The sequence below is a fragment of the Lissotriton vulgaris genome, chromosome 1_1 (genome assembly GCF_964263255.1).
Source record: "Lissotriton vulgaris chromosome 1_1, aLisVul1.2, whole genome shotgun sequence".
In the NCBI taxonomy this organism is placed as follows: Eukaryota; Metazoa; Chordata; class Amphibia; order Caudata; family Salamandridae; genus Lissotriton; species Lissotriton vulgaris.
In genome coordinates, this window is record NC_141685.1 from 1,414,854,555 (window position 1) to 1,416,007,987 (window position 1,153,433).

Sequence of the window (1,153,433 nt, forward strand, 5' to 3'; positions counted from 1 at the left end):
TTGTAGGGTCCTCCCTAGCCTAGATACTCGTCAATGACTACTCCACACACAGAGCTTAGTATAACACATCTTTATTCTTCTGAATGTAACTGCAACTCAACATTCTAAACCTGCATTCACTGCACTATGCTCTAATACTTAGGTCACAATTTTACAGAATCCATCAGGAGCCACAGGGGTTATGTTATTACAAACTCACATGATGCTACAAATATGAGTTAGATCACATTGGAAAGCAGAGCTGGTGAAGCTTTTTGTTGGAGAGTGTCTGTTGTGTAAATCTTATTGCCTTTGACAGGTCTCTGGTGTAGTAGTAGTTCAGGTTTTCTGCCAAAGGGCTTAAGATTGCCTATATTTCTGCCACTGCCTTGCTGGTGTGTGTTGAATGCATTTGTATTCTGGTCAAGTATATGAGGACTCGGTTTCTTGAAACACATATTGACAATGAGGCAAGGATGAAAGCTTGTGAGAGTTGGTCTCACCATCTATGTGCTGACAATTTGCACAGTGTAAATGTGATTGGCTATCATACTTTGGCTTTAGAGCAGAGAGTGATAAAAATGAAGTTGTGTTTTAGCAAACAAAAAGGTGGGACTCGAACAGCAAAGAAGCTGTTCATAAAGTTTTCGTTCTGAGGTAATACTTTGGAAGCAAAGAACTACTTAAGTTTGTTTTATCAATCACAATGCTTTATTGTAGCAGGATTACATTGGTTTTAATGAGAAATTAGTAAACATAAATTCTATTTTTTGGGCCTTCTAATATGGCTGCCATTTGTAGAGGCATTTCCATGTGAACTGTGGTGTTACTTGTTTACAAATGCTTTTAATATTACAATTTCATGTTGAAAACAGAGATATGGCTGGGGCGGCAGTCTAGTTTTTAGATGATCAATATGGTCACTGCTTTTGGGTAGGTCAGTTACTTGATATGTGTCTGATGAGAATTAGATTACTGTAGTCGAATGTGTGCTGTATCGATTGTTGGAAGCATGATCGTTGTAATGTATCCATGTACTTGAGAGCCAGCATTGAAGTAGAAAGGTGGTCATATGAGTACAAAACTTCAGTTCCCCACATAGGTCACAGTAGGGGAATACAGGATAAAACAGAGGTGAAAGATTTACCCATAATGGTCTAGGCACCCCTACCTTTGATGGCATACCAATTCCTTTGCTAGACAAGAACAGAGTTCATGGGAGATCAGAGAGCAGAGCAAGGAGCCTGATTACCAGCTGCAGGGATGACCCTTAGACACAATCCGACAGATATGTGGCCCGAGATGCACCCACTGGATGATGTAGGTTTGTGGGATCAGTCCTGAGTGCTTGATCACATTAGATCACAATCTCAGTTACAGGCGAGTAGTAGTCATTATGGGCAGCAAACCATACCAATATCCCAAACAACATTTTTGGCCAGTTAAAACTTTGTAGTGGGTTGTTGCATAATTTGTTGATGAGGAGATATGTAATGATGTGAGGAGAGAATCCATTTAGTCCAGAATGTGTGATGAGAGTCATTTACCCTGGAGGAGGTAGATGGAGGGAAGCTCCTCACTTGGCCACCTTGTTTAGCACCCTGAATGTAATGCATATATGTGCTTACCAAATAAAATATAACGTAACATAAATCCTTTAGATTTAGCTGACATCACATTATTTCAGGCTTCTTGGTTACAAGGTGGATACATGTGGGTATGTTGCCACCAAAGGTCATCTGTAACAACAAAGATTCTCTATGTATTTTGTGAGTGCCCATAGGAAGACACATGTTATCTTTCCTGATTTTCATTTGAGGAACCTAAGTTCATCAAGGATTGGATGATGCCGGGCTGTGATTGTCAAGTATGGACAACATGCTGTAGTACAGCAGGCTCACAGTAAATTACTGATGGATTTTTATGTCCTAAATGGTCCGTTGTGTAGATTGGTATGTGTGCTTAATAATATACTGAGTGCGAGTAGTAATAACATGCATGGAAATGGGACTTCATGAACCTTCTCCATACTGCGTGTGCATTTTTGTTTTATGGGCTTTCCATGCAGATGAAATCTATTTGCCTCTATTGAGCTTGGGGATCTCTACAAAACTTTGTAAAGTTATGGGGTTTACATTTCATTTCCAGGTTTCTGGGAGTGGTGGTGGATCTACTGCAGCCAAGAGAGTGGTATTCTCCAGGACTACTAGGGATCAATGTGGAATTTCATTCACCTGCAAGCTTGATACTTTAAGATTCATTTTCCAATTGCTACGGCTAGATCTTCAGACGGTGGGTTAGGACACATGTCCCTTGGTAAACTAACATTGACTTATTGATTGCATTATGCATAAACACAAAATGAAATGTGCCTTGGTAGGTATGATAAAGGACAAGGGCCAAACCAGCTAGAGTCTTTCCTGTGTCTTAAGATCTTTATGAGCCTAATAGTTGGTACTAGTCCACAACAACCATATACACCCTTTGAATAGGTTGTTACAGTACTTTGGTAAAGTACTTTGCTCTTCGAAATATCATGTATGTTTGGTCTTCTTTGTTTTTCCTGTCATTACCCTTGCAATGAATGGTTGAGATCAGTTTGATTTACCACCTAAAGACAGTGTTAGTTCAGATCACTTTCATCTTTTGGATACAACTTTCATTACCTCCTTTTCTTTTCCCTCATCCCAATTCTTACCCGTGAAGCACCTGACCTTCCCTAATACTTCCTTGTTAATATTTTGTGCTCTGCCACTTTCCTGACTAGAGCTAGTTAGGGTTTTACTGGGGCAACCTATTATTGGGTTGCCGGGGTCTCTTTCTCTTCACCTTTGTTTATTTAAGGTATGCGATCGAGTGGTATACTAATTTTCTCTTAGCCGTGTGATGATCGCTCCATCTTAGGTTTACACCATTACAGAGGGAGGGGTTTTGGAGTGCTTCGTGTATTCCACACTCGTATAGACCACTTGCGGCTGCTGGGGTGCAGCTCTTTATGCTGCTTTGCCAGAGAGGGAAGATTGCTGCTCACGCCGACTTCAGTTTGGAGAAGCAACCTGGTATCTGCAATGAATGGTTTAGACAATTCCAGAGACCATCCCATCGTAAGGAGACAGTGATTCCTGCAATCCAGAATGTCTTAAAGAGAGAATGGAAGGACCCTGGCAGGGTTTCATTCCCCACATTTATGGGCATGTTATACTTCCTGCTAGTGGGGAGACCAAACTTCCACAGTCTTTGATCATTGATTCTTTACTGCCAAAACTTGTGGAGAAACCTACCCTTGTAATAGATGATTTTGGGTTGTCTTACCCAGTAGACAAGAAGATTGAAGGGGCCCTCAAGAGTTTGTATTCTGGAATAAGTCTTGCTTTAAGGACTGAGACTTAAGAAGCATATACATCCCAATCCCTAGTGAAGCATTTTAAATCCCTGGCTTCTTGCACCCAGGAGTGTGAGCATTTTTATCTAATGTTAAACAAGATGGAAGTCCAGGCTAGGTTCATGTCTGACATCATGTTTGAGACTCTGAAAGCCTCATCCATGGCTTTGGCAAGTTCAGTTGCAGCAAAAATATACCTTCATTTGAGAAACTGGAAGGCAGAATCGTTCCAAACAAGTTGCCTCTTGAAGATACGCTTCTCTTTGGTGAAACACACAGTCAGCTATCTCACCATCCACAGGGGATGTGGGAAGGACACAAGAAGAAGTCTAGTTATGCAGAAAAAGAAGATCAGATCCTTTGTAAAATAAATCTAGTTTTCAGCCAAAGGTTCGTAGTTATGTTCTTATCGACAGCAAGGGAGTAGCCAGAAAAATAAACACAAGCCCCCACTTTGAACAATGTATAGAGCCAAATGTCTGAGCAAAGTGAGCGATCCCAACCCTTCTTTTGTGCCATATAAATTATAACCCTGTGGAAAATTTACAGAAAATTCTCTGAATATTTACAAAACTACACATCTACCAACTCATTTATCTTTTCCTATAATGTTTCTTTCTTTCAATCATCTTTCTTTTTTTTTTGTCTTTCATTCTTTATTTCCAGCTTTCTTTCGTTCTGTCCATTCTTCTGTACTCCATCTGTCTATTTTTCTAGCTTTCTATTCTTCTTATTCCTTTATTCTTATAATGCCCCTGTCCTTCCTTCACAACTTCTTTCCATCTTTCCTTTTTGCATCCTTTCATTTGTTAATTCTTTCTTTCTCTTATTCCCTTCCACTGCCCTTCCTTTCAACTCACGTTTCTTTTTTCTGTTATTTCATTATATTTTCTGCCTTCCTTCTTTCTCTCCTTCCATTTTTCTTTTTTGTTCTGTTTCGTTACTTAATTTCAGTTTTTCACGCTTCATTCTTTTTCTTCATTTTTCCTTTACAATTTGACAGGAACATACTTATGTCATATTTATTGATTTAATTGTACACTAAGGTGCATAATGCAGCAAGTCATCTTGCACAAAAACAAGACATGGAATATATATATTCTTAGATCGTGTGGTCTATATAATATAATGTTTGATCGTGTGACATAATGCCTTAGAAATTATTCCTATTAATTTGGCAAAACACAGAATATTGTAATTATCTGAATTAATGACACTTAATGGATGGCATGAAGCAACAGGGCACCAAGTTCATATCATTCCCTAACTGCACTGTTTAGGAAGCGCAAAAGCACATGAGCAGGAAAGCAATATCTCTGTATCAACAACTGAGGTATTCTCGAAGTATTGCGCATGTGTGGTTGCAACTTTCGGGATGTAACTAAATTCAAGGACGCATACACGGGAACTATTCTCCCATGCATGCGTATAGTATTATGGACTAAGACACTACCCCCAGCATGGGGCACGCACGTGCACTACCGCGAGCTTCAGGCACTAACTTAACCACCTCGTGGGGCTTGTTAGGAAGGCGGCCATTTTGATTTAGGAGATACTATTTAAGACACACTCCCTGGTCCGGCCGGTCCCTCTCGAGCCAGCTTGCTTCTTGCCACAAGGTACCGATGGACAGGAAAGGAGCCAGTTTGTTGTTTTAAGTTTAAAATTTTATATGTTGCCTTAAACAACCTTTGAAATACCACTTGCAATATCCATGTAAACTACCTTGTACATTCTCAGTTGCTCAATGCACTTTATAAGGAAGTTACTAAACGTTAGAAAAAGAATAGCTCTCCATCGTTCTTTTAACCCACTGGTTTTGTCTACACCAATATTCGAAAATAAGTCTGGTCTGTTTGGAACTGTTTATCAGAATAATACCTTTTGAGAACAGTAAATAATCACAAAAACCAAGTTTGATTAACATTTACATGAACCTATGGTAGACCTGAGTTAACCATATGCCTACAAGTGATGTTGTTCTTGAAGTGGGGCTATTATGGCGGTGTGTTGTTGTTTTTGAGTAACTATGGAGCATAAATAGCAATGTCACCCTAAAAATAGTGCTAGGTGTGACTTTTAATTTTATTTTCCACAGAGCGGGGCCTTCTTCCCTGAGCTGCCTGCCAGGTTGAGGTGAGGCACAGTATCCTACTAGTGAGGGTAAGTGAAGCAATATCTAATATAGAAACCTATGGCTATTGACAATACTAATGATAAGAATTATGTGGGTAGCTGAGCACTCTAATTGACTTGTGTGTTCGTTCTCTTTCCTCTCTCTCATTTTCAGATATTCCAAGTTGTTCCTGGTACAACGTCACAGGAATACTGGTTTTGTATCTTTTCTTTCTTAACACTGAATACATTAGCAGCAGCAATATGCAATATTCTATCATTTCTTTGTCCTGAAGAAAGCCACCAATACAGAATCGGATCATATGGCTGAAACACGTTGACCCTTTCTCATTAGTAGTTGTAAATCCATACTACTTATTGCACTACTTTTTTAATCCTGCCAGGGAGAGCACGTGAATAAAGTACATTTTGTGCATCAATCTAGGCAGTTTTAATATACACTATATCTTCCACCACATCACTCCTTTTGCACTGCACCCTCACTACACCATAAACTTTACATATGCGATTTTAGCATCCTGTCCTCATGGTTATACATCTATGAAAACATCTCTGAGCTCCTTCTTCACAGTGAAGAAGTTGTAGCTCCCAGTAGGACTAGGTTTTCCTACTGGTAAGGAGGAACCCATATGATGAAGCATGTCACCCTCGGGTGAGTGAGGGTTCTAGTCCTTAAGGGATAAATCCCCCCCACCTTTCTTTCTTTAGGTTACACTGCAAGTATAGCTTAGTGAGAAATTTTTGGACATAAATCACACTTCTGTGCATACTATAGGCCTTTATAGTGCATGTCTTAGACCCGAGGTGATAGTGTTTGGCTAACATAATCATATCAGCAATGATTAGGGCACAGCACCAGGCAGCCTAGATTTCTACTTGATCAAAAGGAATATTTGGTAGCTCTTTTTTGACTTGAGTCTAACACTTGCAATGGTGCAGGAATGACCTATCAGAACAACTGTGTATTAGATGGCAGAGCATTCTTCAATATAAGGATTTGGAGTAAGACAACATGTTTCCTGTGTTGGAAAGTTAGGATCTGGTACAGTTTTCCAAAAAAGTAACACTCAATTAGAAAATGGAAATAGGCAATACGTTATCACTTTCATCTCAAAGAAAGGTGTGGGAGTCACACTTTCGTAGAGTAAGCTTTAATTTAAAAGTAAAAGTAACACTTTACACAAAATATATATTTGCAGTATTTAAATGGCAGTCTTCGGAAGAATCATTTGGATTTAAGATTCAGAAAACAGAGATATGACTGCTTAAAGATCGTAGGAGGAAGAAATTCAATTTTATCAAAATCGGGCTTGTGGTTACGATGCCTTCAGAACAATGTTATAGTAGATATTGCATGCCATTCTAATACAGTGGTCACACAGTATAGAAATACAGATTTCACGAGCACACCCTCCATCGAACACATTGTAAAACTACTTTATCCCTCCACACCATGTTTGACGCATACCGCCTGAATACTACAAGTTACGATCCAGATTCTGGGTGTCAGGAAATGCTGTGCAGCACCCAAATATGCTGTGCTGGGGTGTGTGACAGGGAGGGAGCGGGAGAGCACCATATTTACATAAAAATAGCTCTCTCTTCCCTCTCCCCAGTGCCGCCGCTGATTTCAGATGACGAGTGCCAAACACAGACCATAGTGCCATAGCACTAGGGAGTGTGTGTGAGTCTAGCATAGGTTTTGTACATGAAGAATAACCTTCCTGTACAAAATACTATGCCTAGGCAAGTGGAAATTATTTTCCTACTTTGTAGTGTGCTGTACAGTGCAGCACACATGCAAACTAAGAAAAGCACGGAGAAATTAAAACATTTCTGTTTAACTCCTGTTTTTTAGAGACATTAATTTTTGGCACAAACCTCTTTCTACTGATGTTTGAGAAAAGGGTTTAGCATCAATAAGCATGGGTGGTAACATGGGTAGGCCAATGTACCCCCATTTAATGTCCCCTTGACGCAAAGTAATGCAAACTAGTGTTTTGCTCTGCTTTTCAATGCTTTGCCACACAAACCTACACAAATATCAATTTGTGTTGGTTTGTGAATTCTAAGAAAGGTTTAGCCTCACTTTATAGTTACATACCAAAGTAACGCAAACAAGATGCTAAACCTTTGATGATCTGGGCCTCCATATCTCGATAAAAACAGTTGCAACTAGGCTTTCAAATGTGGCTTCCTGACAACCAACAACATATGTAGCATAAGTATTAGCACATATAATCTATGTTCAGGACTGTGGGCTTTTTCAAACCTGTGTGTATAGCAGGTGTGTAGAATACATTACCAAAGAACTGACTCAATCAACTTAAAAATAAGCTCAGCTTAAAGACAGACTGTAAATTAGGGAACATTTTTATTTTTTGGCATTGATTGTTAACACTTTCCAAATGGATATGGTCATATGGATACCACCACAATGAAATTTGAGTGTGCCCAGGTGATTAACAAGCCTGTGACTGTTAACAATCAGAAGTTCATATGAGTGCCTACATATTGTAATATAAAGTTAGCATTATTTTTTAACATTGCTTTGAAAAAAATGGCTATATAAATTGCACTTCTTTGAAAAGTTTGTGAATGCTATATTCTTCTAGACCCTGGACGGTGGTGGTTTGGCACACGTTTTCCATGTACAAGAAGTAGTGTTACGGTAATCATAGGTCACAGGAGGCGTGCCAAGTGGACACTCGTTGAGAGTCCCCGAAACCAAGTTGAAGCCCTCTTCGGCGCAGCATAAGCCTCCATTTCTGATTACACGAGCACTGTGATCATACCTACAGTGCAAAACAAAATTAAATTAAACATGAAACAGTGTCAACAAAAGATTATATACACAGGTTCTAGTTTTGTGGAGTGAGAGGAAGAGGAGTTTGACAGATAATACATACTTAGAAAACAAATTCACAATATTTACCCTTTGGCCAAGCTAACCTTATGATGTACACAACAACGGTTTGGAAACAAAACCATACACTGAGCTTCATGAGCTTCCAAGAATTATAAAGATATTTTGAAAGTCAAGCATTGCTGAGTTCACATTTAAAGATAGAAAGAAACAGTTCTAGTGAAACTGGTTTCATCAGAAACCTAACATATCATGCCGTGCTCATGACCTCACCACCAATATGGCAGATGTTGTTACATAATATATAAGCAATGTTACAAATCTAATTACTAATTACACTAGCATTAACTCTTTCATTGAGAGAACAATGAATATAGTGTTATTTATTTTTTGAGTATATCTGATTATGTATTGATGGTGTCCCTTCAAAAGATTTCCTAATCGGCTTACTTTTGTGAGGTCAGAAGCATTGATTTTGGTGTGTGAGGCATGGGTTTGATGGCTGTTGTGCGAGGTTGGATTGTGGAGCAGACGTGAACTTTCAGTGATTTTTCAGTTTCAATTGGTAACAATAAGTATACATTAGACATTGGGAATTGCAGTGTGTTTGAAAAAAATATATGTTATGGGGTTATATTCAAAGGTAGACCACAACTTAACTTCTTGAATTTATGGCGATTTGTAATCATATACCACATCCAACAGTTCGGCTCTGGGTCTGACCTAAAGCCAAGCCCTGTACTTAAGCCACAGAAGATGGACAACATTAACTTCACATGATCTTTGGTTGGGGTTGGCTGCAGGGCCAGGTTTACAGCCAGCTAACCCGAACTGTGCTTGGATTTCGGCCATCCACAGCAGAAGCAGAAGCATAGTTTAGCTGCAGACCCTAGAATCCAGACACATGCTGCAGCCAACCCACCACGGGCTGCCTACACCCCAGCAAAAGAAGAAGGTGATCACCCTTTTATTGCTTTTACAAATTTCTTTTATTAGTATTTTTAAGAGGGTGTTGTCCCTGACGAATGTCTTGTGAACTCTTGCAGACTCGTGGAGCTATCCTGTGGTGTGTTAGAGCTTACTATTGGGTTTACAAACCCCACATGAGGTACAAACAAGTTCTAATACCCCTTGACTGGGGTTTACAGACCATGTAGGCAGGGTTTGCAGACCTTGGAGCCATGCTGTGGCCTGTAAACCTTGTATCAAAATGCACTTTAAAAAAATGTTGATCTAAGGGATAATTCATTTGAACCTGAGCCAGGAGGTCAGGGGGTGGTCCCAAGAAAGCTGTGTTGAGGATTGAGGGGTTGCAGTCCTGAACAGAAAGAACTTTGCCAGCAATCATTGTCCCATATCATCACAACAGAGCTCTGCGCTCTGGAAACAAACGCCTGGCTACTATCCCGAGAATTCGCAAGACCAGAAGTGAAGGCCACCGATTCTCTTATGTTGCCTCCAGAAGGTGGAACACTCTTCCTGACTGTATTCAGTTGAAATAAGACTATTTGGCTTTTCGTAAGCAGCTGAAAACATTTTCATATCCATCCAGTTAAAGTGGGTCCTAGCAAACTAGGGGGCATATTACCAAGCAATAGCGATAATTATCGCTATTGCTTGGTTAGAGACAAAAATTTACTGCTAAGCTGCGTCGACTTTTACCGCAAATAAACCTTGGGATTACCAAGGTTTATCGCAAATGCGATAAAAATCGTCCGCAATGCATGAATATCGCTGAAAAGTCAGCGATATTCATGCATTATCGAGCTAATGCTCTTAGCCATGTTATCCACCTCCCATTGGATAACATGGCTAAGAACTGCTCAGGGCAGGTGTTAGCTTTTGGAGATATTCGCGCTTAGCGCGAATATCTCCAAAAGTTGGTAATAGGAGATATCGTTGTTAGCGACTGTTTCCAGTCGCTAACATCTTGGCACGCCCACTTTGCAGGACATTAGTAATAAATATCACTGACATGCAAAGTTGGGCCCAAGATGGTCGCTATCTCCTACTAGCTGTCGGTAACTGGTGTTAGCGACAGCTAGGTAATAGGGAGATCATTTTATCTCCGCTTTATTGGCTTTTAAAGCCACAAAAGCGGAGATAAACCCCCTTGATAATATGCCCCTAGGTTCTTAGCACTGGGAGGCCTCATGGTAGCCATGCACTTTACAAGTACCTTTTTCATTTCATTTCGTTTCATTTCACATGATGAAAAGTGGGAGAAGGTGCTAAGCTTTGTCCAGGTAGATCACAACCTAATTGGGCAAGAATACCTGTTTGATCTCGGTTAGCACTTTTTACTATATTGAAAAGAAATTCAGAGAACATCCCAGTAACGGTATCCAGCATTTTGGAGACCTGTCAGCTCAGCTTCCAATCTTGTCCCTTTGGAGGATTTTGACTTTCAAAATAGTGACTCAGTCTGGAGGTAAAACCTCAGACCAGGGCAGGGCAGCAAATCTATATGATGGGCAAAGCACTCTTAGCGTTCACAAAATCCAGCTCTGTCCTGCTTGGAGCTTTTAGAGCCAAAACCAAAAGCTTCACCTAGAGCATGACACCAATATATCCAACTTTGAGGGACCCTCACCCGCCACAGCCTTGGATCTTGCCCTGTTGGAAGGTTTTAACTTCCACTTCAGAGACTGATGACTCGATTTATAGGTTTGAAAATACAATGGTGACAGAGTACCCTCTCTGCCAAATTGAAGGTCTGCCCATCTCATTTAGAGTCTGGTGAAATTTCAGTATGTCAACAACAGAAACTAATCTGTCTCCACCACCAATTTATACCTTCAATGGTACAACAGATTTAGGGCCGTCAGAGGTTTGGCATTTTGTCTACTTACCCTATTTAGAGTATGTGGACAAATGGCCAGTTTTCACTGTCCATCACTACCAGGTAAAACTTAGCTGTAAGTGACTTTGGCAAACGGGTACCTGCCCGCTAAAGTCTAAATCAAGCCCTAAGTACGAAGATAACATTGTTGACCAGGATGACCCACTTGGTGTATACTACCTGCTCTATCACAGTTAGACTGGAATTGCACCAAGGTCCTGATCAACTGTGAACAATTGTTTTTCAATACTGCTCTACTTTTTCTAAGTGATTTTATCTTTCAAACTTAAAAAATCTAAATTTGTTGGTTCCCTTTATCCAACTTTGATGATCTTGGTGTCTTTTTACTAATTAATTTTTCTCTATGTTTCTAAATTGGTTTTAGAATTGTATAATGTTTTTTCTTCACCATGAAATTCTTGGTACTGATTGAAATTTTCCCAGACTTCTCTTGGGGTTGTCTGCCACTTGTGCCAACACTAACAGACGTTGAGTAGAGATTCACTTAGTGCTTTTTTTTACCCAAACACATTGTGCTGATTACATTGGCTTTGGGCTTCTCCCAAATGAATACAAAAATATGTGAAAGGGATTCAGAGCACCTGTACAACTGGATAGCACCCTTATGGGTCCAGTTAGAGGCAATGCCAATATGGTGGCAGCAACGTTACCTAGGAGAGGTCTGCATGTTCTATGGGAAATGGTGGGACTAATTACACTCCAGCACCTGGAGCTGGGATAGACCAGCTTTTTAGTGCTGGTTGCCACTAGCAGATTTAACTGTTTTGAAGGAGCAAGGCGAAAGAGGCAGATTGAATCAGACAAAAAACTGCACTGAAAAAAATCTGGTTGATTATGTGAGGCATCCTGGGTTATTGTAGTAAAATTGCATAGGATTAAAAAAACTGTTCAAGGGTACCATAAAGTTGCTTCTTTAGTGCTCCTTCACTTTACTTATTGGATTGGTAATTTCAGCAACTTTACAATACTACACACATGTTTATGTCCTGGGTGTGCAATATTAACTGTGTTGGTTCATGATGTCTCTAAAACTTCTATTTGCTTAAATAAATTACAATCAATAGATAACCATGTTATTTTGACACAAAGGGATCTACAGTTGGGAATCGATTATAAGCATAAACTACTGAAGCTATGAATGGAAACAGTGCATTTACCTGGAGTAAATAGTTGTACTTTATGAAGCCAACAAATTTACAATGTAACATCACAATGTTCATGACATTCAATGACATTCTTCACAGTGGGAATCAGAAACTGGAAAACATTTTTATCTCTCACTTATGGAAAATCAGGGCTACAGAGATGAACATGTTTATATTACCATGCCATATATCGGCAGTCCCCGACACACTTCGCCATGGCAAGCATTGCAGAGCAGTTCCTCAGTGACACTCGCACATGGATTATAGCTGGTATGCATCCTTCTTGACCTTATGAAAAATTAAATTATTTAAATTAAAATATTATGTTTGTTAAAATGTTGGCCAGAATATAATAGGATATCTGCACATACACAAAAAATGACCATCGACAATTAAAAAATGTCTATTAACACAGAAGAAATAAATTCAAAACACTTTTCAATATAAACCGTATAATTGGATAATTTTTGTATTAAAGAAGCAGCCCATGCCTCTTGCATGAATTACAATTTATATCCCTTACATTATATTTGAAAAATAATAGTTTGAAGAATTGATGTGTATCTATCTAGTGACAAAACTACACACTTATTAATATACACATTATCAAAACTCATAAATCTTTGTCTGACATACAGGATTTGCATATTGATTCTGTACATGGGATTTTATTGAATGCTGATTTACAGGCCCATGCCACCAGCTTTTGTTAAATAATCCAGATACAGTTGACCTGATATCTGTGTATAAATACTACATAGAAATAAAAATCACTTACAGGTATAGCAACATTTATCTGCGCCGTATTGTCTATATGCCTGAGTGAAAGATAAAAATATTGTTAGCAAGTAATTTGCATTTATCTGAGCTAATAATTCTCATGAGATAATATTAATTTTCTATATTTTTTTTTTTGATATCCCCAGGCAGCCAGCTTGATTCGTAAAACTGCTTTCTCTAAGAAGCAGGACAATGTAATAATATAGGAAGTTAGCAATGTTGTCCATGTATCAGGAAGACACCTCTCATGACGAATGAATGCCACATTCTCTACTGGAGAAGAAAGGAGGATGGAGAATTGATGGAAATCAGCTGAGGAATAAAGAAGCTATGCTTTGTTTTGCTTCCTGTATTTGGTCTTAGTTAAAAGCTGAAGGAGCTGCTATACTGCATCTTCTTGATGAAAGTCACTCATTTCTCAGTGACCTACCAGTGTAACCTCTCTCCACTTGTTCTCTCCCACCTCCATTAAAAAAGTGTCTATTGTATCTAGAGGCCTGTGTAGAGCGATTGTTAGTTTACTATGAAACTATGTTTGTTTCAAGTTCGAGGGGTGAAAAAATATTGGTTATGTAGGAGACTGATTGTACATTTGTACAGATAGGTAACTTTGGGATAGATGTATAATTGTTCAGGTCACAAAGAGTTGGCGCAATTTGTGTGCAGTCCTTCTTGTAAACAGAAACTTAAGTTCTAATCTGATCTAATAGGATGTTTCACAAAAGAAGATTTCAGAGTGAGTCACAATGAGACCTAACTAATTAATATTCACAAGTAGATCACAAATTCTTACTAATTCTGAGTGGTCAGAATCAAAAGGCTTGTGGTCTGCAAGGGTCAGCAGACCACCATGTTTTGAAATAATTTAGCATAAAGTAAAGCTTTTTTGTAAAATAAGCTCTATTTCCTCAAAGGAAATGGGGCTGTTGCACTTTTTTAAACAAGTTTTTGAAACAATGTTTCGGGGGAGTAGGCAAAGGTCCATTGGAGCACTGATTAATCCCCTGAAACTTTTACCCCAAAACATAAAGAGAACCCCTCACATTTTGAGAATAGGTACAACCCCTACTGGGGAGTCTGCAACTTTTCAGTGGTCTGCGACCAGAATTCTAGGTGCAAACCATTGGGATATAAAAAACACCTTCCAACTTATGAATTGGTAACCATGAAGAAAGGCATTTTGGAAGTCAATAAAACTTTACTTACACCTAAAATCGTTTTTGTGCATAAGAAATTAATATTTCTAGTTGCTCACCCTCGATTTCGTGAATTGGAGTGTTTATAACTGCCAAATAAAAATTACATCAAGAGCTCAATCTAGTACCCGAGGAGCAACTAGGGCAGTGGCTCATGAGAATGCCCTCTTCTGCATACTATTCTGGACCAATCTAGAAGTATGATGAAATAAGCCTGAGCTCGGTTCAGTACATTAAACCTGGGGCTAGAGCATTGAACTCACCTGTTTCTCGGATATCCTTGGCTCCTTGATTGAACAAATTATTGCCCAAGTTAAAAAAATTTATTGCAAAAGGCTACACATAACCATTCTGAAAGTAAGCAGATGAAGGTCTTTGACAAACATGAGCATAAATTCACATGAGATCCGGATCAAACAGCCACTGAGCCACTGCCCCGCTGCCCGTCCTTGGAAGGAATGTGAATGTTTTTTTTAATGTTCCCACTTTTGAAGGTAACTAGAACAACTCATTGAAAATCTGGAGTGGGAGGGACTGAGGCTACCTTACTTTAGATGCACTCTATTGACTATCCCTGTACCAATTTCAACATAGTTTGGACTGATGATACAACCCCTAGGCATTGTATTAATCGTGTTGCAACATATCACTTCCTTTTTTTGGGGCTACTGACATGCTCGAGTACAATTTGTAGACACCCACAAATGCCAGAAAGGTGAAACAGCCTAGGTGAGTTGTTCTAGGGCGCTGCTTGTAGCTGGCTTGTGTTACAACATTTTGAACAATTTCAGAATTATAGTGCCCAAGTTAGTGCCCAGGCAAATAATTGCTGTATGAAATCATCACTAAATTCCAACTAAAAATAAAACCTGAAAGAGAACTCAAATAGACTCTTGAAAATACACCAACTTCAACATATATAAAACTTATCAGAATGTACATCTTTCGGCAATGCATACCTCAGGGCACGTATTCTCATTGGGACATTTCTTCACGGTTGGCTGGAGACCAGATGTTGTGCAAACTAAGGTAAGACATGGTTTGAAAGGATCTTGGATGACTGCGCCGACCTAGAAACAGACAAACAACTGTGAGAAGGTGCACCTAATTTTGGGTTATTCAAAGGCATTTTGAAACAGAAACTTCATGTCACCCAGTCACATTGTTTTTCCAAAATGTTCGGTAACAATGTTGGTATGTATAAAGTGCATGATTTTGTGATGGTAATGGCATTCCTAACTGTCGGTTCTCTGTGCATTTTCTGAAAGCTTGACCATTGTCACATTACCAAGGTATATCTGAAATATTGTGTAAGTGATGATAAATATGTACTGCATTTTTAAAATGTGCCCATGTGATTCATTTAGACGTGTATTTACCAATAGTATACTCTGTTTGTGTTTTTCTTCTCCCATATAACTGAGCTGGTAAATATATCAAGCTGTAAACTTTTTCCGCTGTTTAGCAAAAGGCTCTCTAGCAGGGTGCACTGATAGTGGTAACAAGTCTGAACCCCCACTTTAAAACAGATCCAGTCAACACAACAATCAAAAGATAAGGCAAAATGTAGGGGCCCAAAAGGTACTTTGCTGGTTGGATACTGACCAATGTTTCTGCACACCCTATATAGCAGTGCTGAGAGTAAGGTGAAAGGAGTCATCCATACAATGTGAGGCTATGCTGAAGTGGTTGCTGGATTGAGAGGTGTAGGTCTTGGGAATGCTTATGGAGTGCAGTTCTGAAGCACATAATAAAGTATTGTTTTACTTTGGGGTTGATCGTATAGTAAAAATGTCACACAATGTATTAGCATAGAACATTTCTTGAAAGCCTCAATATAAGAACTCAGTATCACAAGGGACAAAACAGACACACAAGATTCTGCAGGACGGAGGCAGTTGCCCCCAATCTTTTGTGAAGTTGATGAGAACTTGGATTTTATGAAATCAAGGCATCGCATTATTATCACTAGGGGCACATTGTTACCAGATTTGCATTATGTCTAGACTGCTTTTGTAGCAAAACACACAAGATGATGGACGGAATGTTGCACTATGGCAAAACATTCACCCCTGTCACAGATCTGGGTTTAATCCATTGTTATTTTGCTCATCAAGCCACCCCAGTTCAGACATGGCCATATGCAAATCAGTCTGACCCTGTGCCTCATGGGAACAGTCCAGCCCGAACTGCCAAGCCATGTCTTCCCTGGACCGGAAACAAGCATCCTGGGACCGGTTTCTAGAAGGGACGTTCTATTGCAGACAATTCTAGAATTTTCCTCATTATAATTCATTTGGCCTCCAAATTGAACTCACCCGTGGCTGCCATAACTCTGGATACTGAAAAGGCATTCGATAGAGCAAACTGGGAGTTCATTTTTGGGGCATTGAAATGGCACGGCTTCAGTCCTCATATTGTTCTGTACATTCAGCTGTTATATTCTGCACCCTCCACCTCTATCTGGGTCAAGAGTTATCAATCCAATAATTTTTCCCTCCACAGGGGAACTAGACAAGGTTGCCCTTTATCTCCACTTTTATTTATGTTAGTCTTAGAACCCTTCTTGGAAAAAAATTTGCAGTTCTCCACAGTTTACTGGTGTTCAATTTAAGAACATCGAAAATAAATTTACAGCATATGCAGATAATATCTTATTATATGCATCTAACCCTAACGCGTCTGTACGGGTATTTTTCTCACTATTTAATTAATACTCTTTAGTTTCAGTATATAAACTTAATATTGATAAATCAGAGCTCTTGCCCCTAAATATATATTTCCTCCCAGATATGTTTAAAGATACAGAGTTTACATAGACTTCAAAAGTTTTAAGTGTTTAAGTATTCTATATGCAAATAACATTAAAGAAACCATTAAAATTAACCTTATTGAAATCATCACAAAAATCACAGCATTAATGGATAGTTGGTCCCCATTATTTCTGTCTTGGTGGGGTAGATTAGCAACAATTAAAATGATGTTGCTAATGATAGTTAATTTTTACTTGTCCATGCTACCTGTCACCCTCTCACTCTCCTTCTTTAAAATTATCAACCGTTCCTTGGTCAGATTTCTGTGGAACAAGCTCAAGCCTAGAATCTCACGAAAACCGTCTTCATCAATCCAAAGATTCTCGAGGGGTCAATTTTCCTAACCATAGACTTTATCTCTCTGCCTTTACACTGACACAATTTTGGACTTCCCTTTCAGCCAACCCACACACAACATTAACTGCTTGGGGTCAATATAATCAGGCCCAATGTACATTATTTCTCATCTCTCAATCTCCCAGGTCCATTTTCTCTATATGATTTGCCTATTCTGTAGCTGTTGCTAAACCTTTAATTGCCTCTATTTAGTGCAATAAGTTCCTAAAACTAAATAACAGAGTTCTCTCATGGAAAGAATGGATTAACAAAGGTATTATAACTATTGGTCATATACTTACTGATGGCTCTCTTATGTACTTTGCTGAGAAAAAAAATATGACATCTACTCTTATCATGCCACTCATTATCTACATCTTAGGACGTTTCTTCTTTTCTTCTTCTCTTCCCTCAGGACTCCTGCTTGGTCCCACTCAGTCTGCCTCCCTCTCTCACTTTAGATCTCTCCTCTCATGTTAAAGCATCTGGTATTTACAGTCTCATCCCACGGATTTGAGAATAAAATCCAAGGTAAAGCTCTTGTGGGAAAGGGATCTTCGTCAGGATTTCTCTTTCCAGACCTGGGCTAAGATTCATACATCCTCTCGCTCAGCAAGTACAACACAAACGTTATATTATTTTTTGCAATAGCTTTTCCTATTCCCTGAGGACTTTCAAAAGTTCAAGCTGATTGATGATGCAAAATGTTGGTCCTGTTCTTAAAATCAAAGTGACTTATTACATATGTTTTTTTCTTTGTTGTTTGATTAAACAGTTTGGATGCTCATTTGGGAGAAGCTGAACGAAATTTTGTCCACAATTCTTTCTTTTGTATTTTGCACATTTTTTTAGGGCGTTCTTCCCTCTCAGGGGAGAGTGGAAAAGTTTATTGATTTGATAATAGTTATTGCCCTACAGATTATTACCACAAATTGGAAAGATACCACTAAAATCACTTTTACAGGCTGCTGCAATCTCTTATAGACTGGATCATGCACATGCTACCTCTATTCTTTAATGATTAAAAAAGATTTATTATGGTCACAAACTTAGGACATTCTTATCCAGGCAAGTTGTTTAATAGGTCAATATTGTTCTTATTGCAACACTGCTTATTATATGCTTTTCCTCTTTTTCTTTTTTCCTTCCGTCTTTCTTTTCTTCCTCCTCTTCCTCTCTTTTTCCGCTTATTAAAATTCTTAAAATGCATATGGTTTTGTAAAACTGGTTATATTTTTCAATTCGGGTTCTAGTTTTTGAAACCGATAAAGTGTTCATATTTCTTTCTTTCTTTACTCACTGTGCTTAAATTGAATTGTTTGAAAACTATATGTATATTCTGTATTTGTGTTTCCATATAATCTCAGTAAAGCATTCTAAACATAAAAAAATACCTTCTAGACACATATGCAGCCCCCTGTTCTGTAGGAGAGCTGTGCTCATAAAGCACCCCAAACACCTCGTGTCATAAGAGTGAGTAAAGGCACCAATCAGCAGCACGGCTACCTCCCAATCATTAACTTATGAGAAATAAGTGCCCATAACTATAGATATTAGGGCTGAGATGTCCCAGACAGTGCAGGGGGAGGCAGTAAGGTCTAGTCATGCACTGCAACTGAGAAACACACTAGCTGAACTGAGAGACATCACCTGTGCTGGTTTAAGCACAGTGGCACCCTTCTGTAACAAAAGAAAGACTTATCGTTGCTTGGAAAGCTTACAAGTCACTGTAGTGAGAAAGAAACCTGGGGGGTGGGGGGGGTGTTCTATAATTATAGCAACTAGATGGAGGAGGAGCCACTGAAAGGCAAAAGGAATATTTGTAAAATCATTATAGTTTTCAGGCTGAAATAAGAAAATCATTTCTGTTGGACGAGGCACGGCTTGCACTCTAATTACTGCGAAGGAGAAGAATCATGAAGAGGCAGTACATTATTCAACTGCTTAATTACTTTCAACATTTGAACATTTGATAATTTAAATTGAATATACTCTACCGGATGTTCTGTATCATTATATCGACATGTCACTGGTTCTAGAAAAGAACAGATTATTGCAAGTTAATCTCAAGCAGTTACCATACTGTACTTCCAGCTACCTATAAAGACCTTTCAGAGCTATGTTAGTTAGCATAAATGACATCACAATGCACATGTGTATTACCCCATGACTTTTTGCAGGCTTTACGGTTCACGAGATTCAGGGGCGGTAGAATGAGGTCAGAAATAAAAGGCCTGGATCTACTTTAAGATGATTTTTCGACAAAACTGCTGGAAGTTGCTAAGTAATAGTTCCTTATCAGGGGGTTCAGTGCGCAACCCTGCCTCCTGTGAGATACCACATACTGCCCCTTGCCTTTGCCCACTACTTCTAATGATTTAACTGAGCAGTTTTGATGTAAACACAACTTACTTTGTTTTCATGAACACTGTCAGAGCGAAATGCAGCCCTCTCAAGCCTTGCCTCCAGGCTCCTGATGACAGGAGTAAGATGGGATTGAGCAGCCATCCAGCTACAGATTGTTTTTTAAAGAGACACCACTGTAGATGAATGTCTGGATTGTGCATGTAATGGGTGTAGTTCAACTATTATCTCCTTGCACATGCACACTTTATTTTAATTAGCAGACATACGTTACTGTCTCAGGCAACACAGTATATCTGATAAAATAGGTCTTTCAGGGTGCACATGGGTGAATCTCTGAGGCCTATGAGGAGCCACACAGAGCAGCAGTAGTAGGATCCTCAGCACACACCATCACAAGTGCAATGAAAACAGGCCCTGTCCGAAATGAATGGAAATTCCCTCAGTTTGATTTGTAATCTCATCAAGTATCAGCAAGCCTTTCTTTTGCGATGTAACTCCTTGTGCTGTTTGTGGTAATGTCAGAGCAAAGAAAATCTTTACTTGATTGAATAGCCACTGCACTGATGGAATTTCCATTCATTTTGGACAGCATTGCATTTGTGATGGTGTTGTGATTAATCATGAGTTTCATTAAGAGATATAATCAATATGATGAAATCACGCATATGAATGAATGGGACACATTCTAATGAAGAGGGAGACATGATAATAATAAGTGACCTTAGAGAAAAGGAATTGACCTAGTAGACATACTACTAACGGCAGCCCTAAAAATAATCGTGAAAAACTGGAAAAATACAGCCAAAGCGAACTTTAAAACTTGGATGAACTGGGTCACATTCCTCAGGGGAGCGGACAATATCACCAGCAAATTCTCAAAGGAGCACAAGGCTAAGGATGGAATGTGGGAACTCCTCGACAAACACCTGGAAGCCCCGGTCACAGATTAGTCACCCACCAACCTTAAGTCAACTGCGCCGTATTACTATGTACTGTATATATAACTTCTGATATGCACATTTTATATTTTAATAAAAACACTTGAAATAATAAAAAAAAATACTTTTTGTTAATCCATGGTCCTGGAGAAGTGGGGTCAACCCCGAAATGTGTGTTGACTCCTAACATCGAATTTCAAGATTGTTTTGACATTCAGCTTCCCATGTTTGTACTCTATCCTCCCTGAAAATCACCCTTATGAAGGCCTTTTAGACCACATGTCAGGTTCCATGGTTTTAAAAATGGGGAATGCAGGAAGTCAATGTTACGATGTCCGTACAATGACAAGGCCAAAACTGTTATTTTCTCTGTGGAAAGCCTAGCGGTCCTAAGTAGAAAACAAGATTACAGATTAAAATAATAACGCTGTACATAACTAATGGGGCCAGTTAGAACAATATTTAAACCACAACTACAATATATTTATTAAATACCCAATTTAATGGTGTAGTCACATGTTTATTAAAAATCAAGGAAACATTTAATTTAGAATGTTACATTTGCCCTGTTTAGAGCTCCTGGAGAATAATTTTGATTAACTTTCCGGCAACCTCAGCCTGAATGAGGCTTGAACTAGGTGTGAAATTTTTGCCAGGAGCTATACTATAGGTTGACCTAAATGGGTGGGAGTGTGGACACCCTTTTGGCCCTACAATGTCAAATCCTGTCTGACAGGCCTGTCTGAAGCACATGCAAACAGGACAAGAGAACAACTAGTGTGTATCTCCTGTTACTGGACTTTTGCCTCCTGATTTCGTGTGGGTTCAGGGCTTCCTTCTAACTGGATTTTAGTGTCAGATGTTTGAAAATACTAGCGATTATGACACACCCACACACTCTCCAGTACTCAGAGTCAATGTTTAGTGTGGCCGAAGACTTTCGCCAACTTAGAAGTGCCCTGGTACATAGCATTTTGGGCCTGTTTGCAGTTAGGAAAACAGGAACTACTGAAAAAGAGGGTAGGGTTGACTCTGGGAGCATTTATCCCTTTGGGTAAGGAGCACCAAGGAATCACTGCCACCCATTAGCTGCTGTCAGAAATATATGTGGAACTCCAAGGAACCTCCTAAAAACACTTTCTGGAAATGTGAAGACCAGAAAAGGACTGGGCATGCTGTCTGTGACCCTGAAGGACTGAACTTGCCTTTACCTAGGACAAAAAAGTATACTCCAAGGATGAGTTGGCTTGAAAGCCTGTATGGCAACAGGAATAGAACAAGCTTCAAGAAGCCTTTTTCCTTAAGTGCCTTGCTGACCAGCTGGCAACTGGACTTGGACTGGACTTTGCTGTTGGCCTCGGCTTGATACCCTGAGACTCTCTTAGTGCCTTCCTCAGAGGTCCAGGGGGCCTTAGAAGTGTACTCCTGTGGTTGTTAGAGACTTAGAAGAAAGTTCAATATTTTTCTTCAGAAAAAAGGCAGTCTCTTTCTGCATTGGAACTTAGGAACTTTTTCAAACATTTTGACTTTCACTGAGAGGAATCCACTTGTTGTATCCGAACAGGACTCCATGATGGTCAGCCTCAAATTGCGCCTAAGTTCTGGTTTACCACTCCATTTGACTAACATGGGTGCTTTGTGTATTAGCTCTAGTTCTACTTAAAACTTCTTATCACTGGTTCGTATTATTTGACTTTTGTCATTCTAGTATCATTGTGTTCATCATATTTTACTTTGTTTTTCTACTTTGGGATAGGATTTTCACTTCTTGGCATTTTGCCTTTATAAGTGTTTAGGTACTGCACAAATACTTCAAACATTGCCCTACGTTAAGCTCTTTTTGCTCTGTGCCATAGATACCAGAGGGTCAAGCTCAAGTTAATTTAGTGACTTTGGGCCATATGTATCAAGCCGTTTTTGATTCGCAAAGGCCGAAATTCGTAGAATTTCGGCCTTTGCGATTCGCAAACAGCCTTTTTGCATTTTTTCCAATGTATCAAAAAATCGCAATTTAAGGAATCGCAATAATTTGCGATTCCTTATTTTGCCATAGCATTTAAGGAATCGCAAATTTTGCGATTCCTTAAATGATATGTATGATACATTTTTGAAGTGCGAATTTGTGTTAAGGAATCGCAATTTACCACCAACTTGTAGTTGGTGGTAATTTGCGATTTCTTATAATAATGCCCTATTTGGCATTTGTGAGGGTGGTATGTGACACACATACATGCCCATAGGGCATGTATGTGTGCCACATGCACACACATGTAGATTTCAAGGGTGCAGCAGGGAGTCTTTGAGACACCCCTGCACCCTTGTAATAATTCTCAAATTGCGATTAGCAAATTGCGAATTCTCAATTTGAGAATTATTGCACCATCATTCCTATGGGCTCCTGGCCCATAGGAATGCATTGGAAATCATTCTTTATTTGCGATTTCGCAAATTGCGAATTCGCAAATAAAGAATGATAAGGAATCGCTAAAAAATAGCGATTCGCAAAAAATCGCTATTTAGAAATCGCAAAACGATATCTTGATACATCCGGCCCACCCACCAACTGCCACTTGCCCAATCCTTCTGTGACCTGTGCAGGCCCATAGCTGACAGAAGCTTTCTGTCTATGCTGCTGATGAGGAGGGAGAGGGAGGCAGACCAGAGTGAGGGGAGGTGATTGCAGGTTGTTTTTGCTTTAAATGATTTGATGGCAGGTAGTTCCAAATGGGGTGCACGGATGAGATTTATTTTTTAATGTATTTGGGATAAGGGGTAGTGTCAGCAGGGGTACAAAAGGAGGTGGTGTAGGGCAACCGAAGACTAGGGGCCTTATTTATGAAAAGTGACGCATCGCTGCGTGAAGACAGAGATGCGCCACTTTTCACTGCGCACTCCTTGCGACACCAATGATGCGTCATATTTAATGTATGACGCATCATGTCGCAAGGAGTTACAGATACGTCAGTATTTCTGACGTATCTGCAAGCGCAAAAGTGACGCATTGCTGGAGTGTGTCACAAAAGTGACGCAACTCCAGCAATGCGTCCTTTCACATGGGGAAAGCCCCATGTGAAAGGGCTTGCGTCAGTCTTACGCCTGCTATGAGGCAGGCGCAAGATTTTGACGCAACAGTGTCCTAAAAGTGACGCAGTGAAATCTCATAGATTTCACTGCGTCACTATTACGAGGCTTTTTGCGGGGGAACGCCCCCTCTGCATACATTATACCTGACGCAGGTATAATGTGGCGCAGGGGTTTAAAAAGTGACGCATCTACCTAGATGCGTCACTTTTTAAATATGGCGCAACAAGGTGCATGTTTTACGCCGCCGATGCGTCACAAAAAGTGACGCATCAGCAGCGCAAAACTGACGCAAGGCCTCATAAATGAGGCCCTAGGTATGTTTCACATTTATGGGAAAGGCCCATTGATGAAGAAGGAAGAAGGATGTTAGGTATTCGCGTTTTAAAGCAAACTATTAAAGGAAGGTGAGAGGGCATGTTAGATGAAGGTAGACAGAGGACGATGTGCATTTTTAATAGGTTAAAATGGGGAAGTGGAGCGTGACGAAGAAAGCCATGTTGTGTATCATTCCCCAAATAACTCCTGTCCCTTGCATAGCTGATCATGTCAACGTTCAAGAAGAGGGATGCATGTGGGAAGACCACATACAACATCCAACTGTAGATTGAGTAGGTGTCAACACAGTGGTGTTTTCCACTCCAGGGTTTCAAGTCACGTCTTGCACTTATCACTTGCTTATTCCGCACTCTGACATTAGGAACCACCCCTGGCCCGAGTCTTAAGAACAGGAGACTTTTCCCTCACCACTTATGCCCACGATTTTGTGGGAGTGCATTTAAAAAAATGTGTATACACGCAAAAACACGTAGCATGAAAGTTACACTATGGATTAAATAAATGTATACATACCACAAGCTCCACAACAGGTTATCTTGGGCGGTACGAATTTTTCATCTGCATTACATTGACTGGCCTCTAATCCACAATTCATCGGTTTACATTCCGTTAAACGGGTCTTGGCATTACATTCACAGTCTAAGCAGCCCGTCACGTTCCAGGTAGAGCCGGGCTGTGGGCATTAAAAATACTTTGTAGAGTACTGAATTCCAATCAGCGGAAAATAAAACGAATGCTAATTATTTACGTAACAACGTCACTTACAGGTCTCTCCCCGCCACCGATGTCACAGCAGCCTGTTCAGAAACAAAACATACTTGAACTACACATTCGTGCATGTTGGGTGAGCATTAGATTATTTGAAAGCATGCCTAAAAGTTTTACACAGAACATACTAAACAAGCAAAGAGCTAGAAACACTTTCTTCAACAACGTTCATCTCTCATCTCACCGAGGTTGATGCAAAGCATGCGCATTTAACACTTAAACCCTTATCACGAATCCAGGGCTACAATTTGAACCTCGTGCAATCACGTTTACACAGGGATCGAAATTACCAGTTGCATTATAATTATTATCACACCTGACGAAATGTATGGGTGGAAAAGGCCGGAGAAAAAGGCAAACATACGGAATTTGGTGTGTTCAAAATCGATTCTGTAAATTCTGCCTTGATTTTTTTCTGAAAACTAGGAATAGAAGGCATTTACGACACATGGTAAATACCTGGCCCTGGGGTAATGGTATTTTGCACGTGTGGTAAATACCTCGACCTATTCCGAAAAACTTGCAATGAGGGCCTTACCTGTGTAGTTGGCCATCTATTGCCTACTGTGAATGAGACATACTCTCTGGTCTACAGTACGTATTTGTAGCAGACCTAAGTACCATTAGTAGCGCTGGTGGCGCCGATGGAACAATCATTTTTGGCACCCCCACTTCGCATTTGTATCTGGTTATATTTCAAAGTAAGTATGGGCGTTTGAAAATAAATTAATGCCTTGTGCACTTTCTCCAACAAGCTGTGATTCATGCACCACAAAATTCTTTCTCCAAGAAGCTGTGATTCATGCACCACAAAATTCTTTCTCCAACAATCCGTGATACATGCACCACAAAATACAGAGTAGTTGTGTACCTTCAGGCTTTCCCGTCGTTTCAGTTTCTGTGAAAAGAAAACGCAATATTATGTTAAGTCAAAATGTGTGTTCAAATTACACGTCCATCCGCAAAAAAGTACTTCGCTTTAATTTTTCATCGCATTTCCTTCTGCGCCATATTTTGCGCCTCTGTAAATAAAAGCAGTTTTTTCCCTTTCGCTGAGAAGAACCGTAGATGCATTTCGGTGGTGCTAAATGTCATAAAGCAAATGCTTTCTTCCTGTAGATGATACGGCTTGCGTCCTGTTGTCACGCTCCTTTGCTCTTTGCTCCTTTTCAGAATTTGAAGAGACAACTCAAGCTTCGTCACTTTCAGGACCCGTTCCTCGTACCTCTCTCTACGTGAAATTTATTTCAGTTAGTGTTTAGTCACGAGAGCTATTGACCACCTTTGAATGATACCGCCAGGATCGATATACCTACTCCTATATATGCTCTTCAAGAAACTGTTGATAGAAATTGACACCTAAGACCGAATCAATTACTTTCATAATTATTACAGACACCACACATGTATACATAGAGGAATTAAGGTAATACAGTTAGAGGAATTAAGGTAAAATTAATAATCAAAGAAAGTGACTGTTTCAAGTACTACACACTCCGTTTTAAATATTTTCAGACAATGTACATTTACTCTGTGGCTGAAAATATGTAAGTATCACATTTGTGGAGATTTTATGTGATTTAAAAAGTCAAAATTAAGAAACTGGAGAATGAAAAAACAAAACCTAGAAGGAGATCAATTTAAAAAAGCTTCTGATAAGTGTTCTAATTGAGCAATGCATTGCAGAAGCCCTACATTACACATTTTAATTGCTTGGATCTTAATATTCATAATATAATGCAATAGTATGGAAAACAAACTCTTGAGGGGGGAAATATATTTCAAAACAATACATAGCAGAGATAGTTTACATATTCATGTGTCTACGGATTAACGCAATACACATATCAGAAAGTACAGCTGATGGCATTTTAAAGTTCAATCAAACACAAACGTGATGGAAGGAAGGCTTTAATTAATCTCAGCCACTGGTTATCACTCGGGCCCCATCATCATTTCGCACAACATGCCACCTCGTTTGTTGCCTAGCCATATGCTTATCAGTCATGATGCTCCTCCAACAGGAACAGCCAAGCATCAACAGCCAGGCCAGGTCCTGTTTGAATCAGGACACAAGCAACCCAAGACTGGTTTTGCCCTGATTGGGGCCCTTCGATCATGTGTAACTTGGCTCCAGTGGCACAGTGAGCACAGGACCCACATATATGCATATGATTGGGTCTAAACTGAGGTAGAATGGTGTGCAAAAACCCAAAGGACTGGCTTTGACCAGTGTCTGAGATGAAGTCAAGCATTCCATCCATCACCTTTTTGTACGACTCCCTATGTGTGACCGGGATGCCCAGAAATGGTTCCCCTTTTCATGTACGACTGGAGAACAGCTCCAAGCTGAAGAGGCTCACTGAGGCCAAAACTAGACTTGAGTTTGAGTTGAGTTTGAGTTTAAATCATTTCTAAAGCACGCGTACACCTGGCAGTTTCATGGCTCAGAGAACAGGAAGGTCAGAGGGGCCTAGGGAGGAATTATCGAGGGAAAGCTTGAAGAAAGAGAAAGGTTTTTAGTGCCTTTCGGAAGTGAGAGTATTGGGTGGAGGATCTGAGGTGGGCCGGAAGAGAGTTCCAGAAGGTGGGGGCGAGTGTGGAGAATTTTGAGCCTCCCCACTTTTTACGCCGAAAGCGGGGAACTGTCAGCAGATGTTGGGAGGATGAGCGCAGTTCCCTAGCGGGGGCATAGGCTTTGATCTCCGAGGAGATAAAGGCAGGGGCGGAGCCTAGCCGAGCCTGAAAAGTGATACAGCCCATCTTGAACAGGGAACGTTCACGGATGGGGAGCCAGTGCAAGGATTTCAGGAGTGGGGTGACGTGATGGAATTTGGCCAAGTTGTAGACTAGACGGGCGGCCTGGTTCTGAACCAGCGGTAGTCGTCGTACGTTGTATGTGGGCATGCTGCAGTATAGAGCATTGCCGTAGTCTAATCGAGAGATGACCATAGCTAGAACAATAAGTTTTAGGGCAGAGAAAGAGAATAAGCGGGAGACCTTACGGATAGTGCGACACCTGACATTTTGACAAGCCGACAGCTCGAACGGAAGGAAAGAAGACTTTGGCTAATTCTGCTTGCTAAAATGTTTTTTTATTTAGAAAAGTCCTGTAATGTAAATGGGAAGAAGCTATATTCTAGTACTGAATTCCCTTCTCCAAAAACAAGGACAATTTTAAAACTGCAATATTAATAATGTAATGTAATAATGAAAGCTAATATAAACATTATATAAAGGTTTAAAAATTTCAATAGATGATTGCAATATTTCGTGAAATGAATTTGCTAAATACTTCAAAAGGTCAATAATTTTTTAAACCGTGGTGCATAGCAACATTTTCTAAATAATTAAATCTCAGAAATGAAACAAAGCAGATGAAGACATTAGTATTATCAGTAATTGAAAAAGACTAATGATTATGAAGTATGTTTCTTGATACATAGATACATAATCATATGTTATTTGTTTCCCCACTTTTGGTGCTGCTTAATAAGATTGAAAGGTATACTTTCAATCAAAGTAAGTCTGCTATCAGATTCAATAGATATATGAGGATGTAAAGTAGTTATATTAAACAATGGATTATAGTCTATCTATAAATGAGAAGATTCAACATTCTTAGTTAAAAAGAATTTAAAGTGTGCCAAAAAATGCCTGCGAATTTAATTTTAGCTAGAAATTGACTGAACCAACAACAAACCAATCTGACAATCTTGTCACAAATTTCAACCTTTTTAATTTCGAACTCTGCTACTACGATCAATTTTCTATTTTGTAGTAATGAGAGTATAACTAAGAGGTTAATATATTTATAATGAAATAATTTAAGTACAGGAACACAATATGTTGTGGAAGAGTGTTGCTACCCTTCTTTTTAGGTTAAGTTTTCCTGAGCTGGAAATGCCAAAAATTAAATTTAAGGGTACCATGTCAGCTTACTCGTATAATGGAAATTGCAAAATTGAACTTGTGGTAGCAGCACTTAAAAATACGGCAATTGGTAGGACGTTGTATAATCTGTCTATTATTTTAGAGTATGGTGCTAAATTCCCACCTTTAACAGTCTTCATACATCACTTAAACACATACTTGCAGTACTAGTGACGTTTGTATGGACTTTGATGGTTCCAGGAGATGGCCTAGTTGCATAGCTTAGAAGGAATCAGGTGAAAATGAGACTTCGCTAAGAAAATCCAATTTAACATTGTTTAATATCTCAAATAATTTGAACAAGCATTCACAATGCGATGGTCGCGCCTTTGCAAAAGTTAAAACTATCGGCATTGTAAATGACAACAATTTTATTTATGTGTTGGTTTTGAAAACAGATGAATACATGGCATCGTCATTTACAATGCCAATAGCTTAATCTCTTGCAAATGTGAGACCTATTGCATTCGCATATTTACGCAAGTTTGAGCTATTGACATTGCAAATAACAACCGGGTATCTGATGATTAATCCTCTCCATTGCTTAAAGCCTATGACCTCTGTATATGTCTACCCTGGACGGACGGTGTCACACCACCTCACAGCGTGAACCTGTTGTAGCCTTCAAGGTGTGAATACCTGTGATCTTGGATCACCGCTACGACATGTATTTCTTTACAATGATGATCAAAGGTCCTATGGCTGGTCGAGTGTGCACAGTGTTTGTGGGTAAAAAAAAAAAGAGTGGTGTTATTTCTCAGTTTATAAATATGGCGGGCCCAGGCCACAAACAGACCTAAGGCGAGATGGCCATCAGCAGGTAAGATCATAATGGAGTTTGGAAATGCGCACAGCTTCCCCACTGACACATGAACTGTGTGCATACAAAGTGTGCTTTCTAGTATTCATATCACCCCAGTAACTTCAGGTTTTAAATGAAATTCTGAATCGCGATGCTCTAAGCTGTGAGAAAAACAATCCTTGGTTTTAGTATTTGTGTTCTTTTTATATAGCACGTGCTAAAGCAGTTTTGAAGGGATGTAAATGAACAGTTGTTTACAAACACCAATTCAATGAATTCAAATAAGGATTCTGAGACATAATCAGATTTCGTAAGTGGTCTACCGTCAAGCATGTTGGTAGAAAAATTAAACCCATATATTGGTACTCAGGCATCCGGCTTGGGGACTGCCGAACGTGTCAGCCATGAGGCATCCTGCAGCTGGGGTGAGCATCGCATCTCTTTGCGGCTGGGTTACAGTAACACACAGACTCGTCTGTTTGCCCAGTGTGCTCCGGGCTGGTAGCTGTGTGTTTGCTGATAACAGGCTGTGTAGGGCCTCTCGTCCCCAAAAATACACACAAGGCTGTACTGCACCCAGATTAGAAGGGCATGGCATGCCCTGGATCCACAGAGAACCGTGCGAGCCTGGCCACGGTGCGCGTGGGCACGATGCTCAGGTGCCCCCTCGCCGGCTGCAGAGACCGAGCCACAAGAGAAACTGCAAATTGGGGTCAATGCTGCCACCACGAACCAAAGGGATCTGCAAGATGGACTCGCAGGAGCCGTGCACTGCATCCCAGAATGGGCAGAGGACCGCACTGCCACCGCAGGACTGAGGCCAAGGCTCAGCATAACCACGAGAGGGATGCAATGGTACCTCAAACACGTAATGAAACCACAGAGGGAAGTACTACCACCGCGAAACCACAAGAGGGGCCACCCCGAATCGCTGGCCTCATCTTGAACCGTCCGAGGGGTTCACATCCACTCCAAGCAAGAGCGGCCTCCGCTCACCACCTGGGATGAACAGAGCCCCCACTGAACTCTGCCGAACAGAGCCTAAATGAAAGAGTCCAGCACCATCGGATCTGCAAGTAACTTATCCATGTTTAACACTAGAAGATTGCAGCGGGCTCGCTGCGGGTGCACTTACGTCTGTCCGCGCATGGCCGGGCTCCTCGCCGGCTGGGGCTCCAGGTTGGGCTGCTCCTCGGCCAAGGTGTCACCATCAGCTGCTCCTGGCCGACTCTGCAGCCGTGCGATGTGCATGTATAAGTCGGGATAATTGGTGTCTCCAAGTTGCAGGGAGGTGCAGGCTCCGGGGATTTCAGGTGATTTACAATCTGCGGCAGCGATCCAGGGAGAGCAGCCGGCTCAGCACTCACAGGGGGGTGGGGGCGGGGGCCGCACTCAGACTGCATACCAAGCAGCCCGGAGGCTGCACATTGAGGCCGAGCGCTGCTGCTGGAAGGATGGGCCACCAGGAGCGCAGACTGCTCTCAACTAAGGAGCCCAGGGAGGGGACGAGAGCGCACATCGGTATTGCCCGCCCAATTACCCCCTTTCTCCATCTATCAATGCACAGTGGGGTTATGCTGCTGTGAGGAAAAGCACCAAAAGGGACAATACCCCCTCTCCACAACAGCACCTGATAAAATGATGGGACGATCAGAAGCACATACCAGGACCATGCCATCATGCTAGGGGTGCAGAGACATACGGTCCTGGCGGGACCTCACACCTGAACGCCCTCTAACAAGCTCCAGAGCCCCAGTTAAAGGGATGGGACTTCGTCCTTTCTTAGCACTGTTCATTCATTCTATGCTTAAACTAGCACACCACACCTACAGACTGCGAGTAGCAAGCACCCCGTCAGGAGCGTGCAGTATACGAAAAGGAATGAAAAAGCGCCCGACAAGTGCTTGACTTCCTGCTGGCATAAAAGGTTCCTCATCTTCTTTATGGGGACATCTGGACCCATAAAGAAGATAAGAAAACTTTTACGCCAGCAGTAAGTCAAGTAAGCCAGTCTGAAAAGGACGGGCCTTAAAAAGAAAGAAGAACATCACTAGGACCTCTTCTCCAATGGCTGACCACCGTTTAGCATGAACGGTCACGCCAGGCAATGGAAAAGAGGGGTGGGCATAACCTTGCTAGTGAAAAGTACCCTGTATCATTAAATCTCGCCAGCTCGACCGCGTATGTGCGCAGTCTTTAGCAGGCCGAGACCTAAAAAGGACTTTTACATAAACATAAATATATATTTCATTTTGCAAAGTTTCTGGATAGTCGTTCAATTTTGTTTAGTACAGTCAATCTCTGCTCCGAAGGAGGGCCAAATTAACTATTGGGGAAATAAGAATATAATTAAGGATTAATGATTTTAATAAATTAAAACCAGGACATATTACTTGCAAAACCAATTTGCTAAGCTACCTTGTTGATTAAAGTTTGTGTTGTTGACAAATGTGAATATTCATAGCAATGCTTCAGCATTGTAATGTGTAAATTCACCTCAACCTTCAAAGAGCATGTTCCTTACCTTCGGTAACATTATTTATTATGGTGTTTACTATATACACACATTTCTTATGAGAGGATACTTCCTGGTGCTAGACTGGATTCAGACTATTTCTTGCATTATTATATCATATCAACTGCACCACATGATGCTGTGCGGCATTATAATTGGAATTTTGTGAACCTACCAGAATAGACCTTAGATGTAATAAATGGAAACATAGGAGTCAGTAATATTAGTTCTGGACTCATATTCCATCCCCAGAGCAAGGCTGAGAATGGAGATGGCAAGGCAAATGACTGTATAGGAACAACAAATAAGAAAATGGCACTCTCAAAGGGGAAGTAGGGAAAGTTAAAGGCAATCAGTTGGAGTTATCATAGCTATTGGAAAAATATTACTAAAGTTAAATAACTTACTAGGCTAATTGACAATGAATACTATAGACTCTTGATAAACTGGTACCTAAGCAGTTCACTCTATTGTAAAACCAGGATATCAGGCTAATTCAAGTGCAGCTGTTTAAATAAAGAAACAAACATTTTCACAAAATACCATTAATAAAAATCGTTAGGGTGGAATTTTTCTGTACTTCAAATTACACAAATGTACAGTGTTCTAATAATGTTTTCCTTTCTCCAATAACAAATTCATTCAAAAATAGTTTTAATGAGATTCCAAGTCATTCATCATTAGAACCTACCATATGACATTTATGGCTGAATTATTTATAATATGTGTTTCCATTTGTGTACGCCACACAACAATGAAATAAATAAGGCGCTATTAGTTAAACTGCATATGATTCAATGGACCTAGTAAGAGTGTATTCGGTGGATGTTGTTATTGATTACGCATTGTGATGGGAACATATCAAAGAACAAACAACTTTCAAAGTTAAATCCTTTAAGCAAAAGCAAGGAGACAAAGCAAACTCAAGGGCGATGTTAAACATTAGATAAAACTCTCATGAGCCACAAGTTAAATGTGATATATTCTAGAAAATAATTTCACTTCCTTAAACTAAGGCTAAGTTAGCTTTTGGGAGAATAATTATACAATTAAGAAGTAAAGAATGTTGATTAATTATTCACATAAATAAATGAATACAATCTTTGACAAAGTCAGGGTTATGCTTTGTTAATTGTCCACATTTTTGGAAAGCCAGTATTTCAAAATTTGATGTGGCACAAATCCCTAACTAATCTATACTATTCAATGACTAAAATAACATATGTATGTTAGTTGACATGCATGGCTTTAGAAATGTACGGTAATTGCTTCTCCAGGTCTTTTTATATCAAAAGCAACACAACCACATACTTGCAGTAATAGTAGGGCCTATACAGACTTTTGTGGTTCTAGTATGAATTGTAGAAGCTAGATAAGGTTAATGTGAGACTAAGGCTAAGCTAAAATATGAAAATGTTCACAATGTGCTCGTTCGTATAAGGGAAAGAAGATTTTGGTTAATCAGTTTGTTAGGTTTCAATTTAATTACAAAGTTATTATGGTATAAATGGAACACATCTCCAGTTATGAGGTAATGTTCTCACTACAGAATTCCATTCCTTAACCCCTTCCATGCTCATGACGAGCTCAGCTCGTCATGAGGCACACTGGAGCTGTGCTCATGACAAGGTGAGCTCGTCATGAAATGCTGCTTTTCAAGGTTTTTCAGCACAGGACGGGAAAAGCCACAGCATGAAAGGTGTTAAAAACAAGGATAATTTCACAGATGTAATATGACTGTAAATTTATCTAAACAATTTTTTATGGTTTATTATTTAAATAAAAGAATACATTTGTGGGTGAAATGAAGATGCTAAATACTATAGAGGGACAATCATTTTGAAAAATACAGTGCAAATTCACAGTCCTATCAAAATGTTGTAAATAATAAAATTGAATAAAATACATGTACTCTATGGAGCTTATAGCAATTCAAAATGTGAAGAGTGTGACAAAATATGCTTGCTGGATTTCCTTGTTACTATAAATCTCAAATACTACCAATGTATTGAGCTTACATCCATTTTACAATATTCTACCATTTGAATTCCATTATCAGGCAAAAGGGCCAATTTTATGTTTATGGTCATAGTAATGTAATTAGGCGGATAATTTATACTTTCTGAAAAGGCACACCATTTTTGCATGAGATTGCTATCCTTCATCTTAGGTTAGACTGTCATTAGTCAGAAATGCTAGAAAATAAATTCTAATGTGCAACATTCTAACCAATTAATTAACTTGAAAAACTTAAATTATATTCGGTATTTGCTCTAGTAAACATTAAAAATATGAAGAACTGAAGGATGTTACGTATATAATGGCTGGCTATTTTAGAGTATGTTGTTTTTTTAACCACCTCTTGCAGCTACTATACATCGATGTAACATACACTTTTAGTATATTTACACAAGTATGTGCTTCTGCGGGTCCAGCAGGTGGTTTAGTGTTAGGACAAAAGGATTGAAATTTTAATATAACATTGTTAATTACCTTCAATAAATGAAAGAAGTATTAGGCACACTGAAAGAGCTTTTTTAAATTGTTTAACGTCTATGGGCAATCTGTTCACTCTGGGCAGTATAGCCAATCTCTTCTCCACAATAAGGAAAATTTCACATTTGGGGAAATGAGTACACAATTAGGAATACATTATTTTCCAAAGTTAACCATGTAAATACCAGATATATTTTTCATCAAAATAAGGTTGCTAAACTTCATTGGTTCAATTGTCTTCTTGTGATGACTGGGAAAATTCATAGCAATTGCCCAATAGTTTCACGGGAAAGCTCACTTAACCATTGAAGAACATGTTAATACGTTTTGGAAATATGTTTTGAAATGGTGAAGACTCTATTCAGATATGTCTTATGTGAACATACTTCATGTTACTAGACTGGATTCAGATTTATTTTTCAAGCAATGTCATGTCAATATCACCCCAAAGTGATGTGTGGCATTATACTTAGATTCGTGTGACCCCCACCAGAATGGACTCCAGATGGTCATAAAATTAACCAGGGGATTAGTGATGTTAGTTCTGTCCTGATATTCCATACCCCCATACAAGCTTACAATGTAGATGGCAAAAAACAGTGGAACTTCTCAAAAAGAATTAAGAAAATGCTATCCCCAAGTTGGAAAAAGTGAGGGTGATAAGCAATCTTTTGGAGTCATTGTAGCTATGGGAAAGAATGTTACTAAAGTTAAGTAAGTTGGTAGTCTAATTGAAATCATTTCCTACAGAATATTTGTATGAACTGATAAGAAAGAAACTTTCAGGGATGGTGATCTACCATAATATTAAATGCAGCAATCGTACTCGGAATAATTGAAAAATTGCTTTAAAAGATTGTATGGTTTTGTCTTCCGGTTCTAAAAACGAAACAACTTTACAATGATATATTAAGTAATTTTCCCTTTCCAATAACAAATCCATTTAACATTAGTGCTAATGTGATTCCAAATGTTTCATCAATTTGAACTTGCAGTATGACATTCACAGCTATTTTAGGTACAATATTTGTTCACTTTAATTTATGCAATAAACAAAGAAACACATAAACCTGCATTGGATGGACTGCAAATGAGTCAATGGATCTAGCTTAAGGTTTAGTTGGTAAGTAAAATATTTTGTTATGATGGGAATATGGCAAAGAAAAAGAATTCTAAATCAAATCCTTTAAACAAAGGACAGCAGATTAAATAAAAATAAGTTAGGCACATTTGATTTAAGATTAATCTCTCCTCTCTCCAAAATTAAATGTGATGTCACAATATTCTAACCAATCATTTCCTATCCCTCAAAGTAAGGCCAGTTTTCCAATTGCAATAAAGATTACACAAAGCAAGAAGTAAAGACGTTCATAGCCTAATCATAAAACAAAGGAATGCAATATGATCTGTTAATTGTCAAAATGGTTTTGGAGTCAATTATTATAAATTAGTAGCTGCAACTAGCTCTTACTTTAACTAATCAGTAACTTCAACAACTAAAATAGCACATTGCTTTGTAGCTGACATTCATGGCTATTGAATTAGATTGTAATTTCTCCTCCAGTTCTTGTTATGCCACAAGCAATAGAAACACATACTTGCAGTACCAGTAGGGCCTGTATAGGCTTCGGTGGATCCGGTAGGGAGCATAATTTCTAAATAAGAAAATCAGTTAGAGTGAGAAAAGAGTTAAGCATAGAAAATAGAACTATTCATAATTTAGTTATTAATATAAATAATTCTGTTTGCTAAAATGTGTTTGTTAGAAACTTCCTGTGGAGTAAATTGAAAGAAGTTTATTTAAGTACTGAATTTCCTTCTCCAAAAACAAAGACAATTTTAAAACTGCAATAATAATAATGTAAACTAATATAAACATTATTTGAAGGTTTAAAAATGTTAATAAAAGATTACATCATTTAGTGAAAAGAAGTTGCTAAATACTTCAAAAGGTCAATCATTTTTTAAACCATGGTGCAATTAAAAGTCATTGCAACCTTTTCTAAATGATCAAATCTCAGAAATAAGACAAAGCACATGAAGACATTGGTGTTAAAAGTAATTCAAAATGACTAATGATTTTGAAGCTTGTTTTGTGATACATAGATACATATTCATATGTTATTTGTTTCCCCACGTTTGGTGCTGCTTAATTAAAATTGAAAGGCATACTTTAATCACAGTAAGTCTGCTATCAGATTCAATAGATATATGAGAATATAAAGTTGTTATATTAAAGGATGGATTATAGCTTATAAATAATTGAGAAGATTCAACTTTCATTGTTAAAAACAATTTAAAGTGTGCCACAACATGCCTGTTTAATGTAATTTTAACTGGAAACTGACTGTACCAACAAGAAACCAAGCTAACAATCATATCACAAATGTCAACCTTTTTAATTACCAACTCTGTTTGTTGTAATGAGAGTATGACTAAGAGGTTAATATATTTATAATTAAATGTTTAAGTACAGGAACACACTATTTTGTGCAAGAGTGTTGCCACCCTTCTTTATAGGTGAAGTTTTCCTGAGCCGGAAATGCTGAAAATTAAATTTAAGGGCACCATGTACTAACAAGTAAACTGAATTGAAAAATGGAAAATGCAAAGTTTAACCTGTGCTAGCAACACTTAAAAATACAGGAATTGGAAGGACGTTATATAATCTGTCTATTTTAAAGTATGTTGCTTATTTCCCATCTGTAACAGTCTTCATATATCTATGAAGCACATATTTGCAGTACTAGTGACGTTTGTATGGACTTTGATGGTTCCAGGTGGTGGTTTATTTGCACAGCTTAGTAGGGATGAGGTGAAAATAAGACCACACTAAGAAAATACAATGAATCATTGTGTAATATCTTACATAATTTAAAAAAGGACTTTTACATAATTAGAAAGATATATTTCATTGTGCAAAGTTTCTGGATAGTCGTTCAATTGTGTTTAGTACAGCCAATCTCTGCCATGAAGCAGGGCTAAATTTACATTTGGGGAAATGAGAATATAATTAAGTATTAATGATGTTTGTAAATTAAAACCAGGACATATTATTTGTAAACCAAGTTGCTAAGCTCCCTAGTTGATTGAAGTGTCTTTCGGCGACAAATATGAAAAATCACAGCCATGCTTCAGCATTACAATGTGTAAATTCACCTCAACCTTCAAAGAACATGTTACTTATCTTGGTAACATTCTTTATTATGGTGTTTACTATATACACACATTTCGTATGAGAAAATACTTCCTGATGCTTGACTTGCTTCAGGGTTATGCTCTGTTAAATGTCCAAATGTATTTGGAAGTCAGTATTACAAAATTAGATATGGCACACATATCTAACTAATCCATTCTATTCAATTACTAAAATAACATGTGTGTGTTAGTTGATATGCAGGGCTATAGAATGTATGGTAATTGCTCCTCCAGGCCTTGTTATGCCAAAAGCAACACAAACACAAATATTTGCAGTACTAGCTGGGCCTATATAGACTTCTGTGGTTCCATAGGAATTGTGGAAGCCAGATAAGAAAATAGGTTAATGTGAGAATAAGGCTAAGCTAAAATATCAAAATGTTCATAATGTACTCATTTGTATAAGGGAAACAAGATGTTGGTAAATCGGTTTTCTAGGTTTCTTTTTATTTACAAAGTTATTATGGTATAAATGGAAAAAATCTCCAGTTATGAGGCAATGTGTTTACTACTGAATTCCATTTCTTAAAAAAAGAATAATATCATACTTGCTATAATACTGTACATTTATATATTTGTTATGGTTTATTATTTAATTTAAAAAAAATTACATTTGTGGCTGAAATGAAGATGCTAAATAGTATAGGAGGACAATCATTTTGGAAACTAGAGTGCGAATGGAAAGGGGCGACCATTCGGTCCCCCCGAACGTATGGTGGAGTACCACGATCCCCCCGGGAAGCCATCTTGGGCGGGGAGGCGCGACTCGGCTGGTATGCCCGAAGCGGCGTAGCCGGGGCGCGCCTTTTCCCGCCCTGGAGTGGGCTGGCCTAGACACTGACGCGGCCGGCCACGCCCTTGGGGCAGGCAGGGGCGGGTTTACGCCCGCCCTGAAGACGGATAAAAGGAGCTACAAGCCAGGGAAGCATCCTCTTGTTCCTGTGCTCTGAAGCTGCACCTCCTCGCTGCACGTGAGCTCGAGACGGAACGAAGAGCCAATTTTGAGCGTAGTAATCTTTCTTTTTGTCTTACAGATACTCTGTCGGAGAATGCCCAAGAAAGTCGGAAAGCGAGTCAGTACCGATCAGATGCTCCGCATGCTCATGAAAGAAGTAACCGATCTGAAGAAACAGATGGCAGCTAAGGACGGGGAAGGGGGACCGAAACGACCTTTATTGGGAGCAGCCCCCGGAGGGAAAGGCAAGAGGCCCAGAAGGGGGGCAGCTGGGGGGGAAACCCCGGTCCCCGATATCCCACTTAAAGAGCCAACTCCAGTGCCGAAGGAGGGGAATCCGATCCCCGTGGTGGTCACTCCCGTATCCGGGGAGGATATGCCTCCCGAGTTGGCAGCACAATTGGCAGCGTGGTTGGGGAAAGATAGCGAGGGCGCCACGGCTGACGATGCCCGGGTGTTAATGAGACAACTGCGTGAAACTAGGGAGGCGGCGAAGGCACCACCGTCAGTTACCCCGCTGTCTCCGGCGGCAGAAAGAGCAACAGGCCCAGGTCCGGCGGCAGATGCAGCTTCTGGTTCGGGTAAGCGGCCATTGCCGATTGCGAGGGAGGGGTCTGCACCTTCACGAAGGGAGAAGGTGGGTCAGCATGTTCCTCTGGCAATTAAGGAAAAGATGTGGGCGGATGAGTATGTAAACATTTTTTCTTTGCTTACCGACCATTATGAGATGGAGCATGTTAAGAGCCAGAAGGAGCTCATGCATCCGAGTGTTTGGCGCGCAAAAATGGCCGCCTTTAAGGTCGATGAAAATATTGGCACTTGGGGCAGGGCATGGGGGATCTTTACCTCCATCATGGGCGAACGTAGGCCCGAGTTGCTGACCGAATTGCCTATTTATCAGTCACGGATCATGGAGTATTACGTATCATATGGGGGCAATCAGTGGTTCTGCTACGATAATATTTTTAGAAAGGCGAAGGAGCACGACAAAAACTTGACTTGGGATTGTTACGACTCCGTTTCATGGTCAAAAATGGAGAGTACAGGAATGTTAAAAGTACCATTGGTAGGTAGTAGCGGGGGTGAATCCTCCCGCCAATACGCTGGGACACCCTTTCGGTCGGGTACAGGTAACGACTATCACTCAAAGCCGAATGGCAGTGCAGGTAAGAGGGGGATTTGTTGGAATTTCAACAGGGGTAAATGTACGAGGCCCCAGGGGTCATGCAAGTTTAGACACGAATGTGGAGGGTGTGGGCAGCCATCCCATCCTGAGTCCATGTGCAGAGCCAGAACGGGTGATAACGGTGGTAGGGGAAGCGCCAAACAGGTCTGAAATAGTCCGAGGGGCGCCTTTACCTACTCCGATTGATACCATGGCAATGATTCCTTGGCTCAACGAATACCCGGATAATGCTTCCGCTGGGGTGTTGCGGAACGGGTTTTCATATGGTTTCCGCATCCCGGTGGGGGATTTTCAGGGTGTAGCAAAGTGTAAAAACCAACTGTCGGTCTTACAACATACGACCGTGGTACAGGAAAAGATTGGGAAGGAGGTTACTCGAGGTCGAGTCGCCGGTCCATTTGATGTGCCACCAATGCCTAACTTTGTTTGTTCCCCTTTAGGGGTGGTCCCCAAGAAGGACCCGGGTGAGTTTCGGCTGATACATAATTTGTCAGCCCCACGTGGTCTTTCCGTGAATGATGCGATAGACCCGAAAGTGTGTTCGGTGCGGTACGCATCTTTCGATGAGGCCGTCGCCATGTTGAATCGCCTAGGGCCCGGTGCGCTGATGGCAAAGTCAGATATTGAGTCAGCGTTCCGGTTGCTCCCGGTACATCCAGACGATCAGCGTCTCCTTGGTTTCATGTTTCAGGGTCACTATTACGTGGATAGATGTATGCCAATGGGATGCTCTGTATCCTGTGCCTATTTTGAAAAGTTCAGTTGTTTTCTGCAATGGGTCTTCACAAAGAGGACGGGTTTTCAACATGTTATGCATTATCTCGATGACTTTTTGTTTCTGGGGGCAGCCGGGGATCCAGAATGTGGACAGGCTTTGAACGAATTTTGTGTCTTAATGAATCATTTTGGTGTGCCATTGGCACCGGGTAAGACTGTGGGTCCCTTGACTTACCTCGAGTTTCTGGGGATCGAGCTCGACTCAGAGGAAGGCTGTTTTCGATTACCAAGAGAAAAAGTGTTAAAATTCAGGGCATCCCTTGAAATGTGTATTAGTGAGTCTAAGGTTAAACTGCATCAATTACAACAATTGGTGGGCCAGTTGAATTTTGCCCTGAGAGTAATGCCGATGGCCCGCCCCTTTTCCCGCTCGGTCGCGCAAGCCATGGTCGGCCTAAAGGAGGGTCACCATCGCACGAGGCTATCGGCAGAGGTTCGCCAGGACATGCGCATTTGGCTGGCATTTCTGGCGGATTTCAATGGTCGAATTGTTTGGAACAAACCGGCGGTGTCCTCCGAGGAGCTGGGGCTGTGGACAGATTCGGCTGGGAGCGTTGGTTTTGGTGCCATATTCGGCACACAATGGTCGGCTCAAAAATGGCCGTCGTGGTGGCATGAGTGTGGACTGACAAGTAACATTGCTTTTCTTGAACTTTTCCCCATTCTGGTGGCCCTGCACACTTGGCCCGAGGGATTCAGAGATCACTCTGTGGTGTTCTGGTCTGATAACATGACCGTGGTTGAGTGTATCAATAGCCAGGCAGCACGATGCAAATGGATTCTGAGATTGCTCAAAGAAATCGTGTTATTGTGTATGCAATTGAATGTGCTATTTAAGGCAAGACATGTGCCGGGGGTAATGAACAAAGCGGCAGATGCGCTTTCTCGTTTTCATATGCAGGCCTTCTGGGGTTTTCTGCCCACAGCGGACCCGGTGGCGGCACCCTTTCCCGAAGCTCTCTGGTCTCTCGGTGCCCCGAACTACAAAACCTCGTGGGAGAGAGTTTAGCACCCAGGACGAGGAAGGCATATGAAGGGGCGTTCCGTTCCTATTGGGCCTTTTTGGGGGTTGCTAGAGGGGAGTTTTGGGGCCAGGAGGAGTTGGTAGTGAAATTTTTGCTGTCTTTACATCAGGCAGGCAAATCAGTGGCTACGGCCCAGAGGCACCGGGCAGCCATTTCCTTTATGGCAAGGGCTCATGGGATCCAGGACCCGACTGCGTCTTTCGTTGTACAAAAAGCGCTACGTGGGTGGCAACGCCTTGAGGGTCGCAGAGTAGATGAAAGGCACCCGATAGGTCTGGATAGGTTGGCCCTGTTATTATCTGTACTTCCTGCAACGTGCTCATCCCAGTATGAAACAGTGTTATTCCGAGCCGCTTTTGCGCTAGCATTCCATGGGGCTATGCGGGTGAGCGAACTAGTGGCGAAGAACAAGCAGGATGCCATGGGGGGACTGTGCCGAGAGCACGTTCAGGTCAGGGGGGAGACAATGACTGTCTCGTTTGTCAAGTCCAAGACCGATCAGGGTGCGGTTGGGGACGGCATAATCATACAAAGGATTCCCGGGTCTTCCATGTGCCCTGTAGTGTGCGTGGAGGAATATTTGGCGCAAAGGGTGGCATCATGGGGGGGGACCTTGTTGAGACACGCTGACGCCACCCCACTGACGAGGTTTCAGTTCCAGCGGGTGCTTGCGATGTCGATTTCGGCCGCGGGCTTGAACCCCGGCGAGTTTGGGACCCATTCCTTTCGGATAGGGGCTGCTACAGAGGCTACAGCCAGGGGTCTGAATGTAGAACAAGTAAAACGTGTGGGGCGTTGGTCCTCGAACTTTTATAAGAGGTATGTGCGGTTGCATATGTTGTGAAGCTGTAATGATGTACTCACGCTTCTTGTTTTGTTTGGTTTTCAGTTGCGCAAGCCTGCGAGGCGGGGCGGACTGTGCAGTCGACTCGACACCGGGGGGCCAGCGGTCAGCATCACCGGCTGTGAAAAAGGAGGTGTGGGTCGTGGGCCACTCATACGTGAGGCGTGCCGCGGACGTATTCAAAGCAGGTGACATGATTCACGTGGCTGGGGAATACGGGTACAGGGTGTCCTTCTACGGAAAGGGCGGGCTCTGTATTGACCAGTTTCAATCATTTTTCGAGGATTTGTTAGGGCGGACAAGGTCACCGCCGTCTGTAGATATAGTACATCTTGGGGGCAACGATTTGGTGACCACTGGTAGACGACTTCTTCGTGAGGCGATGCTATCCACTGTAAGTTGGTTAGCGAGAAGAGTTCCAGGGTGCACAATTGCATGGTCCCATATGATCCCACGGAAAGTGTGGCGGGGGGGTATTTCGGTTTCTGCTCTGAATCATTCAGTAAGAAAAATTAATAATAAAGTGAGTACGGTAGATTGTTCCGTTCAAGTACACTGCATTCTGTTCCGCATGGTTGTATTACAGGGGACAGTATGTATTTGGGGGATGGTGTTCATTTGTCCCGGATGGGGAACGAGTTACTCATAGGAGACCTGATAGCTTGGCTAAAGACTTTATGACATGACCTTTAGGCAGGAGTGTGGTGGGGGGGTCCGGATAGCCGGTCAACTATCCGGCCTGTGGCGGTAAGGTCATGATCGGTGAGCAGTAATTGGAAGATCCCTATGGGTGGGCGTCACCCATTACGGATGGGAGCGCTCGGGGGAGGTGGCCATTGGCCCCTCAACGGGGAGGCGGTCCCTTCTAAGGATGGGCCGCCGAAAGGAAAGGAAAGGCGGTCAAGGCCCCTTCCTGGGTAGGAGGGGCTACAGCCCCCTCCTGGGGAATTTCCCGGGGCCAGGACATCTGCGACGGCAGATGTGGTAAGTTGTGTGGGGTTTGGGAGGGGGTTTACGCTACCTTCTAGACACCTCACACGAGTCCTCGGACGACCTTTAAATGGCGTCGAGTTTATTGGGGCCCCCGTCAAGTCAAGGGAAATTGGTAGATGCACTTGAGGTACACCTCTGTGCGGTCGCCCCTCACAAGTGAGGGGGATATTTCTGGTTTAGGGATCTGACACCGGTTACGACCTTGCCGTTGGCCCTTAAACGTTAGGATGTACAATTTCAAGTTAAATGTCTTGTAGGATGTTAGTTCGGCTAGGTGAACCTTTGTATTAGAGAATATGTTAAGGTTAGCCAAACATCGCAATGTGGAAATGAAATTGTACATAATATGAAACTGTTATTTTAATGTTTTAATTTTGTTTCATATTTTAATAAATACGGCCGGGAGGGTCACTCCCTCCCGTCTTCCAAAAGTTCAGAACCGTTTCCGGTTTCCCATCCTTGGGGATTGTGTTGAGAGGGGGTGGCGAGTATCTCAGCCATATTCACAGTCATAACAAAATGTTTGAAATTATCAAATTGAAATAAAATACATGTGCTCTTTGGAGATTATAGCAATTCATACCGTGAAAAGTGTGCCAAAATATGCTTGCTGGATTTCCTTTTGACTAGGAATCTTATATACTAACAATGTATCGGGCTTATAGCCATTTTACAATATTCTACCATTTCAATTCCAGTATCAGACAAAACAGCCAATTTTATGTTTAAGATCATGGTAATGTAACTAAGAGGATTATATATTTCAGAATGTAATACTTTCAGAAAACTCACACAATGTATGCACAAGATTGCTATCCTTCATCTCAGGTTGGACTGTCATTAGTCCAAAATGCAAGAAAGTAAATGTTATGGTGCAGCATTGTAATCAACCACCTCACTTGAAAAACTGAAATTATATTTGGTATTTGTTGTAGCGACCATTCAAAATATGATAAATTGAAGGATTCTACGTATATATTGGCTGGCTTTTTCAGAGTTTTTTTTACCACCTCTTGCTGCTACTGTACATTGATGAAACTGTCAGGTTGCGACTTGGTCGCCCCTCTCAGACGAGTTTCCTCCAGACGGGCGAACAACTCCAACCGTTGGTTCAATGAGGAATTGAAGGCCCTAAAACTTACAGTCCGCCACGCCGAACGAGCCTGGAGGCGACACTACTGTCCCAACTAGAATATTTACACAAGTATATGACTCTGTGGTTTAGCAGGGGCTATAGTGTTATGGCAGAAGAATTGAAATCAAAATCCAATCTGACATTGTACATTGCCTTCAATAAATGAAAGAAGAATTTGTCAAACTCCAAGAGCTATTTTACATTGTTTAAAGTCTATGAACAGTCTGTTCACTCTGTACAGTATAGCCAATCTCTTCTCCACAATAAGGAAAATGTCACATTTGGGGAATGAGAATACAATTATATGTTATTCACCAAAATAAGGTTGCCAAACTCCTTCATTGGTTCAATTGTCTTCTGGTGAAAATTGGGAAAATGGATAGCAATTGCTCAACAGTTTAACGGGAAACCTCACTTTAACCATTGAAGAACATGTTAATACTTGTTGGTAATATTCTTTGCAATGGTGAAGATTGTATTAAGATATTTCTTATGTGATCATACTTCATGTTACTAGAATGGATTCAGATTTTTGTTTTCAAGCACTGTCATGTCACCACCACCCCAAAGTGATACTTAGATTTCTGTGACCCCCCACCAGAATAGACTTCAGATGCTCATAAAATGAACCAGGGGAATAGTGATGTTAGTCCTTTCCTGATATTCCAACTCCCATACGAGGTTACAACGTAGATGGCAAAAAATAGTAGAGCTTCAAAAAAGAATTAAGAAAATGCTATCACCAGGTTGGAAGGAGAGAAAGTGATAAGCAATCCTTTGGAGTTGTAATAGCTATGTGAAAATATGTTACTAAAGATAAGCAAGTTGATGGCCATCAACCATAATATTAATCCAGGATACAAGGACACTTCGAATATTGCAATTGTAATCGAAATAATTGAAAAATTGATTGAAAGGATTGTAATGATTTATCTTCCGGTATTAAAAATGAAACAACTTTACAATGATCTATTAAGTTATTTCCCTTTTTCAATGACACATCCATGTATTAATATTGCTAATGTGATTCCAAATGGTTCATCAATTAGAACTTGCAGTATGACATTCACAGCTATTTTAGGTATAATATTTGTTCCTTTTAATTTATGCAAGACACAAAGAAACACATAACCCTGCATTAGATGGACTGCAAAGGATGCAATGGGTCTAACTTAAGGTTTAGTTGTTATGTGAAATTATTTGTTATAATGAGAATATGGCAAATAATTTTTTTTATAAATTAGATCCTTTAAACAAAGGACAGCAGATTAAGTCGAAATAAGTTGCTCACATATAATTTTGATTAGTCTCTTCTGTCCCCAAAATTAAATGTGATGTCACAATATTCTAACCAATTATTCCCTATCCCTCAAAGTAAGACCAGTTTTCCAATTGGGATACAGATTATGCAAATCAAGAATTAAAAGTAGCCTAATAATAAAAACAAAGGAAAGCAATCAGGTCTATGTTCTGCTACTTGTCAAAATGGTTTTGGAGTCAATTATTAAAAATGTTTAGCAGCACCCAACTCTAACTTTAACTAATCAGTAATTTCAACAACTAGAATAGCACATTTCATTGTAGCTGACATTTATGGCTATTGAAATAGATTTAATTTCTTCTCCAGTTATTGTTATATCATAAGCAATAGAAACACATACTTGCAGTACTAGTTGGGCCTGTATAGGCTGCAGTGGTTCCAGTAAAAGGTTTACTTGCTAAATGAGAAAATCAGTTAGAGTGAGAAGAGAGTTAACCATAGAAATAGAACTATTCTTGCAGCTACTGTAAATTGATGAAACACGCTTTTAGTATATTTACACAAGTATATGCTTCTGTGGTTTAGCAGGGGCTTTAGTGTTAAAAAAGAAGCATTACAATGAAAATCCAATCTGACATTGTACATTGCCTTCAGTAAATGAAAGAAGATTTGGCAAACTCAAAGAGCTATTTTACAGTGTTTAAAGTCTATGGACAGTCTGTTCACTCTGGGCAGTATAGCCAATCTCTTCTCCACAATAAGGACAATTTCACTTTGAGGAAATGAGAATACAATTAGTAATACATTATTTTCCTAAATCAATCATGTAAATACCAGATATGTTATTCACAAAAATAAGGTTGCTAAACTCGTTCATTGGTTCAATTGTCTTCTGGTGAAAACTGGGAAAATGGATAGCAATTACTCAACAGTTTAACGTGAAAGCTCACTTTAACCATTGAAGAACATGTTAATACGTGTTGGAAATATTCTTTGCAATGGTGAATACTGTATTAAGATATTTCTTATGTGATCATACTTCATGTTACTAGAATGGATTCATATTTTTGTTTTCAAGCACTGTCATGTCACCACCACCCCAAAGTGATGAGCGGCATAATACTTAGATTTCTGTGACCTCCCCACCAGAATAGACTTCCAATGCACGTAAAATTAACCAGGGAATTAGTGATGTTAGTCCTTTCCTGATATTCCAACCCCCATACAAACTTGCAATGTAGGTGGCAAAAAACAGTAGAGCTTCAAAAACAGAATTAAGAGAATGCTATCCCCAGGTTGGAAGGAGCGAAAGTGATAAGCAATCCTTTGGAGTTGTTATAGCTATGTGAAAGTATGTTACTAAAGTTAAGCAAGTTGATAGTTTCATTTAAATCAATTCCCATAGAATCTTTGTATGAACGGATTAAGAAAGAAACTTTCAAGGATGGTGATTTACAATAATATTAACCCAGGATTCAAATATAGCAATTGTAATCGTAATAATTGAAAAATTGATTGACAGGATTGTATGGTTTTATCTTCCGGTACTAAAAATTAAACAACTTTACAATGATCTATTAAGTTATTTCCCTTTTCCAATGACACATCTATTTATTATTATTGCTAATGTGATTCCAATTGGTTCATCAATTAGAACTTGCAGTATGACATTCACAGCTATATTAGGTATAATATTTGTTCCCTTTAATTTACGCAATAAACAAAGAAACACATAACCCTGCATTATTCGGACTGCGAAGGATACAATGGGTCTAACTTTAAGTTTAGTTTGTATGTCAAATTATGTGTTATGATGAGAATACGGCAAAGAAAAAAAACTTATAAATTAGATCCTTTAAACAAAGGACAGCAGATTAAGTCAAAATAGGTTGCTCACATTTAATTTTGATTAATCTCTCCTGTCCCTAAAATTAAGTGTGATGTCACAATATTCTAACCAATCATTCCCTATCCCTCAAAGTAAGGCCAGTTTTCTAATTGGGGTACAGATTATGCAAATCAAGAAGTAAAAGTACCCTAATCATAAAAATAAAGAAATGCAATCAGGTCTATGCTCTGCTAATTGACAAAATGGTTTTGGAGTCAATTCTTAACATTTTTTTAGCAGTACCCAACACTAACTTTAACTAATCAGTCATTTCAACAACTAGAATAGCACATTTCATTGTAGCTGACATTTATGGCTATTGAAATAGATTGTAATTTCTTCTCCAGTTCTTGTTTTATCATAAGCAATAGAAACACATACTTGCAGTACCAGTTGGGCCTGTATAGGCTTCCGTGGTTCCAGTAAAAGGTTTACTTGCTAAATGAGAAAATCAGTTAGAGTGAGAAGAGAGTTAATCATAGAAATAGAACTATTCATAATTTAGTCATTAATATAAAGGAAAGAAGGCTTTGGCAAATTGTGGTTACCAATATGTATTTTAGTTAGAAACTTCCTATGTTGTAAATGGAAGAAAGCTATATTCTAAGTACTGAATTCCCGTCTCAAAAAACAAGGACAATTTCAAAATTGCAATATTAATAATATAAATTAATATAAACATTATTTTAAGGTTTAAAAATTTCAATGGATTACATTATTTGGTGAAAGGAAGTTGCTAAATACTACAAAAGGTCAATCATTTTTTTTAATCATGGTGCAATTAAGTCATTGCAACGTTTCCTGAATAATCAAATCACAGAAATAAAACAAAGCACATGAAGACATTGGTCTTAATATTAATCAAAATGACTAATGATTTTGAAGTGTGTTTCTTGATACATAGATACATAATGATATGTCAATTGTTTCCCCACATTTGGTGCTGCTTAATAAGATAGAAAGGCATACTCTTAATCACAGTAAGTCTGTTTTCAGATCCAATAGATACTCGAGGATGTACATTTGTTATATTAAAGGATGGGTTATAGTCTATCTATAATTGAGCAGATTCAACTTTCATAGTTAAAAAGAATTTAAAGTGTGCGAAAACATGTCTTCTGAATTTAATTTTAGCTAGTAATTAACTAGACCAACAACAAACCAAGCTGACAATCACGTCACGAATTTCAACCTTTTTAATTACCAACTCTGTTACTACGATCAATGTCCTGTTTGTAGTAATGAGAGTATACCTAAGAGGTTAATATATTTATAATGAAATAATTTACGTACAAGAACACAATCTTATTTTGTGCAGGAGTGTTGCAGCCCTTCTTTTTAGGTAAAGTTTTCCTCAGCTGGAAATTTAGAAAATTAAATTTAACGGGCACAATGTACTAACCAGTCAACCTACTTGAATAACGAAAATTGCAAAATTTAAATTGTGCTAGCAACACTTAAAAATACGCCATTTGGTAGGACGTTATATAATCTATCTATCTTTGAGTATGCTGCTTATTTTTCATCTGGAACAGTCTTCATATATCTATGAAGCTCATATTTGAAGTACTAGTGATGTTTGTATGGACATTAATGGTTCCAGGAGGGGGTATAGTTGCATAGCTTAGAAGGAATGAGGTAAAACTAAGACTATGATATGAAAATCCATTTTAACATTGTGTAATATCAGAAATACTTGAAAAAGGACCTTTACTTAATGATGAAGATGTATTTCATTTTGCAAAGTTTTCGGAAAGTCGTTAAATTGTGCTTAGTACAGTAAATCTCTACTTTAAAATTGGGCCAAATTTACATTTGGGGAAATTAGATTATAATTAAGGATCAATTTTTCTCATAATCTAAAACCAGGACATATTATTTGCAAATCCAAGTTGCTAAGCATCCTATTTGATAGAAGTGTCTCTTGGTGACAAATGTGAAAATTCATAGCATTGCTTCAGCATTGTAATGTGTAAATTCACCTCAACCTTCACAGAACATATTCCTTACCTTTGGTAATATTTGTTATTATGGTGTTTACTATATACTCACATTTCTTATGAGAGCATACTTCCTGGTGCTACACTGGATTCAGACTATTTTTTGCATTATCATGTCATATCAACTACACCACATGGTACTGTGAGGTATTATACTTAGATGTTTGTGAACCTACTAGCTAGACCTTAGATGCATATAAATGGAATCATAGGAGTAAGTAATATTAGTTCTGGACTCATATTCCTTCCCCACAGAAAGACTGAGAATGGAGATGGCAAGGCAAAGGACTGAATAGGACCAATATGTAAGAAATCAGCACTCTTAAAGGGAAAGAAGGGAAAGGTAAAGGCAATCTGTTGGAGTTGTCATGGCTATTGATAAAATATTGCTAAAGTTAAATAATTTGCTATCCTAATTAAAAATGATTCCTACAGACTCTTTCGATAAACTACTACCTAAGTAGTTCTCAAGGAGGATGATTCACTCTATTGTAAATAAAGGATATCAGGCTAATTCAAGTGCAGCTGTTTAAATAAAAAAATACACTTTTCAGAAAATATCATTAATAAAAATACTTTATGGTAGAATGTTCCTGTACTTCAAATTACACATATTTATAGTGTTCTAATAAGGTTTTCCTTTCTCCAATAACAAATCCATTCAAAATTTGTTCTAATGAGATTCCAATTTATTCATCACTTAGAGCTTGCTATATGACATTAATGGATGGATTATTTACTATATTTGTTTATGCCATAATAATTATTTATAATACTTGTTTGCTTTTGTTTATGCCAAAAGAACTATGAAACAAATAAGCCAATAATAGTTGAACTGCATATGATTCATTGAATCTAGTACGAGTGTATTCTGTAGATGTGGTTAGTGATTATTCATTGTGATGAGAATATATCAAAGAACAAACAACTTTCAAAGTTCAATCCTTTAAACAAACGAAAGGAGGCTAACGTGAACTCAAGGGTCTAGGGTAAACTCTACATACAACTCTCATGAGCCACAAGTAAAATGTAATAGATTGTAGAAAATAATGTCACTTCTCTTAAACTAACGCTGAGTTAGCTTTTGGGATCATAATTATACAATTAAGAAGTAAAGATTGTTGGATAATTATTTGCATAAATAACAATCTTTGACAAAGTCAGGGTTATGCTCTGTTAATTGTCCAAATGTTTGTAGAAGTCAGTATTTAAAAATTAGTTATGACATACATCTCTAACTAAGCTACACTATTCAATCACTAAAATAACATGTGTATGTTATTTGACATGCATGGCTATGGAAACGTATGGTAATTGCTTCTCTATGTCTTATCTTGCCAAAAGCAACAGAAACACATACTTGCAGTACTAGTTGGGCCTATATAGACTTTTGTGGTTCCAGTAGGAATCATAGAAGCTAGATAAGAAAATAGGCTAATGTCAGAATAAGGTTAAGCTAAAATATGAAAATGTTCATAATGTGTTTATATAAAGGAAAGAAGTTTTGATAAGTTTCTTTTTAATTACAAAGTTATTTTGGTATAAATGGAACAAATCTCCAGTTATGAGGCAATGTTCCTACTACAAAATTCCATTCCTTGAAAAAAGGATAATTTCTTAGTTGCTATAATACTGCAAACGTATATATTTGTTATGGTTTAATATTTAATTTAAAAAAAATACATTTGTCGGTGAAATGAAGATGCCTAATACTGTAGGAGGACAATCATTTTGGAAACAACAGAGCAAATTCAGTCATAACAAAATGTTCGAAATCATAAATATGAAATAAAATACATGTGCTCTTTGGAGCTAATAGCAATGCAAAATGTGTAAAGTGTGCCAAAATATGCTTGCTGGATTTACTTTTGACTAGGAATCTCATAAACTAACAATGTATCAGGCTTATAGCCATTTTTCAATATTCTACCATTTCCATTCCATTATCAGACACCAGAGCCAATTTTATGATTATGGTAATGTAACTAAGAGGATAATATATTTCAGAACGTAATACTTTCAGAAAAGTCACACAATTTATGCACAAGATTGCAAGATTGCTATCTTTTATCTCAGGTTGGGCTGTCATTAGTCCAAAATGCTAGAAATTAAATGTTTATTTTTGTTTTTTATTTTTTTTGTCCTCATATTTGCCCTTGGTGACCATATAGTAACGAAAAAATAGAGGAGATGACAGAAACACTGACCCAGATTTACTGGGGGGGGGGGGGGGGGGATTTTAATGATTCCTACCGGAGTACCCCGCAGTGCAAGGCATCTACCACTTAATCATCACATGGTACCATCTAGGCTAGCGTACTGCTGTATACTACCCGTTTCGTAGCCAAAGTCGCCCATGTAGGGTATGTATAGCAAAAGGGGGCCAAATAAGAAGACCCTTCCAAGCAGCGTAATCATAGGACATGGGGAAAAAATAAAAATAAAAAACCCATGATATTCTGATCCATGATTACCAATTCAATAGTAGCCAAAATCTTCTCTTATTTTGGTTCCCAGCTCTAATCATATCCAATTTTGACATCTGTAGCATAGATGCACGCCAGTCGGTAAAAAGTGGAGGTGCCTTATCTTTCCAACGTTTACATATTTCTCTTCTAGCCAGCACACAACCATAGAAGGCCAATTTTTTACCTATGCCACAAAGCTCTGGTAGAATACCAAAAAAGACTAACAGAGGGCAAGGGCTGACTTGCGATCCTACCGCCAAAGAGATGGAGACGCAGATTTCATTCCAATATGATGTTAAGAATGAACACTCAAAAAACATATGAACGTCTGATGCGGCTACCAAACCGCATCTGGGACAAGCAACCAGAGCGGTATTGGGGAACTTTGATAAACATAATGGGGAATAGTACGCCCTGTGCAATGTGAACAAATGGTTGCGGCGGAGCCATGAAGGTTTCACCGTGTCCCCCAGAAATTAAATTTTATGGTGCAGCATTCTACTCAACCAACTCACTTGAAAAACTGAAATTATGTTTGGGATTTGTTGTAGCGAACATTTAAAATATGATAAATTGAAGGATTCTACATATATATTGGCTGGCTCATTCAGAGTATGTTTTTTTTACCACCTCTTGCAGCTACTGTAAATTGATGAAACACGCTTTTAGTATATTTACACTAGTACATGCTTCTGTGGTTTAGCAGGGGCTTTAGTGTTAAGGCAGAAGCATTGAAAGAAAAATCCAATCTGACATTGTACATTGCCTTCGATAAATAAAAGAAGAATTTGGCAAACTCAAAGAGCTATTTTACATTGTTTAAAGTCTGTGGACAGTCTGTTCAATCTGGGCAGTATAGCCAATCTCTTCTCCACAATAAGGAACATTTCACATTTGGGGAAATGAGACGACAATTAGTAATACATTATTTTCCTAAATCAATCATGTAAATACCAGATATGTTATTCACCAAAAAATGGTTGCTGAACTCCTTCATTGGTTCAATTGTCTTCTGGTGAAAACTGGGAAAATGGACAGCAATTTCTCAATAGTTTAACTGGAAAGCTCACTTTAACCATTGAAGAACATGTTAATACTTATTGGAAATATTATTTGCAATGCTGAAGACTGTATTAAGATATTTCTTATGTGATCATACTTCATGTTACTAGAATGGATTCAGATTTTTGTTTTCAAGCTCTGTCATGTCACCACCACCCCAAAGTGATGAGCGGCATTATATTTAGATTTCTGTGACCTCCCACCAGAATAGATTCAGATGCACGTAAAATTAACCAGGGGATTAGTGATGTTAGCCCTTTCCTGATATTCCAACCCCCATACAAGCTTACAGTGTAGATGGCAGAAAACAGTAGAGCTTCAAAAAAAGAATAAAGAAAATGCTATCTCCAGGTTGGAAGGAGAGAAAGTGATAAACAATCCTTTTGAGTTTTTATAGCTATGTGAAAGTATGTTACTAAAGTTAAGCAAGTTCATAGTCTAATTTAAATCAATTCCCATAGAATCTTGTATGAACTGATTGAGAAAGAAACTTTCAAGGATTGTGATCAACCATAATATTAATCCAGGATACCAGGACACTACAAATATAGGAATTGTAATCAGAATAATTGAACAATTGATTGAAAGGATTGTATGGTTTTATCTTCTGGTACTAAAAATGAAACAACTTTACAATGATCTATTAAGTTATTTCCCTTTTCCAATGACACATCCCTTTAATATTATTGCTAATGTGATTCCAATTGGTTCATCAATTAGAACTTGCAGTATGACATTTACAGCTATTTTAGGTACAATATTTGTTCCTTTTAATTCATGTAATCAACAAAGAAACACATAACACTGCAAAAGTTGGACTTCGAAGGATGCAATGGGTCTAACTTTAGGTTGTGTTGGTATGTGAAATTATTTGTTATGATGAGAATATGGCAATGAAAAAAAATTATAAATTAGATCCTTTAAACAAAGGACAGCAGATTGAGTCAAAATAAGTTGCTCACATTTAATTTGGATTAATCTCTCCTGTCCCCAAAATTAAATATGATGTCACAATATTCTAACCAATCATTCCCTATCCCTCAAAGTAAGGCCAGTTTTCCAATTGGGATACAGAATATGCATATCAAGAAATAAAAGTAGCCTAATCATAAAAACAAAGGACTGCAATCAGGTGTATGCTCTGCTACTTGTAAAAATGGTTTTGGAGTCAATTATTAAAAATGTGTAGCAGCACCGAACTCTAACTTTAACTAATGAGTAATTTCAACAACTAGAATAGCACATTTCATTGTAGCTGACATTTATGGCTATTGAAATAGATTGTAATTTCTTCTGTAGTTCTTTTTATATCATAAGCAATAGAAACACATACTTGCAGTACCAGTTGGGCCTGTATAGGCCTCCGTGGTTCCAGTAAAAGGTTTACTTGCTAAATGAAAAAATCAGTTAGAGTGAGAAGAGAGTTAAGCATAGAAAATAGAACTATTCATAATTTAGTCATTAATATAAAGGAAAGAAGGCTTTGGCAAATTGTGGTTATTAAAATGTATTTTAGTTTTAGTTAGAAATTCCTGTGGTGTAAATGGTACAAAGCTATATTCTAAGTAATGGATTCCCTTTACGAAAAACAAGGACCATTTCAAATTTGCAATATTAATAATGTAAACTGATATAAACATTATTTGAAGGTTTAAAAATTTCAATGGATTCCATTATTTAGTGAATAGAAGTTGCTAAATACTACAAAAGGTCAAGAATTGTTTAAATCATGGTGCAATTAAAAGTCATTGCAACGTTTCCTAAAAATTCAAATCACAGGAATAAAACATAGCACATGAAGACATTGGTCTTAATAGTAATCAAACTGACTAATGATTTTGAAGTGTGTTTCTTGATACATAGATACATAATCATATGTTATTTGTTTCCCCACTTTTGGTGCTGCTTAATAAGATGGAAAGGCATACTTTCAATCACAGTAAGTCTGCTATCGGATCCAATAAATACTCGAGGATGTATATTTGTTTTTTTAAAGGATGGGTTATAGTCTATCTATAATTGAAAAGATTCAACTTTCAGTTTTAAAAAGAATTTAAAGTGTGCCAAAACATGTCTGCTGAATTTAATGTTAACTAGTAATTAACTAGACCAACAACAAGCCAAGCTGAAAATCATGTCACAAATGTCAACCTTTTTAATTACAAACTCTGTCACTACGATCAATGTCCTGTTTGTAGTAATGAGAGTATAACTAAGAGGTTAATATATTTATAATGAAATAATGTACGTACACAAACACATTCATTTTTTGTGCAGGAATGTTGGAGCCCTTCTTTTCAGGTAAAGTTTTCCTCAGCGAGACATTCTGAAACTTAAATTTAATGGGCAACATGTACTAACCAGTCAACCCACTTGAATAACGGAAATTCCCAAAATTAAATTGTGCTAGTAACACTTCAAAATACGGCTATTGGTAGGACGTTATATATCTCTGTCAATCTTAGAGTATGTTGCTTATTTTTGATCTTTAACAGTCTTAATATATCTATGAAGCACATATTTGCAGTACTAGTGATGTTGGTAAGGACTTTGATGGTTCCAGGAGGGGGTATAGTAGCATAGCTTAAAAGGAATGAGGTAAAACTAAGACTATGATATGAAAATCCATTTTAACATTATGTAATGTCGCAGGACATAATATTTGCAAAACCAAGTTGCTAAGCTTCCTACTTGATTGACATGTCTCTTGTTGACAAATGTGAAAATTCATAGCAATGCTTCAGCATTGTAATGTGTAAATTCACCTCAACCTTAAAATAACATATTCCTTACCTTTGGTAACATTTGTTATTATGGTGTTTACTATATACACACATTTCCATACGTCCTGGTGCTACACTGGATTCAGACTATTTCCTGCATTATCTTATCATATCAACTGCACCACATGGTACTGTGCGGTATTATACTTTGACTTTTGTGAACCTACCAGATAGACCTTAGATTCATATACATGGAATCATAGGAGTAAGTAATATTAGTTCTGGACTCATATTCCATCCCCACAGAAAGACTGAGAATGGAGATGGCAAGGCAAAGGACTGAATAAGACGAATATTTAAGAAATCAGCACTCTTAAAGGGAAAGAAGGGAAGGTAAAGGCAATCTGTTGGAGTTGTCATAGCTATTGGAAAAATATTGCTAAAGTTAAATAATTTGCTATCCTAATTAAAAATGATTCCTATAGACTCTTTCGCTAAACTCCTACTTAAGTAGTTCTCAAGGAGGATGACTCACTCTAGTGTAAATCCAGGATATCAGCTAATTCAAGTGCAGCTGTTTAGATTAAAAAATGTACTTTTCAGAAAATAGCATTATTAAAAATACTTTATGGTAGAATGTTCCTGTAGTTCAAATTACACACATTAACAGTGTTCATATATTTGTTTATGCCATAATAATTATTTATAATATTTGTTTGCTTTTGTTTGTTTATGCCAAAAGAACTATGAAAAAAATAAGCCAATAATAGTTCAACTGCATATGATTCAGTGGATCTAGTAAGAGTGTATTCTGTAGATGTGGTTATTGAATATTCATTATGATGTGAATATATAGAAAAACAAACAACTTTCAAAGTTCAATCCTTTAAACAAAAGAAAGGAGACTAACGTGAACACAAGGGTGTAGGGTACACTCTAGATAAAACTCTCATGAGCCACAAGTTAAATGTAATAGATTCTAGAAAATAATTTCCCTTCTCTTAAACTAATGCTAAGTTAGCTTTTGGGATAATAATTATACAATTAAGAAGTAAAGATTGTTGGATAAATATTCGCACAAATAACAATCTTTGACAAAGTCGGGGTTATGCTCTGTTAATTGTCCAAATGTTTTTAGAAGTCAGTATTTCAAAATTAGTTATGACAGATATCTCTAACTAAGCTACGCTATTCAATGACTAAAATAATATGTGTATGTTATTTGACATGCATAGCTATCGAAACGTATGGTAATTGCTTCTCTAGGTCTTGTCTTGCCAAAAGCAACACAAACACATACTTGCAGTACTAGTTGGGCCTATATAGACTTTTGTGGTTCCAGTAGGAATTATAGAACCTAGATAAGAAAATAGGCTAATGTCAGAATAAGGTTAAGCTAAAATATGGAAATATTGTTCATAATGTGTTTGTTTATTTAAAGGAAAGAAGTTTTGCTGAGTTTCTCTTTAATTACAAAGTTATTTTGGTATAAATGGGAAAAAATCTCCAGTTATGAGGCAATGTTAATAATGCTGAATTCCATTCCTTAAAAAAAGGATCATTTCTTAGTTGCTATAACATTGCAAATTTATATATTTGTTATGGTTTATTATTTGATTAAAAAAATTACATTTGTGTGTGAAATGAAGATGCTTAATACTGTAGGAGGACAATCATTTTGGAAACTAGAATGCGAATTCAGTCATAACAAAATATTGGAAATCATCAATTTGAAATAAATTACATGTGCTCTTTGGAGCTAATAGCAATTCAAAATGTGTAAAGTGTGCCAAAATATGCTTGCTGGATTTCCTTTTGACTAGGAATCTCATAAACTAACAATTTATCGGGCTTATAGCCATTTTACAATATTCTACCATTACAATTCCATTATCAGACACAACTGCCAATTTTATGTTTATGGTTATGGTAATGTAACTAAGAGGATAATGTATTGCAGAACATAATACTTTCAGAAAAGTAATCACAATTTATGCACAAGATTGCTATCTTTTATCTCAGGTTGGACTGTCATTAGTCCAAAATGCTAGAAATGTAATTTTATGGTGCAGCATTCTACTCAAACAACTCACTTGAAAAACTGAAATTATATTTGGTATTTGTTGTAGCGAACATTTAAAATATGATAAATTGAAGGATTCTACATATATATTGGCTAGCTTATTCAGAGTATGTTTTTTTTACCACCTCTTGCAGCTACTGTAAATTGACGAAACACGCTTTTAGTATATTTACGCAAGTATATGCTTCTGTGGTTTAGCAGGGGCTTTAGTGTTAAGGCAGAAGCATTGAAAGGAAAATCCAGTCTGACATTGTACATTGCCTTCGATAAATGAAAGAAGAATTTGGCAAACTCAAGATCTATTTTACATTGTTTAAAGTCTATGGGCAGTCTGTTCAATCTGGGCAGTATAGCCAATCTCTTCTCCACAATAAGGAACATTTCACATTTGAGGTAATGAGACTACAATTAGTAATACATTATTTTCCTAAATCAATCATGTAAATACCAGATATGTTGTTCACCAAAATAAGGTTGTTAAACTCCTTCATTGGTTCAATTGTCTTCTGGTGAAAACTGGGAAAATGGATAGCAATTGCTCAACAGTTTAACTGGAAAGCTCACTTTAACCAGTGAAGAACATGTTTATACTTGTTGGAAATATAATTTGCAATAGTGAAGACTGTATTAAGATATTTCTTATGTGATCATACTTCATGTTACTAGAATGGATTCAGATTTTTGTGTTCAAGCACTGTCATGTCACCACCACCCCAAAGTGATGAGCGGCATTATACTTAGATTTCTGTGACCCCCACACCAGTATAGACTTCAGAAGCACTTAAAATTAACCAGGGGATTAGTGATGTTAGTCCTTTCCTGATATTCCAACCCCCATACAAGCTTACAATATAGATGGCAGAAAACAGAGGAGCTTCAAAAATAGAATTAAGAAAATGCTATCTCCAAGTTGGAAGGAGCGAAGGTGATAAACAATCCTTTGGAGTTGTTATAGCTATGTGAAAGTATGTTTCTAAAGTTAAGCAAGTTGATAGTCTAATTTAAATCAATTCCCAAAAAATCTTTGTTTGAAATGATTAAGAAAGAAACTTTCAAGGATGGTGATCTACCATAATAATAATCCTTTGGAGTTGTTATAGCTATGTGAAAGTATGTTTCTAAAGTTAAGCAAGTTGATAGTCTAATTTAAATCAATTTCCATAGAATCGTTGTTTGAAATGATTAAGAAAGAAACTTTCAAGGATGGTGATCTACCATAATAATAATCCAGGATACCAGGACACTTCAAATATAGCAATTGTAATTGGAATAATTGGAAAATTGATTGAAAGGATTGTATGGTTTTATTTTCTGGTACTTAAAATGAAACAACTTAACAATGATCTATTAAGTTATTTCCCTTTTCCAATGACACATCCATTTATTATTATTGCTAATGTGATTCCAATTGGTACATCAAGTAGAACTTGCAGTATGGAAAGGGGCGACCACTCAGTCCCCCCGAACGTATGGCTGGGTGCCCCGATCCCCCGGGAAACCATTTTGGGTGGGGGGCGTTGCTCGGCTGGTATGCCCGAAGCGGCGTAGCCGGGGCGCGCCTTTTCCCGCCCAAGAGGGGTTGTCCTAGACACCTACACCGAAGACCACGCCCAGTAGGCGTACCGGAGGAGGGTACAAGCACCCGCAGAAGGATAAATAGAGCGGGAATCCGGAGAAGGTCCTCTTGTTCCAGTGCTCTGAAGGCTGCACCCACTCGTTGCTCGTGAGCCCTCGACGGAACAAGCAGCAATTTTGACCCACCCACCAGCCCCTTATGGCAATGTTTGATTTAAATAAAGTTTTGCTGAAGAAAGGCCTTTTTTCCTTTGTAGAAAGTAAAGGAATGTTTAAGTTAAGGATGTGACTTCTGCCTGTAGGATAATGTTTTTTCTTTGTGGGAGTGAGCAGTCGATGACACATCAAGGCAATGTCAGAATTTTTCCTTCCTTAGTAGGTAACAACTGTCGTATTTATTTTTGGTCGGGCGGTAAGGTCATGATCGGTGAGCAGTAATTTCAAGGTCCCTAGAGGGGGGCGCCACCCAGAATGGATGGGAGCGCCCGGGGGGAGGCGGCCATTGGCCCCTCCCACGGGGAGGCGGCACCCACTAAGGATGGGTCGCCTAGGGGGAGACGGCCATAGGCCCCTCCCAGGGGGGGAGGTGGCTAGATGCCCCTCCTACTAATTTCCCGGGGGCCGGATATCCGCGATGGCGGATAGAGAGTGTGGGGATGGGGGGGAGTCCACGCTGTCCTTCCTACAGATACCTCACACGGGAACTCGGACAACCTTTAAGATGGCGTCGAGTGGAAAGGGGGCCCCCACCACGACAAGGGAAGTTACAGTTGGAAACGAGGGTAGAGTCCTCTGCGCATGCGCCACTCACACCGTGAGGGCGAGAGTTTTGGTAGTAGGGATCTGACACCGGTTAAGACCTTACCGTTGGCCCTTAATGCTAGAATGTACAATTTTAATTTAGAATGTATGCATTTGCAGGATGTTAGACTCGGCTAGGAAACCTTTGTATTAGAGATCTGGTAAGGTTAGCCAAAGAACATGTCTTCATCGAAATGTAATAAATGTAAAATTGTACATGATTATGAAACTTTTATTTAATGTTTTAAATTTTGTTTCATATTTTAATAAATACGGCCGGGGGGGTGACTCCCTCCCGCCTTCCAAAAGTTCAACATGTGTCAGACTTCTCCCATCCTTGGGGATTGTGTTGGGAGGGGGTGGCGGGCATCCCGGCCATATGACATTTACAGCTATTTTAGGTATAATATTTGTTCCCTTTAATTTACGCAATCAACAAAGAAACACATAACTATGCATTAGTTGGACTGCGAAGGATGCAATGGGTCTAACTTAAGGTTTAGTTGGTATGTGAAATTATTTGTTATGATGAGAATATGGCAAAGAAAAAAATTTATCAATTAGATCCTTTAAACAAAGGACAGCAGATTAAGTCAAAATAAGTTGCTCACATTTAATTGTGATTAATCTCCCCTTTCCCCAAAATTAAATGTGATGTCACAATATTCTAACCAATCATTCCCTATCCCTCAAAGTAAGGCCAATTTCCGATTGGGATACAGATTATGCAAATCAAGAAGTAAAAGTAGCCTAATCATAAAAACAAAGAAATGCAATCAGGTCTATGCTCTGCTAATTGTCAAAATGGTTTTCGAGTCAATTATTAAACATTTGTCCAGTTCTTGTTATATCATAAGCAATAGAAACACATACTTGCAGTACCAGTTGGGCCTGTATAGGCCTCCGTGGTTCCAGTAAAAGGTTTACTTGCTAAATGAGAAAATCAGTTAGAGTGAGAAGACAGTTAAGCATAGAAAATAGAACTATTCATAATGTAGTCATTAATGTAAAGAAAAGAAGGCTTTGGCAAATTGAGGTTAATAATATGTATTTTAGTTAGAAACTTCCTGTGGTGTAAATGGTACAAAGCTATATTCTAAGTAATGGATTCCCTTTACGAAAAACAAGGACAATTTCAAATTTGCAATATTAATAATGTAAACTGATATAAACATTATTTGAAGGTTTAAACATTTCAATGGATTCCATTATTTAGTGAATAGAAGTTGCTAAATACTACAAAAGGTCAAGAATTGTTTAAATCTTGGTGCAATTAAAAGTCATTGCAACGTTTCCTAAATAAACAAATCACAGAAATAAAACAAAGCACATGAAGATATTGGTCTTAATAGTAATCAAAATGACTAATGATTTTGAAGTGTGTTTCTTGATATATAGATACATGATCATAAGTTATTTGTTTCCCCACTTTTGGTGCTGCTTAATAAGATGGAAAGGCAAACTTTCAATCACAGTAAGTCTGCTATCGGATCCAATAGATACTCGAGGATGTACATTTGTTTTATTAAAGGATGGGTTGTAGTCAATCTTTAATTGAGAAGATTCAACTTTCAGTTTTAAAAAGAATTTAAAACGTGCCAAAACATGTCTGCTGAATTTAATGTTAGCTAGTAATTAACTAGACCAACAACAAACCAAGCTGACAATCATGTCACAAATGTCAACCATTTTAATAACCAACTCTGCTACTACGATCAATGTCCTGTTTGTAATAATGAGAGTATAACTAAGAGGTTCATATATTGATCATGAAATAATTTATGTACACAAACACAATCTTTTTTTGTGCAGGAATATTGGAGCCCTTCTATTCATGTAAAGTTGACTCAGCTTGAAATTCTGAAAATTAAATTTAATGGGCACCATGTACAAACCAGTCAACCCACTTGAATAACCGAAATTGCAAAAATTAAATTGTGCTAGCAACACTTCAAAATACGGCAATTGGTAGGACGTTATATATCTCTGTCTATCTTAGAGTATTTTGCTTATTTTTTATCTTTAACAGTCTTCATATGTCTATGAAGCACATATTTGCAGTACTAGTGATGTTGGTATGGATTTGATGGTTCCAGAAGGGGGTATAGTTGCATAGCTTAAAAGGAATGAGGTAAAACTAAGACTATGATATGAAAATCCATTTTAACATTGTGTAATATTGTAAATACTTGAAAAAGGACCTTTACTTAATCATGAAGATGTATTTCATTTTGCAAAGTTTTCGGATAGTCGTTAAATTGTGCTTAGTACAGTAAATCTCTACTTCAAAACTGGGCCAAATTTACATTTGGGGAAATGAGATTATAATTAAGGATTAATGTTTTTCACAAACTAAAACGAGGACATAATATTTGGAAAACCAAGTTGCTAAGCTTCCTATTTGATTGACGTGTCTCTTGGTGGCAAATGTGAAAATTCATAGCAATGCTTCAGCGTTGTAATGTGTAAATTCACCTCAACCTTCAAATACCATATTCCTTACCCTTGGTAACATTTGTTATTATGGTGTTTACTATATACACTCATTTCTTATGAGAGCATAATTTCTTGGTGCTACACTGGATTCAGACTATTTCCTGCATTATCTTATCATATCAACTGCACCACATGGTATTGTGCGGTATTATACTTAGACGTTTGTGAACCTACCAGATAGACCTTAGATTCATATAAATGGAATTATAGGAGTAAGTAATATTAGTTCTGGACTCATATTCCATCCCCACAGAAAGACTGAGAATGGAGATGGCAAGGCAAAGGACTGAATAGGACCAATATTTAAGAAATCAGCACTCTTAAAGGAAAAGAAGGGAAAGGTAAAGGCAATCTGTTGGAGTTGTCATAGCTATTGGAAAAATATTGCTAAAGTTAAATAATTTGCTATCCTAATTAAAATGATTCCTATAGACTCTTTCGATAAACTCCTACTTAAGTAGTTCTCAAGGAGGATGACTCACTACAGTGTAAATCGAGGATATCAGGCTAATTCAAGTGCAGCTGTTTAGATTTAAAAATGTACTTTTCAGAAAATATCATTAATAAAAATACTTTATGGTTGAATGTTCCTGTACTTCAAATTACACACATTAACAGTGTTCATATAAGGTTTTCCTTCCACCAATAACAAATCCATTCAAAATGTGCTCTAATGAGATTCCAAATCATTCATCACTTAGAGCTTGCTATATGACATTTATGGCTCAATTATTTACTATATTTGTTTATGCCATAATAATGATTTATAATATTTGTTTGCTTTTGTTTATGCCAAAATAACTATGAAAAAAATAAGCCAATAATAGTTGAACTGCATATGATTCAGTTGATCTAGTAAGAGTGTATTCTGTAGATGTGGTTATTGAATATTCATTATGATGGGAGTATATAGAAAAAACAAACAACTTTCAAAGTTCAATCCTTTAAACTAAAGAAAGGAGACTAACGTGAACACAAGGGTCTACGGTAAACTCTAGATAAAACTCTCATGAGCCACGAGTTAAATATAATAGATTCTAGAAAATAATTTCACTTCTCTTAAACTAATGCTAAGTTAGCTTTTGGGATAATAATTATACAATTAAGAAGTAAAGATTGTTGGATAATTATTTGCATAAATAACAATCTTTGACAAAGTCAGGGTTATGCTCTGTTAATTGTCCAAATGTTTGTAGAAGTCAGTATTTCAAAATTAGTTATGACATACATCTCTAACTAAGCTACACTATTCAATCACTAAAATAACATGTGTATGTTATTTGACATGCATGGCTATTGAAACGTATGGTAATTGCTTCTCTAGGTCTTGTCTTGCCAAAAGCAACACAAACAAATACTTGCAGTACTAGTTGGGCCTATATAGACTTTTTTGGTTCCAGTAGGAATTATAAAAGCTAGATAAGAAAATAGGCTAATGTCAGAATAAGGTTAAGCTAAAATATGAAAATAATGTTCATAATGTGTTTGTTTATTTAAAGGAAAGAAGTTTTGCTAAGTTTCTTTTTAATTACAAAGTTATTTTGGTATAAATGGAAAATATCTCCAGTTATGAGGCAATGTTCTTACTACTGCATTCCATTCTTTAAAAAAAGGATAATTTCTTAGTTGCTATCATACTGCAAATGTATATATTTGTTATGGTTTAATATTTAATTTAAAAAAAATTACATTTGTGGGTGAAATGAAGATGCTTAATACTGTAGGAGGACAATCATTTTGGAAACAAGAATGCAAATTCAGTCATAACAAAATGTTCGAAATCATCAATTTGAAATAATTTACATGTGCTCTTTGGAGCTAATAGCAATTCAAAATGTGTAAAGTGTGCCAAAATATGCTTGCTGGATTTCCTTTTGACTAGGAATCTCATAAACTAACAATTTATCGGGCTTATAGCCATTTTACAATATTCTACCATTTCAATTCCATTATCAGACACAACTGCCAATTTTATGTTTATGGTTATGGTAATGTAACTAAGAGGATAATATATTTCAGAACATATTACTTTCAGAAAAGTCATCACAATGTATGCACAAGATTGCTATCTTTTATCTAAGGTTGGACTGTCATTAGTCCAAAATGCTAGAAATGTAATTTTATGGTGCAGCATTCTACTCAAACAACTCACTTGAAAAACTGAAATTATATTTGGTATTTGTTGTAGTGAATATTTAAAATATGATAAATTGAAGGATTCTACATATATAATGGCTAGCTTATTCAGAGTATGTTTTTTTACCACCTCTTGCAGCTACTGTAAATTGATGAAACACGCTTTTAATATATTTACGGAAGTATATGCTTCTGTGGTTTAGCAGGGGCTTTAGTGTTAAGGCAGAAGCATTGAAGGGAAAATCCAATCTGACATTGTACATTGCCTCCATAAATGAAAGAAGAATTTGACAAACTCAAAGAGCTATTTTACATTGTTTAAAGTCTATGGACAGTCTGTTCAATCTGGGCAGTATAGCCAATCTCTTCTCCACAATAAGGAACATTTCACATTTGGGGAAATGAGACTACAATTAGTAATACATTATTTTCCTAAATCAATCATGTAAATACCAGATATGTTATTCACCAAAATAAGGTTGCTAAACTCCTTCATTGGTTCAATTGTCTTCTTGTAAAAAATGGGAAAATGGATAGCAATTGCTCAACAGTTTAACTGGAAAGCTCACTTTAACCATTGAAGAACATGTTAATACTTGTTGGAAATAAAATTTGCAATGGTGAAGACTGTATTAAGATATTTCTTATGTGATCATACTTCATGTTACTAGAATGGATTCAGTTTTTTGTGTTCAAGCATAGTCATGTCACCACCACCCCAAAGTGATGAGCGGCATTATACTTAGATTTCGGTGACCCCCACACCAGTATAGACTTCAGATGCACGTAAAATTAACCAGGGGATTTGTGATGTTAGTCCTTTCCTGATATTCCAACCCCCATACAAGCTTACAATATAGATGGCAGAAAACAGTATAGCTTCAAAAAAAGAATTAAGAAAATGCTATCTCCAAGTTGGAAGGGGCGAAGGTGATAAACAATCCTTTGGAGTTGTTATAGCTATGTGAAAGTATGTTTCTAAAGTTAAGCAAGTTGATAGTCTAATTTAAATCAATTCCCATACAATCTTTGTTTGAAATGATTAAGAAAGAAACTTTCAAGGATGGTGATCTACCTAATAATAATCCAGGATACCAGGACACTTCAAATATAGCAATTGTAATTGGAATAATTGATCTATTAAGTTATTTCCCTTTTCCAATGACACATCCATGTATTATTATTGCTAATGTGATTCCAATTGATACATCAATTAGAACTTGCAGTATGACATTTACAGCTATTTTAGGTATAATATTTGTTCCCTTTAATTTACGCAATCAACAAAGAAACACATAACTATGCATTAGTTGGACTGCGAAGGATGCAATGGGTCTAACTTAAGGTTTAGTTGGTATGTGAAATTATTTGTTATGATGAGAATATGGCAAAGAACAAAATATATGAATTAGATCCTTTAAACAAAGGACAGCAGATTAAGTCAAAATAAGTTGCTCACATTTAATTGTGATTAATCTCCCCTTTCCCCAAAATTAAATGTGATGTCACAATATTCTAACCAATCATTCCCTATCCCTCAAAGTAAGGCCAATTTCCAATTGGGATACAGATTATGCAAATCAAGAAGTAAAAGTAGCCTAATCATAAAAACAAAGAAATGCAATCAGGTCTATGCTCTGCTAATTGTCAAAATGGTTTTGGAGTCAATTATTAAACATTTGTCCAGTTCTTGTTATATCATAAGCAATAGAAACACATACTTGCAGTACCAGTTGGGCCTGTATAGGCCTCCGTGGTTCCAGTAAAAGGTTTACTTGCTAAATGAGAAAGTCAGTTAGAGTGAGAAGAGAGTTAATCATAGAAATAGAACTATTCATAATTTAGTCATTAATATAAAGGAAAGAAGGCTTTGGCAAATTGTGGTTACCAATGTGTATTTTAGTTAGAAACTTCCTGTGGTGTAAATAGTGCAAAGCTATATTCTAAGTAATAGATTCCCTTTACGAAAAACAAGGACAATTTCAAATCTGCAATATTAATAATGTAAACTGATATAAACATTATTTGAAGGTTTAAACATTTCAATGGATTCCATTATTTAGTGAATAGAAGTTGCTAAATACTATAAAAGGTCAAGAATTGTTTAAATCATGGTGCAATTAAAAGTCATTGCAACGTTTCCTAAATATTCAAATCACAGAAATAAAACAAAGCACATGAAGACATTGGTCTTAATAGTAATCAAAATGACTAATGATTTTGAAGTGTGTTTCTTGATATATAGATACATAGTCATAAGTTATTTGTTTCCCCACTTTTGGTGCTGCCTAATAAGATGGAAAGGCAAACTTTAAATGACGGTAAGTCTGCTAGCGGATCCTATAGATACTCGAGGATGTACATTTGTTTTATTAAAGGATGGGTTATAGTCTATCTATAATTGAGAAGATTCAACTTCCAGTTTTAAAAAGAATTTAAAGTGTGCCAAAACATTTCTGGTGAATTTAATGTTAGCTAGTAATTAACTAGACCTACAACAAACCAAGCTGACAATCATGTCACAAATGTCAACCTTTTTAATTACCAACTCTGCTACTATGATCAATGTCCTGTTTGTATTAATGAGAGTATAACTAAGAGGTTAATATATTTATAATGAAATAATTTATGTACACAAACACAATCTTTTTTTGTGCAGGAATATTGGAGCCCTTCTTTTCAGGTAATGTTTCCTCAGCTGGAAATTCTGAAAATTAAATTTAATGGGCACCATGTACAAACGAGTCAACCCACTTGAATAACCGAAATTGCAAAAATTAAATTGTGCTAGCAACACTTCAAAATACGGCAATTGGTAGGACGTTATATATCTCTGTCTATCTTAGAGTATGTTGCTTATTTTTTTATCTTTAACAGTCTTCATATATCTATGAGGCACATATTTGCAGTACTAGTGATGTTGGCATGGACTTTGATGGTTCTAGGAAGGGGTATAGTTGCATAGCTTAAAAGGAACGAGGTAAAACTAAGACTACGATATGAAAATCCATTTTAACATTGTGTAATATCGTAAATACTTGAAAAAGGACCTTTACTTAATCATGAAGATGTATTTCATTTTGCAAAGTTTTCGGATAGTCGTTAAATTGTGCTTAGTTCAGTAAATCTCTACTTCAAAACTGGGCCAAATTTACATTTCGGGAAATGAGATTATAATTAACGATCAATGTTTTTCACAAATTAAAACGAGGACATAATATTTGAAAAACCAAGTTGCTAAGCTTCCTATTTGATTGACGTGTCTCTTGGTGGCAAACGTGAAAATTCATAGCAATGCTTCAGCATTGTAATGTGTAAATTCACCTCAACGTTCAAATAACATATTCCTTACCTTTGGTAACATTTGTTATTATGGTGTTTACTATATACACACATTTCTTATGAGAGCATAATTTCCTGGTGCTACACTGGATTCAGACTATTTCCTGCATTATCTTATCATATCAACTGCACCACATGGTACTGTGCGGTATTATACTTAGACTTTTGTGAACCTACCAGATAGACCTTAGATTCATATAAATGGAATCATAGGTGTAAGTAATATTAGTTCTGGACTCATATCCCATCCCCACAGAAATACTGAGAATGGAGATGGCAAGGCAAAGGACTGAATAGGACCAATATTTAAGAAATAGCAACTCTTAAAGGGAAAGAAGGGAAAGGTAAAGGCAATTTGTTGGAGTTGTCATAGCTATTGGAAAAAAATTGCTAAAGTTAAATAATTTGCTATCCTACTTAAAAATGATTCCTATAGTCTCATTTGATGAACTCCTACTTAAGTAGTTCTAAAGGAGGATGACTCACTCTAGTGTAAATCCAGGATATCAGGCTAATTCAAGTGCAGCTGTTTAGATTAAAAAATTTACTTTTCAGAAAATAGCATTAATAAAAATACTTTATGGTAGAATGTTCCTGTACTTCAAATTACACACATTAACAGTGTTCATATAAGGTTTTCCTTCCACCAATAACAAATATATTCAAAATGTGCTCTAATGAGATTCCAAATCATTCATCACTTAGAGCTTGCTACATGACATTTATGGCTCAATTATTTACTATATTTGTTTATGCCACAATAATTATTTATAATATTTGTTTGCTTTTGTTTATGCCAAAAGAACTATGAAAAAAACAAGCCAATAATAGCTGAACTGCATATGTAGATGTGGTTATTGAATATTCGTTATGATGGGAATATATAGAAAGACAAACAACTTTCAAAGTTCAATCCTTTAAACTAAAGAAAGGAGACTAACGTGAACACAATGGTCTAGGGTAAACTCTAGATAAAACTCTCATGAGCCACAAGTTAAATGTAATAGATTCTAGAAAATAATTTCACTTCTCTTAAACTAATGCTAAGTTAGCTTTTGGGATAATAATTATACAATTAAGAAGTAAAGATTGTTGGATAATCATTCGCATAAATAACAATCTCTAACAAAGTCAGGGTTATGCTCTGTTAATTGTCCAAATGTTTTTAGAAGTCAGTATTTCAAAATTAGTTATGACATAAATCTTTAACTAAGCTACGCTATTCAATGACTAAAATAACATGTGTATGTTATTTGAACTGCATGGCTATCAAAACATATGGTAATTGCTTCTCTAGGTCTTGTCTTGCCAAAAGCAACACAAATACATACTTGCATTACTAGTTGGGCCTATATAGACTTTTTTGGTTCCAGTAGGAATTATAAAAGCTAGATAAGAAAATAGGCGAATGTCAGAATAAGGTTAAGCTAAAATATGAAAATAATGTTCATAATGTGTTTGTTTATTTAAAGGAAAGAAGTTTTGCTAAGTTTCTTTTTAATTACAAAGTTATTTTGGTATAAATGGAAAAAATCTCCAGTTATGAGGCTATGTTCTTACTACTGAATTCCATTCCTTAATAAAAGGATAATTTCTTAGTTGCTATAATACTGCAAATGTATATATTTGTTATGGTTTATTATTTAATTTTAAAAAAATTACATTTTTGGGTGAAATGAAGATGCTTAATACTGTAGGAGGACAATCATTTTGGAAACTAGAATGCGAATTCAGTCATAACAAAATGTTCGAAATGATCAATTTGAAATAAAATACATGTGCTCTTTGGAGCTAATAGCAATTCAAAATGTGTAAAGTGTGCCAAAATATGCTTGCTGGATTTCCTTTTGACGAGGAATCTCATAAACTAACAATTTATCGGGCTTATAGCCATTTTACAATATTCTACCATTTCAATTAAATTATCAGACACAACTGCCAATTTTATGTTTATGGTTATGGTAATGTAACTAAGAGGATAATATATTTCAGAACATAATACTTTCAGAAAAGTCATCACAATTTATGCACAAGATTGCTATCTTTTATCTCAGGTTGGACTGTCATTAGTCCAAAATGCTAGAAATTTAATTTTACAATGCAGCATTTTACTCGAAAAACTCACTTGAAAATCTGAAATTATATTTGCTATTTGTTGTAGCGAACATTTGAAATATGATAAATTGAAGGATTCTACGTATATATTGGCTAGCTTATTCAGAATATGGTTTTTTTACCACCTCTTGCAGCTACTGTAAATGGATGAAACACGCTTTTGGTATATTTACACAAGTATATGCTTCTGTGGTTTAGCAGGGGCTTTAGTGTTAAGGCAGAAGCATTGAAAGGAAGATCCAATCTGACATTGTACATTGCCTTCGATAAATTAAAGAAGAATTTGGCAAATTCAAAGAGCTATTTTACATTGTTTAAAGTCTATGGACAGTCTGTTCAATCTGGGCAGTATAGCCAATCTCTTCTCCACAATATGGAACATTTCACATTTGGGGAAATGAGACTACAATTAAAAAAAAACATTATTTTCCTAAATCAATCATGTAAATACCAGATATGTTATTCACCAAAATAAGGTTGCTATACTCCTTCATTGGTTCAATTGTCTTCTGGTGAAAACTTGGAAAATGGATAGCAATTGCTCAACAGTTTAACTGGAAAGCTCTCTTTAACCATTGAAGAACATGTTAATACTTGTTGGAAATATATTTGCAATGGTGAAGACTGTATTAAGATATTTCCTATGTGATCATACTTCATGTTACTAGAATGGATTCAGATTTTTGTGTTCAAGCACTGTCATGTTACCACCACCCCAAAGTGATGAGCGGCATTATACTTAGATTTCTGTGACCCCCCCACCCACCAGTATAGACTTCAGATGCACGTAAAATTTACCAGGGGATTAGTGATGTTAGTCCTTTCCTGATATTCCAACCCCCATACAAGCTTACAATGTAGATGGCAGAAAACAGTAGAGCTTCAAAAAAAGAATTAAGAAAATGCTATCTCCAAGTTGGAAGGAGCGAAGGTGATAAACAATCCTTTGGAGTTGTTATAGCTATGTGAAAGTATGTTTCTAAAGTTAAGCAAGTTGATAGTCTAATTTAAATCAATTCCTATAGAATCTTTGTTTGAAATGATTAAGAAAGAAACTTTCAAGGATGGTGATCTACCATAATAATAATCCAGGATACCAGGACACTTCAAATATAGCAATTGTAATTGGAATAATTGAAAAATTGATTGAAAGGATTGTATGGTTTTATTATCTGGCACTAAAAATGAAACAACTTTACAATGATCTATGAAGTTATTTCCCTTTACCAATGACACATCCATTTATTATTATTGCTAATGTGATTCCAATTGGTACATCAATTAGAACTTGCAGTAAGTCATTTACAGCTATTTTAGGTATAATATGTGTTCCCTTTAATTTACGCAATCAACAAAGAAACACATAACTATGCATTAGTTGGACTGCGAAGGATGCAATGGGTCTAACTTAAGGTTTAGTTGGTATGTGAAATTATTTGTTATGATAAGAATATGGCAAAGAAAAAAATATATAAATTAGATCCTTTAAACAAAGGACAGCAGATTAAGTCAAAATAAGTTGCTAACATTTAATTGTGATTAATCTCCCCTTTCCCCAAAATTAAATGTGATGTCACAATATTCTAACCAATCATTCCCTATCCCTCAAAGTAAGGCCAATTTCCAATTGGGATACAGATTATGCAAATCAAGAAGTAAAAGTAGCCTAATCATAAAAACAAAGAAATGCAATCAGGTCTATGCTCTGCTAATTGTCAAAATGGTTGTGGAGTCAATTATTAAACATTTGCAGCAGCACCCAACTGTATCTTTAACTAATCAGAATTTTCAACAACTAGAATAGCACATTTCATTGTAGCTGACATTCATGGCTATTGAAATAGATTGTAATTTCTTCTCCAGTTCTTGTTATATCATAAGCAATAGAAACACATACTTGCAGTACCAGTTGGGCCTGTATAGGCCTCCGTGGTTCCAGTAAAAGGTTTACTTGCTAAATGAGAAAATCAGTTAGAGTGAGAAGACAGTAAAGCATAGAAAATAGAACTATTCATAATGTAGCCATTAATGTAAAGGAAAGAAAGCTTTGGCAAATTGAGGTTACTAATATGTATTTTAGTTAGAAACTTTTTGTGGTGTAAATGGTACAAAGCTATATTCTAAGTAATGGATTCCCTTTACGAAAAACAAGGACAATTTCAAATTTGCAATATTAATAATGTAAACTGATAAAAACATTATTTGAAGGCTTAAAAATGTCAATGGATTCCATTATTTAGTGAATAGAAGTTGCTAAATACTACAAAAGGTCAGGAATTGTTTAAATCATGGTGCAATTAAAAGTCATTGCAACGTTTCCTAAATATTCAAATCACAGGAATAAAACAAAGCACATGAAGACATTGGTCTTAAGAGTAATCAAAATGACTAATGATTTTGAAGTGTGTTTCTTGATACATAGATACATAATCATATGTTATTTGTTTCCCCACTTTTGGTGCTGCTTAATAAGATGGAAAGGCATACTTTCAATCACAGTAAGTCTGCTATCGGATCCAATAGATACTCGAGGATGTACATTTGTTTTATTAAAGGATGGGTTATAGTCTATCTGTAATTGAGAAGATTCAACTTTCAGTTTTAAAAAGAATTTAAAGTCTGCCAAAACATGTCTGCTGAATTTAATGTTAGCTAGTAATTAACTAGACCAACAACAAGCCAAGCTCACAATCATGTCACAAATGTCAACCTTTTTAATTACCAACTCTGGTACTACGATCAATGTCCTGTTTGTAGTAAAGAGAGTATAACTAAGAGGTTAATATATTTATAATGAAATAATTTACGTACACAAACAGAATCTATTTTTGTGCAGGAATGTTGGAGCCCTTCTTTTCAGGTAAAGTTTTCCTCAGCTGGAAATTATGAAAATTAAATTTAATGGGCACCATGTACTAACCCGTCAACCCACTTGAATAACGCAAATTGCAAAAATTAAGTTGTGCTAGCAACACTTCAAAATACGGCAATTGGTAGGACGTTATATATCTCTGTCTATCTTAGAGTATGTTGCTTATTTTTTATCTTTAACAGTCTTCATATGTCTATGAAGCACATATTTGCAGTACTAGTGATGTTGGTATGGACTTTGATGATTCCAGGAGGGGGTATCGTTGCATAGCTTAAAAGGAATGAGGTAAAACTAAGACTATGATATGAAAATCCATTTTAACATTGTGTAATATCGTAAATACTTGAAAAAGGACGTTTACTTAATCATGAAGATGTATTTCATTTTGCAAAGTTTTCGGATAGTCGTTAAATTGTGCTTAGTACAGTACATCTCTACTTCAAAACTGGGCAAAATTTATATTTGGGGAAATGAGATTATAATTAAGGATCAATGTTTTTCATAAACTAAAACCAGGACATATTATTTGCAAAACCAAGTTGCTAAGCTTCCTATTTGATTGACGTGTCTCTTGGTGATAAATGTGAAAATTCATAGCAATGCTTCAGCATTGTAATGTGTAAATTCACCTCGACCTTCAATTAACATATTCCTTACCTTTGGTAACATTTGTTATTATGGTGTTTACTATATACACACATTTCTTATGAGAGCATAATTCCTGGTGCTACAATAGATTCGGACTATTTCCAGCATTATCTTATCATATCAACTGCACCACATGGTACTGTGCTGTATTATCCTAAGACTTTTGTGAACCTACCAGTTAGACCTTAGATTCATATAAATGGAATCATAGGAGTAAGTAATATTAGTTCTGGACTCATATTCCATCCCCACAGAAAGACTGAGAATGAAGATGGCAAGGCAAAGGACTGAATAAGACGAATATTTAAGAAATAAGCACTCTTAAAGGGAAAGAAGGGAAAGGTAGAGGCAATCTGTTGGAGTTGTCATAGCTATTGGAAAAATATTGCTAAAGTTAAATAATTTGCTATCCTAATTAAAAATGATTCCTATAGACTCTTTCGAAAACTCCTACTTAAGTAGTTCTCAAGGAGGATAACTCACTCTAGTGTAAATCCAGGATATCAGGCTAATTCAAGTGCAGCTGTTTAGATTAAAAAATGTACCTTTCAGAAAATAGCATTAATAAAAATACTTTATTTTAGAATGTTCCTGTACTTCAAATTACACACATTAACAGTGTTCATATACGGTTTTCCTTTCTCCAATAACAAATCCATTAAAAATGTGCTCTAATGAGATTCCAAATCATTCATCACTTAGGGCTTGCTATATGACATATATGGTTCAAATATTTACTATATTTGTTTATGCCATAATAATTATGTATAATATTTGTTTGCTTTTGTTTATGCCAAAAGAACTATGAAAAAAATAAGCCAATAATAGTTGAACTGCATATGATTCAGTGGATCTAGTAAGAGTGTATTCTGTAGATGTGGTTATTGAATATTCATTATGATGGGAATATATAGAAAAACAAACAACTTTCAAAGTTCAATCCTTTAAACAAAAGAAAGGAGACTAACGTGAACACACGGGTCTAGGGTAAACTCTAGATAAAACTCTCATGAGCCACAAGTTAAATGTAATAGATTCTAGAAAATAATTTCACTTCTCTTCAACTAATGCGAAGTTAGCTCTTGGGATAATAATTATACAATTAAGAAGTATAGATTGTTGGATAATTACTCGCATAAATAACAATCTTTGACAAAGTCAGGGTTATGCTCTGTTAATTGTCCAAATGTTTTTAGAAGTCAGTATTTCAAAATTAGTTATGACATGAATCTCTAACTAAGCTACGCTATTCAATGACTAAAATAACATGTGTATGTTATTTGACATGCATGGCTATCGAAACGTATGGTAATTGCTTCTCTAGGTCTTGTCTTGCAAAAAGCAACACAAACACATACCTGCAGTATTAGTTGGGCCTATATAGACTTTTGTGGTTCCAGTAGGAATTATAGAAGCTAGATAAGAAAATAGGCTAATGTCAGAATAAGGTTAAGCTAAAACATGAAAATATTGTTCATAATGTGTTTGTTTATTTAAAGGAAAGAAGTTTTTCTAAGTTTCTTTTTAATTACAAAGTTATTTTGGTATAAATGGAAAAAATCTCCAGTTATGAGGCAATGTTCTTAATGCTGAATTCCATTCCTTAAAAAAAGGATAATTTCTTACTTGCTATAACACTGCAAATGTGTATGTTTGTTATGGTTTATTATTTAATTTAAAAAAATTACATTTGTGGGTGAAATGAAGATGCTTAATACTGTGGGAGGACAATCATTTTGGAAACTAGAGTGCGAATTCAGTCATAACAAAATGTTTGAAATCATCAATTTGAAATAAAATACATGTGCTCTTTGGAGCTAATAGCAATTCAAAATGTGTAAAGTGTGCCAAAATATGCTTGCTGATTTCCTTTTGACTAGGAATCTCATAAACTAACAATTTATCGGGCTTATAGCCATTTTACAATATTCTACCATTTCAATTCCATTATCAGACACAACTGCCAATTTTATGTGAATGGTAATGTAACTAAGAGGATAATATATTTCAGAACGTAATACTTTCAGAAAAGTCATCACAATTTATGCACAAGATTGCTATCTTTTATCTCAGGTTGGACTGTCATTAGTCCAAAATGCTAGAAATGTAATTTTATGGTGCAGCATTCTACTCAAACAACTCACTTGAAAAACTGAAATTATATTTGGTATTTGTTGTAGCGAACGTTTAAAATATGATAAATTGAAGGATTCTACGTATATATTGGCTAGCTTATTCAGAGTATGGTTTTTTACCACCTCTTGCAGCTACTGTAAATTGGTGAAACACGCTTTTAGTATATTTACACAAGTGTATGCTTCTATGATTTAGCAGGGGCTTTAGTGTTAAGGCAGAAGCATTGAAAGGAAAATCCAATCTGACATTGTATATTGCCTTCGATAAATGAAAGAAGAATTTGGCAAACCTAAAGAGCTATTTTACATTGTTTAAAGTCTATAGACAGTCTGTTCAATCTGGGCAGTATACCCAATCTCTTCTCCACAATAAGGACCATTTCACATTTGGGGAAATGAGACTACAATTAGTAATACATTATTTTCCTAAATCAATCATGTAAATACCAGATATGTTATTCACCAAAATAGGGTTGCTAAACTCCTTCATTGGTTCAATTGTCTTCTAGTGAAAACTGGGAAAATGGATAGCAATTGCTCAACAGTTTACCTGGAAAGCTCACTTTAACCATTGAAGAACATGTTAATACTTGTTGGAAATATTATTTGCAATGGTGAAGACTGGATTAGGATATTTCTTATGGGATCATACTTCATGTTACTAGAATGGATTCATGTCACCACCCCCCCACAGTGATGAGCGGCATTATACTTAGATTTCTGTGACCCTCCCACCAGTATAGACTTCAGATGCACGTAAAATTAACCAGGGGATTAGTAATGTTAGTTCTTTCCTGATATTCCAACCCCCATACAAGCTTACAATGTAGATGGCAGAAAACAGTAGAGCTTCAAAAAAAGAATTAAGAAAATGCTATCTCCAAGTTGGAAGGAGCGAAGGTGATAAACAATCCTTTGGAGTTGTTATAGCTATGTGAAAGTATGTTACTAAAGTTAAGCAAGTTCATAGTCTAATTTAAATCAATTCCCATAGAATCTTTGTATGAACCGATTGAGAAAGAAACTTTCAAGGATGTGATCTACCATAATATTAATCCAGGATACCAGGAAACTTCAAATATAGCAATTGTCATCGGAATAATTGAAAAATTGATTGAAAAGATTGTATGGTTTTATCTTCTGGTACTTAAAATGAAACAACTTAACAATGATCTATTAAGTTATTTCCCTTTTCCAATGGCACATCCCATTAATAATTTTGCTAATGTGATTCCAATTGGTTCATCAATTAGAACTTGCAGTATGACATTTACAGCTATTTTAGGTATAATATTTGTTCCTTTTAATTCACGCAATCAACAAAGAAACACATAACACTGCATTAGTTGGACTTCGAAGGATGCAATGGGTCTAACCTAAGATTTAGTTGGTATGTGAAATTATTTGTTATGATGAGAATTTGGCAATGAAACAAAATTATAAATTAGATCCTTTAAACAAAGGCAGCAGATTGAGTCAAAATAAGTTGCTTACATTTAATTTTGATTAATCTCTCCTGTCCCAAAATTAAATGTGATGTCACAATATTCTAACCAATCATTCCCTATCCCTAAAAGTAAGGCCAGTTTTCCAATTGGGATACAGATTATACATATCAAAAAGTAAAAGTAGTCTAATCATAAAAACAAAGGAATGCAATCAGGTCTATGCTCTGCTAATTGTCAAAATGGTTTTGGAGTCAACTATTAAACATTTGTAGCATCACCCATTTCTAACTTTAACTAATCAGTAATTGCAACAACTAGAATAGCACTTTTAATTGTAGCTGACATTTATGGCTATTGAAATAGATTGTAATTTCTTCTCCAGTTCTTTTTATATCATAAGCAATAGAAACACATACTTGCAGTACCAGTTGGGCCTGTATAGGCTTCGGTGGTTCCAGTAAAAGGTTTACTTGCTAAATAAAAAAATCAGTTAGAGTGAGAAGAGAGTAAAGCATAGAAAATAGAACTATTCATAATTTAGTCATTAATATAAAGGAAAGAAGGCTTTGGCAAATTGTGGTTATTAAAATGTATTTTACTTAGAAACGTCCTGTGGTGTAAATTGAACAAACCTATATTCTAAGTACTGAATTCCCTTCTCAACAAACAAGGACAATTTCAAAACTGCAATATTAATAATGTAAACTGATATAAACATTATTTCAAGGTTTAAAGATTTTAACGGATTACAATATTTAGTAAAAGGAAGTTGCTAAATACTACAAAAGGTCAATCATTTTTTTAATAATGGTGCAATTAAAAGTCTCTGCAAAGTTTCCTAAATAATCAAATCACAGAAATAAAACAAAGAACATGAAGACATTGGTCTTAATTGTAATCAAAATGACTAATGATTTTGAAGTGTGTTTCTTGATACATAGATACATCATCATATGTTATTTGTATCCACACTTTTGGTGCTGCTTAATAAGATGGAAAGGCATACCCTCAATAACAGTAAGTCTGCTATCAGATCCAGTAGACACTTGAGGATGTACATTTGTTATATTAAAGGATGGGTTATAGTCTATCTATAATTGAGAAGATTCAACTTTCATAGTTAAAAAGAATTTAAAGTGTGCCAAAACATGTCTGCTGAATTTATTTTTAGCTAGTATTTAACTAGACCAACAACAACAAAGCTGACAATCATGTCACAAATTTCAACCTATTTAATTACCAACTCTAATACTACAATCAAGGTCCTGCTTGAAGTAATGAGAGTATAACTAAGAGGTTAATATATTTATAATAAAATAATTTACGAACAAGAACACAATCTTTTTTTTTGCAGGAGTGTTGTAGCCCTTCTTTTCAGGTAAAGTTTTCCTCAGCTGGTAATTCTGAAAATTAAATTTAATGGGCCCCATGTACTAACCATTCAACCCACTTGAATAAGGGAAATTGCTAAATTTAAATTGTGCTAGCAACACTTAAAAATACGGTAAATGGTAGGACGTTATATCATCTGTCTATCTTAGAGTATGTTGCTTATTTTTCATCTTTAACAGTCTTCATATATCTATGAAACACATATTTGCAGTACTAGTGATGCTTGTAATGACTTTAGTGGTTCCAGGAGGGGGTATAATTGCATAGCTTAGAAGGAATTAGGTAAAACTAAGACTATGAGGGTCTGAAAGGTCAAAGAAGCGGCCACAACAAAATGTCGCACAACACTATCACGACTAGTGGTGAGGGACCATCAGTTGTAAAGAAGTCCTATCAGCCCACCCATGTGGCGGAGCATCATCATCTAGGACTTAAATCAGCAGGTTTATCTATGGCCAAGCCTTAGTGATAGTGCTTGGTACCAATAGATCCAAAGCTGAAAAGAGATGTGTCCTCATCAGAAGTGGAACTGATAGGGTGCAGTGCTCAAAGAGATAGATGTGTAATAAAATGGCGGTCAGGGTAGAAAAATGTCTTTATTAATATCTCCCTGGACGTCAAGTAAAAAAAGTGATGACAGTGTAAAAAAATCACTGTACAGTAAGTGTAGGGAATCAGGCCAACATGTTTCTGCCGTAAAGGTAATAATCTACCGGCATTCTTCAGGGCCAGGCTGGAATGACAGCTACTGCAACATCTACTATTATGTGAGTCAAATCATAATAAGGAAAACTATTCTTGAAATTGTATGGTTAGGTAAGTAGAAACTCAGTGGCTAAACATACCACCCTACCGTATCCTTGTGGATGACCATATCAACAGCAATCTTTTCCTGCAAACAGCATTAACATTGTGTAATATCGTAAATATTTGAAAAAGGACCTTGACTTAATCATGAAGATGTATTTTATTTTGCAAAGTTTTTGGATAGTCGTTAAATTGTGTTTGTACAGTAAATCTCTACTTCAAAACTTGGCCAAATTTACATTTGGGGAAATTAGATTATAATTAAGGATCAATGTTTTTCATAAACTAAAACCAGGATATAATATTTGCAAAACCAAGTTGCTAAGCTTCCTATTTGATTGAAGTGCCTCTTGGTGACAAATGTGAAAATTCATAGCAATGCTTCAGGACACTTCAAATATAGCAATTGTAATTGGAATATTTGAAAAATTGATTGAAAGGATGGTATGGTTTTATTTTCCGGTACTAAACATGAAACAATTTTACAATGATCTGTCAGTTATTTCCCTTTTCCAATGACACATCCATTTATTATTATTGCTAATGTGATTCCAATCGGTACATCAATTAGAACTTGCAGTATGACATTTACGGCTATTTTAAATATAATATTTGTTCTCTTTAATTTACGCAATCAACAAAGAAACACATAACCCTGCATTAGTTGGTCTGCGAAGGATGCAATGGGTCTAACTTAAGGTTTAGTTGGTATGTGAAATTATTTGTTATGATGAGAATATGGCAAAGAAAAAAAAATATATAAATTAGATAATTTAAACAAAGGACAGCAGATTAAGTCAAAATAAATTGCTCACATTTAATTGTGATTAATCTCCCCTGTCCCCAAAATTAAATGTGATGTCACAATATTCTAACCAATTATTCCATATCCCTCAAAGTAAGGCCAATTTCCAATTGGGATACAGATTATGCAAATCAAGAAGTAAAAGTAGCCTAATCTTAAAAACAAAGAAATGCAATCAGGTCTATGCTCTGCTAATTGTCAAAAAATGGTTTTGGAGTCAATTATTAAACATTTGTAGCAGCACCCAACTGTAACTTTAACTAATCAGAAATTTCAACAACTAGAATAGCACATTTCATTGTAGCTGACATTTATGGCTATTGAAATAGATTGTAATTTCTTCTCCAGTTTTTGTTATATCATAAGCAATAGAAACACATACTTGCTGTACCAGTTGGGCCTGTATAGGCCTCCGTGGTTCCAGTAAAAGGTTTACTTGCTAAATGAGAAAATCAGTTAGAGTGAGAAGACAGTAAAGCATAGAACATAGAACGTTTCATAATTTAGTCATTAATGTAAAGGAAAGAAGGCTTTGGCAAATTGAGGTTACTAATATATATTTTAGTTAGAATCTTTCTGTGGTGTAAATGGTACAAAGCTATATTCTAAGTAATGGATTCCCTTCTAGAAAAACAAGGACAATTTCAAAACTGCAATATTAATAATGTAAAATGATATAAACATTATTTGAAGGTTTAAAAATTTCAATGGATTTTATTATTTAGTGAATAGAAGTTGCTAAATACTACAAAAGGTCAAGAATTGTTTAAATCATGGTGCAGTTACACGTCATTGCAACGTTTCCTAAACAATCAAATCACAGGAATAAAACAAAGCACATGAAGACATTGGTCTTAATAGTAATCAAAATGACTAATGATTTTGAAGTGTGTTTTTTGATCCATAGATATATAATCATATGTTATTTGTTTCCTAACTGTTGGTGCTTCTTAATAAGATGGAAAGGCATACTCTCAATCACAGTAAGTCTGCTATTGTATCCAATAGATACTTGAGGATGTACATTTGTTATATTAAAGGATTGGTTATAGTCTATCTATATTTGAGACGATTCAACTTTCATAGTTAAAAAGAAATTAAAGTGTGCCAAAACATGTCTGCTGAATTTAATTTTAGCTAGTAATTAACTAGACCAACAACAAACTAAGCTGACAATCATGTTACAAATGTCAACCTTTTTAATTACCAAGTCTGTTACTATGATCAATGTCCTGTTTGTAGTAATGAGAGTATAACTAAGAGGTTAATATATTTATAATGAAATAATTTACGTACACAAACACAATATTTTTTTTTGGTGCAGGAATGTTGCAGCCCTTATTTCCAGGTAAAGTTTTCCTCAGCTGGAAATTCTGAAAAATAAATTTAATGGGCACCATGTACTAACCAGTCAACCCACTTGAATAACGGAAATTTCAAGAATTAAATTGTACTAGCAACACTTCAAAATACGGCAATTGGTAGGACGTTATATATCTCTGTCTATCTTAGAGTATGTTGCTTATTTTTTTATCTTTAACAGACTTTATATATTTAGGATGTACATATTTGCAGAACTAGCGATGTTCGTATGGACTTTGATGGTTCCAGGAGGGGGTATAGTTGCATAGCTTAGAAGGAATGAGGTAAAACTAAGACTATGGAAAGGGGCGACCATTCGGTCCCCCCGAACGTATGGTGGAGTGCCACGATCCCCCCGGGAAGCCATCTTGGGCGGGAGGCGAGCCTCGGCTGGTATGCCCGAAGCGGCGTAGCCGGGGTGCGCCTTTTTCCCGCCCTGGAGTGGGCTGGCCTAGACACTGACGCGGCCGGCCACGCCCTTTGGGGCAGGCAGGGGCGGGTGTACGCCCGCCCTGAAGACGGATAAAAGGAGCAACAAGCCAAGAAAGCATCCTCTTGTTCCTGTGCTCTGAAGCTGCACCTCCTCGCTGCACGTGAGCTCGAGACGGAACGAAGAGCCAATTTTGAGCGTCGTAATCTTTCTTGTTTGTTTTGCAGATACTCTGGCGGAGAATGCCTAAGAAGGCGGGAAAGAGAATGACTACCGACCAGATGCTGCGTGTTCTCATGAAAGAGGTGACCGACCTAAAGAAGCGAATGGCGGATAAAGACGAGGAAGGGGGGCCGAAACGTCCTCTGGCAGGAACAGCTCCAGGTGGAAAAGGCAAGAGGCCCAGAAGGGGAGCAGCGGGGGGAGACGTCCCAGTTCCCTGTAACCCACGTGAGGCACCCATTCCTGTGCCGGAGGAAGGGAATCCGATTCCCGTGGTGGTCACCCCCGTGTCCGGAGAGGATATGCCGCCCGAGCTGGCAGCACAAGTAGCAGCGTGGTTGGGTAAAGGTAGCAAGGGCGCCACGGCTGCCGACGCGCAGGTGTTGATGAAGCAGCTGCGGGAAACAAGGGAAGCGACGAAGGCGCCATTGCCGGCTGCGGCAGTCGCAGATACAGCTTCCAGTTCAGGTAAGCGGCCTTTGCCGGTTGCGAGGGATGAGTCGGCACCCTCTCGAAGGGAAAAGTTGGGTCAACATGTCCCTCTAGCTATCAAAGAGAAGATATGGGCAGGGGAGTATATAAACATCTTCTCGTTGCTTACCGATCATTATGAGATGGAGCATGTTAAGAGCCAGAAGGAGCTCATGCATCCGAGTGTTTGGCGCGCAAAGATGGCCGCCTTCAGGGTTAATGAAAACATTGGCAATTGGGGCAAAGCGTGGGGGGTTTTTACATCCATCTTGGGTGAACGGAGGCCCGAATTGCTGCCCGAATTGCCGATTTATCAGTCACGGATCATGGGGTATTCTGTATCACACGAGGGCAATCATTGGTTCTGTTACGATAATATTTTCAGAAAAGCGAAAGAGCATGATAAAAACTTAACTTGGGATTGTTATGATTCTGTGTCCTGGTCCAAAATGGAGGACTCTGGTGTGTTGAAAGTGCCATTAGTAGGGAGTAATGTTGGTGAATCCTCCCGCCAATATGCGGGGACGCCCTTTCGATCAGGTACGAGTAACGACAATCACTCAAGGTCAATCGGCAACACAGGTAAAAGGGGGGTATGTTGGAACTTTAACAGGGGAAAATGTACTAGGCCCCAGGGGTCATGCAAATTTAGGCACGAGTGTAGTGGGTGTGGGCAATCATCCCATCCTGAGTCCATGTGCAGAGCCAAAACTGGTGATAACGGGGGTAGAGGAGGCGCCAAACAGGTCTGACATAGTCCGAGGGGCGCCTTTACCTACTCCAATTGATACCATGGCAATGATTCCCTGGCTCAGCGAATACCCGGATCACGCTTCCGCTCTGGTGTTGCGGAACGGGTTTTCATATGGTTTCCGCATCCCAGTGGGGGATTTTCAGGGTATAGCAAAATGTAAAAACCAGATATCGGTCCTGCAGCATACGACCGTGGTACAAGAAAAGATCGGGAAAGAGGTGGCTCGAGGTCGAGTCGCCGGTCCATTTAATGTGCTACCAGTGGCTAACTTTGTTTGTTCCCCTTTAGGGGTGGTCCCCAGGAAGGACCCGGGTGAGTTTCGGCTGATACATAATTTATCAGCCCCACGTGGTCTTTCCGTAAACGATGCGATAGACCCAGAAGTGTGTTCGGTGCGGTACGCATCCTTCGATGGGGCCGTAGCCATATTGAATCGCCTGGGGCCCGGTGCGCTGATGGCAAAATCTGATATCGAGTCAGCGTTCCGGTTGCTCCCGGTACATCCAGACGATCAGCGTCTCCTTGGTTTCATGTTTCAGGGTCACTATTACATGGATAGGTGTATGCCGATGGGGTGCTCTATATCTTGTGCTTATTTCGAAAAGTTCAGTTGCTTCCTGCAATGGGTCTTCACAAAGAAGACGGGGTTTCAACATGTTATGCATTATCTCGATGACTTTTTGTTTCTGGGGGCAGCCGGCGACCCGGAATGTGGGCAGGCTTTGACTGCATTTTGTGTCTTGATGAATCAGTTTGGCGTGCCACTGGCACCAGGTAAGACTGTGGGTCCCTCGACTTGCCTCGAGTTTCTGGGGATCGAGCTCGATTCCGAAGAAGGTTGTTTTCGTTTACCAGGTGACAAACTGTTAAGATTCAGGGCATCCCTGCAGATGTGTATAAGTAAGTCTAAGGTTAAGCTACATCAATTACAGCAATTGGTGGGACAGTTGAATTTTGCCCTAAGAGTTATACCGATGGCCCGCCCCTTTTCTCGCTCGATAGCCCAAGCCATGGTCGGCCTGAAGGAGGGTCATCGTCACACAAGGCTCTCGGCAGAGGTTCGCCAGGACATGCGCATTTGGTTGGCATTTCTGGCGGATTTCAATGGTCGAATTGTCTGGAACAAACCGGCCGTGTCCTCTGAGGAGCTGGGGCTGTGGACAGATTCGGCAGGGAGCATTGGTTTTGGTGCCATATTCGGCACTCAGTGGTCGGCACAAAAATGGCCGTCATGGTGGCATGATAGTGGACTGACAAGTAACATTGCTTTCCTAGAACTTTTTCCCATTCTGGTGGCCCTGAGAACTTGGCCCGAGGGATTCAGAGATCACTCTGTGGTATTCTGGTCTGATAACATGACCGTTGTTGAGTGTATCAATAGCCAGGCAGCACGATGCAAATGGATTCTGAGAGTGCTCAAGGAAATCGTATTACTGTGTATGCAATTGAATGTGCTATTTAGGGCAAGACATGTCCCGGGGGTGATGAACCAGGCGGCTGATGCGCTTTCTCGTTTTCGTATGCAGGCCTTCTGGGGTTTTCTGCCCACAGCGAACCCGGCGGCGGCACCCTTTCCCGAAGCTCTCTGGTCTCTCGGTGCCCCGAACTTCGTAACCTCGTGGGAGAGAGTTTAGCACCCAGGACGAAAAAGGCATATGAAGGGGCGTTCCGATCCTATTGGGCCTTTTTGGGGGCGGCTAGGGGAGAGCTTTGGGGCCAGGAAGAGTCTGTAGTAAACTTTCTACTGTCTTTACATCAGGCAGGCAAATCAGTGGCTACAGGCCAGAGGCATCGGGCCGCCATTTCCTTTGTGGCTAGGGCTCATGGGATCCAGGACCCGACAGCGTCTTTCGTTGTGCAAAAAGCGCTACGTGGGTGGCAACGCCTTGAGGGTCGCAAAGTAGATGAAAGGCGCCCGATAGGTTTGGATAGGTTGGCCCTGTTACTATCCAGACTCCCTGCAACATGTTCATCCCAGTATGAAACGGTGTTATTCCGAGCCGCTTTTACGCTGGCATTCCATGGGGCTATGCGGGTGAGCGAACTAGTGGCGAGGAACAAGCAGGATGTGATGGGGGGACTGTGCCGAGAGCACGTTCAGATCAGAGGGGAGACAATGACTGTCTCGTTTGTCAGGTCCAAGACCGATCAGGGTGCGATGGGTGATTGCATAATCTTACAAAGGATTCCCGGGTCCTCCATGTGCCCGGTGAGTTGTGTAGAGGAATATTTAGCACAAAGGGTGGCATCATGGGGGGGGACTTTGTTGAGACACGCTGACGCCACCCCACTGACGAGGTTTCAGTTTCAGCGGGTGCTTGCGATGTCGATTACTGCTGCGGGCTTGAACCCGGGCGAGTTTGGGACCCATTCCTTTCGGATAGGGGCTGCTACAGAGGCTACAGCCAGGGGTCTGAATGTTGAACAAGTTAAACGTGTGGGGCGTTGGTCCTCCAATTGTTATAAAAGGTATGTGCGGTTGCACATGTTGTGAAGCTATAATGATGTACTCATGCTTCCTGTTTTTGTTTGGTTTCAGTTGCGCGAGCCTACGAGGCGGGGCGAACTATGCAGTCGACCCAACACCGGGCCAGCGGTCAGACTTCACCGGCTGTGAAAAAGGAGGTGTGGGTCGTGGGCCACTCATACGTGAGGCGTGCCGCGGACGTATTCAAAGCAGGTGACATGATTCACGTGGCTGGGGAATACGGGTACAGGGTGTCCTTCTACGGAAAGGGCGGACTCTGTATTGACCAGTTTCAATCATTTTTTGAGGGTTTGCTAGGGCGGACGAGGTCACCGCCGTCTATAGTCATAGTACATCTTGGGGGCAATGATTTGGTCACCACTGGTAGACGACTTCTTCTTGAGGCAATGCTTTCCACTGTAAGTTGGTTGGCAAGGAGAGTTCCAGGGTGCACGATTGCATGGTCCCATTTGATCCCACGAAAGGCATGGCGGGGGGCTATTTCTGTTTCTGCTCTGAATCATTCAGTAAGGAAAATTAATAACAAAGTGAGTAGATTGTTCCGTTCCAATACACTGCATTCTATTTCGCATGGTTGTATTACTGGTGACAGTATGTATCTGGGGGATGGGGTTCATTTGTCCCGGGTGGGGAACGAGTTACTCATAGGGGACTGTATAGCTTGGCTACAGACTTTAAGACATGACCTTTAGGTAGGAGTGTTGTGGGGGGGTCCGGATAGCCGGTCAACTATCCGGCCTGTGGCGGTAAGGTCATGATCGGTGAGCACTAATTGGTAGATCCCTATGAGTGGGCGTCACCCATTACGGATGGGAGCGCGCGAGGGAGGTGGCCATTGGCCCCTCAACGGGGAGGCGGTTCCTTCTAAGGATGGGCCGCCGAAAGGAAAGGAAAGGCGGTCAAGGCCCCTTCCTGGGTAGGAGGGGTTACAGCCCCCTCCTGGAGAATTTCCCGGGGCCATGTCATCTGCGACGGCAGATGTGGTAAGTTGTGTGGGGTTTGGGAGGGGGGTCTACGCTACCTTCTAGAAACCTCACACGAGTCCTCGAACGACCTTTAAGTGGCGTCGAGTTTAATGGGGCCCCCGTCAAGTCAAGGGAAATTGGTAGTTGCACTTGAGGTCCGCCTCTGTGCGGTCGCCCCTCACAAGTGAGGGGGTCATTTCTGGTTTAGGGATCTTGACACCGGTTACGACCTTGCCGTTGGCCCTTAAACGTTAGGATGTAAAATTTCAAATTGCAAGTTAATATTTTGTAGGATGTTAGTTCGGCTAGGAGAACCTTTGTATTAGAGCATATGTTAAGGTTAGCCAAACATCGCAAATGTGGTAATGAAATTGTACATAATATGAAACTGTTATTTTAATGTTTTAATTTTGTTTCATATTTTAATAAATACGGCCGGGAGGGTCACTCCCTCCCGTCTTCCAAAAGTTCAGAACTGTTTCCGGTTTCCCATCCTTGGGGATTGTGTTGCGAGGGGGTGGCGGGTATCTCGGCCATATGGAAAGGGGCGACCATTCGGTCCCCCCGAACGTATGGTGGAGTGCCACGATCCCCCCGGGAAGCCATCTTGGGCGGGAGGCGAGCCTCGGCTGGTATGCCCGAAGCGGCGTAGCCGGGGCGCGCCTTTTTCCCGCCCTGGAGTGGGCTGGCCTAGACACTGACGCGGCCGGCCATGCCCTTTGGGGCAGGCAGGGGCGGGTGTACGCCCGCCCTGAAGACGGATAAAAGGAGCAACAAGCCAAGAAAGCATCCTCTTGTTCCTGTGCTCTGAAGGTGCACCTCCTCGCTGCACGTGAGCTCGAGACGGAACGAAGAGCCAATTTTGACCCACCCACCAGCCCCTGAGGACAGCTACTTGTTGTGAATAAAGTTTTTGATGTGGTAACTCTATCTTCTTTCAGGTTGTGATGACTGTCGTGATATTTTGAATCTGCAATAAAGATGGTCAAGTGTTGGATGTTTTCAAATAAAGTATTTGCACCAGTGTGGATCAATAATCATGCTTATAATATATAATTCTTTGGTAATTTAGTAATTTAGATAGTTTGTCGTATTTATTGTTGGGCGGTAAGGTCATGATCGGTGAGCACTAATTGGTAGATCCCTATGAGTGGGCGTCACCCATTACGGATGGGAGCGCGCGAGGGAGGTGGCCATTGGCCCCTCAACGGGGAGGCGGTTCCTTCTAAGGATGGGCCGCCGAAAGGAAAGGAAAGGCGGTCAAGGCCCCTTCCTGGGTAGGAGGGGTTACAGCCCCCTCCTGGAGAATTTCCCGGGGCCATGTCATCTGCGACGGCAGATGTGGTAAGTTGTGTGGGGTTTGGGAGGGGGGTCTACGCTACCTTCTAGAAACCTCACACGAGTCCTCGAACGACCTTTAAGTGGCGTTGAGTTTAATGGGGCCCCCGTCAAGTCAAGGGAAATTGGTAGTTGCACTTGAGGTCCGCCTCTGTGCGGTCGCCACTCACAAGTGAGGGGGTCATTTCTGGTTTAGGGATCTTGACACCGGTTACGACCTTGCCGTTGGCCCTTAAACGTTAGGATGTACAATTTCAAATTGCAAGTTAATATTTTGTAGGATGTTAGTTCGGCTAGGAGAACCTTTGTATTAGAGCATATGTTAAGGTTAGCCAAACATCGCAAATGTGGTAATGAAATTGTACATAATATGAAACTGTTATTTTAATGTTTTAATTTTGTTTCATATTTTAATAAATACGGCCGGGAGGGTCACTCCCTCCCGTCTTCCAAAAGTTCAGAACTGTTTCCGGTTTCCCATCCTTGGGGATTGTGTTGCGAGGGGGTGGCGGGTATCTCGGCCATATGGTATGAAAATCCATTTTAACATTGTGTTATATCGTAAATATTTGAAAAAGGACCTTTACTTAATCATGAAGATGTATTTCATTTTGCAAAGTTTTTGGATAGTCGTTAAATTGTGTTTAGTACAGTAAATCCCTACTTCAAAACTTGGCCAAATTTACATTTGGGGAAATTAGATTATAATTAAGGACCAATGTTTTTCATAAACTAAAACCAGGACATAATATTTGCAAAACCAAGTTGCTGAGCTTCCTATTTGATTGAAGTGTCTCTTGGTGACAAATGTGAAAATTCATAGCAATGCTTCAGACTTTTCAAATATAGCAATTGTTATTGCAATAATTGAAAAATTGATTGAAAGGATTGTATGGTTTTATTTTCTGGTACTGAAAATGAAACAACTTTACAATGATCTATTAAGTTATATCCCTTTTCCAATGACACATCCATTTACTATTATTGCTAATGTGATTCCAATTGCTACATCAATTAGAACTTGCAGTATGACATTTACAGCTATTTTAGGTATAATATTTGTTCCCTTTAATTTACGTAATCAACAAAGAAACACATAACCCTGCATTAGTTGGACTGGGAAGGATGCAATGGGTCTAACTTAAGGTTTAGTTGGTATGTGAAATTATTTGTTGTGATGAGAATATGGCAAAGAAAAAAAATATATAAATTAGATCCTTTAAACAAAGGACAGCAGATTAAGTCAAAATAAGTTGCTCACATTTAATTGTGATTAATAACCCCTGTCCCCAAAATTAAATGTGATGTCACAATATTCTAACCAATCATTCCCTATCCCTCAAAGTAAGGCCGATTTCCAATTGGGATACAGATTATGCAAATCAAGAAGTAAAAGTAGCCTAATCATAAAAACAAAGAAATGCAATCAGGTCTATGTTCTGCTAATTGTCAAAATGGTTTTGGAGTCAATTATTAAACATTTGTAGCAGCACCCAACTGCAACTTTAACTAATCAGAAATGTCAACAACTAGAATAGCACATTTCATTGTAGCTGACATTCATGGCTATTGAAATAGATTGTAATTTCTTCTCCAGTTCTTGTTATATCATAAGCAATAGAAACACATACTTGCAGTACCAGTTGGGCCTGTATAGGCCTCCGTGGTTCCAGTAAAAGGTTTACTTGCTAAATGAGAAAATCAGTTAGAGTGAGAAGACAGTTAAGCATAGAATATAGAACTTATCATAATTTAGTCATTAATGTAAAGGAAAGAATGCTTTGGCAAATTGAGGTTACTAATTTGTATTTTAGTTAGAAACTTCCTGTGGTGTAAATGGTACAAAGCTATATTCTAAGTAATGGATTAACTTCTCAAAAAACAAGGACTATTTCAAAACCACAATATTAATAATGTAAACTGATATAAACATTATTTGAAGGTTTAAAAACTGTCAATGGATTCCATTATTTAGTGAATAGAAGTTGCTAAATACTACAAATGGTCAAGAATTGTTTAAATCATGGTGCAATTAAAACTCATTGCAATGTTTCCTAAATAATCAAATCACAGGAATAAAACAAAGCACATGAAGACATTGGTCTTAATAGTAATCAAAATGACTAATGATTTTGAAGTGTGTTTCTTGATACATAGATATATAATCATATGTTATTTGTTTCCCCACTTTTGGTGCTACTTAATAAGATGGAAAGGCATACTCTCAATCACAGTAAGTCTGCTATCAAGTTTGCGCGTAACCATAGTCAGATATCCACCTTCCTACAGTACATCAATTAGAACTTGCAGTATGACATTTACATCTATTTTATGTATAATATTTGCGCAATCAACAAAGAAACACATAACCCAGCATTAGTTGGACTGGGAAGGATGCAATGGGTCTAACTTAAGGTTTCGTTGGTATGTGAAATTATTTGTTGTGATGAGAATATGGCAAAGACAAAAATATATAAATTAGATCCTTTAAACAAAGGACAGCAGATTAAGTCAAAATAAGTTGCTCACATTTGATTGTGATTAATCTCCCCTGTCCCCAAAATTAAATGTGATGTCACAATATTCTAACCAATCATTCTCTATCCCTCAAAGTAAGGCCAATTTCCTATTGGGATACAGAATATGCAAATCAAGAAGTAAAAGTAGCCTAATCATAAAAACAAAGAAATACAATCAGGTCTATGCCCAGCTAATTGTAAAAATGGTTTTGGAGTCAATTATTAAACATTTGTAGCAGCACCCAACTGTAACTTTAACTAATCAGAAATTTCAACAACTAGAATAGCACATTTCATTGTAGCTGACATTTATGGCTATTGAAATAGATTGTAATTTCTTCTCCAGTTTTTGTGATATCATAAGCAATAGAAACACATACTTGCAGTACCAGTTGGGCCTGTATAGGCCTCCGTGGTTCCAGTAAAAGGTTTACTTGCTAAATGAGAAAATCAGTTAGAGTGAGAAGACAGTTAAGCATAGAACATAGAACTTTTCATAATTTAGTCATTAATGTAAAGGAAAGAAGGCTTTGGCAAATTAAGGTTACTAATATGTATTTTAGTTAGAAACTTCCTGTGGTGTAAATGGTACAAAGCTATATTCTAAGTAATGGATTCCCTTCTCAAAAAACAAGGAGAATCTAAAAACTGCAATATTAATAATGTAAGCTGATATAAACATTATTTGAAGGTTTAAAAATTTCAATGGATTCCATTATTTAGTGAATAGAAATTGCTAAATACTACAAAAAGTCAAGAATTGTTTAAATCATGGTGCAATTAAAAGTCATTGAAACGTTTCCTAAATAATCACATCACAGGAATAAAACAAAGCACATGAAGACATTGGTCTTAAGGGTAATCAAAATGACTAATGATTTTGAAGTGTGTTTCTTGATACATAGATATATAATCATATGTAATTTGTTTCCCCACTTTTGGTGCTGCTTAATAAGATGGAAAAGCATACTCTCAATCACAGTAAGTCTGCTATCGGATCCAATAGATACTCGAGGATGTACATTTGTTATATTAAAGGATGGGTTATAGTCTATCTGTAATTGAGAAGATTCAACTTTCATAGTTAAAAAGAATTTAAAGTGTGCCAAAACATGTCTGCTGAATTTAATTTTAGCTAGTAATTAACTAGACGAACAACAAGCCAAGCTGACAATCATGTCACAAATGTCAACCTTTTTAATTACCAACTCGGCTCCTATGATCAATGTCCTGTTTGTAGTAATGAGAGTATAACTAAGAGGTTAATATATTTATAATGAAATAATTTACGTACACAAACACAATCTTTTTTTGTGCAGGAATGTTGCAGCCCTTCTTTTCAGGTAAAGTTTTCCTCAGCTGGAAATTCTGAAAATTAAATTTAATGGGCACCATGTACTAACCAGTCAACCCACTTGAATAACGGAAATTGCAAGAAATAAATTGTGCTAGCAACACTTCAAAATATGGCAATTGGTAGGACGTTATATATCTCTGTCTATCTTAGAGTATGTTGCCTATTTTTTATCTTTAACAGTCTTCATATATTTATGAAGCACATATTTGCAGTACTAGTGATGTTCGTATGGACTTTGATGGTTCCAGGAGGGGGTATAGTTGCATAGCTTAGAATGAATGAGGTAAAACTAAGACTATGGTATGAAAATCCATTTTAACATTGTGTAATATCGTAAATATTTGAAAAAGGACTTTTACTTAATCATGAAGATGTATTTCATTTTGCAAAGTTTTTGGATAGTCGTTAAATTGAGTTTAGTACAGTAAATCTCTACTTCAAAACGTAGCCAAATTTACATTTGGGGAAATGAAATTACAATTAAGGATCAATGTTTTTCATAAACTAAAACCAGGACATAATATTTGCAAACCCAAGTTGCTAAGCTTCCTATTTGATTGAAGTGTCTCTATGTGACAAATGTGAAAATGCATAGCAATGCTTCAGGACACTTCAAATATAGCAATTGTAGATGGAATAATTGAAAAATTGATTGAAAGGATTGTGTGGTTTTATTTTCTGGTACTAAAAATGAAACAACTTTACAATGATCTTTTAAGTTATTTCCCTTTTCCAATGACACATCCATTTATTATTATTGCTAATGTGATTCCAATTGGTACATCAATTAGAACTTGCAGTGTGACATTTACAGCTATTTTAGGTATAATATTTGTTCCCTTTAATTTACGCTATCAACAAAGAAACACATAACTCTGCACTAGCTGGACTGTGAAGGATGCAATGGGTCTAACTTAAGGTTTAGTTGGTATGTGAAACTATTTGTTATGATGAGAATATGGCAAAGAAAAAACATATAAATTAGATCCTTTACACAAAGGACAGCAGATTAAGTCAAAATAAGTTGCTCACATTTAATTGTGATTAATATCCCCTGTCCCCAAAATCAAATGTGATGTCACAATATTCTAACCAATCATTCCCTATCCCTCAAAGTAAGGCCAATTTCCAATTGGGATACAGAATATGCAAATCAAGAAGTAAAAGTAGCCAAATCATAAAAACAAAGAAATGCAATCAGGTCTATGCTCTGCTAATTGTCAAAATGGTTTTGGAGTTAATTATTAAACATTTGTAGCAGCACCCAACTGAAACTTTAACTAATCAGGAAGTTCCACAATTGGAATAGCAGATTTCATTGTAGCTGTCATTTATGGCTATTGAAATAGATTGTAATTTCTTCTCCAGTTCTTGTTATATCATAAGCAATAGAAACACATACTTGCAGTACCAGTTGGGCCTGTATAGGCCTCCGTGGTTCCAGTAAAAGGTTTACTTGCTAAATGAGAAAATCAGTTAGAGTGAGAAGACAGTTAAGCATAGAAAATAGAACTATTCATAATTTAGTCATTAATGTAAAGGAAAGAAGGCTTAGGCAAATTAAGGTTACTAATATGTATTTGAGTTAGAAACTTCCTGTGGTGTAAATGGTACAAAGCTATATTCTAAGTAATGGATTCCCTTCTCGAAAAACAAGGACAATTCCAAAACTGCAATATTAATAATGTAAACTGATATAAACATTATTTGAAGGTTTAAAAATTTCAATAGATTCCATTATTTAGTGAATAGAAGTTGCCAAATACTACAAAAGGTCAAGAATTGTTTATATCATGGTGCAATAAAAAGTAATTGCAACGCTTCCTAAATAATCAAATCACAGGAATAAAACAAAGCACATGAAGACATTGGTCTTATGGGTAATCAAAATGACTAATGATTTTGAAGTGTGTTTCTTGATACATAGATATATAATCATATGTAATTTGTTTCCCCACTTTTGGTGCTGCTTAATAAGATGGAAAAGCATACTCTCAATCACAGTAAGTCTGCTATCGGATCCAATAGATACTCGAGGATGTACATTTGTTATATTAAAGGATGGGTTATAGTCTATCTGTAATTGAGAAGATTCAACTTTCATAGTTAAAAAGAATTTAAAGTGTGCCAAAACATGTCTGCTGAATTTAATTTTAGCTAGTAATTAACTAGACGAACAACAAGCCAAGCTGACAATCATGTCACAAATGTCAACCTTTTTTATTACCAACTCGGCTCCTATGATCAATGTCCTGTTTGTAGTAATGAGAGTATAACTAAGAGGTTAATATATTTATAATGAAATAATTTACGTACACAAACACAATCTTTTTTTGTGCAGGAATGTTGCAGCCCTTCTTTTCAGGTAAAGTTTTCCTCAGCTGGAAATTCTGAAAATTAAATTTAATGGGCACCATGTACTAACCAGTCAACCCACTTGAATAACGGAAATTGCAAGAATTAAATTGTGCTAGCAACACTTCAAAATATGGCAATTGGTAGGACGTTATATATCTCTGTCTATCTTAGAGTATGTTGCCTATTTTTTATCTTTAACAGTCTTCATATATTTATGAATCACATATTTGCAGTACTAGTGATGTTCGTATGGACTTTGATGGTTCCAGGAGGGGGTATAGTTGCATAGCTTAGAATGAATGAGGTAAAACTAAGACTATGGTATGAAAAACCATTTTAACATTGTGTAATATCGTAAATATTTGAAAAAGGACTTTTACTTAATCATGAAGATGTATTTCATTTTGCAAAGTTTTTGGATAGTCGTTAAATTGAGTTTAGTACAGTAAATCTCTACTTCAAAACTTAGCCAAATTTACATTTGGGGAAATGAAATTACAATTAAGGATCAATGTTTTTCATAAACTAAAACCAGGACATAATATTTGCAAACCCAAGTTGCTAAGCTTCCTATTTGATTGAAGTGTCTCTATGTGACAAATGTGAAAATGCATAGCAATGCTTCAGGACACTTCAAATATAGCAATTGTAGATGGAATAATTGAAAAATTGATTGAAAGGATTGTATGGTTTTATTTTCTGGTACTAAAAATTAAACAACTTTACAATGATCTTTTAAGTTATTTCCCTTTTCCAATGACACATTCATTTATTAATATTGCTAATGTGATTCCAATTGGTACATCAATTAGAACTTGCAGTGTGACATTTACAGCTATTTTAGGTATAATATTTGTTCCCTTTAATTTACGCTATCAACAAAGAAACACATAACCCTGCACTAGCTGGACTGTGAAGGATGCAATGGGTCTAACTTAAGGTTTAGTTGGTATGTGAAACTATTTGTTATGATGAGAATATGGAAAAGAAAAAACATATAAATTAGATCCTTTACACAAAGAACAGCAGATTAAGTCAAAATAAGTTGCTCACATTTAATTGTGATTAATATCCCCTGTCCCCAAAATCAAATGTGATGTCACAATACTCTAACCAATCATTCCCTATCCCTCAAAGTAAGGCCAATTTCCAATTGGGATACAGAATATGCAAATCAAGAAGTAAAAGTAGCCAAATCATAAAAACAAAGAAATGCAATCAGGTCTATGCTCTTCTAATTGTCAAAATGGTTTTGGAGTTAATTATTAAACATTTGTAGCAGCACCCAACTGAAACTTTAACTAATCAGGAAGTTCCACAATTGGAATAGCAGATTTCATTGTAGCTGTCATTTATGGCTATTGAAATAGATTGTAATTTCTTCTCCAGTTCTTGTTATATCATAAGCAATAGAAACACATACTTGCAGTACCAGTTGGGCCTGTATAGGCCTCCGTGGTTCCAGTAAAAGGTTTACTTGCTAAATGAGAAAATCAGTTAGAGTGAGAAGACAGTTAAGCATAGAAAATAGAACTATTCATAATTTAGTCATTAATCTAACGGAAAGAAGGCTTAGGCAAATTGAGGTTACTAATATGTATTTGAGTTAGAAACTTCCTGTGGTGTAAATGGTACAAAGCTATATTCTAAGTAATGGATTCCCTTCTCGAAAAACAAGGACAATTTCAAAACTGCAATGTTAATAATGTAAACTGATATAAACATTATTTGAAGGTTTAAAAATTGCAATGGATTCCATTATTTAGTGAATAGAAGTTGCCAAATACTACAAAAGGTCAAGAATTGTTTATATCATGGTGCAATTAAAAGTCATTGCAACGTTTCCTAAATAATCAAATCACAGGAATAAAACAAAGCACATGAAGACATTGGTCTTAAGGGTAATCAAAATGACTAATGATTTTGAAGTGTGTTTCTTGATACATAGATATATAATCATATGTAATTTGTTTCCCCACTTTTGGTGCTGCTTAATAAGATGGAAAAGCATACTCTCAATCACAGTAAGTCTGCTATCGGATCCAATAGATACTCGAGGATGTACATTTGTTATATTAAAGGATGGGTTATAGTCTATCTGTAATTGAGAAGATTCAACTTTCATAGTTAAAAAGAATTTAAAGTGTGCCAAAACATGTCTGCTGAATTTAATTTTAGCTAGTAATTAACTAGACGAACAACAAGCCAAGCTGACAATCATGTCACAAAAGTCAACCTTTTTAATTACCAACTCGGCTCCTATGATCAATGTCCTGTTTGTAGTAATGAGAGTATAACTTAGAGGTTAATATATTTATAATGAAATAATTTCCGTACACAAACACAATCTTTTTTTGTGCAGGAATGTTGCAGCCCTTCTTTTCAGGTAAAGTTTTCCTCAGCTGGAAATTCTGAAAATTAAATTTAATGGGCACCATGTACTAACCAGTCAACCCACTTGAATAACGGAAATTGCAAGAATTAAATTGTGCTAGCAACACTTCAAAATATGGCAATTGGTAGGACGTTATATATCTCTGTCTATCTTAGAGTATGTTGCCTATTTTTTATCTTTAACAGTCTTCATATATTTATGAATCACATATTTGCAGTACTAGTGATGTTCGTATGGACTTTGATGGTTCCAGGAGGGGGTATAGTTGCATAGCTTAGAATGAATGAGGTAAAACTAAGACTATGGTATGAAAAACCATTTTAACATTGTGTAATATCGTAAATATTTGAAAAAGGACTTTTACTTAATCATGAAGATGTATTTCATTTTGCAAAGTTTTTGGATAGTCGTTAAATTGAGTTTAGTACAGTAAATCTCTACTTCAAAACTTAGCCAAATTTACATTTGGGGAAATGAAATTACAATTAAGGATCAATGTTTTTCATAAACTAAAACCAGGACATAATATTTGCAAACCCAAGTTGCTAAGCTTCCTATTTGATTGAAGTGTCTCTATGTGACAAATGTGAAAATGCATAGCAATGCTTCAGGACACTTCAAATATAGCAATTGTAGATGGAATAATTGAAAAATTGATTGAAAGGATTGTATGGTTTTATTTTCTGGTACTAAAAATTAAACAACTTTACAATGATCTTTTAAGTTATTTCCCTTTTCCAATGACACATTCATTTATTAATATTGCTAATGTGATTCCAATTGGTACATCAATTAGAACTTGCAGTGTGACATTTACAGCTATTTTAGGTATAATATTTGTTCCCTTTAATTTACGCTATCAACAAAGAAACACATAACCCTGCACTAGCTGGACTGTGAAGGATGCAATGGGTCTAACTTAAGGTTTAGTTGGTATGTGAAACTATTTGTTATGATGAGAATATGGAAAAGAAAAAACATATAAATTAGATCCTTTACACAAAGAACAGCAGATTAAGTCAAAATAAGTTGCTCACATTTAATTGTGATTAATATCCCCTGTCCCCAAAATCAAATGTGATGTCACAATACTCTAACCAATCATTCCCTATCCCTCAAAGTAAGGCCAATTTCCAATTGGGATACAGAATATGCAAATCAAGAAGTAAAAGTAGCCAAATCATAAAAACAAAGAAATGCAATCAGGTCTATGCTCTTCTAATTGTCAAAATGGTTTTGGAGTTAATTATTAAACATTTGTAGCAGCACCCAACTGAAACTTTAACTAATCAGGAAGTTCCACAATTGGAATAGCAGATTTCATTGTAGCTGTCATTTATGGCTATTGAAATAGATTGTAATTTCTTCTCCAGTTCTTGTTATATCATAAGCAATAGAAACACATACTTGCAGTACCAGTTGGGCCTGTATAGGCCTCCGTGGTTCCAGTAAAAGGTTTACTTGCTAAATGAGAAAATCAGTTAGAGTGAGAAGACAGTTAAGCATAGAAAATAGAACTATTCATAATTTAGTCATTAATCTAACGGAAAGAAGGCTTAGGCAAATTGAGGTTACTAATATGTATTTGAGTTAGAAACTTCCTGTGGTGTAAATGGTACAAAGCTATATTCTAAGTAATGGATTCCCTTCTCGAAAAACAAGGACAATTTCAAAACTGCAATGTTAATAATGTAAACTGATATAAACATTATTTGAAGGTTTAAAAATTGCAATGGATTCCATTATTTAGTGAATAGAAGTTGCCAAATACTACAAAAGGTCAAGAATTGTTTATATCATGGTGCAATTAAAAGTCATTGCAACGTTTCCTAAATAATCAAATCACAGGAATAAAACAAAGCACATGAAGACATTGGTCTTAAGGGTAATCAAAATGACTAATGATTTTGAAGTGTGTTTCTTGATACATAGATATATAATCATATGTAATTTGTTTCCCCACTTTTGGTGCTGCTTAATAAGATGGAAAAGCATACTCTCAATCACAGTAAGTCTGCTATCGGATCCAATAGATACTCGAGGATGTACATTTGTTATATTAAAGGATGGGTTATAGTCTATCTGTAATTGAGAAGATTCAACTTTCATAGTTAAAAAGAATTTAAAGTGTGCCAAAACATGTCTGCTGAATTTAATTTTAGCTAGTAATTAACTAGACGAACAACAAGCCAAGCTGACAATCATGTCACAAAAGTCAACCTTTTTAATTACCAACTCGGCTCCTATGATCAATGTCCTGTTTGTAGTAATGAGAGTATAACTTAGAGGTTAATATATTTATAATGAAATAATTTCCGTACACAAACACAATCTTTTTTTGTGCAGGAATGTTGCAGCCCTTCTTTTCAGGTAAAGTTTTCCTCAGCTGGAAATTCTGAAAATTAAATTTAATGGGCACCATGTACTAACCAGTCAACCCACTTGAATAACGGAAATTGCAAGAATTAAATTGTACTAGCAACACTACAAAATATGGCAATTGGTAGGACGTTATATATCTCTGTCTATCTTAGAGTATGTTGCCTATTTTTTATCTTTAACAGTCTTCATATATTTATGAAGCACATATTTGCAGTACTAGTGATGTTCGTATGGACTTTGATGGTTCCAGGAGGGGGTATAGTTGCATAGCTTAGAATGAATGAGGTAAAACTAAGACTATGGTATGAAAATCCATTTTAACATTGTGTAATATCGTAAATATTTGAAAAAGGACTTTTACTTAATCATGAAGATGTATTTCATTTTGCAAAGTTTTTGGATAGTCGTTAAATTGAGTTTAGTACAGTAAATCTCTACTTCAAAACTTAGCCAAATTTACATTTGGGGAAATGAAATTACAATTAAGGATCAATGTATTTCATAAACTAAAACCAGGACATAATATTTGCAAACCCAAGTTGCTAAGCTTCCTATTTGATTGAAGTGTCTCTATGTGACAAATGTGAAAATGCATAGCAATGCTTCAGGACACTTCAAATATAGCAATTGTAGATGGAATAATTGAAAAATTGATTGAAAGGATTGTGTGGTTTTATTTTCTGGTACTAAAAATGAAACAACTTTACAATGATCTTTTAAGTTATTTCCCTTTTCCAATGACACATCCATTTATTATTATTGCTAATGTGATTCCAATTGGTACATCAATTAGAACTTGCAGTGTGACATTTACAGCTATTTTAGGTATAATATTTGTTCCCTTTAATTTACACTATCAACAAAGAAACACATAACTCTGCACTAGCTGGACTGTGAAGGATGCAATGGGTCTAACTTAAGGTTTAGTTGGTATGTGAAACTATTTGTTATGATGAGAATATGGCAAAGAAAAAACATATAAATTAGATCCTTTACACAAAGGACAGCAGATTAAGTCAAAATAAGTTGCTCACATTTAATTGTGATTAATATCCCCTGTCCCCAAAATCAAATGTGATGTCACAATATTCTAACCAATCATTCCCTATCCCTCAAAGTAAGGCCAATTTCCAATTGGGATACAGAATATGCAAATCAAGAAGTAAAAGTAGCCAAATCATAAAAACAAAGAAATGCAATCAGGTCTATGCTCTGCTAATTGTCAAAATGGTTTTGGAGTTAATTATTAAACATTTGTAGCAGCACCCAACTGAAACTTTAACTAATCAGGAAGTTCCACAATTGGAATAGCAGATTTCATTGTAGCTGTCATTTATGGCTATTGAAATAGATTGTAATTTCTTCTCCAGTTCTTGTTATATCATAAGCAATAGAAACACATACTTGCAGTACCAGTTGGGCCTGTATAGGCCTCCGTGGTTCCAGTAAAAGGTTTACTTGCTAAATGAGAAAATCAGTTAGAGTGAGAAGACAGTTAAGCATAAAAAATAGAACTATTCATAATTTAGTCATTAATGTAAAGGAAAGAAGGCTTAGGCAAATTAAGGTTACTAATATGTATTTGAGTTAGAAACTTCCTGTGGTGTAAATGGTACAAAGCTATATTCTAAGTAATGGATTCCCTTCTCGAAAAACAAGGACAATTCCAAAACTGCAATATTAATAATGTAAACTGATATAAACATTATTTGAAGGTTTAAAAATTTCAATAGATTCCATTATTTAGTGAATAGAAGTTGCCAAATACTACAAAAGGTCAAGAATTGTTTATATCATGGTGCAATAAAAAGTAATTGCAACGCTTCCTAAATAATCAAATCACAGGAATAAAACAAAGCACATGAAGACATTGGTCTTATGGGTAATCAAAATGACTAATGATTTTGAAGTGTGTTTCTTGATACATAGATATATAATCATATGTAATTTGTTTCCCCACTTTTGGTGCTGCTTAATAAGATGGAAAAGCATACTCTCAATCACAGTAAGTCTGCTATCGGATCCAATAGATACTCGAGGATGTACATTTGTTATATTAAAGGATGGGTTATAGTCTATCTGTAATTGAGAAGATTCAACTTTCATAGTTAAAAAGAATTTAAAGTGTGCCAAAACATGTCTGCTGAATTTAATTTTAGCTAGTAATTAACTAGACGAACAACAAGCCAAGCTGACAATCATGTCACAAATGTCAACCTTTTTTATTACCAACTCGGCTCCTATGATCAATGTCCTGTTTGTAGTAATGAGAGTATAACTAAGAGGTTAATATATTTATAATGAAATAATTTACGTACACAAACACAATCTTTTTTTGTGCAGGAATGTTGCAGCCCTTCTTTTCAGGTAAAGTTTTCCTCAGCTGGAAATTCTGAAAATTAAATTTAATGGGCACCATGTACTAACCAGTCAACCCACTTGAATAACGGAAATTGCAAGAATTAAATTGTGCTAGCAACACTTCAAAATATGGCAATTGGTAGGACGTTATATATCTCTGTCTATCTTAGAGTATGTTGCCTATTTTTTATCTTTAACAGTCTTCATATATTTATGAATCACATATTTGCAGTACTAGTGATGTTCGTATGGACTTTGATGGTTCCAGGAGGGGGTATAGTTGCATAGCTTAGAATGAATGAGGTAAAACTAAGACTATGGTATGAAAAACCATTTTAACATTGTGTAATATCGTAAATATTTGAAAAAGGACTTTTACTTAATCATGAAGATGTATTTCATTTTGCAAAGTTTTTGGATAGTCGTTAAATTGAGTTTAGTACAGTAAATCTCTACTTCAAAACTTAGCCAAATTTACATTTGGGGAAATGAAATTACAATTAAGGATCAATGTTTTTCATAAACTAAAACCAGGACATAATATTTGCAAACCCAAGTTGCTAAGCTTCCTATTTGATTGAAGTGTCTCTATGTGACAAATGTGAAAATGCATAGCAATGCTTCAGGACACTTCAAATATAGCAATTGTAGATGGAATAATTGAAAAATTGATTGAAAGGATTGTATGGTTTTATTTTCTGGTACTAAAAATTAAACAACTTTACAATGATCTTTTAAGTTATTTCCCTTTTCCAATGACACATTCATTTATTAATATTGCTAATGTGATTCCAATTGGTACATCAATTAGAACTTGCAGTGTGACATTTACAGCTATTTTAGGTATAATATTTGTTCCCTTTAATTTACGCTATCAACAAAGAAACACATAACCCTGCACTAGCTGGACTGTGAAGGATGCAATGGGTCTAACTTAAGGTTTAGTTGGTATGTGAAACTATTTGTTATGATGAGAATATGGAAAAGAAAAAACATATAAATTAGATCCTTTACACAAAGAACAGCAGATTAAGTCAAAATAAGTTGCTCACATTTAATTGTGATTAATATCCCCTGTCCCCAAAATCAAATGTGATGTCACAATACTCTAACCAATCATTCCCTATCCCTCAAAGTAAGGCCAATTTCCAATTGGGATACAGAATATGCAAATCAAGAAGTAAAAGTAGCCAAATCATAAAAACAAAGAAATGCAATCAGGTCTATGCTCTTCTAATTGTCAAAATGGTTTTGGAGTTAATTATTAAACATTTGTAGCAGCACCCAACTGAAACTTTAACTAATCAGGAAGTTCCACAATTGGAATAGCAGATTTCATTGTAGCTGTCATTTATGGCTATTGAAATAGATTGTAATTTCTTCTCCAGTTCTTGTTATATCATAAGCAATAGAAACACATACTTGCAGTACCAGTTGGGCCTGTATAGGCCTCCGTGGTTCCAGTAAAAGGTTTACTTGCTAAATGAGAAAATCAGTTAGAGTGAGAAGACAGTTAAGCATAGAAAATAGAACTATTCATAATTTAGTCATTAATCTAACGGAAAGAAGGCTTAGGCAAATTGAGGTTACTAATATGTATTTGAGTTAGAAACTTCCTGTGGTGTAAATGGTACAAAGCTATATTCTAAGTAATGGATTCCCTTCTCGAAAAACAAGGACAATTTCAAAACTGCAATGTTAATAATGTAAACTGATATAAACATTATTTGAAGGTTTAAAAATTGCAATGGATTCCATTATTTAGTGAATAGAAGTTGCCAAATACTACAAAAGGTCAAGAATTGTTTATATCATGGTGCAATTAAAAGTCATTGCAACGTTTCCTAAATAATCAAATCACAGGAATAAAACAAAGCACATGAAGACATTGGTCTTAAGGGTAATCAAAATGACTAATGATTTTGAAGTGTGTTTCTTGATACATAGATATATAATCATATGTAATTTGTTTCCCCACTTTTGGTGCTGCTTAATAAGATGGAAAAGCATACTCTCAATCACAGTAAGTCTGCTATCGGATCCAATAGATACTCGAGGATGTACATTTGTTATATTAAAGGATGGGTTATAGTCTATCTGTAATTGAGAATATTCAACTTTCATAGTTAAAAAGAATTTAAAGTGTGCCAAAACATGTCTGCTGAATTTAATTTTAGCTAGTAATTAACTAGACGAACAACAAGCCAAGCTGACAATCATGTCACAAAAGTCAACCTTTTTAATTACCAACTCGGCTCCTATGATCAATGTCCTGTTTGTAGTAATGAGAGTATAACTAAGAGGTTAATATATTTATAATGAAATAATTTCCGTACACAAACACAATCTTTTTTTGTGCAGGAATGTTGCAGCCCTTCTTTTCAGGTAAAGTTTTCCTCAGCTGGAAATTCTGAAAATTAAATTTAATGGGCACCATGTACTAACCAGTCAACCCACTTGAATAACGGAAATTGCAAGAATTAAATTGTACTAGCAACACTACAAAATATGGCAATTGGTAGGACGTTATATATCTCTGTCTATCTTAGAGTATGTTGCCTATTTTTTATCTTTAACAGTCTTCATATATTTATGAAGCACATATTTGCAGTACTAGTGATGTTCGTATGGACTTTGATGGTTCCAGGAGGGGGTATAGTTGCATAGCTTAGAATGAATGAGGTAAAACTAAGACTATGGTATGAAAATCCATTTTAACATTGTGTAATATCGTAAATATTTGAAAAAGGACTTTTACTTAATCATGAAGATGTATTTCATTTTGCAAAGTTTTTGGATAGTCGTTAAATTGAGTTTAGTACAGTAAATCTCTACTTCAAAACTTAGCCAAATTTACATTTGGGGAAATGAAATTACAATTAAGGATCAATGTATTTCATAAACTAAAACCAGGACATAATATTTGCAAACCCAAGTTGCTAAGCGTCCTATTTGATTGAAGTGTCTCTATGTGACAAATGTGAAAATGCATAGCAATGCTTCAGGACACTTCAAATATAGCAATTGTAGATGGAATAATTGAAAAATTGATTGAAAGGATTGTATGGTTTTATTTTCTGGTACTAAAAATGAAACAACTTTACAATGATCTTTTAGGTTATTTCCCTTTTCCAATGACACATCCATTTATTATTATTGCTAATGTGATTCCAATTGGTACATCAATTAGAACTTGCAGTGTGACATTTACAGCTATTTTAGGTATAATATTTGTTCCCTTTAATTTACGCTATCAACAAAGAAACACATAACCCTGCACTAGCTGGACTTGTGAAGGATGCAATGGGTCTAACTTAAGGTTTAGTTGGTATGTGAAGCTATTTGTTATGATGAGAATATGGCAAAGAAAAAACATATAAATTAGATCCTTCACACAAAGGACAGCAGATTAAGTCAAAATAAGTTGCTCACATTTAATTGTGATTAATATCCCCTGTCCCCAAAATCAAATGTGATGTCACAATATTCTAACCAATTATTCCCTATCCCTCAAAGTAAGGCCAATTTCCAATTGGGATACAGAATATGCAAATCAAGAAGTAAAAGTAGCCAAATCATAAAAACAAAGAAATGCAATCAGGTCTATGCTCTGCTAATTGTCAAAATGGTTTTGGAGTTAATTATTAAACATTTGTAGCAGAACCCAACTGAAACTTTAACTAATCAGGAAGTTCCGCAATTGGAATAGCAGATTTCATTGTAGCTGTCATTTATGGCTATTGAAATAGATTGTAATTTCTTCTCCAGTTCTTGTTATATCATAAGCAATAGAAACACATACTTGCAGTACCAGTTGGGCCTGTATAGGCCTCCGTGGTTCCAGTAAAAGGTTTACTTGCTAAATGAGAAAATCAGTTAGAGTGAGAAGACAGTTAAGCATAGAAAATAGAACTATTCATAATTTAGTCATTAATCTAAAGGAAAGAAGGCTTAGGCAAATTGAGGTTACTAATATGTATTTGAGTTAGAAACTTCCTGTGGTGTAAATGGTACAAAGCTATTAAAGTCATTGCAACGTTTCCTAAATAATCAAATCACAGGAATAAAACAAAGCACATAAAGACATTGGTCCTAATAGTAATCAAAATGACTAATGATTTTGAAGTGTGTTTCTTGATACATAGATATATAATCATATGTTATTTGTTTCCCCACTTTTGGTGCTGCTTAATAGGATGGAAAGGCATACTCTCAATCACAGTAAGTCTGCTATCGGATCCAATAGATACTCGAGGATGTACATTTGTTATATTAAAGGATGGGTTATAGTCTATCTATAATTGCGAAGATTCAACTTTCATAGTTAAAACGAATTGAAAGTGTGACAAAACATGTCTACTGAATTTTTAATTTTAGCTAGTAATTAACTAGACCAACTACAAACCAAGCTGACAATCATGTCACAAATGTCAACCTTTTTAATTACCAACTCTGTTACTACAATCAATGACCTGTTTGTAGTAATAAGAGGTTAATATATTTATAAGGAAATAATTTACGTACACAAACACAATCTTTTTTTGTGCAGGAATGTTGCAGCCCTTCTTTTCAGGTAAAGTTTTCCTCAGCTGGAAATTCTGAAAATTAAACTTAATGGGCACATGTACTAACCAGTCAACCCACTTGAATAACAGAAATTGCAAAAATTAAATTGTGCTAGCAACACTTCAAAAAACGGCAATTGGTAGGACGTTATATATCTCTACCTATCTTAGAGTATGTTGTTTATTTTTTATCTTTAAATGTCTTCATATATCTATGAAGCACATATTTGCAGTACTAGTGATGTTCGTATGGACTTTGATGGTTTCAGGAGGGGGTATAGTGGAAAGGGGCGACCATTCGGTCCCCCCGAACGTATGGTGGAGTACCACGATCCCCCCGGGAAGCCATCTTGGGCGGGAGGCGAGCCTCGGCTGGTATGCCCGAAGCGGCGTAGCCGGGGCGCGCCTTTTTCCCGCCCTGGAGTGGGCTGGCCTAGACACTGACGCGGCCGGCCACGCCCTTTGGGGCAGGCAGGGGCGGGTGTACGCCCGCCCTGAAGACGGATAAAAGGAGCAACAAGCCAAGAAAGCATCCTCTTGTTCCTGTGCTCTGAAGCTGCACCTCCTCGCTGCACGTGAGCTCGAGACGGAACGAAGAGCCAATTTTGAGCGTTGTAATCTTTCTTGTTTGTTTTGCAGATATTCTGTCGGAGAATGCCTAAGAAGGCGGGAAAGAGAATGACTACCGACCAGATGCTGCGTGTGCTCATGAAGGAGGTTACCGACCTAAAGAGGCGAATGGCGGATGAAGACGAGGAAGGGGGGCCGAAACGTCCTCTGGCAGGAACAGCTCCAGGTGGAAAAGGCAAGAGGCCCAGAAGGGGAGCAGCGGGGGGAGACGTCCCAGTTCCCTGTAACCCACGTGAGGCACCCATTCCTGTGCCGGAGGAGGGGAATCCGATTCCCGTGGTGGTCACCCCCGTGTCCGGAGAGGATATGCCGCCCGAGCTGGCGGCACAATTAGCAGCGTGGTTGGGTAAAGGTAGCAAGGGCGCCACGGCTGACGACGCGCAGGTGTTGTTGAAGCAGCTGCGGTAAACAAGGGAAGCGACGAAGGCGTCATTGCCGGCTGCGGCAGTCGCAGATACAGCTTCCAGTTCAGGTAAGCGGCCTTTGCCGGTTGCGAGGGATGAGTCGGCACCCTCTCGAAGGGAAAAGTTGGGTCAACATGTCCCTCTAGCTATCAAAGAGAAGATATGGGCAGGGGAGTATATAAACATCTTCTCGTTGCTTACCGATCATTATGAGATGGAGCATGTTAAGAGCCAGAAGGAGCTCATGCATCCGAGTGTTTGGCGCGCAAAGATGGCCGCCTTCAAGGTAAATGAAAACATTGGCAATTGGGGCAAAGCATGGGGGGTTTTTACATCCATCTTGGGTGAACGGAGGCCCGAATTGCTGCCCGAATTGCCGATTTATCAGTCACGGATCATGGGGTATTCTGTATCACACGAGGGCAATCATTGGTTTTGTTACGATAATATTTTCAGAAAAGCGAAAGAGCATGATAGAAACTTAACTTGGGATTGTTATGATTCTGTGTCCTGGTCCAAAATGGAGGACTCAGGTATGTTGAAAGTGCCATTAGTAGGGAGTAATGTTGGTGAATCCTCCCGCCAATATGCGGGGACGCCCTTTCGATCAGGTACAAGTTACGACAATCACTCAAGGCCAATCGGCAACACAGGTAAAAGGGGGGTATGTTGGAACTTTAACAGGGGAAAATGTACTAGGCCCCAGGGGTCATGCAAATTTAGGCACGAGTGTAGTGGGTGTGGGCAATCATCCCATCCTGAGTCCATGTGCAGAGCCAAAACTGGTGATAACGGGGGTAGAGGAGGCGCCAAACAGGTCTGACATAGTCCGAGGGGCGCCTTTACCTACTCCAATTGATACCATGGCAATGATTCCCTGGCTCAGCGAATACCCGGATCACGCTTCCGCTCGGGTGTTGCGGAACGGGTTTTCATATGGTTTCCGCATCCCAGTAGGGGATTTTCAGGGTTTAGCAAAATGTAAAAACCAGATATCGGTCCTGCAGCATACGACCGTGGTACAAGAAAAGATCGGGAAAGAGGTGGCTCGAGGTCGAGTCGCCGGTCCATTTAAGGTGCCACCAGTGGCTAACTTTGTTTGTTCCCCTTTAGGGGTAGTCCCCAAGAAGGACCCGGGTGAGTTTCGGCTGATACATAATTTATCAGCCCCACGTGGTCTTTCCGTAAACGATGCGATAGACCGAGAAGTGTGTTCGGTGCGGTACGCATCCTTCGATGAGGCCGTAGCCATATTGTATCGCCTGGGGCCCGGTGCGCTGATGGCAAAATCTGATATCGAGTCAGCGTTCCGGTTGCTCCCGGTACATCCAGACGATCAGCGTCTCCTTGGTTTCATGTTTCAGGGTCACTATTACATGGATAGGTGTATGCCGATGGGGTGCTCTATATCTTGTGCCTATTTCGAAAAGTTCAGTTGCTTCCTGCAATGGGTCTTCACAAAGAAGACGGGGTTTCAACATGTTATGCACTATCTCGATGACTTTTTGTTTCTGGGGGCAGCCGGCGATCCGGAATGTGGGCAGGCTTTGACTGCATTTTGTGTCTTGATGAATCAGTTTGGCGTGCCACTGGCACCAGGTAAGACTGTGGGTCCCTCGACTCGCCTCGAGTTTCTGGGGATCGAGCTCGATTCCGAGGAAGGTTGTTTTCGTTTACCAGGTGACAAAGTGTTAAGATTCACGGCATCCCTGCAGATGTGTACAAGTGAGTCTAAGGTTAAGCTACATCAATTACAGCAATTGGTGGGACAGTTGAATTTTGCCCTAAGAGTTATACCGATGGCCCGCCCCTTTTCTCGCTCGATCGCCCAAGCCATGGTCGGCCTGAAGGAGGGTCATCATCACACAAGGCTCTCGGCAGAGGTTCGCCAGGACATGCGCATTTGGTTGGCATTTCTGGCGGATTTCAATGGTCGAATTGTCTGGAACAAACCGGCCGTGTCCTCTGAGGAGCTGGGGCTGTGGACAGATTCGGCAGGGAGCATTGGTTTTGGTGCCATATTCGGCACTCAGTGGTCGGCACAAAAATGGCCGTCATGGTGGCATGATAGTGGACTGACAAGTAACATTGCTGTCCTAGAACTTTTTCCCATTCTGGTGGCCCTGAGAACTTGGCCCGAGGGATTCAGAGATCACTCTGTGGTATTCTGGTCTGATAACATGACCGTTGTTGAGTGTATCAATAGCCAAGCAGCACGATGCAAATGGATTCTGAGATTGCTCAAGGAAATCGTATTACTGTGTATGCAATTGAATGTGCTATTTAGGGCAAGACATGTCCCGGGGGTGATGAACCAAGCGGCTGATGCGCTTTCTCGTTTTCGTATACAGGCCTTCTGGGGTTTTCTGCCCACAGCGGACCCGGTGGCGGCACCCTTTCCCGAAGCTCTCTGGTCTCTCGGTGCCCCGAACTTCGTAACCTCGTGGGAGAGAGTTTAGCACCCAGGACGAAAAAGGCATATGAAGGGGCGTTCCGATCCTATTGGGCCTTTTTGGGGGCGGCTAGGGGAGAGCTTTGGGGCCAGGAAGAGTCTGTAGTAAATTTTCTGCTGTCTTTACATCAGGCAGGCAAATCAGTGGCTACGGCCCAGAGGCATCGGGCCGCCATTTCCTTTGTGGCTAGGGCTCATGGGATCCAGGACCCGACAGCGTCTTTCATTGTGCAGAAAGCGCTACGTGGGTGGCAACGCCTTGAGGGTCGCAAAGTAGATGAAAGGCGCCCGATAGGTTTGGATAGGTTGGCCCTGTTACTATCCAGACTCCCTGCAACATGTTCATCCCAGTATGAGACAGTGTTATTCCGAGCCGCTTTTACGCTGGCATTCCATGGGGCTATGCGGGTGAGCGAACTAGTGGCGAGGAACAAGCAGGATGTGATGGGGGGACTGTGCCGAGAGCACGTTCAGATCAGAGGGGAGACAATGACTGTCTCGTTTGTCAGGTCCAAGACCGATCAGGGTGCGATGGGTGATTGCATAATCTTACAAAGGATTCCCGGGTCCTCCATGTGCCCGGTGAGTTGTGTAGAGGAATATTTAGCACAAAGGGTGGCATCATGGGGGGGGACCTTGTTGAGACACGCTGACGCCACCCCACTGACGAGGTTTCAGTTTCAGCGGGTGCTTGCGATGTCGATTACTGCTGCGGGCTTGAACCCGGGCGAGTTTGAGACCCATTCCTTTCGGATAGGGGCTGCTACAGAGGCTACAGCCAGGGGTCTGAATGTTGAACAAGTTAAACGTGTGGGGCGTTGGTCCTCCAATTGTTATAAAAGGTATGTGCGGTTGCACATGTTGTGAAGCTATAATAATGTACTCACGCTTCTTGTTTTTGTTTGGTTTCAGTTGCGCGAGCCTACGAGGTGGGGCGAACTATGCAGTCGACCCAACACCGGGCCAGCGGTCAGACTTCACCGGCTGTGAAAAAGGAGGTGTGGGTCGTGGGCCACTCATACGTGAGGCGTGCCGCGGACGTATTCAAAGCAGGTGACATGATTCACGTGGCTGGGGAATACGGGTACAGGGTGTCCTTCTACGGAAAGGGCGGACTCTGTATTGACCAGTTTCGATCATTTTTTGAGGGTTTGCTAGGGCGGACGAGGTCACCGCCGTCTATAGTCATAGTACATCTTGGGGGCAATGATTTGGTCACCACTGGTAGACGACTTCTTCTTGAGGCAATGCTTTCCACTGTAAGTTGGTTGGCAAGGAGAGTTCCAGGGTGCACGATTGCATGGTCCCATTTGATCCCACGAAAAGTATGGCGGGGGGCTATTTCTGTTTCTGCTCTGAATCATTCAGTAAGGAAAATTAATAACAAAGTGAGTAGATTGTTCCGTTCCAATACACTGCATTCTATTTCGCATGGTTGTATTACTGGTGACAGTATGTATCTGGGGGATGGTGTTCATTTATCCCGGGTGGGGAACGAGTTACTCATAGGGGACTGTATAGCTTGGCTACAAACTTTAAGACATGACCTTTAGGTAGGAGTGTTGTGGGGGGTCCGGATAGCCGGTCAACTATCCGGCCTGTGGCGGTAAGGTCATGATCGGTGAGCACTAATTGGTAGATCCCTAAGAGTGGGCGTCACCCATTACGGATGGGAGCGCTCGAGGGAGGTGGCCATTGGCCCCTCAACGGGGAGGCGGTCCCTTCTAAGGATGGGCCGCCGAAAGGAAAGGAAAGGCGGTCAAGGCCCTTTCCTGGGTAGGAGGGGTTACAGCCCCCTCCTGGAGAATTTCCCGGGGCCATGTCATCTGCGACGGCAGATGTGGTAAGTTGTGTGGGGTTTGGGAGGGGGGTCTACGCTACCTTCTAGATACCTCACACGAGTCCTCGAACGACCTTTAAGTGGCGTCGAGTTTAATGGGGCCCCCGTCAAGTCAAGGGAAATTGGTAGTTGCACTTGAGGTACGCCTCTGTGCGGTCGCCCCTCACAAGTGAGGGGGTCATTTCTGGTTTAGGGATCTTGACACCGGTTACGACCTTGCCGTTGGCCCTTAAACGTTAGGATGTACAATTTCAAATTGCAAGTTAATATTTTGTAGGATGTTAGTTCGGCTAGGAGAACCTTTGTATTAGAGAATATGTTAAGGTTAGCCAAACATCGCAAATGTGGTAATGAAATTGTACATAATATGAAACTGTTATTTTAATGTTTTAATTTTGTTTCATATTTTAATAAATACGGCCGGGAGGGTCACTCCCTCCCGTCTTCCAAAAGTTCAGAACTGTTTCCGGTTTCCCATCCTTGGGGATTGTGTTGCGAGGGGGTGGCGGGTATCTCAGCCATATGGAAAGGGGCGACCATTCGGTCCCCCCGAACGTATGGTGGAGTACCACGATCCCCCCGGGAAGCCATCTTGGGCGGGAGGCGAGCCTCGGCTGGTATGCCCGAAGCGGCGTAGCCGGGGCGCGCCTTTTTCCCGCCCTGGAGTGGGCTGGCCTAGACACTGACACGGCCGGCCACGCCCTTTGGGGCAGGCAGGGGCGGGTGTACGCCCGCCCTGAAGACGGATAAAAGGAGCAACAAGCCAAGAAAGCATCCTCTTGTTCCTGTGCTCTGAAGCTGCACCTCCTCGCTGCACGTGAGCTCGAGACGGAACGAAGAGCCAATTTTGACCCACCCACCAGCCCCTGAGGACAGCTACTTGTTGTGAATAAAGTTTTTGATGTGGTAACTCTATTTTCTTTCAGGTTGTGATGACTGTCGTGATATTTTGAATCTGCAATAAAGATGGTCATGTGTTGGATGTTTTCAAATAAAGTATTTGCACTAGTGTTGATCAATAATCATGCTTATAATGTATAATTCTTTAGTAATTTAGTAATTTAGATAGTTTGTCGTATTTATTGTCGGGCGGTAAGGTCATGATCGGTGAGCACTAATTGGTAGATCCCTATGAGTGGGCGTCACCCATTACGGATGGGAGCGCTCGAGGGAGGTGGCCATTGGCCCCTCAACGGGGAGGCGGTCCCTTCTAAGGATGGGCCGCTGAAAGGAAAGGAAAGGCGGTCAAGGCCCCTTCCTGGGTAGGAGGGGTTACAGCCCCCTCCTGGAGAATTTCCCGGGGCCATGTCATCTGCGACGGCAGATGTGGTAAGTTGTGTGGGGTTTGGGAGGGGGGTCTACGCTACCTTCTAGATACCTCACACGAGTCCTCGAACGACCTTTAAGTGGCGTCGAGTTTAATGGGGCCCCCGTCAAGTCAAGGGAAATTGGTAGTTGCACTTGAGGTACGCCTCTGTGCGGTCGCCCCTCACAAGTGAGGGGGTCATTTCTGGTTTAGGGATCTTGACACCGGTTACGACCTTGCCGTTGGCCCTTAAACGTTAGGATGTACAATTTCAAATTGCAAGTTAATATTTTGTAGGATGTTAGTTCGGCTAGGAGAACCTTTGTATTAGAGAATATGTTAAGGTTAGCCAAACATCGCAAATGTGGTAATGAAATTGTACATAATATGAAACTGTTATTTTAATGTTTTAATTTTGTTTCATATTTTAATAAATACGGCCGGGAGGGTCACTCCCTCCCGTCTTCCAAAAGTTCAGAACTGTTTCCGGTTTCCCATCCTTGGGGATTGTGTTGCGAGGGGGTGGCGGGTATCTCAGCCATATTACATAGCTTAGAAGGAATGAGGTAAAACTAAGACTATGCTATGAAAATCTATTTTAACATTGTGTAATATCGTAAATATTTGAAAAAGGACTTTTACTTAATCATGAAGATGTATTTCATTTTGCAAAGTTTTTGGATAGTCGTTAAATTGTGTTTAGTACAGTAAATCTCTACTTCAAAACTTGGCCAAATTTACATTTGGGGAAATGAGATTACAATTAAGGATCAATGTTTTTCATAAACTAAAACCAGGACATAATATTTGCAGAACCAAGTTGCTAAGCTTCCTATTTGATTGAAGTGTCTCTTGGTGACAAATGTAAAAATGCATAGCAATGCTTCAGGACACTTCAAATATAGCAATTGTAAATTGATTGAAAGGATTGTATGGTTTTATTTTCTGGTACTAAAAATGAAACAACTTTACAATGATCTATTAAGTTATTTCCCTTTTCCAATGGCACATCCATTTATTATTATTGCTAATGTGATTCCAATTGGTACATCAATTAGAACTTGCAGTATGACATTTACAGCTATTTTAGGTATAATATTTGTTCCCTTTAATTTACGCAATCAACAAAGAAACACATAACCCTGCATTAGCTGGATTGTGAAGGATGCAATGGGTCTAACTTAAGGTTTAGTTGGTATGTGAAACTATTTGTTATGATGAGAATATGGCAAAGAAAGAATTATATAAATTAGATCCTTTACACAAAGGACAGCAGATTAAGTCAAAATAAGTTGTTCACATTTAATTGTGATTAATATCCCCTGTCCCCAAAATCAAATGTGATGTCACAATATTCTAACCAATCCTTCCCTATCCCTCAAAGTAAAGCCAATTTCCAATTGGGATACAGATTATGCAAATCAAGACGTAATAGTAGCCTAATCATAAAAACAAAGAAATGCATTCAGGTCTATGCTCTGCTAATTGTCAAAATGGTTTTGGAGTTAATTATTAAACATTTGTAGTAGCACCCAACTGTAACTTTAACTAATCAGAAAATTCCACAATTAGAATAGCAGATTTCATTGTAGCTGACATTTATGGCTATTGAAATAGATTGTAATTTCTTCTCCAGTTCTTGTTATATCATAAGCAATAGAAACACATACTTGCAGTACCAGTTGGGCCTGTATAGGCCTCCGTGGTTCCAGTAAAAGGTTTACTTGCTAAATGAGAAAATCAGTTAGAGTGAGAAGACAGTTAAGCATAGAAAATAGAACTATTCATAATTTAGTCATTAATCTAAAGGAAAGAAGGCTTTGGCAATTGGGGTTACTAATATGTATTTTAGTTAGAAACTTCCTGTGGTGTAAATGGTACAAAGCTATATTCCAAGTAATGGATTCCCTTCTCGAAATTAAGGACAATTTCAAAACTGCAATATTAATAATGTAAACTGATATAAACATTATTTGAATGTTTAAACATTTCAATGGATTCCATTATTTAGTGAATAGAAGTTGCTAAATACTACAAAAGGTCAAGAATTGTTTAAATCATGGTGCAATTAAAAGTCATTGCAACGTTTCCTAAATAATCAAATCACAGGAATAAAACAAAGCACATGAAGACATTGGTCCTAATAGTAATCAAAATGACTAATGATTTTGAAGTGTGTTTCTTGATACATAGATATATAATCATCTGTTATTTTATCCCCACTTTTGGTGCTGCTTAATAGGATGGAAAGGCATACTCTCAATCACAGTTAGTCTGCTCTCGGATCCAATAGATACTCGAGGATGTACATTTGTTATATTAAAGGATGGGTTATAGTCTATCTATAACTGAGAAGATTCAACTTTCATAGTTAAAAAGAATTTAAAGTGTGCCAAACCATGTCTGCTGAATTTTTAATTGTAACTAGTAATTAACTAGACCAACAACAAACCAAGCTGACAATCATGTCACAAATGTCAACCTTTTTAATTACCAACTCTGTTACTACGATCAATGACCTGTTTGTAGTAATGAGAGTATAACTAATAGGTTAATATATTTATAAGGAAATAATTTACGTACACAAACACAATCTTTTTTTGTGCAGGAATGTTGCAGCCCTTCTTTTCAGGTAAAGTTTTCCTCAGCTGGAAATTCTGAAAATTAAATTTAATGGGCACCATGTACTAACCAGTCAACCCACTTGAATTACGGAAATTGCAAAAATTAAATTGTGCTAGCAACACTTGAAAAAACGGCAATTGGTAGGGCGTTATATATCTCTGCCTATCTTAGAATATGTTGCTTATTTTTTATCTTTAAATGTCTTTATATATCTATGAAGCACATATTTGCAGTACTAGTGATGTTCGTATGGACTTTGATGGTTTCAGGAGGGGTATAGTTACATAGCTTAGAAGGAATGAGGTAAAACTCAGACTATGCTATGAAAATCCATTTTAACATTGTGTAATAACGTAAATATTTGAAAAAGGACTTTTACTTAATCATGAAGATGTATTTCATTTTGCAAAGTTTTTGGATAGTCGTTAAATTGTGTTTAGTACAGTAAATCTCTACTTCAAAATTTGGCCAAATTTACATTTGGGGAAATGAGATTGCAATTAAGGATCAATGTTTTTCATAAACTAAAACCAGGACATAATATTTGCAAAACCAAGTTGCTAAGCTTCCTATTTGATTGAAGTGTCTCTTGGTGACAAATGTGAAAATGCATAGCAATGCTTCAGGACACTTCAAATATAGCAATTGTAATTGGAATAATTGAAAAATTGATTGAAATGGTTGTATGATTTTATTTTCTGGTACTAAAAATGAAACAACTTTACAATGATCTATTATTTCCCTTTTCCAATGACACATCCATTTATTATTATTGCTAATGTGATTCCAATTGGTACATCAATTAGAACTTGCAGTATGACATTTACAGCTATTTTATGTATAATATTTGTTCCCTTTAATTTACGCAATCAACAAAGAAACACATAACCCTGCACTAGCTGGACTGTGAAGGATGCAATGGGTCTAACTTAAGATTTAGTTGGTATGTGAAATTATTTGTTATGATGAGAATATGGCAAAGAAAAAACATATAAATTAGATCCTTTACACAAAGGACAGCAGATTAAGTCAAAATAAGTTGCTCACATTTAATTGTGATTAATATCCCCTGTCCCCAAAATCAAATGTGATGTCACAACATTCTAACCAATCATTCCCTATCCCTCAAAGTAAGGCCAATTTCCAATTGGGATACAGATTATGCAAATCAAGAAGTAAAAGTAGCCTAATCATAAAAACAAAGAAATGCAATCAGGTCTATGCTCTGCTAATTGTAAAAATGGTTTTGGAGTTAAATATTAAACAATAGTAGCAGCACCCAATTGTAACTGTAACTAATCAGGAAGTTCCACAATTAGAATAGCAGATTTCATTGTAGCTGTCATTTATGGCTATTGAAATAGATTGTAATTTCTTCTCCAGTTCTTGTTATATCATAAGCAATAGAAACACATACTTGCAGTACCAGTTGGACCTGTATAGGCCTCCGTGGTTCCAGTAAAAGGTTTACTTGCTAAATGAGAAAATCAGTTAGAGTGAGAAGACAGTTAAGCATAGAAAATAGAACTATTCATAATTTAGTCATTAATCTAAAGGAAGGAAGGCTTTGGCAAATTGAGGTTACTAATATGTATTTCAGTTAGAAATTTCCTGTGGTGTAAATGGTACACAGCTATATTCTAAGTAATGGATTCCCTTCTCGAAAACCAAGGACAATTTCAAAACTGCAATATTAATAATGTAAACTGATATAAACATTATTTGAAGGTTTAAAAATGTCAATGGATTCCATTATTTAGTGAATAGAAGTTGCTAAATACTACAAAAAGGTCGAGAATTGTTTAAATCATGGTGCAATTAAAAGTCATTGCAACGTTTCCTAAATAATCAAATCACAGGAATAAAACAAAGCACATGATGACATTGGTCCTAATAGTAATCAAAATGACTAATGATTTTGAAGTGTGTTTCTTGATATATAGATATATAATCATATGGTATTTGTTTCCCCACTTTTGGTGCTGCTTAATAGGATGGAAAGGCATACTCTCAATCACAGTAAGTCTGCTATCGGATCCAATAGATACTCGAGGATGTACATTTGTTATATTAAAGGATGGGTTATAGTCTATCTATAATTGAGAAGATTCAACTTTCATAGTTAAAAAGAATTTAAAGTGTGCCAAAACATGTCTGCTGAGTTTTTAATTTTAGCTAGTAATTAACTAGACCAACAACAAACCAAGCTGACAATCATGTCATAAATGTCAACCTTTTTAATTACCAACTCTGTTACTATGATCAATGACCTGTTTGTAGTAATGAGAGTATAACTAAGAGGTTAATATATTTATAAGGAAATAATTTACGTACACAAACATAATCTTTTTTTGTGCAGGAATGTTGCAGCCCTTCTTTTCAGGTAAAGTTTTCCTCAGCTGGAAATTCTGAAAATTAAATTTAATGGGCACCATGTACTAACCAGTCAACCCACTTGAATAACAGAAATTGCAAAAATTAAATTGTGCTAGCAACACTTCAAAAAACGGCAATTGGTAGGACGTTATATAGCTCTACCTATCTTAGAGTATGTTGCTTATTTTTAATCTTTAAATGTCTTTATATATCTATGAAGCACATATTTGCAGTACTAGTGATGTTCGTATGGTCTTTGATGGTTTCAGGAGGGGGTATAGTTACATAGCTTAGAAGGAATGAGGTAAAACTAAGACTATGCTATGAAAATCCATTTTAACATTCTGTAATATCGTAAATATTTGAAAAAGGACTTTTACTTAATCATGAAGATGTATTTCATTTTGCAAAGTTTTTGGATAGTCGTTAAAATGGAAAGGGGCGACCACTCGGTCCCCCCGAACGTATGATGGAGTACCCCGATCCCCCCGGGAAGCCATTTTGGGCGGGAGGCGAGTCTCGGCTGGTATGCCCGAAGCGGCGTAGCCGGGGCGCGCCTTTTCCCGCCGAAGAGGGGGTTGTCCTAGACACCAACACCGCTAGCCACGCCCTGGAGGCGGATTGGAGGTGGGTCCACGCCCGCCCGAAGAAGGATAAAAGGAGCGACAAGCCAAGGAAGCATCCTCTTGTTCCTGTGCTCTGAAGCTGCACCTCCCCGTTGCACGTGAGCTCGAGACGGAACGAAGAGCCATTTTTGAGAATTAATCGTGTGTTTCTTCTTTCAGTGAGTTCGGAGCTTCCTGCCTAGGACCTTTGAGGAGTATACGCGGACGATGCCTAGCAAGAAGGTCGGAAAGAGGATCGGGACCGATCAGATGCTTCGTATGCTGATGAAAGACATGGCGGATATGAAAAAGCAGATGGCGGTAATGAATGGTGTGGGGGGGCCTAAGAGAGTCATCGGTCCAGCATTGCCGGGAGTGGTCCCTAGCGGGAGAGGTAGAAGGGCCAAGAAGGGAGCGTCGGGGGGGGAGGCCCCGGTTCCCGAAGCACCCCCGGCGCACCCGGTCACCCCGATGGAGGCCCCGACTCCGGTCCCAGATGTGGGCCAACCGATCCCTGTGGTAGTCACTCCAGTGAACGGGGAGGATATGCCTCCTGAGCTGGCTGCCCAGTTGGCGGCATGGTTAGGCAAAGAGAACGAGGGGGCCACGGCTGAGGAAGCCAGGGCAATAATGAAGCAGTTGCGGCAATCGAAAGATGCTGCGAAGGCACCGTCTCCTTTTGTTTCCCCGCAGGCTCCCGTGGAACAACCAGTATCGGGCGTTGGTTCGGCAGGAACTACGGTCACAGTGGCCGGTTCAGGTAAGCAGCCGTTGCCGATTGCGGGGGAGGGATCGGTACCTTCAAGGAGGGAAAAAGTTGTTCAGCATATCCCGATTGAGGTAAAAGAAAGGATATGGGCTGATAAATACGTGAACATGTTTTCCTTGTTGACCGATCACTATGAGATTGAACATGTTAAAAATCAAAAGGAGTTTCTGCATCCTAGTGTATGGCGCGCCAAGATGGCCGGTTTCAGAGTTGATGAATCGATCGACAATTGGGGCAGAGCGTTTGGAATGTTCATTGCAATTATGGGGGAACGTAGGCCCGAATTATTGGTGGGATTAGCCGTGTACCAGACACGTATCATGGAATTTTATGGAACATATGGTGGCAATCAATGGTTTTATTACGATAGCATATTTCGTAAGTCCAAGGAGCACGACTCATCCCTGACGTGGGATTGTTTCGACTCCATTTCCTGGCAGAGAATGGAGAAGTCAGGCACGGCGAAGTCGCCATCTTTAGGGGGGAATATGGTCGAGTTTTCCCGCCATTCATCTGGGGCGCCCTTTCGGGCAGGATCAAGCAATGATCAGCACACAAGGAATAATGGCAACTCAGGTAAAAAAGGGGTCTGCTGGAGCTTTAACAGAGGCAAATGTACTAGGCCGCAGGGATCTTGCAGGTTTAGGCATGAATGTGCTGGGTGCGGGCAGTCCTCGCACCCCGAGACCATGTGCAGAGCCAAAAATGGTGATCCGGGAAGTAGAGGGGGCGGCAAACAGGTCTGAAATAGTCCGAGGGGTGCCTCTCCCTATCCCGATTGATATCATGGCAATGATTCCTTGGCTGAACGAATATCCGGATCATATCTCCGCTGGGGTGTTACGAGATGGTTTTTCATATGGTTTCCGCATCCCGGCGGGGGATTTTCAGGGTAAAGCGCAATGTAGGAACCAACTGTCGGTACTGCAGAATACGGCGGTGGTACAAGCAAAGATTGGGAAGGAGGTGACCCGAGGTCGGGTTGCCGGCCCATATGACATGCCGCCTGTTGCTAATTTTGTTTGTTCGCCTCTGGGAGTGGTCCCCAAAAAGGACCCAGGGGAATTCAGGTTGATACATAATTTGTCAGCTCCAAGGGGTCTTTTGGTGAACGATGCAATTGACCCGGGAGTTTGTTCGGTGCGGTACGCATCTTTTGATGAGGCTGTCGCCATGTTGAATCGCCTGGGGCCCGGAGCGCTGATGGCCAAATCGGACATTGAGTCGGCGTTCCGGTTGCTCCCGGTACACCCCGATGATCAGCGTCTCCTTGGTTTCATGTTTCAAGGACGCTACTACATGGATAAATGTATGCCAATGGGTTGCTCCATCTCTTGTGCCTATTTTGAAAAATTCAGTAGTTTTTTGCAATGGGCGTTCACAAGAACAACAGGGTTTACACATGTTATGCATTATCTTGATGATTTTCTATTTCTGGGGGCAGCTGGGGACATAGAATGTGCACAGGCTTTGAATGAATTTTGTGATCTCATGACTCGCTTTGGCGTGCCATTGGCACCAGGTAAGACAGTGGGCCCGACTACTTCGCTCGAGTTTCTTGGAATAGAGCTCGACTCCGAAGAGGGGTGCTTCCGTTTGCCTAAGGAAAAGGTAGCGAAGTTTAAGGCATCGCTTGAAACATGTATTGGTGAGACAAAGGTAAATTTGCATCAGTTGCAGCAGTCTGTGGGTCAGCTGAATTTTGCCCTTAGAGTAATACCGATGGCTCGCCCCTTTTCCCGCTCTATTGCTCAAGCCATGGTCGGCCTTAAGGAAGGGCACCACCGCACAAGGCTCTCGGCAGAGGTCCGCCAGGACCTGCGCATATGGTTGGCATTCCTGGCGGATTTCAACGGTCGTGTCGTGTGGACCAAACCAGCGGTCTCCTCCGTGGAGCTGGGGTTGTGGACTGACTCGGCAGGGAGTGTGGGTTTTGGCGCCATCTTGGGTAATCATTGGTCAGCACGAACCTGGCCGACATGGTGGCACGAGAGTGGGCTGACTGGTAACATTGGGTTTCTCGAACTGTTCCCTATTCTGGTGGCTTTGAAAACATGGCCTGAGGAGTTTCGTGATCGCTCTGTGGTGTTCTGGTCTGACAATATGACCGTGGTTGAGTGTATCAATAGTCAGGCAGCACGCTGCAAATGTATCTTGAGACTGTTGAAGGAAATTGTCCTGCTGTGTATGAGACTAAACGTCCACTTTAGAGCAAGACATGTGCCAGGGGTGTTAAATCAGGCAGCTGATGCGCTTTCTCGTTCCCGTATGCAGGCCTTCTGGGGTTTTCTGCCCTCAGCGGACCCGGTGGCGGCACCATTTCCCGAAGCTCTCTGGTCTCTCGGTGCCCCGGACTACAAGACCTCGTGGGAGAGAGTCTAGCACCCAGGACAAGGAAGGCTTATGAAGGGGCGTTCCGTTCTTATTTGTCCTTTTTGGGTTCAGCTAGGGGGGAGCTTTGGGGCCAAGAAGAGTATGTCCTGAACTTTTTGTTATCATTACATCAGGCAGGCAAATCAGTGGCTATGGCCAATAGGCACCGGGCCGCCATTTCTTTCATGGCACGGGCCCATGGCATACAGGATCCCACGGCGTCTTTCTTGGTGCAGAAGGCGCTGCGTGGGTGGCAACGCCGTGAGGGTTGCAGAGTGGATGAAAGACACCCGATAGGTCTTGAGAGGTTGGCCCTGTTACTGTCCGTACTCCCTGCGACATGTTCATCTCAATCAGAGACAGTGCTCTTCCGGGCGGCTTTTGCATTAGCATTCCATGGGGCTATGCGGGTAAGCGAGCTGGTAGCGAGGAACAAGCAGGATACGGGGGGAGGTCTGTGCCGTGAGCGCATTCAAATTAAGGGGAGACAATGGTAGTCTCATTTGCCAGGTCCAAGACCGATCAGAAAGCGATCGGGGACAGTGTAGTGGTTCAGCGGATTCCGGGATCTCCCATGTGCCCGGTAGCATGCGTTGAGGAGTATTTGGCGCAGAGGGCGGCATCATGGGGGGGGAAGCTTGCTGAGGCACGCCGACGCCACCCCACTGACTAGGTTTCAGTTCCAGCGGGTGCTAACGATGGCAATCGCAGCGGCGGGCTTGAACCCGTGCGAGTTTGGGACCCATTCCTTCCGGATAGGGGCTGCTACAGAGGCTACAGCCAGGGGTCTGAGTGTGGAAAAAGTGAAACAGTTGGGGCGTTGGTCCTCGAATTGTTATAAAAGGTATGTGCGGTTGCACATGTTGTGAAGCCTATGTCTTGCACTCACGCTTCTTGTTTTTGTTTGGTTTACAGTGTCGCGAGCTTACGAGGCGGGGCGGACTGTGCAGTCGACCCGACACCTGGGAACCAGCGGTCAAAGATCACCGGCTGAGGAAAGAGTGGTGTGGGTCGTGGGCCACTCATACGTGAGGCGTGCCGCAGACGTATTCAAAGCAGGTGACATGATTCACATGGCTGGGGAATACGGGTACAGGGTGACCTTCTACGGAAGGGGCGGGCTCTGTATTGACCAGTTTCAAAGTTTTATGGAGGGTTTGTTAGGGCGGACAAGGTCACCGCCATCTGTAATCATAGTGCATCTTGGGGGCAATGATTTGGTGACCACTGGTAGACGAGTACTTCTCGAGTTGATACTATCCACAGTGAGTTGGTTGGCGAGAAGGGTTCCAGGGTGCACGATTGCATGGTCCCATATGATTCCACGAAAGGTGTGGCGGGGGGCTATTTCTGTGGCTGCTGTAAATCATTCAGTAAAGAAGGTGAATAACAAACTTGGTAGATTGTTCCGTACAAGTACATTGCACTCTATTCCGCATGGGTGTATCAGGGGGGACCATATGTATCTAGAGGATGGAGTTCATTTGTCCCGGGTGGGGAATTCATTACTCATAGGAGACTTCGTAGCTTGGTTAAAGAGTTTGCAGCCATGACCTTTAAGTAGGAGTTTTTGTGGGGGGTCCGGATAGCCGGTCAACTATCCGGCCTGTGGCGGTAAGGTCATGATCGGTGAGCAGGAATAAGAAGATCCCTAGAGGTGGGGCGTCACCCATTACGGATGGGAGCGCCCGGGGGGAGGCGGCCATTGGCCCCTCAAACGGGGAGGCGGTCCCCTCTAAGGATGGGGACGCCGAAAGGGAAGGCGGCCATAGGCCCCTCCCTGGGGAGGAGGGGCTAGGGCCCCTCCTGGGAATTTCCCGGGGCCAGGTCATCTGCGACGGCAGATGTGGTAAGTTGTGTGGGGTGGGAGGGGGCTCTACGCTACCTTCTAGACACCTCACACGAGTCCTCGGACGACCACTAAAGATGGCGTCGAGTTAACCGGGGGCCCCCGCTAAGACAAGGGAAATTGGAAGTTGGCACAGAGGTACAGTCCTCTGTGCGACCACCCTCACAAGTGAGGGGGGAGTTCTGGTATTGGGGATCTGACACCGGTTACGACCTTGCCGTTGGCCCGTAATGTTAGGATGTACAATTTCAAAGTTTGAGTAATGCATTTGCAGGATGTTTAGTATCGGCTAGGAGAACCTTTGTATTAGAGATGTGTTAAGGTCAGCCAAGAACATCGTAATGTGTAAATGAAATTGTACATGATATGAAACTGTTATTTTAACGTTTTAATTTTGTTTCATATTTTAATAAATACGGCCGGGAGGGTAACTCCCTCCCGCCTTCCACAAGTTCAGAACCGTTTCCGTCTTCCCATCCTTGGGGGATTGTGTTGAGAGGGGGTGGCGGGTATCTCAGCCATATGGAAAGGGGCGACCACTCGGTCCCCCCGAACGTATGATGGAGTACCCCGATCCCCCTGGGAAGCCATTTTGGGCGGGAGGTGAGTCTCGGCTGGTATGCCCGAAGCGGCGTAGCCGGGGCGCGCCTTTTCCCGCCCAAGAGGGGGTTGTCCTAGACACCAACACCGCTAGCCACGCCCTGGAGGCGGATTGGAGGTGGGCCCACGCCCGCCCGAAGAAGGATAAAAGGAGCGACAAGCCAAGGAAGGATCCTCTTGTTCCTGTGCTCTGAAGCTGCACCTCCCCGTTGCACGTGAGCTCGAGACGGAACGAAGAGCCATTTTTGACCCACCCACCAGCCCCTGATGACAGCGATTTGTTGGAATAAAGTCGAGTGTCGTGATATTGTTTTCTTACAGGTTGTTTTGAATAAAGTTGGTAATTTGGTGTGTAATAAAGTTGATAATTTTTCATTTTCAGCATGTTTTATTCAGCAGAGTAGTTGCGCCGGATACTCGGTAGAGATTATACTTTGATTTGCTTAAGTATATATTGTTTTCTCCACTTTAGTCTTAGATTGTCGTATTTATTTTGGTCGGGCGGTAAGGTCATGATCGGTGAGCAGGAATTAGAAGATCCCTAGAGGTGGGGCGTCACCCATTACGGATGGGAGCGCCCGGGGGGAGGCGGCCATTGGCCCCTCAAACGGGGAGGCGGTCCCCTCTAAGGATGGGGACGCCGAAAGGGAAGGCGGCCATAGGCCCCTCCCTGGGGAGGAGGGGCTAGGGCCCCTCCTGGGAATTTCCCGGGGCCAGGACATCTGCGACGGCAGATGTGGTAAGTTGTGTGGGGTGGGAGGGGGGTCTACGCTACCTTCTAGACACCTCACACGAGTCCTCGGACGACCACTAAAGATGGCGTCGAGTTAACAGGGGGCCCCCGCTAAGACAAGGGAAATTGGAAGTTGGCACAGAGGTACAGTACTCTGTGCGACCGCCCCTCACAAGTGAGCGGGGAGTTCTGGTATTGGGGATCTGACACCGGTTACGACCTTGCCGTTGACCCGTAATGTTAGGATGTACAATTTCAAAGTTTGAGTAATGCATTTGCAGGATGTTTAGTATCGGCTAGGAGAACCTTTGTATTAGAGATGTGTTAAGGTCAGCCAAGAACATCGTAATGTGTAAATGAAATTGTACATGATATGAAACTGTTATTTTAACGTTTTAATTTTGTTTCATATTTTAATAAATACGGCCAGGAGGGTAACTCCCTCCCGCCTTCCACAAGTTCAGAACCGTTTCCGTCTTCCCATCCTTGGGGGATTGTGTTGAGAGGGGGTGGCGGGTATCTCAGCCATATGTGTTTAGTACAGTAAATCTCTACTTCAAAATTTGGCCAAATTTACCTTTGGGGAAATGAGATTACAATTAAGGATCAATGTTTTTCATAAACTAAAATCAGGACATAATATTTGCAAAACCAAGTTGCTAAGCTTCCTATTCGATTGAAGTGTCTCTTGGTGACAAATGTGAAAATGCATAGCAATGCTTCAGGATACTTCAAATATAGCAATTGTAATTGGAATAATTGAAAAATTGATTGAAATGATTGTATGGTTTTATTTTCTGGTACTAAAAATGAAACAACTTTACAATGATCTATTATTTCCCTTTTCCAATGACACATCCATTTATTATTATTGCTAATGTGATTCCAATTGGTACATCAATTAGAACTTGCAGTATGACATTTATAGCTATTTTATGTATAATATTTGTTCCCTTTAATTTACGCAAACAACAAAGAAACACATATCCCTGCACTAGCTGGATTGTGAAGGATGCAATGGGTCTAACTTAAGATTTAGTTGGTATGTGAAATTATTTGTTATGATGAGAATATGGCAAAGAAAAAACATATAAATTAGATCCTTTACACAAAGGACAGCAGATTAAGTCAAAATAAGTTGCTCACATTTAATTGTGATTAATATCCCCTGTCCCCAAAATCAAATGTGATGTCACAATATTCTAACCAATCATTCCCTATCCCTCAAAGTAAGGCCAATTTCCAATTGGGATACAGATTATGCAAATCAAGAAGTAAAAGTAGCCTAATCATAAAAACAAAGAAATGCAATCAGGTCAATAAACTGCTAATTGTCAAAATGGTTTTGGAGTTAATTATTAAACATTTGTAGCAGCACCCAACTGTAACTTTAACTAATCAGAAAGTTCCACAATTAGAATAGCAGATTTCATTGCAGCTGACATTTATGGCTATTGAAATAGATTGTAATTTATTCTCCAGTTCTTGTTATATCATAAGCAATAGAAACACATACTTGCAGTACCAGTTGGGCCTGTATAAGCCTCCGTGGTTCCAGTAAAAGGTTTACTTGCTAAATGAGAAAATCAGTTAGAGTGAGAAGACAGTTAAGCATAGAAAATAGAACTATTCATAATTTAGTCATTAATCTAAAGGAAAGAAGGCTTTAGCAAATTGAGGTTACTAATATGTATTTTAGTTATAAACTTCCTGTGGTGTAAATGGTACAAAGCTATATTCTAAGTAATGGATCCCCTTCTCGAAAAACAAGGACAATTTCAAAACTGCAATATTAATAATGTAAACTGATATAAACATTATTTGAAGGTATAAAAATGTCTATGGATTCCATTATTTAGTGAATAGAAGTTGCAAAATACTACAAAAGGTCGAGAATTGTTTAAACCATGGTGCAATTAAAAGTCATTGCAACGTTTCCTAAATAATCAAATCACAGGAATAAAACAAAGCACATGAAGACATTGGTCCTAATAGTAATCAAAATGACTAATGATTTTGAAGTGTGTTTCTTGATACATAGATATATAATCATCTGTTATTTGTTTCCCCACTTTTGGTGCTGCTTAATAGGATGGAAAGGCATACTCTCAATCACAGTTAGTCTGCTCTTGGATCCAATAGATACTCGAGGATGTACATTTGTTATATTAAAGGATGGGTTATAGTCTATCTATTTTTGAGAAGATTCAACTTTCATAGTTAAAAAGAATTTTAAGTGTGCCAAAACATGTCTGCTGAATTTTTAATTTTAGCTAGTAATTGACTAGACCAACAACAAACCAAGCTGACAATCATGTCACAAATTTCAACCTTTTTAATTACCAACTCTGTTACTGCGACCAATGACCTGTTTGTAGTAATGAGAGTATAACTAAGAGGTTAATATATTTATAAGGAAATAATTTACGTACACAAACACAATCTTTTTTTGTGCAGGAATGTTGCAGCCCTTCTTTTCAGGTAAAGTTTTCCTCAGCTGGAAATTCTGAAAATTAAATTTAATGGGCACCATGTACTAACCAGTCAACCCACTTGAATTACGGAAATTGCAAAAATTAAATTGTGCTAGCAACACTTCAAAAAACGGCAATTGGTAGGACGTTATATATCTCTGCCTATCTTAGAGTATGTTGTTTATTTTTTATCTTTAAATGTCTTTATATATCTATGAAGCACATATTTGCAGTACTAGTAATGTTCGTATGGACTTTGATGGTTTCAGGATGGGGTATAGTTACGTAGCTTAGAAGGAATGAGGTAAAACTAAGAATATGCTATGAAAATCAATTTTAACATTGTGTAATATCGTAAATATTTGAAAAAGGACTTTTACTTAATCATGAAGATGTATTTCGTTTTGCTAAGTTTTTGGATAGTCGTTAAATTGTGTTTAGTACAGTAAATCTCTACTTCAAAACTTGGCCAAATTTACATTTGGGGAAATGAGATTACCATTAAGGATCAATGTTTTTCATAAACTAAAACCAGGACATAATATTTGCAAAACCAAGTTGCTAAGCTTCCTATTTGATTGAAGTGTCTCTTGGTGACAATTGTGAAAATGCATAGCAATGCTTCAGGATATTTCAAATAAAACAATTGTAATTGTAATAATTGAAAAATTGATTGAAATGATTGTATGGTTTTATTTTCTGGTACTAAAAATGAAACAACTTTACAATGATCTATTATTTCCCTTTTCCAATGACACATCCATTTATTATTATTGCTAATGTGATTCCAATTGGTACATCAATTAGAACTTGCAGTATGACATTTACAGCTATTTTATGTATAATATTTGTTCCCTTTAATTTACGCAAACAACAAAGAAACACATATCCCTGCTCTAGCTGGATTGTGAAGGATGCAATGGGTCTAACTTAAGATTTAGTTGGTATGTGAAATTATTTGTTATGATGAGAATATGGCAAAGAAAAAACATATAAATTAGATCCTTTACACAAAGGACAGCAGATTAAGTCAAAATAAGTTGCTCACATTTAATTGTGATTAATATCCCCTGTCCCCAAAATCAAATGTGATGTCACAATATTCTAACCAATCATTCCCTATCCCTCAAAGTAAGGCCAATTTCCAATTGGGATACAGATTATGCAAATCAAGAAGTAAAAGTAGCCTAATCATAAAAACAAAGAAATGCAATCAGGTCTATAAACTGCTAATTGTCAAAATGGTTTTGGAGTTAATTATTAAACATTTGTAGCAGCACCCAACTGTAACTTTAACTAATCAGAAAGTTCCACAATTAGAATAGCAGATTTCATTGCAGCTGACATTTATGGCTATTGAAATAGATTGTAATTTATTCTCCAGTTCTTGTTATATCATAAGCAATTGAAACACATACTTGCAGTACCAGTTGGGCCTGTATAGGCCTCCGTGGTTCCAGTAAAAGGTTTACTTGCTAAATGAGAAAATCAGTTAGAGTGAGAAGACAGTTAAGCATAGAAAATAGAACTATTCATAATTTAGTCATTAATCTAAAGGAAAGAAGGCTTTGACAAATTGAGGTTACTAATATGTATTTTAGTTATAAACTTCCTGTGGTGTAAATGGTATAAAGCTATATTCTAAGTAATGGATTCCCTTCTCGAAAAACCAGGACAATTTCAAAACTGCAATATTAATAATGTAAACTGATATAAACATTATTTGAAGGTTTAAAAATGTCAATGGATTCCATTATTTAGTGAATAGAAGTTGCAAAATACTACAAAAGGTCGAGAATTGTTTAATTCATGGTGCAATTAAAAGTCATTGCAACGTTTCCTAAATAATCAAATAACAGGAATAAAACAAAGCACATGAAGACATTGGTCCTAATAGTAATCAAAATGACTAATGATTTTGAAGTGTGTTTCTTGATACATAGATATATAATCATCTGTTATTTGTTTCCCCACTTTTGGTGCCGCTTAATAGGATGGAAAGGCATACTCTCAATCACAGTTAGTCTGCTCTTGGATCCAATAGATACTTGAGGATGTACATTTGTTATATTATAGGATGGGTTATAGTCTATCTATTTTTGAGAAGATTCAACTTTCATAGTTAAAAAGAATTTAAAGTGTGCCAAAACATGTCTGCTGAATTTTTAATTTTAGCTAGTAATTAACTAGACCAACAACAAACCAAGCTGACAATCATGTCACAAATTTCAACCTTTTTAATTACCAACTCTGTTACTGCGACCAATGACCTGTTTGTAGTAATGAGAGTATAACTAAGAGGTTAATATATTTATAAGGAAATAATTTACGTAGACAAACACAATCTTTTTTTGTGCAGGAATGTTGCAGCCCTTCTTTTCAGGTAAAGTTTTACTCAGCTGGAAATTCTGAAAATTAAATTTAATGGGCACCATGTACTAACCAGTCAACCCACTTGAATAACGGAAATTGCAAAAATTAAATTGTGCTAGCAACACTTCAAAAAACGGCAATTGGTAGGACGTTATATATCTCTGCCTATCTTAGAGTATGTTGTTTATTTTTTATCTTTATATATCTATGAAGCACATATTTGCAGTACTAGTGATGTTCGTATGGACTTTGATGGTTTCAGGAGGGGGTATAGTTACGTAGCTTAGAAGGAATGAGGTAAAACTAAGAATATGCTATGAAAATCAATTTTAACATTGTGTAATATCGTAAATATTTGAAAAAGGACTTTTACTTAATCATGAAGATGTATTTCGTTTTGCTAGGTTTTTGGATAGTCGTTAAATTGTGTTTAGTACAGTAAATCTCTACTTCATAACTTGGCCAAATTTACATTTGGGGAAATGAGATTACAATTAAGGATCAATGTTTTTCATAAACTAAAACCAGGACATAATATTTGCAAAACCAAGTTGCTAAGCTTCCTATTTGATTGAAGTGTCTCTTGGTGACAATTGTGAAAATGCATAGCAATGCTTCAGGACACTTCAAATATAGCAATTGTAATTGGAATAATTGAAAAATTGATTGAAAGGATTGTATGGTTTTATTTTCTGGTACTAAAAATGAAACAACTTTACAATGATCTATTAAGCTATTTCCCTTTTCCAATGACACATCCATTTATTATTATTGCTAATGTGATTCCAATTGGTACATCAATTAGAACTTGCAGTATGACATTTACAGATATTTTAGGTATAATATTTGTTCCCTTTAATTTACGCAATCAACAAAGAAACACATAACCCTGCATTAGCTGGACTGTGAAGGATGCAATGGGTCTAACTTAAGGTTTAGTTGGTATGTGAAATTATTTGTTATGATGAGAATATGGCAAAGAAAAAATATATAAATTAGATCCTTCACACAAAGGACAGCAGATTAAGTCAAAATAAGTTGCTCACATTTAATTGTGATTAATATCCCCTGTCCCCCAAATCAAATGTGATGTCACAATATTCTAACCAATCATTCCCTATCCCTCAAAGTAAGGCCAATTTCCAATTGGGATACAGATTATGCAAATCAAGAAGTAAAAGTAGCCTAATCATAAAAACAAAGAGATGCAATCAAGTCTATGCTCTGCTAATTGTCAAAATGGTTTTGGAGTTAATTAGTAAACATTTGTAGCAGCACCCAACTGTAACTTTAAGTAATCAGAAAGTTCCACAATTAGAATAGCAGATTTCATTGTAGTTGACATTAATGGCTATTGAAATAGATTGTATTTTATTCTCCAGTTCTTGTTATATCATAAGCAATAGAAACACATACTTGCAGTACCAGTTGGGCCTGTATAGGCCTCCGTGGTTCCAGTAAAAGGTTTACTTGCTAAATGAGAAAATCAGTTAGAGTGAGAAGACAGTTAAGCATAGAAAATAGAACTATTCATAATTTAGTCATTAATCTAAAGGAAAGAAGGCTTTAGCAAATTGAGGATACTAATATGTATTTTAGTTATAAACTTCCTGTGGTGTAAATGGTACAAAGCTATATTCTAAGTAATGGATCCCCTTCTCGAAAAACAAGGACAATTTCAAAACTGCAATATTAATAATGTAAACTGATATCAACATTATTTGAAGGTTTAAAAATGTCAATGGATTCCATTATTTAGTGAATAGAAGTTGCAAAATACTACAAAAGGTCGAGAATTGTTTAAACCATGGTGCAATTAAAAGTCATTGCAACGTTTCCTAAATAATCAAATCACAGGAATAAAACAAAGCACATGAAGACATTGGTCCTAATAGTAATCAAAATGACTAATGATTTTGAAGTGTGTTTCTTGATACATAGATATATAATCATCTGTTATTTGTTTCCCCACTTTTGGTGCTGCTTAATAGGATGGAAAGGCATACTCTCAATCACAGTTAGTCTGCTCTTGGAACCAATAGATACTCGAGGATGTACATTTGTTATATTAAAGGATGGGTTATAGTCTATCTATTTTTGAGAAGATTCAACTTTCATAGTTAAAAAGAATTTTAAGTGTGCCAAAACATGTCTGCTGAATTTTTAATTTTAGCTAGTAATTGACTAGACCAACAACAAACCAAGCTGACAATCATGTCACAAATTTCAACCTTTTTAATTACCAACTCTGTTACTGCGACCAATGACCTGTTTGTAGTAATGAGAGTATAACTAAGAGGTTAATATATTTATAAGGAAATAATTTACGTACACAAACACAATCTTTTTTTGTGCAGGAATGTTGCAGCCCTTCTTTTCAGGTAAAGTTTTCCTCAGCTGGAAATTCTGAAAATTAAATTTAATGGGCACCATGTACTAACCAGTCAACCCACTTGAATTACGGAAATTGCAAAAATTAAATTGTGCTAGCAACACTTCAAAAAACGGCAATTGGTAGGACGTTATATATCTCTGCCTATCTTAGAGTATGTTGTTTATTTTTTATCTTTAAATGTCTTTATATATCTATGAAGCACATATTTGCAGTACTAGTGATGTTCGTATGGACTTTGATGGTTTCAGGATGGGGTATAGTTACGTAGCTTAGAAGGAATGAGGTAAAACTAAGAATATGCTATGAAAATCAATTTTAACATTATGTAATATCGTAAATATTTGAAAAAGGACTTTTACTTAATCATGAAGATGTATTTCGTTTTGCTAAGTTTTTGGATAGTCGTTAAATTGTGTTTAGTACAGTAAATCTCTACTTCAAAACTTGGCCAAATTTACATTTGGGGAAATGAGATAACAATTAAGGATCAATGTTTTTCATAAACTAAAACCAGGACATAATATTTGCAAAACCAAGTTGCTAAGCTTCCTATTTGATTGAAGTTGCTCTTGGTGACAATTGTGAAAATGCATAGCAATGCTTCAGGATACTTCAAATATAGCAATTGTAATTGTAATAATTGAAAAATTGATTGAAATGATTGTATGGTTTTATTTTCTGGTACTAAAAATGAAACAACTTTACAATGATCTATTATTTCCCTTTTCCAATGACACATCCATTTATTATTATTGCTAATGTGATTCCAATTGGTACATCAATTAGAACTTGCAGTATGACATTTACAGCTATTTTATGTATAATATTTGTTCCCTTTAATTTACGCAAACAACAAAGAAACACATATCCCTGCTCTAGCTGGATTGTGAAGGATGCAATGGGTCTAACTTAAGATTTAGTTGGTATGTGAAATTATTTGTTATGATGAGAATATGGCAAAGAAAAAACATATAAATTAGATCCTTTACACAAAGGACAGCAGATTAAGTCAAAATAAGTTGCTCACATTTAATTGTGATTAATATCCCCTGTCCCCAAAATCAAATGTGATGTCACAATATTCTAACCAATCATTCCCTATCCCTCAAAGTAAGGTCAATTTCCAATTGGGATACAGATTATGCAAATCAAGAAGTAAAAGTAGCCTAATCATAAAAACAAAGAAATGCAATCAGGTCTATAAACTGCTAATTGTCAAAATGGTTTTGGAGTTAATTATTAAACATTTGTAGCAGCACCCAACTGTAACTTTAACTAATCAGAAAGTTCCACAATTAGAATAGCAGATTTCATTGCAGCTGACATTTATGGCTATTGAAATAGATTGTAATTTATTCTCCAGTTCTTGTTATATCATAAGCAATAGAAACACATACTTGCAGTACCAGTTGGGCCTGTATAGGCCTCCGTGGTTCCAGTAAAAGGTTTACTTGCTAAATGAGAAAATCAGTTAGAGTGAGAAGACAGTTAAGCATAGAAAATAGAACTATTCATAATTTAGTCATTAATCTAAAGGAAAGAAGGCTTTGACAAATTGAGGTTACTAATATGTATTTTAGTTATAAACTTCCTGTGGTGTAAATGGTACAAAGCTATATTCTAAGTAATGGATTCCCTTCTCAAAAAACCAGGACAATTTCAAAACTGCAATATTAATAATGTAAACTGATATAAACATTATTTGAAGGTTTAAAAATGTCAATGGATTCCATTATTTAGTGAATAGAAGTTGCAAAATACTACAAAAGGTCGAGAATTGTTTAAACCATGGTGCAATTAAAAGTCATTGCAACGTTTCCTAAATAATCAAATCACAGGAATAAAACAAAGCACATGAAGACATTGGTCCTAATAGTAATCAAAATGACTAATGATTTTGAAGTGTATTTCTTGAAACATAGATATATAATCATCTGTTATTTGTTTCCCCACTTTTGGTGCTGCTTAATAGGATGGAAAGGCATACTCTCAATCACAGTTAGTCTGCTCTTGGATCCAATAGATACTCGAGGATGTACATTTGTTATATTAAAGGATGGGTTATAGTCTATCTATTTTTGAGAAGATTCAACTTTCATAGTTAAAAAGAATTTTAAGTGTGCCAAAACATGTCTGCTGAATTTTTAATTTTAGCTAGTAATTGACTAGACCAACAACAAACCAAGCTGACAATCATGTCACAAATTTCAACCTTTTTAATTACCAACTCTGTTACTGCGACCAATGACCTGTTTGTAGTAATGAGAGTATAACTAAGAGGTTAATATATTTATAAGGAAATAATTTACGTACACAAACACAATCTTTTTTTGTGCAGGAATGTTGCAGCCCTTCTTTTCAGGTAAAGTTTTCCTCAGCTGGAAATTCTGAAAATTAAATTTAATGGGCACCATGTACTAACCAGTCAACCCACTTGAATAACGGAAATTGCAAAAATTAAATTGTGCTAGCAACACTTCAAAAAACGGCAATTGGTAGGACGTTATATATCTCTGCCTATCTTAGAGTATGTTGTTTATTTTTTATCTTTAAATGTCTTTATATATCTATGAAGCACATATTTGCAGTACTAGTGATGTTCGTATGGACTTTGATGGTTTCAGGAGGGGGTATAGTTACGTAGCTTAGAAGGAATGAGGTAAAACTAAGAATATGCTATGAAAATCAATTTTAACATTGTGTAATATCGTAAATATTTGAAAAAGGACTTTTACTTAATCATGAAGATGTATTTCGTTTTGCTAGGTTTTTGGATAGTCGTTAAATTGTGTTTAGTACAGTAAATCTCTACTTCATAACTTGGCCAAATTTACATTTGGGGAAATGAGATTACAATTAAGGATCAATGTTTTTCATAAACTAAAACCAGGACATAATATTTGCAAAACCAAGTTGCTAAGCTTCCTATTTGATTGAAGTGTCTCTTGGTGACAATTGTGAAAATGCATAGCAATGCTTCAGGACACTTCAAATATAGCAATTGTAATTGGAATAATTGAAAAATTGATTGAAAGGATTGTATGGTTTTATTTTCTGGTACTAAAAATGAAACAACTTTACAATGATCTATTAAGCTATTTCCCTTTTCCAACGACACATCCATTTATTATTATTGCTAATGTGATTCCAATTGGTACATCAATTAGAACTTGCAGTATGACATTTACAGCTATTTTAGGTATAATATTTGTTCCCTTTAATTTACGCAATCAACAAAGAAACACATAACCCTGCATTAGCTGGACTGTGAAGGATGCAATGGGTCTAACTTAAGGTTTATTTGGTATGTGAAATTATTTGTTATGATGAGAATATGGCCAAGAAAAAAAATATAAATTAGATCCTTCACACAAAGGACAGCAGATTAAGTCAAAATAAGTTGCTCACATTTAATTGTGTTTAATATCCCCTGTCCCCAAAATCAAATGTGATGTCACAATATTCTAACCAATCATTCCCTATCCCTCAAAGTAAGTCCAATTTCCAATTGGGATACAGATTATGCAAATCAAGAAGTAAAAGTAGCCTAATCATAAAAATAAAGAGATGCAATCAAGTCTATGCTCTGCTAATTGTCAAAATGGTTTTGGAGTTAATTATTAAACATTTGTAGCAGCACCCAACTGTAACTTTAAGTAATCAGAAAGTTCCACAATTAGAATAGCAGATTTCATTGTAGTTGACATTAATGGCTATTGAAATAGATTGTATTTTATTCTCCAGTTCTTGTTATATCATAAGCAATAGAAACACATACTTGCAGTACCAGTTGGGCCTGTATAGGCCTCCGTGGTTCCAGTAAAAGGTTTACTTGCTAAATGTGAAAATCAGTTAGAGTGAGAAGACAGTTAAGCATAGAAAATAGAACTATTCATAATTTAGTCATTATTCTAAAGGAAAGAAGGCTTTAGCAAATTGAGGTTACTAATATGTATTTTAGTTATAAACTTCCAGTGGTGTAAATGGTACAAAGCTATATTCTAAGTAATGGATTCCCTTCTCGAAAAACAAGGACAATTTCAAAACTGCAATATTAATAATGTAAACTGATATAAACATTATTTGAAGGTTTAAAAATGTCAATGGATTCCATTATTTAGTGAATAGAAGTTGCTAAATACTACAAAAGGTCGAGAATTGTTTAAATCATGGTGCAATTAAAAGTCATTGCAACGTTTCCGAAATAATCAAATCACAGGAATAAAACAAAGCACATGAAGACATTGGTCCTAATAGTAATTAAAATGACTAATGATTTTGAAGTGTGTTCCTTGATACATAGATATATAATCATATGGTATTTGTTTCCCCACTTTTGGTGCTGCTTAATAGGATGGAAAGGCATACTCTCAATCACAGTAAGTCTGCTCTTGGATCCAATAGATACTCGAGGATGTACATTTGTTATATTAAAGGATGGGTTATAGTCTATCTATTTTTGAGAAGATTCAACTTTTATAGTTAAAAAGAATTTAAAGTGTGCCAAAACATGTCTGCTAAATTTTTAATTTTAGCTAGTAATTAACTAGACCAACAACAAACCAAGCTGACAATCATGTCACAAATTTCAACCTTTTTAATTACCAACTCTGTTACTGCGACCAATGACCTGTTTGTAGTAATGAGAGTATAACTAAGAGGTTAATATATTTATAAGGAAATAATTTACGTACACAAACACAATCTGTTTTTTGTGCAGGAATGTTGCAGCCCTTCTTTTCAGGTAAAGTTTTCCCCAGCTGGAAATTCTGAAAATTAAATTTAATGGGCACCATGTACTAACCCACTTGAATAAGGGAAATTGCAAAAATTAAATTGTGCTAGCAACACTTCAAAAAACGGCAATTGGTAGGACGTTATATATCTCTGCCTATCTTAGAGTATGTTGTTCATTTTTTATCTTTAAATGTCTTTATATATCTATGAAGCACATATTTGCAGTACTAGTGATGTTCGTATGGACTTTGATGGTTTCAGGAGGGGGTATAGTTGCGTAGCTTCGAAGGAATGAGGTAAAACTAAGATTATGCTATGAAAATCAATTTTAACATTGTGTAATATCGTAAATATTTGAAAAAGGACTTTTACTTAATCATGAAGATGTATTTCGTTTTGCTAAGTTTTTGGATAGTCGTTAAATTGTGTTTAGTACAGTAAATCTCTACTTCAAAACTTGGCCAAATTTACATTTGGGGAAATGAGATTACAATTAAGGATCAATGTTTTTCATAAACTAAAACCAGGACATAATATTTGCAAAACCAAGTTGCTAAGCTTCCTATTTGATTGAAGTGTCTCTTGGTGACAAATGTGAAAATGCATAGCAATGCTTCAGGACACTTCAAATATAGCAATTGTAATTGGAATAATTGAAAAATTGATTGAAAGGATTGTATGGTTTTATTTTCTGGTACTAAAAATGAAACAACTTTACAATGATCTATTAAGTTATTTCCCTTTTCCAATGACACATCCATTTATTATTATTGCTAATGTGATTCCAATTGGTACATCAATTGGAACTTGCAGTATGACATTTACAGCTATTTTAGGTATAATATTTGTTCCCTTTAACCCCTTCGATGCTGATGACGGAGCGGTTCCGTCATCAGCATCGGTTGGGCTGTGCTGATGACGGAACCGCTCCGTCATCAGTACAGCCCTGGGGGGGAGCGCTGGCGCCCCCCCCCCCTGTGCAGTGATCTTTCTTTTTTTTGCAGGGGTGGCAGCGGAAGACTTTCCGCTGCCACCCCCTGGCCCCCCACGCTTCCTGGTGACGTCAGCGCACACAGCGCGCGCCAACGTCATCAGGAAGCGCTGGACGCGCTGGAAGCCATTTGTTTCCAGCGCGTCCAGGATACAGGTGCGTGTTTGGTGCTCCGGTGGGGCGGGGGGACGGTTTTCGGTGCCTTGAGGCATCGGGGGGGAGGAAACTGTGTTTCCTCTCCCCTGATGTCCCAATGCAGGGAATTCCTGTTGCATGATCGCGCACAGCGTCGCGATCGTGCACCAGGAATGCCCCACTAGACACCAGGGATTGTACATTTGGGCAAGTTTTGTGTGCAGGAAGCGACCCCTTGGGCAAGGGTCGCTTCCTTTTGGGGGCCAAATAATTTACAAACTTTTCTGCCCCCCCCTGGGGCAGATCGGCCGTTTTTTTGGCCGATCTACACCCAGGGTGGGCAGAAAAGCCCACTAGAGCCAGGGATTACTTTGTTTTTTGAAATCGGAAGTGACCCCTTGGGCAAGGGTCGCTTTCTTTTGGGGGCAAATAATTTTTCAGACTTTTCTGCCCCCCCTTTTTTCGGCCGATCTGCACCCAGGGGGAGCAGAAAAGCCCACTAGTCACCAGGGATTTGTTTTTATTTGAAAAGGAAGCGACCCCTTGGGGAAGGGTCGCTTCCTAGTGGCCCTAATATTTTTTTAGACTTTTCTGCCCCACCTGGGGGCAGATTGGCAGTTTTCTGGGCCGCATCTGGACCCAGGGGGGGGGCAGAAAAGCCCACTAGACACTAGGGATTGGGTTATATTTATAAAGAAAGCGACCCCTTGGGCAAGGGTTGCTTCCTTAGGGGGATAACATATTATTTCAGACTTTTCTGCCCCTCCCTGGGGCAGATTGGCCGTTTTTTGGCCGATCTGCACCCGGGGGGGGGGGGGGGCAGAAAAGCCCAGTAGTCACCAGGGATTTGTTTGCATTTGAAAAGGAAGCAACCCCTTGGGGAAGGGTCGCTTCCAGGGGGCATTATAAATATTGTAGACTGTTCTGCCCCCCCTCGACTGTTTTTTTTTTTACCGTTTCTGGACCCAGGGGGGGATAGAAAAGCCCACTAGACTTCAGGGTTTTTTTTTTATAGGGAGCGACCCCTTGGCCAAGGGTTGCTTCCTTGTGCCCATTTCAAAAGTATGTTCTGCCGTGTCTTTATTTGGGCTCTCTGCCCTCCGTAGGGTTGCTTCCAGGGGGCCCACGTTTATAATGATTTATAATCTTCCCCCCTTGGGGATAGACCCCCCATTTGTGACATAGCCTGTTGTAATGTGTGTTGTTTTTCTTTCTTCTAATGTGTATTGGTTTTTTTTCTCTTTAGAGTGTTGCAGTGTGCGGTTCCGTTACTGGTGGTTCTGTTGTTCTGCTGTTTCTGTAGTTGTATGTGTTTGGTAAGAGACCTCTTTTTTGTTCAATTGTACTGTAATTGTATTTTTTTGCAAAGTGTGTAGTAAAATATGAGTATGTTTGGTTTCTGTTTGTTGTGATTGTAAAACATGTTTTGCATTTGTTTTTGATGTGTCCTTCTGTAGATGTAAGTTTTTTTTCTTCTTCTTTCTAGTGGGATATCATTGCCTCTTTGCTGTGTCTTTGCAGAGTAGGTGCTGGTGAGTGTAGTTGTGTCTTGTAAGTGAATTGTATATATTTTCTAAATTAGTTTTTTTTTAAAAAGGCTTATATTTTTTATCTTACTTTGCGCAGTGTTGGGGTTGTTGAGTTGTTTGTGCAGACTCCTTTATTTGTAAGGATAATGGCTAGCGGCCGGATTACTGCTCAGCAAGTTGTTGGATTGCTTTTTGATTCTTCCTCTGACCATGGTCCAGAGTCTGACTCTGATTCTGATCCAGAGGTGGGAGGTGAAGATTCAGGTAGTGAGTTTTCTCTACACATGGCTTCATCTGATGATGAAGACACTCTGAGTGCTGATGAAGCTACTTTTGGTGTGGATGATGTGCCTGTGGTTGCGGAGGACATTGCTGCGCCTGTGGTTGCAGAGGACATTGTTGTGCCTGTGGTTGCGGAGGACATTCCTGTGCCAATAGTGCGGCAAGAGATATCTGGGCTGCAGCCTGGGGCTGCTAGACTTCCAGTTGGTGCAGTGAGATGAGAGGCAGCTGGGCGGCAGCCTGCGGCTGCAAGACTTGACGTTGAAAGTTCTGACCTCTGGGTTGCACCAGGCATGGTGCAGCCGGCATTGCCTGAATTTACTGGTGTTCCAGGGTGTAGGGTGAACACTGAAAACTTTTTGCCTATTGATTTTTTCAAGTTGTTTATGGATGATGTGTTTTTGGCAGAGATTGTAGAGCAGACTAATTTGTATACTGAACATTTTTTGAGGGTGAACAGTGCCAGCCTTAAGCCCCACGCTAGAGCTACCCGGTGGACTCCCACAAATTTGGAGGAGATAAAAAAGTTTTTGGGTTTAACTTTTTTGATGGGCTTGCTTAGGAAACCATCAATGGCTTCATATTGGTCTACTAGTCCCTTGATGGCAACAGCTATATTTCTGGCAGTCATGAGTAGTGATAGGTATTTGCTTCTGCTTCGGATGATGCATTTTGTTGACAATAGTCTTGCTTTGCCACGAGATCACCCTGATTGTGACTGTCTTTTCAAGATTCGGCCTGTCATTGATCATTTCGTTGATCGATTTTCTGAGATCTTTTATCCTGGGAAAGAAATTGCAGTGGACGAGTCTTTGCTGTTGTTCAAAGGCCGCTTGGTATTTCGGCAATACATTCCTAGTAAGAGGGCACACTATGGAATCAAACTGTATATGCTGTGTGACAGTGAGACTGGATATGTCTCTAATTTCAGGGTGTACACTAGTAAGGAATCCAGGATTAACCCCCCTGGTTGTCCGTCGACTTTTGGAGTGACTGAGAAAATTGTGTGGGAACTTGGTCGTGGATTTTTTAACAAAGGCCATCATTTGTATGTCGATAACTTCTACACTGGTGTGCGGTTGTTCAGGGAATTGGGCAAAGTGGACACTGTTGCTTGTGGCACAATCCGCTCAAACTGTAAAGGTTTCCCAAAAGAACTTGTTTGTCAGAAGCTTGCTCGGGGACAGTGAAGTGCATTGCGTTGTGAGGAGCTTCTAGCTGTGAAGTTTACAGACAGGAGAGACGTCTACATGTTGACTACAATACATGATGAAAGCACTGAACCGGTGACTGTTTGGGGTCAGGTTGCAGAAGTGCGCAAACCTGTATGCATAATGCACTACAATAAGTACATGGGTGGTGTTGACAGAGTAGATCAGAGGTTGGAACCCTATGCTGCTCTTCGTAAGGCTTACATTTGGTACAAGAAATTGGCTATCCATCTTTTCCACTTGGCAACCTTTAATGCTTTTGTTGTGTTCCAGAAATCTTGTCCCCAGTCAAAGATGACTTTTGAAAAGTTTCAGGAGTCTGTAATAGGCAGCCTTGTTTTAGTGGAACAGGCAAGTGTTCCTAGAGTTGGAGTGGTGGAGGATATTGCCAGATTGAAAGATCGCCACTTTCCTGATAAATTCCTCCTACAATCTCAAAAGACTTTCCCAGTCGGAGATGTAGAGTCTGTTGGCGAAGAGGTTTTCGGAAGGAGGTTCGTATGTACTGCCCTGACTGCCCTTCAAACCCCAAGCTGTGTGTACCTGCTTGTTTTAGATTGTACCACACGCAAAAGAATTTTTGGGAGTATCAATGAGTGGTAAAGTGAACTGGTTGGTCTTATTGTTCAGTTTCAAAGTTTGCATTTGTGTAGTCTTTTTAGTTTAGTTGTTGAGTTAGTAGATTTGTATCAATTTGCAATTTGTTTTTGTTTTTCTTTTATTTTCAAAAAAACCTAAAGTATGATGTTGGTTTGCATGTAGCGTCCATTGTCTGACGGTGTGCATGGTTTGGCGCTTGGCTGCCGGTGTCTGTGGACTGGTGCTTGTCTGGCGGTGTCTGTGGACTGGTACTTGGCTGGCGGTGTGCGTGGTCTGGTGTTTTGTTGCCCATGTGCGTGCTCTTGCGCTTGCCTGGCGTTGTGTTTGGATTTGTCCTTGGCTGGTGGTGTGCGTGGAGTGGCGCTTGGCTGGTGGTGTGTGTGGAGTGGCGCTTGGCTTGTGGTGTGCGTAGAGTGATACTTGGCTGTCTGTGCACGAAGTGGTGCTTGGCTGGCGGTGTGTGTGGAGTTGCGCTTGGCTGGTGGTGTGTGTGGAGTGGCGCTTGGCTGGTGGTGTGTGTGGAGTGGCGCTTGGCTGGTGGTGTGCGTGGAGTGCTACTTGGCTGTCTGTGCACGGAGTGGTGCTTGCCTGGCAGTGTTTGTGGAGTGGAGCTTGGCTTGCGGTGTGCGTGGAGTGGTGCTTGGCTGGTGGTGTGTGTGGAGTGGTACTTGGCTGTCGGTGTGCGCTGAGTGGTGTTTGGCTGGCGGTGTGCATGGTCCGGTGCTTGGATGGTGGTGCGCGTGGAGTGGCGCTTGGCTGGCGGTGTGTGTGGAGTGGCACTTGGCTGTCTGTGCACGGAGTGGTGCTTGGCTGGCGTTGTGTGTGGAGTGCCGCTTGGCTTGCAGTGTGCGTGGAGTGTTGCTTGGCTGGTGGTGTGTGTGGAGTGGTACTTGGCTGTCGGCGTGCGCTGAGTGGTGTTTGGCTAGTGGCTTGCATGGTCTGGTGCTTGGATGGTGGTGTCGGTGGACTGGCGCTCGGCTGGCGGTGTGTGAGTAGTTACTTTCTGTTGGTCACTACACACACTGCTAGGTGAGTGACACTCCACGCAGGCCATCATTTTGTGTTGTTGCAATGTCAGAAATGTGGGCGTGTGAAAGTGATGGGCCCTTGAAAGGCGCTGTCTGCTGGTGTGAGTGTTGAAATGTGATGGGTCCACGGCTGGCGGTGTGAATGTTTTGTATGTGTCACATGTACGAAAGGTGTATGAATGGCCTGTAAAGAGGTTGGTGCCTTGACGTGGCTTTACAGCTCATGAGCTGTGAGTCAGTGGTTCAGTTTATCAAACTTTCAATTATACGCAGTGTATTTCATTTTTGTGAAATTACTTGCGAATACAATTGTATGTACTGAATCATCACTCACCCTCGTGCCAAATCGAACCAGAATGTGTGTGTGCTTGCGGATTAGATGGCTGTGCAGTAATGTTTGTCTTTTATCTCTTTCTGAAGTAGGGTGTACCTTGTCCCTTATTGTGATTGTTGTAATATGTTGCTGTTCTTTCCGGATGGTGTCAATGGTCTGGTTTGTATCAGGTATGAAAGGTGCGTGAATGGCCTGTAAAACGGTTGGTGCCTTGTCGTGGCTTTACAGCTCACGAGTTGCGTGTCACTGGTTCGGTTTTTATGCATTTATTTATTGACAGAGCATTTCATTTTTTGAAATATCTTGTTAATAACATTTTATGTACTGAACCATCACTCGCCCTCGTGCCAAATCCAACCTGTATGTGTGTCTTTGAGGAATAGTTAGCCGTGCCTTGAATGTTTGACTTTTGAGTAACTCTGTTACGGTGTACATTATAGTTATAAATAACTTACTAAATTTAGTTATTATTGTTAAACCATGGAAGTATATGGTCATGTCTTTCTGGTGAATTCTATTGTTGATATTTATCCAGAATCTCCTGCAAACTTGAAATTGTCTGTCACAATTTCCTTGAATCACACGCTCTCAAATTGAAAACTTAATTCTCCACCGTACGATTTGGACCGTTTCCTGTTGCAGCCACTATGCCTACCACGCAAGTGAGGTACCATTTTTATCGGCAGACCTGGGGGAACGCTGGGTGGGAGGAAATTTGTGTGAGCCCAGTGACGCCACGCTTTCCCACACAAAAAAGTGTGAAAAAACTGATTTTTTCAGCAAAAATTGATGTTTGCAAGGGATTCTGGGTAAAGAAACGTTGGAGGATCCACGCAAGCCATACCTCCTTGGAAGCCCCTGGGTGCCTACTTTTCAAAAATGTGTGGGTTTGGTAGGTTTCCCTAGATGGCCGTCTAGCACGGGGCCAAAAACCCAGGTAACCCCTCTTGCAAAAGCTGGTGGTATTGACATTCGCAGCCACTATGCCTACCCACGCAAGTGAGGTACCATTTTTTTGGGGAGACCTGGGGGAACGTTGGGTGGGTGGAAATTTGTTGATCCACGCAGATTCCAGAGTTTTCCACCACAGAAATGTCAGGAAAATGTGTTTTTTTCTAAATCTTAGCTTTGCAAGGGATTCTGGGTAACAAAACCTGGGGGTAGGCAGATGAGTCACCCCATCCTGAAATCCCCTGGGTGTCTAGTTTTCAAAACTGTATAGGTTTGCTAGGTTTCCCTAGGTGCTGGCAGAGCTAGGGCGCAAAAACAAAAGGTAGTCTTTTTGTCCAAAAATTGCAAGATTTCACTGGTAAATTGAGGTGCGACCATGTTGCGTTTTGCGCTGTTTCATGTTGCAGCCACTATGCCTACCCACGCAAGTGAGGTACCATTTTTTTGGGGAGACCTGGGGGAACGCTGGGTGGGTGGAAATGTGTTGATCCACGCAGATTCCAGAACTTTCCACCACAGAAATATCATGAAAATGTGTTTTTTTTGTCAAAATCTTAGCTTTGCAAGGGATTCTGGGTAACAAAACCTGGGGGTAGGCAGACGAGTCACCCATCCTTAATTTCCCTGGTGTACAGTTTTCAAAAATTTATAGGTTTGCTAGGTTTCCCTAGGTGCTGGCAGAGCTAGGGCGCAAAGACAAAAGGTAGTCTTTTTGTCCAAAAATTGCAAGATTTCACTGGGAAATTGAGGTGCGACCATGTTGCGTTTTGCGCTGTTTCATGTCGCAGCCACTATGCCTACCCACGCAAGTGAGGTACAATTTTTTTGGGGGGACCTGGGGAAACGCTGGGTGGGTGGAAATTGGGTGATCCACGCAGATTCAGAACTTTCCACCACAGAAATGTCATGAAAATGTGTTTTTCTTTGTCAAAATCTTAGCTTTGCAAGGGATTCTGGGTAACAAAACCTGGGGGTAGGCAGAGGAGTCACCCCATCCTGAATTTCCCTGGGTGTCTAGTTTTCAAAAATGTATAGGTTTGCTAGGTTTCCCTAGGTGCTGGCAGAGCTAGGGCGCAAAAACAAAAGGTAGTCTTTTTGTCCAAAAGTGCAAGATTTCACTGGGAAATTGAGGTGCGACCATGTTGCTTTTTGCGCTGTTTCATGTCGCAGCCACTATGCCTACCCACGCAAGTGAGGTACCATTTTTTTTGGGAGACCTGGGGGAACGCTGGGTGGGTGGAAATTTGTTGATCCACGCAGATTCCACAACTTTCCACCACAGAAATGTGAGGAAAATGTGTTTTTTTGTCAAAATCTTAGCTTTGCAAGGAATTCTGGGTAACAAAACCTGGAGGTAGGCAGACGAGTCACCCCATCCCGAATTTCCCTGGGTGTCTAGTTTTCATAAATGTATAGGTTTGCTAGGTTTCCTTAGGTGCTGGCAGAGCTAGGGCGCAAAAACAAAAGGTAGTCTTTTTGTCCAAAAAGTGCAAGATTTCACTGGGAAAATGAGGTGCGACCATGTTGCGTTTTGCGCTGTTTCATGTTGCAGCCACTATGCCTACCCACGCAAGGGAGGTACCATTTTTTTGGGGAGACCAGGGGGAACGCTGGGTGGGTGGAAATTTGTTGATCCACGCAGATTCCAGAACTTTCCACCACAGAAATGTCAGGAAAATGTGTTTTTTCGTCAAAATCTTAGCTTTGCAAGGGATTCTGGGTAACAAAACCTGGGGGTAGGCAGACGAGTCACCCCATCATAAATTCCCCTGGGTGTCTAGGTTTCAAAAATGTATAGGTTTGCTAGGTTTCCCTAGGTGCTGGCAGAGCTAGGGCGCAAAAACAAAAGGTAGTCTTTTTGTCCAAAAAGTGCAAGATTTCACTGGGAAATTGAGGTGCGACCATGTTGCGTTTTGCGCTGTTTCATGTCGCAGCCACTATGCCTACCCACGCAAGTGAGGTACCATTTTTTTCGGGAGACCTGGGGGAACGCTGGGTGCATGGAAATTTGTTGATCCGCGCAGATTCCAGAACTTTCCACCACAAAAATGTGAGGAAAATGTGTTTTTTTTGTCAAAATCTTAGCTTTGCAAGGGAGTCTGGGTAGTAAAACCTGGAGGTAGGCAGACGAGTCACCCCATCCCGAATTTCTCTGGGTGTCTAGTTTTCAAAAATGTATAGGTTTGCTAGGTTTCCCTAGGTGCTGGCATAGCTAGGGCGCAAAAACAAAAGGTAGTCTTTTTGTCCAAAAAGTGCAAGATTTCACTGGGAAATTGAGGTGCGACCATGTTGCGTTTTGCGCTGTTTCATGTCGCAGCCACTATGCCTACCCATGCAAGTGAGGTACCATTTTTTTTGAAAGACCTGGGGGAACGCTGGGTGGGTGGAAATTTGTTGATCCACGCAGATTCCAGAACTTTCCACCACAGAAATATCAGGAAAATGTGTTTTTTTTGGTCAAAATCTTAGTTTTGCAAGGAATTCTGGGTAACAAAACCTGGTGGTAGGCAGTCGAGCCACCCCATCCTGAATTTCCCTGGGTGTCTACTTTTCAATAATATAGAGGTTTGCTAGGTTTCCCTAGGTGCTGGCAGAGCTAGGACTCAAAAACAAAAGGTAGTCTCTTTGTCCAAAGAGCGCAAGATTTCACTGGGAAATTGAGGTGCGACCACGTTGCGTTTTGCGCTGTTTTGTGTCGCAGCCACTATGCCTACCCACGCAAGTGAGGTACCATTTTTTTTGGGAGACCTGGGGGAACACTGGGTGTGTGGAAATTTGTTGATCCACGCAGATTCCAGAACTTTCCTTCACAGAAATGTGAGGAAAATGTGTTTTTTTTGTCAATTTCGTAGCTTTGCAAGGGATTCTGGGTAACAAAACCTGGTGGTAGGCAGTTGAGTCACCCCATCCTGAATTGCCCTGGGTGTCTACTTTTCAAAAATTCATAGGTTTGCTAGGTTTCCCTAGGTGCCGGCAGAGCTAGGGTGCAAAAACTACAGGTAGGCACTTTGCCAAAAAAGGGTCAATTTGTAACTGCAAAATTTAGGTGTGACCACGTTGCATTTTGCGCCGTTTCCTGTCACAGGCACAAGGCCGACCCACACAAGTGAGGTACCATTTTTATCGGGAGACTTGGGGTAATTCAGATTTGTAAATCAACTGTTATTACCAAATGAGCTTTCATGCATTTCTCCCTTTCAATGAAAGACATTGTGTAAAAAAAAATATTTTTGAAAAATGACCAATAATTCTCATGCTAGTATGAGTATTCCCAAGTTTGAAAATGTGCAATTATATACTGTTTCTGAACTCTATAATTTGGACCCAATTCAGAAATACATAGGTGTCTTTCATACAGATTTGTCCATGTATACATTTTCCAAGACAAAGTGCTCTATACCCAGTAAATGAAAAAATACCATTGCAAGTTGGTGCTCAGTTTTTGGATCTGGGTTCGTTGGGTTCTTGGTGAAACTACAAGTCCTATATATCACCACAACCAGGAAGGTCTAACCAATGTGACGGTATATTGCTTTCTGAGAGTTGTCAAAATTAGAAAATGTTATAGGTGAAAACGTTGAGACAAAAAGCTGTTTTTTTCAACAAAATTTCAATTATTCCAATATTTCAGTGTTAGTTTCTATAAAGAAACCTTCATGGATTTAGACAAATGACCCCTTTCTGAATTTAGAATTTTGTCTACGTTTTGAAAATGTACAGCTTTCCAGGATCCATTATTGCTTTCAAACTCATTTCCACCATTAACTGGAAGGAGGTGAAAAGCTCCAAAAATAGCAAAAATAGGCTATGTCCCAGAAAAATGCCAAAACTGTGTGAAAAATGTCGGTTCTCTGACAAAAGACTGTCATTCTCTAAAAGCTGAGAAAATGGAGAATTTAGCCCCATAAACCCTTTTATGATAACTTTTTCAGGGAGAAACCCAGAGGCTTTCATTTGCAGCCCGTTTTTCCCATTTTTCTGAAAAAAACAAACATTTCACTATATTTTGGTTAATTTCTGGGACCCCTCCAAGGGAATCCACAAACCCTGGGCGCCTTTAGAATCCACATGATGTTGGAAGAAAAGGACGCAAATTTGGCATGGATACCTTATGTGGTCAAAAAGTTACAAGGGCTTAAGCGCGCACTACCCCAAATCGCCAAAAAAGGGCTTAGCACAGGAGGGGAAAAGGCCTAGCAGCGAAGGGGTTAATTTACGCAATCAACAACGAAACACATAACCCTGCATTAGCTGGACTGTGAAGGATGCAATGGGTCTAACTTAAGGTTTAGTTGGTATGTGAAATTATTTGTTATGATGAGAATATGGCAAAGAAAAAAAATATAAATTAGATCCTTTACACAAAGGACAGCAGATTAAGTCAAAATAAGTTGCTCACATTTAATTGTGAATAATATCCCCTGTCCCCAAAATCAAATGTGATGTCACAATATTCTAACCAATCATTCCCTATCCCTCAAAGTAAGGCAAGTTTCCAATTGGGATACAGATTATGCAAATCAAGAAGTAAAAGTAGCCTAATCATAAAAACAGAGAAATGCAATCAAGTCTATGCTCTGCTAATTGTCAAAATGGTTTTGGATTTAATTATTAAACATTTGTAGCAGCACCCAACTGTAACTTTAACTAATCAGAAAGTTCCACAATTAGAATAGCAGATTTCATTGTAGCTGACATTTATGGCTATTGAAATAGATTGTAATTTATTTTCCAGTTCTTGTTATATCATAAGCAATAGAAACACATACTTGCAGTACCAGTTGGGCCTGTATAGGCCTCCGTGGTTCCAGTAAAAGGTTTACTTGCTAAATTTGAAAATCAGTTAGAGTGAGAAGACAGTTAAGCATAGAAAATAGAACTATTCATAATTTAGTCATTATTCTAAAGGAAAGAAGGCTTTAGCAAATTGAGGTTACTAATATGTATTTTAGTTATAAACTTCCTGTGGTGTAAATGGTACAAAGCTATATTCTAAGTAATGGATTCCCTTCTCGAAAAACAAGGACAATTTCAAAACTGCAATATTAATGATGTAAACTGATATAAACATTATTTGAAGGTTTAAAAATGTCAATGGATTCCATTATTTAGTGAATAGAAGTTGCTAAATACTACAAAAGGTCAAGAATTGTTTAAATCATGGTGCAATTAAAAGTCATTGCAACGTTTCCTAAATAATCAAATCACAGGAATAAAACAAAGCACATGAAGACATTAGTCCTAATAGTAATCAAAATGACTAATATTTTTGAAGTGTGTTTCTTGATACATAGATATATAATCATATGGTATTTGTTTCCCCACTTTTGGTGCTGCTTAATAGGATGGAAAGGCATACTCTCAATCACAGTAAGTCTGCTCTTGGATCCAATAGCTACTCGAGGATGTACATTTGTTATATTAAAGGATGGGTTATAGTCTATCTATAATTGAGAAGATTCAACTTTCATAGTTGAAAAAAATTTAAAGTGTGCCAAAACATGTCTGCTGAATTTTTAATTTTAGCTAGTAATTAACTAGACCAACAACAAACCAAGCTGACAATCATGTCACAAATGTCAACCTTTTTAATTACCAACTCTGTTACTGTGACCAATGACCTGTTTGTAGTAATGAGAGTATAACTAAGAGGTTAATATATTTATAAGGAAATAATTTACGTACACAAACACAATCTTTTTTTGTGCAGGAATGTTGCAGCCCTTTTTTTCAGGTAAAGTTTTCCTCAGCTGGAAATTCTGAAAATTAAATTTAATGGGCACCATGTACTAACCAGTCAACCCACTTGAATAACGGAAATTGCAAAAATTAAATTGTGCTAACAACACTTCAAAAAACGGCAATTGGTAGGACGTTATATATCTCTGCCTATCTTAGAGTATGTTGCTTATTTTTTACCTTTAAATGTCTTTATATATCAATGAAGCACATGTTTGCAGTACTAATGATGCTCGTATGGACTTTGATGGTTTCAGGAGGGCGTATAGTTACGTAGCTTAGAAGGAATGAGGTAAAACTAAGACTATGCTATGAAAATCCATTTTAACATTGTGTAATATCGTGAATATTTGAAAAAGGACTTTTACTTAATCAGGAAGATGTATTTCACTTTGCTAAGTTTTTGGATAGTCGTTAAATTGTGTTTAGTACAGTAAATCTCTACTTCAAAACTTGGCCAAATTTCCATTGGGGGAAATGAGATTACAATTAAGGATCAATGTTTTTCATAAACTAAAACCAGGACATAATATTTGCAAAACCAAGTTGCTAAGCTTCCTATTTGATTAAAGTGTCTCTTGGTGACAAATGTGAAAATGCATAGCAATGCTTCAGGACACTTCAAATATAGCAATTGTAATTGCAATTTTTGAAAAATTGATTGAAAGGATTGTATGGTTTTATTTTCTGGTACTAAAAATGAAACAACTTTACAATGATCTATTAAGTTATTTCCCTTTTCCAATGACACATCCATTTATTATTATTGCTAATGTGATTCCAATTAGTACATCAATTAGAACTTTCATTATGACATTTACAGCTATTTTAGGTATAATATTTGTTCCCTTTAATTTACGCAATCAACAAAGAAACACATAACCCTGCATTAGCTGGACTGTGAAGGATGCAATGGGTCTAACTTAAGGTTTAGTTGGTATGTGAAATTATTTGTTATGATGAGAATATGGCAAAGAAAAAAAATATAAATTAGATCCTTTACAAAAAGGACAGCAGATTAAGTCAAAATAAGTTGCTCACATTTAATTGTGATTAATATCCCCTGTCCCCAAAATCAAATGTGATGTCACAATATTCTAACCAATCATTCCCTATCCCTTAAAGTAAGACCAATTTCCAATTGGGATACAGATTATGCAAATCAAGAAGTAAAAGTAGCCTAATCATAAAAACAAAGAAATGCAATCAGGTCTATGCTCTGCTAATTGTCAAAATGGTTTTGGAGTTAATTATTAAACATTTGTAGCAGCACCCAACTGTAACTTTAACTAATCAGAAAGTTCCACAATTAGAATAGCAGATTTAATTGTAGCTGACATTCATGGCTATTGAAATAGATAGTAATTTGTTCTCCAGTTCTTGTTATATCATAAGCAATAGAAACACATACTTGCAGTACCAGTTGGGCCTGTATAGGCCTCCGTTGTTCCAGTAAAAGGTTTACTTGCTAAATGAGAAAATCAGTAAGAGTGAGAAGACAGTTAAGCATAGAAAATAGAACTATTCATAATTTAGTCATTAATCTAAAGGAAAGAAGGCTTTAGCAAATTGAGGTTACTAATATGTATTTTATTTATAAACTTCCTGTGGTGTAAATGGTACAAAGCTATATTCTAAGTAATGGATTCCCTTCTCGAAAAACAAGGACAATTTCAAAACTGCAATAATAATAATGTAAACTGATATAAACATTATTTGAAGGTTTAAAAATGTCGATGGATTCCATTATTTAGTGAATAGAAGTTGCTAAATACTAAAAAAGGTCAAGAATTGTTTAAATCATGGTGCAATTAATGGAAAGGGGCGACCACTCGGTCCCCCCGAACGTATGGTAGAGTACCCCGATCCCCCCGGGAAGCCATTTGGGCGGGAGGCGCGTCTCGGCTGGTATGCCCGAAGCGGCGTAGCCGGGGCGCGCCTTTTCCCGCCCAAGAGGGGGTTGTCCCAGACACCGAAGCCGCTAGCCACGCCCCGGAGGCGGATTGGAGGTGGGTCCACGCCCGCCCGAAGAAGGATAAAAGGAGCGACAAGCCAAGAAAGCATCCTCTTGTTCCTGTGCTCTGAAGCTGCACCTCCCCGTTGCCCGTGAGCTCGAGACGGAACGAAGAGCCAATTTTGAAGGATTTAATTTTGTCTTTGTTCTTTCAGAAAATCAGCGTTGGATGATGCCGGGCAAGAAGGTCGGAAAACGGGTCGGTACTGATCAGATGGTCCGCATGCTGGTGAAAGACATGGCCGAGATGAAGAAGCAGATGGCGGCAATGAATGGTGTGGGGGGACCCAAGCGAGTCGTCGGACCAGCATTGCCGGGAGTAGTCCCTAACGGGAGAGGTAGAAGGGCCAAGAAGGGAGCGGCTGGGGGGGAGGCCCCAGTTCCCGAGGCGCCGCCTGCGCACCCAGATACACCGGCTGAGGCCCCGATCCCGGTCCCGAAAGAGGGGCAACCAATTCCGGTTGTAGTCACCCCCGTGAACGGGGAGGATATGCCTCCCGAACTGGCTGCACATTTGGCAGCATGGTTGGGGAAAGATAGCGAGGGGGCCACGGCTGATGATGCCAGAGCAGTGATGAAACAGTTGCGGCAATCGAGAGATGCTGCGAAGGCACCATGTCCTCTTGTTCCCCCGCAGGCTCCCGTGGAACAACCAGTAGCGGGCGTGAGTTCGGCAGCGACTACGGTCACAGCTACCGGTTCAGGTAAGCAGCTATTGCCAATGGCAGGGGAGGGGTCGGTACCCTCAAGAAGGGAAAAAGTGGCTCAGCATATCCCGATCGAAGTCAAAGAAAGGATATGGGCTGATAAATATATAAACATGTTTTCTTTACTAACTGATCATTATGAGATTGAGCATGTAAAAATTCAAAAGGAGTTTCTGCACCCTAGTGTTTGGCGCGCAAAAATGGCCGCTTTCAGAGTTGACGAAACGATAGGTAATTGGGGCAGAGCGTTTGGGATGTTCACTGCAATTATGGGGGAACGAAGGCCCGAACTGTTGGCTGAACTACCCGTGTATCAGACACGTATCATGGAGTTTTCTCAGACATATGAGGGTAATCAATGGTTTTTGTACGATAGCATATTCCGTAAGTCCAAGGAGTTCGACGCATCTCTGACGTGGGATTGTTTCGCTCCATTTCCTGGCAAAAAATGGAGAAATCAGGCATGGCAAAGACGCCATTGTTGGGCGGGAACGGGGGCGAGTTTTCCCGCCACTCGTCTGGGGCCCCCTTTCGGGCGGGATCAGGCAATGATCAGCACTCAAAGACTAATGGCAACTCAGGTAAAAAAGGGGCATGCTGGAGCTTTAACAGAGGCAAGTGTACAAGGCCCCAGGGGTCATGCAAGTTTAGGCATGAATGTACAGGGTGCGGGCAATCCTCGCATCCTGAGACCATGTGCAGAGCCAAAACGGGTGACACGGGAAGTAGAGCGGGTGCCAAACAGGTCTGAAATAGTCAGAGGGGCGCCTTTACCTACCCCGGTTGATACCATGGCAATGATTCCTTGGCTTAATGAATACCCGGATCATAGCTCCGCTGGGGTGTTGCGAGATGGTTTTTCGTATGGTTTCCGCATCCCGGCGGGGAATTTTCAGGGTAAAACACAATGTAGGAACCAACTGTCTGTTCTGCAGAATACAACTGTGGTACAAGCAAAGATTGGGAAAGAGGTGACCCGGGGTCGGGTTGCCGGACCATATGACAGACCGCCAGTTCCTGATTTTGTTTGTTCACCCCTGGGAGTAGTCCCCAAAAAAGACCCGGGTGAATTTAGGTTGATACATAACTTGTCAGCTCCGAGGGGTCTTTCGGTGAACGATGCGATTGACCCGGGAGTGTGTTCGGTGCGGTATGCATCTTTTGATGAGGCCGTCGCCATGTTGAATTGCCTGGGGCCCGGGGCGCTGATGGCCAAATCGGACATCGAGTCAGCGTTCCGGTTGCTTCCGGTACACCCAGACGATCAGCGTCTCCTTGGTTTCATGTTTCAGGGACGCTATTACTTGGATAAATGTATGCCAATGGGTTGCTCCATATCTTGTGCGTATTTTGAGAAATTCAGTAGTTTTCTTCAATGGGCGTTCACAAGAATAACGGGGTTTACGCATGTTATGCATTATCTTGACGATTTTCTGTTCCTGGGGGCAGCCGGGGACTCGGAATGTGCACAGGCTTTGAATGCTTTTTGTGATCTCATGAGACATTTTGGTGTGCCATTGGCGCCAGGTAAGACTGTGGGACCGTTTACTTCGCTCGAGTTTCTTGGAATAGAGCTCGATTCCGAAGAGGGTTGCTTCCGGTTGCCCAAAGAAAAGGTAACGAAATTCAGGGCCTCGCTGGAAACATGTATTAGCGAGACAAAGGTAAATTTGCATCAATTACAACAGACTGTGGGTCAGCTGAATTTTGCCCTTAGAGTGATACCAATGGCTCTTTTTCCCGCTCGATTGCACAGGCCATGGTCGGCCTTAAAGAAGGGCACCACCGCACAAGGCTCTCGGCAGAGGTTCGCCAGGACATGCGCATATGGTTGGCATTCCTGGCGGATTTCAATGGTCGTGTGGTCTGGAACAAACCGGCGGTGTCCTCCGAGGAGCTGGGGTTATGGACAGACTCGGCAGGGAGTATGGGCTTTGGCGCCATATTTGGTAATCACTGGTCAGCCCAAACATGGCCATCGTGGTGGCGAGAGAGTGGGCTTACAGGTAACATTGGGTTTCTCGAATTGTTCTCTATTCTGGTGGCCTTGACAACATGGCCTGAGGGGTTTCGGGATCACTCTGTGGTATTTTGGTCTGATAACATGACCGTGGTTGAGTGTATCAATAGTCAGGCAGCACGATGCAAATGGATTTTGAGATTGCTTAAGGAAATTGTCTTGCTATGTATGCAACTGAACGTCCTTTTTAGGGCAAGACATGTGCCGGGGGTGCTGAACCAAGCAGCTGATGCACTTTCTCGTTCCCGTATGCAGGCCTTCTGGGATTTTCTGCCCACAGCGGACCCGGTGGCGGCACCATTTCCCGAAGCTCTCTGGTCTCTCGGTGCCCCGAACTACAAAACCTCGTGGGAGAGAGTTTAGCACCCAGGACAAGGAAGGCATACGAAGGGGCGTTCCGTTCCTATTGGTCCTTTTTGGGTTCTGCTAGGGGGGAGCTTTGGGGCCAAGAAGAGTATGTCCTGAAATTTTTGTTGTCGTTACATCAGGCAGGCAAATCAGTAGCTACGGCTCAGAGGCACCGGGCCGCCATTTCTTTTATGGCTCGGGCTCATGGTATCCAGGACCCCACAGCGTCTTTTGTGGTACAGAAGGCGCTGCGTGGGTGGCAACGCCTTGAGGGTCGCAGAGTGGACGAAAGGCACCCGATAGGTCTGGAAAGGTTGGCCCTGTTACTGTCCGTACTCCCTGCAACATGTTCATCTCAATCAGAGACAGTGCTATTCCGGGCAGCTTTTGCATTGGCATTTCATGGGGCTATGCGGGTTAGCGAACTGGTAGCAAAGAACAAGCAGGATACGGGGGGAGGTCTGTGCCGAGAGCACATACAAATTAAGGGGGAGACGATGATGGTCTCGTTTGCCAGGTCCAAGACCGATCAGGGTGCGATCGGGGACAGTGTGGTAGTCCAGCGGATTCCCGGATCTCCCATGTGCCCGGTTGCATGCGTTGAGGAGTATTTGGCGCTCAGGGCGGCATCATGGGGGGGAACCTTGCTGAGGCACGCAGACGCCACCCCACTGACTAGGTTTCAGTTCCAGCGTGTGCTTGCAATGGCAATTACAGCCGCGGGCTTGAACCCGTGCGAGTTTGGGACCCATTCCTTCAGGATAGGGGCTGCTACAGAGGCTACAGCCAGGGGTCTGAGTGTGGAAAAAGTAAAACAGTTGGGGCGTTGGTCCTCGAATTGTTACAAAAGGTATGTGCGGTTGCACATGTTGTGAAGCTGATATCATGCACTCACGCTTCTTGTCTTTGTTTGGTTTACAGTTTCGCAAGCTTACGAGGCGGGGCGGACTGTGCAGTCGACCGACACCTTGGAACCAGCGGTCAAAGACCACCGGCTGAGGAGAGAGTGGTGTGGGTCGTGGGCCACTCATACGTGAGGCGTGCCGCGGACGTATTCAAAGCAGGTGACATGTTTCACATGGCTGGGGAATACGGGTACAGGGTGACCTTCTACGGAAGGGGCGGGCTCTGTATTGACCAGTTTCAAACTTTTATGGAGGGCTTGTTAGGGCGGACAAGGTCACCGCCATCTATAGTCATAGTGCATCTTGGGGGCAATGATTTGGTGACCACTGGTCGACGGGTACTTCTCGAGTTGATGCTATCCACTGTAAGTTGGTTGGCGAGAAGGGTTCCGGGGTGCACGATTGCTTGGTCCCATATGATTCCTCGAAAGGTGTGGCGAGGGGCTAATTCTGTGTCTGCTATAAATCATTCGGTAAAGAAAGTGAATAACAAGCTTGGTAGACTGTTTCGTACAAGTACATTGCATTCGATTCCGCATGGATGTATCAGGGGGGACCATATGTATCTAGAGGATGGGGTCCATTTGTCCCGGGTGGGGAATTCTTTACTCATAGGAGACCTTGTAGCCTGGTTAAAGAGTTTACAGCCATGACCTTTAAGGAGGAAATTTTGTGGGGGGTCCGGATAGCCGGTCAACTATCCGGCCTGTGGCGGTAAGGTCATGATCGGTGAGCAGTAATTGGAAGATCCCTAGAGGTGGGGGCGTCACCCATTACGGATGGGAGCGCCCGGGGGGAGGCGGCCATTGGCCCCTCAACGGGGAGGCGGTCCCCTCTAAGGATGGGGACGCCGAAAGGGAAGGTGGCCATAGGCCCCTCCCTGGGGAGGAGGGGCTGCAGGGCCTCTCCTGGGAATTTCCCGGGGCCAGGACATCTGCGACGGCAGATGTGGTAAGTTGTGTGGGGTGGGAGGGGGGTCTACGCTACCTTCTAGACACCTCACACGAGTCCTCGGACGACCACTAAGATGGCGTCGAGTTAACATGGGGCCCCCGTCAAGACAAGGTAAATTGGAAATAGGCACAAAGGTGTAGTCATCTGTGCGACTGCCCCTCACAAGTGAGGGGGGAGTTCTGGTTTAGGGATCTGACACCGGTTACGACCTTGCCGTTGGCCCGTAATGTTAGGATGTACAATTTCAATTGTAGAAATGCATTTGCAGGATGTTTAGTATCGGCTAGGAGAACCTTTGTATTAGAGATGTGTTAAGGTTAGCCAAGAACATCGTAATGTGGAAATGAAATTGTACATGATATGAAACTGTTATTTTAATGTTTTAATTTTGTTTCATATTTTAATAAATACGGCCGGGAGGGTAACTCCCTCCCGCCTTCCAAAAGTTCAGAACCGTTTCCGTATTCCCATTCTTGGGGATTGTGTTGAGAGGGGGTGGCGGGTATCTCAGCCATATGGAAAGGGGCGACCACTCGGTCCCCCCGAACGTATGGTAGAGTACCCCGATCCCCCCGGGAAGCCATTTTGGGCGGGAGACGCGTCTCGGCTGGTATGCCCGAAGCGGCGTAGCCGGGGCGCGCCTTTTCCCGCCCAAGAGGGGGTTGTCCCAGACACCGAAGCCGCTAGCCACGCCCCGGAGGCGGATTGGAGGTGGGTCCACGCCCGCCGGAAGAAGGATAAAAGGAGCGACAAGCCAAGAAAGCATCCTCTTGTTCCTGTGCTCTGAAGCTGCACCTCCCTGTTGCCCGTGAGCTCGAGACGGAACGAAGAGCCAATTTTGACCCACCCACCAGCCCCTGATGACAGCGAGTTGTTTGAATAAAGTCGTGTGACGTGGTATTGTTTTTCTTACAGGTTGTTCTGAATAAAGTTGGTGATTTGATATGCAATAAAGTTGATAATCTTCATTTGCAACATGTTTATTCAAAAGTAGTTGCACCAGAGTTGAACAGTGATGTTCTGTAGAGTTATACTTGGAATGCTTAAGTATAATGTTTTTCTCCTCTTTAGCCTTAGATTGTCGTATTTATTTTGGTCGGGCGGTAAGGTCATGATCGGTGAGCAGTAATTGGAAGATCCCTAGAGGTGGGGGCGTCACCCATTACGGATGGGAGCGCCCGGGGGAGGCGGCCATTGGCCCCTCAACGGGGAGGCGGTCCCCTCTAAGGATGGGGACGCCGAAAGGGAAGGTGGCCATAGGCCCCTCCCTGGGGAGGAGGGGCTGCAGGGCCTCTCCTGGGAATTTCCCGGGGCCAGGACATCTGCGACGGCAGATGTGGTAAGTTGTGTGGGGTGGGAGGGGGGTCTACGCTACCTTCTAGACACCTCACACGAGTCCTCGGACGACCACTAAGATGGCGTCGAGTTAACATGGGGCCCCCGTCAAGAAAAGGGAAATTGGAAATAGGCACAAAGGTGTAGTCCTCTGTGCGACCGCCCCTCACAAGTGAGGGGGGAGTTCTGGTTTAGGGATCTGACACCGGTTACGACCTTGCCGTTGGCCCGTAATGTTAGGATGTACAATTTCAATTGTAGAAATGCATTTGCAGGATGTTTAGTATCGGCTAGGAGAACCTTTGTATTAGAGATGTGTTAAGGTTAGCCAAGAACATCGTAATGTGGAAATGAAATTGTACATGATATGAAACTGTTATTTTAATGTTTTAATTTTGTTTCATATTTTAATAAATACGGCCGGGAGGGTAACTCCCTCCCGCCTTCCAAAAGTTAAGAACCGTTTCCGTATTCCCATTCTTGGGGATTGTGTTGAGAGGGGGTGGCGGGTATCTCAGCCATAAAGTCATTGCAGCGTTTCCTAAATAATCAAATCACAGGAATAAAACAAAGCACATGAAGACATTGGTCCTAATAGTAATCAAAATGACTAATGATTTTGAAGTGTGTTTCTTGATACATAGATATATAATCATATGTTATTTGTTTCTCCACTTTTGGTGCTGCTTAATAGGATGGAAAGGCATACTCTCAATCACAGTAAGTCTGCTCTCGGATCCAATAGATACTCGAGGATGTACATTTGTTATATTAAAGGATGGGTTATAGTCTATCTATAATTGAGAAGATTCAACTTTCATAGTTAAAAAGAATTTAAAGTGTGCCAAAACATGTCTGCTGAATTTTTAATTTTAGCTAGTAATTAACTAGACGTACAAGAAACCAAGCTGACAATCATGTCACAAATGTCAACCTTTTTCATTACCAACTCTGTTACTATGACCAATGATCTGTTTGTAGTAATGAGAGTATAACTAAGAGGTTAATATATTTATAAGGAAATAATTTACATACACAAACGCAATCTTTTTTTGTGCAGGAATGTTGCAGCCCTTCTTTTCAGGTAAAGTTTTCCTTAGCTGGAAATTCTGAAAATTAAATTTAATGGGCACCATGTACTAACCAGTCAACCCACTTGAATAACGGAAACTGCAAAAATTAAATTGTGCTAGCAACACTTCAAAAAACGGCAATCGGTAGGACGTTATATATCTCTGCCTATCTTAGAGTATGTTGCTTATTTTTTATCTTTAAATGTCTTTATATATCTATGAAGCACATATTTGCAGTACTAGTGATGTTCGTATGGACTTTGATGGTTTCAGGAGGGGGTATAGTTACGTAGGTTAGAAGGAATGAGGTAAAACTAAGACTATGCTATGAAAATCTATTTTAACATTGTGTAATATCGTAAATATTTGAAAAAGGACTTTTACTTAATCATGAAGATGTATTTCATTTTGCAAAGTTTTAGGATAGTCGTTAAATTGTGTTTAGTACAGTAAATCTCTACTTCAAAACATGGCCAAATTCACATTTGGGGAAATGAGATTACAATTAAGGATCAATGTTTTTCATAAACTAAAACCAGGACATAATATTTGCAAAACCAAGTTGCTAAGCTTCCTATTTGATTGAAGTGTCTCTTGGTGACAAATGTGAAAATGCATAGCAATGCTTCAGGACACTTCAAATATAGCAATTGTAATTGGAATAATTGAAAAATTGATTGAAAGGATTGTATGGTTTTATTTTCTGGTACTAAAAATGAAACAACTTTACAATGATCTATTAAGTTATTTCCCTTTTCCAATGACACATCCATTTAATATTATTGCTAATGTGATTCCAATTGGTACATCAATTAGAACTTGCAGTATGACATTTACAGATATTTTAGGTATTATATTTGTTCCCTTTAATTTACGCAATCAACAAAGAAACACATAACCCTGCATTAGCTGGACTGTGAAGGATGCAATGGGTCTAACTTAAGGTTTAGTTGGTATGTGAAATTATTTGTTATGATGAGAATATGGCAAAGAAAAAAAATATAAATTAGATCCTTTACACAAAGGACAGCAGATTAAGTCAAAATAAGTTGCTCACATTTAATTGTGATTAATATCCCCTGTCCCCAAAATCAAATGTGATGTCACAATATTCTAACCAATCATTCCCTATCCCTCAAAGTAAGGCCAATTTCCAATTGGGATACAGATTATGCAAATCAAGAAGTAAAAGTAGCCTAATCATAAAAACAAAGAAATGCAATCAGGTCTATGCTCTGCTAATTGTCAAAATGGTTTTGGAGTTAATTATTAAACATTTGTAGCAGCACCCAAATGTAGCTTTAACTAATCGGAAAGTTCCACATATAGAATAGCAGATTTCATTGTAGCTGACATTTATGGCTATTGAAATAGATTGTAATTTATTCTCCAGTTCTTGTTATATCATAAGCAATAGAAACACATACTTGCAGTACCAGTTGGGCCTGTATAGGCCTCCGTGGTTCCAGTAAAAGGTTTACTTGCTAAATGAGAAAATCAGTTAGAGTGAGAAGACAGTTAAGCATAGAAAAAAGAACTATTCATAATTTAGTCATTAATCTAAAGGAAAGAAGGCTTTGGCAAATTGAGGTTACTAATATGTATTTTAGTTATAAACTTCCTGTGGTGTAAATGGTACAAAGCTATATTCTAAGTAATGGATTCCCTTCTCGAAAAACAAGGAGAATTTCAAAACTGAAATATTAATAATGTAAACTGATATAAACATTATTTGAAGGTTTAAAAATTTCAATGGATTCCATTATTTAGTGAATAGAAGTTGCTAAATACTACAAAAGGTCAAGAATTGTTTAAATCATGGTGCAATTAAAAGTCATTGCAACGTTTTCTAAATAATCAAATCACGGGAATAAAACAAAGCACATGAAGACATTGGTCCTAATAGTAATCAAAATGACTAATGATTTTGAAGTCTGTTTCTTGATACATAGATATATAATCATATGTTATTTGTTTCTCCACTTTTGGTGCTGCTTAATAGGATGGAAAGGCATACTCTCAATCACAGTAAGTCTGCTCTCGGATCCAATAGATACTCGAGGATGTACATTTGTTATATTAAAGGATGGGTTATAGTCTATCTATAATTGAGAAGATTTAACTTTCATAGTTAAAAAGAATTTAAAGTGTGCCAAAACATGTCTGCTGAATTTTTAATTTTAGCTAGTAATTAACTAGATGTACAAGAAACCAAGCTGACAATCATGTCACAAATGTCAACCTTTTTAATTACCAACTCTGTTACTACGACCAATGACCTGTTTGTTGTAATGAGAGTATAACTAAGAGGTTATTATATTTATAAGGAAATATTTACGTACACAAACACAATCTTTTTTTGTGCAGGAATGTTGCAGCCCTTCTTTTCAGGTAAAGTTTTGCTTAGCTGGAAATTCTGAAAATTAAATTTAATGGGCACCATGTACTAACCAGTCAACCCACTTGAATAACGGAAATTGCAAAAATTAAATTGTGGTAGCAACACTTCAAAAAACGGCAATTGGTAGGACCTTATATATCTCTGCCTATCTTAGAGTATGTTGCTTATTTTTTATCTTTAAATGTCTTTATATATCTATGAAGCACATATTTGCAGTACTAATGATGTTCGTATGGACTTTGATGGTTTCAGGAGGGGGTATAGTTACGTAGCTTAGAAGGAATGAGGTAAAACTAAGACTATGCTATGAAAATCCATTTTAACATTGTGTAATATTGTAAATATTTGAAAAAGGACTTTTACTTAATCATGAAGATGTATTTCATTTTGCAAAGTTTTTGGATAGTCGTTAAATTGTGTTTAGTACAGTAAATCTCTACTTCAAAACTTGGCCAAATTTACATTTGGGGAAATGAGACTACAATTAAGGATCAATGTTTTTCATAAACTAAAACCAGGACATAATATTTGCAAAACCAAGTTGCTAAGCTTCCTATTTGATTGAAGTGTCTCTTGGTGACAAATGTGAAAATGCATAGCAATGCTTCAGGACACTTCAAATATAGCAATTGTAATTGGAATAATTGAAAAATTGATTGAAAGGATTGTATGGTTTTATTTTCTGGTACTAAAAATGAAACAACTTTACAATGATCTATTAAGTTATTTCCCCTTTCCAATGACACATCCATTTAATATTATTGCTAATGTGATTCCAATTGGTACATCAATTAGAACTTGCAGTATGACATTTACAGCTATTTTAGGTATTATATTTGTTCCCTTTAACCCCTTCGCTGCGGCGGCTATTTTGCCGCAGTGCTAAAGGGGCGGGGCGGCCGCGCGGCGGCCGCATGCTGGTGATGGAGCTGCTCCGTCACCAGCCGCGGTTAAGCTATGCTGGTGACGGAGCGGTTCCGTCATGACCCGCCCCGCTCATTAGAACGCCCGCGAAGGCGAGAAATCAGCGCCGCGCAGGCACGGCGGCTGGGCCGTGACGGAACCGCTCCGTCATCAGCACAGCTCAACTGTAGCTGATGACGGAGCGGTTCCGTCATCAGCAGGGGAGGGGTTAATTTACGCAATCAACAAAGAAACACATAACCCTGCATTAGCTGGACTGTGAAGGATGCAATGGGTCTAACTTAAGGTTTAGTTGGTATGTGAAATTATTTGTTATGATGAGAATATGGCAAAGAAAAAAAATATAAATTAGATCCTTTACACAAAGGACAGCAGATTAATTCAAAATAAGTTGCTCACATTTAATTGTGATTAATATCCCCTGTCCCCAAAATCAAATGTGATGTCACAATATTCTAACCAATCATTCCCTATCCCTCAAAGTAAGGCCAATTTCCAATTGGGATACAGACTATGCAAATCAAGAAGTAAAAGTAGCCTAAACATAAAAACAAAGAAATGCAATCAGGTCTATGCTCTGCTAATTGTCAAAATGGTTTTGGAGTTAATTATTAAACATTTGTAGCAGCACCCAACTGTAACTTTAACTAATCAGAAAGTTCCACAATTATAATAGCAGATTTCATTGTAGCTGACATTTATGGCTATTGAAATAGATTGTAATTTATTCTCCAGTTCTTGTTATATCATAAGCAATAGAAACACATACTTGCAGTACCAGTTGGGCCTGTATAGGCCTCCGTGGTTCCAGTAAAAGGTTTACTTGCTAAATGAGAAAATCAGTTAGAGTGAGAAGACAGTTAAGCATAGAAAATAGAACTATTCATAATTTAGTCATTAATCTAAAGGAAAGAAGGCTTTGGCAAATTGAGGTTACTAATATGTATTTTAGTTATAAACTTCCTGTGGTGCAAATGGTACAAAGCTATATTCTAAGTAATGGATTCCCTTCTCGAAAAACAAGGAGAATTTCAAAACTGCAATATTAATAATGTAAACTGATATAAACATTATTTGAAGGTTTAAACATTTCAATGGATTCCATTATTTAGTGAATAGAAGTTTCTAAATACTACAAAAGGTCAAGAATTGTTTAAATCATGGTGCAATTAAAAGTCATTGCAACGTTTCCTAAATAATCAAATCAAAGGAATAAAACAAAGCACATGAAGAAATTGGTCCTAATAGTAATCAAAATGACTAATGATTTTAAAGTGTGTTTCTTGATACATAGATATATAATCATATGTTATTTGTTTCCCTACTTTTGGTGCTGCTTAATAGGATGGAAAGGCATACTCTCAATCACAGTAAGTCTGCTCTCGGATCCAATAGATACTCGAGGATGTACATTTGTTATATTAAAGGATGGGTTATAGTCTATCTATAATTGAGAAGATTCAACTTTCATAGTTAAAAAGAATTTAAAGTGTGCCAAAACATGTCTGCTGATTTTTTAATTTTAGCTAGTAATTAACTAGACCAACAACAAACCAAGCTGACAATCATGTCACAAATGTCAACCTTTTTAATTACCAAGTCTATTACTATGATCAATGACCTGTTTGTAGTAATGAGAGTATAACTAAGAGGTTAATATATTTATAAGGAAATAATTTACGTACACAAACACAATCTTTTTTTGTGCAGGAATGTTGCAGCCCTTCTTTTTAGGTAAAGTTTTCCTTAGCTGGAAATTCTGAAAATTAAATTTAATGGGCACCATGTACTAACCAGTCAACCCACTTGAATAACGGAAATTGCTAAAATTAAATTGTGCTAGCAACACTTCAAAAAACGGCAATTGGTAGGACGTTATATATCTCTGCCTATCTTAGAGTATGTTGCTTATTTTTTATCTTTAAATGTCTTCATATATCTATGAAGCACATATTTGCAGTACTAGTGATGTTCGTATGGACTTTGATGGTTTCAGGAGGGGGTATATTTACATAGCTTAGAAGGAATGAGGTAAAACTAAGACTATGCTATGAAACTCCATTTTAACATTGTGTACTATCGTAAATATTTGAAAAAGGACCTTTACTTAATCATGAGGATGTATTACATTTTGCAAAGTTTTTGGATAGTCGTTAAATTGTGTTTAGTAAATTAAATCTATACTCCAAAACTGGGCCGAATTTACAATTGGGGAAATGAGATTATAATTAAGGATCAATGTTTTTCATGAACTAAAACCAGGACATATTATTTGCAAAACCAAGTTGCTAATCTTCCTATTTGATTGAAGTGTCTCTTTGTGACACATTTGAAAATTCATAGCAATGCTTCAGCATTGCAATGTGTAAATTCACCTCAACCCTCACAGAACATATTCCTTACCTTTGGTAACATTTGTTATTACGGTGTTTACTATATACACACATTTCTTATGAGAGCATACTTCCTAGTGCTACACTGGATTCAGACTATTTCTTGCATTATCTTATCATATCAACTGCACCACATGGTAATGTGCGGTGTTTTACTTAGACTTTTGTGAACCTACAAGATAGACCTTAGATTCATGTAAATGGAATCATAGGAGTAAGTAATATTAGTTCTGGACTCATATTCCATCCCCACAGAAAGACTGAGAATGGAGATGGCAAGGCAAAGGACTGAATAGGACCAATATTTAAGAAATCAGCACTCTTAAAGGGAAAGAAGGGAAAGGTAAAGGCAATCTGTCGGAGTTGTCATAGCTATTGGAAAAATATTGCTAAAGTTAAATAATTTCCTATCCTTAATTAAAAATAATTCCTATAGACTCTTTTAATAAACTGCTACCTAAGTAGTTCTCAAGGAGGATGATTCACTCTAGTGTAAATCCAGGATATCAGGCTAATTCAAGTGCAGCTGTTTAAATTAAAAAAATTAGCTTTTCAGAAAATAGCATGAATACAAATACTTTATGGTAGAATGTTCCTGTACTTCAAATTACACTTATTTACAGTGTTCTAATAAGGTTTTCCTTTCTCCAATAACAAATCCATTCAAAATTTGCTCTAATAAGATTCCAAATCATTCACCACTTAAAGATTGCTATATGACATTTATGGCTGAATTATTTACTATATTTGTTTATGCCATAATAATTATTTATAATATTTGTTGCTTTTGTTTATGCCAAAAGAACTATCAAAAAATAAGCCAATAATAGTTGAACTGCATATGATTCAGTGGATCTATTACGAGTGTCTTCTGTAGATGTGGTTATTGATTATTCATTATGATGGGAATATATATAAAAAAAAACTTTCAAAGTTCAATCCTTTAAACAAAAGAAAGAAGACTAACGTGAACACAAGGGTCTAGGGTAAACTCTAAATAAAACTCTCATGAGCCACAAGTTAAATGTAATAGATTCTAGAAAATAATTTCACTTCTCTTAAACTAATGCTAAGTTAGCTTTTGGGATAATATTTATATAATTAAGAAGTCAAGATTGTTGAGTAATTATTCGCATAAATAACTTGACAAAGTCAGGGTTATGCTCTGTTAATTGTCCAAATGTTTTTAGAAGTAAGTATTTCAAAATTAGTTATGACATAAATCTATAAATAAGCTACACTATTAATGACTAAAATAACATGTGTATGTTATTTGACATGCATGGCTAAAGTAACGTATGGTAATTGCTTCTCTAGTTCTTGTCTTGCCAAAAGCAACACAAACACATACTTGCAGTACTAGTTGGGCCTATATAGACTTTTGTGGTTCCAGTAGGAATTATAGAAGCTAGATAAGAAAATAGGCTAATGTCAGAATAAGGTTAAGCTAAAATATAAAAATAATGTTCATAATGTGTTTGTTTATTTAAAGGAAAGAAGTTTTGCTAAGTTTCTTTTTAATTACAAAGTTATTTTGGTATAAATGGAAAAAATCTCCAGTTATGAGAAAATGCTCTTACTACTGAATTCCATTCCATAAAAAAAGGTTAATTTCTTAGTTGCTATAAAAGTGCACATTTATATTTTTGTTATGGTTTATTAATTAATAAAAAAAATTACATTTGTGGGTGAAACGAAGATGCTAAATACTATAGGAGGACAATCATTTTGGAAAGTAGAGTGCAAATTCACAGTCATAACAAAATGTTCAAAATAATCAAGTTGAAATAAAATACATGTGCTCTTTGGAGCTAATAGCAATTCAAAATGTGTAAAGTGTGCCAAAATATGCTTGCTGGATTTCCTGTTGACCAGGAATCTCATATACTAAAAATGTATCGGGCTTATAGCCATTTTACAATATTCTACCATTTCAATTCCATTATCAGACAAAACAGCCAATTTTATGTTTATAGTCATGGTAATGTAACTAAGAGGATAATATATTTCAGAATGTAATACTTTCAGAAAAGTCACCCAATTTATGCACAAGATTGCTATCCTTCATCTCAGGTTGGACTGTCATTAGTCCAAAAATGCTAGAAATTTAATTTTATGGTGCAGCATTCTAATCAACCAACTCACTTGAAAAACTGAAATTATATTTGGTATTTGTTGTAGCGACCATTCAAAATATGATAAATTGAAGGATTCTACGTGTATATTGGCTGGCTTTTTCGGAGTATGTTTTTTTTGCCACCTCTTGCAGCTACTGTAAATTGATGAAACACGCTTTTAGTATGTTTGCACAAGCATATGCTTCCGTGGTTTAGCAGGGGCTTTAGTGTTAAAGCAGAAGCATTGAAATGAAAATCCAATCTGGCATTGTACATTGCCTTCAATATATGAAAGAAGAATTTGGAAAACTCGAAGAGCTATTTTACATTGTTTAAAGTCTGTGGACAGTCTGTTCACTCTGGGCAGTATAGGCAATCTCTTCTCCACAAAAAGGAACATTTCACATTTGGGGAAATGAGAATACATTTAGTAATACATTATTTTCCTAAATCATGTAAATACCAGATATGTTATTCACCAAAATAATGTTGCTAAACTCCTTCATTGGTTCAATTGTCATCTGGTTAAAATTGGGAAAATGGACTGCAATTGCTCAACATTTTAAAGGGAAAAGTTGTTTTAACCATTGAAGAACATGTTAATACTTGTTGGAAATATGCTTTGCAATGGTGAAGACTGTATTAAGATATTTCTTATGTGATCATACTTCATGTTACTAGAATGGACTCATATTTTTGTTTTCAAGCACTGTCATGTCACCACCACCCCAAAGTGATGAGCAGCATTATACTTAGATTTCTGTGACCCCCCACCAGAATAGACTTCAGATGTACGTAAAATTAACCAGGGGATTAGTGATGTTAGTCCCTTCCTGATATTTCAACCCCCATACAAGCTTACAATGTAGATGGCAAAAAAAAGTAGAGTATCAAAAAAAGAATTAAGAAAATGCTATCCCCAGGTTGGAAGGAGCAAAAGTGATAAGCAATCGTTTGGAGTTGTTATAGCTATGTGAAAGTATGTTACTAAAGTTAAGCAAGTTCATAGTCTAATTTAAATCAATTTCCATAGAATCTTTGTATGAACTTATTATGAAAGAAACTTTCAAGCATGGTGATCTACCATAATATTAATCCAGGATACCAGGACACTTCGAATATTGCAATTGTAATTGGAATAATTGAAAAAATTGATTGAAAGGATTGTATGGGTTTATCTTCTGGTACTAAACATGAAACAACTTTACAATGATCTATTAAGTTATTTTCTTTTTCCAATGACACATCCATCTATTATTATTGCTAATGTGATTCCAATTGGTTTATCAATTCGAACTTGCAGTTTGACATTTACAGCTATTTTAGGTATAATATTTGTTCCCTTTAATTTACGCAATAAACAAAGAAACACATAACACTGCATTAGTTGGACTGCGAAGGATGCAATGGTTCTAACTTAAGGTTTAGTTTGTATGTGAAAATATTTGTTATGATGAGAATATGGCAAAGAAAGAAAATTATAAATTAGATCCTTTAAAAAAAGGACAGCAGATTAAGTCGAAATAAGTTGCTCACATTTAATTTTGATTAATCTCTCCTGTCCCCAAAATTAAATGTGATGTCACAATATTCTAACCAATCATTCCCTATCCCTCAAAGTAAGGACAGTTTGTGAATTGGGATACAGATTATGCAAATCAAGAAGTAAAAGCAGCCTAATCATAAAAACAAAGGAATGCAATCAGGTCTACGCTCTGCTAATTGTTAAAATGCTTTTGGAGTCAATTATAAAAAATGTGTAGCAGCACCCAACTCTAACATTAACTAATCAGTAATTTCAACAACTAGAATAGCACATTTCATTGTAGCTGACATTTGTGGCTAATAAAATAGATTGTAATTTCTTCTCCAGTTCTTCTTATATCATAAGCAATAGAAACACATACTTGCAGTACCAGTTGGGCCTGTATAGGCTTCCGTGGTTCCAGTAAAAGGTTTACTTGCTAAATAAGAAAATCAGTTAGAGTGAGAAGAGAGTTAAGTACAGAAAATAGAAGTATTCATAATTTAGTCATTATTATAAAGGAAAGGCTTTGGCAAATTGTGGTTACTAAAATGTATTTTATTTAGAAACATCCTGTGGTGTAAATGGAACAAAGCTATATTCTAAGTACTGAATTCCCTTCTCAACAAACAAGGACAATTTAAAAACGGCAATATTAATAATGTAAACTAATATAAACATTATTTTAAGGTTTAAAAATGTCAATGGATTACATTATTCAGTGAAAGCAAGTTGCTAAATACTACAAAAGGTCAATCATTTTTTAAATCATGGTGCAATTGAAAGTCATTGCAACATTTCCTAAATAGTCAAATCACAGAAATAAAACATAGTACATGAAGACATTGGTCTTAATAGTATTCAAAATGACTAATGATTTTGAAGTGTGTTTCTTGATACATAGATATATAATCCTTTGTTATTTGTATCCCCACTTTTGGTGCTGCCTAATAAGATGGAAAGGCATACTCTCAATCACAGTAAGTCTGCTATCAGAACCAATAGATTATTGAGGATGTAAATGTGTTACATTAAAGGATGGGTGATAGTCTATCTATAATTTAGAAGATTCAACTTTCATATTTAAAAAGAAATTAAATTATGCCAAAACATGTCTGCTGAATTTAATTTTAGCTTGTAATTGAGTAGACCAACAACAACCAAGCTGACAATCATGTCACAAATTTCTACCTTTTTAATTACCAACTCTGTTACTACGATCAATGTCCTGCTTCTAGTAATGAGAGTATAACTAAAAGGTTAATATATTTATAATGAAATAATTTACGTACAAGAACACAATCTTTTTTTGTGCAGGAGTGTCGTATCCCTTCATTTCAAGTAAAGTTTTCCTCAGCTAGAAATTCTGAAAATTAAATTTAATGGGCACCATGCACTAACCAGTCAACCCACTTGAATAACGGAAATTGCTAAATTTAAATTGTGCTAGCGCTTGTAACACTTAAAAATATGGCAATTGGTAGGATGTTATATAATCTGTCCATCTTAGAGTATGTTGCTTATTTTTCATCTTTAACAGTCTTCATATATTTATGAAGCACATATTTGCAGTACTAGTGATGTTTGTATGGACTTTGATGGTTCCAGGAGGGGATATAATTGCATAGCTTAGAAAGAATGAGGTAAAACTAAAACTAAGCTACGAAAATCCAATTTAACATTGTGTTATATCTTAAATAATTTGAAAAATACCTTTTACTTAATCAAAAAGATATATTTCATTTTGCAAAGTTTCTAAATAGTCATCAAATTGTGTTTAGTACAGTTAATTTCTACTCCAAAACTGGGCCAAATTTACATTTGGGGAAATGAGAATATAATTAAGGATCAATGTTTTTCATAAACTTAAATCAGGACATATTATTTGCAAAACCAAGTTGCTAAGCTTCCTGTTTGATTGAAGTGTCTCTTGGTGACAAATGTGAACATTCAGAGCATTGCTTCAGCATTGTAATGTGTAAATTCACCTCAACCTTCCCAGAACATATTCCTTACCTTTGGTAATATTTGGTATTATGGTGTTTGCTATATACACATTTCTTATGAGCGCATACTTCCTGGTGCTACACTGGATTCAGACTATTTCTTGCATTATCATATCATATCAACTGCACCACATGATACTGTGCGGTATTATACTTAGACTTTAGTGAACCTATCAGATAGCCCTTAGATGCATATAAATGGAATCATAGGAGTAAGTAATATTAGTTCTGGACTCATATTCTATCCCCACAGAAAGACTGAGAATGAAGATGGTAAGGCAAAGGACTGAAAAGTGCCAATTTTTAAGAAATCAGCACTCTTAAGGGGAAAGAAGGGAAAGGTAAAGGCAATCCTTTGGAGTTGTCATAGCTATTAGAAACATATTGCTAAAGTTATATAATGTGGTATCCTAATTAAAAACGATTCCTATAGACTCTTTCGATAAAATGCTACCTAAGTATTTCTCAAGGAGGATGATTCACTCTATTGTAAATCCAGGATATCAGGCTAACTCAATTGCAGCTGTTTAAATAAAAAAGAAAAAACTTTTCAGAAAATAGCATTAATAAAAATACTTTATGGTAGAATGTTCCTGTACTTCAAATTACACACATTTACAGTGTTCTAATAAGGTTTTCCTTTCTCTAATAACAAATCCATTCAAAATTTGCTCTAATGAGATTCCAAATCATTAATCATATAGAGCTTGCTATATATATGACATTTATGGCTGAATTATTTACTATATTTGTTTATGCCATGACAATTATTTATACTATTTGTTTGCGTTTGTTTATGCCCAAAAAACTATGAAACAATTAAGACAATAATAGATGAACTGCATATGATTCAGTGGATCCAGTAAGAGTGTATACCGTAGATGTGGTTATTGATTATTCATTGTGAAGTGAATATATCAAAGAACAAACAACTTTCAAAGTTCAATCCTTCAAACAAAAGAAAGGAGACTAATGTGAACTCAAGGGTCTAGGGTAAACTCTGGATAAAACTCTCATGAGCCACAAGTTAAATGTAATAGATTCTAGAAAATAATGTCACTTCTCTGAAACTAACGCTAAGCTAGCTTTTGGGATAATATGTATACAATTAAGAAGTAAAGACTGTTGATTAACTATTCACATAAATAACAATCTTTGACAAAGTCAGGGTTATGCTCTATTAATTGTCCAAATGTTTTTAGAAGTCAGTATTTCAAAATTTGTTATGACATCAATCTCCAACTAAGCTACACTATTTAATGACTAAAATAACATGTGTATGTTATTTGACATGAATGAATATACAAACGTATGGTAATTGGTTCTCTATGTCTTGTCTTGCCAAAAACAACACAAACACATACTTGCAGTAATAGTTGGGCCTATATAGACTTTTGTGGTTCCAGTAGGAATTATAGAAGCTAGATAAGAAAATAGGCTAATGTCAGAATAAGGTTAAGCTAAAATATGAAAATGTTCAAAATGTGTTTGTTTATATAAAGGAAAGAAGTTTTGCAAAGTTTCTTTTTCATTACAAAGTTATTTTGGTATAAATGGAACAAATTTCCAGTTATGAGGCAATGTTCTTACTACTGAATTCCATTCCTTACAAAAAGGATACTTTCTTAGTTGCTATAATACTGCACATTTATATAATTGTTATGGTTTATTACTTAAATTTAAAAAATTACATTTGTGACTGAAATGAAGATGCTTAATACTGTAGGAGGATAATTATTTTGGAAACTAAAGTGCGAATTCACAGTCATGACAAAATGTTCGAAATAATCAATTTGAAATAAAATACATGTGCTCTTTGGAGCTAATAGCAATTCAAAATGTGGAAAGTGTGCCAAAATATGCTTGCTGGATTTCTTTTTGACTAGGAATCTCATATACTAACAAAGTATCGGGCTAATAGATTTTACAATATTCTACCATTTCAATTCGATTATCAGACAAAACAGTCAATTTTATGTTTATGGTCATAGTAATGTAACTAAGATGATAATATATTTCAGAATGTAATACTTTCAGAAAAGTCACACAATCTATGCACAAGATTGCTATCCTTCATCTCAGGTTGGACTGGCATTAGTCCGAAATGCTAGAAATTTAATTTTATGGTGCAGCGTTCTAATCAATCAACTCACTTGAAAAACTGAAATTGTATTTGGTGTTTGTTGTAGCGACCATTCAAAATATGACAAATTGAATGATTCTACGTATACATTGGCTGGCTTTTTCAGAGTATGTTTTTTTTACCACCTCTTGCAGCTACTGTAAATTGATGAAACATGTGTTTAGTATATTTACTCAAGTATATGCTTCTGTGGTTTAGCAGGGGCTTTAGTGTTAAGACAGAGGCATTGAAATGAACATCCAATCTGACATTGTACATTGCCTTCAATAAATGAATGAAGAATTTTGCAAACTCAAAGAGCTATTTTACATTGTTTAAAGTCTATGGACAGTCTGTTCACTCTGGGCAGTATATCCAATCTCTTCTCCACAATAAGGAAAATTTCACATTTGGGGAAATGAGAATTCAATTAGTAATACATTATTTTCCTAAATCAATCATGTAAATTCCAGATATGTTATTTACCAAAATAAGGTTGCTAAACTCCCTCATTGGTTCAATTGTCTTCTGTTGAACACTGGGAAAATGGATAGCAATTGCGCAACAGTTTAACGGAAACGCTCACTTTTACCATTGAAGAACATGTTAATTCTTGTTGGAAATATTCTTTGCAATGGGGAAGACTGTATTAAGATATTTCTTATGTGATCATACTTCATGTCTCTAGAATGGATTCAGATTTTTTTTTTCAAGCACTGTCACGTCACCACCACCCCAAAGTGTTGAGCGGCATTATACTTAGATTTCTGTGACTCCCCACAAGAATAGACTTCAGAAGCACGTAAAATTAACCAGGGGATTAGTGATGTCCCAACCCCAATGCAAGCTTACAATGTAGATGGCAAAAAACAGTAGAGCTTCAAAAAAAGAATTAAGAAAATGCTATCCCCAGGTTGGAAGGAGCGAAAGTGATAAGCAATCCTTTGGAGTTGTTATAGCTTTGTGAAAGTATGTTACTAAAGTTAAGCAAGTTGATAGTCTAATTTAAATCAATTCCCATAGAATCTTCGTATGGACTGATTAAGAATTTTTTTTTCAAGGATGGTGATCTACCATAATATTAATCCAGGATACCAGGACACTTCAAATATAGCAATTGTAATCGGAATAATTGAAAAATTGATTGAAAAGATTGTATGGTTTTATTTTCTGGTACTAAAAATGAAACAACTTTACAATGATCTATTAAGTTTTTTCCCTTTTCCAATGACACATCCATTTAATATTATTGCTAATCTGATTCCAATTGGTTCATCAATTAGAACTTGCAGTATGACATTTACAGCTATTTTAGGTATAATATTTGTGCCCTTTAATTTACGCAATCAACAAAGAAACACATAACCCTGCAGTAGTTCGACTGCGAAGGATGCAATGGGTCTAACTTAAGGTTTAGTTGGTATGTGAAATTATTTGTTATGATGAGAATGTGGCAAAGAAAAAATATATAAATTAGATCCTTTAAACAAAGGACAGCAGATTAAGTCAAAATAAGTTGCTCACATTTAATTTTGATTAATCTCTCCTGTCCCCAAAATTAAATGTGATGTCAGAATATTCTAACCAATCATTCCCTATCCCTCAAAGTAAGGCTAATTTCAAATTGGGATACAGATTATGCAAATCAAGAAGTAAAAGTATCCTAATCATAAAAACAAAGGAATGCAATCAGGTCTATGGCCAACTAATTGTCAAAATGGTTTTGGAGTCAGTTATTAAAAATTTGTAGCAGCACCCAACTCTAACTTTAACTAATCAGTAATTTTAACAACTAGAATAGCACATTTTATTGCAGCTGACTTTCATGGATATTGAAATAGATTGTAATTTCTTCTCCAGTTCTTGTTATATCATAAGCAATAGAAACACGTACTTGCAGTACCAGTTGGGCCTGTGTAGGCCTCCGTGGTTCCAGTAAAAGGTTTACTTGCTAAATGAGAAAATCAGTTAGAGTGAGAAGACAGTTAAGCATAGGAAATAGAACTATTCATAATTTAGTCATTAATATAAAGGAAAGAATGCTTTGGCAAATTGTGGTTACTAATATGTATTTTTGTTAGAAACTTCCTGTTGTGTAAATGGTACAAAGCCATATTCTAAGTACTGGATTCCCTTCTCGAAAAACAAGGAGAATTTCAAAACTGCAATATTAATAATGTAAACTGATATAAACATTATTTTAAGGTTTAAAAATTTCAATGGATTACATTATTTAGTGAAAGGAAGTTGCTAAATACTACAAAAGGTCAGGAATGTTTTAAATCATGGTGCAATTCAAAGTCATTCCACCATTTCCTAAATAATCAAATCACAGGAATAAAACAAAGCACATGAAGACATTGGTCTTAATAGTAATCAAAATGACTAATGATTTTGAAGTGTGTTTCTTGATACATAGATACATAATCATATGTTATTTGTTTCCCCACCTTTGGTACTGCTTAATCAGATGGAAAGGCATACTCTCAATCACAGTAAGTCTGCTATCAGATTCAATGGATACTCGCGGGTGTACTTAAAGGATGAGTTATAGTCTATCTATAATTTAGAAGATTCAACTTTCATAGTTAAAAAGAATTTAAAGTGTGCCAAAACATGTCTGCTGAATTTAATTTTAGCTAGTATTTAACTAGACCAACAACAACCAAGCTGACAATTATGTCACAAATTTCAACCTTTTTAATTACCATCTCTGTTACTATGATCAATGTCCTGCTTGTAGTAATGAGAGCATAACTAAGAGGTTAATATATTTATAATGAAATATTTTACGTACGAGAACACAATCTTTGTTTGTGCAGGAATGTTGCAGCCCTTCTTTTCAGGTAAAGGTTTCCTCAGCTGGAAATTCTGAAAATTAAATTTAATGGGCACCATGTACTAACCAGTCAACCCACTTGAATAACAGAAATTGCTAAATTTAGATTTTGCTAGCGCTAGGAACACTAAAAAATACGGCAATTGGTAGGACGTTATATAATCTGTCCATCTTAGAGTATGTTGCTTATTTTTCATCTTTAACAGTCTTCATATATTTATGAAGCACATATTTGCAGTACTAGTGATGTTTGTATGGACTTTGATGGTTCCAGGAGGGGGTATAGTTGCATAGCTTAGAAGGAATGAGGTAAAACTAAGACTATGCTATGAATATCCAATTTAACACTGTTTAATATCTTAAATCATTTGAAAAAGGACCTTTACTCAATCATAAAGATGTGTTTCATTTTGTAAAGTTTCGGAATAGTCGTTAAATTGTGTTTAGTACATTAAATCTCTACTCCAAAACTGGTCCAAATTTACATTTGGGAAAATTAGAATATAAATAAGGATCAATCTTTTTCATAAACTAAAACCAGGACATATTATTTGCAAAACCAAGTTGCTAAGCTTCCTATTTGATTGAAGTGTCAGTTTGTGACAAATGTGAAAATTCATAGCTATGCTTCAGCATTGTAATGTGTAAATTCACCCAACCTTCACAGAACATATCCCTTACCTTTGGTAACATTTGTTATTATGGTGTTTACAATATACACACACATTTCTAATGAGAACATACTTCCTGGTGCTACACTGGATTCAGACTATTTCTTGCATTATCATATCATATCAACTGCACCACATGGTACTGTGCGGTAATATGCTTAGACTTTTGTGAACCTACCAGATAGGCGTTAGATGCATATAAATGGAATCATAGGAGTAAGTAATATTAGTTCTAGACTCATATTCCATCCCCAAAGAAAGACTGAGAAAGGAGTTGGCAAGGCAAAGGACTGAATAGGACCAATATTTAAGAAATCAGCACTCTTAAGGGGAAAGAAGGGAAAGATAAAGGCAATCTGCTGGAGTTGTCATAGTTATTGGAAAAATATTGCTAAAGTTAAATAATTTGCTATCCTAATTAAAAATGATTCCTATAGACTCTTGCGATAAACTACTCCCCAAGTAGTTCTCAAGGAGGATTATTCATTCTATTGTAAATCCAGGATATCAGGCTAATTCAAGTGCAGCTGTTTAAATTAAATAGAAAATAGCATTAATAAAATACGTTATGGTAGAATGGTTCTGTACTTCAAATTACGCACGTTTACAGTGTTCTAATAATGTTTTCCTTTCTCCAATAGGAAATCGATTCAAAATTTGCTCTAATGAGATTCCAAATCATTCAGCACATAGAGCTTGCTGTATGGCATTTATGGCTGAATTATTTACTATATTTGTTTATACCATTAAAATGATGTATAATATTTGTTTGCTTTTGTTTATGCCATAAATACTATGAAACAAATAAGCCAATAGTAGTTGAACTGCATATAATTCAGTGGATCTAGTAAGAGTGTATTCTGTAGATGTGGTTATTGATTATTCTTTCTGATCAGAATATATTAAAGAACAAACAACTTTCAAAATACAATCCTTTAAACAAAAGAAAGGAGACCAGCATCAACTCAATGGTCTAGGGTAAACTGTAGATAAAATTCACAAGAGCCACAAGTTAAATGTAATAGATTCTAGAAAATAATTTCACTTCTCTTAAACTAACTCTAAGTTAGCTTTTGGGATAATAATTATAAAATTAACCCCTTCAGCGCGGCGTGAATTTTCGCGCTGTGCTGAAGGTTCTAATGAGCCTATCGGCTCATGACGGAACCGTTCCGTCATGAGCATCGAATGGAAAGGGGCGACCACTCGGTCCCCCCGAACGTATGGCAGAGTGCCTCGATCCCCCCGGGAAGCCATTTTTGGGCGGGAGGCGCGTCTCGGCTGGTATGCCCGAAGCGGCGTAGCCGGGGCGCGCTTTTTTCCCGCCCTTGAGTGGGCTGGCCTAGACACGGACGCCGCCGGCCACGCCCTCGGGGCAGGCAGGGGCGGGTTTACGCCCGCCCTGAAGATGGATAAAAAGAGACGCAAGACCAGAAGACATCCTCTTGTTCCTGTGCTCTGAAGCTGCACCTCCCCGCTGCACGTGAGCTCGAGACGGAACGAAGAGCCAATTTTGAGCGTTTTAATCGTTCTTGTTTGTTTTTCAGTTACTTTGTTGGAGAATGCCGAAGAAGGTTGGAAAGCGCATGAATACCGACCAGATGCTGCGTGTTCTCATGAAGGAGATGTCCGAGCTAAAGAAGCGGGTGGACAAGAATGAGGAAAGGGGTCCAAAACGTCCTTTGGCGGGAGCAGCCCCGGAAGGGAAAAACAAGAGGCCCAGGAGGGGGGCAGCGGGAGAGGAGATCCCCGGTCCCAGTGCTCCGCTCGAGGCTCCAACTCCCGTGCCAGAGGAGGGGAATCCGATCACCCCCGTGTCCGAGGATGATATGCCGCCCGAGTTGGCAGCACAATTGGCAGCGTGGTTGGGAAAAGGTAACGAGGGCGCCACGGCTGTCGAAGCGCAGGAGCTGATTAAGCAATTGCGTGAGAAACGGGAAGCAGCCAAGGTGCCCGTGCCGGCTGCAGTGGGGGACAAGACACCAGGGACGGTTGCGACCACAGAGGCAGCGTCAGGTGCAGGTAAGCGGCCATTGCCGATCGCGAGGGATGAGTCAACACCCTCTCGGAGAGAAAAGTTGGGGCAACATGTTCCTTTGGCAATTAAGGAAAAGATTTGGGCGGGGGAGTATGTGAACATTTTTTCGTTACTTGTTGATCATTATGAGGTGGAGCATGTAAAGAGTCAGAAGGACCTCATGCATCCGAGTGTTTGGCGCGCAAAAATGGCCGCCTTTAAAGTGAATGAGAATATCGCCAATTGGGGCAATGCCTGGGGAATCTTTACATCAATCCTGGGGGAATGTAGGCCTGAGTTGCTTTCCGAGTTCCCAATCTACCAATCACGAATCATGGGGTACTCGACATCGCACCAGGGTAATCATTGGTTTTGTTACGATAATATGTTCAGAAAGGAAAAGGAGCATAATAAAAGTTTAACCTGGGATTGTTATGATGCCTTGACCTGGGATAAAATGAAGGAGTCAGGGATGTTAAAAATGCCGTTGGTGGGAAATAATGTGGGTGAATCCTCCCGACAATATGCGGGGACGCCCTTTCGATCAGGTTCGGGGGCCGACGATCACTCGAAACCTACCGGCAATACCGGAAGAAAGGGTTTCTGTTTTAATTACAACAGAGGAAAATGTACGAGACCGCAGGGATCGTGTAAATTCAAACATGAATGTAGTGGTTGTGGGTCGTCCCATCCTGAGACCTCGTGCAGAGCCAGAACGGGTGATAACGGGGGGAGAGGAGGTGCCAAACAGGTCTAATATAGTCCGAGGGGCGCCTTTACCCACTCCCATTGATACCCTGGCAATGATCCCTTGGCTCAGTGATTACCCGGATCGTACTTCTGCTGGGGTGCTGCGAAACGGTTTTTCGTATGGTTTCCGCATCCCGGTAGGGGACTTTCAGGGTGTGGATAAGTGTAAAAACCAACTTTCCGTCTTGCAGCATACAACCGTAGTACAGGATAAGATCCGAAAAGAGGTGACTCGAGGTCGGGTCGCTGGCCCGTTTAGTGTACCCCCAGTCCAGAATTTTGTTTGTTCTCCCTTAGGGGTAGTCCCCAAGAAAGACCCTGGAGAGTTCCGACTAATTCATAATTTATCAGCTCCACGAGGTCTTTCCGTAAATGAGGCAATCGATCCAGAAGTGTGTTCGGTGCGGTACGCATCCTTCGATGAGGCCGTAGCCATTTTGAATCGCCTGGGGCCCGGGGCGCTGATGGCGAAGTCAGATATCGAGTCAGCGTTCCGATTGCTCCCGGTACACCCAGACGACCAGCGTCTCCTAGGTTTCATGTTTCAGGGTTGTTATTACATGGATAGGTGTATGCCAATGGGGTGTTCTATATCCTGTGCTTATTTCGAGAAATTCAGTAGTTTTCTACAATGGGTCTTCACAAAGAAAACGGGTTTCCAAGATGTAATGCACTACCTTGATGATTTCTTATTTCTTGGGGCAGCCGGGGGTCTTGAATGTGGCCGGGCCTTGGCCGAATTTTGTGTGTTGATGAAACAGTTAGGTGTGCCATTGGCGCCGGGTAAAACAGTGGGTCCTACGACTTGCCTCGAGTTTCTGGGGATCGAGTTGGACTCCATTGAGGGGTGTTTCCGTTTGCCAGCCGAGAAAGTGTTGAAGTTCAGGGCTGCGCTGCAACTGTGTATAAATGCTTCAAAAGTTACGCTGCAGCAATTACAGCAGGTGGTGGGACAGTTGAATTTTGCCCTGAGGGTAATACCAATGGCCCGCCCCTTTTCCCGTTCAATTGCCCAAGCGATGGTCGGCCTTAAAGAAGGCCATCATCGCACGAGACTATCGGCCGAGATCCGCCAGGACATGCGTATTTGGTTAGCATTCTTGGCGGATTTCAATGGTAGAATCGTCTGGAATAAACCAGCCGTGTCTTCTGAGGAGCTGGGGCTATGGACAGATTCTGCGGGAAGCATAGGTTTTGGCGCCATCTTTGGCACAAAATGGTCGGCACAAAGATGGCCGACTTGGTGGCATGAGAGGGGTCTGACGAGTAATATTGCTTTCCTCGAACTGTTTCCCATCTTGGTGGCCTTGAGGACATGGCCCGATGGGTTCAAAAATCACTCGGTCATATTTTGGTCGGACAATATGACCGTGGTCGAGTGCATCAATAGTCAGGCAGCACGTTGTAAACTGATCTTAAGACTGCTTAAAGAAATTGTTTTACTATGTATGCAATTGAACGTGCTATTCAGAGCAAAACACGTGCCAGGGGTGATGAATCAGGCAGCTGACGCACTGTCTCGTTTTCAAATGCAGGCTTTTTCGGGTTTCCTTCCCTCAGCGGACCCGGAGCCGGCACCCTTTACCGAAGCTCTCTGGTCTCTCGGTGCCCCGAACTTCGTCACCTCGTGGGAGAGAGTCTAGCACCAAGGACGAGGAAGGCATATGAAGGGGTGTTTCGTGCCTATTTAGCCTTTTTGGGGAGTGATAGAGAGCGACTTTGGGGTCATGAGGAATGGGTGGTGAATTCCTGATGTCCTTACGTAGGGCTGGGAAATCGGTGGCTACGGCCCAGAGGCATCGTGCTGCCATTTCCTTTGTTGCCAGAGCACACGCTATCCAGGACCCAACAGCGTCTTTCGTTGTACAGAAAGCGCTGCGTGGGTGGCAACGCCTTGAGGGTCGCAGAGTAGATGAAAGGCGCCCGATAGGTTTGGATAGATTGTCCCAGTTGTTGGCTACACTTCCTGCCACATGTTCATCTCAGTTTGAGGCAGTGCTGTTCCGAGCCGCGTTTACGCTAGCATTTCACGGAGCAATGCGGGTAAGCGAACTAGTTGCAAGGAACAAACTGGATGTGGCGGGGGGTTTGTGCCGGGAACACGTTCAGATCAGGGGAGAAACAATGACTGTCTCCTTTGTAAAGTCTAAGACTGACCAAGATGGGATGGGTGACTGCGTCGTCGTACGCAGGATTCCTGGGTCCTCCATATGTCCGGTAAAGTGTTTAGAGGATTACCTAGCACGAAGGGTGGCATCATGGGGGGGGACTTTGTTAAGACACGCGGACGCCACCCCACTGACGAAATTTCAGTTTCAGCGGGTGCTTGCGATGTCAGTTGCCGCTGCGGGCTTGAACCCGGGCGAATTTGGGACCCATTCCTTTCGGATAGGGGCTGCTACGGAAGCTACAGCCAGGGGTCTTAATGTTGAGCAAGTGAAACGAATGGGGCGTTGGTCCTCCAATTGTTATAAAAGATATGTGCGGTTGCACATGTTGTGAAGCTGTAATTATGTACTCTGTACTCACGCTTCTTGTTTTTGTTTGGTTTCAGTTACGCAAGCCTACGAGGCGGGGCGGACTATGCAGTCGACCCTACACCGGGCCAGCGGTCAGACATCACCGGCTGTGAAAAAGGAGGTGTGGGTCATGGGCCACTCATACGTGAGGCGTGCCGCAGACGTATTCAAAGCAGGTGACATGATTCACGTAGCTGGGGAATACGGGTACAGGATGTCCTTCTACGGAAGGGGCGGTCTCTGTATTGACCAGTTTCAAACATTTTTTGAGGGTTTGTTAGGGCGGACAAGGTCACCGCCGTCTATAGTTATAGTGCATGTTGGGGGCAATGATTTGGTCACCATCGGTAGACGACTACTCCTGGAGGCAATGCTTTCCACTGTAAGTTGGTTGGCGAGGAGAGTTCCGGGGTGCACGATTGCATGGTCCCATTTGATTCCACGAAAGGTGTGGCGGGGGGCTATCTCTATACCTGCTTTGAATCACTCGGTTAGAAAGCTTAACAATAAAGTGAGTAGGTTGTTCCGTTCCAGGACATTGCATTCTATTTCTCATAGCTGTATTAATGATGACAGGATGTATTCGGGGGATGGTGTGCATTTGTCTTGGGTGGGGAATGAGTTGTTCTTAGGGGACCTCTTAGCATGGTTGAAATCTTTGAAACATGACCTTTAGGTAGGAGTTTTGTGGGGGGTCCGGATAGCCGGTCAACTATCCGGCCTGTGGCGGTAAGGTCATGATCGGTGAGCACTAATTGGAAGATCCCTATGAGTGGGCGTCACCCAACACGGATGGGAGCGCTCGGGGGAGGTGGCCTTTGGCCCCTCAACGGGGAGGCGGTCCCTTCTAAGGATGGGTCGCCGGAAGAAGAGGAAAGGCGGTCAAGGCCCCTTCCTGTGTAGAAGGGGTTACAGCCCCCTCCTGGGGAATTTCCTGGGGCCAGTGACATCTGCGACGGCAGATGCGGTAAGTTGTGTGGGGTTGGGGGGAGGTCTACGATACCTTCTAGATACCTCACACGAGTCTTCGAACGACCTTTAACTGGCGTCGAGTTGATAAGTGCCCCCGTCAAGACAAGGGAAATTGTAGTAGTTGCACGTGAGTACGCCTCAGTGCTGTCGCCCCTCCCAAGTGGGGGGGGTATGTCTGGTTAGGGATCTTGACACCGGTTACGACCTTGCCGTTGGCCCTTAAACGTTAGGATGTACAATTTCAATATTTCAAGTAAATGTTTTGTAGGATGTTAGATCGGCTAGGAGAACCTCTGTATTAGAGAATCTGTTAAGGTTAGCCAAACATCGCAGTGTGGTATGAAATTGTACATTAATGTTTAAATGTTTTAATTTTTTGTTTTAATAAATACGGCCGGGAGGGTCACTCCCTCCCACTTCCAAAAACTTCAAGAACTGTTTCCGGTTTCCCTCATTTGGGGATTGTGTTGAGAGGGGGTGGCGGGTATCTCAGCCATATGGAAAGGGGCGACCACTCGGTCCCCCCGAACGTATGGCAGAGTGCCTCGATCCCCCCGGGAAGCCATTTTTGGGCGGGAGGCGCGTCTCGGCTGGTATGCCCGAAGCGGCGTAGCCGGGGCGCGCTTTTTTCCCGCCCTTGAGTGGGCTGGCCTAGACACGGACGCCGCCGGCCACGCCCTCGGGGCAGGCAGGGGCGGGTTTACGCCCGCCCTGAAGATGGATAAAAAGAGACGCAAGACCAGAAGACATCCTCTTGTTCCTGTGCTCTGAAGCTGCACCTCCCCGCTGCACGTGAGCTCGAGACGGAACGAAGAGCCAATTTTGACCCACCCACCAGCCCCTGAGGACAGCTAGTTGTTTTGATAAAGTTGATCGTTATTCTATTTCGTTTTCAGGTTGTTTTTGGTGTTATGTTGATATTTAATGTGTAAGAAAGATTGGTATAATGTTATAAGTTGATGATTAAAGAATGTCGGATTTAAGGTCCATTTAGACACAGGTTTTTTCGGTCATAGTGGCCAATGTAGTTTCGTTTAGTTAGCACTTGTCGTATTTATTTCGGTCAGGCGGTAGGCGGTAAGGTCATGATCGGTGAGCACTAATTGGAAGATCCCTATGAGTGGGCGTCACCCAACACGGATGGGAGCGCTCGGGGGAGGTGGCCTTTGGCCCCTCAACGGGGAGGCGGTCCCTTCTAAGGATGGGTCGCCGGAAGAAGAGGAAAGGCGGTCAAGGCCCCTTCCTGTGTAGGAGGGGTTACAGCCCCCTCCTGGGGAATTTCCCAGGGCCAGTGACATCTGCGACGGCAGATGCGGTAAATTGTGTGGGGTTGGGGGAGGTCTACGATACCTTCTAGATACCTCACACGAGTCTTCGAACGACCTTTAACTGGCGTCGAGTTGATAAGTGCCCCCGTCAAGACAAGGGAAATTGTAGTAGTTGCACGTGAGTACGCCTCAGTGCTGTCGCCGCTCCCAAGTGGGGGGGGTATGTCTGGTTAGGGATCTTGACACCGGTTACGACCTTGCCGTTGGCCCTTAAACGTTAGGATGTACAATTTCAATATTTCAAGTAAATGTTTTGTAGGATGTTAGATCGGCTAGGAGAACCTCTGTATTAGAGAATCTGTTAAGGTTAGCCAAACATCGCAGTGTGGTATGAAATTGTACATTAATGTTTAAATGTTTTAATTTTTTGTTTTAATAAATACGGCCGGGAGGGTCACTCCCTCCCACTTCCAAAAACTTCAAGAACTGTTTCCGGTTTCCCTCATTTGGGGATTGTGTTGAGAGGGGGTGGCGGGTATCTCAGCCATAGGGGTTAAGAAGTAAAGACTGTTGAATAATTATTCACATAAATAAATGAATACAATCTTTGACAAAGTCAGGGTTATGCTCTGTTAATTGTTCAAATGTTTTTAGAAGTCAGTATTTCAAAATTAGTTATGACATAAATCTCTAACTAGGCTACACTATTCAATGATTAAAATAACATGTGTATGTTATTTGACATGCATGGCTATAGAAACGTATTGTAATTGCTTCTCTATGTCTAATCTTGCCAAAAGCAACACAAACACATACTTGCAGTACTAGTTGGGCCTATATAGACTTTTGTGGTTCCAGTAGAAATCATAGAAGCTAGATAAGAAAATAGGGTAATGTCAGAATAAGGTTAAGCTAAAATATGAAAATGTTCATAATGTGTTTATATAAAGGAAAGAAGTTTGAATAAGTTTCTTTTTAATTACAAAGTTATTTTGGTATAAATGGAACAAATCTCCAGTTATGAGGCAATGTCCTTACTACAGAATTCCATTCCTTAAAAAAAGGATAATTTCTTAGTTGCTATAATACTGCAAATGTATATATTTGTTATGGTTTATTATTTAATTTAAAAAAAATACATTTGTGGGTGAAATGAAGATGCTTAATACTGTAGGAGGACAATTATTTTGGAAACTAGAATGCAAATTCAGTCATAACAAAATGTTCTAAATCATCAATTTGAAATAAAATACATGTGCTCTTTGGAGCTAATAGCAGTTCAAAATGTGTAAAGTGTGCCAAAATATGCTTGCTGGATTTCCTTTTGACTAGGAATCTCATAAACTAACAATTTATTGGGCTTAAAGCCATTTTACAATATTCTACCATTTCAATTCCATTATCAGACACAAATGCCAATTTTATGTTTATGGTTATGGTAATGTAACTAAGAGGATAATATATTTCAGAACATAATACTTTCAGAAAAGTCATCACAATTTATGCACAAGATTGCTATCTTTTATCTAAGGTTGGACTGTCATTAGTCCAAATTGCTAGAAATGTAATTCTATGGTGCAGCATTCTACTCAAACAACTCACTTGAAAAACTGAAATTATATTTGGCATTTGTTGTAGCGAACATTTAAAATATGATAAATTGAAGGATTCTACATATATATTGGCTAGCTTATTCAGAGTATGTTTTATTTACCACCTCTTGCAGCTACTGTAAATTAATGAAACACGCTTTTAGTATATTTACGCAAGTATATGCTTCTGTGGTTTAGCAGGGGCTTTAGTGTTAAGGCAGAAGCATTGAAAGGAAAATCCAATCTGACATTGTACATTGCCTTTGATAAATAAAAGAAGAATTTGGCAAACTCAAAGAGCTATTTTACATTGTTTAAAGTCTATGGACAGTCTGTTCAATCTGGGCACTATAGCCAATCTCTTCTCCACAATAAGGAACATTTCACATTTGGGGAAATGAGACTACAATTAGTAATACATTATTTTCCTAAATCAATCATGTAAATACCAGATATGTTATTCACCAAAATAAGGTTGCTAAACTCCTTCATTGGTTCAATTGTCTTCTGGTGAAAACTGGGAAAATGGATAGCAATTGCTCAACAGTTTAACTGGAAAGCTCACTTTAACCATTGAAGAACATGTTAATACTTGTTGGAAATATTATATGCAATGGTGATAACTGTATTAAGATATGTCTTATGTGATCATACTTCATGTTACTAGAATGGATTCAGATTTTTGTGTTCAAGCACTGTCATGTTACCACCACCCCAAAGTGATGAGCGGCATTATACTTAGATTTCTGTGCCCCCCCCCCCCCCACCAGTATAGACTTCAGATGCACGTAAAACTTACCAGGGGATTAGTGATGTTAGTCCTTTCCTGATATTCCAACCCCCATACAAGCTTACAATGTAGATGGCAGAAAAGAGTAGAGCATCAAAAAAAAGAATTAAGAAAATGCTGTCCCTAGGTTGGAAGGAGCGAAAGTGATAAGCAATCCTTTGGAGTTGTTATAGCTATGTGAAAGTATGTTACTAAAGTTAAGCAAGGTCATTGTCTAATTTAAATCAATTCCCATAGAATCTTTGTATGAACTGATTGAGAAAGAAACTTTCAAGGATGGTGATCTACCATATTATTACTCCAGGATACCAGGACACTTCAAATATAGCAATTGTAATTGGAATAATTGAAAAATTGATTGAAAGGATTGTATGGTTTTATTTTCTGGTACTAAAAAGGAAACAACTTTACAATGATCTATTAAATTATTTCCTTTTTCCAATGACACATCCATTTATTATTATTGCTAATGTGATTCCAATTGGTTCATCAATTAGAACTTGCAGTATGACATTTACAGCTATTTTGGGTATAATATTTGTTCCCTTTAATTTATGCAATCAAAAAAGAAACATATAACCCTGCAGTAGTTGGACTGCGAAGGATGCAATGGGTTTAACTTAAGGTTTAGTTGGTATGTGAAATTATTTGTTATGATGAGAATATGGCGAAGAAAAAAATATATAAATTAGATCCTTTAAACAAAGGACAGCAGATTAAGTCAAAATAAGTTGCTCACATTTAATTTTGATTAATCTCTCCTGTCCCCAAAATTAAATGTGATGTCAGAATATTCTAACCAATCATTCCCTATCCCTCAAAGTAAGGCCAATTTCCAATTGGGATACAGATTATGCAAATAAAGAAGTAAAAGTAGCCTAATCATAAAAACAAGGAATGCAATCAGGTCTACGCTCTGCTAATTGTCAAAATGTTTTTGGAGTCAATTATTAAAGTTTTGTAGCAGCACCCAACTCTAACTTTGACTAATCAGTAATTTCAACCACTATAATAGCACATTTCATCGTAGCTGACATTCATGATTGTAATTTCTTCTCCAGTTCTTGTTTTATCATAAGCAATAGAAACACATACTTGCAGTACCAGTTGGGCCTGTATAGGCTTCCGTGGTTCCAGTAAAAGGTTGACTTGCTAAATGAGAAAATCAGTTAGAGTGAGAGGAGAGTTAAGCACAGAAAATAGCACTATTCATAATTTAGTCATTACTATAAAGGAAGGAAGGCTTTGGCAAATTGTGGTTACTAAAATGTATTTTAGTTAGAAACTTCCTTTGGTTTAAATGGAACAAAGCTATATTCTAAGGACTGAATTCCCTTCTTGGAAAACAAGGACAGTTTCAAAACGGCAATATTAATAATCTAAACTAATATAAACATTATTTTAAGGTTTAAAAATACTACAAAGGGTCAAGAATGTTTGAAATCATGGTGCAATTAAAAGTCATTGCACCGTTTCCTAAATAATCAAATCACAGGAATAAAACAAAGCACATGGAGACATTGGTCTTAATAGTAATCAAAATGACTAATGATTTTGAAGTGTGTTTCTTGATACAAAGAAACATAATTATATGTTATTTTTTCCCCACTTCTGGTGCTGCTTAATAAGATGGAAAGTCATACTCTCAATCACAGTAAGTCTGCTATCAGATCCAAAAGATATCGTGGATGTACATTTGTTATATTAAAGGATGGGTTATAGTCTATCTATAATTGAGAAGATTCAACTTTCATAGTTAAAAAGAATTTAAAGTGTGCCAAAACATGTCTGCTGAATTTAATTTTAGCTAGTATTTAACTAGACCAACAACAACCAAGCTGACAATTATGTCACAAATTTCAACCTTTTTAATTACCAACTCTGTTACTATAATCAATGTCCTGCTTTTAGCAATGAGAGTATAACTAAGAGGTTAATATATTTATAATGAAATAATTTACGTACAAGAACACAATCTTTTTTGTGCAGGAATGTTGCAGCCCTTCTTTTCAGGTAAAGTTTTCCTCAGCTGGAAATTCTGAAAATTAAATTTAATGGGCACCATGTACTTACCAGTCAACCCACTTGAGTAACGGAAATTGCAAAATTTAAATTGTGCTAGCAACACTTAAAAATACGGCAATTGGTAGGACGTTATATATCTCTGTCTATCTTAGAGTATGTTGCTTATTTTTCATCTTTAACAGTCTTCATATATCTATGAAGCACATATTTGCAGTACTAGTGATGTTTGTATGGACTTTGATGGTTCCAGGAGGGGGTATAGTTGCATAGCTTAGAAGGAATGAGGTAAAACTAAAACTATGCTATGAAATCCAATTTAACATTGTGTAATATCTTAAATAATTTGAAAAAGGACCTTTACTCAATCATAAAGATGTGTTTCATTTTGCAAAGTTTCTGGATAGTCGTTAAATTGTGTTTAGTACGGTAAATCTCTACTCCAAAACTGGTCCAAATTTACATTTGGGGAAATGAGAATATAATTAAGGATCAATGTTTTTCATAAACTAAAACCAGGACATATTATTTGCAAAACCAAGTTGCTAAGCTTCCTAATTGATTGAAGTGTCTCTTAGTGACAAATGTGAAAATTCATAGCAATGCTTCAGCATTGTAATGTGTAAATTCACCCCAACCTTCACAGAACATATTCCTTACCTTTGGTATCATTTGTCATTATGGTGTTTACTATATACACACATATTTCTGAGAGCATACTTCCTGGTGCCACACTGGATTCATACTATTTCTTGCATTATCATATCATATCAACTGCACCACATGGTACTGTGCGGTAATATACTTAGACTTTTGTGAACCTACTAGATAGACCTTAGATGCATATAAATGGAATCATAAGAGTGAGTAATATTAGTTCTGGACTCATATTTCATCCCCACAGAAAGACTGAGAAAGGAGATGGCAAGGTAAAGGACTGAATAGGACCAATATTTAAGAAATCAGCACTCTTAAGGGGAAAGAAGGGAAAGATAAAGGCAATTTGTTGGAGTTGTCATAGGTATTGGAAAAATATTGCTAAAGTTAAATAATTTGCTATCCTAATTAAAAATGATTCCTATAGACTCTTTCGATAAACTACTACCCAAGTAGTTCTCAAGGAGGATGATTCATTCTATTGTAAATCCAGGATATCAGGCTAATTCAAGTGCAGCTGTTTAAATTAAATAGAAAATAGCATTAATAAAATACTTTATGGTAGAATGTTCCTGTACCTCAAATTACACACATTTACAAAGTTCTAATAAGGTTTTCCTTTCTCCAATAACAAATCCTTTCAAAATTTGCTATAATGAGATTCCAAATCATTCATCACTTAGAGCTTGCTGTATAGCATTTAAGGCTGAATAATTTACTATATTTGTTTATGCCATAAAAATGATTGATATTATTTGGTTTTTTTTGTTTATGCCATAAAAACTATGAAACAAATAAGCCAATAGTAGTTGAACTGCATATGATTCAGCGGATCTAGTAAGAGTGTATTCTGTAAATGTGGTTATTGATTATTCATTGTGATCAGAATATATCAAAGAACAAACAACTTTCAAAGTTCAATCCTTTAAACAAAATAAAGGAGACTAACATCAACTCAAGAGCCTAGGGTAAACTGTAGATAATATTCACATAAGCCACAAGTTAAATGTAATAGATTCTAGAAAATAATTTCACTTCTCTTAAACTAACTCTAAGTTAGCTTTTGGGATAATAATTATAAAATTAAGAAGTAACGACTGTTGGATAATTATTCACATAAATAAATGAATACAATCTTTGACAAAGTCAGGGTTATGCTCTGTTAATTGTCCAAATGTTTTTAGAAGTCAGTATTTCAAAATTAGTTATGACATAAATCTCTAAGTAAGCGACACTACTCAATGATTAAAATAACATATGTATGATATTTGACATGCATGGCTATAGAAGCGTATGGCGTATGGTATAATTGCTTCTCTAGGTCTTGTCTTGCCAAAAGCAACACAAACATATACTTGCAGTACTAGTTTGGCCTTTACAGACTTTTGTGGTTTCAGTAGGAATTATAGAAGCTAGATAAGAAAATAGGCTAATGTCAGAATAAGGTTACACTAAAATATGAAAATAATGTTCATAATGTGTTTGTTTATTTAAAGGAAAGAAGTTTTGCAAAGTTTCTTTTTAATTACAAAGTTATTTTGGTATAAATGGAAAAAATCTCCAGTTATGAGGTAATGTTCTTACTACTGAATTCCATTCCTTAAAAAAAGGATAATTTCTTAGTTGCTATAATACTGCAAATTATTATATTTGTTAAAGTTTATTATTTAATTAAAAAATACATTTGTGGGTGAAATGAAGATGCTAAATACTATAGGAGGACAATCATTTTGGAATCTAGAGTGCGAATTCACAGTCATAACAAAATGTTCGAAATATTCAAGCTGAAATAAAATACATGTGCTCTTTGGAACTAATAGCAATTCAAAATGTGTAAAGTGTGCCAAAATATGCTTGCTGGGTTTCCTTTTGACTAGGAATCCCATATACTAACAATTTATCGGGCTTATAGCCATTTTACAATATTTTACCATTTCAATTCCTTTATCAGACAAATCAGCCAATTTTATGTTTATGGTCATGGTAATGTAACTAAGAGGAAAATATATTTCTGAATGTAATACTTTCAGAAAAGTCACACAATTTATGCACAAAATTGCTATCCTTCATCTTAGGTTGGACTGTCATTAGTCCGAAATGCTAGAAATTTAATTTTATGGTGCAGCATTCTAATCAACCAACTCACTTGAAAAACTGAAAATATATTTGGTATTTGTTGTAGCGAACATTCAAAATATGATAAATTGAAGGATTCTACGTGTACATTGGCTGGCTTTTTCAGAGTATGTTTTTTTACCACCTCTTGCAGCTACTGTAAATTGATGAAACACGCTTTTAGTATATATACGCAAGTATATGCTTCTGTGGTTCAGCAGGGGCTTTAGTGTAAAGGCAGAAGCATTGAAAGGAAAATCCAATCTGACATTGTACATTGCCTTTGATAAATAAAAGAAGAATTTGGCAAACTCAAAGAGCTATTTTACATTGTTTAAAGGCTATGGGCAGTCTGTTCACTCTGGGCAGTATGGCCAATCTCTTCTCCACAATAAGGAAAATTTCAAATTTGGGGAAATGAGAATACAATTAGTAATACATTATTTTCCTAAATCAATCATGTAAATAGCAGATATGTTATTCACCAAAATAAAGTTGCTAAACTCCTTAATTGGTTCAATTGTCTTCTGATGAAAACTGGAAAATTTGGATAGCAATTGCTCAACAGTTTAACGGGAAAGCTCACTTTAACCATTGAAGAGCATGGTAATACTTGTTGGAAATATTCTTTCCAATGGTGAAGACTGTATTAAGATATTTCTTATGTGATCATACTTCATGTTACTAGAATGGATTCAGATTTTTGTTTTCAAGCACTGTCATGTCACCAACACCCCAAAGTAATGAGCGGCATTATACTTAGATTTCTGTGACCCCGTCCAGAATAGACTTCAGATGCGCGTAAAATTAACCAGGGGATTAGTGACGTTAGTCCTTTCCTGATATTTCAACCCCCATACAAGCTTACAATGTAGATGGCAGAAAACAGTAGAGCTTCAAAAAAAGAATTAAGAAAACGCTATCCCTAGGTTGGAAGAAGCGAAAGTGATAAGCAATCCTTTGGAGTTGTTATAGCTATGTTAAAGTATGTTACTAAAGTTAAGCAAGGTCATCGTCTAATTTAAATCAATTCCCATAGAATCTTTGTATGAACTGATTGAGAAAGAAACTTTCAAGGAAGGTGATCTACCATATTATTAATCCAGGATACCAGGACACTTCAAATATAGCAATTGTAATTGGAATAATTGAAAAATTGGTTGAAAGGATTGTATGGTTTTATCTTCTGGTACTAAAAATGAAACAACTTTACAATGATCTATTAAGTTATTTCCTTTTTCCAATGACACCTCCATTTATTATTATTGCTAATGTGATTCCAATTGGTTCATCAATTAGAACTTGCAGTATGACATTTACAGCTATTGTAGGTATAATATTTGTTCCCTTTAATTTACACAATAAACAAAGAAACACATAACACTGGATTAGTTGGACTGCAAAGGATGCAATGGGTCTAACTTAAGGTTTAGTTGGTATATGAAAATATCTGTTATGATGAGAATATGGCAAAGAAAAAAAATGATAAATTAGATCCTTTAAACAAAGGCCAGCAGATTAAGTCAAAATAAGTTGCTCACATTTAATTTTGATTAATCTCTCCTGTCCCCAAATGTAAATGTGATGTCAGAATATTCTAACGAATCATTCCCTATCCCTCAAAGTAAGGCCAATTCCCAATTGGGATACAGATTATGCAAATAAAGAAGTGAAAGCAGCCTAATCATAAAAACAAAGGAATGCAATCAGGTCTACGCTCTGCTAATTGTCAAAATGTTTTTGAAGTCAATTTAAAAAAAATTGTAGCAGCACCCAACTTTAACTTCAACTAATCAGTAATTTCAACAACTATAACAGCACATTTCATTGTAGTTGACATTCATGGCTAATGAAATAGATTGTAATTTCTTCTCCAGTTCTTGTTATATCATAAGCAATAGAAACACATACTTGCAGTACCAGTTGGGCCTGTATAGGCTTCCGTGGTTCCAGTAAAAGGTTGACTTGCTAAATGAGAAAATCAGTTAGAGTGAGAAGAGAGTTAAGTACAGAAAATAGAAGTATTCATAATTTAGTCATTATTATAAAGGAAAGAAGGCTTTGGCAAATTGTGGTTACTAAAATGTATTTTAGTTAGAAACTTCCTGTGGTTTAAATGGAACAAAGCTATATTCTAAGTACTGAATTCCCTTCTTGAAAAACATGAACAGTTTCAAAACGGCAATATTAATAATCTAAACTAATATAAACATTATTTTAAGGTTTACAAATTTCAATAGATTACATTATTTAGTGAAAGGAAGTTGCTAAATACTACAAAAGGTCAATCATGTTTTAAATCATAGGGCAATTAAAAGTCATTGCAATGTTTCCTAAATAATCAAATCACAGAAATAAAACAAAGTACATGAAGACATTGGTCTTAATTGTAATCAAAGTGGCTAATGATATTGAAGTATGTTTCTTGATACATAGATACACAATCATATGTTATTTGTTTCCCCACTTTTGGTGCTGCTTAATAAGATTGAAAGGCATACTCTCAACCACACCTAGTCTGCTATGAGATCCAATAGATACTTGAGGATATAAATTTGTTACTTTAAAGGATGGGTTATAGTCTATCTATAAATGAGAAGATTCAACTTTCATAGTAAAAAAGAATTTAAATTGTGCCAAAACATGTCTGCTGAATTTAATTTTAGCTAGTAATTAACTAGACCAACAACAAACCAAGCTGATTTTAACCTTTCCTTTACTACGATCAATGTCCTGTTTGTAGTAATGAGAGTATAACTAAGAGGTTAATATATTTATATTATAAATAATTTACGTACAAGAACACAATCTTTTTTTGTTCAGGAGTGTTGCAGCCCTTCTTTTCAGGTAAAGTTTTCCTCAGCTGGAAATTCTGAAAATTAAATTTACTGGGCACCATGTACTAACCAGTCAACCCACTTGAGTAACGGAAATTGCTAAATTTAAATTGTGCTAGCAACACTTAAAAATACAGCAATTCGTAGGACGTTATATAATCTGTCTATCTTAGAGTATGTTGCTTATTCTTCATCATTAACAGTCTTCATATATCTATGAAGCACATATTTGAAGTACTAGTGATGTTTGTATGGACTTTGATGGTTCCAGGAGGGGGTATAGTTGCATAGCTCAGAAAGAATGAGGTAAGACTAAGACTTTGCGATGAAAATCCTATTTAACATTGTGTAATATCTTAAATAATTTAAAAAAGGACTTTTACCTAATCATAAAGATATATTTAATTTTTCAAAGTTTCTGGATAGTCGTTAAATTGAGTTTAGTACAGTAAATCTCTACCCCAAAACTGGGCCAAATTTACATTTGGGGCAATCAGAATATAATTAAGGATCAATGTTTTTTCATAAACTAAGGCCAGGACATATTATTTGCAAAATATTGCAGAATATGCAGATATTTCTTATGTGATCATACTTCATGTTACTAGAATAGATTCAGATTTTTGTTTTCAAGCACTGTCATGTCACCACCACCCCAAAGTGATGAGCAGCATTATACTTAGATTTCTGTGACCCCCCACCAGAATGAAAAGGGGGGGCCCTTGGCCCCCCTTCCAGCATGGCGATGCGGCGATGCCCTCTTCCCATGCCTGCCGGTGGTGTGGGGGCGTGATCTCCCGGCGCCCAATGGTACACGGGAGGTGTGCGCCACACCACCGGTCGGCCGGCACCCGACCCCTGGTCCGGAGGCGTGGTTCAGTCTTCCGGGTCAGAGGGGCGGTCATCGAGGGGTGAGGGGAGGGGGCGGCCCGCCCTCTCCCCGCGTCCCTGGGAATAAAGGAGGTGGGAGCGCTCAGTTGGCCCTTCTTGTCGCCTGACGCTCCCCCACACTGGTCGTGCCCCGCGCTCGGGCCTCCTAATTTTCTATTTTCTTTCTCAGATCAAGGATTGCTGACTGGAGTGTGTGGTAGCGCAACGTTGGAAGCAGACAGACGGGGAGTTGACCATAAAAGATCGAGGACGGTGGATCTGTAGAGTGCAGGTCAGGCAAGTCATCGACAGTAAGAGCAAGCGGGGGGCTTGCATTTCATCGCTTCGTGTGGCCGCCGGGTGGGTCTAGGTTAGAGTTTGGCCGCCCCTAACATTCGGAGTAGCCCGTGTTGTGGTCGCTGTCGCGTGGTGCTCATAGCCCCCTGCACATACTCCGTCTCGTGAAGGTACAGGGCGTACTGGTTCCGAATCTGATCTGTGAATGACTTGAGCAATAGTAAGAATGCCAGGAGCTAAAGCTAAGGGGTCAAAGATGGAGTTGATGTTTCAGGCCATGATGCGTAAGATGAATGCCATGGACAAAAGATTGAGTTCAGTTGATGGCCTAGAGGCCCGTATGATGAAAAGAATGGATGATATCAAAGGCCCGCGCGGTAGGCCCAAGCGGCAGATTGACGCGCCTTTACCGGAGGGGGATTCCGATTCCTCGTTGAAGAAGGGTAAGGCTAAACAGCCAAGGTGCAATGCTTCTGCTCCTACACCGGTGGTGGTGCCCGCTACCCTGGAGCCGGTGTTCCCAGCCCCCTTGGCACCCACTCCCGCATTGCCAGCAGGGGACAATCCTGTCGGGCCGGTGCCATCTGCCCCAGATGGCACACTCCCATCGCCCTCAGTGCCGTCACCCTTGGCTCCGTCTGTACCGGTGGTGCCGGCAGCAATTCCGGATTGTGACACTCAGATTGCTCCTGAGTTAACGGCCCAGATAGCGGCGATACTTCCTTGGCTACAGAAAGGGGGTATGATGCCCTCAACGTTAGATCATGCCGCGGAGGCGGGAAAAAGTGGTGGAGAAGATTAGGGCGGGAACAGTTACAAGTGCAGTTCCGGCCTCTGTTTCTCCCTCCCTTGCAGGTTTGGATGCCGCTCGACCAAACGGAAGCGATGCAGGACCAGCCCCGGCGCCCCGTAACGGTAAGGAGGTAGCCCTTCCTCTCTTAGGAGACGGGACGATTCCGTCTCGTAGTGAGGATTTAGGGTAACATGTTTCTCGAGCGGTGAAAGAGATGATTTGGGCGGGAAAGTACATATATATTTTCTCTTTGCTGTTAGACAATAGGGAAATGGAAAATGCAAAAATGCTAAAAGAATGGATGCACCCTAGCGAATGGAGAGTACAGTGTGTGAAGTTTAGGGTGGAGGAAACACTGAGCAATTGGATCTGGGCCTTCTCCATTCTTACAGCTATCACTGTTGAACGCCCTCCAAATGCGGCAATGGCGTGCTATCAGAGCAGGATTGTGGGTTGGAGCGAGCAATATGCCGGGGACGCATGGAAAGAATATGACCTGAATTTCAGAAAGTCAAAGGAGTTTGACTTGTCATTGTCATGGGACAAGGTGGACTCATTGTCATGGCATAAGCAGTTTGAAGGGGGCGTGGCCCCCACCCAGCCCGGGACCGTAGCCAACGTGTTCCCCGCACAGACCCAGCAGCCCTTTCGGGCGGCACCAGGGAATGAGTTCACAGGGAAAGGTAGGGGGGGCGGCGGGGAAAGAAGAGGTGTGTGTTGGGATTTCAACAAAGGCTCCTGTACTAGACCCGCTGGCACTTGTAGATTCAGACATGCATGTGCAATCTGTGGTCACACCTCTCACCCCGAGACGACATGCAGAAAAAATGGTAACCAGAATCAGAGAGGGGGAAAGAAACCTGAATAGTGCAGAGAGTCCGGTTAGCCCCTCCCCGATTAACGTCATGGCAATGATTCCATGGCTGAACAGATACCCAGACCACGGCGCAGCTGCGTTATTGCAGGAAGGTTTCTCCCAAGGTTTCCGGATCCCGGCCGGGGGACACATTGGCATTGCGCACTGTAGGAACCAGTTATCTGTACAACAGAATCCTGCGGTAGTTCTGACTAAGATCCGAAAAGAACTGTCCCTGGGCAGGATAGCGGGGCCATTCCAGGAAGTCCCAGTGCCTAATTTTGTCTGTTCACCATTAGGTGTAGACCCCAAGAAAGAGATGGGCGAGTTTAGATTGATCCACAACTTGTCGGCACCAAGAGGGGTGTCCATGAATGATGCGATAGACGAATCAATTTGCAGTGTGAAATATGCCTCCTTTGATCAAGCAGTTGAGTTATTGTGGGGATTGGGGCGGGGCACTCTCATGGCCAAATCTAATATTGAATCCGCCTTTCGTTTGTTGCTGGTGTATCCTTTGGATCACCACCTACTTGGTTTCGCTTTTGAAGGAAAGTTCTATATGGACAAATGTATGCCGATGGGTTGCTCCATCTCTTGTGCGTACTTCGAGACTTTCAGTTCCTTTCTTGAATGGGTCATGAGACAGGCCACGGGTCACAAGCAGGTTATGCATTATTTGGACGACTTTCTGTTCTTGGGCGCGGCAGGGACTTCGGAGTGTGCCTGGGCATTGAAGGAATTTTGCGTGCTCATGCAGGCTTTCGGGGTACCGCTAGCGCCTGGGAAGACGGTTGGCCCGACCACTTGTTTGGAGTTCTTGGGTATCGAGATTGATTCTCTGGAGGGGTGCTTCAGATTACCCGCAAGCAAAGTATCGAAGTTCAGGGCGGCATTGCGCCAGTGCCTTCAGAAGGCGCAGGTTACATTGCAGCAGCTACAGAAGACGGTGGGCTAATTGAACTTTGCATTGCGAGTTATCCCAATGGCATGCCCCTTCTCTCGGTCGATCGTCCAAGCCATGAAAGGTTTGAGAGAGAAACATCACCGCACTAGACTGTCAGCAGAGGATCGCGAGGATATGCAGATATGGGTAGCGTCATCGGCAAAATTTGGTTTATGGACCAACGCTGCTGGTAGCGTGGGCTTTGACGCCATCCTGGGCACAAAGTGGGTCGCCTAGAAATGGCCCAAGGAATGGGGATCGTGGGGATTAACCACCAACATCGGTTTCCTGGAATTGTTCCCGATATGGGTGGCATTGATGGTCTGGCCGGCGCACCTTAGCAATCGGTCAGTGGTGTTCTGGTAAGACAACATGAGCATGGTAGAATGCAATAACCAGCAAGCGGCGCGGTGCCCATTCATACTGCGCTTAGTAAAGGAGATTGTGCTACAATCTTTGAAATGGAACGTGACCTTCAGGGCCAAACATGTGCCAGGTGTTCTCAATAATACAGCTGATGCCCTTTCTCGCTTCAAAATGCAGGTGTTCAGGGAACAGCTCCCTGCAGCGGACCCATCGCCAGCACCTTTCCCGGTTGCTCTCTGGCGGATTGGTGCCCCAGACTACCGTACCTCGTGGCATCTAGCCTAGCCCCAAGGACCAGAACAGCGTACGAAGGGGCGTTCTTGTCTTACTGTACTTTCCTTGGGCAGGGTTGGGAGAATTGCTGGGCACGTGAGGACAGTTTTGTTGCATACCTAGAGCTGATGCACAGGGAAGGGCGCTCGGTGGCAACCGCAAACAGACACAGGGCTGCTGTTTTATTCTTTTCTCAGGCCAGGGGCGTGAGGGACCCTACAAACACGTTTGTAGTGCGCAAAGCGTTGAGAGGCTGGTGCCGCATTCAGGGATACTCGACAGATTCAAGAAAGCCCATTGGGCTGGTAAGGCTTACAGCCCTGTTGTTAGCTCTTCCTGATGTCTGTAGTTCCCCTTGGGAGGTGCTGCTTTTCAAGACGGCATTCACGCTAGCGTTTTATGGGGCCCTGAGATTAGGCGAGCTAGTAGCCACGTCCGAAGTGGACAAAGAGGGTAGCCTACAAGTGGCCTGTGTGGGGATCCATGCCGACACCATGTGTTTAACCATTCAAAGATCGAAGACCGACCAGGAGGGTGAGGGGGAAACGATAGTGCTTCGCCGTGCTCGGACCAACCCTTGTTGACCAGTCTCACATGTGGAGGCTTTTAGGAGGCAGCGGGACGGGACGCCCGGAGGGGAACTACTGTGTCACATGGATGGTACTCCTTTAACTAGGTACCAGTTTAGGAAGGTCCTGGACTTAACTATTGCAAAGGCAGGCTTGGATCCCGCGGAATTCGGCTCCCATTCTTTTAGAATCGGGGCAGCAACTGAAGCAGTGGTAAGGGGACTCCCAGCCGAAAAGGTTAAAAGGATTGGGAGGTGGTCCATGTTGTGACATAGCTGGATGACTCACGCTTGTATCTCTTGGTTTTGCAGTTTCTCGAACCTGTCACGCGGGAGAGGAACTTGCCGAATGTCGGCAGAAGACAGCACCATCCCAACAAAAGCAACAGGAAGATCGTCATACATTGGTGACTTGGATTGTGGGCCACTCTTATGTTAGGCGTGCAAAAAATGTATTTCTTGCAGGTGACAGTATTAGAAGGGCGAAAGAGGAGGGGTTCTCCATCTCATTCTTCGGGAGGGGAGGCCTGGGTATTCGGCAGTTCAGGGATTACTTTCTGGAGTTATTGTCGCAGCAACCCGCCCCCGTCAGTGGTGATACTTCACCTGGGGGAGAACGACTTGACCAAACTGGGGTGACGCATCCTGATAGATGAGATCATATCCACTGCGGGGTGGGTTGCTAGGACTTGTGCGGGTTGCACTGTAGTCTGGTCACAACTTATTCCTCATTGGCAGTGGCGAGGGGGGGACTCGGTCAAGGCGTTGGATCACTCGGTAAAGAGGATAAACACACAGTTGGACAAATTGTTTCGAGCCCCCCCGGTTGCAGACGATGCCTCATCGGTGTATTTGGGGGGAGCATTTCTACCTGCAGGACGGGGTACACTTGACTGAGGCTGGGAACGTCCTGTGGTCGAATAACATTTTAGCATGGCTAGAGGGATATGCGAAGAGGACATGACCTTTCTGAGGAGTTGGAAGGGGGGAGGCCAGATCATCGGGTAACAATGCTGGCCTGTGGCGGTAAGGTCATGACCGGTGAGCAGCTATTTTTAAGGTCTTAGGGGGCGGCATCATCCTTAGGAGGTGTCCGCCCAGGGGGAGGAGGGGTCACTGGCCCCTCCTAGACCTTCAGGGTCAGCTGGTAACGCAAGTTAAGGCCCTCCTTCACTTGTTAAATGAAGTTCACACGGTGGACCTAGTAATTAACGGGCTCGGCTGCATAGGTGGACCGAGTAAATAACAGGCTCGGCTGCATGGGTGGACCGAGTAATTAACGGGCTCGGCTGCAAGGGTGGACCAAGTAATTAACGGGCTCGGCTGCAGAGGTGGACCGGGTAATTAACGGGCCCGGCTGCGCATGCGCACCTGCGTGCACCTGCGTAAGGGCGCAGCTTGTAAGACCTGACACCGGTTAGCGACCTTGCCATATCGCCATCAATGTTAGTATGCAAAATTTTCAGATGAGGATGATAGATTCGGTTAGGAAACAAGCTGTATTAGAATCTTGTTAAGGCTAGCCGATCACAATTGTCGATATAAATGTATCTAAATGTTTCTGAATAATTTTGCATAAAAATTGCATATTTTGTTTAACAATTTTATTATTTTGTATCTTAATAAATACAGCCAGCGGTTTTGCGACCCCCCGCCTTCCAAAGACAAATCATTTTCCGTTTCGTTTTGTTCCGGGTTATTGTGGGCATACAGGGAGGGGGGCAGTAGCCGTCGCTAACCATGTGAAAAGGGGCGGGCGTCAAGGGGTGAGGGGAGGGGGCGGCCCGCCCTCTCCCCGCGTCCCTGGGAATAAAGGAGGTGGGAGCGTTCAGTTGGCCCTTCTTGTGGCCTGACGCTCCCCCACACTGGTCGTGCCCCGCGCTCAGGGCCTCCTAATTTTCCCCACCCACCATCCCTGGATCAAAGCTGTGTAGTGCATTATGTATACCTGTTTCAACCTAATTTTCTCCTAGGATGTTGAATTGAAGCATCATTGTCAGGAGATTGTTTGTATAGACGCCATTGTGTATACATATCATGTATTAAGTATTTTGAGATATGTAAAATGTAATTGTTTAATGTTTTCTGTTGTTTAGGCCCTTTTTCCCATAGTAGCTGATGATTGTATGTCATACATGTGTTGTAGATAGTGTAGCTGTCCTTTAGTCCTTTTTTCCACAGATCGTCGTATTTATTAGGGTATTGGTCATGCGGTAAGGTCATGACCGGTGAGCAGCTATTTTTAAGGTCTTAGGGGGCGGCATCATCCTTTGGAGGTGTCCGCCCAGGGGGAGGAGGGGTCACTGGCCCCTCCGAGAACTTCAGGGGCAGCTGGTAACGTAAGTTAGGGCCCTCCTTCACTAGTTAAATGAAGTTCACGGGGTGGACCGAGTAATTGCCGGACTCAGCTGCATAGGTGGACCGAGTAATTAACGGCTCGGCTGCAGGGGAGGACCGGTTAATTAACTGGCCCGGCTGCGCATGCGCACCTGCGTGCACCTGCGTAAGGGCGCAGCTTGTAAGACCTGACACCGGTTTGCGACCTTGCATTATCGCCATCAATGTTAGTATGCAAAATTTTCCGATGAGGATGTTAGATTCGGTTAGGAAACAAGCTGTATTAGAATGTTGTTAAGGCTAGCCGATCACAATTTTCAATAGAAATGTATCTAAATGTTTCTGAATAATTTTGCATCAAAATTGTATATTTTGTTTAACAATTTTATTATTTTGTATCTTAATAAATACGGCCGGGGGTTTTGCGACCCCCCCCGCCTTCCAAAGACAAATCATTTTCCGTTTCGTTGTGTTCTGGGTTATTGTGGGCATACAGAGAGGGGGGTGGTAGCCGTCGCTGACCATGTAGACTTCAGATACACGTAAAATTAACCAGGGGATTAGTGATGTTAGTCCTTTCCTGATATTCCAACCCCCATACAAGCTTACAATGTAGATGGCAGAAGACAGTAGAGCACCAACAAAAGAATTAAGAAAATGCTATCCCCAGGTTGGAAGGAGCGAAAGTGATAAGCAATCCTTTGGAGTTTTTATAGCTATGTGAAAGTATGTTACTAAAGTTAAGCAAGGTCATAGTCTAATTTAAATCAATTCCCATAGAATCTTTGTGAACTGATTGAGAAAAAAACTTTCAAGGATGGTGATCTACCATAATATTAATCCAGGATACCAGGACACTTCAAGTATAGCAATTGTAATTGGAATGATTGAAAAATTGATTGAAAGAATTGTGTGGCTTTATCTTCTGGTAATAAAAATGAAACAACTTTACAATGATCTATTAAGATATTTCCTTTTTCCAATGACACATCCATTTATTATTATTGCTAATATGATTCCAATTGGTTCATCATTTAGAACTTGCAGTATGACATTTACAGCTATTTTAGGTATAATATGTGTTCCCTTTAATTTACGCAATAAACAAAGAAATATATAACTCTGCATTAGTTGGACTGCAAAGGATGCAATGGGTCTAACCTAAGGTTTAGTTGGTATGTGAAATTATTTGTTATGATGAGAATATGGCAAAGAATAAAAATTATACATTAGGTCTTTTAAACAAAGGACAGCAGATTAAGTCGACATAAGTTGCTCACATTTAATTTTGATTAATCTCTCGTGTTCCCAAAATTAAATGTGATGTCACAATATTCTAACCAATCATTCCCTATTCCTCAAAGTAAGGCCAGTTTTCCAATTGGGATACAGATTATGCGAATCAAGAATAAAACATAGCCTAATCATAAAAACAAAGGAATGCAATCAGGTCTATGCTCTGCTACTTGTCAAAATGGTTTTGGAGTCAATTATTAAAAATGTGTAGCAGCACTCAACTCTAACTTTAACTAATCAGTAATTTCAACACCTAGAATAGCACATTTCATTGTAGCTGACATTTATGGAAAATAAAACAATATATAAATAAGATCCTATAAACAAAGGACAGCAGATTAAGTCGAAATAGGTTGCTCACATTTAATTTTGATAAATCTCTCCTGTCCCCAAAATTAAATGTGATGTCACAATATTCTCACCAATCATTCCCTATCCCTAAAAGTAAGGCCAGTTTTCCAATTGGGATACAGATTATGCAGATCAAGAAGTATAACAGCCTAATCATTAAAACAAAGGAATGCAATTAGGTCTATGCTCTGCAAATTGTCAAAATGGTTTTGGAGTCAATTATTAAAAATTTGTAGCAGCACCCAACTCTAACTTTAATTAATCAGTAATTTCAACAACTAGAATAGCACATTTCATTGTAGCTTACATTTATGGCTAATGAAATAGATTGTAATTTCTTCTCCAGTTCTTGTTATATCATAAGCAATAGAAACACATACTTGCAGTACCAGTTGGGCCTGTATAGGCTTCTGTGGTTCCAGTAAAAGGTTTACTTGCTAAATGAGAAAATCAGTTAGAGTGAGAAGAGAGTTAAGCATAGAAAATAGAACTATTCATAATTTAGTCATTAGTATAAAGGAAAGAAGGCTTTGGCAAATTGTGGTTACTAAAATGTATTTTACTTAGAAACTTCCTGTGGTGTAAATGGAACAAAGCTATATTCTAAGTACTGAATTCCCTTCTCGAAAAACAAGGACAATTTCAGAAATGCAATATTAATAATGTAAACTAATATAAACATTATTTTAAGGTTTAACAATTTAAATTGATTACATTATTTAGTGAAAAGAAGTTGCAAAATACTACAAAAGGTCAATCATTTTTTAAATCATGGTGAAATTAAAAGTCATTGCAATGTTTCCGAAATAATCAAATCACAGAAATAAAACAAAGCACATGAAGATAGTGGTCTTAATAGTAATCAAAGTGACTAATGATATTAAAGCATGGTTCTTGATACATAGATACACAATCATATGTTATTTGTTTCCCCACTTTTGGTGCTGCTCAATAAAATGGAAAGGCATACTCTCAACTGCAGTAAGTCTGCTATCAGATCCAATAGATACCTGAGGATGTACATTTGTTATATTAAAGGATGGGTTTTAGTCTATCTATAAATGAGAACATTCAACTTTCATAGTTAAATATAATTTAAAGTGTGCCAAAACATATCTGCTGACTTTAGTTTTAGCTAGTAATTAACTAGACCAACAACAAACCAAGCTGACAATCATGTCACAAATTTTAACCTTTTTAATTACCAACTCTGTTACTACTCTCAATGTCCTGTAATGAGAGTATAACTAAGAGGTTAATATATTTATATTATAAATAATTTACGTACAAGAACACAATCTTTTGTTGCAGTCCTTCTTTTCAGGTAAAGTTTTCCTCAGCTGGAAACTCTGAAAATTAAATTTACTGGGCACCATGTACTAACCAGTCAACCCACTTGAATAACGGAAATTGCAAAATTTAAATTGTGCTAGAAACACTTAAAAATACAGCAATTGGTAGGACGTTATATAATCTGTCAATCTTAGAATATGTTGCTTATTTTTCATCTTTAACAGTCTTCATATATCTAAGAAGCACATATTTGCAGTACTAGTGATGTTTGTATGGACTTTGATGGTTCCAGGAGGGGGTATAGTTGCATTGCTTAGAAAGAATGAGGTAAGACTAAGACTATGCTATAAAAATCCCATTTAAAATTGTGTAATATCTTAAATAATTTGAAAAAGGACTTTTACCTAATCATAAAGATATATTTCATTTTGCAAAGTTTCTGGATAATCCTTAAATTGTATTTAGTACAGTAAATCTCTACTCCAAAACTGGGCCAAATTTACATTTGGGGTAATGAGAATATAATTAAGGATGAATGTTTTTTCATAAACTAAAACCAGGACATATTATTTGCAAAAAGTTGCTAAGCTTCCGATTTGATTGAAGAGTCTCTTAGTGACAAATGGGAAAATTCATAGCAATGCTTCAGCATTGTAATGTGTAAATTCACCCCAACCTTCACAGAACATATTCCTTACCTTTGGTAACATTTGTTATTATGGTGTTTACTATATACACACATTTCTTATAAGAGCATACTTCCTGGTGCTTAGCTGGATTAAGACTATTTCTTGCATTATCATATCATATCATATCAACTGCACCACATGGTACTGTGCGGTATTATACTTAGACTTTTGTGAACCTACCAGATAGACCTTAGATGCATATAAATGGAATCATAGAAGTAAGTAATATTAGTTCTGGACTCATATCCCATCCCCACAGAAAGACTGAGAATGGAAATGGCAAGGCAAAGGACTGAAGAGGACCAATATTTAAGAAATCAGCACTCATAAATTGAAAGAAGGGAAAGATAAAGGCAATCTGTTGGGGTTTCCGTAGCTATTGGAAAAATATTGCTAAAGTTAAATAATTTGCTATCCTAATTAAAAATTATTCCTATAGACTCTTTCGATAAACTGCTACCTAAGTACTTCCCAAGGAGGATGATTCATTCTGTTGTAAATCCAGGATATCAGGCTAATTCAAGTGCAGCTGTTTAAATTAAATAGGAAATAGCATTAATAGAAATACTTTATGGTAGAATGTTCCTGTACTTCAAATTACTCGCATTTACAGTGCTCTAATAATGTTTTCCTTTCTCCAATAACAAATCCATTCAAAATTTGCTCTAATGAGATTCCAAATCATTCATCACTTGGAGCTTGCTGTATAACATTTATGGCTGAATTATTTACTATATATGTTTATGCCATAAAAATGATTTATAATATTTGTTTGCTTTTGTTTGTGCCAAAAAAACTATGAAACAAATAAGCCAATAGTAGTTGAACTGCATCTGATTCAGTGGATCTAGTAAGAGTGTATTCTGTAGATGTGGTTATTGATTATTGATTATGATCAGAATATATCAAAGAAAAAACAACTTGCAGAGTTCAATCCTTTAAACAAAAGAAAAGAGACTAACGTGAACTCAAGGGTCTAGGGTAAACTCTAGATAAAACTCACATGAGCCACAAGTTAAATGTAATAGATTCTAGAAAATATTTTCACTTCTCTTAAACTAATGCTAAGTTAGCTTTTGGGCTAATAATTATACAATTACGAAGTAAAGACTGTTGATTAATATTCACATAAATAAATGAATACAATCTTTGACAAAGTCAGGGTTATGCTCTGTTAATTGTCCAAATGTTTTTAGAAGTCAGTATTTAAAAATTAGTTATGACATAAATCTGTAACTAAGCTGCACTATTCAATGATTAAAATAACATGTGTATGTTATTTGACATGCATGGCTATAGAAACGTATGGTAATTGCTTCTCTAGGTCTTGTCTTGCCAAAAGCAACACAAACACATACTTGCAGTACTAGTTTGGCCTTTATAGACTTTTGTGGTTCCAGTAGGAATTATAGAAGCTAGATAGGAAAATAGGCTAATGTCAGTATAAGGTTAAGCTGAAATATGAAAATAATGTTCATAATGTGTTTGTTTATTTAAAGGAAATAAGTTTTGCTAAGTTTCTTTTTATTTACAAAATTATTTTGGTATAAATGGAAAAAATCGCCCGTTTTGAGGTAATGTTCTTACTACTGAATTCCATTCCTTAAAAAAATGATATTTTCTTAGTTGCTGTAATACTGCAAATGTCTATGTTTGTTATGCTTTATTATTTAATTTAAAAAATTACAATTGTGGGTAAAATAAAATGCTAAATACTATAGGAGGACAATCATTTTGGAGAGTAGAGTGCAAATTCATAGTCATAACAAAATGTTTGAAATAATGAAGTTGAAATAAAATACATGTGCTCTTTGGAGCTAATAGCAATTCAAAATGTGTAAAGTGTGCCAAAATATGCTTGCTGGATTTCCTTTTGACTAGGAATCTCATATACTAACAATGTATCGGGCTTATAGCCATTTTACAATATTCTACCATTTCAATTCCTCTATCAGACAAAACAGCCAATTTTGTGTTTATGGTCATGGTAATGTAACTAAGAGGATAATATATTTCAGAATGTAATACTTTCAGAAAAGTCACACAATTTATGCACAATATTGCTATCCTTCATCTCAGGCTGGACTGTCATTAGTCCGAAATGTTAGAAATTAAATTTTATGGTGCAGCATTCTAATCAACCAACTCACTTGAAAAACTGAAATTATATTTGGTATTTGTTGTAGCGAACATTCCAAATATGATAAATTGAAGTGCTCTACGTGTATATTGGCTGTCTTTTTCAGAGTATGTTTTTTTACCACCTCTTGCAGCTACTGTAAATTGATGAAACACGCTTTTAGTATATATACACAAGCATATGCTTCTCTGGTTTAGCAGGGGCTGTAGTGTAAAGGCAGAAGCATTGAAATGAAAATCCAATCTGACATTGTACATTGCCTTCAATAAATGAAAGAAGAATTTGGCAAACTCAAAGAGCTATATATACGCCGACGACACCCAGCTGATCCTCTCCCTGACCAACGACCCTGCCGCCGCCAGAGCCAACCTGCACGAAGGGATGAAAGAGGTAGCCGAGTGGATGACGACCAGCCGCCTGAAACTGAACTCAGACAAGACGGAGGTCCTCATCCTGGGCTCCTCACCCTCCGCCTGGGACGACTCCTGGTGGCCTCCCGCCCTGGGCACCGCACCCAAACCGACAGACCATGCACGAAACCTGGGCTTCATCCTGGACTCCTCCCTCTCCATGACCAGGCAAGTCAACAGCGTCTCCTCGGCGTGCTTCAACATCCTACGCATGCTACGGAAGATCTTCTGGTGGATCCCCACAGAGACCAGGAAGACCGTCACCCAGGCCCTCGTCACCAGCCGACTGGACTACGGCAACACCCTCTACGCCGGGACCACCGCCAAGCTCCAGAAGAGACTCCAGCGGATCCAAAACGCCTCAGCCAGACTCATCCTCGACATCCCACGATCCAGCCACATCTCCGGACATCTGAGAGACCTTCACTGGCTCCCCATCAACAAGAGAATCACCTTCCGCCTCCTCACCCACGCACACAAAGCCCTACACGACCAAGGCCCGAGCTACCTCAACAGCCGAGTCAACTTCTACGCTCCCAAACGCCACCTCCGATCAGCCAACCACGCCCTCGCCGCCGTCCCCCGCATCCGAAGAGTGACTACAGGAGGAAGGTCCTTCTCCTACCTGGCCGCCAAGACCTGGAACTCCCTCCCGTCCGACCTGCGCCTGACCCAAGACCACCTCTCCTTCAGGAAGAAGCTGAAGACCTGGCTGTTCGAGCAGTAGCGGCACCCTCCCCCCCCCAGCGCCTTGAGACCCTACGGGTATGTAGCGCGCTTTATAAGTGTCACTGATTGATTGATTGATTGATTGATTTTACATTGTTTAAAGTCTATGGACGGTCTGTTCACTCTGGGCAGTATTGCCAATCTCTTCTCCACAATAAGGAAATTGTCACATTTCGGGATATGAGAATACAATTAGTGATACATTATTTTCCTAAATCACTCATGTAAATACCAGATATCTTATTCACCAAAATAAGGTTGCTAAACTCCTTCATTGGTTCAATTGTCTTCTGGTGAAAACTGGGAAAATGGATAGCAATTGCTCAACAGTTTAAAGGGAAAGCTCACTTTAACAATTGAAGAACATGTTAAAAATTGTTGGAAATATTCTTTGAAATTGTGAAGTGTGCTGTCAGGTGTTCCTTATGTGAACATACTTCATGTTACTAGACTGGATTTAGATTTTTTTCAAGCACTGTCATGTCACCATCACCCCAAAGTGATGTGCAGCATTATACTTAGATTCATGTGACCCTCACCAGATTAGATGCACATACAATTAACCAATGGATTAGTGATGTTACTTCTGTCCCGATATTCCATACCCCCATACAAGCTTACAAGGAAGATGGCAAAAAAACAACAGAGCTTCCAAAAAAGAATTAAGAAAATGTTATCCCCAAGTTGAGAAGGTGATATTGATTCTTTGCATGAACTGATGAGTAAAACCTTTTAAATGATTGTGATATATCTTAATAATAATTCAGGATAGCAGGATACTTCAAAAGCAGCAATTCTAATAGTAACAATTGTAAAATTGCTTTAACATTTTTATAGTTTCATCTTCCTGTGCCAAAAATGAAACAACTTTACAATGATCTATTAAGTTACTTCCATTTTCCAATAATAAATCCAATTAACATTACCACTAATAATATTCCAAATGGTTGATCAGTCAGAACTTGCAGCATGACATTCACAGCTATTTCAGGTGTAATGTTTTTTCTTTAGTTATGCTGTTAAAAAACACATAACCATGTAGTAGATGGACTGCATAAGATTCAATGGGTCTAGCAGAAGGTTTAGTTGGTATATGTAATTATTCATTATATCAGAATATGACAGAGAACCAAAATATCAAAATTAAATTCTTTTAACAAAGTACAGTAGAATAAGTCAAAATAAGGTGGCCACATTTAATGTTAGAATACATTCTCTAGTTCCTAAAATTGAATTTGATGTCACAATATTCTAACCAATCATTTCCTTCCCCTCAAAGCAAGGCATGTTTTTCAATTGGGAAAGGGATTATGCAATGAAGAAGTACAAATCTTCATAGACAAATCATATAATCATAGTTATGAAATCTTTGTCGAAGGTCTGGTCAGTGCTCCTAACTGTCAAAATGGTTTTGGAGTCAGTTATTCACAAGTAGTAGCAGCACACAGCTCTACCTTTAACTAATCAATAATCTTGAACAACTAAAATAACACATTTGTTTGTCAGCTGACATTTTTGGCTATTGAAATAGATTGCAATTACTTCACCAGTTCTTGTTACGTCATAAGCAATAGGAACACATACTTGCAGTACTAGTTGGGCCTGTATAGGCTTATGTGGTTCCAGTAAGAGGTTTACTTGCTAAATAAGAAAGTCAGTTAAAGTGAGAAGAGGGTTAAGGAGAGAAATGTAAACATATTCTTAATTTACTCATGTATTTAAAGGAATGAAGACTTTCGCAAATTCTAGCTGCTAAAATTAATTTTAGTTAGAAATTTCTTGTGGTGTACATGGAACCACTTCCCAGTTATAAAGAAGAGTTCTAACTACTGAATTCCTATCTCCAAAAACAAGGACAATTTCAAAATTTGTATGTTGAAAATCTAACTTAATATTAACATTTTAAATGGTTTAATAATTTAAATAACAAAATACATTCTTTGGCGAAATGAAGTTGCTAAACACTTCAAAAGGTCAATAATTAATTTAACTACGCTGCAATTCAAAGTTATTACAAAATGTTCTAAAAACTCAAAGTTCAAAATAAAACGAAGAACATAAACAAGTTGCTGCTAATACCATTCAAAATGACTGACACTCCTTTCTAGAGACATAGGTATGTTATCATATGTTGTGCGTTTCCCTGCATTTAGCGTCACCATCTATTATTAAAACACACACTTTTAATCACAGTAAGGTTTCTAACGAATTCAGTTAATATGTTTGGATGTAGGGATGCTATACTAAAGGATAGGTATGTTATCATATGTTGTGCGTTTCCCTGCTTTTAGCGTCACCATCTATTATTAAAAACACACACTTTTAATCACAGTAAGGTTTCTAACGAATTCAGTTAATATGTTTGGATGTAGGGATGCTATACTAAAGGATGGATTTTTAATCAATCTATAAATGAGCCAAATTTATTTTCATAGTTTAAAATAATTTAAAGAATGACAAAACAGGTTGACTGAATTTCATTTTAGCTAGAAATTGCCTAGGCCAAAAAAACACCAAGCTGACAGTCATGTAACACATGCCAACCTTTTTAATTTCCAAATCTGTTAGAAAGTTACATTTTGTGATTGTGGTAATACAAATGTAACTAAGAGGTTAATATACTTTTATGATTAAATAATTTTACTACAAGAACACAATATTTTGCACAAGAGGGTTGCTACCCCTCTTTTTAGGTTCAGTTTTCCAGTGCCAGACATGCCTGTAATTCTATTTAATGGCACAATGTTCTAAATAATCAATGAGCTTGAACAACACGACATTTCTGCACTTGTGCTAGCAGCACTTTTAAATAAGGCAGGCTGTGAGATGTTAAATAATCTGTCGATTTTAGAGTATGTTGCTCATTTCCCCCTTCAATCATCATCATAAATCTATGAGCCACAGATTTTCAGGATTAGTGATGCCCATATAGACTTCAATGTTTCCAGTGAGTAGTTTAGTTTCTAGGTCAGATGTAATTAAATTTAAATATGACTATGCTGAGAAATTCCAATTTAACATTGTATAATACCTTAAATAATGAAGAAAATACTTTGGCGTAATCATCATGTTTTATTTCATTTTAAAAAGGCTTTGGATAGCCACTGAATAGTGTTTGGTATAGCCAATCTCTGGTCCAAAGCAAGGTCAATTTCACATTGTGAAAATGAGAATATGGAAAGGGGCGACCACTCGGTCCCCCCGAACGTATGGCGGAGTGCCTCGATCCCCCCGGGAAGCCATTTTTGGGCGGGAGGCGCGTCTCGGCTGGTATGCCCGAAGCGGCGTAGCCGGGGCGCGCTTTTTCCCGCCCTAGAGTGGGCTGGCCTAGACACTGACGCAGCCAGCCACGCCCTCAGGGCAGGCAGGGGCGGGTTTTCGCCCGCCCTGAAGACGGATAAAAAGGGACGCAAGACTGGAAGACGTCCTCTTGTTCTTGTGCTCTGAAGCTGCACCTCCTCGCTACACGTGAGCTCGGGACAGAACGAAGAGCCAATTTTGAGCGTTTTGATCTTTTCTTTTGTCTTCTAGATACTTTGTCGGAGAGATGCCCAAGAAAGGCGCGAAGAGAATGACGACTGATCAGATGGTTCGGGTCCTCGTCAAGGAGATGTCCGAGATAAAGAAGCGACTGGCGGAGCGAGACGGGGAGGAGGGATCGGGGCGTCCACCGGCTGGAGGGAAACCCAAGAGGCCAAGAAGGGGTCCGGCCGGGGGAGACGTCCCGGTTCCCTCTGCCCCGCTCGAGGCGCCGACCCCGGTGCCGATGGAGGGGAATCCGATCCCCGTCGTCGTCACCCCGACATCTAACGAGGATATGCCCCCCGAGCTGGCGGCACAGCTAGCAGCGTGGTTGGGCGATAGTAGTGAGGGCGCCACGGCTGCCGAGGCACAGGCGCTGATGAAACAGTTGCGTGAAAAAAGAGACGCAGCCAAGGTGCCCGCACCGGCGGCAGTGATAGACAAGCCACAAGTGACGGAAGCAGCGTCCGGTGCAGGTAAGCGGCCATTGCCGATCGCAAGGGATGAGTCAGCACCCTCTCGTAGAGAGAAATTGGGTCAACATGTTCCTTTGGCAATAAAGGAAAAGATCTGGGCGGGGGATTACGTGAACATTTTCTCCTTGCTTGTCGATCATTATGAAGTGGAGCATGTTAAGAGTCAGAAGGACCTAATGCATCCGAGTGTTTGGCGCGCAAAAATGGCCGCCTTTAAGGTAAATGAGAATATTGGCAACTGGGGCAATGCTTGGGGTATTTTTACATCGATTTTGGGAGAACGTAGGCCTGAGTTGCTACCTGAGTTTCCAATTTATCAGTCACGAATTATGGGTTACTCGACATCGTATCAAGGTAACCACTGGTTCTGTTATGACAACCTTTTCAGGAAAGAGAAGGAGCATAACAAAAGTTTAACTTGGGACTGTTATGATTCTTTGACATGGGATAAAATGAAAGAGTCAGGGATGTTGAAAATGCCATTGGTGGGGAGCAATGTTGGTGAATATTCCCGCCAAAATGCGGGGACGCCCTTTCGGTCAGGTACGAGTACCGACGATTACTCGAGACCTGCCGGCAATACAGGGAAAAGGGGTTTCTGCTTCAATTTCAACAAAGGTAAATGTACTAGGCCTCCGGGATCCTGTAAGTTCAAACACGAATGTAGTAATTGTGGGTCGTCCCATCCTGAGTCCTCGTGCAGAGCCAGAACGGGTGAGAATGGGGGTAGAGGAGGCGCCAAACAGGTCTAATATAGTCCGAGGGGCGCCCCTACCAACCCCGATTGATACCTTGGCGATGATTCCCTGGCTCAGTGAATACCCAGATCGTACTTCTGCTGGGGTGCTGCGGAACGGTTTTTCATATGGTTTCCGCATCCCGGTAGGGGACTTTCAGGGCGTCGGGACGTGCAGAAATCAACTTTCCGTCTTGCAGCATACAACTGTAGTGCAGGATAAGATCCGGAAAGAGGTTAACCGGGGTCGGGTCGCCGGCCCGTTTAGTGTACCCCCGGTACCGTATTTTGTATGTTCTCCGTTAGGGGTGGTCCCGAAGAAGGACCCAGGTGAGTTTCGTTTAATTCATAATCTGTCAGCTCCACATGGTCTTTCGGTGAACGATGCAATTGATCCAGAGGTATGTTCGGTGCGGTACGCATCATTTGATGAAGCAGTGGCCATTTTGAATCGCCTGGGGCCCGGGACGTTGATGGCGAAATCAGATATCGAGTCAGCGTTCCGGTTGCTCCCGGTACACCCAGACGACCAGCGTCTTCTGGGATTCATGTTTCAGGGATCATATTACTTGGATAGGTGTATGCCGATGGGATGCTCTATATCCTGTGCATATTTCGAGAAATTCAGTACTTTTCTGCAATGGGTATTCACCAAGAAGACGGGTTTCCGAAATGTAATGCATTACCTTGATGACTTTCTGTTCCTTGGGCCCGCCGGAAATCACGAGTGCGCCCAGGCCTTGGCTGAATTTTGTGTGTTAATGGGTCAATTTGGCGTGCCATTGGCACCGGGTAAAACTGTGGGTCCCACGACTTGCCTCGAGTTTTTGGGGATCGAGTTGGACTCTAGTGAGGGTTGTTTTCGTTTACCAGCTACCAAAGTGTCGAAATTCAGGGCAGCCCTGCAAGTATGTATAAATGCATCTAAGGTTACGCTGAATCAGTTGCAACAATTGGTGGGGAAGTTGAATTTTGCCCTAAGGGTGATCCCAATGGCTCGCCCCTTTTCCCGTTCAATTGCCCAAGCGATGGTTGGCCTAAAGGAGGGTCATCATCGCACGAGACTGTCGGCTGAGGTCCGCCAGGACATGCGTATTTGGTTAGCATTTTTGGCGGACTTCAATGGTCGAGTCGTCTGGAACAAGCCAGCCGTGTCCTCTGAAGAGCTTGGTCTATGGACGGATTCAGCGGGGAGCATGGGCTTTGGCGCCATCTTCGGCACGAAATGGTCGGCACAAAGGTGGCCCCCATGGTGGCATGAAGAGGGGCTGACGAGTAATATTGCTTTCCTTGAACTGTTTCCCATTCTGGTGGCCCTCAGAACCTGGCCCGAAGGGTTCAAAGATCATTCTGTCGTGTTTTGGTCTGACAATATGACCGTTGTAGAATGCATCAATAGTCAGGCAGCCCGTTGTAAACTGATTTTAAGGCTGCTCAAAGAAATTGTCTTACTGTGTATGCAACTGAACGTGATATTCAGAGCAAAACATGTCCCAGGGGTGATGAATCAGGCGGCTGATGCACTGTCTCGTTTTCAAATGCAGGCTTTCTCGGGTTTCCTTCCCTCAGCGGACCCAGAGCCGGCACCCTTCCCCGAAGCTCTATGGTCTCTCGGTGCCCCGAACTTCGTCACCTCGTGGGAGAGAGTCTAGCGCCAAGGACGAGGAAGGCATATGAAGGGGCGTTTCGGGCCTATTTAGCCTTTTTGGGGACTGAGAGAGAGGGGCTTTGGGGTCAGGAGGAATGGGTAGTACATTTTCTGATGTCTTTGCGTAGGGCTGGGAAGTCGGTGGCTACGGCCCAAAGGCATCGTGCTGCCATTTCCTTTGTTGCCAGGGCCCATAATATCCAGGACCCGACAGCGTCTTTTGTGGTACAAAGGGCGCTGCGTGGGTGGCAACGCCTGGAGGGTCGCAGAGTAGATGAGAGGCGACCGATAGGTCTGGATAGGTTGTCCCAGTTGCTGGCCACACTCCCCACCACATGCTCGTCTCAGTTCGAGGCATGTTTGTTCCGAGCTGCATTTACGCTGGCATTTCACGGGGCGATGAGGATAAGTGAGCTGGTTGCAAGAAACAAACAGGATGTGGTGGGGGGTTTGTGCCGGGAACACGTTCAGATCAGGGGTGAAGCGATGATTGTCTCCTTTGTCAGGTCCAAGACCGATCAAGATGGGATGGGGGACTGCACGATCATTCGCAGGATCCCCGGGTCCTCCATGTGTCCGGTACAGTGTTTAGAAGATTACCTAGCACGAAGGTTGGCATCATGGGGGGGGACATTGTTGAGACACGCGGACGCCACCCCACTGACGAAGTTTCAGTTTCAGCGGGTGCTTGCGATGTCTATTACCGCAGCGGGCTTAGACCCGGGCGAATTCGGGACCCATTCCTTTCGGATAGGGGCTGCCACTGAAGCTACAGCCAGGGGTCTTAATGTTGAACAAGTAAAACGAGTGGGGCGTTGGTCCTCCAATTGTTATAAGAGATATGTGCGGTTGCACATGTTGTGAAGCTGTAATAATGCACTCACGCTTCTTGTCTTTTGTTTGGTTTTCAGTTGCGCAAGCCTACGAGGCAGGGCGGACTATGCAGTCGACCCAACACCAGGCCAGCGGTCAGACATCACCGGCTGTGAGAAAGGAGGTGTGGGTCGTGGGCCACTCATACGTGAGGCGTGCCGCAGACGTATTCGAAGCAGGTGACATGATTCACGTACCTGGGGAATACGGGTACAGAGTGTCCTTCTACGGAAGAGGCGGTCTCTGTATTGACCAGTTTCAAGCATTCTTTGAGGGTTTGTTAGGGCGGACGAGGTCACCGCCGTCTATAGTCATAGTACATTTAGGGGGCAATGATTTGGTCACCACCGGTAGACGACTTCTCCTAGAGGCAATGCTTTCCACTGTAAGTTGGTTGGCGAGGAAAGTTCCGGGGTGCATAATTGCGTGGTCTCATATGATCCCACGAAAAGTGTGGCGGGGGGCTATCTCGATTCCTGCTTTGAACCATTCTGTTAGAAAACTTAATAACAAAGTGAGTAGGTTGTTCCGTTCCAAGACATTGCATTTTATCTCGCATAGTTGTATTAATGATGACAGTATGTATTTGGGGGATGGTGTGCATTTGTCGCGGGTGGGGAATGAGTTACTCATAGGAGACTTCTTAGCTTGGTTAAAGACGTTAAAACATGACCTTTAGGTAGGAGTTTTGTGGGGGGTCCGGATAGCCGGTCAACTATCCGGACCTGTGGCGGTAAGGTCATGATCGGTGAGCACTAATTAGAAGATCCCTATGAGTGGGCGTCACCTAACACGGATGGGAGCGCTCGGGTGAGGTGGCCATTGGCCCCTCAATGGGGAGGCGGTCCCTTCTAAGGATGGGTCGCCGGAAGTAAAGGAAAGGCGGTCAAGGCCCCTTCCTGTGTAGGAGGGGTTACAGCCCCCTCCTGGGGAATTTCCCGGGGCCAGTGACATCTGCGACGGCAGATGCGGTAAGTTGTGTGGGGTTGGGGGGAGGTCTACGATACCTTCTAGATACCTCACACAAGTATTCGGACGACCTTTAACTGGCGTCGAGTTCTTAAGTGCCCCCGTCAAGTCAAGGGAAATTGGTAGTAGTTGCACTTGAGGTAAGCCTCCGTGCTGTCGCCCCTCCCAAGTGGGAGGGGTAAGTCTGGTTAGGGATCTTGACACCGGTTATGACCTTGCCGTTGGCCCTTAAACGTTAGGATGTACAATTTCAATATTTCTAGAGAATGTTTTGTAGGATGCTAGTTCGGCTAGGAGAACCTCTGTATTAGAGAATATGTTAAAGTTAGCCAAACAGCGCAATGTGGTAATGAAATTGTACATAACATGAAACGTTTAATGTTTTAATTTTGTTTTAATAAATACGGCCGGGAGGGTCACTCCCTCCCACTTCCAAAAACTTCAAGAACTGTTTCCGGTTTCCCTCCTTTTGGGGATTGTGTTGAGAGGGGGTGGCGGGTATCTCAGCCATATGGAAAGGGGCGACCACTCGGTCCCCCCGAACGTATGGCGGAGTGCCTCGATCCCCCCGGGAAGCCATTTTTGGGCGGGAGGCGCGTCTCGGCTGGTATGCCCGAAGCGGCGTAGCCGGGGCGCGCTTTTTCCCGCCCTAGAGTGGGCTGGCCTAGACACTGACGCAGCCAGCCACGCCCTCAGGGCAGGCAGGGGCGGGTTTTCGCCCGCCCTGAAGACGGATAAAAAGGGACGCAAGACTGGAAGACGTCCTCTTGTTCTTGTGCTCTGAAGCTGCACCTCCTCGCTACACGTGAGCTCGGGACAGAACGAAGAGCCAATTTTGACCCACCCACCAGCCCCTGAGGACAGCCAGTTGTTTGTAATAAAGTTGATCGATAATTATGTTTCTGTTTCGTTTACAGGTTGTGATAGTATCATGTTGATGTTGATTATAATAAAGACTGGTGTATGTTGTGTAGGTTTTGCGATTAAAATGATTCGATATAGTGTTGAATTTTAAGCATGCTCTTTCGGTCGTAGTGACCAATGTTTTCGTAGGTTTTATTAGCATTGTCGTATTTATTTTTTGGTAGGCGGTAAGGTCATGATCGGTGAGCACTAATTAGAAGATCCCTATGAGTGGGCGTCACCCAACACGGATGGGAGCGCTCGGGTGAGGTGGCCATTGGCCCCTCAATGGGGAGGCGGTCCCTTCTAAGGATGGGTCGCCGGAAGTAAAGGAAAGGCGGTCAAGGCCCCTTCCTGTGTAGGAGGGGTTACAGCCCCCTCCTGGGGAATTTCCCGGGGCCAGTGACATCTGCGACGGCAGATGCGGTAAGTTGTGTGGGGTTGGGGGGAGGTCTACGATACCTTCTAGATACCTCACACAAGTATTCGGACGACCTTTAACTGGCGTCGAGTTCTTAAGTGCCCCCGTCAAGTCAAGGGAAATTGGTAGTAGTTGCACTTGAGGTAAGCCTCCGTGCTGTCGCCCCTCCCAAGTGGGAGGGGTAAGTCTGGTTAGGGATCTTGACACCGGTTATGACCTTGCCGTTGGCCCTTAAACGTTAGGATGTACAATTTCAATATTTCTAGAGAATGTTTTGTAGGATGCTAGTTCGGCTAGGAGAACCTCTGTATTAGAGAATATGTTAAAGTTAGCCAAACAGCGCAATGTGGTAATGAAATTGTACATAACATGAAACGTTTAATGTTTTAATTTTGTTTTAATAAATACGGCCGGGAGGGTCACTCCCTCCCACTTCCAAAAACTTCAAGAACTGTTTCCGGTTTCCCTCCTTTTGGGGATTGTGTTGAGAGGGGGTGGCGGGTATCTCAGCCATATAATTAAGGGCATGTTATTTGCCAAAACAAGGTTGCTTATCTCCTTAGTTGTTTGAAGTGTATTTTGGTGACAAATGTGAACATTGATAGCAATGTCTCAGCATTGTCGTGTGTACATTCACTTCAACCTTCAAAAAGAATGTTTATAAGTATTAGTAATATTCTTAATTATGGTATTTGACTTTATCTATATAGCCTTACGAGAATATACTTCCTGGCGCTAGACTACATTCAGACTTTTTCCTGAGGCATCACATCTCCTGCACCAAATGGTGCTGTGTTGTATTATATGTGGACATTTGTGAAGCCACCTGAGTAGACCTTAGATCACATTAAAGGAACCATAGGAGTCAGTGACATTAGTTTTGGCTTCATATTCCATAATCCCAAAAAGGCTGAAAATGGAGATAGAAAGGCACACCCCTATATAAGAAACATAATTAACAAAATTCCACGCTCAAATGGGAAGAAGGAAAAGTTATAAGCAATTTGTTTGCATCGTTATAGCTGTCAGAAAAAATATTATTAATGTAAAGCAACTTGCTAAGCTAATTGTTAATGATTTCCATAGACTCTTTCAATAAACTGCTACCCAAGCCATTCTCAAGGAGAACGATCCACTCTATTGTTAAACCAGGATACCAGAATACAGCAAGACAAGCCATTTAAATGGAGGAAAGAAATTATTTGCAAAATGAATTACTAATAACATTTATGGTAGAATTTTCATATATAAAATTGAAACAAATTCACAATGTTCTAATGAATTATTTCCGTTGTCCAATAAGAAATGCTTTTAAGAATACATTTAATCACATTCCAAATCAGTCATCACTTAAAACGTACTATATGACCAGCATGGCTATTTAAGGTATCGTAATTGTTAGCTTTGTTTATGCCATAAGTAAATGAAACAAAATGTCCAGTATTGGTTGGACTGCATAGAATTCAGTAGGTATAGTAGGAGGTTTATTTTGTGGCTGTATTATTGATTTCAAGCAAATTAGAGTGAAGAACAAAATATTTAAAAAGTTGAACGGGGGGAGGCAGACTCTCTGGGTTCTTCCGGCGAGGAACGAGATGATCTTGGATTCCGATGTTGCTGAGGCGCTGCACTAGGGTGCGGTGGCAGACAGTGTTGAACGCTGCTGAGAGGTCCAGGAGGATGAGGGCCGTTGTTTCCCCGTTGTCGAGCAGGGATCTGATGTTGTCAGTGGTTGCGATGAGGGCGGTCTCGGTGCTGTGGTTGGCTCGGAAGCCGGACTGTGAGCTGTCGAGGGATCCGTTCACCTCAAGGAAGGCGGCCAGCTGTCTGTTGACGATCTTCTCGATGACTTTGGCAGGAAAAGGGAGAAGCGAGATGGGGCGGAAGTTCTTGAGGTCGGTGGGGTCAGCTGTTGGTTTCTTCAGGAGGGCGCTGAGCTCAGCTTGCTTCCAGCTCTCTGAGAAGGTGGCGGTGTTGAAGGAGGTGTTGATGATGTCCCGGAGTTCTGAGTTGAGGTGCGATGATGGAGTCGGCCTTGTTGAAGACGTGGTGGGGGCAGGGGTCGGTAGGGGATACGGAGTGGATGGCGTTCATCGTGCGGGTGGTGTCTTCGGTGCTGACCGGGCTCCAGGCGCAGAGGGTGGTGAAGGGGGGGTTGGTTTGGTGGTTGGGTGCGTGGTATGTGCGCCGAAGCTGTTGTGTATTTCGGCGATCTTGCAGTGGAAGAACGAGGCGAGAGAGTCGCAGAGGTCTTGCGAGGGAGTGATGTCATTGTTTCCGGTGCTGGGGTTGGAGAGCTCTTTGATGATGCTGAAGAGTTCCTTGCTGTTGTGGGCGTTGTTGTCCAGTCGTTCTTTGAATGCTGTCTTCTTGGTGGGGCGGATCATCTGGTGGTGTTTTCGGGCGGCGTGCTTGAGGGCAGTCATGTTGTCTGTGGCCTGGTCGCTGCGCCAGGCTTTCTCGAGGGTGCAGCAGTTCTTCTAGGAGTTCTTAAGTTCGTTGGTGAACCAAGAGGCTTTCTTGCTGCCGGGTCTGCTGGGAGGGGTCTTCAGTGGTGCGAGGTCGTCTGCGCAGTTGGTGAGCCACTGTGTGAGGTTGCTGGCTGCTTCGTGGGGGTCTGTTGTACTGGTGGGAGGGTTCTGGCTAAGGGAGGCGGTGAGCTGATCGGCGGTGATCTTGCTCCAGCTCCTGCGAGGAACCTGTTGTGGGTGGTGGTCGGTCGTGGTTTTTCTGAAGCTGAAGTGGACGCAGCTGTGATCAGTCCAATGGAGTCCGGTGGAGTGGCTGAAGGAGATGTACTTGCTGGAGGAGAAGACTGGGTCAAGCGTGTGGCCGGCGTAGAGGTTGGGGTTGTTCACCAGTTGCTTGAGTCCGAGGTTGGCGAGGTTGTCCAGCAGGGTGGAGGTGTTGCTGTCCTTGTTGTTCTCCAGGTGGAAGTTGAGGTAGTCTGAGGAGCTGAGGGCATGCAGGCTTATGAAGTCTGCAATGTCTTCGCTGAATTGTGTGCATGGTCCTGGTTGTCTGTAGATGAGGGTGCCTCTGAGTGTGGTCTGGGGGCCGGTGTGTATCTGGAAGTGGAGGAGTTCAGCGGCGGTGAAGGTGTCGTCGGAGTTGGTCGTGATGCGAATGCTGTTCTTGTGTGCGATGGCGATGCCTCCTCCAGTCTGGTTGATGCGGTCCCTCCGGGTGATCTTGTGTCCGTCTGGAATGGCGATGGCGATGTCGGGCGCTGAGGAGGTGTTCATCCAGGTTTCGTGAAGAAGGCGACGCCTGGTGATGTTGTGTTGAGCAGGTTCCAGAGTTCGACGGCGTGCCTGTAGATGGAGCGGGTGTTGATCAGGATGCATTTGAGGTGATTGCTGCTGGTGCTCGACTTGGTGGGTGTGGTGCAGGTCTGGAGGCAGGAGAACTTGCAGGCTTGGCAGGTGAATGGTCCGTGGGTGCGTTTCGGGGTGGCTTGGTAGCAGGCGGGCTTCCGGTCGGGTTTGAGTGCGTAGAGGGTGGCGGCGTCATAGGTCCGTCGTGTGGGCTGGCATCTGCAGGGGCCAGGGGTTCTGGCGCTGGGCGCGGTCCAGGCACGGACGGGCGCAGACTGGCTTGCCTTTGGCGTGCCTTGGGCACTCAATCGGCGTGCCCACTGCGTGTGCTCGCTGCGTGTACGCGTTGACTCCGCCATAAATGGCGAAGTGGGAGGGAGGAGCAGCTGGGAGGCGGGAGTGGGGCGGCGAATGGGGGTAGAGAATGAAAAAGGGGCGGGACCGCAGGGGAGTAGACACAGAAGGGGGTTCCCCAAGGGTATCTTTAGGATGTAGGCAGGTAGTAGGGGGAAAACCAATGCAAATAGAAAAGACGAAAACCCTGCCTTGGGATATACAGGCCCTAACAAAGGGGTCCAACAAATATATGTAAAGGGGTGATTAGCCTAGGGGTTGACACAACACATAACAATCACATGGTCAAATCAAGAACAAACAAAACAATTCATATTTGAGAATATATATGTTTTTTTATTTTTAGAATAACAATTGATATAAATATAGAATTTTTAGGTATCACATGTATAAATAAATCATTAATAAAATAGACATAGATAAGCAAGCAACATAGTAAGGAAGATTCTATCCTGCCCAGTAACGGCCACACTACACACACTCTAACTCACTCACTTCAATCTCTACCCACTCTTTCCTATTTGATCTCATTTACCATTCATGCTACATTCATTCATCTAATCCTGGCGAATACAACACAAGGGTGGTTTCACGTGTTGTATAGATCGGGGTGTTTCAGTCCAGGGAGGTGGTTTTGACTACAGGTCCTGATGAAAAAAGGACAATAGCCATTTTCCTGGGGACATAAGCCGACGCGCGTTTCGGTGAAAGGCCAATGGGGCCACACCTTCATCAGGGCAAAGGGCAGTATACTGGGAGGGGGCACAGGAGAGAGAACACAATCTGAAAGATAGAGAACGAAAACAAATTTCATTTCACTTATACCTAAATATACAAGTTTTTCAGAGAGTACAATTTAATATGCAGTAAAACATGCGGTAAAACATCTTAAACATATAAGGTCACTTAGATTCAAGAAACTTGATTTCAATCAACTGATAGACTTTGGAGCAAAGCTCCTACATTTGGCCGGTGGTTGCTGTGCAATGTCAAACCCTCTAGAAACACTCCCTAGGAGAGATTCCCTATCACGTGGAATCTATAAAGGCATCTTGATAGCCTTAACCAAATGGACCATAGAGCACAATTTATCACAACACTCAATCTTCATTTTCAGACAAATATTAAAAACCTTTTGTTTGGGTATCAACCACATTCACATAGTTCATGGTACATACCAGAACTGTTTTCTATTGTACACACATGATCCTATAAATGAGGACAAAGGCCTGGTCCTCGAGGGGCAGATAGACAAACTAGTCCTGGTTCAGTCAGTGATGATCTTAATTAGAGGCTAAACCAAAATTTACTGTCTCTTTTTTCTCTTAATGTTTTTACCTGTATGTGTGTCTTATTCAGCCATTCAAGAGATGTCAGAACAAAGTTGGAGATAGTTTATAGTGAGCAAAACTTCAGGTCGGTTCAAGTCCTGTAAGGGAGATAAAGTAATGTAATCCTAGTATAGACAGCTACGAAATTTCTATTAAGGCCATAAGTTCAATCGCTGACCCATATCCCTATAAAGCTGGGATGCTACAGTTGTTAGAAAAACCTTTTAAACCTCCCTCTTGTTGTTTTTAAAGAAATAAAGACAGGACTCCTACATATGATCTAATAAGGGGGAGTTAGTCTTTAACAAGCTAGGGATAGTATAGCGCTTTCATGTTTCAGGATACCTACTGTTATCACCAGCACTTCGGCGTAATGTTTTTCTCTTTCAGGGCTCACAACTCACAGGCAGGCTTAGAACAAGGCTGTGCATCCGTCTAGCCTATAAATTAAACAGTGGCATGGATCACTATAATGCTTATGTTAAAAAAAGACCAGATTCTTTACAGTGTGAGATAAGAGACACAGTCGATGTTTTATGGGGTTTCAAGATCACTTTTAGGTGCAGCTGAAGGTCTAGATACATACCAGCGCCGCTGGATCGTATAAGCTGCACTGTCTTTTTATATATGTCCTGTTGTCCACAAAGGTATGTAGGTTAAGTTGGATGTATGGCTCGCCTATGGAGAAAACGTGGCATTTAGTAAATACTGAGCCACTCAGGTTTAGACACATTTACACGTTTGTCCCAGATTTTACCTTCCGTGTAAAAAAGTGCTGTTCCTCGACCGGGGTTCAGATGAGCAAGTCTTTTGGTATAAAGAGGATTTTCCTCGTGGTATCCAGGTCTACGTGCCGTCCTCCATCGGCGGTAGGTGAACCATGGGGGGGGCTGGCTAATCTAGAGCCAAGGGGTAAAAAAGAGACAGGGTAGTCTCATCAATTATTTTAAGCCCATGCCGAATTCCTATTTAAGAGCCATCAGTTTCGCGGGCTTACCTTTGTTCCGAAAGGCTGTCTCAGTGGAGCAGGGGTTCCGCCGTCCAAGTGTTCCGGCCAAATGATTCTCCCTCATAACTTCCAGTTTTCCGTTTAAATAGCGCCATATTCGCGCCTTTGTTTGAGTGATACCAGCTGTGTGTACTATCGATGAGATAGACGACGGGCTATCTGCTTCCCTTTTACTTTTAGCCGCCATCTTGTGTATACCTGAGGAGGGCAAGGTTTGCAGTTCTCTAAGTCTAATGAGAAGAACCGAAGCGGCCATCTTGATAAAACCCGTAATTTATCGTGTTTTTGCAAAGGGTTATTTATTAATAACCTTAAGTTGATTTATCGATCTACAGAAATTTTGGGATCGCATTTGTGGTATCATATAAATGAGGCACTGGCCATGCACTATTTTTATTTTTAGAGATTGTAATTCTCCATTGAGTGGTATCGAACTGATGCCCTATAGCCCAGTATTTTATTGACCATATTGGTTGTATCAATGCTCACATATCCTTTATCTCTGTCCTATATTTGTGATCCTGGGAACAATTCTAGTTAACCCGCCTCCCTTTTAACTAGAATTGTTCCCAATATGGTCAATAAAAAGTCTCCCTGTTTCAACAAAAATATCCTGTTTAAAATACCACTTTAATACTGGGCTATAGGGCATCAGTTCGATGCCACTCAATGGAGAATTACAATCTCTAAAAATAAAAATAGTGCATGGCCAGTGCCTCATTTATATGATACCACAAATGCGATCCCAAAATTTCTGTAGATCGATAAATCAACTTAAGGTTATTAATAAATAACCCTTTGCAAAAACACGATAAATTACGGGTTTTATCAAGATGGCCGCTTCGGTTCTTCTCATTATACTTAGAGAACTGCAAACCTTGCCCTCCACAGGTATACACAAGATGGCGGCTAAAAGTAAAAGGGAAGCAGATAGCCCGTCGTCTATCTCATCGATAGTACACACAGCTGGTATCACTCAAACAAAGGCGCGAATATGGCACTATTTAAACGGAAAACTGGAAGTTATGAGGGAGAATCATTTGGCCGGAACACTTGGACGGCGGAACCCCTGCTCCACTGAGACAGCCTTTCGGAACAAAGGTAAGCCCGCGAAACTGATGGCTCTTAAATAGGAATTCGGCGTGGGCTTAAAATAATTGATGAGACTACCCTGTCTCTTTTTTACCCCTTGGCTCTAGATTAGCCAGCCCCCCCCATGGTTCACCTACCGCCGATGGAGGACGGCACGTAGACCTGGATACCACGAGGAAAATCCTCTTTATACCAAAAGACTTGCTCATCTGAACCCCGGTCGAGGAACAACACTTTTTTACACGGAAGGTAAAATCTGGGACAAACGTGTAAATGTGTCCAAACCTGAGTGGCTCAGTATTTACTAAATGCCACGTTTTCTCCATAGGCGAGCCATACATCCAACTTAACCTACATACCTTTGTGGACAACAGGACATATATAAAAAGACAGTGCAGCTTATACGATCCAGCGGCGCTGGTATGTATCTAGACCTTCAGCTGCACCTAAAAGTGATCTTGAAACCCCATAAAACATCGACTGTGTCTCTTATCTCACACTGTAAAGAATCTGGTCTTTTTTTAACATAAGCATTATAGTGATCCATGCCACTGTTTAATTTATAGGCTAGACGGATGCACAGCCTTGTTCTAAGCCTGCCTGTGAGTTGTGAGCCCTGAAAGAGAAAAACATTACGCCGAAGTGCTGGTGATAACAGTAGGTATCCTGAAACATGAAAGCGCTATACTATCCCTAGCTTGTTAAAGACTAACTCCCCCTTATTAGATCATATGTAGGAGTCCTGTCTTTATTTCTTTAAAAACAACAAGAGGGAGGTTTAAAAGGTTTTTCTAACAACTGTAGCATCCCAGCTTTATAGGGATATGGGTCAGCGATTGAACTTATGGCCTTAATAGAAATTTCGTAGCTGTCTATACTAGGATTACATTACTTTATCTCCCTTACAGGACTTGAACCGACCTGAAGTTTTGCTCACTATAAACTATCTCCAACTTTGTTCTGACATCTCTTGAATGGCTGAATAAGACACACATACAGGTAAAAACATTAAGAGAAAAAAGAGACAGTAAATTTTGGTTTAGCCTCTAATTAAGATCGTCACTGACTGAACCAGGACTAGTTTGTCTATCTGCCCCTCGAGGACCAGGCCTTTGTCCTCATTTATAGGATCATGTGTGTACAATAGAAAACAGTTCTGGTATGTACCATGAACTATGTGAATGTGGTTGATACCCAAACAAAAGGTTTTTAATATTTGTCTGAAAATGAAGATTGAGTGTTGTGATAAATTGTGCTCTATGGTCCATTTGGTTAAGGCTATCAAGATGCCTTTATAGATTCCACGTGATAGGGAATCTCTCCTAGGGAGTGTTTCTAGAGGGTTTGACATTGCACAGCAACCACCGGCCAAATGTAGGAGCTTTGCTCCAAAGTCTATCAGTTGATTGAAATCAAGTTTCTTGAATCTAAGTGACCTTATATGTTTAAGATGTTTTACCGCATGTTTTACTGCATATTAAATTGTACTCTCTGAAAAACTTGTATATTTAGGTATAAGTGAAATGAAATTTGTTTTCGTTCTCTATCTTTCAGATTGTGTTCTCTCTCCTGTGCCCCCTCCCAGTATACTGCCCTTTGCCCTGACGAAGGTGTGGCCCCATTGGCCTTTCACCGAAACGCGCGTCGGCTTATGTCCCCAGGAAAATGGCTATTGTCCTTTTTTCATCAGGACCTGTAGTCAAAACCACCTCCCTGGACTGAAACACCCCGATCTATACAACACGTGAAACCACCCTTGTGTTGTATTCGCCAGGATTAGATGAATGAATGTAGCATGAATGGTAAATGAGATCAAATAGGAAAGAGTGGGTAGAGATTGAAGTGAGTGAGTTAGAGTGTGTGTAGTGTGGCCGTTACTGGGCAGGATAGAATCTTCCTTACTATGTTGCTTGCTTATCTATGTCTACTTTATTAATGATTTATTTATACATGTGATACCTAAAAATTCTATATTTATATCAATTGTTATTCTAAAAATAAAAAAAACATATATATTCTCAAATATGAATTGTTTTGTTTGTTCTTGATTTGACCATGTGATTGTTATGTGTTGTGTCAACCCCTAGGCTAATCACCCCTTTACATATATTTGTTGGACCCCTTTGTTAGGGCCTGTATATCCCAAGGCAGGGTTTTCGTCTTTTCTATTTGCGCGGGACCGCAGGGGAGCAGCGGCGGGGGGAGAGGAGAGCGGGAAAAGCAAGCGAGGGGGCAGGTACAGAGGACAGAAAAACGGGCAGTGCAAAGCACAGGTACAAGGCAAGAAACAAAATACAGCAACAATATACAAATTACAAAAAAAATACAATATATAGCAGGGGCAGCGAAAACACAGGCGGAGACCGGTAAAGGAAAACCTAAAGCACAGCTGCAGGGCAGTGGGGAACTCGAGGCAGCAGCGGGGAGCCTGGCACACTCATGGGGAGTCACGTAGTGTGTGGAGTGACCGGCCCTGAAGCAGGGTCAAGGGTCACCGCTCACCACCGCGTTGACTCCGCCATAAATGGCCAAGTGGGAGGGAGGAGCAGCTGGGAGGCGGGAGCGGGGCGGCAAATGGGGGTAGAGAACGAAAAAGGGGCGGGCCGCAGGGGAGCAGCGGCAGGGAGCGGGGGAGAGGAGAGCGGGAAAAGTGAGCGAGGGGGCAGGTACAGAGGACAGAAAAACGGGCAGTGCAAAGCACCGGTACAAGGCAAGAAACAAAATACAGCAACAATATACAAATTACAAAAAAAAGTACAATATTTAGCAGGGGCAGCGAAAACACGGGCGGAGACCGGCGAAGGAAAACCCAAAGCACAGCTGCAGGGCAGCGGTGAACTCGAGGCAGCAGCGGGGAGCCTGGCACACTCATGGGGAGTCACGTAGTGTGTGGAGTGACCGGCCCTGAAGCAGGGTCAAGGGTCACCGCTCACCACCGCGTTGACTCCGCCATAAATGGCCAAGTGGGAGGGAGGAGCAGCTGGGAGGCGGGAGCGGGGCGGCGAATGGGGGTAGAGAACAAAAAAGGGGCGGGCCGCAGGGGAGCAGCGGCAGGGAGCGGGGAGAGGAGAGCGGGAAAAGCGAGCGAGGGGGCAGGTACAAAGGACAGAAAAACGGGCAGTGCAAAGCACAGGGACAAGGCAAGAAACAAAATACAGCAACAATATACAAATTACAATACAAATACAATAATTAGCAGGGCCAGCGAAAACACGGGCGGAGACCGCCGAATGAAAACCTAAAGCACAGCTGCAGGGCAGCGGTGAACTCGAGGCAGAGGCGGGAAGCCTGGCACACTCACGGGGAGTCACGGAGTGTGTGGAGCGATTGGCCCTGAAGCAGGGTCAAGGGTCACCGTTCACCACCGTGTTGACTCCGCCATAAATGGCCAAGTGGGATGGAGGAGCAGCTGGGAGGCGGGAGTGGGGCGGCGAATGGGGGTAGAGAACGAAAAAGGGGCGGGCCGCAGGGGAGCAGCTGCAGGGAGCGGGGGGAGAGGAGAGCGGGAAAAGTGAGCGAAAGGGCAGGTACAGAGGACAGAAAAATGGGCAGTGCAAAGCACAGGGACAAGGTAAGAAACAAAATACAGCAACAATATACAAATTACAATACAAATACAATTATTAGCAGGGCCAGCGAAAACACGGGCGGAGACCGCCGAATGAAAACCTAAAGCACAGCTGCAGGGCAGCAGTGAACTCGAGGCAGCAGCGGGGAGCCTGGCACACTCACGGGGAGTCACAGAGTGTGTGGAGTGACCGGCCCTGAAGCAGGGTCAGATGGCTGTATAGAGCGAAAAAGGGGCGGGCCACAGGGGAGCAGCAGCAGGGAGCGGGGGAGAGGAGAGCGGGAAAAGCGAGCGATGGGGCAGGTACAGAGGGCAGAAAAACGGGCAGTGCAAGCACAGGGACAAGGCAAGAAACAAAATACAGCAACAATATACAAATTACAATACAAATACAATAATTAGCAGGGCCAGCGAAAACACGGGCGGAGACCGCCGAATGAAAACCTAAAGCACAGCTGCAGGGCAGCGGTGAACTCGAGGCATCAGCGGGGAGCCTGGCACACTCACGGGGAGTCACGGAGTGTGTGGAGCGACCGGCCCTGAAGCACGGTCAAGGGTCACCGCTCACCACCGCGTTGACTCCGCCATAAATGGCCAAGTGGGAGGGAGGAGCAGCTGGGAGGCGGGAGCGGGCAGCGCATGGGGGTAGAGAACAAAAAAGGGGAGGGCCGCAGGGGAGCAGCAGCAGGGAGCGGGGGGGAGAGGAGAGCGGGTAAAGCGAGCGAGAGGGCAGGTACAGAGGACAGAAAAATGGGCAGTGCAAAGCACAGGGACAAGGCAAGAAACAAAATACAGCAACAATATACAAATTACAATACAAATACAATAATTAGCAGGGCCAGCGAAAACACGGGCGGAGACCGCCGAATGAAAACCTAAAGCACAGCTGCAGGGCAGCAGTGAACTCGAGGCAGCAGGGGGGAGCCTGGCACACTCACGGGGAGTCACGGAGTGTGTGGAGTGACCGGCCCTGAACAGGGTCAAGGGTCACCGCTCTCCACCTCGTTGACTCTGCCATAAATGGCCAAGTGGGAGGGAGGAGCAGCTGGGAGGCGGGAGTGGGGCGGCGAATGGGGGTAGAGAATGAAAAAGGGGCGGGCCGCAGGGGAGCAGCGGCGGGGGGAGAGGAGAGCGGGAAAAGCGAGCGAGGGGGCAGGTACAGAGGACAGAAAAATGGGCAGTGCAAAGCACAGGTACAAGGCAAGAAACAAAATACAGCAACAATATACAAATTACAAAAAAAATACAATATTTAGCAGGGGCAGCGAAAACACGGGCGGAGACCGGCAAAGGAAAACCTAAAGCACAGCTGTAGGGCAGCGGTGAACTCGAGGCAGCTACGGGGAGCCTGGCACACTCACGGGGAGTCACGCAGTGTGTGGAGCGACTGGCCCTGAAGCAGGGTCAATGGTTTATTAATTGAAACAAAATACACTCTAGGCTAAATGAAGTATAAACGCTAATGAAAAAGATACTTTTTTTAATAATGGTGCAAATGCCTATATAAAACAAAGTAAATGTACACATTGGAACTGACAGATATTCAAAATGTATAAAGTAATAAAACATATATTTGTTAATTTTACTTTTAGTTAGAAATCTCACATGCCAATGAAGCAAGTCGTATTACAGTGTTCTACCTTTATGATTCCCTCATCTGGCAAAAATAACAATTTAAAGTGTGTGGTAATAAGAAAGTAACTAAGAGGATAATATGGTTAATTATGAAAGAATTTAAGAAAAAGAGCCCAATGTTTTGCACAGGAGGGTTTCTATCCGATATTTTAGGTTTGATTGCCCTAGTCAGAAATATTAGAAATTAAGGGCCTGATTACGAGGACGGTGGGACCACTACTGACTACCCGTCGGTGGTGGTCCCACCACCATTGTGATTATGTTTACTGCCTGCCACATTAGGATGGTGGGTGGATGTCTGGTAGTTGGAGAGACCAACCGCCACAGATCCGATGAAGCCCGTCGGTCCATCGGAGAGACTTGTATCCTTACAACCATGCGGTGCCTGAGCTGCCATAGGGATTACAAGGTCCCTTTCCACCCGCCATGAAAAGGCAGGCAGAAAGGGACATTTAGGGGCTGGAAGTGGGCCCTCTTCTAACCCTGTCCTCAGACGTGGGCCCTAAGGGGCACCAATTTTATCCCCTACATATCTCTATACTATGTGACAGGCACCTTGTGGTGCCTGCACATAGTGCAGGGACATGTACTAGTGTATCTTATGTACTGCGGTGTGTACTGCAGCCCGCAGCATACATCACAATACAAAAGATATACTTTGCTACCCCTTTGAAGGCGGTCGCATCAGGATTCAGGGTGCAGGACCACCAATAGGTGGTCGGGGGGTCCCGTTTCCAAAGGGCTGGCAGTCGGATGTAAGTATGACCACTGTCTTAATCAGGCCTCAAATGTTATGGCCCTATGCTCTAACCAGTCAACTCACTTGAGCAATGGAAACTTTCAAAACACAGTGAATTGAAGACCATTATTTATACAGTGGCTGGTAATTTCAGAGTGTGTTTTTTATCCTCCACATCTCACCGCCATCATAAATCTGTGAAGGACATAAATGCAGTACTAGGTATCCCCTACATACTTCTCTGGTTATAGTGGGAGGTTTAGTTGCTCCGTCAGAAGGAATGAAATGAGAATGTGACTAAATAACACAATCTAATTTAACATTGTTTGATAACTCAAAAAGTGAAAGAAAACATTGGCAAAATCATAAAGCTATATTTCATTTTGAAAAGTCTACAAATAGTCTCTTAACTGTGATCAATATATCCAAGCTCCTCTCCAAAGCAAGGCCAATTTCACATTTGGAAAAATGAGAATTAAATAATGAATACATGTTTTTAATAAATGAATCATGTAAGTAACAGAAAATGTTAATGGCTAAAAATAGGTTGCTAAACTCCCTAATTGGATGTAGTGTGTTTTGGTGACAACTGTGAAAATGCAGAGCAATGATGAAACATCGTAACTTCTAAATTCCCTACAGTAATCGAAGAACAAGTTCCAAAGCCTTGTAACTCTATTCCTTAAAGAGGTGACTGCATCCACAGATTTCTTGTGTAAACATCCTTCCTGGTGCCGAACTGGATTCAGATTTCTTTCAAGCAACACCTACATTACATGGTGTTGTTTACCACTCTGCTTGGATTTTTGTGAGCCCACCAGAATGGACCTCAGATGCACTTAAATGGAACCACAAGAGTCTGCGACTTTAGTTCAGGCACTATTTTCCATACACTAATAAAGGCTAAGAATACAGATGGCAAAACACAGGATCATATAAGACAAATAATTAACAAATGCCATCCTCAAGTGGGTAGGAGTCAAGGTGATAAGCAATCTGTTGGAGCAATAATAGCTGTAAATAATGTTACTAAAGAAAAGCTACTTGCAGGTCTAATTGGAATTGAATTCCACAGATTATTTATGTAAACATCCACCCAACCAATTCTCTAATAGGATGGTTCACCCTATTAATATTAATAGAATACTTCAAGTGCAGCATTTAAATAAAGAAAATTACTTATTTGCAAAGTAGCATTCATAAAAATGTGCTATGGTAAAATGTTCCTGTACTTACAATGAAATACATTTACAATGTTTTAATAAGGTAGTTCCCTTTTCCAATAAAAATGCATTTAACACAATTTCTAATGAAATCCCAAATCATTCATCCCTTAGAACTTGCTGTATGAATTCATGGCTGAATTATTTATGATATTTGTTTGCTTTTATCTATGCTAAGACAATACAAAAAATAAACAAATATTAGTTGGACTGAAGTTCTATTAAGAAGTTTATTTGGTAGATATATTTATTGATTGTAATGTGAATATGGCAAAGAACAAATCACTTTCAAAGTTTAATCCTTTCAATAAAGTATAGCGGACTACTTCAAACTCAGGTGGCTACGTTCAATTTTAAATAAGACTCTAGGGTACCAAATGTAATTGTGATGTCAATATATTCTAGCCCATCACTTCCTTTCCTTGTAACGAAGGCTAGGTTTGATTTTAGGATAATGATTATACAATCAAGAAATAATAGCTTAATCACATAAATACATCAATACACTATTTGACAAAGTCAGGCCTATGCTCTCTTAATTGTCACAATGTGTTTTGGAGTCAATCTTTCAAAATTAGTCGTGGCACAAAGCTCTAACTAATCAGTCAGTCAGTTAGAATAACTTTATTTCGCCAACACAATGAAGGCATAAAAAGTATACTACAGTAATAAGAAACATTTGCAGTGTTTCACAACATTACAGTATGGTTAAAATATATAAAAATGGTAATATAAAAATAAGAATTCATAATTATTTAAACAGTACAATAACCAGTTAGTTGTTCGGTATATAATTTCAGCAAACTGTAAGTCTCTTTTTTACTGCAGATAGCAAAAAGGATGCCAGAGAACAACAACCAAAAGGGAGGCAGAGAAATTGAGGAACAGGCAAGTGATACGGCAGGGGTAGAGAGTGCTATCAGAGTGGAGGTGTCAAAAGCCCATTCATCTGGAAATCTGGGTTCTGTCATCGTTAGTCATGCAGGCCAAATCCAGCGACGCGGAAAAAACCCCGAAAACCCCGAAAGGAAAAGAAAAAGGCCCTAAGATCTTGCGGAATATGAAAGGTGGGGAGGCGTGGGGGGATTGGTAATATGGCACAGATCAACAAAGCCCTTGGTCGATTAAAAGGTGCACCCAGTTCTTCTAAAATCACACCAGGAAACAGTCCTCTGCGTAAATGGGTCTCATCAAAGGGAGAAGTGCGATCCATTATTTCTAGGCTGTCTTCCGCAGGATCACAAGGGGGTGGTGTTGTCCCTACCCCATCGAAGGGAGGCTCTGATTCATATGTTGGCTCAGTCAGTGCAGCTACTACTGTACAGCAATGCTACTGTAATCTTTCTCCTATCGATATCAGCCCTAAAATTGCAGAATTGCCAAGATCTTTAGCAATAGACGCTGACTACTGCCACGGCCAAAAGGAAGCTCGTAGGATGCCCTCTCAATCAAAGGAGGCTCTAAGTACTGGATTTAACAGCTCACCAACAGTGCTCAGATCCTCTTCCCCCCCCATATCTCATAGCTCTAATACAGTAGAAATAAGACTTAATGAGGAGCCGAACCATTTGAGTAGGGAGGGTAGGGGGTGGGTGAGCCCTCACTCTCTACTATCATGCATGCTCTCGCTGCTCATAGAGCGGAAGCACAGGCATATTTCCAACAGGCAAGGGTTGCCTCTAGTGAAATCAAAAGAGTGTTGTCGGAGGTTACCCGCAAGTTTCAGCATTTGACGGTGGAGGTTTCTGAGCTGCAGGAGCGAGTGGCAGGCGCTGAGCAGATCAACTCCCACACTGTCAAGGTGGTCACTGCACAAGCGTATCGATATCAGCCCTAAAAATGTGGAATTGCCAAGACCTTTAGCAATAGACGCTGCATACTACCACAGCCAAAAGGAAGCTGGTGGGATGCCCTCTCAATCAAAGGAGGCTCTAAGTTCTGGATTTAACAGCTCAACAACAGTGCTCGGATCCTCTTCCTCCCCCCCATATCTCATAGCTCTAATACAGTGGAAATAAGACCTAATGAGGAGCCGAACCATTTGAGTAGGGGGGCAAAGGGTGGTGAGCCCTCACTCTCTACTATCATGCATGCTCTCGCTGCTCATAGAGCGGAAGCACAGGCATATTTCCAACAGGCAAGGGTGGACTCTAGTGAAATCAAAAGAGTGTTTTCGGAGGTTACCAGCAAGGTTCAGCATTTCACGGTGGAGGTTTCTGAGCTGCAGGAGCGAGTGGCAGGCGCTGAGCAGATCAACTCCCACACTGTCAAGGTGGTCACTGCACAAGAGTCACAACTTGTGTCAATGCAACTTAAAATTGATGACCTGAAAAACCGTCAGCGGCGCCATAATCTAAGGATTATGGGGATACCAGAGGGTAAGGAAGGCGCAGACCCTCGGGCTTTTGTTGTGGACCTTTTACAGAAGGCTTTTCCAGACTTGGAGGATTGAGACATGGATACGCAGGTTCAAAGAGCACATCGGCTCCCACTTTTTTTGACACCTAATATGCAAGCTAAAAAAACCTTTGGAAACTGCCTGGCTACCTCTGAGAAGCTCTTGCCCGCGGGGAATAAATTAGCGCTTTCACGCTACAACTTTCAGCACCCGCTTCGCGGGTGCCGCTGCGCCTGTCATCGTGGACATTGCCGTATCAGAGCTGGAGGCACCGGGGGGATCGTGGTGCTAGCTAAAACTGCCAGTAAGACCCCTCTCAGGGCGGAGAGTATTGCAGCAGGGACTCAAAGTCCCAGGAGCCTCGGCGTGATCAACTACACCTGGTCCTGCAATCACTGGAAGCCCCGCCTACTGACACTCGCACGGATTTAATTCTCCTGCTTTCTCTCTGGCAGCGGAAAACCTTTGAAACTGCCTGGCTACCTCTGAGAAGCTCTTGCCCACGGGGAATAAACTAGCCCTTTCATGCTACAACTTGCAGCATCCGCTTCGCGGGTGCCGCTGCGCCTGTCATCGTGGACATTGCCGTATCAGAGCTGGAGGCACAGGGGGGATCGTGGTGCTAGCTAAAACTGCCAGTAAGACCCCTCTCAGGGCGGAGAGTATTGCAGCAGGGACTCAAAGTCCCAGGAGCCTCGGTGTGATCAACTACACCTGGTCCTGCAATCACTGGAAGCCCCGCCTACTGACACTTGCACGGATGTAAGTCTTCTGCTTTCCCTCAGGCAGCGGAAAACCTTTGGAAACTGCCTGGCTACCTCTGAGAAGCTCTTGCCCACGGGGAATAAACTAGCGCTTTCACCCTACAACTTGCAGCACCCGCTTCGCGGGTGCCGCTGCGCCTGTCATCGTGGACATTGCCGTATCAGAGCTGGAGGCACCGGGGGGATCGTGGTGCTAGCTAAAACTGCCAGTAAGTCCCCTCTCAGGGAGGAGAGTATTGCAGCAGGGACTCAAAGATCCAGGAGCCTCGGCGTGAACAACTACACATGGTCCTGCAATCACTGGAATCCCCGCCTACTGACACTCGTACGCTCTACATATTGGACTCAGGTTTCCCGCTGGGTGGGAGCGCGCGGGACTGCACCGGGAGAAGCCCGGGACAAGGGCGGGCTGTCTAAGGCCGTCCAAGGCCAGACGAGGCTGGGCTGGGCCCCCCATCTTTAGCTGTATTTTACTAACTATCATTAATGCCCATCAAGGACTGATAACTGTCTAGGTATTGTGTATTGCCTTGCATAAATTAGATACCGTGAGTTATGGCGGACCAACCGCCTAAGGGGGGTAAGGCGTCGGCTAAACCCAGTATAGGAAGTCTTATGGGGACACTTGATAATTATATTACACGGGTTTCGGTAGCAGCGGATCAGCAACTTCATGCTGTCGAGAAAAGATTGTCCACAGAGTTATTCTCTAAGCATTCTTCCTTGGGTCCTATTCAGCTTTGCACCACTCCTGAGAATCGCATTAGTCAACGGCTTAGTGATCTAGGCCTTCCCGACACAAGTATTGAATTAGACTCCCTGGCCATTATAATAGAGGGTAATACTTCTAGTAATTCTGCAGTTATACATATAGAGAACCCCTATCTGTCAGATAACTGTACAAACACCTCATCACCCACTCCTACACCGGTTTGTGTTATGAATGCTCCATCACCAACACATAGCAGGACAGTAGGGAAAAGGAAAAGGAGTAGTGGTGGGCCTATATGTAAGAGACCCAAGACTCTCAACACAAAATAAAACAAGAGCAAAACCTATAGGTAAGGGGAATCACACAAAGACTATAAAACCACCACAACTAGCACCAATGGCAAAACATACTCCTGCGGATCATGGGGATGGGGCTTTTTTGGGTCAGATAGAGCATTTGATTAGATCTTTTATACTCCCCGTTATGGAAAGACTGAGAGTAGTCACAGTTAGTCTAGATAAACTAGAAGCAGAAGTTAAGGAGAATTCTAGATTATTACTCTCACTGACAGGTGAAGTTGGGAAGGGGCCTGGAAAAGAAATAAACACCCCCACATGCCTAATTAGTAGTGGTGCACAAGGACCCGCTATACCTAAACCTTTGGGGGATAATATGATAAATTCGGTCCCAAAGGCAACTAGTGAAATGAATAATTTAGCCATTACTGAAACAAACAACTTAGCTAGTAGCGGCCCTCTCCCTGTGAGTAAAGGGAATAATATGGGGTTCTTGTGTCCAAACCAGGGGTCTAGCACTGTGACATCTAGCCACCCTCCAGTGCAGCAGAATCTTGTAAAAACGGGTTTGGGCACAGGCATCCAGATCAGACTAGACCTACCTCCCCAAAGTGCTCCCTTGGTGGTGATCATGGCTAATGTCCCCCCTCTTCGCGCTGGCCAACAAGAGGACTATCAGCAACTAAAGTCTAAGGTAACACACTGGCTTGCAAAGAATTTGATAGATGGGGTGTGGGCAGGCCGGAACATATTAATGGCCCGAAGAGTGGCATGGGTGGGCCGCTCAGCTAAGAACAGAGAGGGTGACTGCATAGTCATAAACTTTGATAACCCAATCTCGGTTAGGAGGATCCTATGGGCATCAGAGCAAATCTCACTTGTAGGGGGGAAGGACATTGAAATTCTACCGCTTGGGGGCTGGGGTGTAAGCCAATGTAGAAACACCTATAATGTTCAACCAGGGCCCAATTTTTTCCATGACAACAGATTTAATGTTCTGTCGGGGCTCAATGACTGTGATTGACTTGGGTTGGAGCAGCTTGCCCGTAACATCGACCATGATCCTACCACCCAACATGATAATATTTGCAGGGGGAGGCTAAGACAGTTGTGGAGCTTGGCTCTGTTGGCAGCATAGGTCTAACTCCAGTCACAGATGTGCCAGTTCCCCTGTTAGCTCTAGACAGGGAAGCCTCTATCATAGGTGGGGAAGGAGCAGGGAGTTTAATGTCATGGAACATTGCGGGTTTGCGCCATAAACAGGAGTCGCAGGACTGGGTTAACTTTGTCACTGGTTTTGATATATGTTTATTCCAGGAGACATGGTTGTGTGAATCTTTGTTCCTCCAGGGCTATTTGAATTATTCTATACCTGCTATTAAGGGCCACAAGGGTAGACCAATGGGAGGCCTGACGATCTGGATCCGGCAAAGTCTGGGTTTTAACATAAGAGTTATAGAGACTGGGAGCAAGGATATTCAACTTCTAAACATGGATCTGATTCCGCTAGGGTGCATTGACTTATATAATGTATATGCCAGGGGTTGCAAGGGAGGAAAGTCAGAAGTTCTAGCTTCTTTGGCGGTTCTCCTAGAGTCACATTCCCTGGCTAACAACACCATAATTGCAGGCAACTTCAACCGCACTTTTGAACCGCTAGATATAGGTGAAGATCGTATGGGGTCTGAAGAGGATAGGCATTGGGGTGTTCCTCCTCTTGATTTAGACCCAGTAAAACACTGGTCTGATGATGTCATTTCTCTAAATGCCATTTGTCTAGAAAGGGGCCTCCATGCGTTGAATGGTAGAACCAAGAGCGATAGGGAGGGGGTTTGTACTTTCGACAATGGTAGAAGCAAGAGTAGGATAGACTACGTTATGTGCAGTTTGGAAATGTGGAAGCAGGGTAATGACATGGAGGTCACGCTTAGGCTGGAAAGTGACCACAACCCATTGTGCATCTGCCACAGATGGTGGACCTTGCCCAATGCGAATGCTCGTATAGAGTGGAGTGGTCTCCCCTTACCGGCTCTTACCAATGATACACACCGGCTAAAATGGTCATGTGTACTGGCTAACCAGGATTCTATGGCTAGCATAAATATGGAGGTGGATAGAGCAATAGAGGCCTTGGAGCGGGTTGCTAATATTAACCAGGGGCTGCAGGAAGTGACAACGATCCATGACAATATTTTTGCAACTATCAAGTCACATTTCCAGAGGGTAGTTAGGAATTCCAGTAGGGCTCAAGTTAGAACTGCAAAGTGGTACAGTGCAAAGTGCAGGGAGGCAAGGCTCACTTTGGGCATTGCTATCAAGGCCAGGGAGCTGGCGTCAATTTGTGTTGCCAGAAGGAAATATAAAGATTGCATAGCATCAGCAAAAAAGGAGTGGGAAGAGATGCATTGGAAAGAGCTACTGGAAGCATGTGGCTCTAAGGACTCCAGGCTATTTTGGAGTATTGTTAAATGGGGAAGGGGTGGCGAGCCTGATTCCCTAGATAACAATGTCCCGGAAGGGGACAGGGTTAAATATTTCAAATCTCAGTATGCGGAATCTAACTCAGGCAGGGAGATGGACGGGTTTAAGGCTGTCTACCCCAAAGAAGAATTTTTTAACTTGAAGGAGGTGCTGTTGGCGCTAAGTGTAGTGTCCCCGGGCAGAGCTCCTGGCATGGACGGGGTCCCGGCAGACATTTTTACTAATGATAGAGATAGATGGGGCAGATACATCCTTCTCCTTGCTAATGCAGTTGCTCAAGGTGCACCGGTACCGCTCAGTTGGAGGGGTGCAATTATTATTCCCATATTTAAGAAGGGAGATAGGGGATCGCCTTGTAACTATAGGCCTATTAGTCTGATAGCAACCACCCAAAAGGTCGTGGGAAGGATGGTGGTAAATAGGCTTATGGAATGGGTTGATGAGCATAATGCTCTATCACCCTTCCAAGCAGGGTTCCGGAGGGCTACCAGCACAATTGACCAGGTGTTTCGATTCACTCTGGTACGGTGGAAGACTGTGGTACTGGGCGGTGGCAGCCTGTACGCTGCTTTTGTAGATCTGCGGGCTGCCTTCAACCTGGTGCCTAGGTCCAAGCTGTGGTTTGAACTTAGGAGCCTGGGTGTGCCCGATGACTTGTTGAACTTGGCCATGCAGTTGCATGAGGCGAATTTTGCCAGAATTCAGTGGGGCAAGCAGGGTGAGACTACTGATGATTTTCCAGTGGAACGGGGTGTTAGACAAGGGTGTGCGATGGCCCCTTTGCTCTTTTCATTGTTCATTAATGGGGTAGTAGCAGGAATACTATCCGCTAATGTGGACGCACCCTCGTTGGCGGGCATCATGATTCCGATCTTGATGTTCGCCGACGACACACTGATTTTGTCAAAAACTCCCAGTGGTCTGCAAAGTGCCCTCTGCATTTTTGACAACTTCTGTAAAAATAATGGCTTGGAAGTCAATGTAGCAAAGAAGAAGCTTATGTTTTTTAACCCCCATCGTAGTGTATTTAAACCAAAGACCCTCAGACACAGTTAGAGCCTTTACCTATCTTGGCATATATATAACTGAAGATCTAAGATGGGCTCAGCACATTGATCTGGCTGTTCTCAGGCATAGGCAAGTAACTGGAGTCCTTGGGCTTGAGCAAAGAAAATCCCAGTCAAAACCTATTGCACCAGCTTTACAGGTGTACGAAGCAAAAGCGCTGGGGTCCGCACTGTATGGTGCAGAATTGTGGGGATTTGGTAATCTTAACTCAATGCAGATGTCTGAGAATAAGTTCTTTAGGACATTAGCAGGCCTCCCCAAAAGTACACCTGTACTCCCCTTAGATTTGATTTGGGAAGGAAGGTAGTAAGTGATTTAGCCAGGTTGCGCCCGATTTTATACTGGAGGCGGCTTTGGACTACGCCAGAACTAAAACACTATGTAGAGGGCTTTGTAGCAGTGATCAATGCTGATGTCTTTTATAAGATTCAATGGCTGAGTAAACTTAGAACACTGCTATGCGTGCTTGGGCTGAAGCCGTTATGGAATTTTTACTCCGTTTTATTCTTCAATCCATTCTATCCATTTCCATATAAGTTACTCTCTTCAAAAACCACAGGAGTCATCATTTCCTCATGCCACGTTTTAATGCGAGATACCCATTAAAACGTGGCATGAGGAAATGATGACTCCTGTGGTTTTTGAAGAGCGTAACTTATATGGAAATGGATAGATTGGATTGAAGAATAAAACGGAGTAAAAATATGAAGATGAAGAAGAAGACAAACATTGGAGAAAAGATAAACTGGTTACGAATTTGATTAATTACATTCATTATAATAGGCTGTGCAGCTATGGGGACATAATGTTGTTCTTTTTGTGTTTTGACTTAATTGCGACGCAATCGGGCGGAGCGCTGAAAGTTAGCACGTCGACATTGATTAACATAGATTTCTTGAACAAATGATGCAACAAGAGAATGAAAGGTTTGAAAAAGTAGGTGTGCATTTCTCCAACTACATTTACATTTCATGAATTTCCGCCCTAACGGAGAGGTTGCACCCAGGAAAACATGGAAAGTGATAAGAAGAGAAAGAGCAGAGTGATTAAGATCATTTACGCAGTAGTCACGTTCCACTGCCAGAATTGAGCATATTTATAACGAACAATGTGATTATTGTTTTTCTACAAGAAGCACATGGCAAGTGCGGTGAATTTTCCTCTGAAAACGCAGAATAAGAAATGAGTTCTTAATACATTGTACTGAGCATGATTATACATCTTTGAATTACTGATGTTTACTTTGATGTGCACAATGAGGGCGGGTTGCCGAGGGACGAGTAGTGATGGATTATGGGGTATGGAGTCTTTGGTGTAGAGGCAGCATGAGGAAAAGTGATCGTGTAGCTTTAATTCATGTAATTGACCACGTGGCCTTGAGAGTGATTAGAAAAAGCTGATGAGCGCAGGGGCACGCAAGGTGGACGGGTAAACCAGCTAGTCAAGCTGCTGTCGGTTAGAAGAGGGGATGCAACTTGGTAACGGTCCACAGCATGGAATAGCAAGCAAGGAAATGGTGTTGGGACAGCGTCAGCAGCAGTTGGAATTTAGTTTTAAATAACAGAAGCCACGGTAAGCATGCTCATATTAGTAGCATCGCTGGGCTGCAGCATTGATTGGGGGGAGAAAGGAAGACTCTGGCACTGTATAAGTGAACAGTTTAGGTGGGAGGAAAGATTGGGAAGTGCTTAGAAGTGAACATTTGGTTAATGTGCATGTTAATGATGGCATCAGCAGCGCGTGATACATGAAACGCTTGTAAACAATGCTTACTAATATGCATGAAGCAAGTTGTAAATAATGCTTATTGGTGAACTGATGTAGTTCAATTCTTTTTATACTGTAGAAACCTCCGAAGAAGGGATTATTCCCGAAATGCATTGGGTATCTCGCATTAAAACGTGGCATGAGGAAATGATGACTCCTGTGGTTTTTGAAGAGCGTAACTTATATGGAAATGGATAGAATGGATTGAATAAAACGAAGTAAAAATATGAAGATCAAGAAGAAGACAAACATTGGAGAAAAGATAAACTGATTACGAATTTGATTCATTAAATTCATTATAATAGGCTGTGCAGCTATGGGGACAGAATGTTGTTCTTTTTGTGTTTTGTCTTCCATTTGCTGTCATCCAGGACAGCAGTAAGGGGGGTGATTCCTTTTCCAAAAAATGGGGTGGGGGGGGTCCTGGGAGTGGTGTTGGAGGGGTTCTGTTCAGGGGGGTTAAAAAGTCACATTTTGCATAGAATAGCACAGGTACATTTTGTAAATAAAAATGAGTTTGTGTCATGTAGGAAAATGTATAATTGGGTTTTGCTAGATTATTATTTGGTCAAAATGATTCTTAATAATGGCTAGTCAAGATTATGAGTTGGAATGTTTGTGGGCTCAATACATCCGGCAAAAGGCGATTGGTGGCGGAACAACTTAAAGCATTTAAGCCTCAAATAGTGGGATTGGCTGAAACCCATCTCGCATACAAGGATAGAAAGTTATATAAACAATTAGGTTATGATTGGGTCATTTGTACTTCACAGACAGTATCTCTAAGGGGTGTTGCGCTATTAAAAGATAAATACTTGGAGGGGGTGTGGCTTGGCGGGCGAAGATGGCGGTCGCAGCCTTGTAGAGCTCCCGCCGGCCCGGACACAATCTGCTCATTTATCCTGGCCCCCGAGCCCGCAGTTGGTACCACGTGAGTGGCATCGGTTCCAGGGAGTGTCCTGCCTTCTCCGGTGTCTTGATCCCGCGATTCCATCTCTTCCGGGAACCGGAGGCGCCGGCGGCGACGAGCGGCCTAGTGACTGGCTGTGGACCTGGGACCTCGATTTTCAGGGCGCCGGGTGGCGGTCGCAGGCACGCTGCTGGAGGTAGCATCGGCGACGCGGATTCGGCCCGGCCTTGCAGCTTCAGTTGCCCACGGATCGCAGAGGTGCCCTGTTCTCCAGTGCTGTGCCTTGGGAGGACATTTACAGGCGACACGGCGTGGTAGAGGCCTGCCCCGCCCTTGTGAAGCCGGGGCCTCGAGTTTCGTGACACGGGGACTACCCTGGCCTGGAAGCAACCCTTGTCACTCCTTCCTCTGAGGACACCGGTGCCGGCGTCCCAGCCCGGGGCCTGAAGCTTCCTGCACCCATTGCTGTGGGTTTGCTCCCGAGGGTCTACTGAGAATCGTCGCGGGAGGTGTCCGCCCTGCCCAAGGAGAGGAACCGCTGAGCCTGAGAGCGGCCATGACCAGGGGTGGTGGAGGAGGCCCGCCTAAGCAAGGCCCTATTGATAAATTTACGGGGCCCAGTGGTGGCTCCGGGGCACCCAGCAGCAGCGGCGGGTCAGGGCCGGACAATGCAACGATCCTGGCTGCCATCATCCAATCCCGGGACATGCTCGTTGCCAAGATCGGGGCAGTGGGAGCGGACGTTACACTGCTGCGCCAGGACCTCCGCAATGCGGTGGAGCGGATCACTGAGACCGAATCCCGAATCTCGGTGACTGAAACGGACATTGGCGCGCTGAAAAAAAGAATGGCGGTGGTGGAGTGTATCCAAAAGACTCTCGCTGCCCGAGTGGAGGATGCCGAAGGGCGCGCACGGAGGAACAACCTACGCTTTATTGGTTTTCCGGAGCGGTGTGAGAAGGATGGCATGGAGCAGTTTTTGACCCGATGGCTGGAGGGCTGGCTCCCCGAAGGGGCACTGTCCGCATGCTTCGTGATAGAGCGAGCGCACAGGGCCTTGACTCAGCGGCCGCCGGAGGGTGAGCGTCCTCGGCCTGTTATTGCACGACTTTTGAATTACCACGACCGCGATGCCATACTGCGAGAGGCGAGAAACAAGGGTTCGCTCACCTATGAAAACCACAACATTATGATCTTCCCGGATTATACGAAAATGGTGCAGCAGCAGAGACAGTCCTTTGTGGCCGCCAAAGCCAAGTTGCGGGGCCTGAAGCTCCAGTACTCTCTTCTGTACCCGGCCCGCCTGCGGGTGGTGTACCAGTCCCGGACGCATTTCTTTGATACGCCCGAGGAGGTCTTTCGTTGGACTGACGAAATAGTGAGACTCAGGCCGCATACCCAGCCGGGGCTGGACCCGGGCGGGTCCCGGGGATCATCGCCGGAGCGGACAAACCGCCCAAACCGAAAAGGACGACATCGGAGGTCCAGATCACGTAAACGATCAGCCTCCGCTAGTGCGGCGCAGACCAGCGGCACGATAGACTCTGAACACTCCGATGCTGGCAGTTGAACTCTGGTGGGGCCTGGACCCTGGTTCTGTCCGGTAATGTGTTGCCCTACTTTGTGATGGATCGGCTGGTGAGACTGTTGCATTGGGGCTTCGTTCATACTGTATACGCCTGAGACATTTTGAAGCTACTGGTGAGAATGCTGTGGGGCTCGGGAGGCGACTTCTATGGGCCTTAGACCCTCACGAGTTGTGGGTGTTGTCGGGGGGGGGGTGAGTGTGTGATGACTGGGGAGTTGGGATCCATTGGTATGGCAGGCCCTGGGTCCTCCGTTTTGGACCCGGGTCTCTCCATGCCGCGACAGATACTTCAATGTTCTATGAGGTATAGGGGTGGGGGGAGCGGGGTCGGGGGGGAGTTGATCTGTTGTTGTTGTTTGGGGGGGTTCGGGCCTGGGGTGGAGTGGTGGGAGTTGGGGCTGGGGGGGTGGGACCACACGTGTATATTGATGTTGGATCGAGTGGATGGTGGGGTGCGCCGGAGTGGCGCGGAGGGCCTGCTGGGGGGAACTGCTTAGATGATGGCTGATCGAACAACTGTGCCTCCTAATAAGGCCATTCGTGTTGTAACGTGGAATGTGAGGGGGATGCTCGATAAAATCAAACGTGGTGCTATATTGCGCTGGGGGAAGAGGGAGGCGGTGGATGTGCTGTTGCTCCAGGAGACTCATATGCTGGGCTCCAAGGTCCTTAGCCTCCAGAGGTTCGGCTTCCAGCAAGTGTACCATGCAGGCTTCGCGAGGGGCTCACGGGGGGTGGCTATATTGGTTCATCGCAGGGTGGCGTACGTGCATGAAAAGCAGTGGATTGACCCTCAGGGCCGTTATGTCTTTATTAAGGGACTGATGGGTGCCGAACCGGTGGTCTTTGGTAGCGTCTATGCCCCCCCTCCCATGCAGTGGACCCTGTCTGAGAGACTGTTTACGTTATGGGATGAAATCCCGGATGTGTTGACTGTGGTTGGGGGCGATTGGAATGAGGTCATGGATGTGGGCTCGGACCGCCAGAGACGGGTGCCTGTTGCTGTAGATCCCCCCCCTGCTGCCGCGCATACTAGACTGCGTGCAACGGCGGATAGCTTGGGCTGGGTTGATGTGTGGCGCCATTTTCATCCTGCTGCGCGTGAATTCACGTATGTGTCGGCGGTGCATGGTTCCTTCTCGAGACTTGACTATATTTTTATGCCTGGTGCCTGCTTGAGCCGTGTGAGGGACGCTGCGATCCTACCCAGGGGTCTGTCTGACCACTCCCCAGTTGTGGCTACTATAGAACTCCCCTCGAAGCGACATCCGTTTCGTTGGCGGATGTCTTCGTGGCATCTACAGCAGCATGAGTCTGTGCATCACTTGCGTGAAGCGGTTGATAATTATTGGCGGGATAACCTTGTGGGAGACGTGGATGCAATGGTGGTATGGGAGGCGCTGAAGCCCACGATACGGGGAGTTGACATCGCTTGGTGTGCAGCTGCACGGCGGAAGCATCGAGAGGCCATTACGGCCGCCGCCGCTCGTGTGGAGGAGTTGGAACAGTGTGGCCGGGATGGGGGTGGCGAAGACGCGGTACGGCAGCTCTTGCAGGCGCAGCAATCCTACGCCTCGGTCCTACATGACGAGGCCAGGCAGGCGTGGCTCGCCACGCGTAGCAGGATTTATCAATGGGGCGACAAGTCCTGTACGCTGCTTCACAGGTTGTGTCAGGCGACCTTTCAGCCTCTCACATTGCCGGGTCTCACGGCGGAGGATGGCTCGGTAGTGACGGACCCGGCCGTTCTTGCAGCTAGCTTTGCCCATTATTATGAGATGCAGTACGCCTCCCGGGACTCCCTGGAGACGGAGGACATATCCGCTTATCTCGATGACCTGCTGCCGCAGGCCCTCTCCGATGAAATTAGAACTGCGCTAGACGTCCCGCTCACGGCTGAGGAGCTCGGGGAGGCACTGGGACAGCTGAATACAGGGAAGGCGCCGGGCCCGAGCGGCTACCCGTGCGAATTCTACAAAAAGTTCCACCTCCAGCTGGGACCTCAGTACAGGCGCGCGCTTGAGGCGGCACGGGCCCAGGGGGAACTGCCGCCCGATTGGCGCCACGCTGAGATCGTGGTTTTCCTGAAACCGGGCAGGGCGCCGGACAGGCACGACTCGTACCGGCCCATTTCTCTTTTAAATATCGAGGCCAAAATCCTGGCAAAGGCCTTGGCGAACCGACTGCTGCCCTTTATTACAGACCTAGTCCATCCTGACCAGGCCGGATTCATGTCCCGTAGAGCTACTCGCCACAATATCCGGCAGGCGCAGGCGGCGGTTGACACCATGGGTGCTCGGGACGAGCAGGCGGCGCTCGTACTGGTGGATATGCACAGGGCCTTCGACTCTGTGAGTTGGGCATACCTGTTTACACTCCTGGCCCGCCTTAACCTTGGCCCGGTGTTCCTGTCGTATCTGCGATTGCTGTACACCAACGTCACGGCCTCGGTCCGAGTGGCCGGGGCCACGTCCGGGCGCTTTCGAATTGGTCGGGGCACCCGGCAGGGCTGCCCATTGTCCCCATACCTGTTCGCCCTTGCGATGGAGCCCCTGGCGTCCCGGGTGCGGGCTGATGCCCAAATACGCGGATTTGTCTGGAATGGCGAACTGGTAGATAGGATCGCACTCTATGCGGATGATATCCTTTTCTTTCTCACCGACCTACAACGCTCGGGTCCCCGGGTTCTGGAGGTCATGCGCGTCTTTGGCGAGATATCCGGCCTTCGACTCAACCTCCATAAATCGACCCTATGGGTGCTGGGCGGTGGGGTCGTGACTGACCCCTGGGCTGCGGGACTGCGGGTGGCGACGGATGGACTGAAGTACCTTGGCATATTTCTTTCGGAGTCGCGCGTCGTGGCTTGGGATCGTGGCGTCCTGCCGGTGTGGGAACGGGTCCAGGCCGATGTCAAGACTTGGTCCAGAATGCCCCTTACTATCTTTGGAAGATCGGCCATCTTCAAAATGGTGGCGCTTCCGCGCCTGCTGTATCAACTTCAGAATTTCCCGTACCCTATCGGCCCACAGTGGTTTCGCCAGGTCAACTCGGTGCTGGGTCGTTTCCTATGGGCTGGTGGTGCGGCTAGGGTGGCGTTGAAAACGTGCTTCCTGTCTACTTATTGTGGTGGCCTGGCCACCTCTGACCTCCTCTCCTACTACCAGGCTTCCCAACTGCTTATTCTTAATGAATGGTGGTACAGCGATAGGGGGGACCCGGCGTATGCCTTAGAACGGTCGCTTATGGGTGACAATACGCTCCACACCATTCTGTATTCAGCCCGCTTGCGTCGTGTACTACCGTCGGTTACCAGAGTGGTCTTCGCTGTGTAAGTTGACGGCCGAGATGCCGCTCTGGCACAATGGTCTGCTCCCGGAGCTGGCGGCCCTGGCCGGTTTTGAAGGCTGGGAAGCAATCGGTATCACGCTGCTGGGCCAGGTCATGTCCGGCACTACCCTTAAATCGTTCGAGGAACTCCGCACAGAGTTCCAAATGCCTCAGTCCCAGTTTTTCCGCTATTTGCAGCTGCGCCATGCCCTCACCCTGAGCATTACCAACCTAGACTCCCTACCGGAGTTCAGCCCGGTCGAGGCAAAGGTTTTTATGGGGGATCTGGGGGACAGAAAAGTTTCCCGGATATACCAGACGCTGGTCATTCATTGCTCCTCTACCCTACACTCTCTTCGGGCGGCGTGGGAAGTGGACGTCGGCCCTCTCGATGAAGACGATTGGAGGGAGGCGCTAGAATCCCCACGTGGAACCGCCATTGCTGTACGGCTCCGACTCATCCAATTTAAATACTTGCACCCGTGAACGACTGTGGAGAGCTGGGTTGATTGCATCCTCGGAATGTTTGCGCTGTGGGACGGTGCCTGGGTCCCTGATACACACTGTGTGGTCGTGTGGTCGGCTGTCTGGTTTCTGGAGAGGTGTGTGGAGTTGTCTGTCCGAGGTCCTGGGCTGGGACCTTCCCCGCACCCATCGGCTGGGATTATTGCACGTCATGGAGGGCATCGGTGGGAACATATATAAGCTTCATCTGCTGCTTTTGGGGCTTGTTGTTGCCAAGCGGGACCTGGCCCGGGCGTGGAAGGCGGTGAGGGCCCCCCCCCTATCTGCGTGGAAAGCTGGACTGGACTACTTCATGGGCCTGGAAAGGCCGATTTTTGAGGCGAGGGGCTGCCCGCGCAAACACTACAAAATTTGGAAGCGATGGGCCGACTACCGGGGTCTGTCGCTGGATCCCCCAGCGGAGCGAGAAGAGAACATATGATGGCATGGACATTGTTGGCCCGAGTCTGCGACGCTCCTGTCGCGCTGCACCTACACCTTTTTATTCTATTGATATGTGTACACGTGTGGATGGGGGGTGGGGGGGGAGTTTGGGTGTTGGGGGGGCCGGGGTTGGGGGGTAGGGTGGGTTGGGGGGTTCTTCATACTGAGCCTATTCTTAAGGCCTACTTGGACATTTGCTACTTATGTGATTTATTGTACCGGTATTGTTGTGGTGATCTCCGGCCTTGGGGGTGCCACGTTTTTATTGCTCACTTGCTCAATAAAATTGGTTGTGAAAACAAAAAAGATAAATACTTGAAAATGACCGTACTTAGAACTCTTGCAGATAACCGGGGGAGATGGGCAATTGCGCAGTTCTTGATTTTGGAAAAAAAGAATTACAGTCTGTATGTTATACGGTCCTAATGTTGATTGCTCTGAGGTTATTTCTTATTTGAATTCTAAACTTTTAGAGTGGGAGGGTGACCTTGTTGTAATGGGCGACTTTAATTTAATTATGGATAGAAAAATCGACACTACTAATTCACGTGCAAGGGCCAGAATGGTCCAGGTAAAGGCCAGTATGCTTGATTTAATGCATATTCATCTATTAGACGATGCCTGGCGAACTTTATATCCTTCAATACCGGGGTTTACATTGTATTCACATCCCCATAAACAATATTCCAGGATTGATATGATCTTTTTGAATTATGGGTTGTTGATCAATGCAACAATGATTGTATGTCCAAAGATAACCTCCGACCACAATCCTATTATGATTAATATAGCTCTTGCAGGATCTAGATCACAACAAGTGAAGGAGTTTTCGTTTCAAAGACATTTGTTAAGTAACCCGGACTATGTTTCCTTAAATGCATAAGGTTTTAGAGGAATTAATTTTGATTAACCTACATACTTTGTGTATTGCCATGGTATGGGACTGTTTCAAAGCTGGTGTGAGAGGGGCAACATTTCAGTATATAGTCAAACAGAATAGACAAAATAATACTCAACTTGCTAACGAACATAAGCTGTATATTCGATTAGAGCAACAACATGCCTCTGCATTAGCGGCTAAAGACAGTGATGAGCAAGAGATGTATGCCCTGATTATTGAGATCAAAGCCAAACTTCAGAGAAGACTGAAAGATAAAGTGGCTAATAACTTCCTCAAATACAGAATAAAGCAGTATGAATATGGAGAAAGGGTAGGAAGAGTATTGGCGTTCCAACTTGCAGATCAGCAAATTCCTGTATCAAATACATTAAGGGAGTGGATTCTAAAATTTATACAAAATCAGAAGATATAGCCAAGGAATTTAGGAAATTTTATGGAATTTTATACCAGGAAATAAGACTATATAATCAACAAGCTGTAGGGCGTTATTTACAAGAGAGTGCTCTTCCTACTTTGGATATATCTCATTCGCAAGGCCTAGAGACCTTGGCTAATCTTGAGGAACTAAATTTGGCTCAAGGGGCTCTTCTTAGTGATAAGGCGGTCGGAGAGGACACCATACCATTAGAGTTTTATAAAATCTTTAAGTAAGTGTTGTCACCGGTTCTACTTGTGTTGTTCAACGACATACTGGAGGGAGGAGATGCTCCCCCCTCTTGGAATAAAACAAACATAGTGGTCTTTCCCAAAAAGGGTAAACCGGTGGGGGAGCTAGGGTCCTACAGACCTATTTCACTTATTAATGCTGATGATAAAATATTCTCGAAATTGCTCGCTCCTCGTCTAGCTCCAAGTATGTTTTTGTTGGTCTCAGAAGAGCAACATGGTTTAGTCCCAGGTAGGGATACGGTGGCGCACATAAATACAGCCGAACAACAAACAAAAGGGTCAGGTAGTGAATGGAGGTAATAAAGGGCTATACGACACTGTCTGAACTGCATTTTACGCATAATGGGGATATTAAATTGCTTCCTTTCATCACAATAAACTTTACAGAAAAACAAAAAGTGTATGTCATTCTGAGTAGATTGCTGATCACATGGACAAAATGGGAGGTCAGAAGCAACATAGACATTACGGGGAAAGCCCAGCATTAAAGGCATATAATTCAGACGAAATCTCACCAGAATGTACCTATGCTGTAGATTAGTGACAAAGGTTAAATATATGGTATTGGTATTTGTATCCTTTTGCATTATGCTAGGAGAAGTCAGGTATGTCTTTACTGTCGGCAGATTAATATTTTTAGCCTCCCTTTTTGTTTGCTGATTAGAAAGCAAATGCATTTTTAGGTCATTTTTTTAAATTGAACAACAAGTAGTAGGGTCCAAAAAAAGGCAATGTCGCCCAAACGCTTTCAATGTGGATTCAACATAGGTTAACCCAAGTGATGCCACCCACCCCATCTAATTTCAGAACATTCTTTATGATATCTCTTGTTAAGGCAAGGGTCTCTTTATGCCAAACTGAATGCCACATAAGAATCGGCGCCATTGCAATGGTGTCAGTAATGTAAGGTACTCTTAGTTCCATGTGGCACTTATAGTTGGCACATGAGTTTGGTAAAGATAAAACCCTTTTTAAGAAATTATCTTCAATTATCTGCAGTTTTGCACAATCCCTTGTTCCCTTAAGAGCTGCCCCATAGGTGGCAGCAGATACGGTATTTGCTTGATACACTGTTTTTATCATATCTATAGGTTTTAGGCCAGTTTCTTTAATGAATTTTGTTAGTGCACAATGTTTTTCTCCATCTCGGACCCTCTGTTAGCAATCATCTTCTGCCAATTAGTTTTGGTATCAAACGTAACCCCTAAATAATTAAAAGAGTCAACAGCTCCCAGTTTGCCCCCTTCAGTAATGATTTGTGAATAACTACGCTGTTTAGTACCTGCCACTAAAATAAACTATTTACAATAATTAACCTTCATATCTAGGTTATTCATAAATTGGGTATACTACAGAACTAGGCGGCGCAGTGGGTTGCCCGTACGAGCTAAAAGCACTGCATCGTCTGTATACAACAAAATTGGCACCTGTGCTGAGTTTATATAAGGGACATCCGGGGTGGAACCTGTTAGAGCAGATTGGACGCCATTGGTATAAAGAGCAAATAAGAAGAGGTCAAGGACGCACCCCTGCCTTACACCTCTTGCAATTTTGAAAGATCTAGTACACTCGTCGTCCCGTCCATAGCGAACACATGCTCTAACTAAGCAATACTAAAATAACACATGTGTATGTTATATGACATGCATGTGTACTGAAATGAATGATAATTGCTTCACCAGTTCTTGTTATGTCGAAAGCAATAGAAGCACATACTTGCAGTACCAGATGGGCCTGTAAAGACTTCAGTGATTCCAGTAGGAAGTGTAGAACCTAAATAAGAAAATGGAATAATGAGAAAATAAGGCTAAGCTAAACAAATGAAAATTTACTTAATGTTCTCATTGTATAAGGGAAAGAAGATGTTAGTTAAATCAGGTTGCTAGGTTTCATTTAACTTACATATTTCTTACGCTATAAATGAAAAATATCTTCAGTTATGAGGCAATGTTCTAACTACTGAATTCCAAGCTCCAAAAACTAGGACTTTTATGGGGTTTAATACTTTAAATAAAAGAATACATTCCGTGGTAAAAGGAAGTTGCTATGTACTGCAAGAGGTCAATCATTTTAGAAATGATGGGTGCAAATTCGCTTGTTTTAAATATTCAAATTTCATAAATAAAACAAAATACATGTGTTGTTTTTGCACTAATAGCAATTTAGAATGTGTAAATGTGCTTGCTACATTTCCTTTTCTTGCAAACAAACAAAACAATGCTGACTGTCATGTCACTAAATTCTACCATTTCAATTCCTTTATCAGGAAAAAAGACCAATTTTATGTTTATGGTCATGACAATGAGACTGAAAAGATAATAGATTTAAAAAAGGAATACAATTTTTGCACAACAAGATTGCAATCTTTCATTTCAGGATGGACTGTCATGAGTCAAATGTATGGCATAACATACTAATCTTGCTTGAAAAATTGAAATTAAAATGTTTACATTTGTTCTAGCAACACTTTAAAATAAGGTACATGGTTGGGCAATGCACATGTAATGGATAGGTATGTTAGAGTATGTTGTTCATTTCCCACCTCTCACATCTACCATTCATCTATGAAAAACTCACTAGTAGTAATATTTACGAACTTTTTTATTCTGTGGTGGTATATGGGTTAATTGTTAGTGCAGAGGATTGAAATAAAAATATAACTAAACTAAGCAAATCCAATTTAACATTGTACAAAACTTTAAGTAAATAAAAGAAGACAACATTGGCAAAATCATTACACTATAAAATTTGACATTTGGGGAAAATGGGATACAATTAAGAATACATTATGTTCCTAAACAAATCATTCTAATAACAGATATGTTAGTCACTAAAATAAAGTTGCTAAACTCCTTCTTTGGTTCAAATTTCTTCTGGTGACAAGTGTGAACATTTATAGCAATTGCACACCACTGTAATAGGAAAATTTACTCCAACCATTGAAGAACATGTTACTAACCATTGGTAATGATCTTTGAAATGCTAATGGCTGTATGCACACATTTCTTTGGTGAACATACTTCATGGTGCTAGACTAGATTAAGATCTTTTTTCCAGTAGTGCCATGTCACCATCACCACAAAGTGCTGTGCAGCATTATTCTTAAATTATTGTACCCCACCAGAAAAAAAGCTCAGAGGCACATAAAATTGACCAACGGACCAGCGACATTAGTTCTGGCCTATCATTCCATACCTCCATAAAGGCTTACAATGCAGATGGCAAAGGACAGGAGTGTTTATGAAAAACAAGAGAAGACTCTCCCCAAGCATGAAGAAACAAAGGTGATATAGAATCTGTTGAAGTTGTTTTAGCAATGGGAAGAGTGTTACTAAAGTTAAGCAAATTGTGAGTGTAATTGATATTGATTCCCACGGAATCCTTGTATGACCATGTAACACACAAATTCTCAAGAACGATGATCTACTTTAATATTATTCCAGGATACTTTAAATGCAGCATTTTAACGAAGAAAAATGGAAAAATTGCATTAAAAAGATGTCATGGTTCAATCATTCTGTGCTAAAAATTAAACAACTTTACAATGGTATGTTACGTTATTTCCCTTCTCCAATAACAAATCTATTTAGCATTAGTACTAATAATACATTTAAAGATATTTTATACAGTAAAAAAAAGAAACACATCTAGTAGGAGGTTTAGTTGCATATGTAATTATTGATTATAATAAGAATAAGGAAAAGAACAAAACAAAGTTCAATTCTTCAAATAAAAGAAAGCACATTTAGGTAAATAATGTGGCTACGTTTAATTTTAGATTAAACTCTCCAGTCCAAACATTTTATGTGATGTAACAATATTCTAATCCTTCATTTCCTTTCCCTCAAAGTATGGCAGGTGTTCCAATACGGCTAGAAATTATGCAGTTAAGAAGTAAAAATGTGTATACCCTAATCAATTAACCAATGCAATATTTGTCAACTTCTGGTCTAAATTCTGCTAATTTTGATGTAAGGTTTAGAGTCAATTATGTAAAATCAGTACCAGCAGTGCACCAAGTTTTGTCTAACTAATCCATTATCTTCAATAACTAAAATAATCCATTTGTTTGTTATGTGACATTCCTGTGTACTGAAATTAATGGTAATTGCTTCACCTGCTCTTGTAATGTCATGAGCAATAGAAACACATACGTGAAGAACTAGTTGGGGTGTATAGATTTCAGTGGTTCCATTAAGAACTTTAGCTGATAGATAAGAAAATCAGTAAACATGAAAATTGGGTGAAACTAAGATTTTTTTTTTATAACTTGCTCTTTATGTCAAGGAAAAAGATTCATTTTAGTAGAACGTTTCCTTTGGTGTTCGTGGAACATAATAATTTAAATAAAAGAACACATTCTTTGGCAAAATAAAGTTGCTAAACACTGAAAGAGTTTAATACTATTGGAGACCATGGTGCAATTCCAACCAGTACGAAATGTTTTAAATAATCAAATTTCATAAACTAATAAACTAAATAAAACAAGGAAGGCATGGCTTGGCAGTTCGGGCTGGACTGTTCCCATGAGGCACAGACTGATTTGCATATGGCCATGTTTGAACTGGGGTGGTGTGGAGTGCAAAAAAACGATGGATTTAGGCCCAGATCTCTGTACTGGGGTGAATGTATGACATTGTTCTGCATTCTGTTCATCAACTGTGGTTTTTGCATTTGTCACCCCGAGTGGGATGGGTAAGCTCAGACGTGAGTCCCATGCTCTCCACACCACTGGATTTAAGCAAGCCGGGCTGAAGACGGCTGGAATGCCAGAAACCGGTCCTCGGAATCTTGTTTCCGGTCCAGAGAAGGCATGGCTTGGCAGTTCGGGCTGGACTGTTTCCATGAGGCACAGGGTCAGACTGATTTGCATATGGCCATGTCTGAACTGGGGTGGTGTGGAGTGCAAAAAAAATGATGGATTTAGGCCCAGATCTCTGTACTGGGTGAATGTATGACATTGTTCTGCATTCTGTCCATCAACTGTGGTTTTTGCATTTGTCACCCCGATTGGGATGGGTATGCTCAGACGTGAGTCCCATGCTCTCCACACCACTGGATGCAAGCAAGCCGGGCTGAAGACGGCTGGAATGCCAGAAACCGGTCCTCGGAAGCTTCTTTCCGGTCCAGGGAAGGCATGGCTTGGCAGTGCGGCTGGACTGTTCCCATGAGGCACAGGGTCAGACTGATTTGCATATGGCCATGTCTGAACTGGGTTGGTGTGGAGTGCAAATAAACAATGGATTTAGGCCCAGATCTCTGTACTGGGGTGAATGTATGACATTGTTCTGCATTCTGTCCATCAACTGTGGTTTTTGCACAAATCTATTAGGGCAAAGATGAACCAAGCTGACAGCCACAAATTTCAAACTTTTTAATTACCAAATGTGTTAGAAAGAACAATTTTTGGTGCTTGTATTAATGATTAATATGTATTATGATTACATTATTTCAGTACATAAAACCAATATTTTGTGCAAGAAGGTTGCTACGCTTCGATTTAGGTTCAATTTTTCTGAGCCAGAAATGCTATAAATTCAAGTTAATGGCACAATGTTCTACCCCATCAACTCACTTGGACAACGGAAATTACATTTTTGCACTTGCTAGCAACACTTAAAAATAACGCAAGTTGTAGGATGTTATATAATCTGTCCATCTTGCCTATTTCTCACCTTTAACAGTCATCAAAAATCTATGAAGAACAGACTTGCAGTATTATGACGCCTGTATAGACTTCCATGGTTCCAGTAGGTTGTTTAGTTGCTAGGTCAGACATAATGAAGAGAAATTGTGACTACGCTAAGAAAATCCAATTTAACATTTTAAAGTTCCTTAAATATATTTAAAAAAAGGCCTTGGCATAATCATAAAGATATGTTTCATTTTGTAGAATCTTTAGATAGTCATTAAACTGTCTTTAGTGTAGCCAATCCCTGCTCCAAAGCAAGGTTAATTTCACCTTTCAGGAAATCAGAATATAATTAAGGATGAATGATTTTCATAAATGAATCAAATTTTTTCCCCAAACTAGGTTGCTAAGCTACCAAGTTTGTTATAGTCGCTTTTGGTGACATGTGAAAATTGACAGCAAACAAAACAAGATGATGGAGGGATGGCTGAAACTTTTCAACCACTCTACCCCAGTCACAGATCTGGGTGTATTCCACTGTTCTTTTTCTTACTATGCCACCCAAGTTTGAACCTAGCCTGGCTGATGAGCGGTGATGTCCCGAAACAGGTCACAGGATGCTTGTGTTCTGATCCAGAGAGGACCTGGCCTGGCAGTTCACGCTGGACTGTTATCATGGGGAACATGTCAAGGCTGATTTGCTTATGGCTGGGTCCAAACTGGAATGGCGTGGTGAGCAACATAATTAGGGATTAAACACTGATATGTGAATGGGGGTGAATGTGTGGTGACTATGTTCAACATTCCGTCCATCATTGTTTTCTGTTGCATTTTCACCTTAAGTGGGAAGGGTATGCTTAGACATGGGTCTTGTTTTCAGGTGCAGGGAGGAGATGGCCTGGCAGATCAGGCTGGACTGTTCCAATGGCAAACAGGGTCAAGGCTGATTTGCATATGTCTGTGTCCAAACTGGAATGGTGTGGCGAGCAAAATAATGATGATTAAACCCAGATCTGTGGCTGTAGGTGAATGTTTGACAAACTTCAACATTCCGTCCATCATCATTTTGTTTTGTATTTTCACTCTAAGTGTAAAAGGGTATGCCCAGACCTGGGTCCTGTGCTCGATACACCACTGGCTTCAAGCTAGCCTGGCTGATGAGGGGTCATGCCCTGAAACTGTCCCCAGGATGCTTGTTTTCTGGTCCAGGGAGGACCTGGCTGGGCATTTCGGGCTGGACTGTTAATTTGGTGTACTGGGTCAAGACTCATTTCATATGGCTGGGTCCAAACTGGAATGACATAGTGACAAAATAATGATGGATTAAACCCAGATCTGTAGCTGGGGATGACGGTTTGGCAATGTTCAACATTCTGTCCATAATTTTTTGTGCTGCATATGAAAATTCATAGCAATGCCTCAGCATTATAACATGTAAATTCACTTTAACCTTCAAAGAACATGCTCCTAAGCATTGATAGCAATCTTCATTATTGTGTTGACTGTATCAACACATTTCTTGTGAGATTCAGAGTTTTTCCCAAGCATCATATCACCTGCACCACATGATGCTGTATGACATTATACATTGACTTTTGTGAACCCACGTGAATAGACATTAGAAACACATAAAAGGAACCATAGGAGTCAGTGACATAGTTTTGGGCTCATATTCCGCATGCGAGAAAGGCTGAGATTGGAGATAGCAAGGCAAAGGGCTGCATAAGAAATATAATTAGCAAAATGCTACTTTCAAATGGGAAGAAGGGCAAGTTATACACAATCTGTTGAGTCATTATAGCGTCAAAAAACTATCACTAAAGTTAAGCAACTTGCTATGCTATTGCTGATGATTCCCTTAGACCCTTTCGATCAACTGCTATCCAAACCACTTCACAAGGACGATGATCCACTATTTTGTTAAACCAGGATACATGATATTTCAAGTCCAGCCATTTAAATAAAGGAACACATTGTTGGCATTAAAAAAATATTTATGGTGGAATTTTTCTATATAAACATTGAAACAAATTCACAATGATTTGATACATTATTTCCCTTTTCAAATAAGAAATCCATTTGACATTATGTCTAATCAGATTCCAAACCAGTCATGGCTATTTATCGTATATTAGTTGTTTGCTTAGTTTATGCCATAACCAAAGGAAACCTGTATGGGGGTTCTGGAGGTATAGTAGGAAGTTTATTTGGTAGCTGTACCGATTGATTTGAAAGAGAATACAGCAAAGAACAAAGGAGAAAGGATTCTAAGGAAAAATCAAAGGGCTACATAGTATGTTAGATTACACTCTCCTATGCCAATAATTAAATATCATATCACAATATTCTAATCAGTCATTTCTTTTCGTACAATGGTCAGTTTTACACTCGGTATAATGAATAACATTAAGAAGTATTTTTCCAGCTTACTGTATCAATAAAGAAATGCAATATTTGGCAAAGTGAAGTCTATGCTCTGCTAATTGTCAAAATGATATTTGGAGTCAATGTTTCAATGTTATTTATAGCACAAAGCTCTAACTAATCAAAAAAATTCAACATCTAAAATAACACAGGTTTGTTTTCTGACATGCATGCACATTGAAATAAATTGCAGTTGCTTGTTCATTTTTTTATGCAATAGAAAAACATACTTGTAATAATAACTGGGCCTGTATAGATTTCAGTGGTACCAGTAGCAACTTAAGTTGCTGGATAACAAAAATGGGATATGGAGAGCATGAGATTGAGCTTAGAACATATAAATCAACTTCTATAAAGAAAGTTAAAAATACGTTTTTACATCTAGTTCCTACACTTCATTTGAGTTATTTTGCAGAAGTATAAATGGAACCAACCTCAAGTTCTAAGAGAATGTTCTAACTATTAATTTCCCTTCTTCATAAACGATGGCAATTTCATCATTGCCATTATATACATATTTTCTGTGATTTAATAATTGGATTTAAAACACTCTTTAGCTAAATGAAGTTGCTTAGCTAATTCAAGAGGTCAATACTTTTTTAACACTGCTAAAAATGTCTATATAAAACAAAGTAAATATACAGATTGGAACTGTCAGCTATTCAATATGTATAAAGTGTGCCACAATATACTTGTTGATTTTGCTTTTAGTTAGAAATCTCATATACCACCAATGAACCAAGCTGACAGTCATGTCACAGTGTTTATCATTTCAAATCTCCACTCTGGCGAAAATACCAATTTACTAAAAAAACTCTAGATATTAGGTTAGATTGCCCTGAGCCAGATATGGTTGAAAATCCACTGGCACCATATTCTAATCAGTCAACTCACTTCGGCAATGGAAAGTTACAAACTAATGGGAATTGACGGATGTTATTTATACAGTGGCTTAATGTTTTAGAGTATGTTTTTCATTTAACACCTCTCACAGCCATCACAAATCTGCGAAGGACATACATGTAGTACTACATACGCCCCTATTGACTTCTGTGGGTAGAGTAGGAAGTTTAATTGCTTGCTCAGAAGGATTGAAATAAAAATGCGATGAAATTAAGAAAATCTAATGTTACATTATATAAAAAGTCAAACAAAAGAAGGAAATATTTGGCAAAAGCATAAGGTTTCATTTTGTAAAGTCTATGGATAATCTTTTCACTGCGATCAGTACAGCCAATCTCTTCTCCAAAGCAAGACCAATTTCTTATTTAGGGAAATGAGATTTAAATTTTGAATATATAATTTACATAAATCATGTAAATAACAGTATCATTTTTCTGGCTGAGACTAGGTTGCTAAACTCCTTAATTGCATTGTCTCTTGGTGACAACTGATGCATAGCAGTGGCACAACATTCTAACTGGCAAATTCATTACAGCAATTCCAAACCATTTGTAATCTTCTTTCTTAAAGAGGTGACTGCATCCACAGATTTCTTGTATAAACATTCTTTCAGGTGCCAAACTGGACACTGACCTGTTTCCAGCAATTTCATATCATCTACATCACATGGTGTTCTGTGCGATTATACTTTTTATTTATTGTGACCGCATCCAAATGGGCCTCAGATGCACTTAAAAGGAACCACAGGAGTCTGTGATCTTAGTTCTGGTATTATATTCTATACACGCATAAAGGCTAAGAATGCAGCTGTCAATGCACTGGATCATATAAGAAAAATAATTAACAAAATGCCATCCTCAAGTGGTAGGAGTCAAGGTGATAAGCAATCAGTTGAAACTATTATAACTATGGTAAAGAATGGTACTACAGTTTTTCCTTTCTCCAATAAAAAAATCCCTTTAAAATAATTTCTAATGAGTTTCCAAATCATTCATCTCTTAAAACCTGGTATATGAATTTACAGCTGAACTCAAGAGGATATTTATGCCATAAAACAATAAAAAAATAAACCAATACGAGTTGGACTGCACAGGATTCTGTTGTTCTATTAAGAGTTTTTTTTGGATAGATATGGTTTTTGATTGTAATGAGAATATGGCAAATAACAAAAGAACTTTCAAAGTTCAATCCTTTAAATATAGTAATGAGGACTTATTCAAACTCAAGTGGATACATTTAATTTTAGATATAACTCTTGTGTGACACACAGTAAATGTGTGGTCAATATTCTCTAGCCCTTCGTTTACTTTCCTGCCAACGAAGGATAGTTTTGATTTTGAGATAATGTTTATATAATTATGAAATGAAATATCAATGGTAATTCCTTCACCAGTTCTTGCTATACCAAAAGCATAGAAGCACACACTTCCACTGTTAGTTCGGCAGGTATGGACTTCAGTGGTTCCAGTAGGAAGGGTAAAGGCTAGATAATAAAAGGGCTTAAGGTGAGAAGAAGGCTAGGCTAAATAAATTAAAATGTTCATAACGTACTCATTTGTGTAAGGGAAAGAAGATGTTGGTTAAATCAGGCTGCTAGGTTTCATTATAGATAAGTATTTATAATGAAATAAATGGATGAAATCTCCAGTTATGAGGCAACCAACATCTTCTTTCACTTATACAGATGAGTATGCTATGAACATTTTAATTTGTTTACCAACTAACTTGCTAAAAGTGTTTCCATTTGTTTTAGCACTACTTTAAAATAGGGTAAATTGCGTGATGGTACACATATAATAGCCAGCTATTTTAGAGCATGTTGTATATGTCCCTCTTCTCATAGCCACCATAAAACTGTGACACACACAATTGTAGTAATATTTACACATGTATATATGTCTGTGGTGATATGTGAGTACGCTTTTAGGGCAAAAGGATTGAAATGAAAATAGGACTATATTAAGAAAATCCAATGTAACATTGTACACATATCTGGACCATTAATTTCCTTTCCTTCTAAGTAAAGCCAGTTTTCCAATTGGGATACAGATTATGCAATTAAGAAGTAAACATTTTCATATCCTAATCATATAAACACAATCATGTAGTTTCTGGCATTTCATGTCTAAATTCTCTTCATTTTCATAACAGTTTTAGAGTCAACTATTCAAAATTAAGCAAAACAAAGCTTTAGGTCGAATTAATCAATAATCTTCCTTAACTAAAATAACACATGTGTTTGTTACCTTACATGCACAGGTATAGAAATAGATTTTAATTGATTCTCCTTTCATGTTTGTTTAGACGCAATAGAAACACATACTTGCAGTACTAGTTGGGCCTGTATTGACTTCGGTTGTTCCTGTATGAAGTTTAGTTGCTAGATAAGAAAATCAGTTAAAGTAAGAATTGGGTTCAACTAAGAAAATATAGATGTTCATATTTTGCTCTCTATAGCAAGGAAAAAAACATTGATAACTTCTGGTTCGTAAAATTCATTTTAGTTAGAAATTTCCTATGGTGTACATAAAACAACTTTCCAATTATGAAGGAATGTTCTAACTACTTAATGTTTTTCTCCAAAGCAAATACAATTTCAAAATTGCTATACTAAAAATATAAATATAAAAAAAAGCTTTTTATGGTTTAATATTTTAAATAAAAGAAGACATTCTTGAATGCCAAACACTTAAAAATGTCAATCATTTTGGAAACCTCATTGAAAATTCGAAGTCATTAAAACATGTTCCAAATATTCACATTTCATAAACTAAACAAAACACATGAACAGAATGGTGCTAATAGCAATTCAAAATGACTAAGGACTTTGAAGCTCACCAGGAGTCATTCCATGCAGTAGAGGTGGAGCCAATGATGAGAACCTCCGTCTTTTTTTAGTTGAGGTTCAGGCAGCTGTCCTTCATTCAGGTGGCAAAGGCTTTCATTCCTTCTTGGAAGTTGTGTCTGGTGATTTTGGTTTCGTTAGTGAGGGAGAGGATCAGCTGGGTGTCATTGGAGTATGAGATGACATTAAGCACATGGTTCCTGATGATTATAGTGAAGGGGCCATGCATACGTTGAAGAGGTTGGGGCTGAGGGCAGAGCACTGCGGCACTCCACAGTTGGTCTCAGTCAGTTTTGAGAGGTAGAGAGGGAGTCTGATCACTGAGGATCACTGCGTTATCGAGTCTGGTGGCTAGGGTGCAGTGGGAGACATTGTTGATTGCAGCTGAGTGGTCCAGGAGGATGATGGCGGCCATTTCGCCCTGGTCAAGGAGGGAGCGGATGTCATCGGTGGCAGTGAGTAGGGGTTCTCGGTTCAGGGATTGCTTTCGAATCTGGATTGGAAGATGTCCAGGACATTGTTAGCTTCAATTAAGTTTGCTAGCTAGGTGTTGATGGCTTTTTTTTTTACCTTGGCTGCGAAGGGAAGCAGGGAGATAGGCCTGAAATACTTGAGGGGACGTGGCCAATCATTTTGCTGTTGCCTGAACAGACTGTTTGTCAGACCTCGGACTCTACTCCTCGCGGAACCCGCTTCGCGGGTCCCGCATCGCCTGCAGATTGTCCCTTGCCATCTGGAAGCTGTTGTGGGTGCGGGCTCAGACTGCAGGGCTGCGAGCAACGGGACCGGGACTCGGTTTCCCAGGAGTCCCGGTAAAACCGCGCCCGATACACCTGGGCTGCTCTCCCTGATTGCCCCGCCCAACTGAACTGCAATAAATCACCCGGTTTGCAGCTACAACGTGGGACGTGGCCAATCATTTTGCTGTTGCCTGAACAGACTGTTTGTCAGACCTCGGACTGTACTCCTCGCGGAATCCGCTTCGCGGGTCCCGCATCGCCTGCAGATTGTCCCTTGCCATCTGATAGCTGTTGTGGGTGCGGGCCCGGACTGCAGGGCTGCGAGCAACGAGACTGGGACTCGGTTTCCCAGGAGTCCCGGTAAACCCGCGCCCGATACACCTGGGCTGCTCTCCCTGATCGCCGCCCAACTGAACTGCAATAAATCACCCGGTTTGCAGCTACAACGTGGGACGTGGCCAATCATTTTGCTTTTGCCTGAACAGACTGTTTGTCAGACCTCGGACTCTACTCCTCGCGGAACCCGCTTCACGGGTCCCGCATCGCCTGCAGATTGTCCCTTGCCATCTGGAAGCTGTTGTGGGTGCGGGCTCGGACTGCAGGGCTGCGAGCAACGGGACCGGGACTCGGTTTCCCAGGAGTCCCGGTAAACCCGCGCCTGATACACCTGGGCTGCTCTCCCTGATAACCCGTCCAACTGAACTGCAATAAATCACCCGGTTTGCAGCTACAACGTGGGGCGTGGCCAATCATTTTGCTTTTGCCTGAACAGACTGTTTGTCAGACCTCGGACTCTACTCCTCGCGGAACCCGCTTCGCGGGTCCCGCATCACCTGCAGATTGTCCCTTGCCGTCTGGAAGCTGTTGTGGGTGCAGGCTCAGACTGCAGGGCTGCGAGCAACGGGACCGGGACTCGGTTTCCCAGGAGTCCCGGTAAACCCACACCCAATACACCTGGGCTGCTCTCCCTGATCGCCCCACCCCCCTTTTCCCACAAGGGGCAGTCCTACATAAACAATCTCCGCTTCCCGCTGCGCGGGAGCGCGTGGGAGCGCCCGGGGCGAAGCCCGGGCAAAGGGCGGGCCCTCTGTGGCCCTAAGAGGCCCGAAGAGACTGGACTGGGCATAACCCCCTGGCCGATAGTTATTCCTATGTGCGTGTTAAGTAAGACCACACTGTTTCATTATCTATAGCTGGTAGTCTGTTATAAATGTCATTGCTACCGTTAGGCACAGACCTAGCCATGCCAGATAAGCTAGGGGGGTTTGCTTAACAGAACTTTGGACAACTATTTTACAAAGACTGCTGCTGACATCCCTAAAGAAACTGCTTTAGCAGAGCGACGCGCTGAACGCCGCCGTTCTGTAGAAAGTATGAAGAAAAGGTTAGTGACTCCATCACCTTTATCTGTTGCTTCCATCGATGAAGGGAGCCAGAATGGCAACGATAGTGCACTTTTACTGGATAGCCAGCCTCTGGTACCCAGAGATTGCCCGCTGACACCCAGTACTTGCCCTAAGTCATCTACGAATGGTCCCTCTCCTACTAACCACACTAGTACCCCTAGCATAACGGAGGCACTGATTACCCCTGCACCTATGCCATGCAAAATAACACGAAACAGGGTTAAAAAAATCATGCCACCGCCTAGAATATATGGCCCACCGCCTAACAAAAAACAGCGGAAAAGGGGGGAATCACACCAACAAAAGCTGAGCCATTCCGACTTCGGCAAAAAGGCAAAGATTTTTATTGGGAGTGATAAGGCCCCAATAGTTGCACCTGAGGTAACCAATACAACGCCTTTACCCTCACCTACCATGCACATAGATAGGGAGATTAGTATAGATATCAGCCCAGTTGACAATGTGCCTCAAGTAGCGCAAAGCCTTGTTACATTGGATAGCATAGAAAGCTTAATCAGAAGCTACTCCATAGCAATCATAGAGAGACTGAACAAAGTGGAAGACAGACTAGGGAAAATTGAGCAGGAATTGGGAAGAAAGGGAGTCGCTATTAATACAGCTGCAAGTAATGCTACACAAATTATCACACTGCCAACCCAACCTACTACATCTGCCCTGATCCCTGTTCCAAACATGAACCCAACCACTTCAAAGCCCCCCGACAATAAAAATAACAAACAACATAATCCACCTCCTAATTTGCCAAAAGGCAAACCTGACCAGATCCCGGCTATTTTAGCCAGTAAACCATCTAAGGGCCTGGTTAATACATCATTGGGGAGACTAATAAGGGAAGCGGAAAGTACAAGGCATACTTGGGGGAGACCAAATCGGGCTCCACTTCCAGAACTTCCACCGGAAGCAGTACCTTTCGTTGTAGTCCTTACAGGGGTGCCTGTGTTGGAAGCGAATAAGCGGGAGGGTTTTGCACAACTGAAGAATAAGATCATGCATTGGCTGAGCTTATACAGGCCAATGCAAGCAACATCAGCGGCGAAATCGTACACGTTCGCCGCCTTCAGTGGTTGGGGGGCAGACCCAAGGATATTGAGGGTGATGTGGTGGTAGTGAACTTTAGGGACCCAAATGCTGCCCATTTTATATTAAACTGGCCCCCAGGTAGCACCAACAACTGCATAATTTCCCGACCACTGACGTACTTGTACCCAAGATCAGTGGTGTTCCCATCTCAGCATCAAACACGACAGCATATGCAAACACAAACTCATCCGAATACCCATCTTCCGATCATACAGAGCGTTAGGAATCCTCAATATGCACCCTATCCTATGTTGGTACCTGATCCCTAAGGGTGGAATTTTGTACCAGCTAGGTCCAGCAATACCACCAATAGGAGAATGGACCACTTAAAACCATTTACACCATTGGAGACCACAAATAGATTTGACATATTTAATGGCCTAGATGATTGTGATTGATGTTTTGTGAGACCGGGGGATGAGGGAAGCGGAATCCACACCCTCAGTATGGAGGGCATTGACAATGGAGCTGAAGTGATGGGGAATTCCGGGGTTAACCTCTCAACCACTGCAATAGCATAAGTAGTTTTTTTGGATGAACGGAAGCGGTAGCCCTAAAATTGACTGACAATATCCAGAGGCCCACTGGGCGCAATGAGCACCCAGGTCCCTTAACATCTTGTGGGGAAGGTTGTTCACAATATAACCCGGCCTTAATGGTACCTTCCAACGAGCTTTGGATTATTGTCATGATCAAGCCGCAGGATCTATCCCAGGGTGCCCAATCACAGTAAATCCACCAATGGCCAACACGGTAGTGAGGGATGAAAATATTCAGGGGGAGAGCAGTAAATGTCCTAACGCATTAGGAGTAGCTGAAGATATGCCGATAAGAATGTTAACAATTGAGGAAACATCATTGGTGGCCCAACCCGAGACCCTAGCCAAAATGAGGGAGCCACTAAAACTAGTCTCCTGGAACATAGCCGGAGTCTCAAAAAAAAAATCTAAGGGATCCTGAATGGGCAAGATTCATTGATACTTATGATTTTTGCCTGTTACAAGAAACTTGGGCAGTGGTTATACCACATAGATTAGGGTTTAAGTCTTTTGGAATAGGTGCTATCCCATCCAGAAGTGGAAGGCCCTCGGATGGACTATTAATCTGGGTAAAAGTAAATCTGAGGGTACAGATTGAGGTGGTGGATGCAAACTCTCTTGATATACTAGCGCTAAAAATTACCATACGTGAAGGGAAAAATTTCCTCCTAATAAATGTCTATAATAGACCAACACCCTCATTTAGAGAATCACCCACACTAACCAAACTAGACTGTTTTTTAAGCAGATTAGATGGTAAAGATAATTATGTTATCTTGGCTGGTGATCTAAATTGTAATTACGAACCAGTCTTGGGGCTCAGCGACATTTTTGAAGAGGAGGACCAAGTTAACAAAATCCCAGCATTGGAGAATGTCAAACCGGTTAAATGTTCGGTCTTGGCAGTCCAAATAACAAAATTATGCACGGAGTATTGTCTCAGGGCTTGTAATGGTCGGCTTCCGTCTGATAGTTTGAAAAGACCAACCTTTAGCAGACATAATTACAAAAGCAATTTAGATTTTGTGATTGTTTCTATACCCATCTGGCCGAGTATTTTAGACCTCGAGGTAAAGGACAGGCTAGAAAGTGACCACTTCCCCTGAGTCTTTCGATAGAAGCTTCTTTGTTTCAGGGAGTAGTGTCTTCACCACCAACAGATGCAAACAATGGTGACAACGTCGAGATACATATCAGTAATAACAGACGAGTACTCAAATGGCCATTTATATTGGACCATGGTGAGATTCTGGCAGAAATATATACACTTTTTGCAGGGACCTTTGGCTCATACATAGGATCTATGGTAGATGAGGAAAATCCAATTTATTTTATGTCACTACACAATTTTTTTTTTACAGATTTAAAAATATTAGTTACCAAAATGCCCAAGAAGAACCAACAAAAGACACAGAATCTGTCCCATAGTAAACCATGGTATGACAGAATCTGTAGGGAATCTAAAAGGGCGCTTTTATCAGCAATTAAATCTAAGACACTATCTGATATAAAAATAGCAAGGAATAACTATAGGTCAGTACAAAAGGCTTCTAAAATAGCCTGGGAGGAAGAAAAATGGGCTGATATGCTGCTAGCTGTTAAAAAAAATGATAGCGTAGGCTTTTGGAGGTTAGTAGCCAACGGGAACCATGCAGGAAGAGTGGTTAAGGACGTCTATTTGGACGAGCTAACATGGGTTAACCACTTTACTAACCTCTATAAAAAGTATAATGATTCCCAGTTCGATGTGGATGTCCCATGCTATGAACACTCTACTGATTGCCTGGACTTTACGCTAGGCGAAACCGAGTTGGCAATTAACCTAGTAAAGACTGGCAAAGCTCCAGGCCTAGGGGATTTATATAAACATGATTTAAAAGTATGGGCACCATATATAAACTATTTGTATAATAAGTTATCCCTTACCTTAGATTTCCCCGAAAGCTAGAGGGGAGCTGAAATTGTTTTATTCTTCAAAAAAGGTGATCGGATGGATCCCTCTAATTACCGGCCAATCAGCCTGATGGACATTCTCCAGTAAATCTACTCCCGACACATTTTAACTCGGGTCAGTGACTGGATGGAGGAGAATGCAATCTTAACTAAATTCCATGCTGGTTTCCGATGTAAAGTAAGCACAATAGACCAGATATTCAGATTCTGCTGCCTTTATTGGAAATACGTACACATTAAAAAGGGACATCTATACGATGCTTTTGTTGATCTGAGGGCAGCGTTCGATCTAGTGCCACACAATCTTTTATGGAAAACATTGAGCGTAGTAGGGTTGCCAAATAGTCTATTGGTTCAGATAAAAGAGCTGCACGAAGGGAATTTTGTGAATCTGAGGGCACAGATTGAGGTGGTGGATGCAAACTCTCTTGATATACTAGCGCTAAAAATTACCACACGTGAAGGGAAAAATTTCCTCCTAATAAATGTCTATAATAGACCAACACCCTCATTTAGAGAATCACCCACACTAACCAAACTAGACTGTTTTTTAAGCAGATTAGATGGTAAAGAGGATTATGTTATCTTGGCTGGTGATCTAAATTGTAATTACGAACCAGTCTTGGGGCTAAGCGACATTTTTGAAGAGGAGGACCAAGCTAACAAAATCCCAGCATTGGAAAATGTCAAACCGGTTAAATGTTCGGTCTTGGCAGTCCAAATAACAAAATTATGCACAGAGTATTGTCTCAGGGCTTGTAATGGACGGCTTCCGTCTGATAGTTTGAAAAGACCAACCTTTAGCAGAAATAATTACAAAAGCAATTTAGATTTTGTGATTGTTTCTATACCCATCTGGCCGAGTATTTTAGACCTCGAGGTAAAGGACAGGCTAGAAAGTGACCACTTCCCCCTGAGTCTTTCGATAGAAGCTTCTTTGTTTCAGGGAGTAGTGTCTTCACCACCAACAGATGCAAACAATGGTGACAACGTCGAGATACATATCAGTAATAACAGACGAGTACTCAAATGGCCATTTATATTGGACCATGGTGAGATTCTGGCAGAAATATATACACTTTTTGCAGGGACCTTTGGCTCATACATAGGATCTATGGTAGATGAGGAAAATCCAATTTATTTTATGTCACTACGCAATTTTTTTTTTACAGATTTAAAAATATTAGTTACCAAAATGCCCAAGAAGAACCAACAAAAGACACAGAATCTGTCCCATAGTAAACCATGGTATGACAGAATCTGTAGGGAATCTAAAAGGGGGCTTTTATCAGCAATTAAATCTAAGACACTATCTGATATAAAAACAGCAAGGAATAACTAAAGGTCAGTACAAAAGGCTTCTAAAATAGCCTGGGAGGAAGAAAAATTGGCTGATATGCTGCTAGCTGTTAAAACAAATGATAGCGTAGGCTTTTGGAGGTTAGTAGCCAACGGGAACCATGCAGGAAGAGTGGTTAAGGACGTCTATTTGGACGAGCTAACATGGGTTAACCACTTTACTAACCTCTATAAAAAGTATGATGATGCCCAGTTCGATGTGGATGTCCCATGCTATGAACACCCTACTGATTGCCTGGACTTTACGCTAGGCGAAACCGAGTTGACAATTAACCTAGTAAAGACTGGCAAAGCTCCAGGCCTAGGGGATTTATATGAACATGATTTAAAAGTATGGGCACCATATATAAATTATTTGTGTAATAAGTTATCCCTTACCTTAGATTTCCCCGAAAGCTAGAGGGAAGCTGAAATTGTTTTATTCTTCAAAAAAGGGGATCGGATGGATCCCTCTAATTACCGGCCAATCAGCCTGATGGACATCCTCCAGAAAATCTACTCACGACACATTTTAACTCGGGTCAGTGACTGGATGGAGGAGAATGCAATCTTAACTAAATTCCAAGCTGGTTTCCGAAGTAAAGTAAGCACAATAGACCAGATATTCAGATTCTGCTGCCTTTATTGGAAATATGTACACATTAAAAAGGGACATCTATACGATGCTTTTGTTGATCTGAGGGCAGCGTTCGATCTAGTGCCACGCAATCTTTTATGGAAAACATTGAGCGTAGTAGGGTTGCCAAATAGTCTATTGGTTCAGATAAAAGAGCTGCACAAACGGAATTTTGTGAAAATTCGATGGGGCCCAAGTGGGGGAACTGACCCAAAAAATTCCCATTGAGCGTGGCGTTCACCAAGGCTGTGTATTGGCCCCTACACTTTTTTCCCTTTTCGTGAATGATATCCCTTCACATCTAGAGGGATGTATAAATGATTCACCAAAACTGAATGGAGAAAGGGTAACATCTTTATTATTTGCCGATGACACTATTTTGATTTCCCAAACTAAGAAAGGTCTCCAGGCACTACTGAATTCTTTTAGTGAATATTGTAGTAAGAAAGGACTGGAAATAAATGGGAAAAAGACTAAATGTATGGCCTACAATCCACCAAAAACCAATAAAGGCTGTTTAACACTGAATGGTGTTAAACTAGAATCAGTCCCACAATTCTCATACTTAGGGGTTACTTTAGACTCTAACTTTTCCTGGAGAGCCCAAATGGAAAAAAGTAAGCTGGCATTCACTCAGAATGCAAAGCCAATTCTTAGGAAACAAAGTTTGAGTACTAGTAAAGCTGTGTCTCCGGTAGTTGAGCTTTTCAAATTCAAGGTTCAACCAGCAGTGTTATATGGTGCAGAAATCTGGGGACCAGGGTCAAAGGATACTTTTAGTGTCCTGGACAATAATTTCATGAGAAGCCTGGTAAGGGTCCCAAGAGGCACTCCTCTAGTGCCCCTTAAACTAGATCTAAACATTAAAAGAACTGACCATTACACTATAATTCGCCCACTGATGCTATGGGTTAGACTGTGGCGGGTGCCTGAATTACATGACTATAGAGATAGGCTAAAAGAAATCATGGGGCTAGATAATTCAAAAACTATCCCATGGTTAAAGCACGTTAAAATTTGGTTCACCAAAATAGGTTTAAAAAACTTCTGGGAGAACCCAGAACATCTACCGTCTAACCCAAAATTAAATTTAAAAAGGGCCTTTTGGAGCTTTATGGTTAACATGACAACAAATGTTTCAACTGCTGGAACCTTAGTAACAAACTTCCTCAGTTTTAAGGATGAGCCACTACTTGAGACTTGTATGGATGAGATAGAGCCCCCACTTGCCAAAACCCTATTTTTAAAATTAAGATATGGGAATCTTCTGATAAAAGCAACTTTGGCACGTTGGGCAAGGAGGCCTAATGCTCCATCCTTAGTGGCAGACGAAATTTGTTCTATGTGTGATTGTCACCAGATTGAAAATGAGTTTCATATCTTCTTTTTCTGTCCCGCCTATGCATTGGCCAGAAAAAGATGGATTAAACCACTATGCCTACTGTTAGCCGAGAGATCATGTAAACAGGCCCTAAGAATACTTAAAACTAACACAAACTAAACAATAATATTTAGTGTTAGTTGATCCTTACATTCAATCTTTTTCCTAAGGAAAAAAAGGGGCAACAGTTGTAAATGAAGATTACCCTTAAGAACAGAATTAGAACGTGTCCTAGTAATTACAGGGGGATTTTTTAGTATCCTATTGACGGTTGTGCTTAGTTTTGTTTGCATTAAGAAATGTATTTTATTTGAAGTTTTTTAATGTTCTAAGTCAAAATGTCTATTTTAACATAATGAATTGTGTTGTGACTCTTTTATGGCATCCATGCCGAAATAAAGAATTTGAACTGAACTTGAGGTCAGTTGAGTCCATGGAGGATTTCTGCAGGAGGGTGTTGACTTCGGCGTGTTTCTAATCGTCCAGGAAGGTGGCAGTCTCAAAGGAGCAGTTGATCATCTGATTTAGTCCGGGTACGATGGCAGAGGCCGCTCTGTGGAAGATGTGGTGTGGGCAGGGGTCTAAGAGGGCTCCGGAGTGGATGTTTTTCATGGTCTTCAAGGTATTTTCTGTCATGAGTGGGATCCCTTTGAGCAGGGTTTGTAGGGTGGCGTCACACAAGGGGGGAGCTGGAGCGGTGAGGTGGTCTTGGTTGTAAAATTTGTCATGGATCATCTTGATCTTGTGGTGGAAGAAGGAGCTTAGTCTGTTGCAGTGGTCTTGGGAGGGTGGGACATCTGTTATTTCACAGCTGGGTTTGGTGAATTCTTTGATATATGGGGAAGAGTTCTTTGGTGTTGTGTGCATTGGTGAGGACTTTGTTTTGGAGGGATTTCTTCTTTGTAGATTTGATGAGTTGGTGGTGAGTGGTGGTGGCTGCTTTCTAGGCGGCATGTGTTTATGGGGTTTTGTTGTTCTTCCATGTCTTTTCAAGTCATCTGCAGGGGCTTCTAGATTCTTGATGTACAGGGTTGAACCAGCTTGCTTTCTTGATGTGTCTTCCAGTGGCCTTCTTGAGTGGGGTGAGTGTGTCAGCGCTGTTCATGATCAAGCGGTGGAGGGTACGTGCTACATTGTTAGTCATGGTGGGGTGTAAAGGAGGGCAAAGATAAGCTGGTCTTCAGTGAATTTTTTCCAGCTGCTGCCGTGGAGGCGCTGGGCGTGCTTGTGTATGGTGGATTTCTTTTTAAGTGGATGCCGTGCTGATCTGTCCAGAGGAGTTCCATGGTGTGCCTGTAGGAGACAATGTTTACTCCAATGAAGATGGGGTTGAGCTTGTATCCCGATGTGTGCTTGGGGGCAGTGACTAGTTGTTTAAGTCCTATGTTGATGAGGTTCTTTCGGAGGGAGGCAGTGTTTGAGTCATCATGTTTATCTAGGCGGAAGTTTAGGTCTCAGAGCAGGAAGTAGTCTGTGGACGCGAGGGCTTGGGATGGGATGAGGTTGCTGATAGCATCGGTAAAGGGAGGGCAGTGCCTGGTGGCCTGAAGATGAGGGTTCTGCAGACAGTTCTTTTGGGGTTGATCTTGATCTGGAAGTGGAGGTGCTCCATGAGGGTCATTGTGTCATCCTGGAGGGTTGTAATGCAGAGGGTGCTTTTGTGAACAACAGTGATGCCTACATGTGGACAGATAGCTTAGTCCTGGTGCAAGATCTTGTATTCATTGGAAATGGCGATGTCAGGTGCAGAGTTGGCATTGGTGTAGGTTTCCATGAGGAAGATGATATTGGGTGAGTAGGTGTTGAGGATGTCCCAGATTTCTATGGTGCTTGTGCAGGGAAAGTACATTGAGGAGAATGCAGTTTAGTGGCTTGTGAGTGGTGATGCCCGGTAGCTTGGGAGATTCTGTTGGGGTAAGGAGGTGGGTAAAGGTGTAAGCAGCAGAACAGATAGGTGAGAGAGCCCTGGGTTTTGTTCGGCATCGAGAGCTGGCAGTTGTTGTTGCATCTAGGGTTGAGATCATGGAGGGTGCTGGAGGTGTAGAGGTGGCGGGTCAGAGGACCAGGGTTCCTGGCCCTGTTTGTGGTTGGATGCAGACAGGCACAAACTGTTTGCCTTTGGTGCATCTTTGTCATACCAGTGGCGTGGCCACCATTAAGTAAGGATCCGGGGAGGGCAGGTCAGCTGGGAGGCGGGAAGGACTTACTGGAGAACGGAGGGGTTCACAGGGACAGCTGTGGTGTGGTAAAAGTAAGTGTGAGAAAGACTGTGTCGATGTGGACCGGAAGTGGCTGAAAAGCGGGCCAAATCCTCCTACTTATACGGGAATGAACAGGGGTCTAGTCTTGACCGAAGTAAGCAGGGAGGAGCTTCTGACATCAGTGGAAGGTGGAATCCAAGGAGGACGAAAACAGAAGGAAGTGGGTGAGAATAACGAGGAAGAAGACGAGCAAGGTGGGAAGATGTGAAACCAGAGGAGCATTTTAAAACCCGGTGGTGCAGGAGGCAGAAGACAACCTGGGTCCCTACACCACGGCCCTGGACATGGGTCATGGCTTAAGGTGAGTACCACTCAGGGGATCATTTTGGTGGGGGTGGTGGGGAGGCACTGGTAGCTAGAGCACGCAGGTATGGTTCCGCCCAAGCACCGCAATAATCCTTCACTGTTCCCCTCCCCCACTACATGATAACTGGTACCTGTAGCACTGAAAGAACAAGGGAAAACCAAAAGCTTGGTTTTAACCCTGATCTGTATTTCTTTTCCTTTAATGCAACTTCGCCAAAGAGAGCGAGAGGCCCTAAATCCGGGAAAACAAAAAGACCTTGCGGAGCTGAAGAAGACTCCAGAGGAGCAAAAATGGAGAGACCATCTCCAACCGTTTTTGTTTGTCTGCCTGATTCAGAGAACTAAGCGCTGACACTGGTGTGTAGTCTACAATTCACCACAGAGAAGACCTAGTTTCAGAACGCAATAAAAACATGTGTATCTCAATATAGCGTCCTAAGGTCCCTCTTGCACCACTGAGCAAAAATGAAGGAGCGAGTGAGGAGAGTGAGAAGTGAAACTGTGAAAAGTGACAGAAGGACAAAACAAAGGAAATAGAAAAAGACGGCACAAAAAGGAAACAGACAAAGAGAGGGAGAAGCTGAAGAGTAGAAGAGCATAGTGCTCTTGCACTGGACTACCAGGGCTGAGGAGCAGGCAGGAGCCTGTGGGTTGAGAGGGCCTCGAACACTTGCAAACAGAGATCTCAGGGGCAGCACTTAGTGGTGGAGCCACGAGGGGGGAAAGAAGTCACACTGACCAGGTAAGGGGTCTTGCTCTCCTTGCCACACAGCGGCTGACATTAAGTAGGGATCGGGGAGGGCAAGTCAGCAATAAATGATTGCTTTTATTTATGCTATCAAACTATAAAAAAAATGTACTAATATTAGTTGAACTGTATAGGATTCAAAAGTTCTAATAAGAGACATTTGGTAGAAGCAGTTATTGTTTGAAGTGTGAATATGGCAAAGAACAAAACACTTTCAAAGATCAATCCTTAAAATAAAGTAAAGTAGACTAATCAAAACTCAGGTGGATACATTTATTTTTAGATACAACTCTTGCATGGCTCAAAGGAAATGTGATGTCAATATTCTTCTGTCTATAATTTCATTTCCCTTAAACTAAGACGAGGTTTGATTTTGGGATCATGATTAACTATTAAGACGCAATCAAATAAATAAATGACCTTTGAAAAAGTCAGATCTATGCTCTGTTAATTGTCAAAATGATTTTTAAAATTAGCTATGGCACCAAGCTCTAACTAAGCAATAATCTTCAATGACTAAAATAACATGTGTATGTTATCTGACATGCATGGGTATTGAAATAAATTGTGATTGCTTCTTTGCAAAAGCAAAAGGAGCACATAATTGCCGTACTAGTTGGGCCTGTATAGACTTCAGGGTGTACAGTAGGGAGTGTAGAAGCTAGATGAGAAAATGGGTTATTGTAAGAATAAGGCTAAGCTAAACAAATGAAAATGTTCACAATGCACTCATCTGTATAATGCAAAGGAGATGCTGGTTAAATCGGGTTGCTAGGCTTCATCTTAATTACACTTTTGTTATGATTTAATTGGAACAAATCTCCAGTTATGAAGCAATGTTCTAACTACTGAATTCTATTCCCCACAAAACTAGGACACTTTCACAATTGCTGTAAGACTGTAACTTTATATAAAACTTTTTTTATGGTTCAATCCTTTAACTAAAAGAGTGCATTCTCTGGTAAAAGGAAGTTTCTAAAAACTTCTTCAAGAGGTCAATCAATTTGTAAAGTATTGTTGCAAATTCACAGTAATTACTAAATGTTCTACAAAATCAGATTTCCTAAAATAAACAAAATACATGAGCTGTTTGAGGGTAATACCAATAAAAAATGTGTAAAGTGTATCAAAATATGCTTACTAGATTTATTTTTCACTATAAATTTAGCAGACTAGCAATGAATCAAGCTGACAGCCATGTCTCAATATTCTCCCATTTAAAATCTATTATCAGGCAAAAAGACAAATTTGATGTTCATGATCGTGATAATGTAAGTAAGAGGATAATATGTTTCAGAATATAATGACTTAAAAAAGGATCACATTTTATGAAGGACAATATTGCTATCCTTCATTTGAGAAAAAACTGACATGAGTCAGAAATGCTGGAAATTCACATTTATGGCACAAAGTTCTAACCAATCAACTTGCTTGAAAACTGTAAATTAATGTTTTCCCATTTGTTCTAGCAGTACTTAAAAAAAGAGGCAAATTGTAGGTTTTTACGCATATTATGGCTTGCTAGTTTACAACATGTTGTTTTTTCCCTCCTTTTACATCCGTCATAAATCTGTGAAACACACAGTTGTAGTAACATTTACACATGAATATACTTCTGTGGTGGTGTGTGTTTAAGCTGTTAGGGCAGAATGATTGACATTAAAATATGGTACATTGACAAAATCCAATATAACATTGTGAAATAACCTACGTAAAGGAAAGAAGACTTTGGCAAAATCATGAGCTAGATTAAATTGTGTATGTCTGTGAACCTTCTTTTTGCCATGTGCAGAAGAGCCAATCACTTTCACATTTGGGTAAATGAGAATATAATTAATATTACATAATTTTACTATATTTAGTATGTTACTAGACAGATATGTTGTTTACTAAAATCAGGCTGCTAAACTCCTCCAATGGTCAAAGTGTCTTGTGGTGACAGCTATGAAAAATTATTGCAATTGTACAACACTGTAATGGGGAAATTGACTTCAACCATTGAAGAACACGCTACTAAACATTGGTAATGTTCATATTTCTTATGTGAACACACTTTATGGTGCTAGACTGGATTCAGTTTTTTTCCAGTAGTGGCATGTCACCATCAGCAAAAAGTGCTGTGCGGCATTATACTTAGACTTTTGTGACACCACCAGAATAGACCTCAGAGGCACATTAAATGAACCATAGGATTAGTGCCATTAGTTCTGGCCAGGTATTCCATAAAGGCTTGCAATGCAGATGGCAAAGAACAGGAACGTTTATGAAAAATAACTAAGAAAATGCTGCCCCCATGCAGGAAACAACAAAGGTGATATGGAATCTATTGAAGTCGTTAGAAATATGGAAAAGATTGTTACTAAAGTTAAGCTAATTTCAAATCTAATAGATATTGATTCCCACAGAATTCTTGTATGATCTGATAACCTCACAAATTCTTATGGATGATGATCTGCCTTAATATCCAGTATACCAGGATACTTTAAATGTAGTATTTTACATTTAAAAAATTGCAAAATGGCATTAAACTATGTTATGGTTTCGTTTTCATGTACTAAAAATTAAACAATGCTACCATGGTATATTAAGTTATTTTTTCTTCTCCAATAACAAATCCATTTAACATTAGTGTCAATGAGAATTCGCAATTTAAAGCTACTTAAATTTGAATATGTCCATGACTTTATGCATGCCATAAAAAAGAAACAAATAATCCAGTATTAGTTAGATGGCACAGGATTCAGTGAGTCTAGTTAGTGAATGTAATTATTGATTATAATGAGAATATGGCAAAGAACAAAATAATCAAAGTTTAATTCTTTAAATAAAGGAAAGCAGATTAAGGCATAATAACATGGCAACGTTTAATTTTAGATTCAATTCTCCTGTCGCAAAAATGTAATGTGATGTTACGATATTCTAACCATCCAGTTCCTTCCCTCAGGCCAGTTTTCCAATTGAGAAGTAACAATGGTCATACCCTCATCATACAAACAAAGCGACGCAATATTTGACAAAGAGAGGTCTATTGTCTGCTAATCATCATATTAGTCTTAGAGTCAATTATTTAAAATTAGTATCAGGAGAAATCTTTTAGTCTAACTACTCAATAATCTTGAATAACTAAGATGAAATATTTATTCGGTATTTGACATGCATGGGTATTGAAATAGATTGTTATTTATTCTTCACTTCTTGTTGTATGACAAGCAATAGAAAAATAGAAAAACATACTTGCAGTACTAGTTTGGCCTGTATAGACTTCGGTGGTTCCAGTAAGAAGTTTAGTTGCTAGATAAGAAAACCAGCTAATCCAATCCTTAACGGCCAGATGCTGGCCGTTAAGGATTGGATGCAGGCCAATTGCTTGAGACTGAACTCCGAGAAAACGAAGGTAGTCATTTTCGGGAAGATTGCCCCACAATGGTCACCGGTGTGGTGGCCTCCTTCTTTAGGAATTTTACCCAACCCTTCTGCTAAGGTTAGAAATCTGGGTATAGTTTTTGATGACAAACTCAATTTTGTAGCTCATGCTAATCAAACAGTGGCGAATGCTCATCACAAACTCAGATTAATTAGGAAAATCATTCCCTTTCTTTCAGATAGTGCGGGAAAAACAGTGATGAGTACATTAGTGCTCTCCTCGCTTGATTATTGCAATGGTCTCTTCATCAACGCACAATCCCGAGTAATTTCTAAATTACAAATGATCCAAAATGCAGCAGCAAGACTACTCTCCAAAACTCCAAAATTTAATTCAGTCAGCCATATAATAAAAAAAAGCTATCATTGGCTATCAATCAAAAATCGCATTAAATTCAAATCACTCTGCTTAGTGTTTAAAGCCATTCACAACCAGGGCCCTAGATTTCTGCAAACACAGCTCTCCACTTACTGTCCATCTAGACCATTGAGATCGATGTCACTGCACCAACTAGTGGTACCACGCACCAGGACGATCACATGGGGAGATAGGCGTTTCATGGTCTCCGCAGCCAGACTCTGGAACTCGCTCCCACTGACAATCCGAGCAGCTCAATCGCTCCTCCAATTCCGGAAACTGGTGAAGACTTGGCTGTTTCACCATTAATGGGTTCTATGTCTAGATACTGCCCCCTCAGAAATCCTGCTTTGTATTCATAGCGCCAAGACGCCTACGGGCAAACGTATGCGCTTTACAAATTGTATTAATAAATAAATAAATAAATAAATGTGAGAATTGGTAAAGCTAGGATTTTGTTTTTAATAATTTGCTGTTTGAATGAAAGAAAAAATATGTTGCCAAATTTTGGCTGCTAAAATTGATTTTAGTTCCACATTCCCTGTTATGTACAAGGAACAATTTTTCAATTAGGAGGGAATGCCCCATCTACTTAAATCTCTTCTCCAAAAACAAGGATAATTTCAGAATTGCAATAAGACAAATGTACCTTAAAAAAATGTGTTTTATGGTTTAATAATGTAAATAAAAGAATACTATCTTTGTCAAAATGAATTTGCTAAACACTTAAAAAGGTCAAAAATTTTGGAAATCACTATACAATTCAAAGACATTACAAATTGTTCTGTATAATAACATTTCTGAGAGATTGGCCTGGTGTATACTGACAATAATTAAAGTGGGTGCCTTGCACCAGTCCAAACAACCCTTATGGTGATTTAAGAGGTCTAAGATAACCTTAGAAAGCTATTCAAGTGGTAGCTGTGGAGAGCAGACTTCAGGCTTAGACTTGAAGGAATGTTAAGCAACTTGTTTTACTAGAATGCAATCTTATAATGTTGGTTAAATGTAAGGAGAACCACAGAGTAATTCTAAAAATATGTATATATTAATATAAAACTCTTGAGTATGATACAGTATCTCCTACATGGAGATAATCACAAAGCACATAATACTTAAGCACAGAAATGACAGTAAATAGCACTAATACACAGTGGGCCCCTGGGGGGACCAAACCATAAACTAAAATAGTAAGAACCACGACCTGAGTCAAGACAGTGTTGAGAGGACATAGAATCACTGGGACCCCAAGGAACCACCCAAGTTGAGTAAGTAGAGACCCCAAGGTGGACAGTTGCAGTGTGGGGACACCAGAGCGTGCTCCGCACAATTCTATGGGAAAGTCACAGTTGAAGTTTTAGGGTTTAAGGACCCTTCCCAGAGGACTTCGAATAAAATCTGTGGAAGACAGAAGGATGGAGAGCCAGCCAACCATTGGTTACCGAGGGACCCAAGTTACTTATCCCAGAGTAGCCGGTGCATAGGTCTGAAGTAGCGTTGGAAACCACTGTCAAACTCAATGGAAGACTTCAAAGAAGATCTGCTGCCGGAAGGAAGAGAAGTATCTGTTGAAAAACAAAGGTGGATTCATGTCGAAGAGTACCTGAAAGCAAAGGGGACAGAGTCTGGGTCACTTCGGAGTCATCAGGGTCTTGGTAGACGAATGCCCACCAATGTCGGGTGCTTCAGGTTGGTTCATAGAGTTCTTGACTCTGCAGCTATGGGGACCAGGAGATGCTGAGGACAACCTGGAGCCAGATACAAGCTGTCCCACGAAGGATGTCAAGTGCTCAGGGTTCGGTGACCGACAGGAGCACCAACAAGCCTTGGCAATGGCTACCTACACAGAAGGTCAAGGTTGAGTACGGTTCGGACCAGCAAGGTCCAGGAGACTTATCAAACACAGGGGAGTCAGGGCAAGCCAGGAGCAACCAGGGGAGCTCAGGAAAAGCAGAATTGACCCTCAATTGGATCCACAGGCCAGAGGCACACGAGTCGTGAGAGGACCACAGCAATTTCACCAATCATCAGCTCACGGAGTACTCAGTGCTTAGTGGTCACATATCTTGGTAAGAAATGGTGCTAGAGGTTGGGGCTACTCAGAGCCCAATGCGCTTGTTTGGGAAAGGCCAACAAGCGTATGCACTTGCAAATGTAAGCAGTGCACATGGGTTCGGGTATTGCTGCCCCCACCAGGGATTCTGACCTCAAGCTTGGTGAGAGGGCAACTCGGACCTCAAGGGACGTAAAAACCCAGCTCCTATGTTACTAAAGCCTTCGCAGTACATAGTAGCTCAGGATCAGCAGACCTCACAGCAGTGCTCTTGTACCTGCTAATACAGGGGAGTGACTTCTTCACTCCAAAGGAGACATCTTTGGTTGTCCTTGATGCTCCACAGGTTCTGCACGGAGTACAGGTACAGACAATGCTTCAGACTGAGTGGGAGACGAAGTCGGGCAAAAAAGAAGTCCAGCGTGGTCTAGAGTGTCCAAATGGTCAAAGCTCAGTGGTTTTTGATTCAGTATCTTGTCCACATCAAATCTAGCGTCCTACATCCAGGTAATCCCTTTTGTACCCACAGTAGAGGGTTGGACAGATTCAGGGGACTCTCCCAGGAGAGGGTCTGGACAGTGGGGAGGTTACTTCCATGTCCTTTGTCCAGTTTTATGCCAGAGCGGGATCCAAAAGGTCCCAGGCCTGCTTTGAACTGGACTATGCACAGGGACACCAAATGTGCCCCTCATGCAGACTTTCGATCACTGGCAAGCTCACCCACCCAGCCCTAATACACTAAATCCTGTCTGGAAAGTAGTCACATTTCCCAGTCACAGTATGCCTATTGTTCTACCTTCCCCTTTTCAAGCTTGGCACAGCAGCAGGAGGGCAGAAATTTGTCTCTGGTGGAAAACAACCATTTTGTGCTGCCTTGGACTAGAAGGCTGGTACCGGGAACACCAGGAACCCAACAAAGCTCGCTTCTGAGGGGTAGAATCATACCTCCCATGCTGGTTACCAGTGTGGGGTTATGATGCCAACATGTTTGATACCAACATATGATAGGGTTTGTTGCAGCCGTTTTAGAGTAGGTCACTGCGCGGTCACATGATGTCACTCTATATATCGTAAACGGCTGTCTCACTAACAAGCCGAAAGAATGGACTCTGTAGGATGGAGGAGTGTCCTGCTCATGCAATATCGCCCTCTCACTTAGAACCAAGCACCCTGCCCTCAGGATTGTAAAGGACTGCTAGAGGGGTGACTTAAAGATTTTAAGTAAAGTGACCCTTAGATATAGTAAACCTATATCTTATGTAAGCGGTGCATGCACCAACCTACAGAGGTTGCAATGGAAGGCCTGTAGTTCCATTTTGCATGGCCTCTCATGGGTGGCATAATACATGCTTCATCCCATGGGAAGCCTCTGTGGGACCTGGGTACCATTTACTAGGGACTGAAAAGGGTACCCCAGTATCCAATCTGGAGTGTATCTAAGAACATAACAGTTTGGGGAAAAAGCAGATAGACTGGGGTCCTGATTAGCAGGATCCCGGTCAGACTAGTCAAAACAGTATTACATTTAGCAAAAAGTGGGGGTAAGCATAAGAAGCAGATACTGCTTTCCTATAACTTTTAATAAACGAAACAAAGCACATTAACACAGTGGTGTAAATGCCAATCCAAAATGAATAAGGACTTTGAAGCTAATTTCTGATACATAGTTGTGTTATCATATGTTGTTTTTTCCCCCGCTTTTAGTGGTACAATATATGATTGAAACACACTTTTAATGACAGTAAGGCATCTAATACATTCAATGGATATATTAGGATGCAAAGATCCTATATTAAAGGATGTATTGTCATCAAGCTATAAATGTGAAGATTATATTTTCATTGTTTTAAAGAATTTAAAGTGTGCCAAAATATGCTTGCGGAATTTCATTTGAGCTAGAAATCTACTGAGCCAACAACAAACAAAGCTAACTGTTCTTTTTAACAAATTTCATATTTAATAAGTTTGAAATTTTGACATGCCAATTATGTGTTTGTGGTAATGAAGTTAAAATGAACCAATATTAGTTGTACTGCAGAGGATTCAATACTTCTAACGAACAATTTACTTACCTTCGGTAATGTATTATCTGGGAGAGACTCTATCTAGCTGTAGATTCCTTACCTTTGTATTCCCAGGAGTTAGGCTTGATCCGGAAACTTTTGCTGGGCAATACCCCTTGCACACTGTCAGTTGGCTTCATTCGGCTCCGTATGATGTCATCGGTGTCCGTAGCATCAGGTATCACATTGCGGTCAACTATATAGGCGCTTTCCAGGAGCATGAACGTCATTACTTTTGATTTTCAACACCAGAAGTGCAGAACCACAAAGTAACGGACGCAGTCATGATCAAACATAGGGCCTTGAAAGGGGACTAACCCTAGAACTACAATATCAGTCTGCAAAGCGGGAGGCATGGGTGGGGCTATAAGGAATCTGGAGCTAGATAGAGTCTCTACCAGATGATGCATTACCAAAGATAAGTAACTTATTCATCTGATAGAGACTTCTAACCGCAGATTCCTTACCTTTGAATTAGATACCCAAGCCATACCATACTGGTGGTGGGCTGCAGACCAATGTCTTAAACCAGAATTTCCTGCAGGACGGGGCATGCAAAATGGCTGTCTCTGCGGACCTGATCATTCAAGCAATAGTACTTTGCAAACATGCACAACGATGCCCACATATCTCGGACTGGGACACTCTGAGCCAAGGTCATAGTCACAGCCTTTCCCTTGGTGGAATGGTCCCTTAATCCCTCAGGGGACTGCTTCTTTGTCAAGGCATAGCAGATCTTAATTCAGAGAATTGCCTAGTGAGAAATGGTACTTTTCTGCATTCTCCTTTCCTACTTTGCTTCCACATAGCCCACAAAGAGTTGGTTGTCCACTCGGAACTCTTTTGTGCAGTCAAGGCAGAATGACAACGCTCTTTTTGGGTCCAGCCGGTGGAGATGCTCCTCTTCCTTAGAGGGATGCGGAGGAGCAAAGGAGGTGGGCTATGTGTTGGATTGACCGAGATGGACTGGAATCAACACCAAATTTTGGCAATGAGGTAGCCCGGGTGCGAAGCACAACTTTGTCTGGATAGGACATTTAATAAGGAGGCAAGCAAGATAACGCTTGCAACGAACTCACCCCATTATTATTCAGGATTTTATAGAGCATGCAGCTACCCCCAACGGGGTGTCCCGGCGCTAAGACAGGCGGAAGGAGAAGGCACTAGCAGGAGCCTAGAGGCTAGTTTAGAGCACGTTGGGATCTGTCTAAAGCGGCAAAAACGAGGACTCATCAGAAGGAAATGGTGGTTAGATCTAAAGTTACAACTGTGCTGAGAGTGCTTGAGGCGAGCCTGAAGGTAGCCAAAGCCACGTCCTTGAAAAGACCAAAAGGTCAGGACGAGAGCCGTACAAACTGAGTATGTTTGCATATTGGAAGCCAGTGAAGCTTCCTGAGGTGAGGGGTGATCGAGTGACAATATGGAATTTTACATATCAATCTGGCTGACGCGTTTTGAATAATTTGCAGTCATCTGATCGAATAGGCTGGAGCTCCAAGAAAGAGACTATTTGAGTAGTCAAGATGAGAAGTAATTAAGGCATAGATGATGGTCTTACGGGACTCCAGGGGAAGAAAGTGAAGGAATTTATGGAGCACATGCAGCTTGCCTAAGTATGAAGAAGATACCTGACTGATTTGGGATTTGCAGGACAGATCGTTGTTAAACCGGAAACCAAGGTTCCTTGCGGAGTCCACTGGCTTAGGAGGGGTGTTCAGAAGGCCACCAGAGCGTCGCGGGAGGTGGGCTTTATTGATAAAAAAAACGAGTTGAGTTTCAAAGTGTTTAGAGACATCCAAGAAGAGATGTTACACAGGCATTGTCGAAAATTGGCAAATGTGATCTTCGAAGGAAAACACCAATTGGGTGTCGTCGGCGTAAGAGATCAGTCTAAACCTACAAGATTCAACCAAGGCCGCAAGGGGGGAAAGATAAACATTGAAGAAGTGAGGGCTTAAAGCCGAACCCTGGGGTACCCCATTGTATAAGGGTTTCTCTTTGGAAACAAAAGGAAGGACGGAACTTGTTGCATCCGGCCGCTAGGTAGGACCAGATCCAAGACTAGGAAATACCCTGGATCACTAGCTTGTGAAGTCTCTCAAGAAGGATGGAATGAGAGACCGTGTTGACTGCCGTGGACAGGTCAAGGAGCACCAACATGGCTGCTTTACCAGAATCAACGCCTTCCTGTATGGTCTCAGAAACTTCTTAGGAGGGCGGTCTCAGTACTATAGCAGGATTTAAACCCGGACTGGGAGTCGTGAAAAATATGGTGAGATTCTTGATAGTTGGAGAGCTGTTCCTGTACTAATTTTTCCAAGACTTTGGCTGGTGCTGGTAGAAGTGAAATGGGTCAAAAAGTTGTTAATGACCATAGGGTCAGCTTCTGTTTTTTTCAGAATGGGCACTAAAAGGGCCTGTTTCCAAGTTGAGGGGAAGATACCAGTGCACAGGGAGGAGTTCCAAATCTGGTTTAATGGAAGATTTATAAGGGGAGCTAGGATGCTAAAGAACTGAGAAGAGATCCTTAGGAGAGCCAAATTTGCAAGCTACAAGTTTCTGGAGTGAGGGCGCAATAGGGATGGGGTGGAAAGTGGTCAGAGTATCACTGTTAGCCGAACTGGCAACAGGGATCCGTGGAGGGGAGGGGAAGTGGCGCAAACATTAAGAATATATCCAGAATTTCTTTCATGAAAAAAATCTGTTAGTCCATTACATAGATCCTGGGTAGGAAGAATTTTAAAGAGAGTTTTTGGTGAGATGTAAGCCATATCAATTTTATTGTGGACCGTTTAAGTTTGTGAACAATTTTTAAAGGTGGCTTTATAGGCTGTCTTGGCCGTAGGATCATAAGATGATTTCCAGCTGTGCTCCAGTTTCTTACAGCTACTTTTGTCTGCACAGATCTCAGACAAAAACCACAGGGCTGATTTCTTTTGTCTTAAGGAGTTGGAGAGTTTAAGGGGGGGCCACAGTGTCCAAGGCTGAAGAGAGCCAGTTGTTAAATTTTATAGAATTAAGACCTGGGTCACCTGTCAGCTGGAGGGGATGGCAGAAAGAGCAGGGGTCATAGTATTGCTGGTAACATTGAACCATTTGCTTCTGTACTCTCGGTTCAGGGGAGGACTGGGGGTACAGGGCAGTTGAGTCATGTTGAAAGGAATTAAGAAATGGTCGGACCAAGTGAGTGGTAAGGGGGAATCAATAGCCAGATTGGGGTTGTTGGTGAAGAGTAGATCTAGCGTGTGACCGGCCTGATGCGTGGGACCTGGAACCAGCTGAGACAGATTAAGGCCCTCAAAATTCTCTAAAAGCTGATGGACTTTGAAGCAATGTAGGTCATCTGCATGCATGTTAAAATCTCAGAGAATTGTAAAATGAGCGTGCTTAAGTGACAGGTCAGCAGCAATATTGCAAAGTTCAGATAGGTGATGAGAAGAGGCATTGGGGGGTCTGAAAATCAAGATACCGGCCATAGCAATGTTAGGGGCCATAGTAATGCTGAGGTACATGGCTTCCACGGATCCGATATTTGGAAGTTTCTTGTATGAGATTGCATTGCAATTGCCATTAAGAAGGCTGTTTTGATGGTCAACAACCAGAGGGGACAATTATTTAAGGGCTCATATGGAGCACATATCAGGTAGGTGAAGACCAGATTAAGGTCCCACTGTGGCATAACAAAGGGCATGGGTGGAAACAAGTGAACCAGCCCTTTCAGAAATCTATGTACAATAGGAGATTTAAAGAGAGAGGGCAAGTCTGGCAGCCACAAACAGGCAGACAGAGAAGAGCGATAATCCTTGAGAGTAACCAAAGCAGAGCCCTGTTGGGCAATAATTAAAATGAATAGAAGGACAGTAGAACGAGATGCAGATAGAAGTCAATAGACCTTTCTGTACAGTATAATACAAATTTCTGCCAACGGCAGGCATATATCGTCTTAGTGAAGGGCCGCCTGGCTACTAGAATAATATTACAAACTTCGGGAGGAAGATCAAAAGCTATCAACTGCCACCGCTCAATCTCCATGCATGGAGGAGCAGATTGACAGGTTTAGGTGGAGGATTCTCCCGAAGGGGCATGCTGATCAGAGGATCAATGCTAATTTTCTGAAGCTCTGGATACCAGACTTCCTCCGCCTAGTCCGGAGCCATGGAAATGACTGCACACAGTTGCTCTTGATCTTCTTCAGAACCATTAGTATGAGTGGAATGGGTGGAAAGGAGTACAGCTGGCCTGAACCCCAGAACGAAAGCTGCACTGAAACTCCAACGCACAGCATTGCAGACATTGTGCGTTCTCTTCGGAGTCAAACAAATCTAGCCAACTTTCTCCCCACTGTTGAAAGAGACCTTGTGCCACCTCTGACTGGAGATGCCACTCATGATCCGCTAGGCATCGATGGCTGAGTTCATCTGCCCTGGAGTTCCAAGAACCTGCCAGGTGTTGAACCATCTACGACCCCAGCCTGCCCTGCTTATTGTAGTACCACATGATGGTGGTGATGTCCGTGAACACCTGCACTAGCTTCCCCTTGACAGAGGTGAGAAATGCCTTCAATGCCTATTGAATCACTCAGAGTTCCAACAAATGTATGTGGAGCTCCAATTCCACTGGAGACCAGTGTAAGCATGGGCGGAAAATCCGTTTCGCTCGCGGATTTCGCGGATTTTCGGTAAATTCGCAATCCGCTCAAGTTCAAGCTGACTTTTGTAACTCTTTTAGAATGGCGCCAGTAAGCTGCCAGAGCCATTCTAAAATTGTTACAAAAGTCAGCTTCAACAGAAAGCTCTAATAGATAAAGTAAAGCAGGTGCTGCTCAAATTCAGTTACACAATCATTAATAACCCTCAAACTTGGGGTGATTAATGATTGTGTAACTTAATTTGACCTTCAACTGGAGCACCTGCTTTACTTTATCTATTAGTGCTTCCTGTTGAAGCTATTTCTAGCTATTTTAGAATGGCGCTGGCAGCTTGCCGGCGTCATTCTAAGTGGGGCTGAGGGCAGAAGGGCACAAAAGTGGGACAGAGGGCAGAAGGGGACAAAAAATGAGTGGGCAGAAGGGCACAGAAACAAGTGGTACAGAGGGCAGATGGGCATAAAAAACAAGAGGGTGGCAGTGATTAAGCAGGCAAAAAAAAAAACCCTGCGAAATTGCAAAGCACCTCGCGAACACGCAATGCGCCTCGCGAACACCCGCGAACACGCAAAAATACAAAAATCTGCAAATTCGCACAAATTCGCGAATTTTGCGGATTGCCAATTCGCTAATTCACGAATTACCAATTCACAAAATTCGCCCATGCTTAGACCAGTGTCCCCTGATCTCCAACTCGTACCAGATGGCCACCCCATCCCAGAAGTAATGCATCTGTCACTACTGTGAGCTCTGGTTGAGAGAGGGAGAGGGGTCTGCCATTGACCCACCATGGTTCTTCAACCACCACTGCAGTTCTCTTGTAGTTCTTTCAAAGATCTGGACCATGTCTGGAGATTTCCTTGATGCTGTGTGCACTGGAACTTCAAGTCCCACTGCAGAGCCCGCATATGCCACCTGGCATGCTTTACTAAAAGGATGCAGGAGGCCATGTGGCCCAACTGCCTCAGAGCCAGTCTCACCAAAATCCAGGATAAAGGCTGAAACATTGGAATCATAACCTGAATATCCTGGACTCGCTGCTCGAGGAGGTTCAGGCCCAAAACTGCACTGTGTCCTGAACAGCTCTGATTGGAGGGAGAGTCTCTGAAGAAGTCAGGTTTGACTTCTGCATGTTTATAGAGAACCTCAGTGAATGCAGATCTGCAGTAGTAGTGGAAGACTAACAATACTGATCTGTGCACATGAATTGCGACCACCATCGTCACCTTGTTGAATACCCGTTGAATACCCGTGATGAACTGGTAATGCCGAAGGGGAGCCGGCCTGTGGCCCAGCAGGATGGGGATGTGAAAATATGCATCCTGCAGGTCAAACGCTACCATCCAGTCTTCCTTGTCCAGGGCAGACAAGACCTGAGCTAGAGTGAGCATCTTGAACTTCTCCTTCTTGAGGAAGAGTTTGACTGTCCAAAAATCTAAAATGGGCCGGAACCCTTTGTTCTTCTTCAAAATCAGAAAGCAGCAGAAATAACAACCACTGCCTACTTCTGAAACTGGGACACTTTCTATAGCTCCCTTGGCCAAAAGAGCTGTAACTTCCTCTTGGATAAACTTCAGATGATCATCCGTCAGCCGTACCTGATTTATCAGGATGGGAGGTGGAAAAGAAAGGAAATCCAGTGAATACCCCTCATTTGCAAGACCCACTCCAGGCTACACTGAATGGTGAATTTTTCTGCATCACTCCCATCCTTGACTGGTTGGGATATCACAGCCTGGGCCACCTCTGGGATTTGTGGCTGCACTTGTGCAGCCATCTTTAAAAGGTACTGGGAAAAACAGCCCAATAAGCTTGCAGTACTCACAGACCGCATTGCCAGGCTGAAGGAAGAAATACATTTCTTCCCAAATGCATCCAACCTCTTGGTTTCCCTATCCAGATGGGCGGTAGGGAATGCACCCTGGGAAGTAGTTGTCTATACCACTAAACTTTCAGGGGTGGGGTGTTGGCTGAGGAACTTCGTATCACCCGGTGCTGGGCAATGGCGGCGTGCAATCATCTTATTCACAGGAGCCCCTGTGCTAGGCTTGGACCACATGCCCAGAAGGACATCTGTAAGTGCCTCATTAAAGCGTTCGGAAGTGGAATCCCCCGGTTGAAGCACTTCAGTCAGGAGATTAGTCTTGACCTGCACTGAGGTTAGATCTAGTCCAAGGATTTCAGGGGCCCATTTTACCACCATGGCACAGGATGCCCCCTCCCTGTAGCCACTGTATGCGAAGAGAGCTTGCCAGTTTCTGGAGAATATCCAGTCCACTGGCTTCCATAGGTTCCCCATACCAGTCCAACTGCTGAGCAGAGTCTTCTTGGTCTATAGACCCTTCCCATTCCTCTCCTGAGCCTAGCATATCCTCACTTTCTCAGATGACAACATTGAACCCCTGTGTTCATTCGATGTCGGTATTGACGTTGAGCGATGTTGTTCTAACTCCGTGCTGTTCAGGATGAGGATGGGACTGGTACCACTGGTGGGCACTGGAAGCAACGTATGCACTGACTACAGGTCTGATGTCAGAAGAGGTTGTGTTGGAATGAACGGCATTGAGCTGGATCCGGGATTGACTCCACAAGGTTTCACCTGTGATGTGGCTGGAACTAATGGTGTCAAACCCAATGGGGCCTCTTCCAACCCAGCAGGGGCCAAAGACTCACCAGCGGGGTCATAACAGATGCTATCAACGCCGACGATGCTACATAAAAATGAATGGAACCATCTGACAGCAAGCGCAAGGAGTATTGCTCAGAAAAGTTTCCAGATCTAGGTGATGCTTGGGATTTCAAGGGTAAGGAATTTGTAGCTAGAAGTTTCTATAAGATAAGAGATGTATTTGGTAAATGTAGTTAATAAGTGTAATGAGAATATGGCAAAGAACAAAAAATATTCAGAAGTTCAATCCTAAATAAAGAAAAGGGGACTAATTAAAACTCAGGTGGATATATTTAATTTTAGATAAAACCCTTGAGTGCCTCAAGATAAATGTGATCTCAATATTCTCTTTCCCATAATTTCCTTTCCCTCAAACTAAGGCTAGATTTTATTTTGAGATAATAATTATACAATTAAGAAGTCAATAAAGTTAATTGCCTAATCACATAAATACACAAATACAACTTTTGACAAAGTAGTATTCTGTTAACTGTCAAAATGTTTCAAAATTAGTTATCTCACAAAGCTCTAACTAATCTATGATCTGCAATGACTAAAATGACATGTGACTGTTATATGGCATGCATGGGTATTGAAACAATTTGTAATTGTTTCTCCAGGTCTTGTTATGACAAAAGCAATAGAAGCACATACTTGCAGTACTAGTTGGGCCCGTATAGACTTCAGTTGTTCCAGTAGGAAATGCAGATGTTAGATAAGAAAATGGGTTAATGTGAGTATAAGGCTAGACTAAATAAATTAAAATGTTCATAATGCAGTCTTTGTATAAGGGAAAGAAGACGTTGGTTACATCAGGTTGCTAAGTTTTATTTTGGGTACACATTTGTTATAATATAAATAAAACAAACCTCCAGTTATGAGGCAATGTTTTAACTACTGAATTCCACTCCCCAAAAACAAGCACAGTTTCATAATTGCTGTAAAACTGTAACTTTAATTAATTTTTTTATGGTTGAATCATTTTACTAAATTAATACATTCTCTGGTGAAATTAAGTTGCTAAATGCTTCTTTAAGAGGTCAATCAATTTGGAAACTACAGTTCCAAATTCATAGTCATCCCAAAATGTTCTAAAAAATCAAATATCAGTATTGAAACAAAATACATGAGATGTTTGGAGCTAATATTAAGTCAAAATATGTCAAAATATGCTTGCTAGATTTCCTTTTCACTTTAAATCTCGTAGAAAAACAATGAATCAAGCTGACAGTCATGTCCCAATATTCTGTCATTTCAATTCCATTATCATGCAAAAACTGAGAGGATAATATATTTCAGAATATAATGTTTTAAGAAACAGAACACAATTATTGCAAGACAAGATTCCTATCCGTCATTTGAGGTAGGACTCTCATGAGTCAAATGCTGTAAATGTAAATGTATGGCACAATGTTTTAACCAATCAACTTTCTTCAGAAATGGAAATTATTGTTTTTCCATTTGATCTAGCAATACCTTGTTTGAATATCTTTACTCGGTAAAATATGTTCACCATAAAAGAATACATATACACAATAAATATACAATTCCCCGCTAAAAACAGTGATAAAATATAGCAGCATAATTGATATAAACCTGAGATGAAGCATACTCAACAGTCACTAGATTAAGTAAGTAAAGGAGCCTTCAGTTACATGCAGTCAATCAATTGGTAACCTAGAGTACAACTTCAGTAGCCGTGAGCGCGTCAGCCATGCACTACTCAAAAATGTTGCCACCCCGCAAATCATGACAGCGGATGATGAGTCGGTAGAGAGTACACGTAAGGCCAAACTATGACATCTCAACCCCAACTCCCTGCATATAGGTTTCAGCCAGAAAATAGGTGGGCCACAGACTCCTTAGGTGCTGAGCAGCCAGGGCACGAGCGCAAGGGGGCACCAGAATTGGACCACCTCGTGGTAAATTCATGCACCGGGAGGGTCCCGTACCTTAGTTTTAAATATAGCGCTCTGTCTAAGGGTTTGGTTATCAGATCAAGAAAGGGTTCCAGCTTTCTCACCCATTTAAATTCTAAAAACCGATCTGTGAGTGAACCCCCAACCGTTCCACGTAATGCCTCGCCCTGTACCCAATCCCAGTATAGCTTCTTGATCACTAGCCTTTGTGACTCCCATGCATCTCTCAGTCCTAGTTTGAAAACCAGGTCTCTCACATTGTTCAGCCATCCAATCTTATTGCCAGTGTCCAGCAGTAATAGGTCATCCAACCCTTCAGCGTATTTAACAAGCTCCTCAGTCCTTCTTAAGCGGACCCACTAGGTCCTTAAGGGCTCGTCTACCCAAGTCTAGTCGCACGGGGATCAGCGGAGTAGAGGCGGGAAGAGCCACCACCTCCCTCAAGAACTTATTTTCTGCTATGGAAAGTTCCAAGACATTTTTGAACCCCCAGAGCTCAGAGCCATATAATGCCGCCGGGAGTATCTGGCCCTCATAAATGGCCATGGCCGGGGAGACAGGTTTACTGGTTGACTCACGAAGCTCCCTCAGGGTCACCCCAGATACTCTTTTGTGACCGAGTAACATTTTGGCCAGATGGTCCTTCCAGGTCATTCGACTGTTTATCTGCACCCCTAGATAGTCGAATGAGTCGACCATCTCCAGGGGGGCCCCATTGAGCGAAAAATTATTTTTAAATCTTTTGGAAGGTGAAAAGGCCATCAGCTTGGTTTTCGAGGTGTTGATGGTTAAGCCTCTGTTTGTGCAAAAGGAGCCGAATCGATTCAAGAGTTTTTGCAGACCCACTGGGGATTTGGAGATCAATAAGGTGTCGTCGGCGAAGAGTAGGGTGGGGATTCTTTCCCCCGCCAGGGATGGGGCATCCGACTCTTCCCCTCTCAGGTGGTCCACCACTCCATTCACAAACAAGGAGAAAAGAGTCGGGGCCATAACACAGCCCTGGCGTACTCCACTCCTCACAGGGACCCTGTCAGTTAACTGTCCCTGGGTACCCCATCTGATCCTCGCATAGTTCCCCTCGTGGAGCTTTACAATTAAACTCAAGAGTCTACCGGGGAAGCCCATCCCTCCTAGGATCTCCCACAATTTAACCCGAGGGACCAGGTCAAAAGCTGTTTTAAGATCTATGAAGGCCATATATAAACTGCCCTTTTTGATGGTAACTGTCCTCCAATAGATAACAAAAAAGCGAAAGACCTGGTCCATCGTGCCTACCTTTCTTTGGAATCCAGCTTGGAAGTGGGAAAGGATGCTAGCCTCCTCCATCCAATCGCCAACCCTTGAGATAATGACCCTGCCAACCACTTTCTGGATTACATCTATCAGACTGATAGGTCTGTAATTGGCAGGGTCATCTCTAGCCCCTTTCTTAAACACTGTTACCACCTCAGCCCCCTTCCAAGAGTCAGGCACAGGGTGTCCCCTTACAATCAGATTCATTAATGTGGCAATTAGATTGGCCCAGGCCAAAGGTTCCGCAATCAAGAGATCCCCTGGGATCCCATCCGGACCGGCCGCCTCCTTGGGGGTTAGATGTCTGATAGCCACTGCAACTTCAGAGGCCGTAAATGGGAGCTCATCCTCCCCTGTAGGATCCCCAACACCGCAGCTGACTACCCCGGGGCTGTTTATGTCCTCATTTCCGCCATATAAGGCTGAAAAATGATTAAACCATTGCTGGCTAGTTATGTGAGCTGCTAATGGTTGCCATCTCCCTTGTCTAGTTCTATTGATTAAATCCCAAAATAGATTTGGGTTCCTCCTGCTCACGGCATTTGTTAAGTCTTGCCAATGCTGTTCCTCCCATTCGCGTTTAGCCAGCGCTAAAACTTTCAAATAATCCTTCCTAGCCGCTCTAACTAGTAAAGGATCCCTTGAAAGTAGGGCTTCTGTCAGATTTTTCCTTTTACCCTTGCACTGGTCCGAATACCAAGGTTTACTTGAGGTGGGGGGTATGATGTTCTTCCTATGGCTTTTCCCTTTGGAGATAAAGAAGTGACTTACTTGCTCAATTGTGGCTTTATAGACTGTATCAAGGGAAGTGGGAGGGTTCATGATAATCCTGTTTTCACGATCCCAAACCTCCAGATCCGCGTACAGGCTCACCACAAGGGATTTAATGGTCCCTAGTTCGTCCTCCTTCAAGTTTACCTTATCCCATTTCAATCTACGATTATTATTATATGGGATAATCTCTTTAGTTGTCTTTGTGGGGGCACTCACCCTCCTATCTTTAGTATTACCCCACTTAAACTTACTACACAAAGGATTATGGTCGCTATCCTGACTTGGTAACACCTCCATATCAATTAGGTCAGTCCACAAACTAACATCCATTAGGATGTAGTCAATTCGGGACGGCCCTATGAGCCTATTAAAGGTCATTGCACCTGCCCGGTCGGACGTAGTCCTACCGTTAAGAGCTCTTAGCTTATGAACCTGAGTTAGTGCATTGATTTGGATTGCCCTAGCAGACCATTTTCTAATAGGGGGCAAAGACAGGGTTGGGATGGACCATTTCGAATCTTCTTCTTCAATGCCCAAGGGGTCGTCTCCAAGGAGGGGTTCAAACGTACAATTGAAATCCCCCCCCACAATGATTTTCGCTGCAGGAGGGCAGTTAGCTAAGGCTGAATCTAGAGATGATATGGTTGATGAGGTGGTATCCCCTGGTGTCCCTCGGGCATACACATTGAATAGTTCAAGCCTACATCCCTCCATGTGACCCCTAGAGGAGAGATGAAGTATATCACTACACTCCGAGTCGAGGTGGGTCACATCCCAGTCTAAGTCAATTTTTATCCAGACCGTGAGGCCTCCCGCCGGTCTGCCCTTCCCTCTGCTTACTGCTGGAGAGAAATAGGTGGTATAACCCGGTTTGTTTATGGGTAGTAGGCTCCAGGTTTCCTGAAACAGACAAAGATCGAACTTCTCGATGAATGTATGCCATTCCACTATATCCTGCTTCCTTTTTAACCCCGCTACATTCCAGGATAGCAGGTTTATTACCCGCCGACCCTTGGGTACTTTGGTATGGACCCCCTTACTCCTCCCATCATTACCCTCCTTGGTCGTGCAGCTACCCACCGCCCGAATAGGAGAATTGGGGTGTACAGTGCAGCCAACCGTGCTGACCGTACTCGCAGCTACCAATGGAGCCCCCATAATGCTAGAGATAGCGGCATTTTGAACTACAGGGGATCCCTCCTGCCATATATCTTTAAGGCCACCTGATCCCGGAGCCTCCACACCCGACTGGCCACATCGCTCCCCCTTAGACTGTGAACATCAATCGCAGTCTTCCAACCCGGAGAGCTGCGAAAACCTATTGTAAGTATCCAGAGGAGTAAAGGGTCTTAGATGTTCCATCCTAATGTCGTGGTTCATTGTGTGTCTCTGGGGCACTGTAATCCAGGCAAGGTGGTCAGCAGCGTGGGCAGGGTACTGCCCATGCTGAGTATAAGTGTTACTATGTGGTAAAGGAGGGATTGGTCTGTAACAGTGGAACTTGTTTTGGTATTTAGGAGGAAAGGCCTCTGGCCTGGGATAGAAATAAGTTAGGGCCCGAGGGATGATACGAGTGTCCCCACTTCCAGTTGGCCAGTTTAAGATGTAGTCTACTGCCCGAGGGTCTCTGAAGTTAACCACCACTATGTCCCCTTCAGTATCTTTGCGTCTGCTACCCAGCCAGTTGATCCGCCTGACATACACTATATCCCCATCTATATTATGTGCTATGGGCCTATATGTCCTCAACCAGTGAATGATTTTATTTTTTAATTCAGGATATCCCTCCTTCTTGTTTCCTGCTAACGGTGGAACCCCGGTCAAAACTACCACAAAGGGCACTGCTTCTGGGGGAATTTCCACTTGCGGCCCCTTTTTTCTTGGGTCTCTAACATATCTACCTTCCCCATTTTCGTCCCGTTTATTACTTGTGGGGGCTTTCAACACTGGTCTTTTGGGGTCACCACCCGTTTCCGTTACTGGAGTATTTATGTGATTAGGAGGGGGTGGATTTTGAGGGCCAGGGTCAGCCCTACCTTGGGCTGTGACTTCTGTTTAGTCGTCTGGGGAGGGGCGATTGGGGTATTAACAACATTAGCAATACCTTAAAATTAGATCAATTGCAGGATGTTATGCATTTAATGGTCAGGAAGTATGTTGTTTATTTTGCTCCTCTCATAGCCTTCATAAATCTGTGAAACAGACATTTGTGGTTACATTTACACTTGCATATACTTCTCTGGTGGCATATGGGTACATTGTTAGGGCAGAAAGATTGAAATCAAATTTAACAATGTACAGTACTTTAACTAAAGGAAAAAAGACTGACAAAATCATATCGCTATAATGCAGTTTGTATGTTATATGGACATTCATTTCACTATGTCCACTATAGCCAATCACTTTTGCACATTAAAGAACTTTTCACACCTATTTTCTTATGCAAATACCAGTTATGTTTTTCACCAAAATCAGGTTGCTAAACTCCTCCAATGATTGGAAGTGTCTTCTAGTGATAACTATGAAAATGCATGACAATTGTACTACACTTTAACAGGAATATAGACCATTGAAAAACATGATACTAACCCTAAGCGTGATTAGAACATTGGAATGTTGGGAGCCCCATTGAAGACAATGGAGTGCTCCGCGCATATAATGGCTGGTATAAGCTTGGAGCTCCAACATTCCAATGTTTCTTTGTTCACAGCTCTGGCTGTGAACAAAGGCTTCAGGGAACCTGAGGGGATTCCAATCCCCTTACGCTCCCAAAAGGCTTTTTTTTTAATTAGAACATTCTGTCCTCTAGTGACAGAATGTTCTAATAGCCTTATAGCCCTTCGTAGATGGGCTATACCGCTATTAAAGTCCCTCAAAATTTGTTAAAGGCCCTCGCCTTCGGCTCGGGGCCTTTAACGCTAGAGAGGGCCTTTAATAGCCGGTATAGCCCTCTACGGCGGGCTATAAGGCTATATACTTAGAGTTGACCTCAGAGGCACATAAATTGTACCATAATATGTACCATAATATCAGTGACATTTTTGGTATCCAAAACCCACATAAAGGCTTGCAAAGCAGATGTAAAGAACAGGAGCATTTATGAAAAATAATTAAGAAAATGCTGTCCCCTAGCAGGAAGGAACAAGGATGATAAGGAATCTGTTGAATTCAATATAACTGTGGGAAAGAATATTATTGCAGTTAAGCAAATTGCTAATCTAATTGATATTGATTCCCACAGAATCCTTCTATGAACTGATAACCTCAAATATGATGATCTACCTTAATATAATATTGTTAGTAGGAAAAATGAGATTCCACATTTTTTATCAATTACAACTTTCTGTAGGACATTCAAAGCTATTTTAGTAGGAATATATTTTTGTCTTTATGCATGCCATAAAATAATCTAGTATTTGTTGGATTGTACCGGAGTCAGTGAGTTTAGTAGGAGGTTTAGTGGTGTGCAATTATTGATTATAATGAGAATATGGCAGAGAACAAAAAATAAAGCAAAGAAGATTTAGGCAAAATAAGGTGGACAAATTTAATTTTAGTTGAGACTCTCCTGTCCCAAAAAATGTGATGATCCCATATTCTAACTATTCATTTCGTTTCCTCAAAGTAAGGCCACTTTTCCAATTGGGATAGAGGATCATGCGATTAAGAAGTAACAATGTTCATAGCCTCAGCATACAAACAAGGGAGTGGAATCTTTGGCAAAGTCAGGTCTATAGTCTTCTAACTGTCATAATAGTTTTACAGATTATTATTTAAGATTATTATCAGCACAGAGCTGTCAGTCTAACTGATCAATAATCTTGAATAACTAAAATAACACATTTATTTGTTTTCTGATGTGCATGGGTATAGATTGTAATTGATTATGCACTTTTTAATATTATAAGCAGTAGAAAAACATACTTGCAGTACTAGTTTGACCTGTGTAGACTTCAGCGGTTCCAGTAAGAAGTTTAGTTGCTAGATAAGAAGATCAGATAATGTGAGAATTGGGTCAAGCTGAGTTTTTTATCCTCATAATTTGCTCTTTACATGAAGGAAAAAGATGTTGCAACATTTTGGTTGCTAAAATTGATTTTAGTTAGAAATTTCCTGTTGTGTACATGGAACAACTTTCCATTTATGAGGGAATGTTCTAACTACTTAATTCTCTTCTCTAAAAACAAGGACAAATTCAGAATTGCTATATTAACATGTAACTTTTATGGTTTAATCATGTGTACAAAAAATACAATATGTGCCAAATGAAGTTGCTAAAAACTTGAAACAGTCAATCATTTTGGAAACCAGAGTGCAATTCAAATACATTACAAAATGTTGTAAATAATAAAATGTACTAAAGAAAGCACAGGAACACAATCGTGCTGATCGCAATTCCAAATGACTAAGAACTTTGAAGGTTGTTTCTTGATACATAGCTTTGTTATCATATGTTGTTTGTAGTAGTACCATATATGTTTGAAACACGCATTTAATGACAGTAAAGCATTTAATGGATTTAAAGAATTTAAAGTGTACCAAAATATGAAAGCAAAATTTCATTTGAGCTAGAAATCTACTGGGCCAACAATGAACCAAGCTGACAGTCATGTCACAAATTTCAAACTTTTTAATTATGAAATTTTGAGCAAGAACAAGTTTGAGTTTGGGGTAATGAGGTAGTAACTAAGAAGTTAATACAGGTAATGATTAAATAATTTAAGTATAGAAACATAATAATTTGCGCAAGAGTGTTGGTAACCTACTTTTTAGGTTTCGTTTTTATGAGTTAGAAATGCTAAAAATTTAGTTTAATGGCACAATGTAATTACCAATCAACTCAGTAGAATAACTGAAATGAAATTTGTTAACTTGGTAGTGACACTTGAGGATAAGTCATGTTGTAGGACATTTTATAATCTGTAAATTTTGGAGTATGTTGCTTATTTCTCACCATTAGCAGTTATCATACATCTATGAAGAACATACTTGCAGTATTGGTGATGCCTGTATAGACTACAATGGGTAACAGCAGGTGGTTTAGTTGCTAAGTCAGACTTAATGAAGTGAAAGTATGACAACACTAAGAAAGTCCAATTTAACAATGTATAATCCCTCAAATGATTAAAAAAGTTATTGACATAATCATAAAGCTATGTTTCATTTTTTTTTAAATCTTTGGATTGTCTTTCAACTATCTTTAGTATAACCAATCTCTGCACCAAAGCAAGGCCAATTTCACAGTTTGAGAAATGAGAATATAATTAGGGATTCATGATTTTCATGAATTGATCATGTAAAGGACTGGACATATTGTTTGACAAAATTAGGTTGCCGAGCTCCTAAGTTCATTGAAGTGTCTGTGGGTGAAATGTGTGCAAAAGCATTTGAATGCCTCAGTATTGTAACATGTAAATTCACTAGAACCTTCAAAGAACATGTTGCTAAATGTTGGTAACATTGTTTACTATGGTGTTAACTCTATCCACATAATTCTTAGAAGATCAAACGTATGTCACTACACTGAATTCAGAGTTTTTCCTGCAGAATCACATCACCTGCACCACATGGTGCTGTGTGACATTATACTTGGGGCTTTTGTGAACCCACCAGACTCGACCTTGAATGCACATAAAAGAGACTATAGGAGCCAGTGACATTAGTTCTGGTCTCATATTACATACCCTCAGAAAGGCTGAGAATGGAGATAGAAGGCAAGGGACTATACGAGAAAAATAATTAACAAAAAGCCACTCTCATATGGGAAGAAGGGTTAGTAATAAGCAATTTTTTGGAGTCATTATAGCTGTCAGAAAAAATAGTACTACAATTAAGCAACCTTCTAAGCTAATTGATAATTATTGCATTAGACTCTTAAGATAAACAGCTGGCCAGCCAATTTCAATGAGGATGATACAGCCTATTGTTAAACCAGGATACCAGGATATTTCAAGTGCAGCCATTTAAATAAAGGAAAGGAATTGTTGGCAATACTGCATTACAAAAACAATCATGATAGAATGTTCCTACATGAACATTGAAAGAAATTTAAAATGTTTTATTAAAGTATTCCAATTTTCCAATATCAGATTTCAAATCAGTCATCACTTAAAACTTGCTATTGACATTCAGGGCTGTTTAATCTATATTAACTGTTTGCTTTGTTTATGCCATAAACAAATGATGATTCAGGGGCACAATAGGAGGATTAATTGGTAGATGTACCTATTGTCTTTAAGGTGAATATAGCAAAGAACAACACTTTTTTTTAAAGTTGAATCCTTCAAATAAGGTAAATACTACTATGGAAGAACCAGTGAGCTAAATATTATTTTAGATGACACTCGTCTGTGTCAAAAATTAAATGTCATATCACAATATTCTACCTGGTCATTTCTTTTCCCACAAATGGCAGCTTTCCACTTTGTATAATGAATACAATTAAGAAGTAAGGAATTTTCACAGCTTGCTGGTATCAATAGTCAACTCTATGCTCTCCTAAATGTCAAAAAGATTTTTAGAGTCAAAGTTTCTATCTTAGTTATGGCAAAAAGCTCTAACCTATCAGTAATCTTCAACAACTAAAATAACACATTTGCTTTCTGACAGTGAATTTGATTGTAGTTGTTATGCCATAAACATATAGAAAAGCATACTTGCTGTATGAGTTGGGCCTGTATAGACTTCAGTGGTTCCAGTAGCAACTTTAGTTGCTAGATAAAAACAAATGGGATATAGAGAGAATGAGGCTAAGCCAGGTTATTGACATCCACATATTTATAAAAAGCTAAGAATATGTTTTTTACATCTTCTTCTGAAATTCCAATTTAGTTACTTTCCAGTGGTGTAAATGTGACAAATCTAAAGTTATGAGGGAATTTTCTGATACCTAATTTACCTTTTCAAAAATGAAGGCAATTTCACCATTGCTAATATAATATTATATCTTAATATAAATATTCTGTATGGTGTAATAATTGAAATAACATACACTCTTGTCGCAATTAAGTTGCTAAGCTAATCGCAAGGTCAATCGTTTTTTTTAACAATGGTGCAAATGCTTATGTAAAACAAAGTACATTTATATTTTGGAACTGACAGCTATTCCAAATGTATAAAGTGTGTCAAAATGTACTTGCTGAATTTGCTTTTAGTTAGAAATATGTTATTCCACAAATTAACCAATTTGACAGTCAAGTCACACTGTTCTACCATTTAAATTCCCTTTACTGAAACAAAAACCCATTTAAAGTATGTGTGAATGAGAAAGTAACTAAGAGAATAATGTGATTAATTGTGAAATAATTTCAGAAAAAGAACTCAATCTTTTTCACAAGAGGCTTGCTATTCTACATTTTAGATAAGATAAACTTGACCCAGAGATACTGGAAATTAAGTTGTATGGCCCTATGTTCTAATCAGTCAACTCACTTGAGTAATAGTAAGTTTCAAAATAAAGTGAATTGAAGGACGTTATTTATACAGTGGTTGGATATTTTAGATTATAGTTTTTATTTACCACTGCTCACAGCCATCACAAATCTGTGAGACACAAACATGTAGTACTAATATACCTCTATAAACCTTGGTGGTTCCATTAGGAGGCATAGTTGTTTGGACAGAAGTACTGAAATTATAATCTAATGAAACTAGGAAAATCTAATATGACATTGTATTGTAACTCAAAAAAATAAAAATAAAAACTTTGGCAAAAGCATAATGCATGTTTAATTTTGTAAAGTTTATGGATAAGCTTTTCACTGTGGTAGAGTAGCAAATTTCATCTCCAAAGCAAGAGCCATTTCACATTCGTAGAAATGAGAATTTAAACAGGAATACATTATTTTCATGAATTAATCATGTAAATAACAGAATATGTTAATGGACGAAAATGGGTTGCAAAATTACTTAATTGGTTGTAGTGTCTTTTGGTGACAACTAGCAATGGCACAACACAGTAACTGATAGATTTCCTAATGCAAGTTAAGAACTTGTTCCAAACTATCTGTAATCTTATTTCTTAAAGCGGTTACTGCATCCTCCTATGTCATGTGTAAACATACTTTTTGGTGCCAAACTGTATTAATATTGAATTCCAGCAATTATATGTCACCTACATCACATGGTGCTCCATGTCAATACACTTGGATTTTTGTCACCACACCAGAATGTGCCTTGAATGTAACATAAAAGGAACCACAGTAATCCTTTATCTCAGTTCTGGAATTATGTTACATACACCCTTATAGGCTCAGAATGCAGATAGAAAACCACATGATCATATTAGTAAAATCATTAACAACATTCCATGCTGAAGTGGGTAGGAGTCAAGGTAATATAAGTATGGGAAATAATGTTACTAAAGTGAAGCATTTTACTAGACTAAATGAAATTGATTGCCATAGATTCTTCATATGAAAAGCATTTCTCAAGAAGGATGATTCACCGTATAAATAAACCAAGATATCAGGATACTTCAAGTGCAGCCATTTAAATAAAAAAATATAACTTATTTGCAAAGTAACATTCATAAAAATGATTTATGCTAGTGTTTCACTATAATTACAAATAAACACATTTACAATACTTCAAGAAGGTTCTTCAATTCTCCAACAAAAAAATCTTTTTTAAATAAGTTCTAATGAGATTCTTAATCATTTATCACTTAGAACCTGCTATATGAATGCATGGTTGAATTATATATAATAATGTGTTGCTTTCCTTTCTGCAATAAAACAATTAAAAATATGAACCAATATTAGTTGGACTGCATGAAATTGAATAGGTCAAATTACAGATTTATTTGGTAGATGTAGGTATTAATTGCTATGAGAATATGGCAAAGAACAAAACAAAGTGCAATCCTTTAAATAAAGGAAAGGGGTCTAATTGAAGCTCAGGTGGATGTATTTAAGTTTAGATAAAACTCCTGTGTACCACATTGTAAATTGTGATATCAATATTCTCTAGCCCATCTTTTTCTTTCCCTCAAAATAAGGCTATATTTGATTTTGGGATAATGACTATATAATTAAAAATTAAAGAATGCTCACAGCCTAGGCACATAAACAAATTAATACAATCTTTGACAAAGCTAGGTATATGCTCTGTTAATTGTCAAACTGTTTTCAGAGAAAATATTTCTAAATTAGGTAAGGCTCAAAGCTCTAACTAATCAATAATCCTCAACAACTAAAGTAACATGTATGTGATATGACATGCATGAGTATTGAAATAAATTGTAATTGCTTCTCCAGTTCTTGTTAAGCCAAAAGCAACAGAGCCACATACTTGCAGTACTAGTTGGGCCTGCATATACTTCAGTGATTCCAGTAGGAAATGCAGAAGCTAGATAAGAAAATGGGTTAATGTGAGAATAAGGCTAGGCTAAACAAATGATATTGTTCATAATGCAGTCTTTATATAAGGGAAAGAAGACGTTGGTTACATGTTTTATTTTAGTTACACATTTGTTATGATATAAATGAGACACACATCCAGTTATGAGGCAATGTTCTAACTACTGATTCCATTTCCCCAAGACAAGCCCACTTTCATAATTGCTGTAAAACAGTAAATTTATATATTTTTTTATGGTTTAATACTTTTACTAAAAGAATACATTTTCTGGTAAAATTACGTTGCTAAATACTTCTTCAAGAGGTCAATCAATTTGGAAACTCCAGTTGCAACACTATAGTCATTCATAAATGTTCTAAAATATCAAAATTCATAAAAGAAACAAAATACATGAGATGTTTGGAGCTAATAGTTATTCAAAAGATGTCAAAATATGCTTATTGCATTTCCTTTTCACTATAAATCTTGTAGACAAAAAATGAATCAAGCTAACTGTCAACTCCCAATATTTTCTTATTTGATTCCCAATATCATGCAAAAAGACCAATTTATGTTCACGGTAATGATAATGTAAGTAAGAGTATAATATATTTCATATGTAATGATTTATGAAAAAGAACACAAATTTTGCAAGAAAAGATTGCTATCCTTCATTTGAGGGAGGACTCTAATGAACAGACATGCTGTAAATTCAAATGTATGACACAATGTTCTAACCAATAAACTTGCTTTAAAAATGGAAATTATTGTTTTTACATTTTATCTAGCAATGCTTTAAAATTAGTTAAATTGTAGGATGTTATGCATATAAAGGCTAGCTAGTTTAGACTATGTCATTTATTTTGCTCCTCTCAAAGCCTGTATAAATCTGTGAAACACACACTTGTACTAAAATGTGCACATGCATATACTTCTGTGGTGGTATGTGGGTAAGCTGTTAGGGCAGAAAGATTGAAATTAAACTATGAATAAATTAAGAAAATCCAATCTAACATTGAGTTTGACAAAATCATATTGCTATATTACAGTTTGTATGTTCTATGAACATTCTTTTCATTATGGCCAGTATAGTCAATCACTCCTCCACATTAAACACATTTCACAATTGGGGAAATTAGAATACAATTAAGAATACATTATTTTCGTATATGTATTATGTAAATACTAGGGGCCAGATGTAAAACATTTTTTAGCATGAGCAAACAGGTTAGCGACCCGTTTGTGCATGCTAAAATTGTCATGGCCATTTACCAACACAATTTAGCAAGTCACAAATGAATTGTGATGTGCAAAAAAGTGTTTGGAGACCCTCTATTTGGTAGGGGAGTTCCATTCCAAACAGCGAGTCTCAAACCCATGTATTAAACACTCACAATAACTACGTACTTCAAGTAGGTTGTAATGAATTCACAAATGGGAAGGGTTCCCAAGTGGACCCCTTCCCCTTTGCAAATGCAAAATTATTTGTTAAGGGCAGGCAGTTGTTTTAGGGACCACTGACTGCCCTCAAAAAATGAAACAAATGCTTAATTTTTTTTTTTTAATGCAAAAAGTATCTTTATTTAAAAGCAGTCCCAGATATGGTGGTCTGCTAAGCACAGCAGGCCACAATCCCTGGGAAGGCTTGTCATTCCCAAAAGGCTCACACATTGCGAGAGGCTCATCAATATTAATTAGCGTCGCATTTTCCGTCCCCATTGGGAATCGTACACATTGTTAAACATACTGTTGTGCAATTGCTTTTGTGCTTCGCAATTTTGACTTACGGATCAAAATCAATTGGTCGTACATCTGGCCCAGATATGTTATTTACCAAAATCAGTTTCTTAAACTCCTCCAATGGATGAAGTGTCTTCTAGTTACAACTATGAAAATGCATGACAAATGAACGACTCTTTTTCAGGAACATTGACAATTAAAGAACATGTTATTAGCTGTTGGTAATTTTATTTGAAATGGTGGTGACAATATTCCCATAATACTTACGTGAACATATTTCAGGGTGCAAAACTGGATTCACATTTGTTTCCTTTACTGGCATGTCCCCATAAGCACAAAGTGCTGTGCATCATTATTCCTAGAGTTTTCTGACCCCACCAGAATTGACATCAGAGGCACATAAAATATACCATAATATCAGTGACAATAGTTCCATACCCTCATAAGGCTTGCAAAGCAGATGTAAAGAACAGGAGCATTTATGAAAAATAATTTAGAAAATGCTGTCCCCAAGCAGGAGAGAACTAAGGTGCTAAGAAATCTGTTCAATTTGTTAGAGCCCAGGGGGAAAGAATATTACTACAGTTAAGCAAATTGTGAATCTAATTGATATTAATTCCCACAGAATCCTTCTATGAACTGATAACCTCAAAATTCTCAAGGCTGATAATCTACCTTAATATTAATCAAGGACATCAGGACACTTTAAATGCACCATTTTAAATAAGACACATTCAAAAATGGCATTAAAATATTTTATTATTTAATTTTCATTTATTCAAAATTAAATAATTTTAAAATGGTATAGTGAGTTATTTTCCTTCTTCAATAAAAAAATCCTTGTAATATTAGTGCAAATGAAATTTCAAATCATCTATCACTTACAACTTTCTGTATGACATTTAAAGCTATTTCAGTTGGAATATCTCTTTGCTTTTATCCATGCCATAAAATAAGAAACACATAATCCAGTAGTTGTTGGATTGTACAGGATTCGGTGAGTTTAGTAGAAGGTTTAGTGCTGTATGTAAATATTGATTATAATGAGAATATGGCAAAGTACCAAAAAATCAAAGTTCAAATCTTTAAATTAAGAAAAGTAGATGTATGGATCATAAGGTTGCCACATCTAATTTTAGGTTGAACTCTTCTGTCCCAAAAATTAAATGTGATGCTACCATAGTCTAACTATTCATTTCCTTTCCTCAAAGTAAGGCCAGTTTTCCAATTGGGATAGAGATAATGCCATTAAGTAGTAACAATGTTCAAAGCCTCATCATACAAACAAAGCAATGAAATGGTTGGCAAAGTCAGGTCTATAGTCTGCTAATTGGCAAAATAATTTTACAGTTAATTATTTAAACTTAGTGAGGCACAAAGCTTTCAGTCTAACTAATCAATAATCTTGAATAACTGAAATAAACCATATATTTGTTATCTGGCATGAATGGGTATAGATTGTAATCTATTATCCACTTCTTGCTATAATAAAAGCAGTAGAAAAACAAAAACATACTTGCAGTACTAGTTGGGCCTGTATAGACTTCGGTGGTTCCAGTATGATGTTTAGTTACTAGATAAGAAAATCAGCTAAAGTGAGAATTGATTAAAGCTAAGATCCTTTTTTCTTATAATCTGCTTTTTATTTGAAGGAAAAAAGATGTTGCAAAATTGTGGTTGCTAAAATAGATTTTTGTCAGAAATGTCTTGTGTACATGCAATAACTTTCCATTTAAGAGGGAATGTTCTAACTACTAAATTCTCTTCTACTGGGCCAACAATGCACCAAACTGACAGTCATGTCACAAATTTTAAACTGTTTAATTATGAAATTAGTTTTTTTGTAAGAACAATTTTGTGTTTGTGGTAAATAAATTTAATGATTAAATAATTTAAGTACAGCAACACAATATTTTGTTCAAGAGTGTTGGTAACCTACTTTTTAGGTTCAGTTTTCCTGAGACAGTAATGCTATAAATTCAGTTTAAGGGCACATTGTTCTTACCAATCAACTCAGTAGAATAACTGAAATAAAATGTGTTAACATGCTAGCAACACTTGAAGATAAGTCAAGTTGTAGGACGTTTTATAATCTGTCTATTTTGGAGTATGTTGCTTATTTCTCACCATTAGCAGTTATCGTACATCTATGAAGTACACACTTGCAGTATTGATGACACCTGTATAGACTCCGATTGATCCATCAGGTGGTTTAGTTGCTAAGTCAGAAATAATTAGGTAAAAGTATGACAACACTAAGAAAATCCAATTTAAAATTGTATTATCCCTCAAATAATTAAAAAAGATATTGGCATAATCATAAATTTATGTTTCATTTTTTTAAATGTTTGGATTGTCATTCAACCGTCTTTAGTATAACTGATCTCTGCTCCAAAGCAAGGCTAATTTCACAGTTTGAGAAGTGAGAATATAACCAAGGATACATGTTTTTCATGTATTTATCATGTAAATGACTGTTTGACAAACCTAGGTTGCTGAGCTCCTAAGTTAATTGTCTTTGGGTGAAATATGTGAAAATGCATTGTAATGCCTCAGTATTGTAACACATAAATTCACTAGAAACTTCCAGGAACATGTTGCTAAAAGTTGGTAACACTATTTATTATGGCGTTAACTCTATCCACACATTTCTTAGGACAACAACCGTAATGCAATACACTGAATTCAGAGTTTTTCCAGCAGCATCACAAAACCTGCACCACATGGTGCTGTGTGACATTATACTTGGGCTTTTGTGAACCCACCAGAATAGACCATAGGTGCACATAAAATGAACTATAGGAGCCAGTGTAATTAGTTCTGGCCTCCTTTCACATACCCTGAGAATGGAGATAGAAGGCACAGGACATTACAGGAAATATAATTAACATAAACCACTCACATATGGGAAGAAGGGAAAGTAATAAGCAATTTATTGGATTAATTATATAGCTGTCAGAAAAAATAGTACTACAGTTAAGCAACCTGCTAAACTAATTGATTACAATTGCATTAGACTCTTTTGATAAAGTGCTGCCCAACCACTTTCAAGGAGGATGATCCACCCTATTGTTAAACCAGGATACCAGGATATTTCAAGTGCAGCCATTTAAATAAAGGAAAGGAATTGTTGGCAATACTGCATTACAAATTATGGTAGAATGTTTCTACATGAACATTGAAACACATTCACAATGTTTTAATAGGCTATTCTCATTTTCCAATAGGAAATCAATTTAGAATTATGTCTAACCAGATATCAAATCAGTCATCACTTAAAACTTGCTATATGACATTCAAGGCTGTTTAATGTGAAATAACTGTTTGCTTTGTTTATGCCACAAACAAATGAAACAAGTACATCCAGTATAAGGTGGATACCATATGATTCAGGGGCACAATAGGAGTAGTATTTGGTAGCTGGTCCTATTTTCTTTAATGAGAATATGGCAAAGAACAACACTTTTTTTTAAAGTTGAAACCTTCAAATAAGGGAAATCCTAGAGAGGAAACATCAATCAGTGAGCTAACAATTATGTTAGAAGACACTCTCCCGTGTCAAAAATTAAATGTCATATCGGAATATTCTACCTGGTCATTTCTTTTCCCACAAATTACAGTTTTCTAATTGGTATTATGAATACAATTAAGAAGTAAAGAATTGTCATAGCTTACTGTTATCAATAAAGGAATTCAATATTTGGCTGAGTCAACTCTATGCTCACCTAATTGTCAAAAAGATATTTGGAGTCACAGTTTCAATCTTAGTTATGGCAAAACTCTCTAACTAAACGATAATATTCAACAGCTAAAATAACACATTTGTTCTCTGACAGTGAATGTTATTGTAGTTGCTTCTCCATTTTTTTATGCAATGTACATATAGAAAAACATACTTGCAGTACCAGTTGGGCCTGTATAGACTTCAGTGGTTCCAGTAGCAACTTTAGTTGCTAGATAAAAACAAATGGGATATAGAGAGAATGAGGCTAAGCCAGATTATTGAAATCCAGATATTTATAGAAAGCTAAGAATATGTTTTTTTTACATCTGGTTCTGAAATTTCAATGTAGGTACTTTCCAGTGGTGTAAATGGGACAAATCTCAAGTTATGAGGGAATTTTCTGACACCAAATTTACCTTCTTCAAAAACGAGGGCAATTTCACCATTGCTAATATAATAGTATATCTTAATATAAACATTCTGTGTGGTTTACTAATTGAAATAAAATACACTCTGTGGCAAAGTTAAGTTGCTAAGCTAATCACAAGTTCAATATTTCTGTTAACAATTGTGCAAATACCTATGTAAAACAAAGTCAATTTACACATTGGAACTGACAGCTATTCCAAATGTATAAAGTGTGTCAAAATGTTCTTGCTGAATTTGCTTATAGTTAGAAATCTGTTATTCCAAAAATTAATCAAGTGGACGGTCATGCCACACTATTCTACCATTTCAATTCCCTTTTCTGAAACAGACGCCAATTTAAAGTTTGTGTGAATGAGAAAGTAACTAAGAGAATAATATGTTTATTACATCTGGTTCTGATATTTCAATTTAGTTCCTTTCCAGTGGTGTGAATGATACAAATCTAAAAGTTCTGAGGGAATTTTCTGACACCTAATTTACCTTCCTCAAAAACTAGGGCAATTTTACCATTTCTATTATAATATTATATCCTAATATAAACATTCTGTGTGGTTTAATAATTGAAATAAAATACACACTTTGGCAAAATTAAGTTGCTAAGCTAATTACGAGGTCAATAGATTTTTTAACAATGCTGCAAATGCCTACGTAAAACAAAGTCAACTTACATATTGGAACTGACAGCTATTCCAAATGTATAAAGTTTGTCAAAATGTAGTTGCTGAATTTGCTTTTAGTTTGAAATCTGTTATGTCAAAAATTAAACAAGTTAACAGGCATGTCATATTGTTCTACCATTTCAATTCAATTTTCTGAAACAAACACCGATTTAAAGTTTGTGTGAATGAGAAAGTAACTGAGAGAATAATGTGTTTAACTGTGAAATAATTTCAGAAAAAGAACACAATCTTTTTCACAAGAGGCTTACTATTCTACATTTTAGGTAAGATAAACTTGATCCCGAGATTCTGGAAATTAAGTTGTATGGCCCTATGTTCTAAACAGTCAACTCACTTGAGTGACAGTAAGTTTCAAAATAAGGGGAATTGAAGGACGTTATTTGTACAGTGGTTGGATATTTTAGATTATAGTTGTATTTACCACTTCTCACCGCCATCACAAATCTGTGAGAGACATACACGTAGTACTACTAATACCTCTATAAACTTCTGTGGTTCCATCAGGGGGTGTAGTTATTTGGACAGAAGGACTGAAATTATAATCTAATGAAACTAAGAAAATCTAATATAATATAATCTAATATAACATTGTATTGTAACTCAAAAACTTTGGCAAAAGCGTAAGACATGTTTAATGTTGTAATGTCTATGGCTAAGCTTTTGACTGTGGGAGCATAGCCAATCTCATCTCCAAAGCAAGAACCATTTCTCATTTGGAGAAATGAGAATTTAATTAGGAATACGTTATTTTCATGAATTAATCATGGTGCTGCGTGTCGTTATACTTGGATTTTTGTGACTACACCAGAATGGGCCTCAATTGTAACATAAAAGGAACCACAGAAATCCTTTATCTTAGTTCTGGCATTACATTACATACAAACAATAAAGGCTCAGAATGCATAAATCTCGTAGACAATGAATCAAGCTGAAAGTCATGTCCCAATATTCTCTTCTTTGATTTCCATTATCATGCAAAAAGACCAATTTTATTTTTATTGTTTATGGTCATGATAATGCAAGTAAAAGGATAATATATTTCAAATGTAATAATTTAAGAAAAGGAACGCCATTTTTGCAAGAAAGGATTGCTATCCTTCATTTGAGGGAGGACTCTAATGAACAGAAATGCTGGAAATTCAAATTAATTGCACAATGTTCTAACCAATAAACATGCTTTAAAAATTGAAATAATTGTTTTTACATTTGAACTAGCAATACTTTCAAATTAGATACATTGTAGAATGTTATGCATATAATGGCTAGCTAGTGTAGACTATGTTGTTTATTTTGCTCCTCTCAAAGCCTGTATAAATCTGTGAAACACACACTTGTACTAACATTTACACATGCATATACTTCTGTGGTGGTATGTGGGTAAGCCTTTTGGCAGAAACATTGAAATGAAAATATCAATAAATAAAAAAAACGATTTAACATTGTACAATACTTAAACTAAAGTAAAGAAGACTTTGACAAAATCATTACACTATATTACAGTTTGTATGGTCTATGAACATTCTTTTCATTATGTCCAGTATAGTCAATCAATTCTCCACATTAAGGGAATTTCACAATTGGGGAAGTTAAAATACAACGAAGAATACATTATGTTCCTATATTTATTATGTAAATACCAGGGGCCAGATGTACGAACAAATTCAGCATGAGCAAACTGGTTAGCGACCCATTTGTGCATGCTAAAATTGTCATGGCCATGTACCAACACAATTTTGGGAGTCACAAATGAATTGCGATTCGCAAAAAAGCATATGGAGACTCGCTATTTGGTAGGGGAGTTCCCTTCCAAACAGCGAGTCTCAAACCTATGTACTAACGTTTTGCGACCGCAATTGCAGTCTCAAAACACTTGCAATTACTACATACTTCAAGTACGTTGTAATGCATTTGCAAATGGGAAGGTGTCCCAACTGGACCCCTTCCCCTTTGCATATGCATGTAAAATTATTTGTTAAGGGCAGGCAGTGGTCTTAGTGACCATTGCCTGTCCTTAAGAAATGAGAAAAATGTTTCGCGGGGACGCGCTGTTAGTCTAGACACCAAGCCATGGGGAATGGCCATCGCCTGCCACACGCCCGCAGCCCCGTGCCTACATCTCCCAGGGGGCTGCGCGAGGCGCATGATCACTGCATCATCAGAGGGCGCCGGAGGCCTTCATAGCCGGCCCGGCCCTCACGCTGCGCGGGATGCGCTGTTACTCTGGACACAAAGCTGTGAGGGGAGCGGCCAGCTCTTACCTGCTTCTTGCCAGCAGCCTATTGCTCCCTTCTTTTTCTGCCGTGAGGGGAACGGCCATCGCCTGCCACACGCCCGCAGCCCCCGTGCCTACATCTCCCAGGGCAAAAACGACAGTTGAGGAACAGAATGCAAAACAATGTCATACATTCACCCCAGTACAGGGATCTTAGCCTAAAACTATCGTTTTTTTTTTTTGCACTCCACACCACCCCAGTTCAGACATGGCCATATGCCAATCAGCCTTGACCCTGTGCCTCATGGGAACAGTCCAGCCCGAATTGCCAAGCCAAGACTTTCCTGGACCGGAATCAAGCATCCTAGGACCTGATTCTGGCCAGGATAGCTTGACTCCAGTGGTGTGGAGAGCATGGGACTCACATCTGAGCATACCCATCCCACTTGGGGTTACAAATGCAAAAACAACAGTTGATGTACAGAATGCAGAACAATGTCATACATTCACCCCAGTACAGAGATCTGGGCCTAAATTCATTGGGTTTTTTTTTGCACTCCACACCATCCCAGTTCAGACATGGTCATATGCAAATCAGCCTTGACCCTGTGCCTCATGGGAACAGTCCAGACCGAACTGGCAAGCCATGTCTTTCCTGAACCAAAATCAAGCATCCTAGGACCAGTTTGTGGCTATCAGCCGTCTTCAGCCAGGATAGCTTGACTCCAGTGGTGTGGAGAGCATGGGACTCACGTCTGAGCATACCCATCTCACTCGGGGTTACAAATGCAAAAACAACAGTTGATGGACAGAATGCAGTACAATGTCATACATTCACCCCAGTACAGAGATCTGGGCCTAAATCCATCGTTTTGTGTTGTTGTTTTTTTTTTGCACTCCACACCATCCCAGTTCAGACATTGCCATATGCAAATCATCCTTGACCCTGTGCATCATGGGAACAGTCCAGCCCGAACTGCCAAGCCATGTCTTTCCTGGACCGGAATCAAGCATCTTAGGACCGGTTTCTGGCTGTCAGCCGTCTTCATCCAGGATAGCTTGACTCCAGTGGTGTGGAGAGCATGGGACTCACGTCTGAGCATACCCATCCCACTCGGGGTTACAAATGCAAAAACAGCAATTGATGGACAGAATGCAGAACAATGTCATACATTCACCCCAGTACAGAGATCTGGGCCTAAATCCGTAATTTTTCTTTTTTTGCACTCCACACCACCCCAGTTCAGACATGGCCATATGCAAATCAGCCTTGACCCTGTGCCTCATGGCAACAGTCCAGCCAGAACTGCCAAGCCATGTCTTTCCTGGACCGGAATCAAGCATCCTAAGACCGGTTTCTGGCTGTCAGCCGTCTTCAGCCAGGATAGTTTCACTACAATGGTGTGGAGAGCATGGGACTCACATCCAAGCATACCCATCCCACTCGGGGTTACAAATGCAAAAACAACAGTTGATGGACAGAATGCAGAACAATGTCATACATTCACCCCAGTACAGAGATCTGGGCCTAAATTCATCGTTTTTTTGTTTTAGCACTCCACACCATCCCAGTTCAGATATGGCCATATGCAAATCAGCCTTGACCCTGTGCCTCATGGGAACAGTCCAGCCCAAACTGCCAAGCCATGTCTTTCCTGAACCGGAATCAAGCATCCTAGGACCGGTTTCTGGCTATCAGCCGTCTTCAGCCAGGATAGCTTTACTTAAGTGGTGTGGAGAGCATGGGATGCATGTCTGAGCATACCCATCCCACTCGGGGTTACAAATGCAAAAACAACAGTTGATGGACAGAATGCAGAACAATGTCATACATTCACCCCAGTACAGAGATCTGGGCTTCAATCCATTGTTTTTTTGGTTTTTTTTGTACTCCACACCACCCCAGTTCAGACATGGCCATATGCAAATCAGCCTTGACCCTGAGCCTCATGGGAACAGTCCAGCCCGAACTGCCAAGCCATGTCTTTCCTGAACCGGAATCAAGCATCCTAGGACCGGTTTCTGGCTATCAGCCGTCTTCAGCCAGGATAGCTTTACTTAAGTGGTGTGGAGAGCATGGGACTAACGTCTGAGCATACCCATCCCACTCGGGGTTACAAATGCAAAAACAACAGTTGATGGACAGAATGCAGAACAATGTCATAAATTCACCCCAGTACAGAGATCTGGGCCAAAATCCGTCATTTTTTGTTGTTGTTTTTTTTTGCAGTCCACACCACCCCAGTTCAGACATTGCCATATGCAAATCAGCTTTGACCCTGTGCCTCATGGGAACAGTTCAGCCCGAACTGCCAAGCCATGTCTTTCCTGGAACGCAATCAAGCATGCTAGGACCGGTTTCTGGCTATCAGCCATCTTCAGCCAGGATAGCTTGACTCCAGTGGTGTGGAGAACATGGGACTCACATCTGAGCATACCCATCCCACTCGGGGTTACAAATGCAAAAAGAACAGTTGATGGACAGAATCCATACCAATGTCATACATTCACCCCAGTGCAGAGATCTGGGCCTAAATCCATCGTTTTTTTTTTTGCACTCCACACCACCCCAGTTCAGACATTGCCTTATGCAAATCAGCCTTGACCCTGCCCCTCATGGGAACAATCCAGCCCAAACTGCCAAGCCATGTCTTTTCTGGACCGGAACCAAGCATCCTAGGAACGGTTTCTGGCTGTCAGCCGTCTTCAGCCAGGATAGCTTGACTCCAGTGGTGTGGAGAGCATGGGACTCAGGTCTGAGCATACCCATCCCACTCGGGGTTACAAATGCAAAAACAACAGTTGATGGACAGAATGCAGAACAATGTCATACATTCACCCCAGTACAGAGATCTGGGCCTAAATCCATCGTTTTTTTTTTGCACTCCACACCACCCCAGTTTAGACATGGCCATATGCAAATCAGCCTTGGCCCTGTGCCTCATGGGAACAGTCCAGCCCGAACTGCCAAGCCATGTCTTTCCTGGACCCGAATCAAACATCCTAGGACAGTTTTCTGGCTATCAGTCGTCTTCAGCCAGGATAGATTGACTCCAGTGGTGGGGAGAGCATGGGACTCACGTCTGAGCATACCCATCCCACTCGGGGATACAAATGCAAAAACAACAGTTGATGGAAAAAATGCAGAACAATGTCATACATTCACCCCAGTACAGAGATCTGGGCCTAAATCCATCTTTTTGTTTTTTGCACTACACACCACCCCAGTTCAGACATGGCTATATGCAAATCAGCCTTGACCCTGTGACTCATGGGAACATTCCAGCCCGAACCGCCAAGCCATGTCTTTCCTGGACCGGAATCAAGCATCATAGGACCGGTTTCTGGCGATCAGCTGTCTTCAACCAGGATAGCTTGACTCCAGTGGTGAGGAGAGCATGGGACTCACGTCTGAGCATACCCATCCCATCTGGGGTTACAAATACAAAAACAACAGTTGATGGACAGAATGCAGAACAATGTCATAAATTCACCCCAGTACAGAGATCTGGGCCAAAATCCGTCATTTTTTGTTGTTGTTTTTTTTTGCAGTCCACACCACCCCAGTTCAGACATTGCCATATGCAAATCAGCTTTGACCTTGTGCCTCATGAAAACAGTTCAGCCCGAACTGCCAAGCCATGTCTTTCCTGGAACGGAATCAAGCATGCTAGGACCGGTTTCTGGCTATCAGCCATCTTCAGCCAGGATAGCTTGACTCCAGTGGTGTGGAGAGCATGGGACTCACATCTGAGCATACCCATCCCACTCGGGGTTACAAATGCAAAAAGAAAAGTTGATGGACAGAATGCATAACAATGTCATACATTCACCCCAGTGCAGAGATCTGGGCCTAAATCCATCGGTTTTTTTTGCACTCCACACCACCCCAGTTCAGACATGGCCTTATGCAAATCAGCCTTGACCCTGCGCCTCATGGGAACAATCCAGCCCAAACTGCCAAGCCATGTCTTTTCTGGACCGGAACCAAGCATCCTAGGAACGGTTTCTGGCTGTCAGTCGTCTTCAGCCAGGAAAGCTTGACTCCAGTGGTGTGGAGAGCATGGGACTCAGGTCTGAGCATACCCATCCCACTCGGGGTTACAAATGCAAAAACAACAGTTGATGGACAGAATGCAGAACAATGTCATACATTCACCCCAGTACAGAGATCTGGGCCTAAATCCATCGGTTTTTTTTTTGCACTCCACACCACCCCAGTTTAGACATGGCCATATGCAAATCAGCCTTGGCCCTGTGCCTCATGGGAACAGTCCAGCCCGAACTGCCAAGCCATGTCTTTCCTGGACCCGAATCAAACATCCTAGGACAGTTTTCTGGCTATCAGTCATCTTCAGCCAGGATAGCTTGACTCCAGTGGTGGGGAGAGCATGGGACTCACGTCTGAGCATACCCATCCCACTCGGGGATACAAATGCAAAAACAACAGTTGATGGAAAAAATGCAGAACAATGTCATACATTCACCCCAGTACAGAGATCTGGGCCTAAATCCATCTTTTTGTTGTTTGCACTACACACCACCCCAGTTCAGACATGGCTATATGCAAATCAGCCTTGACCCTGTGACTCATGGGAACATTCCAGCCCGAACCGCCAAGCCATGTCTTTCCTGGACCGGAATCAAGCATCATAGGACCGGTTTCTGGCGATCAGCTGTCTTCAGCCAGGATAGCTTGACTCCAGTGGTGAGGAGAGCATGGGACTCACGTCTGAGCATACCCATCCCACTTGGGGTTACAAATACAAAAACAACAGTTGATGGACAGAATGCAGAACAATGTCATAAATTCACCCCAGTACAGAGATCTGGGCCAAAATCCGTCATTTTTTGTTGTTGTTTTTTTTTGCAGTCCACACCACCCCAGTTCAGACATTGCCATATGCAAATCAGCTTTGACCCTGTGCCTCATGAAAACAGTTCAGCCCGAACTGCCAAGCCATGTCTTTCCTGGAACGGAATCAAGCATGCTAGGACCGGTTTCTGGCTATCAGCCATCTTCAGCCAGAATAGCTTGACTCCAGTGGTGTGGAGAGCATGGGACTCACATCTGAGCATACCCATCCTACTCGGGGTTACAAATGCAAAAAGAACAGTTGATGGACAGAATGCATAACAATGTCATACATTCACCCCAGTGCAGAGATCTGGGCCTAAATCCATCGTTTTTTTTTTTGCACTCCACACCACCCCAGTTCAGACATGGCCTTATGCAAATCAGCCTTGACCCTGCGCCTCATGGGAACAATCCAGCCCAAACTGCCAAGCCATGTCTTTTCTGGACCGGAACCAAGCATCCTAGGAACGGTTTCTGGCTGTCAGCCGTCTTCAGCCAGGATAGCTTGACTCCAGTGGTGTGGAGAGCATGGGACTCAGGTCTGAGCATACCCATCCCACTCGGGGTTACAAATGCAAAAACAACAGTTGATGGACAGAATGCAGAACAATGTCATACATTCACCCCAGTACAGAGATCTGGGCCTAAATCCATCGTTTTTTTTTTTTGCACTCCACACCACCCCAGTTTAGACATGGCCATATGCAAATCAGCCTTGGCCCTGTGCCTCATGGGAACAGTCCAGCCCGAACTGCCAAGCCATGTCTTTCCTGGACCCGAACCAAACATCCTAGGACAGTTTTCTGGCTATCAGTCGTCTTCAGCCAGGATAGCTTGACTCCAGTGGTGGGGAGAGCATGGGACTCACGTCTGAGCATACCCATCCCACTCGGGGATACAAATGCAAAAACAACAGTTGATGGAAAAAATGCAGAACAATGTCATACATTCACCCCAGTACAGAGATCTGGGCCTAAATCCATCTTTTTGTTTTTTGCACTACACACCACCCCAGTTCAGACATGGCTATATGCAAATCAGCCTTGACCCTGTGACTCATGGGAACATTCCAGCCCGAACCGCCAAGCCATGTCTTTCCTGGACCGGAATCAAGCATCATAGGACCGGTTTCTGGCGATCAGCTGTCTTCAGCCAGGATAGCTTGACTCCAGTGGTGAGGAGAGCATGGGACTCACGTCTGAGCATACCCATCCCACTTGGGGTTACAAATACAAAAACAACAGTCGATGGACAGAATGCAGAACAATGTCATACTTTCACCCCAGTACTGAGGCCTACATCCATCTCCCAGGGGGCTGCGCGAGGCGCACGATCACTGCATCATCAGAGGGCGCCGGAGGCCTTCATTGCCTGCCCAGCCCTCACACAGCGCGGGACGCGCGCGGGAGTGCCCGCGCGAAGCCTAGGCCAAGGGCGTGCCCGTCACCACCCATCACCACCAGGAAGAGCCAGGGCAGGGCCTCCCCTCTGACATCATACTTCGTGGAGCATGAAATAACTTATTACATCCCTTGACAAGGTACTGTTTTATGCCCCTGACATTGTTCGTGATAGCTGGTGAATCATTGGTGGACTATAGTCCTTGAGTGTCTTATCTGAAACTTATTTAATTAGATTTTGATTACCATTTTAAGAAGAAGGGCGCGCTAAATGGGGAAGCGCAAGTCAATGCAGGGGGGAGGTTCTGAGCTTGGGGCCTCTTCCAAAGTGCGTAAGAGGAAGAAGGCCAGGAATGTGGTAAGGCATGCAGCCACTAATTGTGTCCTTGATCGAATTGACAGCCTGGTTGAGGAATGTGCGAGTATCTTGGGCAACGATCCTGGAGTTAATGCATCAGGGTGCATTTCCTAACAGAACGTGGGTGGTGTGGGGGTTGAGAATGGGGGCGTTGTTTCGCCTTTCATCCCTGCCATGTTTCTCACAAAACAAAAAGGTTTAACTGAATCCGGCTCTGCCCCTAGAGGGTCCTCAACTGTAGAACCAGAGAGTACTCTCGTTGTTGCTAACAATAGTTCTGGCTTGACGGATGGTAGCTATCCACTTCTGTGTGACAAATCTATTCCTTGTGTCAACATGTTTTCTGTCCTAGCAAACGTTCACAGTGGAGGGCCTGTGACACCGCAATTAGTTGATACTGGTTCAGATCCTATTTTTGCCTATAGCCCTTTCCCAAATCATGTGCCGCTATCTTCACCGGAACTTCATACTATGGCTATTAACCTTCCAAATAATGTCTACGAGCTGGTGAATTTAGTATCTCTTTTGAGGGATGAGATTGCATCCATGAAAACATTGATACTGAATTTAGTCCACGGGGGTAGGGCTTCAACCAAGTAAGGGGTTAAGCGCCATATCAAATACTAGCACAACATACGCTAAGGCTTTCCCCTTGAAGACTACCGGTGGTAGGCCAAACCCATTGAGTGAGGGCAGATTAGTCGAATATACAAGTAAAACCAAACTTCCGTACAGTGGGCAGACCAGGGCAAGTAGTTCGGCACCGTCCAGGAACCCCCAAAATGAATTCCTGAAAACAGGCTGGCCCATTGGATGAACAGGCCAGGGAGAGAGTATTTGACACCTAATTTCAGGTCAGGGGCCACTAATAGGACACAGGACAGAGGCACAATCTCTAGCAGAAGTAAGGGCTTGGAACGCAGTAGGCCACCCAGTACTAATAAAATCTTTATGACTAATGTCCCCAAGTTAACAACGGGGGGAAAGTTTGAGAGTGCAGACTCATTGACTAACAAAGCCATTCATTGGCTACGCCATGTTAGAGGGTGATGTTCTATTATTAGGGATGACATCACTAAGGCACTTAGGCTTAACTCTGTAACTGAGCAGTATGACTGTATCGAACTGACCCTAAAGACGGAATTGTTGGCCGAGAATTTATTTGCTTTAGTTTAAATCCAGCCCACCAGTGCACTCCCGTATACAGCTTAGGAAGTTTTCCCCATTATCTCAGAATCACTTGTCTTGTGATCAGAGGTTAGGGGGCATTACTGGGTCTTCTGCGCTGGAAAATAATGATTGACTTTTATGTGTATCCTCCCTCGCTTTGCCCATTAACAGTATTGTGAACTCTACTGGGGAAATTCTGGACATTGAAACTCACATCCCTGACAGCCCTAGTGTTGAGGACCTGATTTTTAGTGCTGAGGAGGATGGCCACCCTATTAGTTCATTTACTGATTGTCTAAACTCTGAGGAGGGCCAAATGTACCCTGATAACATAATTTCATCCACCCCTTCTCCTCGGGGGTCATTTCCTAGTTTAAGGCCGGCAAATCCCCCTATTAGCTTTGAGCCAATTAGTTGGCTTCAGGCAAATGCTAGGTACTGTACTCCTTTCCTAAATGACTGTGCCCATAGGGGTGGTACATTAATTTCATGGAACATAGCAGGTCTGAGCACTAAGATATCATCGCCTGATTGGTTACTATTCATTAGTCAATTTGATGTTTGTCTCTTTCAGGAGACCTGGTTTTCTGAACCACAGTTTTGCTCCGGTTATCTACATTTTTTTGAGCCGGTAACCAAGGGGGACAAGAGCCGTCCAATGGGTGGCCTAACTATTTGGGTGCGCCAACAACTCCCTTTGATTGTTTAAAGAACTGACTTCAGGGAGTAAAGATATTCAGTTTCTAAGACTTGACTTAAGTCATATGGGTTATTTGGCCCTTTATAATGTCTATTCAAGGGGAGTTTGAGGGGGAAAGTCTCAGGTTATAGCGGCCTTGGACTCCCTTATCTAGCAACACTCGGCTGCCAACAATGTGATTGTTGTGGCCAACTTAGATACAACATTCGAGCCACTGGCTGTTCCCGAATGGAATCTTATGGATGAGGATAGCCAGTGGGGGGTGCTCATGTTACAACTGAAACCCGTCAAGATGTGGACAGAGGTTATCATTCAGATCAACTCTGTCTGCTACGAGAGGGGACTTAGGGCACTTAATGGTAGGACTCCGAAGAACAGGACTGGGGCTGTAACATTTAGCAACAGGCGTAGTAAAAGTTGAATAGACTATGTCCTTTGTAGCCTGAGGCTCTGGCATACAATAGTCAACATGATGATTGTTGCTCGTATAGAAAGCGATCATAACCCTTTGTTTGTTATCCATAAGCGGTGGATGGAAGATGCCCCCCGCCCTGAATTGTGCCCCCCAAATATTGTTTCTTCTAATGATATTAGGCGACTTAACTGGGCACGTATAGCACCTAAGGAGGAGGTACTGAATCAAATAACTAAGGAGGTTGACATTGTCCTGGAGACGTTAGAGCAAGTTAATGTCTCAGATACTGATTGGAATAGGGTAACCCCATACCATGATGCTCTGTTTGAATGTATTAGTGCCTATTTCCTGGCCCTTGCCAAAACCAAGACTAACGCGACTCCCAAACCGCTACAGTGGTATAATGAGGATTGTAGGAGAGCAAGAAAATTCTTGAGTGAGGCTATTAGGGCTGGAAATTTAGCAGCTGTCCGCCATGGAAGACAGGTGTATAATAAAGCTATCTCCAAGGCCAAGAACTTATGGGACGAGCTCCATTGGCAGGAGCTAAAAGAAGCCAGTGGTAAAAAGAATTCCAGATTATTCAGATTAAGTGGGGTATCAGCCTGAAAATGTTGTTTCCAGGGAAGGGTGGGTGAACTACTTTAAACCGCAGTACGCCCGTAACCCTCTAGAAAGTCAAATGGAAGTCCCTAGATTTATTTATTTTATAGATGATGTTTTTAGTTCTGCTGATGTATTAGCTGCTCTTAACACAGTGGTAGGTGGGAGAGGTCCAGGTCCGGATGGCGTCCCTGCTGATGTTTTTCTCTACGATAAGCCACGATGGGGCAGATATATCCAGTTGGTGGCAAATGCAATAGCAAAAGAAGTCCTGGTCCCGGACTCTTGGAAACGGGCGGTAATCATTCCTGTGTACAAGAAAGGCGATAGAACACAGCCAGGAAATTATAGGCCTATTAGCCTAATTGACACAATTCAAAAAATAATTGGGAGGATGACCCTGAATAAAATCTTGTGTTGTCCCCGTTTCAAGCTGGCTTCTGTAAGTACATTAGTACAATTGATCAAGTCTTCCAGTTTATTCTTATCTATTGGAAGACTGTGTGTCTAGGCAAGGGCAGCCTTTATGCTGCCTTTGTAGACCAACGTGCAGCCTTTGATCTTGTCCCCCGTGTACAGTTATGGGCAACACTTAAGAAACTGGGTCTCTCTGAAGCTATTTTGACCGTGGTTATGAGGCTACACGAGGCAAAGTATGCCAAAATCCAATGGGGGGGGGGGGGGGGGAACAAGGCAGGGTCGCCGCCCAATTCCCGGTAGAACGTGGGGTGCGGCAGGGCTGTGCCATGGCCCCAACTTTATTTTCCTTGTACATCAATGGTATTGTTGATTACTTGCTACCACTTAACACAGATGCCCCTACCTTAGCCGGTGTAAAAATTCAGATTTTAATGTTTGCGGATGACACGCTAATTGTCTCTAAAACCCCAAGTGGCCTTCAGCGCGCCTTAGTTATTTTTGAAGAGTTTTGCATAGCGCAAGTCCTTGAAGTTAACGTGACTAAGACTAAATTGATGACTTTCAACCCGCATCCTAGTTTTAAGGGGAAATTTTATATGAATGGGAAACCCCTTGAAATGGTTAATGACTATACTTATTTGGGTGTCCATTTAGGAAAGAATCTCAAATGGGATCACCATATAGATCTAGCCGTCCTCAAGCATCACCAGATTGCAGGAGCATTAAGCTTGGAGCACAAAAAGTTGTTAACTAAACCAATTAAGCCTGTCCTCCAAGATTATAAATGTAAAGCTGTTAGCTCCGCGCTATATGGCTCAGAATTATGGGGGTTTGAGAAGACGGCTCCTCTGAAACTCTCTGAAAATACATTTTTTCGTAGCATCACTAGTCTTCCCCAGAGCACACCCTTACTCCCCCGGAGATACGACCTGGGCAGGAAGGCTATTGTAGATATCGTCAAGCTACACCCTATTTTGTACTGGCGTAGGTTATGGACGACGCCTGAGCTCTCTGTTTATGCTGATAGGTTTATGGACATTATAAAATCTCATTCCTACCATAAGATCCGGTGGCTAAGTCACCTTAAGGATAGCCTGGTTGCTCTGGGCATGTAAACACTGTGGGAAAGTCCAGATGAAGCCACATTTCCATCTAAGAATCTTATACAGGAGAACTACTGGGAGCAGGCCACATATCGTGACTGGAGTGCCACTGACTCATCATCCATGGCGGGGGTCTTTCTAGGTGACAAATGCAAAAACCACAGCTGATGAACAGAATGCAGAACAATGTCATACATTCACCCCAGTACAGACATCTGGGCATAAATCCATCATTTGTTTTGCACTCCACACCACCCCAGTTCAGACATGGGGGTCTTTCTAGAGGCAAAACTTATACTACATACTATCACCAAGCCTGGGGATAGGAAGCTGTATTTCCAACTTAGAGCGGGCTCACTGCCGCTGAAGTCACAGACCTCTAGGTGGTCTGCTGAGAGTGTTAACCTTTGCCCGGCTTGTGGCAGACAAAGGGAAACGATTGCTCACCTTCTCTTTGCCTGTCCTGCATATGCAACCCCGAGGCATGTTTGGCTCACTCCAATGTGAAAAATATTGGGTACCAACAGAAGCTCCAAAGCAGAAAGGCTGAAATGCACTAGCACTTTGCCAGTTATCTCAATAGCGGTAGCTAAATACCTAGGATTGGTGTAGGCCGTTAGGCAGAAATCATAAAGGGGATAGTTGATTGCTTATCTTGCACATGTTTAGTCTATTGCTAAATCTTGGTCCCATATCAATTGATTTTACTTTGATTTTAATAATTTTACCCTTCGGCTAAATATTTTTACCTTTAATGACATTTTAAACTATTCAATTTTTCTTAAATTATGTATACTGGAATCAAATTATGCTGATCATGTATTGTGTAACTCTGGATTTTTTGTTTACATTATGAATGTTTTGCTCTGCTTCTATGACTTTTTCTCGAATAAAGCGATTTAAAATGAAAGTTTCATTTGTTTCGTTTAAATGCATCCCATTTTCCTTTAATGAAAATGGGCTACATTTAAAAATAAAAATGGCTTTATTTAAAATCAGTCCCAGACATGGTGGTCTGCTGAGCACAGCAGGCCACCATCCTGTTTTGCGACAACAACTGCGGTCTCAAAACACTGGCAAGTACTACGTACTTCAAGTAGGTTGTAATACATTCGCAAGTGGACCCCTTCCCCTTTGCAAATACATGCCAACGTATATGTTAAGGGCAGGCAGTGGTCTTAGGGACCATTGCCTACCCTCAAAAAATGAAAAAAATCATTGTTTTCTTTAAATGCATCTCGTTTTCCCTTAAGGAAAACGGGCTACATTTGAAAAATATAAATGACTTTATTTAAAAGCAGTCCAGACATTGTGGTCTGCTGAGTACAGCAGGCCACCATCCCTGGGAAAGTCTGTCATTCCCATTGTGCTTGCAAATTGCGAGAGGCTCATCAATATAAATGAGCCTTGCAATTTGCGACGCCATTGAGAATCGCAAACAGTGTTAAACACACTGTTGTACAATTGATTTTGCGCCTCTCAATTTGCGACTCAAGGCGCAAAATCAAATGGTCGTACATCTGGCCCCATATATGTTATTCAGCAAAATCAGGTTGCTAAACTCCTCTAATGATTGAAGTGTCTTCTGGTGATAACTATGAAAATTCATGACAATTGAACAACACATTTTCAGGAAAATTGACCATTGAAGAACATGTTATTAACTGTTGGCAATTTTATTTGAAATGGTGATGACTGCATTCCCATATTTCTTATGTGAAGATACTTCAGGGGGGAAGACTGGATTCAGATTTCCTTTATTGGCATGTCCTCATCAGCACAAAATGCTGTGCAGCATTATTTCTGACCCCACCAGAATTGAATTCAGAGGCACATAAAATATACAATAATATCAGTATCAATAGTTCTGGCCTGGCATTCCATACCCACGTAAAGGCTTGCAAAGCAGATGTAAAGTACAGGAACATTTATGAAAAATAATTAAGATAATGCTGTCCCCAAGCAGGAGAGAACAAAGGTGATACGTAATCTGTTGAATTTGTTAAAGCTATGGGAAATCATATTTCTACAGTTAAGCAAATTGTGAATCTAATTGATATTGATTCCCAAAGAATCCTTCTAGGAACTAATAACCTCAAAATTCTCAAGACTGTGTTTCTACCTTAATATTAATCCAGGACATCAGGACACTTTAAATGCATCATTTTAAATATGACAAATAAAAAAATGGTATTAAAATATGTTAATATTTCATTTTCATTTACTCAAAATTAAAAAATTGGTATGCTAAATTATTTCCCTTCTTCAATATAAAAATCCTTGTAATATTAGTGCTAATGAGATTGTAAAGCTTTTATCACTTAAAACTTTCTGTACGACATTCAAAGCTATTTCAGATGGAATATTTCTTTGCTTTTATCCATGCCATAAATTAAGAACACATGATCCAGTAGTTATTGGATTGCACAGGATTCAGTGAGTTTAGTAGGAGGTTTAGTAGTGTATGTCATTATTGATTATAATGAGAATATGATTTCTTTCCACCTGCATCTGCTTCCACGAGAACCTCTGGTGGGACGAGGGTCTCAAGGGTAAACTCTGCCACTGACACAACATTTTCACACTCTGGGATGGACTTCAACCCCCAGAGTGCACCGCAGGTCTTCACAGCTGTCGCGAGAGAGGGAGAGGCGGGAACAATGCGCTCATAGTGCAGCCTCTCCCACTGCAACACGGGACGCTCACGGGACGTAGCCCGGACCAAGTGCGGGCCCGTCTGAACCTGTCGAAAACCGAAGGAGAATGGCCTGGGCCACCCCACTAACATTTGTCTAAGCGTAAGCCATATAAAACTCTTGTTGCAGCTATCCTTCGGGCTTGTTTGCATTATTCTTACTGTATTGTCACATCTTTGGGCTAATGAGCGAAGGAAAGCATAAGGGGGAGGAGGGCCTGAAGTAATAGGAACTTGAGATGCGTTTCTGACACGGGCTGAGTCTGTATTAATGCATGAGATCCAGATGACTGAAACGAGACTCTCATTAGACCCCCAGAGACTCCCCAGCGGATCAGTACAATTTATTTATGGGTTTGTATAGCGCTAGAATCGACTCCCGAAAGAGTATCTCTGTGCTCAATTAACAGAAGAGGAGTAGATGGTCCTGAGGTCCTAGAGAGATACTAAGTCTGAAACAGAAAGGTTTTTAACAGTTTCCTAAATGTGAAATGATCCGTGCACAACCTGAGAGTGGCAGGGAGTTTATTCAAAAGGCAGGGGCCAAGGTAGGAAAGAGCCTTTCCTCCCAGTCTTGCCCTTCTGATGGAGGGAGCTTGAAGAATGGATTAAAGGCTGGAGCGAAGAGCACGAGCTGGAACATAAGAAACAAACTTTCCCGCCAGATACATAGGGCCCAGATTTTGCAGACCCTTATGAATGACACAATAAGTTTTGAATTTAATCCGTTGGCAGATGGGCAGCCAATTGAGCTTTTCCAAAAGGGGACGCGATGACGATCTAGGTGGTGCATTCAAGACTAACCTCGCAGCAGTTTTCTGGACCACCTGAAGTCTGCTAAGTAAGCTATCATTCACTGAGATCAGTAGCCCATTACAATCTGTTCCCATCGCTATCCGCTGAACAAAATGTTGTACTTAATAGCCCCCCCCCCACTGGTGGCTAACTCCATAGTAATTCCTCCTTCAAAAGTTCACTCAACCCACAAAGCAGATTTGGTAGGTCCACGGGTATCTCGACAGTCACTGGAGGGTGGTGAAGGTCCACGGGTACCTCAACAGTCACTGGGTGGTGGTGAAAGCTAGTATGTCTTTGCATCTACCACCCAAAGCAACTCCCTATACAATTGTACTAGCTAATGTACCACGGCTTCCTCCTTGAGCCCACGAAGATTGGTCCTCACTGAAGTATAAGGCTTTGCATTTGTTGAACGCTAGATCGAGGTTTGGGAATGCACTATTCAATGAATGTAAAATGATTTGCAGAATTCCCTAGGCTGGTAGTTCCCCAAAGGCGCTTATGGGAGATTGCGTGGTTATAAGCTTTAGGTCCCACACCTGGTTCAGACAATTCTGGACAGGGTAGGGACGGGAAATTTAACTAAGAAAGACATCAATGTACTCTCCCTGGGTTTCTTTTACCAGGCCCCGTGACGAACATGCAAGAGGTAGAGGAGCATTAATGAACCCGAATGTTGAGCAGTATTTCCTACCTGCAATAGGTTTGAAGCTTTCTCCACTTTGGAGGAAATAAATTAACTTGGCTACAACTTAAGTACCATTATTCCAGTTACACACTGATCCAATTGTAGGGCGTTTGCCTAACTGTGTAAATGGCACCCAAGTAAACAAAGCTCCAACTTTTGCAATGATAACTAACAACAGGAGTGACAGAATCATAAGTGATAACGTGGGAGGTGAGGTGCAATACCATGAACTCTCTCAACAAAGTATCATGCTAGCTAAAGGGGACCCAGGTTGTACTGGGTATATTGTGTGTAAAACAAACAAGCCATATCCTATGCCCGACTTAAAAGTAGTTTCCTGGAATATAGCAGGCTTATGTTAAAAAATACCTTCAGGGGACTGGTCCACCTTTATTGAAGGCCACAAAATGGTGGCCTTCCAGGAAACTTGGGCTCTGGACCACGCCTATCGACAGGGTTTTTTAAACTTTTCAAAAAAGGCACAAGGAGGGCAGAGGGGGGCCTTACAATTTGGGTGACGCAGTCTGATCGGTACAGGATGGAAGAATTGTACATTGACAGTAGGGACATACTTATAATTAAAATACAGATGGCAGAAGTCCCTGATTTACTGTTCATTAACGTCTATGTGAGGGGTATGCCAGGTGGGAAAGCCGCTCCCACCGTAACCCCCTTAGTTAAGTTTTTAAATGACCAGAGAGGTGTAAGCAATATGATAATTGCTGGCAACTTCAAATGTTCTTTGAACCCCTTGATGACAATGATGTTAATCTTAGCTGCGAGGAGGACGGCCAGTGGAACATACTGCAATAGGATCTTCCTCCGATTAAAAAATGGACAGGGGCAGCTTTACATCTGAAAGTGTTTTGTTTAGAACAGGGGGTTAGGGCAGTTAACAGGAGGTCCACTTCTGACAGACAGGGCTTGCAAACCTTCAACAATGGCTTGCGAAGCAGTCGCATTGATTCTATTTTCCTTAATAAAGATTTTTGGCCCGCCCTAGTAGATATGGTAGTTTTGGAGTGGTCAGAGAGTGACCATAACCACCTAGTTCTTTCCATGCAGATTGAAGGCAATCCCATTGCTGCCAGTCAGGTGTCTGGTAATGCCTATGTTGAAGTAGCTTTAACCAATGACAAAAGGAGAGTCAAGTGGAATAAAGTTATTAAAAAAGATGAGCACTTACAGCAGATGAGCGAGTTAGTGGCCAGCATGTCAACTCAAGAGGAGGTGAATGTAATGGTACCACAGGTCCACAGTGATTTGTTTAATAGGCGTAAAGGCTTTTTTACTACTGCATATAAAACCCCCACGAGTAATTCCCGCCATAAGGCAGCTGCTTGGTATGGTCAATCCTGTAGACAAGCATATAGAACTTTAGCTAGTCCAAGAACCGGGGAGACATAGGAGAGTCCAGGGCACGGTATAAAGTGGCACAACAGCAAGCAAAAAGAGAATGGGATGAGCAATACTGGGCAGAGCTGCTCAAGGCCAGTACGGAGAGGAGTATGACCATGTTCTGGCATCTTGTGAAATGGAGCCGGGGTGAATCGAGCCATATGCTGGTGAACCACGTAGCCCTTGAGCAGTGGGTATCGCACTACAAGGCCAAATTTGCAATTTTAAACCCTGCACAGGAAAAATGTGATTTGCTTGTTCCAGAAACAACTCTGTTCTTTTACTAAGAAAGAGGTGGAAACAGTCTTAAAAACAATTCCAAGGGGCAATGCACCTGGGTTGGACTGTATTCCAGCAGACCTGTTCCTTCATAACACTACCAATTGGGTAACATATATACAGCTCCTGATGAACGCTATTGCTAGTGGGGCATCTAAGCTCGATTCTTGGTCAGTAGCAGAAATCCTCCCGATATTTAAGAAAGATGACCGTTCCAACCCAGGTAACTATAGGCCGATAAGCCAAATTTACTGTATACAGAAAGTTTCAGCAAGGATTGTACTTAGCCGAATCCAGGCCTGGAAGGATGAACATGATATTTTGTCACCTCTGCAGGACGGTTTTCGTTCCTGTACCAGCACTATTGACCAGGTTTTTAGATCTATTTTAGTATATTGGCGCGTGGCATTTTTAGGCGGGGTCACTATCTAGGCTTTTGTCGACCTTAAGTCGGCTTTTGATCCTGATCCCCGCAATAAAATGTGGAGATCCTTCCAGGAACTAAGTATGCCACATGAAATATTGGCATTTTGGTTACTCTACACAAAGCAAATTATGTGCAGGTATGTTGGGATACGCAGGGGAATGTCACACAAAGGTTCACGATATCTAAGGGGGTTCGCCAGGGGTGCGTACTAGCACCTACCCTCTTGTCCTTGTATATTAGTAGGGTAGTTCCGTATTTGCAGAGCTTCCCTACGGACGCTCCCACCTTAGCAGGATTGGAGATCCCCCTGCTTATGTTTGCAGATGACACCCTGATACTATCCAAGATGCAGAAGGGTTTATAATCTGCACTGGGGAGATTTGAGGAGTTCTGCCACGACCATGATCTTCAGGTGAATGTTAAGAAAACATAATTTGTGGTCTTACACAAACATAAGGTTATTAATGGCAGAGTTGAAATGAAGGAAGGTATTCTGGAACAGACAAAGAACTTTACATATCTGGGGGTAACTATTGGCAGTAACCTTAGTTGGAAGGCTCAGATTAATCTATTAACACTTAGACATGCCCTACTGTCAGACACCCTGTTAAAGGAGCAGCGTCTTTCTTACACCAATTCCATTGCTCCAGTTTTAAAAATGTATGATTCCAAAATTAGTGCTTCGATATTGTACGGCGTCAAACTGTGGGGCTTCGACAATTTAGCCACCTTGCTAATTGGACAAAATACATTTTTAAGGGCAGTAACTGGTCTTCCTCAGTCAACTCCCTCATTACCCTTATTCGCAGTTCTTGGCTGCCATTCTATCACAGACACGGCACAATACAGGTCTGTGGCGTACTGGATAAGGATCTGGGTTACCCGAGTTATCCCAGTACGCACAAGCTCTGCTGAAAGTCAGGGAGGCTGACTGCTTGCATAAAATTCCATGGCTGGGACGAGTAAAAGTCACTCTGAGTGAGATGGGGATGAGGAGGCTATGGGTAAATCCTGTGGAGAATCCCTTTCCTCCGAAGAGTGAATATAAGGCAACATACTGGAATATGGTTTAGAGGCAGATCAGGAGCTTATAAAGATTTTAAAAGCCCTACATTGGAACACGACGGCTAACGTAAGATATAACTTGGAGCAATCCCAGTTTTACTCTACGCGGATGACGCAGTTTTGTTGGCACATACTCCACGGGGATTACAGACACTAATAGATGACTTTGTGGCTATTAGGAATAACCTAGATTTATCCACCAACCTAACAAAGTCATACATCATGGAAGCAGGGCAAAAACCAAGGATAAATTTCAATTAAAGAATAGGAGAACACAAACTGGAGAAGGTGCAATCCTTCTCTTATTTGGGCATTTTATTGGATGAGCGTTTACATTTTAAAGCTTTACTTGAGGAGCGTTGTAATAGGTTGTTGTCAAGCACAGGGGCAATAATGAATTTTGGCCGTAGATTAGGCTGGTGGTCCCCGGAGCAAATGATAATCTTATATAACTCTATCTGCTACTCTAAGGTAGCATATGGAGCGGAGCTCTGGGGATTCACCAACTTAGATAAATTGCAGGTCGAGGAGAACAAGTACATGAAAAGGCTTGTCAGGGTCCCAAAGGGTGCTCCTGCCTATATTGCCCAAGAAGAGTTGGGGAGGGGGGGCTTTATTGAGGATAGGATCCAAGTTAGACCCCTGTTAGCAAGGCTCAAGATTTGGGACAACCCAGAGGCTGAACTGACCAGACTAATTATCATTAACTGTCTAGGCAGGGATAAGGGAATGGACATCCCCTGGCTGAAGACGCTCAAGGTTGTCTTCGAAAAAATTGGCTGCAAGAACCTCTTCCCAAACCCGGCCAGAGGTGCAGACCGGGATAAGGCTACTGTGAAGAAGAGGTTCATTACTTATAAGATAGCCTATAGAGAGGAGAAGGAATGGGGCAAACAGTCAGTTAGAGCCTACAGCTTAGTGAGGTCTAACGAAGTAATGGAACCATACCTCACCCTTACATATAACGTTCAGGATAGATTTTTAATAACACGTTTTAGGCTCAACATTTTACATTATTTATTAGCTGAACCAGCAGGTTTTATCAACTATAGAGAGCCAAAGGGTCCCTGCGGCTGCGATACCCTTCATTGTGTATTACTCTGCCCTTTTTATTTATTGCCCAGGTGCCTGTATTTAATAAACTGGCTGAAAAAATGAAATTCAGACATGCCAAGGTTGCCCTTCTACATTTACAAATGGCGCAAGACCCCTTTACCCTGCTTGCCATTACAAGTTTCTTAAGGTTAGGATTGAAATTAAGAGAGACAAGAGGATATGTGGAAAGGAGTGCGGGATAGACAGGGGACCACTGAATTTTAATGAACTGTAATGAATACTGCTTTGCCCCTTTTTAAACTATTCTTTCTGTACAGAGCCTCCACACCACTGGAGTCAAGCTAGCCGGGCTGATGAGAGGTGTTACCTCGAAACCGGTCCGGTCCTCGGATGCTTGATTCCGGTCTGGGAAAGATATGGCTGTTGTAGTTCGGACTGGACTGTTCCCATGGGGCACAGGGTCAGAGCTGATTTGCATAAAGCCATTATCTGACCCAGGGTGGTGTGGAGTGCAAAAAACGATGGATTTAGGCCCAGATCCTTGTACTGGGGTGAATGTAAGACATTGATCTACATTCTGTCCATCAAATTGTTTTTTGTAATTTTCTCCCTGAGTGTACTGGGGTAGCTCAGACGTGGGTCCCAGAGCCTCCACACCACTGGAGTCAAGCTAGCCGGGCTGATGAGAGGTGTTACCTCGAAACCGGTCCGGTCCTCGGATGCTTGATTCCGGTCTGGGAAAGATATGGCTGTTGTAGTTCGGACTGGACTGTTCCCATGGGGCACAGGGTCAGAGCTGATTTGCATAAAGCCATTATCTGACCCAGGGTGGTGTGGAGTGCAAAAAACGATGGATTTAGGCCCAGATCCTTGTACTGGGGTGAATGTAAGACATTGATCTACATTCTGTCCATCAAATTGTTTTTTGTAATTTTCTCCCTGAGTGTACTGGGGTAGCTCAGACGTGGGTCCCAGAGCCTCCACACCACTGGAGTCAAGCTAGCCGGGCTGATGAGAGGTGTTACCTCGAAACCGGTCCGGTCCTCGGATGCTTGATTCCGGTCTGGGAAAGATATGGCTGTTGTAGTTCGGACTGGACTGTTCCCATGGGGCACAGGGTCAGAGCTGATTTGCATAAAGCCATTATCTGACCCAGGGTGGTGTGGAGTGCAAAAAACGATGGATTTAGGCCCAGATCCTTGTACTGGGGTGAATGTAAGACATTGATCTACATTCTGTCCATCAAATTGTTTTTTGTAATTTTAGTTGCTAAGGCAGACATATTGAAGTGAAAGTATGACAACACTAAGGAAATCCAATTTAACATGATAATTAAAAAAGATATTGGCATAATGATAAAGCAATGGTTACATTTTTAAAATCTTTGGATTGTCTTTCAACTGTCTTTAGTATATCCAATCTCTGCTCCAAAGCAAGGCCAATTTCACAGTTTGAGAAATGAAAAGGAAAATATAATCAAGGATTCATGATTTTATCATATAAATGACTGCAATGCCTCAGAATCGTATCGCGTAAATTCACTAGAACCTTCCAAGGACAGGTTGCTAAAGGATGGTAACATTATTTATTATGGCATTAACTCTATCCACACATTTCTCTAGAGAACATACGTATGGCACTACACTGAATTCAGGGTTTTTCATGCAGAATACATCACCTTCACCACATGATGCTGTGTGTCATTATACTTGGGCTTTTGTGAACCCACCAGAATAGTCCTTGAATACACATAAAAGGAACTATAGGAACCAGTGACATTAGTTCTGGCCTCATATTACATAACCTCAGAAAGGCTGAGAATGGAGATTGAATGCACAAGACTATACAAGAAATATAATTAACAAAAAGCCACTCTCATATGGGAAGAAGGGAAAGTAACAAGCTATTTGTTGGAGCCATTATGGCTGTCAGAAAAAATAGTACTACAGTTAAGCAACCTGCTAAGCTAATTGATAACGGTTGCATTAGACTCTTTCGATAATCTGCTGCCCAACCAATTTCAAGGAGGATGATCCACTCTATTGTTCAACCAGGATACCAGGATATTTCGAGTGCAGCCATTTAAATAAAGGAAAGGAAATATTGGCAATACTGCGTTACAAAAACAATTATGGTAGAATGTTCCTACAGGAACATTGAAACAAATTTACAATGTTTTAATAAGCTATTCCCATTTTCCAATAGGAAATCAAGGTAGCGTTATGTCTAACCAGATTTCAAATCAGTCATCACTTAAAACTTGCTATATGAAATTCAGGGCTGTTTAATGTATAATAACTGTTTGCTTCATTTATGCCATAAACAAATGAAACAAGTACATCCAGTATAAGTTGGATAGCAAATAAATTCAGGTGCACAATAAGATGATTATTTGGTAGCTGTACCTATTATCTTTAAGGAGAATATAGCAAAGAATAACACAAGTTGAATCCTTCAAATAAGGGAATACTGCTATGGAAAAATCAGGGAGCTAAATATTACGTTAGATGACATTTTCCTGTGTTTAAAATTAAATGTCATATCACAATATTATACCTGGACATTTCTTTTCCCACCAATGACAGCTTTCCACTTTGTATAATGAATACAATTAAGAAGTAAAGAATTGTCATAGCATACTGGTATCAATTAAGGAATTGTATATTTGGTGAAGTCAACTCTATGCTCTCCTAATTGTCAAAAAGGTATTTGGAGTTACAGTTTCAATCTTAGTTATGGCACAAAGCTCTAAATAATCAATAATCTTCAACAGTTAAAATGATACATTTGTTGTCTGACAATGAATTTTTTGTATTTGCTTCTCCATTTTTTTGTATGCCATAAACATATAAAAAACATACTTGCAGTACCAGTTGGGCCTGAATAGACTTCAGTGGTTCCAGTAGCAACTTTAGTTGCTAGATAAAAACAAATGGTATATAGAGAGAATAAGGCTAAGCCAGGTTATTGAAATCCACATATATATAGAAAGCTAAGAATAAGTTTTTACATCTGGTTCTGAAATTTCTATTTAGTTACTTTCCAGTGGTGTAAATGGGACAAATCTCAAGTTATGAGGGCATTTTCTGACACCTACTTTACCTTCTTCAAAAAGGAGGGCAATTTCCCCATTGCTATTATAATATTATATCTTAATATAAACCTTCTGTATGGTTTAATAATTTAAATAAAATACACTCTTTGGCGAAAAATCAGCTGCTAAGCTAATCACGGGATCAATAGTTTTTTTATCAACGGTGCAAATGCCTATGTAAAACAAAGTCAATTTACATATTGGAACTGACAGCTATTCCTAATGTGTGTCAAAATGTACTTGCTGAATTTGCTTTTAGTCATAAATCTGTTATGCAAAAAATTAACCAAGCTGACAGTCACGTCATACTGTTCTACCATTTCAATTCAATTTTCTGAAACAAACACCCATTTAAAATTTGTGTGAATGAGAAAGTAAGATAATAATGTAATTAAATGTGAAATAATTTCAGAAAAAGAACACAATATTTTGCACAAGAGGCTTGCTATTCTACATTTTGGTAAAATAATCCTGACCCAGAGATACTGGAAATTAAGTTGTATGTCCCTATGTTCTAATCCTTCAACTCATTTGAGTAACAGTAAGTTTCAAAATAAGGTGAATTGAAGGACGCTATTTATACAGTGGTTGGAATTTTTAGATTATAGTTTTTATTTAACACTTCTCAGCCCCATCACAAATATGTGAGAAACATACATGTAGTACTACTTATACTTCTATAAACTTCTGTGGTTCCATTAGGAGGTTTAGTTGTTTGGACAGAAGGACTGAAATTATAATCAAACTAAGAAAATCCAATATAACGTTGTATTGTAACTCCAAAAAATTAAAGAAAACTTTGGCAAAAGCATAAGTCATGTTTAATTTTGTAATTTGCATGGATGAGCTTTTCACTATGGTAGTGTAGCCAATCTCATCTCCAACGCAAGGGCCATTTCTCATTTGGAGAAATGAGAATGTAATTAGGAATACATTATTTTCATGAATTAATCATGTAAATAACAGAATATGTTAATGGCCGAAAGAAGGTTGTAAAACTACTTAATTGGTTGTAGTGTCTTTTGGTGACAACTAGCAATGGCACAACATAGTAAATGATACATTTCCTACAGGAAGTGAAGAACTTGTTCCAAACCATTTGTAATCTTATTTTCTAAAGAGGTGACTGAATCCTCCTAGGTCTTTTGTAGAAATACTTTCTGGTGTCAAACTGTATTGGTATTGAATTCCAGCAATATTATATCACATACATCACATGGTGCTGCAAGTCATTATACTTGGATTTTTGTCACCACACCAGAATGGGCTTTGAATATAACATAAAAGGAACCACAGCAATCCATTAATTTAGTATGATATACCATACAACCACAAAAGCTAAGAATGCAGATAGCAAACCACAGGATCATATTAGTAAAATGATTAAAAGCATTCCCTGCTGAAGTGGGTAGGAGCCGAGGAGATATAACTATGGGAAATAATGTTACTAAAGTGAAGCATTTTACTAGCCTAATTGAAATAGATTGCCATGGATTCTTCATATGAAAAGCATTTCTTTAAGAAGGATGATTCACCCTATAAATAAAGCAAGATATCAGGATACTTCAAGTGAAGCCATTTAAATAAAAATATATAACTTATTTACAAAAAAATATTCATAAAAATGCTTTATGTTAGTGTTTTCCTATACTTAACAATAAACACATGTACAATAGTCTAATAAGGTTGTTCCATTCTCCAATAAAAAAATATTTTTTAAATAGGTTTTAATGGGATTCTTAATCATTTATCAATTAGAACCTGCTATATGAATTCAAGGTTGAATTATTTATAATAATTGGTTGCTTTTCTTCATGCAATAAAACAATGAAAAATAAGAACCAATATTAGTTGGACTGCATAAAACTGAATAGGTCTAATGAGAGATGTATTTGGTAGATGTAGGTATTAATTATAACGAGAATATGGCAAAGAACAAAACACTTTCGAAGTACAATCCTTTAAATAAAGGAAAGGGTCTAATTCAAGCTCAGGTGTTTATATTTAAGTTTAGCTAAAACTCCTGTGTGCCGCATGATAAATTGTGATGTCAATATTCACTAGCCCATCTTTTTATTTCCCTCAAAATAAGGCTAGATTAGATTTTGGGATAATGACTATATAATTAGGTATAGCAGGATGTTCATAGCCTAAGCACATGAATAAATGAATACAACTTTTGACAAAGTCAGGCATATGCTCTGTTAATTGTCAAACTGCTTTAGAGTAAATCTTTCAAAATTAGGTAGGACACAAAGCTCTAACTGATCAATAATCCTCAACAACTAAAGTAACGTGTATGTTTTATGACATGCATGGGTATTGAAATAAATTGCAATTGCTTCTCCAGTTCTTATTATGCCAAAAGCAACAGAATCACATACTTGCAGTACTAGTTGGGCCTGTATAGACTTCAGTGGTTCCAGTACGAAATGCAGAAGCTAGATATGAAAATGGGTTAATGTGAGAATAAGGCTAGGCTAAACAGACGAAAATGTTCATAATGCAGTCTTTGTATAAGGGAAAGAAGACATTGGTTACATCAGTTTGCTGCAGATTTATTTTAGTTACACTTTTATTATGATATAAATGAAACAAACCTCCAGTTATGAGGCAATGTTCTTTCTACTGATTTCATTCCCCCAAGACAAGCACACTATCATAATTGCTGTAAAACTGTAACTTTACATATATTTTTATGGTTTAATACTTTTACTGAAAGAATACATTCTCTGCTGAAATGAAGTTGCTAAATACTTCTTCAAGAGGTCAATCAAAGTGTCTGTGAGTGAAATGTGTGCAAATGCATTGCAATGCCTCAGTATTGTAACATGTAAAATCACCAGAACCTTCCAAAAGGATGTTGCTAAAGGTTGATAACATTATTTGTTACGGCAATAACTCTATCCACACATTTCATGGGAGAACAACAGTAATGCCCTACTCTGAATTCAGAGTTTTTCCAGCAGCATCACATCACCTGCACCGCATGGTGCTGTGTGACATTATACTTGGGCTTTCTCTGATCCCACCAGAATAGACCTTAGATCTATAGGAGATAGTGACATTAGTTCTGGCCTCATATTATGTACCCTCAGAAAGGCTGAGAATGGGGATAGAAGGCACAGAACTATACAAGAAATATAATTAACAAAACGCCACTCTCATATGGTAGGAAGGGAAACTAATAAGCAATTTGTTGGTGACGTTATAGCTGTCAGAAAAAAAATAGTACTACAGTTAACCAACCTGCTAATCTAATTGATAACAATTGCATTGGAATCTTTATATAAACTTCTGCCCAACCAATTTCAAGGAGGATGATCCACCCTATTGTTAAACCGGGATACCAGGATATTTCAAGTGCAGCCATTTAAATAAAGGAAAGGAATGTTTTAATAAACTATTCCCTTTTTCCAATTGGAAATCAATGTAGCATTATGTCTGACCAGATTTCAAATCAGTCATCACTTAAAACTTGCTATATGACATTCAGGGCTGTTTAATGTCTAATAACTGTTTGCTTTGTTTAAGCCATAAACAAATGAAACAAGTACATCCAGTATTAGTTGGACAGCATATGATTCAGGGTCACAATAGGAGGATTATTTGGTAGCTTTACCTATTGTCTTTAAGGAGAATATAGCAAAGAACAACACTTTTTTTAAAAGTTGAACCCTTCAAATAAGGCAAGTACTACTAAGGAAAAATTAGTGAGCTGAGAATTATGTTAGATGACACTCTCCTGTGTCAAAATGTAAATGTCATATCACAATATTCTACTTGTTCATTTCTTTTCCCACAGATGACAGTTTTCCACTTGGTATAATGAATACAATGTAGAAGTAAATAATGTTCGTAGCTTACTGGTATCAATAAAGGATTTCCATTCTGTCAACTCTATGCTCTCCTACTTTTCAAAAAGATATGTGGTGCCAAAGTTTCAATCTTAGTTATGGCACAATGCTCTAACTAATCAATAATCTTCAACAGCTAAAGTAACACATTTGTTTTCTTACAGTGAATTTGATTGTAATTGCTTCTCCAGTTTTTTAAGCTATAAACATATAGAAAAACATACTTGCAGTACCAGTTGGGCCTGTATAGAATTCAGTGGTTCCAGTAGCAACTTTAGTTGCTAGATAAAAACAAATTGGATATAGAGAGAATGAGGCTAAGCCAGGTTACTGAAATCCACATATTTATAGAAAGCTAAGAATATGTTTTTTACATCAGGTTCTGATATTTCAATTTAGTTACTTTCCAGTGTTGGAAATGGGACAAATCTCAAGTTATGAGGGAATTTTCTGACACCGAATGTACCCTCTTCGAAAATGAGGGCAATTTCACCATTGCTATTATAATATTATACCTTAATAAAAGCATTCTGCATTGGTTTAATAATTAAAATAAAATACACTCTTTGGCAAAATTAAGTTGCTAAGCTAATCACAAGTTCAATATTTCTTTTAACAATTGTGCAAGTACCTATGTAAAACAAAGTCAATTTACACATTGGAACTGACAGCTATTCCAAATGTATGGTGTGTCAAAATGTACTTGCTGAATTTGCTTATAGTTAGAAATCTGTTATGCCAAAAATTATTCAAGTGGACAGTCATGCCACACTATTCTACCATTTCAATTCCCCTTTCTGAAACAAACACCCATTTAAAATTTGTGTGAATGAGAAAGTAACTAAGAGAATAATGTGTTTAATTGTGAACTAATTTCCGAAATATAACACAATCTTTTGCACAAGAGGCTTGCTAGTCTACATTTTAAGCAAGATAAACCTGACCCAGAGATTCTGGAAATTAAGTTGTATGGCCCGATGTTCTAATCAGTCAACTCACTTGAGTAATAGTTAGTTTCAAATAAGGTGAATTGAAGGACGTTATTTGTACAGTGGTTGGATATTTTAGATTATAGTTTTTATTTACCACTTCTAACCGTCATCACAAATCTGTGAGAGACATACATGTACTACTACTTATACCTCTATAAACCTCTGTGTTTCCATTAGGAGGAAAAATTATTTGGACAGAAGGACTGAAATTATAAACTAATGAAACTGAAAAAAGTCAAATATAACATTGAATTGTAACTCAAAAAACTTTGGCAAAAGCAAAAGACATTTTTAATGTTGTAAAGTCTATGGCTAAGCTTTTCACTGTTGTAGCATAGCCAATCTCATCTCCAAAGCAAGGGCCATTTCTCATTCGGAGAAATGGGAATTTAATTAGGAATATATTATTTTCATGAATTAATCATGAAAATAACAGACTATGTTAATGGCCGTGGGTAGGTTGCAAAACTACTACATTGGCTGTAGCATCTTTTGGTGAAAACTAGCAATGGCACAACATAGTAACTCATACATTTCCTACAGCAAGTGAAGAACTTGTTCCAAACCATTTGTAATCCTTTTTCTTAAAGAGGTGACTGTATCCTCCTATGTCTTGTGTGAACATACTTCCTGGTGCCAAACTGTATTAATATTGAATTCCAGCAATAATATGTCACCTACATCACAAGGTGCTGCGTATTGTTATACTTGGATTTTTGTGACTACACCAGAATGGGCCTCGAATGTAACATAAAAGGAACCACAGCAGTCCTTTATATAAGTTCTGGCATTATATTATATACACACACATAAAGGCTAATAATGCAGGTAGCAAACCTTGTTGAAGTGGGTAAGAGTCAAGGTGATATAACTATGGGAAATAATGTTACTAGAGTGAAGCATTTTACTAGCCTAATTGAAATGGATTGCCATGGATTCTTCATATGAAAAGCATTTCTCAAGAAGGAAGATTCAACCTATAAATAACCCAAGATATCAGGATACTTCAAGTGCATCCATTTAAAAAACAAATATAACCTATTTCCAAAATAACATTCATGAAAATGTTTGTTAGTGTTTTCCTATACTTAAAAATAAAAAAATTACAATACTCTAATACAGTTCTTCCATTCTCCAATATAATATACGTTTTTCCCAATAGGTTCTAATGAGATTCTTAATCACTTATCACTAAGAACCTGCAATATGAATTCATGGTTGAATTATTTATAATAATTGGTTGCTATTCTTCATGCAATAAACCAATGGAAAATATAAACCAATATTAGTTGGACTGCATAAAATTAAATAGATCTAATGAGAGATTTATTTAGTAGATGTAGGTATTAATTTTAATGAGAATATGGTGAAGAACAAAACACTTTCAAAGTTCAATCCTTTAAATAAAGAAAAGGGGTCTAATTGAAGCTAAGGTGGATACACTTAATTTTACATAAAACTCCTGTGTGCCACATGGTAAATTGGAATGTAAATATTCTCTAGCCCATCTTTTTCTTTCCCTCAAAATAAGGCTAGAATTGATTTTGGGATAATGACTACATAATTAAGAATATTCATAGCCTAAGCACATAAATAAATTAATACAACATTTGACAGAGATGGGTATATGCTCTGTTAATTTTCAAACTGTTTTTAGAGTAAATCTTTCAAAATGAGGTATGGCTCAAAGGTCAATCTAATCAATACTCCTCAACAACTAAAGTAAAGTGTATGTTATATGACATGTATGTGCATTGAAATACATTGTAATTGCTTCTCCAGTTCTTGTTATGCCAAAATCAACAGAACCACATACTTGCAGTACTAGTTGGGCCTGTATAGACCTCAGTGGTTCCAGTAGGAAATGCAGAAGCTAGATAAGAAAATAGGTTAATGTGAGAATAAGGCTAGGCTAAACAAATGAAAATGTTCATAAGGAAGTTTTTGTATAAGGGAAAGAAGACGTTGGTTACATCAGGTTGCTGCGGTTTTATTTTAGTTACACATTTGTTATGATATAAATGAAACAAACCGCCACTTATGAGGCAATGTTGTAACTACTGATTTTGCTCCCCCAAGACAAGCACACTTTATAATTGCTGTAAAACTGTAACTTTACATAATTTATTTATGGTTTAATCATTTTACTAAAAGAATATATTTTCTGGTGAAATGAGGTTGCTAAATACTTCTTCAAGAGGTCAATCAATTTGGAAACTCTAGTTGCAAATCTATAGTCATTCAAAAAAGTTCTTAAATATCTAAATTCATAAAAGAAACAAAATACATGAGATGTCTTAGCTAATAGTAATTAAAAAACATGTAAAAATATGCTTGTTGCATTTTCTTTTCACTATAAATCTCGTAGACAAACAATGAATCAAGCTGAAAGTCATGTCCCAATATTCTCTTCAGGTTGCTGCGGTTTCATTTTAGTTACACATTTGTTATGATATAAATGAAACAAACAGCCAGTTATGAGGCAATGTTCTCACTACTGATTCCATTCCCCCAAGACAAGCACACTTTTATAATTGCTGTAAAACTGTAAATGTATATATTTTTTATGGTTTAATCCTTTTACTAAAAGAATACATTCTCCGGTGCAATGAGGTTGCTAAATACTTCTTCAAGAGGTCAATCAATTTGGAAACTCTAGTTGCAAATCTATAGTCATTCAAAAATGTTCTTAAATATCAAAATTCATAAAAGAAACAAAATAAATGAGATGTCTTAGCTAATAGTAATTCAAAAAATGTCAAAATATGCTTGTTGCATTTCTTTTTCACTATAAATCTCGTAGACAAACAATGAATCAAGCTGACAGTAATGTTCCAATATTATCCTATTTGATTTTCATTATCATGTAAAAAGACCGATTTTATGTTTATGGTCATGATAATGTAAGTAAAAGGATAATATATTTTGAATGTAATAATTTAGGAAAAGGAACACCATTTGTGCAAGAAAAGATTGTTATCCTTCATTTGTACAAATGTACAATAGTCTAATAAGGTTGTTCCATTCTCCAATAAAAAATATTTTTCAAATAAGTTCTAATGCGATTCCTAATCATTTATCAATTAGAACCTGCTATATGAATTCATGGTTGAATTATTTATAATAATTGGTTGCTTTTCTTCATGCAATAAAACAATGAAAAATATGAACCAATATTAGTTGGACTGCATAAAACTGAATAGGCCTAATGAGAGATGTATTTGGTAGATGTAGGTATTAATTATAACGAAAATATGGCAAAGAACAAAACACTTTCAAAGTTCAATCCTTTAAATAAAGGAAAGGGTCCAATTCAAGCTCAGGTGTTTATATTTAAGTTTAGCTAAAACTCCTATGTGCCACATGATAAATTGTGATGTCAATATTCTCTAGCCCATCTTTTTCTTTCCCTCAAAATAAGGCTAGATTTGATTTTGGGATAATGACTATACAATTAAGTATTGCAGGATGTTCATAGCCTAAGCACATAAATAAATTAATACAACCTTTGACAAAGTCGGGCATATGCTCTGTTAATTGTCAAACTGTTTTTAGAGTGAATCGTTCAGAATTAGGTAGGACTCAAAGCTCTAACTCATCAATAATTCTCAACAACTAAAGTAACGTGCATGTTTTATGACATGCATGGGTATTGAAATGAATTGTAATTGCTTCTCCAGTTCTTGTTATGCCAAAAGCAATAGAATCACATACTTGCAGTACTAGTTGGGCCTGTATAGACTTCAGTGGTTCCAGTAGGAAATGCAGAAGCTAGATATAAAAATGGGTTAATGTGAGAATAAGGCTAAGCTAAACAGATGAAAATTTTCATAATGCAGTCTTTGAATAAGGGAAAGAAGACATTGGTTATATCAGGTTGCTGCAGATTTATTTTAGTTACACTTTTGTTATGATATAAATGAAACAAACCTCCAGTTATGAGGCAATGTTCTTTCTACTGATTTCATTCCCCCAAGACAAGCACACTATCATAATTGCTGTAAAACTGTAACCTTATATATATTTCTATGGTTTAATACTTTTAATGAAAGAATACATTCTCTGGTGAAATGAAGTTGCTAAATACTTCTTCAAGAGGTCAATCAAAGTGTCTGTGGGTGAAATGTGTGCAAATGCATTGCAATGCCTCAGTATTGTAACGTGTAAAATCACTAGAACCTTCCAAGAGGATGTTGCTAAAGGTTGATAACATTATTTGTTATGGCATTAACTCTATCCACACATTTCATGGGAGAACAAGAGTAATGTCCTACTCTGAATTCAGAGTTTTTCCAGCAGCATCACATCACCTGCACCACATGGTGCTGTGTGACATTATACTTGGGCTTTCCCTGAACCCACCAGAGTAGACCTTGGAACTATAGGAGATAGTGACATTAGTTCTGGCCTCATATTACGTACCCTCAAAAAGGCTGAGACTGGAGATAGAAGGCACAGAACTATACAAGAAATATAATTAACAAAAAGCCACTCTCATATGGGAAGAAGGGAAACTAATAAGCAATTTGTTGGTGACATTATAGCTGTCAGAAAATAATAGTACTACAGTTAACCAACCTGCTAAGCTAATTGATAACAATTGCATTGGAATCTTTATATAAACTGCTGCCCAACCAATTTCAAGGAGGATGATCCACCCTATTGTTAAACCGGCATGCCAGGATATTTCAAGTGCAGCCATTTAAATAATTGAAAGGAATGTTTTAATAAACTATTCCCATTTTCCAATTGGAAATCAATGTAGTATTATGTCTAACCAGATGTCAAATCAGTCATCACTTAAAACTTGCTTTATGACATTCAGGGCTCTTTAATGTCTAATAATTGATTGCTTTGTTAAATCCATAAACAAATGAAACAAGTACATCCAGAATTAGTTGGACAGCATATGATTCAGGGGCACAATAGGAGGATTATTTGGTAGCTGTACCTATTGTCTTTAAGGAGAATAGAGCAAAGAACAACACTATTTTTAAAGTTGAATCCTTCAAATAAGGCAAGTACTACTAAGGAAAAATTAGTGAGCTGACTATTATGTTAGATGACACTCTCCTGTGTCAAAATGTAAATGTCATATCACAATATTCTACCTGTTCATTTCTTTTCCCACAAATGACAGTCTTCCACTTGGTATAATGAATACAATGTAGATGTAAATAATTTATGTAGCTTACTGATATCAATAAAGGATTTCAATATTTGGTTAAGTCAACTCTATGCTCTCCTACTTGTCAAAAAGATATGTGGTGTCAAAGTTTCAATCTTAGTTATGGCACAAAGCTCTAACTAATCAATAATCGTCAACAGCTAAAATAACACATTTGTTTTCTTACAGTGAATTTAATTGTTGTTGTTTCCCCATTTTTTTATGCTATAAACATATAGAAAAACATACTTGCAGTACCAGTTGGGCCTGTATAGACTTCAGTGGTTCCAGTAGCAACTTTAGTTGCTAGATAAAAACAAATTGGATATAGAGAGAATGAGGCTAAGCCAGGTTATTGAAATCCATATATTTATAGAAAGCCAAGAATACGTTTTTTACATCTGGTTCTGAAATTTCAATTTAGTTACTTTCCAGTGATAGAAATGGGACAAATCTCAAGTTATGAGGGTATTTTCTGATACCAAATGTACCCTCTTTGATAACGAGGGCAATTTCACCATTGCTATTATAATATTATATCTTAATAAAAGCATTCTGCATTGGTTTAATAATTGAAATAAAATATACTCTTTGGCAAAATTAAGTTGCTAAGCTAATCACAAGTTCAATATTTCTTTTAACAATTGTGCAAATACCTATGTAAAACAAAGTCAATTTACACATTGGAACTGACAGCTATTTCAAATGTATAGTGTGTCAAAATGTACTTGCTGAATTTGCTTATAGTTAGAAATCTGTTATGCCAAAAATTAATCAAGTGGACTGTCATGCCACACTATTCTACCATTTCAATTCCCCTTTCTGAAACAAACACCCATTTAAAGTTTGTGTGAATGAGAAAGTAACTAAGAGAATAATGTGTGTATTTGTGAACTAATTTCCAAAAAATAACACAATCTTTTGCACAAGAGGCTTGCTAGTCTACATTTTAAGCAAGATAAACTTGACCCAGAGATTCTGGAAATTAAGTTGTATGGCCCGATGTTCTAATCAGTCAAATCACTTGAGTAACAGTAAGTTTCAAAATAAGGTGAATTGAAGGACGTTATTCGTACAGTGGTTGGATATTTTAGATTATAGTTTTTATTTACCACTTCTCACCGCCATCACAAGCCTGTGAGACACATACATGTAGTACTACTTATACCTCTATAAACTTCTGTGTTTCCATTAGGAGGAGAAATTATTTGGACAGAAGGACTGAAATTATAATCTAATGAAACTAAAAAAATCTAATATAACATTGTAGTGTAACTCAAAAAACTTTGGCAAAAGCATAAGTCATTTTTAATGTTGTAAAGTCTATGGCTAAGCTTTTCACTGTGGTAGCATAGCCAATCTCATCTCCAAAGCAAGGGCCATTTCTCATTTGGAGAAATGGGAATTTAGTTAGGAATATATTATTTTCATGAATTAATCATGTAAATAACAGAATATGTTAATGGCCGGGGGGAGGTTGCAAAACGACTTAATTGGCTGTAGCATCTTTTGGTGAAAATTAGCAATGGCACAACATAGTAACTAATACATTTCCTACAGCAAGTGAAGAACTTGTTCCAAACCATTTGTAATCCTTTTTCTTAAAGAGGTGACTGTATCCTCGTATGTCTTGTGCGAACATACTTCCTGGTGCCAAACTGTATTAATATTGAGTTCCAGCAATAATATGTCACCTACATCACAAGGTGTTGCGTGTTGTTATACTTGGATTTTTGTGACTACACCAGAATGGGCCTGGAATGTAACATAAAAGGAACCACAGCAGTCCTTTATATAAGTTCTGACATTATATTATATACACACACATAAAGGCTAATAATGCAGGTAGCAAACCTTGTTGAAGTGGGTAAGAGTCAAGGTGATATAACTATGGGAAATAATGTTACTAGAGTGAAGCATTTTACTAGCCTAATTGAAATGGATTGCCATGGATTCTTCATATGAAAAGCATTTCTCAAGAAGGAAGATTCACCCTATAAATAACCCAAGATATCAGGATACTTCAAGTGCATCCATTTAAATAAAAAAATATAACTTATTTCCAAAATAGCATTCATGAAAATGTTTGTTAGTGTTTTCCTATACTTAAAAATAAAAAAATTACAATACTCTAATACAGTTCTTCCATTCTCCAATATAATATACTTTTTTCCCCAATAGATTCTAATTTGATTCTTAATCATTTATCACTTAGAACCTGCTATATGAATTCATGGTTGAATTATTTATAATAATTGGTTGCTGTTCTTCATGCAATAAACCAATGGAAAATATAAACCAATATTAGTTGGACTGCATAAAATTAAATAGATCTAATGAGAGATGTATTTAGTGGATGTAGGTATTAATTTTAATGAGAATATGGCGAAGAACAAAACACTTTCAAAGTTCAATCCTTTAAATAAAGAAAAGGGCTCTAATTGAAGCTAAGGTGGATACACTTAATTTTACATAAAACTCATGTGTGCCACATGGTAAATTGGGATGTAAATATTCTCTAGCCCATCTTTTTCTTTCCCTCAAAATAGGGTTAGAATTGATTTTGGGATAATGACTACATAATTAAGAATATTCATAGCCTAAGCACATAAATAAATTAATACAACATTTGACAGAGATGGGTATATGCTCTGTTAATTTTCAAACTGTTTTTAGAGTAAATCTTTCAAAATGAGGTATGGCTCAAAGCTCTAACTAATCAATACTCCTCAACAACTAAAGTAAAGTGTATGTTATATGACATGCATGTGCATTGAAATACATTGTATTTGCTTCTCCAGTTCATGTTATGCCAAAAGCAACAGAACCACATACTTGCAGTACTAGTTGGGCCTGTATAGACCTCAGCGGTTCCAGTAGGAAATGCAGAAGCTAGATAAGAAAATAGGTTAATGTGAGAATAAGGCTAGGCTAATCAAATGAAAATGTTCATAAGGAAGTCTTTGTATAAGGGAAAGAAGACGTTGGTTACATCAGGTTGCTGCAGTTTTATTTTAGTTACACATTTGTTATGATATAAATGAAACAAACCGCCAGTTATGAGGCAATGTTGTAACTACTGATTTTGCTCCCCCAAGACAAGCACACTTTTATAATTGCTGTAAAACTGTAACTTTACATAATTTATCTATGGTTTAATCATTTTACTAAAAGAATATATTTTCTGGTGAAATGAGGTTGCTAAATACTTCTTCAAGAGGTCAATCAATTTGGAAAATCTAGTTGCAAATCTATAGTCATTCGAAAAAGTTCCTAAATATCTAAATTCATAAAAGAAACAAAATACATGAGATGTCTTAGCTAATAGTAATTAAAAAAATGTCAAAATATGCTTGTTGCATTTTCTTTTCACTATAAATCTCGTAGACAAACAATGAATCAAGCTGACAGTCATGTCCCAATATTCTCTTCAGGTTGTTGCAGTTTAATTTTAGTTACACATTTGTTATGATATAAATGAAACAAACAGCCAGTTAAGTAGGCAATGTTCTAACTACTGATTCCATTCCCCAAAGACAAGCACACTTTCATAATTGCTGTAAAACTGTAAATTTATATATTTTTTATGGTTTAATCCTTTTACTAAAAGAATACATTCTCCGGTGAAATGAGGTTGCTAAATACTTCTTCAAAGAGGTCAATCAATTTGGAAACTCTAGTTGCAAATCTATAGTCATTCAAAAATGTTCTTAAATATCAAAATTCATAAAAGAAACAAAATAAATGAGATGTCTTAGCTAATAGTAATTCAAAAAATGTCGAAATATGCTTGTTGCATTTCTTTCTCACTATAAATCTCGTAGACAAACAATGAATCAAGCTGACAGTAATGTCCCAATATTATCCTATTTGATTTTCATTATCATGTAAAAAGACCGATTTTATGTTTATGGTCATGATAATGTAATTAAAAGGATAATATATTTTGAATGTAATAATTTAAGAAAAGGAACTCCATTTTTGCAAGAAAAGATTGTTCTCCTTCATTTGTACAAATGTACAAGAGTCTAATAGTGTTGTTCCATTCTCCAATAAAAAAATATTTTTCAAATAGGTTCTAATGAGATTCTTAATCATTTATCGATTAGAACCTGCTATATGAATTCATGGTTGAATTAATTATAATAATTGGTTGCTTTTCTTCATGCAATAAAACAATGAAAAATATGAACCAATATTAGTTGGACTCCATAAAACTGAATAGGTCTAATGAGAGATGTATTTAGTAGATGTAGGTATTAATTATAACAAGAATGTGGCAAAGAACAAAACACTTTCAAAGTTCAATCCTTTAAATGAAGGAAAGGGTCTAATTCAAGCTCAGGTGTTTATATTTAAGTTTAGCTAAAACTCCTATGTGCCACATGATAAATTGTGATGTCAATATTCTCAAGCCCATCTTTTTCTTTCCCTCAAAAAAAGGCTAAATTTGATTTTGGGATAATGACTATACAATTAAGTATTGCAGGATGTTCATAGCCTAAGCACATAAATAAATTAATACAACCTTTGACAAAGTCAGGCATATGCTCTGTTAATTGTCAAACAGTTTTTGGAGTAAATTCAAAATTTGGTAGGACTCAAAGCTCTAACTGATCAATAATCCTCAACAACTAAAGTAACGTGTATGTTTTATGACATGCATGGGTTTTGAAATAACTTGTAATTGCTTCTCTAGTTCTTGTTATGCCAAAAGCAATAGAATCACATACTTGCAGTACTAGTTGGGCCTGTATAGACTTCAGTGGTTCCAGTAGGAAATGCAGAAGCTAGATATAAAAATGGGTTAATGTGAGAATAAGGCTAAGCTAAACAGATGAAAATTTTCATAATGCAGTCTTTGTATAAGGGAAAGAAGACATTGGTTATATCAGGTTGCTGCAGATTTATTTTAGTTACACTTTTGTTATGATATAAATGAAACAAACCTCCAGTTATGAGGCAATGTTCTTTCTACTGATTTCATTCCCCCAAGACAAGCACACTATCATAATTGCTGTAAAACTGTAACCTTATATATATTTCTATGGTTTAATACTTTTAATGAAAGAATACATTCTCTGGTGAAATGAAGTTGCTAAATACTTCTTCAAGAGGTCAATCAAAGTGTCTGTGGGTGAAATGTGTGCAAATGCATTGCAATGCCTCAGTATTGTAACGTGTAAAATCACTAGAACCTTCCAAGAGGATGTTGCTAAAGGTTGATAACATTATTTGTTATGGCATTAACTCTATCCACACATTTCATGGGAGAACAAGAGTAATGTCCTACTCTGAATTCAGAGTTTTTCCAGCAGCATCACATCACCTGCACCACATGGTGCTGTGTGACATTATACTTGGGCTTTCCCTGAACCCACCAGAGTAGAGCTTGGAACTATAGGAGATAGTGACATTAGTTCTGGCCTCATATTACGTACCCTCAGAAAGGCTGAGACTGGAGATAGAAGGCACAGAACTGTACAAGAAATATAATGGAAAGGGGCGACCACTCGGTCCCCCCGAACGTATGGCAGAGTACCACGATCCCCCCGGGAAGCCATCTTGGGCGGGAGGCGAGTCTCGGCTGGTATGCCCGAAGCGGCGTAGCCGGGCGCGCCTTTTCCCGCCCTAGAGTGGGTTGGCCTAGACACTGACGCAGCTGGCCACGCCCTTGGGGCAGGCAGGGGCGGGTTTACGCCCGCCCTGAAGACGGATAAAAGGAGAAGCAAGATCAGAAGGCATCCTCTTGTTCCTGTGCTCTGAAGCTGCACCTCCTCGCTGCACGTGAGCTCGAGACGGAACGAAGAGCCAATTTTGAGCGTTGTAATCGTTCTTGTTTGTTTTTCAGATACTCTGTTGGAGAATGCCGAAGAAGGCGGGAAAGTGCATGACTACTGACCAGATGCTGCGCGTTCTCATGAAGGAGATGGCCGAATTAAAGAGGCGGATGGATAAGAACGAAGAAGGGGGACCGAAACGTCCTTTGGCGGGAGCAGCCCCGGGAGGGAAAAACAAGAGGCCCAGGAGGGGAGCAGCGGGAGAAGACATCCCGGGTCCCAGTGCCCCGCTCGAGGCACCAACTCCCGTGCCGGAGGAAGGGAATCCGATTCCCGTCGTGGTCACCCCCGTGTCCGGGGAAGATATGCCGCCCGAGCTGGCAGCACAATTGGCAGCGTGGTTGGGAAAAGGTAGCGAGGGCGCCACGGCTGTCGACGCGCAGGAGCTAATGAAGCAATTGCGTGAGTCACGGGAAGCAGCGAAGGTGTCCACGCCGGCTGCAGCAGTAGAGAAGTCGCAGGGGACGGGTTCAGTAGCAGAGACAACGTCCGGTGCAGGTAAGCGGCCATTGCCGATTGCGAGGGATGAGTCGGCACCCTCTCGTAGGGAAAAGTTGGGTCAGCATGTTCCTTTGGCTATTAAGGAGAAGATATGGGCAGGGGAGTACGTAAATATCTTCTCGTTGCTTACTGATCACTATGAGATGGAGCATGTCAAGGGCCAGAAGGAGCTCATGCATCCGAGTGTTTGGCGCGCAAAAATGGCCGCCTTTAAGGTAAATGAAAACATTGGCAATTGGGGCCAGGTGTGGGGTGTTTTTACATCGATCTTGGGGGAGCGAAGGCCCGATCTGTTACCCGAATTGCCGATATATCAGTCACGAATCATGGGGTACTCGGTATCACACGAGGGTAATCATTGGTTCTGCTATGATAACCTGTTTAGAAAAGCTAAAGAACATGATAAAAACTTAACATGGGATTGTTATGATTCTGTGTCATGGTCCAAAATGAAGGAGACTGGTATGTTAAAATTGCCATTAGTAGGGAGTATCGTTGGCGAATCTTCCCGCCAGTATGCGGGGACGCCCTTTCGGTCAGGTGCGGGTACCGACAATTACTCGAAGCCTGCCGGCAACACAGGAAAAAGGGGGGTGTGTTGGAACTTCAACAGGGGTAAATGTACTAGGCCCCAGGGATCGTGCAAACTTAGACACGAGTGTAGTGGGTGTGGGCAAGCATCCCATCCTGAGTCCACGTGCAGAGCCAAAACGGGTGATAACGGGGGTAGAGGAGGCGCCAAACAGGTCTAACATAGTCCGAGGGGCGCCTTTACCTACCCCGATTGATACCTTGGCAATGATTCCTTGGCTCAGTGAATACCCAGATCGTACTTCTGCTGGGGTGTTGCAGAACGGGTTTTCTTATGGTTTCCGCATCCCAGTGGGGGACTTTCGAGGTGCAACGAAATGTAAAAATCAGCTATCAGTCTTTCAGCATACGACTGTGGTACAGGATAAGATCAGGAAGGAGGTTACTCGAGGTCGAGTCGCCGGGCCGTTTAGTGTACCACCGGTTCCTAATTTTGTTTGTTCCCCTTTAGGTGTGGTCCCAAAGAAGGACCCGGGTGAGTTTCGGCTGATACATAATTTATCAGCCCCACGTGGTCTTTCCGTAAACGAGGCGATTGACCCTGAAGCGTGTTCAGTGCGGTACGCATCCTTCGATGAGGCCGTAGCCATTTTGAATCGCCTGGGGCCCGGGGCGCTGATGGCAAAATCTGATATCGAGTCAGCGTTCCGGTTGCTCCCGGTACATCCAGACGATCAGCGTCTCTTAGGTTTCATGTTTCAGGGTCATTATTACATGGATAGGTGTATGCCGATGGGGTGCTCTATATCTTGTGCCTATTTCGAAAAATTCAGTAGTTTTCTACAATGGGTCTTCACAAGGAAGACAGGTTTCCAAAATGTGATGCATTACCTAGATGATTTTTTGTTCCTGGGGGCAGCCGGGGATCCGGAATGTGGGCAGGCTTTGGCGCAGTTTTGTGTCCTGATGAATCAGTTTGGCGTGCCATTGGCACCAGGTAAGACGGTGGGGCCGTCCACTTGCCTCGAGTTTCTGGGGATTGAGTTAGACTCCGCAGAAGGTTGTTTTCGTTTACCAGCTGACAAAGTGTCAAAGTTCAGGACATCCCTGCAAATGTGTATAAGTGGACCTAAGGTTAAGCTGCATCAATTACAGCAGTTAGTTGGCCAGTTGAATTTTGCCCTGAGAGTTATACCAATGGCCCGCCCCTTTTCCCGTTCGATCGCTCAAGCCATGGTCGGCCTTAAGGAGGCCCATCATCGCACAAGGCTCTCGGCAGAGGTCCGCCAGGACATGCGCATTTGGTTGGCATTTCTGGCGGATTTCAATGGTCGAGTCGTCTGGAACAAACCAGCCGTGTCCTCTGAGGAGCTGGGGCTGTGGACAGATTCGGCAGGGAGCATAGGTTTCGGTGCCATCTTCGGCACAAGATGGTCTGCACAAAAGTGGCCGACATGGTGGCATGACAGTGGACTGACAAGTAACATTGCTTTCCTGGAACTTTTCCCCATTTTAGTGGCCCTGAGAACTTGGCCCGAAGGGTTCAATGATCACTCTGTGGTATTTTGGTCTGACAATATGACCGTGGTCGAGTGTATCAATAGTCAGGCAGCACGATGCAAATGGATTTTGAGACTGCTCAAGGAAATTGTTTTACTGTGTATGAAATTGAATGTGCTATTCAGAGCAAGACATGTCCCAGGGGTAATGAAGCAGGCGGCTGATGCACTGTCTCGTTTTCGTATGCAGGCTTTCTGGGGTTTCCTTCCCACAGCGGACCCGGAGCCGGCACCCTTTCCCGAAGCTCTCTGGTCTCTCGGTGCCCCGAACTTCGTAACCTCGTGGGAGAGAGTTTAGCACCCAGGACGAGGAAGGCATATGAAGGGGCGTTCCGGTCCTATTTGGCCTTTTTGGGGACTGATAGAGAGGAGCTTTGGGGCCAGGAAGAGTGGGTGGTGGATTTTCTGATGTCCTTACATCGGGTCGGGAAATCGGTGGCCACGGCTCAGAGGCATCGGGCTGCCATTTCCTTTGTTGCTAGGGCTCACGGGATCCATGACCCGACAGCGTCTTTTGTTGTACAGAAAGCGCTACGGGGGTGGCAACGCCTTGAGGGTCGCAGAGTAGAGGAGAGGCGCCCGATAGGTTTGGATAGGCTGGCCCAGTTATTATCCAGACTCCCTGCTACGTGTTCATCTCAGTTTGAGACAGTGTTATTCTGAGCCGCTTTTACGCTGGCATTCCATGGGGCTATGCGGGTAAGCGAACTAGTGGCAAGGAACAAGCAGGATGTGACAGGAGGATTGTGCCAGGAGCACGTCCAGATCAGAGGGGAGACAATGACGGTCTCATTTGTCAGGTCCAAGACCGATCAAAGTGGGATGGGTGACTGCGTGATCATACGCAGGATTCCCGGGTCCTCCACGTGCCCGGTAAAGTGTTTAGAAGATTATTTAGCACGAAGGGTGGCATCATGGGGGGGGACCTTGTTGAGACACGCTGACGCCACCCCACTGACAAAGTTTCAGTTTCAGCGGGTGCTTGCGATGTCGATTGTCGCTGCGGGCTTGAACCCGGGCGAATTTGGGACCCATTCCTTTCGGATAGGGGCTGCTACAGAAGCTACAGCCAGGGGTCTGAATGTGGAACAAGTTAAACAGGTGGGGCGTTGGTCCTCCAATTGTTATAAAAGGTATGTGCGGTTGCACATGTTGTGAAGCTGTAACAATGTACTCACGCTTCTTGTTTTTGTTTGGTTTTCAGTTGCGCAAGCCTACGAGGCGGGGCGGACTTTGCAGTCGACCCAACACCGGGCCAGCGGTCAGACATCACCGGCTGTGAAAAAGGAGGTGTGGGTCGTGGGCCACTCATACGTGAGACGTGCCGCAGACGTATTCAAGGCAGGTGACATGATTCACGTAGCTGGGGAATACGGGTACAGTGTGTCCTTCTACGGAAGAGGCGGTCTCTGTATTGACCAGTTTCAATCATTTTTTGAGGGTTTGCTAGGGCGGACGAGGTCACCGCCGTCTGTAGTCATAGTACATCTTGGGGGTAATGATTTGGTCACCACTGGTAGACGACTTCTTCTTGAGGCGATGCTTTCCACTGTAAGTTGGTTAGCGAGGAGAGTTCCGGGGTGCACAATTGCGTGGTCCCATATGATCCCACGAAAAGTGTGGCGGGGGGCTATTTCGGTTCCTGCTTTGAATCATTCTGTTAGAAAGCTTAATAACAAAGTGAGTAGGTTGTTCCGTTCCAGGACACTGCATTCTATTTCGCAAGGGTGTATTCATGATGACAGTATGTATTTGGGGGATGGAGTGCATTTGTCTCGGGTGGGGAATGAGTTACTCATAGGAGACTTCTTAGCATGGCTAAAAACGTTATACCATGACCTTTAGGTAGGAGTGTTGTGGGGGGTCCGGATAGCCGGTCAACTATCCGGCCTGTGGCGGTAAGGTCATGATCGGTGAGCACTAATTGGAAGATCCCTATGAGTGGGCGTCACCCAGCACGGATGGGAGCGCTCGGGGGAGGTGGCCATTGGCCCCTCAACGGGGAGGCGGTCCCTTCTAAGGATGGGTCGCCGAAAGAAAAGGAAAGGCGGTCAGGGCCCCTTCCTGGGTAGGAGGGGTTACAGCCCCCTCCTGGGGAATTTCCCGGGGCCAGGACGTCTGCGACGGCAGATGTGGTAAGTTGTGTGGGGTTTGGGGGGGGGTCTACGCTACCTTCTAGATACCTCACACGAGTCCTCGTACGACCTCTAAGTGGCGTCGAGTTTTATTGGGGCCCCCGTCAAGTCAAGGGAAATTGGTAATTGCACTTGAGGTACGCCTCTGGGCCGCCCCTCACAAGTGAGGGCGATATTTCTGGGTTAGGGATCTTGACACCGGTTACGACCTTGCCGTTGGCCCTTAAACGTTAGGATGTACAATTTCAAAATTTCAAGTAAATGTTTTGTAGGATGTTAGTTCGGCTAGGAGAACCTTTGTATTAGAGAATCTGTTAAGGTTAGCCAAACATCGCAATGTGGTAATGAAATTGTACATAATATGAAACTGTTTATTTAATGTTTTAATTTTGTTTCATATTTTAATAAATACGGCCGGGAGGGTTACTCCCTCCCGTCTTCCAAAAACTTCAGAACTGTTTCCGGTTTCCCATCCTTGGGGATTGTGTTGAGAGGGGGTGGCGGGTATCTCAGCCATATGGAAAGGGGCGACCACTCGGTCCCCCCGAACGTATGGCAGAGTACCACGATCCCCCCGGGAAGCCATCTTGGGCGGGAGGCGAGTCTCGGCTGGTATGCCCGAAGCGGCGTAGCCGGGGCGCGCCTTTTCCCGCCCTAGAGTGGGTTGGCCTAGACACTGACGCAGCTGGCCACGCCCTTGGGGCAGGCAGGGGCGGGTTTACGCCCGCCCTGAAGACGGATAAAAGGAGAAGCAAGATCAGAAGGCATCCTCTTGTTCCTGTGCTCTGAAGCTGCACCTCCTCGCTGCACGTGAGCTCGAGACGGAACGAAGAGCCAATTTTGACCCACCCACCAGCCCCTGAGGACAGCAAGTGGTTTTTTGAATAAAGTTGATGGATAACTCTGATTTTCGTTTACAGGTTCTGGTATTATCGTGATGATTTTGAGTATGTAATAAAGAATGGTCGATTTGTGTTACGTTTCGCGAATAAAGAAACTCTGCTTTAGGGTTCATTGGTAAGCATGCTTTTAATAAAATTGTAGTTGCTACTGTCTTTTAGTTTAGTCATTTAGTTAGCATTGTCGTATTTATTTTGGTCGGGCGGTAACGTCATGATCGGTGAGCACTAATTGGAAGATCCCTATGAGTGGGCGTCACCCAGCACGGATGGGAGCGCTCGGGGGAGGTGGCCATTGGCCCCTCAACGGGGAGGCGGTCCCTTCTAAGGATGGGTCGCCGAAAGAAAAGGAAAGGCGGTCAAGGCCCCTTCCTGGGTAGGAGGGGTTACAGCCCCCTCCTGGGGAATTTCCCGGGGCCAGGACGTCTGCGACGGCAGATGTGGTAAGTTGTGTTAGGTTTGGGGGGGGGGTCTACGCTACCTTCTAGATACCTCACACGAGTCCTCGTAAGACCTCTAAGTGGCGTCGAGTTTTATTGGGGCCCCCGTCAAGTCAAGGGAAATTGGTAATTGCACTTGAGGTACGCCTCTGGGCCGCCCCTCACAAGTGAGGGCGATATTTCTGGGTTAGGGATCTTGACACCGGTTACGACCTTGCCGTTGGCCCTTAAACGTTAGGATGTACAATTTCAAAATTTCAAGTAAATGTTTTGTAGGATGTTAGTTCGGCTAGGAGAACCTTTGTATTAGAGAATCTGTTAAGGTTAGCCAAACATCGCAATGTGGTAATGAAATTGTACATAATATGAAACTGTTTATTTAATGTTTTAATTTTGTTTCATATTTTAATAAATACGGCCGGGAGGGTTACTCCCTCCCGTCTTCCAAAAACTTCAGAACTGTTTCCGGTTTCCCATCCTTGGGGATTGTGTTGAGAGGGGGTGGCGGGTATCTCAGCCATATTAACAAAAAGCCACTCTCATATGGGAAGAAGGGAAACTAATAAGCAATTTGTTGGTGACGTTATAGCTGTCAGAAAAAAATAGTACTACAGTTAACCAACCTGCTAAGCTAATTGATAACAATTGCATTGGAATCTTTATATAAACTGCTGCCCAACCAATTTCAAGGAGGATGATCCACCCTATTAACAAACCGGGATACCAGGATATTTCAAGTGCAGCCATTTAAATAAAGGAAAGGAATGTTTTAATAAACTATTCCCATTTTCCAATTGGAAATCAATGTAGCATTATGTCTAACTAGATTTCAAATCAGTCATCACTTAAAACTTGCTATATGACATTCAGGGCTGTTTAATGTCTAATAACTGTTTGCTTTGTTTAAGCCATAAACAAATGAAACAAGTACATCCAGTATTAGTTGGACAGCATATGATTCAGGGTCACAATAGGAGGATTATTTGGTAGCTTTACCTATTGTCTTTAAGGAGAATATAGCAAAGAACAACACTTTTTTTAAAAGTTGAACCCTTCAAATAAGGCAAGTACTACTAAGGAAAAATTAGTGAGCTGAGAATTATGTTAGATGACACTCTCCTGTGTCAAAATGTAAATGTCATATCACAATATTCTACTTGTTCATTTCTTTTCCCACAGATGACAGTTTTCCACTTGGTATAATGAATACAATGTAGAAGTAAATAATGTTCGTAGCTTACTGGTATCAATAAAGGATTTCCATTTTGTCAACTCTATGCTCTCCTACTTTTCAAAAAGATATGTGGTGTCAAAGTTTCAATCTTAGTTATGGCACAATGCTCTAACTAATCAATAATCTTCAACAGCTAAAGTAACACATTTGTTTTCTTACAGTGAATTTGATTGTAATTGCTTCTCCAGTTTTTTAAGCTATAAACATATAGAAAAACATACTTGCAGTACCAGTTGGGCCTGTATAGAATTCAGTGGTTCCAGTAGCAACTTTAGTTGCTAGATAAAAACAAATTGGATATAGAGAGAATGAGGCTAAGCCAGGCTACTGAAATCCACATATTTATAGAAAGCTAAGAATATGTTTTTTACATCAGGTTCTGATATTTCAATTTAGTTACTTTCCAGTGAAGGAAATGGGACAAATCTCAAGTTATGAGGGAATTTTCTGACACCGAATGTACCCTCTTCGAAAATGAGGGCAATTTCACCATTGCTATTATAATATTATGCCTTAATAAAAGCATTCTGCATTGGTTTAATAATTGAAATAAAATACACTCTTTGGCAAAATTAAGTTGCTAAGCTAATCACAAGTTCAATATTTCTTTTAACAATTGTGCAAGTACCTATGTAAAACAAAGTCAATTTACACATTGGAACTGACAGCTATTCCAAATGTATGGTGTGTCAAAATGTACTTGCTGAATTTGCTTATAGTTAGAAATCTGTTATGCCAAAAATTATTCAAGTGGACAGTCATACCACACTATTCTACCATTTCAATTCCCCTTTCTGAAACAAACACCCATTTAAAATGTGTGTGAATGAGAAAGTAACTAAGAGAATAATGTGTTTAATTGTGAACTAATTTCCGAAATATAACACAATCTTTTGCACAAGAGGCTTGCTAGTCTACATTTTAAGCAAGATAAACCTGACCCAGAGATTCTGGAAATTAAGTTGTATGGCCCGATGTTCTAATCAGTCAACTCACTTGAGTAACAGTTAGTTTCAAATAAGGTGAATTGAAGGACGTTATTTGTACAGTGGTTGGATGTTTTAGATTATAGTTTTTATTTACCACTTCTAACCGTCATCACAAATCTGTGAGAGACATACATGTACTACTACTTATACCTCTATAAACCTCTGTGTTTCCATTAGGAGGAAAAATTATTTGGACAGAAGGACTGAAATTATAAACTAATGAAACTGAAAAAAGTCAAATATAACATTGAATTGTAACTCAAAAAACTTTGGCAAAAGCAAAAGACATTTTTAATGTTGTAAAGTCTATGGCTAAGCTTTTCACTGTTGTAGCATAGCCAATCTCATCTCCAAAGCAAGGGCCATTTCTCATTCGGAGAAATGGGAATTTAATTAGGAATATATTATTTTCATGAATTAATCATGAAAATAACAGACTATGTTAATGGCCGTGGGTAGGTTGCAAAACTACTACATTGGCTGTAGCATCTTTTGGTGAAAACTAGCAATGGCACAACATAGTAACTAATACATTTCCTACAGCAAGTGAAGAACTTGTTCCAAACCATTTGTACTCCTTTTTCTTAAAGAGGTGACTGTATCCTCCTATGTCTTGTGTGAACATACTTCCTGGTGCCAAACTGTATTAATATTGAATTCCAGCAATAATATGTCACCTACATCACAAGGTGCTGCGTATTGTTATACTTGGATTTTTGTGACTACACCAGAATGGGCCTCGAATGTAACATAAAAGGAACCACAGCAGTCCTTTATATAAGTTCTGGCATTATATTATATACACACACATAAAGGCTAATAATGCAGGTAGCAAACCTTGTTGAAGTGGGTAAGAGTCAAGGTGATATAACTATGGGAAATAATGTTACTAGAGTGAAGCATTTTACTAGCCTAATTGAAATGGATTGCCATGGATTCTTCATATGAAAAGCATTTCTCAAGAAGGAAGATTCAACTTATAAATAACCCAAGATATCAGGATACTTCAAGTGCATCCATTTAAAAAACAAATATAACCTATTTCCAAAATAACATTCATGAAAATGTTTGTTAGTGTTTTCCTATACTTAAAAATAAAAAAATTACAATACTCTAATACAGTTCTTCCATTCTCCAATATAATATACGTTTTTCCCAATAGGTTCTAATGAGATTCTTAATCACTTATCACTAAGAACCTGCAATATGAATTCATGGTTGAATTATTTATAATAATTGGTTGCTATTCTTCATGCAATAAACCAATGGAAAATATAAACCAATATTAGTTGGACTGCATAAAATTAAATAGATCTAATGAGAGATTTATTTAGTAGATGTAGGTATTAATTTTAATGAGAATATGGCGAAGAACAAAACACTTTCAAAGTTCAATCCTTTAAATAAAGAAAAGGGGTCTAATTGAAGCTAAGGTGGATACACTTAATTATACATAAAACTCCTGTGTGCCACATGGTAAATTGGGATGTAAATATTCTCTAGCCCATCTTTTTCTTTCCCTCAAAATAAGGCTAGAATTGATTTTGGGATAATGACTACATAATTAAGAATATTCATAGCCTAAGCACATAAATAAATTAATACAACATTTGACAGAGATGGGTATATGCTCTGTTAATTTTCAAACTGTTTTTAGAGTAAATCTTTCAAAATGAGGTATGGCTCAAAGGTCAATCTAATCAATACTCCTCAACAACTAAAGTAAAGTGTATGTTATATGACATGTATGTGCATTGAAATACATTGTAATTGCTTCTCCAGTTCTTGTTATGCCAAAATCAACAGAACCACATACTTGCAGTACTAGTTGGGCCTGTATAGACCTCAGTGGTTCCAGTAGGAAATGCAGAAGCTAGATAAGAAAATAGGTTAATGTGAGAATAAGGCTAGGCTAAACAAATGAAAATGTTCATAAGGAAGTCTTTGTATAAGGGAAAGAAGACGTTGGTTACATCAGGTTGCTGCGGTTTTATTTTAGTTACACATTTGTTATGATATAAATGAAACAAACCGCCAGTTATGAGGCAATGTTGTAACTACTGATTTTGCTCCCCCAAGACAAGCACACTTTATAATTGCTGTAAAACTGTAACTTTACATAATTTATTTATGGTTTAATCATTTTACTAAAAGAATATATTTTCTGGTGAAATGAGGTTGCTAAATACTTCTTCAAGAGGTCAATCAATTTGGAAACTCTAGTTGCAAATCTATAGTCATTCAAAAAAGTTCTTAAATATCTAAATTCATAAAAGAAACAAAATACATGAGATGTCTTAGCTAATAGTAATTAAAAAACATGTAAAAATATGCTTGTTGCATTTTCTTTTCACTATAAATCTCGTAGACAAACAATGAATCAAGCTGAAAGTCATGTCCCAATATTCTCTTCAGGTTGCTGCAGTTTCATTTTAGTTACACATTTGTTATGATATAAATGAAACAAACAGCCAGTTATGAGGCAATGTTCTCACTACTGATTCCATTCCCCCAAGACAAGCACACTTTTATAATTGCTGTAAAACTGTAAATGTATATATTTTTTATGGTTTAATCCTTTTACTAAAAGAATACATTCTCCGGTGCAATGAGGTTGCTAAATACTTCTTCAAGAGGTCAATCAATTTGGAAACTCTAGTTTCAAATCTATAGTCATTCAAAAATGTTCTTAAATATCAAAATTCATAAAAGAAACAAAATAAATGAGATGTCTTAGCTAATAGTAATTCAAAAAATGTCAAAATATGCTTGTTGCATTTCTTTTTCACTATAAATCTCGTAGACAAACAATGAATCAAGCTGACAGTAATGTTCCAATATTATCCTATTTGATTTTCATTATCATGTAAAAAGACCGATTTTATGTTTATGGTCATGATAATGTAAGTAAAAGGATAATATATTTTGAATGTAATAATTTAGGAAAAGGAACACCATTTGTGCAAGAAAAGATTGTTATCCTTCATTTGTACAAATGTACAATAGTCTAATAAGGTTGTTCCATTCTCCAATAAAAAATATTTTTCAAATAAGTTCTAATGCGATTCCTAATCATTTATCAATTAGAACCTGCTATATGAATTCATGGTTGAATTATTTATAATAATTGGTTGCTTTTCTTCATGCAATAAAACAATGAAAAATATGAACCAATATTAGTTGGACTGCATAAAACTGAATAGGTCTAATGAGAGATGTATTTGGTAGATGTAGGTATTAATTATAACAAAAATATGGCAAAGAACAAAACACTTTCAAAGTTCAATCCTTTAAATAAAGGAAAGGGTCCAATTCAAGCTCAGGTGTTTATATTTAAGTTTAGCTAAAACTCCTATGTGCCACATGATAAATTGTGATGTCAATATTCTCTAGCCCATCTTTTTCTTCCCCTCAAAATAAGGCTAGATTTGATTTTGGGATAATGACTATACAATTAAGTATTGCAGGATGTTCATAGCCTAAGCACATAAATAAATTAATACAACCTTTGACAAAGTCGGGCATATGCTCTGTTAATTGTCAAACTGTTTTTAGAGTGAATCGTTCAGAATTAGGTAGGACTCAAAGCTCTAACTCATCAATAATTCTCAACAACTAAAGTAACGTGCATGTTTTATGACATGCATGGGTATTGAAATGAATTGTAATTGCTTCTCCAGTTCTTGTTATGCCAAAAGCAATAGAATCACATACTTGCAGTACTAGTTGGGCCTGTATAGACTTCAGTGGTTCCAGTAGGAAATGCAGAAGCTAGATATAACAATGGGTTAATGTGAGAATAAGGCTAAGCTAAACAGATGAAAATTTTCATAATGCAGTCTTTGTATAAGGGAAAGAAGACATTGGTTATATCAGGTTGCTGCAGATTTATTTTAGTTACACTTTTGTTATGATATAAATGAAACAAACCTCCAGTTATGAGGCAATGTTCTTTCTACTGATTTCATTCCCCCAAGACAAGCACACTATCATAATTGCTGTAAAACTGTAACCTTATATATATTTCTATGGTTTAATACTTTTAATGAAAGAATACATTCTCTGGTGAAATGAAGTTGCTAAATACTTCTTCAAGAGGTCAATCAAAGTGTCTGTGGGTGAAATGTGTGCAAATGCATTGCAATGCCTCAGTATTGTAACGTGTAAAATCACTAGAACCTTCCAAGAGGATGTTGCTAAAGGTTGATAACATTATTTGTTATGGCATTAACTCTATCCACACATTTCATGGGAGAACAAGAGTAATGTCCTACTCTGAATTCAGAGTTTTTCCAGCAGCATCACATCACCTGCACCACATGGTGCTGTGTGACATTATACTTGGGCTTTCCCTGAACCCACCAGAGTAGACCTTGGAACTATAGGAGATTGTGACATTAGTTCTGGCCTCATATTACGTACCCTCAAAAAGGCTGAGACTGGAGATAGAAGGCACAGAACTATACAAGAAATATAATTAACAAAAAGCCACTCTCATATGGGAAGAAGGGAAACTAATAAGCAATTTGTTGGTGACATTATAGCTGTCAGAAAATAATAGTACTACAGTTAACCAACCTGCTAAGCTAATTGATAACAATTGCATTGGAATCTTTATATAAACTGCTGCCCAACCAATTTCAAGGAGGATGATCCACCCTATTGTTAAACCGGCATGCCAGGATATTTCAAGTGCAGCCATTTAAATAAAGGAAAGGAATGTTTTAATAAACTATTCCCATTTTCCAATTGGACATCAATGTAGTATTATGTCTAACCAGATTTCAAATCAGTCATCACTTAAAACTTGCTTTATGACATTCAGGGCTGTTTAATGTCTAATAATTGATTGCTTTGTTAAATCCATAAACAAATGAAACAAGTACATCCAGTATTAGTTGGACAGCATATGATTCAGGGGCACAATAGGAGGATTATTTGGTAGCTGTACCTATTGTCTTTAAGGAGAATAGAGCAAAGAACAACACTATTTTTAAAGTTGAATCCTTCAAATAAGGCAAGTACTACTAAGGAAAAATTAGTGAGCTGACTATTATGTTAGATGACACTCTCCTGTGTCAAAATGTAAATGTCATATCACAATATTCTACCTGTTCATTTCTTTTCCCACAAATGACAGTCTTCCACTTGGTATAATGAATACAATGTAGATGTAAATAATTTATGTAGCTTACTGATATCAATAAAGGATTTCAATATTTGGTTAAGTCAACTCTATGCTCTCCTACTTGTCAAAAAGATATGTGGTGTCAAAGTTTCAATCTTAGTTATGGCACAAAGCTCTAACTAATCAATAATCGTCAACAGCTAAAATAACACATTTGTTTTCTTACAGTGAATTTAATTGTTGTTGTTTCCCCATTTTTTTATGCTATAAACATATAGAAAAACATACTTGCAGTACCAGTTGGGCCTGTATAGACTTCAGTGGTTCCAGTAGCAACTTTAGTTGCTAGATAAAAACAAATTGGATATAGAGAGAATGAGGCTAAGCCAGGTTACTGAAATCCATATATTTATAGAAAGCTAAGAATACGTTTTTTACATCTGGTTCTGAAATTTCAATTTAGTTACTTTCCAGTGATAGAAATGGGACAAATCTCAAGTTATGAGGGTATTTTCTGATACCGAATGTACCCTCTTTGATAACGAGGGCAATTTCACCATTGCTATTATAATATTATATCTTAATAAAAGCATTCTGCATTGGTTTAATAATTGAAATAAAATATACTCTTTGGCAAAATTAAGTTGCTAAGCTAATCACAAGTTCAATATTTCTTTTAACAATTGTGCAAATACCTATGTTAAACAAAGTCAATTTACACATTGGAACTGACAGCTATTTCAAATGTATAGTGTGTCAAAATGTACTTGCTGAATTTGCTTATAGTTAGAAATCTGTTATGCCAAAAATTAATCAAGTGGACTGTCATGCCACACTATTCTACCATTTCAATTCCCCTTTCTGAAACAAACACCCATTTAAAGTTTGTGTGAATGAGAAAGTAACTAAGAGAATAATGTGTGTATTTGTGAACTAATTTCCAAAAAATAACACAATCTTTTGCACAAGAGGCTTGCTAGTCTACATTTTAAGCAAGATAAACTTGACCCAGAGATTCTGGAAATTAAGTTGTATGGCCCGATGTTCTAATCAGTCAAATCACTTGAGTAACAGTAAGTTTCAAAATAAGGTGAATTGAAGGACGTTATTCGCACAGTGGTTGGATATTTTAGATTATAGTTTTTATTTACCACTTCTCACCGCCATCACAAGCCTGTGAGAGACATACATGTAGTACTACTTATACCTCTATAAACTTCTGTGTTTCCATTAGGAGGAGAAATTATTTGGACAGAAGGACTGAAATTATAATCTAATGAAACTAAAAAAATCTAATATAACATTGTAGTGTAACTCAAAAAACTTTGGCAAAAGCATAAGTCATTTTTAATGTTGTAAAGTCTATGGCTAAGCTTTTCACTGTGGTAGCATAGCCAATCTCATCTCCAAAGCAAGGGCCATTTCTCATTTGGAGAAATGGGAATTTAGTTAGGAATATATTATTTTCATGAATTAATCATGTAAATAACAGAATATGTTAATGGCCGGGGGGAGGTTGCAAAACGACTTAATTGGCTGTAGCATCTTTTGGTGAAAATTAGCAATGGCACAACATAGTAACTAATACATTTCCTACAGCAAGTGAAGAACTTGTTCCAAACCATTTGTAATCCTTTTTCTTAAAGAGGTGACTGTATCCTCGTATGTCTTGTGTGAACATACTTCCTGGTGCCAAACTGTATTAATATTGAATTCCAGCAATAATATGTCACCTACATCACAAGGTGTTGCGTGTTGTTATACTTGGATTTTTGTGACTACACCAGAATGGGCCTGGAATGTAACATAAAAGGAACCACAGCAGTCCTTTATATAAGTTCTGACATTATATTATATACACACACATAAAGGCTAATAATGCAGGTAGCAAACCTTGTTGAAGTGGGTAAGAGTCAAGGTGATATAACTATGGGAAATAATGTTACTAGAGTGAAGCATTTTACTAGCCTAATTGAAATGGATTGCCATGGATTCTTCATATGAAAAGCATTTCTCAAGAAGGAAGATTCACCCTATAAATAACCCAAGATATCAGGATACTTCAAGTGCATCCATTTAAATAAAAAAATATAACTTATTTCCAAAATAGCATTCATGAAAATGTTTGTTAGTGTTTTCCTATACTTAAAAATAAAAAAAATTACAATACTCTAATACAGTTCTTCCATTCTCCAATATAATATACTTTTTTCCCAATAGATTCTAATTTGATTCTTAATCATTTATCACTTAGAACCTGCTATATGAATTCATGGTTGAATTATTTATAATAATTGGTTGCTGTTCTTCATGCAATAAACCAATGGAAAATATAAACCAATATTAGTTGGACTGCATAAAATTAAATAGATCTAATGAGAGATGTATTTAGTGGATGTAGGTATTAATTTTAATGAGAATATGGCGAAGAACAAAACACTTTCAAAGTTCAATCCTTTAAATAAAGAAAAGGGGTCTAATTGAAGCTAAGGTGGATACACTTAATTTTACATAAAACTCATGTGTGCCACATGGTAAATTGGGATGTAAATATTCTCTAGCCCATCTTTTTTTTCCCTCAAAATAAGGTTAGAATTGATTTTGGAAAGGGGCGACCACTCGGTCCCCCCGAACGTATGGCGGAGTGCCTCGATCCCCCCGGGAAGCCATTTTTGGGCGGGAGGCGCGTCTCGGCTGGTATGCCCGAAGCGGCGTAGCCGGGGCGCGTTTTTTCCCGCCCTAGAGTGGGCTGGCCTAGACACTGACGCAGCCAGCCACGCCCTCGGGGCAGGCAGGGGCGGGTTTTCGCCCGCCCTGAAGACGGATAAAAAGGGACGCAAGACTGGAAGACGTCCTCTTGTTCTTGTGCTCTGAAGCTGCACCTCCTCGCTACACGTGAGCTCAGGACAGAACGAAGAGCCAATTTTGAGCGTTTTGATCTTTTCTTTTGTCTTCTAGATACTTTGTCGGAGAGATGCCCAAGAAAGGCGCGAAGAGAATGACGACTGATCAGATGGTTCGGGTCCTCGTCAAGGAGATGTCCGAGATAAAGAAGCGACTGGCGGAGCGAGACGGGGAGGAGGGATCGGGGCGTCCACCGGCTGGAGGGAAACCCAAGAGGCCAAGAAGGGGTCCGGCCGGGGGAGACGTCCCGGTTCCCTCTACCCCGCTCGAGGCGCCGACCCCGGTACCGATGGAGGGGAATCCGATCCCCGTCGTCGTCACCCCGACATCTAATGAGGATATGCCCCCCGAGCTGGCGGCACAGCTAGCAGCGTGGTTGGGCGATAGTAGTGAGGGCGCCACGGCTGCCGAGGCACAGGCGCTGATGAAACAGTTGCGTGAAAAAAGAGACGCAGCCAAGGTGCCCGCACCGGCGGCAGTGATAGACAATCCACAAGTGACGGAAGCAGCGTCCGGTGCAGGTAAGCGGCCATTGCCGATCGCAAGGGATGAGTCAGCACCCTCTCGTAGAGAGAAATTGGGTCAACATGTTCCTTTGGCAATAAAGGAAAAGATTTGGGCGGGGGAATACGTGAACATTTCCTCCTTGCTTGTCGATCATTATGAAGTGGAGCATGTTAAGAGTCAGAAGGACCTAATGCATCCGAGTGTTTGGCGCGCAAAAATGGCCGCCTTTAAGGTAAATGAGAATATTGGCAACTGGGGCAATGCCTGGGGTATTTTTACATCGATTTTGGGGGAATGTAGGCCTGAGTTGCTACCTGAGTTTCCAATTTATCAGTCACGAATTATGGGTTACTCGACATCGTATCAAGGTAACCATTGGTTCTGTTATGACAACCTTTTCAGGAAAGAAAAGGAGCATAACAAAAGTTTAACTTGGGACTGTTATGATTCTTTGACATGGGATAAAATGAAAGAGTCAGGGATGTTGAAAATGCCGTTGGTGGGGAGCAATGTTGGTGAATACTCCCGCCAAAATGCAGGGACGCCCTTTCGGTCAGGTACGAGTACCGACGATTACTCGAGACCTGCCGGCAATACAGGGAAAAGGGGTTTCTGCTTCAATTTCAACAAAGGTAAATGTACTAGGCCTCCGGGATCCTGTAAGTTCAAACACGAATGTAGTAGTTGCGGGTCGTCCCATCCTGAGTCCTCGTGCAGAGCCAGAACGGGTGAGAATGGGGGTAGAGGAGGCGCCAAACAGGTCTAATATAGTCCGAGGGGCGCCTTTACCAACCCCGATTGATACCTTGGCGATGATTCCCTGGCTCAGTGAATACCCAGATCGTACTTCTGCTGGGGTGCTGCGGAACGGTTTTTCATATGGTTTCCGCATCCCGGTAGGGGACTTTCAGGGCGTCGGGACGTGCAGAAATCAACTTTCCGTCTTGCAGCATACAACTGTAGTGCAAGATAAGATCCGGAAAGAGGTTAACCGGGGTCGGGTCGCCGGCCCGTTTAGTGTACCCCCGGTACCGTATTTTGTCTGTTCTCCGTTAGGGGTGGTCCCGAAGAAGGACCCAGGTGAGTTTCGATTAATTCATAATCTGTCAGCTCCACATGGTCTTTCGGTGAACGATGCAATTGATCCAGAGGTATGTTCGGTGCGGTACGCATCATTTGATGAAGCAGTGGCCATTTTGAATCGCCTGGGGCCCGGGACGTTGATGGCGAAATCAGATATCGAGTCAGCGTTCCGGTTGCTCCCGGTACACCCAGACGACCAGCGTCTTCTGGGATTCATGTTTCAGGGATCATATTACTTGGATAGGTGTATGCCGATGGGATGCTCTATATCCTGTGCATATTTCGAGAAATTCAGTACTTTTCTGCAATGGGTATTCACCAAGAAGACGGGTTTCCGAAATGTAATGCATTACCTTGATGACTTTCTGTTCCTTGGGCCCGCCGGAAATCACGAATGCGCCCAGGCCTTGGCTGAATTTTGTGTGTTAATGGGTCAATTTGGCGTGCCATTGGCACCGGGTAAAACTGTGGGTCCCACGACTTGCCTCGAGTTTTTGGGGATCGAGTTGGACTCTAGTGAGGGTTGTTTTCGTTTACCAGCTACCAAAGTGTCGAAATTCAGGGCAGCCCTGCAAGTATGTATAAATGCATCTAAGGTTACGCTGAATCAGTTGCAACAATTGGTGGGGAAGTTGAATTTTGCCCTAAGGGTGATCCCAATGGCTCGCCCCTTTTCCCGTTCAATTGCCCAAGTGATGGTTGGCCTAAAGGAGGGTCATCATCGCACGAGACTGTCGGCTGAGGTCCGCCAGGACATGCGTATTTGGTTAGCATTTTTGGCGGACTTCAATGGTCGAGTCGTCTGGAACAAGCCAGCCGTGTCCTCTGAAGAGCTTGGTCTATGGACAGATTCAGCGGGAAGCATGGGCTTTGGCGCCATCTTCGGCACGAAATGGTCGGCACAAAGGTGGCCCCCATGGTGGCATGAAGAGGGGCTGACGAGTAATATTGCTTTCCTTGAACTGTTTCCCATTCTGGTGGCCCTCAGAACCTGGCCCGAAGGGTTCAAAGATCATTCTGTCGTGTTTTGGTCTGACAATATGACCGTTGTAGAATGCATCAATAGTCAGGCAGCCCGTTGTAAACTGATTTTAAGGCTGCTCAAAGAAATTGTCTTACTGTGTATGCAACTGAACGTGATATTCAGAGCAAAACATGTCCCAGGGGTGATGAATCAGGCGGCTGATGCACTGTCTCGTTTTCAAATGCAGGCTTTCTCGGGTTTCCTTCCCTCGGCGGACCCAGAGCCGGCACCCTTCCCCGAAGCTCTATGGTCTCTCGGTGCCCCGAACTTCGTCACCTCGTGGGAGAGAGTCTAGCGCCAAGGACGAGGAAGGCATATGAAGGGGCGTTTCGGGCCTATTTAGCCTTTTTGGGGACTGAGAGAGAGAGGGTTTGGGGTCAGGAGGAATGGGTAGTACATTTTCTGATGTCCTTGCGTAGGGCTGGGAAGTCGGTGGCTACGGCCCAAAGGCATCGTGCTGCCATTTCCTTTGTTGCCAGGGCCCATAATATCCAGGACCCGACAGCGTCTTTTGTGGTACAAAAGGCGCTGCGTGGGTGGCAACGCCTGGAGGGTCGCAGAGTAGATGAGAGGCGACCGATAGGTCTGGATAGGTTGTCCCTGTTGCTGGCCACACTCCCCACCACATGCTCGTCTCAGTTCGAGGCGTGTTTGTTCCGAGCTGCATTTACGCTGGCATTTCACGGGGCGATGAGGATAAGTGAGCTGGTTGCAAGGAACAAACAGGATGTGGTGGGGGGTTTGTGCCGGGAACACGTTCAGATCCGGGGTGAAGCGATGATTGTCTCCTTTGTCAGGTCCAAGACCGATCAAGATGGGATGGGGGACTGCACGATCATTCGCAGGATCCCCGGGTCCTCCATGTGTCCGGTACAGTGTTTAGAAGATTACCTAGCACGAAGGGTGGCATCATGGGGGGGGACATTGTTGAGACACGCGGACGCCACCCCACTGACGAAGTTTCAGTTTCAGCGGGTGCTAGCGATGTCAATTACCGCAGCGGGCTTAGACCCGGGCGAATTCGGGACCCATTCCTTTCGAATAGGGGCTGCCACTGAAGCTACAGCCAGGGGTCTTAATGTTGAACAAGTAAAACGAGTGGGGCGTTGGTCCTCCAATTGTTATAAGAGATATGTGCGGTTGCACATGTTGTGAAGCTGTAATAATGCACTCACGCTTCTTGTTTTTTGTTTGGTTTTCAGTTGCGCAAGCTTACGAGGCAGGGCGGACTATGCAGTCGACCCAACACCAGGCCAGCGGTCAGACATCACCGGCTGTGAGAAAGGAGGTGTGGGTCGTGGGCCACTCATACGTGAGGCGTGCAGCAGACGTATTCGAAGCAGGTGACATGATTCACGTACCTGGGGAATACGGGTACAGAGTGTCCTTCTACGGAAGAGGCGGTCTCTGTATTGACCAGTTTCAAGCATTCTTTGAGGGTTTGTTAGGGCGGACGAGGTCACCGCCGTCTATAGTCATAGTACATTTAGGGGGCAATGATTTGGTCACCACCGGTAGACGACTTCTCCTAGAGGCAATGCTTTCCACTGTAAGCTGGTTGGCGAGGAAAGTTCCGGGGTGCATAATTGCGTGGTCTCATATGATCCCACGGAAAGTGTGGCGGGGGGCTATCTCGATTCCTGCTTTGAACCATTCTGTTAGAAAACTTAATAACAAAATGAGTAGGTTGTTCCGTTCCAAGACATTGCATTCTATCTCGCATAGTTGTATTAATGATGACAGTATGTATTTGGGGGATGGGGTGCATTTGTCGCGGGTGGGGAATGAGTTACTCATAGGAGACTTCTTAGCTTGGTTAAAGACGTTAAAACATGACCTTTAGGTAGGAGTTTTGTGGGGGGTCCGGATAGCCGGTCAACTATCCGGACCTGTGGCGGTAAGGTCATGATCGGTGAGCACTAATTAGAAGATCCCTATGAGTGGGCGTCACCCAACACGGATGGGAGCGCTCGGGTGAGGTGGCCATTGGCCCCTCAATGGGGAGGCGGTCCCTTCTAAGGATGGGTCGCCGGAAGTAAAGGAAAGGCGGTCAAGGCCCCTTCCTGTGTAGGAGGGGTTACAGCCCCCTCCTGGGGAATTTCCCGGGGCCAGTGACATCTGCGACGGCAGATGCGGTAAGTTGTGTGGGGTTGGGGGGAGGTCTACGATACCTTCTAGATACCTCACACGAGTATTCGAACGACCTTTAACTGGCGTCGAGTTCTTAAGTGCCCCCGTCAAGTCAAGGGAAATTGGTAGTAGTTGCACTTGAGGTAAGCCTCCGTGCTGTCGCCCCTCCCAAGTGGGAGGGGTAAGTCTGGTTAGGGATCTTGACACCGGTTATGACCTTGCCGTTGGCCCTTAAACGTTAGGATGTACAATTTCAATATTTCTAGAGAATGTTTTGTAGGATGCTAGTTCGGCTAGGAGAACCTCTGTATTAGAGAATATGTTAAAGTTAGCCAAACAGCGCAATGTGGTAATGAAATTGTACATAACATGAAACGTTTAATGTTTTAATTTTGTTTTAATAAATACGGCCGGGAGGGTCACTCCCTCCCACTTCCAAAAACTTCAAGAACTGTTTCCGGTTTCCCTCCTTTTGGGGATTGTGTTGAGAGGGGGTGGCGGGTATCTCAGCCATATGGAAAGGGGCGACCACTCGGTCCCCCCGAACGTATGGCGGAGTGCCTCGATCCCCCCGGGAAGCCATTTTTGGGCGGGAGGCGCGTCTCGGCTGGTATGCCCGAAGCGGCGTAGCCGGGGCGCGTTTTTTCCCGCCCTAGAGTGGGCTGGCCTAGACACTGACGCAGCCAGCCACGCCCTCGGGGCAGGCAGGGGCGGGTTTTCGCCCGCCCTGAAGACGGATAAAAAGGGACGCAAGACTGGAAGACGTCCTCTTGTTCTTGTGCTCTGAAGCTGCACCTCCTCGCTACACGTGAGCTCAGGACAGAACGAAGAGCCAATTTTGACCCACCCACCAGCCCCTGAGGACAGCCAGTTGTTTGTAATAAAGTTGATCGATAATTATGTTTCTGTTTCGTTTACAGGTTGTGATAGTATCATGTTGATGTTGATTATAATAAAGACTGGTGTATGTTGTGTAGGTTTTTGCGATTAAAATGATTCGATATAGTGTTGAATTTTAAGCATGCTCTTTCGGTCGTAGTGACCAATGTTTTCGTAGGTTTTATTAGCATTGTCGTATTTATTTTTGGTAGGCGGTAAGGTCATGATCGGTGAGCACTAATTAGAAGATCCCTATGAGTGGGCGTCACCCAACACGGATGGGAGCGCTCGGGTGAGGTGGCCATTGGCCCCTCAATGGGGAGGCGGTCCCTTCTAAGGATGGGTCGCCGGAAGTAAAGGAAAGGCGGTCAAGGCCCCTTCCTGTGTAGGAGGGGTTACAGCCCCCTCCTGGGGAATTTCCCGGGGCCAGTGACATCTGCGACGGCAGATGCGGTAAGTTGTGTGGGGTTGGGGGGAGGTCTACGATACCTTCTAGATACCTCACACGAGTATTCGAACGACCTTTAACTGGCGTCGAGTTCTTAAGTGCCCCCGTCAAGTCAAGGGAAATTGGTAGTAGTTGCACTTGAGTTAAGCCTCCGTGCTGTCGCCCCTCCCAAGTGGGAGGGGTAAGTCTGGTTAGGGATCTTGACACCGGTTATGACCTTGCCGTTGGCCCTTAAACGTTAGGATGTACAATTTCAATATTTCTAGAGAATGTTTTGTAGGATGCTAGTTCGGCTAGGAGAACCTCTGTATTAGAGAATATGTTAAAGTTAGCCAAACAGCGCAATGTGGTAATGAAATTGTACATAACATGAAACGTTTAATGTTTTAATTTTGTTTTAATAAATACGGCTGGGAGGGTCACTCCCTCCCACTTCCAAAAACTTCAAGAACTGTTTCCGGTTTCCCTCCTTTTGGGGATTGTGTTGAGAGGGGGTGGCGGGTATCTCAGCCATATGGGATAATGACTACATAATTAAGAATATTCATAGCCTAAGCACATAAATAAATTAATACAACATTTGACAGAGATGGGTATATGCTCTGTTAATTTTCAAACTGTTTTTAGAGTAAATCTTTCAAAATGAGGTATGGCTCAAAGCTCTAACTAATCAATACTCCTCAACAACTAAAGTAAAGTGTATGTTATATGACATGCATGTGCATTGAAATACATTGTATTTGCTTCTCCAGTTCATGTTATGCCAAAAGCAACAGAACCACATACTTGCAGTACTAGTTGGGCCTGTATAGACCTCAGCGGTTCCAGTAGGAAATGCAGAAGCTAGATAAGAAAATAGGTTAATGTGAGAATAAGGCTAGGCTAATCAAATGAAAATGTTCATAAGGAAGTCTTTGTATAAGGGAAAGAAGACGTTGGTTACATCAGGTTGCTGCAGTTTTATTTTAGTTACACATTTGTTATGATATAAATGAAACAAACCGCCAGTTATGAGGCAATGTTCTTTCTACTGATTTCATTCCCCCAAGAGAAGCACACTATCATAATTGCTGTAAAACTGTAACTTTATATATATTGTTATGGTTTAATACTTTTACTGAAAGAATACATTCTCTGGTGAAATGAAGTTGCTAAATACTTCTTCAAGAGGTCAATCAAAGTGTCTGTGGGTGAAATGTGTGCAAATGCATTGCAATGCCTAAGTATTGTAACGTGTAAAATCACTAGAACCTTCCAAGAGGATGTTGCTAAAGGTTGATAACATTATTTGTTATGGCGTTAACTCTATCCACACATTTGATGGGAGAAAAAGAGTAATGTCCTACTCTGAATTCAGAGTTTTTCCAGCAGCATCACATCACCTGCACCGCATGGTGCTGTGTAACATTATACTTGGGCTTTCCCTGAACCCACCAGAATAGACCTTGGAACTATAGGAGATAGTGACATTAGTTCTGGCCTCATATTACGTACCCTTAGAAAGGCTGAGACTGGAGATAGAAGGCACAGAACTATACAAGAAATATAATTACCAAAAAGCCACTCTCATATGGGAAGAACGGAAACTAATAAGCAATTTGTTGGTGACGTTATAGCTGTCAGAATAAAATAGTACTACAGTTAACCAACCTGCTAAGCTAATTGATAACAATTGCATTGGAATCTTTATATAAACTGCTGCCCAACCAATTTCAAGGAGGATGATCCACCCTATTATTAAACCGGGATACCAGGATATTTCAAGTGCAGCCATTTAAATAAAGGAAAGGAATGTTTTAATAAACTATTCCCATTTTCCAATTGGGAATCAATGTAGCATTATGTCTAACCAGATTTCAAATCAGTCATCACTTAAAACTTGCTTTATGACATTCAGGGCTGTTTAATGTCTAATAATTGATTGCTTTGTTAAAGCCATAAACAAATGAAACAAGTACATCCAGTATTAGTTGGACAGCATATGATTCAGGGGCACAATAGGAGGATTATTTGGTAGCTGCACCTATTGTCTTTAAGGAGAATATAGCAAAGAACAACACTTTTTTTAAAGTTGAATCCTTCAAATAAGGCAAGTACTACTAAGGAAAAATTAGTGAGCTGAAAATTATGTTAGATGACACTCTCCTGTGTCAAAATGTAAATGTCATATCACAATATTCTACCCGTTCATTTCTTTTCCCGCAAATGACAGTCTTCCACTTGGTATAATGAATACAATGTAGAAGTAAATAGTTTTTGTAGCTTACTGATATCAATAAAGGATTTCAATAATTTGTTAAGTCAACTCTATGCTCTCCTAATTTTCAAAAAGATATGTGGTGTCAAAGTTTCAATCTTAGTTATGGCACTAAGCTCTAACTAATCAATAAACTTCAACAGCTAAAATAACACATTTGTTTTCTTACAGTGAATTTAATTGTAGTTGTTTCTTCATTTTCTATGCTATAAACATGTAGAAAAACATACGTGCAGTACTAGTTGGGCCTGTATAGACTTCAGTGGTTCCAGTAGCAACTTTAGTTGCTAGATAAAAACAAATAGGATATAGAGAGAATGAGGCTAAGTCAGGTTACTGAAATCCACATATTTATAGAAAGCTAAGAATACGTTTTTTACACCTGGTTCTGAAATTTCAATTTAGTTACTTTCCAGTGATGGAAATGGGACAAATCTCAAGTTATGAGGGAATTTTCTGACACCGAATGTACCCTCTTCGACAACGAGGGCAATTTCACCATTGCTATTATAATATTATATCTTAATAAAAGCATTCTGCATTGGTTTAATAATTGAAATAAAATACACTCTGTGGCAAAGTTAAGTTGCTAAGCTAATCACAAGTTCAATATTTCTGTTAACAATTGTGCAAATACCTATGTAAAACAAAGTCAATTTACACATTGGAACTGACAGCTATTCCAAATGTATAGTGTGTCAAAATGTACTTGCTGGATTTGCTTATAGTTAGAAATCTGTTATTCCAAAAATTAATCAAGTGGACGGTCATGCCACACTATTCTACCATTTCAATTCCCCTTTCTGAAACAAACACCCATTGAAAGTTTGTGTGAATGAGAAAGTAACTAAGAGAATAATGTGTTTAATTGTGAACTAATTTCCAAAAAATAACACAATCTTTTGCACAAGAGGCTTGCTAGTCTACATTTTAAGCAAGATAAACTTGACCCAGAGATTCTGGAAATTAAGTTGTATGGCCCGATGTTCTAATCAGTCAACTCACTTAAGTAACAGTAAGTTTAAAAATAAGGTGAATTGAAGGACGTTATTTGTACAGTGGTTGGATATTTTAGATGATAGTTTTTATTTACCACTTCTCACCGTCATCACAAATCTGTGAGAGACATACATGTAGTACTACTTATACCTCTATGAACTTCTGTGTTTCCATTAGGAGGAAAAAATATTTGGACAGAAGGACTGAAATTATAAACTAATGAAACTGAAAAAAGTCAAATATAACATTGTATTGTAACTCAAAAAACTTTGGCAAAAGCAAAAGACATTTTTAATGTTGCAAAGTCTATGGCTAAGCTTTTCACTGTTGTAGCATAGCCAATCTCATCTCCAAAGCAAGGGCCATTTCTCATTCGGAGGAATGGGACTTTAATTAGGAATATATTATTTTCATGAATTAATCATGAAAATAACAGACTATGTTAATGGCCGTGGGTAGGTTGCATAACTACTACATTGGCTGTAGCATCTTTTGGTGAAAACTAGCAATGGCACAACATAGTAACTAATACATTTCCTACAGCAAGTGAAGAACTTGTTCCAAACCATTTGTAATCCTTTTTTTTTCTTAAAGAGGTGGCTGTATCCTCCTATGTCTTTTGTGAACATACTTCCTGGTGCCAAACTGTATTAATATTGAATTCCAGCAATAATATGTCACCTACATCACAAGGTGCTGCGTGTTTTTATACTTGGATTTTTGTGACTAGGCCAGAATGGGCCTCGAATGTAACATAAAAGGAACCACAGCAGTCCTTTATATAAGTTCTGGCATTATATTATATACACACACATAAAGGCTAAGAATGCAGGAAGCAAACCTTGTTGAAGTGGGTGAGAGTCAAGGTGATATAACTATGGGAAATATTGTTACTAGAGTGAAGCATTTTACTAGCCTTATTGAAATGGATTGCCATGGATTCTTCATATGAAAAGCATTTCTCAAGAAGGAAGATTCACCCTATAAATAACCCAAGATATCAGGATACTTCAAGTGCATCCATTTAAAAAAAAATATATAACCTATTTCCAAAATAACTGGAAAGGGGCGACCACTCGGTCCCCCCGAACGTATGGCGGAGTGCCTCGATCCCCCCGGGAAGCCATTTTTGGGCGGGAGGCGCGTCTCGGCTGGTATGCCCGAAGCGGCGTAGCCGGGGCGCGCTTTTTCCCGCCCTAGAGTGGGCTGGCCTAGACACTGACGCAGCCAGCCACGCCCTCGGGGCAGGCAGGGGCGGGTTTTCGCCCGCCCTGAAGACGGATAAAAAGGGACGCAAGACTGGAAGACGTCCTCTTGTTCTTGTGCTCTGAAGCTGCACCTCCTCGCTACACGTGAGCTCGGGACAGAACGAAGAGCCAATTTCGTGCAAAAATCAACTTTCCGTCTTGCAGCATACATCTGTAGTGCAAGATAAGATTCAGAAAGAGGTTAGCCGGGGACGGGTCGCCGGCCCGTTTAGTGTACCCCCGGTACCGTATTTTGTCTGTTCTCCGTTAGGGGTGGTCCCCAAGAAGGACCCAGGTGAGTTTCGATTAATTCATAATCTGTCAGCTCCGCATGGTCTTTCGGTGAACGATGCAATTGATCCAGAGGTATGTTCGGTGCGGTACGCATCATTTGATGAGGCAGTGGCCATTTTGAATCGCCTGGGGCCCGGGACGTTGATGGCGAAATCAGATATCGAGTCAGCGTTCCGGTTGCTCCCGGTACACCCAGACGACCAGCGTCTTCTGGGATTCAGGTTTCAGGGATCATATTACTTGGATAGGTGTATGCCGATGGGATGTTCCATATCCTGTGCATATTTCGAGAAATTCAGTACTTTTCTGCAATGGGTGTTCACGAAGAAGACGGGTTTCCGAAATGTAATGCATTACCTTGATGACTTTCTGTTCCTTGGGCCCGCCGGAAATCACGAATGCGCCCAGGCCTTGGCTGAATTCTGTGTGTTAATGGGTCAATTTGGCGTGCCATTGGCACCAGGTAAAACTGTGGGTCCCACGACTTGCCTCGAGTTTTTGGGGATCGAGTTGGACTCTAGTGAGGGTTGTTTTCGTTTACCAGCTACCAAAGTGTCGAAATTCAGGGCAGCCCTGCAAGTATGTATAAATGCATCTAAGGTTACGCTGAATCAGTTGCAACAATTGGTGGGGAAGTTGAATTTCGCCCTAAGGGTGATCCCAATGGCCCGCCCCTTTTCCCGTTCAATTGCCCAGGCGATGGTTGGCCTAAAGGAGGGTCATCATCGCACGAGACTATCGGCTGAGGTCCGCCAGGACATGCGTATTTGGTTAGCATTTTTGGCGGACTTCAATGGTCGAGTCGTCTGGAACAAGCCAGCCGTGTCCTCTGAAGAGCTTGGTCTATGGACAGATTCAGCGGGAAGCATAGGCTTTGGCGCCATCTTCGGCACAAAATGGTCGGCACAAAAGTGGCCCCCATGGTGGCATGAAGAGGGGCTGACGAGTAATATTGCTTTCCTTGAACTGTTTCCCATTCTGGTGGCCCTCAGAACCTGGCCCGAAGGGTTCAAAGATCATTCTGTCGTGTTTGGGTCTGACAATATGACCGTTGTAGAATGCATCAATAGTCAGGCAGCCCGTTGTAAACTGATTTTAAGGCTGCTCAAAGAAATTGTCTTACTGTGTATGCAACTGAACGTGCTATTTAGAGCAAAACATGTCCCAGGGGTGATGAATCAGGCGGCTGATGCACTGTCTCGTTTTCAAATGCAGGCTTTCTCGGGTTTCCTTCCCTCAGCGGACCCAGAGCCGGCACCCTTCCCCGAAGCTCTATGGTCTCTCGGTGCCCCGAACTTCGTCACCTCGTGGGAGAGAGTCTAGCACCAAGGACGAGGAAGGCATATGAAGGGGCGTTTCGGGCCTATTTAGCCTTTTTGGGGACTGAGAGAGGGGGGCTTTGGGGTCAGGAGGAATGGGTGGTACATTTTCTGATGTCTTTGCGTAGGGCTGGGAAGTCGGTGGCTACGGCCCAAAGGCATCGTGCTGCCATTTCCTTTGTTGCCAGGGCCCATAATATCCAGGACCCGACAGCGTCTTTTGTGGTACAAAAGGCGCTGCGTGGGTGGCAATGCCTGGAGGGTCGCAGAGTAGATGAGAGGCGACCGATAGGTCTGGATAGGTTGTCCCAGTTGCTGGCCACACTCCCCACCACATGCTTATCTCAGTTCGAGGCATGTTTGTTCCGAGCTGCATTTACGCTGGCATTTCACGGGGCGATGAGGATAAGTGAGCTGGTTGCAAGGAACAAACAGGATGTGGTGGGGGGTTTGTGCCGGGAACACGTTCAGATCAGGGGTGAAGCGATGATTGTCTCCTTTGTCAGGTCCAAGACCGATCAAGATGGGATGGGGGACTGCACGATCATTCGCAGGATCCCCGGGTCCTCCATGTGTCCGGTACAGTGTTTAGAAGATTACCTAGCACGAAGGGTGGCATCATGGGGGGGGACATTGTTGAGACACGCGGACGCCACCCCACTGACGAAGTTTCAGTTTCAGCGGGTGCTTGCGATGTCTATTACCGCAGCGGGCTTAGACCCGGGCGAATTCGGGACCCATTCCTTTCGAATAGGGGCTGCCACTGAAGCTACAGCCAGGGGTCTTAATGTTGAACAAGTGAAACGAGTGGGGCGTTGGTCCTCCAATTGTTATAAGAGATATGTGCGGTTGCACATGTTGTGAAGCTTTAATAATGCACTCACGCTTCTTGTCTTTTGTTTGGTTTTCAGTTGCGCAAGCCTACGAGGCAGGGCGGACTATGCAGTCGACCCAACACCAGGCCAGCGGTCAGACATCACCGGCTGTGAGAAAGGAGGTGTGGGTCGTGGGCCACTCATACGTGAGGCGCGCCGCAGACGTATTCGAAGCAGGTGACATGATTCACGTACCTGGGGAATACGGGTACAGAGTGTCCTTCTACGGAAGAGGCGGTCTCTGTATTGACCAGTTTCAAGCATTTTTTGAGGGTTTGTTAGGGCGGACGAGGTCACCGCCGTCTATAGTCATAGTACATTTAGGGGGCAATGATTTGGTCACCACCGGTAGACGACTTCTCCTAGAGGCAATGCTTTCCACTGTAAGTTGGTTGGCGAGGAAAGTTCCGGGGTGCATAATTGCGTGGTCTCATATGATCCCACGGAAAGTGTGGCGGGGGGCTATCTCGATTCCTGCTTTGAACCATTCTGTTAGAAAACTTAATAACAAAGTGAGTAGGCTGTTCCGTTCCAAGACATTGCATTCTATCTCGCATAGTTGTATTAATGATGACAGTATGTATTTGGGGGATGGGGTGCATTTGTCACGGGTGGGGAATGAGTTACTCATAGGAGACTTCTTAGCTTGGTTAAAGACGTTAAAACATGACCTTTAGCTAGGAGTTTTGTGGGGGGTCCGGATAGCCGGTCAACTATCCGGACCTGTGGCGATAAGGTCATGATCGGTGAGCACTAATTAGAAGATCCCTATGAGTGGGCGTCACCCAACACGGATGGGAGCGCTCGGGTGAGGTGGCCATTGGCCCCTCAATGGGGAGGCGGTCCCTTCTAAGGATGGGTCGCCGGAAGTAAAGGAAAGGCGGTCAAGGCCCCTTCCTGTGTAGGAGGGGTTACAGCCCCCTCCTGGGGAATTTCCCGGGGCCAGTGACATCTGCGACGGCAGATGCGGTAAGTTGTGTGGGGTTGGGGGGAGGTCTACGATACCTTCTAGATACCTCACACGAGTATTCGAACGACCTTTAACTGGCGTCGAGTTCTTAAGTGCCCCCGTCAAGTCAAGGGAAATTGGTAGTAGTTGCACTTGAGGTAAGCCTCCGTGCTGTCGCCCCTCCCAAGTGGGAGGGGTAAGTCTGGTTAGGGATCTTGACACCGGTTATGACCTTGCCGTTGGCCCTTAAACGTTAGGATGTACAATTTCAATATTTATAGAGAATGTTTTGTAGGATGCTAGTTCGGCTAGGAGAACCTCTGTATTAGAGAATATGTTAAAGTTAGCCAAACAGCGCAATGTGGTAATGAAATTGTACATAACATGAAACGTTTAATGTTTTAATTTTGTTTTAATAAATACGGCCGGGAGGGTCACTCCCTCCCACTTCCAAAAAACTTCAAGAACTGTTTCCGGTTTTCCTCCTTTTGGGGATTGTGTTGAGAGGGGGTGGCGGGTATCTCAGCCATATGGAAAGGGGCGACCACTCGGTCCCCCCGAACGTATGGCGGAGTGCCTCGATCCCCCCGGGAAGCCATTTTTGGGCGGGAGGCGCGTCTCGGCTGGTATGCCCGAAGCGGCGTAGCCGGGGCGCGCTTTTTCCCGCCCTAGAGTGGGCTGGCCTAGACACTGACGCAGCCAGCCACGCCCTCGGGGCAGGCAGGGGCGGGTTTTCGCCCGCCCTGAAGACGGATAAAAAGGGACGCAAGACTGGAAGACGTCCTCTTGTTCTTGTGCTCTGAAGCTGCACCTCCTCGCTACACGTGAGCTCGGGACAGAACGAAGAGCCAATTTTGACCCACCCACCAGCCCCTGAGGACAGCCAGTTGTTTGTAATAAAGTTGATCGATAATTATGTTTCTGTTTCGTTTACAGGTTGTGATAGTATCATGTTGATGTTGATTATAATAAAGACTGGTGTATGTTGTGTAGGTTTTGCGATTACAATGATTCGATATAGTGTTGAATTTTAAGCATGCTCTTTCGGTCGTAGTGACCAATGTTTTCGTAGGTTTTATTAGCATTGTCGTATTTATTTTTGGTAGGCGGTAAGGTCATGATCGGTGAGCACTAATTAGAAGATCCCTATGAGTGGGCGTCACCCAACACGGATGGGAGCGCTCGGGTGAGGTGGCCATTGGCCCCTCAATGGGGAGGCGGTCCCTTCTAAGGATGGGTCGCCGGAAGTAAAGGAAAGGCGGTCAAGGCCCCTTCCTGTGTAGGAGGGGTTACAGCCCCCTCCTGGGGAATTTCCCGGGGCCAGTGACATCTGCGACGGCAGATGCGGTAAGTTGTGTGGGGTTGGGGGGAGGTCTACGATACCTTCTAGATACCTCACACGAGTATTCGAACGACCTTTAACTGGCGTCGAGTTCTTAAGTGCCCCCGTCAAGTCAAGGGAAATTGGTAGTAGTTGCACTTGAGGTAAGCCTCCGTGCTGTCGCCCCTCCCAAGTGGGAGGGGTAAGTCTGGTTAGGGATCTTGACACCGGTTATGACCTTGCCGTTGGCCCTTAAACGTTAGGATGTACAATTTCAATATTTATAGAGAATGTTTTGTAGGATGCTAGTTCGGCTAGGAGAACCTCTGTATTAGAGAATATGTTAAAGTTAGCCAAACAGCGCAATGTGGTAATGAAATTGTACATAACATGAAACGTTTAATGTTTTAATTTTGTTTTAATAAATACGGCCCGGAGGGTCACTCCCTCCCACTTCCAAAAAACTTCAAGAACTGTTTCCGGTTTTCCTCCTTTTGGGGATTGTGTTGAGAGGGGGTGGCGGGTATCTCAGCCATAATTCATGAAAATGTTTGTTAGTGTTTTCCTATACTTAAAAATAAAAAAATTACAATACTCTAATACAGTTCTTCCATTTTCCAATATAATATACGTTTTTCCCAATAGGTACTAATGAGATTCTTAATCACTTATCACTAAGAACCTGCTATATGAATTCATGGTTGAATTATTTATAATAATTGGTTGCTGTTCTTCATGCAATAAACCAATGGAAAATATAAACCAATATTAGTTGGACTGCATAAAATTAAATAGATCTAATGAGAGATTTATTTAGTAGATGTAGGTATTAATTTTAATGACAATATGGCGAAGAACAAAACACTTTCAAAGTTCAATCCTTTAAATAAAGAAAAGGGGTCTAATTGAAGCTAAAGTGGATACACTTAATTTTACATAAAACTCCTGTGTGCCACATGGTAAATTGGGATGTAAATATTCTCTAGCCCATCTTTTTCTTTCCCTCAAAATAAGGCTAGAATTGATTTTGGGATAATGACTACATAATTAAGAATATTCATAGCCTAAGCACATAAATAAATGAATACAACATTTGACAGAGATGGGTATATGCTCTGTTAATTTTCAAACTGTTTTTAGAGTAAATCTTTCAAAATGAGGTATGGCTCAAAGCTCTAACTAATCAATACTCCTCAACAACTAAAGTAAAGTGTATGTTATATGACATGCATGTGCATTGAAATACATTGTAATTGCTTCTCCAGTTCTTGTTATGCCAAAAGCAACAGAACCACATACTTGCAGTCCTAGTTGGGCCTGTATAGACCTCAGTGGTTCCAGTAGGAAATGCAGAAGCTAGATAAGAAAATAGGTTAATGTGAGAATAAGGCTAGGCTAAACAAATGAAAACGTTCATAAGGAAGTGTTTGTATAAGGGAAAGAAGACGTTGATTACATCAGGTTGCTGCAGTTTTATTTTAGTTACACATTTGTTATGATATAAATGAAACAAACCGCCAGTTATGAGGCAATGTTGTAACTACTGATTTTGCTCCCCCAAGACAAGCACACTTTTATAATTGCTGTAAAACTGTAACTTTACATAATTTATTTATGGTTTAATCATTTTACTAAAAGAATATATTTTCTGGTGAAATTAGGTTGCTAAATACCTCTTCAAGAGGTCAATCAATTTGGAAACTCTAGTTGCAAATCTATAGTCATTCAAAATTTCTTAAATATCAAAATTCATAAAAGAAACACAATAAATGAGATGTCTTAGCTAATAGAAATTCAAAAAATGTCAAAATATGCTTGTTGCATTTCTTTCTCACTATAAATCTCGTAGACAAACAATGAATCAAGCTGACAGTAATGTCCCAATATTATCCTATTTGATTTTCATTATCATGTAAAAAGACCGATTTTATGTTTATGGTCATGATAATGTAATTAAAAGGATAATATATTTTGAATGTAATAATTTAAGAAAAGGAACTCCATTTTTGCAAGAAAAGATTGTTATCCTTCATTTGTACAAATGTACAAGAGTCTAATAGGGTTGTCCATTCTCCAATAAAAAAATATTTTTCAAATAGGTTCTAATGAGATTCCTAATCATTTATCGATTAGAACCTGCTATATGAATTCATGGTTGAATTAATTATAATAATTGGTTGCTTTTCTTCATGCAATAAAACAATGAAAAATATGAACCAATGTTAGTTGGACTGCATAAAACTGAATAGGTCTAATGAGAGATGTATTTGGTAGATGTAGGTATTAATTATAACAAGAATGTGGCAAAGAACAAAACACTTTCAAAGTTCAATCCTTTAAATAAAGGAAAGGGTCTAATTCAAGCTCAGGTGTTTATATTTAAGTTTAGCTAAAACTCCTATGTGCCACATGATAAATTGTGATGTTAATATTCTCAAGCCCATCTTTTTCTTTCCCTCAAAAAAAGGCTAGATTTGATTTTGGGATAATGACTATACAATTAAGTATTGCAGGATGTTCATAGCCTAAGCACATAAATAAATTAATACAACCTTTGACAAAGTCAGGCATATGCTCTGTTAATTGTCAAACTGTTTTTAGAGTAAATCGTACAAAAATAGGTAGGACTCAAAGCTCTAACTGATCAATAATCCTCAACAACTAAAGTAACGTGTATGTTTTATGACAAGCATGGGTATTGAAATAAATTGTAATTGCTTCTCCAGTTCTTGTTATGCCAAAAGCAATAGAATCACATACTTGCAGTACTAGTTGGGCCTGTATAGACTTCAGTCGTTCCAGTAGGAAATGCAGAAGCTAGATATAAAAATGGGTTAATGTGAGAATAAGGCTAAGCTAAACAGACAAAAATGTTCATAATGCAGTCTTTGTATAAGGGAAAGAAGACATTGGTTACATCAGGTTGCTGCAGATTTATTTTAGTTACACTTTTGTTATGATATAAATGAAAAAAAACCTCCAGTTATGAGGCAATGTTCTTTCTACTGATTTCATTCCCCCAAGACAAGCACACTATCATAATTGCTGTAAAACTGTAACTTTATATATATTTTTATGGTTTAATACTTTTACTGAAAGAATACATTCTCTGGTGAAATGAAGTTGCTAAATACTTCTTCAAGAGGTCAATCAAAGTGTCTGTGGGTGAAATGTGTGCAAATGCATTGCAATGCCTCAGTATTGTAACGTGTAAAATCACTAGAACCTTCCAAGAGGATGTTGCTAAAGGTAGATACCATTATTTGTTATGGCGTTAACTCTATCCACACATTTCATGGGAGAACAAGAGTAATGTCCTACTCTGAATTCAGAGTTTTTCCAGCAGCATCACATCACCTGCACCACATGGTGCTGTGTGACATTATACTTGGGCTTTCCCTGAACCCACCAGAGTAGACCTTGGAACTATAGGAGATAGTGACATTAGTTCTGGCCTCATATTACGTACCCTCAGAAAGGCTGAGACTGGAGATAGAAGGCACAGAACTATACAAGAAATATAATTACCAAAAAGCCACTCTCATATGGGAAGAAGGGAAACTAATAAGCAATTTGTTGGTGAGGTTATAGCTGTCAGAAAAAAATAGTACTACAGTTAACCAACCTGCTAAGCTAATTGATAACAATTGCATTGGAATCTTTATATAAACTGCTGCCCAACCAATTTCAAGGAGGATGATCCACCCTATTGTTAAACCGGGATACCAGGATATTTCAAGTGCAACCATTTAAATAAAGGAAAGGAATGTTTTAATAAACTATTCCCATTTTCCAATTGGAAATCAATGTAGTATTATGTCTAACCAGATTTCAAATCAGTCATCACTTAAAACTTGCTTTATGACATTCAGGGCTGTTTAATGTCTAATAATTGATTGCTTTGTTAAAGCCATAAACAAATGAAACAAGTACATCCAGTATTAGTTGGACAGCATATGATTCAGGGGCACAATAGGAGGATTATTTGGTAGCTGTACCTATTGTCTTTAAGGAGAATATAGCAAAGAACAACACTTTTTTTAAAGTTGAATCCTTCAAATAAGGCAAGTACTACTAAGGAAAAATTAGTGACCTGAAAATTATGTTAGATGACACTCTCCTGTGTCAAAATGTAATTGTCATATCACAATATTCTACCTGTTCATTTCTTTTCCAACAAATGACAGTCTTCCACTTGGTATAATGAATACAATGTAGATGTAAATAATTTTTGTAGCTTAATGATATCAATAAAGGATTTCAATATTTGGTTAAGTCAACTCTATGCTCTCCTACATGTCAAAAAGATATGTGGTGTCAAAGTTTCAATCTTAGTTATGGCACAAAGCCCTAACTAATCAATAATCGTCAACAGCTAAAATAACACATTTGTTTTCTTACAGTGAATTTAATTGTAGTTGTTTCCCCATTTTTTTATGCTATAAACATATAGAAAAACATACTTGCAGTACCAGTTGGGCCTGTATAGACTTCAGTGGTTCCAGTAGCAACTTTAGTTGCTAGATAAAAACAAATTGGATATAGAGAGAATGAGGCTAAGCCAGGTTACTGAAATCCACATATTTATAGAAAGCTAAGAATACGTTTTTTACATCTGGTTCTGAAATTTCAATTTAGTTACTTTCCAGTGATGGAAATGGGACAAATCTCAGGTTATGAGGGTATTTTCTGATACCGAATGTACCCTCTTTGATAATGAGGGCAATTTCACCATTGCTATTATAATATTATATCTTAATAAAAGCATTCTGCATTGGTTTAATAATTGAAATAAAATATACTCTTTGGCAAAATTAAGTTGCTAAGCTAATCACAAGTTCAATATTTCTTTTAACAATTGTGCAAATATCTATGTAAAACAAAGTCAATTTACACATTGGAACTGACAGCTATTTCAAATGTATAGTGTGTCAAAATGTACTTGCTGAATTTGCTTATAGTTAGAAATCTGTTATGCCAAAAATTAATCAAGTGGACTGTCATGCCACACTATTCTACCATTTCAATTCCCCTTTCTGAAACAAACACCCATTTAAAGTTTGTGTGAATGAGAAAGTAACTAAGAGAATAATGTGTGTATTTGTGAACTAATTTCCAAAAAATAACACAATCTTTTGCACAAGAGGCTTGCTAGTCTACATTTTAAGCAAGATAAACTTGACCCAGAGATTCTGGAAATTAAGTTGTATGGCCCGATGTTCTAATCAGTCAAATCACTTGCGTAACAGTAAGTTTCAAAATAAGGTGAATTGAAACTGTAACTTTATATATATTTTTATGGTTTAATACTTTTACTGAAAGAATACATTCTCTGGTGAAATGAAGTTGCTAAATACTTCTTCAAGAGGTCAATCAAAGTGTCTGTGGGTGAAATGTGTGCAAATGCATTGCAATGCCTAAGTATTGTAACGTGTAAAATCACTAGAACCTTCCAAGAGGATGTTGCTAAAGGTTGATAACATTATTTGTTATGGCGTTAACTCTATCCACACATTTGATGGGAGAAAAAGAGTAATGTCCTACTCTGAATTCAGAGTTTTTCCAGCAGCATCACATCACCTGCACCGCATGGTGCTGTGTGACATTATACTTGGGCTTTCCCTGAACCCACCAGAATAGACCTTGGAACTATAGGAGATAGTGACATTAGTTCTGGCCTCATATTACGTACCCTTAGAAAGGCTGAGACTGGAGATAGAAGGCACAGAACTATACAAGAAATATAATTAACAAAAAGCCACTCTCATATGGGAAGAAGGGAAACTAATAAGCAATTTGTTGGTGACGTTATAGCTGTCAGAATAAAATAGTACTACAGTTAACCAACCTGCTACGCTAATTGATAACAATTGCATTGGAATCTTTATATAAACTGCTGCCCAACCAGCTTCAAGGAGGATGATCCACCCTATTATTAAACCGGGATACCAGGATATTTCAAGTGCAGCCATTTAAATAAAGGAAAGGAATGTTTTAATAAACTATTCCCATTTTCCAATTGGGAATCAATGTAGCATTATGTCTAACCAGATTTCAAATCAGTCATCACTTAAAACTTGCTTTATGACATTCAGGGCTGTTTAATGTCTAATAATTGATTGCTTTGTTAAAGCCATAAACAAATGAAACAAGTACATCCAGTATTAGTTGGACAGCATATGATTCAGGGGCACAATAGGAGGATTATTTGGTAGCTGCACCTATTGTCTTTAAGGAGAATATAGCAAAGAACAACACTTTTTTTAAAGTTGAATCCTTCAAATAAGGCAAGTACTACTAAGGAAAAATTAGTGAGCTGAAAATTATGTTAGATGACACTCTCCTGTGTCAAAATGTAAATGTCATATCACAATATTCTACCCGTTCATTTCTTTTCCCGCAAATGACAGTTTTCCACTTGGTAAAATGAATACAATGTAGAAGTAAATAGTTTTTGTAGCTTACTGATATCAATAAAGGATTTCAATAATTGGTTAAGTCAACTCTATGCTCTCCTACTTTTCAAAAAGATATGTGGTGTCAAAGTTTCAATCTTAGTTATGGCACTAAGCTCTAACTAATCAATAAACTTCAACAGCTAAAATAACACATTTGTTTTCTTACAGTGAATTTAATTGTAGTTGTTTCTTCATTTTCTATGCTATAAACATGTAGAAAAACATACGTGCAGTACTAGTTGGGCCTGTATAGACTTCAGTGGTTCCAGTAGCAACTTTAGTTGCTAGATAAAAACAAATAGGATATAGAGAGAATGAGGCTAAGTCAGGTTACTGAAATCCACATATTTATAGAAAGCTAAGAATACGTTTTTTACACCTGGTTCTGAAATTTCAATTTAGTTACTTTCCAGTGATGGAAATGGGACAAATCTCAAGTTATGAGGGAATTTTCTGACACCGAATGTACCCTCTTCGACAACGAGGGCAATTTCACCATTGCTATTATAATATTATATCTTAATAAAAGCATTCTGCATTGGTTTAATAATTGAAATAAAATACACTCTGTGACAAAGTTAAGTTGCTAAGCTAATCACAAGTTCAAAATTTCTGTTAACAATTGTGCAAATACCTATGTAAAACAAAGTCAATTTACACATTGGAACTGACAGCTATTCCAAATGTATAGTGTGTCAAAATGTACTTGCTGGATTTGCTTATAGTTAGAAATCTGTTATTCCAAAAATTAATCAAGTGGACGGTCATGCCACACTATTCTACCATTTCAATTCCCCTTTCTGAAACAAACACCCATTGAAAGTTTGTGTGAATGAGAAAGTAACTAAGAGAATAATGTGTTTAATTGTGAACTAATTTCCAAAAAATAACACAATCTTTTGCACAAGAGGCTTGCTAGTCTACATTTTAAGCAAGATAAACTTGACCCAGAGATTCTGGAAATTAAGTTGTATGGCCCGATGTTCTAATCAGTCAACTCACTTAAGTAACAGTAAGTTTAAAAATAAGGTGAATTGAAGGACGTTATTTGTACAGTGGTTGGATATTTTAGATGATAGTTTTTATTTACCACTTCTCACCGTCATCACAAATCTGTGAGAGACATACATGTAGTACTACTTATACCTCTATGAACTTCTGTGTTTCCATTAGGAGGAAAAAATATTTGGACAGAAGGACTGAAATTATAAACTAATGAAACTGAAAAAAGTCAAATATAACATTGTATTGTAACTCAAAAAACTTTGGCAAAAGCAAAAGACATTTTTAATGTTGCAAAGTCTATGGCTAAGCTTTTCACTGTTGTAGCATAGCCAATCTCATCTCCAAAGCAAGGGCCATTTCTCATTCGGAGAAATGGGAATTTAATTAGGAATATATTATTTTCATGAATTAATCATGAAAATAACAGACTATGTTAATGGCCGTGGGTAGGTTGCATAACTACTACATTGGCTGTAGCATCTTTTGGTGAAAACTAGCAATGGCACAACATAGTAACTAATACATTTCCTACAGCAAGTGAAGAACTTGTTCCAAACCATTTGTAATCCTTTTTTTTTCTTAAAGAGGTGGCTGTATCCTCCTATGTCTTTTGTGAACATACTTCCTGGTGCCAAACTGTATTAATATTGAATTCCAGCAATAATATGTCACCTACATCACAAGGTGCTGCGTGTTTTTATACTTGGATTTTTGTGACTAGGCCAGAATGGGCCTCAAATGTAACATAAAAGGAACCACAGCAGTCCTTTATATAAGTTCTGGCATTATATTATATACACACACATAAAGGCTAAGAATGCAGGAAGCAAACCTTGTTGAAGTGGGTGAGAGTCAAGGTGATATAACTATGGGAAATATTGTTACTAGAGTGAAGCATTTTACTAGCCTTATTGAAATGGATTGCCATGGATTCTTCATATGAAAAGCATTTCTCAAGAAGGAAGATTCACCCTATAAATAACCCAAGATATCAGGATACTTCAAGTGCATCCATTTAAAAAAATATATATAACCTATTTCCAAAATAACATTCATGAAAATGTTTGTTAGTGTTTTCCTATACTTAAAAATAAAAAAATTACAATACTCTAATACAGTTCTTCCATTTTCCAATATAATATACGTTTTTCCCAATAGGTACTAATGAGATTCTTAATCACTTATCACTAAGAACCTGCTATATGAATTCATGGTTGAATTATTTATAATAATTGGTTGCTGTTCTTCATGCAATAAACCAATGGAAAATATAAACCAATATTAGTTGGACTGCATAAAATTAAATAGATCTAATGAGAGATTTATTTAGTAGATGTAGGTATTAATTTTAATGACAATATGGCGAAGAACAAAACACTTTCAAAGTTCAATCCTTTAAATAAAGAAAAGGGGTCTAATTGAAGCTAAAGTGGATACACTTAATTTTACATAAAACTCCTGTGTGCCACATGGTAAATTGGGATGTAAATATTCTCTAGCCCATCTTTTTCTTTCCCTCAAAATAAGGCTAGAATAGATTTTGGGATAATGACTACATAATTAAGAATATTCATAGCCTAAGCACATAAATAAATGAATACAACATTTGACAGAGATGGGTATATGCTCTGTTAATTTTCAAACTGTTTTTAGAGTGAATCGTTCAGAATTAGGTAGCACTCAAAGCTCTAACTCATCAATACTCCTCAACAACTAAAGTAAAGTGTATGTTTTATGACATGCATGGGTATTGAAATGAATTGTAATTGCTTCTCCAGTTCTTGTTATGCCAAAAGCAACAGAACCACATACTTGCAGTACTAGTTGGGCCTGTATAGACTTCAGTGGTTCCAGTAGGAAATGCAGAAGCTAGATATAAAAATGGGTTAATGTGAGAATAAGGCTAAGCTAAACAGACCAAAATTTTCATAATGCAGTCTTTGTATAAGGGAAAGAAGACATTGGTTACATCAGGTTGCTGCAGATTTATTTTAGTTACACTTTTGTTATGATATAAATGAAACAAACCTCCAGTTATGAGGCAATGTTCTTTCTACTGATTTCATTCCCCCAAGACAAGCACACTATCATAATTGCTGTAAAACTGTAACTTTATATATATTTTTATGGTTTAATACTTTTACTGAAAGAATACATTCTTTGGTGAAATGAAGTTGCTAAATACTTCTTCAAGAGGTCAATCAAAGTGTCTGTGGGTGAAATGTGTGCAAATGCATTGCAATGCCTCAGTATTGTAACGTGTAAAATCACTAGAACCTTCCAAGAGGATGTTGCTAAAGGTAGATACCATTATTTGTTATGGCGTTAACTCTATCCACACATTTCATGGGAGAACAAGAGTAATGTCCTACTCTGAATTCAGAGTTTTTCCAGCAGCATCACATCACCTGCACCACATGGTGCTGTGTGACATTATACTTGGGCTTTCCCTGAACCCACCAGAGTAGACCTTGGAACTATAGGAGATAGTGACATTAGTTCTGGCCTCATATTACGTACCCTCAGAAAGGCTGAGACTGGAGATAGAAGGCACAGAACTATACAAGAAATATAATTACCAAAAAGCCACTCTCATATGGGAAGAAGGGAAACTAATAAGCAATTTGTTGGTGAGGTTATAGCTGTCAGAAAAAAATAGTACTACAGTTAACCAACCTGCTAAGCTAATTGATAACAATTGCATTGGAATCTTTATATAAACTGCTGCCCAACCAATTTCAAGGAGGATGATCCACCCTATTGTTAAACCGGGATACCAGGATATTTCAAGTGCAGCCATTTAAATAAAGGAAAGGAATGTTTTAATAAACTATTCCCATTTTCCAATTGGAAATCAATGTAGTATTATGTCTAACCAGATTTCAAATCAGTCATCACTTAAAACTTGCTTTATGACATTCAGGGCTGTTTAATGTCTAATAATTGATTGCTTTGTTAAAGCCATAAACAAATGAAACAAGTACATCCAGTATTAGTTGGACAGCATATGATTCAGGGGCACAATAGGAGGATTATTTGGTAGCTGTACCTATTGTCTTTAAGGAGAATATAGCAAAGAACAACACTTTTTTTAAAGTTGAATCCTTCAAATAAGGCAAGTACTACTAAGGAAAAATTAGTGACCTGAAAATTATGTTAGATGACACTCTCCTGTGTCAAAATGTAATTGTCATATCACAATATTCTACCTGTTCATTTCTTTTCCAACAAATGACAGTCTTCCACTTGGTATAATGAATACAATGTAGATGTAAATAATTTTTGTAGCTTAATGATATCAATAAAGGATTTCAATATTTGGTTAAGTCAACTCTATGCTCTCCTACTTGTCAAAAAGATATGTGGTGTCAAAGTTTCAATCTTAGTTATGGCACAAAGCCCTAACTAATCAATAATCGTCAACAGCTAAAATAACACATTTGTTTTCTTACAGTGAATTTAATTGTAGTTGTTTCCCCATTTTTTTATGCTATAAACATATAGAAAAACATACTTGCAGTACCAGTTGGGCCTGTATAGACTTCAGTGGTTCCAGTAGCAACTTTAGTTGCTAGATAAAAACAAATTGGATATAGAGAGAATGAGGCTAAGCCAGGTTACTGAAATCCACATATTTATAGAAAGCTAAGAATACGTTTTTTACATCTGGTTCTGAAATTTCAATTTAGTTACTTTCCAGTGATGGAAATGGGACAAATCTCAGGTTATGAGGGTATTTTCTGATACCGAATGTACCCTCTTTGATAATGAGGGCAATTTCACCATTGCTATTATAATATTATATCTTAATAAAAGCATTCTGCATTGGTTTAATAATTGAAATAAAATATACTCTTTGGCAAAATTAAGTTGCTAAGCTAATCACAAGTTCAATATTTCTTTTAACAATTGTGCAAATATCTATGTAAAACAAAGTCAATTTACACATTGGAACTGACAGCTATTTCAAATGTATAGTGTGTCAAAATGTACTTGCTGAATTTGCTTATAGTTAGAAATCTGTTATGCCAAAAATTAATCAAGTGGACTGTCATGCCACACTATTCTACCATTTCAATTCCCCTTTCTGAAACAAACACCCATTTAAAGTTTGTGTGAATGAGAAAGTAACTAAGAGAATAATGTGTGTATTTGTGAACTAATTTCCAAAAAATAACACAATCTTTTGCACAAGAGGCTTGCTAGTCTACATTTTAAGCAAGATAAACTTGACCCAGAGATTCTGGAAATTAAGTTGTATGGCCCGATGTTCTAATCAGTCAAATCACTTGCGTAACAGTAAGTTTCAAAATAAGGTGAATTGAAGGACGTTATTTGTACAGTGGTTGGATATTTTAGATTATAGTTTTTATTTACCACTTCTCACCGCCATCACAAGCCTGTGAGAGACATACATGTAGTACTACTTATACCTCTATAAACTTCTGTGTTTCCATTAGGAGGAGAAATTATTTGGACAGAAGGACTGAAATTATAATCTAATGAAACTAAAAAAATCTAATATACCATTGTAGTGTAACTCAAAAAACTTTGGCAAAAGCATAAGTCATTTGTAATGTTGTAAAGTCTATGGCTAAGCTTTTCACTGTGGTAGCATAGCCAATCTCATCTCCAAAGCAAGGGCCATTTCTCATTTGGAGAAATGGGAATTTAGTTAGGAATATATTATTTTCATGAATTAATCATGTAAATAACAGAATATGTTAATGGCCGGGGGGAGGTTGCAAAACGACTTAATTGGCTGTAGCATCTTTTGGTGAAAATTAGCAATGGCACAACATAGTAACTAATACATTTCCTACAGCAAGTGAAGAACTTGTTCCAAACCATTTGTAATCCTTTTTCTTAAAGAGGTGACTGTATCCTCGTATGTCTTGTGTGAACATACTTCCTGGTGCCAAACTGTATTAATATTGAATTCCAGCAATAATATGTCACCTACATCACAAGGTGTTGCGTGTTGTTATACTTGGATTTTTGTGACTACACCAGAATGGGCCTGGAATGTAACATAAAAGGAACCACAGCAGTCCTTTATATAAGTTCTGACATTATATTATATACACACACATAAAGGCTAATAATGCAGGTAGCAAACCTTGTTGAAGTGGGTAAGAGTCAAGGTGATATAACTATGGGAAATAATGTTACTAGAGTGAAGCATTTTACTAGCCTAATTGAAATGGATTGCCATGGATTCTTCATATGAAAAGCATTTCTCAAGAAGGAAGATTCACCCTATAAATATAAATAACCCAAGATATCAGGATACTTCAAGTGCATCCATTTAAATAAAAAAATATAACTTATTTCCAAAATAACATTCATGAAAATGTTTGTTAGTATTTTCCTATACTTAAAAATAAAAAAATTACAATACTCAAATACAGTTCTTCCATTCTCCAATATAATATACTTTTTTCCCAATGGGTTCTAATGAGATTCTCAATCATTTATCACTTAGAACCTGCTATATGAATTCATGGTTGAATTATTTATAATAATTGGTTGCTGTTCTTCATGCAATAAACCAATGGAAAATATAAACCAATATTAGTTGGACTGCATAAAATTAAATAGATCTAATGAGAGATTTATTTAGTAGATGTAGGTAATAATTTTAATGAGAATATGGCGAAGAACAAAACACTTTCAAAGTTCAATCCTTTAAATAAAGAAAAGGGGTCTAATTTAAGCTAAGGTGGATACACTTAATTTTACATAAAACTCATGTGTGCCACATGGTAAATTGGGATGTAAATATTCTCTAGCCCACCTTTTTCTTTCCCTCAAAATAAGGCTAGAATTGATTTTGGGATAATGACTACATAATTAAGAATATTCATAGCCTAAGCACATAAATAAATTAATACAACATTTGACAGAGATGGGTGTATGCTCTGTTAATTTTCAAACTGTTTTTAGAGTAAATCTTTCAAAATGAGGTATGGCTCAAAGCTCTAACTAATCAATACTCCTCAACAACTAAAGTAAAGTGTATGTTATATGACATGCATGTGCATTGAAATACATTGTAATTGCTTCTCCAGTTCTTGTTATGCCAAAAGCAACAGAACCACATACTTGCAGTACTAGTTGGGCCTGTATAGACCTCAGTGGTTCCAGTAGGAAATGCAGAAGCTAGATAAGAAAATAGGTTAATGTGAGAATAAGGCTAGGCTAAACAAATGAAAACGTTCATAAGGAAGTGTTTGTATAAGGGAAAGAAGACGTTGATTACATCAGGTTGCTGCAGTTTTATTTTAGTTACACATTTGTTATGATATAAATGAAACAAACCGCCAGTTATGAGGCAATGTTGTAACTACTGATTTTGCTCCCCCAAGACAAGCACACTTTTATAATTGCTGTAAAACTGTAACTTTACATAATTTATTTATGGTTTAATCATTTTACTAAAAGAATATATTTTCTGGTGAAATTAGGTTGCTAAATACCTCTTCAAGAGGTCAATCAATTTGGAAACTCTAGTTGCAAATCTATAGTCATTCAAAATTTCTTAAATATCAAAATTCATAAAAGAAACACAATAAATGAGATGTCTTAGCTAATAGAAATTCAAAAAATGTCAAAATATGCTTGTTGCATTTCTTTCTCACTATAAATCTCGTAGACAAACAATGAATCAAGCTGACAGTAATGTCCCAATATTATCCTATTTGATTTTCATTATCATGTAAAAAGACCGATTTTATGTTTATGGTCATGATAATGTAATTAAAAGGATAATATATTTTGAATGTAATAATTTAAGAAAAGGAACTCCATTTTTGCAAGAAAAGATTGTTATCCTTCATTTGTACAAATGTACAAGAGTCTAATAGGGTTGTCCATTCTCCAATAAAAAAATATTTTTCAAATAGGTTCTAATGAGATTCCTAATCATTTATCGATTAGAACCTGCTATATGAATTCATGGTTGAATTAATTATAATAATTGGTTGCTTTTCTTCATGCAATAAAACAATGAAAAATATGAACCAATGTTAGTTGGACTGCATAAAACTGAATAGGTCTAATGAGAGATGTATTTGGTAGATGTAGGTATTAATTATAACAAGAATGTGGCAAAGAACAAAACACTTTCAAAGTTCAATCCTTTAAATAAAGGAAAGGGTCTAATTCAAGCTCAGGTGTTTATATTTAAGTTTAGCTAAAACTCCTATGTGCCACATGATAAATTGTGATGTTAATATTCTCAAGCCCATCTTTTTCTTTCCCTCAAAAAAAGGCTAGATTTGATTTTGGGATAATGACTATACAATTAAGTATTGCAGGATGTTCATAGCCTAAGCACATAAATAAATTAATACAACCTTTGACAAAGTCAGGCATATGCTCTGTTAATTGTCAAACTGTTTTTAGAGTAAATCGTACAAAAATAGGTAGGACTCAAAGCTCTAACTGATCAATAATCCTCAACAACTAAAGTAACGTGTATGTTTTATGACAAGCATGGGTATTGAAATAAATTGTAATTGCTTCTCCAGTTCTTGTTATGCCAAAAGCAATAGAATCACATACTTGCAGTACTAGTTGGGCCTGTATAGACTTCAGTCGTTCCAGTAGGAAATGCAGAAGCTAGATATAAAAATGGGTTAATGTGAGAATAAGGCTAAGCTAAACAGACAAAAATGTTCATAATGCAGTCTTTGTATAAGGGAAAGAAGACATTGGTTACATCAGGTTGCTGCAGATTTATTTTAGTTACACTTTTGTTATGATATAAATGAAAAAAACCTCCAGTTATGAGGCAATGTTCTTTCTACTGATTTCATTCCCCCAAGACAAGCACACTATCATAATTGCTGTAAAACTGTAACTTTATATATATTGTTATGGTTTAATACTTTTACTGAAAGAATACATTCTCTGGTGAAATGAAGTTGCTAAATACTTCTTCAAGAGGTCAATCAAAGTGTCTGTGGGTGAAATGTGTGAAAATGCATTGCAATGCCTAAGTATTGTAACGTGTAAAATCACTAGAACCTTCCAAGAGGATGTTGCTAAAGGTTGATAACATTATTTGTTATGGCGTTAACTCTATCCACACATTTGATGGGAGAAAAAGAGTAATGTCCTACTCTGAATTCAGAGTTTTTCCAGCAGCATCACATCACCTGCACCGCATGGTGCTGTGTGACATTATACTTGGGCTTTCCCTGAACCCACCAGAATAGACCTTGGAACTATAGGAGATAGTGACATTAGTTCTGGCCTCATATTACGTACCCTTAGAAAGGCTGAGACTGGAGATAGAAGGCACAGAACTATACAAGAAATATAATTAACAAAAAGCCACTCTCATATGGGAAGAAGGGAAACTAATAAGCAATTTGTTGGTGACGTTATAGCTGTCAGAATAAAATAGTACTACAGTTAACCAACCTGCTAAGCTAATTGATAACAATTGCATTGGAATCTTTATATAAACTGCTGCCCAACCAGCTTCAAGGAGGATGATCCACCCTATTATTAAACCGGGATACCAGGATATTTCAAGTGCAGCCATTTAAATAAAGGAAAGGAATGTTTTAATAAACTATTCCCATTTTCCAATTGGGAATCAATGTAGCATTATGTCTAACCAGATTTCAAATCAGTCATCACTTAAAACTTGCTTTATGACATTCAGGGCTGTTTAATGTCTAATAATTGATTGCTTTGTTAAAGCCATAAACAAATGAAACAAGTACATCCAGTATTAGTTGGACAGCATATGATTCAGGGGCACAATAGGAGGATTATTTGGTAGCTGCACCTATTGTCTTTAAGGAGAATATAGCAAAGAACAACACTTTTTTTAAAGTTGAATCCTTCAAATAAGGCAAGTACTACTAAGGAAAAATTAGTGAGCTGAAAATTATGTTAGATGACACTCTCCTGTGTCAAAATGTAAATGTCATATCACAATATTCTACCCGTTCATTTCTTTTCCCGCAAATGACAGTCTTCCACTTGGTATAATGAATACAATGTAGAAGTAAATAGTTTTTGTAGCTTACTGATATCAATAAAGGATTTCAATAATTGGTTAAGTCAACTCTATGCTCTCCTACTTTTCAAAAAGATATGTGGTGTCAAAGTTTCAATCTTAGTTATGGCACTAAGCTCTAACTAATCAATAAACTTCAACAGCTAAAATAACACATTTGTTTTCTTACAGTGAATTTAATTGTAGTTGTTTCTTCATTTTCTATGCTATAAACATGTAGAAAAACATACGTGCAGTACTAGTTGGGCCTGTATAGACTTCAGTGGTTCCAGTAGCAACTTTAGTTGCTAGATAAAAACAAATAGGATATAGAGAGAATGAGGCTAAGTCAGGTTACTGAAATCCACATATTTATAGAAAGCTAAGAATACGTTTTTTACACCTGGTTCTGAAATTTCAATTTAGTTACTTTCCAGTGATGGAAATGGGACAAATCTCAAGTTATGAGGGAATTTTCTGACACCGAATGTACCCTCTTCGACAACGAGGGCAATTTCACCATTGCTATTATAATATTATATCTTAATAAAAGCATTCTGCATTGGTTTAATAATTGAAATAAAATACACTCTGTGACAAAGTTAAGTTGCTAAGCTAATCACAAGTTCAATATTTCTGTTAACAATTGTGCAAATACCTATGTAAAACAAAGTCAATTTACACATTGGAACTGACAGCTATTCCAAATGTATAGTGTGTCAAAATGTACTTGCTGGATTTGCTTATAGTTAGAAATCTGTTATTCCAAAAAGTAATCAAGTGGACGGTCATGCCACACTATTCTACCATTTCAATTCCCCTTTCTGAAACAAACACCCATTGAAAGTTTGTGTGAATGAGAAAGTAACTAAGAGAATAATGTGTTTAATTGTGAACTAATTTCCAAAAAATAACACAATCTTTTGCACAAGAGGCTTGCTAGTCTACATTTTAAGCAAGATAAACTTGACCCAGAGATTCTGGAAATTAAGTTGTATGGCCCGATGTTCTAATCAGTCAACTCACTTAAGTAACAGTAAGTTTAAAAATAAGGTGAATTGAAGGACGTTATTTGTACAGTGGTTGGATATTTTAGATGATAGTTTTTATTTACCACTTCTCACCGTCATCACAAATCTGTGAGAGACATACATGTAGTACTACTTATACCTCTATGAACTTCTGTGTTTCCATTAGGAGGAAAAAATATTTGGACAGAAGGACTGAAATTATAAACTAATGAAACTGAAAAAAGTCAAATATAACATTGTATTGTAACTCAAAAAACTTTGGCAAAAGCAAAAGACATTTTAAATGTTGCAAAGTCTATGGCTAAGCTTTTCACTGTTGTAGCATAGCCAATCTCATCTCCAAAGCAAGGGCCATTTCTCATTCGGAGAAATGGGAATTTAATTAGGAATATATTATTTTCATGAATTAATCATGAAAATAACAGACTATGTTAATGGCCGTGGGTAGGTTGCATAACTACTACATTGGCTGTAGCATCTTTTGGTGAAAACTAGCAATGGCACAACATAGTAACTAATACATTTCCTACAGCAAGTGAAGAACTTGTTCCAAACCATTTGTAATCCTTTTTTTTTCTTAAAGAGGTGGCTGTATCCTCCTATGTCTTTTGTGAACATACTTCCTGGTGCCAAACTGTATTAATATTGAATTCCAGCAATAATATGTCACCTACATCACAAGGTGCTGCGTGTTTTTATACTTGGATTTTTGTGACTAGGCCAGAATGGGCCTCAAATGTAACATAAAAGGAACCACAGCAGTCCTTTATATAAGTTCTGGCATTATATTATATACACACACATAAAGGCTAAGAATGCAGGAAGCAAACCTTGTTGAAGTGGGTGAGAGTCAAGGTGATATAACTATGGGAAATATTGTTACTAGAGTGAAGCATTTTACTAGCCTTATTGAAATGGATTGCCATGGATTCTTCATATGAAAAGCATTTCTCAAGAAGGAAGATTCACCCTATAAATAACCCAAGATATCAGGATACTTCAAGTGCATCCATTTAAAAAAATATATATAACCTATTTCCAAAATAACATTCATGAAAATGTTTGTTAGTGTTTTCCTATACTTAAAAATAAAAAAATTACAATACTCTAATACAGTTCTTCCATTTTCCAATATAATATACGTTTTTCCCAATAGGTACTAATGAGATTCTTAATCACTTATCACTAAGAACCTGCTATATGAATTCATGGTTGAATTATTTATAATAATTGGTTGCTGTTCTTCATGCAATAAACCAATGGAAAATATAAACCAATATTAGTTGGACTGCATAAAATTAAATAGATCTAATGAGAGATTTATTTAGTAGATGTAGGTATTAATTTTAATGACAATATGGCGAAGAACAAAACACTTTCAAAGTTCAATCCTTTAAATAAAGAAAAGGGGTCTAATTGAAGCTAAAGTGGATACACTTAATTTTACATAAAACTCCTGTGTGCCACATGGTAAATTGGGATGTAAATATTCTCTAGCCCATCTTTTTCTTTCCCTCAAAATAAGGCTAGAATAGATTTTGGGATAATGACTACATAATTAAGAATATTCATAGCCTAAGCACATAAATAAATGAATACAACATTTGACAGAGATGGGTATATGCTCTGTTAATTTTCAAACTGTTTTTAGAGTGAATCGTTCAGAATTAGGTAGGACTCAAAGCTCTAACTCATCAATACTCCTCAACAACTAAAGTAAAGTGTATGTTTTATGACATGCATGGGTATTGAAATGAATTGTAATTGCTTCTCCAGTTCTTGTTATGCCAAAAGCAACAGAACCACATACTTGCAGTACTAGTTGGGCCTGTATAGACTTCAGTGGTTCCAGTAGGAAATGGAGAAGCTAGATATAAAAATGGGTTAATGTGAGAATAAGGCTAAGCTAAACAGACCAAAATTTTCATAATGCAGTCTTTGTATAAGGGAAAGAAGACATTGGTTACATCAGGTTGCTGCAGATTTATTTTAGTTACACTTTTGTTATGATATAAATGAAACAAACCTCCAGTTATGAGGCAATGTTCTTTCTACTGATTTCATTCCCCCAAGACAAGCACACTATCATAATTGCTGTAAAACTGTAACTTTATATATATTTTTATGGTTTAATACTTTTACTGAAAGAATACATTCTCTGGTGAAATGAAGTTGCTAAATACTTCTTCAAGAGGTCAATCAAAGTGTCTGTGGGTGAAATGTGTGCAAATGCATTGCAATGCCTCAGTATTGTAACGTGTAAAATCACTAGAACCTTCCAAGAGGATGTTGCTAAAGGTAGATACCATTATTTGTTATGGCGTTAACTCTATCCACACATTTCATGGGAGAACAAGAGTAATGTCCTACTCTGAATTCAGAGTTTTTCCAGCAACATCACATCACCTGCACCACATGGTGCTGTGTGACATTATACTTGGGCTTTCCCTGAACCCACCAGAGTAGACCTTGGAACTATAGGAGATAGTGACATTAGTTCTGGCCTCATATTACGTACCCTCAGAAAGGCTGAGACTGGAGATAGAAGGCACAGAACTATACAAGAAATATAATTACCAAAAAGCCACTCTCATATGGGAAGAAGGGAAACTAATAAGCAATTTGTTGGTGACGTTATAGCTGTCAGAAAAAAATAGTACTACAGTTAACCAACCTGCTAAGCTAATTGATAACAATTGCATTGGAATCTTTATATAAACTGCTGCCCAACCAATTTCAAGGAGGATGATCCACCCTATTGTTAAACCGGGATACCAGGATATTTCAAGTGCAGCCATTTAAATAAAGGAAAGGAATGTTTTAATAAACTATTCCCATTTTCCAATTGGAAATCAATGTAGTATTATGTCTAACCAGATTTCAAATCAGTCATCACTTAAAACTTGCTTTATGACATTCAGGGCTGTTTAATGTCTAATAATTGATTGCTTTGTTAAAGCCATAAACAAATGAAACAAGTACATCCAGTATTAGTTGGACAGCATATGATTCAGGGGCACAATAGGAGGATTATTTGGTAGCTGTACCTATTGTCTTTAAGGAGAATATAGCAAAGAACAACACTTTTTTTAAAGTTGAATCCTTCAAATAAGGCAAGTACTACTAAGGAAAAATTAGTGAGCTGAAAATTATGTTAGATGACACTCTCCTGTGTCAAAATGTAATTGTCATATCACAATCTTCTACCTGTTCATTTCTTTTCCCACAAATGACAGTCTTCCACTTGGTATAATGAATACAATGTAGATGTAAATAATTTTTGTAGCTTAATGATATCAATAAAGGATTTCAATATTTGGTTAAGTCAACTCTATGCTCTCCTACTTGTCAAAAAGATATGTGGTGTCAAAGTTTCAATCTTAGTTATGGCACAAAGCCCTAACTAATCAATAATCGTCAACAGCTAAAATAACACATTTGTTTTCTTACAGTGAATTTAATTGTAGTTGTTTCCCCATTTTTTTATGCTATAAACATATAGAAAAACATACTTGCAGTACCAGTTGGGCCTGTATAGACTTCAGTGGTTCCAGTAGCAACTTTAGTTGCTAGATAAAAACAAATTGGATATAGAGAGAATGAGGCTAAGCCAGGTTACTGAAATCCACATATTTATAGAAAGCTAAGAATACGTTTTTTACATCTGGTTCTGAAATTTCAATTTAGTTACTTTCCAGTGATGGAAATGGGACAAATCTCAAGTTATGAGGGTATTTTCTGATAACGAATGTACCCTCTTCGATAACGAGGGCAATTTCACCATTGCTTTTATAATATTATATCTTAATAAAATCATTCTGCATTGGTTTAATAATTGAAATAAAATACACTCTTTGGCAATATTAAGTTGCTAAGCTAATCACAAGTTCAATATTTCTTTTAACAACTGTGCAAATACCTATGTAAAACAAAGTCAATTTACACATTGGAACTGACAGCTATTTCAAATGTATAGTGTGTCAAAATGTACTTGCTGAATTTGCTTATAGTTAGAAATCTGTTATGCCAAAAATTAATCAAGTGGACTGTCATGCCACACTATTCTACCATTTCAATTCCCCTTTCTCAAACAAACACCCATTTAAAGTTTATGTGAATAGGAAAGTAACTAAGAGAATAATGTGTTTATTTGTGAACTAATTTCTAAAAAATAACACAATCTTTTGCACAAGAGGCTTGCTAGTCTACATTTTAAGCAAGATAAACTTGACCCAGAGATTCTGGAAATTAAGTTGTATGGCCCGATGTTCTAATAAGTCAAATCACTTGAGTAACAGTAAGTTTCAAAATAAGGTGAATTGAAGGACGTTATTTGTACAGTGGTTGGATATTTTAGATTATAATTTTTATTTACCACTTCTCACCGCCATCACAAATCTGTGAGAGACATACATGTAGTACTACTTATACCTCTATAAACTTCTGTGTTTCCATTAGGAGGAGAAATTATTTGGACAGAAGGACTGAAATTATAATCTAATGAAACAAAAAAAATCTAATATAACATTGTAGTGTAACTCAAAAAACTTTGGCAAAAGCATAAGACATTTTTAATGTTGTAAAGTCTATGGCTAAGCTTTTCACTGTGGTAGCATAGCCAATCTCATCTCCAAAGCAAGGGCCATTTCTCATTCGGAGAAATGGGAAATTAGTTAGGAATATATTATTTTCATGAATTAATCATGTAAATAACAGAATATGTTAATGGCCGGGGGTAGGTTGCAAAACGACTTAATTGGCTGTAGCATCTTTTGGTGAAAATTAGCAATGGCACAACATAGTAACTAATACATTTCCTACAGCAAGTGAAGAACTTGTTCCAAACCATTTGTAATCCTTTTTCTTAAAGACGTGACTGTATCATCCTATGTCTTGTGTGAACATACTTCCTGGTGCCAAACTGTATTAATATTGAATTCCAGCAATAATATGTCACCTACATCACAAGGTGCTGCGTGTTGTTATACTTGGATTTTTGTGACTACACCAGAATGGGCCTGGAATGTAACATAAAAGGAACCACAGCAGTCCTTTATATAAGTTCTGGCATTATATTATATACTAACATAAAGGCTAAGAATGCAGGTAGCAAACCTTGTTGAAGTGGGTAAGAGTCAAGGTGATATAACTATGGGAAATAATGTTACTAGAGTGAAGCATTTTACTAGCCTAATTGAAATGGATTGCCATGGATTCTTCATATGAAAAGCATTTCTCAAGAAGGAAGATTCACCCTATAAATAACCCAAGATATCAGGATACTTCAAGTGCATCCATTTAAATAAAAAAATATAACTTATTTCCAAAATAGCATTCATGAAAATGTTTGTTAGTGTTTTCCTATACTTAAAAATAAAAAAATTACAATACTCTAATACAGTTCTTCCATTCTCCAATATAATATACTTTTTTCCTAATAGGTTCTAATGAGATTCTTAATCATTTATGACTTAGAACCTGCTATATGAATTCATGGTTGAATATTTATAATAATTGGTTGCTGTTCTTCATGCAATAAACCAATGGAAAATATAAACCAATATTAGTTGGACTGCATACAATTAAATAGATCTAATGAGAGATATATTTAGTAGATGTAGGTATTAATTTTAATAAGAATATGGTGAAGAACAAAACACTTTCAAAGTTCAATCCTTTAAATAAAGAAAAGGGGTCTAATTGAAGCTAAGGTGGATACACTTAATTTTACATAAAACTCATGTGTGCCACATGGTAAATTGGGATGTAAATATTCTCTAGCCCATCTTTTTCTTTCCCTCAAAATAAGGCTAGAATTGATTTTGGGATAATGACTACATAATTAAGAATATTCATAGCCTAAGCACATAAATAAATTAATACAACATTTGACAGAGATGGGTATATGCTCTGTTAATTTTCAAACTGTTTTTAGAGTAAATCTTTCAAAATGAGGTATGGCTCAAAGCTCTAACTAATCAATACTCCTCAACAACTAAAGTAAAGTGTATGTTATATGACATGCATGTGCATTGAAATACATTGTAATTGCTTCTCCAGTTCTTGTTATGCCAAAAGCAACAGAACCACATACTTGCAGTACTAGTTGGGCCTGTATAGACCTCAGTGGTTCCAGTAGGAAATGCAGAAGCTAGATAAGAAAATAGGTTGATGTGAGAATAAGGCTAGGCTAAACAAATGAAAATGTTCATAAGGAAGTCTTTGTATAAGGGAAAGAAGACGTTGGTTACATCAGGATGCTGCAGTTTTATTTTAGTTACACATTTGTTATGATATAAATGAAACAAACCGCCAGTTATGAGGCAATGTTGTAACTACTGATTTTGCTCCCCCAAGACAAGCACACTTTTATAATTGCTGTAAAACTGTAACTTTACATAATTTATTTATGGTTTAATCATTTTACTAAAAGAATATATTTTCTAGTGAAATGAGGTTGCTAAATACTTCTTCAAGAGGTCAATCAATTTGGAAACTCTAGTTGCAAATCTATAGTCATTCAAAAAAGTTCTTAAATATCAAAATTCATAAAAGAAACAAAATACATGAGATGTCTTAGCTAATAGTAATTAAAAAAATGTCAAAATATGCTTGTTGCATTTTCTTTTCACTATAAATCTCGTAGACAAACAATGAATCAAGCTGATAGTCATGTCCCAATATTCTCTTCAGGTTGCTGCAGTTTAACCCCTTCCATACTGGTGACGAACCCCAGCCGTCATGCACTACGGTGCTCGTGTGCTGATGACGATTGGGGTTCGTCATGGCCCGCCCCTGTTCGTTTGTTTACCGCACGGGGGCGGAATCGGGCCAGCAGGGAAGGGGTTAATTTTAGTTACACATTTGTTATGATATAAAAGAAACAAACAGCCAGTTAAGTAGGCAATGTTCTAACTACTGATTCCATTCCCCCAAGACAAGCACACTTTAATAATTGCTGTAAAACTGTAAATTTATATTTTTTTAATGGTTTAATCCTTTTACTAAAAGAATACATTCTCCAGTGAAATGAGGTTGCTAAATACTTCTTCAAGAGGTCAATCAATTTGGAAACTCTAGTTGCAAATCTATAGTCATTCATAAATGTTCTTAAATATCAAAATTCATAAAAGAAACAAAATAAATGAGATGTTTTAGCTAATAGTAATTCAAAAAATGTCAAAATATGCTTGTTGCATTTCTTTCTCACTATAAATCTCGTGGACAAACAATGAATCAAGCTGACAGTAATGTCCCAATATTATCCTATTTGATTTTCCTTATCATGTAAAAAGACCGATTTTATGTTTATGGTCATGATAATATAATTAAAAGGATAATATATTTTGAATGTAATAATTTAAGAAAAGGAACTCCATTTTTGCAAGAAAAGATTGTTCTCCTTCATTTGTACAAATGTACAAGAGTCTAATAGGGTTGTTCCATTCTCCAATAAAAAAATATTTTTCAAATAGGTTCTAATGAGATTCTTAATCATTTATCGATTAGAACCTGCTATATGAATTCATGGTTGAATTAATTATAATAATTGGTTGCTTTTCTTCATGCAATAAAACAATGAAAAATATGTACCAATATTAGTTGGACTGCATAAAATTAAATAGATCTAATGAGAGATTTATTGAGTAGATGTAGTTATTATTTTTAATGAGAATATAGCGAAGAACAAAACACTTTCAAAGTTCAATCCTTTAAATAAAGAAAAGGGGTCTAATTGAAGCTAAGGTGGATACACTTAATTTTACATAAAACTCATGTGTGCCACATGGTAAATTGGGATGTAAATATTCCCTAGCTCATCTTTTTCTTTCCCTCAAAATAAGGCTAGAATTGATTTTGGGATAATGACTACATAATTAAGAATATTCATAGCCTAAGCACATAAATTAATACAACATTTGACAGAGTTGGGTATATGCTCTGTTAATTTTCAAACTGTTTTTAGAGTAAATCTTTCAAAATGAGGTATGGCTCAAAGCTCTAACTAATCAATACTCCTCAACAACTAAAGTAAAGTGTATGTTATATGACATGCATGTGCATTGAAATAAATTGTAATTGCTTCTCCAGTTCTTGTTATGCCAAAAGCAACAGAACCACATACTTGCAGTACTAGTTGGGCCTGTATAGACCTCAGTGGTTCCAGTAGGAAATGCAGTAGCTAGATAAGAAAATAGGTTAATGTGAGAATAATGCTAGGCTAAACAAAAAGTTCTTAAATATCTAAATTCATAAAAGAAACAAAATATATGAGATATCTTAGCTAATAGTAATTAAAAAAATGTCAAAATATGCTTGTTTCATTTTCGTTTCACTATAAATCTCGTAGACAAACAATGAATGAAGTTGACAGTCATGTCCCAATATTCTCTTCAGGTTGGTGCGGTTTTATTTTAGTTACACACTTTTTATGATATAAATGAAACAAACAGCCAGTTATGAGGCAATGTTCTAACTACTGATTCCATTCCCCCAAGACAAGCACACTTTCATAATTGCTGTAAAACTGTAAATTTATATATTTTTTCTGGTTTAATTCTTTTACTAAAAGAATACATTCTCTGGTGAAATGAGGTTGCTAAATGCTTCTTCAAGAGGTCAATCAATTTGGAAACTCTAGTTGCAAATCTATAGTCATTCAAAAATGTTCTTAAATATCAAAATTCATGAAAGAAACAAAATACATGAGATGTCTTAGCTAATAGAAATTCAAAAAATGTCAAAAGATGCTTTTTGCATTTCCTTTGCACTATAAATCTCGTAGACAAACTAAGAATCAAGCTGACAGTAATGTCCCAATATTATCCTATTTGATTTCCATTATCATGTAAAAAGACCGATTTTATGTTTATGGTCATGATAATGTAAGTAAAAGAATAATATATTTTGAATGTAATAATTTAAGAAAGGGAACACCATTTTTGCAAGAAAAGATTGTAATCCTTAATTTGTAATAATGTACAATAGTCTAATAAGGTTTTTCCATTCTCCAATAAAAAAAATATTTTTCAAATAGGTTCTAATGAGATTCTTAATCATTTATCAATTAGAACCTGCTATATGAATTCATGGTTGAATTATTTATAATAATTGGTTGCTTTTTTCATGCAATAAAACAATGAAAAATATGAACCAATATTAGTTGGACTGCATAAATCTTAATAGGTCTAGTGGGAGATGTATTTGGTAGATGTAGGCATTAATCATAACAAGAATATGGCAAAGAACAAAACACTTTCAAAGTTCAATCCTTTAAATAAAGGAAAGGGTCTAATTCAAGCTCAGGTGTTTATATTTAAGTTTAGCTAAACCTCCTATATGCCACATGATAAATTGTGATGCCAATATTCTCTATCCCATCTTTTTCTTTCCCTCAAAATAAGGATAGATTTGATTTTGGGATAATGACTATACAATTAAGTATTGCAGGATGTTCATAGCAAAGCACATAAATAAATTAATATTCCTTTGACAAAATCAGGCATATGCTCTTTTAATTGTCAAACTGTTTTTAGAGTAAATCGTTCAAAATTAGGTAGGACTCAAAGCTCTAACTGATCAATAATCCTCAACAACTAAAGTAACGTGTATGTTTTATGACATGCATGGGTATTGAAATAAATTGTAATTGCTTCTCCATTTCTTGTTATGCCAAAATCAACAGAAGCACATACTTGCAGTACTAGTTGGGCCTGTATAGACTTCAGTGGTTCCAGTAGGAAATGCAGAAGCTAGATATAAAAATGAGTTAATGTGAGAATAAGGCTAAGATAAACAGACGGAAATGTTCATAATGCAGTCTTTGTATAAGGGAAAGAAGACATTGGTTACATCAGGTTGCTGCAGATTTATTTTAGTTACACTTTTGTTATGATATAAATGAAACAAACCTCCAGTTGTGAGGCAATGTTCTTTGTACTGATTTCATTCTCCAAAGACAAGCACACTATCATAATTGCTGTAAAACTGTAACTTTATATATATTTTTATGGTTTAATACTTTTACTGAAAAAATACATTCTCTGGTGAAATGAAGTTGCTAAATACTTCTTCAAGAGCTCAATCAAAGTGTCTGTGGGTGAAATGTGTGCAAATGCATTGCAATGCCTCAGTATTGTAATGTGTAAAATCACTAGAACCTTCCAAGAGGATGTTGGTAAAGGTTGATAACATTATTTGTTGTGGCGTTGACTCTATCCACACATTTCATGGGAGAACAAGAGTAATGCCCTACTCTGAATTCCAAGTTTTTCCAGCAGCATCACATCACCTGCACCTCATGGTGCTGTGTGACATTATACTTGGGCTTTCCATGAACCCACAAGAATAGACCTTGGAACTATAGGAGATAGTGACATTAGTTCTGGCCTCATATTACGTACCCTCAGAAAGGCTGAGACTGGAGATAGAAGGCACAGAACTATACAAGAAATATAATTAACAAAAAGCCACTCTCATTTGGGAAGAAGGGAAACTAATTAGCAATTTGTTGGTGACGTTATAGCTGTCAGAAAAAAATAGTACTACAGTTAACCAACCTGCTAAGCTAATTGATAACAATTGCATTGGAATCTTTATATAAACTACTGCCCAACCAATTTCAAGGAGGATTATCCACTCTATTGTTAAACCGGGATACCAGGATATTGCAAGTGCAGCCATTTAAATTAAGGAAAGGAATGTTTTAATAAACTATTCCCATTTTCCAATTGGAAATCAATGTAGCATCATGTCTAACCAGATTTCAAATCAGTCATCAGTCAAAAATAAAAAAATTACAATACTGTAATACGGTTCTTCCATTCTCTAATATATTATCCTTTTTTCCCAACAGGTTCTAATGAGATTCTTAATCATTTATCACTTAGAACCTGCTATGTGAATTCATGGTTGAATTATTTATAATAATTGGTTGCTGTTCTTCATGCAATAAACCAATGGGAAATATAAACCAATATTAGTTGGACTGCATAAAATTAAATAGATCTAATGAGAGATTTATTTAGTAGATGTAGGTATTAATTTCAATGAGAATATTGCGAAGAACAAAACACTTTCAAAGTTCAATCCTTTAAATGAAGAAAAGGGGTCTAAGTGAAGCTAAGGTGGATACACTTAGTTTTACATAAAACTCCTGTGTGCAACATGGTAAATTGGGATGTAAATATTCTCTAGCCCATCTTTTTCTTTCCCTCAAAATAAGGCTAGAATTGATTTTGGGATAATGACTACATAATTAAAAATATTCATAGCCTAAGCACATAAATAAATTAATACAACATTTGACAGAGTTGAGTATATGCTACGTTAATTTTCAAACTGTTTATAGAGTAAATCTTTCATAATGAGGTATGGCTCAAAGATCTAACTAATTAATACTCCTCAAAAACTAAAGTGAAGTGTATGTTGTATGACATGCATGTGCATTGAAATAAATTGTAATTGCTTCTCCAGTTCTTGTTATGACAAAAGCAACAGAACCACATACTTGCAGTACTAGTTGGGCCTGTATAGACCTCAGTGGTTCCAGTAGGAAATGCAGAAGCTAGATAAGAAAATAGGTTAATGTGAGAATAAGGCTAGGCTAAACAAATGAAAATGTTCATAAGGAAGTCTTTGTATAAGGGAAAGAAGACGTTGGTTACATCAGATTGGTGCAGTTTTATTTTAGTAACACATTTGTTATGATATAAATGAAACAAACCGCCAGGTATGAGGCAATGTTCTAACAACTGATTCCATTCCTCCAAGACAAGTACACTTTCATAATTGCTCTAAAACTGTAAATTTATATATGTTTTTATGGTTTAATCCTTTTACTAAAAGAATACATTCTCTGGTGAAATGAGGTTGCTAAATACTTCTTCAAGAGGTCAATCAATTTGGAAAGTCTAGTTGCAAATCTATAGTCATTCAAAAATGTTCTTAAATATCAAAATTAATAAAAGAAACAAAATACATGAGATGTCTTAGCTAATATTAGTTAAACAAATGTCAAAATATGCTTGTTGCATTTCCTTTTCACTATAAATCTCGTAGACAAACAATGAATCAAGCTGACAGTAATGTCCCAATATTATCCTATTTGATTTCCATTATCATGTAAAAAGACCGATTTTATGTTTATGGTCATGATCATGTAAGTAAAAGGATAATATATTTTGAATGTAATAATTTAAGAAAAGGAACACCATTTTTGCAAGAAAAGATTGCTATCCTTCATTTGTACAAATGTTCAATAGTCTAATAAGGTTGTTCCATTCTCCATTAAAAAAAACATATTTTTCATATAGGTTCTAATGAGATTCTTAATCATTTATCAATAAGAGCCTGCTATATGAATTCATGGTTGAATTATTGAAAATAATTGGGTGCTTTTCTTCCTGCAATGAAACAATGAAAAATATGAACCGAAATTAATTGGACTGCATAAAACTGAATAGGTCTAATCAGAGATGTATTTGGTAGATGTAGGTATTAATTATGTGGCAAAGAACAAAACACTTTCAAAGTTCAATCCTTTAAATAAAGGAAAGGGTCTCATTCAAGCTCAGGTGTTTATATTTAAGTTTAGCTAAAACTCCTATGTGCCACATGATAAATTGTGATGTCAATATTCTCTAGCCCATCTTTTTCTTTCCCTCAAAATAAGCCTAGATTTGATTTTGGGATAATGACTATATAATTAAGTATTGCAGGATGTTCACAGCAAAGCACATACATAAATTAATACAACCTTTGACAAAGTCAGGCATATGCTCTGTTAATTGTCAAACTGTTTTGAGAGTAAATAGTTCAAAATTAGGTAGGACTCAAAGCTCTAACTGATCAATAATCCTCAACAACTAAAGTAACGTGTATGTTTTATGACATGCATGGGTATTGAAATCAATTGTAATTGCTTCTCCAGTTCTTGTTATGCCAAAAGCAATAGAATCACATACTTGCAGTACTAGTTGGGCCTGTATAGACTTCAGTGGTTCCAGTAGGAAATGCAGAAGCTAGATATAAAATGGGTTAATGTGAGAATAAGGCTAAGCTAAACAGACGAAAATGTTCATAATGCAGTCTTTTTATATGGGAAAGAAGACATTGGTTACATCAGGTTGCTGCAGATTTATTTTAGTTACACTTTTGTTATGATATAAATGAAACAAACCTCCAGTTATGAGGCAACGTTCTTTCTACTGATTTCATTCCCCCAAGACAAGCACACTATCATAATTGCTGTAAAACTTTAACTATATATATATTTTTATGGTTTAATACTTTTACTGAAAGAATACATTCTCTGGTGAAATGAAGTTGCTAAATACTTCTTCAAGAGGTTAATCAAAGTGTCTGTAGGTGAAATGTGTGCAAATGCATTGCAATGCCTCAGTATTGTAACGTGTAAAATCACTAGAACCTTCCAAGAGGATGTTGCTAAAGGTTGATAACATTATTTGTTATGGCGTTAACTCTATCCACACATTTCATGGGAGAACAAGAGTAATGCCCTACTCTGAATTCCAAGTTTTTCCAGCAGCATCACATCACCTGCACCTCATGGTGCTGTGTGACATTATACTTGGGCTTTCCATGAACCCACAAGAATAGACCTTGGAACTATAGGAGATAGTGACATTAGTTCTGGCCTCATATTACGTACCCTCAGAAAGGCTGAGACTGGAGATAGAAGGCACAGAATGGAAAGGGGCGACCACTCGGTCCCCCCGAACGTATGGCAGAGTGCCTCGATCCCCCCGGGAAGCCATTTTTGGGCGGGAGGCGCGTCTCGGCTGGTATGCCCGAAGCGGCGTAGCCGGGGCGCGCTTTTTCCCGCCCTTGAGTGGGCTGGCCTAGACACGGACGCCGCCGGCCACGCCCTCGGGGCAGGCAGGGGCGGGTTTACGCCCGCCCTGAAGATGGATAAAAAGAGACGCAAGACCAGAAGACATCCTCTTGTTCCTGTGCTCTGAAGCTGCACCTCCCCGCTGCACGTGAGCTCGAGACGGAACGAAGAGCCAATTTTGAGCGTTTTAATCGTTCTTGTTTGTTTTTCAGTTACTTTGTTGGAGAATGCCGAAGAAGGTTGGAAAGCGCATGAATACCGACCAGATGCTGCGTGTCATCATGAAAGAGATGTCCGAGCTAAAGAAGCGGGTGGACAAGAATGAGGAAAGGGGTCCAAAACGTCCTTTGGCGGGAGCAGCCCCGGGAGGGAAAAACAAGAGGCCCAGGAGGGGGGCAACGGGAGAAGAGATCCCCGGTCCCAGTGCTCCGCTCGAGGCTCCAACTCCCGTGCCAGAGGAGGGGAATCCGATCACCTCCGTGTCCGAGGATGATATGCCGCCCGAGTTGGCAGCACAATTGGCAGCGTGGTTGGGAAAAGGTAACGAGGGCACCACGGCTGTCGAAGCGCAGGAGCTGATTAAGCAATTGCGTGAGAAACGGGAAGCAGCCAAGGTGCCCGTGCCGGCTGCAGTGGGGGACAAGACACCAGGGACGGTTGCGACCACAGAGGCAGCGTCAGGTGCAGGTAAGCGGCCATTGCCGATCGCGAGGGATGAGTCAACACCCTCTCGGAGAGAAAAGTTGGGGCAACATGTTCCTTTGGCAATTAAGGAGAAGATTTGGGCGGGGGAGTATGTGAACATTTTTTCGTTACTTGTTGATCATTATGAGGTGGAGCATGTAAAGAGTCAGAAGGACCTCATGCATCCGAGTGTTTGGCGCGCAAAAATGGCCGCCTTTAAAGTGAATGAGAATATCGCCAATTGGGGCAATGCCTGGGGAATCTTTACATCAATCCTGGGGGAACGTAGGCCTGAGTTGCTTTCCGAGTTCCCAATCTACCAATCACGAATCATGGGGTACTCGACATCGCACCAGGGTAATCATTGGTTTTGTTACGATAATATGTTCAGAAAGGAAAAGGAGCATAATAAAAGTTTAACCTGGGATTGTTATGATGCCTTGACCTGGGATAAAATGAAGGAGTCAGGGATGTTAAAAATGCCGTTGGTAGGAAGTAATGTGGGTGAATCCTCCCGACAATATGCGGGGACGCCCTTTCGATCAGGTTCGGGGGCCGACGATCACTCGAAACCTACCGGCAATACCGGAAGAAAGGGTTTCTGTTTTAATTACAACAGAGGAAAATGTACGAGACCGCAGGGATCGTGTAAATTCAAACATGAATGTAGTAGTTGTGGGTCGTCCCATCCTGAGACCTCGTGCAGAGCCAGAACGGGTGATAACGGGGGGAGAGGAGGTGCCAAACAGGTCTAATATAGTCCGAGGGGCGCCTTTACCCACTCCCATTGATACCCTGGCAATGATCCCTTGGCTCAGTGATTACCCGGATCGTACTTCTGCTGGGGTGCTGCGAAACGGTTTTTCGTATGGTTTCCGCATCCCGGTAGGGGACTTTCAGGGTGTGGATAAGTGTAAAAACCAACTTTCCGTCTTGCAGCATACAACCGTAGTACAGGATAAGATCCGAAAAGAGGTGACTCGAGGTCGGGTCGCTGGCCCGTTTAGTGTACCCCCAGTTCAGAATTTTGTTTGTTCTCCCTTAGGGGTAGTCCCCAAGAAAGACCCTGGAGAGTTCCGACTAATTCATAATTTATCAGCTCCACGAGGTCTTTCCGTAAATGAGGCAATCGACCCAGAAGTGTGTTCGGTGCGGTACGCATCCTTCGATGAGGCCGTAGCCATTTTGAATCGCCTGGGGCCCGGGGCGCTGATGGCGAAATCAGATATCGAGTCAGCGTTCCGATTGCTCCCGGTACACCCAGACGACCAGCGTCTCCTAGGTTTCATGTTTCAGGGTTGTTATTACATGGATAGGTGTATGCCAATGGGGTGTTCTATATCCTGTGCTTATTTCGAGAAATTCAGTAGTTTTCTACAATGGGTTTTCACAAAGAAAACGGGTTTCCAAGATGTAATGCACTACCTTGATGATTTCTTATTTCTTGGGGCAGCCGGGGGTCTTGAATGTGGCCGGGCCTTGGCCGAATTTTGTGTGTTGATGAAACAGTTAGGTGTGCCATTGGCGCCGGGTAAAACAGTGGGTCCTACGACTTGCCTCGAGTTTCTGGGGATCGAGTTGGACTCCATTGAGGGGTGTTTCCGTTTGCCAGCCGAGAAAGTGTTGAAGTTCAGGGCTGCGCTGCAACTGTGTATAAATGCATCAAAAGTTACGCTGCAACAATTACAGCAGGTGGTGGGACAGTTGAATTTTGCCCTGAGGGTAATACCAATGGCCCGCCCCTTTTCCCGTTCAATTGCCCAAGCGATGGTCGGCCTTAAAGAAGGCCATCATCGCACAAGACTATCGGCCGAGATCCGCCAGGACATGCGTATTTGGTTAGCATTCTTGGCGGATTTCAATGGTAGAATCGTCTGGAATAAACCAGCCGTGTCTTCTGAGGAGCTGGGGCTATGGACAGATTCTGCGGGAAGCATAGGTTTTGGCGCCATTTTCGGCACAAAATGGTCGGCACAAAGATGGCCGACTTGGTGGCATGAGAGGGGTCTGACGAGTAATATTGCTTTCCTCGAACTGTTTCCCATCTTGGTGGCCTTGAGAACATGGCCCGGTGGGTTCAAAAATCACTCGGTCATATTTTGGTCGGACAATATGACCGTGGTCGAGTGCATCAATAGTCAGGCAGCACGTTGTAAACTGATCTTAAGACTGCTTAAAGAAATTGTGTTACTATGTATGCAATTGAACGTGCTATTCAGAGCAAAACATGTGCCAGGGGTGATGAATCAGGCAGCTGACGCACTGTCTCGTTTTCAAATGCAGGCTTTTTCGGGTTTCCTTCCCTCAGCGGACCCGGAGCCGGCACCCTTTACCGAAGCTCTCTGGTCTCTCGGTGCCCCGAACTTCGTCACCTCGTGGGAGAGAGTCTAGCACCAAGGACGAGGAAGGCATATGAAGGGGCGTTTCGGGCCTATTTAGCCTTTTTGGGGAGTGATAGAGAGCAACTTTGGGGTCATGAGGAATGGGTGGTGAATTTCCTGATGTCCTTACGTAGGGCTGGGAAATCGGTGGCTACGGCCCAGAGGCATCGTGCTGCCATTTCCTTTGTTGCCAGAGCACACGCTATCCAGGACCCAACAGCGTCTTTCGTTGTACAGAAAGCGCTGCGTGGGTGGCAACGCCTTGAGGGTCGCAGAGTAGATGAAAGGCGCCCGATAGGTGTGGATAGATTGTCCCAGTTGTTGGCTACACTTCCGGCCACATGTTCATCTCAGTTTGAGGCAGTGCTGTTCCGAGCCGCGTTTACGCTAGCATTTCACGGAGCAATGCGAGTAAGCGAACTAGTTGCAAGGAACAAACTGGATGTGGCGGGGGGTTTGTGCCGGGAACATGTTCAGATCAGGGGAGAAACGATGACTGTCTCCTTTGTAAAGTCTAAGACTGACCAAGATGGGATGGGTGACTGCGTCGTCGTACGCAGGATTCCTGGGTCCTCCATATGTCCGGTAAAGTGTTTAGAGGATTACCTAGCACGAAGGGTGGCATCATGGGGGGGGACTTTGTTAAGACACGCGGACGCCACCCCACTGACGAAATTTCAGTTTCAGCGGGTGCTTGCGATGTCAGTTGCCGCTGCGGGCTTGAACCCGGGCGAATTTGGGACCCATTCCTTTCGGATAGGGGCTGCTACGGAAGCCACAGCCAGGGGTCTTGATGTTGAGCAAGTGAAACGAATGGGGCGTTGGTCCTCCAATTGTTATAAAAGATATGTGCGGTTGCACATGTTGTGAAGCTGTAATTATGTACTTTGTACTCACGCTTCTTGTTTTTTGTTTGGTTTCAGTTACGCAAGCCTACGAGGCGGGGCGGACTATGCAGTCGACCCTACACCGGGCCAGCGGTCAGACATCACCGGCTGTGAAAAAGGAGGTGTGGGTCGTGGGCCACTCATACGTGAGGCGTGCCGCAGACGTATTCAAAGCAGGTGACATGATTCACGTAGCTGGGGAATACGGGTACAGGATGTCCTTCTACCGAAGGGGCGGTCTCTGTATTGACCAGTTTCAAACATTTTTTGAGGGTTTGTTAGGGCGGACAAGGTCACCGCCGTCTATAGTTATAGTGCATGTTGGGGGCAATGATTTGGTCACCATCGGTAGACGACTACTCCTGGAGGCAATGCTTTCCACTGTAAGTTGGTTGGCGAGGAGAGTTCCGGGGTGCACAATTGCATTCTCCCATTTGATTCCACGAAAGGTGTGGCGGGGGGCTATCTCTATACCTGCTTTGAATCACTCTGTTAGAAAGCTTAACAATAAAGTGAGTAGGTTGTTCCGTTCCAGGACATTGCATTCTATTTCTCATAGCTGTATTAATGATGACAGGATGTATTCGGGGGATGGTGTGCATTTGTCTTGGGTGGGGAATGAGTTGTTCTTAGGGGACCTCTTAGCATGGTTGAAATCTTTGAAACATGACCTTTAGGTAGGAGTTTTTTGGGGGGTCCGGATAGCCGGTCAACTATCCGGCCTGTGGCGGTAAGGTCATGATCGGTGAGCACTAATTGGAAGATCCCTATGAGTGGGCGTCACCCAACACGGATGGGAGCGCTCGGGGGAGGTGGCCTTTGGCCCCTCAACGGGGAGGCGGTCCCTTCTAAGGATGGGTCGCCGGAAGAAGAGGAAAGGCGGTCAAGGCCCCTTCCTGTGTAGGAGGGGTTACAGCCCCCTCCTGGGGAATTTCCCGGGGCCAGTGACATCTGCGACGGCAGATGCGGTAAGTTGTGTGGGGTTGGGGGGAGGTCTACGATACCTTCTAGATACCTCACACGAGTCTTCGAACGACCTTTAACTGGCGTCGAGTTGATAAGTGCCCCCGTCAAGACAAGGGAAATTGTAGTAGTTGCACGTGAGTACGCCTCAGTGCTGTCGCCCCTCCCAAGTGGGCGGGGTATGTCTGGTTAGGGATCTTGACACCGGTTACGACCTTGCCGTTGGCCCTTAAACGTTAGGATGTACAATTTCAATATTTCAAGTAAATGTTTTGTAGGATGTTAGATCGGCTAGGAGAACCTCTGTATTAGAGAATCTGTTAAGGTTAGCCAAACATCGCAGTGTGGTATGAAATTGTACATTAATGTTTAAATGTTTTAATTTTTTGTTTTAATAAATACGGCCGGGAGGGTCACTCCCTCCCACTTCCAAAAACTTCAAGAACTGTTTCCGGTTTCCCTCATTTGGGGATTGTGTTGAGAGGGGGTGGCGGGTATCTCAGCCATATGGAAAGGGGCGACCACTCGGTCCCCCCGAACGTATGGCAGAGTGCCTCGATCCCCCCGGGAAGCCATTTTTGGGCGGGAGGCGCGTCTCGGCTGGTATGCCCGAAGCGGCGTAGCCGGGGCGCGCTTTTTCCCGCCCTTGAGTGGGCTGGCCTAGACACGGACGCCGCCGGCCACGCCCTCGGGGCAGGCAGGGGTGGGTTTACGCCCGCCCTGAAGATGGATAAAAAGAGACGCAAGACCAGAAGACATCCTCTTGTTCCTGTGCTCTGAAGCTGCACCTCCCCGCTGCACGTGAGCTCGAGACGGAACGAAGAGCCAATTTTGACCCACCCACCAGCCCCTGAGGACAGCTAGTTGTTTTAATAAAGTTGATCAGTTAATCTATTTCATTTTCAGGTTGTTTTGGTGTTATGTTGATATTTGATGTGTAATAAAGATTGGTATAATGTTACAAGTTGATGATTAAAGAATGTCGGATTTAAGGTCCATTTAGACACAGGTTTTTCGGTCATAGTGGCCAATGTAGTTTCGTTTAGTTAGCACTTGTCGTATTTATTTCGGTCAGGCGGTAGGCGGTAAGGTCATGATCGGTGAGCACTAATTGGAAGATCCCTATGAGTGGGCGTCACCCAACACGGATGGGAGCGCTCGGGGGAGGTGGCCTTTGGCCCCTCAACGGGGAGGCGGTCCCTTCTAAGGATGGGTCGCCGGAAGAAGAGGAAAGGCGGTCAAGGCCCCTTCCTGTGTAGGAGGGGTTACAGCCCCCTCCTGGGGAATTTCCCGGGGCCAGTGACATCTGCGACGGCAGATGCGGTAAGTTGTGTGGGGTTGGGGGGAGGTCTACGATACCTTCTAGATACCTCACACGAGTCTTCGAACGACCTTTAACTGGCGTCGAGTTGATAAGTGCCCCCGTCAAGACAAGGGAAATTGTAGTAGTTGCACGTGAGTACGCCTCAGTGCTGTCGCCCCTCCCAAGTGGGCGGGGTATGTCTGGTTAGGGATCTTGACACCGGTTACGACCTTGCCGTTGGCCCTTAAACGTTAGGATGTACAATTTCAATATTTCAAGTAAATGTTTTGTAGGATGTTAGATCGGCTAGGAGAACCTCTGTATTAGAGAATCTGTTAAGGTTAGCCAAACATCGCAGTGTGGTATGAAATTGTACATTAATGTTTAAATGTTTTAATTTTTTGTTTTAATAAATACGGCCGGGAGGGTCACTCCCTCCCACTTCCAAAAACTTCAAGAACTGTTTCCGGTTTCCCTCATTTGGGGATTGTGTTGAGAGGGGGTGGCGGGTATCTCAGCCATACTATACAAGAAATATAATTAACAAAAAGCCACTCTCATTTGGGAAGAAGGGAAACTAATTAGCAATTTGTTGGTGACGTTATAGCTGTCAGAAAAAAATAGTACTACAGTTAACCAACCTGCTAAGCTAATTGATAACAATTGCATTGGAATCTTTATATAAACTACTGCCCAACCAATTTCAAGGAGGATTATCCACTCTATTGTTAAACCGGGATACCAGGATATTGCAAGTGCAGCCATTTAAATTAAGGAAAGGAATGTTTTAATAAACTATTCCCATTTTCCAATTGGAAATCAATGTAGCATCATGTCTAACCAGATTTCAAATCAGTCATCAGTCAAAAATAAAAAAATTACAATACTGTAATACGGTTCTTCCATTCTCTAATATATTATCCTTTTTTCCCAACAGGTTCTAATGAGATTCTTAATCATTTATCACTTAGAACCTGCTATGTGAATTCATGGTTGAATTATTTATAATAATTGGTTGCTGTTCTTCATGCAATAAACCAATGGGAAATATAAACCAATATTAGTTGGACTGCATAAAATTAAATAGATCTAATGAGAGATTTATTTAGTAGATGTAGGTATTAATTTCAATGAGAATATGGCGAAGAACAAAACACTTTCAAAGTTCAATCCTTTAAATGAAGAAAAGGGGTCTAAGTGAAGCTAAGGTGGATACACTTAGTTTTACATAAAACTCCCGTGTGCAACATGGTAAATTGGGATGTAAATATTCTCTAGCCCATCTTTTTCTTTCCCTCAAAATAAGGCTAGAATTGATTTTGGGATAATGACTACATAATTAAAAATATTCATAGCCTAAGCACATAAATAAATTAATACAACATTTGACAGAGTTGAGTATATGCTACGTTAATTTTCAAACTGTTTATAGAGTAAATCTTTCAAAATGAGGTATGGCTCAAAGATCTAACTAATTAATACTCCTCAAAAACTAAAGTGAAGTGTATGTTATATGACATGCATGTGCATTGAAATAAATTGTAATTGCTTCTCCAGTTCTTGTTATGACAAAAGCAACAGAACCACATACTTGCAGTACTAGTTGGGCCTGTATAGACCTCAGTGGTTCCAGTAGGAAATGCAGAAGCTAGATAAGAAAATAGGTTAATGTGAGAATAAGGCTAGGCTAAACAAATGAAAATGTTCATAAGGAAGTCTTTGTATAAGGGAAAGAAGACGTTGGTTACATCAGATTGGTGCAGTTTTATTTTAGTAACACATTTGTTATGATATAAATGAAACAAACCGCCAGGTATGAGGCAATGTTCTAACAACTGATTCCATTCCTCCAAGACAAGTACACTTTCATAATTGCTCTAAAACTGTAAATTTATATATGTTTTTATGGTTTAATCCTTTTACTAAAAGAATACATTCTCTGGTGAAATGAGGTTGCTAAATACTTCTTCAAGAGGTCAATCAATTTGGAAAGTCTAGTTGCAAATCTATAGTCATTCAAAAATTTTCTTAAATATCAAAATTAATAAAAGAAACAAAATACATGAGATGTCTTAGCTAATATTAGTTAAACAAATGTCAAAATATGCTTGTTGCATTTCCTTTTCACTATAAATCTCGTAGACAAACAATGAATCAAGCTGACAGTAATGTCCCAATATTATCCTATTTGATTTCCATTATCATGTAAAAAGACCGATTTTATGTTTATGGTCATGATCATGTAAGTAAAAGGATAATATATTTTGAATGTAATAATTTAAGAAAAGGAACACCATTTTTGCAAGAAAAGATTGCTATCCTTCATTTGTACAAATGTTCAATAGTCTAATAAGGTTGTTCCATTCTCCATTAAAAAAAACATATTTTTCATATAGGTTCTAATGAGATTCTTAATCATTTATCAATAAGAGCCTGCTATATGAATTCATGGTTGAATTATTGAAAATAATTGGGTGCTTTTCTTCCTGCAATGAAACAATGAAAAATATGAACCGAAATTAATTGGACTGCATAAAACTGAATAGGTCTAATCAGAGATGTATTTGGTAGGTGTAGGTATTAATTATGTGGCAAAGAACAAAACACTTTCAAAGTTCAATCCTTTAAATAAAGGAAAGGGTCTCATTCAAGCTCAGGTGTTTATATTTAAGTTTAGCTAAAACTCCTATGTGCCACATGATAAATTGTGATGTCAATATTCTCTAGCCCATCTTTTTCTTTCCCTCAAAATAAGCCTAGATTTGATTTTGGGATAATGACTATATAATTAAGTATTGCAGGATGTTCACAGCAAAGCACATACATAAATTAATACAACCTTTGACAAAGTCAGGCATATGCTCTGTTAATTGTCAAACTGTTTTGAGAGTAAATAGTTCAAAATTAGGTAGGACTCAAAGCTCTAACTGATCAATAATCCTCAACAACTAAAGTAACGTGTATGTTTTATGACATGCATGGGTATTGAAATCAATTGTAATTGCTTCTCCAGTTCTTGTTATGCCAAAAGCAATAGAATCACATACTTGCAGTACTAGTTGGGCCTGTATAGACTTCAGTGGTTCCAGTAGGAAATGCAGAAGCTAGATATAAAATGGGTTAATGTGAGAATAAGGCTAAGCTAAACAGACGAAAATGTTCATAATGCAGTCTTTTTATATGGGAAAGAAGACATTGGTTACATCAGGTTGCTGCAGATTTATTTTAGTTACACTTTTGTTATGATATAAATGAAACAAACCTCCAGTTATGAGGCAACGTTCTTTCTACTGATTTCATTCCCCCAAGACAAGCACACTATCATAATTGCTGTAAAACTTTAACTATATATATATTTTTATGGTTTAATACTTTTACTGAAAGAATACATTCTCTGGTGAAATGAAGTTGCTAAATACTTCTTCAAGAGGTTAATCAAAGTGTCTGTAGGTGAAATGTGTGCAAATGCATTGCAATGCCTCAGTATTGTAACGTGTAAAATCACTAGAACCTTCCAAGAGGATGTTGCTAAAGGTTGATAACATTATTTGTTATGGCGTTAACTCTATCCACACATTTCATGGGAGAACAAGAGTAATGCCCTACTCTGAATTCCAAGTTTTTCCAGCAGCATCACATCACCTGCACCTCATGGTGCTGTGTGACATTATACTTGGGCTTTCCATGAACCCACAAGAATAGACCTTGGAACTATAGGAGATAGTGACATTAGTTCTGGCCTCATATTACGTACCCTCAGAAAGGCTGAGACTGGAGATAGAAGGCACAGAACTATACAAGAAATATAATTAACAAAAAGCCACTCTCATTTGGGAAGAAGGGAAACTAATTATCAATTTGTTGGTGACGTTATAGCTGTCAGAAAAAAATAGTACTACAGTTAACCAACCTGCTAAGCTAATTGATAACAATTGCATTGGAATCTTTATATAAACTACTGCCCAACCAATTTCAAGGAGGATTATCCACTCTATTGTTAAACCGGGATACCAGGATATTGCAAGTGCAGCCATTTAAATTAAGGAAAGGAATGTTTTAATAAACTATTCCCATTTTCCAATTGGAAATCAATGTAGCATCATGTCTAACCAGATTTCAAATCAGTCATCAGTCAAAAATAAAAAAATTACAATACTGTAATACGGTTCTTCCATTCTCTAATATATTATCCTTTTTTCCCAACAGGTTCTAATGAGATTCTTAATCATTTATCACTTAGAACCTGCTATGTGAATTCATGGTTGAATTATTTATAATAATTGGTTGCTGTTCTTCATGCAATAAACCAATGGGAAATATAAACCAATATTAGTTGGACTGCATAAAATTAAATAGATCTAATGAGAGATTTATTTAGTAGATGTAGGTATTAATTTCAATGAGAATATGGCGAAGAACAAAACACTTTCAAAGTTCAATCCTTTAAATGAAGAAAAGGGGTCTAAGTGAAGCTAAGGTGGATACACTTAGTTTTACATAAAACTCCCGTGTGCAACATGGTAAATTGGGATGTAAATATTCTCTAGCCCATCTTTTTCTTTCCCTCAAAATAAGGCTAGAATTGATTTTGGGATAATGACTACATAATTAAAAATATTCATAGCCTAAGCACATAAATAAATTAATACAACATTTGACAGAGTTGAGTATATGCTACGTTAATTTTCAAACTGTTTATAGAGTAAATCTTTCAAAATGAGGTATGGCTCAAAGATCTAACTAATTAATACTCCTCAAAAACTAAAGTGAAGTGTATGTTATATGACATGCATGTGCATTGAAATAAATTGTAATTGCTTCTCCAGTTCTTGTTATGACAAAAGCAACAGAACCACATACTTGCAGTACTAGTTGGGCCTGTATAGACCTCAGTGGTTCCAGTAGGAAATGCAGAAGCTAGATAAGAAAATAGGTTAATGTGAGAATAAGGCTAGGCTAAACAAATGAAAATGTTCATAAGGAAGTCTTTGTATAAGGGAAAGAAGACGTTGGTTACATCAGATTGGTGCAGTTTTATTTTAGTAACACATTTGTTATGATATAAATGAAACAAACCGCCAGGTATGAGGCAATGTTCTAACAACTGATTCCATTCCTCCAAGACAAGTACACTTTCATAATTGCTCTAAAACTGTAAATTTATATATGTTTTTATGGTTTAATCCTTTTACTAAAAGAATACATTCTCTGGTGAAATGAGGTTGCTAAATACTTCTTCAAGAGGTCAATCAATTTGGAAAGTCTAGTTGCAAATCTATAGTCATTCAAAAATTTTCTTAAATATCAAAATTAATAAAAGAAACAAAATACATGAGATGTCTTAGCTAATATTAGTTAAACAAATGTCAAAATATGCTTGTTGCATTTCCTTTTCACTATAAATCTCGTAGACAAACAATGAATCAAGCTGACAGTAATGTCCCAATATTATCCTATTTGATTTCCATTATCATGTAAAAAGACCGATTTTATGTTTATGGTCATGATCATGTAAGTAAAAGGATAATATATTTTGAATGTAATAATTTAAGAAAAGGAACACCATTTTTGCAAGAAAAGATTGCTATCCTTCATTTGTACAAATGTTCAATAGTCTAATAAGGTTGTTCCATTCTCCATTAAAAAAAACATATTTTTCATATAGGTTCTAATGAGATTCTTAATCATTTATCAATAAGAGCCTGCTATATGAATTCATGGTTGAATTATTGAAAATAATTGGGTGCTTTTCTTCCTGCAATGAAACAATGAAAAATATGAACCGAAATTAATTGGACTGCATAAAACTGAATAGGTCTAATCAGAGATGTATTTGGTAGATGTAGGTATTAATTATGTGGCAAAGAACAAAACACTTTCAAAGTTCAATCCTTTAAATAAAGGAAAGGGTCTCATTCAAGCTCAGGTGTTTATATTTAAGTTTAGCTAAAACTCCTATGTGCCACATGATAAATTGTGATGTCAATATTCTCTAGCCCATCTTTTTCTTTCCCTCAAAATAAGCCTAGATTTGATTTTGGGATAATGACTATACAATTAAGTATTGCAGGATGTTCACAGCAAAGCACATACATAAATTAATACAACCTTTGACAAAGTCAGGCATATGCTCTGTTAATTGTCAAACTGTTTTGAGAGTAAATAGTTCAAAATTAGGTAGGACTCAAAGCTCTAACTGATCAATAATCCTCAACAACTAAAGTAACGTGTATGTTTTATGACATGCATGGGTATTGAAATCAATTGTAATTGCTTCTCCAGTTCTTGTTATGCCAAAAGCAATAGAATCACATACTTGCAGTACTAGTTGGGCCTGTATAGACTTCAGTGGTTCCAGTAGGAAATGCAGAAGCTAGATATAAAATGGGTTAATGTGAGAATAAGGCTAAGCTAAACAGACGAAAATGTTCATAATGCAGTCTTTTTATATGGGAAAGAAGACATTGGTTACATCAGGTTGCTGCAGATTTATTTTAGTTACACTTTTGTTATGATATAAATGAAACAAACCTCCAGTTATGAGGCAACGTTCTTTCTACTGATTTCATTCCCCCAAGACAAGCACACTATCATAATTGCTGTAAAACTTTAACTATATATATATTTTTATGGTTTAATACTTTTACTGAAAGAATACATTCTCTGGTGAAATGAAGTTGCTAAATACTTCTTCAAGAGGTCAATCAAAGTGTCTGTAGGTGAAATGTGTGCAAATGCATTGCAATGCCTCAGTATTGTAACGTGTAAAATCACTAGAACCTTCCAAGAGGATGTTGCTAAAGGTTGATAACATTATTTGTTATGGCGTTAACTCTATCCACACATTTCATGGGAGAACAACAGTAATGCCCTACTCTGAATTCCGGGGTTTTTCCAGCAGCATCACATCACCTGCACCACATGGTGCTGTGTGACATTATACTTGGGCTTTCCTGAACCCACCAGAATAGACCTCTGAACTATAGGAGATAGTGACATTAGTTCTGGCCTCATATTACGTACCCTCAGAAAGGCTGAGACTGGAGATAGAAGGCACAGAACTATACAAGAAATATAATTAACAAAAAGCCACTCTCATATGGGAAGAAGGAAAACTAATAAGCAATTTGTTGGTGACGTTATAGCTTTCAGAACAAAATAGTACTACAGTTAAGCAACCTGCTAAGCTAATTGATAACAATTGCATTGGAATCTTTATATAAACTGCTGCCCAACCAATTTCAAGGAGGATGATCCACCCTATTGTTAAACTGGGATACCAGGATATTTCAAGTGCAGCCATTTAAATAAAGGAAAGGAATGTTTTAATAAACTATTCCCATTTTCTAATTGGAAATCAATGTAGCATTGTGTCTAACCGGATTTCAAATCAGTCATCACTTAAAACTTGCTATATGACATTCAGGGCTGTTCAATGTCTAATAACTGTTTACTTTGTTTAAGCCATAAACAAATGAAACAAGTACATCCAGTATTAGTTGGACAGCATATGATTCAGGGTCACAATAGGAGGATTATTTGGTAGCTTTACCTATTGTCTTTAAGGAGAATATAGCAAAGAACAACACTTTTTTTAAGTTGAATCCTTCAAATAAGGCAAGTACTACTAAGGAAAAATTAGTGAGCTGGGAATTATGTTAGATGACACTCTCCTGTGTCAAAATGTAAATGTCATATCACAATATTCTACCTGTTCATTTCTTTTCCCACAAATGACAGTTTTCCACTTGGTATAATGAATACAATGTAGAAGTAAATAATTTTCGTAGCTTACTGGTATCAATAAAGGATTTCAATATTTGGTTAAGTCAACTCTATGCTCTCCTACTTGTCAAAAAGATATGTGGTGTCAAAGTTTCAATCTTAGTTATGGCACAAAGCTCTAACTACTCAATAATCTTCAACAGCTAAAATAACACATTTGTTTTCTTACAGTAAATTTGATTGTAGTTGTTTCTCCATTTTTCAAGCTACAAACATATAGAAAAAACATACTTGCAGTACCAGTTGGGCCTGTATAGACTTCAGTGGTTCCAGTAGCAACTTTAGTTGCTAGATAAAAACAAATTGGATATAGAGAGAATGAGGCTAAGCCAGGTTACTGAAATCCACATATTTATAGAAAGCTAAGAATACGTTTTTTACATCTGGTTCTGAAATTTCAATTTAGTTTCTTTCCAGTGATTTTAATTGGACAAATCTCAAATTATGAGGGAATTTTCTGACACCAAATGTACCTTCTTCGAAAACGAGGGCAATTTCACCATTGCTATTATAATATTATATCTTAACAAAAACATGTATGGTTTAATAATTGAAATAAAATACACTCTTTGGCAAAATTAAGTTACTAAGCTAATCACGAGTTCAATATTTATTTTAACAATTATGCAAATAACTATGTAAAACAAAGTCAATTTACACATTGGAACTGACAGCTATTCCAAATGTGTAGTGTGTCAAAATCTAATTGCTGAATTAGCTTATAGTAAGAAATCTGTTATGCCAAAAATTAATCAAGTGGACAGTCATGCCACACTATTCTACCATTTCAATTCCCCTTTCTGAAACAAACACCCATTTAAAGTTTTGTGAATGAGAAAGTAACTAAGAGAATAATGTGTTTAATTGTGAAATAATTTCCACAAAAAAAACACAATCTTTTGCACAAGAGGCTTGCTAGTCTACATTTTAGGTAAGATAAACTTGACCCAGAGATTCTGGAAATTAATTTGTATAGCCCGATGTTCTAATCAGTCAACTCACTTGAGTAACTGTAAGTTTCAAAATAAGGTGAATTGAAGGACGCTATTTGTACAGTGGTTGGATATTTTAGATTATAGTTTTTATTTACCAATTCTCAGCGCCATCACAAATCAATCTGTGGGAGACATACATGTAGTACTACTTATACCTCTATAAACTTCTTTGGTTCCATTAGGAGGAGAAGTTATTTGGACAGAAGGACTGAACTTATAATCTAATGAAACTAAAAAAATCTAACATAACATCCACGTTCAGATACACACCGACCCCAAGACCACCCTCAGAGGCACCCTCATCTACAGACCCCCGGGACCACGCACACAATTCAGCGAAGCCATTGTAGACTTTATCAGCCAGAATGCCCTTACCTCCTCAGACTACATCCTCCTAGGAGACCTCAACTTCCACCTATAGAACAACAATGACTGCAACACCGCCGCCCTCCTGGACAACCTTGTCAACCTCGTACTCAAGCAACTGGTAAACATCCCCCACCCACTACGCCGGTCACAAGCCAGACCCCATCTTCTCCTCCAGCAAGCACATCTCCTTCAGCCACTCCACCGGACTACACTGGACAGATCACAGCTGCGTCCACTTCAACTTCAGGAGAACCACAACCCACCACCACCCGCAACAGGTTCCCCGCAGAAGCTGGAGCAAGATCACTGCCGACCAACTCACCACCTCCCTCAGCCAGAACCCTCCCACCAACACGAGGGACCCCAATGAAGCAGCCGGCAACCTCACACAGTGGCTCACCAACTGCGCTGATGACCTTGTGCCACTGAAGAACCCTCCCAAAGGGACCCGGCAGCAAGAAAGCTTTTTGGTTCACCAACGACCTCAAAAACTCCAAGAAAACCTGCCCCACCCTCGAGAAAGCCTGGCGCCACGACCAGACATCGGAGAACATGACAGCCCTCAAGAAAGCAAAGACCACCAGCTGATCCGCACCTCCAAAATGACAACATTCAAAAATCGTCTGGGCAACAACAACACCCACAACAGCAAGGAACTCTTCAAACAACTTCTACCTGTGGGGTCCCTCAGGGATCCTCACTCTCACCTTTATTGTTTGATTTATACCTCCGTCCATTACTACACTTCCTAAAGAATCATAAAGTCACCATCTTTAACTACGCTGACGACCTCCAGCTCGTTTTTTCCTTGAATACCGAAGACTCAGTGGCTGAATTCCAAAAAACTATGACACACATACAGAGATGGATGAATCTCAACCATCTTAAATTGAACCCGGGCAAGACAGAACTGATATTGTCCGGGAAAAGTGAACTCAACTGGGGCAGTCACTTTTGGCCATCTGATTTGGGTGTCCCCCCTAATAAATCTCTGACGGTCAAGAGTCTGGGGGTCATGCTCTGTGCAGATCTATCCCTTAAAGCAGAGGTAGGAGCTGTAATTTCTGCCAGTTTCTTCCAGCTCAGAAAGATAAAAAAAATAGCTCACCTGTTAACACACTCTGCACTCATCCAGGTAATCATCTCCCTTGTTCTGTCACACCTAGATTTCTCAAACAGCCTTTATTTAGGAATTCCAGCGGGTCTTTAAAGAAGACTACAACTGGTCCAGAATCAGGCGGCTAGACTTATCTGGAAACAACCAAAGTGGCAATCAATTAAATCCGGCCTCGAAAAACTTCACTGGCTACCTGTGGCTCAAAGAGTAGCTTTTACAACCAGTTGCATCACCTTCAAGGCTCTACAGAATAAAGGCCCTAAATTTATCAGGAAACTGGTGTCAAAATATGTCCCCTCACGCAACCTGCACTCTGGTCACATGGACCTAAAAATTGTCCCCGGGTTTAAGAGGAAACGTCAGGTGGCAGCTGTTTTCATCTTCTAGCTGCCTCCTTTTGGAACTCTCTACCGCTGTCACTAAGACAATGCCAAGATCTCTTGGGCTTTAGACAAGCCTTAAAAACCTGGCTCTTCAAACAGGCTTATCAATAGAGTGTTATGATGTGTTGTGTTATTCCCATTGATAGCGCCATGAAGCCCACGGGCGTACGAGCGCTTTAAAAAATGTATATTCACAGAACATCGTTAAAGAGCTCTCCAACCCCAGAGCCTGCATAAATGATATCACACCCTAGCAAGACCTCTGCGACTCACTCGACTCGTTCTTTCATGGCAAGATCGCCGACGTACACAACAGCTTCGGCGCAGAGACCACGCACCCAACCACCGAACCAGCGCCCCCCACCACCACCCTCTGCAACGGGACCCCGATCAGCACCGAAGACACCACCCGCACGATGAACACCATCCACTTCGGCTCCCCCCCCCGACCCCTGTCCACACCAAATTTTCAACAAAGCCGACGCCATCATCGCACCCCAACTCCAGGACATCATTAACAGCTCGTTCGCATCTGCCACCTTCCCGGATAGCTGGAAACATGCCGAGCTCAGCGCCCTCTTGAAGAAACCCACCGCGGACCCCAAGGACGTCATAAACCTCCGCCCCAACTCGCTCCTCCCTTTTCCTGCCAAAAAAATCGAGAAGACCATCAACAAACAACTCTCCACCTTCCTCGAGACTAACGGATCCCTTGACCCCTCGCAGTCCAGCTTCCGAGCAAACCACAGCACCGAGACCGCCCTCATGGCTGCTACCGACGACTTCAGGTCCCTGCTCGACAACGGGGAAACAGCTGCACTCATCCTCCTGGACCTCTCAGCAGCCTTCAACACCGTATGTCACCACACCCTAATACAACGCCTCAGCAACACCGAAATTCAAGGAACGGCCTTGGAGTGGATCGTCTCGTTCTTCGCCGGAAGAACACAGAGAGTCCGCCTCCCCCCATTCCGATCCGCGGCCACCGAAGTCATCTGCGGCATTCCGCAAGGATCCTCGCTCAGCCCCACCCTCTTCAACATCAACACAACCTTAATATCATCTCCTACGCCAATGACACCCAGCTGATCCTCTCCCTCACCAACGACCCCGCAACCGCCAGAGCCAGCTTCCACGAAGCAATGAAGGACGTCGCGGAGTGGATGAAGCTCAGCTGTCTGAAACTGAACTCAGACAAGATGGAAGTCCTCATCCTGGGACCATCTCCCCCAGCCTGGGACGACTCATAGTGGCCCCCTGCCCTGGGCACCGCCCCAAAGTCGATGGACCATGCTTGCAACTAGGGCTTCATCCTGGACTCCTCCCTCACGATGTCCAAGCAAGTCAACGCCGTCTCGTCATCCTGCTTTAACACCCTGCGCATGCTCCGAAAGATCTTCAGGTGGATCCCCACCCAAACCAGGAAGACGTTCACCCAGGCCCTCTTCACCAGCCGACTGGACTACGGGAACACCCTCTATGCTGGAACCACAGCCAAACTCCAGAAAAGACTCCAGCGCATACAGAACACTTCGGCACGACTCATTCTGGACATTCCTCGTCACAGCCACATCTCTGCCCATCTGAAGGACCTGCACTGGCTCCCCGTCAACAAGAGGATCATGTTCAGACTCCTCACCCATGCACACAAGGCTCTCCACGACACGGGCCACAAATACCTCAACAGCCACCTCGCATGCTACACACCCACTCGCCAGCTCCGATCCGCCAGCCTCGCCCTCACCACCGTCCCACGAATTCGTATATCCACTGCCGGAGGAAGATCCTTCTCCTACCTGGCGGCCAAGACATGGAACTCCCTCCCCACCCACCTACGGCTGACCCAGGATCATCTCTCCTTCAGGAAACAACTCAACAAGACCTGGCTGTTCGAGCAGTACCAACTCCTCCTCCCCCCAGTGCCTCGAGACCCTAGCGGGTGAGTAGCGCGCTCTACAATTTTCCTAATTGATTGATTGATGTAGGTATTAATTTTAATGAGAACATGGCGAAGAACAAAACACTTTCAAAGCTCAATCCTTTAAATAAAGAAAATGGGTCTAATTGAAGCTAAGGTGGATACACTTAATTTTACATAAAACTCCTGTGTGCCACATGGTAAATTGGGATGTAAATATTCGCTAGCCCATCTTTTTCTTTCCCTCAAAATAAGGCTAGAATTGATTTTGGGATAATGACTACATAATTAAGAATATTCATAGCATAAGCACATAAATAAATTAATAGAACATTTGACAGAGTTGGGTATATGCTCTGTTAATTTCCAAACTGTTTTTAGAGTAAATCTTTCAAAATGAGATATGGCTCAAAACTCTAACTAATCAATACTCCTCAACAACTAAAGCAAAGTTTATGTTATATGACATGCATGTGTATTGAAATAATTTGTAATTGCTTCTCCAGTTCTTGTTATGCCAAAAGCAACAGAACCACATACTTGCAGTACTAGTTGGGCCTGTATACACCTCAGTGGTTCCAGTAGGTAATGCAGAAGCTAGATAAGAAAATAGGATAATGTGAGAATAAGGCTAGGCTAAACAAATGAAAATGTTCATAAGGAAGTCTTTGTATAAGGGAAAGAAGACGTTGGTTACATCAGGTTGCTGCGGTTTTATTTTAGTTACACATTTGTTATGATATAAATGAAACAAACCGCCAGTTATGAGGCAATGTTCTAACTACTGATTTTGTTCCCCCAAGACAAGCAGACTTTTATAATTGCTGTAAAACTGTAACTTTACATCATTTATTTATGGTTTAATCATTTTACTAAAAGAATATATTTTCTGGTGAAATGAGGTTGCTAAATACTTTTTCAAGAGGTCAATCAATTTGGAAACTCGAGTTGCAAATCTATAGTCATTCAAAAAAGTTCTTAAATATCTAAATTCATAAAAGAAACAAAATACATGAGATGTCTTAGCTAATAGTAATTAAAAAAAAGTCAAACTATGCTTGTTGCATTTTCTTTTCACTATAAATCTCGTAGACAAACAATAAATCAAGCTGACAGTCATGTCCCAATATTCTCTTCAGGTTGCTGCGGTTTTATTTTAGTTACACATTTTTTATGATATAAATGAAACAAACAGCCAGTTATGAGGCAATGTTCTAACTACTGATTCCATTCCCCCAAGACAAGCACACTTTCATAATTGCTGTAAAACTGTAAATTTATATATTTTTTATGGTTTATTCCTTTTACTAAAAGAATACATTCTCTGGTGAAATGAGGTTGCTAAATACTTCTTCAAGAGGTCAATCAATTTGGAAACTCTAGTTGCAAATCCATAGTCATTCAAAAAAGTTCTTAAATATCAAAATTCATAAAAGAAACAAAATACTTGAGATGTCTTAGCTAATAGTAATTAAAAAAAATTCAAAATATGCTTGTTGCATTTCCTTTTCACTATAAATCTTGTAGACAAACAATGAATCAAGCTGACATTAATGTCCCAATATTATCAAATTTGATTTCCATTATCATGTAAAAAGACCGATTTTATGTGTATGGTCATGATAATGTAAGTAAAAGGATAATATATTTTTAATGTAATATTTTAAGCAAAGGAACACCATTTTTGCAAGAAAAGATTGTTATCTTTCATTTGTACAAATGTACAATAGTCTAATAAGGTTGTTCCATTCTCCAATGAAAAATAAATATTTTTCAAATAGGTTCTAATGAGATTCTTAATCATTTATCAATTAGAACCTGCTATATGAATTCATGGTTGAATTATTTATAATAATTGGTTACTTTTCTTCATGCAATAAAACAATGAAAAATATGAACCAATATTAGTTGGGCTGCATAAAACTGAATAGGTCTAATGAGAGATGTATTTGGAAGATGTAGGTATTAATCATAACAAGAATATGGCAAAGAACAAAACACTTTGAAAGTTCAATCCTTTAAATAAAGGAAAGGGTCTAATTCAAGCTCAGGTGTTTATATTTAAGTTTAGCTAAAACTCCTATGTGCCACATGATAAATTGTGATGTCAATATTCTCAAGCCCATCTTTTTCTTTCCCTCAAAATAAGGCTAGATTTGATTTTTGGATAATGACCATATAATTAAGTATTGCAGGATGTTCATAGCAAAGCACATAAATAAATGAATACAACCTTTGACAAAGTCAGACATATGCTCTGTTAATTGTCAAACTGTTTTTAGAGTAAATCGTTCAAAATTAGGTAGGACTCAAAGCTCTAACTGATAATTAATCCTCAACAACTAAATGAACGTGTATGTTTTATGACATGCATGGGTATTGAAATCAATTGTAATTGCTTCTCCAGTTCTTGTTATGCCAAAAGCAATAGAATCACATACTTTCAGTACTAGTTGGGCCTGTATAGACTTCAGTGGTTCCAGTAGGAAATGCAGAAGCTAGATATAAAAATGGGTTATTGTGAGAATAAGGCTAAGCTAAACAGACGAAAATGTTCATAACACAGTCTTTGTATAAGGGAAAGAAGACATTGGCTACATCAGGTTGCTGCAGATTTACTTTAGTTACACTTTTGTTATGATATAAATTAAACAAACCTCCAGTTATGAGGCAGTGTTCTTTCTATTGATTTCATTCCCCCAAGACAAGCACACTATCATAATTGCTGTAAAACTGTAACTTTATATATATTTTTATGGTTTAATACTTTTACTGAAAGAATACATTCTCTGGTGAAATGAAGTTGCTAAATACTTCTTCAAGAGGTCAATCAAAGTGTCTGTGAGAGAAATGTGTGCAAATGCATTGCAATGCCTCAGTATTGTAACATGTAAAATCACTAGAACTTTCCAAGAGGATGTTGCTAAAGGTTGATAACATTATTTGTTATGGCGTTAACTCTATCCACACATTTCATGGGAGAACAACAGTAATGCCCTACTCTGAATTCAGAGTTTTTCCAGCAGCATCACATCACCTGCACCGCATGGTGCTGTGTGACATTATACTTGGGCTGTGCCTGAACCCACCAGAATAGACCTTGGAACTATAGGAGATAGTGACATTACTTCTGGCCTCATATTACGTACCCTCAGAAAGGCTAAGACTGGAGAGAGAAGGCACAGAACTATACAAGAAATATAATTAACAAAAAGCCACTCTCATATGGGAAGAAGGGAAACTAATAAGCAATTTGTTGGTGATGTTATAGCTTTCAGAAAAAAATAGTACTACAGTTAAGCAACCGGCTAAGCTAATTGATAACAATTGCATTGGAATCTTTATATAAACTGCTGCCCAACCAATTTCAAGGAGTATGATCCACCCTATTGTTAAACCGGGATACCAGGATATTTCAAGTGCAGCCATTTAAATAAAGGAAAGGAATGTTTTAATAAACTATTCTAATTTTCCAATTGGAAATCAATGTAGCATTATGTCTAACCAGATTTCAAATCAGTCATCACTTAAAACTTGCTATTTGACATTTAGGGCTGTTTAATGTCTAATAACTGTTTGCTTTGTTTAAGCCATAAACAAATGAAACAAGTACATCCAGTATTAGTTGGACAGCATATAATTCAGGGTCACAATAGGAGGATTATTTGGTAGCTTTACCTATTGTCTTTAAGGAGAATATAGCACAGAACAACACTTTTTTTTAAAGTTGAATCCTTCAAATAAGGCAAGTACTACTAAGGAAAAATTAGTGAGCTGAAAATAATGTTAGATGACACTCTCCTGTGTCAAAATGTAAATGTCATATCACAAAATTCTACCTGTTCATTTCTTTTCCCACAAATGACAGTCTTCCACTTGGTATAATGAATACAATGTAGAAGTAAATAATTTTTGTAGCTTACTGGTATCAATAAAGGATTTACATTTTTGATTAAGTCAACTCTATGCTCTCCTACTTGTCAAAAAGATATGTGGAGTCAAAGTTTCAATCTTAGTTATGGCACAAAGCTCTAACTAATCAATAATCTTCAACAGGTAAAATAACACATTTGTTTTCTTACAGTGAATTTGATTGTAGTTGCTTCTCCATTTTTTATGCTATAAACATTTAGAAAAACATACTTGCAGAACCAGTTGGGCCTGTATAGACTTCAGTGATTTCAGTAGCAACTTTAGTTGCTAGATAAAAACAAATGAGATATAGAGAGAATGAGGCTAAGCCAGGTTACTGAAATCCACATATTTATAGAAAGCTAAGAATACCTTTTTCACATCTGGTTCTGAAATTTCAATTTAGTTACTTTCCAGTGATGGAAGTGGGACAAATCTCAAGTTATGAGGGAATTTTCTGACACCGAATGTACCTTCTTCGAAAACGAGGGCCATTTCACCATTGCTATTATAATATTATATCTAAATAAAAACATCCTGTATGGTTTAATAATTGAAATAAAATACACTCTTTGGCAAAATTAAGTTGCTAAGCTAATCACAAATTCAATATTTTTTTAACAATTGTGCAAATACCTATGTAAAACAAAGTCAATTTACACATTGGAACTGACAGCTATTACAAATGTATAGTGTGCCAAAATGCACTTACTGAATTTGCTTATAGTTAGAAATCTGTTATGCCAAAAATTAATCAAGTGGACAGTCATACCACACTATTCTACCATTTCAATTCCCCTTTCTGAAACAAACACCCATTTAAAGTTTATGTAAATGAAAAAGTAACTAAGAGAATAATGTGTTTAATTGTGAAATCATTTCCAAAAAATAACACAATCTTTTGCACAAGAAGCTTGCTAGGCTACATTTTATGTAAGATAAACTTGACCCAGAGATTCTGGAAATTAAGTTGTATGGCCCGATGTTCCAATCCGTCAACTCACTTGAGTAACAGTAAGTTTCAAAATAAGGTAAATTGAAGGACGTTATTTGTACAGTGGTTGGATATTTTAGATTATAGTTTTTATTTATCACTTCTCACCGCCATCACAAATCTGTGAGAGACATACATATAGTACTACTTATACCTCTATAAACTTCTGTGGTTCCATTAGGAGGAGACATTTTTTGGACAGAAGGACTGAAAGTATAATCTAATGAAACTAAAAAACATCTAAAATAACATTGTACTGTAACTCAAAAGCTTTGGCAAAAGCATAAGACATGTTTAATGTTGTAAAGTCTATGGCTAAGCTTTTCACTGTGGTAGCATAGCCAATCTCATCTCCTAAGCAAGGGCCCTTTCTCATTCGGAGAAATTAGAATTTAATTAGGAATATACTATTTTCATGAATTTATCATGTAAATAACAGAATATGTTAAGGGCCGAGGGTAGGTTGCAAAACTACTTAATTGGTTGTAGCGTCTTTTGGTGAAAACTAGCAATGGCACAACTTAGTAACTACTACATTTCCTACAGCAAGTGAAGAGCTTGTTTCAAACCATTTGTAATCTTATTTTTTAAAGAGGCGAATGTATCCTCCTATGTCTTGTGTAAACATACTTCCTGGTGCCAAACTGTATTAATATTGAATTCCAGCAATAATATGTCACCTACATCACAAGGTGCTGCGTGTTGTTATACTTGGATTTTTGTGACTACACCAGAATGGGCCTCGAATGTAACATAAAAGGAACCACAGTAGTCCTTTATATAAGTTCTGGCATTATATTATATACACACATAAAGGCTAAGAATGCAGGTACCAAACCTTGTTGAAGTGGGTAAGAGTCAAGGTGATATAGGTATGGGAAATAATGTTACTAAAGTGAAGCATTTTACTAGCCTAATTGAAATTAATTGCCATGGATTCTTCATATGAAAAGCATTTTTCAGGAAGGAAGATTCACCCTATAAATAACCCAAGATATCAGGATACTTCAAGTGCATCAATTTAAATAAAAAAAATAACTTATTTCCAAAATAACATTCATGAAAATGTTTGTTAGTGTTTTCCCATACTTAAAAATAAAAAAATAACAATACTCTAATACGGTTCTTCCATTCTCCAATATAATATACTTTTTTCCCAATAGGTTCTAATGAGATTCTTAATCATTTATCACTTAGAACCTGCTATATGAATTCATGGTTGAATTATTTATAATAATTGGTTGCTGTTCTTCATACAATAAACCAATGGAAAATATAAACCAATATTAGTTGGACTACATAAAATTAAATAGATCTAATGAGAGATTTATTTAGTAGATGTAGGTATTAATTTTATTGAGAATATGGCGAAGAACAAAACACTTTCAAAGTTCAATCCTTTAAATATAGGAAAGGGGTCTAATTGAAGCTAAGGTGGATACACTTAATTTTACATAAAACTCCTATGTGCCACATGGTAAATTGGGATGTAAATATTCTCTAGCCCATCTTTTTCTTTCCCTCAAAATAAGGCTAGAATTGATTTCGGGATAATGACTACATAATTAAGAATATTCATAGCCTAAGCACATAAATAAATTAATACAACATTTGACAGAGTTAGGTATATGCTCTGTTAATTTTCAAACTGTTTTTAGAGTAAAGCTTTCAAAATTAGGTATGGCTCAAAGCTCTAACTAATCAATACTCCTCAACAACTAAAGTAAAGTCCTGCCAGGTGCTATATCAGACCCAACCACCAGAAGCACATCCTGACACACCAAGCAACAAAGGCCTGGACAGGGAGGGAGGGTGGGAAGTATGACTGGGTCGAGGACGAGTAGGAGTAATGGGGATTACCATACGTAATCATAGCATTACCACTACGTCCCTCGTCCTCGACCCAGTCATCACTTATGAGGCATACCAAAGCAAAGCCCAAACATGCCTTTGCAACCCAAACACAGCAAAACACAGACCAGACACAAAAGAGTGCAGCAAGCGAAAAAGCCAAACACACAAATTAGAACTCAGAGTGGAGGGGGAACCCCCACAGCTCGCAACACCCCACAACCAAAAATGGTCCAGTCAGACAGGGCACAAAACAACCCGTAGTGCCGCACAAACGAGGACTCGGAGGCCTAGGTCCCAGCCCGACAAATCACAGCAAAAGACACACCATGGAAATCAGCCCAGGAGGCAGACACGCCCCGAGTGGAACGCGCCTGAACACCCGCTGGACGAGGCAAACCAGCACCATGATAGGCAAGAGTGAAGACAGCCTCAATCCAGTGACCCAAGGCGAGCCCGGAAGCAGCCTTGCCCACACCAGCCAAACCAAAGGCGACAAAGAGAGAGTCCGAAGAGCAAAACACCCCAGAACGAGCCACAGAAATGGACAAGGCACGCCACAGGGCCAAAGAAGGAAGCAACAGCACAGAAGAAGAGTAGGAAGACAAAATAGACTGCCTACAAGAGGCCTGCAGCACAGAAATGATGGGCCGGGCAGACCACGGACCCCAAGAGACAACCGTGCAAACCCCAGACTGCCAAGGAGAGGAGAACCAAAAGAGGGGACGGGGATCGCAGAGGAGAGGGGTAGCGGGGCAGAAGCCAAGGAGGGCCCACCACTAGGCCCAGTAGCAGAGGAAACCAGGACCACCCCGGCCAGCGTGGAAGAACAGTCATCACCGAGCCCCCTCCCGCCGAACCTTCAACAAGAAGGCAGGAACCAGAGGAAAGGGAGGAAAGGCATCCACTCCCCAGGCGCCCACCACCGGAGACCCGGAGCAGAACAGGGGAACCAGGGCAAATGGCCGGCAGGCGACCAGGTCCAGACCCGGAGTTCTGAACCTCAGGCAAGCAAGCGAAAAGTCCGGGGAGCCAGGCACGGGGACAGAGACGAAGGAAACTTCCGGCTCAACGAAACCGCCACCACGTTGACCACACCACGAAAATGCTGAGCAGACAGGGCCAGAAGAGGCCACACCGCCCAGTCCGAAATGGAGCAGGCCACCAGATTCAGGGAAGAACTGTGGGTCCCCCCGGTGATAGAGGCAGGCCACAGACACGGAGATGACCGAACTCACTAGGACACGGCAACCCCTCAGATGAAGATGGAAAAAAAACGGAGCGCCCCCTCCACCGCAGACAACTCCCACCGGAAGGATGACCTGCGAGATACCACCGGGAGCCAACGAGCCAGCACAGCCCAACGGACCAGAGTCGCCCCCCATCAGGAAGCGAAGGTATCCGAGGTCACAACCAGAGGAGTAGGCAGACGGAACAACATCCCCACGGAAAGGAGGAAAGGATCCAGCCACCACTGAAGAGCAGACACAAAGTCCAGAGACACAGGAACAGGAACCGCATAATCCAGGACAGGAAAGGGGGCCCATCGCCGCACAAGCCACAGCAGAGGGCGCAGATGAACCCTGGCCCAGGGCACGGTGAAGACAGACTCAGCCATGCGGCCCTGAACCTCCAGCCACTGAAGGAGGGGAGCCGAGGTCTGTGACAACAACTACCTCAGCAAAGACTGAAGGCGACCAAACTGAGCCACCGGCAGGAACACCTCGCCCAACACAGAATCGAACACCGATCCTGAAGAAGGACCTCCGAGTGGCAGGCACCAGGTGGCATTTCGGCAAGGTGAGCAAGAACCTGTGTACCCTGAGCGCAGACATGGTCAAGAGAAGGCGGCGAGACACAAGCTCCAGGGACGGAGCCTGAACCATCCAGCCCTTGAGACACGGGAACACCGACACCCCAGGAGATGGAGTCGGGCCACCAAGGGAGCCACCACCTAGGTGAACACCCGGGGGGGGCGACCGAAGACCAAAGGAAAGGACGCAGAACTGCCAGAGCTGGCCCTCCAGGCAGAAGCGCAGGAAACGCCGATCCCTTACAGCCACCGGGACGTGTAGGCATGTATCCTGGAGGTCCAGAGTGGAGAACACCCAACCGGACGGGAGCAGCGGGATAATCCTCTGGAGAGTCTACATCACGAACGGGAACTTCCTCACGAACAAGGCCAGACCCTGAAGGCCGATGAGCACTCGGAAGCCCCCCCCAAAGAACGAACCCCGCCCGACAAGGCCAGACGGAGAAGGGTCACCACCACCGCGGAGGGGGTAGGGGGGGACAGGAACTCAATCCGGTAGCCCCTCGACAAGACATCCAGCACCCATCCGACGGAGGTCGCCAGGGGCCAAGCAGGAAGGAACTGGCAAAGCCTCCCACCAACCAGAGGCGGACCACCAGCGAGAATGACCCCTAGGCAGGCATAGTCAGGAACGCTGCGGACCAGACCCGGCACCCCACTGGGACTTCTCCTGAAACTTCTGGGGAAAAGACCGGCCAGCACCACGCTGACTCCGAAACGAGGACTGCCGAAATCCGGAAGGCTGGCGGAAAGACCCGACACCAGAGAAGGAGGAACCCCTATGGGGCGGAAGATCACGAAAGGACAAAGAATGTCAGTGCTCCTTGAAGACCTTGATCAGCTCCTCCTCCAGCAAGTCACCAAACAGACGGGCACCAGTAAAAGGTAGCCACAAGCCATGGAACGCTGGGCCGCGTCCGGCCTCCAATCCGGCAGCAACAGGATACGACGGGTAGCAATAGAGGAACCGAAGGATAAAGCAGAAGCCCCCTCAGAAACAAAGGCGATGTCCAACAGGAATTCCGCCAAGCGTTCCATAGACTCCAGCAACTCCGGACAACAGGCACCCACCAGCAGAGATGAAAAACAGGGACTGCAATCGGCCAGCAAAGACCGGGCAACGCATGCCCCATAAACGCCAGAACGAACAGCCAGAAGAGAAGCGGCATAAGACCACGTAAGGGCAGAATCCACCTTACAGGCCACACCGACCTACAGAAAGAAATCAACAGCCATGGAAGGACGACCCACAAGACAGGCCACAACAGAGTCCACAGGAACGGAATAAGGCAAAGTATCCACCATATCCTGTAAAGGAGAACGTCCGGACATTAACCTGGGCATGGAAAGAATATCCGGGACCATCCACTCCTTCAGCAAGACAACATAAACAAAGGGATGCATCGGCAAGGAAGAAGCAACAAGCTTCCCAAACTGTGGCAAGAGAGAATCATGAGAGGTACCAGGCGCAGAATCATCCGGGAACCCCATGTGAACCCGCACACGGGAAAGGACGTCAGGCAAGAGAACCCTGGAAAGTACAGCCCCTGAAGCTCAACAGCAGACAGAGAAGACTAAGCAGAGTAGGAAATGACAGAATAAAGAGCAGCAGAACCAGAAAGACCAGCAGCACCCTTCTTGGTCGCCTCCAAATCGGAAAGAGTCTCCAGGAGAAGGCGCACAAGCCCAACAACATCAACCCCCATGGCATGTATCACAGGAGGAAGAGAGGAGGTCACACTGGAACCAGAGGCAGGCACAGGAGAGGAATGCTCCACCTGCGAAGGCGTGTGCCCTAAATTGAACACACAACGCACAAAGCAGGAACAAATGAATGCACACCACAAGAGCACACAAACACCCCCCCATGGCCACTTAAATACTGCATTGCACAGTATCGGCATTCTCCAGGCGCAGTAAATGTAAAGCTGTACATGTAAAGCCCTCACGGGTCTCAAGGCACCGGGGGCCGTTGCGGAAAGAAAGTGAGCAATTGCCCAAAGGGACATGAGGAAGAGCTGAGCCGCCGCCTGGCTGGGGATCGAACCGTGAACCTTGAGCATCGAAGACAGCAGCCTAGGCCGCTGCACCACACGGCACCATAAATACACATGTATAGGGCACACCCAAAGCAACCCCCCACAGGGAGGACGTAACAGGCCAAAATCGGCCGAAACAACCAAGAAAGCCTCACCAAACAACCAGGGAGGCAAACCCACCCCCCCAGCCATCCAATAAGCCAAGCCAGGGAGCGACTCACCGAGGCACCGTCGGCGCCAGAACGACCACCAGAATCGGGAGGAAGGGTCGCCGGGCCCTGAGGGGGCGGAACAACCAACCCCCCCCTCCCAAGGACTGGAGCGCCCAGAGCCCACCCAGGCGCCCGTCCAAACAGCCGCTCGGGAAGAAACGCCAAACGCGCTCGCGCGGAAATACACCGGCATCGCGAGAGGAGGTCGGGTTTCCATACACCAAAACAGAAATGTTTTTAAATATAATCAATGGGAACATTTTGCAACTCCACCTAAAAGCAGTTCAACAACATTCTATGAGAAATTCCCATACTTCTCAGGGTTTAAGACAAGTGATGCAGAAACATTTTATTACAAACTGTTAGATTAAACAGGGACAAAAACCATGCTGACAAATACTAAATTGATTTATTCAGAAACATTTTATGAAAAAATGATTACATTTGGTTTTGATTTCTGGAAAAACAATATTGAAACAAAAACCATCTGGGGTACAAATGAATGGCAGGTCCAAGGATTAGAAGCGTTATTTTGAGCCTGCATGATCCCAGAACAAATAATGTTCTTGAATGACACCATTCAACAAACTACCTGTCTTGGCCTAGCCAAGATCAAAGACTTAAGCAAACCATCTATTCCAAAGCCAATACCTGATAATACAACCACAGATATTGAGATATAGGTATCCCAAATTTTACCTAAAAACAGAACACATCCTGATTGGAAAAAATGGTTAATCTGGCCAACAGACACAAATAACTGTCAAGATAGATTCCTGAACAAAATACAGGGGTTAAAAAATGACCAGACCAGACCCTAGATACTCCCAGAGACAATATCCAGGGATAGTAACAACATAAAGTGTAGGGAAATTATGCCTTGAATGGCTACAAACATCCACACTGGCAGAAATTAAGCAACACTTGACTTTACTTAAAGACGGTGCTGACTTGCGCAATTTCATAATGGGACAACGCAAACAGCGTCAAAAATGTTTCATATTAATTTGGAAAAATCACTTTCTGTTGTGGACAATGGGTTAATGAACTCTGTCCTCCAGAATATATTCACTGGACACTATTGTATCATCTGCTATAGATATAATAGATCAGGACTTGCTAATGTTACAACATGGTCAGTCCCAATTACGTTCTATTGTACAGCTAGGCTGGACGTTGCAAAATCTGCGTTCAGGCTATGTGCCTTGGCGTTTAATCAATACAACGTCATTGTTCTCTATCTTTAACCTTACTGATAAGCAAATCAGTTTGGCACAAAAAGGAGCAGACTATATGATTCTGAGCATTGAAAAACTTGAGAGATTACCATTGACAATGTCAGAAAGACCTGTCATTGAATGGATAATACACGGAATAATCACAATTCCGATAACAACTTTCCAATTTAAAAAATGCCAAGAGTATATACCAGCAGGCCAGTATGAAAGGTTGGGCAAAGGCTACATTAAGTCAAAATGGAAATTACCTTATACACATACATGTTATAGTGACAAAAACCAGAATGTATTTCTTAGTGGTAATAATTGTAAACGATCACTAAGCGGTATACTTATGTGCCAAGGTATTAATTTACATGGGGCCTGTGAGGGAACTTCAAATAACCTTTCATGCCACCAGCATGGCACACCTGCAGCACAAATAGAGCCATTCTTTAGACAACTTTCTAACGGGAGTTACGTTCTAATAACGGACCACAGCTGTTGTGGCATGGTGCCAGGGAAAGCATATCTCGTAAGCGTTAGTTCCATGGTCACTTGCTGTATGCAAGCATTGTATCCAAACGTCCCTACTGATACAGAGGCGACGATTTGGCCTCCCTTGAATATCTCTTCTATACGAATTGATGCTTTAAGCAGAATGAAGTCTGTGCTTTTACAGACAACAGTGCCTATTACGTCATCAAAAGAAACGTATGATCTTCAAGTTGCAAGGACAACGGCAGAGATACATACACTTTTATCAAATAATTGATGCTAAGCCAAATCCTAAATATGTCAGATGCCAGTGGTATCGCACATGTATTTAAGACAATTTTTTCGGGACTGTTAACACCCTTCGAAGCAGACCTGGGCAACTTTCCCAATTTTGTCCATTCTTTGGCGGCCTACCACTACTTTTGGGACTCGTAGCAGGAATTTTATTTTTGACCCTTACGCTCCGATATGGCAAGCCAAAACGCAGACATGACTCCAGCAACAATGGAAGAAACAATCCTAGCAATACCCTACCGGGACCGCATAACTAAAGTCCTTAGATTAGCCCGGCTAAGAGATCTGAATATGACCTGATTTCTTTCATTCAGACCTATATGGCAGAACTGCATTTTACCTGTGCTTCGATGTATGCTATGCGGAGAAGAATGCGTGTTGGGCACCTGTCTTACACTACAATCAGCAGTACCAATGGATATCGATACTTTGCTAAGTCCTGTAACGGCTCATGCATCGTGTTGCCCCCAGCGGTTACCAATCCTGATGACGGCATTCGTGGAAACTTCCCCACTACGATTAGGTGGGAGTGAAGCAAGACATGAGAGCAACATCACCCAGGTAGGACCTTCTGTGAGCATTGCTGATCCTGACACCGATGATAGCAATCATTCTCACGACTGCCTGGTTACAGCATTATCATCCTTGGTCGAACTTTCACCTGAAGCTGTAAACTGTTTTTTTGCACATCTGTCTGAAGTAATGTTCTCCCCTGAACCGAAAGAATAACTTTTAAGCAAACCGGCACACAGCGTTCCCCTGAACTCTGAATTCGGCCTTCAGCTTTGATAAACAAAAGCTACTGAAAACATTTGGAACTCATTTTTCCCCTGAAAACGAAATTATTTTTTCCAAATTCCAAAATATTTACCTTTTTTTGGCACATGTACTCTGCTTACAGTAGAACTATTCATAAAGAAAAGAGCTTCTATTTTTAGTAATTCTAGAGACAAAACATTACCTCAGCCTCTAGCACACTTACAAGTAAATTCATTTATATGTGATGAAATAGTCTCAACCTTCTTTACTGTAATTAAGAGACATTTCATGTGTATTTTTCGCAAATCGTTCAGCTAAATATATATGCATTTTTTGAATGATTACACTGCTTAAAAACGTACTGTACCTATAATCTGTTGCATACACAATTTGGAATGCAAAATGTATTTTGGGGTGGGTTGGAATACACATGCACCTTTATTGCTTAGATTTTAGTAATTGATGGACATTAGATCGTGGAGTGGGTATTGTGTTTTTATCTAGGAACCTGAATCAATATTACCATTTTATGCCCTTACACGGCTATAATCAATAAATATCCCTATAATGGCATAAGAAACAGATCCATATTTCAGTAAATCGCCCTTGCAGCCCAAGGCATGGCAAAAGCTACTTCCTTAGATTCCTAGAAAGCACAACGAGTTCTTTCAACACACCAAACCTCAAGCAACCTGGGAAATCCCCGCTTGCTTTGTTTTGATTTGTAAAAGAACTCCTGCGGGCACTGTAAGAACGGCCAGTTCTTAGTGACATCTTTATTGATGTCTTATGTCCAAACCTTACGTCAAACTCGGCACCTTTCAGGTATAAATATACCAACGTTGCCTTAAGCAAACACACAGTGGTGGTTTTGGAGCAGAGCAGCTAATCTACCTTCCGAGAGCCCAGCAGACGCGTTAGAGCCCACGGACGCTGCCCCTCCTCTTTGACGTGCTGAGAAAGACGCTGTATTTTCTCCTGCTGAGAAAATCCAGCTCCGGCGTTTCCAGTCTACCCTTGCGGGTGACTGGGATATCGAGTCCTGAGAGAGAGTTACCAGACCTCCTACATTCTATTCCCAAGGTACAGTGCTGACTAAACCCTTAGAGAGAATTCTTGAGTCAGATTCTTGGCAAAAACCTACTTAACTTAAACTGCTACTTACTTACTCCTTCCCACGTATTAGGCTTAGGTCAGGTACACCGGGGTAGGCGTATTTTAGAAGCGTCAGTTGAGCACGTTAGCCTATGTATATATGTATATATATTTATCCATTTTAAAGTATCATATGGCTAAGAAACAATATCAATGCTTTTACAGTATTATTTCATAATACTCATTTACTGTACGTACTTTACTTTACATAAAGTATTGCGATTGTGGTAATTCATTTCTCTTGCATGAGAAGGAAGACTGCTCAATAAATAATACCTTTTATTGAAAACGCCCGTCTCTATTCTCTGCACTCTGGTGAAACAAAGAATGCACATCTGACTGAGTGAAAAAGCTGTCTATTGTTTTCACACGACTCTAGAGATTTACTCTTATTCCGAGGGAGCAAAGTTGTCATGTTTATGCGGTTGTCGGAAGCTGAATCCCTTCTTGTCTGAGCCAGGGAAGCTGATCCCTTCCTATTCAGTCAAGAAAGTTTCCAGTGACCTCTGAGCTAGCTGGCGCAAACCTAAATTAAGTCTAACATAGTCAGTAGAGACCTAGATGACCTCAGTCCTACGTCTGCACTGCTGTTTATGTTATTCCAATGCGCAGAGCCTATTGGGAAAATAGGAACTACACTACAACTGCTATAAATAATGGAATGCAATTTTCGCAAAGTAGTCTATGTCCTGCAAATTGTCAGAATATTTTGAGTCAACCATTCAATCTTAGTTATAGCACAAAGCTCTAACTAATCAATACTCTTCAACATCTAAAATAACACGTTTGTCTTCTGACACTGAAACTGATTGTAGTTGCTTCTCCATTTTTTTTATGCTATAAGCATATAGAAAAAACATACTTGCTGTACCAGTTGGGCCTGTCTATACTTCAGTGGTTCCAGTAGCAACTTTAGTTACTAGATAACAAAATGGGATATAGAGAGAATGAGGCTAAACTCAGAACATGAAAATCCCATATTTATATAAAGCTAAGAATATGTTTTTTTATATCTGGTTCCTAAATTTCATTTTAGTTACTTTCCAGTGGTGGAAATTGAACAAATCTCAAGCTATGGGATCATTTTCTGACTACTAATTTCCCTTCTTAAAAAATTAGGGCAATTTCACCATTTCTATAATAATATGATCTATAATAATATGAAATTGTATTTAAATCTTTTGTATTGTTTCATAATTGAAATAAAATATACTCTTTTGTGAAATGAAGTTGCTAAACTAATCAAGAGTTCAATACTTTGTTTAAAAAATGGTGCAACTGCCTATATAAAACAAAGTAAATGTACAGTTTGGCACTGAAAAGGTATTCCAAATGTATGAAATGTGTCAAAATATATGTGCTGAATTTGCTTTTACTTTGAAATATCTTATGTCAAATTTGAACTAAGCTGACAGTCATGTGACAGTGTTCGACTATTTCAATTCCCTTATCTGGTAAACATATCAATTTAACGTTTGTGGTGATGAGAAAGAGGATAATGTGTTTAATTATGAATTAATTTCAGCAAAAGAACAAATTGTTTAGCACAGGAGCGTTGATATCCTACATTTTAGGTTAGATAAACACAAGCCAGAAAAGTTGTATATTCAATTTTATGGCCCTTTATTCTAATCAGTCAACTCACTTGAGTAAGAGTAAGTTTGAAAATAAGTTGAATTGAAGGACATTATTTATACAGTGGCTGGAAATTTCAGATTATGTTTTTATTAACCACCTCTCACCTTTCTAGAGGAAATCAGATTTAGGCATAATAAGGTGGGCACATTTAATTTTAGATTAAACCCTCCTGTCCCAAAAATTAAATGCGATGTTACCATATTCTAACCATTCATTTCCTTTCCTCAAAGTAAGACTAGTTTTCCAGTTCAGATAAAGAGTATGCAATTGAGAAATAGCAATGTGCATAGCCTCATCATACAAACAAAGCAATGCAATATTTGGTAAAATCAGGACTATATTCTGCTAACCATCATAATAGTTTTAGAGTCAACTATTCAATGTTAGCATTACCACAACGCTTTCAGTCTAACTAATAGATAATCTTGAGTAACTAAAATAACACATTTATTTTTGTATCTGACTTGCATAGGAATTGAAATAGATTGTAATTGATTCCCCACATCTTGGTATATTATAAGCAATAACAAATTTCTTTATGGTTAAATAATTTAAGTAAAAGAATACAATCTTTGAAAAATGACGTTGCCAAACCCTTAAAAATGTCAATCATTTTGGAAACCACTGTGCAATTCAAAGACATTACAAAATGTTCTAAATAATATTAAATGAGCTAATCAAAGCACATGAACACAATGGTGCTAATAGCAATTCAAAATGACTAAGAACTTTCAAGTTTGATACATGTCCATGCTGTCCATTGTCCAACGAGCAGTGTATGGACTTGGTCCGCTCTATCTGCAGAAGCGTTTTGCCTTTTATATACCCTTTAGGCAATTGCGGTCCTCTGACCAACTCTTGATACAGAACCCTCGGTTCCGTCGTCAAAGGCTGGGTGGCTGCTCTTTCACCCGTAAAGCGGGTCTTGCCTGGAATGAGTTCCCTCTGGCCCTAAGGAGGGTATCGGACCCGCTTGTTTTTAAGAAGAAGTTAAAAACTTTGCTTTTCTGAGGGCTCTTTCTTTCTGTCTCTCCTTCGATTGTTATGTGTCTATGTTTTTCTTCCTCGAATAGTCATGTGGGGGGCTTTCTTGGGTTTCAGCGCCGGGATACTTCGAGTAACCGTGCGCTTTACAAATATAGTATAACATAACATAACATACATAGCTATGTTATCATATGTTACTTGTTTCTCCACTTTTACTGGTACCATATATGATTGAAACACATGTTTAATGACAGTAAGGCCTCTATCAGATTCAATGGATATGTTAGGATTTAAAGCTCCTATATTAAAGAATTTATTGTAATCAAGCTATAAATGTAAAGATTATATTTTCATAGTTTAAAAAAAATTAAAGTCTGCAAAAATATGTCTGCAGAATTTCATTTGAGCTAGAATTCTACTGGAACAACAATGAACCAAGTCGACAGTCATGTCACAAAGTTCAAGCTATTAAGTTTTGAAATTTGTTAGAAAGAACAATTCTGTGTTTGTGGTAATGAGGTAGTAAGTGTAACTAAGACGTTTATACATTTTATGATTAAATAATTTAAGTACAGCGACACAATATTTTGCACAAGAGGGTTGGTGCACGTCTTTAAAGTTAAACATTTTCTGGGCCAGAAGTGCTAGGAAATCAAATTAACGACATAATGTTCTAACCAATCTACTCATCAGAACAACAGAAATGGCATTTTTGCACTTGTTAGCAACACTTACAAATAGAGCAAATTGTAGGAAATTTTACAATCTGTCTATTTTAGAGTATGTTGCTTATTTCCCACCATTAGCAGTTATCATATATCTATAAAGTATAGACTTGCAGTAATGGGAAAGTCTGTATGGAGCTCAATGGGTCCAGCAGGTGGTTTAGTTGCTAATTCAGACGTAATGTAGTGAATATATGACTACACTAAGAAAATCCAATTAAACATTGTATAATCCTTTAAATTATTTTTTTTAAAAATACATTGGCATAATCGTAACGCAATGTTTAATTTTTTCCACCATTGGATAGTCTTTCAACTGTCTTTAGTATAGTCAATCTCTGCCCCAAAGCATGTCCAATTTCACATTTAATTTTGTGGAATGAGAATATAATTAGGGATTCATGATTTTCATAAATTGTTCATTTAAAAGACTGGAAATATTGTTTGCCAACAGTAGGTTGCTAAGCTCCTAAGTTTATTGAATTGTATTTTGGTGACATATGAGAAAATTCATAGCAAAGACCCAGCAATGTAAAAAGTAAAGTCACTTTAACCTTCCAAGAACATGTTGCTAAGCGTTGGTAACATTGTTTATGATGGTTCTGGCTGTATCCGTACATTTCTTTGGAGAATGAACATCCTAGTGCTATTCTGCATTCAGAGTTTTTCTGAAGCATCATAGCACCTACACCAAATGGTGTTGTGTGACATTATACTTGGGCTTTTGTGACCAAATCATAATAGACCTTAGATGCACTTAAAGGGTACTATATGAGTCAGTGACATTAGATCTGGCCTCATATTACATACCCTCAGAAAGGCTGAGAATGGAGATAGCAAGGCACAAGACTGGTTAAGAAATATAATTAACAAAATGCCACTCTTATATGGGAAGAAAGGAAAATTATTAGCCTTCTGTTGGAGTCATTAAAGGTGTCCGAAAAACTATTACTATATTTAAGCAACTTGCTAAGCTAATTGATAAATATTGCATTAGATTTTTTTTAATAAACTGCTACCCAACTAATTCAAAAGGAGGATGATACACTCTATTCTAGAATAACAGGATATTTCAAGTGCACCCACTTAAATGAAGGAAAAAAATTGTTAGCAATACTGCATTACAAAAGCATTTATGATAAAATGTTTCTACATGAACATTAAAACAAATCCACACTGTTAATAATAAGCTATTTTGATTTTCCAATAAGAAATCCATTTAACATTTTGTGTAATCAGATTCCAAATCATTCATCGCTTAAAACTCCCTTCATTTATGCAATATCCAAATGTTTATTAATTGGACTTGGATTTGGGGGGCACAGTAGGATTTATATTTAGTAGCTGTACTTATTATTTAAGGAGAATATTGCAAAAAACAAAACCTGTTTAAAATTCAATCTTTTAAATAAGGAAAAGGCTACTAAGGAATAATCAGTGGGCTAAGTATTATGTTAGATTACAATCTACTGTGCCTAAAAATAAATGTCATATCACAATATTCTAACCGGTCTTTTCTTTCCCCACAAAGTACAGTTTTCCACTTGGTATAATGTATACAATTAAGAAGTAAATAATTTTCGTAGCTTACTGATATCAGTAAAGGAATTCAATATTAGTCTAAGTTAAGTCTATGCTCTGCTGATTGTTAAAAAGATATTTGGAGTCACCATTTCTTTATTAGTTATGGCACAAAGCTCTAACTAATCAATAATCTTCAACAGCTAAATTAACATGTTTGTTTTCTGACATGGACACTGATTGTTGTTGCTTCTTCTATTTTTAATGGCATAAGCATATAGAAAAACATACTTGCAGTACCACTTGGGCCTGTATAGACTTTACTGGTTCCAGTAGCAACTTTAGTTGCTGGATAAAAACAAATGAGATATAGAGAGAATGAGGCGAAACTAAGAATATGAAAATCCACATATTTATATAAAGTTTAGGATGTTTTTTACATCTGGTTCCTAAATTTAATTTTAGTTACTCTCCTATGGTGTAAATGGAACAAATCTCAAGATATGAGGACTTTTCTAACTACTATTTTCCCTCCTTCAAAAATTAGGTTAATTTCACCATTGCTATTATAATATATCTTAATATAAACATTTTGTATGGTCTAATACTTGAAAAACAAGCACTCTGACAAAATGAAGTTGCTTAGCTAATAAAGAGTTCAATACTTGTTTTTAATAAAGGTGCAAATGTCTATATAAAACAAACAAAATGTATAGATTTGGAACGGACAGATATTCCAAATGTATAAAGTGTGTCAAAATATACTTGCTGAATTTGCTTTTAGTAAGATATCTCTTATACCAAAAATGAACTAAGCTGACAGTCATGTCAGAGTCTTCTACCATTTATAATCTTATCTGGAAAAATTACCAGTTTACAGTTTGTGGTAATGAAAAAGTATCTAAGAGGATAATGTGATCAATAATGAAATAATTTACAAAAAAAAACCTCAATGTTTTGCGCAAGCGGGTTGAGCCAGAAATGCTGGAAAATTCAATTTTACGGCCCCTTGTTCTAATCAGTCAACTCACTAAAGTAACAGTAACTTTCAAAATACGGTGCATTGTAGGATGTTATTTATACAGTGGCTGGATATTTTAAATTATGCTTTTATTTACAACCTCTCACAGCCAGCACAAAAATGTGAGCAACATGTATGCAGTACTAGTTAAGCCCCTATAGACGTCTGTGGTTCCAGTAGGAGGTTTAGTTGCTTGATCAGATGGGCTGAAATTGAAATATGATGAAATTAAGAAAATCTAATTAATTATTCTATTGTCACTCAGAAAACTGTGGCAAAATCATAAAGTTATATTTGAATTTGTAAAGTCTATGGATAATCGTTTGACTGTGATCAGCATAGCCAATCTCTTCTCCAAAGCAAGGGCCATTTCTCATTTACGGAAATGAGAATGTAACTAGGAATACATTATTTTTATGGATTAATCATGTAAATTACGGAATATTTTAATGGCCCTACCTTGGTTGCTAACCTACCTAATTTAGTTGTATCATCTTTTGGTGAAAACTAGCAATGGCACAACATAGTAACTGATACATGTACTACACCAATTGAAGAACTTTTTCTAAACCATTTGTACCATTATTACTTAAAGAGTGGACTGCATCCACAGATGTCTTGTGTAAACATACTTCCTGGTGCCAAACTGTATTCAGGTCGGATTCCAGCACTAGATGTCATCTAGGTCACATGTTGCTGCGTGCCAACGTACTTGGATTTTTGTGACCACATCAGTATGGGCCTCAGATTTAACTTAAAAGGAACCACAGGAGTCTTTGATCTTAGTTCTGCTATTAAATTCCATACACACATAAAAGCTCGGAATGCAGATAGCAAAGCACAGGATCATATTAAAAATATAATTAACAAAATGCCATCCTCAAGTGGGTAGGAATCAAGGCGAAAAGTAATCTCTTGGAGCCATTATAAGTAAGGGAGAGAATGATACTAAAGTGAAGTGAATTGCTAGCCTAATTAAAATTGATTGCCAAAGGTTTCTCATTTGAACTACCAAACAAGTATTTCTCAAGTAGAATGATTTACCCTATTAATAAACCAGGATATTTCAAGTGCAGCCATTTAAATAAAAAATATTACTTTTCTGCAAAATAACATTCATAAAAGTTATTTATTGTAATAACCAAATTTATTAAACTCTAATAAGCTTTTTCCTTTCTCCAATAAAAACTCCAACAAAAACTCTGTTAAAAATATTTCTGATTCAAACTTGGATTTATACGATAAAACAATGAAAAATATGAACATATATTAGTTGGACTGCATAGTATTAATTAGTTCTAATAAGAGATTCATTTGGTAGATATAGTTATTAATTGCAATGAGAATATGACAAAGAACAAAACAGTTCTAAAGTCCAATATTTTAAGTAAAGTAAAGAGGAGTATTTGAAACTCAGGGGGATACATTTAATTTTAAAAGGTGAATGTGATGTCAATATTCTTTAGCCCATCATTTCCTTTCCCTCAAAATAAGGCTAGGTTTGATTTTGGGCTAATGATTTTACAATTAAGAAGTAAAGAATGTTCATAACCTAATCACTTGAAAAAAAGGAATGCAACCTTTGAAAAAAGTTTGGTATATGTTAATAGTCAAAATGGTTTTAGAGTAAATCTTTCAAAATTATTTATAGATCAAAGCTCTAATCAATAATCTTCAACAACTAAAGTAACATGCGTATGATATATTACATGCATGGGTATTGAAATAAATTGTAATTGCTTTTCTAGATCTTTTTATGCCAAAAGCAATAGAAGCACATACATGCAGTACTAGTTGAGCCGGTATAGACTTCAGTGGTTCCACTAGGACGTGTAGCAGCTATATAAGGAAATGGCTTAATGTGAGAATAAGGCTAGGCTAAACAATTGAAAATGTTCATAATGCTCTCATCTGTATAAGGGAAAGATGTAGTGTACATCAGATTGATAGGTTTTATTTTCATTACACATTTGTGAGATATTCATGGAACAAATCTCTAGTTATGAGGCAATGTTCTAACTACTGAATTGTGTTCCCCCAAAACAAGGGCACTTTCACAGTTGCTGTAAAACTGTACCTTAATATAAACGTTTTTATGGTTTAATTCTTGTACTAAATAAATAATACATTCTCTGATGAATTGAAGTTTCAAAATAATTCTTCAAGAAAACAACCAATTTGGAAACTTTGGTTGAAAATTTACAGTCATTACAAAATGTGCTTACAAAATCTAATTTCATAAAAGAAACAAAATACATCACCTGTCTGGAGCTATTAGCAATTCGAAATAAGTAAAGTGTGTCAATATGTGCTTGCTAGATTTCTTTTTCAGTGTAAATCATGTAGACAAAAAATGAATCAAGCTGATTGACAGTCATGTCACAATCGTCTCCCATTACAATTCCATTATCATGCAAAAACACTAATTTTATGTTTATTGTCATGATATTGTAACTATGAGGATAATGTGTAATGACTTAAGAAAAGAAACACAATTTATACAAGACAAGAATGCTATCTTTCATTTGAGTAAGGACTGTCATGAGTACGAAATTCATGGCACAATGTTCTAACAAGTCAGCATGCTTAAAAAATGAAAATCAACATTTTTACATTTGTTTTAGCAATACTTTAAAATAAGGTAAATTGTAGGATGTTACTCATAAAATGGCTAGCAAGTGTGGTGTATGTTATTTATTTATTTCCTCCTCTCACAGCCAGCATAAAATTGTGAAACACACACTTGCAGTAACATTTACAAATGAATATACTTCTGTGGTTGCATGTGGGGCAGCTGCTAGGGCATAAAGATTGACATTAAAATATATTAAATTTGGAAAAACCCATATAACATTGTACAATACCTTACATAAAGGAAAGAAGACTTTGGCAAAGTCATGACGCTATGTGATATTTTGTAAGGTCTATGGACAGTCTATTTCTCTATGTGCAAGTATAGCCAATCGCTTCTCCACAGTAAGGAACATTTCACATTTGGGGAAATGAGAATACAAATAAGAATACATTAGTTTCCTATATTTACTATGGAAAAAGCAGATGTGTTATTCACTAAAATCAGGTTGCTAAACTCCTTAAATGGTTGAAGTGTCCTCTGAAAATTCAAAGCATTTGTACACTACTGTAACAGGAAAATTGAGGACAACTAAGAAAAATCATAGCAATTGTACACTACTGTAACAGGAAAATTGACTTCAACCATTAAGGAACATGTTACTAAACGCTTGTTATGTTCTTTAAAATGGTGATGGCTGTATTCACATATTTCATATGTGAAGATATGTCATGGTGCTGGACTGGATTCAGATTGTCTCCAGTAGTGTCATGTCACCAACACCACAAATTGTTGTGCGCATTATACTTAAATTTTTGTAAACCTACCAGAAGAGACCTCGGAGGCAGATACAAAGTACCATATTATCATTGGCTTTAGTTCTGGCATGGTATTCCATACCCCCTTAATGGCTTGCAATTCATATGGAACAGAACAGAGGTGTTATTGAAAAATAATTAGGAAAATGCTGGCTCCAAGCAGGAAGGAACATAGGTGATAAGGAATCTATTAAAGTCATTAGAGCAATGGGAAAGAATGTTACTAAAGTTAAGCAAATTCTGAATCTAATTGATATTGAATCCCACAGAAATCTTCTATGATCTGATAGGCTCAAAACTCTCAAAGATGATGATCCACCTTAATATTAATCCAGTATTCCAGAATATTTTAAATGCAGCATTTTAATAGGACAAATTGCAAAATGGCATTAAAATATGCAATCTTTGGCAAAGTCGGATCTATAGTCTGCTAATCGTCATAATAGTTTTAAAATCAACTATTAAATATTAGTAGTAGCACAAAGCTTTCAGTCTAACTAATCAATAATCTTGAATAACTAAAATAACACATTTATTTGTTATCTGACATGCATGGGTATTGAAATAGATTGTAATTTATTCTCTACTTCTTGTTATATTAGAAGCAATAGAAAAACATACTTGCAGTAACAGTTGGGCCTGTATATATTTCAGAGGTTCCAGTAAGGAGTTTAGTTGCTAGATAACAGAAATCAGTTAAAGTGAGAATAGGGTTTACGCTAAGAATTTGTTTTCATAATTTGCTATTTATAGGACGGAAAATGATGTTGCGACATTTTGGTTGCTAAAATTGATTTTAGTTACAAATTTCCTGTTGTGTACATGGAACAACTTTCTAATTATGAGGGAATGTTCTAACTACTTAATTCCCTTTTCCAAAAGCAAGGCCATTTTCTGAATTGCTATAATAAAATGTAACTTAAAATGAATTTGCTTTATGGTTTACTAGTTTAAAAAAAAGAATACAATCTGTGGCAAAATTAAGTTGGTAAACACTTAAAAATGTCAATCATTTTGAAAACCACAGTGCAATTCGAAGACATTACAAAATGTTCTAAATAATGACATTTAATAAACTAAACAAAGCAATTCAAAGTGACTAAGGACTTTTAAGTTTGTTTCTTGATATATAGCTATGTAATCATATGTGTTCTTTCTATTAGTGGTACCATATATGATTGAAACACATGTTTAATGACAGTTAGGCTCCTATTGGATTCAATGGATATGTGTAGGAAAGTAGGATCTACTTTTATGGTTATCGCCACTTTTTACCTGGTGCTATGCTGTTTCTGACTAGTCTGACTGGGACCTGCTAATCAGGAATCCAGTCTCTCCGCATTGTCCCTTAAATTGTTCTGGTAGGAACTTAGGTACATCCCAGAGTGGATATTGAGGTACTCTTATCAGTCCCTAGTATATGGCTCTAAGGTACCCAGGGCATATGTACACCAGGGGGGCCCCATAGGCTGAAACATTTATTATGCTACCTATGGGAGACCATTCAAACTATCATTACAGGCTGCCATTGCAGCCTGTGTAAGCTGGTGCTAGATAAAGGTTTTCCTATATCTAGAGTCCATGCACTTAAAACCTATAAGTTACCCCTGCAGCAAGCCGATTTTAATGCTGAAGGCAGGGTGCTTGGTTTTAAGTGTTAGGGTGCCCCTGCATGAACAGGACACCCCTACAGCCTTCGGAGTCTATTCTCCGGAGTTGTGAGTGAGACAGCCATATAACACTACTTAACACCTTAGGTGCTGCGCACGTTCGGCGGCTGACGGCACCACTACCTCGGGAGTGCTGCCGTCGGCCGTTGAACGTTCGAATTGCACATGCGCAATGGAACGTCCAGCACTGGAGCTGGACGTTCCATAGCTGCTAAGGTGTTAATAAGCATCTCAAAACTGGCTGTAACGAACCCTGTCACATTTAGTATCAAACATTCTGGAATCATACTACCACAACATAAACGTGGGAGCTATGATCCCAAGCACTGTAAAGGCTGTCCATTAGGCCCTCAGTGTTCTCAGTACTATTCTTCTAGATCCAAACAGTACAACATGGCTACTACCAACCAGAGACACAATTCTGCCCTCCTGCTGATGAGGCAAGCTTGAGCAGGGGAAGGCAAATCAATAGGCATCCTGTCACAGGGAATTGTGACCACCTCCCAGAGTGGTTTAGTGTATTGTGGCAGGGTTGGAGCACTTGCCAGCACCACATAGTCTGCGTGCAGGTCGCATTTGGTACCCTCCATGCATAGTCCAGTTCAAACTAGTTCAGGGAAATGTTGGCTCCCGCTCTGGTGCAAAACTGGATAAAGGACAGGGGAGTATCCTCCCCCTTGTCCAGTCCCTCCTTAGGGAGGGACCCCAGAATTGCCCCATCCCTTTCCTTTGGGTATTTAAGGACATACATGAGGGTGATTCCATATATTTGTTGTGAGACAAGATTCATTTCTGATACCACTTCAACTTCAACCCCTTGGATTTGATCTTAGCATCAAGGATGCCACCGAATAAACTCCTGCTGCTCCTGATCTCTTCGCTCTGCTTCTTTGCTGCTATGTCAGTGCCTGTGCTCCCTACAGGAGACCTTCCAAGGCCTGTGGGCATCCAAGATATCTGAATAAATCTCCCTTGAAGTGAAGGAAATGTAACGTCCCTGCATCTGCAGGCACCGCATCTAATCTGACCGTTCTGCTGATCCTGGGCTCACACAGACTCTGAAAGGCTCAGCAACACAGATTGTGGCTCTTCACATCCTTCGAGGCCTACCCTGTCCTCTCAGCAAGTTGGAGGCCAGTATGCCTCGTCCAAGCCACAGGAACCAGACCCCTGTGCACTGCGTCGACTTGCAGTTGCAAAGGCCAACCTCCAGAATCCCCAGTGACCAAGATTGTTATCTCCACCAGATCACTTGTACCGTGGAGCTGCATCTTTGTTGAGCTGCATGAGGTCCTCTGTGACGCCAGTGCCTCCACACTGTGGTCTCACTTTAGGGTCACCTTTGAATTCTTTTTGGCTCCCCTGATTGCTCAGGGCCTACCCTGACTCCCCTAGTTGCAGCTGCCAAAGTTTGTTGGTTTTCCTGCCGGACATCGCCCCCCTCAACTCTCGACATCCAGCGTGGGACAGCTCATGTTTGGTTCCTGGTCTTCCACAGCGTCATCTGGTCCACCCGGCTGCAGTTCCAAGGTCACCATCAGCTCTCCTGCAACACCCAACATCGATGGGCACTTGTCTTCTTTGCCTCATGGTCACTCCTCAGTGACATAGACTCTCCTCTGCTTGCAGCTTCTTTACATCTTGGATCCACCTGTGAGTTCCACCAGACGCTTTCACCTTTTCCAATAGCTGCACCTTTCTGAAGTCTCCCATTGAGGTCAACAAAGGTTTCCAGCGCCACTTCACACCTATGCACCCAGCTTCCCTGGGGCAGGTATCCTGGTTCCTAAGGTATTCACGGGTGGGGTGGCTTCTCACACTCTTGTCTTCCACAGGGTTTCTGCAGAGTCCACCTGGAACTGTCCTCTTTCTTTAAAATTGCAAGCATGACTTACACGTTGGATTTGTACAGAGAACACGGCTGTGTTCCTACACTGCACACAACCTCCATGGGGCTCCTAGATACTCACCTGGCGTGGTTCCTCAGGTCCCCAGCACTTTCACATCCTCTGACTATTGTCTTGACTCATGTTGTGGTTCTCAAACCACTATTGTAGTACATGGTTTGGTCTCTCCTTGGGGACCACTGTGTATACTGTACTATTTACCTGTTTCTATTGCAAAGTATTGTGTCTATTGTGTATGTCTCCAGCTAGGAGATATCTGTATGTGTTAGTGAGTGTCTTTTAATAAATATATATTCACTTAATCTCTACATATAAGATTATGTTCTGGTAAAAGAAGCTGCTTTACACTCTGGGTCACTAAAATCAGCATAATTGTTGTCTGGGCCACTTATATATGTGTACATCATATACCAGTCTCTCACAATATGTTAGGACTTAAAGTTCTTCTATGAAAGGATGTATTGTGGTAATGAGGTAGTAACTAAGAGGTTATTATTATGATTAAATAATTTAAGTACTGCAACACAATAGTGCTCAACAGAGTTTTCGTACTCTTCTTTTTAGGTTCAGTTCAGTTGTGGGTTGTTTTATAATCTGTCTATATTAGAGTATGTTGTTTATTTCCCACCTTTAGAAGTTATCATATATCTATGAAATACTGACTTGCAGTACAGACACCTGTATAGACTTTGATGGATGCGGCAGGGGTTTAGTTGCTAGGTCAGATGTAATGAAGTGAAAATATAACTACGCTAAGAAAATCCAATTTAACATTGTATAATCCCTTAAATAATTTATAAAAGACATTCACATAATCATACAGCTATGTTTCATGTTGTAAATTCTTTGGATAATCGTTTAACTGTCTATAGTATTGCCAATCTCTGCTCCAAAGCAAGGCCAATTTCACATTTGAGGAAATGCAATATAATTAAGGATTAATGATTTTAATAAATGAAACATGTACAAAACTTGAATTTTTTTAGCCAAATCATGTCAAGTCAAATACACTTTATCCAGATTAAAATACCATAAACCTTTGAACAAACAGACATACAATGCAGTCTAAAAAATTTCTACAAAGCATATTTGAGCAATACCAAGTATAAAATCCATGCACTCATTTTCAGGAATTTAGACAGTAATATGAATCTTCTTAATATCAGATTCAAAATACAACCTGACACAACATAAATCCAAAAACTTTGTTAGTACATAAATAGCATTTTAAACGTTTTTATCATTTGCAGTAATTCATCACATTTTCTGATGATCATTGAAACTTTATTAAAATTGATTGGCCACTACAGTGCAAAAATCAAGTGTAGCCAGGGAGTGCAAAATATCAAAACATTCAATATAGGTACATGGTCGGATTATCCTCAAGAATGGAGCCATACATTTTTCTCTCTGATCTGCATAAAGGAGTCAGAACAACATCAAGTCCAGGGTGCTCTGTACTGCCATATTATCACAAGGGCAAGGTGTGAGTTTATTGACCCGTTCTGACTGTTTTGGGAATGCCAATAGAAAGTGCAAGGTGCGTAAGCGAAATCTAGTTAAAAGAAATCGAACCTGGGCATTAGTAGGAAACGTGAGATAAAATTGCTGTTGAACAGGATGCACACATGAAGGTCCTGGCAGCTCCCCATGTGAGCGAAGCTCGCTTGCCCTAGAATAGTATTATCGTTATAATTGTTTAACATTTGAATTAATACTAGCAGGGTTGACGTAGGAGTGCCCCAACCCTATCTCATAGAATCTATCTCTTAGAAAATGAAGCCAGGGGATCGACAAAGCACTGTCTAGTTGACTGCAATCCTTGATAACGTCCCTTGTAAATGTTAGATCCTCTGACAGCCAAATTTTGGCCCATAAAAGAAGACTGTAAGAATTCCAATTCCAGCTTCTGATGACAAAAGAGTGAGAGGGCACTATTGACAAAACTAGGTTGCTCTGCTACCAAGTTGGTTGAAGTGTCGTTTGGCGACATATATGAAATTTCATAGCAATGCCTCAGCATTGTAATGTTTAAATTCACTTTAAGCTTCCAAGAACATGCTGCTAAGAGTTGGTAACATTCTTTATTATGGCGTTGACTGTATCTACACATTTCCTAGTACAACATACTTCCTGGCGCTAGACTGTATTCAGAGTATTTCCTGCTGCATCATATCACCTGCACCCATGGTGCTGTATTACATTGTACTTGGGCTTTTATGAACCCACCAGAATATACATTAGATGCATATAAAAGAGAACAACAACAACACCAACTCTACACCAACCTCACCAGCCTTGGACTCAGACAACTCGTCACTACACCCACCCACTCCGCCGGCCACACGCTTGACCCCATCTTCTCTGCAAGCTCCCACGTCTCCTTCAACCACACTCCCGAGCTCCACTGGAACGATCACCGCTGCATCCACTTCACCTTCCAGAAACCCACAACCCACCACCGCACCCAACATATGCTGACCCACTTCTGGAGCAAAGTCACCGAAGACCAGCTTTCCACCACCCTCGCTCGGAACCCACTCGCAGACCCGCCCGGCCCGACACCGCTGCTTGCAACCTCAGACAGTGGATCAACAACTGGGCCAACACCCTCATGAAACCCTCCAACACCACACCAGCAAGAAAGCCAGCTGGTTCACCGAAGACCTCCAGGACTCCAAGCAAACCTGCCGAAAACTTGAAGAAAACTGGATCCGTGAACGATCTCTGAAAAGCTACAAACCCACAAGAACGCCACCCGCAGACACTACCACCTCATCAGATCCACCAAAAGGACGTCCTTCAAAGACCGCCTAGATAACAACACACACAACAGCAAAGAGCTCTTGAACATCGTGAAGGAACTCTCCAACCCCAGCTCCACCACCAACGACATCCCACATTCACAAGACCTGTGCGACTCGCTGGCCACCGGCTTCCATCGCAAGATCGCAGACATCATATGACAGCTTCAACGCCGTCACCACCCCAGCAAACACTGAGACCCCCACTCCCATGAACACCACCCGCACCAACTGCCTGCTTACCTGAACCAACATCAATGAAGAGGACACCATCAAGATCATGAACACCGTCCACTCGATTCCCCGGAAGACCCCTGCCCACACCACATCTTCAACAAAGCCAGCAACATCATCGCACCCCATCTCCGGAAAACCATCAACATTTCCTTTGAGACAGCGACCTTCCTGGAGAACTGGAAGCACGCAGAGATCAACGCCTTACTCAAGAAACCCAAGGCGGACCCCAAGGACTTCAAGAACTTCCGACCCATCTCCCTGCTCCCGTTCCCGGTGAAGGTAATCGAAAAGGCTGCCAACAAACAACTGATCAGCTACCTCGAGGAGAAGAGCATCCTGGACCCATCTCAGTCTGGGTTCCACAGCAACCACAGCACTGAAACCTTCCTCATTGCTGCCACTGATGACATCAGGACCCTGCTAGACAATGGAGAAACTGGGCCCTCATCCTCCTGGACCTGTCAGCCGCCTTATACCCAGTCTGCCACCGCACACTGCGAACACGCCTCCACGACGCTGGTATACAAGAGAAGGCCCTGGACTGGACAACCTTCTTTCTCTCTGGCAGAACAGAGAACGTCCGCCTCCCCCTTCCGCTCCCAAGCCAACAGGATCATCTGCGGCGTACCACAAGGCTCATCCCTCAGCCCAACGTAGTTCAATGTCTACATGGCACCACTCGCCCATGTCGCACGACGGCACAACCTCAACATCATCTCCTATGCCGATGACACCCAGCTGATCCTCTCCCTCACCAAGGACCCCCACACCACCAAAACCAACCACCACGAAAAAATGAAGGCCGTCGTCGACTGGATGAGGAACAGCTGACTGAAGCTGAAATCCGGCAAGATGGAGGTTGTCATCCTCAGATCCACCCCCTCGGCCTTGGATGACTTCTGGTTGCCGACTGCACTAAGAACACCCAGGCACACAACATAGGGGTCATGTTCAACTCTACCCTCTCCATGATGAAGCAGACCAATGCTGTCTCCTCCTCCTGCGTCAACATTCTCTGCATGCTTTGCAGGATCTTCAAGTGGACCCCCACTGAAACAAGAAGGACGGTCACCCAGGCCCTCGTCGGCAGTAGACTGGACTACAGAAGCACACTAAATGCAGGAGCCCCAGCCAAACTCCTGAAACGGCTTCAACGTATCCAGAACGCCTCTGCACGCCTGATCCTTGACATCCCCTGCCACAGCCACATCACATCCTCTTGTTGGCTCCCTGTCAACAAGAGGATAACCTTCAAACTCCTCACTGACACACACAAGGCACTTAACAACACCAGACCAGTGTGCCTCAACAGTCAACTCAACTTCTACACCCCCACCCGCCAGCTCCGCTCCGCAGACTGAGCGCTCGCCAACATCCCCCACATCCGAAGAGTGACCGCCGGCAGCAGATCATTCTCCCACCTCGCCGCCAAGACATGATACATCCTCCCCATCCGCATACGGCAGACCTTCTGACCTACAGAAGACTTCTCAAGACCTGGCTCTTTGAACAGTAGCAGCCCCCCCCCAGCGCCTTTAGACCCGCATGGGTATGTACTGCTCATTACAAATGCTATGATTGATTGATTGAATGATTGATAAAAGGAACTATAGGAGGCAGTGACATTAGTTCTGGTCTCATATTTCATACCCTCAGAAAGGCTGAATATGGAGATTGCAAGGCACAGGAATCTATAAGAAATATAATTAACAAACTGCCACTCTCAAATGGGAAGAAATGAAGGTTATCACCAATCTATTGGAGTCATTATAGCTGTCAGAAAAAATATTGCGAAAGTTAAGCAACTTGCTAAGCTAATTGATAATTACGATATTGCGTTTGACTCTTTCGATAAACTGCTACCCAATTAATTCTCAATGAGGATGATCCACTTTATTGTTAAACCAGAATTTCAGGATATTTCAAGTGCAGCTATTTAAATAAAGGAAAGAAATTGTTGGCAATACTGAATTACAAAATCATTTATGGTAGAATGTTCCTATTTGAACATGGAACCAAATTCACACAGTTTTAATAAGTTACTTCCATTTTCCAATAAGAAATCCATTTAACGTTATGTTTAATAGGATTTCAAATAAGTAATCACTTAAAACTTGCTATATGACTTTCAGGGCTGTTTAACGGTATAATAGTTGTTTGCTTCGTTTATGCCATAACCAAATCAAACAAGTACGAACACTATTAGTTGGACAGCATAGGGTTCAGGGGTATAGATGGAGGTTTATTTGGTAGCTGTACTTATTGATTTTAAATATAGCAAAGAACGAAACTTTTTTAAAGTTCAGTCCTTTAAATAAGGAAAAGACTACTAAGGGAAAATCAGTGAGCTAAAGATTGCATTAGATTACATTCTCCTGTGCCTAAAATTAAATGTCATATTTCACTATTCTCACCAGTCATTTCTTTTCCCACAAATGACAGTTTTCCAATTATCATAAGGAATACCATTAAGAAGTAAAGAATTTTGAAAGCTTCCTCGTATCAATAAAGGAAAGCAATATTTGGCAAAGCAAAGGCTATGCTCATTGTCAAAATGATATTTGGATCCAACGTTTCAATCTTAGTTATGACACAAAGTTGTAACTAATCAATAATTCAACAACTAAAATAAAACGTTTGTTTTCTGACATTGAATTAGATTGTAGTCACTTCTCAAATTCTTTTGTTTATGCCATTAGCGTATATAAAAACAAACTTTCAGTACCAGTTGTGCCTCTATAGACTTCAGTGGTTCCAGTAGCAACTTCAGTTGCTAGATAGAAAACAAATGCGATACAGAGAGAGTTGAGGCTAAGCTTAGAACATGTAAACCAATCATTAATATAAAGCAAAGAATATCTTTGTTACACCTGGTTCCTAAATTTCATTTTAGTTACTTACCAGTGGTATAAACGGAACACATTTCAAGTTATGAGGGACTTTTCTAACTACTATTTCACCTTCTTCAAAAACGAGGGCAATTTCACCATTGCTATTATAATATATAATATAAACATTTTGTATGGTTTAATATTTAAAAAAAACACTCTTTGGCAAAATGAAGTTCTCACGACAATGAAGAGGGCAATCGGTTTTTTTATCATTGGTTTAAATGCCTATGTAAAACAAAGTAAATATACAGATTTAAACTGACAGATTTTCAAAATGTATAAAGTGTGTCAAAATGTACTTGCTGAATTTACTTGTAGTTAGAAATCTGATAAACCATCAATAAACCAAGCTGACAGTCATTATCTGGCAAAAAGACAAATTTAAAGTTTGTAGTAATGAGAAAGTATTATGAAGGCCCGTAGGAATGAATGGGGAGTTATTCCTTATTTGCGATTAGCAATTTGCTAATCGCAAATAAGGATGCGATTTCAAGGGTGCCAGGGGTGTCCAAAGGACACCCTGTAGCACCCCTGAAATGAAAATGTAGACTGATGTTGCGCACACACATGTCCAAAGGACATGTGTGTGTAACATACAACTTAGAAAAATGCACAAAAGTTCATTTTTCTCAGTTTTCGCTATTTACCACGAAGTCAGACTTCGCGGTAAATAGCGGCAAAAAATAGCAAATTCGCAATTTTTCAAAGGTTCATGAATAGCATTTAAGGAATCTCAAATTATTTGCGATTTTTCAAATTGCGAGTTCATGGACCATTGATAAATTCCAAATGCCATTTTTGCGGGCGCAAACGGCCGAATTTAGCGATTTGCACCGTTTGCGCTCGCAAACATGCTTGATGAATCTAGCTGATTATGTTTAATTATGATATAATTTAAAGATGAGAACGCAATATTTTGCAGAAGTGTGTTGCTATCCTACATTTTAGGTTAGATTGTACTGAGCCAGAAAAGCTGGAAATACATTTTGTGGGCACGTTCTTTGGCTCCGTGCTCTAATCAGTCAACTCACTTCATCGACAAAAAGTTCCAAAATAAGGTGAACTGAATGATTTTTATTTATACAGTGGCTGGATATTTTACAAAATGTTTTTATTTACCACCTGCCACAGCCATCACAAATCTTGAAGGACATACATGCAGTACTAGTTATGCCACTGTAGCCATCCGTTGTTCCAGTAGGAGGTTCAATTCCTCGGTCAAAATGATTGAAATGAAAATATGATGAAAAAAGAAAATCTAATTTAACATTGTATAATAACTCAAAAAATGAAAGTCTATTGATAGTGTTTCCACTGTGATTAGTATAGCCAATCTCCTTTCCAAAGCAAGGCCAATTTCTCATTTTGGGAAATAAAAAGTTAATTGTAAATACATTATTTTCATAAATTAATCATATAAATAACATAATATGTTATTGAATGAAACTAGGTTGCTATACTCCCTAATTGGTTGTAGTTCCTTTTGATGAAAACTGTTAAATTACATAGCAATGGCACAACATCGTAACTGGTAGATTCACAATAGAAATTGAGGAACATGTTCTAAACCATTTGTAATGTTCTTTCTTCAAGAGGTGACTGGTCTCACAGATTTCTTGTGTAAACTTCCTTCATGGTGCCAAACTTAATTAAAATCAGTTTCCAGCATTATTATGTCACCTAAATCACTTGGAGCTGTGTGACATTATACTTGGATGTTGTGATTTTTTTTTCCCAGCAGTGTCATGTCATCATCAACACAAAGTACTGTATGGTATTATACTGGTACCCTACAAGAATGGACCTCAGAGGAACATTAAATTAACCACATGATCTGTGACATTCAGTCTGGTCTGACATCCATACCCCATAAAGGGTTACAATGCAGATGGCAAAGAACAGGAGCGTTTATAAAAAAATAATTAAGGAAATGTTATCCCCAAGCTGGAAGGAATGACTGTTTATGTGCTTATAGCTTGGGAAAGAATGTTACTAAAGTTTAGGAACTTGGGAGTCTGATTGATATTGATTCCCAGGGATTCATTGTATGAACTGATAACCAGGAATATCTCAAGGAGTATGTTCTACCTAAATATTAATCAAGGATACCAGGATACTTAAAATGTGGCATTTTAAATAGGAAAACATTTAAAATGACAGTAAAATTAATAATCTTCCTGTACTAAAAATGAAACAACTTTAAAATGGTATATTGCTATTTCCCTTCTCTAATAACAAATCCATTTAACATTAGTGCTATTGAGATTTGAAACCATCATCACTTAGAGCTTGCTATGTGACAGTCAGAGCTATTTTAGGTATAATATTTCTTTGTTTTCATGTTTGCCATAAAAAAACGAAACACACAATCCAGCATTAGTTGGACTGAATAGGATTCAGTGGTTCAAGTAAGAGTTCTAGAGGGTATATGTAAATATTAATTGATATGAGAAGTTTGCATAGAACAAAAAAAGTGTAATCCTTTAAATAAAGGAAATCAGATTAAGGCAAAATTAGGTGTCTATGTTTAATTTTAGATTAAACTCTTCTGTCCCAAAAATTACATTTAATGTCACAATATTCTTAGCAATCTTTCCTTCCCTTCACAGTAATGCCTGCTTTCCAATTTTGAAAAAGATTTTACAATTAAGAAGTGATATTGTTTACAGTATATTCTTATAAACAAAGGAATGCAATATCTGGCAAAGTAAGGTCTATGCTCTGCTAATTCTCAAAATGGGTTTGGAGTAAATTATTCAAACTTAGCAGTGGCACAAAGCTATAGCTCTAACTAATAAATAATCTTCAACAACTAAAATACTAAAATAACACATTTGTTTGTTATCTGACATGTATAGGTAGTGTAATAGGTTGCAACTGCTTCTCTAGTTCTTATTATGTTATAAGCAATAAAAACACATACTTGCAGTTGGGCCTGTATAGACTTCAGTGGTTCCAGTCACAACTGTAGTTGCTAGATAAGAAAATCAAAATCAGTTGAGGTGAGAAGAGGTTTAAGCTAAGAATATAAAAATATACATAACTCACTTAATTTATTTAACGAAAAGATGATGTTGGCAAATTCTGGTTCCTAAAATGTATTTTATTTCGAAATTTCCTGTTTGTAAAATGGAACACAATTCCAATTATGAAGCAATGTTCTAATGACTGAAATTTAAACATTTCTATATGAAAAATGTAACTCAATATAATCATGTTTCTATGGTTTCATAATTAAGATAAAAGAATATATTCTTTGGGAAAATTAAGTTGCTAAACACTTGATAAGGTTCCTTTTGGGAACTATAGTCATTACCATATTTTCTAACTAATTGGCTTTCATAAATAAAAGAAAGCACTTGAACACATTGGTGCTAGCAGGAATGTAACATGACTAAGAGCTTTCAAGCTTGTTTCTTGATACATCGCTAATGGATCTTATGTTGTTTGTTTCCCTGATTGTAATAGGCCATATGTGATTGAAGCACACATTTTCAATTTCAGTAAGGCTGCTAATGGATTCAATGGATATATTAGAATGTTAAGTGCTTTATTAAAGGATGTTCAATCTATAAATGAAAAGCTTATATTTTGAAAGGTCAAAAGAATTTAAAATGAATCAATAAATGCCTTCTGAATTTCCCTCCAGCTAGAAATCTACTGGACCAACAGTGAACCATGCTGTGTCATGTCACAAATTTCAACCTTTTAAAAAAAAAAAAATTGTTTTTGTTTATTAGAAGGAACAAAGAGAGAGAAGAGCGGCTATCCCGCACATCGTCCCACGCAGGGGGCATAAGTATAGGCAGTTAGCAATGGTGTTGAGCAACGGCAGGCTGCCATCAAACAGAACAGTGGGGCAGAGCCACAGGACCAGGGAGCAGTTTAGCCGCGAGCACAGTACCAAAGATCCATCGAGTCAGCCAAGCAGCTGTAGGAGTAGCAGCCACTAGTGCACACATTCTATCATGTCCAGCTATGGTAGGCCTTATCATCTGTGTGGGTGCCTCAAACAATTAATTAACAAAAGACAATAAACCCCCCACCCCTCCCACCCCCCGTAGTGGTGGTGACAACAGCATTCATCAATCATTCAATGTGGTTCACTATTAGACCTGAAATAAATGGAGCGTGCGTATGGAGGATGGACAAACTGCAGATGGTAAACCTTTTGAAAGGAAACGGACTAAGGGGCTCCAGCGGAATTGGAAGTTTTTGAAGTTACCCAGGAAGATGTCCGCCACTCGCTCCATGCTAAGCAGTTTCCATAGTTTTGCGTGCCAGAGGGAAATTGCCGGAGCCTCTGTTTTTTTCCAGTCTGAGGCTAAGGTAAGTTTGGCGGCCCCAAGACTGAGCCATAGGATTTGTTTATCCGCACATGTCCGATGTTCGAGAAGTCCCCAAGCAAACCACAGCCCCTCCAGCATCTGTCAGAAATCGTCGGGAATATTCGATGGTGCTTGGCCGGGTACAAGTACCAGTCCATGAGCATCTTAAGGTGGGCCTCTCTCAAGTCCAACAAGTGGTTGTGCGCGGCAATATCGCACCATAGAGCCGACCACTCCTTGTCCGAGATGTCCCATCCCAGGAGCTCCTCCCATTGCCCCATGTACGGGGCGAGGCGATACTGATGAGGTAAGCAGTAGCTGATAAAGAAAGGATACAACACCTTTCATGGCCGAAGTCCGGAGGATGAAAGCCTCAAAGGGCGAAGGAGGTCTCGTAGCTGAATCGAGGACCCTAGGTGACGTGGCCCAATGAAGCAGCTGAACATGGTGGTATCGTTCTGACGAAGGGACTCCATAGTCCCTCATGCAATTATCGAAGGTGAGTGGAGTGTCGCCGTGGAACAGATGGGTTAAAGCTCTACATCCTCCCTCTCTCCATACTTTGAAGGGGCCCTCCTGCAGTGCTGGTGGAAATTCCAGATTAAAATGTATAGGTGTGAACGGTGACGGAAAGGTAGTCCAACGATCATCAGTGGCTAACGTATCCCAGACCTTTAAGGTGGTACTGTTGGGAGTATTAATGTAGGCGTTCTGGGGCCTGTCGTTCTTGGGTTTCCAGGCCAGATCCCAGATTGATCTACCCGCGATACTCCTATCCATGTGTAGCCAGTGTTTCTCTGAGGTTTGTTGGGACCATTCCATCATTACCCGTAATTGTGCCGCTTTGTTGTACAGATGCATGTCAGGGAGACCCACTCCTCCCTCCCCCCGCGGCCGCCGCAAAGTTGCAAAAGAGAACCGCGCTCGACCCCCCTGCCAGAGGAACCGGAGCATCTGGGTTTTAAGTCGTCGAAAAAAGTCTACGTCCAGAGGAATGGGGAGCGCCTGAAAGAGGTACAGGTATTTGGGGAGGAGGACCATCTTGATGGCGTGAATTCTGCCCAGCCACGAAATGTATTTAGGCTTCCACCGATATAAAGTCCGCCTGGGTCTTTGCCAGCAGTGGTGGAAAGTTCGCGGCGTATAATTTCCCAATCGTGGATGTCAAACGGACTCCCAGATACACGATGGAGCTGGAGGCCAGGCTAACGGGGTGAAAGACCACACTTGTTCCACCTCCGCAGGAGAAAGCGTGAGGTTTAGGACATATGATTTGTCATAATTGACCTTAAAGCCAGCCACCTCCTCAAAGCGCGATAACACCTCCTGGACATGTGGGAGGGAGTGTTCTGGATGTTATGTTATGTTATGTTATTATAAGCTTGTAGAGCGCTATATCACCCAGGGGTATCTAAGCGCTGTCAGCGGATACACAACATCAGTGAGCGCAGAAGCCAGATCACAGAGGTCCCCACGCCTCCGCAAAAAGCACTGTCCTGAACAGCAATAGGTTAGTTTCCATCCTGAGTTCCGCCGGAAGAAGGTTCCATGCCAGGGGGACAGTGCTAGAGAAGGCTCTGCCGCCCTTGGATGTGAGGTTGTACCGAGGACAAAGTAGATTACATGCCTCAGCCGACCGGAGGGACTTAGTAGGTAGGTACCTAGAGAGCTGATCTTTGATGTATTTAGGGGCTGAGCCTTAGACAGCTTTGTGTGCAATGCAGAAACTTTTACATTTAGTTCTTTGGGCAATGGGCAGCCAATGTAAGTTGCAGAGTAGGGGCGTAGAACGAGCATGCCTAGGTTTATTAAAAATAAGCCTGGCCGCATCATTCATTACGACCTGTAGTCTGGCCAGAAGGTTGTTTGGGAGGCCATAGTAAAGGGAATTACCATAGTCCAGCCGTGCCAGAATTAAGGTGGAGACCGCCAGCCTCAGTTTGGAAAAAGATAGAAATGAGGAGAGTTTCCTCAGCTGGCGAATCAGACTCACACAAATGCCCACCACAGATGATACCTGCTGAGTCATAGATAGTCGGGCATCAATTTTAGAGATCCATAATAGAGAGTAGCACATCATCCGCAAATAGGGACATTTTGTGCTGTTCCCAGTAAAGGGAAGACCCCGTATTTCCTCATGTTTCCGTACTGCTAACGCTAAAGGTTCAATGCTCAGGGCAAAAAGCAGGGGAGAAAGAGGACAGCCCTGCCTAGTGCCACGGGAGTGCGAGAAAAAAGCAGAAAGATGACCGTTCACTGACACTCTAGAGCGGGGGTTGCTGTAATTTGCTTTCACCATTGAAAGGAACTTATCCGAAAAACCAAAAGCAGATAAAGTATGGAACAAAAAGCCCCAATTCACACGGTCGAAAGCTTTTTCAGCATCGAGGCCTACTAGCACTGCCGGGATCCGGAATCTATTAGCTTTCTCCATTAAGTGGACAACTCGCCTAGTATTGTCATGGGTTTGACGGCTTTTAATAAATCCAGATTGATCTGGATGTATGAGAGCCGGCATCAGATCTTAGAGCCTATTAGCAATAATTGAGGAGTACAGCTTGGCGTCGATGTTGAGGAGGGCTATCGGGCGATACGAAGAGCACTGAGCGGGGTCCTTCCCAGGTTTGGATATAATTGAAATGACAGCCTCAGCTAGCGAGCCAGATGTGGCGCCAGCTTCAGCCATGTCATTAAAAAGGGAGACTAGAAAGTCGCACACTTCGGTGGCAAACGTCTTATAGGAGAGGGCAGTGTAGTCATCCGGCCCCGGGGCTTTATGCAGTTTCAGGAGTTTAATGGCATCAAGCACTTCATCGCGAGTGAACGGGGCAGCCAGGAGTTCGTTCCATTCTTTAGAAACCTGCGGTATGGGCAGACCCCGTAGATATTCCCGCTGGGTGTCAGAATCAAGCGTGTCTCCCGTATAGAGTTCCGCATAGAAGCTGCCAAATAGGTCTGCCTTAATCTCATCACGATGCTGCGGCTCTCCCATCGAGTCCTGGATCCCTCCTATATAATCCTGTTCCCTTTTTTCTCTAAGGTGACGAGCCAGGTGTCTCCCTACCTTATTCCCTTGGGAGTACGAAAGGTGTCGTAGTCTCAGCAAGGTGAACTCTGCTCTATTGTTGTAATGGGCCCTCAATTTCCCCCTAACCGCCATCAAGGGGCGGAGGGTCAACCTAGATGGATTAAGTTTGTGAGCCTGCTCAAGGGCTGCAAGTTCCGTTTCCAACTCCTCACGTTCCTTTCGTCGCCTCTTATTGAGATTAGTATTAAGGGCCAAGCAGGTGCCCCTGATTGACGCCTTGAAGGCGTCCCACGTGGTGGATATGGACGTATCGGACACAGGGTTAAGCGCAAAAAACTCCCTAACAGCCTTCCGTAATTCTTTGCATGATGTGTCATCCCTAACTACGGCCGCCGGGAAGTACCACTTACGGAGTCCGTCACCTACCGGTAACCAGCGAAGTCCAAGCACGAGGAGACTATGGTCATCTCCCCTAAGGGCCTGACTCAGAAAAATTTAATCTAGGCGGGAATAGGAATGGTGAACATGGGAGAAGAAGGTGTAGTCTCGGGACAGGGGGTGCATGGAGCGCTATCCATCGATTAAGCCCAGGTCACCAATAAGCCGCTGTGTCTCAGCAGAGAACAACCCTGCATCAGCCCTTTGGGTGCCAGAGCTATCCATCTCCGTACTCCACACTAAGTTAAAGTCCCCCAGCAGAAACAAGTGCCCCTCAACAAAGTCACCAATCTTGGGCGGCAGGCCCTGGGAAAAGCTGTTTTGTCCCGCATTGGGAGCATACACCACTACGAAGGTGCTCAGTCTACCATGGACCAGTCCCTTCACCATCAGCCAACAGCCTTCCTTGTCGCTGCACACCTCCATAGGCTGAAAATGAAGGGCCGCCAGAAAGAGCCACCCCCCTGTGTTTCGTGGAGGCAGATGACCTATATATAAGAGGAAAAAGCGTTTGCCGGAGGCGAAGTTCATCTTTACGCGCCAGGTGAGTCTCCTGGAGACCCACTATATCGAGTTGGTGGTCATTCACATACTTCCACACCTTCTGACATTTTTGCGGGGAGTTCAGGCCCTTGACATTCCATGTCCCAATACAAATAGGCATCATTAGGCAACAACCCCACTACTGCTATTCCCGCACTACCCTGTCCCACCCCTCCACATCCACCTTCGATGACCATAGGCAACACAGTAAAAGAACAACCTGTAGTAGTGTCCAAGAGCAAAAGGATACCAGCCATATCATGTCTCCACATTCCCCCATCATACCAGAGCCCCCCAACAAGCAATCCCACATACCATCCCCTCTCCCCGCTCTCCTGCAAGGATAGAGTCCTCCCAAATAGCCACCCCAAACCCTCACAATCGGAGAATAGACTCCTAGAGTCCCAGAAGCCAGACGTAGATCGTCCTGGGACACCTCATGCACATACCATAAAACAAAAAATGCAGTCATCCACACACACCTGTCACCACCACTACCACCCCCGCTCTCCCCTCCCCTTACCCCCAACAAGCCCCTTCAACACCATTCCCCCCAAAGGACACCCAAGATTGCCCTCAAACTAATAGAACAATAGGAAGCAGCAAAAAGAAAAAGAAAAACAAGGAAGAACAATGTACTTAACATTCCTAGTGCATAGAAGGTTGTGGATTCCTCCAGGGGTTGAGGATGGTGCACCACATGGTGTGCCCCAAAGGCCATGGCTTCCAAAAAAGTACAAATTTACCCACGGTACCTGAAGATACGAGTCCCTCCGGCGCCAAGCTACCTTCATTTCAGGGCTCAGGCCGCCCCGGAGCTATGCTGTGAGGCCGCCTCCGTCACTGAGGCCACGGAGGCTAGCGCTGCCCCCCTTTCCAGTAAGCTGGTCGTACGATCTGGTCGTCTCTGATCTGTCTCTCGTCCCACTTTCTGCCATGAGGAGGACCTCCGTCTTCTCCGTGCCGGGGAGCTTCCGCCCTCAGGGGAGGGGGCTGTGTCGTCGAGGCCCAGGAGATCCTTTGCCACCTGAAGAGTTCGGATCTGTGCCAATCTATTCTGCCATCTGAAAATGATGCGGAAGGGGTGGCCCCAGGAATAGGATATAGTGTGTTCCCGCAGAAAGGTGGTCACAGGCCGAAACTCACGCCGCTTTTGGAGTGTCGAGGCTGCTAGGTCTTGGTACAGTTGGGTGTGGTGATCCCGGAACTGCAACAACGGGGTCTCCCGTACCTTTCGGAGAATGCGTTCCTTCAACTGAAAGTCATGGACGCAGACCAAAATGTCGGGTGGAGGACCCCCTCCACATCTAGGCAAACCGACCCTGTGAACTCTGTCCATCTTAATGTCTTGGAGATCCTCATCGTCCAGGATTTGCAAGAAGAGAGCGATAACATAGCCTCGTAGATCACCTGCTTCCCCGTCCCAGGGCACTGCACGTATGCGGATGTTGTTCCGGCGGTAACGATTCTCCAAATCCTCCGCATGTGCCTAGAGGTCCAAGTTCTGCTCCGTGAGCCGAATCACATCTTGCTGCAATTGGTGAACATCGTTCGCTACACTTAGGTTGTGATCCTCCAAAGTAGCCACCCTCTCTCCGATGCCATCCACGTCCCTCCTCACTTCGCGGAGGTCCGAAGCCAGTTGGGAACGAAGTTCAGATATGTTCTCCTTAATAGAAGCAAAGAGCTCCATCATAAAAGCTTTGGTCGCGGGAGCCTCATCGTCCATTGGCTTGGGCGAAACACTAGGCCCAGGGGACGCCGCTTGCTGGGATCCCCTTGAGGGGCCATCTCTACCGAGCTTCCCCTTACGTTGTGTGGAGGACATTGCAACGCCTCTGCTCGCTCGTGTATTCAGGGCGAGTGATATCCATTCACCACCACCGTTACGATATAGGTCCAGCTTCACCCTGTCACTGTCCAAGTCCTGCCCAGGAGCAAGAGGCCTGTACCAGCAGTCCTCCGGCAGAGATCGTGCTCCCCACGCGAGGTATGGCGCCCGGGCGCCGTGCGATAGAGGAACTCACTCCAACCGCCGCCGTTGATCGCTCTGCGGCCTCCCCACCTCAGGCCCGCTCCAGTCTATGCTTCTCTACAGGCAGGGTGGCTCCGAAATACAGGCCCCTAGGGGATCCCCTCGGCTTCAGGGGGCCCACCGCAGAGACGCAGTGTCGGGCAGGACTCCCTGTCGTCCCGCAGGAGCTATGTGCGGTCACCCGCCAGTGTAGCCTAATGGCGAATCGCCGCCGCAACGTGACCCATCAACCGGGGACGGGGGAGGTGGCACATCCGTACTCCCGGGTGTTCCTAGCTGGCCCCCGTGGTCCCGGCAGCCCACAGCGGCGATGCTGTTCCAAAGGCAGATTTAGTTCACGGACCAAAGATGGGGGGAGGTGCCGCGCAGCAGCGGCTCATGTCGGCTCTGCAAAGGGTCGTGCCCGACCTGTCCCGCGTGCGCCGATTCAGCCAACCGACAGCGCTCCACAGGTCCGGGGGCTCCCGCTGCAATCTCTGGGCGAAGGGGAAACACAGCGCCAGTCAAGCCAGGAGCACCTCGGTAACCGGCCCTACGTTGGCGCCCGCCCTTCGTGCCGCAGCGCCGGAAGTCCGGCTCCTTCACTCACTCGAGGCCGGGGATCTCTAGGCCGGACTCCGCCGCGGCGCACGTGGCACTATATCACCTTCACCACACCTCCAGAGGCCAAAACTTCGCAACCGGATCGTGCTCCCTGGCAGCGGGACTCACAGCAGGCAGGAGGGCATCGATAGCTCACTGCTCCAGGGGCTAAAACAAAGCTAAGCAGGTTTCGGCGCCGGAGGGACTGCACCACACGCCATCTTTGCCACGCCCCCCCCCAAATTTCAACCTTTTAAATTGAGGGCTGAAATAATTTAAGTACAGGAACACAATATTTTGCACAAGAGGGTTGCTGTCCTTCTTTTCAGGTTGAGTTTTCATGATCCAGAAATGATGAAAATTAAATTTTACGTCACAATGTTCTAACTAGTCAACTCACTTGAACAATGGAAATAAAATGTTTGCATTTGTGCTTGCAACACTTAAAAATAGGGCAAATTGCAGGACGTTATATAATCTCAGTCTGTTTTAGGGTATATTGCTTATTTCCAACCTTAAACCGTCATCATAAATCTGTGAAGCACATATTTGAAGTACTAGTGACGCCTGTATAGACTTCACATTTTTCAGTAGCTTCATCAGTTTCTAGGTCAGAAGGAATGAAGTACAAATATGACTAAGTTACCAAAAAACTATTTCACACTGAATAATTCCTCAAATGAATGAAAAAAGACCTTAGCTTAATGATGATGCTATGTTTTATTTCTATAAAGTCTCTGACTAGTCTGACTACTGTGTTTAGTATAGCCAATCCCTGATCAAAAGAAAGGCCAATTTCACATTTGGGAAGATTAGAACATGATTAAGAATTAAGGATTTTCACAAAGTAATCATGTAAAAAGTACTATATATATTTACCAAAACTAAGGCTCATATTAGGATGGCGGACGGACCTGCGTCCGTACGCCACCCCGAGGTGGAGGGACCGTCCGCAGGGGCAGCGGCGGTCCCTCCGGTGGAATTAGGATGTGTCCGCCACTCTGGCAGTCACAACCCCTATATTTAACATTGCCGTGGGTGCTGCTTTAAGCAACACCCACCCCAAGTTAAATATGCATGCTGTGCATTTGCATGCACAAAGCGGCAGGTACCGCGCGGTGCCTGCTTCATTGTGCATGCAAATGCAGGGGGGTACCATAGGTTCACCCCCTTCACCCTGGGGGGCCGCAACGGGCCCCCAAAGAAAAGACCGTATGCCTTTCCGTGGTGGGATTGCCGCCACGGAAAGGCATGTCCTGCAGCACATCCTAATAAGGCTGGCGGTGTCCAATAGACACCGCCACCATATTAGAGCTTTTCCACCACGGTCCGAAGCTGACTGCGGCGGAAAAGCGGAGGACGGTCTTCCCATCCGCCCATGACCCCCCAGCCATCCGAATGTGGCGGGGGGGGTCTTTGAAGGCACCGCAGCAGCGAATCCGCATCCTCCGGGCCGGCGGATGCGGATTCACCGCAATCCTAATCGGCCCCCAAGTTGGTAAGCTCCCTAATTGGTTGAAGTGTGTTTTGGTGACGAATTTAAAAATTCATAACAATGGCTCAAACTTGAAACATGTAAATTCACTTCAACCTCAAAGTACATGTTCCTAAATTATGTGAATATTCTTCCTGTTGCTAGATTGGATTCAGAACATTTCCTGCAGTATCATATCACCTGCTCCATATGATTCTGTGTGGCATTAAACTTGGACTTTTGTGAACCCACCAGAATAGACCTTAGACGCACAATAAAAGCCTCATATTTCATAACCTTATAAAGACTAAGAGCCCGATAACGAGTATGATGCTTGTGGTGGCAGTCCTGCATCCACCCTAGTCTTTCTTGGACAATCCAATGCTGTGCCAGCTGAACCAGAGAACCACCATTACCTGGTGGTGGTGCAGTGCAGAGGCCTATATATTATGCCAGGCTGGAATGCACTGGTCTGCCAAGCATATTATGAGCTCCCTCTCCACTAGCCATTTAATTACAGGCTCACTGTCTTGAAAAGACTGGCGGATGGGAAACAAGGGTAGGGCCCTAAAGTCCCCACCACCATGGTGATGCATTCAGAGGAGCACAACACTTGCTCCCTTGTTTGCATGCACTCCAGGTTCTGGGACTTCTTTTCTGTTACCATTGGGGTGCCCATTTTCAGGGCACCGCTGTGGTAATGGCAAAAGAAAAGCCAGGAAAGGTCTACCTGACATGAGTTCAGCTTGTATTCTAGCAGCCATACTAGCCCCCTTGGAAGGCAGATGGCAATGCAGAGGACTGTAAAAGAAAGATAACTGACAAAATGCCACTCTCTAGTGAGAAGAAGAGAAGGTGATAAGCAATCTGTTAGAGTCATTCAAGCTATTGGAAAGAATATCAATAAAGTATAGGAAATTGCTAGTCTAATTGATAATGATTCCTACAGACACTTTCTATAACCTTCTTTACATTCAATTTTCAAGGAGAATGATGTGCTGCTTTGTTAAACAAGGGGCCCAGGATTCTTAAATTTTAGCTATCTAAACGAAGAAATGAAATTACTGGCAAAATCACATTACTAAATTTCTTTTATGGAGAAAGAATTCTTCTGTATCAGCATTGAAACAAATTTGAAATGTTCTAATACGGTATTCCTCTTTCCCAATAAAAAATCTATTTATCATTATTGCTGATGAAATTCCAAATACTTCATCATTTTCACCTTGCTCTATGACATTTGTAGTTTTTCATGGTATAAGAGTGGTTTGCTTCCATTTATGCTTTAACCCAATGAAACAAATATGTCCAGAATTAGTTGAACTGCACAGAATTCAGTGGGTATACTAGGAGGATTTTTAGTACATCTTAATTTTAATTTTAATGAGAATATGGATAAAACGAAGGGCCTGATTCACAAAGGGTATCTGCACTCGTGGCTGACTCCAAGCAGTCATGGGGAAATGTCAGCATTCAAATAAGATTTTATGCATTGAGAATTCTCATTGCAAAAATGTCACCCTAGTTCGGAAACTCCTCTGTGACTGCGGGTCTTCTGCCATGAGTGCAGAGAACCTTTTTGAATTGGTCCAAAATATTTTCAAAGTTCAATCCATCAAAATAGGGTAGAGGATAGTAAGGCAAAACCTATAGCTAGATTTAATGTCACATTACACTCTCCTGTGACAAAAACAACATATCATGCTGCAATATTCTAACCAGTCATTTACTTTCCCACAAAGTATGGTCAGTTTTGCACCTGGGACAATGAGTATGCCATTAGAAGGAAAGAATTTTCATAGCTTAACCGGCTAAATAGAAGAGTGCAATATTTGGCTAAATCTGGTCTATGCTCTGCTAATTTTCAAAATGTTATTTGGAGTCAGAGTTTCAAAATGATCTACATTCTGTCCATCAAATTGTTTTTTGTAATTTTCTCCCTGAGTGTACTGGGGTAGCTCAGACGTGGGTCCCAGAGCCTCCACACCACTGGAGTCAAGCTAGCCGGGCTGATGAGAGGTGTTACCTCGAAACCGGTCCGGTCCTCGGATGCTTGATTCCGGTCTGGGAAAGATATGGCTGTGTAGTTCGGACTGGACTGTTCCCATGGGGCACAGGGTCAGAGCTGATTTGCATAAAGCCATTATCTAACCCAGGGTGGTGTGGAGTGCAAAAAACGATGAATTTAGGCCCAGATCCTTGTACTGGGGTGAATGTAAGACATTGATCTACATTCTGTCCATCAAATTGTTTTTTGTAATTTTCTCCCTGAGTGTACTGGGGTAGCTCAGACGTGGGTCCCAGAGCCTCCACACCACTGGAGTCAAGCTAGCCGGGCTGATGAGAGGTGTTACCTCGAAACCGGTCCGGTCCTCGGATGCTTGATTCCGGTCTGGGAAAGATATGGCTGTGTAGTTCGGACTGGACTGTTCCCATGGGGCACAGGGTCAGAGCTGATTTGCATAAAGCCATTATCTAACCCAGGGTGGTGTGGAGTGCAAAAAACGATGGATTTAGGCCCAGATCCTTGTACTGGGGTGAATGTAAGACATTGATCTACATTCTGTCCATCAAATTGTTTTTTGTAATTTTCTCCCCGAGTGTACTGGGGTAGCTCAGACGTGGGTCCCAGAGCTTCCACACCACTGGAGTCAAGCTAGCCGGGCTGATGAGAGGTGTTACCTCGAAACCGGTCCGGTCCTCGGATGCTTGATTCCGGTCTGGGAAAGATATGGCTGTGTAGTTCGGACTGGACTGTTCCCATGGGGCACAGGGTCAGAGCTGACTTGCATAACCCCTTCGATGCTGGTGACGGAACCATTCCGTCATCAGTCACGGTTGAGCTGTGCTGATGACGGAATGGTTCCGTCACGACCACACCCATTATCATTAGTGTGCAGCACAGCAGGAAAATATCCAAAGCAGTCAAGGTGTTAAAGCCATTATCTAACCCAGGGTGGTGTGGAGTGCAAAAAACGATGGATTTAGGCCCAGATCCTTGTACTGGGGTGAATGTAAGACATTGATCTACATTCTGTCCATCAAATTGTTTTTTGTAATTTTCAAAATGAGTTATGGCACAAATCTCTAACCAATACTATTCAGCAACTAAAATATCACATGTATGTTATCACATGTATGTTATCTGACATGCATGAGTATTGAAATTAATGGCAATTGCTTCTCCAGTTTCTGTAATGCCATAGGCAACAGAAACACATACTTGCAATGCCAGATGGGCCTATATAGACTTTGGTGGTACCTGTAGGAAGTTTAGTTGCTAAATAAAAAAAATGGGTCAAAGTGAGAATGAGGCTAAGCTAGGAAAATGAAAATCCATTCTTTTAAATAAAGAAAGAACACTTTATTTTATATCTGGCTGCTAAATTTAATTTTACTTAGTTTCCTGTTGTGCAATGGAACAACTCTCCAGATATAAGGCAATATTCTAAATACTGATTTCCCTTCACCCAAAACAAGGCATATTTCGCAATAACTATAAAATAATTTAATATAAACGCTTTTTATGGTTTAAAATGCACTCTTTGGTGAGTTTAAGTTGCTAAACTCTTCAAGTGGTTTATACGTTTTGAAAACGTGGTGAAAATTCTTATATAAAACAAAATGCATGTACACATCAAAAATATAGCAATTCAAAACATGTAAAGTGTGGCAAAATATTCTTGCTGAATTTACTTTTAGCTAGAAATCTTGTATGCCAACAATGAAACAATCTGACAATCACCTGGCAAAATTACAAATTTAAAGTTTTTTGATAATTAGAAAGATAATTGTGAGAAATTGGGATGTTGGTTGACTGAAGTGTGAGCGCTGGTCAAGCAACAGCCAAAATCTCTTGCTGGATGGACCACAAAAAGCTTCTAAATAAACCTGTGTTTCACCATGGGTAGCTTGTCACAAAAATCAGTCAGTCTTAACTTAGAGGCAATATGTAAAGTATTTCTGCAACACAAAAACAGCAATAAAGTAAAAACACAACAAAAGAAAAATACCAAATGCATTTAGGAAAATAGAGTACATTTTAATTAACTATTTGACTTCAAAATAACCAAACACCAATCAGTAGAAGCCGAGGTATGGATTTTTAAAGTTTTTTGTGAAATCCAGCAACTAAAAGATCAAAGCAGAAACTGCGAACATCTAGTCGCATTAGACTCGGTCAAAGTAGAAAGTTATGTTAAGGCAGATCGTGATAGAATGCGGGTTGGAGACAGGAAGTGGATTGGGCCCAGTCAATGCTGACCTAAAAAAATTAATTCTTGAAGACAAATGTCTGAGAAGTTAAAGTTCAGCAGGGCTAGGCTGCAAGGGGTGTCCAAGGAGAAACCTTCGTCATCAGATTGCCTTCGGTCGAAGCTGCGCAGAGGATTTCTATGTTTGGACTTAGTTGCCAAAATGGAAGTAAAAAAACTCCAGTGGTACTAGCAGAGGAGTGTAGCTGAAGACTGTTCCACATGATTTAATTCTTCTCTAGTAAAGCAACACTGGCACAGATTTGCTGCTGCAGAGAAGAACATAGCAGGAGAAGCCGCAATGTCAATCTGAGCGGCGATGCAGTTCGGGCAGATAGGCGAGAAGGTTGATACCGCTCTCCTCTGGGTTGTCACAGCAGTTTTTTAAAAACAAATTGTGTCTACATCCTCGGTTTTGGATATTGGCCATTTAAGCCCATTTGGCCTATTCTCTTGAGTCATGATCAACTGGGAGAAATTGGTTATTATCTTATTGATGACAGTAACGTCTTCGCCCCAGTTGGAACGGTGTGGACAGCAGACCCGGTTAAATATTTAGGTGTCTGGGTGCACCGCGACCCCGACATTGTAATCAAAGAGAATTATGGCCAAACCTACAACACGTTAGTGCAACAAGTGGATAGGTGGCTACATCTTCCGCTGTCCCTGGCAGACCGCATTGCAGTCAATAAAATGGTTATCCTTCCAAGATTTCTATACCTTTTTTGTAACATCCCGATCAAACTCACCAAACATTTTTTACAACAGTGAAAACTCAACTCTTGAGATTAGTATGGGGGTGACAAACAGCCCAGAATTAGCTGGCACACACTAACGCTCTCTTATGAAAAAGGAGGTTTTGCCGCACCCGATTTCTATGTGTACTATCTCTGCGCACAGGCCCGGTACGCCTATTATTGGTCCTGGACGCAGGACTTTATAATTCACATCGCAGTAGAAGACGGAGACGTGCATCCCATACCGCTTGTGAGTGTCCTAACACATACTCACAAACAAACACCAGGAATAGAAATTAACACCGTTGGCACTACCATTGCAGCCTGGCAGGTGATTGGCAAATGCACACACAAACTCCCCTTGTATGTACCTGCCCTGCCTCTGGCCTAGCATGCGTCCTTATCCGTCACTCAGGAACAAGGGCCCATAAAAGCTTTAAAAGATGCTGGCATCACGCATCCCTATCCTGAGGGCAGCTACATCACAGGGACCAATATCTGGAATACATTCAAAATCCCACTTTACTTTTTCAGTATTCATGCTACCGCCTGAAATGTGCAATCAAAGGCCAATACCCCGATTTCCCTGCTGAACCCACTACACTTCAATCACTACAGGTACTATTAGTAGCCCCAACCAGGAAACAGTGATCACCAAGTTATATAGGGCTGTGCAAGAGGAAATGGTGCGAGGGCCAGGCAAACATTTTGAGTAATGGAATACCATATTGAATCCCCAGATTACTCCGAAAGAATGGGAGCAAATTTGCGTGCTAACAGGTCGCCTCACACCTAATGGTAATCTGCGTATCATTCAATTAAATGTATCTATCAAATGTACCATACCCCTGTCAAATTGTACAAAATGGGCCTCAGGGACTCCGATCAATGTAAGCGTTGTGGGCAATATAATGCAGATTTTCCGCACCTTGCGTGGCAGTGCAGAATGGTATTTAAATATTGGGAGAGGGTGTCGGAATGCATACACTCTATGACAGGAATCGTTCTACAATTCACACCTCTGGAGTGCCTACTTGGCTATGTCCCCCAGCTAAAGGCTGCTCTGTGCAGGTTTGATAGGTTAGCCCTGTTGCTCGCCAAGCGGCGGATTATGTTCACTTGGGAAAGTAAACTTGCTCCGCAAATTGATGAATAGATTAAAGACCTAGTGTACTGCCATGAAAAGTTGGAATTGTTTGCTGAGGAACTGCCTGTAACGTCTAGACCTAAAGATATTTGGGAACCGCTAAGACAATACTTATCTCTCCAGACCCATGATGAAAATGTGTCACCTGATTGGCTATCTGTAATATTCTATTATCATGTTACTCTGAGTGTATGTAATATTTCCCTATGGTAGGACCGGTGTATTGCATGTATTGTAAAATCTGATCACAGAATGTATATTTAATGCTTTTGGTTATTATTGCTTTAGTTTATACTGCCTTGCATGGTAGTACTGTTTGTATTATATTAAGGAAGTACGATAAACAGAATACATTTTTTTTAAAGTTTAGAATATATATATATAATGGGGTAGAATGTATCAGAGAAGGTATTAGTGTCTCCTTACCTTCTAAGCAGCATTGTCTTGTTTATCCCTCCAGGCTATGTTAAGTCTCTGGGAGAGTTCGCTTTACTTTTCAATATTCTAATGACAATGGTGGCGCTTGATTTTATCCTTTCCCCTGTGTATAAGGTATTAAATCACAGCTATCTGGGTTATAGTCGTGGGCGACAAGGTGGGGGCTGGGGGATGGATGCCATCTACTGGACTTGATCCGGTTAGATATAGCAAGGGTTTTCCAAGGGGAGTGTGGGGGGGGGGGGGGGGGTGGGTGATGCGGGGCACTGGGGTAAGTTGGGGGTAGGTTTGGGGCAGAAATGTAAAAATGTCCTTATTTTCCAAATGTGTTTAGTGGGGGTTGGTATTAAGCAGGTAAAGTTTAGAGATTTATGCTTTCAGTTAGGGCAGGATTTTGGCACTTCTCTTTCATTGTCTTTTGGGTGACTTTCTGGAGTTGGGGTCAGTTCTTATGGGTAGTTTAAAATATATCTCCTAGAATGTTAATGGCCTTCGCACCAAACCAAGAGCTGATAAAATTATGCAGTACTTACGAGATTTGGATGCGCAGGACATTATACTCCAGGAGACTCACTTAACCCAGACTGAAATGCTTGCTTTGGTTAAAAAGAACAGGTGGATCGACTTTTCGGTCTCCACATCTCAAACCATGAATAATAGAGGTGCGGCTGTTATTTTTAAAAAACTGTTAAAAGCTAGGCTAGTATCTCAAGTGGTTGACCCTGGGGGTCGATGGGCCATTGCTTCAATCGTTATAGCTGGAGCACAATTTACAATCTTGGGATATTATGGGCCCAATCATGATGACCCCGCAACCTTGGAGTCTATCTTCTTGCATCTACTGTCCTTCCCTGAACCAACCATCATGGTGGGGGACTTCAATATAGTATTGGATCCTGTTTTGGATAAATCTCCTAATAGTCGTCCCCTGGTTCTATCTAAAACTAGGACCTTTTTGCTTAGTTCAATGAAACAAAATGGGTATATAGACATCTGGAGAGTAAGGTCAGGACAGCAACAGGGTATCTCCTTTCAGAACTATAAGTACCATCATCAGTCTAGAACAGACTACATTTTAATCAGTCAGAGATTGGTAGATTCCGTTAAGAGCATTATTTATCTCCCTTTACATCTGTCCGACCATGCAGCGGTTTTCATGGAACTTGTGGGGTCCACTAAGATCTCCCCCAGGAGTTGGTCATTCGACCGCTCTTTACTTTCACACCCAGATGATATCCAGTTTCTCAAAGCTGAGGTCCACAATTTTATGAGTGTGAACATTAGTTCGGCGACCAATAGAGTAGTGTGGGACTCCTTTCAGGCTTATTTTAGGGGTCTTATCACTGATAAGGTGCCATACCGTAGGAAACAGTATAAGGATTACGTTGCTTCTATTGAAGCAGACATAGTAAAAGTACAACTCGATATAGACACCAATCTTTCTTCTCCTTACTTCGTGCCAAATTCACTTCATAACCAACTTCTAGCTTTGAAAGGTCAACTGGGCTCGGTATTGAACCAAAGAATCCAGCAGAAATGGGAGGCTAGTAAGATACCCCATTTTCAGTATGGCGAGGGGGCAGGGAAGCTATTGGCTTGGAAGACCAAAACTGATCTGGTTCGTAATAACATAGGGTCAATTACTGTCAACAACACAACATTTTCCTCAGATGATGACAGCAGACGGGGCTTTAGAGCGTTTTTCAAACAATCTATCAAGAGGACAATAAAATCGATCCAGATTTGATTGACGGTTGGTTGAGTGGAATCTCACTCCCGGCACTCTCTGCGGCGCAGCAATTGTTTTTGGATAGTGATATATCTGAGCAAGAGGTCAGGTTAGCTATTCAAAATGGTAAGAAGGGGAAGGCTGCAGGACCCGATGGGCTCCCTGCTATATTCATCATCATTGTCATAATAACTTTATTTCGATCTCCAGAATCATAAAACTTGAACATACATGAAGAGCATAAAAACATTCTTACACATTAAAAAAAGATTCTGCAGATATTAGATCCATGTATACATAGATGAAAAGTGCATTGTCATAGGACCCAGAATCTCAATAAACATGGTATTGTGGCGTTAAAAACAAAATAGCAGTGACCTTAATGCAAATATAAGTGCTAATTTTAAACCACCAACAGTGCAAGTGCGCATTACACACATTCTAAAAAGACAAGAAGAAATGTTCAGATAACCTCAATAAGACTTAAAGCCAAGCAAAATGCAATATAGGATTACATGACATCGCGTTAAGAATTAGCAGCGCGGACAGCCAAACATGGTAATCATAAATATGCCATAATAGCATTCTAAAATTGGAGCTAGATTGTACCTATGGATGGCAATCTTTTCTATTTAGAGGTGTGCAAATGTGGCAATATTGCTATCACAAATTTCCTGCATATGACATGCAACTTGCTATGACATACAATCTCACATTCCATTAGTCACAGAAAGAATAAAAAGATCAAAAATGTTTAGCCCCATGGGAAAATGGACTTTTCATTTCTTAGGGAGCTCCTGCCTGTGGATACTTGCCACACCAAATCCAGGCTGACTTAAGAAATCTGGAAATTGAGAAAATCTTCGATCTGCTTGTGTCATTGCAGAGTGTTCTATATTCCTCCATGTAGCAATTAGCAGCCAGCTTCCTATAAGTGGGGCTACCCACTTTCCCCTCTGATGCAGGGCAAAAAACAGAATATGCATTAGTGATTCTGTAGCCTCCCCACAGACAGGAAATAGGGCATCCCCAGGTTCCAGTCTAGAACAATTATTATAAATTGTCTTAGTTGGAAGCATCCTGTATCTGAATTGAATATACAATTTGAGTGCGGGGGGGGGCAGTACTTCCCTCTATGGAAGGCTCATAGCTTGAGAATGTTTTTACATCAAGGAATTTCTCTTATCAAGGAACCACTACTGGTAGCATTTAATTGAAGTATGGCAAATTCCCAATATATTTATTTTAAGACTGGCTTTTGCAAAACAGAGCACCCCTTTGGGAGAAACCCATAGTTTCACCGCACCTTATAAAACTCAGCTAAGTGATTTTATGTACACATGCAGGAGACATATGTTCTTTCAGTCCTGCACGATAGGAGTTTAACGCTTCTGTCAATCACAGATGATGCAAATATAGAAGATTCTCCACTTGAATTTGTGGATTTTACATATACGGGACACATCTAGACCAAGTGGAATCATCAGGGTAATATCTAGCAGACCTAGGAGTGATCTATTAAATTTATTTACAGATATGTATAAGATTGGAATACTCACAATACCCCAACTTTCAAAGTCATACAGGGCTATACTTTGGGCCTTAGTATTGTAGATTTCTAGGACTGGAGCGGTACTCCTAGATATTGTACGTCTGTAAATTTTGGTTGTCCAGGCAGTCAGCTGGATTAAAACTGAATGTGATTTCGGAATTTCTAGGCCCCAAATTAGCATGAACCTCACACCAACATAATATATATATAGGGGATCTGATCAGTTACATTGGTATACACTAACATTTGCCCATGAAAACACTAAATACTATGTAATTAGTGTTTTAACTTTTTCATTCTCAGCCCCTCTGTGCATAAAACATAAAAATTATTTAAAATCAGTTGGTTGGCCTGAAGAGATTTTTAGAATATCATCTGCAAAGAGAAGGGCAGACACCCTCTTTTCACTTACCCTTGATGAATCTCACCCATTCTTGTTCAGGTACCTCACCACTCCATTAATATACAGGGAGAAAAGTATGGGCCCAGCACACAGCCTTGTCTAACTCTGCATTTGATTCAAAAGGGCTCTGTCAGTTGCCCATGCTCACACCACCTTACTTGAGCATTGCTTTCTGAGTGGAGCCGTACCAGTACAAAGTAGGGAGGAGGGAGGAGGGATTCAATTGTCCATTCAATTCCCCCTTGCAATACAAATAATCAAAATGGTGAATGGACACTTGTAACCAGGTTACAAACAGATTTGATGGATCGCCCTCATAAACGCTATGTTACTCGTGCGGTTTATTTTGTTTTTCCGCCCCACATATGCGTTATGGCATTATCATTGGGTGTTACAAATTTGAGCTATATGCCAGCCTCAAGCCTGAGGCAATCTCTGGTGTAGCGTCGTAGTGTCCAGAGATGAAAAGGGAGGGCCCCCTGTGAAATGGAAATAAATCACTAAAACAAACTCTCACCTGGTTAAGTTTTCAATTGTCAGGTGCGAGTTTTCATAATTTAAAAACAAGGGGTATAATGGGAGATCATGTTAATGAATCTCTATATATCAATTCAGAGAGAGTCGACATGTTTCTGTCCCATCTTGCCCAGCCGGGTCTGAGGGACATTCGTCAGAACAAAACACACAGATAAAAAAATGTTAACAAAAAGATGTTAATATTTACACACAATTCGTGTGATATATAGTGATTATGTAATCACTCTATATCCATATAGGCTTGTTGCACCTGTAATAGAAGGAAACACTGTGGGGGAACTGTATAGCACTCTTCAAATTTGCTTATTTAGCTCTCATTCAATATACTCAATTAGAGATATATAGTGACATGCCTTATTATTGCATTCATATGGATTGCAAATTATTGGGAAAGAGACAATCATGTTATGGTTTAGGGGAAGCTTCATTTTAGATTGACTCATGGGCTTATTTCTCTGATAAGGGAAAATGAACTATCCATACATTTTGGCTCACTCTTTCATGCTCACTACGTTTTAAAATGTACTGATCGCTGTAAGTTAATAACCGTGTAGTGGTTACTGTGTCTCTACATCGTGTACGCTCTGAAGAGATCTCCTAATATCATTCAGTGCCAGGTAATAATGTATTTCTAATTCACTGATACAATACTGTTCAAATTAATGTGTAGTTGCACTATATCGTTAAATCAGTGAAAGAGACTAAAAACCATAAAGAAGTTCAATTACCTGCTACGGAAATAACCTTTATTTCACAGGAGCGTAGGGTTTTCTGTTCCTGAGCTAGAACATAAAGGTAATTGGGAAAGCGCGTTTAAACCTTACCGTATTCTTCCTGGAAGGTCTAAGTTCTGAGTACACTGATGTTAATCTCACCCGCACTTGGAAATATTCCGGCTTTAGTGCTCGCTCTGCTCCCGGTTACGGAGATACGTTTCCGGCTTGTTTTTCCACATGTCGTTGGTGTTTGGAAATAGAAACAGGACTTAGGGGCATTTGTAAAGTTTTGTATTAATACTTCGTATTCCAGTATGTAGTCAATAATAGCGGTTCTTTCGCATTTTACCAAGAGAAGCTCCATTATTATGTATTTATATCAGTTACTTTTCAAAATCGAATTTTTGGGAAAAAATTCTTTGATGATGCGAAAATCTATACTTGTGTTGTTAGAAGTAAAGGTGAATTTTAGCAATTTTTCTCTGTCCTTTAACCATTCAATGAATAGAGATAGATCTTTGTCCACTTTCCAAATCATTAGGATATCGTCTATATATCGCTTCCAATAAAGTATATTGGAAACGAAAGGCTTGGTGTCAGTCAATACAAATTGACTCTCGAAGTTGCTGACATAGAGACCTGCCACCGACGGAGCAAATGCACTTCCCATGGAAGTTCCGTGGTTTTGTAAAAACATAGTTATATTGTACTCAAAATAATTTTCTGTCGGAGCGAGTCTACAGCATTCAAACACAAAGTGTTGTGGGGTCTTGTGTTTCCAGTCCAAGTTGAATAAAGTGTCTTCTAACATCTGAAGAGTTTCTTTCTGAGGTAAACTCGTATAAAGTGACTCCACGTCTAATCCTACGAGTGTCATGATCTTCGGGTCAAAATCCATTCCAGAGATTTGATTTACGAGATCTCGCGCATCTTTAAAATATGTGGGTGTCTGTTGTACTAGCGGTTTTAGGAATTGTTCCGCAAACTGTGATACAGGTTCTAAAACTGAACCAATTCCCAAAACTATCGGGCGTCCTGGTGGTGGGGATCTGTTTTTATGAGTCTTTGGAAGGGAGTAAAAGAATGGAATTTTTGGATTTTTTGTTGTTAAATACTCTGCTTCATTTTTCGAGATCCAAGAATTGGTCTCTGCTTCATAAACCATCATTGCAATTGTATTTTGTAGCCTTGGAGTAGGATCAGTCAGAATCCAGTTGTAAAATTTTGTGTCTGATAAGAGAGTGGGGCATTGTTGATTGTAACCTTCTTTATCTAAGATCACAATCCCTCCCCCCTTATCCGCCGGTTTAATGACGATTTGGTCGTTCTTTTGTAGTTCATCCAGGGCTTTACGTTCTTTTTTGTTAAAATTTTGAAAAGGTTTTTTGTTTACACTCAGATTGTCTGCTCCTTTTAAAAAGGCTTGTTCAAAGGTTTGCAACTCAATTGGAATTGAACCACTAGGAGGGTAGAAAGTTGATTTTCTTATTAGGTTGGTATCTCCATCGTTTTCTCTTGGAGTTGTTCCTGAAAAGTATGCTTTCAGTTTCAATGTTCTGCAGAATGCTGCCAATTCGCACTTCAATTTAAAGGTGTCTAGTCCAGGAGTGGGGACAAATCCTAGTCCTTTATTAAGGACTTGAGTTTGTTCTTCAGTTAAGATGTTATCTGTCAGATTCAAAATTAGTGACTGGTTTTGCTTGTGCTGGGTTTTTCCGAAGACATGCTGCGTGTCATTATATTCCTTTGTTGATCTTGCCATGTTAGATTTCTTCGACGACCTTTTTGTTGATTTTGGCCTCTCAATAAAAAGGCTGCTGTTGGTGTGTGTTTTCTATTCCTGGCATATGTTGGTTCATCATTTGGGGCAATGAATGCATGCCTTGATTGTAGGGATTGAACCAGCCCGCATATTGAGGCACATAAGGTTGGAAGAACGGCATGTGGTTCGGTCTTTGCCATCTATTAGGTCTCCGTGGTCGTTGATAACGGTAGTTGTTTTTTCTTCTTTTTGGTGTTAAGTCATATGAACTCCCATCTGAGTTGTCAGATGAATTGTAACCTCCGGATTCGTTATCAGAATTTGAATCTGGTATTTTGTATTCTTCTTTGGAGTAGGGATGCATGTTTTCTTGACTAAATCTTTCCCCAATTTCTGTAGTTTGCTTTGCATTATGAATTCTTGTGTTTCATTCATTTCTTTGTTGATTTCTTCAAGCCTCTTTTTGTATTTGGCGGGGTCAATTGCTTTTTTTAATTCATTTTCGCATGTTTGTTTTGTGCCGATAGTGCTTCAGATAGTCTCTTAGTAGTTTTCACAATCAATACTAGGTAGTCCAGAGTGCATTTCCATGAGATTGATGACCAATCTCTTCGAAATGCCAGGTCATGTAGGAAAATCCTCGGAGCATTGTAGACCCATAGGCCTCTTGGTGCTGTTTTGGATCTGAGGTATTCTGTCATTATAATTCCATAGACGGCTGTTCTTATTTGTTCTCTCTTCTTTTCAGATAGGGATTCCCAATCATCTGTCTGGGTCAATATTTGTGTTAGATCGGTGTTTTGTAATAATGGTTGTGCTGCGAGTATCTCGTCAATGTCGCTCTCCGTCAGTCCACAATTCTCTTCCATATTTGCAATCCTGTAATTACCTTTTTCAAGCCACTTTTGAATGCGGCCAGGTAGTTCTCCCGCAGCTGTGCGCTGCTTAACAATAATAACAATCAAAGTAGGGAGGAGGGATTCAATTGTCCATTCAATCCCCCCTTGCAATACCAATAATCGAAATGGTGAATGGACACTTGTAACCAGGTTGCAAACAGATTTGATGGATCACCCTCATAAACGCTATGTTACTCGTGCGGTTTATATCGTGTTTTTCTGCCCCACACATGCGTTATGGCATTATCATTGGGTGTTCCAAATTTGTGCTGTATGCCAGCCTCAAGCCTGAGGCAATATCTGGTGTAGCGTGGTAGTGTCCAGAGATGAAAAGGGAGGGCCCCCAGTGAAATGGAAAACATTCACTAAAACAAACTCTCACCTGGTTAAGTTTTCAATTGTCGTGTGTGAGTTTTCATAATTTAAAAACAAGGGGTATAATGGGAGATCATGTTAATGAATCTCTTTATATCACTTCAGAGAGAGTCAACATGTTTCTGTCCCATCTTGTCTGAGGGACATTCGTCAGGACAAAACACACAGATAGAAAAATGTTAACAAAAAGATGTTAATATTTACACACAATTCGTGTGATATATAGAGTGATTATGTAATCACTCTGTATCCATATTGGCTTGTTGCACCTGTAATAGAAGGAAACACAATAAATACTGTGGGGGTACGGTATAGCACTCTTCAAATTTGCTTATTTAGCTGTTATTTGATATACTCAATTAGAGATATATAGTGACATGCCTTATTATTGCATTCATATGGATTGCAAATTATTGGGAAAGAGACAATCATGTTATGGTATAGGGGAAGCTTCACTTTAGATTGACTTATGGGCTAATTTCTCTGATAAGGGAAAATGAACTATCCATACATTTTGGCTCACTCTTTCATGCTCACTACGTTTTAAAATGTACTGATCGCTGTAAGTTAATAACCGTGTAGTCGTTACTGTGTCGCTACATCATGTACACTCTGATGAGATCTCCTAATATCATTCAGTGCCAGGTAATAATGTATTTCTAATTCACTGATACAATACTGTTCGAATTAATGCGTAGTTGCACTATATTATTAAATCAGTTAAAGAGTCTAAAAACCAGAAAGAAGTTCAATTACCTGCTACGGAAATTACCTTTATTTCACAGGAATGTAGGGTTTTCTGTTCATGAGTTAGAACATAAAGGTAATTGGGAAAGCGCGTTTAAACCTTACCGTATTCTTCCTGGAAGGTCTAAGTTCTGAGTACACTGATGTTAATCTCACCCGCACTTGGAAATATCCTGGCTTTAGTGCTCGCTCTGCTCCCGGTTACAGAGAATCGTTTCTGGCTTGTTTTTCAACATGTCGTTGGTCATTGGAATTAGAAACAGGACTACGGGGCATTTGTAAAGTTTTGTATTAATACTTCGTATTCCAGTATGTAGTCAATAATAGCGGTTTTTTCGTATTTTACCAAGAGAAGCTCCATTATTATGTATTTATATCAGTTACTTTTCCAAATCGAATTTTAGGGAAAAAAATATTTTATGATGCGGAATTGATTGTATAATAAAATACATGATATTCCTTAATATTTTTCTTATGTCACGATGTTCTATAGTGTTTATCTTATATTGTAAGTGAGATTATTTAAACAGTAGTGTCCTAAAGGAGTAGAGCTAGAAACAGGACTATGGTCCGGTAATGTGGGATTTTGATGTACTCATCTAAATTAGATTTTGTAACAGACACATATCTTACAATGAAGAAAACAAGTTCATAGTTAGTAATAGAAATAAATGGGCATTTTGTTAAAGTTTGATCCTTTAAATAGGGGAAAGGATAGTGGTACATTACACTCTCTTGTGCTACAAAATAAATGTCATGTCACAATAATGTAACCAGCATTTCCCTTTACCCAAAGTAAGACCAGTTTTGTATTTGGAAAAATGATTTTACAATTAAGAAGTAAAGAATTTTCATAGCTTAATCATATAAATAAAGGAATGCATTCTTTGACAGTTGTATGTCTATGCCCTGCTAATTGTCAAGATGTTTTTGGAGTAAATCTTTCAATATTAGTACTGGGACAAAGCTCTAGCTAATCAATATTTTTCAACAACTAGAAATATGTGATTGTTATCTGACATGCATAGGTATTGAAATATATTGTAATCGCTTCTTCAGTTCTTGTTATGTCATAAGCAATAGAAACACATACTTGTAGCCTTTTCTTGGGCCAGTAGGATATTCTGCTGATACATTGTAACGGGGTTAAAGTAAGAAGAATGCTAAGCTAAGAAAATTGAATTTTGTCTCACTTATATAAAGAAACGATACTATTTGTAATATTTGGCTGCTAAATGTAATTTAATATAGTTTTCTACGGTATAAATGGAACAAATCTCCAGTTATGAGGCAATATTCTAACTACTTGTTCCCTTCTCCAAAACAAAGGCAATTTCACAGTTCCTATAATAATGTAACATAGTATAAAACAATATATATATATTAAGAACATAAGTAAAATACAATCTGTGGCAAAATAAGGTGGTAAAGCTCTTTAAGAATTCAATCATTTTTTGAACAATGGTGGAAATTAATAAAATGTAAAAAAGGAAAAATCCCTTGGATTGCTAAGTATCTCAATCATCCATTCACACTTCATTCAGAGTTTCCTAATATTCCCATGCACCAGTACAATGGTTATCAATACAAAACACCCTTCAATCATGAAAGAGCCTGAAATTGTTGTGATCACAAAGTGTAAATTTATTATATCATATCTCAGTTAAAAACATTAAAAACAATCCAATTGCTAAAGTAATGCATAAAATTATACGCAGTAAATAAAAAACAAGGGGAAGAGACTGAAGACCCTTGGTGTAACATTTAACACATCGGAAGGTTAATTAATGGGAATCTTCACATTTAAAGTCAGAATCACATAAATCAATACTGACAATTTGTTCCGTGAATTTAACTTAGGAGTGTTGCATCGACGCGTTTCGGTGAGATTGTTCCATGTGCATCACCTTTCCGAAAAGGACGCCGCGCAGCACCAGGCTATACTTAGGATATTGGAATAGCACCCTAAAAGTGGGTCAGTTTGTGGTAGCCCAAACCAGCTGTTCGTTGGGTTGCAAGAAACCGCCCACATAGTGACCTATTTTTGGCACTACTGAAATTTCAAGATCAATTTTAATCAAAATATTGGTTTGAGAAAGAGACATTATACAACACTAGTCTTGATAAAGGTGATGCACATAGAGCAATCTCATCGAAACGCGTCGACGCAACACTCCTAAGTTAAATTCACGGCCGCCGTTTAAGAAAAAGCATCTCAATTTGCGGCTGGACTTTAAAGGGCTCTGAAGGACGCTGACCAGTCGCTTACAGCAGTACCTTGCAGGGCACTTTTAGCTTCCACATAGTGTAACAGAAAGCGTTGTAGTGTTGTTTTAAAGTGCAGTTCACTGTGGCAGGAGCCGCAAGTTGCCCCGCAGCACCCCTCGGCCCAGAGCTGACTCCAGTCCACTCCACTCCAGTCCAGGTTTTGCAGCAAGCCCTGCACACTGCAGGAACACCGCAGGGGCAACAGTACTGGCAGAGGGTCATTAATCAGTCTACGTGTAGCGGCATTCAATGCAGAGTTGAAAGATTGTGGTACAAGTAGGGGGGAGTACTGTGCGTGGTAGGGGGAAGGTGTTGTAAGTAGTGATCTTTTCGTAGTCACTGGGTCCTCTGTCTTGAGGTAGAAAATTCAAGTAGGTCTATTGTCACTTCGTGAGGTCTCGATTGAGGAAGAGTGCTTTGAGCTGGCTCTTGAATGCTTTAAATGAAGGGTTTGTCCTGATATGTATAGGGATGGCATTCCAAATTCTGGGTGCATTTCCGGTGAAGGACCTAGATAAGGTCTTTTGTTTGCAGGTTTTCGGGGGGATGAGTAGCAGAGAGTTGGTGCTTCTGAGGTTTCTTGTCTATCCTGCTTTTTTCAGTTTGGCAGCTAGATAGGTGGGTTTGCCAGTGTGCAGAGCTTTGTGTGTGAGACAAGCAGTTCGATATTGGCCCGCATCAATTTTTAGAGCGGGGGAGAGGTGTTCATATTTATTTACTCCCGTCACCATTCTGGTTGCTGCATTTAGGGTTGTTCTGAGAGGAGCAAGGTGTAGTTTAGCCATGCCGGTGAGGGTGGTGATCCCATAGTCTAATCTGGATAGAACGAGGGATTGTGTGACTTGCTTAAGGTCAGTTGGTGGGATGAAGGGCTTGATTTTGTTCAGTAGTTTTAAGTTGAAGAAGGCACCTCCTGCGGTGTTCTTGATGTGTTTGATCATATCCAGGTTGGGGTCTAGAGTGATACCCAATGACTTCACTGAGTCTGCTGGGATGAGGGTACAGTCAAGATCGTCAATAGACTTTATCCATTCCATGACTAGGGAGGTCTGTTCTTTGTTGTCTATGAGGAGGATTTCCATTTTGTCTTGGTTTAGTTTCAGATGTTTTAGGGACAGCCACTTTTGGACTTCTATTAGGGTGTTATTTAGTCTTTCCATGTCTGCTATGGAGGAGGTTTCTAGGTAGATCTGGGTGTCGTTGGCATAGAGGTGGAAGGGAATATTGGCTTTTTGGAGGATGATGGTGAGTGGCTCCATTTAAATGTTGAACAGTGCGGGTGAAAGAACTGAGCCTTGGGAAACACCTCTGATTATAGGGTGTAGGTCAGACGTGAAGTTTCTGATATTTATTCTTTGGGAGCCATTTTGTAAGAAGGAGGTGAACCATTGTGAGACGACGCCCTTTGCTCCTACCCTTTCTTGGAGAATATTGATGAGAACTTTGTGGTCGACCGTGTCAAAGGCCTCTGAAAGGTCAAGAAGTATGAGTAGGCAGCAGCAGTTCTTGTCCAGTGATTTGTGCATGTCATTTATGACATTTAAGATGGCAGGCTCTGTGCTACATCCTTTTCTGAAGCCTGATTGGTGAGGGTCGAGGAGGTTGTTAATGTCCATGTGGTGGGTGAGTTGACGGAGAACACATTTTTCTAGTAGTTTTGCTAGGAAAGGAAGATTAGAGACAGGCCTGTAGTTGTTGAGATCGTTAGGGTCGGCACCTGCTTTTTTTATTAATGGTGTTACCTGCCCTATTTTGAGGCAGTCAGGCATGATTCCTGTTTCCAGGGAGCTGTTTATAATCACAGTCCAGAGAGGAGCTAAGGAGTGTTTGAGTTTTTTTGCCAGTTGAGCGGGGAGGTTGTGATGAGGGTTTGGATCTGGTAGTTAGTTCAATAATTTCCGTTTCAGTGGTGGGTACAAAGGTTAGCCAGTTGCCGGTTGATTGGCTGGGTGGGTTTAAGTCTTCTTTGATGAGTAGCGGGCCTACCTTTGAGGGATGAGAGTGGTCCATCTGTGGGAGCTCAATCTTTAGTATTTTTTCATTGAAGAAATTAGCAAATTTGTTACATAGGTCTTTGGAGGCCGGAATTTCAGAAGGTGGTGGTTTGGATGTTTGCTGTCTGATAATGTTGAAGAGTTCTTTGGGGCGGTTTTTCGCATTATTCAGTGTTTCGCAAAAGAAGGAGGATTTTTCATGCACGATGTGCTTATTGAATTTCGTACATTCCTTTTTGAGTAGTTCAAGGTGGGTTGACGAGGGGTTGTTGTGCCAAAGTCTTTCAGCCGCTCGAAGTCACCTTCTTTCCAGGTTTAGTTCAGTGTTGAACCAATCTCGTTCAGGAAATTTTTTAGACCTGGGCAGATAAGTCCCCGATACATATTTAAAAACAACAAAAAATCTGCGGGTCTCAAAGAAAAACTGGACAGATCACTGACGTGACTAGATTCTTCTTCAGGAAAGAACCACGTTGGGTGTTCAAGTTACGCAGTGATGCGGAAGGGTTAAATGATGAAATTCCTTAGACCCTAATTTACTTCCGTAACCCCGATGTTCAGTGACAGTAACTGCAACCGCAATAGGCAGATCGTGTTGCCTTCCAGCTTGTTCCCACTTGGTGGGGATTGTCATTCATGGGGCTATAACCACACTCCCTATTGTTATCCATTAAAACGATTAGGTGTGGAGCCCGGAGTTACATCTGGGCTATGAGGGGCTTGTGTGTCATGTGTATGTCAGTGTATTTCCAATTTAGAAATCGTTTGGTTGGATGTGACGCCCTTCTAACGTCCTCAGAGCACAGCATGAATAGTCTTATTAGTTGTGTATACAGATACGACACTGAACGGGGTAAAACTATACCTCCTAATCTTCTAGAAGATCTTTGCACTCGGGTCGCGGACTGACATGCACTGCCTTCGAATATTAATATATATTTGTGGAGAAGTGTGGCTCACTGGTTAGAAGCGGCAGACCCTGAAGCAGAAGTTGGCCCGGGACCAGGGTTCAATTCCTGACGCGGCAGGGTCTTGGGTCAATGTCCGCGGACTCGATAATTCTCGCCTAGGTGCCTACGCTAACCATGGGTCCCACTCTGCAACTCTGGGCAATAGCTTGCTTAATCTCCACAACGGCCCTAGCAGTGCCGGGGATGCCTGGCTTCACCTTGGGGGTGCCCTCCACAGGGAAAGCCAGGACGGGTTCCCCAGCGGTATACAGCACCAGGACGCCACGTAACGAGGTAACAGTGCGCTTTACAAGTATACATACATTACATACATTACATTACATTTGACGGTGTTTCCTTGAAATGAGTGGCAGTGTAACTTGGCTTTCACACGGATTCTAAATCATATGTTTTTAACAAGGCATCCCATGTCCCGGCTTTTTCACAGGTGTGAGAAGCTAGCGACACCCGATATTTGTATTTAAGCCTGCACCCCTGCTGCACGTCACCACTTGCGACTCTCAGGATCCAGTCCGGGGTAACGATGAAGTAGGTAAGGGCAACTACTGTTGCACGCCGCTTTCTCACACAGTTTAATCTTGAGCTGTCTCACACTGCTATGAGTTGTGTAGGTTTCTAGATGGAGCGCACCTCTAGAATAGAGGCATTCCTGGTTTTTGCATTTACCTTTACTTGTTTGTAAGGCGTGTCTTCATACTGCCCAGAGCGGTGTTGTGGAATGTTGGATGATGTTACAACGCATACTTTTACAACGCATACCTTCACAACACATTTTTTACAACGCAACATCCATGACAACGCATTCCATTACAACTCATGCCATTACAACAAATTTTTTAAAACTACCTTTACAACGCATTCCATTAAAACGCATACTACCTTTACAACGCATACCATTACAACGCATAACATTACATTGCATATATGGTAAGTATTGGATAGTGTAGGGGTAAAAATTACTATTCTAACTCCAGGGGGGTGCAACAGTAGGGTAAGTGTTGGATAGTGTAGGGGTAAAAATTACTATTCTAACTCCAGGGGGTGCAACAGTAGGGTAAGTGTTTGAAAGTGTAAGGGTTCTATGCATCGTAATGTTATGCGTTGCAATGGTATGCGTTGTAATGACATGCGTTGTAGTGGTATGCCTTGTAGTGTCATGCGTTGTAATGGTTGCGTTGTAATGGCATGCAATGTAATGGATGTTGCGTTGTAAAAGTTTTGTTGTAATGGTAGTGAGTTATAAAAGTTGCGTTGTGAAGGTTGTTTCCCGTTGTGGATGTATGCGCTGCTTATACATCCTCGAACTGCCTGAATTTTCTGCTATTCTTGAGGAGAGGGCAGTGCGCAATCGACTGCTTATTTCTCAAAACATCTAGCAGCATTTTATAACACACTTAAGACAGTGCTTCTGACAAATTCTGATAAGCCCTCAAGCATTTGATTGTATTCACAGTGGTAGTGCAATGATGGTCCACCAGCTTTAATATTAAATCCCCATTTCTTGTGGGTTTAGTTGTTCTTCCTTTTTATTTTTTTTCCTTCACAGCGCGTCGCCTCATGCCCTGAGAGTTTGCCAGGAGCGGTGGATTTTCCTCCCGATTTAAAACGGGTAAGGTGTTTGATACAGAGTTCTTGTGCATTCATTTTGAGGGCTGTAGCATGTTTACATTGCTATGTAAATGTTTTTTAGATATATACAGACCTATTTCCGGCATGTGCATTTGAATCTTTCTTTTCTCTCAACAGGAGTGCAACACCTATGCCTATAGTGCCAACATATTGTCTTGTACAGGTATACGGTTGTATCGTTTCTTATAGTTTGTGCACATTTCTCACATATTTAGAGTGCAGTAGTTATAATTAGGTCCTGAAGAAAGCCATAATCATAGTAAGATCTGGATTGGCTGAAACATATAGACCTTCTCAATAGCACACTCATACATTTTTTCAGATCGTGCCCCTACTGCTTTTTAACCCTTGACACCAAGAGATACCCAATACACTTATTTTCTCCTGGTAGTCAATGTTAATACACTTCTTTTATACACTGCATCACATACTCTCCACACTGCCCTATGCTTCATTGATCTTAGGTGATCTAGTTCAAAAACATCCGCGAGCTCCTCTGTTACACTTGCAAGGGGTTGTATCTCCTTGGTTGCACTAGTGTGCAGTCAAGAGGAGATCCCAAATGATGAAGCATGCCACTCCGGCAGGTGATGGGATTCCATCCTCTTAATTAAGACTCCTTTTTGTTTGTGCTCTCCTGAGGGGTGTACTGATTTTACGTCTGTTTATATATTCTTCTTTGAGGCCCACAGACAGGGTCTATGACCCCACCCTGGTCAGTTTGTTGCAGTTCCACATAGTGATAGTGTGGTCCATTAGCACCTGTAACAGGCTCCTCTTGATTGATGGAAGGAAGCTCCTTCTGGAGCTGTGGATTCCCCTCAGCTCCAGAAGGTTGCTGTGGAGCCAAGACTCTGCAGGAGACTGGAGGCTTCTGATCTACACCTCTCCCAGATGGCCACCTCAACCCAGAAACAATGCATTGGTCATCACTGTCAGCTTGAAATAAGAAAGGGAGAAGGGTCTGCTGCTGACCCAATCTCGGTCCAGTAACCACCACTGCAGATCTTTTGCACTCTCCTCTGAATTTGAACATGGTTGGAGAGGTCCCCATGATGTTGGGCCCTTTCAGACCTCAGATCCCATTGCTGAGGCAATCAGTACCAGCACCCTCCCAGTATCATAGCATCACAGTTGACCTCACTGAAATATAGGACTGAGGTTGAAAGTTCAGGATCTTAGCCTGAATGTCCTGGGCTCTCTTTCCCAGAGAAAAGGATCAAATCCATCTGTGTCCAGAGTAGGAGATAGTCTGAGAAGGAGCCAGTGTGACTTCGACACATTGACAGTGAACTCAATGATGACAGGAGGTTCACCATAGTCTGGAGGTGGTAGAGGACCGTCTGGGATGTGCTCTTGAGTGCTGGTTAAGCCAAAAAGGAACACTGCAAACTATAATGCTCCTCTCCCACCATGAACCACAGGTAGCCCAATGGGCTGGCAGGACAGGTACATGGATATGGTACATGCTAGTCGTAAGCTTCTGTGAGCAGGCTTTTCAATGTTCACAATACTAAGAAACTGCTGTGGGCACTCTGCCAGAAGAAGACATCCCTTGATGCTTGAGAAGCTTAAGTGCTGGGGAATAATTCAACCTTTTTCACTGGAGAAACTCTGTCAGTTATCCCCCACAATCTGGACCAAATAGCTTATGCCCTATTGCCCTCCATGTATGGTTCCCAGCTCTTATTTCTACTACCGAGCTTCTACATTTAAAGCTTGATTTTAACTTGCACAGCAAATAGGTGGAACAAGAAACCATACATGTAGACAAACGACAGAATGATGTGGAGGATCATTTATGGTGAACTTCTATACCTGCTTCTTTCTGCCAGTTAAATTTCCATCAGCATAGTGTTGTGCAACATGCTTGCTTTAGAGTGAATTTACAGCTAAAAATCCATTTTAGAAGACCCTCTGCACATGCCTGGCATACCACCACCGCCTAAGCACATCTCCTTAATCCTCAAAAAAAAAGCAGGCAAGTAGAAGCATAGCAACTTAAAACAGTATGTAAATTAGTGGAGCTGGTTCTTCTTGAAAGACGAAGTATTCGAACGTTGGAACGCTGAGCTTTCCACTGAAGCCTGTGAAGTAGATAGGGGCCAATAATGGCCTATGCCAGAAACATGTACCAAGTAGAAGCAATCCCAATATACCAAAACTTTTTGTTTCTCTCCTATTAATTTAGAACATACCAGTTGGTGTAATGTTCTAATAGCACTAGAGCCCTGCTTCCTTCAGTTGCACTGGTTGGTAAAGGCTTCCTCCCTCCTTCTAGCGCCTCGCCAGCAAATTGAGCTTATAACTCAGGGCATTTATACAAATGTTATAGCCATCAACAGAGGGCTATAATGCTGTATTAGAACTTTGGAATGTTGAAGACAATTAAACGGATTAGGTAATACCAGCAAGTATAAGCCTTCTGTTCTGACATTACAATGTTTATCGTGCTGTTTCTCCCCATTTAAAATATAAATATACATTCTGCCTTCAGTGGTTGGGATTTTTTTAAATGCTGTGTAGCCCTACTGCCTTCAGTTGTACCAGTTATTAAAGGCCCTCTCCCTTGGTATAGATCCTCGCCTGTGGCTTGAGGTTATAATATTGAGTCAGGGCCATAAACAACCAATATTCCCCTCAGCAGAATGCAATAAGATTGTATTAAACAGTTACATTTTGACAGATGACCACAAGAAATCAGAGTGCAGAGTGTTGGTATAGATCTTCTAATTTAACATACCCATGTTTGTCTTTCTGTTTCTACCGGTTTAATGTAAAACATTCTACTCTCAGTGGTTTATACCGGACGTCACAACACTTTATACATCTTCATCCAATTTCACCCTCACCGGCAGGCTACATTATGAACCCAGTGCCTTTTTTTAATCATGCAGGCTTTTTTCTGTTTGTAGCCCTTATCTGAAAATCTGTGTTCAAATGCCTTTGCCCAATACCTGCACCAATCTAATGTACTATATTATCTTGGATAATATCTTGAATTCATTGGCAGATTGCAATGTGCTGAAATCTGTGCCTTACATGAGGGCCTTAACATCTCAAGTTTAGGAAAACAGTGCTTCTACCCTTGGTATTATACATTCTTTTACCATCATGTCAGCTCTTCTGACCAAAGAACGAAACTGGAGTACTTGGAAAGTCACAAGCTATTCTTCAGATGGGTTATTATCTATTCACGTCAGCGTGGACCTGTACCGTTACCTAATAACATGTTCATGCCCCAGATCTTTGAAGTGGGGGACAGAATCAAATTATGTCTTCTTCATGCTTGTGATTGTGTTTGAATTTCTGTACTATTGTTCAATCCTATTGTTCAACATTGATCAATAATATTATATCGACATTCATACCTACTAAAAATATACTATTAGGACAGGAGTAAGAGGTTAGAAGCATTTAAACATGTTCATAGGCACAATGAACATATACACAACAATTAAATACACTTAGATGTCATCCATAATGTACATTTGAAATAGTATTTGAAATGTATAAAGACGGCAGTTCACTTTCTACTGATTTCGAGCAACAGGAATGTCGGGAAAAAAGTATCATATAGGTCATGTGACTAAGAAATATAATCAATAACTCAGTACATACCAGTTGAAGAAACAGGAGTGGATGGAACTTAAATGGGGAAGGATATGTTTATTACCAATAACTGGCAATGAATTCAATTACTTTACAACTCAATTTCTTTGTTGGATATTATTGCTAATAACGCATTTGCTTATACACATGAAAGCTGCATGCTTTTTCTCCCAGATCAGATAAGCAAGCCTTATCTTCCCTCAGGTAATACATCTTGTTGGAATATTCAAATTCTGAAACTCAGATATATTTGTAATGGAATCCACAAGGCGGTGCTTAATTAAAAGGATCATCTGAGTGCAGACAGCCATTTATTTCAATCAAAATAATTTTACTTTGTTATCAATGTAATTTATTAAGTAGGAATTGCTATTTAAATGTACTTCAATATCACAGGACGCAGTATTACTGCATTTTGAGTGCTACACCTCGCATTTAGGCTCCATTCTCCAATGTAAATTGGTCCAAGTCAAACCCATACAGAGTTCGTTCAAATAATATATTTTGAGTTCATGACCACGGAGCCGAATTAGCGTTTAAATTAAAGAAGGGTGGCAAGGATGCAGACGCTTTGTTGCAAAATAAAAACGGAAGCCTTGATTTACACAATAATATTAAAACACTAGAAAATCTAAAGAAGTATCCTGCAGAAAAATTCTAGATGCACAGATGAGTGGGTGATGGGGGTGGTGGCAGGGTCAGATTAGGAATCCAGAGCAGCCCTGGCAAATTTTGTCAGAGCAGCCCCTGTACAGTGCGTATCAAGGGAGCAGCGAGACGAGCCTGACCACTGCTAGGTGGGTTCGGCGGTTTCTCCCCTCAAGAAAACTTGGGAGAAAGAAAGATCCAACCTGTAGATTTTATAACACATTTTTCATTACATATTTAATTGTAATAACTTTCAAGCATAATAAATAGTAAATGATGTCTTTAAAGGCCACCAGGAAGCCCAGTCATATGTACCCATAGACATTCTTACAGAGAACATCAAAAATAGATACAAGAGAAGTGAATCAGAAAACACAAAGAATATATCAGACCAGCTCCAGTACTGTGGTTAGCTAGTAAGTGCAGCGAGTGAGCCTCACCTGTACTTGTTGGTTTGGGGAGTTCTCACCCAAAGAAAGTTTTGGATAAATAATAGGTGCATTTTATAACACATTTTTCATTGCATAGTTAATTTGGTCAACTTTCAAAGCACTATGGACAGACAGGCTATATAGCAAAGGCCGCCCCCGAAGGGGGCCTCAAGGGCTGGTGTCATAACGGCGGCAGAGCCCACAAGGAACAGATTCGGTGTGCGCTGGTTAGCGTCACCAGGAAATGCCTTGCGGCGAAACGTGCCCGAGTCCCTCTCCTTCCCTCTTCCAAGAACAAAGGGAAAAGAGGAAGTGGGAGAGAGATATAATCGTGGGGGAGCGGTGCTGTACAAATTTCTAGTCCCACCCACACCTACAACAGCAGCATTGCAGTGCTGACAGGGACGAAAGGAACTAATGGTACAATGGTTGTCTATGGAGACACACTGGGCGGTGTGTGGGAGCAAAGCCACTCACTTGAGGATGCCTCATTGCTGAGTGAAGTGGTGCCACTCACTCTGGGATGCCTCACGGCTGAGTGAAGTGGTCTAACAAAATGGGCAGGGCAGCAAACGGAGCTGGCACTTGCAACCCAGCCCCCGCCGGACCGCAGGGCATAAAAGAGTCTAACAAGGTAGCCAGCTGGGGCCTACCTCCGGGGAGAAGCTAACCCCACGTGAAAAAAGCGCGAAGAGAGTGCTAATCCAACCAAAAAGGGACAGAAACAGAAGGTGTATTGGCTTGGTTATGGAAACATACCGACAGGGCAGTGCGTAGAAGGAGGGCCACTCACTCTGGGATGTCTCACGGCTGGGAGTAAGTACGCCTGATAAAAATCAGGGTAGCATACAGAGACGGCACTCGCAGCCCACCCACGCCAGATGTCAGGGCACAGGAGAGACTAGTAAGGTGGCCAGTTGGGGCCTGGCTCCGGGAAAAGGCTACTACCCACACGCAAAGGGTGTGGAAAACAACAAAGAACAGTCTACAAGCTGTCAGGGTGATTTACGACCCTAAGAGATGCAAATGAGCAAAAGACAAACCAGTGATTTATGGCCGTTATTTATGATGCCCTTGCAGAATGATTTATGAAAACAAAATGATGACAGATTTGTGACAGAATGATTTATGACATACCAATGATTTGTGACCATGATTTATGGCTGCTGATTTATGGTGACAAAATAATGGCCGATTGCGGCAGAATGATTTATGATACCCGGTGATTTATGATGTCCAAATGACACTGAGTGATACTCAATTTGCGATAATGTATGATAAGGATTTATGACCCCGGTCCGAGAAGGTGTACAGGGTAGTTGTACAAATATGACGTATGTAATGAGTACTAAAACTGCGGCCAACAACCACCACAAAATACAATGACAGTTGGCTGTGTGTAATAAGGCAGATACACAAGTATGGTACGGTACCTGGAATGGGCACAGTGCGGCTGTTATGGTCACACCTCCAGGCACAGGAAGGTCTGCCACCTTTAGCCCTCAAACAGCACGTTTCTGCTTTCATGGCTGACATGCCCTTGGGCGCAACCCGCTCTGCCCTTTTCACGCCTGTGTTTCAGTGTTAGCCTCACCTCTATGGTGCGCGTTCTAGGGCCCACCCTCACTGTGGTACGATGTGGGAAACTACATTTTCCTGTTGCTAAATGGTGGCTACGGTGTCCTGTAAATGTACATTAAGCACTGCAATATATTTTCTTTGAATCTTCCTTTCTTTTTTCATTTTCCTTTATATGTTCTCCTTTTTCCCTGCTGGATGTAACTATAGGGGACTACATATCCCAGAATCCCCACACAGCAGTCACTTTGGGTGTGGTTGTATATGGGTGTGGTCGTATCCCAGAATGCGCACACAGCAGTCACTTTGGGTGCGGTTCCCTATGGGTGTGAGACACTATTATACAACGCGAAACTGCAGCATTTTTGAGATACACTTAACTAGGTTCGATCACAGGTTTAAAGAAACTACGCATTATCACAGCACATAAGCAGATTCACCAACATAGTAACGATTGCAGACGTTGACCCAACACATTAAGGAGAGGCAGCCCCTGAGGAAGGCACTCAAGGTGCCGAAATGCAATGGGCATGTGATTAGGATGTGTTGAGGACTGAAAATGTGGTTGTGATTCATTTATAGTAAATGTGATCATCATAGAGAATATATGTAATGCATTGAATGACAAATGTTTTTGAAATATCATGTGATATATAACATGAATTTGATTGCAAAACAGAATGATAAATAAATCAAAGAAAAGTATCTGATTAATTTGAGTTTACATTGATAAAAATACAAGGTGTGGTTAACACTATATGAACAGTGCGAGACTGGACCAATACTCTAGTTGGTCTAAAACTCTGCCTCTAAAAGGAGCCACACCCATTGGGCGTGGCTCACTATTCTGGATCTTGTGTGGATGCAGCCTCTCTCTCTTCTTCTGACTCATGAGTTCATTCCAATTTACTTTGAGCCTGCAGGTAAGCCTCTGTTGTTTGAAGGCAACAGAGTAACTTCATTTCCTTATTGGGATTTGGTGTGCTTTGGAGCTCATTTGCTGCATTCAGTGTTTTGACAGCACACTATCATGCGCTTTGGGGCTCATTTTGCAAACTACATTTTGGCAAGCATACAACAGTGCGCTCTGGAGTTCATTTTGACTATTGTATGATTACACTCACACTGATGATTGTGCATTTTATAATTCATTAAAAGATTGTGTTGTCGAGCATTAAGTCCAGCATTAGGATTTAGAGCTCTAGCTCATTTTGCATATTGAGTTGGTGAACATAGGGACTACTGCTCTGGGTCCATTTGGCATAGTGTATGTGGACATTTCGGATTAGCTCGTTGGTACTTTTGGAATGTTGATTTTTCAAGCGCTTGGGCAAGTTTGCACAGGTGCTCATTTGTGTACTGTGTCATAATTATGAGTATATGCTCTGTATATTATAAAACTTTACTGTTAGGAAGGTGTGATTTCAACACATTCCTTGGAATTGTATTTTCTTTATAACTTGCATCACAGGCTTGTGATAAAGTAGAGACTCTTTAACAATAAGACTCCGCGTAGCAGAGTCTGGTACCTGGGAATTATTTATACTGTTTGTTATTGTTTGTATGTTTATCTGTTTGTTTTACAGGTCTCCCTTCCAGCTGTTCCCTTCCTCAAACCCTTCCCCCCACTTGGTCACAGTAACTTTCAGTGCTGTAAAACATCCTGAATTGGAGGTAGCGAGAGGTGAGCCCATAGAGCAACGTACAGACTCTGAGGAAGTGGCCCTCTGACATTCAGGAAGATTAGAGCAGCTGGGCTGATCTCCCCTCCCCCCAGTGCTGTCGACCTCTTGCTCTTAACCACAGCTTCCAGGCCCTTTGATCTCCAAAAGGATGGGCCCGGGCGTGTGCATATTACTGCCTAACTGATTATTTGCTTTGGCCCATGCTTATAACCTAGCAATTCAACAGTCCTCCTGGCTCTAGCCTTCAACAGTGACATGTCTGATTACACTGCAGTGGTTGTAGGAGGTAGTAAAATAGTTTGCTTGCAGCTTATGGAAGAGCAGCCTCAAGGTGAGAGTGAGTCCAGAATGCATATGCGCAGGACAGGCATACCACCCCCCTTTTTTTAAGTGCAGCACCCGCTTGGGCACATGTGAAGCATGCATGCACTGCTGGAGTGTGCTGCCGCTGGTCAGAAGAGAGAAGAGGAGGCCTGCAGCATTGTCTTGATGCAGACTGTCACTGTGGTCTGATATTTGCTACTGGGGAAGGATTTTGCGAAAAAATGTGCCACCAGTAACACAATTCTCTTTACTTGCAAGCATTTCATAATGATGTTTCCTTTGCTGCTTTAATGACATGTTGTCATTACCTGATACCATAATATCTATTTCATTCATCCAATGAGTATTTCTTAAATTTGAAAGCCTGATCTATATATCAGAAAATGATGTGAACAAGCAATTCATTAATTCACTGAGCTGTCAAATATACATGGATACTTGAGACCTCCATGTTACTGCTTATTTAAAATGCTAGTTATCCTTGGTATTTGAACCAGCAACCAACAGATTAAAACCACATCTCTGCAGCTGTCACATGAACAAATGAGCTATGGATGGAAGAAAGAGTCAGAAACAATACTGGTATAGAAGATGGTTGAGAAACTCCTGGCAAGGGTAGCACTTCTAAACTCTGGAGCATAATTAACCCTATACCTCAGTCTTCCTTTAAATTAGGCAAGCATGAGTGAGTTTGGTAATATTGATACAGAAATCACACAAAATGTGGGTGCCACTAAATTGTCGAAAGGGCTTGTACCCATCCAGTCTCATGAAAGGCATACGTAACATTCATGTGAAATATTGTACATATTGTCTTGTGTCCCTGGTAAGGCAATTAAGGTTAGCGTATTGTTGACATAAACCTTTGAGCTGTCTAATAATGGCTGCAAGGGAGCATTTCTTTTTTAAATGCACCGTAGTAAATTCCTGTTTTGACAGTCACAAAATGGAGCATATGGAAAATGTCATAATAGATTTTTGACAAAATATATATCCATTCATGGAGGTAGCAGGTGCGGCGCCTCCATTAGGGCAGAGAAGCGCCACCCCACTGCTTTCTCGCTGTGCGGGAAGCAGAAAATAAAATTGTATTTTCTGCTTCTCGCGCTGTGAGAAAGCAGAAGGCAGAGGTATGCCTGGTTGGAGGCGGGTAGGAGGATATGCCTGGTTGGAGGTGGGAGGGTGGGGCGGTCGGGTAGGAGTTGGGTATGGTAGGAGTTGCTCACAGCACTCTGAGTGCCCTGACTTCTTGGTCAGCACTGGGGCCGACTAAAGCAGTCATGCGCACTCTACGTTTTCTTGAGGCATCCTAAAGTGAGTGGCTGCATGCAGGATACATAGAGAAAATGGCATACCAACAGGTGCCACGCCTGACACTGTCCGGGACTCCACACCAATCACAACACTGCCATTGCAGCATTGTGATTGGCTGCAGGAGGGTAGGGAGCATGCCTGTTCCTGTTCCGGACCCGGCTCAGGTGCAGAGGCAGCGTGGGACCAGGATGAGGTAACACCCGTCTGATAACCCCCTTCCCCCTGCGAGAATTGCTGTGACTGGCTTGGTATGGTTTTATTGCACTTTTGTTTTGTGTCATTCTATTGTGTTATTGTGCTCTATTGTATCAAGTACTTCCATTGCTGAATTTACCAATTATTATGACTGAAACCCCCATACTAGATTAAGTTCCAGTTAAAACAAAACAAAAACTAAAAAATGCTAAGCCACATCACAGCCCAGTGAAGTCTGAGAGAACAATTGTAGTGAAACAGCATATATAATATGCGGGATACAAAAACTGAAACATTGCACCAGTAAGTACATTGAAAAGCCCCAAGTCGCCGTAGAAGGTTAGGTAATTTATTAATCCCCAACCCGTCGTCACTCACTGCCCCCAGGAGTGTTACAACAGCGCCTAGGGCAACCCTTGCAGCCTGGAACACCCCTCCTTTGAACTGTAAGCCCCAGACATGAGTGTCGGAGAGCAGAAGGCCCCTATTGTCATGAAAAGCGACTGCTTTCAGGATGCGGGGAGACACTGCAGAGTTTATCAGGTGGTTAATTTTCAGGCGATTAGACTCTGCGATCCCTGTGCATATTTTGGCATATACCGCATTATCTTTCACAGTTACAACTCTAGTACTTTATAACACACCAATCAGTCTAAAAGCATAGTGACCATGCCTGATACTAGTGCTTCACACCATCTCATGCTCATTTTATTTGATTATAGTTTGAATATTTTATAAGAACATGTTTGAATACATTAATTTTGACAAGGTCTGACTCTGCTTAGCTCTGGGGCGTACTGAGCTTTTGTTTTCTTGCTACCCCTTACTATGATGCTCATTTTGCCACATACTACACCCTATGGGCCCCATTAGGATGGCGGGCAGATCACCTCCGATGGGCCGGCGGTTGTCACTGCCGGCCTGGCGGGACGATCCACCTGCCATCCCTGCAGAAAAGACATCGCCAGCCATATTAGAATGTGGCCTTGAACATGTCTTGCCGCCACGGAAAGGCATGCAGAGCCTGCTTGGGGGGCCCGTTGCGGGCCCCCAGGGACTATGGGGGGTGGGGGCTGCACATGGGGCGTACTGCCTTTCCTCGAGGTGCCTGTCACATTGTGCATTGAAATGCACAACCTGCTCTCTGCACCGCCCGCCGCAATGTTGCAGATGCTCTATGCGCCCGCCAGTGTGGCGGGCGCATGCTAATCGGGAGTGCGGCACTCCCACACCCTCAGCGGGCAGTCCCGGTTCCCAAGGGTATGGTGGGCAGACAAAGTCCGCCCGCCATACTAATGGGGCCCTATGTTTTGTTCTAGCCACTGTCTGGGTGGCTGTCGCATTAGTAATGAGAACAGGAAAGTCATTACCTGCCCATCGCCGGGAATCCGTTAATCAGCCCATGACTATTTATTGTGCTACGTTATAACAGGTGTCCGAAATTACTAAATGTCAAGTTCATTAGGATCATATAATATTATGGCTAGCTATGGCGTTTAATCAAACTGTTTTACAATGTACGTAGCACATCATACTGTCGTATTCGATTAATTACAAATGTGTGCTAAACGTCTTTTATAACCACTTAACCGCGGCGAAAATGTACCTGCGGTGCGACGATTTGAAAGAGTGGGCGGGGCTCGTCGGCCAACGGACCTGCGCACCACTAGCTAGATAATGCTTCACGTGCTTAATTCCCTCCCCAGCGCGGATGCGCTCAGCAAGAACAGCATTCCTTGCTGTTAGTCTCCGGTCTGCTTCGCTAGGGCAGGGGGCTCGGATTTTGATTATAAGCTCAAAGGCAACCGCAATTACCGTGGGGACTGTCTTAATAGTTTTATGATGATCTACTTTTCATTCATTTTAAACCTCCTTTAATCACTTTGTTTTGAACTCCTGACAAATTGTGTTGGCAATGTGCACTTTAAAAAGGAAACACTTGTTTCTCACTGTGAATACCTTCTCCCTGCTGGGTGCCTGGTCCTTCACAGCTTGTGACAGTTGTACGGAGGGACAGGAAGTAGAGGTACATTGGGCAGCGTCATCGGTGCGGACCCTGCCCTCCTCCCTACTTAATTCCCTCCCCAGTGCATAGGCGCGCCGGCAGGGCGTTAAAGGCAAGCCTGTCTGCGCCCGTCCGCGCCTGGACGCCGCCCGGTCCCCTGGTCTAAACCCTACATATCCTGGGGTAAGTGAGTTTCTTAAGCATGATACGCTACAACAGGCAGGAGTTAATCTCCTTAAACACTTATAACCCTTTAGCAAAACAGGATGATCGACCCGAACTGTCCCTATCTCCAAGAAAACTTTCAACCCCCCCCCCCCTCACGACTAAAATCTGTTCGGAAAATGTATACAGAGTTAAATCTCTGGAAAAACCGAATTCTAACACCATAATGGAGGGCAAATTCCTCTTAGCTCTCTATCTTAACACCAGATTGATTCCAAAACACGAACTCGAGCTATGGAGCCTTTTAGGGAGTGAAAACACGGATATTTGTTTCCTTACTGAAAAGTGGCTCCACAGTCAAGCTTCACCAGATATAACCATTGCCTTTCCTCAGGAATATCACTTGATTAGGCAGGACAGAGAAGGAAAGCGAGGAGGAGGCATTGCAGTAGCAGCCAAAGCCCCCATTGAGATCACCTCGCTAGAGTCTTTTTCTAATCCTATGCTTGAAATTTTGATTATTAATATGAAGCTTAACAAGACTTCTTTTGGGAGAGTAGCCTTGATGTACAGACCCCCAGGTATAAAGTCCAAATTTGTTAACCATCTTTTAGAAACAATAGCCTCACATGTGTTGGCAACAGAAAACTTTATTTTGCTTGGAGATTTTAATCATCATGCAGAATTATCCCTAGACCCTGATTCTAGCCCCCTGATTACCACCATGGAAACTCTGGGTTTAACTCAAAGGGTAACAGGACCAACACACCAGGCCGGGCACACCCTGGACCTGATTTTCACCAGTATGCCCAATTTAATCAACGAAGCCCCGCTGCCCATGATCTGGACTGCTCATTTTCTTTTAAAATTTAGTTTTCTTAAGCCTAACACAACGAGTTCTAGAAACCATAAAAAAAACTGCTCTAGTTCGACCACGGCGTAAAATGACTTCAGGGGCTTTTCGGACTCATTTTAAAACTCTCACAGAACAATCAAATAATGTCGAACTAATGTTCACCCAGCTAGAAACCTTCATTTGGAATATGCTGGACAAAATTATACCCGAAACCAGTGTTAATGTAAAAACCATTGCGTCCCCCTGGTTCACTGATGCCCTAAGAAAAGAAATGCTGGTTAGCAGATCTGCAGAATGCCTATGGAGAAAAACCAAAACATTGGAGAACCGTGGGAATTATAAACTGGCACACTCTAATTATATAAAAAGTATATGGTTGGCGAAAACACTATCTCACTCAAAGAATAAATAAAGCGGCCTACTCTAGTAGAGAGCTTTATAAAATACTGAAGGAATTTACTGCCCCCCAGGTGGAACAATCAGTATTTAACCCCACTTTAGAATGGGAAAACTTGCTGTCTTCCTATTTTGATAACAAAATTAAATTGATCTATTCCACATTTTCAGCTACCAGACATGACTCATCACAACATGGTGACGATCCTTCTCTTAATCCTACCACCACTGTAGCCTAAGATACACTGTATGTCACAGAATTTGATCCCACCACCACCTCTGAAGTTCTGGAAGGTCTTAGGAAAATTAAATCTGGCTCTTCTATTGACCTTTTGTCTCCCCGTAATTGCATGGAGATAGTTTCGTTACTGGCCAGCTCTCTTACCAACTACTTTAATCCCTCCTTTGAGCTAGCCCTCATACCTAGAAGTTTGAAGCATGCTCAGGTCAAACCTATTCTAAAAAAGCCTTCCAGTGACCCTACTATCCCCACTAACTACCGACCTATTTCTTTGCTGCCCTACTTTGGGAAGGTACTGGAATATTTGGTGAATAAGCGTCTCACTACCTACATTGAAATGCATGAGCTCCTGGACCCCTCTCAGTCGGGGTTCTGTGCCGCTCATGTCACTGAGACAGCTGTAATGGAGATCGTGGATAACATCAGACTTACACTAGATAAAGGCAATTCCGCAATTCTTGTTCTATTGGATTTGTCGGCTGCCTTTGATACCATCTCCCACAGCATTCTGAAACATTGGCTGTGTGAGATAGGTGTCAGAGGCAAGGCCCTATCCTGGTTTGAAAATTATCTTGCAGATCGCCTCACCTCTATTAAGGTTGACACTCTCGTATCTAGCAGTCTACCTCTCACCGTTGGAGTCCCGCAGGGGTCAATCCTCAGCCCCATGTTGTTCAATCTTTACCTAACTCTGTTGGCAAATATAATATAATCCCACAGTTTCACAACAGTGTCGTATGCGGATGACACTCATCACCTGTAACTCTGATTTTCTTGGAACCTGTGCTAGATTTAAAAAGTGTATGACTGACATCAGCAAATGGATGTGTGACAACAAACTCAAATTGAACTACAGCAAAACGGAAATCATTCTGTTTGGTAAGGCTAATGAAGTCTGGTCACAGGACTGGTGGCCCCAAGAACTGGGACCCTGCAACCTACCTAAGGAGGTGGTACGTGACCTGGGAATCATGATTGATTGTTCTATTTCCATGAAAACCCATATTAACCAAGTATCCTGTGTCTGCAGGAGATGTTGCACAAATTGCGTTAAATTTTTAAATGGCTACCTCTTGAAACCAGAAAGCCACTGGTGCAAGGTTTAATTATAAGCCGCTTGGACTACGGAAACGCTCTGTTTGCTACTATCAATGAGTGTTTACTCTCTAAATTACAATTGCTGCAGAATGTTGCGGCGAGACTGGTGCTAGGCTTACCCCCTAGGTCAGCCACTATTCCTATTCCTAGCCTTAAGCAATTGCACTGTCTGCCAATCCGCCAGAGAAGCCAGTTTAAAATATTAAGGGGCATATGTACGTCTTCTGGCGCATCTCAGCAAATCAGCAGTGAAGCGCCAGAACAGATGCGTCAGGTAACCCACGCCCCCTGCGCCACCACAGATGCGTCGCATTTACAATGTGACGCACCATGGTGCAAGGAGGGGCAGTTGTGTGACGCATCTTGAGGCGCATTGGCGGCGCATATATGAAGTCGTGTCGCAAGTGCCCACGCAACTCCTGCAATGCACAGGGGCCGCCCATGCTCAACATGGTGCCTCACTCCTTACGCCTGCTTCAAGCAGGCATAAGGATTTGATGCAGCAGCGTCGTAAAACTGACTCAGTGAAATCTTGTAGATTTCACTGCGTCAGTTTTACGTGATTTCCTGTGAGGGAACGCCCACTCTGCGACAGAATGGTCTAGTATCGTCCCACTAGATCATTACGATCCAGCTCAAAATCTCTCCTAGCTCAGCCACGGGCTAGGACGTCGCGAAATGGATGCTGGTCTTTTTCCTATGTAGCTCCTCAACTCTGGAATCAACTCCCCCTCATCTTTTGTCAATTACCAACCACCAGTTGTATAGAAAAAACCTGGCTTTTCCCAAAATAACCGTTGCCACATCAGTACCTAGCTGCAGTCTTTACTGCACAGCGCCCTGAGACCTAACGGTGAATTGTGCGCTCTACAAAAGCATCTGGCTTATGACTTATGACTTAATGCTCGTGACGGCCGTTGGCCAACGGGAGCACGGAAGGGGATAAACATAGAACACATATTTGTATGTACATTTTAGCATCTCCAATTAGCAAAAGTACTTAAAACTCTTTCATGCTTTGCATGTTTACCTCAAGGTGAACCCATTTATATTTTACACTCCCATTCCTTTACACAAAATCAGATTCCCTTCGCTACCTACACCTCAAAGCCATTTGCATGTGTAAGTTCCACTAACGCTTGCAAATGGCTTAATTTCTAATTGCATGTTGACATTCACAATCATTATGGAATAGTGTGTGCTGTTGAATCAATTCCACAAGGGGGATTTATTGCCAAGTCAACATGGCAGTTTAAAACTGCAATCAGGCTACAATGGCAGACCTGGGGCAAATTTTAAGGTGATACTTCAGTGAGCGGCACAATAGGTGCTGCAAGCCCCCTGGTAGAATTTATTTTACAGGCCCTGTTTATATGCTATACCACTCTCCAAGGCATCTATAAGTAAATTAAAGATTCAAATTGGGTGTAAGCCAATCTAACTATGTTTTAGGGAAGGGAGCGCAAGAACTTCAGCCCTGGTTTTCACTGGTAAAGTGCATAGAATCCTAAGGCTAACAAAATGAAGTAAAGCAAAAGGGAGAAGGAGGGGCAAATCTATTTGAGGGAAGATCCCCTAAGGCTGACTGATCTAACACATGGAAAGGAATGTTTTAGTGAGAGATGACAAATAATTTCTTTATATACAGGCACATTGGTGAGTTTAGGAAACACTATAGTTACTTATTAGACCCAGTATTTTCAGCTGCAACTGTTAAGGAAATAATGTTCTGTGATAGATGGGTTGATACAGCAACGAGGATTGTCTCTATTACTAGCTATAAATCTCTTGGGTAGATATCAACTGGCTAGGAACAAATCAAAATGCAGCATTTTGATAGTGTTCAGCTGTCTGATTTACAATTAAGTAAAAGCTGTAGTTAAGAACTCTCCATTGCAGAGTCAGTAGGAAGAAAGCATCGCCTATGTTTTCACTGTTTAGCTATGTTAAGGAAATGACCCTTCATTGTCAATTAAAATAAGCCTCTGCCCAAGAATGGAGGTCTTTGCACTGCATGCAGAAGACAGCACCCTTCATGAAGAGGATTCTTAAAACAAATGGGGTGTAAGATAAATGTTACAAGGAGTTGATTATTACATTGTGAGATAACAGGTGTGTAAATAATTACATTTCAGTGTACAAATATAAAAAGGACAGACTGAGAGTGAAAGTGAATTGTACTTTAATTATTAAATCAGGCATAGCCCTGTTTAGGATGGAATGCGACCAGGCTAGTAATGATAGTGGTTCACTAGACTTCCAACGTCTCATGATGAGGAGCTTGGCTACTATAAGGCCAAGGTATAAAGAGTGTGTAGTGGCCCTGTATTTCTTATCTCTTGGGAATATACCGCCCACGTACATGTAAGGGGCTGGTCACTGCAGTCAAATAAAAGATGTGTTACTCCCTTTCAGTAATGCCATAACTTGGGGCACAGCAAAACACACAAGATGACGGACGGGATGTTGCACAATGGCAAAACATTCACCCCCAGTCACAGTTCAGACATGGCTATATGCAAATCAGTCTTGACCCTGTGCCTCATGGAACAGTCCAGCCCGAACTGCCAAGCCATGTCTTCCCTGGACCGGAATCAAGCATCCTAGGACCGGTTTCTGGCTATCTGTCTTCAGCCAGGATAGCTTGACTCCAGTGGCTTAGTGAGCATAGGACCCACGTCTAGGCATACCCTTCCCACATAGGGTGACCAGCAAAACACACAAGATGATGGACGGAATGTTGCACAATGGCAAAACATTCACCCCCAGTCACAGATCTGGGTTAAATCTATTGTTGTTTTCCTCACCAAGCCAAGCCATGACCACAAAATATGAAAGATATCTGTGTCAAGATGGCTACATCGGTGGCAGACCACATCTAGTCTATAAAAGCAATGATTAATCTGCTCAGGAGTAAGATATGCCTTATGTACAATGTAAAACTATATTAACCTGATTCCAGCATTTTGAGGGACATGCATAAGGTTCACCAGAATCATGTTCCAGTCCATTCCATGGACGAGCCACATCAACCTATCAGTGGTGTTGCAAGGAGGTCAACGCTGTTGCAGTCTGCATGCAAAGTCGGTCTGCGAACCACCGGGTGAGATGACTCCACTCGCCCATAATATGTAGATATTGGATTGTAAGGTGTGTTTGTAGTTCTTGTGTAACATCTCCCCAGTGGCACTGCAGTGTGCCAATCCAAGAGGCGTGACTAATGAAATGTCCCGGGGCAACCCTTCCTCCTGCATTAATGTTTTGAAGGTGAAGAGTGTACCGATAGAGGTCTCTCTATGTGTGCAAACCTACTGCATGCCCAGCTGGGAGCTCAGCCAGTAGCATCTTCCTGTTACCCCTGGAGGTACCAAATAACAGGATGGCTGGGGCATGTGGTATAATATGTTTGGTGAGAAATAAGCAGCAATGTATGTTATGTTATGTTAATAACTATTTCTAGAGCCCACGTACACCCTTGGGTTTCTTGGCGCTATTTGTTCAAGACACTAAACACAGTTCTAAGCGTAAGCCTGTTGAAAAAGCCACGTTTTTAAAGACTTTCAGAATGCCAATAAGTCATTGCTCTATCTGATAAAAAGTGGGAGAACGTTCCAAAGGGAGGCAGCTAGATGGTAAAAACAGCTGCCATGCAGGCGTTTCCTTTTAAATGAAGAGACATTTGCAAGGCTTAAGTGTGTGGAACGTAAGTTGCGCTGGGGTTTATAATTGGTAATGGCCTTCCTAATAAATATAGGGCCATTATTATGGAGGGCCCTAAAAGTGATGCAGCCTGCCTTGAAAGCAATTTGCTGGGCCACTGGCAAACAGTGGAGTTTTTCCAACCCAGCCCTAATTGATTGCCACTTGGGTTGCTTCCAGATAAGCCCAGCCGCCTGGTTTTGAACCACATGGAGGCGTTTTAATAGGCCAGTTGGAAGGCCAAAGTAAAGACTGTTAGAAAAATCCAAACGAGAGAGGACAAGAGCAATTACTACTTGAATGAGTGCAGAGTGTGTTAAAAAGTGGGCGATTTTCCTAATCTTTCTAAGTTGAACGAAACTTGAAGAGACCACCATTCCTACCTGGCCTTTAAGGGATAGATCCTCGTTAAGTGTGATCCCTAAACTTTTGACCGAGTGGGTCTTTGTGGGAGGAATTCCCATATCGGTTAGCCAAAAATGTCGACCCCAGCTCAGTTCACTTTCCCCCGGCAAGATCAAGGTTAAGTTTGAGATGATTTAGAGTCATCCATCTCTGTATGTGTGACATTACAGCCGAGCATTCGGCGGCTGAGTCCGGGGTATTTAAGGGAATGATTAACTGGAGATCATCAGCATAGTTGTATAGGGTAATTTTATAGTTTTTTAGAGAGTGGATCAATGGACAAAGATAAAGAAGATTAAATAATAAAGGGGAAAGTGAGGAACCTTGGGGGACCCCACAGGTAGATGACATCCTGGGGGCTGTAAAAGACCCCAATCTCACTGACTGAGTACGGTTTGTAATGAAAGAGGCAATCCAGTTCAGTGTGGGCCCCTGAGGCTGGCCTGCTCGACACGCCTGATCAGAATGTTATAGTCAACCGTGTCGAACGCGGCCGACAAATCAAGGAGCACCAGGGCCTGATGGATGCCTTTATCTGCATTAGATCTTAATGTATCCTGGACAGCCAAGATAACAGTTTCTGTTGAGTGAGATGGTCGAAATCCCGCTTGATTTGGTTCTAGATATTCCGAACTTTCAATAAAATTAGATAAACACCTGGATACATGAGCCTCCAGGAGTTTAGAAAAAAAAGGGAGAAGGGAAATAGGCCTGTAGTTGGCTGGATCTAGGGGGTCTACACCTGTTTTTTTCAGTAGTGGAATCACAGTGGCATTTTTAAACTTGTCAGGAACCTTGCCCTGTGTAAGTGATTTGTTCAAAAGAGGAAGGATTCATGATGGGATAGCTTAACACACCTCCTTTAAAATATGGGAGGGGCAGCCGTCATAGGGAGAGCCAGATTTGACACGGGAAAGAAATTCTGGAAAAGTCTTCTCATCAATGGATGGAAAAGGATCTGAAGTAGCTGGATTATGGTAGATGTCTTCAATGGGATCCCCACCGGGGAGACTTTGAATAATCTTTTTATGGTGACAATTTTATCTATGAAGAAGTCATTTAATGAATTACAGAGTTCCTGCGAGGAAGTCAAGGGAAGCACCGTTCTTTCGCCATTACACAGATCATTAACTATGTTGAAGATGTCTTTGGTTTTATTTTGAGAGTTTAAAATTTTCCCAGAAAAATAGTTGGTTTTACTTTGTAAAATGATCTTTAAGTAGTTTCTACGAACCGCAATATACTCCTCCTTATCTTGAGGCTTATAATTTGCTCTCCACTTTCTTTCCTTCTGGCGTACCTCAAGTTTTAAATTCTTGAGGTCCGAGGTGAACCACTTATGAGCATCCCTAGTGCGTGCCCGTGTGAATTTCACTAGAGGTGCATGTGTGTCGGTAGCCTTTAGGAGCCAATGAGAGATCTTCTCCTCCATAAGGTTTACCTCCTTATTGAGTACTGGCAGCGTAGATGCCAGAGTTTCAATAAAGGCAGATGTGTTAATGGCTTTCCATTTCCTGGTTTCTCCGCCCGCCAAAGGTGGTGATTTGGTGCACCCACTAATAGTTAATGTAAACTGGATAAAAAAAGGGTCAGACCAAATGCATGGCATACTGGAAAGTAATGAAAAGGAAATATTAGAGGACCAAATTTGGTCCAGTATATGACCTTTTGCATGAGTAGCCGAATGTATATGCTGAGTCAGATTGATATCTGAACATAGTTCTGAAAGTTCCATTGCCTGGGGATCACTGGTGGTGTTATCAAACCAATAGTTTAAATCGCCAGCCAGGAGTATTTTTGGATACTGAGTCACAAGGTGTGCAATCTGCTCTACCAGAGACATTGGGAAAGTAGTCATTGTTTGAGGAGGTCGATAGAGCAGGACAATTAGTAAGGCCCCACCAGCTGTGTCAAGTTTAATTATTATATTCTCAGTGTCACTCAGGGTCAGAGAAGGCAGCCGCGCAAATTTATAATCGTTACGAATAATGGCTGCTACCCCCCGCCCCTTTTGCCCATCTGACGATTCTCGGCTATGATATAGTACTCCGATGGAAGAGCTGCGGGAATGTCCGGTAATGAGTCCTGGGAAAGCCAGGTCTCTGTAACCAAAAGGATGTCAGGTTTTTCCGTGGTGAGTAATAGGAAAATATCCGTTTGGTGCTTAACCATAGATCTGGTGTTAAGGTACAAGCACCGTAGATTTAATTGAGGATCGCTCGCCAATGGAGTATTAGAAAGTTTAGCGTTTAAGTGGACTGATGTGTCCTGAGAGATGCCATAGGTTGCTGTACGTCTACGTATGTGAGGAGCAATGGAAGGGCAAAGGTGGGGTGGAGGTCTAAGAGAAAGAAGCTTACCCGGCGAATAGATGTATTTTTGGGCATAGTCCGTGGCCCCAGGTCCCAGACTGGCGCGGGCGGGTGCAGATGGGCTTGCCTTAGGCGCGCCTTCGGCGGGCCATCAGCACGCCCGTTGCGCTTGTCCGCTGCGCGTAGGTGCCATGGTGTTTTATAAACGCATAAAAGTGGTCGACCACTAGAGCGCCACCCTCCCACAATGGCCACTCTGCGCGGCTCCACCAGGAAGTGAGTGCCTCCCTCCACACAAACAGCACGAGATTGCTGCGGTGGACCGGGGAGAGCGCTCAGATCAAAAACCACGCTGGCACAAGTATGCAGGTAATTACACCGGAAATATTTTAAAATAAACAAGAATACATTTAGAAATTTAAAAGTATCAGGAGCATGTCTGAGTTCATAGGGCTAGCACGAGAAGTTGTGTATTGTTCTCAAGCGCGTCGGCCCGACTGAACCCATAAGTACTCTAAAAGTGGTCGACCACTAAAGCGCCACCCTGCCACAATGGCCGCTCTGCGCGGCTCCACCAGGAAGTGAGTGCCTCCCTCCACACAAACAGAACGAGCTTGCTGCGGTGGACCGGGGAGAGCGCTCAGATCAAAAAGAACGCTGGCACAAGTATGCAGGTAATTACCCCGGAAATATTTTAAAATAAACAAGAATACATTTAGAAATTTAAAAGTATCAGGAGCATGTCCGAGTTCATAGGGCTAGCACGAGAAGTTGTGTATTGTTCTGTGTAAACAACAATATGTAGAGGGAGAGGCCGGGATGTCTTAGAGCTGGGGTGAAACAAATAAACAAGATTGTCCAACCATTAGGGAGGTCCCCACCTGTGTCCGAAAGGTGTAGCCCCGACAACCAGCGGGCCACCCATTCTATTTCAGACACTAAGTAGTAATGCTCCAGGTTAGGCACCGCTAGTCCCACCTAGGTCAACGATACATATAGTTTCAAAAGTGACACCCTACAGCAAGATTTGTTCTATATAAGATTGCGAAGCATACATTCAAGGGAGTGGAAATAGGGCAGAGAGAGATACAATGGTAGGTTGGTGAAACAATAGAGAAGCCACAGGAGTATCACCATTTTGGTAAGACCAACTCTCCCCCAAACTGAGAAAGCAAGTGTCTTCCAAAAAACATCTGCGACATTAGTGAGGTGAGTGCCCTTTTAAGGTTGCCATCTAACCAACCCTGGTCAGTATGATAGATTTGTATACCCAAGCAGCAGAACATAGTTGGTTGCCAAGTAACAGGAGCACCGTTAATTATGAATGCCGGGTCAGGCAGGCTGGGAACGGAGGGAAAGAAACAGGACTTTTCTCAATTGACATTCAGATAGCCATCCAAAACAGTTGAGGATGTCACGTATGGCACCTGGAATATAGAGCAGATGTCACTGACATACAGCAGCGAGGCATCAGCGTATAATGATATTGCATTCAAATCCTTGCCCATTGTGATTCCCCATAACTCCGCAGAAGCTCACATGGCTAGACCCAACAGTTCTATGGCTAAGGAGAAAAAGAGGGGAGAAAGGGGGCAGCCCTGTCTGGTGCCTCTGCATACTTTTTTGGTTCTGAGATAAGATCTCCAGTTCGGACTCGCAAGATCGGTCTGTCCTAAAGAAGTTTCCCCAAGCGGATATATCTGAGCCTGATGTCATACTACAGAAGGACCTCAAACAGGTAGGGTGATTCAATAGTGTTGAATGCCTTCTCTAGATCTAGTACTAAATACCCTGACTGTGGCCAAGTATGAGGATGTATCACAATATCTGAAAGAGGCGGTGTGATTTCAAGGAGGTAGTACGTGCCGGGACAAACAAATTCTGATTGCCAGGTACCAAAAGGGTGCTAGAGGGGTCAGCCTCTCTGCCAACAGCCCGGCCAGAATTTTGTAAACTGTGTTGAGTAATGCCAGCAGGCAGTAAGAGCCCAGATGTGTAGGTTCTCTGTCGGGTTTCTGTAAGGAGATAAGTGTGGCCTCAAAAACAGAATCAGGGAGGTGCGAGGAGGGGAGCACTTTATCATATACCCGCCAAAGATGCGTGGCCAGAAGGCCCACGTATGCTTTAGAGAACTCAGATGGGAAGCCATCCAGGCTCGGTGCCATACCACTGGCAAGTGTGCACATCACAGCCCGGATCTCAGCAGAATTATTGGAGGTGTCAAGGTCCAAGTGTTGGTCTGGGGCCTGCATAGGGAAAGAGATTTCTGATAAGAAGGAGCTGATATCCAGCACCAGCACTGCCAACATCGACCTGTAGAGCGAAGCATGATGGAGGACCAGTTCTTCATGAATTTCATGTTGCGTGTAATGCATCTCACCATTGAGAGACCTCAGTGTAGAAATTGGTCACGTCCGCTGCTCCTGGCGAATCTGCCATGCAGAAAAGGGGCCCGAATGATCAGCTGTTGCATTCACCCTGGTCAAGTGTGGCCCATAATTCAGGCATTGCTGTCGTTTGAGTAGACCTGCAAGCATTCTCTTCGCATCAGTGAGATTTGATTCACAAGAATGTTTAGTGACAGAGCGCATCACAAGGACCAGTAGGGTTCCCTCCACCTTGAACATTTCATCTTCCACTTGCCTTCGCATGTCGCATTCCAGATCCATACAGAAGCTCCTCAGTGTCACTTTCAGTGCATCCCAATTCTAGCCAAGAAAAACTTCTTTGAGGCCTCCATCCTACAGGCGGAACAATCAAGCAAAGAAGTATTCAAGATTGTTCAATCCTTCTTCAAGCCCAGAGCTATCGAGACGGATATCATCCCTTCAGTAAATCTCTGCGAATCCATTTCAGACTTCTTTGATACCAAAATTTTAAAAGTCTATGACACTTTTACGGACCCTGAGCCGACATTAATGGATGAGCTAAGAGTCTCTGAGTGCCTTATTACCCCTTTAGATCAATTTCAGCCTATTACCCTCTCTGAAGCAGTAAAAGAATTACAAAAATGTAAATCGGGAGGCCCGGACGATCCCTGCCCACCTAAACTGTGGAAACTAATGTCGGAAGCAATTGCAGTTCCCCTCCTACACATATGGAACACGTCCATTGCTACGGGCACGTTTCTGGACTGTTGGAAACAGGCCACACTTCTCCCGCTGAAAAAAAAACCCCAAGGCGCACCAGATGATCTGAACAATCTCCGACCCATCTCTCTCCTTGCAGCCCCCGGCAAAATGCTTGAAAAAATAATCCAGCGGCAGCTTAACAAATTTATTGAAGACAGCGGCGCCCTACATGAAACTCAGTCAGGCTTTAGGGCCGGCTTCAGCACCGAGACGGCCCTCATTGAGGTTGCCGAGTCTATCAGGTGGTCCTTAGATTCAGGGGCATCAGCTATGCTGGTGCTCCTGGATCTATCAGCTGCTTTTGATACTGTAGATCACAGCAGATTGCTGACCCGACTTAAGGACATAGGTATTGGAGACAAAGCTCTCAACTGGCTACTCTCCTACCTCACTAATCACTCCCAGAAAGTGGCCTTGGGCCCCTTCTCTTCTGGACCAAAAAATCTCTGGTGTGGCGTCCCACAAGGGTCGGCACTCAGCCCCCTGCTGTTTAATGTATACTTGGCCCCACTCTTCACCTTGATTGCCAAATGGGGGGTCAAGGCAATATCCTACGCGGACGACACGCAATTAGTCTTCCCATACACAGACACGTCCGAGGCAGCATTTAGCAAAATCAGGGGCTGTCTGCAAGACGTGGCCAAGTGGATGAACACAAACAAACTTAAAATGAACGCGAGCAAAACGGAGGTGCTATTCTTTGGTAACCCCAAACATCCCCCTCCGGATCTGTGGTGGCCAACGGAAATGGGCCCTGCCCCATCTCCCAGCCCCCATGCAAAAAATCTAGGAGTAAAATGGGATGAGAAGTTGTCTTTCTTGCCGCATATACAACAGCTCACCACGGGCTGCCTGCATAAACTCAAAAATTTGCTGAAATTTCTGCCTTTGCTACCAGTCGAGTGCCGGAAAACGGTTGTTCACGCAACAATCACCTCTCGACTCGATTACTCTAATGGCCTCTATCTTGGTCTACCTAAATATGCGGTGCAACGCTTACAAATCGTGCAGAATGCGGCTGCGAGATTAATAAAACGGGTCCCTTTTAGGCAGCATATCTCTCCGCATCTGCACGAGCTGCACTGGCTACCAGTGGCAAGCAGAATTAAGTTCAAAGTGCTAACCCTGGCTTTCAGAGCGCTAAAAGGCACATGTCCAAATTATCTGAAACTCCGACTTCCCTGCTACCACCAAAAACGTGAGCTACGCTCAAACTCCCTACTCAAGCTAACTGTACCGCACATAAGGAAAGCGAGACTTGGAGGCAGATCCTTCTCGGCCGGCACGGCGAAACTTTGGAATACCCTGCCTCCTGCCATCCAATCCGCCACGTCAGAAGCAAGCTTTAGGAAACTCCTAAAAACCTGGCTTTTTACGCAATAATCCTGCCCCCCTTCCTGACTACTTACTCTTGTTGTGGGACTCGCTAGCGCCGGGACACCTCCCCAGAGGTAGCTGTTCGCGCTCAATAAATTTCTGTATTATTATTATTATTATTATTATTATCTGAGCTAATAAGGCAATGTCTGTGTTGTGTTTGAAATACTCCGTAACAGCAGTATTAAGGTTTTGCAAAAAGGGGGGTCTTCCAGCATGGCTGGCTGCAAGCCCCAATGGTGGGACAGGGGAAGGCTGAGTGTCCCAGATGTCAGTTATGTATTGCAGGCTGTGGTCTGAATTGGTGCGGCCCAGATAATCGACATGTGTGATGGTGGAGAGTAGCTTGGGTGTGCACAGAATTCTGTCTAGTCTAACATGTAATGCATGTGAGTGAGGGTAAAAGAAGTATACTTGTGCCATCAGGTTGTGGGACCTCCATATGTCTACCAATCCCCACTGGCATGTCCAGTCCTTTAGCGTCAAGGGATTAGTGGAGGCTCTGCATCGCAGGGGAGGAAAGAGGTAGCCTATGCCTGTTTCCAAAATGCTATTAAAATCTCCTCCCACCAGCCATGACAAATCACACCATTTAAATGGTACCTGTGACAATAACCGTAAGAAAGAACCCTGGTCAGTGTTAGGGGAATAGATTTTGCCGAACAGTAGGTGATGGCTATCAAGCCTCCTTTTGCCGAAAGTATACCTACCCGCAGTATCCGTCACCACCTTCTTCGCCATAAAAGGAGTGCCTGGGTGGATCCAGATTAACACACCATGGGAGTATGAGGAAACATTTGTGGCATAAATGTGCCCCTTCATCTGCGGTTTAATTTAGCTTGCTTCTAAGTGTGTTAAGTGTGACTCTTGCAGAAAAGCAAATTGGAAATGATGTCTTTTGAGATATGAGTATACTGCATAGCGATGGAATGGAGTACACATACAACGAACATTCCAGGTGATAATACATTGAGGCGTCATGTTATGCCTGTGTGGTTAGGTATGGGACATGGAAATCTGAGAGTGTACATTTGACTACATGTAAAAGCAGGGTTGAAGGTCCACTAGGAGTGTATGCAGCAGAAACCAAACAATGTAATACTGGTGCCAAAGTGGCGTATTGTCAATACCAAAAGGGTGGACCTTAAGAAAGGGCTGCCCAAAACAAGATACAAACTAAGTTTAACAAAATCAACCCTCAAAGATGTGGGCAGGAGGAATCAAACATCAAGTTCCCTTCAAGCCTGTCTGCCTAAAGGAGTACAAAGCATCATATCTGCTGTTCCCAGGACCAACCTTCCCCTATCATCAAACATCCAAGGCATGATATCTGGCAGAAATTACAAGTTAGCAGAAATGACAAGTTAGTATCCAATGAGCAGGCTACTGAAGACTCCCCGTCTGCACTCCCTGATAATTTGTTCCAAATTCTGCACTGCTATTGTACTAGGAGGACATTGCTATCTGCGCCACCAGTAAGACTAAGGTATATTCCTCGCAGCTCCCAGTTCTGCTCTCCAGCCACTATTCCAGGGACCAGAAAAACATCCAGATGCTTCAAGCCAATCCCAGGCATCTTGTAGTGTGTCAAACAACCTTGTTTTGCCCTCGGTCACTACACACAGTCTCTCTGGAAGAGTATGGAGTATTTAATATCCAGTATTCAAAGTTTTTGTTTTACTGCTAGGAAAGAACTGTGTTGGTGTTGTACCCCTAAGGTATAGTTCAGGAAAACATTTTTACAAGTGTTCTCCAGTCTGACTTCCAGCAGCTTCTAAGCATGGGCGAATTTTGCGAATTCCCAGTTCGCCAATTCACAAAAAAATTGGCGAATTCACGGATTTCCCTGCAAAATCGTGTTTTTTTTGGCAAATGCACTATACTCAACTGGAGTACTTTCTACTGGCTTATCAGTAAGTGCTACCTCGTTGGGTAAATGTATTGTTCTTTTCCTACACTACAGCTGCGTAAAGGCCCAGAAGAGTTGTCTCCAGTAACCCTGTGTGTCTGTAACTTTGCCACCACGCCCATAGGTGCCGAGGTCCCTCGAGTGAGCTGTCCATCACAGTGAGAGAAAGGGTGGGAAGAGGTTGCATAGCCTATTGTGTGTGGGGCCGGTCATCTGTGCAAGTTCACATGCCTCTTGTTTATAATGGTCAGAGGCCGATCAGCAGCAGATGAGGAGAAAGCAGTATGTGCTACCTCGTTGGGTAAAAAATGTATCGTGCTTTTCCTACACTACAGCTGCGTAAAGGCCCAGAAGAGTTATCTCCAGTTACCCCGTGTGTCTGTAACTGTGCCACCGCGCCCATAGGCGCCGAGGTCCCTCGAATGAGCTGTCCATCACAGTAGGGGAAAGGGCAGGAAGAGGTTGCATAGCCTAGTGTGTGTGGGGCCGGGCTTCTGTGCGAGTTCACATGCCTCTTGTTTATAAAGGTCTGAGACCGATCAGCGCAGCAGATGAGGAGAAAGCAGCCTCCTGGTCACTGGAGGTACAGGGGGTTTGCGTTCGAGAAACTCGTGGATGCCTAGACCTCCATCACGGATTAAAGCTATTTGTAGACGGTAGATTTGGGGAGAAAGCACACCTGCCTAGCTTTGACCGTGCTCACTAGATTCTTGGGCTGATTAATAATGCGTTACTGAATTTGAGCTTCAACTCGGGCACCTGCTTTATTTCTATCTGTAAGTGCTTCCTGCTGAGGTTTAATTTTTGTGACAGGAGCCTCGTTGCCTAATTGTAACTATTCTCTGACCCTGCTTCGAGGGTCAGAGCAGGGTCAGAGAATAGTTGCAAGTAGGCAACGAGGCGCCTCTCAGAAAGCACTTACAGGGTTACAGCAGGTGCCAAAGTTGAAGTTAATTTCTTTGTAACCCTTTTGTAAATGGTTACAAAAAAATTAGCTTCAACTTGGGCACCTGCTATAACCCTGTAAGTGCTTCCTGAACAAAATTCGTCCCGCTCGCAGATTCGCGGATTTTGCCGCAATTTCGCGACATTTGCGGATCGTGAAATTGCGGAAAATCCGCAAATTCTGCAAGCGGAACAAATTTTGCGCCCACCCATAGCAGCTTCCAGGCTTCACACAGTATTGCGTCCCTGTTGCAAAAATGCAGGACTTTGTAAATGAAGAGTTGGGGCTGGAGCTCGACACAGGCCGTCTCAAGGGAATAAGATGTGCCCTTTCAACGGAGAAGTACGACGACAGGGAGGATCCAGCAATAGTTCCCTGAGCCATCGATCAATAAATGCAACTGCATTCTTTCCCTCAGACCCAGCTGAGAGACCTATAAGGCCAGCATTGGTGTGTCTTGAGCACCCCTCCACATTCTCCACCCTGACCTCCAAGCGATTGATTTTTAGCATTGCAGTCAGGTAGCTGCAGCGCCACCAATTTAGTGGCTGGTTACTCCTCCGTGAAGGGCTGCTCTGTGGCAGCTTTTCAGTCAGTCAGTTTTCTGTGATCTTGATGAAGTAGCGTAAGATTTACCACCACATTATCAATGTTGGATTTCAAGGAGAGAAAGGAGCGCTCTATGGCATCCAGTACTGCATCAAATATATCCCCAGTCTAGAGCGTGAAGAGGTCCTGGAGCCTACGAAGTGTGTGAGGCCCATCTTGGCAGTACCCCTATTGTATCGACAGCTAGCTGTGCATCCCCCTCCTCAGTACAATCAGAAGAAATGGTGGGGTCAATACTCACTAGTGTATAAGCGCACCTTTGGCCGCGTGTTGGCAAGCTGTGTCGCAGTACAGCATACCATAGTTAACCCTTAAAATTGGTTGATGTGTGTCTTCATTTCTTATGTGGTCAGTCTTTGTTGGGTTCATTAGTGTTGCAATGAGTTACATTGTTTAAGGGTTGTGAAGTCCGGGTCATCATCATCTCACCTTGCATTATTAGGTGTATACCTTGAGCTGTGATACTTGTTTAACATTTTTGTTATTTCTCTAATAAAAAAATTTAATTAATAAGTACAAGAAAAATAAATGGTAAGGCCAAACAGAATATTTTTCTCTTAATTTACTTATTCTTCCCTAGTGTTATTTTTTACCACCATTGCTTTCTTTGAGAGTGTGTTTAAATACCAGTGATTGGCCATGTGTGGTGCTTGATGTACGCTTGACTTGAATACAGTTGAACCTTTTTCTCCCTATTAGAAATATAGTAGAAATAGAAATGAATGGTGTGAATAGCAAATACTCGGATGTGGTTGTTTGTTTTGCATTAGCATGTCACTACCAAAATATCTCCTTAATTTCCCCATTAACTCTCCTTTATAATTAATTGTCATTTATTTTCTCACCATTGTGCCTTGTCCCGGCCACATTTAGTACCAAAATGTATATCTACATGTTCGAAGATCTTTTCCACTATGTTAGAGATGTCCATACAGAAAAGATGGGAGAGGCCGACATGTATGCCTAGACTGCAAAGTGCTTTTTCTAATAAGTAAATAGTGCTAATGGAGTACTACTTTATGCACTGTAAAATAGTGGTGTATTATTTGAATGGGAAGGATGTTCAACTATCTCAAGTAATAAGGTCACTAGTCTATTAGGCCCAGGCAAGGGTTTCAGTATCATAACTAGAGCTTCGAGTTGCATGGTATTTTTTTTTAACATTTCCATCTATATTTATTCATATTTATTTTTTGGCCATTTTACATGTATTTATCCATATTTATTTTATGTTTTGCGTTATTTAAGGAAATGTGATCCTATTTTTTTATTTCCCATGCTGTCCATCTAATCAGCTGTTGGGCTATAAATTATTAAAGACAGCACGGAGAGTCACTTAAAACCAGCACAAAGTGTCAAAACAGTTAAAAATTCTAAATACACTAAAATGGAAAATATCAAAATCTTTAACAAACAAAATTACACCAAAATGTCAAAAGTCCGGAACTTGAGATATCATTTGCTAAATATACAATGCAAAAAACTCCAGGAAAAAGTTTTAAAAAAATAGTATTTAGTCACAGTTGACTGGGACCTAGGGGCAATGTCAGCCCATGTGCAATTGCGCCTAGGATGCACACTCCAAATAGGTTCATTAAAGTCAAAGAAATTACCTTCTGACTAAAGGCACCATTACAATGACGGGTGGATCGCCACCGCTGGCCGGGGGGTTGCGATCCACCTGCGGTGGTGGCGATACACCTGCTATCACAAGCCCGTTTACCCACCATCAAATTAGCATGGCGGTGGGTACCACTGCAGACGGAAAGTCCGTCTTCCGCTGTTCAGCCGGTCGGACTGCCGGCTGGGTGGAAAAGGCACACAATATGGTGGCGGTGCCTTGCAGGTACCACCATCCATATTATGATGTATATGGTGCGTAGGCCTTTCCATGGCAGATACTCCGCCATTAAAAGGAATACAGTAAATGGCTTTGGGGGCCTGTTGTGGGCCCCAAGGGGTATGAAGGGGGTGGGTGTCTGCACTTGGAGAGTACCCATGGTACCCCCCTTCGTTGGCATGCACAAGGGGGCAGGCACCGTGCTGTGCCTGTCACGTTTTGCATGCCAATGCACAACATGCAACTTTTACACTGCGGCGGGTGCTGCTTACAGCAATGGCCACCGCAATGTAAAAGATGCGGGATGCGTCCGGCAGGGTGGCGGTCGCATTCTAATTGGCCCTGCGGGACCACCACACCTCTGGTGGTCGGTCCCGTTTTCAGTTGAGGTGGCGGGCGATCAAAGTCAGCCCGCCATCATAATGGAGCCCTTAGGCTGAAATGGAAGACAAAATCCACAATCAGTACAATGCTACAAACTGAACTCATCGTGAAACCTGATAGCTACTGGACAAGGTCCCGCTGATGCTGTTAGCTTATGTGGGAAAAGCGCAGAGCATGTAAAAGTAAGATTTCGTGGGCCTCAAAGTCCTCATGTAAGGCAGATAATTTCAACACCTTTTCCCAGTCAGGATTTCTATGTTCTGACCTAACCCATCATGTAGCTCAAAATATTTCAGTAGGGCAAGCCTGAAGCTGCACCGGATGAAGCTGCATTCAATGGGACTTCTTTGTGGAAGGTCTTACAGAGACTCTGAAAGTCCAAATATTTGTTTTTCTATTCAGAGTTTATTGGTTCGGTCAATCTGACTTTGCAGAAAAAGGCCTCTTGCAGCCTATAGCTTTGCAGCCACACATGAGTTCAGCCACCTGACCTTTGGAATCCACTTCTTAGTCCTGGGTACAAGTACAAGTGGGAGCAAGTCCAGCACAGCAGGTCTCCTATAAATTGTCAAAGATCAGGTGCAGTCCTGCACATATTCTGCTACAGAGGTCCAGAAAGAGTTCTCAGGAGGTGGTGGTTGTGGTGATGTCCATTTTTGCGGGTTCCAATCCCCATGTGACGAGTCTCCCAGGTTTTTCTTCAGTGGCAAAGCAAATAAGGTCCAGGACCTACCTTTCTCCTGATGGCAGTCTCCCTTTGGGGTGGTGCAGGTCAGTGAGCTTGGGTTGAGGGTGCCTGAAGGGTACAGTGTGTCCCATTTTCCTGCTGTGATTCCTTCTCAGACACCTGAAGCAGAGGGGAGACATCTTGGATTAACATATTTATACCAAAACAAGATGGAGATCCTGACACTTGGTGCGTACTTCACCATTCCAATTCAAAACTGCAATTATGTCTCTTGGAAAGTTTTGCTTCCTGTTCCATGTAATTGTTCAGTATTTAAGGCAGTCATGGTCAGTGCTGATTTCGTCACAAACAATCCTGTTCTGTGTGCAAGCTCCCAGTTAGTATATTTCCGTGTTAATAACTTTTATTTTCTCCTTTTATGTCTCTGCTTTGGTTTGGACCTCTCTTTTGAGTCCAGCTGTTTGGAATCTTGTATTTTGGAGGTGTTTGATACCACTCGCCTTTTCTCCCCCAGAAGTCTTTCCTTTTCCTGGGCATCTTCTGACTGGAGAATTTGCTCTGTTGGCAGAATGACTTCAGGAAGGGATTGCCCTTTCTTCAAGGTCATGGTTTCTCAGATCCAGACATGACCGTCATCGCTTTGGGTCAATTTCACGCTATATAATTCTCTTGTAAAACATTTTTACTTAAGAAAAAAAATGTTTAAAAATAGGGAAATAATCTAAGACTGTTTAAACTACAACCCTCAGCACATTATCTCCGTCACAAAACCCCAACTATAAAGAGATTTTCTGAATATCCTAAGAGATCATAGAGAATATAAGTAGCCCAGCAAAAGGCAGGTAGCTGAGTATTTACCCCTGATCACAACCAAAGGAATTGAGCCATATCTTTTGTGTCCTTTGAGTAATTTTACATTTTGTTATCATACCAGATTCAGATATGACTCTGCTTACCTATTGGCTTTGTATCCGAGTCACACATATCACCAGGCCCCTCTAAACCTATGTGCCTGTGACTTCAGATTAAGCCACAACATGCTGCACTTTTTTTTCTTCTGTGAGTTATACAATAAACCACACAGGGAATACATTTTACCACTTCTGAGGTTCTTGAATATTAACAAATGTAGGCCAGCCTTGTTCTATGTCAGACTGATTCAATCAAAATATATCAGAATACATCTGCAAAATGATATATAGCTTTATATACAGATTTATATAGTTGGAAAATAATGGGACTTTTTATTGAGATTTCGTTTTCTCTGTTACCCTCTGATATTGTCTCTTGAAATGATCACCTGCAACTAGTGGAGGATTGTATAATGCATATATTGATTCTTCTGGCACTGTTAATTAAGCATTATTGCACTTTTAGAATGACGGACATTAATTTAGCATCTATTTATTGGCTGCATTTTTATTCTTCCCTGAAAGTCACTGGCAATAACAAAATGTATTTTACTTGATTATAACCTGTCTGCTTCAGTGGAAAGCTATCATGCACTTTATTTAATGTTTGCATGCACTAGTTCACATACTGTTGTTTAGCCAAGAAAGTTTGCACTAAAAAAAAAACATGGCACTATGCACTTTAAAAAATGAATGTTTTACTGCTCAGGTCTGTTATTGCATTTTTTTAGCTGTTCATGGTTGATTTTATGTCTTTCACGCATTTTTAAATATTCCGTATGTTTTTAAGTGTATATGTGACATTTATGGTTTACTAAAAAAAACAAATAACGTTTATGACCTTAACTTATTAATATTTAAAACAAATACTTTTTCCATCAAAAGGGTTACTTTGACAGTTAACACTGCAGGTTTATATATAGTGCAACAGTCAGGCTACATCGGTAGATCTGAATTCATGTTTTCCTTGTCACTCTAGTCTTGGATGGCACAATAAGTGTTCCAGACCATGGTTGATAAGTACCTTTCTTTGCTGTGGGCATAGTTTCTACACCAAACACTCTGGCCCTACAGTAGAGGTAAATATGACAATTCAACTTTTTCCGGTTTTAGTGGTCAGGGCACATACATTGGGTGTGTGTGTGTGGAGAGACTAAAAACTTAGAATAGCATTCATCAAAATCATGAAAAAAGGGCATTTTCCCACAATTATGCCAAAATGTAGTCTATGAATATGGTCAACTGTATGGGCATTAACATTTGAAAAAGATACACTCACACAACAGAAATGTGTAAATTCTTTTCAGTGGTGTAGTTTTTTGTAATCCTTACTTTGAAAAACACAATTGTGTTTGCACAATAGGAACATGTTTATTTGCCATATGGTGACTATGTTTGTATATCTTTTTGCTTGTACTTGTCTGCATTGGACTTAGCAGTGACAGATCAAAAACGTAGTAGAATGGCTTCAAATAAATGTGCCTTCCGGAACAGATAGCGGTAAAAATGATCGAGCAAACAGCATTCCATATACACACACAGGCAGTTTGTTTGTGTGTTCGGTTTTGAAATACAGGAAGCACATACATTTTTTAAGTGCTATTAAGATCAGGGTAGATTTATGAAACATATTCTTCGGCACAGGGTGCTAGGTGGCGGGCGACCAAGATGGCCGCACACCAGTGAGGCTCCTGCCAGACCGGGCAGAAAATATCCTACAATGCCATCCTGATTCATGCTATAGAAGATGCAGCATCGCTAATTGAACTTGCACGCTCTACTGATGCCATTGGTGCCCTCTGTACTACAAGAAGCACTGTGGTTCCCCAATCGGAGGCGGTTGAAGATCTGAGCGGGGCTTGCAGAGGACCGCCGGGGACGCCTCGGTGGAGCGCAGCTGCAGGAAATACTGCGGCGGCCTAGGCCGGCAGAAAGAGACACTTCCTGCGACCCCCCGTGGGAGGAACATAGCGGCGAACAGCGGCGGCCTCTTGCGATAACGACTGCCTATACACCTTGGGCGTCGCGTCATCCAGAAGTGATGGTGCCGCTGGCCCTGTAGTGCAGCGGGCTGGGGCAGAGACGCTGTCTGCCTGCGGCTCGGGCGCTGCACGCTACGGGTGGCTGCCGCGGGCGGCATGAGAATTGCTGCGATCACCAGCACTGCGGCTTCCATCAACTCATATGCGGCTGGGCTGTTTCGCACTGAGAGAGGAGCCTCCCCTTAAGCCTGGGTGCTGTGACAGCGGAGGAAGAAGAGGATTCCCTTGAGACAAAGCTAAGTGGAGGTTTAGAATGCTAAACCTTACAGTGTCAAAGTTACATACAACAGAAAAATATGAAAGTTAAAAATTCATTTATTTTGAATAAATTAAAACACACAATAGGGCAAACTAATCTAAATCCCTAAGAAAAAAACACAATAAAACAATTCACTCAATAATGACCCGCACTATCGAGAACATACAAAGATGGGTACAACATAAAAATTGTTGGTTACAACTTGTACATTCCTGCTCCGTGGTTTAACAACCAGGGTTGTACTGCTACGACATCGGCATATCAAATCTGGTTATGGAGACTTGAATTGTACGGTAAGTAGCGTCGACACGTTTCGGTGGGTTCTCTTATTGGTTACCACCTTTATCAAGACAAGATTTATTCTGTCCTCACCAGGGAGTGTTACAATCACCCCTGAGTTGAAAGATGGACTTATATAAGTCTTCTGAGTAAAACTTCTTGAAACCAGAAAGCAGTATTACTTGAGCCTTCTATAGTATCTGCTACTAGTGGGTTGTCCTGTTATACCTATTTAAGTTCGAAAAAGTTCCCCTTGGTTCGCCGTTCCAGGTTTGTTGGCGAAATGTAAAAGATAGATTTTGTTCGATTTATTTAAAGGCTAGACCAGGGTTGCCATTTGGAGTGTTCATGAAGTCCCAGTTAGGGGGGCTTGATTTTAGAGTTAGTCCCTTCTGGTCTGTTTCTCCCTCTTGGCTATTTCAGTAATTGTCTACTCGAATGGCACTGGATTCCAATGTCCATCTGGTAGTCTATCCTGGCCTTTGTTAAAATACCTATTCCTTATGGAAATGTTCCGCTGTCTGTGGGGGTCCGCCTTGAACAGCGGAGCCCGAAAATAGAAGACTGAGCCTTGCCTGGTGACGCCTACACAATCAGCCGCCATTTTGGAAACGCTGTGGAACATCGGCTGGGGCAGACAGAGACCGTGCACTGTGGATGTACTCCACAAGGTGTCGGTGCCGCATTTCACCCCCACAAGCAGGAGGTAGGGCACGTACGCAGTAAGCGCTGGCGCGGAGCCGAGTGACATTGCCAATCTGGTGCCATAGACATGTGACACCCCCCCCACGCAGCAAGGGGATTGTGGACCGTGAAATTTACCTGCACACGCGCCCTGTGCCCGGGAACCAGAGGGGTAGCCCTATTGCATCTATGGCTTAGATACCTGAGGCCCCACTGGAGGTAATATGCATCCTTTGTGCCCCGGCAGCCTTTTTATTGCTTGCTTCACCCCGCTCCACCTCACACACAGCTCCGCCATTTTGAGGGCATAGAGGGGCCAGTATATTGCAGGACGCAGACCCCTTATTGAGGACGAACTGACCGGATAGTTCACGCAAATGTGGGGGAAGGTCATTATGGGGCGCACCGACACTAGACAGGCGAAACTAACATTTGACTCTCGCAAGCCGCCTAAAGCTAACTCCTCAGAACGCTTTAGCTCGGACACTATGAACAACCCAGAGGAGGACTGGAAGTCCCTGTTGCTGAGCATAAATCGGAGCCTATCATCCATCGACGCCAAAATGGATGCAATGTCTGCAAGAATGGACACAGTGGTGCACAAACTTGAACAACATGACCACAGAACCACAGAAGCTGAGTCCAGGGTGTCGGTGCTGGAGGACGGAGCTGTGGCAAATAGGGAACGGGTGCTCCAAATGGACAAGCTCCTAAAAATAATTGCGGACAAGAACGAGGATTTGGAGGCCCACTCACGGAGGAACAACGTTTGTGTCTTGGGTCTGGCCGAATCCACAAACACGGGCCGTATGGAGGACTTCATGGAAAAATTGGTCATAGATCTATTTGGGAGAGACTCCTTCTCGGCACACATGACGATTGAAAGAGCTCACAGATCGTTGGCTGCACGTCCGCTCTCAGTGGCGCCACCTCGCCCAATTATCATGCACTTTTTAAACTACCGCGAAAGGGATACGGTCCTCAGGCTGGCACGCGAAAAGGGTCAAGTGCACTATGAAAATACTACACTAGCTTTCTTTCCAGATTTCACTTAAGCGGTTCAGGAGGCTAGGCGCAGGTTTGCCGCAGTGAAGAAAAAACTTCAACAACGAGAGATACCATATGCCATGATATACCCAGCGAAGCTCAAAATCACACACAGAGAACTCCAACACTATTTCACCAACCCTCAGCAAGCGGAGGACTACCTCATGAAAGATCGCAGGGCGGCATCCAAGGAAGTGGCAGCGCAAGATTGATCCAGATCGCAGTCGCCGATGTCCCAGCCAGAGTGACCTGCCTGAGACTTGATACTGCTGAGAGCGTTGGACAAGACACTAACATCACAGATTGATGGCTTTGAACTAGTGATGTATTCCTGCTACCATTATGACTGTACCAAGGTCTGCCCGGTCACTCTTCCCCACCCCACAGAAGCTACTCGCCTAACCGGCGACGTGGTGGGTGGGTGCAACAGGTGAGAAAAGATGTCATGGCGTGAGCCCCTAGTGTCTCCCATAACGGGTGAACACCCAAGTTAATGTTGAAAATGTCTGTTCAGATGTTGAGAGGACAGATATGTGAGGGGGTGGAACTATCATACCCGGCAAGTTTGGGAAGCCGGTGTGGGTGGGAGGAGGAGGTGGTCTGGTAGATATGCTGCATGAAGTACAGGCACATATGACTCGCAATATGTGCTGCAAAAATGGTATTTGCTGCAATGGAATCGTTGGTTAGGGCAAGCACAACCTGGAAAATTAAGGTGGCGTCGTGGAATGTGCAAGGCCTCAATGACCCTAGGAAGCCCAGGCGGGTAGTTGGGTACTTAGACAGACATGATATCAAGATTGCACTTCTGCAAGAAACTCCCCCCGACTAACCCGCGATTTGCCTTGTGATGGGTCTCCCACAGATGCTTTGCGTCCTATTCCAGATATTCTAAGGGGGTGTCCATACAAGTTAAGCGTGGAGTGGCATTTGCCCCCATAGGTTCTGCCTCCTTTGGGGTACACTCCACTCGCATGACGTGATATTTGCCAATTATTATGGCCCTAACACAGATGATCCCCATAGAGAGAACAAAGGGAGGATGATAATCCTGGATGGTAGTGGAGCTACAAAATATATCGGCAATTTCAGTATTTGTTATTCTAGATATCTTAGTCGTTGGGTGCCTAGGTATGGGTCATCATCCTTGCCCACAAATGATCCGTAGATCTAAAGATATTTCTGAAACACCTATCACACCAACTTAGAATATTCCACAAGAACACAATGTCATAAGTTAAATGCACAAAGTCAAAATCAGGTTGAAATGAATTTATAGTTCTTTTAATCCACAAAACTTTTTCCAAGTCCAGCCTTGGAGAAAGCCTTGTGGATTAAAAGAACTATATATTCATTTCAACCTGATTTTGACTTTGTGGATTTAACTTATGACAGATGACCCCCATACCCTCCTTCTGTTGTGGGGTAAAATACAAACAATAGGTTACCCTTATGTAATTTGGGCGGGAGATTTTAATACAGCACTGCAGCCCCAGATGGACAGATCTAAAGCTTCCCCGGCCCACTACACGCTAACGCAAAGAACACTTAGCAACATAATTGACATGAACTATCTGATAGATTCCTGGAGGTATAAACACCTTGCACTTAGGGAAGGCACACACTTCTCAGCATTCCATTCAACCTGGGCTAGTCCTGACTATGTATTTATTTCTGCAGGCATGGTACACTGGCTGGAGTGCACGCACCATCTAGCCCGCACAATATTCAGATCACTCTCCGGTGATTGCAGAGCTGCATCCCTCCCTAGATAGCTCCCGTATCTAAATTGCCGCCTCAACCCACATCATCTCACTGATGCAGTATTCAAGACTGAGCTAGAACAAGGTATTCAGGACTTCTTTGACCACAATATAAATTCTGTATCTAGCATCACGACGGTCTGGGAGACGTTCAAAGTTACAGCAAGGGGGTGGTGCATACCTAAAGGTGGGGGTGTACTCAAATCACTGTGAACCGATCTCCAGAAACAAGAGAAGGAGCTCCTGGATTTAGAAAATGCCCTCGTTCATGATAATTCAATAAAGGCCAAATGCAGGACAAAGTCACGGAATATGAGCAGCTTGCGGATAGGGAGGGACGATTCTGGGGGAAACCGTAAGTGGCACGCATTTATGGTGAGGAGGATCGCCCGGGGAAAGCAGTAGCGAACGCGACCAAACCCCCTAAATTTCCTAACTATGTCACAGAAATCCAAGATGCATCCGGCAACACACATAGGACACTCCTGGGCCTACTCAGTACGTTTAGGGAACACTACAGTACACTGTACTCTTCTCAGAGGGGTGCCTCCCTCGATCTGCCCACCTACTTTGCGGACACTGCACTTGCCTGGCTGGGTGACACACAACAAAAGTTCCTTCATTCAGACTTGGAACTTGATGAAATCCGGATGCCATCATACATACGAAATCGGGACGAGCCCGGGGTCAGATGGTCTCCCAATCAAATTTTACAAAACCTACGCTCACCTACTAGCTCCCATCCTAATGGACGTGTTTTATGCGGCATTAGAAGAAGGGTGCTTGCCCCAAACTATGAGGGAGGCCTTCATAATCTCACTACTTAAACCAGGGAAGTCCCCATTGCTATGCGATTCATACCGCCCCTTGTCTCTATTAAACTGTGAACTAAAATATTGGCAAAGGTCCTTGCGACCAGACTCAACCTATTGATGGAGAGGCTGGTATTGCCTGACCAGGCAGGTTTCATACCCAACCGCTCTTCTTCGCACAACCTCAGGACCCTAGCCGCCGTCCTTCAGGACATTGATCTCACCTGTGAGGCGGTGGCGGTGTTCCTCGACGCCACCAAGGCGTTTGATTCACTAGAGTGGGACTCCCTGCTCGGCACACTGGAGTACATGGGATTTCCTTTCACTTTCCTACACTGGATTCAACTGCTGTACTGTCGACCGACAGCGACGATGCTGCTAAACGGAGCCAGATCTCTCGCCTTTCCTGTTTTCAGGGGCACCAGGCAGGGATGTCCATTATCCCCAATTCTCTTCGCCCTAGCCATTGAACCTTTAGCAGCAAAACTCAGACAGCACCATAATAATAGGTCATTGGTCTACCCAGCCAGGCAATTGCTAATTTCCCTATATGCAGACGATATAACGCTATGCTTCAAAAATCCGCAGGAAAACCTTAACCCGATACTGCGTGCAATCACAAAATTTGGCGGAATTTCTGGCGTACAAATTATTTGGTCCAAGTCTGCTATATTCCCCCTTACTGATAATACACAGCCACACCAACTGGACTACCCCCTTCTCTGGGAATTAGACAAGGTGAAACACCTGGGAATACGGATTATGAGAAATAAAGATGCATTATTGAGAGCTAATTATGGGAGGGCCAAGGATAAGATAACTGACAACATTACTACATGGATACACTTGGCTCTTTCTATGGCGGGCAGAATCTTACTAATCAAGATGGTAATTCTACCCAAACTGCTGTACCTGTTCACCAACATCCCATACCACCCAGGGAGTTTTTTCTTTCGCACACTTAGGACCCAACTCACACGGCTCATATGGGGAGGGAAACAGGCGAGACTTAGCCTAGATACACTGATGCACCCATATTCTAAAGGTGGGTTTGAAGTTCCTAACTTTGAATACTATTATTACTGCGCTCAAGCCACTTTGCAGCATACTGGACCCACCCCGCCATTTATGGCCCACATGGCAGTAGAAGATGGCTATATGCCACGACACCTCCGGCAAGCTATCTATTCTCGCCGGTGGGGGAGAGGGTAAACGTCCACGGTTGATTGCACAGTGCTGGCATGGCGACAGCTCGCTTGAGTTATGGGGCACCCCTTTTTATACTCCCCTAGGATGCCCTTATTGAACGATCCCAGGTTGCAGGTGAGGTGTGAGGAGATCTGCCACAGAACGCTGACTAAACTGCAATATCATACTTGGGGGGACCTATACACTGGGGGCCAATTTCGCACCATGGAGCAGTTCTTGGGAGCACACACACCCCCCACAATAATAGACACATTCTTATATATCCGACTCCGGCAGAGCGTCAGAGCTGTCACCCCTATCTTCCCTGACAAGCCGGATACTCTCACGCCTCTTCATGCTATTCTGCAACAGGAGCCCCCCGGCATGTCGTCTCTGTCCTGTATAAACACATGCAGAACATGACATCTGTCCATATTCTATGGGCCGGGAAGGCCTGGGATGCCGACCTGGCCGAACCACTGATGGATAACCAGTGGGTACTTAGTTGTGCCCAGACGGATAAACTTACAAGTAATAGTCGGCTACGCCTCATTCACTTTAAATTCCTCCATCGACTGAACTACACCCCTGTAAAACTGCATAGGTTTCACCTCAGAGACAACACACAGTGTGAGCGTTGCGGGGAAGTAGAGGCAGGTTTTCTACATCTGGCGTGGACCTGCCCTAGAGTGGCAGACTATTGGAAACAGGTCTTCGAAGGCCTCTCTGACATGTTAAAGGTCACAATAGAGCCGTGCCCGCTTATGGCCCTGCTGAGCCTAACACAAAGTGTTGCACGGTCCATAGCCTTGTGGCGTGCAGATGGGGGAGGGGCCGCACCCCTAAATTCAAATCCTGGATTCATACCTGTCTGCTTGGCAGGATCACCTGCACTCCTATGCAGAGCTGTTGCCCCTAAAGATGCGACCAAAGGATATCTGGGGTCCGTTCACCTCTTACCTCCTTGAGCGGGAGACAGATACGGCACGATGGGAGGAGCAAGATGAGAGGACGACAGATGGCTCACCCCACGCCCCACCGTCTGCGCCAGTGGTGTAGGCCTGCTGAAGTTCGAGGCGAATTCCTCAAAGTGATTCACAGAAACCGGTGGTATTGGGGGTACTGTGCTGAGATTGTACTGCAATCGCAATAGATATATCAGAACGCCAACCAGCTCAATGAGGAGGTCGTCCTTTCTTTAAGTGTAGTCATTGCCTGCCCACTGCAGCCAGCTGTAATGTGTTAGAATATTGCATTTGCCTGTTGCTTACAGTGCCATGGATTGTACTTCAGTACGGTGTTTTTCCTTACTGTCTGTACATTGCACATAGGATGTTTAGGGGATGGGGGTATATTGTATTGTTTATATTTTATTTCAATTTCATGTATACTTGTGCCGTAGGCATGGGAAGGTGTCAATATTTGTTTATTGCTCCAACAGTTGCTTTGCTGTTGTTTATCACACTGATGTACAGTGCTAATCATCAATAAACGTTTTTTGAAACTTTAAAAAAAATATATATATATTCTTCTGCACACATATGTGTCTTTTATATGTGTTAGGGGTGTAAACAACTTGCTTGTGCAGAATTGTTGTTAACTCATTTGGGGAAAAGTATGTAAAGTTTTTTTTTACTTACATCTTGTTCAGTGATTTCCTGGGCAGGGCTGGAACAATAGGATACTAAATATGCAAACTGAGAATTAAGAGGTAACAAGACTGGTGTCAGGTAGCAGAAATAAGCTGGGGGCTTATATTGTGTCTGAAACCTTCCTGAATATACCAGGAAGATGTAAATACCAAGACTGAGATATAATTCTTTCAGTCTCTTTTACTGTCAGGATTGAGTCTTAAAACCCAAAGAAGCATGCATATATATTTAAAGGGCTCCTGGTGCCAGGTTCTGAAGACCTATGCCCTTTGCAAGGTCACAAAGGGATTAAATATATGACATGGGAAGAAATACCAATTAAAGAAGGTCAAACAGCTTACCTTTTGTGGAAGGGAGGGTGTAGCCTGAGAAGTCTGATGTCAGGAAGAATAAGGTTAGATGTTTTTAATACATATATGTATACATATTTTGTGTGTGTTCACATGAGGAAGCCATAAAAGGTAGTTACGAAAGTAAATGGCCAAACAAGAAAGGAGCCCAACTTGATAAGGGGAATTTTGATGACATGTGTATTTGACTAAACACTTCTATAAAGTATTCAGAATGAAAAACAATGCTTCATGCATACATCTAAAGGACAGAACCACAAAGATAATATGGTGAACATAAGAACATTTTCTGAAATAACTCCATCTGGAACAATAGCCATAACATGTAAAGCAAAAAAGGGAACAGAAAGTTAAATGAATAAAAAAAGACAAAGGGTGAATAGAGAGGTCTTGGCATTCCTGGTGACAACCATACTCCCTCAGTTAATGGATACAGGTGTGGTGGTAGAGGAAAAGGAAGGTGTAATTTCAGATGCACTTTCACTACAAAAGAGTGAAAGTAGGCAGGAGGCTTATAGTTTAAAATAATGCTTTAGTGGATAAATTAATGGAAACCCAATTGCAAAATGTGCTAAAATCATGGAAATAGAATAATTCCTGACAACATGGCTTTACTAGATGAAGGTTAAGAAAGTAAAATCTAATACATATTGTTGACAGCGTGATACATGACTTTTAATGGAGGATAAACATTTTGTGTGACTTCTTTGCACTCAAGCAAAACCTTTTATCTTGCTTTCATGGAGATGCATAAGTGCACACATCGTTTTAATTCTAGTGAGTGTGACTAACAGTGTGCTATGAACCTTTCTTTTCAATTTCCATCCCAGTGAAATGTAAAAGCCCTGAAATAGGAGGAACACCTACCTAAAAATGATATTAGGGATTCCTTACAGTTGATACTCTGGAAGGAGGGGCATTTGAATTAAATTTATAAATAAATGGTCAGTGGTTACGGGATGGCCTGTAATATTCCATGCACTGTAAGCCATGAATTTGGGTCTGAAAACTTGTAAAAAATAGTCATAGTGTCAGCTATAGCACAAGAGAGTAATTCTGCAGTGTCGAAGAATGCAGACTCTTCCACAGCCATCAGGGTTCAGGCATGCTTCATCTATGATTAATATCCACATGCCTACTTAGCTTTTATTTCAGTAATCACAATACGATTCACAAACAAATAGAAACATTATTTCTGGCCAAGGTAAAAAAATGTAAAAACATTTCTCCATTTGTAAAAATGTCCAGTGTTTAGTGTTTACATCATTAAAATGAAAGGTACGAATGCTGAACTAATTAGGCCCAGTTTACCAAGATTCTTCTACAAGTATGTGTGGTTTACTTCTGACCTACTGCTGACTTATTACTGAATCTTAGAGAGTGAATCATGCATATTCAGCAAGAATATTTTGTGAACCAAGCTGAGTGTGTAGTTAAGACTTGCCAGGATCAATGGTGCTATATGCTTTTTGCCATGTGACAATTTTGGTGGATGATGTATTTGATTTATAAACCCTTTTTGAGGTGCCATTAAATGAATTAATTTACTGTGTGAAATCAAGTAGGAAAATCTAACTTACTTTCTGTGGGAATCGGAACAATATGGTTGGAGTCAAGTATATAGTAAGTGGAAAATTCCTAAATATGGAGATATTTGTGTATATAAAATAAAGCAATATATAATGTTTCAAAGTAATCCCTAAAATCTAAGCGGACACTTTGGCTACTACAAATTTACTGTGAGGTGGAGTGCAAGATAGAGATAATTGAAGAGAACATTTGTGAAATTTCCGGTAGAGATGGGAGCAGTTTTCAGGAAAAATGGTCAGTGGAAAGTGACATGTTTTTCAATCATTTCTGCATTGACATATTCATATGAGTATATTCCATATGAATATGGAATGCAAAATGTGTTTTAACTTACCCAGTGTGGGTAGTGCAACAACTTGCACACCAGGCACTATGGAAAACAAAAGGATCGATTTCATTTTGGTGTACAATGTTATGTAAAGAAATACTAGAAAGAGTAGAAATTAGGAGAAATAGTGAGTAAGAAGAACACGTGACATACCCTGTACTTATCTTAATTCGTGTCCTCCTACTGACATGCATGTGAAATCACTCTTAAAGGTTAAAGTAAAAAAGGTTAAAGTAAAAAATATCAAGTTATACTTGTTTATGCCTTTCTCAACATTAGTCTCTTGCTCACTAATACTACAAAGTCCTAATTCTGCAGTAAGATATGGGTGATTTTGTAAATGTCTAGCATTATGACAGCAAAGAGCACTAGGGTTGTGGTTATGCCACAAACATATAAACACATTGAGATAAAATATCAGTTTTGAGTTAGCAATTTGCTTTTTGGTCGCAGTATATTTTTGCAATGTATTTTCACAATCTTGATAGTATACTCGGCACTTGGAGCCTAAAATATTGAGTGAAAGTTTGTGAAGAGATTTCACAACTATTCTTCAATGGAGTTGTTATTGTCAAGGTTGCTACATTGTGGTAACAGTGATTAAACCATTCAAATATTCAAAGCCCATTTTCTTAAAAGGATTATTTATAGATACATTGTTAAGCTCCCAACAATAAGTAGAAAGAGTTATAGCTTTGCTTGAAGCTAGCTAATGAAAACACCACTCGTGAAAAGAGATGTATCATTTATGGTCCTTCTGATAAGCATACCTAAGGGTAACTCAGTAATTTATGTCTTTGTAGATTTGTTAATTTAATTCAATGAGCCCATGATATCACAGTTGGACCTCAGCGGAATGGGTGCCCTTTCTATGGCGCTTATAAAGCATTTTCTCTTTAACATCCTGTATGTTTTTTACTGCCTGTTTAGTTGAGTTCCCCACTGTTGCAAAGTCATCCTGTGCCCTGGGCACCCTCCAACATTTTGCTGACTGATACTCGTGGCAACTGACTCCGACTGACCCTGGGCCCTGCCTGAATAGGCCCAGGGCCAGTGCTATGCTGAAAGAGACACATTCGAAAACAGTTAAAACACCTACATACACTAGGGTACACATTGGTATGGTGGGGTGCCCCTGTGACAGGCATGACCTACCCTATAGGCCCCTAGTATATAATAGGGCAGGGGGATTGAAACTACCAAGAAGTCCATGAAAAACTGTATACACAGGGCAATACTGAGGATATGGAGGAAGTTAGGAACTATCTTGGAGGTGTGCGTGCGTCAAGAGTTACAAAAGAAGAAGGTGAAATGTTAGATTCTACCCTATGTATGGAGGAATTTATAGATGCATTAAATAACTTACCAGCAGGAAAGGCATCAGGACCCGATCAAATCCCGGTCGAATTTTATAAAGTATTTCGTGACTGTTTGTTGGTTTATATGTTTGAAGTTATGGTACATGTGCAACAAGGAGGGCTTTCACCAGATTCTTGGCGCGGCGCAGATTTAATTGTTATTGCCAAAAAAGGGAAGCCCGCAACCCTCCCGGGATCCTACAGACCCATCACATTGATGAACTCAGATAGTAAGGTCTACTCTAAAATGTTGGCAAAGAGACTAGCAGGCTGTATTGAACATTTGGTGAGCCCGTCACAACATGGTTTCATACCCGGGAAGGGTACCACTCAGCACATTAGGACGCTAATCACTACGATCGATGTGGCAGATGTTACAGGCGACCCTTTTTCAGCATTGTTTTTAGACGCCGAGAAGGCTTTTGATAGGGTCGCCTGGGACTATCTATGGGAAACTATGAGGTGGTGTGGTATTGGGCCAGGCTATATATGCGCTATACAAGCTTTATATAGAGAGCCAGTGGTCAAAATCAGAGTAAACGGAGGGCACTCGGATTCAATACATGTACAACGGGGGACTCGTCAGGGCTGCCCATCTTCACCATTACTGTTTGCTCTGTACATTGAGCCACTACTACGTAAATTAGAGGAAAACCAGGCTATTCAACCCGTCTCATTCAATGGATGCACTGTGAAAATTTTGGCCTACGCTGACGACGTGGCTATTTTGACTCCGAATCCGGATATAGCTATGGTTGGAGTAGAGGCAGAAGCGCATGAGTTTGGGTTGATGTCAGGTTATAACCTAAATAAAACTAAAACACAGATCATTCTGAATAGATTTGCATCAAGTTTAGATAGCAGGGTGGTCAGCAATGCAACCTATCTAGGCATTGATGTTACTGTAAAACTGGAGGATTTAGTAGAGCGAAACATTGAACCATTGCTTACTAAGGTAAAAAAAGATTTGGAAAGAATAAGCAATCTACATCTTTCATTGGTTGGAACTACAAACGTGCTGAAAATGTTGGTCCTGCCTAAATTTTTGTATCTATTCAGGTCAATACCTCTGATTTTTGACAACAAATGGTTTAATAGGTTGGAAAGCTTGGCCAATAGATTTATATGGGCAAGAGGGAAAACTCGCAGGGCATATAAATTCATTTCCCTGTCAAGGGATAGAGGGGGGTGGGGTGCACCAGATTTTAGATTATACTTTTTGGCGGCTGGACTCCAGTATATGCAGGGATTAATTGGAGGAGGTGGCGGGGCATCAAAGACCATGAATATGTCAATTGAAACTTACACAATGATATTGGGTCAAAACGCTGACAACGGATTCCTGTACTATACGGATTTGGGGTACCTTAGAAGGCAGCCGTACAAAACCCTAAGGGCAGCACTTAAAGTCTGGAGTATTTTTTTAAAGAAATCGGGCATGGGTAGATTTAATAGGTACACCAGAGTCTACAAGAACAAATCATTCCCTGAAGAAATCTTTTCTGATGCATTAATGGCAGAATGGGAGGGTAAAGGGATACAGCAAGTTGGGGACTTAGTCAAACCAGAGGGCATAATACAATTTGAGGAATTGATTAGAATATATAAAGTAAACAGAAGGGACTTCTTTAAGTATCTTCAGATCAGGAGTTTCCTTAGGAATAAACAAGGAGGTCCACTGGGCTTTCAGCCAACTGAGTTGATGGAAGGGCTAATTACAGGGGAGGAATACTCCATTAGGCTAATATATGCTGTACTGGCAAAAATCAGACCTGATGATCTAGACAAACATAGGGCCAAATGGGGGGAAAGGATAGAGGCCACACCCGAATCATTTAACGTTTCACTGGAGCTAGGTCGGTCTATCCTATGCTCCGCCCCCTTGCAATCCCAACATTACAAAACGCTATTCTCGCTATACTACACCCCAGCCAGGATTGCGAAGTGGGGGGGGTACGGAAGGCACTATGTGCCCCAGGTGCAACTCTACTGAGGCAGATATCGTCCACATGTTTGCCACTTGTCCTCAATTATACACACTAATCAAGGATGTAGAAAACTTTTTAACCAATTCATTAAAGATCAGGTTAACCTTCTCGGTCGGTTTAATTATGCTGGGTGTGGATATTGGAAATGAGTATGCGGATTCAGGTGATGAAATGTTTATGTTTATGGCAGCGGCTGTCTTTAGATTAATGTTAGCCAGGGTATGGTTAGATAAGAATCCCCCGACTTTGCAAACATGGTTATCAAATCTCATTGCCATTCATAACTTAGAAAAATACATATATGCAAGAAAGGGTAGGAGTGGGAGAGTACGAGGTATTAAGATATGGGGACCTTTGGAGAAATGGAGAACAGGAATAGGTTGATTTATTTTTTACTGATGTAATATGATGGTGTTTACTATACTATATAATTTAATATATGATATGTTTTCCCCCTTTGGCGGTTAAATAACTTTAACGTGAAATTTATTTGGATTGTACTGTAAGATGAACAAATGTATGAACAAAATGCTGCATTTTTGTTTTTTTCTATTTTTCTATTTTTCTGTAATGTGTGCTTTTTTCTTTTTGAAAGGTAAAATAAAAGATATTTAAAAAAAAAAAAAAAAAAAAGAAGTCCTTGGTATCCTAGGGCATGGCTGTTTAGAGGCAAGCAGCTCTTTTTGCACATGCATGCGTGCACTGCTGAAGCCTGAGGTCAGTTTAAAAGCAGCCCTGGGGGCCAGGACTGCTTATAAAAAGTAAATTATGCCCAAATTCGACTTTGGGGTTTGGGGCACTTTAAAATGGATAACCTACAATGTTTTGGCATATTAGGAACCCCCAGGGTCTCCCCTAGGTGTCCCAGGGGTGGGGGTCAGATATGTATAAGGTACACCCTTCTAAAATGGGGTTTATATGCCCTGGGTTAAGTGAAATTTCACATTTCACTCCCCACATTATGGTAAAGTGCTGCTCAAATTCAGGCATCAGGATGGGCAGGTTGACTGGAGCCGACACACGAGCAAATACCCCAGTAAGGTGCGGGCACCCTACGCCTCTAGCCTATGGAGCATTGATACCTCCAATTTGGGTCACGATCAAGAGGGCACACCGGACTACTTAGTCTCAGTCTTTACTTGCTGGAATGGCCACCACTGATCGATTAGAGGGCTAATGTTACCCCTCTACATGTTTTTACTTGTTTCTCTTTCGTGCTCAACATAACCTTCACATTTCTTTCTTGTCCTGATGAAATGCCAGGGATGTTTCTGACCAAAGAAGCATTAAACATGTTGACCTTATAGTTACCTGGGCACATAACGCTTTTATTGGTAACCCTCAACCTATGGGTTTTTTACTCTGTCAAGGGTACCTCCCCATTAAAATTTCGCTTGGTAACTCTTAGACACTTTTAACTCATTGCACGCACAATATCACCCTGCACTTATGACTCTATCTACATACCCACATGCGCCTAAAGGGCAGCTCTCTAAAATATCTCCGCGAAAGTGACCCTTCTGGGGACCCGTAGGGCATTGCACCGCCGGCCCGACGGGGGGCAACTGCCCAATAATGAAGCATGACATCCTTCGGGGTGTTTGAGGGCAACAAGAGACACGGTTTGTCTTTCCACTGAATCCTAGACCTAGAACCTTTTTCTTCCCATTCTCTGTCTACTTTCCTCTCTTCCCTGTAGTGAGTGCTTGACTCCTGGCATCACTCACCCTGGAACAGTGCCCCCCCCCCCCTCCCCCCTATGTTGACTTCGCTGGAAAAATGGCCCAAGATTTTCTTCCCATTGCAAATCCCCTCTTACATAGGTTAACATGGTAGGAAGTTATTGATTCATAACTCTTGAAAGGAGAGGGCTAGAAACACCATTCAAAGACTTTCTAGATAGTTATTAATAAATCCAACAATATCATATTGTTGAATTTCTCCTAAAGTGTAGATACAAGACGTTATAAGACTTTCTTATTTGTAAGTCCAAATTCAACCTTCCAGTGGTCTGCCCTGATTGGTCAGAGTTAAGTGGATTAGCCAGGCTGCCTTGAAGAGGTGATAAAGAGCCCCTGGGGTTAACCAGCTCTGCTGGCAGGGCAGTGTGCTGTTCCATAAGAATGCCAGGCCAGGGGGAGGAGTTGTAAACTATGTTCTTCAAAGAGGAGAGCAGTGTCATTTACAACTCTGAACTTCCCACCTTAGGAAGATGGTAGGATTAAGGAAGGTATGAGCAGATGCACGGGTAGAGCCTAAGTAAATTAGCCATCCTAGAGGTGTATTTAGCCTGCTCTTACCTTCTTGCTAGAAAATCAGCGATTATGGATTTGGAAGATTTGATGCACTCTGGGACAAAATAATGCCACACTCTACAGGGTGTGGTCAGATATTGGAGGAGTTACCTTGCTCTAATTGGTCAGAAGTGACCTCCTGCTTGACCCAGGGAACTTGGAATAAGTATCTGAGAGGGGCAGAGCCCTCCAGATCTGCTGCTTGAAACTTACTGAAGCAAGACATTGCCATGCTGAGAAGATTGCTGTGCAAAGATTTCTAAGGCCTGACCTCTGAAGACTGCACCATCCGAAACTATAGCCCTGTGGGTTATCTTGCAGAAAAAGAACTAAAGAGTGGACTCCCTGAAAGCAGCAGATTAAAAATACTCATCTGGAACATCAACACCTAAATCCGCACCTTGAAGAACCACCAGTGGATTTGTAAGGGTTTTGTACCAGTGGATTGGGGGAACTGAAGTCCTCAACTTTCAAGGACCATCTTGGAGCTTCCAGACCCTTGGAGTGAGTTTTATGAGGGCTTGAGGCAGATCGCTTCTAAGCAAGAGGAGGGGGGTGACAGTGGGTTTCACAAACTCTACTGGGAGATGGACTGCTTTATACTGAGGCCAGAAACCTCAAGGAGGGGACCACCAGGAGGTTGGTGGTACCCCAGAAGTACAAAGAATTCATCCTGACTTTGGGTCATGATATCCGCTTTGTAGGACATTTGGAACAGACAAAGACATAAAACCGGTTGGTGAACCATTACTACTGGCCACATATGTCTGAAAAGGTAAAGGAGCTTTGCAGCTCCTGTGTCACCTGTCAGGCCAGTAGCAAGGCAGGGGGCAAGACAAAGGCTCCCCTAATACCACTGCCAGTGGTTGGGGTTCATTTTGAAAGGGTGGGGATGGACATTGTTGGTCCCCTGGACCCACCTACGTTATTAGGGAATAGGTATATCTTAGTGGTAGTTGACCATGCTACTAGGTACTGTGAAGCCATACCACTAAGAACCATTGAGGCTCCTGCGGTGGCTACAGCACTGCTAGATGTGTTCACCAGAGTGGGTTTCCCAAAAGAGGTGGTGTCATATAGGGGCATGAACTTCCTGTCCAGCTGTCTGACTGCTATCAGTGTGGTATTAACTACAAGTTGACCACCCCCTATCACCCACAAGCAAATGGTCTTGTCGAGAGATTCAACAAACCCTGAATGGCATGATAAATGGGTTGTCAGAGAAACTCAGGAGGAGATGGGATGTTCTCCTCTCATGCTTACTGTTTGCCTACCGGGAGGTGCCACAGACACACGTTGCATTCAGTCCCTTTGAGTTGTTGTTTAGACACCCTGTGAGAGGGCAATTGAGCCTGCTAAGAGAGTCTTTAGAGAAGCCTCTTAAAGAAGCTAAGGACAATGTGCTAGACCTGGGATCTAGAATGGCAGAGTACATGTACAAGGTAAACAGGAAACTTGGTGCCAGCCAGTAGTTCATGAAGCACTGGTATGATCAAGAGGCTACTTTGCCTGAGTATACTCCAGGACAATTGGTTTGGGTGTTGAAACCTGTGGCTCCCAGGACCCTCCATGACAAGTGGAGTGGGCCCTATCCAATCTTAGAAAAGAAGGGTGAGGTTACCTATTTGGTTGACCTTGGTACCCCCAGGAACCCTCATAGGGTTCCGCATGTGAATAGATTGAAACCCCACCATGACAGGTCAGATATGACCATGTTACTGGTCACTGATGAGGGTGGGGAGGAGGAAACTGAGCCTGTGCCCGACCTCCTCTCCACTAATGTGCAAGATGGGTCAGCGGAGGGAGTTGTTCTCTCTCCCAAATTGACAGACCAGCATCACAGAGACTGTAAGAAAGTGCTGGAGTAGTTTGCTAGCCCTTTCTCTTTGACCCCAGACATCAGTGAGTGGCGTGCACTCCACATTAACACTGGAGATAACCTACCTGTCAAAAATGAATTGAATATGTTTTCTGACCATGGCAGAGCCAGCATTAAAGCTGTGGTTGTTATTATGCTGGAATTGGGGGTAATTGAACCATCTGAGAGTTTATGGGCCAGTCCAGTAGTGCTGGTACCTAAACCTAATCCTCAGGGGGGACCCAAGGAGTTAAGGTTCTGTGTGGACTACAGAGGATTGAATGCAGTCACAAAGACTGACACTCACCCTATGCCTAGAGCTGATGAGCTCATTGATATGTTAGGGGATGCTAAGTACCTGAGTACATTTGATTTGACTTCAGGTTACTGGCACATTGCCCTCACTGATAGAGCAAAGGAGAGGTCATCATTCTCTACACCAGAAGGACATTATCAGTTCAAGGTAATGCCCTTTAGCTTAAAGAATGCACCTGCCACCTTCCAAAGGTTGGTGAACAGGGTCTTTTTCTGGGTTGTAACAGTTCAGTGCAGCTTACCTGGATGATATAGCTGTATGTAGTTCTACCTGGGGTGGTCACAAGCCACCTAACGGAGGTACTTCAGGCCATGCAGCAGGCATTCCTGATGATTAAGGCAAGCAAATGCCAAATAGGGCAGAGTTCTGTTGTGTACTTGGGCCACCTGGTAGGTGGGAGGCCATGTACAGCCTATCCAAGTTAAAATTCTAATTATTTCGGATTGGATAGCACCTGCTACCCAGACTCAGTTCAGGGCATTCCTTGGACCAACAGGCTACTATAGAAGGTTTGTTCAAAATTATGGGACCTTTGTGGGGCCCCTAACAGAACTCACTTCTAAAAAGAGTCCCAAGAAGATGATTTGGACCCCAGAGTGTCAGAAGGTTTTTGACACTCTGAACGCTGCCATGCGTTCAGCACCATTGCTACTAGCCCCTGACTACAGAAAGGAGTTTGCGGTTCAGACAGATGTTTCAGAGCAAGGGATTGGGGCATTATTGTCACAGCTAAATGAAGAGGGCCTTGATCAGCCAATTGCCTTTATTAGTAGGAGGCTTCTTCCTAGAGAGCAGAAGTGGAATGCCATTGAGAGAGAGGCGTTTGCTGTGGTGTGCTCCCTGAAAATGTTGAGATCATATTTGTTTGGGACTCAGTTTCATGTTCAAACTAACCACAGACCGCTCAGATGGCTCCTGCAGATGAGAGGGGAGAATGCCAAGCTGTTAATGTGGTCCATCTCCTTACAGGAAATGGACTTTACAGTGGAACACAGACATGGGATTGCCCATGCAAATGCAGATGGACTTTCCAGGTTTTTCCACTTAGCTGATGAGGACTACCAGGGAGTAGGTTAGCAGCCCATCACCTTTCATTTGTGGTGGCTGTGTTGCAAAGTCATCCTGTGCCCTGGGCACCCCCCAACTTTTTGCTGACTGATACTGGTGGTAACTGACTCTGACTGACCTTGGGCTCTGCCTGACCAGGCCCAGTGTCAGTACTTTGCTGAAAGAGACACATTAGAATACAGTTAACCCCTTCCATGTGTAGGGCTCACGGTGGGCATGTGCGGAGGATAGCAGTGGGCCATCTGAACCCCACCCACTCATTATTCGGCCAGCACCATGGTGGAAATCACGCCTCAGTCAAGCGGTTAAAACACCTACATACATTAGGGTACACAATGGTATGGTGGGGTACCCCTGTGGTTGGCATGAACTACCCTAAACGCCCCTAGTATATAATAGTGCAGGGGGATTGAAACTACCTAGATGTCCCTAGTATCCTAGGGCATGGCAGTTTAGAGGCCAGCAGCTCTTTTTGCACTTGCATGTGTGCACTGCTGAAGCCTGCGGTCCGTTTAAAAGCAGCCCTAGGTGACACGACTGCTTTTAAAAAGTAAATTATGCCCAAACTTGAGTATGGGGCACTTAAAAATTGATAACCTACAATGTTTTAGCATATTAGGAACCCGCAGGGTCTCCCCCAAGTGTCCCTGGGGTGGGGGTCATATATGTATAAGGTACACCCTTATAAAATGAGGTTTAGATGGCCTGGGTTAAGTGAAATTTCACATTTCACTTCCCAAATTGTGGTAAACTGCTGCTCAAATTCAACTTTGCTGCTAGGATCACAGTGGAGGGAGAATCTGCAATATTTCTATAGATTCAAAACCCCTAAAGTCTCCCCTAGTTGCACATGTGGTGGGGTTTCTGTAGATATAAGACAAGTACTTATAAAACATGTCTTTGTACGTCCTGGTGAAGGAAAAAAGGCCCAAGCCATTTTTCCCATTGCAAATCCCCTGTTACATAGGTTAACATGGTAGGAAGTCATTGGTTAATAACTCTTGATAGGAGAGGGCTAGAAATTCCATTCAAAGTCTTCCCAGAATGGTATAAATAAATCCAACGCAATCATATTGTTGAATTTCTTCTAAAGTGTACATGCAAGAAATTCTAAGACTTTCTTGTTTGTAAGTCCAAATTCAGCCTTCCAGTGGTCTGCCCTGATTAGTCAGAGTTAAGTCGATTAACCAGGCTGCCTTGAAGAGGTGATAAGGAGCCTCTGGGGATAACCAGCTCTGCTGGCAGGGCAGTGTGCTGTTCCATAGGAATGCCAGGTCAGGGGGAGGAGTCGTAAACTATGTTCTTCAAAGAGGAGAGCAGAGAACAGTTTCATTTACAACTCTGAACTTCCCACCTTGGGCAAATGGTAGGATTAAGGAAGGTATGAGCAGATGCAAGGGGGAGAGCCTGAGTAAATTAGCCATCCTAGGGGTGTGTTTAGCCAGCTCTTACCTCCTAACGGAAAAATCAGCCATTAAGGATTAGGAAGATTTGATGCACTCTGGGACAAAATAATGCCACACTCTACAGGGTGTGGTCAGATATTGGAGGAGTTACCTTGCTCTCATTGGTCAGAAGTGACCTCCTGCTTGACCCAGGGAACCTGTTATAAGTATCTGAGAGGGGCAGAGCCCTCCAGATATGCTGCTAGAAACTTACTGAAGCAAGACCTTGCCAAGCTGAGAAGATTGCTGTGCAAAGATTTCTAAGGCCTGACCCCTGAAGACAGCACCATCTGTAACTACAAACCTGTGCATTATCTTGCTGAAAAAGAACTAAAGAGTGGACATCCTGAAAGCTAAAGGTTGAAAAAGCTCATCTGGAACATCACCTCCTAAATCCGCACATGGTGAACCACTAGTGGATTTGTAAGGATTTTGTACCAGTGGATTGGGGGAACGGAAGTCCTCAACTTTCAAGGACCATCTTGGAGCTTCCAGACCTTTGGAGTGCATTTGAGGCACTTTGGGACCCCTTGAAGAACTTCAGTTTAGAGAACTTAGGAGCGAATTTGAATAAAAGCTCCATAGAGGGACCGACTCAACCTGGCCAGCCAGGCCGCCTGCCTTCAACCGCGAGCTGGCAAAGCCATCCAGGTTCATCCCGCTAAAAGCTCCATCGGTCCAACTTCCAGAGTTTGACCGGGACTAGAAGAAATCTGAAGCCGCCGAACCCTCACCGAATCCGTCTACATGAAGAGCATTGAGATACCCTGTGAGAAAAAGCTCCAGAAAAGTTTCTAAGTCCGCTCATAGAAAAGGTGACCGGGAGCAACCGCGAACGCCACGCTGCCTGCCTTCCAACACGTGTCGTCCTAGATTCCTGGGTTGCCCCACTAAAGCGCTAAAGGAAAAGTTTCTAAGTCCGCTTTAGGGAAGTTGACCGGGAGTTCGTCGAAAGGCAATCGGGCAAACTCTCACCAAATCTGGACTGGCTTGGAGCTTCGAGGGACCTAGGGGAGAAAAGCTCCAGAAAAGTTTTTAAGTGTGAAGGTAGAAACTGAGACCGGTACCTGCTGCAAGCTGTAGCCACCCGGGGCTCCAATACACTCAGCCAGAAACGTTGACCTTGACCCGGTCTATCGCGAGCAGGTATCCCAATATGGTGCTATAATCTTCTAAGTGCTATATTTTGCTAAATATTTGAAAATTCATATCTACAGTTCCCTATATTGGATTTTTGTCCTTTTGGTGTAATTTTAAAGATACAAATATTACCTATTTTTTTAAATTGGTATTGGATTTTTATTATGTGTTTTGTCTTAATTATTTACTGAATTGTTGTTGTTAAATACTTTACATACCTGTCTTTGAAGTTAAGCCTGCCTGCTCGCAGCCAAGCTACCAAGGGTTGAGCATAGGAATAATTTTCTAAGATCTGTGCTGAGTCCTACGATGTGTTAGTGGCCTTATTGCCAGTGGCAGACCTACATTTGCCCCTACCAATAACCCACTTTCCAACACCCACTTACTATTTTTGTTATGATCTAAGGTGTGGACTGAAACTTACTCTGTAGAGCTCAACCGTAAGTGCTCTGCTAAAATGGCATGTAGTTCTCCCAGTGCACAATGTACTACTGTGCGATTAACCTGGCTTTTGGAAGGGCCTCAGGTAACAATGTAGGCTAACAGAGTAATGATTAACAGCTGAATATACCAACACTACCCTGCCTACTACGTTCAGTTCAGCTATGGAATTACGCCAGCATGATACTCCCTATCAATTCAACTACATGTTTAAGAAGATAAAACCTCTGTCAGTATTGCTGAAAAACCTATTATTAACAAGGAATAAGACATGTTATTTCCTAAGTTTGATATCAGGCTTGGTGGCAATTGCTGCAAATCAAAGTTTAAATGTAATTTTGCATCAAAAGAATACATATGAAATTGAGTATGAGTGTGGTTCTTTATTTTTGGTACTCATAATGTATTGAAAATAGGCAGCTCAAATAAAGCAATTTTATTATTTCAATTGTCATTAAAGGACCTCAGACCTATACTGAGATCTTAGCAATCATTCTCCAGCCGTTTACTAGTTCACATCTTTGAAAAATACCCAGACAATAGACAGGAAATCGAAGTTAGATTCCTCTGTAAAAGTAGTTCTCAACATTTGCCAGCAAATTACCTATAGTTTTGAAGAAGATTTACATCCCAGAAATATTGCCTCCATTGCTCTGTGATACATCCTAGGATAGGCCCAGCATCCCATTAGAGTGCATTGGTTTGAAAAGGTGACAAGAGAGTGGAATTGAAGGGCAAGATTGTGCTCCTCCTCCAAAAGGCTGCTCTCAGCCATGTATTGCTGTCAAGTGCCAGAGGATTACTGATCACACTACCAAAATAGTAAAGCACTTACAATACCTGATCACATGAACTGGAGAAATCAGATTAGCACCTTAATGCATCAATCCTATATCTGACAATCCAGCATAGGACATGCCAATAGAGAGGATGACGTCTTCTATGTTACTAAAGGTCTAGATTGGAGTAGGCTACTAGTCAACTCATAGGACCCAACTAACCAGTGTGCTGCAGTGGAGATTGTGCAATACCTCCACTCTAGTAGAGGAGCCCATCATTGCAAACTCACCTGCCTGCCAGAAGGGGACTCCAACCCCTAACTCACCCTGCAGCCGCTGCCAGCATCCTTATGCGCTAGGAGGCACTTAAAACCTGCTCAGGGCTCCTGCAGCGCGGGACATGCATGGGTGTGTCCGTGCCTTGCCTCGGGAAAGCCCAGGCCACACCTGTCAGAGCCAGAAAGAAGCAGGGCAGAGCCATACCCTTTTAATTTACTCCCTGCACAGTTGGATGGTATGCATTTTGTGGCTCTTGGACTATCACCATGAAGAATCCATCAACAATAAGGTACTGTCATAAATATACAGACTCTGCAGCTGACTGTTTGTTCCCCAAATACATTGTTTTCCCTTTTTCCCCTAGCGGAACTGATTGGTAATTACCCCAAGCTGAACTCAATGGGAACCGGCGAAGGGCAAAGGCATCTTGGGGCACATTGTGACTCTGTTGATTCTGAGTGGAGTAGGGGGGGCATATACTTGAGACTTTTGTATACTTGAATACCTTTGTTGTATTAAGGGGTTCCACTCAGGGGTATAAAGGGCCATGGGCAAATGGAAGAGCCAAGATAAAGTCCAAGGTGCGCCCCGCCCTAAAAAGAGGGGTACTGGTGCTGTCTGTCATGAGTCAATGGACAGGATTGAGGCTCTTCTTATTGACTGCCACAAGATAGCTAGCATAGAAACTCCCCTGGCTCTTCCCAAACCAGCTAACCCCACACATTTTGATTCTAATACTGGAACAATGCAGGAACCCCGTGTCTTCTCCAGTAAAACAACAGGCCACACCAGTCCCCTCGTTGTTTAGGAAATCACAAAAAGGGAAGAGGCCCAGAAGTTGATCCTCTAGCCCTACGCCCCAAACCAAATGATTGCCATGCTCTGTTACCTTGCAGGATCTTAGCAAGGACTCCGGCGGCTGAACCCCAAATAGAGTGCCATAACAAATTTGAGATATTTTCAGCTAGAGCCAATAGCGAAGTGGTGGGTGGGATGGCTAATTAAGGTGATGGAAGTATTGCATTGGGAGGCCTACTCCAGATGCTAAAAACCACAATTGAGTTGCTGAAGGAAGAAGTAGCAGCTCTAAGGAAGGTGGTTAAAGTTCTAGCAGGTAGAACCAAGATTGTTAAGCCTCACGCCCTTGAGCCCAACCCCAAACCTTTTCCTTCAGTGTGTACCAGTCAAGCTCTTGCAGGGTTAGGTCCTGCTCCTGCAGCGGCTGATAGAGGTAGCCTTATACACCCTGACCCTACTGCGACCCACTTAGACTCCCCCCTAGACCTAGGCCTATCCCGAATCGCCCCGCCTGTCATGAAAATGGCTCTGTAAGTTATGTGTACTCTAAGAGGCAGTTGGCACCCCAACAAACATCTCAGGGAAGGGGGGAGTGAGGGGTGGTGGTACATACAAGAGATTAGATACAAGAGATTTGATAGACAACCTACAATGCTTGGAACCGGGGGGCCACCAGAGAAGGGTTAAATAGTGGGCGGAATTTATATGAGATCCCACAAGCAGGAAAATAATCATGTAATTTATTTAACTGAAGTACCAAGATTGTGAGGAGTAGTTATGAAGACATTGATTAACTCAAAAACAAAGTTACCCACTGGTTCAGGGACACCCGGCAGTTCTACTCAGTTATAAGAAATGACATTAAAATATTAAATGAGTAACAGTCTTGGGGTCAATAAGGGATGTGGTTATAGGCTTGTTCTTTTGCTTGGCCCCTAATGATTGTTTAATCTCAGTTGATTGTTGATTCCTGTACTATTCCTATGGTTAACATCTCTGATGTAATCAGATATTGACCACCGGAAGGAAGTGAAAATGAGCCAGTGAGGATCACAGGTTCTATCCCATGTGGAGGGGCCCGCACAAAAACTGATTACCTAGTAGCGCAGGTATGACTGCGGAGAGGAAGTTTGCTGTTCCCAGATGAGAGCCTAACCCCCTTGCCAAAATAGGGAGGGCTCTGTAGTACAACTCCCTGTAGGGTTGAGGGGACCTGCCACCACCAAGGGTTGGGAAATTATCTGAATGTGGACAATACTGAGGCAGGGGAAGACAAGAGCAACTCCAATGATATCCTCACAAATCCCTGCCCAAGCCAACTAAAAATCTTAGTTTGGAATGTGGCAGGAATTTCAAAACTTTTGGCAGATTTAGATTCTGGATGCTCATGATGTAATACTCTTCCTAGAAACATGGTGGTTGCATACTCCCTATAGGAACAGGTTCTCAACTTATGGTGTGAATGCTACTAGAAAAGAGAAAGGGAGGCCATCTGCAGGCCTGGCTATCTGGGTCAGAAATGCTCTTGGTCCTAAAATAAACACAATTCATATAGATTGCCCTGATCTATTAGTTATAGATCTGAAAACATGTAACAATTTGAAAATCAGGATCTATAATGTTTACAATAGAGTTGTGTGGGGTTCTGAAGATACGAATACCACAGAATCCTAGACAATGTACTAACTGAAACTGTTGAATATACCCCAGCCCTAGTGGCAGGTGACTTGAACTGTACCTTTGAACCCCTAGCCATGATCCCAAAAGATCTGACCGAGGAGTGGGATATAACTCTGGGCAATGAACTCTGTTCCACTAGCGGAAGTTGCGGAGATTTAGTAACCAGGCATCTCATTGAAAACACTGAATTCATGCAAGAATTTCCGCTAGGCAATGGAGTTACCTACTGTACCCACAACCCTTTGGTAAATCAACTTTACCTTTACATGCTAAAGAGCATATAACCAATTTACAAAGTGAAGTTAGAAAAACATCAAGCAATGAGAGAGGTGATCATTTTGAGGCCCCCCTTACCTAACGGAGGGTTAGCAGATGTCTTGAACACAAATAGCATATCATGCTGACGATTTGGTGGTGGTCTCATTTTCCTAGGACCACCCCAAGCACAGTTATGGGCAAAAATATAATGCCAACGGGGGTGTTGTCAGCAGCTTTGCCGATGAAGACGTGCTTTTGCCGAGCTCCGGCTGAAAGCCTGATCCGACATAGATTCAGACGACCTTGCGACCCGGAGAACACTAGCTCTTTGCATCTTGGGACATAAACAAACTCTGGAACTGGTAGAAACGGAGTTGGATGCCCTGAACGATATATATGGGCTAAATATCGTCCCAACTCGCCAACCGAGATCGCAACCCAAGATGGCACGATGGAGGAACTGAGTCGGCTGCGGGAGGACCCGGCAGAACGCGACCGCCTTTGGAAGTGGCAGGGGACAGGAGTCAGTGAGGTGTGCTGCCCTCTCATTTCTACCCGGGGAGTGCCTGAGCAGTGTGGGGTCCCCGAGGACGGTTCCTGAAGGCGCAGGGCACCGCGGACGAACGGGCTCCCCTCCCCCTGCGGGAGTATGTCGGCAAGTGGCTGCGGTCTGGCACCCTGTCGCTGAGGCTGCAGAGGAAGATGGATGGCGGAGAATGCTGATATCCTGGTGGGCCCGCATCCAGGAGGGGTGGTGTGGCCCCAGAGGGGACTTCTTTGGGGAGGAGGTGCCTTAGGCGTCGGACCACCACAGCCCCCCGGGTGGTTGTGGTGAAGATCACAGAGGCAGTGGGAGCGGGCCAACTGAGAGAGCTACCTCTGAGGGAGCGTTGACACCCGTGGAATGCCAATCGAGGAGCGGCGGTTGGTGAACGGATGACCTGGGCAGTGCAGTGAGGCCTGGAGGGAGACACTGGAGCAGTGGGTCTGGCCCTCCCTGTTCCCCGCCTTCTCTCCTGCCCGCCAGCAAGGCAGGACAGCAAGAAAGGACCTGCAGCCCCCAGCCTGCGTGATCCAGCGTGGTGGTTAGTGCCTCCACAGGGGCTGGCAGCTCCTTCATGTGTGCGGAGACGGGGGAGGCCACAATTTCCATGTAGGAAGTGGATGGACACTTGCTGAGGAGAGCGTGCTTTGGGGGTGCTGACTGCATATATGCAGGCTTATTTTGAAAGGTGCCTGTGGTAGTGGTCCCTACCGAGCAGGGCGTATCCAGCGATAGACGCAGGGTACTCTCTACAAGGTGTGAATGCCAGACAGAGCTGCACACTTTTCTGGAGCTATATGTTTAAGTAAGAGAAACCCTTGCATACCACAGCCCAACATTGACCATTATGGGCAGAGATAGAGAACTAAAACCACCGCAACAGGGCAGGATCGACCGGTACACGCAGGTCATCACCCCAAATTCTCCACCTGCTTTGTTATAGAAAGGGCCCACAGGGTGTTGATGGCCCATCCACCTGCAGGAGCACAGCCACGACCCGTAATAGCTAATTTTTGGAACTTTCTGGACAGAGATATGATCCTGAGGCAAGCCAAAAAGCTTGGGGAGATCTGGCATGAGAACACACGCAAAATGATTTTACCCGATTACGGTAGGGAGGGGCCGAAGCAGAGACGCACCTTCGACTCCGTAAAATCCAAATTGTGAGATCATAAGATTCAATATATGCTACTCTTTCCCGCAAAGCTGAAAGTGCTATATATGGACAAATCCTACTTCTTTCAGATGCCAGATGAGGCGTGGCACTGGCTGGAAGAACGACCCAAACTGGAACGACCGGAGGTACCAACATGCAGCGATGTGTCCTCAGTGGGGGACGCCAGACGGTCCACAGGCTCTCAAAGATTGCTAAGACCTCGACAGGCCCGCTGGGGTCGATTTCTAGAGGCGACTCTATATGTTTCCAAAAGACACTGGCACAGTGAATGTTCCTTGGACTCTCGACTCTCGGTGGACTCCCGCACACTCCACCTCCCTGATCATCCTATACCAGACACGGAGAATGAAACTAGAGATTCTTCCTCCTGAGAGGAGGACGCTGAGGGCCCCTCTCTGCACCTCTTGGCAGCTGAAATACTGGCAATAAAACAGGACGCAGCAGCGGATGATATGACCTCCCAAAGAGATCCGCTCGATTCCCAAACGTGAACAGGGGCCTGTGAAGTTGGCTATGCACATGGACTGATATTTCGGAGCCTGCAAGCTGGACACCCCCGTTCTCTTTCTACTTTCTCTCTCTTTCTTCCTTGGCTGTAATTGCCGAAGCCTGCGGAGAACTAGAAGACACCCAATTGGAGTGGCAATAGACCTGGGCTCTGGGTAGTTCTTTCTATTTGGCACTTGCCCTTTCCTTGGCTCTGTCTCTCCCCTTGTTTCTCTTCCCCTTTGTTTTTCTTTCCAAAGGACTTTGAAAGGACTTTGGGACTGCTGTGAGAGTTGGAACTTGTGGGGTGAGTTGGGACTGGGAGGGCGACAGACCCTAGGGCTCATTCCCCAGCGACTGGCGGGGGTGCGACATTTGGAGGGGGGAGGTGGGGCATGGTGAGGGGGTTGGGGGTTACAGCAGTTCTATTGTTGTGTTTCTTATGTTTGTTTTGCACAGCGGTCACTACAATGCGCGCATTCACCTGCTGCCCGCACTCAGGTCATACTTTGACCTCTCATGTCTATGGGCCCTCTGAATGAACATAGACTCCTGTGGGTGGGATGGAGACTGACTCCTGCAGGATACTCACATGGAACGTGTATGGCCTGGGGGAAAAAATCAAGAGAGGTTTGGTGTCCTCATACGTAAAATGGGCCAACCCAGATGTGATCCTATTGCAGGAGACCCACCTTAAGGGTACAAAATGTGGATTTCTGGCAAGGGGAGCTTAAACAGCCCTAGCACACACAAAATACACAGCAGGCTCCCGGGGGTGGCTATCCTGCTTAAAATAAACCCTTTCAAGGTGACATGGACAGACCCCCAGGGTACGTAAGTGGGAGCGACCGGGTCCTGGGGTAGACGGAGAGTCACTATAGTTTCGGTTTATGCCTCTCCGTGGTTACAGGCCAGGACTCTTCATGGGGTTACTGATATGGGCCAAAAATCAGTTCCGCTCGTGAAATTTGCGAATTCTCGGCAATTTCGCGATCCGCGAATCTCGCATATTGCCGCAAAACTCGCAAATTCGCTCGCGGGCGGATTTTTTTTTTTGATGGCAAGCTCACTCAAGGGACCAAAGTTACAGGCACACACGGTCACTGGAGGCAAATCTTCTGGCCCTTTACGCAGCTGCAGTGTAGGAAAAGCACTATACATTTACCCAACGAGGTAGTACTTACTGATTAGCCAGTAGAAAGTACTTCAGTTGAGTAGAGGTATTGCACAAAACAGTGGCATCTTCGTGGATAACTATGCAGGGCTGGATTCATTCTGGCATGAGGCTCCTGTCACAAAAATTAAACCTCAACAGGAAGCACTCACAGATATAAATAAAGCAGGTGCCTGAGTTGAAGCTCAAAATCAGTAACGTTTTAATCAGCCCAAAACATTAGTGAGCACGGTTGAGGCTGGGCAAGTGTGCTTTAACCCCATATCTGCCGTTGAAAATTAGCTGTAATACTCAAGGGAGGTCTTTGAATCCATGAGTTTCTCGAGCGCAATCCCTGTGTAGTTCCTGTGACCAGGAGGCTGCTTTCTCCTCACCTGCTGCCCTGCTCGCTCTCTGACCCTTTATACACAACAGGTATGTTGACACGCATAGAAGCCCTTCCCGTTTGGCCCCGCACCACACACTAGCGGTATCAAACGTCTTCCCGCCCTTTCCCAACTATGATGGACAGCTCACTCAAGGGACCTCGGCGCCTTTTGGCGCAGTGGCAAAGTTACAGGCACACATGGTCAGTGGAGACAAATCATCTGGCCCTTCACACAGCTGCAGTGTAGGTAAAGCACTATACATTTACCCAACGAGGTAGCACTTACTGGATTACCCAGTAGAAAGTACTCCAGTGCAAATCGCAAAAGAATCCGCGAGTTTGCGGGAAAATAAGCGAATTCAGGGATTTTTTTTGCGATTTCACACGAATTTGTGGACAGCAGATCCGCAAAATTCACCCATACTTAATATTTTATTGGATACCCCGGGTACACTACACATTATAGGGGGTGACTTCAATGACTTCTTGTCCAACCCTATGGACCGCTCAGGGAACATATCGACCACTCCCAGACTGCGCAACTGGCCAGGTTGATGTACAACCTGGGTCTGATGGATGTGTGGTGACAACTCCATTCAGACATCAGAAGTTATTCATACTATTCTGGCGCACACAAGGTGCACTCTCGATTAGACTATGTCTTTCTTCCGCAGAAGGCAGCGGGTACTGTTTGGGAGGCGGAATACCTGGCGCGTGGGCCGTCTTCGATCCCAATGCGCATGTGCGGCCGCCCGCGCATGTGCATTTCTTGCGAGAAATGCGCATGCGTGGGCGCCGCGCATGCGCATTTGGATGGAAGACACGGCCGTGCAAAAGAGAAGATGGAGCCCCGGGACGCCGCGGACCAGGTACTTTGCCTTTATTTACTTTTGTAGTATATTTAGCTTTAATTAGGTATTTTAAACGGGTGGCGCGTAGTGGGGCACACCCTTAGTCAAGACTGATTTGCATATGGCCATGTCTGAACTGGGGTCGCTTAGTGAGCAAAATACCAATGGATTAAACCCAAGTCAAGCTATCCTGTCTGAAGACGGCTGATAGCCAGAAACCAGTCCTAGGATGCTTGATTCCATTCCAGGGAAGACATGGCTTGGCAGTTCGGGCTGGACTGTTCCCATGAGGGACAGGGTCTAGACTGCTTTGCATATGGCCATCATCTTGTGTGTTTTGCTACAAATGCCATAACAGCAGGCATTAATATTCCCCCCTCATGGATCATAGCGGAGATAATCCCCATTTTCAAGAAGGGCAATAGAGCCACCCCGGCTAGCTATAAGCCTCATCGACTCATTGCAGAAAATCTTCTGCAAGCAAATGTAGGGTCAAGTACAGGCCTGGATCTCTGAGCACCACATATTGACCGATTTTCAAGCAGGCATCCGTGCTAAAATTAATATTTGGATCAGGTTTTCCGCTTTGTGGGTATCTATAGGCGGGAGGTCAGCATTTTAAATGGGGAAAAATGTACGTTTCCTTTGTGGACCTACACACTTCTTTTGGCCTGGTACAGTGAGCTAAGTTGTGGCGGGTGCTGGCAGAGAGGGGTATCCCTCAGAATCTCCTAGAAATCTTGATTCTGCTGCATTCCTCTAATACTGCACAAATTAGGTGGGAGATAACAATCAACTCACTGATCAATTTCCTGTCTAATGTGGAGTGTGCCAAGGGTGTGTCCTAGCCACTACATTGTTCTCTCTCTTTATAAATGGGATGATTGACCATCTAGATAGGGATGGATGTGATGCACCAAAGGTGGGGGAGAGAGGAGCGCCCACCCTACTGTTAGCGGATGATAGCCTACTTATCTCTAAATCCCCCCATGGTCTGCAACAACTGCTGTATATCTTTAAGGAATTCTGCAACAAGCATGGCTTAGTATTAAACGATTACAAAATTAAATATATGATCATCTGGAAGGGGAATTCCAAGCTTTTAAAAAAGCGAACAAATGTAGGAAAAAGTCCACTAGAGCAAGTCCATGCCTTTGACTATTTGGGTATCCCCCTAACTTCAAAGTTAAATTGGGTGCCACATATCAAAACACTCAAATATCATTAGTACAGCAAACGGCCCACCGAAGTAAAATCCACAAAAAAACAGTGACAAGGAAAGTGGCCCGGCACCAGAAATTTACAATAGTAACATACCTGGAGGATCTCTCTACGGTGCCGAATTATGGGGTATTCGAAATACAAATTCACTCACTGTTGTAGAAAATTGGTTCCTCCGCTCAATGTTAAACCTCCCCTCTAGTACCATCTTGACTCCCATGTTCATTGCTGGGTCAAAAATTACTATCCATAAGTTGGGCTATAAGCAGCTAATGCTTTGGCACCACCTGTGGTCTGTAAATGAGCTCACCCCATATAGAGCAGAGGCGATTGATCTCCTGAGACAACCACAGGTCAAAGCCACACCGTGATTCAGCTTTCTGAAGAATTTACTGGAGAGCCTTAGGATGTAGGAATATTGGTACACTCCTGAAAGTTTGTGCTCTATCCCAAAATGTAAAGTCAAAGAGATTTATTGGAACAATATTATGGTGAAGGAGATGATCAAACCACTGGGCACCTTGACCCTGGATTTTATTAATTTTAAAGTAGCCCCATTTTACGAGGAAACAATTGATGAGCTTGTACATCCACTAGCACATAAATTGTTCATCCAATTTTGTTTTGAAACCCTTCCCACCAAACTGTTTTGTAAGAAGTGGAGTAACAAAACCACCACAGATGACCAGTGTCCTGTCTGTAAGACAAGCCGAGAATCAATAGTCCACTTGTTATTTTTTGCCCCCAATATAGAACCTTGCAGGGCAAATGGATTGTGCCGTTGTGTAAACCGATTGGACCTGGTCACTACTTGGAGGTTATGAGAAGTTTAGCTACCGACACTCGCAGGGTGGTTGTTTTTTGCCTGGCAACATTTTGGTATGCATTATGGATCCAACGTTCTAAATGTACTATATAGTTTTTAATCCCTGCATATCAAACCTTGGGCCATTTTATAGAAAATGGCTTTTAGCTTTCAATTGTTTTAATCACTGTTGTGTATTTCACTTTGTTATTGTCTTTTTATTGCTTGTTCTGCTTTTTCTATAGTTTGGCACCTTGCACTTTATAAGATCTGTGTGATCGAAAATAAGGTTGATGATGATGATGGTGCAATACCTCCACCAGTAACGGGGTTATAATCACAACTCACTTTTGCGATAGTCCCTTCAGCAAAGATGGCATCTGCCGGAGATCGGTAAGCGGAGCAGAGACCGAATGACGATCCTCTTCTGACCGGGGCCGGCATGTGGAGGAATTGTCCTGGGAGCGGCACTGTGTGTGAAAGGCTATGACGGAATCGATGAGTGGTGAGGACTCCTAGGGCAGCAACTGGAAGCACAAGAGAGAAACCTGAGCTCCCGGCTACACGGGAGGTGAACTCGGCACTCGCGGCAGCTCCGAAACTGGGCTAGCTCTGACACTGGGCTTGCTCAGCTTTTTTCGAATGCTAAGGAGGTTTGAGCAAACATTGCCCGGACAGAAAGGGCCCGCAACTCGCAGGCAGCAGAGGTTGGATCGCCTGCCTGGGGTAGCTGGGGAGCTTGCGCCTTCTACTAGCTTGATGTCCGACCTTCTGGAAGGACCCACTGGAGAGGCGATAAAAGTGGCCCCTGCTAGTTGTGTACCCTGGAGAGTGCCCTGGGCGCACTGGTTGCTACGGGGAGCAAGGGTTGTGAGCACACACCGAAACTGCTGCACAGTGGGTTGTGTGCAGGGACAAGGACTGGCACATTGATGGACGTCTCCCTGGGGGGTGATCGGGGGGCAGGGACAGCCCCCCTAGGAGGAAGCATTGACTGAACTCTGATTCCTGCCTCGTAGGGGGGAACACCTGAGTGCGAAGGGATTGATTCAGCAACAGTGGCATCTGGTCTAGAAAGTGCAGGTCTTGAGAGCAGATCAGAGAGCAGAAACCAGCAGCAGCAACCAACAGCGAGTAGGCAGCTAACAGGGAGCAGTCAGCAGCCAGCAGACGCAGGAGTAGAGAAAAGGAAAGAGAGTGCTATCACCCTTAGATCTGACTGCAAAGTGCGTGCCCAGTGAATTTGCAGAGTGGCCCAGCTAGGCTGGATGCGGCTTGCAGCTCAGCAGCAATCCCTGCTCTTATCCTTATTCCTCCTGCCTCCCAGCCTGTTTGCGGTACTCATGCCTCCTACGCTACCTACACTACAATTTCGAAGGCCAAAGCCGGAGCAGGGACTTGACCTGTCGCCAAACATATCTGAAAGCACTACAGTCAACACCCTCAATCCACTCTCACAGGAAGCTGGGTCTGCTGGCTATGAATCATCTAGTGTACAACCGAAAATAACGTCCAAATTTGCCTTTCTGAAAGACGCAGGGTCAGCCGTCTTCTCTAGCAATATAAGAATCAAGGGCTTACCTGTTCCTTTGAGCCCCACTGTTACTATCTGCAAGGGCAGCCCTGGCGGGAACATCGAGCTTGGCAAGTTGCAAAACAAAACAGTCACAGACACCAGCATTCTTGAGGAGTCAGACACATGCGACAGGGGAAAAGACCCTTACACCACCACGTTGGGCAGCTTTGGGGTCCCACCAGCTGCCCCTTCGCTGAAGGGTGTATCAAAACCAAGTTCACATTAATTCCCCTCAGAGACAATAAACAACTTCGCAATCACTTCTGCAGCCATTCTCCCTGCTAACTCAGAACTCATGTCCAAGCTCACTAATTCACCAAAAAAGCTCAGCATATAGGGCCGTTTTGGCGTTATAACAGAAGAAAGAGTGGACATTTCTGCAAACACACCGTATGTACCGCAAGTGCACTCATCACAATGCAGGGACGGTGGGAGAGAGCTCGCCCAGTGCTCACTCCAGGGGCAGGGCCGGATCATGACTTTGCCATATGTGGAGGATTCTTCCCAATCACCCTACGCCCTCAACGGTCCCAAATGGGGGGGAAGGAGGAGGAATTCAAACAAGAGACGGCATGGGCCACAGCTTTGGACATTTTATTAATCAGCCTATTAAACACACTGACGGTGTACATCGCTAATATAGACGACAACATCACAAATTTATATAACCTGATAAGACGAGCTCAAGCAGATGCTGACCTCCTGCGACAAGGCTGCGACTGCTCACCAATAATTGGTAAACTAAGTACGCTCCCAGAGATGATGGCAAAGCTTAAAAGAAATTCCCCCAAGTAAAAAAGATGGTGCTGCAAGCCCTGCCAATTACAGCAAGAAGGAGGCAAACTCAGGGGCAAGGGGGGACGAGGCCAGGGCCATGTTATCACCCCCGGATACACCGGCCACAAGCAGCTAAAGGACCAACCAACAAAAATCAACAGCTGTGGGCAAAGTGGAGTCCATTTCACCACCTCTATTAAATCAGGACACAGAGGATTTCAACTGCAATGGGAAAAGACAAAGAAAGCGATAGGGCCATAATGAGATTAGCTGTATCATGCAGGACTCGAGCCCTTACCCACACACAAGAAGACTTCACTGGTCATAAAGATTCAAAAAGAACAGATGAGGTAGCTAAGGAATCAGAGAACCCAATAACCCCATCTGGCAAAGCCAAAAAACAGCAGACTAGCTCACCACCCTTTAAGGAGGAGAAGGCTGCCACCGGGGACCCTGAGCCCACTGGAAAAAGGGGAATAACAGGGTCAACTGTTAACAACCAACTGAAACTCCCGGACCCTACGTCTTTGCCTTGGGCAGAAGGGCCCAAAGAGCACCAGCCATATAGATTTTTAAGGCAACACCTAATCACCTAATCAGGCTCAAGCCAGCAGCCAGCATAAAGAACATGTGGCCAATTTCATTACATCCAATCATCTCAATGGCAGAGAGGTGCAAATCGGCCGTGGTGCAACCCAAAAGAGCCCTAGATTACCGAACAGATTGACTCCACCACCAGTCCAAAAGACAACTAAGGATGCCACCCTCGGTCCTTCCTCAGGAACCATCTCTATGTACTGTACACTGGGGTCAGAATCACTGCCTGGGCCTCCTGAGGTTCTCTCTGGGCAGGGACCTTTTCATAGGGAAATGAGACAAAGAAACCTCACTAACGTCGAGCCAGAGACCACTTACACTGCAAACAAATATGAAAGTCTTCAGATCACTAAGCCATCTCATGAAACTACAACTTTCACTCTATTCTATCCAGGGTAAAAGTTCAAAGGCAGCTGTGACATACTAAATCGAGACAACCTCATGAAACTGATAGAAGCCATAGGCCTGTCAAACAAAGTCATATCACAAGATATTACCTCCATAGAATTTATTGCACCAGGCTAGGGTCAAACAAACAAACTTACCAAGGTCACCTGGCGCTCTGCGAAGGCATCAAACAAAATTTTGAGGCACATAGAGAAACCTTTAATGAGTGAGGTATCTCCATAATCTTGAGAAGTGCCCAGGGTAAAACCGCCAGCTCTAACTCAAAAAAAAAAACAAGGGTCAGCACACACAAAACACTGGACTGGAACAGGCCTGCACATGGTCATGGTTGGCGGGGTCACTAAATTCAACCAGACTTCTACACTGACAAGTACCAGTCAAAAGGCTCAAGAAGATAGCCCACCAAGGATTTGTTCTTGGAATCTAAACGGGCTAGCAAACAAACTGGGGGATGAGGCCACGATCTCCTACCTACGGTCGTTCGAGATTATTTTGTTACAAGAGACATGGCTTGTGGAACAGCAGCACTTGGAAGGGTTTAAAATTCACCATACTCCAGCAATGAAAATGAAATCCCTGGGACGAGGAAGCGGAGGTCTAGCCATCTACATATCAGCTAATAGCGCAATTACCTCATGGGAGTTCCTCCCAGGCTCTATAGATGATGGGAATCATACTCAGAACCCACAATGTTAGGTCCAGGACCGTAATTTTATTGAACGTGTATATCCATCCTAACTCAGCGTCCAGGCTAACCCTTTCTGATGAGGTAACTGCAACAGTACTAAAAATGAGATCTGGGATCCCGAAGGCAGACATCATACTATCTGGGGACTTTAACATGTGGCTGATATCTGACCTACAAAAGAATGAGGTAACCAAATCATGGGAAAGAGACTGGGCCACACCACCACAGGATCGTCCCGGATGGTGCAAGGAGGACCCAAAGGGCCGCGCCCTCCAAGGTAATTTGGAACATCTCGGCCTCAGAGCCCTCAACAGGCATTTTCTTCTGGATAAGCCACCTGGTCTCTCATTTCTATCAAAAACTGGTGCATCTCTGATCGATTACTCAGCCTTTCCCTTTGGCATCATGTCTCTGGCTTTAAAAATAGATTAGACAATGACCACAGCCCTCAAGAAATACTTCTCAGCATTAGGCTGATGCAACACATTCAGGCAGCGGCACAAGCTTTTGAAAGCTTTATGATCAACTTAAAACATATCAAGTGCTCAGTTAACAATCTCCAGCTCTAGCAACTGAGGCACAAAACATAATAGAGAACACCAGCAGGATTACTGAAGACCCAATCGCAAACTCGACAAGCTTCACAAGGAATTTGATAGCCAAGCATGCAAAATTGACAAAGTGTACAAAAGCGACCAGGTCCCAACAGCAACCCCCTGGGACCCTGCGATACGATCAGCTAAACATAGCATGAACTGGCCATTGCAGGAACTTAAAAGGAAGCCAATGGTCCCATTAATAATAACTAAACTGAGAGATGCCCGAAGCCACTTGAAGGCTGCCAAAAGGGAACATCCAAGGGCTCATTGGAATTCCTTTTGGGCCAAACTATACCATGACATAAGGTCAAACAACCCTGGTTTTGGCGCACCATAAACAGATTAGGGGGCATTGTCCCCAAAGTTACCTCATCAAATATACTGGAATATGAGTGGTACCTCTTCCTGTATAGTCATTTTAATGACCCACACGACTATATCTTAAATACAGAGGGCAGCAAAGCTCCAGAGGCTCAACCTTGGACAGAGAGCAATTCACCTCTAGAGCAATTCTACAAAGTGCCAATAACTGAAAAGCAAATCGATAGTTAAAATCGAGTTAACAGCATAGAGCACAGTACAGCCCCGGAGAATCAAATCCAAAAGCAGATCATAAAGGGTCGGAAAGATGGGGACCCAGGAACAGGTGGCATACCTCCAGCTCTGTTTAAGGTGTATACAGCTTTCTAGGCTTCTAAGCTAGCTCCACTCTACTCTACCATCCTAGAAAGGAACATCATTCTACTCTCATGGCAAGGATCGAGCCTCATCCCAATTTAAGGAGGAGATAAAAATCTCCAGGAAACTATCTGTTGGTTGGCCTAATAGACAACAAAGCACAGTAGTTTTCAGGGATATTGCTCAACTCACTTTGGGCATGAGCCGAGGCATGCTCAATAATCCCACCAAACCAAACTGGATTCACAAGCAATTCCGGCATTTCGGTCAATCTTATGGTACTTTCTTGTTTAATTGACCAGGCAGAGACTAGCACCAGTCCGATTTACATGGAGTTTATCGACTATAAATTGGTGTTTGACAAGGTCAACAGGTCAAAGCTGTGGCAGAAGCTCTCTTCACTGAACATTCCAAACGTATTATTGAGAGCTGTGCAGCTTTTGCATCAGAACACATGGGTCAGAATAAAGATTGGAGATGGCTAAAGACTGTCACAACCAATTTCGACAACGCAAGGCCTCAAGCAAGTGTGCGTCTCGGCCCCCACACTTTTAACTTATTTTTATCGGATCTCCCGGAAGCCCTCAATGCAGCCAATTCGCACGCACCCAAACTAGGTAGCCTCCATTTGTCAAATAAATTGTAGGCTGACGATGTGTTCCTCGAAAGCCACACAAAGACAGGGCTACAAAGGCTCCTGGATGAAACTGCTTCATACTCATATAAGAGTGGGCTTCAGATAAATATTTAAAAAAACAAAATCCTGGGAGTTCACCAAGGAAGGCCCAAGAAGATAATATGGGTCTTAAACTAGCAAGGTATTGAAGAAACCAATTGCCACAAATATTTGGGAGTCTTCTTCAATAACAACTGAAGATATAAAAGCCATTTGGGTGAGCAAAAAAAGAAAGGAACAACGCTAGCATTCACCCTTTGTTCCATTCACAAGAAATTATTTGTCCCAACCTTCCCGCCAACACTTCAGGAGGCCCAGGCAAAAGTAATTCCAACTGAAGCAAGGCACTAAAAGGACTGGATTTTGGCCAACTAGATGTTGTAAATGTTTTTAGAACGGTCTTCCAGCTACTGTCACACACCTCACCGGCACAAATCAGGCTGCAACTCAGTATCTGCAAACACTCAATGGGCAGAATGATGACCTTTCTATTGAGCTGTCATAAGCTGACGTCGTCAAAGGAGGGCAGCATAGCGCATCATTTATGGACCAACCTAGACACAAACTGATGGCTAGTGAGGTACCACTATTTGTCCTGCGGGCTTAACACCCTCGGCCTGGGCGAAGTCTGGGACCTACATGTAAGCCAAAATGAGTTCAAGAGGCTAGCAAAAATTAGTGCAAAAAAGCTTTCCTCAGCAGAAGACAGGGCAAGCCTTGCAGCTGGAAGTCATGGTTGGATGCCCCTCAAGACATATGATCAGCTGAAATCTCAGAGTTATTTAACCTTCACCTTCAGTGCACGCAACAAGCTCCTTTTTTTTAAATTGAGAATGTGGGTGATCCCATTGACATGCCATCTTCCCAAATGGAAAAGGGGCCATGCCCTGGAATCATGTTGTGTTTGCAGTCATCCTAGGGAAGACCTAATGCATCTACTGTACCTGTGTCTTAAATATTGAAGGGCTCTTCTACGGAGGGGCTGGATGACAAGGAGGTCAGATCGTGCAGAGGTGAAGTATTCGCCTGTTTTGATCCCTGGAACACCAACCTAAATTGTGCACTTGTTAGGTTTATGGACAGCGCAGCAAAAATACGAGCGGAGGGGAACGGCTTAATGTTACTTCGACCTGAGATTCAGACCCCTGGCTCATCGCAATAGCCTTTGAACAACTCTTCTTGCAGGGCAGTCAGGCACATGAATAGTTGTCAGAAACACCAAAACAAAATGACTACCGGAAGGGGAACGGCACATAGGCTAGCTAAATCTGGGACTCAAAAACTACTCCAACTAGGACTACAAATGCCCTTTAAGGGAACGTGCTATATATATTTTTTTTGTATTTTGCAAAGGTTTTATCAAATCATGCAAAAAAAAAAAATAATTCTTTCTGTCTTTAACTCATTTTAAGAGGACCTGCACATATGAGGTACTCTGAAAGCCCAAATATAAGGTGTACATACAACTATTGTACTTAAAACAAGAGACTCTAACTTGATGCTGATAGTCTTTGATCAAATATAAGACGCTTTACAGTATATGTGCTCATCCATACATTTAGCTTATGAGTGTCTAGAAAACGTGAAACAGTGGATCATAATACATCTATTCTGTTAATATCATGTGACATTATACCTAGCTATCAATTTAAAAGACAGATAATGGAAAGAGACAGGCAACACAGTTGTAATTAGTCAAAGCCTTGCCGAAAGCCTATTGTGCTCTTTCCCAGGCCCCTTCTCTTGTCTCATATGTTTGAATGTCTCAAGAAAGGTAAACAATCTTCATTACATTTTAAACCATGTCTATATAGATAGTTTGTTTTGTTTGCAATGTGGTTTTTATTGGTTCACTGGCTATGCCTACATTGAATTAGAAGAGAACCAACATTGCTATTCATTGGATCATGTTAAATAGTTGGTAATTTCACCTGTTTGAGTGACTCGTACCAATTACACTAAACTTCATTTGTCTGCATGCACCCATGTCTTTCATCATGGCATTGTTGTATATTGTGCATTTTATATTCCTTCATTGTAGAAGTACTGTATATATGCTACAACACTAACCAAGCTTTACCTGGTGTAGGAAGAGTTAGGTATGTCAAAATGGTAGTTGGCATAGCTTCTAGAATTGAAACAACCAAGATAAAATTGTGAAAGAACAACAGCAGTAATATAAAAGCAATAATCAACATTCAACTTGAATTCAATATTTTCTTCAACACTGACACATGAACCATTGACTTATCTACATTCGTGTATTGGAATAAGGCAACACTTTGTTTATTTGATTGATGAATTGTGTACTACATTATTTTTCCTTAAAGTGTGTTTAGTTATGTGTAACATTTTTGTATGCAAATTTGATGAGCTTCATGTACTGAAATGATTTGATGGATCATAATTTGATGAAAGAAAATACTGTCCATCATTTTCTGAACATTTTTCTCTAGGTAAGAAAGTATGTGACCTCTCTTTTCTTTACATTTGTGCTGGTTTGGTTTCAAGTATGAAGGACACATAATACACATACTGTGTAGCTGTTGTGTGACTGTTGTGGGCAGAGAAGTGTCTGATGGCTATGTTATTTTTAGTGGGTTCCTCACATACTAAATAAACACCATTGTTATGACAGTGTATTGAGGACAGGGTGGAAATGAGTCAGGAACCCAATATAAACTATTCTAGGAAAATCGATCATTAATCAGGACATGGCTTTGGTAATCAATGCATTTCTTCAAAAAAGTGTATCCATATACAGTCTATTGTCCCACCTTTGTTGAAAAGGGCCATGCTTGATAACTCTCAAAGTTCAAACAACTTTTTGTCCAATTTAAGCCTTCCTTACACTGGCAAAACTACTTACGCAGAAAGCAAAACACAACTGCAGCACTTCATCATACCCAGAATATTGCACTGGAAGCTTCAATTAGGGGTTCATCATGACAGCGGTGAGTCCAACCCTTTGTCATAAACTGGGATAATTATGTTCATTTAGGTATTCTAAGAAGATCACAAAGACAGCCTTAAGGTAAGATTTGTTCAGAAACGGTATAGCCCTACTTGGAGGACAATGGTTGTTTGCGATTACCTTTATGATGACTACCTTGAGGTACCCTTATGACAGTGACAATTTCTCAAAAGCAACTGTATGATAAAAATATATTTTCAATCCGTTTTGCAACAATATCAACCATTATTACTGAGAACCTACACCTGCATCAACATTTTACATTACAATAAAATTTAATTGCATATTCGTTTTGAGTTATAATATATTATTAACCTTTTTTAAACAACAATTAAACATAAGTCAAATACAATTTAAATAATTAAAAAATAAAACTTAATGTAAGCTTCTTTTTTTAATAAATCTTTTTATTGGGGTTACACAAATAAAAACCATAACAGTTTGTCTCTAAGCATAAGTAGAATTGCCCCAGTTATACATTTGACTTCCAGATTCCACTGTGGAGTTGCCAGGCAGACCAAAGTTTGTTGCATTTCTTGAAGCATCCTCGACCCTCATACACCACCCTTTCCGCCAGCATGCACCAGTCTATGTCTCACTCCCATTTGATTATTTCTTGTGCTATTTTTGCCCCAGAACGTCATGCTATGTTTAGTTTCGCCTCTATGAGATTTAGTGCAATCCACAATTTAGGGTGTTTTGGTACTATTTTGTCCCCCCATACATTTAGCACAAACCATTTTACAGTCATGACTACAGAAAAATCTGTCACCTGTGTAATGCAGTTCACCAATTCTTCCCAAAATTCTGTAGTTTGGGGCATTCCCACACTAAATGAAAGACGGTGTCTGCATTCCCAGACACACATTTGCAAGGTGCCTCTTCCCATCTTGTGAAAGGTTATTTGGGAATAGTAGGCGCTGTGTAGTATCCAGAGTTGGATGAGCCTAAACCTAGCCCTAATGGTGATCAAGTTTCAAGTTTCAAGTTTAACATTTGTATAGCGCACTACTCACCCAGAGGGTCTCAAGGCGCTTGAGGGAAGGGGCCCGTTACTTATTGAATATCAAGTTTTTAGTTGGTTTCTGAAGGAGAGGTGGTTCTGTGTAAGGCGGAGGTGGGTGGGGAGAGAATTCTAAGGTTTTGGCCGCTAAGTAGGAGAAGGATCTTCCCCCCATGGTGGATCTATGGATGCGTGGAATTGCGGCGAGGGCTAGATTGGACGATCGTAGTTGGCGGGTGGGGGTGTAAAAGGACAGGTGCGTGTTGAGGCATTCGGGTCCTAGGTCGTAGACGGCTTTGTGTGCGTGGGTGAGGAGACGGAACGTTATTCTCTTGTTGACGGGGAGCCAGTGGAGGTCTTTCAGGTGACCGGAAATGTGAGCTTGGCGGGGGATGTCTAGTATGAGTCTGGCTGAGGCGTTTTGGATGCGTTGGAGTTTTTTCTGTAGTTTGGCTGTGCTTCCGGCATAAAGGGTGTTTCCGTAGTCCAGACGGCTTGTGACCAGTGCGTGGGTGACCGTCTTTCTTGTTTCGGTGGGGATCCAACGGGAGAATTTTTTGAGCATACTTAGGATGTTGAAGCATGATGATGAGACGGCGTTGACTTGTCTCGTCATCGAGAGGGAGGAGTCCAGGATGAAGCCCAGGTTACGTGCGTGGTCCGTAGGTATGGGTGCGTTTCCGAGGGCCGGTGGCCACCATGAGTCGCCCCAGGCGGAGGGGGATGAACCTAAGATGAGGACTTCCGTTTTTTCCGAGTTCAGTTTTAAACGGCTGTTCTTCATCCACACAGCTACTTCTTTCATCCCTTCGTGTAGGTTGGTTTTGGCGGTGTTTGGGTCTTTGGTGAGGGAGAGGATCAGCTGGGTGTCGTCTGCGTAGGAGATGATGTTGAGGTTGTGTTGGCGCGTGATGAATGCGAGGGAACTCATTTATACGTTGAAGAGGGTGGGACTGAATGATGATCCTTGTGGTACGCCGCAGATGACTTCGGTGGCCTCTGATCTAAAAGGGGGAAGGCGGACTCTCTGAGTTCTTCTGGCGAGGAACGAGATGATCCAGTTCAATGCTTTTCCTTGTATTCCGACGTTGCTGAGGCGTTGTATAAGGGTGCTATGACAGACTGTGTCGAAGGCTGCGGAGAGGTCAAGTAGGATGAGGGCAGCTGTTTCTCTGTTGTCCAGTAGTGTTCGAATGTCGTCTGTTGCTGCGATGAGGGCGGTCTCGGTGCTGTGTTTGGCTCGGAAGCCGGACTGTGAAGGGTCAAGGGATTTGTTGGATTCGAGGAAGTAGGCTAGCTGACTGTTGACGGCTTTCTCAATGACTTTGGCAGGGAATGGGCGGAGCGAGATAGGGCGGTAGTTCTTAAGTTCAGTGGGGTCTGCTGTGGGTTTCTTCAGAAGGGCGCTGAGTTTGCCATGTTTCCAGCTTTCCGGGAAGGTAGCGGAGTTGAGGGAGCAGTTGATGACGTCTCGGAGATGGGGTGCGATAATGGAGTCTGCTTTGTTGAAAATGTGGTGGGGACTAGGGTCGGTTGGCGATCCTGAGTGGATGGAGTTCATCAGGCGGATGGTGTCTTCAGTGGTGATTGGGTTCCAGGCGCAAAGGTTTTTGGAGGGGGGTTTTAGTTCAGAGGTGGGTGGGGTGGACTGGTCTCCGGACTGGTTTTCAAAGCTGTTATGTATGTCAGTGATTTTGTTGTGGAAGAATGAGGCTAGGGAGTCGCAGAGGTCTTGGGAGGGAGTGATGTCGTTGGTGCCGGCGGTGGGGTTGGTAAATTCTTTGACGATGTTGAATAGTTCCTTGCTGGTGTGGGCGTTGTTGTCGAGTCGATCCTTGAATGCTGATTTCTTGATAGATCGGATCAGTTGGTGGTGTTTGTGGGTGGCGTTCTTGAAGGTGGCCAGGTTGTCAGTGGTTGGGTTTTTTTTCCAGGCTTTCTCGAGGGTGCGACAGAACTTCTTTGATTTCTTGAGGTCATTGTTGAACCAGGGGGCTTTTTTGCTACCTTGCTTGATTTGATGTTTTTTCAAGGGTGCTAATTCGTCAGCGCTGTGGGTGATCCACTGTGTGAGGTTGGTGGCTGCAAGGTTTGGGTCCGATGATTTTGCAGGAGGGTTTTGGTGAAGCGATGTGAAGAGTTGGTCGGTGGTAATTTTGTTCCAGTTTCTGCGGGGAATTGGTTGTGGGTGGTTGTGGGTCGTAGTCTTTTTGTAGTTGAAGTGAACGCAGCTGTGGTCTGTCCAATGGAGAGCTGTGGTGTGATTGAAGGAGATGTGCTTGCTGGAGGTGAAGATTGGGTCGAGCGTGTGCCCGGAATAGTGGGTGGGGGTGTCAACAAGTTGTTTGAGTCCGAGATTGGCGAGGTTGTCCAGAAGGGTGGTGGTGTTGCTGTCGTTGTTCTTTTTCAGGTGGAAGTTGAGGTCTCCTAGTAGAATGTAGTCCTCGGAGGGGAGGGCGTGTGGGCTGATGAAGTCAGTGATGTCTTCGCTGAATTGTGTGCGGGGTCCTGGTGGCCTGTAGATGAGGGTGCCTCTGAGTGTGGTCTTGGGGTTGGTGTGGATCTGGAAGTGAAGGTGTTCGGCGGCTGCGAGGTGATCGTCGGAACTGGTCGTGATGTGGATGGTGTTCTTATGGACGATGGCGATGCCTCCTCCTGTTTGGTTGATGCGGTCCTTTCGGATGATCTTGTAGCCGTCAGGGATGGCTATGGCGATGTCGGGCGTTGATGAGGCATTCATCCAGGTTTCTGTAAGAAAGGCGACGTCCGGCGATGTGGTGTCGAGTAGGTTCGAAAGTTGAATGGCGTGTCTGTGGACCGAGTGGGTGTTGAGCAGGATGCATTTCAGGTGGTTAGTGTTGGAGTTCTGTTTGGAGTTTGTGGATTTGGTGTGGGTCTTGATGCAGTCAAACTTGCAGGAGTGGCAGGTGAAGGGTCCATGAGTGTGTCCTGGGGCGGCTTGGTAGCAGTTTGGTGGTCGGCCGGAATTAAGGGCTGAGAGGGTTGCGGCGTCGTACGTTATGCGGGTGGGGTGGATTTTGCGGGGGCCAGGGGGTCTGGCGCTGGGCGCGGTCCAGGCATGGATGGGCGTAGACGAGCTTACCTTTGGCACTCTTTCGTCGCGCAAGGGGCGCGACCGCTGCGCGTGAATGCTGCGCGCAAAATCATCTGTCATAAGTGGATAGTGGAGGGGGTGGAGCGAGGGAGGAGCAGCTGGGAGGCGGGAGCGGGATGGAGAGACGGGCTGGGAGGCAAACAAACAACAAAATGGCAGCAGAAACAAAAGCGAAACAAGGCGAGATTGGGGCACAGTCTGGGAAGTCCAATCTAGCGCTACGACACAAATCCGGCACAAGCAAACACTCAGGCAATGCGATATAGCGCTACGATACCAATGTGGCACAATTGAAAATGCAGGCAATGTAGCAGTCCAGAGCTGCGCTACGATACCAATCTGGCACAATTGAAAAAGCAGGCAATGTAGCAGTCCAGTGCTACGATATCAGGGAGCGTGGGGAGCGACCGCTTCTGCAGGAGTCAGGATGGTCACAGCGCTAGGGCAGGCAGGACGATTCCTTTGCTATCTGTGGGAGGGAGGAGCAGCTGGGAGGCGGGAGCGGGGTGGAGAGACGGGCTGGGAGGCAAACAAACAATAAAATGGCAGCAGAAACAAAAGCGAAACAAGGCGAGATTGGGGCACAGTCTGGGAAGTGCAATCTAGCGCTACGACACAAATCCGGCACAAGCAAACACTCAGGCAATGCGATATAGCGCTACGATACCAATGTGGCACAATTGAAAATGCAGGCAATGTAGCAGTCCAGAGCTGCGCTACGATACCAATCTGGCACAATTGAAAAAGCAGGCAATGTAGCAGTCCAGTGCTACGATATCAGGGAGCGTGGGGAGCGACCGCTTCTGCAGGAGTCAGGATGGTCACAGCGCTAGGGCAGGCAGGACGATTCCTTTGCTATCTGTGGGAGGGAGGAGCAGCTGGGAGGCGGGAGCGGGGTGGAGAGACGGGCTGGGAGGCAAACAAACAACAAAATGGCAGCAGAAACAAGGCGAGATTGGGGCACAGTCTGGGAAGTGCAATCTAGCGCTACAACACAAATCCATTAAACAACAGGGGGTGGTGATGGACAGAGTATCTGAATTAAGCAGAATACTCTCACCCAGTCAAGAGATCAGGGCTTTATCCAACACCGTTTTTTAGCTCACTGCACCATCCCAGCTCAGAACCTGGCTATATGCAAATTAGTCTGTCCCTGGCCCAGTGCATCATGGGAACAGGGCAAACCAAACTACCAAGCCAATTCTTTCACTGGGAAGGAAACAAGCTACCCGGGACCGGTTTCTGGCATTTCAGCCGTCTTCGGCCCGGCTTGCTTGAATCCTGATGGTGCAATGAGCAAGGGACTCACGTCTGAGTATACCCTTCCACGCTTATGGTGGACAAAATAATTAAACAACAGGGGGTGGTGATGGACAGAGTATCTGAATTAAGCAGAATACTCTCACCCAGTCAAGAGATCAGGGCTTTATCCAACACCGTTTTTTAGCTCACTGCACCATCCCAGCTCAGAACCTGGCTATATGCAAATTAGTCTGTCCCTGGCCCAGTGCATCATGGGAACAGGGCAAACCAAACTACCAAGCCAATTCTTTCACTGGGAAGGAAACAAGCTACCGGGGACCGGTTTCTGGCATTTCAGCCGTCTTCGGCCCGGCTTGCTTGAATCCTGATGGTGCAATGAGCAAGGGACTCACGTCTGAGTATACCCTTCCACGCTTATGGTGGACAAAATAATTAAACAACAGGGGGTGGTGATGGACAGAGTATCTGAATTAAGCAGAATACTCTCACCCAGTCAAGAGATCAGGGCTTTATCCAACACCGTTTTTTAGCTCACTGCACCATCCCAGCTCAGAACCTGGCTATATGCAAATTAGTCTGTCCCTGGCCCAGTGCATCATGGGAACAGGGCAAACCAAACTACCAAGCCAATTCTTTGACTGGGAAGGAAACAAGCTACCGGGGACCGGTTTCTGGCATTTCAGCCGTCTTCGGCCCGGCTTGCTTGAATCCTGATGGTGCAATGAGCAAGGGACTCACGTCTGAGTATACCCTTCCACGCTTATGGTGGACAAAATAATTAAACAACAGGGGGTGGTGATGGACAGAGTATCTGAATTAAGCAGAATACTCTCACCCAGTCAAGAGATCAGGGCTTTATCCAACACCGTTTTTTAGCTCACTGCACCATCCCAGCTCAGAACCTGGCTATATGCAAATTAGTCTGTCCCTGGCCCAGTGCATCATGGGAACAGGGCAAACCAAACTACCAAGCCAATTCTTTCACTGGGAAGGAAACAAGCTACCGGGGACCGGTTTCTGGCATTTCAGCCGTCTTCGGCCCGGCTTGCTTGAATCCTGATGGTGCAATGAGCAAGGGACTCACGTCTGAGTATACCCTTCCACGCTTATGGTGGACAAAATAATTAAACAACAGGGGGTGGTGATGGACAGAGTATCTGAATTAAGCAGAATACTCTCACCCAGTCAAGAGATCAGGGCTTTATCCAACACCGTTTTTTAGCTCACTGCACCAACCCAGCTCAGAACCTGGCTATATGCAAATTAGTCTGTCCCTGGCCCAGTACATCATGGGAACAGGGCAAACCAAACTACCAAGCCAATTCTTTCACTGGGAAGGAAACAAGCTACCGGGGACCGGTTTCTGGAAGCCGGGCCGAAGACGGCTGAAATGCCAGAAACCGGTGAAAGAATTGGCTTGGTAGTTTGGTTTGCCCTGTTCCCATGATGCACTGGGCCAGGGACAGACTAATTTGCATATAGCCAGGTTCTGAGCTGGGATGGTGCAGTGAGCTAAAAAACGGTGTTGGATTAATCCCTGATCGCTTGACTGGGTGAGAGTATTCTGCTTAATTCAGAAACTCTGTCCATCACCACCCCCTGTTGTTTAATTACAACACAAATCCGGCACAAGCAAACACTCAGGCAATGCGATATAGCGCTACGATATCAATGTGACACAATTGAAAATGCAGGCAATGTAGCAGTCCAGTGCTGCGCTACGATACCAATCTGGCACAATTGAAAAAGCAGGCAATATAGCAGTCCAGCGCTACGATATCAGGGAGCGTGGGGAGCGACCGCTCCCCATGCCTCTGAAGGCACCCTTCCACTATTCCTCCTTGAAGTTCCCAAGTTCCCTTTTGGTGTCAGCTTTCAGTTTTTTTAGGATGTTTGGGGAATTTTAATTTTTTGTTTGTTTACTAAGGAGATTGTGCACTATGTCATGAGGCGGTCTAGCAGTCTGCTATCAAGAAAGGGACTCCTTTAGTGAGATAATAGCCCTGGGGCATGCAGGCTTGCAAGGGATTCCTCCCTTGAATGTAGGGACATTTTTCAGTGCTTGCCATTTGGCAGGACTACTTGAGGGCGTCAAAAGGAATTGAAAACCCATAGACCTAGTTCACCTAACTGTTCCCAATCGTAACCCAAGCTGTGAACCCCTGCACCTTAGGCTTAATTCAAGAGTTATCCTTACCATAAACAAGAAATTATTGTCAATTACATGACATTAAAAAAAATCTTAACCTTAAACTCACACTAATCCTAACCTTCTCTAAGTGTACTTTATTTAAGGTAGTAAAATAAAACTTAGCTTTAACTTAACCCTTTTGATGACTGTATTCTTTAATTAAAGTATCTGTAATTAAACTATTACCCATAATCCTTAATTATTTTACATTTGATCCAATGTATGTTAATAGTCAACCAGAACATTAACCCATGGTAATAAATTTTGCTAGAATGTTTCAATTTATCAGCCTAATCCTATCCTTAATTTGTTTTCATGTATTTTAAGTTAATTTAATGTAAAGTAAGATAAATAGGTACCTTAACGTCATCATAACTTTTAACTTGTTTATTTAGCATACATTTATATAAATATTTCAAACCTTTAAAAAAATCCTTGCCAAAGTACTTAATAGTGTATATTAAGTTGAATTATATTACAATAATTTAAATAATTCGACTTATCCATAAATATGTCTAAAGTAAAATAAATTAAATATAACTAATTTTAATTTTGACTTAATTATATGAAATTAAACCAACCCTCTTGCTTAATTAAAATAAAATGCCCTAACATGGTAATTAAATGCAACTAACATTCCTAGAATGTTGTAGTAGCATTCTCTGTAGTGATATAGTAGCATAACTGTTGTGACACATCCATGCATGTCATTGATTTTGTGGGGCTGAACCATATATAGTGAGCTCTCTTTTTAATCCCAGGTTATTGTAGCATTGGAAATTTAACATTTTCAACCTTTTTTCCTATCATTGATCTTTTACCTTCTCCAGCACATAAATCTAAGGCCAGATTCAGAAACATATATCTATCTATCTATCTATCTATCTATCTATCTATCTATCTATCTATCTATCTATCTATCTATATATATATATATATATATATATATATATATATATATATATATATATATATATATATATATATATATATATAAATATATATTACCTTCTGGCGGTCGCCAGTAGGTAGTTATAGTTAGGACCTAGTTTCCATAGGAAATCCGCAACATTCTATTTGGAATAACTTTGGCGCCGATGGCCGAATCTTCGTGAATTTCTGTAATAAAATGGCCTGCTCCGCTCTGCTCCTTCCCTGAAAGTCCCTGAAAGTTTGGGGGGGATTTGTTCAGCGGGGGCTGAAAAAAAGGGGGTCCCAAAACGTGTTTTCACCATGCAATTTTCCGTAGGACCTTTAGCCAGAGCTACAGCCCGAACGGCTGAATGGAATTACACCAAATTTGGCAAAAAGGTAGAGTTCTGTTCGGCGATGATGCTTTTTGTTAAATGTTGTAAATCCGTTCAGTAGTTCCTGAAAAAATCAAAAGTAAAATCAATTGTACGCGTACCTTTCCGAGCACGAGCTGCATGCTGATTGGCTGTCAACTGTCTGTCAAATGATATTCTGTAGTTGTTTATGTTGCCGGCTATATGCTGTAATTAGCCTAGGCTGTTCAGGTTCTACACCACCCCTAATTTGGGCCTCCCTGAACTCCTCCTCTCGGCTTTGGTGGCCTTTGTGCAGGTTGGCCTTAGTAATGGCTTTAATTAACCACGGACACTGCATATCCGCTTTCAAGAAATCTTTCCTTGCTACTCCTTTGGGCCTGGATACATGTCTCATCCCTACTGCAAATCCTCCTGATCCTCAGCATCTCCCTGTAGGGGATGCTTTGGATCAGATGGGCCGGATGGTGGCTTGATGCATGCAGGACTGTATTTCCCGCTGTCCCCTTCCGATGCAACCTTGTCTCCATTTTACCTCTCTCAATATAGACCTCCACATCTAGGATGTTTACCACAGACCTACTGACCTGACCAGTGAAATTCAGATTCAAGTTATTGATATTAATGTCTGAAATAAACTTCTCTGCATCCACTTCTGACCCTCTCCAGACTATGAAGAGGCGGACAATGAACCTATACCAGGCTATGATGTTATTTGACATGACCTCCTCAAATGTGGTCCTGACGACCTGCTCCTCCCACAGCCCCATGTGCAAGCACGCATAGCTGGGAGAGAAGCAGGCCCCCATCGCCACTCCTCTTAGCTGCTGAAAGACCTGGTTTTGAAAGAGAAAGTAAATATTGGTAAGATATACTTGGATCATCTCACTGATCATTGCATTATGGTTTAACATTAGAGCTGGTTTGCTGCGCAGGAAGTGTTCCACTGCTCGTATTCCATCTGCATGGTTGATACTGGTGTAGAGAGCAGTAACATCAAGTGTAATTAACAAATTATCCTCCCGCCAAATTATTGGTCGTATTTTCTCCAGAAAATCCCCCATGTCCAGCAAATACGATGGCAAGGCTCTCACGTGTTCCTGGAGAAAATGATGGATATATCGGGAAGTGTTCTCAAATTTCCCCTGTCTAGCCGAAATATTCGGCCTCCCCGGTGGTTTTGCTGGATCAACTTGGACACCTGCTGCTAATTGCTTCCTGGCACCTCGTTGCCTACTTGCAACTATTCTCTGACCCTGCTCTGACCCTTGAAGCAGGGTCAGAGAATAGTTACAAGTAGGCAACAAGGCACCTGTCCAAGGAATTAAACCTCATCAGGAAGCACTTACAGATATAAAAAACAGGAAGAAGGGAGAGGATGGCAAATACACCCATTTTGAGTTGTCAGGAGGGGTTAAACTAAAAGAGACCTTTACAGCACAATTTTCATATGCATTTTGCTAATATGAATGCACCCAGTGAAGCGATCCCACTTCCTCCGATGGCGCCGCCCGCAATACTGGCCCTACTCCCACATGACATTGTTCTACATTCTGTCCATCAACTGTGTTTTTTGCAATTTTCACCCCGAGTGTGCTGGGTATCCTCAGACGTGAGTCCCAGGCTCTCCACACCACTGGAGTCAAGCTATCCAGGCTGATGAAGGCTGATAGCCAGAAACCGGTCCTTGGATGCTTGATTCCGGTCTGGGAAAGACATGGCTTGGTAGTTCGGACTGGACTGTTCCCATGAGGCACAGGGCCAGAGCTGATTTGCATATAGCCAGTGTCTAACCCAGGGTGGTGTGGAGTGCAAAACAACGATGGATTTAGGCCCAGATCCTTGTACTGGGGTGAATGTATGACATTGCTCTACATTCTGTCCATCAACTGTGTTTTTTGCAATTTTCACCCCGAGTGTGCTGGGTATACTCAGACGTGAGTCCCAGGCTCTCCGCACCACTGGAGTCAAGCTATCCAGGCTGATGAAGGCTGATAGCCAGAAACCGGTCCTTGGATGCTTGATTCCGGTCTGGGAAAGACATGTCTTGGTAGTTCGGACTGGACTGTTCCCATAAGGCACAGGGTCAGAGCTGATTTGCATATAGCCAGTGTCTAACCCAGGGTGGTGTGGAGTGCAAAAAAACGATGGATTTAGGCCCAGGTCCTTGTACTGGGGTGAATGTATGACATTGTTCTACATTCTGTCCATCAACTGTGTTTTTTGCAATTTTCACCCCGAGTGTGCTGGGTATACTCAGAGGAGAGTCCCAGGCTCTCCACACCTCTGGAGTCAAGCTATCCAGGCTGATGAAGGCTGATAGCCAGAAACCGGTCCTTGGATGCTTGATTCCGGTCTGGGAAATACATGGCTTGGTAGTTCGCACTGGACTGTTCTCATGAGGCAGAGGGTCAGAGCTGATTTGCATATAGCCAGTGTCTAACCCAGGGTGGTGTGGAGTGCAAATAAATGATGGATTTAGGCCCAAATCCTTGTACTGGGGTGAATGTATGACATTGTTCTACACTCTGTCCATCAACTGTGTTTTTTGCAATTTTCACCCCGAGTGTGCTGGGTATACTCAGACGTGAGTACCAGCTTATCCACACCACTAGAGTCAAGCTATCCAGGCTGATGAAGGCTGACAGCCAGACACCGGTCCTTGGATGCTTGATTCCGGTCTGGGAAAGACATGGCTTGGTAGTTCGGACTGGACTGTTCCCATGAGGCACAGGGTCAGAGCTGATTTGCATATAGCCAGTGTCTAACCCAGGATGGTGTGAGCTGATTTGCATATAGCCAGTGTCTAACCCAGGGTGGTGTGGAGTGCAAAAAAACGATGGATTTAGGCCCAGATCCTTGTACTGGGGTGAATGTATGACATTGTTCTACACTCTCTCCATCAACTGTGTTTTTTGCAATTTTCACCCCGAGTGTCCTGGGTATACTCAGACGTGAGTACCAGGCTCTCCACACCACTAGAGTCAAGCTATCCAGGCTGATGAAGGCTGATAGCCAGAAACCGGTCCTTGGATGCTTGATTCCGGTCTGGGAAAGATATGGCTTAGTAGTTCGGACTGGACTGTTCCCATGAGGCTAAGGGTCAGAGCTGATTTGCAATTAGCCAGTGTCTAACCCAGGGTGGTGTGAGCTGATTTGCATATAGCCAGTGTCTAACCCAGGGTGGTGTGGAGTGCAAAAAAACGATGGATTCAGGCCCAGATCCTTGTACTAGGGTGAATGTATGACATTGTTCTACATTCTGTCCATCAACTGTGTTTTTTGCAATTTTCACCCCGAGTGTGCTGGGTATACTCAGAGGAGAGTCCCAGGCTCTCCACACCACTGGAGTCAAGCTATCCAGGCTGATGAAGGCTGATAGCCAGAAACCGGTCCTTGGATGCTTGATTCCGGTCTGGGAAAGACATGGCTTGGTAGTTCGCACTGGACTGTTCCCATGAGGCACAGGGTCAGAGCTGATTTGCATGTAGCCAGTGTCTAACCCAGGGTGGTGTGGAGTGCAAAAAAACGATGGATTTAGGCCCAGATCCTTGTACTGGGGTGAATGTATGACATTGTTCTACACTCTGTCCATCAACTGTGTTTTTTGCAATTTTCACCCTGAGTGTGCTGGGTATACTCAGAGGAGAGTCCAAGGCTCTCCACACCACTGGAGACAAGCTATCCAGGCTGATGAAGGCTGACAGCCAGAAACCGGTCCTTGGATGCTTGATTCCGGTCTGGGAAAGACATGGCTTGGTAGTTCGGACTGGACTGTTCCGATGAGGCACAGGGTCAGAGCTGATTTGCATATAGCCAGTGTCTAACCCAGGATGGTGTGAGCTGATTTGCATATAGCCAGTATCTAACCCAGGGTGGTGTGGAGTGCAAAAAAACGATGGATTTAGGCCCAGATCCTTGTACTGGGGTGAATGTATGACATTGTTCTACATTCTGTCCATCAACTGTGTTTTTTGCAATTTTCACCCCGAGTGTGCTGGGTATACTCAGACGTGAGTCCCAGGCTCTCCACACCACTGGAGTCAAGCTATTAAGGCTGATGAAGGCTGATAGCCAGAAACCGATCCTTGGATGCTTGATTCCGCTCTGGGAAAGACATGGCTTGGTAGTTCGGACTGGACTGTTCCCATGAGGCACAGGGTCAGAGCTGATTTGCATATAGCCAGTGTGTAACTCAGGGTGGTGTGGAGTGCAAAAAAACGATGGATTTAGGCCCAGATCCTTGTACTGGGGTGAATGTATGACATTGTTCTACACTCTGTCCATCAACTGTGTTTTTTGCAATTTTCACCCCGAGTGTCCTGGGTATACTCAGACGTGAGTACCAGGCTCTCCACACCACTAGAGTCAAGCTATCCAGGCTGATGAAGGCTGATAGCCAGAAACCGGTCCTTGGATGCTTGATTCCGGTCTGGGAAAGATATGGCTTGGTAGTTCGGACTGGACTGTTCCCATGAGGCTAAGGGTCAGAGCTGATTTGCAATTAGCCAGTGTCTAACCCAGGGTGGTGTGAGCTGATTTGCATATAGCCAGTGTCTAACCCAGGGTGGTGTGGAGTGCAAAAAAACGATGGATTCAGGCCCAGAACATTGTACTGGGGTGAATGTATGACATTGTTCTACATTCTGTCCATCAACTGTGTTTTTTGCAATTTTCACCCCGAGTGTGCTGGGTATACTCAGAGGAGAGTCTCAGGCTCTCCACACCACTGGAGTCAAGCTATCCAGGCTGATGAAGGCTGATAACCAGAAACCGGTCCTTGGATGCTTGATTCCGGTCTGGGAAAGACATGGCTTGGTAGTTCGCACTGGACTGTTCCTATGAGGCACAGGGTCAGAGCTGATTTGCATGTAGCCAGTGTCTAACCCAGGGTGGTGTGGAATGCAAAAAAACGATGGATTTAGGCCCAGATCCTTGTACTGGGGTGAATGTATGACATTGTTCTACACTCTGTCCATCAACTGTGTTTTTTGCAATTTTCACCCCGAGTGTGCTGGGTATACTCAGAGGAGAGTCCAAGGCTCTCCACACCACTGGAGACAAGCTATCCAGGCTGATGAAGGCTGATAGCCAGAAACCGGTCCTTGGATGCTTGATTCCGGTCTGGGAAAGACATGGCTTGGTAGTTCGGACTGGACTGTTCCCATAAACACAGGGTCAGAGCTGATTTGCATATAGCCAGTGTCTAACCCAGGGTGGTGTGGAGTGCAAAAAAACGATGGATTTAGGCCCAGATCCTTGTACTGGGGTGAATGTATGACATTGTTCTACACTCTGTCCATCAACTGTGTTTTTTGCAATTTTCACCCCGAGTGTCCTGGGTATACTCAGACGTGAGTACCAACCGTAGCGACCCAGGAAATCACGCAGATCCAATGCAGCTTTTTTGCAGGCACAAGTTTATTTAAGAGCTGAACCAAACAATCTGACGCGTTTCGGGCATCCGCCCTTGCTCACAGACTGTCAGTGTTGGAAATGGCCACATTTAAATACCCTATGCTTCACAGTGAAAATGCATTTTTTTCTCGTTTTTTTGCTTAGTACCACGTGATTATTGAAAGAGAGGACAAACTGCCAATACTACATATTGTAGTCTGTTTTCCAAACATTTACAAAATTAAATATCGGAAATGGGGTGCAATTCATGGTTAAAATCTAAACATAGTGCGACATTGTTAAAAAATGAAGTTCATGAAAGGTAGTGAAAAAGAAATCCATGCATAAAATGCCTATATTGCATTATATCAAATATTAACAGTCAATGCCCCAGCATATAAATTGATATTGCAGTGCAAAAATGCGCAATAAAGTGCATAGTGCATAATTTAAAATCCGTATCTATATAGACGCAATAAAAATAATAACAGTTGTTTGTGCAAAATACGCAGTATTGTAAACATCTCATATTGCATCTATTCATATTATGTGCAAATCAACGCTGTTTGTAAACATATGACTCATAGCAGCATCTTTATGGGGCAAGGACTATGTAGTATAGATTAAGGGTGGGCGGCCAGCTACGCTCCGTCTGCGGAGTATGCGTAGTGCCGCCTACTCCGCATTTTGCGGAGTTGGCGGAGCCAGGCGGCACTCCGCAGACGGAGCGTAGCTGGCCGCCACCCGCCTCCCTCCCGCCCTCCCTAAATACTTTGAAATAAAGAAATGAAATAATTTAAAAGCACTTACCTTGCCGCCGCTGCCCGCCGCGTCCCCGGGGCTCACTTACTTCCGTCTTCCGTCTTCCGTCTTCCGTACTAATGCGCATGCGCGGGCGGCCGCGCATGCGCATTTTCACGAGAAAATGCGCATGCGCGGCCGCCCGCGCATGCGCATTAGTACGGAAGACGGAAGATCGGGAGCCCCGGGGACGCGGCGGGCAGCGGCGGCAAGGTAAGTGCTTTTAAATTATGTTATTCTTTTATTTCAAAGTATTTAGGGAGGGCGGGAGGGAGGCGGGTGGCGGGGCTGGCGGCCAGTGGTGTTTGCGGAGTGGGGCTACGCGGAGTGCGGAGGTGGGCGTAGTTTCTCGCCCACTTCGCGTAGCTCCGCGAAGCCCCACTCCGCGAACTCCGCCCAGGCCTAGTATAGATAACCACGAACTACTGATGTCGCATATCCGATTTTGTAATGTATCTTTAAGGAAAAACAAAAAATGCCTATTGTCTATGTCCTCAAAAAACTAGTGTTACCCAAAAGGAATAATAAACAAACATAACATAATTTCAAACCACCATGAATCATTATCAATCCCAGGAAAAAGAATTAAGTGCATAAACCCAACAAGGAGATTTTAAAATTGATCATATGGGGGTGGGCGGCCCACCGAGACTCTGTTGCCAAAGCAATTTTGTGGACGGGCCAGTACAAGACTTAATTACAAAAACACATGTAGATCCTCCGTATTATTAAGTCCATTAGGGGATCTGCTATCCAGCTCAAGAATAAAATGCGATTCCATTCTTCTGAGCATCTTAACCCTATCTCCGCCCCTTCTTGGTTTTTCTATTGCAGAGATAACGTAATAGGACAGGCACTCCAAATTATTATTGTGGACAGCCTTGAAGTGCCTGGCCACCGGGTAAGCTGGGTCATTATTTACGATGGCTCGTAAGTGCTGAAGAATTCTAACATGCACCGGCTGTCGTGTACTTCCGACATATCTCAATGCGCATGTGCAAGTTAGAACATAGATAGCGAATTCAGTTTTGCAATTATATTGACCCATGATCTGAATTGGGTCAGGACTGAACAGCGTATAATACTGCAGTGTACTTTTACCAAATTTACAGGCCCTACAGGAGGTGCAGCGTTTAAAACCTGATCTGGATTTCATCCATTCCTGTTTCTTCCTGAGTTCCGGAAAGTCATGGCAGATATGTGACCTGAGTGAGGGGCCCTTCCTAAAGGTAACAACAGGCGCATCTGCAAGTTGGAGTTTAAGTACTGGATCAGTTTTAAGGACTGGCCATCTCTTGGTTACGATGGATCTTATTTGTCTGGCCTGTCTACTGTAAGAGGTTATAAACCTAGGAGTCGTGATGTTGTCATCCATCGTTTTCGATAGCTCACCAGTGTTTTTTGTCTCCATTAAAGAGGCACGGGATCTACATTTGGTTTTTTCCACTGCTATTTTTAACACTGATTCGCGATAACCTCTTTCCCGAAACCTGTCGAGTGCTTCATCAGTACAGATTTTAAGATCAGACTCTGTGCTGCAGATTCTCTTAATTCTTAGGAGCTCGCCCAAAGGGATATTGTCAACTACATGCCTTGGATGCGCACTGCTGGCATGCAGGATGCTATTGCCAGCAGTGCTTTTCCGGTGTAGTTTTGTGGCTAGCTGGCCATTGTGAATAAAGACTTTCACATCTAAAAAGTCAGCCTCACAGTCACTGATTGAGCTCGTGAATTTTAGATTTTCATTGTTGACATTGATGGAATTAATAAACATTTCTGCACTGTCACGATCCCCCTGCCATAACAAAAAAACGTCTTCAATATAACGAAGCCAAAGCAAAACATGATCAGAAAAAACTTTGACGTGTTGCCGCCTGAGGACCTGCTCCTCCCACCAGCCCACGTGTAAACACGCGTAGCTGGGAGAGAAACAGGCCCACATGGCAACTCCACGCTTCTGCAAATACAAATCACTCCCAAATAAAAAGAAATTGTTATTAAGACACCAAGACGTTAGCTCAATTAATACTTTGTTGTGTTGGTAACAGTTCATGGGCCTTTTGCCAAGAAAGAAGTCCAATGCCTTCAAGCCAGACCTGTGCTCTATGCTCGTGTAGAGCGATTCAATGTCCAAAGTAATCATGAGCATTCCATTATTCCACGGGGCATTTTGTATCTTGGCAAGAAAATCCCCTGTGTCTCTCACATATGTAGGTAGGTCCTGGACTAGGTCTTGCAGGAAGTAGTCTATGTATTCTGTGACATGCTCTGCCACACCCGCAATTGCCGAAATAATCGGTCGACCAGGTACCGGTCTTGTCAACTTGTGGATCTTTGGGAGTAAATAAAGTTTAGGCAAAACAGGAAATTCAACATGGAGGAATTCAAATTCCTGCAAGGAAATCATGCCCTCCCTTTTGTACTTGAATAACAGTTTCTTTAGTACATCCTTAGAGGCTTCAAAGTGTCTCATATTAGTAATGGAGTAGCATGCATTGTCGCTTAGCTGTCTTTTAGCTTTCTCGATGTAGGCATCCTGGGGCCAAATAACCACATTGCCCCCCTTGTCAGCAGTGGTTACAATGATTTTGTGATCGTTCCCCAGTCTTTTAACCAACGAATGATAATCAGTTTCCTGTTTGCTTTTGTACCGCTTTTTATGTTTGATCTGATGATGCAGATGCTTCAAGTCTTCCACTACCACGTCCTGGAAGACATCTATAGAGTCTCTGGGCATGGTAGGATTGGATTTTTACGCCGGTTTAAAGGGGCTGATGTTAGCTCCTATTTGGCAAATGGATGCTGCTCTTAACTCATCCTGTGTTGATGCAAGATCATTCACTGGTGCATCAACCGACAAAAGATTAAGAACTGTCAATACCGTTTTGGTATCACTTGCCGGAAGTGTGGGCACATTGGGGAGAATACTTGTGGCAGCTCCAACTCCTTGTGATGTTTTATTACTCAGACCCTCCTTAATGTCAAAGAATGTTTTGAGCTTGAGCTTTCTAATATACATGTATACATCTATACGTGTCTTGGCGTAATTAAAGTCAGTTGTTGGACAATATGAAAGTCCAAGACTTAAAAGTTGTTTTTCAGCCAAGGTTAAATCAATGGAGGATAGATTGATTATCGTATTGTCACTTACTTGTTTTTGCGCCAGTATTGCCGCTTTGGTTTTTTGGGCGGCTTTGTGCTTTTTCCGGCGCTGGCCCCGCCTTCTGTTGTTTCTGGTACGTTTTGCTGCTGCTGCTGCGCCATTGTTTGTTGCTTGTTCCGTGGCCTTAATGTTTGTAGCCTCTCCAGGGATAAAAAATCGACTTCTTCCCCGAGATCCAGAATCACCGAATTCGCTTCCCAGGCACTGCTAACATCTTCGTCCGAGGTCGGCGCACTTGTAAGTGACTCATTGTCACTGATTACTTGATTGGTGTTGCCTGTTGTGGACATGTGAACCGTGGCCGAGGTTGATGCTTGATTGTCCGATTTACCTTGTTTTGCCTGCTGAGCTTGTTGAGCAAATTTAGAACGCTTTGCACTGTCGAATTTGCGCGCAAAGGTAAATATTCTACCCTGAGCATAATCTTCTTTGTCATGCGCAAATTTGAATATCTTACGTGCTTTTATTTTTTCTTCTTGTTTTAGTAAGCGCTCATCAATTTCCTTGCGAGTCTTTGAAATGAGGTCATGTGGTATATATATGTCACCAAAGGTTGCCCTCATAGGAGTGCCACTCACGAAAGGGTCACCGCACACCAGCCACCTGTAACAGCACCCAGTCTTGCACAATCACTTCACTTGCGGTGCCATACACGTTTCAGGCTCTCTGACACCCTTGTTCACTGGCTGCACAAACGGGAAACAGATGGCATTGATTGAAAGCACATATTTATTCAAATGAGTGAGCCCCGCCCTCATGGGCTGTAGCAGGGCGACATTATGGTACTCATTGTTTCCTCCCAAAATCTATTGCGCTTTAAACCCCAATGGGTGCCTTCTGTAATCCGTTTAAATGTCTTGACCCAGGTGGGTGGAAATGGATTAAAACCAGCGCTGTAGTGCTGCCAATAACAACAGTAGCTCAGGCCTCCCTCGTTCTCTTCACCACTTGAAGTCCTGAGCAGGGTAGATCCGCATCCAACAGCGACGGGGCAGCCCCGTGGTTGGACCAACCACAATATTATGTCACCAAAGGTTGCCCTCGTAGGAGTGCCACTCACTAAGGGGTTACTGCACACCAGCCTCCGGTAACAGCACCCAGTCTGGCACAATCACTTCACTTATGGTGCCATACGCGTTTCGGGCTCTCTGACGCCCTTGTTCACTGGCTGCATAAACGGGAAACAGACGACATTGATTGAAAGCACATCATTATTCAAAATGCTACGTGTATTGTAATGTGCGTATCTTTTACTGTGTGAGGCAACTCGAGGGGCAACCTTTGTGTGTTGACTAAATGTGCGGCTCGTCCGGCCGCGAGATGCCCCGATGTCTTTGGCGGACCCAGCGTGCTGGGACACACCAGCGCGAGGTATGGACAGTGGGGGGCCTCGCATGCAGTGACATTAGCAACGAGACACAGTGCCTTCATCACATTCACCGTACACGGATTTTTGATTTTATTGGAGGCATAAACGCCAGCCACTCATTGAAAGAAGTTCCATGAGTCTACAGTGGCTATACTTTGGACTATATGTACCTGCATGCCATTTCCACTACCCCCACTTGGGCGGGACTCTGCATATATTAAAGAGCGTGTTCCTAATGGCTATTTCCTGCCTTTGTATTTGCCAGTGATCAAGATTCCTTGAAGCTCGAAACGCATTTGGCTGTTTGGATGGCATGCAGCCTGGTGATCAATCTGCTACCTGCATTGTGGAGTGTGTATCTTTCACTGTGTGAGGCATCTCGAGAGGCAACCTTTGTGTATTGACTAAATGTTCGGCTCGTCCGGCCGTGAGATGCCCCGAAGTCTTTGGCGGACCCAGTGCGCTGGGGCACACCAGCGCGAGGTATGGACAGTGGGGGGCCTCGCATGCAGTGATATTAGCAACGAGACACACTGCCTGCATCACAATCACCGTACACAGATTTTTTATTTTATTGAAGGCAGAAACGCCAGCCACTCGTTAAAAGAAGGGCCATGAGTCTACAGTGGCTATACTTTGGACTATATGTACCAGCATGCCATTTTCACTCCGCCCACTGGGGCCGGACTCTGCAAATATTAAAGAGTGTGTTCCTAATGGCTGTTTCCTGCCTTTGTATTTGCCAGTGATCAAGAGCTCCTTGAAGCTCGAAACGCATTTGACCGTTTGGATGGCATGCAGCCTGGGGATCAAACTGCTACCTGCATTGTGGAGTGCATATCTTTCACTGTGTGAGGCATCTCGAGGGGCAACCTTTGTGTATTGAATATATATATATATATATATATATATATATATATATATATATATATATATATATATATATATATATATATATATATATATATATATATATATATATATATATATATATATATATATATATATATATATATATATATATATATATATATATATATATATAGGCTCAGAAATCCCTACCCGCAATGAAACGGGAAATCAGGAAGCAGCACTCCCAGGGTAAGTTCACAGATGTTTTATTCTCTCAAAAAACGCGCTTTCGGCACTCGGCCTTCCTCAGTAATGAGACGGAAAACACGGCGAGCACAATGCATGTAAACTATCACGTGTCATCAAAGCTAAACATAGAAGTAGGACACGAAGATAAAACCATGTCCGCCATCTTGGAATGGGTCTGTATCATGTTAAAAATATGGCAAGATATACACAATACGAAAGTATCTAAAGATCAAAATTGACAAGATACCCACAATCAATAAGCATCTAAAAATCAAATGATCAACTTAGCTCACATTCTATAACGCCCTGAATGGGCTATTTCGTGGCATGCTACCGCCATCAGACCCGCACACAACACTGTGTTATACTGCCCTGTATGGGCTGCTAATCATCACAGTATAAATAACTTGATTGTACACTGTATCAACCCAATGTAAATCACATTAAGAATTCATTATAAACAAATATAACATGGAAAGTAAATTGGAAGGTAAAAAGAAGCAATGGTTATGGTTAATCAGTAACAGTACATATATCACATATCAATCATATTAGATGGACAGCCAAGTGCTCATGCATATTCAGTCCCATAGGCATCTTGCTTTGTAGATCAATAATATATTGCGATTCCCGTCGCCTGAGCTTTTTCCTTGTGGATGCTGTAAGGCGTGTAAAGCGAGTAAACGTACCACACAATATAATGTACCGGGGGTGAAACAGCCTAGGAGAATACAGAAATTTCTCACATGTACCACGCCATACGTTGTGTATTGTCTGACATGTCCTTGTGGCAGAAGGTATGTTGGAAGCACAACGAATCCAGTGAAACTAAGAATTTTAGAACATCAAAGAGCGATTCAAAATGCGGATGTGAGATACCCTGTAGCCAGACATTTTGATAAAGAGCATGCACGTAACAGGGATCCGTTAGCATACTTTTGTTTAGATTCTGTCCCATTCAGTGTAAGAGGGGGGGACAGATTACAAAAGCTCAGGCGACTGGAATCGCGATATATTATGCTACATTGGTTGCAAATTATTGCAAATTATTGCTATATTAGCCACTTGGCTACAGGAAGTAGCCAAGTGGTAGGATTGCACGTCACTCAAAAGGTACCTGAAAGTAGGGAGAATACCCAGAGGGCTGACAATCCTTGTGGCCCCAACCTACGAGAACCCAGACCCTGCCATGCTACAGGACTGGGCTGACAACAGCGCAGAATCATCACGGAACATACTGCGCATCCTAATAAAGTACGCAACCACAGACAGAGAAAAACTGCTCCTGAAGATAGACTGTATCATGTCAGAATTGGGAAAACTATCCAACCAAGATAATGTCAACAAAGGTCTAGCAGATATAAAGGCAAGAGTCCAAAAACTTGAGAATACCATCAAGGAAAGGAAGGCCGAGAAATTCCAAAGAGACAGGAATGACTATTCGCAAGGAAGAATATACACCTTTGCCCGCAAATTTGAAAACATCCGGCACCAACAGCTCTCAGCAACCGGGAGCTCACCACCATGCCCACATGAATTGAGTGAGTCTGAAATCAGTTCAGGTGCAGAATCAGACCCTGATGTGAGCACAATCCCAAATCAATGGAAGAAAATACCCACTCCAGTTGCTGAGTTTGCTTTTTTACGTGTGGAACGCCTCATGAGCCTCAGACCAAGAATGCAGAGGCAAGACCAAACCAACCCAAAAAAAGCAGAAGGAGGAAGAACAGATGGTGGGGCGGACATGGCTCCCAGGACAAAGCCGATCTACAGATGAAACAGAAGGAGATAACAACAAAATCCATGGGGACAAACAACACAGTTATAAACTTAACCAACATGGATCGATCTATTGAAGAACAAGAGACATTGGCACTAGGACTTTCATTCTGCAAAGATACCAATTTTAACTACACAGAGACAAGAATAGAGCTCTACCAGTTCACCTGCAAACTCAAACTGAATAAATATTTTTCCACCTTGAAAGACAAATGCCTGGAAAAACATACAGACCCGGGAATGACATCTACAACCAGCGCGCTTAGTGTAGGTGACATGGAGTTCCTTAAAGAAATGACGGATATGGAATGGAATACAGAGGATGGGAGTCTCAGCAACACCCAAATGGGGGCTCTATCAAACTTTACGATCTATGCCTCTGAAATAACCAAATTTAAACCAAAGTCTGTATTTAACCCACCCATGCAAAGGGACAACATTGACATGTTTGCAGAAAGAGTCATAAAGGACCTCAAGGAGTTAGCAGCTTTCAGGAGCTCATCTTTTAACAAAAACTCAAACAACCACAAGACCAAATACTGCTAGGTGATGGAAAAGATCAAACAACGTCCGGACATAGTAGTCCGCTGTGCAGACAAAGGTGGGAATGTGGTGCTGTGGCCACTGGAGATGTACCACAGGGAAGCCATTATGCAACTACAGGACAGACAATGCTACATCAGAACAAGCAGTAACAATATAATGAATATTAAGAGAGATACCATGTGCTTGTACGATTGGAGAGGCAAAGGCCTAATTTCCAGACAAGAACTGGACTTCCTAAAAAAAGACTATCCGATGATACCACAACTATAACTTATCCCTAAGGTCCACAAGGATATCAGATGCCCGCCAAGCATACCAATAATTTTGGCCATAGGAAGCCTATTTGAAAACACCAGCAAGTACATAGACCACTTTCTGCAAGCCCTAGTAAAAACATTACCGGCTTACCTACAAGACACTGGGGATTTTTTGACTTTTGTTTCAGACCTAGCTTGGCATGACGACTATGCGTTTGTAACATTGGATGTACAAAGCCTGTACACGAGCATTAGACACATAGATGGGCTAAATGCAATGAGACACTACTTAGGCACCAGGGACATCACACTACACCAACACACTATGATGCTCCAACAGATGACAGAGTGGTGCTTAGACAACAACACCTTCTCCTACAACAAGTTGCTCTACAAACAGACACAGGGCACGGCCATGGGTACTTGCTTTGCCCCCAGCTATGCAAATCTGCATATGGGCTGGTGGGAGGAGCAAGTACTCATGGTCCAACACCAACACGTGGTCAACACCAATATAGTGATGTACAAACACTATATAGATGACATCTTCATTATATGGCAGGGCTCCGAACCAAGCGGCTCTGATTTTGCGACATCAATCAACAACAACACTCTAAACCTCAAGTTCACATGCACCACCAGCACAGACAAAATAGTGTTTTTAGATCTTGAGGTTTTTCATGCAGGAAGAAAGGTACAAACACGAACACACAGGAAGGAGACCGCGGGGAATGCCATATTACACTCACTTAGCTTCCACCCAACCAGCCTAAATGAGAGTATACCATATGCAGAGTGTCTTAGGATGAAAAGGAATTGCAGCTTGTACAGGGACCTGCAAGCTAGCACAGACAACCTTTTCGAGAGACTCAGTGCAAGGGGGTACCAACAGAAAACACTGAGCAAGGCTAAAGAGAAATGCAACAGCCTAAGCAGACATGATCTGCTCCATAAGAGCAGTAATGTAACCTCACAAGGCACCACCTCCAAATCCACAATGATTGCCAGGCTGATAACGGGCTATAATAAATACCATGCCAACATTCGTAAAATCCTCTTCAGACACTGGCTACTCATCAGAAATGATCCTACTCTGGGCCCAACTTGTGCAAAGCTGCCACAACTGACATTCCGTAGGGCTACATCCATGAGACACGAATTAGTCAAAAATGCCCGACATTGCAGAAAAATAAGACCTTGCTTCAAGCCCAGACAGGATTAATCAAATGCACAAAATGCAAGGCTTGCAAACACGGTGTGAACACCAAGACGGTACATTTACCGTTTAGGAAATCACTGTATGAAATTAGAGGGCATTACACATGCAAGACTGACTTTGCAGTCTACGTGCTTAGATGCACATGCAACAAGCTAAACGTTGGTAGCACCATCCATCCGGTACACCTCAGAATCCTGCAACACCTCAGAGCCATCCCCATTGATGATCAATCTTACCCAGTGGCACGACACATAAATTCCCATCACAATGGGAAAGCAGAAGACCTAACGTTCTTTGTGATTGACAGTGATGCACAAAACCCCAGGGGTGGAAACAGACAACAAACACTGAGAAGATTAGAATCTAAATACATCATTACGTTTGATTGCAAAATCCCAAATGGACTTAACGCAGAAGAAGCATTAAGCGTACATCTGTAAAAGATACGTACTCCCCTACCTCACTGACAAGCCTCCTCACGCTACAACAGCAACCCTTTCATCTGAGAACATCATGTTTCACCATCTTTCTTTTAACTTTATATTAACACTTGGCACTGTAATTAGTAACCACACACTCATCCCACCTCACTAGCACACTTTTTAGGAAGAGGCACACAATCACGAACATTGCTGCTTGCTTGTACAAAACATGTTAGACCACCAAGCCCTGCTGCCGCACATGTATCCCAGACTGACTCTACATCAGAAAGGCATCACTCACCCACAAGGGACCAATACAAGCACCAGGAGGGACAGATTAGAGCGCATGAAATGAATGGCCAATTTTCAGTGGTTTGTATGCCCACATGGGCCACATTCCAATAGTGATTACCTTAGACCCAACACAAACTAACAGGAGACCGTTCCGAACCTGACGCAGCATAGGGCAGGTTCTGCCGACATTAGCAGGTTCACAGCGATACACAGGGCGCACACCATAAGGGCTACACCACAAACATCTGGCCACTAGTCTCCCCTGCATCTCACAAGGTTGGCCCATTAACCTAGTCTGCAGGCGGCACCCATGCGGTACAAGCCGCGCCAGCCACAGCTGTCACTTTTTACCGACAGTGAGCCCTGTGGCTTTCCTGCGGTAAGATGCGATTCTAGGGAAACCCATCTGCCACCCAGAGGCCAACATCAAAGAGCGCATCACATAAACCACTATAAGTTGGCAGAAACATACAACAGAAAGATATTTTAGACAACGCTTTGGAATAGGCGGTACCAGTTTACCTGTCACTGCAAGTGTTACAGAAAACGTGTGCGCATGAAATCCTTAAAGCCACATTTTCATGTTGTTTATGTCAGTTGCAGCATGTATGCACACTGGCCAGAAACGGTGCCTAAGGGGGCTTCAACAACACATCACAGTACGCAATAACAGTCCAATTAGCATGTATGAGTGCAGAATCAAGCGTAGCACACAGCAAGCTGTTTTCAAAGAATTAAATGCAAAGAGTTATTTACATGTTTTTCTAATGTATAACCATGACTTGCATTTCCATGACGAAAACTCTTCTATGTCTACTTCCATGTCACATGATTTCCCAGGCTAACCACCTGACCCTTCCCTGGTTACTTCACACCACTATAAATAAGCTCACTTCTTTGGTGTTAACAGATGTAGTGAACAAGGCGGACTTGTCCGCGAAACGCGTCTGGTCATTTTTTTAATACATTTAATTGATCTTGAAACCAACGGAGTCGGTGCCTGTTTTATGAATTACAGAACCAGGATTGGATACATATATATATATATCAATATTTCATACGGAGAGGAGCGTGTGGAATCACGAAGGTATATCGATATATATATCTATATATATCTATATATATCTATATCTATATATATATATATATATATATATATATATATATATATATATATATATATATATATATATATATATATATATATATATATATAATATTTAGTTAAATCTCGTGGTAAATAACTCCTTCTCTTAGGTTCCGTCAGGTAAATTTAACTTCGAACATTGGATTGATTTTAACACACTATAAGGGTGTGATAATATGATATTTTCGATTCCTGTGCAAACCCCTGTTTTCAGAGGGAACAAAATGAGGCACTAAACTTGTAATGAGTACCTTAATAAAGTACTTATTAAAAAACATTGAAGTATATGGAACATGATTGCACTGAGTAGTAAAATTAGGCCAAAAATGCTATATGTGAAGAATCATTTATGAGGATAACATGAACTGACATCCTGAATGCAATTCTTAAGACATTACTTCACAGTTAATAAATAGTTGTCTTATGAATCGTGCGTGGAACAAATACAAAAAATTCAAAATATTTCGCAAAATCTAAAATTAGCACAAGTTCTTTGTATTTACTTTACTTTAAACAATATAATTTCATTTTTTGTTTTCAATTATGTAACCATTGTTGCATACACTTAGGCCCCAATTATGAGCCTGGAGGTCCACAGACTGCCAAACTCGCGGGGCCACGCCGGTGGCAGTATCCCCACGGCCATATTACAAGATTGACGGTGGGACCACCACGCCCATGCCACAGTTGCCAGGGAACCGCTGTTCACTGGTGGTGTTGTGGCAGTGTAGAGGCATCCATATGCTCTGCGGGACTGCCGCTGTCCTGCCAATCATATTGGGAGTTTCCTCTCCGCCAGGATTTTTTATCATAGTTCCTCCTCCATGAAAACCCTGGCAGAGAGGAAAGAAAGTGGGCCCTACAGGGCCCCCTGTGCCACTGTGCCCTGTGGATGCACACAGGGGGCACAACATATGCCCCCATGTGTGCATGCACACCAATTCCTGCACGGCACGGACTTCTCAGTCCATGCTATGCAGGAACTGCTTTTGTCATTCCCATTACGGTGCCTGTTTTTAAGGCACCGCCTTGGGAAGGCAAACTAAAACTGCCCGACAGGAGAAAAGGCAGGAGGTCTGACCATGTCATTGGCAGTGCGGCAGTGGGGCGGACCCTAAATGTTAGTCACAAAAAACTGGCTACAACCAGTATAGGAATTCACGAACCAACTTACGTAGTAATAGATTGGTTGATAAAATTATGAATCTGAGTGGATCGCATTCCAGTCCTGGACAGAGAATTGATAAATATAGGGAAACATCCTTTACCACACAGTTTTTTACCACGCAATACCCTTACTATGCAGTCTTTACCATGCATATGCCTTTACCACACAAGCCTTTACCACACATAATGGTAAGTATGTGTAATTATTGATACGTATTATAAAAGCATCTTAAAGAAGATATTTATTATAAATAAATATATCTTTTTTAAATAATTTAAATGCAGTAATAGATTAATACGCACATAAAATATAGCCATATAGTTGCAGGTGTGGAATGTTAGGGATATAGGCGTAATGGGAGGGAAAGTGGCTGCAACTGGTGTAGCTTAAGGCAAAATCAGACAGACAGGGAGATAGAATCAGACCTCTGCAAATTGACCTGTATATACTTTAACGCTAGATCGGTTCCAAAGCACTGCCATGACATCTGGGACACTGTCAGTGAGAGAAATCCCGACCTCGTTTTCATCACTGAAACCTGGCTGGATGACAATAATTCCCCCGACGTAGCTAATGCTCTACTGGCCAACTACAAAATAGTTAAACAAGATAGGCACGGCCGAAAGGGAGGGGGGGTAGCGATTCTATTCAAGGACCACCTGACATGCCAGGTGACATGTGGCACAACAGGTCAAACACAAAATATTATCTTTCCAGCTGCTCCATGAGGGTCTCACTTTATTGGCAGGCGCTGTGTTCAATAATCCCATTGGCCACTGTTATGGCTGTCTTTCTGCCAGCTCTCTGGAGAAGAAGAATGATGGAGAGTGACTCCAGCCTATCACCCCCATAGCATAGGGATTAGGCCGATAGATAGGGACCCTGTCTTACAGATATAAGGGCATTTTCGTGCCATTTCCCTTAGAGTAAGGCTTATGAATTTAAGTGAGGGGTTAGATATATAAGTATTAGTCATGATTTACTCATTTGCTAACATGCCGATCTGTTTCTCATGGAGCTATGCATATTATGGGCTCCGTAGGCCTTAAGCGAGACAGACTCCATTTTGCTTTCTGCCTGGTAGCTCGAGAAGGCTTTCTAGGTGAAGTGTAATGTTTTAGTTTCAAGCTGTTGTCCGCTTGGAGAGAACCGGTTCAGGCTGACCCTTATCGAAGGAATGTATTTTTCTCCACTCCGAAGACACAACTTCAGGCCGGCCGGCTGGGAAAGTGTCCTTGGTACGGGGAGGTACAAGAATTTGGTGGGCGGCAGGTTACTGGCCGTGAATTTCCATGAAGGAACGGGCTTTGATATTAGCGAAGGTGTTAGTCTTTCAGTCAGTTAGTCCGTAGGCGGCATCTAGCCGTTAGCATCTCTGCTATTATTCACTTTCATGGTGGACAAGTCGCCATCTTTGAAGTCGGAGAAAGATTTAAGACCGAAACTCTCTGAAAATAGACTGAACGAGAAGTGGCGCGGAGCGCACTAATGCAGAGAGAGAGAGACGGTAGCTAATTAACAGCAAGGTTCCGAGGTCCTGAGGGGGAGCAGACGAGTTTGAGCCTATCGGTGCAGACGTGTACTTGTGACGGCTGAGGGTGACTGCAAGGCGAGCCAGGACCCAGAGACGAGACAGGAGCCTAGATGACTGCCGAGTCCCGATTTCCCATTAACCAGGTGATGTCCGACCGATTCTTATAGTGCGTGCACCCTAATCTTTATCTTTTATTCCCTTTGCAAATGTAATGCTGCCTAGTAATGTGATTTATGTTTATTGTTAATAAATACCCTAATTCATATAGAATTATCGTGTACCTGGTGCTTGTGTTCAATCTTGGTAAATGAGGCTCCTAGTTGAGCACTGTTTAGACGAACGGATGAGAAATCCCGATCAGACGAATGGTAGCCAAATAAAGAGGGAGTGAGTGGACCTTTGATGTTATGAGCACGGAGTACATTATACAATCTGAATCCATATCCAAAGTTATTATTTTAGTTTTATCCTAAGTAGACTGCTGAGATATCCCAATAATGTTTCATAGGAATGTGGTCGTCGTTGATATGCGGCGTTAATGAGAACGGCGGGAGGGACACCGCCGTGTAAAGCCACCGGATTGTGGTATAAGACTAAATGAGAGCGACAGGAGGGACACTGTCGTGTATGTTTCGCAGGATCGCGAACGATTTGGAAAAGGGAGCATTGGGTTCTGCAGGCCCGTGTGTAGACACGCCGGATTGTGTGTCAGATCTGCCCTAGGGTAGAACGGTCTGGGTCGGGGCGACCGCGAGGCCAACTGATGTGAATAAGATATTGTAGAAAATCCATATATGTATATTGTCATTCCCCATTCTTAGGTGCGACCTGTATATTCATCTTTATATCTACTCAGTGTAAATACGATCTAAGAAGGGAAGGTGAGTACGTTTTGGCTGGGTCACAGGGGCCCCTGGGGGCTGATCCCATCTAAACAGAAAATCCAGCCATTACATCTGGCGTCACGAACTGTTTACGAAGCCTGTGTGCATTGTGTTGTTTTCATCTCGTTGGTTTGCGCTCGGCTTTTACGTATAAAATTTTGTTTATAATTTTGTATATAATTTTTTGCGTGTCATTATGTTTGCTAAAAAATCACAGTCGGTTTTTAAATTACCGATCCAGATTCCCGGCTGGGAGTCTACGCCTTACGAGGCTTTGGCCCGTGAGTGGGCTGATTCTACTGGCTTAAGTGAAAATTGGTCTTCATGCTTGGAGCAGGCGGAGCCTGCTGATGTGATTTCGTGCCTACAGAAAGCGCCAGTAGTGAAGGGTGATGAGCTTCCTATTTTAGGACGCAGAGGGTGGATTGTTCTTAATGCATACAGAATATTGCATGAGAGGTTTGTGCAACTACAGAAACAGTTTAAAGACTCGGAAGGACAGTGTGTTGAGTTGCAAAATGCGCACACTTTGTTGCGTTGTCAAAATAAATTGCTTGCCGATAAACTTGAAACATATCAGACCATTGCCGAAAGGGCTGCGGTCCGTATTGCACGATATAAGTATAAACATCGGCGTGGACGTGTGTCTTCACGCAAAGTGCGTATGGTTGTAGCAAAAGCTGGAATGGATTGGAACCCCGACGAGTGGGACGGTAATATCTGGGATTCTCATACTTCTGACTCCTCGGCAGAGGAGGGTGACAAGCGCGAGTCTTCTCGCTCCGGACGTGATTGTAAATCTGCCTCGTGCATTGATTTGACTACCGATGGTGACCGTGCTCGTTCTTCCCGTGCGGATGACGTAGCTTGCCCTGATTGTTCTGTTAAATCCAAAATGCGGGCTTCCACGGAGGCTCTTCCCGCAGTTTCTGCTCACCCGATCTTTCGACGGAAGTTACAACAAGCCCCTGGTAATCCGGGTGGCATCCCTCTTGACTGTATTGAAGATTTTACTCAGCAGGAGATTAGTGACATCCTGCAACGATTTAAACAACGGCCTGGTGAGGCCTTGCTTACCTGGATGGTGCGTCTTTATGAGCTTGGCGCTTCCGGTATTATGCTCGATGCTGTTGATTGCTTACGATTTTGTTCTTTGAGTTCTGATTCTACTATTCAGGACCATTTTCGGAATTTTAATGGTAATGTCCAGACTTCTTTGCTCCAGCTTGCGTCTGATGGCTGTAATCATAAATATCCAACAGAGTCTGATTGGCCCTCTGATGAAAAACCGTGGTACACTCTGCGCGATGCGTCGCAACGTTTAAAGGAAGAAGTCATGAAAACGTGTATCTTCCTTAGTACTGCTGACAGGTTATTGGATGGTTTGTTAACATCTTCCGTGCGTAACCGCATTATACGTACTTCTCCTGTTGCTTACAAGCAGGTCATGATGACATTATTGATTAACCAAACTGGCAATCCTTTGTCTGCTGTGCTTGAGTCTGTTCGTCAGCTTGGTGAGCTGGGTGAATGGTTTAAACCTGAAAGACAATCCCGACCTGAGGGTCGTACTGGTGGGGACTATAAGTTCTCTAGACGTGACATGTTTCTTGCTCTCATTGCTGATGGTGTCAAAAGGGAAGAGATCGATGGTGAACCTAATAATATCCTATGGGATATGTTTCGTAAGCGTGGTTTGGATCGGAAGGAAGGTGCCCGTCGTGTGCGAAAGAATGATTATGATCGTGGTTCGGATGACAGTGGTGATGAGAGACGACGTGTGACTTTTGATCGCCGTGATGATCGGCGCCATGAACGTGGTGATTCCCCCCGTCGGAGTGATGGGAGGGGGAGAGAGGATGATCGTGAAAGGGGAAGAGATGATCGTGGTTCTAACAGACGTAGAGATGCAAGGAGTTTTTCCCCTGATGTACGAAGGAGGGAGGATCGTAACAGACTCTCCGACCGTAACTCACAACTTTTTGAACCTGACACTAATCCGTTTCGTACTGGAGACGGATATGAACAAGAAATTCTGATACCGAAGAAAACTGAAAACATTTACCCTGATCTGTCTTGGTTGACGGAACGCGGGAAAAATGACTAGGAAATAGGTCAAGCTCCGGTACGCAGGTGGGCCCACAGAGATTACAGACCATATGTAGATATTGAGATTTTTTGGAAACATCGTAATATCCAAAGGGCCCGAGCGTTAGTTGATACTGGGGCGGAGGCCACTTTAATTCATGGCAAGTCAAGAAATTTTCATGGACAGTCCTTCACAATTACCGGCCTGGGTGGTAAAGAAACACCCGCAGTTCAAACTGCACTTGAAATTAAAATTGGTAGGATTCCTCGTAGAGAATACTCTGTGTTGGTTGTGCCACTTTTGGAATACATTATTGGAATTGACATCTTGAAAGGTATGACTTTGCATTTGGATGATGGTTACTATCAGTTTGGTACTAGACAGTACATTTCGACCAGACCCGTACGGGTTGGCCGTTTACGCATGCCACCTATTAAGATCCCTTTAGCAACGAAAGTGATTTCTCAGAAACAATATCGCATCCCAGGTGGTCATGAAGAAATTACAGCTACGATTCAGGATTTGGTTGACGCGGGAGTCATTACTCCGGTCACATCTGCTTGGAATAATCCTGTTTGGCCCGTGCGCAAAAGTGACAACTCTTGGCGCATGACTGTTGATTATCGAGAATTGAACAAACATACACCTAAATTGACTGTTGCAGTGCCTGACATTGTTACACTGATTGAGAGAATTCAAAAGCATCCAGGTACATGGTATGCTTCTATCGATATTGCTAATGCATTCTTTTCGATTCCAATTGCCCCTGAATGCCAAGAACAATTCAGTTTTACATGGAATGGACGTCAAATGACGTTCCGGAGTCTTCCTCAAGGCTATGTACATAGTCCTACGATCTGTCACCGGCTGGTGGCGGAACATTTATCTGAAGTGCCCACGATTCCACAAGTTCAAGTTTGTCATTATATTGACGACATTTTGATTCAAGGTGAAACGCAAGACCAAGTACAGTCTCATTTAGATCAGATCATTGACTGTTTGCGAGCAAAAGGTTGGGAAATCAATCCTGACAAATTACAAACTCCATCCCAAGCTGTAAAATTTTTAGGAATTAACTGGCATGAGGGTCACAGAGAGGTGATCCCACAAGTTAAACGTAAAATACTTGATTTTGCTGTTCCCAGAAACAGGAAAGAGGCTCAATGTTTCATTGGCTTGTTTGGCTTTTGGCGTCAGCATATTCCCCATCTAAGTCAGATTTTGGCTCCACTGTACCGAGTCACTCGTAAAAAGAATGCGTTTGAATGGGGTGAGCCTCAACAGACTGCTTTTAATTTGGCTAAAGAAGCTATTCAGTATGCTTTGGATTTGTGGCCTGTGAGTGAGGGTGATGTGGATTTGAATGTATCCGTGGAAGGTCTGTATGCTAATTGGAGTTTGTGGCAAAAGCAAGGCAGACAAAAAGTGCCATTAGGTTTTTGGTCCAAAAAGTTACCAGAGGCTGGTGAGCGTTACTCACCTTTTGAAAAACAGTTGCTTGCTTGTTATTGGGCTCTGGTGGATACCGAGCAATTGACTTTAGGCCATGCTGTGATTTTGAGGCCTGAGATTCCCATCATGCAGTGGGTTTTGAGTTCACCGAAGTCCCATCGAATTGGACACGCTCAGGAGGCTAGTGTGATTAAATGGAAATGGTACATTCAGGACAGGGCACGTGTGGGTCCGAAAGGTGTGGCGGTTTTACATGAGCGAGTGGCGCAGGCGCCCTCCAATGAAGCTGAAAGTGAGTGTTCGGTTCCCGTAGTGCAGGAGTCTCCCGTGAAGTGGGGTAAATCATTTGATGATCTGTCCGCGGAGGATAGAAAACATGTGTGGTTTACGGATGGTTCTGCGAAGTTCATTGGTGACAAGAGACATTGGAAAGCTGTCTCCTATAACCCGATTACAAAGAAATTATTGAGCACAACTGGAGATGGTAAGAGTAGTCAATATGCTGAACTCTATGCAGTTTACCAAGTTTTGAAACAAGAGTTACCAGGTACATGTCATATTTTCACTGATTCTTGGTCCACTGCAAATGGACTAGCGGTGTGGTTGCCTACATGGCACTCGCACAATTGGGAATTGCATTCTAAGGAATTATGGGGTAAAGAATTGTGGCAAGAAATTTGGGAATTGCTTCCGCAGAGTACTGTAACAATCTTTCACGTGGATGCTCATACTCCAATCGATTCCCTTGACAAATTTTTCCATAACATTGCAGATGAACAGTCTAAAATTTCTGAGGCAGTGGTTGACATGCAAGATTCTGATTTGGCGGGATTGGCGAAATGGGCCCATCAGAAAGCAGGACATTTTGGAGAAAAAGCCACTAACAGGTGGGCTGCTGATAGAGGAATTCATATTCCCTTTTCTTTAATTAAAGATGCCGTTCTACATTGTCCCATTTGCCAGCATTCTAGAAAGAAAGAGGTGCCTCAAATTGTTCGAGGTCACTTACATCGAGGTAAATTGCCCGCCCAAATTTGGCAGATTGATTATATTGGTCCGCTCCCTATGAGCAGAAATTGTCAATATATTTGTACAGTGGTTGATACTTACAGTGGCCTTTTGGTCGCTTTCCCTTGCAAGAATGCTACCCAAGTGAATACAATTAAAACCCTGGAGCTAATCATTCTGTATTATGGTGTCCCATTCCAAATTCAATCAGACAATGCATCCCACTTTCGTGGAAGATTGGTGCAGGAATTCTGTATGGAGAACAATATCGATTGGGTGTTTCATATTCCATATTATCCACAAGCTTCAGGACTGATTGAGAGAATGAATGGCTTGTTGAAAGAACAGTTGCGCAAGTTGACTGATGACCGTTACAGCCAGTGGAGAGATGTCTTACTTCAAGCCTTGTTAATACTGAATAATCGTCCTTTGTTGCATGCTGAATCTCCTTTGATGCGTTTGTTTCCTCCACATGTTGATGCGAAACCTAATTCTGTTGGAAGTACTGTCACTTATTGGGAAATTACCCCCGGTGCTATGGCTCCATGTAGAGCAACCCCAGGTTCCGCAGGCCTCGACCTGCATGCATTAAATGATGTACACTTCCCAGGAAAAGATCGAATCATTGTTGAAACTGGCATTGGTGTCTCTATACCTGCCGGTAGTTTTGGATTAATTGCCCCTAGATCTGGCCTGGCCCTGAAAGGTGTTCAAGTACTCGGAGGAGTGATCGACAGTGATTATCAGGGAGAGATTAAGGTTCTCTTGCTTAATAGCAGTGAGACGGATTTGTTTATCAAAAAGTCGGACCGTGTTGCTCAGTTACTGATTATGCCTGTCTTCAGTGGTGAGATCAAAAAAGGCTCTGCCCCAACGTTGCTAACTGTGCGTGGACAAAAAGGCTTCGGATCCTCTGATCTTCCTGGAGCTAAAATATGGGTGCAATCGCCTAAAAATCCTCCTGAACAGGCTGATATTATTGCGACCGGTCATGACAACACCGTTTTGGTGATGAAGCCAGGGCAAGATGGCTGGGAAGCTGTCCCAGCTGACAAATGTTATTTACGAGAATGATTAAGGCCTGTGTTTGTATTCTTTCAGATCATTCTTTGGACTGCTGCTGCAGGATGTGTCGTCGTTGGACTCCTTTTGGCTTGCTACGCCGGGAGAGGAGAGGATCTACCGACGCCGAGTGATGGGATAACAAGAGCCGCGCGATCCGCGTGGCAGAAATCTTCAAATTTCTGGATCACACTCGCTAAGCGAGTGACGAACTCTCCGCATTTTTGCCTTACACCCATGAAATCCGTTACTGACATTTTATCAACCTGTTTGGTTGCTGTCCCTGCATCTACTGATACACTTCGTCATGTATTTAATATATCCAATGCCCGACCTAATGTCATTTTGGGCGACTTCTTGGCCCATGAATATTGTCCCTCATGTACTCTTCTTCCAGACCAGGATGTCCTTATTAATTCCAGAATCACCACTTTTAATATTACCCCTGGTGACCTTTGTTTTATGATGACCTGCAATCCTAAAGCCATCTCTGAATGTTTGCGGTTGAAACTCCAAGCCGCTACTACTTTTTCATTTCACCAGCGTTTGTTATGTATGAAAAGACTTCCTAATTCATGTTTTTCAGTGAAGAACAATATGACTTGCAAAAGTTTAATTGTTGCCACTAGCCATTATCGTTCAATGTTGTTACCAGCTGGATGGCTCTTTTCATGCGGGAATTCATCTTGGCCCTATATTCCTGCGAATATTTCTGGTGGCCCGTGTGCCATCACTAGATTAAGTTTGCTAATGTTTTCTTCACATCCTCCTTCACATTCCCGTATTGTTCGAGATTCCATGTCATTGCATGAAGATTGTGATTCCTCTGTTCATCTTTATTCCAGATCAGAATATCTTGGTTTAGCTTTTTCTATTATTGGTGTTCCTGCATTGGCCGTTTATAATGCCAAAACAATCGGCAAGATGGCCTGCTGGATGGTCAAATCGATCAATCAAACTTCTACTGTTCTGTCCGATTTATTATTAGATTCCCAAGGTGAACGTAGAGCTATTTTGCAGAATCGTGCCGCTATCGATTATTTGTTGCTGAAACACGGGCATGAATGCTCTGAATTTGAAGGTCTATGCTGTTTTAATTTGTCTGACCATTCTAAAGATATCCAATCCCATATTAATAAACTCCACGACTTGACTGCAGAAATTAGAGAACACATAGATCAGGGTTTCTTTGACTGGCTTTTTAATTGGCTCCCTGACATGCATTTTTTACGACAAATTTTGGGAGGGGTTATTATTACTGTCTGCATCCTTATAGGGATTTGTTGCTTTATTCAGTGTATTCCTTCCCTGCTACAATATTTTAGACTTACTAAGGCTCATAGATCAGTTAGTTTTGTTTCATATTATTCGTCTACTGACGTTAGTTCCATTTAGTTTGTGGTTAATAGACTGGAGTCAAGGGGTGTAATGTTATGGCTGTCTTTCTGCCAGCTCTCTGGAGAAGAAGAATGATGGAGAGTGACTCCAGCCTATCACCCCCATAGCATAGGGATTAGGCCGATAGATAGGGACCCTGTCTTACAGATATAAGGGCATTTTCGTGCCATTTCCCTTAGAGTAAGGCTTATGAATTTAAGTGAGGGGTTAGATATATAAGTATTAGTCATGATTTACTCATTTGCTAACATGCCGATCTGTTTCTCATGGAGCTATGCATATTATGGGCTCCGTAGGCCTTAAGCGAGACAGACTCCATTTTGCTTTCTGCCTGGTAGCTCGAGAAGGCTTTCTAGGTGAAGTGTAATGTTTTAGTTTCAAGCTGTTGTCCGCTTGGAGAGAACCGGTTCAGGCTGACCCTTATCGAAGGAATGTATTTTTCTCCACTCCGAAGACACAACTTCAGGCCGGCCGGCTGGGAAAGTGTCCTTGGTACGGGGAGGTACAAGAATTTGGTGGGCGGCAGGTTACTGGCCGTGAATTTCCATGAAGGAACGGGCTTTGATATTAGCGAAGGTGTTAGTCTTTCAGTCAGTTAGTCCGTAGGCGGCATCTAGCCGTTAGCATCTCTGCTATTATTCACTTTCATGGTGGACAAGTCGCCATCTTTGAAGTCGGAGAAAGATTTAAGACCGAAACTCTCTGAAAATAGACTGAACGAGAAGTGGCGCGGAGCGCACTAATGCAGAGAGAGAGAGACGGTAGCTAATTAACAGCAAGGTTCCGAGGTCCTGAGGGGGAGCAGACGAGTTTGAGCCTATCGGTGCAGACGTGTACTTGTGACGGCTGAGGGTGACTGCAAGGCGAGCCAGGACCCAGAGACGAGACAGGAGCCTAGATGACTGCCGAGTCCCGATTTCCCATTAACCAGGTGATGTCCGACCGATTCTTATAGTGCGTGCACCCTAATCTTTATCTTTTATTCCCTTTGCAAATGTAATGCTGCCTAGTAATGTGATTTATGTTTATTGTTAATAAATACCCTAATTCATATAGAATTATCGTGTACCTGGTGCTTGTGTTCAATCTTGGTAAATGAGGCTCCTAGTTGAGCACTGTTTAGACGAACGGATGAGAAATCCCGATCAGACGAATGGTAGCCAAATAAAGAGGGAGTGAGTGGACCTTTGATGTTATGAGCACGGAGTACATTATACAATCTGAATCCATATCCAAAGTTATTATTTTAGTTTTATCCTAAGTAGACTGCTGAGATATCATCCCAATAATGTTTCATAGGAATGTGGTCGTCGTTGATATGCGGCGTTAATGAGAACGGCGGGAGGGACACCGCCGTGTAAAGCCACCGGATTGTGGTATAAGACTAAATGAGAGCGACAGGAGGGACACTGTCGTGTATGTTTCGCAGGATCGCGAACGATTTGGAAAAGGGAGCATTGGGTTCTGCAGGCCCGTGTGTAGACACGCCGGATTGTGTGTCAGATCTGCCCTAGGGTAGAACGGTCTGGGTCGGGGCGACCGCGAGGCCAACTGATGTGAATAAGATATTGTAGAAAATCCATATATGTATATTGTCATTCCCCATTCTTAGGTGCGACCTGTATATTCATCTTTATATCTACTCAGTGTAAATACGATCTAAGAAGGGAAGGTGAGTACGTTTTGGCTGGGTCACAGGGGCCCCTGGGGGCTGATCCCATCTAAACAGAAAATCCAGCCATTACAGCCACCAAGCTGAACTTAGTACCAGGCTACTTACCCAACTCCTCCCAGTATGCCTAATGCACAAAAACTACCTAGTAATAGGGGGACTTTAATGTTCATTACGAAAAAGCTGATAGGCCTGTGACCTCACAATTGGAGAATGATAAGCAGATCCTGCAATTGAAGCAATGGATCAAGGAGCCGACTCACTCAGAAGGGCACGCCCTTGACCTACTTTTCTCTAACATCGAACACACCCTAATTCACAAGTTAGAAACATTATCATGGACAGATCACTTGCTCATATCATTTTCACTGGGTCTACCAGTTAAAATGAACAAAACAACCTGCAAACCCAAGCAGTCTACCAATAGAGCCTGGAAATTAGTCACCAACATATTGTTCCAATCACACTTTTATTACAACAACACCCAGAACATGAGCAATCTCCCAGTCAACCCGGGAGTAGATAATTTGGAAATGAAAATCAGAGTGACACTAGACCAAATTGCATGTATGCGTAAATGAAAAATATCACAGAGACACTCCACATAGAAATGGAACCCACCACAACTCAAGGTTCTTAAAAGTAAATGTCAAAACATAGAACACCAATGGAGGCTGTCCAAACAGGAAACAGACAGAGCACAGTACAAATCAGAACTTAAATCCTACAATAACGCTATAAGAAATGCAAAAAAGACTTACTTTGCACAACAAATTAACGAGAACTGCAATTCAGCTAAGGAACTCTACACAATAGTTAAAGAACTTAGCAAACCAGCCAGCATGTCCCAAACTTTACCCCCTTCAACAGAGGCTTGCGAAAAAATCAGCAACTTCTTTTCAGAGAAAATAAGTAAAATTTACTCCCCCTTCAGTCCGAGCACAAAACTGGACACAACTAATCGGAATTTTTGACTCCTCACCTAGAAGCCCCATCAGAGATGAGCAATTTCTCTCCCCTCACAGAAAACGAGGTCCTGAAACCTATGAGTGAAGTAAAATCTGTCTCCCCCTCAGATCCCTGCCCTCATTTAATTTTCACTCAGATTGCCCCAATCCTTTGCCCCTATGTCACGCAGCTCCTCAATAACTCACTTCAGGTGGCCGTCTTTCCAGACAGCTGGAAACAGGCGGTAGAATCCCTTTATTGAAAAAAGCAGGAACAGATGTGCACAACCCTAAAAATTATTGGCCAATCTCTCAATTACCCTACCTCTCCAAAGTGCTGGAAAGTTTGGTAAATCGACAATTATCAAATTACCTTGAAACTAACAATTTATATGACCCCTCCCAGATGAGTTTCAGGGCCACAAACAGCACAGAGGCCACGCTGCTGGCAATTCTGGACAACATCAGAGCATGCACTGACCAGAGGGGAGCGATAGCCCTGATACTATTAGACCTGCCGGCAGCGTTCGTCACAGTCTCACACATCAAACTGCTGGATACCCTCTACGAAAAGGGAATCCACTCTAAAGCTTTGGAATGGCTCAGTTCGTTCTTAAGGAATTGTACACAAACAGTTCAACTGGGTAACTACCATTCTAAACCTAGCACCATCAGCTGTGGTGTCCCGCAGGGGGCATCGCTCAGCCCCACCCTATTTAATGCCTATGTATCATCTTTGGCAAAAATTAGTATGACACACAGCTGATGGTAGCCCTCGAGGAAAGACCTGAAGTCACTAAATTAAAACTGCATAACTGCCTCACAGAGATGGCACAATGTATAACCGAAATTAAATGCCGGGAAATCAGAAATCCTGCCTTTTGGAGGCACCAATTTAATCTGGGATGCCACATGGTGGCCGCAAACCCTTAGTACCACCCCAACCCCCAAGCAATGCCCAAGAAACCTGGGCATCACCATTGACAATGCCCTCTCCATGAAGGACCATTTGCGGGCGGCCCTCTGTGGAAAGGGCTCTGAAACCTTGAAACTGCTGACTAGACTTTTCCCTTGGATCCAGCTGGATTGTAGAAGACCAGTCACGCAGGCCCTGCTCATTAACCAGCTTGATTATGGAAACGCCCTATTTGTGGGCATGAAAGAGCTTCTCTTCACACGGCTACAAGTGCTCCAAAATGCTGCAGCCAGGCTGGTGTGCAACAAAAGCAGATTTAGCTCTGCATCAATGTGCATGAAAAACCTGCATTGGCTACCTAAGCGACAGGGAGCAGTATTCAAGCTGATGAGTCATGCACATAAAGTACTACATCAAAATGGCCCCAGAATACTGCAGGGGAAAATCGAGTTCTATGGGTTTTTTTTCATTTTTTTTTCGCTTTAGCGCCTTCATATCCCTTTTGATGAATATTGCACTTTACAAATAAATAAATAGATAAATACATAAAGTGCATTCATACTCATGTATCAACTAAGATACTTGAGTATTAAATATGTAATGGAATAACAAATCAAGTCATATATTTCATATAATTTATGCAAACTAATTTTAAAATATGTAAATAACGTTTTCGGAGTGGGATGTAAGGGAAACAGGGGTAATGAGTAGGACATACATCCTAGCAGCACTATATAATTTCAAACAGAGAATACCCTTCAACATCATCACTTCCTATCACCTCACCACCACACCCAGCACTGCCAAAGTTGCACAAAAACAGAAGAAAAGCAATCTACTGAACTGGCACTTCGCAACTTCCCAGCACTGCTGTACATTTAGTTTTCTACCACTGTTAGCACCACTTCTACCTGCATAACACAATGCCACCACATGAACTGCACTACCATGGCAGTGTGGTCCAACCATCCACAGCAAAGTGTTAAGCACTGCACACCCACATTCCTCACTACCCTTTCAACACCATCCCATCAATGCATTGCCACCACCACACTACTATCCCAGACCCATGCTACTTGGCATCAGAACTGTACTAACACTGACAGCATTTTACTGAACTGCTACCATGTACACAGTTCTAAGATCCCCGCCCTACAGCCCCTTGGCCTGTATCCTATCTTTCAGTGCTGCATAACCACCACAAATGCCACACCAATACTTAACAACGCTAGATTGCACCCCTCAGCCTCATACTACTCCTCAACACAACATCCCATCCTACCAAAATTACCATCCTTAGAACAGCAATACCACTGCCAGGACTACAAAGCCATCTACGCACATTTTTTAAAGTCTGCTAAAAACTAAGCAGTTGTCCTATACCTACTCTCCAACACACTTTTTTCTGCATTGACAAAGGGGTTGGGTCCCAAAGTGAACCCATCCTTTCTATGAATAGAGTCTCACTCAAACACAGCCATTTTCTATGCATTTTACTGGATTACACTTGCAAATCCATCACATATCAATACGTTTTTCTTAAGGGATGCCAACAATTTGATCTTTTCAAATAGTGATTAGGTATGGGTTGTAATCTCATCTTAGAGTCTATAGAAGTTTACTGACTTCCAAATTTGAATTGGTACATTAGAAAAAGCATTTTTGCATTTGCAGACTTTGAATTGGAGAAGCTGCAGTCATAAAAGTGCCTTGTACGTGTGGGTACATATTTTGATATTCTAGAACTATTATCAGATGGCAATGCACATTAAAAAGCAGGATGGGGTAGGCAGGGAAATCATTAAAATACATACTTTCAGTGGTTGATGTATAGACCGTGGTGCCCATTGTGGTGTTAGTGGGTGGAGGTGTGGTGGCTATAGAAACAGATAATAATGAAAATATTATCAAAAAGACACATGTTAATATGTCAAATCCACTTATAAGTATTTTTCATAAATGTCAAATCCATATTTAGGGTGTCATTAGGATCGTGGACGGACTTGAGTCCGTCCGCGACCCCAGAGTAGGAGGGAACGTCCGCATGGGCTGCGGCATTCCCTCCGTGCAGATTAGGATGTGACCGCCAGGGTGGCAGTCACATCCTCTATCTTTAACATTGCGGCGGGTGCAGCTTCAAGCTGCACCCGCCACAATGTTAAAAATGCATGCACCACATTTACGTGCGCAAAGCGGCAGGCACCACGCGGTGCCTGCTGCTTTGTTCATGCAAATGCAGGGGGTACCATAGGTACCCCCCATGTGCACCCCCCACCCCCCCTTCACCCAGGGGGCCCGCAACGGGCCCCCGAAGTGAAGGTCAATATGCTTTTCCACGGTGGAAAAGCCGCTACGGAAAAGCATACATTTTGCACCATCCTAATATGGCTGGCGGTGTCTGATAGACACCGCCAGCCATGTTAAAGCTTTTCCACCGCGGTCGGAAGGCGACCGCGGCGGAAAGGCTGCGGACGGATTTCAAGACCCACTGCCATCCTAATATGGCCGTGGGTCTTTCGAGGCTCCGCAGTGGTTTTCGCGCATCCTCCGGGCCGGCGGTGGCTTCAGTGGGCCTGGAGGATGCGGGAAAACCGCTATCATAATCGGCCCCTTAATCTTGACTCTTTAGTGTTGTGCAAAAAAAGATAATCAATAATGTTTTATTTATCCTTGTAATTAGAGCATTACTTAAAATCATCATATAAACCAGAAATACAATGAAATGAGATAGGCATATATAATAATATATCCCAATCTGTTACAAAGCTAAAATGCAAATAAACTACATACATAAAATTACCCTCCACTTTAAGTAAGGTGTAGGAAGCTGGCTCTGTATATACTATACCAAAAAGAGGTATAGTGTGCACAGAGTCCAGTGAGTCCGCAAAGGCATGGCAGAGGTTAAAGTAGATAATACCTAACTCTCAAAGTGGTAGTGGCTGGGTCTAACACTTAGGCTTATCAGAGGGTAGTGTTAAGCATTTGTTGCACACACTCAGGCAAGAAATGATGTGACACACTCAAAGACAGGATCCAGACCAATTGGGTGTACAAAACGTTGCTACTTTGTTATTTAATTACTAGAACCAAGAATCACTCAGTGAAGGTAAGTTGTACAGTTTGTAAATTTAGCAATACTTTTTAATAATGCAGTAATGTTTTGGAAATGTAGTAATATACTTTACAGTATTATGAATGCTTTTTTGTAGATGTCAAAGGTTGCAAGGTGGCAAGGATCAGGGGTGCCCCTAAATACTAGATTTAGGGGCATTACAGGGGTGTGCAGGTTGAGACTAATGGGGCCCTTTCCTGGGGTGCCTTTACCCCCTCCTTCTGCCACCCCCCAGTGGGAGGGGACATATGCCTTGTCCTGATTGGGGTAGTCCTCCCATCTTCAAGATGGAGGGAACTGAGACGTGTGCTTTACTTCACCTCCCCACCTGAAGACGATATTTTTTTCATTTGGACAGGATCTGCAGAAACCTTAGAGGATTTTATCTCCTGGCTAAACCTAGGGGACAGAAATCTCAAATTTACAAGCCACTATGACCAAGAAAAATGCGAATTCTTAGATATAATAATTAAACATTCTTTTGGTATCTTGCAAGTTGAGTTATTCACCAAAAAAACAGACAGAAACACTATGTTACATTATCAAAGTCATCATCTACCATGTCAGAAAAATAACATCCCTTTTGGACAATTCTTAAGACTCAAACGCAGTTGTTCTGAAAACAACGATTTTTTAAAACATGCAGGGGTATTATCTAAAAAATTAACTGATAGAGGATACCCAAAAAAGATGGTGAAACAAGCACTAAAGAGAGCCAGATACTTTAATAGAGAGAACCTTTTCCAAGAAAAAACCAAAGACACACAAACAGAAAAAAGATTAGACTAAAAATACTTAGTTCAGCTTATAAGCTTTGGTATGAAATACGGAGAGTATGGAGGTTTCCGTATTACAGTCATTTTGCCCCTATTTGGAGATCTCCAGGAACCCCAGATTTCTTAAAAGGCACTCTTGCAATTTCACTGAGAGAAGCAGGGGTGACATGATCGGGACAGTTGTTGGATTTGGGCAATTTAAAAAGCTGGGATGATCTGTATAAAGAAACACAAGGAAGAATTGCAAGGTTTTCCTCCAACTCTATTTTTCGTACTGGAGAACCATATACCAGCGAGATAGGCGCGGGCTTAATCATCGGAAGTCAAAACAAAATTGTTCAACCAAAACATAGATGAAAGGGTATCCAAAATCCTCAATTTCTCTTAGAATGGTCTAAAATATCAAGCTTAGCCATATACCTCATGGCTAAAATCCAATCCATTAAATTAGGACTTAGTGGTGAGACCCATAACTTGCATATCTCTCTACGCGCTAGCAACATAGCATAAAAAGTGAGTCTAACATTGTTATTCATATTTTTGTTTTCAAAATCATATCTTCCTGTTATAATTAATTCAGGGCTTACCTCAATGTGTTGGAGGAAGACACACGTGTTGAGTCAGGCGGCGAAGAAGGGCAGTTCGGAGAAAGGCCGGATTCAAAAATAGGTGATGTCTACGCCCCACTGCTCTAAACCAGCTTATGAGATAAAAAGCCCAGTGGTGGACTAAGATAGAAGTTATGGGTGGCGAGGTGGCAAATGAGGAAAAAAAAAAAAAAAGAATTGCAAGGTTTAAATACTACCAGCTGTTGAGCCGGTCAAAGGATCAAGAAAAGGCAGGATAGTCCACGGAAACTCCAGAGAATGAACTACAACGAGATCCAATGAAAAAGGAAATGTCTAGATGGTTCTGACATTTGATTCAACTGGGAGATGTCGATTTTAAAGTTCCAGATGAAGTATGGGGGAAGGTCCTTCCAGCTCAAGACTTGCAACATCATTGGCAAGTTTCTTGTATTAGTTTATGGCAAACTGTAGTTTTTGCACCCCTCAGGAGAAACCATCTCTTTACTCTGCACAGGTCTTCTTGGACTCTGGAAAATATATCCAAGATGAATAAGCAAGAGGTGAAGACGTGTCTAACATATGGGGAATCTAAAGTGAATGATAAACACACGTATTTTACCAGTGACCTCAACTTTTAAAATGTTGGGAAGATGATGGTAAGAGTATCAATAAAGCATTAAATGCCAAGATTGAGGTAAGCCTGTTTACTATTATTCTTGGCATTTTGGACAGTAATAATCTGTCTGTAGATCTAAGTAAAAAACAAAAATGTTTATTATTTATGCTTATATTACTTGCAAGACGTGATATATGCATTAAGTGGGTTTGTAATATTCCTCCTGACTTGTTTGAGTGGGTTTCTTCTGCAAATAAGGTTAGAGCATTAGATCATTTGCGAGGGACGTTGAATAGAACTCGTTTTTGGGAATTATGGGACAAAAATATCTGAGGAAGGATATGGAGGTTTTGTCCTATGATTTTACCTTATGTGGTCTTTTAAATTCAACAAAGCAGCACGGGGGCTCCTGGATTGCTTTTCTGTGTAAAGAATTTGAAGGTTTGAAGACTTGGTTCTTCCCAGATTTGGAAATTGAACGATGGACAGTTTCTGGGAAAGGCACAAAGAAAAAAGACCTTGTCTACCCTAACCGCATAAATGAGGACAAAAGAATAAAAAAAAAAACACTACCCCCTGATAAAGCCTTAGGACTTAGAATACTGAATGGTAGATTTCGAACGGACTCTCCACCGGCTTGCTCATTTCATTCAAAAAATGGTACTTCCCGAATTGACTATACGCTGACGTCTTTATCTATCTTTAATAAGGTGACATCATATACCTTGAATAAAGTTACGGACAGTGATCATAGCCAACAAATTATTGTGATAAATACATTGTGCCCAAAATCTGAGACTTTCCGGACAATTCCTGGTGAGATCTGTACCATTAATTATAAAAAAACTTTTATGGAAACCCGAAAATTCGGATGAGATCACTGGAAGGGCAAAAAAATTAGTGAAAGAATGTATGGATGAAGAAACAAGCATAGACCTCATGGAACGATGGGAACATTTCACCCACAAAGTAGTCACTGATAATGTTAAAACAACAGGAACACAAAGAAGGAAAGATGTGACCACCAATAAAAGAGAAGGTAGAGAAAGTTACATCTTTCTTCCATATGCTGTAAGAAAACTCAGATGTACACAAAATCGGCTGAGAAGACAACTAATGAAGTCCCCATATAACAATGAATTAGCTGCTTTACTGAGAAAAACAAACTCCAGATTAAACAAATTGATTTGGAATGAAAAAAGCAAAGCCAGACAAGATCTGTGGACAAAATTATTCCATGCAAGTACATTGGCAAATTCAAGGGAGTTCTGGAGTCTAATTAACGGCCTAGCTCGACCAAATAAACACGGAATTGGAACCAGTCTATCCGAAGAAGAATGGGTGATGTTTCTTAAAGCACATTTAAATCCAAAGAAACCGTCTTTGACACACAGCACGCTCGCCCCAAGCTCCACAAAAGTTGATAAAGAAGGGGATAGCGTGATCCTAATAACCAATAGTCAGGTGGCAAGCCTGATAAAAAAGCAAAAGGATGGTGCCTCCGGACCAAATGGCATTCCTTTTGCTCTTTTCAAAGAAGCGCTTGACTTTTGGTCAAACTATCTAACAAATGTTTTTAATGAAGTGGTCCAGAGGAACAAATCTCGAAGTCATGGAAAGAATCACTTATAACCCCTATATATAAGAAAGGAAATTGGCAACAACCAGAAAATTATCGCTTAATTACCTTTCAGGATACGGACGCAAAGCTGTTTGCTGGAATTTTATTGGCGAAACTAACTGACTGGGTAAAAGAGAACCAGGTACTACCCCCAAATCAAACAGGTTTTGTCAAAGGCCTCGGTATGACCACAAATCTTTTAACATTAACAATATTGATTGAAAAAGTAATTCTAGCTAAACAACCCTTATATTTGTGTTTCGTAGATTTTAAATCTGCCTTTGATTGTGTTGATAGAGAACTTCTATGGGTCAAACTAATCAAACAAGGTATACCAGAAAACGTACTAAAGATGATTAAGCTTTTGCATTCCGAAACCTGGGTTAGAGTTAGGACGGGTAATGGCTCAACATTGACTAAAATAATTCCAACATCGAGTGGTCTTAAATAAGGGTGGGCGTAGTTCGTGAAGTAGCGCTACGCGAAGCTACGCGAAGTGCACTTTGCACTACGCGAACTTCACGTAGCACTACGCGAGCTGCGTAGTAGCATGTTCGCACTGTGCAAGAAGTGTTTTCAATGATTGCACAGTGCGGACAAGCATCCAGCACTGTGCAATCATTGAAAACGGCATCTTGCACAGTGCGAGCTGTAGTTTTCTGCTGCTCGAGTAGATTATTACTCGAGCTGCAGCTTTCTCAACGCGAACTGGTAGTTTCTCATTGAGAGCGGTCGCGAGCATGCACAACCACTCACAATGAGAAACCTTACCTCCCCGCGTTGAGAATCTCGCCGAGATGTCATTTTGCTTGCTCGCGGTCGCGAACATGACGTTCAGGACCGCGAACGAGCAAAAAATGAGCTCTGCACTACGCTACGCTGCACTACGCGTGTTCGCACTGTGCTATGTACAGCTCGCGTAGTGCGAAGTTGCGCAAACTTCGCAAACTCCGCGAGCGTAGCGTAGTGCTTTGCCCAGGCCTAGTCTTAAACAGGGATGTGTGTTGGCTCTCTTACTTTTCAATTTATTTCTAGCTGACCTTACCACGGAATTAAACACAATTAACGCCCATCCCCCGAGGATAGCTCAAACTCCAATATCGAATCTATTATATGCGGACGATGTCATATTTTAAGTTGTACAAAGGTGGGGATGCAACGACTGATTGATGGCATCTCTAAATACTCTGCGGCAAATGGTATGCAGATAAACGAAGCCAAAACCAAGGTGATGGTAATTACAAAAAACAAACGAAATACAAACGCACATAAATGGATCCTGCAAGGATAAAACTTGGAGCGAGTAGCTGACTATAAGTATTTGGGAGTAACTTTCAACGATAACGGCAAGTTCGAGACTCAAAAACTTGACATAAAAAGGAAAGCAAACTCCCTTATTGCTGCACTTAGATCAATCTAAATAACCATTGGAGACTTGTCTTATCGTCCCTTACTAAAAACAATTGCAGCAAAATTATTGCCAACTTTAACGTATGGCAGTAAGGTTTTCAACGAGAAAGACGTAGACATCATTAACACCTCAGTCGCTAAAACGTATAGAATTTTATTTTCCCTTCCGAAGAATGCCTCTCAAGCCCAAGTGAGATTGGAATTTGGGCTAAACAACCAATTTTATGCAAGGAAAGGGCACATAATGAAAGTGTGGAACAGAATAAAAAACGATAAGGACAATGAAATGTCTTGTTTACTGTGGCTTGAAATAAAAAATAACCGGTCGCTAACTGCCAGCTCTTACTTAAATCTAGAAATCGAAGAATTTGTTACAACACCCATATGGAACACCACTGTTGTGCAGGAGAGTTTTGAAAAAGCAGGTAATAAACTAACTGATTATCTCTCCTTGATAAAAGACAAAGAAATTTTCGTTAAACGAAAGCACGCATGGCCAATTGTGAATGTTTTAAAAAAAAGACGATTCAAACTACCTGGAAACCTCATGGTGAAAAAAAAAACAAGCAAGTTTTTATGAATGCTAGGTTTGGTTACTTTCCAGGCTTATGTCACTTGGCACCATGGAAAATATCAGATGAAAACTGCTTATGTAGGCTATGTAAATCAGGTCAAGAAGCCATCTTACACCTGTTGTGTCTTTGTCCTGAGAAAAAGTACACTTAAGAAAAAGTTTAATGAACGTGGTATAAGGACTTGTAGGCAGTCACTAGTGGCTAGTTTAAATCCAGACGACTTACCAATGAACTCAGCTTTTGTTAAATTTCAGTTTTTTGTTAGATTGATGAAAAATATTCGAATATATGGAAAGTTTTTAGCATTTTATAACTGTAAACGTTTTAACTTGTTTTTGTAAGATTTTAATTATTCAAACAAATAAAAAATAAAAAATTTGACATGTAAAATTTGATAAAGCCTTACTGCTCGCCGACACTACCACAAATAGAGAGGAAGATGCGATCTACTTTTACCCCTGCCTACCTTTGGGGTTTCACTGGACTCTGTACACACTATACCTCATTTTGGTATATACAGAGCCAGCTTCCTACAGTGTCCGATTGAGGCACATCTAATCCCTTCATTGTGTGATTGTTTTGGAGGAATTCACAAAGCCTAACTGCCAGTTACACCCAGTCACGAGACCTGAACAAGCTGCAGCACAAAGAGCTAAGGGCAGGAAAATGGCAACTTTATAAAAGTAGCATTTACAAAATTGTAATGAAAAATCTCACTTTACCATTAAGTAATGTTTATGTTTACAGTTTCATAGATACCAGGCATGTCTAGATACCTACTCTCAATTGCAAATTACAGCTTATTGAATGTAATAAGGAATCTCAAATGTTATCCTCTGGAAGGGGTACACAACACAGTACTGAAAAACTAAGTTAAACGTTTTTTTACTACTAGGACATGTAAAACGTATAAGTATGTGTCCAACCATTTAATTACAATGCATTCTGCCCTGTGGGCTATTTAAGGCATACCTTAGGGGTGACCTATATACAATAACAGGGGAGTTTAAGCCTTGGCAAGGATGTTGTATTGCCAAGTCAAAGTGGAAGTTAAAGCCTGCATTTAGGCTGCAATGGCAAGATACCCATAATTGACTCTTCCAAATAATTTATAGGTGTAGGTTGCAATCCTTTTTTAGGAGTCTGGAAAAGTGTATTGATTCTGAAAACTGGATTGGTACTTTAGAAAAATAATTTGCAAGCCCTGAAATGTAGCATTTATAGCGCCATAAGTTGGCCTAAGGGAGAGGAGTTGGCCTAACGGCTAGGGCGGTCAACCTTGAAGCTAGGGTACCGGGTTCAAGTCTTGGCAATCACGCTGAACATCCTGTGATGCTGGGCAAATTACTTAATCTCCCCGTGCCTAACAAAAATGAATGTGTCCTCATGTAACGCAACTTGTACTATGTAAAGCTCTCTGATACCCGATACCTGGTCAAGTTGGCACTATATAAAACTCCATAAAATAAAAATTTGTACAAATGGCCTAATATCTTGATATTATCAAATAAACAGGAGGTGATGCATGTATAGATTTTAGTGCATGTTGTGATTTTAGAGAGTGGAGGTGAAGTGGTTATAGAAATAGACAATGATGTAAATATTATCAAAAGCTGCATGTTTTTATATTTCAAATGCACATATAATATATTTGTCAAAAAGTGTGAATGCATAAATCATTTTTACTCTTTAGTGTTGTGAAATGGAATATAATGAGTCAGTTTTCATGTATTTTTGTTAAAAGAATACTCCTTATAAAAAATAGAAACAAACAGCCTGAATCATGTACGGGCCGTTTTGCGTGTCCCTAATAGCGAATAATAGCGACTCGCTATTGAGAAAACGCAAAACGGCATTCATGTATTTTTCTGGGAAAAAATAGCGACTCGCACGCGGGCGAAAAAGCCGTTAGCGACCTACAAAAAACGCAGAAAAATCGCAATTTCCGCCCACCAGCGATCGGGATTGCGACACGCAATCCCGATCGCACGGGATAGCGACTCGCAATCCCGTGCGATCGGGATTGCGTGTCGCATTATCGCGGGATCCGGAAATACGGGATTACGCATTCCGAGCACCGTGATGACATCACAACCAGGAAGCTGCCAAATCCCACCTGCAAACACCACAGTGACGCAATCATCCGACTCGACACGACGGAAAGCAGCCGCCAAACCGCCGATAGCGACTCCCGACCCGGCAGAAATTGCGCCCGCCATGGCTGAAGAACCACTGCCCGGCCCCAGCAACAGCGCTAGCCGAAAGCGCAAGCTGAAATTCTCCGAGTCGGAGTTGGAGAATCTCATTGAAGGGGTGGTGGCCCACCACGCCCAGCTGTTTGGTGCAAACTCAAGGAGGGTCCCCGAACAAGAGAAGAGGAGGATCTGGGTGGGGATTGCCTCCAGCGTGAACGCAGTTGGCGTTGCGGCAAGGTCGGTGGAAGAGATCAAGAAGCGCTGGTACGACCTCCGAGGGCGTGCCAAGGAGAGGGTGGCGGCGCATCTCGGAGAGTCATCAGGCACCGGAGGTGGTGGACCGACTGTCCCACCCAACACCCCCCTGGAGGACAGGATTGAGGACACCCTTGAGACGGAGGCGTGTGTTGGTGTGACCACCCTGGACTCCTCCCGCCCAACCCACAACACCCAAGGTAAGTGGCATGCGACTGCGACCCTGTCCCTTATGACCGTCCCTGCCCAAATAGGCTCACTCATTGGCCCTTAATCATGCCTATGTTGTGCATTGTGGGAGACGTAGTATGTCCACAATGTAGTTGTACCACTATGCGGCCTGAAAGGTTCCTAAGCGCACATATCCACAGCCATCCAGGGAATGTCACCCAGCATGCATGTAACATCTGCACGTCTGACAGTCACATGCACCTAATGAGTATCCACTTACCCTCACAGGTGCAGACGATAGCAGTGACAGTGAGAGGCTGGTGATCGTCGAGGAGGCCCAGGAGGAGGTATCCCTACCCGCCACCCTGCCACCATCCCCTGCCGCTGCGGCAACACCACCAGCCAGGCCCACCACCTTACCTGCAGCAAAATCCGCAGGACCACCGCCAGCCAAGGTCAGGCCCCCCACCAATGTGCCTCCAGTGCCTGCCGCACCTGCGACGCCAGCTGCCACAACACCTGCAGCTCGCACTCCAAGATCTGGCCCAGCCACATCTGCAGCACAGCGGCAAAAGAGCAGGAGGGGCAAAGGGCATCTCCATGCCTGCATGTCCGTGGAGCGGCGAATGCTCCGTCTCCACCAGAGGCAGTCGCAGCAGCAAGGAGCCATCCAGCTCCAGCTGCAGAAGATCGGCCGCAATGTGGCAGGAGTGGGCCAGCGGGTGGACCGCATGACGGCGGCCATTGAGCGCATGGCGGTGGCTATGGAGGCCAACACTGCTGCGCTGGGGAAGCAGCGCAGTGCTGCACGCAGGCGCCACCACCATCTGGTGAGCCAGATGGCAACCTATAGTCGCTCCAATTATGTGGCAGCCAATGCCACCACACAGCTCTCCCGACGCTCAATGACCCAGCAGCACCAGCTGGTCCAGTGCTGCGAAGAGATCACCCGAGTGCTGGAGCACCTGACCACCGCCGTGGTCCCACTGCTCCAACCTGTGGTACCGGCTGTCGTTCGGGGAGACGATGGGAGTGAGGCTGCCTCCAGCGTGAGCAGCAACTCTGCCACGCAGGCCCCCCCACCTAGGCGCAGCACCAGGGCTACGCCTGGTCCATCTGCCCAGGATGAGGATGAGGAGCCACAAAGGCGGCTGGGAAATGTGCGCAGGAAGCAGCATTGACATTGTGTCAGGGACACAGGCACAGGCTGAGGATAAGCCTGCCAAGCAAAATACCATGCAGTATGCTGGAATACTGTACTTTTTTTTGTAAATAGTTATTTCCATGTCCCTTTTCTGTTGTGAATCAAAGTAATACATTTATTTTGAAGCATACATTTGCCTTGTGTTATCATTATATTTAGCATGCAATTGTGATATGTGGGGTGGGGGAAGGGGGTGGGCTAGAAAAAGTTATCTGTGATGTGGTTGCGACGTCTGTGGCCTTCAGCTGGGTTCTCCCCGCGTGCATGGTGCGCATTTGCTGGTGGCCGGTCGTCCCCCTCAGATTCACTGCCTGAGATGTCAACTGGTATCCGCCGCTTGGTAGCAATGTTATGAAGCATTGCACAGACAGCCACAATGCGGCAGCACGCTGCAGGACTGTAATACATGGCCCCACCTGTCTTGTGCAGTATACGGAACCTGCTCTTGAGCAGGCCAAATGTCCTTTCTATACAGTTCCTTGTCCGGATGTGCGCAACATTGTAGCGCCGTTGCTGAGGTGTGGCAGGGTTGAGGTAAGGGGTCAGGAGGTATTCCCGTAGGGTGTAGCCACTGTCACCTGAATGAGAGGAGCAGATGTTGATTGCCTGTGCAGCGCAGTTACTTCATAGCAATGTGACATTGTCGGCAAAGTGTACTTACCAAGTAGGTGTCCTTCCCCAAACTCTCCCCTGATCAGTCGTGTGTGGAGTCCGCTGTGCCTGAAGATGAAGGAGTCATGGGTACTCCCTGGGTACTGGGCCACAATGTCAGTGATGGCATTGCAGACCATCTGTATGTTGAGGGAGTGGTAGCACTTTCTGTTGCGGTACATATACTCCGTGCCAGCTGGTGGGCAGATGGCGACGTGGGTACAGTCTATGCAGCCGAGGACATGGGGAAAATGGGCAACATTATAAAATTGTAGTTTAGTGAGGTCCAATTCCTGTTGGCTCGTGGGAAATGTGATGTACCGGTGGAGCTGGCTGAGCATGGCGTCAACAAAAGTGTGGAGGCAGCGTGACATGGTGGGCTGGGATATCCCCCCAGCAGCGGCTACTATGCCCTGGAAACTGCCGGAGGCCAGGAGGTGCAGGCTGCACAATACCTGCACATGTGTGGGCACAGAATTGTTTCGCCTTGTTGGGTGCTGCATGATGGGGTCGAGTTCTTGTATCAGCCAGGTGATCATTTCCCCATTCAGCCTGTATTTAGCATAAATCTGTTCTCTGGTTTGGCCCAGCAAGGTGACCCGCAGCCGGTAAATCCTTGCCTGCCTCATGCGTCTCCTCCGTGCTGCTCGCTGTAGCCTTCGCCGCCTCACCACCATGTACATCCCTGGCATTGTGGAAAGCCTAATGCTGCTGCTGAATGTCCTTATGTGTGATTGGTCAGGCCTGGCCCTGTTGGTGATAGGTCAACGGTTTTTTGAAAAAAATTTTCAATGCATTTCATGGTTACCACCTGCTTTGAGTTGTCCTTATTTTGCGCCGTGCAAATAGCGATGTTTGGGTTTTTCGCACATTGCGATTGTTCTTGAATGCCGATAGCGATTTTCTATTGCGAATTCGCTATTATTTTCGCAGATTCCGTGGTGTGTCGCAATTTCCGAATCGCTAATGCTCAGCAGCAGGGATTCTGCGATTATATTAGCGACTTCGCAAATATGTGTTAGCGAATTCGCTATTTTGTTGTTGAATGCCGATTACGGAAATTGCGCCCGCATTTGCGTTTTCGCAGCGATTGCGGGCGCAATTTCACTTCATGAATCAGGCTGAAAGTTTTATAGGACAAGCATGGATTTGACATTATTGCTTCATTAACATAGCCAAAAGTAAATAATATGATTCAGTAAAATAAGCACTGTTTGTACCACCCTGAGTATGATAAAATGACACAGTGAGCACAAGACTGTCACTGCAGGTTCGAAGAGCAGTGTGTATACTGCCAGTTTAACTTTGCCCTTACCATTAATGACAAAGCCACCCTTCCCTTAGTATAATATGCAAGGAAGGCCTATCGATCAATATGGCAGTAAATTATTAAGTTAGACATATAGGTTTATATATGTCTTAGCAACAAAACCCTTAAAGTTGTAATTTTGCTGAGAAAGGTTAGTAGCCCCATTGGAGAACACAGGTTTACCGATTGGCATCCCAGCCTGGTTACCTTCTAAATGGGACTACCTACCTGACTAAGGGTGGGTGGGGTTCAAGGAGTTGTACTGCGCGGAATTCGGTGGAGTTGCTTTAAAACTCTGTGGAATTCTGCGGAGTTCCACTTCGCCCCAAGCACTGTTTTCACAAAATGCCTTATTATTAAAAAACACTATAAAAAACAGAAATAAAGATTTCACTGGTCCACTTGGCCCCTACCTCCACAGAGACGCCTGTCAAGACTTTAACAGAACGATTCACCGCAAACCAGGTTGCCGATCTCCTCTTTCCCTCAATCAGCAGATGCTACAGCCAACAGGATCCCACTTCGGCAGCACCCGCCATCCCTGCCATCATGGTCTGGGCTCAGTGACAGGCCGGCTCGTCATGCTGCATCATGGGATAAAGCGCTGATCCGCAGAGCTAGGGAGGACAAGGCAGCAAACACTGCAGCCAAGGGGCTCACAGTGGGGTAAAGGAGTGAGTCTGGGGGAGGAAGGGGTGGTCCCCAGGAAAGAGGCGAGGATGAAGGAGAGAGAGAGAGGCAGACAGGCTTCTTTTCCTCAGCTCTGCATCCTTTGTTCTCTTTTCTACTACTCTTCTTATCCACTGTTTTCTTTTCTTCTGCATCCTGCCTGAGGTGTTCCTCTTTCTCTCTTTATTGCAGTCTCTCTCATTAGCTCTCTTTCTACTTCCTCCCTGTAATCTCTAATGTTCCTGTTTTGCTGATCTTGTGCCTTTTACAGCCTGTGAGGTAACCCCCAACACTTACTGCAGTCCTCCGAGAGCTTGATTTAGGGAGTCATGGGGAAGGAGCAGGGGCTGGCTCCAGCGCAGGCATTGGTGGCATTGGCAACATCGCCCAGTGTGAGTACATCTGGCCTGTGAGTCATCTCTCTGCTGTGAGAAGCCACCTCCAGCTCTAACAGTGCGGACTATTCAACAGTCACAGAGTAGGGCTAGAAACTGCTCACATGTGTGAACTGCAGCACCTATCAGAGAGAAGAGGAAAGAGCCTGAAGGGAAAGTGCTGTGATTATGGACTATTCTGGCCTGTGTAGTTGTATTGCTGTGTCTTGATGGGAGTCATATGGCTGAAGGTTGAGGGCTCTGTATGGGTCTCTGGGAGTTAGAGGAGTCATAATCAGTAAAGGAGGAGTGAGTCATGATTATGTGGTCTGTTTTAGGGGTGGACGGCGGGAGCAAACGCCGCTACGCAGAAGAATTGGATTTTTATGCAAAACCTTGCACCCGCCAGCAGAGCGTGGAGTTGCAAAATTCCACAAACTCCCCACCCCTAATAAGGGTGCTTTAAGGTATTAAATTAACTGTTGCACTGTTTTCAGACCCCCCAGGATATAGCGGCATGGATTAGCAAATTTAGCTGCACAAATATGGAAATTTAGCAGCACAAATATGGCAATTTAGCAGCATTTGTGCAGCACTTTATTTTAATCATAATCATTCAACCTTAAATCAAAGGAAACTGTTATAGCAGAGTATTCCACTTTGAAGTAGGCAACCTGGGAAATGGAACAGATGAAGCAGCCCACAGGAGAAGGCTGTTATCCCTTGGAAACGCAATCCTCCACTTGCTTTAGTATAGGTCCTGAGAAGCCCATCAAAGATGCATTTATCAACTGCCATGAGTGGGGCCTGACTACCTCATTAATTCACAATGCCATTGAGTAATTGCGCCATCACAAACTGCTAACACAACTGAAATAGCACCCAGTAAATGTAAATGTAATGTAATGATGTCTTGTAAAGCGCATGACTCACCCCACATGGGGTATCTCCATGCTGTAGACCGCTGGGGAACACGTCCTGGCTTTCCCTGTGAGATGGACCCTACTGGGTATCTCCAGGGTGAAACCAGGCATCCCCGGCTTATGTGGGGGGCCGTTGTGGAGATGAGGCAAGCTAATGCCCAGAGTTGCCAAGTGTGATCCCTGGTTAGAGTAGGCACGGAGGCGAGAATTATCAAGACCGCTGACCCTGGTCCAAGACCCTGCCGCGTTGGGAATTGAACCCTGGTCCCGGGCCATCCTCTGCTTCCGGGTCTGCCGCCTCTAACCAGTGAGCCACACCACACCCAGTCTGCGGGCTCGCCTGTTGTGACAACAAGCAATAAAAAAAGCACCCCGTCTGCGGGCTCGCCTATTGTGATGTCAAACAAGTAAACAAGCATTAAAAATGCAATAGGTCTCGCCTTTGATTAAGTTAAAGCAATTTGCACAATACCATAAGTAAAGCAAATGGCTTTAACTTAATCAAAGGCGAGACCTATTGCATTTTCAATACTTGTTTTACGTTCCTTGTCAAATGTGTCCCTGTGCTTAGTTTAACCAGTATCCAGGTATTAGGTGATATGATACGTGAGATGTGTTCTCTAATAGATGTATTTATTTCATGTGAAGTCAACATTGACTTGTTGCATTCTCCACCGAGGGCATGGATGATAGAACCGCTTCTTATGATAAAACATTATTAGAGACTTCCCTACCATCACGAGTGCATGGCTTTTTATGTGCTCCTGCCTCAGGTCATAGTTTCACGTGTACTCCTGTCTCACTGCATGGGTTTACGTTTACTCCTGCATCAGTGCATAGTTTCACATGTACTCCTGCATCAGTCCATTGCCAATCTTCACATAAACTCCTGCATCAGTGCAGGACATGGCTTCAAGTGTACTGCCTCAGGTCAAAGCTTCATGTGTACTTCTGCCTCACTGAATAACTTCATGTATACTTCTGCCTAAGTGCCCAGCTTCACATGTACTCCTGTCTCACTGCATGGTTCATGTGTACTCCTGTCTCGTGCATAGCTTCACATTTACTCCTGCATCAGTGCAGTGCATGGCTTCATATGATTACCCCTGCCTAAGGTCATAGCTTCACATATACTCCTGCCTCACTGCATGGTTTCACTTGTACTCCTGCCTCACTGCATGGCTTCATGTGTACTCTTGCCTCGGTGCCCAGCTTCACATATACTCCTGCCTCACTTCATGGGTTCATGTGTACTCCTGCCTCATGCATAGCTTCACATTTACTCCTGCATCAGTGCAGTGCTTGGTTTCATATGTACTCACGCCGCAGTTTATAGCTTCACATTTGTTCCTGTCTCACTGCATGGGTTCCCGTGAACTCTTGCCTTAGTGCCTAGCTTTAAATGTACTTCTATACTGGTGCAGTGCATGGCTTCACATGAACTCCTACATCAGTGCACTGCATGGCTTCATGTGTACTCCTACTTTAGTACATGGTTTCACGTGTACTGCCTCACTGCATGGCTTCACTTGTACTCCTTCCTCAGTGGATGGCTGCCTAAGAGCATGGTTTCACATATACTACTGCTCCTCTGCTTAATGTCACATGTACTCCTGATTCAGTGCAGAACTTTAAGTGTACTCCTGCCTCAGTGTATGGCCTCATGCATTCTACTATCCATGTGCATGACTTCGTATTCAGACCTTCCTCAGTGCATAGCTTTATTTGTAGTCCTGACAAATGCATGGCTGTAGAGGGGCTTATCCATTTTAATTATCTAAAAACCCCAGCTCACATCAAACAAACAAACGCATCACCACACGCACGCCTGATGCTGGTGATTGTTAGAGATGTGGGACTGGGGGGGAAAGAACCATGTTTTGCTCTACTATAGAAATGTAAAACTTTAACCTTTGCATTCCTTCAATTTCCCTGGCACTTTTGAAAAAATTGCAACATATTTACCAAAGTGCTGATTTCGCGGGCACTTTTGTAAATATTGCTGCATTTTTTCAAAAAGTGCCGATTTAGCGGCAAACCGCGAAATCCTGAAGGGTCTGACTGTATCAAACATGATGCCCAATATCACTATTAAAGTTGAGCACTTTTAGGAAGTTGTCTCTGTGTCCCTCTGTGTCTCTCTGTGTCCCAGCCGGTCCACTGACTTTGCACAAGCATTGGCCAACAGACAGCTTTTTGCCCACATGAGGAGACATGTGAACAACTCCCAGGCTTCAGAACAAAGGCAGTTGCAGCAGGGTGATGTGTGACCTCCGTTCTCAGGAAGGCCACAAGAGGTGTTAGCCCAAAAGGTGAGCTCAAAGGGAATGCCGCCTTTGAAGGACCGCATGTAACTACACATCCAAGCAGGATGCCTTTTATTCCTGCAGACAAGCTAGAGACAGGGACAGAGAGGAAAACCCATCCCCAAAACTGTTTTACTGTGGGCGTATAGCCCTTTTGCTACCAAGCATCTGGCAGTAGAAGGAAGGTTCAGACATCTTAAGAATGGCAAGAATAGTGCACTCTGGGATTGCCAAATGCCAAAAATCACTGGAACTTTGTAATCAAAGTAGAGGGGAACTATTAGCCTATTGGCTAGTGGCCATTTAGTACCCTCATGACACTTTACCTGCAAAAGACGGGCACCCCTGGCATGCTGAACCTCAGTAAACATTGGATTTGGAGACAGGACCTAAAGAGGACTGATTTGCTGCCTTTGAAGCTGTACTGAGAGAGGCTGCATCCTCGGAAGAACTACACCTGCTCCACTTTGGGCTAATGATTTTGGACTGTGTCTGTAGCTCCTGGACCAGATTGAAGCAGTGACTCCAATGGTGTGTTGGCTGGCCCACTAGGACAGCACCAGGGACATCAAAGCTGAGTAACCTCAAACCGGCAAAGCAGTAGCCACTTCTAAGAAATTGCCACTTGTGGCCGCCGGGCCAACCAAGAGAAATAATCAGAGAGCAGATATTTCACCCAAGAGGGACACTAGCCCCCACTAAGGATATTCACTGTGACCGATGTGTCACAAAATTTGTAGCTCATCCACAACTGGCCTTCTACTGTTGCTAAGAGTATGTCGTGTGACCACAGGTGCCATGGTCAAAGTTGTCTCATCCCACATTTGGACCAAGCAATGAACAGCACTTCACCCCAGTTGACTGCACAGCACCAGGAGCATCTTTGTGATTCTTTTTCACCTGCATCCCCACCACCAGGACCACTGCATTGTCATCTACGACGGTCGTTTCCTAAAGGATGGAATTGAAACGGAAAAGTCTCTGATGGCCAGGTACTGGTCCACCCTGTTGGATTTGGTTACCCAAGCTGGACCGGAGTTGACAAACTGACTGTTTTGAAGTTTTCAAAAGTTTTTATTGACCAATACCTGTTAGCAATTTCATCCAAATGTATTTATGTCTTCAAAAATTATTATCTCTTGAACCATCCAGTGGATTTTGACGGTCAAGGAATCGAAAAAGTAATTAAAATATGCTCTATTGTTAGAAGTTGTTGTTGTGTCTATTTCTTGTTGTGTGACTTTATTTTGTGCTATTAAGTACTTTACACTAAGTTCTTTTGCCAAGCCTTACTGCACGCAGCAACAGCTACCTAGGTTTGCACTAAGGTTAAGTAAACAAGTCTGACTGGACCCAAGATAGCATTTGTGAGTGTACTCCACGATAAGGCCTAAGCATGGGCAAATTTTGCGAATTGGCAATTCGCGAATTTGCGAATTGGCAATCCGCAACATTTGCGAATTTGCAGATTTTTTTATTTCTGCGTGTTCGCGGGTGTTCGCGAGGCGCTTTGCGTGTTCGCGGGTGTTCGCGATGTGCTTTGCAAATTCGTTTTTTTTTTGTTTGTTGCCTGCTTAATCACTGCCACCCTCTTGTTTTTTATGCCCATCTGCCCTCTGTACCACTTGTTTCTGTGCCCTTCTGCCCTCTGCCCCACTCATTTTTTGTCCCCTTCTGCCCTCTGTCCCACTTTTGTGCCCTTCTGCCCTCAGCCCCACTTAGAATGGCGCCGGCAAGCTGCCAGCGCCATTCTAAAATAGCTAGAAATAGCTTCAACAGGAAGCACTAATAGATAAAGTAAAGCAGATGCTCCAGTTGAAGGTCAAATTAAGTTACACAGTCATTAATCACCCCAAGTTTGGGGGTGATTAATGATTGTGTAACTGAATTTGAGCAGCACGTGCTTTACTTTATCTAATAGAGCTTCCTGTTGAAGCTGACTTTTGTAACTATTTTAGAATGGCTCTGGCAGCTTGCTGGCGCCATTCTAAAAGAGTTACAAAAGTCAGCTTGAACTTTTGACCCAATCCCCGTTCGCGGATTTTCGTTCGCAGATTTTGCGGGAATTTCGCGAATCTCGCGGATTGCAAATTTACCGAAATCCGCGAAATCCGCGAGCGGAACGGATTTTCCGCCCATGCTTAATAAGGCCCCAAAGCCATATCATATGGACAACCAACATCCTTAAATTGGTGGCAGCAGTGGGATCCAGAACTTGTGTACAATTGTACCAGACAATTAATAAGTTGGCAACCATAGAAAGGGCATACTGAGTAGAGCAAAGGTAACACTTTCAGAAGTACTATGCACTCTTTTTCTAAGAGCCAAAGAAGTTGACGATCAGTTTTTCCTAACATAGCAAAAAGGGTTTGCAAAGGCTTAAAGATACATACCATAACTGGGCTTCACTGCCCACACTGAAAACTAATGATTTAAGAGGAAGAGAGGGGGAATTGGTCTATACAGACTGCCATAAATGAGAAATTGTAAAAATCCCTCACAGAAGAGGAAGAGGCAAAGAGAGCTCAGGCCCAATTGTTAGGAGAAGTCACTACTGACAGTGGTGATGAAGAGGAAAATGGCATAAGGCTGTTTGAGACTGAGGGGAACAACAACAGTGTGGTCCCCAGAGAAAGATCAATAAATGTTTTGCTATCTGGGAGTGAAAGGAACTTCACTTCCATAGGGAGTCTGAACAAACTGGATGGTCAACTGGTCTTCTTGGAGACTGAGGAGAAGAAGTTGGTTCTCCAAGCAAGAAGACTGGCCCTACAGGAAAGCAGGGCCAAGCTAGGGTTAAATCCCCCTGAAAATTGTGGCAAAATAATTCCCAAGTTTGGAGATGTGGATGACATGAAGAGGTGGCTGGCATACTATGAAAGCTCTCTGAATGAGAAAGGTGGGTGCTCAACACTGGGGGCCCTATTGTGGGAGTTACTATTAACATTAGGGAGAAATAGATTGCTGGCCCTAGAGGATGAGGTAGCACAGTCTTACACGCGCATTGATCTCTTAGGTCTCCCACCAGAGGAATACTGATTAAAATTGAGCAACACATCCAAGAGGTCAACAGAGACTTTGCGGATGCATCTGTAACGTCACTGTATAGCTGGCTAAAGGGTAAAAACATTGATACCAACAAGGAGCTCTACAAATTAGTGGTCAAGGAGCATATTCTTACAAATTGTACCTCAAAGAAGTTACACAAGCATCTAGTAGATTAAAAGCTTTCTAGCCCATGGGAGTGGGCAAGAGAGCTAATGAGTGGGCTAGAACAAGAGTTCCCAAGAAAGTCCGGGGTTGATCCCAAGAAGGGAAGGTTGGGCTCTCAGAAAGGAAAGGAGGGGGTGGTAAACCCACCAAAGAGATTAACTCAGGACAGCAGAACCCTAAAAGAGAGGAGATTAAAAACATCCCAGCTGGATGTGGATCCCGCACTCTAGGCCGCTGGCCGGCTCCACCTTTGTAGGCTATCTCATGTTGCTGGACTATGATCACGTGCACTGGGTTAGGGTGGGATAAGGGGTGGGTAGCTGGGGGCGGGGCTGGTTGGGGGTTTTTCTGGGGTTGGGTGGGTGGGGTAGTACGATGTTCTTCACTGTATAACGCTGGGTTTGATGCTGTGCTAATGATGTGTCTCTTTCTATCTGTCGTTGACAGTCTCCTCCTGTCTGTGGAGGGCTGTGTTGAACCTTGCTTGAACCCATAATAAAATTGGTTTTGAAAAAAAAAAAAAACATCCCAATTCTAGCAAGCAGAATAGTTGGGACCTAGTAGGCCTTGCTTTGACTGTCAGCAAACAGGGCACTACAGAGGAGACAAAGCCTGCCCCAACAGGAAGGTAGGCACTATTTGAGCCAGTGTAGCCTTCGAGGAAGATTTCTCTGATGAGGAAATACTAATTGCTTTTAACTGGTAGAAGGTGAGTTTGTGATTCCTGAGAGTGGTAGCGAACACTTGCACCATCTAAAAGTGAAGTGATCCCAATCCCTGCTTTGAGAGACACAGGTGCCAGTCACACCATAGCGGTGGACATGTTAGTGTCCCCAGACCAGTATTTCCCAGGAGAAGTGAGGATCGTAAGGGCTATCCAGTGAAGGTCACTAACAGACCTGTAGCCTTTGTAACTCTAGAGACAAGGGCTGCCCTTAGATGTCATAGGGCAGTAGTCACTCCAGACCTCCAACTAGATTATCTCCTTGACAATGACCTCCCAGAGAGAGCAGCTGCCCAGGGCACTGCCTCACCCAAGGATCCTGGTTGTTCCATTCCTGATATTAGGAGACTTAGGACCCAGAAGAAAGGGAAGGAAAAAAAGACAGGAAAGGAAGGCAACTCTTACATGTGGGCCCAGTGAGCCACAGGATTTTAAACTCAGTATAGGAGAACTGAAAAAGTTGGCCATGGTAAGGCCTTACCTGTTCCCCCGCAAGGCCTGAAAAGTCAGGCAACTGCTCAGCAACAGCCAGAAGGAATGGTGGAAGAAGGTTGTGACCCCCCACTCTAAAACAGTAGAGGTGGAGGAGCTCCAAGAACCCAAATCTTCCCAAAGATGGCACAATGGAGAGCTATGAGTATGGTCTGGTCAATGGGAGCTGTCCGTAACATCTGCTGGGTGTTTGCTTTTATGGCAGCCCTAACAATAGGATGGTGGCCAGATCCCATGACATTAAGCAAAGTAGGCCCCCTTTCCCTGTTGCTCCTGCTGAGGTTACTCCAGTGTTAGATAATCTTGTTGGGTAAGCTCGTCCTGGCTAAGGCTGGGTTCGAGAAGGTAGGTACCTCCTTACCCAAAATAAAAGACAAAGATGGGAAAGACAGAAAGTTAGCTAAACTCTAATTTAGAATGGGTTCTGTCAAGGTAGCGGTGGTCAGTTTCCCAGTGGGAATTACCCTGACAGAATGATGTAAGGAATGATGTAAGGATGAGTAGGTCTTGCAATAGGACAGACAGTTTCGTACATCCTTCCTCACTGAATGGTGAGGCAGACTCACCAAGATTGTCGTTGAGGCCTCCCAGACATATTGTTTGGGGGCGTCATGTAAGGTGAGAAGACTTTTGCAGGTTCCCTCTCCACACATTTTACCCCATTTGTAGTTTTGGCTGCTGGATTATCATCTCTGAGAGTTCACTGAGCCTTGTTAACTAGACCAAAATGCCAGTGTTCTAACCCATTACAAAATGTATGCCGATTTGGATGCTCCAAATGGCAAGTACTGACTTACTTCTAAGTCCCTAGTATAAGGTACTTAGGGTACCAAGAGCATGTAAGGCATAGTGTCCACCCAGGGCTGCAGCACTGTTTCTGCCACCCTGAATGGGACAAACAACAAAACGGCCCTCAGCCTGCCACTGCAGACTGGAAGAGCAGTGTGTACACTGCTAGTTCAACTTTGCCATTACCCACAATGGCGAAGCCACCATTCCCTTAGTAGTAGGTGTAAGTCACTCCTAAGGAAGGCATATCAAATACAATGGCAGGGAGCTGAATACTATTAAGCAAGACATGTAGGTTAATAAATGTCTTAGCAGGAAAACCCTTCAAATTGTTGTTTTGCTGAGGAAAGTTAGTAGCCTCATTGACTAACACAGGGTTAATAGCTGGCATCCCAGCCTGGCCAACTTCTGAATAGGACTACATACCTGGGTACTGTAAGGTTTCAAATTAATTATGGAATTAAATCTGACTTTATGCCCAACCTGAGATTGATGTCACTACTAAAGTTGAGCAACTCTTATGAAGTTTCTACTCTGTGTTCCAGCTAGTCGAGTCACTTTGCATAAGGCCTGGCCACCACACAGCTTTCTGCCCACCTAGAGATGTTTACAAATGACTTCCAAGCTTGGGAACAAAGGCAGTTGTTGCAGAGTAAAGTGTGACCTCCTTTCCCAGGAAGGCCACCCAGGGTGTTACCCAAAGGTTAGCTTCAAAGGAGAAATCATCTTTGAAGGGCTCCCTGTGACAACACACTAGAGGAGGATGCCTTTTGTTCATGCGGATAAGCTACCGACAGGGAGTGAAAACCTGTCCCCAAACATATTTTCTCACGGGCGCATGGCCCGTAGTTAGCCACACCAGTAGGGTGGGCTATCAAGCTCCTGACAGTTGAGGAAAGTTTCAGACATCATATGAGTGGCAAGAATGTTGCCTTCTGGGATTGCCAAATGCCACACATCACCAGAATTTTATCTTAACTTAGTATTTCTTCTTAAGTTAGGATTTTGTCTTAAATTAGGATTTTGTCTTAAGTTAGGATTTTGTCTAAAATTAGGACACCATCCTCACTTAAGACAAAATACTAATTTAAGGCAAAATCCAAATTTAAGACAAAATCCTAACTTAAGACAAAATACTAATTTAAGACAAAATTCTAATTTAGTACAAAATCCTAACTTAAGACAAAATACTAATTTAAGACAAAATCCTAACTTAGGACAAAATACTAACAAGACAAAATACTAACTTAAGACAAAATACTAAGTTTACTCCTACTAAATGCCTATTGTGAATACAAACATTTGCAAGTTTAAGATTTTGTCCCCGATTAGTTCTGTGAATCGGTCCTTCCTACTTTTAGATTTCAACAGGAAAATGATAATTAAAATGCTGAATTGGTTCTAACACACATCATTCGGCATATTTTATCCTTTAGCAGAACTTTTCCCCAATAAAACCAATCAAGTTTGACCTGGAGGAAAACTATGAGGGTGTGGTAAAATAATGTTGACTCATGTGCAAACCATGTGCAAACCGGAGTGAACAGTATTTAACCCTGAACTTGTAATGAATGCCTAATCCTTCATACGCCCTTCAAGTATGTATTTAAAGAAAATTTAAGTATATGGGATATGATTGTACTAATGGGTGAAATTAAGCTTAAATGCTATGTGGGAGGAATAATTATGTCAACAAAGTGAACTGACATCCTGAAAGTGCTTCTTGACACTTAACTTCATTGTTATTGAAGGGCAGAATAATGAATTGTGTGTGGTATATATACAAACATTCCAAAGATTTTAACAAATCAAAAATTAGCACAGAGTTCTTTGTATTTACTTTACTTTACATTCTACAACATAATTACACATCTTTGTTTAATTATGGAACACTGGCCACATGCACTAACTAACAGACACACAAAACTGGTTGTGATTAGAATCAAATGTTAATAACCAACTTACAGAGTAATAACAAATTGGTTCATAATATTCTGTTTTTGAGTGGAACATATTCCCGTCTACCTGATGAATATTAAATAGAAGATTTGAAAATTGCAACTCACTTCAATTGGTGGCCATCACAGTGATGGCAGCCTACTACTCTCAAGAGATCAACATGTCTGTGATTGTCTTAAATTATTTTTAGTTCCTATGGAGCCTGTTTTACTTAAAGAATACCGTGCAGCGCCTACAAAGCAACTTTTTAAGGTATCTTGAAGTATAAGCAGTGATCCCCTGCATATTCTTCAATAAAAGTTTTATTTACATTAACAAAGTGGGAGGGGTCCCAAAGTGGCCCTGTCCTTTCTGCGACTGAGATATCACCCAAACATGAGAGTCAGCACCTTTCAATGTTTTTGAATGGATTACAATTGCAAAATATTGATGCATCACATATAGATTAATTTTTTTAGAGAGGATGCCCAACATTTGACCTTTCCAAATACTTAGGTGGTGATTGTAATCCAGTTGAGTCTGCAAATGATTACTGACAAATTTGGATTGGTAAATTAGGAAAAGCATCTTTGCATTTGAACACTCCGGAAAGAAGTTGATGCAGCCTTAAAAGAGCATTGTACGTGTGGGTACATATTTTCATATTATGAAAAAAAATTAGGCACTGCACATTAAGAAGCAAGCATGGGGGAAATAATTGAAATACATACTTCCAGTAGATGATGTATAGACTGTAGTGCCTGTTGTGGTTTTAGTGGGGTGAGGTGTGGTGGCTACAGAAATAGACAATGATAGAAATATTATCAAAAAGCCCATGTTTTAGTGTTTCAAATCTTATTATAAATATTTGTCATACATTTTCAATACACATATGTTCTTGAATTTTTAGTGTTATGAAAGGGAATGTAATCAATAAATGTAATGTATTCTTGTAATTAAACCAATTCTTAAAATCAAGTTATTTTTATCATCAGGGAAACCATCACATAAAACATAATGTAATAAGATAGTTTCATATTAAAATACATTCCAACCATAGCTAAAATTCAAGCATGTTAATATAAAGCATGAGTAAAAAAACCTCCACATTTTGTAAGGCAACATCCCATATACCAATTTGAATTCAAGACAGTGGGGTATTTAACCATATGTGGTAAATATTGTTACCCTAGTATGATACATTTACCATGTGTTGTCTTTTAGTAGTTCCCATCATGGAACCAAGATATAAAAAAGCTGAATAGGTTTTTAACTCATTGAATGCATCACATTTTCCCCTTTAGTGAGCGTTTCACCCGATAAAGTTCTGCAAGTTTGACCTGCTGGAATCTATCAGTGGAGAACTATGAGGGTGTGATAATATAATAATTTTGCTTCCTGTGCAAACCTCTGTTTCTGCAGGGAAAATAATTTAAACCTGAACTTGTAATGAGTACCTAATTCATAAGATGCACTATAAGTATGTTTTTCAAATCAATAAAGTGTAAGGAACATGACTACATGGAATGTTGAAATCTGCAAAAAATGCTAAATGTGTAGAATCATTTGCAACAGTAACATGAACTGTTGCATGAATTTGATTCTTGACACTTCAGTTCACTGCTATTCAATGATTGTCTTATTGATTGGGCATGAAACAAATAGAAATACTCGAAAGATTTTGAAAATCAAAATTAGGATAATGGCTTTGCATTTAGTTTACTTTACACAATGTAATTGCACATTTATGTTCAATATTGTAACACATGCACTAAATACCAGTCAGAAAAAATGGTTGCGACTAGTATGGAATTTTACTAAGCAATTTAGGTAGTAAGAGATCCATTCATACAATTCTGATTCTGAGTGGATCATATACTGACCCACCTGGTGAATACTAAAGAGAGAGTTTGCAAATTGGGACTTACTCCAATTAATGGGCAGGTGCCAGCATATCAATATGCCTGTGGTCAACTTAAAATAAAATAATATTTTTGTATGCAGCCCATTTTCCTTCAAGTAGGCAGTGCAATTAAGAAACAAAACTACTTTTTTTAATGTTAGTTGAAGAGTAGGCAGGTACCTTCATACTCTCCAACAAACTTTTTATTTGCATTCACAAATGGATAAGGGTCCCAAGGTGACCCCATCTTTTTGCTTATGGGGTATCACTTAAACTCAGGAATCAGCTATTTTCAATTTTTTATGACTAGATTACACTAGCAAAATATTCATCCATCACACATTCCTTCAATCTTTAGAAGTGATCCTTACAATGTAACCGTGCCCAAGAATAAATTGGTATAGTTTATAAGCCTATATTATGGTTTCAATATTTTTCACATGTGCAAGTTAGTAGTAAAACAGAATAGGAGGGTCACAGCTGTCTGCTTGTGTTACTTATGCAAGACAGGAATAGGAGCGTTGCAGCGCTCTGCATGTGGACATTTAGGAAATCAAAAATTAATAACAACAAACAATCCCCAAACATACCCCCTCCCTTAACCCCTTAAGTGCTGCGTCGGGGCGTTGGCCGACGGCAGCACTACCTCCCCAGTGCTGCGCAAGACCATTGGACGTCCATTCAGCACTAGTTCCAATGGACAGCGCAGCACTGGGGAGGGATGTTTGCGAGCATCTAGGAGGTTAACCACCCCTTCATTACTTTCTAGTTAAATGTTATTTTCTCAGCAGTAGGGGGGGAAATACTTCTTGGGTGTTCACCCATTGTCGGGTCAGGAGGGGATTCCGTTAATCAGAGAACGGACAGGTATTTGAAGAAAGTAAACTCCCAAGATTCTGTGGATGGGAGAATAAGTAATGGGTGCCATATATCCCCAAATGAGGTTCTAGAGGCGGCAATAATTTGTGAAGCCATTCCTGATATGGAGGTATGTTTCGGGTGCCCCAATGAGTAATGACGTTCTGAAGCACCGCCCCCAGTGCTAGCCCCATTTGCCTTCTCTTGCAGGATTTGAGTGGGTAAGTTGGCAGGTTGGCAGGTTGACTAGTCCCAATCTAGGTATCGTGTGTCAAAATGTAGATCTATGTTGTCTAGAAGTTTAGTCCAGTAGGCCATAAGATGTGGGCATTCCCACAACAGGTAGAGCAGAGTGCCCGGTAATCTATGCCATCAGTCCGTGTGTCATTCTGGGTTGCCTCCGTGGAGGCACACCAGAGTCAGGTACCAGTAAGTAACTACCTTGGTAGCAGTCTCTATACTAGTTGTGTTTCGGCTGTGTGCCACACCCTACAGTAGATCTGTCCCCACTATTTTAGGGATAGCATTCTCCCCAGTTCCCTCTCCCACCATTTCTGACTGTATCAGTACTTTTGGTCACCAATCATTTTTCGTAATGTGTAAGCTGCCTAACCACTGCCAAGGAGTTAGAAGTGTGTAGGAGCCAGTGTCTTAATTGTAGGTAATGCAGTCTTTCAGTCTCAGGCAAGTTATATTGTTAGCATAGTTAGTGAAATGAATGATTCCCTCCTCATTGAAGAAGTGGGCTGCAGAGAGGCAAGGTGTTTGACGCCAGATCGTCAACACCCTCTGCTGCTACCCCATAGAAAATTCTGCATTATCAAACAAGGGTGTTAGGGGGGCGGGGAATATAGTGAGACCACAGCTAATCACTACCCAATCCCACACCCCCATGATCGTCTTAGTAATGGGAGACCTTTTCAAGCTCTTTGGTCTATGCGGTTTCTTGAGGAAAGGTACTCTCCACAGGGGAAGTCCAGCTATTGCACTGTCCTGGAACAGCCAGTGCCTCTCTGATTCATATCTGCTCCAGTCCACGGGATACCGCATCTACGTGGCTTTGAAGTAGTACTGAAGGTGAGTTACCCCACACATCAAACCAGCCTCTGCATGATAGTCATTTTAAGGGCGGCAATACGACTGAGCGAAAAGAGGTAGTGGCTTTTCCAGCAGTTAAAATCTTTGCTGATCCTGCTCAGTAGGGTGTTGTAGTTTCTGGTAACGGTTTGAAGGATTGTAGGGGTGAGCTGGATGCCCAGATATGAGATCGATGTGTGAGCCCACTGTATCTGGAAGCGGTCGTTAAGGGGGGACAATTGATTACGGGATATTGTAGAGCGAGGACCTGTGATTTGTTGACATTAATGTGGAATCCCGGTGTCGAGCTGAACACGGACAGATTGTGCTGGGGTTGACTAGCACAGCTAAGACAACATCAGGCTGATTGTGTATTGTTCCCACATAAGGGGATTCCTGTGATCCCCGGGTTATCTGTTATCCACCGGGCCAATGTCTCCATGTAAAGGGCAAACAGCAGGGGTGGCAAAGGACACCATTGCCTGGTTTCTCTGCTAATAGGGAAGGGTGATCAGGTAATGCCATTGACACTGACTTTCGTCATGGGTGAACTGTAACAGCTCGCTACCCAAGTTCGGAAACCGTTGCCCAGTGCAAAATGGTAGAGAGTCTGCTCCAAGTAGTGCCAGTGCGCAGTTTCAAACGCCTTCTCCGCATCGACCGTGAGCAACAGGTCGTCAAGATCTGAATGATTGGCCTTATCATTCAGGTGCAGGATTTGTTTTCTGTTATCATTGCTTTATCTTTGGTGAATAAACCCCACCTCATCGAGTCAATGATACCGGGGATCTGGGGACTGAACCATGCTGCAAGTATGCTCATAAAGAGCTTGATATCCATGTTCAGAAGCAATATTGGGTGGTATGAGATACATTGTTGTTTGTCCTTCTCCAGTTTCAGGATGACTACAATGGTCGCTGTAAGCATAGAGGGGGGATTTCTATTTCTATTTCTATTTAAAAATATTTATACAGCGCACGTACACCAGCGGTTTCATGGCGCTAGACTGACAGAGAGCTAAACATGAGGGGAGAAGCAGGGGGAGTTAGTTGAGAAATTTTGCGAAAAGATGTGCCTTGAGCTGTTTCCGGAACAGTAGGTACGAGGTGGAGGCTCTGAGCTCAAGAGGCAGTGAGTTCCAGAAAATCGGGGCGAGGGTCGCGAACTTAGAGCCTCCCCATTTCTTCCTCCGGAACCGTGGGACCGTAAGGAGAGATAGGGTAGAAGACCGCAGTTCCCTGGCGGGAACATAGGGGATAATTTCAGATGAAATGAAAGCCGGGCCGTGCCCAGTCGAGCCTGAAAAGTGATAGAAGCAAGCTTGAACTGGACACGGGCACAGACCGGGAGCCAATGTAGGGATTTCAAAAGGGGAGTGACATGGTGGGATTTAGGGAGTTTAAACACCAGGCGCGCCGCCTGGTTTTGGACTTGCTGCAGCCGCCGAAGACTATATGCAGGAATACCTGCATATAGGGAGTTGCCGTAGTCCAGGCGAGACACGACCATGGCAAGGGTAATTAGTTTAAGTGCATCAAATGAAAAAAAGCGGGACACCTTGCGTATGGTTCGCAGTGCCAGAAAGGAAGAGGAAACCACAGAGCTCACCTGGGAGTGGAGGGTGAGTTGGGAGTTGAGCTTGATGCCAAGGGTTTTTACTGAGGTAGAAGGGACAGGCGGAGGACCAAGGGAAGGGGGCCAAAAGATGGGAGACCAGGGGCTGGATGAACCACCCGTCAACACCAGCTCTGTTTTGTCTGGGTTGAGTTTGAGATGATTGTGGTTCATGGATCCAGGGCTCCAGGGCCCAATAAGGAGTTGAACAACCTAGTAAGAGCAGGAGCTAAGATCTGGCAGAAGGTCTTGTAAGAGCTTCCCAAGTACTCATCAGTTCCCAGGGATTTTAAGAGCTTTAGACGGGAAATTGCCAAAATGCCCTCCTTCAGTTTAATGGGGGAGTCTAGTGAGGTCACTTGTACCGGCGTGAAGCGAATCCTGTTTGCTACTTGCAGATAAGAAGCGACACCTGTGGCTCCAGATCTTGTCCGAAATAACAGTAGGCGTAAAAGTCTTGAAATTTTGCGGCTATAGATTTATCGTCGAACACCTCCCCGCCCTCCTGTGTCTTAAGTCCCGCTGGGTCCTCAACTTATTGACCAACAACTGTCTGGATTTGTCTCCCCCTATATAAATGGAATGTTTCAGTCGGAAAACCACGTATTTCGCCCTGTCTAAGTCTAGTCCCGCAAGTAGAGTACGGGCCATACATAATTGGCAACACTCTCAGAGCCCCAGTTTGACTGTGAATTTGTTTTAACTCTTTGACCTGACTAGTCAGTTGATCTATCTTCTTTTAAGGGGACGTATTATTTGCTGCCTAGATGGCTATGAGCTCGCCCTTCACCACAGTCTTCTAAGCCTCCCAAAGCATAGAGACAGAGGTCTTCAGGGTGTCATTGAAGCCTAGATACATTTGTATTGCTTTAGTGACTTATAGTATAACCTCGGGAGATGGAGCAGAGTCTCCAGAAGCCACCAAGCTCTGGTGGGTCTTTCCAGTGGAGGGAATTCCAGTTTAAAGGTGACTGCATCATGGTCCAATAAAGCAGCAGGCTCTATGTCCTTGGCCTTCGTGAGAGTATGTTCATCCCTGGTCCCTAACAAGTATCACGTTGTGTGTATATTTTGTGTAAATGGGAGAAGAATGTGTACTCAAAGGTTTGTAGATGGAATTACCTGCAGTGAACCAGCAACCCTGTCTCTCAAAGCCATTTCACCCCTCCCTTGAATGGAGCATCCGTCTGGCCATACTGATCTGTCTTTATCTGTATCTAACACACGGTTTAGTTCCCCCCCATGAGGAGTACCCCGTGTCATCGTCTCCGACACAACAGGAATTGTTCTTGTTCTGTGTTGAGAGCGTACATGAAGCCTAGCACCAGAGAATGGTCTACTATGAATACAGTGTGTGAAGGCTTATCAGTCCTGACCACTATCTTAATGTGCTGAGAATTCATTTTACAGAGACCTGTATAACAAGTGTGTTTGGTTTAGCAAACTTTCTATTAGCTTTATGGATCAAACACTCAAAATGTACCTCATAATAATATTTATTGCATTGTTATTGTATATATGGAAGATATGTGTCTTTTGTATGGCTTTTATGCTTTTATGATACTCGTAACTGTCTTTTCCATGTACTTTTTAACATCCTTGTGATCAAAATAAAGTTATGAAGATGATCGAACACAGTGTGTGCGAGGAGGCTACATTTCAATTCCACTATTTTGGGTCCCACACAGCTCCTAAAGAACCTGGTGATCAGTATAGTTACCCCCACTTTTTTAGTGGATGCGGAAGAAAATAAATTATGAGGGAAGGGTCGAGAGCGGAGTCAATGCCAGTCCCTCATAAGAAGGTGGGTCTCCTGGAGTAGGCATATGTCTGGTGCTGAGTGTACTAGATATGACTGCATTGCTCGGCAATTGATGGGTTATTGAGGCCATTCGCCTTCAGTGAAAGGACCTTAAATTATTGGGAGGGCATACCTAATAATTAGAAGGACAGTGTTGTGCTATGCATGTCCATCATGGAAACACTTGCCCCTCCTACCCCTAACATCTGTACAAGTGTATCCAAGATACCCCCTGTCAACAGCAAAGTTAAGTGCTGATCCCAAACTAAACCAACAATAAGTAACCATAACCAGATCAAGTACAGGATGGGCTGACCATGTCCAAAATTGCCAAGGTAATAGGAGTGAAGAGCGCATGTTGTGTCCCTCTGTCCATGCCCACCCTGACCCTGCCGCCCACCAGGCCAGCCCTGCTGCCCACCAAGTCAGCCCTGCTGCCGACCAGGCCAGCCCCTCAGTGAACAACAAATGTCATACCCAGCAAGATCTTATTCTGCTGCCCTCCAGCCAGTAACTCCAGGACCACTTGAGGCTCTAGTGCTTTTGTGGATGGGTCATGTTTCACAACCCCAGGAGCCAGACAATACCACTGCCATTGTGGGCATCTGTGGGAAGAGGGCCTCACTAGATCCTGCTCATGGGCCCCGGCAGGGGAACATTCTATCCCAAGTATTCGGCAGGGCTCTGCCACAGAGCAAAGTTGGTACAGCTTGTCCTTGAGGCGGAAAATGAAGTGGAAAGGGTGGCCTCATGAGTAGGTTATCCCCAGATTCTGTAGATGGGAGGTCGCAGGGAGGAAGTTCCTTCTCTTCTAAAGAGTGATCATAGCTCAGTCTTGACATGGATGTTTCTCTCAGGCCTTCCAAGAAATCTTTTATTTTAGTTAGAAGTCTTGAAACCAAGCAAGAATGTCCGTGGGAGGGGCAGATGCCAACCTCGGCAGTCCAACCCAGTGGCTCGATCAATTTGTATCTCAAGATCTTGTGAGGCTTCCAGGATGAAGAGAAATGGATCCTTCAGGTAGAGAACCAGATCAGTACCCTCCACGAAGGATGGCAGGCCCTTGATAGAAATGTTATTGTGCCTCGAGCGATTCTCCAGGTTTTCCACTTGAGCCTTTAAGTCAATCTGTTGTTACCGCAAGCGTATCACCTTCTGATACAGATGTTCCACTTCCTCTTGGCAAGTATGTTCCTGGTCCTCGATTGCTGAGACCCTCTCCCAAATAGAGCCCACGTTGCGCCAGCTTTCCTTGATGTCACCGGAGAGATGTCCTTTGGCCTTTAGGTCTTCACACAGGGAGGAAAACAGAGCCTCCAGTACAGGGTAGGTGATAGACCCCTCTCCCCCCGTCCTACAATTGGCCTGTGTTCGGCATCATCTGCCAATCCCCAGCTGAGGTGTCAAGAGCTTTGGTCAGCATGTCCATGAGGGACCAATCCTTCTTCACACTCAAAGATGTTATTGGCCCAAGGTGACCACTTTGCTTCCTCCTTTGCCCTGCTTGTGAGTTGCTATCCATCCTCTAAGAGTGGCTATCTATGACTATAACAATGGAGGCAGTACTTATACTCCAAATGGACCAGAACTCCCAAACACCCGGACTTACAATCAGCAACCTAGGGACTCAGTCCTGGCCCGGGTCTCAATGTTGTGCTGCATAGAGCCGGGGTGGAGGACCCACCATTACTAACGCCCTCTCTGCCGGGATCTTTTCACTCGAAAGATCAGCAGCTGCATCAAGTGGACTCAGCAAAATGTGGGTCCTCTGAGACAGCCACTGAAGCAGGGGTGCCCCAGGCCAATAAAGGCCCACAACCGGGGGGCCAACCACTCCGGCACCCCGGGGGCAGAGTCACTCATCAGGAGCAGGCACCTGGGTCAACAGGAGGTTCCCCACCCAGCTCTCCTCCTGGCCACATCTGTCAGGCCCCCCAGAGGTTTTATGGTACTCTCCATGCGGGGGCCCTCTCCCTACTCCACGGAGCCCCACAGAAGAAGGAATGTGCCACTGACCCAGGCACCAAGACAAAGCTACGCCTCCTCGCACATGGCCACAACCAAGTAAGTCCCAGTTCCTCTGGCCCTTTCCACTCCTACCAGTAAAACTCACATCTGGGGGGGGAGGACAGCAGCTGTTTCTGTGTGGTCCTAAACTGTCTTACCATGCCGTCCTCAGGCTCCACTGATCACAGGGGCCTCAAGGAGTGAAATCACTCTGGCCTCAGGAACTAACCACCAGATCTCCTGTGTGGACCCCAACTCCCAGACTGGGACTTCCATAGCCTGTGGATCCATGTTTTGGGGCCTCCACAGCTGTTCTGGTGGCCCCTCAAGAGTTCTCTGTGCTGGAAGCCCACTCAGGGAACCTCATCTGCTCTGGTTCCCTTGAACGCCTTCATCAGCTGCAGTAACCTTCGTGGGTCAGCCCCACATAGCTGCAGGTGCCGCCTAACCCTCTGCTTCTCGGTCTGCAATCGTAATGTAAACCTGGGCGGCCGACCTGAGCTAGGCTCCACTGAGGCTAAGGGAAATCCTCGCAACGGGCAGGCTCCAAGCTGGCAAAGCCAGTCCCTATAAAATAACTCCACTGGCCATAAAGGTCACTCTGCCATATGCGGTGTCCTCCAGGGGCTCTGCACTGTGGGCCGGCAGATTAGGCCATGGCTTCCATCTTACTACACTGGCCTCTGTCACTCTCTTCTCTTTAGATCACAGCTTGCAGTGCCAGAGGGAAGGAATCGGATCCCAGCACAAGGCCCTTTCAGTCTGGACTCTCCTGGATGTTGCTCGGCAGTCTCACTGGGCCCTTACGGTGCAGGATACGGCCGGCCGGCGTTGGGTACAAAGAGACAAGAGAGGTCCTCTTACAAGCCCGCCTTCTTGGCTACACCTCTAAAATCCTGTTTTAAGAGTCTGTAAAATCTTACTGACTTTCAAATTTGGATTGGTAGGTTAGAAAAAGCATATTGGAATTTGCAGACTACAAATTGCAACATTTACAGCCATAAAGGTACTCATGTCAGTACATATTTTGGTATTACAAGGAAAAAATCAAAAGGCAATGCACGTTAACAAGCAACAATTGGGGAAAATCATTGATATACATACTTCCAGTGGTAGCAGTGTAGACTGAAGTGCCTGTTGTGGTCTTAGTGGGTGTAATAGTGGTAGCTTTAGAAATAGACAATAATGGAAATATTATCTAAAAGCCTCATGTTTTAATATTTTTAATGTTCAAATTCACAAGAACGTATTTGTAATGCATTTTAATTGATATATATTCTTGACTTTTTAGTGATGCAAAAAGGAAAGCAATAAATAAATGATCATTTATTCTTGTAATTAAATTATTTCGTAAAATCAAGTTATTTCTATCACTGAAAGAAAACCATCAATTAAAACAGAAGTACAATGTAATAGGATAGGAATATATGAAAATCTCTCATATTCATTTACATAGCTAAAATGCAACTGTTATGCATGTGTAAAATAGCCCTCCACTTTACTTAAGGCAAGAATCTTTATATCAATTTGGGCTCAGGACTGTGGGTAATTACCACGTGTAGTAAATATAAGTTTCGAAGGGTGCAAAATTTACCTTGTGTGGTAAATAACTAATTCTCCTTGTTTTCAACATGAAAATGAGATATAAACAGCGAACTTGTTTTTCAACGCCCTGAATTCCGCACAGTTTGCGATTTGTGTAACTTTCCCCAATACCATTTTGCAGGTTTGACCTGCAGTAAATATTGATTGAAAACTCTGAAGGTCTTATAATATAACAATTTTACTTTCTAGTCAAATGCTTGATTTGGCATGGAACAGAATTTAACCCTGAACTTCTATGAGTGTCTAATCTATCATATGCCCTTTGAGTGTGTATTTAAAAACAATGAGGTATATGTAATATGATTGAAATGAGGGGTGAAATTAAGTTAAAATGCTATGTGTGAGGAATACTTTATGACAACAATATAAACTGACGTCCTTGAAAGTGCTTCTTGACACTGTACCTTCATTACAATTGAATGGCTAAATAATTAATTGTGTGTGGGATATAAACAAACACACCAAAAGATTTAGCAAAATCACAAATTAGCACAGAGTTCTTTACTTTTTATTATATAATTGCACATGTGCTTTTCAATTATGGAACAATGGCCACTTGCACAATAAGCCCCAAACAAAAAATTGGTTGCAACCAGCTTTGAAATTTACAAACCAACCTATATGGTATTAATAATTTGGTTCATAATATTCTGGTTCTGAGTGGATCATATTCAAGTCTACCTGATGAATATTAAATAGACAATTTGCAAAGTGCAACTGACATTAATTGGTGGCCATCACAGTGATGGTGGCCTAATAATGTCTGGAAATCTGAAATAATTTTAGTTTTTCCTATGGAGCCCAGAGTCTTTAAAGGATACAGTGTAGCACTTAAAAAATTTGACTTTTTAATGTTTGTTGGAGTATAAGCAGTAATACCCTACCTACTCTTCAATACTGTTTTTATTGCATTCAGAAAGTGGAAGGGGTCCCAAAATGGCTTTGTCCTTTCTGCAACTAAGGTATCACGTAAACATGGGAATCAGTAATTTTCAATGTTTTTGACTACTTATCCATCTCATACCAATTCTGTTTGTATGGAGTATGCCTAGTAAATACTGTGTGCAAAATATTACTGACTTCCAAAATTGGACTGATAGATTAGGAAGAACATCTTTCAACTAAAGTACTTTGGGGGAATATTTCCCTATTATGAAAATAAAATCAGAAGGCAATACACATTAGGAAGCAAGCATGGGGGAAACCATTGAAATACATACTTCCAGTAGTTGATGTATAGACCGTAGTGCCTGCTGTGGTTTTAGTGGGGAGAGGTGTGGTGGCTATAGAAATAGACAATGATAGAAATATTATCAAAAAGCCCACATTTTAGTATTTCAAATCTACCTATAAATAGTTGACATGAATTTCAAATCCACAGATATCATTGACTGTAGTCTTGTGCAAAGTAATGTAAGAAATGCATTTTCATTGTTCTTGTAATTAAAACAATTCTTAAAATCAAGTTATTTTTGTAATGAGGGAAAATCATCATAGAAAACATAAATATAATGTTAGACAATATATCCCACGCTGTTTCATAACTAAAATGCAGAAATAATAATATCAAGCATGTGTGAAATAACCCTCCACATTAATTAGGGCAAAATCCCTACTAACAATGCGGGGTATTTACCACATGTGGTAAATATCATTATCCTAGGACGATAAATTTATCATGTGTGGTAAATAAGTCTTTTTCCTAGTTGCCATTATGAAAACAAGATCGAAAAACCAGAATTGGTTTTTAACCCATAGAGTCCCTCACATTTTTCCCTTTAGTGCGCCTTTTCCCCCAAAGGCATTTTGCAAGTTCGACCTGCTGGAATATATAGTGAAAAACTATAAGTGTGTGATAATATATACATTTTTCTTCCTGTCCAAACCTCTGTTTCAGTAGAGAAAATAATTTAAATCTGAACTTGTAATGAGTGCCTTTCAAATGAGATGCACTATAAGTAGGTTTTTAAAAACAGCAAAGTATGTGTAATTGTAAAATTGTAATTGTAAAATCACTTATTTAGCGCATGGCTACCCGTAGGCATCCCAGCGCTCTTGGCAACGGTACCCTGGGCTAGTCCGATCTACATTCCTACTGCAAGCTAATTTTTGGGGAATAGGAAGGTTTTGAGTTTCTTCCTAAACTGAAGGAAGGTCTGTTCCTGCCTCAAGTTACATGGGAGGGCATTCCATTCTCTTGCTGCTTGCAGAGAAAAGAGCCGGCCGCCCGAGCGGGCTCGCTTTAACCTGGGAATGATTGCCAGGTTGTGGTCCCTCGAGCGGAGATTAAGTTGGGGCTTGTAGGGACTTATCATATTTTCCAAAATGGAAGGGCCTTCTCCATGCATGATCTTGTATGTGATGCATAGGGATTTAAATCGCACCCGTTCCTTCACAGGGAGCCAATGGAGTGATCTTAGAGCTGGCTTCGCCGACATATATCGAATAGTTCCAGTCAAAATCCTGGCGGCATAGTTCTGAGCCACTTGTAAGGTTTTAAAAGTGGATGCCGGTGCCCCAAGGTATATAGCATTCCCGTAGTCAATTTGTGATAAAACCAAGGATTGGACTACGGTCTTCTTTGCTTTTTCAGAGAGTTGGGGCAGGATTTTGCGCAGGGATTTGAGTATCCCATGACAAACTGCAGAGGTCTTTCTGGCTTGTGTTTCGAAGGACAAAGCGTTGTCGAGCCAGAAGTCTAAACTTTTTATTTCTGGTTTGGGTGGTGGTATTGCACCCATACAAGTGGGCCAAGCTAGACAGTCGGGGATATCCTGCTTTCCTAAGAGCATCAGCTCGGTTTTTCCTCCGTTAAGTCTGAGCTGAAACGAATTCGTCCAGTTTACTACCACCTCCAAACAATTAGCCAGATTGTTCGGGGGAGCATCTGTTTGTTGCAAGGAAAACACCAGCTGGGTGTCATCCGCGTAGCTTATTAACTGGATGCCAAACGGAGCAACTAGTTCCGCCAACGGGGCCATGTAGACATGAAACAGTGTGGGGCTAAGGGACGACCCCTGTGGTACCCCACACTGTAACGCTAACAGGCGAGAGCAGTTGTTACCCTCAAACACCTGAAAATATCTTTCCTCGAGAAAAGATCTCAACCACTCCATGGCTTTCCCGGTTACCCCGATGTTCCGGAGTCGAGACAGCAGCAGATGATGACTTACCATGTCGAAGGCGGCGCTGAGGTCCAGAAGGATAATGGCCGCGCTGCCACCTGCATCCAAAATCCATCTGGCCTCTTCTACCACCCTCAACAGTGCAGTCTCAGTGCCTTGTCCCTTCCTGAACCCCGTCTGGGATGGATGGAGAAGATTGTACTTCTACAGGAATGCCGCCAATTGGATGTTTACCAATTTTTCGGTCAATTTCCCCATCCCTGGTAACAAGGATACCGGTCGATAGTTAACCGGGTCTCCTGGGTCGAGGTTCGGCTTTTTAATCAGGGATCTGACCATGGCCACTTTCCATGTCTTTGGGACCGTGGCCAATTCCAGGGAGGTGTTAACCATCTTAATTACGGGTTCGCTGATGGTTGGAAGTGCCTGGTTAAGTATTTTCATGGGGACTGGGTCTCGTGGTGATCCACTTTTTATACTCCTCAACAGAGAGGGGAGAAGCTCTTCCGTGAGGGGGGGAAACTCGGAGAGTGTTGGACATTCACTTCTTTCCTCTGGGGGAGGTACACTGTGATGTGAGGCCGGGTCCGATACCGGGATCGTCTCAAGAATTTTATGTACTTTGGTCTGGAAGTAGTTCGCCATGTCATCACATCTTGTGTCCTGCTCGTCTGCTTTTACGGGGGGATCTGGGATTTTTGTCAAGAGCTTTACAATCTTGAACATTTCCCTAGGGGCATTGGCGGCGGATTCGATTTTGTTCGCAAAGAATGCAGTTTTAGTGGTAATGAGAATGGTTTTGTATTTCTTCAGTGTGGCTTTGTAACTGGTCTTCCTTTCCACGCTAAAATCCTTCTGCCAGTGTCGTTCATGGAACATTACTTCATGGAATAATGAAATTTGCACAAAATGCTATGGGGCCGATTACGATGCCGGTCAGAAACTCTTCCAACCGAATCTGTTTTGGAATGATTTCCTACCGAATCGAATTCTGCAGACCAACTGACCAATTACGATGCTTCCGAACATCGTTCGGTCGGACTCGCATGGACTTCAATAGGAGCCTATGTTCCAAACAGTAACACAGGCTACCATTTAAAAAAGGGGTGGTTGGGGAAAACCTTGCACCCTGAGGCAGGCACCTTATGGTGCCTGCCACACCGTGTATTGTTGGAAAGAGGAGACACTTGGGTACCCCCATGGACCCCAGCCAGAGGGCTATGCGTGAAGGGGTGCCTGCTACAAGCACCCAAATTCAGATTCTGCCAGCCATTTTGTGTCGGGCAAGCTGATTTGGAATAGCTGTCAGGTTCGGACATCGTAAACCATGTCTATTGAGCTCTAAGATTTGGCTCTGAATGACTTGTTGTCCGATGCCAATCGAAACCAAATCGGAGAGCCCGAGCAATTTCAATCCATGATAATCGGTCGGTTGGAAATTTATCTGATTCTGTCAGAAAACATAGGTTCCGAATCAGATTTGGAGAATCCAAATCCTTTTCAGAGCCTTTCCGATTCACATCATAATTGCCTATAGATATGTAGAATAATTTGTAACAGAAGCATGAACTGTTGCCATGAATTTGTTTCCAGACAATTCGGTCAACTTCTATTCAAAGATTGTCTTATTAATGGGGCTTAAAACAAATACAAACAATCGAAAGATTGTAGAAATCAAAATATTAGGATAAAGGCTTTGCATTTAGTTTAGTTAACTTTATACAATGTAATTGAACTATTTGAGTTCAATTATCTAACTATAGACCACATGCACTAAATACCAGTCACAAAATATGGCTGTGACCAGTATGAAATTTTACTAAACAATTTAGATCAGTTCATACAATTCTGATTCTGCGTGGATCACTACCGGCCTGGTAGGGGAAGTTTGCAAATTAAGACTCACTCCAATTATTAGGCAAGTGTCAGGATATCACAATGCTTGGGGGGGTCCTGGAGCCAGCGGGGCTAACGGAGACAGCTTGCCCCTCCCTTCAACCACCGGGGACCTTCATTACCGCTGACGTCTCCTGCTCCGCTGGGACGCTCGCACTCTGCCAAAAGAACTGCGGGTTCCAGGAGCCAGCAGGGCTAACGTAGACAGCTTGCCCCTCCCTCCAACCACCGGGGACCTTTGTTACCTCTCGCGTCTCCCGGTCAGCGGGAGACGCTCGCACTCTGCCGAAAGAACTGCGGGATCCAGGAGCCAGCGGGGCTAACGGAGGCAGCTTGCCCCTCCCTCCAACCACCGGGGACCTTCATTACCTCTCGGCCATAAAGGTCACTCTGCCATATGCGGTGTCCTCCAGGGGCTCTGCGCTGTGGGCGGGCAGATTAGGCCGTGGCTTCCATCTTACTACACTGGCCTCTGTCACTCTCTTCGCTTTAGATCACAGCTTGCAGCCCCAGAGGGAAGGAATCAGATCCCTGCACAAGGCCCTTTCAGTCTGGACTCCCCTGGATGTTGCTCGGCAGTCTCACTGGGCCCTTACGGTGCAGGATGCGGCCGGCCGGCAGTGGGAACAAACAAACAAGAGAGATGCTCTTACATGCCCGCCTTCTTGGCCTCACCTCTAAAATCCTGTTTTCAGAGTCTGTAAAAGTGCTTTCATGATTTTACATTTTAAATCGAATAAAGCTTGTTTGGATTGGATTGGAGTCTGTAACTCCTTAGGTGCTGCGCACGTTCACCGGCTGACGGCACCACTACCTCAGGAGTGCTAACATCGGCCGTTAAACGTTCGAACTGCACCTGCACGATGGAACGTCCAGCACTGGAGCTGGACGTTCCATAGCAGCTATGAGGTTAAAAGCTTACTGACTTTCAAATTTGGATTGTTATGATAGAAAAAGCATATTGGAATTTGCAGACTATAAATTGCAGCATTTACAGCCATTAAGGTAATCATGTCAGTACATATTTTGGTATTACACGGCAAAAATCAAAAGGCAATGCACGTTAACAAGCAACCATTGGGAAAAATCATTGATATACATACTTCCAGTGGTAGCAGTGTAGACTGAAGTGCCTGTTGTGGTCTTAGTGGGTGCAATAGTGGTAGCTTTAGAAATAGACAATAATGGAAATATTATCTAAAGGCCACATGTTTTAATATTTTTAATGTTCAAATTCACAAGAACGTATTTGTCATGCATTTTAATTCATATATATTCTTGACTTTTTAGTGATGCAAAAATAAAAGCAATAAATAAATGATCATTTATTCTTGTAATTAAATTATTTCTTAAAATCAAGTTATTTCTATCACTGAAAGAAAACCATCAATTAAAACAGAAGTACAATGTAATAGGATAGGAATATATGAAAATCTCTCATAATCAGTAACATAGCTAAAATGCAAATGTTATGCATGTGTAAAATAGCCCTCTACTTTACTTAAGGCAAGAATCTTTATATCAATTTGGGCTCAGGACTGTGGGTAATTACCACGCGTAGTAAATATAATTTTCGTAGGGCGCAAAATTTACCTTGTGTGGTAAATAACTAATTCTCCATGTTTTCAACATGAAAATGGGACATAAACAGCTAACTTGTTTTTCAACGCCCTGAATTCCGCACAGTTTGTGATTTAGTGTAACTTTCCCCAATAACATTTTGCACGTTTGACCTGCAGGAATCTATTGATTGAAAACTATGAGGGTCTTATAATATAACAATTTTACTTTCTAGTAAAATGCTTGATTTGGGATGGAACAGAATTTAATCCTGAACTTCTATGAGTGTCTAATCTATCGTATGCCCTTTGAGTGTGTATTTAAAAACAATGAGGTATATGTAATATGATTGAAATGAGGGGTGAGATTAAGTTAAAATGCTATGTGTGAGGAATACTTTATGACAACAATATAAACTGACCTCCTGAAAGTGCTTCTTGACACTGCACCTTCATTACAATTGAATGGCTAAATAATTAATTGTGTGTGGGATATAAACAAACACTCCAAAAGATTTAGCAAAATCACAAATTAGCAAAGAGTTCTTTACTTTTTATAATATAATTGCACATTTGGTTTTCAATTATGGAACAATGGCCACTTGCACAATAAGCCACAAACAAAAAATTGGTTGCAACCAGCTTTGAAATTTACAAACCAACCTATATGGTATTAAACATTTGCTTCATAATATTCTAGTTCTGAGTGGATCATATTCAAGTCTACCTGATGAATATTAAATAGACAATTTGCAAATTGCAACTGACTTTAATTGGTGGCCATCACAGTGATGGTGGCCTAATAATGTCTGGAGATCGGAAATAATTTTAGTTTTTCCTATGGAGCCCAGAATCTTTAAAGGATGCAGTGTAGCACTTAAAACATTGACTTTTTAATGTTTGTTGGAGTATAAGCAGTATTACCCTACCTACTCTTCCATACTGTTTTTATTGCATTCAGAAAGTGGAAGGGGTCCCAAAATGGCTTTGTCATTTCTGCGACTAAGGTATCACTTAAACATGGGAATCAGTATTTTTCAATGTTTTTGACTACTTATCCATCTCATACCAATTCTGTTTGTTTAGAGTATGCCTAGCAAATACTGTGTGCAAAATATTACTGACTTCCAAAATTGGACTGATACATTAGGAAGAGCATCTTTCAACTAAAGTACTTTGGGGGAATATTTCCCAATTATGAAAATAAAATCAGAAGGCAATACACATTAGGAAGCAAGCATGGGGGAAACCATTGAAATACATACTTCCAGTAGTTGATGTATAGACCGTAGTGCCTGCTGTGGTTTTAGTGGGGAGAGGTGTGGTGGCTATAGAAATAGACAATGATAGAAATATTATCAAAAAGCCCATATTTTAGTATTTCAAATCTACCTATAAATAGTTGACATGAAGTTAAAATCCATATATATCCTTGACTGTAGTCTTGTGCAAAGTAATGTAAGCAATGCCTTTTCATTGTTCTTGTAATTAAAACAATTCTTAAAATCAAGTTATTTTTGTAATGAGAGAAAATCATCACAGAAAACATAAATATAATGTTATACGATAGGTATATATGACAATATATCCCAAGCTTTTCATAGTTAAAATGCAGAAATAATAATATCAAGCATGTGTAAAATAACCCTCCACATTAATTAAGGCAAAATCCCTACTAACAATGCGGGGTATTTACCACATGTGGTAAATATCATTATCCTAAGATGATAAATTTATCATGTGTGGTAAATAAGTCCTTTTCCTAGTTTCCATTATGAAAACAAGATCTGAAAACCAGAATTGGTTTTTAACTTATAGAGCTCCTCACATTTTTCCTTCAGTGCGCCTTTTCCCCCAAGGAATTTTGCAAGTTCGACCTGCTGGAATATATCAGTGAAAAACTATAAGTGTGTGATAATATATACATTTTTCTTCCTGTCCAAACCTCTGTTTCAGTGGAGAAAAAAATTTAAATCTGAACTTGTAATGAGTGCCTTTCAAATGAGATGCACTATAAGTAGGTTTTTAAAAACAGCAAAGTATGTGGAACATTACTTCATGGAATAAGCAAATTTGCACAAAATGCTATGGGGCCGATTACGATGTCGGTCAGAAACTCTTCCAACCGAATCTGTTTTGGAATGATTTCCGACCGAATCGAGTTCTGCAGTTCAACTGACCAATTACCATGCTTCCGAACATCGTTCGGTCGGACTCGCATGGACTTCAATAGAGGCCTATGTTCAAAACAGGAACATAGGCTACCATTCAAAAAACGGGTGGTTGGGGAAAACCTTGCACCCTGTGGCGGGCACCTTATGGTGCCTGCCACACCGTGTATTGTTGGAAAGAGGGGACACTTGGGTACCCCCATGGACCCCAGCCAGAGGGCCATGGGTGGAAGGGTGCCTGCTACAATCGCCTAAATTCAGATTCTGACAGCCATTTTGTGTCGGGCAGGCTGATTTGGAATAGCTGTCAGTTTCGGACATGGTAAACCAAGTCCATTGAGCTCTAAGATTGGGCTCTGAATGACTTGTTGTCCGATGCCAATCAAAACCAAATCGGACAGCCCAAGCAATTTCAATCCATCTTAATCAGTCGGTCAGAAATGTATCCGATTCTGTCGGAAAGCATAGGTTCCGAATCAGATTTGGAGAATACAAATCCTTTTCGGAGCCTTTCCAATTGACACCATAATTGCCTATAGATATGTAGAATATTTTGTAACAGAAGCATGAACTGTTGCCATGAATTTGTTTCCAGACTATTCGGTCAACTGCTATTCAAAGATTGTCTTATTAATTGGGCTTAAAACACATACAAACAATCGAAAGATTGTAGAAATCAAAATATTAGGATAAAGGCTTTGCATTTAGTTTACTTAACTTTATACAATGTAATTGAACTATTTGAGTTCAATTATCTAAATATAGACCACATGCACTAAATACCAGTCACAAAATATGGCTGTGACCAGTATGAAATTTTGCTAAACAATTTAGATCAGTTCATACAATTCTGATTCTGCGTGGATCACTACCGGCCTGGTAGGGGAAGTTTGCAAATTAAGACTCACTCCAATTATTAGGCAGGTGTCAGGATATCACTATGCTTGGGGGGGTCCAGGAGCCAGCGGGCTAACGGAGAAAGCTTGCCCCTCCCTCTAACCACCGGGGACCTTCATTACCGCTGACGTCTCCTGCTCCGCGGGAGACGCTCGCACTCTGCCAAAAGAACTGCGGGATCCAGGAGCCAGCAGGGCTAACGTAGACAGCTTGCCCCTCCTTCCAACCACCGGGGACCTTTGTTACCTCTCGCGTCTCCCGGTCAGCGGGAAATGCTCGCACTCTTCCGAAAGAACTGCGGGATCCAGGAGCCAGCGGGGCTAACAGAGGCAGCTTGCCCCTCCCTCCAACCAGCGGGGACCTTCATTACCTCTCGGCCATAAAGGTCACTCTGCCATATGCGGTGTCCTCCAGGGGCTCTGCGCTGTGGGCCGGCAGATTAGGCCGTGGCTTCCATCTTACTACACTGGCCTCTGTCACTCTCTTCTCTTTAGATCAGAGCTTGCAGCCCCCGGGGGAAGGAATCAGATCCCTGCACAAGGCCCTTTCAGTCTGGACTCTCCTGGATGTTGCTCGGCAGTCTCACTGGGCCCTTACGGTGCTGAATACAGCCGGCCGGCGGTGGGGACAAAGAGACAAGAGAGATGCTCTTACATGCCCACCTTCTTGGCCTCACCTCTAAAATCCTGTTTTAAGAGTCTGTAAAAGTGCTTTTATGATTTGACATTTTAGATCGAATAAAGCTTGTTTGGATTGGATTGGAGTCTGTAAAAGCTTACTGACTTTCAAATTTGGATTGGTATGTTAGAAAAAGCATATTGGATTTGCAGACTATAAATTGCAGCATTTAAAGCCATAAAGGTACTCATGTCAGTACATATTTTGGTATTACACAGAAAAAATCAAAAGGCAATGCACGTTAACAAGCAACCATTGGGAAAAATCATTGATATACATACTTCCCGTGGTAGCAGTGTAGACTGAAGTGCCTGTTGTGGTCTTAGTGGGTGTAATAGTGGTAGCTTTAGAAATAGACAGTAATGGAAATATTATCTAAAAGCCACATGTTTTAATATTTTTAATGTTCAAATTGACAGTAACGTATTTGTCATGCATTTTAATTCATATATATTCTTGACTTTTTAGTGTTGCAAAAAGGAAAGCAATAAATAAATTATCATTTATTCTTGTAATTAAATTATTTCTTAAAATTAAGTTAATTCTATCACTGAAAGAGAACCATCAAATAAAACAGAAGTACAATGTAATAGGATAGGAATATATGAAAATCTCTCATAATCAGTAACATAGCTAAAATGCAACTGTTATGCATGTGTAAAATAGCCCTCCACTTTACTTAAGGCAAGAATCTTTATATCAATTTGGGCTCAGGATTGTGGGTAATTACCATGCGTAGAAAATATAATTTTCGTAGGGCGCAAAATTTACCTTGTGTGGTAAATAACTAATTCTCCTTGTTTTCAACATGAAAATGAGACATAAACAGCTAACTTGTTTTACATCGCCCTGAATTCCGCACAGTTTGCGATTTAGTGTAACTTTCCCCAATAACATTTTGCACGTTTGACCTGCAGGAATCTATTGATTGAAAACTATGAGGGTCTTGTAATACAACATTTTTACTTTCTAGTCAAATTCTTGATTTGGCATGGAACAGAATTTAACCCTGAACTTCTATGAGTGTCTAATCTATCATATGCCCTTTGAGTGTGTATTTAAGAACAATGAGGTATATGTAATATGATTGAAATAAGGGGTGAAATTAAGTTAAAATGCTATGTGTGAGGAATACTTTATGACAACAATATAAACTGACGTCCTGAAAGTGCTTCTTGACACTGTACCTTCATTACAATTGAATGGCTAAATAATTAATTGTGTGTTGGATATAAACAAACACTCCAAAAGATTTAGCAAAATCACAAATTAGCACAGAGTTCTTTACTTTTTATAATATAATTGCACATTTGGTTTTCAATTATGGAACAATGGCCACTTGCACAATAAGCCCCAAACAAAAAATTGGTTGCAACCAGCTTTGAAATTTACAAACCAACCTATATGGTATTAAAAATTTGGTTAATAATATTCTGGTTCTGAGTGGATCATATTCAAGTCTACCTGATAAATATTAAATAGACAATTTGCAAATTGCAACTGACTTTAATGGGTGGCCATCACAGTGATGGTGGCCTAATAATGTCTGGAGATCTGAAATAATTTTAGTTTTTCCTATGGAGCCCAGAGTCTTTAAAGGATACACTGTAGCACTTAAAAAATTTACTTTTTATTGCTTGTTGGAGTATAAGCAGTAATACCCTACTCTTCAATACTGTTTTTATTGAATTCAGAAAGTGGAAGGGGTCTCAAAGTGGCTTTGTCCTTTCTGTGACTAAGGTATCATGTAAACATGGTAATCAGTAATTTTCAATGTTTTTGACTAGTTATCCATCACATATCAATTCTGTTTGCATAGAGTATGCCTAGCAAATACTGTGTGCAAAATATTACTGCCTTCCAAAATTGGACTGATACATTAAGAAGAGCATCTTTCAACTAAAGTACTTTGGGGGCATATTTCCCTATTATGAAAAAAAAATCAAAAGGCAATACACATTAGGAAGCAAGCATGGGGGAAACCATTGAAATACATACTTCCAGTAGTTGATGTATAGACCGTAGTGCCTGTTGTGGTTTTAGTGGGGAGAGGTGCAGTGGCTATAGAAATAGACAATGATAGAAATATTATCAAAAAGCCCATATTTTAGTATTTCAAATCTACCTATAAATAATTGACATGAATTTCAAATCCACATATATCCTTGACTGTAGTCTTGTGCAAAGTAATGTAAGCAATGCATTTTCATTGTTCTTGTAATTAAAACAATTCTTAAAATCAAGTTATTTTTCTAATGGGGGAAAATCATCACAGAAAACATAAATATAATGTTAGATGATAGGTATATATGACAATATATCCCAAGCTTTTTCATAGCTAAAATGCAGAAATAATAATATCAAGCATGTGTAAAATAACCCTCCACATTAATTAAGTCAAAATCCCTACTAACAATTCGGGGTATTTACCACATGTGGTAAATATCATTATACTAGGACGATAAATTTATCATGTGTGGTAAATAAGTCCTTTTCTAGTTTCCATTATGAAAACAAGACCTAAAAACCAGAATAGGTTTTTAACCCATAGAGTTCCGCACATTTTTCCCTTCAGTGCTCCTTTTCCCCCAAGGCGTTTTGCAAGTTCGACCTGCTGGAATATATCAGTGAAAAACTATAAGTGTATGATAATATATAAATTTTTCTTCCTGTCCAAACCTCTGTTTCAGTAGAGAAAATAATTTAAATCTGAACTTGTAAAGAGTGCCTTATAAATGAGATGCACTAAAGTCGTTTTTTAAAAATTAGCAAAGTATGTGGAACATTACTACATGGAATAATGAAATTTGCTCAAAATGCCATGGGGCCGATTACGATGTCGGTCAGAAACTCTTCCAACCAAATCTGTTTTGGAATGATTTCCGACAGAATCGAGTTCTGCAAGTCCAAGTGACCAATTACGATGCTTCCAAACATCATTCGGTCGGACTCGCATGGACTTCAATAGGAGCCTATGTTCCAAACTGGAACACAGGCTACCATTTAAAAAAGGGGTGGTTGGGGAAAACCTTGCACCCTGTGGTGGGCACCTTATGGTGCCTGCCACATCGTGTATTGTTGGAAAGAGGGGACACTTGGGTACCCCCATGGACCCCAGCCAGAGGAATATGGGTGAAGGGGTGCCTGCTACAAGCGCACAAATTCAGATTCTGACAGCCATTTTGTCTCGGGCAAGCTGATTTGGAACAGCTGTCAGGTCCGGACATCGTAAACGCTCATTCAGAAACCATGTCTATTGAGCTCTAAGATTTGGATCTGAATGACTTGTGTCCGAGGCCAATCAAAACCAAATCGAACAGCCCAAGCAATTTCAATCCATCGTAATCGGTAGGTCGGAAATGTATCCGATTCTGTCGGAAAACATAGGTTCCAAATTAGATTTGGAGAATCCAAATCCTTTTCGGAGCCTTTCTGATCAACATCATAATTGCCAATATATATGTAGAATAATTTGCAACAGAAGCATGAACTGTTGCCATGAATTTGTTTCTAGACAATTCAGTCCACTGCTATTCAAAGATTGTCTTATTAATTGGGCTTAAAACAAATAAAACACTAGAAAGATTGTAGAAATCAAAATATTAGGATAAAGGCTTTGCATTTAGTTTACTTAACTTTATACAATGTAATTGAACTATTTGAGTTCAATTATCTAAATATAGACCACATGCACTAAATACCAGTCACAAAATATGGCTGTGACCAGTATGAAATTTTACTAAACAATTTAGTTCAGTTCATACAATTCTGATTCTGCGTGAATCACTACCGGCCTGGTAGGGGAAGTTTGCAAATTAAGACTCACTCCAATTAGTAGGTAGGTGTCAGGATATCACTATGCTTGGGGGGGTCCAGGAGCCAGTGGGGCTAACGGAGACATCTTGCCCCTCCCTCCAACCACCGGGGACCTTCATTACCTCTCGCGTGTCTCGCTCCGCGGGAGACGCTCGCACTCTGCCAAAAGAACTGCGGGGTCCATGAGCCAGCGGAGCTAACGTAGACAGCTTGCCCCTCCCTCCAACCACCTTTGTTACCTCTCGCGTCTCCCGCTCCGCGGGAGACGCTCGCATTCTGCCACAAGAATTGCGGGATCCAGGAGCCAGCGGGGGTAACGGAGACAGCTTGCCCCTCCCTCCAACCACCGGGGACCTTCATTACCTCTTGGCCATAAAGGTCACTATGCCATATGCGGTGTCCTCCAGGGGCTCTGCGCTGTGGGCCGGCAGATTAGGCCGTGGCTTCCATTTTACTACACTGGCCTCTGTCACTCTCTTCTCTTTAGATCACAGCTTGCAGCCCCAGAGGGAAGGAATCAGATCCCTGCACAAGGCCCTTTCAGTCTGGACTCTCCTGGATGTTGCTCGGCAGTCTCACTGGGCCCTTACGGTGCAGGATACGGCCGGCCGGTGGTGGGGACAAAGAGACAAGCGAGATGCTCTTACACGCCCGCCTTCTTGGCTTCACCTCTAAAATCCTGTTTTAAGAGTCTGTAAAAGCTTACTGACTTTCAAATTTGGATTGGTATGTTAGAAAAAGCATATTGGAATTTGCAGACTATAAATTGCAGCATTTACAGCCATAAAGGTGCTCATATCAGTACATATTTTGGTATTACACGGAAACAATCAAAAGGCAATGCACGTTAACAAGCAACCATTGGGAAAAATTATTGATATACATACTTCCAGTGGTAGCAGTGTAGACTGAAGTGCCTGTTGTGGTCTTAGTGGGTGTAATAGTGGTAGCTTTAGAAATAGACAATAATGGAAATATTATCTAAAAGCCACATGTTTTAATATTTTTAATGTTCAAATTCAGAAGAACGTATTTGTAATGCATTTTAATTCATATATATTGTTGACTTTTTAGTGATGCAAAAAGGAAAGCAATAAATAAATGATCATTTATTCTTGTAATTAAATTATTTCTTAAAATCAAGTTATTTCTATCACTGAAAGAAAACCATCAATTAAAACAGAAGTACAATGTAATAGGATAGGAATATATGAAAATCTCTCATATTCATTTACATAGCTAAAATGCAACTGTTATGCATGTGTAAAATAGCCCTCCACTTTACTTAAGGCAAGAATCTTTATATCAATTTTGGCTCAGGACTGTGGGTAATTACCAGGCGTAATGAATATAATTTTCGTAGGGCGCAAAATTTACCTTGTGTGGTAAATAACTAATTCTCCTTGTTTTCTACATGAAAATGGGACGTAACAACTAACTTGTTTTTCAACGCCCTGAATTCCGCACAGTTTGCGATTTGGTGTAACTTTCCCCAATAACATTTTGCACGTTTGACCTGCAGGAATCTATTGATTGAAAACTATGAGGGTCTTAAAATATAACAATTTTACTTTCTAGTCAAATGCTTGATTTGGCATGGAACAGAATTCAACCCTGAACTTCTATGAGTGTCTAATCTATAATATGCCCTTTGAGTGTGTATTTAAAAACAATGAGGTATATGTAATATGATTGAAATGAGGGGTGAAATTAAGTTAAAATGCTATGTGTGAGGAATACTTTATGACAACAATATAAACTGACGTCCTTGAAAGTGCTTCTTGACACTGTACCTTCATTACAATTGAAAGGCTAAATAATTAATTGTGTGTGGGATATAAACAAACACTCCAAAAGATTTAGCAAAAGCACAAATTAGCACAGAATTCTTTACTTCTTATAATATAATTGCAAATTTGGTTTTCAATTATGGAACAATGGCCATTTGCACAATAAGCCTCAAACAAAAAATTGGTTGCAAACAACTTTGAAATTTACAAACCAACCTATATCGTATTAATAATTTGGTTCATAATATTCTGGTTCTGAGTGGATCATATTCAAGTCTACCTGATGAATATTAAATAGACAATTTGCAACTGACTTTAATACGTGGCCATCACAGTGATGGTGGCCTAATAATGTCTGGAGATCTGAAATAATTTTAGTTTTTCCTATGGAGCCCAAATTCTTTAAAGGATACAGTGTAGCACTTAAAAAATTGACTTTTTAATGTTTGTTGGAGTATAAGCAGTAATACCATACCTACTCTTCAATACTGTTTTTATTGCATTCAAAAAGTGGAAGGGGTCTCAAAGTGGCTTTGTCCTTTCTGCTACTAATGTATCACGTAAACATGGGAATCAGTAATTTTCAATGTTTTTGACTAGTTATTCATCACATATCAATTCTGTTTGCATTGAGTATGACTAGCAAATAATATGTGCAAAATATTACTGCCTTCCAAAATTGGACTGATACATTAAGAAGAGCATCTTTCAACTAAAGTACTTTGGGGGCATATTTCCCTAATATGAAAATAAAATTAAAAGGCAATACACATTAGGAAGCAAGCATGGGGGAAACCATTGAAATACATACTTCCAGTAGTTGATGTATAGACCGTAGTGCCTGTTGTGGTTTTAGTGGGGAGAGGTGCAGTGGCTATAGAAATAGACAATTATAGAAATATTATCAAAAAGCCCATATTTTAGTATTTCAAATCTATCTATAAATAGTTGACATGAATTTCAAATCCACATATATCCTTGACTGTAGCCTTGTGCAAAATAATGTAAGAAATGCATTTTCATTGTTCTTGTAATTAAAACAATTCTTAAAATTAATTTATTTTTGTAATGAGGGAAAATCATCACAGAAAACATAAATATAATGTTAGACAATAGGTATATATGACAATATATCCCAAGCTGTTTCATAACTAAAATGCAGAAATAATAATATCAAGCATGTGTAAAATAACCCTCCACATTAATTAAGGCAAAATCCCTACTAACAATTTGTGGTATTTACCACATGTGGTAAATATCATTATAATAGGACGATAAATTTATCATGTGTGGTAAATAAGTCCTTTTCCAAGTTTAAATTATGAAAACAAGACCTAAAATTCAGAATTGTTTTTTAACCCATAGAGTTCCGCACATTTTTCCCTTTAGTGCGCCTTTCCCCCCAAGGCGTTTTGCAAGTTTGACCTGCTGGAATATATCAGTGAAAAACTATAAGTGTTTGATAATATATACATTTTTCTCCTGTCCAAACCTCTGTTTCAGAAGAGAAAATAATTTAAATCTAAACTTGTAATGAGTGCCTTATAAATGAGATGCACTATAAGTAGGTTTTTAAAAACAGCAAAGTGTATGGAACATTACTACATGGAATAATGAAATTTGCACATAATGCTATGGGGCCGATTACGATGTCTGTCAGAAACTCTTCCAACCGAATCTGTTTTGGAATGATTTCCGACCGAATCGAGTTCTGCAAGTCCAACTGACCAATTACGATGCTTCAAAACATCGTTCGGTCGGACTCGCATGGACTTCAATAGAAGCCTATGTTCCAAACGGGAACACAGGCTACCATTTGTAAAAGGGGTGGTTGGGGAAAACCTTGCACCCTGTGGCGGGCACCTTATGGTGCCTGCCACACCGTGTATTGTTGGAAAGAGGGGACACTTGGGTACCCCCATGGATCCCAGCCAGAGGGCTATGGGTGAAGGGGTGCCTGCTACAAGCGCACAAATTCAGATTCTGACAGCCATTTTCTATCCTGCAAGCTAATTTGGAACAGCTGTCAGGTTCGGACATCGTAAACGCTCATTCAGAAATCATGTCCATTGAGATCTAAGATGTGGCTCTGAATGACTTGTTGTCCGAGGCCAATTGAAACCAAATCGGACAGCCCAAGCAATTTCAATCCATCGTAATCGGTCGGTCGGAAATGTATCCGATTCTGTCGGAAAACATAGGTTCCGAATCAGATTTGGAGAATCCAAATCCTTTTCGGAGCCTTTCTGATTGACATCATAATTGCCAATATATATGTAGAATAATTTGTAACAGAAGCATGAACTGTTGCCATGAATTTGTTTCTAGACAATTCAGTCCACTGCTATTCAAAGAGTGTCTTATTAATTGGACTTAAAACAAATACAAACACTCAAAAGATTGTAGAAATCAAAATATTAGGATAAAGGCTTTGCATTTAGTTTACTTACCTTTATATAATGTAATTGAACTATTTAAATTGTAAATTGATACTTGTATCGCACACTACTCACCCGCAAGGGTCTCAAGGCGCTTGTACGAATACCGCTGTGGAACCCATCCCGGATTTCCCTGTGAGGCGTCCACTCCTGGGCACCCCCAAGGTGGAGGCCAGGCATCCTTAGCGTTGTGGGGGCTGTTGTGGCGATTAAGCAAGCTATTGCCCAGAGTGGCGGAGTGGGACTCCATGATTGGAATAGGCAGCAAGGCGAGAATTATCTGGTCCGTGGAATTTTTGAGCCCAAGACCCACCGAGGCGGGGAATTGAACCCTGGTCCCGGGCTAGACCTCTGCATCAGGGTCTGCCGCTCTAACCATTAAGCCACACTTCTCCACACATAATTGAGTTCAATTATCTAACTATAGACCACATGCACTAAATACCAGTCACAAAATATGGCTGTGACCAGTATGAAATTTTACTAAACAATTTAGATCAGTTCATACAATTCTGATTCTGCGTGGATCAATACCGCCTGGTAGGGGAAGTTTGCAATTTAAGACTCACTCCAATTATTAGGCAGGTGTCAAGATATCACAATGCTTGGGGGGGTTTAGGAGCCAGCGGGGCTAACGGAGAAGCTTGACCCTCCCTCCAACCACCGGGACCTTCATTACCTCTCACGTCTCCCTCTCCGCAGGAGACGCTCGCACTCTGCCAAAAGAACTGCGGGGTCCAGGAGTCAGCGGGGCTAACGTAGACAGCTTGCCCCTCCCTCCAACCACCGGGGACCTTCATTACCTCTCACGTCTCCCGCTCTGTGGGAGACGCTAGCACTCTGCCAAAAGAAGTGCGGGTTCCAGGAGCCAGCGGGGCTAACGGAGACTGCTTGCCTCTCCCTCCAACCACCGGGGACCTTCATTACCTATTGCGTCTCCCGCTCCGCAGGAGACGCTTTCTCCCTGCCAAAAGAACTGCGGGGTCCAGGAGCCAGCGGGGCTAATGGAGACCGCTTGCCCCTCCCTCCAACCCGTGGGGACCTTCATAACCTCTTGCATCCCCTGCTCCGCGGGAGACGCTCGCACTCTGCCAAAAGAACTGCGGGGTCCAGGAGCCAGCGGGGCTAACAGAGACAGCTTGTCCCTCCCTCCAACCACCAGGGACTTTCATTACCTCTCGCGTCTCCCGCTCCGCGGGAGATGCTCGCTGTGAGAAGTTGGCCTGGTATGTGATGCTCACTAATTCTAGTGATCACCTTGTACCATGCCAAGCAACCCTTATGATGATTGGTTGTAAGTCAACCTTATAGACCAGCTATCCTAGTAGCGTGGACAATGCAGTCTTAGGCTAAACTCTGTAAAGGCATGTGAAGCAAGCTGTTTTACCATACACAATCCCCTTGAATACCAAATGAAAGGACACCACACAGATATATATTGAAAATATATATATATTTATTAACTACAAATATCCCCTATACTGTTTATGAGCACAGAAGCACAAGCGTTAAAACAAAACACAGTTATAATAAACAGAAGTTGCACAATATGGATGAGGGCGCATATATTAAGAAAGTGGTATAAAAGATACCAATCGAAAAGGAAGTAGGCCTAGGGCCTGGGGAATCGCTGGAGCTGATCGATACTAGCAGTGATAAGTCGGGAAAGGCCCGCGGGACTCGGGTGCAGTGTTTAAAGTGCACGCATTCACCAATGCATTGTCTATGGTGCGTAAAAGTTACAAAGTTAGTGTTTTAGGAACCTTCCGAGTGACCTATAAGGATGAAACTTTAGACACAGACACTAGAGGTGTGTACCAGTGTAGGAACACCGGCGTTGCTGAGTTACCTCACCCATAGGAAGCGGGTGCACAGGTGTGAAGTAGTGTCGGGTTTCGTCACGTAGGTCGATGGTGCTTGGAGCTGAAGATGCTGCAGGCGACTCGATGTGAAGAGTTCCGGTGGATCCAAGGGTGGATCTGAAGTGATGAAGACCTGAAAGCAGAGGGGACAATGTTCAAAGTCACTAGCCAGTGACTACCGTGGAACCAGATTGGAACCAGGCGATGTTGGGTGCAAACAGGCGATGAGGTGTAGCTTCTCTCAGCAGCCACATGGACACAAAGAGGTCAAGGACGTGCAGGCATTGGTCACAAGCTGTCCCACAAATGTTCTAGCTGATGGCGGTGTCGGCAACTTGATCGGAGCAAACAGGCCTTGGCTAATGCAAGCCGTGCAGGAAGTGAAAAAGGCTTATCACTCGGACCAGCAAGATCAGAGCGGGTGCTCCTTTTAACAGGAGCGAGGGCAAATCTGAGGCAACCAGACCCGCAGTGTAGATTGTAGGTTTTGTCCCCAAGATGGCCGCTGACCACGTGCAAAGTGGCCGGGATGGCGCGTCGAGTGGCACGATGCAAAAGGGCCCCACGCAGATCATGGAGATGCTGGGGGGCTGATCTTCGGTGCAAGGGCTGCTCGGTTGTGGCGCTTCTCAATCCCCAAAGCACAGCATCGAGGGTGCCTCGGGTGCTGCGCAGTCAGCTTTTTGGGGGGTCTTCCAAGATGTCGAAGTCCGGCGTCATCTTAGTTTTAAGTTGATTTCAGGATGATCTGAGGTGCTATGGCACTGCTCCCACTCTTATTCCCAATCTGAGGGGTGGATCACCTGCTAGGTCCCACCTCTGGGTGGGACCAGGAAGGGGGGAGGATACACCCCCTTTCCTTTGTCCAGCTCCTCGTCAGGCCTGGGTCTGGAAAGTCCCAGGACCGGTGTGGACTGGCTTATGCACGGGGACACCTTGTGTGCCCCGGTCATGTCTGATTCTATTCAGCCCTGTCCTACCCAATACACAAAATCCTGTCTGGGGTGGTGCTCGCACCTCCCAAGGCAGGAAACCCTTTGTCCAAGCCTCCCTCACTGGAAGGACTCCCAGCAGCAGGAGGTCAGACTTGTGTCTGTGGTGGCAGCATCCATTTTGTGATGCTGAGGCTCTGGTTAACTTTAACCGGGGTTAAGGCTATGTACATGTTGTGTCCCTCTAGAAGGGTGGAATGCTATCCCCGTCGACAGAACTGTCGAGGGGATAGTATTCCAAATCGTATGACACCTTACTCGACATGTTTTGATAAAGCCAAACCAAAGTTAGCATATAACCGCGAGGATTATAATGCACTTAAGAGTACATGGTATGGCAATATCCCGGAACAGCTAAGGGAGTTGTTCCCGACAGTTGCAGACAGGCTCAGCTCATGCTAGAGCACCATCTCACATGAAACCACGCACTCTGCCCCCAGGGTTGCAGGGGCCTTCCATAGGAATGGCTTACAGGTTAACATGTGTCCAGTTAAGGTTAGATATAGGGATGCTATATCTAAGTAAGAGGTGATTACACCAACTTACCCCAGCTGAGTGATCCGCCAGTTGTGTCAAAATATGGAGGCCAGGCCAGGGGTGGCACAATACATGCTGCAGCCCCTGGTAGGCCTTGGATACACCTATGCCCTGAGTACCTAGGGTACACTGTTACAGGGGCCTATAAGGTGAACCAGTTCCAATTCATAATGCACCTAGAGTGCATTGGCAGTAATTTAGAGAGAGAACAGCAGGCTGTGGGTCTTATTAGCAGGCCCACAGCCACATTAAGTCATAAACCAGTGAAGCAAAAAGCAAAAATGTGGGGTGACCATAGGATAGCAGACCCTACTCAATTCAATTTTATAGTCTTTATTCGGTACTTAAAAAGACACCATAAAAGCACATATACAATATACACACAATATTACGTACAAATTTTGGTTTAAAAGGAGATATAAGTAAAATTTAGCTAAAAACATATTTCATTAGACTAGTGGGAAAGGAGTTAATTTTAAGGGATTAAGTGATATTAAAGTCAATTTTCTCTGGTGTCCCTTAACTGCAGTGCTACCTGGATAAAATTTACAGTGCAAAATAGTGTATAGGCGTCTTCAGCTTCCTGTAAAAACTTTAGAGCCAGTTTTGCATGTCTGAGTTTTGATTCTTTCAGAATCCCCACTAGAAACTTACGTCTTGGGGCCGAATAAAAGGGACATAGTAAAACAAAGTGAAGGGTATCCTGCGGAGACCTAGTGTCGCAGCCGCAGGTACCCTTCGCCTCCACTGTAAGGGTGAACCCTGAAGGAACCGCAAGTATGTGATGAAGCATATTGAGTCTGAAGCGGGTCATGTAATAACGATCCTGCGCATTATGCATGACCCTCAGGTATGGTTCCATTCCTTGCTTTGCTGTAAGTTGACAATAAGCTGAAACAGTGGGCTTGTGTCTTTCACTCTCTGCCCTAATCGTCCGTAACCATTCTAAAAAAAGTTTTTTTACCATCGTTTTACTCTCAACAGTTATGGATTCTGGGAATGTGAAGAAATTTGTACAGTCAATCTCTTCTAACGAGTCCTTGATATACTTCAACCAGGGGATATGGTGTCCTTTATCCTGTTTAAGGCAGTCTGTTATGATTTGTCTTGTTAGGGCCGCCTCGGGGTTAGTCCATATTTTGACCCAAGCCAGAAGGGGTTTAACTTTAATCCGGTCTTCGATAACGGGCTCTCCCACTTCCTCGTGAATAATGTAGGCCGGGACACTCTGTGGTAGTTTCAAGATTCTTCTCAGGAATTTGTTTTCTTCCACCTGTATTTGTTGTAGTTTATTGTCTATATACCCCATACTTCCGCACCATAGGTGACCTTCGCACAACAAATCGATCTGTACAAATTTAATATTTGTTCTGGAGACCACCTTCCCAGTCTTTGACCATACCCCATAATAGCTCCTGATGACCCTACTCTCCTACACAACCCCCCCCCCCCCAAACGCAGGGACATTAGACTAACCTTGACCAGTTGTGTCTTCATGTTCTAGGTGGAAGTACCTGGAGAGACCATCTGCGTTGCCATGGTCAGTCCATGGGCGGTGCTCCACTGTAAAGTCCATCCCCTGTAGGGAAATGGACCACCTGAGTAGTTTGGGGGTTTCACCCTTCATCTGATTAAGCCATAGGAGGGGCTTATGGTTGGTCTGAATCTTGAAGTGAGTGCCAAACAAGTATGGTCTCAATTTCTTCAGGGCCCACACCACAGCAGAGGCCTCCCTCTCTATAGCTGACCAAAGTTTCTCTCTGGGGGTCAGCCTTCTGCTAATAAAAACAATGGGCTGGTCTTGACCATCTACATTAAGTTGTAAAAGCACAGCTCCCACTCCCAACTCAGAAGCATCTGTTTGGACAATGAACTCTCTTCAGTAGTCAGGACTCTTCAGGATAGATGCAGAGCACATGGCCTTCTTAAGGTCATCAAATGCCTTTTGACAGTTTACTTTCCACTGAACCTTTTGGGGCATCTTCTTGGGTGTCAGATCATAAAGAGGGGTCACAATGGACCCATAGTTCTTAACAAACTTCCTGTAGTACCCAGTCAGGCCCAAGAAAGCTCTGACCTGAGTCTGGGTAGTTGGAGGGGACCAGTCCTTGATGGTCTGGATCTTACTCTCCAGTGGTTGAACTTGGCCTCCACCTACAAGGTGGCCGAAGTACACAATCTTACTCTGCCCTATCTGGCACTTGGTGGCCTTGATAGTGAGGCCTGCCTTTTGCAGAGCCTCAAGCACTTCCTTCAGGTGGACCAGGTGATCCTCCCAGGTGGAGCTGAAGACAGCAAAATCATCCAGATATGCTGCGCAAAAGTCATCCAACCCAGTAAGGACTTGATTCACCAACCTTTGGATGGTGGCAGGTGCATTTTTCAAACCAAAGGGCATCACCACAAATTGTTAATGCCCACCTGGGGTAGAAAATGCAGTTTTGGCTTTAGACTCCTCAGCTAACCTGATTTGCCAGTAGCCAGCTGTCATGTCAAATGTGCTCAAATATTTGGCAGAAGCCAACTTGTCAATGAGCTCATCTGCCCTTGGAATAGGGTGTGCATCTGTCCTGGTGACAGCCTTGAGTCCTCTGTAATCCACACTAAACCTCATCTCTCTCTTGCCATCTTTGGTGTGAGGTTTGGGGACCAGAACCACTGAGCTAGCCCAGGGGCTCTCTGAAGGCTCAATAACACCTAATTCCAGCATCTTTTGCACCTCAGTCTTTATACAGTCCCTGACGTGGTCAGGTTGCCTGTAAATCTTGCTTTTTACAGGAAGACTGTCACCAGTGTCCACCACATGGTTACACCAGTTAGTCTGACTGGGTGTCAATGAGAACATATGTCTGTATGACTGCAAAACTTGTCTACAGTCATGTTGCTGATGTTCAGTGAGGCTGCCATCTAAGGCCACACCATCAACTGAGCCATCCTCAGGGTTCTGAGTGAGCAGGTCTGGGAGAGGGTCACTTTCTTCCTCCTGTCCCTCATCTGTAGCCATGAGCAAGCCCATGTCCTCCCTGTTAACATATGCCTTCAGTCTGTTGACATGGAGCACGCTGTGGGGGCTCCTGGGAGTTCCTAGGTCCACCAAGTAGGTAACCTCTCCCTTTTTCTCAACAATTATATGGGGTCCAGACCATTTGTCTTGGAGTGCTGCTGGGGCCACTGGCTCCAACACCCATACCATCTGTCCTGGCTGATACTCAATCAAGACAGCCTTTTGGTCATGCCAAGCTTTCTGTAATTCTTGGCTAGCCTCAAGATTTTTGGATGCCTTCTCCATATACTCAGCCATCCTGGAGCGGAGACTAAGTACATAGTCCACTATGGCTTGTTTAGGCTTTTTGAGAAGTAACTCCCATCCTTCCTTCACCAGACATAGGGGTCCTCTTACAGGGTGCCCAAACAACAATTCAAAGGGGCTGAAGCCAACCCCCTTTTGAGGGACCTCTCTGTAAGCAAACAGAAGGCAGGGTAGAAGGTTGTCTCATCTTCGCCTGAGCTTTTCAGGTAATCCTTTGATCATACCCTTTAGGGTCTTGTTAAATCTTTCAACAATCCCATTACACTGTGGATGATAAGGAGTGGTGAACTTGTAGTTGACACCACATTCCTTCCACATAGCTGTCAAGTATCCTGACATGAAGTTGGCACCTCTGTCAGATACTACCTCCTTAGGAAACCCCACTCTGGAGAAAACTCCAAGTAAGACCCTGGCCACAACAGGAGCTGTTGTGGTCCTACGTGGAATTGCCTCTGGGTACCTGGTGGCATGGTCCACCACCACCAGTATGAATCTGTGCCCAGATGCTGTAGGGGGATCCATTGGACCTACAATATCAATCCCCACTCTTTTAAAGGGAACCCCCACCACAGGTAGTGGTATCAGGGGGGCCTTTGTGGTGCTACCTGCTTTATCACTGGCTTGGCAGGTTACACAGGAGCGACAAACCTCCTTGGTGTCTTCAGACATGTGAGGCCAGTGAAAGTGAGGGACAAGCCTGTCCCGAGTCTTATTCTGGCCTAGGTGTCCTGCTAAAGGAATATCATGGGCAAAGGTAAGAAGGAAGCCCCTAAATTGCAGAGGTATAACCAACCTCCTGGTTTTACCAGGCTTGGGGTCTCTACCCTCTGAATAAAGGAGCCCATCATCCCAATATACTTTATGGGTACCTTGAGCATTCCCAGCAGCCTCAGCAGCAGAGGGGTTCAAGAGAAGGACAGGTTAACTGAGCCTGCCCCAAGTCTGCCCTAGAAGGTCCCCCTGTCCCCAGAAACTCAACCTGATCAGGTTCAAGTTCTTCAGAGGCAGTTCCTTCAGGGGTCTCAAGATCAGCTTCCTGTGAAGGCTGATCCTCACTTGTAGGCAGTTGGGAAGGCACAGCCTTTACTCTCCTGTTCTTCTTCTTGGAAGGTGCTTGGTCCATTGTTCCAGGATCCAAGACCTAAGGTCCAGAGAGGCACTTTTTGGCCTGTGACGTGGTCACAGCAAGGACATGTGAAGATATACCTAACATCTCTGCATGAGTCCTGTACTCAACCTCTGACCATAGAGAGCTCTCCAGGTCATTGCCCAACAAACATTCAACTTGGAGATCAGCACTAACCACAACTCTTTTTAGGCCAGTTACCCCTCCCCAGGAAAAGTTAACAATTGCCACACTATGTGTAGTGGTGACATTGCTGGCATTGGTCACCAGGCAACTATCACCTGGCATGTATTTGTCCAGGGTCCACAAAGCTGGCACATGTGTCCCTGTATGCTTGAGCCACTTTGTAATTAATCAAAGGCAACTGTCTGTATTTGCCAGATTACTGGGACTTATGGTAGGGGCCAAATCTATGTCCCCCTCACAAATCAGAACAGCCTGTGTAGGGGTTCTGACTGGGCCAGAATCTCCCTCAGTTCCCAAAGTGATACCCACTACCCCCTTGGTTTGTGGACCAACACTGCCAACTGTACTAATGGGTGCAGGTACCTTAGGGGCTGCAGTGTTGCGGGCTCCACCCTTTTTACACTCACTTGTCCAGTGAGAGGTGTTTTTACATGTACTACACCAGGGTTTTCTTTGACCTTCTTTCTTCTTCTTCTTGGAAGTTTGGGACCCACCCTCAGTATTAGTTTGGGGCCCTGTTGAAGACTTCTGGTCTTTAGCTTTCTGCTCACCCCCCTTCTGGTCTGTTTTCCTCTGGTCACCACCCTGGTTCTGGTTCTGGTTATTTTGCCTAACTCTGGTTCTAACCCATTTATCTGCCCTCTTTCCCAATTCTTGGGGAGAGGTCAAATCTGAGTCAACCAAATGTTGATGAAACTGCTGGTTCTGACAATTATTTAAAATGTGTTCTCTCACAAGAAATTGTACTATCCTGTATAATCTGTAACCTTACTTCCCAGCAACCATCCCTCCAGAGCCTTAGTGGCACATTCAACAAATTCAGACCAGTCCTGAGTCCGTGTCTTCTGGGTATCTCTGAACATTAACCTGTACTGTTCAGTGGTTAAGCCTAACCCATCAATCAGAGCACTCTTCAGGACCAGGTAGTTTCTAGAATCCCCATCACTAACTGTAAGGAGTCTGTCTCGGTCTCTACCTTCAAAGGAGAGCCACAAGATTGCTGCCCACTGCTCCCGAGGGATCTGCTGTACTTTGCAGGCTCTCTCAAGTGCAGTCATCCATTTGTGGATATCATCCCCAGCTTTGTAGGGGGGCACAATCTTACTCAGGTTTCTGTTATCAAAAGACCTGTCTTTATCCTTAGGGATAATGCTGCCACCAGTGGGTTCTAACCTACTCTCTCTAGACTGCCTTGCTCTAGCAAGTTTCTTTTGGGCCAGGGCACCCTCTAACGCTTGCTTCTGGATCCTAAGTTCAGCTTCTCTCATCTTGGCCTCATGTTCCCTTCTCTGAGGGCTAGTCATCCCCCTTCTGGAGTGACCATGAGAACCTCTAGAAGCCTGGGAGGTATTGGATTCACCTGAGTGCTTCCTCCTCCTCCTATGCTCCTGGTTAAGTCCACCTGGGTGTCTGGGTAAGGTCATCCTTACTTCAGTCCCAAATACACTTAAGTTAGCCTGGGTAAGCCGGCTGGCTGGCACCTGACTATTTCTGCCATCATCAGAATCACTGCTCCCCCCTTCTGTCTCCTCTTCTTCTTCCTCCTCATCAGGCTGAATATGTCCAGTGACTTGGTCTCCCTCATCTACCTGGATTATGGGGACAGGGGCATCAGTATTGTCTAAGCATGAGCGAATTTTGCGAATCTGGCGTTCGCGAATTTTGCGAATTTGCGAACTCGCAATCCGCAAAATCCGCGAATTTGCGGATTTTTTTGTGTTTGCAAGGATTTCTGCCAGTTCGCGAGGGTTTTGTACCAGTTCGCAATTGCGAACTTACATGTCGGCTCGCAACGGTCGCGATTATGTTGTTTCTACGTCTGGTTCATCATCACAGGTTCCCAGCACCCTCTGTTTCACCCCTGCCACCCTCTGTTTCACCCATGCCACCCTCTGGTACGTCAATGCCACCCTCTGGTTCATCATCACTGTAGATTATGGGGGGAAAAAGCAAGCACACCTGCCCTGCTTCAACTGACATGAATTAATTTGGGGTTGATTTATTAATGTGTCACTGTTTTAAAATTCCAGTCTGGCACCTGCTTCCTTATCTGTAATTTGCTTTCTGTTGCAGAGCAATTTTTTTTCCAGGACCTTTGTGGCCTACTTGTAGCTATTCTATGAGCCTGCTGTGAGGGTCAGAGCAGGGTCATACAATTGTTGCAACTAGCAACTGAACTCTGGAGGGGCCCCAGTCAGGAAGCACTACAGGGAATGGTTACTAATGATGAGTTTGAACTTTTGAACCTGCTGAATGCTTTCACTTTTGCAAAACTCGTTTTTCTGCAGAACACCATTACAGAAACTGTAATGCCCCAAACAAGCTTACTTGTGAAAGTTGATTTCTAATCCAAAAGTGATCCAAAGAAAGTCAAAAGGCCTCAAATCCAAAAAAGTGCAGGCAAATGTCAACCTGAGGAGTTATTCTGATAAAAATCATCATTTTCAGAAGGCCTATGCTGCTTGCAAGTGGATTTCTTGTGCAGAATTGGAATTTTTGTAATTTCGCGAGTGCGAGATTGTTGCACCTACATGTTCGCAATTGCGAACTTACACCGCACGCCGCAAAATTGTATCACCAAGAAAAAAAAATCCGCTGCGTGCGAATTTGCGGATTTTCGGTAAATTCGCGAGCGTTCGCGGATTGCGAATTTACCGAAAATCCGCAAAATTCGCGAGCGGAACGGATTTTCCGCCCATGCTTAGTATTGTCATCTTCAGTGTGAGAGCATCCTTCAGCATTCCCTGTGGGGTCTGCTTTAGAGGTCTTTAGAGCCTCAGACTGGTCTAAGAGCTCTCTAAGGTGGTCTGTAGTAGGGGTTGGCCCTGTCCTAAGACCTCTTAAGGCACAAAGCTGCCTTAGTTCCTTAAAGGAGAATATAGAAAATTTGGATGGTGCCTTTGGAGGGTCACTCTCAACAGAGACATTCCCAGTGGAACCCTCTGCTCCAGACATTGCTCTAGTGTGGGTGGATATGTTGCAATCTACCTACACTGGTGTTTACCTACTAAACCTATCTAATAGTTGTAGTCAGGGTGTGCTACTCTCTATCCTCTACAACAACTAAGTTCAGTAGAACTTAAGTATACTACGTTCAATTAGTATTTATTTCGAATAAAAAATTCATAAAAGACAACAATTATATTAAAACATTTTCAGTATGCAGCATTATACAGTAGGTCCCCCAGTACATAAAAAGGATAGTGTACATCTTTATATAAACGTTAAAATAAAAAACGATTTACAGTTTCTTTGCACGGATAAGCCACAGCCAGCCCAAAAATTTTGCAACACAAATCACTGATTTAGCAGTGCCTAGATCTCTCAATTTAAGCAGGGCTGCGTGGCTACCCCCACAGTTAAGTGTTTTGCAGATTGGTTTCAGCCATTTTAGTCTGGGCGATTGATAAGCAGGACATGCAAAAAATACGTGACCCAGACTTTCTACCTGATCAGGACAAAAGGGGCATTTGTCGCTTGAGTTTGTTGCCCACTTTGCAGTGAAAGACTTGATCGGTAGAGTTCCCACCCAAAACTGATGGAACAACTTGCGATCAAGTGATTTGCATATCAAGTCCCAATAAGGTTCGAGAAATGGGGTTATCTTATGCAATAGAAACTGTCCCGTTAGGTTGTTAGCAGAGGAGAGAGAAACTTGTGCAGGTTTTTTAGCCGCCCAATAAAGCCCTTTGAATTCCGCTTTCGATGGAAAACTTTCGGGATGTAACCATAGCTCTGGGAGGCCCATCGAATACAGTATTTGCTTAACCTCCCGTAGCCATGGAATTTTCTGGGCACCCCACAATGCTCTGACCTCACCTAATTCTTGGGCAAATAAGCTGAGTTCTTGGGTCGTCCAAAGGCGACGCCAAAGAGCAACAAGACGGTACTGTGCCATCTCATCCAGCGGTTTACAACCTAAATCTAAAAGCAGAGGTGTAATGGGGGAAGATTGGGGAAGTCCCACTAGATTCCGGAGGAACTTGTTCTGAGCACTAGTAAGAGCCGACAAACCTTTATATCCCCAGATGTCCGCGCCATACAGGGTAGCCGCATTCACTTTAGCTTCGTATATTTTTAGCGCTGGTGTAATGCGTTTTGTCGTGGTTTTTTTCTGTTCCTTTAACAAACAACCCGTTAGGCGAACAAACTTAAGGGTTAACACTTCCAGCTGGGGTTTCCATGTAAGTTGGTGGTCCAAAGTCACGCCCAGGTATGACATGACTTTAACCTGTTCTATGGGAACTCCCTCTAGTGAAAATGAGCTGGTGATAGGCTTGTTTTTATTAAAAATCATAAATTTGGTTTTGTCAGCATTGATTTGGAGGTCATTTAATGAACAAAACTCAGCGAATCTATTTAAGGCAGCCTGTAGACCGCTACGGGTCCTTGAAAGGAGCAGGATGTCATCGGCGAATATTAACATGGGGTGCTTAGAGCCCCCCAGGGTAGGTGCATCAGTAGGGGTATCCTTGAAAAATGCGACCACCCGGTTAATAAACAGGAGGAACAAGGATGGGGCCAGCACGCAGCCCTGTCGAACGCCACGTTCGACAGGGAAGCTAGCGGTCACCTGACCCTGTTTGCCCCATCTTACACGTGCAAAGTTACCCTCATGTAGGCGTCTAACCAGGTCTAATAATTCTGGAGGAAATTCCATGCTTCTCAGGGCATCCCAGAGTTTTACCCTGGGAACCAGGTCAAAGGCCGACCGAAGGTCGACAAAAGCAGCGTAGATGACACCACCGCCCAAAAAGACCACCTTCCAGTACATCATGGTAAGCCGAAACACCTGGTCAAGGGTACTAGTGCCTGATCTAAACCCTGCCTGCATGGGGGAGAGTATGTTGTTTTGCTCAATCCACCCCTGTATTCTGGCTAGGGCCATTCGTGAAACCACTTTCTGGATGGTATCGATCAGGCTAATGGGGCGATAATTTTTCGGTAAGGATCGATCCCCTTTCTTAAAGACCGGGATTATCTCGGCCCCTTTCCATGACTGCGGTATCCTTTCCCCGGCTGCAATGGAATTTGCTAAGATTGTGATATAAGGGACCCACAAATCTGGGTTCAGTTTAAAGAGGTCAGCTGGTACAGCATCAATGCCTGGAGCTTTCCCAGACTGAATGGAACCTAGTGCGTGTTCGGTGTCTGAGTTGCTAAAAATTAGTCTGTCCCCGTGCGGAGCTAGTTTGGTCCCTGTTAAAAGCCCTTCAGCCGACTGGGGGGCATTCTGGTTAGTAAATTGGGCAGAAAAAAATTCCACCCAATCAGCTGCTGAGACATGGTTTTCGGGGGATAATGAATCTAAACCCCTACCCTGCCTGACTATCTCCCAAAATTTAATTTGGTTGGAAGACTCACATGCTTGGAGAAGGTCAAGCCAATATGAGTCTTCCCAATCCCTTTTAGCTTCCCAGATAGTGCGTTTGTAGACCTGTCTCGCTGCCCTAATGTCTGGGGTGTTTCTAGATTTAACCGCAGCTATAAGAATGCCATGGGCTTCTCTGCAATTTTTGTTGTACCAGCCTTTAAATTGCTTAGCCTTCTGTTTCCGGCATGGTCTAGTGAGGAGTTCCTTAATTGCCGCAAAACATGCCTCATGAAGGTCAACATTATCAATCTTAGGCATGTTGTTAGGAGATGGTGCCACCATCTTATCTTTGGTATGTAGGGCCAATTCTTCTATCTGGCTGACAATCTCTGGGTCAGCTATCACCTTGGACCATTTGACCCGTCTTCTGTTATCACACAAGACAAGGTCAGATTCCGCCTGGAGTGGCCCTAGCCCTGGGACCTTGAGTACAAGTGAGAGAGGATTGTGGTCACTCTCCGGCCTTGTATCTATGGTCATGTCAGTTACAGATGCCCAAGATTCGATGTTAATTAGTATGTAGTCGATGCGGCTTGCGCAGGACGCATTATCAAAAGTTGGCTTCCCCTCCTTATCCGATAAACTACGGCCATTTACTGCTCGGAACCCCCATTCCAGGCAGAAGCCAAGCCAATTAAAAGCAGCCTCAGTTCCCCTGACACCCTTGGTAATTACTAATGGGGGAATGTTCCATGTGGAATCTTCTTCTAAACCAACATCCTTGGCAAGGTTCAGGATAGGCTCGAATGAGCAGTTCAAGTCACCAGCCACTATGGTGAGCTGGTCGCTTTTGTGCTCGTTTAGGAGGGCTTCGAGATCATTGAGGATCGGTTGTTTCTTGCCGCCCTGACATCCTCTAGCATAGATATTAATGAGGATGATGTCTTTGCAGTTTTCCTTACTTAAGGATATACAGAGAAGATCAGGATTCATCCCCTCTATTTCTCTTGTGTTGAATCCCAAGCTGTTTTTAATCCAGATGGAAAGACCACCCGAGGCCCTGCCCTTCATGCCCTGTATTGCCGGTTTGTAGAAGTTTAGATAACCTAGTCTAAACAGTGGGGCAACTGACCAGGTTTCCTGGAAAAAGATGATGTCATGGGATGAGATGTAATCTGCCCAATCATCATTATCCAGGCGACCCCGTAAGTCCGCTATGTTCCAGGATGCTATATTAATTTGGTTAGCAGGGGTGCTAATACAAGGGGTTACATGCTGAGCTAAGGTTCCTACTTCAGCCGGGAGGGGATTAAGGGCATTAGCAAGTGTTGTTTGTTGATCTGATGGCAATGTTGGGCAAGCCACACTAACACCTTTTGTGGTGTGCATAATAGGGTCTGCCAGCTCCCTTTTTGTGTTCACCCCCCCGAGTCAGTCAACCTCCTCTAGGCAGCTGAACATATTAGACGTGGGAACACCCTGCCACCAGGCATTTTGGCTTGGTCCCCCATTCCTATATCCCCCATTCCTGGACTTTTGGATTGTTGTCCAAGTCCCACCTGTCCTATGCTGATTCCTAGGGGGATAGAAAAAAGTGAGTGGTCTAACAACAACTGTCTGGTCATCTTCACAAGGGGCCCAGGAACAAAGGTGCTGTGCAGTATGGGGGTCAGCAAAGGTCACCACTATGCAGTCGCCCGTGATGGATTTATAGCTCGGGCCGACCCATGGTACTCTTCGCACCATTAGTACCCGGCTTCTTTGGTGGCTTGGAAGCTGTCTATTTGTATTTAGCCAGTGTATTACCTTGTTTTTAAGAGACCAGTGGTCCTCTTTTGCTAGTGGGTCAAGGGTCAGTACACCAGCTAGTACAATGACATATGAACTAGCTTCCGGTGGTAGGTCAATATAGCCACCACGGAAGTTAGGTCTATTAAGTTCCGGGGGTGGCTGGGTATTGAGGGATGGCTGATTGGGTTGCCGATCAGCAAAGGGCACAGGTTTTGCACGTGCGATATTCTGCTGGGGATGAGGGTCAGCCCCAGCTCGAGAGGCAGTGAACTTAGGTTTAGGTGGCCCTGTGGACTCCTTCGGGGGGCTAGCCCTGAGTTTTGGGGTGGGAATGATATTATTTCCTATTTTTGTGCGAGGTTTAGGTACAGGTTTGGGTCCCAGAGAAGGAGCAACAGGTGTATCTACTTCTAAAGGCTGTGAAGGTGAAATCTCCCCCTGTGAAAATCTAGCTTCCATCTGTTTGAGACCCTGACTGGCCAGTGTGACGATTGTCCTGTCCATCTCGAGCAGATGGTTTTCTATTCTAGAAAGTTTGAGTTCCAAGGGGGTGAGTAACTTCTTAAGTGTAGCCCAAACAGTTTGTACAAATTCCTCATCACCCCTCTTATCCCCCTCAACCCCACTCAATCTTCCCTCCCTTGTGCCATCTTTACTCGAGCTAGGAAGAAATTCCTCCTGTTGAACAATCACAGCTCCCTCCAAAGCATGGGTAGTAGCATTAGCAGGCAAGTCTATATAGGTTTTGTCATTCGATTCCCCAGGGGCAGAGACGCCTAATTGGCGTCGGCAATTGAAAAACTGGGCTCTCGCAATTTTAGCCTTTTTGCGGGCAAATGCGGACCTAGCCAAGCTTTTCTTTTGCTGAAGCGCCATTTTTTTAGCATTATTGTTCGCCTTTGTGGCAGCCCTAGGCGATTTACTCTTTGCCTGTGAGCTTACACTATCCACAGGTTTGGGTGGCGCAGCCTCCTCCGGAGGATTTGATGAAAGGTCCTTCACTTGGTCACATGGAGGCAGAGATGGGCAGTGATGTATTTCTGCCAGTGTAAGTAGGGGGCGAGGGCCTGTTGTGCGTTCAGGGGTAAGAGCTAGAGCAAGGTTGCCTAATGATGATTTTTTTGAGGAGGCGATGTTTAAGGACAATTTGCGGGCAGCATCAAGTTCAAGGGAGACCCTGTGTTGCATTTTGTTAATTTCTGCATCAATGGCCAGATTGGTCTTTGTTAAAAAGTCATCCAAGGTCCCGCTAGGTCTGCTAAGTCCCCTAGCAGTTTTACTACGTGTGGCTCGTGTACACATGATGAACAATGGGGAGCTAAAGCCACAGATGAGAAGAAAAACAGCCTCACGTGGAATTGAGCAGCCGTAGAACCAAGTGGCGTGGCCCAGCCCAGACCTCTTCGACCTCGAACGGCCTCAAACGGCCCGCTCTTTGCCCGGTCTTAGCCCCGGACGCTCCCGCGCGCTCCCGCGCAGCGTCGTACTCCGATATTTATAGGCCTGAGTCCAATAGGCCAAGTTGATGGAGGTGGGGCGGGGCGGTCAGGGAGAGCGGGGCCAGGTGACTCGGCCACTGACACCGGGACTCCTGGGAAGGTGAGTCCCGGTTCGCGCTCGCAGCCCTGCAGCCTCACACAGCCCCACAAGAGCAGCTGGGCAGGAAAACCAGTGGAAGCAGGCAAGTGAAAGTCCGAAGCGGGACCCGCGGAGCGGGTTCCGCGAGGCGTGGGTTTGAAAAGCCTTGTGGTTTCAGCAGCGCCGGTCCAAGTATCACAGAGCAGTGTCCCACGGAGAAAAGATTCCTTGCCCCTTTTCAGTTGATGGAGGGGGGGCGGGGCGGTCAGGGAGAGCGGGGCCAGGTGACTCGGCCACTGACACCGGTCCTCCTGGGAAGGTGAGTCCCGGTTCGCGCTCGCAGCCCTGCAGCCTCACACAGCCCCACAAGAGCAGCTGGGCAGGAAAACCAGTGGAAGCAGGCAAGTGAAAGTCCGAAGCGGGACCCGCGGAGCGGGTTCCGCGAGGCGTGGGTTTGAAAAGCCTTGTGGTTTCAGCAGCGCCGGTCCAAGTATCACAGAGCAGTGTCCCACGGAGAAAAGATTCCTTGCCCCTTTTCAGTTGATGGAGGGGGGGCGGGCGGTCAGGGAGAGCGGGGCCAGGTGACTCGGCCACTGACACCGGGACTCCTGGGAAGGTGAGTCCCGGTTCGCGCTCGCAGCCCTGCAGCCTCACACAGCCCGACAAGAGCAGCTGGGCAGGAAAACCAGTGGAAGCAGGCAAGTGAAAGTCCGAAGCGGGACCCGCGGAGCGGGTTCCGCGAGGCGTGGGTTTGAAAAGCCTTGTGGTTTCAGCAGCGCTGGTCCAAGTATCACAGAGCAGTGTCCCACGGAGAAAAGATTCCTTGCCCCTTTTCAGTTGATGGAGGGGGGGCGGGGCGGTCAGGGAGAGCGGGCCAGGTGACTCGGCCACTGACACCGGGACTCCTGGGAAGGTGAGTCCCGGTTCGCGCTCGCAGCCCTGCAGCCTCACACAGCCCCACAAGAGCAGCTGGGCAGGAAAACCAGTGGAAGCAGGCAAGTGAAAGTCCGAAGCGGGACCCGCGGAGCAGGTTCCGCGAGGCGTGGGTTTGAAAAGCCTTGTGGTTTCAGCAGCGCCGGTCCAAATATCACAGAGCAGTGTCCCACGGAGAAAAGATTCCTTGCCCCTTTTCAGTTGATGGAGGGGGGGCAGGGCGGTCAGGGAGAGCGGGGCCAGGTGACTCGGCCACTGACACCGGGACTCCTGGGAAGGTGAGTCCCGGTTCGCGCTCGCAGCCCTGCAGCCTCACACAGCCCCACAAGAGCAGCTGGGCAGGAAAACCAGTGGAAGCAGGCAAGTGAAAGTCCGAAGTGGGACCCGCGGAGCGGGTTCCGCGAGGCGTGGGTTTGAAAAGCCTTGTGGTTTCAGCAGCGCCGGTCCAAGTATCACAGAGCAGTGTCCCACGGAGAAAAGATTCCTTGCCCCTTTTCAGTTGATGGAGGGGGGGGCGGGCGGTCAGGGAGAGCGGGGCCAGGTGACTCGGCCACTGACACCGGGACTCCTGGGAAGGTGAGTCCCGGTTCGCGCTCGCAGCCCTGCAGCCTCACACAGCCCCACAAGAGCAGCTGGGCAGGAAAACCAGTGGAAGCAGGCAAGTGAAAGTCCGAAGCGGGACCCGCAGAGCGGGTTCCGCGAGGCGTCGGTTTGAAAAGCCTTGTGGTTTCAGCAGCGCCGGTCCAAGTATCACAGAGCAGTATACTAGTATTGTTTTATATGTACCTAGCAGGTACCTGTATGATCTTTCAAATGATACTCTCAAAGATTGTAATGGTAAAACAAACAGCAAGCTCAAATCCCAACCGCTGCTCACCAATGTGAGAAGTTGGCCTGGTATGTGATGCTCACTAATTCTAGTGATCACCTTGTACCATGCCAAGCAACCCTTATGATGATTGGTTGTAAGTCAACCTTATAGACCAGCTATCCTAGTAGCGTGGACAAAGCAGTCTTAGGCTAAACTCTGTGAAGGCATGTGAAGCAAGCTGTTTTACCATACACAATCCCCTTGAATACCAAATGAAAGGACACCACACAGATATATATTGAAAATATATATATATATTTATTAACTACAAATATCCCCTATACTCTTTATGAGCACAGAAGCACAAGCGTTAAAACAAAACACAGTTATAATACATAGAAGTTGCACAATATGGATGAGGGCGGGATGCCACTCAAACCATATATTAAGAAAGTGGTATAAGAGATACCAATTGAAAAGGAAGAAGGCCTAGGGAATCGCTGGAGCTGATCGGAACTAGCAGTGACTAAGTCGGGAAAGGCCCGCGGGACTCTGGTGCAGTGTTTAAAGTGCACGCATTCACCAATGCTTTGTCTATGGTGCGTAAAAGTTACAAAGTTGGTGTTTTAGGAACCTTCCGAGTGATCTATAAGGATGAAACTTTAGACACAGACACTAGAGGTGTGTACCAGTGTAGAAACACCAGCGTTGCTGAGTTACCTCACCCACAGGAAGCGGGTGCACAGTTGCGAAGTAGTGTCGGGTTTCGTCACGTAGGTCGATGGTGCTTGGAGCTGAAGATGCTGCAGGCGGCAGTTCCGGTGGATCCAAGGGTGGATATGAAGTGGTGAAGACCTGAAAGCAGAGGGGACAATGTTCAAAGTCACTAGCCAGTGACTACCGTGGAACCAGATTGGAGCCAGCCGATGTCGGGTGTAAACAGGCGATGAGGTGTAGCTTCTCTCAGCAGCCATGTGGACACGAAGAGGTCGAGGAAGTCCAGGCGTTGGTCACGAGCTGTACCATAAAGGTTCTAGCTGATGGCGGTGTCGGCAACTTGATCGAAGCAAACAGGCCTTGGCTAATGCAAGCCATGTAGGAAGTGAAAAAGGCTTATCACTCGGACCAGCAAGGTCAGAGCGGGTGCTCCTTTTTACAGAAGCGAGGGCAAGTCTGGGGCAACCAGACCCGCAGTGTAGATTGTAGGTTTCGTCGGCAAGATGGCCGCTGACCACGTGGCAAGTGGCCGGGATGGCGCGTTGAGTGGCACAATGCAAAAGGGCCCCACACAGATCATGGAGATGCTGGGGGGCTGATCTTTGGTGCAATGGCTGCTTTGTTGTGGGGCTTCTCAATCCTCAAAGCACAGCATCGAGGGTGCCTCGGGTGCTGTGCAGTCAGCTTTTCGGGGGTCTTCCAAGATGTCCAGTCCCACGTCTCTCGGTGCCTCCACGGGTCCCTTCTTTGCAGGGACTGTGGATAGAGCGGTGAGAAGTCTGGGAGTCTGGGTCACGTTGGGCTTTGGGCTCGGGCTCCGGCAGGAGGCGGCGGCAAAGCAGACGTCGAGTTGCTGGATGGTGCCTGTGTTCACAGGGTGGCCACTCCTAGGCCACAAGGGAGATGCTCTTCAGTCTTCTGTACAGCAGAATGTCGAAGTCTGGCGTCTTCTTAGTTTTAAGTTGATTTCAGGATGATCTGAGGTGCTATGGCACTGCTCCCACTCTTATTCCCAATCTGAGTGGTGGATCACCTGCTAGGTCCCTCCTCTGGGTCGGACCAGGAAGGGGGGCGGTTACACCCCCTTTCCTTTGTCCATCTCCTCGCCAGGCCTGGGTCTGGAAAGTCCCAGGACCAGTTTGGACTGGCTTATGCACGGGGACACCTTGTGTGCCCCGGGCATGTCTGATTCTATTCAGCCCTGTCCTACCCAATACACAAAATCCTGTCTGGGGTGGTGCTCGCACCTCCCAAGGCAGGAAACCCTTTGTCCAAGCCTCCCTCGCTGGAAGGACTCCCAGCAGCAGGAGGTCAGACTTGTGTCTGTGGTGGCAGCATCCATTTTGTGATGCTGAGGCTCTGGTTAACTTTAACCGGGGTTAAGGCTATGTACATGTCGTGTCCCTCTAGAAGGGTGGAATGCTATCCCCGTCGACAGAACTGTTGAGGGGATAGTATTCCAAATCGTATGACATCTTACTCGACATGTTTTGATAAAGCCAAACCAAAGTTAGCATATAACCGCGAGGATTATAATGCACTTAAGAGTATATGGTATGGCAATATCCCGGAACAGCTAAGGGAGTTGTTCCCAACAGCTGCAGACAGGCTCAGCCCATGCTAGAGCACCATCTCATATGAAACCACGCACTCTGCCCCCAGGATTGCAGGGGCCTTCCATAGGAATGGCTTACAGGTTAACATGTGTCCAGTTAAGGTTAGATATGGGATGCTATATCTAAGTAAGAGGTGATTACACCAACTTACCCCAGCTGAGTGATCAGCCAGTTGTGTCAAAATATGGAGGCCAGGCCAGGGGTGGCACAATACATGCTGCAGCCCCTGGTTGGCCTTGGATACACCTATGCCCAGGTTACCTAGGGTACACTGTTACAGGGGCCCATAAGGTGAACCAGTTCCAATTCGTAATGCACCTAGAGTGCATTGGCAGTAATTTAGAGAGAGAACAGCAGGCTGTGGGTCTGATTAGCAGGCCCACAGCCACATTAAGTCATAAACCAGTGAAGCAAAAAGCAAAAATTTGGGGTGACCATAGGATAGCAGACCCTACTCTCCTACACTCGCACTCTGCCAAAAGAACTGCAGGGTCTGGGAGCCTGTGGGTCTAACTGAGACAGCTTGCCCCTCCCTTCTACCATTGGGAGTATATATTCGTGTGAGTCCTCCCGCTGCACGGGAGGCGTGCGGACTGGCGCCGGGGTAAGCCCTGGCAAAGGGCGGGCCGTCTGTGGCCGGAGGAGGCTGGGCCCCCCCTATTTCATCTGTTGCCTGCCTTATCGAGCTCCCAAAGGTACTGTGAACAAACCTCTGACATAAGCTGGGCCTTCTGAAGTGTTCATCTATCGGTGCGTCTTCAAACCCACCTCATTGCATGACTGACTGGTCTCGCAAGTGTGGTCTCTTCTTGTCACCTTATTGATATGGGTAAAAGGAAGGCTATGGAGGGTTGGGGGGTTACCCACAACCAAAAAAGGTAAAAAAGCCAAGAAAGTGCACCATGCAGCGACTATTTGTGTGCTGACCAGAATAGAAGCAATAGTTAACGAGTGTGAAGTTCTGGGTCGTAATAGCACCAAAACCTCGAGCAGTGACACTTGTCAACTTGACGAGACTTCGTCCCCGGTCCAAGGAAGAGTAATCCCTTCTATGTTTACCAGACAAATCCCCCAGAGGCATCATGCTTGCGAAGTGCATAATATACCAGCCTTGGCCAAAGAGGGTTCCGACTTAAACCCCATCACTAATTCAGCATTAATAGTTGAATCCCCCGGGGGGTTACACTGGGAACATGTCATAGCCACCCAGGTTCTCTGTTCAAATAGGTTTGCAGCCCTCGAACATGTAAATGGAGACATGACTTCAATATCACTGGGGGAGACAAACTGATAATGTAACTACTGAGGATGTGGTTAGTTGTGAACCGTGTGGGTATACAAAGAAGGAGCTATTAGAGAGGATTAAAGAGCTGGAGAGGGACCTGGCATCCTTAAGTGTCAAGGTTGAGGGTCTTTTTGTCGGACGGGTTGGTCTCCCTGTTGGTCTTGCCCCATCCCTGCCCCATGTGCCCAACACGATGGTTAAAAGGGCTGGATTAGAACACCTTGGGGGCCCTCCTTCTATTCTACCCCCAATAGTAGGCCAACGATCAGAGGGCTCCCTGGGCACCAATACTTTACCATCCAACATCAGAACATATGCTCAGTCTGTGAGAGCTAGGGGTCCCAAGGAGCGAGCTATGGGCCAGGCCACCCTAGCAGCAAACAACCACTGCTTGGCCCCCCCAAAACCAGTCCTAAGTAAGCAAGTCGCTCACCCAAGATTACAAGGCGACAAAACTCATCGGGACAACTACATGCCAACAATATATAGGACACATGTACCAAGACTCAATACTGTTGGGGGCTACGAAAGTAGCGAGTATGTACACAATAAAGCAATAATTGGTTGAGGCACACAAGGGGCTGCAGATCCATCATACCGGAGGACATGGCAAAAGTGACGTGGGTTACAAAGGCTGATTCCAAGACCGACTGTATTGAGATACAACTCTATGACCCTATGATCGCAGAGAATCTACTGGTACTCGAGTTCAGAACGTCACCCCGAGCACTCTTCCATTCAGATCCAGCGCTTCCTGCTTTGGTCAGTGGCTCGGGAGGTGAGGGATTCTGGGCTGAGTCTAGTTGATTGACTAGAGGATATGTGGCCATCTGATCTTCCCCCTGTCCCTGAGCAGTACATACATAGAGAAAACGTTGCGGGTCCTGATCCGTCCGAGCTAGGAGGCAATGAAAGTGAGAACACAAAGGAGATTATCGATCCACCAGTGCCAGGGGAGGTGAGACACGCCGATCTAATTAACAAAAGTGTAGGGGTGATCCAATTTCTCTCCTGGAACATAGCAGGGATACAAATTAGCTCTTCCTGAATGGAAGGAATTTATTGGCAAATATGACATCTGCTTATTTCAGGAGACATGGAGCTTGGTCCCCCTACATAAGCCAGGGTTTTCCACATACTACATCCCGGCGACTACCTCAGGCAAAGGACGCCCTTCGGGGGGGGGGTCCATATATGGATCAACAGTGGCCTAAATTGGTCTGTTACTAAACATAACACCTCTTCCCAGGATATATTGCACTTGACATTCAGAAGGGACAAAAATGTTTATGCTAGAGGGTCTCCAGGTGCCCAAGTGTCATCCACTCTAACAGCTTTAGATCTAAAATTGTCTTACAACACTAGTATCTCGGGTATCATCGTCGCAGGTGATTTCAACTGCACTTATGAATCCTTGAGCGGAGAAGATATCATGGACATCGGAGATGAGGACACCAATTGGGCCATTCTGACTCTTAATATAGCGCCAATAAAGAAATGGACCCAAAGAGCCATACAAATTAATGCCCTGACATTAGAGCACAATCTAAGAACAGTTAATGACCCGTTCTGATCCTTGTGGATCCTACACATATAACAGGATCAGTTCCCCCTCTCGGATTGACTATATACTGCTGGACATACGTTTATGGGTTGATCACATTGACATGAAGGTTATTCCAAGATTGATTGTGATCACACCCCCCTGTCCATGCAAATTACACGAGGGGAGGACACTACATCAATTGCGACTGCTAGTACTCCGGTGCTGTCGACAAGGGAGGTAGTACTATCTAACTGCAACCGATGTCTTAGGTGGCATATGGTCGCTAATCAGGGCGAGACACTTGCGAATATTAGGAACCTCATAGAGCAGAGGATCTTGGACTTCGAATCTTTTAACACCATCCCTGAGGATATGCAAGATTCTGAGTTCCCCGGGCTCTATCAGGAGACCATAGGTAGGTTGGGTGAGTTTTTCCGTATAAAAGGCAATAGGGATAGCAACGCCCTATCTCCACAATCGACTAATCTGTGGTACTCTGCTACATGCAGGGAAAAAAGACGGGATCTATCCGCAGCTCTTAGGGAAAAAGATCAAGTAAAAATAAGCTTAGCTAGAAAGATCTATACAAGGACAATAGAACAAGCGAAACGTTTGTGGGAAGAATCACACTGGCAGGAGCTCAAATCAGTTTGAGGAGGGGAACAGACCCGCTTCCCAACCATATCTCAGGGAGTAAATGGTATGACCACTTTCTTGGCTTGTACTCTGGAGACGTAGGGAGCACACCCTCTGGGCAGGGGACTCGGCTATCTATCAATGAGGTTCCCAAACCAATGGAAATATTTGGGCAGAATGAAGTGACATCAGCTATTGCAAGCATAGTGGCAGGCAAGGCGGCGGGACCCGATGGCCTCCCTGGCGATCTATTATTGCATGACCAAAAGCTTTTGGCCCTTTTCATCCTCCAGGTAATGAACCTCATTGCCAGCGGACATGCTGTTCCAGATTCCTTTAAAGGCGCTGAGGTAGTGACCATCTACAAGAAGGGGAATAGGGAGGACCCTGCCAACTACAGACCGATTAGTCTAATCAATGTAGTTCAGAAAGTGGTAGGCAGGGTCCTCCTCACACGGTTAAGGTCCTGGATGGATGTGGATAGTGTCCTATCATATTTTCAGGCATGGTTCAGACAGGGGGTTGGCACGATGGACCAGGTCTTTAGATTTTACATGATCTACTGGAAATCTGTGATCATTGAAAAAGGCAGCCTCTATTTGGCATTCATCGATTTAAGAACAGCCTTCGACCTGGTCCCTCGTGCCAAATTTGGCAGGTAATATTTGACTTAGGCATCCCCCCCCCGATTCTGGACTTCATTAAACGCCTACATGATGGGAACTACGCCTGAATTAGGTGGGGGCGATAGGGCCACCTGACAGAAAGGGTAGCGGTAGAAAGAGGGGTACGACATGGTTGCGTTTTGGCCCCGACTCTATTCTCCCTCTTTGTTAATGGGGTGGTGGACCATTTGAGGGAGGACCCAGCCGATGCACCAACCCTGGCAGGTGAAAAATCCCCCAAGTTGCTCTTTGCCGATGATACCATCTTGATCTCAAAAAGCCCGATGGGACTACAAAAACTATTAGACCGGTTCATCCAGTTTTGCGACTCCAGGGGCCTATGTATCAACACATCTAAAACTAAGCTAATGGCACTGGCACCATCTAAACGATTTAGGAACACCATCAAGTTGAATGACTCCCCATTAGAATTAGTCAAAGCTTTCGACTACTTGGGCATACGGGTCAACAACTCGATGAAGTGGAACTCCCATCTGTCAAAAATGTTGCTTACCCACAAACGGGTTTCGGGGGCAATCGCAAGACATCAGCAACTTTCCCTTAGTAGAACAGTAGCCCCAGCCATTAAGGTGTATGAGGGCAAATTCTTGCCCTCGTCCCTCTATGGGGCGGAGCTTTGGGGATTCGAGAACACCATGGACCTAGTGAGATCAGAGAATAAGTTCTTCAGAGACCTGGTCTCACTCCCTCCATCGACCCCACTAGTTGTGCTCCGTCACGATTATGGGAAACATCCAATTAACGAAATAGCAAGGCTACTCCCCCTATTATTCTGGGTGCGCCTGAGAAGGACCCCAGAATTGTGTAATTATGCTACCTTTAGCGAGTTAGTCCAACTTGGCACCGGCCAAAAGATTAAATGGATATCCAAACTGAAACAGCTTGTTGGGGACATCGGACTGGCAGAGGCTTGGGAAAGCCAGACCCCGCCACCAAAACAAGCAGTAAAGAAAGTCTATTGGGAGTGGGTCATTGCAGAAGCCACACTGAATTCCAAACAGGGCACTTTGACGGAGCAGTTCCTAGATCATAAGCCCACTTCTAAATTGGAGCCCTTTCTTGCCTCTATCCAATCTCAGCAAGAAAAGGCATTACACTTGAAGTTTAGGTTTGGAACACTCCCACTTAATGACTTCACCGTACGGTGGAAATCTAACATCGTGAAAGGTAGGATGTGCCCCGGCTTTGCTTCCCCCACTGAATCTATTCCCCACTTTCTATTTGCTTGTCCGGCATGCAAGCATGCAAGAAGAAAATGGCTGAAACCCATTTGTATTAACTTGGGAGCTAAGAACCATAGGGAGGTGTTGCGTATTTTAAAAACTGACACATCCTCCCTCAGTACAATCTGTGGGACAGCTAAATATTTGGGCTTTGCCTGGATAATCAGAAGTAAGCTACTGAGGGAGAATACTATTAGGAACCAGGAACATAAGTGAGGTCCCCCTCCTATATTGCGTTTTTTTTTATTGTATATGAACTGTTTTTTATCTTTGTACAGTTTTTATGGAATATTTATATTTTGTACAACGTGTTTTTAAATAAGATGATAGTGGTTTGTGTAATGATTGTATGACAATGAGACATTGTTCTCTCTTTTTTTTTAAATATTGGTCTGTCCTAAAGTGATGAAATTGGGTTATTCATACTTTTCTGATATTTTATATCGAATAAAGTCATACAACAACAACACTATGCTTGTGATCATCTTAAAATAAAATATAATTTTTGTTTGCAGCCCATTTTTCTTAAAGTGTGCAGAGTAATTAGGAGAAATGTATAGTTTTTAATTTTTTTGTTGAAGAGTAAGCAGTGGTCCCCTTCCTACTCTCCAACAAACTTTGTTTTAAATTCAAAAAGGGAAAGGGGTTTCAAACTGGCCTCGTCCTTTTTTGCTTATGTGTAACACTCAAATGCAAGACACAGCAAGTTTTAAAGCTTTATGACTGGATTGCACTAGCAAAATATTGATATATCACTTCTTTCTTTAATTTTTATAAGTGATGACCACATTTTGCCCTTGCTAAAACATGAATAGGTATAGGTTATATCCCTCCTTTAAGAGTAAGTACAAGTTTACTGACTTTCACATTTGGATTGGTACATTATTAAAAGCATATTTACACTTGCGGACTAAAAATTGCAGTATGTGCAGCCATTAAAGTGCTCTGTACATGTGGTTACATATTTTGGTATTACACAAATAAAATCAGGAAGGAATGCATGTTAACAAGCAACTTTGGGGAGAAATCATTGAAATACATACTTCCAGTGGTTGAAGTATAGACCGTAGTGCCTGTTGTGATTTTAGTGGGTGGAATAGTGGTAGCTATGGAAATAGACAACAATGGAAATATTATATAAAAGCTACATGTTTTCATATTTTTTATATTCAAGTACACAAATAAATATTTGTCATGCATTCGGAATCCACACATATTCTTGACTTTATAGTGATGTGAAATGATATGTGATCAATACCTTAATGTATTCTTGTTAATAAATTATTTCTTACTTTTTTTAAATTTTATTTATTGAGATGTTTCGGGGTATTGAGGTAAAAAAGTCATTACATATATCAATTCATTTACACAATCAGAATAAATACGTCAACAGCAATAAATAGAAAATACAAAAAGTAAAAGGAAGGATTAAAAATGCTGGGGTAGGCATGAGTAGACATAAGGACCATCCAATCTTATAAACAATTCAGCTTGTATTTTCACTGCTTAGATTCCCTCCATTTTCTGACCGGTGCCCATATGTTTCTACCCAACTCACGTGTTTTCTTTCCCTTAAAATCATACTAGCACTCCTCGATATTATGCATTCCTAAAAACCGTGTTAACCACTGCTGAAATGTGGGTGCAGTGGTATCTTTCCATCCAGCAGAAATTAATAAACGCAGTATAGCCACTGATATAAAAACCAGGGCTTCAACCTCACCTTCTGCCTTCAGTTTGCCGTCCGTGCCTACTAAAACCACAATAGGGAATAGAACGATGTTTTGTTCTAGCAGCCCCTCCAAAAATAACTGTATCTCCCTAATAATCAGTGTTAAATTCGGACAGTTAGAAATCATATGGAGTAAATCTGCTGGACCCGTATTACATCTGGGGCACCTGTCATTATCTCTTACGCCCCAGGCGAACAATTTTGATGGGGTAAAATACAAGTTAAAAAGGGTCTTATAGTGCTGAGCCCGCAGATTTGAGGAACGAAAGATCTTCTTATTCAGTATTAGGGCTAAATCTAAATCCACATCTGGGTCGCCAATTTTTTGAGCTAGCGTAGTTTCTGTCTTTTCCATATCATCCTCCAGCTCTTGTAGAAGATTATTATACCCTATTCTAATTTTACTGCCTCCCTTTTTCAAATAATCTACAATTGGATTGCTCACCAAAAGAGATAACCTAGGCCTGAGTGAGCGAAGTGTTTGAGCAATTTGCCCATATAGAAGCCACTGACTGGCTGGGAGCCCAAATTTTTGCTGCAGTATATTAAAACCAAGAATCTCGTTGCCTAGTGTAACATCACCTAGACACATAACTCCCAGCTCCCTCCACAGACGACTATTTCTATTTTGACCTAAATGGGCAAAGGTGTTAGATTTCCAGAGATCAATATTAACATGAACTTTTGGGATGTTCAAAAATTTCATTACCAGCTTACAAGTTCCCCATCCCCCCATCAGAGTCTTATATCTGGCTCTCCTGTAATACCTCCGGTCAAATTCGCACATCAGTAGCCCTACTGCCTTCCTTCCCACTAAGAGTTCATAGATAGAGGGGAGTGCTTGAATGCCAGGCTGGGATTCTAATGTTTCCAGATCATATTGAAACAATACATTAATTTGAACCAAAAGACATGTCCAATGATACAGCCTGATATTAGGCATCACCAGGCCACCCCTCTTAAGTGGTAGAGACATGCGGGCAATCGATCTTCTAACTTTCCCATACTGCCAGATGAAACGGATAAACATTGCTTCGATTTTCATAATTGTCCCCTCTTCCAATAGCAATGGAATGGCATGGAACAGATAGAGGAGCTTAGGAAACATAGTCATTTTCAATACATTTACCTTGTCAATCAGTGATAAATGTAATACATCTATCCTATTAAGCTCCTTTTCAATTGAATCTATCAGTGGTAAATAGTTATCCGCAATAATCTTATTTACATTAGCATTCACCCTTACACCCAGATATACAGCTGATTCCACACATCTTTGATCCAGCTTAGTGATGTTACTCGTGCATATGATCTGTGTTTTTTCCTAATTCAGGCGATACCCTGACCGTACACCAAAGTCCTTAGCCAACTGACATATCTCGGCCATAGCTTGTTGAGGGGCCGTTGTTATAATTGCCAAATTTTCAGCGTTTGCCAGAAGTTTGGTAGTATGGCCATTGAGTATCACTGGGGTAATCTGTTCAGACACCTGAATTTTTTGTATAAGAGGATCAATATACAGTGAGAATAAAATCGGGGAGCAGGGGCATCCTTGCCGAGTCCCCCTTCTGATTATTATTTAATCCGAACTTTGACCCATAACCATAACCCTAGCAACCGGGTCACTGTACATCGCCTTGATTGCCCTCATGCTCTAGTTCCCAAAACTCCTTCCGGCCAAGATCCCCCACAGATATTCCCAGATCACACGGTCGAATGCTTTCTCCGCATCGAAGAGGATCATGGCCATATCTCCACCCGTGGCGGCATGGGCATCGAATAATGCTATAGCACTCCTTATGTGATCCGTAGTGCCTCGACCTGGCATGAACCCATGCTGTCACGGGGAGACCAATCGACCAATGATCCCCCCCAATCTTTTCGCCCAGACCTTGGAATGTAATTTTGTGTCCGTATTAAAAAGGGATATCGGACGATATGAACCTGGATTATTTTTAGGTTTACCTTTTTTTATGAAATATGACAATGTTTGTCTCCTTCCAGGTATCAGGGATTAGACCCGAGCACACTATACCGGTAAATAGATCCAGCAGGATTGGGTTGATTCCCTCCTCTAAGCAACTATATACTTCGAGGGGGATCCCATCAGGTCCCGCAGCTTTACCAGCTGCTAGTTCCTGAAGCGCCATCTTTATCTCAGTCAAAGTCATGTAGCGTTCCAACATCTCCCTACTTCTTTCGTCTAATTCTGGGCCATCATCTTTGAGGACTGGACTTTGTACAGTCCCCCCACCCTCTTCATCATATAGTTTTTGGTAGAAGATCTGGAAAACTCTCAGTATTTCTTTAGGCTCAGTATGTTCAGTCCCATTTTCCTGAATACTGGAGATCAAGTTTTTAGATCTCTCCTGCCTGACCCGGAGTGCTAATGCTCTTCCTGCCTGTTCCCTTGTCTCGTATCACTTTGCCCTAGAGGACTGATACTCCCTAGACTCGTTCTGCGTCACTACCCCCTGGAGATCAGCTTTGATGGTAGCCTGTTTAAACTTGCCTGACCATCAGCCCCCTGCCCTATCTCTTTGATATGTTGTGCTTCTACTATTCCTAGCTCCCCAATCAGAGTTTCAACATTCATCCTATCCTCCTTCCTCAATCTGGCTAAGCAACTTATTGTCTTACCCCTCAGAGTTGCCTTAAAAGTATCCCAAACTACTTCGCTGGAAGCACTATACCGATTAATCTCATAGAATTCCCTAGTCAATTGTCTTATATGTCTCACAAACCTGTCATCCGCAAGGAGCTTTCTCTCAAATGACCAGTTTGTTTGACGCCTTTCAACATTATCCACCACACATGTTAAAATCAGTGGGTTGTGGTCAGAGATGTACTTGGGTAATTTCATGACATTAACTTTACAAAGCTTATCTGAGGAGAGCAGGAAATAGTCCAATTTGGAGTATTTCCGATGCGGGAAAGAGAAATAAGTAAAGCCCGGTTCGGTAGGTTTTTTCACATTCCAAACATCCTCAAGCCCATGCGATCTCATGAGTGAGGTCAGGGTCCTAAGCACTTTTGGCTTACATCCTGAGTAACTACCTGACCTATTCCAATCAACCGAAATATTCATATCCCCACACATTATAATCGTTGTCGGCCAATCTGCCAACTCTTTCTCTAGGATATCAAACACTTCCGGGTCATCATAATTTGACCCATACACTGTGCACAATGTATAACCAAGGGTCAAATCGGCTATTGCCCATCTTCCTGAGCTAGCCGCCTTCACTCTCTTTACCCCACCTAGACTTTGTTTGGCAAGAATAGCTACCCCCCTGACCGATGAAGTTTGTGATGAGAATGCCAATATCTCATAGCCCCTGATATTTAATAGATTTTTCTTAGCCCATGGGAGGTGGGTCTCTTGCACACACAGAATATCCAGATTATTATATCTGACGAAATGACCCAATCTCTGGCACTTTCTCCAATCATTTAGCCCATCAATATTGATGGAGCAGATTTTAATGTGTGACATAAAATTGTATTAATTTTCCCTGATAGTATAAAGGACACACCCTTGATTTATCAATTGTTGTTGTTGATGAAATTCTCTGACTGAAACCCGAAACCTCTTTGTACCAAAACATCTTGTTTTTTGCTTTTTCCTCCCACCCTCCCCTCCCCTCCCTCCCCCTTCCTTCCCACCATTCTCCCCCCCACCCCCCACCTTCCTTCGCCCCCACCCCCACCAGCACCCCCACCCACACACCAACTCAAGTAAGGCGCGCAGACCTAGTTTGTGCACGCGATGGAGAGGCGGTTAAAGCAGTGGAGATGAAATTAATCAAAACCGTCCATAAAATCCATACCCTGGATATGAATAAGCCGCCAATGAGTACCTGAATGCCAAAGGGAAACCACACACCACACTTCATACAGCCATAATACTGTGCTGAGAAAAAATAATGAATTTGGCCTATTAGCAAGCTTATCGAGACTTATCAATATGCCATTGCACATCCTGTTAGGAAAAAAGGGTTAATTAAACAAACTCATGCCCCTTGAGAGTCTAAATATTCGTTGGCTTTGACTGCAGACGTGAAATACAATGTTCTGCCAGCATTGATTATTTTCAGTTGTGCCGGGTTGATCAAGTAAGCCTGCATCTTTTTAGCTTGAAATGGTAAAATTAACTGTCTCAACCTCCATCGCCTCTCCACTGTTATATGACAGAAGTCGGGCCTGACAAAAAACGATATCCCTCCAACGGTCTTTCTTGAATCTGGTCTCCCTTTCTCCGATATCGCTTGTCTCAACACAAAGTTGCCTAAGAATATCAGTATCGCTCTTGGCTTATCCCCTTCCTTTGGATGCTTATTTGGCTTGAATGGGGTGCGATGAGCCCGCTGTATTTCCTCCGCCCAGATCCAACCTGGTAGATCTACAAATGCTTGCTCGAAGAGCTTAATGACAAATGCTCTCACATCCGTCCCTTCAGCCCCCTCCTGTACCCCCAGCAACCGGAGGTTATTCCGTCTCTGTCGGTTCTCCAGGTCCTCCAGCTTCCATTGGATGTCCATTATTTGAGCATTTCGGGCATCTACCTTGGTAGTGGCTGCCACTGACTCTGCCTCCGTTAAGACCACTCTTTCCTCAAGGTTTGACACTTGATCGCCAAAGTTGACACACACTTTGGACAGTTTCCTCACAGTGCATTGCATCTTTCTAACAGCGGCCTGTGTCTTACGACTGTCCTGACGGGTTTCTTCCCTGGGTGCAAGGATTTCCTTGTGTATCACCACTAGGAGGGACATCTGTGCGGCTTCCCCATGTGGGCTCCCAAGTAATGGAGTGGCTGACGAATGATCCCAGCTAAGCTCCTGCACTTTGATCCCAGCAGGTGGTCTTGCCGCAGATATATGTGACCCTCGATCATGTTCTGGCACACTTTCTGTTTCCAAGTTACTACCTTCCTGCTCAGAGCTGTCATCCTCCGACCACTCACCACCTTCTGAAACGGAAAAGAAGCATTCGCAAGGGGCTTTCTCCTTGTCAGTTAGTTTTTCCGGGCCAGGATGATTTACAATCTTTTCCAAAGTAACCTCCTGAAGCAGTGCAGGTTCCATTTTAGATTTTGTTGCCTCTTCTGAGCTCAGATTTGCACCCTCTATGTTTTCTCCTGCCCCCTCCCGGATCACTGTTATTTCTTTCGTCAATAGCGTGTCATTAGGTTGCCAATTAGGTTGCCCAACAGTCTTTAAGCTGGTCTCTGCTATGTTTGTATAAATTATCTCTTACGATCAAGTTATTTTTTTATAACTGTGAGAAAATCATTAATAAAATAGAACTACAATGTAATAGGATAGGAATATATGAAAATATCTCCCAATCAGTTATGTAGCTAAGATGCAACTGTTATGCATGTGTAAAATAGCCCTCCACTTTACGTAGGGTAAGAACCTTTATAACAATTTGCTAAATAACATTTCCTTAGGGTGCTAAATTTACCATATGTGGCAAATAACTCATTCTCCTAGATTTTAACATAAAAATGAGACATAAACAGTTGCATTTCTTTTTAACACGCTGAAATCTGCACAGTTTGCAAATTAGTGTAACTTTCCTCAGTAAACATGTATGCGTTTGATCCACTGGAATCTATCAATTGAAAACTATGAGGTTCTGATTATAAAATAATGTTACTTTCTAGTCAATTGCTTGATTCCGCAAAGAACAGAATTTAACCCTGTACATCTATGAGTGTCTAATCCATCATATGCTCTTCGAGTATGTATTTAAATACAATGAAGTATATGGAATATGATTGCACTGAAGGGTAAAATTAAGCTAAAATGCTATGTTTGAGGAAATATATCTGACAACAATATAAACTGGCATCCTGAAAGTGCTTCTTGACTCTGTAACTTCATTACAATTGAATGGTTGAATATTACATTGTGTGTGGGATATATACAAACACTCCTAATTGCACATTTTGTTTTCAATAATGGAACAATGGCCATATGCACTAAATGTCAGACATGGAAAACTGTTTATGACCAGCATTGACATTTACAAACAAACTTACATAATAATATTTGATTGGTAATATTCTGTTTCTAAGTGCATGATATTCCAGTCTACTTTATGAATATTTAATATACATTTTTCAAATCGGAACCAACTTCAATTGATTGCCATCACAGTGATTGTGGCCTACTAATGTCTGGTGATCAACACATCTGTGATTGTCTTGAAATCATTTTTGTTTTTCATATGGAGCCAATTCTATTTAAAGTATAGTGTAGCACTTAAAAAACATTTTTTGTAAAGATTTTTGGATGTATTAGCAGTGATCCACTACCTACTCTTCAATTCTGTTTTAATTTATATTCAGAATGTGGAAGGGGTCCCAAACTTGCTCTGTCCTTTTCGTGACTAAGGTATCACTCAAACATAGGAGTCAGTAATTTTCAATGTTTTTGACGGCATTACACTCGCAAAATAGTTATAAATCACATATTAAGTCTGTATAGAGATTACTAACATTTGAGCTTTCCAACTACTGAATAGGTCGAGGTTGTAATCCAATTTTAAGCGCGTGCAAAAGATTACTGATTTCCAAATTTGGATTGGTGCATTAGAAAAAGCACCTTTCTATTGGCAAACTTCGAATTGGAGTATATGCAGCATCAAAGACACTTTGTAAATGTGGGTGCCTATTTTATATTTTGAAAATAAAATCAGTAGGCAATGCAAATTAAGAAGCAAGCATGGGGGAAATCATTGAAATACATACTTCCAGTAGTTGATGTATAGACCGTAGTGCCTGTTGTGGTTTTAGTGTGGGGAGGTGCTGTGGCTATAGAAACAGACAATGATAGAAATATTATCAAAAAGCCCATATTTTAGTATTTTAATACCTATAAATATTTGACACAAAGTTTGACTTCACATATATCCTTCAATCTTAATGTAGTGCAAAAGAATGTAATCAATGCATTTTCACTGTTCTTGTAATTAAAACAATTTTTTAAATCAAGTTATTTCTATCATGAGGGAAAATCATCACCGAAAACAGAAATATAATGTAGTACAATAGGTATATATAACAATATATCCCAAGCTGTTTCATTGCTAAAATGTAGAAATGATAATATAAAGCATGTGTAAAATAACCTTCCACATTCCATAAGGCAACATCCCTTCTAACAATGTGGGGTATTTACCACATGTGGTAAATATCATTATCCTAGGATCATACATTTATCATGTATGGCGAAGAAGTCCTTTTCATATTTTCCATCATGAAAACAAGAAATAAAAACCTGAATTGGTTTTTAACCTATAGAATTATGCACATCTTTCCCTTTAATGCGCCTTTCCCCCTAAGAAGTATTGCATGTTCGACCTGCTTGAATATATCAGTGGAAAACTATAAGTGTGGGATAATATATTAATTTTGCTTCCTGTCCAAACCTCTGTTTCAGTAGGGAAAATAATTTAAATCTAATGTTGTAATGAGTGCCTAAAAATGAGATGCACTATAAGTAGGTTTTTAAAAACAGCAATGTGTATGGAATAATGAAATTAGCACAAAATGCTATGGGGCCAATTACACTGTTTTCAGAAACTCTTCCGACCAAATTAGTTTCGGAATGATTTCCGACCGAATTGGGTTCTGCAAGTCCAACTGACTAATTACAATGCTTACGAACATCATTCGGTCGGAGCCTGTATTCCAAACGAGAACATAGACTAACAAAAAGGGCTGGTTGGGGAAAGACCTTGCAACCTGTGGGGGCACCTTAGGGTGCCTGCCACACCGTGCATCGTTGGAAGTAAGGGGTTCCTTGGGTACACCCATGGACCCCATACGGAGGGCTATGGCTGAAAGGATGCCTGCTACAAGCTCCCAAAGTCAGATTCCGACAGCCTTTTCATGTCTGGCAAACTGATTTGGAACAGCTGTGAGAATTGGTCATCGTAATCGCTCGGTCATAAACCGTGTCAATAGAGCTCTACGATTTGGCTCCGAACGACTCTGGTTCTCCGAATGCCGATCGGAACCGACAGCCCGAACGATTTCCTTGCATCATTAGCGGTTGGTCAGGAATGTATCTGATTCTGTTGAACACATAGTTTCCGAATTGGAGTCAGGGAATCTTAATCCTTTCCGGAACCCTTCCGACCGACATCGAAATTGGCCCGTATATGTGTAGAATCATTTGTAATAGAAGTATGAACTGTTGTCATGAATTTGCTTCTTGACACTTCAGTTCACTGCTATTCAAAGATTGTCTTCTTAATTGCGCTTAAAACAAATACAGACACTCCAAAGATTGTGAAAATCAAAATATTAGGATAAAGGCTTTGCATTTAGTTTACTTCACTTTATACAATGGAATTGCTCTATTTGGGTTCAATTATCTAACTATAGACCACATGCACTAAATACCAGTCACAAAATATTGCTGCGACCAGAATGGAATTTTACTAAGCAATTTACTTAGTAAGAGTCCGTTCCTACAATTCTGATTCTCAGTGGATCATATACCTGTCTACCTGTTTAATATTAAAGTGGAAGTTTACAAATTAAGACGCACTCCAATGTTAGAGGTGGTGTCGGGATATCAATATGCTTCTGATCATCTTCAAATAAAAATAAAATATTTGTTTGCAGCCCATTTTCCTTCAAGTGTGCAGTGCAATTAAGAGAAATGTATAGTTTTAAAAATGTTGTTGAAGAGTAGGCAGTGGTCCCCTTCGTACTCTCCAACAAACTTTGTTTTATATCCAAAAAGGGAAAGTGGTTCCAAAATGGCCATCACTTGTTTCTTAAATTTTTGTAAGTGATGTCCACATGTTGTCCTTGCCAAAAAAGTATTTGGTATAGGTTATAATCTTATTTTAAGAGTCAGTAAAAGTTTACTAACTTCCAAATTTGGATTGGTATATTAGAAAAAGCATATTTACATTTGTAGATTACAAATTGCAGTATGTACAGTCACAAAAGTGCTTTGTACATGTTTGTACATATTTTGGAATAACACAAATAAATTGGTCAGGCAATGTATGTCAACAAGCAACCACGGGGAGAAATCATTGCAATACATACTTCCAGTCATTGAAGTATAGACTGTAGTGCCTGTTGTGGTTTTAGGGAATGGAATAGTGGCAGCTATATAAACAGACAATAATGGAAATATTATCTAAAAGCCTTACGTTTTAATATTCAAATTGTTACTAATATGTATTTGTCATGAATTTTAATCCATATATATTCTAGACTCTTTAGTGATATGAAATGTAATCAATAAATGTTCATTTATTCTTAAGATTAAATTATTTCTTAAAATCAACTTTTTTTATCACTTAAAACAGATCTACAATATAATAAGAAAGGAATATATGAAAATATTGCCCGACCAGTTACATAGCTAAAATGCACCTGATATGCATGTGTAAAATAGTCCTCCACTTTACGTAAGGTAAGAACCTGTACAGCAATTTGGGCTCACGATTTTAGATATTTAACACAATTGGTAAGTACCATTCCCATAGGGCGCTAAATTTACAATGTGTGGTCAATAACTCATTCTCCTAGTTTTTAAATTCAAATGAACTATAAACAGCTAAATTGTTTTTTTAACACACTGAATTCTGCACAGTTTGCAATTTAGTGTAACTCTCCTTCAATATAATTTTGCAGGTTTGACCTGCTCAAATTTATCAATGGAAGACTATGAGGGTCTTATAATATCATCATTTTTCTTCCTAGTAAAATGTTTGTTTACACAGTGAACAGAATTTAACCCTCAACATCTTTGAGTGTCTAATACACCACATGGCCTTCGAGTATATATTTTTTTTAAATGATGTATATGGAATATGATTGCACTGAGGGGTGAAATTAGGCTACAATTATATGTGTGAGGAATAATTTATAACAACAATATAAAGTTACATCCTGAAAGTGCTTCTTGACTAAGTAACTACCTTACTATTGAATGGTTGAATAATGAATTATGTGTGGGATTTATACAAAGACTCCAAAAGATTTTGCTAAGCCAAAAATTAGCACAGAGTTCTTTGTATATACTTTACTTTTTATGATATAATTGCACATTTTGTTTTCAATTTTGGAACAATACCACATATACCATATGTTGGACACAAAAAACTGGTTGCGACCAGTACTGAAATTTACAAACCAACTTACATAGTAATAATAAAATGATTCCTAATATTCTGTTTCTAAGTGGATAATTTTTCAGTCTACCTGATGAATATGAAATAGAAAATGTGCAAATTACAACTGACTTCAATAGCTGGCCATCAGAGTGATGGTGGTCTATGAATGTTTGGAGATCAATATGTCTGTGATCCTCTTAAAATATTTTTTGTTTTTCCTATGGCGCTCATTCTCTTCAAATGATACAGTGTAGCACTTAAAAAAAGTTGACTTTTTTAAGGTTTGTTGAAATATAAGCAGTGATCCCCCACCTACTCTTCAATACTGTTTTAATTTATATTCAGAAAGTGGAAGGGGTACCAAAGTGACTTTGGTACCCCTTTCACTTTCTGCGACTAAAGTATCACACAAATTTACTGGATTTCACATGCAAAATATTGATCCATCACATTTCCATTCGGTTTGTATAGAGGGTGCCTAACATTTGAGCTTTCCAAATATTGAATAGGTAGCGGTTTTAATCCAATTTTAAGGGTGCGCAAAAGATTATTGACTTCCAAATTTGGATTGGTGCATTCGGAAAAGCATCTTTCAATTTGCAAACTCTAAGTATATGCAGCAGTAATTGTACTTTGAAAATGATGGTGCATATTTTCCTATTATGAAAATAAAAACAGTAGGCAATGCAAATTAAGAAACAAGCATGGGGAATTCATTGAAATACATACTTTCAGTAGCTGATGTATAGACCGTAGTGCCTGTTGTGGTTTTAGAGGGGGGAGGTGCGGTGGCTATAAGAATAGACAATGATAGAAATATTATCAAAAAGCCCATATTTTTGTATTTTAAATCTACCTATCAATATGTGACATTAATTTCAAATCCACATATATCCTTGAATCTGTAGTGTTGTTTAAAGGAATGTTCTCAATGCATTTTGATTATTCTTGTAATTAAAGCCATTCTGAAAATCAAGTTAATTTTATCATGCGGGAAAACCCATCACATAAAACAGAAAAAAAGTGTAATAAGATAGGTATATAGACAACATATCCCAATCTGTTTCATAGCTAAAACCATGAGTAAAATACTCCTCCACATTAAGTAAGGCAAAATTCCTTATAACAATAAGGGGAATATACCACATATGGTAAATATTTTTATACTAGGATGATAAATGTATCATGAGTGGTATGTTATATGTATTCTTTTTTAATGAAGTATATGGAATATGATTGCTCTAAGGTGTGAAATTAAGCTAAAACGGTATGTGTGAGGAATAATTTATAACAACAATATAAAGTTACATCGTGAAAGTGCTTCTAGTCTATGTAACTTCATTACTACTGAATGGTTGGATAATGAATAGTGTGTGGGATATATACAAACACTGCAAAAGATTTTGCTAAGCCAAAAATTAGCACAGAGCTCTTTGTATTTACTTTACTTTTTATTTTATAATGGCACATTTTGTTGTCAATTATGGAACAATGGCCACATATACTATATTCTAGACACAAAAAACTGATTGCAACCAGTATTGAAATTTACAAACCAACTTATATAGTAATAATAAAATGATTCCTAATATTCTATTTCTAAGTGGATACTTTTTCAGTCTACCTGATGAATATTAAATTGAAAATGTGCAAATTGCAACTGACTTCAATAGCTGGCCATCACAGTGATGGTGGCCTACTAATGTATGGATATCAATATGTCTGTAATCCTCTTAAAATATTTTTTTGTTTTTCCTATGGCGCTCATTCTCTTTAAAGGATACAGTGAAAAACTTTTTAAAAAGTTGACTTATTAATGTTTGTTGAAGTATAAGCAGTGATCCCCTACCTACTCTTCAATACTGTTTTAACTTATATTCAAAAGGTGGAAGGGGTACCAAAGTGGCTCTGTCCTTTCTGCAACTAAAGTATCACACAAACATGAGAGTCAGTAATTTTCAATGTTTTTGACTGGATTTCACATGCAAAATATTGATCCATCACATATCCATTTGGTTTATATGGAGGGTGCCTAACATTTGAGCTTTCTAAATACTGACTATGTGGAGGTTTTAATCCAATGTTAAGGGTGTGCAAAATATTACTGACTTCTAGATTTGGATTGGTGCATTAGGAAAAGCATCTTTCAATTTGCAAACTCTAAATTGGAGTATATGCAGCTGTTAGTTTGCTTTGAAAATGATGGTGCATATTGTCCTATTACGGAAACAAAAACAGTTGGCTGTGCACATTAAGAAGCAAGCATGGGGGAAATCATTGAAATACATACTTTCAGTAGCTGATGTATAGACCGTAGTGCCTGTTGTGGTTTTAGTGGGGGGAGGTGCAGTGGCTATAGAAATAGACAATGATAGAAATATTATGAAAAAAGCCCATATTTTAGTATGTCAAACTACCTATAAATATGTGACATGCATTTCAAATCCACATATTTCCTTGAATCTTTAGTGCTGTGGAAAGGAATGTATTCAATGCATTTTGATTATTCTTTTAATTAAAACAATTCTGAAAATCAAGTTAATTTTATCATGAGGGAAACCCATCCCATAAAGCAGAAAAATAACATAATAAGATCGGTATATATGACAAACTATCCCAATCTGTTTCATAGCTAAAATGCAGAAATGATAATACAAAGCATGCACAAAATAACCCTCCTCATTAAGTAAGGCAAAATCCCTTGTAACAATGTGGGGAAATATCGTTATCCTAGGATGATTCATTTATCATGAGGGGTAAATAAGTCTTTTTCCTAGTTTCCATCATGAAAACAAGACATAAAAAACTGAATTGGGTTTGAACACATAGAATTCCACACATTTTTACCTTTAGTGGGCCTTTCCCCCAATAATGATCTGCAAGTTTGATCTGCTGGAATATATCAGTGTGTGATAATATATTAATTTTGCTTCCTGTGCAAACCTCTGTTTCAGTAGGGATGAGAATTTCTATTTGAGCTTGTAATGAGTGCCTAATACATGAGCTGCACTATAAGTATGTGAAGTGTATGGAATATGACTACATGGAATGGGTGAGGGACAGTCTGGAAGGATGTGGGGGTTTAGCTGACATTCAGTACGGCTTTAGGGAAAAGAGAGGCACAATAGAACAGTGCTCAAACTTGCATCTGTTGGCCGCTAAGTATACGGTGGTCAAGGAGGGGTCCTTGTACTTAGCGTTCATGGACCTCTCCTCGGCCTTCGACTTGGTCAACAGATCCAAGTTATGGGAAATCTTACTAAAGTTGGGCATTGAGGAAGACTTGGTGGCGTTTATAGCGTCCTTACACCGGGACCTTTTCGCCGCAGTTAGGGTAACAAAAGAGGGAAGATGTACGACCCGTTTCCATTCGAAGCGGGGAGTCAGGCAGGGCTGCATACTAGCCCCCCTGCTATTCACAATTTACATAAATGATTTAGGAAAGCACCTAGAAGGGGCAGCTAGAGACGTTCCGCGTGTAGGAGAAGCTAAGATCCCTGCTCTCCTATACGCGGACGATGCTGTACTCATAGCACGTACAGGGGTGTGCCTCCAAAAGCTTTTAGACGCATTTGGGTCCTTTATGGACCGGCTCGACCTGAGGGTTAACGCCACTAAATCTCACACTATGGTCTTAGGCCCCCAGGGGAAAAGGGCCAAAGCAAAAACATTTTGTTGCAGAGGTGAGGTAGTGTCGAGAGTGCATGTCTTCCCATATCTGGGAGTGCTTTTCGATAGTAGGGGGACCTGGGGTCCTCAGATACGAGCTAAAAGCTTAGCGGTTGCAAGAACATCTATGGCTACCCTAGGTTTTGCCAAAAGGTTGGGACATAGACCAATGAAAGCAATCATAAAGGTGTATAATAGTATAATAGTAAATCCCTTCCCGTGGCCCTATATGGTGCACCACTATGGGGCTATGCATGCATAGATAAAATCCAACTAGCGGAGAATAGGTTTTTACGTTCTCTCCTGTCCCTCCCCCAATCTTCCCCGACTTTCTCCATTGACATGGAACTTGGCCTGGATTACGTTCAGGATAAATTGAGACTGGCACCTTTGATATATTGGCTTAAGACTTGGTTAAACCCAGAATTAACGTTAAACCATATGATCATGAGGGATGTGATGAGTCTGGAGAACTGTTTTAAGTGCCCATGGTTGGTCTATGTAAAAAAAATCCTTCAATGATCTGGGTCGCCCAGATTTATTCACTGTTCCCTCTGGTATAACAAAGCAGGACGTGGACATAATTAAAAAACAGTTTATGACAAGGGAACGTTTGCTCCGAGAAGAATCAGAATTGCAAAAGTCTACAGTACGATTGCATTATCTTTCACTTTATTCACCTGCAATCGAGCCCTATTTTTGTTTTGTCACAAACCCCTTTCATAGATTTTTGTTAACCAAATTTAGGTTTAATCTTATACATTTTTATTTGGGTAAATTTAATTCCTGGATGAAACCAGAGTTAGCACCTCCCTGCACATGTGACAATTTTTCAGTTCAGGACACGATGCACTTTGTTATGTTTTGTGATTTCTTTTCTGTAGTAAGGAAAAAACACTTGTTACCTGTCTTAAGGGAAGCTGGTTTCCTACAGGTGAGACCAGCCATGCTTTATTTAAAAACCCTGGGAAACATACGCATCACATTTGCCATGGCAAATTTCCTAGTGGCAGCGTCCAGAACAAGAAAATGTATGAACTAGTCAAACCAGTATGCATAACTTTTTAATTCCTTTTTTTTAACTATCATGTCAAATTAATTCGATTGCAAAGAAATTGTTTAATAGTTTTTTAATTGTAAATAATCTTGTTTTTATGTCCTTTGTATGATTTTAACTGAATCGAATAAAGTTAATTTGACTGACTGACTGACTACATGGAATGATGAAATTTGCAGAAAATGCTATATGTGCAGAATCATTTGTAACAGAAACATGAACTGTTGCCATGAAATGCTTCTTGACACTACAGTTCATTGCTATTCAATGATTGTCTTACAAATACACACACTCAAAAGAGTGTGAAAATCAAAATATTAGTATAAAGCCTTTGCATTTAGTTGACTTCACTTCATAAAATGTATTTGCACTATTTGGGTTCAATAATGTAACTATAGGCTACATGCACAAAATACCAGTCACAAGATATGGTTGCGACGAGTATGGCATTTTACTAAGCAATTTACGTAGTAAGAGGTCTGTTCATGCAATTCTGAATTTGAGTGGTTGATGTACTTGCTTACCTGTTGATTATTAAAGAGGAAGTTTGCAAATTGAGATTCACTTCAATTATTGGGCAGGTGTCAGGATATCAATATGCTTTTGAACATCTCAAAATAAAATTAACTTTTGTAATGCAGCCCATTTTTCTTCAACTATTCAGTGCAATAAAGAGAAAAGTATAGTTTTTTATGTTGAAGACTAAGCAGTGGTCACCTTTGTAATCTCCAAAAAACTTTGTTTTACATTCATAAAGGGAACGGGGTCCCAAAATGGCCTCATCCATTTTGGTTATGGGGTATCACCCAAACTCAGAAGTCAGCAACTTTTATTGTTTTATGACTGGATTACGCTAGCAAAATATTGATCCATCACGATTCTTCAATTTTTGAAGTGATTCCTACAATTTGACCTTGCCAAAAAATGAATTGGTATAGGTTATAATCCTATTTTAAGAGTCAGTAAAAGTTTACTGACCTCCAAATTTGGATTGGTACATTAGAAAAAGCATATTTACATTCGTAGGGTACAAATTGCAGTATGTGCAGCCTAAAAGTGGTTTGTACATGTTGGTACATATTTTGGTATTACACAAATAAAATTGGGAGGCGAAGCACAGTAACAAGCAACCATGGGAAGAAGTCATTGAAATACATACTTCCAGTGGCTGAAGTATACACCGTAGGGCCTGTTGTGGTTTTAGTGAGTGGAATAGTTGTAGGAATAGAAATTGACAATAATGGTGATATTATCTAATAGCCACATGTTTTAACATTTTTTAAATTCAAATACCCAAACAAAAGTTCTCATGCATTTTGAATCCATCTATATATATATTCTTGATTCTTTAGTGATGTAAAAAGGAATGTGATCACACATTTCTTAAAATCAATTTATTTTTTTCACCAAGATAAAGTCATATTTTAAAATAGAACTTGTGAGAGTCTGGCGTAGTATATTATATACACCTATGTAAACGGACACCTAGCACTGATCCAGCTAACACTTATGGTGAATTTAAGGGTCTAGACAACCTTCAAAAGGTCTCTAAGTGGAAGCTATGTAGAGCAGCCTTCATGCTACTCCAGAAGGAGTGTAAAGCAGCGTATTTTACAAGAACTTAATCTTATAGGTATAGGTATAGATTAAGTTAAAAAAAAACACACAGTGTATTTATAAAAATATGTATTTATTATAAGACACTCTCTAACACCTAATGATATCTCTTAGACAGAGATATGCACAATGCACACAATACTTTGCAATAGAAATAGGTAAGTAGCACATAATACACAGAGGTCCCCAGGGGGATCCCAAACCATATAGTGAAATAGTGGTATGCAAACCACAAATCAACTCAAGACAATACTCAGAGGAGGGTCCGGGTCCCAAGTTACCACCCACAGTGAGTATCTCGAAGCCCCACTGAGGTTGTATGCAGTATAGGAATTCAACTGTGTTCTCTGTACAAATCAACATGTAGGTATGCGAACCACAAATCAACTCAAGACAATACTCAGAGGATGTAGAGGGTCCGGGTCTCAAGGTACCACCCACAGTGAGTATTTTGGAGCCCCACTGAGGTTGTATGCAGTGTAGGAATTCAACTGTGTTCTCCGTACAAATCAACGTGTAGGTTGCGGTTGCAATTCCAAAGAAAGAGGACCCTCCCCAACGGGACCCTGAAGAAACGCAATTCCAAAGAAAGTGGACCCTCCCCAACGAACCCTGAAGAAACCCTGTGGAAGGGAAGAGGTTGGAGAGCCAGCCCACCCATGAAAACCCTTGGAACCAGATTACCTGCCCCAGGGAAGTGGGTGCATAGGTGCAAAGTGGCATCAGAAACCATCGTCAAACTCAATGGGAGATTTCTGGAAGATGCCACTGCCGGAGAATTCAAAGGTGTCCGGTGGAACCCAAAGGTGGATTGAAGGTGGAGAGTACCTGCAAGCAGAGTGGACAGAGTCTATGTCTATCTGGAGTGACCAGGGGGCATGGAAGATGAGTACCATCTGATGTCAGGTGTTGCAGGAAAGATGAGAGTGACCTTCGAGCTGCAGCTGTGAGGACCAGGCCACACTGTGGAATACCAGGAGCAATTCACAAGCTGTCCCACATCAGATGTCGAGAGTCGGTGTCCATCGGGAGCACCAACAAACCTTGGCAACTGCAAACAACGTGGAAAGTGAAGAAGGTGCAGTGTCAGGACCAGCAAGGTCCAGGGGACTCACCACAAGAAGGGTTGTCAGGGGAGCCCAAAGAATTCAATGGCGACCCTCAACAGGACCCACAGGCTGGATGCAATCATGTCTCAAAAGGACCTCAAGCACCTCACCCAAGAAGAAAGCCCATGGTGTAAGCGATGCCGTGTGGTCAAAGATTTTCTGGTCACTGGAGATGCTTGAGGTTGGGAATACTTGGATCCCAAAGATGGAAGGAAGCCAACAAACCTTTTGGTGTACAGGGATTTGGTTCCTGCGGTTCTGGTTCTGCCCTGTCCTCTTGGTGAGAGGACAGGGCAGGCCTCAATGGATATGAAGAACCACCACCTGTTTCTGAGCCTTTCAGAGTCAGTGGGAGCCCAGTATCATCAGACCTTTCAGCTTAGTTGGGGGGCCTACAGATGCAGTGAAGTGGCTCCTTCATTTCAAGGGAGATTCCTTCAGATGTCTTAGATGCCCACAGGCCTTGGAAGGTTTCCTGTATGGAGCACAGGCATGGACATTGCAGCAGACGAGCAGGGGCAAAGAGATCAGGAGCAGCAGAAGTCTTCTTGGTTGTAGCCTTAATGCCCTTTGTCCAGTTTAGCACCAGAGTGGCTCCCTGAGCTGGTTTGAACTGAACTATGCAAGGAAGGCACCAAATGTGCCCTTCAAGCAGACTGAGTGGAGCTGGCAAGCTCTTCCACCCACTAGACTAACCCTGTCTGGGAGGTGGTCACACCTCCCTGAGACAAGATACCTATTGTTCTGCCTTCCCCTGCTGGAGCTTGGCTCAGCAGCAGGAGGGCAAATTGTGTCTCTGGTCGGCAGCTGCCATGTTGTGCTCTCCTGGTCTAGAAGACTGGTACTAAGAGTACTGAGGGCCTGACGGTGGGCATTTACAGTGCTTGGAATCATACCTCCCACATCGTTTACACTGTGGGAGGTATGATTACAGCATGTTTGAAACCAAACATGACAGGGTTCATTAGAGCCAGTTTCAAGATGGTCATTGTCATGGTCATTCAATCTTAACGAACTCTAGCGCCGAGACACCGGAAGGTATTTGTGCGCTCTAGAAATTTTATAAATAAAATAAATAAATATATATAATAAATTGTGTAATGACGCGGTGCTCCTCTATATCTTATATTGCTGTCTCACTTACAACCCAAGAGAATGGACTCTGAAGGGTGTAGGAGTGTCCTGCTCATGCAGGGGCACCCTCACACTTAGAAGAGAACACCCTGCCTTCACGATTGAAAAGGCCTGCTGTAGGGGTGACTTATAGGTTTTAAGTGCAGTGACCCTGGATATAGGGAATCTATATCTTTTCTTAGTGGGGTTAGCCTCACATACACAAGCTTCAACAGCAGGCCTGCAGAGATACTTTGAACGGACTCCCATGGGTGGCATAATATGTTTTTCAACCTAAGGGGGACCCATGGGGTACCTATGTCCTGGGAACCTTAGGTCCATTTACTAGGAGCTTATAAAGGTACTCCATTATCCAATGTGGAATGTACCTAAGTCCTTACCATAACAAGTTAGGCGATAAAGCATAGAGACTGGGTCCGGCTCATTAGGGAATTCTGGAGTTGTGGCCCGCACACTTTGTCGAAGATGTGTATACATGAATTTATCCATGACTGATGGGGTGTGTGTTCCAACAAACTGTTTCTTGGAGCCGGCCAGGTGACATGTTTCTGGGCAGAGGTCGTGCCCCCAAGTTTAAGGACTGGCTCCACACAATGACTACTTGGCAAGAACAGATGCATCACTATGCAGACATGTTACCCATCAAATCATGCCCAAAATATATTTGGGGTCCGTTGATTTCATACTTGCTTGAGAAGGCGAAGGGCGGTGAGGATGAAGATAGGAGAATCTCTTTGGAAATAGCGAGTACTGCTGTGTTGGGAACCCAGTCTCCCACTTCACGGGAGGGAACACCTGGGATGTGTCTCTGGTCCATGATTTTGTTGGAAGCTCTGGAGATGTTGAATGTCTATAGTGACTTTTTCCTTGGGAGCAGGGGGGCGGAGGGTGGGGGTCGTAACAAGAATTATGCTTGCACTGTGTCGTCTTGAAGATCTGTGCTACCTGGACTTCATACCTGATGGTATTGGATGCTACCTATGCAATGCCTTCGAACTGTACTGAGGAACTTTAGGATATAGCATATAGACCTTTTGACCTATATAGTAATAACTGGGGGGGGGGAATTGTTAATGTTATATTTGTACCAGTACGGGATGGTGTCATTTGCATGTATACTACTATGGCAGATGATTCTGTACCTTGCATTACACTGATGTACCGTACAAATGCATACATAAAAAATATAAATACATAAATAAACCTGGCCCCCACGTAACAGGTGGCCCAAGAATACAATCTTGCTCTGCCCATTCTGGCACTTGGTGGCCTTGATAGCGAGGCCTGTCTTCTGCAGTGCCTGAAGAACATTTCGGAGGTGTACCCAGGTGTAGCTAAAAACAGTTATATCATCTAGATGTGCTCCACTATAGCCTTCCAAAACTGTTAAGACTTTAATCACCGGCCTCTGAAATGTTGCAGGTGCATTTTTCAGACCAAAAGGCATCCCAATAAATTGACAATGCCTACTAGGGGTTGAGAATTCTGTTTTCGAACCTGGCATCCTCAGCTATGAGTTCATATGCCCTAGGAATTGGAGGAGTATCAGTCCTAGTGGCTGCATTGAGGCCTCTGTAGTCTACACAAAACCTCATCTCTCTTTCCACCCTTGGTGTGAGGATTTGGCACAAGGACTACTTTTTGGACATCTGTCCTGATATAGTCCCTGATACGGTCAGGATGTATGTAGATGTTATTCTTTACAGACAGACTTTCCCCTGTGTGCACTTCATGAGTACCCCAGGTGGTTTGATTGGGTGTCAGGGAGAACATATGTCTGTACTGATTGAGGACTTGCCTGCAATCAGTCTGCTGTTGATCAGGAGGCTGCCTGCCAAGGCTACACCATATAGTGATTAATCCTGGGTGCAAGACTACGCTCCGCCCACAGAGTGTACGTAGTGTTGCCTTCTTTGCATTTTGCAAAGTAGGCGTAGTAGGCAACACTACGCGCGCTCCGTGGACGGAGCGAAGTTGCCCGCCACCCGCCTCCCTCCTGCCCTCTCCTAAATACCTAATTAAAGCTAAATATAATACAAAAGTAAATTAAAGGCACTTACCTGGTCCGTGACATCCCGGGGCTCCCTCTTCTCTTTAGCGCCACCGTCTTCGATCCCAATCCGCATGCGCGGCCGCCCGCGCATGCGCATTTCTCGCGAGCATTGGGATGGAAGACATGGCCGCGCGAAAGAGAAGAGGGAGCCCCGGGACGCCGCGGACCAGGTAAGTGCCTTTAATTTACTTTTGTAGTATATTTAGCTTTAATTAGGTATTTAGGAGAGGGTGGGAGGGAGGCGGGCGGCACGTGGGTGCGTGGGTGGGCGTAGTTTCATGCCTACTTTGCGTAGCTTCGTGTAGCCCCATTACACATACTACACCCACCCTTAATAGTGATATATCCTCAGGGTTCTGAGAGAGGAGATCAGGGAGAGGGTCACTCTCTTCATCCTGTTAAAATGAGCAAGCCCATGTCAGACCTTTCACCAAAAGGTTTTAGGCAATTCACATGAAGAGCCCTATGGGGACTTCTTGGAGTACCTAGGTCCATCAGGTAGGTGGACCTAGGTACTCCAGGTAGGTGACCTCACCTTTTTGTTCAAGGTTGGAGCTTGTCTCAGAGAGCTGCTCAAACACCCACACGTTCTGGCCCTATTGGTACCCAGTCAAGGCAGCCCTTTAGTCATCCCAAGCTTTTTGAAGTTCTTGGCTGGCCTGAAAGTTTTTGCTGGCCATCATGTACTCAGCTATGTGAGAAAGCAGGCCAAGGACATAGTCCACAATGTCCTCTAAAGAAGTTTTGAGAGGTTGCTCCAAACTTTCTTTCACAAAACACAAGGGACCCATAACTGGATGTCGAAACAGAAGTTCAAATGGGCTGTAGCCAACCCCCGTCTTAGGAACCTATCTATTGGCAAAGAAAAGGCAGTGTAGTAAGACATCTCGTTTTTGCCTAAGCTATTCTGGAAGTCCCTTGATCATACCCTCGAGGGTCTTGTAGATCCTTTCAGCAAGCCCATTGCATTGTGGATTGTAAGGTGTGGTAAACTTCTAGTTCACTCCACACTATTTTCACATTGCAGTGAAATAGCTTGACATGAAGTTGGTACCTCTGTCAGTTAAGACCTCCTTAGGGAAGCTCACTCTGGAAAAGATTCCCATGAGGGCCCGAGCCACTGCAGGAGCTGTGGTGGTCCTAATAGGAATAGATTCTGGGTAACTAGTGGCATGGACTACCACCATTAGCATGTAACTGTGCCTATATGCAGTTGGAGGGTTCAGGATACTATCAGCATAAATCACTACCCTCTCAAAGGGGAACCCAACCACTGGAAGTGGAATTAAGAGGTCCTTTGTGGTGCCACCTGACTTACCACTGGCTTGGAAGTGGCAGAGGAGCAACAAAACTCCTTTGTGTCTTCTAACATATGGGGCCAGTGAAAGTGGGAGACAAGCCTGTCCCAAGCCTTGCTTTACCCTAATTGGCCTGCAAGAGGAATATCATGTGCCAGTGAGAAGAGGAAACTTCTGAACATCTTGGGTATAACCAACTTCCTGGAGGCACCAGGCTTGGGGTCTCTACCCTTAGAGTACAAGAGTCCATCTTCCCAATAGATCGTATGGGACCCACTGATATTCCCTGCTTCTACTGTAGCAGTTTGCTCTCTGAGGGGTTCATGAGAGGGGCAGGACTGCTGCTCTAAACTTTAATGTCCCTGGAAGGGCCCCTGTCCCCAAGAACTCTACCTAGTCAGGCCCAAGCTCCTCTGAGACAGTTCAGGGGGTAAGATCATCTCCCTCAGTAGAAAGGTCTTCACTGAGAGTGTATGAGGAGGGCTGTTTATTACCTTCCTTCATCTTCTCTTGGGAAGCACCAGGTCTAATCTTTCAAGATCCAGTGATTTGTCAGTGGTGAGCTGTTTTGGCTGGAACCCTGGTGACAGCAAATACACTGGCAGAAATGCCCATCATCAGTGGCGTAACGAAACCCGAGGGGGCCCCCCTGCAAAGTACATGGAGGGGGCCCCCTGACCCACCGCCTACCACTTTGCCCCACCGCCAAAAAATCTGGTATAATTTGAATTGAAACCTCTAACATTTAATGAAATGCCTCTATATTTATTTGCGTGCTTAAAATTCTAATAAGAAAGTTAGAAACACTCTTACCATATAAGTTGACCATTTGTAACATTATTGTCAAGAGCAGATTATTTAACTGAGGCAGGAATCAGAGCAATGCCAAGGAAAGGTTGTATTGTTTTCGGAACTGCCTATCGCTGAAGAACAAGGAACAACTACATAGAGTCTGAATTAGAATTGACATTGATGGAAAATTACTTGAAACTTTGAAAGACAAACCCAAATCTGAAATTTAACAGACTCGACTGACAATATACGAGCAGTACACAAGATATAACCCAGTATCCTGCAAGCACCAAGATAAACAAACTGGTGTGAATTATCTGCATGCCACACGCTTGTGTCTGTCAGGGATTTTGTACAATATTAACCACTCTATAGTATTTTAAATGAACTGAGGGTGCAATTTCAATATCTACCATCAGGACATTATTAGAAAGCAGGGCATAAACAGGCAGGCACACAAGGCTGAGGATGAAAACTGCTAGGATGCTTCAGAACATTGATGCAGATGTGTGTCTGTATCTATCATTTCTATATTGTAAACAAAGCTAATTCCACAATTTCAGGTGCACATATTATAGACCAGTGCAAACAACACCATCAATACCGCATCATGTAGGATAAAAACAAACCATATTAGCAAGTACCTAATGACAGAATCTATACTAACTGTAGCTGGTGAAGCAAAAAAATACTTTCAAAGTGTATAATAAAAGAATCAGCAATCTAGTAATATACAAAACTCAAGCGTATTTCGTAAAGCAATCCCCCTTTCTTCTTGCATCAAGGTGAAAACACTTTCAAAGTGTGTAATAAAAACAAGTGACTGGTCAAGCAATAACATGCACAAGAGCATCCAAAATTCAAATTTAACCAGTTTAATCAGACTATGGCCCTTTGGTTTGTGAACGAAGGTAAAAAGGATCTGTTCACTAATAATTATCACTACACAGTATGCTGCCCCCACTGCCCTTGTGCGCTTAACACCTGGTGATGGCTGTAGCCATCCACCACTATAAGGAAAGCACTTTGGGTGCCCCTCCTGGTCCAACAAGACTGCATACCGTGAGACAGACCTGTCATGGAGCACCCGCATGATACGTGCTCACCTATGAGAAATAAATCAGCATTACGGTCCAGTGCTTTAAATGGGCCGGTCCTCACCAGTACTGAGTACCAGCACTTCTCAGTTTTCTCCCCCTGAGTACTGGAACTGGTTTTTGGGCAAGGAATGTATCGGTACTCCCAGAAGCAGCAGGGCGCATGCCCTGAAGTACGGGTATGTGCAATGCAAAAAACTACTAAAAATAACCCTTTCAGATGGAGCGTGTTTATGTGCCGCTCTGGCAAGCAACTGGTAGTGTATTCCTGTGCTGGGGTGCTCCTGCAGTGTTAGCTTCTAATTGTCATCACAACGAGTATGAGGATGTGGCCAGATCTGCCAACAGTGGAACTGGAGAACCAGGTTCGATTCCCGACGTCGGCTCATCCTCCTGTGATTCTGGACAACTCCCTTAACCAGTGGTGCTTAAAAAAAGTAAGCCTCAATGCAAATGTTCTGACTGCCATGTAAAGCGCTCAAATGTCCATTGCCCAAATTTGCGCAATATCAAACTGCCAAAAATTAGGCCCTGCACATGACATTGGAGCTGATGCTTGGCATGTCTCCTATGTAAGGAGGCAGTTTGATATTGTATGAATTTGGCCCATGGGCATTCAAGTGCTTTACATGACAATCAGAACATTTGCACTAAAGCTTACTTACGTTGCTATTGTTACATTCCTGGCTCATAGCCATGCCCCTAACGGCCCAACGAGTCTAATTTGTGAGTACCAGCACTTCTCATTTTCCATTTAAAGCACTGACTCCAATTGATTGCCTCCCTCTTCTCCTCTTGGGGTGATATTGGTTCTGTTTACTCCAAGTAGAATGCCGCATTTGGATCCCAGATGTGCCTTAATATAGAAGATGTGTATCTGCATGCAGAGTTAGGCCAGGGATTACGCTTAATCATTTGATTAATCGTTCGAGGAAGAGGTAGCCTTGTGTAGAAACTCAGCTCAAGTATTCCAAGTTTCTACAGTATAAAGAAGGTCATTTGGTTTGAATAACTTGGGGAAAAGAGGAATCTACAACTAAGCATTGGAGGTGCTGAATCTGAAACACCAATACTCTATATAGCACGTCCAAAAATAATGTTGTAAATATGCTTACACACATATACAGTGCTGTAAATGGGCCGGTACTCGCGGTTACTAAGTACCAGCACTTCTATATTTTCTGCTCTTGAGTACCGGAACTACTCCATGGCCAAAGAGAGTGCCAGTACTCATGGGGCAGCATGCCAAGCTCAGTGCAATTTGGCATGTACTAAAAGAAGCGCGACAGACCTGACTAGTCAGTCCATTTTCGTGAAGCACTCTGATAATCAAGTGCTAATCTGCTCTCAGTGTGCTAACTGCGGGGCGGCCCGTATGCATTTATTTAGAGCTCGCAGGAAGTTTGGGAGGGGCCCGCGTCACACTGTGATATTTGACACTCAGGCTCTGTGGCGTCAATAGCACTGTAGGTGTGTGGGCAGGGCCTGCTAATAGGCATATTGTCACTGTGGGAAATCTAAGAAAGGATTCCTACTGGCATAGCAGAGTACGGATGCACTTGTTTGAAGTCAGATTGAGGAGGAAGGTGTTGTTCTCAACAGAGAACTAAATCAAATAAACTTAAACTTGAGGAGGAAGGTGCTGATAGTGAAATTGTAGCACAGCCGATGGGAATCAAAGTTAGTAATGTGGGAAGCAGCCAGGGATAGATTGGTAAAGCATATGGGTCCTGCCTTAGTGTCACCTGTGGGCTGGTTTCATGGATGACAACCAACCACAATATCCTACTGGCCACCCAGCCCCCACTATGGCCACCTGACTAGGTCACTATGCACGGCTTTAGCGCTGGCGGCGCCCTGTGCGACAATATCTGTTCCCCCCCCGCCCCCAATGACCTCTGCCACGGATTCCCTCACTAGCACCCTTTAGTTTTATAGCACCACTCATACCGGTGTAAGGTGTCAGAGCACTTTACACCACACACATTGCACAGAGACAATCATATGTGGGCAAATCAGTGTATAGGAAATGTTACATCAGACAGGACTACAAGGTGTAGTGTAGGAGTGACATGTCATTGATACTGGTAGGCAATATAGTTTGAGTCCTTATTCTGGAAAAGCACAAATTCAGAATCTAAAACGTAACATCAGTGTTAGGGGTTCTCTTTCACAATAAGAATCGTTTTCTTCCCAAAGGAACCCTTTTTGCACGATTAGGATGATGAAAGATGGGCAAAAAACCTATAGCTCTAACATATACCTTGCAGTTTGCATGCAGCTCTTTGATGACAGTTAATAGCTCAATGTTCTATATTAGGATTTTGCCTTAGAAACAACAATTAACAAAATGTGCTGTCTTACAGAAGCAATTACCCACTGACCTATTTACATTATATGCACTTCATTATCTGCATGATACACGTTCTTAGCAGCAGGCATCTTAACCCTCTGCCCTACCTTAAGATGAGTCAAAACTTCCACTAGACAAACCTCCCGTCTCTTTCCCGGACGATGATAAATCACCAGAGTTATATTGACATTTGAATTGATGTCTGAAAATTGCTGGAGGCCAGGAACACGGCAACAGGTGCTTTTAAAATGATAGTATACATTTTTTTTAAATGACCCCCCCCAACCCAAGTCAACAACCGGTGCAGTCACACAGATCGCTCCGCCCTAGAGCCAGCCCTGCCACTATGGAAGGTGTAGACAGGCTGCAGCACAAACGGCTGTGCTTAGAGGTGGGGAGACAAGTGAGAGGCCAGTTTTGTGGCTGTAGTTTTGGGCCGTCTTCACCTTAGCCCAGACCCCACAAGCAGTGCTATTCCACATTCCTTCCTGCCAGTCCGTCAAACTGTGCCTTAATAGATGTGGTCGGGGTGCGGCAGGTGTTCCCCTGGTCATTAGGCCATTCACAAATCGGCCCCTGTGGGACATGGGGCTCGGTAGGTGGAACAGCTAAAACCAAAAGCAGTGTCTTTGCAGTACCCCTCTGCCAAGCACTCCTCGCACTGAAGCCATGGCAGGCGGGGGAGAAGAGAGTGTGAGGAGGCTGAGAAGCACCACAGGGAGGCCAGGCCAGGTGTTGTGGCCCTAGGGGCTGTCAGCAGCCTAAAGTTTGTGTTTTTCCCATGCTCCCTCCCAGGCAGGCGCTTCACATTCATCCCGTGGTAGGCGGGGAGTGCAGGTACCATTCAGAGGCCTTCCTGAAAGACCAGTTTTGGCTCTACCTTTTGGGCCATTCCCACATCAGCCCTAAGGGGCTGGCCCAGTGCAGAAGCAATTTGTTTCAGCTGACCTCTCTGCCAGGCCATCGCATTCAGGCAATGGTGGGTGTGGGTGTGTGCAAAGGCGCTGAGGCCTCCCTGGGAGCAAGGTGTAGTGTTGGCGCCATTGGGACAATTTAAGCTCGAGCCCAGGTTCAATAATTAGGTTACCTGCACATGTTCCGTTTTCCAAACACCAACAAAAGTACTTTCCAAAAAGATCTGTGCTTTATCTGATAACAGTATTGACTCATCATAAGTTAGCACAGAGGGTTCATGTGCTTGCTGCAAAACACAACATGCTGATCCCAGATTTGTATTTTATATACATAGGCATGTGGGTTACTAGTTTTGCACACAAATTAAATCTCAATCAAATTAAATGTGTGCCCCTGGCCGGGTCCCTTAGCACTCCACGTAGCTCCACCCCATAACCTCCCCTCCGCCAAGCACCACCCCAATCACATCTTAATATGGTGAGTACCTGCACTTATTTTTTTCCATTTAAAGCACTTTATATGTATATGTACAGCCATCTATGTCAATAGTATGATTTAATTATCTTGGTGTCCAGGAAAGCTACATTGGCCAGAAAATACATAGTAAGCCAAAACCCAACATTGTGTTGAATGTGGAAGCATAACACTGCAGCTTTAAATAGTATTTGTTTTTTTTAACCATAGCTCATGCTGGCTTGTTTTTCAGCCCTTAGTAACCTGCTCACTGAAAGCTGGCCTGGCTCAGTATTCATTAGCCTAGGCAGAGAAGAGGTTAAAGTTAGCAGCACATTTCAGAGTCTGCCTGTTACACATTTTGCACAAAAGCATATTTGTTCACAAGGCAACACGTTAGAACCCACGGGCACATGGCCTCTTGTTTATTATGAGGCTGGCGAAGCATCATGCCCCAGACATACTGTATACCCTTATTGCAAAACACAATGAAGTTTCATTTCAGCACCCCTTCTTTATATGCTCACTTCCACCCCACTCTCAGCTCAGCGCCCTCTTCACTTGAGGTTGCCTCCACCTCCATTCCAAGAGTGCGTCCTGGGACCTGAGCACATAGAGAAATGAATAAGAGGAGTGAGGGGGTCCGCAGAGGGGCCTCTCGAGCAACGGACTGCCGGCTCTCTACACAGGAGAGACATTCGGCCGTCGCCAGGCTCTTAGTGGTGCCCTTAGGCAGTTAGAGGGGGGGGGGGAGCGCAATGCAACATGAGGCAGACTATAAAACTCAAACTGACAACAAAAAAAGACTAATTTCCCTGCATTCATGTAAAAAAGACGTGTGTTGCTAATGCGTTGCAGGAGGTTCTGGCTTTCTAATGTACCTGCCTGTTTTATCGTTGTGGCAGTTTGTGTTTGGAAGCAGGTGGGGGATGCACACAGGGCAAGCACTACATGCCAGGTTTGCTTCAAGCAAATCCATCATCACTGCGTCGCCTACACAAGCACAATGGCTACAAACTATGGCGCGCCCAGGGCACAACAGGTCACAATGCCAGCAAGGGATGTGTGCCTTCAAACACCTATTGGCTAATAAAAGCCAAACAGTACTGGGGTGCAACTGCCCCATTACACTCTTAGGCTCCGGCTCCAGTGCACCTGCTGCACTATCGTTAACTACGACTCTGGTGAATAAGGTTTAAATCATAGCTGCCAAGGTTTTGGATTGCTTATGTATGACATTTTCATAACTTCAGTGTAATTAAGAGTGACATTCAGCGACTATGGTGACACTTTGTCGCGAGCAAAATCCAACAAGGAAGATGAGAGAAACATAAATGTCAGAAATTACACCCATTGAAGCAATGAGAATCTCTAAGAAGAGCTTAAAACGGCTACACAGCACCAGAAATAGCAGCACCCGTATGTAAGTGCTTCACAGAAGAAATATAAATAGAAAACACGTTTCAATGCGTTATAGGTTAGGGACTAATACTTAAAGTAAACGAACGATAAATACGAATTTGTTTCCAGTTAGTATGTCATGTCCAGAATCCAGGCCTTTGAAGACTTGAAAATACAACTAATGGCTTGTAATTATCACTCGGAAAGATGCCAACACTTATCAGAAATGCACGACTCACCCGACCCGAGTGCTGCAATTCCACAGTCAGGTGCAGTAAATAGCTGTCTCAGAGCACAAGAGCACACGGCGAGTCACACAGAGGCAGCTCTCAGCAGTGTCTCGCTCTGGCTGGCGATAGTTTGCAGAGATTAGGGGCCCACTCGAATGTTATTTTCCGGCGGGCCAAGCAGCATGAACTTGAAGCTAAGAGGATAGCAAATCAGGGGGCCCAGTCACGTTCGCCAATGACCCTCTAGAAGCTCAAGTGCACACGGAGGGTATTGACAATTTCCTGTTACGAGAACCTGAGCCTCGCACGCGCTCCCAATCTACGGCGGAATATGAAAGCAAAAGTTTTCCTCCACTCATTTATTGGCTAGAATGATACCAGAACAAACTGAAGATAGTGCCGGCTGGGTGGCGCCAGTGGCGGAGTTTAAGGCACCCCTCCCCCCCCCCTCCCCCTCCCTCGATTAATTCAGTGCAGGTCTACTGCGGGATGATTTTCCCACCTAATAGGAATTTGCAGCCACTAAATGTCATCACAAACACCATGTGTGGTGCTGTTGTGTCTGTTCTCCCCGAAGGGGCCCCCTGGAGCTTGGGGGCCCCCCGCAATGCGTGGGCTGCAGGGGCCTGTGTTACGCCCCTGCCCATCATCTCTGCATGAGCCCTGAACTCCACTTCAGACTAGACTGGATTTTCTAGATCATTTCCCAACAAACAATCTACAGGCAGGTATGGAAATACCACAACCTTCTTAGGTCCAGTTACCCGTCCCCAGCTGGGGTTCACAACTGCCAAGGAATGGTCAGTCCTGACATTGCTAGTGTTGGCTACTTGGTACATTTGTCCAAATATGATCTGTTCAGAAGACATACATTTCTCTGTCTCCATAGTGACACTGGCCCTGGTGTCCCTGTTAGCCATTGCTTCTTTTCCATTGATTAAAGGCTGTTGCTTGTACTTACCCAAGTCAGTCTGACTTATTAGTAAGGTGGCAAGATTCATGCCACCATCAAAACTAAAACAGCCCATCTCAAAACCCAAGGTTAACCACACTAATCCCTTGTTTGCTGTACTACCACTTGTACTTGGCATAGGGGGAGCAGGTGCCTTAGGAGCTGTATTAGTAGGGACAGTATCCTTGGCCTTTGGACAATCAGCATCTTTTGTCCAATGGATCTTCACCTTACAGATGTAGCACCAAGGTTTCTTTTTGCCTTTCTCGGAATTTTGAGATTCACCCGCAGAGGCATGTTTTTGGGGCACTTGAGAAGAATCTTTTTTATCTTCAGCCTTGTCCCCACCCTTATCCTTTGATTTAGAAGAATCTCGCTTCTTCTAGTACCTCTATTACCATGGTATTTTTGCTTAACACTTGTGCAAACCCATTTGTCTGCTTCTTTCCCAATTCTTGGGGAGAATTCAGACCAGAGACCACCAGTTGTGGTCTCTGGTGCAAAAGCTGGTTCTGACAAATATTAAGGATCTGCTCCCCCACAATCAAATTGTACAATTCTTGGTAGTCCTGGACCTTGCTTCTATGAAGCCATCCTTCCAGAGCCTAGCACTGTCCACAAAATCTACCTAGTCCTGAGTGCGTGCCTTCTGGGTGTCTCTGAACTTAATCCTATACTCTTCCGTGCTTAAGCCAAACCCATCTATGAAAGCACTCTCCAGAACTGAGTAATTGTCAGCATCTTCTTCTCTAACAGTGAATAGCTTATCTCTGCCTTTGTTAGCAATGTAGAGTCACAAGATAGCTGTCCACTGCTCTTGAGGAAATATGTGAACTTTACTGGCCCTCTCCAAAGCAGTGATCCATTTGTGGATGTAATTCTCCCTCCTGGTAATGAGGGACTATCTTGTTTAGGACCATATGGTCAAAAGACATTTCTCTGATTCTATGGACACTGTTGCTGCCACCATGGGACTCTAGTTACTATTTGTTCATAGCGTGCTGAACTTCTGGGACTCTTTGTCAAGGGCCAACTGACCTTGCCTGAGCCTAAATCTTGCTTTCTGAATTTCAAGCAGTTGGTAGTCCCAGTCTAAAGAGTTGTCCCTCTTACTAGATATGGAGGCCCCAATAAAATGCCCATAAGCATTGGATTCTCTAGATGAAGATCTAGACAACCTTGGGGTACTCTGGACCCTCCCAAGAGGAACAAAGGGAGACCCACTTCTGGGGGCACCCATTGCACTATTCTCTGGGGATCTGAGTTCTCCAGGTGGGAGTCATGAGACTTCTCCTGGTTAAGGCTAGAATTAAGGACAACAAGGGGGTTCCCTCCTGACACATCTTCTGTCCCTTGCCCACCCACTCTGTCCTGTTCATCTGACCCAATAGCTTTCTGTTGGTCATCCAACAGCAACACCTCTATAAGACGTTGAGTATTAGGGCCTTTCCTTGTCTTAAGCTTCCTAGAGAAAATAAGTGCACTCAGTTCCTGAAACATGAGGCCACTGCATCTAGAAGGCAAGAGTCACTGGCTTCTTCTTTAGAAGACTTTCTAGGTGTAGTGAGGTGTTGCACATACCTAACCTAGTGGGAATTAAACTCTCTGAGGTTGGGGAAAGGGTTGCGCTAGACACTTAACTACCCAAACCTCAGTAGAACTTACTTATTCTAAGCTTGTATTATATGTGCCTAGTATAAGTGATGGTTTTTAAATCAATCAACACCAAGATTATCTGGTAAAATAATGCAGGCTTGAATTTTAACTACTGTACACCAAGATGTTCTGGCAAAACAAAGCAGGCTTGAATTCCAACCGCTGCACATCAATGTGAGAGGCTGGCTCAGTTTATGATGTACACTTATGTAACTGGACACCTTGCACTGATCCAGACAACCCTTATGGTGATTTTAGTGGTCTTAGACAACCTTAAAAGGCTCTCTAAGGGGTAGCTGTGGAGAGCAGCATTCGGGCTTAGTCCAGAAGGAGAGTAAAGCAGCTTGTTTTACCAGAACATAATCTTATAGGTATAGATCAAGTGAAAAGGAACCACATAGTTTATTCATAAAAATATGTATTTATTATAAGACACTCACTAACACATACAGATATCTCCTAGCCGGAGATATACACAATCCACACATTGCAATAGAAACAGGTAAGTAGCACAGAATACACAGTGGTCCCCAGTGGGTGCCCAAACCATATACTAAACTAGTGGTATGCGAATCATGACTCGAGTCAAGACAACAATCAGAGAACATAGAAGTGCAGGGGACCCAAGTAACCCAAGTAACCAACCAAGGTGAGTATCTAAGTGCACCACTGAGGTTGTGTGCAGTGCAAGAACACATCTGCATTCTCTGTACAAATCAACATGTAAGTCACGGTTGCAATTTTAAAGAAAGATGACCCTTACTACTGGACCCTGAAGAAACCCAGAGGAAGACAAGAGGTTGAAGATCCACCCCATACATGGATACCCATGGAATCAGGTTACCTGCAGCAGGGAAGCAGGGTGCATAGGTGCAAAGTGGCATCGGAAACTGCTGTTAAACTCAATGGGAGACTTTAAGAAGATGCCGCTGCTGGAGAAGGAAAAAGTGTCTGGTGGAACTCAAAGGTGGATTCAAGGTAAAGAGTAACTGCAAGCAGAGGGGACAGAGTCTTGGTCACTCAGGAGTGACCAGGAGGCACAGAAGACGAGTGCCCACCGATGTCGGGTGTCACAGGAAAGATGATGGTGACCTTGGAGCTGCAGCTGTGAGGACCAGATGACGCAGTGGAAGAAAAGGAGCAACTCACGACCTGTCCCACGTCAGATGTCAAGAGTTGAGGAGTCGGTGTCCATCGGGAGCACCAACAAGTTTTAGCTACTGCAAACAACGTGGAAAGCAAAAATGGTGCAGTGTCTAGACCAGCAAGGTCAGGGGACACCCTGAGCAATCAGGGGAGCCCAAAGAGTTCAAAGGTGACCCTCAACAGAACTCACAGGTAAGAGGCACTTGATTTGCAAGAATACCTTGAGCAGCTCACCAAAGAAGCAGGCCCACGGTGCAAGCAATGTGGTGTGGTCAAACATTCTGGTCACTGGAGATGCTTGAGGTTCAGGCTACTTGGAGCCCGAAGATCATGATGGAAGGAAGCTAACAAGCCTTTGCAATGGCAATTTGATGCGGTGCACAGGGGTTTGGTTGTTGCGTCTCTGATGAGGGATACTGGCCTCAAAATTGGTGAGAGTACAGGGCAGGCCTCAAGGGACGTGAAGAACACCATCTGTGTTGCTGAGACTTTCAGAGTATGTGGGAGCCCAGGATCAGCAGACCAGTCAGCTAAGTTATGGTACCTACAGAGGAAGGGAAGTGACTAATTCACTTCAAGGGAGATTCCTTCAGGTGTCTAGGATGCTCACAGGCCTTGGAACATTCTCTGTATGACACATAGGCATGGACGTTGCAGCAGACAGCAGGGCAAAGAGATTAGGAGCAGCAGGAGTCTTCCCATTTGCAGCTTGATGCCCAGAGCAATGTCCAGCGAAGTCCAAAGTACCCAGACGGTCTAAGTTGAAGTGGTGTGTGAATTGAATCATGTTCCACAATTACTCTAGGGACCTACCCTCATGTAAGCCCTTCATTACCCTTAGAAAAGGGTGGGACAATTCAGGTATCCCTGCCGGGGGAGAGGTTGGACAGTGTGGACGATACTCCCATGTCCTTTGTCCAGTTTCGCACCAGAACGGGAGCCAATGGCTCCCTGAACTGATTCAAACTGGACTATGCAAGGAGGGCACCAAATGTGCCCGTCAATCAGACAGAGTGGCGCTGGCAAGCGCTCCCACCCAGCCCCAATACACCAACCCTCACCGGGAGGTGGTCACACCTCAATGTGACAGAAGACATATTGTTCTACGTTCCCCAGCTCGAGCTTGGCTCAGCAGCAGGAGGATAGAATCAAGTCTCTGGTTGGCAACAGCCATGTTGTGCTGTCCGTGTCTAGAAGACTTGTACTGGGAGCACTGAGGGCCTAATGTAGGGCATTTACAGTGCTTGGAATCATACCTCCCACAACGCTTACAATGTGGAAGGTATGATTCCAATCTGTTTGATATTGAACATGACAGAGTTTGTATATGTTATATGGCTGTCTCTCTTACAAACCGGGAGAATGGACTATGAAGGCTGTAGGGGGGTCCTGCTCCTGCAGGGGCACCCTCACTCTTAGAACTGAGCACCCTGATTTCAGGATTGAAAAGGCCTGATGTAGGGGTGACTTATAGATTTAAAGTGCAGTGATCCCAGATATAGGGAACCTATATCTTTCGTAAGGGGGTTAGCCCCAGCTAACATAGGCTACAATGGCAGCCCTGTAGTGACAGTTTGAATGGTCTCCAATGAGCGGCATAGTACATGATCCAACTTATGGGGTAACCCTGGGGTACCTATGCCCTGGGTACCTTAGTAACATATACTAGGAACTTATAAGGGTACGCCAGTATCCAATCTGGGATGTACCTAAGTACTTACCATAACAAGTTAGGGGAGAAAGCAGAGAGACTGGGATCCTGATTAGCTGAATCCCAGTGAGACTAGTCAGAAAAAGCATAGCACCAGACAAAAAGTGGGGTTAACTATAAAAACAGACCCTACTTTCCTACAGAACTACAATCTAAAAGGATAGGAATGTATGAAAATATCTCCCATTCAGTTATATAACTAAAATGCAACTGATATGCATGTGTAAAACAGCCCTCCACTTTACGTAAGGTAAGAACCTTTCTCACAATTTGGGCTCAGGATTGTAGGTATATACCACACGGGGTAAATACAATTACCCTAGGGCGCTACATTTACTATGTGTGGTAAATAACTCATTCTCACAATTTTCAACATGAGTATGAGACATAAACAGCTCAATTGCTTTTTAACACAATAAAATCATCCACACACTTTGCAATTTAGTGTCACTTTCCCCAAAACAATTTGGAGGTTTGACCAGGTGGAATTTATCATTTAAAAACTATGAGTGTCTGATAATAAAATTATTTTCCTTTCCATTCAAATGCTTGATTCCGCAGGGAACACAATTTAACTTTGAACATCTATGACTGTCTAATTCATCATCTACCCTATATGTATGTATTTTAAAACAATTAAGTATAAGGAATGTGATTGCACTGAGGGGTGAAATTAAGCTAAAATGCTAAGTGTAAGGAATAATTTATAACAATATAAATTGACATCTTGAAAGTGCTTCTTGACTGTGTAACTTCATTACTATTGAATGGTTGAATAACAAATTGCATGTGGGATATAAAAAACACTCAAACAGATTTAGCAAAATCACAAATTAGTACAGAGTTCTTTACTTTTTCTAATATAATGGCACGTTTGGTTTTCAATTATGGAACAATGGCCACATGCACTGTATGCCCCACACAAAAAACTAGTTGTGACCTGCAGTGACATTTACAAATCAACTTACAAACAAATAATAAGTTGGCTCATATTATTCTGTTTCTGAGTATATCATATTCCAGTCTACCTAATGAATACTAAATAGAAAAGTTTCAAATTACAACTGAGTTCAATTGGGGGCCATCACAGTGATGGTGGCCTACTAATGTCTGGAGATCAACATGTCTGTGATCATCTTAAAATATGATTAGTTTTTCCTATGGAGCCCATTCTTCCCAAAGAATACAGTGTTGCACATTAAAAAGTTGACTTTTGAAGGTTTGTTGTTCAATATTGTTTTTATTCACATTCGCAAAGTGGAAGGGGTCCCAAAAGTGGCTCTGTCGTGTCTGTGACTATGGTATCACACAAACATGGGAGCCTGTAATTTTCAATGTTTTTGACTGGATTACACTTGCAAAATATTGATCCATCACATATTGCTTCGGTTCGTATAGGTAATGCCTAACATTTGGGCTTTCCAAATAGTGAATAGGTGGGGGTTATAATCCAATTTTAAGAGTCTGCAAAAGATTACTGACATCTAAATGTGGATTACAACATTAGGAAAAGCATCTTTCAATTTGCAAACTAGGAATCTGAGTATAAGCAGTCGTAAAAGTAATGTGTACATGTGGGTGCATATTTTCCTATTATGAAAATAAAATCAGTAGGCAATGCACATTATGATTAAGAAGCAAGAATGGGGGATATCATTGAAATACATACTTCCAGTAGTTGATGTATAGACTGTAGTGCCTGTTGTGGTTTTAGTGGAGGGAGGTGTGGTGGCTATAGAAATAGAAAATGATATACATATTATGAAGAAGCCCATATTTTAGTATTTCAAACTTCCTATAATTATTTGACATAATTATCGAATCCACATATTACCATGAGGGTTTAATGTTGGGCAAAGGAATGTACTCAATGCATTTTGTTAATTCTTGTAGTTAATCTTTTTTAAATCAAGTTCTTTTTATCAAGAGGGAAAATCATCACATAAAACAGAAATATAATGTAATAAGATGGGTATATAGGCCAATATATCCCAATCTATTCCACAGCTAAAATGCAGAAATTATAATATAAAGCATGCGTAAAATAACCCTCCCCATTAAGTAAGGCAACATCCCTTATAACAATGTGGGGCAAATATCGTTATCCTAAGATGATGAATGTATTAAGTGTGGTAAATACATCCTTTTCCGAGTTTCAATCATGAATACAAGACATATAAACCTGAATTAGTTTTAAAACATAGAATTCAGCACATTTTCCCTTCTAGTGGGCCTTTACCCCAATAAGGTTCTGCAAGTTTGCCCTGCTGGAATATATCAGTGGAAAACTATGAATGTATGATAATGTATTAAAATTGCTTCCTGTGCAAACCTCTGTTTCAGTAGAGAATATTTTTTCCAAATCTGAACTTGTAATGATTGCCTAAAACATGAGATGCACTATAAGTATGTTTATAAAGAACGTGAAGTATATGAAATTTGATTATTCACACTTCAGTTCACTTCTATTCAATGATGGTCTAATTCATTGGGCGTAAAACAAAAACAAACACTCAAAAGATTGTTAAAATCAAAAAATTAGGATCAAGGCTTTGCATTTAGAATACTTCTCTGTATACAAATTAATTGCACTATTTGGGTTCAATTATGTAACTATAGGCCACATGCAGTAAATACCAGTCACAAAATATGGTTGCGACCAGTATGGAATTTTACTAAGCAAATTATGTAGTAAGAGATCCAGTCATACAATTCTGTTTCTGAGTCGATCATAAACTGGCTTACACTTTCAATATAAAAGAGGAAGTTTGCAAATTGAGATTCACTCCAATTATTGGACAGATGTCGGGATATCAATATGCTTTAAAAATAAAAATAAACTTTTTGTATGCAGCCCATTTTCCTTCAAGTATGCCATGCAATAAACATAAATGTATATGTTTTTATAATTTTTCTTGAAGAGTAAGCAGTAGTCCCCTTTGTACTCTCCAATAAACTTTGTTTTACATTCAAAAAGGCAAAGGGGTCCCTAAGTGGCCCCAACCTTTTCGTGTATGGGGTTTACCCAAACTCAGGGTCAATGATCCTAAATGTTTTATGACTTGATTACACAAGCAAAGTATTGAGCCATTACATGCTTCTTCAATGTTTATAAGTGGTGCCCACAATTTGACCTTGCCAAAAAATGAATTGGTTATAGGTTATAATCTTATTTTAAGAGTGAGTAAAAGTTTACTGACTTCCAATTTTAAATAGGTACATTAGAAAAAGCATATTTACATTTGCACCCTACAAATTGCCACATGTGCAGCCATATAAGTGCTTTGTATGTGTTGGTACATATTTTGGTAGTACACAAATATAATCACGAGGCAATGTACATTTACAAGCACCCATGGGGAGAAATCATTGAAATACATACTTCCAGTGGTTGAAATATAGACTGAAGGGACTGTTGTGGTTTTAGTGGGTGGAATAGTTGTAGCTAGAGAAACAGACAATAATGGAAATTGTATCTAAAAGCCACGTTTTAACATTTTTTTAATTCAAATCCACACATATATATATTTGTCATGCATTTGAATCTATATATATTCTTGACTCTTTAGTGATGTGAAAATGAATGTAATTAATAAATGGTAATTTACTCTTGTAAATAAATTATTCCTTAAAATCAAGTTATTTGTTTTATCACGTAGAGAAAACCATCATTTAAAACAGAACTACAATGTAATAGGTTAGGATTATATGAAAATATCTCCCAATCAGTTATATAGGTAAAAGGCACCTGGTATGCATATATAAAATAGTCCACCGCTTTATGTAAGGTAAGAACCTTTATAACAATTTCACTCAGGATTGTGGGTATTTACCACAGGTGTTAAATACCATTACCCTAAGGTGCTAAATTTACCATGTGTGGTAAATAATTAAATCTCCTTGTTTCAACATGAATATTAGACATAAACAGCTAAATTGGTTTTTAACATGCTGAATTCCACACAGTTTGCAATTTAGTGTAACTTTCTGCCAAATTGTTTTGGGGGGGACGTTTGACCTGCTAGAATCTATAAATTGAAAATGATGAGGATCTGATAATGAAATAATTTTACTCTCTAGTCAAATGCATCATTCCACAGGGAACAGCATTGAACCATGAACATCTATGATTGTCAAATCCATCATATGCCCTTTGAATATGCATTTAAAAACAGTGAAGTATAAGGAATGTGATTGCACTGAGGGGTGAAATTAAGCTAAAATGCTATGTGTGAGGAATAATTTATGACAACAATATAAACGGACATCCTGATAGTGCTTCTTGACTCTAAGTTGGTATAACAAATTATATGTGGGATATATACAAACACTACAAAAGAATGATCAAAATCAAAAATTAGCATGAAGTTTTTTATATTTACATTACTTTTATGACATAATTGCACATTTTGTTTTCAGTTATAGAATGATGGCTACATGCATGCCAGGCACAAAAAACTGGTAGCAACCATCATTGAAATTTGCAAATCAACATACATAGTAATAATATGTTGATTTATAATATTCTTTTTCTGAGTGGATCATTTTCCAGTCTATCTGATGAATATTAAATAGAACATTTTTTAAATTGCAACTGAATTCAATTGGTGGCCATCACAGTGATGATGGCCTACTAATGTCTGGAGATCAACATGTCTGTGACCGTCTTAAAATATGTTTTGTTTTTCATAAGGAACCCATTCTCTCTAAAGGATACAGTGTAGAACTTTAAAAAGTTGACTTTTTAAGGTTTGTTGAAGTATTAGCTGTGATCTCATACCTACTTTTCAATACTGTTTTTATTTACATTGACAAAGTGGAAGGGTTTCAAAAGTAGCTCTGTCCTTTCTGTGACTAAGGTATCACACAAACATGGGAGTCAGTAATTTTCAATGATTTTGACTGGATTACACTTGTTAAATATTGATCCATAATGTATCATTTTGGTTTGTATACAGGATGCCTAACATTTGAGCATTTCAAATACTGAATGGTGGAGGTTGTAATCCAATTGACTGGATTACACTTGTGAAATATTGATCCATCATGTATCAATTCGGTTTGTATACAGGATGCCTAACATTTGAGAATTCCAAATACTGAATGGTGGAGGTTGTAATCCAATTTTAAGAGTCTGCAAAAGATTACTGACTTCCAAATTTGGATTAGTACATTAGGAAAAGTATCTTTCAATTTGCAAACTACGAATTTGAGTATATGCAGCCGTAAAAGTGCTTTCTACATGTTGGTGCATATTTTCCTACTATGAAAATAAAATCAGTAGGCAATGCATATTAAGAAACAAACATTGGGGAAATCACTAAAATACATACTTCCGGTAGTTGATGTATAGACCGTAGTGCCTGTTGTGGTTTTAGTCGGGGTAGGTGTGGTGGCTATAGAGATAGACAATGATAGAAATATTATACAAACGCTCATAACTTAGTATTTCAAATTTACCTCAAATTATTTGACATGGATTTCTAATCCACATGCATCTTTGAATCTTTAGTGTTGTGCAAATAAATGTAATAAATGCATTTTGATCATTCTTGTAATTAAAAAAAATCTTAAAATCAAGTTATTTTTATCATGAGGGAAAATCATCATAAAACAGAAATATAATGTAATACAATAGGTATATATGACAATATAGCCCAATCTTTTTCATAGCTAAAATGTAGATATGATAATATGAATCATGCACAAAATAACCTTCCAAATTAAGTAAGGCAACATCCCTTCTAACAATTTGGGGCATTTACCACATGTTATCAATTTCATTATCCTAGAGTGATACATTTATCATATGTGATAAATAAGTCCTTTTCCTAGTTTCCATCATGAAGACAAGACATAAAAACCTGAATTGGTTTTTAATGTGCAGAATTCTGCACTTTTTCCCTTTAGTGGGCCTTCTCCCCAATAAAGTTCTACAAGTTTGACCTAATGAAATATATCAGTGGAAACTATGAGTGTGTGTAATATATATTAATTTTGCTTCCCGTGCAAACCTCTACGTCAGTAGAAAAAAAAATCTGACTTTGTAATGAGTGCCTAATACATGAGATGCACAGTAAATATCTTTATAAAAACAGTGAAGTATATGGAATATGACAGCATGGGATGATGGCATTTGCACAAAATGTTATATGTGTAGACTCATTGGTAACAGAAACACAAACTACTATTGCCATCACTTCGGTTGCTTGACACTTCAGTTCACTGCTATTCAATGATTGTCTAATCAACTGGGCTTAAAACGAAGACAAACACTTGAAGATTGTGAAAATTTAAATATTGGGATAGTGGCTTTGCAGTTATGTAATTAGAGGTCACATGCACTAAATATCAGCCACAAAATATGGTTGCGACCGGTATGGAATTTTACCAAAGAATTTACATAGTAAGAGATCCATTCATACAATTCTCATTCTGAGTACATGATATACTGTCCTACCCTTTGAATATTAAAGAGGAAGTTTTCAAATTGAGACTCACTCCAATTATGGAGCAGGTGTCAGGATATCAATATGCTTGTGATCATCTTAAAATAAAATAAACTTTTTGTATGCAGATCATTTTCCTTCATGTGTGCAGTGTAATAAAGACAAATGTATACTTTGGTTTATAATTTTTGTTGAAGAGTAAGCAATGGTCCCTTCTGTACTCTCCAACAAATTATGTTTTACATTAAAAAAGGGAAAGGAGGTCCAAAATGGCCCCAGCCTTTTTGATTATAGGGTATCACCCAAATGCAGGAGACAGCAATTTTTTATTTATTTATAACTGGATTACACTAGCAAAATATTCATCCATTACGTTTCTTCAATTTTTATAGGTCATTGCCACAATTTGACCTTGCCAAAAAATGAATTAGTATAGGTTATAATACTATTTTAAGAGTCTGTAAAACTTTACTTACTTCCAAATTTAGATTGGGATATCAGAAAAAGCATATTTACATTTGCAGACTACAAATTACAGCATGTGCAGCCATAAAAACGCTTGGTGCATGTTGGTACATATTTTGGTATTACACAAATAAAATCGAAAGGCAATGCACCTTGACAAGCAACTAGGGGAGAAATCATTAAAATACATACGTCCAGTGGTTGAAGTATAGAGCAAAGTGCCTGTTGTGGATTTAGTGGGTGGAATAGCTATAGAAATAGACAATAATGGAATCATTATCTAAAAGAAAAGCCACATGTTTTAATATTTTTTATATTCAAATACACAAAGAAATATTTGTAATGCATTTTGAATCCATATATATTCTTGAATGTTTAGTGATGTGAAAAGGTATGTGATCAATAAATGTTGATTTATTCTAGTAAATAAATTATTTCTTGAAATCAATTAATTTTTTATCACCTAGAGAAAATATTTTTTTTTAATACAGAGCTACAATGTAATAGGATAAGAATATATGAAATTTTCTCCCAATGAGTTATATAGCTAAAATGCAACTGTTAGGCATGTGGAAAATAGTCCTCCACTTTAACTAAGGTAAAACCTTCATAACAATATGGCTCAGGAATGTGGGTATTTACAGCACGTGGTAAATACCAGTACCCTAGGGTGCTAAATTTACCATGTATGTTTCCATCTTAAACTGTTTTTTATTTCTTATGGAGCGCTTTCTCTTTAAAGAATACAGTGTTGCACTTAAAGAAATTTGAATTTTTAAGGTTTGTTGAAGCATAAGCATTGATCCCCTACCTACTCTCCAGTACTGTTTTTATTTACATTAACAAAGTAGAGGGTGCTCTGAAGTGGCTCTGTCCTTTCTGCGACTAAGGTATCACAGAAACATAGGAGTCAGTAATATTCAATGTTTTTCTGTGGATTACACTTGCAAAAAATGGATCCATCAAATATCAATTTGGTTTGTATAGAGTAGGCCTAACATTCAAGGTTTCCAAATACTGAATAGGTGAAGGTTGTAATTTAATTTTAAGAGTCTGCAAAAGATTACTGACTTCCAAATTTGGATTTTTATATAAGGAAAAGCCTCTTTCAATTTGCAAACTACGGATTGTAGTAAATGCAGCCATACAAGTGCTTTGTAGTTGTGGGTGCATATTTTCCTATTATGTAAATAATATCAGTAGGCAATGCACATTAGGAAGCAAACATGGCAGAAATCATTGAAATACATACTTCCAGTAGTTGATGTATAGACCGTAGTGCCTGTTGTGGTTTTAATGGGGGGAAATGTGGTGGCTATAGAAATAGACAATAATAGAAATATTATCAAAATATATTTTAGAATTTAAATTCTACCTATAATTATTTGAAAGGAATTTCAAATCCACATATATATCCTTGAATCTTTAGTGTTAAGCAAAGGAATGTCATCAATGCATTTTGATTATTCTTGTAATTAAAACAATTCTTAAAATGAAGTTGTTTTTATCATTAGGAAAAATCATCTCATAAAACAGAAATATAATAATAAGATAGGTTATATCTCATGCTGTTTCATAGCTAAAATGCCGAAATGATATTATAAAGCATGCACAAAATAGGCCTCCACATTAAGTAAGGCAACATTCCTTATAGCAATGTGAGGTAAACATGTAATAAATATCATTATCCTAGGATGATAAATTCATCATGTAAGATAAACAAGTTTTTTCCTTAGTTTCCATCACGAAAACAAGACATGAATTTGTTTTTAACACATAGAATTCCACACATTTTTCCCTTCTAGCATGCCTAGCCCCCAATATAATTCTGCAAGTTTGACCTGCTGGAATATATCAGTGGAAAACAATTTATTTATTTATTTAGGTGCTTGTATAGCGCAGGAATCGACCCCCGAAGGGGTATCTCCGCGCTTGCTTCGCCAGATATGAATCAAAACAGAGCTTTAGGAAGGCATATGAAACTATGCCGTCAGGAACAGGTGTGTCTTGAGTGTTCTCCTAAATTTAAGATAATCGGTAGTTTGTGTCAGTCCAGGGGGAAGTTTGTTCCAAAGGGTAGGGCCCATATAAGATAGGGCTCGCCCACCCTGCCGTACCTTTTTAACCGGCGCGATCTGTAGCAATAGTTGGCCGCTGGAACGAAGAAGACGTTTCGGGTTATAGATGTTGAATTTTTCTGTCAAATATGTAGGGCCTGATCCAAACTAACTTTTGTGTATGACACAGCAGATCTTAAACTTAACCCGTTGACGAATGGGCAGCCAATGGAGTCTTTCAAGGAGGGGGCGAGAAGGCGTTCTAGGGGGACATTTAAGACCAATCTCGCTGCGGTGTTCTGGGCCACTTGCAGTCTGTTGAGTACCTCTTCATTAGCAGACAAGAAGAGGCCATTACAGTAATCTAGCTGGCTGACTACAAGGGCCTGGACAAGGGTCTTTCTAAAAATGTCCGACGAGTATGGAAACACACGCCTCAGAAGTCCTATCATCCGAAAACAGGACCCTGTCACCTGGTTTGCATGCTCTTTTAACAGTAGTCCCTGGTCCATCCATACACCTAGATTCTTCACTGTCTGTTTAGGGCAGGGAACAGGTCCCAGATGGGGTGGCCACCAATCCGGAGACCAAAGGAGAGGAGCTTTCCCGAAATGCATGACCTCTGTCTTGCCCACATTACATTGTAGGCAGTTAGAGGCCATCCAGTCAGACACTGCTCTCATTCCCTCCACAAAAGAATGTTTGATTGCGGGAGTGAGGGTCTGGAACGGAAACAGAAGCTGAGCGTCGTCAGCATACGACACTGGTGTGAATCCATGTCTTCTCACAATGTCAGCTAAAGGGGCCACATACAGATTGAATAATGTGGGACATAGGCATGAGCCCTGTGGAACCCCCTTAGTGAGCTCCCTAGAGTTGGAGCAGTAGGAGCCCAAGCTGACACTTTGTGAGCGGCCTGAGAGAAAACTCTCAAACCAGGACAGGGCCAAACCTCCAATCCCCACCTTCTGCAAGCGGCGGAGAAGAGTATCATGCGAGACCGTGTCAAAGGCTGCAGACGGATCCAACAGCACCAGAATCATAGAGCCCCCTCTGTCCTGTGCCATCCTGATGTTATCTGTCACAGAGAGGAGCGCTTGGGTCCTGTAGTTGGGTCTGAAACCTGATTGTGTATGGTTAAGCCCTCCTGATGTCTCGATAAATTGGGACAACTGGGTATTCACATGTTTCTCGGTCAGCTTGCTTAAATATGACAGAAGGGAAATTGGGTGGAGGTTGGATAGATCTGTCCATGGTAAGGCCAAGTTCTTATGAATAGGGTTAACTACAGCTCTTTTCCATTCTTGTGGTACCCGACCCTCCCTAAGAGAAAGGTTTATTATTGATTGAATCATAGGGCCAAGTAGGTTGCATAAAGACGCAGCCATTTTGGCAGACAGGAGATCCAGAGGAGACCCTCTTTTAATATGACTTGTCAATGAATTGATGTCATCTAAACCTATCTCCGGGAAGACTGTGAGTGTAGGTGTGCCACTATTGTGTAGACTTGATGGTGGAGAGGTACTGACGGCGTTACCCTTAGAATTAATTACTTTTAAAAAAAATCATAAATCAGCTCAATTTTATTTTCAAAGAATAGGGAAATGTCATCACACAGGGACTGAGAGAAATCATCAGGACTCTCACAGGCTACAGGTTTCACAAATGTCTGTAGAATCCTGTAGAGTCCTTTGGAGGAATTGCCTGCCTTTATCAACTGTGAAGTGAGACAGCTCCTCCTATTTTTGTGGTATAAGGACAGGGCATCAGCATATTCTTTCCTACTTTCCTCTGTGTGGTTCTTTCGCCATACTTTTTCCAGCCTCCTACATCCCTGTTTCTCTATCCTTAGTTGTTCAGTATACCATCTCCCTTGTTTAGGTATGGGAAGCTGTTTATGTAATTTCATAGGGGCCAACACGTCAATCGTGTCTAAAAGAGAGGTATTAAACTTAGATAAAGCAGAGTCCACATTGTCCGTAGCTAGGACCATGGGTCTATCCACACTTACTGTAGGTCATCCAGTGTCACCTTATGCCATTGTCTACGCCACTGGGACGGAAGGGCCGACTGTTTAATAGGTTTGTCCAGGCCAAGGAGAAAGAATTCCAACAGAACGTGGTCGGACCTGCTTATTTGGGTCGAGGGTCGACATAATATCTTAGCACAGTTAGAAAAAATGAAATCTAGAGTGTGGCCTCCTATATGAGTAGGACCTTTATTGTGTATTTCAAGCTCTAAAAGGGAAAGATCTGAGAGCAAAGACAGCATCTCAGGATGATTAGGGAAGTCTACGTGAATGTTAAAATCCCCCAGAAGGAGAAAATCTTCTTTAGGTTTAAAATGAGGGGCCAATAATTCGGTCAGAGCTAAAATGAAACCTGTGCTAGGCCCAGGAGGGCGGTAAACAAGTGCTCCCTTCCAATGGGTTTTAGATGCCAAACTGATCTTAAAGATCATGACTTCCATCAGGGAGAAACTTCTTTGCTCAATAACATTTACCTTCAATCCTTCCTTGTAAACTATCGCAATGCCGCCCCCGGTTTTTATCGGACGGTCAAGCTTTAGCATTTTATATCCTGCAGGAACCCCCAAAGCAATAGCAGGGATCGTATGCGGTTTTAGCCAGGTTTCGGTTAAAAAGCAAATTTCAGGCCTTGGCGTTGTAAAAAGGTCCCATAGTTCACAGTGGTGCTTTGGTAAAGAGCGAATGTTGAGGAGAAAAATCTTCAGGCCCTTAGGAGCAAATGTCCCCTCTATCTTATGACCTCTGATGGTGTCAGTATGGGATGCCTGGAACTGGCAATAAGTGCATGAAAAGGGGCCCTCTGGACATGGCCAGGGGTTACGAGCGCAACCCATTAAAGGGACTGGTTGCAGATTTTTTAGGGCTTGGGCTGTATATTTAATGTAATGATCCCCAATGGGGTACGTACCATGTTGGGCAGAGTCCATAGCCCCTGGCCCCGTCTGGTCACGGACGGGCACAGACGGGCGACTCTTAGGCTACTCTTCGGCGTGTCTTCGGCTCCTCTGCGCGCGACCGCTGCACACTCGGGAGGGAGCGAGGGCTAAATAGCCCTGTGAATACAACCACTAGAGCACAAACTGCTCAGTGGTGAACAGGAAGTGAATGGCTCTCCCTGACCTGCCCTCCGCGCAACGGTACTGGCTACCGCGTCGGACCGGGGAGGGCAGGAGTGGTGATCGAGCCCAGGCTTCCTCACTGCTCTGAAGCTATCGTCCCCACCTCCTAAATCAGGATAGGCAGAAAGTGTGAACAACAGTGCAATTCAGGTACAGGCTAGCGCGAGTAACCTAGCAATTTCAGTTGTCAATTTCCCATTTTTAAAATCAACAACAAATGAAATGAAAGCGTTTTTAAGATTTCACATGCGCAGCATAAAGCACAATTTAGGCACATCAGTTGAACCAGCGGGTCGGGGAACTCTGCCACAGCCATCCTACCGCAGCTCGCCGGTGTTCAGGCTCAGCCTAAATAGCCCTGTGAATACAACCAAAAGAGCGCTAACCGCTCAGTGGTGAACAGGAAGTGCCTGGCTCTCCCTGACCCGCCCTCCGCGCAACGGTACTGGCTACCGCGTCGGACCGGGGTGGGCAGGAGTGGTGATCAAGCCCAGGCTTCCCCACTGCTCTGAAGGTACCGTCCCCCACCTCTTAAATCAGGATAGGGAGGAAGTGTGAACAATAGCGCAATTCAGGTACAGGCTAGCGCGAGTGAACTAGCAACTTCAGTTGTCAAATTCCCATTTTTAAAATCAACAACAAATAAAATGAAAGCGTTTTTAAGATTTCACGTGCGCAGCTATGAGTGTGTGATGATATTTTAATTTTGCTTCCTCTGCAAACCTCTTTTTTCAGTAGACAAGAATTTAAATCTGAACTTCAAAATGGGTGTCTTATACATGAAATGCACTGTAAGTATGTTTTTAAAAACAGTGAAGAGTATGGAACATGACTACATGGAAAGATGAAATTTGCACAATGTGCTATATTTGTAGAATCATTTGTAACAGAAACAGAAACTGTTGTATTGAATTTGCTTATTGACACTTCAGTTTACTGCTATTCAAGATCGTCTTATTAATTAGGCGTAAAACAAATACAAACACTCAAAAGACTGGGAACATCAAAATATTAGGATAAAGGCTTTTGAAATTAGATTACATTAAGGTATACAATGTAATTGCACTATTTGCATTTAATTATGCAACCATAGGACACATTCACTAAATACCAGTCTCAAAAAATGGGACCAGTATGGAATTCAATAGGTGATTTATGTAGTAAAACATCCGTTTATAAAACTCCGATTCTGAGTGGATGATATACCGGCCCACCTGTTGAATATTAAAGAGGACATTTGCAAATTGAGACTCATTCCAATTATTGGGCAGGTGTCAAGATATCAATATGCTTGTGATCATCTTAAAAGAAAATACACTTTTTGTATGCAGCCTATTTTCCTTCAAGTATGCAGTACAAATAAGAGAAATGCATAGTTTTTTTTTTGGTTTTGTTATTTTTGTTGTTGAAGAGAAGGCAGTGGTACCCTTCCTACTCTCCAACAAAATCTTTTTACATTCACAAAGGGAAAGGGGTCCCAAAGTGGCCCCATCCTTTTTTCTTATGGGATATCACCCAAATGCAGGGTCAGCAATTTTTAATGTTTTATGACTGGATTACACTAGCAAAATATTGACCCATCACGCGTTTCTTCAATTTTATTAGTAATGCCCACAAGTTGACCTTGGCATAAAGTGAATTGGTATACGTTATAATACTATTTTAAGAGTGACTAAAAGTTTACTGACTTCCAAATTTGGATTGGCATATTAAAAAAAACATATTTACATTTGCAGACTACAAATCGCAGCATATGCAGCCATAATAGTGCTTTGTACATGTTGGTACATATTTTGGTAATAAAACAAATAAAATCGAAAGGAAATGCATGCGAACATGAACAAGCAACCATGGGGAGAAATCATTGAAATACATACTTCCAGTGGTTGAAGTATAGACCGAAGTGCCTGTTGTGGTTTGAGTGGGTGGAATAGTGGTAGCTATAGAAATAGACAATAATGGAAATATTATCTAACGGCCACATGTTTTAATAATTTTTTATATTCAAATACACAAATAAATATTTGTCATGCATTTTGAATACAATATATATTTTTGACTCTTTTGTAATGTGAACATGAATGTCATTAATAAATGTCAATTCATTCTTGTAAATAAATTATTTCTTAAAATCAAGTCATTTAAAACAGAACTACAATGTAATATGATAGGATTATATGACAATATATCCCAATCAGTTATATAGCTAAAATGCAACTGGTATGCTTGTGTAAAATAGTCCACCACTTTATGTACGGTAAGAACCTTCATAACAATTTGGCTTAGGGTTCCAGGTGTTTACAGCACGTATTAAATACCATTACCCTAGGGCGCAAAATTGACCATGTGTAGTGGAATGGAATGGAATGGAATGGAAAGAGAATTTATAGAGCGCGATGGCTACCCAGGGGCGTCCCAGCGCTGCAGAGGAGAGTAGGTTTGAACCGGAAACGCTGGATTTAGTGAAGCTGAAATTTAGGTAGGGTTTTATTAAAGAGCCATGTTTTAAGAAGCTTTCGGAAGGTTAGTAGATTAGATTCTGATCTGATTGGGAGGGGGAGAGAGTTCCAGATCTTGGCCAGATTGTAGGAGAGTGACCGGCCTCCACATCTGGCTCTTCTGATGCGTGGTACTAAGGTGGAGTGGGAGGTCACGGATCTGAGGGGGTGATTGGGATGATATGCTTTTACCAAGGGGTGATTGATGGAAGGGCCCGTTCCCCAGTAGGAGCGATGGGCAATGCACATGATCTTGAATTCGATTCTAGCTCTTACAGGGAGCCAGTGGAGATCCTTCAATCTGGCTTTGACTGAAACTCGGCGAGGGATGTCGAGAAGGATTCTTGGCGCACAGTTTTGAATGATTTGAAGTCCGTTGAGAGTGAACTGTGGGGCCCCAAGGTATAGGGCATTACCGCAGTCGAGACGGAATAGAATTAGTCTTTGGACCATGATTCCTTTTGAGTGAAACGACGGAGAGGGAGGATTTTTCGAAGTAGTCTCATTAGCCCGTAGTAAATAATTCACTCTCCTAGTTTTCAACACAAACATGAGACATAAACAGATGAACTGCTTTTTAACATGCTGAATTCCACATAATTTGCAATTTAGTGTAACTTTCCCCCAAAAAGTTTTAGAGCTTTGACTTCCTGGAAACTATTAATTCGAAAACTATGAGGGTCTGATTATAAGTTATCAGTTATAGAACAATGGCCACATGCATTCTGGGCACGAAAAACTGTCCGGAACCACCATTGAAATTTACAAACCAACTTACATAGTAATAATAGGTTGGTTCATAATATTCTGTTTATGAGTGGATCACATTCCTGTCTACCTGATGAATTTTAAATAGAACATTTGCAAATTGCAAATGACTAAATTAGTGGCCATCACAGTGATGGTTGCCTACTATCGTCTTGAGATCAACATGTCTCTGATAGTCTTAAAATATTTTTTCTTTTTCCTATGGAGCCCTTTCTCCTTAAATGATACAGTGTAGCACTTAAAACAATTGACTTTTTAAGGTTTGTTGTAGTATAAGCAGTTATTCCCTACCTACTCTTCAATACTGTCTTTTCTGTGACTAAGGTATCACACAAACATAGGAGTCAGTCATTATCAATGTTTTTTAACTGGATTACACTTGCAAAATATGATCCATCATATATCAATTTGGTCAGTATAGAGTAGGCCTAACAATTGAGGTTTCTAAATACTGAGTAGGTGTATGTTGTAATCCAATTTAAAGAGTCTGCAAAAGAACACTGACTTCCAAATTCGGATTCGTACATTAGGAAAAGCATCTTTCAATTTGCATTCTAAGAATTAGAGTATATGCAGCCGCAAAAGTGCTTTGTAGATGTGGGTGCATATTTTCCTATCCTGAATATAAAATCAGTAGGAAATGCACATTAAGGGGCAAACATGGGGGAAATCATTGAAATACATACTTCCAGTAGTTGAAGTATAGACCATAGTGCCTGTTGTGGTTTTAGTTGGGGAAGGTGTGGTGGCAAAAGAAATAGACAATGATAGAAATAATCCCATATTTTAGTATTTAAATCTACCTATAGTTATTTGACATAAATTTTGAATCCACGTATATCCTTGAATCATTAGTGTTGTGCAAAGGAATATAATTAATGCATTTTGATTATTCTTCTACTATTCTTAAAATCAAGGTATTTTTATCATGAGGAAAAATAATCACATAAAACAGAAATATAATGTGATAGGTATATGACAATACATCCTAATCTGTTTCATAGCTAAAATGTAGAAATAATAATATAAAGCATGTGTAAAATAGCACTCCACATTAAGTAAGGCAACATCCGTTATAACAATGTGTGCTATTTACCGTATGTCATAAATATCGTTATTTTAGGACGATACATTTATCATTTGTGGTAAATAAGTCTTTTACCTAGTTTCCATATTGAAAAGAAGACATAAAAACCTGAATTGTTCTTTATCCCTTTGGGTGCTCATGACGGAATGGTTCCGTCATGAGCACCAGTGCTCCTCTGCTCATGACAAAACCATTCTGTCATGAGCACATGCTCAGAAAATCCCTCTGCTGCAGACAGCAGAGGGATTTGCTATTTATTTTTGCCTGGTGAGGTGGGAAAGAGCTCCCCCAACCTCCCCAGGTCTATTTTTGTAATTCCTTGCAATGACGATTGCATGCATGGCGTGCAATCGTCATTGCAATGAAAACAAAACTGAAACTTAATTTCAGTTTCTCAAATCGGTGCTTGTGGGGCTATCTGAGCCCCCGCGCACCGAAACAGATGGGAGAGGTATTGTTGAAAAGAGGAGAATCCCCCCTTTCCAATGGCACCCTTCCCTAGTGGATCCCTGCTTGGAGATCACCCCAGGAGGGTGATCCCAAGCAGGGGTCTACCCACTAGCACCAGGGAGGAGGGAGTGGTCCCTTGGGCAATGCTCTTTGCTTCTCTATATGTTTTTGGACATATGTGTCTTTATGCTCCCCTGGGGGCAGTAGCCCCCAAACTGCTCCCCCCGGGAGGGAGAGAAATCCCACTAGAAACCAGGGATTTTTTTATTAATGTTGGGGCTGCCCAAAGTGGGTATGAAAATGCCCCCACTCCATGAAATCCCAGTCTTTCTGCCTCCTAGGCTGCAGATAGGGCCAGTAGCCCACTAGAAAACAGGGAATTTTTTTTATTGATGTTGGGGTGGGGGTTGCCCAAAAAGGGCATGCCAATGCATCCACCCCTGAGAATTATCAGTTTTACTGCACCCCCTGGGTACAGACAGGGGACAGACAAGGGCAGTAGCCCCCAATTTCCCCCCCCCCCCGGGGATTGAGCCTTCCCAAAATGGGCATAAAACTGCCCCACCCGGTGAAATCCCAGTCTTTCTGCCCCCCTGGGGACAAGTGGGGCAGTAGCCCCCAATCTCCCATGGGGGGGGGGGGGGCAGAAAGCCCACTAGAAACCCAGATTCTTTTTTTATTGCTGTCGGGTTGGAGGCTGCACAAAATGGGCATGACAATGCCCCCACCCCCAGTGAAATTCCAGTCTTCCTGCTGCGGGGGGGGGGCAGATGGGGCAGTAACCTCCAATCTGCCCCCGGGGGGCTGAAAGCTCATTAGAGCCTAGGGATGTTATGTTATTGATGTAGGGGTGAGGGCTGCCCAATATGGGTAGGCCAATGCCCCCACCCCACCAACAAAACCCAACAGTCTTTCTGCACCCCCAGGGGCAGATGGGGCAGTAGCCCCTGTACTGCCCCTGGGTGGCAGAAAGCCTACTAGGCACCAGGGATTTTTTTAGGATGTAGGGGTGGGGGCTGCCCAGAATGGGCATGGTAATGCCCCTACCTCACAAACAATTACCAAAGTCTTTCTGCCCCTCCCTGGAGACATATTGGCAAATGTCCTACCCCACATCGTTCTGCTTAGTGTCCGGGGTAAACTGATACCTCACTTGTGTAGGTGTCCAATGCAATATTGGATAAAAACTATTTTTTTTTTCAAATGTAGCGCTTAGAATTATCGGTGCTATACCGTTAATTCCTATGATTTGGGCTGATCCCAGTCACAGGCCCTTGCCCCACCCATACAAGTTAGGTATATTTTTACTCAGGAGACTGAGCGGAATGCTGTGGGGTAGGACAGTTGTGCCGGCATGATGATTCCACCCAACAATATGTGGAAAATATGTTTTTTTCAGCTAAATTTGAGGTTGACATTCAGCGTAGGAAAACATTGGGGGATCCACGCTGGCCTCCCCTGGTTTCTAGTTTTCAGAAATGTGTGGGTTTGGTAGTTTCCCAAGATGGCTGCCGAGCCCCGGGGCCAAAAACTCAGGTGACTCCCCTTGCAAAACCAGTTTGTTTTGTGATAGATAATTTTGGGCCCTTGCCTGTCACAGGTACTTTACCTACACATGCGAATAAGGTTTAATTTGTATCGGGAGACCTGGGGGAATGCTGGGTGATAGGAAATGTGTGCATCCACGTAGAATCCAGAACTTTCCCACACAGAAATTTGAGAAAAAAAAGTGATTTTTTTATCAGAGTATGATGTTTGCCTGGGATTCTGTGTAGGGAAAAGTAATGGGATCCATGCAGGCCATAACTCATTGTACTCCCTAGGGTACCTAGTTTTCAGAAGTGTGTGGGTTTGGTAGGTTTGCCTAGATGGCGGCGAACTCAGGGCAAAAACACCAGGTGTCCCCCAAAAACCAGGTAGTTTTGTTATCTGTAATTTTGAAGTCTCCACAGTACGATTTGGACCATTTCCATTTGCAGCCACTATGCCTACCCACACAAGGGAGGTACCTGGGGAAATGCTGGGTGGTAGGAAATGTGTGGATCCGCACAGATTCCAGAACTTTGCCACACAGATATTTGAGAAAAAAGTAATTTTTTCAGCTATATTTGAGGTTTGCAGGGTATTCTGGGTAGGAAAACATTGGGGGAGCCATGCAAGCCATACCTCGCTGGACTCCCCCGGGTGTCTAGTTTTTAGAAATGTGTGGATGTGTTTTGCTAGATGGCCGCCGAACCCGGGGCCAAGAACTCATGAGACCCCCCTTGCAAAACCATGTTGTTTTGTGATTTTGATGTTGCCTCTATAGGTTTTGGGCCTGTCGCGGGTACTTGACCCACCCACACAAGTGAGGTACCATTTTTCTTGGAAAACTTTGAGGAATGCGGGGAGGGTGACATTTTGCAGATTCCAGAACTTTCCACCACAGAAATGGCAGGAAAATTTGTTTTGTTGACAAATGTTTAGGTTTGCATGGGATTCTGGGTAACAGAACCTGGTGAGAACCAGACAAGTCACCCCATCTTGGATTCCCATAGGTGTCTAGTTTTCAATAATGTAAAGGTTTGCTAGGTTTCCCTAGGCTACCGGCAGAGCTAGGTTTCAAAATCTACAACTAGGCACTTTGCAAAAAAAGGGTCAATTTTCACTGTAAAAAAAGTGTGTCAACGTTGCGTTTTGAGCCGTTTTCTGTCACGGGCCCTAGGACTATCCACGCAAGTTAGGTACCATTTGTATTGGGAGACTTAGGGTAACACAGAATTGTAGAGCAGATGTTATTACCTATTGATTTTAGATGCATTTATGCCTTCCAAATGAAAGACAATGTGTAAAAAAGAAGTCACTTTGAATAATGTCCTATAATTCTCATGCTAGTATGGGTACTCACAATTTCAGAAATGTGCAAATAGCAACAGTTTCTGAACTCTATATTTTACTCCAATTTCAGAAATAGATAGGTGTCTTGCATACCGATTTTTCCATGTATATATTTTCCCAAAATAATTGCTATAAACCGGTACATAATAAAAAACCCATTGCAAGAGGCTGCTCAGTTATTGGCTTTGGGTTTGTCGAGTTCTTCATGAACCTACAAGTCCTATATATGTCCACAACCAGAAAGGTCCATCAGATGTAATGGTATATTGATTTCTAACAGCTGTCATATTTAGAAGAAGTTACAGGAGAAAACGTTGGCACAAATGGCTGTTTTCATTAATGTTCAATTTTTCCTATATTCAATTGTTAGTTTCTATAACGAAACCTTGAAGGATCTACACAAATGACCCCTTGCTAAAATGAGAATTGTATCTACTGTTCTAAAATGTATAGCTTTCCATGATCCATTATTGCTTTCATATTCATTTCTACCACAAACTGGAAGAAGGTTGAAAGCACAAATAAATTGCAAAAATAGGCTATGTCCCAGTAAAATGCTCAAACTGTGTACCAAATGGTGGTTTTCTGACAAAGGTTGGTCAGTCACTAAAAGCTGGGAAAATCTTTATTTCAGCCCCCTAAACTCTTTGTTAATATAATTTGCAGGGGGAAAAAAACAGACACTTTCTTTTGCCACACTTTATTCCCATAAAAAAAAAGATGTATCTGTATTTTGGCAAATTTCATGGCCCCCTCATGGGAAATCCACAAATCTTGGGTACCTTTTGAATCCCCATGATGTTGGAAGAAAAGGACACAAATTCGGTGTGGATACCTTATGTGGTCAAAAGGTCACGGGGGCCTAAGTGGAAACTACCCCAAATAGCCAAAAAAAGGCTTAGTACGGGGTGGCCTAGCAGCGACGGGGTTAATTCGGAGAATTACACACTTTTTTCCCTTTTGTGGGCCTTTCTACCAATAAAGTTCTGCAAGTTTGACCTACTGGAATATATCAGTGGAAATCTATAAGTGAGTGATAATATATTATGTTTTCTTCGGTGCAAACCTCTTTTCAGTAGGAAAAATAATGTAAATATGATCTTGTAATGAGAGCCTAATGCATGAGATGCACTATAAGAATGTTTCTAAAACAGTGTATGGAATGATGAAATTTGAAAAAAATTGTAAATGTGTGGAATCATTTGTAACAGAAGCATGAACTGTAGCCATGAATTTGCTTTTTGACATTTCAGTTTACTGCTATTCAATGATTGTCTTATTAATTGGGAGTAAAAGAAATACAAACACTCGAAAGATTGTGAAATCAAAATATTAGGATGAAGGCTTTGCATTTAGAGTGTAATTGCACTATTTGGGTTCAATTATATAACTATAGGCCTATCATGAATATAAAATCAGTAGGCAATGCACAAATAGAAGCAAGCATTGGGAAATCATTGAGATACATACTTCCAGTAGTTGATGTATAGACCGTAGTGCCTGCTGTAGTTTTTGTGGGTGGAGGTGTGGTGGCTATAGAAATAGACAATGATAGAAATATTATCAAAAGCCCATATTTTAGTATTTAAAATCGACATATTATTTGACATGAATTTTGAATCCACATATATCCTTAAATCTTTAGTGTTGTGCGGTAATCATTAATTAATGCATTTTGATTATCCTTGTTATTAAAACTATTCTTAAGATAAAGTTATTTTTATCATGAGGGAATATCGTCACAAAAAAATAGAAATATAATGTAAAAGGATAGGTATAGATGACAATATATCCCAAACTGTTTCATAGCTAAAATTCAGAAATGATAATATAAAGCATGCAAAAAATAACCCTCCACATTCAATTAGGCATCATCTGTTGTAACAATTTGTGGTATTTACAGCATATTGTAAATATTGTTATCTTAGCATGATAAACATATCATCGGTGCTAAAAAAAAGTTATTTTCCTAGTTTCCTAGTTACCATCATGCAAACAAGACACAAAAACCCGAATTGGTTTTTAACATGTAGAATTCAGCAAATTTTCCCTAGTAGGCATTTTCTCCAATAAAGTTCTGCAAGTTTGACCTGCTGGAATATATCAGTGGAAAACTACAAGTGAGTAATAATATATTCACATTGCTTCCTGTACAAACCTCTGTTTCAGTAGGGAAAATAATTTAAAGCAGAACTTGTAATGAGTGCATAATGTATGAGATGCACTATAAGTATGTTTTTAAAAACAGTGATGTGCATGGAACATGACTACATGGAATGATGATATTTGCACAAAATAGTATAGATGTAGAAAATTTGTAACAGAAGCATGAACTGTTGCCATGAATTTGCTTCTTGACACTTCAGTTCACTGCTCTTCAATGATTGTCTTTTTAATTGGGTGTAAAACAAATACAAACACTCGAAAGACTGCGAAAATCAAAACATTAGGATAAATACTTCACTTTATAGAATGTAATTGCAATATTTGAGTTCAATTATGTAACTATAGGCCACATGCAGTTAATACCAGTCCCAAAATATGGTTGGGACCCGTATGGAATTTCACTAAGCAATTTAGGTTGTAAGAGATCCATTCATTCAATTTTCATCTGATTGGATCATATACCAGCCTACCTGTTCAATTTTAAAATGAAGTTTACAAGTTGAGACTCACTCCAATTTTTGGGCAGGTGCCAGGATATCAATATACTTGTGAGCATCTTAAAATAAAATAAACTTTCTGTATGCAGCCCATTTTCCTTCAAGTATGAAGTGTAATTAAGAGAAATGTTTACTTTTTAAATTTCTTGTTGCAGGGTACGTAGTGGTCCCCTTCGTACTCTCCAACAAACTTTGTTTTACATTCAAGAAGGGAAGGCGTCCCAAAGTGGCCCCATCCTTTTCGCTTATGGGGTATCGCTCAAATTCAGGAGTCAGTAATATTTTATGTTTTATGACTGGATTACTCTAGCAAAATATTAATCCATCACATGTTTCTTTAATTTGTATAGGTGATGTCCACGAATTGACATTGCCAAAAATATATTGGTATAGGTTAAAATCCTTTTTTAAGGGTCAGTAAAAGCTTACTGATTACCAAATTTGGATTGATACATTAGAAAAGGCATATTTACATTTGTGTGCAGCCGTAAAAGTGCTGTGTACATGTTGATACATATTTTGTTATTACACAAATAAAATTGGCGGGCAATGCATGTTAACAAGCAACCATGGCGAGAAATCATTGAAATACATACTTCCAGTGGTTGAAATATAGACCGTAGTGCCTGCTGTGGTTTTAGTGGGTGGAATAGTGGTAGCTATAGAAATAGACCATAATGGAAATATTATCTTAAAAGCCACATATTTAATATTTTTTATATTCAAATACATAAATAAATATTTGGCATGCATGTTGAATCCATATATATTCTTGACTCTTTATAGATGTGAATACGAATGTGATCAATAAATGTTAATTTATGCTTGTAAATAAATGATTGCTGGTCACATGCACTAAATGCCGGACACAAAATGCATCGGCATTTACAAACCAACTTACATAGTAATACGTTGGTTCATTATATTCTGTTTATGAGTGGATCATATTCCAGTCTACCTGACTAATTTTAAATAGGAAACCTGCAAATTGCAACTCACTTAGTTTGATGGCCATCACAGCAATGTTGGCCTACTAATGTCAGTTGATCAACATGCATGTGATCATCTTAAAATATATATATTTTTTTCTATGAAGCCCATTTTCCTTAAAGGTTGCAGTGCCAACTTTAAAAAGTTCAATTTTTTAAGGTTTGTTGAAGTGTATGCAGTAATCCGCTGCCTACTCTTCAACACAGTTTTTATTTCCATTCACAAAGTGGAAGAGGTCGCAATGTGGCTCTGTCCTTTCTGCGACTGAGGTATCACCCCAAAATGGGAGTCAGCAATTGTTAATGAATTTGACTGGATTACACTTCCAAAATATTGATACATCACATTTGACCTTCTCAAATACTGAATAGGTGGAAGTTGTAATCCCATTTTAAGAACATGCAAAAGATTACTGACTTCCAGATTTGGATTCGTATATTAGGAAAAGCATCTTTGCATTTGCAAACCCTGAACTGTAGTATATGCAGCAGTGATAGCCCATTCTACATGTAGGTGCATGTTTTCCTATTGTGAAAATAAAATCAGTAGGCAATGCACATTAAGAAGCAAGCATGGAGGAAATCATTGAAATACATACTTTCAGTAGTTGATATATAGACTGCAGTGCCTGTTGTGGTTTTAGTGGGTGGAGATGTGGTGGCTATAGAAATAGACAATGATGGAAATATTATCAAAAAGCCACATGTTTCATTAATACAATTCTCCGTAAAGTTATTTGTCATAAATTTCGAATCCATATATGTTTTAGAATATTCAGTGGTGTGCAAAGGAAATAAATAAATATGTTGTCATTTATTTTTCTATTTAAAACATTTCTTAAAATCAATGTCTTTTTATTGTGACTGAAAATCACTTAATAACACAGAAATACAATGTAATAAGATAGGCATATATGACAATAAATCCTGTTACATAGCTAAAATGCAAAATAAATGCAAATATAAAGCATGTGTAAAATAACCCTCCACATTAAGTAAGGCAACAACCCTTAAAACAATTTGTGTTCAGGACTGTGGGGTATTTACAGCATGTGGTAAATACTGTTACCTAAGGAGATTAATTTTCCATGTGTGGTGAATAACTCCTCCTAGTTATCATCATGAAAATGAGACATAAATAGCTAAACTTTTTTACCACGTTGGAATCTGCACACTTTGCCCTTTAGTTGTCTTTTTCCCCAATAAGGTTCTGCAAGACCTGGTGGAATCTATCAGAGTAAAACTATGAAGATCTGATAATGTAATATTCTTCCTTCCTGTGCAAACCATTGTTTCTGCAGGGAACAGAATGTGACCCTGAACCTGTAATTTGTGCCTACTGACATTATATGCATTCCATGTATGTTTTTAGAAGCAATGAAGTATTAAATAGCCTGCATGGAGGGAAATCATTGAAATACATACTTCTAGTGGTTGATCTAGAGACAGTGGTGCCTGTTGTGGTTTTAGTTGTTGGAAGTGTTGTGGATTTAGAAATACAAAATGATGGAGATATTATGCAAAAGCAGCAGTTTCAACATTTCAAAATAACTTACAAGTATTTTTCATACATTTGGAAACCACATATATTCTTGGCTCTCTAGTGTTGTGAAAAGGAATATAATCAGTAAATGCTCATGTACTTAACTAAAATCAAGTTATTGTATTATCACCAATTGAAATCATCATATAAAACAGAATTACGATGTAATAGAATAGGAATATATTGCAATATATTCCACTCAGTTACATAGCTAAATTGCTAAAATGCATGCGTAAAATAACCCTCCACTTTAAGTAAGGCAACAACACGTTTACGATCTGGTCCCATTATTGTGGGGTATTTACCACATGTGGGTGATAACATAATAACTTTGCTCCTGTGCAAATCTGTTTCTGCAGGGAACATAATCTAGCCCTAAAGTTGTAATGAGTACCTAATCCATCATATGCACTTCAAGTATACTTTAAAAACACTGAGGTGTATGGAACATGATTGAATGGAGTTTTGAATTAGGCACAACATTCTATATGTTTACAATAATTTCTGACAGTGAAAATAACTGTTGCCATTAATTTATTTCTTGATACTTCAGTTCACTGCTACTGAATGATCATCTCATTAATTGTGTGTGGAACACATACAAACACTCCAAAAGATTTTGAAACTTCAAAACTATATTGCTAATAAATAGACAAAACTCTTTGTATTTAGTTTACTACACTTTATACAATGTATTTGCACATTCTGTATTTAATTATGAAACTATAGGCCACATGTCTAAATACTGGTTACAAAAAATGTTTGCGATGAGTATAGAATTTTACTACACAATTAACATAATAAGAGATCTATTTATAAAAAGGTGGTTTTCTGTGTGTAGGTCATTTTCTGGCCTACCCGTTGAATATTAAAGAGGGCGTTTGCAAACTGACTCCCTCCAATTGGCCATCACAGTGTTAATGGGCTAGAAAGTGTCAGCAGACCAATATGTCTGTGATCATCCAAAAATTGAGTCATTCTTTTTGTTCTGCCTATTTCCTTTAAATGATACAGTGCAGCATTTTAAAATGAATAACTTTTTTCCCAGTTCTGTTTGAGAACTGGTTTGTGTTTGAGAATCGACCACTGTAGACTCTTCAATAAAACATTTTTTAAAAAAATGTATTTTCCAAAGGGGAAGGGGCATAAGCTAGAGCGCTTCCTTTTTGTGAATTAGTTATCACCCAAACTCAGGAATCAGTCCTTTTAAATTTTTCAGGACTGGATTACTGTCACAAAACATAGTTACATATCATATTGATTTAGTTTTTATAAACATTTCCCACCCCCTTTTTTGAATACTGAATAGTTATAGGTTGTGTTGCCATTTCTGTAGTCTTTAAACATTTACTGACTCCGAAAACTGGATAGGTATATTGAAAAAAAACATTTCATTCACAAACTGTGAATTGGAGTGCTGAACATGCTTTGTCCATCCAGCCATACATATTAATATTATGAAAGAAAAGCTTGAGACAAAACAGGTTAGGAAGCATGAATGGGCACATCATTGAAGTGCATACTTCTAGTAGTTGAAATACAGACTTTAATGATTGCTGAGGGTTTAGTGGTTTGAGGTGAGGTGTCTATAGACAATGTTGGAAATATTATCAAAATGCCAAATATTGTGCCCTTCACTAGTGTGACAAAAATATGCCTTCATGTCTAACATTGTAGCCTCACTGCTGAAGTGTAAAATTTAACATGCAAACTTATAACCGTTTTTACATGGAAAAACCTCCCTTTTAAATATTGGTAAGTTGGCTCAACATCCTGTGATACACAGTATCGGGGGATGCAAGATGGCGACAGGCTAGTTTTGGATGTCGCAGCAGCAGGAACGCCATAACTAGGTACACCCTGAGCGCTATCAAATGCCTTAATTAAAAAGATAATCTTGGCCCTGCTGATATCGCTATCTGAAGCCCTTCTGGAAAAGATACTTTGTAGCATGTATGTCTTGGCAACAATTCTGGAAGCAAATGAAACATGAACAGAGCTGGCTCTTACCTGCTGGCCGATCTGCCGAATGCTGCTGAGCTCAGGTTGTTGCCAACTGGAGCAAAGGTGTTTGTGTGAGCAGACTGGTTGGATTCCGAGAAGAATGCCCCCGAAAGCACCCCCATCAACGCGGGCCAAGATGAAGATGAAAAGCGCTACTACATCAGGACCGCTTCAAGGGGTCATGGCCGTGGTCAACAAATGCGGCAGTAACAGACGCAAAGACTGCAGGAGCTGGAGCAATCCGGCTATGCGGACGTTGAGGCGAGAATACAACTGGAAGGAATCCGCAGGGGAAACGAAGAAGCTGCAGTTCGAGTCAACCATTGCGGAGCTGTTTGAGGGAACAAAGAGGCCTGGGAATTGTATCAGGAAGACGGCCGCCAAAGAAAAGGTGAGGGCGGGGTATTTGATCTCAGCGGGAGAGAAGGGGCTGAGTTTGGTGGCACCCCTTTGGATACCCAGCAACGTGATGGGGTAATAAATCAAGCAATATCACAGGCAGAAGAGATAGGTTTGGAAAACGTTTTGAGCCCCCCTCCCTCCTAAAACGTTTCGAGCCACCACAGCTGCTGTACCCGAGTTAACCTGCTCAGTCCTGATGGCGCCTCTGGAGTCTAGGGGGGACAAAGTCAAACTGAGTATGGCAGGGGCCTTAGTATGCATCAACTTTCAATGAGAGGGCTGACAATGGCAGGGAGTACGCTATGGATAAGGGACAGCAGGAGGAAAACATGAGCCCCAGATAATGGATAGAAGGGTTCTCACAGAAAACATCTTACCCAGACAGGTTAGACAGCCATAACCCCCCATTAAACAGCACTCCGGCATTAGGAAAGCTACGCTGCACCATTTACATGGAAAGGGAGATAATAAAGATGCAAAGTCAGTGGATCCATCTCACGCTAGGGCCAAACATTTTATGCAAAAAATGTATGGAGAGAAAGAGACTGACATTGAATCAACTGACTATTTCTACTCATTATCAGACGACACAGAATCAGTAGAGGGCTCCTTCTCCATGACTAGCACCAGTGACGTTGAAGATGAGATGGTGGCAGCAGTATCGCAGAGGGGAGACTTACGGGAAGAGGAGACGGCGAACGTCTTCAGAACGGCTGCAAAAGTTTGGTAAAAGCACTTTAACTAAACTAGCGTGCAGCTAAATGAGACTAATAGTTGAGAGGGAAAATGAGTCACCCACACCCTAGTGTCTAGGAAGTAAGCGGAATCTGAAGTTGAAGAGGGAAGCGGGAGGGACGCCAAAATCGTGGCTCCTCCGAGCTGCCACTGAACCGCGATACCATGACACCGCAACACCGTGACTCCACCACTGATCCCGCCTGTATCGGCTCCCTTTTAATTCTGACTGTGGCAGGCGGCCAAGAGCGGGTGGCCAAGAGCAGTCGGTGAAGAGGCGCTGAGAAAAAGCGGGTGCAAGCAGGAAAGCGCCTCTTCTCCTCCTCTTTCTGCCACAGCACTCACACTGAGCAAGCGAGTGGGTAAGCAGAGCAGAGCAAGTTGGGCCACTGTTGGTCCTGCTGAAAACGGGAACACGTTCAAAACTCGGAGGCTTTTTGCTTGCATTTGCCCGGAGGAGCTGGCAACAGGGTGGGGGACTTCAACCACCAGAGGGACTCATGCCAGGAGGCGCTCTGCAGACGCGTCACTCCCCCCCGTGCGGCCGCAGCAAGATTCGAGTGAACTGGGTGCTAAGTCCCTGCGGGTCTTCAAGCGCCAGACGGGTTGAGGGCTTACCGGACCGTGTGGGTTGTGACATTGAAGAGCGGGCCTACCAGAGACTACTCCGGAGTACTTGTGGACCGGAGACCATTGTGGAGGCCTTCATTTACCAACCATTATTTCTCTTTGCCCCAGCATCTTCCCCACTTGATTGGTCACATCCTTACAAACTGTCTTCGAACATAGTGTTCCCTGAGTGAGTACTTCGGGGCTTTCTATACATCAGCGATAGTAACTCGCTCACACGTACTTTATCGCTGAACATTGATTCCAAGCAATCTGCATCGCTGCCCATTGGACTTGCATATTTTTAGCCCTGTATTTCCTAGACTATGCTCATACCTTCTCTGTTTTGCTAATTATTTTATGTATGTTGCCCTTTTTTGGCTTATGTTTGCATCTTCTCTTGACGCTTAAAACTCCCAATATGTTGCACTACACGTTCTTCTTAGGGGACAGGTTCTGCCGAGGACTGCGGCCACACAAACCTTATTTCTCCTCAATATGGGGAAGCATGGCTGTGTACATAAAAAAAATCGCCCGGTACTAATACCGGCCCCACTTCCGCAAACCTCTATCGATAGGATGCTCCAGAGAGCTATTTGGGGTAGTGTCAACAGAAATTGAGCTAACGGAAAGGCGTATCTCTTTAACCCCAGACCTCTTCCCTAAATCTACTGAACCATTACTCTGTGCCCAATCTAGTCCCGGAACATCTTTCAGCCCAACAAGTTCTCTAACCGGACATAGCGACCCCTTGACATCACCTCTACAACCTGGTTTAGCAATTCCAAAAACTAGTAAAGCTAGAACAACCACCTCTCTACCCAAAGCTACGAGACAGAAAACAAGCAAAGGGAAAGGTCCAAATAAAATGACTAGTCCAGTAACCATCTCCACCCAGGGTGAAATAACTCGTCCATGTTGGGAAGTAGAGGAACCTGGTGGAACTAGAGGCACAGATGAGAGCCGTTGTTAAAGAAGAATTAGCGCTCCATCTTGGGGACCGAATTAGCGGCTTGACACCTGCCCCATATGCATCAAACAATCCATTGGTAACTACATTGTTGCCCCCAATAGAGAAGAAAGACTGCAGCACGCAGACATTCAGAATAGAGCAATCCCCATCTCCCAGAGAATTACCTCCTCCTGGCTCATTGTGTCTACCCCCTAAGAAAGTTGATGAGCTTGGGGCATGCAATTCCAATAAAAATTCCAACAAATCTACTGCAAGCTCTCATGCTGCCCCAAACCATGGAGGCTCATGTAGCAATGAGCCCTCCTATTCAGTCCAGACCCCAGTCATGACAGAGTCTGTCCCAGAACATTCTGAGGCCCCAGTCCTGGTTTCAACGGCTTTGCCAATAATTAATTTACCTCCAGCCTCACTTCCCTATGTCATAGTTCTGACTGGTGTACCTGAACTAAAAATTGGGAGGGAAGAAACACAGCTGGAACTTAGAAACAAATGCCTTTTTGACTTACCAGGCATGGTCAACTCTCCTATGACAGGGCAGGTGAGATACTATTGGTTAGAAGAGTGAGTTGGTTGGGTGGGAAGACAAATACAATCAATGGTAACTGCATAGTCATCAACTTTAGTAACGCACGGACAGTTCAATTTCTGGCCCATCAGTTTCACAGTTGTCATGTATCTCCCATAGGGGCCAATAGGGATCTAATTACACACCTTGGATTTTTTCTATACCCGTAATAATCCACCACCCTGGACCCCAGGTACAAGAGCTCCATCACATTGGTCCCCTTTAAATTTCACAGTTGGCCAATCTACTTGAATGCAGTATAACTTTCCAGTAAATAATCGGTTTGCGGTTCTTGAAGATGTGGACTATAAATCTCACTTGATTACACCCCTCGTTTGGGCACAGGGGACAGTTTCAGGCATCTTGATATAAACACTATTGGGTCTCAAATTATGAACTTTGTGGGTGCGACCCACGCGGCCCCATTGGTGTCACCGCATGAATCTCAGCTGGTACAGCAAGGCTCTGTGGAAGTAATAGCAGCAATCTTAAATACTCACCCTCCATGAACCTAAAATTACATCTGTGGCCAAAAACAGTTCTATAATGCAGGTAGGAATTATAGACGTAGAAAAACAGCAGGCACCCTTACTAGCCCTGAACCCTGCGGGTGGCATTGTGCAAGTTGACACTGCGAGCCAGGGACTCCAGTTGAGGATGCTGTCATGGAACATTGCTGAGATTAAAAACAAACTCCATAACCCTGATTGGACACAATTCGTGCAAAATTATAATGTATGCATGTTTCAGGAGACCTGGGCTAGAGAGGACAACGCTATGAGGGGTTTTGCAACATTTGAAGTGCTAGCCACTATGGGAGGTAGAGGCAGACCCTCGGGAGGGCTAGGCACCTGGGTTGAAACCCATCTGGATTGTATTGTCGAACTGTTGGACACCTCCTCGGCTGATATCCAGTGTACCATTCTTTCCTTTAGTGCCTTGATTAAGATTGCTTTCATTAATATCTACTCCCGTCCAGTTATTACTGGCCATGAATCAAAGACCATAGGCATCCTTTCTACACTAATTGTTCCATCGAACACTAGTATAGTGATAGGAGGCTATTTTAACTGTCAATTTGAGCCTCTATCTTTTCCTACTGATCCTCTGCTCACTGCTGAGGACTCTCTCTGGCTAATTCCTGTCCCACAAATTCCCCCAGTTAGAGCTTGGACCCCCCTAGTTTTACAGTTAAATGCAATCACACTAGCACACGCACTGAGGGCTTGTAATGGGCGCACCAAGTCAAACTAACCATACAATTACTAGACCTGGCCAATTATCTCTGCTCGACTACATTCTAGTAGAAGTGGGCACATGGCAATGGGTGATTGACTTTGCTGTTCTGCCAAGGCATGACAGCAATCATAATGCTCTGGTTCTTGACCTAAAGCTCCCGGACCTTCATGGTCCTCCTGTGAATGGCCCCCATTCCAATTCCATCCTATCTTTAGAAAGGAGCCGAAGGAGAATTAGGTGGGATATATTGAAGAAGTCACCTGGTAAGGTGGCTGTCCTCCATTCCCTAATTATTTCCCCTTTGTTGAATCTAGAAACGGTTGCACAGACACTTAACTCTCTTGATTCTATCACCCAAATCATGGATGTCCATACAGCCTTGATCTCCAGTTTAACCACCATTTGTAACCCCTTGATGCACTCTAAGGGCAAAAGGCCCCGAAACTTGACCTGGTATAACAACTCCTGCCGTATGGCAAGGAGTGCCCTTATTGACGCCATAAAAATCAATGATAGACCAGGAGAGTTCTTTAGAGAAATATTCTAAAGTCTGCCAAGGAAGAGTGGGAGTCCGAAAAATGGGATGCGATTAAACAGGCCCTTGTCAATAGAGACATGAGGGAGTTCTGTTCCCTGGTCAGAACAGCTAGTTCCACAGGGAGCTCACCTATTGAGCCAAATGTAGCTGCAGAAGCTTGGCGACTTCATTTTCAATCACTGTACTCCACCAAGGATTCCACGGAGCCCATAGATGGCATCCGGCCAACTCCCATGGAGAATCCTACAGAAGTTCCTGACTGCTTTACCTTGACTGAGGTGTTGAGTGCCATAGGGAAGCTTCCCTTTGGAAAGGCCTCTGGACTAGACAAAATCCCCGGGGATTTATTTCAGGAGGAGGCCAATATCTGGGGCTCATATCTATGAGTAATATTTAACTCCTTGGCTGCTCGGCATTTTCCCCTGCTGTGCTGAGAAATCGAAAATCCCCCTTATCATGACGAGCTGGGCTCGGCATGAGCGTGTGAGCGCCCTGCTTCATGACGAGCCCAGCTCGTCATGAGCCTGGAAGGGGTTAATGCCATACTATCAAGCATAAAAATCCCAGATACCTGGCTAGGGGCCAACATATTTCCAATATATAAGAAGGGTTCCCCCTACCTGTCCACAAATTATAGGCCAATCAGCCTGATTGACGTAACACAGAAGCTGTCTGCCAGGATTATTTTAGAGCGCCTTCAGTCCTGGCTGGACGAGCGCGAGGTTTTGAGTGTTTATCAAGCAGACTTCTGTAAAAACGTCTTTGCTATTGAACAAATCTTCAGGCTCCAATTATTATATTGGAAGGCGGTGACAATAGAGGGTGAGAGCCTCTATTTGATATATGTCGATCTTAAATCAGCCTTCGACCTGTTCCCCCATCATAAATTGTGGGTAGTCCTGGAGGAACTGGGCGCTCCATCTTACTTACTTTCCCTGATTAAGCGACTGCATACTGGTAATTTTGCCCAGGTTAGGTATGGGAAACATGGGGAACTGACTCCTTGCTTCCCAGTGGACAGGGGCGTATGGAAGGGGTGTGTTCTGGCCCCCACACTGTTCTGTCTTTACATCAATGCTTTGGTGGAGCAACTAAATAAATTTGCCACTATCGATGCCCCAAAGCTTGCCTGTGACAAGGTGCCAGCAATGATGTTTACAGACGACACCATGTTACTTTCTAAATCGCCGATGGGCATCCAAAGGTCTCTTGACTCCGTCTCTCTATTCTGTAAAAACAGGGGGCTAGAGATTAATTCATCAAAAACCTACTCTAAATGGCGTCAAGTTGGAGAGGGTGGCAATCTTTGACTATTTGGGTGTTACCCTGACGGAAACCTTTGGCTGGGGCTCGCAACAAGAAAAGGCAGGCTTGAGGATAGCACAGAGGATTAGGGGCCTCGTATAACTGTATAGCAGCTTAACCTCAAGACAACCGGGCTCATTGATAGAGATCTAGAGAGTTCAAATCAGGAGCGCCATAATGTATGGGGCTGAACTTTGGGGACACCGCCCTATAGATGCACTGGTTAGCTCTGAGAACAACTTCATGAGACAGCTCTTGGGCCTACCACCTAGTACCCCTCTTATCCCTCTACGAATGGATCTTGGGCTTAGACCCATAAATGAGGATATTGGGCTACGACTCTTGACCTTTTGGCACAGATTATGGGCGACCCCAGAACTAGCAGCTTATCAGTTGGAAGTAAAGGCAATTCTTGGGCTCCCTGGGGTGAGACATATAAAAGACCTGTGCTCTAGACTAGGATGGCCAAATTTATGGACCCATCCCGAGGAAGCATCCTTGACAATCTCACGCCTTGACCTAGTTAATTCCTACAGATATTTTAGGCTGGCTGAACTCCAAGTTGGGCACAAAAATCTGGCAGTCTAACATCTGACTTTTTAAATTTTAAAGACCAGTTTCTATTTGAGGCTTTTCTTGATGAGGTCTCCCCGCACATGGCAAGGAAACTTTATGCCCAGTTTAGGTGGGGCTGTTTGCCAGTACATGCATTTACAAACAAATGGACTAAAGCCATCCCAATGGGCTGTCCTGTTTGTGAGAGTCAGGAAGAAGCCCTTATGCATGTCTTTTTTTCTGCCAGGCTACAACGCACCCAGGAGGTACTGGCTTTTGCCACTATGCAGGAACATGGGGTTTAGAGAGATATGGGTGACCATTAGAGTTATGCAAACTGCAACTCACCCCCCAATTGTTTTAGCTGTGTCCCGCTTCCTAAACTCTATGTGGCTTAGGCATCGCATGTTTTTAAACTCACCAAGAACATGCTAAATATTCAGTCTGTTTTCCATTACTTTGTATTTTTAATAATGAATTCCATGTTTTAAATGTTTTGAAACCTTACAATTTAAAAAAAAAATGTGCTATGAATTTGTATAACCTATGGTTAATGGTAATATTTTGTAATGTCTAAAATGTTGTGATGTTTGTATTTTATCTCTGCTTTTATGGTCCTTTATGATCGAAATAAAGCTTGGAAATGGAAAATGGAATGGAGAATCTGCAAGACACTACTGAAAGCTACTCCACATTAACATTACGAATGGCTAGAAGGGTGACTAATCTTGCAACACATGCTAATCCAGGTAGGTAAGAACTGAACTGGGATTATTAGCTGGTAAATCAGCTAGATGGGGAAAGAATTAAGCAAGCCCTGAATGTGAGAGGAGCCCATACACAATGCTGGATGCGATATTACAATCAGTCATGGCACATCGAGAGGAGGCCATACGGAAAGTACAGGGTTGAGTTTGGAAAATAGCGAAAGTATGTTTTGAAATCTCTGATCGCATACCAGAACTGGAAACAGGAACTGGGAATATAGAGGCAGACATGGTGTCAATACAAATGCAATCCACATCACATGAGGCTAGGTTCACAGATGTTCAGTGGAAACTTGAAGGACAGGAAAACCGTCAGAGGAGAAATAATCTCTGATTCCTTGGAATACCGGAGGATAAAGGGGGTACAGACGTCCGCCTCTATATGAATGATCTTTTAGCCAAAGCTTTTCCTGAGGTGGAAGGCTGGAATTGGGCCCATGAAATCCAAAGGGCACATCGGGTGCCAATGACTGTTAAATAACCATCAGCTGCAACTGAAGATGGTGGACCCTGAGCAATCCTGGTCTATTTTGGGAACTTACTTCACCGGCAGATTGTTTTTGAAAAAGCCAGACCAGATCGCAAGCGTAAGCTAGAAGATGTGGAGTTTTTTACACATCCTGACTTTTGCCATTTAACTGTTGAGCGGTGTAGGAGATTAAGACAAATGATAAGCCTGTTTCAAGTAATAGGAGCGCAGGCATATCTTATGAACCCGGCAAAACTAAAAGTTGCAATTGGGGATACAACTCGTTATTTTTCATCAGAAGTCAATGTGCAGTAATTTTTGGATGAATTAAAGGGAAAAAAGTAGAATTGCCTGGGGCAGAGGATAATATAAACATATATGGCTGACGGTGGTTATCTAATGTCATGATGTAACAACGTTATGATGTAATAATATTGGATGCTATGACGTAGAGGCTGCAGGGCGGTGTTACATAGATCATGGCGTAATGCTGTCTCATCACTAACTAGACCATGGGTCTAGTTGCTTCCAGGGGGAGCAGTTGAGGGGAGGGAAAAGAGGGTGCAGGGAAGTTGGGGGAGGGGGAAGGGGAGGTGGGGGAGAAAAAGCCAGACTAGGTACATAGGTAAAGTGAAGAGGATAAAAAGAATCAGTAAAATGAGTATTAAACATGCAAGGTGGGCGTTCCAAGGTGTAAGGTATGGATAAACTAAAGATTTGTACAGTTAATGTGGCAGGGCTTAACGATAGGAATAAAAGAGATAAGATTTAGGAAATATTGCGATATATTAGCCCAGAAGTTATTTGTTTGCAAGAAACTCATATCACCTGGGGTAATTGGGCAATACTTCAGATACATGGTTATGACTTAGCTGTTTGCTCCTCACAGACATCCAAGAGTTGGGGAGTTGCAATTTTTATTAAACATAAGATGGGAGTGATTAAGCGTACCCTGGCAGACAAATGGGCCAAATTGGACAATTATCTAATTAAGTACGGGATTGAAAATAGGGACTATTTATGCCTCAAATCAAGATGATGGTGAAGTTTGGGAAGAGTTGGAGATAGCTACATGGCCATCCCCACTCATTATATGTCGAGATTTTAACACCCATCTTGGAACCTCACGGGAGATAGGCCTGAGGTACACTGGAAGGAAGCCAAAGGTTAATAGGGCAATAAATACGTTCAAGGCTAGCCATTAGTTGGTGGATGTGTGGGCTGCCAAGAATGATAAAGATCCCGGATATACGTATTTTTCATGTCCACATCAAAGAAGTGTGCGCCTAGACTAATTTTTGGTCTCAGCTCGGATTTTCGTAGAGGCGGAAATTACTAAAATGCCCCAAATCTTTTCAGACCATTATCCTCTCCTGTTGGAAATATTATACCAAGGCAGGGAAGGGAAGTTTCGTCCATGGACCTTTGACAGGAAATTATTAGCCGATGATGATTTCGTAAAATTCATTAAAGATTGAACCAGGGAGTATTTCGATGCTAATTGGTATAGTGCCTCCTGGGTGATGGTATGGGATGCATTTAAGCTAGTCTTAGGGAGCAAGTAATCAGTTTTGTTGGTCAGCGGCATAAGCAACGCAAGGAGCAAATTACTGGCTTTTTGACTAAACTGGCACAATTGGAGATGGAGAATATTAATTTGTTAGGACAGGGGAACCTTGAGAAACTGTGGGAGGTTCTGAAAGAGATAGCAATAGTTAAGGCACAAATTAATAGTCTGTTTCAAATACAAGTGGCTCAGGCATACCAGACACATCATAGAGAGAGGTCCGAATATGGGGAAAGGGTGGGCAGACTATTGGCCCTTAGGATCAGGCATCGGACTTCATATAATAATATGGTCTGAATTAAGAATTCTGATGGGCAATTGCAAAATACACAGATTAAAATTACGGAGGTATTTGAACAATTTTATAGTAAATTATACCAGCCGGATCCTAGTGATCCAGGACAGGTAAGAGATATGAGAAACTACTTAGGATCTGGTAGACTGGAGGCAGAAACACACTCTGAACTGGAAAGGGAAATTTCACTGGAGGAGACAAAGATAGCTCTGAATGCCTTTTCTTCGGGGAAAAGCATCTGGCCCGATAACATCCCAGTTGAAATATATATAATAAGGTATTACAATCAATTTTGGCCACAATACTACAAGATCTTTTTTGGAATGTGCAATATCATGGGATACCCCCTGGATCATGGCAGGAGACAGATATAGTAATATTTCCAAAAAAAGGGAAACCACCTGAGATGCCAGGATCATATCGGCCTATATTGTTATTAAACTCAGACGCCAAAATGTATTCAAAGGTTCTAGCTAATCGGCTCCAGGAGATCATAGCCAAATTAGTCTCGCCATGGCAGCATGACTTTATACCCAATAGAGGTACTACAGGTCATATCCAACAGTTGATTTCTTTGATAAATATGTCGGAAGCTAAAGGAGAAGATTTGGCTATGATCCTCTTGGACACCAAAAAGGCTTTTGAATGGGTGATGTGACAATATCTCTGGGAATTCTTGGCGGAGAGAGGGTTTGGCTAATCACGGCCATTCAGGGGATGTATTAGTAACCAACTAGCACGGGGTACCAGGAAGGGCTGCCCGTGCTCCCCAATCCTCTTTGACTAATACATAGATCCCTTTATTAATCAGCTGATCTCAAATACGGCAGTTGAACCTTATCAAACTAATAGCTATGAGACTAAAGTACTCGCTTATGTGGATGATATTGCCGTGGTTACATCTAGGCCAGCACCGGCAATTACGGAGATTGAAAGCATTGCAGAGAAATTTGGGAGCAGATCAGGCTATCGAATTAATAAGTGTAAGACCCAGGTCATTTGTTCAAAACTCTGTGCCCTACAAGCTCAGCGACCGACTGACTCTGTCATGTATCTAAGGGTAAGGATGGGATTTAAATTAGATACACTATGGGCAAATAATTTGGATCCTATGCTTAAGGATATCTGTGAGGAGCTTCAGCAAATAGATAAGCTACATTAAACCATAGTGGGTAGGATGAATGTGTTACAAATGAAAATTTTCTCTAGAAATCTATACCTATTTTGTTCCACCCTCCTATAACTGCCGCTCAACATAATTCAGAAAATGAATGCTATTTTCTCGAATTTTATCTGGAACTATCACAAAATAAGGCGGGCTCTGAGAACATTAACTTTCCCTTTGAAGAGAGGTGGCTGGGATGCCCCGAACCTACTTTTTTGCTATTGGACAGCTTTTTTGCAAACAGATGGGTATCCTCTTGGTGGAGGATAAGATGGTTAGAGAGGATAACTTGCCTTCCATATACCAGCTAGCTATAGGGGAAGAAGCATAAGGGCTGTATTTTACACAATGGGAGCCAAGGTACTATAAGAAAATCCACTTTAAATGTATTAAAGCAGCTAGGTCGGTTTGGATAGGAATCAGTAAGACTCTGGAAGTCCCCAAACCTAATAGATTCACTCCGCTATGGGGATCATCACTATTTCCAGTAGACGTAATGGATGGAATGGCTAAAGACTAGGAACAAGCAGGTATTACCCGGGCTTTGTGTCTATGTAATGATGAAGCACAGACAATACCTTTCTCGGATTTAGTAGAGGAGTTTGGAATCAATAAAGGGACTTTGTTTAAGTATATACAAATGAAGGGGTGCCTTAAAACCTTGGAAAGGGGATCATTTAACTTAGGATCAAAACCTATATTGGATAAAATACATAGGGGGGACGCACAGATTGGGGAGTTCTATTATATATTGTTGGAAACTGTACCAGATTACCTAGGCAAAACAGAGACATGATGGGCGGAGAAATTGGGAGATGCAGATGTAGATTTAGATATGTCTTTGGAATTGGTGAGGAATATTCTTTTGGTGGCCAATTTAAAGACATAACATTATAAAACTCTTTTTGATTTGTACTATGCACCAGCCAAGCTGTTTAAGTGGGGGAAACGAGAATCAGATAAATGTCCTAGATGCCTCCAGAGCCAGCTGATATTATTCATATGTTCTTTTCATGTAACTCCCTTTACTCATTAAAAAAGGGATTCGAAAGCTTCTGGCAAGAAACAACTAATTATTTGATCAATATTACCCCATCTATGATGTTATTTACGTATGACAGTCGAGCTAAGTTATTTACAACTCACAGGGATTTTGTGTTTATTACAACTACAGTAGCCAGACGTTTGATAGCTACAGTATGGAAGGATGCAGAACCCCCGTCATACACTGCTTGGCTCCACCGATTATTTAATGTTCATGTTCAGGAAATGGCTTTATATAACAACAAAGGCTGGCGTATAAGAGAGAAGGGACGTAGGATACGGAGACCTATGATTAACTGGTTTAAAAAGACAGGAATTGGTTAAGCCCTTATGTTTGTAAATATATGTATATAAGTATCTAACTGAGCCACATTATATGCTATTTTTTGATTTTTTTGGGGGGGGGGTGTTCACTATGTATTTGTTTTTGTTTATCGGCCCTATCATGATAATAATAAGGTTATGTATAACTGTGATAAGGGACTCAATTTACAGGATTGTAAGGACGTTATGTAAATAATGGAATTAAGCTATATGTGATCAATGTACCTGGTGGCAAAAAAAAAACTATACAAACAAAATATATATATATATATATATATATATATATATATATATATATATATATATATATATATATATATATATATATATATATCCGAAAAAACTCCAAATACCACTTCCTGGTCAACCAACGTCGAACCGGCGAGGCAACATAGGAGACGGACCACAGAATGCGCTGCACAGGATCTTTTATTTTGCAGAGAAGCCGGTAAGCCAGAGGGCACTACGCGTTTCGGGCTGGAAAAGCCCTTGTTCACATGCAAATGAACCAGTTTCAACTTTTTGATTTTATACTGCTGTGCACACCCAATTGGCCCGCCCTGTCACATGGTATACAACTGCATAGACATAAAAAACATTTTACTCCCACATCTTGAGGAGAAAGGTACTGCCCAGTCTACAGTTTTCCCTTGTTTTCAAACAAACCACATTTCAATATTATATATATTATTTGCATACAAATTAATATAAAAATAAATGGGATGTCATGCTTTAAAATCAAGATAGTAGGCAGATTTGATAAATACGGTATCACAAATTTCATAACAGGATAAATCCTTATATACATAACCGTAAAAATGTCTATATACAGTATTGTAGTGACTGGGGAATTGTAGGATTGCTGAAGGTGCCAATATTTACATTTTAGCCTGGTTCCAAGTCTGCGAGTAGTGGAGAGTGATGAAGTGCATAGGGAGGAGAGGTAGGTGAGAATAAAGTGCTGAATCCACATGTTATTAAGTACCTTTTGTCATCATTGCATAAATGCATAAAGTCAGAGATAGGAACATGAACCTATATAAATCTCATACAAAAGTTTAAAACAATGGATACTTAATAAAACCACCATGTGTAGAATTCATAGTTGCTAAAAATACCCGGTGTAAAATACAGTGATAAAAAGTGTACAAAAATATTTTTTCATTTTTTTGATAAAACACGTGTATCTAAATTATTATATAACAATATTTACAATGTTAGAAGAAGGTAAGGAGTTACATTTATCAATGGTAGGTTGACCAACAAGGAACTTGACTGGTCAACTATACAGCTAGTGGATACGGCACCATAATACATTACTAGGACTCAGAAGATTTGACCCACTAGATAACAGGGAACCTGACTATCTAGTGGAAAAGAAACCTAGGTGCTGTTTACTAAAGAGCATCTCATAGAAAGTGACGGAGATCCTCAGTAATGTTAAGCCCGTTAGGCCATTTACTGTCAAATTCGAGGATCATTCGTGATTCCAATTGCCTGAGTTTAAGCTCACGGTTGCCCCCCCGTCTTGGCTTTGGAATCGAGGCTATCACATAGTAAGATAGACAATTAATATCTTTACTGTGAGTGCTCAAAAAATGACGTGCTACTGGGTATGCTGGATCCGAGTGCAAAATTGCTCGTATATGCTGTAAAATTCTGACATGTACAGGTTGTATGGTGCTGCCTACATAATTGAGGCCGCACGTACATGTCAGGACGTATACTGCATATTCTGTTTTGCAAGTATGCTGGCCTTTAATTGGGGTCTCCGTATCACTGAAGGGAGTTGTGAAATGAGTCTTATTTATTCCGAATTTACAGGCTCTACAAGTAGAGCATTTCCGGAATCCCTCCTTGATTAGCCAGTTCTGTTTGCACTTGAGTTCAGGGCTACTTTGGTCAAGCACAGCGCCCATACTGAGAGCACGTATATATATATATATATATATATATATATATATATATATATATATATATATATATATATATATATATATATATATATAGATAAGTCACCCCTTTACAGGTCTCGTAGTCAACAGTTACATTCCAAATGGCTCAATCCTCTTATACACCCCATTCAGAGGACTTGTGGGGAATTTATTGGAATTCACCTAGCTGGTTAAAGCCTGAATAGCCAGACTCTCTGGAGTAGGATGTTCAGTGAGAAGATGAGTGTTATGATGTGCCTGTGTGTGACATCTGGCTACCTGGCTAGTCATTGTGGGACATGAATATGGCTTTGACCAGGTCCCCATTAAGCTGCCAGTGAGGGACAGGGAGCATGTGCTTGGATATGGCTGGCCAAGGCTGCAAGATATCCATAAAGATATTCGTTTTTAACCTCCATGGAGGGAAGTTATAGGTGTAAGGTCTCAACTGCCCATTGGATTCCCACTTTAAATTATACACTCTCTTCTGCTGGAAGCCCACTTGGTGTATTACGCCCTGTATCCAGTGAAGTATCAAGCCCACTGGCGTCTTGGAAGTCCATGTAAAATTGTCATCATCATCATAACAGTGGCAGCTAGCATCTAAGTAGAGTGGGGGAAGGGCAAAAGGGTGTTGGGTAGTTGCAGGCGCTATCACACTGTACGCCACAAGCAAAATATTACAAATTCACTTAGTTTACACACACAACACACCCTACACCTTGCTGCTCGTCCTCCTCCTCACTGCAGTCCATTGTTCAGCGTGGAGCCCCATACCCTTAAACAATCCTGGTGCTGTTCTCATGCTATTAGCCAGCATGAGAGAAGAGCTAGGATTGTTGAGAGTGGCATCTCTCTCTGCACTCCAGAGGGCACAATAGGCCTATGCTTTGTCTAACAAAGCTCCCTTAAGACTGCTGAGTGAGAGAGATTTCAAAGGTCATGGGTCAGGCTGGCCACCTGCCAAAAGGACATGAGCACTTTAACAGAAGTGTCCAGGCAGCCTACCCTCGTCCCTGCTGCTGTCACTCAGCAAGCCCTGCCCTGTCCTGACACTCGGCTCACGATGGGTGGAGGAAAAATAAAATGGTGTAAATTCACTTTAGTAACATTTTATTTTTCATCTCCGGGGCATTTTAGTTGGCGGTCGAATCTCCTCTCCTCTAACGGAGGAGCCGCCCCTGTATAATGAGGTGGGAAATCAACCCCCTCCTCACCATCATGATCATTGGGTAGTGTAGGTCAGGAATAGAGCCAGAAAGAAAACTGAGCATCTGATGGTACATCTGCCCAAGTGGAGTCATAGGATCAGAGACAGTCTGTAAAGTTACAGATTTAGCTTTACTTTTTCTCAGTATAACAGCCATCAGGATAAGGCTAAAGTCATTTCGGGGTCAAACATCGAAACCAGAAGTGGATCCGCCAAGGTAGTGGCAGAATAAGCATCTACGTTGATGAGGGAGAGACAGATAAAGGTCTTATAGCCAGGGTGAAAGCTAGAAATGGAGCTGGTCTGTCACCTGTGAAGGGTTCAAACAGGTCAGGCAAAAGGATGCATCCTTCAGTGCTGAGCCAACCAATGGCCCCTGTGAATCATTGCGGCTTAAAGTTCTGCCAGAGTGAGCCAGAAAAGCACACATGTATAGCAAGGACTCCTTAAAGGCATCAATGTGATTCAGTGTCGCTGATGGCCCACAAAATTCGGGGTGCACTAGGACCAACTGTGGAATCAGCCCTGCAACCAGAGATATGGAAGGAGAACAACTCACACTGTGAAGCCCTTGTGCCCTCTTTTTGCATTGAGATTGGCATAGGGTAGTCTTGCTTTGCTTACGTATACTTGTGTTTGGGCTTCGATTTTGAATTACTGGATGACTTTGACTGCAAAGTTGATCTCTTGTAGAAGTGAATGGAGCTCCAAATTCTTATCAGAAGTTGCAGAAAAAAGGGAACAGATGTAAGATTGCAGTGGGTATATGTGGGTCCATGTCATCCCTTTTGGGAAAGTGTTGATTCAACACAGAGAACACACAGAACCAGCTAATGGCGGGCAGGTACATTGCTGGCAAAAGCTTTCTTAATCCAGTCTGGTACCTGGGAATATTCAAAAGTAGGGAATTTACAGTATCCATCAATTATGTATCATATAACAATAAAGAATATGGAACATGATTGCAGGGCATGGTAAAAATAACAGAAAATGCTATATCGGTAGACTGATGTGACAGCAACATTAACTAAGGCCATTAATGGGATTCTTTAGACTTCAGATGACTGCTTTTCAATGATCTTCTCCTGAGATGTGCGTGAAACAAATGGAAACAATTTTGCAAGATTTTACGAAATAGAAATACTACCACAAAGTGCTTTGTTAACTTGCTTGAATTCCACAATGAACTTGCACAAATTGTCTTCAAATGTGTAACTATGAATTCCATGCAGTAAAAGGCAGTTGCAAAAAATTAAAAAAAACCTACATAGTAACAGGTTGATTTGTAACATTTAGATTCTGAGTTGGTCGTATTCTGACCACCTACCTCATGAATCTTAATGAGGTAGTTTGAAAAAATGTGACTACCTCTGACTGGTGGCCATCACAGAGAGGGCAGGCACTAGTGTCTGTGGACAAACATTATTAGATTGCCTTAAAATAAACGTAACTTTCTTTTGTGAGGAACATTAAAAAAAAAGTGCAGTATTTTAAAACCAACATTCTTGTTTTTTACGTTTGAATGCTTGAAGTAGTCTAGTGGACCGCTGTCTACTCTCCAACATCCTTTTTCACATTCCCAAAGGAGAAGGAAATCCAATGGCAACTCCCTCTTTTTCCAAATGGGGTATTATTTTAACTCGAGAGTCTGTACCTTTTCATGTTTTCAACTGTATTACGGTTGCAGAACCTCAGTACATCGCATATCTATTCTGTTTCTAGGAGAGATACTCAAAACTTGCTGCTTCCAAATACTGAATAGGTATGGATTGCAATGCCAGTGTAGACATTGGTGCAAGTTTACTGGATGCTAAAGTAGAATTAGTCTATTATAAAAAGCATTTTCACAGTCACAAACTATGAGTTGGAGTATTATCAACCATATACATGCTGTGTACAACTGACCAACCATCTTGATATTATGCAAAACACAGAAGGTAATGCACATCAAAAAGCATGCATGTAGGAAAACCACTGAAATACATACTTTCAGTGATTGGTGTGTAGACTAGCGTGGCTGCAGGAGTTTTAGTGGGTGGGTGTGAGGTGGCTATAGACATAGGGTGTGTATTTCAATGATTTGAAGTTTTATCAAAAAGCCAAATCTTTTAATATTTCAAATGCACTTCGAACTAGTTATCATAAATTATGAATGTATGAATGTTCTTGACTCGTGTTGTGCAAAGGAACGTAATCAATCCCTTCTGATATATTTTTGTAATCAAAGCATTTCTTAAAATCACGTTCTTTTATTACTTGCTGAAAATTATCACAAAACACAGAAGTACAATGTAATAGGACAGACATATATATGATATACATTTTTTTCCAAAATGCTTACATTGCTCGTGTGAAGATAGGATGTTATTTGGGATGGACATGAGTCCTAACCAAGTAAAAAGTAAGCAGTGCAGAATTCACCTGATTTTCCTTCATGTAACTGTCCAAAATGTCTGAAAAATGTTGCCACACAGGAGCTCAGTCAACTGATCCTTGAAGTCAATGTCTTTGTTCTGGATACAAGTGGGGGGCAGAAACAATCTTTCAGTGCGCTACCTGGCCACGGACAGCAGGTGAAGTTCATTTCTTTTTCTGCCACAGATCCAGAAAGTGTTCTAGTGATCTACGGATGAGGTGCTAATTTTGTTCAGGTCACTAGATAGTGGGAGAATCCTGCATCCATTCTAGCCATTTGCCAAAAAGTTTGCAAGGGCAAGCCTTGCCACTTTTGCAGCCTTTCCCTCTTTACCTCACTGCAAATTATCCCACAGTGCACCATTTTCAGCAAAATCCAACATGTCAAGAGCTTTCTGTCCTTGGAAGGAACTTGTAGCACACCTAGTGGTATGTTTAGTATAATAAGTAATCCCCTAACACTGACTGAAGTCTTCTTTGGGATCAAAAGGCATCTTTTTTACAGGCTACCCTTACCCCTAAACTATAAAAGTATTGACCTCCCTTGATCCCTGTTAAGTTAGTGATGCTCCTGAGCACTAAAATGCCTTGCTTGTGTTAAGCTGGGTCAAATTCCTCCCAGAGCCATCCTGCCAGGCCCAAGCTATTGCCTCTGCTGAACGAAAAATATTTCACACGTCACCAAAGCAGCACTGACTAGCACTGATCTTTTTTTTTCTTTCAACAACAAAAGTATAGGGAAAAGTATAACTTTTTCAGAAGTTAGTTTTCCTATATTTATAAATAAAATCCCTCCACACAATTGAATTGGATATTTAATAAATATTAAAAACAGTGCTCAAAAGGTCTTTGTACCTTGTACCACGTTAACACATTTAGGGGCTGATTTATAGTTTTGTGCTGACGGTAGATTGGATTCGTGATGGAGTACCCTGTCCACCAAACTGAAGGACCATCGGACAAGTTACTTTCCTTCGCTAACGTCTTATCTGTTAGAAACATGTTGTAGCAGTAGATCCTTATCTTTGAATTTCCTAGGCATCAGACTGGATCCGGAAGTTTTGTCTTTGAGCAATACCCCCAGCGGGTTGGTAGTTGGCATCGGTCTGCTCCACATGATGTCAAAGGCAACACCCATGCCGTAGTGATGTACGCGATTCAGAAAAGGGGGTGGTGATGAACAGAGTGTCTGAATTAAGCAGACCACTCTTACCCAGTCCAAAGATCAGGGCTTGATCCATCACCGTTATTTATCTCACTGCACCATCCCAGCTCAGAACCTGGCTATATGCAAATCAGTCTGTCCCTGGCCCAGTGCATCATGGGAACAGGGCAGACTAAACTACCAAGCCAATTCTTCACCAGAAAGGAGACAAGCTACCGGGGACCGGTTTCTGGCATTTCAGCCGTCTTCAGCCTGGCTTGCTTGAATCCTGATGGTGCAGTGAGAAAGGGGCTCATGTCTGAGTATACCCTGCCACACCTATAGTGTCCAAAAGCGATTCAGAAAAGGGGGTGGTGATGAACAGAGTGTCTGAATTAAGCAGACCACTCTTACCCAGTCCAAAGATCAGGGCTTGATCCATCACCGTTATTTATCTCACTGCACCATCCCAGCTCAGAACCTGGCTATATGCAAATCAGTCTGTCCCTGGCCCAGTGCATCATGGGAACATGGCAGACTAAACTACCAAGCCAATTCTTCACCAGAAAGGAGACAAGCTACCGGGGACCCCCTTTTCTGAATCGTTTTGTCCACCATAAGCGTGGAAGGGTATACTCAGATGTGAGTCCCTTGCTCACTGCACCATCAGGATTCAAGCAAGCTGGGCCGAAGACGGCTGAAATGCCAGAAACCGGTCCCCGGAAGCTTGTTTCCTTCCCAGTATAAGAATTGGCTTGGTAGTTTGGTTAGGTGGGTGATGTTCTTATTCGGGATTGATGCCTCCATATTAGGAATACGCTCCTCAAGGGGAGCCATGGCATCCAAAGACTTTTGGGTGGGTTCCTGTTTGTAGGACATTCTAAGATCGGGTGGTTGGTTGAATGATAAAAAGTTTGAGGGCTTTTATTGCAAACCTGTACATACAGCTTCTTCAGTGGTGGTAAATATACTTTAAACAAGTATAATAGGAACCTCAGTGACTTGCCATAAAATATAGATTTTCCTAACTTATGAAGGAAAGTCCTAATTTTATTAAAGACACAGAGATGCGTATCATCTCACTGCAACATTGAACAATGTTATTCCCACCCTAAAGTTACAGGTGCTACAACATCTACATGAGTTGCCTCCTATGTCTTCCGACTTCAGGGTTCCAGTATGTTCTTCCTCAGAATGTTGACCCTGGCATAGGTTTACCCATCAGGATCCAGATTCTTGAAATCTACTGTGGATAAGTTTACACTAGTTTTGTCAGTCTTGCTGATTTTCCCATTTTCCCATTTGTCTACAAAAACTCTGACATAAGAAAAGAGGACTGTTAACAGTCAAGATAGGTGTTATAGGCAGCATTGTATCCTGATTGTTGGCCATATTGGACAACAGTTTTGTCCCCTATGGCTGTTGTCCCGCAGCCTCTTTTTTATTATAGTTCTAAACTGCTGCTGTTTAAAATAAAGCGGGAATAATATTTGCTTCGGTGTCTTTAATAAAATTAAGACTTTCCTTCGTAAAACTTGGAGAATCTAGATTGTACATTATTATGGTTCACAGGTGAAGTACTGAGTGGGATCATTTCTCACTTTGGGATCCTATTCTGCTTTTTCAGTCCTTTCTCTTCCTCCTCTTGTAGTTTAATTTCTCTTGGTAGTGGGTTTGCCTCCTGGTTGTCTTCTGCCAAAGGTAGGAGAGATTTGGAAGTTTTGATGTTATCATGGTTCACAGTGAAGTTCTGAGGGGGATGGTTTTCACAGTCTTGCCCATTGATCATGTTGGTGAACCCTGAATACCTATGAAGTAACAGATACTCCTTGTTTATGGAGTGTAGGGTGTGGAAAGGGTGAGGGGGAAATGGTTCTCATGGAACAGTTCAGTTGCACTCTGGGCATCATCAAAGCATGGTCTCGGCCTGACTTGGTGACCAAATCACTGTGACATGTTGTGACATGTTGATTAATGATACAGAGTGTTAATCTGGACAGCTAAAGGTCTTCACATGGAATGTGAACAGAGTACGTGATATAATTAATAGAAGTGCATTCCTTAGGATGGCTAAAATTTACAATCCTGATATACCAAGGTCCTCTGCTCAGGGAGCTATGCATTCTTTTCAGCCTTTCATGCAGGATTTGCTAGGAGATTTCAGGGTTTGACACAAGTATTTGAAATTATGTGGTTTTTAATCCCAATAGTGTTGCAGCAAACAAATGATGCATGGAATGCTGACTATGCAAACATTCTCCCCCAGTCAAAAGATCTGGGTTAAATCATTCTTTTGCCAACTATGCCACCACAGTTTGAACCCAGCCATATGCAAATCAGTCTTGACCCTGTGCCCCATGGGAACAGTCCAGACCGAACTGCCAGGCCAGGTCCTCTCTGGACTGGCAACAAGCATGCTGGGACCGGTTTCGGGGTATATCACCCTTCTCCCGCCAGGCTAGCTTGAATCCAGTGGCACCATGAGCAAGGGGCCCACGTCCGGGCATACCCATCACACTTAGGGCGAAAAGTGTTAAAGCAAACAAATGATAGACGGAATGCTGACAATGCAAACATTCTCCCCCAGTCAAAAGATCTGGGTTAAATTCATCGTTCTTTTGCCCACTACGGACTGTTCCCATGAGGCACAGGGTCAAGCCTGTTTGCATATGGCCAGGTCTAAACTGGGTTGGCATGGTGAGCAAATGAATGATGGATTTAACCCAGATCTCTTGACTGGGGGTGAATGTTTTGATTTGTTCTGCATTTCATCCATCAATTGTGTGCCCTTTTAATCCCAATAAAGCAGAGTTCTTCAAACCTTTTGATGCCGAGACCCATAGTCAAAATATTTTAAGCGAAAAGACCCTCCCCTGACAAAAATTTCTAGAACCTGGTACTCCTCATCATCAACCATAAACGTCCCCAATTCCCACAACAAATGATTTTTATTGTGGAGAAATAATATTACTCAGTGTTTGGTCAACCAAAGGTCAATGAGCGTGGGGTGTGGTCAGAGGTGTAGCTATAAACAAGGGGCCTTATTTATGAGGAATTGACGTAGGGCAGCGACGGAAGTCTTCTTGCTTCACTGCCCTACGCCAATGTAAAAGGGCAGGAATGCACATATTTATGAACTACAGTGTATTCCTGTCCTTATCCCTTGCACTGATGCACAAGTTGCTACCTAGCGCCATCATAGGCAGGATTCTTTCTGTGCAGTAGGAGGCACCTTCCTGCACAATACCAAACCCAGTAGGCGTTTCCTCGTTCATGTGAGCTGCATTTTGCAGGACACATGGAAATAGGAAAAAACAAGGAGAAATGAAAACATTTCTCCTCGTTATGCCTCCACTGGGGAGGCGTGCGTTTTTGGCGCTGCCCTAGGTTTACGTGATTTTGTAAATATGGGGCAGCATAAAAATCCATGGGTGTTGCGTGAGAACCCCCAACCAACACCTATGGAACACCTCCTTTACGCAGAGTGAGGATATGCAGTGACTTGCGCTACTTTGTCTTACTCCATATCTATGAGGCCATGCAAAGCCATGAAGGGTGACTTTGTGCCACCTCATAGGTATGGTTGAGACACTTGTGCCGCCGGAGCATCAAAAAAAGTGATGCTCTAGAAGTGGAAGCCTCTTATAAATAAGTTCCAAAATATTCTGTACTTTCTTTTAGGTCTTTCACAACCAGGTACCTACATAAAAAATAATTGGCAGGGCAAATGAAAAAGAAATTAAAAAACGCATGCGCGTAACCAGGGACCACAAAATAAAATCTTGACTGGCGCAGTGGAGAGTACTGGCTTGTGTGTTTTAGTGCTATGAGGTCACAGCCTGTGACAGAAAAGACTGTGAATATGTAAGTCATTATTTCATACTTGCATTGCATTACACACAGTAGAAGATAGACTGATACAAAATGTGTAGATAGCTTTACGATAAAATGGTGCTTCCAAAATGTAGATTTTAGTAATACCATGGTGTTTTTAATGAAATGTATTTTTTAACATAACTGTCCCTTCAACACCTCCTTAGGGGTAACAAGGGCTATGGTATGAAAATACAGTTAGGATTAAATACAAGAACTTCACAGCCCAGTTGTTAACTCTGTGTACTACCATTAAAAAAAACATGTCGTTGTCATCACAAAGGTTGGAGTGATTCACTGGGTCTGGAGCACTCTTTGCACTTGCATATTATCTAATAGGGCACATTTGCATTTCTTTCACGCGAAAAGCTTTTTCACAGCACAGGAGACTCAGCTGAAGCATTTTAACAAGAGAAATTAGCCTTTTAAGGTGGGCTGTCTTTTTCCAAAATGAAAACACACGATTTGGAATCCAGGCACAAGGCAGGCTGAGGAATGCACGCCCCCCTTCCTAGGACTCAGCAGCACCCCTGGGGGTCATGCCCCCCAAATGTAACCCTCTGCAATAGAATATGGAGGGATTCAGGAGGTTGTATGTAACTGTAACAAGCACACTGTGGAGGAGATCGTTATAATTTGGTATAATCCCCACCACTAAGCACAGCCCTTTTGGAAACCATCAGCTGACTTCTGATTCAGTTCTCAATATGAGACTGGCTTCTGTGAGGAGACCTCAATGAGGTAGCTGACTGGACTCTGGACGGAACAGGAACAGCGCCATCAACACACCACTGACCCACCAACCTTACAAGACCTATTAATGCCCATGGCCTAGCTTTGTCTGGTGTTATTTCCATTCCAGGATTTATGGTAAAGGTATTGCCACTGAAAATATAGGCTCATTTCCAGGCTAGAATCTTTCTTCAACCTCAAGGCAGCACTGGGAAGGTATGCATATAGTAGTTTGGAGCCACCTTGACCACTCCTGCTCCAAATATGCAAGAATAATACTCAGCCAGAAAGTCAGCCCCTGGTGGATGAATAACCTGGAGTTTAGAACCCATACTACAATGGAAGCTGAAGTGTTTTTTACACTGAATAAGTACCCAGTCGAATCCTCAATAACACAGTGAGGAACTTTAAAGTTTCAATCAGGGGAGAGATCAATAATTTAACTGTAGACATGATCAGGTGCAAGAAGGAAATAGTAACACCTCTGCAGGCCCCTTTTCTCAAGGTAAAGTCCCAGTATGAGCAGTAATCAGATCCCGATCCAGTAACAGGTAATTATGACAGTGTCCAAACTTTTGGAGCCTGCTATGCCACACTATATGTGCATAACAAGCAAGTTATTTACCTTTGTTATTGCCTTACTGGGAAAGAATCTATCTAGCTGTAGATTCCTTACCTTAACAAAGAAACTCCCTAGCACATGTCAAATATCAAGATCTTTTCAGTTTTTCAGAATTATGCATTCATCATTCTTGCATTCAGAAATGACTCTCATTTGAATAATCCGGTTGTTTCTTGTGAAGTTTATTCTTGGACTCTCACAGCCAACACGTGTTTCGTCGTATTGGGAATGTAACCCACGACTTTCTCAAGGCTGCTTAGGAAAAAGAAAAAGAACATATAATATAGTTTTAGGACCTAATACAAAGTCCCATTGACACAGTGTTAATTCATCACACTGTTAACCATTAGTTATTGTTCAAATTGGTTCATTGTTAAGCAATCGTGCCGTGCATCAAAGTATCTCAAGTGGTGGTTAGTCAGTTCAGTTTGTGCTTTCAAAACATTTTATTCCTTTTATAAGGATATATATATATATTCATATTTGCTATCTCATATAACACATAATGTACCTCTGTAATCAGTAGGTCTATGAACTCATAGTAAGACGGAGAGACCAACGTGCGGCATAAACATATAAGTGATTGGTGCTGGTACTAGAGATGCTTTCGTGGTTGATGGTGATATAATTAACTTGGGAACTCAAGTTACATGCACAATATCTGGTGAGAGTGAGTTAAATTCCCTGAAATACCTCTTTCTGTGGTAAAGCGGCCGTATCTGCAAAAATGATGACATTTTTTAAGTAGAAACATCAGTATAGATTTAGCTGATACTTCATGTATATTCATCGCATTGTCAGTGTAACTTGTTATATTACTTACTTATTTTGCGGTGATACTTCCAATCCGCAATGGGTTTCTGTTTGGGGACGATTTTGGCGTCTCAATTGGATTTAGTAAAGAAGTCAAGGTATGTTGCTTCTTAGTTCTGTTATTTCGTATGGAGGGCAGTAGGAATAAGGCACGATTCCTAATTATTGTAAGATGTTAAATTACTGTGGAGAAGTCAGTTCTCTAAAATTCTGTGCCTTGACATTGCTAAGTACCCTGCTAGTAGTGGTTACCGGTGAAAACTACTACATGGTGCTGCACATGTGCATATGAAAATATCGTATTTCATACTCAAAAATAAAGATAATAATTAGGTGGCAAATATTTGCCATGAGCTTTATTTATTCCCGCATAGCTCTTTAATAAAGATTTCGGGACATATTCTCACTGACAAAGATGGAATCGATTCTTACTTAATATTTCTGAAGCCAGAAACAGTCTATGGTGCATTAGCAATAAAGTTCTAATCTTGGCGTTTGGTAATGTCTGCCTCGAAATACGGCATAGCGGGATCGGTGTTTGTTTGTAAATCAAAGTGAGCTAAATTCTGTTCAAACTGTCATATCACAGTTAACTTGCAGGTTTAGTATTTGTTAATAAATCAAAGCGAGCTAAATTCTGTTCATACTATTGTATCGTAGTTCAATATGACATTACTATTTCACCATGTCTGTAAATGCCGAAAATCCCCATATTTAAGATAATGTTAAACTACGGATATGGGTCCAATCTAAAGGGTCTGGTAAATGCGCATCAATGCTATCGTTACGCCTACCTTTCGTCATTCGACTGTTATATTCATACGTCCCCGGTCCTTCAGTAAGACTCCGGTTCAACAGTACGATTGTAAAGTACTATTTTATATTTACCGGCACGCTTGTCAGTTCGCGTTTGTGTCTCTGGCTCATCACGTATTCTCGCGAGAGCCACGTGAAGGGTTTGGGCATTATCCAGCAAGATGGGTCGTCGTTGCGGCCATCTTGGAAAGTCTACTTATGTATATAGACGTGTTATATTTTATTGTTTAAAGTAAGGCAGTCTGTATATAACATATATTCGCCGCAGCGAAACTATTTAAAATTGAATAGTTGTTATTATTAATGCCAGATATTGGCCTGTTGTTGTTTATTTAGGCGAAAAAGATCTAAATCTCGTATGGGGTTAAGTTGCGAGATAACGCAAGGTAGTGCGAGGGGCTTATATTCCTCGTAGAGCATGTACCAGCCACGGCCATATTGGGATATCTAGTCGACGTTCTGATGTTAATGTTATTAATATATTTTGTACACTCGACCGATTTCTAAATTGAATTGTTTACATATGCCAGAGCATTACAATACATATATTATATATACTATCTAACTATCTCATGAAGATTCAATAAATATGTAAAGCGTCAAGGATATCATTACCGTGCTATATTGGGATGTCAATAGAACGCTCTATCATATTGCTGTTTTATTTCCACGTTAAAAATCGTCCTATTGGGAAAGATTTATACTTCACATACAGGTCAGAATACTCGTATATATATATATATATATATATATATATATATATATATATATATATATATATATATATATATATATTAATAGTAATATAGTTATATTGTGGTTTGTATTAGTGCATAAAGATTCTGTGAATAATACTCAGCGTCAAGAGAACTTTATATTGGCAAATAATGTATTTCTAGTTCTGTCCCAGTGTTACGTGATATATGTGATTTAGTGGTCAATACCGTTTGTGCTCTATTGTTGCTTGTGTTCCAAGGATGGTGCTCCTAATTAGTCTCTCAGCTTCCTATGTGGTTCATTACAAGGGATATGAATAACATAGTTGTATTTCATGCATAGTTGAGTAAGTGACATAGAACTTAAAATACACATCTTGTTACATTTGTAATATCAGAAATCCACCAAAATTTATACCTCTGGGGGGCGTGGCTAGAAGCCGACGATGGTGGCAGCAAACTAGAGAGGCTCTCGGAGTAAGGCGGCTTCCCGCATCAATCCGCATGCCTATCCGCTCAACAACTAACCCAGACGGGATGTCCCGGGTCCAGTGACCGAACGGCACTTAGCAGAGAAGTTTTGGAGCAGCGGTGCCCCGGGAACTGGTGGCAAAGACGGCACCCGAGCACGGCCTTGTGGCACGTGCAAAGCAGCGGCGGCTGGTTAGGGCGCTGCCCGGGCGGAAGTGGGGCCTCGGCGTTGCTACCGACCGGAAGTGCTCGTAGTGAGAACGACCCAAGCGAAAACGGTAGTAGGAGTCCGATGCCCCCGCAGACCGTCCAAGGGCTGTAAATATCGCCCCAATGACAAGGCAGTGCTGCGGGCAGCGGCAACACTAACGGAAACCGAAGCCGGAAAACAAGTGCGCAGACGCCACCATTTTGTATAACATACGCCACTGCGGGCACGAACTCTCTCGAATAATAAACCAGGCGGCCTGTGCAGAGGTCTCCGCAAGCTCGACAACGGATCCTAAGAATACCAACGCAACGGAAGAAGGGGTACACACCCGTCTATGGGGATCCGGCCTGGAAAACCCAACTACTGTGTGGTCGAGGCGCCGCTGAAACTCGGGCGGTCCCGTCGACCACTCACTGCGGAGAACCTCCTGGCAGAATACCACCACAGGCTGCGTACAGCAGTGCTTGAACTCTTGGGGTGTGAACATGGCGGGCAGAGGATCTAGGAACAATTCCACCCAAGCTAAGCTCGATAAATTTGCGTACGAGAAACAGTCTCTCCCCCAGATGGAACAACGCAAGTCTCTGAGCAAAGGGACAGGGAGAAGGCGCAAAGAAAGCCACGCTGGAGAATGTGCTGAACGCCTTGGCCAAAGTGCAAGTGACGGTAGGGGGCGACTGCAACGGAAGTAACCCTCATTCGGGCAGACCTCCAGAAAATGAGTGAAAGGGTGAAGAAAGTGGAGGTGGTAGCTAAATCCCTGGTGGAAGATGTATCGGATCTGCAGGTGGAAATGGAGAAACTGCAAGCCGATAACAAATTGCTCAAGGAAAAGCTGGACGATCATGAAGGACGCTCCCGGTGGAACAACGTCCGTATCCTAGGGGTCCCGGAATCTGAAACCACGGGTTCTATAGATCTCTACGTGGAAGACCTGATCAAGAACCAGCTTGCCCCCAAGGGTCTCTCAAACTTCTTCACTGTGGAAAGGGCCCATAGAGTTCCAGGAGGAAAACCAAAACCAGGGGCCTCGCCACCACCGATCTTGGCAAGACTTTTTAACTTTCGAGATCGGGACACCATCCTTCAGGCGGCCAGAGTGGCACCGGCCATCCAAATTCAAAATTCAAGGATATCCTTCTTCCCCGATTACACGGCTGAGGTATCTCGATGGAGGAGGACATTCTTAGAAGTGAAAAAGACGTTGCAAGAGCAAGAGTTACCCTACTCCATGTTATTTCCGGCCCGGCTAAGGGTGGTCGCTGACAAGAAGGTCTGAATTTTTGACTCTCCGGAGGCGGCCAGAGACTGGCTCGATGGCTGGCGCACTGCGGGGCCTCCGCGTAGGTCCGGCAGAACGAATGGAAAGGGGCGACCACTCGGTCCCCCCGAACGTATGGATGAGTGCCTCGATCCCCCCGGGAAGCCATTTTGGGCGGGAGGCGCGTCTCGGCTGGTATGCCCGAAGCGGCGTAGCCGGGGCGCGCCTTTTCCCGCCCTAGAGTGGGCTGGCCTAGACACCGACGCAGCCAGCCACGCCCCCGGGGCAGGCAGGGGCGGGTTCTCGCCCGCCCTGAAGACGGATAAAAGAAGGCGCAAGACCAGAAGACGTCCTCTTGTTCTTGTGCTCCGAAGCTGCACCTCCTCGCTACACGTGAGCTCGGGACGGAACGAAGAGCCAATTTTGAGCGTTTTGATCTTTTTCTTTGTCTTCTAGATACTTCCTCGGAGAGATGCCCAAGAAAGGCGCAAAAAGAATGACGACCGAACAGATGGTGCGGGCCCTTTGCAAAGAAGTGTCCGACATAAAGAAACGGTTGGCGGAGCGAGATGGGGAGGAGGGTTCGGGCACCCCGCCGGCTGGAGGGAGACCTAAGAGGCCGAGAAAGGTTCCAGCCGGTGGGGCCGTCCCGGTTCCCTCTGCCCCGCTCGAGGCGCCGACCCCAGTACCGATGGAGGGGAATCCAATCCCCGTTGTCGTCACCCCGACATCCAAGGAAGACATGCCCCCCGAGCTGGCAGCACAGCTAGCAGCATGGTTGGGGGATAGTAGTGATGGCGCCACGGCTGCCGAAGCACAGGCGCTGATAAAAGGGCTTCGTGAGAAGAAAGAGGCAGCTAGAGTGGCTACGCCGTTGGCGGGGATAGACAAGTCGCAATCGGCAGAAGCTGCGTCCGGTGCAGGTAAGCGGCCATTGCCGATTGCAAGGGACGAGTCAGCACCCTCTCGTAGAGAGAGATTAGGACAACATGTGCCTTTAGCTATAAAGGAAAAGATCTGGGCGGGGGAGTACGTGAATATTTTTTCCCTGCTTGTTGATCATTATGATGTGGAGCATGTAAAAAGTCAGAAGGACTTAATGCATCCGAGTGTTTGGCGCGCAAAGATGGCCGCCTTTAAGGTCAATGAGAACATTGGCAACTGGGGCAATGCATGGGGTATTTTCACATCAATTTTGGGGGAACGTAGGCCCGAGTTGCTTCCTGAGTTTCCCGTTTATCAATCACGAATTATGGGTTACTCGACAGCGTATCAAGGTAACCATTGGTTTTGTTATGACAATTTGTTCAGGAAAGAAAAGGAACATAACAAGAGTTTGACTTGGGATTGTTACGATTCTTTAACATGGGATAAAATGAAAGAATCGGGAATGTTAAGAATGCCATTGGTCGGGAGCACTGTTGTTGATTACTCCCGCCAAAATGTGGGGACGCCCTTTCGACCAAGTACGAGCACCGACGACCAGTCGAGGCCCGCAGGCAATACAGGTAGAAAGGGTTTCTGTTTTAATTTTAACAAGGGGAAGTGTACCAGGCCTCCGGGATCGTGTAAATTCAAACATGAGTGTAGTACGTGTGGGTCGTCCCATCCTGAGTCATCGTGCAGAGCCAGAACGAGTGAGAATGGGGGTAAGGGAGGCGCCAAACAGGTCTAAACTAGGCCGAGGGGCGCCTTTACCAACCCCGATTGATACCTTGGCAATGATTCCCTGGCTCAGCGAATACCCGGATCGTACTTCTGCCGGGGTGCTGCGGAACGGTTTTACACATGGTTTCCGCATCCCGGTAGGGGACTTTCAGGGTGTAGGGATGTGCAAAAATCAACTTTCCGTTTTACAACATGCATCGGTAGTGCAAGAAAAAATTCAGAAAGAGGTTAGCCGGGGACGGGTCGCCGGCCCGTTTAGTGAGCCCCCGGTACCGGATTTCGTTTGTTCTCCGTTAGGGGTGGTCCCCAAGAAAGACCCGGGTGAGTTTCGTTTGATTCATAATCTATCTGCTCCATATGGTCTTTCGGTGAACGACGCAATTGAGCCAGAAGTTTGTTCGGTGCGATACGCATCTTTTGATGAGGCGGTAGCCATCTTGAATCGCCTGGGGCACGGGACGTTGATGGCGAAATCTGATATCGAGTCAGCGTTCCGGTTGCTTCCGGTACACCCAGACGATCAGCGTCTTCTGGGATTCGGGTTCCAGGGGTCATTTTACATGGATAGGTGTATGCCAATGGGATGCTCTATATCATGTGCTTACTTTGAGAAATTCAGTACTTTCCTGCAATGGGTGTTCACTAAGAAAACGGGTTTCCGAAATGTAATGCACTACCTTGACGATTTTCTGTTCCTTGGCCCCGCCGGTACTCCTGAATGTGCCCGGGCCTTAGCTGAATTCTGTGTGTTAATGGATCATCTTGGCGTGCCATTGGCACCAGGTAAAACTATGGGTCCCACGACTTGCCTCGAGTTTTTGGGGATCGAGTTGGACTCAAGGGAGGGGTGCTTCCGTTTACCAGCTAGCAAAGTGTCGAAATTCAGGGCAGCCCTCCAAGTATGTTTAAAGGCATCCAAAGTTACACTGCATCAGTTGCAACAGTTAGTGGGAAAGTTGAACTTTGCCTTGAGGGTGATACCAATGGCTCGCCCCTTTTCCCGCTCAATTGCCCAAGCAATGGTTGGCTTAAAGGAGGGTCATCATCGCACAAGGTTATCGGCCGAGGTCCGCCAGGACATGCGGATTTGGTTAGCATTCTTGGCGGACTTCAATGGCCGGGTCGTCTGGAACAAGCCAGCCGTCTCCTCTGAAGAGCTTGGGCTATGGACAGATTCAGCAGGAAGCGTAGGTTTTGGCGCCATTTGCGGCACGAAATGGTCGGCACAAAAGTGGCCCCTATGGTGGCACGAGAAGGGGCTGACAAGTAACATCGCTTTCCTCGAACTATTTCCCATTCTGGTGGCCCTGAGAACCTGGCCAGAAGGGTTCAGAGATCATTCTGTTGTGTTCTGGTCCGATAATATGACCGTGGTAGAATGCATCAATAATCAGGCAGCCCGTTGTAAGTTGATTTTGAGGCTCCTCAAAGAAATTGTCTTACTGTGTATGCAACTGAACGTAGTATTCAGAGCAAAACATGTCCCAGGGGTGATGAATCAGGCTGCTGATGCACTGTCTCGTTTTCACATGCAGGCTTTCTCGGGTTTCCTTCCTTCAGCGGACCCGGAGCCGGCACCCTTCCCCGAAGCTCTCTGGTCTCTCGGTGCCCCGAACTTCGTCACCTCGTGGGAGAGAGTCTAGCACCCAGGACAAGGAAGGCATATGAAGGGGCGTTCCAGGCCTATTTAGCCTTTTTGGGGGCAGAGAGAGGAGGACTTTGGGGTCAGGAGGAGTTGGTAGTACTTTTTCTGATGTCCTTACGTAGGGCTGGGAAATCGGTGGCTACGGCCCAAAGGCATCGTGCCGCCATTTCCTTTGTTGCCAGGGCCCATGGCATCCTGGACCCAACAGCGTCTTTTACGGTACAAAAAGCGCTACGTGGGTGGCAACGTCTAGAGGGTCGCAGAGTAGATGTACGTCGACCGATAGGTCTAGACAGGTTGTCCCAGTTACTGGTCACGCTCCCGAACACATGCTCGTCCCCGTTCGAGACCTGTTTGTTCCGGACTGCATTTACGCTGGCATTTCACGGGGCTATGAGAGTTAGTGAGCTGGTTGCAAGGAACAAACAGGATGTGACGGGGGGCTTGTGCAGGGAGCATGTTCAGATCAGGGGGGACGCGATGATTGTCTCCTTTCCCCGGTCTAAGACTGACCAAGATGGGAGAGGGGACTGTACGATCATTCGCAGGAACCCCGAGTCATCCATGTGTCCGGTACAGTGCTTAGAAGATTACCTAGCACAGAGAGTGGCATCATGGGGGGGGACGTTGTTGAGGCATGCAGACGCCACCCCGCTGACGAGGTTTCAGTTTCAACGGGTGCTTGCAATGGCCATTGCCGCAGCGGGCTTGGACCCGGGCGAATTTGGGACCCACTCCTTTCGTATAGGGGCTGCCACTGAAGCTACAGCCAGGGGTCTTAATGTAGAACAAGTGAAACGTGTGGGGCGTTGGTCCTCCAATTGTTATAAGAGGTACGTGCGATTGCACATGTTGTGAAGCTGTATTCATGTACTCACGCCTCTTGTCTTTTGTTTATTTTCAGTTGTGCAAGCTTACGCGGCAGGGCAAACTGAGCAGTCGACCCAACACCAGGCCAGCGGTCGCACGTCACCGGCTGTGATGAAGGAGGTGTGGGTCGTGGGCCACTCATACGTGAGACGGGCCGCAGACGTATTCAAAGCAGGTGACATGATTCACATAGCTGGGGAATACGGGTACAGAGTGTCCTTCTACGGAAGGGGCGGTCTCTGTATTGACCAGTTTCAGGAATTTTTTGAGGGCCTGTTAGGGCGGATGAGGTCACCGCCGTCCATAGTCATAGTACATTTGGGGGGCAATGATTTGGTCACCACCGGTAGACGACTGCTCCTGGAGGCTATGCTTTCCACGGTAAGTTGGTTAGCGAGGAGAGTTCCGGGGTGCCTAATTGCGTGGTCTCATATGATCCCACGAAAAGTGTGGCGGGGGGCTATCTCGATCCCTGCTTTGAATCATTCGGTTAAAAAGTTGAATAACAAAGTAAGTAGGTTGTTCCGGTCCAAGACATTGCATTCAATCTCGCATAATTGTATTAATGATGATAGTATGTATCTGGGGGATGGTGTGCATCTGTCGGGGGCGGGGAACGAGTTACTCATAGGAGACTTCCTAGCCTGGTTAAAATCTTTAAAGCATGACCTATAGGTAGGAGTTTTGTGGGGGGTCCGGATAGCCGGTCAACTATCCGGACCTGTGGCGGTAAGGTCATGATCGGTGAGCACTAATTGGTAGATCCCTATGAGTGGGCGTCACCCAACACGGATGGGAGCGCTCGGGAGAGGTGGCCATTGGCCCCTCAGTGGGGAGGCGGTCCCGTCTAAGGGCGGGTCGCCGGAAGTAAAGGAAAGGCGGTCAAGGCCCCTTCCTTTGTAGGAGGGGTTACAGCCCCCTCCTGGGGAATTTCCCGGGGCTAGTGTCATCTGCGACGGCAGATGCGGTAAGTTGTGTGGGGTGGGGAGAGGTCAACGATACCTTCTAGATACCACACACAAGTGTTCGAACGACCTTTAAATGGCGTCGAGTCTTAAGTGCCCCCGTCAAGTCAAGGGAAATTGTTAGTAGTTGCACTTGTGGTAAGCCCCTGTGCCATCGCCCCTCCTAAGTGGGAGGGGTAAGTCTGGTTAGGGATCTTGACACCGGTTATGACCTTGCCGTTGGCCCTTAAACGTTAGGATGTACAATTTCAGTGTTCTTAGAGAATGTTTTGTAGGATGCTAGTTCGGCTAGGAGAACCTCTGTATTAGAGATTATGTTAAGGTTAGCCAAACATCGTAATGTGATAATGAAATTGTACATAACATGAAAACGTTTAATGTTTTAATTTTTGTTTTAATAAATACGGCCGGGATGGTCACTCCATCCCACATCCAAAAACTTCAAGAACTGTTTCCGGTTTCCCTCCTTTTGGGGATTGTGTTGAGAGGGGGTGGCGGGTATCTCAGCCATATGGAAAGGGGCGACCACTCGGTCCCCCCGAACGTATGGATGAGTGCCTCGATCCCCCCGGGAAGCCATTTTGGGCGGGAGGCGCGTCTCGGCTGGTATGCCCGAAGCGGCGTAGCCGGGGCGCGCCTTTTCCCGCCCTAGAGTGGGCTGGCCTAGACACCGACGCAGCCAGCCACGCCCCCGGGGCAGGCAGGGGCGGGTTCTCGCCCGCCCTGAAGACGGATAAAAGAAGGCGCAAGACCAGAAGACGTCCTCTTGTTCTTGTGCTCCGAAGCTGCACCTCCTCGCTACACGTGAGCTCGGGACGGAACGAAGAGCCAATTTTGACCCACCCACCAGCCCCTGAGGACAGCAAAGTTGTTGTGCAATAAAGTGAATTGATAAGTTTGTTTTTCCGTTTCGTTTACAGGCTATAACAGTATCAGTTTGTGGTTAATAAAGATGGTGAATATCGTTTAGGTTGTTACGATTAAAGTGATTTGATGTGATGTTGCATTTTTTAGCATGTTCCTTCGGTCGTAGCGACCAATGTTTTCATAGGTTGAAGAACTGTCGTATTTATTTTGGTAGGCGGTAAGGTCATGATCGGTGAGCACTAATTGGTAGATCCCTATGAGTGGGCGTCACCCAACACGGATGGGAGCGCTCGGGAGAGGTGGCCATTGGCCCCTCAGTGGGGAGGCGGTCCCGTCTAAGGGCGGGTCGCCGGAAGTAAAGGAAAGGCGGTCAAGGCCCCTTCCTTTGTAGGAGGGGTTACAGCCCCCTCCTGGGGAATTTCCCGGGGCTAGTGTCATCTGCGACGGCAGATGCGGTAAGTTGTGTGGGGTGGGGAGAGGTCAACGATACCTTCTAGATACCACACACAAGTGTTCGAACGACCTTTAAATGGCGTCGAGTCTTAAGTGCCCCCGTCAAGTCAAGGGAAATTGTTAGTAGTTGCACTTGTGGTAAGCCCCTGTGCCATCGCCCCTCCTAAGTGGGAGGGGTAAGTCTGGTTAGGGATCTTGACACCGGTTATGACCTTGCCGTTGGCCCTTAAACGTTAGGATGTACAATTTCAGTGTTCTTAGAGAATGTTTTGTAGGATGCTAGTTCGGCTAGGAGAACCTCTGTATTAGAGATTATGTTAAGGTTAGCCAAACATCGTAATGTGATAATGAAATTGTACATAACATGAAAACGTTTAATGTTTTAATTTTTGTTTTAATAAATACGGCCGGGATGGTCACTCCATCCCACATCCAAAAACTTCAAGAACTGTTTCCGGTTTCCCTCCTTTTGGGGATTGTGTTGAGAGGGGGTGGCGGGTATCTCAGCCATACCACGGACACCGAGATGGCAGCCGAACTGGATCACAAACGTCAGGCAGAGGAGGAGCGAGCAAGTTGCCGACACAAGAACTTTCTGAGGCTGGCGGAGGGGAATAAAGTAGATAACCCGTGAACACACTGGACACTGACTCCTTTTATTGACTACAATTGCACACGAGTCGTGGATGGACGCTGGCCTGGGTGCCCTGAAGGAAGCAGGGATGCCGCCTGCTCAGGGAGACACTCTCCTCCAACGTGCAAGTACTCTGTTTTTGGGATGGGTTAAGCGCTCTGCTCAGTTGGGGAGGCGGGCAATTGAAGGTCCGTTAAGCAGGGAGGCAGGGAGGGGGAGGGAGAGGGGGGGTTGTTGGTTGTTGGTTGGAAATTCATTACATCGGTCGAAAAATGGTGTTTTGTGTGTGAATACTATAGCTGGAAAGGTAAAATTAGGGGTCCAGATCCACCTCCTAGCTCCATTTGTATTCGTCTGCATGACCGGAAATGGCGGATGGTCTGATACGTAATGCCGGGGACGCCGAGTCACAGACATGTGACTCTCCCCTTCGAATACTGTCGTGGAATGTAAGGGAACTTGGAGATAAGGTGAAACGTGGCCTGGTACTACATGCGTTGAAGAGACAAAAACCTCATCTAGCACTGCTACAAGAAACGCATTTAACGGGGGGGGCTCTAAGGCCCTAGACAGGAGGGGATACAAGATGGTGGCCCACTCGGAGTTCACTTCGGGCTCCCGGGGTACTGGTATTTTGATCAAAAAGTCCTCGCAATCATCCCACTAGGCACGAAAACTGACCGGCAGGGTTGCTTCGCAGCCTTGCAGGGACAATGGGAGGGTCCACCCCTTACTGTGGTATCAGTATATATCCCACCATCCCTTCACTCAATAAAGCTTCCGGCACTCAGTGAATTTTTGTTGTCCCTCCCTGAGGGTGACGTAATTCTGGGAGGGGACTTTAATGCTACAGTGGACACACAACTTGACAAATTCCCAGCGATGGGCCCGACTGGGGGACCTTCCCGGTTTTAACGATTCCTGACAGCGATGGGTCTAGTAGACATCTGGCGACATGTCCACCCCCAGGATAGGCAATACACATTTCATTCAATGGTTCACAACAGCCTCTCACGAATTGATTACTTTTTAGCTCTGGGTGACGGCTTACAACACGTCGATACCGTAGACATACACCCTAGAGGCATATCGGATCACTCTCCGATCACCCTGACAGTTTCCACTCAAGAAAAGTCCCACAGCAGTATATATCCCATTCAGGCATCATACCTTAAAATCCCCAAAATCAGGAAAACCCTCCAGAAGGCTACAACACAATACTTCGAAGAAAATGTGGCCACAGTGACCTCTTCGGAGGTGGTATGGGAGGCTTAAAAAACGGTATTGAGGGGACAGGCCATAAACACAATCACGGGCCACAAAAGGGAGCAAGCTGCCGAACAGTCTAGGCTCGAATCGGCACTTCGCGACATGACAACTTTGCATGAAGCAAACCCCACACCAGACACGGCGCACACGCTCACACTCCACCAGCAGCTGTACACGGAACATGTCCGGCAGAGGGTGAAGGGGCACATAACTGATACACAGAACAGGATATATGATGTGGGAGATAAGGCGGGAAAGATGTTAGCCTGGCTAGATTAGAGGGGGGTAGTTCAAGGGGAATCCAACAGGTGAGAGATAGCAACAGTGTAATTGAGACAAGCCCTGAACGGATAGTGGAAGCACTGGCGACACATTTCGAGGAAGTTTATACCCCAGAACGGGCAGTTTCTACTGACATGGCGTGGGCGGCATTGGGCAGGATAGAAACTCCAATACTGCAGCCAGAAGCAACAGTCGACTTAGATGCGGCCATAACTCGGGATGAAATACAATTGGCTATACGAGCGCTGAAGCCTGGCAAGGGGCTTGGACCAAATGGCATTTCAGTGGAATGGTATCAGACCCAATCAGAGGAGCTAAGTGCATATTTACTCGCCATGTACGAGGAATGCCTAGAAAAGGGTGAACTTCCGCTCGACGAGAGAACGGCCACTATAATAGCGAGTCCCAAACCCGGGAAACCGCAAGAGGATTGTGCCTCGTACCGCCCTATCTCTTTGCTGAATGCGGAAAGTAAAATCTTAGCCAAACTCCTTGCTAACCGGTTGATGGCGCATCTACCTGACCTCATACATCCGGATCTATCCGGGTTCATGCCCACCCTTGGAACGGCTTAAGCAAGACGCCAAGCTCTAGGCGAGATTGCCCTTAACAATGCTGGGAAAAGCAGCGCTATACAAAATGATGTCCTTTCCCCGCTTCCTATACATACTGGAGAATATGCCATATCCAGTGGCGCCAGGGTATTTCACAAAGGTGGCAGCAGTGGTTTCTGGTTTGCTGTGGAGCAATCGCCTGACCCGTATTGCGCAAGCCAAATTACACAGGGGTTGGTATGATGGTGGAATCGCGTTGCCGAATCTTTTTTCTTTGTTCTTATTCGGGATTGATGCCTCCATATTAGGAATACGCTCCTCAAGGGGAGCCATGGCATCCAAAGACTTTTGGGTGGGTTCCTGTTTGTAGGACATTCTAAGATCGGGTGGTTGGTTGAATGATAAAAAGTTTGAGGGCTTTTATTGCAAACCTGTACATACAGCTTCTTCAGTGGTGGTAAATATACTTTAAACAAGTATAATAGGAACCTCAGTGACTTGCCATAAAATATAGATTTTCCTAACTTATGAAGGAAAGTCCTAATTTTATTAAAGACACAGAGATGCGTATCATCTCACTGCAACATTGAACAATGTTATTCCCACCCTAAAGTTACAGGTGCTACAACATCTACATGAGTTGCCTCCTATGTCTTCCGACTTCAGGGTTCCAGTATGTTCTTCCTCAGAATGTTGACCCTGGCATAGGTTTACCCATCAGGATCCAGATTCTTGAAATCTACTGTGGATAAGTTTACACTAGTTTTGTCAGTCTTGCTGATTTTCCCATTTTCCCATTTGTCTACAAAAACTCTGACATAAGAAAAGAGGACTGTTAACAGTCAAGATAGGTGTTATAGGCAGCATTGTATCCTGATTGTTGGCCATATTGGACAACAGTTTTGTCCCCTATGGCTGTTGTCCCGCAGCCTCTTTTTTATTATAGTTCTAAACTGCTGCTGTTTAAAATAAAGCGGGAATAATATTTGCTTCGGTGTCTTTAATAAAATTAAGACTTTCCTTCGTAAAACTTGGAGAATCTAGATTGTACATTATTATGGTTCACAGGTGAAGTACTGAGTGGGATCATTTCTCACTTTGGGATCCTATTCTGCTTTTTCAGTCCTTTCTCTTCCTCCTCTTGTAGTTTAATTTCTCTTGGTAGTGGGTTTGCCTCCTGGTTGTCTTCTGCCAAAGGTAGGAGAGATTTGGAAGTTTTGATGTTATCATGGTTCACAGTGAAGTTCTGAGGGGGATGGTTTTCACAGTCTTGCCCATTGATCATGTTGGTGAACCCTGAATACCTATGAAGTAACAGATACTCCTTGTTTATGGAGTGTAGGGTGTGGAAAGGGTGAGGGGGAAATGGTTCTCATGGAACAGTTCAGTTGCACTCTGGGCATCATCAAAGCATGGTCTCGGCCTGACTTGGTGACCAAATCACTGTGACATGTTGTGACATGTTGATTAATGATACAGAGTGTTAATCTGGACAGCTAAAGGTCTTCACATGGAATGTGAACAGAGTACGTGATATAATTAATAGAAGTGCATTCCTTAGGATGGCTAAAATTTACAATCCTGATATACCAAGGTCCTCTGCTCAGGGAGCTATGCATTCTTTTCAGCCTTTCATGCAGGATTTGCTAGGAGATTTCAGGGTTTGACACAAGTATTTGAAATTATGTGGTTTTTAATCCCAATAGTGTTGCAGCAAACAAATGATGCATGGAATGCTGACTATGCAAACATTCTCCCCCAGTCAAAAGATCTGGGTTAAATCATTCTTTTGCCAACTATACCACCACAGTTTGAACCCAGCCATATGCAAATCAGTCTTGACCCTGTGCCCCATGGGAACAGTCCAGACCGAACTGCCAGGCCAGGTCCTCTCTGGACTGGCAACAAGCATGCTGGGACCGGTTTCGGGGTATATCACCCTTCTCCCGCCAGGCTAGCTTGAATCCAGTGGCACCATGAGCAAGGGGCCCACGTCCGGGCATACCCATCACACTTAGGGCGAAAAGTGTTAAAGCAAACAAATGATAGACGGAATGCTGACAATGCAAACATTCTCCCCCAGTCAAAAGATCTGGGTTAAATTCATCGTTCTTTTGCCCACTACGGACTGTTCCCATGAGGCACAGGGTCAAGCCTGTTTGCATATGGCCAGGTCTAAACTGGGTTGGCATGGTGAGCAAATGAATGATGGATTTAACCCAGATCTCTTGACTGGGGGTGAATGTTTTGATTTGTTCTGCATTTCATCCATCAATTGTGTGCCCTTTTAATCCCAATAAAGCAGAGTTCTTCAAACCTTTTGATGCCGAGACCCATAGTCAAAATATTTTAAGCGAAAAGACCCTCCCCTGACAAAAATTTCTAGAACCTGGTACTCCTCATCATCAACCATAAACGTCCCCAATTCCCACAACAAATGATTTTTATTGTGGAGAAATAATATTACTCAGTGTTTGGTCAACCAAAGGTCAATGAGCGTGGGGTGTGGTCAGAGGTGTAGCTATAAACAAGGGGCCTTATTTATGAGGAATTGACGTAGGGCAGCGACGGAAGTCTTCTTGCTTCACTGCCCTACGCCAATGTAAAAGGGCAGGAATGCACATATTTATGAACTACAGTGTATTCCTGTCCTTATCCCTTGCACTGATGCACAAGTTGCTACCTAGCGCCATCATAGGCAGGATTCTTTCTGTGCAGTAGGAGGCACCTTCCTGCACAATACCAAACCCAGTAGGCGTTTCCTCGTTCATGTGAGCTGCATTTTGCAGGACACATGGAAATAGGAAAAAACAAGGAGAAATGAAAACATTTCTCCTCGTTATGCCTCCACTGGGGAGGCGTGCGTTTTTGGCGCTGCCCTAGGTTTACGTGATTTTGTAAATATGGGGCAGCATAAAAATCCATGGGTGTTGCGTGAGAACCCCCAACCAACACCTATGGAACACCTCCTTTACGCAGAGTGAGGATATGCAGTGACTTGCACTACTTTGTCTTACTCCATATCTATGAGGCCATGCAAAGCCATGCAGGGTGACTTTGTGCCACCTCATAGGTATGGTTGAGACACTTGTGCCGCCGGAGCATCAAAAAAAGTGATGCTCTAGAAGTGGAAGCCTCTTATAAATAAGTTCCAAAATATTCTGTACTTTCTTTTAGGTCTTTCACAACCAGGTACCTACATAAAAAATAATTGGCAGGGCAAATGAAAAAGAAATTAAAAAACGCATGCGCGTAACCAGGGACCACAAAATAAAATCTTGACTGGCGCAGTGGAGAGTACTGGCTTGTGTGTTTTAGTGCTATGAGGTCACAGCCTGTGACAGAAAAGACTGTGAATATGTAAGTCATTATTTCATACTTGCATTGCATTACACACAGTAGAAGATAGACTGATACAAAATGTGTAGATAGCTTTACGATAAAATGGTGCTTCCAAAATGTAGATTTTAGTAATACCATGGTGTTTTTAATGAAATGTATTTTTTAACATAACTGTCCCTTCAACACCTCCTTAGGGGTAACAAGGGCTATGGTATGAAAATACAGTTAGGATTAAATACAAGAACTTCACAGCCCAGTTGTTAACTCTGTGTACTACCATTAAAAAAAACATGTCGTTGTCATCACAAAGGTTGGAGTGATTCACTGGGTCTGGAGCACTCTTTGCACTTGCATATTATCTAATAGGGCACATTTGCATTTCTTTCATGCGAAAAGCTTTTTCACAGCACAGGAGACTCAGCTGAAGCATTTTAACAAGAGAAATTAGCCTTTTAAGGTGGGCTGTCTTTTTCCAAAATGAAAACACACGATTTGGAATCCAGGCACAAGGCAGGCTGAGGAATGCACGCCCCCCTTCCTAGGACTCAGCAGCACCCCTGGGGGTCATGCCCCCCAAATGTAACCCTCTGCAATAGAATATGGAGGGATTCAGGAGGTTGTATGTAACTGTAACAAGCACACTGTGGAGGAGATCGTTATAATTTGGTATAATCCCCACCACTAAGCACAGCCCTTTTGGAAACCATCAGCTGACTTCTGATTCAGTTCTCAATATGAGACTGGCTTCTGTGAGGAGACCTCAATGAGGTAGCTGACTGGACTCTGGACGGAACAGGAACAGCGCCATCAACACACCACTGACCCACCAACCTTACAAGACCTATTAATGCCCATGGCCTAGCTTTGTCTGGTGTTATTTCCATTCCAGGATTTATGGTAAAGGTATTGCCACTGAAAATATAGGCTCATTTCCAGGCTAGAATCTTTCTTCAACCTCAAGGCAGCACTGGGAAGGTATGCATATAGTAGTTTGGAGCCACCTTGACCACTCCTGCTCCAAATATGCAAGAATAATACTCAGCCAGAAAGTCAGCCCCTGGTGGATGAATAACCTGGAGTTTAGAACCCATACTACAATGGAAGCTGAAGTGTTTTTTACACTGAATAAGTACCCAGTCGAATCCTCAATAACACAGTGAGGAACTTTAAAGTTTCAATCAGGGGAGAGATCAATAATTTAACTGTAGACATGATCAGGTGCAAGAAGGAAATAGTAACACCTCTGCAGGCCCCTTTTCTCAAGGTAAAGTCCCAGTATGAGCAGTAATCAGATCCCGATCCAGTAACAGGTAATTATGACAGTGTCCAAACTTTTGGAGCCTGCTATGCCACACTATATGTGCATAACAAGCAAGTTATTTACCTTTGTTATTGCCTTACTGGGAAAGAATCTATCTAGCTGTAGATTCCTTACCTTAACAAAGAAACTCCCTAGCACATGTCAAATATCAAGATCTTTTCAGTTTTTCAGAATTATGCATTCATCATTCTTGCATTCAGAAATGACTCTCATTTGAATAATCCGGTTGTTTCTTGTGAAGTTTATTCTTGGACTCTCACAGCCAACACGTGTTTCGTCGTATTGGGAATGTAACCCACGACTTTCTCAAGGCTGCTTAGGAAAAAGAAAAAGAACATATAATATAGTTTTAGGACCTAATACAAAGTCCCATTGACACAGTGTTAATTCATCACACTGTTAACCATTAGTTATTGTTCAAATTGGTTCATTGTTAAGCAATCGTGCCGTGCATCAAAGTATCTCAAGTGGTGGTTAGTCAGTTCAGTTTGTGCTTTCAAAACATTTTATTCCTTTTATAAGGATATATATATATATTCATATTTGCTATCTCATATAACACATAATGTACCTCTGTAATCAGTAGGTCTATGAACTCATAGTAAGACGGAGAGACCAACGTGCGGCATAAACATATAAGTGATTGGTGCTGGTACTAGAGAGGCTTTCGTGGTTGATGGTGATATAATTAACTTGGGAACTCAAGTTACATGCACAATATCTGGTGAGAGTGAGTTAAATTCCCTGAAATACCTCTTTCTGTGGTAAAGCGGCCGTATCTGCAAAAATGATGACATTTTTTAAGTAGAAACATCAGTATAGATTTAGCTGATACTTCATGTATATTCATCGCATTGTCAGTGTAACTTGTTATATTACTTACTTATTTTGCGGTGATACTTCCAATCCGCAATGGGTTTCTGTTTGGGGACGATTTTGGCGTCTCAATTGGATTTAGTAAAGAAGTCAAGGTATGTTGCTTCTTAGTTCTGTTATTTCGTATGGAGGGCAGTAGGAATAAGGCACGATTCCTAATTATTGTAAGATGTTAAATTACTGTGGAGAAGTCAGTTCTCTAAAATTCTGTGCCTTGACATTGCTAAGTACCCTGCTAGTAGTGGTTACCGGTGAAAACTACTACATGGTGCTGCACATGTGCATATGAAAATATCGTATTTCATACTCAAAAATAAAGATAATAATTAGGTGGCAAATATTTGCCATGAGCTTTATTTATTCCCGCATAGCTCTTTAATAAAGATTTCGGGACATATTCTCACTGACAAAGATGGAATCGATTCTTACTTAATATTTCTGAAGCCAGAAACAGTCTATGGTGCATTAGCAATAAAGTTCTAATCTTGGCGTTTGGTAATGTCTGCCTCGAAATACGGCATAGCGGGATCGGTGTTTGTTTGTAAATCAAAGCGAGCTAAATTCTGTTCAAACTGTCATATCACAGTTAACTTGCAGGTTTAGTATTTGTTAATAAATCAAAGCGAGCTAAATTCTGTTCATACTATTGTATCGTAGTTCAATATGACATTACTATTTCACAATGTCTGTAAATGCCGAAAACCCCCATATTTAAGATAATGTTAAACTACGGATATGGGTCCAATCTAAAGGGTCTGGTAAATGCGCATCAATGCTATCGTTACGCCTACCTTTCGTCATTCGACTGTTATATTCATACGTCCCCGGTCCTTCAGTAAGACTCCGGTTCAACAGTACGATTGTAAAGTACTATTTTATATTTACCGGCACGCTTGTCAGTTCGCGTTTGTGTCTCTGGCTCATCACGTATTCTCGCGAGAGCCACGTGAAGGGTTTGGGCATTATCCAGCAAGATGGGTCGTCGTTGCGGCCATCTTGGAAAGTCTACTTATGTATATAGACGTGTTATATTTTATTGTTTAAAGTAAGGCAGTCTGTATATAACATATATTCGCCGCAGCGAAACTATTTAAAATTGAATAGTTGTTATTATTAATGCCAGATATTGGCCTGTTGTTGTTTATTTAGGCGAAAAAGATCTAAATCTCGTATGGGGTTAAGTTGCGAGATAACGCAAGGTAGTGCGAGGGGCTTATATTCCTCGTAGAGCATGTACCAGCCACGGCCATATTGGGATATCTAGTCGACGTTCTGATGTTAATGTTATTAATATATTTTGTACACTCGACCGATTTCTAAATTGAATTGTTTACATATGCCAGAGCATTACTATACATATATTATATATACTATCTAACTATCTCATGAAGATTCAATAAATATGTAAAGCGTCACGGATATCATTACCGTGCTATATTGGGATGTCAATAGAACGCTCTATCATATTGCTGTTTTATTTCCACGTTAAAAATCGTCCTATTGGGAAAGATTTATACTTCACATACAGGTCAGAATACTCGTATATATATATATATATATATATATATATATATATATATATATATATATATATATATATATATATATATATATATATATTAATAGTAATATAGTTATATTGTGGTTTGTATTAGTGCATAAAGATTCTGTGAATAATACTCAGCGTCAAGAGAACTTTATATTGGCAAATAATGTATTTCTAGTTCTGTCCCAGTGTTACGTGATATATGTGATTTAGTGGTCAATACCGTTTGTGCTCTATTGTTGCTTGTGTTCCAAGGATGGTGCTCCTAATTAGTCTCTTAGCTTCCTATGTGGTTCATTACAAGGGATATGAATAACATAGTTGTATTTCATGCATAGTTGAGTAAGTGACATAGAACTTAAAATACACATCTTGTTACATTTGTAATATCAGAAATCCACCAAAATTTATACCTCTGGGGGGCGTGGCTAGAAGCCGACGATGGTGGCAGCAAACTAGAGAGGCTCTCGGAGTAAGGCGGCTTCCCGCATCAATCCGCATGCCTATCCGCTCAACAACTAACCCAGACGGGATGTCCCGGGTCCAGTGACCGAACGGCACTTAGCAGAGAAGTTTTGGAGCAGCGGTGCCCCGGGAACTGGTGGCAAAGACGGCACCCGAGCACGGCCTTGTGGCACGTGCAAAGCAGCGGCGGCTGGTTAGGGCGCTGCCCGGGCGGAAGTGGGGCCTCGGCGTTGCTACCGACCGGAAGTGCTCGTAGTGAGAACGACCCAAGCGAAAACGGTAGTAGGAGTCCGATGCCCCCGCAGACCGTCCAAGGGCTGTAAATATCGCCCCAATGACAAGGCAGTGCTGCGGGCAGCGGCAACACTAACGGAAACCGAAGCCGGAAAACAAGTGCGCAGACGCCACCATTTTGTATAACATACGCCACTGCGGGCACGAACTCTCTCGAATAATAAACCAGGCGGCCTGTGCAGAGGTCTCCGCAAGCTCGACAACGGATCCTAAGAATACCAACGCAACGGAAGAAGGGGTACACACCCGTCTATGGGGATCCGGCCTGGAAAACCCAACTACTGTGTGGTCGAGGCGCCGCTGAAACTCGGGCGGTCCCGTCGACCACTCACTGCGGAGAACCTCCTGGCAGAATACCACCACAGGCTGCGTACAGCAGTGCTTGAACTCTTGGGGTGTGAACATGGCGGGCAGAGGATCTAGGAACAATTCCACCCAAGCTAAGCTCGATAAATTTGCGTACGAGAAACAGTCTCTCCCCCAGATGGAACAACGCAAGTCTCTGAGCAAAGGGACAGGGAGAAGGCGCAAAGAAAGCCACGCTGGAGAATGTGCTGAACGCCTTGGCCAAAGTGCAAGTGACGGTAGGGGGCGACTGCAACGGAAGTAACCCTCATTCGGGCAGACCTCCAGAAAATGAGTGAAAGGGTGAAGAAAGTGGAGGTGGTAGCTAAATCCCTGGTGGAAGATGTATCGGATCTGCAGGTGGAAATGGAGAAACTGCAAGCCGATAACAAATTGCTCAAGGAAAAGCTGGACGATCATGAAGGACGCTCCCGGTGGAACAACGTCCGTATCCTAGGGGTCCCGGAATCTGAAACCACGGGTTCTATAGATCTCTACGTGGAAGACCTGATCAAGAACCAGCTTGCCCCCAAGGGTCTCTCAAACTTCTTCACTGTGGAAAGGGCCCATAGAGTTCCAGGAGGAAAACCAAAACCAGGGGCCTCGCCACCACCGATCTTGGCAAGACTTTTTACCTTTCGAGATCGGGACACCATCCTTCAGGCGGCCAGAGTGGCACCGGCCATCCAAATTCAAAATTCAAGGATATCCTTCTTCCCCGATTACACGGCTGAGGTATCTCGATGGAGGAGGACATTCTTAGAAGTGAAAAAGACGTTGCAAGAGCAAGAGTTACCCTACTCCATGTTATTTCCGGCCCGGCTAAGGGTGGTCGCTGACAAGAAGGTCTGAATTTTTGACTCTCCGGAGGCGGCCAGAGACTGGCTCGATGGCTGGCGCACTGCGGGGCCTCCGCGTAGGTCCGGCAGAACGAACCACGGACACCGAGATGGCAGCCGAACTGGATCACAAACGTCAGGCAGAGGAGGAGCGAGCAAGTTGCCGACACAAGAACTTTCTGAGGCTGGCGGAGGGGAATAAAGTAGATAACCCGTGAACACACTGGACACTGACTCCTTTTATTGACTACAATTGCACACGAGTCGTGGATGGACGCTGGCCTGGGTGCCCTGAAGGAAGCAGGGATGCCGCCTGCTCAGGGAGACACTCTCCTCCAACGTGCAAGTACTCTGTTTTTGGGATGGGTTAAGCGCTCTGCTCAGTTGGGGAGGCGGGCAATTGAAGGTCCGTTAAGCAGGGAGGCAGGGAGGGGGAGGGAGAGGGGGGGTTGTTGGTTGTTGGTTGGAAATTCATTACATCGGTCGAAAAATGGTGTTTTGTGTGTGAATACTATAGCTGGAAAGGTAAAATTAGGGGTCCAGATCCACCTCCTAGCTCCATTTGTATGCGTCTGCATGACCGGAAATGGCGGATGGTCTGATACGTAATGCCGGGGATGCCGAGTCACAGACATGTGACTCTCCCCTTCGAATACTGTCGTGGAATGTAAGGGAACTTGGAGATAAGGTGAAACGTGGCCTGGTACTACATGCGTTGAAGAGACAAAAACCTCATCTAGCACTGCTACAAGAAACGCATTTAACAGGGGGGGCTCTAAGGCCCTAGACAGGAGGGGATACAAGATGGTGGCCCACTCGGAGTTCACTTCGGGCTCCCTGGGTACTGGTATTTTGATCAAAAAGTCCTCGCAATCATCCCACTAGGCACGAAAACTGACCGGCAGGGTTGCTTCGCAGCCTTGCAGGGACAATGGGAGGGTCCACCCCTTACTGTGGTATCAGTATATATCCCACCATCCCTTCACTCAATAAAGCTTCCGGCACTCAGTGAATTTTTGTTGTCCCTCCCTGAGGGTGACGTAATTCTGGGAGGGGACTTTAATGCTACAGTGGACACACAACTTGACAAATTCTCAGCGATGGGCCCGACTGGGGGACCTTCCCGGTTTTAACGATTCCTGACAGCGATGGGTCTAGTAGACATCTGGCGACATGTCCACCCCCAGGATAGGCAATACACATTTCATTCAATGGTTCACAACAGCCTCTCACGAATTGATTACTTTTTAGCTCTGGGTGACGGCTTACAACACGTCGATACCGTAGACATACACCCTAGAGGCATATCGGATCACTCTCCGATCACCCTGACAGTTTCCACTCAAGAAAAGTCCCACAGCAGTATATATCCCATTCAGGCATCATACCTTAAAATCCCCAAAATCAGGAAAACCCTCCAGAAGGCTACAACACAATACTTCGAAGAAAATGTGGCCACAGTGACCTCTTCGGAGGTGGTATGGGAGGCTTAAAAAACGGTATTGAGGGGACAGGCCATAAACACAATCACGGGCCACAAAAGGGAGCAAGCTGCCGAACAGTCTAGGCTCGAATCGGCACTTCGCGACATGACAACTTTGCATGAAGCAAACCCCACACCAGACACGGCGCACACGCTCACACTCCACCAGCAGCTGTACACGGAACATGTCCGGCAGAGGGTGAAGGGGCACATAACTGATACACAGAACAGGATATATGATGTGGGAGATAAGGCGGGAAAGATGTTAGCCTGGCTAGATTAGAGGGGGGTAGTTCAAGGGGAATCCAACAGGTGAGAGATAGCAACAGTGTAATTGAGACAAGCCCTGAACGGATAGTGGAAGCACTGGCGACACATTTCGAGGAAGTTTATACCCCAGAACGGGCAGTTTCTACTGACATGGCGTGGGCGGCATTGGGCAGGATAGAAACTCCAATACTGCAGCCAGAAGCAACAGTCGACTTAGATGCGGCCATAACTCGGGATGAAATACAATTGGCTATACGAGCGCTGAAGCCTGGCAAGGGGCTTGGACCAAATGGCATTTCAGTGGAATGGTATCAGACCCAATCAGAGGAGCTAAGTGCATATTTACTCGCCATGTACGAGGAATGCCTAGAAAAGGGTGAACTTCCGCTCGACGAGAGAACGGCCACTATAATAGCGAGTCCCAAACCCGGGAAACCGCAAGAGGATTGTGCCTCGTACCGCCCTATCTCTTTGCTGAATGCGGAAAGTAAAATCTTAGCCAAACTCCTTGCTAACCGGTTGATGGCGCATCTACCTGACCTCATACATCCGGATCTATCCGGGTTCATGCCCACCCTTGGAACGGCTTAAGCAAGACGCCAAGCTCTAGGCGAGATTGCCCTTAACAATGCTGGGAAAAGCAGCGCTATACAAAATGATGTCCTTTCCCCGCTTCCTATACATACTGGAGAATATGCCATATCCAGTGGCGCCAGGGTATTTCACAAAGGTGGCAGCAGTGGTTTCTGGTTTGCTGTGGAGCAATCGCCTGACCCGTATTGCGCAAGCCAAATTACACAGGGGTTGGTATGATGGTGGAATCGCGTTGCCGAATCTTTAACTGTATTACTGGGCAGCTCACCTTAAGCCCATTAACCAATGGGTTCATGCTCCACAGACTGACCCAGCTTTCCAAGCAGATAGGGCACAACAGGGCACCAATAGTATGCTGGCCCCACTCTATGACCAACGTCGAGTGCAAAATTAAAGGGACCCACTAGACTTACCGTAGCGTTGTGGCATACAGCACTAGTGGCGCTGGGCTGGAAGGGGAAAATTACCAAACTCACCCCGCTCTGGGACACACGTGCCTTGGGAAATTTGAGATACAGCAAGGGTTTCTCCCACTGGGACACCATTGGGATATCCACGGTGGGAGACCTGTGGGAAAGAGGAGAGGTTATAACATTAGACCGCCTGAAGGAACTATACGAACTGGGGCCACAAGAATCATACCGCAACGTCCAGATACGCCATGCATTACTCACGGCCATCCCCTCCGGGGAGGATATACCAGAATCATCCCCGCTGGAGGATCGTCTCCTAACGGACTTCATGATCGAGAGAGCGACGTCATTGACATACCGCAAGCTCCTTAATAACTTACCTGACCCGCTGACCTCCTTGAAAGAGAGATGGAAGGGGAAGTGGACGCCCTGGACGAACACGAATGGAATGAGGCGCTAGCATCCCCAAGAGAGGTAGGCATCTCAAGCAGGCTGAAACTCGTACAGCTTAAAGTCCTACACAGAGTGTATTACACGAGAACACTACTACACCGTATACACAGAATACAACATCCTTACTGTCTCCGTGGCTGTGGGGAGGAGGGGACCTTCTTTCACACAATCTGGGACTGCCCACGCATCCAAGACTATTGGAGACAAATAATGCGCACTGTGTCACAGACCCTGGAGACCTCTCTACTTCCCGAACCGAGACAATGTCTCTTAAATGTGTGGGGACCGAATGAACTTTGGGTTCAGTTGGGTATGATAGTGGCCAAGAGGGATATTGCACAGCGCTGGGGGGCGGCAGAACTACCGACGATGTTGCAGTGGTGTATGAATATGGATAAGATAATGGTGACAGAGAGGGTGGTATACTTGAGTCGTGCATGTCCAGGGAAATGGAACAAGATATGGACCCCATGGAATGTATACAGAGGGGAAATTTGTGATCCACTGCCAGAGGATGACCCGTTGGAGTCAGATGAAAGAGGGGGAGGTCGGCTGAGATGCCATGAAAGTGTTGCAGAGGGGAGAGGCCATTGTGAGTGGGAGGGGGCCCAGGTCCTGGAGGGTGGGCAGTATAGGTAGACATGGATGGGGCTGGTGTAAAGTGACGTGTGGGAGCATAGGCGTTACTGCCCATCAATCTGGGTTTGACTCAATGATTATAAATAGTGGCACACACTGTCGGATAGCTAAACAGGGAGGTTTACTACCAGTGGCTTGAGAAATAAGTCCACATATTCTGATAGTCTTTCCGTCGGTCCGCCTATACCAGAAATAATAGGTCTGCCTGTCCCATCATACATAAGAGATACTAAACATATACTGGGTACTATGGCAGACCTGAGCTGGGAAGACAATATGCTCATGGTCTCCTTAGATGTGGTTTCACTCTACACCAGCATCAGGAGAGACATAGGACTACAGCAGTAAAAAAGATGCTTAATCAAAGGGCAGCCAGTTCCTGGCTACATACAGAAATGATTTTGGAATGGTGGAAACCATACTCGACAACAATGTCTTTCTATATTAAGATCAATGGTTTAGACAGAAACAGGGAGTAGCAATGGGCTCCAGATTCTCTCCCTCGTATGCCAACCTGGTAATGGGGTGGTTTGAGGAGACGAGAGTCTGGGGTCAAGTGGGCTCCAAATGGAATGACGCTATGCTGTTCTGGGGCAGGTATATAGATGACTGCATTATGATCTGGACTGGGACAATTGAGAAATTACAGGAATTTCTCAAATATTTAAATGACAACAATCTTAACATAAGATTCACAATGGAATATAGCAAGAGCAAACTAGCATTTCTCGGTGTAGAATTCTACATATACAACAACACCATACACAGTAGATTATACCGTAAATCCACAGCCTGCAACTCATTACTACATGCCTCCAGCGCACACCCTGAACATCAAATAAGAGCAATCCCCTACGGAGAACTCATCAGAACTCGCAGAAACTGTAGTAGAGATGATTAATTTGAAACTCATAGAAAAGGAGTTCTCAAAAGATTTGAGAATAGGGGTTGTGATAAAAAATTACTTATGAAGGCAGAAGAAAAAATTAACAAAGTAAAATGTGCATACACACTGAAAGAACTGCCCAACAACAAGAATAAGGATGGCAAGATCAGAGTAGTGACAGGCTATAATAACTGGGCACAAATATTACGGAGGAGCCTTAATAAACACTGGCACCTATTAATAAATGACCTAACTCTCAAAAAATATATAACAGAAAAACCAACCATAACATACAGGAAAGGTTCCTCACTTAGAAATATTATTATTATTATTATTAAAGGCTTTTATAGCGCGCTCTATTACTAAATAAATAGTATCCTGGCGCGATGAAGGCAGAGCAGTATGGGAGAGGACAAATATCTAGAAACAGAAATAGAAAAAAGAAGAATTTAGACTTTAATATTAAAAAGGTGAGTTTTTAGTCCTTTCTTAAAAGCACTGAGAGACGATGCAGTTTTTAAGTGGAGGGGAAGGGCGTTCCAGGATTTTGCTGCTCTTACTGAGATTGATTGGCCGCCAAGTCTGCAATATTTAAATTTGGGAACGGACATTTGGCACAAGTTGGCCGATCGCAGAGGGCGATTAGGGACATACAAACAGAACCTTTTCCTCAAATAGACAGGGCCAGTTTGATGAATAGCTCGGTAGGCCAGCACTAGAATTTTAAACAAAATCCTGTGGGCAACTGGAAGCCAGTGAAGAGCACATAGCAGGGGACGGGCACTGGAACGCCTAGGAACATTAAACAAAAGTCTGGCGGCGGCGTTCTGAATGACCTGAAGGCGGTGAATCAGGTATGCCGGCAATCCGCAGAACAGTCCATTCGAGTAATCCAGCCTAGAGAGAACTAAGGCACGAATGACAGTCTCTTTAGCTTCTTTCGGTAGGAAAGGAAAGAACCTACGTAAAGTTTTTAGGGTAGCAAAACAAACCCCCGTAAGTTTCTTTATGTGGTCCTCAAACTTAAGGTTCTTACCGAACCAGACTCCTAAGTTTTTCACTGGGCCAGATGTGGCTTTTGGAGGGGGGAGGTCAGCAGGCCAAAGACGCTCACTAAAATCCTCAGGAAAAGAGCCGTACAGCAGGATCTCGGATTTACTTTCATTGCATTTTAGCTGTGCGTGTGCTAACCATTGAAAAACAGAGGACAAACAGAGTTGGGCAGCCGACGTATCTAAATTATCTTAAGACCAGGTAAACAAAAGCTGTGTGTCGTCGGCGTACGCCATAATTTTAGCCCCCAACTGTTCAGCAAGGTAAATCAAAGGGGTAAGGTAAATATTAAAAAGTAAAGGGCTTAAAATGGACCCCTGGGGAACACCTGTAGAAAGTAGTTTAGGGGTGGAGGCAAATGGAGGCAGCCAAATTTGTTGAGTGCGGTTATTTAAAAATGAAGTCAGCCAGTCAAATGCAGGGCCAATAACACCAATATCGGCTAGTCTGGCGAGTAATAGGGAGTGAGGCACCGTATCGAAGGCAGCAGAGAAAAAAAGTAGTGTAGTTCATGATCTATATATACTGAGTCCTAGTCACCCTATACCAAACTCTAGAAACACATGGCTTAACAGACACACAATAGCATTCTACAGCTGCAGACAATGTATTGCATGCAAATGGGCATGCAAGAAAATGACAGAATTTGAAGGACCTGACAAACACAAATATCGCATCCACACCTATATCAATTGCCTAACTAAATTTGTAGTCTATGCCTTGGACTGCAAATGTGGCAAGAGATATGTGGGCAGTACAATCAGGCAGCTAAGGGACAGAATAAACGAACATATAAGAGCTGTGAAACAGGGAGACATGAGATACCCGGTGGCTGCTCACATGTCAATATGCCCAGATCAATCACAAAACCACTCCTTCAAATTTTTGGGGATCGAACTTATGCCAAAAAATCCAAGAGGTGGTAACAGAGAACTATCACTGAGGAGGAGAGAAGCATACTGGATACTTAAATTACGAAGTGTTGACCAGGGCCTAAACATAGATCATGAACTACACTACTTTTTAGGCACCTAGACAACATACTGACACTGAGTATAGACATGACCCCAGACATGTCCTATCTAGAGGAAATAATGACCACACTACCCTAAACAAAAACCAGAGGTATACATTTTGATGGATTTCTGATATTACAAATGTAACGAGATGTGTATTTTAAGTTCTATGTCACTTACTCAACTATGCATGAAATACAACTATGTTATTCATATCCCTTGTAATGAACCACATAGGAAGGAGAGACTAATTAGGAGCACCATCCTTGGAACACAAGCAACACTAGAGCACAAACGGTATTGACCACTAAATCACGTAACACAGGGACACAACTAGAAATACATTATTTGCCAATATAAAGTTCTCTTGACGCTGAGATTTATTCACAGAATCTTTATGCACTAATACAAACCACGATATAACTATATTACTAATAATATATATATATGAGTATTCTGGCCTGTATGTGAAGTATAAATCTTTCCCAGTAGGACGATTTTTAACGTGGAAATAAAACAACAATATGATAGAGCGTTCTATTGACATCCCAATATGGCACGGTAATGATATCCTTGACGCTTTACATATTTATTGAATCTTCATGAGATAGTTAGAGAGTATATATAATATATGTATAATAATGCTCTAGCTTATGTAAACAATGCAATTTAGAAATCGGTCGAGTGTACAAAATATATTAATAACATTAACATCAGAACGTCAATTGGATATCCCAATATGGCCGTGGCTGGTACATGCTCTACGAGGAATAAAAGCCCCTCGCACTACCTTGCGTTATCTCGCAACCTAACCCCATACGAGATTTAGATCTTTTTCGCCTAAATAAACTACAACAGGCCAATATCTGGCATTATTAATAACAACTATTCAATTTTAAATATGTTATATACAGACTGCCTTACTTTAAACAATAAAATATAACACGTCTATATACATAAGTAGACTTTCCAAGATGGCCGAACGATGACCCATCTTGCTGGATGATGCTCAAACCCTTCACGTGGCTCTCCCGAGAATACGTGATGAGCCAGAGACACAATTGGGAACTGACAAGAGTGCCGGTAAATATAAAATAGTACTTTACAATCGTACTGTTGAACCGGAGTCTTACTGAAGGACCGGGGACGTATGAATATAACAGTCGAACGGCGAAAGGTAGGCGTAACGATAGCATTGATGCGCATTTACCAGACCATTTAGATCGGACCCATATCCGTAGTTTAACATTATCTTAAATATGGGGATTTTCGGCATTTACGGGCATGGTGAAATAGTAATGTCATATTGAACTATGATACGATAGTATGAACAGAATTTAGGTCGCTTTGATTTATTAACAAATACTAAACCTGCAAGTGAACTGTGATATGATAGTTTGAACATAATTTAGCTCGCTTTGATTTAAAAACAAACACCGATTCCGCTATGCCATATTTCGAGGCAGACATTACCAAACGCCAAGATTAGAACTTTATTGCTAATGCACCATAGACCGTTTCTAGCTTCAGAAATATTAAGTAAGAATCGATTCCATCTTTGTCAGTGAGAATATGTCCCGAAATCTATATTAAAGAGCTATGCGATAATAAATAAAGCTCATGGCAAATATTTGCCACCTTATTATTATCTTTATTTTGAGTATGAAATATGGTATTTTCATATGCACATGTGCAGCACCATGTAGTAGTTTTCACCGGTAACCACTACTAGCAGGGTACTTAGCAATGTCAAGGCACAGAATTTTCGAGAACTGACTTCTCCACAGTAATTAAACATCTTACAATAATTAGGAATTGTGCCTTATTCCTACAGCTCTCCATACGAAATAACAGAACTAAGAAGCAACACACCTTGACTTTTTTACTAAATCCAATTGAGACGCCGAAATCGTCCCCAAACAGAAACCCATTGCGGGTTGGAAGTATCACCACAAAATAAGTAAGTAATATGACAAGTTACACTGACAATGGGATGAATATACATGAAGCATCAGCTAAATCTATACTGATGTTTTTTAAAAAATGTCATAATTTTTGCAGATACGACCGCTTTACCACAGAAAGAGGTATTTCAAGGAGTTTAACTGACTCTTAGCAGATATTGTGCATATAACGTCACATCAATAAATATTCCTTTTTCACTTTTACATCAGTGTGATATTCTGAATGGTGCCTCAGAAACCTAAAAAATTACCACTGGCCTAGCATTTTAGATTCCTTACCTTAGCAGGCTTTTGAAAAATGTCCCCGCCCACTCACTATGGTGAGTCAGATTTGATCAGGTTGAGCTATGGTTACGAGTTCCCAAGTTAATTATATCACCATCAACCATGAAAGCATCTCTAGTACCAGCACCAATCACTTATATGTTAATGCCGCACGTTGGTCTCTCCGTCTTACTATGAGTTCATAGACCTTCTGATTACAGAGGTACATTATGTGTTATATGAGATAGCAAATATGAATATATGTATCCTTATAAAAGGAATCAAATGTTTTAAAAGCACAAAGTGAAGTGACTAACCACCACTTGAGATACTTTGATGCACGGCACGATTGCTTAACAATGAACCAATTTGAACAATAACTAATGGTTAACAGTGTGATGAATTAACACTGTGTCAATGGGACTTTGTATTAGGTCCTAAAACTATATTGTATGTTCTTTTTCTTTTACCTATGCAGCCCTGAGAAAGTCGTGGGTTAGATTCCCAATATGAAGAAACACGTGTTGGCTGTGAGAGTCCAAGAATAAACTTCACAAGAAACAACCGGATTATAAGAACGAGAGTCATTTCTGAATGCAAGAATGATGAATGCATAATTCTGAAAAACTGAAAAGAACTTGATACTTGACGTGTGCTAGGGAGTTTCTTTGTTTATGTACGGGCCCTTGCCAGACTTAGAGGGGGTTGTGGTTCCCTTTACCCTATAGCACCGTTCTCCATATACTGACCTTGCTACATCAGTGTGATATTCTGAATGGTGCCTCAGAAACCTAAAAAATTACCACTGGCCTAGCATTTTAGATTCCTTACCTTAGCAGGCTTTTGAAAAATGTCCCCGCCCACTCACTATGGTGAGTCAGATTTGATCAGGTTGAGCTATTTTTAGCACCTACTCATCCATTCTGGCAAGTGAACTTAAGCTGGAAGAAACAGGAGTTCTGTTCAATAATGATGCCTATAAATCTTATTTTTATCTTGACACGTTTGCTGTCTGCTCAAGGACTTAGGTCAAATGTAATTTGTCTTTTTACTAATTGTTGTTTATCTTATTCTGGAAAATGGTGTTTACTTTTCTTTCTCGTATTACAGTTTTTGTCAAGTGAGCTGGCTTACAATCATTGTGAAACAAAAGGCTGTAAGATGGCAGTTTTAGTTTTTTCTAACACACAACATTTAAACAGCTTGTAAATGAATACTACAAGTATTTGAAAATATATCACTACTAACGAACAATTTAATTTTTTTGTAAATCAGAAGTGTGATGCAAACATAGATTTAAATGGGAGCAAAACAAATCAGAACACTTTACTTGGTGATATACAAATGACAAATACTCGCTGGAACTCGATTTTCAATCATTGTACACTATATAGTTTTAGCAGTAAAATCATGTCCGTGGTAAACGTTGTGGCCATTTCAATAGAAAACCTGCTGATGGCAAATAAGATTGTAAACACTTCATGCTTCAGGTATGTATTTATTAGAAGTGAGAATTTTTAAACATGATTTGAGGAACATTCCTACCCCAGCCTTGATGACAATGTGGTTAATAAACTAAAAGGCAAGTCAGAAGTCATGTGTATCCTATGTGGCTAGATTTGCATTATATATGGAGCAAAAGATTAGTCTATTAAATTCAACAAAAGCTGAGCTCATGTATTTGAAGGAGCTCTCATATGTGATAGAAGAAAATGATGGCTCAGTGAATTAAGATATTTGCTCAGGATCACATAATTTGAAACCAGTGTATGGGTCAAGAGCATTATAATTAGGTCAAGTACATTATTTAAGTTACTAGAACTGCAGGTTTGGAGAAATTTGTATGAGTTTTCGAGCTTATAATATTCCCAAGGCTTCAGACTGGATCTGGAAAGTCTTGAGTAGTACCTCTGAGTGCCTGTAAGTGACAGCAGAGGCTGCACCAGAAGTGACCAGTGCAAAGCCATTATAGGTGCCATCAGTTTCTTTTGTGACATTTCTGTGCTGGAAGCACAAAGACACTCAGATAATTGATAAATCATTGTGCAGACATTAAGTACCTAAAGGAGCCTTCTAAATAGAGAGAATTTATTCACAGAAGCAGGGAGGATGGGAGGGCCATTAAGGAATCTGCAGCTAGCTAGAATCTCTAAAAATTAAGGCGATACTAAAGGTAAGCAACATGTTCATCTCATAGAGCTTTCCAGCTGCATATTCTTCACCTTAGAATTAGATACCCATGCAATACTTCCCCAGAGGGGAGTTTGCAACCAGATTACACAATGAAATCCAGGAGGATCGGACAGGCAAAGTATCTGTCATGACACACCTAACTGTCCTAGCAGTAATGTTTGGTAAACTTTGGCAGAGATGCCCACATAGTAGCTTCATAGATGTCCAGAACGGGAACTTCGTCGGCTAATGCAGTTGTCGCAGCCTTGGTTCTTGTGGAATGAGCCCCCAAACTCTCTGGGGGTTGCCTATTGACCAATGCGTAGCAAATCTTAAAGCAGAGGATAATTCATCTGCACAGCTTTTCCTTTCTTTGCTTTGGCAAACTTAATGAAGAGATGGCCATCTACCCAAATTTCTTTGGTGTGATCAACGTAGAATGACAACCCTCTTTTGAGGTCTAGTCAATAGTCTCTTCCTCTTTGGAAGGGTGAGGAGGAGCAAAGAAGGTTGGCAATGTGAATTTCTGGGAAGGAGTGGGTGTAATGGCCGCTAGCAAGACTATTTTGATTGTCAAGAGGCACAGAGGAGAACTGTGCATAGGCTTGAAGGGTGAGCACAAAAAAAATGTCAAAACCAAGCTAAGGTCCTATTGGGGCATAAAGAAGGGTTTTTGAAGAAACAGACATGTGAGTCATTTCTAAAAACGGGTTACAACTGGTAACTTGAACAGGGAAGGTTGATCTGGCAAATGTAAAAAGCTGAAATGGCAGAAAGATATCCTTTAACTGTGCCTAAAGTAAAGCCTTGCTGGGTTAAAAACAGAACAGTCAACAAGACCTTGAAAAAAAAGTGGAGAGAGGGGAATCATCATTTCTATCAGAAAACCAAGTCACTAACTTGTCCCAATAGCATGCTTATACAATCTTTCTTAGTTGAGAGATGCCTGGAAGCCAGAATGACATTACATACTTCTGGAGGTAGGTCAAAGGATGGAAGCTGCCATCACTCAATCTCAATGCATGAAGTTGGAGCAAGCACAGGTTCAGGTGCAGAACCCTGCCCTTTTACTGTGACAGAAGCCCCCACCCCAAAGGAGCAGACTGATCAGAGGACCAAAGCTCATTTTCAAGAGTTCCAAATACCATACTCTCTGTCCCCAAAGCAGAGCCACAAAGATGACTTGAACGCAGTCATTCTTGATCTTTTGGAAAATTCTGTCCAGAAGTGGTATTGGTGGAAAGGCATGCAGGAGGCCTGAAGTCCACTCGAGACGAAAAGCTTGTTTAAGAGAGCCCCGTCTTGGAAACTCCAGCATGCAAAATTGTTGACATTGGGTAGGTGTATTTGTCAACACCAAGAATTACCAAAGTTTTCCCCAGTTGTGAAGAGCCCTTGCACCACCTCCAAATGGAGATTCCATTTATGATCCACAAGGCATTGACTGCTGAGTTTGTTCTTCTGGCATTCAGAGAGCATACCAGATGTTGTACAACCAGGACGATGTCCTTGTGCATCAGTGATGTCTAGAGGCACAGAGCATCTAGACAGAGAGTCCACTACCTCGCCCAGCCTAGCTTGTTGCATTACCACATGGTGGTGGTGTTGCCCGTAAACACAGGAGCCAGCCTCCACTTGATAGAAGGAATAAAGGCTTTCAATGATGGGCATATCACTCTCAAATCCAAGAGGTTTATGTGGAGCTGATACTCTGCTGGAGACCTGAGTTCTCTGATCGAGGTTACAGAAGAATGTAATTTTTTAACTTTGCAGATGGGATGCAACCTCTGTCATTCACTTTGTGAACACCAGAGGGGAACTGGTAAGGCCAAAGGGGACTACAGAAAACTAAAGGTGCTCATGCCCACCTTGGACTGATAGGACAAGAAGTAACAATAGGTGAACTGCAAGTCCAAATCTACTATCCAGTTTCCAGGTTCCAGGGCAAACAGGACCCGAGTTAATATGAGCATTTTGAATTTTTCCTTCTTCAGGAAGAAGATGAGAGGGTGCATGGTCCAATATAGGACGGAGGCTTCTGTCCTTTTTTGGCACTGGAAAGTAGCAGGAATAACAACCACAACCTACTTCTGATGCCGGCAATCTCTTGATGGCTCATTTGGACAAAAGAGCCTGCACTTCTTAATGCAACAGAGAGAGGTGGTCCCCCATTAGAGGATGGTGGAATGGGCAGCTGGGTAATTTTGAATGGGAGGGTGTATTCCAGCTGGACAAACCGAAGCACACATTTGCCTGAGGTTATGGACTGCCATCGGGGCATTTGATTCCTTTGCCTGCCACTGACCAGTTGCCTGGGATTGTGAAAGGAGAAATTAAAGGGGTTTTGAGGCTGTGGCTTCCTGGAAGGGTGGCAGACTGGGTAGAACATTGGATTTGGGTCCCATGGTGCTTGTGGGAACTGCTTCCACTGACCCAAAAGGATGAGATAGCCTGTTAGTCATGGCTGGATGGAAAAGAACACCATTTTTATCCAATACCGTAGCCACGGAAGGGGTGAAAGGTAGAGTGAGGCTGGCGAGGGACCGTGGAGAGTCACCCTGACTGGGCAGTGGCTCTTCTCTCCTTAAATCGCTCAAGCGCTGACTCTGCTTTGCCACCAAAATTCAGTTAAAGGGCATGCCTAAAAGAAATGCCTGGACATTCCCACAAAAGCAAGTGGACCTCAACAAGTGTGGCAACGGAGTGTCACTGACTATTTATTTTTATTTATTTATATTTAATTTTATAGAGCGCGCAGCTACGCGGATGTTTCCCGGCGCTAAACCAACAAGGGAGGTGTGCATGTCGCAAAGATTATTGATCGAATAGCCACGTTTTTACATCTCTGAGGAACTTTAGATAATTGGGTTCAATCCGAATAGACAGAGGGAGAGAGTTCCACAGGGATGGTGCCAGAAAAGCAAAAGATCGACCACCCATTCTGGCTCTCCTCGTCCTAGGAATCTGAAGTTTATGTTGATTGGATGAACAAAGAGAGCGGAGGGAAGGTACGGATGAATTAAAGATCTCAAATACTGAGGGACCTTGCCAGTATTAATTTTATGTATAAGACAAAGAGCCTTAAATTTACAGCGACTGTCAATGCATAGCCAATGGAGGCTACGACGGTACAGGGACGTGGAGAACTTGTAGGGTAGTTTACACAGCAGACAAACTGCCATGTTCTGGACCGTTTGTAATTTACGTATTACCTCATTGCCCGCTCCCAGAAAGAGAACATTACCATAGTCCAGGCGAGATGTTATTAACGCCTGGACTACGGTTTTCTGGGTGTCCAAAGGAAGCATCCAAGTGATTTTCTTCAACCATTTGAGAATGGTTATACAAATGGAAGAGACTCTAATGGCATGTTGTCTCATGGACAACTGGTCATCAAAAATTATCCCCAGGTTGCGAGCTGTTTTCGAAGGGTTAGGAGGGGTGCCCATTTGAGCAGGCCAATGAGAGGGTCCCCATAAGGCGGGATTATTGCCAAATAGGAGAAGTTCGGTTTTCCCTCCGTTCAATTTTAGCTTGTTATCATGCATCCAGGAGGCAATATTGTTGAGACCATGGCAGAGGAAGGATGTAGTGGAGTGATGACTAGTGGAAAGACAGAAAATGATCTGTGTATCATCTGCATATGAATATATGGAGAGCCCCGCTTGCTCCGCAATAGCAGCAAAGGGTCTGACGTATAAATTAAAGAGAAGGGGGCTCAGGATGGAACCTTGTGGAACACCATATGCAGATTTGTGAATTTTGGACGCCGAGGTAGCCGAGAAGACTTGAAACGTCTGGTCAGACAAGAAACTCGTGAGCCATCCAAGGGCGGAATGAGTGATGCAAGACGTCTTTAGAATGTTAACCAGAATGGGGTGGGAGACCGTATCAAATGCGGCACTTAAATCTAATAGAATAAGTGCCACCGTCACCCCTCTGTCCACCAGATGACAAATGGTTTCAGAGACTCCCAGAAGTGTGGATTCCGTAGAAAAGCCAGAACGAAAACCAGATTGTGAATAATGTAGAATATTATGAGATTCAATGTAGCTGGTGAGTTGTTTGTTTATATGCTTTTCCAGAATCTTAGAATAGACTGGAAGAAGCGAAATTGGACGGAAGTTGGCGGGGTTATTTGGATCTGCATTGACCTTTTTTAGCAACGGTATGACCATTGCATGTTTCCATGAATTGGGGACCCTGGCCTCCCTGAGTGATGTATTCAATAACTCCATGATGAGCTTTAAAGAAGAGGAGTCTAGGGTAAGCAGAATTTGAGGAGGGAAGGGATCCAGAGGGGAACCGGATTTGATGCTTTTAACTATGTCATGTAATGTGGAAGGGTCAAGGGGTCCCAGGCAGTCATCTCGATGCTGCCGACTGAAGGACGCATGGAGTAGTAGATGTGATAGGTTCAGGGGAGACTAAGGGGACGTTAGGGGGGCCAAAGTCAGCATATATACTCTCAATTTTAGAAATAAAAAAGTCTGTTAAGGAGTCACATTGTGCTTTATCCAAGCACAGGGCCTTGGGTTGACTAGTGGCACCAGAAATTTCCTGCACCACCTCAAACAAGGTTTTAGGACGATTTTGAGCATTTAAAATAGATGACTTAACATATTCAGTTCTGGCTATCTTGCAGAGGGTATGGTATTTTGTTAAAGCAGCTTTATATTGTCATTTAACATGTGGATCGTACTCAGAGCGCCACTTCCGCTCGAGATGTTTGCAGCTGGTTTTTTCTTTTTTTAGATGGTCATTGAACCATGGCGCAGGGGGGTGATGTATATTAAATGTCTGCTTTCGAAGTGGAAGACAAATGTCAGCAGCAGACGTAAGCCAGTGGTGAATAACGTCCACTTGATCAGTGCTACTGACCTCAGTAAGGGGCATAGAGTCTGACAAAACAGAATTAAATTTGTTGGAATCCAATTTCTTCCAACTGCGGGTCATTCTGGGTTTAGGAGCTGTTGCAAGGTGGTTAGGAGATTGGTCAAACGAAATATAGAATTCTACCACAAAGTGGTCAGACTACGGGACAGGTAAGGGGGGCTTACATGATACTGCATCCAGATTAGATAAAATTGGGTCGAGCAAATTACCCGCCTTATGAGTGGGGCCCGAGTTGTGCAGGGTAATATTCATGGCTGCTAGATCAGACAGTAGATTAGTGCTGATAAGGCAGGTTGTATCATTAAAATGAACATTGAGATCACCGACAATTAAAAAATTAGTCGCCATCAGTAGTAGAGGAGATAAATGCTCTGAAAGAGATGAAGCCCAGGAACTGGCGGGGCCAGGGGGGCGGTAAATCAAGGCGCCTGTAAGGGTGAGATTGGGGGATAAAAGTATCCTAAATAGCCCAGCCTCACAGTTAGGAATCACAATATCCTCCCATTTACAAGAGAATGCTCTTTTAAAAATAATAGCTATTCCCCCCCCCCTCCTTACCCTTTCTGTTTCTACCTGTGTAGGTGTAATTATCAGGAAGGGCGGCTGCGATAAGGACCAGAATGGTCCGTCAGCCAAGTCTCCGTGAGGAATAAGGCGTCAGGTTGGAAGGAGCACAAAAGATCAAAAACGTCTCTGCTGCGTTTTGGGAGGGACCTGCAGTTTAGACTGATAAAGTTAAATGTGTGTGAGGGGAGTTTCTGAATAGATTTGCATAAAAAAATAGATGCCGAGATGTCTAGTTTTGAGGGAAGTGCAGAAAGGAACAGTGAACTATCCGGGCAGGTCAGAGAGGTATGCTGTGGGCACAGAGGAGTGTCATAAGAGCATTGGGGTTGCCTGAGGGTCAGGAGAGAATTTTTAGAGTAGGTTAACCTTGATATTGGACTCGTCGGGGCATAAGTACTGGCCCTGGGCCGCGTACAGTTGTGGACGGGCGCAGACGGGCAGGACTCCGGCACGATTCCGGCGCGCCACCGTCGCGCCCGCTGCGCGCGTCCGCTGTGCGTAGCCTAACACATTGGTTAAGTAAGGAGGCGGCGGTAGGATGACTAGACCGCACACCCCCGCTTCCGTTGGAAGTGAGTAGGGATAGTAAGACCTCCCTCCACACCACGAGCTCGGCTCTGGGAGGAAAGGGGAGTGGTAAAACAGAAAATCAGGTGACTGTCAGCAATCGACACACGATTTTTAAAAGCATGCAGAATGTAAAACACATGTAGTGCAGGCACCTGTTGATGTGCCCCCCTGCTCTCTCACAGCAGCGTCGCACACCCCGGAGCCAGAATGCACAGATAAACAATTTAGAAATAAAATATCGCAGTCCGAGCACCTAAATCGTGCCCCCGCGAATAATTTACGCAGCGCGGTGCGAGCACATTGATCGTGCCCCCCGCAGTCAAGTCATCAGATGTTGCGCAATACAGCAATACACATACCCTCGCTAGTAGGTCTGGTGGCTAACACTCTCCTGCGTTAAGTAAGGAGGCGGCGGTAGGATGACTAGACCGCACACCCCCGCTTCCGCCGGAAGTGAGTAGGGATAGTAAGACCTCCCTCCACACCACGAGCTTGGCTCGGGAGGAACGGGGAGTGGTAAAACAGAAAATCAGGTGACTGTCAGCAATCAACACACGATTTTTAAAAGCATGCAGAATGTAAAACACACGTAGTGCAGGCACCCGTTGATGTGCCCCCCTGCTCTCTCACAGCAGAGTCGCACACCCCGGAGCCAGAATGCACAGATAAACAATTTAGAAATAAAATATCGCAGTCCGAGCACCTAAATCGTGCCCCCCACGAATAATTTACGCAGCGCAGTGCGAGCACATAGATCGTGCCCCCAGCAGTCAAGTCATGAGATGTTGCACAATACCGCAATACACATACCCTCGCTAGTAGACTATGCAATCATTCTTCCCAGAAAATTGGTTGTATCCAGTGTGCAGCGTATGATGAACTTTGGTGTGACCCTACCATTAGCAATAGCCTAGTTCAGGATGGTGCAGGCTTCCTACAAGACCATGGGCTGCACTTGCACAACCGAATCCCAAACTGTGCGGATATACCAACCTAAGAGGCAGACAGTGTTGAGCGATCACAGTGCAAGGTTGGCGGAAGAGAGCAGTCCTCTTACCGAAGGTGCCCAGTTCACCTATCAGTAGGAGTGCTAGGGAATGCACCTGTATTGATTTGGTTGTGAAGGTCTGGACAGACAGACTCTCAGGGGTAGGGTGCTAGGTGAGGAAAGCTAGCTCCAAGGAGTTGAATTATGGTGGAAGGCAATCGTACTGTGCAAAGAAGCCCCTGTGCAGGGCTTGGCCTGTTGCCCCAAGAAGTTCATCTGGGGAGGCTGTGTTAAGAGGGAGGGAGTTTCTGTGGGGGCAACTTATGGCTGAAGCACCTCTGTCAAGCCTTTCGTCTCAAAATTAACAGTACAATGTGAGATTCGTTTACTTCATGTAGAATGCAGTTATCCAGAAAGCGATGCTCCAGTTTCATACCTCTCTGTCTACAGTTTGAGCAATGTTGCCATTTAAAATTTGAGTCATTGCAATGAACAGTAAGTATCATGTGAGATTATTTTGACTCCTTTTTATACTTTAGTAATGTTACAGTCAAAGGGTGAATCCTTGCTCTCTGATTAGTTTTTTGTTTCGAGACAGTGCAGTCACTGGTCCCCTCTTTTACCCTTCTCACAGGGCCCATTTGATTAACTCTATTTTGTGTGCCCCAGACTCCAATTGTGCATATTTTCCTAGCCATGACCAGTTAAGGGGAAACTAGGTGACCTTGACAAGAGACTCTGACCTTTAATTCTGCATTCATGTCAATATGCAACAGTTACAGTGCTCCCGTTCTTATGATTCTTTAGGCTGGACCACATGGCTGAGCTGAATTTGAAGCTTGTTTTCTCCACATTATGGTCACCTTTACGACCGTATAAATAAGTGGAGATTGTTCACTTTGGGCTCTTCTGCTTCATGGAATTATCCAGGTCTATTTTCTCAAATGGAAGACTTCGGCATCCAGGTATAGGCACTTTGGTTTTGGTATCTGTTTTTAACCAGCTATCAGATTTTTAATTGACACAATACTGTACTCTAAGAGATGGCTCCTGCTTTCTCTATAGGTCGCTCCGTCACCTTCCTTAGTCATGATGAAGACCCATGTTTGAGACATTCAGTGGCCCCTTTCCCTTCCCAGGTGTCAGGTCAAAAAGTTGACGCTTTTTCATTAAGCCTGGATTGTTTGGCTATCTGTGCAGATGTCAAATAGTAACTTAATAACTGGACCACTTCCAGATGCAATACATGTTATATCAAGAAATTGTATACCGTACAGGCTTCAGTGTATAATAATATGATTTGTGGACCCCCCCCCCTTTTTTTTTTTCCTTTGTCTACCCCTTAGTCACATGCACACCTTCTCTGAGCACACATCTTTAGTATTATATCTATTTGTGGAGCTAAAGGTTTTCGATACAATGTGTAAATAAGAATGTTGTTTGAGACTGACTTATAGGTGATGTAACAAAACTTTCATAAATGCAATTATGTGTATGTGTCTTAATCTTGTTTTTGAAATCTTGTCTACTGAACTAACTTTGTAACTGTGGATTGAATCTATGAGATTTTTCTTTTTTTACATAAAGTGGTTGGAGATCATTTGCTATGTTTAGTTCTCCTATTTCTCTTGCTGCTCTTTCAGATCGGACCATTGTTTGTCTGTATCATAAGTTATCCAGGACCTTTTTGGTTAATTTAAGGCTACCTTACTGTTCTGTGGCTACTATTGAGGGCAGGGTTTTGTTCCTAAGGATACTTTCACCTACACTGAGGCAAACACCCACATTATCTCGCCTTTCATTGATTAATTCACTATTAAGATATGTCTGAAAAGGATACTCTGTCTTACAGAGAGGATTATATTACCAGGTTAATACAGGGGCAGTTGGGTGCTGTTTTCCTGGGTTCTGCTTCCTCTGCTATTGATTTAACACTCAATGAGAAGATAAGTAAACTGGAGAGATTAGAAAAAGAAAGAAGTGCGAACAAGGCTGCACAGACATTTATTTACTATATATATACAGGCCAATATTATTCTGATGGGTTTACAGGTAGGAAACAAGCCTGCCATTTTCATTGATAACCCCAAATTTAAAGAGAATTTTAGGTCTGTGGCCAATAACTGTTCACCCCACTGGATAGTGCTTGGGGCGAGACTGCACTGGAACAAGTAGAGAAGGTAATAACAGAGATTACTGATTTGAAAAAGGAGCTAACAGAGAACAAGACTCTGATTGATGCAAAGGAGGCCCTTGAACGTTTGAAAAGAACAATCTGAGATTTTGACACCAATACACAGGCCTATAAACTTGTTAAATTGGCAAGAGACATCAGACTATATCGTAAAAAAGTGAAGTAGCCCTACACTACAGAGTCATACTACAATCAAGTTTCTTAAAGCGGCTATACAAACAGAAGTAAGGGGCTACAGGAGTTACAAGAACTTCTCTGAAGCCTCAGGAGCCAGTGGGAGTGGGAATGACACTCAGCAACCAGGGACCAGTTCTGGTTTCTAAAACCAGGGTTATAACAACCTACGTTACAACTATCAGGAACAAGCAGTTACATCACCTTTTTAGTGGATGGCCAATGGATACAGCCGAGGGGGGAGGCCAACCTTGGAACAGGGGACAACCGAGAGAATGAACATGGGGTAGAGGCAGGAACTGAGGCAGGAAGCAAATGCGCTTCCAACAGGACAGTCATGGGGAAATATAGACTCGCAGACAGTATTACAGGTGATGAACTTGCAAACCACTAGCCCCAATGTGAATCTTTCAGATTATACACTAAAATCGATAGAGGAAGGGGTTCTTTCCAAAGGACTATCCTTTGTTCCCACTACTGTGCCCAACTCCTTTAACTTAAAAATGGGACTACACCAGTTTTTCACGAAAGTGCGCCTTAAATATTATTATAACAAGATTACCTTCCGGCCCACTATGTCTAATACTGGAAGGAGGTCTCCGTCTACATTTACAACTTCCCCCCACCCCCAAAGAAACAAACTATTTTGGCCTTTGAGCAGGTGGTGATGATAGATACAACGAATCTCATCTCCAAACCAAAATATGTTAATTACAATGTGGCCAAAAAATGAACGTGAGGCTTTAAAAACTCTAAAACTCAAAAAGCCCATAGTGATCAAGCCGGTAGATAAGGAAGGAGTCATTATGGTTCAAAATGTATCAGATTAGACTGTTTGATGGTGCCAGCTTTAAGAAACTTAGTAAGGACCCTGTGACAGAAATCACTGGAACGATCAAAAGGGTGTAACAAACTAGAACATGACTTCCTTAACAAGAAACAACCCCGCACCCCCACTATATATATATGCTCCACAAGATCCATATTATCTCTGGTTGTGAATCCATTCTGGAACCTGTGTGTAAATACATAGATTTATTTTTTAAACTTACCTTTAAAATCACTAGGGCGTATTTGAGGTACACTATGGAGACCATTAAATTGGTGGATAAAATGGCATTTAATCCCAATGACCAGGTTCTGGTGACCATGGACATTGTCTCTGTCTATACAAACATTTCTCAGGGACAGGCGTTGGAGGTTATTAGGGTAGCCCTGGACAATAGGCCACAACCGGTACAGGTCCCTACTGATTTTTCAATTGTCCTGCTAGAAATAGCTATGACCAATCTTTTTTCTATTTTCAGGGTGATCTAGTGATCCTCTATATGGACAACTATAAAGAGCAGTATAATTTTAAGGTTGATGGACCCTACACTGAACATATAACTTTGTTGCGATATTATATAGACAACGTATTGATGTTATGGACTGGAATTGAGGAAGAGCTATTGGATTTCTAATAATGGTTGAATGGGAGGTCAGAAGACAATACATCCACTGTAATTCACAGTTAGGAAGCCACTGATTTCCTCGACATCTCAATAAAGGTAGACAGGTACTACTCATATACAACGCTTTTCAGAAAGCAGAGCAGAAGAAACACCCTTCTTAAATACTCTAGCCATCATCCCAGGAATCTTAGGGATAATTTGCCCTATGGGCAGTTCTACCACTTGCGGAGGAATTCTTACTTTAAAGAGGACTACTTTAGAGAGTCAGAGGACATACTGATATGGTTGGTGTCCAGAGGATATCTCAAGACCCTTGTTAAGAGAGCATGGAAAAAAGTGCCTGGTTTTGGCCACGAGAGACCTACTTGAACCCATAGATTGCACATAGCCTACCTGCGAACGGATCACATGTGCGACTACATTTAACACATGCAGTAATAAGACACGCAGGTCATCAAAAAGCATTGGCCCTTGGTATCTAATGACACAGACATAAGACAACCGCCTATCCATTCCTTTAGAAGGGGCAAACAAATCAAAGACTATGGAGTCAGTTCCTTGTTTGGGGACACGCCCATACCCACCATACAAACACTTTGTACCCTTCCCCAACTTATTGGTCATTTTAAATGTGGGAGATGCAAGGCATTTGGACTGACTTTAGAAACTCAAGTGTTTAACTACAATAAATAGACACAAATACTGAAGGAACATACTAATTGCATAGTACTGATGTAATATATGTAATCAAATACCCAAGTGACCTCCTTCATGTGGGACAAACAGGGCAAAAAGCAAAAGCATACAACATGCAGGATAAGGTGCAAATTACAAGGGGCACCCCTCATAGAACATTTCCCTATAGACAGACTGAGGTGGTTAATAATTTAAAGGGTGCATCTTAACTAGAGGGGTGGTGATTTGGAAATATTCTCAACATACATAAGTGCAAATTGATCGAGTATTTGGATACAGTAAGTAAGGATTTGAATGAGTATAAAGAAACATCATGCCAGGTGGCAAGCCTTGTCAATGGATAATTTTCCTCCATCGAAAAAAACCATTTTATCTCTGTTTACTGCCTATTATAACCCCCTTCAACTATCTTGGGCTACATTGCATTTGTAATCAGTGTTTGTGGTTTACCTGTCAGCCCTATGGGTAAAGGGCTATGCTAAGAAAGGCACCTATATATTTTAACTCTGCCTTTTGCTTACTGTACCTCTACAACTACCAATGACTACACTGCGGTTATATTCAGTATGTTATTCCTCAGGGAAAGGGCTATGCTAAGAAATGCACCTGTATATATTACCTCAGCATTTTGTGCCCCATCATTGACTACATTGCAATTATAATCAGTAAGTGATGCCATCCCAATGGAATTTTGCTATGTCAAGTAATGCATATGTAATATGGATAAAATGCAGATTTCAATATCTAATGTACCTTTTCAATGGACAACGTCTCTTTTTGTCTTGGATTGGGAAAAGCTCTTGCTTTCAGATTTAAATGCTTTTTAATCTTTATATTTTTCTTGTAAATTCTATTCTGACCTTTACATTTAAGTTTTTTTCATAAACTGATCTTTACTGGGCTCCCTTGATTTCTTTTCTCTTTACCAATAGAGAGAGTAACTTTCCTCTCAGGGCCTTCCTTTACTATCTGAGAGACACGTCAGCGTGAACTTGCACACTGACATCTTGTTGATTTATGCACTATCGCCAGAGCCAGACAGTTCTTTTCTGACTTCATTTGAGAGAGCATGCATTAGTTGCAGCTAGCAGCTACAGGTGAGCGATGCTGCTTTTATCTCTTTTCAGGAGCCTAAATATTGGACCCTGCTTATCATCTAAGTAATGGTGCCTTTCGTAACTCGAGCCTCACAATTAACAGAACAGGTGGGATCAGTTTTATGCATGTAGTATGTAGTATCCAGGGAGCGAGGCTCTGGTTTCAAACCACTCTGTTTACAGCGATGTTGCCTCTTGAAATTTGAGTCTTCGCAATGACAGTATCTTGTGAGATTAGTTTGTCTCCTTTTTATACTTTAGTAATGTTACGGTCAAAGGGTGAATCTTTGCTCTGTGATTAGTTTTTTTTGCTTGAGACAGTGCAGTTACCGGTCCCCTATTTTCCCCTTCTCACAGGGCCCGTGTGATTAACTCCATTTTTTGTGCCCCTGACTTTATCCATTTGTGGAGCTAAGAGTTTTCGGTACAATGTGTAAATAAGAATATTGTTTGTGACTGACTTATAAGTGATGTAACTAAACTTTCAGAAATGCAATTTTGTGAGTGTGTCTTAATCTTCTGTTTTCGAAATCTTGTCCGATGCCCTAACCTCATAACTGTGTATTGAAACTACAAGATTGTTTTTCTTTTCCAGATAGTTGTAGGAGATCTTTTGATATATTCAGTTTTCCTATTCCTCTTGTTTTTTCCCCAATCGGACCATGGTTTGTCTGTATCATGTTACCCAGGTCCTTCTGGTTAATTTTGGGTAACCCCATTGTTCTGTGACTGCTATTGAGGGCAGCAGAAGGTCCAGGACCTCAGCCATCCTCCTTCCACCAGGGCAAACAAAGCCACTTCCTCCTTAGCCACCACAAGGAGAAACTAAGCCAGTGTCTGAGAAAGTGTACAAACCAGTGGCAGTCACCATTTCCTCATGCTAGTTATCTTCCGGCTCTTCCTTGGGGTTAGGATAACTAACACGATCCTCTGTAACTTACCAATTGTACATGGTGTATTGAAAAAAGTAGGCAGTGGTTCTGACTCGGAAGGTCGTATACTGGCCAGCACCGGAGTCGACATCGGCGATGCTGATCCAGCTCCATATCAGAGTTGGGTATCATAATAGGGTCCATCCTGCGCTGGGAACTGTGCCACTGGAATGGGCTCTGTAGAAGGTTGTGGTCTTATGACGGGAGCTGCTCTACTTTATCAACTCACAACATCCTATTCAAGACCCTCCACAATCTCTTTAGCCAACTAAACTCCTTAAAACGTGGCATACATTGCTTCATAATATAGAGCATTCCTCTTGATGTTGATTTTTAATGAATGTCTACATGATACACATTCAGACCCATGTTTATGACCATAAATGGGCTATGCAGTGTACATATGTACTACATGTACTGTACGGAGATATTCCGAAGTTACTGTTCTCACCTGCCACTCAAACTGTATTTAGGTTATGCTACAAGATCCTGAAGTAATTGGAAAGGGAAGGCAAATTTATGAAGCAGACCCTTATGTAGTGGGGTGAATCTCTGGATCAGGTGTCCAGGTTGAAGGGTTTTGGTGAGTCGGACAATTTAACAATATCTTGTATAGAGGATGTAATGTCTGAAATGCTTTGGCATTCATTAGAAGATATCCAGGAGGAATAGGAATAACATAACAGTCAGTTCTTCTGGTATCTACAACTGCAACTCAGATTAACCTCATATATTGAACCGCTAATTGAATTCCCAGCATTTAATCCCCTGGAAGCCAAATTGCTACAGGATATTTGAAGTATTGCAAAGTATCCCAAATATATCATTCTCTGGTGATCAATACCTTGGACTCCTTTAATAAACTGAGATGGGTGTGGGAGAGGGATATCAGTGTACTGGCTGATGATGAGTAGCAGGATGCCAGAATAACTGTGTGTGTATCTGCAATAGCTTCTCAATGCTCTCTTCTCTCTCCTTCAGTAGCAATAATCAAAAGCCATATAATCTAACAAGGTCCAGGAAGGAGAAATAAGTGTGTTTGTAATGGGGGTGTCGGAAGATCATCAATGAGGACCGGTAGTTCACAAAAAAATACAACTGACAATTGAGGGTCAGTACATCTCAGGAGATACAAAAAATTGTTTAGCTAAACACTGTAGCTTTTGAATGGCAGACATTATGGCAGTAGGCCTTGTGAATCAATCATGTATTTCACAGAATTCCTAGTGCAAGTGAAGGATGCATCTCCAGGATAGTAAGAATTTATATACTTAATGTATGAAGTGGATTATTCCAGGGAATAAAGCCCCATGATAATATTATCCTGATGGGGCATACAAAAGAAATGTAATTTGTCACAATTGACCATAGTAACACACATCTCTTTACCTGGCATATATGAGATTGTTAGTCTATATTTCAAAATAATATATAAACAAATAACATGAACAAATTCTAAGCAGAAGTGCAAGCTGGTTAATATTACTTATTTTTTGACGCCAGTGAATATAACTGTTAGCTTTAACTCTTCAAGCACAGACTCTCTAACACCAGTAAATCTGATGAAGTAGAAATAAACAATGTTTATCATACATGGAATTATGGATCCTAGTGTACCCCACAGCTTGTATTAAACATTTATGTAACGTTACATGCAGTGCAGACTTTGGTGTTAAAAAGGGAAATGTTATGTGTAAATAATGCATTGAAGTCCTTGATAATAGGGCCTTAATGACAGACCTGTTCATTATTAATGATGGCCTTTCATAATTTTAAAATATTTGTGTTCAATTGTCACATATTATGTGGTTGCTTGCACTATAAGTCAGAGACGGGATTTTTCTACTGCTACGGAGGAGTACAGGTGGGATGGGGAGGTGGGGGGTTAAAAAAAAGGGATAAAAAGAAAATTTAAATTACCTTTCTGGTGGCCACCTCTCCTCTGTCCTTCAGTCCACGACGCAGGAAACAGGAAGCACCCAGGCGCGCAGACTCCCCTAGCCAATCACGACTCAAATGTCACAAGCATGACAGCAGCATTGTGATTGGCCTAAGTGCTGTGGTTCGATGCTGAGACAAGGGCTGGGAGGCTGTGCATGTTCTTCACCCAGGCTGTGCAATACAGCCGGTGGAGAACATGCTAAGTGCGCATGACGTTTTGGCCGGCCCATCATTCGCACTTTGAAAGTGTCCACCACTCCTTTCTCTGCTCTTTGGACAGTCTAGGCCCACACCGCCTGCACCTACAGAGCCTCTAAGGAAAAATAACATGATAATAACATGTTGTTTTTATCATTTTATGTTTCCTGTGGGAAAACGCAGCAGGTAGCTTGCTTTTTGCAGTAGCTTTGTACAGTCCCCTATCAAAGTAAATGAATTACACAAGAACGGCAGCTTCTATGTCAAATATGAACAGCATAATTGTTCATCATTTAGTTTCACAGAAACAAAAGTTGAATAGGAATATATCCCTTCTTGGTCAATGAACTAACAGGAATAAAAAAGTACAAAAGATACCGCTAATTGATGCTGTGCCAGGAAGATTGGCTGGCTGCTAGAGGGATGTAGACAAATAATTAATGATCAATAGTCATGGGAACCATCCCTACTATATTTATAGAAAAGCCTTTAACAAGAACAAGCACTTGCTCAGAGCTAACTGAGGGGTGGCGAGGGTAAGAGTCCTAAGGGAGTTGGATTTTGACAAGGTGGCGGGCTATTTGAGGTGGCCCCTTAGATGGTTTTGTTTGCTCTCCACTGGGGGTCATCCTGAGGAAAGAGCTAGGGGAATAGAGGCTTATCCATAACCTGTCAGCACCCAAGGGGCAGTTTGTGAATGAGGCTATTGATGGGACCCTATGAACGGTCAAATGCGATTTGCTCGATCAGGCTATCAAGATGCTGTAACAGTTGGGACCTGGGACTTTGCTAGTTAAATTTGACATTTAATCCGCGTTCCACCTCCTGCCAGGTTTCCAATTTGAGGGTGCTTCTTTTTGACAAATGTATGCCCATAAATTGCTGAGTTTTCTGCTCTTACTTGAGAAACTCATCATCTTTCTTGTATGGGTCTTCCAACACAGATAGGGCCAGGGTTGAGTGCTGCACTACCTTGATGATTTCCTATTCTTGGGGGCCACATGGATCGGACCCTGCACCAAAGCACTGCATATCTGCCAGAAATTGATGCATGAGTTTGGAGTACCTTTTGCACCTGGCAAGACCATTCTGCCTACCACTACCCTAGAGTCCTGGGAATAGATTTGGATTCAGTTGTGGGTCAACACCTTCTCCCAAGCCTTTAGGGCATGTCTGTTGACTAAGAAGTTCACCTTGTATCAGTTGCAGGTCTTGGTTGGGCAGCTGAACTTCTCCCTCTGGATCATACCCATGGGCTAACCCTTTTTCGCTGTCCATCATTTTTGGCTTGAAGGTTAAACATCATCAGACCAGGCTGTCTACTTAAGTTAGGCAGGACATGAGAATCTGGGAGTCATTTTTGAAAACCTTCAACTAAGCCTGAAGGCTGCTCTCCACATCTACCACTTGGATAGCTTTCATAAGGTAATCTTTGACCTCTTAAATCCCCATAAGAGTTGTTTGAACTGGAGCAATGTGCCCACTTTAACTAGTGGACATCATACACCAGGCCAACTTCTCACATTGGTGTGCAGCGGTTGGGATTCAAGCCTGCATGGTTTTCTCAGATAAATCTTTGTATTGATTAACTGAAAACCACTAAGTACTAGGTACATATAATACTAGCTTAGAATAAGTAAGTTTTACTGAACTTAGGGTTGGGTAAGTCAAGGGTCTAGCACACCCGTTCTCTGACCTCAGAGAGTTTAGTTCCCACTAGGTTAGGTGGGTGCAACACCTCACCACACTTAGAATGCCTTATAAAGGAGATGCTAGTGGCTCTCTGAACTCTAGATACAGTGAGCTTTCATTTAAAGTACTGAAAGCCCTGTGTGCCTCTAGAAAACTGAAGACAGGGAGAACTGCAAACACCCACCGCCTCACGGAGGCCTGGCTGCTGGATGACCTTAGTAAGACCCCTGTGTCAGATGAACAGGAGAAAGTGAGTGGGATAGGGAATGAGGACAGGTCAGGAGTTGACACCTTCTAAGACCTAGACTCGAACCCTGGCCAGGACGAACAAGATGATTACCACCTGGACAACTCAGTTCTTCAGGGAAATGGTGAGGAAGGACAAAATGGCTGTCTCTTCACACCTGGAAGAGTGCAGAGTTTACAGAGGAGATTTAGATCTCCCTGTGCCGAGTCACATCACTCAGGACAGTCTGTAGGGACCGCTGTATCTAGCAAGAGTGACCATTCCTTGGGCAGGGAGTATCAACTCTTTGAACTTGAGAAAGCTAGATTTAGGCTCAGGCAAGAACAGTTGCCCCTAGACAAGGAAGCCCTAGAAGTCCAGAGTGCTCGCAAAAATTGGGACTAGAGTCCCATGGTGGCATCTACAGTGTCTCTAGAGTTAAAGAACATTCTTTTGACAATAGGAACTTGAGCAAAATTGTCCCTCCCTACCATGTTGGGGATGATATCCATAAATTGATAACTGCTTTAGAGAGGGCATGTAAAGTTCAGAAGGTCTCTCAAGAGCAGTGGGCAGCTATCTTGTGGCTCTCCTTTGCTGACAAAGGTAAAGATAAGCTTTTCACTGTGAGAGAAGAGGATGCTGACAACAATTCAGTCCAGAAGACTACTCACATTGATGGGTTTGGCTTAACCACTGAACAGTACAGGATTAAGTTCAGAGACACCCAGAAGGCACAGAATCAGGACTGGGTAGGCTTTGTAGATAGTGCTATTAAGGCTCTGGAAGGCTGGTTACTTGGCAGCAAAGTGAATGGTTTCAAGGGATTGTACAATTTGTTTACGAGGGAGCATATCCTTAAAACATTGCCAACATCAGATGTTGCGTCAATACCTGGTTGACTCTGATATGACTTCTCCCCAAGAAGTCAGATAAGTGGGTCAGGACTAGGGTGAAGCAAAAAAAACCAGAACTCTGGTGGTGACCAGAAGAAGCAAGATTCTAAAACTTCAGATAAGGGTGGGGACAAGGGTAAAGATCAAAAGTCTTCATCAGGGCCCCAAAAAACGTCATTGGTCGGGGGGAGTCACAATCCAATAAAGGAAAAGGCAAGAGAAAACCTTGGTGTTACTTTTGTAAGACCCATTGGACAAAAGATGCTGACTGTCCAAACGGCAAGGAAAATCCTCCTACCACCACTGCTCCTAAGGCAACTGCACCCCTTAGCACAAGTACAGGTTGTGGAACAGGGAACAAGGGATTTGCATGGTTAACCTTGGGCTCTGAGGTGGTTTCTGGCCTAGTCAGAACTCCAGTTTAGGCTGTACTAGTCTGTGAGGGTAGACTTGATATTGCCACCTTATTTGTCAGTCCCAGTAACCTAGGCAAATACAGACCACAGCCTGTGATTACTGGCAAGGAGGCCATGGCCTACAGAGACACAGGTGCAAATGTCACTACAGTGACAAAATATCTTGTGGCCCCTGATCAGATCATACTTGGTGAGAAGTACCAAGTGACCAATGCTAACAATGTCATGACTAATCATTCATTGGCGGTTGTTAATTTAATCTGGGGAGGGTAAACTGGCCCAAAGAAAGTTGTGGTTAGCTGAGACCTTCCAGTGGAATGCTTATTGGGCAATGATCTGGAAACTTCAGCCTGGGCTGAAGTCGAATTAAGGACTAATGCAGCAATGCTGGGTATCGCTGCAAATGTGTTTGCTGTGACCAGGTCACAGAACAAACTGATGTCAATTGAACAGGCCCTGGATTCTGAAAAAATGGCCACGTGCCTTCCAAGAGAAGGAGAAGGAGCAGGAGGGGTAAGGCTGTGTCTTCCCCCAGGCTCAAAGAGAGGATCAGTCTCTTGAGGGAGATGTTCCCAGTCCATGTGAAGGAACTGTCTCAGATGAACTGGAACCTGATCAAGTTGAGTTCTTGGGGACAGGGGCCCCTTCCTGGGCAGATCTGAGTCAGGAGCAGCAAACCTGCCCCTCTCTTCCACCCCTCAGACAGCAAGCTGCTGCTGAGGCTGCTGGGATCATCAGCGGGTCCCACAGATCTATTCTGATGAGGGACTCCTTTACTCAGAGGATAAATACACCAAGTCTGGTACAACCAGGATGTTGGTCATACCTCTGAAGTTGAGGGGCTTCCTACTAACCTTGGCACATGATATTCCATTAGCCGGACACCTAGGCCAAAGTTAGACTTGGGGCAAGCTTTTCCCCCACTTTCACTGGCCTAACGTGTCAGAGGACACCAAGGAGTTTTGTCGCTCTTGTACCACCTTCCAGTCCAGTGGTAAGTCAGCTGTTACCACAAAGCCCCCCCCCCCCTTATATCACTTCCAGTGGTGGGGGTTCCATTTGGGATGGTTGGGATTGACATAAATGGTCCAATGAACCCTCCAACTACATCTGGGCACAGTTATATTCTAGTGGTGGTGGACCATGCCACTAGGTATCCAGAGGCTATAACCCGTATACCCAGGAGCAGCTCCTGTGGTGGTCAGGGCCCTCCTGGGAATATTTTCCAGAGTGGGTTCCCCTAAGGAGGTCTTAACTGATAGAGGTACAAACTTCATGCCCAGTTACATCACTGCAATGTGGAAGGAGTGTGGAGTGAATTACAAATGCACCTCACTCTATCACCCACAATGCAATGGGTTGGTTGAAAGGTTCAACAAAACCCTAAAGGACATACTTATGGGCCTTCCAGAAAAGCTTAGACAAAAATGGGATGTCCTGTTGCCCTACCTTCTCTTTACCTACAGAGAGGTCCCACAAAAGGGGGTTGGCTACAGCCCTTTTGAACTTTTGTTTGGGCATCCAGTTAGGGGTCCCTTGTGTTGGTGAAGGAGGGATGGGGGTTACCTCTCAACATTCCCAAGCAAGACATAGTGGACTATGTACTTGGTCTCTGCTCCAGGATGGCTGAGTGCATGAAGAAGACCAGCAAAAACCTTGAGGCAAGTCAAGAATTACAAAAAGCTTAGCATGACCAAAAGGCTGTACTGCCTGTGTATCTGCTAGGGCAGAAAGTATAGGTGTTGGAGCCTGTGGCACCAGCAGCTCGCAAAGACAAGTGGAGTGGACCCCATACTATTCTTTAGCAGAAGGGAGAGGTCACCTACAAGCTGGACCTTGGAACTTCCAAGATCCCCCACAGAGTGCTCAATGTAAACAGGCTCAAACCCTATGTGGGCAGGGCAGACATGGGTTTGCTCATGGCTACTGATGAGGGACAGGAGGAAGAGAGTGACCCACTCCCTGGCCTTCTCTAACAGAACCCTGATGATGGCTCAGTCGATGATCTAGCCTTGGCAAGCAGCCTTTCTGAGCATCTGAGCAAGGAAAGTCCTCAATCAATTCAGACACATGTTTTCTTTGACTCCTAGTCAGACCACTTGCTGTGCCTATAAAGTGGACACAGGTAAGAGTGTTCCTGTAAAAAATAAGATTCCCAGACAGCCTGATCACGTCAGAAATTGGATCAGGACTGATGTTCAAAAGATGCTGTGATTGGGAGTGATTGAACCCTCAGATAGCCCTTGGGCTAGCCCAGTGGTCCTGTACCCAAGCCTCATACCCAGGGTGGTAAGAGAGAAATGAGGTTGTGTGTGGACTACAGGGGGCTCAATGCAGTAACTAGGACTAATGCTCATCCTCACCAGATTAAATCATTGATACTTTGGCCTCAGATAAGTTTTTGAGCACATTTGACCTTACTGCTGGATATTGGCAAATCAAACTAGCTGAGGATACCAAACCAAAAACAGCATTTTCAACACCTACTGGGCATTATGAATTTATTGTGATGCCCTTTGGCTTGAAGGATGCACCTGCCACATTCCAAAGGTTTGTGAACAAAGTCCTTACATTCCTGGAAGCCTATAGTGCAGCATATCAGACCATAATCCATTAATATGCTGTCTAGTAGTAGAGATGGCCAATCCTGATACAAGGTCTTGGACATTTGAGAGATCCCTGCTTAGGGAGCAGTGCAATCAAAATAGTATGGGATGCCCTAAAGGCTGGAATGAGGGTTGAAATATTACGGTATTCCCTAAATCTTAATAAACAAGCCAGGCAAACTATGAAGATATTGCAGGACAATCTGGGTGTGCTAGAAGAGGAATTAGTGAGAGCTGTTATAGCAAACAAGGATCTAGAGACCTTACAGCCACAGGTTGCAATTGTGAAGGAGGCTATCATCAATGTATGTACTGATAAGGCTGTTAAGAAAGGTGTAGCTCAGAAAGAAATAGTCCATGAGCTTAATGTGGAAATTGGTCACCAGCTGGTGGTGCATACTAGACAGCAGACCTCTCTAAATTTAATCCGTGAGATTAATGACCCTGTGCTGTGCCACATCACTAACCCAGAACTGATAAGAAACGCTTTTGGGAGGTTCTATCATAACCTATATACAGCAAATGTGGGGAGTGGGCAGAGTGATATGGAAGGGTACTAAGTCACACAGCATATCAAAAATTTGAGATAGAGGATCAGGAAGGCCTAGATTGTCCACCTGACCTGTAGGAAATATTACTGACTATTAAAGGTCTTGCAAAAGGGAAAGCGACAGGAACAGACTGTAATTCTATGCTGTCTTGGATTAGTTGAAAATCATTCTCACTGACCTAATGTTGCACATATTTCATGGTGGGATACCCCAAGTTCATGGTCCTGTGCAAATATTGTAATCTTTCTGATAAAAAAAATTACCAGAACAATTGGGATCATACAATCCTATCACACTTATCAATGGGGACTCAAAAATATACTCAAAATTGTTAGCCAAGAGAATAGCACCTATCATACATAAAGTTATCTCAGAGCGCCACCATGGATTTGTTGCAGGAAGATCGAGCATAAACCATAGAGTCATTACTCTGTTTGATATCACTCATTTTGCATGAGACCCTATGGCTCTTGTTTTACAGGATGCTGAAAAACCTTTGATAGGGTCTCCTAGCATTTTCATAGGTTACCATGTCTAGGGTAGGAGTAGAGGATGGTTTTATCCAAGCATTTCAGAGACTGTATGTCGAACCAACAACAGCTGTAATGGTAAATGGCATGTTGTCTAAAGCATTTCCAATATCCCGAGGTACGAGGCAGGGTTGCTCCTGCCCTACGCTTTTATTTGCAATCTACATTGACCCATTTAGTCGCAGATTAGAAGAGAATGTCCAAATACCAGCAATATGGTCACAGAACCATCCCACTATGACCTTAGCCTATGCAGACGATATTGCTTTGGTAACAGCTGACCCAAATGCCGCCATAATGGCCATCGAAGACGAGGCCGGACGTTTTGGACAAATCTCTGGCTACACACTTAACCAAGATAAGATTCAAATTGTCCTTAACAACAAAGAAAAAATTATTGCTATACCTATAGTAGAAAAAGCTACATATTTAGATATTTGCATATTGTCTAGGTTGGATAATGTGGTTAAGCGTAATATAGAAACCCATATGGATACTATCCAAACAGATCTCCAATGCCTTAATAACCTGCATCTATCTATTGTAGGAAGATTTAATGTTATTAAGATGCATTTTTTCCCCAAAGATTTTATATATCTTTTTGGCAGTATGTTTTGAATTCACATCACAGTTTTTCAAAACAATAGAATGGATATTCTCTAGATTTCTCTGGGCCTATTTGCGATCACAACGTGCCTCTACATTTCTTACCCTATCTAGGGACAGGGGAGGGTTGGCACTCCCGAACCTAAAACTACACTATTGGGCCTCTATATTAATGTACAGCTTAGAGTTACTGCAGATTAAAAGGGATGACATACGGGCAGAGACGATTCCATCCATATTTGACCTCATGTTGGGGAGTGAGACTAGTGGCTGTCTGTGGGGCCAACTATATGAAAGCTACTACAAAAAAGTCTGATTTAAAACTCTTTTTTGAGTTTTAAAGCATGGTGTGCCATTAGGAGAGAGCTTGGGCTCTGCAGAATATCTTGTTATGCTCCCTTAGCCGACAATCATAATCTCCCGAAATGTTTTAAAGAATCTTCTACAAGGATATGGAAGAGTTTCGGAATTGTGCAGAGTGGCTGTTTTTTCCCCCATAGGTTTTCGATCTTTTGAAGAACTAAAAAAAGATTTTAGCCTAGATTGGCAGGGTTTTTTTAACAAATCTTCAGATTAGGGATTTTCTGCTAAGGAAGGGGGGAAAGGGTGCAATTTGAAAAAGTCAGAATTGTTGAGAGAGCACTTCAGGAGAAAGCAAGCTCTATTGGGGGGTATTTACACTTATTAATGCAGCAATGCCAGATAATTTGGATAAGTATTCACAGAAGTGGCAGGTGATAATAGGGATATCAAATGAGGCCTTTGAGTGCACATATAAGATGTCACCAACTATTTTAATGTCTACCAGATTACAGGCACAATTTCTTAAAACATGTTTCTTTTTCTATTAAACCCCGGATAAAATTGCCACGTGGGGGAGTAGTAAGGGAACATTCTGCCCGGGATAGGTTTTTTACTGAAGTGTTAGAAACCAAAATTGTATTGACCAATCATGTTATTTTATTAGGGGTGGCAGAATCCAATTGCGTAAGAATAGGACATCAATTAATTTGTATTGATGAGGCAGCTTTAAGAATGTGTTTGCTTCAGCCTGGTTGGACCCTAACACACCATTGTTTCAGCAATGGCTTGCCAGGCTGTTAGCAATGTCTAACCTAGAAATGGCCATTTATACACGGAAAGGTAGTAAGTTGCGTAGAAGAGGTTTGAAAATTTGGTCTACCATACCTGTGTGGATCCAAACCCAAAGAGGCGAATAGGTAGGGGGGAATATCTTCCCAACTGAGAGGATAGCAAGAATGGACATGATGTATTGTACAGTAACAAATTGTAAGAGAATGATATTGTAAGAGAAAGATATTGCACATATCACTTTGATCTGTAGTTGATAAAGTTAACATATGTATTTTATGTAAGAACATAATGAACTTGATTGATTATACCTGTCTGATGGCGGGTGGGGGATGGGGAAAGTGGGGTTTATAATTGGAAAATGAATAAAGATTGTTTAAAAATAATAATAATAATGATCATATTTGACGGACTCTAAGGTGACCGCATAATATTGGAAAGACTACTTTAAATAGATATTGTGGGATACAATTAATAAATAATAGATTTTTAGATTGTTATTGTAACATTTATTCAAAGATAATATTTGTAGTTTTTAATGTTTAAGTTAATATAACATTATTTAAAAATTTATTTTATGGAATAAAAAGGTGTTGACATTTTCTTATTTACACCTTTATTTTTTTTTAGATGAGTGTTTTAATATTTTAAATAATATTTGTTTTTGAAATGCATACATTTTCAAATAAACCAGCATTAATATTAAATTAATGTACTTAAATGATTTTGAATTATAATACATAAAACAATTATTGTAATGCACATATTGCTATTTATCTTTATTTAATTACATGTGTTTATTGTTTAAAACCTGTCTTATTCTGAGTTAGGACATTAAATCAGTACCCCCTTTTATTATTCGTGAATGTTCTCAAATTTAGTGGGACAGGTGTTAATATAGTAATTCAGAACCGCCAAATTTATGCAATTTTCTCAATCATAAATTTACCTTCAAACCCAAATATTTGTTCTTACCCCAATAGAGTAGTTGTTGAAAAAGTAAATTAAACCTAGACAAATGTATACTTTCACCAATGTTTGTGGAACTAGAGTTAGAATAATAAATTATCTGCCTCAAAATATATGGACATTACCAAATTTATGATTGTTTTCTGTTACAATAGTAAATCTCATCCCTGTAAATATATGTACTTTCTCCAATGTTTGTGGGAGAATAGTAAATCTGACACTCTACTTCCAAATATTTGTACTTTCCCAAATGTTAAAAGGACTGAATTTCTAACAGTAAATATGTCTGCCCCAAAAAAATGCACTTTCTGAAATGGGCATAGGATTGGTGTTAAAATAGTAAAACTCACCCTACCTCCTCAAATTCATGTACGTTCTCCAATATTCATGGGACCTGAGTAAAAATAATAAATCTGCCCACCTTCCAACAACCTCTCACAAATATGTGCATGTTCCTCGTTGTTAGTGGGACTAGAGTTAGACTAGCATACCTAAACTTCTTTATCGCCCACCACATGTGTGCACTTTTCCTAATGGTATTGGGATTGGAGTTTGAATAGCAAATTTAACCCATCCCCAATTTATATGATATTTTATTTAATTGTGACTCGTACACATTTGAATCCAGATGCTTTTTTATGACTGGTGTTTTATTTTGATTATATTTGTTCTTCTCATGTAAGCTCATAAATATGCATATACATAGGTATATTGCTCTATATGTGCATTTATAAGGGCTAGAATCACACATCTTTGTGAATGTCTGGAAATGTATATCTGTACATCGAAGGCATGGGTAAAATTAAGATATATATACAGATATAGATTGATATATGTGTATATACGCATACATTTACAATTATCCATGTACATAACTGTACTTTGAAATGACACACTGCTATTTTAGTGTTCATGTCCAAAATGTAATCACATAGATACATTTTGAGCCATTCCATGAAATACCTGGAATAGGTGGTGTAGTCTCTCATTTTATTGCAGTTAATATCACATGTACACTGTTTGTTTGAAATATTTAAAAAATAAAATTCTTTAGTATGCATTGCATATAAAATTTGAAATCACCATACATATTTACAAAAATGTAAATATATGTTTTAACACAGATAAACTTTTAAAAGTCATTGATGCTGCACCAAGAAAATGCCATGCATATATATCTTTGTGGGTAAAGTGCCTACTGATGGTAAATCTAATGGAACAATAATAATAGTAAAATAATTCTGGTGGTTAATGCACATGCTGGAGAGATCTGTGTTTTGTTAAGTCCCAGATTTGACTAATAAGATAGAATAAAAGGTCATACATGAAGACATAACACACTGTGCTTCTCAAGGTATGGAGATAAGTTTGTCATACATGTGCCATTGAACATTAAACTATACTTCCTATTTAATGCAGATAATGTAAAACACGTGTCCTTTTCTATCTCGGCATGGATGGCACTGTGCTAATCCTATGGTTAAAGACTTTGATAGAAAAACAGACATTTGAGGTGAGCAGATCTAGAGTGTCGCTGATGTTGAGAGTGCTCTAACAGGAGCTGCTTTCCACCTAAATTTGAGAACTACCCAGAGTTCTCTCCTTCTTTTTTTTGCATATATATATATAATATATATATATATATATATATATCCCAAACACAAGAGTCCGGTTGTTCCTGGCGCTCAAACGGTTGCGATCCCGAGTGGGTGCCGGTCACCCTCAATTTGAATCAACAAGTATTTTCTTCTCCACAAGAAAATAACTCAGGATACCTCTGGATGCTTTCAAAGATGTTTTATTTCGGCAAAGTGGCAACTGCCTACCGACGCGTTTCACCAGTTACGGCTTGTTCACGGTAAAGCTGTGAAAGTGACTCGTGCTATTTACATGCTTGTGCACAAACAGTGAGGAAGGACAACCCATCATTACATGGCGGCCATATTGGACTAGTCATTTACATAGAAATGTATAGTAAACCACCCAATGAATGTACATTTATAGATAAATCAAACACATCCATAGCTCATTATCATTATGTTGAAATAACTCTTGATTACTGCATGATTAACACAAAATGTAAACTGTTTTGGTAACCCATCAGTTTGCGTTGTACGTTTTTGAGAACGATCAAAAAGTCCCGCCCAAGTGGGCATTTGGTAATTATACCACCATGCAGAATGATTGAAATGAAATATAATTACTATTAATCATATATCATTCACAGCAAAATGTCAGGCCAGAAAGATGTAAAAATTACATACTCCGAAAAATTCATATTTCACCCATATGAAACGTATATATCACATGACATTAGTTTTTATACAAGAAATTTTTTCGTGATTGATGCCTGATTTGGTTTTTTCAAAGTCCCGCCCAAGTGGGCATATACCACAAAGTTGACAATACTGGCAGTTTTAAGGACTTGCTGAGTCTTGGAAGGGTCAATAATTATATACAGGTGACGAATATCTTTTCAATTTCAAATATTCCAATGGCTTAAAGAATTGGGTTGTCCTAAAAAGAAAAAACCAAAGAATGTGCTTTTAGTGAAGTGAATCCTATACTACAAAGTATAGTATGTTGTATCAATGATTAAAAACAATCTTATGTCACTTTAAAAACAGTTTACATCATTAAACGAAAGTAAGTAAATTACAGATCCTACGTCATAATTCCATTTCTACCTTATGTGTACTGCTAATTCCTCATTAGAGTTCATCCCTATCGGGTACAGGGTTTCGAAGTCGATGATGTATTTTGACTCCATTATTCTCAATTGGTGTAGTCTATCTCCACCCCTCAATGATGGTTTTACCGCATCCAATACAACAAACGACAACAAGTTGTCGTTTTGGCCATGATAGATTTTAAAATGTCTGGCAACTGGGTACTGTTCGTTGTAGTTGCGGATTGCCCTTTTGTGTTCAAGCACTCTCATTTTAGCTCTTTTGATTGTGCTGCCGATATAATATTTGGAACATGGACAAATGAGGCAGTACACACAAAATTCTGTATTGCAATCAAAGGGCCCTTTGATCGTAAATACTCTCTTGCTATTAGGTACTTTTATTTTATCGTAAATACTCTCTTGCTATTAGGTACTTTTATTTTATAAAAGTACCTAATAGCAAGAGAGTATTTACGATCAAAGGGCCCTTTGATTGCAATACAGAATTTTGTGTGTACTGCCTCATTTGTCCATGTTCCAAATATTATATCGGCAGCACAATCAAAAGAGCTAAAATGAGAGTGCTTGAACACAAAAGGGCAATCCGCAACTACAACGAACAGTACCCAGTTGCCAGACATTTTAAAATCTATCATGGCCAAAACGACAACTTGTTGTCGTTTGTTGTATTGGATGCGGTAAAACCATCATTGAGGGGTGGAGATAGACTACACCAATTGAGAATAATGGAGTCAAAATACATCATCGACTTCGAAACCCTGTACCCGATAGGGATGAACTCTAATGAGGAATTAGCAGTACACATAAGGTAGAAATGGAATTATGACGTAGGATCTGTAATTTACTCACTTTCGTTTAATGATGTAAACTGTTTTTAAAGTGACATAAGATTGTTTTTAATCATTGATACAACATACTATACTTTGTAGTATAGGATTCACTTCACTAAAAGCACATTCTTTGGTTTTTTCTTTTTAGGACAACCCAATTCTTTAAGCCATTGGAATATTTGAAATTGAAAAGATATTCGTCACCTGTATATAATTATTGACCCTTCCAAGACTCAGCAAGTCCTTAAAACTGCCAGTATTGTCAACTTTGTGGTATATGCCCACTTGGGCGGGACTTTGAAAAAACCAAATCAGGCATCAATCACGAAAAAATTTCTTGTATAAAAACTAATGTCATGTGATATATACGTTTCATATGGGTGAAATATGAATTTTTCGGAGTATGTAATTTTTACATCTTTCTGGCCTGACATTTTGCTGTGAATGATATATGATTAATAGTAATTATATTTCATTTCAATCATTCTGCATGGTGGTATAATTACCAAATGCCCACTTGGGCGGGACTTTTTGATCGTTCTCAAAAACGTACAACGCAAACTGATGGGTTACCAAAACAGTTTACATTTTGTGTTAATCATGCAGTAATCAAGAGTTATTTCAACATAATGATAATGAGCTATGGATGTGTTTGATTTATCTATAAATGTACATTCATTGGGTGGTTTACTATACATTTCTATGTAAATGACTAGTCCAATATGGCCGCCATGTAATGATGGGTTGTCCTTCCTCACTGTTTGTGCACAAGCATGTAAATAGCACGAGTCACTTTCACAGCTTTACCGTGAACAAGCCGTAACTGGTGAAACGCGTCGGTAGGCAGTTGCCACTTTGCCGAAATAAAACATCTTTGAAAGCATCCAGAGGTATCCTGAGTTATTTTCTTGTGGAGAAGAAAATACTTGTTGATTCATATATATATATATATATATATATATATATATATATATATATATATATATATATATATATATATATATATATATATATATATATATATATATATCCAAGGGTCATGCGAGACCAGATACAATAAAGAAAGCCTTACTTTGCCTCTTTGAGCACATGCCTTCTTCTTTACTGGTATGTATATTATATATTACCTACTGGCGGTCGCCAGTAGGTAGTTATAGTTAGGATTTTTTTCAATGTTAAATCTCAAAATTCTATTTGGAATAACTTTGGCACCGGTTGACGAATCTGCCTGAAAATTTCCTGAAAATGGCCTCGTCAAGCTCCAGTTCTTCCTTGAAAGTTTGGGGGGGATACGTCAAGCGGGGGCCGAGATAAAAGGGGGGTCCCAAAACGTGTTTTCCCCATGTTAATTTCCATAGGGCGGTCGATTTCACTTTTAGCCCGAACGGCTGAATGGATTTCCACCAAACTTGGAAAAATTGTAGGGTCTGGTAGCCCGATGTGCCTTTGCTATGTCTCAAGATATGTGCTGCAGTGGATTTTGAGTAATTTAGGTTAAAAAAAATATATATATCTATAGGCGCTCTCCGGTGCGCGCACCGGAGTGCGCTCCAGGCGCGCCACGCGACTTGCGCGCAGAAAGCTGATTGGCTCTCAGTTGTCTGTAAACATTCTAAACAGTCCGGAGCGGCCGCCATCTTGTGTCTCGGTAGGATCGAGACACGAGAGGTGGGCAAAACAAAGAGGGAAATGACCATAAGGGGGCAGGGTAGACCCCCCCTTGACCCCTAGGTTTGATGAGGGGGCTATGAAAGGGCCCCGCGGGGCATTTAAAGTATTTTTTTTTTTTTCGTTTTGCGCGGGGGAAGCGCCCGGTACGCGCACCAGGTAGCGCACCGGGGAGCGTAAAATGAGGGAAAAAGATGACAGAGTTTTTAAAAAATGAAGTTTTTATTTAGAAATTGGCGGTAGTTCTAAAAAGAACTTTTTTTTTTCTTCTTTTTGTTGTTTTATTTTTTTTGTGTTTTTTGAACTTTTTGAACTTTTTTTGGCTTTTCAAAACAGTTTTATATTTTTTTTGTATTTTTTTTAGGGGGAGAAACAAAAAAAGGGAATTGAAACTGGCTCAACTGGAGCAAAAAAATAAAAAAACCCAAAAATTACTTCTTTTTGGGGCACTTGTGATTATCACCTGCAAGGACGATGAGCTTAACGCTTTTTTCACCATAGGCGATAAGCTTGCCACATGCAGAACAAGTGATTTTAAAATCAGCAAATCTTGGCTGAATGCAAGGCATCATCTCGGTCCCGATGAAGTGGGTTGGTTTGTTTGGGAGGTGGTCCTTGACGACTGGGGGAGGTTACTGGCCAGTTCCCTGAACTCAGCACGAGAGTAGTTGTTTGGGTGCTTTCAGGTCATATGACGAATCATGGTATAGTTACCAAATGAATATTTTTTGTTTGGGTTGCCCCGTGAAAGTTCCTCATTGCAGATTAGGCAAGTTACCTTGGGCGCATTCACTTTTTTCTTGCCCTCTGGGATTGAAAAAAACTCCCATACAATGTGTGGCTTGGGTTTGTATGGGGTATTTTCTTCAGGCAGCCATCTTCTCCTCCCCTCCTCCTCTTCCTCTTCCTCCTCCTCCTGTTCTTGACCACCAATATAATCTTGAGGTGGTCCTCTTGGTGGTTGTGGTGGTGGTGGTGGGGCAGATGCACCAGCTGCTGCTGCTACTGAAGCCATTATTAATATCAAAAAGGTACAGAGATGTACAAACAGGTCTTCCTCAGTCAAAGGACAAAGTCAGAATAAGGAAAAAAGGTGGAGTCTTTCATCATTTAGAAAAAAAACTATCCTGAACCAATGAGAAGTGTTATTTTCAGGTCACAAGACCAGGGGCTTCATCATTATGAAACTAAAACTGTTATGAACCAATGAAAAGTGTTATTTTCAGGTCACATGACCCGACGCGCTTACGCTACGCGCCCCCGGGCGCGCCCGGGGGCGCTTCGGGTCGCGTAGCGTAAGCGCATCGGATGTTTACGTTGCGCGATCGTATTCGCTCGAGTACTTCCGGGTGCGCTTACGCCGTGCGTATCACGCGGACGCGGCTACGCGATACGTCATGATCATGTTTTCGTTTGCGATATTGGCGCTTACGGGACGCTCCTCGGAGCGCGCCCGGGGGCGCTTTATAAACGTACGCTTTTCGGGGCGCTCCCCGGGAAGCGCACCGGGAGCGCTCCAAAGCAAAAAATAAAAAAAAATAAAAATGGGAAAAATTGTTGGGACTGGTAGCCCTATTCTTAAGTGGTTTTTACGAAAATTAACTTTGATAAAATATATATTGTGCTACATTGGGCTATATATATATGCCAAAATGCCAAAATGTAACCCAAATGTAGTCCAATGTAGCCCAATGTAGCCCAAAGATGGCCACCAGAGAACAAAAAATGTAAATGTAGCCCAAATTTCAACTAGATGTAGCCCAACTGTAGCCCAATGACAGAATGTACCAGAGTGTTCTAAAGAACAACTAGAGTGCTAACAGTCTTATTTATAAAGTGAGACTTATAGTTAGGAATTAGCATTAAAAAAACCTATGAAATTCACTGAAAAAACCATAGGTTTCACACCAGTTATAGTTAGGAATTAGCATTTAAAAAACCTATGAAATTCACTGAAAAAACCATAGGTTTCAGACCGGTTATAGTTAGGAATTAGCATTTAAAAAACCTATTAAATTCACTGAAAAAACCATGGGTTTCACACCAGTTATAGTTAGCTGGAAATTTTACTGATATAAAACCATTGAAATTCCCACGTTATAGTTAGTTGGACTCAATATAACTTGCACGTGCATTGCACTGCTGATGACATCACATATTACATCACTCATGACATGTTTTTTTAGTATCAGTATGAGTGTCTGTATGGTTTGGTGGGGCTGTTACTTAGCACATAGATGCATCAATGACTGACTCACTGTTTGTATGTGTTTTGAAGACAGCATTTGTGTAGGATTGTATGGGTGGATGAGTGTGTATATGTGTGTGTTAGAGAGTGAATGCCTCTCTCACTAGTGTCTTTATGAGTAACTACATATGTTTAAATCTTGTATATATGAGAATTGATGTATATAAGTAAGTATATGTGAGAGTGAGAGATTGAAAGAGTTCCTGTTTAAATAAGTATGTGTTTCTATAAGTGATTGTTTAAGAGAGTAAGTATGTGTAAGTTTCCTTAGAAGTAATGTGCTAATGTGTGTATAGTTGTATATGCAAATAAATGGATGTTTATTAGTTTATTTGCATGTGTGAGTATATGTATGAGTAAGTTTTTGATGACTGTCAGTGTGTAACAGAATGAATAGGGGTATCACTACATATGATGAGTGAGTATATGTATGAGTGAATACATAAAACTGTTGGTGAATGTGCGAATTTGTATATAGATGGTGAAATTACTGAATTGGTTGTTGTAACTGATATGGGTATATCCACTTTTTTGTTAATGTTAGTTTCTATTTTTGAATATGTGTTTCAAAGGTTACTTTACAGTGAAAGGAGGTCTGTCACTGTGTTACAAGGATGGTGTCATCAGTGATGTCATGAGTGATGTCACTGACCATGTCATGAGTGATGTAATATGTGATGTCATCAGCAGTGCATTGCACGCGCAAGTTATAGTGAGTCCAACTAACTATAACGTGGGAATTTCAATGGTTTTATATCAGTAAAATTTCCAGCTAACTATACCTGGTGTGAAACCTATGGTTTTTTCAGTGAATTTAATAGGTTTTTTAAATGCTAATTCCTAACTATAACCGGTCTGAAACCTATGGTTTTTTCAGTGAATATATATATATTACCTACTGGCGGTCGCCAGTAGGTATATATAGTTAGGATTTTTTTCCTATGGGACTTTTGAAAATTCTATGTCTAATAACTTTGGCGTTTGTGGACGGAATCGGCTGAAATTTTCAGGAAAATGGCACATTTTGTTTCTGAGCAGCTCCTGAAAATTTGGGGGGGGTTCGTCAAGGGGGGGCCGAGAAAAAAGGGGGGTCCCAAAACGCGTTTTTCCCATGTTAATTTCCATAGGGCGGTTGGACTCACTTTTAGCCCGAACGGCTGAATGGATTTCCACGAAACTTGGCAAAATTGTAGGGACTGTTAGCCCGATGTGCCTTTGCTAGGTCTCAATATATGTGCTTCAGTGGATTTTGAGAAATTAACGTTTAAATCAAGATATATATCTGTAACAGCGCTCCGGGCAGCTATCCGGTTAGCGAACCTTTCGCGTATCGGAACTTTGCAAAGCGAAGCTGATTGGCTCTCCGGTGTCTGTCAACATTCTAAACAGTCCGGAGCGGCCGCCATCTTGTCTCTCGGTAGGATCGAGAGACAAGAGGAGGCCAAAACAAAGGGGGAAATTACCATAAGGGGGCATAGTAGATCCTCGTTGACCCCCTAGGTTTTATGTGGAGGTTTTAAAAGGGCCTAGGAGGGTCCAAAAAAAAAATTTTTTTTTTGCGTGGTAAGCGCCAAGTTCGCGAACCGGATAGCTTTCTGGGCAGCGAACTTTATGGATAAAAGAATGAAAGACTTTTCTAATACTGTATGTTAATTGTTTGTTGTTTTTCTTGTTTTTTTTTGTTTTCTTTGTTTATTTATTTTTTTTATTATGATTGTGTTTCATACTTTATTAAATTTTCTAACATTTCATTGTCAGAAATGTCATAATTTATTATAGGGTGTAATTGTTTTTCATTTTGAAGCAAGTTGTCTACTGCTTCAACACATTGTAGAAGTTCGTGGTCTCTACTGTCATCCATAAAGTCATCAAGTTTGTCTTGGCTGCTCTCCTTCAGTTCAATCGAAAATGAAACTTGTTGTTCGCCTTCCATTTTGCCTGAAATTTTGAATAAGAAAATATATATTAGTAGAGATAGGGCACTGTTGGGATTAATTTTAGATAGGCAGTTTTTATCAGTGAATTTATCTTTTGGCAGTGTATAGTATGAGAGTGGAAATAGGACTATAAAAAAGTGTATGTGATTTAACCAAGACAAGCCTTACTCCATTGATAACTATAACAGAGAAGTCTATCTAAATACATTACTACTACAGAGGGATAGTGTATATCTAGCAGAAAAAGTCTACTATATTAAGTCATAGTGCACAATATATTAAATTATAACTTACCTTCACAAAGAAGTTGAAGTTTTTTGAAGCTTTTGAAATAGGAGGTACAACAAGAAGTAGTAGTCAAAATGGCTGTGTTTCCTTCTCTCCCTTTATATATATACAGGTATATAACTAATCAAATGTCAGGTAATAAAAGTAGAAAATGAAAGTAACATTTTCATTGGTTGTCAATTCCAACAATTCAGATGTGTTTTGTGAAGTAATTTACCTCACGGTACTTGGAGAGGTCTACAGGCTAAATGGCTAAATGGAATTTCAATGAAATTTGTGAGAATGGAAGGGATTGTTATGTAGTATGAGCTAATCTATATTTGGTGAGAGTGTCTCTAGTCGTTTTTCTGTAAATTACTTTCCCGCCTTTTTTTAGAACCGCTTTCCGGGAAGCTGCCCGGTTAGCGAACCTTAAGCGTCACGGGAGTCCACCATTTTGTGTTTCGTTCGCATTAAGATACAAGATGGAGGGCAAATAATGTTTAGAATGGGTAGAAGGGGTCATGGTAGACTTATCTTGACCCCCTAGGTTTTCTGAGCGTGGCTGAGGAGGCTTATATGTGCGGAAAAAAAAACTTTTTTAAAAAAAATTCCGCGAGGTTAGCTTTCGGTTAGCGAACCGGGTAGCGCTCCGGGGAGCGAATTTTGTGGAAAATTAGTGAAAAAAGTTAGAGAAAAATAATAATTGTGAGTGATCAGATGTAGGGTAGCTCTGAGAAGAGCTTTTGGGTTTATGGTACATTTAGGTACTTATAAGTAGGTACCAATGCACAGTCTTAAATTCAGAATGAAAATTCTGTTGCCCTCATCTGAGAAGTGAACTCCATCTCCTCTGTAGATATCTTGCATGTAGTAACGCAAGTTATTGTTGTGCAGAGAGCCCATTCCATGGTCTCTCATGTAAGCTGAAACAGATTTGTTTACATGCTTCCTCGCTTTCTCAATTTGTGGACAAAATTGGTTGGACCACCTCCATTTCTGTCTTTGGCATATATTGGAATATACCAAGGCAGTTTGAGGAAAAAGTGCCATTAATTGCTCCAAGGTGTCCTTTAAAAGCATTTCCAGACCTACCCCTGTCAAAGTGCCCAAATCATTACCTCCACAGTGCACTATTAACAGGTCAGGTTTTGGCAAATGCATAAAGGTTTTCACCAATGGAATCAATTGGTGACATTTTAATCCTCTTTGGCCCAACCAGTTAATTTCCACATCTTGTAAATTGAGGTTGTGTAAATTTCTGCTCTCAGCATACCTTTGAGCCCAGTGGATGTAACTATGTCCAACAATCCAGACGTTAAACATGGTGGAAGAAGGTTGTTCTGCAGTCAGATGAAGTGTGGTAATGAAAGGGCAGTTGAAACAGTAGGAGTTTCTAAAGAAAAAAAACTGTGGTTTTACTATGCTAATGATTCATTAGCAGTGATTGGTGCATTTCCATTTCTGAAAACAGAAAGTTAGGGTGCATGGATGTGTTCTTTGAAAGATGTAATTTGAATGGTCAAGGAAGAAACAATTAATGAAAGATTGCACTGGATACGCAGGTGCACTGAGAGTTCAGAGTTCAATTGAAACATTGTTGTGTGAATTTGCAAACATGAGAGGTCTTCCAGGAGGTGGTTGCTATGGAAACAAGGTAGACAGGGCAGAGGGGGGAAGGGTTTTGATTTGAAAAAAGTGAGGGAAGAGGTATGATTGGCTAATATGAGAGATATGTGAAAAGAATATCTGTATTTCTGTGCTTTCAATAGCTGCAGCCTTTGGAGTGCATCCTTTTTCTTCTGCTGAAGACAATTTGGTGTATTTCTGAGACTGTTTTCAAAACTCAAAAAATATTTGCTAAGGTGAGAAAAGATTTATTTAATTTAGATAGAGAATAGTATGATTTAAGGAGAAAATGATGAAGAAAGCTGTGTTTTTAAAATGTGGTTTTGTCTCTAGTGATATACTAATAGAATTAGTTTCATAGAGAAATTATAATTGCATATTTGGTGTAACATTCTGGCATGCAGTAACACAAGATATTGTAATACATGGAGGCCATTTCATGGTCTGTTATGTAAGCTGAAACAGATATGTTGCTTTTAAAAACGATTTAAGAAATCAATTACATTTCTGGATATGTACTGCTAGAGCTTCATAGGTTGTTTTGGGCCATATTTATAAGGTATTTGAGTGTCTAAGATGTTGTGTTCGCCTTTTAAAATGTAAAGTGTTCCTCATGGGGCAAGTGTCTTGTAAATACGGTCCCACTTGTGCTTGGCAAATTTAGATTTTGATTATGGGAGTTACCTAGCCATGTTAATAGTGTCCCAAAAATGGTGCTAGGGCATTCCAGAAAACACTTTCATGTGTCTCAAGGACATTTTTAGTTATTTCTTCATGAATGCAGGTATACAATTGATTTATATGCTGTGTTTAAAAACGAATTTTGAAATGAATTAAATTTCAGGATATGTACTGTTAGAGCTTCATAGGTTGTTTGGGGTCATATTTAGAAGGCATTTTAGTGTCTTTGAAGTTATTTTTCCCTTTTTAAATGGAAAGCGTTCCTCATGGGGCCCTGAGCAGTTCTTAGCCATGTTATTTAATAGGAAGTGGATAACATGGCTAAGAGCATTTGCTGGAAAATGCATGAATATCGCTGATTTTTCTGCTATATTCATGCATTGTGGCCGTTTTTTTTCACATTGCTTCATAGGTTGTTTGGGTTCATATTTAGAAGGCATTTTAGTGTCTTTGATGTTATTTTTCCCTTTTTAAATGGAAAGCGTTCCTCATGGGGCCCTGAGCAGTTCTTAGCCATGTTATTTAATAGGAAGTGGATAACATGGCTAAGAGCATTTGCTGGAAAATGCATGAATATCGCTGATTTTTTTGCTATATTCATGCATTGTGGCCGTTTTTTTTCACATTGCTTCATAGGTTGTTTGGGTTCATATTTACAAGGCATTTTAGTGTCTTTGATGTTATTTTTCCCTTTTTAAATGGAAAGCGTTCCTCATGGGGCCCTGAGCAGTTCTTAGCCATGTTATTTAATAGGAAGTGGATAACATGGCTAAGAGCATTTGCTGGAAAATGCATGAATATCGCTGATTTTTCTGCTATATTCATGCATTGTGGCCGTTTTTTTTCACATTGCTTCATAGGTTGTTTGGGTTCATATTTAGAAGGCATTTTAGTGTCTTTGATGTTATTTTTCCCTTTTTAAATGGAAAGCGTTCCTCATGGGGCCCTGAGCAGTTCTTAGCCATGTTATTTAATAGGAAGTGGATAACATGGCTAAGAGCATTTGCTGGAAAATGCATGAATATCGCTGATTTTTCTGCTATATTCATGCATTGCGGCCGTTTTTTTCACATTGCTTCATAGGTTGTTTGGGTTCATATTTAGAAGGCATTTTAGTGTCTTTGATGTTATTTTTCCCTTTTTAAATGGAAAGCGTTCCTCATGGGGCCCTGAGCAGTTCTTAGCCATGTTATTTAATAGGAAGTGGATAACATGGCTAAGAGCATTTGCTGGAAAATGCATGAATATCGCTGATTTTTCTGCTATATTCATGCATTGTGGCCGTTTTTTTTCACATTGCTTCATAGGTTGTTTGGGTTCATATTTAGAAGGCATTTTAGTGTCTTTGATGTTATTTTTCCCTTTTTAAATGGAAAGCGTTCCTCATGGGGCCCTGAGCAGTTCTTAGCCATGTTATTTAATAGGAAGTGGATAACATGGCTAAGAGCATTTGCTGGAAAATGCATGAATATCGCTGATTTTTCTGCTATATTCATGCATTGCGGCCGTTTTTTTCACATTGCTTCATAGGTTGTTTGGGTTCATATTTAGAAGGCATTTTAGTGTCTTTGATGTTATTTTTCCCTTTTTAAATGGAAAGCGTTCCTCATGGGGCCCTGAGCAGTTCTTAGCCATGTTATTTAATTGGAAGTGGATAACATGGCTAAGAGCATTTGCTGGAAAATGCATGAATATCGCTGATTTTTCTGCTATATTCATGCATTGCGGCCGTTTTTTTCACATTGCTTCATAGGTTGTTTGGGTTCATATTTAGAAGGCATTTTAGTGTCTTTGATGTTATTTTTCCCTTTTTAAATGGAAAGCGTTCCTCATGGGGCCCTGAGCAGTTCTTAGCCATGTTATTTAATAGGAAGTGGATAACATGGCTAAGAGCATTTGTTGGAAAATGCATGAATATCGCTGATTTTTCTGCGATATTCATGCATTGCAGGCCTTTTATTATCACATTTGCAAGCACTTCTTAGCCATGTTATCCAATGGGAGGTGGATAACATGGCTAAGAGCATTTGCTTCAAAGGTTGTTTGGGGTTATATACCATTTTTGGGAAATTATTAACATGCCTATCTAACTCCCATAATCAAAATCTAAATTTGCCAACCGCAGGTGGGAGCGTATTTACAATAAATTTGCACCATGAAGAATGTAAAATAGCATACTAGATACTCAAATAACTTATAAATATGACCCAAAACATCTTATGAAGCACTAGTAGTGCATATTTCCAGAAATGTATTGGTTTTCATTTAATGATTTACTTCATTGGTAGGCCTTCACATGTTTTTTTACCTTGGTTTTTTTTCAGTGAAAATCTTATCTGCAACCATGTGTTGGCTTCACCTCAAATAAACAAAACAGGTGATGGACTGAATGTGGATCAATGACACACATTCACCCCAGTCCAAAGATCTGGGCCTAAACAAACCTTTAGATAGGCTACATCTTATCGTCATCCTGAATTAATGATTTAAAATATTAGGGAGTGATTTATGAGTGTTGTATGCCTGTTTTGTACCATTGAGTGTCATTTTTGTGATGCAGTGCTGGTGGAAAATATTTGCTATGTTAAATAATTAGTACGGCATTAAGTTTTAGATGACTGTTATTTATTTACTGTTTGGTAATAGTGGTTAATAACATTTTATATTATATTTTTTCACAGATTCAACTGCAGATTCTTTCATAGTTTGGAAAATGCCTTCCAGAAGTCGAATACGAAAGGCTAGAAAACGTCAAAGACAGCAGGATGATGTTTTATTGCAGCAGTCCTCTTCCCCAAATACTTGTCAAAACACCAAGAAAGGTCCGGGTAAGAGCACGAAATCATTCTTAAGAAATATTTGTAGTAAAAAAAATTTTGCTCAAAAAAATGTGTCTGTTCACAAAAAGAAAAGTAATTTAAATGGAAAGGAGAGACACATCACAAATGTTACTGGTAGAGGAAGAGATAACTCTGTGCATGATAGTAGAAGGAAACAACAGTTTAGGGACATTCGACAACGAATGTTCCGTAATAGGATATTAGTTAATTTATTGAAAAATATTAAAAAGAAAGGCCAACAGGAAGCGGCATTTTATAGGAAGAAGAAAAATGTAGAGAAAATTATTGATCATGCTTTTGAAATCAAGCGAAAGTTGTTTATTTTGGTAATCAATAGAATTAGGAAACTAAGCAAGGTAATTTCTGATTTCAAAACAAAAAGTAGATGGAAGAGAGTAGTAAATCGTACTAACTTTTGTGAAGTTTTTTCTGGAGAATGGATGCATAGTTCAAGTTCTGAGGCATTTTTTAATGAGGAGACTTATTTTCAGGATAATGATTTGGTGCATGCAGTTGACATCAGTGGTCGAGCTTATGAAGTGAAGGATGGTTGTCCAGTTGAAAAAGAACAACTTGTGACAACAGAGACAGAAGAGGCGCTAAGTGATGAGGTTTTAGGAAGACGTCCTAAGGGTCCTGTGTACATTTGGAAGTGTAGTTCTATTTGCAGTGTGCGACAGGTTTCCATCAATTTGCTTTGTGATTTTATACGGACATTTAATAAGAAAAGTTTGAAGCAGAAAATGAAGTTGTTGCAAGATTTAGATCCTTGCAGAGTGAGACAAATGACAGGTTTGCGTGGTCATTCACTGGCTTGTCTTTCCAGGAGAGTATGCCAGAGTGTTTTTCATCATTTCAGGATGCTAGCAGTGCATCATAATAAAGTGAGAAAATTAGTGAGAATGTTGTATTATGCTAAGAGTCCAGCAATTATGCTTAAACAGTTATGTGCTGCTCTTTTGCATGGTTCTGAAATAGATGTGAAGAATCTTTGTGAAGAAATTGAGTTTTGTTACTTTGGTAGTAAAGATGAGAATGTTCAAATTGACCCTGAAGTAGAGGGTAATGTGGAAGATAATGTACAGGTTTCCAGTACAGATAATTTTCAGAAGGAAATTGCCACGTTTCAGATGAAATCAAGTGAGAGGCCTAATTTCACTTGTGTATGTTGTCGACGCACTTATTATAAGAATCAGACTAAGGTAGTGGATTTATATGCAAAAAGTGAAAGGGAAAATAATAGTGAATGGAAGGATTTTGCCACATACTTGATGGTAGAAAATTATTTTGATTTGGGATCGGATCAACGTGTGTGTACTTATTGTTGTAATAAATTAAACCAAAACCAGATGCCTGCTAGGGCAGTTCATAATAATCTGGAATTGGTTGAGATTCCTTCTGAATTGAAGGATTTAAATACTTATGAATCTATTTTGATTCAAAGTATCCATCCCTTTCAGGCTATTGTAAGAATGGAGCCAAAGACAGGGAAGTTGCCTCCAGCAGATTTACAGAGAGGATTAAAGGGAAGAGTTGTTTATTTGCCTCTAGATTTGAAGAAAAACATTAACACAATTGGAATAGAAAAAGTGGAAGAGGAACCTCTGGTTATCTTGGTTAATGGGGTTCCGACAAAGAATAAGAAAATATGGCAAGATTTAGTGGATGTTAGGAAAGTCAAAAAGGCAACAGTGTATTTGAAGAAAAATAATAAGTACTATAAGAATGTATATGTTGCAGAAGAGGAAGTAAGTGATGAAGAGGATAGCGATTTGTGTGCTGGCCAAATTGAGAAAGTAGAGGCCTCTAAAAGTGAAGAAATATATGAACATTATAGTGTTCATCCTTTGCATTCCAAGGAAGTCATGGGGAATGCTATTGAGTTGTTTCAAATGAAACAAGCCAAAGGGAGTCCCATTAGTGTTTGGGAGGAAAGTTTGGAAGCTCGGTGTTTCCCACAGCTATTTCCCACAGGTCAAGGAGGAAGATATGATGAGCGACCTCGTGAAATTCCTGCGTCTGAATACCGGACTTTACGATTGTATGCAGAAGATCCTAGGTTTCGGCAATGCATTCCCTATTTGTTTCATCTCCTGTTTGAAAGCGATCTGTCTGGACTTTCATATGCAGTGAACCACATCTTAAAAAGTGGTATACAGATGCGAAACATCTCGGCAAGTGACTTTATGCATAAAGTCAATGTCCAAGACAGTATTTTGGATTCTCACTTAATTAATCTCATGGCGTGTCAGCGTGGTACTAATGAGTACTGGTACCGTCGTCATGGTGATTTAAAATGTATGCTGAGGAACTTAGGAACTCCGACATGGTTCCTCACTCTGAGCTGTGCTGAGTATGGCTGGGATGACTTACTTGAATTTCTACGAGAGGCAAATGGAAATATTGAAAACATTGAATTCAAGACACCTGGAGAACTGTGTTCTTTGGATCCTGTGAATGTATGCAGGTACTTCAATCATAGATTTGAAGCTATGATGTCTTTCATCACAAATAAAAAGAATCCACCTCTTGGAGAGGTGTTGGATTTCTTCTGGAGAAAGGAGTATCAAGCAAGAGGTGCCCCTCATATACATATGTTGCTGTGGATCAAGGATGCACCTAAATTTGGAACAGATCCGGATGACTTAGTGATGAATTTCATCGAACAGTATTCTACGTGTGCTGTTCCAAACGCAACGGAGAAGAAAAGTCTAAGAGAACAAGTTCTACGTTTCCAAAGCCATCGTTGTGGAAAGTACTGTCGTCGTAAATTCAGAAACAAGGACAAGTTCTACACCAAATGTCGTTTCAACTTTCCACGACCGGTGATTTCTAAAGGAAGAGTGAACAGTTTGATGTCTTCGCTGCGACATAATGTGACGAGGAAATCACCCAAGAATACATACAATTTGAAAAGGAACGAAGAGTCCAAGTACATCAATGACTACAACCCAGTGATTTTGTCCATGTGGAATGCCAACATGGATATACAGTTTGTGGCTGACAACTGTATGGCTGTGGCTCGGTATGTGACATCTTACATCACCAAAAAAGAAAAGACCGAACTGAAGGATATGTGGGAGGACATTTCCCATGAAAAGAGCCTCAGCAAGAAGTTGTACAGTTTCAGTCTGAAGATGTTGTCGCATCGAGAAATCGGAGCTTACGAATGTTCTGATCGATTGTCTTCAGCAAGTCTCTATGCCAAATCCAGGAGTCTCGTTTGGGCGAGTCTTGGTCTTGCTGCAACGCGAAATCGAGTTCTAAAACCTGTTCGGGAAATTGAGTATTTGGCAGAAAAGGAACCAAACAGTACCGACATTTTGAAGACCAACATGTTGGATACATATTATCCAAATCGAAGCAGTCACCTTGAGAATGTTTGTCTATATGAGGTTCTCCAAAATTATATATTCAAGAGGAACATCAAAGAAGATATTGAGAAAGGAGTGTATGCTGTAATTGGAAATGAGGGATGCCTGGTCAAGCAAAGAAAATGCCAATTAGTAAACCATCGAAAATTAAGTGGCGAATCTCCAGAAAAAAAGGAGTTTTTCTATTTAGCACTTTTGCAACTTTTCAAGCCTTGGCGTGCAGAAGAGGAACTGCTTGGAGATTTCCTCTGTTACGAAGACTCTTTCAATGCAGCCAAGGAGTCCATAGAATGTCCTGCTTTTTCTAAATATCAAGAAATGCTAACTTTGGAAATTGAGCAGGAAGCAACGATTGCAGCCGAGATTGCCAGAGACAGTTCTCAGGACAGTCAGAGTTCTGTTTCATTGAGTCAAGATCCTCTTGGAGGACCTATTATCGAAAATGAAGCTGCCACTGCTATGAATGAAGTAGAAAGAGCCATGGCACATGCTCAGGAGGATTCAGTTAACTTACAAGACTTGGAAAAACAACTCAACGTTGAGCAGAGGAAAATATATGATGAAGTTACCAAGGAAATTGAGCACGGATTCAGTCATGAGAAGAAAGAGTGCTCGTGTACGTCGTTGAAGCCTGTCCGACTGTACGTGAGTGGAGAAGCGGGAACTGGAAAAAGTTTCCTCATTAAAGCAATCTCTTGTTATTTGCAGGAAAGGACTGAGTCATCGCTGTCTTGTGTTGTCACCGCTCCTACTGGACTGGCAGCACATAATATTAAAGGTATTACTTTGCATCGTCTATTGATGCTGCCGGTGGAGCATGACAACAAATTACAATACAACAAGTTATCTGGAGATGCTTGCTGTGAAGTTTCAAGAGTTTTGAGGAAAATGAAACTACTTATCATTGACGAAGTAAGCATGGTTTCCAATGTCATGCTTGCCTTTGTGCATTTGAGAATGCAAGAAGTACTTAAAACTGAATATGATGTCTTATTTGGTGGGAAACACATTATTGTTTTCGGAGATCTTCTACAGCTGACACCAGTAAAAGGTCAACCTGTGTTCAAAATACTCACGCATGAAGATACCAGGAAGTGCCTAGGGAGCATTGGCAACGTCAATATATGGTTAAACTTCAATTATGCAGAACTGCATCAAAATATGCGTCAGGCAAAGGATGAAGATTACAAGAATATTCTACAAGATATTAGAATTGGAAAAGTGACCGAGCATGGAAAAGAAGCTTTAAATGCACGGTTACTGTCAAATTTGTATCCCAAACAAGAGATTGTGCCTGAGAATATTTTTCAGAAAATTACTGAGAAGAAATCCGGGATATGTCTCATGCCAACTCTTGCAGAATGTGCCATCTTCAACAACAAAATGTTGAATTTAGAAAAGCAAGACATTGTGAAACTGGAAGCTATCGACAAATTAGAGCATATGGGATCAACAATTATTTTGTCAGATAATTTGAAATCAAAATTGGATTCATTAGAGAAGACTATATCTAAGACAGCGGGTTTTGAAAAGACTCTGAATGTGTGTTTAAATTGCCGAATCATTTTGAGACGGAATTTACATGTAGAAAGAGGTCTGGTAAATGGATCAATGGGTAATGTTGTTGATTTTGAGAAATACAGAAATAGAGATGGAATAGAATTTTTAAGAATTAAATTTGATGGCATTGAGGAAGTACAGCAAATGGGTCGTTGTTCTGCTAGGTTTTTGCTTGTTAAAGATTTATATGTTCGCCGTAAACAGTTTCCTGTTTGCTTGGCATATGCGGTGACAATCCATAAATCGCAAGGTTTAAGTGTAGACTGTGCATTGGTGAATATTGGCAGTTCTGTGTTCAAGGAGGGTATGGCATATGTGGCATTGTCACGAGTTAGAACTTTATCGGGATTGTACTTGATTGACTGTGATGTCACAAACATTTGTGCAGATCTAGATTGTGTTAAGGAATACAATAGGTTAAGAAGAGAGTATGCGCCACATTTGCCTCAATATCCTTTGTTTGAGAAACGTGTGGTATGCCGGAAACGTAGAAATAGCATTAATAGTAGGGAGGTTGTTGCAAAAAGACCAAAAGTCAATGAACCGAAAATTGTTAGCAGAAAGAAAGTGGATTCTGTTCAAGATGTTGTTGGTTTTCAATTTGAAAACAGTTCTGGTGTCAACTGCTATGCAAATGTAGTGGTTAATGTTCTCTTTTCACTAGAGAGTTTAAAAGAACAGATTCTGTTGAATTCAGAACAAATTTTATGCTGTTTGTTGAATTCTGTTTTCGAGAAATGTAGCAGTGATCGAACAAAAGTAGAAAGTGTGTCTGAAGTTCGTTATCTTTTAGATGAATGTTCAGGTCAAACAGACTTCTCTGAAAATAATCAGCAAGATTGTCAGGAGTTTTTAATGTATATGCTTGATATATTGCAAGTTGAGGGTGTAGATGTAGATCAACTGTTTGGGCTTTCTTATCAATGGCAGCATGACTGCGAGAACTGTATGGTATCAAGTACTACTAGTGTAGACTCAGAAAGATTTATATATTTAACTTTGCCAGACAGTAAATCAGTGTCCTTTAATAAGCTAGTAAATGCAGCGGATCACAACATGGAGTGTAGCCAATGTAAATGTGATATGATGTCAACATTATTTATACGTAGATATGGCCAGTATGTCATTTTAATGATTCAACGATGTAGGCCTGATGGATCAAAATTGTCAACTTTAATAAAAAATTTTGTGGCTTCTCAGCTGTCAATATCAGGGAGGACTTTTGTTACTGTAGCAATTATCTATCACGATGGTCCATCAACAACATCAGGACATTATACAGCTTACTTAAAGTCTGGAAACGGCTGGTCATTCTGTAATGATTCTGTTGTAACTTCCAAAAAAAAATTGCCGTTTGACCTTAAAAATTCTTACCTGGTGTTTTTAAAACCAAAATTTTAAGTAGAGGGAATGTAAGTCTGCAATGCTGTCTCGATTAAAAATCCAACTATATAAACCTGATGCAAGTAAGTCTGCTTCATAGTAAGCAGTATCAGTGTCATAGGAAAAGGAGAACATGAATGACAAAGAAGACTAAGATATTAGTAGTCCAGGATTGTGAAAATAATCTCAAATATTTTATTTTTGAAAGTTGCGAAAATAGAAAATGTCGGGATTTGATTGGAAGAATTACAAGACTTGCGAATCACGGCAACATGATTTGGCCTAGTGGAAACATGTGATATAATGAGAGAAGTTTTTTTTCTATGTAACATATTTCACGTATCGATGGAGGTTTTCTTTCAGAAAGTGGCGGGCTGAAAATATTTAAAGCACAACAGAGTGGATGCTGTTTATAAGAGATCGTTTGACGTCATTGAAAGTAAGTTAATTTTAAGAAGTTTTGAAATCAGATTTCTTAGGTTGTATGGGTTTTTTAAACACAGTCATTTTGATTGTGTTTTTTTTTCCCCGCTGTTACATGATGAATACCTTCAAGTCACTGATTTAAGTGAAATTTGATACATTCTGAGAACAGCAAAAATAAACCATTTAACATGTATAATTAATGTTATGCTTTTTGTCCTTATGATATACATTTAGAAATGTGTGGTACATATGGGTAAGCTGAGTTCTGTAAATATCAATTTTAATGCTTAGAGTGCTGTACTTCTGGGTAGTGTTTTTTTTGTTTTATAAAAAAAAGAGGCCTCACCTCAAAGAAAGCTCTTGAAAGCACACATCTTATTTGCATCCTAAAACAATCATTTACAATGTTAGACACAATTTTATTATGGCTTTACATCTTTTTTGCGCTGCTATTGCATCACTATTGTGAGATATTAGCAGTGCAAGAAAAACATCATGTTCCAAAATAGGCCTCAGTTCAGCAACATCAAGATACAGTTTCTTTCGAATATATATCTTTAGGATTGTGTAGGGGACGTAGAGAAGCAGAGACTTCTGTAAATGTCAAAGTTGTTGAAAAACTGTTTGTTTTTGAACCTTTTCCCTTGTCTTTTCTAATTTTTAAATACATGTTTTAATATTTTTTGAAATGTTTGTTCTTTGTTTTACAGATTGAAAGTATGAAAAAATATTTAAAAAAGGTAACAAGAATTATAAGGTAAATGTTTTCCACTCTTTTTACCCGCAATGCACTGCTGATGATGTCATTGACACTATCTCTCATTTACTCTCTCTAGCTGTCTTTCTTTTTACATTATTCTTTGATTACTTCCCTTATACTAACTCTTCTTTTTTTTAAAAAAATATTTTTTTAGTTCGCTTAAAGTTCGCGAACCGGTCAGCGAACTTGAAGCGAACCAAAAGAAATAGAGCTTGCCAGAGTGATAAACATTCTAGCAATTTTGTTTGAAAGGGGAGGTAGTTCTGAAAAGAACTGTTTTTTTTTTGTTTTTGTTGTTTTATATTTTTTTTTATTTTTTGAACATTTTTTGATTTTTTTGTATTTTTAGAACTGTTTTATGTTTTTTTTGTTTTTTTTATGGAGGGGAGACAACAAAAAACAGGCTTTCAAAACGGCTCAACTGGAGCAAAAAAAAGAAAATTACTTTTTGGGTGCATTAGGGCATTTATGATTTTCATATGCAATGTTCATGAGGTTGACACTCATGTTGCCATATGACAGCATATCACCACAGTAAACACAAGATAACTTTATGTGCTGGAAGTTAGGTTGGATGTTTGGCACAGTCTCTTGTGCCTCTCTTCCCGTCAAAGACAATGTAGATGTAGATCTTGCCACAGGAGTTGCCGTCGGATTGTCTACAAGATCCCTTAACTCAGCCCGGCTGTAGTTCAAGGGATGCCACCTGCTCATGTGACGATGCATTGTATAGTTCCCCATACTGTACTTCTTTTCTGTGCCTCTCGACAATCTGTAGTCACAGATGAGGCAGGTGGCATATTTTGCATTCACTTTCTTTGTTCCAGGAGGGATGGTGAAAAACTGCCAGATGAAACTGGATTTTCGTTTAGAAACCCGGGGCAACTCATCAACAAATTGTTGTTCCTCTCTCTCCTCTTCTTCTTCTTCCTCATCTTCCTCCTCTCTGTTAGTCATAATTTGACTAGGTGGTCCTCTCTTCTTATGAGGAGGTGGAGGTGGTGGTGGGGGTGCACCAGCTGCAGCAAGAATGGAAGCCATTGTGGATCTTCAGATAAATGGTCTTTCTCTCACCAAGATGAAAGTCAGAGTGAGGAAATAAGGAGGGGTTTACATGATTTGGGGAAAACAAAAGTTCTGAGCCAATGAAAAGTGTTATTTTTAGGTCACATGACCTAGTCATACATCATTTGGAAACCAAAAGTGAAATGAACCAATGAGAAGTTTGATAAACAAGTCACATGACCTGTTCCGCTTACGTTACGCGGCGCGCGCCGCATCCCAGATCGTTTCCAGTTCGCGGTCCGGAGCACTTCCGGGAGCGCTAACGCGACGCGTCATTAGACGCATTACGCGATAACGTGATATGTCGCGCTTCCGCGACGCGTCACTGTTCCGCTAACGTAACGTTGACCGGTTCGCGGACTAGATCGCGGCATCAAGATGAGCTAACGGAAAGCTTTCCGGTTCGCGAACTAGAAGCGAAGAAAAAAATATTAAAAAAAAATTATCAATAAATATCTATATATATTTTGGGATTTAAAGAATAATACATTTTACAGCTACAGATGTTAGCTTTTAAAAAACCAATGAAATTCACTGAAAAAACCATAGGTTATAGACCATATATAGTTAGAAATTTGCATTTAAAAAACCATTGAAATTCAATGAAAAAACCATAGGTTATAGACCATATATAGTTAGGAATTCGCATTTACAAAACCTTATTTTACTCGCACAAAACCATTGAAATTCCATATATAGTTAGTTGCACTAACTATATATCGCGCACCCGCAATCCACTGCTGATGATGTCACATATTACATCATTCATGACATGGTCAGTGACATCACTGATGACATCACTGATGACATCTCAAATGACATCACTGATGACATCACTGATGACAATATCCAGTGACTGTATGTTTCTGTAAAGTTAAAATATGTCTTACATATTGAAGAATGAGTGGATGTATAAGTGTCTGGATGAAGGATTTAGTAGATGCATGACTGACTGTATGAGTGAGTGATTAAATGTGTCTCACTGAGTGCATGGGTTAGTGACTAAACTGTCTTAATTTGTGCATCATTATGTCTGTTGTTCTGTAAACTGTTGCATGTGTTGATAAGTAGCTATATGAGTAACTATATGGGTTATTGATTGGTTGCCCAAGTATTTGTATGGGAGACTGAGTGTGTGTGTGGGTGGCTGGGAGGTGTATGACTCTGTGCATAGATGTGTGAGCAGTTGATTCACTAGATGTATGGTTTCAAAAGTGCATGTGGAAACAGCTGTATGGGTGGTTGACTGTGTGCATGAGTGTATTGGTGAGTGAATGGATATCTCAGTGCTACATGTCAAAGTAAGTACATATGTAAAACACAGTACATGTGAGAGTTGACATATATAAATAACTGTGCATAAGAGCCAGTGAATGTGTGAGTGGCTGTATGGATCATTCTGAACTTGTATCAGGGATTGTATAAGAGAGTAAATATGTGTTAGTATATGTTTGAATAAGTAAAGTTTGTATAACTGTATAGTTGAGCAAATGGAGGTGTGATTGATTCTTTGCATGACTGACTAGGTGTGTGAGTAACTCCATGGATGAGTGACAGTCTGTGAGTGTCTGTTTACACTGATTGTATCTAAGGTTATATTAGAGTCTGAAGAGGTTCATCGTATTATCACATGAATGATATCATCAGTGATGTGACCAGTAATGTCAAATGAGATGTCATTAGTGATGTCATCAGTGATGTCATTTGAGATGTCATCAGTGATGTCATTTGAGATGTCATCAGTGATGTCATCAGTGATGTCACTGACCATGTCATGAATGATGTAATATGTGACATCATCAGCAGTGGATTGCGGGTGCGCGATATATAGTTAGTGCAACTAACTATATATGGAATTTCAATGGTTTTGTGCGAGTAAAATAAGGTTTTGTAAATGCGAATTCCTAACTATATATGGTCTATAACCTATGGTTTTTTCATTGAATATATATATATATATATATATATATATATATATATATATATATATATATATATATATATATATATATATATATATATATATATATTTATATATATAATGAAACACGACCCGCCTGCAGTGTTCCAAAGCAGAAGATGGCACGGAGTATACCAGCCGAGGATGTTTGGTAAACAACGTGAGGCAAGGGAAGGTGAAGCACACCTGTTCTTCATGTACGGACTTCAGGCTTTCAGGTACCACTTACAAATTGAAAAAATGGAACAGTAACATGACTATTGAGCAAATGACTTTCACTTTGAATAACTCAGAATGCTACACGTTGCACTGTGAAAATACCCGACATTTAACAAATGGGAAAATCATTAACAGTGTAAATACAAAGACTACGAGACTTTTTTGCATTCAGAGTGCAGCCTGGGAATTGGAGTCAATAAGGACTGCGCAAAGATGTAGTCCTGTGAAGGCGTATAAATCACGGAGTAACGCCCCAAATTCATGTATGCAGCTCACCTGTGATCAAGGCTACCAAGATAGCTGAAATGCGTAAGGACTTATGTAATGAAGCTGTTTCCATGTGAAATAAAGGTGCAAGATATTTCCTGAAGTCTGGTCAGGCGTACTTCTTTTCGGTAGAAATGAAGATTTGTTGGATTACATGGAGGTTGTCTGCCCCCAGCGCCAAGACCGCCTTGGAAGAGGTCAATGTTTTCGCAGACAATTAAGTTTGGATTTGCAATAATGAAACGCGACCCGCCTGCAGTGTTCCAAAGCAGAAAATGGCACGGAGTATTCCAGCCGAGGATGTTTGGTAAACAACGTGAGGCAAGGGAAGGTGAAGCACACCTGTTCTTCACGTACGGACTTCAGGCTTTCAGGTACCACTTACAAATTGAAAAAAATGGAACAGTAACATGACTATTGAGCAAATGACTTTCACTTTGAATAACTCAGAATGCTACACGTTGCACTGTGAAAATACCCGACATTTAACAAAGGGGAAAATCATTAACAGAGTAAATACAAAGACTACGAGACTTTTTTACATTCAGAGTGCAGCCTGGGAATTGGAGTCAATAAGGACTGCGCAAAGATGTAGTCCTGTGAAGGCGTATAAATCACGGAGTAACGCCCCAAATTCATGTATGCAGCTCACCTGTGATCAAGGCTACCAAGATAGCTGAAACACGTAAGGACTTTTGTAACGAAGCTGTTTCCATGTTAAATAAAGGTGCAAGATATTTCCTGAAGTCTGGTCAGGCGTACTTCTTTTCGGTAGAAATGAGGATTTGTTGGATATATAATATATATATATATATATATATATATATATATATATATATATATATATATATATATATATATATATATATATATATATATATATATATATATAAATATATATATATATATATATATATATACATATATATATATATATATATATATATATATATATATATATATATATATATATTTATATATGTATGTATGTATGTATGTATATATATATATATATATATATATATATATATATATATATATATATATATATATATATATATATATATATATATATATATATATATATATATATATATCAAACACACAAGTTGTCCCTCACTTGAAAGGCCCACAAGCAGGTAGGTGTAAATTTCGTTTTAATGCGCAGATGCCATCGCAGACAGAGAAAAACAAAGTCCAGTTTAAATTACTGCAGCCTGACGCGTTTCATGCTCTCCTGAGCATTTCTTCAGAGGCTAGTGAAACTCTGTGTGGAGCACAGTCATTTTAATCAATTGCACCTGCCCCAGTGGGCGTTGGCTCCTTTGAGCCTGCTGGTACATGAAGTTCAAAGTTTTGTGCTTGTGCGCTGCTCCCAGAGTTAAAAAAAAAAGTTACTTCAATTGAACCCCAGTGGGCCTGGAAATTATTTCCTTCATGTTACACGATGTCAGTGTTCATCTGCACAACGCCCCATCTGCTCACCTCACGCTGTGTGCCTTCTGGCTCCAGCAAGAACCACACATTCTGTGGCAGGGCTCCTTCCCGACCAGGACCGGCCGGTAAAACATCAAACACACAAGTTGTCCCTCACTTGAAAGGCCCACAAGCAGGTAGGTGTAAATTTCGTTTTCATGCGCAGATGCCATCGCAGACAGAGAAAAACAAAGTCCAGTTTAAATGCATATCGGGCACCTGCCCTTTGTCATAGGCTATATACATCTTGCGGAACGTCATTGCCTATTTCAAGCTCCTGATTGTAAATGATATCCACCTAGATGGGCGTGGCCACCACGCGGTCTCCTGGTATCAGCAGTTCAGTGTTTCTCAAGTGAGCACTTGTCAATCCGCTATTGAAGATCGTTTTTCCCAAGTGGGTTTGTGTTAGCACCCTGCTCTTCACTGCTGTCATATCATGCTCCCAAAGCCAGCACCTGTCCTGATTCAGAGGACGTCACTTCGGCGCCCTCCCAGGTCTGCTCTGATGCAGTGGGGCTCTTCCACGGATAGGCGTGTCGTATTCAATAAATCCACAAAAAATTGAATAAAAATAGAAGAGCCCTCAATTAGGTAAGAATCTGCAACAATTTATTTGGCAGCTCCAGCGTTTGCAAGCTAAGTGACATCCACATTCTCTATGCATCTAGCTGACTCGTTTTGGGCCACTGCCCTTTGTCATAGACTATACATCTTGCGGAACGTCATTCCTTATTTCAAGCACCTGAATGTAAATGATACATTCCCAGATGGGCGTGGCCGCCTTGCGGCCTCCTGGTATAAGTAGTGCAGTGTTTCTCAAGTGAGCGCTTGTCAATCTGCTATTGAAGATCGTTTTTCCCAAGTGGGTTTGTGGTGGCACCCTGCTCTTCACCGCTGTCATATCATGCGCCCAAAGCCAGCACATGTCCTGATTAAGAGCACACCACCTAGGCATTCTCCCGGGTCTGCTCTGACGCAGCGGGGCTCTCCCACGGCTAGGCGTGCTGTTTTCAATAAATCCACAAAGAGTTGCCTCCAATAGAAGAGCCCACAATTAGGTAAGAATCTGCAACAATTTATTTGGAAGCTTCAGCGTGTGCAGGCAAAGTGACATCCCCATTCTCTATGCTTCCAACCATTTGTTACCTTGAGGCTTCTAAGTCAATATACAATTTATTGTATTTATCTCAGGTAAGAAATGATTATTAGCAGTTATATAGCTATTTCAAAAATATTTACCCACACCTTTTCCCCTCAATAAGAATGAAAGTCTGATTGAATAGCTACATTCAGGAAAGCAATATTAAAACATATAAACAAGAATCTCTGTGTCAAATATATTATCCAAAACCTGTTTTGACATGTGGTGTGTACGTTCCACTGGCCTGTAGGTTATCATCACTAATGAAAGAAATAACCATTATATTTCATACAGAAGTTTTCAATGCTCACTCATCGGACACTCACATCTATGGCTTACGTTAACACTTCCAGGCTCTGATTTTGATGGGATAAGAAATCTCTCTTTCTAACATCCACATAGAGCATCCAAGACTTAGTGCAGTTGGAGAGCTTTGGCAATACCCAAAGTGTGGGTAATCTAGGTATTGAAGTCCCTGATTATGAATTTTGGATTGCAAGTGGCCGACACCCTGGCATACAGTAGTTTGGATACAACTGCAGCTACACATCCTATCATTGGGCAGCCTCATGGTTGTGTTTCATAAAGGTAAGTATGAGTGCATAGGCCTTGAATCATACCCAAGTCAGTGGCTAAAATTCCAAACATGAGCCTCTTGTGGTTTGAGCTATGGTTGTGTTCTTCAAAATGTACACCTTCAACAATGAGGCACAGACATCAACAATAGGAAATGATGTTAGGACGATCTGGCAGCACAAGCCCATGTTTTTAAGGGGATTGCAAATTTAGAGAACATTTTGGGATTGGCATCAACTTTAGGCCAAAGAGTTGTAGTTAAGCTTATTTAGCTATTTTGTCTATTACACACACAAAAAAGGACTTTTTTATCAGATGGTCAATTTTGAGGGAAGGTCTCGTTAAACATCAGACATAGATATTTGTCTATCCATCAGATATTTAGAAGAGAAAACTACTAGTTACCTTTGTGGAATTCTGTCTATAAGATGGAATTCACAGTGTGACACTTCAAATAAAATGCAGTAATGGACTGAAGCAAAATATTAAGGGACTGATTCCAATCTGGGTCAGGAGGGCACCGAACACGATCCAGTTGGAAAAACTACGAGCCGTAGGCATGTTTCCCGCCTGACTTGTACAAGTGTACGAGCGAGCAAGTACCATGCGAGCTACATGAAATTCCCTGACCAAGTCGTTTCCAGGTCCGAACCGCTCCCTATGTCTCGGCCGTAATCTAACCGTGGTGTGCAATAGATGATATTTACGACCGAGCCAGTACAATGCACGTTTCGGACAGCCGGTGAGAGCCGGAGTGTCCGGCTTGCAAAACGTCCAGGAAGTTGCATTTTGGGGTCTGCGTCGGACCCCCTGTCACCCTCAGCCCTACGACTCAGACACAGGGGGATACCCAAGGGTCTCCCCAACATAGGCATGTACGGTGTGGATGGCACTGATGTGTACCCACTTTAGTGGGGGCCCTTGTGCGAGATGTACTCATTCAGTTAATGGGATCCCATATACGTGTCATACGACCCGCTCCCATTGACTTCTATGGGAGTCTGACCGAACCGAGTCCGACAGCATACAGCCACATCGTACTCGTTCGGTCGGACTGCAGGACTCTGGCTCGGTCCGACCCGGATCACAATCGGCCTCTAAGTAGCATGGGATTGGATAGGGGCATTTCTGTATATTGACTACTTGTACATCTGTAACTATGTTATATTTGAATCAATTTCACACATACAATATGCAGAATAAACAACTAACTGACAGACCAAACATTTAGATAGCCAAAAGTGTTGGCAGGCAAGCAAGCACTTAGAGAGATGGTCTTTCAGCAAGGCAGGCAGACCTGACAGACACACAGAGATAATCAAAGTCAGAAAGAAAAGGACAAACTGATAGACACATGCAACTATAACAATAGGTTTAGCGTACATGGAAAAGCAATGTAATATAATGAATGTGTTGCATTTTGTACCCATGAATCAAAATTGCTAAAGAGCAACTGGGCGATGCAACAGCAACAGGAGCTAATTAGTAACATTTGCCATGCATTACAAATACCTCTCAACACATATATACATCAACCAAAATACACATTTTAGTATCACGAAGATGAAAGAAGGTAAGAAATACACTATATATTTCTACATCAGTGTAAAGAGCATACTAACGTTCTTCTCTATTTAAACTGCATTTAGTGCCATCTACATTGTGTGAAACTCAATATTATCTACATCCAAGTGATAAGCATATGCAACTTCAGCAACTTCAGCTGCGAGAAAAAAACTTGCAGCAATTAATTATAGGAGCTCACCAGAGGTTTCTGGACTATAGAGTTGTTCTATGTGTTCAAACTGCACAGAAAGGTTCTGTTATAAAGGATTGTACTTATTTGAAACACTAACAGTAGCATTAAACATTATCCATCCAACACAAATGGGGTTTTACCAGCCACCAGCACCACAATATAAAAATTCTTTTTTAAAAATCCATATTTCCCAAGTGAAAAAAGCTAAAAAAGGCCTTACAAAAACCCTTTACTCCAATTATATGAGCATTTGCTGGTAAAACCAAAATATAACAAGCTGCAACAAAAACATTGTACTGCTGTGGGTTTTAAAGGTGTTTTACAAATGCACACCTTTAAAAAAATTCTACAGTCACCAGATATACCAGGAAGAAATTATTTATTTATCTATAGCCATTTATTTTAAATTACAGTTTTTTAATGTGATGCTTTTTAATTTGACCTTTTTAGGTTGTGGTTTTTATAGTGGGATTCAATGGGTGGTGTTCCATTAAAATAAACAGAATTCTATGTGGGACTCAAATGTAACATTATTTGTAAACGATAATTCATAGGTTAATCATGTATAATACATTTATTCTGTTTGTGGGTTTATTGGGGGATTGGGTGTACGGGGTTTCGTTTCAATATATAATGAATTATTATACCATCTAACTTCTAAATTATAAAATAGTCTTATAAACATTAAGGGCCCCCATTTAGTATGGCGGGCGACACTCAGGAACCCGGACCGCCCGCTGAGGGTGCGTGGGTCTTACAATCCCAATTAGCATGCATCCGCCACACTGGTGGGCGCATAGAGCATCTGCAACATTGCGGCAGGTGGTGCAGAGAGCAGCGTCCGCCGCAATGCCACAGAGGCAGGTTGTGCGTTTCAATGCACAACATGACAGGAACCGCGCAATGCCTGTCACGTTGTTCATTGAAAGGCAGAGTGCGGGGCATGTGCACACCCCACCCCCTGAGTACCTGGGGGCCCCCAAAGAGGACTCCACGTGCCTTTCCGTGGCAGAAATGCCGCCATGAAAAGGCAACTTCAAGGCCACATTCTAATATGGCCAGCGGTGTTTTTACGACATCGCCACCATATTGAACCATTTTCCGCCAGGTCGGCATGTCGACAGAGTCGTAAAAGCGGCAGACGGTCTTTCCATCCACCGCCAACACCCCATCCATTGTAATATGGCGGGGGGGTCTTTTCTGCAAGGATGGCGGGCAGGTCGACCCCGCCGGGCCGTTGGTGACTACCATCCGGCCCCCATCTTAATGGGGCCCCAAGTTTTTATTATTGTATCATGTATTTGAAAAACTATTAAAAAATGTGTTTTATATTTGAGGGGTTTTAAGTTGTTTATTTATTATTATCAGAAAGACCACTTCACATAGATACTGTGGGATTTAATTGATAATAATATATCGTTAGGTTGTTATTTAAATTGTGTTATTTATTTTAAGAAAATATTTGTGGTTTTACTGTTTAAGTTAATATATCATAATTTAAAAATGATTTTATTGAATAAAAAAGTGTTAACATTTTCCTATTTACAGTTTTAATTCTTTAAATAAGTATTTTAAATCATATTTGTTTTTTAAATGTTTAAATAATCCAGCATTAATATTTAATTCATGTTTTTATTTAAATTTCAATTCTAATCCATAAAACAATTATTGTAATGTGCATATAGATATTTATCTTTATTTAATTTGTTGGGTTTAATTTAGATTTATTGTTTAAAACTTTTCTTATTTTGAGTTGGACAGTGAATCAGTACGCCCTTTTAATAATTGTGAATGTTCTCAAATTTAGTGAGTTAGTAATTCAGAACCGCCAAATATATGCAATTTCTCAATAATAAAGGTACCTTTCAACCCAAATATGTGTCATTTCCCCTGTGTGTGTAGAGTAGTAGTTGAAACAGTAAATCTAACATGGACCAGTGTATACTTACACCAATGTTTGAGGGGCTAAAGTTAGAATAATAAATTATCTGTCTCCAAATATAGGAACTTTACCAAATTGTTGATTGTTTTCTGTTAAAAGAGTAAATCACAATTCTGTAAATATATGTGTACTTTCTCCAATGTTTGTGGGAGTATAGTAAATCTGATACTCCAACTTTCCAATATATGTACTTTACCAAATGTTAGCAGGACTTAATTTCTAACAGTAAATCTGACTTCCCCAAATGTGTGTACATTCTGAGTTAAAATAGTAAAACTCACCCTACCCCCTCAAATACATGCACTATTTCTAATAATATTGGGACTGGTGCAAGAATAATAAATCTGCCCCCTTCCACTAACCTCCCACAAATGTGCATGTTCCTTGATGCTTGTAGGACTAGAGTTAGACTAGCATACTAGACCCTCTTTATCCCCCACCATGTGTGCACTTTTCCTAATGTTATTGGGCCTGGAGTTTGAAAAGTAATTCTAACGAACCTCCAATTTATATTCACTTTTTCTTAATAATGTATATGTTTCTAGGATATTTCATTTATTTGTGTCTCATACCCATTTGAATCCATTTGAAATAGCTTTCATCTTCTTGTGTGTCAATATACATATACAAATATATATTGCTCTATATGTGAATTTACTGGGCAAACTTCACATGTCTGTGCTAATGTCTGGAAGTGTATATCTGTACATAGAAATGCATGGGTAAATGAAAGATATATACAGATACCTATGGATATGTGTATATATGCATATATTTACAAGTATCTGTGTACATATCCGTACTTTGAAATGATCCAGCTCATAGCTCTTTAAGGGCCAGATGTAGGTTCAATTTCTGCGTTACCGACCAGTATTTGGCTGGTGAAACATCCTTAACAACGAAGTGTTTATCACTACTTACCTGAACAACCAATCCTGAACTACGACTTTCCTAAAGCATGACTTTCCTTAAGCATGACTTTTCTTATCACAACTTTCCTAAACCACGAGTTTCTCCCCTCCGCTCCTTCTGCCACACGATCTTCGCCCCCATCATGCTGCCAGCTTGGTACTAAGTGGCACGTATCTGCAGAGGCATTGCCCATAAAACATCCCAGGAACTTTGGGCTTCGGGGAATAAGCTGTGAAGGAATAGTATTTACACTGTCTTAAGATGTCAGTCATATGTATTGAGGCAAAGTCCAATTTAAGAGTTTACAGGAGGAAGGCGCAGTTCGTAAAAAGAAATTAATCGGTGATGAATGGTCTGAGGGGGGCCAAAAGAAGGAGGACGTGTGTCAGTTTATTCTGTTTGTTTGAGAGAAGATTTCATCCCAGGCTCTTCGGAAAAACAAGGCATTTAACAAATGCTTTTGGCAGAAAATGCTTGGTAGAGCTAGTTTATATTTCCCTACATCCCTGGTCAGTGCCATAACACGAGTAATAAAGCAATTTGAACTGAATTCGTGAGCACACTACATAGTAACATTTTCAATAAATATTCCATTAATAAAACGTTATCGACTTCAAAACAACCCTCATAATTTTTGAATTAAGTGTTTCAAATCTTTTTATTTTTATTTTTTAAAGTGATTGTATCATATATTATGAAAACAAATGTTTTACAGAACACATCACATAATTAGGGCATTATTCCTATATCTGCTTAAACATTTAAACGCAGTTCTGAGAAAAGTGAAAAAGAATTCTTAGCACAAAACACATCAAATACTACAATTTTGCAACACACACAGAAGTATTGTTATTACAATAGTGCCATCTATTTGCCAGTCACGAGGTGGATTATTTTGTTGTTTAGGAACTCGTTGTAAAAAATGTAGTGGTTTGGCATTGGTCGTTGTTAAGCCTTCGGGGTTAAGATATTCGTGGTTTAGGCAGTAGTTGTTAAAACATACATCCATTTGGCTGAGTGCAATGTAGGTGACTTGAAACTTACATGCAAAATAAGGAATCACAAAATAGCGATTCCTTATTTTGCTCTTGCATTTAAGGAATCGGAAATACCGATTCCTTAAATGCAATTTATGTAGCACTAAAAACAGTGCACTTCAGCATTAAGAAATCGCTACTTACCACCAACTTCAAGTTGGTGGTAAGTAGCGATTTCCTTTCAAAAATCACTTTTTTGCTTTTTGAAATGTACCATGTGGCACACATCCATGCCCTTATGGCATTTATGTGCACCACATGTGCACACATGCACCATTCAGTGGTGCAACAGGGTGTCCTTTGGACACCCTGGCACCTTTAAAATTGCTCCAGCTATTAGCGATTCGGTAATACTGAATCGCTAATAGTGAATCTCTTCTCATTCATTCCTATAAGCCTCCTAGCTCATAGGAATAAAAGGCTAGGTATTCCTTAATAAAGAATCTCAATTACCGATTTGTTATTAAGGAATGTTAAGGAATCACTAATAATTTAGCGATTCCTACCTACATTCCATTTAGGGACTCCTTAATAGCGAAATCGGTAATTATCATTATTAAGGACTCGCTAAATGGAAGTCATCTGGCCCTAAGTGTTTATGTCCAAAATGTAATCACATAGATACATTTTGACCAATTTCATGAAATACCTGGACTAGGTGGTTTAGTCTTTGTTTTTTGCTCTGAAATGAAATGATTTCATATATTACATGTGCACCGTGGTGTATTTGAAAATATTCAATATAAATATAAAATCACGATACATATTTAAAAAAATGTAAATATATTCTTTAATGAAGATAAACCTTCATGAGGCATTTTTACTGAAAAAAACATAGGTAGCAGGGATGTTCTAGTTAGAAATTAGCATTGAAAAAGCCATTGGAATTCACTGAAATAAACACAGGTTGCAGGGACTTTATAGTTAATTGGATATTTCACTCCCACACAACCAGAGAAATTTGGCCGAGATAGTTAGTTGAGCTAACTATAACTCATGCCCCCGTAATGCACTGCTGATGGGGTCACATATTACATCATTCATGACATGATCAGTGACATCACTAATGACAACTCAAATGACATAACGGATGATATCATCCAGTAAGTGAGTGTTTTTGAAAAGTTTAAGAATATTATATATATACATACCAAGGTTTATTGATGAATGAGTGAGTGTATGAGTGTCTGAATGGATGATTTAGTGGGTGCAGGACTGACTGCATAAGTGAGTGATTAAACGTGTCTTAATGAATGCATGGGTGAATGACTAATCTGTATGAATATCTGTATCAGTCTGTCAGTTGCTGTGTAAGTCTCTGCATGAGTTGATGAGCATCTACATGAGTGCCTGTATGGGTTAATGATTGGTTGTCTGAGTACCCGTACGGGTGCCTGAGTGTCTGTGTGGGTGAATGGGGGTGTAACTCCCCGCATGGATATGTGAGTGGGTGATTCAGTGGGTGTATGGGTTCATGAGTGTGTCTGCAGGGGGCTATATGGGTAAGTGAGTGTGCGAATGGATGGGTTGGTCAGTGAATGGATGTCTCAGTGGTATACATGTGAGTAAATACATATGCAAAAGGCAGTATATATGAGTGTTGGAGTATATAACTGAGTATATATGAGAGTAATTGATTGTGAGTGTGGCTGTATAGATGAGTGTGTGATTGTGTCAGTGATTGTATAAGAGAGTAAATATGTGTTAGTATCTGTATGAATAAGTGAGGGTGTGTGTGTATAATTGTATTTGTGAGTAAATGGCAGTGTGATTGAGTCTTTGGGTGACTGACTAGGTGTGTTAGTATCACTGTGGATGAGTGGCAGTATGTGAGTGTATGTATGGGTATATGAGTTCATATATCAGAGGCTGTGTTGATGAGTGACTGCATGTATAAAAGACTTAATCAGTGAGTGACTGGATGTGTGTAAAGCTATGAATCAGTGAGTGGGTATGTACTAACTGGTATTGGTGTGTCTATGGTTTTGAGAACAGAAGTCTGTATTTCAGAGTGGGTGTATGAAAGGTTATATTAGGGTGTGAGGAGTTGCATCAGATATTAAGTGGATGATGTCATTAGAGATATCATCAGTGATGTCATTTGAGATGTCATCAGTGATGTTATCAGTGATGTCACTGACCATATCATGAGTGATGTAATGTGTGACATCATCAGCAGAGCATTGCTGGGGTATGAGGTATAGTGAGCTCAACAAACTATAATGGCCAAACTTCTCTGGTTTAGTATGAGCGAAATATCCAACTAATTATAACGTCCCTAAAACCTGTGTTTTTTTCAGTGAATTTCTATGGTTTCGTAAATGCAAATTTCTAACTATAACATCCCTAAAACGTATGTTTTTTTTAGTGAATTTCGAAGATTTTTTAAATACTAATTAATAACTTTAACATCCCTGAAACCTTTGGTTTTTTCAATGAATTTCAGAGTTTTTTTTTAATTGCTAATATCTAATTATAAAGTAGTAGTTGTGTTTGCAGAGTGGTGCAGAAAGGGGTCCGGGCTTACGACCAGCACTTAGGAATTCCACTGCGTGGGACTTACAGGAGGTACCAGGAATGCTTCTTCACCCACAAAGACCCTCAGGCATCAATAGGACTTTATCCCCCAAACCATAGTGTGCAAAGAGGTGTGTTTGCAGACTGGTGGAGAAAGGGGGCATGGCCTCCGAAGACCTTTTAGCAATCCCACTGTGTGGAACTTACTGGAGGTAACAGGAGGGGTAGTTGGCCCCCACCTTTTACCTCTAGTAAGTCCCACACAGCAGCATTGGTAAATTCTCACAGCAGGCCATGCCCCCGGAGGTTCTTTGGGGCCAACTAGCCTACCTGATACCTCCAGTAAGCTCAGAGGTGGACACAGGCCATGCCCTCTTTTTACACCACTCTGCAATTGCACCTCTTGGCACATGCTTGATTTGGGATGAAGTCCCCTTGCCTCCTGAGGGTAGCCGGTGGCCAACTAGCCCTCCTGTTATCTCTAGTAAGCCCCACAAAGCTGTATTGCCAGAGTATTCTGAGGCCACACCCCCTTTCTACACCACTCTGCAAATGTGCCTCCTGGCGCACTGCTGCTCGGTGGATGAAGTCCACTTTAGTCCTGATGACTAATGAAAAAAATGCTTTTCCTATAGAAACTAAGGGGGTCATTATGATTGCGGATTTTCCGCATCCTCGGGGCCGGCGGAAGGCACCGCCGGCCCAGAGGATGCGGAAAAACCGCCGGGGACTGACCAAAGACCCACCGCCACATTAGGATGGCTGGTGGGTCCTGGTTTCCGTCCGCAGCTTTTCCGCCGCGGTCGGCTTACAACCGCGGCGGCAAAGCTCTAATATGGTGAAGGTGTCTTCCAGACACCGTCCACCATATTAGGATGGCCTGTCAATTATGCTGTTCCGCGGCGGGTTTTCCGCCGTGGAAAAGCATACGGAACTTCACTGCGGGGGCCCGTTGTGGGCCCTCTACGTGAAGGGGGGGTGGGGGGTGCACATGGGGGGTACCTATGGTACCCCCCTGCATTTGCATGCAGAAAGCGGCAGGCACCACGCGGTGCCTGCCTCTTACTGCATGCAAATGCAATGCGTGCATTTTTAACATTGCGGCGGGTGCAGCTTGAAGCTCCACCCGCCGCAATGTTAAAAATAGAGGATGTGACCGCTACCCTTGCCGTCACATCCTAATTGCACAGGAGGGAACTCCGCATGCCATGCGGAGGTTCCCTCCTGCTCTGGGGTCGCGGACGGACGCAAGTCCGTCCGCGATCCTAATGACCACCTAGGTCCTAACTATAACTACCTACTGGCGACTGCTAGTAGGTTATATATAATATATATATATTCACTGAAAAAACCATAGGTTTGAGGCACGTTACAGTTAGAAATTAACATTTAGAAAAACCTTAGAAATTCACAGAAAAAAACATAGGTTTCAGGGACGTTATAGTTAGTTGGACATTTCTCTCGTACAAAACCATAGAAATTCCCCTGTTATAGTTAGTTCACTTAACTATAACTCGCACCCACGCAATGCACTGCTGATGATGTAACATATTACATCATTCATGACATGGTCAGTGACATCACTGATGACATCTCAAATGACATCACTGATGATATTATCCAGTGTGTTTTTCTTTACAGTTTAAATAAGTATTACATATATGCCATGGTGCATTAAAGAATGAGTGGGTGTATAAGTGTCTAAATGGAGGATTTATTAGGTGCGTGACTGACTGTTTAAGTGAGTGATTAAACGTGTCTTAATGGATGCATGGTTTAATGACTAAACTGTGTGAATGTCTGTATCAGTCTGTCTTTTGTTCTGTGTTGGTCAGTAGCTACATGACTGTCTAAATGGGTTATCAAATGGTTGTCTGAGTATTTGTATGGGTACCTGGGTGTGTGTGTGGGTGGGTGGAAGGTGTGTGACACTGTGCATAGATGTTTGAGTAGTTGATTCACTGTGTGTATGGGTTCAAGAGTGCATGTGAAAACAGCTGTATGGTGTGTTGGTGAGTAAATGGACGTCTCAATGGTACATGTCCAAGTAATTACATATGTAAAAGTCAGTGTATGTGAGAGTTGAAGTATCTAAAAGACTATACCTGAGTCAGTGATTGTGAGAGTGGCTTTATGGATGAGTGTGTACTTGTATCAGTGATTGTATAAGAGATTAAGTATGCATTTGTTTCTGTTTGAATAAGTGATGTGGTGTGTGTATAACTGTATAGGTCAGTAAATGAAAGCGTGATTAATTATTTCATGGCTGACTAGGTGTGTGAGTAACTCTGGATGAGTGGGGGTATGTGAGTGTCTGTATAGGTGTATGAGGGCTAATAATAGTGTTGTATTGATGAGTGACTAATGCAAAACCAACAATTGATGGACAGAATGTAGAACAATGGAATACATTCCCCCCAGTACAGAGCTATGGGCCTATGCAAATCAGCCTTGACCCTGTGCCTCATGGGAACAGTCCAGCCCGAACTGCCAAGCCATGTCATGTATTGATGAGTGACTGCATGTATGAATGATTGTATGGGTGAATGAGCGGTGCGTAGACATAGAAATCAGTGAGTGCATATGTAGTAACTGGTATTGGTGCGTCAATGGTTTCGAAAAGTGTGTATTTTACAGTGGATGTATAAAAGGTTATGTTAGAGTGTGAGGAGGTGGATCCGATTTTTGTGTGGATGATGTCATCAGTGATATCATTTGAGATGTCATCCGTGATCTCATCAATGATGTCACTGACCATGTCATGAATGATGTAATATGTGACGTCATCAGCAGTGCATTGCAGGGACACAAGTTATAGTTAGGTATAACCGGGGAATTGCTATGGTTTTGTACAAGAGAAATGTCCAACTAGCCCACCATGTACCTCCAGTAAGCGCCACAAAGCTGCGTTGCAGAGAGGTGGTCCAAGGCCTGCCCTTTTTTACACCTCTCTGCAACGTAACTCGGTGGCACTTACTGGACATACCTGGTGGGCTAGTTGGCCCCCAGGGGTCTCAGGATTCAAGGGGACTTAATCCCCCAACTTAAAATGCGCCGGCACACTTGTCACATCAGGCCACGCACCTTCCCTGCACCACTGTGCAAAATTGCCCCCTGGAGCTTTGTAATTTGGGGGATTAAATACCTTTGTGTCCTGAGGTACCTAGCCCACTATTTATCTCCAGTAAGCTCCACTGAGCTGCGTTGCAGAGTGGTGTAAAAAGTGGGCATGGCTTTGCACCACCTCTCTGCAGAGCAGCTCCCTGGCACTTACTGGAGGTACCTGGTGGGCTACTTGGACCCCAGCGACCCACAGGAATCAAGGGGACTTAATCCCCCAATTTAAAACGTCCCACAGGGCACGTTTGAACACTTGTCACATCAGGTCCCGCCCCTCCCTTCACCACTGTGCAAACCCACCCCGTGGTGCATTTTAAGTTGGGGAATTAAGTCTCCTTGAATCCTGAGAGTCCTTGGGGTCCAACTACCCCACCAGGTACTTCCAGTAAGTGCCACAGAGCTGCTTTGCAGAGAGGTGTAAAAAGGGGCGTGGCCTCGGACCACCTCTCTGCAATGCAGCCCCGTAGTGCTTACTGGAGGTACCAGGTGGGCTAGTTGGCCCCCAGGGAACCTCAGACTGAAGGGGAATTAATCCCCCAACTTAAAATGAGCCACTAGGCGCATTTGCACAGTGGTTCAGGGAGGGGGTATGGCATGATGTGAAAAGTGTGCAAACGGGCCCTGTGGTGCATTTTAAGTTCGGGTATTAAGTCTCCTTGAATCCTGAGGGCCCCTGGGGCAAACTAGCCCACCAGGAACCTCCAGTAAATGCCACAGGGCAGCGTTGCAGAAAGGTGATCTGAGGCCACGCCCCTTTCTAAACCTCTCTACAACGCAACTCTTGGCTCTTACTGGTGGTACCTGGTGGGCTAGTTGGCACCCATGGACCCACAGGATTCAAGGGGACTTAATCCCCCAACTTAAAACACCCTTGACACATCAGGCCAGGCCCCCTCCCTGCAACACTGTGCAAACACACACTGTGTCGCACTGAGGTGTAAAACGGGGCGTGACCTCAGACCACCTCTCTGCAGCCCAGCCCTGTTTCATGTGTCCCGGGAGTGGGCACCCCGGTACACTGCAGGAGCTGGCCCTGGGGGTTGGCGGTCCCCAGGGCCATCAAAAGCTCAAGGAGCTGGGCCCCCCTTCCAATGTTTGAAAAGCCCCGGGGAGGTAGTGGTCCCCGGGACTCGGGGGTCCGTAACGGACCCCTGCATTTACATAGTTAGTGCCCCAGGCAGGTGGCGGTCCCTGGGGCTGTGGGGGGGTTGCGTGCCCCAGCAAAACATAAATTTAGCCCCGGGAGGTGGCGGTCCTTGGGGCTGCGGGAGCCCCCGCTTCATTTTTCTAAAATTTTCTTGGCCGTATTCAAAACCCCAGTGCAAATTCGGCTGATTTAAAAACAAAAATGCTATTTTTGGCCATTGGGGGTCCTTGTGGGACCATCTGAGCAGGCTTAGGGAGTCAGGGTCTTTCAACCTTGCCCCCTTTTCTTTTTTTTCACCTTTGTTTTTCTGTTTTCTGAACCAAGGTCTACCATTTTACTACATTTGGGGTAATTCTGTTCAGCAGTTCGGGCAGGAGCCCGTCTCAAAATTTACTTTGGAAATTAACATGGCCCCTGCTTGATGAATCATACCCAAACTTTTAGGATAGGAGCTGACCTGGATAGACTTTATGTTTGGGAAATTTCAAGAAGATTCATCAAATGACGCCAAGGTTATTAGCAAATCAAAAAATGCTTTTCCTATGGAAACTAGGTTCGAACTATAACTACCAGTCTCTCTCGCAATCCTTGGAAAAACGTGTGACCATGCTCCGGGGGACTGGAAAAGCCACTTTATTTGAGTAAAGTTGCACAAGCATTAAAAGGAAGCTGCTGAAACGCTTGGCAGACGCGTTTCGTCCTTAGAATGGACTCTTCAGTGCCTGTTTCAGTTTGTTCTCCTTAAGGGGGCTCTTTTGGTGTTAGTTTTTATCTTGCTGGACCACTCCCAGTCACATGGTTACGCCCCTCCTATGCCTCACAGGTGTGTGATTCTCCTTGCGCTGTGCCTGCACCTTCGATGCATGCTGGATACTGAAGTTTGCTGCAGGGACCCATATAGTGAAGGGACCCACTAGACACCCGGTGATGACTCCAACATGCCGTCGGTCAGAGCTCCACAGCCCGCAGCAGTCGAAGAGCAGGTAACAAAGAACTTCTCTGTCCCCCTTATCAGGCAGATAGTTCTGCCTCCTCTCTCCCCATGCACTGTGACCAGCACCTGGGGGGGCGACGCGATTTCCTGTTTTGCAAAAAAAAATACCAACATTTTCACAGGAAGGTCGCGTAGCACCAGAACGAGAGGAAGGTCACAAAAGCCAGCTCCTGCTAGCCAGCCTACACATAAACACCAGTCTCTCTCCCAATCCTTGGAAAAAAGTTTGACCATGCTCCGGGGGACTGGAAAAGCCGCTTTATTTGAGTGAAGTTGCACAAGCATTAAAAGGAAGCTGCTGATACGCTTGGCAGACGTTTTCATCCTTAGAATGGACTCTTCAGTGCCTGTTTCAGTTTGTTCTCCTTAAGGGGGCTCTTTTGCTGTTAGTTTTTATCTTGCTGTGATCACTCCCAGTCACGTGGTTACGCCCCTCCTATGCCTCACAGGTGTGTGATTCTCCTTGCGCTGTGCCTGCACCTCCGATGCATGCTGGATACTGAAGTTTGCTGCAGGGACCCATATAGTGAAGGGACCCACTAGACACCCAGTGATGCCTCTAACATGCCGTCGGTCAGAGCTCCACAGCCCGCAGCAGTCGAAGAGCAGGTAACAAAGAACTTCTCTGTCCCCCTTATCAGGCAGATAGTTCTGCCTCCTCTCTCCCCATGCACTGTGACCAGCACCTGGGGGGGCGACGCCATTTGCTGTTTTGCAACAACAAAATAATATATATATATGTTCTTCTCTACTCAAACAGAATTTAAGTGCCATCCACTTCATGTGAAACTAGCACTACCGACAGCCAAGTTATAGGCATACGGCACATCAACTGCGAGAAGACAAATTGCCGCAATCAAATATAGCAGCTCAATACAGTTTCAAAACTACACAACACAACTAGAAGCAGCAAAACTATTCATCTATCGCAAATGGGGTTCTATCATCCCCATCACCTAACTTACAGGATAAAACAAAAATAAATCCTATATTTACCAAAACAGAAAAGCGACAAATGGGTTTTCAAATAAACCATTTAACACATATCTCCAGCTTATGAGCATTTTCCTGGTGGGACTAACATATAACATGCTGCAACAAATTAATTGAACTGCTGTGATTTTTTAAGGTGTTTCACAAATGAACAGCTTTCAAAATCTTTACAGTCACCAGACATATACCAGGAAGGAATGATAGCTTAAGCAAATCTTAAGCAAATGTTGACATGGCAATCATCTTCCAACATTTATCTATTTATTTACATTTATGTTAAATTACTGTTATTTAATTCAATGCTTTTTAATTTAACCATTTTCAGGTTGTTGAGTTTATAGAGGGGATTGAGAGGATAGTGTTTCATCAAAATAAAAGGAATGTTATATGTAATATTAATTTATTGAGTGTTTAGGGTATCATTTTCATATATAATTATTTATTAAACCATTTAAGTACTAAAAATAGTTACATAAACATTGGGTTTGATTAATTATATTTTTTAATTTAAACAAAATAAAATTGTTTTTCTATTTGAGGGATTTTGATTGTTGGATTAAGATTATTAGAGAGATTACTTTACATAGATACAGTGGGATTTAAGTGCTATATATATATATATATATATATATATATATATATATATATATATAATATATATATATATATATATATATATATATATATATATATATATATATATATATATATATATATATATATATATATATATATCCAAAGCTTGAGGTTGCGCTCTGAACCCCTGCCCCTTGCAGCGGAGGGCCTGGACGGGGTAGCGACTCCCCAGAAATCACTGAAGAAACTGTACTTATGTGGTGGTCTCGCTCTTTTCGTTGTTCTGCGGGAAGCAGATGGTAAACGGCGACTTTTTGGAATATATATATATATATAATATATTATATATATATATACACACATATATATATATATATATATTATACATATTTATTAACATATTATATATTTTTTTTCACAACACATTTTATTGGGTTTTGATTACATAACCAGGCCAAAAAGACCCACATACATACACATTCCTAGTTTCTATCTCCTACCCAAGGTGCACAAGGATGCCTTAATGCCACCTGGGAGGCCAATCATTTCAGCCATAGACAGCTCCACGGAAAATATTTCCCGCTATATTGACTATTTCCTGCAGGAATGGGTAAAAAAACTGGACTCTTATGTAAGAGATACCACTGACTTTATATGCAAATTGGCTTCTATTGACTGGAATGATGATTTATTGCTTATGACAATGGATGTTACCTCTCTTTATACATCAATTAGACACTGTGATGGTGTAAAAGCAGTGGAGCATTACCTTGACAAATGCCCCATAGAATGTATGCAACACAATAAGATGATTGTTGGTATGTTGAGACTATGTCTGGAACAAAACTTCTTTACCTTTAACAATCAAATATACCAGCAAATGAGAGGGGTGGCTATGGGGGCCTGCTTCTCCCCCAGCTTCGCCTGTTTACATATGGGGCTGTGGGAGGAGCGGGTCCTCATGGGCCAACATAGAGAGACTATGTGTAATAAGGTTATGCTATACCTCAGGTACATAGATGACCTGTTCATGATCTGGAGGGGGTCACCTGAGGAAGCCACTGAATTTGTAAAGGATCTAAATACAAATAATCTAAATTTGCATTTCACCTCACAGGTCCACAAAGAAATGGTGAATTTCTTAGACGTAGAGGTTTACATCAGAGATAAGACACTGCAAACAAAACTACATAGGAAATCAACTGCTGGAAACACATTGCTTCATGCCAGTAGCCAGCATCCCCAGCACCTTATCCGTAGCATCCCCTATGGGGAGATGCTGAGACTACGGAGAATATGTAGTTCTGACCTCGAATGTGACCTGGCTCAAAAAGCCAGTAAAGTCAGATTCTTGAATAGAGGGTATAGTAGTGCGGTAATAGATGGAGCAATTAAGCGCACTAAAAAGATCACAAGGGAGCAAGCCCTAATACCCAGAGTCAGATCAAGTGCAGTGGTGGGTAACAATGAGCAAATACAATCCAGAGCCATTGTTACTTACAGGAATCAGCACTTAGCAATAAGGAAAATCTTCAACAAGAACTGGAATCTGGTCAAAGGTGATCCGGTTATAGGGAGCCTGGTACCCAATAAACCCAGTCTTACTTTCCGAAGATCCCCCACTATGGCCAACGCATTAGTCAGCAACACACTAGAACCCTCCAAATCTTGGATGGATCACATCACAGGTTTTAAGAAGTGCCAATCTTGTAAAGCCTGTCGCCACGGGATAAATAAGACACATGTTTCAAGCCCCTTCCTAGAAAAGCCACTTGCAATTAACAAAAGACTTACATGTAAGACTGAATATGTAGTCTATGTTTTGCAATGTCCTTGTGGGCTCCAATATGTGGGCAGTACCCGCTTGCCCGCCCACAAGCGTATCTTACAACATCTTAGGGCAATATCTGGGAAGGATCAGGCTTACCCAGTGGCCAGGCACTTCGAATCTGTACATAATAGTGACCCCAGCAGCCTACAATACTTTCTCGTTGACTCTGTTTTAGCTTTGAAAAGAGGTGGAAATAGGGACGCAAAATGGCGTTTATTGGAGACTAGATTTATTTTAGAGCTCAACAGCAAGAATCCTGGGGGTTTAAATGCTAGTGAGGATTTGTACACTTGCCTCTAGCTTATGTTGACCTGTTCCTGTAGTATTGTAGTCACTGTAATGTTTGGAAAAACGATGAGATATATACAAGCTCCCCTGTAAAGGGTTTTGATTTTAAACCAAAACATGCAGCCTGTTATAATCTGTAGTATGTTTTTAATGTTAGCACTCGCACTTTCACTTAACTAATTTGACTGATCTGCAGTATCCTAAAGAGGGTATATTATAGGCGCACTAATGAATTGGATCTTTGAGTCTGTGTTGGATGTGATTACTTTCTTTATACCCACATGGGTTAAATATTTATAACAGTGAGATCTATGACTGGTCCGTCAAATGAATGAAAATTTCACTTTTGGGTTCATATACCATCTATTATTGCAACTTCATTTGTATATAGTGTAGATACTTATATGTAATTTAATGTACATATATGAATTTTCTGATTGGGTTGGAAATTTTAACTGAAGTGTAAATATATGAATTTAATGATATGCATTTTATAATTTAGTACAACCCATAATTTGTTTGATGTATATTTATTAATTGAACCCCAAGGGCACTATGCCCTTTATATTTTTTGTCGGAACCGTGTAGTATTTTCTCACTGTTTATGATGGTTACTGACACAGCTAAATCCATTTGAGCATTTGCACTGTAAATACCCTTGTTTGTGTCCATGACACGCTATCTGATCAAGCCTCTCTGTTGGAGGCGAAACGCGTCATGGTGGATTGCAGGCTAGAAATTTGGCACTAATAAATCACTGAAGAAACTGTACTTATGTGGTGGTCTCGCTCTTTTCGTTGTTCTGCGGGAAGCAGATGGTAAACGGCGACTTTTTGGAATATATATATATATATAATATATATTATATATATATATATATATATATATATATATATTATATATTTATTAATTTATTATATTTTTTTTTCACAACACATTTTATTGGGTTTTGATTACATAGCCAGGCCAAAAAGACCCACATACATACACATATCAGTGTAGGGCGAATACTCATAAACTAATATTAAATTACATTAACTCCCCTCCAACACAACAACCCCCTTCAAGATATCACATTTAAATACGTGCTTGGCTTTCATAATATGCTATTATGTTGTGTCTCTGTATGTTCCTATTTCCATATCCAACTGAGCTTCCACAGCACCCACTGGAGCTAAGACCATGCCTCTATAATTGGTCCAGCACCAACATAAAACAATATGGGCCTCATTACGATGTCGGCTCAGTGTCGGAAAAGTTTCTGACTGAATCGAATTTGGGGAGTCTGACTGACCAATTACGATGGTTCCGAACACTGTCGGTCGGACTCCCATTGACTTCAATGAAGACCTGTTTTCCAACAGACAACACAGGCTCCAATTGAAGAAAGGGGTGGCTGCCAAAAACCCTGCACTCTGTGGCAGGCACCCCATTGTTCCTGCCACACTGTGCATGGTTGCAAAGAGGGGTCCTATGGGTACCCTCATGGTCCCCAACTGGTGGCCTCCGGGTGAAGGGGGGCCTGCTACGAGCCCCCAAAGCCAGTTTCCACAAGTCGATCCATGTCAGACAAACTGAGTCGGAAAGGCTATCCAAATCAGACCTCATAATCTGTCGGTTAGAAACCCGGTCCATAGAGACATACAAGTCGGCTCCAACTGACTTGGTTCCTCCTAATGCCGGTCAGAACCTAGTCAGATGGACCAAATGGTTACCTAACATTCTAACATCATAATCGGTCAGAAATGGTTCTGAGTCTGTCAGAAATGCTGGTTTTGACACGGAATCAGACAAACCGAATGTCGGTTAGGGCCTTTCTGACTGAGACATCGTAATGAGGCCCAACATTTCTAAATTGTTACTGTAAATAATAACATGTATTTATAGAACATATTTGTGAATTCAATGTTTAACTTAATAAATAATTATTTTAAAATCATTTTATTGAATAAAAAATGGAGTTCACATTGAGGCACATATTACGGTGCACCGCTTCGGAGTGGAAACCACCCAATTATAGGTTGGTGGTTCTGCACAGCGAATTAGGATGAGAATGCACATGGTGCAATTTCAAACTACAATTTTTTTGTGGGAGCTTGGGCGGGAGGCCAAAATTACCCGCAGCAAAAGCTCCCATTGAAAAATTGAAGTTTTTTAACATTCCTGCACTGTGTGGCAAACACTGGTTTAAACTCTCACTGCCATCTTTATAATATCTGGGTTGGAGTTTAAACCTTAGATGTCTGTCAGAGTGCCTCCGACCTGTTGTCAGAGGCTTTACAAATGACATCCAAATCCGGACCCTATGTTCTTTACAGTTTTAATGCCATAATTATACATTTTATGCCACATTTATCTTTTTAAATTAATACATTTTCAAATAATAGAGCTTAATATAAATGATTGTACTTAAACAATGTAAAATTATAATACATGAAACAATTAACGGGGCATTCATATAGATATTTATGTTTATTTAACTACATGTATTTAATATGGATTTATTGTTGAAAACTTGGCTTATTTCGAGTTAGGACAGTGAATCGGTGCACCTTTCTAATATCTTAAATGCTTTTTCGGACAGGATTTAAGATTGTAATTCAAAACCACCGAATACATTCAATTTCCCCAATATCACATCTAACTTTTGACCCAAATATGTGTTCTTCCACCAATATTTTTAGGGCAGTAGTAATAACTATACATCTAACCCATACAAGCGTATACTTTCTCCATGTTTGTAAGACTGGAGTTACAATAATAAATGACCTGCCTCAAAATATATGAACTTTACCCAAGTTAAGATGGGTTTCTGTTAGAATGGTAAATCTCACCCTTTTAAATATATGTGCTTTCTCCAATGTTTGAGGGAGAATAGTAAATCTGATACCGCATCTTCCAAATATGTTTTCTCCCCAAAACCTTAGTATAACTACATTTCTAAAAGTAAATCTGACTGCCCCAAATATATACATTTTCTGAAATGTTCATAGAACTGAATTAAAATTATAACTATCACCCTTATATTCACTTTTCCAAATAAAATGTATCTATCTAGGATATTTCATTTATTTGTGACTCATACCCATTTGAATCCAGATGCCCTGATGCTTTACGTATTTGGAGTTATGATTTTAATCATCTTTAATCTTCGTGTGTGTGTGTGTACATAAATATGCATATACACAAATATATTACTGTATATGTATGTTTATAGGGCAAACATCACACGTCTGTGTGAATGTCGGAAAATACATATCTGTGCATAGAAATGCATGTGAAAGATAAAGATATATACAGATTTCTATAGATATGTGCATATCTGTACATGTTTACAATTATCTATGTAAATATCTGTACTTTCACATGATACAGTACACTGCTTATTTAGTGTTTCTGTCCAAAATGTAATCACAAAGATACATTTTGAACAATTCCATGAAATACCTGGACCAGGTGGTGTAGTCATGGTGTTTTCCTCTGAAATGAAAAGATTTCACTTTATTGCTGACAAGATCACACCTACACTGTAGTATATTTGAAATATTATAACAATAAAATTGTCTATGATCCAATGCATAACTAATATGAAATCACCAGAACTATTTAGAAATATGTAAATATGTTATTTAATGCAGGCAACATGTATGGGGTATTTAGGCTGCACCATGAAAATGACATATGTTTGTTGCACACAATTTCAATGGTTACCGTAAGCCCTTAAAAGTAGTCAATATATTTCATACAATATTGTTTTATATATATTTATCTTATGAGGTAATGTGCCTACTAAAGAGAGCTTTGTGTACCTGATAAATCTCAGGGAATACTAATAATGGTAAAATTACTCTGGTGGTTAATGCACATGTTGGAGAGATATGTGTTTTGTCTAGTCCCAGCTTTGAATTATAAGATAGCATTGAAGGTCAAACATGAAGACATCACACTTTATGCTTCTCAAGGTATGGAGATTAGGTTGTCATTATACATGTGCCACTGTACGTTCAATGAACTATACTTCCTATTATAAATATATATATATATATAAAACAAATATATATATATATATGTGTGTGTGTGTTTGTGTGGTGAACAAGTTATTTACATTAGGTAAACACCTATATGCAAATATGCCAGTTTGGAAAATCCAGATTTAGAGTGGGCCTCAATCTGACCTATCTCATTAATATTCATGAAGTAGGTCACAAACTGCAACTTTCCCCGATAGGAGGTCACTACAAGTATGGTGGCCTGCTGTGGTCAGCAAACCACCATGTCTGTGATTGCTTTCAAATACAGTAAATGCTTTTTTAATGCAGCCTGATATCCTTAAATAGGGCTACGTTTAAAGAGAAGGATTTACTTGATATTTTACTTTTTTATTTGAAAGTTGGCAGTGGCCCACTGCCTGCTCCCCAATAAACATGTGTTGTATTCACAAAGAGGAAGGGGTACTAAAGGGACCACTTCTATTTTGCAAATCGGTTACCGTACCAACTTGGGGGTTGGTAAGATTGGAATGTTTCGTGACCGGATTTCAGTTGTAAAACACTGATACATACCATTCTTATTCAGTATTTTGAAAGGACTAAAGACACTGAATTAGTATTCATTCAGAATTCCAATTTAGAAGTCCAAAAACAGTTTTTAATTCCTAAAAAGGGATTTTTATACAGCAAAACACATTGGAATTGTCCCATACACTAAGTCAGAGCATATCCAACTATTAAATGGTTTCTACATCTGACCCAAAGTCCTTTAGGATTGCCCTGTACAGATTTAGAAAAGGCGTATAAAAGCATTGTGGTGTGTAATAGTGTCATTAAAACTCATTCTTCTAATGTACCCCACAACAGACATATACATTAATTCATTGTTTCTGTATATTTCAAGTATCTGACATTAAACTGAGAATGTAGGGAAACAACTGATGTCAGTGTGAGCATTCTATGCAAAGAGTTATTTAATGTTATGCTGGTGCTCGTAGAAAAAGTAATAACTTGCAATGGTCATTTCTACAACCATTTGTTACCTGAGGCTTCTTGTTCAATATCTCTGGTGAGAAATAATTATTGGCAGTTATATGGCTATTCCAGAAATATTGACCCCACCTAGTTATTAAAAAAAGAACGAAAGCCTTTGAACAGCTGAATTAAGGAAAGCAATATTAAAACATATAAATAAAAATCTCAGTGTCAAATATATTACCAAGGACTTGATTTGCCATGTGCCGTGTTCGTTGCACTGGCCTGTAAGGTATAATCACTAATGAAAGAAATAACCATAATATTAAATAGAGAAGTTTTCAATGCTCACTCATCGCACATTCACAACTATGGCTTATGTAATACTACCGGGCTCTAATGTTGCTGAGATAAGAAATGCACTCTTTCTAGCAGTCACATAGAGCATCTAAGACATAGTGTAGTTGTAGAGCTTAGCCGATACCAAAGTTAGGGTGATATCTAACTATTATTGTTTGCGATATTTCACTGAATATGAATTTCAAAGTGCAAATAGACAACACCCTGGCATAGACTACTTAATATGGATGCAAATGTACCACACACCCCATTAGGGTGCATCATCAGCACTGCGTTTCGTAAAGTTCAGTATAAGTCAGTTGCTACAATTCTGAAGATGAGCCTCTTACGGTTGAGGGCAAGGGTGTGTTCTTCAAAATTTACACTTTCACTAATGAAGTGCAGATATCAGCTATATGATATAATTTTAGGACAATCTGCCAGCAGAAGGCCATAGCCAAGTGGATTATTATGCAATCTAGACTGGCAGTTCTTCACTTTTTACAGCAAGTGTACATTTAGAAAACATGTTGGGATTGGCATTAACCTTAGACCAAGGATTTATAGTTATGCTTGTTTAGCTATTTGGTCTATTACACATATAAAATAGGACTTTTGCTTATTATATGGTCTCTTTTGAGGGATGGTCTAGTTAGATTTATTACATAGATGTTTTTTTAAGTATCAGAAATTTAAAAGAAAACAATTTCTTACTTTTCTGAAATTCTGTCTATAAGATTTAATTCACAGTGTGACACTTTAAACAAGATGTAGTAACACCAATGAAACACATCATGACTAATTGTACCTTTATAACTACATTAGTTTTCATTCAATTTCACACATACAGTATGCAAAATTAAACAATTACCTGACAGACAGACAAAATCTTGGGATTTCCAAGCATTTTTACAGGCAGGTGAGAACAAAGAGAGATGGACCTGCTGCAAGGCAGGCAGACCTGACAGGCATGCAGAATTAACCAAAGTCAAAAAGAAAGCAACATGCAGATATCAAAAAAAATATTAAAATAAGTTTAGTGTACATGAAAAAGCAATACAATATCATGAATAAGTTGAAATTTGCAACAATTAATACAAATTGCTAAGGAGCAAATAGGGCGATGCAGCAGCACCAGCACGAAAAAAGTTAAATTTACCATGCAGTCCAGATATTTGTCAACGCATACATACATCAACCAAGATACACATTTTGGTATCACGAAGATGAAAGAAGGTAAAATAGACTACATATTTCTACATCAGTATATACAGCCAACTAATGTTCTTCTCTATTTAAACTGCATTTAGTTCCATCCACTTTACGTGAAACTCAGCATTATCTATACCCAAGTGATAGGCATACAGTACATCAGCTGTGAGAAAAAGATTTGCAACAAACAAATATAGCAGCTCACCAGAGTTTCTGAACAATAGAGCTGTTCTGTATGCCCCAAACCACACACAATAGTACTATTATAAAGAATTGTACATATTTGAACACTAATAGTAGCAGAATCCATCACAAATTGGGTTTTATCTGCCCCATCACCTAACTTTAAAAACTTTTGGTAAAATATTTACCAATTCAGAACAGCTACAATAAGGCCTTTCAAAAACACAATACAAATCCCCAACTTTTTGAGCATTTGCTGCTAGAACCAAACCATAAAAAGCTGCCACAAACTAATTGTACTCCTGTGATTTTCGAAGGTGTTAAAAATGATCAACTTTCAAAAACGTCTATAGACACAAGACATATACTTGGAAGAAATTAGAGCATAAGCAACTTTTGACATAATGATCATCTTACATAGTTTATCAATTTGTATCTATTTAAGTTAAATTACTGGTATTTAATTTGATGATTTTTAATGTAACCTTTTTCCGGTTGATGACTTTTCTGAGGAATTGAGTGGATAGTGTTGGTTGAAATATTGTTATATGTAATTTTAATTTAATATTATTTCTATATTTTAAGCTTTTGGTTGATTATGTATAATACATTTGTTTTGGTTTGTTTCAGCTTATTGAGGGATTGGGTATATAGGGTGTCATTTTCATATATAATTAATTATTAAACAATGTAAGTACTAAATTATAAAATAGTTATATAAACATTGGGTTTGGTATTAATGTTTTAGAATTGAAACAAAATAACATTATTTTATATCTAAGGGGGTTTGAGTTGGTGGCACTTGATTATTAGATAGATTACTTTACATAGATACAGTGGGGTATAATTTATAACATAAATATATATATTTTACACACAACAAACGTTATTGGGTTTTGACAACATAGCCATGCAAAAACACCCCACATACATACATATATCTGTGTAGGGTGAGTACCCATAAACTAACATGAAACTATATCCGGCACAAACTTTCCCTTTTACCCCCATCCAACACAGCATGCCCCTTGTAGACTTTGCATTTAATTATGTCCTTTGATCTCATAATAGGCTTTCATGTTGTGGGTCCATATGTTTGTATTTTCATGTCCAACTGAGATACCACGGAACCCACTAGAGCCAAGACCATCCCTCTATTTCTGGTCCAGCACCACCATATAATATTGTATTTTTAAAATTTTATTGTAAATTATAAATACAATTTAAATAAAATATTTGTGGTTTCACAGTGTAAGTTAATATATAATTATTTTAAAATCATTTTATTGAATACAAAATGGGGTTCACAATATGTTTTTTACAGTTTTAATTTTTTGAATACATATTTTAATACTTTATATCATATCTGTGTATTTAAATGTATACTTTTTTTATAAATAAAGCTTAGTATTAAATGAATGTACCTGAAAAATTTAGTATTATAATACATGAACAATTAACGTGACATACATATAGATATTTATGTTTATTTAATTACAAGCATTTAATTAGAATTTACTGTTTAAAACTTGTCTTATTTTGAGTTAGAACAGTGAAATAAGTACCCCTTTCTAATATTCATAAATGTTCGCAAGTTTAGTGAGACATGATTTAAGATAGCAATTAAAAACCCACAAATATATGCTATTTCCTCAATATTAAATGTACCCTCTGACACAAATGTGTATCCTTTCCCCAATATTTGTAAGGCAGTAGTGTTAACAATAAATCCAACCCATACAAGTATACCTTCTTCATTGTTTATGGGACTGGAGTTAGAATAATAAATGACCTGCCTCAAGATATATGAACTTTACCAAAGATATGTTGGGTTTCTGTTAGAATAGTAAATCTCACACCTGTATATATATATCCACTTTCTCCAGTGTTTGTGGTAAAAGAGTAAATATGACACCCTCAACTTCCAAATATATGTCTATTCCCCAAACATTAGTATGACTACATTTCAAAAAGTTAATCTGACTGCCCCAAATATATACATTTTCTGAAATGTGCATAAGACTGGGATGAAATATAAAATCTCACCCTACCCCATCAAATACATGTACTTTCTCCATTATTCATGGGACTGGAGTAGGAAAAATAAATCTGACCCCCTTCCATCCCAACACCACACAAATGTGTGTATTTTCCTCATTATTAGTAGGACTAGAGTTAGACCAGAATATATGGCCTCTGTTATCCCCCATCAGATGTGTGCAATTTTTCTACTGTTATTGGGACTGTCGTTCAAATAGTAAATCTCACCAACCCCCAATTTATATGCACTTTTACAAATTATATATGTCCATCCTGGATATTTTATTTAATTGTGACTCGTACCCATTTGAATCCAGATGCTTAGATGCTTTCTCTGATTGGAGCTACGATTTTAAATATCCTTCATCTGTTTGTGTGTGTACATAAATATGCATATTCACAAATATAATGCTGTATATGTGTGTATATAGGGTTAACATCATGTCTGTGTGAATGTCTGGAAATGCATATCTGTACATAGAAATGCATGTGTAAAATAAAGAAATATACATATTTATATGGATATGTGCATTTCTGCATATGATTACAATGACCTATGTATATATCTGTACTTTGAAATAATACAGCACACTGCCTATTTGGTGTTTATATCCAAAATGTAATCATAAAGATACATTTTGAACACTTCCATGAAATACCTGGACCAGGTGATGTAGTCTTGTTTTTTTTCTCTGAAATGAAAAGATTTCACTTTATTGCTGACAAGTTCACATATGCAATGTAGTGTGTTTGAAATATTCTAAAAACAAAGTTCTTTTTCGATCCAATGCATATATAATATGAAATCACCAGGGCTATTTAGAAAAATATAAATATGTTATTTAAGGCAGGCAAAATGTTATGGAGTCTTTAGGCTGCACCAATAAAACAACATAATTTTGTTGTACAAACCTTCAATGGGTACTATGGTCCCTCTAGGGTAGTCAATATATATTTCTCACAATATTGTTTTATATCTATATATATTTATCTTATGGGGTAATATGCCTACTGAATAGAACTTTGTGTACCAGGTAAATCTCAGGAAATACTAATAATGGTAAGATATCTCTGGTGGGTAATGCAAATGCTAGAGAGATCTGTTTTTTGTCTAGTAGCAGCTTTTACTTATAAGATAGCATAGAGCGTCAGACATGAAGACATGTCACACTATGCTTCTTTAGGTAAGGAGATGAGGTTGCCTTTATACATGTGCCATATTGTGTATTGAATAATACTTGGTATTATATATATATATATATATATATATATATATATATATATATATATATCCAAAGCTGCAGTTTCGCTCTGAACCCCTGCCCCTTGCAGCGGAGGGCCCAGACGGGGGGTGATCGAAACTGTTATTCCTGCATCCATGTGTCTTTGATTCACGGCTGTGAACTTAAACTACAATGCCCAAAATGGTAGACGTTTTGCCCACTGGGGCGTAATTGAGTCCTTTCCCTAGTGGAAACGTCATTGAACAGTTCTAATGAGACTGAACTAATGTACCTCGCCTAGTGACAGGTGGACAATTACCCTTTCTGCCCACCCTTAGAAGAATCAACACTGTTTACTAAGTGTGTGTCTTCAGTTGGTATTGTTTTGATTATTGTCACACTAATCAGCGCATTTGATTTATATGCCCAAATTCCGCCACCAGGTTGTTTCTCCCATGCATGCCAATGTTTATTTTATTTCATTTCACTGCACGTTATCATTGATTACTGCGACTGACTGATGCATTGTAGCGCGTAATGTTTCAATCCTGCGAGTCTGTTTACTATTTCAAATGTCATGTGACTGTATTTAAACCTATGATTTACTCACACTCACGCTTGTGATCAAGAGAAAATTCTCCTCAAAACGCGTCGAGTGGAGCTATCATTAAAAGCTCACTGAATTGCAAAAGCTGGCCCGGACATTCCTTCTTTATCAGGTTTTGGATGAACTTTTGATATATATATATATATATATATATATATATATATATATATATATATATATATATATATATATATATATATATATATATATATATATAATATATATAGAGCATATTAAAAATTCAAGAGATAAGCAAGCCCATCCAATCAAGAGGTGAGTCAAAATACGTGTTATTTCCAGCAGGCAGCCCGATGTAGCAGCAGAAAGTGTTTTGACCTTCTCAAGGTCTTAATTATATGCAAATCTGAGGATCAGTTGTACTTGATTTTAAATAAACTTAGATCGTAGACAGTGAGAAGGACACTGTATGCAAATGGTAAACTCAAAAAAGAGAGTCATTCAGTTCGATTTTTTGTGCTTATTCAAAGATTGGGACCACAAAATACCTCTTTCAACTAGTACTCTTGTTCTATTAATTGCTGTTGCATTTATTTAAATAAATGTTCGTGTTTGCAAAGCCTCAGTCCTGTAAATCTCATATAAGGTCTACCAAGTCCATAGTGCATAGCAGCTGTATTAAAAAAATGCAGCATAGCGACCTTCTAATTTACACTCATTACAGTTTTCTGCCAGAGTAGATAAACTTAAACACAAAATACCCACCTTCTCTTGCCTCATAGGAGTAAATATATACATATGTTACACATACATAGAGATATAGCACACCACAAGATGAACAAGTTATTTACCTTCGTTAAACGCCTATGAACACATAGTCATTTTGGAAAATTGAGATTTGGTGTGGGCCTCATCCGACCTAGCTCATTAATATTCATGAAGTAGGCCACAAACTGCAACTCTCCCAGGTAGGGGGCCACCACAGGCATGGTGGCCTGCTGTGGTTAGGAAACCACCATGTCTGTTAATGCTTTCAAAGAAGGTAAAACTTGTTTAAATGCAGCCTGATATCCTTAAAAGAAATAGGGCTGTGTTTAAAGAGAAAGATTTACTTGATATTTTACTTGTTTATTTGAATGGTGGCTGTGCCCCATAGATCGCTGCCTGCTCTTCAACAAATGGACCCCTTCTATTTTGCGAATGGGTTACCATCCCAAATTGGGGGCTGGTGAAATTTGAATGCTTTGTGACCGAATTTAAGTTGCAAAGCACACTATTTTGATTCAGTATTTGGAAGGGACCTCTGGAACAAGGCCCTTCCAAATACTGAATCAGTATTCATTCAGTATCCCATTTTAGAAGTTCAAAACTCTTTTTATTCTTAAAATGGAATTTGTATATATAAAAACCATTTTAATGGTCCCATACACTAAATCAGAGCAAATCTGACTATTAAAATGATTTGTACATCTTACCCAAAGGGCTTCAAGATTGTCCTGTACAGATTCAGAAAAGGCTCACAGAAGCATTGTGGTGTGCAATAGTACTATTAGAACTCATTCTTCTAATGTCACCCACAAACAAATAAACAAATTCATTGTTTCTGTCCATTTCAAGTCTCAGGCATTAAACTGAGAATGTAGGGAAACAACTGTTGTCAGTGCAAGCACTCTTAAGCATTCTATTTAACCATACCAATTTGACCATTCCATCCAAAGAGCTACTGAATGTTAGTTTTTAACAACATGCTACTAAGTAAATGAAAATCAGCTGTGATTTCATTCTGCTGGCGTTAGTAGAAAGAGTACTAAATTGCACTGGTCATTTCTACAACAGTTTGTTACCTCGAGGCTTCTAGTTCAAAATCCAATATATTGTATTTATCTCAGGTGAGAAATAATAATAATAATTTTGTATTTGTATAGAGCACATATCACCTCCAGGGGGGTCTCAAAGCGCTTGTACGCATACCGCTGTGGAACCCATCCTGGCTTTCCCTGTGAAGTGTCCACTCCTGGGCCCCCCCCAAGGTGAAGCCAGGCATCCCAGAAATATTAACCCCCCCACCTAGTCATTTAAAAAAAACAAAAGCCTCTTCAATAGCTGAATTAAGGAAAGCAATATTAAAACATATAAACAAGAATCTCAGTGTCAAATATATTACCAAAGAATTGTTTTGCCATGTACTGTGTTCATTGCACTGGCCTGTAAGGTATAATCACTATTGAAAAAAATAACCATTTTATTACATACAGACTTTTTCAATGCTCACTCACCGCACATTCACTTCTATGGCTTATGTTAGCACTACTGGTGCTCTAATGTTGATGAGATAAGATAAGAAATTCACTATTTTTAGCAGTCACATAGAGCATCCAAGACATAATGCAGTTGTAGAGCTTAGTCAATGCCAAAGTTAGTTAACAATTATTAGTGACATTTCGCTGGATATGATTTTTGAAGTGCAAGTGGACCACACCCTGGCATAGACTATCTAATATGGTTACAAATGTGCCGCACACCCCATTAGGGGCTTCCTCATGGCTGTGTTTCATGAAGGTAAGTATGAGTAAGTTGCTGCAATTCTGAAGATGAGCCACTTGCGATCGGGGTAAGGTTGTGTTCTTCCAAATTTACACCTTCAACAATGAAGGACAGACATCAGCTATATGATATAATATTAGGACGATCTGGCAGCAGAAGGAAATAGCCAAGTTGATTAACCCCATGGCTGCTAGGCGTTTTCCCGTCCTGCGCTGGGTTTTATTGTTTTATATTGTTTTATGACGAGCTGGCCTTGTCATCCGCGCACGGCAGGTAAGCGCCATGACGAGGCCAGCTCGTCATTAGCCTCGAAGGGGTTAATATATGGTCTAGAACAGCAGTTCTTCAATTTTTACAGTGATTGTACATTTCAAAAACATGTTGGGATTAGCATTAACTTTAGATCAAGGAGTTATAGTTATACTTGCTTAGCTTTTTGGTCTATCACACACATAAAATAGGGCTTTTGTGTATCATATGGTCTTTTATGAGGGATGGTCTAGTTAGATAGCCCACATAAATATTTGTGTAACTATTGGAATTTAACAGAAAACTACTTCTTACTTTTCTGGAATTCTGTCTATAAGATTTAATTCATGGTGTGAAACTTTTAATGAGATGCAGTAACATCCATGAAACACATTTGACATAGGATTGGCTAGGGGCATGTCTGCATCTTGACTAATTGTACCTTCATAACTACATTACTTTTCATTAAATTTCACAAATACAATATGCAAACAAATACTTGACAGACAGACAAAAACTTTTGATACTGATGCATTTTTAGAGGCATGTGTGAACAAAATGAGAGGGTCTTGCAGCAAGGCATACACAACTGACAGTCAGAAAGAAAACAACACGCAGATATACAAACAATTATAAAAGTAGGTTTAGCATACATGGAAAACAACATGCAGATAAACAAACAATTATAAAAGTAGGTTTAGCATACATGGAGAAGCAATACAACATAATGAATGTGTTGAGTTTTGTATCAATGAATCAAAATTGCTAAAGAGCAAACTGGGTGATGCAGCAGAAGCAGGACAAAAAGAGTGAAGTTTACAAAGAATTCCAGATATTTGTCTACACCTACATACATCAACCAAAATACACATTTTGGTATCACGAAGATGAAATAAGGTAAAAATACACTACATAATCCTTCATTATATATGCAACCAACTAATATGCTTCTCTATTTAAACTGCATTTAGTGCCATACACTTCATGTGAAACTCAGCATTATCTATAGCCAAGTGATAGGCATTTGGCACATCAGCTGCAAGAAAAATAATTCCAGTAATCAAATATAGCAGCTCACCACAGCTTCTGAACTATAGAGCTATTTTGTATGTCCCAAACTGCACAAAACAAACTGTTTAAAGAATTGTACTTTTTTGGAACACTAATAGTAGCTGTAAAATTATCCATCTATCACTAATGGTGTTCTACCAACCATCAGCATCTAACTATCAAAATGAAGCAAAACCAAAAAATCCCATATTTACTAAAACAGAAAAGCTACAAAAGACCTTTCAAAAACACATTTATCACAAATCTCCAGTGTTATGAGAATTTCCTGGTAGAAATAAAATATAACAAGCTGCAACAAATGAAATGTACTGTTGTTTCATTAATGAACACATTTCAAAAATGTCTACAGTGACCAAACATATGCCAGGAAGAAATTATAGTAAAAGCAGATGTTTACATAGCGATCATCTTATCATTCATTTATTTATACATATTTATGGTAAATTACTGTTATTTAATGTAATGCATTCTACTATGACCTTTTTCAGGTTGTTGAGTTTACATAGGGATTGAGTGGGTAGTGTTTCATTGAAAGAAACGTAATTTTACCTGTAATTTGCGTTTAATGTTAATTTGTTTATATGTTAAATTATTGATTACTTATATATTACACATATTTTCTGTGTATGGGGTTTATTAGGGGATTGGGTTTAATCTAAAATAATTATATAATATTGAGATTAGTTATTTATATTTTTACATTGTAATTTATAAAGAAAGTGAGTTTCATATGTAAGGGGGTTTATGTTGCTGGTTTATTATTATTTTAAGAAAGATTACATTATGGAGACACAGTGGGATTTAATAGATAATAATATATTTTTAAATTGCTATAGTAAACTGTAATATTGCTTTAAAGAGATAATTTGTGGTTTTACTGTTTAGGTTAATGTATAATTATATAAAAATAATTTTATTGAATAAAACATGGAGTTGATATTTTGTTTTTTACATTTTTCATTTAAATATGTATTTTAATATGTTAGATCATATTTGTTTTTTAAATCTGCACCTCAAATAATCAAGCTTAAATTAATATATTTAAATAATGTAGCGTTATACTAAACAAAACAATTGTTATGATATATAGATATTTAATTAAATGTGTTTAATTTACATATAGTTATTGTTTAAAACGTATCTTATTTTGCGTTAGAACAGTGAACCAGTACCCTGTTCTAATATTTGTAAATGTTCCCAACTTTAGTAAGACAGGATTTAAAATAATAGTGCAGAATCCACAAATCTATGCAGTCTCCTCAATAATAAATGTACCTTCCCACCCAAATACTTCTTTTCCCCAATGAGTGTGGGGAAGTAGTTATGATAATAAATACAGCCCACACAAGTGTAGAGTTGTTTCAATGACTATGGGACTAAAGTTAGAATAATAAATTCCCTGCCCCAAAATATATAAACTTTTCTAAATGTATGATTGGTTTGTGTGATTCAATGCACAACAGCTTATTTATGGCCATGGCATAATCTGGAAAATACATTGGAGCCACACTTCAAAATATCTCAGCTATCTGTGCCAGTAATTGGACCACTACTAGTAGCATCAAACCCCCAAAATACCTGGCTGATAAATCCTAATGAGTGCATTACCAGTCCTGGGTTGCTTGTGTTGCAGTCCAGGGAGGACCTGGCGTGGAAGTTCAGGCTAGACTGCTCTCATTAGTTCAGGGTCAAGACCAAGTTGCATATGGCTGGGTCAAAATTGAGGTGGCATGAGGGGCAAAAATTGATGGATTGGAATACGACCCTGAGCGATTGCCCGTGGCTGAAATCAATTTAGGAATTCTATCCATCACGTTGTTTTTGATGCCCTCCAACTAGTAGCATTCACACTGTTGGAAATAGCTCTCTCTTCAACGTTAGCCCAAAACTTTTGCCTTCCTCTTCATGCTTGACTGACTTCATTTTGGCTGGCTTTAGGACTCCAAGCACTTTACCACCGCTGACCGCTAAAGTGCAAGTGCATGTGCTCTTATCTAAAATGGGAGGCCAATTGGTTTAGCCATGATTAGTATATCTGGTTCAATTATAAGCCCCTAGTAAAGTATTATACCATATACCGAGGATCTAGAAACCAAATGCTACTAGTGGGCCTGTAGAACAGATTACGCCACCCACAGAAGTAGCCTTCCATACCTGACTGAGGCCTGCCAGTGCCGGGCTTTGAGCGCAGTTTACTGCCACTAGGACCTGGCATTTCCAAGTATTTGCCAAGCCCTAAAGTCCCCTTCTATTACATATCAGTCACACCTAAGTTAGTCCCTAGGCAGCCCTAATGGCAGGGTGCTGGTTAAGTAAAAGGTAGGACATGTACTTTGTTTTACATATCCTAGTAGTGACAACTACCCATGTTCATTTTCACTACTGTGAGGTTGGCTTTTCTCATAGGTTAATAATATTGGCAATTCCTTAAATACTCTTTTAGGAGTGATTCCTGATTGCAGAGGAGTGGCTGCTTTATGTTTTAAATTGTTGGACTAGTAATGACAAATACTTTTTAGTGGGAAAGTTAGATCTGATATTACTAGTTTAGAAATGTCACTTTTAGAAAGAGGCCAATTTTCTTTTCTTAGCTCTCTTTTGTGCCTTACAGCCTGTCTCCACGGTGTGGGTGGGGTGACAGCTACACTTTGTGCATTCCCTCTAGACAGCCACATGTACAGGACACTCAGCTACATCTGCATTCATCTGAATACTGATGAGTCTTCCTGGGCTAGAGGGAGGGAAGGAACTGACATGTGTACCTGCATAGGTAGTGGCATGGCCCTACACAAAACACTGATTTACCTCCACTCAGATAGGCTGGCTGTCAGATCTGGGCCGAAAGGAAACTCGTGCCCCACAAAGGCTTTGCTTCGTAGTCACCTCCACTTCAAAGACACATTTGGTTATAAGTATTGGGTCTGTGACCCCCTCTCAGTAGTTAACTTTAGGGTCCAAAGGAGACTCTGCCAAGAAGAGGAACTGGCTACAGAAGGGACTGCCACTCTGCTGCCTTTGACCTGGGAGGAGAGAAGGACTGGACCTGTCCTCTACAACCTTTTGCAACATAAGTAATTCCAAGGGCTACTAAGTTCTGCCAATCTGGAGTCTGACTTTGCTTGACTTGCCCTGTAGCAGTCCTTGGCCTTGGCACAGTGTCGGCAGCTGCCTTTGGGCACCCACATGCACTGATCAAGAATTGCCATGTCTGCCTGCTCGAGAGTAGACCATCATGTTTGTTGACTTCGCAAAAGCACCTGTAGCAGTCCAGCATGACCCGGCACACTCTGCCAGCATCAGGGAAAGACGGGCATCTGTCCTCTGTGACTCCAATCAAGACAGTGTACCCAGCAAGGGGAGACTCCAGCAACACAGGTCCCACTGCTGTGGCTACCAGAGAAAGTTACTGTGCACTCCTGGATTATAAGGCCCCTGCCACCCACCAGCGCTCTCGCGGGCATCTCCAAATGGAGCGAGTAGATCAGTCTCCCACAAACTTCACTTTCTATTTCAACTATAATAACTTTGGCAGTATTTCTTTGCGCTGACCCAGGGATAAAGTCTGTTTTTGATACATGGTGTGGACCACCGTTATTTCCCCAGGGTATTCGCAAAGAACCTTCTGAAACCGTAAGGGCTCTTCCTGCATTGTACATTCTTGGAGTAGTTGTAAATTGAGAGGCTTTAATTAGATTCTTATTGTTTTTATCTTGTTTGAAAAAGTAAAAGAGATACTTTCATACCTCATTGTGGAGACTTTTTTGAAGTGTTTTCACTGTGTTAATGTATCCTTGTATGCACAAATGCTTTACACATTGATTCCTGAATTAAGCCTGACAGCCATGTGCCAAGCTGCGAGAGGATGAGCACGGGCTGATTTTAGTGCATGGCTGACTTACCCTGACTAGAATTGCAGCCCCTACCTGGACAGGGTGTAAACCTCTCCCAACTAAAGATCTGGGGCCAGATGTAGGTAATCGCAATTTACCTATTCTTAATTACCGAATTTTACAGATTCGGTATTTAAGAATAGGTAAATGGGATGTAGCAAAAAATAGGTAAACATTACCGAAACGGTAAGATTCGGTATTTACCGAATCAGTATTTACCGATTCGGTAATTGCCATTCATTCCTATGGGCCTGGAGGCCCATAGGAATGAATGGCAAGTACAGAATCGGTAAGTACCGATTCGGTAAAATGGGGGACATATTCAAGGGTGCCAGGGTGTCACTTCGACTCCCTGTAGCACCCCTGAATCGTGCTTGTGTGCAGATGTATGTCTGCCACATGGCACAGTTGAAAATGCACAGATTTGCATTTTCAAAGGTATTCGTTATTTACCACTAACTTATAGTTGGTGGTAAATAGCAAATTCTAAAATGGGAAAAGCACTCATTTGAGTGCTCCCTACATTGCAAATTTGGTAATTTACTGATTTGGTATTTTAAAGAATCAGTAATTTACCTATTCCTTAAAATACCGATTCTGTAAATTACCGAATTTGCAATTTAGGCACCTACATCCCAAAACAAAATACTGGTCGGTAATAGCCAAAATTTGGTCATTTAGGCCGTTAACGACCGGTATTAGGCTTCCTACATCTGGCCCCTGATTTCAAACACAGCATAACTTAGCATGTGTATTTTGTAAATCAAATGTTCACTCAGAACAATATCTTAAAGCTGAATGACAGATACTGATTGCTATCCAACTCAATAGTACTCATTTTATTGACATCAGAAAGATGAAAGGCCGAGTGTCCCACTGGGATTTGAACTTGTAACCAAGAGGTCAAAAACGGGTCACTGGTATAACATAACATAACAGAAGTATTTGTAAAGTGAACATTCACCCAGGTATATCTTGACGCTGAATAAATGATGTTTATTGTTACTTAACTCAATGGCACTCATTTCATCGACCTCAGAAGGATGAAAGGCTGATTGGACCCACCAAGATTTGAACCTGTGACCATGAAGTCAAACGCAGTCCCCTATAGTGGACACATTAATCTGCTAAGCCTCCAGACCTGGCTTGTAATGGCTGCATAAGTCCACTAAGACACCAAAACTGGCTATTTATGGCAATATCACGATCATCTCATGACATAATGTCGGCTGCAGAACATCAGTCTGGCCATCAAAGGCATAAGCGAGCCAATCCTTATCATACTGTTGGCCTGCAGGAAAACCATCTGGATATCCCAGTAGTTCTCAATCTGTGTGCTTTGGCTCCCTGGTGGGCCATAAAAACTAGCCAGGGGAGCTGCACACCAAGTACTCTAATGCATTTAATGTTTGTTGGCTTCAGTTAAACTAATTACACATAAACGCATGATGTCAATGATTTGTAAGTGACAAGCCTAAAGCTGGAAACATAATGCTTAATTGATATCTTATCAAGGGAGATGACCTCCATATTTCACTGGATCCCCACATTCCAACAATCCCAAAGTAAGAGGAAGACCCCAGATTTTTACATCAATGCACGTTACCAGGAAGGTAAAGTTGTCCTGTCTCTCAAACAGACTACGTGTTATTAAGTATTGACATGTACTAGAACCATAGGTACTTCCAGTGCACATTTCTCACAGTACACACACATTTACAGACAGGTCAGCTCTTTCCATGAGAACAGAGAAGTAAAACTCCATATATGGCATACTGCAGACATTTGGGAGAGAGGAAGAGGGACATTTAAAAAAAAAAATCTGAGGAATTTTTTTGGCTTGCATTAAATTGGAGGCAATTTTATGGTGGAAACAGATCAAATAAAGCTGTATTTCATTTAAAAAAATCGTGAGTCACCCTGCTGAGACATGTGTGTTGGCACATATGCTATGGGTAGAAATGGAAATGCATGCAAATATTATCCAAGTGCAGAAACACTTAGGCAATGGGGCCTAAGTGCATATGGGTGCTATCTAGTACTGTAAGTGGGATAAAAAATTGGAGCGGGATCTCTAAAAAAGGCATGGCCAAAGAAGTGTAACTAGGAATATTTAATTAGAGGCGACGCCTTAGTAATACGAAACACCCTGCATATATAATTATAATACCTTCATCCTATGTTTAGAGAGAAAAATTTAAGTACTCATGAGGCCAGGATTACACTCCCCCCTCTAAAAAAAGAGACATAGTTGGGAGCCGTGGCCACGACCAATAGGTCAAGGGAGCTGTGAGTCAAGAATGTTTGAGAACCACTGGGCTATCCTATGCAATAACAGGGAACTATCCATGACATACAGTGTGTGTTCATATTGTCATTGTAGCTACTGAAGACATGAAAGAGGCTCATCCATGACATGTTGTGGACATTCAGGTTGACATTTTTACTATCACAGGCATAATAGAAGCTAATCCTCACCACATTGTCAGCATTCACTGTAACATAATAATATCCATGACATATGAGGAAAATGAACATGAATCTGTTTATGTGTCACAATAGTACTGCGAATGTTGGTGAAAATAACTGATGTTCAGACAAAACATTTATTTCCTAAAAGTTTTAGTTTGATGAAGTAATATTCTTTTTTAAGATAGTGACAAGCTCCTTTTTGAAGAAAATGGGATTCATTAGTGCAAAATAAAAAAGTACTGCATGGTGAAATATATGTATTTTCAAAAACTGGCAAGCTGATGTGTAGGACAAAATGGCAGAATTTCTTATAGATATGTAAAGCTTAAATTTTAGGGATAATTCATGTGAGTTTTGGATGTTAATTGATGTTTCTGATTCTTTGGTAATGGACAAAACTTAATTCCATGGCTTTTATTTTGGGACTTGAAGTCATTTCAACATTCTACATTGATATAAGCTTTGTTTACCTGCCTACTTACTTATTCTGTATGCAGACCTTATCTATTTTGACAGGGTAGCGTGTATGATTTGTCTATCTCTGCAGTCTGAGGTTTGTGATTGGTAGATTTGTATAACTTTCCATTTTTGCACCTTCTACTTCCCATTAGATTCCTTTTGTTCTTCCAAGATGATTCACTATCTTACCAATAGCTAATCTACTTGAAGGGGGCATGATGGGAAAAGCAAGTGAAGAAAGATGCAAATAGAATTCTGAGAAATGTTAGGCCATGTGACATTGCATATGTTTGTTTAAACTATCTGTGATACTTCTAGCCCTTTAACCAGTCTTTGGCAAACTTATGCTAAACAATTCACTCTTTGATAGTTTTGAAACTTCTTGTGAGGGTAATACTCAACATGCCTAAAGTGGGTAAAGCTTGTCTAATACACCACCAAAAGGTACAATACTTCATATTGCTCCTTCAAAAAAATAGTGGGAGAATATCCTCACACAAAACCTCTGACTGGAAGTCTGGTTTGTTTGACTCCAGGAGGAGATCAAATACATGATTATAAGGTAGTGTAAACATGCCAAAAGCTTTACTTTAAACCTAAAGTATGTGTAACAACATGGACAAAGCAAGATATCCTACTTAGTCACATACTGTGGACGAGATTCTGGGAACATCAGCTCTACACTTAATTTTGGGTATTTTCTTTCTTGACTTCTTCAGGATTAAATTATGGTCCATGCCCTCAACATTAAAATTCATAAAACGTCAGTGGAGAAGCTAACTGTGAAGCTATCCAGATGTCTCTTTGTAGCACAGTAGAATGGTTCTAATTATGGGGCTGGGTGTGACTGCTAGAGGCTAATTGAGAATCTACCACATAAAGCTCTCAGCTTGGGATCAACCAGTGTGGATCTAGGCACCAGACATGAGTTACTCTATTGAGTCTAAGACTGCCAAATTGGTATTCTGAGATTCAAGATGGTGATCACCTTTGCAGTGATTGGCAATGGAGCCTTGGTGATGTGATAACTTCCAGTGGGGCCTTCCATCTGATAAACGGAAGGAAAAAGATGAATGCCTACAACCTGCGACAGCCAATTTGAATCCTTCATGGAGAAATAGGCACAGCTGAGCAAGTGCCTCTGCGGGCTGAAGACGGCTGGAATGCCAGAACCCGGTCCTCGGAAGCTTGTTTCCGGTCCAGGGAAGGCATGGCTTGGCAGTTCGGGCTGGACTGTTCCCATGAGGCATAGGGTCAGACTGATTTGCATATGGCCATGTCTGAACTGGGGTGATGTGGAGTGCAAAAAAAAGATGGATTTAGGCCCAGATCGCTGTACTGGGTTGAATGTATGACATTGTTCGGCATTCTGTCCATCAACTGTGGTTTTTGCATTTGTCTACTGTTTTTGCAGCATGGCATTGAAAAGTGCTGCGGGATTTCAATGTTTGATTTACTGTCCTGCCTTATAACTACAGGGAGGTGTGACAGCATTAAGGGTCTCTGAGGTATGGTGCCAAATATACTGAGCACTAAATATTGTGCTACCAAAATGCCACAGGGAAAATATTAACAACCAAAATGTTGACAATGGTAGTATGTAGAGGTAGGTATAGGAGTGCTATACTTAACTCTACACAAATGTACCTGGCCCATGGGTGAACAACCCTCGGCCATGCACGCTATTTGGCTGTGTGGAGCAGGAGGGGCCAGGCCATGCACCCAACCCCCAAAACTGGCAAATCTCCACATCGGAGCGTTAGGCACAAGCCCAACCTTCCGAGTCTTTTGTATTTATTCCCATTTTCTTTGTTTTTCATTTTACGCAGTTTTTAACTACTGCTTTTTCATCATTTATTTTTGTTCACTATTTTTTACATAATTCCTGTTGTTGAAAAATGCTGTAATATTCTTTTAAACTTTCTTGTAACTTTTTTTATTACTTCTTTAAAATTATTTTAAGAAGTCTATGTGCTCAACTTGCAATTCCAAAGCCCTTCAATATCTTCTTCTGTTCACCTCACCACAGGCCACAATTGTATAAGACAGTGTCTGCAGTAAATTCCAAAATGCATTTTATGCCTTTTCAAGTAGCAGCATTTCCTCAGTAGCAGGTAGCTGTCTTTCTACTGCTTGTTTATGTTGTACTTCTGCATGCACTATGGTGTTTAGGAGCATAGTCCTAAGATGCTTCAACATTCCAGTGGTACCTATAGTATAATACTGGCCAGTCTAATCTCTGTGGTGCACCTCCTAGCACAATGCAAAAGTCATCTCCTGTGGACAATTTTTTTTCACTGCCAGATCGAAGATCAAAATCTGTAACACCAGTGATTCCTTCGCTGACCTTGCTTTTTGTGGTGCCGCAGAAGTGCTTAGGAGCACAATAGCATCAACATCTTCTGATAGTGAACTTTGTGTCGGCATAGTGAATGATGCACCCTTGCAATCAAAATGGACCCGCCAGTGTATTTCGTGTTCAGTAGTGGTGGTTAGCAAAATCATTTGAGATTGCTTCTAAAGGGTATGACGGTTTTTTAGTACTGTCTCGTGAGTGGCCAATCAAATGACTGCTTTCATTTGTTTACCTTCCATAGGTACAGCAGTACTCCCGTTTGATCTGTAGAACCAATGAAAGGGTCCCAAAGGAGTCCTGTGTGGGTTTTAGTTTTTGTTCCAGGTACCTCGGTACCTATCACTCAGAGTAAAACACCATCTCATCGGCTAATGTCATTAGTTTGATGTATTACCAGGATGTTCCCACCTTTTTTCTATTAATAGGGGGTGGAACTGGTGAAGATTCAAGCCCTTTGAAGTGTTTCCTAGCTTTTCTTTAGATTTTCCAAATTATTTTTTTATTGAACTATAATGGCATCTCCAAGGGACGATCAGTCCAACAAAGAGGAGGAGCAGAAGAATCAGCCCATACTCAAATTCCACACTCAAATTCCTTGAGTGGGGCAGAAGAGAATGTTATGTTACATCTTTTTTTTGAACATCTGGTATGTAGAAACACTAGAGGAATTCCTACAGCAGGCAGCTAATCACTGCAAACTGAAAGTAAGACAAACGAGAGGGAGCTTCAACATCTACAGCTCCTCTTCTTACAATAGAGTTTGGGGACAGTGCTTCTTCTCTTGATGCTGCTGCCACCTTCACCCCTGTGCCAGCACATTGCTCTATATTGCATGGTTGCATGGTTGGGGAAAATTTGTGTCTACAGGAGAGTAGAGTACAGAATGCAGTGATAGACTGTTAGCTGCCCTGAAAAAACGTGCAATAAAAAAAAATATATATATATTATTTTAAATCCAAATGTTGCTGCCCCATTATTCTCCCATTTTAGTTCAATCCCAAAAGCAATGTAAAACTAAAAGAAGTAAAAACTGTTTTAAAAGAAAAGAAAAGAAAAGGTTCCTGTTGGAAGCATGTTTTTGGGTTTACAAATAAAACCCAACTTATGTTGTTTGTTATGTCTGTTAATTAATGTTAGTATATCCTTATAGTCTGTCAGAGCAGGCTATAGAGAACAATACATAGCCAGTTTTTTGTTCCAGGTAAAAACTAAAGGCCAACACCTGTAACAATGGGCTCAGACTCTAATGGCTATAATAGTCTGCTACAGCAGATTACAAGTCACTGAATTACGGAGAAGCCACGATATTGGGGGCAGCAACAAGTAAAGCTGATGTGCTGCATTGCATGAACAGGAGACAGCAAAACAGCACCATATCTACTAAGATGTGACAGTGTTCTGTCATCTCCCTGCGCTGGGACACTTTAGGCTGCAATACAGCAATGCAGACACACTTGCATCAAAGTGCAACATGTGTTCATTGTATACAGCATAGTGTTTGTGCTGGATGGAGTTCCTTCCTGAACAATAACATTTTTTAAGGTTTTTCCTTTAAAAAAAAAATCTTTTTATTGATTTTACAGCATAGAACTAACAATAACAGGTTTTAGTCAAGCCTAACATTACCGCATAACGTATCCATGGTTGGCTCAAATAGCACATTTAGTGTGTAATTCTGCATTTTCGGAAGTAGTATGACAAACTATATTAACATAAGCCAAATAATCACATTTCAGATCCCTGACCCCCCCATTGCAAAATCTTCACTTTTCTCTTGCACCTGCCAAATGTCTGTGGATGTTTCTTCCTACTCTTTCGTTGAGTCCTGGGCATTCCCTACCCGTTTCTCCTGTGTGGGAGTGTTCAAGCAAGTTTGTTCGTAGGGGTTCCCAAAAGTTTTTGGGGTGGGAAGTGGGCAGCATTAGCACAGCATATGTAGTTAGTTGATCGTGGCAAAATATGATGTAATTCAGCCACTCCTTAAATTTAGGAGCCCACCCTCATCCCCATCTACAGGCTGTCCTGCATTTGGCTAGTAGTAAGCCCAGTGAGACATATTTCTTGACTGAGGAATGAAGGCCTCCTGTGTATCCTAGTAGTGTGGTGAGTGGGGTGTTCGGGTTAGAAGATCCAATCATCTAGTCCAATGCCTCCAGTAGTGTATGGCAGTATCTCGGAAAAGGAGTGCATTCCCATGCCAGGTGCAGAAAGCCAGCTCCCACTCCTCGCATCTATCACAATTATTGTTATCTCTTGGCTGGAATCGATGTAGCTTCACAGGAGTACAGTATAGGCCGTGTAAATGCTTGAAATTTATGATGGGTAGTCTGCTACTTGCTGATATACATCCGGTCTGTTGACAGCAATATGTCAATTTTTCGTCACTAAGGGGACTTCTCAAGGGGGTTCCCGTTTGTGTTGTTTACAATTTGGACTATCTGTCTGGGTAATATGATAAAGCAGAGACCACATGTGTGGGTGCGGACTTTTGAAGTGAGGCATGTAGTGGGGCCAGGGTGGGAGGCTCAGTTGGAAAATCAGGGGTGGCAGCCTTAACGTCATGGCAAAGCCTGACATATAGGAAAAGCTCCATTGGAGTAGGCTGCTGAGAGCTACTTAGTGCAGCATAGGCTGTAGGTTATGCACACTGGAGGTTTGGTCACCTAAGGGATGACAAAGTGTCTGTATCACTCACTGCAGCAAGCCATGAAATGTCCTGTACCCAACCATCCACTGGCAGATAATCCTCCACTAAGCATTTTCTTCAGGTGTGCACAGTATATGTAAGAAAAACATTATGTAAGAGGGTGCACAGAGAGTGCCTGCAATTTGTTAACCAGCCTGAACAATGTAATGGTCACTAAAAAGGCTGTTTTGATGGACAGGAGATGCAGAAGGTAGCTATGCATAGGCTCAAATGGTAAGCACAGTAAAAAAGTAAAAAACAGGTTCCATTGAGACATGATGAAGAGTGAAGGGGAAACATGTGTTTGAGACCTTTGAGAAAACAGGTCACAACAGGTGGATTGAACAGAGGGTGATCTGGCAACTACAAGAAAGCTGCAAGGGCTGAAAGGTACCCTTTAACTGTGCCCAAAGCAAGGCATTGCTGGGCTAACAAAAGAACAAATAGGAACACCTCAGACAAAGTTGCAGAAAGGGAATCAAAATGTTTTAGTAGCATGCTAAATGGAATTGCATATTTCGGCAGAAAAGTTAGAAACTGTTAATTGCTACCACTTAATCTCCATGCAGGATCCTGCCATGTTGCTTTGACTGTAGATTCTCCCAAAGGTGCAGCCTGATAGGGGGACCGATGCCCATGCTCAGAAGTTTGGGATACCATACAATCCATGCCCAATCCAGAGCCACAAGAGTGACATGGGCCTGGTTGTTTTCTGATTTTCTAGAGAACTCTGAGTAGGAGTAGTATCAGTTCCATTTGAGTGAGAATCGCCTTGGAAACTCCAACACTCAGAAGTGCTGATATTTTGTGTTATCAATAGTGACAAATAGATCTAACCAAAGTGCTCTCCAATCTCTGAAGAGACCTTACTACACCCCCAGATGGAGACACCATCTGTGATCTGCTAGGCAATGAAAGCTAAGTTTGACTGCTATGGCATTCAGAGAGACCGCAATATGTTGGACCACCAGGATTATGTCCTGACATTCCAGCCATGTCCAGGGAAGAGAGCCTGTCGACGTAAGGTTCCCAACCGCACTCTACCCTGCGAAGGTGTTGACCATGCACACCTGAACCAGACTTCCCTTGATGGAAGGAAAAAAGGCTTTCAATGCTAGGTGAATCGCTTGCAACTTCATTCTTAACTTACCTGACGACTTCAAGCGCGATGACGAGGACTGGGAATGGCTCCGCAAATCGTCCCTGACCCTTCCACAGATTGCAGGGCCGGTCGCTCCACACACCGCGCAGCTCCCCCCGTGAGTGCCGGGACCCCTGACCCCTCCGCTGCTGCCTCGCACAGCTGTGTGCCTGGATTGCTGTTCTGCCGGTTCTTTGCCAGTCTGTGTACTTTTTTCCTTAGCCTGTGCCCCTGCTTTTGTATTTGTTGTGCCTCCTGTGCCCCTGTATTTTCGCCGTCCTAGTGTCCTTTTCCCACCGCTTCTCCCCCTCCCCGCTCCCAGCCGCTGCTCCCCTGCGGCCCGCCCCTTTTCTCTTTTGTAACCCGCCCATTGGCTACCCCGCTCCCGCCTCCCAGCTGCTCCTCCCTCCCACTTCGCCATTTATGGAGGCCGCCGCATGGGAGCGCAGCGGACGTGCGCAGTGGGTGCGCTGATTGTGCGCCAAAGGTGCGCCAACGGCAAGCCCATCTACGCCCGTCCACGCCTGGCCGCGCCCACCGCCAGAACCCTTGGTCCCCGCAGAGGTCAGCCCACTCACCGGACATACGACGCTGCCACCCTCAACGCACTCAACACTGGCTGGATCCCCGGTTGCTACCGAGCCACCCCGAGATGCACTGACGGACCCTTCACCTGCCAATCCTGCAACTTCTCCTGCATCCGGACCCGCGCCGCACCCGCCAAGCCGATCACCAGCAGTAACCACCTGAAGTGCATCCTGCTCAACACCTGCTCCGTCCAGAGACACGCCGTGGAACTCTGGAACCTGCTCGACACCACATCTCCAGACGTCGCCTTCCTCACGCAAACCTGGATGAACGCCTCCTTAGCGCCCGACATCGCCATTGCCATCCCGGACGGATACAAGATCACCCGGAGGGACCGCGTCAACCAGACAGGAGGATGCATCGCCATCGTCCACAAGAACACCATCCGCAACACGACCACCTCCGACGACACTCTCACAGCCGCCGAACATCTTCACTTCCAGATACACACCGAACCCAAGACCACTCTCAGAGGCACCCTCATCTACAGACCCCCGGGACCTCGCACACAATTCAGCGAAGACATTGCAGACTTCATCAGCCTACACGCCCTCTCCTCCGCTGACTACATCCTCCTAGGGGACCTCAACTTCCACCTGGAGAACAACAATGACAGCAACACCACCACTCTGCTGGACAACCTCACCAACCTCGGACTCAAGCAACTGGTGAACACCCCCACCCAATACGCCGGCCACATGCTTGACCCAGTCTTCTCCTCCAGCAAGTACATCTCCTTCAGCAACTCCACCAGACTCCACTGGACAGACCACAGCTGCATCCACTTCAGCTTCAGAAGGACCACGACTCACCACCACCACCCGCAACAGGCTCCCCGCAGGAGCTGGAACAAGATCACCACCGACCAGCTCACCACAGCCCTGAACCAGAATCCTCCCGCCAGCTCAACGGACCCCAACCAAGCAGCCAACAACCTCACCTCACACAGTGGATCACCAACTGCGCTGACGACCTCGCACCCCTGAAAAACCATCCCAGCAGACCCGGCAGAAAGAAAGCTTCCTGGTTCAACGACGATATCAAGAACTCCAAGAAGAACTGCCGCACCCTCGAGAAAGCCTGGCGCAAAGACCCGACTACAGACAACATGACTGCCCTCAAGCACGCCACCCGCTAACACCACCAACTGATCTACACCACCAAGAAGACAGCATTCAAGGAACGACTAGACAACAACTCACACAACAGCAAGGAACTCTTCAGCATCGTCAAAGAGCTCTCCAACCCCAGCGCAGGAACCAACAACATCACCCCCTCGCAAGAACTCTGCGACTCACTCGCCTCGTTCTTCCACAGCAAGATCGCCGACAAACACAACAGCTTTGGCGCACAGACTACGCACCCAACCACCGAACCGACGCCCCCCACCACCACCCTCCGCGCCTGGAACCCGCTCAGCACCGAAGACACCATCCATACGATGAACACCATCCACTCCGGATCATCAACTGACCCATGCCCCCACCACATCTTCAACAAGGCCGACACCATCATCGCACCCCAACTCCGTGACATCATCAACTGCTCCTTCAACACCGCCACCTTCCTGGAGAGCTGGAAGCATGCCGAACTCAGCGCCCTCCTGAAGAAACCATCAGCAGACCCCAATGACCTCAAGAACTACCGCCCCATCTCGCTCCTCCCTTTTCCTGCCAAAGTCATCGAGAAGACCGTCAACAGACAGCTTGCAGCCTTCCTCGAGTCGAACGGATCCCTCGACTGCTCGCAGTCTGGCTTCCGAGCCAACCACAGCACCGAGACCGCCCTCATCGCAGCCACTGACGACATCCGAGCCCTGCTCGACAACGAGGAAACAGCGGCCCTCATCCTCCTGGACCTCTCCGCAGCGTTTGACACTGTCTGCCACCGCACCCTAGTGCAGCACCTCAACAACATCGGAATCCAAGAGAAGACACTAGAATGGATCATCTCGTTCCTCGCAGGACAAACCCAGAGAGTCCGCCTACCCCCGTTCAAATCCGAGGCCACCGAAGTCATCTGCGGCGTACCACAAGGATCATCACTCAGCCCCACCCTCTTCAACGTCTACATGAGCCCCCTTAAGGCCATCGCACGCCAACACAACCTTAACATCATCTCCTACGCCGACGACACCCAGCTGATCCTCTCCCTCACCAACAACCCAGCCACCGCCAGAACCAACCTACACGAAGGGATGAAAGACGTAGCCAAGTGGATGATGAACAGCCGCCTGAAACTGAACTCAGACAAGACGAAAGTCCTCATCCTTGGATCATCACCCTCTGCCTGGGACAACTCCTGGTGGCCCCCAGCCCTGGGCAACGCGCCCAAACCGACGGACCACGCACGCAACCTGGGATTCATCCTGGACTCCTCCTTCTCAATGACCAGACAAGTCAACGCCGTCTCATCATCATGTTTCATCATCCTACGCATGCTCCGAAAGATCTTCCGATGGATCCCCACCGAAACCAGGAAAACAGTCACCCAGGCACTCGTCACCAGCCGACTGGACTACGGAAACACCCTCTACACCGGAACCACAGCCAAACTACAGAAAAGACTCCAACGCATCCAGAACACCTCCGCACGACTCATCCTGGACATCCCCCGTCACAGCCAAATCTCCGGACACCTGAGAGCCCTGCACTGGCTCCCCGTCAACAAGAGAATCACGCTCCGACTCCTCACCCACGCACACAAGGCGCTCCACGACCTGGGCCCCAAGTACCTCAACGACCACCTGACCTTCTACACTCCCACCCGCCAGCTACAATTGACCAGCCATGCCCTCGCCGCCATTCCACGCATCCGAAGAGCCACCATGGGAGGAAGATCCTTCTCCTACCTGGCAGCCAAGACGTGGAACTCCCTCCCCATCCACCTCCGTCAGACCCAAGACACCTCTCCTTCAGGAAGCAACTCAAGACCTGGCTGTTCGAGTAGTAGCAGACCCCCCTCCCCCAAAGCACCTTGAGTAATAGCGCGCTATACAAATTTCTTGATTGATGGATTGATTGATTGATTGATAGTTCATGGAGCAGACTGGACTGGGATCGGGCGACAAGGAGCTTCAGGGATTGCTACCAAAGCACCTTGGGATTCAGGGTTCTTGTAGTAGTAGCCCAGCTCTAGGCACCAGAGACAAAATAGATTGGGGTCAGTCACAGACATTTGTCTAAGACAGGAACCACAGGGTTTAGACCCAAAAGGTTTTTTTAGGGGACATTCCTATCACACTGGGAGACAGTGCTCAAAGTATTAGAAAAATGTCAAAAGGTCATCCAAAAGTGGATAGAGGTAGCTCTTTCCAGGTCTGCGCTGATGGAGTGTAAAGAAAAGAGCTGATGTCAGCCCAGTGGGTGGCACCTACATAAGCACTGCGCATGTCACTTCCAGCGTGGAAGACTGTGCAGAGCTGAAGGATGCCACCTACATGTGCAGAGATAGCCTATATACTTACACTAAAATACATATCTGTTCCTCGATGGTCAATATATGTTCAGGGTACATAGATGTGGAGTTATCTGTAATTTCCTATAAATACTTACCAAAGATATTCCTGTCAGGTCATTCTTCAAGGCCAGAGAGTGTTTACATTATTCATATTGAGGCCAGGGACAGCTAGGGATAAATTTCTAAACTCATCTGGTCCTGGTCAAGCCTGAGGGATTTGAAGGGTCATATTTTTCCACTACTCACAAATATTTAAGGAATATATAGCACTTATAAATACAGACCATATAGCATATTTTTATTTTATAACTAAAATGGCTGGATGAATAGCTGAGTGAATGAAAGGCAGTCTTTCCATAAAAAGATTTTGGTAGACTTTCATACTGCATTTTCAGGGATCATTGTGAGAACCCTTTGGGAAACCCATGTTATTGGTTAACATGGCATGTTTTGAAACTCTCCAAGTAATGTGAAGAGGTTGATCAATCTGCCACAAACCTGGAATGCTCACATTTTGAATTTGCCAAGCTGTTTTCCCCCATGTGGTTTACACTGGTAAAGAATAATGGCATTTGTAATATAGACTTAAAATTATAAAATTTGAACACCATGTCACCAGTGTAAATACTATACCTTCAAATTATAAATTGTATAATCCAGAATATGTCCTAAATTCGAACACCTTTGCAAAATAATTGAGATTAGTAGATATTAAATCTCAATGTCCTGAATTCCTCAATACTTTGGGCATGCCTTACATGTTAACTTGACATAAAGGAGGGTGATGGTCTCATACGTGTCACAGATGAACATCTCCATGCAACTTCAAACATAAATATTTATGAACTATTTCAACTGTTTCATAGATCAGTTTAAAGCTTGGAGGTCCAATTCCAGATCAATAGTCTCAAATTGATGTTTTTCTACAGCCTATATTCTACTGCAAGCATAATCAAGATGGTTAATTTACAAACTAGTCACAGGAAGCCAAACTGCAGCCCCAAATATTATCCCTGCTTGGATGTTGTACTAGAGGGGCAGGCAACAAGGGGTTCAAAAACAGACATGCATACACCCACCATTATCCAAGGTAATAGAAGACATTGTGGCACATCAATGAATATGGTTGAAGACATAAATGTAATAAGTGCAGATATATTGCATTCTAGGAATAACATTAAAATGTATACAAGGCACATATTATTTGCAAAATATTCTATTTTAGGTTCTTAGTGCTTACCACAGTTTGCATGTTTTGCAGTCCAAAATTCCGAAGAGGCAGTTTTGAACAGAGGCAGCATTTTAACATTTTAACTGGTGGTGTCCATGAACACCAGGCCGGCGGGCTCAGCAGGCTCCATCTAGTTGACCACAAAGTGGCATCTGCATCCAGAGGAGTTTAAACATATTTGCCTCGAGTAGACCTCTTCGCCACCTCCAAAACTGCTCATTGTCAAGCTTTTTGCGCTCCAGACGAACGGCCTAAAGGTTCCCCGGGACTTGTATTTCACCAACTGTGGCACTGTGGTTCCTTTTATGTGCGCCTGCCATGGGAGGAAAGCAGCAAGTACTGTTTCCCATATTGGACGTTTGTAAAGCAACTACATGGAAGTCTATTCAGACCTTTACCTGATATTATTGCCTAAATTCATACTCCAAGATGACTACAATAGTATGGCATGCCGCTCTCAAACACCTCTTTGGTAAAAGTTTCTTGGGCAGGTATTTGACAAATATTTATTCCATCGTCATTTAGATCTAGAGATCGCAAGTGAGTTTATGGATAAGCTTACTATTCTATTCTATATTCACTACTATCAGTGAAGATCCTATAATGCACAACTTTTGTTCTGAGTTCTGCACTAACGGAATCTGTGTTGAAGTTGTGAACAACCTTCCAACTTCCCTGGCCTCCATCGCGGTTGATCTGTATTTGTGACATGGACCTTGTCTATAGTGACCTGCTAACCGTGGTCATTGTTTTTGGCTTCCTAGCGCTTGACCTTTTCCTAAACCTTTAAGAAGTTGCATTTCTCCAGCACTACTAATTTAATTTTTGTCATTTTGATGTCAAAAAATGTATTAAAACATACTCTATTTTTCTAAATTGGTGTTGGATTTTTCTTGTGCTGTGTTTTTACTTTATTACTATTTATGTGCTCTATAAAAACATTACACATTGCCTTTAAGTTAAGCCTGACCGCTTTTGTGCCAAGCTACCAGAGGGTTAAGCACCAGTTAATTTATTGACCTTTGTGGTTCACCCTGACAGGGTTTGTGGCTGTTAATTGAATAAGGTTCACACCCCCTCGACCAGCAACCCAATTTCTCACAACTACTATCAAAAAGATACTAGAATGCACAAAGTTTAATCCTAGTTCTGAATTGAAGACATCTTTGTTGAATTCATGAAAAACCCTCTGACTTTCCCGTTGTCTAGGGCAGACTAGCAGTCGACAAACTGCTCACTCACATCTAGTACCGATCAAACGTATAGCACTGTTTCACATGTAAATATTGTTGTTTCATGATATCTCAAAAAGCCTCTTCTATATTCCTAAAACCCATCAAAATAAACTGCCCTTGGCTTAAAACATCCAACTGTTGCTTCTCCTTTTCTTTCCATGACCCTTCCCTTCTTTTCCATCCTCTTCATTCCTCCTCTCTCTGAGCACAGCCTACTCTAAGTCACTTGTATGTTTGCCTTAATCTCTATTATTGTATTTCTGCATTTTTGACAAACCTTATTACAAATCAGTGGATTCCGCTTCCCACTGGGTGACTGTGACCCTGAAAGGTTAGACTAAAGAGGCTTGGTAGGTTTGCTGCATGGGGGAGGGGTGTGGCAGAATGACCAGCATGCTGGATGTGGCCCTGGGGTGGTGGTCACTAGGGCTTCTGGCATGAAATTGCTGGGTCCTCTACTGGGGATGGACAGGCTGATGGTAATAAACTATCCTCCAAAACCACAACAGAAACACTGAACCTACTGCTGGCAAGACTGGGTAGAAAGGTCCAGGCAGCGATTGGTAGTCCTAATCTTCTTTAAGCATTCAAGGGTAGAATCAGCCTTGACTGGAAACAGTGGATTCTCATCAAGGATGACTGAGAATCACCCGAGGACCCAGTTGAATGTAGTGACGCAGTGTGGCCAATGGCAGCACTGGTGCCAATAGCACATTTGATGGCGTTGTGGAAACCAAGCCACAACAACCATCCTGAATAGCCTGTGAGAAAAAAGTATGAATGTCTTCAAGAACACCTAGGAGGACTTGCACCACCAAATGCCAGAGGGCAGCCTAGCAGGCAGGAAGCATTAGTGGTCCATAGGGTCAAACTGGTGCGCGAGAAGAGGTGTTTACTTAATGCCTTCTCTTGCATCAATACCCTATCAAGGGGAGTGGAAGGAAACGTTTTGGGGTTAGTCTGGCTGGTGGAAGTCTGCAATACAAGTCTCTTGGGTGAAGAGTGCTGCGAAAAGTAGGCAGGGTCGTCTGGAGCAGTGCATTGGCATCTGGCCAGTTAACTAGAGGGCCGTAACAAGGCTTAGTACAAGATGTATTAGATATGGCCCCGGGGCAGTTTTGGTACTGGAACCGGGGATGGAAGCAGCTCAGATTACCCAGCTGCAGTGACCAGTGGCAGTAATCAGGTGGTAGGCCTATCAGCTTTGTGTGGTCAGAAGGAGTCAGTAGAGATCCGAAGAGCCAGAGCTGAGCGAAACTCTTTGAATTTGTGCAGTGTGGCTGAAGGCCCGGGAAACTCGAGTTGTGTTGTAAACAAATGTGGAATTGGCTTCAAAATCAGCTGTCTTTGGGAGCTGGAGTGGGAATGGTGGTACCACTTCATCAAGGAGGTGGGAATGGCACAAAGGAGCGGAACTTTGTTTCGACTTCATATGTGTCTTGTGCTAACCTGATTTGGATTGTGATAAAGACTGGCCTTGAGAGTGGCTCAGTTGACTCCGGGAATTGCAGAGGAACTGGGAACAAGTGTTTGACTTGAAGTGGGACTTAGAGCGGACCTGACGCTTTGTATTCTTGTGCTTAGCAGCACAGAGTTTCACCTCACATTCCTTGATGGCCTTCAGGTTCAGCAGTGTGCAGTCTCCGTAGGTCTTTGAGTTGTGGCTTCAATCCAGACACCACAGGAAAACCTAGTGTGGATCTGTCACAGGAACAGACCTGTTTGTCCATACAGGGCTTGAAACCTGTCATCTTAGTGGGTGACATCTCTTGCACACTGTTTAAAAATGGAGACAAAATAACTCACAAACAGCAGTCTCTGAGCAACAAGAGCAGCTCCTGGACCACGTCTACAGGCCAGGAAAGAAAGGAACTGATGTCAGCGCGCGGGAGTGGCACATTTATTGGCTCCACAAGTCACTTCCAAAGTGGAATGGCATCAGTAATATGCTCGCAGAGAGCCACCTTAAGATACACAGACAAATTACTAAAAATGTTTCAGGATTCAGTCTGACACCTGGGGAATATTCAATAGGTGAGGAATCAGATTTATTTAAATTCTGATTACACAACGTCATAGTATATTGTTGTGAACCCCAATGTACCCCAATATAGGACTACGTAGTTAAGCAACCTTTTACCTACATCTGTCTTACATTGTTCTACATAACGGGTCTGGTGCTGACCTTTTACCTTGTTAGGTGCTACTTGAATGTCGCGTGGTTTTCTCAGAAAATTTACCTCATGTATTATGTTTGAGGATTCTCAGTATCATAGCAGCATTACCATCTTCTGCATAATAACTCTGTGCAAAAGTCACCTCTATAGTCATCCTTACCTACATGCCCATACACTTCTAGGTATAACCCCTGAGGGTAACATTTGGATATATAAGCACTACATCTTCGCTGTGCAAACTAGAGGAGAAAACGACTTCCATGCTGACACGCTGACACAAGATGCTAAGGTTCCTGCATGCAAACACTCCAGCACGCAGTGGTCTGACATCCCTTGCAGGGTGTAGTTCTTGAGACCAAGATGAGGTCCTTAGCTCTCCCATATCAGGTAATAGGGTTGGCTTCATCCCAAGGGGATTCTTGAGGGGGAGGGGGAGTGAAATCACTCTGGACCACTCTGGACACCATTCCCTTAGTTTATGTTGTCTAAACGCGCAGATCCTATATAGATTCATAAGAACTACATGATAATATGTGCTGCACATCCTCAATCATATATGGGTATTTTAGTCGTGTGTATGTATGTATATTTCAGTTTTTGATAATATCTTAAAAAATCAAAACACTTACGTCCAGTTGCCTGTGGCCCTGTTGTGGTGCTTGAAGTTATAGTTGGAGAAACAGGCGTTGCTGTACAAACAAAGAAAAGCGATGAGTTAGATTAGACCTGTAATGCTTAAATGCACAACTAACAATATATCATGATTTCCAAAAGTATTATAATTCAAAACGGAAAACTAATGCAATGAAATTAAAAGATTCCTCCTCTTTTCAATTCATGCTAATGTCTTTGAACATTCGACTTTAGATATGGCATGATCAAATAATAAACTGCATAAACAAGAAGAAATATATGATAATATCTCTATAGAGGTATTTACCAAAATAAAATGAATGTATGCTATTGGCATCCTAGGTGGAGGCCAGTTTTTTCATTTCTTGTTCGTTGCACGTTGCCTCTTCATCACTGTTCACACTTTTTGGGCAATAATGGGCCAGATTTAGAATTTGGAATAAAGAATACTTTGTCTGTCAAACTATTGGTCCATCTGCCATATTTAGGGTCTGTAATACCATCAGTTTTCCATTGGTAGTGCCCTGTTGGCTTAGTTGACGGAAAACGTATTCTCACAGACTGACAACATGACCCTATTTACGGGAGATGGTTTGACATCATTTTTCTGTCCTTTATTGCCAGCGAAAACCAAGAAGTTACAAACAGAAACAATACCATAATGACCACCACATCCAGAGAAAAACTCCACTTTGGTAATTTGCTTTTGAACAACAAAGCGTTAGCTAGATGGCCATCAAAAAGAGAAGGCGGTCGTCCACCAAACGTTTCTTTCCTTCAGAGGAACCGACATCACAGCTGTTTCCCTGAATGTATACGGATCACAACTAGTCTGATGGTGATCTTTAAACATGATGGTGTTCTATCTGTCAGGGTGGCAACATAATGTTCTCGGTGACCGTTTCTAGGTCGGTGCCACCATTGTAACCGTGCTGGTCGCTTGCTTGGGAGGGCGATGTTTTTTAAAATATATTCTGGATGTAAAAGCAATTTCAGGCAGCAATAAAATTGTCAAGAAAACTCTGGTGATCAGTGGACCTGCTGGAGAGATATTTGGTTTTGTCTAGTGGAAGTATTGACTCATCATAAAGCAGCGCAGAGTGTTAATATACCTTCCGTAAAGTATATGTATCATGCAGATCACGGAAGTAAACATAATGTAAATAGTTCAGTGGTTACTGCTCTAGTCAGAGAGATCCTTGTGTTGCTTGGTGTTTGTACGTTAAAGTCCTAACATAGAACAGTGAGTTATGATCTGTCATAAAAGATCTGCATTTAGAAATGCATGCGAGAGAGCGTGGTTATGGAGAATTGAGTGGCATTGTCAAAGGGCTTTAGTGAGGGAATCTGTGGAGAAGGAAGTCATGGGGGGAGGGGGATGGGGGTTGCCGAAAAGCACTGTTGCACTGGGCGCCACCAGCACTAAAGCTGGAGAGTACCTATCACCAAAGCCTTAATCAGGACTTAAGTATTTTATATTTACTTTGAAACCTTAAGAGCTGAATTTGCAATAGACAATGGAATTTCATGGCTGGATAAAGTACCTTGGGGATTCCAAATCATCAACTGAAGGTGCACCAGATGAAGCAAGAGCTTTTACAGGGAGCAGAAAATGTACACTATTATAGGTCTGCCCCTTAATGTCTTTGTGTAAATCAAGGTATGTTACACAGGGTGCATTGAACAATTAACTTATCTTCTCTATTCTTTCCAAAACAGCTGTGTCCTCATTATGGGGGTGGTTGGTGTCTATTACCTGGCAGTAGGCCCATTAGCTAATGCTGTGCCACTAAAATCAGTACTCCACACTCAGTGTGATGCCAACTTGCTTTATTTTCAAAAGAATTGGGCATGCCATGTGCAAATGAGATTCCCTTACACCACTGGCCATGAATACTAAGGTGGAGTTATAAGGGAGGAGGTAGAATGAAAAGCCCAACCACTTCTTTGACTAGTACTTAGCTGGTCTACCATTGGGCTGTGTGCAGGACACTGGTTCTGGTGTTCATGAATGCCCTTTCAGCATCTTTGGGTGAGTCGTCAAAGAAATCCCTCCAATCTGTGACACTGCCCCCCTCATGTTGCCAGTTGAATTCATTTGTTCCAGGCGGTAACTTTCAAAACAAGGGGAAAATATATTGGGAGGCAGTAGACTAGACTGCTGGTCATGCAGACATAGGTAACTTTCCAAATTGAATGAAGGTTTAGATCACCCGGGATGGATTGCTTACAAAACTGATCTCACACTGAAGTAAAGGTAACAGAAGTTTCTTGCTTAGGCTTCTGTACAAAGGACAAAACAGAAAAAAATATACAGTTATCCCTTAAGCTGTTCCACAGATATAGAGACCAGAGGAGGAAATTACCCAAATAGTAATTTCAAAGGCTATTGGAAATATCGCTATCCTCTTTTAGGCACACAAATAAGTAAAAAGATGCAGAGTAGGCAACATCTGAACATGGTTGGCAGACACCTGTCAATTCTGTTCCTAATATTATATGACCATGAAACTCCCCCATCCAAGGCCAGTATTCTTTAGAATTTGCAGCTCCATATTTAATGCCTACATTGCCCTGAAATACAATAAATGCTCAGAGACTCCATGGTGCTTAAACCTTTGGGTTCGTCTACAATCAGACCCAGCAGTATATTGGCATTGGAGGTACAAAATCAGAAAGAGATGAAACTACTATTTCCACTTGGAAAACGTAAGTCAGATTAAAGAGAGAAATATTTTCTAAGAACCAGTGACGTGTTATGAAGCAGACTCTAAAACAAGCATCTCAACCACCTTACTATAATTCCTTTCCGGTTTAGCTGGCAAGGTAAGTGATGGATGTGAGACTGCAACGTCGAATTTAGCAAAGTCTAAAGAGGCTAACACGGGTAAAATAAATTAGGCTCAACATATGGTTTCAAAAGTTATCAATTTTCCTCAAGCATATATATATATAGTTTGTAACTAAATAGTATATGTACAAATTTGCAGCTGTAAGAGCCAACTGCCCCCTCTCCCCGCTCAAGACCCTCATCTCAAATAGGGGAGGGCGCATCCTGGGTAATACATCTTATTGCTTTCCATGGAATCTAGATACATGAGGCTAAAGGGACGAAAAACATTTCAGAATCTGCTCGGTGATAGAAGGAAATAGCTGCATTGCAATGCCTTATATTGTGTCTTATAAATAAAAGTTGTATATACACTTTCCGAACTGGTAAGGACTTCGTAAAGAGTAACATGAAGTGGAGTAGGATTCATCTCTGACTTGTTTGCAATTGCAAGCAGCTAATTCTTCATTGTTGGTTGACCAGTTGTTGATCAAAATTTTGACTGGCAAAGTGCACAGTGTAAATTTGATAGACAGTGACCTTTTCCGTGCCGGCAAGAGACTGAGACCATTTAGACTACCAGCCCTGTGTTTGGTTTGATCACCAGGAACCATGCCATAAGGGAGCCCCACTGTTCTACTCTCTTATGGGCCAAATACTTATACTTTATCGATTGCAAGCTTGAAGGGGTCCTTGACTCGGAATTACCCCTGAAATCCACGCAGCCGCTACGCCGAGGATGATTGAAATATAGATAAACAATGGTAGCTTTCTCGAGCTGCTGCTCGACCAGTTTTCCCTCAGGCTTTTGAAATATGGCCATTTTGGGTTTTGTCTGAATTTGCGCCCAGTGCAGAACAGGTTTGAGGGCTCAAAGCGCTTTATTGGGCCTCAGATCTAAATCCATCCTAAGAGCGCTCATTGGGGTCCCTCTTCCCAGGCAGAAAAGGCTGCGCAATAATCAGTTTTCTGAATTGCTTAGGGAAGCTCGTAATGCTGGGGACAAGAACCTGCGACCACACTTGTTCAAGAATCTGGGTGACAGCCTTGCTATACTGGGTCAGGGTGGCTTCACTTTTGGATAGCTGTGCAGCTCACAATTGATTCTCATCGAATGGAATCCCCAGATAGCCCTAGTATTTGATTTGTGCTGAGGGGCTGGTCAAAAGTGGACTTCAAGGTTTGCAGAGGATTCATTATAAAGATATTTTTTTTTAATTTAACAAATCCATTAAGCAATTTATACATCAATAGCTCAGTGCAAGATAAAAGGACGCAAAAGTACTGGGATTTTGTCTCCTCCGATGACTGGAAAGCGCATGTTCAAATTCTGAAGGCTCTTGCCGACGTCATTAATAAAAATATTGAATAAGAGAAGCGCAAGCACCAAGCCTTGTCTTATGCCGCTCTTTAGCTTAGACAGCTGGGTTGGAGAACAGGCACAGCCCTTCTGTTCTCTGTTGAGCTCTGAGGCAGCCTGCTCCAACCAACCCAGATGCTTCACTCATGCAGCATGACAGCAATGACTGGATTGGAGACAGACCTATGGGAGCTGTGGGACCTCGCACTTGGAGGAGTCTGGAGCCGAGGACTGTAGAACACCCAGGACATGCTGCAGGCTAAGCCAAGGAAAACATTTTTTTCCATTTTTAAATGTTTATGTTTTTTTATTAATTTTGCCTCTCCATTTTTGTGGGTCACTAACCGCCACTGACATATTATGAATCCTGATTGCTTGGTATCTTTTTTAATCTAGCCAGGAGTGGTGATAATATTCAGGCTTCCATTTCGTGAGATAGGACTTTCCATAGATTTTACCAGCTCCTTCCAGTGAAGGAATTGGATTTTAACTAGATGGATTGTTTTGTGTGCCATTTTTGTGGATATTGATATTGATATTAATATTGATATTGAGATGTATTTATAAAGCGCTCGTTCGCCCGGGGGCTTCATGGCGCTATAGACAGGGACACAACGCATCAGTCACAGGAAGCAAAGAGGAACTCATCAAAACGCTTGAGAAAAGAGCCATGTTTTGAGGGAGTGTCTGAAACTAAGGATGTTTCCGCACATTTTAAGGTAAAGAGGAAGGGAGTTCCAGAAGGCAGCTGCAAGGTGGTCAAAGCAGCTGCCTCCAAGACGCTTCCTTTTATAAGTAGGGACAGTCAGAAGATGCTTATGCATGGAGCGAAGATTCCTAGGGGGGTCATATTTTTTAAACAGATCTCTGATGAATAGGGGGCCTGATTGTTGTAAGGACTTAAATAAAATACAACCAGTCTTAAAAGCCACCCGTTGCTCAACAGGCAGCCAATGTAGTTGTTTTAAGCCCAGTCTGACAGACTGCCTCTTAGGTAGATTCAGAATGAGTCTAGCTGCCTGATTCTGAATCAGCTGGAGGCGCTTTAACTCGCCGACCGGGAGGCCAAGATAGAGACTGTTGGAGAAATCCAATCTAGACAGAACCAGGGAGATAACAATCTGTGTGAGCGCCTCCAAAGAGAAGAAACGAGCAATTTTCTTAATTTTCTTCAGCTGAAATAGACTGGAGGACACCACTGCGCTGACCTGCCTTTTCAGAGACAGATCTTCGCTCAGGAAGATTCCTAGGCTCTTAACCGAGGACGATTTAACTGGGGGGGCTCCCATGCTGGACGGCCAAAAGCCAGGGTTCCAGCTGAGTACACTCTGCCCAGGCAAGACCAACTCAGTCTTGCCTGGGTTGAGCTTCAGGTGATTGCAGCTCATCCAACTCAGGATGTGAGACATGGTGTTTTGAAACACTACCACTGAGTCCTCGGTGTTTAAGGGAAAGATGAGCTGCAAGTCATCTGCGTAATTGAAGATGGTGACTCTGGTATCCCTGAGGGAGTACAGCAGGGGGCGTAGGTAAAGATTAAAAAGCAAAGGTGACAGGGAGGAGCCCTGAGGGACTCCACAGGTAGTAGGGATAGTGGGGGCCGTGAAGGGGCCCAATCTCACGGATTGGGTGCGGCCAGTAATAAATGAGCGAATCCAGCTCAGCGCAGGACCCCTAAGGCTGGCCTGTTCGACACGGTTGACCAAGATGGTATAGTCAACCGTGTCGAATGCCGCTGATAGGTCTAATAAAACCAGCGCCTGATGGATCCCCTTGTCTGCATTCCGCCTCAAAGTATTCTGAACTGAGACGATGACTGCTTCAGTGGAATGAAGAGGACGGAAGCCAGTGGAGAGGGACTATGCCTGCAGATTTCGACTAGGCCGGGACCACTTTATTTTCCCAGGTTGCAGGGAGCCACTGTTCTCTTCAAAGTAGCATGTCACTCGCTCCCCCAAGGCCTCCCTAAAAAGCAGATCATCCAGGGTATCAGGTTGTAGCCGCCATGTTGGGACACAATTGATTTCCACCATCCAGTTCAGGGACAACAGCAGAGGGTTGTGGTCCGACAACGTGCGGGCCAAATACTCCGCGCTTCCCACTGCTGAAAGCACATGCGAAGAGCACAGAAACACATCCAACCTAACATGAAGGTCATGTAAAGTAGAATGGAAGGAGTAATCTCTCGTGGTAGGGTGTAGTGTCCTCCAGGCATCTCCCAGGTCCCAACTCTCCTGCCAATCTAATCTTCGTTTCGCTATTCTGTGTATTGGGGAAGAGTGCAATGGGGGATGGGATCTATCCAAAACAGTATCCACCACCGAATTGAAATCCCCTCCCATAACCATCGGCCCTGCCAAGTAACTCGCCAGTTTGCCCGAAAGCGCTGTCAGGAAAGCGGGCAAATCTACATTCGGAGCATACACACTACAAAGAGACACTATTCGGCCCCTAAGTCTCCCCTCCACAGCCACAAATCTACCCTCTGGATCTACTACTTTTTTAGTGACCTGGAAGGGAACCCCAGCCCGTATCCAAATCAAGGCCCCCCTCGCAAAGGCCGAATATGTTGTGTTAAATAACTGTCCCCTCCACCTCCGCTGCAGCGCTACTCCCTCCTGCTTGGTGAGGTGCGTCTCTTGAAGAAAAGCTATATGCACTCCCCTACGTTTCAGATACGCATGGACCTTGTGTCTACGCACCATGGTATGGAGACCTCGCACATTCCAGGTTACACATTTCAGAACCCCCGTATTAGCCATACCTCCCTGCATCCACAGACAGAACAATAACATCCGTCGACCATGCGCTCATGCCAACATAATACTGACCCCCCTCCCTCTTGAAACAAATGAACCCCACATCCCTCCGAACCCAACCTGAGCATCCCCAACTACTCTCGGTTCCCACCCCCCCAGGACAGGACCCCCCACAATTGGAAGTGAACCCATCCAAACTGTCACAACTAAATATCCCCTCAAAGAAAGGCACTAAGACTCGCAGTCTCCACTGCGATGACCGTAAGGGCCAGTAGGGCGCAGACCGCTGCCGAAGGAGTTTGTCAAAACAAAGCAATACCGCACATCCCGTCCCATGATCCCCCCATGAATAACTCACGAAGTCCCATATAGCGGAAAACTGCGCACACGGGCACAGCACCTCAGTGTTTGACCATCAGGCCGCTCCCAAGTCCAGCGTCTCAGGCCTCAACTATCTCCCCAGACGTTTGCGGCGTGACGACGGGGCCCTTGGTCCCTCCGAATTCCGAAAGTTCCGTCTCCGATCCCGTGCCCTGCTCCTCCGAGTCCGTGCCCTTCCCGGACTGGCTCCTCGCCGTACCAGAGAGGTCCACCACCGCCTGTAGGGCAGCCTTCCTCTCTGCCTCCGTCTGTGACACCGATGGTTTCCCAGTCCTCCGCCGATTTTTGCGAATACATTGTGACTTCCTGATCGGCTGTTTCTCTCGAGCCTCCTCCTCCCTGACTCTAGCCCCGTCCGTACCAGCCTTGTACGTGTCCCACCAGGCCCAAGCGTCCGCCGAGGTGGTAAAGAAAAGCGACTTGTTGTCCACAATTACTCTCAGCTTCCCTAGAAAGAGAAGGGAGTATTTGATGCCCTCCCCACGGAGCTCACGCTTGAGCGACAGGAAATTGGCCCTGAGTCTCTGGGTCTCAAAAGTGTAGTCCGGGAACAGGGTGACTTTGTTATTGTCAACTTGGAAGGGTCCTGCTTCCCTCGCCCTCTGTAGTAGCCAGTCTCGATCTCTGTAGTGAAGCAGCTTAATCACCACCGGGCGAGGCCGTCATCTTGCCACCAGAGCGAGGAAAGGCCACCCGTACTTGCTTACGGGGTTGAGAGAGGCCCTCCGGTCCGGTAATCACCGCTAGTACTGAATCAACAGGAGAACCGGGCCTCAAGCCACCTCCGCCAATTGCGACAGTCGTCCAGGCCTCAGGGCGCCATCTTAGATCAATGCCTATCACACCCGATGCATTTGCTAGAGGTCGATTTTCAGGACAAGGAACAGCTCCAGGTCGCCCACTCTGAACGCCTCTGCCTCCGTGGTGCCTTTAAATCACGGATTTTTCAATTTTCGCTGGAATTCGCGTGGATAATCAGGATGATATCTGGGATCGGGCGCGGAGCTCCGGGCTCACGCAGCCTACCTCCTCGGCATCCAAGCCACGCCCCTGGTTAGCTGTTTGTTGACAATCTTCTCAGTCACTTTTGCCGGCAACGGGAGCAAGGAGATGGGTCGGAAGTTCTTGAGGTCTTTGGGGCCTTGGGCTTCTTCAGAAGGGCGTTGATTTCAGCGTGCTTTCAGCTTTCTGGGAAGGTTGCTGTCTCGAAGGAACTGTTGATTGTTTTCCGGAGGTGGTCAGCGATGATTGTGCTGGCTTTGTTGAAGACGTGGGTGGGGCAGGGGTTAGATGGGGATCCGGAGTGAATGGAGTTCATGGTTTTGATGGTGTCTTTGTCGTTGAGTCGCACAGGTCTTGGGATGGTGGGATGCCGTTGGTGTTGGTGCTGGGGTTGGAGAGTTCTTTCACGATGCTGACGAGCTCTTTGGTGTTGTGTGCGTTGTTGTCTAGGTAGTCTTTGAAGGCGGTCCTCTTGGTGGTCTTGATAAGTTGGTGGTGCCTGCGGGTGGCGCTCTTGTTGGTTGTGTGGCTATCTGGTGTCCGGTCGTGGAGCCATTTCTTCTCCAGCTTCCAACAGGTGCGCTTGAAGATTCGAAGGTCTTCAGTGAACCAGGCCTCTTTCTTGTTGGTGTGGTTAGTTGTGGAGGTCTTGAGGGGGCCGAGGGTGTTGACACAGTCGTTGATCCACCGTTTGAGGTTGGTCGTGGCGGTGTTTGGGTTTGTGGGGTCGGCGGGTGGTCTCAGGGCAAGGGTGGTAGTGAGTTGGTCCTTGGTGACCTTGACCAGCAGCGGCGTGGTAGCTGTTGGGTGCGGTGGTGTTTGGTGGGTTTCCTGAAGGTGAAGTTGACGCATCTGTGGCCGGCCCAGTGGGGTTCGGTGGTGTGGTTGAAGGAGACGTGGGGGCTTGCGGAGAAGATGGGGTCCAGCGTGTGTCCAGTGGCGTGGGTGGGTGTCGTCACAAGCTGTTTGAGTCCGAGAATGGTGAGGTCGTTGATCAGGGCGGTGGAGTTGGCGTCGTTGTTGTTCTCGAGGTGGGAGTTCAAGTCCCCAAGGAGGATGTAGTCCGTGGGGGCGAAGGCGTGGGTGCAGACGAGGTCTGCGATGGCGTCGCTGAACTGTGGTCGTGGTCCGGGTGGTCTGTAGATGAGTGTTCCTCTGAGGGTGGTGTTGGGGTTGGTGCGGATCTGGAAGTGCATGTGCGGTGGTGAAGGTGTCGTCAGTGTTGGTTGTGACTCTGAGGGTGTCCTTGTGGATGATGGCGATTCCCCCTCCCACTCCATTGGTGCGGTCTCTGCGGGAGATCTTGTAGCCCTGCGGGATGGCTATGGCGATGTCTGGTGCTGAGGTGGCATTCAGCCAGGTCTCCGTCAAGAAGGCGATGTCGGGAGCGGTGGAGTCTAGGAGGTCCCAGAGTTCGATGGCGTGCTTGCGATCGGAGCGGGTGTTGAGGAAGATGCAGCAGAGGTGGTTGGGTTCTCTGGCTGGTGGTTTGGTGGGCTGGATGCTGGTGAATCTGCAGTTCCGGCAGGTGAAGGGCCCTTGGTGCGCTTCGGGGTGGCCCGGTAGCAGGGGTGGTCTCGTCTGGTGTTGAGTGCGTGGAGGGTGCTGGAGTCGTAGTGCAGTCTGGTGTTGCGGGGGCGCAGGGTCCAGGGGTTTTGGCGCTGGGCGCAGTCCAGGCGCGGACAGGCGCAGACAGTCTTCTGCGCGGCGCCCTCCATAAGAGGCAAAGTGGGAGGGAGGAGCAGCTCGGAGGCGGGAGCGGCGCGGCCAATGGGCGAGGACAGGGAGACAAAAGGCAAAAGGGGGCGGAGCCGCAGGGGAGCAGCGGCGAGAAGCGGGGGCATGCGGGGCTCAGAGGACAGTGGTGCAAAAAGGAGCACCTATGCAAAGAGACTAAAAGCAGCTAAAAACAAAAGGCAAGATACAAAAAACGAAAAACAAAAGGCAGGTTAAAAAGACAATTTGGGAGAGAATACAAACAAGATGATGGTGTATCCTGCCCCCCCACTGGATGCCCCCTTTTGTACCTGTTGGTAGGAGGGCACACTAAACAGGTTTCTACGCTGCAGCTGCTGGGGAGGGTGGTGGACTGGGTTGACCTCTGGCTAGGGGCACTGTGTGATCTATGGGAACAGCATCCTTGGCTGTGAAGCCTGTTGGCTGTGGAGGAGAAGTGGAAATGAATACAGCTGTGAGCCAATTATGTAGCCCAGAATGGGGCAGAAGGACGACTGGGGCTGGGGGGGGGGGGGCTTGGATAGGTCCAAGGGCCTGCTGGTAGGTCTGCTATCTTAAAGCTCTCAAGCACTGAGTCCACTTACTTCCAAAAAGGCAAGAACCATCAAAGGACATGTCCATGAGCGAGGCTTGGACATCCCCTGAACCAGTGGTTCTCAGCCAGATGAGGAAATTAAAGGCCACCAATGATGAAAGAACTCTGCCCAGCGAGTCGGTTGTATTTAGTTCACATCTGATAGTGAGTTTCGCTGTGTCTCTGCCATCTGCAAATTGTCCGCAACAGTATGGTTCCATCCTCCTCCAAGACCATTGGCACCTTTTGCGCAACTGAGTCCCTGACCCTATGGGTGTATTGATCTAAAAGGCACTCAGTGGTCACCATCCATAGTGTTAGGCTGGGGAAGAGAACATCCTCGTACCACAGGTATCCAGCCTCTTTGATTCTCTGTCTGGTGAAATGGTAGGGAATGCTCCAGGGTTGATTGTGGAATTAGAAACTTGGACTGAACTGGGGTCCCCTTGAGCAGGGCAATGGCAGCAGCAATTGTCCTGTGAACAGGATCCCCTGTGCATGACTTAGACCAGGCCCCAAGTAGGACATCGATAAGGGCTTCAATAAATGGCATTAAGGGTTTGGAGGGGGTAACTTCCAGCTTAAGCACCTCTGTGAAGATGTTCATATTGACTGCCACTGAGGGTAACTTTTGTTCCAAGACTTCATCCACCCTTCGCACCACCATAGAGAATGAAGAACCTTCCTTCATAGCCACTGCAGAGGGAGAGACCAAGAAAGTGCCCAGGGAGGTGTCTATCCCATTCACATCCAGAATTCCTCATACTGGTGGCCATCTCTGTCATCTAGGGGATGCTGGTATCCATAAGCATTCTCAGACCCCTCCCATTCATCTCCCTCTCCTGGCCAGTTAAATGAAAAAGGCATCAACTCCAACTCAGAGGGCATGGTCCTGGTGGGCACCAGAGCCCACGTCTGACAACACCAGCCTGGCTCCATGTCCTGAATGACAATACCATGGGGTGTTGGAGGCGCCAGGAGCATCAGTACTGGAGCAGGTGCCAAGGAAGGTCACAGTCTCGCTGGCTCCTGATTCGGCACCGGATCCAAGGGGCTCAACTGGAGCTGAGGGTGAACTTACATGTGGGATTCAAGTTAGGGGCCCCTCCTGAACTCATGGGGCCTGAAGGTGCTCCAGTGGGGTCAATCGGCCCAAATCTGAGATGCATTGCCTCATAGAACTCTCTCAGTTAGGGGGGATGCTCTGGCTCCAGGAAAGTCAGGGAGGCATGGAGCAGACCCTTGTGCAGGCACCGCAGACTAGCGACACCTTAACTGCCGACGCTCCCATGCCTCATCCAAACATTTAGACTGGTAGCAGTGAAGTCTAACACCTCTTCAACTTCTTTGACTTGTTCTTGTGGTCGGACTTACCTGACAACATAGATTGAGTCGACGACCATCGGATACACGCGACTGGGATCGTGAACGTCACAGGGTTGTCCAACTTTGGCTAGTGAGGAGCTTCAGTGAATGCTCACTGAGCACCTTCGGGTGCATGGCGCTGTAGTCCTTGCAGGTCTTGAAATCGTGGACCCTCTCCAAGCACCACAGATAAATCAAGTGTGCATTTGTCTATCACATGGCTTGAAAACTGTTGGTTTTCTAGGGGACATCCTTGTCACACCAGGAGAATAAATTCTCAAAGAAATATCAACAAAAAGTCAAGAAATAAACAGTACAAAAATTGACTGAGTGTTCGCTCGTCACAAATCAGAGCTAATTGGTGAGGAAAGTACTGACATTTCTGGGCCTGGGTAGTGACTATATAGGCACTGCAACTTATTACTTTTGGCACGTGTTAGAAATGAGGGTCTCTAGTTGACAGAGGTTGGTACTTTTGTCCAAATAGGGACCCCTTCTTCTAGACAGGGTAAGGGGGATACACACTTTAGATAAGCCCTGCTCATCACCCCCTTGGTAGCTTAGCACGAGCAGACAGGCTTATCCAAAAAGCAATTTGTAAAGTATTTGTACCAACACTCACAGTAACACAGTTCCAACAGGGCAGCCGACGCAAAGCCGAAAGATGCCAGATACTAATGTGCAGGGGTATTGCTTGAAAATTGCCAGATCCAGTCTGATGACTGGGAATTATTCTAAGGTAAGGAATCTGTGACTAGAAGTCTCTAAAAGATAAAAGAAGCTATCTTGGGCCAATCCTGCAAGTATAACAATCACCAACAATGGACATTATGAAAACCTAATTGATGACGTTGGCTGAAATTTTGAACATCACTGAATGGCCACTTTAAATAGATTAAACACACATTGCACACTTATTTGCATATTGTAGGTGAAGAAATACATTGATTCAATGTCTTGATACAATGTTAATTCAGCACAAGCTCAAATACATGAAAAGTGTATCTAGCAATTAAAATGAACATCACACTCTGTTTTAGATGTTAACAGCCTTTCAGGAAATACATAATTGCTTCTTTAGAAGTAAGACAAATATGAGAAGGGGAGTGCCATCATAATAACTTTAGGCCCAAGCAAATTTTTTAAAAATGGAACCACCAGTTAGCATTTCAAAGTGTCTAAAGAACAAAGCCCAAAACCATTTATTTCATACTGTTGTAAGAGAAAAAAGCTGAGTGCAAAGATGTTGTAGAATGTATCTCTGAGGACCAAATACTGGGGCCAATACAATTACTTTCCCTAAATGATAGCCCAAGTATTTATCATGCACCAACCCATTGGGTTGGTGCAGCCCTTTCTTAACCTTCAGGCTTAGTCTAATGCTTGTTATTTTCTATATCCAAATCTTAACACTTAATTACACTTCCTATTGTTCAAACAAGTATACCGACCCAACCCAAATCACTTCACACGGCCTATATCTTACATTTGCTCTGTCCTTGATGATAAACCTCTGTTTGTAACTCTACCCAGGAGCCTAGTATTCACCGCCCCCATTATAAAATAATCCCCAAAAAATCAAAATGGCAGTAAAAAAAAAATATTTTATGTTTTCATTATTATCAGCTAAGGTAAACATTCATTATAGCACATTTTACTCATACACGTTTTTTTATTGAGATTGTGTTCATAAAACATTTTTGATCACCCTGTAATCCTATTGTTCCACATTTTGTTCAATTTTGAGGAATCAGAGGCTAGGAAACTATGTGTTCAGTCAGTCAGTGTAGGAAGTTGGATTATTATGTAGTGATGCTGGGTAGGCTTCACTATGCAATGCTCCCACAATATCCCAAAGATGGCCCTTGGATTCAGAATAATAAATCCTTATTTCAGACATTGTACCTTGGCAACCTGTAGCCAGGCTCTACTAGAGGAACATATGTTAAGCATTTCAGAATTCCAACATGGACAATAAGTAATTAATATGACTCAAAAGAAATACAAGACCAATTTATAAAAATTAAGCATATTTTGTATATAAATTTGGACACAAAAAAGAAGAAAAACAGGTAAGTTTAACCTAAGTTATGGTTTTTAGATCAAAAATTAAATCAGTGCAAAACTTTAGCACTGTGGTCAATGGGATAAAGTACAGGTGACAATCGGTCACTTGCAGATCGAGTTACAGGGAACCCAAGGAGGGGTAAAGTGGGTCCACGTCTGGGCATACCCTGCCATGACCTACACTGACGCAACTAGCCTTCTCTCATAATTAGATATGAATTTCAATATTTTTAGAGATCACTTACATTACCTTAGAGTTAGGAATTTATTACAGGTTGCACACAATTTTAGGTTAATATTGTGCACTCAGTAAACAGTGATAGTGCAGTGTGCAATATTTACTTGATGTACAATTATAGCATTATTCTGATTTACTCATCTCTGACGGGGGAAATCATAATTCATCTTGCTTTTCACCTAATGAGAAAAGTGTGTGATTTGCTTGCAAATAATACAGGTCTTCGGAGCCAAAAACCATGTGGGGAAGAATCCTATGAGATGCACTAATAGTGTTCAAGTTATAATTCTGATGTTGGTGCAGGCCACTGTGCCGCTGAATTGGGATTTGCACAATGATTAGAATGAGAACCGTTGTTGCTGGTGTTGAAATCAAACAAGAGTGATGTTGTTATACTTACAATGTTGTTAGTAACGATTAGCTGTGTATGACATTTGGAGAGATACCAATAAATCACTCTATTTATACCAGGGTGGCTATGACTGCTGTATATAGCTAGTACGCCATTCATAAATAAAAGAACGAATGAGATTATTTATAAAGCACAAATGAATGCCCAAAGGTTTCATCTTCCCCACTCTCCCTTCCCCAACTTGTCCCCTCTCCACTCCTACTCTTTCCAGCTTCTATCCTCTGCCTTCACCTGCCCCTGCCCTTTGTCCCCACCCTGTTTCTCAGTGAATCTCTTCCCTCGACACTTGAGACCAAACTATTTTGTCTGACGCCCGATGGAGCTACCTGGTTTAGCTATAGGGGAGATGGGCCATGAATTCCCTTCTTGGTCGTCACCTACCCAGTCGGTCTTTAGACAGACTTCCTTTCGTCTCTACGGTTGTCTCTTACCTTATCCTCACTTGCTCACCCCCCTTACCCCCACTACTTCTCTCTCTCTCTCTCTCCTTTCTCTCCTCTCCTAATGTATTGCTGGTTGTTTGATGTAATGTGTAATTGTCGATCTTTTTCTGTTATATTGTTGAACCACATTGTTGCACTTCCCTTCATCTCTCCTGTCGTCTCCTCCCACATCCTCCCTCTAGGTATGTCTCTCCTTCTCTCCTCTCTCAATGTTTTGAGACTGAACTATTTTGCTGATGCCCGATGGAGCTACATGGTTTGGCTATAGGGGAGATGGGCCGTGGATTCCCTCCTTGGTCGTCACCTACCCAGTCGGTCTTTAGACAGACTTCTTTTCGTCTCTCCTTATTGTCTCTTCCCTTATCCTCACTTTCTCACCTCCCTTACCACCCACTACTTTTCTCTCTCCTTTATCTTCTCCCCTAATGTACTACTGATTGTTTGAAGTAATGTGTAATTGCCGATCTTTTTCTGTTATATTGTTGAACCACTTTGTTGCACTTCCCTTCATCTCTCCTTTCGTCTCCTCCCGCATTTTCCCTCTGGTCATATCTCTCCTTCTCTCCTCTCTCAATGTACTGAGACTGAACTATTTTGTCTGATGCCCGATGGAGCTACCTGGTTTAGCTATAGGGGAGATGGGCCGTGGACTCCCTCCATGGTCGTCACCTACCCAGTCGGTCCTTAGACAGACTTCTTTTCGTCTCTCCTTAATGTCTCTTCCCTTATCCTCACTTTCTCACTTCAACTCCCCCACTACTTTTCTCTCTCCTTTCTCTCCTCTCCTAATGTATTGCTGAGTGTTTGATGTAAATGTGTAATTGTTGATCTTTTTCTGTTATATTGTTGAACCACATTGTTCCACTGCCTTTCGTCTCTCCTGTCTTCTCCTCCCTCATCCTCCCTCTATTTTATGTCTCTCCTTCTCTCCTTTCTCTATGTATCGAGACTGAACTATTTTGTCGGATGCCCGATGGAGCTACATGGTTTAGCTATAGGGGAGATGGGCCTTGGATTCCTTCCTTGGTCGTCACCTACCTAGTTGGTCTTCTGACAGACTTCTTTTCGTCTCTCCTTATTGTCTCTTCCCTTATCCTCCGTCTCTCACCTCCTCTGCCCCCTCCACTACTTCTCTCTCCTTTCTCTCCCCTCCTAATTGAATTGCCTATTTTTTGATGTATTGTGTAAGTGTTGAATTTGTTCTGTTACATTGTTGATTCTCATGTAAAGCGCTCTGATACCTTCGGGTCTAGCCAGCACTATATAAAACTCTTGAAAATAGATAAAATAAAATAAAAATAAAACTGCTTGAGGACAGCTCTATCTCTAACTCCCTCACATAGTAGGATCATCTTCAACGCTTCTGTAAATGATTTTTTTTAAGAAAAATGGAGAAGCAAGGTACTCTGATCCTTTTATGGAGGATTTTCTGATCCATGTTGTTGCCTGCTATACCTGCTGGTTCAAGCTTGTAGTAATGAGATGGTCTTGCATCTGAAGGACATGCTCGAGTGGACCCAAAAGTTGCCTGCTTTCATCGTAACTGAGATTAGACATGGCAAAGGTGTGGCTCGTTTCCACCAACTTTATTCTAGATATTGGAGCTTTAGCAAGATATTGGCACGTGTGACTTTTAATAGGAACAAGAATTAGCTGGGAATATCATCCACTCGCTTTTTTTCGGGAGGGGGGGGGCGGTATCCTGATTACATATCACTGTGCAAATGATAAATACGTAACACAGCAGTATACCACATAACTCATCTCAGACTATTAAATGTAATAATTATTTAACCATTCGTGGTCTCACACATCACGTTGCCAAATACTCAGTCAATAAATGACTATGAAATACCTAACAGCACATCCGTGTCCACAGTGATTTTAATTGCCTTTCACAAATGCTATATGCAACCAAGACATTGTCTAGCTAATTATAACAAACAATACAGCCTAACAGTGCATCTGTGTTCACAATGATTTTAATTGCCTTTCACACATGCTGTATGCAATAGAACATCATCAAGCTGATTATAGTAAACAATACAGCCCTGATACATTTACAAAAGCATTAGGTTAGGCAGGCAAGCACAGATGCAAATGTGCAATGATGGCATGGTGTGCACTGAGACAGAACTGTACAGACAGACAGAGAGGTAGAAAAAACACAACACATGCTTAGTGTGTCACAGGCCTGAAAGTATGGCTACAGGGGCGGTGCTGCACCCCCAAAAAATGCATGCTGAATTTGAGAAAGTGAATGTGCAATAAATATGTTTTTTTCTTAGAGGTCAAACATCACACTCTGCTTTATGACACATTGCTGCTTATTCTTCTAACATGGAGGGGATGCTTACTATTTATTTTCTGACTGCAAAGTGAGAGGATTTTCTAACATGACCCAAGAGACAATATTGCTGAGGGTGCAATGAGAGACTATATGAAGTCAATTGTTTTTTAACACATAACAAAAATCTACAAACATTTAAAAAAAAATCAGCAGGAAAGGAAAGCACAAAAGTATTCTCTTTTGTAACTCTGAAGGTTGATGAAAACAAAAATGTTAACAGGATTAAAACCAATAAAGTCACTTTGCCTGGTGATGCAGATGAATCTTCACTGAAAGCTGATTTGAACACATTATAATTTGTATGCTGTATAGTGGAATCAGTAAAACTACATGTCTGTCAAATGAAGTGGGCAATTCAATGTAAAATGTGCCCACTGTAAATGACAGGGCTCTACCACATCATGCTCTAGTATTATATTTGTAACAGTGTGCTGCAGAATACACCATCAGCTATGTTTCACAGCCTTACCACCCTCCTGAATGGGTGTGGCTCTTTTGCTACACTTGTTCTTTGTGTGCTGCTTGACTTTTTCACCACCCTTATGAATTTAGGTACGTAAAACTGATGGCAGCACCCCAACTATAGTGTAGGGGTAAAAATAAGTATAACTTTTTGGAGGAGTTCTGCAGCTATGAATAGCAGAGACTTGAGGATTTTAAGCAGTTAGGGTAAAAGGTAATGTATTTACAAACATCTTCCAAAAAAGTTATGTTGAGAAACACAGTGGACTACATATGCCAGCAACCATCTGTTGGGCCAAAACAGTAAACAAATAGGTTGGTATCATTCAAATATAGGCACAATAAAAAATAATAGGCACTCTTGTTCAAGATAACACATTTTTTAACAAGTCCAGTTCACAAATCACAGTGTTCCTCTTGATGCCAATTACTGGCCTGCTATAATTTCCAGAGCCAATTCCACTGAAGAAAGAGTTAGGTGGTAACATACCTAATGGACATCCTAAAGTATATTTCATATTCCTATTAGGCAGCAAGCGCATTAGTCTAAAGTGGAACTTCCTTAAAAGGGTGGCAGGGGCAAAGCTTACACCAATTTCTTGGTTAAAATTGAAAACAAGAAAATTCACTTCCTGCATGTTCAGCTGTGTTGTGTGACATACTAAGGTAATTAAATGCAGATGATTCAGCAAAAAAACGAAATGCACATGCTGTGTTTATAATTTTTATATGAAAGGTGAAAGTGCCAGTTTAATAAAGAATGGGACAGATGTACAAACATTAAGAATACCATTTTTTCTTATTTGCGATTATCTCTAAATCACTATAAGGAAATTTCTATTCCAAATTTATCACTTTAACTCCCAAATAGTGAAAAAGCCGCAAATTGACCTACCTCATGAATATTAATGAGGTGGGTCGTAATTTGCACCCCATTAGTAACTGCAGTCATCAAAGGGATGGTGGCCTGCTTGGTCAGCAGACCACCAAGACTGTGACAGCTTTTCAATAAAGCAATTTTAAATGTATCCTTAAAAGAAAACAGGTTGCATTTAAAAAGAAAAAAATCAACTTTGAAGTTTCATTTGTTTAGAATTCGTGGTCTTTGGGACTACTGCCTGCTCTTAAAAACAATTTTCATCATTCTCTAGGGTACCCCATCCCATTTGTGAATAGGCTGCCACCACTTTTAAAATGTTGGTAAATTCTTACTATTTTGCAAATGGAATTCTAATTTCCTGTTCAGAATGGATGCCCGTAACAAATTTGATAACAAATTACTAAATCGCATTTTGTACATTTGAATAAGCATTCTTCTGGATGTAAAAGGCTAGATTTTGCAAATCGTGCTGTTTTCAGCCAGTAAAATGCTTGGGGCATCTCACCCTTAGTGAGGTTAAAATAAATCGAAGGATTACAAAGTTATTCTCCATTTTGCCGATATAAATGTCAAGCTTTTTTTCAAATTCATGATGGAGTGAGGAACGTGAATGCTGAGGATTTAACATGTTAATGATTCCTGTTTTAGGCAATATGTAAAATCTTTCTAATTAATATTTTAAATCATACATTTCTGCAACTAAAATTTACTGGAATGTTTTCCACAGTGGCAACATGACAAAATCACAAGATTCTTATTTTAATTTCTAGGAGGAAAAACGTCTTAATCTCATTGTACATGAAATTCTTCTCCCAAATAGTCATTTGCAGTGCGAAATATTCAGTGTGAAATAATGTATTGTAGCGTGTCTTCTCACAGTGATCTCCTTCACACAAAACCACATACACACATGTGAGTGGATTAAACATATATGCGCATTAAACATTAAGATGCTTTATATATAATTATATATAATTATAACATTTTATACATATGCTATTCATACATATATATATATATATATAATGTTACATATATGTGTGTGTGTGGTTAAGTATATATTGATTATGTGCATGCAACAAAATGGTACATAGGTCTTGCATTTAGATATATAAGCGGTTATCAGTACTAACTTATATTTACATATATCTACATATATATCCATGCTCAAAAAACAAATGGAATTTGCCTTTGTTAATGTTTATGTCCAAAATGTAATCACATAGTTACATTTTGAATTAACACAAAAAATACCTGGACCAGTTTCTTTCTCTGAAAGGTAAACGTTTAATTTTTATTGCTAATAGGAACACGTACATTGTTAAAAGTCCTGTATATTTTCAAACATGATTATCTTATATTTAAGCACCATGCTTATGTAGGTGCATTTTAATACAATTATTATTATAAGTCAAGTGTTTGCATGGTAAACCATTGCATATTACAGCACAGCTGAATGATAAGGTGGTTGCTCAAGGGAAGTTGTTATTCAGGACTCTTTATTGAACTTCAAAATCATAATCATAATCAAAATCAAAATCTAAGAACACTTCCCAGCCATGTGCAGGGCTGGCTTTAGGGCAGTGCCACCACACCAGGTGCCAAACACCCTGCATTTCAAAATATATTATGGGTTTAAAGCATCTGCTGCAGAGTTCCTTGTGTGTTCAGCAACTTTGTGGCAGTCATAAAAATGTCAATGTCACTGCCGATTATTGTACCTGCTGGAGAGATCTGAGTTTTCTCAAGTGGGGTTTTTTACACATTATAAACAAGAGCAGAGTATGCAGATCACAGAGTTGTATTTTTTATAGATACCTTTGTGGTTGTATTGCTTGTGTTACAAATATCCTTTTGTTACTTGCAGTTCCTAGTTGCAATCCGAATACAGCACAGTGAACAATGAGCTGGTAATCAAAGAACTGAAGGCAAACGGTAAGGAATAGATTTAGAACCTTATGTGTTTCTCCCAGTCTTCCACTGCTAAAATGTATTCCCTTAGGCAGAAATAAATCCTTATTAGTAAAGCCATACCCAAACACTGTATTACATTTGAAATCCTGAGTTTGTGAATCTCCAGTTCAATCACTCCTAAAATATAATCCCCTCCAGCATGGATGACATTTGACTCATACACATTGCAGGCCTCATTGACATTGCCCTATTTAACATTTCCTGTACATTGATTTACAAACTAGGATTCATTGTATAATGTGTATGTGAAACAAAGTGCTCTGACAGACTACATTAGTATGAGTAGTGCTATAAATGAAATCAAATGAGATGCATGTGAGAGGAGGGCTATGGAGAAATGAGGGGCACCCTTGAAGGGTGGTAGTGAGGGAGTCCATGAAGTAGACAGACATTGTGGGGGAGGGCATCAACTAAGATTGGTGCACTGGGCACAACCAATACTGAAGCTGGCCTTGGCCATTTGTGCTAATATATGTGAAAATGGGGCGAAACCAGATCAAGAAGTGGAAGGCTGAGGTTGTTCTGGTGAATGAGTTAATGTAAAAAACAGAAATAAGTAGCATTAGAAATGTGGAATGTTATGAGCTCCAATGAAGGTAATAGATCAGCATTGAGCTATGAACCCTCATGTATCCACACCACCTTCAACATCTCAATGCCATAAATCACAACCTGTCTGTCTCTCTTTCCTCAAACTAAGTGAGAAATTAGACAAAGAGAAGTTGTTGCCTAAGGAAAGAGCTCACTACTCTCTCGAATTATACTATAATTGGTACGCATATGTGGTTGTAGACTCATCAAGAAAGATTGGGAATTCTCCACAGGTCCTGTGTCTCCTCCTGCCTTTTCAAACAAAGCAAATTAATTTGGCAGAGAAGGGGGAGAACTACAACTTGTGGGTGCCCTCTAGCTTTTCTTTGACGGCTCTTGCTGCTGCTACATGTCACATACCGTGGAGCTGTGGACCCTCACATGCCTTCGTAGACAACTTTGACATGAATACACAACTGGGATGCCAAAGAAGGGACAGAGAAGCTGCAGGAGAGTTAAAGAGGTTTCTACGCCACCAGTGCCTCAGGAGAGGTTTCTTAAAATTAAAACATTCCACTGCTATGGAGGAGAAAGTTCTACTATCCCTATACCTCGCCACAGCAGGTTATAACAGCCATTAAATTTCCAGTCGCTTGTCAGTGACCTTTTCCTTGGGCTTAGTCAAATAACACTAAGGATGATATTATCCTTAGCTTAATCTATTATTAATATACAACTAACTGTGTCCATTACCACATCAAGGCGCTGGTCCTGATGTCTCTCTATCATAGTAGAACTCTGTAGTGAACTGCAGTCTTTGGCAGTACTTCATCTTTAGAAGATGCAGGCAACAGGGCTTGATAAACATTAAAGCACAAGGATAAAGGCAAATATTACTGAGCAGGTAAGAGCTAATCAATAATTCCAAGTCCTTGCAGTGGCATTCATGGGAGGTTTGGTTATGCATGACCGCATATACCTTCAAATAAATACTTAGCTCAATGCAAACGTTGCTGAATAACCCTGTTTAATTAGAATATGTTTCTAATCTGGGCCAGCCCTTATGAGTAATGATATTTGGCAACTGAAAAAGTTAACATCAAGACATTTAAAATCTAAAACAGGATCTTTGCAAAAGGATCCCTTTTTTACCAAAATGATCTAAATATGTTAGCTATACCTAGGTTCTAAGTTATATATGATGTTATCCTGTAAATAATCTGTTTAGTATTATGTCCCACTGGAACAGTACAATAACATCTGTAGATGAGCAATACAATTCAGAATTACACATATATTAGTAATGTTAGTAGACCTCATCTAATATGTGTAATTGTCATCAGACCCATATGCTTCAATAGGTATTAGTGTAAAATCCTATCAAAATATGAATACAATTTTTTTGAAAATATAACTATTGCATAAATAATTTGATCAAATGAAACTGGTATCTCTATAGCCTTAGAGCCAGCCGTTGCAGAACCTATCAGTCATTAAAGGCCCTCTCCAGCATTAACAAAGGAGCAGGCCTTTAATGGCCAACAGAGCCCACTACAGAGGGCTTTAATGCTATTAGAACATTCTAACCCTAGAGGGCAGAATCTTCTAACTTGTAAAACATCGGTCTCAGGGAGCCCGAGGGGATTTCAATCCCCTTGGGCTCTGTGAAGTCTCTAAACATTGGAATGTTGGAGCTCCGGGCTTCAATAGAGCTCCCAACATTTCAAAGTTCTAATAATTTTTTCAAATCTGAAATGTTAATACAAATTTAATGGCAGCTAAACACATCAAACAGGGCATGAACATGAATCTCTACAGGGAAGTAGGCAACACACCATATTTCATGGTATTTTTACGTGCTGTTTTTTCAATACTTATCATGCAATTTCTAAATTATGTATGCAAACTAAAACAGAGCAATTGCTAAAGTATATCTACAAGCTAAAACTGAGAAATTGCTAAAGGTATTTTAAAAAATCTGGAAATGTCAAAATGTACCAGAAATAGATGCAAACATATCACTGTGTTTTAATGAAACAACCATTCCTAAACTGCTCAGAATCTTCTTTTTCCGGACTGTATAATAGTTAGAGAAATGCAGAATGAAGCTAATATGGTATTTGCATATTTCATTCCTTTTAATGTTGGAAAAATATTTTTTAATAAATTTGCTAAATGTTTTTGGTGAAAATCAAAAACAAGGGCATAATGTTCTTAAGAGTGAAATGACTTCACCAAAAGACAAGTTAACACTTTTAGTAATTCTATCCCTAAATCTAGATCAAGTTAGCATGAAACATCTGGTGACATAAAAATTATTTGTTTGTATCTCTGCTATTACTAAGTTAATCATTGAAAAACATACTTGCAGTGCTACTTGAGGTATAGGATATATATATAAAAAAAACAAGTTAGCCTTTAAAAGTGACAGGGTGTAACCAGTATTGTATGAAGTGTGCTTAGGCAAAGAGGTATTATAATTCTGTGTCTGGGACTTCAAATCCACCGAAGTGAAATGGCATCATTTGGACTTCGGATTTGATGCAAGGTTGCTTGTTAGCCCAAGCTAGCTTTATGAACTGTGTGTAGAAGTGTCTTAGAAGACATTGGAGGAATGGCAGGGGGAGTTGAAGAGAAGGTAGAGGAGCTTAGGGAGCAGTACCATTTAATGAGGAGGATTCTTTTGGCCAGTGATAAGGGCAGTGAGGTCCAGATTGCTGTCTGCTCTGACATCCTACAAAGTGTTTGGCCATAATTCTTCCTCTGTACTACTTCCATATCTCTGTTCACCCAAATCCTTATGTACTTCATGCCATTCCAAGGGAAAGTCAGGGGTGGAATGGTGCTGCTCTGTGTCAATTATTACTAATTCCAGAGAACGCACCAAAGTATAGGTACTCCTGAATTATTTGTTTAGGACCTCTCACAGATTGGTTAAATATAATGTCATGTCATCCTGGTAGAGGTAATTGAGGCTATATCCCTAGACATATCTAATAGCATACTTTGTGTAGTGTTGTAGAAGTTTGGCTGCTCATGGCTGAAGGGAAAGGGTGAACAGAATCAGGGTGAGGGGACACCCTGTCTGGTGCCCCTGAAAATTCCAAGGAGGGCTGAGAGACTATCGTTGATGCATATCCTAATTGTTGTTGCAGTTGAAAGCAACTTTATCCATCTCAGGAAGGTGTCCAGGAGTCCCATCATTGCTAGAATGGTGAATAAATTATCCCATTTCAGGGAAACAAATACATTTGTGGAGCCCACAAAGACTTCCATCGTATTCAGGTCAGGGTCTAGATATGAGAACGAACATTGTGTGGGCAGTGGATCGACGGGGCACATATCAAGATTGATCAGAAAAAAAGAGGTCAGGTATCAAGAAATTCAGGCAGTTCGCCATTAAGTTAGTGAGAATTTTATTATCACAGTTAAGTAAGGATAGAGGACGGTATGAGTTTGAATATTTTAGTGGCTATCCTGGTTTTATGGCTTCTGGGATAGCTTTACGCAATGGTGGGGGTAGTATGTCGGTCTCCCAAAATTACTCAAATACTTTTCACAACTGGAGAGTCAGTAGGTAGTGATAGCACTTGGTGAGAAAGCTGTTGGATCCTGGAGTGTTATGGGATGACAGACCTTTAATTACCTCCTTCAGTTTGTCCATTGTAAATGGCTGGGCAAGAAACTGCCACAGTGCCAGGGTAAGCCAGTCTAGTTCTGTGTTTTGTGGTATTTATTCATCTTTTAGTCTGATTTGTGGTATATCCTTTGCTACCTAGGGGTGTTTAATCTGCTGTGCAAGTATTTGGCTTCCATGTCCAAAGTTCCTGCATATTTCATGAGTCTAGCTTGAATTGAGGAAGAATCCACCATGGCAAGTGTCCTCTCCAGTTCCCTCAATTCTGCCTCCGGCCGTGAAACACCTGCCCGCAAAGTGTTTACGATCCCAGTATGCTTAGCAATACACATCCCTCTGATAGTGCCTTTGAATCCCTACCTTAATGTACCAATGTTATCTAACATTTGTTGAAATCAAAGTAATTTACGATGGCAACGCACAATTATGCAGCGAAGATATCATCCAGCAGGGCCACTATGTTTAGTTTCCAGCCCCCCTAGTGATTGTGCCCCGAGAGGCTTCAAATTCAGCACCACCAGTGAGTGGTCAGATAGTGTGCAAGCAAGGTGTTGACTATACTTCATGGATGGCTAAGTAGAAGGTACCCTCACAATCATCCGGGTTTCTCTCATGCCATATAGCCACCTTTCCTTCATTATGTCCCGCAGTCACACTGACTCTAGTGATCCACCCCAAGTGGCTGCCCGAGACCTGTCCTGTGAGTCTTGTAGGATGCCCTTAAAGCCTCCAGCCCATAGTATCAATGTAGGGTCTGCGGTCATTACTGCCTTCCATAGCTGCCTTCCATGTTGAGGCCACAGAAGTTAACAATCATAAGTGGAGTCATCCACGATCTATCCATTAACATGACTTAATGTCCTTGTCTGTCTGAGTGTGAAGCTTTCACCCTGAAGGATGTTACCTTCCTAATCACAATGGCTACTGCCCTAGCATAGAAGGAATAGGAGGACAGATCGACATATGATTCTCATTTCTTTGCAAATACTGGCACAGCCTGTGGGTCATTATGGGTTTGCTGCTGTACGGCTATCAAGACTTCATGACATCCCAGAAAGGCCAGCACCTGCTATTTTTTACAAGCACATTCCAGGAAATGCATACCACCGTCTGATTATGTACATGTTTTGTAGTGGTCATGTCAGGGGAACAAGTCGGTGGATGTGTACCTTTAGAGGTAGTGTGTTGTCTGTGCAGTAATCTTACCGCATGTTGCACAGCCTGAATGACCATACCTCATATATATAACAAGTTTCTAGAACATAACCCAAACCCAACCTAATTCTCCCACTTTGACGGCCCAAATCTGCCAGGACAATCCAGTCCCTTACCCCATATTGTCAAACTTATACATGCACAATGAAGGTAACTACCAGGAACCAAAATAGGTAAACAATATCTCCAACTGATATGAATGGGTACTACCCTTGGAGGTTGTCAGGGTTGTCTGTGGAGGTTCTCTATATACTGTAGCACATGGGTGCCCAAGGGTATATATTCTCAATGCTGATGTCCATGCATAGCAGGTGTTCTGCACAAGGATGACCGCAAACTCCCTCTAAACAGTGATTCTGCAATTCTTGAATAGTACTCATGCAGCCTGTTGGAAAGGAGGAGGTACCGGCGAGTATGTAATGTCTATAGCTAACTCTCCAGCCAGTCATATTAGTCTGAGTCCATCTGCCGCAGCAGTGAGTCATCTCATTCTTGACTGGAACTTTCTCTCTGCCACTTACTTGTGAGAGTTTTTATAAAGTCTGTCGCTTGATGGGGCGTTGAAAGATGCGCTGACAGCCTTTGTGTATTACCTTCAGACAGGCAGGGTAAAGTGGTACATACTGTATGTTGGCCTTAATTGATTGCTGTTTGATAGCGAGGAACTTCCTATGAACCTCGTGAACCAAAAGGGTAAAGTCCGGGTATATGGAGATGTCATTGCCCTCAAAGTCTAGTCTCACCTTTTCCCTTACAAGGCAGAGCACCATGTCCTTGTCACGGAAGTGCAACAGGTGTGCTATGATGGGCTGCAGTGGTGCACAAAGAGGGGGCTTGTTATGCCACAGATCTTTTCGCTCAGACCATTGCCAAGAGTCTCGAGAAGGCCGGTGCACCAAACAGTCCCACCTGGAGCCTTTCCGCGTAATCTTCCATTCGCCCAGTATTGGTTGATTCGGAATGCCCAGTGTAGATAGTTTTTTGCCCTAGGTCTTCGGTATTGGTGACGAACAGTCTGAGGACTTATTCTATGTTCTGTAGTCTTTTTCTACTTGACATAAGTGCATCCTCTATTGTGGATATGCGTTGTTCAGCCTCCCTGAGATTGTATTTATGTTTATCTAATTTGCCTGTTATAGAGTCCATGCGGAATGTCAGGGCATCTATCTTGGAGTCATGTAGGTTAGTCTTTCTTGCAAGGCTTTTAATAGTAATGTCATGCCATCCCCTGTTGGTTCCATGGCTGGGCCAAGTTCCTCTTCATCTGTGTGCTAGCCTCCCTTCTTGATTCGAATGGCAGCTTCATTAGCCTGTTGTCTGTTTTACTCATTGTGAGGTTCCTCAGTGTTGCTTTCTACAACTCCCTCGAACTCCAGCTTCTTGGGTGCAGTAATGAGTCTGTCACCTTTTGTTGAGCAATGTTTAGGGCCTTTCATACTGTGGGTTGCGCAAGGCAGTCTAGGTATGGGTGTATGTGCCTGTGAGCAAAGGTGATATAGGTCCTCAGGCAGGTAGGGGTCCCTGGCGCTGGCCCCCCAAACGTTCAATAGGTTATGAGATAGTTGTTATTGCTTCTGATGCCCTAAGTGTATAGTTAGTCAAAGTGTGTGGGGGCTGACAAATATTGGGATGGTACCCATTTCAATTTATAAATACCTAGCAGCCCGCCCCAGCATTGCCTGGGGCAGAAGGGGGCTGGGGGCAGCATTTCAGGTTTGCGTGGACTCATGGCTCCCGCCCGTCCCTCCGCCCGTCCCTCTGTGCGCACCCGCGGCTCTTGGCTGCTTCACTTACCTCACCCGCCGGCCTTGCCCGGGGCAGAAGGGGGCTGGGGGCAGCATTTTGGGCTTGTGTGCACTCATGGCTCCCGCCCGTCCCTCGGTGCGCATCCGCGGCTCTTGGCTGCTTCACTTACCTCACCCGCCGCTCCTCCCCGCACTGCTGATTTTACCGCTCCACTGCTCCACCGCTTCTCGCTGCTCCTCACCGCTTGACCGCCGCACTTTCCCCCGCTCATGTCCTCCGCTCTTTCTGTTGCTCCTGAACTCCGCTCCTCCCCGCGCTCCCGATGTCATCACACAGACGTCGCGGCCGGCGCTACTTGCAAGGCACTACTTGCAAGGCACTACTTTATTTTTATTTCTAAATATTTTTAAACAACGTATATTTTTAATTTTTATATAGCCTATGTCCTTCTGCTTGCCCTGAGGTTTTCAAATATGTCTTGGGTGTTTGGATTGGTGGTGTACTTTTCGAGTTTACCTGGCTCAAAGGACACAGTTCTCTCTTTATAATAGTAGTATAGATGAAATGTTGTCCTCATAAATAATACCTTGTGGGTTTGTCAATAAGTGAACCCAATGCTAAAGTGTCTTAAAAGAGGCAGTATCATAAAGAGATGAAGCTACAGGCTACACTTGCAAAGTGAATGTCGGGTTGTAGTAAGGAATCTTTAAAAAGAAACAGTGCCATATGTATGAGCATATTCCAAATCCTTGGCTGGGGAAACCTCCACAACGTACAACTCACTAGGCACACAAATGATTGAAAGTGCAACACTTATCACTAGGAAAAAAATGGTTTTGCTACATTTACCCAACTGAGCACCTTTAATTACCACCCTAAGCCTGGCAAGTCAGAGGTGTACACTGCAGCCAAGGCAGGTGGCCCAGAATAAAATGTGTAGGTATCTTCTTTGGTCTCGTCAGAATTTCTACTGTGCACTTGCCCACACTGACCGGCTCCCAAATCTGACCAGTAAAGTACCTTAAAAACTAAAGACTATAAAGAGCTGGTACAATCCCCAGGAACCTTTTTCCTCACTAACTCTTGTGTTAGAGTCTCAATATAACAACTGTACTAGTAGTGAGATTTGTTCGTCAAACTCAAGAGACGTACTTGCCCTCGAAATTAAAATTACAACTCTAACAGGCCCAAAATATATAGCTCTAGTGAATATATACATCAGATCAGTGCTTCCTAAAGCTCAGACCCCACAGTAAATAAAAATTATGACCTGTTGGATCAGTTTAACCGGAAAGCAATAAAAATAATAGCAGGGGATATAAATACACAAATTCCACCAATTGCTGGGTGTACTTGAAACCAACTATATCGCAGCTGTAAAAACACCTTTGACTTCGCTTTATGATTACAAGAAAATATCAAGAGTAAAAGCCCAAATCATAGAAATAGCTACTGAAAATCACAAATGGCAATACGAAATCTGACTGCCCGCCATGCTCAACCTTCAAAAGAGGCTAAAGTCCCTTTAAGAGTTGATTATATATTAGTGGATAATGATTTATGCCGGGATCTATATGATATAAAGGTATTTCTCAGACCAGATAATGACCATCAGGTACCAAGCAATACCTTTTCTATGATCACTTTTATAGATGTAAAACTGGATTCTGGTATAAATAAGATATAATAGCCACAACTAACAATTTAAGAAATGTAAAATGGCCAGTTTTTGTGACGAATGTAAACAATTTTATATAATCTTTTGGTGCAAAAATTCTCACAGGTTGACCTCACGGATAATACTAATGTTAATTTTGGCTCTATACATTGTGAACTCATGGATTCACTAAGACCATGCTTCATGAATTAACAGAAGAAAGGCGATGTCCCTAAAAACATCCTTCATGGTATACTAAAACCTGTTGCCTAGAAATAAACAACGTATTGACAGCTACCAAAAAGGGCCTAAGACCAGAAATATCCAAGGCTAGTAAAAGACATAAAACCACACTATTTAGAGCTAGAGGGGAATGGGAAGAGGACCAATGGATCCTAATTGCAGGGGCCCTAGAAATCGGAGATCATAAAACATTGTGGAAATTAATTTCTGTAAATCCTTGTAATGCTAACCATTTAGACCCCGTAGTCAACCTGATATATGGGGCATCCACTTCATGGGTTTGTATAACAGAATGGAGCAGCAAAAGACTGTAATCTCCTCTCCAGGAGGAACATATGGATATGTGGGAACCATAAATCATGAAGTAAAAAGTGAATCTGCCACAATATTAGCCCATTTTCACTTTACCTTAACTGAAACAGATCAAGCACTAAAACAAATGAAAAAAGAAAAGGCGCCAGGAATGGATGGCACACCAGGTGATCTCCTTTTTCTCAACCGGATATCTGGTATCCATATCTAAACGCAGTATCTAACAGCATTTTAAAGGGCAAGCCTATTCCACCCACATGGCATGGAGCTTTATTTGTACTAATCTATAAAAAGGGATAAATAACTAACCCTCTAACTATAGACCCATAGATTGTCTGTAGGCAAGTGCTGTTCAAGCTCAATGAATGGATGGAACAAAATAACATCTTAGAAGACAAGCAAGCAGGGTTCAGAGCAAAGATTAGTACCTTGGACCAGGTTCTCTGCTTCAAGTTGATAACATGGAAATACGTCACCTTGAAGCGTGACCACCTATATATCGCTTTCATAGACTTGAGAGCAGCTTTTGACCTGGTCCCACGGGAAAAGCTATGGGAAGTTCTGAATGGGTATGGCATCCCCTGGATCTAATGATAACACTGAAAGTTCTTCATGGAAACACATATTAAAAAGTGAGATGGAACAGCTTAGGGGACCTGACGGCCAGTATTTATATTAAGAAAGGGGTAAGACAAGGGTGCGTTCTTGCACCTACACGCTTTAGCTTATATATCAATGGAGCAGTGAGAAAACGGAAGGAATGTAAACATGATGCCCCTAAATTAGCAGGTGTGTCCATACCGATCCTGATGTTTGCGGATGACACCCTATTAATTTCGAAAACCCCGATGGGGCTCCAATCAGAACTGAATGCCTTTGGTTACTTTTTGTGAGGAAAGAGATTAAGAACTGAATATAGCTAAATCCAAATGTATAACTATAAATCTCCATAGAATATACAGAGCGAATGTGACAATAGAGGGGGTTCCCATTGAAAAAGTTTCACACTTTGATTATTTGGGGTGTCAGGTTAAGTGATATCCAATCATGGGGTGGTCAGTTGGAAAAAGGCAAAGCCACCCTTCATTAGAAAGCCTCTGCAATAGGTAGGAAATATAAGGCTGCCTCGGGAGGAGCAATGTCACCTGTTATTACTGTATACAGACCATCAGCGGTTACATCTGCGATATATGGAGCTGATATATGGGGTTATGCTGAAACAGAGACCTTGACCTGTAGTGAAAATACGTTTATTAGGGCTCTTTTTAAACTCCCCCCAAGTTCCACTACTACACCACTGAGATTAGATCTAGACTTAAACCCAATGCACTTAACCATTCTAATTAAACCACTGCTATATTGGATCAGACTGTAGTCTATGCAAGAACTATCAGTATACAGGGATTGTGTAAAATACCTGCTGGTTCTACTGCCTGGTTGAAGTTAATGAAAGAAACGGCTTACAAAATATATGAGGGAACTATGGACATCACCAGAGCTGAGCCAAAGAAGATGCACAAATTGCTAAAATCTGTACTGGGAGGAAATTTTGAAACAAACTTGGAGAGTTTATGAGGACAGTAGTCTAACTGGACAGTTTTTGAACCATAATTGTGGCACAAGTTCGGAACCCTATATGGAGAGAATGCACCCATACCAGTCTAAATGTCTATATGTCCAAATTTGATGTGGTTTCTTCCCTTTGAGAGCTCACACTTCAAAATGGTCTAATGTTCCCCCAACTAAAAATTCTACCCAAGCTTTCCATATATTGAGGAATCAGAAGAGCACGTTTTGTTCTCCTGTCCCGTATATAAAACTGCACGTAAGAAGTGGTTGATATCAGCTTGTAAAACTTATGGGAGTAAGGCACTACTAGGAAGCTACAAGGCTTCTGAAGATTGATACTAGAGAACAGTTAGCTTTAGCAAGCAGGATCCTGTTACTTGTACTGTGCTTGGAATCAATGGGAGAAGACCTTGGATAATTCCTAACCTAAGAGTGATGGCCCAATTCGGTTGGCACTTTTAAACTTGTTGAATTTCGGGGGTTACAGTCCTGTAACTCTAAGAGTGTCACGAGTCTCCCATATGGCCGCACAAAGAGGCTGGCGATTAAACGCATAATACACCAATGTCCTTGAAGGGGATACGTTACTATGGACTAATGTACATTGGAAACACTTTTTTTTAGGACTCAACCACCGAAACTCAACAAGTTTAAAAGTGTTGACCGAATTGGGTCATCACTCTCAGGACATCTTTCTCAATGATGTGTGAACAAAATTACTTGCCCGGAAGAAGCCTGTGAGGGTGAAACGCGTTAGCTGCTGTGTATCCAATTGTGAATAAAATAATCTACAGAATGAACTAGTTGAAAGACTGGCCTTTTCTGTTATCGCCGCCCTCCATCATCTGTGGGATTTGAACCCAATTAACTTTTTCTTTATAGCGATGGCTCTCTCATCTTATGAGTTTTCTTGATGTATTTGAAACCTTAGTCAGTGGCAGGTATTGGGAGGTGGGCATTGTTGTTAGGTATCATACGAAGTATTTTTTGAATTGATTGTATCAAACACTGGTAGTTGGTGCAGCATCATACACCCTGCCACCTTGCTTGCACGTAGTAGATAATTCCTAACCTGTGAGAATAATTTCCAAAGGTTCATCTAGTGTCTTTAAATCAGTATTGGGTTCCCTTAACTTTTAAGGTTTTATTGTTTGCACCAAATGACTATGAATTATTTTTTTCATAGTATGACAAAAAAGAATGTAGACTGTCATTTGCACTGGATGTTACATCTAGCTCATTACAAAATAAAGTTGCATATAGTAGTGATATGAACTGCAATCAGAATAATTAACCTTTCATTTTAACATGTTGTTTTTGATTTCTCAATCTGTGCAACTGAGAATAATTTACTTATAATTGTTTTTTATGTCTGTAAACTTTTTATGGCTTGGCAACCGAAATAAATTCATCATATATGTAACAACTGTACTATTTCCCCAAGGCCCTTATTTAATTACACCTCCACCAGGATGTGTAATGTGTCAAATATGCATCTCTCCTTTGAGTTTATCACCCAAGCATAAACATTCAACATGATTTTGTGGGTGATAAATGATGCGTATTTATGGCTTAGTAAAAGTAGTATTAAACAAAAAGTAGAATAAATGATAAAACATGACGTGTCAATCTGCCACAAACTACATTTTCCTGGATATGCTAAACACCTTGAAACCATTAGAGGAGAGCTTATGTTTATGTTTATGTTTATGTTTATGCGATTTTTATAGCGCGCAACTACCCATAGGTGTCTCGGCGCTTAGAGTACAGAGCCATCGCTGAGGCTGAAAGATTATAATGCAAAGAACCAGGTTTTTAGTTTTTTTCTGAAGTTAATGAGGGTGGGGGCAGTTTTGATGTGTAGGGGTAATGTGTTCCAAAGTTTAGCTGTAGAAATAGTGAAACATCTGTCACCCCAGTTAGCTTTTTTTGTACGTGAGACTTTCAGCAAGTGAGCTGAGGATGAGCGTAGTATTCTTGAATGATGGAGCGGAGAGAGGGCATTTTTAAGAAACTGTGGGCCTGTATTATTGATGGCTTTGTATGCAATGCATAGTGCCTTAAATTTTGTCCGGCTCCTGATTGGGAGCCAGTGCAGCTGTCGAATGTAAGGGGAAATGGAGGTGAACTTGGGAATGCCCAGTAAAATTCTGGCCGAGGCATTCTGGACTAGCTGCAATCTGTTAAGGACTTTTTCTTGGGCATTGAGAAGAAGCTTAGCCACAATTTGCACTATAAGCACTTAAGAAATCATTTTATTGGAAAAGGTCTCATAAAGAAAAACGATGGTTCGTAAATCATTATTGTATTATTGGACAATCCTGGGGAATCTGTTTGCAAAGAACAAAATTAAAGAGGAAATTTATTATATGTGTATTTATTGGAAAGATTTCATGTTATAATATGGTGGCTTGTGTTCTGTTAGATCTTGCTATACCTATAACAGCCGGGTGCTTTTTTTATGTCTCGCCTAGCGACCCAGCGCATGCGCTGCTCGCCTTGGCAAGACCTATTGTTGTCGGTTTGGTGGGCGAAGGGGGACAGGATATGTGCACGCTTTCAAGACAGGACATGTGCACACGTACGTCTGTCTAACAGCTTAACTGAAGACACAGCAGATGTGCGGGTACTGGTTAAACAAGATGTGCTAGCATATGGCTCTGCTCGGTGCTCCCTCTCTCCGCACGCAGGACAAAACATATGCACGTGCTCTGCCAAAACACATGCACATGCTCTGCTTCCTCTCTCCGCACGCAGGACAAAAAATATGCACGCGCTCTGCTCAATCCTATAACTAAGCATATGTGGGCAGGCACATATGAACCAACCCAGTTTGTTTTAGCAGCTCCGGGAAGAAGGCAAGTGTTCAGCAGAAAAGGGGTGGGGGTGGTGGGAGTTTAAACCCTCAGCCCTCGCGGCTGTGCTGTAAGGTTTCTGCAGGGTGCTCAGTGCTGTGTGTTGATGCTGTTCTTATGGGTACTGTATCAGTGTCCCCTCCTATTTGGGGAGTCCTGTACTGTCTGACTCCAGTGCACACTTCGGGACCAAACTTTCGTCCCGTTCCTGCCCTCCTGGCGGCGCTGCCCTTTTAATTCCTGCAGACCTTGTACCTCCACCCAGCTGCTGGATTGTAGGAAGGCCTCTCTCCTATTCTGTGATATGCATAAGCAGTGGGTGGAGGTTTCCTTTTGACGACAAATTAAAGCAACACAAATAAGCCTGCTCCGAAATCTTGTGGCCTTGCCTTCTTTTCATTTGCAGCTTTTTTTTTCTTGCGCTCCTATTTTGAAAAACTGTCACTAGTTCATTGATTCCGTGCAGTTTTTGATTAATTGTTCCTGCGCTGAACTAAAAACGCCCCCAGGGACAAAAAAAAAATCCTCATTCGTTTATTCAACAAAACTTTCTATATTTTTTTATTTTTCGGGTTTCAGTTCTCGACCATCGCCAGTTTTAGGTCTGGTAAGACACAACAGCTGTCTGCAGGTCTTATTGTTACCAGCTCTTTAAAATAGGCACAGTGAGCTTTACTTTTTACCCAGGTAGTTTTCATGCTCCCGTATTTTTGTCTTACAGGAGGTATTTCTTGGAATGAAGGCCTGACTTGCATCTAAAAAAGCACTCAATCCTCATGTATATCGAAAGCCAATATTTACTTGTTCATTATTATACTAGTAGAACCAGTATGTCCGGATTTTATTGCTGCAAACGGCATTCGTACACGTGAAAGGCGCTTGTGAATGGCTGCATGCCAGGCAACATACCCCAGCAGAGCATGCAGACTATCAACGTGCAAGAGGGAGAGCGCAAGGCGGTCTCCGGAGGGGCATCGTCACTTATGTCTTTTATGGGCGATCATTTTAAAGTCCTCATTTGAAATTTGCTTTTGCAGCGACAGGCTCGAACAAACAGGTCTTTTTGAACCAGGCTGTTGGTGTCTGGACTAGGACAGACTAGAAGTCTTCAACATTTGGAGGTGTGGTCCCCAGTTGAAATGTTTGACAACCAAGTAAATCACCCTTGGACACACACTCTTTATTCCTTTAAACGCACCCTTCAGACATTTCAATTAATCTTGGTACCACTTCAAAAAAGTGTGCTTTGGAAAAGCACTTGCATAGTTTGTAAACATCAGAGTGCTTATAAAAACGGCACAGGGAATTCCATGTATTTCTCCTGAAGGGTTTTAGTGGAAGGATATAGTCCCTAATTCTCGCATGTTTTATGCTTCTTTTAAGGGCATTTCTGCATTAGATGCTTATTAATTAAGGAATAAATTGCTCAGCTCCGCCAGTCCTCTCTGGCAGCACCCTCTTGCCGCTGCGTGATCACAAGAATCCTTGCTGACTTGAAATATCCTCAAAGCTAACGGGACTTTGTACCCTATGTTTTCAGAAGTCAGAATGTTACTTAGTCCGTGTTGGTAAACAATATATTTCTGAATGGACGGCACCGCTCGCTGTGTTTAATTGCGTAGACCTATGTATGCATAGTACCAGTGTGAAGGGTTAAACACATTTTCTCACAATCTTCCTCATTTAAGAGTTGGCTTGGGGCTGTTTATGGGATTCTATATGGTTATTTTCGCCCCTGGGCCCCCCTATAAAATAACAATCATTTGCAATGCAATAGGTCTCACATGTTCGCAAATTTGAGCTATTGACATTGCAAATAACAATGCCGTTTATATTTGTTTTCGTTTTAGAAACATAAATAAAAGGCATTGTCATTTACAATGCCAATAGCTTTAACTCGTGTAACCGGGAGACCTATTGCATTGAAAATGTTTGTCTATGCCTTTTCGTCGAATATCTTTAAAGGGGCCCAGGGGACATGGACATATAAATGCATCAAACATGTTTCTACCACTCAAAATATACATCACATTCTGTTTTGCTTCTTAAAAAAACAAAGATAAAAGGCAGTTTGCACAGGTGCACAGTATGCTGGACGGTAGCTTACACACAGCACCTCCAGGTGTCCAAAAAAAGAAAGCCTAAATGCATATATTCAATACCTTTCTAAAAGAACAAAAGAGAGTGCAAACAATAGACACAATGAATCTCCGAGGACGCCAAATCATAATATTTATTCAACTTTCCTGTTGCCCTAACCCTTATGCTAAACCAACCCAAATCCTCTCACCCTTTCTACAACTTATGTTTTCTCTGAACTTAAGGACAAATATATTTTTAACTCTACCAATGAATCTATCATTCATCCTCACCCATTATAAAATCACCATTTTTTTAAAGTGGCAGTAAAAAAACATAATTTTATTTTGTCGTTCTTACATGCCAAAGTTAAAAATCATCATAGTCCCTTTTCCTCTAAACAGCTTTCTTTTATTGAGGATGTCTTCATAAAACATTCTTGATGACCATGTAATTCCATTATTGTTCTGTATTGTCTTCAATTTTGAGGAGTCAGATTCTAGGAGGTTATGTGTTCAGTGAGTCAGAAGACTGATTCTCAAGAACCTTTTGCAATTTTCACAGGTTGAGCAGCCACTACTGCAGATCGTTTGCAGTTTCATCTGACAACTGGATGGAATCTGACAGGATTCCTAGGTGCTGAGCCCACTGGGACTTCAGATCACACAGCGGAGCCTGTAGGTGTAGTCTGGGACGGTTGACGAGCAGGATGCAGCAGGCCAGAAGGAAAAGAAGCCTCAGAGCCATTCTAAGTTAGACCCAAGTCTGAGGCTGAAACATCATAATCATAGCCAAAATGTTCTGGACTAGTTGAATAACAGTGAAGGCCTGAAAGTTCACTGTATCTAACAAGGCTCCAATGAAAGGAAGCGTCTGTGAAGGAGGCAGATGTGTCTTCAGCATGCTGGTTACTAACCCCAGCAATTTAAGTAGTTTTTCCATCAGCTGGAGCTGGTCCACGACTGACTGTGGTCAGTCGGTCTTATTTGTGACATTCCTACAAAGCGTAAACCCTGTAGATTTAGGAAGGCACATGTTCCCTCGCACACTGGAAATAAATTTGAAAACATAAATGTCAACTGATGAAAAAGATAGGAGCTATCTCTGGACCATCTACGAAGGTGCAGAAAGACAGAAACTGACATTAGTGCACTTGCTTTGCGCCTATATGCAGCTTCAGAGGTAACTTACTGGGTAGAGCAAAACCAAGATGGATCACACAACGCCACCTACTGGGGGCAGGGGGTGTGCTGACAACTGGATGGAATCTGACAGGATTCCTAGGTGCTGGGCCCACTGGGACTTCAGATCACACAGCGGAACCTGTAGGTGTAGTCTGGGACGGTTGACGAGCAGGATGCAGCAGTCCAGAAAGAAAAGAAGCCGCAGAGCCATTCTCAGTTAGACCCAAGTCTGAGGCTGAAACATCATATTCATAGCCAAAATGTTCTGGACTACAGAAAGACAGAAACTGACATTAGTGCACTTGCTTTGCACCTATATGCAGCTTCAGAGGTTACTTACTGGGTAGAGCAAAGCCAAGATGGATCACACAACGCCACCTACTGGGGGCAGGGGGTGTGCTGAAAATTTTCCGGATTCTGTATGGCACCTGGGGAAAGTCTAAAGGGGAAAAAGCTGTGACCATAAGTATTCATGAGACAAACAACTAAAAGATTGGATGTGTAAAGGATTGGAAGGGTTAAAAAAAGAGGTGGAGAGGCCAGAGAAGCAACCTGTGAACATTTTCAAGACCTGAAGCAATAAATAAGCTTCATAAGGCTACAGGGGGTGCCTTATGGTCCTCTATTGTCTACTCCATTTGATTCCTGTTACTGCTGTGGGAGGAGATGACATACAAGACTCACGAAACATATATATTGAAAGACATCTCTTAGTTTGTGTCGTGAGTTAAAACGAGATGATCCAAGAATAAGGAACACTTACTTGCATGTCCTGTTGAACACACTGTGCTTGTGGTGCGTGATCCCTCAGTGTCTTTAGAACTAAGACTGTCCAATAAGATCTTAATTTCCAACTCCTTACTAGCTTTGCAGTACAGGTGGAAAAATCATTGGACAAATACGTTTATCACAAGCACCATCTGCTGTTGGCAGGGCTGGCACATATAACACCTACTGCCCCAGCAGGAGTCATGACCCGCTAACAAAATGAGAATGGTTGCTTTATCAATAGAATAAAACACGTATGGATTCAGACGCTTTAGAGCCCTTCTGCCTGGAAGAAGAGAAAGGGAGTTGAATTAAGCTGATATAGTGACAGCAAATCAAGGGCAGATATTTACCCGCGCACAGAACCAGTAGCGAGCTACTTCTAAAGTTATATCATAGATGCAAATGACATTTTGAAGACCATCCTATGTTATGAAGAGGACTGGTGTTGGACACCAAAAAATAACGCACACATTTTTCTGTTTTAGACACGTAATACAATTATGTAATAACAACACATAGGGTTTTCTGTGTAGAGTTACCTACATTTCCCACTCTTTTTTTACATAATTTAAATAATATCTTCTATGGTAATTATTCACACCTGGTTTATGCTTTAACATAACAGAACACATACACATTGTTGTTGTTCTGGGAAATGAAGCAAGTGTTTTAAAAAAAAGACTCATGATATAAGGTGTTGTTCAGAGTACAATTTGAAACGTCCAGCTTACAGGATAGTGTGGACAAGACCCAACTACACACTTCATGCAGTTAGAAGTTGTGTACAGAGAAAATATTTGACAAAATAAGATTAGGTAATGAAACTGCTGTAATGTTGGATTTATGTATCCAAGCAGCATAGCATAATATATAACTGGAAAGTAAGCTTGCGCAATAAGAAACTTTTTCTGGCAAGGAGAAAGTCTGCTTATAAGTTTGTACCAGTGCTTGAGCTCGTGGTTGCTGGTGGGGGCCACCAGCACTCATTGCAGGGGACCAGCCTTATTTTTATGCATCAGACATTTACCAAGAGAAAAGAGGGAAAAACACACAAAACTAAAAATGAGGAAGAGAAACAATTGAAAAACCGTCATTAAAGGGCAAAGTAGAAACATGCACTAGGGAGATAAAGGGACAGGGAGTGGCAGGACCTTGGCATTTGGTGCACCAACACTGATGTGTAGAGCTTCGCGTTGCCCAATGCATTCTTCTACAAATCATGCACTGGCTTGTACCAATAATTAGGGACTACTTTTCACACATCCTATTTCTCCATCCCGCTATCAGCAGCAAAATGAATTTTACTTGTGGTATGGTGTGTGCCTAACTGTGTTGTTTCTCTCCTCACACGTTGAGAGTTCACACGACTGAACAGCAGTTTCCTTGTCTTGACTGCAATGTTGTCTGCTCCTCAAGGTCTTAATACATCTTAGAGTGAATGGCTGGCTTATTCATATTTTCCCTACTGTATTTATAACAAAAAGTTCAAAATACCCCTCAGACTACACCTACGACAGTAAACATCAGCCAAAGTACTCTTAAGGACAATCCAGCCCCGAGTGTCTGTCAACAGACTCTGGGCTGCAGACAAGACCTCATTATTATCTCGAGAACCAGCAGCAACTGAGTGTCAACCCACAGCAGAATCACCAAGGGTCAACCCTAGTGACCCTATTCAGCCTATGAGCACAGTCATGAGAAACCAACCTCAACCCACCCACATATCTAGTTTATCCCCACAGGCTAATCGAACCATTGAACACAATTTTGTTAAAGTCATTCACAATAACAAACTAACCCAGGCAACTCTAATCCCTGGGCTTTATTATGCAAAACAAAAACATAACAATAAAGCAATTTCACCTCTTAATTGTGAGACATTAGGCACAGGCCCATCAACTTCTCTCCAGTCTCGTTCGGGTCCAGATGCAGGTTGTCTAACCGAAAAAACACCACATCCCAACACAAGGCCTAGTAGTAAGAGGGTTAAAAGCAGCACAGAGGTCATCAAAATACTCCTTGCCCGGGAATACATTTCCAAGGGTCGGCATGACACCCTGAATAGGTCGAATATAATAAGAGTAGCGAATGGTGTACCGGGTTTTGAGGCCCTTACTTCTGAAGACATTGACTCAATTGAATTCCTCCCACCTAGAGGCACACAACCATCCGAGGTAACCCTGGTGTCATTTAAATCATCAACCTGGGCACGAGTATTCATTGAGCAAAGGGCTATCTTCCGGGAATGGGGCATTAAAATGTATCTGCACAATCCTCCAGGTTATCCTTTGTTACTGTTAAATCATCAGGAGACCCAGCAAAAAGTGGAATGCACTGCATTAGGAACCAAAAGTAGGCCCTACTCAATTCTAAAAAATGCCTTAGGCACAACAGACGGGAATCAAACTCCTTCGATCAGAAATTCTAACCCGGACAACCCTCAAGATTGGGGGTGGCTTCCGGCAGTCTTGGCTTGCAACAAAAAGGCCTTACCCCTGGAGTCTCATCCTAAACACTTAAACTGCAAGTTTTCTGCTCTAACGGTATCTCAAGTACTTCAACCCGCAGAACCTTCAATCCTGGAACGAGCCCCTTCATTTACCTTGTGCTCGTGGAACATCAGTGGGCTTCAAAATAAAATCACCAATTCGGATACACACTCTTTTATATTCGGGCCCACCGCAATAGCACTACCAGAGACATGGGCCACTCAATCAATCCCAGTGACCGGCTTCATTGAATTTCGGAAACCAGCAGTCAGAGACTGTCTCTACGGCCACCCAAAAGGGGGCCTGTCGATATACGTCTCTAACAACCTGAAAGGCCCGATTGTGCCACTGAACATCGACGAAGACTGGGTCCTGGGAGTTAAAATCAACTCTTGAAGTAACCAACGCCCCCTTTTACTCCTTAACATTTACATCAACCCCAGTACCCACTCCAAAAAGACACATCTAACACGCTTAATGAAAATTGTGAGGGATTTGGCCGTGGACCCACAGCACGCCGATTGTATAATCACAGGGGATTTTAATACCAACCTCTTCCAGGACAATACGGAAGATCTTGAAGGGCTAACCCCCCTTGCAGCTGCAGATGTAGAGGCACAATCGAAACCACCAAACCAAGCCTACTGCAGCCTGGGAGAACTCTGCGTGTTGCAACTTCACAGTGCAGGATTTCTGGTAATAAATGGAAGATCCACTAAAGACTCACCGTCAAACTGGTCTTGGTCCATCATCCACAGGAGCACCATCCGTCTCACGACCAGCACCGACGACTCCCTGACCACCGCCGAACACCTGCATTTCCAGATCCACACCAACCCGAACACCACCCTCAGAGGCACCCTGATCTACCGACCCCCTGGACCACGCACACAATTCAGCGAGGACATCGCCGACTTCGTCAGCCCACATGCCCTCCCCTCCGCTGACTACATCCTCCTGGGAGACCTCAACTTCCATCTGGAGAACAACAACGACCGCAACACCAGCACCCTGCTCGACAACCTCACCAACCTGGGACTCAAGCAACTGGTGTCCACCCCCACCCACCTCGCCGGACACACACTCGACGCTGTCTTCTCATCCAGCAAGGACATCAACTTCAGCCACACCACAGAGCTTCAATGGACGGACCACAGCTGCGTCCACTTCACCTTCAAGAAAACAACGACCCACCACCACCAGCAACAGACCGCCCGCAGAAGCTGGAACAAGATCACAGCAGACCAGCTCGCCACCTCCCTGAGCCAGCACCCTCCTGCCAGCTCAGCGAACCCCAGCCAGGCCGCCGACAACCTCACGAAGTGGATCAGCAACTGCGCGGACGAACTCGCCCCACTGAGGACCCCGCCCAGCAGACCCGGCAGCAAGAAAGCCCCATGGTTCACCGACGAACTCAAGAGCTCCAAGAAGAACTGCCGAGCCCTCGAGAAAGTCTGGAGAAGGGAACCGACACCGGACAACAGGACCTCCTTCAAACTTGCCACCCGGAAACACCACCAGCTGATCCGCGCCGCCAAGAAAACAGCATTCAAGGACCGGTTGGACAACAACGCACACAACTGCAAGGAACTCTTCAACATCGTCAAAGAGCTTTCCAACCCCAGCGCAGGAAACAACGACATCACCCCATCGCAAGACCTCTGCAACTCCCTGGCTTCATACTTCCACAACAAGATCGCGGACATACACAACAGCTTCAACAACCAACCAACGCACACCATGACCGAACAACCACCCCCCACCACCACCCTCCACGCCTGGACCCCGATCAGCACCGAAGACACCATCCGCACGATGAACTCCATCCACTCCGGATCACCGACCGACCCCTGCCCTCACCACGTCTTCAACAAAGCCGACGCTGTCATCGCACCCCACCTGCGAGACATCATCAACACATCCCTCGACACCACCATCTTCCCCGAGAGCTGGAAACACGCCGAACTCAGCGCCCTACTCAAGAAACCAACAGCGGACCCCACCGACCTCAAGAATTACCGCCCCATCTCGCTCCTCCCGTTTCCAGCCAAAGTCATCGAGAAGACCGTCAACAAGCAGATGGCCGCTTTCCTCGAGACGAACGGATCCCTCGACCCCTCACAGTCCGGCTTCCGAGCCAACCACAGCACCGAGACCGCCCTCATCGCCGCCACCGACGACATCCGAGCCCTGATGGACAATGGAGAAACAGCGGCCCTCATCCTCCTAGACCTCTCCGCGGCATTCGACACGGTCTGCCACCGCACCCTAGTACGGCGTCTCAGCAACGTCGGAATCCAGGACAAGGCGCTGGAGTGGATCACCTCCTTCCTCGACGGGAGAACACAGAGAGTCCGCCTACCACCGTACAAGTCAGAGGCCACCGAAGTCATCTGCGGCGTCCCCCAAGGATCATCTCTGAGCCCCACCCTCTTCAACGTCTACATGAGCCCCCTCGCGGCCATCGTACGCAAACACAACCTCAGCATAATCTCCTACGCCGACGACACCCAGCTGATCCTCTCCCTGACCAACGACCCCGCCGCCGCCAGAGCCAACCTGCACGAAGGGATGAAAGAGGTAGCCGAGTGGATGACGACCAGCCGCCTGAAACTGAACTCGGACAAGACGGAGGTCCTCATCCTGGGCTCCTCTCCCTCCGCCTGGGACGACTCCTGGTGGCCTCCCGCCCTGGGCACCGCACCCAAACCGACAGACCATGCACGCAACCTGGGCTTCATCCTGGACTCCTCCCTCTCCATGACCAGGCAAGTCAACAACGTCTCCTCGGCATGCTTCAACATCCTACGCATGCTACAAAAGATCTTCTGGTGGATCCCCACCGAGACCAGGAAGACCGTCACCCAGGCCCTCGTCACCAGCCGACTGGACTACGGCAACGCCCTCTACGCCGGGACCACCGCCAAGCTCCAGAAGAGACTCCAGCGGATCCAGAACGCCTCAGCCAGACTCATCCTCGACATCCCACGAACCAGCCACATCTCCGGACATCCGCGAGACCTTCACTGGCTCCCCGTCAACAAAAGAATCACCTTCCGCCTCCTCACCCACGCACACAAAGCCCTACACGACCAAGGCCCGAGCTACCTCAACAGCCGAGTCAACTTCTACGCTCCCAAACGCCACCTCCGATCAGCCAACCACGCCCTCGCCGCCGTCCCCCGCATCCGAAGAGCGACTACAGGAGGAAGGTCCTTCTCCCACCTGGCCGCCAAGACCTGGAACTCCCTCCCGACCGACCTGCGCCTGACCCAAGACCACCTCTCCTTCAGGAAGAAGCTGAAGACCTGGCTGTTCGAGCAGTAGCGGCTCCCCCCCCCCCCAGCGCCTTGAGACCCCACGGGTATGTAGCGCGCTTTATAAGTGTCACTGATTGATTGATTGATTGGTCGAATGGCCGCAAGTACTCCTACTTAGACTACACTATTTGCAATTTGGCACTGCTGAAACATCTGGGCAACTTTAGTATTCAACCACAAACTGAAAGCGACCATCGTCCCCAGTTCCTAACCCTTAAAATAAAGCCAGAGTTCAATAAACCTGCCCCGACTACATTTGTAGGAATGCATTGTGATAATTTGAAATGCCTAAGATGGAGCAACGAAATAATACCCCTTGTCACGGAGGCAAGTTTGGCCCTTATTCCAGACCGCTCTGACCTGGGGATTCTCACAGCTGCTGCATGGTCGACGTTTTGTTCACAACTTATAACGTTATTTCCAACCAAACAGTACTCTCAGTCAGACTCTGTTACCCGTCAGGGTGTAAGCTCACAAGAGACAAGGGCATTGAAGACACTCAGAAACAGTGCCTTGCGGTCCCTGATGAAATCCCCAGGAGATAACGAGCTCCTTAGGGCATATAAACTCGCTCAAAAATCATTTAGGCAGGCAGTACAAAAAGAAAAGCAACTTCAACAAGACGAATTCTGGTACAAGCTACTTTTGGAGAGCAAAAATCATAATGCAAGGAAATTCTGGGCCTTAATTAACCGGCAAATCTCCGGTAAGTTCAGCACCGGGTCAGCAAACATCCAAGAAGCTAGCTGGTTCATTTTTTTGGTGGATCACTTTAAGTCCCCAGAAGGAATAGTGCCAACTGACGCATGTTCAACTAGGTTGGCGCCGACAAGTTCGAGCAAGAGTGGGAGTAGGTCTACTGTTAGTTTGTATCTCAGCACCGACGATCTTCAGACAACTCAAGGAAGGGTCACTAAAGTTTTGTTGAAATTAAGAGCGGATGGAGCACCGGGCCCCAATGGACTACCCTCAAACTTATTCAAATCCGATATATAGCCCTCTGGTCGGGTCATCTAACCAACCTTTTCAATTACTCCCTTAGAACCTCGATAATACCGGACTCTTGGCGTGAAGCAATAATCCATCCAATCTATAAATCAGGTCCCCATTCATCTCCAAACAACTACAGACTTATAGCTCTCTTGGGCATTGAGGCTAAATATTATGCGAGCATTCTCCTGAGCGAGCTGAGAGCATGGGCAGATGAGAACAATCTGATACCAATGAACCAAACAAGCTTCACTGCCAAATCCGGGACCATGACTAAACTATTGACATTAGCCATCATTGTTGATAACGTTTGTTTAACATCTAGGGCTGTATTTTGCTGCTTTGTTGACTTGAAAGCCGCTTTTGATAGGGTTCCCAGGGCAGCTTTATGGGAAAAGTTAAGGAGATGGGGAATCCCTTGAAAACTTCTGGAGGCAATCATTCAGCTACATTCAGGTACATGGGTTCAGGTGAAGTTGTGGTCCGGCACACATCTCTCTCGCAAAATCATGACTACTAGGGGTGTCAAACAGGGCTGTATGCTGGCCCCTCTTCTTTTTAATTTGTTTATTGCTGACCTGACGACAACTTTAGATGAAACTAATAGTCACCCTCCAAAGATGGGTGGTGTCCCCATAAGTAACCTGCTTTACGCGGATGACTTAGTGCTTTTCAGTCTAACACGCGTCGGCTTACAAAGGCTCCTGGTAAAACTACACAACTACACCGCTGCAAACCAGTTAGAGGTTAACCTAAAGAAAACCCATGTGGTTACCTTTGGAAAAAAAAGAAAAGTAGGGGGAGGATGGTTGTATAACAACATGATCATTGCAGTAGGCAGTGTATATAACTACCTAGGGGTCAATCTTGACTCAAGGGGCAACTTTGCGAAACAACGTAAGGAGATATCTGCTAAAGCTGTGACTTACAGGTGACCCTCTCCAAGCTCTCGAAAAATCTGTCTGGCCCAAGTCTAACCACTCTACTAGAGGTCATGTGAGCAAAGATTGGTCCGACACTGTCATATGGTAATGAGATCTTCAAGGGTAAATTAAACACGAACTTAAACCAACATGTGACTAAAATTTACAAAAAAGTCCTCCATTTGCCCAGAAATGCCTCTGCCGCACAGATCAGGCTAGAACTTGACCTATTAAATTAGGAAGTCTCCAGCATCGGCACATTCCTAAATCTCTGCCATAAACTCAAACAGGCAGACATAGGCTCACTTGAGTCACTAGTCTGGCAAGACATCTCTGCGAAAAACTCAGGGGGCACGTATGGTCGTCTTTTCAAGGAGTCCATTCAAGAACTCTCCGCAGGCGACCTATGGGATCTTATCCCCAGTATGACAGTATTCAAATCCCTCATTAAGAAAAGTGTCCGAATAAGTTCCCTTATTATGGATAAAAAACATCTTGCCAAACGTAGACACGCATGTGCCGTTATGAATTCGTATGGGCGATTAGCTCCTGCAACCTATCTGTCCTGCACCTACCCCTCGTACCTAAAACTTAGTTTTATGGTATCAGACTTGGTGACTGGCAATTTTTAAAAGATCTGCCAGGATGGCGTCGCACAACAGATGAAATATGGTGCAGAGGGTGTGGCAGGACGGCTGAAACCCTGGAGCATATTGTTTGTCTTTGCCCAGCACTCATGGCACAGCGCAGACGCAAACTGAAAGTGGAGTGGAATAGGTTGGGAATCCGGTCCTGCAGAAAACTTTCTGCATGCTCCCCTCGTGTTGGGAACAGCTTAAATCTAATCGTATTATTTGTAACTTGATAAAAAAAATAATAAAAAAAAAAAGTCCCTCATCCATTACTGCACTATCATGATTTGCTGCTATTGATCTGCTGTTGCTATTTTTATCTGATATTTTTTTAACTTTTATAACTATTTATTAACGGTGGGTTGGCCAATAAGTTTAATACTGTAAATTACTGTATAACAACCTCCGTACTTTTAAAGTTATTTTTAACGCAGCCCGGACTGTTCAACAGGGAGGTGAAAATTGCAATGTGATAACTCTGCATCCATTTGAAGTTGAATATTGATGTCAGTTTTGCTTTTACAATGTATATTGCTGTCGGTGCTTCTTTTAAGGATATTGTTTTATATCCAAATAAAGATTATTATTATGTAAATGCTATGCAGTGTCAGTATTATAAATTGCCAAAATACACAGGCCATAGTTTAGAGCAGCACTGCTTTAATAATGAGTTGCCTAAGGTTGTCCCTTGGACTGGGGGCAGGAGACGTCAAAGCATTTTGTGCTCTAAAATAATCCTGTGACATTTAAGCTGCACTTTCACCTATTTAAGGAATTAATATTAAATAACTCTTTCTCTTAATAGTTCATACTTTGCACCCGTTCCTTCCTACTTATTGAAATAAGGGCTAATTCAGTGCAGACTTGGTGTTTAGTTATCGTATACATCACCTTCATCCTGGAGTCTGAAGTCTGCTACATTGTTTCTAGACACCCATCACCCAATTATCCTGATAAATTCCTAGCTCTATTCATTCTGGAAATTACCCTATGGGAACCTAGTGAACACAAATAATTGCATTGCTATGAAAGAAATTGAGGTACATCTGTTCATTTAAAAATAATTACAACTTTATCCTATAACTATACTCAGGATTAATAACCAAAAAACAATCATAAAACAGAATGAAAAATATCACAGTCAAATATATTACCGATGACTTGCTTTTCGGTGTGCCGTGTGGGCGGTGGAGGTGGACGGAATGTAATAATGTCTAATGAAAGAAACAGCCATTATGTTACATGACAAACAGTTGAATGCTCTCCCATCGTGCAGTCATTCCTCTATGACCTACACTAATGCTACTAGCCTCCTCTCATAATTAGATATGAAGTTCACTCTTTATAGAGGTCACTTACATTGCCTAAGAGTTGGGGATTTATTACAGGTTCTGCGCAATTCGTGGTTAATACTGTGCACCGAGTAAATAGTAATAGTTCTGTTTGCGATATGAGTTAATATGATTTACACACCTCCGAAGGGGGAAATCATGTTTTTCCCCTACGGAGGAATAAGTGTGTGATTTGCTTGCAAATAACACAGTAGGTCTTCCCAACCAAAAATCATGCGGGGAAGAATCGTAAGAGATGCACGACTAGTGTACTAGTTATAATTCCAATGTTGGTGCAAACCACTGTGCCCCCAAATTGGGATTTCCAGAGGGATTAGCATGAGAAAGTTTGTTAGTGTAGTTGTTGAAATCGATCAACAATAAAAGTGTTGGTGTAATACTTACAAGGTTGTTGGTAATGTGTTGCTGTGTATGACTTTTGAACAATTCCAATAGACCACTCTATTTGTACCAGGGTAGTTAGTATTGGTGTACGTAGGCATCATGCCATTCATGAAAAAAAATAATGAATGAGATTAATAATTGGCCAAATGTTTCATGGCATTAGAACTGCTGCAGGACAGATCTATCTCTAACTCCCTAACAGAATAAGATCATCTTCTAAACTTATCTAAACCTCCCTAACAGAATATTAACACATTGAAAGCTTTTCTAAATGACCAACATTGTTTTAAGGCAAAGAGAGAAGCAAAGCACTCTGATCCTTTTTTGGAGGATTTTATGATCCATGTCATTGCCTGCCATACCTGCCAGTTCAAGCTTGTAGCAATCAGATGGTCTTGCATCTGAAGACCATGCTCGAGTGGACCCAAAAGTTGCCGCTTTCATTGTAACTGAGATTAGATGTGGCACAGGTGTAGCTCATTTCCACCAACTTTATCCTAGACATTGGAGCTTGAGTAAGATATTTGTGTGTGTGGCTATTAGTAGGAATAAGGATTTGCGAGGAATATCATTCCCGCATCCTTTCTAGGAAGGAGGGCTGATTGCATAACACAAACAGATGGTGATGCCACTGTGCAATTGATAAGTAATGCAGCAGTGTACCACATAACTGATCTCAGACTATTAAATGCAAAAACTATTATTTAACCATTTGTGCTCTCACACAGAACATGTTGCCAAATACTCAGTCATTAAAATGACTATAAAACACCTAACAGTGCATATGTGTTTACAGTGATTTTATTTGCCTTTTATACATGCTATATGCAATAGAACATTATCCAGCTAATTATAACAAACAATAAAGCGCTTAGATATTCACACAAGCATTAAGACAGGCAGGCAAGCAAAGAGGTAAATGTGCAATGAAGGCAAGGTGTGCACTGAGACAGAGCTGTACAGACTGTGAGGTAGACAAAACACAACATGTGGTTAGTGTTCCACTGGCCCCTAGAAGTATGGCTGCTGGGGAGGTGCAGCACCCCCAAAAATGCATCCTGGATTTGAGAAGGTGAATGATCAATACAGATGTTCTTTTATTAAAGGTCAAATGTTAGGCTCTGCTTTATGACAAATTGCTGCTTATTCTTTTGACATTGAGAATGATTGATGCTTACTATTCCTTTTCTGACTGCAAAGTGAGAGGATTTTGTAACATGAAGTATGTGAGAATAGTGCTGAGTGTGCAGGGAGGGGTTATATTATGTTATTTGTTTTGTAACACACAGCAAACTCTACAAATATTTCCAACTATTTCAGCAGTTAGGAAAGCACACATTAAGTACTCTCTTTTGTAAATGAAGTGTGATGTAATCAAATATTTTAACAGGTTTAAAACCAATCAAGACACTTCACCTTGTGATGCACAAATGGTACATATTTACTGAAACCAGATTTATAATTTGTGTGCTGTATAGTGGAATCAGTGGAGAGCAAAAGAAGGGGGGGTTCAGATTCTGGACGAGAGAGGCTCAAATCACATACAAAACTAACCTTACAAAGGATGCCTCTCCTACCACAAACCAAACATTACTTTTGATGTCTTCAGAATTCTTATTTATTAACTCCGAGCTTGTTTTTTTAAAGATAAACTAGTTAGAGCCAACACGACACCTAGGAGAACTCCTCCCACTCTAAGAACAATGCTGTCCCTGCCTCCGATCAAAGGTCACCGAAAATGTGGCAACTGTACATCATGTACAAGTACAATTGAAGGAACACAATTCGTTTATGGCAACAAAAATTTTAAACATGAAGAGTTCACCAATTGTAACACCCAGAATGTCATATACTGTGTACTATGTCTGTGCACCAAGGCATACATAGGAAAAACCTCACAGCAAATAAAGAAACAAAGAACACAACATCACTCCAGAATTAGATGCCAAATGATGAATGCACCCATGGTTCAACACTGCTTCGAAAAAGGGCATGGCCCTAATGATATCCAATAGACAGTCTTGAAACATGTCACAGGAAACATCACAGAAAGCCTGCTCTCCCAATTTGAAGCAAAGACAATCATGCATCTGGGGACAATAGAAAATGGCCTGAGCTAAATAAATTAGATCATGTACTGCGTATAACAATTAGAAATTCAAGAAGGAAAATAAAAGGTGCATGCATACATGTTTTAGACGGTCAAATGGAATGATTCCAACTGACACCATCACATTAGAGTAACGCTACCAGGTAATTAAACAAAATTGTGTCAAGTAGATGGAGTTAAACATCTACGTCCAAAGAATTGAATGAACAATAAACAGCAATTACTGCCGAAATTGGAACATCAAAAAAAAGAAAAAATAACCGGCTCACAACGGGCCACAACAAACACATCCCCATGATTACCATTGGGAAATGATGTCCAAAAGGAAGTCAGGCATTGTACGTGAACATCGTCAGACGCAACACGTAACACGAAGAAACATGAAACCATCCAAACATAAATGGAAGTCTCTGTAACTGCAGCTGAGCATATAAAAAGCGGAGCAGTTGAAAGTTGGCAGGCCGTGGGTAAGGAAGGAATTAACCGCGAGGACTAAGGTCAAAACTACTAACCTGGAAGCTTGTCAGAGCATTTTCACGAGGGAAGCATGCAGTCACTGGGGAGCCTAGTCGGAAGCACTAACAGCCATCAGCAGCATGTAATGCATATTGTCAATCTGACAGCAGATATTTAGGGTAGGACTTTTCAGTAACCTGAAGTGCATACAATTAGGCACAGCATGCTGTCATTAGTAAGAACACTCTGACCGTTCTTTTCGTGGCAGAAATATGCCCTCATTAGCACTGGGTGAAACACGGGCCCCGAAACAACGGTTCTCTTAAAAGACCCCAATTCTGCAGTAATGATTGCCGTCTGTACATCCAGAGCATAAATACCAACATGCCAAAAAGTTTTTTAAATCCCCCATATGACCCAATGATGGTATTAAAATCTTCCCCCTTTTTCCCTCTTTCCCATGGCAACATATAATAGATAGAGACCTTGATCTATGAGGAGAGGAACCCGAAAGTACAATCCACACTATTGTCCATCCTGAGACTTCTCAGGCCCAGAATTACAACAACTGTTAGTACGTAAACAAAGACTTTTTCAGGAATGAACTTGTTTTATATTCAACAATATTAGGAGTAGACACACTCACATAGTACTTGTTTCTGTTTTTGATTTAGGAAAGCTGTAGTGTCCTACACGAAAGTAAAGATGCCCTGATGAATACCTTTGCCCAAAACACTCCTTGTGGTCCATTTCTGAAGGTAGAAATGCGCCAGCTTTTGTTTTCTGTGAGGCCAAGAATAACCACAGAAGAAAAGGAATGCATAGAAAAGTGCAGAGTCTGGACTTGAGTAAACAAGTGTAGACATCTTTTGAACAATACTGTGACCCCCGTAGGACCCATAAAGTCACTCATCATTGTGGATCTAGTTACAATAGGTCCAGATAATGCATACAAAAATTGTAAGACAAAGGTTTCTTTTTCTCCTGCACTTTTGCCATGATGTGTTTTGTGTAACACAATTTATACCAGTATATGTTGCGTCATGTAAGGACTATGTCTTCATTTGTGATCTGTAAATATTGTTATATGTGTCTACATTGTGTGTGAAAAATATTGATGAGGTGCATGCTGTAAATATTGAACAAGAAAAAAACTCAATGAATATAAGAAAGAGTTACAAAGAAAAAAACAAGCCCAGAGTTAATAAATATGAATTCTGAAGTCATCAAAAATAATGTTTGATTTGTGGTGGGAGAAGTATTCTTTGTAAGATTAGTATAGTGGAATCAGTAACACTACATATCTCTCAAATGTAGTGGCCAATTCAGTGTACAATATGCTGACTGTAAATGACAGGGCTCTACCACATCATACTCTGGCATTATATTTGCAAAAGAGAGTTCCTTAATACACCACTGGCTACGTTTCACACCCTTATCTCTCTTGTGAATCGGCAATGCTCTTTTGCTACACATGCTCTTTGTGTGCTACTTGGGTTTTCACAACCCCTATGACTTCAGGGACGTAACTCTGATGACAGCTCCCTTACTCGGGAAATGGTACTGGCACCACTGTAGTGGGGTGGTAAATATAAGTACAACTTTTTGGAGGAGTTCTGCGGCTATGGATGGCAAGGAATTGTGGATTTAAGGCAGTTAGGGTGAAATGTAATGAGTATTTACAAACATCTTCCAAAATAGTTATGTTGAGACAAAACGTGGATTACAAATGCCAACAACAATCTCATGGAGCCAAACCAGTAAACAAATATTTTGGTATCGTTCAATCAATTAAAAATGGGAGACACTCTAGTTGAGGATACAAATGTTCAACAAGTTCAGTTTATAAATCACAGTATTCCGGTTGACAACCAATAACTGACCGACTATAATTTCCAGAGCCTATTCTATTGAAGAAAGAGTAAGGTCGTAATGGACTTAAGGGACATCCTATACTATATTTTTTTACCATACCTGGCAGCACACGTATTGATCCTAAGTGGGCCATCCTTAAGGTGGTAGTGGGTGCAAAGCTTACACATTCACTTCCTACATGTTCTGCATGTTCAGCTGTGTTGTGTGATGTACTCAAATAATTAAATGCAGATGATCCAGCAAAATACGTATTGCACATGTTGCGTTTATAATTTTCCCATGAAAGTTGAAAGCGCCAGTTTAATATAGAATGGGACAGATGTACAAGCAGTAGGAATACCGATTTACTAATTGTGATTATCTCTAAATCACAATTAGGAAATGGGTACTCCTAATTTATGAAGCACTTTTACTTCTAAAGGGCCGATTCCGATGTCGGGCGGACTCAAGTCTGTCCGACATCGGTCAGGAGTCGTAATCGACCGACCTGGTGTCATTGATTACAGCCCTGCAGGTACGATGTGACTGAACCCTGTTTGGTCGCACTCGTATACTTCACAATGGGAGCATGTATTCTGAGTGGCATGCATGCCTGCTATGTGAAATGAAAAGCAGGGTTGCAGTTCATCCCTGCACCCTGTGGCCTGCACACCAAGGTACTTGCCACCATAGGTTCCCCCTTGCTGCCATTCGGCGGCCTCACACCCATGGTGGCCCTACTGGGGCCCCCCAAAGACAGTTTCCGATTGCCTTTTTGTGCTGGAAATACCAGCACAAAAAGGCAGTGAAAAAGTGCCATCGTACTCCCTCGGTCGTAGAGGCGGCCGGGTGAGTACTGGAGGATTTCGGGACGGCGGACGGGCTCTCTCGCCTGTCATCAGCCATCTGGAAATTTGAGTCGGATTCCTTTCCGACAGAGCCCATCGGAAAGGCTCAGTTGGAAAGGATCCAGAAAGGAATCCGGACGTCACATGCCAATGCGGGCGAAAGGGCTCCGAACGTCGTTTGGAGCCCTTCCGTCCGACATCGGAATCGGCCCCTAAATAGCGATTCCTGGAAGGCAGTAAATCGTCCTATCCCACAAATATTAATGAGGTATTCTCAATTTGCAAAATGAAACATAACATTTTTTTAGAATCCGTGGTCTTTGTGACTACTGCCAGCTCTTAAAAACTATTTTTTTCTACATTCTCAAGGGGACCCGTTACCATTTGCGAATAGATTGCCAACACTTTATATAATCGGGATAAATTCTAAATGTTTTGTGAGAGGGATTTGATCACGAAACAGTAATACATAACAAACTGATTTGATATTTAGAATGGATGCCCAAAACATGCCCCTTCCAAATACCTCATAGCAAAAGTAAACTGCGATTCGATAACAAATGACCAAATCGAGTTTTGTACATATGAACAAGCATTTTTCCAGATGCAAATGGCTAGATTTTACAAATCGTGCTGTTTGCAGTCAGTAAACTGCTTTGTAAATCTCACCCTAGGGGGCAGATTAGGATTGCGGTTTTTCCGCATCCTCTGGGCCAGCGGAAGCCACCGCCGGCCCAGAGGATGTGGAAAAACTGCAGCGGACTGACCAAAGATCCACCGCCACATTAGGATGGCTTTTGGGTCCTGCTTTCCGTCCGCAGCTTTTCCGCCGCAATTGGCTTACAACCACGGCGGAAAAGCTCTAATATGGTGACGGTGTCTCTCAGACACCGTCAGCCAAAATAGGATGGGCTGTCAAATATGCTTTTCCGCGGCGGGTTTTCCGCCGTGGAAAAGCATACGGATCTTCACTGCGGGGGCCCGTTGCGGGCCCCCTAGGTGAAGGGGGGGTGGGGGTGCACATGGGGGGTACCTATGGTACCCCCCTGCATTTGTATGCAGAAAGCGGCAGGCACCGCGCGGTGCCTGCCTCTTTCTGCATGCAAATGCAATGACTGCATTTTTAACATTGCCGCGGGTGCAGCTTGAAGCCGCACCCGCCGCAATGTTAAAAATAGAGAATGTGACCGCCAGGGTGGCGGTCACATCCTAATCGCACAGGAGGGGACTCCGCAGCCCATGCGGACGTCCCCTCCTCCTCAGTGATCGTGGACGGACGCAAGTCCGTCCGCGATCATAATCGGCCCCTTAGTGAGGGTAAAATAAATCAAAGGATACAATGTTATTCTCTATTTTGCCAATATAAATATTATGCTTTTTTCAAATTCATAGTGGTGTGAGTAATGTGGATGTGCTAAGTTTTTTACAAGTTAATGGATTTTGTTTTAGGCAATATGTAAAATCTTTCTAAGCATTATTTTATATCACACATTTTAGGAGCAAATTAAATTTACAGGAATGTTTTCAACAATAGCAACATGACAAAATCAAAAGATTGTTATATTCATTTCTATCAGGGGAAAAATATGTCTTACTCTAAGTGTACATGAAGTTCTTCTCCCAGATAGTGATTTGCAGTGTGAAATGTTCCGAATTAAATAAGGTATTGTAATGTGTCTTCTCACAGTGATCAGTGATCTCCCCCACACAAAAAAGCACACACACACACACGTGTGGATTAAACATATATACACATTAAACATTAAGATGCTTTATATATAACTATAACATTTTATACATATTATTCACACATATTTATATATATATATGTATGTATATATATATATATAATGTTACATATGTGTTTGTGTGTGGTTAAGCATAGATTGATATATGTAATTATTCACATGCAACAGAATGGTACATATGAATGGTATTTAGATATATAAGCATATATAACTATAAAGCTATATGTACATATATCTACATATATATCCATACTCGAAAAATACATGGCCTTGGCCTTTGTTAGTGTTTATGTCCAAAATGTACTCACATAGTTACATTTTGAATTAACACAAAAAATACCTGGACCAGGCGGAGTAGTCTCGGTTTCTTTTTCTGAAAGGTAAAAGTTTCATTTTCACTGGAAATAGGAACACGTACCTTGTTAAAAGTCCTGTATATTTTCAAACATGGTTATCTTATATTTAAGCATCTTGCTTATGTAGATGCTTTTCTTACAACATTTATTAATACTCAAGTGTTTGCATGACAGTTGGCCTGGTAAAATAATGTCATATTACAGCACAGCTGAATGATAAGGTGATTGCTCAAGGGAAATTATTATTCAGGACTCAGAATTGAACTCACTGGAGTGGGAATAGTAATTTTTACCCTCCCGCTATCCACCGCTTTCCCTACTGTTGCAGTTACTGGAGTGGGAACGGTAATTTTTACCCTCCTGCTATCCAACGCTTTCCCTACTGTTGCACTCACTGGAGTGGGAATAGTAATTTTTACCCACCCGCTATCCAACGCTTTCGCTACTGTTGCACTCACTATTGTGGGAATAGTAATGTTTATCCTCCCGCTATCCAACGCCTTCCCTACTGTTGCACTCACTGGAGTGGGAATGGTAATTTTTACCCTCCCGCTATCTAACGCTTTCCCTACTGTTGCACTCACTGGAGTGGGACTAGTAATTTTTACCCTCCCGCTATCCAATGCTTTCCCTACAGTTGCACTCACTGGAATGGGAATAGTAATTTACACAATGGAATATGTTGGATTTTGAATCCAACACCTTCTCTGCTGTTGCACAAATTCCAGCAGGAATAGTATTTAATACTATTACTAAGTCCGGTGCGACCCCTACAGCAAGTCGTTGATACGACTTGCAATGTAATGGCATGCATGGTAATAACGCAGTCGTTGTAACAGGCATGCATTGTAAACACATGTCTTGAAACGTCATCTATTCATTCTCACTTTACACAGTTCCTTCCTACTTATTAAAATAAGGGCTAATTCAGAACAGACTTGGTGTTTAGTAATCACAGACATCTCCTTCATTCTGGAGTCAGAAGTCTGCTACATTGTTTCTAGACTCTCATTTCCCACACCTCCTGATAAATTCCTAGCTCTAGATTTTTCTGGAAATTACCCTATGGGAACCTAGAGAAAACCAATAATTGCATGCCTATGAAAGGAATTTAGGTCCATCAGTTTGTTTAAAAATTATTAAAACTTTTCCTGTAAATGTACTCAGGATTGATAACCAAAAAACAATCATAAAACAGAACAAAAAATATCACAGTCAAATATATTACCAATGACTTGCTTTTCGGTGTGCCGTGTGGGCGGTGGAGGTGGACGGAATGTAATAATGTCTAATGAAAGAAACAGCCATTATGTTACATGACAAACAGTTGAATGCTCACCCATCGTGCACTCATTCCTCTATGACCTACACTAATGCAACCAGCCTCCTCTCATAATTAGATATGAAGTTCACTCTTTATAGAGGTCACTTACATTGTCTAAGAGTTGGGGATTTATTACAGTTTCTGCACAATTCTATGTTAATATTGTGCACACAGTAAATAGTTAAAGTGCAGTGTGCGATATGAATTATACTGATTTACATACCTCTAAAGGGGGAAATCACAGTAATGCCTTTTGTTTTTCCCATACAGAGGAATGTGTGTGATTTTCTTGCAAATAATACAGTAGGTCTTCCCAGCCAAAAATCATGCCAGAAAGAATCATACGAAATGCACTACTAGTGTACATGTTATCATTCGGATGTTGGTGCAAACCACTGTGCCCCTGAAGTGGGATTTCGAGAGGGATTAGAATGAGAACCTTTGTTGGTGGAGCTGTTGAAATCGATCAACACCAAAAGTGATGGTGTCATTTTTAAAATGTTGTTGGTATTGTATTGCTGTGTAGGACTTTTGAATAATGCCAATAGACCACTCTATTTGTACCAGGGTAGTTAGTACTGGTGTACGTAGGCAGCATGCCATTCATGAATGAATGAATGAATGAGATTATTAGTAAAGTGCAAACAGACTGCCAAAAGTTTCATGGAGTTAGAACTGCTGGAGGACAGATCTATCTCTAACTCCCTAACAGAATAAGATCATCTTCTACACATATCTAATCATCCCTAACAGATTAAGTACACATTGAAAGCTTTTCTAAATAATTGACATTGTTTTAAGGCAAAGAGAGAAGCAAAGCACTTTTATGATCCATGTCATTGCCTGCCATACCTGCCAGTTCAAGCTTGTAGCAATAAGATGGTCTTGCATCTGAAGACCATCTTCGAGTGGACCCAAAAGTTGCCGCTTTCATTGTAACTGAGATTAGACGTGGCACAGGTGTAGCTCATTTCCACCAACTTTATCCTAGATATTGGAGCTTGAGTAAGATATTTGTGTGTGGGGCTATTAGTAGAAATAAGGATTTGCAAGGAATATCATTCCCCCGTCCTTTCTAGGAGGGGGGGGGCTGATTACATAACACAAACAGATGGTGGTGCAACTGTGCAATTGATAAATAATGCAGTAGTATACCACATAACTGATCTCAGACTTTTAAATGCAAAAATAATTATTTAACCATTTGTGCTCTCACACATAACATGTTGCCAAATACCAAGTCAGTAAATTACTATAAAACCCCTAACAGTGCATATGTGTTTACAGTGATTTTATTTGCCTTTCATACATGCTATATGCAACAGAACATTATCAAGCTTACTATAACAAACAATACAGCTCTGAGACATTTACACAAGCATTAAGACAGATAGGCAAGCACAGATGCAAATGTGCAATGTGGGCATGATGTGCACCGAGACAGAGCTGTACAGACAGTTAGGTAGACAAAACACAGCACATGGTTACTGTGCCACAGGCCCTTGGAAGTATGGCTGCTAGGAAGGTGCTGCACCCCCAAAAACGCATGCTGGATATGAAGAAGGTGAATGAGCATTACAGATGTTCTTTCCTAAAGGTCAAATATTAGGCTCTGCTTTATGACAAATTGCTGCTTATTTTTTTGACATGGAGATTGATGCTTACTATTCCTTTTCTGACTGCAAAGTGAGAGGATTTTGTAACATGAAGTATGAGAGAATAGTGCTGACTGCAGGGAGGGGCAATATTGGTATTTGTTTTATAACACACAACAAACTCTACAAATATTTCAAAATATTTCAGCAGTTAGGAAAGCACAGATGAAGTACTCTCTTTTGTAACTGAAGTGTGATGTAATCAAATATTTTAATAGGTTTAAAACCAATCAAGACACTCGACCTTGTGATGCACAAATTATACATATTTACTGTGCACAATTTATAATTTGTGTGCTGTACAGTGGATTCAGTAATACTACATGTCTGTCAAATGTAGTGGCCAATTCAGTGTAAAATATGCTGACTGTAATTGAGAGGGCTCTACCACATCATACTCTGGTGTTATAGACACAACAGAGTGCTTCTTACTAGACCACTGGCTACGTTTCAAACCCTTATCTCTCTCTTGAATGGGTGTTGCTCTTTTGCTACTCATGTTCTTTCTGTGCTACTTGGCTTTTTCACAACAATATAACTTCAGGGACATAACTCTGATGACAGCACCCTTACTCAGGAAATTGTACTGTCACCACTATAGTGTGGTGGTGAATATAAGTACAACTTTTTGGAGGAGTTCTGCGGCTATGAATAGCAAAGAATTGTGAATTTTAAGCAGTTAGGGTGAAATTTAATGGGTATTTACAAACATCTTCTAAAATAGTTATGTTGAGGCACAACGTGGAATACAAATGCCAGCAACGATCTCAAGGAGCCAAACCAGTAAACAAATGTCATGGTATCATTCAAATACAGGACAAAAAAAAGGGGAGGCACTGTAGTTGAAGGTAACACATGTTCAAACAAGTCCAGTTCACAAGAAAATACAGTATTCTGCTTGACAACCAATAACTGACCGACCATAATTTTCAAAGCCAATTCCTCTGAAGAAAGAGTAAGGTTGTAATGGACGTAAGGGACATCCGAAACTATATTTATTTATCCATACCTGGCAGCACACGAACTGATCTTAAATGGGGCATCCTTAAGATTGTGATCGGTACAAAGCTTTACAAATTCACTTACTGCATGTTCAGCATGTCCAGCTGTGTTGTGTGATGTACTCAAATAATTAAATGCAGATGATCCAGCAAAATATGTATTGCACATGCTGCGTTTATAAATTTTCCATGAAAGTTGAAAGCCCCAATATAATAAAGAATGGGACAGATATACAAGCGCTAGGAATACTAATTTTCAAATTGCGAATATATCTAAATCACAATTAGGAAATTGGTATTCCCAATTTATGAAATACTTTTACTTCTAAATAGCGATTCCTAGAAGGCAACAAATCGGCCTAACTCGCAAATATTAATGAGGTAGTCACAAAGAATCTGTGGTCTTTGGGACTACTGCCTGCTCTTAAAAACCTTTTTTTTCTACATTCTCAAGGGGACCCCTTCCCATTTGCGAATAGATTACCACCACTTTATAAAATCTCAGTAAATTCTTATTGTTTTGCAAGTGGGATTTGATCACAAAACAGTAAAACATATCATAGTGATTTGATATTTGGAATGGATGCCCAAAACATGCCCCTTCCAAATACCGAATCGCAAATATAAACTGCGATTCAATAACAAATTACCAAATCATGATTTGTACATTTGAATAAGCATCTTTCCATATGCAAATGGATAGATTTTGCGAATCGTGCTGTTTGCGTCCAGTAAAATGCTTTGTAAATCTCGCTCTTAGTGAGGTTAAAATGAATCGAAGGATATAATGTTGTTCTCTATTTCACCAATATAAATGTTATGCTTTTTTCAAATTCATGGTGGTGTGAGGAATGTAGATGTGCTGAGGATTTCACATGGTAATGGATCTTGTTTTAGGCAATGTGTAAAATCTTTCTATTCAATATTTTAAATTATACATTTTAACAGCAAATACAATTTATAGGAATGTTTTCCACAATAGCAACATGAAAGAATCAAAAACTTGTTATTTTAATTTCTTTCAGGGGAAAACAATGTCTTACTCTTAAGTGTACATGAAGTTCTTCTCCCAGATAGTGGTTTGCAGTGCGAAATGTTCCAAGTGATCTCCCCCACACAAAAACGCACACACATATGTGTGGAATAAACATATATAAACATTAAACAATAGGATGCTTTATATATAACTATAACATTTTATACATATGTTATTCATATATATTCATATATATATATATATACACATCTGTAAATATATTGCTACATATGTGTGTGTGTGGTTAAGTATACATTGCTATATGTAAATATACAAATGCAACAGAATGGTACATATGTATGGTATTTAGATAAATAATTATATATATGTATAAACCTATATGTATATATAGGTACATATATATATCCATACTTGAAAAACATGTAGCCTTGGCCTTTGTTAGTGTTTATGTCCAAAATGTAATCAAATAGTTACATTTTGAATTAACACAAAAAATACCTGGACCAGGCGGGGTAGTCTCAGTTTCTTTTTCTGAAAGGTAAAAGTTTCATTTTCATTCAAAACAGGAACATGTATATTGTTAAAAGTCCTGTATATTTTCAAATATGGTTATCTTATATTTAAGCATCTTGCCTATGTAGATGCTTTTCATTACAACTACTATTAAAAGTCAAGTGTTTGCATGACAGTTGGCCGGGTAAAATAATGTCATATTACAGCACACCTGAATGATAAGGTGATTGCTCAAGGGAAATTAATATTCAGGACTCAAAATTTAAATTCTAAATCAAAATCAAAATCTAGGAACACTTCACATCCATGTGCAGGGCTGGCTTTAGGGTGGGCATCATCTGCTACATAACCTGCAGATTTTAACCGCAAACATTTTGTCTAGCATAAGTGATTCAAATCTTACTGGAACGGAGCAACACATGTTGCTGCGCAGTGGAACGCCCATTGCAAAGCTTGATTGGTCACCTTTCTTTTGTTTCTTGCTATATTTGGGTGCTAACTAGTACTACTGAGGTGCAACCAATGTCTGGAAATTGTTACCAAATGTACACATGAAAAAATAATGAATTATTACTATCCCAAAATGTGCCGCATTACGTTGAATAATTTGTCTCTTCTTGCTTAATTTACTAAACCCTGCCGATATTTTTGCCCTCCCCTACTACACGGTTCCAGTGGGCATGAAAATAACCATGTTGCAAATTAAATGCTATGTAGTGTTGGTATTATAAATTGCCAAAATACACAGGCATAGTTTAGAGCAATGTTGCAATAATAATGAGAACCCCCTGTGGCTTTGCATAGGGTGGCCACTTGGACTGGAGCCAGTAGATGCCAAGCATTTTTTGCTCTAAAATAATCCTGTGACATTTAAGCTGTACTGCACCTATTTAAGGAATTAACATTAAGTAACTCTTTCTCTTAATAGTTCTCACTTTGCACCAGTTCATGCTACTTATTAAAATAAGGGCTAATTCAGAGCAGATTTGGTGTTTAGTAATCACAGACATCACCTTTATTCTGGAGTCAGAAGTCTGCTACATTGTTTCTAGACACTCATCTCCAACACATCCTGATAAATTCCTAGCTCATTTTATCCAGAAAATTACCCTATAGGATCCTAGTGAACACAAATAATTGCATCGCAATGAAAGAAATAGAGGTCCATCTGTTCATTTAAAAATAATTAAAACATTATCCTGTAACTGTACTTAGGATTGATAACCCCAAAACAATCATAAAACAAAACGAAAAATATCACTGTCAAATATATTACCGATGACTTGCTTTTCGGTATGCCGTGTAGGCGGTGGTGGTGGACGGAATGTAATAATGTCTAATAAAAGAAACAGCCATTATGTAACATGACAAACAGTTGAATGCTCACCCATCGTGCAGTCTTTACTCTATGACCTACACTAATGCAAGTATCCTCCTCTCATAATTAGATATGAAGTTCACTCTTTTTAGAGGTCACTTACATTACCTGAGAGTTGGGGATTCATTACAGGTTCTGAGCAATTCTAGGTTAATATTGTGCACCCAGTAAATAGCAATAGTGCAGTGTGTGATATTTCCTTGGTGTACAATTATGAACTATTCTGATTTACACACCTCTGTTTGGGGAAATCATGGCAATGCCTCATATTTTTCCTCTTACTGAGGAATGTGTGTGATTTGCTTCCAAATAATACAGTAGGTCTTCCCAGCCAAAAATCATGTGGGGAAGGATCCTACGAGATGCACTACTCGTGTACAAGTTATAAATCTGATGTTGGTGCAAACCACTGTGCCTCTGAATTGGGATTTCCAGAGGGATTAGAATGAGAACATTTGTTGGTGGAGTTGTTTCAATCAACAACAAAAGTGATGGTGTTATACTTACAATTTTGTTAGTATTGTGTTGCTGTGTATGACTTTTGAACTATGTGAATAGATCACTCTATTTGTACCAGGGTTGTTAGAATTGGTGTACGAAGGCAGCATGCTATTCATGAATAAATGAATGAATGAGATTAATAATAAAAAGCAAACAGCCGGGCAAAATGTTCATGGCATTAGAACTACTGGGGGACAGATCTATCTCTGCTCCCTATCACAATAAGATCATCTACTAAACGTTTCTAAACCTCCCTAAGAGAATAAGAACACATTCAAAGCTTTTCTAAATGATTGACTTTTTTTAAGGCAAAGAGAGAAGCAAAGCACTCAGATCATAAAATCCACCAAAAAAGGATCAATGTCATTGCCTGCCATACCTGCCAGTTCAAGCTTGTTGTAATAAGATGGTCTTGCATCTAAAGGCCATGCACCAGTGGACCCAAAAGTTCCCCACTTTAATGGTAACTGAGATTAGACGTGGCACAGGTGTAGCTCGTTTCCACCAACTTTATCTTAGATATTGGAGCATGTGCAAGATATTTGCATGTGTAGCTGGGAATATCATTCTCTTGTCCTTTCTAGGAGGGAGGGCTAATTATAAACAGATGGTGGTGCCACGGTGCAATTGATAAGTAATGCAGCAGTATAACGCATAACTGATCTCCGACTATTAAATGTAAAAACTATTATTTAACCATTTGTGCTCTCACTCATAACATGTTGCCAAATACTCAGTAAGTATATGATTATAACACACCTGACAGTGCATATGTGTTTACAGTCATTTTATTTGCCTTTCACACATGCTATATGCAACAGAACATCATCTAGCTAATTATACCAAACAACACAGCTTTGAGACATTTACACAAGCATTAGGACAGACAGGCAAGCAGAGATGCAAATGTGTAATAATGGCACGGTGTGCACTGAGGCAGAGCTGTAAGGACAGTGAGGTAGACAAAACACAAAATATGTTTATTGTGCCACAGGCCCCTGTAGGTATGGCTGCTGGGGAGGAGCTGTACCCCCAAAAACCATGCTGGATATGAAGAAGGTGAATGAGCAATACAGATGTTCTTTTCGTAAAGGTCAAATATTAGGCTCTGCTTTATGACAAATTGCTGCTTATTTTTATGACATTGAGATTGATGCTTACTATTCCTTTTCTGACTACAAAGTGAGAGGATTTTGTAACATGACGTATGAGAGAATAGTGCTGACCGCAAGGAGGGGTAATATTGGTATTTGTTTTATAACACACAACAAACTCTACAAATATTTCAAAATATTTCAGCAGTTAGGAAAGCAAAGATGAAGTACTCACTTTTGTAACTGAAGTGTGATGTAATCAAATATTTTAATAGGTTTAAAACCAATCAAGACACTTTACCTTGTGCTACACAAATTATACATATTTACTGTGCATAATTTATAATTTGTGTGCTGTACAGTGGATTCAGTAACACTACATGTCTGTCAAATGTAGTGGCCAATTCAGTGTAAAGTATGCTGACTGTAATTGACAGGGCTCTACCACATCATACTCTGGTGTTATATATACAATAGAGTGCTTCTTAATAAACCACTGGCTAAGTTTCACACCCTTATATCTCTCTTGATTGGGTGTTGCTCTTTTGCTACACATGTTCTTTGGGTGCTACTTGGCTTTTTCACAACCAGATGACTTCAGGGACATAACTCTGATGACAGCACCCTTACTCGGGAAATTGTACTGTCACCACTATAGTGTGGTGGTAAATATAAGAACACCTTTTTGGAGGAGATCTGCGGCTATGAATAGCATAGAATTGTGGATTTTAAGCAGTTAGGGTGAAATTTAATGGGCATTTACAAACATCTTCTAAAATAGTTATGTTGAGGCACAACGTGGAATACAAATGCCAGCAACGATCTCAAGGAGCCAAACCAGTAAACAAATATTATGGTATCATTCAAATACAGGACAAAAAAATGGGAGGCACTCTAGTTGAAGGTAACACATGTTCAAACAACTCCAGTTCACAAAAATACAGTATTCTGCTTGACAACCAATAACTGACCGACCATAATTTCCAAAGCCAATTCCACTGAAGAAAGAGTAAGGTTGTAACGGACTTAAGGGACATCTGAAACTATATTTTTATATCCACACCTGGCAGCACACGTATTGATCCTAAATGGGCCATCCTTAAGATTGTGATCGGTACAAAGCTTTACACATTCACTTACTGCATGTTCAGCATGTTCAGCTGTGTTGTGTAATGTACTCAAATAATTAAATGCAGATGATCCAGCAAAATATGTATTGCACATGCTTCGTTTATAAATTTTCCATGAAAGTTGAAAGCGCCAATGTAATAAAGAATGGGACAGATATACAAGCGTTAGGAATACTAATTTTGAAATTGCGAAAATATCTAAATCACAATTAGGAAATTGGTATTCACAATTTATGAAATACTTTTACTTCTAAATAGCGATTCCTAGAAGGCAGCAGATTGGCCTAACTCACAAATATTAATGAGGTAGACACAAAGAATCTGTGGTCTTTGGGACTACTGCCTGCACTTAAAAAAAAATCTACATTCTCAAGGGGGACCCCTTCCCATTTGCGAATAGATTGCCACCACTTTATAAAATCTCAGTAAATTCTTATTGTTTTGCGTGTGGGATTTGATCACGAAACAGTAAAACATATAATAATGATTTGATATTTGGAATGGATGCCCAAAACATGCCCCTTCCAAATACCTAATCGCAAATGTAAACTGCGATTCGATAACAAATTACCAAATCATGATTTGTACATTTGAATAAGCATCTTTCCATATGCAAATGGATAGATTTTGCAAATCGTGCTGTTTGTGTCCAGTAAAATGCTTTGTAAATCTCGCTCTTAGTGAGGTTAAAATAAATCGAAGGATATAATGTTATTCTCTATTTCACCAATATAAATGTTATGCTTTTTCCAAATTCATGGTGGTGTGAGGAATGTGGATGTGCTGAAGATTTCACATATTAATGGATCTTGTTTTAGGCAATGTGTAAAATCTTTCTATTCAATATTTTAAATTATACATTTTAACAGCAAATAAAATGTACAGGAATGTTTTCCACAATAGCAACATGAAAGAATCAAAAAATTGTTATTTTAATTTCTTTCAGGGGAAAACAATTTCTTACTATAAGTGTACATGAAGTTTTTTTCCCAGATAGTGGGGTGCAGTGCAAAATGTTCCAAGTGATCTCCCTCACACAAGAACGCACACACACACATATGTGTGGACTAAACATATATACACATTAAACAATAAGATGCTTTATATACAACTATACCTTTTTATACATATGTTATTCATATATATATATATCTATATATCTCTCTCTCTATATATATATATATATATCTATATATACATCTGTATATATATTGCAACATATGTGTGTGTGTGTGGTTAAGTATACATTGCTATATGTAAATATACAAATGCAACAGAATGGTACATATGTATGGTATTTATATAAGTAATCATATATATGTATAAACCTATATGTATATATAGGTACATATATATATCCATACTTGAAAAACATGTAGCCTTGGCCTTTGTTAGTGTTTATGTCCAAAATGTAATCACATAGTTACATTTTGAATTAACACAAAAATACCTGGACCAGGCGGGGCAGTCTCAGTTTCTTTTTCTGAAAGGTAAAAGTTTCATTTTCATTAAAAATAGGAACATGTACATTGTTAAAAGTCCTGTATATTTTCAAACATGGTTATCTTATATTAAAGCATCTTGCTTATGTAGATGCTTTTCATTACAACTACTATTAAAAGGCAAGTTTTTGCATGACAGTTGGCCAAGTAAAATAATGTCATATTACAGCACACCTGAATGATAAGGTGATTGCTCAAGGAAAATTAATATTCAGGACTCAGAATTGAAATTCTAAATCAAAATCAAAATCTAAGAACACTGCACATCCATGTGCAGGGCTGGCTTTAGGGTGGGCATCATCTGCTACAGAACCTGCAGATTTTAACCGCAAACATTTTGTCTAGAATAAGTGATTCAAATCTTACTAGAAAGGAGCAACACGTGTTGCTGCGTAGTGGAACACCCTTTGCAAAGCTTGACTGGTCACCTTTCTTTTGTTTCTTGCTATATTTGGGTGCTAACTAGTTCTACTGAAGTGCAACCAATGTCTGGAAAGTGTTAACAAATGTTCAAATGAAAAAATAATGAATTAATACTATCCCAAAATGTGCCACATTACGTTGCATAATTTCCTTTTCTTGCTTAATTTACTAAACCCTGCCCATATTTTTGCCCTCCCCTACTGCACAGTTCCAGTGGGCATGAAAATAACCATGTTGCAAATTAAATGCTATGTAGGGTTGGTATTATAAATTGCCAAAATACACAGGCCATAGTTTAGAGCAACGCTGTATTAATAATGAGTACCCTCTGTGGCTTTGCATAAGGTTGCCACGTGGACTGGAGCCAGTAGATGCCAAGCATTTTTTGCTCTAAAATAATCCTGAGACATTTAAGCTGCACTGCACCTTTTTAAGGAATTAATATTTAGTAACTCTTTCTCTTAATAGTTCTCACTTTGCACCAGTTCCATGCTACTTATTGACATAAGGGCTAATTCAGGGCAGATTTGGTGTTTAGTAAGCACAGACATCACCTTCATTCTGGGGTCAGAAGTCTGTTACATTCTTTCTAGACACTCATCTCCCACAGATCCTGGTAAATTCCTAGCTCATTTTATCAAGGAAATTACCCTATAGGAACCTAGTGAACGCAAATAATTGCATCGCAATGAAAGAAATAGGTCCATCTGTTCATTTAAAAATAATTAAAACATTATCCTGTAACTGTGCTTAGGATTGATAACCCCAAAACAATCATAAAACAAAACGAAAAATATCACTGTCAAATATATTACCGATGACTTGCTTTTCGGTATGCCGTGTAGGCGGTGGTGGTGGACGGAATGTAATAATGTCTAATAAAAGAAACAGCCATTATGTAACATGACAAACAGTTGAATGCTCACCCATCGTGCAGTCTTTCCTCTATGACCTACATTAATGCAACTAGCCTCCTCTCATAATGAGATATGAAGTCTACTCTTTTTAGAGGTCACTTACATTACCTGAGAGTTGGGGATTCATTACAGGTTCTGAGCAATTCTAGGTTAATATTGTGCAACTTGTAAATAGCAATAGTGCAGTGTGTGATATTTCCTTGGTGTACAATTATGAACTATTCGGATTTACACACCTCTGTTCGAGCAAATCTTGGTAATGCCTCTTGTCTTTCCCTTACTGAGGAAAGTGTGTGATTTGCTTCCAAATGATACAGTAGGTCTTCCCAGTCAAAAATCATATGGGGAAGGATCCTATGAGATGCACTACTCGTGTACAAGTTATAAATCTGATGTTGGTGCAAACCACTGTGCCTCTGAATTGGGATTTCCAGAGGCATTAGAATGAGAGCCTTTGTTGGGGGAGTTGTTGCAATCAATCAACAACAAAATGATGTTGTAATACTTACAATTTTGTTAGTATTGTGTTGCTGTGTATGACTTTTGAACTATGTGAATAGATCACTCTATTTGTACCAGGGTTGTTAGAATTGGTGTATGTAGGCAGCATGCTATTCATGAATAAATGAATGAATGAGTTTAATAATAAAGTGCAAACAGCTGGGTAAAAGCTTAATGTCATTAGAACTGCTGGGGGACAGATCTATCTCTAACTCCCTAACACAATAAGATCATCTACTAAACGTTTCTCAGCCTCCCTAAGAGAATAAGAACACATTCAAAGCTTTTCTAAATGATTGACTTTTTTTAAGGCAAAGAGATAAGCAAAGCACTCGGATCATAAAATCCTCCAAAAAAGGATTAATGCCATTGCCTGCCATACCTGCCAGTTCAAGCTTGTTGTAATAAGACGGTCTTGCATCTAAAGGCCATGCTCAAGTGGACCCAAACGTTCCCCACTTTAATGGTAACTGAGATTAGACGTGGCACAGGTGTCGCTCGTTTACACTAACTTTATATTAGATATTGGTGCATGTGCAAGATATTTGAATGTGTAGCTGGGAATATCACTCCCTTGTCCTTTCTAGGAGGGAGGGCTTATTATATAACACAAACAGATGGTGGTGCCACTGTGCAATTAACAAGTAACAAGGTACCCAGCGCTGCAGCAATATCTGAGGCTCTTTGCGCTCGCGCTGTGTGAGGCGCTGTAACTTTTAATCTCCCGTTTTCCATTTGTGTTATCTTTCTGTTACTACTTGTACCCTGTTTTTATATTGGGACCTGTTTGCCCTCTCACTTGCACACTAATAGTTGGAAGCACCGCCGCTTGGGCGGGTCCGGTTCCCGGGGTGTGATTTTGGTGGGCGCCATCTTAGATCAGGCATTGGAGTTTCGGCGGGCGCCATTACGAGCGTTATAGCGCTCGGGCAGCCTCGCGGGATGCCTACTTAAGGCGGTCCTCTCACTGTGGGATGCCTGGACAAGGTACCCAGCACTGCAGCGATATAGCGATATCTGTGGCTCTTTGCGCTCGCGCTGTGTGAGGCGCTGTAACTTTTAATCTCCCGTTTTCCATTTGTGTTATCTTTCTGTTACTACTTGTACCCTGTTTTTATATTGGGACCTGTTTGCCTTCTCACTTGCACACTAATAGTTGGAAGCACTGCCGCTTGGGCGGGTCCGGTTCCCGGGGTGTGATTTTGGTAGGCGCCATCTTAGGTCAGGCATTGGAGTTTCGGCGGGCGCCATTACGAGCGTTCTAGCGCTCGGGCAGCCTCGCGGGATGCCTACTTAAGGCGGTCCTCTCACTGTGGGAAGCCTGGACAAGGTACCCAGCGCTGCAGCGATATAGCCATATCTGAGGCTCTTTGCGCTCGCGCTGTGTGAGGCGCTGTAACTTTTAATCTCCCGTTTTCCATTTGTGTTATCTTTCTGTTACTACTTGTACCCTGTTTTTATATTGGGACCTGTTTGCCCCCTCACTTGCACACTAATAGTTGGAAGCACTGCCGCTTGGGTGGGTCCGGTTCCCGGGGTGTGATTTTGGTGGGCGCCATCTTAGGTCAGGCATTGGAGTTTCGGCGGGCGCCATTACGAGCGTTCTAGCGCTCGGGCAGCCTCGCGGGACACCTACTTAAGGCGGTCCTCTCACTGTGGGAAGCCTGGACAAGGTACCCAGCGCCGCAGTGATATCTGAGGCTCTTTGCGCTCGCGCTGTGTGAGGGGCTGTAACTTTTAATCTCCCGTTTTCCATTTGTGTTATCTTTCTGTTACTACTTGTACCCTGTTTTTATATTGGGACCTGTTTGCCCCCTCACTTGCACACTAATAGTTGGAAGCACCGCCGCTTGGGCGGGTCCGGTTCCCGGGGTGTGATTTTGGTGGGCGCCATCTTAGGTCAGGCATTGGAGTTTCGGCGGGCGCCATTACGAGCGTTCTAGCGCTCGGGCAGCCTCGCGGGATGCCTACTTAAGGCGGTCCTCTCACTGTGGGAAGCCTGGACAAGGTACCCAGCGCTGCAGCGATATAGCCATATCTGAGGCTCTTTGCGCTCGCGCTGTGTGAGGCGCTGTAACTTTTAATCTCCCGTTTTCCATTTGTGTTATCTTTCTGTTACTACTTGTACCCTGTTTTTATATTGGGACCTGTAGTCCCCCTCACTTGCACACTAATAGTTGGAAGCACTGCCGCTTGGGTGGGTCCGGTTCCCGGGGTGTGATTTTGGTGGGCGCCATCTTAGGTCAGGCATTGGAGTTTCGGCGGGCGCCATTACGAGCGTTCTAGCGCTCGGGCAGCCTCGCGGGACGCCTACTTAAGGCGGTCCTCTCACTGTGGGAAGCCTGGACAAGGTACCCAGCGCTGCAGTGATATCTGAGGCTCTTTGCGCTCGCGCTGTGTGAGGGGCTGTAACTTTTGGAAAGGGGCGACCATTCGGTCCCCCCGAACGTATGGCGGAGTACCACGATCCCCCCGGGAAGCCATCTTGGGCGGGGGGCGAGTCTCGGCTGGTATGCCCGAAGCGGCGTAGCCGGGGCGCGCCTTTTCCCGCCCTGGAGTGGGCTGGCCTAGACACTGACGCGGCCGGGCCACGCCCACGGGGCAGGCCGGGGCGTGTTTACGCCCGCCCTGAAGACGGATAAAAGGAGCAACAAGCCAAGGAAGCATCCTCTTGTTCCTGTGCTCTGAAGCTGCACCACCTCGCTGCACGTGAGCTCGAGACGGAACGAAGAGCCAATTTTGAGCGTTGTAATCTTTCTTGTTTGTTTTACAGATACTCTGTCGGAGAATGCCTAAGAAGGCGGGAAAGCGAATGACTACCGACCAGATGCTGCGTGTTCTCATGAAGGAGGTGACCGACCTAAAGAAGCGAATGGCGGAGAAAGACGAGGAAGGGGGGCCGAAACGTCCTCTGGCAGGAGCAGCTCCAGGAGGAAAAGGCAAGAGGCCCAGAAGGGGAGCAGCTGGGGGAGATGTCCCAGTTCCCTGTACCCCACTCGAAGCACCCACTCCTGTGCCGGAGGAAGGGAATCTGATTCCCGTGGTGGTCACCCCCGTGTCTGGGGAGGATATGCCACCCGAGCTGGCAGCACAATTAGCAGCGTGGTTGGGTAAAGGTAGCAAGGGCGCCACGGCTGACGACGCGCAGGTGTTGATGAAGCAGCTGCGGGAATCAAGGGAAGACACGAAGGCACCATCGCCGGCTGCGGCAGTGGAGACGCCACCTGGCTCAGGTCCAGTCGCAGATACAGCTTCCGGTTCAGGTAAGCGGCCATTGCCGATTGCAAGGGATGAGTCGGCACCCTCTCGAAGGGAAAAGTTGGGTCAACATGTCCATCTGGCTATCAAAGAGAAGATATGGGCAGGGGAGTATATAAACATCTTCTCGTTGCTTACTGATCATTATGAGATGGAGCATGTTAAGAGCCAGAAGGAGCTCATGCATCCGAGTGTTTGGCGCGCAAAGATGGCCGCCTTTAAGGTAAATGAAAACATTGGTAATTGGGGCAAAGCATGGGGGGTTTTTACATCCATCTTGGGTGAACGTAGGCCCGAATTGCTGCCCGAATTGCCGATTTATCAGTCACGGATCATGGGGTATTCAGTATCTCACGAGGGCAATCATTGGTTTTGTTACGACAATATTTTCAGAAAGGCGAAAGAGCATGATAAAAACTTAACTTGGGATTGTTATGATTCTGTCTCCTGGTCCAAAATGGAGGATTCTGGTATGTTGAAGGTGCCTTTGGTAGGGAGTAACATTGGTGAATCTTCCCGCCAATATGCGGGGACGCCCTTTCGATCAGGTTCGAGTAACGACAATCACTCGAGGCCAATCGGCAACGCAGGTAAAAGGGGGGTTTGTTGGAACTTTAACAGGGGGAAATGTACGAGGCCCCAGGGGTCATGCAAATTTAGGCACGAATGTGGGGGGTGTGGGCAATCATCCCATCCTGAGTCCATGTGCAGAGCCAAAACGGGTGATAACGGGGGTAGAGGAGGCGCCAAACAGGTCTGACATAGTCCGAGGGGCGCCTTTACCTACTCCGATTGATACCATGGCAATGATTCCCTGGCTCAGCGAATACCCGGATCACGCTTCCGCTGGGGTGTTGCGGAACGGATTTTCATATGGTTTCCGCATCCCAGTGGGGGAGTTTCAGGGTATAGCAAAATGTAAAAACCAGATATCAGTCTTACAGCATACGACCGTGGTACAGGAAAAGATCGGGAAGGAGGTGGCTCGAGGTCGAGTCGCCGGTCCATTTAATGTGCCACCAGTTGCTAACTTTGTTTGTTCCCCTTTGGGGGTGGTCCCCAAGAAGGACCCGGGTGAGTTTCGGCTGATACATAATTTATCAGCCCCACGTGGTCTTTCCGTAAACGATGCGATAGACCCGGAAGTGTGTTCGGTGCGGTACGCATCCTTCGATGAGGCCGTAGCCATATTGAATCGCCTGGGGCCCGGTGCGCTGATGGCAAAATCGGATATCGAGTCAGCGTTCCGGTTGCTCCCGGTACATCCAGACGATCAGCGTCTCCTTGGTTTCATGTTTCAGGGTCAATATTACATGGATAGGTGTATGCCGATGGGGTGCTCTATATCGTGTGCATATTTCGAAAAGTTCAGTTCCTTCCTGCAATGGGTCTTCACAAAGAAGACGGGGTTTCAACATGTTATGCATTATCTCGATGACTTTTTGTTTCTGGGGGCAGCCGGGGATCCTGAATGTGGACAGGCTTTGACTGCATTTTGTGTCTTGATGAATCAGTTTGGCGTGCCATTGGCACCAGGTAAGACTGTGGGTCCCTCGACTTGCCTCGAGTTTCTGGGGATCGAGCTCGATTCCGAAGAAGGTTGTTTTCGTTTACCAGGTGACAAAGTGTTAAGATTCAGGGCATCCCTGCAAATGTGTATAAGTGAGTCTAAGGTTAAGCTACATCAATTACAGCAATTGGTGGGACAGTTGAATTTTGCCCTAAGAGTTATACCGATGGCCCGCCCCTTTTCTGGCTCGATCGCTCAAGCCATGGTCGGCCTGAAGGAGGGTCATCATCGCACAAGGCTCTCGGCCGAGGTTCGCCAGGACATGCGCATTTGGTTGGCATTTCTGGCGGATTTCAATGGTCGAATTGTCTGGAACAAACCGGCCGTGTCCTCTGAGGAGCTGGGGCTGTGGACAGATTCGGCAGGGAGCATTGGTTTTGGTGCCATATTCGGCACTCAGTGGTCGGCACAAAAATGGCCTCAATGGTGGCATGATAATGGTCTGACAAGTAACATTGCTTTCCTAGAACTTTTTCCCATTCTGGTGGTCCTGAGAACTTGGCCCGAGGGGTTCAGAGATCACTCTGTGGTATTCTGGTCTGATAACATGACCGTGGTTGAGTGTATCAATAGCCAGGCAGCACGATGCAAATGGATTCTGAGATTGCTCAAGGAGATTGTGTTATTGTGTATGCAATTGAATGTCCTGTTTAAGGCAAGACATGTCCCGGGGGTGATGAACCAGGCGGCTGATGCGCTTTCTCGTTTTCGTATGCAGGCCTTCTGGGGTTTTCTGCCCACAGCGGACCCGGTGGCAGCACCCTTTCCCGAAGCTCTCTGGTCTCTCGGTGCCCCGAACTACAGAACCTCGTGGGAGAGAGTTTAGCACCCAGGACGAGGAAGGCGTATGAAGGGGCGTTCTGTTCCTATTGGGCCTTTTTGGGGGCGGCTAGAGGGGAGCTTTGGGGCCAGGAGGAGTTGGTAGTGAACTTCCTGCTGTCTTTACGTCAGGCAGGCAAATCAGTGGCTACGGCCCAGAGGCATCGGGCCGCCATTTCCTTTGTGGCTAGGGCTCATGGGATCCAGGACCCGACAGCGTCTTTCGTTGTGCAAAAAGCGCTACGTGGGTGGCAACGCCTTGAGGGTCGCAGAGTAGATGAAAGGCGCCTGATAGGTTTGGATAGGTTGGCCCTGTTATTATCTAGACTCCCTGCAACATGTTCATCCCAGTATGAAACAGTGTTATTCCGAGCCGCTTTTACGCTGGCATTCCATGGGGCTATGCGGGTAAGCGAACTAGTGGCGAGGAACAAGCAGGATGTGATGGGGGGACTGTGCCAAGAGCACGTTCAGATCAGAGGGGAGACAATGACTGTCTCGTTCGTCAGGTCCAAGACCGACCAGGGTGCGATGGGTGATTGCATAATCATACAAAGGATCCCCGGGTCCTCTATGTGCCCGGTAAGTTGTGTAGAGGAATATTTAGCACAAAGGGTGGCATCATGGGGGGGGACCTTGTTGAGACACGCTGACGCCACCCCACTGACGAGGTTTCAGTTTCAGCGGGTGCTTGCGATGTCGATTACGGCTGCGGGCTTGAACCCGGGCGAGTTTGGGACCCATTCCTTTCGGATAGGGGCTGCTACAGAGGCTACAGCCAGGGGTCTGAATGTTGAACAAGTTAAACGTGTGGGGCGTTGGTCCTCCAATTGTTATAAGAGGTATGTGCGGTTGCACATGTTGTGAAGCTGTAATGATGTACTCACGCTTCTTGTTTTTGTTTGGTTTCAGTTGCGCAAGCCTACGAGGCGGGGCGGACTATGCAGTCGACCCAACACCGGGCCAGCGGTCAGACTTCACCGGCTGTGAGAAAGGAGGTGTGGGTCGTGGGCCACTCATACGTGAGGCGTGCCGCGGACGTATTCAAAGCAGGTGACATGATTCACGTGGCTGGGGAATACGGGTACAGTATGTCCTTCTACGGAAAGGGCGGACTCTGTATTGACCAGTTTCAATCATTTTTTGAGGGTTTGCTAGGGCGGACAAGGTCACCGCCGTCTATAGTCATAGTACATCTTGGGGGCAATGATTTGGTCACCACTGGTAGACGACTTCTTCTTGAGGCGATGCTTTCCACTGTAAGTTGGTTGGCGAGGAGAGTTCCAGGGTGCACGATTGCATGGTCACATATGATCCCACGAAAAGTATGGCGGGGTGCTATTTCTGTTTCTGCTCTGAATCATTCAGTAAGAAAAATTAATAACAAAGTGAGTAGATTGTTCCGTTCCAATACACTGCATTCTATTTCGCATGGTTGTATTACTGGTGACAGTATGTATTTGGGGGATGGTGTTCATTTGTCCCGGGTGGGGAACGAGTTACTCATAGGAGACTGTATAGCTTGGCTAAAGACTTTAAGACATGACCTTTAGGTAGGAGTGTTGTGGGGGGTCCGGATAGCCGGTCAACTATCCGGCCTGTGGCGGTAAGGTCATGATCGGTGAGCACTAATTGGAAGATCCCTATGAGTGGGCGTCACCCATTACGGATGGGAGCGCTCGAGGGAGGTGGCCATTGGCCCCTCCAAGGGGAAGGCGGTCCCTTCTAAGGATGGGCCGCCGAAAGGAAAGGAAAGGCGGTCAAGGCCCCTTCCTGGGTAGGAGGGGCTACAGCCCCCTCCTGGAGAATTTCCCGGGGCCAGGACATCTGCGACGGCAGATGCGGTAAGTTGTGTGGGGTTTGGGGGGGGGGGTCTACGCTACCTTCTAGATTCCTCACACGAGTCCTCGAACGACCTTTAAGTGGCGTCGAGTTTATTGGGGCCCCCGTCAAGTCAAGGGAAATTGGTAGTTGCACTCGAGGTACACCTCTGTGCGGTCGCCCCTCACAAGTGAGGGGGATATTTCTGGTTAGGGATCTTGACACCGGTTACGACCTTGCCGTTGGCCCTTAAGCGTTAGGATGTACAATTTCAAAATTTCAAGTTAGATGTTTTGTAGGATGTTAGTTCGGCTAGGAGAACCTTTGTATTAGAGAATATGTTAAGGTTAGCCAAACATCGCAATGTGGTAATGAAATTGTACATAATATGAAACTGTTATTTTAATGTTTTAATTTTGTTTCATATTTTAATAAATACGGCCGGGAGGGTCACTCCCTCCCGTCTTCCAAAAGTTCAGAACTGTTTCCGGTTTCCCATCCTTGGGGATTGTGTTGAGAGGGGGTGGCGGGTATCTCAGCCATATGGAAAGGGGCGACCATTCGGTCCCCCCGAACGTATGGCGGAGTACCACGATCCCCCCGGGAAGCCATCTTGGGTGGGGGGCGAGTCTCGGCTGGTATGCCCGAAGCGGCGTAGCCGGGGCACGCCTTTTCCCGCCCTGGAGTGGGCTGGCCTAGACACTGACGCGGCCGGGCCACGCCCACGGGGCAGGCCGGGGCGGGTTTACGCCCGCCCTGAAGACGGATAAAAGGAGCAACAAGCCTAGGAAGCATCCTCTTGTTCCTGTGCTCTGAAGCTGCACCACCTCGCTGCACGTGAGCTCGAGACGGAACGAAGAGCCAATTTTGACCCACCCACCAGCCCCTGAGGACAGCAAGTGGTTTTGAATAAAGTTTGATGTAGTAACTCTTTTGTTTGCAGGTCCGGATTATTATCGTGATGACTTTGAATATGCAATAAAGAAATAGTCAACTTGTGGTATGTTTTGCAAATAAAGTAATCCTGCTTTAGTGTTGATCAGTAGTATGTTTTAATAAAGTTGTTGCTTTTAACTGTCTTTTAAGTAGTTTAGTCATTTAGTTTAGAACTGTCGTATTTATTTTGGTCGGGCGGTAAGGTCATGATCGGTGAGCACTAATTGGAAGATCCCTATGAGTGGGCGTCACCCATTACGGATGGGAGCGCTCGAGGGAGGTGGCCATTGGCCCCTCCAAGGGGAAGGCGGTCCCTTCTAAGGATGGGCCGCCGAAAGGAAAGGAAAGGCGGTCAAGGCCCCTTCCTGGGTAGGAGGGGCTACAGCCCCCTCCTGGAGAATTTCCCGGGGCCAGGACATCTGCGACGGCAGATGCGGTAAGTTGTGTGGGGTTTGGGGGGGGGGTCTACGCTACCTTCTAGATTCCTCACACGAGTCCTCGAACGACCTTTAAGTGGCGTCGAGTTTATTGGGGCCCCCGTCAAGTCAAGGGAAATTGGTAGTTGCACTCGAGGTACACCTCTGTGCGGTCGCCCCTCACAAGTGAGGGGGATATTTCTGGTTAGGGATCTTGACACCGGTTACGACCTTGCCGTTGGCCCTTAAACGTTAGGATGTACAATTTCAAAATTTCAAGTTAGATGTTTTGTAGGATGTTAGTTCGGCTAGGAGAACCTTTGTATTAGAGAATATGTTAAGGTTAGCCAAACATCGCAATGTGGTAATGAAATTGTACATAATATGAAACTGTTATTTTAATGTTTTAATTTTGTTTCATATTTTAATAAATACGGCCGGGAGGGTCACTCCCTCCCGTCTTCCAAAAGTTCAGAACTGTTTCCGGTTTCCCATCCTTGGGGATTGTGTTGAGAGGGGGTGGCGGGTATCTCAGCCATATAATCTCCCGTTTTCCATTTGTGTTATCTTTCTGTTACTACTTGTACCCTGTTTTTATATTGGGACCTGTTTGCCCCCTCACTTGCACACTAATAGTTGGAAGCACCGCCGCTTGGGCGGGTCCGGTTCCCGGGGTGTGATTTTGGTGGGCGCCATCTTAGGTCAGGCATTGGAGTTTCGGCGGGCGCCATTACGAGCATTCTAGCGCTCGGCAGCCTTGCAGGATGCCTACTTAAAGTTGCTCCTCCCGTGCAGCGGGGACGGGTAGTAGGGGCGCCTTCGCGTAGCCTGAGTCGTGCCAGAGTCCTGCCCGTCTGCGCCCGTCCGCGTTAAGGACGCGCTAGGCAGGGCAGGTCCTCTACTTCTATCTTTCGGCTCTTTGGTGGTTGCGATGATCAGCTACTCGAGAGACGATCTATTGTCCATCGGACAGCAAGTCCTCAGGTGTGATGTGGCACCGGTTAGTCCTCTGTGTGGCCCCTACCAGTGTGTCTGCGGTAGGTGGTCGCTCTGTACCCCTGCTCTTTCCCGTTCTATGGCCAAGGCATTAGTACCTAGGAGTAAATTCCCCTTGCGTAAGCTTAGCATTTGGAACCTGAATGTTAGGTCGCTGGTGAAACATTACCAAGCAATCCACGACCTTATCAAGGATGAGTCACCCGATATTTTTTGTATCACTGAGACCTGGTTGCAGGAGGCTGACGCGGCTATTCTCAACTTGGCTTTCCCCTCTGAGTACTCGGTGTACACACTTAATCATTCCACAAGAGGTGGGGGAATAGCGCTTGCTGTCAGGTCCTGCTACCCCTGCGATTGGAGAGGTCTAAAAATTGCTGGCTGTGAAAGCGCTTCTTTTAAGATTTCAATCAGCCCCCACTTCTCTTTCTCTGGCATGCTGATCTATCGTCCTCAGGGTAGTGACGTGGCGTTCAGGGAGGCACTTCCAGACACTATTAGTTCGCAGGCTGTATGATGCGCTAATTTTTCCATCCTGGGGGATCTGAATCTCCACTTTGATAATTTGACCGCCCCTGCTGTCAGCAGTACTCTGGCTGACTTGGAGGCCTTTCAACTGTCTTAATTGGTCACTCATCCCACTCATGTGGGAGGACATACTCTGGACCCTTTTTTCACGAATCTTGCAGAGGCCAGGGTTATAACTTCCACCCCCCTGGCCTGGACTGATCATTTTTTAGTGACGATTCAGTGCCCATTGTATGAGCACCCCCATAAACCTATGTCTCTCATTTCGTAGGGCCATTAAGACCTTTCTATTTCCTTAGCTTGTTGGCCCTTTTTTAGTCTGCTGCGCTCTGTTGTTTACCTTGTCAAGCGCCAGGGAGCCCCTTCGCTGGAGCAGCTGTGCGCGTTATAAGTTCCCATAACATAACATAATGCAGCAGTATACCACATAACTGATCTCAGACTATTAAATCGTAAAAACTATCATTTAACCATTTGTGCTCTCACACATAACATGTTGCCAAATACTCAGTCAGTATATGACTATAAAACACCTGACAGTGCATATGTGTTTACAGTCATTTTATTTGCCGTTCACACATGCTATATGCTACAGAACATCATCTAGCTAATTATACCAAACAACACAGCTTTAAGACATTTACACAAGCATTAGGACAGGCAGGCAAGCAGAGATGCAAATGTGTAATAATGGCACGGTGTGCACTGAGGCAGAGCTGTACAGACAGTGAGGCAGACAAAACACAAAATATGGTTAGTGTGCCACAGGCCCCTGTAGGTATGGCTGCTGGGGAGGAGCTGCACTCCCAAAAACGCATGCTGGATATGAAGAAGGTGAATGAGCAATACAGATGTTCTTTTCTTAAAGGTCAAATATTAGGCTCTGCTTTATGACAAATTGCTGCTTATTTTTGTGACATGGAGATTGATGCTTACTATTCCTTTTCTGACTACAAAGTGAGAGGATTTTGAAACATGAAGTATGAGAGAATAGTGCTGACTGCAGGGAGGGGCAATATTTGTATTTGTTTTATAACACACAAAAAACTCTACAAATATTTCAAAATATTTCAGCATTTAGGAAAGCACAGATGAAGTACTCTCTTTTGTAACTGAAGTGTGATGTAATCAAATATTTTAATAGGTTTAAAACCAATCAAGACACTTTACCTTGTGCTGCACAAATTATATATATTTACTGTGCACAATTTATAATTTGTGTGCTGTACAGTGGATTCAGTAACACTACATGTCTGTCAAATGTAGTGGCCAATTCAGTGTAAAATATGCTGACTGTAATTGACAGGGCTCTACCACATCATACTTTGGTGTTATATATACAATAGAGTGATTCTTAATAAACCACTGGCTAAGTTTCACACCCTTATATCTCTCTTGAATGGGTGTTGCTCTTTTGCTACACATGTTCTTAGTGTGCTACTTGGCTTTTTCACAACCATATGACTTCAGGGACATAACTCTGATGACAGCACCCTTACTCGGGAAATTGTAATGTCACCCCTATAGTGTGGTGGTAAATATAAGTACAACTTTTTGGAGGAGTTCTGCGGCTATATATAGCAAAGAATTGTGGATTTTAAGCAGTTAGGGTGAAATTTATTGGGTATTTACATTTACAAACATCTTCTAAAATAGTTATGTTGAGGCACAACGTGGAATACAAATGCCAGCAACAATCTCAAGGAGCCAAACCAGTAAACAAATATTATGGTATCATTCAAATACAGGACAAAAAAATGGGAGGCACTCTAGTTGAAGGTAACACATGTTCAAACAAGTCCAGTTCACAAAAAAGGCTGTATTCTGCTTGACAACCAATAACTGACCGACCATAATTTCCAAAGCCAATTCCACTGAAGAAAGAGTAAGGTCGTAACGGACTTAAGGGACATCCAAAACTATATTTTTTTATCCGTACCTGGCAGCACACGAACTGATCCTAAATGGGCCATCCTTAATATTGTCATCGGAACAAAGCTTTACACATTCACTTACTGCATGTTCAGCATGTTCAGCTGTGTTGTGTGATATACTCAAATAATTAAATGCAGATGATCCAGCAAAATACGTATTGCACATGCTGCGCTTATAAATTTTCCATGAAAGTTGAAAGCGCCAATGTTATAAAGAATGGGACAGATATACAAGCGTTAGGAATACTAATTTTCAAATTGCAAATATATCTAAATCACAATTAGGAAATTGGTATTCCCAATTTATGAAATACTTTTACTTCTAAATAGCGATTCCTAGAAGGCAGCAGATCGGCCTAACTCACAAATATTATTGAGGTAGTCACAAAGAATCTGTGGTCTTTGGGACAACTGCCTGCTCTTAAAAACATTTTTTTTCTACATTCTCAAGAGGGCCCCTTCCCATTTGTGAATAGATTGCCACCACTTTATAAAATCTCACTAAATTCTTATTGTTTTGCAAGGGGGATTTGATCACGAAACAGTAAAACATGTCATAGTGATTTGATATTTGGAATGGATGCCCAAAACATGCCCCTTCCAAATACCTAATCGAAAATGTAAACTGCGATTCGATAACAAATTACCAAATCATGATTTGTACATTTGAATAAGCATCTTTCCATATGCAAATATTTAGATTTTGCAAATCGTGCTGTTTGCGTCCAGTAAAATGTTTTGTAAATCTCACTTTTAGTGAGGTGAAAATAAATCGAAATATATAATGTTATTCTCCATTTCACCAATATAAATGTTCTGCTTTTTTTTAAATTCATGGTGGTGTGAAGAATGTGTATGTGCTGAGAATTTCACATGTTAATGGATCTTGTTTTAGGCAATGTGTAAAATATTTCTATTCAATATTTTAAATTATACATTTTAACTGCAAATTAAATTTACATGAATGTTTTCCACAATAGCAACATGAAAGAATAAAAAAAAATTATAATAATTTCTTTCAGGGGAAAACAATGTCTTACTAAGTGTACATGAAGTGCTTCTCCCAGATAGTGGTTTGCAGTGCGAAATGTTCCAAGTGATCTCCCCCACACAAAAACGCACACACACATATGTGTGGATTAAACATATATACACATTAAACAATAAGATGCTTTATATTTAACTATAACATTTTATACATATGTTACTCATATATATATATATATATATATATATATATATATATATATATATATATATATATATATATATATATGTACACACACATCTGTATATATATATATTGCTACATATGTGTGTGTGTGGTTAAGTATACATTGCTATATGTGAATATACAAATGCAACAGAATGGTACATATGTATGGTATTTAGATAAATAATCATATATATGTATAAACCTATATGTACATATAGGTACATATATATATATCCATACTTGAACAACATGTAGCCTTGGCCTTTGTTAGTGTTTATGTCCAAAATGTAATCACATAGTTACATTTTGAATTAACACAAAAAATACCTGGACCAGGTGGGGTAGTCTCAGTTTCTTTTTCTGAAAGGTAAAAGTTTCATTTTCATTAAAAATAGGAACATGTACATTGTTAAAAGTCCTGTATATTTTCAAACATGGTTATCTTTTATTTAAGCGTCCTGCTTATGTAGATGCTTTTGATTACAACTACTATTAAAATTCAAGTGTTTGCATGACAGTTGGCCAGGTAAAATAAGTTCATATTACAGCACACCTGAATGATAAGGTGATTGCTCAAGAGAAATTAATATTCAGGTCTCAGAATTGAAATTCTAAATCCAAATTAAAATCTAAGAACACTTCACATCCATGTACAGGGCTGGATTTAGGGTGGGCATCAACTGCTACATAACCTGCAGATTTTAACCGCAAACATTTTGTTAGCATAAGTGATTCAAATCTTACTAGAACGGAGCAACACATGTTGCTGCACAGTGGAACACCCTTTGCAAAGCTTGAATGGTCACCTTTCTTTTGTTTCTTGCTATATTTGGGTGCTAACTAGCTCTACTGAGGGGCAACCAATGTCTGGAAAGTGTTAACAAATGTACAAATGAAAAAATTATGAATTTATACTGTCCCAAAATGTGCCGCATTACGTTGCATAATTTGCCTTTTCTTGCTTGATTTACTAACCCCTGCCCATATTTTTGCCCTCCCCTACTACACAGCTCCAGTGTGCATGAAGATAACCATGTTGCAAATTAAATGCTATGTAGTGTTGGTATTGTAAATTGCCAAAATACACAGGCCATAGTTTAGAGCAACGCTGCATTAATAATGAGTACCCTCTGTGGCTTTGCATAAGGTTGCCACTTGGACTGGAGCCAGGAGATGCCAAGCATGTTTTGCTCTCAAATGATCCTGTGACATTCAAGCTGCACTGCACATATTTAAGGAATTAACTTTAAGTAACTCGTTCTCTTAATAGTTCTCACTTTGCACCAGTTCCATGCTCCTTATTAAAATAAGGGATAATTCAGAGCAGATTTGCTGTTAAGTAATCACAGACATCACTTTCATTCTGGACTCAGAAGTCTGCTACATTGTTTCTAGACACTGATCTCCCACACACCCTGATGAATTGCTAGCTCATTTTATCCAGGAAATTACCCTATAGGAACCTAGTGAACACAAATAATTGCATCACAATGAACGAAATAGAGGTCCATCTGTTCATTTAAAAATAATTAAAACATTATCCTGTAACTGGACTTAGGATTGATAACCCCAAAACAATCATAAAAGAAAACCAAAAATATCACTGTCAAATATATTACCGATGACTTGCTTTTCGGTATGCTGTGTAGGCGGTGGTGGTGGACGGAATGTAATAATGTCTAATAAAAGAAACAGCCATTATGTAACATGACAAACAGTTGAATGCTCTCCCATCAAGCAGTCTTTCCTCTATGACCTACACTAATGCAACTAGCCTCCTTTCATAATTAGATATGAAGTTCACTCTTTTTAGAGGTCACTTACATTACCTGAGAGTTGGGGATTAATTACAGGTTTTGAGCTATTCTAGGGTAATATTGTGCACCCAGTAAATAGCAATAGTGTAGTGCGCGATTTTTCCTTGGTGTACAATTATGAACTATTCTGATTTACACACCTCTGTTCGGGGAAATCATGGTAATGCCTCTTGTTTTTCCCTTACTGACGAATATGTGTGATTTGCTTGCAAATAATACAGTAGGTCTTCCCAGCTACATATCATGCAGGGAGAAATCCTACGATATGCACAAGTTATAATTCTGATGCTAGTGCAAATGACTCTGCCCCTGAATTGGGATTTCCTGAGGGATTAGAACGAGAACCTTTGTTGGTGGAGTTGTTGAAATCGATTAACAACAAAAGTGATGGTGTTATATTTACAATGGTGTTAGTGTTGTGATGCTGTGTATGACTTTTGAAAGATGCCAATAGATCACCAATAGATTTGTACCAGGGTACTTAGTATTGGTGTATGTAGGCAGCATGCCATTCATGAATAAATGAATGAATGAGATTTATAGTAAAGTACAAACAGATGGGATAAAGGTTCATGGTGGTAGAACTGCTGGAGGACAGGTCTATCTCTAACTCCCTAACAGAATAAGATCATCTTCTAAACTTCTCTAAACCTCTCTAACAGAATAAGAACACATTCAAAGCTTTTCTAAATGATTGACATTTTTTTAAGGCAAATTTAGAAGCAAAGCTCTCTGATCCATTTTTGGAGGACTTTATGATCCATGTTATTGACTGTCATACCTTCCAGTTCAAGATTGTAGTAATAAGATGGTCTTGCATCTGAAGGCCATGCTAGAGTGGAACCACAAGTTTGACACTTTCATTGTAACTGAGATTAGAAGTGGCACAGGTGTAGCTCATTTCCACAAACTTTATCCTTGATATTAGGGCTTGAGCAGGATATGTGTGTGTGTGGCTATTAGTAGGAATAAGGATTCCCTGGGAATATCATTCACTCATCCCTTCTAGTAGGGAGGGTTGATTACATAACACAAATAGAAAGTAATGCAGCAGTATACCACATAACTATTAAATGTAAACACATACAAAACAGGTTGCCAAATACTCAGTTAGTAAATGACTATAAAACACCTAACAGTGTATATGGGTTTACAGTGATTTTATTTGTCTTTCACACATGCTATAGGCAACAGAACATCATCTAGCTAATTATAACAAACCACACAGCTCTGAGACAGTTACACAAGCATTAAGATACGCAGGCAAGCACAGATGCCATTGTGCAATCATGGCACGGTATGCACTCAGACAGAGCTCCACAGGCAGTGAGGTAGACAAAACACAGCATACGGTTAGTTTGCCACAGGCCCCAGGAAGTATGGCTGATGGGGAGGTGCTGCACCCCCAAAAAAGCATGCTGGATTTGAGAAGCTGAATGAGCAATACACACGTTTTTGTTTAAGGTCAAATGTTATCCTCTGCTTTATGACGAATTGCTGCTCGCGGGACGCCTACTTAAGGCGGTCCTCTCACTGTGGGAAGCCTGGACAAGGTACCCAGCGCTGCAGTGATATCTGAGGCTCTTTGCGCTCGCGCTGTGTGAGGGGCTGTAACTTTTGGAAAGGGGCGACCATTCGGTCCCCCCGAACGTATGGCGGAGTACCACGATCCCCCCGGGAAGCCATCTTGGGCGGGGGGCGAGTCTCGGCTGGTATGCCCGAAGCGGCGTAGCCGGGGCGCGCCTTTTCCCGCCCTGGAGTGGGCTGGCCTAGACACTGACGCGGCCGGGCCACGCCCACGGGGCAGGCCGGGGCGTGTTTACGCCCGCCCTGAAGACGGATAAAAGGAGCAACAAGCCAAGGAAGCATCCTCTTGTTCCTGTGCTCTGAAGCTGCACCACCTCGCTGCACGTGAGCTCGAGACGGAACGAAGAGCCAATTTTGAGCGTTGTAATCTTTCTTGTTTGTTTTACAGATACTCTGTCGGAGAATGCCTAAGAAGGCGGGAAAGCGAATGACTACCGACCAGATGCTGCGTGTTCTCATGAAGGAGGTGACCGACCTAAAGAAGCGAATGGCGGAGAAAGACGAGGAAGGGGGGCCGAAACGTCCTCTGGCAGGAGCAGCTCCAGGAGGAAAAGGCAAGAGGCCCAGAAGGGGAGCAGCTGGGGGAGATGTCCCAGTTCCCTGTACCCCACTCGAAGCACCCACTCCTGTGCCGGAGGAAGGGAATCCGATTCCCGTGGTGGTCACCCCCGTGTCCGGGGAGGATATGCCACCCGAGCTGGCAGCACAATTAGCAGCGTGGTTGGGTAAAGGTAGCAAGGGCGCCACGGCTGACGACGCGCAGGTGTTGATGAAGCAGCTGCGGGAATCAAGGGAAGACACGAAGGCACCATCGCCGGCTGCGGCAGTGGAGACGCCACCTGGCTCAGGTCCAGTCGCAGATACAGCTTCCGGTTCAGGTAAGCGGCCATTGCCGATTGCAAGGGATGAGTCGGCACCCTCTCGAAGGGAAAAGTTGGGTCAACATGTCCATCTGGCTATCAGAGAGAAGATATGGGCAGGGGAGTATATAAACATCTTCTCGTTGCTTACTGATCATTATGAGATGGAGCATGTTAAGAGCCAGAAGGAGCTCATGCATCCGAGTGTTTGGCGCGCAAAGATGGCCGCCTTTAAGGTAAATGAAAACATTGGTAATTGGGGCAAAGCATGGGGGGTTTTTACATCCATCTTGGGTGAACGTAGGCCCGAATTGCTGCCCGAATTGCCGATTTATCAGTCACGGATCATGGGGTATTCAGTATCTCACGAGGGCAATCATTGGTTTTGTTACGACAATATTTTCAGAAAGGCGAAAGAGCATGATAAAAACTTAACTTGGGATTGTTATGATTCTGTCTCCTGGTCCAAAATGGAGGATTCTGGTATGTTGAAGGTGCCTTTGGTAGGGAGTAACATTGGTGAATCTTCCCGCCAATATGCGGGGACGCCCTTTCGATCAGGTTCGAGTAACGACAATCACTCGAGGCCAATCGGCAACGCAGGTAAAAGGGGGGTTTGTTGGAACTTTAACAGGGGGAAATGTACGAGGCCCCAGGGGTCATGCAAATTTAGGCACGAATGTGGGGGGTGTGGGCAATCATCCCATCCTGAGTCCATGTGCAGAGCCAAAACGGGTGATAACGGGGGTAGAGGAGGCGCCAAACAGGTCTGACATAGTCCGAGGGGCGCCTTTACCTACTCCGATTGATACCATGGCAATGATTCCCTGGCTCAGCGAATACCCGGATCACGCTTCCGCTGGGGTGTTGCGGAACGGATTTTCATATGGTTTCCGCATCCCAGTGGGGGAGTTTCAGGGTATAGCAAAATGTAAAAACCAGATATCAGTCTTACAGCATACGACCGTGGTACAGGAAAAGATCGGGAAGGAGGTGGCTCGAGGTCGAGTCGCCGGTCCATTTAATGTGCCACCAGTTGCTAACTTTGTTTGTTCCCCTTTGGGGGTGGTCCCCAAGAAGGACCCGGGTGAGTTTCGGCTGATACATAATTTATCAGCCCCACGTGGTCTTTCCGTAAACGATGCGATAGACCCGGAAGTGTGTTCGGTGCGGTACGCATCCTTCGATGAGGCCGTAGCCATATTGAATCGCCTGGGGCCCGGTGCGCTGATGGCAAAATCGGATATCGAGTCAGCGTTCCGGTTGCTCCCGGTACATCCAGACGATCAGCGTCTCCTTGGTTTCATGTTTCAGGGTCAATATTACATGGATAGGTGTATGCCGATGGGGTGCTCTATATCGTGTGCATATTTCGAAAAGTTCAGTTCCTTCCTGCAATGGGTCTTCACAAAGAAGACGGGGTTTCAACATGTTATGCATTATCTCGATGACTTTTTGTTTCTGGGGGCAGCCGGGGATCCTGAATGTGGACAGGCTTTGACTGCATTTTGTGTCTTGATGAATCAGTTTGGCGTGCCATTGGCACCAGGTAAGACTGTGGGTCCCTCGACTTGCCTCGAGTTTCTGGGGATCGAGCTCGATTCCGAAGAAGGTTGTTTTCGTTTACCAGGTGACAAAGTGTTAAGATTCAGGGCATCCCTGCAAATGTGTATAAGTGAGTCTAAGGTTAAGCTACATCAATTACAGCAATTGGTGGGACAGTTGAATTTTGCCCTAAGAGTTATACCGATGGCCCGCCCCTTTTCTGGCTCGATCGCTCAAGCCATGGTCGGCCTGAAGGAGGGTCATCATCGCACAAGGCTCTCGGCCGAGGTTCGCCAGGACATGCGCATTTGGTTGGCATTTCTGGCGGATTTCAATGGTCGAATTGTCTGGAACAAACCGGCCGTGTCCTCTGAGGAGCTGGGGCTGTGGACAGATTCGGCAGGGAGCATTGGTTTTGGTGCCATATTCGGCACTCAGTGGTCGGCACAAAAATGGCCTCAATGGTGGCATGATAATGGTCTGACAAGTAACATTGCTTTCCTAGAACTTTTTCCCATTCTGGTGGTCCTGAGAACTTGGCCCGAGGGGTTCAGAGATCACTCTGTGGTATTCTGGTCTGATAACATGACCGTGGTTGAGTGTATCAATAGCCAGGCAGCACGATGCAAATGGATTCTGAGATTGCTCAAGGAGATTGTGTTATTGTGTATGCAATTGAATGTCCTGTTTAAGGCAAGACATGTCCCGGGGGTGATGAACCAGGCGGCTGATGCGCTTTCTCATTTTCGTATGCAGGCCTTCTGGGGTTTTCTGCCCACAGCGGACCCGGTGGCAGCACCCTTTCCCGAAGCTCTCTGGTCTCTCGGTGCCCCGAACTACAGAACCTCGTGGGAGAGAGTTTAGCACCCAGGACGAGGAAGGCGTATGAAGGGGCGTTCTGTTCCTATTGGGCCTTTTTGGGGGCGGCTAGAGGGGAGCTTTGGGGCCAGGAGGAGTTGGTAGTGAACTTCCTGCTGTCTTTACGTCAGGCAGGCAAATCAGTGGCTACGGCCCAGAGGCATCGGGCCGCCATTTCCTTTGTGGCTAGGGCTCATGGGATCCAGGACCCGACAGCGTCTTTCGTTGTGCAAAAAGCGCTACGTGGGTGGCAACGCCTTGAGGGTCGCAGAGTAGATGAAAGGCGCCTGATAGGTTTGGATAGGTTGGCCCTGTTATTATCTAGACTCCCTGCAACATGTTCATCCCAGTATGAAACAGTGTTATTCCGAGCCGCTTTTACGCTGGCATTCCATGGGGCTATGCGGGTAAGCGAACTAGTGGCGAGGAACAAGCAGGATGTGATGGGGGGACTGTGCCAAGAGCACGTTCAGATCAGAGGGGAGACAATGACTGTCTCGTTCGTCAGGTCCAAGACCGACCAGGGTGCGATGGGTGATTGCATAATCATACAAAGGATCCCCGGGTCCTCTATGTGCCCGGTAAGTTGTGTAGAGGAATATTTAGCACAAAGGGTGGCATCATGGGGGGGGACCTTGTTGAGACACGCTGACGCCACCCCACTGACGAGGTTTCAGTTTCAGCGGGTGCTTGCGATGTCGATTACGGCTGCGGGCTTGAACCCGGGCGAGTTTGGGACCCATTCCTTTCGGATAGGGGCTGCTACAGAGGCTACAGCCAGGGGTCTGAATGTTGAACAAGTTAAACGTGTGGGGCGTTGGTCCTCCAATTGTTATAAGAGGTATGTGCGGTTGCACATGTTGTGAAGCTGTAATGATGTACTCACGCTTCTTGTTTTTGTTTGGTTTCAGTTGCGCAAGCCTACGAGGCGGGGCGGACTATGCAGTCGACCCAACACCGGGCCAGCGGTCAGACTTCACCGGCTGTGAGAAAGGAGGTGTGGGTCGTGGGCCACTCATACGTGAGGCGTGCCGCGGACGTATTCAAAGCAGGTGACATGATTCACGTGGCTGGGGAATACGGGTACAGTATGTCCTTCTACGGAAAGGGCGGACTCTGTATTGACCAGTTTCAATCATTTTTTGAGGGTTTGCTAGGGCGGACAAGGTCACCGCCGTCTATAGTCATAGTACATCTTGGGGGCAATGATTTGGTCACCACTGGTAGACGACTTCTTCTTGAGGCGATGCTTTCCACTGTAAGTTGGTTGGCGAGGAGAGTTCCAGGGTGCACGATTGCATGGTCACATATGATCCCACGAAAAGTATGGCGGGGTGCTATTTCTGTTTCTGCTCTGAATCATTCAGTAAGAAAAATTAATAACAAAGTGAGTAGATTGTTCCGTTCCAATACACTGCATTCTATTTCGCATGGTTGTATTACTGGTGACAGTATGTATTTGGGGGATGGTGTTCATTTGTCCCGGGTGGGGAACGAGTTACTCATAGGAGACTGTATAGCTTGGCTAAAGACTTTAAGACATGACCTTTAGGTAGGAGTGTTGTGGGGGGTCCGGATAGCCGGTCAACTATCCGGCCTGTGGCGGTAAGGTCATGATCGGTGAGCACTAATTGGAAGATCCCTATGAGTGGGCGTCACCCATTACGGATGGGAGCGCTCGAGGGAGGTGGCCATTGGCCCCTCCAAGGGGAAGGCGGTCCCTTCTAAGGATGGGCCGCCGAAAGGAAAGGAAAGGCGGTCAAGGCCCCTTCCTGGGTAGGAGGGGCTACAGCCCCCTCCTGGAGAATTTCCCGGGGCCAGGACATCTGCGACGGCAGATGCGGTAAGTTGTGTGGGGTTTGGGGGGGGGGGGTCTACGCTACCTTCTAGATTCCTCACACGAGTCCTCGAACGACCTTTAAGTGGCGTCGAGTTTATTGGGGCCCCCGTCAAGTCAAGGGAAATTGGTAGTTGCACTCGAGGTACACCTCTGTGCGGTCGCCCCTCACAAGTGAGGGGGATATTTCTGGTTAGGGATCTTGACACCGGTTACGACCTTGCCGTTGGCCCTTAAGCGTTAGGATGTACAATTTCAAAATTTCAAGTTAGATGTTTTGTAGGATGTTAGTTCGGCTAGGAGAACCTTTGTATTAGAGAATATGTTAAGGTTAGCCAAACATCGCAATGTGGTAATGAAATTGTACATAATATGAAACTGTTATTTTAATGTTTTAATTTTGTTTCATATTTTAATAAATACGGCCGGGAGGGTCACTCCCTCCCGTCTTCCAAAAGTTCAGAACTGTTTCCGGTTTCCCATCCTTGGGGATTGTGTTGAGAGGGGGTGGCGGGTATCTCAGCCATATGGAAAGGGGCGACCATTCGGTCCCCCCGAACGTATGGCGGAGTACCACGATCCCCCCGGGAAGCCATCTTGGGTGGGGGGCGAGTCTCGGCTGGTATGCCCGAAGCGGCGTAGCCGGGGCACGCCTTTTCCCGCCCTGGAGTGGGCTGGCCTAGACACTGACGCGGCCGGGCCACGCCCACGGGGCAGGCCGGGGCGGGTTTACGCCCGCCCTGAATACGGATAAAAGGAGCAACAAGCCTAGGAAGCATCCTCTTGTTCCTGTGCTCTGAAGCTGCACCACCTCGCTGCACGTGAGCTCGAGACGGAACGAAGAGCCAATTTTGACCCACCCACCAGCCCCTGAGGACAGCAAGTGGTTTTGAATAAAGTTTGATGTAGTAACTCTTTTGTTTGCAGGTCCGGATTATTATCGTGATGACTTTGAATATGCAATAAAGAAATAGTCAACTTGTGGTATGTTTTGCAAATAAAGTAATCCTGCTTTAGTGTTGATCAGTAGTATGTTTTAATAAAGTTGTTGCTTTTAACTGTCTTTTAAGTAGTTTAGTCATTTAGTTTAGAACTGTCGTATTTATTTTGGTCGGGCGGTAAGGTCATGATCGGTGAGCACTAATTGGAAGATCCCTATGAGTGGGCGTCACCCATTACGGATGGGAGCGCTCGAGGGAGGTGGCCATTGGCCCCTCCAAGGGGAAGGCGGTCCCTTCTAAGGATGGGCCGCCGAAAGGAAAGGAAATATTTACAACAAGGGGTGGTGAGGGACAGAGTCTCTGAATTAAGCAGAAAGCTCTCACCCAGTCAAGAGATCAGGGCTGGATCCAACACCGTTTTTTAGCTCACTGCACCATCCCAGTTTCAGAACCTGGCTGTATGCAAATTAGTCTGTTCCTGTCCCAGTGCATGATGGGAACAGGGCAAACCAAACTACAAAAGCCAATTCTTACACTGGGAAGGAAACAAGCTCCCGGGGACCGGTTTCTGGCATTACAGCCGTCTTCGGCCCGGTTTGCTTGAATCCTGATGGTGCAATGAGCAAGGGTCTCACATCTGAGAATACCCTTCCACGCTTAGGGTGGACAAAAATATTTACAACAAGGGGTGGTTTCAGAACCTGGCTGTATGCAAATTAGTCTGTTCCTGTCCCAGTGGACTGGGTAAGAGTGGTCTGCTCTATTCAGACACTCTGTTCATCACCACCCCCTTTTGTAAATCGATTTTGGCCACTATAGGTGTGGCAGGGTATACTCAGACATGAGTCCCTTTCTCACTGCTCCATCAGGATTCAAGCAAGCCGGGCCGAAGAGGCTGAAATGCCAGAAACCGGTCCCCGGTAGCTTGTCTCCTTTCTGGTAAAGAATTGGCTTGGTAGTTTAGTCTGCCCTGTTCCCATGATGCACTGGGCCAGGGACAGACTGATTTGCATATAGCCAGGTTCTGAGCTGGGATGGGGCAGTGAGATAAATAACGGTGATGGATCAAGCCCTGATCTTTGGACTGGGTAAGAGTGGTCTGCTCTATTCAGACACTCTGTTCATCACCACCCCCTTTTGTAAATCGATTTTGGCCACTATAGGTGTGGCAGGGTATACTCAGACATGAGTCCCTTTCTCACTGCTCCATCAGGATTCAAGCAAGCCGGGCCGAAGAGGCTGAAATGCCAGAAACCGGTCCCCGGTAGCTTGTCTCCTTTCTGGTAAAGAATTGGCTTGGTAGTTTAGTCTGCCCTGTTCCCATGATGCACTGGGCCAGGGACAGACTGATTTGCATATAGCCAGGTTCTGAGCTGGGATGGGGCAGTGAGATAAATAACGGTGATGGATCAAGCCCTGATCTTTGGACTGGGTAAGAGTGGTCTGCTCTATTCAGACACTCTGTTCATCACCACCCCCTTTTGTAAATCGATTTTGGCCACTATAGGTGTGGCAGGGTATACTCAGACATGAGTCCCTTTCTCACTGCTCCATCAGGATTCAAGCAAGCCGGGCCGAAGAGGCTGAAATGCCAGAAACCGGTCCCCGGTAGCTTGTCTCCTTTCTGGTAAAGAATTGGCTTGGTAGTTTAGTCTGCCCTGTTCCCATGATGCACTGGGCCAGGGACAGACTGATTTGCATATAGCCAGGTTCTGAGCTGGGATGGGGCAGTGAGATAAATAACGGTGATGGATCAAGCCCTGATCTTTGGACTGGGTAAGAGTGGTCTGCTCTATTCAGACACTCTGTTCATCACCACCCCCTTTTGTAAATCGATTTTGGCCACTATAGGTGTGGCAGGGTATACTCAGACATGAGTCCCTTTCTCACTGCTCCATCAGGATTCAAGCAAGCCGGGCCGAAGAGGCTGAAATGCCAGAAACCGGTCCCCGGTAGCTTGTCTCCTTTCTGGTAAAGAATTGGCTTGGTAGTTTAGTCTGCCCTGTTCCCATGATGCACTGGGCCAGGGACAGACTGATTTGCATATAGCCAGGTTCTGAGCTGGGATGGGGCAGTGAGATAAATAACGGTGATGGATCAAGCCCTGATCTTTGGACTGGGTAAGAGTGGTCTGCTCTATTCAGACACTCTGTTCATCACCACCCCCTTTTGTAAATCGATTTTGGCCACTATAGGTGTGGCAGGGTATACTCAGACATGAGTCCCTTTCTCACTGCTCCATCAGGATTCAAGCAAGCCGGGCCGAAGAGGCTGAAATGCCAGAAACCGGTCCCCGGTAGCTTGTCTCCTTTCTGGTAAAGAATTGGCTTGGTAGTTTAGTCTGCCCTGTTCCCATGATGCACTGGGCCAGGGACAGACTGATTTGCATATAGCCAGGTTCTGAGCTGGGATGGGGCAGTGAGATAAATAACGGTGATGGATCAAGCCCTGATCTTTGGACTGGGTAAGAGTGGTCTGCTCTATTCAGACACTCTGTTCATCACCACCCCCTTTTGTAAATCGATTTTGGCCACTATAGGTGTGGCAGGGTATACTCAGACATGAGTCCCTTTCTCACTGCTCCATCAGGATTCAAGCAAGCCGGGCCGAAGAGGCTGAAATGCCAGAAACCGGTCCCCGGTAGCTTGTCTCCTTTCTGGTAAAGAATTGGCTTGGTAGTTTAGTCTGCCCTGTTCCCATGATGCACTGGGCCAGGGACAGACTGATTTGCATATAGCCAGGTTCTGAGCTGGGATGGGGCAGTGAGATAAATAACGGTGATGGATCAAGCCCTGATCTTTGGACTGGGTAAGAGTGGTCTGCTCTATTCAGACACTCTGTTCATCACCACCCCCTTTTGTAAATCGAAAGGAAAGGAAAGGCGGTCAAGGCCCCTTCCTGGGTAGGAGGGGCTACAGCCCCCTCCTGGAGAATTTCCCGGGGCCAGGACATCTGCGACGGCAGATGCGGTAAGTTGTGTGGGGTTTGGGGGGGGGTCTACGCTACCTTCTAGATTCCTCACACGAGTCCTCGAACGACCTTTAAGTGGCGTCGAGTTTATTGGGGCCCCCGTCAAGTCAAGGGAAATTGGTAGTTGCACTCGAGGTACACCTCTGTGCGGTCGCCCCTCACAAGTGAGGGGGATATTTCTGGTTAGGGATCTTGACACCGGTTACGACCTTGCCGTTGGCCCTTAAACGTTAGGATGTACAATTTCAAAATTTCAAGTTAGATGTTTTGTAGGATGTTAGTTCGGCTAGGAGAACCTTTGTATTAGAGAATATGTTAAGGTTAGCCAAACATCGCAATGTGGTAATGAAATTGTACATAATATGAAACTGTTATTTTAATGTTTTAATTTTGTTTCATATTTTAATAAATACGGCCGGGAGGGTCACTCCCTCCCGTCTTCCAAAAGTTCAGAACTGTTTCCGGTTTCCCATCCTTGGGGATTGTGTTGAGAGGGGGTGGCGGGTATCTCAGCCATATAATCTCCCGTTTTCCATTTGTGTTATCTTTCTGTTACTACTTGTACCCTGTTTTTATATTGGGACCTGTTTGCCCCCTCACTTGCACACTAATAGTTGGAAGCACCGCCGCTTGGGCGGGTCCGGTTCCCGGGGTGTGATTTTGGTGGGCGCCATCTTAGGTCAGGCATTGGAGTTTCGGCGGGCGCCATTACGAGCATTCTAGCGCTCGGCAGCCTTGCAGGATGCCTACTTAAAGTTGCTCCTCCCGTGCAGCGGGGACGGGTAGTAGGGGCGCCTTCGCGTAGCCTGAGTCGTGCCAGAGTCCTGCCCGTCTGCGCCCGTCCGCGTTAAGGACGCGCTAGGCAGGGCAGGTCCTCTACTTCTATCTTTCGGCTCTTTGGTGGTTGCGATGATCAGCTACTCGAGAGACGATCTATTGTCCATCGGACAGCAAGTCCTCAGGTGTGATGTGGCACCGGTTAGTCCTCTGTGTGGCCCCTACCAGTGTGTCTGCGGTAGGTGGTCGCTCTGTACCCCTGCTCTTTCCCGTTCTATGGCCAAGGCATTAGTACCTAGGAGTAAATTCCCCTTGCGTAAGCTTAGCATTTGGAACCTGAATGTTAGGTCGCTGGTGAAACATTACCAAGCAATCCACGACCTTATCAAGGATGAGTCACCCGATATTTTTTGTATCACTGAGACCTGGTTGCAGGAGGCTGACGCGGCTATTCTCAACTTGGCTTTCCCCTCTGAGTACTCGGTGTACACACTTAATCATTCCACAAGAGGTGGGGGAATAGCGCTTGCTGTCAGGTCCTGCTACCCCTGCGATTGGAGAGGTCTAAAAATTGCTGGCTGTGAAAGCGCTTCTTTTAAGATTTCAATCAGCCCCCACTTCTCTTTCTCTGGCATGCTGATCTATCGTCCTCAGGGTAGTGACGTGGCGTTCAGGGAGGCACTTCCAGACACTATTAGTTCGCAGGCTGTATGATGCGCTAATTTTTCCATCCTGGGGGATCTGAATCTCCACTTTGATAATTTGACCGCCCCTGCTGTCAGCAGTACTCTGGCTGACTTGGAGGCCTTTCAACTGTCTTAATTGGTCACTCATCCCACTCATGTGGGAGGACATACTCTGGACCCTTTTTTCACGAATCTTGCAGAGGCCAGGGTTATAACTTCCACCCCCCTGGCCTGGACTGATCATTTTTTAGTGACGATTCAGTGCCCATTGTATGAGCACCCCCATAAACCTATGTCTCTCATTTCGTAGGGCCATTAAGACCTTTCTATTTCCTTAGCTTGTTGGCCCTTTTTTAGTCTGCTGCGCTCTGTTGTTTACCTTGTCAAGCGCCAGGGAGCCCCTTCGCTGGAGCAGCTGTGCGCGTTATAAGTTCCCATAACATAACATAATGCAGCAGTATACCACATAACTGATCTCAGACTATTAAATCGTAAAAACTATCATTTAACCATTTGTGCTCTCACACATAACATGTTGCCAAATACTCAGTCAGTATATGACTATAAAACACCTGACAGTGCATATGTGTTTACAGTCATTTTATTTGCCGTTCACACATGCTATATGCTACAGAACATCATCTAGCTAATTATACCAAACAACACAGCTTTAAGACATTTACACAAGCATTAGGACAGGCAGGCAAGCAGAGATGCAAATGTGTAATAATGGCACGGTGTGCACTGAGGCAGAGCTGTACAGACAGTGAGGCAGACAAAACACAAAATATGGTTAGTGTGCCACAGGCCCCTGTAGGTATGGCTGCTGGGGAGGAGCTGCACTCCCAAAAACGCATGCTGGATATGAAGAAGGTGAATGAGCAATACAGATGTTCTTTTCTTAAAGGTCAAATATTAGGCTCTGCTTTATGACAAATTGCTGCTTATTTTTGTGACATGGAGATTGATGCTTACTATTCCTTTTCTGACTACAAAGTGAGAGGATTTTGAAACATGAAGTATGAGAGAATAGTGCTGACTGCAGGGAGGGGCAATATTTGTATTTGTTTTATAACACACAAAAAACTCTACAAATATTTCAAAATATTTCAGCATTTAGGAAAGCACAGATGAAGTACTCTCTTTTGTAACTGAAGTGTGATGTAATCAAATATTTTAATAGGTTTAAAACCAATCAAGACACTTTACCTTGTGCTGCACAAATTATATATATTTACTGTGCACAATTTATAATTTGTGTGCTGTACAGTGGATTCAGTAACACTACATGTCTGTCAAATGTAGTGGCCAATTCAGTGTAAAATATGCTGACTGTAATTGACAGGGCTCTACCACATCATACTTTGGTGTTATATATACAATAGAGTGATTCTTAATAAACCACTGGCTAAGTTTCACACCCTTATATCTCTCTTGAATGGGTGTTGCTCTTTTGCTACACATGTTCTTAGTGTGCTACTTGGCTTTTTCACAACCATATGACTTCAGGGACATAACTCTGATGACAGCACCCTTACTCGGGAAATTGTAATGTCACCCCTATAGTGTGGTGGTAAATATAAGTACAACTTTTTGGAGGAGTTCTGCGGCTATATATAGCAAAGAATTGTGGATTTTAAGCAGTTAGGGTGAAATTTATTGGGTATTTACATTTACAAACATCTTCTAAAATAGTTATGTTGAGGCACAACGTGGAATACAAATGCCAGCAACAATCTCAAGGAGCCAAACCAGTAAACAAATATTATGGTATCATTCAAATACAGGACAAAAAAATGGGAGGCACTCTAGTTGAAGGTAACACATGTTCAAACAAGTCCAGTTCACAAAAAAGGCTGTATTCTGCTTGACAACCAATAACTGACCGACCATAATTTCCAAAGCCAATTCCACTGAAGAAAGAGTAAGGTCGTAACGGACTTAAGGGACATCCAAAACTATATTTTTTTATCCGTACCTGGCAGCACACGAACTGATCCTAAATGGGCCATCCTTAATATTGTCATCGGAACAAAGCTTTACACATTCACTTACTGCATGTTCAGCATGTTCAGCTGTGTTGTGTGATATACTCAAATAATTAAATGCAGATGATCCAGCAAAATACGTATTGCACATGCTGCGCTTATAAATTTTCCATGAAAGTTGAAAGCGCCAATGTTATAAAGAATGGGACAGATATACAAGCGTTAGGAATACTAATTTTCAAATTGCAAATATATCTAAATCACAATTAGGAAATTGGTATTCCCAATTTATGAAATACTTTTACTTCTAAATAGCGATTCCTAGAAGGCAGCAGATCGGCCTAACTCACAAATATTATTGAGGTAGTCACAAAGAATCTGTGGTCTTTGGGACAACTGCCTGCTCTTAAAAACATTTTTTTTCTACATTCTCAAGAGGGCCCCTTCCCATTTGTGAATAGATTGCCACCACTTTATAAAATCTCACTAAATTCTTATTGTTTTGCAAGGGGGATTTGATCACGAAACAGTAAAACATGTCATAGTGATTTGATATTTGGAATGGATGCCCAAAACATGCCCCTTCCAAATACCTAATCGAAAATGTAAACTGCGATTCGATAACAAATTACCAAATCATGATTTGTACATTTGAATAAGCATCTTTCCATATGCAAATATTTAGATTTTGCAAATCGTGCTGTTTGCGTCCAGTAAAATGTTTTGTAAATCTCACTTTTAGTGAGGTGAAAATAAATCGAAATATATAATGTTATTCTCCATTTCACCAATATAAATGTTCTGCTTTTTTTTAAATTCATGGTGGTGTGAAGAATGTGTATGTGCTGAGAATTTCACATGTTAATGGATCTTGTTTTAGGCAATGTGTAAAATATTTCTATTCAATATTTTAAATTATACATTTTAACTGCAAATTAAATTTACATGAATGTTTTCCACAATAGCAACATGAAAGAATAAAAAAAAATTATAATAATTTCTTTCAGGGGAAAACAATGTCTTACTAAGTGTACATGAAGTGCTTCTCCCAGATAGTGGTTTGCAGTGCGAAATGTTCCAAGTGATCTCCCCCACACAAAAACGCACACACACATATGTGTGGATTAAACATATATACACATTAAACAATAAGATGCTTTATATTTAACTATAACATTTTATACATATGTTACTCATATATATATATATATATATATATATATATATATATATATATATATATATATGTACACACACATCTGTATATATATATATTGCTACATATGTGTGTGTGTGGTTAAGTATACATTGCTATATGTGAATATACAAATGCAACAGAATGGTACATATGTATGGTATTTAGATAAATAATCATATATATGTATAAACCTATATGTACATATAGGTACATATATATATATCCATACTTGAACAACATGTAGCCTTGGCCTTTGTTAGTGTTTATGTCCAAAATGTAATCACATAGTTACATTTTGAATTAACACAAAAAATACCTGGACCAGGTGGGGTAGTCTCAGTTTCTTTTTCTGAAAGGTAAAAGTTTCATTTTCATTAAAAATAGGAACATGTACATTGTTAAAAGTCCTGTATATTTTCAAACATGGTTATCTTTTATTTAAGCGTCCTGCTTATGTAGATGCTTTTGATTACAACTACTATTAAAATTCAAGTGTTTGCATGACAGTTGGCCAGGTAAAATAAGTTCATATTACAGCACACCTGAATGATAAGGTGATTGCTCAAGAGAAATTAATATTCAGGTCTCAGAATTGAAATTCTAAATCCAAATTAAAATCTAAGAACACTTCACATCCATGTACAGGGCTGGATTTAGGGTGGGCATCAACTGCTACATAACCTGCAGATTTTAACCGCAAACATTTTGTTAGCATAAGTGATTCAAATCTTACTAGAACGGAGCAACACATGTTGCTGCACAGTGGAACACCCTTTGCAAAGCTTGAATGGTCACCTTTCTTTTGTTTCTTGCTATATTTGGGTGCTAACTAGCTCTACTGAGGGGCAACCAATGTCTGGAAAGTGTTAACAAATGTACAAATGAAAAAATTATGAATTTATACTGTCCCAAAATGTGCCGCATTACGTTGCATAATTTGCCTTTTCTTGCTTGATTTACTAACCCCTGCCCATATTTTTGCCCTCCCCTACTACACAGCTCCAGTGTGCATGAAGATAACCATGTTGCAAATTAAATGCTATGTAGTGTTGGTATTGTAAATTGCCAAAATACACAGGCCATAGTTTAGAGCAACGCTGCATTAATAATGAGTACCCTCTGTGGCTTTGCATAAGGTTGCCACTTGGACTGGAGCCAGGAGATGCCAAGCATGTTTTGCTCTCAAATGATCCTGTGACATTCAAGCTGCACTGCACATATTTAAGGAATTAACTTTAAGTAACTCGTTCTCTTAATAGTTCTCACTTTGCACCAGTTCCATGCTCCTTATTAAAATAAGGGATAATTCAGAGCAGATTTGCTGTTAAGTAATCACAGACATCACTTTCATTCTGGACTCAGAAGTCTGCTACATTGTTTCTAGACACTGATCTCCCACACACCCTGATGAATTGCTAGCTCATTTTATCCAGGAAATTACCCTATAGGAACCTAGTGAACACAAATAATTGCATCACAATGAACGAAATAGAGGTCCATCTGTTCATTTAAAAATAATTAAAACATTATCCTGTAACTGGACTTAGGATTGATAACCCCAAAACAATCATAAAAGAAAACCAAAAATATCACTGTCAAATATATTACCGATGACTTGCTTTTCGGTATGCTGTGTAGGCGGTGGTGGTGGACGGAATGTAATAATGTCTAATAAAAGAAACAGCCATTATGTAACATGACAAACAGTTGAATGCTCTCCCATCAAGCAGTCTTTCCTCTATGACCTACACTAATGCAACTAGCCTCCTTTCATAATTAGATATGAAGTTCACTCTTTTTAGAGGTCACTTACATTACCTGAGAGTTGGGGATTAATTACAGGTTTTGAGCTATTCTAGGGTAATATTGTGCACCCAGTAAATAGCAATAGTGTAGTGCGCGATTTTTCCTTGGTGTACAATTATGAACTATTCTGATTTACACACCTCTGTTCGGGGAAATCATGGTAATGCCTCTTGTTTTTCCCTTACTGACGAATATGTGTGATTTGCTTGCAAATAATACAGTAGGTCTTCCCAGCTACATATCATGCAGGGAGAAATCCTACGATATGCACAAGTTATAATTCTGATGCTAGTGCAAATGACTCTGCCCCTGAATTGGGATTTCCTGAGGGATTAGAACGAGAACCTTTGTTGGTGGAGTTGTTGAAATCGATTAACAACAAAAGTGATGGTGTTATATTTACAATGGTGTTAGTGTTGTGATGCTGTGTATGACTTTTGAAAGATGCCAATAGATCACCAATAGATTTGTACCAGGGTACTTAGTATTGGTGTATGTAGGCAGCATGCCATTCATGAATAAATGAATGAATGAGATTTATAGTAAAGTACAAACAGATGGGATAAAGGTTCATGGTGGTAGAACTGCTGGAGGACAGGTCTATCTCTAACTCCCTAACAGAATAAGATCATCTTCTAAACTTCTCTAAACCTCTCTAACAGAATAAGAACACATTCAAAGCTTTTCTAAATGATTGACATTTTTTTAAGGCAAATTTAGAAGCAAAGCTCTCTGATCCATTTTTGGAGGACTTTATGATCCATGTTATTGACTGTCATACCTTCCAGTTCAAGATTGTAGTAATAAGATGGTCTTGCATCTGAAGGCCATGCTAGAGTGGAACCACAAGTTTGACACTTTCATTGTAACTGAGATTAGAAGTGGCACAGGTGTAGCTCATTTCCACAAACTTTATCCTTGATATTAGGGCTTGAGCAGGATATGTGTGTGTGTGGCTATTAGTAGGAATAAGGATTCCCTGGGAATATCATTCACTCATCCCTTCTAGTAGGGAGGGTTGATTACATAACACAAATAGAAAGTAATGCAGCAGTATACCACATAACTATTAAATGTAAACACATACAAAACAGGTTGCCAAATACTCAGTTAGTAAATGACTATAAAACACCTAACAGTGTATATGGGTTTACAGTGATTTTATTTGTCTTTCACACATGCTATAGGCAACAGAACATCATCTAGCTAATTATAACAAACCACACAGCTCTGAGACAGTTACACAAGCATTAAGATACGCAGGCAAGCACAGATGCCATTGTGCAATCATGGCACGGTATGCACTCAGACAGAGCTCCACAGGCAGTGAGGTAGACAAAACACAGCATACGGTTAGTTTGCCACAGGCCCCAGGAAGTATGGCTGATGGGGAGGTGCTGCACCCCCAAAAAAGCATGCTGGATTTGAGAAGCTGAATGAGCAATACACACGTTTTTGTTTAAGGTCAAATGTTATCCTCTGCTTTATGACGAATTGCTGCTCATGACATGGAGATTGGTGCTTACTATTCATTTTCTGACTGCAAAGTGAGAGGATTTTTTGACAGGGAGGGGTTATATATCTACAAATATTTCAAAATATTTCAGCATTTAGGAAGGCACAAATGAAGTACTCTCTTTTGTAACTGAAGTGTGACATAATCAAATATTATAGGAGGTTTAAAACAAATGATACATATTTACTGAAATCAGATTTGCATAAATTATAATTTGTGTGCTGTACAGTGGTATCAGTAAAACTACATGTCTGTCAAATGTAGTGGCCAATTCAATGTAAAATATGCTGACAGAAAATGACAGGGCTTTACCACATCATAGTCTAGTGTTATATTTGCAATAGAGCGCTCCATAATACACCCCTGGCTACGATTCAGACCATTATCTCTCTCTTGAATGGGCATTGCTCTTTTGCTACAAATGATCTTTGTGTGCTACTTGGCTTTTTCACAACTCCCATGACTTCAGGGACGTAACTCTGATGACAGCACCCTTACTCAGGAAATTGTACTGGCACAACTGTAGTGTGGTTATAAAAATAAGTACAACTTTTTGGAGGAGGTCTGTAGCTATGAATAGCAAGGAATTGTGGATTGCTAACAGTTAGGGTGCAATTATTTACAAAAATCTTCCAAAATAGTCATGTTGAGGCACAAGGTTGACTAGAAAACGCCAGCAATTATCCCAAGGAGCTAAAACAGTAAACAAATATTTTGGTATTGTTCAAATACAGGAACATTAAAAATATGGGAGCCACTCTAGCTGAAAATAACAAATGTCTAGTTCACAAATCAGAGTGTTCCTCTTGACAACCAATAACTGACCTACTATAATTTCCAGAGACAATCCCACTGAAGAAAGAGTAAGGTTGTAACGGACTTAAGGGACATCCTAAACTGTATTTTTTTTATCCCTACCTGGCAGCACACATGTTGAACCTAAGTGGGCCATCCTTAAGGTGGTGGCGGGTGCAAAGCTTACACATTCACTTCCTGCATGTTCAGCTGTGTTGTGTGATGTAATCAAATAACTAAATACAGATGATCCAGCAAAATACGTATTGCACATGATGCATCTATAATTTTTCCATGAAAGATGAAAGCACCAGTTTAATAAAGAATGGGACAGATGTACAAACATTACGAATACTGGTTTCCTAATTGAGATTATCTCTAATCACAATTAGGAAATTGGTATTCCTAATTTATGAAGAACTTTTACTTCTAAATAGTGATTCTTAGAAAAAAGCAAATTGGCCTACCTCATGAATATTAATGAGGTAGTCGCAACTTTAAAGTTTAAGATTTTTTAAATCCGTGGTCTGTGGGACTACTGCCTGCTCTTATAAACTATTTTTTGCAGCATTCTCAAGGGGACCCTTCCCATTTGCGACTGGATTGCCAACACTTTTTAAAATCTGGGTAAATTCTGGAAAGGGGCGACCACTCGGTCCCCCCGAACGTATGGCGGAGTGCCTCGATCCCCCCGGGAAGCCATTTTTGGGCGGGAGGCGCGTCTCGGCTGGTATGCCCGAAGCGGCGTAGCCGGGGCGCGCTTGTTCCCGCCCTAGAGTGGGCTGGCCTAGACACCGACGTAGCCAGCCACGCCCTCGGGGCAGGCAGGGGCGGGTTTACGCCCGCCCTGAAGACGGATAAAAAGGGACGCAAGACCAGAAGACGTCCTCTTGTTCTTGTGCTCCGAAGCTGCACCTCCTCGCTACACGTGAGCTCGGGACAGAACGAAGAGCCAATTTTGAGCGTTTTGATCTTTTTCTTTGTCTTCTAGATACTTCGTCAGAGAGATGCCCAAGAAAGGTGCAAAGAGAATGACGACCGACCAGATGGTGCAGGCCCTTTGCAAAGAGGTGTCCGACATAAAGAAGCGGTTGGCGGAGCGAGACGGGGAGGAGGGTTCGGGCCCTGCGCCGGCTGGAGGGAGACCTAAGAGGCCGAGAAGGGTTCCAGCCGGTGGAGACGTCCCGGTTCCCTCTGCCCCGCTCGAGGCGCCGACCCCAGTACCGATGGAGGGGAATCCAATCCCCGTTGCCGTCACCCCGACATCCAAGGAAGACATGCCCCCCGAGCTGGCAGCACAGCTAGCAGCATGGTTGGGGGATAGTAGTGATGGCGCCACGGCTGCCGAGGCACAGGCGCTGATAAAAGGGCTGCGTGAGAAGAGAGATGCAGCTAAAGTAACTGCGCCGTTGGCGGGAATAGACAAGCCGCAAGCGGCAGAAGCTGCGTCCGGTTCAGGTAAGCGGCCATTGCCGATTGCAAGGGACGAGTCAGCACCCTCTCGTAGAGAGAGATTGGGACAACATGTGCCTTTAGCTATAAAGGAAAAGATCTGGGCGGGGGAGTACGTGAATATTTTCTCCTTGCTTGTTGATCATTATGAGGTGGAGCATGTTAAAAGTCAGAAGGACCTAATGCATCCGAGTGTTTGGCGCGCAAAAATGGCCGCCTTTAAGGTAAATGAGAATATTGGCAACTGGGGCAATGCGTGGGGTATTTTTACATCGATTTTGGGGGAACGTAGGCCCGAGTTGCTTCCTGAGTTTCCCATTTACCAATCACGAATTATGGGTTACTCGACAGCGTATCAAGGTAACCATTGGTTTTGTTATGACAATCTGTTCAGGAAAGAAAAGGAACATAACAAGAGTTTGACTTGGGATTGTTACGATTCTGTGACATGGGATAAAATGAAAGAATCAGGAATGTTAAAAATGCCACTGGTTGGGAGCAATGTTGTTGATTACTCCCGCCAAAATGTGGGGACGCCCTTTCGACCAAATACGAGCACCGACGATTATTCGAGACCCGCAGGCAATACAGGGAAAAAGGGTTTCTGCTTTAATTTCAACAAAGGGAAATGTACCAGGCCTCCGGGATCGTGTAAATTCAAACATGAATGTAGTACTTGTGGGTCGTCCCATCCTGAGTCATCGTGCAGAGCCAGAACGGGTGAGAATGGGGGTAAGGGAGGCGCCAAACAGGTCTAAGAAAGTCCGAGGGGCGCCTTTACCAACCCCGATTGATACCTTGGCAATGATTCCCTGGCTCAGCGAATACCCGGATCGTACTTCCGCTGGGGTGCTGCGGAACGGTTTTACACATGGTTTCCGCATCCCGGTGGGGGACTTTCAGGGTGTAGGGACGTGCAAAAATCAACTTTCCGTTTTACAACATACTTCTGTAGTACAAGAGAAAATTAAGAAAGAGGTTAGCCGGGGACGGGTCGCCGGCCCGTTTAGTGTACCCCCGGTACCGTTTTTTGTCTGTTCTCCGTTAGGGGTGGTCCCCAAGAAGGACCCAGGTGAGTTTCGTTTGATCCATAATCTGTCTGCTCCACATGGTCTTTCGGTGAACGATGCAATTGATCCTGAGGTTTGTTCGGTGCGATACGCATCGTTTGATGAGGCAGTAGCCATCTTGAATCGCCTGGGGCCCGGGACGTTGATGGCGAAATCAGATATCGAGTCAGCGTTCCGGTTGCTCCCGGTACACCCAGACGACCAGCGTCTTCTGGGATTCGGGTTTCAGGGGTCATTTTACATGGATAGGTGTATGCCAATGGGATGCTCTATATCATGTGCTTATTTTGAGAAATTCAGTACTTTTCTGCAATGGGTGTTCACTAAGAAAACGGGCTTCCGAAATGTAATGCACTACCTTGACGACTTTCTGTTCCTTGGTCCCGCCGGAAATCCCGAATGTGCCCAGGCCTTAGCCAAATTCTGTGTGTTGATGGGTCATTTTGGCGTGCCATTGGCACCAGGTAAAACGATGGGTCCCACGACTTGCCTCGAGTTTTTGGGGATCGAGTTGGACTCTGGGGAGGGGTGTTTCCGTTTGCCAGCTAGCAAAGTGTTGAAATTTAGAGCAGCCCTCCAAGTATGTTTAACTGCATCTAAGGTTACACTGCATCAGTTGCAACAATTGGTGGGGAAGTTGAATTTTGCCTTGAGGGTGATCCCAATGGCCCGCCCTTTTTTCCCGCTCAATCGCCCAAGCGATGGTTGGCCTGAAGGAGGGTCATCATCGCACGAGGTTGTCGGCCGAGGTCCGCCAGGACATGCGTATTTGGTTAGCATTTTTGGCGGACTTCAATGGTCGAGTCGTCTGGAACAAGCCAGCCGTGTCCTCCGAAGAGCTTGGGCTATGGACGGATTCAGCGGGAAGCATAGGCTTTGGCGCCATCTTCGGCAAAAAATGGTCGGCACAAAGGTGGCCCCTATGGTGGCATGAGAAGGGGCTGACGAGTAATATTGCTTTCCTCGAACTATTTCCCATTCTGGTGGCCCTGAGAACCTGGCCTGAAGGGTTCAGAGATCATTCTGTCGTGTTTTGGTCCGATAATATGACCGTTGTAGAATGCATCAATAGTCAGGCAGCCCGTTGTAAACTGATTTTGAGGCTGCTCAAAGAAATTGTCTTACTGTGTATGCAACTGAACGTGATATTCAGAGCAAAACATGTCCCGGGGGTGATGAATCAGGCAGCTGATGCACTGTCTCGTTTTCACATGCAGGCTTTCTCGGGTTTCCTTCCTTCAGCGGACCCAGAGCCGGCACCCTTCCCCGAAGCTCTCTGGTCTCTCGGTGCCCCGAACTTCGTCACCTCGTGGGAGAGAGTCTAGCACCCAGGACAAGGAAGGCATATGAAGGGGCGTTTCGGGCCTATTTAGCCTTTTTGGGGACTGAGAGAGGGGGACTTTGGGGTCAGGAAGAGTGGGTAGTACATTTTCTGATGTCCTTACGTAGGGCTGGGAAGTCGGTGGCTACGGCCCAAAGGCATCGTGCCGCCATTTCCTTTGTTGCCAGGGCTCATAACATCCTGGACCCGACAGCGTCTTTTGCAGTACAGAAGGCGCTGCGTGGGTGGCAACGTCTGGAGGGTCGCAGAGTAGATGAAAGACGACCGATAGGTCTGTATAGGTTGTCCCAGTTGCTGGCCACTCTCCCTAGCACATGCTCGTCTCCTTTCGAGACGTGTTTGTTCCGGACTGCATTTACGCTGGCATTTCACGGGGCTATGAGGATAAGTGAGCTGGTTGCAAGGAACAAACAGGATGTGGTGGGGGGGTTGTGCCGGGAACACGTTCAGATCAGGGGTGATGTGATGATTGTCTCCTTTCTCAGGTCCAAGACCGACCAAGATGGGAAGGGGGACTGCACGATCATTCGCAGGATCCCCGGGTCCTCCATGTGCCCGGTACAGTGTTTAGAAGATTACCTAGCACGAAGGGTGGCATCATGGGGGGGGACTTTGTTGAGGCATGCAGACGCCACCCCACTGACGAGGTTTCAGTTTCAGCGGGTGCTTGCAATGGCCATTGCCGCAGCGGGCTTGGACCCGGGCGAGTTCGGGACCCATTCCTTTCGAATAGGGGCTGCCACTGAAGCTACAGCCAGGGGTCTTAATGTAGAACAAGTGAAACGAGTGGGGCGATGGTCCTCCGATTGTTATAAAAGATACGTGCGATTGCACATGTTGTGAGGCTGTAATGATGTACTCACGCTTCTTGTTTTTTGTTTGTTTTCAGTTACGCAAGCCTACGAGGCAGGGCGGACTATGCAGTCGACCCAACACCAGGTCAGCGGTCAGACATCACCGGCTGTGAAACAGGAGGTGTGGGTCGTGGGCCACTCATACGTGAGACGTGCCGCAGACGTATTCAAAGCAGGTGGCATGATTCACGTACCTGGGGAATACGGGTACAGAGTGTCCTTCTACGGAAGGGGCGGTCTCTGTATTGACCAGTTTCAAGCATTCTTTGAGGGTTTGTTAGGGCGGACGAGGTCACCGCCGTCTATAATCATAGTACATTTAGGGGGCAATGATTTGGTCACCACCGGTAGACGACTTCTCCTAGAGGCAATGCTATCCACGGTAAGTTGGTTAGCGAGGAAAGTTCCGGGGTGCATAATTGCGTGGTCTCATATGATCCCACGAAAAGTGTGGCGGGGGGCTATCTCGATCCCTGCTTTGAATCATTCTGTTAGAAAACTTAATAACAAAGTGAGTAGGTTGTTCCGTTCCAAGACATTGCATTCGATCTCGCATAGTTGTATTAACGATGATAGTATGTATTTGGGGGATGGTGTGCATTTGTCGAGGGTGGGGAATGAGTTACTCATAGGAGACTTCTTGGCTTGGTTAAAAACGTTAAAACATGACCTTTAGGTAGGAGTTTTGTGGGGGGTCCGGATAGCCGGTCAACTATCCGGACCTGTGGCGGTAAGGTCATGATCGGTGAGCACTAATTAGAAGATCCCTATGAGTGGGCGTCACCCAACACGGATGGGAGCGCTCGGGAGAGGTGGCCATTGGCCCCTCAATGGGGAGGCGGTCCCGTCTAAGGATGGGTCGCCGGAAGTAAAGGAAAGGCGGTCAAGGCCCCTTCCTTTGTAGGAGGGGTTACAGCCCCCTCCTGGGGAATTTCCCGGGGCCAGTGTCATCTGTGACGGCAGATGCGGTAAGTTGTGTGGGGTGGGGGGGAGGTCCACGATACCTTCTAGATACCTCACACGAGTCTTCGAACGACCTTTAAATGGCGTCGAGTCTTAAGTGCCCCCGTCAAGTCAAGGGAAATTGTTAGTAGTTGCACTTGAGGTAAGCCTCTGTGCTGTCGCCCCTCCCAAGTGGGAGGGGTAAGTCTGGTTAGGGATCTTGACACCGGTTATGACCTTGCCGTTGGCCCTTAAACGTTAGGATGTACAATTTCAGTATTTTTAGAGAATGTTTTTGTAGGATGCTAGTTCGGCTAGGAGAACCTCTGTATTAGAGAATATGTTAAGGTTAGCCAAACTTCGCAATGTGATAATGAAATTGTACATAACATGAAACGTTTAATGTTTTAAATTTTGTTTTAATAAATACGGCCAGGGATGGTCACTCCATCCCACTTCCAAAAACTTCAAGAACTGTTTCCGGTTTCCCTTCTTTTGGGGATTGTGTTGAGAGGGGGTGGCGGGTATCTCAGCCATATGGAAAGGGGCGACCACTCGGTCCCCCCGAACGTATGGCGGAGTGCCTCGATCCCCCCGGGAAGCCATTTTTGGGCGGGAGGCGCGTCTCGGCTGGTATGCCCGAAGCGGCGTAGCCGGGGCGCGCTTGTTCCCGCCCTAGAGTGGGCTGGCCTAGACACCGACGTAGCCAGCCACGCCCTCGGGGCAGGCAGGGGCGGGTTTACGCCCGCCCTGAAGACGGATAAAAAGGGACGCAAGACCAGAAGACGTCCTCTTGTTCTTGTGCTCCGAAGCTGCACCTCCTCGCTACACGTGAGCTCGGGACAGAACGAAGAGCCAATTTTGACCCACCCACCAGCCCCTGAGGACAGCCAGTTGTTTTATAATAAAGTGATTTATATGTCTGTTTTCCGTTTCGTTTACAGGTTGTGATGGTATCAGTTGATGTTGATCATAATAAAGAATGGTGTATGTTTTACGATTAAAATGATTTGATATAGTGTTGCATTTTTAAGCATGCTTTTTCGGTCGTAGCGACCAATGTTTTCATAGGTTCGAGTAGAATTGTCGTATTTATTTTTGGTAGGCGGTAAGGTCATGATCGGTGAGCACTAATTAGAAGATCCCTATGAGTGGGCGTCACCCAACACGGATGGGAGCGCTCGGGAGAGGTGGCCATTGGCCCCTCAATGGGGAGGCGGTCCCGTCTAAGGATGGGTCGCCGGAAGTAAAGGAAAGGCGGTCAAGGCCCCTTCCTTTGTAGGAGGGGTTACAGCCCCCTCCTGGGGAATTTCCCGGGGCCAGTGTCATCTGCGACGGCAGATGCGGTAAGTTGTGTGGGGTGGGGGGGAGGTCCACGATACCTTCTAGATACCTCACACGAGTCTTCGAACGACCTTTAAATGGCGTCGAGTCTTAAGTGCCCCCGTCAAGTCAAGGGAAATTGTTAGTAGTTGCACTTGAGGTAAGCCTCTGTGCTGTCGCCCCTCCCAAGTGGGAGGGGTAAGTCTGGTTAGGGATCTTGACACCGGTTATGACCTTGCCGTTGGCCCTTAAACGTTAGGATGTACAATTTCAGTATTTTTAGAGAATGTTTTTGTAGGATGCTAGTTCGGCTAGGAGAACCTCTGTATTAGAGAATATGTTAAGGTTAGCCAAACTTCGCAATGTGATAATGAAATTGTACATAACATGAAACGTTTAATGTTTTAAATTTTGTTTTAATAAATACGGCCAGGGATGGTCACTCCATCCCACTTCCAAAAACTTCAAGAACTGTTTCCGGTTTCCCTTCTTTTGGGGATTGTGTTGAGAGGGGGTGGCGGGTATCTCAGCCATATTACTGTTTGTTGAGCGGAATTTGATCTCAAAATAGTAATACATATCATACTGATTTGATATTTGTAATGGATTCCCTTGAGGATGCAGATGAAGCGCTGGGGGAGAGAGGCGAAGCACTTGGTGATTAAATCCAGCGATTTCCTGTATTCTTGAACATAGTATGGGGGCTGGGAGGGGGCAGCTAAGGCCTCTCACTCTCGCCATGGCATCGACCCCTGAGGTCCGGGATGTGAGAGACATGGAGCATGGTGGATGTACTAGGTGACCACGAAACAGACATTTTCTTGTGGGAGCAGCATGCCTGAGGGGGTGGGAGGGTGGTTGGCATTTCCTGGGGAGTTTGGGAAGAGGGGGAGAGGGGGATGCAGGGTGGTGGGTGGCATAAGCATGAGAATTACCACTGGGCTGTTCATTCTGGGAGGCGCTCTGAGACACTTGTACACAGACAGACACGGGGAGGGTAGGCGGCCTACCGAGCAGACATATCTGTTGCCTATCCGATGAGAGGGGAAGGAGGACCTTACTAAAATGAGCAAGGGGGGACACCTGTACTGGACTCTAATTGAACTGTTGATCATTTATTGTGCCCTCCAGGCTGTTTTTCCTAAGATGTCACCTTGAAAAATCAATAGAAATCTGTTTACAAGAAAAAAAGTAATGGATGCCCAAAAGATTCCCCTTCCAAATACCTCATCGCAAATGCAAACTGTGATTCGATAACAAATTACCAAATCGCGTTTTGTACATTTGAATAAGCATTTTTCCGGATGCCAAAGGATAGATTTTGCAAATCATGCTGTTTGCGGCTCGAAAAAACGTTTTGTACATCTCACCCTTAGTGAGTTTAAAAGAAATCGAAGGATACAATCTTATTCTCTGTTTTACCAATATAAATGTTATGCTTTTTTCAAATTCATGGTGGTGTGAGGAATGTGGTTGTGCTGAGGATTTCACATGTTAATGGATATTGTTTTAGGCAATATGTAAAATCTTTCTAATCAATATTTTACATTTTACATTTTAACAACAAATAAAATTTACAGGAATGTTTCCCAAAGCAACATGACAAAATCAAAATTTCTATCTGAGAAAAAAAATGTCTTAATCTAAGTGTACATGACGTCCTTCTCCCAGATAGTGATTTGCAGTGTGACATGTTCCGTGTTAAATAAGGCATTGTAATGTGTCTTCTCACAGTGATCAGTGATCTCCCCCACATAAACACGCACACACACACACGTGTGGATTAAACATATACACATTAGATATTAAGATGCTTTATATATAACTATAAGATTTTATACATGTTATTCATATATATATATTGTGTGTGTGTGTGTGTGTGTGTGTGGTTAAGTATACATTGATATATGTAATATATACGCAAGCAACAGAATTGTATATATGTATGTTATTTAGATATGTAAGCATATATAAGTATAAACCTATAAGTACATATACCTACACATATATATCCATACCCGAAAAACACATGGCCTTGGCCTTTGTTAGTGTTTAATTGCAAAATGTAATCACATAGTTACATTTTGAATTAACACAAAAAATACCTGGACCAGGCGGAGTAGTCTCAGTTTCTTTTTCTGAGTAAAAGTTTCAATTTCATTGGAAATAGGAAAACGTACATTATTAAAAGTCCTGCATATTTTCAAACATCGTTATCTTATATTTAAGCATCTTGCTTATGTAGATGCTTTTCAATACAACTATTATTAAAAGTCAAGTGTTTGCATAACAGTTTGCCTGATAAAATAATGTCATATTACAAAACAGCTGAATGATAAGGTGGTTCCTCAAGGGAAATTATTATTCAGGAATCAGAATTGAACTTCTAAATCCAAATCAAAAACTAAGAACACTTCACAGCCATGTGCAGGACTGGCTTTAGAGAAGTACAACCGGTACCAGCACAACAGGTGCCGAACCCCAGGGTGCTGAATTTTTAAATGTCTTACAAGATTAAAGCATTTGCAGTGAAGTTCCTTGTGCCCAGCAATATTTTGGGGGTCATAAAAATACCAATGTAACTGTGCTTGTGGTGCCTGATCCCTCTGTGTCTTTAGATGCTTTCTAGCTTTGCAGTATAGGAGGCAAAATTATTGGACTTGGCATAAATAATTTGTATCACAAGCAAAAACTGCTGTGGGAAGTGCTGGACCATATAACACAAAGGCCCACATGCATCAAGCATTTTTGGAGTCGCAAACGGTGCGATTCCTTAAAATCGGCCGTTTGCGATTCCAAAAATGCTTTTTGGAATGCATCAAGCATTTTTTGAAATCGCAACATTTTTGCAATTTCCAAAAATGCGATTGCTTTTAGGAAATCGCAAATTTGCGATTTCCTAAAAGCAATGCATGAATACTTTTGAAATTGCGAATTCGCAATTAGAGGGACAAATTTACCGTGTAGTTGAACTACTCGGTAAATTTGCAAAAAGTGTAATTAACACTTTTAACGCATTTTAAAAGCATTCATGTTACGGACACACATGTCCTTAGGACATGTGTGTGTGCAACATGATGCGAAAAATACATTTCAGGGGTGCAGGGGGGGTTCATTTGAACCCCCCTCACCACCCTTGAAATGCAATCAGGATTTGCGATTTTGAAATTGCGAATTCGCAATTCCCATTCATTCCTATGGGCCTTTTGGCCCATAGGAATGAATGGGAATTGCGATTTTGCAATTTCAAAACCGCATTTTTTATGCGATTCGGTAGAAATTGCGATTTCTACCGAATTGCATAAATATTTAAAAAATAATCATGCATAGGCTTTTGTGAATTCTAAATTGCGATTCGCTTTTTATCGCAATTTAGAAGTAGCAAAAGCCGAGATTGATGCATGTGGGCCATACTGCCTTAGCAGGAATAATGACCCACCAACAAAAGAAGAATTTTTGCTTTTTCCATAGAATAAAAGTTTAATGGATTAAGAGACCTTTTGCCTGGAAGCAGAGAAAGGAAGTTGAATTAAGCTGATGAGGTGACAGCAAATCAATGGATAATGTTTACCTGCTGCCAGTAGCAGTTTTGGGTATTCCTAAAATTATGCCAGTGAGCAAATTACATTTTATCGACCATCCTATGTTTTGAGGAGGAATGGTGTTGGACACCCAAAATACGTAGTATTAGCTATATTTCCCACTCTTTTTCACACTATTACATCAATATCTTCTACGCAAATTATTAACAGCTGGTTTATTCTTTAACATAACAGAACACATACCCCTTGTTGTTGATTCAGGGGAATGAAACTGAGAGTGTTTTTTAAAAACTTACTAGATAGTGTGGACTAGCCCCTACACCACCCACAAACTACATACAGTTAAGAGTTAGGTACAGAGAAAATATTAGGCAAATTAGCATTAGGTAACAAAACTACTCTAATATTGGGTTTAAGTTTTCAAGCAGCATAGCATCATAGGTAACTGGAATGTTAGCCCGAGCAATAACAAAGTTTTTCTAGCAAGGAGAAAGTCTGCTTTTTAGCTTGTGTCAGTGCTTGAGCTGGTGGTTGCTGGTGGAGGCCACCAGCACTCATTTTTTGGGACCGACGCTTATATTACACTTAGTGTTATACATCAGACATTTACCAAGACAAAAGAGGAAAAAACAAACAAAAAAGAAAGACGCTGAAAAGAAAAAGTATTGTACTAATGGGAATGTGATATATTATGTTGCATAATTTGTCTTTTCTTGCTTCATTTATTACCCTGCCCATAATTTTGCCCTCCTCTACTGCACAGTTCCAGTGGCCATGAAATTAACCCTCTGTTAAACATGAACTGATATGCAGTATCAATAGTATACATTGCAAAAAATACACAGGCCATAGTTTAAAGCAAGGCTGTATTAATATTGAGTACCCTTTGGCCGGTCTCTGTGGCTTTGCCTAAGGATGTCCCCTGGACTGGAGCCAGGAGATGCCAAAGCGTTTCTTGCTCTAAAATAATCCTGTGACATTTAAGTCACACTGCATCTATTTAAGAAATTACTATTAAGTAACTCATTCTCTAAATATTTCTTACTTTGCACCAGTTCCTTGCTACTTATTAACTTTTTTAATGCGTTGGACAGCCCCCTTGCCGTTTAAAGTCACAGTGGGCGTGTGTGTCAGACAGAGGGGGCCATCCGATCTGCGCACGTGTCGGATTCGTCCGCACCCTGGCGGAATGTCCGCCCCATCAAAGCGGTTAAAATAAGGACTAATTCAGAGTGGACCTGCTGTTTAGCAATCACAGACAACATCACCTTCTTTCTGGAGTCAGAGGTCTGCTGTATTGTCTCTAGACACTCATCTCCCATGCCTCCTGATAACTTCCTTGCTATGTTTATTCTGGAAATTACCCCCTGGGAACCTAATGAACACAGATATTGACATGATTATGAAAGAAATAGAAGTCTATCTGTTCATTTAAAAATAATTAAAACCTTATCCTGTCACTTTATTCAGGATTGATAGCCAGAAAACTATTATAAAACAGAATAAATATCATATCAAATATATCACCAATGACTTGCTTTTCGGTGTGCCGTGTAGGTGGTGGTGGTGGACGGAAAGTCATAATGTGTAATGAAAGAAACAGCCATTATGTTACATGACAAACAGTTGAATGCTCACCCATCGTGTTGTCATTCCACTATGACCGACACTAATGTAACTAGTCCTCTCTCATAATTAGATATGAAGTTCACTCTTTTGAGAGGTCACTTACATTACTTGAGAGTTAGGGATTTATTAAAGAGTTGGCAACATTTCTAGGCTATTATTGAGCACCCAGTAAATATAAAAAAAATACAGACAGTCTTCCCAGCCAAAAATCATGCAGGGAATTATCCTGTAAGATGCATTACTAGTTTACAAGTTATATAATTCTGATGTTGGTGCAAACCACCGTGCCTCTGAATTGAGATTTGCAGAGTGATTAGAATGAGAACCTTTGTTGGTGGAATTGTTGAAATTGATCAACCACAAAAGGGATGGTGTTATACTTATAATAGTGTTAGTATTGTGTCTCTGTTTATGACTCTTGAACGATGCCAATAGATCACTTTATTTGTACTAGGGTAGTTAGTATTATTGTACGTTGGTAGTATGTCATTCATGAATCAAAAAATGAATGAGATTAATAATAAAGTGCAAACAGACGGCCAAAAGTTTCATGGCGATAGACCTGCTGGAGGACAGATCTATATCTAACACCCTAACAGGATAAGCTCAACTTCTAAGCTTATCTAAACATCCCTAACATAATAGGAACACATTCTAAGCTTTTCTAAATGATTGACTTTTTTTAACGCAAAGAGAGATGCAAAGCACTTTGATCCTTTTTTAGAGGATTTTCTGATCCATGTCATTGCCTGCCGTACCTGCCAATTCATACTTGTAGTAAGGAGATAGTCTTTCACCTGAAGGCCATGCTTGAGTGGACCCAAAAGTGCCCTGTTTTCATTGTAACTGAGAATAGACATGGCACAGATGTATCTTGTTTCTACCAACTTTATCCTAGAAATTGGAGCTTGAGCAAGATATTTACATGTGTGGTTATTAGTAGGAATAAGGAGTCGCGAGGAATATCATTCCCTCGTCCTTTCTTGGAGGGAGGGATGATTACGCAACACAGATGGTGGTGCACGGTTGTAAATTAGGAAATTTACAAAGACACTGTGCGATTGATAAATAGGTAATGCAGCAGTATACAACATAACTCATCTCATCTATAAAATCTCATCTATAAAATGTATGAACTCTGATTTAACCATTCCTGCTCTCACACATCACATGTCGCCAAATAGTCAGTCAATGAATGACTATAAAACTCCTAATAGCACATTTGTGTTCACAGTGATTTTAATTGGCTTGCACACATGCTATATGCAACAGAACATAGTCTAGCTAATTATAACAAACAATACAGCCCTGAGACATTTATATAAGCAGTAAGACAGGCAGGCAAGCACAGATGCAAATGTGAATTGATGGCATGGTGTGCACTGAGACAGTGCTGTACAGACAGATGGAGAGGTAAACAAAATACAGCAACCCTAAAAACACATGCTGGATTTGAGAAGGTGAATTCGGAATAAAGATTTTCTTTTCTTAAAGGCCAAATGTCAGGTTCTGCTTTATGAAAAATGTATGCTTATTCTTTTGACAAGGACACTGATGCTTACTATTCCTTTTCCGACTAAAAAGTGAGAGGATTTTTTTAAATATAAACTATGAGACAATATTGCGGAGTGGGCAGGGAAAGGTTATATGATGTTATTTGTTTTATAAAACACAAAAAACTCTACAAAATCTCAAAATATTTCAGCAGTTGGGAAAGCACAAATGAAGTACTCTCTTTTGTAACTGGAGTGTGCTGGAATCAAATATTTTAACAGGATTAAAACCAATCAAGACACTTTACCTTGTGATGCACAAATGATACAAATGCACTAAAACCTGATGTGCACACACCATAATGTGTGTGCCCTGTAGTGGAATCAGTCAAACTAAATGTCTGTTAAATGTAGTGGTCAATTCAATGTAAAATGTACTAACTGTAAATGACAGGGCTCTACCACATCATGCTCTGGTATTATTTTTGAAAAAGTGGGCTCCGAAATACATTGCCGGCTACCTTTCACACCCTTTACCTGAAATGAAATGAAATGAAATGAATTGTAGAGCGCATTTCTGCCCGAAAGCGTCCCAGCGCTTGCTTAGGGAGCCCGTCCTGGTATTCCCCTGCAAGATAACCCATTACTGGGCATCCCCAAGGTGAAAGCCAGGCATCCCGCTGCGAGGGGCCATTGTGGAGATTAAGCAAGCTATTGCCCGGAGTTACAGAGTGGGACTCCATGATTGGAATAGGCACCGAGGCAAGAATTGTCAGGTCCGGGGAAATTTGAGCCCAAGACCCGCCGAGGCGGGGAATTGAACACTGGTCCGGGGCAGACCTCTGCATCAGGGTCTGCCGCTCCAACCACTTGAACCACACTTCTCCACCTCTCTCTTGAATGGGCGCGGCTCTTTTGCTACACTTGTTCTTAGTATGCTCTTTGGCTTTTTTACAACCCTTATGACTAAAGGGGCGCAAGACTGATGGCAATACCCATACTTTGGAAATTGTACTGGCACCACTATAGTGTAGTGGTAAAAATAAGGATAACTTTTTGGAGGAGTTCTGCAGCTATAAATAGCAGAGAATTGAGGATTTTAGGCATTTAGGGTCAAATTGAATGGGTATTTACAAATATCTTTCAAAAAAGCCATGTTGAGGCACAACGTGGACTACAAATGTCAGCAACCATCTGATGGCACCAAAACACTTAACAAATAATGTGGTATTCAAATATAGGAGCAATAAAACATTGTGGGTGCTCTCATTAGAGATAAGAAATGTTCAGTTCAGTTCACGGATCATAGTGTTCCTCTTGACAACCAATAACTGACCTGCAATAATTCCCAGAGCCAATTCCACTGACGAAAGAGTTAGGTAGTAACAAACTTAAGGGACATCCTTCAGTATATTTTTTATCCATACTTGGCAGCACATGTATTATTCCTAAATGGGCCTTCCTTAAGGTGGTAGCAGGCGCAAAGCTTACACCAATTTCATAATTATAATTGAAAACAAGAACATTAACATGCTGCATGTCAAGCTGTGTGTTGTGACATACTCAGGTATTAAAATGCATATGATCCAGCAAAATACAAATTGCACATGCTGCATTTATAATTTTTTCATGAAAGTTGAAAGTGCCAGTTTAATAAAGAATGGGACAGATGTACAAACATTAGGACTACCTATGTCCTAATTGCAATTATCAATCAATCAATCAATCAGTGACACTTATAAAGCGCGCTACATACCCGTGGGGTCTCAAGGCGCTGGGGGGGGGGGGGGGGGGAGCCGCTACTGCTCGAACAGCCAGGTCTTCAGCTTCTTCCTGAAGGAGAGGTGGTCTTGGGTCAGGCGCAGGTCGGTCGGGAGGGAGTTCCAGGTCTTGGCGGCCAGGTGGGAGAAGGACCTTCCTCCTGTAGTCGCTCTTCGGATGCGGGGGACGGCGGCGAGGGCGTGGTTGGCTGATCGGAGGTGGCGTTTGGGAGCGTAGAAGTTGACTCGGCTGTTGAGGTAGCTCGGGCCTTGGTCGTGTAGGGCTTTGTGTGCGTGGGTGAGGAGGCGGAAGGTGATTCTTTTGTTGACGGGGAGCCAGTGAAGGTCTCGCAGATGTCCGGAGATGTGGCTGGTTCGTGGGATGTCGAGGATGAGTCTGGCTGAGGCGTTCTGGATCCGCTGGAGTCTCTTCTGGAGCTTGGCGGTGGTCCCGGCGTAGAGGGCGTTGCTGTAGTCCAGTCGGCTGGTGACGAGGGCCTGGGTGACGGTCTTCCTGGTCTCGGTGGGGATCCACCAGAAGATCTTCCGTAGCATGCGTAGGATGTTGAAGCATGCCGAGGAGATGTTGTTGACTTGCCTGGTCATGGAGAGGGAGGAGTCCAGGATGAAGCCCAGGTTGCGTGCATGGTCTGTCGGTTTGGGTGCGGTGCCCAGGGCGGGAGGCCACCAGGAGTCGTCCCAGGCGGAGGGAGAGGAGCCCAGGATGAGGACCTCCGTCTTGTCCGAGTTCAGTTTCAGGCGGCTGGTCGTCATCCACTCGGCTACCTCTTTCATCCCTTCGTGCAGGTTGGCTCTGGCGGCGGCGGGGTCGTTGGTCAGGGAGAGGATCAGCTGGGTGTCGTCGGCGTAGGAGATTATGCTGAGGTTGTGTTTGCGTACGATGGCCGCGAGGGGGCTCATGTAGACGTTGAAGAGGGTGGGGCTCAGAGATGATCCTTGGGGGACGCCGCAGATGACTTCGGTGGCCTCTGACTTGTACGGTGGTAGGCGGACTCTCTGTGTTCTCCCGTCGAGGAAGGAGGTGATCCACTCCAGCGCCTTGTCCTGGATTCCGACGTTGCTGAGGTGCCGTACTAGGGTGCGGTGGCAGACCGTGTCGAATGCCGCGGAGAGGTCTAGGAGGATGAGGGCCGCTGTTTCTCCATTGTCCATCAGGGCTCGGATGTCGTCGGTGGCGGCGATGAGGGCGGTCTCGGTGCTGTGGTTGGCTCGGAAGCCGGACTGTGAGGGGTCGAGGGATCCGTTCGTCTCGAGGAAAGCGGCCATCTGCTTGTTGACGGTCTTCTCGATGACTTTGGCTGGAAACGGGAGGAGCGAGATGGGGCGGTAATTCTTGAGGTCGGTGGGGTCCGCTGTTGGTTTCTTGTTGGATCTATTAATCGCAATTAGGAAATTGGTATTCCTAATTTCTGAAGTACTTTTACTCCCAAATAGAGATTCGTAGAAGCCCCAAATTGGCCTACCTCATGAACATTAATGAGGAAGGTCGCAATTTTCAACCCAATAGGAATCGCAGTAATCACTGGGATGTGGCCTGTTGGTGTCAGCAGACCAACATATCTGTGATTGCTTTTCAATAGAGTATTTTATTTCAATGCAGACCATTTTCCTTAAAGGCAAACAGGTTGCATTTAAAACAAAACATATAAAACTTTGAAGTTGAATTTTTTAGAATCCATCCATGGTCCATGGGACTACTGCCTGCTCTATAAAATATTTTTACAACAGTCTCAAGGGGACCCCTTCCCATTTGTGAATGGACTGCCATCACTTTTTGAAATGGGGATACATTCTTACTGTTTTGAGAATAGAATTCGATCGAAAAACAATAATGCAAAAACTATAGATTTAATATTTGGAATGAATGCCCAGCACATGCCCCTTCCAAATACCTCATCAAAAATTAAAACTGTGAATCGATATCAAATTACCAAATTGCATTTTGTATGTTTGAATGAGTGTTTTTCCGGTCACAAATGGCTAGATTTACTGGAATGTTTTCCACAACGGCAATATGACAAAATCAAAAAGATATTTATATTAATGTCTATCATGGAAAAACATGTCTTAATCTAAGTGTACATGAAGTTCGGCTCATAGATAGTGATGTGCAGTGCAAAAGTTTCTGAGTTAAATAATGTATTGTGGCGTGTCTTCCTGATCAGTGATCTCTGCCACACAAAAACACTGACATGTATGGTTTAAATATATGCACGCGTTAAACATTAAGATGCTTTATAAGATGCTTTATATGTAAATATAACAATATAACGTTTTACACATATGGTATTCATATATATATATATATATATATATATATATATATATATATATATATATATATATATATATATATATATATATATATATAACTATATATATATAGAGAGATAGATAGATAAAGATTTTTATATATATAGATATATATATATTTTTTTTATAATATTACATATGTGTGTGTGGTTAAGTATACATTGATATATGTAAATAAAGGTATACATGAAACAGAATGCTACATATGTATGGCTTTTAGGTATAGAAGCATACATAAGTATAAACCTAGATTTACATATATCTACATATATATCCATGCTCACAAAACACATGGCCTTGGCCTTTGTCAGTGTTTATGTCCAAAATGTAATCACATAGTTACATTTTGAATTAACACACAAAATACCTGGACCAGGCGGAGTAGTCTCAGTTTCTTTCTCTGAAAGGTAAAAGTTAAATTTTATTGCTAATAGGAACATGTACATTGTCAAAAGATCTGTATATTGTCAAGCATGGTTACCTTATATTTAAGCACCATGTTTATATAGATGCATTTCAATATAACTATCATTATAAGTCAAGTGTTTGCATGACTGTTTGCCCGTTAAAATAATCTCACATTACCGCACAGCTGAATGACAAGGTGGTTGCTCAAGAGAATTTATTACTCAGGACTCCAAATTGAAGGTCTAAATCCAAATTAAAAACTAAAAACACTTCACAGTCATGTGCAGGGCTGCTTTAGGGCTGTGCAACTGGTGGCATCACACCAGGGGCCAAACCCTGGGGCGCAGCATTTTGAAATATCTTATGGGATTAAAGCTTCTGTTGCAGAGTTTCTTGTGTGTCCAATTTTTTTCAGTCATAATACTGTCAATATAACTCTGCTGATTATTGTACCTGCTGGAGAGATCTGAGTTCTCTCAACTGGGGTTTTTCACTCATTATAAACAAGAGCAGATGTTTAATGTGCCTGCTGCAAAGCCCATGCAGATCATAGAGCTGTATTTTTTGTAGATAGCTTTGTGGGTTTATTGCTTATGTCACAAAGATCTTTTGTTACTTGTAGTTCACTAGTTGCAGTCCTAATTCAGCACAGTGAACTATGAGATGGCATCAAAGAGCTGCAGACAAACAGAAAGGCATACCTTTAGAAATGTATGTTTTCCCCAGTCTTTCATTGCTAAAATGTATTTGCTTGGGTAGAAATACATTTCTAAATCCAGAGTTTGTGATTCTACAGATCAATCACTCCTCAAATATACTTCCTTCCAGTATGGATGACATTTGACTCCTACACCTTGTAGTCCCCATTGACATTGCCTTATTTAACATTTCTTGTACATTAATTTACAAACTAGGATTCATTGTATAATGTGCGTGTGATATCATGTGTAAGAGCTTCAATTAAGGTACTCGAACAGCATTGAGTTATGAACACTGATATATCCAAACCACCTTCAGCATTTCAATGCCACATTCCCCACCCTCCCTGTCTCCTCTCCTCAAAATATTGTAATTGTATGATACAGAGAGAAGGTTTTGCCTAGCGTAAGAGCCCACTGATCCCTCGACTCATACTATATTCGGCACACATATGCAGTTATAGCCTCAGCCACATAAGGAAAGAGGTCCTGTGTCTCCTCCTGCATTTACAAACAAAGCAAAAAAAATTTGGCAGAGCAGATGGAGAAGTACACCTTGTGGATCCCCTCTAGCTTTTCTTGGACAGCTTTTGTTCTTGCTACATGTCAAATACCATGGAGCCTCACATGCCTTCGTAGACAGCGTTGACATCAATACACAAAAGGGATGTCAAAGAAAGGAGAGAGAAGCTGCAGGAGAGTTAAATCAGGTTCTACGCCACCTGTGCCTCAAGAGAGGCTTTTTAAAATTAAAACATTTCACTGTTATTGAGCAGAAAGTTCTACTACCCCTATGCCTCACCCCAGCAGGTTTGAACAGCCATTAATTTCCACTTGTGTGTCAGTGACCTTTTCCTTTGGCTTAGTCAAATAACACTAAGGATGATATGATCCCCAGCGTAATCCATTATTAACAATCAACTAAATGTGTCCATGACCATATGTCCTGATGCCTCTCTCTCATCGTAGAACTTTGTAGTACACTGCAGTCTTTGGCAGTACTTCATCTTTACAAGAAGCTGGCAACAGGGCTTCATAAATAATGAAGCACCAGGATACAGGTTAATATCACTGAGCATGATACAACTAAACAATAAGTGCAAGTCCATCAGTGGCATTCATGGGAAATCATCTTCATTCTTCGGATTGAGGTAAATACTGTTGCACAAAAATAATTTGATAAACAAAACAGTACAACAATCTAAGGCTCTGTGCTTCACTACAAGGCATCACCTTGAATGAAACATGGCTAATTACTTTACCCATTTTCCTATCCGATATAGTACTGCCCAATCATGGTCTCATGTTCACCTCACTAGCCCAATACAAAAAGGTTTCCTAAGCCATCTCTGTTGGAGGTTGTGTTATGCATGACCACATATACCTGCACATAAATACTTAACTCAACACGAATGTAGCTGAAGAGGCCTGCTTAATTGAAATATCTTTCTAATTTACGACAGCCCTATATGAGTGAGGATGAAAATGTTAGCATCAAGAAATTTAAAATCTAAAACAGGATCTTTGCAAAAGGATCACTTTTTTTAACCCAATCAGCTAAATATGTCAGCTATACCCAGGTTATAGGTTATATGTGATGTCATCCTGGTAATAATATATTTAGTATTATGCCAAACTGGAACAGTACAATAGCATCTTTAGATGAGCAACACAATTCAAAATCACACATATAGTAGTAATGTTAGTACACCTCACCTAATACTTCTAATTGTCATCCGACCTATATGTTTCAAGATCTATTGCATAAATATCTTGATCAAATGGAACCGGCATCTATATAGCCTTAGAGTCTGCCATTGCAGGCTCCAACGGCCATTAAAGGCCCACTCCAGCAATAAAAATGAAGCATGCCTCTAATGGCCAGCATAGCCCGCTACGGAGGGCTCTAGGGCTATTGGAACATTCCACCCCTGGAGGCCAGAATGTTCGCATTTGTAATACAAAAACCTCATGGAGCCTGATGAGATTACAATTCCCTTAGGCCTTTAAACATTAGAACAATTTTAATGTTGGAGCTCCGGACTTGTACCAGTTGTTAGAAGCCTGGAGCGCTCCATTGTTTTCAATGGAGCTCCTAACATTTCAATGTTGTAATAATTTTTTCAAATCTGAAATGTTATCAAAAATGTAATGCCAGCTATAAGCACATCAAACAAGGTATGAATGTGAAACTCTGCAGGAGAGAGGCCAACACAGAAGATGTTTTATGACTTTTACGTGCTGCTTATTCAATACATATCATGCCATTTCTAAATTATGTATGCAAGCTAAAACAGAGCAATTGTTAAAGTATGAATGCAAGCTAAAACAGAACAATTGCTAAAGGTATTTTTTTAAACTGGAAATGTCAAAATATAACAGAAATAGATGGCAACATGTTACTGGTTCTTAATGAAACAACAATTCCTAAACTGTTTAGATTCTTGTTTTTTGGGACTGCATAATAGGGAGAGACATGCAGAATGAAGCCAATAGGCTATTGTATGTTTCATTCATTTTAGTGATGGAAACATCTTTTTTAATCACACTGCTAAATGTATTTGTTAAAAAAGCAAAACAAGGGCCTAATGTTCTGAAATACCATCACCAAATGACAATTTAACACTTTTAGTAATACTATTCCTAAATCAAGTTAGCATGAAACATCTGATGACTTATTACATAAAAATTATTTGGTCATATTTCAGATATGACTGATTAATTTGATTATTGAAATAAATAGTTGACGCACTACTTGAGGTATAGGATATTGTTTAAAAAAAGTTATTATTATTTACAAATTGACAGGGTGTTACCAGTAGTGTACGAACTGTGCTTGGGCACAGAGGTATTATAATTCTGGGTCCGGGACTTTAAATCCACTTAAGTGAAGGCAGTGTTACGACTTCCCACTTGATGAGAGGTTTCTTGTTAGCCCAAACTAGCTGTATGAATTGTGTGCAGAAGTGTCTTAGAAAGTATTGGGTGAATGGCTGGGGGATGTTGATGAGCAGGTGGAGGAGCTTTTGGGGCAGTACCATCTTAATGAGGTAGATTCTTCCACCCAGTGATAATGCAACGATGTCCAGCTTGCTGTCTGCTCTTACACCTTACCAAGTGTTTGGCCATAATTCTTCCTCTGTACTACTTCCATATCTATGTTCACCCAACTCCCTATGTTCTTCACGGAATTCCAAGGGAATGTCAGGGGTGAAATGGTGCACACTCTGTCAATTATTATTAATTCCAGAGAACGTCCCAAAGCGTAGGTACTCCAGAACCATATTATTTAGGAACTCTCCAGGGTTTCTTAATTACAGTATCATGTCATCCTCTTAGAGTTAAGTGAGGATATGTCCCTAGGCATATCTAATAGCATACTTTGTGCAGTGATGTTGCAGTTAGGCTGCTAATGCCTGAAGAGAAAGGGATAACATAATCAGGGTGAGGGGACACCCCTGTCTGGTGCCCCTGAGCATTCTGAGGAGAGCCGAGAGACTATTATTCATGTGTACCCTAATTTTTGTTGTTGCAGTTTAAAGCAGCTTTACCCATGCCAGGAAGGTGTCCAGGAGTCCCATCCTTGCTAGAATGGTGAACAAATATTCTTATTTCAGGGGAAAAAAAGGCATTAGTGGTGTCCACAAAGACCACCACCTGATTCATGTCAGTGTCCAAATATGAAAGCGACACAGCACAGACCTGGATTGATAACAACGGAAGAGGTCTGGTGTCAAGAGATTCAGGAATTTGGCTATTAATTTTGTGAGAATTTTGTTATTAAAATTTAGTAAGGATAGAGGAAGGTACTAGGTGCTATATTTTAGTGGCTACCTTTGTTTTGAGAGAGCTACTAGGATAGCTTTGTGTAGTGGTGGGGGTAGTATGTCGGTCTTCCAAAATTCCTCAAATATTTTTAACAAATGGAGAGCCAATATCTATTGATAGTGCCTGGTGGGAAAGCAAAGCATCCCGGAATTTTATGTGACGAGAGACCTAAAATCACTTCCTTAAGTTCGTTCATAGCGAATGGCTTAGCCAGTGACTGCCAAAGCGCCGGGGTAAGCCACTCTAGAGCTGTGCCCTCTAGGTATGTTTCAACTGATGAATGTTGGGGAGGTCCTTTAGAGGAACAGAGTGTAGTATAGTGCATGTGAAAGGCATGTAGGATCTGCTGTGTATTGTGGTGTTCATTACACTGTTTGTCTATGATTTTTGGTATATAGTTTGCTGCCCAGGGGGTGTTTAATCTGCTCTGCAAGAGATTTTCTGTCGTACTCCCCCTTGCTGTAGTTCCGAACTCATGCATATTTACCCTAGTATTTGGCTTCTATGTATGAAATTCCCACATATTCCATAAATTTACGTTTAAATCTAGCTTGAATTGCGGAAGAATCCGCCATGGCGATTTCCTCCTCCAATTTCCTCAATTCTAACTCCAGACGTGTATGGTCTGCCCGCAAAGTTTATATGATTCCAATATGTTAAGCAATACACACCCCTCTGATAGTGGCTTTGAATCCCTCCCATAGTATTCCACGGCTATCTCTCATTTGTTGAAATCAAAGTAATTTACTATGGCGTCGCCCAACTATCCCGCGAAGATATCCAGCAGGGCCTCCATGTTTAGGCTTCAGTCCCCCCCAAGGTGATTGTGCCCCCTGTGGCTTCAAATTCAGCACCACCACTGAGTGGTCGGATAGTGTGCAAGTGAGGTGTTGAACCCGCGTGACCCAGTGACTCATCTGCCAGCAACAGTTCCACCCCTTGACTATACTCCATGGATAGTTGAGTAGAAGTTATCCTCTACTCCATTCGGGTTTCTCTGCCGCCATGTAGCCACCATTCCTCCATTATGTCCCGTAGTCATGCTGAGGCTAGTGTTTCACCCCAAGTGGCTGCCCCGTCCCAGTCCTGTGAGTCATGTAGGATGCAATTAAATTCCCCGCCCCATAGTAACAATCTAGGGTCTGCAGTCACTTCTGCCTTCCTTAGCACATCGAAGAAGTCAGTGTAGTCTGCGTTGAGGCCATAGCAGTTAATAATCATAAGTGGAGTCATTCCGATCTACCCCGTATCATGACATAATGCCGTTTTCTGTCCCAGTGTGAAGCTTTCACCCTAATGGATGTTACATTCCTAATCACAACTGCTACGGCACCAGCATAGGAGGAATATGAGAACAGATCAACATATGATGCTCATTTCTTTGCAAACAGTTGCACAGTCTGTGGGTCAATAGGGGATTGCTGCTGTAGGGCTATCAAGACTTTATGCCATTCCAGAAAGGCCAGGACCTGCAGTTTTTTTTACCAGGATTTAACAATTATCACACATTCTATGAAATGCACACCACCGTCAGATTATGTACATATTTGATAGTAGTCATGTCACGGGAACAAGTCAATTGATGTGTACCCTTAGAGGGTAGCGTGTTGTGTGTGTGGTAATCTTAGCACATGTTGTAAAGCCTGCATGACCATACTACATGTATAGAACAAGGCTTTAGAAATTACTGCACACCCAACCTAATCATCCCATCTCATGTCCAAATCCACCAGGACAATCCCATCCATTGCCCCATATTGTCAAACTTATCATGCACAATTAAGGTAACTACCAGGAACATAAAGGTGAAAACAATATCTCCAACTGATGTAAAGGGGTAATACCTTTGGAGGTAGCCAGGGTTGTCTGTGGGGGTCCTTTTTATACAGTAGCACCTGGGTTCCCAAGTGTATATATTTTCAATGCAGATGTCTGGTGCATTGCAGGAGTTCTGCACAGGGATGACCTCAAATTCCATCTTAACAGTGCTTCTTTGCAATTCTTGGATAAGACTCATGCAGTCTATTGGAAAAGAGGATGCACCGGTGAATACAGTGTGTCTATAGCTAACCTTCTAGCTCAGTCACATTATTCTGAGTCTATCTGCCACAGCAGTGAGTCTGATTCTATCTTTCGCAGCAGTGAGTCATTTCATTCTTGACTGACTCTTACTCTCTGTGACTTACTTGTGAAAGTTTTTATAAAGTCAGCCACATGTTGGGGCATTGAAAGATGCGCTGACATCCTTTGTATATTTCCTTCGGCCGGGCAGGGTTGAACATTGTGTACTGTATGTTGGCCTTAATTAATTGCTGTTTGATAGAGAGGAATTTCATTCAACCCTCCTGAACCACAAGAAAGAAGTGCGGATGTATGGAGATGTCATTGCCCTCAAAGTTAAGTCTCTCCTTTTCCCTTTCAAGGCCGAACATCATGTCCCTCTCACAGAAGTGCAACAGGCGTGCTATGATAGGCTGCGCTAGGGCACACGGATGGGGGTAGTGCTACAAAGGATGTTTCTGCTCTCTCCATTACCAAGAGCCTTGAGAAGGCCTTTGTGCCAAACAGTCCCACGAGGAGCCTTTCTATAAAATCTTCAATTTTTCCCAGTATTGTTGATTTGGAATGCCCAATATAGATATTTTTTGGCTCGCTTGGTGGCAATTGCTCAGATAACATTTTCTATGTTCTGTAGTGTATTTTTCCTTGATGTAAGTGCATTCTTTATTGAGGATATGTGATGTTAAGCCTCCATAAGAAGGTCTTTATGTTTATCCAATTTGCCTCTTATAGAGTCCATGCGGGATGTCAGGGCATCTATTTTGAATTCATGTAGGTTAGTCTCTCTTGCATGACTTTTAATAGCAATTTCATGTCATCCCCCGTAGGCTCCAGGGCTGGGCCCAGTTCCTCTTCGTTTGGGGGCTAGTTCAAATGGTCTTAAAACAAAAGAACTTTATCACAAGCACCATCTGCTGTCAGCAGGGCTGGCACTAAATAATACCGACTGTCTAGCAGGAGTAATGACCCGCCAACAAAAAGAGAATGATTGCTTTGTCAGTAGAATAAAAGAAGTATGGATTGAGATGCTTTGGAGCCCTCATGCCTGGAAGCAGAGAGAGGAAGTTGAAATAAGCTGAGGAGGTGACAGCAAATCAAGGGCGGATGTTTATCTGCGCACAGAACCAGTAGCGGTTTTGGGTGTTTCTAAAATGATACCATTGAAGCAAATTATATTTTGAGGACCATTCTATGTTATGAGGAGGAATGGTGTTGGACACCAAAAAATAATACATAAGCGTTTCTGTTTTAGACAAGTAAGATAAAATAATAACACATAGGGTTTTCTGTGTAGCATTATCCTCAAACTACATGCTGTTAAGAGCTATGTACAGAGAAAATATTTGGCAAACTAACATTAGGTGAAGAAACTACTGTAATATTGGGTTTATGTTTCCAAGCAGCTTAGCATCATATGTAACTGAAATGCAAGCCCGAGCAATAATGAATAATTTCTGACAAGGAGTAAGTCTGCCTTTCAGCTTGCATCACTGCTTAGTTTAGGCTGCTGGTTACCGGTGGGGGCCACCAGCTCTCATTTTTGGGGACCGGCACTTATTTTTCCAGATCAGAGATTAACCAAAACAAAAGAGGGAAAAACCCACAAAAAGGAAAGTCAAGGAAGAGAATGACAAAAAAACGTCAAAAAGAAATAAAGCAGAAACCTGCAAGAGTGGGATAAAGGGAGAGGGAGTGTCTGGTAGTGGATTAAAGTAGCATGAGGTGAATTTAAGATGGCCCAGCCTTGATATTCGGTTCAGAAACATTTAATTGCAGAGTTCTGAGCAGAGTAACTCATCCTTTTAAAAATTAAGCAACGGCTTGTTTAAATAATTAGTGACTGTTTTTCACGCATTCTATTTGTCCATCCTACTGTCAGGAGTAAAAATAATTTTACTAATGGTATGGTGTGCAAGGCTGAACAGCAATGTCCTTGTCTTGGCTGCAATGGTGTCTGCTCCTCTAGGTTTTAAAAGAGGGCTGATTCATCTTAGAGATTGTCTTATTTATTTATATTTTTCATACCTGTATTTATTAACAAATAGTATTTTTTGAAACAGAATTCCCCAATAGTCAAGGTTGAGCTCACACTATCTTGAAGAAGGCTGCATTTCTATCTCTTCACAAATAACTGTTATTACTGATCATTCGCATTTTTTAGCCTGACAACTAAGAACCTGGTGAAACGTGTATAGTATTTCAATTTTGAATGAGATAATTTATTACCTGAAAAGGTATCTTGGTGTTCTAAGATGTTTGTCTAGCATTTAAACTTGTATTTACTAAATTATTGAATCTAGATATCTGCTTGGGTTTAAAGTTCAACCAAAACAAAAGGAGGGCCAAATGTTTTAGGTAGAGTAAAGCATAACCAGGGCCACTGGCATTATGTGATTGTTTGGCCGTGGCATTTTTTGCATGATAAATTTCCTGCTGCTTTTACACACATAATCCATCATCTGCTGCATAACCTGCAAATTTTAACCCCAAAAAATTGTTTCCAGCATTAGCGATTCAGAAGTTACTAAATGAAGCAACACAGTTTGCCACACAGTGGAAGGCCCTTTGCAAGCTTAACTGGTCACCTTTCGGTTGTTTATTGCTGTATTTGGGTGCTACCTAGTACTAATGAGGTGCAACAAATGTCGAGGAAGTGTTATCATGTTTACAAAAGAAAAAATAATTAAGTAGTACTATCCCAAAATGTGCCGCATTACATGCTATATTTCGCCTTTTCTTACTTAATGTACTGAATTCTGCCCATAACTTTGCCCCCACCCCCACTGCACAGTTCCAGTGGACATGAAAATAACCCTGTGTTGCAAATGGACTGCTAGGCAGTGCCGGTATTATAAATTGGCATAATACACAGGCCATACTTTAGAACTAACTTCACGGTCAGGAGCTACGCGCCTAGCTTGTATCTGGTTTGGTGTAATGCTTGGAAGACATAGCGCGTCGCCCCCCCAGTAGGTCGGAGCTACTCACCTGAGTTGGAGACCGGTTGGGGAATGAAAAAGCAGCAGTATGCTGTTTGACGTGGCACAAAATGGATACGACAGCTTGAGCCCTGCTGAGACTGTCGAAGGCGAAGTGGAACACGCAGCCAGCAATGGGACACCACTGTGCGTTTGTTGTAGCAGATCACTGTGTCTGCATTCACAGCGTGGGACACCAAAACCCGAGATGTATCTCAGCCAGAGAGGTGGAGTGACAAGTTGTGGGAGGCGGGCCATGAGTTTCCCGCTACAATAAGGGAAGTTCCATCTACCTTGAAAAACGAGCCCCCAGGCAGAACTGTATCCAGGTGAAGCGGGCACTGAGGAAAGTCGTAAGACTGAAACGCGTCTGCCCTCAATTCACGATCACAAAAGACTTTGCACTGGGAAACCTTCCAATAAATCCTTTTGAGCCACTGAGCATGTGTCGGACCCGTTTCTTGTTGGAGTGGGACTGGTTTGCATATATGTCGGGAGCAAGCACCGATTTGCCGCCACGCCTTCACGGTCAGGAGCTACGCGCCTAGCTTGCATCTGGTTTGGTGTAATGTTTGGAAGACATAGCGCGTCGCCCCCCCAGTAGGTCGGAGATACTCACCTGAGTTGGAGACCGGTTGGGGAGTGAAGAAGCAGCAGTATGCTGTTTGATGTGGCACAAAATGGATACAACAGCATTGAGCCCTGCTGAGACTGTCAAAGGCGAAGTGGAACACGCTGCCAGCAATGGGACACCACTGTGTGTTTTTTGTAGCAGATCACTGTGTCTGCATTCACAGCGTGGGACACCAAAACCCGAGATGGATCTCAGCTGGAGAGGTGGAGTGACAAGTTGTGGGAGGTGGGGCCATGAGTTTCCTGCTCCAATAAGGGAAGTTCCATCTACCTTGAAAAACGAGCCCCCAGGCAGAACTGTATTCAGGTAAAGCGGGAACGGAGGAAAGTCGTAAGACTGTAATGTGTATCGCCTCAATTCACGATCACAAAAGACTTTGCACTGGGAAACCTTCCAATAAATCCTTTTGAGCCACTGAGCATGTGTCGGACCTGTGTCTTGTTGGAGTGGGACTGGTTTGCATATTTGTCGGGAGCAAGCACCGATTTACGACACGCCTTCACGGTCAGGAGCTACGTGCCTAGCTTGCATCTGGTTTGGTGTAATGTTTGGAAGACATAGCGCGTCGCCCCCCCCCCCAGTAGGTTGGAGATACTCACCTGAGTTGGAGACCGGTTGGGGAGTGAAGAAGCAGCAGTATGATGTTTGACGTGGCACAAAATGGATACGACAGCATTGAGCCCTGCTGAGACTGTCGAAGGCGAAGTGGAACACGCAGCCTACAATGGGACACCACTGTGTGTTTTTTGTAGCAGATCACTGTGTCTGCATTCACAGCGTGGGACACAAAACCCGAGATGGATTAAAATATATTGCCTTCCAGTATGAATGACATTTGATTCCTACACCTTGCAGTCCTCATTGACATTGCCTTATCTAACACTTACTGTACATTGACTTACACATTTGTAGGATATATTGTGTGTGTGTCATATAAAGTGTGACAGACCACATTAGTATGATTAGCACTAGAAATTAAATGAAATGCATGGGAGAAATGAGAGGCAAACTTGGAGGGTGGTAGTGAAGGAATCTGTGTAAAAGAAGGTCGTTGGAAGGGAGGACTTTAACAAATATTTTTGCACAGGATAACACCAATATAGAGCTGTTCTTGGTGATGTGTGCTAATATATAGGAAAATGGGAAGAAATCTGAACAAGAAGTGGAAGACTGAGGTCGGCCTGGTGAATGAGTTGATGTAAAAAACAGAAATAAGAAGCATCAGATATTTGAAATGTTCCTGTGGTTGTCCTCACAAGCATACTAAAATCTGGAAGGAGTGGGTCGCATACAGACATATACCCTTCGAGACGCACACCATGGGATAACTTCTATCAATGCCCAATGCGGACGAAAACCGTTCATTTGTCACCATTTACAGTTACTCTATACCCGCAATGGGGATACATACATCATGAGATGGAGACATGAGATTAAGCGCAGATTCCAGCTTGGTACGATGCGGTTCTTGATGTTATTTTTGTTCAAAGTATGTTATCCTTCGATACTTGATATGCAGTGGAATGTCACTTCTGTCTACTCACAAATGTCATTATTCATATGTTGTTTATCGTACAGTAATCTTGTATTGATCTCCATAAAATCAATAAAATATGCTTATTAAAAAAAGATAATTGAAATGTTGACAGCTCCATTGAAGGTAATAGAACAGCATTGAGGTATGAACCTTGATATAGCCACATCACCTTTAACATTTCAATGCCCTAATCCATGGCCTCACTGTCTATCTCTCCCGATAATGCAGGGGATGAGGGAATGAGTCAGAGAGAAGTTGTTGCCTCGCTACTTCCTTGACTATCAATGTGATTTGTAAATTAATGTAGCCGGAGCAGAGGGAGAGGTACAACTTGTGAATGCCCTCTAGCTCTTCTTTTACAGCTCTTGATACATGTCACATACTGTGGAGCCACATATGGCTAGGTAGGCAGCTTTGACATGAATACACAACAGGGGGTGTCAAAGGAGAGAGAGGGAAGCTGCATGAAAGGTATGGAAGTTTCTACACCACCTGTGACTCAAGAGAGGCTTTTAAAATTAGAGCATTCCAGTGTTACTGAACAGAAAGTTCTATTATGCCTAACCAAAGCATTTCATTTCCACTCTCGCGCCAGAGGCTCTTAGTCAAAAAACACTAAGGATGATATGATCCCCAGCATAATCAATTATTAACATACAACTAACTGTGTCCATGACCACATCAAGGCACTGGTCTCATCATAGAAATCTGTAGTGAACTGCAGTCATTGGCAGTACTTCATCTTTATAAGATGCCGGCAAAAGGGCTTAATAAATCATGAAGCACCAGGATACAGGCAATATCACTGAGCAGGTTACAACTAAATAATAAGTGCAAGTCTAAGCATTGGCATTCATGGGAAATCATTTTCATTCTTCAGTCAGAGAAAAATAGTATTGTTCAAAAGCAATAAAATATATATAACACAAATCAATAAATAAAACAGTACTGTTGCAGGGATTCTGCTCCAAAACAGAACTATGCGCAGGATTATAGGACCTTGGTGTATAGGGACTTAGTTATCCTACCACCTTAGTATCCATAAGCCCAGGACTGACTAGCTATAGAGTCTCACTGGCTCTCCCACTCACTCACAGACAAACAAATGTTTAGACATCCCAGAACAGAACACTCCCAGATCTCTTAGGAATCGCAGTAACAAGACACACCTCTTTGCTCTCACTCTTGTTCTTGTCCACAATAATATCTGACAGACATGAAACAGTTTACAATATGTATTTAACCAATGTGCCCTAACATGCAGTATACGTGCCTCAACAAGCAGGAAAATGCATTGTACAAATGGAGTAAGCATAGCAGCTAGTACATATATCATTAGGGAGGTTGTCATGATGAAAAGACCATAGAATCTAGACTCCCTCCCCTTCCTAAGAAACCTATTACAATCATTATTATTCCTATTATTATATATTAGAAGATCTCTGGGCTTTTTCAGCAGACCCCATAGCTTAGCCTATAGATGGTAGGTCTACATCCTATGTGCTGTCTCGCTCTTCTCCCTGGCAAAGTCCCTCTCCAAGTGTGTGCTACCTATTCGTATATTCTAATAAAACTAAAGTGCGTTTGTCCAAACAACAGTGGCATCAGTATGTTTTGTCTAAGGACTAAGGTCTGGCCAGAACAAAATACCAAGGGGTATTGTTGTTCGACCTTGCACATAATGTTCAGTCAAAATCCCCGGAACATGCAGAGAGTGAACACAGCAATGAGTTCTCATGCGAAAACAGGCAGAGAAATTATTGCAAAAATTAAGACATGTTGTACGTGCGCAAAGCAGCAGGCAAGCTGCAGGGTGCTCATGCTAACTTAGTGAAGACAACAATGTCCCTATGAGCCACATGACAGTACAAATCTCTAATGCTCTGTACTTCACTATTAGGCAGCACCTTGAATTAAACATAGCCAAATACTTTACCCATTTTCCTACCTGCTTTAGTACTGCCCAATCATAATCTCATTGTCACCTCACTTGCCTAGTGCTTATATTTTGCCTATGCCTTCTCTGTGGCAGGGTGTGTTATGCATGACCACACATACCTGCAAGTAAATACTTACCTCAACCCAAAATGTGTTGAATATATATACTAAATTAAATATATATTTTTAATCTATGAAAGCCAATATGAGTGATGATGTTTGGTAACTGAAACAGTTAGCCTCAAGAAATATAAAATCTAAAACAGGATCTTTGCAAAAGGATAACATTTTTTACCAGAATCAGCTAAATATGTCTGTTGTACCAAGGTTTTAAAGTACATGTGATGTCTATCTGGAATTAATCTGTTTACTATTATTACACACTGAAACAATACAATAACATCTGCAGATTAGAAATACTATTCACAATTACACATAAAGTAGTGATGTTAGTACACCTGATCTAATACTACTAATTGTCATTGGGCCTATATGCTTCAAGGAATATTCGTCTAAAATCTAACTAAAAAAACATTGAAAGTATAACTATTGCTTAAATAATTAAAATACATGGAACTGGCATTTAATGTTTTCAAAGCTGAAATGTTATGACAAATTGAAGCCAGGTATAAGAAAAAAAATACACTTAAAACAAGTCTTGAATGTGAAAGTCTGGAGGGAAGTGTGAAATTATATTTACGTATGATATGTATTCAATAAATATCATGCAATTTCCAAATTATGTATACAAGCTAAACCAGAGCAATTGCTAACAGTATTTTAAAAAAACTAGAAATTCCAAAATAAACCCGAAATAGATGGCAACATGTTACTGGTTCTTAAATAAACGACCAATGCTAAACTGTTTTGATTCATTCTTGTTTTGTTGGACAGTATATTAGTTAGAGACACGCAGCACAAAGCCAATATGATATTGCATATTTTAATCATTTTAATGACCGAAAAATATTTTTTAATCAATCTGCTAAATTCATTTGTTGAAAACCCAAAACAAGGGCATAATGTTCTTAACAGTGTAATTACTTCACCAAATGACAATTTAACACTTTCAGTAATACTATTCCTAGTAAATCAAGTTAGCTTGAAACACCTGATGAACTGCTACATAAAAATTAGTTATTTGTATCTCAGTTTTTACCGATTAAGTTAATCATTGAAAAACATATTTGCAGTTCTACTTGCAGTATAGGACAGTGTTTAAAAAATTACACATATTATTCATTTTTAGGTTTTGCCTGCACAGGTCTTGGGATGTGCTTGTGAAATCTATAGTGTTTAATATACATTTTCAAAGCAGCTTACTTATTATTGGTTTGTATGCTTGCCACTTACTTTTCCTCCCTTTCTATTGGCTGTCCCACACTATGTCCTGCTGCTCCATGTGTGTTTGCTATTATCACTGTCACAAGGCCAAAGTACTAATTTTCATCAGTCGAACCTCTTTGTGAGGTTGCTCTCTTGATGCCGACAACGGTCAGTGTTCTAGTGTTCTTGCTCTACAGTGTGCATCTCGGCTACACAGCACTTCCTGTTTGCTCAGTCCTCCGTTGTTAATGTACTTTTCCCTGAGACTCCCCCTGCCATGTCTTCTGACGCCTACACGCATATTTTTGATGTGATATCATTTTAAAGCTTGCAGTGACCCTGTACATTACATAAATGTAAATTTGCTACATTGTTCATCAGACGTGATGCATATCAGAAGGGGATGGATTCACCTCACTGCAAGCTTCCTGCCATACTGGTTTGTTCAAGTCATCCTTGTTTTCGTAGTCTAGGAAGTGGAATAAATCACGGAGCATTGCAGGTTCGGCTTGTTGACCCAAGCTAGTGTTTTTGTCATAACAGACCTGCGAATGCAAGCTCCAATTCCTAAGTAATTAATGCTTTTTACATGCCATGTTCTTGCATACAGAATGGTCAATTTTCTTCTCCTTGAGATCTGGCCCATTCGCGACTAAAGTACTTAAAGTATGCGTGGCCTTAAGCTTGTCCTGCCTCGCTGCCACCAGCCCCTGCTAGGTGCGGATGCAACCTCGCCTTCCTCTGCTTCAATCCGCTGCTAGCCACCAGCAAGCAGGGGGTTAAGGTGGAAAATGGGTAGTACTACATGGTAAAATATGTATGCTGATAAAACTCATAAAGGCGTAAGTAACTGATTCGTCCTGCCTTTAACAAAGCAGGTAATACAGGTAGGAATATCTGCATGCCTCAGGTAGGGCAGAGCGCTTATTTCAGGAAGTACTTTGTCATATTTTGGACATGGTGTAAAACATTGCTTTCCTTAATTACAAAATAACCCATTCGGCTGGATCATCAAAGGAGCGCAAGCCTATTGCTTATCCACAAGCCTTCGCAATGGCTAGATCTGACTTGTTAGGTACTTGGGACCCCCTCCCCTCAACAGGCTGAGGAGCAGTAGGCTGTTATTATTTATTAATCAGCCTGGCATACACCCATGAGGACTGCACCTAATGTTCTTTAGACGCCCCTTGTATTTCCTCCCCTAAATCCTGGAGATGGTGGCACAATAAGGAGGTGGCTGGAACACATTTTCCAGGGCTGCTTGTAGATAAAATATCAGGGCTAAACTAAAAGTGAAAAACCATAGTTGCATATTAGTAACGATTATTCACAATTTCCTTAAGGGTGACATATAAATAAGCTATTGTAGAGAATAGCTTTTTGCGCTTTTGATTTTTAATAACATTAACTTTCTAATTAATGACTAAGGGGCAAATGTATCAAGCCCTTTTCCTGTTCGCAACCGGGCTGATTCTCAGAATCAGCCCGTTTGCGAATGGGAAATGGCCTTTTAGGATGTATCATCCAAAAGGGCATCGCAAATTAGAGAATCGCAAATGTTGCGATTCTGTATTTTGCGATTGCATTTAAGGAATCGCAAATTGCGATTCTTTAAATGCAATGTATGAAGCACAGTAAAGTGCAATTTGGTCTTAAGAAATCGCAAATCACCACCAACTTCAAGTTGCATTTTTCAAAGTGCCATATGGCGCACATACATGCCCTTAGGGCATGTATGTGCCCCACATGTGTACACATACATATTTCAGGGGTGCAACAGGGTGTCCTTTTGACACCCTGGCACCCTTGAGAATGGATTTTCAATTTACAATTCTCTAATTGCGAATCGAAAATTGAGAATGTCTTCCCATTCATTCCTAAGGGCCTCCTAGCCCATAGGAATGAATGGAAAGGTATTCCTTAATTGCGAATCGCGATTTGCGATTTGCGATTTGCTATTAAGGAACATACATAGCATTTTCTGATTGAGCAATTCGCTAAAAATCTCTATTAAGGAATCGCAAAATGGCTTGTTCATACATATGCCCCAAAGAAAAATATTGCATGATGTGCAGAAAATCTAGTAAACGCTGTAATTTTCATTTAACCATTAAAGAAATGGGGTAACCCAAAGGTGCTGGACCTGGGTATCAAATTGATATTAACAAACAATGGTCTGGGACCTATAACTTTCTACAAGAACAATGAATCAGACCTTATCCAATTAGAGAGCATATATTATTTGACACAGCTTGACTCAATTAATGATGAACATAAGAAACTGGCAACAACAACAAGGTCCAAAATTATACGCAATATTTTTAATCTATTGTCATATGTAAAATTTGTAGCACAAATCACAAATTTTTATGTATTTTTTCTATACATCTAGAATTATTATTGCCCCGTATATAGCGTGCAGTATAGCAAAGGGTGTCAAAGAAAGTGCAAGTGATAGGGTGAAAGGGAAAAGAAATCACATACAATTTATAAAAAACAATTTCTATTATTTCGAAAAAATACCAGCCAATAAATGCTGGACCAAAGAACCTGACCACATTCAAATAGTCCAAGGGGACTTTCTAATATTGTTTTCAGACATAAGATGTAACGATTATCTGCACTATATCACAAGGAGGGATATAGGTGGTGGTCCAGGTATTAAATAAAGTGTCGACGTTTCGACTCGTCTTGCGGCCTTGCGGTCAGTTATGCCTGGGCCATGCGAGTCTTCTTCAGGACATATTGGACGGGGCAACACAGGGATCTTTGATGACCCTATAAGAGATATGAATGGACCGTAAGAAATTGGGGCTGTTGCCTGATTAATGAACTAGGGACAAGGGTACAAAAATGCTTACCCTATTTGGGGAGTAGTGGTCGTTATTTACTCCAACTGGGTTTAGTCCATGTAATCCACAGAATCCTATTCTATGCACTGATACCAAGACCTGGTTTCTGAAAAAAGTAATGGAGGACCTATGTAATAAATATATATATATATATGGTCCTGTAATCACAATCATATCCAGGTAAAGCATAAATGTTACCTTCACAATGAATCGGATGGTTATATGTTTGCAGATGGATCTCTTGTCAACAGGAGGCTGTAACAATTCATAACATTGCCTTTTTAACAGAGCTGAAATGGTTGAACCAAAGTTATAAATTATAGCTGTTATTTAATAAATTGGGCTCACCAGTTTGTCAGAGTCCAGAGCTCAATCTCAATCTGAGCTCTGGACTCTGACAAACTGGTGAGCCCAATTTATTAAATAACAGCTATAATTTATAACTTTGGTTCAACCATTTCAGCTCTGTTAAAAAGGCAATGTTATGAATTGTTACAGCCTCCTGTTGACAAGAGATCCATCTGCAAACATATAACCATCCGATTCATTGTGAAGGTAACATTTATGCTTTACCTGGATATGATTGTGATTACAGGACCATATATATATATATTTATTACATAGGTCCTCCATTACTTTTTTCAGAAACCAGGTCTTGGTATCAGTGCATAGAATAGGATTCTGTGGATTAAATGGACTAAACCCAGTTGGAGTAAATAACGACCACTACTCCCCAAATAGGGTAAGCATTTTTGTACCCTTGTCCCTAGTTCATTAATCAGGCAACAGCCCCAATTTCTTACGGTCCATTCATATCTCTTATAGGGTCATCAAAGATCCCTGTGTTGCCCCGTCCAATATGTCCTGAAGAAGACTCGCATGGCCCAGGCATAACTGACCGCAAGGCCGCAAGACGAGTCGAAATGTCGACACTTTATTTAATACCTGGACCACCACCTATATCCCTCCTTGTGATATAGTGCAGATAATCGTTACATCTTATGTCTGAAAACAATATTAGAAAGTCCCCTTGGACTATTTGAATGTGGTCAGGTTCTTTGGTCCAGCATTTATTGGCTGGTATTTTTTCGAAATAATAGAAATTGTTTTTTATAAATTGTGTGTGATTTCTTTTCCCTTTCACCCTATCACTTGCACTTTCTTTGACACCCTTTGCTATACTGCACGCTATATACGGGGCAATAATAATTCTAGATGTATAGAAAAAATACATAAAAATTTGTGATTTGTGCTACAAATTTTACATATGACAATAGATTAAAAATATTGCGTATAATTTTGGACCTTGTTGTTGTTGCCAGTTTCTTATGTTCATCATTAATTGAGTCGAGCTGTGTCAAATAATATATGCTCTCTAATTGGATAAGGTCTGATTCATTGTTCTTGTAGAAAGTAATTTTCATTTAAACACTGCATAGGTTATCAGTCTTTTATCGAAGAAGTGTCCGATTTATTGACTGTAGGTTAAAGTAAGCTTTACACACTTAACTCAGTCTGGCAAGTGTCACAAATTTCTGGACATCCTGTTCAGAGCATTGACAGGGATTAGCAAAATATTTCATTTTAATCACTTTACCTAATCTCTCCAAGCTGTGTCGGTTCTCACCTCCATGTACAGTTCTACCAATGCTCTGCTTTTTCAGTCCCACAGAGAGGCACCTTTAATGTGATTTGTGAAACCTCAGCAAATCCTGTATTGAGAACCAAGTATCACACTGCCTAAGAAGGAGTCCATAATAACTGCATGGACAGAGCTCAAAAGTGGGAAATCGTGACATGGATCAGTCCAGGACCATCGTAGAGTATGCGCTCTGTTGCCTGACCTCCAAAAATTGCAAGATAAGTAAACAGCGTGTCAAAAAGTGAAATGTAGAAGGCCTTACCATAAACCCCATGGACAGGAGACACTTATTAGGAGTCACCAGATAAAGCTTATCACACTACTGTAGTGGTCTTCAGGCAAGAATCTGCAGGACAGACACAGTTTACTTGTTCTCTGCACTTCACCTAATCTCCCTCTGGTTGTACACCTTCGCTCTACACTAGTTAACAACTTCACAAATGCTTTTCAATTGTGCTTGTGAGCTGTAGATGTTTTTTTTTTCTGATGCCTTTAGCTCATCTTCTTGTAGTTTCTACATGCCACTTTCTACCCCCTAAATCAAAAGCATACTAAAACACGTTTCTCTCATTTTTATTTGGAATACATTGTGGACTGAATTTCATTTTAATACAATCCTCCACACTTCACCTAATATCCCAGCTATATATTACCACCAGTTACTGCACATTATATTGCCTTTCTCAATAAACAAATCATAACACTTTTACGGAGTTTCAGTAACTTATATTTCACAACTGCTCACCAAGCTAACGTTTACAACAAAAAATAACTACTTATTATTCACACAGGTGAAACCTATTGCATTACCAATGCTTGTTTGCAAAGACTTCAAAGTAACAAAAGACTACATGAACATCACATCCGCATCATGGTAAAATAATTACAGCGTACCATAAGCACAGTACAAAGGCTGGGCAAGGCTCCTAGGGCGTTCGCGCAGGAGGGGTTCTTCATCGTTGCAGGCTTGAGCCATCCTTAAAAAACATGGACTTATCGTATTGGCCCATACTGATCCCTTTTGGTGCTCGAACTATAACCTCTACATATCAGACAGGATTCTGGATCAGCACAACCTCCACTCTATCTTCCGGATACTTGCGATCTGTGAGACATTTGAACGTTATCATGTTTGTGTTCTTTATTCAATGTTATCTTTATAAGTTGCAGCCTTAGCGTTTTCACAGAGGCTGCCTCCGCAGGGTGCTAAGAGAGCCGGCGCCTTAACCCGCACCAAGTCCCCCAGAAGAACCGGTTCAGGGTGCTCCCAAAAGCGGGAAAGGCCGCGCCACCCCTCCCCCACTAGATGTGCCAAGTGGGCGCCTAGCCCACCGGCCAATGGGACCAGTGCGGGGGACAAACCACCCCAATGGGGAAGAAGGCCAGCTAGCCGGGGATGCAAATGGGGGGGGGCATTTAAGCTCCGTGCCCGGGTCCAGTTGGCATCTTGGACCAGGGGCGCGGCAGCACGGAGAAGGAATCTTGTCCGACCCACCCACACGAAAGGAGCAGCAACGTCACAGTACTGGAAAAGGGCAGGGAATGGGCAGAAAATAAGGAGACAATGGTTGCTACGGAAACACACCGAAGGGTGCTGTGTAAGAATTGGCACCCTCACACTGGGATGCCGGACGGCAGGGTGAGTGGCCAAACAAAGAGAAGGGGCTAGCAAGCGGAGATGGCACTTGCTGCCCAGCCCCCGCCGCTTGGCAGGGAACAACAGAGCCTAACAAGGTAGCAAGTATGACCCTAACTCCGGGAAGGAAGCTACCCCCATGCAAAGTAAGCGCAGAGACAACCCAAAGGAACTAACAAACGAACTGCTAGTCCAAAGGCGAGTGGACAACGGAAGTGATCAGCAAACACAGACTGATGATGTATGACCATGCATGACAGTTCACAAATAGTTTTGTATGGCAATCGCATATAACATATGACAGACAGTATATGCATGTATTATTAATAAAAACTGCGGCCAACATTGACCACTAAGAAACCAAATGGGTGTTGGCTTGTTCATTCGGAGGACCAACGTAGATCTCATACATATGTGTACATAATCTGGAGTTGGGGCACAGTGCAGGGGTTATTCACTGCACTCTCTCTTGCTACGACTCTCCCTGACGATATTTTTCAGGCAGCATTTCCTGGTTTATTCTTTGACAGCCACTGGTCGAGAACAGACACTTATTGCGTCACACCCTTGGATAATGGACTCATGTTCTGCATTGCATCATATAGACTCCTTCCCATCACTGGACATCAAGTCTTTAAAGCTGTGGCTCTTCCTGATGAAAGCATTTCTGGTGCCAAAACGCACTTAGAAGCCATCAAAATCATTTGAGTCTATGCCATGCGTCTTATTCATGTTTAAAATCATCAAATTATCTTGAATTGTTTCAGAGTAAGACTGATTAGCTTCTGTAAAAATATATCAGCTATCTTTGAATAATTTTTAGTGTTTTTGAATATTGTGTTTTCAGTAATGTGGATGTGTAGTGGACATGAATAAAGTAAAGTATGAGTGAGTATTTTATGTAAAGTACATTGATTTGTAACAATAAATTATGTTTTGTATTCTTTGAAAAAAATCTTTGGTTCTTTCAGTTTATTTCTGCAACTGTTGTTGTTCAATAAGTAGTTAATTGCCTTAAGTCTTTTCACTCATTATTCGATACCTTCCTTAAGGAACGCTCATCCTATTAGCCGGGTGCCTCTTTTTCTTTACATTTCAAGGTTCTTAGATAACCTGTGATTGAACTGATAATTAGATTCCTTGCTCTCCTGTCTGTACAGAGTGATGCACCCCGGAACTGACGCTGTATGAATATGGCCGCTACTTAGCAGCATCACTGCAGGTAGTATTGGAATCAGGGCTGTGTCCCTCCTGACGGGCGCACTGGTCCGGGGGGAGGGGTGGGGGGAGGTGCACAGTCAAGAGGAAGGCCTTCAGTGTTCCCCATGTGTCTCTGGGTTTAGATGTTGGGGGCAGAAACATTGAGTATATATTCAGTCATTTGTTACAATATATTATGGCCCCTAGAAACCTACCGCTTGCCTCTTTGTCATTGGTAGTACTAGTACTGTGTATCTCCTGTGGGCAACAGGGATATCCCCCACCCATCCCAGTTCCACTAACCTCCGGTCCCCGGGCACTTCATGACGATCATTATGGTTAGTGCGGAGAGCATCTCACTCCAGTATGACTGAATCACACAACAGGTCCATTACAGCACAAATGGAAGTTTTCCATAGTGCTAGTCTTTGGAATTGTGTAGGAATGTGATGGTCCTGCTGCACGAAGTTTTAGTGTATAATACAGAGCCTTCTGCTGGCAAATATAAGACCTGGCACAGCAAATGTTCCACATTTTTCCAGTATTAGCAGGTTCAACACACGCTCCCACCGGCAGCGTGCAGCACAAGGTCAAGCGGGGTGTCCTCCAAGGAGGTGAGGTAGACCCTAGACACCAGTTATTTGGTGGAAGTGGACGTAAGGAGGAATTCTAGCAGCCAGCATGTCGTTGACTTCCACAGGACAGGAAGCTTAAGAAGTGCAGTCTGAGTACTTCTCTTTTTAGATATTATAGAAAAGTATTGAGGGGTGTGTGCATGACATCACCCAGAAACACCTTCAGCGATCTGAATCTTTTGCCAGTGTGGAGATCTCCATTTTTGGAGAGCCAATTAAGTGCTAGTTGTGGGAGTTGCTTTGGTTCATGGGTGGCTGGAATCTGTGGTTGATGCCACATTGGGACCAAGGGTGCATAAAGGGGCATTGAGCCAAGTCACCTGCCAAGCATGCTGGCTCTGGACGTGCATCTTGCAGTGGCCATACATAAAGAATAGTGAGGGGGAGTGGGACCAAGCAGGGTTTGCAAAGGCAGTAGCACAAATGCATCCGTTTCAACTTCAACATGTGGGCAAAGAAGGACAGGGTGTAACCAGTTTGTATTAATTGTGCTTGGGCATAGAGGTATTATAATTCTGGGCCTGCGGCTTCAAATCCACCCAAGTGAAATGGCATTGTTACGACTTCCCACTTGATGCACGGTTGCTTGTTAGCCCAGGCTAGCTTTATGAATTGGATGCAGAAAATAATTAGAAGGCATTGGGCAATTGGTCTGGGGATGTATATGAACAGGTGGAGGAACTTGGGGAGCAAGTACCTTCTTAATGAGGCTAATTCTTCCATCCAGTAATAACGGAAGCCCTAATCCCTATGTACTTCTCGCAGTCCTTATACCATTCCAAGGGAAAGTAAGGGGTGAAATGGTGCACACTCTGTGTCATTGGGAATATCTGTGACTTTCACCAATTAATACTAATTCCAGAGAATGCCCCAAAGCATAAGTACTCCAGAAGTATCTTGTTTAGGTCCTTTCCAGCATTTCTAAAGTACAGTTTCATGTCATCCTCATAGAGGGAAAAGAGGATGTCTCTAGGGGTGACTAAAAGCATATTTCATGTAGTGTTGTTGTGGTTTGGCTGCTAATGGCTGAACGGAAAGGACGAACAAAATCAAGTAGAAGGCAAATCCCTGTCTAGTGCCTCTGGAAATTCAGAGCGTGCACGAGAGACTATTGTTTACGCGTATCCCAATTGTTAGTGCAGTTTAAAGCAACTTTATCCATGCCAGGAAGGTGTCAAGGAGTCCCATTCTTGCTTTAACGTAAATAAATAATCTAATTTTAGGGAGACAAAGGCCTTTGTGACATCCAAAAAGACCACCACTGTGTCCAGTCAGGGTCTAAATCTTGTAACAGTGCGAACAAGGTCCTCAGTTTGTGGTCTGTAGATTGACCGGGCAAAAAGTCCAGATTGATCAGGATGGAAGCGGTACAATATCAAGAGAATCAGGCAGTTTGCTATTAATTTAGTGAAAATTTTGTTTATCACAGTTTAGTAAGGATAGAGGATGGTGTGAGATGCAATATTTTGTTGACTTCCCACAAGCGGCGGCGCCAGTGACTTTATAAATTATAAATTGATACTTGTATAGCGCACTACTCACCCACAAGGGTCTCAAGGCGCTTGTATGAATACCGCTGTGGAACCCATCCTGGCTTTCCCTGTCAGGCGTCCACTCCTGGGCAACCCCAAGGTGGAGGCCAGGCATCCTTAGCGTTGTGGAGATTAAGCAAGCTATTGCCCAGAGTTGCAGAGTGGGACTCCATGATTGGAATAGGCACCGAGGCGAGAATGATCAGGTCCGTGGAATTTTTACCCGCCGAGGCGGGGAATTGAACCCTGGTCCCAGGCTAGACCTCTGCATCGGGGTCTGCCGCTCTAATCATTGCATTGTAGGAGGATCCTCTGAAATGGGGTTTAAAGTCAGTTGAGGTCAAACCGGCGCTGGTTCAGATCCAGACGGAGCTGGAGAAGAACCATTCAATGGAACACAACCCTCTGTTCACTGCAACAACGTCAGCAACATCCGCGCCTGTGGAGGAAAATTTCCAGGTGCAACAGGCAAAAAGGGCATGAATGGCACATGGTGAAAATGAGGGAGAAACCCTCCCAAAAAGTAAGCCAACAAACCTGTGGGGCCAGCAGGCACACCAGTAGGATTCCCAGCCCTTGCGAAAATGCTAAATATAGCTTTTAAAAAATGCAACAGATCCGATCCCGGAGTCAAGAATGCAGAATATGCTGGATCAGGAACAAAATGCTCCGAAGCCATACATGGAGGCACCATCTATGACTCTGGTTGTGGAGTAGGTGTTCTCGGGGCCAGAGTCGGAGGAGGAGTAGCAGACCTCGGTGCCAGAGGATGAGTAACATTCCTCAGAGGAGTAACAGCCCTTAGTGTTGGAGACGGAGCCAAACACACCCCTGGTGAAGAAGTTAGAGTGATCCCATTTCTGCAATGATGCCTAGGACTCAGAGACACCAACTTTGGAGTCGCGTCCTTCATAGAACAACTCCGAGAATCATGGTGCCTCTTATTATTGCGCTTCTTGGAGTACCTGGAAGTATGAGGCATCGGTGACTTCCATTGGGTCTGAGAACTCGTGTGACCCCCTCTTCTGCCTTTTGGCATTGGCCATGAACAACTTGGCCTCCCTTTCCTTCAGGGTCTTTGGAATAATCCGCTTACACAAAATGCATGTCCCGACTTCGTGGTCTGAGGACAGGCACCGCAAACAATCTTCGTGTGGGGCAGTAATAGACATCTGGCCAATGCAGGTCCCTGCCTGGCTTGAATCCTAACTATCTAGGAGTACTCATCTTCAATGGCTATAAAGTCACAGTAACAATGAACTCTCCCAAAAATGGAGAGCCTGGGGAAAAAACGTTATGCGCCAATGGCATGTAAAGAAGCGAACTAACGTCAGCACGCCATCGAGTTCTTCTTATGACTCCTCTGACATCACGCAGAATCTTTTGCATAGCTGTTCCATTGTGATGTCCTAGTCAACGTGGGGGAACTGAGGAGAAAACGTTCTGTGAAATACTGCGTATTGGGATAATTCAAAAAGTGATGAATCCGCAGGTAGATGTATCAATCAGAAGCAGAGTGCAAACAAGTGATAGAATGTATCTCTGACAGCAAAGCACCAGGGGCCAATACAATTACTTTCCCCAAATGATATTCGAAGTATTTATTGTACACCATCTCCGTTCTTCACCCCATTCTTAACCTTCATGCTTAGTCTAATACTTATTATGTTCTATATCCAAATCATAACATTTAATCATCCTTCCTTTTGCCCAAGCCCTTATGCTAACCCAACCCAAATCCCTTCACCCGATCTATAACTCACATTAGCTTTGACCTTAATGAGAACACTCTTCGTAAAACTGTCCATCAGCCTAGTATTCACTGCTCCCATTATAAACTAATACGATTTTTTCAAAATGGCAGTAAAAATATATTTAAATTGTTTGTGATAATCAGCTAAGTGGAACATTTATCATAGTATATTTTCCCCAAAACAGTTTTTTTGTGTTGAGGATGTCTTCATAAAACATTGTTGATCACCATTTATGCCAATTATTGTTAGGTATTTGTTTAATTATGAGGGATAAGAGCTGAGGAAGCCATTGTTTCAGTGGGTTAGGAAAGCAATTCTCAAGGACCTTTTGCTAATCTTACTGGTTAAACAGCCATCACTGCTGATAGTTTGCAGTCCCCTCCAAAAACTGAATGGAATCTGACATATTCCCTAGGTGCCATAGGCCAAGAAGCCTCAAAGCCATCCTCCCCAAGACCCAGGTATGAGGTTGAAACATCTTAATCATAGCCCAAATGTCCTAGAGTAGTTAATACAGAGTGAAGGCCTGAAAGTGATCCATATCTAAGAAGGCTGCAATGAAAGGGAGCCTTGGTGAAGAAGTCAGGTGTGACTTCAGCATGTTGTTTTTGAACCCCAGCAATGTAAGGAGGTGCACCAGCATTTGGAGGTGGCCCACGACTGACTGTGGCAAGACTGCCTTGTTAGTAACAATCCCAACAAGGCTCAAACTCTATAGTTTTAGAAAGGGACATGTGTGCCTGCACACTAGAAAGAAATCTGAAGAGATGAAAGCTTATCAACTGATGGGAAAATAGGAGCTATCTCTGTATTTATTTACAAAGGCTCTGAGAAAAAAGAAACTGACATCAGTGTGCTTGGGTTGCCCCTATGTGGAGCTCCAGAGGTTACTTTCGGGGAGGAACAAAGTCAACATGGACCACACAATACCACCTACTGGTGTGCAAGGGCTGTGCTGAAAAATGTTCCAGATCCAGTCTGACACCTGGGGCTATTCTAAAGATCATATATCTGTGGCTAGAAGTATCGATCAGAGAACGGTCTGAGCCTGTGAATGTTTCCAAAACCTGAGACAATAAATAAGCTTAATAAGGTCATGGAGTGTGGCTTATGGTACTCTACTGCCTCCTAAGTGTAATTCTTGTTTTTTCTGTACTGGCTTAACCATGCTTTGGGGAGGAGATGACATACCAGACTCATTTAACATATTTATTGAAAGAAATTCGTTTGTCTGTATTGCGAGTATTAAATAGATGATCCAAGAATCAGGAGCACGTTAAGTGGCATGGCCTGTTAAATAGACTGTACTTGGGTTGCCTGATCCCTCTGTGCGTTCAGAACTAAGACAATCCAAGAAGATCATTACTTCCAAATGCTTACTAGCCTTGAAGACAAAATGGCAAAATAATGGAATTGAACAAATTAATTTATCACAAGCACCATCTACTGTGGGGTGGGCTGGGCTGGCACTATATGCCTTAGCAGGAGTCATGCCCTGCAACAAAAAAAAGAATGGTTGCTTTATCATTAGATTAAAACACATATAGATTGAGAAACTTCAGAGCCCTTCTGTCTGGAAGCAGAGAAAGGAAATCGAAGTTGTGGAGGTGACAGCAAATCAAATGTGGATATTTACCTGCACACATTCCACTGCCAGTTTGGGAATGTTTGAAATTATACCATTGAAACAAACCAAATATTGAAGACATCCTTTGTTTTGAGGAAGAATGGTGTTAAACATAAAAAACCTGATATATTTCTGTTATTCTTAGAAGTAATACATTTTTTAACTAATAGCTCATATGGTTTTATATGTAGTTCTTACCTCTATTTCCACACTTATTCACTTTATTAAAAAAATACTTTCAATGCAGTTTATTGACACCTGGTTTATGCTTTAAAATAACAGAACACATACCCATTGTTGTTGTTTCTGGGGAATGAAACAGAAAGACATTTTAAAAAAAGACTCATACTATCAGGTGGTGTTCAGGGTACAATTAGAAACTAGCAGCTTGCCGAATAGTGTGGACTAGACCCCTACAAACTTACAAGCCACATGCAGTTAAGAGTTATTTACAGAGAAAATGTATGGCAAAAAACCATTAGGAGAAGAAACTACTGCAATATTGGTTTTCTGTTTCCCAGCAGTATAGCATCATATGTAACTAAAATGTAAACCCAAGCAATAATGAATCTTCTCTGGCAAGGAGAACGCCTGTTTTTTAGATTGTGCTAGTGCTTAATTTGAGCTGGTGATTGCAGGAGGTTGCCACTGGCACTAATATTTGGGGATTGATACACATTTTTATGCATCAGGCATTTACCAAGACAAAAGAGGGAAAACACACAAAACAGAAAAATGTGGAAGCGAATGATTGGTATTCGGGTCACCAACGTTTAATTGCAGAGTTATGGGTACCATAACTCATTCTTTTACGAAGTAAGCACTGGCTTGTTTCAATAATTAAGAACTGCTTTTCAAGCAACCTATTTCTCCATTCCACTGTCAAAACTAAAATAAATATTAGTTTTGTGTAGTGGTATGGTGCGTGCCCAACTGCGCTGTTTCTCTCCTCACAAGGTGAGAGTTCACAATACTAAAAAGCAATTTCCTTGTCTTAGCTGCAACTGTGTCTGCTCCTCAAGGTCTTGAGAGAGAGCAAATACATCTTATGGAGAAACTGGCTTATTTATTAATATTTTTCTAGCTGTAATTATAACAAACAATATTTTTCAAAATAAAATTAACAGATGGACCAGTTTAGGCTCCCACTATCTAGAAGAAGGCTGCATTTATATCTCTTTCTAAGGGACTGTTATCGCTGATCGTTCAAATGATTTAGCTTGACTTCTTAGTACTTGTTGAGAGGTGTATAACAATTGCAATAATACAATTTTACTGAAAAGGCATTGTGATGTTTTAAGAAGATTGTGCAACAGTGACGCTGTTATTTGCAAAATTACTGAATGGAATTATCTGCTTGGGATGAAAGTTCACCCTAAACAAAAAGTAGGGGCAGATGCTTTAAATAGAATTACACATAACCCTGTGTTGCAAATTAACTGATTGGCAGTGTTGGTATTATAACTTGGCATAATACACAACGCATAGTTTAAAGCACTGAAGCATTATCCTTGAGTACCCTTTGGTCAATACCTAAGGATGTCCTATGATGTATGACAGAATAACGCATGTCGAAACAACGCATGCTGAAACAACAGGGTCACACCCACGACCATGGGGCACATGCACCAAACCATTTTGCGATCGCAAACAAGGCAAATCACAAAAAACGTCCGTTTGCGATCGCAAAATGGCCTTTTCAGATGCATGTACTTTTTTTGCAATTCACCATTAAGGAAATCGTGATTTTTTGTGATTCCCTTAATTATGAATGCAGTTAGGGAATCGCAAATTGCAATTCCCTAAATGTGTTTTGGGAATTTGAAATCACAAATTACCATCAACTTCAAGTTGTTGGTAATTTACAATTCCTTCGAAGAAATGCCCAAAAATGCATTTTTTCTAAGTGCATTGTGGGTCATACAAATGCATGTGCAACCACATGTGAATACTTACATGTTTTTGCGGGTGCATCAGGGTGGCCTTTTGCCCTCCTTGAACCCTTGGAACCTCATGCGCAATTTGCAAGAACCTTTTTGGTGCTCGCAAATTGCGAATGCAATCCCATTCAGTCCTATGGGCCTCTAGGCCCTAGGAATGACTGGTAAGCTATTCCTTAATAGCAAATCTCAATTTGCGATTCGCTATTAAAGAATATGTAGGAATCGCAATTTTCATTGCAAAACCCACATGCATGTGTAACTGCGACTCCTTAGTAGCAAATCCTTAATAATCACTTTCAAGGATTCGCAATTCCTAACTTTGATGCACGTGCCCCCGTGTCTTTACCACACATGCATTTAATTGATGCATTATCCTGTAACTGTATTCAGGAGTGATAACCATTAAAACAAATATATAACAGAACAATAAATGTCAATTTCAAATATATTACCAATGAGTTGCGGTTCGATGTGCCGTGTAGATAGTGGTGCATGGAAAGTTGTAAGCTCTAATGAAAGAAACAGCCAACATGTTACATTACAAACAGTTGAATGCTCACCCATCGTCATTCCTCTACAACCTAACCTAACTGAACTACCCTTCTCTCATAACTAGATATGAAGTTCACTTATTTTAGAGGTCACTTACATTACCTGAGAGTTAGGATTTATTACAGGTTCCAACCAATTCTAGGTTAATATTGTACAATAGCGATAGTGCAGTGTGAGATATTTACTTGGTGTACAATTATCACATTATTCTGATTTACACAACTCTGAAGGGGGAAATCATGGAAATGCCTCTTGCATTTTCCCTACTGAGGAATGTATGTGATTTGCTTGCAAATAATACAGAAGGTCTCCCCAGCAAAACTCATTGCGGGGAAGAATTCTAGGAGATCACTACTAGTGTACAAGTTATAATTCTGATGTTGGTGCAAAACAGTGTAAACCTGAATCGGGATTTGCAGAGTGTTTAGAATGAGAACCTTTGTTGGTGGAGTTGCTGAAATCAATCAACAAGAAAAACTGATTGTGTTATACTTATAATTTGTGAGTAATATGTTGCAGTGTTTGACATTTGAAGGGATGCCTATAGATCACTCTATTTATATCAGGGAAGTCAGTATTTATGTATGTATGCAGAATTCCATTCATGAAAAAATCAACTAGATTATTTATAAAGTGCAAACGGATGCCCAAAGGCTTCATGGCGCTAGAACTGCTTGAGGGCAGATCTATAAACTCTAACTCCCCAACAGAATAACGTCTTCAAAGATTTTTTAAATCATTTACTTTATTTTAAGTCAAAGAGAGCAGCAATGCGCTCTTATCCTTTTGGGTTTTTTTTCTGACCCATGTCAGTGCCTGCTGTACCTGCCAGTCTCGTGGCTGTGCTTGATAAAAGCGAGTATGAGTATACTGGCCTTGGATCATGCCCAAGTCAGAATCAGTAGCACACAATAGGAGACCTACGTTCTTAATCACCTCCGATTAAGTATTACAGCTGAAGGTGCTGAAAGGAAGGTGGCAGTGTTTTTAATTATGATACCTCTGTCAATGAGCAATTCAAGCTTGCATCTGAAGGCCATGCTTAAGTGGACCCAAAAGTTGCTCACTTTCATTGTAACTGAGATTAGACGTGGCACAGGTGTATCTCGTTTCCACCAACTTTATCCCATATATTGGAGCTTTAGCAAGATATTGCACGTGTGTCTACTAATAGGAACAAGGATTAGTGGGGAATATCATACTCTCATCCTTTCTGGGGGGCGGGGGGATCCTGATTACATATCACAGACTGATGGTGGTGTCATTGTCGAATACTGGGACAATGTGCAATTGATACATTAGTAATGCAGCAGTATACCAGATAACTCATCTCAGAATATTAAATAAAATAATTATTTGATCTTTCCTGCTCTCACACATCACATGTTGCCAAATAGTCAGTAAAGGACTATGAAACACCTTTGTATTTACTAATAGTGCATCTGTACTTACAGTGATTTTAATTGCCTTTAACACATGCTGTATGCAACAGAACGTAATCAAGCTGATTATAATAAACAATACAGCCCTGAGACAGATACATAAGCATTAAGACAGGCAGGCAAGCACAGATGCAAATGTGCAATGGTGGCATTGTATGCACTGAGACAGGGCTCTACAGACAGAGAGGTAGACAAAATACAACACATGTTTAGTATGCCACAGGCACTGGAAGTATGACTGCTGGGGAGGTACTGCATCCCCAAAAACGTTCGCTGGATTTGACAAGGTGAATGAGCAATAAAGATATTCTTTTCTTTGGGATCAAATGCCAGGTTCTGCCTTATGATAAATTGCCTTGTATTATTTTAACATGGAGATTAATTCTTACTACACTTTATCTGACTACCAAGTGAGAGGATTTTGTAACGTGAACTATGAGACAATATTGCTGAGTGTCGAAGGTGAGGCTATATGAACTGTACAAATATTTTGAAATATTTCAGCAATTAGGTAAGCACAAATGAGGTACTTCTTCTGTCATTCTGAAATATGATGGAATCAAACATTTTAACTGTATGAAAACCATTTAAGACGCTTTACTGGTGATGCACAAATGATATATACTTACTGAAACCTGATTTGCATACATCAGAATGTGTGTGCTGTATAGTGGAATCAGCTAAACTACATGTCTATCAAATATAGAGGCCAATTCAATGGAAAATGAAATGTGCTGACTGTAAATGACAAGGCTCTACCACATCATGCCCTAGTATTATATTTCCAATAGTGTGCGCCAGAATACACCACCGGCTACATTTCACACCCTTACCTCTCTCCTGAATGGGTGAATGAGCGTGGCTCTTTTGCTACACTTGTTCTTTGTGTTCTGCTTGGCTTTTTCACGACCCCTATGACTTCAGGAACGTAACACTGATGGCCGCAACCCTACTCAGGAAATGGTGCCAACACCACTGTAGTATGGTCATATTAAAGGCTTTTTGCAGCAGTAGTGTAAAATTTACAAGCATCTTCCCAAAATATTGAATTTAGGCAACAACAAGGACTACAATTGGCAGCAATCTTCTGATTGCACCATAACAGAAAATAATATTGTGGTGCCAATAAAATATAGATACAATAAAAAATAACATGCACTCTCTTGGTGATAACAAATAATTTACCCCCTGTAGTTGCAGATAGTGTTCCACTTGATAGCCAATAAACAGACTACTATCATTTCCAGAGTCAATTCCACTGAGGAAAGAGTTAGGGGGACTTAAGGCACATCCTAAAGTATTTTTTATCCATACCTGGCGTACACATGCATTGATCCTAAGTGGGCCTTCCTTAAGGAGGTAAATGCAAAAAGAACAATTGATGGACAGAATGCTGAACAATGTCAAACATTCGCCCTCAGTTACAGACCTGGGTCTAAAGCCATCATTTTTATGATCACCGCGTGATTCTAGTTTGGATCTAGCTCAATGCAAATCAGTCTTGACCCTGCTTTCCATGGGAACAGTCCAGCCTGAACTGCCTGGTCTGGTCCTCCCTGGACCGTAATCAAGCATCCTAGAACCGGTTTTGGGTATCGATCCATATCAGCCAGGATATCCTGAATCCAGTGACATGGCGAGCACAGGAGCAACTTCTGGGCATAACCGTCCCACTCGTAAAGTACAATTGATGAACGGAATGCTGAACAATGTAAAAAACTCACCCCAGTCAGAGATATGGACCTAAATCCATCGCTAATTTTTTCATAAGTTGGTGGTGAGTGCAAAACTTATATCTTTGTTTTGTTAAAATTAAATACAAGAAAATTCACATCCTTCATGTTCAACTGTGTTTTGTGATGTACACAGATATTTAAATGTAAAGGATCCAGAAAAACATGATTGCACATGCTGCACTTTGTTCAATAAACCTTGACAGTGCAGTTTATTAAAGTTAGTGAGCTTAACATAAATCGAAGGATTATCATGTTATACTTATTTTAACAATATAAATGCCATGTTTTTTCGAATTCATGGTTGTTTGAGGAACATGGATATGCTAATAATTTCATGCTACTGCATTCTTTATTTGGTAACATGTAAAATCTTTCTATTCAATATTTTGAAATATACATTTCAGCAGCAGCTAAAATGCAATGTAAGTATTTTCCACAGTGGCAATGCAATGGAATCAAAAGATTGATATATTAATTTCAATCAGGAAAAAACTTGTCTTAATCTAAGTGTACATGAAGTTCTTCTCACAGATAGGGATTTGCAACGCCAACTGTTCTGAGTCCAATAATGTATTGTAACTGTTAAATCTATCTATCCATCGTTCCAACTATCTATCTATCTATCTATCTATCTATCTATCTATCTATCTATCTATCTATCTATCTATCTATTTGATTGATTGCTATCGAGCTATATGTCAAGCACATACATATGTGTCGATTAAAAAAATCAATTAAGATGTCCACATAAATATGATATTCTATGCATATAATGTTATTCATATATAATGTCATAGTCATGTTTATGTGTGAGTTTAAGTATAAATATAGACTTGCAAATACAGATTCTCCCTGTGCCTACAATAGTGAATGTGTCTGTCTGTAACTCAACTGGTGCTCATGTAAAGCCTCTGAAACCTTTAGATCACAGTTGCGCTATATAAAACTCTCAAAATATATACATTTATTTACATATGTATGGCATTTATATATATATCCATAAAACAGTATGCCCATGCACAGAAGCGCACTCGAGTCAGCGTTGGTTTGAGGATATATGTATATCAGGACGCGGCGCCTTACGAGTGAAATTAAAGGTGAGAGCGCTTAGCGTCTGTCTGTGTATGTTCATAATACGGAAATGCCCAGTGGAGTCGCGGTGTGCGTAGCAGTTAACAGAAACGAGCTGGCAAAGAAATTGAAAGCCCACAATCGCAACTGCTCTTAGTAACGCGCTTAATTCGTTTGGGTTAAAGAGACTGTAAAAACAATTCCCCAGCCACAAGAACAGCTTTAGTGGTAATCATTACCGTTTGTACAGCGAGAAAGGAAGTTCTGGTAAACATGGAAGAAAGAGCAAACAAACGAGCAATACGAGCGCAAACAATGTTCCAAAAAGAGAAGAAAGCAGAAAGCACCACTAACACGACAAGGAAAGAAACAGAAGAGACTGAACCTGGATTAATGACATTAAAACAATTATTTTTGAAACTGGAAAGACTTCTTAAAAAAGAAATAACTAAAAGCTGGGAAATTCTTACATTAGAAAAATATCTTGAATGCAAAATGGTCCCTAGAGGTCTAAGAATCTACACTCTCCCAAATCACCCGGATGCACGTCCAGAAATGCTCATTGATTGGGGCAACAACAACATGCAGTGCTCAATTAATATGATCACAATTATAGTGAAATACGCCAAAATTGATGTGGATGAGTTACATGAAAAAATAGCGGAGATAGAATCCTTTATATTATCTCATGGTAAAGATGATGAGGCCAAGAAACATAGAAAAGACATGGAGGCCACATTGGACAAACACGAGACGGAAGTAGAAGAATGTAAAGAACGTAAATATAGAAGAGATTAGCAGGACTACTCGTGTGGGAGAATACTAACCTTTGCGAAAAGATTTGATAACCTTAAACAACAAATGAAAACACAACCACAGCCAGAAACCCCTAATACAACTCTGAGAGAATCGGACACGGATTGGAGCGAGAGTGAGGATCAAGAGACTCCCGGAACAAGGACACCTTTTTTAGAAGAGGTAAAGTTGGTATATCTAGACCGACAACAATCAAGAGGAAGGGGACGAGGGAGAGGAAGAGGCCAGGTACAACAAAGAACAAAAGTGAAGGGAAGAGGACAACAAAGCCAGAAAAAAAAAATGAAGGAAAACGAGAAGAAGCTCCAGAAAAAACAAGGGGGTATCATCTGAGAAATCGAGTAACCAGCAAATGATGAAGAAAAAGAACCAGATCCATATTTAAATATCAACTTGTCCAAACATGTGCTAACCAGGGCTGAGGAAAACCTCTTGAACAAAGGCTTAACATTTTGCCCGGAAACTCATTTTGACCCAGTTGAAACTATGATTGACTTGTACAGATATACTCGCAAATTAAAATTGGCAAAATTCTTTAAAAAAAGAGAGACACAACTTGAAAACAATGATCAAAACACCAGCACCGTTGATGGAAACGATGCACGGATCACAATTGCAGAAATTCCAGCCATGCGCACTGCATTTGAACTTGCCAACAAAGTGGAGGATTCCACAATGACAGACAGCCAAATTCTACAAAACATGGGACAGAACATTGAGCAACATCAAAAAACAAAGTTCAAGAAACAATCTAGATTTTGCCCGATGTTATATCCAGGAAACAAAATTGATGTATTTTTTGAACTAGTGAATGGGGATCTCGAAAAAATGAAATATAATGTACAAAAAAGAAAAAAAGAAAATATGTCAGTCTCGGAACGTAAAGCGCTGAAGTCTCTGATGGAGAATGATTCATTGGAAATAAAGCCCGCCGACAAATGGTAATATAGTCATAATGGAAAAGACTGACTATATGCAGGAAGCTATGCGCCAACTAGGTGAGACAAAAAATTATGAAAAATTGAAAAAGAATCCGATCAATGAATTGATTGTAGAATTAAATAGCAAGCTAACAAAGTGGCACAATCAAGGACTTCTAACTGACCAGGAAGTACAATTTCTAACTACTGAAGACCCTATCATGCCAACTATGTACTTTCTGCTGAAAGTGCATAAAACATTAAGGAGACCTCCTGGAAGACCTATCATAGCAAGCTGCAGCTCAATATATGAGAATCTTTCTATTTATGTGGACTACTTTCTGGCACCGATTGTCCCCACACTGACATCATATATAAAGGACACAGGAGACTTCCTACGTAATTTGATGAACATCGCATGGGTAGAAGGATATCAACTTGCAACCATCGATGTAGTGTCTTTATACACTTCTATAACTCATAGCATGGGCCTTACGGCGATGGAATTCTTCTTCAAACAAAAACCCCTGGAAGAATTACAGCACTGGCGAATGATCAAAGAAATGACAGAACTTTGTCTGAATAATAACATCTGTCTTTTTAACAAGGCAAATTACGCTCAACGATGCGGAACCGCCATGGGAGTTTCATTTTCTCCGAGCTACCCCAACCTAGCAATGGGTTGGTGGGAAAGAACAATAGCTTGGAGGGAGGAGAATGAACAGTATACATCTAAAGTCATACTTCAGCTTCGTTTCATCGATGATTTGTTCGTTATCTGGAACGGAACAGATAAGGAATTTACTGAGTATCTGAACGAACTTAACAACAATGACATGGGGCTGAGATTCACATCGTCCATCAGCAATAAGGAAATAGTCTTTTTGGATACTAAAGTATATGTGGAAAATGGACAATTAGAAACAACAGTACACCGAAAAAGTACAGCTACATACAGTGTACTACATGGAGACAGCTTCCATCCTGTTAATCTGAAAAGAAGCATCCCCTATGGGGAGTTCATTTGAATGAAAAGAAATTGTTCCAATACAAAAGAGATGAATCGCAAGTACAAAGAAACCACCAACAGATTCCTAAAAACAGGATATAAGTACAATGACGTAGGAAAAGGAGAACTCAAGGCCAGAGCATTGAGTAGAACAGAAACTTTAATCAACAAAATGGAATGTGAGAAGACAAAAGCACAACCTGAACCTATCAGGATGATTATAACATACAATAAAAAGAGTCAAAACGTAAGCAGAATACTGAATAAATATTGGAATGTCATAAAGAAGGATCCCGACATCGGTGGTCAATTGGGCGAGTACCCCCTCATGACATTTAGGAAACCACCGTCACTACAAGACAAACTAGTAAGGAGTCATTTCCAGTTAAAGAAGAAAAAGGACTGGTTAACATCTAGACAAAAAGGCTTTAACAAATGCCACCAATGCAAGGCATGCACAATAGGGCAATCCTTAAAATCACTGATAGACCCACAAGGAAAAGTCTTTAACATCGAGGATACTATCACATGCAAAACCACGCATGTGGTATATATGCTGACGTGTGCGTGCGGAAAACAGTATATTGGAATGACTACCTGCCCTTTACAGAAAACGATACTTGAACACATCAGAGCCATCCAAAATTGCGACATGTCTTATGCCATAGCGAAACACATGCTCCAACATACAGAAAAAACATGGAAAGATGTACGCTATAGCGGTCTGGCTACCATCCTTCCTGATGAAAGAGGAGGAAACAGAAAACTCAAACTGAGACGATTGGAGTCATGCCTTGTTATCAGATTTAAAACCAAGACACCAAAGGGATTAAATATGGACGAAGAAATGCATGTACACTTGTGAAAAAGAATGTGAGGGACATGAATTTGATAAAATACAGGTCACATCAAAAGAACATATGGGCACTGAGCCCAATATCACTTTTATATAGATGTATTTCGATACACCGATTACATTAAGTTACGTTGGATCATGAAAATGTGCCTGGGCCATTTTTTTTTAATCACAGCACAATTGAATGTTAAGGTGGATGCTAAAGGGAGGTCATTATTCAAGGATCCTCAAACATGCACTTAAAAATCCAAATCAAACACCTAGCACACTTTACAGCCATGTGGGGGACCAGCTCTTGGTAGATGCGACTGGTGCCACCATACTGGGTGCTGAGCTCCAAGGGAGGTGCATTTTTAAATATCTTAAGGGATTTAAAGCATATGCAGTAGAGTTTCTTGAGTTTCCAGCTATTTTTTGGTAGTGATTAAAATGTCAAGATAAATCTGGTGATTAATGCACCTGCTGGAGAATTCTGAGTTTGTCTAATGGGTGTTATGATTTATCATAATGTAAAGGAGAGGGTTAATGTGCCTGCCGCAAAGCGCATGTAGATCACAGATTTGTATTTTTTTTAGCTTATTGCATTCCTTGTTTTTCTCACGAAGATCATTTTGATACTTGCAGTTAATAAGTTACAACCCTAATAGTGAACCATGAGTTACCATCAAAACGATGTGGGAAAACAGTAGGGTATAGGAGTAGAACCTTATATTTTTCCCCAGTCTTTCATTGCTAAAATGGTGTTGCTTTGGTAGAACAACATTCTTATTAGTAAAGCCAAGGCCAAACACTAGGTTACTTTTTGAATCATGAGTTGGTGACTATCTAGACCAATCACTCCTAAAATATACTGCCTTCCAGTATGGATGACTCCTACACCTTGTAGTCTTCATCTAATTGCCTTATATAACATTTCCTATACATTGAATTGCACACTTGTATGGTTCTTTGTGTAATGTGTGAATGATATAAAGTGCTATGCCACTCTACAAATGGAAAGGGGCGACCACTCGGTCCCCCCGAACGTATGGTGGAGTACCCCGATCCCCCCGGGAAGCCATCTTGGGCGGGAGGCGAGTCTCGGCTGGTATGCCCAAAGCGGCGTAGCCGGGGCGCGCTTTTTCCCGCCCAAGAGTGGGTTGTCCTAGACACTGAAGCCGCCAGCCACGCCCCCGGAGGCGGGCGGAGGCGGGTTTACGCCCGCCCGAAGAAGGATAAAAGGAGCGACAAGCCATGGAAGCATCCTCTTGTTCCTGTGCTCTGAAGCTGCACCTCCCCCCTGCACGTGAGCTCGAGACAGAACGAAGAGCCAATTTTGAGCGTTTTAATTCTTGTCTTTGTTCTTCCAGGAAATCAGCGTTGGAGAATGCCGGGCAAGAAGGCCGGAAAGCGGGTCGGAACCGATCAGATGCTCCGCATGCTCGTAAAAGACATGGCCGAGATGAAGAAACAGATGGCGGCAATGAACGGTGTAGGGGGCCCTAAGCGAGTCGTCGGACCAGCATTGCCGGGAGTAGTCCCTAACGGGAGAAGTAGAAGGGCCAAGAAGGGAGCAACTGGGGAAGAGGCCCCGGTTCCCGAGGCGCCGCCGGCGCACCCTGATACACCGACTGAGGCGCCGATCCCGGTCCCGAAGGAGGGGCAACCAATCCCCGTTGTAGTCACCCCTGTGAACGGGGAGGATAGGCCTCCCGAGTTGGCTGCACAGCTGGCAGCGTGGTTGGGGAAAGGGAGTGAGGGGGCTAAGGCAGATGACGCCAGGGCAGTAATGAGGCAGTTGCAGCAATCAAGAGAGGCTGCAAAGGCTCCATCTCCTTTTGTTCCCCCGCAGGCTCCAGTGGGTCAACCCGCGGCGGGCGTGTGTTCGGCGGCGACTACGGTTACAGCTTCTGGTGCAGGTAAGCAGCTACTGCCGATTGCGGGGGAGGGGTCAGTACCCTCGAGAAGGGAGAAAGTGGCTCAGCATATTCCGATGGAAATCAAGGAGAGGATATGGGCTGAGAAATATGTAAACATGTTTTCTTTACTAACTGATCATTACGAGATTGAGCACGTGAAAGCGCAAAAAGAGTTTATGCACCCAAGTGTTTGGCGCGCCAAGATGGCCGCTTTTAGAGTCGATGAGACGATAGGTAATTGGGGCAGAGCATTTGGCATATTCACTTCAATTATGGGGGAACGGAGGCCTGAACTGTTGGCCAAGTTACCCGTGTACCAGACACGTATTATGGAGTTTTCTCAGACATATGAGGGCAATCAGTGGTTTTGTTATGATAATATTTTTCGTAAGGCCAAGGAGTTCGACACATCTCTGACGTGGGATTGTTACGACTCCATTTCCTGGCAAAAAATGGAGAAATCAGGCATGACAAAGGCGCCATTGTTGGGGGGAAACGGGGGCGAGTTTTCCCGCCATGCATCTGGGGCGCCCTTTCGGGCGGGTTCAAGTAACGAGCATCACTCAAGGTCGAATGGCAATACAGGTAAAAAAGGGGTCTGCTGGAATTTTAACAGGGGAAAGTGTACAAGGCCCCAGGGGTCATGCAAATTTAGGCACGACTGTGGGGGGTGTGGACAGTCCTCGCATCCCGAGACCATGTGCAGAGCCAAAACGGGTGATAACGGAAGTAGGGGAAGCGCCAAACAGGTCTGAAACAGTCCGAGGGGCGCCTTTACCTACCCCGGTTGATACCATGGCAATGATTCCCTGGCTCAATGAATACCCGGATCATGTCTCCGCTGGGGTGTTGCGAGACGGTTTTTCGTATGGTTTCCGCATCCCAGTGGGGAATTTTCAGGGTAAAGCACAATGTAGGAACCAACTGTCGGTCCTGCGGAATACGGCGGTGGTACAAGCGAAGATTGGGAAGGAGGTGATCCGGGGTCGGGTTGCCGGACCATTCGACATGCCACCAGTTGCTAATTTTGTTTGTTCACCCTTGGGAGTGGTCCCCAAGAAGGACCCGGGTGAGTTTAGATTGATACATAACTTGTCAGCCCCGAGAGGTCTTTCGGTGAACGATGCGATAGACCCGGAGGTGTGTTCGGTGCGGTACGCATCTTTCGATGATGCCGTCGCCATGTTGAATCGCCTGGGGCCCGGAGCGCTGATGGCCAAATCAGACATCGAGTCAGCGTTCCGGTTGCTCCCGGTACACCCAGACGATCAGCGTCTCCTTGGTTTTATGTTTCAGGGGCGTTATTACATGGATAAATGTATGCCAATGGGATGCTCCATATCTTGTGCTTATTTTGAGAAATTCAGTTGTTTTTTGCAATGGGCATTCACAAGAATGACAGGGTTTCAGCATGTTATGCATTATCTTGACGATTTTCTGTTCCTGGGGGCAGCCGGGGACACAGAATGTGCACAGGCTTTAAAAGAATTTTGTGGTCTGATGAGTCAGTTTGGTGTGCCATTGGCGCCAGGTAAGACTGTGGGGCCATCAACTTCGCTCGAGTTTCTTGGAATAGAGCTTGATTCCGAAGAGGGTTGCTTCCGGTTGCCCAAAGAAAAGGTTAGGAAATTCAGGGCCTCGCTTGAAACATGTATGAGGGAGACTAAGGTGAATTTGCATCAATTGCAGCAGACTGTGGGTCAGTTGAATTTTGCCCTTAGAGTAATGCCAATGGCCCGCCCCTTTTTCCCGCTCGATTGCACAAGCCATGGTCGGTCTTAAAGAGGGGCACCACCGCACGAGGCTCTCGGCAGAGATTCGCCAGGACATGCGCATTTGGTTGGCATTCCTGGCGGATTTCAATGGTCGGGTTGTCTGGAACAAGCCGGCGGTGTCCTCCGAGGAGTTGGGGCTGTGGACAGATTCGGCGGGGAGTATAGGCTTTGGCGCCATATTTGGTAATCACTGGTCGGCTCAAACGTGGCCGTCATGGTGGCATGAGTGTGGGCTTACAAGTAACATTGCTTTTCTTGAACTGTTCCCTATTCTGGTGGCCTTGAAAACATGGCCTGAGGGGTTTCGGGATCACTCTGTGGTGTTCTGGTCTGATAACATGACCGTGGTTGAGTGTATCAATAGTCAGGCAGCACGATGCAAATGGATTCTGAGATTGCTCAAGGAAATTGTTTTACTATGTATGCAATTGAACGTGCTCTTTAGGGCGAGACATGTGCCAGGGGTGCTGAACCAGGCTGCTGATGCGCTTTCTCGTTTCCGTATGCAGGCCTTCTGGGGTTTTCTGCCCACAGCGGACCCGGTGGCGGCACCATTTCCCGAAGCTCTCTGGTCTCTCGGTGCCCCGAACTACAAAACCTCGTGGGAGAGAGTTTAGCACCCAGGACAAGGAAGGCATATGAAGGGGCGTTCCGTTCCTATTGGTCCTTTTTGGGTTCTGCTAGGGGGGAGCTTTGGGGCCAGGAAGAGTTTGTCGTGAAGTTTTTGCTGTCATTACATCAGGCAGGCAAATCGGTAGCCACGGCCCAGAGGCATCGGGCCGCCATTTCCTTCATGGCACGGGCTCATGGTATCCAGGACCCTACAGCGTCTTTCGTAGTACAGAAAGCGCTGCGTGGGTGGCAACGCCTTGAGGGTCGCAGAGTAGATGAAAGGCACCCGATAGGTCTGGAAAGGTTGGCCCTGTTACTGTCCGTACTCCCTGCGACATGTTCATCCCAGTCAGAAACAGTGTTATTCCGGGCCGCTTTTGCATTAGCATTCCATGGGGCTATGCGGGTAAGCGAACTAGTGGCAAAGAACAAGCAGGATACGGGGGGGGGGACTGTGCCGAGAGCACATTCAAGTTAAGGGGGAGACGATGATTGTCTCGTTTGCCAGGTCCAAGACCGATAAGGGTGCGATCGGGGACAGTGTAGTAGTCCATCGGATTCCCGGATCTCCCATGTGCCCCGTCGTATGCGTTGAGGAATATTTGGCGCAGAGGGCGGCATCGTGGGGGGGGACCTTGTTGAGACACGCTGATGCCACCCCACTGACGAGGTTTCAGATCCAGCGGGTGCTTGCAATGGCAATTTCGGCCGCGGGCTTGAACCCGGGCGAGTTTGGGACCCATTCCTTCTGGATAGGGGCTGCTACAGAGGCTACAGCCAGGGGTCTGAGTGTGGAAAAGGTGAAACAGTTGGGGCGTTGGTCCTCGAATTGTTACAAAAGGTATGTGCGGTTGCACATGTTGTGAAGCTGATATCATGTACTCACGCTTCTTGTTTTTGTTTGGTTTTCAGTTTCGCAAGCTTACGAGGCGGGGCGGACTGTGCAGTCGACCCGACACCTGGGAACCAGCGGTCAAAGATCACCGGCTGAGGAAAAAGTGGTGTGGGTCGTGGGCCACTCATACGTGAGGCGTGCCGCGGACGTATTCAAGGCAGGTGACATGATTCACATGGCTGGGGAATACGGGTACAGGGTGACCTTCTACGGAAGGGGCGGGCTCTGTATTGACCAGTTTCAACCTTTTTTCGAGGGTTTGTTAGGACGGACAAGGTCACCGCCATCTATAATCATAGTGCATCTTGGGGGCAATGATTTGGTGACCACTGGTAGACGACTACTTCTCGAGGCGATACTATCCACAGTAAGTTGGTTGGCGAGAAGGGTTCCAGGGTGCACGATTGCATGGTCCCATATGATTCCACGAAAGGTGTGGCGGGGGGCTAATTCAGTGTCTGCTATAAATCATTCTGTGAAAAAGGTGAATAACAAGCTTGGTAGACTGTTCCGTACAAGTACATTGCATTCGATTCCTCATGGGTGTATCAGGGGGGACCTTATGTATCTAGAGGATGGGGTCCATTTGTCCCGGGTGGGGAATTCTTTACTCATAGGAGACTTCGTAGCTTGGTTAAAGAGTTTACAGCATGACCTTTAGGTAGGAGTTTTGTGGGGGGTCCGGATAGCCGGTCAACTATCCGGCCTGTGGCGGTAAGGTCATGATCGGTGAGCAGTAATTGGAAGATCCCTAGGGGGGGGCGTCACCCATTACGGATGGGAGCGCCCGGGGGGAGGTGGCCATTGGCCCCTCAACGGGGAGGCGGTCCCTTCTAAGGATGGGACGCCGAAAGGAAAGGGAAGGCGGTCAAGGCCCCTCCCTGGATAGGATGGGCTACGGGCCCCTCCTGGGAATTTCCCGGGGCCAGGACATCTGCGACGGCAGATGTGGTAAGTTGTGTGGGGTGGGGAGGGGGGTCTACGCTACCTTCTAGACACCTCACACGAGTCCTCGGACGACCAATAAGATGGCGTCGAGTTAATTGGGGCCCCCGTCAAGAAAAGGGAAATTGGTATGTGCACATGAGGTGCAGTCCTCTGTGCGGCCGCCCCTCACAAGTGAGGGGGGAGTTCTGGTTTAGGGATCTGACACCGGTTACGACCTTGCCGTTGGCCCTTAACGTTAGGATGTACAATTTCAATTTGAAAATGCATTTGTAGGATGTTAGTATCGGCTAGGAGAACCTTTGTATTAGAAATGTGTTAAGGTCAGCCAAAACATCGTAATGTGGAAATGAAATTGTACATGATATGAAACTGTTATTTTAATGTTTTACTTTTGTTTCATATTTTAATAAATACGGCCGGGAGGGTAACTCCCTCCCGCCTTCCAAAAGTTCAGAAATGTTTCCGTATTCCCATTCTTGGGGATTGTGTTGAGAGGGGGTGGCGGGTATCTCAGCCATAGGTATGATTAGCACTATAAATCACATTAAATATATGTAAGAGAAGTGCAATGGAGAGATAAGAGGCATGCTTAGAGGGTAAAAGTGAGGGAATCTATGAAGAAGGAGGTGATGAGGGGGGTTGTCAACAAAGATTGTCTCACTGAGCACCAAGCACGCTAAAAGCAGCCTTAGCCATGTATGCTAAGATACAAGAAAATGGAACAAAATCAGAAAAAAAGTGAAAGCTAAGGTTTGCTGGCCAATGAGACAATGTAAAAATAGAAACAAGTTGCATTAGAAACTGGAATGTTGAGAGCTCCATTGAAAATAATGGAACAACATTAAGCTATGAACCTTGATATAGCCCAATCACCTTCAACATTTAATAGCCTTAATCTATAGCATCTCTGTATACCTTGCCTCAGAATATGTGGATTTGTACAGAGAAATCAGACTGATAAAAAGGATTTGTCCAGGTTATGTACAGGTTAAGTTAACTACGAACATTGACTACTGATTGGTACAGAAAATTTCCTAGCTCTTTTTACAAAATATCTGTAAAAATTCACATCTCTAGTTCAGCTTTTGGGTTTTTGTTGCTTTGGTATCTTTTTACTCATTAAATTAATCTCTATTTTTATAAATGTGTTGTGGGTTTTTTATTGCACTGTGTTTTGACCTTTTAACTGTTTGTTGCTGCTAAATGCTATACACATTTTTCTAAATTGCACCTCTTTGCTGTGTGTCATAGCTACTAGGGGTTAAGTCAATTGATCTGATTTAGAATGAAACCTGATGGAAGTAACTTCTCCAATAATAATAGGGGGTGACTTCAATGTTCTTTTACACCCAATACAAGATAGGTCAAATAGGAAGAGCCATTATCATGCTCCTTGTGTGCATCAGACCTTAAAGAATATGCTACAGGATCTGGCGCTTATAAATGTATAAAGTTATAGAACGGGAACCAGTCAAGGTTTTACCTTTAATAGTAAAAAGTATGGACACTTTTCCAGGCTAGACTACCTCTTTGCGGACAGAGCTGTTACAGAGGCAATAACGACAATAAACTTCTCCCTGGTGATATGTTGGATCATGCTGCGATTAGGTTATGCTAGTAGGTTATGTCAGAGGGTCCAGGCCAAGATGGACATTAAAGAGGGCTAGCCTTTCTGATCCTGAGACAGGTGAGGCATTAAAAACTGTTAGCGTGGCTTACTTTAATGATAATATCGGGTCTACTTCCATAGTTGTTGTGTGGGAAGCCTTCAAGGCATACTTAGGATGGGGTTTGCAAAATCTGGCATATGTTAAAACAAATGCCGAGAGATCAAGCCTAAAGGAGCTTGAAGAAAGAGTAGGATTGCTTGAGGCTGATCTTTTACTGGTTGGTCCGGGGTCAATCACTGCAAGGGAGCAGGCACAGAGACTCTTAGAAGAGGCAAGCCAAGATCACAGTATTAAGTCGATCAAAAGTATATAGCACAGTGGCAAGCTAGATCTATACAGAATTCTGAGTACGGTGAAAATGCAGGTGCATTTTTGGTGTGGAAAGCTAGAGAAGACAGATCTAGGAATTCCATCAAACAAGTGGTTGGGAATGCTAGAGAGGATGTCTCGGATAAAACAGAAGACATGCAAGCCTGCCTAGTTTCCTTATTTTCCACACTGTATAAGGAGGAGATTCATCCTAACCAATACCTTCTCCGAACCTGGTTAAGTAAGATACAACTGCCAAGTATAACTATGGAGAGTCAAGAGACTAGAGGCCCCTTTAACTAAGGAAGAGATCCGTCTAAGTTTAGCTAATAGTGGGAATGGTAAGGCTCCGGGTACGGATGCCCTGTCAAGTAAAGTTTATAGTTGGTTCATAGAGAATTTGGTTCTAGTTTTGGAAATCCTTTTTAACTCAATATATAGACAGGGGAATCCGTCCCAAGATCCTGGAGAGGAGCCATAAGTGTTCTCATTCTGAAGCCCTTCCTATAGACTGATCTCCCTGCTGAATGCGGATTATAAAATCTTTATGAGTATTTTAGCAGGGAGATTGGGTAAGCTTTCTCGACAGCTGATACATTCAGATCAGAAGGGCTTCATCCCGAAGAGGCAACTACAGGAGCAGACCCAACAACTTATTGACACAATAGACCTTGTCAATGGAGCCAATGTTCTGCTCCATTGGCAGTGATTGATGTGGATGAGGCCAAGGCTTTGGAGCGAGTGTGTTGGATGTTTCTCTTGGAGGTCATGAGAACAATGGGGTTTGGCCCTGGTTTCTTATACACACTTCAGTCGATGAATGAGGTTGCATCAGTTATGATCCACCTAAATGGTAAATTGACCTCTAGTGTCAGTATTTCAAGAGGGACACAGAAGGGTTGCTCCATACTGTTTGATATATATACATGGAACCTTTAGCTCCTGAAATCAGATGCCCTGGTGGTCCCTTTTATCTCTCCACCTTACAGCAGCAACATTGCACTTTATGCAGATGACCTACTGATTTACATGGCGGACCCCGTTGCAACTATCCCAAGAGCAGATCATGTTGTGGCAGAATTTGGGGCCCTCTCAGGATATTCAGTGAATACTTCTAAAACTGAGGTAATGTGTTGGAATGTTAGAGGTTGAGGTGGGAGAGTGAGCTAAAACTTTACATATTTGGGGATCTCAATTGTGGATGGTGTAGATAAAATTTCCCAGATCAATTTGCAGAGGGTTGCTAGAGAAATAGATTGCCTACTTGTCAGGTGGGAAAATCTCTCAATAAACATCTTTAGGCGTGTTAATTTGATTTAAAAAAATGATGATACTCCCCAAAATAGCTTACAACTTTAATGCTATTCCTCTTGCGTTCTCAAAAACAAGCATCGACAAAATGCAGGGGAAGCTCACCAATTTCATTTGGCCCTACAAGGGGGTTAGGTTCGCTTGGAAAAAACTTAGACAAAGGCTTGATAAGGGAGGGTTGGGCCTTGCCTGATTTTAATCGATATTGCACAGCGTTCTAATTTAAAACATTCAGATGCTGTTGGCGAAGCCTGATGATTCCATGTAGGGGAACTTATTAGGGAAAATGGTGAGAGAGTTGAGTTCAGAGGGATTTCTCTATAAGTTTGGTGCTCCTAGGTTTTTTAAGAAAGGTTGATTAAAAGTATTGAGTTCCAATCTGAACATAAGGTATAAGATTAGGAGAATGTGGGGCTTAGGTTACTATTCAGATCTGGCCCCAGTTTGGGACTCTCCTGGTACCCCAGCATTCTTGAAAGATAGTTTAGGTCTCCCACTCAGGAGGGTGAGCCTCAATACATGGGCAGATCTGATGACAAATGAGGGGTTGCATTCCTGGGAAGCCCTGAAGGCAAAACTGGGAAAAAATTGTCCAAGTTTAAATTTATCCAACTGTCTTCTTGGTTTGTGGCCTCAAAACAGGAGATAGGGGGTGATTGGGAACTTGAGATTCTTTTTCAAAATACAAGATCTAAGAGCAAGGTTGCATGGTGGTATGAGAAACGTTTGGAGGCTGAGTAGAAGAAGCTATCACCTCCCCACCTGGTATGGAGCAGAGCCTTTCAGGAGAGGGATATCAAAATGACTTGGGATAACTCCCTGAGGCTCTTGTATTCTAATGGGAGACCTGCTAACCTGAAGAGGATTGATTTCTGAACTTTTAAAAGACTTTACTGAACACCATTTAAATTGCACAGTTTACCCCCAGCCCCTTCCCAAGTGTATAAGGAGTGGATATTGGGCCGCCGTGGATCTTCATATTTTTTTCCAATGCCCTAGGCTAAGAGATTATTGGGGTGACATATAACTCTCTCTGAAAGATATTCTAGGTGTGGAAATTACTCTGAGTGCATCGGTTGTCATCTTTGGAGTGGATGAGATAACTAGCAATCTACTGAGGCGATCGCAGAGAGGGCTGCTTTTCTATCTGATATGAATTGCCAGAAGAGATATCTGTATGAAGCGAAGGGACCTTATACCTTCGAAAGTTGAAGATTGGATTAGGGCAGCTGTCAGGGTATGGTGGTTAAATAAAGATACAGAAATGAGCTACCCACCGGCAATATTGACTTATTTGTCATCTTAGTATTGTCCTTTGGGTTCTAGCCATACATTCCAATAATTACATCAAGGCACCAACAACAATGAAGGTCTTGAATCTTGTGAGGACCTTGGGCGACTGCAGTGACTGATGGGCAGATAGATAGATGGAGCGGCCCTATGAGAGTTGCATACGCTCTTGGTGGTATGAGGATTTGAAACAAAAGTCCACGGTTAAAATATTTAAACTGTATTTCTCCGTAACAAGATTGGGTCCTTATTCCTGAGGTGGACTCCCACCCACCCCATTTAATAATACACTTTCTTATTGTGAGAAATTGGGTTACTGCTTTAGGGAGGTTATACACTACTCAAGCTGCAACCACAATCCTTGTTAGGATGAGGCACAGGCTAACCCCAAATTAACCTGTGCTCAACTCTCTAGTAGCTTAGCACAGAGCAGTCATGCTTCACTTAGAGGTAATTTGTAAAGTATTTATGCAACACTTCAAAGATTAATACATTGAAATCATAAAACAAGGAAAATTCCACACCAAATTGGAAATATAGAGCAAAATTAATAAATCATTAGACACCAATGCTGGAGGAAGCTCCAGCACTGGTTAGCAGTGTTAAAGTACACAGAGTCCTAAGGCCAGCAAAACGAGATCAACAAAAATATGGGAGGGGTGAAGGCTAAATGTTAGGGGAAGATCATTCTGAGGTTTACCCGTCTTACACTTACATTCAGGGCGCCTGTGTAGGCTTCAGCTAATCTATTGGGAGGTTATTTTGCTAAATTAAAAAAAGATAGTAGAGAGAATATTGCTAAGATTATTTATTTTGAGTTAAAAGCAATTTACATGATTTGTTCCATATATTTCAATGTATGAACATCAACCATCAATATTAGTTGAAGGACATGACATATGTGTATCCCTATCTAAGCAAAAATAACTTATCTGGTATGCCTAGTTATAAGAGAAAAGACGGGTTTTCAGGATTATATAAAAGTATAAATGCTACGATGAAACATTTAAGGTGAAGAAGCTCCTTCTATGATTAGGAGCAATTAAATTCAACACAATTACACAAAAAGGTAACTGTTAAAAGAATAGCTGGTTGCCCATTTCAAAGTAGCTGTCCCAATATCCTCCCAAATGTTTTCCAAACTGTTTTCTTGGCCTTGAGTGAATGGTCATATACATTTTTAACAGTGGCCGCATCATGACATTGTGAACTGACAGAGAATAGCTGTGCATCTTCAGAAACAGGGAGCATTGCTTGATTCTAACATGTGCAGCTCACACACTGACATGTACAATTTCTGAGTAAAGGGTATTTGCCTTAGACAGTACATTGTCTTAATAGCATTACACATGTTTTGTGTGCTACAGAATTCATGTAGAAGCAATGGCACTCAGTCCAGAGAAATGGTCTTGTAGATGCTGCCTAATGAATGACATTAGGACAGATGCAGAAAGCAAAAAACATCATCTGAACTTAATGGGAAATTCCAATGAATACAAAATCCATTTTAATAATGAGAGAATGACAATCTTTATTACAGAAGTGGTATTGTTTAGACAGATGTTTGTCATTCCTTCATCACTGAGAAATGGTGTTGAAAATAATAGTAATTACACTAGTATATTTAAAATCTTTGACAGGCTTAGAAGATTGATATTTTAGTAGTTGGAAATATGATTCAACATATATGAAATATTAAAAAAGAGGTAACATGTGTCATGAGTAGTAGAAGGTTGTAATGCAGCTCACAGTTATCATTTGATTATGAAATGATTAAAAAATTTTATACTCTTAAAGGTAAAATGTAACTATTGAGAAAGCACTTGTTTTAGGATATCTGGTGAAAGGTTTCTAACTGCAACCAGAACAATACTTTTCTTTTAAATATGGATATATTTTAAAGTATAGGGTAAATAAAAAAATCCTTCATTTTTAAATGAAGTGAATGAGTATCTTGTTTGTCAAAATATTAAACAAAACAACAAAATGGGAAGAATATATTTAAAAAAAATGCAAATCCATCATATGAAAAGTGCAGCTGATATTGTTTTGAAGTTTAAATTGTTAAGGAAAAATAAATATAACTAAGAGCAAATTACTGAAATACAATACAATATATCAATGTGAAAATCAGCAAAGAAACAATATTTTCTTGAAATCACAGTTGAATAATTTGGTTAAATTATTTTATCCATTTGTATGCATCTAATATATGTTTGGGGAGGAGATGACATACCAGACTCATGTAAAATATATATTGAAAGAAATCTCTTAGTCTGTATTGTGAGCATTAACTAGATGATTCGAGAATCAGGAACCCATCTTGTGATGTGGCCTGTTAAACACACTGTGCTTGTGGTGCCTGATCCCTCTGTGTCTTTAGAAGTACGACAGTCCAAGAAGATCTTGCCTTCCAAATCCTTACTAGCTTTGGAGTAGCGGAGGCAAAAACATTGGTCTTAAAACAAATAACTTTATCACAAGTACCATCTGCTTTGGGCAGAGCTGGCATTATATAATATCTACTACATTAGAATGAGTCTTTACCCACCAACAACTAGAATGGTTGCTTTGTCAATAGAATAAAACACTTATGGATTGACACTCTTTGGCGCCCTTCTGTCTGAAAGCAGAGAAAGGAAATTGAATGAAGCTGCAGGGGTGACAGCAAATCAAGGGTGGCTGTTTACCTGTGCAAATAACCAGTTTGGTTATTTCTGAAATTATACAATTGAAGCGAATAACATTTTGCAGACCATCCTATGTTTTGAGAAGGAATGGAGTTTGACACCAAAAAATAACTAATCATGTGTCTGTTTTAGACAAACAATACAATTATGGAATAATAACACATAGGGTTTTCTATCTAGTGTTACCAGTATTTCCACTCTTTTTTATATTAATAAAACTATATATTTTACTCAAATTATTCACACCCGGTTTAAGCTCTAACATAACAGAACACATACCCATTGTTGTTTTTTCTGGGGAATGAAACAGAGAGAAGTTTAAAAAAAAAAGACTCATGATATTGGGTGTTATTCACGTTAGAATTAGAAACCAGTCGCTCGCAAGATCATGTGGACTAGACCCCAATCCCATCCACAAACTGAATGCCGTTAAGATTTTTGTACAGAGAAAATGTTTGGCAAAATAACATTAGGTGAAAAAACTGCTCTAATATTGGGTTCATATTTCCAAGCAGCATAGCATCATATGTAAGCAAAAGCAGTAATGAATAATTCCTGGTAAGGTGAAAGTCTGCTTTTTAATTGTATCAGTGTCTACTTTGAGCTGCTGGTTGCTGGTGGGGGGACCACCAGAACTAATGTTTGGACACAGCACCTATTTTTCCGGATCAGGCATTTACCAAGACAAAGGAGGTAAAAACATACAAAGAGTAAGAAGAGAAAGAGGAAAACCCGTCATATAGGGATAAAGCAGAAACCTGTAGGAGTTTAATAAAGGGACAGTGAGCAGTAGTGACTTAAAGAAGCATGAGCGAATTTAGGAAGACTTGATATTGGGTGCACCAACATTTAATTGCAGAGTTTTGGGCAGTGTAGCTCATTCTTTTACAAATTAAGTACTGTATTGTTCCACTAATTAGTGACTGGTGTTCATACAATAATTTTACTAGTGGTATGGTGTGTACCTAACTGTGTTGTTTCTCATCTCCTAAGGTGAGAGAGTACAAGACTGAGCACCAATTTCCTTGTCTTGGCTGCAATGGTGTCATCTCCTCAATGTCTTAAGTGAGAGCTAATACATCTTATGTATTTATATTTTTCATACCTGTATTTATAAGAAATAATATTTTATGAAACAAAATTAATAGATAGACCAAGTTGGCCCCCCACTATCTGGAAGAAGGCTGCATTTCCATCTCTTTCCAAACAACTGGTATTGCTGACTTGACTACTAAGAACCTGGTGAGACATGGATAAGAATTTCAATTTTGAATAGGATAATTTATTACTTGAAAATGCATCTTGATGTTCTAAGAAGTTTGTCTAGAATTGAAGCTTACTAAATTATTAAATCTAGTCATCTGCTTGGGATGAAAATTCATCCTAAACAATACCTAGGGCCAGATGTTTTAGGTAGAGTCAAGCATGACCAGGGCCACTGGAATTATGCGATTGTGAGGTCGCCACATTTTTCACTTAAAAGATGTCCTGCTTTTTGCCACATAATAAATCATCTGCTGCATTACCTGCATATTTTAAACACCAAAAATAGTTTCTAGCTTAAACAATTCAAAAGTTCATAAAATCGCAGCAAGACATGTTAACACACAGTGGAAGGTCCTTTACAAAGCTTGACTGGTTACCTTTCTGTTGTTTATTGCTATATTTGGTGTTAAACCAGTACTAATGAGGTGCAAACAATGCCCACAAAGTGTAGACATAACGAAATAATGAAGTAACACTATCACAAAATGTGTCTCATTCTGTAGCATGATTTGCTTTCTTACCGCATAATTTACTCAACCATGAGCATAATTTTGCCACCCCTGTCACACAATTCCAGGGGCCATGAAATAAGCCTGTTTTGCAGATGAGCTGATATGCAGAGCAGGCCTGGTGTTTACTGTCAGAGGTCTCCTACATTGTTTCAAGACGCTCATCTCACACACTTCCTGATTAGTTCCTGGCTATACCTATTCTGGGAAATTACCCCAAGGTCACCAAATGGCCCCTAATAATTGTATGCATGTGAAAGGAAATAGTGGTCCGTCAGTTCATTTAAAAATAATTAAAACTGTATCCTTCAGGAGTGATAACCATTAATACAAATATATTTCAGAACAATAAATATTAATGTCAAATATATTACCGATGGCTTGCTGTTCATTGTGCTGTGCAGGAAGTGGTGGATAGAGTGTAATATTCTCTGATGAAAGAAACAGCCATTATGTTACATGAGAAACAGTTGAATGTTCACCCATTGTGCAGTCATTCCTCTACAACCTACACTAACACAACTAGCCTTCTCTTATAACTAGATGAACAAGTTACTTACCTTTGGTAATGATGTATCTGTAAGTTATAGAATCCTTACCTTTAGACTTACCCCCTAGGCATCAGACTGGACCCATATATTTTTTCTTCAGCAGTACCCCTGCACATCGTGGTCACCAGAATGACGCCGAAGTGTCTACTTAGACGCCGCCTGCGTGAGCTGAAGGCAGTTCTGACACTTTACACGCCAGAAATGCAGAGTCATGCAAGACACTGACCACTTGTGCACCTAACTAGGGCCTTGGAAGGGAGTCCCTAACCCTAGAAGTCAGTTCACAGAAAAGGGAGGATGGGTGGGGGGGTAAGGAATCTATAACTACATATGCCTCTTATAAGTACGTCATTACCAAAGGTAAGTAACTTGTTCAACTGAAAGAGACTGTAGTTATTGATTCCTTACCTTTAGAATAGATACCCCACCAATGCCAACTCCGAGGTGAGTCTGCGAACCAAGTTCACACCAGGAAGTCATTGGGAACAGTAAGGCCAAAGTAGCCAGGCAATGATGTTTGGTGAACGTGTGCAGGGATGCCCACATGACCGCCTGACAGATTTCAAGGAGTGGGATTCCATGCCCCAAAGCAGTAGTAGCTGCTGTCACCCTGGTGGAGTAAGCACGCAGCTCCACTGGGGCTTCCTTCTTTGCCAAGGAGTAGCAGATTTTAATACATAGGACAACCCATCGAGAGATGGTGTGTTTTTGCACAGCCCGACCATTCTTGGCCCCCACATATCCAACAAAGAGTTGATCGTCCAGCTGGAAATCTTTGTGTGGCCAAGATTGAAAGATAGTGCATGATTTGGGTCCAGACGGTGGAGTATCTCCTCCTCCTTGAAAAGGTCCAGAGGTGGGAAGAAGGTGCAGCCTTGGAAATTCCAACACCCAGCATTGCTGATATTGCATGTTCTCTTCAGTGGCGAACAGATCTAATCAAGTCTCTCTCCACCGTTGAAAGTGACCTTGCACCACCTCTGAGTGAAGATGCCATTAGTGATCCACCAGTCACTGGTGGCTAAGTTCATCTGTCCTGGCATTCAGAGAACCTGCCAGGGGTTGAACCACCAGGTACATGCCCTGATGTTCCAGCCATGTCCAGAGATGAAGAGTCTCTTGACATAGGGTCCATGACCCCACCGGCACTGTTTGTTGCAGTACCACATGGTGGTTTTGTTGTCTATAAACAACTGCACCACCTTCTCTCTGAAAAAAGGAAGGAATGCCTTCAGTGCCAGACGAATGGCCCAGAGCTCCAGCAGGTTGATATTGAGTTTGGACTCCACCGGAGACCAGACGCCTCTGATCTCCACCTCTCCCAGATGTGCGCGCCCCATCCTAGGAGTGACGCATCTGTCACCACTGTGAGGTCTGGTTGGGGAAGGAAGCTGGGATATGCTGCTGACCCAACCTTGGTTCGTTAGCCAGCACTGCAGCTGACATTCAATCCCCTCCGAGATCTGGACCTAGTCGGAAAGATTCCCCTGACGCAGCGCCCACTGTAACTTCAGGTCCCACTGCAGAGTCTGCATATGCCACAGGCATGATCCACCAGCAGGATACAGGAGGCCATGAGGCCCAGCAGCCTCATTGTCATTCTCACTGTAATCCGGGATAGAATCTGAAACTTCGGTATCATAACCCGAATATCCCGGACTCGCTGCTCAGGAGGATAGGCCCGAACCTGTGCTGTATCCAGAACTGCTCCAATAAAAAGGAGCTTCTGAGAGGGAGTCAGGCGTGCTTTGGCATGTTGATAGTGAACCCCAGTGAGTGCAGGAGGTCCGCCATAGTCTGGAGGTGGGAGACAACAGCTTGGGAGATCCCGCCTTCAAGAGACAGTTGTCAAGAAATTAGAAGACTGGTACCCCAGATCCACGCAGATGATCTGTGACCACTGACATCACTTTTGTGAACACCCGAGGGGCACCGGTTAGGCCTAAGGTGAACACAGTAAACTGAAAATGCTCGTGGCCTACCGTGTACTGTAGGTAAGGCCTGTGGGCTGACGGGACGGATGGGAAAATAAGCATCCTGCAAGTCCAACGCTACCATCCATTCTCCAGGGTCGAGGGCAGACAGGACCTGAACCAGGTTTAGCATTTTCAACTTCTCCTTCCGGAGGAAAAGGTTAAGGGCCCGAGGTCCAAGATAGGGCGCAGGCCTTTGTCCTTCTTGGGTACCAAAAATCAGTGGGACCTTTTTTTAATAGCTCCCTTGTCCAAAAGAGCTGCAACTTCCTGGCAGAGAAGGGCCAAGTGAACCTCCGACATGTGTTTGAAGGATGGTGGCATGGAGGGAGGGGCAGTCTTGAAGGGGAAGGAGTAGCCCCTTTGGACTATTTGCAAAACCCACCTGTCTGACCTGATGTTTTGCCAGTGGGCAGGTGGTGGTGAATCCTGCTACCCATTGGCCTTTAGTGGCCCTGAAAGGTCGTACTAGGAGGGCTTGGAGCCTGCTGCAGGGGGGTTATGAGTAGACTGGCCCACTGGCTAGCCTCTAGAGCTGCGTCACTGAGTCTCATGTCTGCAGCCACGCACAGGCTGGGCAGCTTGCGTAACCCAGTGGCTAAACTGGGTCGAACCTGGTGGGGCACCCCTTCCAAAGCCACAAAAGTGTCAAAAAGCATACTGCTTGGGGTGTGAGGTTGCAGCAAGGCTCAAGGATCTGGCCATAGCCCTAGATTCCTTGGAGCGCTTGAGCCGCCGAGTCTGCCTTGTCGCCGAAAACGCAATGGCCATCAAAGGGAATGTCCAGTAAGGTGGATTGGACATCCCCAATGAAACCATATCTCCTCAACCAGGCGCAGCACCTCAAGGCTACTGCTGTGGAAACCGTTCTGCCCAGAGAGTTGGCAGTATCCAGCTCACTTTGGATGGTGAACTTAGCTGGGTCTCTACTGCGCGGGTGGCACTTGCGCAACCGTATCCCACACTGTATGGGTATAAAGGCTCAAGAGGCATGAGCTGTTCACCGATAGCTGCGCTGAGCTGGCAGATGAAAAAAACACCAAGCTTTCAGGGGTCGGTGTTGAGTGAAGAAAAGTGGGTCACGCAGGGTCGGGCTGTGGCTGTGGCTGGGCACTTGGTCCAAGCCCAGCACAGGAGCCCCTGTGCTGGGCTTGGACCAAGTGGTCTTCATTAAAAGACAAAAGGGGCTCCGAAAAGGCTGCTGCTGGTTGAAGCACCTCTGTCAGGAGGTTAGTCCTGACTGCCACTGAAGGAAGCTCAAGGCGTCCCAAATAAAAAAAATGGTCTCCCACAGTCAACACGGTTTTGTTCCAGGCCGGGAAACCATAGATCATATTCATAGAGTAATAACTCTATTTGACTATACCAAGGTGACAGGAGACCCTAAGGCTTTAATTTTATTGGACGCCGAAAAGGCTTTTGATAGGGTCTCCTGGACTCTTTTATGGACGGTCATGAAGCATTATGGAATTGGGGAAGGCTTTATTTGGGCCATTAAAAGCATGTATCAAGATCCAATTGCCAAGCTAGCACTGATGAGAGCACACTTGGGGGAGGTCAATATAGGACGGGGCACAAGACAAGGGTGCCCCTGCTTTCCCTTGTTATTTGCAATTTATATTGAACCGCTAATTAGACTAATACAAGAGAGCCAGGTAATTTGACCAGTTTTTGCCCGGGGAGGAGAGGTCAAAATTTTAGGCTATGCCGACAATTTAGCGATAGTCACATCGTCCCCTCAGAGGGCTCTGGATGAGTTAGGTGTGCTAACATCTCGATTTGGTAAAGTCTCCGGCTATCATATGAACGAAAGTAAAACCCAAATAGTCATTATTGAAAAAGTGGACTTTGTTGACCAACGGATTGTAGCAAATGCAAGGAATTTAGGGGTCGAGATAAGTGCTATAGTAGATTTAAATCTGGTGCCGTTACTAGTCAAAATGAAATCTGATACCAAGAGGATGAGCAATCTTTCTTTGAAGCTTATGGGCCGAAGCAATGTTATTAAAATTATTTTCTCGCCCATACTTTATTGATTTAGAGGCATCTCCCTTGAATTCAATAAGCCATGGTTTCGGAAATTTGACCAGGCTGTCTCATGGTTTCTATGGGCAGGGCAGCGCCCAAGATGGGCATTAAGGTTTGTGACACTTCCCAGAGATCGGGGGGCCTGGTCTGTCAATTTCCAGACTCATTATTGGGTTACTACCTTGAAGTATTCAGACGAGCTGATAAATAGATACAATTCGGATAATTCCGAAATTTCTATTTTCCAAATGATCTGTGGGGGAGAAGTCAGGGGCCTTTTATTACGACAAATTGATTTTGCTTATTACAAGAGGGTTAAGTTTAAGTTTTTGATAGTAATTTACAAAGTCTGGACTGCAGTTAGGAAAAAGATCGGAATTGGCCGGCTGCATTGGTATTCCCCTCTTGCTGATAATAATGCCATATGTTCGGAAATTTTTAATGATGCTTATTTAAGTAGATGGGGGCAAAGAAGGATTTCTTGTATTGGGGATCTTCTTTCTGGCAACAACCTACTTTCTTTTGATGCTCTTAAAGGTAGACTTGGCATAGGGAATAAGGATTTTTATAAATTACTGCAAATTTGGGATTTTTTTGAGAAAAAATACCAGAACCAGAATCGAATCCCGCTTTTTGATTTGCTTAAACGTAATACACCGCAAACCGCTGCCATCTATAAAGCCATTACGGAAAAAATGGGGGATGATCTTACTAAGCATTTTGATAGATGGCAAACAGTGTTACCGGCTGGGCAGGGGGATTTTGAGGACTCTCTGCTCTTTAGTCAAACTTCATGTATATCTGCAAATCTGCAAGTACAGTGTTCAAGACCTGGTGTAATCTGTGCAAGACTCCAGCCCGTATACATAGATGGGGGGGTATTACTGGGATACACTGCCCTCGTTGTGGGGTGGTGGCCATTGATAGCACACACTTGTTCGCTACCTGTCCGGGTCTCTCCCAAATATTACCCAAAATTAAACAGAGGCTGGGGGCTATACTAGGTTACATCGTGACACTCACCCCACAGGTAATAATGTTGGGAATTTCTAACCAAGTGATGGAGGAAAATCATAGAAACTTGGTGTTTATTGCTATGGCTGTTTATTGTTTATGTTTGGCCACAGCATGGCTTGCTTCAGTTCCACCGACAGATTATGTTTGGTTTAATAAACTCCTATCTATATATAATTGGGAGATTGCAGTAGTGAGGAGGAAGGGAAGACGGGCTAGAGAGAGAGGAGAGAAGCTCTGGCTGCCTCTGATTAATTGGCTTAATAGCTTGGTATGAAATATTTTGTTTGCTGGTGCGATATATCTATGTACATATTTTTTCTTTTTTTCTTTTTTATCCTTCTTTTTCTTTCTTCTTTTTGTAATTCCCTTCTCCTGGGTCCTTAGATTTGGTTTTGCTTGAAGATGGATCCACCGGGGTGCGGGGGAGGAGGAGAAAATATTGGAAAGAAAAAAACATTTGGGGTATCAGCCACAGCTTTTGGTTGTTCTGCTGGTTATGAATTAGGCTTGTTTTCTTTTTGTGTTCTAACACCCCAATAAAACAAAGTTGAAAAAAAAAAGAATCCGGTCCGACGAAGGGACATCCCTTGTGCACTAGGAGTCGAAGACTGAAAAAAGAACTCAACAAAAGTCGAAAAAGTTGAGTCAAAAAATGACTTAGGGGTAATGAAACCGCTGGTGTACGTGCGCTGTATAAATAATTTTAAATAGAAATAGAAATAGAAATAAGGTCTCTCTGTATCTGCACTAGGCTGGCATGGAAAAAAAAGTACGGACGTCAGCATGGTAGAGGCAGTATCAAAGTAGACACTTCAACGCCATTCCGGCAACCACAACGCCAACAACAAATGTGGGGTCGACTGACGCCAGGGGGCTACTGCTAAAGAAAACATCTCTGGATCCAGTCTGGCGCCTGTGGGGTAATTCTAAGGGTAAGGAATCTGTAACTACAGTCTCTTTCAGATATGAAGTTCCCTCTTTTTAGAGATCACTTACATTTGAGAGTTAGGGATTATTACAGATTCCAGAAAATGCTAGGTTAATAATGTGCCCCCAATAAATAATGATAGTGCAGTGTGCAATATTTACTTGGTGTACTATTAGCACATTATTCTGCTTTACACACCTCTGAAAATCATGGTTATGCCACATGTTTTTCCCTAACCAAGGAATGTGTGTGATTTGTTTGCAAATAATACAGAAGGTATTTCAAGCCAAAAACCATGCAGGGAAGTGTGCCTCTGAATGCTGATTTGCAGAGTGATTAGAACAAGAATTTTAGTTGGTGGGCTTGTTGAAATCAATCAACAAGCTTTGCGCATTCAGCAACTAGGAGCATTGCTGCTCTCTGTGCTGCAAGTACAATTTCTGACTTAAAAGTATGTGCCTAACACAGTATACTGTCTTAACAGCATTACACGTTTTTTGTGCTACAGATATTTTATCAGAAGGCAATGAAAATGGCACAGATTAGTAGAAACCTCTCACTACAGCGAAAGGGTCTTGTAGATGCTACTTAATTAATTACATTTGGATAGATGGAAAAAACATCAAATGAAGTTAATTGGACATTCCAGATGAATACAAACCGCAATTTAATTAATGAGAGATAATGTTTATTTCAGAAGTGGTATTGTGTAGATAAAAGTTTGTTCAGTACTTTCATCCCTGAGAAATTGAGTTAAAAATAGTATTATTTACACTTGTACATTTAAAATCTTTGAAAGGCTTAGAAGATTGATATTTGTATATTAAAATCAACTTATATGAAATATGAAGAAAGATGTAAGATATGTAATGTAAATCTATTGAGAAAGCACTTATTTTAAGGTATCAGGTTTAATATTTCCAGCTACAACCAGACCTATATACTTAAGAAAAACGTGGATATTATTTATTTTAAAGTATAGAGTAAATAAAACAAATTCTGCATTTTTAAATGATGATGTGAACGTGTATTGAGCTTGTCAAAATATTAAACAAAGAAAGAAATAGGAAAATTATAATATTTAAAAATTCAAAACCATCATTTGAAAGTTGCAGCTGATATTGTCTTGAAGTTCAAATTGTTAAGGAACAATAAATATAACCAAAAGCAAATGAGTGAAATATAATACAATGCATTAATGTGAAGCTTAGTTAAGAAACAATATTTTCCTAAAATAACATGGAAAAAGCAGGTGACTAATTAATTTCAACTATTTTATCCATTTCCATGCATTCAATATATGTACGCTTACATTTACTGAATAGAGTATGCAAAATAAAAACATATCCTTTAGTGAAAACATTAAGCATATTGTACAATTCATAAGAAAGATTTGAATTTCCTCAGGGAATGTCCAAGAATGCCAGGTTTAAAATTATGCAATTCTCCATTCTCAATCATGTATACCTGATACCTGTTGCCCCCATTGCCATTCAGCATCGGCCAATCTGTAGCACATGCTGCGGTCTTGTCCAACCCTCTACTCCAATTGGTTTTCAGTGCATGAGATACTACAAGAGGTCACTGAGCTTACTGACATCAACACATGGGAGGCATGCTCCCTCAGCATCTTCAAACATAAGAAGCACAACTAATTGAGGGCCCATTTTGCCGGCTTGGCTCTCCAACTTACCAAAACAGTCCTCGCCCCCAATTCCACTTACAGCCCTCGTTGAATCTTCATCCCAAACGTATCCACATCCTCAATACAGAATACTCCAGCCCCTCCCTCTCGAGTTTGGATCTCCACCCCCCTCTACTTTGGGGACATTCACTCAGTTAGCCGCATTAACAAGCTACCAGGCAATACAGCAACATGTCAACACCTCACATCCGATACTGAAACTTCAACTTAGCAATATTGACTGACTCGCTACCATCAACCACGTGACTGCCATACTGTACCAGTTTTATTTCTTTTTCTGCTTGAATACTATGAATGACATGTAATATAGTCTTTGTATATGGAAACGCCATACAAACAATTTTAGAAAAATCATCAAATGTCTTTAACAAAGGACAATTTCACCTTTTTAGTAACAAGTTTAAAAATCTGTGAGAAATTCAGGTTATAGCATTTTATTCAGAACTTCATTGAAATATTATGTTTATTTCGCATTTATTGTGATTCATGAAGTCATTAGAAACATACTTGTAATACTAGGTGTTCCTGTAGAGGATATAGGTAATCCAGTGGGAGGTTGGGCTGCTAGACAAAAAGATGTATTGTAAAGAGAATATAGCTTAGAAGATAATATTTTCAATTTTTAAATCAATTTACAATAATTGACCATTATATTTCAAGGTTTGAACATCAAACAACAATAATGATTGTAATAATGTGTAAAATGTGTGCATCTACTTCTTAAGCTGTCAGCCTTCTTATTCAATATAATAAATAATAATAAAGTAATCCCAATGACTTACGCCTTTTAGAAAAAAGGAATTTGTGTGTGATATGTTACACACCTCTTCGAAAGGGCAACTGCAGTGTATGAACATCCATCACCATAATGTGAGTTTAGTATATGTATTTTACATGTTACATTGTCTTTGAAACAGGAGTATATCCCTGCTCTGAAAGTGTACACATGCGCATGATGCAGTCCTAAAGTCTGGAATATTTTCTCTAAAATTCACAAGGACCTGACATGGATAATGGACAATAAAGGACACATGTTAAAACTTCTCTTGAGGGATGTGGGTGCTGCTTAATGAATGTTATTTCAGAAGATAAATGAAGACAAAAACCATTATCTAGAGCTAAAGGGCAATGTAATTTCTAATAATTTAGTTACAATTTATTTAGGATGTGGTAGTGATCAGGTATGTGTTCTTTTGTTGCTCTGGGAGAATATTTAGAAATAGCTTTTAGTATTGATAATTATTTACAATCTAAGAAAGTATTACGTGTGTGATGATGTTTTAATCATTGATAAATCTAAAATCATAACATTTGAAATATTGGAATGTGGAATCAAAATATCTGCAAAATAGTTACTTTGGAAAAACATCTACTAGATGTGCAAACCATGTCTGTTGTAAATCCTAACTTAGATCCCAAATATTTGTCTAAATATAATGTTTACTAACAAAATCTAAGAATGTACAATATTTCAGACTGGGGAAAAAATACCAAACAATATAAAAATCATTATATTCTACTACTCCTATTTGCAAATAGATCTGCACAATTTAGAAAAGAATCTGGGAAATATTATAGTCATTAACGCATTACAAAACCTATCATGTATCATCTTTGTCTCAATAACTTAAATATAAAGAAGTATGAAAATATAAATATTGTATAAACCCCAAAACATCAATTAAAATATGTAGTTCAAAATTCTTTTAAATCCAAACTATTATGAAAAGTAATTGATAGCCAAAATTAAATCAGAAAAATATGGTACAGGACTTTAATGAGAACCTCGGCAAGAAAGTGACAGGAATAGATGCCACAGTTCCTTCAAAAACAGCCATTGCAAACTGTTTCTCTAAATGCTATTTTTAGGACCAAGTTCTAGGAAGCAACCTGCTGTGAAATCGAGACAAAGCAACGCACTTATGGTGATTTGAAACAATAATCTGCAGGTATCATCTTTTGTTCAATACCCTAATGAAAGGAGGGAGAACATATACAAATCATGCAAACAATTAGTGTCTCAGTCTAAAGGTGTAGGTGATAAATATTTTAAATCTGAATTAATATGCAAAATAATGAACAGCCAAATCAAAATAATAAAATATAATAAAATACATTAATTCAAACCCTTGCACAAGATCAAACCGATATAGATGCATATCTATATGGGGCACAGAAATTTATTGAAATGGTGATTGCAAACTGTTTAACTAAGTGATGTTTTTGAGACCAAATCCTGGGAAGTGACCACAGAGGAGAGTGTAAATGTTGTTCACCATTGGAAATTCTTTTTGGTGAACTAATTTGCTAATTTTCTGTTGACATAAGAATTGAGCATATAATGAGTCAAATCCTTAAATGGGTATACTGTTTTTAAGCAGTTCAACTGACTACATGAAAAAAAACTCAACAACTTTACAAATAAGATCTGTGATAAATTTACCTCATACCATCTCATACGGGAATTTATTGAAAACATACTTTAGCACTGGGTGGGTCTGTGTAGGACACAGTGATGGATTTCAATGACACTACAGCTAAGAAGATAAATTATTCACATATGAAAAACAGATTACTACAATTTTCTTTCATATTGGACTGTAGGACCATCCACACTCCATTACCTTTACATTGTAAACTATGCACATTTTTGGGCTTAACCTTAGTACATATATTTGAATCTTATCCTTTAAAGAAAATGAAGATCGATGTTCTTCCAGAATAAGAGCTCACATGTGAAACATGCATTTGGGTTTTTTGTCACACCACTGTACGCAATTAAACTGGAAGATTTTGCATGCACAAAAGTATTTTTTAAGGGAATAACAGTGTTTCAATCCCAATTTGATTGAACTAGACTTCTGCCACTGTGCATTTGTAAAGGCTTCTCTTAATCAATGTGATTGGTTCCTTGAATTGGTGTTCTAATGCATATGCAAAATACACCGTAAAATTTATGTGTACACTGACAGCGTAGTTGTGCACCGTTGGAAAAAGAAAGTAGTGTTTGCTACTCAATAAATCCGAACAGCGCTTTGTGGAATTCATGAACCAACATGTAGATTTTCAGAGGTAACTCTATCCATGACAACCAGCTCAGTGTCTTGAAATGGTCTGTGCCTGCGCATGTGCTCATGATGAGCCCATAATAACATTATCCTTACACAGGTGTAATCTTGTGTAATTTCCAGCATTTTGTGTTTTAATGTTCATGAGAAATGCCCAAGACTACACCACTTAACATAATTGAGATTTCATTCAGGTAAAATTCTTATTGCAAAAGAAAATGAAAACACAAATGAACTGAACGCAAATTACTACAAACTACTCCTTGTGTAAAAAATGTATAAAAAATACAGCTTGTGCTAAAAGAAAAAGAGCAAAATACTGGATCAACATTTTGTGTAGTTACCAAAAATGCTGCGCGATATTTTTCCATTTCGATAAATTAGCCTAATATAGCCGAGGACTGCTCACGATACTGCCAAGAGGCTTTGACTTTTACTCTAAAACAAGATGGATGGAGTAACTTTGAGATGTGTTATGAAAGGGACAGGAATTTGTGGATGCTGCTCATAAAATGACAGAAGCTATAAGCAATCATCTAATTTTGAAAGGGACATTTCAATTAATACAAACTGCATTATTGTCAGGAAATATTTAGGCTGAGGTAATAATTAGGTAGCAAGTATATTTGTCCTTTTTCACCACTGAGAAAATGTGGTGAATTGATATTTATTACAGGAATTCATTTGAAATCTAAGAAAGGATGTGATCATGTTTTAGGAATTGCATCTGCTAAAAGTGAAAACTATGTTCTGCATTCTTGTAGGTCTCAAAATTACATCTGGTTGGTACTTAGAATTCGTTACTCTTTGCAAAAATACTGTTCATAAATTGTGACCATTATTTTGTGACCAGTAAATGGTACATCTGGCCCCAAATCCTATGTAGTGACATTCATTGTAAAGCAGAGCAGTTGTGGAACATTATAGGAACTTTAACAAGCGAAATAAATCTTTGGTGAATTCAGTAGTTAATTTTCTGTTTCTATTGAAACTAATTGTGCATGAAATTAAGCTAAATAAAAACTAGACAGCACCACTCAAAATATAGAATTTACTTCGCTAAAGAACAATTCCACATTGTTAGTAATGAAATTAACATATGTGATGAATTTAGCTTTCAAAATCTTATGCAATTATATACTCCTATGTTTTGTTTGAATCTCAGCTATTACTGCTGCTGGAAAATTATCGACAAACATACTTGCAGTATTGGCTGAGCCTGTATAGTACAAGTTCTGTCCAGTAGGTGGCTGAGTTGCTTGATAAGAGAATGGATTGTAATTAAAATATGGATATGAACATATATTTTTCACATTTGAAAGCAATTGTTGTCAACTGGACATTGTGTTACACTGTATGAACATCTACCATCCATTACGTGCTATGTTTAACTCATGTACTAAAATCTAGAATTTTCGAGTTACATTTATCTGTTATAGACGGTACAGTGCCTTAAAAAGAAGATCACATCTTAGGTTCTGTGACTGTGCATGTGTTAATGATACAGCTCTAGGGCTTTTCATTTTACTTTAGTCTAAAACTCATAAGGAGTCAATATGATTGATGGAAAATGGTGAAGACATGTCAGGATGATAAAAGGATGTGTGATGCTTACAGAAGTACATTTTGGCAAATTAATTTAGCATCCGAAGTTAAAAATACAATTTCAATTAACACAAAATGTATTATGGTGACAATGTGTATTTAAGACATAGTATTTATTATGTATTATTATATTATTTTTAATTTTGATAAATGTGTTAAAATTATATTTATTACCAGACTTTATTTAAATGTGGTGATGCTTTAGTAATTGAACAAATCTTTAATCAAGGTATCTGTCAACACGGAAATATGGAATCAAAATATTTTCAATTTGATGACTTTTAAAGGCATCTGATAAAGATGTCAACTATGTCCTGCATTCTCATAGGTTCTAAAAACATCTCGGGATTTCCTGGATAAACTTAACACAGAACATCTTCATAGGTAAATACGTTTTTCAATAGAAATACTTTTCAGTTTAAAAAATGGATACAGTGCAATTTTCAGACTTGTTAACCTATTGCAGGACAAAAACAGTCAGCCTACATAGGGATAACATCAACTTACAAGACTAGTTTTTTTAAAGTTAAAGTCAGGACTGGACAACCAGAGCAGGTTGCCGTTCGGTGATGGGGGGGGGGATCTCTGTGCAGGAGCTGCAGGCAACATCGAGGATTCCTGGAAAGGTCAGCTCTCAGTGGACTCAGGGTCTAGAGCACTGGGGAACCTTGCAGAAACCAGTGGGCCACTTCAACTCAGACCATAGTCGTCGGGTGCTGAGTCTTTAATTTGAAGATGGTTGCTTGTTGAACAAGTCTCCTGTTCTCAGGAGTCTTGGTCTTTGTCGCAGGCAGGGAGTCCTCTCAAGGCTTTGAATGTTGCTGGGCTGCAGGGCAGGTTGTCTGTTGGCACACAATCATCGAGGGCTACAGACAGGCCGGTAGGGTTGGGGCCAAGTCAGTAAGTGTCTGCAGTCTTCTCAGCTGGTCAGAACACTAGGACTAAGGGGTCCTTTGTGGGCACTTTTTAATAAATCTGGTGCTGGAATCAGTGCAGGTTTATTATGTTGAGATGTTTGGTAACAAATATCCCATATTTCAGTTAGGCCATCATGGACCTGGGGAACTTGTGATGAATAGTGTCCATCCCTTGTACTTTTTATGGCTTCCCTGGTCAGTTACCTTTAGGGCTAAGACATTCTAGTCTATGGTCTATAGTCTAGTCTATGGGCATGGCACACAGGGATGTGTGCCATGTCGACTCTTCAGGTTTGTCTACATCGAGACACGCAGGCGGAAGTGGCTGTGTGCATGTGCTTGGTGAGAGGTCCCTTACAGTGGCACACAATTTGTACTGCAGCCCTTAGAGACCCTATTTAACCACAAGGACCTTGGTAGCCAGGGTATCTTTTAGAAAGAACATATATGTGAGCTAAAGGGGTGACAATTGTGGAAACAAAAGGTACAGTTTGGGGAAGGAGATCTTGCACAGGGCACCTAGTTGGCAGGGACCCTGTGCACTTCCAGTCAAAACTACATAATGTTCCAGGGAAAAAGTGGGGGCTAACCATGTAAAAAGGGGCACTTTCCTTATGTTGAAGGAAAATGCCAGATTAGGAAGAAACATTTCTGCCATTTGAAAGGAATTTACATCAATTGCTCTGTATATTGTATGGTATGGACATTAATTATCCATAATTATTAGAAATTGTGAAATGAGAACATTCTCACCTAAACCCGAATAACTAGATTGGTAGTCTTAACCATTAAAGAAATGAAAGGTCTTTAGCATTTTTTTTAAAGCTAAGCTACACTGTCTTTGTGGGAAAAGAAATGGAGGAATTTGTTATACTATTAAACCAAATAAATTGGAACTAATTGAATCCAAAAAAGATTCTATTAAAATAATGGCAATTTGCTAATATCAGTTAACTGGTTTAAGAATCTACCAGTGTGTAATTTCAACGATTAGGTTGACCCTGTTATTAATTCCCTCAATTACTGGCCTTACACTTACACCTACACAAGAATGCACCAAAGCTGAAGATTTAAACTGGGTCCTCTATTTACTCAGGTCCTTTATTATCTCTCATGTATTCTGGATATACCTTTGTTAATATTGTGAAATTCTTCGGAAATACAACAGTACAGATGTGGCAACTTGGGAAATACAATAGTGCAGATGTGGCAACCTACAAGCATATGTTTTAGAGCAAGGCTCCGTAGTGGTGAATAGTAAGAATAGTAACAACAGTGCTAAAGAAAAGCAGTATCAACATCAATGTGTTTTGGTAGGTAAACAGATGATATAAACAGATGATATATGTTTATCAAGTGTATTAATTCTAATTGAGAATAGACCTACATACTTTGCAAAATAACCTTTTATTTTTATAAAGTTTTGGATAGCGCAAAAATGACCCTAGTGGGTATCAGAGCGCTTTAGATGACGAGAAGTAGGATATCAATTGGACTGGTAAACAAAAGACTCATGTATCCATGACAAACATACATGAAAGTACATAGAGTAAAAAGCCTGATCTCAATTATAGTCGGTAATAGGAAGGTCAATCGTCATAGAGAAGTTAGTATGGTTCCATTTCCATAGGCACAGATATATTGTCTTAGGTAAAAACGTAGTCAGCAAAAACGATTTTCCATCTTTTTTGAAGGAGGCAGTAGAGGAGATTAGGTGAACGTCCGGTGGTAGAAAGTTCCATATCTTTAAGTGTGACAACCGAGAAAGCTCTGGCACCCATTTTCTTTTAGTGAGTTAGTTCGGGTTTCAGAAGCAGGGTGTACGCACTTCGTGAGGGTCTGCAGCCCCCGGATTTTTCTAGCTTTTGTTCCAGATGTCTGGGGGTATTGAGATGTAGCACTTTATGTGTCAAGCATGCTATTTTATATTGAATTCTAGCTTCATACAGTAGCCTGTTCAAAGATTTTAGTGCCAGGGGTATGTGTTTTTTTCTTTTTGTTCCTGGGACAAGTTTGGCAGCTGCTCTGAGGGAGGCCAACTTGTATTGAGGCAAACCACATAGAGTGGCACTACCATTGTCCAGTCTGGCTAAAACAAGAGCTTGGACAACTTGTTTTATGTCTTCATGTAGATGGTAGGGTTTAATTTTCTGCAGAATGCTCAGTTGGTAATTTTCTTTTTTGGGGGCAACATTAATGTGTTCCTGCATATTCAGAAGTTTGTCTAAAGTAATACCCAAGGGTCTAGCAGAGTCTATGATGTGAGGAGAGCAGGTAAGATGCCTCAACCAAAGCTCGATCTTGGGGATGTTATTCGTCAGTGAGATGAGAAGGAATTTGGTTTTGGCAGAGTTACGTTTGAGATGGTTATCCGTGAGTTAGACATGTGTGTTTTGCAAGGTGAAATTAAGGGATATAATGTCCTCTGGGCAGGCGATTTGGAGATACAGCTGACTGTCATCAGCATGCATATGATAATGGATGCTAGCAGATTTTGAGTGGTTTGCTAGTAATTCAAGGAATACATTGAAAAGAATGGGTGAGAGAGCAGATCCCTGTGGAACGTCCAGGGTGATCGCGTGGGGCATAGATACAGATTGGTTCAGTTTGACTCTCTGGGACCCTTGAAGATTATGATTTATTGTGATGGTTTTCATGATTTGTTCAATAGAAAGCAAGGTATCGCCCAGAGGGTGACAGAAGCCGTGTATATTATAAATGGATTTATAGTTGCAAGAGACATTGATGCTAAAATATTCGCATGTAGTTAGAGCGATTGTTTCCGATTGGGATACTATGAAGGTTTGCAGTAGATGCATATTATTCCCCCACCCGTTTTTTTGTGTCTATCTAGTCAGATGATCTTGTGACTAGGGAGAGCTAGTAGATCTATGATGGGATGAGATGCTCTGTTTAACCACGTTTCGGTGAGGGTAATAATAGCAAACTTATGTGATAGGATAATATCCGCTGCATGTTTGTTTGCCAATCTGCAATTATAGAGCATGCACTTCAGCTGAATATTAGAATGATGAGAGGCAGTCCGTGATATATTGACATGCTTGAGGTTGTCATTGTTTACTACTTTGTGATTAAAGCTCGGTTGTCCGCATGGGTTCGCTTGGATAATTTAGATTTGATTCCGTTCAGTCTTGTTATAATACTTTTTCGGGGAGCAGCTCATGTATCTCACTGTTCGATAGATCTTGATTTGATCTCTTAGGACAGGAAGCGTCATTGGGGAATGGTATAGATTCGATCCAAGATTGGATAAGTGTGGGACATAGAGTGTGGGCATACCTGCATGGTACTCAATTCTGTATATGGTGGTCCTATTTGAACCATGCAAGAGTCGTAGATCAGATGTAATGGAGATGAGTCTTCTGGAGATCATTCTTAAGATGGCGTAAGCTACAATTGATCTTGTAGAATCGCATTACCCAATAGTCGTGTTAGTTAGTTGCGGCTGGGGTAGGGAGGTCAGTGGGCAGAGAGAAGTAATAAGCAACACTATACTGAGAGTAGGGGTTGTTAATGGGGGTCAGGCATTCCTGTGCATCTGGACATTTTTTTTGAGGATATGCATAAGGATTATTAGATGTGACGGGAGGAGGTGTAGGGAGAGTGGTTGTGAGATGGTCTGTGGATCTGGGTGATCGACGGTTGGTTTGGTGATTGGATATCGGTTTGTGTTCATTGTTTTTTCCATGTGTATGGGAGTGTTGTGGAAGTGTTTGGATAGCCCGCTCTGGGGCGCTCGAGGGAAGTGAGAAGGGGTGTATGAGGGAAGATGTTTAATAAAGTCGGGGTCTATCTTAGTTCTGGTATTTGGAGAACCAAAAAAAAATTAGCATTTAAAGATGGCTGCCAGTCTTGCAGGGTTTTTGTTGTAAAGGGTCTAGTGGTATATTTTTGTTTCTAGGGAAGTATGTTTTCTTTATGATTTAGGCAGTGGGGGGGAACGCCATTTTCTGTGAGTTTTCTGCCTTCTTTGGTGATGCCAAGAAAATGGTGGGTCGATTCCTGATGGTCATAATACCAAGGCAGCTGGCAGGGTCAGCCCAGTCTTTTTAATGAATGAATTTCTTAATCTGATTATTTTCTTCAGGAAAACCGAAGGTGGTAGATAGAAAGGGAGTTCACAGGCTCCACCTTCCGCAATGATCCTTTTGTGTGTGTTGGCGCCGGACACCATGTAGAGGCGGGAGGAAGTTCTTTTTGCGATTTGATCGTGAGTGGGTCCTTCAGCACTGAGCCCTTCAAGAATGTCAGTGCAGGATGCCATGATGAGGCCAGGAGGGGGGAGGAAGCACACACCTGGTTCTTGTGATTTACTTGCGAGCGGCTCTGAGGATTTTGGAAGTGCTTCCATGGCCCGTCCTTCAGCGCTGCTGAATCCTGGGGAGTGTGAAAGCTTCAAATCTCTGCATCTTTCATCCGAAGATCCGACCTGGGACTGCGGTCTCAGCATGAATGACATTGCAGTGGGAGGAACCTTGGAAACTATGTTAGTCCCTCACGTGACCAATGTGAGTTTTTACTCTTGCCTGTGTTTCATCTCTACTTCTTTTAAATAATGTGTTGCTGTGGGTGCAGATAGCCAGGGCTGATGTGGGATAATTTCAAACTGTAATTCCAAAATCCCAGGACCTGCTGTCATGAAACTCCTATCCAGTGGCCATCTAAGAAATCATTCAACTTGTCTGAAATGTATGTAAATTTTTGGAAATTATAATCTACATGTATAATTTTCCTATCAATAACATAAATGAGAAGAGCTAGGAAATATGTTATTATTGCATAAAAAATCCATGAGTCAAACGAGTAGCTGGTAATGCTTTGAGATCTGGAATATTATAAAAAATAACTGTTAGCAAAAGTGGAATTAAAGTATAATACAAAACATTATTGCAGACCACTACAAATAAGCAAAATACAAAAGTCATTAGTGTGCAGGTCCTCAATGAAAAAGGTTATTGTAACCTGTTTAGCTAACTGTTACTTGTTGGACTAAACTATAGGTTGTGACCTGTAGTTAAGCGTAGATGATGTCCGACTTTAAATACGGAAGTAAATCTTTGGTGACATCATTTGCTAATATCTTTATACAAATAAATTAATTGTGCATAAAATGAGCAAACTCAAAACTAAGCAAATTCAAAGCTAGAACACATTGTTTAAAATGAAGATATCCCTTCACACGAGGACATAAAATTGGTATTAATAAGATTAAACATTTGTGATAAATGTATGTTATAACATCTTATGCATTGGACCATTCCTTTTTCTATATCCCAACTATCACTGGTGCACTAAATCATTAAAACACATAATTCCAGTACCCATTGGGCCTGCATAGAATACCAATGATCCAGTAAATGGTTGAATTGCTAGACAAAAGGATGGATGTAATGTGATAATGACTAAGATAATTTTTATCACATTTGACAACAATTAACATTGATTCCTCATTATACAGCATTGTTTACAAAATTGAGAATAGTTATACAATGTGAAGAATGTGTTATTCTCACCCTACCTACAGAAATTAGATAAGCTAGTTCTACCCGCTATAGAAAAGCACGGTCTTTAGCTTAATTTTAATAAGTAAAGTTTGTTGCACTATTGAAAACTGTTAAAACTAAAACAAGTGCTCTCATAAAAGAATATCTTAAAAGTATCACTGTTTTCTACTTCCAATTTGGCTTGTCTACGATCCTGACAGTATGTGTTCCAAGAACTATAGATTGACCCATATAACTTGTCCACTGAATGGAGGGCATTATGCACATGTTACAGGTATCTTATCATGAATGTGTTTGATGCCCAAAAAAATAGGTGTGCACCTTCAGAAACAGGGAGCAGTGGCTTTAGTTCCCTTTGATTTCACTGGTGTTGTGTGCAACTCAGGTACTAACAAGAAGTATGTTTGTGTTATATCTATCCATTTAGGTGGAACAATGTCTTGAAAATAGGAGTACACCTGTGCGTCGAGTATGTTCACACTCTAATGAAAGAGTCCCAAGCCTTTCAATGTTAATCAAAAATTTAAAGGAGCTAAGAAAACTGATGGAGAATAGTGGAGTTTAGTTAGATCTGTGGCAAAGCATTATGGGTGTGGCTTACTGACTCGGATTTAGACAGATTACTGAATAAAAACATCATTGTTAAGGCATTTCAATTGACAATGTTTCTGCTCGCTTTACCATTTCATATCCCCAAAATATTCTAAAACAAATTTCCCCATCTCCAACAGTGTTGTAAAGATGATGCTTTGCCATACTACCTGTAGAGCAAAACCAAAGGAGATGATGGACGGAGTGTTGAACATTGCAAGCACTCACCCCCAGTCAACTGATCTGGGTTTAATCCATAATCTTTCTTTAGCTCATTCCGTCACCCCAGTTCAGACAAAGCCATATGCAAAGTCCAGTCCGAACTGCCAAGCCATGTCTGCCTTGGACTGGAAACAAAGATCCTGGGACCGGTTTCTGGCTGATCAGCCATCATCAGCCAGGCTAGCTTGAATCCTGTGGCAAAGTGAGAAAGGGACCCACGCCTGGGCATACCCTGCCAACATAGTGCGAACAAAACAAAACCAAAGCTGATGATGGACGGAGTGTTGAACATTGCAAGCCCTCATCCCCAGTCAACTGATCTGAGTTTAATACATCATCAGTCTTTAGCTCACTCGCCCACCACAGTTCAGACATGGCCATATGCAAATCAGTCTGACCCTTTGCCCCAAGGGAACAGTCCAGCCCGAACTGCCAAGCCATGTGTTCCCTGGACCAGAAACAAGCATCCTGGGACCGGTTTCCGGCTAATCAGCCGTCATCAGCCAGGCTAGCTTGAATCCAGTGGCAAAGTGAGCAAGGGACCCATGTCTGGGCATACCCTGCCAACTTAGGGCTAACAAAGCAAAACCAAAGGGGATGTAGACCCATGCTGTCAATTGTATCGATTTCATCCCTCCTACTCAGCAAGTTTCAATCAGCCCATTGCCTCAGTCAGTCAATTAATTGGTGCTCCACTCATCCACTCCTGTATTTATTTGACTTACCTGGGGATGATAATGAGTGTCTGGATAGGTAAAAGCTTTGCAACTAGATGGAGGGTACAACCTAAATCTAATGGCAGAATGAGAAAGCCCATCCATGGAACAAGTGCATAATTCAAGGTTAATAAGCCCATCAACTAGCGTAGTGCCCAGAGAACAACATTTGACATGCACAATATCTGATCCCATTACTGATAGGTAGTTGTACTTGAACCCAACCCAAAGTATGACCTTATTACCTAGGGAGAGTATCTTAATGGGCACTATGATTGAGTTTAGGGACTGGGGTCATGTAAACTACCCTGCCATGTCTATTATGGTGCATTTTAGTGGTCACTTTATTTTCTTTATGTGTTATCAAAGTGGCCACTGGCCTACTGGATAGTTTGAATAATTCACCTACCTTACATGGCCAAAAGATCCCAATCTTACTTTTTGCTGGCGTACCATTGCTCATTTCCAAGACACCAGTGGGTCTTCAAAACTTAATTGACCATTGTATTAAGTTTTGCTACCTAGGAGGGTCAGAGCTGAATGTTTCAAACCTAAGATTATGGTATGGGAGGCTAGACCAATCATGAATTGTGTTATGAGGGTAGGGGCTGATAGTTTCAGTAAATTGGCCCAGCAGGTTAAGTCAGGGTCACCGGCTGATCCTCTACGGCCAGCTCTGTTCAAAGATCTAGCATCCCACGGTCTCTTGCCGGTTTGCTCTTTGATTAACACCTCTTAGCATCCGACGTGGTCCCATTGAAGTGGAAACAGGCAGTGGTCATGCCTATTCTCAAGAAACCATCTCTGGACGTCGGTAAGCCCGAGAACTACCGTCCAATTTCACTTCTTCCGTGGCCTGCCAAAGTGGCTGAGATGTATGCCAACTCTGTCCTCTCGGACCATCTTCTCCAGACAAACATCTTGGACAGCACACAGAATGGATTTCGGGCTGGGCACAGCACGGAGACTGCTCTACTGTATATGGTGGAGCATTTACGCTCCGTGCTTGATGCGGGGCAAATGGCGGCGCTGGTGCTATTAGACCTGAGCGCCGCCTTTGACACCGTGTTCCACCCTATCCTTCTGCTTCGTCTGGAGGAAGCTGGTGTCACTGGGCTTGCTCTCCAGTGGTTCCGTTCTTTTCTTGCCAACCGCTCCTTTTGCGTGGCCGTTCCGCCTTACCAGTCCAAACTCCATCCTCTGGATCTGGGGGTCCCCCAGGGCTCCTCGCTGAGTCCCACGTTATTCAATCTGTACGTGAGACCGCTGGCTGAGGTGGTCAGGCAATGGGGTATGACCATGGTGTCATATGCCGATGACACCCAGTTAGCGGTCACGATCAGCGGGGATGCGGATGTGGATGCCCCCAGATTCCAGAAAGGACTTCGGGCAGTCGCCAGCTGGATGACTTCCAACTGTCTCCAGCTGAATGCCAGCAAGACGGAGGTTATGATCTTTGGCAAACAAACGGAACTCTGGGGAGACAGGTGGTGGCCGTCGGATCTGGGGCCTACGCCAACCCCGGTCGCTGAGTTAAAAAACCTTGGGGTTTGGCTCGATCCAACTCTCACCTTTGTCTGCCATACCAAGCGCACGGCGGCCTGCTGCTTTGGCATTTTACGTGGACTACGGCCTGTACTCAAATTTTTTGATGCCACCACCAGGCAACTTGTGATTCAAGCTACCGTGATCTCTCAGCTTGATTACGCCAGCTCTCTTCTAGCGGGATTAAATCAATCGGAAATCACCCACCTGCAGCGTGTCCAGAATGCCGCAGCGAGAGCTGTTGTGGGACTACCTAGATTTTGTCCAACTGCTAACACCTTGCGTACGCTGCACTGGATACCGATTGCGCAAAGGATCCAGTTCAAGGTCCTTTATGTAGCTTACAAAATTCTCAAGGGATCCCCTGCTATGATCCTTTCCAATCTTTTGTCCCGCTATGTTCCGGTCCGGGCTTTAAGATCTTCAGACCTAAAACTTGCGGTTGTTCCCCGCTTTGAGCGTTGCAGGGCAGGCGGCCGTTCTTTTCAAGTTCGCGCCGCAGTGTTGTGGAACTCTCTCCCCCCTGTGATTCGCGCCCTTAGGGATCTGCTTTCTTTCCGTCGAGCTGTACAAACTTTCTTGTTTCCTTAAATCTTCCCTGCTCTGTTCTGTCCAGTTGTGTTGTGTTGCTACCTTGTCGGGCGCCAGGACGCTCCTTCGCTGGAGCATCTGTGCGCTTAATAAATGAGCCTAACATAACATAACATAACATAACATAACATATGTTGGAACATATGCAAAGCTTTAATTATTTGGGAATTAAATTGTCTGAAAATTAGGCATGGCGCTATAATGATTAGCAGAAACTAACTAGTGCTGAGATTAATTTAGTAAGATTTCTTATTTCAGTCCTACCAAGCATTCTCCTTGAACTTTTATTTTTTGGTACTGGAATCAAAAGAAATTCAGATGTGGCAATGCCAAAGAAATTGGTTTGCTGGTTAAGACTATGGGGCACTCCAGATCTAACTGATTACGGGAATTCTGTAAATGAACTAATGAGTCTGATGAACTAATCAAATGTTTCTTGGATAAAGTATGTATCTAGTTGGCTTGCAAAATTGTGAAAAACTGGAAATGATATACAAGGCCGATGTTGTAGCCATAAAGTCTTCTTACTGGCCATTTGTTTATGATCACTATGTTTCGAACATGAGTAATGTGGCCCTAACTAATCACTACCTTGATTTTAAGCTTACACTGCATTTCAAATCGCTTTAGATAACACCCCACCTACTTGCTAAAAGCTTGTATGTTAGTTTCAGGTTGGGCAATTTACCATTATAGACTTTGTAAGAAAGAGTAGTAATGGAATGTCTCTTAGTACTTGTCCTACTTGTGGTGTAGGTTACGAATCAGAGAAAGATATGTTGTTCTCCAGTCCAGTGTACTGTGGTGCTTGTCACAATGGATTTAACTGGTGCGCCTGTATTAAGGGACCAGAGGATATTCAGTACCTTTTAGGGTATTACAAACCAATACCCCAATCCATCTATCATTTGATGTAAGTCAATATCTAGTTCAAGAGGAATAAGATATTGATTTATTTTGCTGTCTTTTCTTTATAAGTTTCTTTTAAATGATTACTAGATGAAGCAATTTTTGAGTTTGAGTTTTCAAACGTTAAAAAACAATGTGAATAGTGCAATCTTGGCCCCTGTTAGGGCCATTCATTGGTACACCTGGATATTTTCAGCTCTATGTTATATTTTAATCACTTATGCACTTAATGCCTTTACTTGTGCAATATGTCTAAGGCTAACAAAACAATTATTGTGTTTCCCAGGTTTTTACATTGTGTACAAAATGTATATTTATTTATATCTACATATAATATTTGTGATTGTTCTTGTGCTTTTCAATCAAAATTTACTACTCAAAATCTATCAAGGCTTTACGTGTATGATAGCATTTTAGTAAGCTGAGAAAATTATTTAATATTGGCCAGTGTTTGAGGTTTGAAGAACATTAGTGGGTTCCATGCAAACCTCTCCAGCATGGACTCCCTCTAGTATCTACATTTAAAAAATACCTGATATTGAGAGTTTCAATTGTTATGTTATGTTATGTTATGTTATTTTGTGTCTTTTATAGCGCTCAGCTACTCAAAAGAGTGTCCTGGCGCTTTATTGACAACCTGAAAAAGACAAGCACAACACACAGATTAACAGGGGAACATGGTCAGCAGAATGAGGAAATCTAGGAAGCAAAAAGCCAAGTTTTTAAGCCCTTCCTGAAGGCCAGCAGATTTGAAGTGCTGCGCAATGTCAGGGAGTTCCAAAGCTGTGGGGCCCGGAAAGTAAAGGAGCGACCTCCCATACGGGCCTTCCTCACACGAGGAACAGTGGCTAGAAACATTGACTCTGATCTCAGAGGTCGAGAGGGCGATAGAAGACGAGCCTCCTTTGAAGGTATTTAGCCCCTGTGGCATAAACAGCCTTGTGAGCAAGAGTTAAGGCTTTGAAGACTATCCGCTTCCGGATAGGCAGCCAATGGAGCGACTGCAGCAAGCCAGAAACACTGACTCGCCTATTCAGGCCAAAAATGGCATGCGCTGCCGCGTTCTGGACCACCTGCATCCGTTGCAGGAGATATTCCGGCAGGCCAAGATATAGGACGTTGGAGTAGTCCAGTCTTGAACCGATCAAGGCCTGTACCATAGTCCTCCTGTGGTCCTCAGAAAGCAAAGGGAAAAACTTCTGAAGCAAACGGAGAAGACCAAAACAAGTGCCAGTGAGGGCCAAGATCTGAGATCTTAAAGTCAGGCCATTGTCAATTTTGATCCCCAAATTCTTAGCTAACTGAGACGACCGCACCGGAGGAGACATGTCAGCAGGCCACCATACCTGCCAGTCTGGATCGGATTGACAACCGAAGAAGAGTACCTCCAATTTATCTGAGTTGCACTTGAGGCTGTTCAGTTGGAGCCATTTAAAAACAGCCCCAAGGCACTCACGGATACTCTCTCCATCAAAGTTCTCTCCTTTCCGACAGGTAAAGAGCAACTGGGTGTCATCGGCGTAGGATACAATCTGGGCCCCAAAAGACTCAGCCAGGGCCGCCAGAGGGGTCATAAAGATGTTAAAGAGAGTCGGGCTCAATACAGAGCCCTGCGGGACTCTGACTCCCAATGGCGGCATCTCAGCAGAGCTGAAGGAGCCCCAGACCGTTTGTCGGCGGCCGGCCAGAAAAGATGTACACCAGCTAAGCACTGTCCCCCTCAGACCGATCTCATGAAGTCTGACGAGCAAACCCTCATGGGGGACGGTGTTGAAGGCCGCCGACAAGTCAAGCATTATCAGCATGGCTCTGCCACCCGAGTCCAGCGTCTCCTTGATGGCCTCAGACATCTCCAGCAACGCCGTCTCAGTGCTAAGATTAGGGCGGAAGCCTGATTGAGTGGAATGAAGTAACTCGTGTGATTCCAAAAAATTAGAAAGCACATTATGCAAGTGCTTCTCCAGGGTTTTTGCCAATGCAGGGAGGAGAGAAATAGGTCTATAATTGGCCAAGACCTCGGGATCCAGACCAGGCTTCTTAATAAGGGGAATGACCATAGCCTGCTTCCAAGCCAAAGGGACCACGCCCTGGCTCAGAGAAAGATTCAGGAGGGGATTGACCAGCGGATTTACCACTGCCGCCATCTTCGCCAGAAATTTGGCCGGACATGGGTGGATGCTTTAGCTATCCACATCCCAAGAATCAAAGTTGACATTTTCATGGCATTTTGGGTATTCTATGACCAGACCAATATGCCCAATCACACAAAAGAGGTACTGATTTTATCAGAAGTAGGAATAGAATTTCTATACATTTTTCGGCTTTCAAATGTAAATTGGTGTACATAAAAGACTGCATTACAAAAATACCCTCAGAATAGTCTGACAAAATGGGTGCCCTTAAGTTAAGAGTGGTACAAATCACCCCTATTTCCAAACCTATTGCATCATTATGATGCCGGTCGGACCCTTGCATGACTGGCATTGTGGCAGAAGTGGGGCCTCCGGACAAGGAGTCGGCGGTCCTGCTGCCCTATTTACAACATGACAGCCTTCACGGTGGTCGCAAAGTGTATATTTTCCATTGCAATTTGTGCTGCCGGCTGCAGTACATGCCACCCTAGAAAATGTACACTTTAAAAATATCCCTGCACTGTGTGGCTGGGACCACATGGTGCAAGGGTGTTTACGGAGGCGCCATAGGTGTCCCCGTGCACTGTAGTGGAGGGCCAAGGGGGAGGTGGCCCTTAGGGTTCCCAAAGCCACTTTCCTCCTGTTTTTTCATAGCAGGCAAACCGCCATAAAAGGGCAGGTGGAAAGGGACATTGTAATCGCAAAGGCAGTGACTGAGCAGGCACTGCACCTATAGTTGGGATTACTGACCCTCCACCTGCTGCCTCCAACCTCATGCATTGTAATGCAATGTTCGGACTGCAGCAACAGATAGCGGTCAAACTGCATCAAATGAGCCATCGGATGTGGTCCAACTGCCATCAGAAAAACTCCCTTAGATTTTTGGTAACAGTTTAAACTGTATAGCTTTCCTTCAGCTCCAAGTGTATTCATTGGAGTTTATTTTATAAATTGAAACATGGTCAAAACATAATGACAATTCATTTTAAGCCACAGTTTTGTTGATGGCTCTGAGTATCATGTATGTTTGGACAGCCAACAAACACTTTATATATCTCTGGAAGAGTATGCCGGTAATAATAGTATATTCATTTTGTAGACCAGTCTACAGTGCAAAATATTTTAGAAGAACACATTGTCACCAATTTTTTTCCTGTTTACTATGACAATTTTTTTCTTTACTTCAAATATGTGTTGCCTAGAAAAAACCATGAGCATTCAATGTATATTACTCCTTTCTAAATTCACAGTTTTGTCTTGGTTCTAGAAATTCAGAAATATTTGGGTTTATCCCTGGGTTTCAGGCATCTTTCCCCCTAAACTGTACATAGATAGAAACCGCAAAAATTAGAAACATTGTCCTCCACTTAAGAAATTGCAAAAAGCAGTTAAAAAATAATATCTTATAAAACTGCCTGTTTATGAAAGTTGAAAAGATGGCAGTCTTAGCACAGAAAACGTTTTGTTGAAGTCATTTCAGAATAAAACACACATTCAAATGCAAATTTGGCCTGGTTTTCTTGTGTGGACAAAAATAATGCTTATCAGAGAACCACATCAAATATGAAAACCTTGCTTTTCACTAGCAAGAAAGCCTCATCATATAAGGGGTCTATGAATGGTATTTTGTTCGATGAATTATTATCAAAACAAGCATCTAAACATAATGAGAAACTGAAATGAATGCAAATTGTTAATTATTGACATCCAGTGTTCGTTTAGATGAAGTATTGATTAGGAAATAGGTGTATCTTTTTTGATCAAATTGAGAAAAATCCTTTAAATTATATGGTATGGATCCTTATGTAATATACTTGACAGGCTTAGTTGTGTAATGACATTTTAGTAACTAACAATATATCTAAATGGATCACATCTGAAAAGCAAGGGCCAAAGATTTAAGGTAAGGCCTCTATTACAGAAGGTCTTAAAATATATCTGATATTTGTCTAGATATTATGTGTTAACCCTTTCGATGCTCATGACGAGCTCAGCTCGTCATGATGCACGGTTGAGCTGTGCTGATGACGAGCTGAGCTCGTCATGAAACTATGGAAATCAAAGTCTCTCAGCACAGGAGGGGAAAACACCTAGCAGCCAAGGTGTTAATTAATAGATCTTATACTCCTGTTAAGGCAATACAATTCCTAACAATAAAGTTTTATATTATTGAATAAATAATGAAATCTGTAGGTTTAAATGATAATATATGTGTGCTATGCTTTAGTGAAGATATTAAATGATAAAGAAGTATGGGGACAAATATCAATACTACATTAAAGAATAAATCAACCATTCAAAAAACATAGACCACAGAGTTTCGGTATTACATTTAATTATTTGGAACAAATAATAAAACCCAAAGCAAAATACCAATTTTTAAGTAAAGAAATCAATGGGATACTATGCACCAAAGTGATTTTTAGATGGAATCTAAGCAAAAATGCACAAATCACTGACTACTTTTACCTATGTTTTCCCATCTAATATATTTTAACAGGAATTTTATAATGTAATATAAAGATAAAGCAACTGCTAAAGCTAATAAACCAACATGAATACTTCATCATGAACTAGAAAAAGATGCCTTTGGTGCATAGGTACTAAATGAAAATGTCATTGTTAAACTGTTTAGCTGAATGCTGTTTTGGTACCACATCCCAGACGGTGACATGCAGGGCATCGCTGTAGTGTTTTAAATGACAGAAGTATTCAGTGAAATCTTTTGCTTATTTTCTTTATCAAACTATGTTTGTATAAAAAGTATATACATTTTATATTAAAGCAAACATTTCTGAAAAGGAACTTAGGATTCCTACTTTTCTGATCAATTTAGCTCAATGTAAAACCGTGCATTATTATTTTCTTGTTGATAAAACAGAGCAGAAACTCATGTTTAGTTTATTTAGCACACATTCTGAGGATTGAACATTTGGGATGCTACGAACTGAAGTGTATTTGGATAGATAAATGAAGGTCAGAACAACTATTCATAGTATCTAGGTTGCATTTTATATAATGTCAGACAAGGTTTATTCCATGCAGACTTATTTTTCCTGTTGTTACTCTGAGAAATGTATGAATGTGTTATTTGTTAGTGGACCTTTTTTAAAATATGTGATTGACCACGATACATGGGCATGCTTAGGTACAAACACAAATGAAGAAAGGTGGACAAAGAAATCTGAAAATTACATATCTTGCATAATATTTTAAAAGCATCTGCTAGTCATTTATTGTTTACAAATTCTGAATTCTCGCGGGCCTAAATGACATTAGATGATTGTATGGATCTCAATCCTCTAAATACACACTTACGGAACATAATATCATGCATGGTTCAACAAAAATCAAGTCATTATTGAGCGTATTTGAGTAGGAGTATTTAGTCTAATATGTTATGGGTAACACAAACATGTTTACATTAGGCAAGACTTTGAAATATATTAGATTAGTAACATCAAGTAAATAGGAATGTTGGCATTACTGCATCAAAAGCACATCTATATTGTATTTTCGTTATGCTTTGATCTTCAACAAGAAAAACTAGTAAACAAAGTCCCTTCAACTGTCACGTGCACCAAAGCCACAATGGTGGCAACGCCAGACCGCAGACTCAACACATCGAAATGCCATAGCCAGTCTTCATGTGAACAATTTGGAAGAAATTAATGGAAAAATAGCATACACACATGGGAGCAATATTGCTTCAAAGCTTCATAATGATCAAAAATGGCTTCAAGCTGACCAGCAGTTGTTAGCCAAATAGTAGTCAACTATGCACCATAGCAGAAATAAACAAATGGCAAAATCTTTTGGAACACACAGGCTTACACTTAAAATTCTGTAAAGATCCTTAACAGAATTTAGCAGTCACTATCAAATAAAATCCCTTACTATATAAAGCCTTGGTTGCTAACCCATATGATACATTTGTAAACAATGAGAAAAAGAACGAAACCAATGTCCATAGATCACCTTAATTCCATTCATAGAAAATCTCAAAATGGCAAAAGGTGCCAGATTCGCAAAGTACTATTGGCTATGCAATCAAGCAAGTAATACAAATGTATGAAAGAAAAGCATATAACAATAAATAACAGAATTTGAAATTATGATGTTTGTAAGAGTGTGTAATTTAATAGATAGTAAAAAAATATATTTTGCAATTATAATAATAAAGAAATCAGCCATGCAACAGATCCTATATTGCATTTAAATCTGAGATGTTATGAGAGAATGAAGGATAACCAAACAGAACAAATAACAAATTTAATGAAATAATGGATTAGCAAGCTCCTTCAACACAGATGTTAATTTTCCACAGAACTACATTGCCATTTTACAAACATCAGTGAAACAATTTGAATTATTTTAATCTATTCCAAAATTTGAACATAAGTATCTTGCATGCCTGAGTTAATTGGCAACAAATTTAAAAACCTTGTCATACGAAACATTTGCAAACAGTGCACTAGACTTTAATGCTAGGAAAAGTGTTTAGCTGTATGCTAGTAGCGGGACAATATCCTAGTATGTGACATGCAGTGTAAAAATACCACGTTGGTTCACATTTTAATAATTTACCATAAATAAAGAAAATAAAAAAATGACACTTCACTATATTATGTTTTAGACACAATCTGCGTGTGACAAAATTATGTTAACTCAAAGGTATGTCTAATGTTCTGACTAGACAATTCACTCCATCAACGTTAAGGGCATTGTTATTACTAATAATGTTTAGATCAATATAAGAAACATATGGACATGTTTCATATTTATTTGTATCTCCTTTTTTACTAATCTCATAAAAAACTGAAAAGCATACTTGCTGTTCCAGTATACATACCAGTGGGTCCAGTGGGTCCAGCAGAGGAAGGTGCAGTTGCTTAAAAAAAGAACAGGTTACGTTAAGACTCTATTGACGAATATACTATTTTACACCTTATCAACAATTAGTAGGAAACATTTTTAAATACATGAATAGTTACTGTCAGTAATAATTTTACAAAGTAAAAATAAAAAATGTTCTGGTTCTATGTTTGCCAAATTCTTTTAACATAACACGCTAATCTAGTTTCTCGATGAATTGGAACATAAGGTGATTTACAATTTGGAAGACAGGATACTTCACCACAGGCATGGCAGTGTACGGTACTCAACAAACTGATGGCCTGTCCTCTGTTTATAAAGTCAAGAAGACAGTCATGTTCCAGAGGCAGTACCTCCGCTGACTCTGCGGGCAGACACCTTAAACCAACAGCCTGGCAGAGTTACGGAGCTACTTTAAGTATCACAGTCCATCTGCCCATTAGGGAGCACATCCCATTGCACTTTTTTCATGTTCAGAACTGCCAGTAAAAGACTGGTGCTCCTGAACAGAAAAAAATTTAAGATGAACCCCCCCATAATGATAGAACAATTAGAGGGTGTTTGGGCATTCAGGTTTTATTTTCAAAAACAACCCACTGCTTTCGGACCTTGTTTATAAAAAACAAGAAAAATCTTGCTGAGTGGCTGCAAGAAACACAGTAGCTGTCCTGCAAATATGAAATTAGAGGATCCTTTATGGCAGCTGTTCCTCCAAAGGCACAGCATTCTCCATCAGGCAGGTAGAGAACTTTAAATATAGTGGGCTACAGTCCACCAGGGTAGCAAAGTAAATGTCTCTACTTATGTGGCTAAATGGAGTACAGTTCCTCAAATGTAAAAAGAGGCTCTACATTTTTACATCACCTCAAATAATTTATTTAAAGTTCATGTTTAGTTGTATTTCAATATGTTGGTTTCCATGTAATCTTTAGTCGTATTTATGGCAGAATTTATTTTCCTCTTCACCAAAAGCATCTCTTAAATTATAAATATATCACCTCTCAGTGACAGCCTATCCCTCTTTATTGTAGCACACTGCCCCAAAGACACATTTAGCTTTTTTAAATACATTATTTATGAAAAGGGGAATACCATCACCCTGAACAATTGTTGGACAGGAAGACAAAAATGTACATATTCACTAACTGTGATTGGAATTTGCAAATAATTTTGTTTGTGGTGAAGCTTGCTTTATTTTATAGGTTGCGTTTTCGAGACCTCTTGTATACACTTTAGTATATACTTCTTTGTGGGCTTAAACCAAGCCCACTGCTTTTGATTTGTTTGTCTCAGTGTCCTTAAAAATATCTCATAATACATATCTGGGATGGGTGAGAGCAACATTTAATGCATTACCTCTAGATAGCCAAATACACAGGAAGGGTGGGTGTGACAGAGAACTCATCTGCATAAACTACTATCTGATAGCTCTTCCTGGGAAGGAAGAAGGAAGGGGAGCTGACACTCATACCTGAATAGGCAGTGTCCTGTGTCCCACACAAAGGGCTGATTACCCCAAATTGACTGTCAAGAGCCAGGGCTGGGATGAAAGTGGGACCTGTGCCCCCACTTCAAAGGCACATTTGGGAATAAGTACTGGGACTCTGACCCTACCAAGTCAGTACACTAATGAACCTTTGAAGAACTCTGTCAGGAGTAAGGGCTGCTGTGCTACAAGGACTGGTTGTAATATAAAGAAAGATAATCTGAACAGCAAGTATTTTTTATTATATGTTAACATATGTGTCTAACACGTTTTCCATAGAGGATAACACTTTGTTATCAGATTAAGAAATATATGATTGAGGAGATAACAATAAATCTTAGATCATCCTATGGGGCAAGAGTACACCACAGACCCAAAATAAAAGATTTTTTAGAATTAATTTTTAGGAATATTGATCTCATTTATTGTTGATGGGGACCAGCTGCCAGGTAACTACATTTTAACATCCATGTCACCTATGTGAAGAATGTTTCTTGAAAGTTATCCTAGAGAGAAGAAAAAATAAATGCCTAACATGTTGGGAGTTGTATCCAAGTTAGTTGGGAACTTTTTTTCTTTGGATTTGTGGGAGCCCCATGCATTCAATGGCAGTCCTGGGCATCAACAAGAACGTTGGAAGGCCCACCCTAAATAACGCAGGTCTTCTGACATATTTCAGCCAGCGGTCACATGGCAGATGGACCACTGCCAATATTTGTCAGCTGAGACTTCACTGTTGAAAACTGAGTGGTCTCCACAATTCTACATGAGGTAAGGAACTGCTAGTGGTGTATTTGGTTTAATAAATTGGACTATTAGTTGAGAGGGGTGGAAGCTTCATTAAAATAATAAGCACAACCCTTGTCAGGGTGGACCACACAGGTCACTAAATAAATCTGTGCTTAATCCTATGGTAGCGTGGCACAAAAGCAGCCAGGCTTAAATTAGAGCCAATGTGTAAAGTATTTATGCAGTATTCAACCAGTAACACCACAACAGGTGAAATTACCAAACCAATTTACAAAAATAGAGTAAAATTGTAATAAATAAAATTACACCTAAATGACAAAAAAACATTAAGGCCAGAGTTCAGAATTTGTATGGCTTTAGTGAAAATAGCGACAAAAAGCACAAAGTGCCGTTTATGGGAATCTGGTCGCACTGGACCAGTTCAAAGTCACAAGTTTAGGCTGACGATGATGGAGCGCAGGTCAATTACAGAGAAAAGGTTTGTCCCACTCAAGGATTCTTAGCTAGGGATTTGTTTCGCTGGGGACGCGAGGAGTTCGTTATCAGTGCAAGATGCAGTCGTCACTGGTGCTTCACATTGGCAGGAGACATGGATGGTCACTGTTTAGTGTGAAGAGTTTGCTGCAGTCGGAACTTTGCATTGGCAGGAGAGGTAGTGACGAGTGCTGACACAAGGAGCTCACTCACATTCATGAAAAGTTCCAAATTTCTCCATTTTCACCTGCAGCTTACTTTTGAGACAGGAGGAATAAACTCTGATTTTAGACAAGGGTCCAAGACTTAGGGGGCACCCCTCGGGGTTTAGGGCTCACTCCAACAGAGACCAGCAGCAGGACTCAGGCAGGTCCAGGAGGTTTGGTCAACTGGGCAGTTGATGGGGACATCCATAAGCTTGTTGCTGATCTACAGCTAAAGCTGGAGGCCAGTCAACTAACCCTTGGAGCCACTTCTTGGGAAACTGGGTTCAAGACAAACTTGTCCAGGCATCCTTGTTCAGAAAGCAGAGCACTCCTTCTTCTGAATCTTTAACAGGTCCAGAAGTGTTCTGATGAGAGGTTCTGAGGGTGCCACGTGTATACCTAGGGCCAGCCTTTGTGTGGGGAGCAATCCCTGGCCTACTCCCAAACTGGTTCTGATTAGTTCTTCTACTTCTCCTCTGTTTGGCTCCAAACTGTCTAGGGTGACAAAGCCAAGGGCAGGCACAGTGTAAGGTTCCTTTTTGAGAGCTGCAGATTGTTATTTTAAAGTGTAGTTAGGGCAGGGCATAGCTCCATCCCTGCCATCCTGTTAGGAAAAGCCACTTCGTCTAAACCAAGGATACATTTGTGCCAATGTCTGGAATTAATACACACACACCACAGAAGAGCCATTCATGGTAATGTGACACTGGACATGCAGAGAGGCAAATTTAGTTAACAAAGAATAATGTCAACTTTCTAAAAGTGCTATTTTCAGAATAGTAACTTAAAATCTGACTTTACTATTACACAAGATTTAAAGTCAACATTCATAGGAGTGGAAGACATATTTCTCTATCTGTTCACAAATTATAGTTATCACTTATTAAGTGCAGTGAAGTAGTCAAGTGTTATTCTATGGGAGAGATACCCTGGCTACAGTAAAAAAAAAGGACACATAAAACTTAAACAAGTCCTATTTTAAATACCAGGCACCTGGCTCAATGAGCTGCTAGGGCCTACCTGTAAGGGTGTAATATGAACAACCGAGTCTGCCTTCTGATTTCAAGTGCCATCTGCTTATAGAATGGAACCTGAGACTGAGAACAGGGATTGAGACTGGGAATGGCATAATCATTCTTTATTTCCTTCTGATTGGGTATCTAATTGCAAAATGTATCCTTTGTTATTTCAGGTTTGAACAGTTACCCAAGCATTATGGTGTGCAAGCGGGTGTTGCCCCTAGGATTAAACAGAGCTCATATGAGTTACGGGCATATGTACTGAATAACAAGAACACACACCTTGAGTGTAGTTAGCTGGTCCACAGGTTTCAAAATGATGTGCTTTCCTTTATTTTTTATTATCCTAAGCATGGCAGCGGGTTCTCCAGATTGCAACCACATGTCCCAGCCATCTTGAGAGGGGAATGTGTATTATATGAAGCCCCACCCAATAGCCTATGTGCCTGATCCTGGAGCTTCAGCAGGGAAGGAGCTTATCTTGATGCTCGCTCCACCTGCGTCTTCGAAGTCCAGCAATGGCCATATTGAGAAGCCGAGAGGTTGACGCAGCAGCGTGTGCACTCAGTGAACAAAATTAACAAGTTAAACCAATAGTGTTCAATACTCAAAAGCTTTACATTGCATGCAAAAGGTAAAAGGCCCTGCTAGACCTTTAATCTGAAAGCGGAATGGGTCTCCTGGGAAGTTCCCAGGAACCTAATGCACTGCCCATTCACTCAAACGAGTGTAAATAGTGAATCTTCAGACAGTTAAAATGTATTAATCATGAATGTTTCAATTCAACATAGTAAACATGCTATTATGACAAGTCTAAAAAACGTCGCAGATGTCGTTGGTGGTTTGTTGCTCGATGAATATTTAATAAATGTTCTTATGAAGTTCTTGTATAATCACAAATTCCAGAACTGAAGCAACAGTGTTTGTTTATACATCCCAATGCATTTCGGGCTAAACAGTGTGCCCTTCGTCAGGGGAATATACAAACAATAATTTTATGAATTAATAAACAACATCGGCAGAGCTATATTTAGCACATCATGCTCAGAGAACAGGAACTCATTTATTATTCAACACTTAAAGGATTAAGAGTAGATGCGAAGAAAACCCATGTTACCAGAGGTGGCTGAAGAAAGGTGAATGACGTGAAGAGAGAACTACGTGAGAAAAAGCAAAACATGCGTTGCTTCGTGCAAAAAACCATTGGGGGAGTGAAAAAAATAAATGCTTACATTATCTTGCCGGGGGCGTGGAATGAAGACGGTATGAGTCAGTGACTCTACACGGTAATGCCTAAAATCGGCTAATTGAAAAAATAAATGAATAAATACAAAGGTCACACAAGGGTAGTCCAGTGGCGAAAGGGGTAAAAAGTGAAAAATAAATGCATGTGCTCACCCGTAGGCGTTAATCGGAATTTGACCGTATCGCGTAAGGGAAGCGTCCCTGGGAAGGAAAAGGAGCAATGTATAATGAGTGGCCTCGTATGGACGTGGTCAGCCTGCTACGGCAGGAATCTAGTAGCTGGTAGAAGACTCACCGGTTAGGATTTCACGTATGCACAACAGGCTGCACTGTGGTTGCGGCGAGTGAAGCAAATTCGTGAGAGGAAGTGCTTTGCTATGAAGTAAAGCGGGGTGATAGAAAGAGGACTGCATGCATACGCCATCTTGAAGCTAGTAGCGAAAGGCTTAGTAAACAAAACATGGTGAAGTCCCCGAAAAGGTGGTGATGACAATGTTGGTTACTATAATGATTTAAGAGATACACTTCAGGATAGGTCCAGAATATTTACTCATAAACATGTAATAAGACCGTGGTAATGACATAACCTTGTCAAATCGTAAAAAACAATGTAGTCAAAAAACAATGTAATGCTGCCACTCAACGTGTGCACAATCTACGTCGTGGCTATGGAGAAAAGTCAATATCAGAAACAAGCAGAGGAATCAGTGATTGGCCCAAGATATGAACTCTTACATAAAACATGCTAATTCAAATTTATCATTTAACCCTGTGGGGGTCAAGTTTTGCATGTGCCAAATCCAATGTGATTCTCGCTGTGAGAGTGTTTGTGTGCGATCACGTTCAGGGTTAGGTTCAATGACCTGCAAGATGCCAAATTTTAATTGGGCTATGTTGTGTCTATGAGTGAGCCAATGTTGAGCTAGTGGAGAGTTTGCGTTCTGTGTGCGTATTCTACTCTTATGTTCAGTAATTCTTGTACGCAGACTACGCTCAGTTTTGCCTATATAACAGAGGTCGCAAGGACATTTTATATAGTACACAACATAATTACTGTTGCAGGTGGCTGTGTATGCCAGATTGATAAGTTTACCAGATCTGGGATGATTCATGGTTTTCCCTGTAATTGCGTTATTGCAATTGGAGCAATTCATACATTTGAGTAAACCTTTGTGTTGAACCTTAGATTGGGAAGGTTTTTTATTCAGGATTTCCTTTAGGTTATTCGCCCTTTTGTAAGCGAAAAATGGTTGGGCACTGAACATGCGCCCAAAGTCGGGTTCAGATTGTAGTAAGGACCATCGATTCAAGATGATCGATTTTACTTGTTTAGATTGAGTGGAAAAGGTTGATACAAAAAATTCCCGAGGGGAAGAGTTTGGCACGATTCTTTTCTCTAGGAGAGACTCGCGAGTTACATTTGAGGCTCGATTGGCTGCCTGATCTAGAACAGTTTCAGGATAGCCTCGTTGTTTTTATCTTTCTTTGAAGACATCAATCATCTGCATGCCAGTGGTTTGATCAGAGTTGATGCGTTTAATCCGGAGAAACTGAGAGTACGGAAGATGCCTTTTCAATGACCATGGGTGAAAGCTGTGATAAGCTAGAGCGTTATTCCTGTCAGTGGGTTTTGTAAAGATAGAGGTCACAATGTGGCCATCAGTCACTTTAATCAAAACGTCTAGAAATGAAATTTGTTGTGCTGCAATGTGATGTGTGAATTGAATGTGAGGGTTGATGGTATTGAGCTGTGATATGTTGTGTTCAAGATTCTGGAGTGTGCCTTGCCATATGATGAGGATGTCATCAATGTATTGCTTAAAAGCGAGCAAATGAGTGTTCCATTGAGGTTGTGAGAGTATGTTTTCTTGTTCGAACTTCATCATAAAGATGTTCGCATAGCTGAGGGCTCCCGGAAAGCCCATTGAAGTTCCATTGGACTGAAGGAAATAGCGACCCTGCCAGTTGAAATAGCTGTGGAACAGACAAAAATGTAAAATTTCCATGAGGAAAATGTGATTTGCTCGTGATGTGTCTGCTCTCAAAAGTGCCCATTCTATGGCCTCCATCCCTTTGCAATGTGGGATGGAGGTGTATAGTGCGATGACACCAACTGTGCACAACCAGATCTGTCTGTCTGTGGGAATGGGGATTTCTCTGAGAATGTTGAGGAGATGTGTGGTGTCTTGTATGTATGTAGTGCTTGATTGGACTATCGGTTGAAAAAATGTATCCAAATAGCGGCCTAAGGAATCATGGATCGAACCGCACCCGAGACGATGGGTCTCAAGGGGGGGTCTGTGAGTGATTTATGTATTTTAGGAACCATATAGAGCCTGGGTCTACGTGGAAACCTGGTGTACAGGTAATCTTTTGTTTTCGAGTAGATCTATTTCATTTCAAGGGCATTCATGAGGATGGTGTCTAAGACCACCTGGAACTCGTTGGTTGGGTCTTTGGGTAAAGGTAGGTTCGTAGTAGTGTCTTGTATCATGTTTTCAACCTTATTTTCATACTGAGGTTTGTCCATAATAACCAAGAAGCCGGCATGTGTTCACATGTGAGGGGCGTTATAGTTTGTGCTGTACCCACTGTAAATTTGAAAGAACTGTCGAGTGTTTGTAAATACATACATTTTGTGTATGATGTTCAAGCACTAGAAGTGAAAAAATGCAGAGACAGAAAAAGATTCTGACAATGCAAGACAATATTATTGGAGAGCATACGAGAGAGGCAAGAAGGACTACAACTTGTGGTTTGTACCTTGTGTTCATGAAGGAATTACGCCACAATGACAGGTGTATTTAAATTTGATTACACATTAGTAAATACACCTTTTCAGCACAATTTAGTCCTACCCTACTCATTTTGGGGAAAGAGTACTTGACCTAGTCTACACACGACGAGAAGGGAGGAAGGGAGGATTCCCTGTGTATTGTAATAGTCTTAACCCTTTAAGTGCTGCCGTCGGCCAACGGTCGTTGCGAGCACTACCTTGCCAGTGCTGCGCTTAAAGTATTATAACGCAAGGACTCACAGGATTCTAGTGGCATTTAGGAAAACGAAGAAGTAAATATTTGGTTAATACTCTTATTTGCAGGACACCCTCCCGGCTTTTCCCAATCCCACAACCTTACACCACTCAAACACCTCAGGATTCTGTGCTTTTAAAGTATTTGGAATTGAGGGTGTCAAGAGATGGACACTTTTGAACATCGCACTGATCTTGAGGAGCATCATCTGCAACGAGCTGTGACACTATATAAGGGGTGAGTGATAATTATTTAAAAGGATGGTTTAGGCCTGGTAAAGGTATATTTTGCCAGGTTGAAATAGTAATTTCAAACTTCACTACAGTCCACAGTGGCAGTGTTGAGACATGTGTTACAGAGCTACGTTAGAGGGTGGCACTGTCAGTGCTGCAGTAGCATTTAATGTGCAGGCCCTAGGTACATGTAGTACCATTTACTAGGAATGTATAAGCAAATAAATGCACCATCAGGTGTAGGTCTATTTTACCATGTTTAAAAAGGCACGTACAAACATGTTATCACTGGTTAAAGTGCACATAGTCCCATAAGCTAATAACAAGGAGTTCAGTAAAGAAAGGCAAAAATCTGAGGTGACCCTGCAGAATTCCCAGTCTGACAGTTAGCAAAATTAACTAATTTTGATTAGGCTTCTCATGACATCTCAATTTTTATAGAAGGACTCAAGTGACAAAATGGTGGTCAATAAGATGTCCGATGGAAAATCTAATGAAGCTTATCTGTTTCCAAATGCACCTTATAGAATAAGCTTCTACAGTCTTTGAATCAATTCAGATTAAGCATTGAGCTGCTGTAATATTTCAGACCCTATAAAAGAAACCTCTAATTATAGGAGAAACAAGGGTACTGCCTAATTCGCCTATACCACTACAGTCAGGAATGAGATTATTAAATTGGGAGGGGGTACCCATATCAACTAGATAAACTAATTTGGTTAGGTCAAAACACAGATCTGAGAGAATAGCTACTCAACCGTTCTGGGCTATAAGACAAACATCAGGTAATCCTCAGAGAACAGTTATGTTCAAGCAAAACCAACAATTTCAAATTAAATATAGCACAATAAAATTCCCAAACTCATTTAGGTGAATAGAAGAAACTTTATTGAGCAAAAAGACACCAATAATATTAAAATAGGATAAGAGCGACTGGGGATATGATTTTAAAGGCTTTAAGGGCAAAACGTGTCAAGAAAAAGTGAAACACCATTCAAAAGTTACTGTTCTCAGTTGACCTGAACCTGGATGCAATTTCAGACCAATCAGAACAGAATGTAGGCCAGATGCACTAGGCTGGTATTTCCAGTCAAATTTTTCATCTTGGGACTTAGTCTCTGACATGGAAGTCAAAATCTCCAAGCCTGCCAATGCCCAATACACATTTGTTGGAAATGCAAATCCAACAGCAGGGTAAGGCTTTTTCCAAGGGCCTAAGAAGTTCCTCTTGGTCAGTCCTGCAACCACTAGCTCACCACTCCTAGGCAGCAGGTCTCCCTCCATCCTGGTCTCCTGCATTGTCTAGTCCTCCATGGTCAGCTGGGCTCTTTTAGAATTAGGGGTCATTCTGCTATTTGTTTCTATAAAGTAGACAAATAGGAATTCAACCACTTGATGTTTGGAAGCAATTTCATTCCCTGGGTGCCAGCAGAAATCATGAGTTCTTGGGTCCTTGACTTCTATCATAAGTATTTTTCTTCCAGGAAGAGTCGTATTCCAGAAGAGCTTTCCTCAGATTGAGTCTTAGCAGCAGATCCAATAATGTGAGATGTTGGCTGAGGTGCTTGATTTGTTTTGTTCACTAACCAATGATTGAAGAGATTCTACCACCCAACCAAACAATTTTTTCACAGACCGCCATACTCCTTTTGCAGCACCTGCTCTTTGCCTAAATATAAATGTACACAGGACCCCTGTTTCAAGATGGCAGAACCCAGCTACCTCCACATGGGTCTGCATTCAGGTTCTTAGTAAAATCCTATTTAGGTGAGCTCTCTTTACATCTAACAAGCATCAATTGCTCCCTTACCTTCCACGGCTGCAGTCTGGCTGTCAGGGAGGGTCCTAGGAATGTATAGAAAAAGCCCTTCCTGGCATCATCAAGTGAAAAGAGTTAGTGCTACAACTACCCTTTGTTTTGTTAACTGTTGTTGTACTCAGAACTAGAGTCCTTAACTCACCCAACCAAGGATGTATATTTCAGCTCTGGCTCTGATGAGAGGCAGAAACTGGTCTGGACAGCATAAAGTATGTGTCATTTTAAAAAAAATATTCACTTAAGTAATAAAAAATCTAATCTAATCAAAATCAGGTTTTAAAAATTAAGTTGAAAATAACTTTGAAGCACTTATCTAGTGTTTTCCTAATCAGGGATAGGATATAAAGGTTGTAATCTCATTTAGGCCATTTCGGGGAAAACTCTTGCAAGGCCTACACAGTAAAATAGCTTTAGGGTTCTATTTCCTCGTGAAATCATACTAACCCCAATATGTCGTTTTCTTTAATTTTACATATAAGCATACTGCCCTGAGGGCTTTCAAGCCACACTTTAGGGATGCCTGATGAATATATAAAAATAGGCTTTTCCCATTTGGAAAGGGCACTTGTACTTGCATGATGACACTGTGGAGCATTTAACCTGTACTAGCCAGAGTCGAGGGGTGCTCCAGAATAAAACATATATTTTTTCCATATGTACAGTGGTTGTATAGGACAGATGAATAGACCACTTGGGTAAAGCAAATTTTACCATTGCCATATTAGGGCCACACACTGTTGCAATGATTAGCAGTGTCACAGGGCAAAGAGTCCTTGCACCAGTATAAATAAGGTTCAGAAAAAGGCAAGGAATCTGGGTTGACCATGCAGAAAAGGCAATTTTGATACAACAAATAATTTTATCTGAAAATAAATATCTACGACATTGAAGAACAGAGCACAAGTGAGAAACTGACCCCCAAATTTCCTTATTAAATAAGGAGGAACCAGCCTCCATGGAAACTTACACAGCTGTAAATAGTTTTGTTTATAATACAGACTTAGGTATGGAAATTGATTATCATTTTCTTGCTGTCTTCATTTATTGGTGTTATACGTATTGGGGTTTTCTGTGAGTGCTGATGATAAAATAAACACCTAGCAAAGTTTACCACAGTTAACAATAGTTTATTCTTAAATGTCTGACAGTGGTTGCTTCAAAATGAAGAGTAAAGTAAGTGGTATTTCCATTCAAGATACATTAGCAGCTAATATTGTACATCATTATTGGATTCTTAATGCTACTGTTTTCTCAGGGCTACTGTTAGCTCAGGGTTTTCAATAATAACTTCTTATTTGATTTGTTAAATGTTTCCTATTGTTTATGGAACATTGCCAAACAAAGAATGTTCAGCTGTAAGGATGGACATTAATTTGAGTTTATCTTGTGCTGGAAACTGTATTCAGACACAGGAATTTTAAGCTCATGAACATCTCTAGCAAGCCAAGCAGTTATGGGGTGTGGTAGTCAAATCCACAGCCATGCTCTGCCACTAGGTGAGCTGCTCCACCCCCTCCCCACAACTCACCACAACTTCATTCCGTTGTCTCTTCCGAGTCTGTGTGAAGTCTAGCATGATGCTTCTGATCCGCTGACCTACGATTACAGTCAGATTTTCAAAGTAAGGCGGCGGCTCGTACATTCCTGCGTTGACGCCAAGGATGCAGTCGGGAGCTGCCAGGCATAGAGCTTTGGCCGCCTTTTGCTCCTTTTTTTTCTTTGTTTTTCTTTGGGGGTGTCTCCGAAGAAGGAGTTTTGGCCTCACTTCACTGCTTGATCTTTAAAAGGCAAAGAGGCAAAGAAGCTTTAGTTGGAATCCATTTCTACACCTGACTTGATAGGACAGCTGAAATGAGGTGGTGGGACAGCTGAATTGAGGAAATCGTTGGCCAGTCCGCATCCTGACTCCGAGGACACCATGAGGCCACAACTACAAAGGACAAGTGGTAAGCACCTTGATGGTGTTTTCTTTTCAATTTTTGGGGCATTAAGAATTTCCAGGACAGTATCGAGGGCAACCAGGTTTCACTCCAAGGGTAGTCATCTAAGAGTGTTATAACAAGAAGGACGTTCTGGTAGTGAGTCGCTGGGGTGGCCCCTTCTTCTGAAAATCCATTCAAGTTTTCCCTAAGCATTAAAAAATGACTTTTCCATTTATTATAATGGGAAAACATCTCAGGTTTTCAAACTTTTAGATTAACTCGGATACCACCACTGGCCTCAAAACCAAATCTCGGAGCACTCAAATGAAGACTGCATCAGCTGCAGCAAGAGCAGAGCGTCATCAAAAATCACATTGTGGCTCGACAGTTGCGTCCAGCTCTGCTGGTGGCTAGGAATATCTGGTCAGCCTTTCAGCATGTCTCGCAGGGCCCTGCACAAAATTAACTATGCAATTTTCGAATCCTGGTAGGACGGCAGGGGGAAAAAAGAGATGGCATTAAATGTAGCACGCCCAAGGCGGGGAGAAAGAAAATATATTTCTTCTTCTGAGGTACAATGTGAATATTTCATGTCCTTAACTCAAGAGAAAGGGAAAGCATATCCAACTTAAAAAAAACAAGTGACAACAGCTATGCTTCTGGGACCCTCCATAAATAAGCATTATGATCAATCTTCCACTTTGAGGTTTACTGCTCCCGCTGCTCTCCTAGATGAAACTACTGCTCATTCAGCACCCTCTCAACAGAATATCCTAACAGACTTACAGGTCTTGTCAACATTACCCACAATAGACCCAAGAAGGGTGGTGACCCTACAAGAGCAATTGAAGGGCACTACAGCAAGAAACTCCAAGATCCATCTTCCAAATCAGGTACCGAAGATTACCAGCCTGTGCACTGGCATCTAAAAACCATGCTAAACCTTATATTAGGCGAAAAAGCACCACAAGCAACTGAGATTGCATCCCTGCTTCTTCGCCTGACCCAAATAGAGCAAGCAGTTGCAAGTATTCCGGTTTGGATGTAGGAGGCTGAGTCTAGGATTTCACAGCTTGAGGACCAGATGACTATACTGCAGCAGCAAACAGATCTAGTCAGGAAAGATACATTGTTGCTGGAAAATAAGGTTGATGAACTGGAAAATCACTTGAGGTGCTCCAACCTAAGGCTGGTAGGTGTGCCCGAAGGTTCTGAAGGGGTCTAAGTTGTCCAATAGGTTGAGACATTTATCAAGAAAAATGTGGTACCAGAAATATCAGGGGATTTTACAATTACAGGAGCTCACAGGGTACCGACTCATCCATATCCAAACTCAAATTTGCCAAGGACAATCCTGGTTAACGTTGTATATAACAGCATTAAGGAACATATTCTTTCTAGAACTATAGAAAGAAAAAATGTCCTACCAATGAAGTACCCTCTTGTCAAATCTTCTCTGATATGTCAGCAATAGCAGCACGGCTTCGAAAGGAGTGTGTGAAGCTCCTTTATTTATTTAAGGCCCAATGCATGCAGGCAGAAATAGCACCAGTCCAAACTCAGGGTGTTAGTAAAATGCAAATTCCACATGTTTACAAACTTAGAGGAGGCACGAGAAATGTTGTAATCAATTTCTACTCAGAAGGCCTAGTGGAAAGGGAAAAAAGGAAAGAAAACAACAAAAAACAAAGGAAGAGATGTATTATCACAATTAATAATGGGAGGTGGGGGTGGGTCATACACACACAGGGTGCTCCAACAAGGCACCTAGCTGGGGCATAATTTTTGGTGCTCTACCAGGGAGGATTGACAGTGGTACTGTGGCCTAATTGTTCCCAATTTCAGGTTGGGGGCTATTTGAGGGAGGGTGTTGGTGGTGGGGAGCACAGTTATTAGAAAAGGGCAGAATATTAGATAGGAAAATAATGTTGTTTAAGGGTTTGTTTATCAGGCTTCTATGTATGAGAGGGTCTTTTGGAAATGGGGATTTAAGTACAAATTTTTTCAGTCAATGTTAATTAAAAACAAGCATTTGCAATGCAATAGGTCTCGCATTAGGAAAGTTTGAGCTATTGGAATTGTAAATGACAAATTTTTTAGTTAGGTTTTGTTTTTGAAAATAGCGAAATTAATAGCTTTGTCATTTACAATGCCAATAGTTATAATTTTTGCAAATGTGACACATATAGCACTTGTAATGAAATATGTGTTGTATTTACGTGACTTACATGTATTGATATTACAAATAACAATGGCTTTTAATTTTTTTTTTACATAATTAATACTTAAATAAAAGGTATTATAATTTATAATGGCAATAGCTTAAACTTTTGTAAATAACTTATGAAGATTATGTTCTGTGTCTTTTATTGTTACAAAAGTCCTAGAACAGAAGTGAAATAGACTTTGATGTGACTATCACGTCACTGTACCCTACTTTCATACACACAGACTTTGGTGCCATGTCAGTGCCATGCCACTGAACCCTACTTGCAAACACAGACATCGCTGGCATTTGAATGTCACACCAGTGTACCCTGCTTGCATACAGACGGGCCTCTATGGCACGTGGGTGTCAAGCCACTGTCCCCTGCTTTCCTACACATAGACTTTGCTGGCATGTGTCACGCCAGTGTACCCTGCTTGCGTACACACAGACTTCACTGGCATGAGTGCATGCATGCACACAGACTTTGTTGGCATGTGAGTGTCATGCCAGAGTACTGTACGGGTATACACAAAGACTTTATTGGCATACACAGACTTTGCTAGCATGGAAGTGTCACGCCAGTGTACCCGAATTGCATACACTAAGACTTAGCTATGAGTGTTACGCCAGTGTACTCTGATTGCATACACATCGGCTTTACTGGGATGTCACACCAGTGTACCCTGCTTGCATACACAGTCTTTGCTGTTAATAACACACCAGTGTATCTTGCTTGCATTCAAAGTGTTTGCTGTTAATATCACACCAGTTTACCCTGCTTGCATTCAAAGTGTTTGCGGTTAATAACACACCAGTGTATCCTGCTTGCATTCAACGTGTTTGCTGTTAACACACCAGTGTATCCTGCTTGCAAACACACAGACTATGCCGTCATTGTAACCTCACCTCATCTGCTTCAACTCTTAGAATTGTATGCATTCAACACTAAACAATTGGCACGAAAAATTAGCCCACAGTGGCTCTTTGTGCAGCACATCTGCAATTGCCTTAGTGCCAGAACGCATATCGAACCTGTCTCAGGACACACACAGGCTGGAGTGGAAAGGGACAGGACAATGCATAAAAAACGAAAAGAAGGGCCATGCTGATGCCTGGAAGATTAAGGAGGAGAGAAAATGAAAAGGAAAGACGGGACTTCCATATCCTAAAGGAAGAGAGGGCTTGGCATTTCTAGGAAGGCTGTTGTTCTGAAAGTCGCATACAAAGCACTACCAATTTCGAGGATAACGCAGACATCTTTTCCATAGCACCCTGCTGTCTCGCGCCTATAAATAGCGGATTTGGCACTTATTAGTGAATTTGTAGAACTCGCTAACAAAGCTGGAAGGGAAGCTATGCTTGACTGTGAATAATCTGCACACTGCGGCATCAACACTGACTTCTCCTTGTAAAGCTAGCAGCGCCGGTTCATTTACACCTGCGCGCAGCTCTCGCCACGGAGCCGCGCGCGTTCACACTCCAGTGACAGCATATCATTCACATGCCTCGCGGGTTAATGAGCAGCGTGTTCAGCCCTTCATTTACTTCGCAGCGGTAGAGGGGAAAGCGCACAGAACTGCCTCTCGGACTCCGTAGTTTCAACTCTACCCTTGTGTCTAGCTGTCTGCCACTAGCTTCAATAACTATGAAAGACGGCGACTGAAATTCATTTAAGGAGGCAGATTTTTTTTTCAAGCAAATAGAGGTATATTTTATTCGGACTGTAAATGATAGTTGTGTCATTCGGCAGTCACTTTTTGCAATAGATGGCTGAACATGTGGAGGGGCCTCTACGCCACCCCCATGGACACCAACACAACCTACAACAATGACAAACATTCCACCGCAAAAATAACAAGTTCATGTTGTAGGATGCTGCCGCGCTGCCCGCGGCGACCCGGAAGCTCTTAGCCGGCTGGCCAATCCGGTCGCGGCCGACCGGAAGTCCCGCCTCCCGAGGTCCGCGAGCTGCCGCGCATGGTGCGCCCTGCCGGTCCGAATCAGCCCGGGTCCCCAGCAGGGGGCCGGGGAGAAGGAGGAGTGTGGCGCCTGTTGCGGGGCTCCTCGGACCTGAGGGAGCCCCGATTGTGAAGAGGAGACTAGACGCGCCGCGCCGTGAGGAGCGGAGCGCGAGAGGAGCCCGCCGGAAGAGCGCAGTCGGTGAGTGGGGCCCAGGGCTGAATTGAAGTGTGTGCGTGCCTGTGTGTATGCCTGGGAGGGGTGGGTGAGGGGGAGGGGGAGTGTGTGCGCGCGTGTGTGCGCGAGGGAATGTGTGTGCGCATGCGTGACTGTGTGATTGAGAGAGAATGCGAGGTAGGGGATAGTGTGTGCCTGTATGTGTGTCGTATGCCTGCGTGTGCATGCGCGCGCCTGTGTGTGTGTGTGTGTGCGTGCATGCAGAGGGGTGGGGGCTGCCTGTGTGTGTGTGTGAGCAAGGGATTTGATTCGCGCATGCGCAGCTACCAGACGCTCGCTCCCGAGGTGAAATCTGACCTCGTCAAAGCGCGCGTCTGGTAGCTGTCCACATTCCTAAATACGGGCCACAAAAGGTCTGAAGCAGACACTCTCAATGCTCACGCATTGAGAGTAGGTCTGCTCGACCTAAAAAGCATGGGTCCTTGCTTAGATGGCTTACTTCCTTTTCACTCCCAATTTTGTTTTTTCAAGAAATTCATTTAAATGTGAATTTTCCGAAGTTGTTTATTCCTAAATACTACATAAGGCATATTTCTGCAGGGTTGACCCTGAGGGGTTTTGCAATTTATTTTGGACACGGATTAGGTTGGGACAATATAGAGGTCCAGAGGGACCCCCATTGGCAGATGGATTTGGATCATAGTTTCGGTAAATGGACATATATGTAATCTTCTGAATTACTATGCCCCGATATTAGACGATCCAAAACTTAATATCAAAATCAATGATCTGCTTAGAAGGGAGGATCGTCGGAAGCGCCGGAGGAACGCGGCTTGAATTGGCTCGAGATTGGTCGAGCCGGTTGCGGACATGTGATCATTTGACACAAAGTCCAGACGCCTGCTGGTATGTAAAGACTTGGCAGGCTCAAGGTGCTTCAACTAAGTGAAGACTGAGAATAGTGACCCCATATTTCGCCCTGAAGAATTTGCTCACACAGGAGCAATGAAACATGTCGGTCCATTTCCAAATCGTGTATAATGGTAAACATTTAACCATTTTTAATGAGAAGTTTTGCAGCACGGAATAAAGTTCATACAGCCAGCACAACTTCTCTGATTTTATATAATTTTATTTTTCATTTTTTGGTGGGGTTTTTTGGTGTATGTTTATACACTAATATACACAGGAGTACTTATTTATGTACACTGTTTGTTTTGCTTTTTCTATTCTTACTTATTACACTGTCATACTATGCTGTGTTTTGTTCTTCACATACAGAGAGAGCTGCCTATGATGAAAAGTGGGTATACCGGCAATCACTAGTCGGGAACCCCCTCGGGTGTTACGTCCGTGAGGTACTCTCTCTGTTTTCTCACACTTTTCATTTGTGTACTGTGTGGGGTGACCTGTGCAACCTTTCTTTGGTTTAAACATTGTGACCTTGGGACAGAATGTGCAAATTGCAGTAAGGGTATTTATAAAGTTTAATAGAACCCTGATGTCCCATATAATCAACCTATTGATGTTGGAGGACTAGGTGGGGCTTTTTTGTAACTGATTAGAAGAGCGACAGGTACAATAGTAGTAAGGGGGATTATAACTTAATTCAGGGTTTAGCTAGGGATACCTCGAATAAAACAAAAAAAAACAGCTGAAGCTGATTACTAAAAAGATATTAGATGTCATGATCCAAGACTATCAACTGATAGATCTATGGTGCAGAGGCCATTTGGAAATGTCACAATATACTTAATATTCTTGACAATTTAATTCTGCTTTGCATATAGACTACTTCCTTATTTCTCGTTCTTTTAGGGGTCCTGATTCTCAAATATGGACAAACTCTTTTTGCAGACCATTTAGCCATTAGTGTCAAGATAGAATTAGACCCAAGGTGAGGGGAAAAATCCTGGTGGCAGATGGATTGTTTCCTTCTCTCTAATCAGGAATGGTTGATAAACATAAAAAAAATGAGTCAAAGAGTGTTTTCAGATTAATAAGGGCACTGCAACACTTTTTTTGTTCAGGGTACCTTTGAGGCATCTATTCGTGGGCAGATGATTGCCTTAATGGCTGCTCAATCTAAAATGTGCAGGGTACATATTTCCGAACTTCAACTCGCGGTTGACACCAAGTTCAGATGAGGGCTAGTTCACCAACCGAGCAAACAGCAGTGGATCTGTGGCTGTCTCCCACTAAAAAAGAGCTAAAGGAATTCTTTGATCTTGAAGCGATAAATAGCTCCCTAGACATTTCAACGAGTCTATGAAGAAAGCCAGATGGTGGGCAGATTTTTGGCTTGGTCATCTAGGGTGAAGCAGGAAGTTGCTTTAATTACTGAATTTCTGGAACCCGGATCAGGGGTTCTGGCTTCGGAAAAGGGAGAGATTGTGGAAATCTTCATTTCCCATTATAAGAAGCTATATGCGACTAAATATAACATTTCGATCGATGTTAAAAGGGGGAAGAATCCCCGGGACATTAACTAATACAGACCTATTAGCCTAGTAAATTCATTGACCTCTTCAAGCTGAACTTTGAGATAATGTTAGGAAAAATTCGAGATTTACTGGATAGATGATCCCTTTTCCCTCTTAGTCTTATCGGCCAAGTCGCCCGTATTAAGCGGTCAATCTAGGCATTATTAATTTTTTTATTCATGAATGTCCCGATAAAAATCAACAAAGCATATTTTAAAGAGCTTGATGTACTCTTTTGAATAAAAAGGTACCCAGAGTAAAATTTCCAGTACTACAATCAGGAATAAATCAGGGGGGACTTGCATTGCCCCAGTTGAGTATATATTACGAAGCCTCTCTTTTAGACTTTTTGGTTTATCTATCTGATTCTAAGGGGTCTTTCTTTTCTTCTTAGAATGGTCACGGAGGTGGGATCACAGCTTCTGGTCTCCAAAAAGAAAGCCAAACTCCCCCCAAAAACTAGGTATAAGACTTTGCCAGATCTTCGTTCAGGACTCCAGTAATTCTATTCCATTAATGGATTGGCAGCTGGTTATGAATATTTTCAGTTAAAAGACTGCTAAGTTTTAGGTCTACATATCCAGTCTAGTCATTTAAGGTTTGGGAATGCAAATGGCTTCAACGAACTGGGCCATTTTTTGCTGGGAGAGAGATGTATCACCTGGCAGTTAATTCTAGCTAGGTGTGGGGACCATAGTACGCTACTTTTGGGTGAAGTCCTACAAATAATCTACCCAGTGAAAAAATATTGTCTTATATTCCGCGCCAGCCCTTCATCAATAGCGG

General features: G+C 41.6%; 1 protein-coding gene and 1 long non-coding RNA gene across 2 annotated transcripts; both read right to left on the reverse strand.

Moving 5' to 3' along the window:
- Window positions 1–7,852: 7,852 nt before the first annotated feature.
- On the reverse strand, window positions 7,853–928,055 carry LOC147750621 (uncharacterized). The gene is made up of 46 exons (XM_086929808.1): window positions 928,043–928,055; window positions 927,481–927,540; window positions 758,199–758,261; window positions 757,207–757,269; window positions 755,418–755,480; window positions 748,145–748,207; window positions 742,316–742,378; window positions 698,663–698,725; window positions 669,844–669,906; window positions 668,130–668,192; window positions 665,425–665,487; window positions 663,708–663,770; window positions 660,946–661,008; window positions 659,225–659,287; window positions 654,321–654,383; window positions 652,600–652,662; window positions 642,967–643,029; window positions 503,426–503,452; window positions 468,143–468,193; window positions 251,682–251,738; window positions 203,440–203,496; window positions 106,110–106,166; window positions 103,730–103,786; window positions 101,351–101,407; window positions 98,972–99,028; window positions 96,593–96,649; window positions 94,214–94,270; window positions 91,835–91,891; window positions 90,567–90,623; window positions 81,288–81,344; window positions 78,318–78,374; window positions 72,696–72,752; window positions 67,063–67,119; window positions 61,583–61,639; window positions 54,861–54,917; window positions 48,379–48,435; window positions 46,510–46,566; window positions 36,334–36,390; window positions 25,861–25,887; window positions 24,987–25,018; window positions 24,735–24,894; window positions 19,494–19,531; window positions 15,307–15,417; window positions 13,150–13,189; window positions 12,551–12,659; window positions 7,853–8,292 (listed from the first exon to the last, which is right to left on the reverse strand). Exons 1-46 carry the CDS (start codon window positions 928,053–928,055, stop codon window positions 8,109–8,111), a joined length of 2,880 nt encoding a protein of 959 aa, XP_086785934.1. The 3' UTR covers window positions 7,853–8,108.
- Window positions 928,056–1,079,612: 151,557 nt separating this feature from the next.
- LOC147750622 (uncharacterized) lies at window positions 1,079,613–1,111,501 on the reverse strand. Its single transcript, XR_015299767.1, has 3 exons — window positions 1,111,445–1,111,501; window positions 1,103,110–1,103,166; window positions 1,079,613–1,079,669 (listed from the first exon to the last, which is right to left on the reverse strand). It is a non-coding gene; the product is annotated as an uncharacterized LOC147750622 (long non-coding RNA).
- Between the last annotated feature and the right edge of the window lie 41,932 nt (window positions 1,111,502–1,153,433).

Coding starts and splice junctions, on each gene's coding strand:
- LOC147750621 (XM_086929808.1), bottom strand. Junction 748,208..755,417: donor CTATACATCAACTACTGGAA/GTATGTATCTCA, acceptor CTATTTCTATAG/CTACCACTATTCCACCCACT. Junction 203,497..251,681: donor AGGCCCATCTGGTACTGCAA/GTATGTGCTTCT, acceptor TTTCTCATTTAG/CAAGTAAACCTTTTACTGGA.